The sequence below is a fragment of the Lissotriton vulgaris genome, chromosome 6 (genome assembly GCF_964263255.1).
Source record: "Lissotriton vulgaris chromosome 6, aLisVul1.2, whole genome shotgun sequence".
NCBI lineage: Eukaryota > Metazoa > Chordata > Amphibia > Caudata > Salamandridae > Lissotriton > Lissotriton vulgaris.
In genome coordinates this window covers 1,251,701,822-1,252,844,382 of record NC_141694.1, presented here as the reverse complement: position 1 = coordinate 1,252,844,382, position 1,142,561 = coordinate 1,251,701,822, and the positions used below count along the sequence as shown (strand labels likewise).

General features: G+C 45.7%; 5 protein-coding genes, 1 non-coding gene and 1 pseudogene across 13 annotated transcripts; 3 read left to right on the top strand and 4 right to left on the bottom strand.

Moving 5' to 3' along the window:
- The first annotated feature begins 51,584 nt into the window (after nt 1–51,584).
- Nucleotides 51,585–270,236, top strand: LOC147708711 (neuroblast differentiation-associated protein AHNAK-like). Its single transcript, XM_086927365.1, has 7 exons — nt 51,585–51,629; nt 122,540–122,587; nt 191,306–191,419; nt 221,970–222,025; nt 237,272–237,422; nt 261,090–261,268; nt 261,358–270,236. Exons 4-7 carry the CDS (start codon nt 222,011–222,013, stop codon nt 268,981–268,983), a joined length of 7,971 nt encoding a protein of 2,656 aa, XP_086783491.1. The 5' UTR covers nt 51,585–51,629; nt 122,540–122,587; nt 191,306–191,419; nt 221,970–222,010; the 3' UTR covers nt 268,984–270,236.
- A 60,248-nt stretch (nt 270,237–330,484) lies between these two features.
- On the bottom strand, nt 330,485–528,499 carry LOC147708709 (uncharacterized). 2 transcript variants are annotated; one of them, XM_086927363.1, is made up of 10 exons: nt 528,243–528,499; nt 490,194–490,320; nt 485,895–485,996; nt 465,813–465,926; nt 462,441–462,539; nt 442,700–442,789; nt 431,756–431,854; nt 420,118–420,207; nt 391,274–391,369; nt 330,485–331,714 (listed from the first exon to the last, which is right to left on the bottom strand). In XM_086927363.1, the coding sequence occupies exons 1-10, from the start codon at nt 528,264–528,266 to the stop codon at nt 330,924–330,926; spliced, it is 1,632 nt and encodes a 543-aa protein (XP_086783489.1). In that variant the 5' UTR covers nt 528,267–528,499; the 3' UTR covers nt 330,485–330,923. The 2 variants fall into 2 exon arrangements, with proteins under 2 accessions (XP_086783489.1, XP_086783490.1); XM_086927364.1 differs by lacking the exons at nt 420,118–420,207; nt 431,756–431,854 and having other exon boundaries at nt 528,243–528,400.
- On the bottom strand, nt 447,206–449,800 carry LOC147708710 (uncharacterized; annotated as a pseudogene).
- An 81,611-nt stretch (nt 528,500–610,110) lies between the features above and the next one.
- Nucleotides 610,111–736,690, bottom strand: LOC147708708 (zinc finger protein 425-like). Of its 7 annotated transcripts, none has more exons than XM_086927357.1 (7): nt 736,557–736,690; nt 702,900–703,026; nt 700,779–700,892; nt 696,880–696,996; nt 681,482–681,595; nt 634,172–634,270; nt 610,111–611,773 (listed from the first exon to the last, which is right to left on the bottom strand). In XM_086927357.1, exons 1-7 carry the CDS (start codon nt 736,563–736,565, stop codon nt 611,070–611,072), a joined length of 1,284 nt encoding a protein of 427 aa, XP_086783483.1. In that variant the 5' UTR covers nt 736,566–736,690; the 3' UTR covers nt 610,111–611,069. The 7 variants fall into 7 exon arrangements, with proteins under 7 accessions (XP_086783483.1, XP_086783485.1, XP_086783488.1 ...); XM_086927359.1 differs by having other exon boundaries at nt 634,172–634,252; XM_086927362.1 differs by lacking the exon at nt 736,557–736,690 and adding an exon at nt 735,968–736,055 and having other exon boundaries at nt 634,172–634,252.
- Nucleotides 736,691–736,998: 308 nt separating this feature from the next.
- On the top strand, nt 736,999–1,126,104 carry LOC147708705 (uncharacterized). The gene is made up of 12 exons (XM_086927355.1): nt 736,999–737,191; nt 836,282–836,408; nt 840,349–840,456; nt 843,270–843,383; nt 898,454–898,564; nt 904,637–904,726; nt 911,536–911,643; nt 917,409–917,519; nt 961,473–961,562; nt 1,014,337–1,014,438; nt 1,087,501–1,087,898; nt 1,124,322–1,126,104. Exons 1-12 carry the CDS (start codon nt 737,168–737,170, stop codon nt 1,125,738–1,125,740), a joined length of 2,802 nt encoding a protein of 933 aa, XP_086783481.1. The 5' UTR covers nt 736,999–737,167; the 3' UTR covers nt 1,125,741–1,126,104.
- On the bottom strand, nt 738,653–743,110 carry LOC147708707 (uncharacterized). The gene is made up of 2 exons (XM_086925387.1): nt 742,840–743,110; nt 738,653–739,401 (listed from the first exon to the last, which is right to left on the bottom strand). The coding sequence occupies exons 1-2, from the start codon at nt 743,108–743,110 to the stop codon at nt 738,752–738,754; spliced, it is 921 nt and encodes a 306-aa protein (XP_086781513.1). The 3' UTR covers nt 738,653–738,751.
- LOC147708706 (U4atac minor spliceosomal RNA) lies at nt 1,109,258–1,109,381 on the top strand. The gene has a single exon (XR_015296864.1). It is a non-coding gene; the product is annotated as a U4atac minor spliceosomal RNA (small nuclear RNA).
- Nucleotides 1,126,105–1,142,561: the final 16,457 nt, after the last annotated feature.

Genomic DNA, 1,142,561 nt, shown 5'->3' with positions numbered 1-1,142,561 from the left:
ACATTTCTATCTGCAATATAGAGCTAAATCTTTGGTAATTCACATCTCTGGTTCCCTACATTGGATTTTTGTGATTTTTGTGTCATTTTTAAGATAAAGCTATTTCCTATATTTATAAATTGGTGTCAGATTTGTATTGTGTGCTGTGTCTTAATTATTTACTGAATTGGTGTTTTAAAATGCTTTACTTACCTGTCTCTGAAGTTAAGCCTGCCTGTTCGCATCCAAGCTACCAAGGGTTGAGCATTGGAATAATTTTATGAGACCTATTCTGAGCCCTAGACTGTGTTAATGGCCTTATTGCCAGTGGTATATATATATTTACCACTACTAATAGTCCACTATTTAGTGTTCAGCGGTGTGGATGAGGACTTTTGTTGAAAAAGTACATCTTTATATAAAGTGAATTAAGATTGTAAAAATCCTCTACATTTTCATAGAACAAAACTTTTGAGTTTGAGCTTCAGAATTTGGACTAAACTGGTTTTAATTCATTGTTCTGATTTTCTCAAAATTGTTCTAAGCCTGTGTTGCTAGTTGTTCTGACCCAAAACTAGGGATACCATGGAGTTATAGGAAAGCAGGGTTGCTTAAGGCCCTGGAGGCCTGGACTGGGGCAGCTGAAGAGACTGAAGGGGAGAAGAGGTTGACCCCCCCAACGTCACCCAGGAGGAAGATGAGGATGATGCCTTTTCCATTGTTTCCAGGAGTAGCTATGTATTTCCAGATGGTGGGAGGAGGACAGGGTCCCCTACTGCAGATAGACAGCTTGAGGCCCAACTAGCTTTGATAGCTTTGGAGCAGAGGAAACTGGAATTAGCTGAGAAGAAGTGGGATAGGGAGGAGGAGACAAAAAGACACGATGGCAGTAAAAATTATGAAGAGTGTGAGATGTCCAAAGGCAGTGGGGTTGACCACAAGCTTCCCAAGGATATTGTACCCAGGTACACAGGGGTAGATGACATTGACAAATGGTTGACTGCATTTGAGAGGGCCCTAGAGATGCGGGGGGTCTGCCCCAAGCACTGGAGTTCACTCTTGCGGGAACTGATTCCAGTATCCGAAAGGGATAGGCTCCTAAACCTGCAGGAGGAGGAGGCAATGTCATACACTCACATGAGGCAATGTTTAGTTGAGAAATTTGGTTTAACCCACGAGCAGAACAGGGTGAAGTTCAGCGACACCCAGAAGGTGAGTACAAAGTCATGGGTAGAATTTTTAGACATCTCACAGAAGGCACTAGAAGGCTGGATCTGGATTGTTGGTAACAAAGTAGAAACATATGAGGGAACACATTTTGACTCATTTTGCTGATGAGAAGTTACTTCAGTACCTAGTCCACTCCAAGCTGACTACTCTTAGAGACCTAGTCAAGGCAGCTGACTGGGATGAGTGGTTGAGAACCCGGGTTTCTACTCAGCACCAGGGGTGTGACCAGAAGAAAGGAGGACAGGTCCCTCCCGTGGGGAAAGCCCAGGGAAAAGAAGGTCAAAAACAAAAGACCCACAAAAATCTGAACAAGGATGGAGGCTCAAGCCAACCCAAATTCAAAGGGTGGGGGCATCAGGGAAAGAATGGTAGGTTCTTTGATCCCTCAAAGGTGGGTAAGTGCTTTGCCTGTAATCAGACAGGGCACAAGAAGGGAGATGCTGTCTGCACCAAGAAGCCCCTCACTAGTGGGCCATCCCCAGGGATTGCTAGTGTAAGTGAGGGGGGAGTGCCCCAGAGAGGGGTAGGTCAGTGACAGAGACAACCTAAGTGTGTCCCTGGGTGGGGTGAATATTTCAACCCTGGCCGCCTTACCTCGAAACATGGATAAGTACAAGCAGAGGCCACTAGTAAATGGGACTGAGGTTGAGGCTATAAGAGACCCAGGGGCTAGTTTGACTATAGTCTTAGATACCCTGGTGTTTCAAGGAAGTTTGCTACCTAGTGAGCTTCATCACATGACCTATGCAGATAGTAGTGCCAAACTCCATCATATGGCTATAGTAGATTTGGAATGGGGAGGTGTGACAGGTCCTGTGAAAGTAGCTGTGTCTCCTTTCCTCCAGTCTAGTGTTTACTGGGCATTGACCTCGAAACATCTGAGTGGTCAGAGGCGGAGAGAGGGCGCACTATGAAAATATTGGAGCTCCCTGAATGGGTATGTGCCTTGACTAGGTCACAGGCAATCCAGCACGGAAAGGCTGGGTACCTGGGCCCTTGAACAAAGGCCCAAGTATCCCAGGACAAGGGCACTGGGTCTGGTGAGCCAAGAGGCAGAGAGGCAGCAGGATCTGTCCCCTGAGAAAGGGATTCCATCCCTGCCAGATCTGTCAGACTTGTCAGAACTGACGGGAGCAGGTAGACCCTCCAGGGAGGAGTTCTGTAAGGGACAGAGAGACTTTCCCACCCTTGAGCGTTTGAGGCAGATTGTATCTAAGCAAAAGGAGGGGGTGACAGTGGATTTCACAGAACCTACTGGTAAGGTTTATACAGAGGCCAGAAACCTCAAGGAAGGGGCCACCAGGAGTTTGGTGGTTACCCAAATGTACAGAGAGTTCATCCTGATCTTGGGCCGTGATATCCCTTTGGGAGGAGATTTGGGACAGACAAAGACTTGGAACCGGTTGGTTAACCATTACTATTTACCCCATATGTCTGGAAAGGTTAGGTAGTTTTGCAGCTCCTTTGTCACCTGTCAGGCCAGTGGCAAGGCAAGGTGAAAACCAATTCTAGTTGTTGGGACTTCCTTTGAGAGGGTGGGGATTGACATTGTTGGTTCCCTGGACCCACCTACTGCATCAGGGAATATTATATATATAATAATTGGTGGTAGTGAAACATGCCATAAGGTGCCCTGAGGTAATCCCTTTCAGGACAATAGCTGCTCCTGCAGTGGCTAGGGTACAGCGTGGTATGTTTGTCAGAGTGGATTTTCCAAAAGAGGTTGTTTCAGATAGGAGCACAAACTTCCTTTCCAGCTATTTGTGAGTGATGTGGGATGAATGTGGTATTAACTACAAGTTCACAACCCCATATCTCCCCCAGGTCAATGGTCTGGAATGCAGCACACATAGAAAAAGGAAAACAAGGAGAAATAAAGATATTTCTCTTCATTGCGCCTCCCTTACGCCTAACCTGGGAAGGTATATGTTTTTGGCGCTGCCTCAGAGTTCCGATTTCTCGTGAATCTGGGGCAGTGTCAAAAAGTCATGGATGTTGCTGTGAACGCCCCCAGCAACACCCATTGCACGCCCCTTTAACGCAGAAATCTGTGTTAAAGCGAACAATGTTTACAAGTCAGCATTAAGTCAAAAAAATGTGGCTTAGTGCTGCTTGGTAAATATGGAGCAGGCTCCTGTGCCACCGAAGCATCACACAAAGTGATGCAACAGCGGAGCAAGGGGGTTACGAATAAACCCCTGAATAAGTCTCTGAAAGGGGTATAGCCTTCCAGATCTGCTGCTTGAAACTAAAAGAAGAAGAAGGGTTCATGCTGGAAGTTTGATTTGCATCAACCAGGCCCTGCACTCTGATGGACTGCACCTGCTGCACAATCTGGAACTACAGACCTGTGAATCTAACTGACCTCAGGAGGATTAAAGAGTGGACTCCCTGCAAGCTATAGATTATCAGAGCCCACCTGGAACATCATGACCAAGAAACCCCAACATGAGTGTGTACAGTGGATTTGTAAGGGTTTTGTCCAAGTGGATTGTGGGAATTGAAGTTCCAAACTTTCAAGGGCCATCTTAGAGCTTCCAGACCCTTGGATTGTGTTTTGGACACTTTGGGACCCTCAAGGGAACTTCAGGAAGAAGTTCCATGGGGCCTCATTTATGAAAAGTGACGCTGCGTGAAAACAGAGATGCGTCACTTTTCACTGCGCACTCCTTACGAAATTCCTGATGCGTCATATTTAATGTATGACGCATTATGTCGCAAGGAGTTACAGATACGTCAGTATTTCTGAGTATCTGTAAGCGCAAAAGTGACGCATTGCTGGAGTGTGTCACAAAAGTGACGCAACTCCAGCAATGCGTCCTTTCACATGGGGAAAGCCCCATGTGAAAGGGCTTGCGTCAGTCTTACGCCTGCTGTTAGGCAGGCGCAAGATTTTGACGCAACAGCGTCCTAAAAGTGACACCGTGAAATCTCATAGATTTCACTGCGTCACTATTACGAGGCTTTTTGCGGGGGAATGCCCCCTCTGCATACATTATACCTGACGCAGGTATAATGTGGCGCAGGGGTTTAAAAAGTGACGCATCTACCTAGATGCGTCACTTTTTAAATATGGCGCAACGAGGCACATTTTTTACACCGCTGGTGCGTCACAAAAAGTGACGCACCGGCGGCGCAAAACTGACGCAAGGCCTTCATAAATAAGGCCCCATAAGTTTGGAGGAACTTAGGAAAAAAGCTCCATAAGTGGACTGACTCTACCTGGCGAGCCAAGCCAGCTACCCTCAACCGTGAGCCTGTCATGGTTCTACATCCCGGACCACCCACAAAAATAACCATTGCATGAATGCTGTATGACTTGGGACATGTCTCTACCTTCCTTTGCCTTTTTTCTCTATCTAAGCAGGAAGTGAGTAGACGTAACAAAGCACACAGCTCTTTGCAGATCAGCGGTACAGTCTATCATCTTCTGCACCGCTGCCTGTATTCAGCAGGTGGAAGCGTACATCCGGGTCATGAGATATTTATTCCTGAGTGACACATCGGATGCTGCTTTGTATCTTGTTTGTTTTCCCAAGCCGCTTTCTGTTTCATTGTGCTGATCCTCGTTTGCCTGGTCTTCCGATTTACAAGAAACCTACAGAGCCTTCGGAACTACTTCCTGATGTGAGCCAGTTCGGTGTCAAGCCTGCTCGTCCATTTCATGAGTACTTACGCAGGTCGCGTGTACACATTGGTTATTGTGGATTATTCTCAGTCACAGTAATAGCCCTCAGCGGTTGGGAGTATTACTCAAGGGATTGTCTACACAGACGATACAGTGCACGGAGCGTGTGTGATAGCATTCATTATTGTGAAACTGAGAGAATTCTTTTGTTGTTGTTTGTTTTTTAACTTGCACAAGAAGTGCTTTTCTGCCAGCCTACAGTTTGTTTTCATTTACCTTTCTGGTGCATGGAGTGCATCTACCTTGATTACAGTTCCACACGCGTTGGAAGCGTGTCTATGATACAGTTCAGATTACATTGGATTGGCATTATTTTGGGCAATCTTCTACAGTTCTTTGTCTAAAGACCCAATTGCTAAACAGGAATTACTTAAAATCATAGGCCGAGTTAAATCAGGTTCCTTGGTGGATCCATGCCCTCCTGATGTATTCAAGTTGGCAATGCCAGGAATTGAGGAAGAGGTCCTGCATCTATTGAATACTTCTCTTCGCACAGGACAGATCCCTCTAGCTTTTAAAGAGGCCCGTCTGATTCCCTTATTGAAGAAACCTGGCTCAGACACGAAATGTCTGAAAAACTTTCGGCCCATCTCTCAGTTGCCTTTTTTGGCTAAAGTGATTGAGCAGCATGTGTTAGCTCTACTCTCGGGCCATCTAGAGAGTAACAACCTGCTGGAGACCAATCAGGCAGGGTTCCGTGCTAGTCATAGCACGGAACTAGTTATGTTATCTTTCCTGGATGAGCTAAGAACTCGGGCTGATGTAAAAACACCGAGCGCCCTGATACTACTGGACCTCTCCGCGGCATTTGATACCGTGTGTCACAAACAGCTTCTGTCGCGGTTGAGATCCTTTGGCATCACGGGTACAGCACATGCATGGCTGACATCATTCCTGCAGGGTAGGACACAACGAGTACAGCTGGGAGATTTACTTTCCACCTCTGCTCCGATCACCTGCGGGGTCCCACAGGGCTCTGCCCTGTCACCTCTGCTTTTTAATATCTATCTGCAGCCATTAATTGCTCTCCTGAATAGGATGGACTGCCTAGTGTACAACTATGCCGATGATACCCAGATAATCATCCGGCTGGATGATGGCCCGGGAGCATCCACTAGGCTACAGGACATACTAAAAGCTACGGTCAACTGGATGTCCGAGAACTCCCTGAAAATTAACCCGGATAAGACGGAAGTGCTGCCCATTTCTATCTCGGGCAACCCTTGGAGTGAGAAATTTTGGCCCATGGAGCTGGGTACACCACCGAAACCAGCATCCGCAGTCAAAAGTTTAGGCCTATATGTGGATAACAAATTATCCATGGAAAAACAAGTTACCACGGTAGTGGGGACCTGCATAGGCCTTCTTAGACAACTAAGGAAGATCTCGGCCTTACTCTCATTCACTACTTTGAGACACGTGGTCTCAGCCACAATTCTGGCTAGGCTGGACTACGGGAACTCCTTATACATAGGTTTGCCCCAGCGGCTGTTGGACAAACTACAGGGGGTTATGAATGATGCAGCAAGGCTGATCTATAAAAAACCCAGGACCGCTCATTCCTCTCCCTTGATGCAGGAGCTGCACTGGCTCCCAATTCGTCAGAGGATTGTTTTTAAAGGACTGTGTATCGCTCACAAGGCTCTGTATGGCAAAGCGCCAAAATACTTGAAATCCCGACTATCCCCCTACACACCGGGTAGGACTTTGCGTTCGTCGGACGCTACTCTTGTGTCCCAATCCCGCTTCAAATTGACCACGGTGGGAGGTCGTGCGTTTTCCAACACGCTCCCAGCTTTATGGAACAAACTGGCTCCAGAACTCAGGAAGGAAAGTAACTTACTATCCTTCAGAAAAAAACTAAAAACTGTACTGTTTAAACAAGCATGGAGCAGAGTTTAGGTGCACAGGTGGTTTCTAGTGAATATAACATCTCACCATGTAAATCTGGACAAACAGCGCTTAGAGACCCCGGTGGTTATAACGCGACATATAAATTAAATAAATAAATAAATAAATAAATAAAGAATATTGTTAGACTTGGCATCTTTGGCTTGGTTTTCCCTGACTTTTTGCCTCTAGCTCCTGTATTTTTGATGCTTTGCTGGATTTTTTTTTTGCTGGCTTAGATGCTTTGGGTAAGTCCCTAGTAAAGTGCACTGAAGTGTGCCAGGGCCAGTACATCAAATGCTATTAGCGGGCATGCAGCATTGATTGTGCCACCCACATGAGTAGCCCTGAAAAGGTATCTCAGACCTGCCCCTGCAGTGTCAGTGCTCAGTTGTTAACTGCTATGTCTACTTGGCAAGTGCACCCACTTGCCAGGCCCTAACCTTCCCTTTTCTCACATGTAAGGCACTCCTATGGTAGGCCCAAGGTTCCCCCGGGCCAGGGTGCAGTGTATGTGAAAGGTAGGACATGTACGGCTATGTGTCACATGTCCTGATAGTGAAATACTGCCAATTTCGTTTTTCACTATTGAAAGGCTATCTTGCCCCATAGATAGAATGGGAAATGCTTTGTAACATCTTACAAGTATAACTTCTCATTGGTTCAAAAGGGGGTGGTGATGGACGGAGCATCTAAACCAATCAAACACTCACACCCAGTCAACAGATCTGGGTTTAACCCATCACCGTTCTTTAGCCCACTCTGCCACCCCAGTTCAGACATGGCCATATGCAAATCAGTCTGACCCTGTGCCTCATGGGAACAGTCCAGCCCAAACTGCCAAGCCATGCCTTCCCTGGACCGGAAACAAGATTCCTAGGACCGGTTTCTGGCATTACAGGCGTCTTCAGCCAGGCTTGCTTGAATTCAGTGGCAAAGTGAGCAAGGGACTCACGTCTGAGCATACCCTGCCAACTTATGGCAAACAAAGTGGTACAAAAGGGGGTGGTGATGGACAGAGCATCTGAACCAATCAAACACTCACACCCAGTCAACAGATCTGGGTTTAATCCATCACCGTTCTTTAGCCCACTCTGCCACCCCAGTTCAGACATGGCCATATGCAAATCAGTCTGACCCTGTGCCTCATGGGAACAGTCCAGCCCGAACTGCCAAGCCATGCCTTCCCTGGACCGGAAACAAGCTTCCTAGGACTGGTTTCTGGCATTACAGCTGTCTTCAGCCAGGCTTGCTTGAATCCAGTGGCAAAGTGAGCAAGGGACTCACGTCTGTGCATACTCTGCCAACTTATGGCGAACAAAGCGGTACAAAAGGGGGTGGTGATGGACGCCATAAGTTGGCAGGGTAAGCTCAGATGTGAGTCCCTTGCTCACTTTGCCACTGGATTCAAGCAAACAAGTGCGCACGTGACGTGCACAGCTGATCGCGATCACTTTCACTTTCGCTGCCACGCGGCCGTGTGCCTTTCACGGCCGTGCGGCAAATGCTTGTCTTAAATACCTGTCTTTCGGTCTCCTCTGCAGCTTCACTGATCGGGCTATGACTGGTCTCTTTATTTGTATGGGGCTGGCCATCCCTTGGCTGCACTCTAGTTGTTTTGATTGTATCCCCGCTGCATGTTCTTGATGGGATATTCATTCGTTCCAGACGTGTATCAATCGTGAGTGCATTAACATCTGAAGATATGCCCCCATGCCCTTGCCACCCATATAAAAACGCAGGACTGCAGCGCCTCTCGGTACACACCTGAGGTAGACGCTTGTTCTGCCGTACTCCGTGGCTTCTGTTGTGCATGCCTTTAACTCATCGCAGGAGGCAGCAGAGCACCCCCTCTCTTTGTAAGCCTGTTTAATTCAGCCGAGGCCTATCTCGTGTTTAGCCCGTTGAAGCGCCTCAAACTCGTTCATCACAATCTCCAGTGACACACAACAGAAGACCGTTGTCTTGCGGCCTGTGGAGCCTGGCTCTGTCAAGTTGTAATGTAAAGAGACCTGTATTGTTTAACTGTTGTGTGAGTGCCGGCCATGCATTAACTACACGTCTCTGGTGACAAATAGGACAGCAGCACCCTCGTTCATGGATTAGGGAAGCATAGTAACTCCTTCATGCTGTGCAGTGATGCTCTTAAATTGGGTTTGGGTGCGCAGGAGCAGCAGCGCCCTAGAGTATGGCTCTGTAAAGTATAACCATATGATGCTGAGACGTGCTGTAATGCTGACCTCATTATTTTCTCCACCCCGTCCTTGCATAAATGTGGTAGCTGTCCGCTTCTGTTTGTTTCGGCATACCAGAGCGCCCCCTCCCCCCCCCCCCCCCCCCCCCCCCCACCACCCGCACTACGTGACTGGGTTTACTCGCTGCTCAGTTATTACCGTGCTGGTTAGTGTCGGGTGCCTCTTGAAAGCACCTCTTGGCGCTATACAAGTGTAAACGCTTTATCTCGCAGCAGTCGGCGCCGCTCCGAGGGCTCTGACATGCTGCAATGCTGTGGCAATGCAATGCACTCCCTCACTTAAAATGACCCCCACCCCAGACCCGTTTGAGGGCCTCCCTCACGCCACTCCTATAATCTGTCCCCGCTCTTTCTGTGACTGTTGTGGTCCACCTCTGTCTGTCCTTTCCTCCCCTGCCTGCCAGGCTTTCTCTCATTCGCTGTATGCATGACTTCCTCCCTGCCTGCCTATCTGCCTGTGCATCTTCCTTCATGTCACCCCTTTCTGTATATTTAGTTAGTGACTCCCTCCATGTGCACCTTCCACCTTTGCTGCCTGTTTTACTTTTCTAAATGGCTTAATGTAATCTGTCTATCTTCTTATTTGCTTTGATCTTGCGCGAAACTGCCAATCTCGGTACCCACTATCTCTCCCTCACTGTGCCAGTCTTCTATATCATACCTTCCTATAACAAGCATTAGAACAGGCAGGAAGAGGTTGCCAGCATTACAAAGTCAAAAATAACAGAAGACATGTTTTATGTTAATTTTTTTTAATAGGGTTGTTCAGTGGTACATAATATATTCTTGTTATTGTTAACTGCGAAGTATTCCCGATCGTGCCTTGCACTTTTTTTGTACGCGAGTCTGTAATACTCTTAAATGTGCATTTTAATGAAGAGCAGCGTGGGTGCACAGCACAGAGCAGGGTGTGTTTCTAGTGAGTGAATCACTGTGCAGTCAGGTGGGGCCGTCTGTTCATCTTGTTCACTGTCTCAGAGACGTCTGGACTCACAAGAGCCTCTCTGCTGGTGACTCCGCCCAGGGAAACACAATGAAACATATTCCACTTCCACGTGTGCAGTGTACCTGCTTTATATTGACTGACTTGCCACAGGAGCCGATAGCTGCCTCCATAGCTCAGGGGGTAGAGCACTGGTTCTGTTAACCAGAGGTCGTGAGTTCAAATCTCGCTGCGGGCCTCACCTACGTTTTTTTTACACTATTTCTATTCCAAATCCAGCATTTGGTTCAACGGCATAAGATAAATATTTTTTTCTTTAAAAGCGCACAACAACTCCTGGTTGGCTCAGTGCTATACATGACTGATCTAACAATAAAATAAGCAAAGGTGAGGTCATTTACAGATCCTATGCCCGGAGCAAGTTATCCTTTGTTTTTTTCCTGAAGACTTCAGTAGAGGAATTATTGCTAATCTGGAGAATCAGAGCTTTTAATTATTTGGGAGCCAACAGAAACAAGCATTGGCATAGCCAATAGGTCTCGCCTTTAGGACTTTATAAGTGTTAAGCCATGCAGCAGTTGATGTTGTTGCACCAAGGATACTGCGCTGCATAACTAAATACTTATAAGGTCCCAAAGGCGAGACCTAATGGCTATTGTATTGTATTGTAATTGCATTTATATAGCGCTTACTACCCCATACGAGGCGTCGAAGCGCTTTTCCGGCAGGTAGCACGCTACTCCGGGACCCATAGAGGATTAGTGTTGAATTAGTATAGTGAAACATGCAAGTACATTTTGAGTGGTGGATAGGTTAGTCAGTTATTTGGATTTGGAATGATAGCAGAAGGATAGAGGAGGACAAAGGTTTCTATTTATTTATCGCTTGTTGACCCACGCCATTCAGGAAGCCTATAAAGGATTAGTGGCAAATTATTATGGTGAAATTTGAGGTAATTTCAGTGATGGATATTAGTCAGTTACTTGGAGTGAGAAGGATAGTGGAAGGATAAAAGGGGAAGAAAGATTTGCATTCATATAGCACTTGTTACCCCTGAAGGGTGTTGAAGCGCTTTTCTGGCGAGTAGCAGGCCACTCCCGAACCCATAAAGGATTAGTGTTGAAAATTAGTATAGTATAAATATGAAGTCATTTGAGTAGTAGATATGTTATTCAGTTATTTGGGCAGTATATTAGTATAGTTGAATATGGAATAAGGAATTTGAGAAGTGACCATGTTAGTCTGTTAATTTTGATTGAAAAGGATAGTGGAGGGATAAAAGAGTGAAGAAATTTTTGTTATTATTATTTTTTTTTAGGTCTTAGCAGTAAGAAGAGGCTTTTGGATGAGTTAAAGGGAGTTTTGGAGGGAAGGAGTCAGAGGGGAGAGTTTAGAAAGGTTTGTTTTAAGGGATCGGTGTAGTAAAAAGAGATGTCAGGTGATGCAAGGAGGGATAGAGCAGGAGAGAGTCTAGAAAGGGTTATTTTGGCGATCATAGTAGTGGTATGGGGTTTGGGGATAAATGAGAGAGTGGATGTAGAGGATATATTGATAGATGTATAGGATGAGAGATAGGGTAGTGCATTAAAAGGAGTAGTAGAAAGAAGTTTGAGATGAGTCGGAAGGTTGGGCTAGAACTTATATTGAGCAAAGTATAGGCTGAGAAATAGGCTAGTGCATTGGAAATGCTAAATTAGAAGAAAGCGATAAATATATATATAGATCCATAAGTACATTGAAAGTATATAGATACATAAAGGAAGCAAGTATATTTAGATTAAATATATTGATAGAAGCATAGGATGAGAAATTGGGTAGTGCATTGGATATGCTTTTTCAGGAGAAAAGTAACAGACACACAGATCCAAGTACATGGAAGGTACATAGATGCACAATGGAAGTATGTAGATGTAGACCAAAGATGATTTTTATTTATTGATGAATATTATTATTATTTTTCTAATTTTTTTATTTTCTCTTAACAACATAATTATTTTACATGTTTTATAAAGTAATACACAAAGATAGGTACATATCTATAGTGAAAACAAATGCTTATATACAGAGGAATATGCTGTAAATTTCTGTTTCCGTATGGTGCTTATGTGGGGAAGAGCCAGATCTTGAGTAGTTTTCTGAAGATAAGGTGGTTGTCGGTGGATCTTATGTTGGGGGGTAAAGAGTTCCATAGTTTGTCTGCTTGAACAGAGAAGGATGTGCCACCCATGGTTTTTTTCTTGTATGGTGGGATTTTGAGGCGAGATGCTCCTTTAGAGCTGAGGTTCCTTTGTTGAATGTGTTTGGTGATTTTATTCCTGATGAAGAGTGGTCCTATTCCATGTATTGCTTTGTGGGTAATACAAAGCAGCTTGAACGTGGATCTTCTGGCAACCGGTAACCAATGCAGGGTTTTCAGGGCAGGCGAGATGTGGTCTCGTGGTTTGATATGCAAGAGTAGTCTGGCAGCCGAGTTCTGAATCCGTTGTAGTCTTTTCATGGTCGTTAAAGGTGATCCGTGGTAGAGGCTATTGGCGTAATCGAGTTTGGATAGAACAAGGGAGTTGGTATCTTGGACCTTGTGTGGAAATCCCAAATGAGGGAAAATTTGTTGCAGCGTTTTCATAGTAGCAAAACTTGATCTTGCTTGTTTATCCACTTGGACATTCATCGGCAGCTTGGAGTCCATGTTCATTCCGAGGTTTCTTCCTTCCTTCGATACTTTAGGCAGTGATCCCAGTTCATCAGGCCATGTCTATTTGTACTCTTACGTCGATCTTTGCCTTGGCAAAGACCGGCCAAAAATTGCTTTACAATTGATTATCATGGTCACTCGAAGTGCAATGACTATCAACATGTAAAGGTGTATGTAAATAATGCAAATCTGCTTCGTTCCCTAAAACTTAAAAATATAAACCTTTTACGAAAAGTATGGTAACTCTCTAAACACAACTACAAGTAAGAATTCAATGCTATTTTAACAAAACACGTACACACATAAACTACTTCTGTTTCCCAAAGCTAAAAAGACTCCTTAACCCATGGCAATGAAACGGAAGAGTTTGTGACTTTGCAGTGGCTTCTGGGTATGCAAATTTTCCCTAACCAGTTGGTTGCTGTCAGGCAGGCTGTAACAGCGATTGGTACAGCACCTGCTGCTTGGTTGAAGCGTTCCATTTCCTCCCCATCCACTCCACTCCACACACACTCACCCTCTCTCTCTCTCTCTCTCTCTCTCTCTCTCTCTCTCTCTCTCTCTCTCTCTCTCTCTCTCTCTCTCTCTATCTCTCTCTCTCTTTTTCTCCCTCTCTCTCTCTCTTCTGTCCTTCACACTCACACACCCTCTCTCTCTCATACACACACCCTCTCTCCCCTCTCTTTCTCTCACACACGCCCTCTCGCTCTCTCTTTTTCTCTCTCTCTCTCTCTCTCTCTCTATCTATCTTTCTCTCACACACTGCGCTCTCTCGCTCTCTCCTTGTCCTCTCTCCTCTTTTCTCTTCTCACTCTTCTCACTCACACACACACATCCACACACTCTAAAAAAAAAAGTGTGAAGCAAATGGTTTGCAATTTTTTAGATGTCATAGTGCTTAGTAATCCTTTGGTTGTTTTTGAGTCCTAAATAAATCTGTTGCTTAACAAATAAATGATGGATGGAGTTCTGAGCGATGAAAACAGAAAAACAACAGTTGATGGACAGAAAACAGAACAATGTCATACAGTCACCCCAGTACAGAGATTTGGGCCTAAATCCTTTGGGGCAGATTTACAAGCCCCTTGCGCCACTTTTGCGTCACTTTCCCCATGTAAAAAATGATGCAAAAGTGGCGCAAAGGCCTTGTAAATAAGGCCCTTTGTTTTTTTGCTCCGCATACCATTCCAGTTTGAACCCCTCCATATGCAAATTAGTCTAAACCAGAGGTCTTAAAACATTTTGATGCCGAGACCCCCTATCAAAATTTTGTAGGCGTAAGGACCCCCTACTGACAAATATTTCTGGAACCTGGTTCTCCTCATCCTCGACAACCATAAACATCCCCAATTCCCACAGCAAATCATTTTTATGGTGGGGAAAAAATATTAAACAGCGTTTAGCAAACCAAAGGTTTGTGGGTGACTGTGGATTGGTATCAGAGGCTTATTACACAGTTCAAAAAGAATTACCCAAAAATTCACAATGGTATTTTTTCACAAATAAAACTTATTTTGTCAAAACGTATTTGGATGATAACACCTTTCTGAACTAAAGTGATGAGCGTGCTTGTTTTTCCCCAGAGAGATGGTCAATCTATGATTGCACCTTATAAATAAAAGTTTAACACCCAGATATAGCAATAAGCAACAGAACAGTGACCAGTCCCGCTTTGCCAAGGGCCCTTAGTGCGCAGCAACACGTGTCTCTGATTTTTAGTAAGTAGTGAACAGGTTGACCTATAAACACATTTTTTTTGTTAAAATCAGCAGCTTATGTGGCATATGATTGACTATGTGATTTTTGAAGGTTTGCTTGTTTTTTTAAAAAGTGTTCACTGATTCAGGGTTGTAGCAGTAACAAATGGTCCCTTAATCTTCCTAATATTTTAGGCAGCAGGCCTCGTATCTATGACTTATACAGACTATAAATGCTGCCTTACCGAGAGCAGTACAAACTGCTACGCTGTACAGATCTACGGATTCATACGCAAAATTAAATTTTCCAGTTTGAATGCTCATTTTCCCTAACAAGGGCTTTTGAGAGTACTATTGTTATATGGCCGCCTTTTGGGGTCATTTGTTTATGCAGGACGTAAGGCAGCTATTTTCATTGGCCTTAGTCAGGGTCACAGGAATTATTCAGCAGGGGAGGCCCACATTATGCAGCAGGGTTGGATAAATTATGTGGCAAGCAAAGGAAAATAATGTAGCACATTTTGGGAAAGTATAACTTAATTAGTTTACCATTTCTAAACTTGTTAACACTGTCTGGGCATTAGTTGCAACTCATTAGTACCACTTTAACAACCAAACACAGCCATAAGTTACAGAATTATGACCAGTCAAACTTTACAAAGGATCTGCCACTGCGCAGCAACACTTGTTGCTTTATTTTTAATAACTTTGGAATCTATTTTATGTTAAAATCTGCATATTATGCAGATGATGATGGAGTAGAATTATATGAAAATCGCTGCAGCCGTATAATCACATTATACCAGTGGCCCGGCCTTTGTGTTGCAGTAGCTCTAAGCAGAACTTCACTGCCAGGCATCCCTGCTACTTACACATATGGTAGTGCTCCGCCCCATGTGTGACGTCTGACACAACGCTATGCTCCACGTTGAGCAGAGCAGATGGGTGACGCACTGGAGGACGTGCAAGACATTCCTCGTCTCTTCCCTAAGCCTAGACAGAAGACTTCAAATTACCCGAAACTCTGACTGCCCACCCAGATTTCAGAAATACTGGGAGTACTTTTATTTATTTTAATTATGTGGTATTTCAAACTCGAATAGCGGCTACAGTTGGTAAGTAATATACTCGAGGAAAATTCCTTGACAGAAATGTGCTTGAGAATAAACGGGCCACAATGATTTACAATAGATTTGCAATGCAATAGTCTCACATTTAAGCGAGTTTAAGTGATTGAATTGTAAATGACAATGCCTTTTATTTAAGTTTTAAAAACCAAAACATAAATAAAAGGCATTGTTATTTACAATGCCAATAGCTCAAACTTGCGTAATTGCGAGACCTATTGCATTGCAAATGCTTGTATATTGTGTTTATGAAAATGCCACTTTTAGAAAGTAAACAAAACAGGTGATGGACCGAATGTGGATCAATGTCACACATTCATCCCAGTCCAAAGATCTGGGCCCAAATACATCGTTTTTTTGCACTCCACACCACCCTGGGTTAGACAATGGCAATATGCAAATCAGCTCTGACCCTGTGCCCCATGGGAACAGTCCAGTCCGAACTACAAAAGCCATGTCCTTCCCAGAACGGAATCAAGCATCCGAGGACCGGACCGGTTTCGAGGTAACACCTCTCATCAGCCCGGCTAGCTTGACTCCAGTGGTGTGGAGTGCCTGGGACCCACGTCTGAGCATCCCCAGCGCACTTATGGCGGAATTTGCAAACAAAACAGGTGATGGACCGAATGTGGATCAATGTCACACATTCATCCCAGTCCAAAGATCTGGGCCCAAATCCATCGTTTTTTTGCACTCCACACCACCCTGGGTTAGACAATGGCGATATGCAAATCAGCTCTGACCCTGTGCCCCATGGGAACAGTCCAGTCCGAACTACAAAAGCCATGTCCTTCCCAGAACGGAATCAACCTTCCGAGGACCGGACCGGTTTCGAGGTAACACCTCTCATCAGCCCGGCTAGCTTGACTCCAGTGGTGTGGAGTGCCTGGGACCCACGTCTGAGCATCCCCAGCGCACTTATGGCGGTATCGCGGTATTGCCCCATGGGAACAGTCCAGTCCGAACTACAAAAGCCATGTCCTTCCCAGAACGGAATCAAGCATCCGAGGACCGGACCGGTTTCAAGGTAACACCTCTCATCAGCCCGGCTAGCTTGACTCCAGTGGTGTGGAGCGCCTGGGACCCACGTCTGAGCATCCCCAGCGCACTTAGGGCAGTATTGCAAACAAAACAGGTGATGGACTGAATGTGGATCAATGTCACACATTCAACCCAGTCCAAAGATCTGGGCCCTAATCCATCCAGGGTGGTGTGGAGTGCAAAAAAACGATGGATATATATATATGCATATAGCCATGTCTGAACTGGGGTGGCAGAGTGGGCTAAAGAACGGTGATGGATTAAACCCAGATCTTTTGACTGGGTGTGAGTGTTTGATTGATTCGGATGCTCCGTCCATCACCACCCCCTTTTGTACCGCTTTTGGCCACCATAAGTGTGGCAGGGTATGCTCAGACGTGAGTCCCTTGCTCACTGTGTCACTGGATTCAAGCAAGCCGGGCTGAAGACGGCTGGAATGCCAGAAACCGGTCCTCGGAAGCTTGTTTCCGGTCAAGGGAAGACATGGCTTGGCAGTTCGGGCTGGACTGTTCCCATGAGGCACAGGGTCAGACTGATTTGCATATAGCCATGTCTGAACTGGGGTGACAGAGTGGGCTAAAGAACGGGGATGGATTAAACCCAGATCCTTTGACTGGGTGTGAGTGTTTGATTGATTCAGATGCTCCGGCCATCACCACCCCCTTTTGTACCACTTTTAGAAAGTAGGCATTTTCTTGTTTTACCATTCTGTATGCCGCTGCCTGTTTCCGTATTTACTGTCTGGTTTTGGAGTGACAGAGGCTGGGGATGTGCATTCACTGTAGACAGCTACTGGAGGGGGGTGGGGGGGTTGAGGTGTGCCTGTCCCTTCCTGGATGACTCAGAGCTGAGCTGAATGGTTCTTTGCTGCACATAGAGTAGTGAAAGGAGATTTCCGTGCACCTGAATAGGGCCTGTCTCCCTTGCGCAATGCTGTTTCCACCCCCTGTGGTCATACTGCACCAGTGAGGACAGAACTAGTTTGGACTGGGTTCAGAGACCCTTGCACAAAGAGAACAAAGACATTTTGGGGTATACGTATTATACAAAAAATCCCAGAAGTTTAGACTATTTCTGCAATCTAGAGGAACCTTTGCCAAGGAGAAGAACTGGAGAAACTGAAGAGGAGTACTGCACCTTTGCTGTGTGCTGTCTATGGTTGGTCTACAGTAGCTCTTTCTGCAAAGGAAAGGAGAAGGACTTTTCTGTGTGCTGTGTCCCCCTGCTTGAGGAAAATCTCCAAGGGCTTGAGTAGAGCTTTCCTCCTGTTCTGAAGTCTTAGGTACACAAAGACTTCACCCCCAGCTCCCCTAAACTTCTTGCTGGGAGTTCTGACCTTCCAAGAGGTGCCTGTGACTGTGTTGAGCCTCTGGAGTTTGTTCCTGCTGTTGGGAGCTGGAAAAGCAACGCAACTACAAGAGAACCGACGCATCGAGGGATCGCGGCTGAAGAAACCGATGCAGCGCGGCTTGGAGCCGCCACACCGATCGCCGACGCATCCCGGATTTCCACGCATCGAACCTGTGCAGCAAGTTATGCCTCACTCGCGGACAAGAACTGTCTCAGAATCGACACATCACTTCCCCCTACAGACCGGATTCGGCGCATCACTTCTCCTACGTGCAGCAGAACTGTTGCATCGCTCCCCCATGGTCTCAGGAACAGACGCATCTCTTTGTTTTTCAACGCTTCCCATCTCTGCGGCTGTTTGACCTTGTGAATATTGTGGCAACTACAGGTACTTTGAGAGAAATCATGTATCCATAGTTTTCTATGGGCCAAGTTGTTGGAAACCTTTTTAAAGTCATATTCGTATTACATGTATTTTGGAATTTTGTTGTTTTGGTCTTGTTGAGATTAGATAAAGATACCTTATTTCTCTAAAGTGTTGTGGTGTCCATTTGTGGTGGTATCACTGTATTACTGTGTGTTTTGAGTACCAATACTTTACACATTGCCTTTGGGATAAGTCTGCCTGCTCGTGCCAAGCTACCAAGGGGGAGAGCAGGGGTTATCTAAAGTGTGTATCCCACTTACTCTGACTAGAAGCAAGGGTCCCTATTTGGACAAAGGTACCTACCTACCTCTGCCAACTAGAGACCCCCATTTCTAACAAATATATATTATTTTTTCTTTTCATGGAATGTCTTTATAGCGTTGCTTATGGTGAAAATTATTGTTCTAAAAAGGAACACCACTTGAGAAAGATGCATGCAATTATTGTTATCGAAGACAGCATCGTTCTAATACTCAGTGATGACCAACTGAACATTTAAAAGAAAGAATCCTGGACTGAGGGTTTTTTTTCTTCTTTAAGGTCCTTACCAATAACGTTTACCTGTCTGATATACTTGGTTGGGTGGTGTTGAATGCAGCAGATACAAATATACTTTGTTCTTTCTATGCTTCAGGGGTTTTTTGTTTTCTGCCTCCACTAAGAACTCTTGCTCAGACCTTTCAATATTTGTTCATGGAACATAAATGGACTAAAAACTTTAATAGAAGATCCCGACACAATAAGCTTCCTTAAGGACTTTGATGTTTTAATGTTACAGGAAACATGGACGACGGAGAAGGAGCCTCTAATTGGCTACTATGAGTATTTGAATGTTGCCTTGCGTAAGTCAGTTTTTGGTCGCGCTAGTGGAGGCTTATCCACTTACATTTCTTTATGTCTGGACGTCAAACATTTTGAAATTAACTTCAAACTTGCTTGGCTCATAAGTATGAAATTAACATATATTCACCCCACAATACTTCTAAATGTTTACTTAAGTTAAAAAAATCTGAGAAATTATCCCAATTTACTATCTTATGGGAAATAGTTAAAGTGTTGTATTACGACCATCCTGATGCAACGATAATAATCTCAGGGCATTTTAATATTCATTTCCTTAAACAAAACTGCGTTAACAAACCAACAAAGGCATTAACACCGATCTGCGGAACTCAGTTAAACAAATTTAATCTCGTGTTATTAGAGGATGATGGCCAAGTACCCATGTATAGAAAATCAGGCAACTTCTCCGTCATTGATTACTCCATTATATCATCTGAGTTGGTAAACATCCGTCATAAATGACAAGTAATACCCAGGATAGAAAGTGATCACAACCCACAATCTATTTCCTTGGCATTTTCACTAGATTATCTACCAGAAGCGAGGTTATTGCAAGTTGCCCCAATAGCGTTCAGCCTTAAAAGACTAGTATGGCATCCGAAAAATCAAAAGGAAATATTGGGAAATATTGGACTTTCTTGAACTCCTATTTAATAAAGCTCTGGTGGAAAAAAAAGAAGGGACGTCGATGGTTGATATCTGGCCCAATTTGTGTGCTTTACTTCTAGATCGCTTTCCCTCGTCCACATCACCAAAAGGCTTCATATGAGGACAAAAAAAACAGGATGGTATAATAACAGGTTGCTTCGCTTAAAAAGAGCAAACACAACAGGTGATGGACCGAATGTGGATCAATGTCACACACTCACCCCAGTCCAAAGATCTGGGCCCAAATCCATCGTTATTTTGCACTCCACACCACCCTGGGTTAGACAATGGCGATATGCAAATCAGCTCTGACCCTGTGCCCCATGGGAACAGTCCAGTCCGAACTACAAAAGCCATGTCCTTCCCAGAACGGAATCAAGCATCCGAGGACCAGACCGGTTTCGAGGTAACACCTCTCATCAGCCCGGCTAGCTACATTCTGTCCATCAAATTGTTTTTTGTAATTTTCTCCCTGAGTGTACTGGGGTAGCTCAGACGTGGGTCCCAGAGCCTCCACACCACTGGAGTCAAGCTAGCCGGGCTGATGAGAGGTGTTACCTCGAAACCGGTCCGGTCCTCGGATGCTTGATTCCGGTCTGGGAAAGATATGGCTGTTGTAGTTCGGACTGGACTGTTCCCATGGGGCACAGGGTCAGAGCTGATTTGCATAAAGCCATTATCTGACCCAGGATGGTGTGGAGTGCAAAAAACGATGGATTTAGGCCCAGATCCTTGTACTGGGGTGAATGTAAGACATTGATCTACATTCTGTCCATCAAATTGTTTTTTGTAATTTTCTCCCTGAGTGTACTGGGGTAGCTCAGACGTGGGTCCCAGAGCCTCCACACCACTGGAGTCAAGCTAGCCGGGCTGATGAGAGGTGTTACCTCGAAACCGGTCCGGTCCTCGGATGCTTGATTCCGGTCTGGGAAAGATATGGCTGTTGTAGTTCGGACTGGACTGTTTCCATGGGGCACAGGGTCAGAGCTGATTTGCATAAAGCCATTATCTGACCCAGGATGGTGTGGAGTGCAAAAAACGATGGATTTAGGCCCAGATCCTTGTACTGGGGTGAATGTAAGACATTGATCTACATTCTGTCCATCAAATTGTTTTTTGTAATTTTCTCCCTGAGTGTACTGGGGTAGCTCAGACGTGGGTCCCAGAGCCTCCACACCACTGGAGTCAAGCTAGCCGGGCTGATGAGAGGTGTTACCTCGAAACCGGTCCGGTCCTCGGATGCTTGATTCCGGTCTGGGAAAGATATGGCTGTTGTAGTTCGGACTGGACTGTTCCCATGGGGCACAGGGTCAGAGCTGATTTGCATAAAGCCATTATCTGACCCAGGATGGTGTGGAGTGCAAAAAACGATGGATTTAGGCCCAGATCCTTGTACTGGGGTGAATGTAAGACATTGATCTACATTCTGTCCATCAAATTGTTTTTTGTAATTTTCTCCCTGAGTGTACTGGGGTAGCTCAGACGTGGGTCCCAGAGCCTCCACACCACTGGAGTCAAGCTAGCCGGGCTGATGAGAGGTGTTACCTCGAAACCGGTCCGGTCCTCGGATGCTTGATTCCGGTCTGGGAAAGATATGGCTGTTGTAGTTCGGACTGGACTGTTCCCATGGGGCACAGGGTCAGAGCTGATTTGCATAAAGCCATTATCTGACCCAGGATGGTGTGGAGTGCAAAAAACGATGGATTTAGGCCCAGATCCTTGTACTGGGGTGAATGTAAGACATTGATCTACATTCTGTCCATCAAATTGTTTTTTGTAATTTTCTCGCTTAAAAAGAGAGCTTAATAGAGCTACAAGGGCAGTTTTTAGAAAACCGAATGGAGCCCAAAAAACTTGGAATATCCTTAAATAAAAAAAAATCGGAAATTAATATAAATGTGAGCTATGGAAAGCCAAACAAACTTAATCCAAAATTATTTTGGAGCATAATTATTAATCTGGAAAATGGTAGTAATAGGGGGAACAGTGCGAATATAGATGACTCCTGTTGGGCATCTTTTATCTATAATCTTTATGTTGCACCCTACAATTCCACTCCAATATTCTCTGCCAGAAGTCATATACATCAAGTAGAGATGAAGCCATAAAATACAGTTTTGACCAGGCTAATGATCATTCAGAGTCATATATTGAGGGCTTGTGGCCTAAGGTGCGTGCCCCGATCATTGTCCAAACGGAACCTCAAGAAACAGAGTTTTGGCATGTGGAGCAAGTCAAAAAAGCAATGACCAGAATAAAATTGAACGGAGCGCCTGGCCCCAATGGGATTCCAAATTCCATTTTTAAAGCAAATCTTAAGTATTGGCCTGAGGTTCTAGCGATTTTATTTAATGACGTCATAAAATCTAGAACAGTTCCAGACTCATGGCAAGCAATCATAATCCATCCAATATATATATTAGGCGATAGGGCAAAATATAGAAAGCAAAAGTTATAAATTTGTTTTGTTGACCTTAAAGCCGCTTTTGATTCTGATCCTCGAAATTTGCTATGGGCTAAACTTTTGAAATGGGGTATCGTACCCCATAACAATTACTGGACATGATGAAATTGTTATATTCCAATACATGGCTTAAGATTAAAATCGGAGATGGCTTAAGTACTACCCGCTGTCTTAATACTAAGACTGGCCTGAAACAAGGCTGTGTACTTGTTCCATGTCATTTTAATTTATTTATGGCTGACCTTCCTAGACACTTCAAAGAAGTTAATGCTCACTCACCCTAAATTTTTGGCAATGAGATTAAGTATTTACAATATGAAGATGACACCATATTATTAAGTCATTCATTATAGGATTAAGAAGATTAATTGATTCTTTCAATCATTATATTACCCTTAATGGTTTACAAATGAACATCAAAAAAACAAAAATAATGATTATAGGTGGTAAAAAAGCAGATAAGAAAGAATGGAACATTAATGGGTGGCATATTGAAACTGTACAATTTTATAAATATCTAGGAATAACAGTTGATGATAAAATGTCATTTAAACAGCACTTTACTAATCTCAAAGCAAAGGCAACAGCATTGTCTTTTGCTTTTAGAAAGTTGAGGGATAAGTTGTCAAGTCCAAACCAAGAGCATTTACGGAAGTTCATGAAAGCAAATTTGATTCCATCTTTGACTTATGGTTCAATGATTTTTCGTGGTAAAGACGCGAAAATTCTTGATGACCTTCAAATAAAAGTTTTAAAATCAGTTTTTAGGATTCCGAAGCACATGGGACATGCTAAAATTAGATTAGAATTTGGTCTGAAAAGGCAATCTTTGGTACGGCAATCTGCCTTTCTAAAAAGGCTATACTCATTATATTGTTCAGAACAAGGTATCCTTGCCAACCAATGTTGGCAGGAGATAATAAAGTATGAGCATGCTTGTAGCTGGAGATCCTTTTTAAACGAGAGTTTAAATAATTTTAATTGTCCAACATTTGAAAAAGAGGGGAGAAGCAAATCTGTTTATAAACAAACATTAAATAGATCAGCCAACCTATTATCGATTATTTTAGGTAAAGATGAGCTTAGAATAAAGTACCACTCTTGGTCCATTGCTAATTCATTCATTAAATTAGAACCCCAATTATATTTGTTGACTCACCTAAAATCATACTTACGGGATACATTTATGCTACTGCGGTTTGGGAGATACCCCACTAAGGACGGAATACCCAAATGGGAAAAAGTGGTCCTCTAACCGTTGCAGATTATGTGGTTCCCATGATGAAACTTTAATACACATTGTGACTACATGTCTCCATTTGTTAGACGAGCGGAAGACTCTTTTAAGACCTATTTATAACGAATTGGGGGTGAGAACATGTCGACACGCCATTATTACTTGTCTTACTGGGTCTACGCTTCGCCTGATCACCCGATTTGTAAAGTTAATCTTTATTGCCGAAAAAATAACTATTAGCCAAAACCGGCTCTAATTGTTAGTTCTGTAATATGTTGTTCACGCAAGATGGCGATGACAATGAAAAGCTTGTTTTTTTAATTTACTTTTAATAAGTCATGCCCAAATTTTATATTATAACTGTTACAGGACTTACTAAATTTGAAGATTGAAGATTATGGGGTCCATTAGGATAGCGGGTGGAAAATCACCCCGACCGCCATGGAGGCGGAAAACAACCGCCCGCCGGGACCGCGGATAACCCGGTGGTCAAATTAGGATCAACTGCCAAAAAAGACCGACTGCGGCGGTAGCGGGCTAACTAAAACTGTCCGACGCGTGCGGTCACGTCTAAAAACCGACCGCTGCGGTCGGAAAAGCAGCGGAAAAGCTACACCCCGCCGCAAGCATAGCGGAGACACCGCACGGCAAATTATGATATCCCCGATGGTCCGGTACGAACCGCTGTTTCCGACCGCAGCGGTCGCACACTGCAGTGAATGGGAGAGACAGCGGAAGAGCTGCAGCATAGGCACTGGAGCGGACGGTACATGAAAAACATGGCGGACGAAGCCAAAACACCGCAACGATGCCTAACTGAGCACAAATCCAAGTAGCTATGCCCCGCAAATACACAAAACATATACCAATGTAAAAAAAGAATAACACTCCCAGGACAACACCCACAATACACCTCACAGCAAGGGCCCAATTGGACACACCCACACAGCAGAGTATAAATACAGGTCCTTCACTGACCACAATTCTTTGCAACACTCCAGAAGAGAAGGGCATACACCAGATCTGAGAGGAGAGGCAAAATAACACAGCACACACACATCACCACCACCACCATCACCATCACACCAGCACCAAAAACTCCCCAGCACACAACACATCTCACACCTCAACACCACAACCAACACACCCACCCCTGCACCCACAGACACTGCGAACACCAACCACCATGGCAGCACAGAAACTGCCAAAATTCACAGATGGTGAGTTGACAGTCATGGTCAATGAGATAGTGAGAGTGGAACAACAACTGTTTGGTAGCCTGGTCCAACAGACACCATTAGCCACAAGGACACAAATGTGGGAAAGGATAGTCCAAAGCGTCAATGCAGTTGGGACCACCCCAAGATCCAAGAAGGAGATCATGAAGCGGTGGCATGATCTCAAGAGGGTTGTCAAAGAGAAGAGGAGCAAGAACTGGGAGCTGGCGAACGTGACTGGCAGTGGCCCTCCCATCCCACAGAAAACATTCACACCATGGGAGGAGAAGGTACTTGTCATGGGTGCCGCTCACTGACCTGCTTCTCTGTGCCAAAAACGAGGAACTGCTTTACCGCCCAAATCTTGAACCGTACTCCCTGGAGCAGAGGTCGGCTGGTGGGAGCGTCACTGCAATCGGCAGTTCACCATCTCGCTCTCAGCGCGACCCGCCCAGGTAGCAGTGCATTGGTTGTGTCCAGGAACAGCCCACCGGGGGACTGCGAGGCCCAGAAACCACCGCTCTTTGCAGCCGGCGCCTCTTCCCCCGGCGGCCACGCCCACTGATTGGAACGCTGCCTCATAACCTTTCGCGACACCCGCTGCGCGGGTGCCGCTCACTGACCTGCTTCTCTGTGCCAAAAACGAGGAACTGCTTTACCGCCCAAATCTTGAACCGTACTCCCTGGAGCAGAGGTCGGCTGGTGGGAGCGTCACTGCAATCGGCAGTTCACCATCTCGCTCTCAGCGCGACCCGCCCAGGTAGCAGTGCATTGGTTGTGTCCAGGAACAGCCCACCGGGGGACTGCGAGGCCCAGAAACCACCGCTCTTTGCAGCCGGCGCCTCTTCCCCCGGCGGCCACGCCCACTGATTGGAACGCTGCCTCATAACCTTTCGCGACACCCGCTGCGCGGGTGCCGCTCACTGACCTGCTTCTCTGTGCCAAAAACGAGGAACTGCTTTACCGCCCAAATCTTGAACCGTACTCCCTGGAGCAGAGGTCGGCTGGTGGGAGCGTCACTGGAATCGGCAGTTCACCATCTCGCTCTCAGCGCGACCCGCCCAGGTAGCAGTGCATTGGTTGTGTCCAGGAACAGCCCACCGGGGGACTGCGAGGCCCAGAAACCACCGCTCTTTGCAGCCGGCGCCTCTTCCCCCGGCGGCCACGCCCCCCTTCTTCCTCCATATCTAGCCAGTCTCTAACGCGCCGCGGGTCGCGCCGCGGGTCGCAGCCCGGGGCGAAGACCCGGGCAAAGACCGGGCCATTTTAGGCCGTTAGAGGCTGGTAGAGACTGGACTGGGCCACCCCCCCTGACCCCAACATTATTATCCGATTTATCGCCTCTTATAGCAATATTCTCACGACTCACCTCACTCCCACAACCTAACAAGAATAGCAATGGTTCTTACGAGAGGGAATAAAACTAAAGCTAAAGCCCCCAGCGCTGCAGGTAAATTGCTTGGTCCCATGGACGACTTCCTATCGAAGGCGAACACACTCATAGACGAAAGCATAACACTCATTGAAGAAAGGGTCTCTCTAGATCTAGCATTTGCGAAAAGATCCTCATTAGGTATCCTGGCAGAAGCCAGATCTCCAGCGCTGGGAGTCCCAAACGCTGAGTTGGTCCCAACTAGAGAGAGACGCAGCCTACCAAACACAGTAGACCTGTCGGTATCTCAGCTAGCGGACTCTCAACTCAGCTTTGACTTAGAAAAAACCCCCGAATTGCTTCCAACAACTCCTCCAGAAATCTCTTCGTCAGAAAAAAGATTAGAAAGGGGTAGGAGGGAGGGAGCAATCAGTAAGAAAAGGGCACCAAGAAATCCAACTACCCCAGAAAACTTGGTAATAACATCTAGTATCCCACACATTCAGGATGATAGGGCGACACATGTTGAGATCCTAGCGTCAGTCCATCAGGCAGAGAAGGAGCCATCCTCCCTGATAGTTTTGGACCCCTACCCCACAAAACAAACCCCGGTGGATCTGAACGCTGTTGAGGCTCAGGAACTAACACTCTCTAGCATAGCCAATGTAGTCAAACATGCGCTACAACCCTTAGAACATCGGTTAGCAACCTTAGAATTGCAAATTTCCAAGCTTCTAAAAAACCAGCAGTCACTTCTACCACAATGTCCTCAAAAATCATCACAAAATAATAGCAAAAAACCAATAAGTTCCAATGCATCAATCGCCAACCCATCTTTACCCAATTCACAACAAAAGACCCTCAGGATAACTACTCCAAATCTGTCGACCAATAAAAACACCTCAAATTCAACCAAAACAACAAAAACTGTAGCAGCTCAAAGCTCTACTAGTAACCCACAACAGGCCACTGTTTTGACTTCCCCAGCTGTGCCTGCGACAACTGTGTCTGCTACTACTGCCGCAATTCTGACGGCACCGAGCAGTACAGCCAATAAAACCTCAGGGAAAACCATGCATAACGCAACAATAAAAACCTTACCCCCCCCATCCGTACCACCAAAAACACCTGCGGGCAGGCCCAAGAGAAACACTGCGGGGAATCCTGGTCCTCCAAGATTCTCAGCAGACTTTCCTCCAGAGGCCTCACCCTATGTGGCAGTCATGGCCGGAGTGCCAGAACTAACAGATCTTACCCCAGAACCGGTCTGGTCCCTAAAAAATAAAGTTCAGCATTGGCTCCAGACCAATCGCCCAATTCCATCCTCTTGGCGCGGTAGAATTAGATCTGTAGCCAGGGTACCATGGGTGGGCAATACCCGAAAAACCATTCCCGGGGATTGTATCACAATCACTTTCGAGGACCCTCGAATAGCGGATTATGTCTGTGCCTGGGAAGACATCACCTCAAATGGAGGAATCAAGATCAAGTCCCTCCCCTTTTTTTACCCCTTCAGGCAAATAGACAGTTATACACAGGAGCAGGAGCCCCCTTGGTCCGTCCCATTTCCCAGGCAGGATGACTTTCCAAACACCACTTATAACGGCCCTCATAATCAATATGAGCCAGACTACTCCTGGCACCCAGTGAGACAACGCCGCCAAGGAGGAAGGTGGGACGACAGAAGACCTTATACACATTGGCCCCCACATAGAGAGCAATCACGATGGGACCCATGGCAAAACATCCCACTAAGCAATAGGTTTAGCGGCCTAGAAATGGTCGACTGACCACTAATAGAAATTCTTCCCATTGACACCCAACTATCTCCCCCTTTGCAGCCCAATACTACCGCCTCACTTACCAGTAGCAAGAACACGATAACCCCAGAAGCAGAATCTACCGATGACCCTTCACTTTTCATAGCCTCTTATTGGAACATCGCGGGCCTCCGAAATAAAATCGAGGATGGCTCTGCACAGAAGTTTCTAGCCTCATGCCAAATAATTTGTCTCCAGGAGACATGGTCCGTAGAAGAACTTCATCTACAAGGCTACAAAACTTACAATGTCCCAGCCCTAACCAGTACAATGGGCAGACCAAAAGGTGGGTTAGCAATCTATATCTCAAATTCTCTACCCCTTAATAAAGTGACCACACTTTCTCAGGACGCCAATCATCAAATCTTATCACTTACCCTTCCCAACAAAGATATTATTATTCTGACCAACACATATAATAATCTGTCAGAAGAAAACTTTATAATTCTCCTCACTACTATAACCGATAAATTAAAACAAGCACTCCAGCAGAGCCCTGCAAATAAAGCAACCCATTTAATTTGGGGAGGCGATTTCAATCTTCATCCTTGCACAGCTCCCAATTTACTGTGTTGTGGGATCGTGGACGACTTTAATGTTCCACTAGCACACCTCGCACACTCTAAACTGGGAAACATAATTAACATCGCCCTATCAGATCTGGATCTCCAGATTGCCAAACATGTAAAAGCAGATCCAAACGAATTCATACCGACCTATGTGGGTAGAGGACACAAGACAACAGTAGACTTCATATTTCTTTCCCAAACCCTAATGTCGAAATTTAAAAACTTTGAAGTCATTGTCACTCCCTATAGCGATCATGCAGCCCTAATACTAACTATGCCCATGCCTGCCAACCTTTCACATAAATCAGAGATGGCGACCACTCTCAGGCAGAACAAGATAGAGGTCAGCAAACGTAATGGACTAACAATCAGATGGGCTAAAACTAACCCATCTGACATAATGAAAAAATTAGTAACGCAGTCCTACTCGAACATAATGAAATGCCTGGATCTTACAACTAGCCATAAAGAAGTCTTGAGAAATTTTAACTTAATATTAGACGTTATAAAAGACTTGCTCACCACAAAACCTAAAATAAACCGCCCCTCAAAACCAAAGTGGTTTAATCATAACTGCACAGCGGCCTTATCAAAATTGAAATCCGCCCTCAAAAATAATCCACGTGATGTGGCTCAGATCCAGTTGCTTAGGCGCCAATACACAGGGGAAAGAAAGCTGCGAACTGCACAACTAAAGCAAAAGCTTTGGGATGATCTCCACCATGGTGCAGTCTCACAAAACAGTGAGCTTTTCTGGCGCACGGTCAGAGCCCCATACCTCACAGAAAGAGATACCCCAAAAATAGAAGTCGCTATCGACGAAAACACCTGGGTCTCCCACTTTGAGGAAATTTTTAAGAATACCCTTCCAACAGAATCCCCTCTCCCCAAGGTAAATTACCCTATCCTGGTCCCTTTTGACATTTCAGATCTTATAGACGCTCTGCAGAGTAGTAAAACAGGCAAGGCACCAGGACCCGACGGGGTCCCGGTGGACCTTTTTAAAAGTAACCAAGACCTCTGGGCCCCCATCTTAACTAGAGTATGTACAGCAGCAGCAAGTGAGGGAATCTTAACATCTTGGACAAAATCAATAATGGTCCCCATTTTTAAAAAGGGGGACCGACAAGATGTAAAATGCTACCGGCCCATATCACTGCTGGATTCTCTCGGGAAAGTAGTGGGGAGAGTGATTCTAGAGCGCCTCCAGCAGTGGACCGAGGACCGGGGCATAATTTCGGATATCCAATTCGGATTCCGAGAAGGTTTTGGTACCCTAGAGCAGGTCCTCAACCTTACCCTAATCATGGGGAAATATACACAGGCCATCCCTACCAAGATATATATGGTCTTTGTTGACCTCTCCGCAGCTTTCGACTGCGTCTCGCACAGAAAGCTGTGGAGGGTCCTAGCTCAACTGGGAGTAGATCCACCCCTTCTAGATTTTCTCAAAGAGCTTTACACTGGGGCCACAGCCAGAGTACGCTTTGGCGTCAATGGTGAGCTGACGTCCCCGTTTAGAGTAGGGCGTGGGGTCAGGCAGGGATGTGTCCTGGCCCCCTTCCTCTTCTCACTCTACACCAACGGCTTGGAGGAGGAGATGTTGAGGGGGGCCCAGGACCTCCCACGCATAAACCGCCGCCTGATCCCAGCCCTGCTCTACGCGGATGACGCCGTCATCCTAGCGCGAACACCCAAAGAACTGCAGAAAGCAGTGAACAGATACACGTCCTTCATGGGCAATTTAGACCTTAAAGTGAACGTAAAAAAAACGTTCGTAATGACTGTTGGCAGACACCGAAAAAGTACCTATCCTATAGTCCTTAATAACCAAAAGCTCGAACCTACCCCACACTATCCATACTTGGGGGTTATGATAGATGACCAACTCTGTTGGAAGCAAGCAGTGAGCACAAGGGCACTTTTATTCAGGAGATCAATTGCAGCACTAACAGCTTTCTCTCAGAAATTAGGCAAGAGGCCTCCAGTAGAGCTCCTTAAGATTTACAACGCCAAATGCCAGGCAATAGCAACATATGGTGCAGGAGTCTGGGGGTATACTGATGTTAGCCCTATTCAGAGGGTGGAAAACACCTTCTTAAGATTCTTGCTAGCTACCCCCAAAGGCACCTCAATTTACGCAATGCACCTAGAATTGGCCATACCCTATTTAGAGGATTTAATTAAAATTGAACCTCTGATGCTGTGGCGCCGCATTTGGAAATCAAACAAAAATGCTCTGACTCAAGCCATCATCACAGATTCAATGAATATGGACAACTCTGCAAAAATAAAGTGGCTCCTATATGTTAGGAACTTCTTTACTGATTTAGGCCTTGAGAAGTACTATTCAGACCCGACATCCATAACGGACATTCCAAAAAAAGTTCTTAAACGCCAAGCACTATGCCATTTGGAGTCGTTAAGACTCGCATCCAACTCGACAAAAACGGCAGTGATCCATTCAAATATGATCCAAGTAGCCTTTGTCATTCACCCGTACTTAGAACTCCAAATACCAACTTACGAGAGAATGCTCATCACAAGATTTAGGCTAAATATTTTCTTCAGAATGGTCACCTTCCCGTCACAAAACTGTTGGGATGCTATACTCCCGCCCTGTCCTTGTGACGGTATATCAATGCAGTCGAATTTGCACGTGATCTTGCTTTGTAAATACCACCAAGCCCACAGAAAGATCTGGCTTTTACCGATATTAAAATCCTGGGGATTGCGACAATGCAGACCCGCCCTTTTAAGACTGCAAATGTTGGAAACACCAAACGTCTGTTATTTTATTAGTAGCTTCTTAAAGTGTATCATGAAACACAGAACGAATCTTTAAAAACCTTGTCAGTTTGAGAATAAGCGGTACTTTGCACAATTTTTGATTAACTTTTCTCTTTTTAACCATGAAAATGAATTTTATCAGAAATATATGTAACATGTGTATTTTTACTGTGTTTGCTATTTTGTGTACTTTCATGGTTTTTCCATTGTGAACAAGCCGAATAAAGATTTTATTAATTAATTAACTTGTCATACTGCATCCTGAGAGTCTCACAGGAGTATCCGGGGAACGGAGGCTGGTAAGTACAAACAAATGACAAACAACACACGGATAAGTACTTCCTTTCACAACCCAAACACCATTGCACTGTTCACCCTCCCCTAACAGGTAGCCAGCCATCTTCACTGTGTCGCCTGTTTGGGGGAGGGAGACCTGCACTACCACTCCCAGCATGCCCCTTATTCACATTCCGGCAGTATGGAGGCCTCACCCACCCTGGAGCACATGTCAGCCATTGCACTGTCCACCCTCACCTAACAGGTAGCTAGCCATCTTGTATTGGAGGACTGTGTGGGGTTGGGAGGCCTGTATCACTACTCCCAGCATGCCCCCTGTCCCACACCCCAGCAGCATTGAGGCCTCCCCCACCCAGGGGCATGTGTCAGCCATTGCACTGTTCACCCTCACCTAACAGGTAGGTAGCCATCTTGTATTGGAGGACTGTTTGGGGGTGGGAGGCCTGTATCACTACTCCCAGCATGCCCCCTGTCCCACACCCCAGCAGCATGGAGGCCTCACCCTCCCTGGAGCATGTGTCAGCTATTGCATTGTCCACCCTCACCTAACAGGTACGTAGCCATCTTGTATTGGAGGACTGTGTGGGGGTGGGAGGACAGTATCACTACCACTCCCAGCATGCCCCCTGTCCTGCACCCCAGCAGCATGGAGGCCTCCCACACCCAGGGGCATGTGTCAGCCATTGCACTGTTCACCCTCACCTAACAAGTATCAATCAGAATTTATTGTTGAATTAATTAAAATCCTTACAATTAGAAAAAGTACAATTTGCGAATATCCGCAATACAATTTGCATTAAAAATCAAAGCAACGATTGATATCAAAGTTAAAAACAATAAAACTTAAACTCTGCGTCGGACCCCCCCACTGACTATGTAGAGACTATGGAATGAGCATGGGGGATAATACTTAAAAGTAAGCCTCAGGCAATGTTTTAAAGGATCATGCACAGATCTGCAGCTGCTTCCCAGTCTCTATCATGAATTTGAGACCCCTGCAAGTCAGAATTGGAGATGAACCTCCCAGCCAGATTATAACCGCTTGGCGACATGTTCTTATGTTCAGTTTGATTAGGATATCCCGCAAAAATTTTCTTATAGCCACCATGAGGGCCGGGCACACACAAAACAAATGGATTAAAGATTCGTTTTGGTAACCACAGAGTCTGCATTTTGGGCAAGCATCATGGGGTTTCCAAGAGGGTCTTAGATCCTTGGACTCGTGAAGGCCCATACGGAAATCAATGAGGATCTTTTTTAGGTGTTGACTAAAATGTGTTGCCAAGTATGCCTGGGGTTGTTGACGTGAATAGGAAGAAATGATTGTCCAGGCATGACGTTGATGGGTCAATGTTTGTTTGTCTTCCAATAATGACTTTATTTTGGCATTTGAATTTGCAGTTTTGCAGAATGTAGCCTGATCAATTTTTTTACACCAAGCTTCGAGCAATCCAATAGTCTGAAAGGCTAGTCTGCAGATGGGTGGCCCAGGGCTGGGTGGAGTCAAAATTGATTTCCTGCCAGCAGAGGTGGCTTAATGAGCCTGGTACAGCAGCCCAGAGTTTGTGGCAGAATTTAACAAACCTTGACTTCGACCTAAAAATTTGATTTTGAAGGCCAAATTCTAATTGCACCTGGGCTGGTGAGGCGCATTTCGGTACTTTAAATACAACTTTATAGATTTTAGTTTGTAAGGTGTTTAATAAACTGGCCTCCCCTCCAAGCCATGTAACGAGACCATACGATAATGTAGGTAAAATCTAACCTAACAAGTAGGTAGCCATCTTGTATTGGAGGACTGTGTGGGGGTGGGAAGACAGTATCACTACTCCCAGCATGCCCCCTGTCCCACACCCCAGCAGCATGGAGGCATCCCCCACCCAGGGGCATGTGTCAGCCATCGCACTGTCCACCCTCACCTAACAGGTAGGTAGCCATCCTCACAGCTATAGCTGTTTCTGTCTGGGACACCTGCAACACTACAAAGGGCACCAATTGCATGCAATGCATTGACACAGGCAGGGCCGGACTGGGAACCACAACCGGCCCTGGCAAAGTGCTCGGCCAGCCCCCGCTCCCTACTGGGAGGGGGGGCGGCTGAGCACTTTGCGGGGGCCGGTTTTCGGCCGTTTTTGATACAGGGTCGACTTTGCAGATATGCTGCAAAAACGGCCCTGTAACAAAAACTGCCCCCAGGGGCCCAAAACCGGCCCCTACCTGTGCGGCGCACCGGGGGATTGTCCGGTGGCCGCTATGGCCAGTCCGGGCCTGGACACAGGACATGTATGAGTTCATGATGTTGGCATGCACCATGTAATAACAGCCAGTATTGCCTGTAACAAGAATACAAAAGTTGTCTCAATTGTGTAGTGTACAGACAGCAGATGACATGCAGCTAACAGAATCCCTGCACATCGCCCAACACTGACCATTTTCCATCTAATCTACAGGAGATGAAGATCTTGCTGCTGCGGACAACATCAACCAGCAGAGCCAGTCTCCACTCCCGGTACATGGACTCTTGGATGTAGACTCCCAGGACAGTTTGGACGATGAGCTCCAGCCCGGCACATCTGGTGTGCCAAGGCCCAACCGGGCCCAGGACCCCATCCTCCCCACCACCACGTCTGCTGCACCAACAACTGCACAGCAGACCCCTACAGTCACGGTCTGTGCCTCCACCGCTACCACCTCGGACACCACCACCACCACCACCAGCACCCTCCCTGTCCAAGGGGACGATCAGGACACACCGCCAACTGTGGAGGGCAGGGAGAGTGTGCGAGGACCCACCATGGCGAGGCAACAGGTCCGTGGCAGCAGGGCAGGTGGGAGGGCCAGGGTCCCCCCAGACATCAGGAGGTTGGCACACCATCCCTGGACCACTTCATCCGAGTCATCGGTTCATATGAACAGGTCCAGAGACAAAGTGGCCGGTCGGAAGAGCTTTTAAGTGAGCTCATCCTGCTGATGAGGTCCATCGACAGACGTAAAGGTCAAATGGTGGACCTCATGGCCCAGCAAGTGGCGTTGCAGAGGGGCAGGCCTGTGTCCCAACCAACACCTTTGCCCCCTCCTGTTGTGCCGCAGAATGACAGTGCACCATCCTCCCCTGCGCCAACAGAGAGGGGCGAGTCCTCTGACGCCGCTGGCCACTCAGCAGGCCCCCCACCGCCAAAAAGATCAAGGGGGCATCCAAAGAAGAGCCTGGGAGTCTCCGGAGGCAAAGCACCTGCCACATGCCAGTCATGGAGCCAGCCCTGATGGCAACCCTCTTCCCCACTGCATTGACGGTTTGGACTGTCTTTCCCCACATTTCCTTGACAATGGCACTTGTCTTTTGGACTGGGTCACTATAACCATGTGGTGTCTACTCTTGCATCTCATCTACCATGACTGTCAACTCACTGATCGTTCCCCACATCCATGTAAATATTCCCGCACAACTCACATGTCCACTTTCCAAATAAAATACCTGACGCACCAAATTTTGTACAGTATCATTTTTAGTGCGATGTTTACAGTGTTGACAATGTCCATGATGTTTCCAAAAGATGTACAGTATGTAGGGCAGGATCATTCTGAAGCACCTAGGGAGACACAACAGAACAACAGTCACTGGTGTCATTGTGGCATCACAGACAGCACACTACACAAAACATACCCAAGAGACTACTGGCATACAAGACAATGGGCTGCAGGTGTGAACAAATAGAGCAATAGAAACATATGAAATTAAGCAAGGGTCCAAGGGAATATTTAGAGACCCTAACACAGTTATAACCCGCTATACAGAACATATAACTACGAATGAATAACTGTGGGACTAAAGAAATCTCCTGTGTTAACCGTGTGAGCATTGACCTGTACTGTGTGCATCCTATGTGTAAATATGGAATACAACAGGATATTTCACAATGTGAAAGGTTTCCATCAGTTAAACGTTCTGTGCCGCCCTTTCCATTATCTGGGCCACTTCACAGAGTGGAGAGTCCATGCTGTAACCACTTCTCAAAGTTCTAACAGTGAAGTGTATAACCCTGTGAAGAGGCCCAGATGATGGAAAGGGCGGCACAGAACGTTTAACTGATGGAAACTTTTCACATTGTGAAATATCTAGCACTAGACGAGGTGCTGGCACAGTACCCGAGGCTGTATGGTGGCCCCAATGTAGTGGTAAGTTATCATTGAGTGTGCTGTTGGGCAGTGGGGGTCATACATGCATGGGACTGGTGATGTGCGCAACACACAGAGGGCTTTCATTGCAGACATCCTGCATGTGTGTGTGTTTGGCATTTAGCCTGTACGCCCTCATGTTTGCATGCTATGATGACTATTCGGCCCATGCAGAGTGCCCTTGTCCGGTGTCCCCCAGTTTGGGTATTTGAGGGATTCCAATAGGTCGAGACTCTGCATAATGCTACTGTAGTAATAGATGTGTGAACATGACACTGTGCAACAGGTAACTTACCCTACTTTTCTCCCATACCTGCAGTTCAAGGTACACCAGCGTAAGGCCGTGTGGAGGGCCATTGCTGCCAAGGTACGGACCCTGGGGGTATCCAACAGATGATGGACCCATTGCCACAAGAGGTGGGACGACATCAACCGACTGGCAAAAAACGTGGCGGAGATGACCTTGGGGCTGCTACCATGCACTGGGCGTCTGGCACAGCGAAATTTAACAACACTGATGTACCACATATTGGCAGTGACTAATCCGGAGTTGGATGCATGTCTGAAGGAGCATAGGTAGCAAGGCAGGGGTGAGTATTTGGTGAGGGTGACTTTGCCTGGGAGCCAATGCATGTGTACAAAGCCAGTTGCAGCGGTGTGCCATTTAATGTTTGTGGTGTGGTGCAGTGATGTGTCATGTGAGTGGCTGCAGGGATGTGTGCTAGTGTCAGGCATTGTGCCTAACAGCTCATGTAAAGGTTGATAATCTATGCTGTGCTTTATCATAGCAGGTGTGTTGGGATACACATGGTCATTCTGCATTGTGATGGTGTGGGAAATGTATTAGGGGGTGAACAGAAGGGTCCACTATCTGAGTGTGAGTGCATGTATTCCTACTTGTCATGCACCATGATTGTTGAGGCTCACACGTATGACTACAAGGTGCCCCTGAGTAGCACATGTTGCTTAGTATAGCCTACTTGGCATTGTGGACTGTCATGTCCTAATAGGTGTGTGTGTTCTCCCATCCGGTTTCCTGGAGGCATGTCAATGTCACTTAGTTTTGGTGCATAATAGTTGTGGGCATGTGAAGTTGTGTGTGCTACACTTCGTCCACCGGCAAGGTGTTGTGCTGTGTGGCCTGAACATGGCTCAGTCATGGCAGATAGTCAGTGTTGCAGGCACTGTTGTAGTGTATGTAGTGTGTTGCTGCAATGTTTTCTGCAGGGTGTGGTGGTCAGCATGTTGATTTGTGCATCCCCTGTATGCATAGTTTAATTACCTTGGTCCTGATGATGTAATTTATACAACCCTGCATCTGTCTCACATGCAGATTCGCCAGTGTGCACGGACGAACCGGAGCCGGAAACCAGTGGAGGGGAGAGTAGCACTACAGCTGCACCGGAGGCCAGTGACACAGAGCTCACCAGCGCATCTGAAGGGGACAGGAGTATGCAGGAGGAATCCGTGGCAGAGACATAGAGTACTTTTTGTGATCTTGGAGAGGAGGTTACGTCTTGAGAGCAGTTACGTATGTGATTATATCCCATCCAATACTCCTCTGTGAAGGATACAGTTGCAGGTCAGCTTAAGTTTTGTCTCGAGTGGACACCCACTTTTTGAAGGGGTATCAGATTTACATTGGAGTTTGATTAGAAGACATATTAGAACACTGCCTCTGAGGAAGGGCCAGCGTCGACATATGTTTCAAGCTCAAGAATTGATGAATTATAAAAAATGTATCATCTAGAATGGATTAACAATTTAATTTATTTTACATTGAATGTATTATACATTAATATGTGAAGACAAAACACATTAATGCAATATATGACATAGAAAAGTAAAAGTTCATATATAAAATATTCTTTGTTCAAAAAATCATACCGTTAGGTTTATTGTGGTTAAAAGTAATTTACATTTGGTTTTGTATAACAAGATTGTGAATATGCGATAAAATGTATTGAAGTTTAAGGTTCATTAGGTACAGTGCACACTACATTCAGGGTAACTCCTGTTCTGGTATTGTTAGAGACACAGAGTACTTCATCATCTGATGCGAGTGGTGATGCATCCATGTTGTCAGACACAGGGGATGGGGAGTCTGCTAAATCATCTGCCACTCAACGGCCAGTGCCCAGCCTCCCATCCACTTCCTCTGGTACTGCCTGTGACCATAAGAGGGGACGTGTTACATTCACACCTGGCATCGCTGAGCCTGCACCTGTCTCCCCTGCTGCCATCAATGCTGAGTGTGTAGAGCTCCTGCGCCCGCTTTGTGTGGGCCATACCACCCTGCTCAATGCCTTCAGCGACCATGAAATAAAATTGGGACAGGTGGTTGCCTACATGGAGAGCATACATTTTGACGTGGGTGGGCTCCACCGTACAGTCCAGGGTTTGTCAGCCGCAGTGACGCCTGCCCTTCAACAGGCACATCCTCACATTCCTGTTCATGTGCCTTTGTCCACCCCCCAGTCAGTGGCCACATCAGAGGACAGTGACCACGCTTCACATGCATCACAGAACCGATACAGCACAAGGAGCACAAAGCAGACACAAGCCAAGCAGTCCCGCCCACAGACACCATCCCCCCAGAAGAGCAGAGCCAGCCCAGAATGCATAGACAAGAGCCCGTCAGGGAAGAGCAAGGCCGAAAAAGCAATGAGGCAGACATCAGCCTCACAAACCTCTGAAGCATCTCCAGCAAAGGACTCTCCTAGCCCTAAAAATTCACATAGAGCTAGGCGTGGAGTGTCTGTGTCCACTGAGGAGGTGTTACATAGCAAGGGTACACCTAGGAAGGGCACAGGCCCAGTTACCCCCACCATATCAACTCCAATTCCAAGCCCAGTGAAGCAGGTGGAGGAAGGCGCTGTAGGTGCCACCCCAGGCAAAGAGGCAAAGGAGGGCACTGTAAGTGGGACACCTAGCAGACAAGCAAAGGAGGGCACTGTAAGTGGGACGCCTAGCAGACAAGCAAAGGAGGGCACTGTAAGTGGGACACCTAGAAGACAAGCAAAGGAGGGCACTGTAAGTGGGACACCTAACAGACACGCAAAGGAGTACACTGTAAGTGGGACACCTAGCAGACAAGCAAAGGAGGACACTGTAAGTGGGACACCTAGCAGACAAGCAAAGGAGGACACTGTAAGTGGAACACCTGGCAAGCAGGGTAAGGTGTTCCAGAGGCGTAGCCATACAAAGCGTCCTGCAGGATCCAGCACATCACCAGAGAGAGTGCCAGTGTCTGAACCAGATTCGGGCCAGTCGGTGTGTGTACCTGTTGTGTCACCACCTGGTCCCATTAACCCCAAGACGGGGAAGCCATTTTGTATTCCCAATAAGTGGAAGGGCACCCCTTCAACCTCTCCCACCCACACAGTGTCCCAGGTCTGCATGACTCCACCTCCACGTGCCACTATGCCACCTGGTCCAAACAGCCCTCCAGCTTGCCAGATGACTGATAGCCCTACATCACCTGTTTCTCTGTCTCCCCAGTCAGGTGTTCCTGCTGAGCCCGAAACACAGCCAGCTCCAAGTCAACATGACGGCCAAATGTGAGTGCTAGTCCCCCTCATACACCAGTCTCTCACAGAGGTGTGCTAGTCCTGACCATCGTTTGCCACCTGGTTGTGTTGCTGGCCATGACAGGGTACAGTCATACACACTCACTGTGCAGCTTCTCATGCCCTGACTCTGCACTTGTCCCTGCCCACTGGCCTTGTCGTTCACTGCTGGTCTGGCCTTGCCTGTGCAGCCTCTCATGTACTTGCTGGGCCACCTGCCATGGACACTGACCCTATTGCTCTGCTGTGTTGGAGCCTCCCCTGTGCCATGGACACTGACCCTGTTGCTCTCCTGTGTTGGAGTTTCCCCTGTGCCATGGACACTGACCCTGTTGCTCTGCTGTGTTGGAGTCTCCCCTGTGCCATGGACACTGACCCTGTTGCTCTGCTGTGCTGGAGTTTCCCCTGTGCCATGGACACTGACCTGTTGCTCTGCTGTGTTGTACTCTCCCCTGTGCCATGGACACTTACCCTGTTGCTCTGCTGTGTTGGAGTTTCCCCTGTGCCATCGACACTGACCCTGTTGCTCTGCTGTGTTGGAGTCTCCCCTGTGCCATGGACACTGACCCTGTTGCTCTGCTGTGCTGGAGTTTCCCCTGTGCCATGGACACTGACCTGTTGCTCTGCTGTGTTGTACTCTCCCCTGTGCCATGGACACTTACCCTGTTGCTCTGCTGTGTTGGAGTTTCCCCTGTGCCATCGACACTGACCCTGTTGCTCTGCTGTGTTGGAGTCTCCCCTGTGCCATGGACACTGGCCTTCCTGTTTGTACTTTGCCTGTGCAAGATATCTTGCTTTTGATCTGCTTTTTGTACCTTGATGTTGTGTACAGTTGTTATACTTTCACATCTGGGCAATATGTGAATAAATACAGCTACTCCTGTTGTGTCTTTTGTCGGTGTCCTTGCTGGTTAAAGTTCTTTTTGTGTGTGCATTTAGTTAACTGGGCCCCATGCTCTATGTATCACTTCGACATTGCAAGGCTCTTTGTCCGCATCACATTTATAGACAGGGGTGACAGGGGCTTCAGTCCATTCTGACACTGATACTTGTGTTACCTGTGTTGGCTCTTTTAGCTGTCATGCTGTTATGTTTTGAGTGGTTTTCTGTTGTTGGCTATGTGGTTGCCATGTCAGTTTGGGGTACACTGCCAGCACAGGGTGTGATGCTGGTATGGACATCCTGTGTTGGCCCGTAGTCCTGGTCCCCTGGCATACATGTGATGTGTGCTCTTGGGTGGTGAGGAGGTGTGCAGTGTGAAGGGTGTGATTTTGTAGTTGTTGTGTATGTGTGTGTGTGCCCCTGGATTGTGATAGACACACATGTGCCAGCCAGGAGTTGTGTGCGTAGGGGTTTGATTGTCCTGCCCTGTGTAAATGATTTGATGCTTTTGTGTGAGTTGTCTGTTGTGCACTGTGCAGTTTGTTGGTGTGTCCATGCAGTTCTGTGTGACTCCTCCTTGTTGTTTTTGTCACTTATGTGTGTGCAAAGTGTGTGACTTGCACATCAGTGTTGTGTTTGTTTGATTATCAATGTGTGTTGTGTGTGTTTCTGTGGGCTGTGTGACCCTGCTGGTCATCACTGGCATTGTGTGTGACTTTCTCTAGCACTGCAGGCACATGGTGCCTTTTCTCCTCCTGTAAGGCATGGTGTGTGGTGTGATGCCACCCCCTATGTGTGTCACTTGTGCATAGACATTGTGGTTCTGCATTCACTTTATTTGTGTATTGGACACACCTCACATGTCTGATACTGACATGCAAATCAGTTGATTTTGATGTCAGCTGTCCCCTTTGTTTCCATGTGTATGTGCCTCCCAATCTCTTCAATTGTGAGACTGTGCCTTGTGGTGGAGGTTTTGGGCCAAGTGTGCTGTTCCACTCTGGACATGGCTTCATTGTTTTATGTGTGATGTTATTGTGGTATTCATCAGTGTTGCTTACCCTTGTGCACGTGAGCTGTGTGTGCTGCCCAGTGCTCTGGTATTGCTGGGTGTGCTGTTGTATCCCAGAGTGGTGCATCCTGTTGTTGTTGGGTTGGGTGTCTGTGTGTTGGCTGTGGTGTAGCTTCACTTCCTGGGTGTGCTGTTGTTTTTGTGCTGTGCTGCTTTGTGGTGTGTGTTGTGGTTGTGTCAGTCATGTCTGTGTGTATCTGTTGTGCTTGTTGTGCACACACTGCCTGTTGTGCGTACAGTATTGTGTGGCTGTGTGCTTGGCATTGCCTGATGTGCATCACCTGATGTCCTGTGGTGTTTGTGTATGGTTTTGTACAGGCATCTGTTCAGGCTACCCTGTGTGTGTGTTCTGTTTGTGGTTACACCCAGGTTGTGTGTATGTGCTGGGTAGTATTGTCAGATTGGCTCCCACTGCCGCGGTGGCGGGCGCACTTTGAAGGCGGTGCGCGTCGGTCCATGGCAGACGGGAAATGAGCTATGTTTTACTATACTAATATGGCGGACGTGAGTTCCGCTGTTCGCGGGCGGAAAAAGGCGTTTTTCCGCTCCGCCAGCACCACGGTGGTGCCACCGCCCGCTATCCTAATAGACCCCTAAGTGTTTTATAAAAATGTTATGATAGGGTTTGGAAATTGCCTTTTAGCAACTTTGCACAATGCATCTTACTTATTGTTGTCCTCTATTAATGCTGCTAAAATATATATATATATTTTTTTTAATCTGTTCTCTGTTTACATATGGTGTTTTATCTCTGTTTGTAATGATTTTTATTAATCATCAAATAAAGCAATTACTTACTTACTTACTTACTCTTGCTCAGACTATTCTGATCATGTACACTTCTTCTACAGCTGCTCATTCTCTCCTTTTAGGTAGTTAAAAAAGAAAAAACACATAGTGGGGTATAGGAGAGGGAGGAAGATCTAAGAACACATATTTAGTTTTTCTTCCAATCACCTTGTGTCTTTCTTATCTTTTTAAGGAGTCAAACTGTGACCTTATGAAGAGTCACAGCATTTCCATACCCAGACCTCCTTTACCCGTATTCCTTCCTTCCTCCTTGTTTAATATTGTACAGTTACAAATAGAGGGAAAGAAACGGTGAAGAAAGGTTCATGTCGTCTCTACAAGGTTACACCATGGGTAGAAGGTAAAATGCCTGGTGATCTGACAGAGCCGGCCTGCCCTGCTGGTTCGTCCTGCTGAAAAGCTCCTGAGGTCCAACTTCCAGAGTTTGACGAGCCGCTCATTGAAAATCAAGCCGGCGAACCCTCACCAAACCCAGCTTGGTGAGGAGCATCGTGAGACCCGTCAAAAAAAGCTGCCGGAAAGTTTCTAAGTCCAAAGGTAGAAAACTTGACTAGCTCTACTATGATCATCAAGCTGCCCACATTCAACAGAGAGCTGGCCTGGATCACTGATTCATCTCTCTGAAAAGCTTCAGAGGTCCGACATCCAGAGTCTGAGCAGGAGCACATAGAAAGTCAAGCCGGCGACCCCTCACCGAATCCGGACTGATGAGGAGCCTTGAGGGACCATGGCAGAAAAAGCTCCAGAAATGTTTCTAAGTCAGAAGGTAAAAACTTTGACCGAGGCCTACCACCAGGGATAGCTGCCCAGGGCTCCATCGCAGTCGGTCTGAAACGTTGACTTTGTCCTGGTCTAGCACGACAAGATGTCTCAATAGCCACTATACGTTTCTGTGTGCTATATAGTGCTAAATCTTTGAAAAATTCATATATCTGGTTCCCTACATTTGATTGTTGTCCTTTTAAAGATAAAGCTAGTTCCTATTTTTATAAATTAGTGTTGGATTTTTATTCTGTGTTGTGTCTTAATTATTTACTGAATTGGTGTTTTTAAATGCATTACATCCCTGTCTCTGAAGTTAAGCCTGTCTGCTCGCAGCCAAGCTACCAAGGGTTGAGCATGGGAATAATTTTCTGAGACCTATTCTGAGCCCTAGACTGTGTTAGTGCCCTATTACCAGTGGTAGATATATATTTACAACTACTTATGATCCACTTACCAACACATGCCTATGGATACAAAACACAATGGAAAAGAAGGTTATTTGTTATGAGTATTTACAATAGAAAGTACTAAGGATAGAGCAGATTACATTTAAATTCTTGGAAGGCCCTTTATTTTTGTTTTTTCAGGTTTAGGATTGAGAAAGACAACATGATTGGAATGTATGTCTTTTATCCACTTATTATGTAATGATTTCTTTTTATTAAGTTTCTGGGGGTAACTTTACATAATGAAACAGTTTATGCTATGCTAGGTGGAAGGATACAAAAGACAATACATTAATTAATGCCATTTGTATTTATCACCTTTACGCATATTCTCTTTCTGTTTTCAGATCAATCAATCAGGATTTATAAAGCACGGCTAATCACCCAATAGGGTATCCAGGCGCTTGCACATACCTGGAGGCTTATTCGGAAAGCCAGGTCTTGAGGGCCGTTCGGAATTGCAGAAGGGAGATGATGGTCCTAAGGTGCGTGGGGACACCGTTCCAGGTCTTTGCTGCGATGTGGGAGAAGGAGTGTCCTCCACTTCTGCTTTGGTAGATGTGGGGAGTATTGGCAAGTGAAAGGGAGGCAGAGCATTATCTTCTTGATGGTTGTTGGAAGTTCAGACAGTGGTGAATGTAGGCAGGTCCTTCGATGTGTAAAGCCTTGTGTGCATGGGTCAGCAGGCTTATTTTAGCGGTGTGCGTCGCGTTATATGCAAAAAGGACTTGGTTCCCGACACCGAGGCGATCACACGCCGTGATAGTCCTTTTTGCATATAACGCGACGCACACCGCTAAAATAAGCCAGTTGCCCCCTGAGGAAGGGCTCAGTCATCAGCCCGAAATGCATTGGGGAAGTTATATGATTGGATTATGTTGACGTTGGATGAAATACTTGAACTTTGAATAATTTTGAACTTTTGATGAAACATTAAACATTTTGGAACCTCAACATGAGATGGAATTAATTTTGATGAACTGCCTATAGACAATAGTCTATGTTTCATGCTGTGCAACAGGGTGTCTCCTTCCGAGTGGGGGGAGCTTTGCATTAGTTTACAGTTGACCGCTGTGAGGCACAGACAGCGTTGGACCCTGCTGGTACGCTACAAATTCATACTGCGAGAAAATTTGAACTATCAAAAAAGCTGTGCAGGTCCTTCCCTCATTGTTTTGATTCGACCCAATGGAGTTGCCTGAGGTGGGGTGTGATGTTGGTTCATCGGGCAAGGCCGAGAATGAGTCTGACTGCAGCGTTCTATATGGTCTAAGGTCTCTGTAGAAGGTATGCGACGATTCCTGTGAAGAGCACGTTGCCATGGTCCAGCCGGCTGGTGATGAGGGCGTGTGTCACGGAGCATCTCGTGTGCAGGGGCTGCCACTTTAAGATCTTACGAAGCATGCGCAAAATAAGGAAGCAGACAGAGGAGATGGCATTGATCTGTGATTTCTTAGTGTGCTTGTTGTAAATGATGATTCCTAAGTTTCTGGCGTGGTGTGGGTCCTGGGTCTGATGGCCACCAGGAGTTGTTCTATGATTTGCTGCTTTTTCCAAAGATCAGTACTTCCGTCTTGTCTGTGTTCAGCTGCAGGCAGTTGTTTTCATCCAGTCGGTGGCATTTGTAATGCATCTGTAGAAATCAGTTCTGGTGGTGGTGGGTTCATCGGTGAGTGAGAGGAAAAGATGGGTGTCATCTGTATAGGAAATAATGCTGAGACTATGGGATCTGACAATGTTGGCCATTGGGTCATATATGCGTTGAAGAGCGTGGAGCTGAGGGATAATTCCTGGGTGAAAGCCTAGGTGATCTCTGTGGGTTCAGAGGTAAAAGGTGGGAGGTGAATCCTCTGGGTTCTTTCAGTGACGAAGGAGGTAAGCCACCTGAGTGCATGACCTTGGATGCCGATGTGGTTGAGTCTTTCGAACAGCGTGTGGTGGGATACGGTGTTGAAGGCTGCAGAGAGGTCAAGGAGGCTCAAAGTTACTGTTTCTCCTCGGTCGAGGAGGGTTTGGATGTCGTTGGTGCCTGCGATCAGGGTGGTTTTGGTGCTGTGATTGCTGCGAAAGCTGGATTGGGAGGTGTCGAGCAGCTAGTTCTGCTCCAGGTGTGTCATGAGTTGATTGTTGATGATCTTTTCCAGCGCCTTCATTGTTAAAGGGAGTATGGAGATTGGGCTGTAGTTTTTGAGTTTGCTGGGGTCAATAGAGGGTTTTTTGAGTAGTGATCCGACTGGAGCGTGTTTCCTGGCATCGGGAAATGTTGCTGTGGTAATGTAGGTGTTTAGCAGGGTGGTGAGTTCCTGCCCGATCCTGGTTACCAAAAATGAGGAAGTGGTGCGGGCACGGGTCTGTGGGAGCTCTCGAGTGGATGAATTTCATGGTGGAGGTGGTGTCCTGGGAGGAGAAGATGTTCCAGGTGGTCAGTGTGTCAGTTATGGTGGTGGCATATCTGACAAGGAATTCTGTAGGTGTGGGTTGGGGTTCAAAGCTTCTGTTTATAGTTGCAATCTTGTCATAGAAGAAGAAGGCGAGGTTGACGCGCAGCTCCTGTGAGGCTGTGATTTTTCTCTGGCAGCCAGATTAGAGAATTCCTTAACGATGCTGAAATGTTCCTTGGTGTTGTTGACACTGGTTTCAATACGTGCAGCAAGGGCTGTCTTCTCTATTGCCCTCAGCAGGTGGTCGTAGAGGTTGATGGAGGTCTGGAAGGTTGCTCTGTCAGAAGTGACCTTGCTGGTGTGTCATCTCCTCTCCAACTGTTTGCTGTCTCGTTTAGCTGATCTGAGTTCTTGGGTATACCAGCTGGCTTTTTTGGAGGATTTTCTCTGGATGTTGCTCTTGATGGGGACAATGATGTCTGCACAATTGGTGATCCAGGATTTTAATTAAGTAGGTCCTAGTGTGGGCGGGGCATCTGTTGGCGGGAAGAACTGTGAGTGGGAAAACCCAGTCAGGAAAACCCAGGCAGCTGCGGTGTCACTGGATCAGTCTGAAACGAGCAGAAACTGGAAGCCACAGGCAAGTGGTAGGCTAGGTGTCCATGTGCCTATACATTCCAACACATAAAACTACAGCTGAACCTTTTCATTCTGCTAATAAATGGGAAAGTGGATTAAATAAGGTATATGCTGATGAGAACAGTAAAATTATCTTACCACACACACACATGGGTTCTAGCAATATCTCACTCTGCCCTCTCTCTTAGGAAGAATCTTGCATGCCCTGGGTAGACAGTAACACCATAGAACAGTCATCGAGGGACACTTGAGTTTTCTCTACCCATCCCTTCTTCCCCATCGATCTCCGGTAAACTTTGACTTTGTTGGGTTGCCTGGTTCGAGGGACAAGTTGGGAGTTAGCTTCGTGGCTTCCTGTCACTCCTATGGAACAAAAACCAGTAAGGTGAGAACATGACAAAACGCCAAGCCCACGTCTACTTTTTGCCTGAGCGACATGGAAGCATGAGACATTTAGTTAGCAGATCTTGCACACATGATAGGAAATTTACAAAAAGAAATACAAGCATTAACAGAGAGAGTGGATACACTACAAAATATTGGTACTGCTAACCCAGCACCTGGGACAAGTATAGGACTTCAGGTGGCACTTTTCCCACATCTGTGGAGAAAAAACCATTAAGGAGAGAACCTGATAGTGTTGAGGTCCTTCTTGTATGCACAGTTGCATCTCTGAAGTGGAGAGAAACTTCTAGAGACATGCCTTTGAAGTGCACAGATACCCTGCCCTGCCAGCCCTGGCTTTATACTATCTACATGGGGGTATGCAGCCTTTTGTGTGAGGACAGTACAGTCTATTCAGGTGTAAGGGAGGCTGGGTCCAGCCCTTCCCTCCCATCCTTTCAGGTATAGCCCACTCAGTCACACCTAAGCTCCCATTGCATGTGGCTCTCTAGGTGGAATACAGAAAGTGAAACTGGCAACTGCACCCAGTCATGTGACCAGAGACAGTATGCAGGCACCAAATGGCTGAGGCAATAAAATCAATAACCTATGTGCTTTCCTCCTCTCTAGGTGGCAATGTGGTAAGGAGATTAAACTACACCTCTACACCACCAAACTCAGTGGTGGGAAAATGAAAAACCTTTTTTATACAACCCTCACCCACCATAGTAGTGGCTTTCTTCATCATCTTCAGGTTCGCCCTGACTCCTAAAGGTCAGGGTGGGCTCAACCATATTCCAGCGAGCTCTTTGAAGAAGTGTTTGTTTTTTGGGGGTTATATACTATTAGATAAAAATTCCTCATCTCCCCCACTAATGTATCCCTTTATTCATATGGGGGATGGGAAATATTAAAAGTAAACTGTAATTATACGGGTCAAGGAGGATATTTGTGGTCCTATGACCCTAATGTTAAAAACACCTGCTTGCCCCATATATGGATGAGGATTTTTATCTAATAGTATATAACCCCCCAAAAAACAAACAGAGACACCAAACATGAATCAGTTAAATTTTCTCATATTGAAATTATGCGTATAAAATGCTATAAGGTAATCCCAATGTTATCCTACTGGAGATATAGGCCTTGCAGTAGTGAAAAACGAACTTAAGAGTTTTTCACTACCAGGACATGTAAAACTTAAAAGTACATGCCCTGCTTTTTAAATACATTGCACTCTGCCCTTTTGTCCATCCAGTGCCTACCCTATGGGTGACTGGTATGTATTAAAAAGGAAGGTTTGAGCTTGGCAAGAGGTTTAACTTTGCAAAACACAACAAAGTAGGGTATCAGTAGGAACTGAAATGGCTCAAAACCCTGGTTCGGGTCAAGTACCTCTTACTATCTGTAACGTGGGACCGTTCAAAACGGAAAGGCCATCCTTAATGGAAAGAATGCCTCACAAACATAATGGTGTCATACTTCATCGGCATCCTCTCCCCACCCTGGTAAGATGGTGCTACCAGGGCGAATTCAACCTCCACGAAGACTTGGTGGTAGGAGGGAGTTCTTAGATAAAACTACTTCACAGAAGGGGGATCCATCTACATTAAAAATACTTTTGGGTTCCTCAGTTATCACCTTTATTCGTAAGGACCCTAAGTTTGCTAAAAACGAATCTGATGATGGGTATCACAGAGTACAATGACTCAAGCCTGTCCTATACTTACCTACATGTTTCTGCCCTCAGTGATTAGCCTAATAGGTCTGGAGCATTTTTCGGGGCTAGTGGATCCCTAACGTATTGGACTAGGTGTCAAAAGGAACCTAGGTATAGATGTGAGTGAAACTCCTACTGAATTTCCCAAGTAAATCGTACCTGGGCTACTAATTTCGGGATTCCATTGGTAACCCCTTTAGGGGATAACCGTAGGCTGGTCGAGGAGGGGGTGGTATCCTTCATAGTGATACTTTCGTCAGAAGGATCTCCACTCGTGTGAACCTAGAACCTTCTACTCCTTGCCCCTTGTATGAGTTTTTCTCTACCAGGACATGTAAAACTTAAAAGTACAGGTCCTGCTCTTTAAATGCATTGAACTCAGTCCTTTGGGCCATCTAGAGCCTACCCTAGGGCTGACTGGTATGTATTAAAAAGGTAGGCTTGGGCTTGGCAAGAGATGTAACTTGCCAGGTCGACATGGCAGTGTTAAACTGCACACACAGGCCCTGCAATAGCAGGCCTGAGACATGTTTACAGAGATACTTACGTGGATGGCACAATCAGTGCTGCAGGCCCACTAGTAGCATTTAATTTACAGGCCCTGGGCACAGGTAGTGCACATTACTAGGGACTTATAAGTAATTAAAGATGGCAATTGTAGATAAAAAAGGTAGTGCACATTACATAAGTAAATTAAAGATGGCAATTGTAGATAAACCAATGTTACTACGTTTTAGAAAAAGAACACAAACACACGTTAGCTCTGGTTAGCAGTGGTAAAGTGTGCTGATTCCTAAGGCCAGCAAAAATAAAGTCAGCAAAACCAGGAGGTCTGAAAGCAAAACGTTTAGGGAAACCATGCTGCGGATACCAGGTCTAACAGAGTGCTAGTGTCCTTGATCACTTGTGTAAGCACATTTAATTCCGTATGTTGGGGGTTTCTATTGCAGTGTCACCTAGAGTCTGAAGTAGAGAAAGATGTCTAATGGGTTGGGGTCAACCAGTGCCTTGAATTGCGAAAGTGCCATGAGTGTGCCTTAGGATTATGCCTTTATTACGCAGGTAAGCCCTAGCATAACAGGCTGACACTTTACCTTGGCGTCTGATGTGAGCAGGAGTGTTGAAAGAAAAAGAAAATATAATGAATATGAGCAGCAACATGATAGAAAAGGGAGGAAGAAATCCAGTGAAAAAGCAATCAAGCAAATGATACTGAAAAAAAAGCCAACCAACAGTATGTAATGGGTTGCCTAAAAGCTAACTGTTAACTAGAGCATGGTGGGCAAAAATATTGTGGACTGGATTGTGGCCCAGATCATCTGCAAAGGCAAAAGTTGTGAGCATTACAAATTATTTAGAATGGCACTGGTTCACCCTGTGTTCACAGATCAGTAAGGTATTTTAGTTGTTGAAACGGACATCCAAATTATATTTTACTCATCAATTTAAGAAGTTGTCATTTTTTGATCAATTTATAGAAACACATTCTGCTATTTCTGCAGATTCCTATTTCAATTTCTGGTTTTTGTGTGAAGATCTCAACAAAAATCTTTTATTTTTTCTGGTTATTTTCTTCAGTGACATCTTACGGGTTTTTGGGGTCACGGGCAAAACATATTCGTGCGGCCCCTGTAAGGAACAAATTTGAATTGTATTACCTATTTCATGCTAATTCAAGCCAGCATGATGCTAAACAGTATTAAATTATCATATGCCAAACTGTAACAGGATTCTTCCAAAACAGATGAAATATATTTTGATAGTGACCCCAAAAATCCTTTAGAGGATTCTGGGTAGAGAGTCGGGAGATGTTTAGGTAGAGAAATAGAATAGACAGAGAAATAAAATAGACAGAGAAATAGAATAGACAGAGATCAATTAGAGAGTGCCTCATTTATGGTTGTTTTGTCCTAGGGCTGCGCTGCGCAGGCTTATGGCAAAAGAAAAAGGCAGAAATCTATTAGATAGGGCGCATGACTGTCCTTTGCTCCTGCGCCGGCGCACAATGGGCTGCCGTGTGCCAACACCATGGTGCAAAGGTGCCTGCATTGCAGGGATGATTATTTTTGTGCAGGAAGGGAAACCTTCCTGCACAAAAACAGCCACAAGACGCGTTTTCCTCTATGTGTGCTGCAGTATGCCGTACACATAGAAAGAGGAAAAACGAGGCGAAATAAAGATATTTCTTCTTGTTGTCCCTGGGAGGTGTACGTTTTGGCGCTGCCTCAGACAGTGTCAAAATGCCAGGGATGCTGCTAGGAACGCCCCCAGCAACACCCATGAAACGCCCCTTTCACGCGGTTTTCAGTGTGAAAGGGGCACATATTTATAAGGCCATGAAAAGCCTTTACGTGGCCTTATAAATATGCCAGTTTCACATTGCTCCACCGGCACGTCAAAAAAGCCACGTTCCTACAGCGCAATGTAGGCATCATAAATGAGGCCCCAAGAGGTCACTTTACCAGGGGCTGGGGTGGGACCGGGGTATGGAAGTATGAAAGTGTGGGGGGCAACTGTGCCCACGCCAGAGGCGCAACTAGAGCCGAATTTGGCGGGGGGGGGGGGGGGGGGGGGCTGAACCTTTAATCAGTGGGCAGAGTGGAACTGCAGGGGCTCTTAGAAGGGGGTGAAACAACTGCAAGGCCTAATTAACATTCAAATGGTCTTTTAAAGACCTGTGAAACGTTCGGGTGCGGCTCTCTGTGTGCCCGGGATCTGTCTCATCCTGGGCTGCCACACACGAGGGGGGGGGGGCTGAAGCCCGGTGAGTTCAATGGGTGTTGCGCGCCTGGCCCACGCTATAAAACGTCTCTTATTTTCTGAGCTTATTTCATTTTCCGTGCCTCAAACTCAGTTTTTTTGGTTGACACCTGCCGGTCACACACTCCAGCCCTCTTTATTTCCAGATCCGTGGCCTGGGATCACTGGCGGTCTGTGGGAGCTGTGGTTGGCATGCTGGTGATTACTTTCAGTGATTCAGACCGCAAGGAAAATAGCCGCACACACCTGGGAACATGCGATGCAAATGAACCCGGGCTTGACTCCTGCTCACCGCGCTCGACCAGCCCTTCATTCTTACTGATTAAAAGTGGCCGCCCAGCATAGTTTCTAGTGGAAAAACGGGTTTGGTGGCCCCGAGATAAAATAGCATTGTGTCGCCAGCCAAGGCTCACTTGCAGAATGTCAAGCGTTGGAAAGCATCTGCCAGAGGTAAGTCACGAGCGTCTCCAGGCAGCCTTTATTATTATTACTGTTTTTTTTCGCAAACCATATCTGCGTGTTGTTGCTAAAATCGGGCCCAGGCATGCCCTCTTGCTGGTTTCCCAGATGGAGACGTTTCTTATTGTTCGTTTTTTGTCACATTTGTGTCTTTTTTTCCGCTGCAGCGCTCTATCCGTGTGTGTCTACATTTGCACTATGCGCCTGCTGCCTTAGTGCACTTTAGGATCGGGACAAACACACGCACTTGTTCCTGCGTTTGATTGCACTTGGCCTGTTACACTTTATTCCTATGTGAAGTTGTGTCTGGCGTGTGGGTTTTTTTGGCATACAATTAATTGCTATTGAGGAAATTCCTCTTGATTCCAGCTGGTTCTCACAACTAGTTTTCAGTTCCTGATGGCGATTTTCGGTTCCATTTAGTATTTCATTTTATTCCTTGTAACCCCTCTCGTCTTTTTCTTGCTCGACGTGAATTATCCAAAATCATCTGTCGCGTAGAACAGGTTGTTATTGGTCAGTTGCGAAGGCCACCTGGTCTATCTCAGTGAGGTTTATTTCTGAAGTTCTTTTCCATTAAAAAGCAGTAAAGAAACTCGATTCACGGGACACACGGTTCACACCCTGAATTATTCTAAAGACAAAAATGAGCATGTCAAATCTGTTTCCATGTATGGTATAGTAGTGAATCCACTAGATGGGAGACTGGGGGTGCCACACATGGTGGCGGAAGGCACAGAAGCAAAGAGTTTTTTGGTGTTTTTCTGTGTACTTTTTTTGGGGGGGTGACATTGAACACTTTTTAAAACGTAGTCCTTTTTTTCTCAAAATTATATATATTCAGTTTTATTTTATTTGAATGGTTAGCTACTAATGACCATAGTTGACTCACATTTTTGTTACTTATCATTACATTACATGTAATAGTGAATTAACTTGTACACTTTGATTGTTGCACTGTAAAGCACACTACTGCTTATTATGCAGGGACACTGTGCAGCATATGGTGATGCACTCGTATGCAGTCCTACATACTGTGCTAAAGAGATTTTAAAAAATGCAAATGAGATATTCCCATTCGCCACGTCAGGCACCAGCGAGAAGCAGCCACACCCCTCACGTGTAATTGTTACACGCCCGACTGCTAGCTCTCTTTCAGTATACGGAGGGCCACTGGAATTATGCGATTCTGCGCCGCTGCTTTCCCACATAATTATGCATTTGCTGCATTTTCCACATAATGCATCATCTGCTGCAAATTCTGCAGATTTTAACAAAAAAAATGTTTTTCGAGCTCAAACAGATAAAAAGTAACTAAAAACGTGGCCCCATTTGTTCGCACACAGTTTAAGACCCTTTGCAAACCTTAGCCTGTCATCTTCAGTTGCTTAGTTCTGTAGTTGGTTAGTAAACTGGTACTAATGAGGCGAAATATTTGACCTGACAGTATTACCATGTGTAAAAATGACAAAATATCGAAATGAATACTATCAAAAAATGTGCTGCATATTTTGGCTTTTTTTGCTGCATAATTTAGTCAAACTTGGAGAATAATTTGGTGCTCCCCTGTCACATAAATCCAGTGGCCCGAGTATATAGAAAGTGGACCCTTTTGTTCCAGGTTTTATGAGTTTGTCAATTCTCCTCCTTATGTTAAACACCAAGCACAGCTCTTGTGGGATGCACACTCTGCCCATCAGATTAGGGCGAGTCTCTCCCTGTTATGAGATATCTTGTGTGCAAAATGTACTTGAGGTTAATCAAGGGAACAGGGATCTCAGATTTCCTATGATGACAGACTGTGTAGCACATGCAGTCCAAGCTTTTCTTATGGATTATGGTATATGTAGTCTGCGTTTGTATTTTGAAATATAAACTACAATTACCTGGGTGCAAAGAAAAAGTCAGGACAGGGTCAAGAGCTCGCCCCTGACATGAGAGAAGTTGGAATCTCTGAAGATAGCACTGCCTAGTCTCCCTGGAATTAGGGTGACCACCTCAACTCCATGTCATTACGGACACTACTTCCAGTCCTGGACTTGTAACTCGCAAATCACTGCTATCAGGTGTGTTAGTCTAGATAAAACAATAAAAACAAACCAAGACGGCACCATCCTCAGTGCACTATAATGTCACATCAAAGCCGAGGAATGGAACCTGCGTCTAATGACATGGATTTAGGTCACCGCCCTATCTGCGTGTGAACCTCCACTGCTGCATTCATGAAATGCATGTGATTGTAGCTGCAATTGATGCCCAGCAGCCGCGTTCCCCTGGTCCATACCTGATGAGGTTCTCCAGTCCAGGCTTTTTCTTTGAATTCCATTGCCAGCCCTTGGCAGACAAGCATGGTCGCTCTCATTGTCATGTCCATAGCACACGGGTGCCGCTAACTACCACGACCTTGGAGGCATTCAGTGCATGTATGTAGAGAAGAGATGGGTGTGGCTCGGCTACAAAGAATGCAGAGGGTGCAGTGGCACCAGAGCCAGAGGTGTGAGGGGCTCTCTGCACCCCTGTTTTGGCTTTACTTTACTACTCAGTGGTCATTAGGACCCATGACACCCATGCCAGTGGCAACAGAGAGCGTTGTAGGGTGAACTGAAGAGGCGCACCATTCCCATTGCAGATGGTACTTAGGACCATAAGATGAATGTGCATGTAAAGGAAAGTGTGAAGAATGCCCCAAGTATGCCTTAATATCAATTGGAGAGTGCCATGGGGAGGTTGATAGCACTTTGTCGCCGGAGCGCGCATGTGCGCTATGGGTTTGGGTAGAGGGCGTGAAGAGCACATATCATTTTATTTTTTTGCCTGCTTTGCACCTATTTCCTGATAAATTTATCATGCATGAATGCCTCTCACCCTCCTTATGCTCCCTTGTCTGCTCCTCAGACCCCTAAATCAGTTGAGGAGCAACAGCCTGTTTTATTGACCTACTCTTTTGTCAAACATGTTTACTTCATGCCCTAGCAGTGGTGTTCTGTTGCTAATTTGTACAGCTCTTAATCAAGAGTATTCCCTTTTCACAGAATAGGGCAGGAAAGAACTTACTTTATGACTGGAATTGAAAAGCATTTCATAGGGCAGGCCAAAATACAGCCTTTGTGCAAGGCTCCCAAAATATTGCTGTGAGTAGGTGTAAGTAACACCTGTTGTACTCTTACCCACACGAGCATTGGTGTAAAACTATTGGGCCTGTTGATGAAGTCATCTTGGAGTATTTAAAGTAGGACTTTAGTACATACATTTGGCTACAAAACATCTACATTGGTCTATGCCCTCCTTGCACATTCACTAGCAGGGAGCTGAATGTTTCAGGGGACGATTCACAGAGGAATTTAACAGTATGTAAAATAAAAAAAATAAAAAATAAAAAAGTATGTAAAATAATGCTTTTGTAGTACTACTTCCCGTCCTCCTGAATGCTTTTGTGAATTGACCCCCAAAAAAGGAATCTTTAAGCTGAGAGAGTGATATGCAAAGGAGAGACATTAACACATTAGGTTTCAACACTTTCTAGAATGTGAGTAGGTCATTAGTAAACCTTGAGTAAGTATTATGTTTCCCAAAAGTGTGTCATAGGTTCTCAAGGCCAAGAAGAGAAGATCTCTCTTTGCCTTCTTGGCCTTTAGTAGTTCTAAAATGTGTCAGGATTCGCTTCTAGTGATTCCAAAGCTACCTCTGGTAGCACCTGCATCTGTATTTTTTGAACTGGGTAAGCTCCATTGAAGTCAATTTCAAGCCAATGGAGATTGATCCACGTGGGTGGGATATGGTCTGATTGTTTTGGCCCTTGTTACAAGACTTCCATAAGGTACTTTGTTTTTGACCAACTTTATTAATAAAAGAGCTCTGTTTGATGATAGATGTAATTAAATAGGCATCAGGTTTATAGCAGTTACTGCAGAGCCACAGATGCTTTTGCGAACTAGGTTCCATCTTTTGAATTGTATTTCTATCACATGGAACAGTAATTGCAGCTGTTTTTAAGTTGTAGTGACTTGCCATGCAACCTGATCGTTGAATTGTGTGTGAGCAGCGAATCGGGTTTTTTTGTGGACTCTTGTTTGGATTTGCAGTAATACTGGGGTCACTGGGACACTGTCCAAACATTCCTGGGCATTCATTTTGCAAATTAGTGCATTCCAGGAGTTGCATCCTTGATCTGGTTCAGTTCAACCAATTGAACTAATAGACTGGGGCACAATGTTTGATGAAGGAAATTGGCTAGAAAGTTGTGTTCCATAACACAATGTGATCCAAGGTCACTCTTGAAAGCACATGTGTTTTTGTCACAAGTTAATCCATTTGTAAAAGCCTGAATCTCCTGGACATCCTCAATTGTTGCCTGATGGTCTCAGTGATTTCTTGACATATGTCTTTCCACCGTTACATGGGGTCAACGATACACCCCAGGGATGTCACCATGTTTTAATTTTTCATGCTGGTGGATGCCACAGGATCTCTTTATAGTTGCATCTAAAATGTCAAAGCCGACTTTGACTATTCCAGCATGAACTCTGTCTAACAATGAATCACACTCAACCAATTGACTGCCAGATACTGTATAATCAGCTGAAGTAAGTTAATTATGCACGCGCCCTTCTTCCAGATGCCTGATAGTTGAATGTTTACTTGGGTGTTATCTGCATAGGTAGGAAATCTTCTGCTTGTGATCAATAAAATACTGAGCAATAGAGTCATACGTAAATTAAACAGCTGGCACAAGATTGAGAAACATGATTACTCTTTCTTCATATTTGAAGTGGAGATACTCTAACCACTGTGGCGGATTGATAGACGTTTGTTAAATACGCGTTCATCTCCATTTATCATATCACACAGAGTATTATGCATTTCTCGTGATCATCCTTTAAGGATGTCGGAAATTAAATTGCTGCTGCATAGAGATTCTGTTAGTAATGTTCTAATTTTCAAGTTGAACGACATGTCTCCTTCATTTTGCAATTAATATTTAATGCCTGGGTAGTCACAGAGTTTTAGTTGAGTAGTTACCCTCCTCAGGACAACTCTATGAACAGAGCCCACTGTCCAGAAACCTCTGCCAATAAAGAGGCAGATCTCTGAAGAAGTAAAGGCTTCTAATTTACTGTCTTCATTCTTGTGAAAGGTGTACCGCCATTTGTGGGCACGTAACTCAGGATCTCCACTATTGGTTCAAATCATCTTTCAATGATAGACTAAGGCCCTTCTTACAAGTTGCTTGGTAAAATATATCACACCTGATAAAATCCAACTCCAATGAGTCGGAATTTATAGGGTGCAATAAATACCACCCAAATTCTGATTTTTTTTGGGAATAATACACAGATTTTGGCTCTTCAAGCAACAATCCCTGAATTGTCTAGGCAATACATTTTAGGCTTTAAGAAATGCATTATCATGTAACTCAGGGCTCTGATTCATCTGTCCGTTGTCATTGTTTCTTTGTAGTCCAGGTTTCAAAGAAAGTAGCTCAATGGATCTAATCTAATGGTGTATTGCTCAAACTAAGTCCAACAGACTTATTGCCGAATAGTGGTCTGGGTGACAGAAGCCACCATTTGTAGACATCTAACTCAGGATCAACACTATCGGTTTAAATAGTCTTTCAAGGATAGGCTCATGTACCGATTGCGAGTGGCTTGGTCATTTTTGTGATATTTATCTCACCTGATAAAATTCAAATCCGCTGTATTGGAATTTATAGGGTGCAATGATCCCATCAAGCACCAAAATTCACATATTCCAGTAAATACAGGACATTTTTCATCTGATAAACTTTGGCAGGTTTGACCTGCTGTTATTTATCGCAAAACTCATAATTTCAATATGTGCAGTAACATCAGTTACTACACATATTTGAATTAACCAGGTGGCTCATATTGAGACCCTTGGCAAAAACTTTGCATACAGGTCTACCAAAGTGCTTCCTCAAGATATATAAAAGAGCTCAATGGAGTGGCCTATGGGCCAAAGCCTCCTACCTCCAATGGTTGTACGTGGGGGTTAGGAGATACATTTCATGGGACCAAGAGACTTCATCTGTTTTTAGGCCTGTTCGCTGGAAAAGGGGGTGCAGGGAAACAATATGGTACCTTGATGTTTGCATGCTAGTGTATCTCAGTAAGGAATGTTCAGAGTCTAGAGTTTCGGTGTTGAGTGAATTCTAAGGGATAAAAACAGACAATGGATAGGATAGCACCCAATTGCAGCAGAAGCACCATAGCTAGGTTTGAGGGTGAAGTCAAAACTTAAATTGTGTTCACTATGAAAACATAAGTAATTGAAAAATAGTTGCAGTGGTTCTAATTTAATTGCAAAACCAAAGGGGATGATAGCCGGAGTGTTGAACATAGCAAGCACTCAACTGATATGGGTTTAATCCATCATCATTCTTTAGCTTACTCCGCCAACCCCAGTTCAGACATGGCCATATGGAAATCAGTCTGACCCTGTGCCTCATTGGAACAGTCCAGCCGAACTGCCAAGCCATGTCTTCCCTGGACCGGAAACAAGCATCCTGGGACCGGTTTCTGGCTAATCAGCCGTCATCAGCCAGGCTAGCTTTAATCCAGTGGCAAAGTGAGCATGGGACCCACGTCTGGGCATACCCTGCCAACTTAGGGTGAACAAAGCAAAACCAAAGGGGGTGATGGACGGAGTGTTGAACATAGCAAGCACTCACCCTTAGTCAACTGATCTGGGTTTAATCCATCATCATTCTTTAGCTCACTTCGCCACCCCAGTTCAGACATGGCCATATGCAAATTAGTCTGACCCTGTGACTCATGGGAAATGTCCAGCCCGAACCTCTAAGCCATGTCTTCACTGGACTGGAAACAAGCATCCTGGGACTGGTTTCTGGCTAATCAGCCGTCATCAGCCAGGCTAGCTTGAATCCATCGGCAAAGTGAGCAAGGGAGACACGTCTGGGCATACCCTGCAAACTTAGGGCAAACAAAGCAAAACCAAAGGGGATGATGGATGGAGTTTTGAACATTGCAAGCACTCACCCCAGTCAACTGATCTGGGTTTAATCCATCATCCAATGTTCAGAGTCTAGAGTTTCCTTTTTGATGAAGTCAAAACTTAAATTGTGTTCACTATGAAAACATAAGTAATTGAAAAATAGTTGCAGTGGTTCTAATTTAATTGTTCCTAGACCCAAAATAATAAGAATCCTAATAGTTTCCAGTCCAAATGGAATATTACTGGAGTTCTTATTGTTGCTGAACAAAAGAGATATTGGTACCCAACAAAGTCAGCCAGGGTTATTGTGACCTTTGAAAGCCACACTCCCTGTCAAGCAGTAAATCCTGAGCCTAGGAGCAGACAAAACACCAGTGAAAAGAGGAACTGGCTGGCAGTGCAATACAAGCTTACCCACATGAACAATGCTTTGGTATCTCTGGCTCTTCCTCATCTCTATTATGAGACATGTGACACACAATGTTTCTGGTTCTATTGCAGATCCAGATGGATCCTCAGCAGCCTTTTTCCATGTTAGGATATTCTTCTATACAGTGTTAGTCACCTAACTGTGGCTCTGTAACTCACGGTCTGCTTTCTATCTGTCAGGGCTGGTCCTCTCCACATAGGCAATCCAACCCAAATGCAGCACCTTCAACCTTCTCCTCTAGCTTAGACCGAGTCTTGATGGAAGCAGGAATGCAGCGTGCTGCTTCTAATAATTTCATCTCCCTCAGTTTATGTGCTGGTGAGACGTTTTGGGCCTAATCAAAAGGTGTGCCAGCTTTGAATTTCAACTCGCCACATAAGTTGGAAAAGGAGCACTTTTTTGGCTACTCGCTTTGCTTCCTAGACTGGAGGTGATGGTAGTAAGTGTATGCAACAATGTGTCTTGTGAATACGTTAGCCAGACATCCCAGCTGGTATTAAGATGTTGCTGGGCAGGCCCAGTGTCTGATCTTTTGAGGTAGGTGTGCAACAAAACCGAAAGGGTCTTAACTTTAATAAACGGAACCTCCATCTTAGGTAAACAGTCATTAGTTCGTAGTCATTACTTCGTGTTGTAATGGTATGCCTTGTATTTGTACGCGTTGTAACGACTCATATTCTCCATATTACTGTATATGCACTGTGTCCCTGGGGGGCCACCATTTAAACAGCACAAGATCTCTGCAAAACACACATTAGCCAGCCAAAAAGTGGAAGTGGAAGAACCCTGGACACGTAGGGTAAATACTTGATTTAAACATAATGATCAATAGACAGCTTTGACAGTAAAAAATCTCCAGACCAGAAATCGGCTCCAACAATATTTTTATCCATATTCTGGCCAGGGAGAAAAATGTCATCCGCTACAAAGGGTAGCTACTATAGGTACCTTCCTAGTCCATCAGGGCACACTTTCCTGTTGATGCATCAAAACAACAATGTGAAAGACCTACAGGGAACATGCAAATGTTGAGACCACTGAGTTAACATGCAGGGTCAACTTGAAAAGTCAGAAAGAAACCTGATGGCCCAGCTTTCTGCACAGTTTGAGGACTCTCAACACAACAGTATCTGGACCATTTACCCATGGAACAGCTATGTGACTGAACCGTGGGTTCTGAAGCCCCAGGGAAGCATTTTACAATGCAGTATAGAAAACCTGGTAAAACAACATTGTATGCAGATGAAGAATGGCTACATTTCTGCATACCTTCCAGCATTAGATGTAATCCAGTCCCTGTTATACGCTGAATGCCAGAATATCCTGACACTCACAGTCAATTTTAGTTCAGGAGCCAACCAAATCTCTATCATTATATGGGACACGAACAAAAGGTCTACCCGAGCACAGTCACAATTAATGTTTTATGGTCCAAAATATTTAAGACAGTGTTTACATGTTGTTCCAAGTTTAGAATCTTTATTCAGGTCTCCAGTATTCACAAATCAATAAGATCATTATTCCAAGACACAGCTTGATGCAATGGTTTGATCACAGAAAACAGCCAATACGTGTTTCATCATGTACTGTAGCACACAAGAGACTTCATCAGGGCTGCGAACCCAAAGAAAAAACAAACATTTACATGATGGATCTATACTAAAGAAGAAAATTCCAACACCCGTGGGTGAACCTAGAAAAGTGTCTGTCACCAAGATTTTTGCTGAAAGCATGATCAAAGAAATGTATATGTAGAAGAAGAACAATCACCACACCGAATTCATAGTGAATCCAAAGAAAAAGAGTTTCAGAAGGAGGAGTCAAAAACTATAAAATAATCCGATTCTCCAAACCCATTAACAATCTATGAGACATCACCTGATAGATACACCAGTATAATACACTAGTCAATCTGGATAGATCTCCTTGAAAATGTTTAGGATGCCTGAATATATAAATATAACCCATTATTCATTTCCAAGAGGGGTTATGCCTAAAGTTATTTTTTTAAATTTATTTTTAAATAATGCCAAACATGACAAATCACCTTCTAACTTGCTGGGGACATCCTTGCAAGTGAGGGGAGTACCGACGTTTGTGAGACTAATATGGAACACACCTACTGGCATTTTAGTGAGCAGAATTTGCATTTTGAGACGTGTGCGTGCTTGCTGCTTTGTCATGTTTAACACAATCATTTATGCATATTATATTTAAATTACTACATATTTTCTATTAGTATTAAAAGGAAGGCTGTCTTTTTGAGTTCCGCATGACTGACATTTAGCATGGAAAAAACAATTCCCAAACATGGCTGACACATCCTTGAGTTCCACGATTAGTAGGTCAGATGTTTTTAAGGGTGACTAAGGGTAAAGACATGCAAATTATTTCCTATTTTAGGTTATTTTAAATCCCTGCATCTTATTTTAGTGGGGGTGAATTTTGACCTATTTTTCTTTGTGTAACATAATACCACGCCTACTATTTTAACCATTGTGAAGCTGCTCCTAACACAATTGGGCAGACACAGTGGAATATCACATATAAAGTCTTTTGATTGCAAAAGAGTAATGCAAATAAAGTCCCCATTTTATAAATGTATAGGTTACTGGTTAGGATATTGTCTACAAAGCTTTTTTTGATCAGCTTCCAGACTACACCATACAAGTGATCTTTTATATGATATGTGTACCGAGATTTCAATATTTCAATGCTCTTCGATAACAATGTGTCGATTGTCTCGAATTGATACTCGTGAACACTGATCAACAAACTGGTAGGTTGTAGTCTGGGTGGAGAGTTTCTCTCTTTTTGTATTGCACTAAAAACCAATAAAACATTTTGGGGAAAAGTGACTGTTTTGATTGTTATACTAACATGTGGACTTTCAGTCTGGACTAGAAGGCACACTTAAAAATACATGGAAGTAATACTACTTTCCCCTACTGCTTTGACTGGCTGTGTGCTGGGCCTTGACGACACATGTACACACGGAGAGGCCTACAGGTACCATTTTAGTAAATCATAGGAACATTGGTATAAGATCTCTTTAATATCTCTCTGATGTTAGTTCTGATTAACATGAAAATTAAAAGATATATGAAATTATAGATGAACCTCCTTGAATTTGTCTTGGTTAGATTAGTCTTCTATATCAGTGGTTCTTAACATGTAGTCCACCAACCCTTAGGGGTCTGCACTGCTTACTCAGGGGGTCTGCAACTGTTTACAAAATGAAATAATATTATCAGATTATCAAAATATATAAACATAGGGGGCGTGGCTTAGCGGGCGTTGATGGCGGACGTGGCTTTGTAGAGCTGCCGCCCGCCCAACGACTATCCGACAGATTATCCTGGCCCCCGGACCCGAAAAGTGCACTGCCTGTGGGACGATTGTGGCGGACAGTGCTGGGGGCCATCCGACGCTGAGAGCGACGCTCCGGGACCTTCCAGGGCAGCGGAATCGGCCGAAGCAGCGAGCGGCCTAGTCCCGATCGGAGAAGCCGGGACCTCGATTTTGGCGCACCCGGCCCGGAGGTCTCGCCCAGAGGCCGGCGGCGCCATCCCTCTGACCAGGACTGTCACTGCCTGGTGTCAGCGACACATCGAGGGGTCCCCTGCCAAACACGACAACATCAGCGGCAGGGACTGGTGCCCGGAGAAATCCGAGGAGGAGCTGCGGCCTACCTGACATTGGCGAAGCCGGGGCCTCGAGTTTGGTGGTCCCTGCCTGGCGCCACCAGCACCAGTCCTCGAGACGGGAGCGCAGGAGCAGCGAGGCCCGGGGGCAGAGGGGTCGGTCGGGCACCTTGGCCGGACTGCTGGAACCCCCATTGCTGTGCTCGTCGGGGCAGGGGACTGTAGACCTGTGGGACGAACCGGAGGGGCTTGTGTCTGCACCGGGAGAGGTGTGCCTGCGGACCCGGTGTGGACCTGGAACCGACCCTGCGGAGGGGATCGACAAACCGTGAGTGTCTCCCCCCCTGGTGAACCCCCCCTCCCATCGCACTGCAGGGATTGCTGAGGGGCGGAAGGGACCAGTGGGACTGTCCTGGACTTGAATTGGGGCCCTGGGCGGGCTGCCGTGCCGGGCGGCGGCCTAGGATACCCCCGGACTGTTGTGGGGGATTGCGGGGTGCACCAGTGCAGGCTGTGGCGGCGAACTCCTGGGGAGGGGTGCCTCTGGCGGCTCTCACATACATTGGGCTTAACCTGCAGGGGTCTGCGGTGACTCGCGGAGGGGCCTCGTCCCCCCACCTGGAATAGACGGCGGCGGTGTGCAGGAGGAGTGTGTCGCCTGTAGGGGTGCCTGGACAGTGAACCACCCTTGGCAGCTGTAGGAGGTGTGGATTGCCCCGCCGAAAGGATCCGCTACCGCTTCAAGGGCAGTGTTACCGGAGCAAGACTTGGCCATGACCAGAGCAGGGGCCCATCGACAGATTCACCGAACCACATGGCGGCCCGGAGCACAGGGCGGTCAGGGGTCGGGGCCGGATAACGCGGCGCTAATGGCGGCGATAACCCAATCCAGGGACATGCTGGACGCCAAAATTGGGGCTGTTGGGGCGGATGTGACCCTCCTGAGACAGGACCTACGCAACGCAGTGGCGCGAATTACAGAGGCCGAGTCCAGGATCTCAGGTGTGGGAGATGATGTCGGGACCCTGAAGAAGAAAATGGCGGCGATGGAGAATATTCAGAAGGGTCTGGCACTTCGGGTGGAGGATGCCGAAGGACGGGCGTGCAGGAACAACCTTCGCTTTGTCGGTTTTCCGGAGGGCTGTGAAAAGGGCAGCATGGAACGCTTCCTTTCCCAATGGCTGGAGAGCTGGCTCCCCCCGGATACCTTGTCCCGCTGCTTTGTGATTGAACGCGCGCACCGGGCCCTGACGCAGAAGCCGCCGGCGGGTGAACGGCCCAGGCCGGTGATCGCCAGACTCCTGAACTTCCATGACAGAGACACTATATTGCGGGAGGCGAGGGCCAAGGATTCTCTTTTATTTGAAAATCACAAGATCATGATCTTCCCCGACTACACTAAGATGGTGCAACAACAGAGGCACTCCTTCCTGGCCGCCAAGGCGAAGCTTCGTGGCCTGAAGATTCAGTATTCTTTGCTCTATCCAGCCTGCCTGCGAGTAGTCTTTCACTCCTAGACTCACTTTTTCGATACGCCAGAGGACGTATTCAAGTGGACGGATGAGACGGTGAGAGTCAGGCCCCATGCCCAACCGGGCCTTGATCCGGGACACACGAGTGATTCATCGCAAACCCAGAGTGACCAGAACGTCCGAAGCAAAAGGAATAGAAAATCCAGATCCCGGAGGCGCAATGTCTCTGGCACTGAACCTCGGACTACAGCACCCACTGATTCGGACCACTCGGGAGACGGTAGCTGAGGGGCGATGGGTGGTCCTGTCCGCCTACGGATACCAGCTGCCCCAGCTGCGGGGAGTGGTCCACCTGTGCTTTGCTCTACGGACAACTGCACGCTGAGTAAAACTGACACATTTGGTTGGGTCTCCCAACAATTGCTGGGACTATTAGAAGGGTTCGGGGTGCTCCGATATAGGGGCTACCTGCCTCCTGCATGGTTGGGTGGTGTTAGGGGGAAGGGGGGAAGGGGGGAGTTCTCAGATTAGTGTGTGTTTGGGATCCATTGGTATGGTAGGCTTTGGGCGCTCTGTTTTGGGCCCGAGGCCGCCCATGCCGCGACAGGTACTTCAGTGTTCTATGAGGTATTGGGGGGGGGAGGTAGGCAGTTGGGGGGTTTGGTTGGGGGTCAGGTTGGGACGGGGGTTGAGGATGGCGGGGGGGCTGGGGTGACTGAGTGGGAGGAGTGGTGGGGGTGGGGGAGGAGGGTAGTAGGGGGGTAGATGTGTTTGAAACAGTGTCTGCGCTATTTTGGCGATTGTATTTGATGTGTGTGTGGCTCCGAGAGCCCAGGCTTCTGCATTTTCTCCCCATTGACAATGGTTGATGCCCAGAGGTCAGGCCTCCCACAGGCGATGTTACGGGTAGTGAGTTGGAATGTCCGGGGGATGCTTGATAAAATAAAGCGAGGGGCGGTGCTACGGCTGGGGAAAAGAGAGGGGGCGGACGTTCTTCTCCTACAGGAGACGCACCTCCAGGGTACTAAGACCCTCAGCTTGCAGAGATATGGCTATCAGCAGGTGTTTCATGCGGGCTTTGTGAGGGGGTCCCGGGGGTGGCGGTCCTGATACACCGTAGGCTCTCTTATGTACATGAGACACAATGGATCGATGCCCATGGCAGGTATGTGTTTGTTAAAGGTATGGTTGGAGATGAGCCGATGGTCTTTGGTAGTGTGTATGCTCCGCCCCCGCTGCAAGATGCGCTTATTGAAAAGCTGTTCGAGGTGTGGGCCGATGTCCCGGATGTGCTGGCGATCATGGGTGGCGACTGGAATGATGTGATGGATGGACGGATGGATCGCTTTAGGCCCGGTAGGGAACTCCAGGCTGCTGCACCGACGAAGCTCCATGGCCTAGCGCAGGGCATGGGTTGGATTGACTCCTGGCGCTACCAACACGCTTTGAGCCGCGAATATTCCTATGTGTCGGCAGTACACAAGTCTTTCTCCAGATTGGATTACTTGTTCGTGCCGCTCTCCTGGCTGGCGAGGGTCGCCTCCACGGCCGTGCTCCCTCGTGGTATCTCGGACCACTCCCCTGTGTCCCTGGATCTTCTGTTGGACAAGAGGCGACAGCCCTTCCGATGGCGCCAGTCTGCGTGGCACCTGCAATAGGAAGGCTATCGCGCACATCTGTGTGAAGCCATTTCTAATTATTGGGCAGAGAACGACGGTCCAGAGGTGGACGCCGCCACCCAGTGGGAGGCGCTGAAGCCAGTGCTCTGGGGGGTGGACATCGCTTGGTGTGCAGGGGCCCGCAGGACCCGTCAGAGAGAGGTGGAGGAAGCAGCGGGGCGGGTTCAAGACCTGGAGAGAGACTGCACTATGGGGGACACAGATGAGGCTGTGGGGCAGCTCCTGATGGCGCAGCAATTATACTCATCCCTGTTACTCGATGAGGCGCGCCAGCTCTGGCTAGCCACGCAGAGTAGAATTTATCAATGGGGGGATAAATCCAGCACTATGCTCTACAGACTCTGCCAGCATACCTTCCGGGCTCAGACCCTTCCGGGAATTCGAGATGAGCGGGGGAACCAGATATCGGCCCCTGAGGACATAGCGGCCAGTTTCGCACAGTACTATGCGGATCTGTATGCCCCCCGAGAGGTCCTCCCAGCGGAGGACGTTGATAAAGTCTTGGCGGATCTCCCGCAGCGTGCGCTCTCGGATGAGGGCCGGGATACGCTGGAACTCCCCCTGTCCCTGGAGGAACTAGGCACGGCACTTGGGGAATTGAATTCTGGTAAGGCCCCGTGACCTAACGGGTTCCCGTGTGAATTCATGAAAACCTTTCACCTTCAACTGGAGGGGCGCTATAGGTTGGCGCTAGAGGCAGCCAGGGAGTGTGGTCGCCTCCCGGCGGATTGGCGACACGCCGAAATCGTTGTTTTCTGTAAACCCGGGAGACCCCCTGAACATCACTCCTCGTACCGGCCGATTTCCCTTTTAAACTTTGAGGCGAAGATATAGCCAAGGCCCTGGCCAACCGCCTCCTCCCGTATATTGCCGATCTGGTGCACCCTGATCAGGCGGGGTTTATGCCCCATAGGGCAACCAGACACAACATTTGCCGTGCACAGGTGGTGGTGGAGACGGCCCGTGCCGCTGGGATCCCGACGGCGCTCCTTCTGGCCGATATTGATAGGGCGTTCGATTCCCTCAGCTGGGTGTACCTTCGGGCGCTTCTGTCCCGCCTCAATCTTGGGCCTGTTTTTCTCTCCTATCTGAGCCTGCTCTATACGGACCTGACAGCGTCGGTGAGAGTGGCGGGGGCAGCGTCAAAACCCTTTCCCATCGGGCGGGGCACCAGGCAGGGTTGCCCTCCTTCACCCTATTTATTGGCCCTGGCCATGGAACCCCTGGCGGTGTGGGTGCGGATGGACGCGCAGCTATGGGGGCTAGAGTGGGAGATGGGCCCGTCCGATCGTATTGCATTGTATGCCGATGACGTCCTCTTCTTCCTCACGGCCCTCAATAGGTCCGGGCCCAGAGTTCTAGACATAATGCGAATTTTCAGGGAAGTTTCGGGCTTGCATCTGAACGTGCAAAAGTCTAAGCTGTGGGTGCTGGGCGATAGTGGTGGACTGGGCGCCTGGGCGTCGACGCTGCAGACGGCGGCAGGCGGACTCAAATACCTGGGCGTCTTTCTCACGGACGCTCCGACCGTGGCATGGGAGCGCAATGTGGTGCCTGTTTGGGATAGAGTACGATCAGACATGCGGATTTGGTCCAGAATGCCACTGAACATCTATGGCCGATCGGCGATCTTTAAAATGGTGGCCCTTCCGCGCCTCCTATACCAACTGCAAAACCACCCATGCCCTATAGCACCGCAGTGGTTTTGTCAGGTGAACGCAGCGCTGAGGCAGTTCCTCTGGGCCGGAGGAGTGGCGAGAGTGGCTCTCCGCACTTGCTTCCTGTCTACATACTGCGGGGGACTGGCCACCTCGGACATTTTATCATACTATCAGGCGGCACACCTGTTGGTGCTTAATGACTGGTGGTACGGGGATCGGAGCGACCCGGCCTACGCCCTAGAGCGATATTTGATGGACCCGGACACGGTACACACCATTCTTTACTCGGCGACTATCAGGAAAAGGCTCCCCATAGTCACTCAGGTGGTCTTCCGAGTGTGGCGAGCAGCTCTGCGCCGCATGGGGTGGTGGAACAGGTTGACGAGGGAGACCCCACTGTGGCAGAACGGACGGCTGCCGGCGCTGGCAGCCCTACGGGGATTCAGGGGCTGGGACGCTATTGGCATCTCTACGCTCGGCCACGTCATGAGGGGCACCACCCTTAAGTCTTTCCAGACCTTGAGTGAGGAATATGCCATGCCCAAGACCCAATTCTTTAGATACCTCCAACTGCGACATGCATTATCCCCCTATCTGGTGGGCTTAGAGTCCCTGCCCGAGTTCAGCCCCCTGGAGGCTAAGGTGTTTATGGGGGAATTGGAGGAAAAGAATATTTCCAATGTATATCAGACCCTGGTCACACATTGCTCCTCCTCCCTGGATAGACTACGCTCCGCGTGGGAGGGGGATGTGGGAGCTCTCGGAGAGGAAGACTGGAGGGAGGCCCTGGAGGCCCCGAGGGGGGCGGCCATAGCGATGCGTCTCCGCTTTATTCAATTTAAATACTTGCATAGGGCCTATTTTACCAGAGAACGGCTGTGGAAAGCAGGTTTGATTGCCTCCCCTGAGTGCTTGAGGTGCGGACGGGAGGTTGGGAGGTTGGGACGTTTGTCCACCATGTGTGGTCGTGTGCAAATCTGGCGAGATACTGGATGGGTGTCTGGGACTGTTTGGCTGAGGTCTTGGGCTGGGACCTTCCCCGATCACCACAGCTCGGCTTGCTGCATGTTATGGAACAGGTGGGGGGTAATATATACAAACGCCACCTACTGGTATTGGGTCTCACTGTGGCTAAGCGAGATATAGCCAGGGCCTGGAAGGACCCCAGGGGCCCCCTATTGGAAGTTTGGAGACGGGGGTTGGACTTTTGCATGGGACTGGAGCGTCCTGTCTTTGAGGCCAGGGGATGCCCTCTGAAACATTTTAAGATATGGAGAAGATGGGCGGATTACAGAGGGCTATGGCTGGAACCACCGATGCCACAGGACACTGGAGAGGATCTTTAATTATTGTACCCTGGGCGGCAGAGAGCGCACACTTTTTGTACCATCTTGCTTCATGCCTTGAGACTAGCAGACACTGTGTAGGGAACGGGGTGGGACCTGGGGGGGGGGTGGTAGGGAGTTGGGGGTTGGGGGGGCGGGTGTATAATTTATTATTGTTTGTACTGACTGCATATCCTCTTTCATGCCTGAGCTCATTAGTCCTGCGTTGACATGCGGGACGGTGTTCCCACTTTGTATTTTGTCGGTACTTCAATAAAATTTTGTTCTGAAAAAAATATATATAAACATAAAAGAGCACCACAAGTACAACAAACAGTAGTATGAGACAATAGGCCTCAATTGAAGCAGTTGTATGCACCAACAAAAAGAGAAGTTGCATTAGGCCCAAAAAGTTCAAAGTGAGATGCTAGAGTCTAGAGTATCGCTGGGTCTTTTCAAAATAGGAGCAAATGTTGAAACACCCCAGCCTTTCTATCAAAATAAAAAACAATGTTCTTTTTTAGTTTGTGCATTAAAGACAATATTTAAATATTTTGTACATCTGTTTGATTTATATTTTGTTCTGTTGTAATGTGTATTTTTTGGAGGTTAACATTTTTATTAATAGCTTATTCAGGGGTCCCCCGCTTCCAATACTAATTCAGGTGGGTCATCAGACATCTAAATGTCAACATAGCTATCCAATATTACGTTTCTTTTAGCCAAAGAATAATATATAAATGTATTTCATTATGCACCAATACACACTGCATATTTTGATTTTACTGAAAAGGGAAGAGTGCAATAGATCTTTTCACTTTATCTTGGGAATTACCCTTGAGGTGAAACTCTGGGCCAGATTTGGAATTTGAAAGTCCAGCCATCCTGACTGCCAGATTTTGAAAAGTCATTCAGACTGGTGGATATTTCAAGCATTGGAAGGAACTGCTGTCAAGGATGTTCCTGCCAATGCATTGTAATTTTGCCGTACAACTCTGTTAAACATGACAGAGCTATACGGCAAAGTAAAAAAAATTCAAAACAAAAATTGGAAAGCAGGACTTTCTTTTTTGAAAAAACAAAACAAAAACTATGCCCTGTCCACCTTGGAAGTTATCTCTCATGGCTAGGGGACATTAAACAGTTTCCATTGCCCCTTCCCACCAGGGTTTTCCAAGAGGTGGCGAGCAGTGAAAACTGACCTGTATGTCCATCCATCTAAATTAGGTAAGCGGACATGCAGATCAACCTCCTTACTCTGTCGGGCTGTCAGAGGGGTGTAACCACAGCAGAGACGGAGTAGTCTCCGCTGTCGTTACACCAAAGGTCCACCCACATTTAAATCTTACGGTGGACCATTATGCTGGCGAAAAAGGTACTCTGGTTACCTGAGTACCCTTTCCGCCAACATATAAATTAGTACTTCTGTTGTAACTGGGACCAAGGTAAGCCGACAGGCTCCAAGCTCATCATAAGGTATACTCCTACTGTTCCTGCACGCTATATGAAGAGTAGACTAAAGATCATCAGACCTATTTCTCCCAAGTGGAGATATCTACCATTTTACTATTCAGGGGAAATACCCTTGCAGGTTTTAGGTGCCGAAGCCCAATTTCTCTAGGTTCAGAGGGTTCACTGTCCTGTAAAGCTTATTGTTAATCTGTTCAGGAGTAAGGGATGTAGTTTAGTTCAGCAACTTCAACTGCAATTAAAGCTTAGAAGTTACCCAGTAGAAATGTGTCTCATTGGGAAATGCCAGATTCCTAAAGCACGGTTTTGTCAGAACCCAGGCTGGATTTAACTTGTTTACTAGGGTAGCAGAAATACCTTCCCAACACAGTGTGGAGCTCCTGATACTTCTTTTCCTGACTGTTGTGGATCCCAAAGTGTCTGGAGAAGCCTGCATAGCCTGGTAGCTGAGAGGCCCAATGAGAACAGAGAGGGAAGAAACTGAAGTCGACATTCTCTGAAGCCTGATTGTCACCGTGCCCTCATTTCCATTGCTCGCTGTGACAGGAATCTGCCTAGAAATCGCTTCCTTATTTGCATGAATCAACGTCTGTAATTACTGCTGATGTACTGCAGAAAGCAAATTCTGAAACCAATCTTTTTAGCAAATAGGCAAAAAAGTACAAATTAGAACCATGGTAAAGACTTAGGGATATAAACTTGTGCCAAGTTATTGCTTTTATGTACCTGGTCCCAGAACTGCCTTTGTTGACTAGTGTGCGGAAATAGAGAACCAATGTAATTATAAGTTAATTTCCACCGGCCAATATGGAGAGAGTCTCTTTAGGTCCCGACTCCAGACAGCTTTAGCTGCTTCTCTTGCCTCTTGTAATCAAAAGGATTCTTAATAGAACTACATGCATATATATATACACATACATAGAGGGGTTTTGTCCATTGGCCTGTTCAGCTGCCATTCACATGTTGCTTCTCCTCACCACAGCATCGTGCATGAGTGACTGGATCCGTCTACTACAACCATTAACTTTTGTGCACTGACACCATTTTCTTTGCACCATAAATAAACACTAAGATATCAAACTGTCTGTAACACAAAGTTGCATAGTCAAAAAGGAGGCAGTTTAGCCTCATATTTAAAGAAACAACAAATCTCACCAAAGCTGAGGATGAATCTTTACAAGGCTGGGAGAACTAATAATGGAACATTCCCATACACATTGCTAGATAAAATTTCTAACCTTTTTACAATATACTCAAACATATGCATTATTGGTGACCTCAACATTTGGTTTGACAAACCCAATATGACACACCCCAGAACCATCCTCACTGGCACACACAACATACAAGAGCTTGTTCCCAATGCCACACGCACTGGTGGACAAACATTAGATATATGTTTTTGCCAACCTAGACCACGTCACATTCAAAACAATGACTTTGGTCACGTGGTCAGATCACTACCTCATTGCCTTCCAACACAAAACACTGAAACTCACTCCAACTAAAATAATCTTGTCCGCAACTACATATCGACCTTGGAAGAAACAAGATTTGGAGGAACTCGAAAACCTCCTTGGTTTCATTCAATTCTGTACAAATTCTCTATGGAAGGCTCCAGAAAGTAATTATTCTCATAATTCTGCTGAAAGCCTGCACGCATAGGAAAAGAAAACTCAATCCTTGGATGAACACAGAATAAAAAAATATCCAAAAACAAATTGCTAAACTTCAACACAACTGGCTCAAAACAATCAACACTTAAGACAAGGTACGCCTACAGAGATACAGCAGAATATACAAGTCTACAATCAAAAGGGCAAAAAAACTACACTATTCTAAAAGAAATCACAACACAAAGTGTGCCAATTAAGAAAACTATAAAATACTCATAGAATTCATTAAGCCAAGATGCACAGAAGCTACTTACTGTATTTCTCATGAGTGGTGTAATAATTTGCCAGTTTATTATAAAACTAAAGCAAATATGTTGATTTTCTGTTTAAACAACAAAAAAACGAACAGCCCAAACCAATTTCCTATGAAACCATCCAGGGAAAGGAAAGCACCTTCAAACTGCGATTATCATCTGAATTTCTGGATCTTGAAGCAAGAAAGCCAGCAGGTTGTCCCTCTGACCCTTGTCCACCTCATATCTTCCACAATATTCTACTATCAACTTCTGTGATTGTCCCAGTCAGAACACTCATCAACAACTCCTTAACAACAGGAGTTTTCCCAGAAGACATAAAAAAGACCTACTTACACCTATTAATAAAAAAAACTACACTAAACTATCAAGCCACAACAACTATAGACCCATAGCCAACTGAACATTTCTGGGCAAACTTATAGAAAGAGCAGCTTTCAAAAAGATGTCACAACTCAAGGAAGAGAATGCCATACTTTCTGACTTCCAACCTAGATTCTGCCCAGGAAGAGGCACTTTGTCTGCCATTACCTCTATCTGGGATGACCTTAAAAATACAGTAGACCAAAACGGAGTTGCTGCCCTTCTATTGGACTTGTAGGCAACCTTTGACACAGTGGATCATGACACACTAATCTAAAGACTTGAGGAAGCCGGTATAGAGTGCACAGCTCTCCCTTGGATCACATCATACTTACACAATAGGACCAATATTATATATACTCTTCCTTTCTCTTCTAAACCATACAGCATTAAAGCAAGAGTCCTTCAAGGCTCTATCATCTCACCCATGCTTTTCAACATCTATATGAAATCATTACTTGATCTCATCAATGAGTTTGACTTCACTACGCAGATGACACACATATACTTCTCAAATTGAAAAACCCAAAGAACATTGAAACATAAAAAATCTTCAATTACCTCCGGACCGTTGACCAATGGATGACATGGAGCCACCTCAGATTGAATGCCTCCAAAACTAAAATACTCTCCTTTGGCAACTGATAAATCCATGACCCTCCCTGCTCCTAGCCTGAGGATTTAGGACCCAAAATATCTAAGAAGGTAAGAAACCTCGGAATTGCCATGGACTCCAAACCATGGATGTATGGACAAGGTAGCCAAATCAAGCTTTCTCACAATGAAAATACTGGGCAGAATCTTCCTGCACCTAGGATTCCCTCACAACGTTCAACCTACCAACTCGTTTGTACTATCTAAACTGGATCACGCGAATGGGCTGTATCACAGCTCATCTCTGTCAACTATGAGAAGATTACAGAAAATGCAGAACGCTGTCGCTAGACCACTCCTCCTGCAAAGTCACAAGCATGCATCTCCCGTACCTTGAGGGACCTACAGTGGCTACCAGTGGCTACAAGATCCATCTTCAAGCTGCTTTGTATGATACACAAAACAATTCATAGCACTGGACCATTTTTCATCAGGAAGAAAATTAACAAATACATACAACAAAGGAACCGATGCCCAATAATGGCTCCCTGACTCAACGTTTCTACATACAAAAAAAACAGCATGAGTGGAACTTCTTTCTCTGTTCACGCAACCAAACTATGGAATTTGCTACCCACACATATTAGATCCACTGACAACCATCTTACCTTCAGAAGATTGCTCAAGAGCTGGTTCTTCCCCATATTGAAACTATACTAGCAATACATCTATGGCTCACAATAGTATACTCCAACATGACCAACTATGCTTCTCACAGTATACAGATGAAGTTGTTATTATACATGTGTCACTGTACATTGAAGTATGCTTCCTGTTATAAGCTGATACATTCATATAATGAGAAAAATATATATTACACCATATGTATATCAGATAATGTAATAATTGCTGCTTCTATGTATGTTTAGGTACATATAAAGAGGAGTTTAAGCCTGCTACTAAAATTCTAAGAAATATCATGAAAAAAGCTAGACCTTTCATGAACAAAAAACAAAACTTCACCACAAGATAATTGTGCACATCGAACCATGTTAATATTACTGCTTCTGTGCACATGTGTGTGTTTATATAGATGTTTTTGTCCAACCAATAATTCTTACCAAGTATTATGTGCATATCTGTATATATAAGTTACTCTCAGTTTATTTTTTTATATAGTTATATAAAAATGCTAAAAAATGTTTCTCTACCTCCTTCCTCACCCACAGCAGAAAACAGTGATCCAGGCCTTGATTACATCAAGGCTGGGTTATGCTAATTCTCTATACTTGGGCCTACCTGGATACCTCCTGAAGATAATACACCTGGTGCAGAATGCTGCTGCCAGGCTTTTATTACACCTTGCCAGGAGAGCCCACATTCAACCAGGCCTAAAGGAACTACACTGGTTGACCATAAAAGACTGTGTGAGATTTAAAGGTTTGGTCCTGGCACACGGAGCCTTCTATCCCTAAGGCCCTCTGTTTCTGTCAATAGATTTACACCTTACCAACCAGCACGGTCTCTTCGATCATCTAATGCCTTGCTGATAGCAATTCCACACTTCAGGCGGAATAAGTGGGGAGGTAGCTACTTCTCTTATTTGGCCACCAGGGAGTGGAATGTCCTCACAGTTCAGCTTCACACTTCTAGGGACATTGTGACTTTTAACCCCTCCGCCGTGGCAGGAATTCTGCGCCTGTGCGGCCGTTTTGAAGAGTGGGCGGGATCATGACGGCCCCCAGCCGTCATCAGCACACGCCCACCGTGATGCATGACGGCCGGGGGCCGTCATCAGCATGTAAGGGGTTAAAAGACTTCTTAAGACCTGGCTATTTTGTTCCGACTTGCTGTAGCTCTGGGACACTCTTTTGAGTAGCCGTCACGCTTTACAAATCCTTAAATAATAATAATATATATCAAAAAACTATTTTTTCCTTTCAACCTATGGCCCATCCCTCCTCACTCTGACTCATCCAATACCTTTATAGCTACTGTGACCCCCTAAACACCCTCCTCAAACTTTCCCCTCCTTTTTTAGCCCAACTGACAGGCCCACAGAACCACTACTTACAGAAGCGAATTACTATTTCCCCTTTCAAACCCATGCCCATTATTTTATCCCTACACCAAGCTGTACTAAACACACGAAAAACCAAGGCACAAACCTAACACAACTAATGCACAAAAGAAAGATTTTTTTTTTACTAATTTAGTATTGACCTATATTCTTAGGTTCAGGAATAGCATGCTACTAGACGCAAAGCGCTTTAATGTCTCATCAGGAGTAGTAAGCGCTACAGAAATACAATTTACAACAGTTTCCTGCAATGTGCTTTAAACTAAAAAAAATGGGTTTATTATCTGCCGTGGAGCACCTGTACTGTTCTATTTTTGGTTTGGGCAATTATGTGGCGTCCATGTTTAGGTTGCAACATGATTTCTTTTTTATAGCTGTTTTAATTTTTGTTGCCCACACAATAAAAAAGTGTAACCATTGCACCTGCTTGCCAAGGCCAAACCTATTAGCCTTGTTATAAATGTGTTTTTAAGGACGCACGCTATAAATTCACCTATGCCATTGTAGAGTTGTATCTTAAATGCATACTACTAGAACGGGGACTCGGGCTGTAATGTATATGCTAGTATTCGTGTGTGCATGCGGATCCGTTTCCATGTTAACAATATTTATTCAAGCTTCTCGATTGAGAGACTTTAGGCTTATCAAAAGGATGGATGTTTTCATTTGCATCAGATATTTGCTTCGTTAGAAAGAACCTCTTGTTGTAACTGATTTGAAATGAGACCAACATGTGAGTATTTCTCTGTGCTGTAGTTTGAAACAGTTGAAGGATGCAAAGGATGGGTCTTTTCCGATACTTAAAACAATGGAAGCAGAACTGAAATTCGGAGAAAAAACTTAAATGGAGCAAGGTGGGGTGGATGTTAGTGGCCTCAAATTGTTTCAATTCCAAGGTCTATGCTCCGCTTTATCTCCTAATCTGGGACTATACAGCAATTCCATGTACTATGCCCAGTTGTTCAGGTATAATCTAATCTGGAACTATACAGCCATTCCATGTAATATGCCGAATTGTTCATGCATGATCTAATCTGGGACTATATAGCAATTCCATGTACTATGAATTTGAATTTGAATTTTAAAATATTTATAGAGCGCTCTTATACCGAAATCGGTTTCATGGCGCTAGAGGCAGAAGACCAGTGGGTGCAGAGGAAAAGGGTTATACGGCTACAGATCTGGAGAACAAGAGGGTTTTCAGATGTCTGCGAAATTCCAGGTAGGAAGATGACGACCTAAGAGAAAAAGGAAGTGAGTTCCAGAAGGAAGGAGCCAGCACTGCAAATCTGGCCCCACCGGACTTCTGTTTCCTAAAACGAGGGACTGACAAAAGGGCCAAGTAAGTGGAACGGAGTTCTCGGGAAGGAAGGTAAGGGGAAATGGCTTCACACAGGAAAACGGGAGCGGTCCCTGCTCTAGCCTGGTAGGTGATACATCCAAGCTTAAAAAGGGCCCTCTCCCTCACTGGGAGCCAATGGAGAGACTGCAACAGAGGGGTCGTATGGTTGAACCTGGGGAGTCCGTAGATCAGGCGAGCCGCCTGATTCTGAATTTGTTGGAGCCGGCGGAGCAGATAAGCCGGCGCCCCATTGTAGATGACGTTCCCATAGTCAAGGCGCGAAAGCACCATGGCCATGAGGATGAGCTTGAGTGCAGCAGTTGAGAAGAAGCGGGCGACCTTTCGGATGATCCGCAGGGAAAGGAAACAGGCAGATACAACTGCATTGATCTGCGTATGAAGGGTAAGCATGGGATTGATGAAAATACCCAAGGTTTTAACCTTGGGAACAGGAATAGGGGGAGGGCCAAGGGCAGAGGGCCAGAAGGAAGGGGACCAGGGACTGCAACCACCCCCCGTCAGGACCAATTCGGTCTTGTCCGGATTCAGTTTGAGGTGGTTGCAGTTCATCCACCCTTGGATAAAAAGCATAACCTTCTGGAAATTAGAAGCTGAGGAAGGAGAAGAGGAAAGGTTGAAAACAAGTTGGAGGTCGTCGGCGTAATTAAACACCGAGACCTCCATCTGCTGTAAAGAAAAAATAAGGGGTGAAATGTATAAATTAAAAAGCAAGGGGGACAGGGAAGAGCCTTGGGGAACTCCGCAAGTCACCCTCCTAGGAGGAGCAGAGAAGTTGGCAAGATGGACAGCCTGTTCCCTGTCCGTCAAAAAAGAACGGAGCCAAGCATAGGCCGAGCCCCCAATGCCTGCCGCTTCGACACGGGTCAACAAGATGTCATGGTCCACCGTGTCGAACGCGGCGGACAGGTCTAACAGGACTAGAGCCTGTGGCCGGCCAATGTCGATGCCCTCTCTTAACTGATCCATCACCGACACAACTACCTTCTCGGTAGAGTGCAGCGGGCGAAAGCCCGCTTGGCGAGCGGCCAAGCAGCCTGTGGATTCCACAAAGGAGCTCAGGGACCTGGTGATATGAGCCTCTGAGACCTTAGCGAGGTAAGGGAGGAGAGAGATCGGGCGGTAATAGGCGGGCGCAGAGGGATCGATGCCAGGCTTTTTCAAAATAGGGATGATGACTGCTGATTTATGGGCAAGGGGGACAGTGCCAGAGTTAAGGGAGTGATTGATGAAGGTAAGTGGTGGGGAGTAGCAGTTAGAAAAGAGCTCTTTTAGAGCAAAAGCAGGACCAATGTCCCGAGGGGAGCCTGATTTGATCCGAGCTAGAAGAGGGAGCAGAGAGTCACGGGTGAGGGGAGGGAACTGAGTAAAGGAGGGGGGAGGGGGGGTGGGGGAACAGCAGAAGGTACCATGGGTGGGGGAGGAATGTTGGCCCTAATGAGGGAAATCTTCTCAAAGAAAAAAGAATTAAGGGAGTTACAGAGTGTTTGGGACGGGGGGATTTTAGAGACCACCCTGTCAGAGGCCGCCAATTCATGAATAGTATTGAATATCTCCTTCGGTTGGTTTTCTGCTGCCAAGATTCTGCCAGAGAAGTACTCCGTTTTAGCTTTTAGAATGTCACGTTTGTACTCTTTTAGGGACAGGCAGTAACTAGCCTTAAGGAGAGGGCAGTAGGTGCGCCGCCAGGCGCGTTCCGCTCTACGGGTCGCAAGTTTTTTCCCCCTGAGGGCGGGAGTGAACCATCGGTTGGCCCCATGGGCACGTTTGACAGTCACTCTCTTAAGGGGGACGGTGGAATTACACGCCTTTAGCAGCCAGTTGTTAATGGCTGAGAGCTGGGAGGAAGGGGATAAATCGTTGAGCTCCGGGCTGGTAGCCTCCAGGGAGGAGCAAACCGCCGGGAGGGCCGCCTTATCCCACTTTCTGGCCCAGATGTTTTTGGGCAGAGTGGGTTTAGGTGGCCGTCCGAGGCTGGCTGTGAAAGAGATGAGGGAATGGTCTGACCAAGAACAAGGGGAAATGGTTGAAGGGCCCATAGGGATGTTAAGGGACCAAATTTGGTCAAGTTGATGACCTTTGATGTGGGTGGCCGAACTCAGCTGAGAGGAGAAGTTAAGGCTGGTGAGCAGAGCCGTAAACTCCTTAGATCTCATATCTTCAGCTGGGTCATTCGGCCAATAATTTAAGTCTCCCAATAGAAGAATGGCAGAGTTGTTTACCACAAGGGTGGCCAAAAGGTCCTCTAGGGCGGGTAGAAAACCGGGGGTAGACTGGGGCGGGCGATATATCAGAACACAGGTTATAGGGGTTCCAAAGGAAGTGGAACGGACTACTAAGCAGTCTACTGCAGGGATCACGGGGGACGGTAAGGTTTGGAAGAGGAAGTCTGCGCGGGTGATCAGTGCCACACCCCCCCAGTCTTCCCTCCTGGGCGGTCCTTCCTAATGGCCGCGTAAGTAGGGGGCAAAATGGACAGCAGGCTGGGAAGCGAGTCGTCCCTGAACCATGTTTCCGTGAGGAATAACAGGTCAGGCTGGCGTGAGTCGAGCAGATGGAAAAGCTCGAGCTGGTGCCCATCCGCAGACCTGGTGTTAAGGAGGATCGCAGAAGTAGGAAGCTTAGGGCCGGCAAGGGCGCAGGGGAGGGCGTCATCGTGCCTGGAGGGCGAATTGGTGAAGGGAGGAGGGTCAGAGGACGGCAATAGGGATGAGACACTAGGGAGCGGGGGTGCAGGGCAAGGGCGGCTGAGACCCAAAGAGGCAATACATTCTAATACTAAAGATGAAGGGGGACGGGGATGCCAGAGGGAGTGTATATGCGCCGACGGATATGTGGTTAAAAAACGGGCATGGCGACCGGGCCCGGGCCCCAGCCGGCCGCGGACGGGCGCAGACGGGCTTAACTCTGGCGCGACTCCGGCGCGCCTACGACGCGCCCGCTGCGCTCGTCCGCTGCGCTGCCTCATAGTGTCCGTATACATAGGGGCGGAGCTGCGGGGGAGTGGCAGGGCTATGGTGGAGTATGCTGCCCAAGCCAAAATGGCGCCCGTTACCGCTGGGAGCCCCCGAGAAACAGTCAGGCCCAGTCAGCAACTCACCCCTGCAAGCAGAATGAGGTAAGAACCTGCATAACTTTAAAATCAGTTAGTTACAGATAAAATAACAGCAATGCCCAATTGTTCAGGTATAATCTAATCTGGAACTATACAGCCATTCCATGTACTATGCCCAATTGTTCAGGCATGAACTAATCTGGGACTATACAGCAATTCCATGTACTATGCCCAATTGTTCAGGTATACTCTAATCTGGAACTATACAGCAATTCCATGTACTATGCCCAATTGTTCAGGTATAATCTAATCTGGAACTATACAGCCATTCCATGTAATATGCCCAATTGTTCAGGCATGAGCTAATCTGGGACTATACAGCAATTCCACGTACTATGCCCAATTGTTCAGGTATAATCTAATCTGGAACTATACAGCCATTCCATGTAATATGCCCAATTGTTCAGGCATAATCTAATCTGGGACTATATAGCAATTGCATGTACTGTGCCTAATTTTTCAGGTATGATCTAAACTCTCTACTTGGAGCATGACTACCCTGGCCTAGAAAGACTCTGACTTGATTTTTAGTTCCTACCTATGCAATTGGCTAACTTAATGGCAAGCTGTATTACCCATGGTGCAGCTTGATATCTTTATTTCAGGTAACAAAGCAATCTTGGACAGTTTGAGCATGGAAAAATTACACAACTCTGTGAAAAAGCTATGCCTACCACATGGGATAGGTCTGAGAAAAAATATATTGGAACCTTCACAGTGTCTTTTGATAAAAAGTGAAGAGTTACTCACTGAATTCTATGCTACTGTCTCTATTGTCTTGATGAGATGCACTCGTCTAAGGAAAAGATTGGTGATACCCTTGTTAAAGGATCCTTCCCTGAAACTTCAAGAACTGGTGGATTCCTGTTCAATTTCCCCTCTTTCAGTTTTAGTCAAAATAATGAAGCTAGTAATCATTACAAGTTTAATTTACTCATAGGGCAGAGTAGACCCCAACAGGCTACATTGCATTCCTCCTGGAGACACAATAAGTCTCAACGTTGTTCCTGAATGGTCTGTATCTAATAGCCATTTACATTAGTGTCATCATCCTCATTATTCTCGATTCATCAGCAGAATTCACAGAATTCCGCATCTTCAAATATTTCATCCTGACCAGTTGACTGACAGAATAGGCAGTTTATCATCCGGTGCTGGGCTGTTTGTTCTCTGTCCTGGAGCGGAAAAGCCAGAGAACTTCCTTTGTCTTTTTACTTCTCAACTCACCCCCATCAATTTGTGGAGTCGCTCGGGTTTTCTCACTGCTCTGATATTCCACTATGTCTACTGTCAGTGCTTGGTCAGCCTCACCAAGTCCATTGATGTTTATTCCTATGCTGATGACACCCAGCTGCTGGTGAAACTGGATGAACCCATTGGTCAGCCTTCAGTCTAGTCCATGTTTATGAACTTGTTATTAGAGTTTCAGTTGATGCAAACTGACTAAAGTTGAATTTAGACATAACAATGGAGTTAATTATCAGAGTGGTTGTGACCTTTGGCATCTTCTTTCCTATCTAGGGGCATTTGTCCTTCTCCTTCCAAAGTTGATAAGCACCTAGGTTTCAAATTCCGCTTCTGCTGTGGACTCCCCATGTTATGGAAAGGGCTAGTCACTGTTCAAATCACACCGCATTTCTATTGCGCAAACAATCCAGTAAGTGACTGAGGTCTTGAGGAATCTGATCAAGAAAATTATGTTCTTTAAATAGCCATCTCTTTAGCATTTTCTGAAAAAAATGCAGCTGTAGTTGGCCTCTAAGATCTACTTGCAAGGCGTTCAACATCCTGCTGGCAATTACTGGGAACAATATGCTTCCAGGCTTTTTCCTGACAACCCTAGTAGTAATAGATGTTTGCCTGTGGCTCTTAAACCACTGCTAGGGGAGTTATTTCTAGCAGGTAAGAGTATTGAGGAGAATCGTACTATTCCTTAATTCGAAGACAGGACATCATCAGTATTGGCAAAGGTCCTCTCCTCGCGACTTTAGCAATGCTCTTTATTTGACGATTCCTGAATAAGTTTAATACATTGACCAAAAGTAATGCTGGATGTGACTGCTCGTCTCTGCAGAGAATCCTACATTTCTGGCAGCTCCACTGGCTGCCACTGAGTAAATGAGTCATATTAAAAACCTGATGAATTTCAAATTAACCTTTTTATGAGCAAGGTCTAGATCAATTTGTTGAACTCTTACCCACATCTTTTTCGCCTGGATCTTCAAACTATTTACAAGTGCTACAGTAAGGGTAATGCCTTTCCTGCACAAAAAACAATCCTCTGAGGCTTTTCTTTCTTTCTAAGTGTGCTACAGAATACATTTATTTCTCCTCATTGCACATCTCATGGGAAGGCATAGGATTCTGATGCATTCACCAGTCAGGTAAATTTGTGGATTGCATCAAAATCCATGCATGGATGAATGACACCCACCCCTGGAACGCCTTCCCAGGGCAGAGTATCGCAATGCAGTGGGTTGAGCAGCCTTACGTTTACTCCAGATTTACCAAGCAATGCAGGGCCATGCAAGGTGACCTTGTGTTGCTTGATAAATGTGACTTTAGCATTGTGTTGCCCTTTCTACATCATGTGTCATGCAAAGACAACTCAAAACTATTATAAATCTAGCCCTTGGTATCTTGGAGGGGGATTACTGTTGGTTTGTGATTATTTCAAATCTGAAAGTCTGTCAAGAATTATGTGATGCTGTGCAGCATGGCTAAAGATTAATCAAAAATAAAATAGCCTTTGATGTGTGCACCAGCATCATTCTGTAGGTGTGTGCAGCATGCATGCGCGCACCTACAAAATGATGTGCACACTTTTCTTTTTTTGTTGTTAACGATCCACATTGGATCAGTAACTAAGAAGAAAAATCGAATGCGCAAAAATGTTTTTTTTTTAAGTGGGCGGGAGGAGCAGTAGCAATTGTAAATTGATACTTGTATAGCGCACTACTCACCGCAAGGGTCTCAAGGCGCTTGTACGAATACCGCTGTGGAACCCATCCTGGCTTTCTCTGTGAGGCGTCCACTCCTGGGCACCCCCAAGGTGGAGGCCAGGCATCCTTAGCGTTGTGGAGATTAAGCAAGCTATTGCCCAGAGTTGCAGAGTGGGACTCCATGATTGGAATAGGCACCAAGGCGAAGAATTATTAGGTCCGTGAAATTTTGAGCCGAAGACCCACCGAGGTGGGGAATTGAACCCTGGTCCCGGGCTAGACCTCTGCATCAGGGTCTGCCGCTCTAATCATTGAGCCACACTTCTCCACTCTAGCAATGGCGGCATGAGCAACACTAGCCACGGAAGCACTCTGGAGGGAGGGCAGGGGGCACACATAAGCAACACAGGGGGCGCAGCAGCAACACGGGGAGGGCATGAGGGGCAGAAGCAACACAGAGGTTAGGGAAAGCAACACAGAGGTCACAGGTTGGGGAAACAGCAACAGGCAGGAGAAAAGGAGGTAACAGGTGGGAAAAGTACACAGTGGGCACAGGTGCGGAAAGCACACGAGCAAGCGCAAACTGAAGGGTCGTAGCTGGGAGAAACAGATGTGCCAGAGCGCAAAACAGAGTGCCGGGAAAGAAAAATACACAAAGGAGACATCTCAAAAATAACACATTATCATGGAATGCTTACCTTAAAAGAAAAAAGATATTCTTGAAAATCAAGCAGTGGACGCAGCGAAGGCAACCAGTCAAAAGAGATGTAAAGTGGGAATGCTCCATGCCAGGGACAAACCCAAGATTGACAAGCTTGGGCTTGGATAGGTAGCAGGCAAATGAGAGAGACAAGGAAAGTCAACCAGTGGTAAGCAATAGGTGGGCTACAAGCCCCTTTATGTTGTTGATGAGCCACATTGTGTCTCGCAACAGACAGAGCATGCACTGTCTAGTAGGCTTTGCCCAAAAAAGTGATACAGGTTTGACAGTTAATTCAAATAAGTGTATTAATAAAACCATTAAAGTCAAAAGCCATAAAATACAAGAGATCCACATTTGAAGGGTTAGGCATACCTCAAATGCATATACAAATATATTTTTATTTTTACTTATATATTGCAGTTTATGAACCTATAGGAGTTAACATAGGGCACCGTCCTGAACCTTTAAAAATAGCATCGACCATGAGCTGTGGGCCTCACTGCCACTGGCTGTACACTCGTATGCAATGATGAGGCAGCGGAAGCGCCTGGACGCTGTGCTTGTTGTGGCAACACAATCAGTACCAAGACTCCCATTTGCTTAGATGTTGCTACACAGTGTAGCGACAGACTACAGCAGTGTCAGATTTGTAAAGAGGTTCATTAAAGTATTAAAATGAATGCATAAAGCAATGTTATTGTTGCCATATGCCTTTATGCACGTGTTTATCAATGGCAGCATATTCTGTTTACGTGTGAGACACACTACAACCTCATTGGCGCAGTAGGGCTACAGAATGAAAATATTGTGCTTTTAAAAAAAATAAAATAAAAAGCTTTATATAGCGCAAACTTGACCCGAAGGTATCAGAGCGCTTTACATAAGCACCAGTTGCATTACAGACGGACACATCCATTTTTTTAGGCACGGGGAGATTAAGAGATTTGCCCAGAATCACAGGATGTTTGAGCTTCCCGCCAGACTCGAACCTGGTTCCTCAGCTTCAAAGTCTACCTCATTCGAATGACCATTTGAACTTGCTTTTGGCAGGCAATTGACTCCAGCTTGACCTCTACCTGGCAAACAACCTTTCCTGTTGCCTTCTTTGTTTTCACTGACCACAGCTTCCTCTCTGGAAGCCTTTGCCTGAGGGGGTTTGAAGATGAAGGGAAAGAGGTACTGAGAGGAAGATCATGAAGCAACTCTGTGTACCACAGATCCGAGCAGTGCTTGAAGTGAGGGGCGGGGAATCCAGACGTTTGGAGATGAAAAGAGGTTATGGGGCAATCTGCATGGTGAGAAAATTCAGGTATTCACATCTTTATTGATGCATGTGCCAGCCAGTAGTAGCATAGCACAACATCTGCCAACAGCTCTTCCGTAGATGGCTGCTTGCCATGGTGGGTGTGTTTAATGTACTATGATTCATTGTTTTTTAAGTTGAAGAACTTCATTGTTTTTGCCTGGTGGTAGTGCGAGGAATTCAACAGCGATGCATTGCCAAGAGATTTAGTTGACAAGTGGTAATGACGGTTTCGGAAGTTCGCACTAAAGTATTGATTTCACCAGCTACTTTAAGAACGTGGACAATTAGGGTCATCTTTACGAGCCCTATCGCCACCACAACGTCACTTTTATCGACATTGTGGTGGCGAAAGGGGCTTCGCTTGATTTACAGGGCAGCGTTAAGCCTCTTAATGTGGCTTAAAGCTGCCTTGTAAATAAGGCACCCTTTTACGCTATGCGTAGCGAGAAAGGGGCGGGCAATGGGTGTTGTGGTGGACGTTCCACTGCATCACCCAATGATTTTGATGCTCCTCCATATTTACAAGGGTGGCATAAATATGGGGCAGCGCAAAAATTAAGACCGGAGAAAACCAGTTCTTACCATGGCGCAACGGCGAGAAATGTTTCATTTCTCCTTGTTTTTGCTGTTTCCATGTGTGCTGCATTGTGCAGCTCACATAGAAACAGCAAAACGGCAATGATTGTTTATGTGCAGAAACGTGTCCACTCTTGCATATCAACAATCGTTTAAAAAAAATGACGTTTTGCAACTTCTATGCGTGCCCCTTTAAGCAACACAAATAGAACTTTCAAAACGCAATTTCAGGTTGTTTATAAACAGGAAGCGACACCTTCCTGCACATAAACAATCATGCCCCTCAACGCAGGCACCCTTGCACTATGGTGCAAGGGTGTCTGCGTTGGCACTAGGCGGCTAAATTAGAGCCACGCAGCGGGATACATCGTATCCTTGTAAAGATAATGCAGCCCGCACGTTTCAGAAGTGGCGGAGCGCAGCATTAAGCCAAGCAGGCTAATGCTACGCTCCCCCACTTCATTGAATTATGCTCCTGAGTGTCAGGTCGAGTACGACCTAACACCCAGTCCCATCTTCCTTTTTGATAGAGAAGTGTGAGCTATGGTCTGCCCTCACTATCTCCAGACACACTCTACCTCTTCATCAATGTTGCAGAAGTGTCTCATTGCCTGAAAAGATGCTTGTATTACTAACTGGCGTGGTCCTGGTTCTACCATCCAAGTTCGAGCTTCACACATGTCATTACCGAACAATTGTGAAGAATGATAATAAAGTACTACACAAGACGTAGTTAATGACAGTGGTGTGCGCGTAGTTCACCAGCATGGGCAAGACTGAGAAGAAGAACCCAATGGATTCTGTATTTTCATTGTAAAAATATCACTTTTGATGTTTGAAATGCCAGGGTGATGCTAGTTGAAGTTCAGCTTTGGGCATCTTAAGATCAATCTAAAGTACTACACAAGACGTAGTTAATGACAGTGGTGTGCGCGTAGTTCACCAGCATGGGCAAGACTGAAAAGAAGAACCCAATGGATTCTGTGTTTTCATTGTAAAAATATCACTTTTGATGTTTGAAATGCCAGGGTGATGCTAGTTGAAGTTCAGCTTTGGGCATCTTAAGATCAATCTAGTTCAAATTCCAGCTTTGGCTGATTAAAGTTTAGCCCTACTTGTTTCAGGTTCAACAGGGCCTGCCTGAAGGAGCAACTCTAGCTGCCTTAAGCTAAACTCATTCCCACCTCAAAACCTCTGCCTCAAACCACCCTCTCAGACAACCCATTCCTCAGTTCCTAGTGGACAGTTACTCAACACTTGTATGTACTTCCACGAACTTCATCAACTTCCACAAATCGCCACTTATCTTAAATTGAATGCCAGCGAATTGACTGCACATTGAAAGCATCTGTTTTCCCTTCCTTTACAACAACGCAAACATATTATTAGCATAAATTATTGACATTTTACACAATAGCATCTTATGCATAAGGAACCAGTTTTTCAACATGTCTGTTCAATTTCGTCTATTTGCATTGTATCCCTGTGCTCACATGGGTAGAAAGACAGCCCCACCTTTGATCACTAAAGAAAACCTCCTTTATTATGGCTAAGTGGATGTGTGTTTCTGTTTTCCTACCACAACATTTATTAGATGACTTCAATATGAGAATACTGTAATGAACCTTTAACCTAAAATCAAGAAATAATGAGCATGCCGCACAGGCTTAATGTCATAGTAGCACACTGCCCTAGTATAAGCACACAAAGGAACCCTGGCACTAAAGAGGGTTGGGAGAAAGTTTCATAAAAGTTCAAGTTGCCTCATTCATTTACTCTTGTATCTAATATGAAAACTGTACAGAGAATTAGGTGTCATTTACAGTGTTTTTATCACAAACTTTAGCCAGTTCATTCATATTATTTCTAAATGATCATAACAGTAAAATAAGTTATATACTCATTTATTTTGCTTCTTACCCTTCACAACTTTGTGGATTGTTGTCAGACCTATGTTTGCATGATTTATTTAGTTCTATCGATGTTTAGTGTTTCTGTGCAATCGTCGTTTTTTTCACTTAAGTTACATTCCTGAAAATTCTTACAATGTATTCTTAAAAAGTACAGATTTTATTAATGCTCTGTTGATGCTGCGATTTGGCTATATCTGCAACTTCATTATAGCAATAATTTTTTTCTGAGGAAAACCTCTTAGTGTGATTGATAGACCTGACATCCTTGATGTGGTTTCTCCCTAACGTTTTACCTTCATACCTCCTTTGAACTTCTGTATGAGTACCCTATCTGAGGACCTCTCAGTCTTGTGCAGGAGGGCTGGAAGCAAGCTCCACAGAAAAGCTCCAAGATGACACTCCGCAATCAGACAATACTCTTCCTGAAGCTAACGCAGGAAAACCTGGAAGCTATCCCGGAGGACATGAAACGGCATTATGACTAGAATGCCACTCTGGTTGAGTTTTAGCCTGGTCAAAACAAGGGGGGGGAGGGAACCCTTGGAGCTCAAGAGTGATGTCACCTATTTATTGGACCTGAAGACACCCAAGAACCATTTAAGGGCCCTGCATGTCAATCGCCTCAAACCCCACTTCGAGAGAGAGATCTGAGTTAACCATTATCCTAGTCACTGATGACAGGATGGAAGAGGAGAGTGAACCTCTCCCCAACCTCCTTTTTTCTAAGCAGCAGCATCGAACAGTGGAAGCTGTCAGCCTCTCCCCAACACTGACCCTAGAATAACAGAGTAACTGCTGTCAGTTGCTGGGGCAGTTTTCCTCCTTTTTTTCCCTTTCCCTAGCACTCACTTCATGTTATACCCATGATATTGATACTGGGGACAGCATGTCTGTGAAGAATAAAATGTAATGGTTGAGTGATAATGTAAGAGCCAGCATGAAGGAAGAAGTCTTGAAGATGCTGGTGTTTGGGTTATTGACTCTTTGAAGAGCCCTTGGACCAGCCCGGTGGTGTTGGTCACCAAGGCTGCCCCTCCAGGTGTCACCCCAGAACTTAGGTTCTGTGTGGACTACCGTAGGCTCAATGTAGTCACCAAGACTGACACATACACCATCCCCAGAGCTGATGAGCTCATCGATCAGCGAGGAGCTGCCAAGTTCCTTAGCACGTCTGACTTAAGACACAGACAAAGGTGAAATCCTTCTTAGGCTTATTACAGGAGATTTGTTAAGGGGTATGGTACCATTTCTGCCAGCCTTGACAGAGGTGACTTCCAAAAAGCAGCCACATCATGTGATCTGGACATAGGTGTGCCAGAAAAATGTTGAGACCCTGAAGGAGGCCATTTGCACAGCACCTGTGCTCAAGACCCCTGACTTTTCCCAAGAATTCATTGTTCAGACAGACACCTCAGAGTATGGCATAGGGGCTGTGCTCTCACAGATTAATGAAGAGGACCTGGATCAACCTGTAGCCTTCATCAGTAGGATGTTACTTCCCCGGGAACAGAGATAGAATCCCATAGAGAGGGAAGCCTTTGCTGTGGTCTGGGTGCTGAAGCAGCTGAGACCATACTGGTTTGGTGCTTACTTACGGGTTCAGACTGACCAGAGACCTCTCAGATGGTTAATGCAGATGAGGGGTGAGAATACCAAACTTTTGAGGTGGTCCATTTTCCAACATGTTATGGACTTTATGGTGGAACACGGTCCTGGAACAGAGCACACCACTGCTGTAAATTAAAAGCTGCTAGTGGGGCTGCAGCACTGATTGTGCCATCCACTTAATTAACCCTTTAAACATATTTCAGGTCTGCCACTGCAGAGTCTGTGTGTGCAGTTTAACCTGCCATTTTGACCTGGCAAAATAACCCTTTTGCTAGGCACAAACCTTCCTTTTTAATACAAATAAGTCACCCCTGGGTTAGGCTCTGGAAATCCCAGAGGACATGGTGCAATGTTTTCAAAAAGCACGACATGTACGTCTAAGTTTTACATGTCCAGGGTAGTGAAAGACTCTTATATTCGTTTTTCACTTCTGTTAGGCCTATATCTCCCATGCAATAACATTGGGATTGCCTTATTACATTTTATAAGTGTCATTTCCAAACGGGAAGATCTAATTGGTTCAAGTTTGGTGTCTCTGGAAACCTACTTTAAAATCCTAACTGATGGTGAAGTTTGATTTTAAATTACAATTCTGAAGATGTCTTTTTTTAGAAAGCGGACATTTTCTTGCCTTAGCCAATTGGTGCCTGCCACACACAATGGGAGCTTAGATGTGTCTCAATGGACCATCACTAGCAGGATGTGAGGGAGGAGCTGGGCACAGCCTTTCTTATACCTGAATAGGCTTTGTCAAAGGGCTGGATACCCCCTGTAGTAATCTGGAGCCAGGGCAGCGGAGGGAGGATATCTCTACACTTCAAAGGCAAGTCTCCAGAAAGTTCTCCTTACTTCAATGGCACAACTGTGTATAAAAGACGGACCTAAGACACCACAACTTCAGTACACTTCTGGACCTGTGGATACTCTGCCAGGAAGAAAGACTGCTGTGCTGCTGAAAGGACTGCCATTCTGCTGTGCTGCTACTCTCTTGCTGTGCTGTACTGACCTCCTGCCTGCTGCCCCCTTGCCTGGGTGAGAAGGACTAGGCCTGCATCTCTTGAACCCAGAACCCAGAGTGACTCCAAGGGCCAGGGGCGTAACACAGGCCCCCGCAGCCCATGCGGTGCGGGGGCCCCTAGCTCCAAGTGGCCCCCTCGGCACTGAACTCTGGCCGGAAGAGCTCCTGATTGAGCCCGGAGGGGGCCCCACTAAGTACAGTGCAGGGAGGCCCCCTCACTTTTCGTTACGCCAATGCAAAGGCTAGTTGTCTGGCCTCTTGATCTGATGCCTTAAGGACATAACAGGCTACGAACCACGCTGCACCTGGACTCAGCCATTTGTGAGTCAACCCTACCAAGTGGTGTCACCACTGTCTTGGGGCCTTTAAGGTGGGTCTAATAAGGTCCTTATCATCAGAACCGACACATCTTCTGCTGAGTGGCGCATCCCCAAGCATAATGAATGCATCTCCTTGGCTGAGCAGCACATCTTTCAGCGGAACCGACTCACCATTGCTGCTGCGTGTATTGAACTCAACGCAGAAGGCCTGCATTTTCCTCGCAGTCCTCAGAACCAATGCATTCCCTAACGCGGGGCATGTTTGGCCTATGTCCTTGCATCTGTCGTTGATAGCAGCATCAATGAAACACTCCGTATTGTAGCCTCACAGCTCCTCAGAACCGACACATCACCAGGTGCGCACTCCATCCCCAACTCCAGACTTCATGTCACAAGCCCAGTCAACGGGTTCCTCGGCGACTATGCAACAGGACCTTCGCTCCGCAGCCTCACCACATCTCAGAAACGACGCATCGTTTCGACTGTGTGTCCCTTTTTTTGACTCGGATCCATGCAATGCTCCTCAACCAGGATTTAAGGTACTTTGTTCAGCGGGTCTAACTGGGTCCCTGTAGCTGACTCGCACTCTTTCGATGTTGGCCTGAACTAGTGATTCAAATATCTCTTGTTGGCGCCTTGTTCTTTTTGGCGCTATTTAAACCTAAAACTTTAAAATTGAATATCTCCTGCTTTACTGATTGGAGGTTTGTCGTTTTGGTCTTGTTGTATTGATTAATCTACTCACTGTGTGGGATCCTTTTGTGTGGTGATTACTGTTTGAAGTATTGCTCAAAGAATTTACGCATTGCCCCTGATTGCTCTGTGCCAAGTTACCAGAGGGTGAGCATAGGTTACTTTAGGGTCTGCCTGCCCCTTACTCCAGCTAGTATTGTGGTCGCTGCTTAACCAGGGCTCACACCCCAGTCAACCAGTAACCCAATTTCTAACAGCAATATTAACCCAGACCTGACAAAGAGAAACATAATATTTATGCTGATGTTTAACACTGATAAATAGATGTGCAAACAAGAAGAAGGTGCATTTTCGAGAGTTTGGTCACCACCACATGTTTTGCATTCCGTGATCATTTTCTGGTCAGTAAGTTTACTTTTACATTCAGATTTTTACATAATATTTTATGTGAGCACTTGTACAACACAGATATACCAGTGAGACATCTCATATCTCCAGTGCACAATTCCTTCTTGTCTTTCTAATTAGTTTCACTCTTGATCACACATTTATATATATAATATATATAAAATGTAAGTTACGTTTGTAACGTGGCAAACCCAAAGGCATTATAGAGTTGTGAAATAAAAATAAACTTAACAAGAGGATTTAGAACAAACATAAACAAGCACATTAGAAAGTCAATAGGTATGGCATTTAATGGCATCTGGCATAGCTATTGACTTTGCCAATGATGAGCGGGCAAAGGCAGACATTTTAAAATGGGGTTTCCCCTTCTTCAGTGATAAAGTATGGAAAAACAGCAAAGACGGTCGTCAGTGCTAGCACACATATGGCAGATATCTCTGAATAGTTTTTAAATACATAGGGCCAGATGTAGGTAATCCCAGATTACCGATTCTTAAATACAGAATCATATTGATTCGGTATTTAAGAATCAGCAAATGGGATGTAGGTAATTTTTCTTTAAAAAATACTGAATCGGTAAGTTTCAGTAATTACCGAATCGGTAAATACCGATTCGGTAATTGGGGGAAACATTGACGGGTGGCAGGGTGTCACTTTGACACCCTGTTGCACCCCTCAATTGGGTATGGGTGCACATGTTGCAGACATACATGCCCTAGGGGCATGTATGTCTGCAACACGGCACTGTTGGAAAAGCAAAAAAAATGTTTTTTGAAAGGTTTTCATTATTTACCACCAACTTCTAGTTGGTGGTAAATAACGAATCCTTAACTAAGGAATGCACTAACTTAAGTGCTTCCTACATCCTGGATTCGGTAATTTACCGAATCGGTATGTTATGAATTCGGTATTTTACCGAATCCTTAAATTATCGATTCGGTAAAATACCGAATCCTACAAAAAATGACACCTACATCTGGAAAAGCCAATACCGGTCGGTAACGGCCGAAATTCGGTAAATTCGGCCGTTACCGACCGGTATTGGATGACCTACATCTGGCCCTTAATCTTTAATTGCCGTTGCAAGTGGCTGGCGTGTTGGTTTCTGCAAAAGCACCAGCAAGGCCCATTAGTCTGGCTTTTTTCATAAGTGAAAAGTGCTTCTTCAATGTTCAAAGTTTATATGGGTAGTTGTGCTGATGAATGAGTGGCAATGTAAGAATGAGTCAGTGGTTGAAAGGCTGCAAGTGACGGCTATTTTTGGATCGATGAGTGAGTTGGAAAAGCAAGTTATAAAGGAAGTGCGAGGGTGGCAAAGGAAGTAAGTTGATAAAGTGCAGCGAAAGCTTAAGGAAGGTCAGTGTGGCCAGAGTCAGTGTGTGTTAGGGCACAGGCATTGTGTGATGGTATGGACAGGGTTGCCTTGCATGTTAAGCAGTATGTGGTGCAGGTATTAAGCACTGTGGGGCATATTTGTGAAACAATGGTGCAGCGCAGCAAGTAATCTTCCGGAGCTGCGCCTTAGGGAAAGGTCAGGGATGCACCCTATTTGAGGGTATATGTCACGTTTCTGCCTTTTCCCCTGCGCTGGCGCACTTTAGGCCGCCTAGCGCCAAGGGAGGCGCTGTGGTGCAAGGGCGCCTGTGTTGTAGGCAGGATTGTTTGTCCATTCCTGCACCAAAACAATCCCGGGAGGCATATTACTCTATCTATGTGTGCACACATTGAAAGAGGAAGTCACAAGGAAAAATAAAGGAATTTCTTCTCGTTACTCCTCCCCTGGAAAGGTGTAAGATTTTGGTGCATTCCCAGGTTTACAGGTTCTTGTAAATCTGGGAATACGTTAAAATCCATGGGAGTTGCATGGGAACACCCACCGCAACACCCACGGAACGCCTCAGGGCATTCCAGTAGCACAACACAGCAATTTGCGCTGCATTGCTGCGTGGAGTGGCGTGGCTCACTGGTTAGAGGCGGCAGACCCGGGAGCAGAGGACGGCCCGGGACCAGGTTTCAAATTTCCGACACGGCAGGGTCGTGGACCAGGGTCAGTGGACTCGATAATTCTCACCTCGGTGCCTACTCTACCCAGGGATCACACTCGGTAACTCTAGGCATTAGCTTGCCTCATCTTCACAACGCCCCCCCCGGGGAGGCCTGGTTTCACCTTGGAGATACCCAGCAGGGACCATCTCACAGGGAAAGCCAGGACGGGTTCCCCAGCGGTCTATTGTGCAGAGATACTCCTTCGGGAGTCGATTCTAGCGCGTTAGAAACCCACAATTAATTAATTAATTAATTGCGTTACTCCAGATACCTGAGGCTCTTAGAGCCACGCAAAGTGGCTTTGGTGGTTTCATAAATCTGTTTTCGAGATTTGTGTTGAGCGTGTACCACATTTCGTGATGCAAACGCGACGCTACACCCTTATAAATATGCCCCTGTATGGGATGCAGGAGAACTAGTCACAGATAGGTGTGGTAGCAGTAAATTTATATTGCATGGAGGACGTTTCTTCAAAAGATGAGGTATAATATATGATTTTTATACATCTGTTGTAAATGTAAGTTTTTGGCATTTCCTGCGCAGTGTAAAAGAAGATGGTGTAACTATTACCCTATTTTATAGTACGGCATTTGCCAGCGTCGGGAAGATAAAAGGCTTTGCTCTAATGAAGGCCTTGCCTCACAAGTCACTGCAGATGTCAGAAGCGAGCATAGTAAGACGACAGACACACTATGCAAACAAAGATTCACTATAAAAACATGTACACATATTTTCTCAGACACATCCCAAAAACTGACTCAAACAGAAAAGTACAAAAACAAACACACAAAAACAGCCAGGCCTTTAGTAGAATCGCAATTTGAACATATTAACAAAGACATGCCAACAGGCAAGGACAAAACCGAAATAAATGTATTGACAGCTAAACACACAAGTAAGATGAATAAATACAGTCATGCACACAAACTACCACATAATCACACATGATACCACACAAAGTCATGGACAGGTGCAGGAAGCACATACAGGCACATGCATCAAGCGATTTGGGAATCGCAAACGGTGCGAATCGCAAAATTCGGCCGTTAGCGATTCCCAAATCACTATTTGGGATGCATCAACTTAAAAGTGAATAAATCGCTATTTTAGCGATTTTTTCAAGTACGATTGCTTTTAAGGAATCGCAAATTTGCGATTCCTCAAAAGCAATGCATGAAACTAAAAAAAATTGCGAATTCGCAATTAGAGAGAAAAAATTACCATGAGGTTGGACCTCATGGTAATTTTGCGAAATGTTAGAAAAATGCAATTTTTTGCATTTTTTTAACTTTCATGTTGTGCACACACATGCCCTTAGGGCATGTGTGTACACAACATATGTGCATTGTTTGATTTCAGGGGTGCAACAGGGTGTCCTTTGGACACCCCTGCACCCTTGAAATCGCAATCTCAATTTGCGATTAGCTAATTGCGAATCGCAAATTGAGATTGTCTTCCCATTCATTCCTATGGGCCTCTAGGCCCATAGGAATGAATGGGAAGGGATTCCTTAATTGCGATTCGCAAAATGCTAATCGCAATTAAGGAATTCTAAGAAATCGCAATTTATTTAGCGATTTCTTGATGCATAGGCATTTGCAATTCCTTAATTGCGATTCCTTAAAAATCGCAATTAAGGAATCGCAAATGCCGAGTTTGATGCATGTACCTGATAGACACTTACAGGGAGACTACCTATCCATTCCGTGTAAGAGTTCAGAATACTTTTTAACGCCCAGCCTGGTGACAAATGCCCTTTCCCCCTTTGCTCTCATAACAGCAGGTAACTCGTCAGTGTGAGCTTCTGTACTGCACAAGATATTGTGCAAAGAGCAGTACCACGTGGTACAAACTGAATGACAGACAGCACCTGCAGCAAATTCTTCGCTCTACCGCCAAGTCTCTCTTCATACAGACACAGAAACAAAACACAGAGACAAAAGGAGAAAGGGGGAGAGACTTCATGGATTGAAAAAAGAGAGCAGGTCAGGAAGAGAAGGCATAGAAGGGAGGGTGGACAGAGAAGAACGACAGACGGAGAGGAATAGAAAATTTAAATAGTAACTCAGCTATAAAAATGAAAGCGTTCTAAGCACTGCAACACTTTGGGTATTATGTAACAAAAGGAAGAATTTGGAATAATAAATGGCTCAGCAGCAATTTTCAAGCAGAACAACAGATTCACGTATGCACACTCTTAAAAAGTGAAAACGAAATGTATCACTTTAGCTTGCCTTAAAAAATCCCAAATTCTATCGTGGCACAACAGGGGGTAGTGATCCCGCTTTAAGCCACAGCACTGTAAAACCTAAAAAGTAATATGTGAAGAACAGAACACTAACCAGCTTCATCCTTTAGGCCTGTAATGTGCACTGTAATTGGCTTATTTTACAATGCAGAACCTTTCAAAAGTTAGCAAAGCTTGACAGCAGAATCCTAAATTATTGAAACAGTGTTTCAGACACAACAGTAAGAGGGATGCAGGGAGGGGGAAGGGCTGTGGGAAAGAAGTGAGAAATGCATGTCACCTCCCAGAAGCAGTATTGTTTTCACCAGATGGTAAAACAGAAGCTGCTAGCAGAGAGGGGTGTAGAAAGCCTTACAGTTCAACTTTGCAATCACTACATTTAATCCAAATGAAAAAGTAAGTGTGCATAATTAAAGGAGATGTGAATCGTGTCCTTAAGAGGAAAAGCGGTACGAAAGGGGGTGGTGATGGACGGAGCATCTGAATCAATCAAACACTCACACCCAGTCAACAGATCTGGGTTTAACCCATCACCGTTCTTTAGCCCACTCTGCCACCCCAGTTCAGACATGGCTATATGCACATCAGTCTGACCCTGTGCCTCATGGGAACAGTCCAGCCCGAACTGCCAAGCCATGTCTTCCCTGGACCGGAAACAAGCTTCCGAGGACCGGTTTCTGGCATTCCAGCCTTAAGAGGAAAAGGGCCCTGCACTTAGTCTGATTTACCAGCATAGGTGACATGAATAGACATGAGTGGCACACAACAGTAGATCCACCCAGCATCTCATCCTCCCTCCCTCCTTATGCAGCACTAGACAGAAGTAGTGATCATCTGCAAGAACACCTCACCATGGGACTCCAATTGGTGGAGGGCAGAACTCAGACCACACCCACACCCACAGAACCCACGTCCAGAACCTCAGAATAATCATCAACAGCAACTTGGGCAAGATCGCACAAGTCAACGGCGTCAATGCATCTGTCTTCCACACCCTGAAGATACTGAGGAAGATCTTCAAATGGCTCCTAAGCAACACTAGAAAAACTGTCACTCACTCCCTAGCCACCAATAAGTTGGACCATGGGAACACCCTTTACTACTGGATCACTATGCAACTCACTGGAAGACTATAGCCCATCCATAAGTCGGCAACCAGACTCATCCTCAATCTCCCACACAGAACTCACATCACACCACACCTCAGGGAACTACACTGGCTCCTGATACAGGTGCTCAAATCAGACTCCTCAAACACACATTTAAGGCCCCACCTACCTGAACAGCTGCATCCCCTTCCACAAACTTTCCACCAACCACCCAGACACCTCTCCTCCACAGGGCACCTACTTGCGCACATTCCATGTCTACGCAGAACCAGATCAGAGGGTTGGGTGTTTTCCTTCATCACTCGAGGCATGGAACAAGCGCCCACTCAACATCAGTGCCTTCTGCTCTCTTCTTGAATTCCACAAGAAGCTGAAAACCTGGTTTTTCCAATAATCAATCCCCCATAGGTAGGGCTGAGCATACACACCTCTTCAGAACCAGGATACCCGTATGGGTTATAGTGCGCTTTACAAATACTCATAAAAGCACTGTGTACTCTATTTATTATTCTGAGTGCAGGGTTGTACATCGAGTTGTTGGTCTCACAGGAAGCGTATTTTCAGGGGGGATGTTTGGAATATGACAACCCTAAATAAATACATACTAAGCTTAGTAGTTTGGTCTGAGGGCCCTGAGTCATGTCCGCTATTTGTGTGTTGTTTTTTCTTGTTGTGAGCTAAGAATTAAAAGGCAACATAGTGACCTATGATGTAAGTGGAAGACTGAAAGAGACAGAGATACCCATCTGGTGGCTGAATTTAAAAATGTGAAGCCAAATAACCTAAAATCAATGCCAGCTTTCCTGCATGTCACAATTGTGTGATCCTAGGCACATATTTTTTTCAGAGAGCCTCTTTTTCTTTATTATTTCATTTGATCACAATTTTAAATAGGTGAGTTCAAGATGTGCACTGTGCAAGCACCTCTTATATTTGATCTAATAGACCATAATGTTGGTCCATCTATAATAAAAATCTAGACCACATTTAGATTTACATGACTACTGACTTTTCTCTTAGTTCACTGATTTCATTATTGTTGGGGGTGAGCCACGAATGTTTGTCTGTCTATGCAGTATTATAATATGATATACTAAGCACCTCCGCATGTTATAGAAATACACTTTTTTGAATTTGAAGAGATTGTATCATATTTTTATATCATGGTTGTTGCACAATATACATGCCAGACGTTTTCATGACTTGTTCACCGTGGCTCGGCTATGGCTTGTCTTGCGCTTATTTATTTGCATTTACACCCTTCTTTATTTGCGACTCGGGCTTAGTACTTGGAGCCTTTTATCGCTTGATATAATGATTTGTTAAAGGCGAGGACTAGAAACATGGAGCCCCACCCACATGCACCGTTTTGACAACTCTACCATTAAGGTTTCTTATTGCGGAGGCGAGGAAGAATGTGTACTGTGAAATACATTTAAAATAAGTGATCAGGGCTGGCTCTCCAGGTCGTTGTGTTGTACATGACCATAGTCATAAATTTCAAGTGAAAATTACTAGGCCCAGGTGGAATGGATGAGGGTGTAGCTTCAGCGGGGGTTTTTGGGGTGTGACAACCCATAAATGCATTCTTGGTTTAGTATTTGGGTGTGGGGGCCCTGAGTCAGGTCTGCTATGTCTGTGTCAGTTTTTCTCATTGTTGACATTTCACTAAGATGTTTTAGCTTGTTAATTTTTTGGATCGGGGTATTAAACATATAGAGAGGCCGGTTTACCAAAAAGGTTGTAAATCTGTATCTATAGAAGTATTCCTTGAATGGGTGCAAATGTACTACTTTTTGGAATTCACAAACACTAGTTGTAGTAAGTTAGGAAAGATGCAACAGTGTCAAGTTTCTACGTATACTGATGGCAATTAAACACCCAAAAAGGTGATGGGGTGAATGTTTGCAAATAATCAAACTAGTGTCAACCGCTCAGGATAGCATTCCAACCCATTGTTTGTGTGTCTGCTGTGGGTCTCTAGACAGAGGCCCCGCTAATGCAAATCAGTACTGACCCTGTTACTTATAGAACCAGTCCATCTTGAACCTTAGTCATCTCACCGCTCCACCCTGCATCCCACTGCTTTTTTTAGTAGTGAAATCTGAGATTCAGTCTCCCGAATCTCACTGACTAAGCTACACTCTTGCTCTCAGGCCACTTGAGTACCAGCATGAATTGATTATCACATAAAGCCCAAATAAAAGGAAAGATTGACCCATAAGGTGTCTTTCTGTATATGGTTTTTAAAGTTGAAGTGCAGGTATCTGAATTTGGCTGACCCATTGCCCAATCTTGCATGCTGCCATGAGCAGACACAAACTATGATTCACAGTTCAACAGACTAATGATGGAAGGATGACAATAGCTCCTCTATGTATGTTTATAGGGATACATTTATTTTACAAAGACATGAGTCTGGTAGGACAGATAAAGCTGTCCCAAAGGTCAGACCAAAAGAAACTTAAAGACTAACATGGGTACCTACTTTTGCATGGGAAGCAAAAAATAAAAGGTAGTGGAACTCTGCAGTGACTTGCAATAGCCTTAATAATGAGGTTCCTATTCGACAATTTATTCAGGTCTGTTTTAAAATTTGTCGAAGACGTTGTTGTGTTGCTGGTAAAATATAGCAATTTGTTTCCCATTTTTGCACATCAAGCTCTGGGACAGCATTTTCAAGAAAGACCCAACTTGGACACAGAGGCACAGTATGAGAACAATGAAAGTTAGGAAATAAATGGAGACCATTTAGCTGACGTCATTGTGTGGTTTTGTAATAGAGGTTTCTCATACATAAAACCATTACCTATCTTGCCAGCATCTCTTTATTTCGGAATGTAGTACAGGCCAAAATAATGTTGAGAGTCTCAGGAAAAGGTAAGTTAAACAGGGCTGCCTACAATCTCGCTTTCAGCTTATGAGAGAAGGTGGTAGAGGTAAGTGGTAGTGCAAGCATTGTGTGAATAGATCTCCGTGCTTCAGTGAGCATTGTGACTTGTGGAACCACAAGAATTGTGCCAGTTATCTTCAGGTAAAGAGGCTCTCTTTGAGCATGCAGCTGCCCTACTCTAACCTTTATATATAGTCTTATGCGTGCCATTCATTACATAGTGTTTATGGCCTTTCTATTTTGAAATAAAAAAAAATTATATTGGAGTCCATTCAATTCAAGACAAGATTAAGCAAAAGGGTACTCCTATTCTAATTTAATATTCAAGATCAGGATATTAACTTGTGTACAAGTTCTAAACTACAGAGATTTTATTCCAATGCCCACACCGTATTACACGGGGTGGGTGCAGACAGAGAGTCCCAGTGAGGACATAGGATTGATGAGATAGGTTGAAATCTAGTTTTCACTGTGTGTCACAGTGTGAAGTAGAGTGCCTCACTTTTAGTCGTGGTGATAGAGAGAGCTTTCCATATAATAAGAATGCATTAAAGAAATTAATTGTTTAAACTGACACATTTCATTACAGATATCAAACAGTTAGATGATAATCGTATCATCTTTTCATCTTTTCTTTTTCATTTTTCCTTACACTTAGTATTGATTGTTGAAGGCAAAGGGAGAGGGTGAAGAATAGAGACCTGATGAACGCTTAGCCGAGAGAGCTGTGAGAGGCTGAAACTTGCTTGTCATTTAGATGAGTGAAAGAAACTTCATAAATGGTGTCAATACTTATGTGTCTCAATGTACTATTCACCTTTTAACCTTATATAGGCCAGGCATATTTTGAATAAAGCTCACTGAAAGCTTTCTGTTATATAATTTTACATTCTGAAACACTCTCACGAAAATTTGAGAAACTTCTTCCAAAAACTAGGCATGGGCGGAAAATCCGTTCCGCTCGCGGATTTTGCGGATTTTCGGGAAATCCGCAATCCGCGAGATTTGCGAATCTCCCGCAAAATCCGCAAATCCGCGAGCAGCGGATTTTGCTCGCACTGCTCGCACTGTTCGCGTGAGTTCGCGTGAGTTCGCGCCCCGCGAATAAGTGCAAAATTGCAGAAATACGATCTTAGCAAAACTGAAAGTAACTACTTACCAGGTTCAAAAGTTCAGGCTCATCATTAGTAGCCATTTCCTGTAGTGCTTCCTGAGGGGCCCCTCCAGAGTTCAGTTGCCAGTTGAAACTATTATGTGACCCTGCTCTGAACCTCAGAATAGTTACACATATGCCACAAAGGTCCTGAATTACAGCTAAGGGAGACAAGCAGGAGCCAGGCTGGAAGTTAAAATCCATTAATCAGCCCCTAATTCATTATTGTCAGTTGGGGCAGGGCAGGTGTTGTAACTAATTTTGCAACAATGAAAGCACTTAGCAAGTGCAAAAGATCACTAATCAAGGCGCACTAAGGAAGCAGGTGCCAGCTAAAAAAATATTCTGTGACACATTAATCAGCCCCAAATTAATTCAGGTCACTTGAGGCAGGGAAGGTGTGCTTTGCTTTGCCGAAAATAATGTACACTGGACAACCAGAGGGTGTGGTGATGAAACAGAGGGTGGCATGGGTGGGCCAGAGGGTGGCATGAGTAGTCAGAGAGTGGCAGTGGTGACAGAGAGTGGCAGTGATGAAGAAGAGTGTCCCAAACAGGCTGGACACGTAGAAACAACAAGTTCGCGAAACTTGCGACCCGACAGGTAAGTTCGCAATTTGCGAAAGTGTACAAAACCCTCGCGACCTGGCAGAAACACGGGCGAACACAAAAAAAAAAAAATCCGCAAATTCGCGGGAATTCGCGGATTTTGCGGATTGCGAATCCGCAAATCCGCAAAATTCGCGAACGCGAGATCCGCAAAATTCGCTCATGCTTACCAAAAACAAGAGTTTAAAGTTCAAGATGAGCCAACCGAGCAAGCACCTATCCGGGGTCCCTATCAGGCTTGGCCCGTACAGGTTAGAGCAGTGTGGCGGAATCGACAGACGACGCGGGAAACTCAAATAAAAAAACTAAAACAACTTACCTTGCGCTAGCAGCATCAGCGGGTTGGTGATGGTAAGTGTTTTTTTCTAAATTTAAGTTTCCCTCATCATCATCTGTCGACCCCCCCCGCCCCCACCCACCTGACCCCCTGCCCCACTGCTCTTAGGTGCACGGGCCGAACTTGGTCCCTATGATTAAGCAAGTCAGGAGTGTGTTATGGGCACCCTCCTACACAGTCAAATGATAAAGAAGGGACACTATCCCCTTTGAAGGTGTTCTCTGGTCCAATGTTTGTGTTTAAAGATCTATGATAGGGAGGTAGTAATAGAGTGACTACTTAATACTTTCCTCAAACACATCCTTGTTTCTGTGGCCAGCAAATCAGGAGATGCTTCTGCACAAATGGACTTCAACAAGATTTGCTCAGGTGCATCTTAAAGATGCTGGAGGCTTCTCCTGGCCTGGACCACGTAAATTATTTGTGAATATGCTATTAGAGAGTTGGTGTGATTCTGAGATGATATAGGTTTCAATAAATTGAAGGTAGGGGTCTGTTGGATTAGTTCGACCTAAGGGAAGGCTAAAGGTTTTCTGTCTTCTTGGCATAACATACAAATATTATCAAAAATACATCAGAGAAAATAAATATTCATCTGACCCCTGATTCCTAATTTCTTTCCCAGTTGCTTAAAAAAACAAGATAAAAGTGGGCAGGAGCGAAGCAACCAGTGTCCTCCAGGCAAGGACCTTACCCCTATCTTCTAGAATAGAACCTCAGAAGCTTCATAGAAATACACAATCTCTGTAGATCTGTTACCTTGCACTCAAATTTGTCTTTTACACACTATGCTTGTTGACAGCACTTGCTACAGTCTGCTGCACAGCAAACCACTTGTGCTCACTACTACAACAATTAGAAGTTAACAACTCAACAGTGGAAAGTACCTTAACTTTAGAAATACTGTGCAAAGGGGTTTTTAGAAAAATTAGGACTAGAAGGGCGCGCTGCCTAGGTTAAAACGTTACAAAGTGTGTGAGAGGCAAGATAGTCGTTGTGTAGTGCGTGAAGAGCAGACGGCAAAACACCCTTAACCGTCCAAACAAGTCAAAAGACAAGGCAATTTAACAAAATTAAGCTCTCGCAACTACATGTGTGTTCATCAAACAAGGTACAATGACCAAAAGTTGAAAAAGAAGTGCAGAAGCAGGTTCTTTGACGTAAGTCTTCTTGTCACAGCAAGATGTTTAATTTTCTCCAGACTTGAGAATAATACAATCGCTGACACGTGTTTCGTCGTGTGCGGTTGAGTCACACGACTCTTCAGGGCTTCCACTCCAATTCCAATGTATGGATGGAGTAAGTCTGGGTCTTTGAAAGCTCAGTATCAAGCAATGGGTTTTCTGTGGGTATATGAAACAGTCGATGCTGTATAACACAATATTCAGTTGCAGTGTGAGGATAGAAAATTTTGTATCCCACTGGTAGTTTTCGTTTGAAAGTATAGCACTGTGTGTCGCTAGGTTGTGAGGCGGGGAGCCGGGAGGGGATTCTTTGTGGCGCCAAAAGAGGAAACGGGTACGTAACCTCCGCGGTGGTGTGCCGCTGCAGGCAATCCCTCCTCTGTTAGTTCCCGGCGGTCGTCTCTCGTGTACGAACCTTCGTTCAAACGAAAACTACCAGTGGGATACAAAATTTTCATATACCCACAGAAAACCCATTGCTTGATACTGAGCTTTCAAAGACCCAGACTTACTCCATCCATACATTGGAATTGGAGTGGAAGCCCTGAAGAGTCGTGTGACTCAACCGCACACGACGAAACACGTGTCGGCGATTGTATTATTCTCAAGTCTGGAGAAAATTAAACATCTTGCTGTGACAAGAAGACTTACTTCAAAGAACCTGCTTCTGCACTTCTTTTTCAACTTTTGGTCATTGTACCTTGTTTGATGAACACACATGTAGTTGCGAGAGCTTAATTTTGTTAAATTACCTTAACTTTAGAAACCAATTTAAGAGGGATTAATTTAATAAAGGAAATTAGGATGTCTACAAATATGGTCTGTTGTGTAACTTGGCTATTAAGCTTTACAGGGTACATGATTAACAAGTGACATATGGCAGTTTATTAATTTTCAGTGTCTTTAGGTTCAGGTAATTAAAAAACCTTTCGCCTGCCTACCTGGAACTCTGGAGAGAAAGCCAGATGTTGCCAAATGAAATTGTAACTTTGGATTTGGACTACTGCCCCAAGGAGAATTTGGATGATTGATGATAGGAGAAGGACACAATAGGGCATTATTTTTTTCTTTTAAGTCAAATGCTTGATTATTAGAAAGATGTATGGCAATTCTAGAAATTTTACGCCCTCACATCTCTACCTGAACGCCATGGTGCTGTTTTCTGTTCCCTTCATCTAAATATATGATAGTATGGACAGAAAACTAAATCACAAATTTCATTATTAATAGTGTCATCATCACAGCCTCTGTTTTCCAAATTTGTCTTAGTCAATTAACCAGTATTTCTTCCATGCTTTTAAGATGAAGCTATCATGAGTTCAAGGAAACACTGGTATGGTCGTAAGTCCTACTGACAACGTTGTAATATTGGAGAGCACATAATTATGCTGTATTTTGATCAGCAGTACAGGTGCCATAGCGTACCTCGTTACCTCACGCAAGTGGCGGCTCCTCCGCTAAGGGGGAAGAGCATTGCCCCACTGCGCAAAAAAATGAAAAATAAAATTACAATAACGTATTGTTATCATTTTATTTTTCCTTTTGCATGCAGTCAGTGGCCTGTGTGCAGTGTGGGGAGGGGTGGGGCTGGCCAGGGCATGGGAGGAGTGGTTTGCACTCCCAAAGTTTGTCCAGCCCTCTTGAGCCAGCCAAACAGTCCTGCACACTTTGCAAGTTCCCCACCAGGCTGCATTACACAGCCTGGTCAGGAAAATGCATAGGCTCCCTGTTCCCATCTCAGCACAGAACCACTGAGCTCAAACCAATCACAATGTTGCAGCGATCTGATTGGCTCAGGAGATCCTGTGTGAAGAGTGCGTCCTGATGCCGGCCGGACTGGAGAAAGGAAGAAGAATGAGGCGGTGGATGGCTGTTCCAAGCTTAGTGTTTTTTGTGATTTAACACTCCAAGCCCTACCACCCCATTCGGTAGCAGCCGCTACTGGCTCAGGCTGTACAGCACGTAGGATCTAACCTACAGTATTGTCTCAATGCATATTGGACAGCTTCATCACAGTCATTTCAATCTGTCCTGAGCTTCGGATGGGTAATATAGATGTAAATTAAGTGAACCTGTTATTCATATCATAGGCCGTTAAAAAACTAAACTCCTAATTGGGCTATTGATGTGTTATGATGATTTAAATTCATCACTGGAACACAGCCAAGAGTGAAGATCTCCTCCTTTCTGCTTTTCTTGGAGATCCAGTTGTCCTCCATCAACTATTGAATATCTGCATTAAATGCTTTGCTCAAACTACAGGGCCCCCCCATCCATGAGGATACCAAGCTCTAGTTGCTGCTATTACAAAACTTAGACCAGGTGCCATTTTACAATAAATGCCTCAACATGAGAATGGTCCTTAGATGCTTGTGCAGCTCCTTCTATAAAATAGATCATGCTGGTGTATATTTTGAGTCGCCACGATCAGGAGGGGGATTTCCCTCATTGACATGGGGGCGTTGTCACATGCAAATGAGGAAGCACTTTGCCTCTGCACCCTTACCTTATCACAAATGTGCGAGTAGGGGAAAAGAAGCTGTCAGGAAGCACACTGACCTTTTGCCACATAGAGGGGTCCATCCAAGGGTACCCCTCTGATGGGCAGAAAATATATATATATTTCACAAAATGCCCAAGAGCTCAGGAGGGCACGCAACTGTTCGCCATCCATCCGGATTTCACTTTCACTCGCTCCATCATCCGGTAAAAATAATGTTTGCCGTACGCGTTTCAAGTCTTCACAACTCTTCTTCTGGGGCAGGTTACAGATGCATGACAACGCTTGTTTCTCAATACAATTTCCGCTTTTATTCACCAATTGGCCCCCTAGTGGACCTCATGCTGCAACAGTTCACCGCTATACTTTGTGGGATAAGTAGTCCCAGAAACGAGTAATGATTTCCCCTGAGTGGGTTTGGTTGCATCTGTCATAATTAAACTTTTCATTTCCTTTGAGTAAGGTCCGGAATAGAAAGTGAGTGCATTTTAAACTTGGCTCGCAGTGCTCACTCAGAGGAAATGGATGCAAATATTTTAAACACACACATGAACTTACTAAAAGGAGGATAATCACCTGAATAACGGACTCCATGCTGCATCAAGCATCAAGGGACTTCATGCCCCACAATACACCAAAGGAGAGTGTAAAATCCAAACACCCATGGTGAGCGGAAATGGTGAATAAATACCGGAAATGACATGCAGGGCTCAAGTGTGTTGTTTATTGCCCAAGTAGAAGGGGCTTGTGGCCCTGAAACGCGTAGGCAGAAGAGAACAAGAAACGTGCACTTTGAAAGCAGGCTCCATAATTAGGTTGGATAGAAAAACATCGTGAGTGCTCCTCCAAAGCTTCAGGGCAATTTGGTGATATATATATATATATATATATATATATATATATATATATATATATATATATATATATATATATATATATATATATATACATATATATATATATATTCCAGCAAAAGTTTTTTGGCGCTAAGCTGTCCTCGTGACAAAGGGAAGGCAATTCCCGAAAACGCGTCGAGTAGGGCTGTGAAAATAAATCCAGTTTGAATACATCTGTGGCTTGGACGTCGTTCTTTTGGAGTGTGGACGAAACGTTGGAATATATATATATATATATATATATATATATATATATATATATATATATATATATATATATATATATATATGTGTTACCTACTGGTGGTTGCCAGTAGGTATATATAGTTAGGATTTTTTTGAATAGGGATTTCTGAAAATTCTATGTTGAATAACTTTGGCGTTGATGGACGGAATTGGCTGAAATTTTCAGGAAAATGGCACATTTTGTTTCTGAGCGTCCCCTGAAAGTTTGGGGGGGGTTTCGTCAAGCAGGGGCCGGGAAAAAAGGGGGGTCCCAAAACGTGTTTTTAACATTGAGTTTTCCATAGGGCGGTTGGACTCACTTTTAGCTCGAACGGCTGAATGGATTTCTATGAAACTTGGCAAAATTGTAGAGACTGTTTGCCCGATGTGCCTTTGCTAGGTCTCAAGATATGTGCTCCAGTGGATTTTGAGAAATTAACGTTCAAAAAAATATATATATCTGTGACAGCGTCCCGGTTAGCGCCCCGGTTCGCGTACCAGACGCGTAACAGAACTTCGCGAGGAGAAGCGGATTGGCTCTCCGGTGACTCTCAACATTCCATAATAGCGTCAGGCTATATCGACTTTGGAACTGTGTAATGGATTGTGATGCCTGCTTCTGTCTTTACCAATTAAAGGTACTGGTTGCCAGCTGTTGACGGAGTGCGTTCTTGCCGATGGGCACATTTGGAGCTTTAATATTTACACGGCGGCCCTGCCGTGAAGGACGCACCTCCCTGGTAATGCGGGGACTATGCGGTTCGAATCTGCAGAACCGCTATTATGGACCAACAGCTTTGAGGACTTTAGGCAGAACGGCATCACGAGGCCCATCTGAGGGCTTGGAAGTTTATCCACAGAAACACTGATGTGCATCCATTGGGAGTTCTATGCATGACACACGGACTACAAAACCCAGGAATCTAAGCGGCCCATCTAAGGGCGTGTAACTGAACAATATAAAAGGGGTGTGTCATAACGTGCACAAAAACATTGTTGAGCCTCTGAGGAAAGCGCGCTTAGCGCTGAAACGCGTCAGGCTATATCGACTTTGGAATTGTGTAATGGATTGGGATGCCTGCTTCTGTCTTTACCAATTAAAGGTACTGGTTGCCAGCTGTTGGCGGAGTGCGTTCTTGCCGAGGGGCAAATTTGGAGCTTATATATATATATATATATATATATATATATATATATATATATATATATATATATATATATATATATATATATATATATATATATATATACAAGGTTGGTAGATGCCTCATTAATCTGCTTTCTTCCTTTCTTCTACGTTGTACATATCATGGATTAACCATGTGACACTTACTTTAATGACATTGTGTTGGGAACTTGGTTCGGCCTATTTCTTTCTTATTCCTTCATAATTCTTCTTGAGTACAATGGTTGGCTGAAGGGTGTATCCCTTTTCTTAACATATGTCATGACTTTAAGGTACTACAGAATACTGTAGATACATTCTGTTTATTATTACATTTTCTTATATATTGTTATTTGGGTTGCAGCCCTGAAGAGGTCTAATGCCTTGTACTGGCTAGACAAAACACGTGTTGGCTGTGCATTTCTTTGTAAATTGGAATTTTGATTTCTGTCAAATGGAACTACGACTACTGGAGGATTCTTCTCCATTCAAATATTGACTTTTTATGAGTGCTTAGAAGAGCAACTTTTGTAGACAATTTACTCATTTCCCATTTTTTCCTGATATTTGCCTCTAACTCATTTGAGAGGTCCATCTTTGCACTTTTTATCCACCCCTCTACTTTTACCTGATCTTGAATACTATGCACTTGATCTATCTCACCCAACATACTCTGTATTGCATTTTCAAGATTCTTTAACTTTGTTTCTTTATATCAATAAGCAGCTAAAAGAATTATTCTCCCCCTAATAAACGCCTTGTATGTATCCCAAATGATGTGCAAAGTGTTAGAGCCTCTATTTAACTGAAATAATAATTTTTTCCCTTGTCTCAACTGGTCTAATATCTGGGAATCTAGTAGGAGCACTCGATTTACTGTCCACCTTAGAGAGGAGAGAATTCTATCTAACATCAACTGCAGATTAATTGCTGACTGATCAGATAGGTGCTCTGGAACATGTTCCACATTTTTAATATTACTACCTATTTTATTGTTTACTAAGAAAAACTATTTTTAGAATAATGCTTGTATTTTTATTGTGAAAAGTAAACCTTTGCCCTTTGCCGCCCTTCAACCTTCTAATATCAACAAGGCCTATATCTTCCATTATTTGCTTTACAATAGCTCTCATTTTAGGTGAATTGACAGTGTTTCTTATGGCAGATTTATCCAAAACAGAGTCTATTAACACATTAAAGTCTCCTCCTAAAATAACAGGAATTGTAATCTCTAAAAGTTGGTTATATAGATCTTGTAGAGGAGCAGGATGTTAGGGCCATAATAACCTGGAAAACGCATACCAAGAATCATAACTTTTGTTTTCATTATCAACCACCCCCCTTTCGAATCTGTTAATAAATCCCCCAACAGAACTTTGATGGATTTTTTTAAATAAAATTGCTAGCCCTTAACACAGCATATCTGATTTGTACAAACATATTGATCACTCCATTTTTGCTTTTTTGTGATATCCTCCCACTTGTCCACGAGCTTCAGATACTCAAAGATTCTTCTCCTTCTACTTTTAACTCTTAGACCATCAACATTCCAAATTAACACAGTTAACAGTACTGAGGTTAACAATCCTTTCATGTTAACTTAAAGCCCGAGACCTGGATTACTATAAAAGCTCCTTAACCATTCTACATGTTTTCATTCCAAGAATGAAGGTTGTATTTTTTATTCCCACATACTCACCTACCCTGCGTTTAAACAACATATAACAAACCTGATGCAACCGTGATCCTCCCTCCCCACACCGGAGAACCCTCCCTTCCCTCCGTGGAGAACCCTTCCTTTAATTATTTGGTAAATCTGAAGATTTTACCCCATTTGAACTTTCTTTCCCCTAGGCTACATTTTAAAAATTATTTCTGATGTTTTTTAATCTGTTCCACCAGTATCCCTACTTCCTTTGGCTCCTTATGTTGTGCATTTTATTATTCCACATGATTTTTAATATGCTAAGAAAACACATCTACACTGTGGCACCCAACGACTTGAGCTCTTGAATATATCTACCTAGCTCCCACTGTCTGTCCTCGGTGGTCCTTGAAAAATCTGATCTAATACAGAAGAACTATTCTCCTTTAGAATATCTACTAGCTTTTAGTGCTTTCATCAAAATTTTCTCTTTGATCGAGTGAGTCCTGAAATTCATCAGTCCTTTCCTCTGATTCTTTCTATCCACTGTTTTCTTGAAAGGGTCGTGATGAACTCTCTGAATATTTTCCTTTAGACACTGGAGTTTTCATCAGGAATAAATTCCTTTATTAGGCTGATCGCAAAACTTTTTATATTTCCACTCTCTAGCCCTTCTGGAATGTCCAGTACTCTAATATTATTTCTTCTTGCATTATTTTCGAGTGTCTCAATTTTATCATGCAAATCATTCTCTCCTATTTTTATGTTCTGTATTTCTTCCTGATTAACTTCCACCCCTCTATTAATTCTACTAAAGAGGCTTCGATAATTCAGACTCGACTCGATTCATCAGAGTATTCATTTTGGTTTCCATAGCTTCACATTTCCCTGATTTTTTTCTGAAGTTGCGAATTTCCCTCTCATTTCTTCTACAAATGTTACCAGAGACAGACTGTACCAGATAGCGTTTCTTTCTCCGGGGGTAGGGAACTGGAAGCCTGTGGGAGGTAATCCTGTGTACTCAATTCATCTTGAGTTAACACTTGAAATCAATTACACGTTTCTAGTACCTCAGTGTTCCCTCCTGTTTCCTCCATGCTGTCACTACAAGCAGTGTTACTGGTCTTAGCAGAACCTAAACTGCCTGTTTGAGGTGGTTTAGGGGTCTGGAGGGAGCAGCTGTCTTCCTTCTTTGCCTGAACTTTAAAAAAGTAAAGTAAAGAGGGAGTAACTTTAAGTCGGTCTGCATTTCTACTGCTTTCCCCACAGACTCCTTATGGTTATTCAATTCTCTAGAGCGATTCCTGAACCTACTTGAAGGAATAATTAGAGCACCCTTGACAGAAAATGTTTTTGCTTCCATAGTCACTTCCCCCCACCCTTACTGTAATTAAATTGAATAGACACTAAATTTAGGTTCACTCGTACAGAAATGGCAAATGAAGTGTTTTCAGCCAAGATATTTTTGTTTCTTAGAATGTACCTTACATTAAGGGGGTCACAGAAACTCTTCTCTAAGCCTCCCAAATCCACCCCAGAACCAGATGAAACTTGTTTTTTTACCTACGATCCCTCCTTCTTTAGCAGGTGAATTAGAAGCTGCTTGTGGATTTCTCCTTCTCCATCTCTTTCCGCAATCATATACAGCCCCTTTACGTTCTCCGCTCTGTTGGCGTCCCTGCTCACATCTCTCTGCCTGTCTCAATACCCCTTTGGACACCCCGGAAGCAAATGTGTGCCAAGACTCGCCGGTCCCTGCTGAGCCTCAACGCCGCCTCTGCCCACACTCTGTCACCACACCACCAGCCATCTTTCCTCTGTGCAGTTCCAACCTCGCCCCAAATCCTTTCCTCAACCATAGATCGCGATGCAAACCTGCTAGCCAGCGAAACCTGGTAAGTGTCAGGAGTAACGAGGGACCTTCCCGGAATATTATATCGCTAGCAAACGTTAATTTTGATGCACCAATCGCCTGGATGTCAGAGCGCTCCCGACTGGTGCACTCAATCAGCCGCCATGTTTTACAACAGCTAAATTCATTTGAGAGAATTATGGCAGTTACACCCACCTTTACAAATTATGTTGCATAATGTGGCACATTTCGTGAGAGTATTACTCCTTATTTTGACATTTTTGCATAGGTTGACAATGTCTGGGCCAAGGTTTTACCCCAGTAGTACCAGTTAACACCCAAATACAGCAATTAGCAACAGAAAAGGAACGCATGAACTTTTGCAAAGGGCCTCCACTATACAACAACGTGTGTTGTTGCATTTTTAGTAACTTTTTATCCATTTGAGCTTTTTAAAATCTGCAGATTATGCCGCAAATGATTGACTATGTGGCAAATGCAACAAATCCATACAAGGCAGGACTGTCCGTACTGGGTATCACACGTTTATCCAGGAGGATGGAGAGGTGGGGGGACGGTTTTGTTACTGGATGCCAGTTTTGTTGCAGTGCAGCAGTTTTGAAAGCACCCACTGCAGAGTTGCAGAGTTTCTTGTATACCCACTAGTTTTCAGGCAACAATAAAAGTGTCAAAATAATGCTGGTGATTAATATACCTGCTAGAGAGAGATCGGAGTTTTGTCTAGTGGCAGTTTTGACTCATCTAAGGTAGCACAGAGGTTTAACATGCCTGCTGCACAGGACGTGTACTATGCAGATCACAGAACTTTACTTCATGTGCATAGCTTTGTGGGTTACTGCTTGTGCAATAGAGATCCTTTTGTTACTGTTTACAGTTTATAAGTTACAATCATCTAGCACAGTGAGCCATGAAGTGTCATCAAAAAGCTGCATTCAAACTGCATGGTACAGGTTCGAAAGTTATTTTTTTCCCCAAGACTCTCTTAATCCTAATTTTGCTAAAAGGAGTTCGTTTTGGTAGAAATATGTTTTTTATTAATAAAGCCAACCCTGACCACTGTGTTATGTTCTGAATCCTGGGTTGGGTTTTCTCCACACCAAGCACTCCTACAAAATGCTTCCCAGTATGGATGGCATGAATCCTACACCTTGTAGTCCCCTTTGTCTTATGTAACATTTTCTATACACTAGTACGAAAGGCACTATAACACAATTAAAATGCGTGGACAGAGGGGCTATGGGGAGATGAGTGGCACTGGCGGAGGGCGACAGTGGGGGAATCAATGAAGGGCCACAACAAAGATTGTTGAATCCTGGTGCACTCTAAGGTCATCATTTAATGCTTTAAAAGTAATACAATTGAATACATAATGAAAAATGTGCTGTAGAATGCACCATTTTTGCCCAAAATGTTTTGGAGAGAGAATACCCCAAAACCCTCCTAGTAGTGGTCAGGCTCAATCATTGCACTCGCTATGCACCATAAGGGGGCTGGTCTGACAAAACTTGCCAGGGCTGCTTTGGGTTCCCAGTCGGGCCCTGAATCCATAATTATGCGGAAAATGCTGCAGACTCAAATGTACATACCAGTGGCCTTGCATATACTACTAATATATTCACATGAATGACTTCTGTCTTCAATAAACCATCTCATCTGTCTTATGCATTTTTTTCACATGAGCAAACTAATGAGTTAGGTAGTATAAATGTGAGGGAGTTGAAACTGTGAATCCAAATTTATGATAACTATGGTATTAAGTCGAAGGACAAGTCAGGATAGACCCCGGCTACCACATTTACCTGCCTTAATCTTTGAGGTTATTGAAATGTGAATATTCACTCTATTTCCTTGATGTTATGCCTCATGGAGTTTGGGGGCAGATGGCTACATATACCTGGAGATTGACGTGTAGAGCAGCCTTCTGATTACACCAGCAAATGGTGTGTGTGAAGGCAGGGCTGGCTTTAGCGCTGGTGGCGCCCAGTGCGACAATCTTTTTTAGCGCCCCCCAATGACCTCCTCCTCATATTCCCTCACTACCACCCAGCAAAAGTGCCCGTCATCTCTCCATAGCCCCGCTCTCGCACGCATTTAATTTGTTTTAAAGCGTTTGTGAAGGCTGGCTTTACTAATGTACTCAGCTATCCACTTTACTGATATGTTCTTTGCAGCAGGCATATTAACCCTCTGCTCTACTTTATGGCGAGTCAAAACTGCCCATAGACAAATTTCCATCTCTCTCTCTAGCAGGAACATTAATCACAAGCGTTATCTTGACATTTTTATTGCTGCCTGAAATCTGGACACACAAGGAACTCTGCATCAGCTGCTTTTCAATCGTAAGTTATTGCTTAACACAGCGCCCCAACCTGAGGTCAGCACCGGCCCTCCAGGTCAGTGCCCAGTGCTGTCGCACCTTTCACACTGCCCTAAAACCGGCCCTGTGTGAAGGTTTGCAGAAGCCTGAAGGGAACACTGACCGTGTGAGCATAGTTAAGGCTCTTAAAAGGGAGTCATGCTTTACTTTATTGCTTCTGAAACTTTGATTTTAGTTTTTGTAAGCATTGGACCGATTTACAAAAGCAGGCATACATTTTATTCTACAAAAATGATGCCCATGCAGGCGTGTAGGTTTTGCACGTTTTGGCTATTTCCAAAACATGATAAATTTAAGTTGCACCTAAGAAATAGGGATAGGCATGTAGTATTCACAAATGAAACACACATTCTTGTTATCCTAAACTACATGGGCGTGTTTTAAGAATGATATGAAATCCACATGCCTATGAAATTGGAAATAAAATGTACCTTACATTTAGAAATCCTGTTCACTTAAAAATATATTTCCTCGTGCAACGCTGCTTGCTACCACCAGCGAAATGTTGGGTAATGCCCACACCCGCGCCACAAGTATAAGGTAAGCTAAAAAGGATCAGTGCTTAAATTACGTTTGTGCGTATATTGTAGACACTCAACACATCACCCTGTATTAGTACCTTTAGAAGTCATGCATAACTTAGATACATGCGTTTGACTAATGCCTGGAAAAATCCTTTATTAATAGGGTGTATGATGTAGTGGCGTAACGCAAAATGATGTGCCCCTTCCCCCTGCAGAATGTGATGAAGGGGCTGGGGTCTCCCACATGGCATAGATATTCATTGGCCTTGGGCTGAATGGGGCCCCCTCAAAAGGTTGTGGGGCCCTTGGAGGGTTGGAGCGCCCCATGCGCTGCAGCGGCTTGAGCTACACCACTGGTATGATGTTTGTTGTTTATGGGCGTGCTGTCCCAAATGTCCTCTAATTGCTTAAAGATGGCCAATGGTGCAAACAAAAATAATGTACCCTCAGTGATGTAACGAAACTTGAGGGGAGCCCCTGCAAATTACAAGGAGGCCCCTCCCCCCTGAACCAGTCAGGAGGTCTCTGTCCAGGGGCCAGGGGCCAGCCGCCCGTGCATAGTGCCGGAGGGGACCCCGGAAACCTCGTGGGCACACAAGCATTATGGGGGCTAATGTAAGCCACTGTGTATCCTAAATATAGTGCTTAATGTGAAAGTCTGGTTAAGCATTGTGCTGAGCTCTCAAATTTCCCTGGTCAAGTGTGACTAGCTCATTCAACTGAGATTTTTGTTTTCAATTCAGTAGTCCTGGGTATCCGCTATACAATCTGGTCGACAAGTCCTAGAATGCACAGCAAAAGCCTGAACTGGATGTCCTACCCACACTCGGCCAGGGAAACTCCAGAGCTCTGCAGCTTGCAATCTCTTTCCTCTAAAGTAGCAATGCCCCATCGGTCTTCTAAAGCTATTTTCCAGCTCTTTTTCAGATGAAATCACTCACCAAAGACTTGACCCTTTAATATATTTAACACATTTCTGCCGGCATTTGAAAAAGCACAATTTCAGTGCTTGATCGAAGCATATAATAAAGAATGACGGCCATGTCTAATGCCCTCTTCTCAGACCTTGAATTAAAATAGCTGACCCATCCTGTGAGTTTGTTATTTCTGTGAGGCTTTCATTGGCAGCATTACCTGTTGGGAATCTATTTTTAACTGTTTGCAGAAAACCGCTTACGTTTTCAAACCACACCTGGACTCCACCCAGAAACCTAGGTAGAAGGCTTCTGAAAATAACAATAAAATTAACATGTGAATGAACCTGTCGCTGCTCTGACTCCTTGGCGCACGTGAGGAAGCAACAGTGTGTTTGATCCCTCCCAGGAGTGTAAGGTAGGCCCCAGGTGGTGGAGCACCCTTCAGGGCAATCTTCATTCAGCCTAAGGCCTGTGAATATGTGAGAAACATGGATGCCTCCAGACACTATCACCACATTCTGCATGGAGGGAGGGATGGGATTTGTCACTGATTCCTGCTGACCAATAATCAGGTTCATGCACTTTAAAGTGTCATTGGCTTCCATGGGTGGGCGAGCGGCAAGTGTCAGAGGGACAAAAACAAAATGGCAGGATCAAAAAAAGAGGAACTCCAAAACACTGAATAAAGGACATATATACAGCTTGATATTCAGTCTAAACTTTTAGGGTGAGTGTTGCAAAGTCATCCTGTGCCCTGGGGACCCCCCAACTTTTTGCTGACTGATGCTGGTAGTAACTGATTTTGACTGACCCTGGGCTCTGCCTAACCAGGCCCAGGGCCAGTGCTAAGCTGTTAGGAACACATTAGAATACAGTTAAAACACCTAACATACACTATGGTATGGTGGGGTACTCCTGCAATTGGCATGACCTACCACCTAAGCCTCTAGTATATAATAGGGCAGGGGGTTGAAACTGCCTAGAAGTCCCCAGTACCCTGGGGCATGGCAGTTTAGAGGCCAGCAGCTTTATCTGCACTTGCATGTGTGCACTGCTGAAGCCTGAGATCAGTTTAAAAACAGCCATGGGTGCCAGGACTGCTTCTAAAAAGTAAATAGTGCCCAAACTCGACTTTGGTGGTAGAGGCACTTACAAATGGAATACCTACTGGCATATTAGGGACCCCCAGGGTCTCCCCTAGGTATCCCAGGAGTGGGGCATCAGTTATCTATAAGGTACACCCTTATAAAATGAGTTTGTATATGCCAGGGGAAAGTGAGATTTCACATTTCACTCCCAACATTGTGGTAAAGTGCTGCTCAAATTCGACTTTGATGCTAGATGCACAGTAAAATGAGAATCTGCAATATTTCTACAGATTCAGAACCCCTAGAGTCTCCCCTAGTTGCACATGTAAGGTTCCTGTAGATATAAGGCAGGTACTTATAAAATATGTTTTTGTAAGTATTGGTGCTGAAAAAATGGCTCAAGTCATTTTTCCCATAGCAAATCCCTTGTTACATAGGTTAACATGGTAGGAAGTTATTGATAAATAACTATTGATAGGAGAGGACCAGCCTGACCGTTCAAAGACTTCCCAGAATGGTAGTAGTAAATCCAACAATATCATATTGTTGAATCTCTCCTTAAGTGTACATACAAGAAGTTATAAGACTTTCTTGTTTGTAAGTCCAAATTCAGCCTTCCATTGGTCTGCCCTGATTGGTCAGAGTTAGGTAGAGTAGCCAGGCTGCTTTGAAGAGGTGATAAAGAGCCCCCGGGGTTACCAACTCTGCTGGGAGGGCAGTGTGCTGGTCGATAGGAATGCCAGGCCAGGGGGTGGAGTCGTAAACCATGCTCTTCAAAGGCAGAGGGGAGGCCTGGGTGTCAGTTACACGTTTACACTCTTGACCCAGAGTCAGGGCTAGGCTTAAGGAAGGTATGCACAGATGATAGTGGGAGAGTCTAGGGAACTAAGCCATCCCTGGGGGTGTGTTTAGCCAGGTCTTGACTCTCTGCTGGAAAATCAGCCATTATGGATTTGGAAGATGTGATGCACTCTGGGACACAATAATGCCACACTCTACAGGATGTAGTCATCACCTTGAGGAGTTACCCTGCTCTAATTGGTAAGAAGTGACCTGCTGCCTGACCCAGAGAATTTTGAATAAGTATCTGAGAGGTGCAGAGCCCTCCAGATCTTCTGCTTGAAACTTACTGAAGCAAGAAGTGCCCTACTGAGAAGTTTTGCTGTGCAAAGATCTAAGGCCTGACCTCTGAAGATTGCACCAACTGAAACTGCAGCCCTGTGGATTACCTTGCTGCAAAAAGACTAAAGAGTGGACTCCCTGCAAGCTACAGGTTAACAGAGCTCACCTGGACATCCCCACAAAGAATTCCCAGCCAGGAGTACCAGTGGATTTGTAAGGATTTTGTTCAAGTGGATTGCGGAATTGAAGTTTCACACTTTCAAGGACCCTCTTGGAGATTCCAAAATCTTGGATTGTGTGTTGGATACTTTGGGACCCGCAAGTAAAACTTCAGGAAGGAGTTCTAACTGGACCTTGCCTGCTGGAGAAGGCGCACAACATTGTAGAGATTCTCCAGAACAATTTCTAAAGGTGTTCCTATCAGAGAAAAAGAAATGACTAAAAGCGGCACTGTTGGTTTCTAAGCACTGACTAATCTTTAAAAAATCATATCTCTGGTTCCCTACAGTGGATTTTTTCTTCTTGGTGTCATTTAAAAGATAAAACTATTACCTATTTTTGTAAATTGGTGTTGGATTTTGATTTTGTGTTGTATCTTAATTATTTACTGAAATGGTGTTTTTAAATGCTTTACATACCTGTCTTTGAAGTTAAGCCTGTCTGCTCGCAGCCACGTTACCAAGGGTTGAGCATAGGAATAATTTTCTAAGACCTATGCTGGGTCCTACCATGTGTTAGTGGCCTTATTTCTAGTGGCAGACCTACATTTGCCCCTACCAATAACCCACTTTCCAACAGTAAGGCTTTTGTGGGTTGCTTTGTAGGGCAGCAGTAGCAAAGTGGGGAGCGGGTCGAGAATGGGCCCCTACAGACTGTGCTTAATTTGAGATGGTGGTTGCCAGTGGGGCCCACCGGGATGTATTTTGGGGGACCATCACTTACTTTTCCCTCATCTGACATTTCCCAAGAGGAAAAGAAAGGAAAACACAGCAAGTGGAGAGAAAGAGAAAGACAGAAAAACGTCACAAAAGTGGAAAGTAGGAACCTGCAAGGGAAATAAACGGACAGTGGGTGTCTGGTAGTCAATTGAAGAGGCATGCGGTGGATTGAGGCCTACGCAGTCTTGGTATTCGGCGTGCTGACATGTATTAACGGTAGTACCAGGCTTCTGAGCAGAGCTTCAGATCCTGGCGCTTATTCTTTTATAAACGAAACACTCCTTTCAGCCAGTAAAAGTGGCCCCATTTCAAGTGGATGGGCGATAAAATATCTCTTACTAGGGTGACAACATTCCTAGTACTGGTCCTGACTAGGTATTACCCCAGACATGATGTATAATGGCTGCAATAGCCCCTTTATTGGTTAGCGTTGTAAAATTAGTAATGTTATGGAAGAAATACCCCTTCAACAATTAGACAGGGGCGGCTCCTCCACTATGACGGAGGAGCGTCACCCCACTGGGGAAATGCCAAAAGACAGAAGAAAAATTAAATGACAAAAAAATATTTTATTGTCATTTTATTTTTCACTTGCAGTCCGCAAGTATGGGGCGGAGCCATGTCTCAGTATCAGCAGTAGGAGGAGAGTGGTGGTAGGCACTGAGAGTGCGCATGTTCATTTGGCCGGCCATCTACGTCCGGTCAAACTGACATATGCACTTTGATATATCCAGGTTGTTCATCGGAGATGTTAGCAGTGCTCAGGGGCACAGGCTCCCAGTCCCTGCTGGAGCGTGAATTTGACTCCTCCCAATCCCAGCTCTTCTCTCATGCTGGTAGTAATTGCATGAGACAAGCACTGGGATTGCGTGGGGAGTCTGGGAACATGTGGTCCTGGGGATTGTAGTGCCAGGAGCAGCTAAGCACGGCGAGGGAGCAGAAGGTCGTGGGTTGGCAGTGAAAGGTAAGTGTGTAAACTAATTTGTGTATTTTTTTTTCCCCGCTCCCACTACCCCCAAGTCGAACTGTCAACAGCTGCTGCTGCATTTAGATGGTATGCAACATTTTACTGCTGAGTATACCATACTGATTTTTATAATGCCAAGGAATATTGTGTTTTTTTTTTTTATCTAGGTCAAGTTGTATTGCAAAGGATACCCTCTACAAAGAGGAAGGAGATGGATTTGGCATAATATTAATTTGTTTTCATATAGTGCTTCGTAAAAGGCATCTGCTGTTTCTAAACACTTTAAACATTTAGCATTACTGTAATCCTATTTAACAAAACTCCATTCACTGACCTCAGAAGGATGAAAGACTTAGCTTTGCTAATTTTGAATTCACAACCTGTTAATTGCCACATGTCAATGACGAATGTTTAAGCCACTGAATTCTGAATACTGGATTGCTAATTTCTGACACATGTACTATGGAATGACAATGCTGATTTCGTTCTGTTTAATTAAAGTGAATTGGCAATTGGTTAATTCAGTGGTGCGTACAAATGAAATAATTTGGAGATTTAGTGAGCTTGTGTTTGGAATTCACTGTCTCACCAGGGATGTTATGTAATGGGTGTGGCCTTTCATGCAACAGCAATAACAGGAATAAAGTCTTACAATTTGCCAAGTACGCCACACATCCCTCTTATATGTGCTCCCTGCCTACTGAATAACCAAGGGGTTAACTTAAACAAGAACATTCTGGGGCATATTTATGAGAGAAGTGGCAGAGCATAGGGTTAGCCTCCTTGGCTTAACGACACGCTCCGCCACATCTGAAATGCAGGGCTGCACCGTATTTACATGAATGTGGTGGAGCCCTGCATTTCCTCCTGCACTAAATTAGATGCCTAGCGCCAAGGCAGGCACACTACCACCATAGGGCTAGGGTGCCATCATTGCAGGGGAAGTATTGTTTATGTGCAGAAAGGGATCCCTTCCTGCACATAAACAATCAGGAATAAAACATTTCTCCTCGTTTGGCCTGTTTAAGATTCGGTTTTCTCTGGTCTTAATTTTGGTGCTGCCTCTCCTCAGATTAACCCCACCCTTGTAAATAGAGGGCAGCATCAAAATCCATGGGTGTAGCGGTGGAACGCCCATCGCAACACCCATTTTCCTCCCCTTTCAAGCTAAGTGTAGCGTAAAAGGGTGCCTTATTTACAAGGCAGCGCTGCCTTGTAAATAAGGCAAAGCCCCTATCGCCACCGCAACATCTGAAAAATTGACGTTTGTGGGGGAAACATCCTTTACAACGCAACTTTTACCACACAGTGCCTTTACATCACAACTTTTACAACGCAAACCATTACAACGCATTGCGCTGGGGGCGCTCTGGGATAGGGAATAGATTTAATTTACTATCCAACACCTTCCCTACTATCCACGGGGACTGGAGTTGGAAGAGTAAATTAAACTATTCACTATCCAGCACCCCTCAACACTAAGCATTGTAAAGGCATGCGTTGTAAAACTTGCGATGTAAAAGCATGCGTGGGAAAAGCATGTGTTGTAATGTCATACATCCGTTTGTGGTGGCGAAAGGGGCTTGTAAATATGCCCCTCTGTGGTATCTGGCACAATCGCCCGACCGTAAGAGGTTTGCAAGGAATGAAGCCACCTTATCATGATGGGCAATCACGACGTCCATCAGGCACTACCCCCACCAGCTCAACAGAGTCTTTGTTGTAGCCTAGCAAAGAGTAGGATAAGATCTAAGGCAGTGGTTATTAAAACGTGGTCCAAAAGTCCCTGGAGGTCCACAAGGCCTATGCAGGCCACCATCCCCGTGTTATTGCCCATTCCCAATGAGTAGCAAATTGTGACTTGCTTCATAAATATTGATGAGGAAGGTCATTTGCGATCCACTTTGGAATCTCAAAATGTGTCTGAGACATATTAGTACATTTCCTTTTGTGACTCGCAATGATCGTTCATGCGGCTCTTAGTGTACTACCAGAGTAAGAACAGCAAGGGAATACCGCATATCCTATAAGGAAAATACTTTTCTATAAAGAAATATAAGATAGGTAAATGTACATATGCACACGCATGTCAAATTAAGGCATGCATATCATTCGAATTGGTGAAAAATCTACATATGTACATTTTACTTATTGGAATAATAAAGGAAATCCGAAACTTTCATTGATTTACTTCCGTACTACTGAAATCCTTTGTATGTGCCTTTAAAGTCAAAATGTGGTTCGAATTTGGGAGTACTCCGGTGGCAGGACATTTCTAAATTCCAAGTGCATGCTTTGTTGATTTGTTTAGTCTGCAAAAAATGTGCAACTATAAAATTGGCAGTTTCTAGGGGCTCAACGATGGCACAAGAACATACATAGAAGCAATACAAAATAAACAAAATCATAATAAAAATCCAAGTGGCATGGAATGCATACAATAAAGTTCCTAACAGCCAGACGCTACAAACCAATAGAAGCACTTAGAATTTAGTACCTAAATACAGCTAATCTTAAATTGGGATTTACATGAGTAAAATGCTTGCTTCTGACAACTGGTATGAATTTCAGGTTACTGTTGTAAATATTAGGTTGGATGTCCATGACTGCTGTCCGTCTCCACTCTTAGGCTGGCTGTCTCCGCTCTGATTTTGGCGCGGCTGGATTACGGTAACTCCTTATATTTGGGTCTACCATACAACCTTTTAGCCAGACTCCAGGTAGTAATGAATGATGCGGCCAGGCTCATTTTGAATAAGCCTCGGCGTTCTAGGGCAACGCCTTTACTTCAGGGCCTACACTGGCTGCCAATTGCTCAGAGAGTTAAGTTCAAGAGCCTTTGTATTGCGCATAAAGCGGTCCATGGTTCAGCCCCTACTTATATTAAGGATCGATTGACCAAATATACACCTAACAGGACCCTTCGGTCTACTGAGGCAAGCAATCTGATGTGCCCTAGGTTCAACCTGGTGTCCAAGGGTGGCAGAGCTTTTTCAAGCACGGCCCCCCGAGCATGGAATTCTCTTCCAGTCACACTGAGGAAGGAAACTAATCTTCTTACCTTCAGAAAGAAACTGAAGACGGTGCTCTTTCTGGAAGCATTGGGACCACTGTAGTGGGTGGCGTGGCGTTCTTACTGGTGTTGTGTGTCCACTGTCAGCGCTTAGATACCTCTGGGTGATAAGGCGCTTTATAAAAACATAATAACAAAACATAACATAACATGTCAGGCAAAGGGTTTGTAATTGGCAATGTGCTGAAAACCTACAAAGTCTTCGCAAACAATATGTACACCTAACTTAAGTGGTAAAAAATGACAGCGTTTCGTACACTTGTATGTCCATAAGAGGGATGTTTGTAAATCTAAGCAACTGAATATGTCTCCCGCACTATTACGTTAATAAGAGTAAAAAGGATGCTACTAAATATTGTTTTGAAATTAAATGTTGACATGCATCCGCATGGATTATTTTTGTAACGTGTTTCCTTTTTTTAACACAGGGACTGGATATAGCACTGTGAAGGTTTCAAGGGAAGATGCTTCAAGAGGTAAATGCTTAACGTATAATGTTTTTTAACACTCACTTAACAGCAAAACTTGAAATTTCCTCTAAAGTTCTGTCTGTGATAGAAACACTGACAGCATTGAATATGGGTATGAAGTTGTTTGTGCATCAATGTGCATCATACGGTGGTATGCTGAGAGTCCGATGTGAAGCGTTATTGTTTTGTCTGGCTCATTCACAAAAAACGAGTAATTTTAGGTGAGTAGACTTAAGTCAAGACTTATCCTAGATTATCTCTTTTTTGCGAATTGATTGAATTGCTTGGTGTTAATTTTTGAATTCTACCGCAGTGGCAGCTGCTTTTGGGATGTATTAGTGGGCGGGGAGGGTAGGTTAAAAAAAAAAAGATCACTTACCTTCTGGCAGGTCGGCCACTGCTTCTCCTCTGTCCTCAGTCCTCTTCCTTCTGTGTGAACCGGAAGAAGGAAGCACCCATGCTCCCCTAAGCCAATCATGACAGCAGCGTCATGATTGATCTGAGCACCGTGGTTCAGCGCTCAGACAGGGACTGGGGGCCTGGGCATGTTCTCTATCCAGGCTGTGCAATACAGCCCAGTGGAGAACATGCTAAGTGCACATGACTGTTTGACTGGCCCAAGACAGCCGGCCAAACCGTCATGCGCACTAAGAAAGTGCCACAACCACTCATCCGCCTGCTCTGTGAGCAGCCCAGCTCCGCCCACACAACTGCCTCAGCACAAAAAAACTAAAATTATAATAACAGCGCGTTATTATCAGTTTATTTTTCCTTTTTTGCAGTGCTGAAAAGCAGTCAGGCGAAGCAGTGGAACAGCCCCTGTTCTACAGCATTTGTAGAGTTTGAGGTGTGAGTCCCGTGCTTTCTAGCACTCCTGTGGGCATATTAGCAACAAAGTGGCGAAGAGAGGTGTTAGCCGCCATGGCTTAACGCCTCTCTTCGCCACTTCGCAAACGCTAGGCTGCACCATATTACCAAGGATATGGTGCAGCCTAGCGTTTCCCCCTGCGATGGCGAAAAGTTTTACAACTTAATGCCAGCGCAGCCAGGGAAGGTTTGTTTATGTACAGGAAGGAGTTCCTTCCAGCACATAAACAAAGCTTAAATGCCATTTTGTAACTTACATGTGTGCTGCTTCATGCAGCACACATGTAAGTTACAGATTGGCATTTTTAAAAAGAGGTTTGTTTATGTACAGGAAGGGACACCTTCCTGTACATAAACAAACCTTGGCATTTTGCTTTTTCCATGTGTGCTGCACAAGGCAGCACACATGGAGAAAGAAAAAACGAGGAGAAATGAAGCATTTCTCCTTGTTTCGCCACCTTAAGAACAGATCTGACCTGTTCTTAAATTCGGCGCTGCCACCTATTATCGCCAAGCTTGATAATAGGTGGCAGCGTCGAAGTGAATGGGTGTTGCGGTGGAACGCCCACCGCAACACCCACTGCATGCCCCCTTTCACGATGAGTTGATAGTGAAAGGAGCCCTATTACCAAAGCAGCGTTCAGTAAATTAACGTGGCTTTAAGCCATGGTAATTGACTTACCGCTGACTTGATAATAGGGTGATGTAGATATCGCTGCGTTATCGGCAGAAAAGTGGCGATAACGCGGCAATAAGTGGCTTGTTAATATGCCCCCTGGTTTGGAGATCATGTTTACATGTATTTTGCGCTGCCCTGTATAACCTGTTTTTTATCTATGGTGAAATTCCTTGTCAGGAGTAGAAACTCTTTCCCAATCACTCTCATGAAACAGGAGGTGGTGGGTTGTTGCCTTCCATTTTCCATACTCCAAACACACAGATTCTCAATGTGCTCGAGGGGTGAGAATAGTTATCGAAAACCTTGGTGAATACCAACAAAGGGCCATATTCATCAAAACTAATGTAAAAGTATGGGTGGAGATTGGCATTCCTGCCCTAGTGCACTTTTACAAGTATTTTTGTATTCCCAAAAATTCACAGGAGCACTCTTGAAGAGCTTTACAAAGCGCAGGTTTCCAGGCGTACTTCTAGGGATGTTACGTGACTTTTCCTGGAGTAGTCCATTCCCTCTTTATGGAGTTCCTTATCTCAGAAAACTCTGCAAAGGGAACATGAAGCCTCCTGTGTAAGGCATTTTTTTCTTTCTGCGTGAAACAGGCCATTCTGTTCTGCTTCTCACCTCTGACACAGATTTACTCAGGCCCTTGACTGAAGTAAATTTAAACAATTTCTGGGTAGAAAAGGGTCAGAGCGGATTATGGGAATGCCCAACCTGTTTGTGGGTTTTCTCTCACTTCCAAGTCAAACCACCCTTAGATTGGCTAATTTCCATCCTTTGATTGGCATTTACTAATGAGGATTCTCCGAACACTTAGTAGAGAATTCCACATAAGTGAATGAATTTACGGCTGCCAGTAACCTTCTTGTGGATTCCTGGCATCTGTAAAAAATTATTTCTATTGTGAACTTACATTTCTGACTGAAGTAACCTGTGTGAATGGGGCTCAAAGTTCCAACTCTGTAGGACCACACAAGAATGTGCATGGTTGATCTCCCCGTAATACTACTTGCTTCACCTTTTCCTCTCTTGTGGAAGATTTATTTATGCAGAGAAGTCGACCACTTAGGTGAACTTTTCGTTAAGGGGTAACGGAATTTAGGTTTCCAAAAATCCACAGACCCTAATTCTTTGAGTCAGAATTCGAAATTTGCAAAAGTACATTCAACTTTTCATAGACTTTGGTTGCAGTTAGTGTTCAATTTTTATGCGAATGAAACGTAACTAGTACTGAAGTCTCATGGTAGAAGGTGTGCAAGCAAATATACAAAATTGAACGAGTCTGTACTGAGCCCTGAGTGAAATTTGTCTGTTGCTTTGTAATGTCTACAACTAGCAATCGTGCGCCAGTGAAAAATAGAGGAAATACTAATTGAAAAACTAGGCAGGTTATTTAGCATTTGACAGACATGGTGCTCCACCACAAACCTTGTGGAGGATCCTAACAGCGAAACTGTTGGTCTGTTCCTCTACGTAGAGTCACTCTAACAAACATATATTCAAAGCTGAGCCCTACTGGCTCCACCAATGGAAACCTTAGACCACCCGCCCCACAGACATCAGGCCAATAGTGTAAGCACTCCATTTCTGGAGTCTTGTACCTCTCTCAATCTCAGAGTTGGGTAACTTATCTTAAGTCTTGAGCAATGCCATAATTAGGGGGAGGATATCCCCCAAGGCACGACACGGTTATTGTCCTAATATACATGAAGGGGAGCAGGAATACACCAGCCAACTATAGACCTGTAAGACCTGTAAGTCTAATTAACAGACGTCCAAAAAATATTTCTTAATAAGGCTCCAAACTTGGCTGTCTGAAAATCATATACTTGAGGACACCCAATCGGGCTTTAGGAATAGGAGGAGTAGCTTCGATCAGGTCTTCTGTTTAAACATTTCATGCTGAAAATGCATTACCCTTAGGCAGGACCATCTCTATGTCGCCTTTAAAGACTTAAGGGCGGAATTCGACCTGGTCCTGAGGGAAAACCTATGGTGGGTTCTGGAATCCTATCCAACTCGCACTCCCTGACTTGTTATCCTCCAACGCAGGTGGAATGGACCGATCACTTTGTAATTAACTTCTCCCTCCCCACCCTCATCAAAGAACGCTCCCAACCTGCTCCCCTCCCGTTATGGCGTAGGCAGTGGTACAAGGTGTCCGCTGACACTTTCAAAACTACTTTCGTACCTCCCGACTTTCTCCCCTCTGACTCCACCAGTTCGGCTCTGTCTAAATACAATGAGGCCTTGATCACGGCGGTCAACCTAATTGCCCCTTTAAGACGCTGTAACCGGCGTTCTGACCGCAGGCAGGAACCATGGTACTCGGACCTACTGCGTGCGGAGAAAAAGGCCTGCAGGAAGTTGGAGAAATCCTGGAGAATCTCACGCAGTATGACCGATAAAGACCGCTATGGCTCAGCCATGAGACTCTATCATAAAAACATCAGAGCTGCCCGTAAATCCCACATTGTCTCCCAACTGTCTGAGGCTGGCAATGACTCTAAACTACTGTACCAGGTTCTCTGCACATTCACCAAGCCCGTCGCCTGTGACAGTCCAGAAATGTTGACCCAAAAACTGTGTGAGGATACTGCTGGGTTTTTTGCCGATAAAATTGATTCTATTTATCGAAACATTTCCCAAGCAAGCCCACCTATTGAGGAAATGGTCCCCTCTTCTAGCCTCCAGCCCGGAATAGTCGGCGCTGTTTCCGCTGCGCTGTCCTCTATCCCCGAGATTAGCTTGGACCAAGTCAACTCCCTGATCGGGACTATTAAATCAGGCAGCCCAGTGGACCCTGTACCTGCCCGTGTCATGCACCTCATTGGGAGTGTCCTCAGTCCCTCCATTCAGACGGTGATCAATCGCTCCCTCTCCGAGGGACTGGTCCCCCGGGAGTGGAAAGAGGCCATGGTCAAGCCTATCAGGAAAAACACCTCCATCCCCTGGTCAGATATGACTAATCTGAGGCCAATCTCCCTCTTGCCGTTCATCAGCAAATTGATGGAGAAGCATGCGAATCACCACCTTTCCAGCTTCATTGAGCAGACCGGCAGTCTGGACCACTCTCAGTCGGGGTTCAGGCCTAGGTATAGCACCGAGACGGCTCTTCTTTCCGTCACGGATGCTATACGCTTGTCCCTGGACAGAGGGATGTCAGTGGTGTTGGTGCTGCTGGACTTGTCCGCAGCATTCGACACCATATCCCACGCCATCCTCCTTACCAGATTAAAGGAGATTGGTATTGATAGAACTGCCTTGGCGTGGTTCACCAGCTTTCTCTCCGAGCGTACCCAGAAGGTGAATATGGGCTCCTTCAGCTCCCCCTCGGCCAGCATCACCAGAGGAGTCCCGCAGGGCTCCTGTCTCAGCCCTACGTTGTTTAACGTATATGTCTCCTCTTTGGCTAACATTATGAGGTCTTTCGGGTTTATGCCCATCTCTTACGCTGACGATACGCAGCTGCTGTTCACTTTTAAAAACTTTACCCCGGAGATAAGACAAGCTTTCTCCAACGGCATGACTGCGATCGCCAGCTGGATGGCCAAGAACTTTCTCCAGTGTAATGTGGGAAAGTCTGAGGTCATGCTATTCGGAGAGGCAAAAATACTGTGGACCCCTGACTGGTGGCCCTCCAGTCTGGGTCAGGCCCCTTCCCCTAAACAGGTGGTGAAAAACCTGGGGGTCCGTCTAGATCATGACCTCACCCTTGCCCATCATGCCAGCACCATGGCGGGATCCTGCTTCCACATCATTAGCCTCCTTCGGAAGGTGTTCCCCCTTCTACCAGACTATACAAGAAAGACCTTGGTCCAGGCCCTCGTTTTGAGCCGCCTGGACTATTGCAATGGCCTATTCTTAGCAGCCAATGAAGGAGTGCTTAATAAACTTCAGGTGGTTCAGAACACTGCGGCCCGCCTGGTGACCAATGCCCCCCCTAGAACTCCATCCTTGCCCCTCCTCAAGGCCCTCCACTGGCTTCCCATCCGGAAACGGGTGGAATTCAAGATTTGCTGTGTGGTGCACAAGAGTCTTCACAACCTCGGTCCACACTATCTGGCCGAGAAATTTGTATACCACCGCCCTTCCCGCAATCTTAGGTCCAGCAATCAGCTATTACTCCAGGTTCCTAGACATAACAAGACCAGACAGGGAGGTCGCGCCCTTTCCATTATGGGCCCGCGTCTGTGGAACAGTCTTCCCCTTTCCCTCAGAGATTGCCCGAGCCATCTAGCTTTCAGGAAACGCCTAAAGACAACCCTATTCTAGTTGGAGCGCTGCCCTACCTGTTTCTTCACAGCACCGCGCGGAGATACACCTTCGGGTGTGATGCCGGCGCGTTACAAGCCCATAAATAAATAAATAAATGGCGACTCTGCTAGCCTCCTCTGGATTTTAAAGGTATTTCACTCCGACACATATGCTAAGGTGAGACGGAACATGAGACCTTATACCTAGGATGCCTAAAAACAGGGGGGTCAAGCAGGGATGCGTACTTGCACTGACACTATTCAGTCTGTACGTAAACGGTATGTTAGAGTGGCTAACCCAGTTCAAGCATGATGCACCTAAGTCCGCTTGAGTTCCAGTTCCAAATCTAATGTGTGCGGATGATATGTTCCTCGGCTCCTGAATCCTGATGGGCTTACAAACCGAGCTGGACTTGTTTGCAGCTTTCTGTTCAAACAGGGGATTGGAACGAAGCCCCACAAAATCAAAAAAATCTGGCAATAAACTTGCATCAGTCTTTTATAGGCTGAATGACAATTGAGGGGGTCCCGCTAGAGCAGGTCAAAAACTTTGACTACTTAGGAATAAGGCTTGCTGACAATATGACTTGAGAAAGGCAAATTGATAAAAGCTAAATTATCCTTCATCAAAGGTAGGAAATACATGTCAACTCTGGGGGGCTCCGTATCACCAGTTCTTAAGAGTTTCCAGAGCTGGTGCTGTGGCAGCAGCAACCTATGGAGCTGAACTGTGGGGGTACACTGATGCAACTTCGCTAACGCAGTGTGAAAATAAGGTTGTTGAAGCCCTCCTCAATCTTCCATCAAGCACCCCGCTCACACCACTAAGATTCAATCTAGCAATCAATAGCATCCATCTAACAACTACGCTAAAGCCAATGTTATATTGGGCGTGCCTTTGGTCAATTATAGAGCTGTTGCCTTATAGGGACGCCCTATTGGAATTAATAACTTGTGATAAGCAAATACGCACCCCATGGCTCAGGAAAGTTAAGAATCTTTTAGAAATGGTGAAAATGGATGATGTATGGAAATCTTCTTCTGAACAACCTAAAGGTGTAAAGTGAAAAGAGCTTATTGGGATTGTGTCATGTTGCAGATCTGGAATGACCGAAGCGAAGGGAAGGGAGCATAACTTGGCCGTTTTGAACTACAAATGTACTCCCAGTTTTGAACCCTACCTGGACAGAATCTATCTATTCCAGGTGAAATGTTTGTACGCAAAATGTAGAATGGGTGTACTGCGGTTAAAAGCACTCACCTCAAAATGGGGCAAAACAAGTTCCCAATCACCTGATTGTAAACACTGTCCGCAGCATATAGAGACGTAAGAACACTTTCTCTTCTTTTGTTCAAAGTACAAACAGTCTTGCAAGAAATGGATTCTTACAGTATGTAACTTACTAGGCATGCAAAAGACACACAGTTGATGGACGGAATGCAGGACAAATCAAAACATTCACCCCCAGTCAACAGATCTGGGTTAAATCCATCATTCTTTTCATCACTATGCCACCCCAGTTTAGACCTGGCCATATGCAAATCACTCTTGCCCTGTGCCTCATGGGAACAGTCCAGCCCGACTGCGTGCCCCACTATCGGGATGCCCTAAGGATCGTGAAGAGTGATACAAGAGAGCAGATTGGCATTTGCCACTTCTCGATTCCTGCTGTGGGAATTGAAAAACAGGCTGCAGAGGTTACCGCCAAAAGCCCTTATTACACTTAAACAGATACTGTGACGCAATATGTAATGCTTTCAATGCCCACAAGGTTGAACTGAGCTAGAATTTGGCGCCTTAGGTAAACATGCTCCCCATAAGTTAGGTATGATTAGCATGCCTGTATTTACGCTAAAAGCAGGCAGTAGGGTTTATGCGATAATTATGTTGGGTTTTAAAAAAAATGTATTATGCCACTTTCCTGTTTACGGGATCAACTGAGATTAATGAACTCGAGCTTCATTTGTATAATTTTATATTGTATTTATTAATACCAATGATTTTTTATTCATGGCTGTATTTTTTATTTGCTTTTAACTGTACAATGTAACGCTTTTATGGTTTATTAAGATTATATCTATCCATCACCTCAAACTGTTCGAATTCTTTTTTCCTGGTTGGGGCACTAAGAAGGAGGTGGCGGTCCTAAATGGAAAAATATAAAAACAATGATTCCTGCATAGAGGACGAATACTCGTAAGGTTTCAAGGCCATCAGTTGTTTGCTTTTCAAAAACAAACTCCTGCATTAGGGGTTTGTTTTTGAAAACCTAAAAAGATGGCTGACCAGCTGCATGAAACATGGCGGCCATTAAGCAAACTTACAGTGCCTTAGCTTAGGAGCATCAACCAAGGTGGCTGCTCCTTTATAGGCACAGAGTTCTCCACCAAGCAGTTGGAGAGTTCTAAATCCATCCGGGAAGGCAGTCCAATCTTTAAATAGTCCCTAGGTCTTGTGGTACTAGTACTTTTGCATCTGGGTTTCTCAACGCTCTTTCCAATATCAATTCACAAACAATAAGCAGCTAATTAACCCAACATGCATTTTATAGGTTTATTCCAATTTTTCTAACAGAAAAGCTGGTGTGTCAGATGTACTTCACAAGATCTAAACATGCATATCGAAAACCCAAAACAGCCTGTGCCTCACCGCCAGCTGGTTTCAGGTTTTTCTGTAACAGCCCGAGGGAGAATTCCTTCGACAAATTCCTAGGAAACCTGCAGTGCTGCTGAGCTAAATAACCCCCATCGGTTGCAGTCTTAACATTCCAAGCAGCAGGGCCTCTCTCTCTAGTTCAAAGGTGTGCTGTAAACAGGTTTGGCACACTGTGCAGATACCCAGTCAGATGTTAAATGTGTAACTTGCCCCCCGAGAAAAGCTCGGCATGTGACGCACACGCCAAAGCACTACAAGCCCAACTCATCACCAGCTTCACCTGCCAACGAGGGCGAACAAGTCAACCTGGCCACAGGCTGATTAACAATGGTTCAAGGCCTCTTCCTCTGGAGACCTGACTCTGGAAATTCATTACTGCCGCTCTGTCAGGAACCGGAAGTTTCACCCACATTTCTCTTCCCCTTCTGTCCTTCGAAACCTCCTGAACATGTCTCGTCTCTATCACAAAAGCATTCATGCAGCCAACCAATGTGCAAGACAGGGTCGGATTGGGATCACAATTCGGCCCGGGCACTGACGAAAAAAGTGGCCCACATTCAAGAGGCGTGGCCCATATTTAAGGGGCGTGGCCCACATTTAAGGGGCGTGGCCCACATTCAAGGGACGTGCCCTTTCATGAAACACCGTTTGCACAGACAAGGAATGAAAGTGGGAGGATACTGTTCTTGCACACGACACAGGGCCAAGGTGACAATGGCCTACATGCTGAGCAACAAAAAAAAATAGCAAGGCCCCTTTTTGTCACAAAATTATTCCATCCCTCCAGCACAGGAGCACCTGAAAAGCAGCAAAGCCCCTGCTATTACTAACCTACTCAGCCCTCCCCAGACCTTCAGCTCAGGAGCACATGAACAGAGGTAAGGCCCCTGCAATTAGTAAATTAATCAACCCTCCACGCCTTGGGAAAATTTCCTGGCAGGGGAGCACAAAACACAGCTTTCTGGGTCATCCAAGGTAGCCAGGTAGACAGGGGGTAGGCTGAGGTGTAGCTGGTGCATGGGAAGTGTCTTCAGTGTGTTCTGGCAGTTTGAGTGTTTACCATTTACTGTAGTATTACCCTTGTACCTGTGTATGGTACCCTTTTGTAACTTGCACAAGTCACTTTTCTCTTGTAACACACTGTTTGCTACCTCTCACTTTTGTTTGCTTTAGATACTTGCACAACTGCCACCATTGCCTACGTAACGTTTGTTCTTGTGCTGGAGTGTCTGCCATTAATTGCAGTATTATACCTCTACTTGTATTTTGTACGCTTTTGTAACCTGCACACATATCTCTTTTTCCTCCTGTAATGTATCGTTTGCTCCTCTTGTATTTTGGTTGCTCACTATTGTCACTTTTGATTCATGTAACTTAACGTTTGCTTTTGTAATTTGTCCACTTATAATTTTCTCCTCATGTATTATTGCTGTTCCTAGTGTGAAGCGCTCTGACACCTTCGGGTAAAGTCCGCGCTATATAAAATTGCATAAATAAATAAATAAAACAAAACAATTCCAAACATCACCAGGCCCCCACAGCAAGACCCATTCTTCCTCGCCCACTATGCCCTGAATGTGAAGGGCTGTGGGCGAGGTGTTAAGACTAACACCGTTTCTGGGCTGCATGGGCGCCAGGGGGCCGAGGTGCAAATGGCTCAAAGGCCTGAGAAACACCTTGCCCCCAGGGAGGCCGATTATTGCAAACAATCAACCCTCCCCAGCCCAGCCTCAGCTTTATTGCTTGGCAGGGTAGGGGTGAAGGAGAGCCCACAGCTGACAATCGCTGTCTGGCCGCACAGCGAGGCTGCTTTCATTTTCTCAGTCTCTGTCTCCGTGCACTCTGTGGGACGTTTTTTTTTCTCCCCTTTCCTAGTCCACTCTCTGTGGACTGGGACAGGGAAGAAAAAAAACGGCCCACAGTGGGCACTGAGGCACCGGCCCTTCGGCCCATTCCCGAATGCCCGCCTTGCCAATCCGCCCCTGGTGCAAGACGACAAAAATGGACCAATCCAGTGTCACGTTGACTCACGTAACCACACCAGGCATTCTCTGCCCATCATCTGCGCATTACTAGCCACCTTCCCCCAGCGCAAACCTGAAGGCCTTACTTTTCAAAACGCATGTTTCGGCTGACAGTTCCCTGACTGAGATTGTATCATGCTTGTTTTATATGTCCTACGTGCGTTTTCCCTCCGTTAACATCACACGTGATTGCATGTGTAAATAATGTCGATTTCTGCGCCTGGTCCACACTAAAGAACACCGTTCTTAATATAGGGAGTTCTTGTTTCGCGACTTTTCCCACGCGCATGGAAAATGTAGCAAACTGACTCATACATTCCACACCCCGTGTCCCAAAAATCTGCATCTGCTGAATATTTACATGCACAGATGTCGAATTTTCCTTTTGAGTACTGTGCGTTCCCAGCCAGCATCCGGGGAGTGACCAATTAAAATGCTGCAAATCTCCACGGTTAACTGCTCTTCGAAACGTACAAATGATGGAACTATGAAGCGGTGTAGGGTACGTGGGAAAGGTCTTGCAACACCACCATGTGGGAAGGGTGTTGGGGAAGGGAAGAGTACGGACGGCAAAGTGTTTTACTACTCTTGGCAAATACTCTAGCTAGTGGTGGCCGTGCACTTGGGTCAGAGGTACATCCCTGTATCGACTTGTGGTATGCATCCTTGTGCTTTCAAAAAAGAGGTCGTGCTGCTGCTTCACTAACTCTGTCAAGCTGTTTTTCCTAATTCTTGAATTTAGGATAGATTTCAGTCAAAAGCCACAATACATTGCAAATTTCTAGTGAGAACCGAAGGCATTGTGTAGGTGTTGCGCCAACTGTCAGATTCATAAGCAAGTGCACAATTAGGTGTTGGTTCTTTCTGGTATACAGCAGTGGTGGCAGACATTTAACGGCAGTGGGGGGAGGGTTGTGGTGGTGGGGGGGGTAAATAAATAAACACTTACATGTCTGTCGCCGCTATCGCCGCCGTTTCCTCTCATTTCTCTTTGCCCGCTTCCAGGGCAGGAAGCACCCGGCTCCCAGCCTCCCAATAGCCAATCACAATTCTGCAATGCAGCGTTGGGATTGGTCTGAGCGCCATGGATTGGCGCTCAACCAGGGAATGAGGTCCTGGGCATGTTCTCCATGCAGGCTGTAATGCGCCGCACACAAGTCTGCCCCAAACTGGAAGCCGGAAGCGCCAGGATGCAGGAACACAGGAACCAGCATATAAAGTGGGAGACTGCTGGCTGGGTTAATCTTCAGACCGATGGACAACTGTAGCTTGGGCCCAGTGTGGACTGCAGTGCCATACCCTGTCTGACTCTGCCCCTAACATACCGGCCCTTACCCCATCTTCAGACCAGACCAACAAACTGCAAAAAAAGTTCCACTGTATCGTGGTGGACTTCTGTGGTAGCCTATCTGATTCTGTCCCAGCCCTACAAGCTTTTAACCCGTCTTCAGACCAGCAAACAGCAAAATAAATTCCACTGTAACCTGGGTCCATACACATACAAGCGTGAAGATATTGGGCTTCAGGCGCAATCTGTGAGGTGCTCACTGCATTGTTATGAAGTTCTCCGGTTATACTGAATAAGCAGCTACCTACGTCATTATCATATGAAATCTCTTTATTGATGTCAGAACTAAACTTTCACAATTGGTTTATTACCCTTCTTGATTTCTCATATTTACTTTAAAATGTACCATTTGCCCTGTCGTTTATCGAAATGTACCCGGGTAGAGAACCCCGCCCCCTCCCCTCGCCACACTGCACTCGTCCAAAACTTTTACCCCCCGCCACTTTCAAATGTCACCAGCCGCCACTGTGCTACAGTGAGACAGAATGTTAGTTAAGTTCAGCCTAAGTGTTGTATTAAAAAAACTGGAACATTTTGCATTACCCTGAGGTACATACAGGTGTGGCTGCTGGGTAGCAAGTGTGCCATATTTTCCTACTCTGAATTGCATCATATTGGCCTAAATCTACCTTGGATCACTGACAAAATATCAACCTAAAAAATATCGACCCACAGGAATATCGATGCAAAAATATCGAAGGCAAGAATATCGACATCCTATCTACAACACGGTAAGGACAAAAATATTGAAAATAAAATATAGATGTAAAAAATATCGATGTTAAAAATATCGTTTTTTTTCCTGTAAAAATATCAATGTAAAATAAAGTAAATAACACTAATAAATAAAATCAACATAGTTAAAAATATCTAATAATGTTTAAAATTAATAAATAATACATATATAATAATAATACATTAATTAAACATATACAGAAAATATATAATATATATGTACTTAACAGTAAATTGTAATAATTATGTTAATAATTTATAAATTAATAAAAATATTATACATTACAAATACATTTACAAACATAAAACAAAAACATAAATAAAAAGTATGGAATTATGTTTAATAAATTAAAACAATTAAATATACTTTTAATATTTTTAAAATTAATTTTATAAAACGTTGGATAGCGTAGGGGTAAAAATTACTATTCCAACTCCAAAAGATGCAACAGTAGGGAAAGCGTTGGATAGCGTAGGGGTAAACATTACTATTCCAACTCCAGAGAGTGCAACAGTAGGAAAAGAGTTGGATAGCGTAGGGGTAAAAATTACTATTCCAGCTCCAGAGAGTTCAACAGTAGGGAAAACGTTGGATAGCGTAGAGATAATAATTACTATTCCCACTCCAGAGAGTGCAACAGTAGGGAAAGCGCAATGGTAAAAATTACTATTCCAACTCCAGAGAGTGCAACAGTAGGGAAAACGTTGGATAGCTAGGGGTAAAAATTACTATTCCAACTCCAAACAGTGCAACAGTAGGGAAAGCGTTGGATAGCATAGGGGTAAAAATTACTATTCCAACTCCAGAGAGTGCAACAGTAGGGAAAGCGTTGGATAGCGTAGGGGTAAAAATTACTATTCCCACTCCAGAGAATGCAACAGTAGGGAAATCGTTGGATAGCATAGGGGTAAGAATTACTATTCCCACTCCAGAGAATGCAACAGTAGGGAAAGCGTTGAATAGTGTAGGGGTAAAAATTACTATTCCCACTCCAGAGAGTGCAACAGCAGAGAAAGGGTTGGATAGCGTAGGGGTAAAAATTACTATTCCCACTCCAGAGAATGCAACAGTAGGGAAAGCTTTGGATAGCGTAGGGGTAAAAATTACTATTCCCACTCCAGAGAGTGCAACAGTAGGGAAAGCGTTGGATAGCGTAGGGGTAAAAATTACTATTCCCACTCCAGAGAGTGCAACAGTAAGGAAAGCGTTGGATAGTGTAGGGGTAAAAATTACTATTCCCACTCCAGAGAGTCCAACAGGAGGGAAAGCGTTGGATAGCGTAGGGGTAAAAATTACTATTCCCACTCTAGAGAGTGCAACAGTAGGGAAAGCGTTGGATAGCGTAGGGGTAAAAATTACTATTCCCACTCCAGAGAGTGCAACAGTAAGGAAAGCGTTGGATAGTGTAGGGGTAAAAATTACTATTCCCATTCCAGAGAGTCCAACAGTAGGGAAAGCGTTGGATAGCGTAGGGGTAAAAATTACTATTCCCACTCCAGAGAGTGCAACAATAGGGAAAACATTGGATAGCGTAGGAGTAAAAATTACTATTCCCACTCCAGAGAGTGCAACAGTAGAGAAAGCGTTGGATAGCGTAGGAATAAAAAATACTATTCCCACTCCAGAGAATGCAACAGTAGGGAAAGCGTTGGATAGCGTAGAGGTAAAAATTACTATTCCTACTCCAGAGAGTGCAACAGTAGGGAAAGCGTTGGATAGCGTAGGGGTAAAAATTATTATTCCCGCTCCAGAGAGTGCAACAGTAGGGAAAGCATTGGATAGTGTAGAAATTAAATATAACATACTTATAAATAATTGTTCTAAATAAAATAATATTTTTTTTTTTAAAGAACTACATCATTTGCAAATCCCCATTGATAATTACTAAAAACATACTTACAATTAAATTATTAATTAACAATAAATTAACAATAAATACCAATAAATATTAATTGATAAATATATATAACCAAATAATATTGAACACTAAAATATTTTTCTAAACCAAAAACATATTAATAATTAAACATGTATTAACAATTATTAAATGGTAAACAGTAAGTTTATTTTTGAATAAAAAGTATTTTTATAACAAATTATTTACCAATTAATAAAATAAATGTCCAATAAATAAAAATTAAATAAAAATGATTATTTACCAATTTCAAAAAATTAATTACCAAATAAAAAAAATTAATTGCCAATTCAAAATTGTAATTACCAATTGCAAACCTTAATTACCAATTAAAAAAATTAATTGCCAATTAAAAAATGTAATTACCAATTACAAACCCTAATTACCAATTAATAAAATTAATTACCAATTAAAATAATTAATTACCAATAATAATTAATTAGAAATAAAATAATTATCAATACCAATCAAAAATAAATAATTACTTAATTACAATTAAATTACTTCCCACCCAATTCCCCTATAAACCCACAACCCACTACAGAACTTAAACGGAAAAATTAATTAAAATTAATTTACAATTACTGAAAATGTATGATTAATTTAATATAAATACATTACTTCCCTCCCTATTCCCCTATAAACCCACAACCAGCTCCAGTACTAAAACATAAAATTAAATTAAAAATAAACATTTTAATATATAATAAATAGTACACATATAATTTAAAACAAATAAAATACTTAACAAAAACATATAACACATACATATAAAATACATAATAAAATACATAACAACAAACAATTATCGATATTAGTAACATCGAAATTAGTGACATCGATATAATTGATATTGATATTACTAACTTCGATATTACTTACATCGATATAAAAAAATCGATATTACTTACCTTAGGGTCGATATTCTGTCCAACGATAATCTTGACCTCGATATTCTTCACCTTCGATATTTACAACTCGATATTACTGAAGGTCGATATTAGGGAATCGATATTTTGACTGTGCCTTATCTACCTCTCCTCCGTTAGAGAGTTGGGAGCTCTCCACAAACGTGGGAGCAAAATGGTGCATTTTATAATCACATTTTCAGATAAATTTGCTAAAATGCCCCAGTTTTTAAAGATAATTTGGAATGGGCACTTACGGTATAATACAATACTTTATAGTTCTGCTTTGCAAGAGTAACCCTTACACAAGGTATTTAAATGCTTTTTCTCCATGTTAAATATTGAGAACTCTCGGCCAAATAGTGAATCTTACTGTACAATTCCCATGTGAAATTGGCTAAAAACACATAGGTTTTGAAAACAGTTCAAATAATCCAGGTATGCAATTTAGTTAATTATCCCTTCCAATGAATATGGTAACTTCCTTCATTCTTTCTTTTTTCCCGCCACTCCTTGCAGGTAAATTCTCAATCATGTTCTATGGCTGAGAGGTTACTCTGAAGAAGCAGCGTGGGAAAAGGTAACAGACCTCACAATGTCAGGCCTTAAGCTGCAGAGTGATCCTCTAAATAGTAGGGTTGACTATATTACACAACAAGAAAAGTCATATTTATGCAGCATAGTGTGGCACATTTTGTGATAGTATTACTTCATTATTTTGTCATTTTTACTCATCCTAACAATGTATGGGTAAAGGTTGCGCCTCATCAGTACCTGTATGACACCCAAACACATCAATAAGGAAGTGAAACGTAACCATTCAACCTTTGTGAAGGATCTCGTACTGCTCTGCAACACGTTGCGGCATTTTAGTAACATTTGATCCCCGTTTGAGCAGGATATTGTTTTTTTGCGAAAATCTGCAGATAATGCAGCAGATAATGGGTTATGTGGCAAATATGGCAAATCCATCACTATGCGGCCAAAGATTCACATATTTTCAGCAGGACTGAAAATACATTGGAAGTGCATTTTTCCCATGCTTCAGCTTGCTATTTTTGGAAAATGCATCAATTTTACCCCCAAATACCAGACTGTCACCTTTAGTAAAAAACGCGTTTTCTTGAAACATACTACTTATTTTCTGAAAATACACGCTATAAGACCTTAAATACCAGTTATTAAGTTTTGGTAAAGAAAACATTTCTGTCCACTTAAATCAACTTGTCATGTTGAAATTATCCTCAAACATTATCTGGTTGTTTTCTGAAAATAGATGTTTTGCTCTCAAATGCCAGCTTTGCATTTTTAGTTTCAATATAGCATCTTGTCATTTTGATCAAGTATACTCGTTACAGATATCCCACACTGATAGTGTCTCGTAGTCCTCTGCACACATGGCCGTTTAATCTTACATCATACCCAAGAAACCTTCAAAATAACGTTTGTTATACAGCACTGTATACTGCATATCCAGCCGCTGCCACTTCAGGTAAGAGCGGTAGGGCGGTGGGTCAGCTGGGGGGGATTTCGAGAGAAGATCATAAGGGAAAATTAAATAAATTATTAATTTTCCCTCGTGAACATCTCTCAAAATCCCCCTCAGTTGGCCCTACCACTCTTACCTGCAGCGTCCGCGGCTGTGGTTATCTATTACTTATAAGCACAGTAAATACCATGCGTTACTATTACCAACTTTTATAGTATCCAATTAATCAATCTTGGAAGTAAGGAAGTCTAAGTTGGCTTTGTTAGGATTCGAAGTCACAACCTTTAGATCATTAGAACTCAGTGGCACTGGAAGTACGGGTGCAAGGGGCGGGTGCTGCAGCACCCCCATAAATCGTTGATGGGTTCAGGTGGCGAATTAATAATGTAGAGATCGGTGTTCAAGTACAGATTTTCTCTTGACAACAAAAATCGTTTGACAAAGTGCTGGCATTTATTTTAAACGGAGGGCTGTGCTTGGAATTCCTTTCTCTTACTGTATATTTAAGATGTTTTGTAATTTGCAATAGTGGCAGTTGTGCTGGGGTACAGGTGAAAGAATTGTAATCGTAATTGCATTTATATAGTACATACTACCCCTGATGAGACGTTGAAGCGCTTTTCTGCAAGTAGCACGCTACTCCGAAACCCAAAAAGGATTAGTGGTGAATTAGTTCGACTATTAAAATAAAGAAGAGTGCCATAGCATTCTAGATGTCTTCTAATACATACACAAATAAGGAGGTGGCTGCTTTACAAAAGTACAAATATATCAGGATGTAAATACATGTGTACCAGCATCATGGAAAGAACAATTGAATCACTTAAATCAAGTGATAGCCAGTACCCTAACTCTAAAATTCGTTCCACCACCACTGCTTAATTTCCGAGCCAAGCATTTGGCTTTTATGCGTGTTACTTGCTCGAAAAATACTGCCTTACATACCCATGTGTTAACACCATATGCCAGGAAAGACTACCAAATACCAGAATGATCACCCGATAGGAGGGATGCTCAGAATGCACTATGGATTCCCACCATAACGCAGGTATGACCACCATATTCTAGAAATAGCCACTGTCTACCAGAGATGTTCACTAGAATCCAGGGAGAGACACAATATTCCAGGGAAGGATGCCAGATGCCACTGAGGGATATCATGCCATGAACAGCTATCATATCTCATGGATGCACACCACATGACAGAGATGGCCTTCAAGTATGTACAGCCACTCTCCCACAGATACAGCTCCACTCTCATGCACGCACAGGCACACACACCAGCCTCTCTATGCCCCATCCTGAAAATACTGCTCCTGCTTTCTCCTCCATCGCAACAGCCCCTTAGGGTATTCCCAGGGCCTCTGGAGATTGGTCACCTTGCAGGGTAGACATCAGCTCTTACCTCGTGGATCAGCAAGTAGTGCATCAAGAGACCGTTACCAAGTCCCACGTGTGTCATGTGTTGAATAGGGATAGTGAATGTGGCCAAAGAAAATCTTCTTTCTGCCTTGCTGGAATCCCAGGTGGGTTGGCAGTCTAAACCTTTGGCCTACCTGTTCAGAACCATAAACTAACAATATGCAAAGCTCAGCGAGTAGGGCTCTTTGTGCTGAAATAGTTAGTGATCACTTGGTCACAAGTTTGATTTTCTATAACACTGACTTGGTGCTCTCTAGGTCACAAGTTTGATTTTCTATAACACTGACTTGGTGCTCTCTAGGTCACAAGTTTGATTTTCTATAACACTGACTTGGTGATCTCTAGGTCACAAGTTTGACTTTCTATAACACTGACTTGGTGATCGCTAGGTAACAAGTTTGATTTTCTATAACACTGACTTGGTGCTCTATAGGTCACAAGTTTGATTTTCTATAACACTGACTTGGTGATCGCTAGGTGACGAGTTTGATTTTCTATAACACTGACTTGGTGATCTCTAGGTCACAAGTTTGAATTTCTATAATATAGCACTGACAAGGTGATCTCTAGGTCACAAGTTTGATTTTCTTTAACACTGGCTTGGTGATCTCTAGGTCACAAGTTTGATTTTCTATAACACTGACTTGGTGATCGCTAGGTCACAAGTTTGATTTTCTATAACACTGACTTGGTGCTCTATAGGTCACAAGTTTGATTTTCTATAACACTGACTTGGTGATCGGTAGGTGATAAGTTTGATTTTCTATAACACTGACATGGTGATCTGTAGGTCACAAGTTTGATTTTCTATAACACTGGCTTGGTGATCTCTAGGTCACAAGTTTGATTTTCTATAACACTGACTTGGTGATCCCTAGGGCACAAGTTTGATTTTCTATAACACTGACTTGGTGATCCCCAGGTCACAAGTTTGATTTTCTATAACACTGACTTGGTGATCTCTAGGTCACAAGTTTGATTTACTTACTTGGTGATCCCTAGGTCACAAGTTTGATTTTCTACAACACTGACTTAGGGATCCTTAGGTCACAAGTTTGATTTTCTATAACACTGACTTGGTGATCCCCGGGTCACAAGTTTGATTTTCTATAACACTGACTTGGTGATCCCCAGGTCACAAGTTTGATTTTCTATACCTCCATCACTCCAGTGCTCAAATAAATTGGGCAATAGTAAAACCTGTTTTTTAAAGTAATTAGAAATGGAGAGCATGCTCCTACAAGACTAGTTAATATTTCACAAACATGCAGTTTAGCTCCTAAATTCTCCTTTACATTAACACGAATGATTGATAGAGGCACCCTGAGCTCTGAGGAGTTATAACTCAGCGATACCACCCACTGATTGGGCAATGCAAGTGAAAGAAGCTGTAACCCACCACTCCAACCAAGGGTAGCAGCCAGCCTAGGAGCCTTGATAATGTATGTGGAAAAGTACATTCATAGCATCAATGTAAATATAACACATTGCACTTATTCACAATTATACTTGTGTGCAAGAGCTTCTCCTTTTTTTTATTTATGTAAAAGAGGTTCCAATCTCTTCACCCTTTTTTACTCCTCATCCTTCCCCAATACACTCTTCAAGACCTCCCCATGTTATCAATGCACAGTTCTCATACATCCCCCTTGCTTCCTGGTTCCTTGCCTGTCGAGATATTTCTCGGTCCAACCTGGAGATATTATTTTTTATATTCCTCTAACTCGTTTGAAACAAAATGGTAAAAAAAATATTTTTACTTTTTCAAAATACTTGGCTTTTCAATGTACCTGGTGTAATACTGTACAATTCTCAATTCTTCACTCTTTGACATCTTGCACCAATGTTAAAGTAACTGCCTCACAAGTGCAGTAAGTTTCCATGACCTCAGTGGTTAATGGAGGTGCCAGTTACAACTCGAAAAGTGAAAACATCCGATATCTTCCCAAGTCTAAGGAAAAAACGAATGAAATTGGTTTTCACTATACCTTCAGTTAACTCACAAAATAAAAACATCTTTCCATCATATTTTTTTATCTGAAAGGTAATTTAGGGATATCTCCTTGGAATAGTATTGTATTCATTTTTTTTTGTATATGTGACTCTTGTAAGGCTTCACAGTACATTCCAAGTGCAGTTGACACGCCAATGTACACACAGAAGGCGAGGTCTTAAGTTGTGCATATTTACATCTGATTTTGTGAGACACCACAAAGGATAGAGGTATCTCAACCCTTGAAAATATTCAGGGAATCTCACCTCGCACTGATAGAATCACAGTAAAATGGAAGAATTTACTGCATGCTTGAGAATGCGACACTCCCATCTCATTGGATGTGAAAAACAGGTTTTTGCCAACTTCCATCCACAACATTCTTGTACAGTTTTTAGACGGATTGAAATACGATCTCAGTGTCTGAAAAATATGCTCACATAGGCACTACCGTTGCTTACATCCTGAGAGGAATTTAGGCATGTCACCAGTTGACAATGTGACAGGCGTAGCAAGGAAAAAATCTAGAGTTACCTCTCAACTTTTTCTCTTGACACAAGTGGACACACCTTTACGACTAGCAAAACAACTTGGGTATATTTTACTTTCAGACTATACAATTGATTTTTTAAAGTATCTGTGAAATATATACTATATCACTTCAAATAAAATACTGTTCAGTTATGGATACGCAATACAACTGGGAAATCCCATGAATTTTCCAGTTGTGGTTTGCTCTATGATTTCACAACTGTTCTAAAAGATGACTTTGCATATGACATAAAGCATCTTATTAGTGACATGACATATTACCTTAACATTAACAGATACTGTACATACTACACAGGGCAATCTTGACACCCGAGCGCGTAGGCAGATATTTCCAAATACCAGACATAGCATGTCCCCGGTGCGGAGAAGATAGAGCCCACCTCCTTCACATGTTCTGGACGTGTCCGGCACTACACACTTTCTGGGAGGGAGTGGTACAAACCATGGGGGAGTGGATTAGAAGGAGATCCCGCATACCCCAGGACATTGACCATGTTCCCCCACCCTGCGAAGTCAAAAATAATGGAGAGGTTTCGGTATTTAGCATATGGTATTGCCAAACGTGAGATAGCTTGGAATTGGAAGGCAGCAGGAGACCCACAACTGACAGTTTGGAGAAGGGAACTAATAAAGTGGGCAAGCTGTGAGGGAAGAGTTCTCCTGAGGGAAGAACAGAGGGACATGGGTAAAGTGGATGGTATCTGACAGGGCACATGTCCTATAAAAAGAAGTGGGAGGACTAACAATATGCACATGACCTCATGACGTCACGTGCTGAACGTGTCCCGGTGTCTGAAAATGACCCCGGGACACGTTCAGCATATTTGTTTGGGGCCCAGCTTTTTAACAGGAGGGACTGCGTCCACCCTGTGAAAAGAGTGGGGGACGCTGTGTACCTGCATGTACCCCCGGCTCGATCACTTGTGTCCGAGCCTGGGGGCACTGGTGGACTGCTTAGCTAATCCAGAGCCAGATACGCCAGCGGGTTCTCCTGTGAGATCTCCATAATGATCTACATGACTGAAAGCTGGAGTCCCACTCAGAATCAGATTCCCCTATAAAGTGCGACTTGAACGTGCCCGACTATTGAACGGGGCTTACCCCTGACCTGGAGCCTAATGGGATAGCTTATTTTCTACCTGTAAAGTTGGATATTACATAGGGCGTGATGTACTGACTACCGGGGGGAGGGGAGAGTGAGTGTTGTTGGAGGTCTTTGATTATTGATGACCGATTATACTGCTCATTATGTCAATGTTTACCGTACCTCAATAATGCACAGCAGATGTAATGTATACCATGCTTATTTCTGAAAAATCTCTAAAATTTGTTTAAAAAAAATACAGATACTCTTTGATGTTTTTGTGTGTCTGTTGATATTTACATTTGTGGTGTGAAGTCAATACTATAAACAATGGGAGATAGACATTGCATTTTGTGTGATAGGTATGGTTTGCATGGCAGATGGGTGAGCTAATGTTTGAGCAGCTAACCATAACTGTGTCATTTCAGGGCATTTTTGATTTTATTTCATGACCATAATCGTACTTTAAAGTTGGCTTTTTAAGAGAATTTCTGAGGTTTTTTTAAACATACATTAGGTGTTATGACCAAAGCTTACTGTATATTCATATTAAATGTGTTTTTTAGAAGGACAGGTAAAAGTGTTTCACTACTGGTTGTGTAGATATATGCAACCTGCGTGTGCTAGGTGTGGTAATGAATGATAACGTGTCTCTATAATATTTAATATCAACAACCTCAATTTAGAAAAGAGGGTCCAAGAGCAGGTTTATCGACCCAAACTAGATATGTGCCTCTACTTCAATAACCACAACAATCATTATATCTAGGAGTCAAAGAGAGAGAACCCACTGTGAAGACCTCAACATGGACAAACAAGACTTAAATAAATGTATTTAAAGGTGGAGACCCAAATGTACACCCAAGTGTGACATTATTTGTGTGTGTGAGCTACAGCTCGCGGGCATGGTAGCCGCTCTGTACCGCCCTTGTTGACATCATTTGCGTTCTCCTTGCCCAGGAGACAAAGAAAAGCAGCCTATTGATGTTAATAAGGCTGCTTGAAAAGACTAGTTAATGTAATGTGATGGCAATACTGCTCACAGATATTAGGTTAAATCTGTTTTTGCACTTTATATTTTAGATTTGGAAAACTAGATGTCAATACCAGTACTTATAGATGGTGTTTTTATACAATATAAGTGGCGACTGAAAAAGCAGTGCAAAGAAATAAAGTGTGAATAGAACAAGTGAAGAATTTAAAATTGGATAACACTGAGTGGATATAGAGTTTTAATTTTTCTCTCAGTTTTCCAAATCTAAAATATAAAATGCAAAAACAGATTTAACGTAATATCTGTGAGCAGTATTGCCATCACATTACATTAACTAGTCTTTTCAAGCAGCCTTATTAACATCAATAGGCTGCTTTTCTTTGTTTCCTGGGCAAGGAGAACCCAAATGATGTCAACAAGGGTGGTACAGAGCGGCTACTGATGGGAAAATGTAATGAATGATGATGAATTCAACCCAGATCTATGACTTGGGGTGAGTGTCGGAAAAGTTTCAGCGCTCCGTCCATCATCTTCTGTGTTTGCTCTGAACATTTAATAACATGCCTGCAAAATTGACTGGTTTGTATAAATCTTTTCCTCAATACAAGTCTATGGAGTGTAAATATATGATAAAAACTCTGCTCCTCGGACAGATCTGCATGAAACTTCCCTCCTGGACCTCAAATCAGAAATATAGATCCACCCATCTATTGATCTATCCATGTCACCAGAACTTCAAAATGGCTATATAGGACCATACTGTCATACTGCATGTTATTCCTTTTGTATTTTTGATATTACATATTTATTTTCTGGTAGTTAGCTTGAAAAAGGTATTTCGTTCCATACAAAGAAATGTTTATTGAAACAGGAAGTCAAATACTGGACTATGCGATTTAGTTATCTGCAGTAAAAAGAAGAGAATAATAATCATATGGCTAAGAATGTAGACGTTTATTGGAGAACACCATTTGCATTGCTACAAAGCACATGCTGTTTGCATAATAGAGAAATTGTTGTGGCTGTTCTTTTCATTGTGCAGCTAACAGTTGGCACTGATTGGAAATGGAATATTTAGGCTTTGTTTACCTTTCATGAAAAGATTGTTACTAAAATAATGGTCATTGGTTAGGGCCTGTAGAATTAAGGGATTCTGTGGCTGCAGAATGTACTGCATGATTATGGGTTTAGGGTATTTCCACACAATTTGCTGAATAATTTTCCGATTTCAACAAAAATGCTGTTTCTAGCTCAGATGGATCAAAATAACACTGCCAGAGAATTTGTCCAATAATTTGCATTGTCGTGCCAAAAAAACGTGGTTCTCCTTGACCGCATAATCCTAGCAGTTCTCACCATGGGAAAGCACTGCAGAGTAGTTTAATAAAACCCATATTTCACAGAGACATATATATATTATTTTTCATATTTCATTAAATATGAATTGTATACCACTGCATTTTGTGCAATAAAAGGACCCAAACATATAATTGGTATTTTTACTACATAAAAAACATTAGTTGAAAACACATTTCATAGTCAGAGAGTGTTATTTCATGGATACCTGTGGAATATGGGTATCTTCCAATAGGAGACATACATTCAGTCTGATATCCTTCCCTCCAACTAGATAGTTTCTATGCAAGAATGTGCATGTAGATAATGAGTGTCTAAAAACGCTCTACAGTGTTTTACAACAGTCCATTGTTAAATTATCAGCCTCTTCCTGAAAGCTAAGGAAAACTTCAATATTTTAATTGTAATCAGGGACCACTGTTAGCCATTACTATGCAAACATTGCAGAAGCAGCTTAAAAACTTTCTGAGCTTAACTTTTGCTTAATGTATAGCAAGCAATTTTTCATGAAGGCTAAATATTTCTAGCTGTAATAACGACCCTTTGTTAGCTCTGTCTAGCTTGCAGATCACTGACTTCTACAGATAGAGGGGCATATTATCAACAAATAGCGATAATTATCGCTAACTAGGCTTTGCAACAATTTTTCTATCGCCGCGCATCGCCGGATTTTATCGCAGAAATAACGTGATATTAGCAACGTTTTTCTCTGAAGCGATAACATTTCCGGCAATAGTGGCAAAATGCGTGAATATCGCTGAGAATACAGAGATATTCACGCATTAACGGCAATAGGGTCTTAGCCATAATATCCACCTCCCATTGGATATAATGGTTAAGAACTGGTCGGAGCAGGCGATAGGTTTTGGAGATAGTCGCGCTTAGCGCGAATATTTCCATCGCTACGCCTGCGTTGATAATAGGCGATAGCGATCTTAGCGACTGTTTTTAGTCGCTAACAGGCTGGGTACGCCCACTTTGCATGTCATTAGTGATAAATATCGCTGAAATGCAAAGCGGGCCCCAAACCGCTCGCTATCACCTAAAAGCTGTCGCTAACTGCTGTTAGCGACAGCTTGCTAATAGGGCGATGAAATTATCGCCACTTAGCGGCCGAAAACTGCCGCTAAAGCGGCGACAATTTCATTTTGCCTGCCTTGATAATATGCCCCAGAATATGCTAAACCTCCAACAAGCGAAGAGGGGCCGCCTGGGAACGAAAACAGTCATTGGAAAGTAGGTAGTTCAGGCCCATATTGCTCTGACCATACTAAGCCAACTATCACATGAGTGGTTTGTGATCTCTTCAGCAACACATCTTTTTATTTGGACCACACAGAACATCAAGAAAAATGTTAGGGACAGCAACTCTGATTTATCAAAGGAATGTTAAACAAATTTACCCATACAAATAAAGTTTTATTCTTCAGAACTCTGTCTTACCGAAATCTGCCTCTCTTATGAACAGACTTCCTTTTGCCTGACTAAACTCTCCTTAATAGCTGACTGAGAGCTGAGGGGGAGGTGTGGCGCAGTGTCCAGAGCGCCTGACTCCGGAGCTTGGGGCTCGCGGTACGATCGCCAGCGGCAGCTCAGCTCAGCATCATGTGACTTTGGGCAATAGCTCACTTAATCTCCCCGATGGCCCCCAGCGCCTTGAAACCCTTAAGGGGGTGATATGTTGGTGCTTTACAAATAGGAATTATTATTATTCCAAACGGTTGCCCTGCATATACATAAAAGAAGCATACCAGGTACAGCGCTTAAAAGCATACATTGGAGCTACACAGTCACCTTTAAGAGTCACAAAGAACTAGAGCCTACCAATACCGTCTTCACTCAGGTGCAAGCTCAAGTTATTCACTTTAGTGTATTGCACGATTAAAGGAGTTTTATTAAATGCACTGTAAGTCCACAACATTTTGCCTAAATGCACCCTGAAACTGAATTTCACTGAGGTCTGAGTTATATAGAGCTATCTCTGTCCTGAGGCGCTTGTTGTGCAATTTCTATTCACACAATTATGGGAAATTTACGTGAAATCACGAAAAATGCAAAACCGTCATTTTGTGCTATATTTTAGTGTGAATTGTGAAATGTGTCCTTGCATCAGTTTCTGGTGCAAGGACGCATTGAAACAAAAGCCCCACAAGCAACAGTCGTTTGTGTTGTTCTTGTGCATTTGCGGTACATTTTTACCAGGGATAGCACCATTCAGTGGAATTATTTACTGCGAATGGTTCGTAATTACATGACGTGGCGTAATGGCATCATGTCAGGAATTTTGCCTGACAAGAATAATGTAAAAATTCCCAAAAGCATGTAGTGTAATTTACATTTTTCTTCAGGCCTACGTTAAATGGGTAATCCTTCTAGTGTGCATGGCACATTGCTAGCAAGAGTGAGCCTTTACACAGGCCAGGGTCACTGATGTATTCGCAGGGACGTCATTTTTATTAAAATGACATCAATTTCATGTTGCCCGCGCATTTGAGCCGAAAGTTCCGAGCTGTGAGTTACTTCTAAAATGGGCTGGAGAGGCATGTTAATTTGCCCCAGTCGTCATGTCTGCTCGTCATGTCTGCCATTCCTTTAGATAACATTACGCGAGAATAATTTAGAATGATTACAGGCCAGTGAGCCACATAACTTTTTTTTATACAGGCATACATTCATATCTCCCTGATAGTAGTGCATAACTTTCTGAAATTTTAACAGCATACGTAACCTTTGGTGAAACTTATAAATGTGTAATTTTTCGACCTGCTAATCTTTCAAAATCTTATTTTCTGTGATATTTTTAAATTACATCTAAAATACAATCAACTTTCAGTCAATATACAAACATTTGTCAGGGGTTCCTGGTTTGTAGAACTAGGATGCCATGAGGTAACCAAGGGCCAGAACACCAGAACCTGGGCTGCTATGGGAATTCACAAGGGCATATTATCAAGCTCATTATCGCCGCTTTGGCGGCAGTTTCCTGCCGATAAAAGCGGCGATAATGTATCGCCCTTGCTTGATAATATGACCTCAAATATTCATGGTCCTTTTGAGACTTGGAAGAAGTGGGATTCCACTGAGTAGAGTAGTGCTAGACTCAGCGGTCTCTAGTTGGCAGAGGTATTCACTTCTGAAAATAGGGACTCACCTCCTCTAGTCAGGGCAAGGGGATCACAGACTTAGACAACCCCTGCTCACCCCCTTGGTAGCTTGGCAAAGCAGATAGGCTTATCTCAGAGGTAGTGCATTAAGCATTTATGACCACATACAGTAATAAAGTGAAGACGCTACAAACGGACACGACACAGTAGTATTATAAAAATACAGATGTTTATATAAGGCTTAGCACAAGACCCAATAAGGACAAAAATATACCACAATCTTAATAAATACTCTTGGAAGGAAAAATAATAGTTCAAGCGTAGTTTCTTCTTAGCACAAAGTCTTTAGTAACAAAAGCAACTCTTCTTCTTTAGATCACAGTTCTTGGCAACAATGTAACCCACACGGGAGTCACACGACTTTGAGGCAAAGTTAGTCCAAAGGTTCAGCGTCGACCGCGAGGAGCGCTACGTCGAGCCCGGAGTCACACGGACCCCCAACAACACAGTACCTTGGACAAGTGAAGCACACGATGATCAGCGGCGTCAAGATGTCCGGCGTCGCGTCTTCGGTGTCGATCATGCCTTGGAGTCTTCGTTGATGTCGATGATGATGTTGCAAGAGTGAGCAGCGCTCACGGTGTCGAGAGGGCTCGGGGTCGAGGCGTCGGCAGCGGCTTCGCTACTAACGTCGATCGGGCCCAGCGGCCGGCGTCGAAGGTGCGGGACACGGGAGCTGCACTCCTGATGTCGAGCTGGATTCGGCGGCGTCCGTCGGCATCGAGATTGCTGGATTCTTCAGAGGTGCTGGACTTTCAGGTTCCAGCAACAAGCACTTTTAGCAAACGGTGAAGTCCTTTAGCCCTGTGACTTCAACAGGAGGCTGGCACTCTTCCAGCCCTTGGAGATTTCCTTGGCAAAGTTCGAGAGTACACACTCAGTTCCTCTCTCCTGGTTCCTTGGCAAAAATAAAGAAGTGACTGCAGGATTCCCCCCAGCAAACAGCACTCTGGCAGAAGGGGTAGGCAAGTCCTTGGATCAGCAGGCTTCTTGTCCTTGGTTCAGGGTTCCTTGTCAGAATTGATCTAAAGTTTTGGTTCAGAGGTCCTTCTCTTATACCCCTTTTTGGCTTTGGTCCCTTTGTCCATGCAGGGGAACTCCCCTTCATTCCGGGTCTGTTGTGGGTGTCGCCAGGCAGAGGCACCTGGCCTATTCACGGTGCAGGGCTGAGTCCTCAGACGCCCAGCAGGAGGTGGAGCCAGTATTGTCACTGGCAGGAGCAGAGCTATCCGTTGCTCGGCAGGAGGTGGGGCCAGCATTGTATCGGGCAGGGCCGGCTATCAAGAGCTACTCTTCCCCTACTCTCAATGCAGATGTACCACACACCCCACACTGACTCATTCAGAACTCCTGAGCCACCCAGCCCCTGTCACACACACACCAAACCAGCAGAAACCAGAAATAGTTAGACAAGAAAATAGTCACTTTCTAAAAGTGCTATTTTCAAACCCAGAGTCCAAAAACCATCCACCCAAATGGATGCATTATGAAACCCCGAGTTCAGGGATACCAAACTCGACATTGCACCATGCTCCCCGAGCCAGCTAGGATCACACCAATAATAATCCCGGCAGCCCATTCTAACTAATGGAGAGCAGGCGACCTTACTATAGTGAAGTACGAATATGGCGGTAGTTCACTATTAGGACATGCCAACTTCGTCAGGCTTGTCCTACCTTATACTTACACTGCACCCTGCTCTCAGGCCTACCATAGTGGTGACTAATATGAAGTTATGGGAAGGTTTGGGGGACTGGCAAGTAGGCGTACTTGCGCAGTCCGCGTGACAGTACAAGACTGCCCGTAGGTCTAGCAATGGCAGACCTGTAGACATACTTTTACTAGGCTGCTCTTGTGGGTGGCACAACACGTGCTGCAAGCCCACTAGCAGCATTTGGATTTACAAGCCCCGGCAGTCCGCGTGCACTAGACTAGGGACTGACAGTAAACCAAATAAGCCAAACATGGAATCCAATCAATACAGTAATTTAACATAGGGAGCACTTGCACCGCGGCACTGATCAGCAGTGGCACAGTGCCCAGAGCGATATACCAGCAAAAACATTGTAAACATAAGAGGCAAACAGAAAAAATGGAGGAGAGACTCAAGCCAATGATGTCAGGTCTAACAAATAGTCATAGATGTTTGTACATCACCAGAACAGAGAAGACACTGGCTGTGATGGGATACATCAGTAATCTAGAGAGCTGTATTTCTGCTTGCCATTGTTAAGCTGTGCACAGGAGAAGCAAGATTTGAATACACTGAGATTCCTCTCTGATTTGCAGGACAGATGCTCTTGGATCAGTATGCAGTAATCATAGGCAAAATAATGTGACCACTGGAAATCAATCAGGATTTATAAAGCATGGCTAATAACCCGATAGAAGTAGAAGAATTTCCTACCTTTGGAAGACCAGGTTCAAGTACCTGCATCAATCTGATCGAGAAGCAGCTTCACTAGCCTAGAGCATCATCCAGCCCTTCCTCAGCTTTGTTTTTAACAATCACAAGCTTCTATATGTGGTAGCCAAAGCAGTGGAATCTGGCTCGCCTGGAATCCCTCAAGCCGGCCAGCTAGTGAGAGAAAAACTGCTTAAAATCCACAAAGTAGACAAATCCAAGTGAGAGGCCAACCGGTGCATCTGCTAGCTTTGTTCCAGCCACGGAGATGCACTTGCTTCTCCGTATAGCTTTTCGGAATTTGGGGCCATATTATCAAGAAAGAGCTGCTATGGGAATTTACAAGGGCATATTATCAAGCCCATTATCGCCACTTTAACGGCAGTTTCCTGCCGATAAAAGCGGCAATAATGTATCGCCCGGTTTTATTCTTCCCCGTGTTAACCCGATCAGCGTATCGAGACATGTTAAGCCCTCAACAGAGTGAAACGATCCACCTGATGAGAATTTGGACACAGAAAAGAGCCTTAGACACTAATTACTAGTGCGTGACATGGGTAAATATTATTAGCCTTGGGTGCGGTATTTACTGGGTGCTGTAAATAACTCGAGAATCAAGTTCTTTACACAGCAATGAGACATCACATGCAGAATCAATATTTAAACCCACAAATGATACATTATTCCTTTTTTCTGGGCCTTTTCCAATAGTACATTTCAGCAAGTTTGACCTGACAAAATCTATCAGGGGAAACACCACAGCATGATATTTATTATGCAGCTTGGAAGTTGGAATTGCAATCTCTGTGCAATCTCGTTTGTAGAGAGACTGGAGCTTAATAGCAAACTTTTAATCAGGGTTTAAGGACACACTTTGTGCTATGGCAGGTGACCTACCAGGTCAGCAGAGGCCAAGCCTTCCATTCCCTTGGCGGAAACTGCCTACCATAATTACAGACTTGCAAGGATATCTGTGATGAAAGTGCAACCTTTTGTCAGTGCCATTATCAAGTGGACTTCCATGAGTTTTTTTGCATCCTCTGCATTTGATTTACATTTTCAGGAACAAAACTCCAAAACAGGGTGTTGTTCCTGTTTAACAACAACTCAATGACCCTGATACACAGTAAGGTTTCTTCCTGTGCCTGAAGGCCACTGTGATTATTACCATCCCAGGTTCATCATGCCTTCCTTGGCAGACCCAAACAGAGCAAATTAGTGAAAGTAGGGTGTGGTGACTGTCCCTGTGACCTCATGGCCTAATGGAACGCATGGTCTCAAATCAAATGTTTCCACAGTCAAAGCCAACTGGGCTCAGCCAATCGCAACCCATATTGCATTATTTATTGCACAGAGCTTATCTAAAGAGGCAATGTATAAAGAATTTGTGCAACACACGCAGTAACACAATGAAAACACCACAAAAAGACTGCACACTGGTTTTGAAAAACAAACAATAATTTTATAAATAAATCAAGACCAAAACGACAAAAACCCAATGTATAGGAGTCGAGTTATGAATTTGTAGAGAATAAAAAGAGTTCTAGCGCTTAGAAGCAATAAGCGCCAATGAGGGTTATCTGGTCGCTCTGGTCCTAGGCAAAGTCAATAGATCGTGCCAACCGTGATGGGTGCAGGCTGGCTGCAGGACCCATGCAGGCCCCAATGAACAAAATACCTTATCCTGGTCGAACAGCAAGCTGCGGGATGCAGTCGAGCAATGCGTCAATGTCAACCACGCAGTGGTGGCGAGGCATTGGTTCCGAAGGCGAAGCACCGTACCTAAGAGGCATTGGTTCAGATGCGCCACTTTTCCCAATGCAGTCGAAGGATGCATTGATCTCTTCCACACTGCGACAGCGGCGATAAACAGTTCAGGGCGTTGGTTTCTGCAGATGATGCGCTGGTTCTGATGCGATGCTCCTGTTTCTGCTCCTGCCACGGGGATGATGCATCGATTTCTGCTTCACACAGTCAGCAGATGCATCGATTCTTTGAAGCAAATTTCTGGGTCTACTTCCAGTGAACTAGGCACGTAAGCAGGGGTAGAGACTTTGGGGCATATTATCAAGAAACAGCGTTAAAATGATCGCTGCTTTAGCGGCAGGAAACTGCCGCTAAAGCGGCGATAATGGGCTTGATAATATGCCTTGTGAATTCCCATAGAAGTCCATATTCTGGTGTGAACATGGACTTCTATTGGAATTCTCAAGGGCATATTATCAAGCCCATTATCGCCGCTTTAGCGGCAGTTTCCTGCAGCTAAAGCAGCAATAATTTTAACACTGTTCTTGATAATATGCCCCCCAGATAGCTCTGAGTCTCATGCAACAGGAAGCAAGTCAACAAGCCCTTGGAGATCATTTCAGTTGCAAGGCAGAGTCCAGCTCTACCTCAGCAGAATCAGAGAGCAGCAGGCAGGAGGGCAGCAGAAAACCAGGTCTTCCAGATCAGCAGTCCAGCAGAGTGAAAGTCTTTGGAGCAGCACAGCAGTGCTTCTGGCAGAGGCTCTTTACAGTCCAGAAGTGTCTAATTTGGTGGAGTCAGGCACCCAGTACGTTTACGCAGTGGTGCCTTTGAAGTGGGGGTGACTTCAACAAGGGGCCTTTGAAGTGCACAGAGGTCCATTCTTCCCAGACCTGGCTCCAGACGATCAGTAAGGGGTATTCAGCCCTTTGCGTGGGGACAGGGAACTGGCTATTCAGGTGTCTGTGTCAGCCCCTCCCTCCCTTCCTGCCCAGGAAGAGCCATCAGAATGCAGCTGAGTACTCAGACACACGCAACTTATTATTCCTGTGTTTGTGGCTGTCTAGAGGGAATGCACAGAGTGTAGCTGTCACCCACCCCAGACGTGTATCGGAGACAGGCTTCAGGTACACAGGGCTGCAATAGCAGACAACTGTCCACTTTTTCAAGCAAAACCAAAGGGAATGATGGACGAATTGTTGAACAATGCAAGCACTCACCCCCAATCAACCGATCTGGGTTTAATCCATCATCATTCTTTAGCTCACTCCACCACCTCAGTTCAGACATGGCCATATGCAAATCAGTCTGACCCTGTGCCTCATGGGAACAGTCCAGCCCGAACTGCCTAGCCGTGTCTTCCCTGGACCAGAAATAAGCATCCTGGGACCGGTTTCTGGCTAATCAGCCGTCATCAGCCAGGCTAGCTTGAATCCAGTGGCAAAGTGAGCAAGAGACCCACGTCTGAGCATTTCTAAAATAGTAATGATCAATCCAACTTTACCAGTAAAGAGGATTTATCATTACCATTCCAAAGATATAAACCATGACATAGCTACTCATGAATGCAGATGTGTGCTCAGACATACCGATCCTTCCTGTGTTTGTGGCTGTCTAGAGGGAATGCACAGAGTGTAGCTGTCACCCACCCCAGGTGTGTGTGGAGGCAGGCTTCAGTGCTGCAGGCCCACTAGTAGCATTTCATTTACAAGCCCAGGGTATATGGTGTACCACTTTACAAGGGACTTACAAGTAAATTAAATATGCCACTTGTGTATATGCTGATGTTGCCATGTTTAGGGGAGAAGCACATGTACTGGTCAGCAATGGTTAAATGCTCAGAGTACTAAGGCCAGCAAAAAGAATTCAGCAAAAAGAGGAGGAATGCAAAATGTTTGGAGTGACCCTTCAGAGAGAGCCATTTTCCAACAGGGATCCATTCCCCTTTTGATTCTGGAAAAGCCTTGACGGCAATAAAAATACTACCCTTTCCTAGCCGGAAATACTGATGTGAGCAATGTGTGAATGCCCACAAAGATATTTGTTTGTGGGTGCTCATATACATCCAAGGAAAACCATGCCTGGAAATGTTCAAGAATGCCCAATTTCCAACCCCCTGAGTGGGATTTACTTGTGCAGAGAGGGAGATCTCTGCACACATAAATGAGCTTACCCATGCCAGAAATCCATTTGTGAATTGTCGACAGGCATAACGGGTATAACTGAGGTAAATTTGGTGATAAACCTGTGTTTACGCTGCATTTCCATTTACAAATAGAAACCTATGTTTGTGCTAAATTTGTATTTATAAATAGACATTTGGGGGCAGGAAATTTAGGCCAAAAACCTGGCTTTCTCATTTGCTCCAATTGTGAAGATTTGGGCAAATTACTTCCTGCCTCAACTACACTCCAGTCTCCTGCAGAGCATTTAGGAGTGCCAAGAGGCAAACCAACCTGTACTGTGTGCCGTAAAAGAAAATGTATTCATTATTTGTTCATTCTTAACTTCGAGAATAATACATTTCCAATTGAGTTTGGTCCCAGACAATTGCAACTTGTACCAGCAGTGCTCCCTGAGTGCCAAAAGATATGCTGGCAAGCATCAGTAATTTGAATTGATTTTTCAATATTTAGCTTTAAACCTTTGTGATTTTTTGTCGTTCCACATTTTAATACGGATTTGCATAGTGCAGAATCAGTGTTTCCAATAATGTGCCTGTGTTAATGTTTAGAAGCTATCAGCATCCCCCATAGTTTTAATGTCTTCTACATCCACAGACAGAATCCTGGCTTCACTCAGTAGAAGTGTATACAATAAGAATACCAAAAGTCATCTTAGCATTGACAACATTCTGATGACCGGTCTAAACACTAAACATCATATACTGAGTTTTTAAGGGTGTCTTGTCCACATTAGGGCTCGGGATGGTAGAAGTGCGCCATATCTTTTTAGATGTGAAGCAAAATAGCTTTTTGTCAAAATGTTTTTATTGTATTTGTCAAGAGTAACAAGATGTACAGCTCAACTTGACATGACCGTAAGCCAAGATTGTCAGTTAGCTATAGAAAATAACATCTTATCCACAAGTACTTGGCATAGCATTGAATAGTAATGGATATCAATTCACGCAACTTGAGGTCCTTCTTTAATACATAGTTATGCCTTTAAAGAGGGAAGAAACTTCTAGAGACTTGTCATTGAAGTGCACGGATGCCCTGCAGCAGTATGGGGGTATGCATACAGTATGCATACAGGGGGTATGCAGCCCTTTGTCTGGGGACAGGACACAACCTATTCAGGTGTGAGTGAAGCTGGTTCCAGCTCCTCACTCCCATCCTGTCAGGGATAACCTCTCAGTCACACATAAGCTCCCATTTTGTGTTGCTGTCTAGGTGGAATACACAAAGCCCAACTTTCAACTACACCCAGGCATGTGAACATAGACAGGCTGCAGGCACCAAATGGCTAAGGTTCGAAAATGCCAACTTCCTAAAAGTGGCATTTTCAGAATTGTAATTTAAAATCTGACTTCACCATAAGTTAGGATTTTACATTAGGATTCTGGAGGCATCAAACATGAACCAAATGTATCTTCCTGTTTGGAAAGTACATGTATACAATGTAATAAGGTAACCCGCTTTGTAGTAGTGAAAAACAAACGTAAGAGATTTTCACTATCAGGACATGTAAAACTAAAATGTACAAGTCCTGCTTTTTAAATACATTGCACCCCGCCCTCTGGGCTGTCCAGAGCCTACCCTAGGGGTGACTTATATGTATTGGATAGGAAGGTTTGGGGCCTAGCAAGAGGTTTAACTTACCAGGTCGACATGGCAGTTTAAAACTACACACACAGGCTCTGCAATGATAGATCAAGACATGTTTAAAGGGCTACTTAAGAGGGTGGACAAGCAGTCCCGCAGGCCCACTGGTAGCATCTAATTTACAGGCCCTTCCACAGGTAGTGCACATTACTAAGGACTTATGAATACATTAAATATGCCAATTGTGTATAAGCCAATGTTACCACATTTTTAGGGAAAGACCAAAAGCACTTTAGCACTGGTTAGCAGTAGTACAATGTGCACATTCCTAAGGCCATGAAAAAAGAAGTCAGCAAAAACAGGAGATCTGAAGGCAAAAAGATAGGGGAACCACACCACAGATGCCAGGTCTAACATAACTTGTTTTGAAAATTGCAATTCAGTCCCCTCTTACATTGTGTCAAAGGGCCAGATGTAGGTAAATCCGATTTACCGACTCATACCGATTCGGTATTTAAGAGTCGGTAAATTGGAAGGAGGCAGATGTAGATAAAAAATTACCGAATCTGTAAGAGTCGGTATTTACCGATTCTGTAAATACCGAATCTGTATTTCCCATTGATTCCTATGGGCCTTGAAGCCCATAGGAATCAATGGGAAATACAGATTCAGTATTTACAGAATCGGTAAATACCGAATCCTGCAAGGGTGCAGGGGGTGTCACTTTGACACCCTCTAGCACCCCAAGTACAGGCTTGTGTGCCATGTGGCACACAGACATGCCCTAAGGGCATGTCTGTGTGTCACATTGCACAGGTGTGCATGCACAGAGGTGCATGCACACCTGAATTCGGTATTTTACCACCCAATAGGATTGGGTGGTAAAATACCGATTTTTAAGGGCATGTGGCCATCTTAGGACTGCCACCTACATGTGGTTTTTCCGAATCGGTAAATATACCGATTTGGTATTTTACCGATTCTGTACATTTACCGATTCGGTAACTTTACAGAATCGGTAAAATATGGGCCCCCTACATCTGGAAACCCTAATACCGGTCGGTAACGGCCGACTTCGGCAGTTACCGACCGGTATTAGGGCTCCTACATCCGGCCCTAAATGCTGTAAATAACATGTGTTACTATTACCCAATCCATTGGTTCTCTTTTTGCCAACCCTAAGACCACGCCTAACTAGGATTTGATCTTGTGACCTGGAAAGCAGCATGATTTTGTGATAATGAACCCTTCTGGCAAACGTTGTGTTCCCTCCTTATGTTTGTAACTTACTGAAGCTTCCTCTGGGCCTAAGTGTAGTGAAACAGAGCACACAAAGCTCATACCCAGAAACAGCAAAGGTCATACAAGGATACAGAAAATATTTAGGTCTCCATTAAAAATACTTGTGCTCCTGAATTTCCCTTTGCTGCACATTTCGCCTTTTGTGTCAGAGGTACTGGCAAATGACAGATCCTTACTTACAGAAACTAATCTACAAAGAAATGAACAAAAAGCAAAAATATTTTGGGGTTTCAAAACAGCACCTTGCGATAGTAGTTCGTGGCACTTAAGGGAACACCTTTGAGTATGGAATTTCTTCTTGTGTAAGGGCTAAATGTTGTCATTCACAGCAGCATCAACCAATGGCTGAGGTGGGTTGACCCACTGCCCAATCTGTGTGCTGCAGTGGCAGCAGAAAAATGCGAATGACACAATAACAGACCGATGGATGAAGTGGGCTGGCTAAAAACCCTTATATGTAGGCATATTATACATATAATTTTAGTGAAAGCAAAAGGTCTTGGCTAACACCAAACTTAGGGATCCCCTTAGCCAAACAGTAAATCAGCAGATTGTCCACGGGCTGAAACTCTTCCCTTTTAGAGTTATCGTATATACAAAAATTTACATAAACCTGTAGATTAAAGTAGTAATTCCTCATTACCAAATGATTCATAATGCTATTAATATTTGAGAGTAATACTATAGATTACAAATCTAAACCCCTGCACTGTGTCAGGCTAAAACAACAAGAACTGAAAGGAGATCTCATCTACAACCAATTTCCTTGCATTCAGTGCTAAAGACCCTTACCATCATCATCATCAACTAAGGCACCCCCGCCGAAGCCAGGAATGCATCGATGTATGTGACCAGAATCTACATACGTACTTCATACCAGGATGTGTATTCAGTCTTATTGAACCAGGCCCAACAATGCTGTTTAGTGGATTTATCATTGCTAATTCTGAAATCCGGTTTCAGGGATAAACTGTGTTTGTTTAATAATGTTTACTTGCTAACTTTAGAGTTCCTCAACAGAGAAGCCAATGACTCACAGCAGAAGCTCGGTCCAAATCCCAGGTCACACACTCATGCCTTTTTAAAGTACTTAATCTCAAAAGTTCTAACTCCCCATAATCCCCTTTCTCACAGATCACTTAAAGAGCAAGTCCAAACACATATGCACTGAAGTATTTACACAACCGACCATAATGAGTTTTGTAATTCTGTGTGGGATGGAGGAAGAAGAAGAAGAAGAAAAAAGAAAAGGGAAGAAGGAGAAGAAGAAAAAGAAAAAGGAGGAGAAAAAGAAAAAGAAAAAGAAAAAAGGAGAGGAAGAAAAAGAAAAAGAAAAAAGGAGCGGAAGAAAAATAAAAAGCGAAAAAGAGAAAAGGAGAAGAAGGAGAAGAAGAAGAAGAAGTAAAAGAAGACGAAAACAACATGTTCCTGGTAAATCTTCATTAGTGTTAAACTTTCTTTAGTCTTCTGTGCTTTAATTTTATGGTCACCCGGTCAAAAGGACACGCTGCTGCCGCCGCTGCCCGGATGTTCACGATTTTCTGCCCGGCCCAGCATCTGAGTCAGCAGACCCTTCCTGCAGACCCCTATAGGGACTTCTCCTGGGAGGTACAGGGCAAGGTAGGCCGGGTGAGCGCGGCCGCCATTAGCGGCCTGACTAGGTCGGGAGTAGCTTGCAGTTTTGATTTACTGGCTCATTGACTTACAGCTCGTAGCTTCTGCAATATTAAGTTAACGCATATTTTTTAACCTAAAAAAATCTAATAGTCTTCTTGTTGATGCTAGCTCAGACCAGCACAGCAATGGGAAACAGGAAACAAGTGACTCCCTAAAGAGGATTCTGAGGCCATTAAAGCTACTGAGAGAAGCAAGAAGCAGAAAGCAAGAAGTGGAAATTAAGAAGTCAACAAGCATAGGGCAGTCATATGCTCGTAACAGGAGGCCAACCTGTGCCAAATCGTGCAGGCAAGAAAATGGCGCAAAAGGTGGGGGTGAGCGTCTAGTAGTCGGCATTACCAATCAACATCATTATCAAATTTCTACTGAGAACTAACAAAAGACCTCCAGGCCATCAGTATAAATAAGTGACATTCACTATATACATTCAAAAGATCCAAAAAATAGAGAAGACACGCACGGATCACTGCTGGAGGTTCCTGCTTGAGTACAGTTTAAGTATTATCGACACTTAAATCCAAGACTGAAGGACCAGAGGAGCTAACGAGCAAAACAACAAAGGAGTAAAATCGAAACGAAAAGTCAGGGGTCATTTTAACATCCAGTAGGGGGAACGGTAACGGCAAGAAGTGCAACAAAGACACAGTAAGGGAATTAGAAATGTGCTCAGGAAAAAAAAGAGCCGCCCAGGCCCAGGATCAGGACCAGGACCAGGTCCATGACCAGGGGGAAGGCCATTCACAAGGGAATCAGACACCCAAAGAGTCTAAGGAAAGAATCCCCCAGACAAGAGCAACAACAGGATTTAAAAATACCCCGGAATGACATAAATGAAAAGAATGAAAATGAAAAGAAATCTCCCAGTAAGGCTTCTGCTATGAAGAAAGCAAGGATGGCCCATAGCAAAAGGTAAGAGGGATACAAGATAACAGAATTCCTAAATGCAAAAGGGTCAACAAAGAAGGGAATTTCGAACAGTGCTACACCATTGAGGGAAAACAAAACCAAAGGTGCATCATTAATAAAACAGCAGTCTGATCAAGAAAATGGAATGGATTTACATTTTATAAGCAATGAGGTAGCCACAAATGACGTACAAAGCCAAGAAATTGTCGCAGACGTCTCTAATTCAGAAGTGCTCAGTAAGCACGCACACAGCAGTAAACTCAGCCAGGAAAATAACAACAAATGCAGTAATTCACAACCATAACCCAAGTGAAACACTCTTTTCCTTCAATCTCGGTAATTGGGAAGAGCATGGGGAGGGACTCAGTTATATTCAGCAACAGCAGCCATTAAATTCACCCGCCCAAGATAAAGAGCTTGATTCCGAACCATTGGAACTGTTGGAAACAACTTCTCCTTTACGTATAAGGAGGACACAAAACTGCTACAATCAACGGACCTCATCAGTTATAGGAGAGGTTGTGTCACCTCCACCTCTTCAAGTAGAAGGGATAGACGTGTGCAAGTCAGAAACTCCTCTAGCTTTAGACATTGAGTCACAATTAAGCTCACTTCTGTTAATAACGGAAAAATTAAAGGTCTCAGACATCTTACAACAGCTAGGGGTCCAACATCTGGAACCAAGCAATCATTCCTCCTCAATTAAATTTATTCATCCAACAAATATGGAAGATCAAGCCCCTCCCAGTACCTGGGGCATCCTATTGTCAACATTGGAGACAATCTCCACAGCAATTTCCCACCAAGCAGACAAACACGATCTCCAAGTAAATCTACTAAACATAATGGCAATATACATAGTAGGTATTGACAAGAATCTACAGACACTCAACGATCTGATTACGAGAGCTCAACAGTATAACTACACGCAGCAAGTCAGTTGCACATCGACATGCGGAAATCCGCTAGCAGTAACAACTATTTTGACTGACATATTGACGGAAGTGAGAGCACAAGCTACCAGCTCTCCAAAAAAGACAGGGCAGTTGAGGTTTCACCAAAGAAAACAACAGGACTATCACAAAAAGATTCAAACAACACACAAACTACGCAAACGTCTATTTTGGAAATATCCGTCTTAACAGAAACAAGTGAAAGCAACACTAAGGTAAAAGACATCAACCCGACTCAAGTGGAACAAAGGATAACAAAAATATAGAAATAGTGGAGGTTAAGCCCGTGCTCTCAAAGAAAGAAAAAAAGAGGCAAAGAAAAGCACGGAACAAAGGGAAAGCAGCCTAACAAAACAAAATATGGCCGTTATTCTTGCAGCATAAGAATGTCAGGTCACATACTTTAAATAGCGACACAAAATCAGATTCGGAATCTATAACCCCACAAACAATCACCCAAGAACTCAACCCTACAGGAAACGAGAAAATAACCAGCTTACCTGCGACAAATGAAAATGGATCATAGTCAGCAGCAGCCGAACAAGAGACATCACCAAATAGGCAAATCCCTATGACCCATCATTGTTTGGAATCCTCTAACACCAGAAAGGAAGGGAAAACTAAGTTAGAGCGACAGGACCAAAGAAGAACAGGGCTCAGGGTAATTACCAAAAAACAGTTAGAATAAGAAGTCCTCGCAGGTTGGAAGGTGAGGACATATTACTGCTGCAGCAGCAAAGTTCAAACATACCAAGGGAAAATAAATTAAACAAAATAGTGTTACTTTCAAACTATATTTCAAGAGGTAACTTTGACGCCTTAAACAGAGGTACAATCATAAAACTGGTAAAGGAAGTACAGGAAATAGCCTATATTCCAACTTATTCCAACTTATTATCAATTGAATTTAAACCACATCCATCCATGATTAAGAGAGAGGTAAAAGTAACAACTTGGTCTTCACCGGAAATTGCAGAGCATATAATGACTCAACAGCAAAAGTTTAAGGCTTGGGGCATCCAACTACAAAGGATAGAGGCCCCATTCTATTCTATTCTATTCTATAGTTTTGGTAGAGCGCAAACAGCTGCCCCAGCAATGAGGCGTCCCGGCGCTAAGAACCAAGACCTCGGCCTGGGCGGAAGGGGAAGGGAATTACGGGAATAAGTACGTTTTTATTGCCTTCCGGAACGCCGGTAGGCTTTCTATGGAGCGAATATGTTGCGGCAGATCGTTCCAAAGTTTGGCTCCAAGAAACCTAAAGGAGCGGCCGCCCATGCGGCAAAGTTTTATGCGTGGGACGCATAGTAGGTTTTGGTTGGAAGAGCGCAGGTTACGTGACGGCGCATAGGGGGTAAGAAGAGGTCGAAGCAGTGGAGGGGTATCGAGTTTAATGATTTTGAAGGTCATAATGAGGGTCTTAAATTTGATTCTGGAGTCGACGGGTAGCCAGTGTAGTTTTTGGATGGTCGCTCTAGCTGAACATCTGCGGGGGAGGCCGACTAGAGTTCTAGCCGCGGAATTTTGCACGCGTTGGAGTCGTGATACCTCACTTTTGTTAGCGCCAAGAAGGAGAACATTGGCGTAGTCAAGACGCGAGAGAATGGTGGCTTGAATAATAAGTTGGCGAGTTTTGGCATTGAAGAAGCCTAGTATGTGGCTAAGACTCCTCATCAGGCTGATGCAAGTGCCAGCAACTTTTTTAGTGTGGGCCTGAAAGTTAAGTGAGGCATCCATCCAAACTCCTAGATTTTTCACTAGGGGTTTGGGAGATGGGATGGTGCCTAGGGAGGACGGCCACCAATGCTCATTCCATAGGCAGGTGTTTTTGCCAAGAAGTAGCACCTCTGTTTTACCAGCATTGAGCTGTAGACAGTTTGTTGTCATCCATTGGGCAACCGCAGATAGACCGTTTTTAAAACTGGAGGATGAAATGGAAGGACCTTCTGTAAGGGCGATGGCCAGCTGTGTATCGTCGGCGTACGATACTAATGTAAGGCCCCACTCTTTGGCCAACGCCGCCAGGGGCTGAACGTAAAGATTAAAAAGGGATGGGCTCAACGCAGAGCCCTGCGGAACTCCCTGTGCAATGGGGTGGGATTTGGATAGAAAGGGGGGGGCAGAGACCCGAAAGGATCTTTCTTTGAGAAAGGATCGGAACCAGTCCAAAGCATGGCCGGATACTCCAAATGTCTCTAAACGATTGAGAAGGATGTCGTGGGATACCGTGTCAAAGGCCGTGCTACCTCGATCCGCTTCTCCCTAAAAAGAAAATGGAGGTATCTCTACTGAGAGGTGCCGTAGGAGCAGTAACAAATCATAAAGCCTTCGAGAACTTAATAATTACAAGGCCTCGGGCAACAGCCCAACTTGAAAGGGGTATAGATGATTTTAACACAATCAAACAAGTGATTAAAGACAATAGGATGGGGCCTCAAAAATGTCTTAACTCGCAATCCTGACGAACCAAAGCACCACAAGAAATTCAAAAAGTCACCAACATTTGCTCTTGGAATGCCCACGGTCTAGAAAATCTCATAGGAAACCCCGGTGCAGTGGAATTCTTGCAAGCACACCATATCATCTTAGCCCAAGAAACGTAGAGCATAACTCCGAACAATATCATAGGCTTTGCCGGCCATCATGAACCAGCAATAAAATCTGCAAAATTTGGACACCCAAAGGGCGGTTTGTCCTCTTATTTCTCTACCAAATTGGATTGGACTCTAGAAAAACTAACTATAGGGACAAATTGGGTTCTTGTATCCAAACTGGAACAGCACAAAAGCGATGGATCTGTAACAATATTAATACTAGTGAATGTCTACATTCATCCAAGCGAGGAGACAAAAGACGAGCACATGAATATGTTGTTAGGAATAATAAAATCACTACAGAGACTGTATTGCCAGGCACAGTTCATCATCTCCGGTGACTTTAATATCAACTTATGTCTTTTCCCAGGGAATATGAATAAAAAGGGAAACAACTTCAGACGACAACTTGAATCATTAGGACTGATTCACCTCAATGGAAATACAATCGAAGATTCACCGGCGGCAATGACCTTTTTAAGTGGGTCTAAAAGCTCCACCATGGATAATACCTTAGTGAGTGAATCTGTAGCACAACAAACACAAAAATGTCTAATTGTACCACGCATAGAGAGCAATCATATGCCACAATTATTGCAATTGGAGCAATTTACAGCCACAAACCTACAATTTAAAAAGATTGAAATTGCGTGGAATAGGGATTGAAAGGGTGATGGCAGAAGTATACCGCCGAGCGGGCACAAGTGAAGAAAGTTCATAGGAATCCGCAAGTCCAGATCCACCACAAGCCAGTGAGGGTAAAAGAGTAAGAGCCTGGGACATCCTAACAAGAACCCTAATGGAATGCTTTTCGGATAACAAGAGTCAACATTCAGCGGAAGGAAGCATACGCGGACAAGCAGTCATCATCCCTGGTTCAACCATGAACTACGCAAGCAAAAAAGCCTAATAGTGCGCAGAATAAGAGCAGTCTCAAACCAGTTAAAAATAGGGGAAAACCTGACAGAAGCATGCTTAAAAATTTAAAAAAAACAGTATAAGAAAAACTGTTGAGTAGCTAAATCTAGTTATCAGGTCACAATATGGAACAAACTCCTTTTGGCACAACGGAACGGAAAACACTTCTGGTTTCAGATAAATTCACTGACACTCGGAAAAAACAGACACCAAAATGCAGGGATAAACGAGGAAGAATGGGTAGCTCACAAAATGAGTATGTACAAAGAACCAAAGCTTAAATCAACCCCAGGTAGTCCATCATCATACAAGGTCAGTAGAAGGCACATAGAACAAAATACGCAGAGTCTGCCTTGGTGCATAAATGTGAATAACAAACCAATCTCCCCGAAATGTAAAAGTTCCGACAAATTAACAGAAGTAAGCAAACTAATAAAAATCATTAAGAAACTAAACTCGGAGGGCGCACCAGGACCAAATGGCATCCCAAATGCCCTTTTCAAGGGAGAAGTTTCATATTGGGCCCATTATTTTTCCCCACTCTTTAATGAATTGTTTGAAACAAACGGAATCCCTGAATCCTGGAGGGGAAGTATTATCCAGCCAATTTTTAAAGGGGGAAATTCAGCAATGCTGACCAACTACAGATTAATTGCTTTAGTTGATGTTGAAGCAAAGTTATACTCAAGTTGCTTGCTAACCCAACAGAAAAAATGGTCTGATGAAAACAACCACATCCCGAGATCTCAAACAGGGTTTCAGGCGGGAGCAGGAACTTCAGCAAACCTAACAGCATTAACAGTGTTAGCCGAAAAAAAGCTACTTTGAAGAACACCAGCCTGTTCGCCTGTTTTGTGGACCTTAAGCAAACTTTCGACAGAGTGCTCTGTGAACATCTATGTGAAAAACTGGCCAGCTGGGGCATCCCCATAAATCTGCTAAAGGCTATTGCGCACATGGAGCCGGGTAAAGTTAGAAGATGGCCGGTGGATAACAAAGAAAATAAACACCCAAAATGGCCTGAAACAGGGGTGCGTGCTAGCTCCTACTCTTTTTAACCTGTACATATCTGATCTTGAAGATGCCCTTGTGGAAATCAATAGTCATCCTCCATCGATAGTTAATGAGGAAATTAGGTGCCTTCAGTACGCCGACGATTTAGTACTCCTCAGTCAAACGCAAATCAGCTTACAAAGAGGAATGAGTGCCTTAGCCAAATATTTGACAGCACAAGGGCTAGAATTTAATTTATCAAAAACAAAGGTTGTACGGCTAGTAGATGCCAAAAAAAAACCTAGAAATATATATGGCATATAGAGGGGAAGAAAGTCTAAACAGTTGCTTCCTACAAATATCTTGGATTCTTGGTAGAACGAAAATTAACCCACAAATTACAGCTCATTTCAATGAAGTCAAAATCTCAAAACCTGATATATGGCTTCAATGTATTAAAAACTGAATTAAGCTGTTCATCACATGGCAACTTATTAACAGTTATGCAGGCACAGTTAATGCCAACAGTAAACTATGGCACTGAAATAATGAAAGGATGTGAAATCCCGGCCTTGAACAAAATACAAACAAAAGTATATAAAAAAGTCTTCCATATCCAGCAAAGTGCATCACCTGCCCTGGTGCGGCTAGAGTTTGGCTTATTAAACTAGGAATTTCGCAGCAAAGGAACATTCATAAAACTGTGCTGGAGGTTACGTGCTTCTGCAAGAGGAACCATAGATCACCTATGCTGGAAAGAAATAGAAAGACAAAAAGAAAAGAAAATGCAAGGATCCTGGGGTAGTTACTTAAACCAGGAGATAAAGGACCTCTTTGCCCTAGATATTTGGAATCTTAGCATAGGAAAAAAGACATTCAACAAACTAATCAACATCACAATAAATGTTTGTCTCACTCAATGGATGAGAATACCCAATTGCAAAGACGGCATGCCTGGACGGTTATTAATTCATATGGGAAAAGGAAGCCTCAGAAATATTTATCAGCCTATTTCTCACTTACCCTAAAACATCAATTTATGAGGTTGCATCTGGGCATGTGGGAAACAAAAGACTTAATCCCAGCATGGAAGGATAAAAGGGAAAATCGAGACTGCAGACTATGCGGATATAAAGACGAATCTATTCAACACATTTTTTGCGTATGCCCTATGCTACTAAATGAACGGAAGGCACTATTAAAATCACGTTCAAAATCATTAAAGAGGGAGGAGGAAGATGGGGGTCCATTCAGCTTCCTTGCTCAAGATCAAAAAATCAAAATGGGTGGAGAATGGACCACTTGTAACTACGTTTCCAGGTTTTTTTTTCTCTTGATAAAAAACCCTCATACACGGACGTAGTCGAAAGGTGGTATATCTTGGTTCTCCGCCAATTACAAAGCGTTGGTGCATCATCATTGGGTCTTTTTTTGTTGTATGCTTACCTCTAGCCAGAGGTAACCACTGGATACGTATTAGTGTCCAGATATAGTGTCTACAAGTGCTCAAAAAAAGAAATGTGAATTAAAAATTCTTGCTCATCTCAAAGCAAATTGGTTTATTAAAAAGGGATGCTCGAGACATTTTCTCTTGGTCAGCTTTTGGCGATCCTCGATCTTGTGCTGACTCCAGAAGTACACAAGTTCTTTATGTGAGGCACGATTAGCCTTTTTTATTAGTGGAATACAAGAACCACTGGCAGTAACTGCACAAATCGTGTGAGTACTTACCTTTTGATTTGGTTCTGATGAAAGCCCCATAGACCCGGCTGGGCACAGTGGGGCTGAAACATGTCGGCCTGATATTAATTAGCAGTATAGAGGATCTAGTAACGAGATCCATATTTACACACCAGTGCTTTTATTAATCTTGAATCATCCCTTTTTAATAAACCAATTTGCTTTGAGATGAGCAAGAATTTTTAATTCACATTTCTTTTTTGAGCACTTGTAGACACTATATCTGGACACTAGTATGTATCCAGTGGTTACCTCTGGCTAGAGGTAAGCATACAACAAACACAGACCCAATGATGATGCACCAACACAAGTGGTCCATTCTCCACCCACTTTTATTTTTTACTATTAAAATCACAACTGAATAGTTTGAATATACGCTCATGTAGAGAAGCTGTAATCACCTGGTTTGGCGGAACCTCAATCCTATTAGTATGTAGAAGGGTGAAAATTTTAAATGTGTATTTAAAGGAAATCGGTTGAAACTCTGTAGAGAGCAAAAAAGATTCTCTATAAAAAACTAACGGTCAACCAGAAAATTAAGAAGAGTTAACGGCCATTTTAATAACAATGCTGTTAGAAAGACATGATCTTTTTAAACCTTCGTTTAAACATTACATTTTAAATATTTGACGCATACAAGTACCTTATAGATTAATTTTGTAAGATTCTGCAAACGATTTTATGTATTTATATGTCGTAGTACTATTTAAAAATTGTTATTTGGTGTAATGGTTTTTGTTTTTAAAACGACCGATCACCCAAAAATAAAATCTTGAAATCTTGAATCAGTGTGAAAACACAAGGGCATATTCATGAAATTGGTGGCGCAGGGCAGCGAAGCAAGTCATCTCGTTGCACTGCCCTGCGTCACATGGAAAGGGCAGGAATGCACCGTTTTTATCCAATACTTTGCATTCCTGTCCTTTCCCCTTGCTGTGGTGCTGTTATGGCAGCCTACCGCCAACGGAGGCACCCTTGCAAAATGTTGCGAGGGTACTTGTGTTATAGGCAGGATTGTTTTTGCGCAGGAAGGGACACTTTCCTGCACAACAAATTCTGGGAGGCTCTTTTCTCTCAGAGGAAAAACAGAGGAGAAATACATATATTTCTCCATGTTACAATTCTCCTGGGGAGATGTATCTTTATGATGCATTCCCAGGTTTACTTGGGAGCATATTTATAAGGGCTTTATCTCCGCTTTTTTGGCTTACAAAACCAAAAAAGCAGAGATAAAACCAGAGCCGTATTTACAAGAGTGTGCTAACATGCATAATCGCATGTTGGCACCCTTTTTCCCAACGCCTCCATTTGCATCTCCAATGAGATGCAAAGTGGACGTTACTGGGCGTACCCCAGATGGACTACTTTGCAAATATAGCTGATGTTCACATCGCAATATTTACAAGGCAGCCCACATGATTTTAGTACCCATTAGATTTTGGCGAAAACTGCAGTTTTCGCCAAAATCTAACTTCTGCTAAAATCCTGACTTAGCCATCCCTAACATAGGGGGTGGATTATGCTGATACGACCCTGTGGGTCGTATCAGCAAGGTTATCACCCTTTTGCAGGGAACATCGCTGGAAAACCAGAGATGTTCCCTACAAAAGGGTGATAACCTCGCTATCTCTGGAATTTTTATCGCCTTGGAGTAACGCGTTGTAAATTATGCGCTACCAGGGTGATAAATACCAGAGATAGCCTGCGATAATATAATTATCGCTAAGCACGGGCAGCGATCATTATCGCTGGCCGTTGGTAATATGCCCCTAAGTTTGGTAAATCTGGAAATGCATCAAAAAGTTTGGGAACACCCACACAACACCCATAGAGCACCTCCCTGGCGCAGAGTAATGCAACACAGTGATTTGTGCTGCATTGCGTTACTCCAGATGTATGAAGCCATTTGAAGCCACGCAAAGCGGTTTGTGTGACTTTATAAATCTGACTTAAAGGTTTACGCCACACATGTACCACGTTGCGTGGTGCAAGCATGACACACATCTCTCATAAATATGCCACACAGTTTCCTGCTAGTTATTCCTCATTCCAGAAACAAAATCGGCAATGGCTTCGTAAGGTGAGGTAATGCAGCGTGACGTCAGTAATACAGTACCCGGTACACCTGTGCCACTTGGGAAGAATGCCCTTTTTCTCTGGAAGGCACTGAGAGCAGACATTGAAGAGTAACCATGGCAGTGAGTGATACAAACATTCCTCATGGGGCCAGCTTTAGGGTGGATAAGCTGAGAAACTGACAGACAGATGCCGAAAGTGACATGCGGCACTGCAGCAAATTAGAGCTGTTTGTTCACCTGGAAATGAAACATTTTTAAAAACCATGATATACAATCTGTATTTTCTGGGGCAAGGTCTACATCAGGCTTCTCCAATTAGTATTCTGTGAGCTACAGGATCTCTCCTACTACCTGACTCACCCTAGTGGGAGAAACTGAGCCCCCATCACCCTTTGACTGGTTTCTGAGTCTTGAGATAGCACTTACACCACCTCAAAACCAAGAAAGATGGGGATACTGTTTCATTCAAAACCTTGATTTTTTCCACAATTTAATGTAGTGGTCAAAGGGATCCGTCTTCAGCTCTCCCTACTCCACAAAACATTTACTTTACTCCAAACCAACCATTGGCTGGAGCTGGCCCGATCCCTCATGTCCTACCTAGACTGCGAAGCCATGATCACATCCAAGGTTCTCTGCAGCTTTCACAAAACATAATGGAAAAGAGGTCCAAAATAATTGCAAAACCCACCATCATGCTACACCCAGCCTTCGTCATCTGAGTTTGAAACATGCCTTTAGCCCCCCATCTCCACCATTAGATGTAAATGTAAATGTACAGGAATTTATATAGCACAAATCACCAACCGGTCTCTAAGCGCTTGCTTAGGGAACCCGTCCTGGTATTCTCCTGTGAGATAACCCTGGCAGGGTATCCACAAGGTGAAAGCCAGGCATCCCGCCGCAAGGGGCCGTTGTGGAGATTAAGCAAGCTATTGCCCAGAGTCGCAGAGTGTGAACCCGTGAATCGAGGAGGCGCCGGAGCGAGAATTGTCGAGTCCATGGACATTTTAGGACTCAAGACCCCACCGAGCCAGGAATTGAACCCTGGTCCCAGGCTGACCTCTGCTTCCAGGTCTGCCTCCTCTAACCAGTGAGCCACACTTCTCCATTAGATGACACATACTAAACAGACTGCAAATGAAACTTGAAGGTTGGTCTTGAAGTGAGGCTCTAGGAAAGCAGAGGTGTGTTCCTGCTCACCTGTGAATTACAGATCAGATTGTCCAGCGCTTTAAGCAAGAGATATAAGTGCAATATAAGTTGCTTGCTGTATGATCCTCATAAAATGGCCATAATTTAAATAGCTAAACTATTTATTAAATCATTTATTTATGTACTAACTTATTTATTTTGCAGTTTTGTATAATGCAGTCTAGATCTTAATGGATTTTTAGAGAGCTATACTTTAGAACAGTTTTAATACATACATACATACTGGAGTTTATTACATCTAATTTCTTAGGACAAATTAAAGGTCACAAACACGCAACATAAGCAATTTGTGTTTGAGATTCTAGGCCAAGTATTACCTAAACACTGTAGGATGTCTTTGCCATGCATTCTATGCATAATCTCCTTAGTTATATGTCTCCTTGCTGCTCAGCCTATGCATTCCAACTGACACTTACTCAAACCATGCACACATCAGCATTCTATTACCTAACAGTACCACTGGTTGAGCTGAAGGAGACATATAACTAAGGAGAGAATGTATGGCAAAGACATGAAGATGCCACAGACATCTAGACCTATAGCCTGCTCCTTCACTAGGCTAGTGGTGGCCCGGTGCAATGGAGCCACCACCAGTCCTCATAGGCTCACGTATGACCCATGGGAACAAGGGATTCCTATCTTGAGAGCAAGTGGAGTGAAGATTCATCAGTCCAGCAGTTTGACCAATGCAGTAGTGTATATTTTGGGCATGAGGAAAGGTTATCGTATCTATCCTGATGAACTGATATTGCAGGTGGGCATTTTACCTTCAAGTCTCGCTGCCACTAATGGGCTACATTGCGTGAGCTAAGGTAGTGCTCCAGTTGAAATGGGCTGCCCAGGAAAAATTGAATAGACCCCAGGTTCATCAAGAGCTAGTGGCAGCCCTCTCCTTCATCCACCTGCACATTCCACAATGTGGAGAGAAGCAAATGCATTGCTGGGTAAGTCAAGAAATGTGGATTTCCCCCTCAGGGAGCCACAGCCAGCCGATAGAACCCAGCCACACAAGAGCACCAAGTACCACTCTTCTCACACTGTAGCACAGGTTCATCCAGTAGGATAACTAATCCGTACCTCAAGACAAAGGTCACCATGCAATTTCTGTGGCCTACCTTGGAAACTGGACCATGCTTTGTGTAGGCCATCAGCAGGAGTTGCGGACGTGGAACAAAGGCAAGTCCTAAACTTCGGGCAGAATTGACACCACACTGAGATGCTGTGCAGTCAGCTTGAATCCAGCAGAGCAGTATCAAGTACCTTGAGTCACATTATGAGGAATACCAAGGATCCTCTGGAAGTCCCTGCTGACTCCTTAAATAAGTACAAAAGGGGGTGGTGATGGACGTCCATCATCCCCTTTTTTTTCGCTTTGTTCGCCCTAAGTTGGCAGGGTATACTCAGACATGAGTCCCTTGCTCACTGGATGGATGGATGGATGGGTTTTTATATAGCGCAATATCACCGCCAGGTCTCAATGTGCTTTGCATTGGGAACCCGTCCTGGTTTTTCCCTGTGAGATAGCCCCTACTTGGTATCCCCAAGGTGAAAGCCAGGCGTCCCGCCGCGGGGGGCCGTTGTGGAGATTAAGCAAGCTATTGCCCAGAGTTGCAGAGTGTGAACCTGTGATTCGAGTAGGCACCGAAGCGAGAATTACCGAGTCCGTGGACCTTTTGGGCTCAAGACCCTGCCGCATCGGGAATTGAAACCTGGTCCCGGGCCTGATCTCAGCGTATGGGTCTGCCTCCTCTAACCAGTGAGCCACACTTCTCCACTGGATTCAAGATAGCCTGGCTGATGAGGATTATGAATCCGAAACCGGTCCCAGGATGCTTGTTTCCGGTCCAGGGAAGACATGGCTTGGCAGTTCGGGCTGGACTGTTCCCATGAGGCACAGGGTCAGACTGATTTGCATATGGCCATGTCTGAACTGGGGTGGCTGAGTGGGCTAAAGAATGGTGATGGATTAAACCCAGATCATTTGACTGGGTGTGAGTGTTTCATTTGCTCAAACGCTCCGTCCATCATCCCCTTTTGTTTCGCTTTGTTCGCCCTAAGTTGGCAGGGTATGCTCAGACGTGAGCCCCTTGCTCACTTGGCCACTGGATTCAAGATAGCCTGGCTGATGAGGATTATGAATCCGAAACCGGTCCCAGGATGCTTGTTTCTGGTCCAGGGAAGACATGGCTTGGCAGTTCGGGCTGGACTATTCCCATGAGGCGGAGGCAGAAGGCTTTGCATCAAGATTCCCCAAGCTACTGGAGCTCCATGAAGATGCACCTCCTCCGATGCTGTATTCTTATTGAATAACTAAAACAGTAGGATTGTGCAGTAGAATTATTGGGATGCTGCCAGGTAGAATCATGTGTCATGAACTTCAAAGGCACTTAAGGGAGTTTAGGGCTGGCATGATGCTCCCCCTGCGATATAAAATGTGCCTATTCTCAAACACTCTCTTTTCATGCCCTGAAAAGCCTCCCATCACCAGCATAAGAAATCACCAATCCTAGATATGCTATTGTCCAGGATAATCACAAACTTTAGGCTGCTGTGTCCAAGTAAAGAGACTTGCAAAGCAGATCAGCTGCACTCCATTAAATGATCGCCAAATCTTATAATTAATAAGATGTAAAGTCCTCCTTGAACTGAAAAATAACACCATGGACAGTTAAAGAGCAAAGTTTGTGAAGGTTAGGGCTCAAATTTGCAAACATAACATAGAATAGTTTGGAACACAGGCTCCTGGATAAAAAAAGACAGATACAAAACATACGTGTACGTAGAACATGGAGATTCTATGCCTATCTCTAAATAGACGTCAATTATTTTACATGCTTTGCGCTACATGTGTTCCTCTTGGTTACTTCAAAATACTAGAAAAACTCACAATATACAGTACACATAGGAGTAAGAGGCTAGGGAAGTTGGAATCCCAGCAGATGGGTGTGGCCTTTCTCTGTTGTTCTTTGGTTGTGACCCTTGAGCAGCAAGGAGGACCAATAGAAGACAAGTCTAAATAGTTCAGTAATTAAAAGTTTGCTAAATCGCAAGCGGTTGGGTTTAGACCTCATGATGGGGCTCAGGACTTTTACATTTTAGAGCCATACACTGCATATGTCTACCTTCATCCATTGATGAATTAAGTGGACAGACTCTGACCTAAATTTCCTGCCTAAAATGTAATTGGGGGCAATTTCTGAGGTTCTTTGCCCTGAAAGACTTGTGGAAAGTGCACAAGTCCTAGAATTTGAACCCTGCATCTACTGAAAACCTTTGCTGGGCCTTCAGGAAGGCTTCAATGATAACATACTTAAGAAGTTGAGGACATAACCGGCTGCCTGGTTCTGGAGCCTTTTAGACAGACAATGATTTCCTTGGCCATGCCAGTGTAGATGATTTTGTATTGCTTTCTAAAATAAAACAAATGACCCTGACATGCTGGGGAAATATTTAAAGAACTCAAGGGTGCAATAATTTATTTGCTTCGGAGCAGCGAAAAAATAAGAGATAATCAAAGTATGGCTTTATACTGTGAATTGTTTATTCTATTTCCTCTGCATTGTTATTGCCGTTGTGGGAAGTAGTAATCAACCTACTATATGCATAATACTAGCCTCCTGTCTTGAAATAAAATCGAAAGACATTAGGGTTAGGATTACTCTCACGTGCCACATTTAAAAAACAGTGAATAGGTGTGACCTTACAGCAATGGAAGACCTATTCCTGCGCGTTTGTTACATGCCTCCCAACTTATCTGAGGAGTGATGTGCTGATTTCGATCCACGCAACAGGAACGATGGAAATGCCGACGCGTTTCCAAACCCGGTCCTATAGTAGTAGTAAGTAAGCTTTATTCGATTTTCAAGTAAAATCATAAAAGCACAACAAATACATCAATTGAAAATTCATATACATAGTTAATACAATGGTTGCTTACTTAGACAATTAGACACATTCATTTAAAAACATTCATTTAGGAAACGAGATAAAACATCGGGTATTATAAATTTGAAATCCAGTATCATCAAACAACAATGGGCATCGGGGTGCCGGAAGGGGAAATGTTTTGCCACATGGATTTACGGTACTTTATAACCGTTTTTAAGAAACATGAAACGGCGAAAATCACATGGTCATCTTCTAGTTGTAACAGTTTTTGAAAGGCTGGTCTGCAATTTCTTAAGCCCCATCGGTTTAGTAAAGGTTTCAAGAATTGTTGTCTGGGGTTAGTATAAAATTTGCAAAAAAACATTATGTGCATGTTGGATTGCACTGCGATGTTATCGCATGGACAGACCAACTTAGTAGGTGACCAGTTGTTCATGTCAGGTAAGGTTACCATGCGGTAAAAAATCCCTAGGCGCAGACGAGACAAAAGCATTCGATGATACGGGCTGGGGACAACAGTCAGGTAAGTTTGCAAGCCTTCATTGGGGGTAATTTCCTGGAAATTTAAGACTGTATGTTTTTGTTTTTCAAGATTCCATCTCGCAGTTTCCCGGTGGATGGTTATCATTTTTTTAAGAGCTGATCTTGGGACACCCTCCATAGTTCTTGGATTTTCAAAGTATTCTGGGTGTCCCAGTTCAGTAAGTATTGATCTTACATATGTTAACCATCTAAAGTTAGCAACCCCATCTAAGGCTAAACAGTCTTCTATGAGGTCCCTGTTGAAGCTAGCTTCGTGTGTTGCCCACACCTTATGCCACAGGAGGATTGGGGACATCTTAATAGTGTCACTAAGGTGTTTAACTCCTGTCTCGATATGCGTCATGAATGTAGATGTACTTTTAGGTACTCCCAGTAGGTAGCAGATAAATTGATTTTCACAGCCCTGCAGGGAGTAATCCTTCTCAATGCCCCATAAGCCCGCACCATAGGTGGCTGTAGAAGCGCATTTAGCCCGATAGATCTGGATCAGCTCCTTAATTGGCTTACCACCAAGTCTGTCAGAAAAAGCGCGCAAGGCACCTATGGTGCGAGTGAAAGCCAGCTTTCTTGCTGCAATCGCTGGCTTCCAGCGGCACCGTCTGTCAAACAGAACTCCTAGGTAGCAAAACTTATCAGTGGTAGCTATTTTTTGTTTGTCCAGGAATATGTTACAAGGGGCCCTGTTGAGCTTCCTAGTGCATGGCATGGTAAATGTTTTTGAGATATTTACTTTAAGACCTCTTTCCTTCATGTAACCTGCAAAGTTGGTAACCGCCCTCTGTAAGCCGACTTGGGTCTGGGACATTATGGCCGCATTGTCGGCGTACAAAAAATTGGTACTGGTAAACCTTTCACAGTGGGGTAATCGTTTGGTAAAAGAGAGAGGTGTTGTCCGACTGAATTTATATAATACGTAAAGAGCCGTGGGGCCAGAATGCAGCCTTGTCTCACCCCTCTTGAGAGCGGAAATTTTTCAGTGCATTCCCCCTGTTTGCCATATCTCACTCTTGCCCCTGAATTATTATACAGCTCTTTAATGAAAATGATTATGCGGGCATCAATACCCAGATCGCCCAGCGTGGTCCATAATAACGAATGGTCCACGCAGTCAAAAGCGGAGCTTAAATCGACAAAGGTTATAAAAAGTGCTCCGCTTCTGGCCTGGGTGTACTTGGAAATAAGGAGGGACAAATTTAAACACTGTTCAGTTGTCCCTATACCTTTCCTAAACCCGTTCTGCAAGTGTGACACAACGTTATGGTCTTCCTCCCATGCTTGTAGTCTTTTTTAAATGATTCTGCCTGCTACTTTCATTAGACCATCCAATAAGGATATTGGCCTGTAGCAGGTCGGATCGTCCCTGCTGCCCTTTTTAAATATAGGGACCACTTTGGCATCCGACCAGGTTTCAATGAACCCGCATCGGTTTCCCTTGTTTAAAACGTTTGTAAGCAGGGGAGCCCAGAAATCCGGTTCAGCTTTATAAACGTCTACCGGGGTACAGTCAGGCCCAGCTGCTTTACCTGATGCGCTTTCCCTGATTGCGTCTCGGACTTCTTCTATGGTAAAGGTTAGGTCTATAGGGAATGGGTGGAAAGAGGGGTGTATACCTCCACTGTTGACTATGCTTTTATCTACAGTTGGACTCGCCCCTAATGGTGATGTAGTGTCATCTTTCCTCGTTTGATTGTATAATTTCCTAAAGTGGATTAGCCATCTTTCACCAGTTATGGCGAGGTTTATTGTGTTACCACTTTCCCTCGGTTGGTATAGGGTTTTAACCAGCCTCCAAAAATGGGAACTATTTTTCTGTCTAGAGGCCTCCCTCAGTGATTCCCATGCTCGCTTTTTTAATGCCAGTCTTCTTTCTTTGATAGCTAATTTATATAATTTCCTGGCCTCGCGTATTACAGGGGGGTTTCTTGGTTTCAGGGCCAGGGCTTCTTTTAGGGCTTTCAGTGCTTTCGTGCATTTCCCGTTGAACCACCCTTCAGTGCTTATTGGGTTACTTTTAGACACACGGATCAGCATATTTTTTATGTGGTGTTGAATATTAGCAAAAGCTGACACGACGTTACTGGGCTCCCCATGTTCCTCCAAACAGACATTGACATCAACAACACAGTGAGTAATCAGCTTTTGTAGGAACACACTGGGCACAATTATTTCCCATTTTACCACGTATCCATTGGTTTTAGATAAGCCGATCTTATATGGGTACCTGCGGGGAATTCCCTTATTGTCAGAACGCCCTTTTACATTTACACCGATTATCAAAGGATAGTGGTCACTAGATGTGTCTTTTCCAACTTCCCAGGAAGTTATAAACCCTGGGTTGGCATGAGTTATTAAAGCGAAATCAATAATCGAGTTACAACCTCTACCAAAGAAGGTTGGCTCGAAAGGAACAGGCGGTGAGCAATTCTGATTAGCGAAATTAAAAACAATACCATTTAAGAGTGACCCCATCTTTGTGTGAGAAAAATGAATTGGGTCCTCCACCCCATAATCTGCCAAACCACACAAGACTGTTTCAGTGTGCGAGCAAATAGTGCAATTAAAATCCCCAACCCAAATTATCTTTGCCCCCTTGAAAACATCAGCGAATCGGGCCATGTGGCACAACATATTTGACATAGTGGGCTCCATTTCACTGTTAGGCATGTTGTTATAAAAGTTCACCAATAAAATTTTCTCATTATGGCCCCATTTGAAAGATAAGATTTGAAAATAAGGGCTGGAGAAAAATGTATGAACCTTGACCTCTGCAGTTGTTGAAACATAAACACAAAGCCCACCCTTATTGTGTCCCTGTGCTGACGGCTTAGCCAGGGAATGAAAGGTCTGATACCCTAACAAATGTACTTCTTCAGAAAGCCATGTTTCTTGGAGGCACAGAATAACATGCTTGTGTATAACATCTAACCAAGCTTTATTGGCAACTTTACTGCCTAGCCCCGCCACATTCCATGATAGCAGAGAATTGGAATGAGGTACCCTGCTAGTGACCACATGTGAGCTACCTGTGTTCGCCAAGGAATTTCGCAGGAGCGGGGAAGATATATTTAAGGTGGCTTGTGAAGTCATAGGGGTAGCAGTGAGACAATCATGGGGAGTTGGTTGAGGGTAATGCGAGACAGAACTAGGCATCAAAACATCTCCTGATGAATTTTCCCCCACCAACGTGTTAACCTGATGCTCCTTTAACGGACTAGCTGGAAAATTTTGGGTAGTGATACACTGACGCGTCTGGTACCCCTCGGACATCTTCTCTTTATTATCAGGCTCATAAAGTCATTCATTCTCATCCAGTCCGGAGAGAGGATGGAATAAATTAGTCAGCGGTATATTCCAAGAGTCCTTAGGATTGTAAGATTGAAAATTGTCCCAATAGTTATAGGAGATAGGATTTTTGTAATTTGGCAGTGATTGATTTGACTGCCAAGATGGAAGACAAAAATCACTGGTGATGTCATAAAAATTATGGGCCCTTGTCATCACTGAAGGATCTGATCTATAGGGAACGTGTGGTCTATGAATCTTAGGTTGGAAAGGGATGGGCATTGGTTGAAAGAAGAGAGAATTATTTCCCATATGGCGTCTTTGAGCTGGGAACAAGGGTGTTGTGGGTCCATAAGGGCCTTCTGATTTCCATTTGTTCATAGGATGGTGGGTTCTGATCCTCATTGGTAATTTATTAGGTGGTGGTGGCTTCATCATAGCTTCCGGATAAAAATAACTCAAGTTATGCGTGGTGATCCCCCCCACGCCCTTCCCAGGAAACCAATCGCTGATGTATGTGACCAGTCTGTGATCTTTAAAGTTGAATATGATCACATCACCTTCGATGTCCTTAGGTCTGGTGCCCACCCAGTTACATCGCCTAGCCGAAACGATGTCACCGTTTAGGTGTGTAGGGAGTGATCTGTTTTTCCGCAGCCAGTATATAACCTTGTTTTTTAGATTAGAATGATGTTCTGGGTTACCATCTGGTGGAGGCGGAACACCTGTAAGTACGATAACATAGTTTAGGCACTCTGGCGGTAAGTCAACAATATTTCTTGGTCTTGTTCTTGTTTTAGAATTAAAGGGTGTGTTACCTGGAGGATTTATATTGTTGGGGCGACTATTTTGGGTCCCTGTGTTAAGGTGGGGCATATCATTGCTAGTAGTGTTATTGGCTGAAGCAGATTTGTTATTGGATTTGTTGTTGGGTTTACTATCCAGCACAGGTTTAGGGGTCCCATCTGTGGATGTTATATTTGCTTTAGGGGTACCAGTCAGTAGCTTAGGGTGTTTAGGTTGTTTAATAGACTGGGTTGTGTTACTAAGTCCATCAGGTTTGTGGCAAGGTATACCCTTCTGCCCTTGAAGGATTTGATCAACTTTCTCCCCTAGCCTTCTGATCCTTTCAGTGAGGGGAAGGATCAGAGCCTTTATGAGACAGTTGATATCATTCAATAACCCTGCATAGCTAGGAACAGATATCGATTTAGAAATCATGTGTCCTGTTGGGTCCGCTATCCCTTCCTTTTGGGGAGTAGTGTGCGGGGTATGCGTAGAATTTGTGGAATTCGTAGAAGGAGCGATTCTCCTTTTAAGTGCACCAGAGGAACCATTAGGGCACTTGTTAGTAACCCTAATGGGTGATCTTGAAGACTTTCCATCGGGAATACTAAAAGGATGTTGATCGGACCCGATTGGAGTGAATACGGGAGAAGGTATGTTTTTATCGTAAAGAGGGGCTGGATCATTAAGGGGGGTACATAAGTCTATGGTCTGATTGTCTGGTGTCTGGGAGGGAATAGAGTCAGAAATAGTTATAGTATCCTTCTGATCAGGGTACTTGGTCTGAAAAATGAGGGGGATGTCCTCTGTAGAAAAAGAGTTGTTATTGTGTTCTTTGGATTTAGTTAAGTCTATTGAGAGGCCTGTAGCTACATCCTTGGGCTGGAGGGGTCTTTGTTTTAACATCTCGATAGAGAGACGTCGCCCAGCTCGTTTCTCTGCGAGTGTGAGCTCCCTATCGACTTCATTCTTAATTTTGGCAAAGAATTTATCCAAAGGGCCTAAAATGGAGGACCCTACCGTTCCTGGGACAGAGTTTGCCTCGCAAGTAGACATCTCGTCACGAGAACAGGACAGGAAGCAGGGGTAACAGAGACCTTTATGAAGTATAAGCAATGGCAGGCACTATAGTGGCTAAGATGAATCTATAGCATAGTCAGATATAGCACGGTATGGCAATGCTATAACACGGCAGACAAGATAAAAGAAAGTGGGCCCGGCCCGGCCTCCTTCGGCCCCGGACGGCCACAGACGGTCCCGCCCTTGTCCCGGGCTTCTCCCGGCGCCTTCCGGCGCAGCGGGATCTACGCCACCTTTAAATAGCTCACTGATGGGAGGACTAGCGGGTGGGCGGGGCCGGCAGGGAGAGCAGCCCAGCTGATCCAAAGGGCGCGCAGGGACTCCTGGTCCTTGGAGTCCCTGCTGATGCTCGCAGCCCTGCCAGTTGCCGAGAAAGTGCCCCTGGTAGTCAGTAGAGCAGTAGAGCAGTCAAGCAGTCGCCGGTGTCAGGGGGCGATGCGGGACCCGCGTAGCGGGTCCGGCGAGGTCCTGGATTCCTGGGTTCAAGAAGCGCTGTGTCAGCAAGCAGCGCGGTGTGGGAGGGAATGCGCTCGCTCCCCGGTGCAGCCGACTTTTAGTCCCAGGAGCGGGTGGGCGGGGCCGGCAGGGAGAGCAGCCCAGCTGATCCAAAGGGCGCGCAGGGACTCCTGGTCCTTGGAGTCCCTGCTGATGCTCGCAGCCCTGCCGGTTGCCGAGAAAGTGCCCCTGGTAGTCAGTAAAGCAGTAGAGCAGTCGAGCAGTCGCCGGTGTCAGGGGGTGATGCGGGACCCGCGTAGCGGGTCCGGCGAGGTCCTGGATTCCTGGGTTCAAGAAGCGCTGTGTCAGCAAGCAGCGCAGTGTGGGAGGGAGTGCGCTCGCTCCCCGGTGCAGCCGACTTTTAGTTCCAGGAGCGGGCGGGCGGGGCCGGCAGGGAGAGCAGCCCAGCTGATCCAAAGGGCGCGCAGGGACTCCTGGTCCTTGGAGTCCCTGCTGATGCTCGCAGCCCTGCCGGTTGCCGAGAAAGTGCCCCTGGTAGTCAGTAGAGCAGTAGAGCAGTCGAGCAGTCGCCGGTGTCAGGGGGCGATGCGGGACCCGCATAGCGGGTCCGGCGAGGTGCTGGATTCCTGGGTTCAAGAAGCGCTGTGTCAGCAAGCAGCGCTGTGTGGGAGGGAATGCGCTCGCTCCCCGGTGCAGCCGACTTTTAGTTCCAGGAGCGGGCGGGCGGGGCCGGCAGGGAGAGCAGCCCAGCTGATCCAAAGGGCGCGCAGGGACTCCTGGTCCTTGGAGTCCCTGCTGATGCTCGCAGCCCTGCCGGTTGCCGAGAAAGTGCCCCTGGTAGTCAGTAGAGCAGTAGAGCAGTCGAGCAGTCGCCGGTGTCAGGGGGCGATGCGGGACCCGCGTAGCGGGTCCGGCGAAGTCCTGGATTCCTGGGTTCAAGAAGCGCTGTGTCAGCAAGCAGCGCGGTGTGGGAGGGTCCTATGATTCGGGTCGGGTTTTTCCTCAGGGCAACCTGGGTACCTGATGAGTTAAAGAATGAAAAAACTATTTTAGTGCCTTCTCCTATTTCTTTGCACCTAAAAAGCGCTTTATAGAACATAATGTGTACCTTAATCATAGGACCGGGTTTGGAAACGCGTCGGCATTTCCAAAAGTGATTTATTCAGTATCACCAACGGCGTAAAAAGAGCAATTGACTATTTCTTAAAACAAAATACCCTTGGTGATATTCAGTCCGAAATTCAATTAGTAATAAGGAGACAGGACTGAAATTGAACATTTTTTTTTTTTTTTTTTTATACCTTTATTTACAAATGCACAATACACAGCGTCTGCCTACAACCCCACAGGGCCGGCCGCTATGACAAAAACAGGCTGAGCGAAGAGTGAAATACGAGGCAGCACGTTGCTGGAGCAATCTATCACATCGACATTATCGGCAAGAGCGCAATATCATACAATTAGGATAAGAAAGGTTTAATTTTATGTTTTTGTCGAAAAAAACACAAACAACAAACACATGGTATCATAGTGGCAAGGGTTGCTGGAGGTGGGAGGGGGGGAATGGACGCTGGAGAAATAACGAGGGCATGGGGGGGGGTGGCGCGCACAAGAGAGCAAAGAATGTGGTGAGTAGAGGAAAGAAACGTAAATCACGGAGAGGAGGGGAGAGGGACTTCGTAGTCAAGTGGAGGGGAACAGATGTCTCCACGGTAAGTATTCCAGGGGGCCCAAACTCTGGACCACTTCCCCGGACGCCCCCGGGCCTCATATACCGTCTTCTCTCGGAACATGGACCAGTCCATGTTCTCTTTCCAGGCACTTAACACCGGCGGTCTAGGGGAGCCCCAGAGCTGCGCAATATCCCTCTTCGCAATCATATTGCCTAGTGTGACCCAAAGTGTCTGAGCAGCAGTGCAGTCAGTCGGTTCCCACACATTCAGCAGACAACGACGCGCCTCAGGAAGCAATGGAACCCCCATGACACGACTCATAACGTCATGCACCCTAGACCAGTACGCTACAATCATTGGACATTCCCACAGAACATGAAGAAAGGTACCATCCATCCCACACCCACGCTTGCAGCGTCCGTCAGTAACCAGACCCATTCGCACCAGACGCATTCCAGTGAGATACACGCGATGGAGAATTTTCAGTTGGACAAAGCGAAGTCGTGCTGGAATAGCCACCTCCTTAGGGGAGGACACAGCGGACTGCCAGTCCTCGTCGTCCAATTCGAGTCCGTCAGCAGTCCAGGCAGCCCGTAGCTTCTCAAGCTGGTCAGCTCTGTTGTTAATAAGCTTCTTATAAATCAGGGAGATGGTACTATCTGGGACGTGGCCATCTAGAACTCGATCCTCCAAGGGGGAGGACTGCGGAACGTCCGTACCGGAGGGGAAGACAGAAGACAAGGCATGTCTCACCTGCATATATCGGAAGTGCTCCCTATCATCGAGCCGGTATTCCAGCTTTAATGATTCAAAGGACTTAACCGCGCCACGCGTCCAAAGGTCCCCCACAGTACTTATCCCAATCATGTCCCATTTCTCAAACCCTTTCGTCTTCCACAGGTTGCCCAGTCGTTCCGAGTCATACAGTGGCGTCATCCGTGTCAATCTACCACCCCAGCCTGTGGCCACCGTAGCGTCTCGCCACGCCCGCACTGCACATTTCGTCGGGCCCGTAAGGAGTCGAAAGGGGGCCTTAGAATATAGCGCCCTATTAAAGTTACCACCGGGCAACAGCAGTTTATCTAAAGCAAAGGCAGGGGCGGGCTCCGGCGAGTATGTTGCATGGTTGATGGCGCTCAGGTGCGAGGCCCAGTAGTATTGTCTAATATCCGGCAGCGCAATACCTCCGTCGTACCAGGAGAGCGTGAGCTTAGATAAGGCAATGCGGGCACGGCCGTCCCAGATAAGTTGTCGCTGCAGACTCTCAACTTCATGGAAATAGCGGGCTGGAACGGGGTCGAAGAAATTCTGCAGGGCATAGAGGAAGCGGGGAAGCGACATCATTTTGAAGAGCGCCGCCCGGCCCAGTGGAGATAAGGGCAGATCGCGCCATCGCCGAACATCCTGCTTCAGTCGGCGGAGCGGGGCATACAAGTTCCGCTCATAGCGGACCGAAGAGATCATGGATACATGGACCCCCAGATATTTAAAACCGTCAGTCGCTACCAGGATGGGAAATCTGCGCGGGAGAGGCGGTAGAGTACCAGCTATGGCATAGACACAGGACTTGGTCCAATTAATGACCAATCCCGAATTTTTACCGAAGGACGTGAGGACGTCGAATAGAACATTGAGTGACTTCTGAGGGGAAGTAAGATAAAGGAGGATGTCATCCGCATACAAGGAGACACGGTCCTCGAGGTCAGGGGACCATCGGATCCCTTTGATCGAGGGTTCCCACCGGAGCCACGCGGCAAGAGGTTCGAGCGCCAAAGCGAACAAAAGCGGAGAAAGGGGACATCCTTGACGCGTGCCACGGCCCAAGGGGAAGGGGGCCGAGCACCTTCCATTCACCGCGACCTGAGCTAGCGGCTGTTCATAAAGAAGCTTGACCCATGCGATGAAGTTAGGGCCAAAGCCAAATTTGGCGAGGGCTGCCCATAGATAGGGCCATTCAATGGTGTCAAATGCCATCGTAGCGTCAAGGGAGGCGATAACTGCTGGCTCGGCGAGAATAGAAGCTCTCGCGAGAACACCGTGGAGCCTACGCAAATTAAGAGCAGTGTTCCTGTGAGGGATGAAACCGGATTGATCCGGGTGGATCAGGTCACAAATCACAGCAAGCATCCGATTGGCCAGCACCTTAGCGAGGATTTTGGGTTCCGCATTAAGGAGGGAGATGGGGCGGTACGAGGCACATTGGTCACGAGGTTTGCCATCCTTATGAATGACCACTATGGTAGCGAGGCGCTGCTCAAGGGGGAGGCATCCAGCCTCAACCGCCTCGAGAAACATGTGACGCAGGTGGGCGGCCATCTTGTCGGGACAAAGTTTGTAAAGTTCAATGGGGAGTCCGTTAGGGCCCATTGCCTTACCCGAGCGAAGGGAACGAATTGCGAGGGCAATCTCGTCGACAGTAAAGGGGGCCTCCAGAGCGAGGCAATCCGCTTCAGACACAGTAGACAAGGCTATGTCACGCAGGAGCAGCCTGGAGTCGGCCTCATCTCGATCACTAACAGGCGTATAAACCATACGGAAGTGGTCAACAAAACACTCAACAACCTCACCCGGATCAGAGACATTCACACCAGAATCACGGACAATGGAGGGAACAACACGACTCGCACGCTCAGTCTTATCCAGCCACGCAAGAAGCTTACTAGCCTTGTCACTCACATCATACAGTCGACCAAGTTGATTGGACCGCATCAATTTAGCAGCGTCCGTGACACAGGCCTTATAGTCCGCTTGTTTCAATTCCAATTCATGCAACAGTGCAGGCGTGTCATTCCCACCCAACTCACTTTCGAGCGCAGTGATTTCGGTTTCAAGAGCCACAACAGCCTCCCTCTTGACCCTACGCTCAGTGGCAATGAGTGACAAGGCGGAGCCCCGAATAACCGTCTTGAAGGCCTCCCAGAGAACAGTGGGGGAGGTGACTGAGCCCAGATTATCTGAAAAATAGCAATCTATTGCCTTAATCACATCGGAGCGGAGCCGGGGGTTTTTAAAATGCCAGGGCGGGATCGGGGGAACTCTATTGCCAGGCAGACTACCCACAGAAATCGTAATCAGTAGGGGGGAGTGGTCCGAGATACCCCGGGGAAGATGCCGAATCTCACGAACAGTGGACAAAGTGGAGGCTAACATAAGAAAATAATCGATACGGGAGAGGCTGCCGTGCGCTCCAGAGTGAAAGGTGTATTGTTGGAGAGCGGGATGCAGCGAGCGCCAGACATCCACTAAACCAAAAGTGTCAGCCATTTCACTGAGCCACATCTGGGACTGTGGCAATACTCTGGGGGGTAGTCGGTCGCAGTCGCCGGACATGACAGAATTAAAGTCCCCGCCGAGGACCAACAAGCCATCTGGCAGCCCAAGGAGAGTCCTGCCTAAATCAGCATAAGTGGTAGCCTGCAGTCCCGGGGGGATATAGACAACAACCAACACTACCTGTTTACCCTCCCACCTCCCAGAGACAGCAGCATACCGCCCACGCCCGTCCAGGACAACATCATCAATAGCAAGAACAAGGGAAGACTTCACCATAATACCCACACCCCGGGATCCCGAGGTGAAACCCGCATGTGCAACCAGTCGATAACCCCGGCGGTCTAAGGCCTTGCAGGCATTGCCAATCAAGTGGGTCTCCTGAAGGAAAACAACATCCGGGGCGTGGCGCCTCAAGAATTGCAGTACAATGCCCCGCTTAATCCTGTCGCCCAGACCATTTACGTTCCAAGAAAGAATCCGCATTTCACCCCCCCCCCATTACGACAAAGACATTCCACACCCACCCCCCAGCGGCACCCACTATGAACAGTAATTGCAAGATATGGAATACCATGAAACAGAGAACAGAACAAAGTAAACGAAACACAACCCAGTCCCCAAACACCGACCCCAGAGCCCAAACCCGTTACAACACCCCCCTCCCTGCACCCCTGCTGACTAGAAAGCCACCCCCAACTGCAGTGTGCCTGTCGCCCCATACGTCTACACAAAGAACCCCCTGAGGAGGAAGGGAGAAATCACCCGTTACCGCACCGCCACGGGCAGAGTCATTAGAGAATAAGTCAATATGTACAATACGTTGCATAGTCTCAATCGAAACCTCCAGGGCATCTGTTACTCCTGGGCCGCTGCACCACCTTCCGCACCACCAGGGCCTCCGCTCCCAAAGTCCTCTGCCGGCAACGAGTCCAACCAGTCGGCTGCACGTTCAGGTTGATCAAAGAAATAGGCACGTTCCCGATATTCGATCCGGAGCCGGGCTGGAAACAGCATGGCATATTTCAGACCCCGGTCCCTTAGGCGACGCTTCACTCCGAGGAAACCTGATCTTTGCCGCTGCACTTGAGGAGTGAAGTCAGGGTATATTGAGACAGAGGCATTGTCATACTTTAGGGGACCATGTTTACGGGCGGCCTGGAGGATAGCATCTCTGTCCCGGTAGTGAAAGAGCCTGGCAATGATAGGCCTCGGCGAGTTCCCCGGCTTCACTTGGCCTCCGGGAAAACGATAGGCACGCTCTACGGCAAAGAACTTACTAAGTCCTGCCGGAGCCAGTTGGGCGACTATCAGTTCCTCGACCAAAAGGTCAGTCGCTATCGCACCATCGCCTTCCGGCACTCCGACAAGGCGTATGTTGTTTCGCCTGGCCCTGTTGTCATAGTCCTCCATCCGCCTGAGCAGTATATCGTGCGATGCACGCAGATTGCCAATTTCGGATTGCGCCTCAGCCATGTCGTTCACCAGGCTCGACGTTTTAAGACCCAGTGCCTTCACCCGCTCATTAGTTTTGGCCAGGTCGGCCCGAATCAGAGTCACATCCACCGCCACCGTATCTATTTTGGTCACTACGGCTTCAAACTGTTGGCCCATGTCAGCCTTGAGTCCAGTAATGGCAGCCATAAGGTCTTGGAGCGACACTTCCGACGTAGACGATGTGTCCGTTTGAAGTCCTTCAGCACCCAAGCATACGGCCCCGGGGGAGCCTCTCGGCTGGGTGTAGCGTTCAATCATGTTAGTCTGGATCGTTCCCCCCCGGGACGCAGCCTTCCGACGTCTTTCGGCCTCCGCTTTCGTCGCCATCTCGCAATCAGAGACTGCCGATTAGCAAAGGAAGTGGCAGGCGGGTAGAAAAGTCTCTAAACTCCGATGCGCCACTGAGACAGAGGTGTAGCGGCCTCTTTACCAGTCCAATGGAGGAGCGTGCAGGCTGAGAGGGCAGCAGGCAAGGCAGAGTAGGAGGAGACAGGAACAAAGGGAAGGAAACCGAAAGTGAAAGCAATACACCTCCGGCGGGCCAGATGCCAGGCAGCCGTTGTTGTTCAATTACAGGTCGGCCACAGTGGGCAGCCGAGTCCCCGGTCGCGCCCGTGGGCAGGCCAGAAAGTTGCAAGTTGCAGAAAAGTGGTCCCCAAGGTCCGATTTCGACCGGAAAGGGATCAGTAGCATCAGCGAAGATAGCGCTGCAAAAGCCCGTCAAAATGACCAGGATAGGTGAAGGATAGATAAAGGAGGACGGCGCGGGTCTCGGGAGCTCTCTGCTCACGCGACCATCTTGGATGCCCGCGTAGCTCCTCCCCTGAAATTGAACATTTGATTGTTTCTGGTGTACCATTATGCAACATGAGTAAAATATTGCATATTTGAGATTGAATGTGTTCAGAATTTTGATCAAATTTGAGTTGTTTTTGTCCAAAACGTGTATAATTTTGTAAATATATGTTTGTAATTGTCAATAATGAAATGTGTATAATTCGGTCAGGTTATGTTTAAACCTCACTGTTTGAATCTAAGTTTAACGCAAATGTGAAAATATGTGAAAAGTCACAGGAGCTATCTGAACAATTGGAAGCTCTGAGTTGCTGGTTAAATAAAATAAAAACAGCATTAAACTCGAGACCAGGCACGTTTATATTTTACAAGAAGAATTGCCAGTGGCATTGAGACCTAAGAATATATTGGCACCATTTACATTGTATCTCAATGCAATACTCATCAGTAGACTAACCCGAGTTAATTGGCACTCCCTGCATTGGGGCTCTCTTGTATATCTAAGTCAATGATAATATAGCGGATGCGCTGTGACGTGGATGTTAAATACATTATGTGCAGGATGTGATGATGCTCTGTTCAAATGTTATGTATTTTGTGCTGAATATACATAGAAAATTAATAATTAAAATAAAGTACATGCCCTGCCTTTTAAATACATTGCACGCTGCCCTTTGGGTTATCCAGGGCCTACCTCAGAGGTGACTTATGTATAAAAGGGGAAGGTTTGGGACTGACAAGCAGTTTCTCTTGCCAGGTTGAAATGGCAAGTTAAACTGCACATACTGGCTTTGCAATGGCAGGCCTAAACCATGGTTGGAGGGCTACTTAAGAGGGCGGCACAGTAAGTGCTGCAGGCTCATTAGTAGCATTTACTTTACAGGCCCTGGGCACATGTAGTGCACTTTACTAGGGACTTATAAGTAAATGAAATATGCCAATTGGGGATGAGCCAACATTACCATGTTTAGGGGAGAGAGCACTTTAGCACGGGTTAGCAGTGGTAAAGTGCAGAGAGTCCTAAAGTCAGCAGAAAAGAGGTCAGAAAAGTGGGAGAGGTTGGCATAAAGTTGGAGGGGAGACCACCCCAAGGCTGTCAGGTCTAACATTTGCTTCTATTCGGCTGCCTGACCTAAGAGCGAGAGAGGCAGCTTTCTGATCACAAAATTCTTCCTTATCTCTCAACAAAAACTCCATGAAAACTAAACCTCCCCCTTTCAGCAACCAGTCTCTATCAATTGATCTGCTATTATGTCATTCACATTTTTCTTCCACCCACTGCAGTACATAGGATGGAACTGTTGGTCAGGCTAATTTCACTGTGTGTAACATCAAAGTACTCGCCGTAATGAGCTTTTTGAGACCCAACAATATATTTGCTATAAGTCTTTTTTTTATATTAGTGGCGGCCCAGCTGTCACACAGTTCTCCCACCAGACATGCATCGAGGCATTCAAGGAGTTTTGCATGCATGTTCCAAATCCCTTGTTTTACATTAGGTACAAATCTAAATCTCTGTAGGAGGGTTTAAGCACAAACAAACTTCAGGTAAGGGGTCCAACTTGACAATATCCCAGAAGCACATCACAAGCTAAGAAAGAAAAATGAAATGGTTGTTTCCATGGCAACTAAAAATAAAATCGTAAAATAAAATGTATTAATCCTGCAGGGACGTCCACCATCTCAAATTAACTTTTGTTATATTTTCTCTCTATCAGAATCAACATTGTGATATTTTCAAGAGCGACTCCCAAGACAAGTAGCTGATCTTTGGACACAGTTTCTGAATAGGATAATACTCTGCAAAGATCCACAAAGCGTTGTGCTGTAAGGTAATGAAAGCAAACTAAATAGCAGTCAACTTAGTTTATAAACACTGGTGGGGTTAATGTCTCTCTGTTGATCCTAATAAACGTGGGTGGATTTGAATCAAATGGTACTGACTAGAATGTTCGAAAATATAAAAATGCTTATTTACTGGCTATTTTTTCACGTCATTTGACCTGGATTTAAAGGTTTGCACCTTTAATTAAAAATTAATTGCTAAGATCTTCCTTCATTATCATTCCGTGGCTGTTCTTCTGTGTTCATACTTGAAATGGCTATGGATTCTGCGAGTGCCAGTTGGACTGGAAACATAGGAGCATACAGAGCAGGGATTATTTACAAGCCCATTGCGCCATTAGTGCTTCACTTTTATTGACGCACCGTCAGCGCTATGGGCTTTCCCATATTTACAAGGACATGTAACGTCACACTACGTGGCTTTTCATGGTCTTGTAAATATGTTTCCCTTTCACGCATAACTCTGCATGAAAGGGGCGTTCCATCGGTGTTGCTGTGGGTTTTCGGATGCAACATCCATGGAACTTGAACTATTCTCAGACGCACAATATTTTGTAAACCTGGGAATACATCGGAATCCTCCCCAGGGGAGGCATAAGGAGGCGCAACAAGAAATACTTTAGTTTCTGATAGTTTTTATCTCTTTCTTTGCCTGATGCATGATGCATGCATAGAAAAAAGAAAATGCCTTTAATGATTGTTTATGTGCAGGAAGGTGTCTCATGGTGCACATGGATTACCAACTGCTACGAACCTTTCTCCCTCCTGAGGCGGAAGCCGGGAGGTCTCCCTTCTTTTCTTTGCCACTTTTAGCTGTGTGTGCTTTATTTTTGTGTATCAGTGATTTTAATACTGTGTGCAAATTAGAAGCGCGTCTGATGAACTAGCGTGCTGCTGCTTTCAGCGAGACTTCCTAGTGCTTGTAAGCGCTTCGCCTGCTCCCTTCTTCTTGCCTGGGTTTCAGACCGCCCTCGGCCGAGCATTGACGCCGAGGGCTGGGATCTGTTCGGGGCCGCCATCTTGGGGGTAGGACTCTCCGCCCTCGCGCTCTAGTAGCGCTATAAAAAGCTCTCCCCTCCCTCCGCGCAGCGGACGCGTACTGCGGACGCGCCGGACCTGCGCCGGAGTCGTGCCAGAGTCCTGCCCATCTGCGCCCGTCAGCGTCCCGGAGGCGTACGGCGTGGCAGGTACTTCTGGCCATTATGCTTTCCTACTCCGCTCAGGAGCTCTACTCCCTGCGCGTCGCGGATGCTGCCTGTCACTCAGTTTTTCCTGGCCGTTATAGGGGTAAACATAAATGCCCTGTATGTAAGTGGCATCCCACCAGCAACCGCCTCTTTACCCGTCCTATGAAGGATTGTAGCATTAAACATCTGTGTCTACTCCTTAATACGAGGTCGCTGCATAGACACACTCATGAGATCTTCGATCTCCTTTCTACGACCAGTCCTACCTGTCTGATGCTCACTGAGACCTGGCTCAACGAGTCCTCCCATCCGGATATAATGGCAGCCATTCCCTCTGACTACATCATCCATCGACAAGATAGAGATAAGGGAAGAGGGGGAGGAGTCGCCCTAGTTGTGAAAAAATCTTTCCCGTGCACGGTCACGCACACTAACACCATCGTAGGGGTCGACTCTCTCGCTTTCACCTCTCCCTATCACCCCAGCAAGCGGTGAAGGGTCTTGTTGTCTACAGACCTCCGGGCCCTGTGGGATCGTTCTTTAATGATCTCCAGCAGGTTCTATCGGTTCTTGTTTTAAGATCTGAGCAGTGTATAGTGGCTGGAGATTTTAACTTCCACATGGATGATCACCAAGACCAAGATGCTATTAAGCTGTTGGATATTACATCTACCCTGGGCCTGTCCCCCTATCTCTTTGGCCCGACCCATGATAAAGGTCATACACTTGATCAGGTCTTTTCCACTTCACCTATTATGGCTATTACACTTCTACCGGTCTTATGGTCTGATCATTGTCTCGTTCATTTCGAAATATCTTCCACTGTGAAACCAACGGACAGTGCTACGAGACTACAGGGTAGCAGCCATAGGGCGTTCCATCGGGTGACACCAGATCTGTTAGCTCAGGCTCTGGTGGACCATCCCCTGTCTTACACTGGTGATCTGGAGATTGACCTTGAGAGTCTGCAATCCTGGTTCCTAGCTAGATTAAATGAGCTCGCCCCATTACAGCCACCTAGGTCGGCCACCCAACGGATCTCGGCCCCTTGGTTTACGGAGGAATTGGCCCATTACCGTAGGCAATGTAAAGTCGCAGAACGGGCTTGGAGAGCCCAGTACGACACTGAGGCTAAACAGATCTATAAATCCATGATGAAATCCTATCATGGTTTAATTCTTCAGGGCAAGAAGTGCTATTTTGCCAAAAGAATTGAGGATGCGGCAAACTCCTGCAAGGAGATCTTCTCAATTGTCCGAGAATTTACCACCCCGCGCTCAATCTCAGCTCAGGACGCCCCGGTAGAGACCTGGGCTAACACCATTGCTAATTTTTTCACCACCAAAATTAGGCTAATACAGGATTCTTTTCCTCCGAGACCAATGGATGACCCGCGGACTCCGCCGATCGAGACAACTCTTCTGTCGACCTCTGGCCCAGTCCTGCTAGACTTCCCGCCCCTTACGGTTTCTGCATCCTTAGCTTTGATGAGGAACCTTAAATCGGGCTCACCGCTCGATATTTGCCCAGCAAAATTTCTAGCGAGAATGGCAGATGTTGTCAACCCTATAGCCAATCCCATTCTTAACCTCTCCCTGAGTCAGGGAGTTCTGCCTCCATCCTGGAAACAGGCCATGGTTATTCCTCTCATCAAGAAGCCCAACCTGGATCCAGAAGTGCCATCTAATTACAGGCCAATCTCGCTCCTTCCAGCACTTACCAAAATCTTAGAGAAACACGTTCACAGCGTGTTATCTAACTTCCTGGAGTCAAACGAGCTGCTCCATGAGTCCCAATCGGGCTTTCGATCTAACCTAAGCACCGAGACGGCGCTCTTGGAAGTCTCTGAGATTGTGAAGGAGGTGCTGGACACTGGAGGCAGGGTGATGTTAGTTATGCTAGACCTGTCGGCGGCGTTTGACACCGTCCCCCATGAGGATCTCCTCACAAGGCTACATGACATCGGTCTAGGGGGGACGGTGCTCAACTGGTTTCGTTCCTTCTTAGCCAACCGCCGACAGACGGTCTGGGTCCCACCGGGATCTGCCGAAATGCCGCCATTGGGAGTCGGAGTCCCCCAGGGCTCCGTACTGAGCCCCACTTTATTTAACATCCTCATGACCCCTCTGGCGACATTGGCAGAGTCCTATGGGGCCCGGATCGTCTCTTATGCTGACGACACCCAGCTTCTGTTCACCTGCTGCAAGAGTGAATATTTCGATGGAGAAAGTATCCGTGAGTGCCTTGGGGCTGTTTTTAATTGGTTCCAACTTAACAGCCTCAAGTGCAACTCGGATAAATCCGAGATACTATTCTTCGGATGCCCATCGGAACCGGATTGGCATGGCTGGTGGCCCGTTGACATGTTCCCTCCAGCTCAGTCATCTAAATGTGCTAAGAACCTGGGAGTCAAAATTGACAATGAGCTCTCGCTCAAATCCCAGGTGTCCACTCTTACGGGAACGTGCTTCGGGATCCTCAGGATGCTTCGTAAGTTCTTTCCTCTTCTATCCGAGGAACATCGGAGGATAACTGTCCAGGCACTTATAGGATCCAGATTGGATTATGCAAATGTTCTATATCTGGGTCTGCCTGAATATCTCTTACAGCGCATGCAGGTGACCCAGAACGCTGCAGCTCGAGCGATTTTTGGCCTGCATCGCCGTACTAGTGCCACAAACCTACTTCTATCCCTCCATTGGCTTCCTGTACGGAAGAGGATAATGTTTAAGGCCATGACCTTAGCCCATACAGCCCTGCATGCCAATGGTGCAAAATACCTCCAGAAGAGGCTGGACTTTTACCGGCCTACACGATCCCTAAGATCGGAGTCATTGGCCTTGGCAGTGGTGCCACGCATAAAAAGGGTTCGACTGGGCGGCCGGTCCTTTAGATTCCTTGCCCCCCAGCTATGGAACTCCCTACCGCTGTCCTTGCGGGCCACATCGAATCTGCTTGCCTTTAGTAAAGGTTTAAAAACTTGGCTGTTTTCTGGTTAGTGCGTCTCTCCTTTTTTTTGGTTTCTGCCTTTCTTTTACTGTTATGTTTTCCAGTTCTTTCTCAAAGGTCTGGAGCACAAAGCGCCGGGCACTCCTTTGGAGTAGCCGTTGCGCTATAAAAGTCCCATATAACATAACATAACATAACATAACATAACACAATAACAATCATCCCCTCAGCACAGGCCTGCTGTGCGTCAAAATATTATGAATCAGGCCCTGAATATAAAGCAACAACATTAGCTTAGAGAGAGGCTTTTCGCACTTCTGGTATAATTCCATTTTCCCATGAGAGCAGTAAAGAATGCGGGGAAACTGTGCATGTTATTAGTTTGACCCTCTAAAATGAGATTATTGTTGTTGGTGTATGAAAGTCAATAAAAACATTTATGTTACTTGCCATTCGAAAGCCCTACTTGATTGGTTTAGAGGGCTTGCTTTGTTATAAGGTCCATGGTGTGGCAATACCACCTGGGAGCTCATTACCAAATGCCCTCACAGCTCTAGACACTTTCCCCAACAGCAGGGTTTTAACAAAAGTTGTATCACCATAAAAGAAAACCTTAAAGCATCTACAACCAGCAATAGCCTCAAATCTTACAAGAAACCAATAAGGACCCCATGCAAACACACCCTATTTAAAACGTTGAATGCTTAGCAGAAAGATTCTTCAAAACATTAAAAAAACATTCGTCGAGAAGCATGTCCATAAGGTCCTCTCTGCCTTTCTTGAGTCACATAGCCTGCTGCATGCCACCCAGTCTGGCTTCCGTACCAACTTTAGCACCGAAACGGCGCTTCTCGAAGTCAGTGAGGCTATCAAGGATGTGCTGGATTCAGGGGGTAGGGCCATGTTGGTCATGCTTGATCAGTCGGCGGCCTTCGACACCGTCCCTCATGAAGGTCTTCTCCGCAGACTGTATGAGATAGGTCTGCGTGGGACGGTGTTGAGGTGGTTTCAATCTTACCTGGCTGGTCGCCGGCAGGTGGTCTGGGCCCCCCCTTACTCAGCCGAAGTGCGCCGCTGGAGGTTGGAGTACCGCAGGGCTCCGTGCTGAGCCCGACACTCTTTAATATCTTTCTGACCCCTTTGGCGGTGCTGGCTGAGTCCTTTGGGGCCCAGATAATATCATACGCCGACGACACTCAGCTCCTTTTCACGTGCGCAAAGGGGGCTGAGTTCGATGGAGAGAGTATCCGTGGCTGCCTGGGAGCTGTATTTGAATCATTTCAGGGTAATAGTCTTGAGTGTAACCCTGGAAAATCTGAGGTGCTCTTTTTTGGGTGCCAATCTGACCCGAGTTGGCAGGAATGGTGGCCGCATGACATGTTTCCACCAGCATCTTCCTCCACCGTGGCGAAAAACCTGGGGGTCAAAATTGATAACGGCCTGACGATGAAAGCCCAAGTTCTTGGCCTTGTGGGCGTCTGCTTTGGCTTGCTTAGGATGCTTCGGAGGTTTCTCCCTCTGCTCTCATTTGACCATCGCAAGATTACCGTCCATGCCCTCATTGGCTCGAGGCTGGACTACTCCAATGTTCTCTACCTGGGTTTGCCCGACTACCTGCTGCAGCGTCTTCAGGTAGTCCAGAACTCGGCGGCCCGCGCCATTTATGGTCTTCCCCGCCGTGCCAGTGCCTCTGACCTTTTATCCACCTTGCACTGGCTCCCTGTCAGAAAGCGAATTGCCTTTAAGGCCCTTACTTTGGCCCACAAGGCGCTCTATTCTACTGGAGCGACCTATATCCAGAAAAGGCTAGCCTTTTATAAACCTACCAGGGCTCTGAGATCAGAAACTCTCTCTCTTGCGGTGGTGCCAGTGGTGAAGAAGGCCCGGACTGGTGGACGCTCCTTCAAACGTCTTGCGCCTCAGCTCTGGAACACTCTCCCCTTATCACTCCGCAGCACAGCCAATTTGCTTGCTTTTAGAAAGGGACTTTAAACCTGGTTGTTTTGTCTCTAGTCTTCTGTTTTCTTTTTCCACTGGTCCTATTTCCTGTTGTGTTATGTGTTAGTTGCTGACCTGTTGGTCTGAAAGCGCCGGGACACTCCTTCGGAGTAGCTGAGCGCTATACAAAACCCCCCCATAACATAACATAACATATATATATATAGTTTTCTTGTGTTTTATGGTGGTGGTTATACTGTTGACTTGTTTATTTTTCATGTCTGGAGCTGAAGGATTGTTGTGAATCAGCATTCGGTGCTGAAGTTTTTTTTTGTTACAGAATATTTTAATGGTTCTATTATTGGAAATAGATACACTTGCAGTTTAAACTATTGGTAATTCGTGAACCCAGAAATTGTTCTGTTTACAGCGACACTCAGGCCTGCTTCTTTGGTCCTCTCCCCAGTTGCATTGGCTGTAGTACTGGTCTTCTGCTTTTCTCTTTCCCTTTCTTCGGGCAGCAGTGACTGTCTTCTGTCAACTTTACTCCAGTGCCACTGTCAGCAAAGCCTGGGCTCTTGGCTCCTATGGCTGGTGCTCCTGTCTCTTCCAATGACAGCAGGGCCTCATCCTTCTACTCTTCTCTCCTCTTCCAATGGCAGCAGGGCCTCATCTTTGTACTCTACTCTCCTCTTGCAATGACAGCAGACTCCGCACTCCGTGCCCCTTGCGCCTCTTCCAATGGCAGCAGGGCTTCATCTTTGGACTCTTCTCTCCTCTTCCAATGACAGCAGACTCCGCACTCCGTGCCCCTTGCGCCTCTTCCAATGGCAGCAGGGCTTCATCCTTGGACTCTTCTCTCCTCTTCCAATGGCAGCAGACTCCGCACTCCGTGCCCCTTGCGCCTCTTCCAATGGCAGCAGGGCTTCATCTTTGGACTCTTCTCTCCTCTTCCAATGGCAGCAGACTCTGCACACCGTGCCCCTTCGCCTCTACCAATGAAAACAGACACTACACCTTATGTTCCTTTGATCTCGTCCAATGACTGCAGTGCCTGGCCTTTTTATGCTTCTCTTCTCTGTGAATAACAACAGAGCCCGGCTTCTCTCCTCCTCCTCTTTCCTCTAGCCCTCACTGCAGAGCCTCTCTTCCCCTCTTTTGCAACGCACTGATGGCTTCTCTGCTCTGATTTCTTCTTGCACCTGGTTCCTCAGCTGATTTATTAGTACTCTCATTTGCTTCTTATTCCATGGCTTGCCTTATCCACCTTGTTTGTCCCTCCCTTTTACCAAAGTTTCTTTACTTGTGTCATTCCACTGCTCACTTTTAGGGAACTCTTTTTTTTCTTCTTTCTGCTTTAGCACTCCATGAGAATGTATGTATTTTCCAGCTGTCTTATTTGTGTGTTTCTCTCACCTTGCCTGTGCTGTCTTTCAGCTGTGTGCTTCTCTCCACCAGTGCTCCATGTTGATCTCCCTCGCTCATGTCCTCCTGTCCCCCACACTCTGGGGCAGATCTGGGGCACATCTACAAGAAAGTGCTGCAGCGCGGCACCGCAAGCCCTTTGGCATGCGCCACGCTGAGGCACTTTCAGAGCACAGGAATGCGACATATCTACAATATGTTGCATTCCTGTGCTCTCCCCTCCGCTGGTGCAGAAACAGCAGCCATGCGCCGGCGCAGGCACCCTTGCACCATGGTGCAAGGATGCCCGCGCCATGGGGAGATTGGTTTTGTGAAGGAAGGGGCACCTTCCTGCACAAAAGCAATCACTGCAGGCATGTTCCTCTTTCAATGCGTGCTGTAGAATGCAGCACACATTGAAAGAAGAAGAAATGAGGAGAAATGAAAACATTTCTCCTTGTTTCGCTTGGCTATGCCACCCCTAGGGTGGCGTAGCAAACTGACACATTTTCAGGTTTACGATTTCTCTTGTCAATCTGGAAATGAATCAGTGGACATGGGTGTTGCGTGGAAACACCCACAGCAACACCCCTCTCCTGCCCCTAGCACGCAAAGTGTTGTGTGTACAGGGGCGATATTTACAAGCACAGGTTGAGTCACGCATTGGGACTTTACCTGTGCCTGTAAATATTCCTTAGCAGGCTGCGCCACCGGTACGTCAGGCAACATGATGCACCGGCGGCGCACAGGGCTTGCAAATATGCCCCTCTGTGTTTCTCTCACCTGTGTTCCCCCCCCCCATGTTGTTCTCTTCCTTGTGTGCAGCTCCTCAACTTCCATGTTGCTTCCTTCTTCTTGTACTTTTTTCTTACTACTCCCTCGCTTTCCCGACCTGCTCCTCCGTTTCTCTCTCCTCCCCATGCCCATCCTATTTTTTTTTATTATATATATTTTCTTTGATTGCCAGATGAAAATTGCTGTCAGACCTTCATCTTTATAAATAAGAGTGTTTTCACGCCTTTTCATTTTCATAACTTTGGTTGCTGCTCTGTGTTGCACTAAAAATTAGTTAATCTGCCCCTTGGTCTGAAAAAAACTCAGGGGCTTATTTACAAGCCCCTTGCGCCACTGGTGCGCCAATTTTCCCACCTAAAAAGTGACGTAATTGTACATCAGGCAGGCACATACATACCCAACATCTCGCATTCATATTCAGGATACATTGTTTTGGAGAAGATTTCTTTCATGTGGTTTAGTCAATAGGCACAGTTTGTACTTTTCCAACATAACTTTTAACATTCCATGTCTTAGATCAATCCTTATGTGCTATGGTGTCAAGAGATTCTGGTTCCACAAGATGGTTTTGCTTTTACTTGCACACTAATCATATTTTAAAGGTCATGTTGTCCAAAAGAACAACGTGAAAGTGCACTTTTGATTTGTTAGCTATAAGAATAAATAAGGCGCGGCTTACAATTGCCTGCATTTGAGCTGTGACCTGTGTGTGAAGGGAATGCCAGCGAGAGTTTGCTATTGTGCGTCGTACATTTTAGGTTCCTCCCTTGAAGACAGCAGGTGAGTCACCGAGGACCACGTGTGGCTCAGCTTGTCTTACAACATTCCACCGAGGAAGCATGTCACAGGGGCTAGAAGCATTTAAAGGGACATCTGAGGAGCTCCGCGTGCAACATTGATTGTCACTCATGTGTCTTTACTATGCTATGCTAAGGAAGCTTTATTACATGCTCTTTAAGGCATGTATACCCTTGGCGCTAGAAAGGAGGCTCGGGTTCTTTATTGTACTTTGAAGTTAAACTGGTTGCAGTTTTCTGCCTGAACGGAATTTGAGGAAATGTTGTGCAACTCAGATTGTAAAGAGTTCCACAGTGCAGGGGGCAGGGCCGGACTGGCCGTAGTGGGCACCGGGCAATCCCCTGGTGCGCCGCAAGGTTGGGGGGCCAGTTTGGGGCCCCTGGGGGCCGTTTTTGCAGCATAGCTGCAAAATCGGCCCTGTAACAATATCGGCCGAAAACCGGCCCTGCTAAAGAGCTCGGCGGCACCCCCCTCCCCAGGGGGGCAGGGTGCCGGCCGAGCACTTTGCCAGGGCCGGTTTTGGTTCCCAGTCCAGCCCTGGCAGGGGGTTAAACTAAAAGAGCGCACCCATGTATTTCTTTAAGGGGCCATCCAGTGCAGAGAAAAACAAGCATTTGCCATATAATAGGTGTCGCATTTGCGAGAGTCTGAGCTATTGTCATTGTAAAAGACAATGCCTTTTATTTATGCGTTTTAAAAACCTGCAAGCGGTGCGTAAACATGCACGTTACTTCTGTCCTTTTCCCTCTGCGACCGCGCATATGGGCTCCCGTGCACCCACGCAGGCACCTTTGCACCATGGTGCAAGAGTGCCTGCATTGCGGGGAGGATTATTTTTGCGCAGGAAGGCAAACCTTCCTGCACAAAAGCAATCACAAGGGGCTTTTTCCTATTTCTAAGTGTGCTATAGAATGCCGCACATATCGAAAGAGGAATAAAAACGAGGAGAAATAAAGATATTTCTTCCCATGTGTGCCTCCCGTACGCCTGGCCTGGGGAGGCGTAAGTTTTTGGCGCTGCCTCAGACTTACAGTTTCTCGTAAATCAGACGAGTGTCAAAAAGCCATGGATATTGCTGGGAATGCCCCCAGCAACACCCACGAAATGCGCCTTTCACGCAGGTTTCTGCGTGAAAGGGGTACATATTTATAAGGTCAGGAAAAGCCAGGTAACATGGCTTTACGTGGCCTTATAAATATGCCAGTTTCACATTGCTCCACCGGAACGTCAAAAAAGCCACGTTCCTACAGTGACGTTCCGGCTGCGCAAAAGAGCTGGTAGGCCTTTAAATACTATAAATGGGCAACATCTTTTGGCTTACTCAGTGCTAATGTGGGAGAATGGTAAATATGTGTAAAAGATTTATTAGCCGATATTTAACGTGCAACTTCAGAGTGCATAGTGTTACTTGTTTACTAATTCGTTGTCTCTGGACAATGCACAACCTGTGAGGGAGAGATTTTTTAAATTTCAATGGAAGGCATCAGCTAGAAAAATCCTGCGTCCCCTCTTTCCTCAGGTCAATGAGCCCAACAATCGACATGCAAACAAGGAGTGGGCTGAATTGTATTTATTACTGAGGCAAGAGTTTGTGAAGATGGGTGTGCACGGTCTGTCCTTAGGAAATTGTAGCCTTTCGGAGACAAAATGCCGCGCAGACCTGCATCTAGCAGGGAACAGACTTGCCTGCCTTCCCCCCAGCCATCTCTGACAAATGTCTATTACCAGGACAAAGCGCCCACAGGAGGCAGTGGGGTAACAAAATATGAAGGGCCCCCTGCAAGATATGCTGAAGAGGACCCTCACATTCACATCAGTAGGGGCTGAGGGTACCCCCTCCAGTATGGGTAAGCCTGCCCCCTGCACCATGGGATGTGCGGGCGCCTTTGTTATGCCCCTGATGGGAGGGCAATCAGGAGCCCCAGCGTATAACCCAAACAGGGCGGCTCCCTCCCGCTGAGGCCAGAGCAGGCTTATAAGGGGTTAATTAGAAGGGTAATAAACTAACAAGGCATGATTTCGGTTTTCATGTTCAATGAGGAATTAATTAGAGAGGCTTATATCCAACGGGACAATCCAATGCCTACAGAGTTAGATTATTGAATGCTAAAATCTCTGTTTATTTACCGAATTTCTCCCCCCTTGGGTTGTTTTATGCTGCCTTGCATAGTGGACCACCAAACCACTACCACGCCAGAATACCTCATAGGAGCGCACCACAGGAAAACCGAGAGATTCAGGGTATCAGTAACAAGGCAAGCAACTTGCAAAAATGGAAACTGTATTTGCTAGTGACTTGGTGGATTCAGGATAAACCGGGCAAAGTATTTCCAAGTGTCGGCTTAAATGGAGACCCGATGAGAGTCCAGGGTTTAGCACTGGAAGTCAACACTTAGAAGACAAGATCCAGCAGAGAACGAGAGGCACAACATGCACTCATCGGTTGCACTCTCAGGTCAGCACTGCACATAGGGACTGTGTGCACGTAGCTGCTCGTACCTGCGGCAATACGCCATGGCAGTGAACGTCTTCGAAAAAGTGGCACATGCATCCACCATTAGCCATTTCAGCTACAATTTTTAAATGACATACGCAAAAGCCAATCCAAAGCATAGGAGAAGTCAGACCCCACAAAGTACAGACAACAGATCCCCTAACAGTGAAAGCCCTGTTTATAGGCAAGAGCAAAAAACATTGAATTTGTCCTCCAACTAGTTGTGCCTTAGACCTGTCAGCCTACATTTTTTTCCATCATATAAAAGGAGGAGAAGGTTCCTTGAAAGGGCACGGTCTGTAAAGGGGGTGTGGCTTTGACCCCACCACAGCCCTTCCAGGCATCGAGCGTGCTGGACCAATAAAAGGGGCAGGGTCTGAGCCTTGCACGGTTTGAGCAGATCCTCCTGCCTGTCTGCAAAACCACTACCAAAAGCTTTTGGGTTGGGCAGCAGTGTGCCCTGGAGGTATCAACATCTTTGCAGGACATCAGCTGTGCAAAGTCTCAACCCACAAACTGAAACCCACTCTGTGAAGGTGTTTCCAGCTCACCTTGGGTTCACCATGTGATATCAGATCTTCAACAGGAGACTGTGTGAAGAAGCCCATATCATGTGCCACAGGGTGGCACCTCAGAGTTGGAATGTCGAATGCTTGTTGCTATTAATAGATTTACTACCTGACGTGTTATGGCTGTTATCAGACACTGCTTATTAACCCCTTCGCTGCTGCGGCAATTCCGCCGCAGCGCTGAGAGGGGGGGGGGCCGAGCGGCGCTCGCATGCTCGTGACGGAGCCGCTCCGTCATGAGCCGCGGTTGCGCTGTGCTCATGATGGAGCGGTTCCGTCATGGCCCCGCCCGCTCAATAGAACGCGCCGCGCAGGCACGGCGGCAGGGCCATGACGGAACCGCTCCGTCATGAGCACAGCGCAACCGCGGCTCATGACGGAGCGGCTCCGTCATGAGCATGCAAGGGGTTAACATGCCACAGCTTTACTTTTCTATATGTATTGTTTTTGTTTCAGTTGCTCATCACTGAGGTGAACGGTTGTGAGAGATTGCTTCCTGTGACGCCATGAGTGTGGAGGTAGGAGGCCAAAGGATGACTGGTATCACTTTCACCACCTCATGATTTTGTTGAAAAGACACCACAGCTCCTGTTGGATTACATTATACTTTGTGATATCTTTATCCGACTGTGTGCCTCACAAATGCCAATGTGGCATCATCGTGTATTGCTATCATTCTTGAGCTATTCGCGACTATGAACTCCATTAGTAAACATTTGAGCCGGAACTATAGAGCTCTATCAGATATTGAAGTCTATTAACAAGAATCATTCAGACCCTGAAATATCCCATTCACTATTGCAATGGGAATATATTTTCTCAGGACATGAAATGGGTGTGATTTGCACTTTAGTATATCTTCCACTTGAGTGGTTGATAGATAATCACAGCAATTTATACAAATGACCATTTGATAGTAAACTGCAGAAACAAGACATTAATAGAGCTGCCAGTCAGTCAGAATATCTTTATTCGATTTGCAAAAGCAATCATAAAAGTACATTAGTAGAGCTGTCATTACCTCCTCAAGCTGAACACAAATCAATTTCCGACAAATGAACCCACCCCCGCGCAAACTCACAATGTGAAAAATGAGAATAAAGGGCAGCAGACAAAATCTTTGTCTGTCAGGACCTGGAACAAAATCCACAGGCCAATTGTGGCATCTGCCCTGCCCTAAAGCACACACCCATGCATACCAGCAATAGACACGGCTGCACAGCCATGACCATATATGGACACCAGAGCAGACCTCTGACAGTTTCCACCCTCAGCATTATCAGTGCACTTGTTTACTTAGAACTGCTGGTTGGAGATGCCAAAGTAACTAGTATTGGCTTCAGGCACATTCTGTCTTGAGAGTGGATTTAGAGAACTGCCGTATTATCATATTACTTCAAGAAATGCTGTAACTCGTTCCCACCAGCAAAAGGCTTGAGGTAACAAGGTGCATACAAATGTATTACAACGTGCAATACCATTGCTACTTTTTTGTGCTATATATCCTAGCAGTAATCTTATTCATGCACCTGGGAGTTACTGATCGACAGATGGGCACGGCCAAACAAAAACGTGTAGAGCATTGCACACAAGAGGGAAAAATCCTGACGCGCAATCATGACCGTGAGGAAGATGGAACCCAATGGAATGTGGTGCAGAACAGTGGCAACTGCCTAGGACATGTTGAACATAGAAGTGCACAGTACGTAAAAAGCATTGCAGCATCACAGTATTGCTGATAGATGCAGGGGCGTAGCTAGAGCTTGTGGCGCCCGGGGCTATCCCTCAGATTGGCGCCCCTTGGGGGAGGGGGGTGCTGGGGAAAAAGGACGGTGAGCACTTGAAAGATGTCCAGGAGACACGTAGTATTGTTGCTAATAGTTACCTCGATCATGCAAGTTACATGCACATACATGACACGATCAAAGGCTACACAGTTGAATACACCGGTGACTGGCAGTACAAAAGAGAACACACAGACTGCATGATCTATCTGGGGATTCAGAAAAACCACATGTGACATCCATCAGAGAGCTGTGTGAACAATTACCCCTCAGCACAATGCAAACATGCACATACATGACACTGTTCAGGGATCCATCATCTACAGCTGACATTACATGGCCATACATCATGGTCCCCCCATTAAAACAGTGGGGACCTGCACAAACGTGATGTGCTCTGGGGACCCAAAACCAACTTAACAGTGTCAAAGCCTGTGATTCTTTACCTTTCAAAAACAGCAAATTAATTATTCACAGGGAATGACTCACTGTGTGCCCTTAGAACTAAACACAGCACAAAGGGGTCAGTCAGCTCCACCTTGCCAACACAGACTGGATACACAGCCCATTCTGGTGGCTCAAAGGCAACAACCAGGGGTCGTGCCCTCGTCGCTTAAAGATTTACACCAAGAAAGTGAAACGAATATGTCTGAATAACTTCTGGGAGGAATGTTCTTTCCTCCCCCCAATAATCTTAGAAATCGTTCCAAATTATTCAATTCCGAGCACAAACTTTATTTAATGGAACTTTAAAACCTTTGGGTTCTAAAAAGGCACTCATGAAATATTTCGATTTGTTCACTTTGTGCAAAGAAAGTCTGACTCACTCTGAGGATGTTGATGATTCACCTTCTCCAAAAACACTGTTAAAGTGTGGAGGTTAAATGGAACATCCTTAACACAATTTGACCGAAAATTTGGCAAAAAGCCAAAAGTCCTACCGGTAGTTTTGAAAATCAAAGTTTGCAATTTTACAGGGCCTATAAAATTCAAACTATATACAACACCTTCTTGACATCTACATTACACAACCTCGCATTCACTGGAGTTTGAGATATTGGCATTGTAAATGACAATGCCTTTTATTTATATTTTGGGTTTTATAACAAAAATAAAAGGCATTGTGCTTTACAATACTAATAGCTTAAACTTGCGTGAATGCGAGACCTATTGCATTGCAAATGCTTGTTTTATTTTGTGATAATGCTATGTGTGCCCTAAGTGGCTATGGGTATGCCCAGAAGTGGGTCTCTTGCTCACTGTGCCACTGGATTCAAGCTACCTTGGCTGATGAGGGGTGATACCCTGAAATCAGTCCCAGGATGCTTGTTTCCGGTCCAGGGAGGACCTGGCTTGTCAGTTCGGGCTGGATTGTTCCCATGAGGAACAGGGTCAAGACTGATTTGCATATGGCTGAGGCCAAACTGGGATGACATGGCGCACAAAATAACGATGGATTAAACCCAGATTTGTGATTGGGGTGAGTGTTTGAAAAGTTTCAACACTCCACCCATCAGTTTATTCTGTGATGCTGGGAGGTCAGTGGCAGCTTTATTTTCTGATCACAATGTGTGCGTTCTGCAAGCACCCCTTCTCATGAAGAAACAGTCCGACAGAAGAGCATCATTGCATACATATTACATGTGGGACTCACATATCACTGTAAAACCCACTAAAAAGGAGAGATGGAAACATGGACAACACATCTCCATTCTTAGTGTATTCTTGAAATATTTGTAACACTGAGATTGCTGCCATGTAAAAAAAAACATTCATTGGACAAATAATGAATCATTATTTCCGTGCGGTCTAAGCACTTACATATGCAGGCTTTAGCTGCTGCTGTCAATCAAAGCCTTTCTGCATCCCGCCTTTGTTTCCAGTGAAATATAAAGTAAGACATTTAGTGACATTCTGGGTTCTTCAGGGCCGGAATCCATCAATCAGGAGGCAAGTGCTGGCCAGACTACTTTTATAGCGTCAGGAGCTGCTTTGCACTCAATATGCAGCATTCTTGATCCCATTTGATTTAATCCGTTTGAGAAAGAAGGTTTTTAGAGCTGCTTTAGAGAGGAGACAGAAGGGGTCCTGGTTAACCTCTGCAGGCAGAAGGATTCGGGATCCTGCACCAATAACGAGAACAGTTTCATCTCTTAGACTTCCAAGGGCTTGTGGCGAACCTCGGGTCCTGGATGAAACTCCAGACACTGTTGACGCATCTATTCCAAGCCTAGTTGGAGAGAAATCAGAACTGTCCGAAGACAGAAGAGGGAGGCCTGGACCAACAACGGTCGGAGCGACTACGAGGAGGCTGGGCGGCGGCCGCGGAACTGGAGGCCCGTTGCGGCCGCCTTAATTTATTTGGGACATTGTATTCAAAAGACTTCGTGCCCCAAATAAATTATTAAGGCGGCCGCGGTCACAATGGGCCTCCAGTGCTGCGGCCGCCTCAAAAATGGCGCTGCCTGGGGCGGTACGGCCCCCCCCCCCCCACGGCCCCCCCATGGCTACGCCACTGGATAGATGGTGGCACATTATTCCCCAGAGGCAGCCGCTGCAGGAAAGAGCGGTATGGTGTGGGGTAGCTTTCGAGAGACGACCACGAGGGAAAATTAATTATTTATTTGATTTTCCCTTGTGGTCGTCTCTCGACCCCCCCCCCTCCTCCCCCCATAGCTGGCCCAACAGCCTCACCGCTCTTACCTGCAGCGGCCATGGCTGCCCAGGGGAAAGGGGATTCTCAGCAAGCCCCAAAAGAAATATAAGGGGAGGGGAATTTACGTCACAAAATGATGTGAACCCATTGCAGACTTGTATTGGGCGTTATATTCTAACGCAAATCCTGATTTGCTGTGGAAAGTCGCCTAAAGTAAGGCAAAATAGCACTAAGCACTACTTTTTTTTACTTTTGTGTCAAGAGGGCATTCCATGGGCACTCCTATGAAACCACCCAGGGGTTGTAATGCAAAGCCCAAACCACTAGAAAACTAAATGATGTAGACAGGATTTTGGGCCAAAATTGTACGGTGTCCCAAGGCATGTGTAAGTTTTGAGAACAATTTAGTTTTTTTTAAACGTTTCATCCTTCGCTTGTGGGCTATACTCTACAGCACACATGTAAAGAGGGAAAAGTAATGAACTGTCAAAGCATAGGTATTGTACTAGAATGCTATAGTTACAGTGCAAAAACCTCTGCCCGACATCACATACATACCCTTGCATTATGGTGCAAGAGTGTGTGCACTGGCGCAGGGCAGCAAAACGTGCACCAGCACAGGCGGATGAGAAAAACAGCACCATATCTTAGCTTTGGACGCTGTGTTGTGTCAATTTTAATTACATTTCCCCCTGAGAGTACATCAGAGTTCGCATTCATAACTCGAATAACCCAACAATGACAAAGCCAATAGGTCTGGCCTTGATATTTGGTACATAAAATAGTGGCACAAAGGACAATAAATACTGAATTCAAAAAATGAATAACAATACAGGCATACTTAGAGAACATACATGTAGAGACATTATACAGGCATGAATGTCCTGCAGTGGAGATGACTTCCTGGTGTTTCGTTTAGCTGTACATCCTACATTGTTTATTTCGATACACCTCCATTTCTGGGATGGATAAAACTGTTTTTCCACAGGGAGAGCATGACTCAGAGGGGAGTGGGGACATTGGGGGATATTTTATAAGTAAAAGATGAATACAGTCACACTCAATTATGTACTGCTTATATGATGCGGTCAATATCTGCACTGTTGCTTCCAGGGCCGGTTCTAGGATTTTTTTGGGCCCTGGGCCGAAGGGGAATGTGCGAGACTCCTCTAATTTGCATATACTTGACACATTCAGGGCGGTCTGCATCTCAATAGATGGCCCTGAAGCTGCAGCCCCTCCCTCTCAGTCACTTACAAGCACCTCTTAAAAGTTATTAAAGGGCTGAAGGTGGGAAGGTTGCTTATCTCCAGAGAGACTGCCTGTGAGCTAAACAGCCGGGCAATAGTCTTCCTGCCGTGCCTCTGCGTGGGTGGGGGGAGGAGGCCTAATTGCAGAACAAAACTGAGGAATGTGCCTTTATGCAACTGGAACTGCCTGCCACCCCGGGTTCGCCTCGCTACCTCATAGCAGTGAGGCCAGGAGAGGAGGCCCCCTAAGGTGGTGCACTTGCAGGGTGGCACTTTTCATGCTGTGCCCTGACTGTGTCGCATTGGTGTGAGGCCCCAAGTTGGACAGCTGACTTGTGGGGCCCTGGGCAGCGGTCCACACTGCCCATGCCCAGCTCCTGCCCTAGCTACTTCTGAAGAGTTTGTACATCAGTATATCACATGTGATACATTGAATGACAATAACTTTGCATTCCTGAGAAGCTGGTGACCGAAGAGGTTCAACAGTCCCCAGGTGCACATCCTGTGAAAGCGGGCCCGTAGGCCCATGTTGTTCCAATTACATTCAAAGTAAAGATTTTTTTATCCATTTTATCCTTTTTATTTCTTGTCTTGATCATCTTTATTGCGACAATATTGTCATAAAAGAAATTCCAATACATACAAATCAATACATTGCCATAAAAACTACCATCAGAGGAAATCATTTGAGCTATAAAAAACACAGTGCCATAAAATCATTAAAAAAACTATCAATTAAAACATGTTCATCATGGGACCCTGCACTTATAGTATTTTCAATCAGACTCCCCAGAACTATATACATGCGTCTACCCGCTCCCACTAGGCTGAGCATTCAGATAGTTCCGTCTCATGCACCACATTGCTGCTAGAAATTTAGATACAGCAAATACAATTGGGGGAAGAGATCAGTCTTTAGTATTCGAAAGGCTGTCTAATCCCCAAGTTTTTACAGATCGGGACTATCCACTTGTTTCTTGGGATCTGATAAGCAGGGCAGAAAAATACAACATGCAATTCATTTTCTAACTCCGCCGAGCATCCAGACAATTTTTTGGGGAAGGGGGAGACCATTTACTTGTGAGGGATCTGATTGGCAGAGAGCCATGTCTCCATTGGAGATAACATTTCCTAAGACCAGGGGGACTAATGTCATTCAGAACAGGCTCTAATTTATAATGGTCCTTGTTCATTAAAAAGGTGTTGATCAAGGTTCCTAATTTAGGATTAGACAGGCGGGCAGATAGATTGTGTTCGAAATACAGGTTAGCCAGCTGCTTTCATTTTAATCCACTATTGACCATTTGAATCCAATTTAAACAAAATGAGGAATTGATATTTAAATCTTCTGTGTCTATTATCAACATGGTGATTTCAGGATATAAAATCCACAGTTACTAGTTCCTTCATCCTATTAACTCAATGCATTTCAAAAAGACTCTCTTCTTCAGGGGTAACTACAATATGAAAGTATTTTGAAAATGTCCTATTAGAATTAACACCACGTAATGTATTAGCTACCAGTAATCAACAGATGTGTGTTTGCCATCCAGTTACCCACATAATATGATACGCAAAGGGAGCAACAATCTGTTCCATTTTGACAGGATTTTTCGACATTTTGTCTACCCCTTTTTTGGTGTGAAGGTATACCACGTTGCGGAAGACTTCTGGGTTTAAGCAGTGCAGCACCTGTCACCACGCCTTGTTGGTGACAGACCCGCATTTGGTTTGCCTCTGGTGCCTGGACTGCGGGGAAATGGCACCGAAGGCTTTGAGAGAGCGGTCCCTAAAGCTGCTTGCGGCCGGGCTGGTGACACTGCGTCGCTCGACTCCTCAGAGGTCTCAGTTCAGGTCAAGAGGAAGGTCCCAGCACTGCTCCAGGAGTCCCAAGTCCTCTTCGTCCCATTCAAAATCATCATGACATTCAGGTAAGAAGCGCAAGAAACACAAGAAGTCGAAGCGTGCTTCGACTTCTTCCCGTCCGTCCGTTGGCCGACACGACAAAGGTTCCCCGGCGTTCAAGGCCTCGTTCTACGGGGAAATGGGCCTGGGTCAGCTTCGCGCTTCCCTGATTTTTCAGGAGCTGGAGCTATTTCTGCCCAACTAAGAGAATTTTATGAGGCCATGCAACTCATGTTTGGGCGGCCTGACCTCTCCAGCGTGCCTTCAGGCCCCATGGGGTCAGAGGGGACTCCATCAGGTTCCGCACGCTCCACTGGGTAGCGCGCGGTGGCTCCGGGGACGATGCCCCCACATGGGTCCAGACTGGCGTTGGTTGTACCATTGCGACCTTCCATGACACTGGCCCGACGCGATGCTCCTCACGCCACCTACCGATGACATCAGCCCCATTCTGATACCCAATGAACCAGAGTCGGTTCTGCGTCGACTGACTCCGAGCCCGTCGTTGACAGGCTATACAGGTCCTAGGTTATTTCCTAAGCCTTATTCTGAAGAGTTAGGATTGAGAAGATTGGGAGGGGTCACTGGACCCTTTAGAAGATCAGCATAAAGAAGAAATGGACTGGTATGAGGAATTGGGTGAAACCACTGAACTGGATACTTCTCCAGATACGGCATGCTTTCTCCCCCTACCATGGCTACAGAGAAGGGAGTATCTTATGCTATGGTGGTGCGAAGGGCAGTTGAGTTCCTTGGCCTTCATCTTCCTTCAGTTGCAGTCAAGCCTAACATCTTGATGGAGGTACTCCAGCCAGGAGTTTTCTCCTCGGGACCCTTACTTCTGTTTAATGAAGCTCTCACGGACGTCCTTCTGGGAACCTAGTTTAAGCTCAGTACAGGGGCTCCTGTGAATAGGACTATTGACCACCATCACCGCCCTGCTCTGGTTGACCCAAACACCCTCACTACCTACCCTACCCCATAGAGCTTGGTAATCCAGGCATCTACATCCCAAGGCACAGTCCTTTATGCTCCCCCAGATAGGGAATCCAAGAAGCTAGATTGTTGGGGCCCAAAAACTGCATGCTTATATGACTGTTATTCCCACACTTTGTGGGAAATGGTTGCGCAATTGCTGCCACAGGTCCCGGAGTAAGCCCGGGCCACCCTTTCCCAAGCTGTATCAGATGGGAAAGATACAGCAAAGTAAGTCATCCGGTGTGATCTTGACACAACCGACTCGCTGGGCAAAGTGATTTAATCAATGGTGGCTGGCAGACGCCATGCCTGGCTCAGAACATCTGGATTTTTGAGGGATGTCCAGTCCTCTCTGATGGACATGCCCTTTGATGGCACCTCTCTATTTGGATACAAATTAGACACAGTGCTGGAGCGCTTTATGGACTCATGGTCTATGGACAAGTACTTGGGCCTCTCCGTGAATGCACGTCACCAGAATGACTTTTACCCCTTTCGTGGCTACGGAAGGAGCTTTCAGTCCCGCCAACCATACACCAGCCACTGAGCCACACAACTTCAGCAACCCCTGCATGGGCGCAGTTTGTTCTGACCATGTGGGTCGGGCAGCAAGAGGTTGGGTCAGACCACCACACCCCCCGGCAGCTTGAGGCTCCAAACCCTCCTACTCTTGCCCCCCAGACCATGAGTGTCCAGTTGGTGGCAGTATCAGCCATCACTTCATCACTGGTAGACCAACCCATTGGACAGCTGGGTCCACCAGATAGTCCAAAGAGGTTACTCGCTCTGCCTCAAGACCAACCCTCCCTCTATTCTTCCATCCTACGACCAGATGATGGAGGATCATTTAATTTTACTCTGGCAGGAAGTCATGACTCTCTTGGCCAAGGGAGCCATGGAGAGGGTTCCAGAGCCAGAAGTACACTGTGTTGCTATTCCTGCTAGTGTCTGGTCCCAAAAAAGGACAAGGGCCATTTTCCTATTCTAGACCTACGAGCCCTCAACTACTTCCTCAAAAAGAAAAAATCCAAGATGCTCACACTAGCTCAGGTCCTGGCTGCCCTGGAATTGTGAGAATGGATGGTAATGTTGGACTTCCAGGATGCCTATTTCCACATTCCCATCCTGCCTGCCCATCAGCACTACCTGCGGTTTATGGTAGGCCACAAGCATTTTCAGTTCACCATGCTCCCTTTTGGCCTTACCAGCGCCCCTCTCGTGTTTACCAAGGTGAAGGCAGTGGCCGCAGCTCATCTGTGCTGATCAGGGTGCCAGTCTTCCCCTATCTCGACGACTGGTTGCTGAAGGCAGACTCACCCCAGGTTGTCGTCTCTCACCTCCATAGTATGGTGAACCTTCTGCATTCACTGGGGTTCACTATCAACAAGCCAAAGTTACACCCTTTCATCTGAGCCTGTCTGGATACAGTACAGTTTCAGATTTATCCTCCCTAATGGTTAGTCCAGGATATTCAGGCTGTGATACTGATGTTTCAGCCTCTAGCCGGGATTTCGGTGAGAATGACTCTGAGGCTGCTGGGCCTCTTGGCCTCCCGAATCCTGCTAGTCACACACGCCAAATGGTATATGGGGGCTCTGCAGGGGGACCAGAAGTTCCAATGGGTTCAGCAGAATCTCTCCGACATGGTCCAGGTTTCGAGGGAACTGCACAAGACCTCCAGTGGTGGCCGATGAACTGCAATTGGGTCAGAGGCAGACCCTTCTCCCATCCCCTACCTGATCTCACAGCAGTGACAGATGCGTCATTCCTGGGTTGGGGCAGCCTTCCGGGAGAGGTAAAAATCGAAAGACTCTGGTCTCTGGCAGAATCTGGACTCCACATCAACATGCTGGAGCTCCATGCGATACAACTGGCATTGAAAAACTTTCTACCCTAAATCAAGGGAAGGCTAGTGCAGGTGTTCATGGACAACACCACTGCCATCTGGTACTGCAACAAATAGTGCAGAGTAGGCTTGTGGACCCTCTGTCTAGAGGCCCTGTATCTCTGAACATGGCTGTAACAGCAGGGCATATCCCCGGTGGTTCAATACGTGCCAGGTTCCCTGAACACCAGGGTGGACAAACTCAGTCATCAGTGACGTCTCCATTCGGAGGTGGCTCAAGGTCTCTTTCAGCAGTGAGAAGAGCCCTGGTGAGACTTTTTCGCCTCTGCAGAGAGCACGTAATGTCAGCAGTTTTGTGTGCTGGAGTTTCCAAGGTGGCTCTCACTCAGAGACACGTTTCATCTCGAGTGGATCTTAGGCTTCCTGTTCGCCTTTTTGCCCATACCACTCCTGCCCAGAGTTCTCAAGAAGATCAGGAATGACCGGGCCCAAGTCATCCTTGTGGCTCCGGACTGGGCACAGAGAGTCTGGTATCCAGAGCTTCTACAAATGAGCATCGTTCCTCCGATCAGGCTGCCCCTTCGGGAGGAATTTCTGTCATAGCAGCAGGGGAGGGTCCTTCACCTAAATCTGTCAATTCTGCTCCTTCTTGCACAGAGATTGAGTGGAGGCAGTTGATAGCTTTTGACCTTCCTCCTGAAGTCTGCAATGTTATTCTGGCAGTCAGGTATCCATTCCTCCAGCTGCTCACCACCAAAACAGCCTTCTTAGTGGCAAATACCTCTGCCAGGAAGGAGAATGAGCTGCAGTCTTTATTGTCCAAGCCCCCCTTTCTGACGATATTCCCTGACAAATTGGTGCTTTGCGCTAGGGCCTCTTTCCTTTCAAAGTGGTAACTCCATTTCATGTGGGATCATCTGTCACCTTCCCCACTTTCTAAAGTTCCTCCACATTAGCAGGATCGACTCCACTGCCTGCTTGTCATTCTACCTTGACTGCACAAAAAAGTTCTGGGTGGGTGACCAACTCTTCAAGGGGTATGCTGGAGCGAAGAAAGGTTGTGCAGTGCAGAAGAGGACCATCACCACTAAGGCTGCTACCACTGCTTTGCAATGTGAAGCCCCAGTCCTGGACAGCTGTCAGGCAACAATGTGGGCATCCCTGCACACATTCACCTAACATTACTGCTAGAATAGTCAAGTCCGCAGGGACGGCCATTTTGGCCAATCAGTCCTGGCAAACTAACACATTGGACAGCTGGGTCCTCCAGATAGTATAAATGGGCTACTCCTGCAGGACTTTCTAGTGTAAATTTGTCCGCAATCCCTCCTACGGGGATGGCATTGCTTAGGTATCTATTCAAAGGAAAGGATTCTGCGGCTAGATGTCTCTATCAGATGGGCAAGTTACTTACCTTCAGTAACACCTTATCTGGTAGAGACATGATTTAGCTACAGATTTCTTATCTACCTACCCATCCTCCCCGTGCTGCAGACATGTTTGTAGGGTCCTGGTTGTTCCATTTCAGGGCCATAGATTCTTAAAAATACACCAATTTGAGTACTCTTTATGGCTCCACGTTTCTGCAGTGGAAAGTCATGAAAAGTAACTGACATCAGCTCACCGAGGTGCTGCCTATATGGGTGACACGGATATCACTTTCAGTGCTGATGACGCCGACAGCGTCATATGAAGCAGACCGATGTCACCTTCAGGGGGCAGGGATTGCTCGAAGAAAACTCTTCTGGATCCAGTCAGATGCCTGGGAAATTCAAAGGTAAGGAATCTGTGGCTAGATTATGTCTCTACCAGATAAGATGTTATCCAAGGTAAGTAACTTGCCCATTGTGTAAATATATCTGATTATGCAATCCTCAATTAATTGCAATATTTTGAACGACGTTTCTCCAGCAGTGCATAATTATGATATTGAAAGTCAACAAGGAGTTTCAGGACTATATAAAAGCACGAGGCCACAGAGTGATTGTCTTTTTTAGGTCATAGAAGTCCAGTGTAAATTTAAATACCTGTATTTAATTTGTCATACTACAGAGCCATCCTTCATATGCAATACACATAAATAAAAAGAGATATCAAAATAAAATATATCTGTCTCTACACAAACACCCTAAGGAAGGTATATGATCTGCTTATAAAATCATATCAAAATATTAAAGGTAATATTTCTTAACAAAATGCTACTGTAAAAATGCAGTCATTGAGGCTTGCAGCCATGCTCTTTGATATTAAAAGGCAGGAAGTATTGTCTTCATAATATAGTGCAGCCATTGCTTTCCATGTTTACCCCCCAGGCATGAGGAGTGTATTTCCAGACGGACCCTGGTGTATTAGTTTGGAAACAAGGGGATGACAGGAAGAGTGGTAGTGCACTGCGTTCAGGGAGCATGAAGATTGGCCGGCCGGCTCCGGCCGGCCAAACCATCATGTGCATTGAAGCTATCTCCAACGCAGCTGAGTTGCTGGGTTGGAGATAGCAGGCACAAACTCCCAGTCTGCCTGTGAGTGCAAATCGAGGGTGCTCAGGCCAATCCTGAGGCTGCTCTAATAAATGAGAGCAACTTCAGGATTGGCCCCAGGACAGACTGAGAGCCTGTGCCTGCAAGAAGAGGAGCAGAAGAGCGCAACGTAGCAGGCTGCAGGTAAGTTGTTTTGTTTTGTCCACCCACGACCCCCGCCTCCCTGCCACTTGCCCACGACACTGGCTGCTACTGAACAAACGAGGCAAGGAGAAAAATGTAAGCCAGTTGGCTCATGCTATCACCAGTGGAACCCTTGATCTGGCAATCTGTCCACTATTGGGCCACCGGGTCATAGTGACAATCACCCCACCTTAGTTAATGCGGGGCAACCATCGCTAGATTGTCCTTCAAGGAAATCTCTAATTGGTCCCCTCGTGAAGGGAGAAAACTGATTTGCGTCAGGGCCATTCGTTTTTTGCTTTCATCATCAACCTCCTGCTTCGGGGGCTTGTTTCTGCAAAACAAAAAGCATTGCAGAGTGGGACCTGCAAACATGGCGCCCAATCGGCAACGTTCACCACCTTTAATACAACTATTAAAACTTCTATTGCAGTGAAGCTTTAGACTTTACCACGGGAAAGTCAAGAATATGCTCTAAATGAGCTCATAAGTCATTTGGAGACTCTCTCTGGGCACATCTGCAATAATTTGCATTTCATTGCATTCGACAGTGTAACTGTGTGCATTTTTCTCAACGATGAGCACAATTCCATGGTTTCAAAATCTATTAGAATAGACCCTTTTTAAATCTCTCACTTCAGAAATGAATGTTAATCTCTTATATGAATTGAAAAAAAATATTGCATTGTATTTTAAGTGTAAGCTGGAACAGAACATTTTACTTTACTTTACAAAACATATTTATGCAAGTTTAATAAAATAACAAAACTGCCTTTAAAGCGGCACTAAACCAAACAATAAAAAGAACACTTATACTGTCAATTTATGTCAAATGATTTAAAAAAAGATTAGGTTTCCAGTGTTCTGCTTTACAGTACAACATAAGTCACTTGAATTAGTGTTCACTAGGTAAAACTATGCTCCACCCTTACATGTTATTAAAATGGTGGTTACTACAGCAACATCTTAAGTTATCAAGGCAATGTTGAGTTAATTAACTAAGATGTACAAAAAGCATTTTCATTCCTAACATAACATAACCTACAAGCCCTTCGATCATTTCCTAAATCAAACTAGTCAAGATCACACTCAGTGTCTGAAATTCCAAATGATCAAGATAGAAAAGTTCTTCCACAAATCCTCATGGGTTCATCCAATATCTAATTCCCATTGTCATTTTACAGAGAGAGTGATTCTCACTTGACGGCTTTTATTATAGCCTTATAGCCCATAGCTGAGGGCTATACCAGTTGTTAAAGGAACCGAGTCTACTTATAGGCACGAGTGGCAGGCGAGGGTCTTGAATGAGGGAGAGGGCCTTTAACAACCGATATATCCAGAGGTAGAAGTCTATAAGGTTATTAGAACATATCACTTACTAGGTTAGAATGTTCTACATTTCAAAAGGGAGAATCATGAAGACAAACATTGGAATGTTGGAGCTCTGGGCTTATACCAGCAATTATAAGCCTTGATCTACTCCATTCTCTTCAATGGGACTCTCAGTATTCCAATGTTCTAAATTATGTTATGTTATGTTATGTTATGTTATGTTATGTTATATTATGTTATGCTATGGTGTAGGTGCTGATATTGACACTCTGTATCCATGGCAGAACCAACCCTATTCTGTCGGAGGTCAGGTACCTTCACATCTCGGTCTCTAGAGTTTCATCGTAGACAGGAGTCTGATTTGTGGTTGCTTGAGGGGATGATCAGGAGTGTGGGTGTGCCCTTGATCATGTAACGCTGGTAGATGCAGGATTAGGACTTGTGTCTGACCACACAACTAACAACCATTCCAAAGCCAATAGGTCTCGCCTTTGAGGCCTATCAGCTTTGCCATATGCGTGTAGCTACACTGCACAGCACCCTTGATGCTGTGCAGCATTGCTAAAGATTTGTTTTTAAAGTCTTTGATGCAGGGCGCATGCCTCATTTTGAAAGTGCACACAGCACCCATTCATGCACAACGGTCACTTTATTTGTATTTTTAGCTACTGATCTCAATCAGGTCAATAATTTAAAAAGAAAAGGAAACGAGAAAAAAGGGTTTTTTAAGCGGTGGAGGGAACAGAAGTAACGGGGAGAAGCAACACGGCCACCGAGGCAACCCTGGAGAGGACACTCGGGGATAAGTGCTGAAGCAACACTGGGGAGGGTAGGAGGCACAGAAGTAACACAGAGAGAGCATGAGGAGCTGGAAGCTACAAGAGGGTGTGGTTAATCAGCAACGGGTGAGCTAGAAGTAGGGGTGGGTGGGGGTCACAATGTGGTAAAGCACAACATGGAGGAGGCAGGGAGAAGGAGAAATGCAATAGTGCAATACGGAGTATAGGGGAAGAGAATTATTTGAGGGAGACAGGTTAAAAACACATGTACTCTCATAGAGTGCTTACCTAAAAGAAAAAAGAAGTTCTTGAAAAGCAAGCAATGGAAGCAGTGGAGGTTAGTAATCTAAAGAGATGTAAAGAGGCAGTGCTTGGTAGCAAGGACAAACACAAGATTGGTAGCAAGGGACATGAATAATAATTAAGCAAATGAGAGTTACAAGGAAAGCCAGCCATTAGTAAGGAACGGGTGGGTTCATAGCCCCTGTACGTTCTTGAAGAGCCACAATATGTCTCGCAACAGATAGTACAAGCGCTGTCTAGCAGGCTTTGACCTGAAAAATGCCACCTGTCAAGGTTGAGGTAGCAACGGTATCCTATATAGACTAGTCTTGCCGATCAGTTCATACATAAAACAAGATGCATTTCCCTGATTGGTTTAGGAATTAGTTCGCCAAAAGAGATCCACACCCACGACAAGAAACTTAGGGGAGATTTTCAATTTTTTCAGGTAGCACACTGCAGCAGCCTCAATTGCTGTGCAGCTATGTGAAAAGGAGAGAGGAGGAAAGCTCCCGATTTACTAAAATAAGGCAATCACTTCCACTCTCACTACGGCCCATGGCACAAAGTAATGCAATGCTTCGAATTAATTTTCTATTATTTCCAGCGCTTAAGCGCCGGAAAGTAAATTGGGCAAAAAAGATTTTGCGCCGATTTGTGTCACTTTAGTGATGCAAACATGGCGCAAAATCTTAGTAAATCTCCCCCTTAGTGTGCCAACTTTTCATTCCAGGTTCTACTTTATATTCATATTGTTACATTTTAATATTTTGCTTGTCTTTCTTTTGAAGCAGTTCATGTATCTTGACATACGGCTTCTGAGGACATTCTAAAGATTACATGTTGAGAGCAGGCTGTGTCGTTAAGCACTTCACAATTTCACAACTGTGTGTTATATCTATTTTCAAATATATTTATTATTCAAATGTTGTCTAGAGCGCAGTGTGTCACAGTATTCACAAGTCTAAGTGCAGAACGTGCATATTCACTATTGCTGCACAGTGTGTCGCATCACAGGGCTCTCTTCAGTTAGCATTGAAAGTCCATGATTTTGTTGTAGGAATAGTCTAAAAGATTATGATCCAGAAATTGCCATCTTTAGCAATTTCCCGAAGTGCATGTAGCAGGGTTCAGCCATCAAAGCCATGTTAAGAATAGTAATGAAGCATGAAGACACAGGGTAAAGTGAGTAGTGGCTGGTGTCAGGGAAAAGTGGTGAGACAGCGCGGAGGCGACGACAATGTAAATGTAAATTGATACTTGTATAGCGCACTACTCACCCGCAAGGGTCTCAAGGCGCTTGTACAAATACCGCTCTGGAACCCATCCGGGCTTTCCCTGTGAGGCGTCCACTCCTGGGCACCCCCAAGGTGGAGGCCAGGCGTTATGTTATGGTATCTTAGCGTTGTGGGGGCCGTTGTGGAGATTAAGCAAGCTATTGCCCAGAGTTGCAGAGTGGGACTCCATGATTGGAATAGGCACCGAAGCGAGAATTATCAGGTCCGTGGAATTTTGAGCCCAAGACCCGCCAAGGCGGGGAATTGAACCCTGGTCCCGGGCTAGACCTCTGCATCAGGGTCTGCCGCTCTAACCATTGAGCCACACTTCTCCACTTCTCCATTTTACAATAACAGCATAATAAAAAAAACATACCTCCTACCCACTGCATCGCCGCTCTTCTGCTCCTCTGGTTCCATTGCAGTACAGGCTGAGGCTTCCAGACTCCCCTACGCCCAATCCAGACGCTGTTCCCATTCTGCTGAAAGCATGAGAGTAGAGGCAGGATTGGCCTGAGCTGACTGTATTTGCGCTCCTATGGGGCCTGGGAGGCTGTGCCAGCTGTCTCCAACTTGGCAACGCAGCTCGTGTTGGAGCTATCTCAGTGTGCATGGCAGTTTGGCCATCCTAAGACGACCCGCCAAACCCACATACATACTTGCAGCAGGGTCAATCACTCCCCCGCATGCTTTTCATCACGATGGTCCCGCCCCCAAGACTCGGCCCTGTGAAGAAAAATAAAATGATAATAAACCTGTTTTATTATCATTTTATTTTTCAAGTTTTGCATCAGCTGGTGGGGGGACAACGCTGCTCCAGCATAATAGAGGACATCACTGGTTAGTGGAACAGGTGGTACTATATTAGGGAAAAAGACTTGGGGATACTTTAGTCCAATTCTTATTTTGTAAAAGAATGAGTGGCAACCCGCAAAGCTCTGCTCAGATGCCCGCGGTCTGCTCTATTACATATCAGCACTCTGAATGCCATGGCTGCAATCCTTGAAACCACCTCCTTCCTCTTTAATCCACTACTAGGCACTCCCTGCCCCTTTATCTCACTCTTGCAGGTTCCTGCTTTCTCCTTTTGTGACGGTGTTTAAGTCTCTCTCTGCCTTTTTCCTTTCCCCTTTGTTTATCCCTTTCTTGCTCTCTGTAAATGTTTTATGGGATCAAATAACTTCTGGTCTCCAAAAATCAGTGCTGTTACGTCCCACCAGCAACCATTGGCTCAAATTAAGCACTGCTTGGGTGAGAATATAGGGAAGTGTGTACTGCAAAGTATCTGTTCTATTTGCACGCTTTTGAGATGTGAAGAGTCCCAGCATTGGCTCAACTTCCTGTGATTCTGGGCAAATCACTGAATTTCCCCGTGCCTATAAACAATGTAATCCAGTTAGAGCTATATGAAACTGGAAAAAATTAAAAATAAATATAACCCCTAAATATGCTTCAAAAGTATAGCTTAAAATACTTTGTATCAAACACTGCTCTCTGATATAGATTGTTTTTGAACCTATTCAATTAAGTTCACCTAACATTGCGCACATTTTTATGAACACAGGAAAGTACTCGCCTGCCGCATGGAAATTAGCATGATTTGTGTTATTTTAAGTTAAACACTGTCTGATATTTTGATGCTTTCCACTTTCAGGTGTATGAAAAAGAACACAGACAGCCCAAAACCACTCAAACATGGCTGCTAACTTGGTAAGAGAAAGTACAAATGACTGATAATGTATTTGAAATTAAGCTGGTGTAACTTCCATGAAAATAATCGTGCCATCCTGAGATGGTGTGATTAGAAAATGATACTTAGTCATTGCTTTAAAGTTTTAAAGTAATATCTTTGAAAACAGTGAGTGAAGATCCCTTAAAATGCTTTTGAAATTCATTAAACCATTTTCTTTGTTTATACAACAACAAAAAACAGATAAAGTATAAAGAGAAATTAAACCAATCATAGAATTGGGTCCATACCCTGTGCTCAATTGGGTTCAGAGGCAACCACATCATGGAATCAATTAAACCCTGAACCCACACCTGCTGCCACAGGTACCACCCCACCCGGAAAAAGATATGCAATTAGAGTGACCAGATGGCTGAATGTCTCCAGGGCATCACTTCTCCAATCCTGGATTTTGCTTTTACGTATCATTGTTATGAGGTGTGTTGGTCCAATTGGCTCCATTAAAACGAAAAAGACTACAACTCCCAAAATGCACTGGTATGTAAAAGCAAATACACATACCTTGATAAAAAAGAAACCAACAGGAAAGGTGAGAATTAAGGTATAAAGGCCCCACGTTTGAGCACCTACTATCACCCCAAAATTGAAGTGCACAATCTCCCTGGACCATCGGGGTATAGGACATTTGCTGTGGCATCAGACAAAACTGGAACGATACCTGCATAAAGGTCTGTCTTTAATTTCCTTATTACAGGTAACTTGTAACGCAGCTAGTCGCCTGTAATAAAGAAACAAGATGGTTACTCACCGTAATAAGCTATTACAGTTGACGTTGCCAGAAGCAAGAAGGCCCCCTGGTTCACCGACGAACTCAAGAACTCCAAGAAGACCTGCCGCACCCTCGAGAAAGCCTGGCTCTTCGACCGGACCACTGACAACATGACCGCCCTCAAACACGCGACCCGCAAGCACCACCAGCTCATCCGCACCACCAAGAAGAAATCACTGAAAGATCGACTGGACATCAACGCCCACGACAGCAAGGAACTCTTCAGCATAGTCAAGGAGTTCTCCAACCCCAGCACCGGCAACAAAGACATCACCCCGTCACAAGATCTCTGCGACTCATTCGCCTCGTTCTTCCACCGCAAGATTGCCGACATCCACAACAGCTTCGGCGCACCATCCTCGCACCCAACCGTCGAACCAACGCACCCCACCGCCACCCTCCGCACCTGGACCGCAGTGACCACCGAAGACGCAGCCCGCACGATGAACACCATCCACTCCGGATCTCCGACTGACCCCTGCCCCCACCACGTCTTCAACAAGGCCGACTCCACCATCGCACCCCAACTCCGAGACGTCATCAACACCTCCTTCGACACCGCCACCTTCCCGGAGAGCTGGAAGCATGCCGAGCTCAGCGCCCTACTGAAGAAACCTACAGCGGACCCCACCGACCTCAAAAACTTCCGCCCCATCTCGCTCCTCCCTTTTCCTGCCAAAGTCATCGAGAAGATCGCCAACAGACAGCTTGCCGCCTTCCTCGAGACGAACGGATCCCTTGACCCCTCGCAGTCCGGCTTCAGAGCCAACCACAGCACCGAGACCGCCCTCATCGCAGCCACCGACGACATTCGAGCCCTTCTCGACAACGGGGAAACAGCGGCACTCATCCTCCTGGACCTCTCCGCTGCGTTCGACACTGTCTGCCACCGCACCCTAGTCCAACGCCTCAGCAACACTGGCATCCAAGAGAAGGCATTGAAGTGGATCATCTCGTTCCTCGCTGGAAGAACACAAAGAGTCCGCCTCCCAACGTTTCGTTCCGAGGCCACCAAAGTCATCTGCGGCGTCCCGCAAGGATCATCACTCAGCCCCACCCTCTTCAACGTCTACATGAGACCTCTCGCAGCCATCGCACGCCAACACAACCTCAACATCATCTCCTACGCCGACGACACCCAGCTGATCTTCTCCCTCACCAGAGACCCGACACTGCCAGAACCAGCCTCCACGAAGAGATGAAAGACGTCGCCGAGTGGATGAAGAACAGCCGCTTGAAACTGAACTCAGACAAAACGGAAGTCCTCATCCTCGGACCATCACCCTCCGCCTGGGACGACTCCTGGTGGCCCCCAGCACTGGGCACCACCCCCAGGCCGACAGACCAAGCACGCAACCTGGGCTTCATCCTGGACTCCTCCCTCTCGATGACCAGACAAGTCAACGCCATCTCCTCTTCATGCTTTCACACCCTCTGCATGCTCCGCAAGATCTTCCGATGGATCCCGATCGAAACCAGGAAGACGGTCACTCAGGCCCTCGTCACCAGCCGGCTGGACTACGTAAACACCCTCTACGCCGGAACCACAGCCAAGCTACAGAAAAGACTACAACGCATCCAGAACGCCTCCGCCCGACTCATCCTGGACATCCCTCGACGCAGCCACATCTCCGGCCACCTGAGGAACCTGCACTGGCTCCCCGTCAACAAGAGGATCACGTTCAGGCTCCTCACCCACGCACACAAGTCTCTCCACAACCTGGGACCCAAGTACCTCAACGACCGCCTGACCTTCCACACGCCCACCCGCCAGCTACGGTCCGCTAGCCTCGCCATCGCCGCCGTACCACGCATCCGAAGAGCCACCGCCAGAGGCAGATCCTTCTGCTACCTGGCGGCCAAGACATGGAACTCCCTCCCCATCCACCTTTGGCTGACCCAGGACCACCTCGCCTTCAGGAGACAACTCAAGACCTGGCTGTTTGAGCAGTAGCGGCCCCCCTCCCCCAAGAGCCTTGAGACCCTTCCGGGTGAGTAGCGCGCTATACAAATGCTATGATTGATTGATTGATTGACGTTTGATGTCACAATGCCTGCAGCCAGAGACCGCTGCCAGGGTGAAAGGCAGGACACGGAGCATAATTACAGCTGCTGTTTAAATAAGCAAAACGGAAACTACTTTTTCCTTCTTCTGAAATATTTTGTAAAATGAAAGAAAAGGCAGAAAGGAGATATTTACAGGAATATGTTGATGTTTTTTCACACTATAGTTCATTACAGTAACAGGAAAGATAGAATCTTTACATGTTTCAGCACAATCTGAGCCACAGCGTTTTTTGTGATTTACATTAAGGTGACTTAATATCTGTTTGCAAAAATGACAAAATGTTTTGTGGTCTGATTTTAATTTCACAGTACAAATTACATTTTATTCTTTGTGTCTCCAATGAACATGAAATAAATAGCAAGACACCAAGGGACATATTTAGCAAAACAATCATGCAGTGCTGCTAGCCAACTTGCTGCGCAATGGGAAAGGGAATGTACCTTATTTAGCATTATACAGCACATTCCTGTCTTTTTTCTGCACTGTCACAGAATGTGCTGACTAGCGTCAATGCAGGCAGCCTTGCAACATGGTGTACGGGTGCCTGCGTTATAAACAGGATTGTTTTTGTACAGGAAGGGACACCTTCCTACACAAAGACCATCCCCTGAGGCATTTTCCTCTTTCTATCTGTGCTGCAGAATGCAACCCACATAGAAAGGGAAAAGATGAGGAAAAATGAAGCTATTTCTCCTCGTTATGCCTCCCCAGGGGATGCGTAGCATTTTGACGCATTCCCAAATCGATTGGGAATGCGCCAAAATCTATGGGGAGATGTGGAGGGAACACCTATACTCCACCTATGGAATGCCTCTCTGGGGCACAGTAACGAAACACACCGATTTGCACTGCATCGTGTTACTCTAGATTTATCAAGCCACTCAGCATGGCTTGATAAATATAACTTATGAGTTGAGTTGCGCAAGGGCTGCGCAACTCTTTGATAAATTTGTCCCAAAGAATTTAACCAGCATGTGTGAAGTGTGATGATTCGACCAAATATTATATGGAATAAAATACCCTCTCCTTACATTAAAAGGATATTGCAAGTCACCTCAGAGTTCCATGGCCCTTTAATGAAATTTGGCTTTCAGCCTGGTTCCTCTATATGGTAATGAAACTCCTCTGTGATTTGAAATAGACTTATAATGTACGGCACAGGGCACTTTATCCCAAATAAAAAGACTGTTAACTCCCCAACATTACTTACTCTATAATTAAATGACAGAAGAAAGCAGTGCTAATAAGAAATATTTCAAAATTATGTTTACATCTTCTTGAAAGACTGCCTTAAAGAAGAACTGAGAGATCCTACCAACACATGCTCCCTTGAGACCTACCGAGCTGGCTTCAAGTCTATGCATCTTGCAATTTGTGATTGTATAGGTCTCCATTGCTATGCCTTGCGCAACACCTTGTCTGCTACTGCAATTCAAGAGTTTCTTTCAGCCTGGCCCACTCAAGCCAAAACGATCATCCAGACACATGTGTGTTGCCTGGAAAGCTTCTACTAGAGTGCTCATCACCCACAGCTGTCTTCAGAGAACACATAACAGGTGTATTTGTAGAGTGACTGCCCACCTTCGGCACCATTCATTGGTGAGACGTTTATTGATACCAAGCTCAATGGGACACATTTTATGAGTGAACTTGCTAGTTTGAACCTTGTGACCATTGTGGACTTGAAACTGAAAAAACCCCAGTATATTGCATTAAAGTGGACTAGGAGCAGAGCATACAGTGAAACTTTCTCTAAAAGGACAGGTGGCACGGTAGTCTCTAGAAAGTACTCTACAGATGTATGTCAAAATATCATATATATGTGTCTTAAATATCGTTTGCAAATATATCACCTCTTTGGGTGTAGATTTTCAATTAAGTTGAATGAGGCAATATTTTTGTTACGTATGACTCTCACTGAGAGCCATTAGTGTGAATGTCACATTTAAAATGCTATAAATCACTGCTGCGATGTAGATGTGATGTGGGTTACAGATCTCATACTTCGCTGTTACTACGTCATAAAAACAAATACCAGGATGCTCTGGTTAAGCTCTGTGAGAGCCTGTCAGATTCAGCACTAGAATGCAGGGAGCACAACTTCTGAAGGAGAGGGAAGCAAAGACACAGGGGGGCATATTTACAATGAAGTGGCGTCATAGCTTAACGCTGCTCTCCACCACTTCAGAAATGCATGGGTGCGCCATATTTACAACAATATGGTGCAGCCCTACGTTTCCCCCTGCGCTGGTGCTAAACTTAGCCGCCTAGCGCAAATAGGGGAGGTTCCAGAAAGATTTGGTTAAAGTCAGGTTCCAAGTTTGGTAGTGACCAGTGCTGGTATATGATCCGTTTGAATTTTGTGCTAGCTGTGGAGTATTTAGCACTGGTCACTACTAAACTTGGAACCTGACTTTAACCAAATCTTTCTGGAACCTCCCCTATTTGCGTTCACCAGAGCACAAAATTTAGGAGAATTGGTCCAATACAAACCAGCAATGATTGTGAAATACACAGGCACCAAACCATGTTTGAATTGCGGGAACTGCAATAGTATTATAAAGGGAAACGTAATCAATCACCCAATGAAGGGCAACACAATTAAACGTCAAGTCAACGCCACATGTGACTCCAGCAACGTTATCTATGCCCTCAAATGCCCCTGCGGGAAACTCTACGTTGGCAAGACGGAACGTAAAATTAAGATCAGACTGACAGAACACAAGTCAAACATCCGATTGAAAAATAGCAAATCTTCTATAGCCACACATTTCCAGGAAGAAAAACACAACATCTCTCAATTAAAGTTCATTATACTGGAAACCATCGCAAAAACGGAAGGTAGAGACAATACCAAATACCTACTCCAACGAGAAAACACCTGGATCCAAAGACTATCCACACAGAAGCCATTCGGCTTGAATGATAGAATTGAACTCTCTTGTTACCTATAAGTGTTGCAACTGGGGCACTAAAAGGCTTCCTGTGGGAATTTATTATTTCCACCTTACCCTGACTGGAATATTGTTTTATTTAGAATTTAATCATTGTATTTATATCTGTTGCTACTTTATTTAGTCATTGTGTTTACATTTGTTGCTCCCCACCCTACCCTTGCCACTACAGACCAACACCGAGGATTATTTCACCCATCGCCATAAATTCTACTTAACCATATTATACTATGACCACTTCTATCTTTTTCACATTCTCATTTTTATACTATTCTTCATTCATCTTCTCTTTATTTTATTTTATTCTACATTTTCACTTTACCGCCGAACACGATATAGTAACGTTAGACCGCGAGTCTTTCTCCACTGCCTATGAACACGTGATCGCAATATCTGAAGGTGATCAAACGAGGCAGGAAACGCCTCCGTCCTGACCGGCGTATGCGAGCGGAATACTTTTGAACTTCAGGCTACACTAAACAGGTCAGTCCTTTGACAAACACTCGAACGAGTAAAAGTCAAAACCTTTAAACGGAACCAACCCGACATTATCATGTTTCTTTACTTATTTATCCTTCTTGCTTTCAGAACTATGCCTCAATAGAATTTCGGCACACGTAAGCATTATAACGAGAATTTTCGTATCTTCCCACGGGTTTGGAATTTCTTAAGGTGACCTCGTAACTTGGCACCCACCCTTCCCCCACACATCCTGTAGCTTCTTTCCCAAATAGTTTAAAAACCCACCCCACACCGATCATACTACCCTACGTTCATTTTATTCCATCTGATTTTTGTTACAGTACCTTTTCCCTGATGAAGGGGCAGATAATAGCCCCGAAATGCATTGGATGTATACGAGGGACAGTGCCAAAATGTTAAGAAAGGATTAACCAACGAAAATTGTACATTTATGATGAAATAGACTCATGAACTGTTTTGCTGAATAAATACGAATAGCAATCAACTAAAATTGCGTGAAACCTCTGTGTGTATAGAGGAATACTAGTGTGCACATAAGGATGGGATCAGTGATCCATTGACCTCACAACCTACTTGTTCATACACTAACGTCGCGGGACACTTGACGTTACTTGTGTGGCACCTAAAAACTCATTCAAAATTCTCTAAAACTCGCTGTGCATCTGCCCAACAAACCTAATAGCTCTAACCATTGAGCCACACTTCTCCACAACTGGATCAGAATCTGTCTATTCACAGCGACGATGTCACAACAGTGCTAAGATATCATGGAAACCTTCAGCTTCGCTCTCATTGTCTTTTTGATGCCACGCTAAACTCCTTGGTGAAAACCTTCCCTGTTACTCACAGTTACTCAACCATAATTTTGTTTAAAAACAATATTGAGGACTCAATTCAGAGGATATGCTGACAATGATATTCTGATTTTACATCTCAGGGTTCCTTTCCAAATCTGTTTTTTTCCTAGTGTTGTTTTAAAGGTGTATTCCTGTCTTGTGTTAGCGGCAGGCTGGTGTTCCTTTTCATCTAGCTTATGCTTGGGCCAAGCTCTTCTCTTATGGGGCCTAGCTCTCCTTTTCTTCTGGGTTGCATCTGGGCCTTATTTAGTTGCTTTTCCCGTTTTTGTACCAAAAATACTGGTCATGCCAGTCACAAAATGCCCAGATGGGAGCCCTCAATCTTCACCTCCATCCGGACACTGTAACAAAAGAAAAGCCTATAAAGATAATTTTAATAGGACCAACAGTGCACAGACGTTGGCTTGCATCTATTAAAATCCTTAAAGGACAAGCTGCGGAACATGCCACCGGCGGAACGGTCATTAAGTGAGGCTACATAAGTCGCTTATGGGACCCACACTGAACAAACATTAGCAATGCGTTTAACCCTCAAAACTTGGGATAGGAATATACTGGTAAGCCAACCTAGCCACAAATACCCCAGACTCCAGTTCACTGCATCAACTGGCAAAAGCAGATACTCCCACACTTGGCATCACACCAAAAGGCCCAGAACTTATTAAGCCCTTTGAGAAATGACTGCCTATGTGCCTGATCTATCGTTTCCTAATAGGTAGAGTGTAAGAGCCTCACTGGAAATCATAACATGAGCCTCTAATTAGAAGCGTCCCCAGTCCCCAGAGGTTTGGCAGAGGCTAAAGTTAGATATAACCTTACTCTCTAAAGTGGCAGCTTAGTCGAGCAGTAAGGCAGTATCAGAGGACAGTGTAAAGCATTTGTTGTACACACTCAGTCAGCAAATGGTCTCACACACTCAAGAACTGAACTCTAGGCCAATTGTTTTGTATCAAAAGATATAGTTGTTTTATTTTAGAACCAACAAGGTATCAAAATATACTTTCTCAGGATGAGTTACTTTAGTTAAATACTTTCCAAATAGGCAATAGACGTTTTGAGTGCAATAGTTTGTTGCAGTAGGCAATTGCAATTTCAAACACAATGCAACATTGAGCTCAATGGGAATTTCTAGTTAAATGCAATTAGTTACTTTGTAGATTACTTTTCTAACCACAGGACTGGATACTAGATTCAGTCCCGATACATGTTAAGTAAAAGCACTTTGGTTACAGTAGTGATTTTTAAGGAATATTATTGTATTTTAAAAGTTGACAGAAACTTTTTCAGTTGAAATTACCAATGTTATCCTATGGAAGGAAATTCAATTTGCAAGAACAGTATGTTCACGTTACTTTTGTAATCCAGTACTGGACTCCTGGGTTCAGCACCGGGACCTCTATCTAAAACAGGCAAGTAATCAGTGGCGGTTTTACCATTAGGGCGTTTGGGCGTTGCCCCACCTATAATTATCAGGCAATTTATTCGAGCGGCGCGTTAATAAAAGTTTTATAAATTAACGCGCCGCTCGAATAAATTGCCCGATAATTATTGCCCTGCGGCCGTAGTGTGTGTGTGTGTCATGGACATGGACAGTAGTATGCACTGTCTGACACTGGGTGGGGCTGGACTGACTCTGTGCCGGCACAGTGCGCACTCACTGCGCATGTGGTGTTTGCCCGGCAGGGCTTTTCCAACTAGTAAACTATGTGGCTTTAAAAAAAACAACGGATTAGGGGTTTGCCTGCCTAATGCAACGTACCCCAGTGCTGAAAAAACGAACGACGTTTTTTTAATGCTCAGCCCAATCCTGATGCTACTCTCTTTAGAGAGCAGCTCTCCTCTAAAGAGAGCAGCATCAGGATTGGCTACTACTGTGTCTCGGCAAGTTGGCAGCCATTACTAATTAGTCTAGGCGCCAACGGGACCCCAGAGCAGAGATGGTGCGGACCCGGTCAAGTGAAGACAAGGTAAGTTTTTTATTTTATTTATCCCCACCCCCCTGGCCCCCACTGTGAGCGAGCCGTGACTGGTCACGTTAGACCATACAGCAGATGGATGTGTTTGAGGACATGCGGCGGTGATGTACGGGTTCGGACTCCAGGATAAGGTGGGTGGGTTGTTATGTTGGTTATGAATGGGAGAAACCTGACAACACAGTGTGAGTATCGCGCACGCATGTGAGCCGCCTCGAACACATGATTGTAGTGTGTGCTGTCTCGAAGTACAAAGCGCGCCGTGGCTGAGGCTCCCATATGAAGAAGGTACTTTGTACTTAGTGTTCTGCGTGTGCACAATGCGTCTCTACTTCTATATTGGCAGCCTGGCTGCAACGTGAATGTTGGATGAATGTCCGACCTGCCTAATTACTCTGAGTGAGTATGTATTATTTTGCTTGTGTGTGACATCATGGCAAGAGCAGAGCTGCCTACTTTAGTGCTTCCAAAGTAGTCAGGTCTGCTCTGCACCTAACGCCGCCATTACTACAGTGCACACGTTGCACACAGACACTCCCTCCAAAGTCGGCAGCTCAGCTGTGCTTGCTCTAGCCAGCATTATGGCCATACTTCGATGTTTGATCATGGACTTAGCAAAATCCAATCGCCAGGATGTAAAGCAGACAACGGCTGCAGCTCTTAATATGTTCGGTCACGTTTCCGCTATATAAACATTAACAGTCTTTGAAGTGCAGAGTGACTCTGCACTTCCAAGAGTGTTGATGTTTATATAGCGGAAACGCAGACAAGCACAGAGTTGCAGACATTCGTAAATGTATCTGATGCTAGGCCCAGCCATCTCGAGTGCTCAAGAAATTACCTTTCCGTCAGCAATACAAGCGCAGCTGCGCAACATTTACATGCATTTTAGTATTGTAGGGGTATATACATTTGCAGTCGGATGTGAATAAACTACTAACTTTGATGAACAACAGTACATTACCGCAGTACATAAGATGTATAGATTTGAATAAGCACCAGCTGGGGAAAAGCGGATGGGGTGAGGTGTGGTTAGTACATGGATGAGACATGCACATCATCTCAACCTCTGTGTGGTGATAAAACACATTGACAATGTGTCTAGTACTGGTGGAACTGGCAGAATTCATATATTACTTTGCTTTCTCCTCCCCCCCTGAGCCTCGTTCGGTCATTCTGGCTAGATCGCTATGCTTGTGCTCTGCGATTCGCGCCACCGCACATTTTACGCCCTACCACCTTCAAATGTCACCAGCCGCCACTGCAAGTAATTATGTTTTTATCGTTGGCACGATTTTTAGAGAATATTTGTAAGTTTCAAAAATCGACACTTAGAAACTTTTTCAGCAAAAAGAAGGCAATGATATCCTATGGTAGGAAATGCAAGTTACTGGTAAGTACGGTTATAATTACTGTTCAGGGACAGTACTGGGCTCAAAGATGCAGCACTGAGGTCTCTCCTGATAGCAGGTGAGTAAATTGGAATTCGTAGTTCAGCTGATTTTAGATGAATATTTTAAAGTTCAAAAACTCCACACTTAGTAGAATTTCCAAGTGCAACAGTCAATGATAGCCTATGGAAAAAAAGTGAGTTATCAGCTTTTAGCTAAGTACTCGACTGGCAGAGTTAAGATTCTGGGCATAGACTCAGGGGTCTCCCAGGGTCAGGTAGGTACAGTTGGTACACCCTCAGTGGCACAGGGGCAGCCGGGTGCAGAGGTAGTTAGGCCCAATGTTATCCAATGAGAGGCAGGGGGCCTTCGGTTGGTGGCTGCTGGCAAGCAGGCCACGCGGCTGTGGGAGCTGGACTCCTGGTTACTTGCTCAGGGCAAATGGGGAAGTAGGATAGGACAACGGTTGTAAAGCCAGGCGCTCGCGGGCGGCTGGGTGCAGGGGGCTTTTGAGCCGTCTGGCGCTCAATGTTATTCAATGGAGATCTTGAAAAGGGAACAAAGGCTGCAGGCTCGGGACGGTGGATCTTCTGGAGCGACCAACACTTCGAGGGGTAAGTTGGGATCTTGGAGGGTAGGTAGGCACCCCGGAGTTGGGCACAGGAGGCCGGGGGCGCCGGGTGCAGGGTGTCTATGGACGTCGGGAAATTTTACCCTCTGCTGGTCACGGTTGGAGGGGTCCCTGGTTATGACTCTGTTGTGGTTGTCTGGGTCATCGAGGAGAGTCCTTGGGCACTGGATTCCAGGTCAGAATCGCCGGGGGGACATCCTCAGGGTCTTTGTCCACTCAGGGACAGGCCGGGCTCGGCGGGTGCAGAGTGAGCTGGATTTGCAGTTCCTGGCTGGCACCAGGGTTATTGTTGTTTAAGCAGAACCACTGCTCATGGAAGTCCCAGTCTCTAAGAGGGTCAAGGCAGGCAGGTCCTCCGGGTTTCTTGAGGTTGCTGTAAGCAGGAGACACCAGGATTTAGCAGGAGCAGGTTCAAGAATCAACAGGCCTGTAGGGCTGGGGCCAAGCCAGTTGGTGTCGTCCTCTTGTTAGCAGCTGCACAGCAGGTTTTCTTCTTCTTGGTCTTCTTTCTTGTTTCGAAATCAGGATCTGAGGAAAGAAGGTTCAGGGTGCCCCTAAATACTATATTTAGGGGTGTAACAGGTTGGGGAAGGGCAGGGACCAATAGGTCCCTGTCCTGGGGTGAGTACACTCCCTATCCTGCTCCTCTCCTGTGGGAGGGGGGCAGTAGCCTATCTTGATTGGGCAGGGCTCCCCATCCTCAAGATGGCCGGAGCCCGGAGTTGGGCTCACCTCACCTCTCCCACCTGAGGGGTGGAGTAGGCATAGGCTAGTTTCAAAAAGAGAGAGTTTCCCAGAATTACAGAAAGGACTGGGTATAAAGCAAGCAAAAAAGGATTTCCTTTCTGTATGGTTAACTTCTAGTTTGTGACCGAAAGGACTACACACTAATGTAACTTTTTAGTGTTATGGAGTGACACGGGTAATTAGATCTGCACAGAAACCTAAGGTATCTTTTGTTTCACAAATTTTATTATAAAAGAACATATGAATTAATTTGCTACATTTGATTACTATAAAAACATTGCATTAGTTCAAAATATATCTAATGCATACAATTTAAATGCACTTGTTATAATTAAAAAACATTTAATGCAAAACAATACACATATAGAGCAAATTTTAACAAAACATTATAGCTAAAAAGATGCCGCAGTGAGTCCTTTGTCGACGTGTTTCGGTGCTTTAAAACATTTCTAACACCTTCCTCAGGACAGACTTATTTAAAAACCAAGTTTCTTCAATCTAAAAACAAATACATACAATTAAAATCATATATTTTTTTATGTGAATACAAGATACAGTACAATGGTGTGCATAGTTGCCCACGTGTCACAATGTTAGCAAAGGAGTATTGCCTTACTTGCTAACGTTTTCTTGTGGAGCCTTCTATTTTATGGGGTTCCACACCCTAGAGGACAGGGTGTCTATAAGCCCTCTGCTTAAAATGTATTTCTTATTAATTGGAAATTCTAAGAAATAGAAAGAAACCATGATCAATTTATTTGTGATCAAATTCAATTTAAGCGACAACACTAAGTTCTTGCCCATTGCACTTACTTTCAAAAGGGGAGGTGATCTCATAAGTGTCTTTTTCAATTGTACAACTTTGGATCAGCACTGGTACATTTGTAGGCATAGGCTGGCACACCCCATTTCCTCATTTAGAGTTTCCCACCAGTCTTCCCGTCAGAACTGGTGGGGGCCAGTTGCTGAGTACAGCAAGTGGTCTGGAGAAGCTCACAAAGGAGGTATGCCTTTGAAGCTTCCCCTTGCCCATCCTGGGGGAGGAGACCTAGCACTTCGCCCAGGATGTGCATTGTTGCAGGCCCAGGAGAGCGGGGGGCTCTCCACCCAGGGGTCCAGCAACATGTCTGCTGTGTGGCAGCCTAGGCAGCCTCTCAGACAAGACGTGGATTGTGGGTTAGGTTTCAGGGGGCATCTCTAAGATGCCCTCTGAGGTGCATTCTACATTAAATCCCACACTGGCATCAGTGTGGGTTTAATGTGCTGAGAAGTTTGATATCAAACTTGTCAGTCATCAGTGTAGCCATTATGGTGCTGTGGAGTTCGTAATGACAACCACCCAGCACCATATACTCTTAATGGCATCACTGCACTTACAGTGCGCAGGAATGACTCTGGGTACTGTAGGCGGACAGGGCTCATGCACCTGTGCCCACACCACTGGCATAAGGCCCCCAGCTAGAGGGGTGACTGATGTACGCCAGGGCAGTGGGTTTGTGGGCATGGCACACAGAGATGTGTGCCATGTCGACTTTTTGCTTAGGTCTGCACCAAAACACTCAGTCTGCCAAGGCAGGGTGTGGGTGTCAGGGTGCAGGGCCCCTAAGGTGGCACAATAAGTGCTGCACCCCTTAGGGGTCTTCTCTGGTCACAATACCCTGGGTACCTAAGGTACCATTTACCAAGGGCTGACATGTGGCCAGAGATGCCAATTGGGTTTTAGTTTCAATACAGTTTTAGGGAAGGAACACAAGCCCTGGGCACATAATTGGCAGGAGCCCAGGGCACACTCTGTCAAAGCACATCGGCAATTCAACAAAAAGTGGGGGCATACCATGCAAGAAAGATGGCACTTTCTCACACCTTTTAGCAGAAGAGAAACCAAGATGATGTACAAACAGTACCAAGTAGGCCATCTCATCACTTAGCTTCACTGCCTGAGCCACCAAAAGAAGCAACATCTGCCCCTGCAATTGCACCTCACTATGAGTATGCACCACCAATACTCCTACATGGCCATGGACTAAAGCCAGACACCAGCAATTTGCTGGCCAAATGATGCACTTCTCAAAATCAACTGGTGTCATAATACCTACCACATGTGGACATACGAGAAAATGCCAAAGGAACTATCCTGCACAATATTTGACCCTGAAAGTCTGCACCAACCAACCCCCTTGGCCTGCCACAGGTAGACCACCGAACACCAGGCCATGATCACAAAGTGTTCTACAGCTGCCCTAATGACCCCTGAGTGAAATTGAAAGAAAACAAAGTCAGAAAGGCCAAGTTAAAAATGAATACAATATTGTTATGTAAACTTTTACTTAAGAATCATATCCAGGCCTTTGCAGAATCTTAAACCGTGAACAGACGGACAGTATTCTTCTCGGGGAAGGGTAGTAACCCTATGTCTGTGGTAGGTGGCAGACAACGTATGCATGGAACAAGTTCCCTGTAGTGTCAGTGCCAGTGTCTTTGTTTTTACTTTATAACTACTTTAGTGCTGCCTTTATGTTTAGATCCAGATGTGATAGCAGAATGCTTATGATGTACGTTCCATCTTTATCAATTCCTATCTCCTACCAATACTGTTGTAATTTACTCTGGAGGGTTTTGCTTTCCTGACTGCTGATATTTCACAGCATTCCAGATTGTGTCCATTGGAAACTGTTCTGTATTAAGTTATCCTCATTTTCCTTTCTTTCTTTCTTCTTTTCTTTTTCTTGAGCTTTTCTTCTCTCTTTCTATTTCTTTCTCATTTTCTCTCCCTTTCTTTTTCTCTCTCTTTCTTACTCTCTCTCTCTCTTTCTCCCTCCCTCTCTCTCTCTTACTTTCTTTGTTCTTTCTTGTCTTCATTCCTTCCTTCTTTATTTCCTTTTTCTTTATTTCTCTTTTCTTCTCTAGCCAGGCCTATTGGCGTTGTCAGTGCTGTTTTTAAGCATTCAGGGGTGAACCATGGAGTCCAATCAGGAAGGACGTTCTCTACTTGGCCCTCCTCTCTCCATTCTCCATTCTCTCCACTCCACCATCCCACCACTTGCATATGTCCTATTCTGTTTTTTAATTAATTGATTCACTCCGCTTTTGTTGGCTATGTATTCACTGATACACAATGAAGAAAGGTGCATTTACTCTACATTACTCATTTAAGGCATAGACAATGGTATTTGATGAAGTGGTTTTCAGCTAACGCCTTTTCATATGAAATGTATTCCACTGCCATATTCGAAGAAACTTGACAAAATGAAATAAATAAAACTTGTTTACTAAACTTACCAAATCCACCAGCAGGGAAACACTAACATGCTATTTATGCTATAATTTCTGTAGGGGTTCCTGCAAGATGGTGGCAAAGTTGTTCTTCCTGGTCTTCGGGGGAGCATCTCAAGTGGCATCACCCTGGAAAATGAAAACGGGAATGTGGTTGTATCGGATGTCCGCCAAGATAACACTGTTTTGAAGGATCTTGGAATAAGTAAAGGTATGTAATATATTTAAATTAAGAGTATTTTTAAAACGGTTATGGGACCTGGGCACTAATTCATAGCAGTTAGCTAACATTACCTGAGGGCGGTCTCCTTCCTTCCCCCCATCACACATCCAAGCGCTGTGATCCAAGACACAATAAGAGCCCTACACAAAAACACTTCCCACATAAGCCCATGAGGTTAGAACAGACTCCCAACCAAGGATTTCCCACAATGCAGCATGTTACCGTTTAATAATGAGCTTTATCACAATGTGGTATGAAGGGCTGAATAAATGCAATTACAATACCATGTATTTGCTCATGTCATACTGGAGTTCCATTCGGGTGGAGTTGATGTGGCCATTTTTAGCAAGGCCCATGTTGATGAATATTGCCGTATGTTGGATGCCCTTACAATAGCCCAATGTGCAGTCAGGGATGCTACTATGCAGTGAATTATCGATATCCAGATGCACAGTACAAGGCTAAAACAGTAATTCTGAAGTTGCTTTCTGTGGAGAACAGTTTCACTTTCTTTCGTAGTGAAAGATAGTACCAAGCCATCTTGGTTTTCTTGGCAGTGTTTCCTTGAGGGTGAGGTCCGTGCCAATTTGGCATTGGTCAAACGTTAGACTTTGAATTACATCCAAGTTCATGTCATGGAGCTATTTGTGGGCTAGTAGTTGCTTGCTGTTGTTGGCATATAGGAAGCAATTGTTTTTGTGGGGCTATGTTTCAGTTAGGTGCTGCATGAGGGGCAGGCATTGCTTGGTGAATTGAATGATGTCTAGAGCATAGGGGACCTAATGAACTAGTGTCAATTGGAAATGTAGAAGAAGAACAGATGGAGGGTAAAAATAGGTGTGAATGAGAATGGAAAGATCAAGAAAGTAGAAAGTAACTGACAGGTCCCTCAGTATCAGAAGGTAGGATCATCTTTATCTGTGATCAGGTGAGCCTTGTCCACAATTTTTATGGTAGCTGTTTCCATGCTTCAATTGTATTGTGTTGTAATTGCATTTATATAGCGCTTACTACCCCTGACGAGGCGTTGAAGCGCTTTTTCGGCGATAAGCACGCTACTCTGGGAACCAAAGAGGATTAGTGTTGAATTATTATAGTGTAATACAAAAGTAATTTTAAGGGGTGGATAGGTTAGGCAGTTATTTGGATTCCGAAGGATAGAAGAGGAAAAAAGGTTTGTATATATACAGCACTTGTTACTCCTGATGGGGTGTTTAAAGCCCTTTTTTTTGTCGAGTAGCTTTGTCAAGTAGCTCGCTACTCCGGAAACCCATAAAGGATTAGTAGATGTGTCTGAAGCCGGACTGATAGTCATTCAGTGATAGCTGGCACTGATATGATCTTCATGTTGTGCTTAGCCAACTTTTTTGATGATTTTGCCAAAGTGTAAGTCAGTGATGGACGAGTAGTTTACAGAGGAAGAAGTCTTGAGTTGGGAAGGTGTTGACAATGTTGTGTAGAGTTGAGAGGGCTTGTCCTAAGAATGCTTTGATGAAGGATGAGTGTAATACATCATCTTCATAACTGACAGCTTTGAGGCAGTTGAGGATGTTGGTGAGGTGTATGAGAGGTGGGATTTCAATGATTATTATTGTGGGGAGCACTATAGAGGGTTTGGTGTAAAAGGAGAAGTGGGTATTGTCATGCATTAATCTTCTCTGTGAAGCGCAGGATTGGTGAGTCAGCTCGGGGTTGATGCAATGATTGCTAGTCTTGAAAAGTGTTATGCATCTGTTAGTTGTTTTATTGATAAAGTTGGTATGGTACTAGGCTTTGGTTAATTGATTAAGTGATGTGTGCATTGTGTGCAAAGACATTAGCAGTTGAAGGTCACTGTGGGAATCTATTATTCTTCAATTTTTAATAGATGGAACATTTGTTGTCGTGATGATCTAAGGTGTTGAGGAGTTTGCAGTTTCAGGGAGAATGTTAGTGTTGACAGTGGTGCACCAGAAAGTAGCTCAGGTCATTTAGATGTCAGTTGATGTTGAATGCTGAGTTGAAGGGGCAGGGTGAGAAAACAATTTGCACTTTTGTTGTTAATGGAGAAGTCCCTTAGTCATAGGAAGCTTTGTTAATCTCTTGGGTTGACATTGGTGTGTTGGTTGCACACTGAACAAGGTAATGGGATAGAGATATGATCAGTTTAATCTGCAGGTTTGGGTAGTTTGCATCAGGTGGTTGGTGATGTTGAAAAGACGAGGTCCAAATATGGCTTTTGGAGTGAGTTTGTTTATTTTATTTATTTATTTAGACAGTTTTGTATAGAGCAAACGTGACCCTTGGGTATCAGAGCGCTTCACAGATACATAGGTGGGATAGGGATACAGCTTGCATATCATAACCATTCAGAGAATGAGGTAGGTAGGTATAAAGTTATGTAGTAAACCATTTCATACTGATATGTGGTAGGTTAGGTATATGATTATAAAGCATTTTATCATAACAATGTACAATGGCGAAGTATATTAAACTACTACTTGACATCGGCATGTGCATATTCCAATATAATTTCAGCCGGTGTCTGTCTTCAAGGTTATCATACATGATATTCTATTTGCCTACAGTACTGTAAATTGTAGTACAATAACAATAGGTCCAATAGTCTTTATCTGTGCATTTTTCCTTCAGATTCTGGGTAAGTATAGCACCTCTAGATTATTCCCAGTACAATAGTGACTTTCTATTTACTTCCCTTTGTTGTTCTGCTTTGGCACAACTATGTCGCGGTGGCGTTAATGTCTCTTCTTTCCTAAGTGAGGAACTTACTCATTAGAAAAATCTTAGCTTCCCTCTTGAATGTTGCTGTGTTAGTAATTTTCCTAACATTTGGAGGGACTGAGTTCCAGATTCTAGGAGCTGCCCCTGAAAAAGCTCTGTCATATGTTTTCTTTTTCCCGAAGATGCGTGGTCTCAGCAGCAGCTCCTTGGCACTCCTGGCTGGTCTGTCTCCTCCAGATAGTTCTATTTTCTGAGCCAAGTATCTTGGTGTTTTGTAGTGAAGCGCTTGTGGGTGATACATGCCATTTTAAGTTGGACTCTCGCTTCGTATGGTAGCCACTTTAAAGATTTCAGGTGTGGCGTGATATGATCGAATTTCCTCGATCCGGTGATGAGCCTTGCAGCTGTATTGAGACATGCTTTTAGTGGTACCTTGGAAATTTTTGGTAGACCTGCTAAGGTAGTACATCCATATTCAATTCTTGAGATAACTAAGGATTGTACTGCCATTTTGAGATCTGCCGCAGAGATGAATGGTTTTACTTTCCTAATATAGTTCAAGTGAAAGCGTGCATTTTTTGCCATAGATTTGATATGGGTTCTCATGTCAAGGTTCTTGTCTAATGTGATTCCTAATGATTTCGCTGAGTCCACTAGAGTAGGAGTGCAGTTTAGAGATGTGATCAATTTAGCCCATTCTTTCACTTCTGTGTGGTTCTTAGGTGGAGAGATTAAAAGGAACTCCGTTTTTTGTGCATTTAGCTTCAGATGATTGCTGGTCAACCAATTTAATGACATTTTTAAGGCCTCGTTCATTAACATGATATCTTCCAGAGAAGCGATCTTGATGTATATCTGTGTGTCGTCTGCGTACATATGATAAGATATGTTTGCGTCTTTGAGGATTTCTGTCAGAGGTTCGACATAAAGGTTGAAGAGTGAAGGAGATAGTGTAGATCCTTGAGGGACTCCAATCAAATTAGGACATGATGGGGATAGTGTCTGGCTGACCAACAATCTTTGAGTTCTATTCTGAAGGAAGGATTCAAACCATTTCAGCACATTTCCCGATATTCCCATCCTGTTATGTAGCCTGCTTAGTAATTTTCCATGGTTTACCGTGTCGAATGTAGAGGACAGGTCCAGAAGTACTAGTAGACATGTTCTATTCTGATCTAGGGCCTGTAATGCATCGTCAACAATATGCAGGATTGCTGTTTCTGTGCTGTGGCCTGTTCTAAATCCAGATTGGCAGTCGTCTAGCAGTGTGAAATTCGATATGTGGTGGCTCAGTTGGTTTTGTACTCATTTCTCGATTAATTTGGCCAGTACTGGAATATTGGTAACTGGGCGAAAGTTATTAGGGTCTGCTGGGTCCACTGTTGGTTTTTTGATGATGGGAACCACTTGGCCTGTTTTTAAGCAAACAGGAAGTATCCCTTGTGATAGCGAGGCATTTATTATTTTGGTCCATATAGGTATGACGATGTGGTTGATTTTTTGTACATATTTGGCAAGTAGAGGGTCATTATAGTGGTTATTCGGTTTGATATCCGATTATGTTTTGGCGATAGTATTCTGATTGTAGAGTTACAAGCTGTACCACAAAGAGGGGCATATTTACTAGTGAAATGTTGGAGCGCTGCATTAACGTTAAGCCAAAAAGGCTAATGCTGCGCTCCGACAATTTCCAAACACAGGGATGCACCATAATCACAAGAATACGGTGCACCCCTGCCTTACCCTTAGTGCTGGTGCTAAATGTAGCTGCCTAGCCCCAACATAGGCACTCTTGCCCCATCGTGAAATGGTGCCTGTGATGCAGGGAAACATTGTTTATGTGCAGGATAAACAATAATTCATGGCATTCTTCCCTTTCTATATGTGCTGCACACATACAAACAGCAAAAATTAGGAGAAATAAAACATTTCTTGTTGTTTCGCAATGGTAAGACCAGGTCTTTACCCTTGTAAATATCAGACAGCATCAAAATCAATGGGTGTTGCGGCGGAATGGCCACCGTTACACCCATTGCCCACCCATTTCAGGCTAAGTGTAGAGTGAAGTGGGGGCCTTATTCACAAGGCGAAGATAAGCCACGTTAAGTGGTTTAACACTGCCTTGTGAATAAGGCGAAGCCCCTATCACCCCAGGAACGTTGGAAAAAGTGACGTTCCTGTGCCAATAGGGGCTTATAAATATGTCCCTGAGTGTGTCAATGAAATTGAGGAGGAAATCTCTTGTTTAATCGCTGTCTGAGTTATTTGAGACATTAGAGTCACAGAGGAGGGTGGGTTGGATATTTTGGGAGAATGACATGATGAGGAGGTCTGAATATTCATTTTTGAAGTCCTTGTTCTGACCAGGAGATCTATAGATGCAGTGCAGGTGGAGTACAGGGCTGCAGATAGTGGGACTTTGCATATGATTTGCAAAATAGACTTAGGTATTATTTGTTTGTCACCGGTGCATGACCAGGAGGACTGATGGTTACCTTATAATTTATGGCTAGGCTTCTTCTTTTCTCATGGGCGCATCCACACATTGGATACTGTAGCCTATGAGAACATATATAACTAGTCTGTACATGGATGTGGAAGTGAGCCATGTTTCTTTGACAAAGAGAGTGTCAATGGTTGTGATAGGTGATAAGGTTTGCAAAGTCTGGAGTGTTTAGTGCTTCCGAGCATGCATTGATGAGCATGAGTCAGAAAGCGTGGCTGGGAGTTTGATGATGTGTGGTGGTTGTGAGGATGTGGTTTCAATACTTGTCTGGTCATGGTCTGGGAAGGCTTGTATTGATTTGTACTGGCACATGAGTCAATTTACTTGGAGGTTTTTGCTTAGGTTGCAGTGGAGATGGGGTTCTGGCCCAAGGCCCTTCCTGGTCTTTACAAGCCCATGCAGGAAACATTGTAGTCTGTTGTCAGGAAGACTGTTGCCTTAGATGCACTGGAGCAGAATGACGTCGATTCCCAATGCCCCACTACAGTTTCCCAACCAACCACATTTACCAAGCACATGACTAACTGAGGAACCCACAGGGGGGAAAAGGGATGGGACAGAGAAGAGACAGACGCACTTCTTACTCTGGTTCCTTTTCTGGGTCTTCACTCCACTTGCTATTTTCTGTTCATGCAAGGTGGTGTAATTACATTGGAACTGAAATAAACGTTTTATTAGAACCAATACTCTTCTTCTATTAATTTCGTTAGTCTATTATCTTTCTTAACTGGGTTCTAATACACCTACCCGAGTTTCTGGTGACTTATGCCTCTCTTCTTTCTTCGTAATGGAATTGTATGCCTTGTCTGTAACTTAAACTTGTACAGATGGCACTTAATTGAAGTTCGATATTCCTAAGCAGGTAAGTACATTCTTCCTTTTCTTATCTAGTGTTCTCTTGTACATGTTGTAAATAATAGTAGATATTTATCTACCTAATTGCTGCACAAGCTAACGCCCAAAAGGTTTTTCTTTACTAACTAATGAGAAATGAGATAATGGCCTTTCGTTTGAGGGAGTCTAATTAGGTAAATGACCTGCTTCATAAACACTCAATTGAAAGTTTAAGTTTAAGGTTAGCTGCGCCCAGGGAGATTGCACAGTGTTTTGCGGACACCCAGGGCCCCGCATGAGCCTCGACTTGATGACTGCCCCGACGCCGATCGCGGCACCTTCCGGGATGCAGGGCCCTGTGCAATACCCTCTTGATTGCACAGGCGTTCTATCATCAGAGCGGGGAGAGTAAATGATGGACTGTATTGCCCCCGGCTTCCTGTTCCATAGTGCTGGGAATAGAGATTACCTGGGAACTGCCGGCAACACTCAGGACAGGCCGGTGCAATAAATACCACCTACAGCAGTGAGGGACATTCATACCAGTCTGACTGTCTCTAAGACGGCAGCAACGAGTGGGCCTTCCACAAAAGCACTCTTTTCCCCCCTTGTTGGTGAGGGATCCAGCATTTCTTCTCCGGAGCTACAGGGAACTCCGCCAAGAGGGACCACAGCGGCAAGGGAGACACACCCAGTAGAGGATTGGGAGTGGTCCTCCTACCACTGGGATCCTGGACAAATGCCCAACACTCACTACTACTGCTGAAAATGGGGAAGATCTGCAGACTTTGGAACTGTCCCTTCCACTTCGCCTCTCACCACTCTTGACCTGGGGGCGAGCTGGAGGATGAGACGGACGGCGCTCCCCATTAACACCGGGACCGGTGCTTTTGATGGAACTATAACTATGCCCCCTGGGCGGAAACCACAACTATCTGTACTTACTGCGGAGCCCGAGCAACCTTGGCCAATACCCGGTGGAGCTGTCCTATACAGTAATAGAGGAGTCTGGCTCTAGTTCACCCCCTTGGCCATCACCTGCACAGCCGGACATCGGACATTGTTTTCCTCATCGCCCTGTTGTGTTTCTTTTCTCTCTCCCACCTTCTCCCTCAGTGACTCTTTGACTGCCTCCCCTTTTCCAGCCCTTCGTGGACCCATGGAGTCAGCTACCTTTGTTTTTTGCTATTGGCTTCTGTAAGTCTTCCCTCTTGGCGGTTTCAACATATCCTCTTTTCTTCTGGGCTGCTCCGTGTTCACCTGATTGACCTTTTCTTCTAATCTACCCCCGTTGGTCCCCCCCACCCCTCCCCTCTTACACTTTCACCGATACTCAGGCTGGTTTTTTCTGTCTCTCACTTTGACCACTTTGTTTCCCCTGAAGTACTTTTCCCTTTTGCTGGTCTGCCTGACTCTATCTGCACTCCTTAACCCTGTTTACCCTTCCCCCTCTACATATCATTCCCCACAAGACGTATATCTTGGCTATGTGCTAATAACTCATATAAATGCATAATCTCATGTTTTTTCTCCTATGTCTATACCTGGCTCCTTGATGTAATTATGTAACTTCTAGCTGGACCTCTAAACCCAATTAACACCTTCGACGCTCATGACGAGCTCAGCTCGTCATGATGTACACCTCTCATACACTGAGCTCGTCATGGAGCATGGGTTTCTGAATATTTCAGCACCCAGCGGGAATTGCTCTAGCAGCCATGGAGTTAAGCCAATGGAAAGACTTTTAATACTAGGAGGCTGAGTGGTTCTGACACCTGTCTGCCCTTAGTTCCAGGATACCCAGGTGGTGGGATGCCCTGATGAGTTGACTTAAAGTAAGGGAGAAGACAAGAATGTTCAGACAGGAAATCAGTGATATCATTTTCTGTGTAAATACGCCCTGCTCAACAACCAGGTGGTTAGAGCTGCCAACTTTGGGATCTCAGGATTCAAGTTGGAATCCTAGCCTCAGCGCTTGTCTCAACATCCTGGGATACTTGGCAAAACCCTTAATCTCCCTGCACCTAAAATTGTGAAATGTAATGTTCAAAATGAATTTTTGTAATGCCCACTAGATTTACACTTTTTTTCAAACAAGGGGTACCAGGCTACCATTTTCAGTACTGCTAATTAATACTGCAGATTCGAAATACAACGCAAAAAATCATTGTACTTTACTTTCATATTTGTATTGATTCAACTTCATTTCAAACAACTGTTCATTACTCTTGATGCATAGGAGGAATACACATTTCATTCAGTATATTATGCGAATCAAAAATGTATGAAAAACATTTTACAAAAACATAATATAATCAAAAACAAAGACAAATCACTGTTGTATTTGCATCAATTAATTACACCAGTCCAACATTTGAACAATTGCCTGCCAAAATTCAAATTCTATGTGGCACTATGACAGGCAGGCTGCGGGGAAAATTATTTTTTATAAAAGTTCGCTCTCTGGGTGTTTCAATTATGACACCCTCACTAGAGTCCCATTCAATGTTGGTCCCTCGCAGACGAATACAGACATGCCGACGCGTTTCCAATCCCCTTCTGCATTGGGGGATTATCATCAGGGCTTTAGACCACGGTGTAATCCAAGAGTACCTTATAGCTTTTGATGGGGTTCTTTTAAAGGTCCATCTTCTGTCCTGGAGTCTTCGTACATCTATTTCGATGACTCCCCACTTGTGTTCGTGTTTCCAGACACGGTCAGCTTAGGACGGTTTGAATTCACCTTGTATGAAAGGTTCCTCTTCTACCAGATGAATTGTATCCTCATCTAATGATTTTTTGCGTTGTATTTCGAATCTGCAAAATTAATTTGCAGTACTGAAATTGGTGGCCTGGTATCCCTTGTTTGAAAAAATGTATTAGACGTCCTGCCAGGCTCCCAGAACAGACGAAACCCCTTTGGTTTAAACTCACTAGATTTACACTGCCTTGAAGTCATCTCCCAGCCCACTATGTAATGTACAGCACTCTGTTGCTTCCTAGATAGGTTTGTGAGATATAAATTCCAATAAATACATACTACTAAGCTACCTCCTACCCAATGCCAGGATGGCTTTGTGGTACTCTATACAGCCAGTTCTTGACCAGGTCTCGGGTGGTTGTATACCCCAGCGTTACCCTATGGCACTGGCCATGTTAGGGAGATTTCATTACATACACCTTGCTCAGAGACAAGGGGAAATATCTGGCCTCTTGGCCAGCATGTAGCAGCAAACAGCTCACCAATCCTCCTACAAAGGAAAGGGGTAGGTCACAGTCCTCCTTGGCCAAAAATGATCTGGGCAATATAGGAGTGTGACATTTTAGAGCTACAAAAGCAACCTCTTTATAATTATAAAATGGTGCAGAAGCGTTTTACTCAAACATAATGAGGTTTGTGTTGCAAGCTAATATCAATGGCGCGAATGTTCCTGCACTAAGTGATACAGGAGCTTACGGAACTTTGGTTGAGGGAAAGTATTTAAAAAACAGCAAACTCTCCCTGGTGCCAATGGCACTGAGTTGGTAGCCATTGAAAAGGACATGGAGTATCCGATTGCCTAACTTGAGGTAGAAATCAACGGTGAGTCAGCCATGGTTATATAGGCGTGAGAGAGAAGCAATGTGTGAGATGACTTCGGCAATAACTTGATTGCCCCTGGTTTAGTGCCAGGTTCAGAAGCCTACACGGATCGCACCACATGAAATGTGTTGACCAAAGCACAGGTTGCACATCAGTCTAAGGTGCAGACTGGGACGATTCCCTAATTGCCTGGACCACAAAAGGGTAGTAAGCAAATAAGCACAGACTCTGAAAAGGCACTGGCTATGGTATCCACAGCCTCCGTTCCAGAAGGAAAGAAGGATGAGATACCCGAAGCAGACCAAGTGGTGGACTCTGGGTCACTGCCAGAGCTACAGGGGTTGTAATCTGTGGGAGAACCTACCTAGGAGGAATTCTGCAAGGCACACATAGAGTTCCCTATGCCTGTGAGACTTCTAAAGGAAGCCCAGGGACACGTCAGTAAAGTAGTAGTTGGAAAGTTTCATGTTGGATTGGAGGATGGACTGCTTTATGGTGAAGCAATGAATCCTGAACAAGGAGCTAGCAAGGGGCTAATGCTTTCACTAGTGCACATGAACTTACTGCTGTCATTAGCCCACTAAAACCCCTTAACAGGATACTTGAGCATTAGAAACAGGATAGGTTGGACCCTCTCGGATAGATTTATCAAGGTTTTGTGTTGGCCTTTCACCATGCAGGGGGGAAAAAGGGCGACACCAAACCTAGGTGAGATTTGTCAAGCCATACAAGGCCACTTTGCATGGCTTGGTAAATCTGGAGTAACCCAAGGCAGCGCAAATTGCTGCTTTGCGTTACTATTCCCCAGGGAGGCATTCCATTGGTGGAACATGGGTGTTCCCACACATCCACCCATACATTTTGGTGCATTCCCGGGTTTACCATTAGTGGTAGATCTGGGAATGCATCAAAATGCTATGCCTCCTCAGGTAAGGTGTAACAATCACAATCCGGCCTACAACGCAGGCACTCTTGCACTATGACGCAAGGGTGCCTGCGTTGGCGCTAGACAGCCAAAAGTGCACCAGCTCTAGAAAAGGACAGGAATTTGCCAAATAAAGTTAAATACTGCGCATTCCTGTCCTTACCTTCACGCAGCGCAGCAAAGTGGGTTGCTGCGTGAAAAATTATGAATTTGGGCCTCTGTTAATAGGACAGGGAAATAGAATCAACCCCAAGAGGTTCTGTAGAACTTGTTCCACTTGCCAATTAAATGGTAAGTCTGGGTAAGACTAAAGCAAAGTGAATACCTCTGCAAGTTGCCACTGATTGTTTTCAGATGGTGAGACTAGACATTGTTGGTACTCCCCCAAGCATCAAGCTACAAGTACATCTTTATTGTGGAGGATCATGCCACCAGGTATCCAGAAGTGGTACTTCGTAGGAGAACAACTAAAAAGTGATAGCTAGGGATCTTTTCTAAGGTTATATTTCCAAGTATTTCAAACCAAGGAACCAATTGTATCTCCTCCTAAATGAGAGGGATGTAAGAGCAAGCTGGTATGATATACTTTTTCTCTACTGCATACCATACAGAAACTAATTGATTAGTTGAGAGGTTAAACAAGAACTTTGGGAGCATGATAGAAACTCTACCAGAGACCCTCAGTGGGAAGTGGGATCTTCTCCAACTGGAACAGTACACTGTAGTTTACCTTGGGCCTCAGGAGTGCAACAGGAACATTCACCAGTTGGATAGCAAGATTCATGCCACTCGGTGTTGGAGTGAAAAGTGTTCACTAGCCAAAAATGTGACATTCTTTCTAGTATGCATCGGTTGCTACAGAAACTTTGTATTACTATGTGACCATAGTGGCCTCTCTGACAGCTTTGACATCCGAAAAGCAGCCTAAGAAGGTTATTTGGACAGAGAAGTGTCCCATCGTTTTTGAGTATGAGAAGAAAAGATTATGCAATGAAACTATGCTCAAGGCCTCAGACAACTGTCAATCCTTCATAGCACAGTTGGATGCTTCCGACAATGGAGTTGAAGCAGTACAGGTTTAACTTGATGAAAAGGGTAAAGAGCACCTGGTGGCATTACTTCCCAGAGAGCATAACTAGACAGCTATTGAGAGAGAATGCGCTGCCATAATGTGGGCCTTGTGAATGTTCTGGTTGTATCTGGTTGGTACTAGGTATGTGGTCTAGTCAGATCACAAACCACTCCAGTGGTTGATTGCAATGAAGGGTTAAAATTCCCAAATTGCTTAGATTGTCTGTCGCACTGCAAGAGCTACATTTCACAATGGAGCTCAGGAATGCAAATGAACTTTCCTTTCAGTTTTTCTGATCTGATGACTGGGAAAAAAAGTAGATGCTCTGATCTTGCTCACTACAGTGCACAACAATTTCAAGATCCTTCGTTTAAGGAGTACTAAAATCATGCGCAATGGGCAATCCTGATTATTGGAATAATCTGACAATGTTGCTCCCCTCCTTATTTAATGTCAAAATCTCGTGCCATGTGGATCTTGGAATTGTTCTGCACTGTAAGGAGCAAGAGCAGAGCTTCTACTTTTTTTGACACTGAAGAAGGGAAGGTGTCCCAAAATGCATTGGGCATCGGCAAGTGGAACTCGCACAACAGGAGCAGTTGGATTAGCACCTTACCAAACATTGTATGGCTATAATGTGACCTATTTTCATCATTTTCATCTAAAAAACCACACAGTTGTCTCCGACTAAGATGACATAAGGAAATATTAAAATCCTCAAACCAAATTACCACAACCTAGCCTTTCACATGCTGGTAAAAACGCTTTTCAAAAAATGATCAAACTCATCCATTACATTGCACGCACGTTGATAAAAAATATTATAATTGAAGTTTAAAAATTAAATATCAGGCTCCGTAGGAAAAGATAACAGGGATACCAAAAAGAAAGGAGATGACCAGACTAGTGAAGTTTGGAGAATTGGCGATTAAACAGATACAAAAGTAGCATGACCACCCCAGGCTCTTCCAGCCGGTGACAGAAGATCTGGTAGTGCCAAGATATAATAGCCATCAATATGAAATGCTGCTAACATCCAAGTTTCTTGGCACCATATAATAATAAAAAGTGGTCACAATACCCTAAACAAACTGTTTTTTTTTTATCTTTGAGCGTGCACCTGCTTTATTCCAGGAAATCAAGTTTAGGCCCATTGGCTACACTGGGGATTCTAGCCATACATTTGGCTCCCTGGCAACCAGACACGGATACCTGTGTCTGCGAAACAGAGTCAAGCGAAACTTCCATATCCCCATTTTGTACAGTCATGTTGCCCAGTGATTGCAGTCAATCAATCGTGTCCTGGTCACTCATTAATTTAAAGCGTTTGTTCACATGGACATAAAACTGGTGCTGTGTATGCGAAAAGGGAGTTTTCTCTTTCTCGACATTTGGGTAATAAGCTTTATAAAGTAGCGTGGGTTTATAGCAAAAGCCAAGTGGATGGGCTCAGATTCCTTCATGATTTTTAGCCAGATAATTTCAACTTTGTGATAAATTATGAAGAAGCTCTGGATCTCTAAAATTAATTACTATGCCGTTCCCTTTTGATGTCTTAGTAGATTGTCCAATCCAGCTCGCCCTCCGGGTATAGAGGATCTCCTTATTTAGGTCATCGGTAAATCCTGTTTTAGATTGTAATCAGTGTGAAGTCTTTCGTTTTAACGCCTCTTTGCCTTCAATCACCCCAGAACATGGCAATGGTACGTTCCCTAATATAATCACATAGAGAGTGCGGTCAGGTGGCAATCACAAGGGCCTTATTCCGATAAGTTCTGTCTCATTGATAGGTTCTGAGCCATTATCCTTGGCCATGCCCTTTTGATTAGCCCCAGCTCTAACTTGATCAAAATCAGTGTCTATTTTCTGTATTTCAGCATGGATTGCCCTTTCACCAATCAAGATGAGGGGCCTTTTGGGGAAATTACCCACTGCTTCAGCTGCCCCGCTCTGGTACTGGTGCATTTTGTAACGTGGTTCAGAAGAAAGGATTGCAAAAGTACTTGCTCCAACTAATGTTTGATTAATATTGTTATCTTAAATCCTAAGGGGCATATTATCAAGCATGGCGTTAAAAATTATCGCAGTTTTAGCTGCAGAAAACTGCCGCTAAAGCGGCTGTAATGGGCTTCATAATATGGCCTTGTGAATTCCAATAGAAACCCATGTTCTGTTGTGAACATGGGCTTCTATTGGAATTCTCCGGGTGCCTCCGCTTTTGGGGGGCGGGGGCACACAAACAAAGAGGCCTCTGCTCCTATTAGGTTCCTCTGTGTTAGTTCTTACATATGAAGAGGCATGGGGGACTTTTCTAGAGAAGTCAGCCTCTAGACCCGCTTCCTGCGTATCACCGTGTCCACCCACTGTCGAAGTAGGAGAATTAGGCCCCCAATTTTTTTCGGGCTGCTTCTGTGATGCGTCAATGCACTCCTCCACCTGTTCGAACTCTGATGTGATTACCACCATTACCGTGGGCAAGTAATTAGTAATGGATGACTTTGGAGGAGGTGACCCCTTCCTTGTCTACTAAAGGGGGCATTCCTTCTTTTCCTCATATTGTTACAGCAGTGTCAGGTCTACCTTGCTTCCAAGTGACAGAGTCCAGATCAACTTGTCCCAGGGAAAGAGCCAAGAGGCTCTCCCGGCGGATGACAGGCTAAGACGGGCCCACTCATGCCCTGTGCACGCGCTGAAAAAGACCCGCTGTGACTCCATTGCATTCACGCACAATCCTTGGTCGAAACGTCGATGTACCTTGACAATCCACACCCTACGTTCTCCATCCCACTTACAAGAACAGAATGTTTATGAGATGATTTGGAGATTCATATGTTTAGGGACGGATCTCCATTGATTTCTACATTTTATAAACTGTTTTTATAGCACTGTACATAGAATCTTCAATCAAAAACACCTTGTCACTTTTAGATCACTTATCCACTTATAAGTCACCGCTTCGTTTTTTTCAATGTAAATATTTTCTTGTGACAGCTAAAACATTTTGGATAACTAAAAAAGTCAAAACAAAAAGCAAAATATTACATTATATTAACCTTGATTGACATCCCATCAATGTGTGTTTCCTTCTTTTTGTACATTCATTATTAGAACTGTAAAGAAATTGTTTACGCTGATAGTGAATAGTTTAATTTACTATTCCAACACCAGTCCTCGTGGATAGTAGGGAAGGTGTTGGATATCAAATTAAACTATCCCCTATCCTAGAGCGCCCTCCAGCGAAAGCCGTTGTAACGACTTTCGTTGTTAAAGCTGCGTCGTAACGGTACGGCGTTGTACCAGTTACGTTGTAAAGGATGTTTCCCCAATAAGAAGACCATAGATGATTTAGGATGGCTTTAATGGGTCCCAAAGTGGAGTTGAGGAGGCCATTGAGCACAGTTGTCTCCATCCAGGTGGGAGAGCACCAATGTTTGTGCTGTTGATCTGAAGTCAGTTTCATATAGGAAAGGTTTAACTTTTTTTAGGGGCGTATAGTGGTACCACACTATTCCATTCCATGTTTGGCCTCTTTTCCGTAGAACATATGGAACACTTCAATTTAGAACCTTCATTTATTTAATACCAAATGCCACACATGGGTTTACTAGATATTCTGCCTACACCAATACATAGCGAATTTAGTGAAGACTTAGAAAATTGTACTTTCTCTTCAATTTTGCATTGTACTTTCAAGTGAAATGCAAAAGGGTGGATTACTGTTTTGGAGGGTCATGCTAAATAGGTAATATTGATATGTAAAAACGTTGTCTAAAATAATAATGTCTCCTACATGATATCGCCACTGATGTTATTAAGGCTTTTGGAAAAGTGGAAGTATTGTCTGTGTGGAGTTTGCGTAGGAAACTGGTGTTTGCTAAGTGGGTAATAGCATATTTTTGGATGCAATAGGAAACTCACACTAATGTGTAACACTTATTAATTCAAGGTCTATGAAGTTGAAGGAAGACTTCTAAAGAATTGATATGAAACTCACACAGTTTTCCCAGGAGAACCCCAAAACATAACCTAAGATGTTATCGGTCCTATTCAACTTTTGCTAGTGCTTCTAGTTTTCTTAATCGTTATTTTAAAATATATGCCCATATACGCTATTTTTACAATATTTTCCTCAATAATTCTCAGAGGGGTATGGAATATAACACAATTGCAAAATATACACAAGAAACTACATTACAGGATTTGAAATCTCACTTATTTTGCAGCATATTTTGCAAATACTTTAAGGAGCTAGAACTCACTTCACTATGCAACCACCCCAAACCCTCCCTTCATGCCAGTACTGGGGGTCATGCGCCCGAAGACAAATATTCCATAGTATGGGCCTGGACTTCTTTGCACAAGGACACATCGAATATCCATCCTGAGAAGTCAGCCCTCTTCTTTCAGGTAGGATGCAGCCAGCCCTTCTGGCAAGTCCAAAAAGTATTTCCTAGGTTTACTATTGCAATGGAGCCCCTAGCTGGTTGGCTGAAACAGCATCATGCCACAGGGGTCTCAATTTCATAGCAGTGGGGCTATTGGTGTCTGTGTTTGCGCATGGCATCATGCTCTATATACGCGAACCACAAACAAGCCTGTCTCCTATTATACAAGAGGTAGTTCCGTTTGGCGGATAATCTGGCATTATCATGAAATCCACCCTATTCCCTCCCACCTCAGATGCACAACCATTTGAGTCTGAATACTCCCTATAGTGTGCAGCTGAACCGATCCGATACTTAGGAATATGGCTTAGCAGGGATACAGACGAACTGTGGAGGGTGAATTATGGTAAGGTTATGACCTGGTTGGAGTGAGTATCCCCACCTGGTCGCAGCTCAACATGGCAGGGAGGATCGCTATTGCCAAAATGGTTGTCCTACCTAAGCGGCTCTATCTATTTATCAATCTTCTGATTCCGCTCACCGCCCAATTTCTGAAATGACTCTGTTCAAATGTAAGCTCTCTCTGGTCTGGGCAGGTAAACAGCCAAGGATCGCGTGTGAGATGCTTACACTACCCTTCCAACAGGGTGGCCAAAAAGCGCCTGACATTCACCTATATGCATACTGTGCAAAAGCACAATACATACACTTTTGGCTATACCCCACACTGTGCCAGCATCACACAGTGGTGGAGGCGGACCAGGCGGTCCCCTGCCCCTTCCCCACTGCGCTGTACCAGCCGAACAAGTTCCAGTGCACAGAGATCGACAAAGTGCCTGTGTCCGATGGGCATGAGACGGCCTGCGGCGACACACCCAGCTGTCATGTCTCTGCACTCCTACTATACCACTCGCACCCAACCCCATGATCTCTCTGCCGATGGATGAGGGAATTAGATGACAAGCCCACCGACAAAACCTCCACACAGTTGGAGATCTTTAATCAGATGGTCAGTTCCCTCTCCGACTTGAAGCTGGTGTGCATTCTTGATACACTCCTCTATCACCAGCTCTCAGCTGCATGCCGAATGCTGCATAAAATGCTCCCCGTGCTTCCCCCCACATTGTATGCTCTGGGCCACCTATTAACAAATCCCTACCCCTCAAGTTGGTAACTCGTCTGTACACCACAATGCAAGAAAAGGCGCTGGTCTTTGCCCCTGCAGCCCATGCGGCATGGGAACTTGACACAAGCCCCTTCATCCCTGAGGTGCAGTGGACAAACTGCTGTGGTCAATCTGCTGCCCTGTCACCCAATTATAGACTTCGGCTTATCCACTTTAAGTTCCTACATCAACTATATTGTGCACATGTGCAACTGCACCGCATGGGCCTAGTCAAGGCGTGCTGCTTGAGGTGTGTTGCCCCACAGGCCACATTCTTCTACCTTGCATGGTCCTACCCGCATGTAGCTAGCTTCTGGACTGAAGTTTACAGAGAACTAGCCTAGATTAATGGTCCCTCACCACCACAGACTGAATTGGTCGGCCTCTTGAGCTACGTCAAAGATCCCTCGCCCCCCCTCCCGACAGCTCACTGCTATGCTCCTACTTCTGGTTAAAAAACGAGTTACCATCCACTGGGGAAGACAGCCTGCATCTAAAGAGGTGGACTGGTTGCATGATGCTGCATACTTCCAGGACTCATGCCAATAGGGTCTCCTCTGAAAGACATCTGGGGACCCTAGTGATCTATTTGGGACAGAGAGAGACAGCTAAAACTTTATCCACTGCTGTGCCCTCACCAGACTCAGAGACAACCCCCCCTCGACTGATGATGGGCCCCTGTCTGCATGATTGATTACCGCCTCTATATTACCAGCCGAATCAAAATGCCATGCCATCCTTCATATCTGTATTCCTGTTTAATTTGGCTATCCAACCCTTTATGGTGTATCCTCGTCCTTATCTCCAGTACGAGAAAACATGACTCGATGTGTAAAGCATGTAAACTGCCCTCGTCCCTTCCCTGTAGACTTTACTTTGTTGATATTGTTTTTTTCTGAAATGCCAATAATCAAATTAAAAAATATATATACATTTCCTAGGTTACTGGTCCAAAACCTGGCACAGGTCGATAGTGGTCAGTATCCCATACCAGGAGCTCAAAGAAATCTCCAGTTCTCCACTGTGGGATTCCAGGCTTCTGGTTAGAAACTTTTAGCACCAGCCATGGTCTTTGTGATGTATGAGCAGGAAGGTAGCGGGTGCTGGGAGTCTCCTCTCAGATGGAACCTACAACAAGAACATATTCGCAAAGAAGTCTTAGTCTGCCTGACCTAACTACCTGCTAACCTGTGAAGGGTAGCTTCTCACCGGGAACAATGGGCCTGGGAGGGGCAGGGAAATGCCTAGCTTCAAAGGCATTCTCTGTCTCCCTGTCACAGAAGGGGCTTATCTTTTCTAGGTCTGTCAGCATGGAACAAGCTCCCAGTGGAGTTGCAATCAAGGGATGCAATTTCATTACTCAGGAAAAACTTGAAAACACCTGAAAAAACCTGTGTAATTCTGATTAGATCAGCATTTCAATTGAAAACAGTTTTTTTTTAGTTTTAATAATTTTGGCACCATTCAATGAATCTGCACTGACATTTCCCAGAAAGGTTCATCCACTTCGGGTCTGGCATTGCAAGTATCATGTCGACCCATCAAGCGGAAGCCAAAAAATAGGAGTTACCAAAACGTGACTTTTCCCGTTTTAATTTCCCAAGGATTCTTTGCTCTCTGATACAGAAAAAATTATGAATTTAATTACACCAAACTCGGTATGAAAATAGAACTTTACCCAAAGAAGTACCCCTTTGGTTGGATTGGAGTAAATTAATTCAGCAAATTGGAAGAAGTTAACGCTTAAAACTTTTGGTTGGGTTTGCATTATGGGGTCAAATTATGCAGATTTTAGGATCATATAACCTAAAGTGCAGCGGTGGCACAACAGGTGTGTGAACCCCTTTCTGCACCCTATGTCACTCTGTTATAACAGAAGGGGCCACAGATGCTTGAGTGGTCCATTCTGATATACAGATTACACAAGCGCACATTTAGTGCCATTGCTATCTTAAGGGCCATGCCCTTATTTGCAGGAGAGCGTGGCACCAATCAAATGAGGGAAACAATTTCCGTCTAAGTCTGTGCCATACTGCAAAGAAGCAAAGAGGCTGCTATGAGGCACACAGAGTGCGCAGTTTTAAATGGGGTAAAATGGGGTCCCGAGGACCTACCAGACATCCCCCTGCAGGCGGGTGCAGTGACTATTTCACCCTGTGCAGTGGGATTTCTATCCACCTTTCAAAAGCAGACCAGGTGACGAGTGCACTGTGAAAGACGAATCGGCTGCTTAAAACAGTGGGTCTGTCTTTCACTAATGTGCTGTTGACAGGACTGGGACCCCAGCCTAGTTAAAAGAGTGCCATGGCACAAACTGAAACAATGCACCGTTTACATGATGCGGCACCATGACCGTTAATCCATGGAGGTCCGCGTATCAGGTTTCATGGACCTCCGCGGAGCAAAGATTTGAAAAATATTCTAATATCTGCAAAGGGAGCTTTCTCTCTTGTGCCCATTTTTGTTCCGCAAACATAATGTCATGTGTATGGAACTAAAGCGCTATGATTGGCTAGGCAGAAATGTTTTTATGCCCGCCATTACAAAATGCGGGGAATCGGTCCTTACATACTGGAAAAAAATTGAAAGGGCTTGAATGGCAGCTGGGCGAGTGCAATCTCATTCTCACGCCCATAAGGTGGTGACTCCTAGAGGGCACCCCCTGCGACTAAATAGTAAAAACATAGTAAAGAAATGTCGATTTTGCTGCAAAGTCTGTGTTCCCTGGGACTGGGTTGACCAGGGACTTGTACAAGCTTCATGGGCGTGTACTTCAAATTCTTGGCCTCTGCTGGTCTTTTCTCGGGTTCTGCAAAACCAAAACCAGGTCTCAGGGGCGCTCGAAAGCCAGCCCATGAAGCTTGCATTGGGATGGTGATCCATGACCAGGAACCCTGCAGTAGGGTCTGAAAACCCTAATCAAAAGGAAAGTAAAACAGGACCTGTCCCAATGAGGTTGACCACCTGTGGTGGGTAGGCCACTGGGTCTGTCAGTAGGGAACTTCCTGATGCCACTCCCCTCTGTGCAGGCCAAAGACTGTTCACAGTGGGGTCAGTCAAGCTACGACAGGTCTGGTGCAGGGCCTGGCTGCAGGCCAACTACTGTGACTAACTAACCTCTGTATCACCCAGCTGAAGCCTGTGTTTCCCATTATACAGCCAATAGCCCCTCCCACCCATGCATTTCATGCAGAGAGGTTTGACAGCTCATACTGAAAACTCTATATATGTAGTATATCATCAAAAACCTTAAAACATCACTGAGAAAAACAAAGGTTAAAATGAAGTTGCGGCTGGCTTTGGTTATAACACATAAATGTTGGTTTAAAACAATTTCAGAAATGCACTGAAAAAAACCACAGTAAAAGTGCAGTTATGGTTGTTACTTAAAAACAAAAAACATTGAAATGTGCTTCTTTTAGTTGGAACGGCAGGGCATTACTTGCACAAAAGCCATGAAAACCACACCTTGCACACCAAATGCAATGCTCATGACCTACGTTCCCTCTAAGGCGCGCGCGCAACGCTCCTGACCTCACCGCGCACTACCTAGCGTGGAGCGCGCACACAGTCAGGAAGTCGCGCCGCCGGCCGCTTTGAAAGAAGCGAGCGGTGCAAATGCGGCGGAGCGGTCGTGAGGCGTGCAGGTAAGGAGGTGGGGGGAGGGCTTGTGGGGCTTGAGGCTATGAGGGAGGGCGGGGTAGACTCTGGCCTTTTGTTTAAGTATTGCTGTTAATCAGAGCCCCTTCAGGGGCTCCGATTAACAGTATGCTGTGTTTGGAAACTGCCTACGCTTTTGTTAGGAAAGCGCGGGGAAGACTCTGGCCTTTTGTTTAAGTATTACTGTTAATCGGAGCCCGTGAAGGGGCTCTGATTACCAGCAATACTTAAACAAATGGCCAGAGTCTACCCCGCCCTCCCTCATAGCCTCAAGCGCCACAAATTGCTATGTGTGCCATTTTCATAATTTCATTGTAATTTCGAGTGACATTTCAACAACTATGAGTGACACTTTATCGGAAGCATTCAATCCCTCGATAATTGATTGACAGCCCATACTGTCTGTTTGGGAACGGTGTCATTTTTTATCATTCATATTTATTATTACTATTATTAATAATAATATAACGTATTTAAACATAGCTTTTTGTATAACATATCTGCATCTTAAGGCGCTATATCAAATGCATTCTTCCAAGCACTGATGTTGTTACAGATATATAAATCGCTCCAAGTTTGCCGACCTAGTAAAGATGGAAGGCTGAGCCTGCCTGCCTGGTTTGTCTGTTCCTGCGTGTGCATAGGCAGTGCCACTTTTTCTCGTTTTTATGTGTGTTGCTGCCACTGGCCTCTTAATCTTTATTTGGGAGTGTGTAGTTTCTTTCCACTGACGCACAGCAGGAGAAAAGCCTCTGTGGAGCAGTTATCAGAACCCACTCCCAGCGTGAGAAGCTGGGTGGGGTAGGTGGGTGGGTGGTAGGTGGCGGTGGTGGGTAAGGCGGATAGAGGGGCCAGTTCTTAATAGCCATTTGAAATGCTCTAGGGCACGGTGGGTTCGCTGATTCTCAGTGTTTTCTGGAAGTTTATCTCGCTGTTTGTCTTTTTCCAATTTCGCGGGAGGGAGCTCGGGAGGGGGTCGAATCGCGGGCTTCCAACTCTGCCCGACATCCTTCAGAGTTTGTTCAAGTCAACTAACTGAACACGAGTCCATTGAGTAATAATATTAAATGTTCTGCCGGTCTCTCGCCGGAGTTACCCGGTTGAAATGCGCTAACCAAAAGCGCGTGGGGCAGAGGGCAGGAGGGCACCAAAAGCGAGTGGGGCAGAGGGCAGGAGGGCACCAAAAGCGAGTGGGGCAGAGGGCAGGAGGGCACCAAAAGCGAGTGGGACAGAGGGCAGGAGGGCACCAAAAACGAGTGGGGCAGAGGGCAGAAGGGCACCAAAAGCGAGTGGGGCAGAGGGCAGGAGGGCACCATAAGCAAGTGGGACAGAGGGCAGAAGGGCACCAAAAGCGAGTGGGGCAGACGGCAGAAGGGCACCAAAAGCGAGTGAGGCAGAGGGCAGGAGGGCACCAAAAACGAGTGGCATTTGGCGCCGCAGACACGCGAGGTTCGGTTCCTGGCGCACATAGCCATGGTTGCAGCGCACAGAGACCCTCCACTGCCACACACAGAGGAAAAAAATTAGAGGGAACATTGCTCATGACCTGTCAATATTTTTACCAATACATAACCTAAAAGCACAATGTAATTAAATACCAACAGATACTCAAACAAATAAATAGTAGTACATTCATCGTAATCTGTTTCATACTGTTATGGTAATGTGTTATCTGTAATCTTTACTTTTGTAATTGCATCTGTCACGTCATGAATGAGTACATGAGCAATGAATTTGGTGTGCGGACTATAGTTTGCATAGCTCTTGTGCATGAGAATTTCTGAGTTGCTTTAAACTAAGTTTAAGTGCTGTAATCAAAGTTAACCATAACTTCAGGACAGGGAGTGATCAAGGCTCCAGAGTGGAGCGAGCCGAAACAATAAAAAATGGGTCTACTTATGTAGTTAGATTTACTGCAAATCCCTGGCCTCTGCTAGCTTCTTCTCCGGTTCTGAAAACTCCAAACTAGGTCCCAGGGGAGGTCCAACACCAGCCCAAGAAGCTTGCGCTGAGATGGTGGCCCAGGGCCACGAAGTTTGCAGTAGGGTGTGCAAACCCTAACAAGAAAAATACAGGAGGGCACTCCCTGAGCCCCACCCCCCTGTGCAGGATATATATATATATATATATATATATATATATATATATATATATATATATATATATATATATATATATATATATATATATAGAGAGAGAGATTTATGTTTTTGAGGGAATTTATAAGGTTTTCCATAATACAGATTAGTGTCTTTCTAATGGGAGCTATTATTTTCCTTAACCAACAGTTGTTTTCTATGTATGATTTAAGATTTATTTATATATTTTGTCCACTGCCTGCAGTGTTCACAGTGTATGGCCCATGGCAGGGCTCACTAAGTTGAACATAGGGAATGATTTTCTTGTGAAAATAGGACTGGTCCCACCAGACTCTATAGAGAGGCCCTGTGCCTTGTGCTTCAAGATGAAAGGATGAATCACCCAACTTCAGCACCCCAGGGAGGAAAGCTTCCTATTTGTTATCTATATTCTCTTTAAGTGAAGCACAACATTGACGTAGATCAATAAGTCTGAAAATAACTTTTTTTTTCTTTTTTTAACGTATTGTATTAGTTTTCTTACATGAAATAGGTCAGCATCTAGACATTCACTATACAACAGTTGGCTACAGTATCCTGCATGTAATTTAATACATATTAACAAGTGTATTGTATTGCATTTTAAACTCACAGTCTGACTAATCAGAAAATTAAGTATTTGTATGAATCATTTCACGTGTAACATGTGTGTATTCCACTTTCTAGGAGATGAACTGGTTGGTGCCACAATTTATTTTGAAAATCTCAACAAGAATGACGTCATGGACATACTGAAGGCAACTGAACCGTATAAAACAGGCCTTAAGCTTCACGTGAAAAATGAGGTCAAATCACCAGAAAGCGTATTTTCATCACCTACATTTAATGTTTACACGGATGACCTTGTAAGTGTGACTCAATGCAATTAGTCTTAACACCATCATGAAAATTCAACTCCATATATTTACATACTTTTTTATGAATTCTGTTTTAGGTTTCCCGTGATTCTGTCTATGAGAGCCTCTTCAACAATAAGATTAAACGGCATCTGAAAGCAGCAAAGTCATTGGAAAATTTGTCGGAACCCAGCAATAAACGTGCAAACAGAGAGATCGCAACAAAGTTTTCCGACAGGATAATTGCTCGCATTGAAAGTCCTAGATTGGACATACAAGGGAGTGGCATAAAAAAAGACCTTGGTGTCAACATTAAATCACCAGAGATTAATGCATTAGTACCAGACATAAAAGCTGGCCAATTCAAGAGCCCTAATTTGAATGTGGATCAGCGAGAGTCAAATTTCACAGCCCCAGGGGTCAAAATGCCATTAGGAGATATCCCTCAAGGAAGACTTTCTGTTAATGGTGAAGATTTGCAGTTCAAGGGTCCAGAGTTAAATGGCAAAATTGATATCAGAGATCCAAAATTGAAGGGAAACATTAAAGGTCCCACTATAGATATGGAGGCACCGGATATCAACTCCATTGGTTCAGAGAAAAACATAAAGCAAACTAAATTCAAAATGCCTACCTTTGGCCAGAGTAACATAGAAATACCATCCCTGGACTTGTCATTGCCAGATGTGAAAGGGGACTTAAAAGCTCCATCCGCAAAAGTGAGCCTTCCGAATGCAGATGTGAAAGGGCCAAAGTTTCAAACCCCTAATGTATCAGCTGGCATTCCTGATGTGGATTTAAATTTAAAAGCACCAAAAATGAAAGGGGAGCACAGTATCCCTTCTCCAAAATTAAATGCCAACATTGAAGGGCCAAATCTCGACATTAATGCACCAAATATAAGTCTGAAGCATTCGGAAAATAAAATTAATGTCAAGACGCCATCTGTTGGGATGTCTTTGCCCAGTGCAAAAGCCCCTGAGCTGGATGGCAACATAAAGGCCCCTTCACTGGATGTTTCATTGCCAAAGGTTGCAGGAGATTTTAAATCTCCAGCCACACAAGTTGACCTTCCCCACGTAGATATAAAAGGACCTGATCTTAAAATGCCTTCACTAGGAGGAAAGTTCAATACCAAAGTAGGCTCACCAGATGTAGATTTTAATGTAGAAACACCAGAATTTCAAGGGGAGTTTGATATCCCTTCTCCTAACATAAAAACTAACTTTGAAGGGCCAAATGTAGACATTAATGCACCAAATATTAAGCTGAAAAATCCAGAAAAAAACGTTACTATGCCACATTTTAAAATGCCATCCTTTGGAATGTCAGGGTCCAGTGCAAAAGCTCCCGAGCTGGATGGCAATATAAAGACTCCATCACTAGATGTCTCAATGCCAGAGGTTAAGGGAGATTTCAAATCTCCAGCCATAAAAATGGATCCTCCAAACGTAGATTTAAAAGGACCAACATTTAAAATGCCTTCAGTGGGGGGAAAGTTCACTGCTAAGGGAGATGTAGATTTAAATGCAAAAGCACCAGAAATTAAAGGGGACTTGGATATACCTACTCCAACATTAAAAGCCAATATGGAAGGGCCAGATCTAGATTTAAATACCCCAAATATTGGTGTGAAAGGTCCAAAAAATACATTTACTATGCCAAATTTAAAAATGCCATCCTTTGGAATGTCCAGTCCCAGTGTAAAAGCCCCTGAGATTGATGCAAATGTGAAGCCACCATCACTAGATGTTTCATTGCCCAAGGTTGAAGGAGATTTTAAGCCACCAACAGTAAGGGTGGATCTTCCTAATGCAGACGTGAAAGGTCCAAAATTTAAAATGCCTTCATTGGGAGGAATGTTTCATACCAAGGGAGGAGATACAGGTGCAGATTTAAATGTAAAAACACCAGAAATTAAAGGGGATTTAGATATCACTGCTCCAAAATTAAAAACAAACATTAAAACACCAGATGTAGACATTAATGCACCAAATATCAATCTGAAAGGCCCAGAGAAAACATTTAATGCACCACATTTTAAGATGCCATCTTTTCAAATGTCAGGGCCTAGTGCAAAAGGCCCTGAGATAGATGGCAACATAAAAACACCATCACTAGATGTGTCATTGCCTGGAGTTGAAGGGGATTTAAAACCACTATCTGCAAAGGTGGATCTTCCGAATGCAGATGTGAAAGCCCCGAAGTTTAAAATGCCTTCAGTCGGGGGAATATTTAATACCAAGACAGGAGGTCCAGATTTAGATTTAAATGTAAAAACACCAGAAATGAAAGGGGCCATTGACATACCTTCTCCAAAATTGAACACCAACATTGAATTGCCCGATGTAGACATTAAAGCACCAGATATTAGTCTAAAAGGGCCAGAAAATAAACTAAATGTACCGCATGTTAAGATGCCATCCTTTGGAATGTCTGGACCCAGTCTTAAAACACCAGAGGTGGAGTTAGATGGCAAAATGAAAAAACCTGAATTGGACATCTCTGTGCCTAAGGTGAAAGGTACATTACAAGGTCCGGAAGTCGGTGTGGATCTGCCAGATGTGGATATCTCAGCTCCAAAGATGAAAATGCCATCAATAGATGTTCCTTCCGGTAATCTTTCATTACCTGAGGCTGGTTTAAACTTGAAGGCTCCAGAACTAAAGGGTGACCTTAATATTAAAGATCCAAAATTAAAAAGTGATATTAAAGTTCCTAACCTGGATATTCAGGCACCAAGTGCTAATGTGAAAAAGCCCCTTTTCAAAATGCCTACTTTTAAAAAGTCTGCTAGCATAAAAACACCTGAGCTAGATCTGTCATCGCCAAAATTTGAAGGGGAGATCAAAAGCCCTTCAGCAAAGATTGATGTTCCAAAAGTAGAGGCCAAAGGTTCACGATTTAAAATGCCCTCACTAAAGATTTTTCATCCGAAAGCAGGAATTCCTGATGCTGATATAGGTTTTAAATCCTCTGAGCTTAAAGGCGACATTACTGTTCCAACTCCAAAGTTACAAGGTGATTTGAAAAGCACTAGCCTTGATTACAGAACACCAGGTGTAGACCTGAAAGCTTCATCAAAATCGATGACAGTCCCATCAAAAGTAACAGGTCCAGACATTAATCTGGATCTTCCTACAGTAGAAGCTAAAGGGCGAAAATTCAAGATGCCTACTTTTGGAGTGTCAGGGCCCAGTTCAAAATCCCCTGATCTGGAAGGCAACATAAAAGCACCATCTCTTGATGTTTCAATGCCAAAGATTGAGGGGAATTTCAAAGCTCCAACTGCAAAAGTGGACCTTCCAAATGTAGAGAGTAAAAGTTCAAATTTTAAAATGCCTTCCCTTGGGGGAATGTTTAATACAAATACAGGAGCCCAAGGGGTTGATTTAAATGTACAGGCTCCTAATGTAAAAGGGGACTTTGATATCCCTTCTCCAAAATTGAAAACCAATATTGAAGGACCTGATCTAGACATTAATGCACCAGATATCAGTCTGAAAGGTTCAGAAAAAAACATAACCCTGCCACATTTTAAGATGCCTTCTTTTGGTATATCAGGACCCAGCCTGAAATCTTCTGAAATCAAGGTAGATGGTAAACTGAACAAACCAGAAGTGGATGTCTCCGTACCAAAGGTGAAAGGCAAATTCAAAGCTCCTGAGGTAGGGGTGGATCTGCCAGATGTAGACATCCCAGCTCCAACAATGAAAATACCCTCCGTCGACATCCCTTCCGGGAATATTTCATTACCGAAGGGGGGCTTAAGTGTTAATGCTCCTGAACTAAAAGGTGATCTTAATATCAAAGATCCAAAATTGAAAGGGGATATTAAAGTGCCAAGTCTTGATGTCAAGGCGCCAAGTGTTAGCATGAAGGCTCCAGATATCAAGGGGAGCGCACCTCAATTTAAAATGCCTTCCTTCGGGATATCAGGGCCCAACAATAAAGCGCCCCAGTTCGATGGTACAATAGACTCGCCATCACTAGATGTGTCAATGCCGAAGATTAAAGGAGATTTAAAAGCTCCCGGAGCAGATGTGGATCTTCCTAATGTAGATGTGAAAGGTCCAAAGATAAAAATGCCTTCATTTGGTGGACTGTTCAGTTCAAAGGCAGAAGTCCCAGATGCAGATCTAAACATAAAATCTCCCGGCCTGAAAGGCAACTTTGACATTAACGTGCCAAAGGCACAGGCTAAGGTTGATGGCCCAGCCATTGATATTAATGCACCAAATGTTAACCTAAAAGGTTCAGATAAAAAGATAAGCTTACCAGAATTCAAGACGCCATCGCTTGGGATATCTGGACCTAATGTAAAAAGCCCTGAGCTTGATGGCAACTTAAAAATGCCATCACTAGATGTGTCTTTGCCAAAGTTTGAGGGTGACCTGAAAGCGCCATCAGCAAAATTGGACTCTCCCAGTTTAGATGTGAAAGGTCCTAAGTTTAAAATGCCTTCTCTTGGGGGAATGTTTAATACAAAGGCAGAAATACCAGATGCAAATTTAAATATTAAATCTCCGGAACTGAAAGGCGACTTTGACATTAACGTGCCAAAGGCACAGGCTAAGGTTGATGGCCCAGCCATTGATATTAATGCACCGAATGTTAACCTAAAAGGTTCAGATAAAAAGATAAGCTTACCAGAATTCAAGACGCCCTCGCTTGGGATATCTGGACCCAATGTAAAAAGCCCTGAGCTTGATGGCAACTTTAAAATGCCATCACTAGATGTGTCTTTGCCAAAGTTTGAGGGTGACCTGAAAGCACCATCAGCAAAAGTGGACTCTCCCAGTTTAGATGTGAAAGGTCCAAAGTTTAAAATGCCTTCTCTTGGGGGAATGTTTAACACAAAGGCAGAAATACCAGATGCAAATTTAAATATTAAATCTCCGGAACTGAAAGGCGACTTTGACATTAACGTGCCAAAGGCACAGGCTAAGGTTGATGGCCCAGCCATCGATATTAATGCACCAAATGTTAACCTAAAAGGTTCCGATAAAAAGATAAGCTTACCAGAATTCAAGATGCCTTCGCTTGGGATATCTGGGCCCACTGTAAAGTCACCTGAGCTTGATGGCAACTTAAAAATGCCATCACTAGATGTGTCTTTGCCAAAGTTTGAGGGTGACCTGAAAGCACCATCAGCAAAAGTGGACTCTCCCAGTTTAGATGTGAAAGGTCCAAAGTTTAAAATGCCTTCTCTTGGGGGAATGTTTAATACAAAGGCAGAAATACCAGATGCAAATTTAAATATTAAATCTCCGGAACTGAAAGGCGACTTTGACATTAGTGCACCAAAGGCGCAGGCTAAGGTTGATGGCCCTGCCATTGATATTAACGCACCAAATGTTAACCTAAAAGGTTCAGATAAAAAGATAAGCTTACCAGAATTCAAGACGCCCTCGCTTGGGATATCTGGACCCAGTGTAAAAACCCCTGAGCTTGATGGCAACTTTAAAATGCCATCACTAGATGTGTCTTTGCCAAAGTTTGGGGGTGACCTGAAAGCACCATCAGCAAAAGTGGACACTCCCAGTTTAGATGTGAAAGGTCCAAAGTTTAAAATGCCTTCATTTGGGGGAATGTTCAGTACCAAGGCTGGAACTCCAGAAGTTGATTTAAATGTAAAAGGTCCAAACATGAAAGGTGACTTTGACATCCCTTCTCCAAAACTAAAAAGTAATATTGAAGGGCCAGATCTAGACATTAATGGTAAAATGAAAAAACCTAAAGTGGATGTCTCTGTGCCGAAAATGAAAGGTACATTTCAGGGTCCTGAGGTCGCTGTGGATCTGCCAGATGCGGATATCACAGCTCCAAAAAGTAAAATACCCTCAGTCGACATGCCTTCTGGTAATCTTTCACTACCTGAGGGTGGGTTAAGTGTAAATGCTCCAGATCTAAAAGGCGGCCTTAATATTAAAGATCCTAAATTGACAGGAGATGTTAAAATGCCCAATGTAGATATCAAGGCACCAAATATTAATGTGAAAGGTTCTGACAAAAAGGTGAGCTCGCCACATTTTAAAATGCCGTCATTTGGCCTATCCGGTTCAAGCTTCAAAGGTCCTGAGCTTGATGGTTACGTAGAAGCACCATCGCTAGATGTTTCATTGCCCAAAGTAGATGGCAAAATTACAAAACCTGACATAAGCATGCAAGCACCAAAGGTGAAAGGTCCTGAAATTAATATAGATCTTCCTAAACCAGAAGCAAAACCGTCAAAATTTAAAATGCCAAAGTTTTTCCAGAAAAAAACAAGTTCTAGTGCAGATGTGAGTTTGAAATCTCCAGAACTAAGTAGTAATGTGAATGCACCCCATTTGCAAGGCAAGGTTGAAGGGCCAAAGCTAGATTTGAATGCACCTGATATTAGTCTTAAAAAATCTGACAAAAAGACCAATCCCACTCGCTTCAAGCTGCCTGAATTTTCATTTTCTGGGCCCAACCTCAACTCCCCAGACCTGGAAGCGGGTGGTACTGTGAATGAACGTGGCATAGATGTCAACATGCCAACAACAAAAGGCACATTCAAAGGTCCAGACATAAACGTAGATCTCCCTAATGCAAATATTACAGATGCAAAAATTAAAATGCCATCATTAAACATCTCGTCGGACAAACATGTCGCTCCTGAGGGTGATTTAAGGTTGAAGACTCCACAATTCAAAGGAAGCAGTGGCATTTCAGATCCCAAAGTGGAAGGGAGTCTGAAAGGGCCCAAGCTTGACATAAACGCACCAGATATTGAGTTTACAAAACCTGACACGAAATCAACGTTTTCAAAGTTCAAAATGCCGGCATTTAAAATGTCTGAGCCTTATGTGCAAGCACCCGATTTTGATATTTCATTGCCAAAGGTGGAAGGTAAACTGGAGAGCTCCATGGCAAAATCTCATCTTCCCACTATTGATACACAAGGTTCAAATGTTGAAATGGCATGGCCAGGCATTTCCCAGGGAAATTTAAATGTGAACGCTCCAGGTATTAAAGGTGATTCGAAAATTAGCGGCCCGAAACTGCAAGCTAATGTTGAAGGGCCCGGTGTAGAAATTGACGCACCAACTGTCAGCTTAAAAAGGTCTCAGAAAAATATGAATTTGCCACAGTTCAACATACCCTCAGTTCAAATGTCTGGTGCAAACATTGAAACCCCAAAAATAAAGGTAGATGGGAGAACGATGGACAGTGACATTGATATTTCCTTGCCGGGTGTGAAAAATAAAATAAATGTTGATCGCCCGGAGGTAGATATCAGTGTCCCAAAAATTAAATTGCCATCAGCCAGCATTTCTGCAGAGAACCCTAAAAATCCGGATGTGTCAGTTCCCTCAGATAAGATATCCAAAAAAAAGAAAATACTGGTGCCAGATATTGATTTCAATTTGGATGCTCCAGAGGTAAAAGGTGAAGTTGACCTATCAGCTCCAGAATTAGATACACAGCTGAACCTTAAAACTTCAGAGAAAAAAATAAGTGGACCTCAGTTTAAGCTCCCTTCATTTGGTTATTCTGGTCCCGCTGTGCAGACGCCTGAGGTAGAGCTAGATGTGGGCACACAAAATAAAAGCACACCTCAAGTTCATGTCAATTCTCCAAAAGAATCCACGAACCCCAGCTCTCCACACAAAAAGAGCAAAGGTTCCCCCATAAAGCTTCCATTTAACCTCAGTGATTCTAATTTCACTCTCCCAGAAGTAGATTTTGGATTCTGAGTACTCACTTTAAGTATCACCGTAAAGAGGACCTAGTGGTATCAGTTCATCCAAATCATCAGGGTACCAGAAGTGGCTTTGCATGACCTTTCACTCCGATGACATCACAGGAAGTGATAACATGGGAGAGGTTAAATCCTCTCATCAAAGTTAAAGTTTACTGCCTCCACTCTTTGGTAAAGTGAACCAAGAAACTTTCAATCCTTACTAATACCAAAAGGAACAAACACTCAGCCACCAATGATAGTAAATGGTTTAAGAAAAGTTAAAGGGGTATTTAACTTTTCAAAGATCAGTAATTAGAATGCTAACATCACAAAGGGTGCAAAGTAGTACTTAGGAGCTGCGAACAGCCACTCAGGGCCAGCAACTGCGTCCCCGGGCAAACTCCTAAAGGAGGCCTCCAATAACTTTGCACACCTTGAAAGTTTTTGCAAAAGTACTCCACGATCTAAAATGTGTTATCTATTCATAGTTTGAAAACTGATAAATAATCTAATTGAACTAGCCACTCCGGAAGCTGTGTTACACATGGATAAACACATAATTCGCTAATAAATAAAGGTGAACGCAGTTTTTCCCTCAAAATGCCATATGTAATGATTACGGCAGCTGTTTAAAAAACTGGAAGGTGGAGTTAAACTTTTATGGAAAAGAAGAGTGAAGGCAGTAAAAATAATATTTCACTTAGCCTTCATAGCAAGTGTGCTACTGCTTTTAAATAACATTCCTTATGGTGCTGGAAAGTTCACTAGCATGGATCAGTTCTAGAAACAACACAAAAGTTAACTGCCCCCTCTCTTTCTGCCAGCAGAGGGCCCTCTCCGCAGATACAGTGCCTCGGGAGGTCCCACAGGCATTTACCCTGGTGTAAAGTCCAGAAAGTAGAGAATGAATAATTAACAACATTTTATTCTACGGTTTAGTACAGTGCCTTTCTTTATTTTAATGCTAATTAAATATATATTCAAATCGTGATATTGTTCTTTATATGCTGTAAAATATTAAACTATTTATTCTGCATACGCAGGTGTATGGGGACAGTAGAAGTTTAAGAACAACAGCTTCAGTGCTAAAATGTTAGTATAATGTACTAATTCCTCAGTTTGCACTGCCTGATGCTTGGTTTCCACTGTGGTTATGAAATGTCCAAGTAAAGAGCCATCTCAAAAAGATAGGTCTAGCCCTTAAATTACTAGCTTTGCTTTCTCATAGACTCAATTTAGCCTCAGTTGTTTCTCCTAGACTGTATTCCACACAAAAAAAATCATGCAATTATTAAATGTGCTAAATTCTATTAGCATTCCATAATATAATGTTCTTTGTGGATTTATGCTTTTTCAATGTACTCACCAAAGTGTGTTTGAGGGATGTGGCCTTCAATAAACTATCTGTCTCATGCATTCTCTCTAAGAGAATTAATGGTCACCTCCCCAGCTTCTGACAGTGGAGCTGGCAGACTCTTCAGATCAGGTTCTTAATTAAAAATGTGAACCCTCAGAGTTACATTGAAGACAATGAAGTAACTCCAGGCTTATAATGGCTGGTATAAGATCATGAGCGCCAGCATGCCAATGTTTGTCTACATGCCTTTTTAATTTAGACCATTCTACCCTCAGTGGTTAGAATGTTGTAATATCCTTTGAGCCCTTCTGCCTTGGGCTATACCGATTGTTACAGTCTCTCTCCCTCGTTATAGGCCCTTGCCCCTTGGGTTCAGGGCCTTTAACAACCGGGATAGCCCTAGGCAGCGGGCAATAAAGCTGTAATAGAATGATATTTCAGAGAACCATGCCCTTTCTCCATCAAAACATGTAAGCAATGTGTCCACACAATCTAAACTGGTGTATCAAGGATTTCAACAAACAGCGGCAGGAAACTAAGCAATCCAGCAAAACAATACAAGAATGTGCCCCTGTGAAGAAGACAAGCATGGCTCACCATTGACTTTGCTGCGGTGCAATCTCATAAGTTGTTAAAGAGTCATAGAAAATTGTGAGGTAACCTTTAGTATGTGCTCTTTTTATGCAGTGCTTAATTTGAACTTGTGGTTGCCAGTGCTCAGCAACTGCACTTGATTCTCAACACCGGCGCTTGTAAAAGTTTGCCACAAGGGAGCGCTGTCTGGCAAAGTTAGAGATGACCACAACGGAAAGTAATTATTGATTCAATATACATTGACTTTTACCTGCCGCCTAAGCCATTCTTATAGCTTTGGAAGACTGAACTGTCACCGTTGTAGCCTTGTGATGGTTAGTAGTTGTGTTGTTACTATCATTGGCATCAGGGCAGGGCAATGTGTGGTGCAAACTGCAGTGGCCTCCTAACGAGAGACCAGGCCGCTTTTTGTTTTACAAATTAAATATTGCTTTTATGTTCATCGTGTATGCAATCTCAAACTAGCCTGTTTGCCTACCGCATGCACCGCAATGTGGGATATGACCAGGGATGTCAACTATTTGAAAATAGTACCCTCCGCTCTGCAGTTCTTCTAAAATATCTTTAGGAATAAGGCACCTGTGATCATTTTTCTATGTGAATTTTTAGCTTATTGTATAATATAATTATGTTATGATATAATATATGGCAAAATGTTATTTTTAGGGATATATTTTTATATTGTCTTATGGTTATATTTGATATTATATGAATACGTAAAAGGCAGGTTTACTGTTCTCGCTAGAAAAAGCACCCTGTCAGTATGCAGGGCCACAGGTTTTATTAAGAATGTGGGAATAAATCATATTGTATATATTGTTAAGGATATACATTCTCCATCGTACTAAAATTTGACACGGATTGAGAAAGAAGAAATTCTGTTCTTCACTTTGTAAATGAAATCCTGAGCTTTGCATGAAGGAATGAGGATGCAAAACGAAATGCAATCACTGTACATTGTTCAAGAAAAGTGTATATAATCAAATAAAGCTTTTAAAACAAGCATCTTCTTCATACTTACATCCCTTTTGCAACTTTGCTGTATCAAATTGTGATTTTGATGTGTTAGTTTGATTACAGTCTGAACAAATAGCAGAACAGCATCACTTGCACTTGTGTACAAGCACATATTTTACAATTACCAGTTTGCCTTAAATTCAATTTATAACCTGGCAAAAATTACGAACCGAGTAAACTCTTACACGGTCAAACATTCGGCCTGGAAACATTGGGGCAGATTTATCATTCTTTCATGCAGTTCAAATCTGCAAGCCGCTTCACTGCGCAGGGTGAAAGGGCCAGAATGCATTGTATTTAACATTGTACGGCTCATTACTGTCCTTTCCTAGCGCTGGCGCAGTTTGACTGCCGAGCGCCAATGCAGGCATCCTTGCATCCCGTTGCCAGGGTGCCTGCTTTGGAGGCAAGATTGTCTCTTTTCGCAGGAAGGTACACCTTCCTGCACAAAAGAAATCCTGAGAGGCATTTTCCTCTTTCTGAAGCACATGCACAAAGAGGGGAAAAAAAGAGGAGAAATAAAGATATTTTTCCTTGTTACGCCTCACCTGGGGAGGCGTAGTACTTTGACGCATTCCTAGGCCTACAACTTATAGTAAATCTGGGAATGCACCAAAATCCATTGGTGGATGCGATGGGAACACTTGCGCTCCGTCGCTCCACCCACTGAACACCTCCCTACCTCAGAGTAACAAAAGGCAGCGATTTGTGCTGCCTTGCTTTCCTCTAGACTTCTCAAGCCATGCAGTGCCAAGCAAGGTGGCCTGGCGTGGCTTGATTAATCTCACTTAGGCTTTGTGTTGCTCTTGTGCCCCCTCGGTGGTGCAAAGGCGTGCAAAACCTTGATTAACCCCTTGCATGCGCCGCGAATTTTCGCGCTTTGCGGGCGATTTAGAGAGTGGGCGGGTTTATGATGGCCCCCAACCGTCATCAGCACACGCCCACCGTGACGCATGATGGCCGGGGGCCATCATCAGCATGGAAGGGGTCAATATAGGCCCTTAGACACAACAAGACAGAGACACTGGATCCAAGAGCAGCAGAAGCGGCTGCAGATAGGGACAGACCTCTTTCAACTACGAGGAGACAGGGAGACAAGAACCTACTTCGGTGTGTTACTTTTAGAAAGTATATCACAATTCAAAAGAGAAACCAAAAATCCAAAAATAATTCACTAGGAAGACACTGGCATGCAAACGCATAGGTAATTTGTCATGGCTCAAGGTCCATGGCCTCTTACCGACAACAGGGCAATCTCTAACACCTGTTAGATGGCAGGCTCAAGACCCAAAATCCACTGCTGACCACGATGCTAAAACATCCCACTACACACATAACATTCAAACAAGTTATGCGGGAAAACCTGTTCCCCTTATGGAAGAATTATGTGAGGATAACCCACACCCTCCAAACCACCCACCCACACCAACACCAATGTGCTTCAGCACCAAATGCCTCAGTGGAGAACCTCTACACGATGAATAGCAATGGCAGGCCGATTTGTACAAAGACCTCCAGCGTCTGACGAAAGTAGCCATTTACAAATACCCAGTAGCACTACATAATATGGAAATTAAGGAAAATGCACCAAATACAGCACACACGCGCACAATACATATCAAGTGGCAATGCAGCAATGTCTTGTCATTTGCACTTAAGGTGAGTACACAACTACCCGCTAAATACATAAAGATGTTTGCTCTTGAGGTATGTAGGATGGAATCCTGGAAACACCAAAGCAGCAAATGTGACTGGAAACAGATCACAATGATAAGGCGAAAGGATATATAGAGTTATAAATGGGTGACTGTGAATACCCAAGGATGTTCATCACACAGTGGATGTGAGTGACATCCAATAGACATCACAAGTGGGGCTCAGGTTGTCTATGATGACACTTAGGACCTGAATGTGAAAAAGATACTCTTTATTGAAAGTTACTCTACAATTGTGTGTTATGGATGACTCTCCACAGCTTGTCCCCTGTTCAGATGAGCAGTGGAGGAGAAGAGGACTAATGGGAGCTATACATAACCCAACCACCAGTCCCCTTTCCTCCCTCTTCCTCTCTACACAAAAAAATCCTACCTGACGCCTTGGAACCATACCACACCATCTTCTATGCAATCTCACCCTCATCCCTAACCCCTCACCCATACAAAAAATAAAATTCTTCCTAGCGTCCTGCCACCCTCCGAGTCCATCCCCTGAAAAGCCCTTCACCACCTCAAGACAAATACAACCCCACATCGTAGGTACGTGATCACTCATCCAGACTACCCTCTGTACGTTCCTTCCCCATTTGCCTAAAACTACCTTCTTCATTCTAACTTTGAGAATGAGGGGGGCTCCGCTGAGCTGAGTAGTCAGGGGTTCTGTGAGGGCTGAAGGTCAAAGTGGTATACTTTAGTCTCTCAGTGCAGTTCTGGAGAGTCCCACGGTTGACAGGAAATGTGGTAGTTTGTGCCGGAAGTGCACCCGCCTGCGTTCTCTCCCCTTCCTTAAGCACTTGGACACCCAAGATAGGTGCAAGAAGGCAGATGAGACTGCCAGCTGCCATTTTGCTGTCTCATTCGGGTTTTTGGAGGCTCAGGTGAGGCGGCAGCAGACCGGTGAAGCAAGTGCCTCTCCTTATGACGAAGCGAAAGTGGGAAATAGTTGATAGATCTTAGCTATGCATAACCAAATTTGGGATATGATTATTCAAGCCAATTACTCGCTATGGGAACCATACATAACAGCAGGTTCACCATTGGGTGGGACCACTTATTTGGGCTCCAGGATGTACATCAGTTTAGCAAGACAATTTACAGGATATGACCTTACCATGTGAATTTCATGAACATAAAGATGGATTTGTTTAAAAAGTACGTTTTCATAAAATTATGTATCAATGGAGCTAAGGAGCAGAGGCTAATTCGACGGCAGAAGATGGCTACAGGGACTTATGCTATTTTTTCATGTTTATTTCCCGATGATTTTCTGATGTGCGATTAGAGCCATATATGGAAGGAGTTGTTCTCTAAGTAGTGTGATGTCTGTGCAATTTCCAATGGGTCATGTGTGGAACTAGTCAACACAGAATGTTACCGGGGGAAATAGAACTACAAAGGGTCAATTAGAGAAAAGCTTGGGGTCAGAAGGGTCGCAACCTGCATAGTGAGGTACAGTGTGTCATGGCGGATGGTCTTATGGAAAGTATAAGGGGTCCCAAGACATGATGGGGAACATTTACAAGCCACTATCCCCACAGAAAGTCACTTTTAATGACGTTGTGGTGTCGATACAGTGGCTTAATGCTGGCTAGTTAATAAGGCAAAAATACAACAGAGTATTGGGGGGTCCTAGGGGAGTTAGTTTATAGACAATGTAAGTACCTTGTCCCCCAACTACTACTACAAAAAACAAGAGAGGTACTAAGAGTCTATGAAGTGAAGAACTGACAGGACCAGATTGTGTCCAGTATGAGTGTTCAGATCAAACCGTTGATCTTGAGCACATGACACTATTATGTCATAGAGGTGAGGGAAGGAAGATACAGGGTTTAGAAAGTTAGAACATAGTACCCATCCGCCCACTCATCAGTGGAATTTCGTCATCTGGGTTGGTGAAAAGAAAGGTGTCCTATGGGCTTTTCCTCAGGGAGAGTCTGAGGTAGCCAAATGTTGGACCCTTAAGAACCACATCCAACCAACAGAGGATAGTGTGTGAGTGGAAGGGGCAAATAAATTTGCAGTGCTCAGAAAAGAAAAGAGAAGGAAACTAATCCTAGTGATTAAAAATACCTACTTTGATGACAAAAGAAAACTTTTATTCGGTGTGACCATCAAAGTGGTATCGTTAAAAACAGTATGCTGATAGCATGTAAGGAATTGCTATCTATCATGTGTGTTAATCGGTCGACATGTTTCAGCCTATACCGGCTTTCTTCAGGACCTATGATAAGCTACTGCAACATATACTTATCGTGAGTTGGAACTTGAACATGAACAATCTCCAACAAATGAAGGTGTCCATAGAACTGACTACCCATTTGATATTGGCACCATGTAAATTTAGCCTCGCCAAATATTACTGTTATACGCAGCCGCAACCTAGGGATCGCACATAGTAGTGGACAAGCCTCCGACATACTGCCTTCCCTTTGGTATACACAACTTGGTTGCAACTTACCGGTCGATCTGTCTATTCATTTGTTTACATTCGGATACGACCTGTTAGACATGACAATTCCTTTTTTTACACACCATCTGATGTATACATGGAGTGTAGATGAACATTAATTTGCTTTCTATCACTTCTCTGCAAACCGCGGACCTGTTCTTTAACATATTATATTGGCATTATGAAAGGTAAACAAAACAACCCCCTTTTTACCAAACAGTGCGTGATTGGTTGCAAGCTCACCAATCACGCACCTTGTGCCAAAGCCCATTTAGACGATTCCCTGACATACTCAGAGTCATTGGGCGGCGTACGTTTTCCATGCGAATGCTCTACATGCAGTCCTCAGATGAGGTCGTTCCCTTATACAGATGTATGATCACCATGAATGACTGATAGAAAACTAGCGGGACGTATTTTACACAGTTCCGCACAAAAAGCCTCCATCCGCTGGCATTGGTTTAAGTCTTAACCAATGAGAACGCGCAAAGAGGTTCGTGCTCTTGCAGGCTTAGCTTGCATCGCCACTATTGGTCGATTTCTGACAACCAATAACAACGCACATACTGAGAGTTCTCTCTCAGGTCCGCCACCGGCTGTTATTAACAGCCATTCTCAGTGAGCCAGTCACCTCCCCTCGGCTCAGGATTCTACCCGAGGTAACGATGGAGAGGTGAGTTCTTCAGCGCTCCATGTTGCGCTTCTTTCTGAGAGGGCTCTGAATAGGAAGACTCCAACTCCCTTTGATTTAACTTCGCGCTAACAACATAGCATGGCGGTTTTTGGCCCTCTTTGAATAACTCCACTGGTAGCACAACCTTGGAATATTAAGGGGTTTGATACAATTTTTAGAGATGAATTTCACATCAGCTTCTCAATCCAGCCGCCTCTTTATGCCTTTTGGTGTCACTGTTTGTAAAAGTCTAAAACAAAATGCAGGACTTATTTAGTTACTGCATTATTAATTCTTATTCTCGCACTTATCTTTTCAGTGCGTGGCCTCCTTCCAACCTGAGCTGTTGCCAGGCGAGGTGAGGTTTTTTCTCCCTACAATTGGGGTGAGTGAAGACTATGTTTTCTTTGCATTTCAAGAGGTTGAGGTAAACACCACATAGTTTGTATATATTTAACACTGTGTTTTTTTGTTTCCCACATTTTTATGCACAGGAGGAGATACACCTTCATTTGTTGGAGATTGTTCATGTTCAAGTTCCAACTCACGATAAGTATATGTTGCAGTAGCTTATCATAGGTCCTGAAGAAAGCCGGTATAGGCTGAAACATGTCGACCGATTAACACACATGATAGATAGCAATTCCTTACATGCTATCAGCATACTGTTTTTAACGATACCACTTTGATGGTCACACCGAATAAAAGTTTTCTTTTGTCATCAAAGTAGGTATTTTTAATCACTAGGATTAGTTTCCTTCTCTTTTCTTTTCTGAGCACTGCAAATTTATTTGCCCCTTCCACTCACACACTATCCTCTGTTGGTTGGATGTGGTTCTTAAGGGTCCAACATTTGGCTACCTCAGACTCTCCCTGAGGAAAAGCCCATAGGACACCTTTCTTTTCACCAACCCAGATGACGAAATTCCACTGATGAGTGGGCGGATGGGTACTATGTTCTAACTTTCTAAACCCTGTATCTTCCTTCCCTCACCTCTATGACATAATAGTGTCATGTGCTCAAGATCAACGGTTTGATCTGAACACTCATACTGGACACAATCTGGTCCTGTCAGTTCTTCACTTCATAGACTCTTAGTACCTCTCTTGTTTTTTGTAGTTAATAAGGCACCCTTTTACACTATAATTAGAGTGAAAGAGGAAGGCAATGGGTGTTACGGTGGGCGTTTCGACACAACGCCAATTGATTTTGACACTGCCCCCCATTTACAAGAGTGGCTTAAATATGGGGCGGCGCCAAAATTAAGACCAGGGCAAACCTGGTTTTAACGGAGCAGCGAGGGGAAATGATTAATTTCTCTTCGTTTATGCTGTTTTTTTGTGTCCTGCATGGTGCAGCACACATAAAAACAGCAAAGCACCATGCATGATTGTTTATGTGCAGGAAGGTGTCTTTTCCGGGACATAAACAATCATTTTAAAAATGACGAGTTGCAACTTCTATGTGTGCTGCACAAAGCAGCATACATAGAAGTTACAAATCGTCATGTAAGATTGTTTATGTGCAGGAAGGGATACCTTGCTGCACATACACAATCATTCCCCACAACGCAAGCACTATTTCACTATGGTGCAAGGGTGCCTGGGTTGTCGCTATGCAGCTGAAATTAGCGCCAGTGCAGGGGGAAATGCAGGGCTGCACTATGTTGTCGTAAATTCCGGTTAGTCCTGCGTTTCAGAAGTGACGGAGCGCGGTGTTAAGCCAAGAAGGCTAACATCGCACTCTGTCACTTCTTTGTACATGTGCCCCACTATCTTTTGCCTAACACACAATGTATGTAATTTCAATAAAGAATACTGCAAACAACTACGCAGACTGTGATGGGCCTAAAATTTGCGCCACTATATGCCTGTATTTTGAGGGGTAATGTGGAACGTTACTGGCTAAGGGAGACGGAAAATTCTCTGAATACACATCTCATATAATTTTCTGGGGATGATGACATTTTGTCTATCTGGCAAGGAGACGGGAATTTACCAATTTCCTTGGTAAATTGGATGATAATGTATGGAACTCTGATAACTTCTAAATTCTCATGTAAGGAGGTTGACTTCTTGGCCCTTACAATCGACATCCAAAATAACAGATTGGAAACCAAATTATTTTGAAAAGACACTGCTGCAAATCCCATCTTGAGAGCCGATAGTTGTCACCCCAGTGGTATCATTCAAAATATACCCAAGGGAGAATACTTGGGTACCGAACGCAACTGCAGTGAGGATGGAATATTCTACCAGCAAAGCACCGAACTACAACATCTCCAAGAAACCATGAAAACTATCCCAAGCACCAACTCTTCCAATATTCATAGTGATACCACCCAGGATAAGAAATTAACAGGGATCTTTGTGCTTTCTTGGGACAACCATAATGGCGACCACATGTTTAAGACGGTTGTCAAAAGACACTTTCACCTGTTGATAAACAATCCTTCTCTCAAAAATACCGTTACAGATTACCCCGTATTAGTTTTTCTCAGGGCACAAAATCTGAAACAAATGCTAGGAAGATCTGAATTCATAGATATAAAAACAATCACATTATTTCAGGACAGACGGCAGGATTCCACATTTGTCATGATTACAATATATGCAAAGTAGGACTCAATAAAATGAAAGAACTCAAATTGAAAACAGGTCCTCTGACAATAATCCTGACCTGGGTTGACAGCTACAGTAAAGTAACAATCACATAATTCTCTGCTCGTGTGGAAAAGCATATATAAGCAGAACCATTTGACCAATGAGAATGAGAATGCAGGAACATTTCCGCAATATCAACAAATTCGCTACAGGGCATCCTCTTAGGAAACATTTTCATGAACAATATCAACCTAACAAAAACCTTTTCATTTGCAGGAATTGAAACTATTCCCAGATCTACAAGTGGTAGTAACTGTGAATACAAACTACGTCAAAGAGAGAGTGAACTGATAATTAAATATTGCACATCAGCAACAAAGATACAGAGATGCATTATTGGTTATACGACTACTAACCCTTTCATTTCTCATATGACAGCCTATCTTTTTTCTTTGCTGCTAATTTAGGCACTAACTGAATTTGTGAAACTTGCTTAATTCGGCTGTCGCAGCTAAGAGTAGACATTTTCTACTAAACACAATTACCCTCTGTCCCATCTATTTTCTGCCAACCCCTGTTCCTTTTCACTATTTAATCTCTTACTTTAGTAGCGGAACTCTTATTTCGCAGAGATGTATGTCCTGATTTTCTTGAGCACCACTCGACCAAAACTGTAATGTATTGTTTACACCACTATTCCTCTATCATCAGTTACTCAGCCTTTCCTTTACTTCTTTTGCTCTTTCTTCTACATGCAACACAGTTGCAGCGGCTTTCCACAACTATTCCTTACTGTTCAATGTCGTACCTAATTACCACTTTACTAAATTCCCATTTATCTTCAGTTTATCGAGCATATTCTCATTCCCATATGGCCACTGTGAGCTACTGCCAGAGCTGAGTGCCACTCTACCAACTTTATGGGATCTGTGATAATTTAATTCGTTCTAAAAAAAAAGCATTACCAAGTGGTAAACTTTATAATTGTAATATCTTCTTTTCGATTCCATTTCTTTTCAACTATTTAATTATTTGCATTCCCTCTTTTTTCATATTTCCCTACACTCAACATGGCTGTCATGTTTTTTCGTGACTATCTCTCATGCATGAATGCAATAAGTTTTCTTTTCAGTTTTCAGACTTATTCCAATACCCAAATGGTCATAGTGGTCTACGGCCCCAGCCCCCTTGCCCCGTAATGCCTGAGACATAGTCTTCCTCAATATCATATACATAAACTACTTACAATATGGCCGCCCGTGTCCTTACACGAAGTTCTATGCCTCCGATGAGCCTGCCTTCCAAACTGGAAGTTAAATATGGATACATTTCCTGATGAACCCGACACGGCGCACGAATACCCTTTAAAAACAGGACTGTGACCCCACTTGACTTTTGCTGGGACCGCAAGCTAATACATCATTCGCCGGGGTACATAGACAAACCGAAACACAGGTACTTTAACTAGACCCGCTTTATCCTTTTGAGACACTTTATACTTTTCCTAAGACCATCCACCCTGACACACTGTATATTGTTATCCAGGTTATGACCCTTGTGACCCGAGCGTTTATCCAATTACATTGACCCTTTGTAGTTCTATTTCCTCCAGTAAGATTCTGTGTTGACTAGTTCCACACTGATGTCTTGTTCTATGTACTATGTTCTCCGGACTGCATGTTAGATTATCAGTAATTCGTTTCTATGGTTGTTCCTTGTTTTCCTTATCTACTGACCGCCTTCGGGATCAGTTTACCCTTTTCTCACTCACATAGCAAAATTATTTTATGTTCTTTGTAATTACATACCGATCAACTTTGATTTTAAAAGAAACACATTTGATGAACGGAATGCAGAGCAAATTAAACATTCTCCTCTACTCAATAGATCTGGGTTAAATCCATTGTTCTTTTGCTCACCATGCCACCCAGTTTAGACCCACTCATATGCAAATCAGTCTTGACACTGTGCCTCATGGGAACAGTCCAGACCGAACTGTCAGGTCCTTCTTGGACTGAAAGCAAGCATCCTAGGACTGGTTTCGGGGCATCACCCCATATCAGCCAGGCTAGCTTAAATCCAGTGGCACAGTGAGCCCGGGACCCAAGTCAGGGCATACCCGGCGCACTTAGGGCGAGAAAGCAAAAGACACACAGATGATGGGCGGAATACTGAGCAAATCAAACATCCTCCCCTAGTCAATAGATCTAGGTTAAATCCATTGTTCTTTTGCTCACCATGCCACCCCAGTTTAGACCCAGCCATATGCAAATCAGTCTTGACCCGGTGCCTCATGGGAACTGTCCAGACCGAACTACCAACCCAGGTACTCCCTGTACTGGAAACAAGCCAACTGGGACCAGTTTCGGGGCATCACCCCTTATCAGCCAGGCTAGCTTGAATCCAGTAGTTATCATATTATTAATATCTACATGTCATGTATATGTTTGTGTGTTATAATCACTTTGGATTGCTGACAATCTGGAATTTTTTATGCTAATGTCAATTAGTTATGTTACGTGACGCTTATGGATGCCCATTGGTTATATTAAATTACATAACAATTATATAAGTTATATAATTGTTATGTAATTTTTATCATACCCCCATGTTTTCCTACTTCCATACAGCGGTTTTCATGATTACCATGTGTACACCACATGACCTTCTGACTTTTGATCAACTCACTAGACTTGAGAAAGCTCCAGGCCTGCATACCGGGAAGGGACGAAACACATGTTTGATGATGTGCTTTCTTTGAATTCTGGTTCAATGTTAAAACCAGCAACCCTTATTTGCTAATTAATGCAGTGTGTTTGGACTATAAAGATGTCGTCCGGACACATAATTCTCTATGTGAAGTTGACCAAGGACATTACTAAGCACAATTGGACCTCTGACCCCCTAGTGATACTTCTTCTCCGGGGGAAAAGGGGATTCTCCCACTCAGTGAGGCCAGTCGGGAAAGCTAGAATTTGTTCCCACTCAAAAAGGGTTTGTGACACCCAGAAAAGAACCGCTTAATCTTTGACAGACTGATTGATTTCTTGATTAGGATTCTTCCACACTGTTTTCACTCAGATAGTGGTACCTTTTGTTTTGCTTTAACTTGCAAGACAACAAGTAACTAATTGAAGTTTAAGATCAAGCTTCTTGGTATTTTAAAGTACTGAACACAAACAACTAGCAATAATGAAACTTTGTCATATGTGATCAATGCCCGAAACATACATTTTGGTCGCCTTTCTCTTACTGATGATGAAGCTGTAAACATACTCCCTTCATTTAAGACTGTTGCCAAATCACTAGTTAAGATGGGTCTCTCATCCTCTCCGGATTGCCCCCGGGGCTGCGGACAGCCAGGAACTTTCCTACACCAATGGTGGGATTGCCCTGACCTGCAGAGATACTGGGGAGAGTGGTTTCCGCCTTGTCCCAAATATGCCATTAACCAATTGATGTATTCCCTCGTCTCTGTCTTTTGAATGTTTGGGAGGCCACGAACCTAACCATGTTTGAACGTCTATAGGTCACACTAGGATGTATACTCGCCAAACGCAATATTGCTTGAACCTGTAAGGGTGGGGTTGCACTCAGACACGCTGATTGGGTATTGGACATGGACTGGTGCATGCAAGCGGAGAGGGCAGTGTATAAAAGCAGAGGTTGCCCGGGTAAATGGACCAAGGTATGGAGCCCCTGGAACGAAAGTAGAGGTTTTATCTGCACACCATTTAATGATGCAATTGATGTTGTTGACAACGTAACACCATAGGCTGGCTGACACAGGGATTGATGATATAATCAAGTTTTCCTTGGACCCAATATATTCATTTGTTTCATTTATATTTTCTGTTGTCCTCAGTAATAGTATTTTGTTTTGAAACTGCATCAACATTGTTTCTATTTGATTCATGTTTATTTTCAATAAACAGTTATAAAAAAAGATTGTTGCAATATAGTATATGAATTTCAGAATTTTCCTTCAGTGTCATTTTTACTTATTTGTGGGTTACCTCTTTTATAATTATGGGGATGTTTCATTCATGATCAGACATGCAGTGTTTTCAAAATGTTTATGTTCAATCCATAACTTTCTTTACCTCTACTCACCCGTAATCCATAAAAGGCCCATAGCTCCCTTTACCTCCATCCACCCACAAACCCTAAAATGACCTTCAACTTCCTTTACACAAGGTCAGCCCAAACACCACTACCCACCCATGAACCCTGAAATCACCCTTATTTCTTCTTAATATGGAAATCGATGTGTTCATCGATAACAATGAAATTGTGTCCTTATCAATAGAATCACCAGTTTTGAACTCCACACCAACCTCGATTCGCAATTACATAGTCAAGCAGCCTGGAAGACCTAGGCCTCGGGATTACTAATTGATAGGTCACAGGTGGGAGGGTGCATAGCTGGCAGGTTACCACTTTGGAAGGAAACTCGTGATCAATCTCACAGATAGGTGCACTGAAATTACAATGGTCTGGTCAGACACATGGCTGGAGGGGGTACGCGTCTTCTAAAATCACCATAAAGAGTCACATGGGTTAGGAACTCATAGCCAATCAAGATGTAGCACGCATAGTGATTACATGCTCCCCATGCCTGACATCTGGACACGGTATCCACTGGCCACACTGTGTCCTGCGAGGTCGAGATCTACCTGTAGTAACCATTAGATCATTAATTTATGACTCCAAAAGCAGCATTCAGCCATCCTCACCATATATGGCATGCCGGAAATGTTATTACCTGTCATGTTTTATAGAAAAAAAGGACATACATTGATTGTAAATTGAGACAGTATTCAGACCTCGTGCCTGTAACTGTTCTCCCGGACCTAATGTTTAATTAAACAAACTGTTCCGGTTTTGCCAAACACCTCGCCTTCTGTTTTTCTAAGGATTTCAAACTCAAGCAACACTCTCATTACCTCTACCAACCTTGAATCCTAAATGTACCCATACCACCCTTTACTTCTACTCACCTTTGAGCACTAAAATCAATCTTACCTCACTATACTTCTACCCAGCCCTGAACTCAAAACTCAACCTTACCTACGTTTACCTCTACCCACCCCTGAAACCTAAAATCACATTTACCTCTATCCACCACTCAACCCTAAATTGACCCTTACCTCTACTCATCCCTGAATCGTAAAATCACATACCTCCCTTTACCCCACCCACCACAAACCATACATTCACCCTCTCCTTCCTTTACATCTACCCACCCATGAACCCTAAAATTAACCTTACCTCCCTTTACCTCTATCCACCCCAAACCCTAAAATCACTCTTAAATCCCTTTACATCTACCCACCCCCGCATTAAAATCATTCTTACCTCCCTTAACCTCTGTCTACCCCTAGAATCACCTTTAACTGCCTTTGTCTCTACCCACCCCTAAACACTAAAATCACTCTTACCTCCCTTCACCTCTAACAGCCCCTAAGCACTAAAATCAAACTTACCTCCCTTTACCTCCACTCCTCCCTAAACCATAAAATCATATTTTTAAAAATAGCCTAAAAAGTATGTTATTTAAAAAAAAATACTTACCTGAGTGGTAAAGTACTGCATGCTAAAGGTACAAATACCAGTGTAGTAAAGATCCTGGTTATTAAAGGCTGAGTGGTAAAGGTGTCTCCCCTCAGGCAGGACATATTCCGCCCCCTCTTTAAACACTCTCTTGCCTTCCCCCTAATGTCCATAAATGTTTAGGGGAGATTGTTGGTTGTTTTATGTTCATTGGTATGTTTGGTGGGCACCTTCAACTCTTTGCCAGTTTGCACCTTCCATCACCCCAAACCCTATACTTTAGGTTCTGCCTGAGACAGTGCATAAGCTGTCACTTGCGAGACATTTTGTCTACTTACAGGGGGTTTAGAGACTGACCATTGCTTGGCTTCATTATCACTATAATTTCTTTGCTTCTCTTTGTTCAGAGACTACTGACTTGACTGTTTCTTGTGTTTGTTCCTACACAGGAGCATGGCCCAAGTACTGCTTCCCTTGCACAGTGCCTTTCCACTACTCGCCGCTATTCAGGGGTACTTCGTTCCTTTAGCTTGCACCCTCTTCCTCCATTCCCTCACCCACATTGTTAGTTGCCCCGACCGCTGCTCAAATCCCACCACACCCTCAGGTCCTGAAAATAGCAGTTTTTTTGTGAGGGTAGAAAATAATCCTATACTAAGAAAACAGATCACTGTCCCTCGTTACTTCGTCTATATGTGCTGAATTTGCCTCTCTGAATTGTTTTTGTGCAGGTAGGTGCCGGTTCCTACACAAAAACAAGCATTGGCATAGCCAATGGGTCTCACCTTTGGGGCCTTATAAGTGTTTAGCCAGAGCTATTGACTTTGCCAATGTGTTTAAGCTGTGCTGTAGAGAAGTGTGGCTGCTGTGCAGCATGCTGAAAAGTTGTATTAAAAAAGTGCCAGAAGCCTTTTTATTACCTTATATATGACCAAGAAGGCATCATCTCCAACAGAACGGCCATAAAAAATGTACGTACAATAAAAATGTCCTCATTTTTCTTTTTTTTCTTGCAATGCTGGCCACTTCTTTTTGCCTATTCCAATGGTTGTTTGTTAAAGTTATTTTTGAGGGGGCATAAATAATTGGAGTTTGAAGGTTGTGAACTAGTACCTGTATTATAACACTAGCAGCGGCCAGACGCTAGGGGAGAATCAACAGATGGCAGATTCCGAGAGCAGGCTGAGGTGGTGTTGAATGAAATGGAGGTTTTCGGTCTATCACAATTGGTGAAGGGACCTACTCATAATGCAGGACACACCCTAGACGGAATATTTACCAATCTTGAGAATCTGCTAGTGACCGATATCCTGCCAATGACTTGGACCGATCACCACCTGGTACTGGCCACGATACAAATTAACAAAACATCTATCACGACAACACCATTCCCCAAACAAGAATCGTTTAAGGTATGGAAAGACATTAATATTCCCAGCTTTAAGGACGCGTTAGATAACTCAAAACCCACTTTGTCTAATGACCCAGAAATTGCTACTGAACAATATCAAGCATGGCTGGACCAGGCCGCCAATAAATTAGTACCAGTAAAAAGGATGTCTAGGAATAGAAGTTCCCCTTCAGCACCATGGTATACCGAGGAGCTTAAAAAACTCAAACAGCAATGTAGAAACAAAGAAAGACAGTGGAGAAAAAATTATGACAATGAAAATAAAAAGACGTATAAAGAATTTTTAACTCAATATAAGCTCTTGATTACAGAGACCAAAACAAGGGGGGTCCCAGACCTGAACCCCCCTTGTTCACAAAATGTTTGCGATTCATTGGCATCCTTCTTTTTCACCAAAGTGAATGATATTTTCTCAGCATTCAACCTTGGTGATAATCAAAGCACCGAAAAGATAAATATTCCACTCATAAGCAACAATTTATCTTGCTTTGCAGAAGTCACTGAAGACCAAATCCAGGACATTATTAAAACTATCAAATCTGGATCGGCTTTAGATCCCTGTCCCCTGAACACCCTCCGCCCACTTATGGACACGGTGACTCCAGTCATAACTCAAATATGCAATTTAATGTTTCGTACAGGCATTTTTCCTAACCATTTAAAGAAGACCTTACTAAAACCTCTCCTGAAAAAACCCGGCCTAGATAAAACCGAATTAAAAAATTACAGGCCTATAGCTAACCTACCGTTTCTTGCCAAAATAGTTGAGAAAGCCATGAATATCCAACTTACGGAATTCATCGAGCAATACCATCTGCTCGATGAAACACAATTTGGATTCCGCAAGTTTCATGGCACTGAAACAGCGCTCATTAAAGCGGCGGATGATATCCGACTAATCAGAGACCAAGGTGGCACGGCACTATTGGTGCTTCTAGATTTATCGGCCGCCTTCGACACGGTTGACCATAAGATCTTAGTCGACCGTGTCGAAAAAATGGGCGTGCAAGGCCTAGCAAAAAATCTATTGGCATCCTTTCTGACGGAAAGATCCCAGGCAGTTATCCTGGGTCAATTTGAATCTGCAGAATTATCACTGCCATGTGGGGTACCTCAAGGTTCATCCCTTAGTCCGACACTCTTTAATATCTATGTGTCGGACCTCGCAAATACCATCAAAGCGCACGGGATGAACCTTACCTCATATGCAGATGATACCCAGCTGATTCTGGGTGTCAGAAATGATGGGGAAACAGTAGCAGAGAGTTTCAAAACAGGTATGCTGGCCATTAGACAATGGATGTCAGCAAACTGTTTGAAATTAAACTCCGATAAAACTGAGGTGGTCACTTTTGGCCATCTCAGTCCCAACTGGTCCCCAGTATGGTGGCCATCATCCTTCGGAGCCGTGCCCAAACCTGCCACAAAAGTGAGAAATCTGGGCGTCATCTTTGATGACAATCTAAATTTCATGGCACATGCCAATCAGACTGCCGCCACAGCATTTTACAAATTACGCCTGGTCAGGAAGATCATCCCTTTCCTTCCCAAAAATGTAGGCAAGACACTGGTCAGCGCTCTTGTCCTATCAGCACTGGATTACTGCAATGGCTTGTTTGCCAACGCCCAAGCCAGGGTTATTAAGAAAATGCAGACAATCCAAAATGCAGCAGCCAGACTTCTTGCAAACACTCCTAAATTTAAGCCTATAGCTGAGACTTTGAGAAGTTTTCATTGGCTTCCTGTCAGGAACAGAATTAAATTTAAAACATTGTGTATTGTTTACAAGTCACTACATCATCAAGCGCCGCAATTTTTGAGAGACCATCTTGTCCCATACATTGCCTCTCGGACACTTCGTTCAGCAAAACAGTGAGGTAATTGAAATTTTTATGGTCAAGTGTGTCCCCTAACGTGTACCCCAACAGCTCCATGTACGTGCTTTAAGTACATGTAATTTCCCTCTATGACCAAATATGAAGATGCAAATACATTTGCGTCCAACGTTAACATGTCCTCTTTCAGATCCACCATGAATGGATCGATAATTCAGTTCCTAACCATACCATGCCAACGTCTTTACATGGTACCCTTTTTCGTTTTTTCTGGCTCTGCCGAGCTAGGCCCTGTTTTCTGTTTTCGAGCCCTTTCTGCCTTCTGCCTCTGAAAGCTGCAGCATGGACATGTATCCCTGACCTCTGCCTTACTTCCTGCCAAGCGAAGCGGTGCCTGGCTCAACCTGGCCTGCCTGCCAAAACAGTATTTTGCCTTCAAGTTATCTGTTCAGCCTCCTCGAAAATACATTCCTGTCTAGTGATTTAGGTAAACATCTCCCCGGCTACAGAGCAAAGAGCAAGCTTTCCTGTCTCCATGCAAGTAATTTACAGCTCCCGTTACCATAGTAGGCCCATGGCCTCTGCACGTAGACACACAGACACATATGCACGCACTAGTATTCAGTATAGATTAGCCTCTGCCCGAGAGACCTTTTACTCCAGATAATACGTCCTCCAAACATAAGATACCAGATATGCTATAGGTCCAGGTCGTTCTGACATCCCAGACTTCTGTCTCTTCTACTAGTGTTAAAGTTCTCCCCAGTTACACATCCATGTCACGTCATGCTAGTTGCGCGCGCATCCGCACTTTCTGCTGATTCTGCAACTTTCTCTGTGCACCCACCCACATGTGACGATTCTTGTGACGTTTCTCTGACATGTACAGTGCACGCCTCCGTGTACGCCTATTACACGCCTTCTTTCACGCCTCCTGTTACGCACATGTGTTCTTATCTTCTCCTTTTCACCTGTTACGCCTACTGTATAGGATTCAATGACGTTATTCTTCTATATATAATGTGTAATGTTAATAAAACGTTGACTATCCCTTCCCGAACCCTAGTGGTGACGGAACATGATCTCCAACCCCGAGGTTTTTCTAATAAACCCCGTAAAACTCAGATACCACGGACTCTGCCTCTTATTTTTATGAGCTGTCTTGTAATGATAATTATTCGGAAAAATAGATTCGGTAAAATATTTACCACATAATTTGGCGCCCGAATAGGGACCCCTCCCCCACCCCACGCGCCGGAGATGCGTCGCTGGCTTTGTCCCCTGCCACAGCCGTGACGGACATCCATGCGCATCTGCAGGTTTTCCTGTATCTCCCTCAGGCCTACGGAGGTGACTGAGACTGCGGTCGACATCCAGACGAGGCGGTGAGGAGTGCGGAGGATCCCGACCAGAGCCCAGCCGAGAGTAGCAGTGTCCGAGGTATCCAGAGGCCCACCTGTTCCGATGTGACGAGGCGCATGCGTAGTGGCAGTACCAGTAGAAGTCCAGTCCAGTCCGAGGCCTTCAAGTTCAAGTTCAAGTATTGCTCCCGGTGAGTACCGTTGCTAGGGACGCATCTAGACGGGTGCATTAGTTTGTGTCCGGTAAAGACAGGTCTGGGTACACAGTCCTGGTCCGTACGTGTTCGCTTAGGTGAGCGCGGTATGACGTGTCTCTTTATGGGACCGGTCTGTACTGTTTAGCAGTGCATCTAGTAATTCAGTGATTCAGTGATTCAAGCCTTCAAGTATTATTTTTCGTGATTCCCAGTATTGTGTTTTATGTACTAGATAGCATCTATTCGAAATGTATTAATGTGTTTCATGTCGTGGTATGAATGACTGTTTGTTTTTCATTACTGTGTTTATCGTGTTCGAGTTAAAGTCACAATGCCGTTATTTACTAAGTTACGCCAGATAGGAACTAGAAAAGGGATACTCGAGGAAGCAGTGCCTGTCCCGCCTAGGGACACTCCAGGGTATTTTATGTACCACAAGCACGGCCTAGACGCTGTGTTGTATTTAGATTTATGGGTGGACTACACCAAGCACTTAGAAGAGAAGTTCAGATGGCCTGCCTCAGGGACATGGGATGCTGAATGCATCATGAGAGTAGAAGAAGCATTATGGAAAAAGAAAGCCAGACAATCTCAGAAAGATGCCATAGAATTGTGGCGTAAAGAATCGCATAGAAGAACAGAGAAAGCACTCAGAAAGGCAGATAGAAGTAGAGAAGAATCCGAAAAAGCCAAAGAAAAAGAGTTACTAGAAGAAGGAGAACAGGTCAGATCAGAACAATTAGACCGTCAAAGAAATGCACTTATTACAGGCATGTATCCAGTTCTTGCCGAGGGCCTGCCCAGGGCGACCCCGGAAGTACCCTGTAACCTGCCACCACCATTGGTCCCGACTAAAGTACGTCACCATAAGACCGCAGCAGATATTTTCCTTTCTTCCTATTTAGATGATGTAGCTCCCGCATATACCAACGTACGTCCTGCTAATATTAATCCGCCACAGCATATTCCTGCTGATCAAGCCCAAGCCACGACCCCTCCACGTCAGCAAATTCCCGCACCTGTTATCACTTCCCCTACTGTTCCCCCTATTAATCCTTTTTCGATGGATGCAGCCCAAGGTTCAATCCCGCTACAGTCAGGTTATGCCCATGCTTCCGCCTCAGGAGGTGCCACAGGAGGTCCCTATCACACCCCGCCACAAATACAGCGACTGACACTGAGAGAATTAGCTACGCTGCGTACCCCGAAAGCGACCCCAGCCGAAAAGCTTAAAGAATATCTTACAGATTGTAGATATGATTCAGTACCTGGCAAGACAGGACCCATGATGCTAGCATCGTTACGTTTAAGACGTGCTGCAGACTTTTTGGTTACACTACCAGGAATGCCCGAACGCTTAGACAGGATATACCATTTTATTCAGACAGGAGAAGGCCCTGAATGTGTTCGTGAAGCCATGGCATATCAGAAAGTTGATACACAAGCTTTGATATTACGTTTCTTGATTAATTGTTTGATAAGAGAACGAGACCGACCAGGTTTTGATCAAGAAGAGATGAATGGATTGACTAAATGGAGTCAGAATATTGCAGACTGTAAGCATGACAAAGAGAAATGTATAGAGGTCATGTCTAGAAAAATCCGTAAGGAAATAATAGCCATACATACCCAACAGAATGCCGGTAGGGCAGTAGAGTCAGACGATAAAGACTCCTCAGAGGAGGAAGAACCAGAGAATCCAGCAGCGACTCAAGAGACGATAGCGTATGTAGGTAGAGCGAAACTCCCTAAACAGTACCCTTTAGGTAATCCTTTTGACAGACCCATTTGTCCAGAAAGCAAGAAACGTTACCTTTCCCCGATACCGGAGCAATGTTCTCTTGAACATATTTTCCAAGTTACTGACAAAATCCTGAAAGATAGAATAGGTTATCATGAACTCACTACCTTACGTGACCAGGAACTAGCCCGGTCAGCAGTCCAATGGGCCGAGGATGACAGTGTATATAAAGATGATCTAGTAGTGCAAACATTTTTAAGTCTTACTCCAGAAGAACAGCGATTGGCTGGTATATATATGACCCAACATCTCATTAGATCTAGGAGCTGTAATATGTTGTTCTCCGGAAGGAGTGAGATTGTTTTTGCGTGACTTTAAAGGTCACTATGTGTTGAGAGATTTTGATCCCCGATTACAGAAAGTACCACAGCATTTATGGGCACAAGGCCCTACTGATGTAGGTTGCATGCATATCACACCATATCGTGTCACACTCAAGCCAGGAGTTGTTCTACCCAGAATCCGACAATACAAATTGCCACCTGAGGCTGTAGTGGCCTTATTGGAAATCATTGACCAGCTTATTGCTCAAGGAGTAGTTGTAGAAACTGACTCCAATATTTGTAATTCTCCAATCATACCGATTCTCAAACGTACTGATCCAAATTCACCTCCAGTATATCGTCTAGTGATTGATCTCAGAGAGCTTAACAAATGTATCATACCTCAGTTTCCAGTAGTCCCAGATATTTCGGCCCTATTGACTGCTATTGATTCCGAAGCGGTGTTCTTCACTGTAATAGATCTGAAGAATGCCTTCTTTAGTGTCCCCATTGATCCGGAAAGCCAGTACCTTTTCGGATTCAGTTTAAATGTCCGAAGCTTTAAATTTGCACGTGCACCTCAAGGGTTCACGGAAAGTCCGAGTATCTATAGCCAAGCATTGAAAAGACAACTTGACAGTATCCACATGCCTGCTAACACTGCCCTACTTCAGTACGTCGATGATCTATTGATCACCGCTCGAAGTGAACAAGAATGTGAACAAGCATCTCTGACAGTCCTATTTTTCCTGGCTGACAAGGGACACAAAGTGTCTCCTTCGAAGCTGCAATTCTGTGTTCAGCAAGTTGTGTACCTTGGTCACTTGCTGTCCAAGAGGGGGAGACAGCCTACACCTGATCGCATCCAGTTAATTGTACATATGCCACAACCCAAGACACAAAAGGAGGTACGGGCCTTCATAGGCCTCACCTCTTACTGTAGACAATGGATCCCTCAGTATGCATATCTAGCCAAGCCCCTTATACAGTTGACAACCCAGGAGGCAGCGTTATCGACTGTCCTCCCTTGGACTCAGGAACATACATATGCTTTTGACGATCTGAAGAAAGCCCTATGTCAAGCACCTGTTTTAGCAACACCTTGTTACCGCAAGCCTTTTACACTTTTTGTCACAGAACGCGAAGGTACTGCATTGTCAGTACTCACCCAAGACCAAGCTGGTTCACACAAACCATGTGCTTATTTTTCTAGTACATTAGACCCAGTAGCCCAGGCTCTGCCTGCGTGCTTGAAATCAGTTGCAGCAACAGCTCTGGCAATCAGACAAAGTGATTCCATAGTATTAGGACACCAATTGACAGTACAAGTTCCACATTCCGTGGAAGTTCTCTAAACCGTACACAGACTCAGCACTTGACTATAGCACGACTGACAGGTTATGAATTGACATTATTCCAGCCACACATAGAAATCAGACGTTGCAATACACTGAATCCTGCTACACTTTTACCGGTAAGCACAACAGACCCTTTGGCACATGATTGTGTGGAAGTCATTAACACTATGACGAAACCCAGACAAGACTTGACAGATATCGCATTACCAGATCCAGACCTGACACTTTATGTGGATGGTTCATGTATGAGAACAAGTACAGGAGAGTTAGTGGCCGCATATGCTGTGACCACTGAAACCGAAGTCATAGAAACACATCGTATTGACACCCTGTCTGCCCAAGCAGCAGAGCTCATCGCTCTGACCCAAGCCTGTATTCGAGCCAAGAACAAGAAAGTTAACATATACACAGATTCCCGTTATGCATTCGGAGTTGTACACGACTTCAGAGTCCTGTGGCAAGAGAGAGGTTTCCTAACTTCACACGGTGCCAAAATACAGCACGGTCCCCTCATTCAAGCTCTGTTAGAGGCAATACATTTGCCTACAGCCATAGCCATCATGAAGTGTAAGGCACATACGAAAGTCACAGATACCATTTCCCAGGGTAATGACCTGGCAGATCGAACAGCCAAACATACAGCACAGACTCATACTCATACGACTGATATGACAAAGACAGTAGTTCCAACACATTGCATGACAGTTAGGGATCCCGCCCTAGATGTAATTGATATACAGACACATGCTACCCCAGACGAAATCAAGAAATGGACAGAACTAGGAGGGATCCAGACAGAACAGGGATGGATGACGAAGGGAAAATCCACTTGGTTTCTCCCCGACTCTATGGTTCAAGTTATCATTAACACAGCACATAGTCCTGCCCATTTAGGAGAAAAAGCTATGTTAGACAGTATTCAAAACCTTTGGTTCAATAAACATTTACGAGCAGCAGCAAAACAGAAAGTGCGTACTTGCATGATCTGTTGTCAGTTCAACCCAGGCAAAGGCATTCCCGTCGAGCAAGGTGGATTTCATCCTCCTGATCACCCTTTTGAAGTCCTCCAGATGGATTATATCCAGATGGAACGTTGTCGAGGATTCAAGTATGTCCTCGTAGTTGTATGTGCACTTTCCCGATGGACAGAAGCATATCCAGTCCCAGATTACACTGCCCCGACCACTGCCAAACAGTTGGTTCGTGAATTGTTCCCGAGGTATGGTTTGCCTCGTGTCGTGTATTCAGATAACGGACAGCCATTCTCGTCCGAGCTCATGAAGCAAGTCTCCCTTTTGTTAGGATATCAGTGGAAGTTTCACTGTGTCCGACATCCCGAAGCAGCCGGCCTAGTCGAGAGACACAATCAGACTCTGAAAACACGTCTTGCCAAGATCTGTGCAGAAAAAGGGGTAGACTGGATAGTAGCCCTTCCAGTTGCTCTTTTCTATATGCGAATGGTAGCCCATTCTAGATCAGGGCTATCCCCGTATGAGGTGGTTTTTGGCCGGCCACCGAATATGTGGGGGACGCCTCTGCCACGCAAAATAACTGATGTTGATAGTAACATGCTGACAGATTACCTTGCTTCCTTGATGTCTGCACTACAATCATGTCGTTCGCAGGTTGCAGCAGCCTTCCCAGACAACACCGAGGTGAAACCACATGAACTGGTTCCAGGAGATGTCGTCGTGGTCCGTAATTTCGATCGATCAAGCCCTCTGGAGCCCCATTGGAAGGAGCCGAAGATTGTTTTGTTAACAACCAGGACTGCAGTGAAAATAGAGGGGAGGAAAGGCTGGGTACATTCCAGTCATATCAAACGGTTCCATGGACTTCCGCCAAAAACTGATTCCCAAGACTTTCACATACCAGAGACTGATACTAAACTCCCCCTGGTAGAGAAAACTCCGTCACAGGAGTACAAACCAAAATTGAGGTCTAGTAAGTCAGACAGTTTAATTGTTTAAGTCCCCCCTGGGTGAAGCGGTTAGACGGGTTCCTGACATGTACAAACTAGACCCCCATAATGAGAGAGATAGACAGGAGATCAAGAAACAGAAATATTGCAAGAATCTGCGAAGCAGATGTATCGTTACTTTAATTGTCATGTTTATTCTGAGTTTTACGATTATATGCCTAAGCTATGTTTTACATGTATATTTTCCTATACACGCACACTCTTTTTCCAATAACTCTGCAGACCACACCTTTAGTGATCTGCCTCCGCACGAGCTTTCTTACCGTCTTGCACTGCGTAACAATTCCTTCATCCGTATGTTACATCATTCTCACCAGACCAGCAATGCTACTAACTGCTGGATATGTGGCCGACTCCCTCCCTACCAGAAAATGACGGGAGCCTTGCCTCTTTTCCCTTATCCGTTTACACATAATGGTTCATGTGGTGCATGGTTTACATTAATGTCCTCATTAGATAGTAAGTCCCAAGTTTCCCAAGGTAATTGGATATGGGGAGACCTGAATACAGTTATGCATAAGACATGTTTCCCTGACAAGGAGGGTCTTCCCCAAATGACAGGTACCGATCTAGAAAATGAAGTATATAGATTAGGTAATTTTACACTTAACCTCATGATTTTGAATGTCCAGTCAGAAACTAGTTCGAACTCACCTTCAATTACAGTTTTGCCAGTGAAAGGTGACCTATGCGTTAGAAAGAAAGGTTCAGTACCTCTAGGACACAGCGATTGTAATACAGTTATTGAATTCAGTGATAAAGGCAAGTCTACATTCAAAGCTTCCCGACATTCCTATTTCATTTGTGGCCATACAGCTTATATAAGTTTACCTCCAGACTGGGATGGTACTTGTTATATTGCATTCTTATTGCCACCTGTTTTTCTAGCCCCACCTGATTACCATAGAAATTCACATCTCATTCATGTTAGACCCAAGAGAGATCTCCCGATTGTCGATTATACTGAAACAACATGGGAACAATACACAGATTTCAATAAAGGATTCTTTCCTTATTTAGGCACTGTCTCGAATAGTAAACTGATACGTAGATTGACCAGAACCCTTGAAGCTGTAGTGAATGAAACTACTTTTGCCCTAGGTAACTTAACAGACGAACAGTCTGCTATGAGACTTGTCGTTCTTCAAAATCGTCTCGTCCTTGACGTCATCCTGGCAGATAGGGGCGGGGCTTGTAGAGTCATCGGATCCAGTTGTTGTGTTTTCATTCCAGACAACGCACCGTCAGTATATAGAGCCATAACTCGGCTCCACAAGATTGCAAGTCAGATACACCAGAATCCAGGCACCTGGACTTGGTCTGGTTGGCTCTGGAGCGTGATATCAGCCTGGGGATGGAAAGTCCTATCCTTCCTTGGAATAGCCCTCCTCATAGTATTCAGTTGTTGCCTATGTCTACAATGTGGGCCAGCGATTTGTGGCTTGTGTGCCACATCATGTATTCCCCATCCAAGTCCACGTTCCAAATCTCGAATGAAAAAAGATGAGCAAATGATGTCATATGAACAGATAGATGGACTCATGAAGATTGATATATCATGAAGGGTCCGTAGGGGACAAGGAGGGAATGAGGTAATTGAAATTTTTATGGTCAAGTGTGTCCCCTAACGTGTACCCCAACGGCTCCATGTACGTGCTTTAAGTACATGTAATTTCCCTCTATGACCAAATATGAAGACGCAAATACGTTTGCGTCCAACGTTAACATGTCCTCTTTCAGATCCACCATGAATGGATCGATAATTCAGTTCCTAACCATACCATGCCAACGTCTTTACATGGTACCCTTTTTCGTTTTTTCTGGCTCTGCCGAGCTAGGCCCTGATTTCTGTTTTCGAGCCCTTTCTGCCTTCTGCCTCTGAAAGCTGCAGCATGGACATGTATCCCTGACCTCTGCCTTACTTCCTGCCAAGCGAAGCGGTGCCTGGCTCAACCTGGCCTGCCTGCCAAAACAGTATTTTGCCTTCAAGTTATCTGTTCAGCCTCCTCGAAAATACATTCCTGTCTAGTGATTTAGGTAAACATCTCCCCGGCTACAGAGCAAAGAGCAAGCTTTCCTGTCTCCATGCAAGTAATTTACAGCTCCCGTTACCATAGTAGGCCCATGGCCTCTGCACGTAGACACACAGACACATATGCACGCACTAGTATTCAGTATAGATTAGCCTCTGCCCGAGAGACCTTTTACTCCAGATAATACGTCCTCCAAACATAAGATACCAGATATGCTATAGGTCCAGGTCGTTCTGACATCCCAGACTTCTGTCTCTTCTACTAGTGTTAAAGTTCTCCCCAGTTACACATCCATGTCACGTCATGCTAGTTGCGCGCGCATCCGCACTTTCTGCTGATTCTGCAACTTTCTCTGTGCACCCACCCACATGTGACGATTCTTGTGACGTTTCTCTGACATGTACAGTGCACGCCTCCGTGTACGCCTATTACACGCCTTCTTTCACGCCTCCTGTTACGCACATGTGTTCTTATCTTCTCCTTTTCACCTGTTACGCCTACTGTATAGGATTCAATGACGTTATTCTTCTATATATAATGTGTAATGTTAATAAAACGTTGACTATCCCTTCCCGAACCCTAGTGGTGACGGAACATGATCTCCAACCCCGAGGTTTTTCTAATAAACCCCGTAAAACTCAGATACCACGGACTCTGCCTCTTATTTTTATGAGCTGTCTTGTAATGATAATTATACGGAAAAATAGATTCGGTAAAATATTTACCACATAATTTGGCGCCCGAATAGGGACCCCTCCCCCACCCCACGCGCCGGAGATGCGTTGCGGGCTTTGTCCCCTGCCACAGCCGTGACGGACATCCATGCGCATCTGCAGGTTTTCCTGTATCTCCCTCAGGCCTACGGAGGTGACTGAGACTGCGGTCGACATCCAGACGAGGCGGTGAGGAGTGCGGAGGATCCCGACCAGAGCCCAGCCGAGAGTAGCAGTGTCCGAGGTATCCAGAGGCCCACCTGTTCCGATGTGACGAGGCGCATGCGTAGTGGCAGTACCAGTAGAAGTCCAGTCCAGTCCGAGGCCTTCAAGTTCAAGTTCAAGTATTGCTCCCGGTGAGTACCGTTGCTAGGGACGCATGTAGACGGGTGCATTAGTTTGTGTCCGGTAAAGACAGGTCTGGGTACACAGTCCTGGTCCGTACGTGTTCCCTTAGGTGAGCGCGGTATGACGTGTCTCTTTATGGGACCGGTCTGTACTGTTTAGCAGTGCATCTAGTAATTCAGTGATTCAGTGATTCAAGCCTTCAAGTATTATTTTTCGTGATTCCCAGTATTGTGTTTTATGTACTAGATAGCATCTATTCGAAATGTATTAATGTGTTTCATGTCGTGGTATGAATGACTGTTTGTTTTTCATTACTGTGTTTATCGTGTTCGAGTTAAAGTCACAATGCCGTTATTTACTAAGTTACGCCAGATAGGAACTAGAAAAGGGATACTCGAGGAAGCAGTGCCTGTCCCGCCTAGGGACACTCCAGGGTATTTTATGTACCACAAGCACGGCCTAGACGCAGTGTTGTATTTAGATTTATGGGTGGACTACACCAAGCACTTAGAAGAGAAGTTCAGATGGCCTGCCTCAGGGACATGGGATGCTGAATGCATCATGAGAGTAGAAGAAGCATTATGGAAAAAGAAAGCCAGACAATCTCAGAAAGATGCCATAGAATTGTGGCGTAAAGAATCGCATAGAAGAACAGAGAAAGCACTCAGAAAGGCAGATAGAAGTAGAGAAGAATCCGAAAAAGCCAAAGAAAAAGAGTTACTAGAAGAAGGAGAACAGGTCAGATCAGAACAATTAGACCGTCAAAGAAATGCACTTATTACAGGCATGTATCCAGTTCTTGCCGAGGGCCTGCCCAGGGCGACCCCGGAAGTACCCTGTAACCTGCCACCACCATTGGTCCCGACTAAAGTACGTCACCATAAGACCGCAGCAGATATTTTCCTTTCTTCCTATTTAGATGATGTAGCTCCCGCATATACCAACGTACGTCCTGCTAATATTAATCCGCCACAGCATATTCCTGCTGATCAAGCCCAAGCCACGACCCCTCCACGTCAGCAAATTCCCGCACCTGTTATCACTTCCCCTACTGTTCCCCCTATTAATCCTTTTTCGATGGATGCAGCCCAAGGTTCAATCCCGCTACAGTCAGGTTATGCCCATGCTTCCGCCTCAGGAGGTGCCACAGGAGGTCCCTATCACACCCCGCCACAAATACAGCGACTGACACTGAGAGAATTAGCTACGCTGCGTACCCCGAAAGCGACCCCAGCCGAAAAGCTTAAAGAATATCTTACAGATTGTAGATATGATTCAGTACCTGGCAAGACAGGACCCATGATGCTAGCATCGTTACGTTTAAGACGTGCTGCAGACTTTTTGGTTACACTACCAGGAATGCCCGAACGCTTAGACAGGATATACCATTTTATTCAGACAGGAGAAGGCCCTGAATGTGTTCGTGAAGCCATGGCATATCAGAAAGTTGATACACAAGCTTTGATATTACGTTTCTTGATTAATTGTTTGATAAGAGAACGAGACCGACCAGGTTTTGATCAAGAAGAGATGAATGGATTGACTAAATGGAGTCAGAATATTGCAGACTGTAAGCATGACAAAGAGAAATGTATAGAGGTCATGTCTAGAAAAATCCGTAAGGAAATAATAGCCATACATACCCGACAGAATGCCGGTAGGGCAGTAGAGTCAGACGATAAAGACTCCTCAGAGGAGGAAGAACCAGAGAATCCAGCAGCGACTCAAGAGACGATAGCGTATGTAGGTAGAGCGAAACTCCCTAAACAGTACCCTTTAGGTAATCCTTTTGACAGACCCATTTGTCCAGAAAGCAAGAAACGTTACCTTTCCCCGATACCGGAGCAATGTTCTCTTGAACATATTTTCCAAGTTACTGACAAAATCCTGAAAGATAGAATAGGTTATCATGAACTCACTACCTTACGTGACCAGGAACTAGCCTGGTCAGCAGTCCAATGGGCCGAGGATGACAGTGTATATAAAGATGATCTAGTAGTGCAAACATTTTTAAGTCTTACTCCAGAAGAACAGCGATTGGCTGGTATATATATGACCCAACATCTCATTATCCAGTATGAAAACAATCAGTCCGATCCAGGTCCGCTGTATAATTTACTGCAAGACTTGCTCCTGAGAAGATGGAGAGGCCTAGGTACCGATTTAATTGACATCATTCTAGAACAACGTCACAAATATAGTACGTTCCTGACTCCACGTCATGTTTCAGTTCCACCCCCAGCAAGACAACCATATCACCTAGACAGACAGAACCCCTTACGAGAAGTACATCCAATACGGAAGCCAGATGATACGCTTGAACGTGTGTTTGTATACACTCCCTTGACTAAAATGGAATTATTAGAAATGAAGAAAATTGTACCCTGTCACGATAAAGACCCTGCAGGATTCCACCGTGAATTGAAAGACATGTTACTAATGGGCGATTACACATATACCGACATTCTTAAAATGTTAAAAGTATTGTTGCCAGCAGGGATTTACGAGAAACTGAAAGAGAAGGATTGGGAGGTGGGAGATAAAAAGATTAATTGGACCGAATTAGAGGACGAAGACAAAGGACGTACCCCAGGTTTAGGTCTTGGGGATAAAACTAAAGCTTTACCAGGATTATTAGTACAAGTATTGCCTAGATTATTGACAGTTAAAAAGGAAGATTGGGATGCAATTTCAGCCTGTAAACAGAAACCAGACGAGGACACTAGTGATTTTTATTCCAGATTCGAGAAATGTTTTATTATTAATAGTGGCCTGAAAACAAGCAGCGAGTCATTTCCACATCTTTTTGTAACGGAATTAGTTGAGAATTCCTTACCCCAGGTTAAGAACAGAGTATTGAAAGTCGAAAGTACTTGGCAAGCAAATACGCCTTCCCAAATGTTACAAATGTTACAGTACCACCAGAATAGAATCAGAGAGGAACACGATCATGAACAAAGACGCATGAAAGACACTAAAATGAAAGTATTAGTTGCCCAGTCTGTTCCAGCAGATGGTCAGAAGAGGGGTAACATACAGAATACCCAGACTAGTCGTCCTACAGGTCCTGTTAAAGGTAATTGCAATTATTGCAAACAGCCAGGTCATTTTATTAGTGATTGTGCCGTTCTGAAACACAATATTGCTACAGGTAAAACAAAAGAAAGACCACGTCAGCCTAGGCCAGAACATGTTCAACAAAATATTCAACAGAATCCGCAACCTGCTCCACAACATGCACAGCAACAGACAGTAGCTGTTCCGCAATCCCAGCCCATTGCCGCAACACAACACGTCACACAGCAGATGTACCAGTATGCACAGTCAGAGTATCCAGATTATCAACAGTATTCATGAAATTGCCTAGAGAGGGAAGTGGGTTTGCCTCTCATCGAAATTCCTGTAGCTCAAGACGGTCCTTATGTACATAGTCAGGTATTGGGGAAAGACAGTAAATTTTTGATTGACACAGGGGCAAGCAGAACTACCATTAGTCATGACGAGGTCCCAGGGGCACCCCTCTCAGGCTCACAGAATGTTTCCCTTGGATTTTCAGGAAAACCTATTGTTAATGAAGTATCGAAACCAGTTCCCCTTGCAGTTGGTCCATTGTCCCGTACTACAGATTTATTGCTAACGAAGTCATGTCCAGAAAACTTGTTAGGTATTAAAACGCTGAAGGCTCTAGGAGCTGTAATATGTTGTTCTCCGGAAGGAGTGAGATTGTTTTTGCGTGACTTTAAAGGTCACTATGTGTTGAGAGATTTTGATCCCCGATTACAGAAAGTACCACAGCATTTATGGGCACAAGGCCCTACTGATGTAGGTTGAATGCATATCACACCATATCGTGTCACACTCAAGCCAGGAGTTGTTCTACCCAGAATCCGACAATACAAATTGCCACCTGAGGCTGTAGTGGCCTTATTGGAAATCATTGACCAGCTTATTGCTCAAGGAGTAGTTGTAGAAACTGACTCCAATATTTGTAATTCTCCAATCATACCGATTCTCAAACGTACTGATCCAAATTCACCTCCAGTATATCGTCTAGTGATTGATCTCAGAGAGCTTAACAAATGTATCATACCTCAGTTTCCAGTAGTCCCAGATATTTCGGCCCTATTGACTGCTATTGATTCCGAAGCGGTGTTCTTCACTATAATAGATCTGAAGAATGCCTTCTTTAGTGTCCCCATTGATCCGGAAAGCCAGTACCTTTTCGGATTCAGTTTAAATGTCCGAAGCTTTAAATTTGCACGTGCACCTCAAGGGTTCACGGAAAGTCCGAGTATCTATAGCCAAGCATTGAAAAGACAACTTGACAGTATCCACATGCCTGCTAACACTGCCCTACTTCAGTACGTCGATGATCTATTGATCACCGCTCGAAGTGAACAAGAATGTGAACAAGCATCTCTGACAGTCCTATTTTTCCTGGCTGACAAGGGACACAAAGTGTCTCCTTCGAAGCTGCAATTCTGTGTTCAGCAAGTTGTGTACCTTGGTCACTTGCTGTCCAAGAGGGGGAGACAGCCTACACCTGATCGCATCCAGTTAATTGTACATATGCCACAACCCAAGACACAAAAGGAGGTACGGGCCTTCATAGGCCTCACCTCTTACTGTAGACAATGGATCCCTCAGTATGCATATCTAGCCAAGCCCCTTATACAGTTGACAACCCAGGAGGCAGCGTTATCGACTGTCCTCCCTTGGACTCAGGAACATACATATGCTTTTGACGATCTGAAGAAAGCCCTATGTCAAGCACCTGTTTTAGCAACACCTTGTTACAGCAAGCCTTTTACACTTTTTGTCACAGAACGCGAAGGTACTGCATTGTCAGTACTCACCCAAGACCAAGCTGGTTCACACAAACCATGTGCTTATTTTTCTAGTACATTAGACCCAGTAGCCCAGGCTCTGCCTGCGTGCTTGAAATCAGTTGCAGCAACAGCTCTGGCAATCAGACAAAGTGATTCCATAGTATTAGGACACCAATTGACAGTACAAGTTCCACATTCCGTGGAAGTTCTCTAAACCGTACACAGACTCAGCACTTGACTATAGCACGACTGACAGGTTATGAATTGACATTATTCCAGCCACACATAGAAATCAGACGTTGCAATACACTGAATCCTGCTACACTTTTACCGGTAAGCACAACAGACCCTTTGGCACATGATTGTGTGGAAGTCATTAACACTATGACGAAACCCAGACAAGACTTGACAGATATCGCATTACCAGATCCAGACCTGACACTTTATGTGGATGGTTCATGTATGAGAACAAGTACAGGAGAGTTAGTGGCCGCATATGCTGTGACCACTGAAACCGAAGTCATAGAAACACATCGTATTGACACCCTGTCTGCCCAAGCAGCAGAGCTCATCGCTCTGACCCAAGCCTGTATTCGAGCCAAGAACAAGAAAGTTAACATATACACAGATTCCCGTTATGCATTCGGAGTTGTACACGACTTCGGAGTCCTGTGGCAAGAGAGAGGTTTCCTAACTTCACACGGTGCCAAAATACAGCACGGTCCCCTCATTCAAGCTCTGTTAGAGGCAATACATTTGCCTACAGCCATAGCCATCATGAAGTGTAAGGCACATACGAAAGTCACAGATACCATTTCCCAGGGTAATGACCTGGCAGATCGAACAGCCAAACATACAGCACAGACTCATACTCATACGACTGATATGACAAAGACAGTAGTTCCAACACATTGCATGACAGTTAGGGATCCCGCCCTAGATGTAATTGATATACAGACACATGCTACCCCAGACGAAATCAAGAAATGGACAGAACTAGGAGGGATCCAGACAGAACAGGGATGGATGACGAAGGGAAAATCCACTTGGTTTCTCCCCGACTCTATGGTTCAAGTTATCATTAACACAGCACATAGTCCTGCCCATTTAGGAGAAAAAGCTATGTTAGACAGTATTCAAAACCTTTGGTTCAATAAACATTTACGAGCAGCAGCAAAACAGAAAGTGCGTACTTGCATGATCTGTTGTCAGTTCAACCCAGGCAAAGGCATTCCCGTCGAGCAAGGTGGATTTCATCCTCCTGATCACCCTTTTGAAGTCCTCCAGATGGATTATATCCAGATGGAACGTTGTCGAGGATTCAAGTATGTCCTCGTAGTTGTATGTGCACTTTCCCGATGGACAGAAGCATATCCAGTCCCAGATTACACTGCCCCGACCACTGCCAAACAGTTGGTTCGTGAATTGTTCCCGAGGTATGGTTTGCCTCGTGTCGTGTATTCAGATAACGGACAGCCATTCTCGTCCGAGCTCATGAAGCAAGTCTCCCTTTTGTTAGGATATCAGTGGAAGTTTCACTGTGTCCGACATCCCGAAGCAGCCGGCCTAGTCGAGAGACACAATCAGACTCTGAAAACACGTCTTGCCAAGATCTGTGCAGAAAAAGGGGTAGACTGGATAGTAGCCCTTCCAGTTGCTCTTTTCTATATGCGAATGGTAGCCCATTCTAGATCAGGGCTATCCCCGTATGAGGTGGTTTTTGGCCGGCCACCGAATATGTGGGGGACGCCTCTGCCACGCAAAATAACTGATGTTGATAGTAACATGCTGACAGATTACCTTGCTTCCTTGATGTCTGCACTACAATCATGTCGTTCGCAGGTTGCAGCAGCCTTCCCAGACAACACCGAGGTGAAACCACATGAACTGGTTCCAGGAGATGTCGTCGTGGTCCGTAATTTCGATCGATCAAGCCCTCTGGAGCCCCATTGGAAGGAGCCGAAGATTGTTTTGTTAACAACCAGGACTGCAGTGAAAATAGAGGGGAGGAAAGGCTGGGTACATTCCAGTCATATCAAACGGTTCCATGGACTTCCGCCAAAAACTGATTCCCAAGACTTTCACATACCAGAGACTGATACTAAACTCCCCCTGGTAGAGAAAACTCCGTCACAGGAGTACAAACCAAAATTGAGGTCTAGTAAGTCAGACAGTTTAATTGTTTAAGTCCCCCCTGGGTGAAGCGGTTAGACGGGTTCCTGACATGTACAAACTAGACCCCCATAATGAGAGAGATAGACAGGAGATCAAGAAACAGAAATATTGCAAGAATCTGCGAAGCAGATGTATCGTTACTTTAATTGTCATGTTTATTCTGAGTTTTACGATTATATGCCTAAGCTATGTTTTACATGTATATTTTCCTATACACGCACACTCTTTTTCCAATAACTCTGCAGACCACACCTTTAGTGATCTGCCTCCGCACGAGCTTTCTTACCGTCTTGCACTGCGTAACAATTCCTTCATCCGTATGTTACATCATTCTCACCAGACCAGCAATGCTACTAACTGCTGGATATGTGGCCGACTCCCTCCCTACCAGAAAATGACGGGAGCCTTGCCTCTTTTCCCTTATCCGTTTACACATAATGGTTCATGTGGTGCATGGTTTACATTAATGTCCTCATTAGATAGTAAGTCCCAAGTTTCCCAAGGTAATTGGATATGGGGAGACCTGAATACAGTTATGCATAAGACATGTTTCCCTGACAAGGAGGGTCTTCCCCAAATGACAGGTACCGATCTAGAAAATGAAGTATATAGATTAGGTAATTTTACACTTAACCTCATGATTTTGAATGTCCAGTCAGAAACTAGTTCGAACTCACCTTCAATTACAGTTTTGCCAGTGAAAGGTGACCTATGCGTTAGAAAGAAAGGTTCAGTACCTCTAGGACACAGCGATTGTAATACAGTTATTGAATTCAGTGATAAAGGCAAGTCTACATTCAAAGCTTCCCGACATTCCTATTTCATTTGTGGCCATACAGCTTATATAAGTTTACCTCCAGACTGGGATGGTACTTGTTATATTGCATTCTTATTGCCACCTGTTTTTCTAGCCCCACCTGATTACCATAGAAATTCACATCTCATTCATGTTAGACCCAAGAGAGATCTCCCGATTGTCGATTATACTGAAACAACATGGGAACAATACACAGATTTCAATAAAGGATTCTTTCCTTATTTAGGCACTGTCTCGAATAGTAAACTGATACGTAGATTGACCAGAACCCTTGAAGCTGTAGTGAATGAAACTACTTTTGCCCTAGGTAACTTAACAGACGAACAGTCTGCTATGAGACTTGTCGTTCTTCAAAATCGTCTCGTCCTTGACGTCATCCTGGCAGATAGGGGCGGGGCTTGTAGAGTCATCGGATCCAGTTGTTGTGTTTTCATTCCAGACAACGCATCGTCAGTATATAGAGCCATAACTCGGCTCCACAAGATTGCAAGTCAGATACACCAGAATCCAGGCACCTGGACTTGGTCCGGTTGGCTCTGGAGCGTGATATCAGCCTGGGGATGGAAAGTCCTATCCTTCCTTGGAATAGCCCTCCTCATAGTATTCAGTTGTTGCCTATGTCTACAATGTGGGCCAGCGATTTGTGGCTTGTGTGCCACATCATGTATTCCCCATCCAAGTCCACGTTCCAAATCTCGAATGAAAAAAGATGAGCAAATGATGTCATATGAACAGATAGATGGACTCATGAAGATTGATATATCATGAAGGGTCCGTAGGGGACAAGGAGGGAATGAGGTAATTGAAATTTTTATGGTCAAGTGTGTCCCCTAACGTGTACCCCAACGGCTCCATGTACGTGCTTTAAGTACATGTAATTTCCCTCTATGACCAAATATGAAGACGCAAATACATTTGCGTCCAACGTTAACATGTCCTCTTTCAGATCCACCATGAATGGATCGATAATTCAGTTCCTAACCATACCATGCCAACGTCTTTACATGGTACCCTTTTTCGTTTTTTCTGGCTCTGCCGAGCTAGGCCCTGATTTCTGTTTTCGAGCCCTTTCTGCCTTCTGCCTCTGAAAGCTGCAGCATGGACATGTATCCCTGACCTCTGCCTTACTTCCTGCCAAGCGAAGCGGTGCCTGGCTCAACCTGGCCTGCCTGCCAAAACAGTATTTTGCCTTCAAGTTATCTGTTCAGCCTCCTCGAAAATACATTCCTGTCTAGTGATTTAGGTAAACATCTCCCCGGCTACAGAGCAAAGAGCAAGCTTTCCTGTCTCCATGCAAGTAATTTACAGCTCCCGTTACCATAGTAGGCCCATGGCCTCTGCACGTAGACACACAGACACATATGCACGCACTAGTATTCAGTATAGATTAGCCTCTGCCCGAGAGACCTTTTACTCCAGATAATACGTCCTCCAAACATAAGATACCAGATATGCTATAGGTCCAGGTCGTTCTGACATCCCAGACTTCTGTCTCTTCTACTAGTGTTAAAGTTCTCCCCAGTTACACATCCATGTCACGTCATGCTAGTTGCGCGCGCATCCGCACTTTCTGCTGATTCTGCAACTTTCTCTGTGCACCCACCCACATGTGACGATTCTTGTGACGTTTCTCTGACATGTACAGTGCACGCCTCCGTGTACGCCTATTACACGCCTTCTTTCACGCCTCCTGTTACGCACATGTGTTCTTATCTTCTCCTTTTCACCTGTTACGCCTACTGTATAGGATTCAATGACGTTATTCTTCTATATATAATGTGTAATGTTAATAAAACGTTGACTATCCCTTCCCGAACCCTAGTGGTGACGGAACATGATCTCCAACCCCAAGGTTTTTCTAATAAACCCCGTAAAACTCAGATACCACGGACTCTGCCTCTTATTTTTATGAGCTGTCTTGTAATGATAATTATACGGAAAAATAGATTCGGTAAAATATTTACCACATAATTTGGCGCCCGAATAGGGACCCCTCCCCCACCCCACGCGCCGGAGATGCGTCGCGGGCTTTGTCCCCTGCCACAGCCGTGACGGACATCCATGCGCATCTGCAGGTTTTCCTGTATCTCCCTCAGGCCTACGGAGGTGACTGAGACTGCGGTCGACATCCAGACGAGGCGGTGAGGAGTGCGGAGGATCCCGACCAGAGCCCAGCCGAGAGTAGCAGTGTCCGAGGTATCCAGAGGCCCACCTGTTCCGATGTGACGAGGCGCATGCGTAGTGGCAGTACCAGTAGAAGTCCAGTCCAGTCCGAGGCCTTCAAGTTCAAGTTCAAGTATTGCTCCCGGTGAGTACCGTTGCTAGGGACGCATCTAGACGGGTGCATTAGTTTGTGTCCGGTAAAGACAGGTCTGGGTACACAGTCCTGGTCCGTACGTGTTCGCTTAGGTGAGCGCGGTATGACGTGTCTCTTTATGGGACCGGTCTGTACTGTTTAGCAGTGCATCTAGTAATTCAGTGATTCAGTGATTCAAGCCTTCAAGTATTATTTTTCGTGATTCCCAGTATTGTGTTTTATGTACTAGATAGCATCTATTCGAAATGTATTAATGTGTTTCATGTCGTGGTATGAATGACTGTTTGTTTTTCATTACTGTGTTTATCGTGTTCGAGTTAAAGTCACAATGCCGTTATTTACTAAGTTACGCCAGATAGGAACTAGAAAAGGGATACTCGAGGAAGCAGTGCCTGTCCCGCCTAGGGACACTCCAGGGTATTTTATGTACCACAAGCACGGCCTAGACGCTGTGTTGTATTTAGATTTATGGGTGGACTACACCAAGCACTTAGAAGAGAAGTTCAGATGGCCTGCCTCAGGGACATGGGATGCTGAATGCATCATGAGAGTAGAAGAAGCATTATGGAAAAAGAAAGCCAGACAATCTCAGAAAGATGCCATAGAATTGTGGCGTAAAGAATCGCATAGAAGAACAGAGAAAGCACTCAGAAAGGCAGATAGAAGTAGAGAAGAATCCGAAAAAGCCAAAGAAAAAGAGTTACTAGAAGAAGGAGAACAGGTCAGATCAGAACAATTAGACCGTCAAAGAAATGCACTTATTACAGGCATGTATCCAGTTCTTGCCGAGGGCCTGCCCAGGGCGACCCCGGAAGTACCCTGTAACCTGCCACCACCATTGGTCCCGACTAAAGTACGTCACCATAAGACCGCAGCAGATATTTTCCTTTCTTCCTATTTAGATGATGTAGCTCCCGCATATACCAACGTACGTCCTGCTAATATTAATCCGCCACAGCATATTCCTGCTGATCAAGCCCAAGCCACGACCCCTCCACGTCAGCAAATTCCCGCACCTGTTATCACTTCCCCTACTGTTCCCCCTATTAATCCTTTTTCGATGGATGCAGCCCAAGGTTCAATCCCGCTACAGTCAGGTTATGCCCATGCTTCCGCCTCAGGAGGTGCCACAGGAGGTCCCTATCACACCCCGCCACAAATACAGCGACTGACACTGAGAGAATTAGCTACGCTGCGTACCCCGAAAGCGACCCCAGCCGAAAAGCTTAAAGAATATCTTACAGATTGTAGATATGATTCAGTACCTGGCAAGACAGGACCCATGATGCTAGCATCGTTACGTTTAAGACGGCTGCAGACTTTTTGGTTACACTACCAGGAATGCCCGAATGCTTAGACAGGATATACCATTTTATTCAGACAGGAGAAGGCCCTGAATGTGTTCGTGAAGCCATGGCATATCAGAAAGTTGATACACAAGCTTTGATATTACGTTTCTTGATTAATTGTTTGATAAGAGAACGAGACCGACCAGGTTTTGATCAAGAAGAGATGAATGGATTGACTAAATGGAGTCAGAATATTGCAGACTGTAAGCATGACAAAGAGAAATGTATAGAGGTCATGTCTAGAAAAATCCGTAAGGAAATAATAGCCATACATACCCGACAGAATGCCGGTAGGGCAGTAGAGTCAGACGATAAAGACTCCTCAGAGGAGGAAGAACCAGAGAATCCAGCAGCGACTCAAGAGACGATAGCGTATGTAGGTAGAGCGAAACTCCCTAAACAGTACCCTTTAGGTAATCCTTTTGACAGACCCATTCGTCCAGAAAGCAAGAAACGTTACCTTTCCCCGATACCGGAGCAATGTTCTCTTGAACATATTTTCCAAGTTACTGACAAAATCCTGAAAGATAGAATAGGTTATCATGAACTCACTACCTTACGTGACCAGGAACTAGCCCGGTCAGCAGTCCAATGGGCCGAGGATGACAGTGTATATAAAGATGATCTAGTAGTGCAAACATTTTTAAGTCTTACTCCAGAAGAACAGCGATTGGCTGGTATATATATGACCCAACATCTCATTATCCAGTATGAAAACAATCAGTCCGATCCAGGTCCGCTGTATAATTTACTGCAAGACTTGCTCCTGAGAAGATGGAGAGGCCTAGGTACCGATTTAATTGACATCATTCTAGAACAACGTCACAAATATAGTACGTTCCTGACTCCACGTCATGTTTCAGTTCCACCCCCAGCAAGACAACCATATCACCTAGACAGACAGAACCCCTTACGAGAAGTACATCCAATACGGAAGCCAGATGATACGCTTGAACGTGTGTTTGTATACACTCCCTTGACTAAAATGGAATTATTAGAAATGAAGAAAATTGTACCCTGTCACGATAAAGACCCTGCAGGATTCCACCGTGAATTGAAAGACATGTTACTAATGGGCGATTACACATATACCGACATTCTTAAAATGTTAAAAGTATTGTTGCCAGCAGGGATTTACGAGAAACTGAAAGAGAAGGATTGGGAGGTGGGAGATAAAAAGATTAATTGGACCGAATTAGAGGACGAAGACAAAGGACGTACCCCAGGTTTAGGTCTTGGGGATAAAACTAAAGCTTTACCAGGATTATTAGTACAAGTATTGCCTAGATTATTGACAGTTAAAAAGGAAGATTGGGATGCAATTTCAGCCTGTAAACAGAAACCAGACGAGGACACTAGTGATTTTTATTCCAGATTCGAGAAATGTTTTATTATTAATAGTGGCCTGAAAACAAGCAGCGAGTCATTTCCACATCTTTTTGTAACGGAATTAGTTGAGAATTCCTTACCCCAGGTTAAGAACAGAGTATTGAAAGTCGAAAGTACTTGGCAAGCAAATACGCCTTCCCAAATGTTACAAATGTTACAGTACCACCAGAATAGAATCAGAGAGGAACACGATCATGAACAAAGACGCATGAAAGACACTAAAATGAAAGTATTAGTTGCCCAGTCTGTTCCAGCAGATGGTCAGAAGAGGGGTAACATACAGAATACCCAGACTAGTCGTCCTACAGGTCCTGTTAAAGGTAATTGCAATTATTGCAAACAGCCAGGTCATTTTATTAGTGATTGTGCCGTTCTGAAACACAATATTGCTACAGGTAAAACAAAAGAAAGACCACGTCAGCCTAGGCCAGAACATGTTCAACAAAATATTCAACAGAATCCGCAACCTGCTCCACAACATGCACAGCAACAGACAGTAGCTGTTCCGCAATCCCAGCCCATTGCCGCAACACAACACGTCACACAGCAGATGTACCAGTATGCACAGTCAGAGTATCCAGATTATCAACAGTATTCATGAAATAGCCTAGAGAGGGAAGTGGGTTTGCCTCTCATCGAAATTCCTGTAGCTCAAGACGGTCCTTATGTACATAGTCAGGTATTGGGGAAAGACAGTAAATTTTTGATTGACACAGGGGCAAGCAGAACTACCATTAGTCATGACGAGGTCCCAGGGGCACCCCTCTCAGGCTCACAGAATGTTTCCCTTGGATTTTCAGGAAAACCTATTGTTAATGAAGTATCGAAACCAGTTCCCCTTGCAGTTGGTCCATTGTCCCGTACTACAGATTTATTGCTAACGAAGTCATGTCCAGAAAACTTGTTAGGTATTAAAACGCTGAAGGCTCTAGGAGCTGTAATATGTTGTTCTCCGGAAGGAGTGAGATTGTTTTTGCGTGACTTTAAAGGTCACTATGTGTTGAGAGATTTTGATCCCCGATTACAGAAAGTACCACAGCATTTATGGGCACAAGGCCCTACTGATGTAGGTTGCATGCATATCACACCATATCGTGTCACACTCAAGCCAGGAGTTGTTCTACCCAGAATCCGACAATACAAATTGCCACCTGAGGCTGTAGTGGCCTTATTGGAAATCATTGACCAGCTTATTGCTCAAGGAGTAGTTGTAGAAACTGACTCCAATATTTGTAATTCTCCAATCATACCGATTCTCAAACGTACTGATCCAAATTCACCTCCAGTATATCGTCTAGTGATTGATCTCAGAGAGCTTAACAAATGTATCATACCTCAGTTTCCAGTAGTCCCAGATATTTCGGCCCTATTGACTGCTATTGATTCCGAAGCGGTGTTCTTCACTGTAATAGATCTGAAGAATGCCTTCTTTAGTGTCCCCATTGATCCGGAAAGCCAGTACCTTTTCGGATTCAGTTTAAATGTCCGAAGCTTTAAATTTGCACGTGCACCTCAAGGGTTCACGGAAAGTCCGAGTATCTATAGCCAAGCATTGAAAAGACAACTTGACAGTATCCACATGCCTGCTAACACTGCCCTACTTCAGTACGTCGATGATCTATTGATCACCGCTCGAAGTGAACAAGAATGTGAACAAGCATCTCTGACAGTCCTATTTTTCCTGGCTGACAAGGGACACAAAGTGTCTCCTTCGAAGCTGCAATTCTGTGTTCAGCAAGTTGTGTACCTTGGTCACTTGCTGTCCAAGAGGGGGAGACAGCCTACACCTGATCGCATCCAGTTAATTGTACATATGCCACAACCCAAGACACAAAAGGAGGTACGGGCCTTCATAGGCCTCACCTCTTACTGTAGACAATGGATCCCTCAGTATGCATATCTAGCCAAGCCCCTTATACAGTTGACAACCCAGGAGGCAGCGTTATCGACTGTCCTCCCTTGGACTCAGGAACATACATATGCTTTTGACGATCTGAAGAAAGCCCTATGTCAAGCACCTGTTTTAGCAACACCTTGTTACAGCAAGCCTTTTACACTTTTTGTCACAGAACGCGAAGGTACTGCATTGTCAGTACTCACCCAAGACCAAGCTGGTTCACACAAACCATGTGCTTATTTTTCTAGTACATTAGACCCAGTAGCCCAGGCTCTGCCTGCGTGCTTGAAATCAGTTGCAGCAACAGCTCTGGCAATCAGACAAAGTGATTCCATAGTATTAGGACACCAATTGACAGTACAAGTTCCACATTCCGTGGAAGTTCTCTAAACCGTACACAGACTCAGCACTTGACTATAGCACGACTGACAGGTTATGAATTGACATTATTCCAGCCACACATAGAAATCAGACGTTGCAATACACTGAATCCTGCTACACTTTTACCGGTAAGCACAACAGACCCTTTGGCACATGATTGTGTGGAAGTCATTAACACTATGACGAAACCCAGACAAGACTTGACAGATATCGCATTACCAGATCCAGACCTGACACTTTATGTGGATGGTTCATGTATGAGAACAAGTACAGGAGAGTTAGTGGCCGCATATGCTGTGACCACTGAAACCGAAGTCATAGAAACACATCGTATTGACACCCTGTCTGCCCAAGCAGCAGAGCTCATCGCTCTGACCCAAGCCTGTATTCGAGCCAAGAACAAGAAAGTTAACATATACACAGATTCCCGTTATGCATTCGGAGTTGTACACGACTTCGGAGTCCTGTGGCAAGAGAGAGGTTTCCTAACTTCACACGGTGCCAAAATACAGCACGGTCCCCTCATTCAAGCTCTGTTAGAGGCAATACATTTGCCTACAGCCATAGCCATCATGAAGTGTAAGGCACATACGAAAGTCACAGATACCATTTCCCAGGGTAATGACCTGGCAGATCGAACAGCCAAACATACAGCACAGACTCATACTCATACGACTGATATGACAAAGACAGTAGTTCCAACACATTGCATGACAGTTAGGGATCCCGCCCTAGATGTAATTGATATACAGACACATGCTACCCCAGACGAAATCAAGAAATGGACAGAACTAGGAGGGATCCAGACAGAACAGGGATGGATGACGAAGGGAAAATCCACTTGGTTTCTCCCCGACTCTATGGTTCAAGTTATCATTAACACAGCACATAGTCCTGCCCATTTAGGAGAAAAAGCTATGTTAGACAGTATTCAAAACCTTTGGTTCAATAAACATTTACGAGCAGCAGCAAAACAGAAAGTGCGTACTTGCATGATCTGTTGTCAGTTCAACCCAGGCAAAGGCATTCCCGTCGAGCAAGGTGGATTTCATCCTCCTGATCACCCTTTTGAAGTCCTCCAGATGGATTATATCCAGATGGAACGTTGTCGAGGATTCAAGTATGTCCTCGTAGTTGTATGTGCACTTTCCCGATGGACAGAAGCATATCCAGTCCCAGATTACACTGCCCCGACCACTGCCAAACAGTTGGTTCGTGAATTGTTCCCGAGGTATGGTTTGCCTCGTGTCGTGTATTCAGATAACGGACAGCCATTCTCGTCCGAGCTCATGAAGCAAGTCTCCCTTTTGTTAGGATATCAGTGGAAGTTTCACTGTGTCCGACATCCCGAAGCAGCCGGCCTAGTCGAGAGACACAATCAGACTCTGAAAACACGTCTTGCCAAGATCTGTGCAGAAAAAGGGGTAGACTGGATAGTAGCCCTTCCAGTTGCTCTTTTCTATATGCGAATGGTAGCCCATTCTAGATCAGGGCTATCCCCGTATGAGGTGGTTTTTGGCCGGCCACCGAATATGTGGGGGACGCCTCTGCCACGCAAAATAACTGATGTTGATAGTAACATGCTGACAGATTACCTTGCTTCCTTGATGTCTGCACTACAATCATGTCATTCGCAGGTTGCAGCAGCCTTCCCAGACAACACCGAGGTGAAACCACATGAACTGGTTCCAGGAGATGTCGTCGTGGTCCGTAATTTCGATCGATCAAGCCCTCTGGAGCCCCATTGGAAGGAGCCGAAGATTGTTTTGTTAACAACCAGGACTGCAGTGAAAATAGAGGGGAGGAAAGGCTGGGTACATTCCAGTCATATCAAACGGTTCCATGGACTTCCGCCAAAAACTGATTCCCAAGACTTTCACATACCAGAGACTGATACTAAACTCCCCCTGGTAGAGAAAACTCCGTCACAGGAGTACAAACCAAAATTGAGGTCTAGTAAGTCAGACAGTTTAATTGTTTAAGTCCCCCCTGGGTGAAGCGGTTAGACGGGTTCCTGACATGTACAAACTAGACCCCCATAATGAGAGAGATAGACAGGAGATCAAGAAACAGAAATATTGCAAGAATCTGCGAAGCAGATGTATCGTTACTTTAATTGTCATGTTTATTCTGAGTTTTACGATTATATGCCTAAGCTATGTTTTACATGTATATTTTCCTATACACGCACACTCTTTTTCCAATAACTCTGCAGACCACACCTTTAGTGATCTGCCTCCGCACGAGCTTTCTTACCGTCTTGCACTGCGTAACAATTCCTTCATCCGTATGTTACATCATTCTCACCAGACCAGCAATGCTACTAACTGCTGGATATGTGGCCGACTCCCTCCCTACCAGAAAATGACGGGAGCCTTGCCTCTTTTCCCTTATCCGTTTACACATAATGGTTCATGTGGTGCATGGTTTACATTAATGTCCTCATTAGATAGTAAGTCCCAAGTTTCCCAAGGTAATTGGATATGGGGAGACCTGAATACAGTTATGCATAAGACATGTTTCCCTGACAAGGAGGGTCTTCCCCAAATGACAGGTACCGATCTAGAAAATGAAGTATATAGATTAGGTAATTTTACACTTAACCTCATGATTTTGAATGTCCAGTCAGAAACTAGTTCGAACTCACCTTCAATTACAGTTTTGCCAGTGAAAGGTGACCTATGCGTTAGAAAGAAAGGTTCAGTACCTCTAGGACACAGCGATTGTAATACAGTTATTGAATTCAGTGATAAAGGCAAGTCTACATTCAAAGCTTCCCGACATTCCTATTTCATTTGTGGCCATACAGCTTATATAAGTTTACCTCCAGACTGGGATGGTACTTGTTATATTGCATTCTTATTGCCACCTGTTTTTCTAGCCCCACCTGATTACCATAGAAATTCACATCTCATTCATGTTAGACCCAAGAGAGATCTCCCGATTGTCGATTATACTGAAACAACATGGGAACAATACACAGATTTCAATAAAGGATTCTTTCCTTATTTAGGCACTGTCTCGAATAGTAAACTGATACGTAGATTGACCAGAACCCTTGAAGCTGTAGTGAATGAAACTACTTTTGCCCTAGGTAACTTAACAGACGAACAGTCTGCTATGAGACTTGTCGTTCTTCAAAATCGTCTCGTCCTTGACGTCATCCTGGCAGATAGGGGCGGGGCTTGTAGAGTCATCGGATCCAGTTGTTGTGTTTTCATTCCAGACAACGCACCGTCAGTATATAGAGCCATAACTCGGCTCCACAAGATTGCAAGTCAGATACACCAGAATCCAGGCACCTGGACTTGGTCCGGTTGGCTCTGGAGCGTGATATCAGCCTGGGGATGGAAAGTCCTATCCTTCCTTGGAATAGCCCTCCTCATAGTATTCAGTTGTTGCCTATGTCTACAATGTGGGCCAGCGATTTGTGGCTTGTGTGCCACATCATGTATTCCCCATCCAAGTCCACGTTCCAAATCTCGAATGAAAAAAGATGAGCAAATGATGTCATATGAACAGATAGATGGACTCATGAAGATTGATATATCATGAAGGGTCCGTAGGGGACAAGGAGGGAATGAGGTAATTGAAATTTTTATGGTCAAGTGTGTCCCCTAACGTGTACCCCAACGGCTCCATGTACGTGCTTTAAGTACATGTAATTTCCCTCTATGACCAAATATGAAGACGCAAATACATTTGCGTCCAACGTTAACATGTCCTCTTTCAGATCCACCATGAATGGATCGATAATTCAGTTCCTAACCATACCATGCCAACGTCTTTACATGGTACCCTTTTTCGTTTTTTCTGGCTCTGCCGAGCTAGGCCCTGATTTCTGTTTTCGAGCCCTTTCTGCCTTCTGCCTCTGAAAGCTGCAGCATGGACATGTATCCCTGACCTCTGCCTTACTTCCTGCCAAGCGAAGCGGTGCCTGGCTCAACCTGGCCTGCCTGCCAAAACAGTATTTTGCCTTCAAGTTATCTGTTCAGCCTCCTCGAAAATACATTCCTGTCTAGTGATTTAGGTAAACATCTCCCCGGCTACAGAGCAAAGAGCAAGCTTTCCTGTCTCCATGCAAGTAATTTACAGCTCCCGTTACCATAGTAGGCCCATGGCCTCTGCACGTAGACACACAGACACATATGCACGCACTAGTATTCAGTATAGATTAGCCTCTGCCCGAGAGACCTTTTACTCCAGATAATACGTCCTCCAAACATAAGATACCAGATATGCTATAGGTCCAGGTCGTTCTGACATCCCAGACTTCTGTCTCTTCTACTAGTGTTAAAGTTCTCCCCAGTTACACATCCATGTCACGTCATGCTAGTTGCGCGCGCATCCGCACTTTCTGCTGATTCTGCAACTTTCTCTGTGCACCCACCCACATGTGACGATTCTTGTGACGTTTCTCTGACATGTACAGTGCACGCCTCCGTGTACGCCTATTACACGCCTTCTTTCACGCCTCCTGTTACGCACATGTATTCTTATCTTCTCCTTTTCACCTGTTACGCCTACTGTATAGGATTCAATGACGTTATTCTTTTATATATAATGTGTAATGTTAATAAAACGTTGACTATCCCTTCCCGAACCCTAGTGGTGACGGAACATGATCTCCAACCTCGAGGTTTTTCTAATAAACCCCGTAAAACTCAGATACCACGGACTCTGCCTCTTATTTTTATGAGCTGTCTTGTAATGATAATTATACGGAAAAATAGATTCGGTAAAATATTTACCACAACAGAACGACCTGGTAGTGCCACGGACCAAGTTGGTCAACTGGGGAGACAGACGTTTCCTAGTGGCCGGCCCAAAACTATGGAACACACTCCCGCAATCCATACGATCCAGCCCAAATCTTATGTCTTTCAGGAAGAAACTGAAAACATGGTTATTTAACCTCTAAAATTTCATGAGACCACACAGGAGAGCAAACAAATGTACAGCGCCGAGACGCCTGCGGGCAATTGTTCGCGCTTAACAAATGCTAAAAATAAATAAATAAATAAATAAATGATGTTGAGATGGCAGTGGTGGTGGTGACTGATGCTGAGTGATGCTGTGGTGGCGCTGAGTGATATTGTTGTGGCCCTGAGTGATGCTGTGGTGGTGCTGAGTGATGCTGTGTTGGTGTTGAGTGATGCTGTGTTGGCCGTGAGTGATGCTTTGGTGGTGCTGAGTGATGCTGTGGTGTTGCTGAGTGATACTGTGGTGGCGCTGAGCGTTGCTGTGGTGGTCTGAGTGATGCTGTGGTGGCGCTGAGTGATTTTGTGCTGGCCCTGAGTGATGCTGTGCTGGCCCTGAGTGATGCTGTGCTAGCCCTGAGTGATGCTGTGCTGGCCCTGAGTGATGCTGTGGTGACGCTGAGTGATGCTGTGGCGGTGCTGAGTGATACTGTGGTGGTGCTGAGTGATGCTGTGGTGGTGCTGAGTGATGCTGTGGTGGTGCTGTGTGATGCTGTGGTGGCCCTGAGTGATACTGTGGAGGTGCTGAGTGATGCTGTGGTGGTGCTAAATGATGCTGTTGTGGTGCTGACTGATGCTGTGGTGGTGCTGAGTGATGCTGTGGTGGTGCTGACTGATGCTGTTGTAACGCTGAGTGATATTGTTGTGGCCCTGAGCTATGCTGTGGTGTCGTTGAGTGATGTTGTGGTGTCGCTGAGTGATGTTGTGGTGTCGCTGAGTGATACTGTTGTGTCGCTGAGTGATGCTGTGGTGGTGCTGAGTGATGCTGTGGTGGCGCTGAGTGATGCTGTGGTGGCGCTGAGTGATGCTGTGGTGGCGCTGAGTAATGCTGTGGTGGTGCTGAGTGATGCTGTGGTGCTTCAGTGATGCTGTGGTGGTGTTGAGTGATGCTGCTGTGACACAGTGTCTTTGCTAGTTACAGTGGGTAGAAGAGGGGTAGAGGGGTAGGAGAGGGGTAGGGGTAGAAGAGGAGTAGAGGGGTAGAAGAGGGGTAGAAGAGGGATAGGAGAGTGGTTGTAGAGGGGTTGAGGGGTAGTAGAGGGGTAGAGAGGTAGAAGAGGGATAGAAGAGAGGTAGAGGGATAGAAGAGAGGTTGAGGGGTCGAAGAGGGGTAGAAGAGAAGTAGAGTAGAGGTAGAGGGGTAGAAGAGAGGTATTGTAGAGGTAGAGGGGTAGAAGAGAGGTAGAGGGGTAGAGGGGTAGTAGAAGGGTAGAAGAGGGGTAGAGCGGTAGAAGAGGGGTAGAGGGGTAGAAGAGGGGTAGAGAGGTAGAAGAGGGATAGAAGAGGGGTAGAGGGGTAGTGGAGGGGTACTTATAAGATCCCAAAGGTGAGACCTATTGGCTATGCCGATGCTTCATTTTTAAGGACTTGAGCCCTGGGCCTGAGGTCCGGCAACAGAGGTAAAGCAGTCAGTAGCAAGTTTAAGCCATGAATCTGCTAGATGATACAATCTCTCCCAACTAACATTCGGACACTTCAACAAGTACTGCCAAATGTGAATCTTTGATAACCGAGATAGGGATTAATATTAATTTGCCATTGAGATGGCATTTTAAAGTGACAATAAATAACCGTCAAAATGCTCCCCGCCTGTCTGCGGTGACTAAACTGTGTTTAAATAAAACTGTGGCCAGGCTACTCCAAAAACAGTGTGTTGGGGTTGTGGTAGGATGCTCGTGGTGGCCCGTCTGCACAGGTGGTTACTTTTGGTATATACTGACCATCTGCGCCATTATTTTGACTGAGTGTAAAGTGGCCCCCTCACCCCTGTTGGAAAGATGCCTGTTATATAAGACACCCAGCTACTGTGCGTCCCACTGCACTGAACTCCCGGTAGGAGAGGAGTGTAAACGTTGTTGCATCGCCACCAACGTGATAACCATTTTGTAATTTCAGACAGTGTGCAAGTCAGGTTATGGAATGTTGCATAAGAAACGATTCCACTGGCTCGCTAGCAAGCAGAGCGCCGAGTGAGTCGCCTCATACATATGACAAGATATTTTCTGTTCTGACGAAGGAAAGGGTTGTCTTCTGTAACACTGTTATTTCTTGACGAACAGATCAGTATCCACTCACACAAACAGGCGGTGGCACTCTAGGCAATGTCCATGTGCTCAACTTAAGGCAAGGGGGCACTCGGAGATTCCCCAGTGATCTCACATAGAGAAAGACGCGAGGCACGGACGTCAATGCCCTAAATTGCAAGTGTAGCGAAAATAACATCACACACATTGTTACCCACAATGACATCACAGGTTGGACCCTGGGCAAGGAGTGGAAGGTACAGACAATAAACCAGGCTGGGAGCTCTGTCTGCTTTCTAATCTAGGCGGTTAGAGAAGAAAAGAGGAGTTGCGACTGCAGTTAAAAGCTATGCTGTTCCTCTTTCTCGATATTTTTATTAGTTGGTATGATTTTATAGTAATAAAGAGATCTCAAGAATAGTTTATTCCTTAACGTCCTCGAGTCAACCCCAAATGCAAAGTAAGAAGGTTATCAAGGATATCACCACGTACGAAAAAAACATTCCTCCAATCAGTGCACAATGTGTGGAAGAGACGCTGTGAAGTAAATAAATGTAGGACGGCGGACTATACATTACATTCAGCATGCATGAAACATGACTACTGAATTCATCGGCTTGCATAGCTTAACTAATAAGGCTGATAAAAAAAGAATTACGACTTACTACGATCACAATAATCTATTGCAATGTTTTCTGTCTCACTGAAAGCTTCTTGAGCAAATAAAAAACAAGGAATCTATCGGCTTCAGGAATGTGAAAGAAAGCTCTAGTATCTTGGAAGCTGATGACCCATGACGAGAGAGGAAAACTGTATGGCGCCTCTGCTCGTAAGCGCATGCCCGCGCGCGTAACTGCAAGCTTTAAGCCACAGTGGTAAAATTTTCTGAAGCCCTTACTAAAAGTCTCGCCAGACAAGTGCATGCATGTGCTGGCTCAGGCGAGACCTAACAATCCAGCATGCAACACAGGCACCCTTGCACCACAGTGCAAGGGTGCCGCATTGGCGCTAGGCAGCCAAAATGGAGCCAGGACAGAGACAAGGACAGGGATGCGTCATATTCTTTTGAATATGGTGCATTCCTGACCTTTCCCTGTTACACAGAACAGCCACAAAGTCATAAATATGCCCCTAAGTCTCTAGACCCATGAACAGGCTGGGCTCAGTGTTTTTACTTGCTGGCCTCTGTAGCAGTTCAGGAAGCACAGCGGAAGTGAACCAGCTCTTGCCATCATGTCAGTGGCTCTTTCCAAGTGTAAATTACAGCACAAATGATGGAGGGAATGCTGAACAAATTAAACATTCACACCCAGTCACAGATTTGGGTTAAATCTATAGTTTTTTTGATCGCAACACCAGCTGGATCATCTCCAGTTAAGAGCACCCACAACAAAGGCACAACGAGGCATTAAACATCTGTACCTAGCTATCAACAACTACACTGAACAGTGATTAGGAAAGAGACAAAAGGCTGGGTGTGGAATTTAATAAAGTATCCACTTCTCCATGGGACAGGTTGCTTCATAAATCTACTTGTCCGGTAACAAAATCCACCTGCCCCTTTGGTGCCATGTATAGCAGAGACAAATTATGGCAGCAATCTCAATATATAAGAGCTCTGATATAGCCTATCTGATTATGCCAGGGCTCATACCATAGTAGTGTTTGAATACCTGCAATCCCCTTATTTTGCCACATTTCTGGAGATCTACATACTGGGGCTGAAGGTAGTGGTAAGTAATAGTTCCAGGGTTAGAATGCCCCTTTAAGTCTGTGCAAACCTACTAACTTGCATGTTTTAAAGGTTTTCAACAACTCTTCACTAATTTTTTCCCATACTGAGAAATGTTGGAAATTTACTCCTGATCATGGCAGACATAAACCTCCGTCCAGAGTTGGGAAAAAAGTGGTTGGAGGGAAAGTGAACTTGCAAACACTCAGATTTTTGCATGAGCAAAACTACACATGCATATTTGCTCATGCTAAAATGCAGTACACAAATATTTTCTAGGAGAACTATTTCTTGTCCTACTTCTGTAAATTCGTAGGAATTCATGAAAGCCATGTAGCTGCACTTAATGCAAGGACATATACCATGGGTGCACTTTTGAGAATTTCATAATTGGGCCCCTAATTTGGTCTGGCGTTGACTGTGACCTTTTGTGTTTATTACAATTCTGTCCCTCCCTCTGTATCGGCTGGCTTCACTGTGAGTGACAGCATTCTGCTCTTTCATAAAGAGCTTATCAGCACACAAAGTAGTTTTGTTCAGTGCCAGTAACTACTGTGGCAGTGTGTGCTCTTTGAGACCAAAAATGTTTTTTTGCATTAACCGATGTTTGTTATAATGGTGAGGGTCTGGACATCTCCCCACCAATAAGGTTTTACAAAAACCATGTCAAAACAAGTCACACATTGACAAAACTAAAAATCTGACCACCAATTTCAGACCTACTGGCTTTGCTAATCGTTCTTTATTTTTGTTTACCATAATCTTACTGAAACTTGTTACACTGATTTTCCATTTTGAATATTTTTGGGAAATACTAGCATGCTTCAACATGTTACTAAATTATGCTGCAAAAAACGGTCCCTTAAATTTTACAGTAATTAAGCAATTATTTTCTTAATGAACATTTTATTCTGAAAGCAAAGAATCATCAATCTTGCGTACAAGCTGCTGCCAATATTTGCATAAAATCAGAGAGCATTCTGGGAGTATTATACATAGCCTCATATTGCTAAACTTTGAAAATGTGTGTACACGTTTTCATAGTGGAACCAGTCAGTAGTGCAGTTGGAGCTTACAACATTAACTTAGAGCGCTCACCCTACACCATAAATACAAGTTATACATATAGACAAAAATATTACCTTATCTGCCATCTGCCGACAGTGCCCTTTCCTGATCCATAATGTGGTACGGCAAACTGGCTTCCAAAGAGTTTGTGCTGTAGGGGGTTGAGCCTACTTGTCCCAAGGTTAAAATACACATGAAAACGTGTTGCCCTTGACCCCAAACAATATGTCCTGGGCGTCGGACTAGAGGAATTCAACATCCATGCCCTCACCACTAAAAGGACCTAATCAAATGTGTAAACCAGCCATGTCTCCTCTTATCCCACTTTATTGAATACGTCTCTTTCCTTCAGCTTCAGCTCACCTGTGTCTTGTCCACATAAACAGGCTGAGGAATTTTAAAATGGAACTCACATGCCTCCATTACTTTTGTAAACTGTTACAAAAGACATTTGCAAACCATATAAAATGCACAGGCCGTTAGAGCATAGAAGCAGAACTTTACACAAAGAATGTCTGATCATAAGTAGTGAGTCACTACTTTGTCTCATCAGCCTGTACAATGAAGGGGTGACCATAGTCAGGCACCACCAACACAGGTTCATTATAAAGTACGGTCCTCAAATGCGCTCTGCAGTGAACATCTTTTCTTAGGCAGCTTCTTGGATGCCAGGGCTCTCAAAGGTTCAACTATTGGACCATAGTTTGCCACAATGTTCCTGCAGTACGCAGTCAGTACTATGAATGTTTTTACTTTAGCCTGGTGTTGAAAGCATCCCAATCCAACACACAGAAGATCTTGGCACCCAAGGTAGCCTACAGAGGATTGCTTCACCTGGCACTTGGCTGTCTTGATGGTCTGTTTTTCCCCTGTGACATGATGGACACCTTTTCAAAAAGTTTCAGGTGATCCCCCTATGAAATGTGAAAGTTGTCAAGGTTACCAAGGTAGGCCATACAGAACACTTACATCCCTAAGATAACATGATTAGCCAGGCACTGAAAAATGGCAGAAGCATTCATAAGGCCATAAACCTTAAATACTAAACTGGTACAATCCCAAGGGTGTAAAGAATGCAATCTTCTCGTTGGAACTAGATGCCTCTGCAATGTGCCAGGAGACAATTGTCAGATCAAAGGTATTCAAGACGCGAGCGGCACTCAGCCGGTCCACTAACTCATCAGCTCTGGGACTAGAGTATGCATCTGTCTTTATCACCTTATTGAGGCCCCAATAATGCACAGAAAATAGCAAGCCTGTGGATTCTCACTTGGGTTTAATACTGCTGGACTGGCTCAAGGACTACGGAACAAACAGAGAAAGATGTCACCCCTGGAGAGTGAAAAGAGATGGGAATATTGTCCCAGTATCTCTTTATACTCGCTTTCAAGCTCAGGAGTCAGTCAGGGGCAAGTGGTACCACAACCACAGAACCATCCTTCCCATTACTGTGCAAAAAGGCAGGAAGTGGTTCACTATTTTCCGCAACCTCCTTTATCATTGCTCTGATGCTTACTGTGAAATCGCTCTGGAGATATGACTTAATCTAGTTCCGTAAGAACACACACTTTTGCTCCCTTGTGGCACCCGTGTCCACTTGGTAGTTTACCTCAGAAATCTCTTTTACTACGATGCATGACCCACACCACTTGGACAAATGGGCTTCTTTGTCAATACCTCCTGACTCTCATACCCTGTCAATATCACTTTCCCGTCATACCATGTCTTCATCAGCTCTTGCTAGAAGATTGTCTTTTACCAGACTCATGTATTGAGCCATCAACTTCTGAGGCCAATCACAGTCTACAACATGCTGACTCTGAAGATTCTTCTCACCTTTCTGCGAATCAAATAAGTAGGCCAGACACTGGGTACCCAAAAAGAAGTTTGAAAAGTCTAAACCCAACTTACTTCTGTGGAATTTATCTGAAGGCAAATAATAGGCATTCCAGAAGAAGATTCCGCTTCCTCCTGAAGCTTCTCATGCTTTTAAGGGTCTTGTTAAAATTTCCTATCAACCCATTAGTTTGAGGATGATCTGACGTGGGGAAGGGATAGCTAACACCATCTTTCTCTCTAATCTCTATCATGTAAGAGGAGACACAGTTGGTTCCCTACTCTTTAATCACTGTCATAGGAACTGCGACACTTAAGATTCCTAGGAGTGCCCTAGCTACTACCTTCACAGTCATGCTCCTCAGAGGTACTCCTGGGTACTTGATAGGATGATCTACTACAACCAAGATATACTTGTTGCCTAATGCTGGGTGGGTCAGATAGAATAATAATTTCAATGAAACAATTCACATCTACCTTACCTTTCAGAAACCTGATCTAGACCCCAATCTCAGGCGTAATAGAGAAAGAAAGTTGGATCTGTCGATATTATTTCCCCAGAAACTCAAAAAGGAATGTCCTCTGGGAGAAATTTTGAACCTAACTTCACCACAATACACCATACATGAAGTCCTATTTCAAACAACAAAAATTCTTCTTTCAACCAGAGGGATCACTGTTCCAATCAATTGTAAATGTATTGCCACAGGAACCTACAAATTATACATTGATATAATCACTTTAGTAAAAAAATAATACAAGATTAAAAACGCGTTGACGCCTGTTTGCCATAAACCCACCGCTCTTAATTTACCCCAAATGTGGATGAATTTTTAGACATCAGGGTGATGTTGAACAGCTTATGGTATTGGTTATGCACCCGATTACAAAGATTAATGTCTTCATTAACTCTTGTGTTGTGTTTTTAAAATTTGTGGTATTGTGACTGATATTGTTGTTTTTTGAGGGAAAAGGATTCTTCTTTTCCTTTTTGTAAGAAATGTTTTTTAATCTTGTATTATATTTTTAATATAGTGATTATATCAATGTATAATTTGTAGATTTCTGTGGCAATACATTTACAATTGATTGGAACAGTGATTCCTCTGGTTGAATGAAGAATGTTTGTTGTTTGAAATAGGACTTAATGTATGGTGTATTGTGGTGAAGTTAGGTTCAAAATTACTCCCAGAGGACATTACTTTTTGAGTTTGTGCTTGAATCCTAGTCCTTTGGGTTCCAAAGGGTCCCTCTCTTTTCTAAGAAGTCATTATTTCCCCTCCATGACGTTAGAGTCTCTCAGCGACCCTTAGCAAAGTCAAGTCAGTATCACCTTCGGACCCAGCCTCGCCATACATCTTAGCCAAAGTAACCGGCCAGAACCTGCCCACCGTACATAAAATAATACCTTTCTCTAGAGCCGAAGGAATTGTACCGGAAACATGCCATGGTAAAAGCACTCCTTGACTATAGACCTATCTCGCTTCTCCAGCCCTTTGTTAACCTTGTTAACTCAACACTTGTCAGACAACACTGCAAGCTTTGCTGGATACTTCTTTGTCAAGGAAGTCAGGTATTGACTAAGTGGCGTAGAGCACATCCTACATAAAACTCTTTGCCATTCATTCCTCTCACCCATTCATTCCAATCTTGCAAGACCCCATGAATCCAAGTTTCACATGTTGCCAGCCTGAGATTATCTTTCTCTAAGTCTGTTCACGCTCCCAACATTTAGCTTTCCTTATCTTTTTTCCTTTCTCTTTTACTCTGGGGCTTATACCTCCTGTATGTCCCATCTCCTTTTTTCTTATTCCTCGTCAGCTAATGTCAATTACTCCCTCTTAAACTTCCTGGCCTTCTCCTCTTCCTCAGATTTAGGTTTCTGGAGAGCAAACTGCTCTGGGTCTGAGTCAGACTGAACCCACCAAAAACAATAACTCCCGGAGTAAGTGGCGAAAGGACCCTTGAAATTAGAGTTGATGTCTTGGAGAAACCACAGAAAACAAATGCAGAGTCACATCTGGGGAAAACCTGTGCTAAGTGGCTAAGAGAGCTTGACACTTTAGCACTCCCTCCTCGAATACCTAACATGGTACATTTACCAGAGCCCATCATAGTTTCTTTCCTATCACCCACTTTCTATAACTGGTGCTTAATAAAACCTACAGACTTCTCTATCCTTGCTTCTGGGAGCCCTCCTCCTTCTCTTGAAACACAAATCCCTTATGGGACCCAGGGACAGGTGTCAAGTCTGTTCCCGCCAACTTTGTAGTGGCCATTTTACTGCACAGGAATTGTTATGTTTAAGCTGAAACTATGCTCCTGTTTAAGAAGGTAGAACTGGAACTGGCAGATCTTACATTGCTTGTCATCAACTGTCAGACCACATTTATGGAGCCACAAGGCAAACAGGGGCAACATGGCCCCATCATGATGGATGAGTTTGTTTGCCACTGGTGTCCTGGGGTCCATCTACTATGCTCTGCAAACTGAGCATAGCACAACCCTTTCCACAATTGAATCTCCAGGCAGCCATGGCAAGCAATCACCAGCTTGTCAGGGAGGAAGTGTCGGAGTTGAGAGCTCAGAACAACAACCCACAACAGACACAGTAACGCAATGTACAGCCAAATGCGTTGACTTTTTCCACAGGGACGTAAGTACTTACTGTAAAGTTAATTGAATAGACATACAGAGTTGAAAACTATTTTTTGTTAGGCTATGAGGCACTTCAACCAGCTACCTCTTACTTCCCTGCACCTTTGTATTATCCCACTCCTCCTCTCACCATGGTTGAGACCCCGTAACTATGATCCTCAACACACTTCGTGTATTACGCAAAGACTAAGCACAGGTGTATATGGCTCAATTTTTCTGACATGTACATTGTGCAGCTTCAGTTTGATGTTTCTTTACCCCCATCATGGCAAAAAAGTCTAAGCAAGCATGGCACACTTCTCTGCATGCGTTTACTCTCTAGTCACGGTTGCAAGCTAGATCCTGTGTATTTGCCTGCTGAGATAAATAGCAGTATTGTGGGACCAGGTTGCCTCCTGCCCTAACAGCAGGAGCTCTTCCCAGGTGCTAGCCACACAGGCAGCCTTACTCAGGGCGATGGTCACAAAGGTAATCCGTGGGACAAGCCTGCGCAGCAATGCCTGGTCTCCGCACCTCCAGTCCTCTTGACCAGCTATAGCAGCATCCTGGGGTTGCATTTGGGTAAACACCGTTTACCACAATGCAAGTCGGAACAACGACTTGCATTAGGGGGCAGAAGGTGTTGGATTTAAAATCCAATACCTTCTCTACTGTTGCACAACTGGAGTTGGCATAGTAAATTATACTATTCCAACATCCAGCGCCCCCTATAGCGAGTCGTTGTTCTGACTTGCGTAGTAAAGGTATGCGATGTAACAACGCGGGGCTATAACGACTGCATTGTAAAGGCATGCGTACTAAGTGGCTTATCCTGCATTTGTGCCCTCCAGGCCGATTTCCTGGTGGTGTTATCCACTGGCAGTTGTATCCTCCGGGCTGATTAGGTTTTTTCCGCAGCAATGGAGTATTCTTTCCTTACTTCATCAGCAGCATCAGCTCCCATCTCCCAGCCTGCAGCAATCTGTCATAAGACATAGGATTTGTTCCAGTACAGCCTTAAATGTAGCTTACGAGGAAAGTACACAGAGTGACCGAGACGACCCAGTCACATCACAGGTCACTCTGGCTTCAAACTCTGGACACACTCAGCTTTCTCTGGGTGCTGGTTATGCTTGGAACACAGGAGGCTTCTCCTCCTGGGCACTCTCTTTCGTCTGTCATCAGGTTGGCGGTTTGTAGGAAAGTGAAGACGTTGTGATGTCCCCTTACCTCTGGAAGTCTGGCAGACACCAGGCCTGGATGCATAGCAGCTCTTTAAGGCTCTGTGGATTACTTCCTTCCTTGACCAAGAAGAACCTGGGTCTAGAACCAAGTGGTCTGGTTTGCACCTCATTTGTATATGCATTTTTTCTGACAGGGCACTTGGAACCACGGTCTAAGGCTCAGAACCGGTTTGGATTGATTATTTTAAGCTGCTCTCCAGATGCAGCCTTTGTGCAAAATAATGGTTCTCAAAGCAGGTAAGAATCTGGCTGGTTCCAAGCACGACTATCCATAACCAGGGACACAATGAAGTAGGAGATCTCTACACATGGCTGTCATCTCATTCATGAAGCAGTATTTAGGAACAGATAAATGAGAAGGTTCTGCCTACAAACTTTCTTATTTTCCAAAGCAGCAACTACAGTTCAATTCCACACCGCTACAATCTACCAAATGACAGTACTCTGGAAGAACTACAAACCAGGACCTCATAGAATTTCTAAAAGAAGACCTGTCTGCATTTTCCCCACTTCAATGTCTGGGACTCCACCTTTTGACAACAGGAACTACACTTCCCATCTGGGAAAACTATCTTCATCTTGTGCCATGCTAACCCAGGGCATTCAAAATGGATCTAACTAGAATCAGTACTCAAACTCACACAACACACACAGTCCTACTACCATACATGTCCTTCACCTGGACTGCATACGTGCACTCAACATGTACATAGATGTTAGCAAAGGTCTGGGGTTCACATAACAGCAGAGCTTTACAGGCTAGGGGTCAGTAGACCAACCACTCCCTGACACAGAGAACATACATTGGCAAAGCCAATAGAGCTCACCTACAAGAGATATTGGCTATGGCAATATTTTGCAGCCATGCTGTACAGCACAATGTCTGCCGTGCAGAATGGGTAAAATTTATAAAAAGCAAAAGGGCTATAATGCAGACAGTGCTAATCAGTTTTTTTTAAAGCACATCAAAGATGGGCCCATCTGTATGCTTTTGTTTTAGCTATCTGCTCCCTCAAGGCAACACGGAAGGAAGCAGAGAAGCACAGTCAATTGGCGAGCACACAGACAATGGAGGGCAGGAGGGACTGGGAGCAATCAGACAGACAACGGAAGGTGGCCGAGAGGGGCTGGAAGCAAGCAGAGAGAAATGGACTGTGGGTGGGAGGAGCTGGGGGCAAGTGGGTGGGAGGAGCTGGGGGCAAGCAGGTGGGCAACGGTGGTATGGGTGGGGGGCTGTGGCAAGCATATATACAACGGATGGAATTAGAGTAGGGGCACAGAGGGGGGTGAAGCACATGAAAGAACAGGTGAAAAACCCAGGCTCTCACAGAGTGCATAAACATAAAGAAAAAAAGTTCCTGAAAAAACATGCAGTGAAAGGACATAAGTAATGTGTTAATGCTCCAGGTGAAGGAAAAACACTCAAAGAGGACGCTTACAGAAGCTGACGAATAAGAAGCAAGCCAATGGTAATCAATGATCTACCACTTAGGCTGTTGTAAAATATTTGTGGCAACCTGATATCAATGTATCCGTTTTTGCTTGTGTACATATCATTCTAATTATCACCCCAGTACTTCAGTATTTCAATTTATTTTCAATATAGATCTCTAGTACCTCTTTCCCAGAGTGGAAACAGTTCTACTTATATTTATGAATGTAGTGTATGTACAGCACTCTCTGGCACATTTTCCCAGGGCTAAGTCTGCACCTTAGGAGACCTTTAAATAAATAAATAAATAAACCTATATGGGTATAAAATGCTATATTGCACCATAAAAATGGGATAATACCAGTGGTTTTCCTTCAGATTTCATTGAACCACAGACCTTTGGAAAACGCCTGCAGTTGTTTTCTACAGGCACATAATCATTATTTGAAAGAATGTTGCTGCCTCTCAGTCACAGATACACCCTTTTTACACTCACAGTTTATTAGACTGGAAGTAACATACGTTTATCAATTAGGGATCAATCTTGGTAAACTGTCAAAGTTCTTTTTATTTTTATTGACTCTTCACATGTTCTCTCTGGTATGTATTTGTTGATGTCGCTTCAGGGTTGATGAGTCAATGAACCTTCTCTCACAGACATGACAAATATAGGGTTTCTCGCCGGTGTGCATTCGCTGATGTTTTATACAGTGTGATACCTGCCTGAAAGTCTTCCCACATTTATCACAAGAATATGGTTTCTCTCCAGTGTGTAGTCGCTGATGAATCACCAGGGCATGTGACTCTCGGAAAGTCTTTCCACATTCATTGCATGTGTATGGCCTCTCCCCTGTATGTATTCGTTGATGTCTCATTAGAGCCTGTGACTTTCTGAAACTCTTCCCGCATTGATTACATGTGTGGGTTTTACCATCCATATCTTCCACTGCATCTTTGGGGAGGTAGGCTGACTGGCATAGAGCATGCTCACATTCACAGCATGTATTTTTTTGCTCCTCCAAGCTTGCTGACTGATTGAAAAATTTTCCGCACTGCCTACACATACAAATTTTCAATGCAGGGTCTATTTCGTCTTGAGGAATAGTGGCTGCAGAACTGTTGAAATTCTTCCCATCTTCAGGCCTTGCACATGTTCTTTGTGCTCTGAGGACTCCTTGGGGACTAACAATGTTTGATCCTTGATTGAACCTGCTGTCGGTAAAGGCGTATTCATTCCTGCCAGGATGGATAACAGGATGATTAAAATAATCTGACTTCTGGCTGAAACTTGTCCCAAGTTCACCAAAGTCGTATGTTCGCTCCCAGTTACTGGAATGATGCCGTTCGCCAGCGTTCATGGATGATTTGTTGACACCTTAAACAGTCACAAAATGTAACAATTGAGCAATCACCATATAAGAAATACTTTAAAACCACAAAACATTAAGTTGTTAGGCTCAAGTCTGCCATTAAATTCACTAATCTTCATTTATGAAACACCAATCATGTCAGACATTTTCGTCATTACATATATTTGTTAACCAAAATTGTGATGCGCAGAACTGAGAAATAAAATAATTTAAGAGACGTATTTCAAGAATATTTATTTCTGAACAAAGAACCAGGAATGTCCTAATTTATATGTGTTTTAAGCATCCCCGGAGAATGATATTCAGGCATATACCCTTCATCACTGTTACATTAGCTTTTGATCGGGTCAAATGGTCTTTTTTGTTTAAAATAATTCAACATCTTGACTTAGGTGAAAATCTTTTGTCAGCAATCAAAGCCATTTATAAAAATCCCACCGCTAAAATCCTGATCGATGGGAAATTAACTAGGTCAATACAAATAGGAAGGGGTACACGACAGGGGTGTCCCCTGCCCCCTTTACTTTTTAACATTTATATCGAACCTTTAGAGTGCATATTGAGAGCCTGCCAGAACATTATCCCCTTCTGGTGTAATGGATGGGAGAAAAAAAATGGGTTATATGCAGATGACCATATAATCTACAACAGCAATCTAGATTGAATGGGCCTTCACGTATTGACTACATTATTCTAGATGTAAACTCATGGGGATATGTCGTTGACATGAAGGTCAAGCAGATGCCAGCTAGTGATCACAATCCCCTTTGTGCAGACATTAGATGGGAAACCAGTGGAAACACTATAAATATTCACTTAACCTCAAAAGCAGTGATCCCTACTAATTGTAATCGAAATCTCAAATGGAATAAAGTAGCATGTCAAGAGGATACATTGGCCGGTATAGGACTTAAAGTGGCTTCAAAGGTGGTAGAATTTTCCCACCTTAACTCCGTGCTTGATCCAACAATCAGTGTAGACCTTAGAAAATCCTATAAGGAATTTATAGAAAACATAGGTTCCCACTTTAAAATTAGGGGCTCCAAGGAAGGGATAAAACGTGTACCTAAAAAAGGTAATCCATGGTTCACTAAAGAATGTAGAGACCGAAGGAATGCCATTTCCTCAGCCTTACAGAAAAAAGATCATGTAGCTGTAAGGCTGGCCACATATGAATATAAAAAATCTAAAGAATCTGCCAAACGGGCTTGGGAGGAGGATCATTGGCAGGAATTAAAAAAGGCGGCTTACCTAAAAGATTCTACTACTTTTTGGGCCTTAATAAACCAATTAACTAGAAGGGGCTCAGATCCCATCCCTAATACCATAACCGAACAACAATGGTTTATGCTTTTTTCAAATCTTTATTCCAGCGAGGTAAGGTTAGAGCAACCACCGATCATTCCCCCAGACCCCGAGACAGTGCACATGCCACCGGAACCCGCTGATTATTTCATACTCTCTGAAGTCCAGTTAGCCATCAAAAGCAGAACCCGTGGGAAGGCCGCAGGCCCAGATGGGCTGCCAGGCGATCTAATTCTTCATGACTCCACACTATGGGCCAACCTTATCCTCCATTTGATGAATTTATTGTTAAAGGGCTACCCAGTCCCAGATTCATGGAAGGGAGCTGAGGTGGTCGCAATTCATAAGAAGGGGGCGAAAGAGGACCCTGCCAACTACAGACCAATAAGTCTAATTGATGTCATCCAAAAGGTGGTTGGCAGGGTTCTTATCTCCAGAATGGGGGTCTGGCTTGAAGAGGGGGACATTTTAACACACTTACAAGCGGGTTTTAGACAAAAAATAGGTACAATGGACCAAGTATTTAGATTCACAGCGACCTATTGGAAGACCGTTTCTATTGGCAAAGGGTCGTTATACCTGGCCTTCATTGACCTCAAAACCGCATTTGACTTGGTCCCCCGGGTCAATTGTGGCAGGTACTGCATGAAATGGGCATTCCACGTTACCTCCTGGACTTAATCAAAAGATTGCATGATGGTACATATGCGAGAATCAGATGGGGGAATGAAGGACAGCTGACAGAGAGAATACCCGCCCAGAGGGGGGTCCGCCAGGGGTGTGTGATGGCTCCGACTTTGTTCTCCCTCTTTATAAATGGGGTGGCAGACCATTTGAGGGAGGACCCAGCGGATGCTCCCATCCTGGCTGGGGAAAAAAACACCTACCCTCCTCTTTGCTGATGACACTCTCCTCATGTCTAAAACCCCCTCTGGTCTCCAGAAACTTCTAGACAGGTTCAGTGGCTTTTGTAAAGATCGTGGCCTTACAATTACCACCACCAAAACCAAATTGATGGTTTTGTCTAGAAATAAAAAATTGAAGAAAATCCACATTGCATTGGATGGTACTTTATTGGAGGAGGTTGATGCATTTGATTACCTTGGGGTTAGAATAAATCGCAAGATGAACTGGGATGCTCATATTGCCAAGATGCTGCTTAACTTTAAAAGGGTGACAGGAGCAATTGCCAGAGACCACCGTTTGACATCCAGCAAACCCATTAGCCCTGTCCTAGCAGTGTACGAGGGCAAGGCGCTGTCTGCTGCAACCTATGTGTCCGAACTTTGGGGGTCTAAAAGAGTTACTGATCTAGCCACAGCTGAGCACAAATTTATGAGAGAGCTAGTGGGTCTCCCGGTCTCCACCCCTATTAAACCGTTACTCCATGACTTAGGACGCTGCTCAATCAAAGACATTGTCGGTCTCCGACCTTTATTATTTTGGGTCCGCCTAAGAAGGACGCTGGATCTCAGCCACTACGCTGCAGTCCTTGACGAACTTATTGAGTTGGATGGCTTTGGGGTGATTCAGTGGCTGAAAAATTTAAGGGACTTGGTGCTTAACATGGGACTTAAAGAAGAATGGCTATCACAGCAGCCCCCGCCGAAAGACACTGTTAAAAAGTTGTACTGGGAGAGGATCCAAGAAAGGGACTCGTTAAACCCAAAGTGGGGTGCTTTAACCGACCAATTTCTATTACACAAGCCTATGCCGAGGCTGAAGCCATTACTTGATTTTATTACCTCACCAAGAGACAGATCCTTGTTCCTTAAATTGAGGCATGGCACCTTACCCCAGAATATTTTTACCAGCAGGTGGAAAAACTTTAAACATCACCAAATGGGATGTCCGGGGTGCCCTAATCCCACTGAAACGCTTGGGCACTTCCTGTTTGCCTGTAGGGCATACAAGGGGGCAAGGAAAAGATGGCTAAGCCCAGTGTGTAGAGAACTGGGGACACGGCAGTGCTCAGTGGCCCTTCGCATCCTGATAACGGACACTTCCTCCATGATGATAATTGCTGGAGTTGCAAAATTTCTGGGGAGTGCATGGCAAACACGATCCAAGCTGGTGCGATTGAGTACTGGGTAGACGTTTAAATTCTGTTAAACTGTTTGAATTAGCACTTTACTTCTAGCACCTTTTTCTGCTGTGACATACTCATTTGGACTCTTGTCCTTTTTACTAACTTTGAATTTTTAGAAAAACCTCCTTTTTAAACAAAACGTATAACTGAACACTTCTTTAGCAACTTTTATCCTTTTTTATGATGTAATCGTATTTTAATTCAATTTATGATGTATTTACTTTTATGATACCTTGCTATCGAATAAAGTACTACAACAACAACAGCAATCTAGAAAGATCGCTTCCAGAGATATGGGCAAAATTAGACAGTTTTGGAAAAGTTTCCGGGTACATTATTAACCAACAAAAAACCGAACTAATGAAATGGAATATCAATTTTAGGAGCACATATATAAAGAAGGAGATTAGATATCTTGGCATCCAAATAGTCAAAAACATCGATAAAATAGCTATGGGTAATTTTGAAAAAGTTACAAAAAAACACAATTACAAACATGGGGGGCTCTCACTTTCATTATTAGGTAAATCAAGCTTATTGAAAATGTTAATTCTGCCAAAGTATACGTTCTTATTTAATTCTATTCCCTTAGATTTTCCAAAAATGTGGTTTAAAAAGGTGCAGGGGCTTTTTTCAAGTTTGATCTGGGGAAACAAAAATCCTAGAATTTCCCTAAAGAAACTTAGAAAGAAAACAGCTTATGGAGGCATAGCAACACCCGACTTATTTTTATATTTCTGCGTTTTCCACTTAAAAGATTTTCGACAATTATTATTGGAAAGCAAATTCTCTCCACTATATAAGGCTCTAACAACAGAGTTCTCTCAACAAGCGGAATGTTTTCTTTTAAAATTTGGACGCCCAAAATATTTTAAGAAGGTTAAATTAAAGATACTGGTCTCAGCTATGAAGCTTTGAGGTTCAGGTTAGAAGCCTTCTAAAGATACCTTATTACAACGAGGTAGCGCCCGTCTGGGATTCACCAGGAATGTGCTTGGAAGATGCCCTTGCAATTCCCCTTTGCACCAGTGACATCACTACTTGGGGGCAATTGATTGTCGAAGTGGAATTGATTTCCTGGCCCCATTTTTGGGCGGTTTGTGAGAACTCAGTCTCAAAGTTTAAATATTATCAGTTGAGCAGTTGGGAAAGATCTGAAGGTATAGAGTTAAAAGGGAATTCGGGACTGGCGTTGAAAATCTGTTCTTACAAAACAAAGCCAAAAGTGTATCAGAGTGGTACTGGTTATTAGCCCAAAATGGAGAAGATATGCAGGCCTCATTCAATGAGATCTGAAAGAAGGACCTGCCGGATGAAGACCTCGAAAAAATTGGGCAAGTATCAATGTCTTTTTAATGGTCTTATGTAAATGCTGCACCCTCACAGTACACAAAGCCTACTGGACACCCCAGAAATGATCGAAAATGGGAAGTCAAGAGTTTAAGAAGTATCCAAAATGTGGAGAAGATAAAGCGAACGAGGTGCACATGTTCTGGAGTAGCCCGGTAATACACTTTCAAATGTTATGGGGTTTGAAATAAAATTCATAACGGTGGCTATAATATTTGGGATACTTCCGAGGGATTTAATCAGTGGTTTTTTAACAAAAAAACATAGAGCATTTTTCTTTACTCTGATACTTCTTGCTCGAAGAGAACTGAGTATCAAATGGATTTTAGCATGCCCACTTACAGAAGATGAGTGGTTACACTCCATTCAGAGGGTATCAAATCTGGAACAATCTGGTACAAAGTTGAAAAAAAACAAATTTTGGGAAATCTGGGATACGTGGGTGGAGAGGAGCTCTTTGGTTTAGATTAAAACAAATTTGGGTCGGGTTGATTGAAACTTTGTTGATATTCAGACTAATTGTTTTCCCTACACATATATTTTGGTCACTATGCGGGACACGGATATAGTTTACTTTTCGTACTGTGTGGTCCAATGATTAAAAAATATCCAATAACAGACCCCATTGGTTGGGGAAGACACTGGAGCACTTCCTTTTAAGAATCAAGATTGGGGTTGGACCCACCATAATGAAGCCGATGGGGTGGTTTTACGGAGATCTATGGTATCCCTTCTCTCCATATGGAGTGACCGGAAACCCCCCAAATATTTGGCTATCTGTGTTGGGCGGAAAATTTCCATCCTTGAATTTAAAGCATATTTGAAGATAAATGAGGACTAAAAAAAAAGAAAAAAAAAGAAATCATTGTTACATTTCCGACTGAGCGTGGATTGTAACAGAGTAAGGCAGTGCTCTCATGTCTGTGTGCCTTTGTACCTGTGCTGGCTATACACTGCATGAGGCACCTTTCTTTTAGACAAACTTTGGCCTTTGTGTTTTTCTTATCTAATTCTTTTCAAGAGGTTAAGGAGATGACGAATGTGTCTGTGAAGCAGAGACACACACGTTATTGGGGAGTAGCTGAAGGTCGCGGAGAATAAAATGGTTCATATCAAAAAGGATGACAGTGAAGAGAAAGAATGTGGAGAATCAATCTGGAACAGACGTGACAGAGTAGGAGGATTTAAAGAATACTTTTGCCAATCTACATGTGTGGCAGGAAAATATAGCGAAGAGCTGCAAGTCGCACTGGTCCACTATTCAGACTCATGTCATGGAAGTGGGGCTGCTATGGTGTCCTGAGTGGGGACCTGCTCAAATGCTATGAAGGTGATGTGTAAACTCTTATCGAACAATTAAGGGTGGACACTAAGGGGGCTATTCATCATCATCAAATCTTTATTCGGTTATTAAAATAGAACAACCATAAAAGTACACTTAAAAAAAATCTCAGTTTACAGAAACTCATCATACAGCACAAAAATTTCATCACCAATCAGAATATAATAGACTTTCTTGATCTAAAAACATTCTTAAAAAAACGTTGAAATTGATACAACAGTTAAAATATTATCCAAACTTTGAACAGCCAAAAAAGCAGGACGACAACGATTCATTTCCATAGTCTTTAACAAAGGAATAATCCATCTTCGTCTGGGGATCGAATAAAATTTGCAAAATAATAGGATATGGATGTCTGATTGATCAGAAATTTCATCACATGGGCATTTAGGTAACATTTTTGTCCAGTCGTTCATATTGGGGAAGCTAAGTGACCTGAATATTAGGCTTAATTTAAAATGAGTTAGAAAAAATCTCTCTTGATCGCTCATTTGTAACTTTAGGTATGGCTGTATCTTTGTTGTAATTATCGTCAACTGATGGGCAACCACCGTTTGCTTCACCATCTCGTTAGTTATTCTGCACTTTTCTAGATGACTCATACATTTTTCCTTGAGGTCTGTTCTAGAAATGTCGCACATCGACATAGGTTCAGTGACATAATTTTCCAGTCCTAGGTCAGTGAGAAAATTCCTAACATAGGTCAACCAACCAAACCTACTGCCATTGTCTAATCTCATCACGTCATTCAGGATGGAGCGATTTAATTTACATTCTTCTGTTGTCCAAGCCCTATGCCATAGCAGAACTGGAATGACCTTTATTGTGTCTTCTAAATATGGTTCTCCAAGTTCAGTATGGCAAGCATATGTAGATACGCTTTTTGGGACAGATAAATGGTACTTCAAAAAATAATTTTCTATCACCTGTAATGTTCTCAGGTTAGCATGGCCCCACAGTCCAGCACCATATGTAACAGTTGCTACGCAGGTCGCTCTGTATACTGTAAGCATCTCCCCAATAGGTCTTCTACCCATTCGTTTACTACAATTTTTTAATGCCGTTATTGATTTACTAAATAATAACCTTCTTGTTTTGATTGCATTATTCCATCGACCGGTATGGTCAAATAACACGCCTAGGTACGGGAAAGTTAAGGTACTGTCAACTGGGCTTGAGGAGACAAAGATTGTCCTTCTTTTTCTAGCTGTCCCATGGCCACAATACATGCTAAAAGTCTTAGCACAATTTATCCTTAAGTCCAATTTGGTCATAAAATCAGTAAAGGAGGTGACTATGGTCTGCATGGCCATTGGCGTTCTTGCCATAAGGACAGCATCGTCTGCGTATAATAACGCTGGGATTGCTCTTTTGCCCACCATTGGCATGTCCTTGCACTTCTGTAGTAATTTTCTCAAAACGCCATTGATATATAGTGCGAAGAGGAAGGGGGCAAGGACACAACCTTGTCGTACCCCCCTAAACATTCCAAAAGTTTCACTACATTCCCCATTTTTCCCATACCTGACTCTTGCTCTTGCCCCCAAATAAAGTTCCCTAAGAAATTGTACTAATACCTTGTCAACTCCTAAATTATCAAAGACCCTTCATAATTTACAGTGAGTGACACAGTCAAATGCTGACGTCAGGTCGACGATGGTTAAAAACATACAACCATCCTTAACTTTAGTATATTTTTCAATAAGGGCATATAGGTTAAGACACTGATCAATCGTACTCAATCCCTTTCTAAAACCATACTGGAGGTCGGTGATGATTGCATTTCCTTCCGCCCATGTCTGTAGTCTGTTTAATATCACGCGGCCCAAAATCTTAATTGTGGAGTCCAAAAGCGATATTGGACGATAGCAGTGATAGGTAGATCTATCGCCTTTCTTGTATATCGGCACTATTATAGACTCACACAAAGACGATAGAAGGCCTAAGTGTGAAGTAATGTTAAAAAGCTGTGCCAGAAGCGGGGCCCACAGGTCAGTATTATATTTGTATAAATCTGCTGGAATCCCGTCGGGTAAGGGTGCTTTCCCTGCCCTACTAGCATTTATACTTGCGGTTACCTTTGTTACAGAAATGGGTGGGTTAAGGGTGACCAAAGAACGATAGGGGTCGTCCATGTTGTTATCGGTTACCGGGGAATCACCCTCAGAGTTCATCGCGGAATACAAATCTGCGTAATGGTTCACCCATTCCCTGTCAGTAATCGCTATTTCTATCCTGGCGGGAGCATTCTCATTAATTGGCAATGCATTTACCACTTGCCAAAAAGCTGCTGAATCTTTGTTTAAGGATACCTCGCACAATGATTCCCACGCTTCCTTTTTTAGTGCATTCTTTCTGTTTTTCAAAGCCTTCTTATAATCCATTCTAAGGGCTTTTATCAAAGTGCGGTCCTTATCATGTGCTTTTAGAGCATTTTTTAACTTAGTGTAAGCCTTAGTGCATTTTATTAAAATGTTTTAATAAAATCAGAATCATTAATATTCTCATTTGTACAGGCGTGGAATTGAGACTCACAAGTCCTTATCAATCTATAAAGGAAATCCGCAGGAATCACACTGGTCCATTTTAGAGCATACCCATTTTTCCTAACCATGGCAATATTATCCACACATGGGTTTAAGATATCGCTTTTGTGACGGTCCTTTATTTTCCCTTGGAATTCTAAGCTCAGTGGGAAATTATCACTTAACGGGATATCCAAAACATTAAAAGCTTGAATCTTTCTCCCGTGTCTGGTCGTCATCAATATGAAATCGATAGTTGAGTTTGCCCCTCTGCCATTAAAAGTGGGTTCAAAAGGGTTATCAGGTCTAACCAGCTTGTTCACAAAACCCATATCACATCCAAAAATGATGTCATTAAGAAGATCCCCACACTTAGTATGTTCAAAATGGCTTGAACTGTCATCATTATCCAGCATTATGCCGCAGGTTCCTCTCTCACCACTTTGACATATAAAACAGTTCAAATCCCTGCCCCAGATTACACAGACATCCTTATATCTCCCGCATAGCGTCGATTTTATATCTCTACATAAGTTTATAAGAATGTCTTCCATCAGCTCTGGAGGAATATTATTATAAAAATTTACCAGAATCAATGTGAACACTTTACTATAGTAATCTTGATTATGTGATAATACAAATTATTAAAAAGAAACTCATTTTTCAAGCAATGAAACAAATTGGACACATATGTGATTAAACCCCCCTTTGCCCGTCCATGTACAGAGTCAATGGCTGGGGAAAAAAAAGTTTTAAAACCACTCACATGAAGTGGTACAGTCGACCATGTTTCTTGCAGGCTAACAAAATCATACATATGTACTAGTTTAACCCAGTCATCGTTCCCCAATTTTGATTTTAGGCCTGCAATATTCCAGTACATAAAGGACCAGCTGGCCCTAGGAATTTCGCCACCAGACGAAATTGTAATAGATTTTAGCCCTAGGTCCGTCACAACATTTAACTCTTCCATTTGCTCCTGCTGCCTTCCCTCTTTTTCCCCGTTAATATCATCTGTATTAGGCACAATATTTATCTGGGTCTCAATTACACCTTCTATCATACACATTTGCTTCTGGGTGGCGCTTTCAACAATTTGGCCCGAGTCTACAGGGCATATCTTGTTTTTAAGTCAATCAACTTCATCCAAACCCTGCAATGTTTCGTAGCGGTTAAACATAGGGATATTAAATCTATCACCATCTCTATCGGGAAAGCCCCGTTGATGCCATTGATTTGTTTTTATTTGGGTTGTATATGTGGGCAGATAGAAATAATTTAGATCTAGGGTTTGTATTCCATGATTAACTCTGCCATCACTCCAGTTGCAGATAAACCTCACAGCCTGTCTGTCCCTAAAGTTGACCAATATACAATCGCCTGGTAGATCTTTAGGTTTATGGCCCACCCAGGCTACTCTCCTAACATGCAAAATTTCAGCATGTAGATGGGGTGGAAGAGGTCTATTAGTATTAAGCCAAAAAGTAACTTTGTTTTTTAGATCTGAGTAGGTTTCCCTTCGGTCGTTATTCAACTCAGGCACTCTGCTCAGAACCACAGTATATGGTACTGATTGCGGAGGCAGGTCAATACTAAGATGTATGATCTTATTTTTGTTACTAGGGACCCTACCATCATCTTGGTAACTATTTTTACCGTATTCCGCCCCCGTGATAGTATCTTTTAATGCCAAGCTTTCAATTTCCTTTGTTCCTGTTTTAATTAGGGGTTGGGCATAATGCCCCAAAAGTTCCTTATCTATAGCAGGCCCTTTATGTATCCCTGTTACGGTATTAGTCGAACTGCTCAGTTCTACAGGAAAATTGGTCATAGTGGGTTTCCCCACACCATTTGTTACGTCGGTACTGTTATGGAAGTTAGCGTCTAATTTACTCAGTAAGTCACAGTTAGCCAGTGCTGTTTTTTCCAGACACCCTATTTTTTCAGTCAGATTTTTAATTCTTTCTAATAGGGGTAAAATAAGGGACTTTACCAAATGTTCAATTTGGCCTATAAAAGCCACAGGGTCTGGGTGCAAAGACTCTAAAACCTGCTGTGGTGTGGATATTGAGGAAATTAATATAGGGGTAGTAGGATTTTGGAGTGTGGGGGAAAATAATGACTGGGGCCGTGTAACCGGCTTTCCTAATTTTTTCGTTGTTTTAATTTGTTTAGATGCTCTACCATTCTGGTGGATGCCTCCATTTTTCCTCTTACAGTTTTGGCCCTGGGGTGTCACCTGAGTTTTTACATGTGAACCTGATCTTAAATTTACTTTTCCAATTTGACCAGAGTTTAATTGTGTCAGCGGTATTAATCCCATTCCTGTGTCAGACTGAGTTGATTCATCAATCTCTAACGTAGGGCTATATTCACTAATAGTCCCGCACAATAATGATGGAGAGTTAGAATCATGATGAATTTGTGGGACTGAGTCCTCAGGTGTAACTGGCAATGTTATTGGGCCCAGTGATGAACGCCTATTATATAAGGGTTCTAATGACAAGCGGCGTTCTGTGATTGCAATTTCTTTCTCCAGAACTGATGTCGCCCACTTTATAAACATATCCTGTGTGCCAGTAACAGACCCGCTTGTGGGCCCCGGGATACCGTTCCTTCCTTTCCCTGATTTAGCAGCCACTTACACCCTTTAAAATCTCTGACCAACAATAAAAACCGCAAGTAAATTTATATCGAGTCAAATTGAGGGTAAATGTCTTACTTGATGGACGGCTTTAGAAGAGGGGCCCGGCCCTGCCCCCTCCTGCCTTGGACGGCCCGCCCTTGTCCCGGGCTTCTCCCGGGACGCTCCAGCGCAGCGGTTGTTGTAGTTAGTTAAGTAGCAGCCAACGGACTCCTGGGACATGTAGTCCCTCCAGTGTTCAGGTAAGTACTCCGAGCGCCCAGCGCCCTCCTCACTCGCGCAGATGTCACACGCCCAATAACGTCCAGGGCACAGTTCTATTCAAAGTGCACGACTCAGCTACGATGCGGCACACGCGGTAGCGGGTGCAGGGAGTCGTTAAGTAGCAGCAAGAGTTGGTGGGCGTTGCTCAGGGAGCAGGTGTGTGGTCAGCCAACGGACTCCTGGGACATGCAGTCCCTCCAGTGTTCAGGTCCGTACTACGAGCGCCCAGCGCCCTCCTAACTCGCGCAGATGTCACACGCCCAACAACGTCCAGGGCACAGTTCTATTCACAGTGCACGACTCAGCTACTTTGCGGCACACGCGGTAGCGTGTGCAGGGAGTCGTTAAGTAGCAGCAAGAGTTGGTGGGAGTTGCTCAGGGAAGCAGGTGTGTGGTCAGCCAACGGACTCCTGGGACATGCAGTCCCTCCAGTGTTCAGGTCCGTACTCCGAGCGCCCAGCGCCCTTCTCACTCTCGCAGATGTCACACGCCCAACAACGTCCGGGGCACAGTTCTATTCAAAGTGCATGACTCAGCTACGATGCGGCACCCCAAAGTACCCAACGGTAACTTTACCCATGAGTAGATTTACATGTGTAACAATAATCTTACACTGTGTAGTAACTGTAGTACTTTAAAATATTCAGCATTTCAGAGTGTAAACTTACTGCAAATTGTAAACTTACATGTCTCCACCCCCTGAAATAGGGGTCAGAGTCAGTAAAAACATCATATACAACCATAAAATTGCTATTATTAGTGACTTTATAGCAATCATTGTATGTTCTGCACGCTTGGCTGAGGCCCATTACAATGGGGGCAGAGTGCTTCCTATGGTAAAGTATAGGGAAACTTGTAAAGGTTTAAGTTATCCAAAAAATATTTTCATATGAAACGTTTATGTAAAATTATTTTATATATGTATTTTGAATGTAATATAATGCTTTAAAAAGCTACAGCACTATTAACTAAAGTTTAAATTAAATATTTATTTGAAGCATATTAAATTAGAATTATTTTTAAAAGATGTATTCAAAAACACGCCGAGTAATTTTGTTATATTTATTATGTATTCAAAGTTATTAAAATATATGAATAGATTACATTGAAATGAACGTTAATTTTTTTAAAATCAGTTATATTTAATTTTAATTAGACAAAATTTTCTTAAAATATTTTATAATAAAATATTTACCTATAATTAATATTGAATGTTTTTAACATCAAAATAAATGTATAAATATATCTCAGAAGTTTAAAAAAGTAAGGAATTTTAACATTTTCAATAGGGTTTCATTTTTAAGTGCCCAAGTGTTTATGGGTGGTGCTGGACTTGCTCATGGTCTCAGCTGGAGTAAATGTACTAATGAGGTCGGTCCTTTTTTACCTTAAAAGTGGAGTTTGTGATTAGTAAGGGGCTCTCTCTTTTGTGAGTGCAAGTGCTTCCATAAACCCCTCACTAGTCCCCACTTAACCCCTTCTTCGTCCTCCCATTTATTTGCAAATATCCTAAATTTTCCAGCCACTCACCCCTGTTCTACCCACATTTAATGCTAAAATGTAGGCGTACATGTGCGTAGATTTCTGCAGTCGGGCGAAGATCTCTGCACAGAAAACATAGGAGAGGAGAAGGCATAGGCCTTCACGCATAGGTTTGTGAACAGCACCTTTGAGTATGTGAGCAGTAGTATTGTAATACTACTAAACGTATTACAAAATGTAGTTTGTGAATACACCTTTAAGTATGTTTAGCTTACACACTTTTCCCTACCATCTGCAGATCAAGCATCCCGAAGTAACTCTCCTCACATGCCCCTGGCACTGCAGGAGTTAAAGGCCCCTACCACCTTAAATTTCAGGGTACTGAAGAAGGGGCCGCAAGGATGGAAAATCCAACGGCTTTTACTGCAACACCAACTGAACCTTGCCTTTCCTCTGTACTGAAGGTAATCAGTAGTAGTGAGACACTTTTGTGAATTGAGGCTTCCCAGGAGCATGGCGTCTTATGCCAAGACAAAACTGCGTTGTGCATTTTGAGAAAAAGTCCACACCCTTGAGAAGACACAGGTTGTAGTGCAAAACACACGATTGATGCACTGCTACAAGAAGTAAGTAAGTAAGTAAGTAAGTAAACTGAGCTTCTAAAGTGCCTGGTTACATCAACAGTGTGTCCCCGCGCTAGTGTGTCGACTCACATACATCCCAAGGCGACCCGCCCCACATACTCAAACTTTAAAGGCAGCCTCTAGGGAAAAGGTAGGTTTTTAATTCTTTACAGAATACCATTTCCGAGGCTCCCAGCCGCAGCTTAGGGGGCAGTCCATTCCACAATCGGGCAGCCAAAAACCGGAATAAGCGCCCCCCCATTCTGGCTCTTTTAACTTTGGGCACCTGAACAAGGCCCGACCCGCTGGATCTTAATTGCCGAGTCGGGATGTGGGGCGTTAAAAGATTAAGAAGAAAGGGAGGGCCTTTCCCCTGAATAATCCGGTGGCTGACGCATAAGGCTTTAAACTGTACCCGCTTCGTGACTGGAAGCCAGTGTAACGTCTCCAAATTATTGAGTGAGGGAGCTCTCATGGGTAGCCTCAAAACCAGCCGGGCGGCAGCATTTTGAATCCGCTGCATCCTTTGTAGGCATCTCACGTTGGCCCCCAAATAAAGGGCATTACCATAGTCCAGTCTGGAAGTTACCAGAGCATGGACCAATGATTTCCTAGCTGTTATAGGGAGTAAATCCAAGATCTTTCTTAGGCCCCGCAAGATGCAAAAACAGACACGGCTGGTATGATAATCAAATGAGATCCTGGAGTCTATCCATACCCCAAGGTTCCTCACTTGATCACTGGGTACAGGGAGAGGCCCAAGTGTATGAGGCCACCAAGCAGACGTCCAGAAAGAGGGAGCCTTTCCCACAATCAGTACCTCGGTTTTATCACCGTGACAAGCAAAATGTAAGAACATAAAATGGTATGGAAAATAAGAAATTAGCTTCCAGCAAAACAAGTGAGTACATATGGCCTGCCATCTTGATGCTTGCCTTTAACTATCAACATTGACCGGCAAGGCGAAGGATGCTGACTCAACAAAGTGGGAGAAATAGGGTATGTGCACTAGGAACCCTTCCCTGCCACCATCTCACAACTTCACCACCTTCAAATACTGTACAAAAAGAACACAACAAAACACATAAAAGCATGTTTGATTCTGATTCAAAACAATACATGCTTTTCTGTGGGGGAAAAGAGGAATCCCTTTTCATGCTAGACTAGCTACCATACATCTAAGTATACATTGGTGTGGTATTTGTACAGCACGAACCTTATCGGGAGTCAGCACAGCACTGTACAGGACCAAAGTCGAAGTGACCGTCAGTGTGCGACTGGAGGGGTGGTTGTTTAATGATAGCGAGCATACACTATTTCTCCATCGCAATGTAGTGTTCTTTAAAGAGGACTGTCTTCAGTTCTTTCCTAAATTAGAGCAGGGTTGGGGAAGTCTGATGGATATGGAGATTATCATTCCAGATAGGGGAACTTAGATGCATAGCCTTCGTTTCTTTCTTTTTTGTATTTCTTCAACTCCTGTCTGCAGAGGGCTGAGAAACACGGGGGTTGCACTAGACATTTTGATAGGCTGGGGTACCAGGGGGTGACAGTTGTGAGATACTACAAGATGTTATCTTAAGGTATTGTGAGACAAGAAAGATGTATACAATTTCCCCAAAGCTTTGATGTAAACAATTCTCTATTAGAAGACAGGAGAGAACGCCCATGGCAGTGAAACATGTCGCTCTCTCTCTCTCTCTCCCTGTCTCTTCTCTTCTCTCTCTCTCTTTTCTCTCTTTCTTTCTCTCATTCTATGCAACTGACCCAGTGCCTCTCGGTCCTGGTGTCCTCCTGATCAGGGGAGTTGAAGGAATGGAATTTAAGTTTAGTTTTGTTGGAGAAGCCCAAAACCACTGATATCTCAGTGGATGAATTATTCAGTCAGAAGAAGCACATTAATTTACCCATCTGACACGTCAAAGAGTGTGCCGGATTCATAATGAGCCCACGGTTGCACACCAACACCAAAGAAGGTGAAGCAGGGGCATGCTCAATCTGATTTGCCACCAGGAATCAGACCACAGGTTAACAATAAGGACTATGGTTCTGTTAGAATGGAGCTCGATAGTGTTGTGGCACATCCAGTCGGAAACTGTCAAATAATACTTTTGGAAGCAAGTTTGAATTTCAGAAGATTGAAACTTCAAGTGTATGATTCTGCCTTGTGTCGCCTGCATAGGTGAAAAAGAAAAATCCAAAGCATATCAATTGTAGAAAAGAGGTGATATAATGTTAAAAAGTGTTAAGCTCGAGGAAGGCAGTGAGCATTCCACAATTCAATTTCTTGAGCCTAGAGCAGTAGTAGGGCTTGGTTACTGTTCGCCTTTAGTCTTACAAGACTAATGGCAAAACACTGCAGAGTGTGGGCTTCTATATGGATCAAGTGAAAACACTCACTAAAAACTTTTTGGGAAACAACAGTGAAGGTGGCAAAGAAGTCCAACAATATAAGGGCAGCTCTTCGATCCACAAAGGGCCATACAAAGTTCACGAAATGCAGCAGTATAGAATCCATTTTAAGGATCCCTGAGCACATGATCACGAGAGAGCCAAGGGGCAGATCCAAGCCCAAACAGCATATTAGGCAATGAAACATGATGAGACAAATAGAAGAAAATGCAGCACCATGCAAGCTGCTATTAGGAAAAGGAAACAAACCAATAATACATATATATATATATATATATATATATATATATATATATATATATATATATTTATATATATATTCCACAATAGGATATCCGCTCTTTGAAAAGAAGGAAATCATCCGGCACTCATGAGAAGGTTTTGGCATTAAGGCTTCTTTATTTGCGTAAAGTTCACATCAACGTGTTTCGGGAGTCAAGCTCCCTTGATCACTATATATATATATGAACACCACAGTCCTGAAGTCGGGCTGGATGCGCAAAAATCCACATATAGTAGACAATCCAACACCATCAAGAAAATTATTAACACGAAATGGCCCATAGTCCTTACTGACTTAGTCTCCAGCAAATACTCCCCAGTAAACCAAATTTTATCTACCTCAAAGGACACTCTATGCGCAGCGTTTTAGTGAAAACTAGTCTGGAACTTTCCATCAAAAGCAGTTGGCTTTCCCCCAAAAAAAGGCTTCTTTAAGTGTAGCACGTGTCGGGCGTGTAAGTTTGGGGTCAATACCTCTTCATACACCACCACCACCAGTGCGGCATTTCACTTGTCGCACTGAATACGCAGTGTATGTCCTTCAGTGTGTATGCGGACTTCGATACGTAGGGAGTACTAAACTTCAGGTTCACGCACGTATTTTGCAATATTTGAGGGAAACTGTCAACTCTGACCCGACTTACCCAGTAGCGAGACACATCAAACTGGAGCACAATAATAATCTTAGTGTGCTCCAGTATTTTGTGATAGTATAGTGTCGCACTGAACAGCAAGGGGGGAACAGGGAAAGAATTTTGAGACAGTTAGAGACAAAATACATTATTGAGCTCCATACCAAATGTCCCAGGGGGCTCAGTATTTGCGATGATTTACACTACAACCTGAAATTTATCATTCATGGACAAACCAGTCTTTTTAACATATTAGCCTTGCTGTATTGCCTTTCCATTTACTATACTCCTTCGTTTTTAATATGGGCCCATAGTGTGGCATATTTTCATGTTTCTTGGATTTAGTCTCTGCTGTACGACCGATTTTTAGGCATTTTTCCATTTATTTATATTTTTATGGGTAGATGGTTTTATGCATTTTAATTGGTGTATTTTGCACAGACTTTTACAGTGTCCCGGTTTGACTGTTTTTTGATTCCCATTACCATTGCGTAATTACAAATTGGGTAACATCTTGGCTTTGTTTGCCTATCTCCATTTCTTACAAGAGGGGTTTCCTGGGATCATTAGCTTGGGGGGCTCTCCAGGTGGGAATTCATAGAATCCAGTAGTATTATAATGATTACCCAATTTTTTTCTGTTTGAATAACATATCAATTCACAATGCTATGAGTGAAATAACTTGCTGCTTTCTCTCTAGGAACATCTATTAGCACAGCCATTTTTTTAGCCCAGTTTGGGTTTTTGTAATTCTTCAGCACTTCGCACTTTATTCACTTTCTTTGGGCCATTAACCGTAGGTAGGGCAAAGTTTGTTTAGCAAATGTATGGAGTGTATACTTATGACCAAGATGTCAAATGTAAATATTTCATCCTGTGGCAGTGTTATATTGGGTATTGGTCATCTCTGTATGTATATTGTAATTCATTGTTATGATTTTGAGTATTTATACTGTAATTATATATTTTATATTAATAATATATTCTTTAGATTATAATGAATTGGGTTACATGAGGAGAGTATTTGCACTGTCATTTACCTTATTGCTGCTGCTACCAATACAACTTGCTATGCTATTTGTGTTGCCAGTGCCCTATAGTGAACTAAAAATAGGATTTCTTCTATGTTCACTATTAGTTGGGTGTCAGCCCATCACATGACCTTCTGGGTGGGTTTTAAATACTTGTTGTAGAGCACAATGGCGTTTATGTGAGCAATGCGACTGGGATCGCCGAAACGGTCTTTATGAATTGCCCTGATTAAAGAATAAAGAACTTTGCATTGCACCAGCAACCAGCATATGAAAGTGTCTGTTACTCTCCGGACGGTGCTCGTCACACCATTTGGAGCGTTACCTCTATATATATATATATATATAAGAACACCACAGTCCTGAAGTCGTGCTGGATGCGCAAAAATCAGATACGGACCACAAGACGATAAAGGTGCAATAAAGTGCTTTATTCCTTCGAGGACAGCAGCATAACGCGTTTCGACCGGGGAAACCCGGTCTTGATCACATGACATGCCCAAAAAAAACCACAAGTTTAAATTCTGTTTCGTTCTCATGCAATGCTCCACCTACTTAGTCATAGACATAAAAAACATACTGCAGGAGCGCTGCGGGGGGAAGCTGCCACCTGTGGGGAGGACCTGACTGCCAGACTGCCACACGATCCTGTGCCGTGAGGGGAACGGCGGCAAACTCTTTTGGCCCAGCAACCCGACCGCCGCGAGGGCAAGGGACTACATCCTACAGGTGCCCCGGCGGTCGGGTGACGTCAGCGGGGCGCGGGACAAAGGCGGGAGAGCCGAGCGCTGCTGGTGAGCGCTGCGGGGGGAAGCTGCCACCTGTGGGGAGGACCTGACTGCCAGACTGCCACACGATCCTGTGCCGTGAGGGGAACGGCGGCAACCTCTTTTGGCCCAGCAACCCGACCGCCGCGAGGGCAAGGGACTACATCCCCCCGGTCCCCCGGCGGTCGGGTGACGTCAGCGGAGCGCCCGGAGGCGCGGGACAAAGGCGGGACCATCTAAGGCCATCATAGGCCAGAGGGGGCCGGGACGGGCCACCTCCCCTGGCCGTGCATTTATTATAGGTAAGACATTTTGTGCAAAGTCTTTCAAGTCCCTGCAGGCGCCTGCTGCTACTCACAACATGTCTTGTAAGGGGGCCCCGAAAATTCCTACTGCGTCTAGGGACCTGGCCAAGGGGACGATGGTTCAATACCTAATAAAGACAACACCGTCTACTGTCCAACAACCCGTAAGAATAGCACGAGACCGATTGTTCACCGACTGTTCCTATAGTGACATCATTTCCTCTCAGTCTGCCGTCGCATCACCAAACTTATCATTCCTGGAGGAACTTAATAGCTTATGCCAATCCAAATATGCGGCCGTTAAGTCGACATCAGAGCACACTAATGCCTCCTTTTGTCCTACAGTCATCACAAGCCCCCATCCCAGTTCATTATCCCCACCCTATGGAAACCGCTTGGGTACTTCTCTCTGCCCACCTGAATCAGGTAACACGAACCCTATAATGTTTTTCCAGGACCTCTCTGGCGAAAGGAATCGATCAGTGGACAAACATACAGGCACCCATGCTAAGGAGAATAAATTGCTTGTACCCTCAATTACACCAACACTCTTGGCCCAGATACAAACTATGATTAATGCCGCATTACATCCGTTAATAGAAAGAATGAACGATCTTGGGGATAGGATCACGGCAATAGAGGAAAAGATCAAGATAAACTCGCTCCCCCTAAACAACTTGGCAGCCTCCAATCTATTACAGTCTTCACGTGATACTGTAAAGCCTTTAACAACTCCACAAAGTAGTGTCTTCCAACTCCAACGGGCAACCCCAGGTATGCCAACTCAATCCAGCGAGAAAGTTCCCATCAAAATAAAAACAATACCCAGCTGTTCCTTCACAACAGGGCTGAATAATGTAACAATACCACCTAAAGGGCCACTCCCCAAGATACGGAACATGCAAAGGAAAACAAATCACATTCATCTACCACCGGAGGCTGCTCCGTTCGTGGGTGTCCTGTCTGGGGTGCCGGAACTCTCAAAGGGAAAAACTGAAAGTGAACAGGAGCTGAGAAATAAGGCACTATTTTGGCTAACAAAGAATAGACCCCTACCCCCTTACATTGATGGTAGAATACAATGTGTTAGAAGGGTGGGATGGTTAGGTCTGCTTCGAAAAGAGAGATCCGGTGATCTGGTGCTGATAAAGTTCATCAATAGCAATGTTGTCCCTTACCTCCAATCTTGGAAACCACAGATAGGAGACGGACATATACACACCTGGGGTCTATCTGATTTTTATCCTAGAGAATCACTACACCCCCATACAAGACCATCGAAGAGACTAACTTTTGGTCGGGCCAATACAGCTCCGGGTTGAGGGGCTTTTAATACATAGACCCTGACTGGACATATTATTGATTCGCTACCTGACTTTTCTTAAAAGTTTTAATGTTATAATGTTATCTACCGTGATATGATTTGAAATGAATTGAAATGATTCGAAATGTAATTGTGTATATATTTTGCAATGTGCTTTTATGATTTTATACCTAAAAATCGAATAAAGCTAAAGTTACTTACTTACTTACTTACTGCAGGTAAGATCGGCATAAAAGTGCAATTCAACACATTTGGCATACACTTTGTTTGTACAAAGCAACTCAGACAGAATAAAACCACCAAAACATTATTCTTTACAAATGGTAAATCTACAAAGTGTAAAACAATATTATTACCATTTTGTGAATAGCTGTAAAATATATGTAGCTAAAATACAGAGAATGGTGGTAATAGACTAATAATGGGCAAGTGCCCATACAATATCAAATCCAAGGCCAAAATGTCACTGCACTAACAAGCAAATCTCTACCAATACTTGATGATAGTGGAAAAGAAAGAACAGAAAACAGTATTAATATGTGCAAAAGTGCAAAATGCCTTCCATATTAAATTCATAATAGATTGCATCAAACTAAAATACATATGAAACATATATGCAAATGAGCAGCAGACGTTGAATATATTTAAGTGCAAAATGCAAAAAAGTGCAAAAGGTGAAAAAACGGACATTTTTTCTTAATTCATTTTTCAGTTAGCAGCTAAGAGAGAATTGTGTAAAGTGCCAAATACATTTTATAGATATCAACCACAAACAAATCACATATTAAGGAATGTCAGATGGAACATGCAACATAACAGGATCAAAATATAATGAAGAAGCATGTTAAGTCCAGCAGGTACTCAACAATTAACAATAACAATTATTAAATAAGCTAACCTTATACTAAAACAAATGCCACCCGATTCCCATACCTCATCTCCATCAAGCCTAAAACCAGTAAAACCGGAGAAACCAGTAAAACCAGTTAAAAGCACGACTAAAAACAAGGCATAAAAGAATACAGATAAAATTCATTCAGTCAAAAGGTGGCTCAAAATTCATAGATATGTTAATATCAGCATAAGAAAAATGGATCAAAAGATAAATGTGTCTCAGATAATATTTAGTACAGTATAAAGTTAACGGGACAAGCCTGTCGCCTTAACGGATTTACAAAAACTAGTATAACCCTATAGATAAAAAGATTATAAATACATAAAAGAGGTTATAAAAAGTTATGTAAATCCTCCCCAGTATTAAGACCATTGGTAATCTTTGTGTCAAGGAGTAAGATGTAGTTGCTCTCCAATTGTCTTAATTTCCTTTCCCTATCACCACCCCTTTTGGAGAAAGGAACTGCATCAATAACAAAATAACTCAAATCATTGAGATTATTTTGATGAACCTGTTTGAAATGACACGCCACAGGATAGTTGGAGTCCGAATTAACAATCGCCTGCAGATGCTGCAGGATACGATTGAACACCTGGAGCTTAGTGCTCCCAATGTACTGCAAACTGCAAGTGCATTGCAATACATAAACGGCGTAATCTGTTTTACAGGTGAACAAGCTCCTAATCCTGCATGCATCTTGGGAAAAGGCCTCATGATATTCAGAGGTATTAACCCCAAACTTACAGGCTCTGCAAGAGCTGCATTTAAAAAAGCCTGATCGATTGGAGAGCTAATTCGATGATTTGGTGACTTACGGACTGGTCTTTACAAGAGCGTCCCTCATAGAGGGAGCCCTCCTAAAAGTGATAGCTGGAGTCTCACTGAATAGTGGAGCTAATGTGATATCAGTTTTCAAAATGGGCCAATTAGACTTTAAGATTTTCCTAACCTTTTTCTCCCGACAACTAAGTCGTGATAAGTCTAACTGTAGTTTCCTCTTTCTTAGAGAAACTGTCTCTAATAGATATCGCTATCTCGGTGTTAGCAATCTGGGGAGGATTGGCAGCATTTAAAAACATTCTATTCATGGCATTTTGTAAATCCTTTTTATTATAGCCCAAGCCAGAAATCTTTGAGTTGATTCATCAAGACAACTTTTGAGATCGATTTCATTACAGCAAATTCTGTGAATTCTTAAAAACTCCCCATAGGGGATGCTTTTTATAAGGTGGCGAGGATGTGCACTATAGGCATGAAGAGTTGAGTTACCTGCCGTCGCTTTCCTATGCAATCTGGTTTGAATTTCATTCTCAACAATATAGATCTTAACATCTAAAAATTCAACAATCTCATTACTGATAGTGGCTGTAAGTTCTAAATTGAGCATATTAATGTTAATGTCAGCGACACATTTTTCAGCAGACGCTCTAGATCCTTGCCATATTACAAACACCTCATCTATAAAACGCCACAAATGAACAATGCCAATATCCTGGTCTTCAACAACAGTGCAGGTGTGGCCGAGAACATGCTCCTCCCACCAGCCCACATGTAAACAGGCATAGCTGTGGGAGAAGCATGCTCCCATAGCCATGCCCCGCAACTGCTGGAAAACTTCATTATTAAAAAGGTAAAAGTTATTACAAAGGCAAAGTTCAATAATTTTGATTAACATTTTACTATGTTCATTAAATCTGATGTCCCTATCCGATAAAAAATATTTAATAGCCAGGGAGGCCTTGGAGCCCCCACAACCATTTATTTTATAGCCCCGGTTGGTGGCTCTCACTCTTGCATAGCAAAGAGCAATGTTGATAAAATCTTCCGTTTTGCAATGTCGACAATCCCGTCTCCCATTTAAATAGGCACGAAATATTTATTGAAGTGCATTGTGAATCGTGAAGCAACACTGTCTAATTGTGATCGATAAAGAATTGAAAGAGTTGTGTACTTCTTTTGCTCGTAATGTGCATAGGGTCAGATTTACAAGTTCATTGCGTTACTATTGCATCACTTTTAAGATGGGAAAAGTGACGCGAAAGTGGCACAAGGGGCTTGCAAATCTGCTACCCAGTGTTCTGTCTTACTTTGCTTTCTTTTCTGTCATGTAGAGGATCCTGGGTAAATATAACGGTTTCTGTACAGCCAGTACCTTTCAACCCTACCCCCAAACTGCTTACTGCCTGTTACCATAGTAACAGTTCATGGAACACTTACGTGAGCACAGAGGTTAGAAGTTCACCACAGAATGTTGCGAATCGAAACAGTTACTGTGCTGGAGTTGTAAACGTTTTCCATAGGAACCGATAGTCGTAGCTATAGATTCTGGTAAAGTGCTGGTAAAGAGCCTCAGTATTATACTTCTAGTTATAAATATCATTTCTATTTTTAAATGTTTTCTAACTATATGATTATCACACTAAATAGTGAAATGTTGTCAGAAAAAGAAGTATATACTTTTTTATTAACTCTTATTAAAACAACAATAAATAACTAGAAACTTAACTTTAAGATAACAATGTAATAAATAACTAGAAACATAACTTTAACATAACGATATAATAAACAAAATGTGATATGGACTCCAATAGAAGTAGGATAGGTAATCTGCAAAACAAAAATGAAAATAAGTGTTTAAAATTAGATCGTTGTGACTTAAGGAGGTCAAAGATTAGAAGTTAAGGTAATACTTGGCAATATTTGTAAATTTGCACGTCTGGAGTGTGCCTGATACATTCCACCTCTCTTATAGGTCCGCGTTCAAGATGTGTCTGTACGGAAGTGCCTACTGCGTCAGATTTACAGTATGGACGAACAGGTCTTTAAAATGATTCAGAGATGAGATAGAATTAGGTGAGAGATCAAGTCATTATGCAGGACAATATTCTTTGGGGCTTATTTACAAGCCCCATGCGCCACTTTTGCACTACTTTTCCCATGTTAAAAGTGACATAAAGCTTGTAAATAAGCCCCTTTATTTCTAACGCATTTAATCGGAGGCATTGTGTATCTAGGCTGCTCTGCTTACCTTCTGTAAACACTGTAGCCAACAGAGTTCACAACTTGAACCAATCTTGGTTGTACACTGCAGACTGTCTTACATTCAGCCTCGGCAGAGTGGACAACAGCGTCCATAACTTTAAAAGAGAAAGAGAAACAATGTGAGATAGAGTGAGAGAGAGAAAGAGAGAAAAAACAACATGTGAGAGAGAGAAAGTTATAGATGGAGTAGTTAATACTGGAGAAAATCTTCGTAGCTCACCTTTTTGCCTCCATTGTGTGGCCAAGCATGTGTCGGTTCATAGTGCACCCTCTAGTTTAGTGATCTGAAAGATAGTATATAGAGTTAGTAAAAGCATAGTACATACAACTGCCCAAGTATATTTTTGCTTTATTTCTTTGTACACTGAGGATACTGTATTTCATCAACTTCCACTGTAAGGAGGTGTCTGTGTGCTGTTTTTCTTCCAAAGTTCTATTTCCCATGCACTCCCACTACATAGCGGTGAGTTCTCAATACTGCGTACCCAGACTGTTCCACCCCATTGACTCCCAGAGTCCGGAGATGAGTGCTTTTTCTTGCGCACTCAGTGGCAGATTTACAAGCTCCTTGCACCACTTTTGCATTACTTTTCCCATGTTAAAAGTGACACAAAAGTGGCTTGTAAATCTGCCCCTCAGACTGCTGCAACCTATCTATTCTCACTGCCCGGAGGTAATTCTACATTCCTAAGCAGTCAAGCTGCTGCACACTACCCACTCTCTCCGCCCACAGGTGACTTGTTGTTGCTTCGGAAACAAGCTTCTTTGCTCACCTTGTGCCATTGGTGTGGTTCAAAGAGGGTGCACCACGTGTTGAAGCAGCCTTCTCAGACGTTACAATGGCCACGCATCATCGCAGAATGCCCGAACGTTGAGCTTTGGAGGTGTTTAGGGGGGACGACAATTTGTGAAACACAACCTGTAAGATAAAAGGAAGTTAACATTGTGTGTCATTTTTTTATCAAAGGAGAGAGGAAGTGAAAGAGTGACTGAAAAGAATATTCGCAGATCACCTTTCTGTCACCGGTGTGTTTTTCACCACGTGCCGGGACATAATGCACCCTGAAGCTCTACATCTAAAAGATAGTAAAAGAAAGATGTTATGATAGGTAATTGTTAGTATCTTAATGTGGATTAGAATTACATCGCCCGTTCACACACCTTCCCTCCCGCATTCAAAAACAACTATTTGTACAGTTCCAACTTGTTTAATAGGCTTTGATTTTTGAAAAATTACTATAGTAGTAATGTTTATATTCTGTTGTGAAAGCAAGTGATGCGATGTGATATACGTGGTTTCGATCATCACGAGCGTTGGACATTTGATTGATTATAAGAACGTTTCTTCTATTGGAAAACAATATATAAATGCAAAAAGATACGGTATAGGACGGCATACGCCTAAATCGCTGCGTCACATTTATGTATCCAGTCTGCTGCACCCCATCGTCTCCCCCCGATACGCACCCAGGCCTCATTGCTCACCTTTTCGTGGACATGACACCTTCTACATCATGCAGTCCCTCTCTGCCACCAAGAAGTCTGACATATGGTGCCGAGTCTTGATATCGGTATGGGAAAGGACATACTTGTGCACCTATCCTCATCGCAGGTTCCTCACCAGCTCAGTCCTTGCGGTACCACTAACTTAGTGACCAAAGAGGCCACGCACTAAGGTGGGGGGCCCTTGCACTCGGTGGTTCAGGCCTACATGATGTGTCCGAACCACTAGGACAGGTCATCACAGCGCTTGCGATGGGAGCAACTCTAAAATGGCGTGGAGCATGTGCGCCCCGTCTTTTTTATTGGTAGGGTCATGTGTGTAGTGACGCATGTGCTGGATGGGTGTGGTGTGGGTGTATATCAGCCATGAGGGAGTATGTGTGTGTGCCGTTTTGACAACTAGACCTGGAACTAAGAAATCAGTACAACGGAAATCTGGGCCATGTAGCGTTGTTGTGTTTTCCTGGCATTTAACAACAAGGGGTGGTGATGGACAGAGTTTCTGAATTAAGCAGAATACTCTCACCCAGTCAACAGATTAGGGCTAGATCCAACACTGTTTTTTAGCTCACTGCACCATCCCAGCTCAGAACCTGGCTATATGCAAATTAGTCTGTTCCTGTCCCAGTGCATGATGGGAACAGGGCAAACCAAACTACCAAGCCAATTCTTACACTGGGAAGGAAACAAGCTACCGGGGACCGGTTTCTGGCATTTCAGCCGTCGTCGGCCCGGCTTGCTTGAATCCTGATGGTGCAATGAGCAAGGGACTCACATCTGAGTATACCTTGTGTTTTTCTGGTAGCATAAGCGGAGTGGGCTGGCCTGACGTATGCCAGTGCTGTGCGAGGCTCTGAACCATGATTCTGGAGCTATGGGCGTGGTTCCGTCGTGAGCTACATGAGAAATCAAGTGATTTGGGTGTCCATCTTGTAGTGCTGACGTCACCAGGGTCTTAAATACAAATTTGTCATTATATCTGTAAAGTTCCAGAACATGGCCAACATGGAAGGTACAGGGTATCACTGACTCTATATTCATTCATAGTTTCATACATAAAAGATTGTGGACATGACGCATTTCTGCGATTATGAATGTTTGTTGTACATTTAGTGGAGTGTTGTAGCTGTAGTAATACAGGGCTGTTAAAGGTTTAAGTTGCAGTTTTTAGCACATGAAAGACAGATAATATATATACGTATGTGGTCATTCAGGTATACTGTTGAGCTTGGTGCTGGAAATCAGTGTTCAAGGCTCGGAGTTGTGTCCACATCCTGTTATTGTAGAGTAATGACGTAATCAACGCCTGCCTGAAAATGTATTGTAAATACGGTGCTCATCTAAATTGCTGATATAGTTTTGGGTGGATTTTGCGCTATATAAATATGCCAAAAAAAAGGAGGAATATTCCAAACTTACTGTCAGAGCTAAGATGGTTGTATACGCTATTTATATTACAATGTGGTAGGGCGAAGGAGCAGCATTTTACAAACATAATAAATACACAGACACAAATAGATAGTTGAAGTGTGTATTGGCACGTGTGCTCGATTCCATTTTATTACGTTACTGTTGGTAACAAGTAGAATAGTAATCATGGTATCATACATAGATATTCAATCGTAAATGGTTTATGACTTCTGCTGTACAAAGGTAGGAGCACTACATATAAAATAATACACAGAAGATTCTATCGTAAATGGTTCATGAGTTGTGGTACACTAAGGTAGGGTCGTTTGTGTGGAACCTGCGATGATGTGTGGTTCCCCTTCCGACCCATGCCCTCATCATATCTTCCACAAAGCCAACACCATCATCGCACCCCACCTACGGAACGTCATCAACAGCTCCTTCACATCAGCCACATTCCCTGAAAGCTGGAAACACGCAGAAATCAACGCCCTTCTGAAGAAACCAACAGCGGACCCTAAAGACCTCAAGAACTTCCGCCCCATCTCTCTTCTCCCCTTCCCGGCTTAAGTCATCTAGAGGACCGTCAATAAACAGCTGACTGCATTTCTCGAAGCAAACAACTCGCTCGACCCATCCCAGTCCGGATTTCGAGCCAATCACAGCACCGAGACCGCCCTCATCGCAGCCACCGATGACATCAGGACACTGATGGACTACGGAGAGAGAGCCGCTCTCATCCTCCTGGACCTCTCGGCAGCCTTTGATACCGTCTGCCACCGCACCCTAATAACTCGCCTCTACAACACTGGGATCCAAGGAAAGGCCCTGGACTGGATCACATCGTTCCTCTCCGACAGAACCCAGAGAGCCCGCCTCCCTCCCTTCCGCTCTGAGGCCACCAAGATCATCTGCGGTGTACCCCAAGGCTCCTCACTCAGCCCAACCCTCTTCAACATCTACATGAGCCCCCTCGCCACCATCGCACGCAAACACAACATCAACATCATCTCCTACGCCGATGACACCCAACTGATACTCTCCCTCACCAAAGACTCATTCACCGCCAAAACCAACTTCCAGGACGGAATGAAAGATGTCGCAGAATGGATGAAGCACAGCCGTCTGAAGCTCAACTCAGACAAGACGGAGGTCCTCATCCTCGGACAATCCTCATCTGCCTGGGACGACTCTTGGTGGCCCGCGACGCTGGGCACCGCACCAACACCCACGGACCACGCACACAACCTGGGATTCATCCTGGACTCCTCCCTCACGATGACCAAACAAGTCGACGCAGTCTCGTCCGCTTGTTTCAACACCCTGCGCAAGCTCCGAAAGATCTTCTGGTGTATCCCCACCGAAACCAGAAAGACGGTCACCCAGGCCCTCGTCACCAGCCGACTGGACTACGGGAACGCCCTTTACGCAGGAACCACAGCCAAACTGCAGAAACGCCTTCAGCGCATACAGAATGCCTCCGCACGACTCATCCTCAACATCCCTCGCCACAGCCAGATATCCGCCCACCTAAGAAACCTGCACTGGCTCCCCATCAGCAAGAGGATCACATTCAGGCTGCTCACCCACGCACACAAAGCGCTCCACAACATGGGGCCCAAATACCTCAACAACCGCCTCTCGTTCTACACCCCCACCCGCCAGCTCCGGTCCACCAGCCTTGCCCTCGCCACCGTCCCACAGATTCGCAGAACCACCACCAGAGGAAGATTCTACCTGGCAGCCAAGACATGGAACTCCCTCCCCGCACACCTACGACTGACCCAGGACCATCTCACCTTCAGGAAACACCTCAAGACCTGGCTATTTGAGCAATAGCGGCACCCCCCCCTCCCTACAGCGCCTTGAGACCCTCACGGGTGAGTAGCGCGCTCTACAAATGTATTGATTGATTGATTGAAGGTTCAGGCAGATCGCACTGCTAACAATGACTTTTGGCTACTGAAGTTTGCCTTAATAAGGCCATGTGGCGATTATTTATGGTGCACTGAGTTAGTGGTACGTCTGGTAGTCAGTGTGTTGCCTACTGGACTGCATACTCCATAATCACGATTGAAATAAAAGATGAAACATTCATGGAATACATTGTCGAAATGTGTATGTTTCAGGGACATTATAGTTCAAGTTGTGACCTGTGCTGTCTGAAGTGTAGACTGTCATTGAGTGTGCCTTTGCACTTGCAGCGTGAATTTTGTTTTTCAACTAAACCTGGAACTGATATAAAAGAAGTTTTTGAAGGAAGGCTACTAAAGGGATATTGTATAGGGTTTGATAGACGTTTTATTTAGTTTGGTACTGCACTCTGCAAATAATGAATGAAGAGTCAGTTGAATTCTGCCTGAATACGGCCACGTGGCAATGAATTATGGTGCACTGAGTTAGAAGTACCTTTGGGACTGAGCGTGTACGTAACCTGCGATGATGCGTGGTCCGGACAGGCCACACTGGAGTAATGTTTTTGACCACTGAAATTTGCGTTAACAAGGACACATGGCTATTATTTATGGTGCATTGAGTTAGTGGTACGTCTGGTGCTCAGCGTGTGCTCACCCTGCAATGATGCGTGGTTCCAGCAGTCTGTACTCAAAGCATTGACTGTTGCATACTGTACTGCATGAACTTTGACGGGGAAAAAACTACCATCAATGGTTATCAATTGCTCTGCAAACTAGGTCTACTGATTGCTCCCCATAACAAATTAAACGATTGCATTTCACGCAGTGCATTCTAACTTTCTCAAAATGGGGACGTATGTCTGGTGGTGATGTTGAAGGTGATGCCATAGAGGTACTTGGTATTGCCAGTGGTGGAGGTACATTTTGGCACTGTGTTCTTCATTCTTTGTGAACATAGTTCACAGGATGCTGGGATTAAAGGTATGTGCACATACAAGAAGTGCACGTATTTTTTTCTGTGCTTCACAAATAAATTAAGGTTAAAAACTGTCTGTAGTGTAGATTGAAAGGTGAATTCAAGTTGTGAATACTACTGTCCGTAGTGTACAGCGAAGCCACCAGTCAGCACAGTTATAGAAGAATGCTTTTTTTCACTTATTTAAACAAAATGGAAATACATACAGTATAATTGTCTCTGAATTAAGTAAATCAAGGCTGAATTCCCTACTGTTCATAGTGTACTTGTAAAGCTGTATTCAAGTTGTAAATCCTGCCATACGCAATGTAAATCTTAGGGTGGAGTGCATCATCTGTAATCATGATTGAAGTGGAAAATAGAACATGTATAGAATATATTATTGAAATAAGTACGTTTCAGGGACATTTAAAAGGGACAGTATGTCTCACCGTGACATAAAACTGTTCACTCCTCTTTGCGATGATTTATGGTGCACTGAGTTAGTACTATCTTTGGCGCTGAGCTTGTACATATCCTGCGATAATGCTTAGCGCAAGGAGGCTGCACTGGGAGCAATGTTTTTGCCTAGTGAATTCTGTCTTAATAAGGCTACGGGGAGATGACTTGTGGTGCAGTGAGTTAGTGGTACTGAAAGAACTCAGCGTGTGCGCACTCTGTGATGTTTCGTGGTTCGGGGGGGTCGCAGTGGTATAATGTGTCTTGTCTACTGGAATGCGTCATGTACAATCGCCATTCTACCTGAATCCTGAGGCCTAACAATGTAGATGAAGGCAGTAGTGATCACTGACATCAAGAAATTCTTTTTGTCGTATCTTTTAACAAAATCTGAGGACATAAAGTACAATTATCTCTGCCTTAAAAAAATCAAGGCTAAATTTCATGCTGTTCGTAGTATAGATTCAAAGCTGAATTGAAGTTGTGAACCCTGCTGTCAAAAACTGTAGATCGAAGGCAGTACTGAGCACTGATATGGACAAATGATTTTTGTTTCTCATTTTAACAAAAGCTGAACACATACAGTACATTTGTCTCTGCATTAAATAAATCAAGGGTGAATTCCCTACTGTCCGTAGTGTAGATGCAAAGTTGAATTCAAGTTGTGAACCCTGCTATCCGCTGTGTAGATCGAAGGCACTACTCGACACAAACATCGATGAATGCTTTTTTGTCACAGTTAACAAAATCTGAGGACACAGTACAATTGTCATTGCCTTAAATAAATCGAGAATGAATTTAGTATTGTCTGTAGAGCTACAGCGCCACTGGTACCAAGTTGTGAACCCTGCTGGTCGCAGTGTACATTTAAAAGCAGTACTCAGTACAGACATTGAGGAACGTTTTTTGTTGCATCATTTAACAAAATTGTCTCTTCCTTACATAAATCAAGGCTAAATTCAATGCTGTCCGTAGTGTAGATGCAAAGCTGAATTCAAGTTGTGAACCCCTCTGGTCGCAGTGTAGATCGAAGGCAGTTGTTGATACAGACATCAAGGAATGCTTTTTTTGTCACATACTTTAACAAAATCTGAGGACGCAGTACAATTGTCTCTGCCTTAAATAAATCGAGAATAAATTCAATGTTGTCTGCAGTGCTGATGCGCTCCTGGTATCAAATGGTGAACTCTGTTAATCGCAGTGTACATTTAAAAGCAGTACTCAGTACAAACATTGAAGAATGTTTTTTGTTGCATCATTTAACAAAATTGTCTCTGCCTTACATAAATCAAGGCTAACTTCAATGCTGTCCGTAGTGTAGATCCAAAGCTGAATTCAAGTTGTGAACCCTGCTGTCCGCAGTGGAGATCGAAGGCAGCAGTCAATACAGAAATAAGTCTGTGGTGCTGTGGCGCTGAGTTCGCAATAGGCCTGTATCGAGGAAGGACGTGGTCATGGCGGCAGCCATGTGGCAGGGTCGGGCCTTCGCTGTGGCAGAGTCTCTTCTCTTTGCAGAAGTGAACCACGCCCAAGGCGTAGCCTAAATATTTATAGTCTTATGCTGACGTTGCGTAAGTTGGACCAGCCCACTCCCCTTCAAAGGAGGGGGGGGACACAGCTACATGACCGAAATATTCCCCAGTGTTTGAGATAATATGGTTGCGTCCACTGTGCAGTACACTACACGGATCAATGGTATATCTACACATGGAAAAGTTTTTGGTTTGTACAGTGAATTGTGTATAGTATTTCATCTGTAGTCTTGGCGTTGTGTACATTATTGTTGATGTGCGAGTTCTTTCCCTTATACATACATAGTTGCCACATGCCTAAACATTGAGCAAGTGTGCTGTTGAGAGGATATATTATTTTGGGAAGGTTCGTTGTCCTGTTTTGCGCTGCCTGTGAAGTAATAGAAGGGGAGGGGTTAGGAGGGGTAGTTGTAGTGGTGGTGGCGCTGGCTATTGTGATTTTGTTTGGTGTCGGAAGTGTATAATTAGAACCTCTATCACATATTGCTCTTTAACTATGGGTGTGAGTTGGATGCAATTCAGCCAGTACATAGTCGACGTCCTTACATTAGTTACATGTTGATGTTAATTTGTTAGTGGTAAGTGGAACTATTGCCTGTTTTTTTAGGTAGCATTGCAGATTTGGTTTCTTGTTGAAAACATGGGGAAGTGGTCAACATTATAATTAGGAATTGTCATTTAAAAAACCTTTGAAATTCACTGAAACAAGCATTTACAATGCTATGGCCTCGACTTTGTTAAAGTTAGAGCTATTGGCATTGCAAATGGCATTTTTTTCATTTTTCGTTTTTTAAAAAAAACATAAATAAATGGTATTGTCATTTACAATGGCAATAGGTGAGCATTAGAGAGTAGTAGAGAGTATTAGCGGACACAGAGCCACACACACATAAAGCCACACACACACAGAGAGCCACACACACACACAGAGCCACACACACATACACACAGGGAGCCACACAAACACACACACAGAGCCACACACACACACACACACAGAGCCACACACAAACAGAGAGCCACACACACAGAGCCACACAGACAACCACACACACAGAGAGCCACACACAGAGAGCCACACACACAGAGAGCCACACACACACAGAGCCACACACAGAGAGCCATACACAGAGAGCCACACACACACACACACACACACACAGAGCCACACATACAAACACAGAGCCACACACACAGAGAGCCACACACACACACACACAGAGCCACACACACACACACACACACACAGCCACACACACACACACACACACACAGACACACACACAGTGAGCCACACACACACAGCCAAAAAAACACACCCACAGAGAGCCACACACACACACACACACACACACACAGAGAGCCACACACACACACACACACACACACACACACACACACACACAGAGACACACACACAGTGAGCCACACACACACAGCCAAAAAAACACACCCACAGAGAGCCACACACACACACACACACACACAAAGCCACACCCACACACACAGAGCCACACACACACACACAGAGCCACACACACACTTAACAGACAATCTGTCCCTGATATGGCCGTGCCCGTTTAAAGCAATACGATTACTGAAAGTACGGCAGTGACATTATCAGGGCACCGGAATGTGCGTTTTCCTTCGCCTTGCACTAAATCCGGATTGCGCCAACCCCTCCCGCCCGTGCCAAGGGCAAGCTTTAATCTCTATAAATTAAACACTCTTAAGTGTGGGAACATCACTGCCAACGCCGCCTGCTGCGTGCCCTGACCTCCAGGAGGGGCGGGGGCGGCGGCCAGTCAGGAGGTGTGATTCCCGCCCATTCCTCACCGAATCAAATCTTCCAGGAGCTGGGCCCCTCACACCGACGCTCCTGTTACACGGTGCTACGGCAGGCCGTGGTGGGAGGCGGGAGGGGTCTGCAGGCACTGCCGATCATGAGTAAATACCGGCGCTAGGGCAGGCTGTGGTGGGAGGCGGGAGGGGTCTGCAGGCACTGCCGATCATGAGTAAATACCGGCGCTAGGGCAGGCTGTGGTGGGAGGCGGAAGGGGTCTGCAGGCACTGCCGATCATAAGTAAATACCGGCGCTAGGGCAGGCTGTGGTGGGAGGCGGGAGGGGTCTGCAGGCACTGCCGATCATGAGTAAATACTGGCGCTAGGGCAGGCTGTGGTGGGAGGCGGGAGGGGTCTGCAGGCACTGCCGCTCATGAGTAAATACCGGCGCTAGGGCAGGCTGTGGTGGGAGGCGGGAGGGGTCTGCAGGCACTGTCGATCATGATAAATACCAGCGCTACGGCAGGCTGTGGTGGGAGGCGGGAGGGGTCTGCAGGCACTGCCGATCATGAGTAAATACTGGCGCTAGGGCAGGCTGTGGTGGGAGGCAGGTGGGGTCTGCAGCCACTGCCGATCATGAGTAAATACCGGCGCTAGGGCAGGCTGTGGTGGGAGGCTGGAGGGGTCTGCAGGCACTGCCGATCATGAGTAAATACCAGCGCTACGGCAGGCTGTGGTGGGAGGCTGGAGGGGTCTGCAGGCACTGCCGATCATGACTAAATACCGGCGCTAGGGCAGGCTGTGGTGGGAGGTGGGTGGGGTCTGCAGGCACTGCCGATCATGAGTAAATGCCTGCGTTACGGCAGGCTGTGGTGGGAGGCGGACATTGGAGTCAAAATATATTATAAAATTACAAACTAAGACTCCAAGGGGGTTGAATAATGAAGAGGAGATGTGGATTCATGTGGGCTAAATTTGCAAAAACAATAAGGGATTAAAAATGATGGAAATTATAAATGTAAATAGAATCAAGATTAGGAGCTAATCCCAAATTGCTGATATACTGACTGTTGAACAGATGAAGTAATTGTCTTAAGAATCTAACGGTATGAAAAACAGAATAGTTGTATATAATGTAAATAGTAACATAAGCTGCTGCTCTGAATGCCCATACAGGGCGCAATTAGCGTGGCGGTCCATGGTAGATAGAGCCGTAGAAAATAAGAGAGTGTTATTGACACGGCTCGTTCCTGGGTGATCGAAAATGTGTAAATAAGAGAATAAAAGAATGAATTGATAGAAATACAAAAGAAGCTAAAGAATAATTAAGAAATATCTTAATTTAATTAATGTGGAATTTAATTTCTTAATACTCACCCAAAGTATAGTACGATTGAGACATTCTATGATGGCCGCCATGGCAAATTTCTTTATTTGATGTTTGTGTTGCACCAAGACACTTTCTATTTCTGTGAATTTCGTTTGAGCACAACTTTATTTAAACACACGAAATGTAAATAATGAATTGACACTGACGAAGGCGGTAATGCCGAAACGCGTTTGTCGATTTGTTTTTTGCAATGAATGAAGATGGAATAAATCCAGAACTTAAAAATTTACAGTTTTTGGGACCTGATATTGCTTGAGGTGTGCGCTTTATACTTTGGATCGGTGAAGTACGGACTGAGCGTGAGTAATTTGTAGCGTACCCCACTGTGCGCAAAGCAGCACCCGCGATGGAGTGGTGCAACGGCTGGTGAAACTGAGTTGTTGAATATATATATATATATATATATATATATATATATATATATATATATATATATATATATATATATATATTACCTACTGGCGGCCGCCAGTGGGTAGTTATAGTTAGGACCTAGTTTCCATAGGAAATCCGCAACATTCTATTGGGAATAACTTTGGCGCCGGTTGATGAATCTTCAAGAATTTCTCCAAGAAGATAGTCCGCTCCGCTTCGCTCCTTCCCTGAAAGTTTTGGGGAGATTTGTCAAGTGGGGGCTGAGAAAAAAGGGGGGTCCCAAAACGTGTTTTCCCCATGTTATTTTCCATAGGACGATTAGACACGGCTACAGCCCGATCGGCTGAACGGAATTACACCAAATTTGGCAGAGGTAGAGTTCGGTTCGCAGATTACCCTTTTGCTTAAATGGTGTAAATCCCTCCAGTAGTTACTGAGAAAATCAAAAGAAAAAATATATATATACCTATAAGCACACACCGTACGCGCACGGGTCCACATACCGTGCGCGCACCGTACGCGTATGTACGCGTACGTGCGCAGACCTTCGCGTGCGTTAGCTGCATGCTGATTGGCTTCCACTGTCTGTCAACACTTCAAAACAGAAATTGTTAGCAGCCATCTTGTGCCTCGGTAGACTGAGGCACAAGAAAGCAGAAAAACAAACGTGTAGAACTCAAAAAGGGGGCAGGGTAGAAGCACCCTGACCCCCTAGGCCTGCTCAGGAGGTCCCACAAGGACCCCCTAGGCAAAAAAAAAAAAAAAGAAATCGAAAAATCGCGGGGTGCGTGTACTTTGCGAGTACCTTTCTGAGAAGGCTGCATGCTGATTGGCTGTCAACACTCCAAACCAGGAAGTGTTGGCAGCCATCTTGTGCTCAGTAGACCGAGGCACAAGAAAGCAGAATAACAAACGTGTAGAACACAAAAAGGGGGCAGGGTAGAAACACCCTGACCCCCTAGGCCTGCCAAGGGGGTCCCACAAGGACCCCCAAGGCCCAAAATATATATATTTTTAAACCCAGTATGTTTTTTTTTAATTACCCCCCAGGGGGACCAAATCGCGGGGGCATAGTGATAAAGAAGTGTGGGGGGTGCCCAATCCCCCCCACACTGCCCCGGGGACCGCCGCCCTTCGGGGCAAAGCAACGCAGCCCCCTGGCGCATACTGGAGGCTCCTAGTGGGCTAGTTGGCCCCCAGGGACCCCCAGTATGAAAGGAGAATTAGTTCCCCCTCTGCAAACGTGCCAGGGGGCTGCGTTGCAGAGAGGTGCAAAAAGGGGCATAGCCTCATTACACCTCTCTGCAATGCAGCCCCCTGGTGTATACTGCAGGTTCCAGGTGGGCTAGTTGGCCCCCAGGGACCCCCAGTATGCAAGGGGAATTAGCTCCCCTTCTGCAAACACGCCCGGGGGCAGCGTTGCAGAGAGGTGTAAAAAAGGGTGTGGCCTCAATACACCTCTCTGCAATGCAGCCCACTGGCTTATACTGGAGGTTCCAGGTGGGCTAGTTGGCCCACAGGGACCCCCAGTATGCAAGGGGAATTAGTTCCCCCTCTGCAAACACGCCAGGGGGCTGCGTTGCAGAGAGGTGTAAAAAAGGGTGTGGCCTCATTACACCTCTCTGCAATGCAGCCCCCTGGCGCATACTGGAGGTTCAAGGTGGGCTAGTTGGCCCCCAGGGACCCCCAGTATGCAAGGAGAATTAGTTCCCCCTCTGTAAACACGCCCGGGGGCTGCGTTGCAGAAAGGTGTAAAAAAGGGTGTGGCCTCATTACACCTCTATGCAATGCAGCCCCCTGGGGCATACTGGAGGTTCCAGGTGGGCTAGTTGGCCCACAGGAACCCCTAGTATGCAAGAGGAATTAGATCCCCCTCTGCAAACGCGCCCGGGGGCTGCGTTGCAGAGAGGTGTAAAAAGGGGTGTGGCCTCATTACAGCTCTCTGCAATGCAGCCCCCTGGAGCGTACTGGAGGTTCCAGGTGGGCTAGTTGGCCCCCAGGGATAGGTATGCAAGGGGAATTAGTTCCCTCTCTGCAAACGCGCCCGGGGGCTGCGTTGCGGAGAGGTGTAAAAAAGGGTGTGGCCTCATTACACCTCTCTGCAATGCAGCCCCCTGGAGCATACTGGAGGTTTCAGGTGGGCTAGTTGGGCCCCAGGGACTCCCAGTATGCAAGGGGAATTAGTTCCCCCTCTGCAAACACGCCAGGGGGCTAAGTTGCAGAGAGGTGTAAAACATTTTTTTTTCAATTTATATTAAAAATATGTGATGTAATTTAATAAATAATTTATAATAATGTAGTAAATCAGTATAAAAAATATAACAATTATTACATTTAAAAATTATCATTTACAAAACCATTGAAATTCACTGAAAAAAACATAGGTTTCAGCCATGGTATAGTTAGGAATTACCATTTAAAAAACCTTTGAAATTCACTGAAAAAAACATAGGTTTCAGCCACGTTATAGTTAGGAATTAGCATTGAAAAAACCTTGCAAATTCACTGAAAAAAACATCTGTTTCACACACGTTATAGTTAGGAATTAGCACATCACATCAGTGATGTCATGAGTGATGTCACTGACCATGTCATGAGTGATGTAATATGTGACGTCATTAGCAGTGCATTGCGGGCGCGCGAGTTATAGTTAGCTGAACTAACTATAACGGGGGACTTTCAAAGGTTTTGTATGAGTAAAATGACCAGCTAACTAGAACTGGTGCGAAACCTATGGTTTTTTCAGTGAATTTCAAAGGTTTTTAAAATGCTAATTCCTAACTATAACGTGTGTGAAACCTACGTTTTTTTCAGTGAATATATATATATATATTGTCCAAATAAAGGCCAGAATTAATCGAAGTTTTAGGTAACTTCAAGATGGCCACCGTGAAACTTACAAACAGTCCGTCCTTTGTGTCAATTAACTAGAGGATGTGACGTCAATATGTAACTTTATTTAAAAATGTAAGCTGACATTGTGTGAGTAACAGCAGACAAAGACGTTATGCCGAAACGCGTCCTGTTTTTGATTTAAATAAATCTAACATATTGGTGTAATCTGAATCACTGAGTGCCGTCCATTTTTTTACCGGAGTGAAAGAAGTTTTGAGCAGAATATATATATATACATATATATATATATTGCAAACACACTTCTCCATTTTACCGGGGGCCTCCGGTCCTGCAGGGCGGACTCCAGTCAGGAATGGAGATCCTGAAGGGAAGCGGTTCTGCCACACAAACAAAAGGAGTCCAACAGCGTCTTGGGAGGCAGCAGACTTTATTCGTCTATACCGAGTGCAACAAAGCTCAATATATATATATATATATATATATATATATATATATATATATATATATATATATATATATATATATATATATATATATATATATATATATATAACAGCTCCAAAACACCAACCAATTGCACACTCGAGTGGGTGCACACGAAAACGGGGGTGTGCCCGTGTTTAAAATGCGCTCCAAGTATCCCAGGAAAATCACTCCAAAAGGAAAGTAGCACACGCAGGGGAGGTTTCCACAGGTTTTTAATGGGAAAACCAACAGCAAACGACGCGTTTCGCCTTGGGGCTTCGTCAAGTTGTGCAGAGAGCCGAGGCGTGCGTTGACATTTAAAAGGACACCATGCATACTCATTGAAATCAAGGTAGGACTATGCAGTACTATCATGGTCGCCATATTGGAATGGTGTGAAATACAATACTATACAGGCAATTCCAATGCATTTTAACATAAATACAATTGGAAAATAGATGCCTTCCTGGAGACCAAATGAAATATGCAAATAGGGAATGTTTATGCAATAACCAATACATTTGTTAATCGAAGCGCATAGTCACAACCTGAGGAGACAAATCTAGCCCTTGGATGGGCACGCGGTTACACTCCACAGGACCTAGAAGCGCTAAATAGCAAATTCTACAAAAGGTGGCTGGCGCGGCAAGATGCCAACAAATCACATGCGCCTCACCTCTCAAATGGGTGTGGTTAGCTGAACTATTGGCATAGTATAAAATATCAATGTGGAGTATTACCTCACTACTATCATGCCCTGGATGGGCGACATAGAGATTTAACGAGTTAAAGCATGGATGAAAAAATGCGTCCAAATATATCATTATAAAACCATTAAAATATGTAAATTCATCAAAATACACATATCCTAATAAGGAAAGGCACAGACAAGAAAATGTGAGGAATAGTTATAAAATATGCTGAAAATTACAGAAAATCAATGCCCGTCCTTTTAAATGTCGACGCACGCCTCGGCTCTCTGCACAACTTGACGAAGCCCCAAGGCGAAACGCGTCGTTTGCTGTTGGTTTTCCCATTAAAAACCTGTGGAAACCTCCCCTGCGTGTGCTACTTTCCTTTTGGAGTGATTTTCCTGGGATACTTGGAGCGCATTTTAAACACGGGCACACCCCCGTTTTCGTGTGCACCCACTCGAGTGTGCAATTGGTTGGTGTTTTGGAGCTGTTGGATTTGTCACCAGCTGCACCGAGTTTGCCCTGAAAAGCCCAGAATTGCCTGATATCCGGAACTTTTGCCATCGGCTCATACGAACGTTCACCACAGGCAGCCTATCAGTTTCGGGTAAGGCGCAGTGTGCGCATTTAAAGACTTTCTTAACACACACTGAGGGCATCAAACTTAGAGTGAAGGGGATTATACAGCAGATTTACAGGTAGTTGCGGCTGCACTACCTCCATCATGTTTTGCGAAGCAGAGAGAAGAGAGGCGGAACAAGGAATGTTTAAAAATAAGAAAAAGACAGATGGTACACAAAGGGCAGGTGGAGGCCAAGCCAATGGAGTTAACGTGTCCTTGCAATCCAAACTGACCTCACTAGAGCGTTTATATGAACGTGAGATCAGAAAGTGGTGGGAGGCGACCTCGTTGCAAAACTATATTGAGGTCGATCGTGTTCCCAGAGGCTTGCGCATATACACCATTCCAGCGTACGAGAATCCGGACCCCAAACTACTAGACGCATGGGCAGAGCACACGGCCGCATCATGCAAGGGGAGCCTACAAATTCTTGTTCGCTTTGCCTGGAGTGACAGAGAAAAGGCACTGGCACAGATCAAAGAGACTGAGGATGAGTTACTCAAAGAAGAAGACCAGGGGACCCTGGGGGAAAAACGAGAATCAATGAAGAAACGTTTAAAAAAATATGAAAATAAAATCAAACAAAGAAAAGAGGAAAAATTTGAAAGGGATGAAAACGATTATCGGATGGGGAGAGTGCTGACCTTCGCGAAGAAGTATGACAATACCAGAAGGCAACTAAAAATGAAGAAAAAGATGGGCGGTCCAGCATCCGCCGAACCTGCAACGTCGGAGTCCGATGCCAATCCGGACGACATAACAAGTGAAGACAGCGCTGAAGATGCTTCTTCTTTTCAGGTGGAATATCATGTAATGCGCAACAACCAACTGGAGGGAGGGAGAGGAAAGCCCCCGGACAACCAAGGGCAAAGAGGAAGACGCGGCGGGGGGGCCGCTGGAAGAAATCCACTAAGCTCTCCTCCGGTAACACGCAGCATGAAAAAGTTCTTCAAGAAAAAGAACTGAACTATGATTCCACTGTTCCCCAAGATAATCTTACCATCATTAACCTTACAGACAAAGTGCTCACGAATGAAGAAAATTCGACACTTCGACTGGGTTTATCCTTTTGTCCACATAAAAACTTTGAATTTGCGCAAACGCACATTGACATTTTCAAATTTGTGAGGAAGTTAAAATTGCACAAATTTTTCAAGCTCAAACCACCCGGAGAACGCACAACAGCCAGCAAAGCTGTGGATTGCACTGAACTTATTTGTAGTGAGCTGGGAGGCCTTAGAGCAATAGAAGGTCTTCGTTTGGAAAATAACATTGATGGTGATGGTGAGGTAACCAATACCCAAATGCTTGATAATTGGCAGGTACAACAAAAAGGAGGAGCCAGTGACTTCAAACCGGCCTCCACATTTATGCCAATAATGGGCACTGATGCCATTGACACTTTTTCTGATGCCGTAATAAGGGATCTGACAAGATTGCGCATCACCAGCAAATATGGCCCTAAAAAAGACAATTTCACCAAAACCCAACAGCTTGCTCTGACTACTCTCTGTGAAGACGCAGGATTGGTATGCAAACCCTCTGATAAAGGGGGGAACATTGTTCTTCTCACAGCTACCCAATATGAAACGGAGGCCCTTCGTCTATTGGGAGATACTAACACTTATGCTGCTGTAAATGAAAAAACATACAATCAAAGTGTGGTTGATTATCACGAGATGTTATCTAAATGGCACAACGTTAACATGTTGAATACAGATGAATATTTGTTTTTACGTTGTCTGAGCCCCGTGATTCCCACCTTTTATTACCTTCCAAAGGTACACAAAGATTTGATAAATCCTCCGGGCAGGCCCATTGTGGCTTCTAATGGGAGTTTGACTGAAAACCTTTCCATTTATGTGGACTCATTCTTGTCTCCTCTGGTGATGTCCCTAAAATCCTATCTAAGAGACATTAAACATTTCCTAAATTGTATTGATGAAATTGTCTGGAAGAATACTTACTGTATGCTGGTACTTGACATCACCAGTCTATACACGTGTATAGCACATGGCGATGGTCTCAAAGCCATGGCCAGCTTTTTGGAAAAGCGCCCAGTTAAATTCTATGAGCATAATAAGATGTTAATGGAGTTCATGAGGTTCAGTCTCTACAATAACATATTTTTATTTGGCAAGCAATTGTATAGACAAATGTCCGGAGTCGCGATGGGTGCCTGCTCCGCCCCCAGCTTTGCGAATCTTTTCGTAGGGTGGTGGGAGGAGCAGGGAACCTGGAGCGAGCAACATTCTGAATGGGACAGCCAAATTATAAGGTGGTATCGTTATATAGACGATCTGTTTATCATTTTAGATTGTCCTGTAGATACTGCTAATAGCTTTGTAGAGGCTCTAAATGACAACGACATTAACCTGAAGTTTTCAGGCACTATCAGTCAAACTTCAGTGAACTATCTGGACCTCACGGTCTACATTGACAGCCATGGTTCCATACAGACTAAACTATTTAGGAAAGAGACGGCGGGGAATTCCACGTTATTTGCCACCAGCAGTCACCCCCGCCAACTAGTGGATAGCATCCCTTATGGGGAGCTATTAAGAATACGCAGAAATAATTCCAATGATGGTGATTTTGAAAAAGCGGCACACGCCAGCATGCTGAGGTTTCGAGTAAGGGGCTATGGTGACAATGTGCTTCTCAAGGCCTATGAGAGAGTTAAGATAATGAAACGTAAAGAACTTCTTCAGTCTAAAAAGAAAATGCGATCGAATAATGGTAGCTTTCGGCTCATTACAACTTTCTCTAATAATGCTGGCCAGATAAAGCAAATATTAAGAAAAAACTGGAATATCCTATTGTCTGACTATATCATCAAATCAGACTTACCAACGAATCCCCTTATAACATTTAGAAAAGCAAGATCGCCAAGGGATCACCTGGTTTCCAGTCACTACTCTGCGCCTGAAATAACCCCCAAATTGCCAGTACTCAATGGCTTCTATCCTTGTGGCCGCTGCAAGGCTTGTAAGTATAGTAAGCGGACGCTTACTTACAAGATACCGGGTGTCACAATTCCGAAAAGAATTAGCAAATTTTTAACTTGTTCCACGCCTTATGCAATTTACTGCTTGACATGCCCATGCGGCCTGAATTATATTGGCAGCACGACCAACGCAGTAAAATTGCGAGTATTAGAACACATGCGTGCGATTGTTAAGAAGGATGACGCCTACCCGGTGGCCAGGCATTTTGCCAAAATGCATAAAAGCAACAGGGACCTGTTAGCATATATATGTATTGATAGCGTGCCATTGAGTATCAGAGGTGGGGATCGTCTGCTCAAACTTAGACGACTTGAATCTAGGTACATCATAGATTTACAGAGTAAGCACCCGTATGGCCTCAACATGCATGAGGAATTATCAGTCCATTTAGGTTAACTGGATGGGCATTGATTTTCTGTAATTTTCAGCATATTTTGTAACTATTCCTCACATTTTCTTGTCTGTGCCTTTCCTTATTAGGATATGTGTATTTTGATGAATTTACATATTTTAATGGTTTTATAATGATATATTTGGACGCATTTTTTCATCCATGCTTTAACTCGTTAAATCTCTATGTCGCCCATCCAGGGCATGATAGTAGTGAGGTAATACTCCACATTGATATTTTATACTATGCCAATAGTTCAGCTAACCACACCCATTTGAGAGGTGAGGCGCATGTGATTTGTTGGCATCTTGCCGCGCCAGCCACCTTTTGTAGAATTTGCTATTTAGCGCTTCTAGGTTCTGTGGAGTGTAACCGCGTGCCCATCCAAGGGCTAGATTTGTCTCCTCAGGTTGTGACTATGCGCTTCGATTAACAAATTTATTGGTTATTGCATAAACATTCCCTATTTGCATATTTCATTTGGTCTCCAGGAAGGCATCTATTTTCCAATTGTATTTATGTTAAAATGCATTTGAATTGCCTGTATAGTATTGTATTTCACACCATTCCAATATGGCGACCATGATAGTACTGCATAGTCCTACCTTGATTTCAATGAGTATGCATGGTGTCCTTTTAAATGTCGACGCACGCCTCGGCTCTCTGCACAACTTGACGAAGCCCCAAGGCGAAACGCGTCGTTTGCTGTTGGTTTTCCCATTAAAAACCTGTGGAAACCTCCCCTGCGTGTGCTACTTTCCTTTTGGAGTGATTTTCCTGGGATACTTGGAGCGCATATATATATATATATATATATATATATATATATATATATATATATATATATATATTCACTGAAAAAACCATAGGTTATAGACCATATATAGTTAGGAATTCGCATTTACAAAACCTTATTTTACTCACACAAAACCATTGAAATTCCATATATAGTTAGTTGCACTAACTATATATCGCGCACCCGCAATCCACTGCTGATGATGTCACATATTACATCATTCATGACATGGTCAGTGACATCACTGATGACATCACTGATGACATCTCAAATGACATCACTGATGACATCTCAAATGACATCACTGATGACATCACTGATGACATCTCATTTGACATTACTGATCACATCACTGATGATATCATTCATGTGATAATACGATGAACCTCTTCAGACTCTAATATAACCTTAGATACAATCAGTGTAAACAGACACTCACAGACTGTCACTCATCCATGGAGTTACTCACACACCTAGTCAGTCATGCAAAGAATCAATCACACTTCCATTTCCTCAACTATACAGTTATACAAACTTTACTTATTCAAACATATACTAACACATATTTACTCTCTTATACAATCCCTGATACAAGTTCACAATGATCCATACAGCCACTCACACATTCACTGGCTCTTATGCACAGTTATTTATATATGTCAACTCTCACATGTACTGTGTTTTACATATGTACTTACTTTGACATGTAGCACTGAGATATCCATTCACTCACCAATACACTCATGCACACAGTCAACCGCCCATACAGCTGTTTCCACATGCACTTTTGAAACCATACATCTAGTGAATCAACTGCTCACACATCTATGCACAGAGTCATACACCTCCCAGCCACCCACACACACACTCAGTCTCCCATACAAATACTTGGGCAACCAATCAATAACCCATATAGTTACTCATATAGCTACTTATCAACACATGCAACAGTTTACAGAACAACAGACATAATGATGCACAAATTAAGACAGTTTAGTCACTAACCCATGCACTCAGTGAGACACATTTAATCACTCACTCATACAGTCAGTCATGCACCTACTAAATCCTTCATCCAGACACTTATACATCCACTCATTCTTCAATATGTAAGACATATTTTAACTTTACAGAAACATACAGTCACTGGATGTTGTCATCAGTGATGTCATTTGAGATGTCATCAGTGATGTCATCAGTGATGTCACTGACCATGTCATGAATGATGTAATATGTGACATCATCAGCAGTGGATTGCGGGTGCGCGATATATAGTTAGTGCAACTAACTATATATGGAATTTCAATGGTTTTGTGTGAGTAAAATAAGGTTTTGTAAATGCGAATTCCTAACTATATATGGTCTATAACCTATGGTTTTTTCAGTGAATTTTCAAGGTTTTGTAAATGCTAATTCCTAACTATATATGGTCTATAACCTATGTTTTTTGCAGTGAATTTTCAAGGTTTTGTAAATGCTAATTCCTAACTATATATGGTCTATAACCTATGGTTTTTTCAGTGAATATATATATATACATACATATATAAACATATATCATCTGTATATCTATATAAATACAAACATAAATGCATGCATACATATACTTATATGCATACAGATGCATGTTATTTACATGAAAGTTGAAAAAACACTAATAAAAGCAAAGCTAAAAAGCCACCTCATTACAAACAGAATGGCTTTAACTTAAACGAGGGCGAGATCTATTGCATTTTCAATGCTTGTTTACTTTGGTTCCATCAAGAAGGCATTCAGATGTGTCACACATTTGCCATAAATTCTGAATGTTAGCACTCTAGTTGCACATTAGATCACTGTAGTAAAGCTACTGCTCACCAGGGACGTCTGCTGCTGGTATTCAAAGTGCATGTTTCAGTCTGCATGTCAGAATTTTTTTTAATGAAATAGAAGAGGATTTGAGAAGTCACTCAAAATGATCCCTAATTTTTCTTTCTGAAGCACTAATCATACTTTCTATGGCAAAATTAACCCCCTCATGTTGTTCCTTTTTAGATTGAGTGTTTTCAGACTTACCACTTCATTCCAATCAAGATGGCTTCTGGTGTGCCATACTTTTGTCATAAGTAAGACTGTTAGCGCTCTAGTTGTTCTTTAGAACACTCTGGGACAATCTGTCATTGGGCTATACTTGGGGTACATCTGGGTGATATTTGGGCTACATTTAGGCTCTTTTGTCTCTGGTGGCCATCTTGGGAGACTGTATGTCAGAATTTTTTAATGAAATTGAAGAGGGTTTGAGAAGTCACTCAAAATGTGCCCTAATTTTTCTTTCTGCAGCACTAATCATAATTCATATGGCAAAATATACCCCCTCATTTTGTTCCTTTTTAAATTAAATGTTTTAAGAGTTACCACTTTATTCCAATCAAGATGGCTTCAGGTGTGCCATACCTTTGTAATAAGTAGGACTGTTAGCGCTCTAGTTGTTCTTTAGAACACTCTGGGACATTCTGTCATTGGGCTATACTTGGGCTACATCTGGGTGATATTTGGGCTACATTTGGGCTCTTTTGTCTCTGGTGGCCATTTTGGGAGACTGCATGTCAGAATTTTATAATGAAATAGAAGAGGATTTGAAAAGTCACTCAAAATGTGCCCTAATTTTTCTTTCTGCAGCACTAATAATACCTTCTATTGCATAATATACCCCCTCATTTTGTTCCTTTTTAAATTAAATGTTTTAAGAGTTACCACTTTATTCCCATCACGATGGCTCCAGGTGTGCTATACCTTTGTAATAAGTAGGACTGTTAGCGCTCTAGTTGTTCTTTAGAACACTCTGGGACATTCTGTCATTGGGCTATACTTGGGCTACATCTGGGTGATATTTGGGCTACATTTGGGCTCTTTTGTCTCTGGTGGCCATTTTGGGAGACTGCATGTCAGAATGTTTTAATGAAATAGAAAAGGATTTGAGAAGTCACTCAAAATGTGCCCTAATTTTTCATTCTGCAGCACTAATCATACTTTCTATGGCAAAATATACCCCCTCATGTTGTTTCTTTTTAAATTAAATGTTTTAAGAGTTACCACTTTATTCCAATCAAGATGGCTTCAGGTGTGCCATACCTTTGTAATAAGTAGGACTGTTAGCGCTCTAGTTGTTCTTTAGAACACTCTAGGAGGCTGCAGTAGAACACAAAGGAATCAACTGACAGTCTCTGTCCTTGTTGGATGTACATGTTTTACTGAGAATGTCAGACTTCATTTTCACATGACTGAGAAAGATAATGTGAATTTACAGAAAATATGCTTTCAGTTTAGCTTATAGGTCCCCTTCCAAACCACTGTGGGAAAATCATGAGATATTAGTTTTCTTTCAAACAATATTCATGATATCACAGCAGAAGGTTTTTTCACATGGTAAAATCACCTTAGAACCCACCACAATTCCTAAAACGAGTATGGTACCATCAACAAATGATTTATAATGTAACTAAAGTCCAAAAACCCTCTATTAACTTCAATGCTTTTTAATGAGGTGCTATCATGTATATTGGTCCCAAGATGGCTGCCAACACTTCTTGGATGAAGTGCTGACAGCCAATCAGATCAGATGTGTGGTTAGGCTCCGCCCAGATATATATCTTTTTTTGAACCTAAATTACTCAAAATCCACTGGAGCACATATATTGAGACCTAGCAAAGGCACATCGGGCTAACAGTCCCTACAATTTTGCCAAGTTTCGTGCAAATCCATTCAGCCGTTCGAGCTAAAAGTGAGGCCAACCGCCCTATGGAAATTAACATGGGAAAAACGCGTTTTGGGACCCCCCTTTTTTCTCGGCCCCCCCTTGATGAAACCCCCCCAAATTGTCAGGGGCTGCTCAGAAACAAAATGTTCCATTTTCCTGAAAATTTCAGCCAATTCCGTCCACAAACGCCAAAGTTATTAGACATAGAATTTTCAAAAATCCCATAGAGAAAAAATCCTAACTATATATACCTACTGGCGACCGCCAGTAGGTAATATATATATATCAAGCACAACAATACCCTTTCAGGCATTAGGGTGACGCATAAATTATGCAAAATTAGAAGCAGAGAACTCTGGGTAGTTCTCAAGTTAGGTGGAAAGCAGCTTAAAGACTTCGATAGAAAAGCAGACATTTGAGGAGAGCAGATTTAGAGTGTGGATGGTGTTGAGAGTGCTCTAGACTGGAGTTGCTTTCCACCTAAGCTTGAGAACTATTAGAGTTATCTGCTTCTTTTTTGCATATATATATCATTTACCAATTCAAAGCTGTAATACTGTGCCTGGAGTTGTAAATGGCTTTTGTCATTTTACAGCTCGGCAAGAACAGCACTGTGCTAGTCCTATGCTTAAAGACTTTGCTGTAGAAATGGCAAAAGACTTTGTCCTTTTCTATCTCGGCGTGGATAGCACTGTGCTAATCCTATGCTTAAAGGCTTTGATAGAAAAACAGACATTTGAGGTGAGCAGATCTAGAGTGTCGCTGGTGTTGAGAGTGCTCTATACAGGAGCCGCTTTCCACCTAACCTTGAGAACTACCCAGAGTTCTCTGCTTCTTTCTTTTTTGCGTAATTTGTTCGTCACTCTATGCCTGAAAGGGTATTTTTTTATATGTTTGAGATATATATATCTATACTAATATAATACAGAGAGAGCCCAAAACTTTGATGCGGGTAATCTCAGGAACCACAGCACCAATCACAACACCCAATACAGCGTTGGAAAGGGCAGTTGCAGCAGAAGGACATAGGCTATGCAGACGCCCACCATATACATTTAAAAGGTAAAAGAACCGTGCCAGCAAAGTAGTCCCTTGTGGGCGTGTCTGCGTTGTGCTGTGGGCGTGTGCTGGGGGCATGACAAACGCTGGGGGCGTGTGGTACGTTCCGCCCTTCATGCCATGTCTCATATCGTGTGCTGTGGGTGTGTGCTGGGGGCGTGGGCGTGTGCGGGGCGCGGGATTACGGAAAAAAAAACGAGCGTTGTACCCAATATTTCATTGTTTTTTCTTCCCAGGTTCTGTACATTCCAGCTTCGGGTGTCCACCCTGCTCCCTTTAAATACCCCTGCACCCCATAATCATAACCCACCCGTACTCCTTAAAATACCCCAACACCCTTAAACACTAACCCATCTTAACCCTTTAAATATACCCAGTTCCCCAAAACCCAAACCTATCCCTAAACCCTTAAAATACCCCTGTACCCCAAAACCCAAACCTAGCCCTGAACCCTATAAATACCCCTGTACCTCTAAACCCAAACCTACCCTGAACCCTAAAAATACCCCTGTACCCCAAAGCCCAAACCTAGCCCTGAACCCTAAAAATACCCCTGTACCTCAAAACCCAAACCTACCCCTGAACCCTAAAATACCCCTGTACCCCAAAACCCAAACCTACCCCATAACCCTAAAAATACCCCTGTACCCCAAAACCCAAATCTAGCCCTGAACCATACAAATAACCCTGTACCCCAAAACCCAAACCTAGCCCTGAACCCTAAAAATACCCCTGTACCCCAAAACCCAAACCTAGCCCTGAACCCTTAAAATACCCCATACCCCAAAACCCAAACCTACCCCTGAACCATAAAAATACCCCTATACCCCAAAACCCAAACCTAGCCCTGAACCCTAAAAATACCCCTGTACCCCAAAACCCATACCTATCCCTAAACCCTAAAACTACCCCTGTACCCCATAACCCAAAACTATATCTGAACCCTTAAAATACCCAAACACCACAAAACATATACCTCAGTACCCCAAAAAATATACCCCTATACCCATACTTACCTTATCCAAACATTAAAAAAACATGCTTTTACCATTCATGCATTTACAACTAATTTCGTTGTAAATGTATGTGTGGTAAAAGCATATAAAATGTAATGCCATGCGTTACAATGGCATTGCGGAGTCATGGTACTTTCGTAATGAAAGTATGCGGAGTGATGGTATGCGGAAAGAAAGTTGCGGAATAATGGGTGTTTACCCTCCCCCGGTAAGTACATTGGTGGCACGGTGACCCACATCTCCAGCAACATACTCATATTTTTTCACCACCGAATTGAAAAATGCACAGGTCTCTCATTGATGGCCAGCACCGACATACACTTTTAGACACACCTCCTGCCACAAGTTCTAGAATTGCGAACTTTAGAGCTGGGGAACTACGTTCGAATCTCGGCATCAGCTCAACATCCTGAGATTCCAGGCAAATCGCTTTGTCTTCCCGTGCCTACCACAAATGACTACCACAGCACACCTTCAGAGAAACGAAGATCATATCCACGTCATGAACATATATGGCCCCAATAGTGACGACCCAGAGTTCTGGGATTCATTAGCCCTGACCCTAGAATGCGTACCCCAGGGAGAATTACTAATTGTGGGAGGTGACTTCAACCTGCCACTAGACCCAATCACCGACCGTCACTCGAATTGCTCCTACCACCCTACACGGTCGCATATTAGTTTACACCGTCTATGCTCCAGATTCAATCTACACGACTCGTCGAGACTCCAACATCCTGACGGCCGAGACTACACCTTCTACTCGCCTACTCACAACTCCTACTCGAGGATAGATTATATCCTCATCAATAGCCCCTTCACACACCTCATCAAGGAAACTAGTATTGCCCCCAAATTGATTTCTGACCACTCAAGCATTCAGACCAAACTAGTGGGCTCCAGTTCCATTCTCCCCCCTAAGAGATGGAGATTCAATGACGAAATCTTTTCTGAACCGGAAAACAAGCAAAAGATCGAGGCTGCCATCCTAGACTACCTCAACCTAAATGACACCCCTGAATCGGAAATCGCGAATGTATGGGAGGCACTCAAGGCCACTTTGAGAGGGGTAATCATAGGCATTCGAGCACAAGCTAACAAAAAATTAAACAAGGAATTGACCACTCTGGAAGATAACATTAAAAACCTAGAAACCGCTCATATGGCAGATCTTCAAAACTCTCTGATTTTAAACGACCTCACTAGACTGAAATATGAATATAACTCGATACTCAGTAGAAGGGCGGGGGTCTGGGTCAATAAGTTCAATGCTCTAAGGACTTGTGAGGGCAACAGAGCTGGAAAGATTTTGGCATCATATCTAAAACATTAAAAAAAGCAATTCAACATCGCCTCAGTTAAAGATAGTAACAATGTCATCCAAACGAAGCAGGACCTAATTCTCCATACCTTTAAATCATTTTACCAAGACCTGTACAAGAATAATCTAGACTTTAACTCGGAAGAGTGTAACAGGTACCTAAACTCACTTGGCCTCCCTAAACTCAACGATGCTGACAAGGCCACACTAAACTCTCCACTTACTCTACAGGAAGTATCAGCGTCCATTAAAACCCTTAAATGTAAGAAAGCACCGGGCCCTGAGGGTTTCTCGGCCAGCTTTTACAAAGAACTCACGAACTCCCTGAGCCCGACTCTTCTAAAACTATTCCAATCCTTTAGCGTAACAAAAGGTATAACCAAATCGATGAGTGAAGCTGCCATCATAGTCATCCCTAAAGAAGGTAAAGGCCCGCTGCTAACCAAAAAGTACAGGCCAATCTCCCTAATTAACTTAGATTGCAAAATATACGCAAAGATTCTCGCCACACGGTTAAACTCACAACTCCCAAAGCTAATTAGTACATCACAAGTAGGTTTCATGAAACAGCGTATGTCTAACGATAATACAAGGATCCTCTGTCACGTCATTGAAAAAGCCAGACTACTCGCAGCCCCCGCCGTAGCTATTACTCTCGACGCAGAGAAGGCGTTCGACAGAGTCTCCTGGCTTTTCCTCAAGAGCTGTATGTCCGTCTTTAACCTTGGGGAAACCTTTACTGACTTGGTGATGGCCCTATACCTTTCACCATCCGCACGCATTGCTATAAATGGTTCATTGTCGGACCCCTTTTCTCTGGAACAAGGGACAAGGCAGGGTTGCCCCCTCTCCCCTTCACTCTTCCTCTTGGCAATGGAACCCCTAATTGCTAATATTAAAATAAATAAAGACATCAGAGGTGTGAACTTTGGGGATAAGTGCGTCACACTGGCCGCCTATGCGGACGATATCTTGATTGTAACAGAATCACCAGACACCTCCATCCCTGCACTAATGACTACCATTGACACTTACTCCACCCATTCAGGGTACAAACTCAATCGGGATAAGTCAGAGGTTAAGCCACTTAATATTTTAACGCCCAAAGAAGTGCTGGGAAACTCAGGTCTCTGCTGGCAACCAGAGTTTGTGAAATACCTAGGTATTGAATTCGGTGACTCCCTTATGGAGACCCTCCAACGGAATGAAAAGATAACTTTAAGCAAAATCAAGACCCAACTAGAGGGTTGGTCCCCTCGCTTCATTACTTGGTGGGGCAGAGTTGAGACCATCAAGATGATGATATCACCTCTAGTTAATTACCTCATTTCTATGCTCCCTCTAACCCTTACACCAGACTTCTACCACAAATTAGACATGGCTATCTCAAATTTCCTTTGGAAAGGGAAAAGGGCTAGAATCAGCATAAAAAAGCTCCGCTTAGATAAAACCGCAGGTGGGGTCAATTTGCCAGATTTTAAAAGGTATGAAGCCGCCATTTTAGCCAAGCAGGGAGCCCACTGGCTCGCACCTTCGCCTGACTATACTTCCAGTGTGGCTAGAAATAGAGAAAGAAATTCTAGATGGTATTGCCCCTAGCGCGGCTCTTTCGTCAAATCTAAACAAACTAACCCACTCTAAATCAATATTTCATAATACCAAATCTGCTCTTCTGAAGTTTGACAGAATCCTAGAAAACAGCATACGGGGCTCACAATGGGAATCCTTATGGAACAACCGTAACATTTTGTACAAGGGTAAACCTCTACACAATGCGTCATGGATCAAAAAAGGCATACTGTTCCCATATCAACTATTTGCGGGGTCATATTCTATTCCATTCAGTGACTTGCAAATCGAATACGATCTTGAACCAATAGAATTGTACAACTTTCTAAACGTAAAAACAGCACTGTCCAAAACCAAACTCTCCCTGACACCACCCTCCCTCCCATCATACCTTGCCAGATTAAACAGACTAGGCCATCAGGTTTCCTTCCTCTATAGACTCAGTCGTCCCCAACAATCTAGCTTCACTGGGCGTCATCCTGGACTCCTCACTCTCGATGACCAGACAAGTCAACGCTGTTTCATTATCTTGCTTCAACATCCTCCGCATGCTCAAAAAAACATTTCGCTGGATCCCCACCGAAACTAGAAAAACGGTCACCCACGCACTGGTTACAAGCCGCCTGGACTACGGAAACACCCTATACGCCGGTTCCACCGCAAAACTTCAGAAAAAACTCCAACGCATCCAGAACGCATCAGCCAGACTCATACTAGACATCCCACGTAAAGACCATATTTCTGGTCACCTGAAAAACCTCCACTGGCTCCCCGTCAATAAGAGGATAACATTCCGCCTCCTAACCCACGCACACAAAGCACTTTACGAACTTGGACCTGAATGCCTCAACACACGACTTTCCTTCTACACCCCCTCCCGCCAGCTGCGCTCTTCCAATCAAGCCCTTGCTGCTGTACCTCGCATCAACAAATATTAATTGTTTTTTACCATTCATGTGGTTATTATATGTTGTGATCATGATGTGTTAAGAATTAGCCAGTTCCTTGTAGTATAAGTCTGCCTGGGTATATACTTTTTCAAAAATCCTCGCATCAACAAAACCACCATGGGAGGAAGATCCTTCTCCCACCTAGCGGCTAAAACCTGGAATTCACTTCCCACTCACCTTCGCCTCACCCAGAACCACCTAGCATTCAGAAAGCATCTTAAAACATGGATATTCGACAAATAATTCCCCACCCTTCCTCAAGCGCCTTGAGACCCTCCGGGTATGTAGCGCGCTATATAAATTAATTGAATTGAATTGAATTGAAAGACAAAATACTGGCTCCTTCATAAGGCCTTCTGGACTCCGGCGCGATTATTTGCACACAACATCAACCCAGACGCCTTTTGCTGGAATTGCAAACGTGTGAAAGGTGACTTATCACACATTATCCTAGAATGCGACTGTGTAGCACATTTTTGGGAGAGGATATTCGAGTTTCTCTCAAAACTATTCCACATTACACCAGCTAAAGAGCTCCCTTACCCCCTGTATCCTAAGCAAACTCTCGTATGTCCTGCCACCCGCCCAACACCTCGCCTGCGCGAGATACATCAGCCCCCCCTGCCAATCCCCTCCTTCCCCCCCCCCCCCATTTTGGAGCGAAGAGTGCGTGGCTCCGTGGGTTCCCCCCCCCCGACACCCGCCGCCAATATCCCCCTACTTGGACCCTGCTAGCGCCTACATGCTTCCCTCCCACGGTCTGTTCCCCCTCTGTTCACTGGTAACACCGTTATATGCACAGTACAGACCCAGAGCCTGCACTATTATGGCAGGAACGTGCCCGCCTGTTACTCTTCATCGCCCCCATAGCGATACCGTTCCACCGCTTCCCAGCCTGCAGGCGTCTTTACACGATCATAATGCACTGATTAACCGAAGTCATGTATATGTGTACCAGTTCTATAAAATAAGAAAACGTTGCACACATAGCTGTTCGTGGCTGAATGTTGAGGCCACGTCGGCGGATTGTTTACACTGTACTGATATACTTTACTGCAACAATAAAAACAAATTTAAATAAAAAAAAAAAAAAGCTAAAGAGCTCCCTTACTTAGTTTTCGGATTCACCCAGGACCCTTCCCTTGACACAGACGATAAGGCGTTACTTGATCTCCTACTCACAGCGGCGGTTAAGACAGTCCTTATGAACTGGAAAGATACCAGCAAAGCCAACTTCACAGGGTGGCTGAATTGGATAATCAGCTTACGTGGTGCAGATAATGTAGCACTCCAACAGACACCGTGGCGCCCTCCCACGAGAAAACTGTGGTCAACTCTTGACAACTATTTCACGACACATAAGCCACCTTAAACTGGTCCCACACCGTTCACGATCCATTAACATGTGTTTGCAGACTCCCATCATTGTATTACTTATCATGGTATATTTTTTGGATGAGTAAAATGTTGTTGGAGTACATTGACTGTTACTAAAATGTTATTGAGTATAAGATACATGCTCTGTTACTTTCGACAAGATAACAGCTATGTACTTTTGTATTGTCATTTTACTATTGATGTAAAGTAGCGTACTGTATTGTATGTTGATGCTGAAACAACCAATAAAAACTTCTTGAAATTAAAAAAAAGAACCGTGCCAGCAAAGTAGTCCCTTGAGGGCGTGTCTGCGTTGTGCTGTAGGCGTGTGCTGGGGGCGTGACAAACGCTGGGGGAGTGTGGTACGTTCCACCCTTCATGCCATGTCTCATATTGTGTGCTGTGGGTGTGTGCTGGGGGTGTGGGCGTGTGCGGGGCGCGGGATTACGGAAAAAAAAGCAAGCGTTGTGCCCAATATTTCATTGTTTTTTCTTCCCAGGTTCTGTACATTCCAGCTCCGGGTGTCCACCCTGCTCCCTTTAAATACCCCTGCACCCAATAATCATAACCCACCCTTACTCCTTAAAATACCCCAACACCCTTAAACACTAACCCATCTTAACCCTATAAATATACCCAGTTCCCCAAAACCCAAACCTATCCCTAAACCCTAAAAATACCCCTGTACCCCAAAACCCAAACCTAGCCCTGAACCCTATAAATACCCCTGTACCTCTAAACCCAAACCTACCCCTGAACCCTAAAAATACCCCTGTACCCCAAAGCCCAAACCTAGCCCTGAACCCTAAAAATACCCCTGTACCTCAAAACCCAAACCTACCCCTGAACCCTAAAAATACCCCTGTACCCCAAAACCCAAACCTAGCCCTGAACCATAAAAATAACCCTGTACCCCAAAACCCAAACCTAGCCCTGAACCATAAAAATAACCCTGTACCCCAAAACCCAAACCTACTCCTGAACGCTAAAATACCCCTGTACCCCAAAACCAAACCTAGCCCTGAACCCTAAAAATACCCCTGTACCCCAAAACCCAAACCTAGCCATGAACCCTTAAATACTGCTGTACCCCAAAACCCAAACCTACCCCTGAACCCTAAAAATACCCCTGTACCCCAAAACCCAAACCTAGCCCTGAACCATAAAAATAACCCTGTACCCCAAAACCCAAACCTACCCCTGAACCCTAAAATACCCCTGTACCCCAAAACCCAAACCTAGCCCTGAACCATAACAATACCCCTGTACCCCAAAACCCAAACCTAGCCCTGAAACCCTTAAAATACTCCTGTACCCCAAAACCCAAACCTACCCCTGAACCATAAAAATACCCCTATACCCCAAAACCCAAACCTAGCCCTGAACCCTAAAAATACCCCTGTACCCCAAAACCCATACCTATCACTAAACCCTAAAACTACCCCTGTACCCCATAACCCAAAACTATATCTGAACCCTTAAAATACCCAAACACCACTAAACATATACCTCAGTACCCCAAAACATGTACCCCTATACTCATACTTACCTTATCTAAACATTAAAAAAAACATGCTTTTACCATTCATGCATTTACAACTAATTTTGTGGTAAATGTATGCGTGGTAAAAGCATATAAAATGTAACGCCATGCGTTACAATGGCATTGCGGAGTCATGGTACTTTCGTAATGAAAGTATGCGGAGTGATGGTATGCGGAAAGAAAGTTGCGGAATAATGGGTGTTTACCCTCCCCCGGTAAGTACATTGGTGGCACGGCGACCAACATCTCCCGCAACATACTCATATTTTTTCACCACCAATTTGAAAAATGCACAGGTCTCTCATTGATGGCCAGCACCGAACCCTGAACCCTTAAAATACTCCTGTACCCCAAAACCCAAACCTACCCCTGAACCATAAAAATACCCCTATACCCCAAAATCCAAACCTAGCCCTGAACCCTAAAAATACCCCTGTACCCCAAAACCCATACCTATCCCTAAACCCTAAAACTACCCCTGTACCCCATAACCCAAAACTATATCTGAACCCTTAAAATACCCAAACACCACAAAACATATACCTCAGTACCCCAAAACATGTACCCCTATACTCATACTTACCTTATCCAAACCTTAAAAAATACATGCTTTTACCATTTATGCATTTACAACTAATTTCGTGGTAAATGTATGCGTGGTAAAAGCATATAAAATGTAATGCCATGCGTTACAATGGCATTGCGGAGTCATGGTACTTTCGTAATGAAAGTATGCGGAGTGATGGTATGCGGAGTGATGGTATGCGGAAAGAAAGTTGCGGAATAATGGGTGTTTACCCTCCCCCGGTAAGTATATTGGTGGCACGGCGACCCACATCTCCAGCAACATACTCATATTTTTTCACCACCAATTTGAAAAATGCACAGGTCTCTCATTGATGGCCAGCACCGACATACACTTTTAGACACACCTCCCGCCACAAGTTCTAGAATTGCGAACTTTAAAGCTGGGGAGCTACGTTCGAATCTCGGCATCAGCTCAACATCCTGAGATTCCAGGCAAATCGCTTTGTCTCCCGTGCCTACCACAAATGACTGTGTTCTTCTGTAATGTGAATTGTGCTCATGCCATGTTGTCGAGTTTACGCTATATAATATTGCAAGGAAAAATAAAGCAGGGAAACTCAAGTTCACACACTACTGAACGCGCACTCTTAAGTGCATCAGCAGTGCACTGTGAATCAGAGCGTTTCACAGGCCTGTCACAGATAAGAAATGCTATCAAAACGAAATCCTACAAAGCAATATACTACTGGCCGGCAGCAATTCATACCCGGACAACGTCGGGACGGGCTGCAAGTATATATATATATATATATATATATATATATATATATATATATATATATATATATATATGGAGAGAGTTTCTTTTCATTCATTTTATTTATTAATGGGGGTAATCCCAACCCCCCTTATAATGACACTTATCACCCCGTATCCCTAAAAATTCCCTTACTACACTATGCCCAGTGTTTAATTTGAGGCAGCGGTTTCCGATGCTCGGCACCAGCACTTAATTGTCAGCACCTCCTCTAGTGATAGTCCACCACATAGTGGCGATGTCTGCGCAATTTTAAGATGTGCACAGCAACAGGGTTGAGTAACTCAATATACATTAAAGAAGAATATTACATGCCACTCACACCATTTTTTATAGCTTTGGATGGCCTAAAATAGGCAGAATGTCCACACTTGTAATGTTGTGATGGTTAGTGGTTCAATTTGAACCGCTATTAGCAGTGCTGGCAGGGGCAATGGGTGGTGCAGGAGGTAGTGTCCTCCCAAGAAGGGCCCTGGCACTTACTTTTTTTTGTTTATACAAATTATGCACTGCCTATACCCATACCCACCTAACTAAAACTAGATATATACATACATACACAAACTTACCTTAACTATACTTACCATGCCTGGGTAAAATTATGCGTAGTAAAGGCACCAAAATGTGCATGGGTGCTAAAGGCTGCGTTGTAAAAACACTGGGTTAATGGATGTTTCCGCTATGAGCTTAGTGGAAGGAGAACTAATGCAAGAGTCACCAAGGTAAGTAATGTGTACTCTTTGTTTGAAAATCTGAAGAGATAGGTTAAAAGTACAACTTGAAAAAATGTATAGAAGATCAAGATAGGATGTGATCTGAACTGTGTAATAACCCTAAAATTTGGAATTACATTGACAAAGTTTAGAGGGAGAACATTCTAAATTAAATTAATCAGCAACACTATTTTGATCTGCTCTGATGTCTGTGTCCGCAGTGTGCGGTGAGATCAAACCTTCTCTTTATGCAAGCTGTTCTTTAACCATGTAATCCAAATAGGGTAGGGTAAAATCATCCATTAATGGCAATATTACTCAATGGCTTTCTCTAATCCACTCATTTAACAATGATGCGTAGGTCGTTATTAGAGGGTTCAGTAACGTCAAGTGAATTTTCTAGTTGCATGACATACACACAAATGTCCTACATGCATTATCTAAGTACCCATGAATTTTATTGACCTGAATTTCTTCTCTCGGTCTCTGGCTCTTGCAGGAAATCCGTTTCTTGCTCATTTTCATGGCTCTGTGGAAGAACAGATGTGATGACCGCATCGCCTGAAAAGAGGTTGTAAAAACTGCAATTATTCTGTGATAGCATAACAGAGCAGCAGCTTTCAACAAGCGTGGGCAAAGTCAATAGATTTTGACCTTTGGTTTTCTCAATGCAGACCTACTGGCTTTGCCAATGCTTTTTACCTGATGTGCTTTAGCACCGACAACAAGCATTTGCAATGCAATAGGTCTCGCATTTGCGGGATTTTAAGCTATTAGTATTGTAATTGACAATGCCTTTTATTTATGTTTTAAAACCCAAAACATAAATAAAAGGCATAGTACTTTAAAATGCTAATAGCTTAAACTGGTGTGAATGCAAGACCTATTGCATTGCAAATGCTTGTAGTCATTGTACCGCCATCCGAGACAACAAAAGGCATTCTCTCATGACAATGCTATACCATTGTACTAACTGGAGCAGAGCCTACTGCTGCTGAGCTGAAGTCAATATAGGAAAGGGTTAACCCAAAAATAGTCAAAGGGACCTGGGTAAGTAAGCATTAAAGAAAGAGGGGTCCCAGACTGGGAAAAGTTAGAATCATGGAAAGTTCAAATTTAAATTAATAAACGTGCGAGAATTGAATTTCAACAGTACAGTTGTTTTTATTCACAACATACCACAACCTAAAGTAGGTTCATACAGTTTGAATCTAAAACAGTCATTAGATTATTGTAACACATTTGTGCCCACGCGCGCAAAGGGGAAGGGGGTGGGGGGTGCTGGTGATGTGAAGGATATTGGTGAATAATGCAGGAAAAATTCATTGGTCAAAAAGAGATAGAATTGCATTTCATTCTATTTACAATCACAAACTGTTTCAAGTGGCTCCCCCTTCAGGGGCCACAATAAGCTGCTTTAACAAGTCAGAAAAGATTAAAGAACAACAGTCTTCTATGATAGCTGAATTGATCCTGCTTTTGGATAGAAGCTGATATTGTAGTAGATGTAGTCTACGTTTCGACCCTTGGGATAGTAGGGACAGTTCCACTTACGGAGCGGGTCTTCATGAGGACGAGGGATGAGGTGGGCAGGGGTCCTTAAAATCAATGCAGGGACCGGACCTCAATTAGATGATACGGCAAGTTCTCGCGCTCGGTAGAACAGGCACAATCAGTAAAAAAGGGGAGCCTTTAAGGGATTGGATTCTTCAGGCTTTAGCTTCGAAAACGGGTTTCAATACATTCACTTTGGGGGCCGACGCAGCTTATTTTCACCTTCGAGGACCGCTGTGCGGTCCGCCACCCGCTATAGGGCGCTGTGGAGAGGCCGCGACTCAGTGATTACGGAGCGCGTTTCAGTCAGGACAAGTTGAGAAGCGCTCTGGTCACTGTTCCTGCCCGCGCTCCGTCTGCTACCTTAAGCGCCCAGCGAGACTGGGTCTGTAATGCTGCCCCCTTTTTGTCATACGCCCATTTTCATAAGCGGGTAGGAAGAAGTGCGGTTGCACCGGGAGTGTGAGCCCCTAACGCCCGGTTTCTGCAGGGTCAGTAAAAAAGTGTGTTAGGCCTCGGGCCTGAGTTTCTATTACACTGACACCCGTTCCAGGCAGCTACCCCGTTGTACCTTGAGGGTGTTGTGGTGTCCTGGGGTTGACAGCCCCATAAAATTGTGTGCCTTTGGTCTCTTAATATCCTGAGAGACCCTCAGCCAGTACATTCTCACGAGTTGCGTGAGTGTGCTCCCTAGTATTGGGCCCGGTGTTTTTACTTGGCCATGGAGCATGAGTATAATGAGGAGGAGGACTCCCTTTTATACCTACAGTGGGATGATGACTTTTATAACAAGGTGGATACCTCCATTTATAGGGAGGCCACCTAGCTGATGACCCCGATGGAACAGCGTTTGTCCGATAAGATAGAGCAGTTGTGCGCCAGAGTAGGGCAGCCTCCCCAGGATACCCCGGTGGTGGCACGGGGGGAGCCAGAGCCGGTTCAGCCACCGGGGAGGGTTCTCCTCCCCCCAAGAAAAAGTGCGATGGGGGTGTTGATAAGGATGCCTTTGAACGTCTCAAGCAGGCTTTCTTGGAGCACACGGCGCCCATAGTGCTTCACCAGGAGTCTGCTCCTCCAAATTCGGACCCCTAACCGGTTTCGCCTCAGACTCAGCAAGGGGACACTCCAGACGTGTATGATGATGAAGCGGGTTCCTCGAGGTCTTGGCGTCCATCGGGTTCTACTGGGCCACCTAAGGCGGGCATAGCAGACATGTTAGACCCGGATGATATCGTGCATCCTAGGTCGGATGAGTGGGTTCCCGCTGAGAAGGCCGTCTTATACGTAGCGTCCCGACTCAGGGAACCTTTAGAGAATGAGGCCAGAAGTAGACTGCGAACAGAATGTCCCCAACCTACTCTAGAAGGTAAGGTGGCACTTACCCCCGTGATTGGAGGAAAGATGGCCTCCTTCTTAGCTAAGTTCATCAAAGACCCCCAAAAAGGGATAGAATGTTCCTGGCGTGCGTGTCAGGCAAGCTATTGGATGCCTTTGGTCCAATGACAAAAGTCCTGGATATGGCGGTGAAGGCCCGTAGTTCGGGCTCCTTGACTGATCCTGAGGTCCTGTCAGCTGGGGTGCAGAGGGCAATCTGCTTTATGGGCAATGTGAATTGTGCCCTCTCAACGGAGAGACGTAGGTCCCTTTTGATAAAAGTTGACCCCAAACTTGGTGACTTAGCCTGTTCTGAGGCAGAGACAACAGCACAAGATGGTTTATTTGGTGAGCCCTTAGTTAAAGAACTGGGCAAGTTCGTCGCCACGTTTACTTCCTTAGATAAGGCCCAGGCGAATATTAAAAGAGTTTTTAGTCCTCAGGTTTTCTGCGGCATCGGTCGGGGTAGGAGCCGTCCGCCCGGCCGCGCTCAGAACCAAAACCCCCAGGGCAGGGGGCAAGGCTCAGAACGTGGGCAGTACCCAACGGATCAGCGTTTTAACAACTTCTACCCGACAAGAGGGCAACGCTTCTGAGGCCAAGGAGGTTACAAAGGCGGTGACGGAAACGTTAACGGTGAGTGTTTTGCCCGCTGCGCAGGTGCGAGTTGGGAGCAGGCTTGCGCAGTTCTTACCCGCTTGGGAAGCTCTTACCAGGGACGCTTGGGTGCTTCAAACAGTGAGGAGGTTCCAAATAGAGTTTTACGGTTCACCCCGTCAGGACGTACGCCACGGCCAATAGTTTTCTGTGTGGCAGGCGCGTCTATGGTAGACAAGGAAGTGGCCAACCTGCTCCGCAAAGGGGCGGTGTCTCTTACAGAAGTCCATCCCGGAGGTTTTCTCAGCAACCTATTTTTGGTGGACAAGACCGACGGGGGTCGGAGGCCGGTTATCAACCTTCGGGAATTCAACGAGTGGCTGGTGTAAAGGCATTTCAAAATGGAGGGCATTCATCTGCTCAGGTACATCCTCCTGCCACTCAATTGGATAGTGTGCCTGGACCTGAAGGATGCGTACCTAGTGGTCCCGATTTTTCCACCGCACAGACGGTTCCTTCAATTTCTTTGGCAGAGACAAGCTTACGAGTTCCGGTGTCTTCCATTCGGGCTTTCCTCGGCAGTGGGGTTTCACAAGGGTCCTCAAGCCGGCGGTGGAATACCTGAGAGCACACGGGGTCCGCTTGATCATCTACTTAGACAATATTCTTCTCCTAGCCCAATGACCTTTACAACTGCGGAGTCACCTGCAGATAGCAGTGTCTTTGCTTCAGGATTTGGGGTTCGTGATCAACGACCAGAAGTCCCTCCTAGTCCCGACTCAGAAGGCGGTCTTTCTGGGGTTCAAGATAGACTCTGTCTCGTCTTCGCTAACTCTACCCTCTAGGAATGTGGCGAAGATTCGGCACAACATCCGTCAAACCCTGGCCAAACAGGGGACTTCTCTACGTCAGATAGCCCGCCTGGTGGGTCTCTTTTTGGCCTCCATTCAGGCGATTTCCCCGGATCCTTTGCATTACCGGGCCCTTCAGCGCTTGAAGGCACACCATCTGCGGAGAGGCCTGACGTATTCTCAGACGGTCCCTTTGACAGACAAGGTGCGCGAGTTAGAGTGGTGGCTATCCCACATGGAGGCCTAGAACGGAAGTGCCATCTTCGATTCCGCGCCCTATTTGGTGATAGAGTTGGACGCCAGCAGGGCAGGCTGGGGAGCGCGGGGTTGGGGAGTTCTCCACTGGCGGAAATTTGTCTCCTCAAGAACAACAACTTCATATCAATTGTCTGGAGCTTCTGGCGGGCTCCTTTGCAGTCCGCTGCTGGACCAAGGATCGCGTTCAGGCTTCGGTACTCCTAAAAATAGACAATGTATCGACGGTCAGGTATACCAATCATCTGGGCGGCACTTGATCCAAAGCCTTGGCGAACATGGTGAAGTAAGTTCTGGTAGTTTTGCCTTTCCAATGAGATCTCAGTCATGGCGGAGTACCTCCCAAGGGCGGGAGAACTTAATGGCAGGTTGGTACTCCTGTTACCTCTGGGACGCCAGTGTTTGGAAGCTGGATCAGGAGATTTTTCATTACCTGCAAGAACGCTGGGGGTCTTTTTCTATCGACTTTTTTGCTTGTCGCCTCGACCGGCAACTTCCTCGGTTCTTCAGTTGGAGGCCGGATCCGCTGGTGGTGGAGACCGATGCGTTCACTTAGGATTGGAGTCAGGAGAGGGGGTATGCATTTCCACCATTATCCATGATCACCCGGGCGGTGGCCCAGGTTCGCAGGCAGGGAGCTTCCGTGGTTCTGATAACGCCGTTTTGGAGGTCACAAGTTTGGTTTCCGGTTCTTCTGGAACTTTCTTGGAATTTTCCAATCCAACTCCACTGAACTCCCCATCTTCTGTTGAGTCCGGAGGGAGTTCCTCATCGCCTGCTGGAGATCGGTTCACTTCAGCTCATGGGCCTGGCGGATTACAGGCAACGCTGGAGATTGCCGGGCCTTTCGGAGCACGCGGAACTCCTACTTTCCAGAGCGGACAGCATGTCCAAACGATACAGATCGGCTTGGACGCGCTGGGTATGTTGGTGTATGCGACGGGAAGTGGATCCCATGGTCGCAGATTTAAAGCATGTTCTTAATTATCTGGCGGATTTGGCAAAGAAAGGCTTGGCGTATAGTTCGGTGAACACGGTCCGTTCAGCTATTTCAGCGGGTCATGCACCGTTGGATGGAGCCCCTTTGGGGGAACATCCTTTTGTATGTAAACTTTTCAGGGGCATTAGGCTATCGTTACCTCCAGAACCCTGCTATTCAGTCCTCTGGGACGTTAACCAGGTTTTGTATCTATTTTTATCTTGGCAACTGAACTGTTTCCTTTCTAGGAAAGAATTGTCGGCTAAATTCGCAATGTTGCTATGTCTGGTGTCGTGCAGAAGAGTATCGGATGTCAGAGCTTTGGATATTATAGCGAGGGTTTTCTCCCCTGAGGGTGTTACCTTCACAGTGAGTAGACGTACTATGTCCAATACCCGTACAATCTCTTATCCTGCTTTTGAGGAGTCACGAAAGCTCTGTGTGGTTCAATGCCTGAAAGCCTATGAGGAGGCTACGGAGGAAGTCCGCCCTCCGGGCGAACGACAACTCCTGATAGCCCTTACGAAGCCGTTTAAAGCGGTTTCATCCAACACTATAGCCTGCTGGGTAAATTGGATAATGCAAGAGGCGGGCTTTAATTCGAGAGCTTTTGGTGGGCATTCGGAACGAGGAGCGATGGCTTCGAAAGCATTCAGCCTAGGGGTTCGGTTAGAAGACCTTATGAAGGCAGCGGATTGGTCGTCGGAATCTACCTTTAAAAGGTTCTATTTTAAACCGCTGCTGAATGTTGCTCAGGTGGTCATTGACAAGCTTTAAAAGAGCATAATTCTCGCTTCCGGTTCTGACTTAGAATAGAAATTTGAATTAAACTTTGGGTGCTGTTGGAGTTTACCAGCGCTCTAGAAGTATTCCACCTTCTATTTTTTTACTCGACGGCAAATGCAAACACTGGGTGCTTCAAAGTTCAGGGGAGGAAAACACCCAACTCCTCACTGTGTAATCTGACGATTAGGCACATTCAAATTTAACATACATTGAAGCACTCCACTTGTAATAGCCCAAATTTAGCTTAGTCCATACAAAAAGACATCCAAAAAGTTTCCATGAAGATTTTCTTCTTTTATTTCTTTTTTTGTTCAGATCCAATCCCAACCAACGCGTTTCGCCGAGGTTATTAAATACCTCTCGGCTTCGTCAGGGCTGGCAATAAAACAAAATAATATGCTTTTACCATTATGTACATTTCCATAGATTTGAAAAGGGATAGAGCCCCACATGGCCCATTAGAAAACCTGTGTCCATATTTACAAAACGAGTGAGTACATGCAACTTCAAACATTAACAACTAATTGATCAACACAAGAACAGATTCCAGTGTAAAAAAAACAACACCTGCCTTCACCCCTTTGGTGAACACTGTTCATGCACATTGCAAGTGACAAAGACATCGTGTGGAATTGCTCCCACAATTCCTTATAATCCATTAACTACCAGATTTATGTACCAATGTTTTACCTTATCTTCAAATTGAACCTGCCTAAAAGGGGAAACAGACCCTTACTCTCAAGTTTTGGCAAGAGGACGGACTTAAATCTATTACAATCCTATTCGATGCATGGTTGTTTAGATATATCATATTGCATACCTCCAGTCTTTCACGCGGGTGCTTGTATGTATTATCTGTTGCAATTTAGCTTGGCGGAGGGAATATTATCCTTATGCTTGCAAGTCCTAAAAGAAAATACGTATCCATGTGTAAAAGCAACTCTTAACATCCCTACTGGCTTATTTACCTCTAAGTCCTGACATCACTAAAATTATACACAATTTAAAGTCTCACCTGCTCTTCTATCTATAGTCTCCAAAATTGAATTTCACTTGTTAATGTCGCCTTTTATCACAATCTCCGCAACCCACTCTTCCTAAAAGTAAAGGGCCAACATCAGATAACCAACTCTTATAACCTGTTTACATTAGCTGTAAACCTATTTGTGTCAGTTCATTGAAACTCATACCTGTCGTTCTCTGCTTAATGCTGATTTGAACACCTTTCCACTCCGCTGCCCTTCATTAGTCTGCAGCCATTCTCTGTTAATCAAAAGCGCGTCATTATTATTACGAAATTATGTCCGCTGTCTATTATATTCCAAATCTTGCATCTTTTGCGCCCTTACCTCTCTTCTCGAACTGGCGTCCCGTGTACAGGCAGCGCCATCCCCTTGTCTCACGCCCGTTATGTGGCGTCCCTAGACATCAAAAAGGGACTACCCCCGTAAAAATTTGAGCGCCATCTTAGAGTGGGGATAAACTTAACTCGGCGTCTTTTTTCTGTTCTGTTACCAAATATTGCATCGTTAGCGCCCTTACATCACTTCTCGAACTGGCGTCCCGTGTACAGGTAACGCCACCAGCTTGTCACACGCCCATTGTGTGGTGTCCCTAGATATCAAACAAGGACTACCTCCGCAAAAACCTGAGCGCCATCTTAGAATGGGGATAAACTTAATTCAGCGTCTCTTCTCTATTCTGTTAACAAATCTAGAACTCCATTTGTGCACTTTAGTGTTTGTGAAAATACAATTCATGAGTCAGTTTACGATTTTATCTGCCCCATATTCTCATATTCAGCCCAAACATTCATAATGTTTGTCTGGTAATAGTTAGTCTACTGCATCTGTCCCTCTTCAATTACTATTACTATTTATACAGTCCCACTCTAATTTGGATATAAAATATCTTCCCCATTAAAGTATTAGTTTTCTGTGTCTTCAAATACATTCTATATCAAGGATCTAATATTAGCCACATAGTAATGGTATTATTATCAGCTCTCATCTTTTATAGTTACTATAATATGATGACATAATTCCGATTGATATCATATTAACCATGTAAGTTCCTGAAGTCTGCTAATCACCTAAAAAGAATTCCAGCTCCCGATCAAAATTCAAGCCGTCCTCCACGGCCCGCAATTTCATAATCCATCTTGCCTCTTGCCTCCTCAATTTCAGTTCTCTGTTACCTCCTCTAGGGTCCACATCCACATGATCAATTCCATAAAACTTAAAGTTTTTACTCTGATCCTGCTTTTTACATGTATGTACATGTTCTGCTATTGGGTACCTCATGTCATTATTTTTCACCGCTCTCAAGTGTTCACTCACTCTATCTTTTAGCATGCGAATTGTGCTGCCCACATACATTTTTGAACATTTACACTCTATGACATAAATCACAAATTTCGTGCTACAGGTTATGTTAGTTCTTATTTCATAGTCATTACTATTCGGCACTTGAAAAGCCCTTGTCTTATCCTTGGCATGCCTGCACATTCCACAATGTCCACATTTATAGAAACCCTTCGAATGCTCATCCAACCAAGTTACTTTTTGTTTTTCTATCGGGTAGCTGGGGCTTAATACTGTCCCTAGGGTCTTCCCTTTTCTGTAGGTGATCTGAGGTCAAAAGATATAGGACTACGGGCCAAGTTCATCAAATTAGAAAGATTGAAAAAATCAGAAATGTCTAAATGGTGGGACGGGGCGACCCTTAAGCAATATGCAAAGTTGAATAGAATACCAAGGGGTCTCCGTTCTCAGATTATGCCAACTTTTGATGATCTTGATGACGATCTGTTAGGAGCATGGGAGAAAGAGCTTGTTTCAAGTTCAATGAGACTAATGGATATATTAACTGAGAATTCTGTTAGGAAAGTGGCAAAGCTTCAGGCTGAAATTGCTCAATTAGAGGCAGAAATAATTGATCTCAATCTTCCTGACCCAACCGCCAAAAATTATGAGATTCTTAAAGATGTCTTAAATAACCATCAGAATGATATAAAGCAGAGGAAAGCGCGTAAGCTTAAACGAGATGAGGTAGATTACAGTAGTGGGAGGATTTTTACATTCTCCAAGAAATATGATCATTTAATGCAGAGCGATAGGAATATGCAACAACAACAAACTGCATCTCTAAGCTCAAGTAGTACCTCTTTGAGCAGTATCCCCACTAGTGGAAGTGAATATGAGGGAGCCTCTGGATCAGCGGCAGGGCAAGCTCACCCTTTAGGGAACTCGTCCTTCTCTTTAGAAGTAAACAGAATGAAGAGAGGAAATTGAGTGTTCAAAAATGTATGTGGGCAGCACAATTCGCATGCTAAAAGATAGAGTGAGTCAACACTTGAGAGCGGTGAAAAATAATGACATGAGGTACCCAATAGCAGAACATGTACATACATGTAAAAAGCAGGATCAGAGTAAAAACTTTAAGTTTTATGGAATTGATCATGTGGATGTGGACCCTAGAGGAGGTAACAGAGAACTGAAATTGAGGAGGCAAGAGGCAAGATGGATTATGAAATTGCGGGCCGTGGAGGACGGCTTGAATTTTGATCGGGAGCTGGAATTCTTTTTAGGTGATTAGCAGACTTCAGGAACTTACATGGTTAATATGATATCAATCGGAATTATGTCATCATATTATAGTAACTATAAAAGATGAGAGCTGATAATAATACCATTACTATGTGGCTAATATTAGATCCTTGATATAGAATGTATTTGAAGACACAGAAAACTAATACTTTAATGGGGAAGATATTTTATATCCAAATTAGAGTGGGACTGTATAAATAGTAATAGTAATTGAAGAGGGACAGATGCAGTAGACTAACTATTACCAGACAAACATTATAAATGTTTGGGCTGAATATGAGAATATGGGGCAGATAAAATCGTAAACTGACTCATGAATTGTATTTTCACAAACACTAAAGAGCACAAATGGAGTTCTAGATTTGTTAACAGAATAGAGAAGAGACGCTGAATTAAGTTTATCCCCATTCTAAAATGGCGCTCAGGTTTTTACGGAGGTAGTCCTTGTTTGATATCTAGGGACACCACACAATGGGCATGTGACAAGCTGGTGGCGTTACCTGTACACGGGACGCCAGTTCGAGAAGTGAGGTAAGGGCGCTAACGATGCAATATTTGGTAACAGAACAGAAAAAAGACGCAGAGTTAAGTTTATCCCCACTCTAAGATGGCGCTCAGATTTTTACGGGGGTAGTCCCTTTTTGATGTCTAGGGACGCCACATAACGGGCGTGAGACAAGGGGATGGCGCTGCCTGTACACGGGACGCCAGTTCGAGAAGAGAGGTAAGGGCGCAAAAGATGCAAGATTTGGAATATAATAGACAGCGGACATAATTTCGTAATAATAATGAAGCGCTTTTGATTAACAGAGAATGGGTGCAGACTAATGAAGGGCAGCGGAGTGGAAAGGTGTTCAAATCAGCATTAAGCAGAGAACGACAGGTATGAGTTTCAATGAACTGACACAAATAGGTTTACAGCTAATGTAAACAGGTTATAAGAGTTGGTTATCTGATGTTGGCCCTTTACTTTTAGGAAGAGTGGATTGCGGAGATTGTGATAAAAGGCGACATTAACAAGTGAAATTCAATTTTGGAGACTATAGATAGAAGTGCAGGTGAGACTTTAAATTGTGTATAATTTTAGTGATGTCAGGACTTAGAGGTAAATAAGCCAGTAGGGATGTTAAGAGTTGCTTTTACACATGGATACGTATTTTCTTTTAGGACTTGCAAGCATAAGGATAATATTCCCTCCGCCAAGCTAAATTGCAACAGATAATACATACAAGCACCCGCGTGAAAGACTGGAGGTATGCAATATGATATATCTAAACAACCATGCATCGAATAGGATTGTAATAGATTTAAGTCCGTCCTCTTGCCAAAACTTGAGAGTAAGGGTCTGTTTCCCCTTTTAGGCAGGTTCAATTTGAAGATAAGGTAAAACATTGGTACATAAATCTGGTAGTTAATGGATTATAAGGAATTGTGGGAGCAATTCCACACGATGTCTTTGTCACTTGCAATGTGCATGAACAGTGTTCACCAAAGGGGTGAAGGCAGGTGTTGTTTTTTTTACACTGGAATCTGTTCTTGTGTTGATCAATTAGTTGTTAATGTTTGAAGTTGCATGTACTCACTCGTTTTGTAAATATGGACACAGGTTTTCTAATGGGCCATGTGGGGCTCTATCCCTTTTCAAATCTATGGAAATGTACATAATGGTAAAAGCATATTATTTTGTTTTATTGCCAGCTCTGACGAAGCCGAGAGGTATTTAATAACCTCGGCGAAACGTGTTGGTTGGGATTGGATCTGAACAAAAAAAGAAATAAAAGAAGAAAATCTTCATGGAAACTTTTTGGATGTCTTTTTGTATGGACTAAGCTAAATTTGGGCTATTACAAGTGGAGTGCTTCAATCTATGTTAAATTAGAATAGAAATTTGCCTAGCCTACGAGAAGGTAAGTTTCAATTCTATTAAGGACGCGAAGGCGAAGATTATCCCTCCCTGCAAGCTCGTTGGTTGCTATCCCGCCCTGTATGGATGTAAGTAATCTTTTTATCTGTTATGGGTCATGGGATTGGACTGGGTGGCCTCTTTATGATTGGCTAACTGTTGCCTTATTCGTTCCACCATTTGTGTTTTCATGCCTGGATTTGGTTGCAATTTTGTTTGCTTATGCCTTTTATGGTGTTATTCCGTGTTTGATTGGTGTTGTTTCTTTCAGGCAACGATGGTGCGTAAACATGGGGAAGTTCCTCCAGCGAAGAAAGAGGAAGTGCAGGAAGTGACAGAATGATTTATTGGATAAGAGCCATGGACATTGTGGAAGGACTGGCCAGAGACTATCTTTTCTTTTTTCCCTAGTTCTGTGGGAAATGTGGTTTAATATACATGTTTGTGATAAGCTGCTGTTTGAAACTTTGCTAATAAAGCGAAGGAAGAATTAGCATAATCCTCGCCTCCGCGCCCTTAATAGATTTGAAACTTACCCTCTCGTAGGCTAGGCAAATTTCTATTCTTTTTAAGAATGTGTTCTCAACATAATCGGCTAGTTACAGCAATAAGTTTTAGGTAAGCTTTAAAAACCTATATTTTGTGTCGTAATTTTTTCAGACACTACTAAAGGCAATTGTTACATTTCTGCCTTTACTCAGAATGGGGGTGGAATGTTGCGGGGCATGTTAATACAAACTATTTGGAGATCTTTAAATAAAGACAAAAACGTACGTGCATAACTAAATCTCCTGATGCTTGCATTTTAATGCAATATATGCTGAAAATAAATAAAACAGCTGCTAATAATGTTAGCATTCTATTTAGCTCAGTGTCCAGCTTCTGCCAACCTGAGCAGCAAGCGCCTCTAAATGTTGTCATTTTCCTGCAATAGTGCATGAGTTATCAGAGATAGCAGGAGTGTCCTTTCTAAAATGGTGGCATGCTAGCCTCTCACAAAACAAGCATACTAAAGTGAAAACTATTGGTTTTGTCAGTGCTTGCATTCTTCAATCTATAGTGAGTCCGCTGTGATTTGCCATAGCTATCTTTCTAGACTTGAATGTTTTCCCAGTGTCACAGTAATTAACTGAAATGTTAAGGTGTGTGTGATCCAGCCCCTTGGGAGCCCTCGGAGTCTTGCTGTTGTGAAAATCGATATGTCATTGGCATGATGTTCCTGGTTGGTGTTAGAAAGTCCAGGTCACGCTGCCATTCTGAGGGAGTCCTCCTTAAGGGTTGCATGTTCAATTTACAGCATGAATGGCATGTTATATTTACCAGCTTGTGAAGACACACTTGGAAAAAAAACCTAGTAATTGCATTATCACAGCAGGTTTTGAGACAGTGGGGGTGTTGAGTATGTATGTATGTATGTATGTATAACACACTTATAAAGCGCATTCTGTCACCCGACGGGTATGATGAGCAGGAGGTAGCGGGGTAACCATTGCTTGAGGGTATGTACTAGGGATGGAACTAGATCATGGGGTGGGGGAGGGGGATGAGAGGAGACTGCAATGGTATGTTGTAACTGAATGCTCAGAAAATAATAAAAATTGTTTTAAAAAAAAATCACAGCAGGTTTTGAGACAGCAACATGTTACCAGAACAAGGTTAACATGTTCTGTGTCAAAGCATAAGAAAGTGGATATTTATAAAACAACCTTGATTAGAGGGACGTCATGATGTTTTGGTTGTGAAGACGTGAGTAGTAATTGCCACTATGAGCGAGTTTGCGCAGTCATCAACCAATTTACATTTGCGCTAATTCAAGCTAGGGGCAAACAAACTGTGGAGCACAAAAATGTTTTTGCAAAAGATGGTATTTTCGCCATGACTGAAGCAGTTTCCTCCCACCCCCAGCACACACACAGACCCTATTCTTCAAATAGGTTTCGAGTCTTGGCGGGACAACATCCTTTGATTCTGGGCAATCACTTATTTTCTCCGTACCTAAAAATGAATGTGCCCATCTGTAATGCAGCTGGCTTCTCATGTCAAGCACTCCAAAACCTTCATGTCGAGTTCCTGCTCTATTAAAGTGCAAAATAAAACATAAAAAAGGAAGAGACAGAGTTTAAATGCACACACTCGTATGGAGTGTGTGGACAAAGTTAAAGGATGTGGCGTAACAGCTGGAGTAGTCCTCTTTGAGGCTTGGGAACTCAGTTTGAGTTTCAGTGGGAGGCTCAACATACACAGCTAACAGTGGACGAACAAGCGCATTAATAAACTGAATTGCAGTCCCAGAATTACAGCATGTTTGACCCTCCCGCCAGACTCGAACCCGGTTTCTTAGTGTGAAAGTCAACCGCCCTATCTGTTATGCCACATAAGGCCAAAACAGCTGTCAACAAAGCTGAGTCCGCCATGCATGGACTGCAAGGGTGGCATGCAGGCATGGCTACTGCTCGCCCAGAGGTTCGCTGTACTGTGCGTAGCACTCCAGCTCCGGCTCGCAGGGCACGTATGCTTCTTGCCCAAGGTTCCGGCGCCGATGTTGGTGCTCGAGTAAGCATGCAGCTTGTGCAGCTTCTGCAAGAGCTCTGAGTGTCAGATGGTCAGTTAGTGGCACCCAGGATGCCAGAACCGGTGCTGTGAGTATGGCGGGTCGAGTTAGCATGGCACGCCATGGCCAGCAGCTGCGACGCTGGTGGGGCTATGAGGCAGCGGCAGCTGTCCGGGAGTAGCACTGGGAGTGGTAAAGCGTCGTCCCGGGTAGAGAGCGGTGGAGCAAGGCGTCGGGGGAGAGGGCAGGAAGCTGGCAGATGTGCCAGCGGAATGTGAGCAGCAAAGAAAACAAGTAGTCCCTAAATTAAAAGATAACAGCCAGCAGCGTAACTAAACTGTGGTCGGTCGGTGCTGCTTCCTACAAAAACGGAAGTGATGTATCGGATCGCCAGCCAACAATAAGCCGGATAATAAGAGCAATGCCAAAGTTAACCAATGGCAAGCAGGAAGAGAAATTACCCTCCATATTCTGTTTACTACAGGTCTTGCGACAGCGCATGTGCTGTCTAGGCTTGACCTAAAAAGGAAAACAAGTACTGGCAAAGTTAATAGATTTAGATCCTGATTACGATCTTGGCGGACTGGTTACTCTGTCACAATTGTGATGGATATCCCGACCACCGAAATATAAATCCCATTATATCCTATGGGATTTATATTTCGCGGTAGAGATATCTGTCACCATTGTGACGGATTAAACCGTCCACCAAGTTCGTAATCAGATCCTCAATGTCTATGATGTAAACATGTACATGTATGTACATGTATTTATATAGCGCAAACCACCCACATCGCAGGCATCTAAGCGCTTGCTTAGGGAACCCGTCCTGGTATACCCCTGTGAGATAACCCCGGCAGGGTATCCACAAGGTGAAAGCCAGGCATCCCGCCGCGAGGGGCCGTTGTGGAGATTAAGCAAGCTATTGCCCAGAGTCGCAGAGTGTGAACCCGTGAGTCGAGTAGGCACCGGAGCGAGAATTATCGAGTCCGTGGAATTATTGAGCCCAAGCCCCGTCGAGGCGGGGAATTGAACCCTGGTCCAGGGCCGATCTCAGCTTCCGGGTCTGCCGCCTCTAATCCCTGAGCCACACTTCCCCACATAAATGTCCTTCACATGCACATAGCAAAATAAGCATCTATATTCCTGCTACTGAAAATGTTGAAGTACTTACTATATCAGCATTAAATGTTAACCTAGCTGATCATTTTAAAGTATCGACATATGGCATGAAACAGATCTATTGAGTCTTGGAAAATACTGGACATTGTACCAGTAATTTAAAATTAAAATAATTTCCAATCCACCTTCTTTTGTAATATTGTTTCTTCCTGGGCAAGAGATAAAAGATTCTCTGCCCCCTACTAAGAAAGCATGGGACGAAGTCACTTTACCAGCAATGAACCCTTGAGATATTGTGATTGTAGGAGCCAAGTATATATTATTGGTTCAGAAAAGATATTTTTGAATATTATACAGTAAAGTACTTTATGCAGCACTTGAGATCTTTAAAACAAAATCTTAGACATTGTCATTGCAACTGCAGATTATTTAACATCGACCTTGAAGAGTTTGTCCGTATGCTAACTTATGAGTGTCTCAGGCAGATTTTGGTAACTACATGAATCTTTTGTATTGAATGTGGAGCCAGGTGCTCTGCAAAATAAAAATGTAGGTTCTACTTATGATGTGTGCTAAGTTTTATTACAATGGATTACTGCTTCATAATCGATGGTGTACACTGAATAATGTATATTGATTAAGAAATGGTGTAGTATTTTTAGATACTATTTTATTTATTTTATTTATAAAGTTTTATATAGCGCTGACATTACCCACGGGGGTATCAGAGCGCTTTACAGTACATGATTATCACAAGTTATACATACAATCGGGAATCGCATATAATACAATACAGATGAGGTAGACATTGATGTTTGATTAAAAAAAAAGGCAAAGGGCGGACATGGCCCATGGGGGTATCAGAGCGCTTTACAGTACATGATTATCACAAGTTATACATACAATCGGGAATCGCATATAATACAATACAGATGAGGTAGACATTGCTGTTTGATTAAAAGCAAAGGCAAGTAGGCTTCTAGGAGTTAAAGGTTTAAGATGACAATTTGTTCATGAGAAACATTTTTCTCTTCCTTTTTTAAGGTGGTAAAAGAAGGGATTCTGCGTAAGTCTGGGGGAAGGTTGTTCCAAACCTTCGGTGCGATACCGGAGAAAGCTCTGCATCCAGTTCTCTTTCTGTGGAAGGATTGAGGTTTTAGTAGTAGTGCGCTTGCGCTTCGTAAATGTCTGCCACTTCCTGACCGTTCTAGCTTTTGTGCTAAATAGCTGGGGGTGTTGCTATGTAAGGCTTTATGTGTCATGCAGGCGATCTTTAGTTGTATCCTCGACTCGTATGGTAGCCAGTTCAAAGCCTTAAGGGCTGGGGTGATGTGGTTATTTCTTTTTATTCCAGAGACCAGCCTGGCCGCAGCGTTAAGTGATGCCCTGAGCGTTGCTAGTTTGTATTTAGAAAGACCGCAAAGAGTGGTGCTTCCCTAGTCTAGTCTTGGTAGGACTAGGGCTTGGACCGCCATTTTTAGATCAGACTGTGGGAGGAAGGGTTTAAGTTTCCTTAGGATACTCAGCTGAAAGTTGGCTCCTTTGGTAGTATTGTAGATTTGTTCCTGCATATTTAAATGCTTGTCGATGGTGACTCCCAGGGATTTTGCGGAGTCAATGATGTGGGGGGCGCAATCAAAGGAAGTAAGATGCTTCAGCCATAAGTCTATCTTGGGTGCATGATTGGGAGGGGAGATGAGGAGAAACTCAGTTTTTTGGGTGTTAAGCATGAGGTGGTTGCCATTGAGCCAACTTTGGGTATTGTGAAGAATGGCGTTGAGGTAGATGAAGTCATCTGGTGAGGAGATTTTCAAATAAAGTTGAGTGTCGTCCGCGTATAGATGATATAAAATGATTGCAGAAATAAGTGCATTAGCAAGGGGTTCCATGAGTAGATTAAAGAGGATAGGTGATAATGCTGATCCCTGTGGGACTCCAAGTGTGACCATGGAAGGTTTAGAGAATGATTGCTTCAACTTGATTCTTTGGGTTCTGTTGCTTAGGAAGGAGGTAAACCATTGTAACACTGGACCGGTTAGGCCCATCCTTCGTTCCAGTAAAGACAGTAGATTGTCGTGTTTAACCGTGTCGAAGTGGGAGGATCGGTCAAGAAGTATCAATAGGCACGATTCATTGTGATCCAGCATTTTTAAGATGTCATCCATTATGTGGGTGGGGGCAGATTCAGTACTGTGACCTTGATGGAAACCGGATTGGTGTTTATCTAGGAGGTTGAAGTTCTCGATGTGATGGCAGAGTTGAATTTGTACACATTTTTCCATTAACTTTGCCAGCGTGGGGATGCTGGATATAGGATGATAGTTGTTGAGCTCTGTGGAGAGGGAGTTGGCTTTCTTTAGTATAGGTGTGACCTGCCCTATTTTCAGACAGTCGGGTATGGAATCTTGCCTAAGAGAGGCGTTGACAATTTTTGCCCATAAAGTAGAATGGAGGACTTTATCATTTTGAATACAGATGGGGTAGGGGATCGGAGAAATGATTGGCAGGGTTGATTGCTAGCAGGGTGCTATAGATTTCTTGTTCAGTGATGGGCGAGAAAGGCTGCCAGTTGGCATTGTTCTTTGGCACTCCGGTCGGCAGGCAGAAAAGGTCCTTGATCTGTGGGTAGAGAATTTTTTCTTGGTCAGTAGATAGTTGGGGTTCTTTCTTGGATTGAATGTCGTTTTCAATGGTTCTAGCCTTTTCTAGGAAGAATTTGGCCAGCTCGTCGCAGTTAGGGGTAGCCGGGTTTCTAAGCTCCACTACGTTTGCAGAGTTGCACGATTGTTGTTTTACGATTTCGAATAGCTTTTTAGGACGGTTTATGGCTTGGTTCAGCTGTGTTTTGAAGAAGTCTGCTTTAGCTTTTATGATTTTTCTGTTGTACGTGTTTTTCAGTGCCCTAAGTTGGTGTAGATGATCAGCGGAAGGTGTTGCTTTCCATGCTCGCTCAGCTAGTCTTAATTTCCGTCGGTCCAAGTTAAGATTCTCATTGAACCATGGTTAGGAGATTTTGGTGGAGACATTTTTTTCTTGAAGGGGCGCTGTGGAATCCAGGATTTCAAGCATAGTGACGTTGTAGGAGTCCGTGAGATCTTGGACGTCGGCCATATCTGCTGATGGTGTCAGGGCGGAATTGCATTGGGACACCAAGGCATTAGCATCGATATTCCTGATATTCCTTTTCCATTGTTTAGTTTTTGTAGGTTGGTTTTGTTTTGGAGTTACCTCACTGTTGATGGAGAAGAGGATACTGTAATGATCCATCCAGTCACATGGGGAGATAGATTCTAGCGATATGATGTTTCTTTTTGCTATGATGAGGTCTAAAGTCTCCCCCTTGTTCTGGGTTGGGCTGTCACAGAATTGCGACAGTTCCTGGTCTGCCAGAAAGGATTTGAGGCCGCTTACATTGTGATCGCCGGTATTGCTCCAATGGAGATTGAAGTCTCCCAGAAATATCTGCGGCACTTGTGAGTTGGCATTAGCTGTAATGACTTCCATTAGCTCATCAATGAACTTCGGATTGTCACCTGGGGGGTGGTATATCATGTGAAGTTGGCATTTGATGCCCTTGTCGTCCGAGATGTTGGTGCATAGATATTCACAGGAGGATAAGGAGATGGAGTCTGCTTGTTTAACTGTGATGGTGTTTCGATGGATGCAGGCAATCCCCCCTCCGGGTTTCTCAGTTCTATCCATGCGAAATATATCATGACTAGGGGGGACCAGTAGGTCAAGAATGGGAGCAGAGGAACTCTTTAGCCATGTCTCTGTGAGGATGATGATGTCCAGGTCATTCGCAAGACTTAGATCATAAATGACCGTAGCATGTTTGTTAGCCGATCTGCAGTTGATTAGAGCACACTTAATTTGCTAGTCGGTTGAGAGACGGTTGATTGCATTAAATTGACCTCTGTGAGGTTTTCCCTAGTTATGGATCTATGGTTGCGAGTGGGTTCTCTATGTGGGTTGGGTCGGATGGCTTGGAAGGTGCAGTCTAGGGACTTGCTGTTGTCAGTATGACTTGTGTATGAGGCGAGAAGGTCGTGTAAATCATTGTCAGATAGACCATCCATAGTTCTCATTGGTCGATCCGGGTCATAATGGGAAGGTATTTTACTCTGTGTTATAATGTCTGGATGTGGAGTCGTGGTTAGGTATCTGCTGGTGTGCTGCCTAATTTGGTTCACTGTGGCGCTAGTGGCTTTATTAAAGTTTAGGAGTTCATTGGTGATTGATGATAGATTTTTCATCTCATCCTTGATCTGGGATAGACTTAGGGTTAGCTCGTTGAATCGAGCGGTCCAGTCATGGTTAGGGCACTCAATTAAGTGTGTGGGCGTGTGCTCCCTCATATTGGTAGTTCCTCCATTGTGATCTGATAGCGTGGAGAACTGGGTATCGGATTGGATGGGGATATCTTTGTTAGATTTTGATGTGGTTGGATGAGCAAGGAGGGTAGAAGGTGGGTCAGAGTGGGGGATGGTCTTAAGAGGTGCTGACGTGAGAGGGGTGTTGCACGTGGAGGGGGTATAGACACTGTGTGTAGAGTTTGGGTGAGCGGCTAGGGCATCGGGGTGTTGGGAGTTGACCGTGGGTCAAAGTAAGTGTCGGATCGGGGGGGGTTTAGCAGATGGCTCATCTGCTAGTTGGGTAGTAGGAGTGTCAGGGAACTCAATATGGAGGTCGTTATCAGTACTTATGACTGTCCGAATTGGACCCGAGGGCCCTGGTGAGGTAGAGTAGGCTGTGAGGGACGTGTGGGGAACATTGGGGGTGTGGTGCATCTTGTCAATGCTTGAGACTGTCCTTACTGCGTCCGGGGGCCCTGGTGTGGTTGAGACAATGGTGAGGGACGTGTAGGTATCATAGGGTGTGTGGTGCTCGTTATCTATGCTTATGGCTGTCCGAGCTGGACCTGTGGCCCCTGGTGTGATAGGGTCAGTTGGAAGGGGCGTGTGGGAATCGTTGAGGAGGGTAAGGCGATGGGTAGGGTTCCTTGGAGTAGTATGTTATATTAATAAAATTACTAATACACTGGAGGTGTATTATGTATATTATATTGTTATATTTAAATGTTCTATTTCTGTAAGATGTATTCTTGGAAATAAATTATCACTATACTATACAGTCACTTCTAACAATGCAGTTGTTAGTCAATTGCCACACTCTACATTTGCTAATGTGGCCCACCCCTCCCTCAATTCCCTCAGCCCTCACATCTCGACTAAAAGCATCTGTGATTCACTGAAGACCAGCATCCATCGCTTGACACATTACAACATTCTAGCTATATTTGTCTTTTTTACTGATTATTCTCGAGTCTCACAAAATTTTCATTGGCAAATCTATGAATGAAAATAAGATGCACAGTAAGCAAATTAAGTTATAAAGAATGCCATAAACAACAAATACAAGAAATAATCTGTTACAAGTTTTGGGTTTTAACAGAAAATTGGAACACACCCTCCAAGTAGAGGACTAACAAGAAGAAATACCAATGTTTCATTTTCTTTCATGATGGTGGGTAGAATACATATCTAGCCCATTGTTCATGTTGTATGAATCAACAGGTGTCATAATTTCCACTGCTCCTATAAAAATGTAATTAGTAGCGTAAAAATACAGCATTGTTAGGCATTTTGGAGAAATGGACAATAATGTTACATTATTGCTAACCAGCAGTTATGTTATGCATATGTGTATAGTGCGCTATCATCTGTGGGGATATCCAGGAGCTTCACAGGTGAATAGGCATCGCCCAGTGGTGTATTCAGCTTCTTCAGAATTCAAGCAGAAAGGAGAGAGCTCTGAAGTGTAGTGCGAGGGCTTTCCATGCTTTAGGAGCGATGTATGAGCAGGCTTGAACTTCGCCTTTGCTCCTGTGAATGCATGGGGTGTGTGCAAGCAGGAGTCCGGCTGAGCGAAGGTATCTGGCTAGTTGTTGGAAAATGCAACTGTTTAGATAGGCCTGTTGTGCACTGGGTAGTGCTTTGAAAGTGTGGGGGAGATTAAACTGGGCATGCTTATGCATTGGGAGCCATTGGTGAGGTAAGATGTGAGCCCTCCAGGTACAGTTGAAGATGAGTCTGGCTGATGCGTTCTGTGTGGTCTATAGTCTTCTGGTGAGTTGCTTGGTGATTCAGGCATGCAGGGCAATCCCGGAGTCCTGTCCGCTGGTGATGAGTGAATATGTGACTGTTTTACTAGTGTCTCACAGGAGCTATTTGTAGGTCTTCTTTTGTAGATTCAGGTTGTGGAAGCATGCAGCTGTGACTGTATTGACCTGTGCGGACATGTGAATTTTGTTGTCAATGACTTTTATTTCCCGGACGAGGAAGCTGGTTGTGGGTATGGGTCCAAGGCTGGCCAGCAAAACACACAAGATGATGGACGGAATGTTGCACAATGGCAAAACATTCACCCCCAGTCACAGATCTGGGTTTAATCCATTGTTATTTTGCTCACCAAGCCACCCCAGTTCAGACATGGCCATATGCAAATCAGTCTTGACCCTGTGCCTCATGGGAACAGTCCAGCCCGAACTACCAAGCCATGTCTTTCTTAGACTGGAATCAAGTATCCTAGTACCGGTCTCTGGCTATCAGCCGTCTTCAGCCGGAATAGCTTGACTCCAGTGGCCTACTGAGCACGGGACCCACGTCTGGGCATACCCTTCCCACATAGGTGAACAGCAAAACACACAAGATGATGGACGGAATGTTGCACAATGGCAAAACATTCACCCCCAGTCACAGATCTGGGTTTAATCCATCGTTATTTTGCTCACCAAGCCACCCCAGTTCAGACATGGCGATATGCATATCAGTCTTGACCCTGTGCCTCATGGGAACAGTCCAGCCCGAACTGCCAAGCCATGTCTTTCCTAGACCGGAATCAAGCATCCTAGGACCGGTTTCTGGCTATCAATCGTCTTCAGCCAGGATAGCTTGACTCCAGTGGCCTAGTGAGCACGGGACCCACGTCTGGGCATACCCTTCCCACATAGGGTGAACAGCAAAACACACAAGATGATGGACGGAATGTTGCATAATGGCAAAACATTCACCCCCAGTCACAGATCTGGGTTTAATCCATCGTTATTTTGCTCACCAAGCCACCCCAGTTCAGACATGGCCATATGCAAATCAGTCTTGACCCTGTGACTCATGGGAACAGTCCAGCCCGAACTGCCAAGCCATGTCTTTCCTAGACTGGAATCAAGCATCCTAGGACCGGTTTCAGGCTAACAGACGTCTTCAGCCAGGATAGCTTGACTCCAGTGGCGTAGTGAGCACGGGACCCACGTCTGGGCATACCCTTCCCACATAGGGTGAACAGCAAAACCCACAAGATGATGGACGGAATGTTGCACAATGGCAAAACATTCACCCCCAGTCACAGATCTGGGTTTAATCCATCTTTATTTTGCTCACCAAGCCACCCCAGTTCAGACATGGCCATATGGAAATCAGTCTTGACCCTGTGCCTCATGGGAACAGTCCAGCCCGACCTGCCAAGCCATGTCTTTCCTAGACCGGAATCAAGCATCCTAGGACCGGTTTCTGGATATCAGCCGTCTTCAGCCAGGATAGCTTGACTCCAGTGGCCTAGTGAGCACGGGACCCACATCTGGGCATACCCTTCCCACATAGGGTGAACAGCAAAACACACAAGATGATGGACGGAATGTTGCACAATGGCAAAACATTCACCCCCAGTCACAGATGAGGCTCAGGGTCAAGACTGATTTGCATATGGCCATGTCTGAACTGGGGTGGCCTGGTGAGCAAAATAATGATGGATTAAACCCAGATCTGTGACTGGGTTTAATCACAGATAATATTCTCAAAGGATGTCGTAAAAGTTGATCAAAGGTATGTCGACTCAGCGACATATCTTGGGGTAATAATTAATGCATCAACAAGCTCAATTATTCAGGATAATTTTGACCCACTCTTCAAAAAAATGGAGATGGATTTGAAACGTATGGATGTATTACATTTGTCCCTCATAGGAAGGACAAATGTGCTAAAAATGACGATGCTGCCCAAGCTTCATTATCTGTTTAGATCCATCCCATATTTGATTGAGGAGAAGGTGTAGAAAAAAATTTAGTCTATTTTTAATAGCTTTTTATGGCGGTATGGTAAGACCAGACGGTCAACAAGACTCATGACTCTCCCTCAGGAACGTGGAGGTTTAGGAGCCCCAAACATAAGGTTCTATCACTGGGCCTGTCTGCTGGCGCAGATGCACATTCTATTTGAATCAGCACCTAACGAAAGAGCTACTCATAATCCATCCTCGGATCTATATGTTATCCCATCAATTTATGAATTACTGATGGGAAAGGAAGCCATGGGCGTACTATTGAGAAAAACTGGCCGCAGATTTTTTAAGAAAACCCGGTACAAGGCTCCTATAAGCGCCTGGGATCTGTGGTAAAAATTACAAAAATGGCTACACGTTCCCAGAGTCAAAATGCACACGCTGTTATGGAAATCAGGTCACTTTCCAAATCTAAGCATGGACGGTGCATCGAAATTCTGGGAACAGCAGGGTATCCAGACGGTGGGCGACGTACTGCAGAATGGTAGCATCATGAGCTTTGCCGCCATACAGCAGAAGTATGGTCTATCTAGCGGTCAAAGCTTTAAGTATCTCCAGGTTTCGCAAACGCTTATTGCTGCTAGTTCTGATGTAGCCATCGACGCCCAATGCCCTATAATTGAATATCTTGTAACAGGTGGGAATAGGATTCGGGTTCTATATCAGAACCTAATCGAAAGGGTGCCTGACGACCTCGAGAAGCATGAGGCCGCCTGGGCAGTTAAATTGCAAGACCCGGATGTGGATCTAGATAAAGCTCTATATCTGGATAAACAGATACTGCGGTCCTCAAATATGAAGGTGCAGTATTTTAAAACACTCTTCAATCTGTATTATACACCATCTAAATTACATGATTGGGGTAGGAGGACGGATAGTAACTGTCCCAGGTGTCAGAAAGGGCCTGGGGATCTCCTGCACATGTTTTTTTGCTGCGAGAAGCTTAGTATAATCAAAACTGAGATTGAGAAATTCCTGGAGGGGCTGCTAGGCTCCAAGATCAGTCTATCCCCGACAGTGATGATTCTCGGCAGCGATAGTAAGCTTGGCCTTAATAACAGTGAAAAAGAGGCATTAGTCTTCTTAGCTGTCGCTGTACTGCGTATTCTGCTAGCGGCGGCCTGGAAAGACTCAAATGCCCCAACTTTTCAAATGTGGCTGACCAGGCTTCTCGGAATCCATAATATTGAATCCGCACTGTATTTGTACAAGGGTAGGAAATTGCGGGATCTTGGATGTAAAATCTGGGCCTGGGTTTGTGGGGACTTGGATCCTATGTTTGTAAAAAAAAAAAATTCTGGATATATTTTATGGATACCTTGTAAATACTTGAAAAGCTCCCACCCCCTTCTCCCCCACCCCCCCTGTCTAGTCTGCTAGCTTTATACATATTTATATGGATATTTATATATTTATTTATATATGTCATTTTATGGATTGTCTGCAAAGCTTTTTCATGAACTGTTTTTTAATATGACGTAATTTTCTAACATCTTGAAGATTCGCTGTATCATTAATCTGATTCCTCTGTACATTGTATTTCTCTTTTGTACCACATGAATTCTCAATCAAAAAATAAATAAAGGAAGTGATAACAAAGCTGATTCACAGAGGGAACCGACATCAATATATTTAGCATCACGGAACCAGGAGGTAGCCCTCTTAGGTTGGCCAAGAGTTATAGAGTGTGATATGTGAAGAGAGAATGGGATGAGGAGGTGGTCAAACCAGTCTACATGAATAGGGGTAGTGATAGAAAGCATGTCTGCTTTAGAAATAACATGGTCCAGGATTGAGCCCTTAGAGTGTGTTGATTCTGTGCAGTGTTGGATAAGATCGTTTGCTGAGAGGAAGGTGGCCAGCGAGTTCCCAGAACAGTCTTGCGGTAAGCCCCAGTGGAGATTGAAGTCACCCACGAAGGTCTGATTGTCACTTTGAGAGTATTGGTCGTTGATGAAGTCAGTGAGTTCCTCCATAAACGAAGGGCCGCTACAAGGCGGGCGGTAAATGACATGGAATCTGAGGGGTGAGCGGTGGTGCAATTGAAGCTCAAGAGAAAGGCATTCAAAGGTGTGGAAGGAGCTGATAGGAAAAGCCTTCAGTTTAAGGGAGTTTCTAAAGATGACTGCAACACCTCCCCCAACGTTGTCAATTCTGTCATTCCTAACTATAGAATAGCCTGTGGGTAATAGGAGATCAAACATAGAGTGAGAGGTATCGTTGAACCAGGTCTCTGTGAGGAAGAGCATGTCAATATTGTGAAGGGTGATGGTATCGGAGATTTCAAGTTTGTGTTTTACTGCAAATCTGCAGTTGTGGAGCAGACAGCGCAGCTCTGTCAAAACTGTTTTGGTGACGGGGGCACTTGGGCTCTGAAGGGTGATCTGGATATTGTACTTATACAGGGGGTGATCGGGAGGGTTTAGGTGGATTCTTGGTTCTGACGGAGGAGATGGTCGGAATAGAGTGTATAGTAGGGTTACTAGGAGTTGCAGGTTGAAGAAGGGTGGCGTTCAAGGGCTTGTGTGAGTTAACGAAGTTTGCAGACGACAGGTTGAGCTTGGCTATAGTGAGGTAAGGTGCATCTCGTGTGAAGGTGAGGGGTTTCCAAAGGAGTAGAGGTGTATGGAAAGGTGGAAATCTTGGAGCTTAAAAGTGAAATGGCAGCTACAAGCTGGGAGATGGAGGTGATAAGAGAGTCAAGCTTATTTTCCAGAGAGAGTAAGGCAGAGCACGGAAGGTTGGGTGGCTCGATGGAAACAGGAGGGGGTGGAATTGGTGGTGGAAGGCAGGGAGAGGTGGGGGGACAGGAGGAGAGTTGGGGTATGAAGTTCAAAAATTGGGAAAGGTGAAGGTCGAAAGCGGGAGTTGGTGAATCAGAGGTGAAGGGAGAGTTGTCTTTGTTGGTGTTGCAAGAAGGAAAGGAATTAAGGACATATTTAGGGTGCATGGGTGCGGATCAAGGCGGTAGGGTAGAAGGAGAGGGGAGGACGGTGTGGAGACATGGGAATGTAGGAGGTTTGGGAGGAAAAGAGGGGAGGTGGTTGAAGAGGTCCTGTCAGCTAGACGAGGTGGCTGTGAGGGAACGGGCATCTGGCAGAGTGAGGGGGGTTGGGAGAAAGGGAGGTTGAAGAAAGGAAGTGGTTCTGATGGGCCCGAGTGAGGGAAATGGAAAGGGTTACCCAGGGGGGGAAGGATGTAGAACAGCATTGCAGGAGGAGTGGGGGGAATGGGAGAGATGCAATGGGTTTGTGGAGAAATCGAGGTGAGTAACGAGTGGAGGAGGGGGTAGATAAAAGGGGGGGAGGGAGGAATAAGAGGAGCGTAGGGAAAGTTAACTGGGGGAGAAGGTTGGAGGAGAGGTGGATTAAAAAGGGGGGTGGCAGGTAGGAATATGGAGGAGGAGAAGATATTTGAGTACCGGGATGGTGCAGACTGGACGAGGAGCATATTAGCTAGAGGTAAGGCTGAAGTGATGATGGGGGGGTATACTGTGAGTGGGGAGGAATAGGAGAGGGGGGCACAGGGGAGGGGGAGGGAAGAGGGCCGACCAGTGCTTCTCGAGGGTGCAGTCTATTGGAGTGTAGGGGGATCAGGGGAGGAGAAAGGGAGTAATGGGTGGAGCTAGATGAAGAGTCAGGGGATAACCCGGTCGCTGAGGAGGGGAGTAGGGAGGGGAAGAGGTGGTCAAAGAGCGAGAGACAGATGTCTTTGCCTTGGATCATGACAGTACCGTTGTTATAGAGTGAGATAGTGAGGTAGCCATTGAAATACGCAGAGGAGGACATTTTTAATTGTTTCCCATGAGGGATAGAGGAGGAGGAGGTGATGTTAAGGGAATTATATAAGCTGGTGGACCAAGAGGGGGTGTCGTGAGTGAAGAAAATGAAATCGTTTTTGAGCCTCCCAAAACGACCATTGTAAAATTGATCAACAAAAAGGTAATCCAGGAAAAGGTTAAATAGTGTTATGCTTCAATCGTTTTACTGCAGCTTTAGTCTGGTCTGGAGGATAAATGATTTTGTAGCAAATAATTCCAGCCTTAACTCGAGTGGTGGCCATGTTGGGAAAATGAGGCGGAGGAGGGTGGGGGGGATATGAGAAGGGTGTTACTAGGAAAGCGGTGGTGAGGAGAAGTAAAAGGACATAAAGGGGGCACATATTCCAGACGTTGGGTGAAGATATCAGAACTAATGTGCCGTCCGGGAAGTGAGGTGGGTATTTGTTGGGCCTTCCATCTAGGTATACATGATGTCACCTGGCACTAGATAATATTTACAAGGGAATTGTTTACATATGATGGGACCAACTGGACCATTTTCAGAACCATCACAAAGCAAATTTAGTCAAAGTAGAACAGATTATAAACGAACGCCCAGTGACCACTGGTGATCACTGTACTTAGCATCAGCCTGTAACAGAAGCACAGAAGTCCTAGGATGCTTGTTTCCAGTCCAGGGAGGACCTGGATTGGCAGTTCAAGCTGGACTGTTCCCACTGGGCGCAGGGTCAAAACTGATTTGCATATGGCTGGGTCCAAACTGGAATGGCATGGTGAGCAGAAAAATGATGGACTAAGGCCTAGATCTCTGTACTGGGGTGAATGTACGACATTGTTCTGCATTCTGTCCATCAATTGTTGTTTTTGCATTTGTCACCCCGAGTGGGACGGGTATGCCCAGACGTTTGTCCCGTGCTCTCCATGCCACTGGAGTCAAGCTATCCTGGCTGATGAGGGCTGAAAGACCGAAACCGGTCCTAGGATGCTTGCTTCCAGTCCAGGGAGGACCTGGCCTAACATATCGGCCTGGACTGTTCCCATTGGGCACAGGGTCAAGACTGATTTGCTTATGGCTAGGTCTAAACTGGTATGGCATGGTGAGCAAAAGAACAATGTATTTACCCAGATCTCATGACTGGGGGTGAATGTTTCATTTGTTCCGCATTCCGTCCATTATTTGTGTGTCACAGACAAGCAGGGTGGCAAGAATAGGCAAAGCAAGAGCTGCCGTTATTCAGCTAATGTAGATCTGGAGCTCCAAGGACCTAATACTACAAACCAAGCTCAGGCTTTTTAACACCAATGCAAAATCCATCCGGTATGGAGCATAAACTTGGACTATAACAGTGAACCCCACCAACAACCTTCATAAATACCTGTATGAGGGAATTCCTCCAAATCAGCCGGCCAACCATCAGCAACAACAACCTATGTCAGCAGACTTTCCAACTCCCTACTCATAAAGAAATCATGAAAAGACACTGGGGCTGGATAGGTCACACCATCCTCAAGCCCACATCAAACACCACCAGGCAAGCCTTCACCTGGAACCCTCAAGGGAAAAGGAAAAGATGAACACCAAGAAATACCTGGTGTCGAGGGTTCGAGGCTGACTACAAAGAGATGGGATACACCTGGAGTCAGACTGAAAGAAAATCCCAGGACAGAGATGGCTGCAGAGTCCTTGTTGGTGGCCTATTCCCCAGGAGGGGTGGTAGGCATAAATAAGTAAGTAAATTGTGATTAGGGATGAAGAGACCATGGCCATTCCAAATACACCCAAAGGGAGTAATCAACTGTCCAAACAGAACACAACTATGAATCTATACTTACTGGTGCAATGACTGACTCTGCTGTCTCCTCGTTTTGTGCCAGGACAATCTGCAAAGACGATCTCAGACTTGGAACTGGGTGACGGGAATCCTGCCGGACAAGATATCACATCATTCTTATGTAAATTATACCAGTATCTTTAGTAGGGTTAAAAAATCACCATTAACTCAACATTATCCTGCCAATTGAGATATGAATTAAGCGCTAATACCACTGTTAAGGAGATACAATATAATGTATGTAAAAGAATGCCTATTTAGCATGATCTCCCCCAATGGTTTGGATTGATGCTGCTGGTGTATCGACTCAAGAGTACACAGAGGCCTGCTAACCAGACCTCAGCGCCAGAGTTCTAACCCTTTACAAAACGAATACTGTTGGGACGGGAAGTCTCCTGCATGTCTCTGGAGAGAGGGCTTCCCCTGCCCTATGCTAATCTCCAGGCAAGTCACTCAAAAGCTACTGTATAGTTTCTCGATCCCTACCTCAGTGAGCATTACAATCATACATGTCCACTGAGGGTCTCCCTGTTTACATGGTTTGAGACCCTAGAGCTTGGCTCTGAGGTCGAGGGGGCATGCCTAGTGCACCCCTATTTTTCAGAGAGTGGCTACTGCCCTCTCTATTAAGGCTGTGGTAGACTGACAGTGGTGGCAGCAATAAATCTATAGTCAGGAGGGGTGAGTCCCTAGGCACCCTCTTGACCAAGTCTGTGCAGTTTGCCATGCCTGTGGGCCTGTTGCCTTTGTCTGACTGATGTGTGTTTGAGATCCCGTGGGTGTACAGGGGAAGAATGGGGATTTGAGCCAGTGTGAGGAATGCGTGCTGTTCTGCTGGCCATCCCAGCTCCCCCGTGCCCCTCCCTATTACCTTGGAAAGGCCTGGTGGGCTGGGGTAGACACTCCGCTCTTATCTGGGTTTAGCTGCACTAACTTTGTGGAGAGGACCCTCCCCCACTGGTCAGGGCCTCCTGGGCTGGAGTTAATTAAAATTCCTCTCTAAGGAGTTGCACAGCCTGACACCAGAAAGGGACCTGGTACATGCTTTACCCATGCATTGAACACACGGTGAATGGTTTGTGATTGGAGGTGTATTCAGGATGCAAAAGTAGCAGACCCTCTGATTGGATGAGCCTATCAATCAGAGGTGATAAAAGTCTGGCCTGAGTGGTCAGCTGTTGTTCAAGACTGGTCTATGACTGGCGCCCACACCAGAGCCCTCTGAAGGTAGCCAGCTGTGACCCCGCAGTGTGAAGGTAGGAGATAAGACTCTGTTCACTGCGGTCTGGAAGGAAGGCATCAGCAACATTAAGGACCAGCTGTTTTGTGAGGCTTGTGGGAGCCTGCCCTTTGGACCAAGGAAATTACAGACAGCTGCCAAGGTGTGGAAAGGAAGCTCGCGGCACATCACCCAAGGTGTGGAAAGAAGCTTGCGGCACATCAAGAAAAGCTGGCGGAAAGAAGCTTGCATCACATGACGAGAGCCAGAGAGGAGGAAGCTTGATTCTAGTCTTTGAAGGTGAGAGCAAATCCCCTCTAGGCTCCTCCCTTGCACTGTGGGAGCCTGTACAAGCAGTAACTGGGAATAGAGGCCAGTGAAGCAGGCCCCCACCTTTTTTTTTATGATCTCTGAGGGTGAACTGGCACTCTGCCCAGCCACTACCCTCCTACAGCTAGCCAGTGGCTACTGGACTAGTGAGACTCCAGTAAACTGTGCCAAGATATCAGGCACCTATGATCAGATCCCTGACACCACTAGAGCGGTGTCCTCACTCACAACGGGAGGGCACTTCTGTTGCTTTGGGTGGGGGGTTATGGGTCTGATCACGAACATTTGACTTCACATCATATGCTGAAACTATATCATTTCAATACAAAGTTTGGTATCAAGGCCCTAGTGAATGAGAGCAGCCCTGTGTAACAGGATCTGTAATATGCAATGCTTACTGTGTGTTTTCATGTTAACTGTGTTTTTATAGTGCTTGGCGTCTAGGCGCTATAATACTGTTTAGGGTCGGAACTCTGTCCCAGAGGGTTGTAGAGACTTCTGGTTTTCACTGTTTATCCTAGTTTTATGTGTAGTATAATAATCTTATGTGTATTAAAGTACTTTTCTTTTATAAAAAGTAAAGCACTGACTGGACGTTGAGTTTATCAGCTGGTGGTACGGTTTACACTGTATTCTGAATGTCTAACCCCACCTCACCTCCTTGAGTAAGCCTTGGACTGCTCTCTCTCGCTACCCTGAGAGAGTCAAGTGCTGGAGAGGAGTACTTGGTTATCCAGTTTTGGGTCCCTTAGTACCGAGGCCCCAGGACACCAGTGAGGGAACACTCCAGTTGATGCGATTGGAGCGCAGTTACCCCTGAGTGCCCTGGTGCCCAGGAAGCCGGGTCTAACATATGCTCAATCAATCAGGCATTTGTGAAGCGCACTACTCACCCGTGAGGGTCACAAGGCACTGGGGGGGAGGGTATGTTGAATTGGCTATCCCCAATTGGCATAAATTAACTTACTTGTAAGTCCCTAGTATATGGTTCCCAAGGTTACACAGGGCGTGTAAGTGAAAGGTCCACCCAGGGCTGTAGCACTGAGTGTGACAAATCACAACATGGCTCTCAGCCTGCCACTGCAGATTGGAAGGGGGGTTTAAACTGCCAATATGACTTTGCCACCTAAACCTATGGCACATCACGTAACAATATATGTAAGACTCCCCTAAGGAAGGTCTAGCGAGCTCTAAGGCAGGGAGCTGTAAATTATTACATAGGGGATATAGTCTTATATGTCCTAAGAGTTAAAACCCTATCAAGCCCCTCATGACCAAGGAAGGGTTCAGACATCTTGAGAGAGGGCAGAATAGTGCCCTCTGGGATTGCTAGATGCCACATATAGCCGGAGGTCGTCATAGAGTAGCAAGGTCCTGGTAGCCCATTGTCCCATTTGCTAGTAACCGCATCACCCCCTAAGGTAACTTTCTTGGCTTAAATATGTCAACATGACCCTCAGATCACTTTGGACTAGAGAAAGGACCAAAGAAAGACTGCCCTGCTGAACCCTGGACCTGGAAAGAGAACCTACACCAACCACTAGACTGCACCTGCTGATCCTGGGGCTAGCAAAGAGAGGACTGTGCTAGTGGATCCTGAATTCTGGAAAAGTCACTCCAGAGCTCCAGTCCGCAAAGATGAATTCCAAGAGTCAGTTGGCAGACTCTATGTTCCAGCTCCAGGGTCACAAAAGCAGAAGTTGCCACTTTGAGGAAACAGTTGCTGACCACCGCTATGCAGCCAAGAAGACCACCACTCGCCACTCAAATGTTTGCACCATAGTCTTCCAGACCTGGGCGAGTCGTCAGAGTGCAGGTTTGTCACCAACAAGGGACACCAGGCTTCATCAAAGGATACCGCTGGGCCTGCAGTAACTTCAGGCCTCCAGCCCCGCCGTTGCTGTGCTTCAGTGGTCTCAAAGAGGACTTCAAGAGACACCAATCCCTGTCGCCCAAGTCACTCCATTTCACCCATGAACAATCCCAGGAAGGCACCTATTGACCGCACAGCATCCAGAACATCCTTTTAGCATCAGGACTATCCCACTGAAGTCTATGGCGGTCCTTGCATAAACCGTGGAACTAAACATGAGACTGCTTTGATGACAATGTAACTGTCTAAATAATCCTTACTCATCTCCCTTGACCTTCTCCCTGTCGGAATTGGTCACCCAGTCCAGGCCGGAGTAATCAAACATAACTCTTTGAAACTTTTCAAAAGTATCTAAACTTTACAGTTACCAATGCTTGTATGCACTTTGGACTTAAAGGCTGACATTTATGTTTTACTTTAAAATCTATATCTCTGGAACCCTCTGGTGGATTTGGATCATTTTTGGTGTGTAAAAATGTATTAAAGTATAATTTATTTTTATAAATTTGTGTCCGATTTTCTTCGTGTTGTGGGACTTTCTTATTCTGTTGTTTGTCGTGTCTAAATACTCTATGCTTAATCCTTTGTTTAAGCCTGGGTTGAACAAGAGGTTTTACAAACGAGCCTGACTGGACCCAAGACAGTTTTGGTGAGTGTATTATACAGTGAGGTCACACAACCATACAATATAATACACCACAATCCTCAGAATGTTTTTCTCAGATGTCAGTAAGGTAAGTTCATTTGTGTTTCATCGATAAAGGCAGTGGAGGATTGCTGGATGAATGAGCACATATTTAAATTTGATGATCTTCTATTCTCATTCCCACTCTGCAGGCCCTCAGTCATACACAACATAAAGCCAGCCAAGCTTTGCAAATCACCAGCCAAGCTACTCTGCATAGTGCCAGTCACTCTGTATTCCCATCAGCTACACTCTGCACCCCCTATGCCACGCTCGGCACCCACAAGCCATCCTCTGCACCTCCAAATCTCATTCCACACCACTCAGGTATGATCATCTGCTTTTTAGAATACAGAGGGGGAAAAGCCTGTTGAGTTATCCCCAGCAGCACTGCAGTGAGCCAGACCTTGAACTTCATGCCCTAGGGGTTACTCGATTGCCACCACTGCATGCTCCTCACGTAACCCACCTTTGTTATACCTTAGATGTACCTTCCTTTGCCCTGCACTTAGGTCAATGGGCCTAATTCACTGTCCCCTTGACACTCTTGAGCGAGGTTAATTCACCTTACTCGCTGCCTCTCCTGTTCCAAGATGGCCACCGCATTAGTCCATCACGGAGTGACGTAACATTGTTTCCGCCGCACATAAGTTGGCTGCTCCACGGTTAACCCACCCTTGTTATACCATAGGTGTACCTTCCTTTTCCCCTGCACTTAGGTCAATGGGCCCACTTCACTGTCCCTTTACACTCTCAAGCGAGGTTAATTCACCCTACTCGCTGCCTCTCCTGTTCAAAGATGGCCGCCGTATTAGTCCATCACGTAGTCACGTAACCATTTTTTCGCCGCACACAAGATGGCCGCTCCACGGTTAACTCTCCCCTGTTTGAGCCCTCATTCACCACAACTGCTGACACGAGCCATCCTGCCCGGCAGCCTAATTGAACGTCCCGATTGAGAGGATCAAGGTAATTGGCACTCTTGTCTCTTAAATCCGCCAGACCACAAGGCCTTTTTGGTTGTTACTGACCGGCCTTCCCCCCTTTTTCCTTTATCGTTAGAGACCGGTTTCTTATTCACAGATTCCCACGCCGGTCCGCCCAACAACCCACGCCTTGTTGGATACGCCTGTTACGGATCTTGGTAAGCGCCAGCTACCCCTAACGCCCCATAGCTATCATTCACACCCGGGAAGTGCTCATGATTATCTTTCTCCACAGAGCCGTAACTATTTCCGGTGATCACCGTACTGGCCTATCGCCGGACCTCCAGGCCTTCCATCAAAAGGACCTATCCACCAGCCCCCAATCGGGCTGAATCAGGCCCAAAAACCGCCACCGGTTGTTCTGCTCGCAAGGTACGCTACGCTGTCTCATAGTCCTAATTGCTGGCATTCATTTCATCACCACTCACCCCCAATTACCCCCGAATCACCCCAGTCACGCTATCCACAAATGTCACTGAACTATCCTGACTGACTGACACCACGCACAAACTTCACTCACGAATGGATGGCTGCCACCTTAAGCATGGTCTGTCATCAGTATGGCTATATTGTGTTGGTCTTTTAAAAACCCCTTTTCCAAATTGTAATTATGATTTTACTTTTTTACTTTTTTGTTTCCTTGCCTTCCCAATTTTCCACAGGCTTGTTTTAACTTAAATTGCAATAACAAATCTTCAGGCAATGTAACGTTAGTCCTGATGATGATCCTTAATTTGTACAGGATCGAAACGCCGTCGACTGTTTTTGTAGTTGCACACCAGTTTTTCCATTGTGTCATTAAATTGTGCATACTACATGGGGACTGCTAGGCTATTTACTAACCCTCTAAATAAGCGTCTCCTCGCTTTAAAATTGCCTGACTTATCTTCCCTTTATCTTTTCTGAATTTCCTTCTTTTCTTTTGATGTGATATATGTATTGGATACAGGACTGTATCCCACTGTAAAAATTGTTCACTTTATTCCTTTTGATCTTCCTTCATTGATTAAATTAGTATCCGGCTGGGTACCTTTTTGGCTTATAGCACACATTGTATTATATTTCATTTTGTTTAAAGAATCTAATTAAGTTAAGGACCTTTGTTGCCTTGTAAGACCTTGAAATAAGGCACCTCGGATTCCAGAAGAGCTGCAGATGTGACCCCCTGTTATGTAGTTCCACTATAGAAACACAACAGGTGATGGACCGAATGTGGATCAATGTCACACACTCACCCCAGTCCAAAGATCTGGGCCCAAATCCATCGTTTTTTTGCACTCCACACCACCCTGGGTTAGACAATGGCGATATGCAAATCAGCTCTGACCCTGTGCCCCATGGGAACAGTCCAGTCCGAACTACAAAAGCCATGTCCTTCCCAGAACGGAATCAAGCATCCGAGGACCGGACCGGTTTCGAGGTAACACCTCTCATCAGCCCGGCTAGCTTGACTCCAGTGGTGTGGAGTGCCTGGGACCCACGTCTGGGCATCCCCAGCGCACTTAGTGCGGAATATGCAAACACAACAGGTGATGGACCGAATGTGGATCAATGTCACACACTCACCCCAGTCCAAAGATCTGGGCCCAAATCCATCGTTTTTTTGCACTCCACACCACCCTGGGTTAGACAATGGCGATATGCAAATCAGCTCTGACCCTGTGCCCCATGGGAACAGTCCAGTCCGAACTACAAAAGCCATGTCCTTCCCAGAACGGAATCAAGCATCCGAGGACCGGACCGGTTTCGAGGTAACACCTCTCATCAGCCCGGCTAACTTGACTCCAGTGGTGTGGAGTGCCTGAGGCCCACGTCTGGGCATCCCCAGCGCACTTAGTGCGGAATATGCAAACACAACAGGTGATGGACCGAATGTGGATCAATGTCACACACTCACCCCAGTCCAAAGATCTGGGCCCAAATCCATCGTTTTTTTGCACTCCACACCACCCTGGGTTAGACAATGGCGATATGCAAATCAGCTCTGACCCTGTGCCCCATGGGAACAGTCCAGTCCGAACTACAAAAGCCATGTCCTTCCCAGAACAGAATCAAGCATCCGAGGACCGGACCGGTTTCGAGGTAACACCTCTCATCAGCCCGGCTAGCTTGACTCCAGTGGTGTGGAGTGCCTGGGACCCACGTCTGGGCATCCCCAGCGCACTTAGTGCGGAATATGCAAACACAACAGGTGATGGACCGAATGTGGATCATTGTCACACACTCACCCCAGTCCAAAGATCTGGGCCCAAATCCATCGTTTTTTTGCACTCCACACCACCCTGGGTTAGACAATGGCGATATGCAAATCAGCTCTGACCCTGTGCCCCATGGGAACAGTCCAGTCCGAACTACAAAAGCCATGTCCTTCCCAGAACGGAATCAAGCATCCGAGGACCGGACCGGTTTCGAGGTAACACCTCTCATCAGCCCGGCTAGCTTGACTCCAGTGGTGTGGAGTGCCTGGGAACCACGTCTGGGCATCCCCAGCGCACGTAGTGCGGAATATGCAAACACAACAGGTGATGGACCGAATGTGGATCAATGTCACACACTCACCCCAGTCCAAAGATCTGGGCCCAAATCCATCGTTTTTTTGCACTCCACACCACCCTGGGTTAGACAATGGCGATATGCAAATCAGCTCTGACCCTGTGCCCCATGGGAACAGTCCAGTCCGAACTACAAAAGCCATGTCCTTCCCAGAACGGAATCAAGCATCCGAGGACCGGACCGGTTTCGAGGTAACACCTCTCATCGGCCCGGCTAGCTTGACTCCAGTGGTGTGGAGTGCCTGGGACCCACGTCTGGGCATCCCCAGCGCACTTAGTGCGGAATATGCAAACACAACAGGTGAAGGACATGGCTTTTGTAGTTCGGACTGGACTGTTCCCATGGGGCACAGGGTCAGAGCTGATTTGCATATCGCCATTGTCTAACCCAGGGTGGTGTGGAGTGCAAAAAAACGATGGATTTGGGCCCAGATCTTTGGACTGGGGTGAGTGTGTGACATTGATCCACATTCGGTCCATCACCTGTTGTTTTTGCATATTCCGCCCTAAGTGCGCTGGGGATGCCCAGACGTGGGTCCCAGGCACTCCACACCACTGGAGTCAAGCTAGCCGGGCTGATGAGAGGTGTTACCTCGAAACCGGTCCGGTCCTCGGATGCTTGATTCCGTTCTGGGAAGGACATGGCTTTTGTAGTTCGGACTGGACTGTTCCCATGGGGCACAGGGTCAGAGCTGATTTGCATATCGCCATTGTCTAACCCAGGGTGGTGTGGAGTGCAAAAAAACGATGGATTTGGGCCCAGATCTTTGGACTGGGGTGAGTGTGTGACATTGATCCACATTCGGTCCATCACCTGTTGTTTTTGCATATTCCGCCCTAAGTGCGCTGGGGATGCCCAGACGTGGGTCCCAGGCACTCCACACCACTGGAGTCAAGCTAGCCGGGCTGATGAGAGGTGTTACCTCGAAACCGGTCCGGTCCTCGGATGCCTGATTCCGTTCTGGGAAGGACATGGCTTTTGTAGTTCGGACTGGACTGTTCCCATGGGGCACAGGGTCAGAGCTGATTTGCATATCGCCATTGTCTAACCCAGGGTGGTGTGGAGTGCAAAAAAACGATGGATTTGGGCCCAGATCTTTGGACTGGGGTGAGTGTGTGACATTGATCCACATTCGGTCCATCACCTGTTGTTTTTGCATATTCCGCCCTAAGTGCGCTGGGGATGCCCAGACGTGGGTCCCAGGCACTCCACACCACTGGAGTCAAGCTAGCCGGGCTGATGAGAGGTGTTACCTCGAAACCGGTCCGGTCCTCGGATGCTTGATTCCGTTCTGGGAAGGACATGGCTTTTGTAGTTCGGACTGGACTGTTCCCATGGGGCACAGGGTCAGAGCTGATTTGCATATCGCCATTGTCTAACCCAGGGTGGTGTGGAGTGCAAAAAACGATGGATTTGGGCCCAGATCTTTGGACTGGGGTGAGTGTGTGACATTGATTCACATTCGGTCCATCACCTGTTGTTTTTGCATATTCCGCCCTAAGTGCGCTGGGGATGCCCAGACGTGGGTCCCAGGCACTCCACACCACTGGAGTCAAGCTAGCCGGGCTGATGAGAGGTGTTACCTCGAATCGGGTCCGGTCCTCGGATGCTTGAATCCGTTCTGGGAAGGACATGGCTTTTGTAGTTCGGACTGGACTGTTCCCATGGGGCACAGGGTCAGAGCTGATTTGCATATCGCCATTGTCTAACCCAGGGTGGTGTGGAGTGCAAAAAAACGATGGATTTGGGCCCAGATCTTTGGACTGGGGTGAGTGTGTGACATTGATCCACATTCGGTCCATCACCTGTTGTTTTTGCATATTCCGCCCTAAGTGCGCTGGGGATGCCCAGACGTGGGTCCCAGGCACTCCACACCACTGGAGTCAAGCTAGCCGGGCTGATGAGAGGTGTTACCTCGAAACCGGTCCGGTCCTCGGATGCTTGATTCCGTTCTGGGAAGGACATGGCTTTTGTAGTTCGGACTGGACTGTTCCCATGGGGCACAGGGTCAGAGCTGATTTGCATATCGCCATTGTCTAACCCAGGGTGGTGTGGAGTGCAAAAAACGATGGATTTGGGCCCAGATCTTTGGACTGGGGCGAGTGTGTGACATTGATTCACATTCGGTCCATCACCTGTTGTTTTTGCATATTCCGCCCTAAGTGCGCTGGGGATGCCCAGACGTGGGTCCCAGGCACTCCACACCACTGGAGTCAAGCTAGCCGGGCTGATGAGAGGTGTTACCTCGAATCGGGTCCGGTCCTCGGATGCTTGAATCCGTTCTGGGAAGGACATGGCTTTTGTAGTTCGGACTGGACTGTTCCCATGGGGCACAGGGTCAGAGCTGATTTGCATATCGCCATTGTCTAACCCAGGGTGGTGTGGAGTGCAAAAAAACGATGGATTTGGGCCCAGATCTTTGGACTGGGGTGAGTGTGTGACATTGATCCACATTCGGTCCATCACCTGTTGTTTTTGCATATTCCGCCCTAAGTGCGCTGGGGATGCCCAGACTTGGGTCCCAGGCACTCCACACCACTGGAGTCAAGCTAGCCGGGCTGATGAGAGGTGTTACCTCGAAACCGGTCCGGTCCTCGGATGCTTGATTCCGTTCTGGGAAGGACATGGCTTTTGTAGTTCGGACTGGACTGTTCCCATGGGGCACAGGGTCAGAGCTGATTTGCATATCGCCATTGTCTAACCCAGGGTGGTGTGGAGTGCAAAAAAACGATGGATTTGGGCCCAGATCTTTGGACTGGGGTGAGTGTGTGACATTGATCCACATTCGGTCCATCACCTGTTGTTTTTGCATATTCCGCCCTAAGTGCGCTGGGGATGCCCAGACGTGGGTCCCAGGCACTCCACACCACTGGAGTCAAGCTAGCCGGGCTGATGAGAGGTGTTACCTCGAAACCGGTCCGGTCCTCGGATGCTTGATTCCGTTCTGGGAAGGACATGGCTTTTGTAGTTCGGACTGGACTGTTCCCATGGGGCACAGGGTCAGAGCTGATTTGCATATCGCCATTGTCTAACCCAGGGTGGTGTGGAGTGCAAAAAAACGATGGATTTGGGCCCAGATCTTTGGACTGGGGTGAGTGTGTGACATTGATCCACATTCGGTCCATCACCTGTTGTTTTTGCATATTCCGCCCTAAGTGCGCTGGGGATGCCCAGACGTGGGTCCCAGGCACTCCACACCACTGGAGTCAAGCTAGCCGGGCTGATGAGAGGTGTTACCTCGAAACCGGTCCGGTCCTCGGATGCTTGATTCCGTTCTGGGAAGGACATGGCTTTTGTAGTTCGGACTGGACTGTTCCCATGGGGCACAGGGTCAGAGCTGATTTGCATATCGCCATTGTCTAACCCAGGGTGGTGTGGAGTGCAAACAAACGATGGATTTGGGCCCAGATCTTTGGACTGGGGCGAGTGTGTGACATTGATCCACATTCGGTCCATCACCTGTTGTTTTTGCATATTCCGCACTAAGTGCGCTGGGGATGCCCAGACGTGGGTCCCAGGCACTCCACACCACTGGAGTCAAGCTAGCCGGGCTGATGAGAGGTGTTACCTCGAAACCGGTCCGGTCCTCGGATGCTTGATTCCGTTCTGGGAAGGACATGGCTTTTGTAGTTCGGACTGGACTGTTCCCATGGGGCACAGGGTCAGAGCTGATTTGCATATCGCCATTGTCTAACCCAGGGTGGTGTGGAGTGCAAAAAAACGATGGATTTGGGCCCAGATCTTTGGACTGGGGTGAGTGTGTGACATTGATCCACATTCGGTCCATCACCTGTTGTTTTTGCATGTTCCACTATAGAAGGCACCAGAGCATGGATGCGAAAAATTACAGGAGACAAGAACGAGTAAATCATAAGAAATTACTTAATTTTGATGAACTACCAGAAATTAGAAACACTTTCCAAAATGTGTCTCTTTTAGGGGCATATGACGTTGAGTCTTCCTTATTCCTGCAATTTAGCAAGTTATACTCACTTGCGACACATATTTTCTCTGCATCCTGGTGGTCCACGGAGTAGGAATTAGCTTCTTCTTTGATACTGAATGAAACTAGTTTTAAGAAGGACTCTTCCTCTGTATTGAAAATGGATAAGTTAGTACTAAAGAAAATTAACATAACACCCCAAATTGTTCTGCACATCAAGCATGTTAAAAATGTGGAGACACTAGAACAGTAAACAATAAAGAAAGTAATCGGCTCAGTAAAACAACCATACAAAGGTGCCCCCAATTTGTAGTGTTTATGGTCCTACTTGACAGCGCAACTGTTGCCAGATGATCATGTAAGCATCACTAGAAAGGGGCTTTGGCTCCACCTACAAGAAGAAGAAGAAGGACCTAACAGCCGTGCACCAGCTAACAAGAGGAAGACGCACACTGACTGGGCCCCAGTCCTACGGCCTGTCTCCACCTCAAACCTGCTCCTGCGAAATACCGGTGTGTCCTGCAGCCAGCAACCCTGGAAGACCTGCCTGCCTTCATCCACAAAGACTTTGTCTCCTGTGAAGATCGGATTTGTTCATCTGCAACCTCTGGCCTTGGCCGGAATCCGCAAATCTGCACCACCCTGCACCTGCCCCGTCCACGGCCCGAGCGGGCTGATGAGGGGTGATGCCTCGAAACCAGTCCTATTTATTTATGCATTTTTTATATAGCGCAGACTTTACCCGAAGATGTCAGAGCGCTTCACAATAGGAACAGTAATCATACATGAGGAGAAAATTACAAGTGTACAAATTACAAAAGCAAACTTAAGCTACATGAGGCAAAAGTGACAATAGTGAGCAACCAAAATACAAGAGGCAGCAAACGGTACATTACAGAATGAAAAAGTGATATGTGTGCAGGTTACAAAAGCGTACAAAGTACAAGTAGAGGAATAATACTGCAATAAATGGCAGACACTCCAGCACAAGAACAAAAGTTTTGTAGGCAATGGTGGCATTTGTGCAAGTATCTAAAGCAAACAAAATGTGAGAGGTAGCAAACAGTGTGTTACAAGAGAAAGGTGACGTGTGCATGTTACAAACGGGTACCAAACACAGGTAGAAGGATAATACTGCAATAAATGGCAGAACACACTGAGAAGGCACTTCCATAGTCATGGAGAATAGAATTTTCAATAATGGGAGGTCTTCCTTCAAATAATAGAGAGGGCGTGAATTACATTTGGAGGTGTCTTTGGAAGAGGTGAACTTTGAGGTCCGTTTTGAAGGCCTGGGAGGAGGTGGTGGTCAAAAGCTGAGGCGGAAGTGAGTTCCAGATTCTCACCGCGTTGCCTGAAAAGGATTGGGCCATCGATCTTTCCTTCTTGAAAGTGGGAGGTTCAAGCAGTACATTTTCCTCATTACGAGATGGTCTAGAGCCTCCAGAAAGTTTCAGTTTATTCGCCAGATAGCGAGGAGAGGAGGAGTGCAAGGCTTTGTGGGTGATACAGGCAGTCTTGTTGATAGTTCTAGCCTCGATGGGAGCCAGCGGAGGGTGGATAACATCGGTGTGATGTGGTCGCTTCTTTTGGCCCCATAAATGTTATGTTATGTTATGTTAAATTAAATTTATTAAGCGCACGTACGCCCGTAGGCTTCATGGCGCTGTGGAAGACTGGCAAAACATAACATGTAACAGAAAGAACGGAGTTAACTAAGGGTAAGCTTGCTTAAAGAGCCAGGTTTTAAAAGCCTGTCTAAAGGCTAACAGGTCTTCATGAAGCCTTAACGTCAGTGGCAAGGAGTTCCACAGGGAGGAGGCCAAGAAGTGGAAAGATCCGCCTCCCTGGCGTTGTTTCCTAATCCGAGGCACCACTAACAAGTTCTTTTGACCTGAGCGGAGAGCACGAGAGGGGGTGTAACTGACAAGCAGGCTGCTAATGAATCCAGGGCCCTTACCTTGTAGAGCCCTGAAGATAATGCATCCCGCTTTAAATGCTGCTCTCTGCGCTACTGGCAGCCAGTGGAGACTGGCCAGTCCCGGCCTGATGGACTGCCACTTGGGAATCTTACAGATCAACCTGGCCGCTTGGTTCTGAACCAGTTGAAGTCTCTTGAGCTGCCCCGCTGGAAGACCCAAATACAAGCTATTGGAATAGTCCAGGCGGGACAGCACAAGAGCAATAATGACCTGAATCAGAGCAGGGTGGGTTAATAGGTGGGCGATCTTCTTGATCTTACGAAGTTGGAAAAAACTTGCAGATACCACAGTTCCTACCTGACTTTTAAGCGAAAGATCTTCGTTAAAAGTGATTCCTAGACTTTTTACTGTTTGGGACTTAGCTGGAGGGTTTCCCATTTCTGGAGGCCAAAAATGTGGCCCCCAGTACAGTTCGCTCTTCCCAGGCAAAATCAATTCAGTTTTGCCTGGGTTGAGTTTCAGGTGATTTAGGCCCATCCATCTTTGAATGTGGACCATGACCTCCCGAAATTCGGTGGCCGCGCCAGGGGAGTCCAAACAGAAAATCAGTTGCAGATCATCTGCGTAGTTGAAGATTAAGGCTCTAAACTTTTTTAGTGAAAATAACAGGGGTCGTAAGTACAAATTAAATAAAAGTGGGGACAAGGACGAGCCCTGAGGGACTCCGCATTCATTTTTGATTTTGGGGGCTGTAAAGGTTCCTAATCTCACTGCCTGGGTACGTTCCGAGATAAATGACTTCAGCCATCTCAGTGCCGAGCCTCTCAGGCCCGCCTGTTCGACACGGTCGACCAAGATGGTATGGTCGACCGTGTCGAATGCGGCCGACAGGTCAAGAAGTACCAGTGCTTGGTGAATGTCCTTGTCTGCATTGCATCTTAGTACATTCTGGACCGCCAGTGTCACCATCTCAGTAGAATGCCCCGGTCGAAACCCTGCTTGATTGGGCTCAAGGTATCCAGTGGTTTCAACAAAGCTAGAAAGACAGCTAGCAACGTGTGCCTCCAGAATTTTTGAAAGGAATGGCAGCAAGGATATCGGGCGATAGTTTGACGGATCGTGGGGATCAAGACCGGGTTTTTTAATCAAGGGAATCAGTAGAGCATGTTTAAACCCTGCAGGTACCTTTCCCTGATCGAGTGAGTCATTAAGCAGAGGAAGGATCCCATGAGGGATAGAGTGCCCTATCTCTGTGAAAATGTAGGGTGGGCAGATGTCGTCGGGTGAGCCAGACTTGACCCGTGCCAGGAGAGTGGAAAAAGTTTTAGGGTCTATAGCAGGAAGGGCATCTAATGTAGTAGGGTTATAAAAAATATCATCCAAAGGAGAAGATTTAGGAGAACTAGCAATGTTGCGTTTTATAGTTACAATTTTCTCTCTGAAGTATTCATTCAGAGAGTTACACAACTTCTGGGTGGGGGCTATTGAGGGAGCTGTCCTGTCATCGTCACAGAGCTCATTGACTATGTTAAAAACATCTTTAGTTTTGTTAGAAGAGGTTAAAAATTTTTGGGAAAAGTAGTTGGTTTTATGTTGGAGCAAGATTTTTTGGAACTCCTTTCTTGCGGCACAGTGCACTTTCCTGGCTTGAGGGGAGTAACTTTGTCTCCATTTCCGTTCCTTTTGTCGAACCCCCAGTTTAAGCTCTTTCAGTTCTTGGGAAAACCATTTGTGGGCTTCATTCCCTCTAATACTAGGGACCAGTACCAGGGGGGCTGAGAGGTCAGCTGCGTGGCGTAGCCAATTAGACAGCGCTCTCTCGCCAGTGTCCAGGTCATCGTGCGGCGATGGTACGGTTTTACTTAAAACATCAATGAATCCCGGAAGGTCCATAGATTTCCATTTGCGGAATTCTTTGCTCTTGCACGGTCTGGACTTGACATTTCCTCGTATTTCTAATGTGAAGTAAATAATAAAATGATCCGACCATATACATGGACTGATGACAGGGTTGGGTAGTGATAAGTTATGCGTCCAGATCTGGTCAAGGCTGTGGCCTTTCTGGTGGGTAGGTAAATGAATGTGCTGGTTTAAATTAAGATCTGTAAGCAGGTTTTTAAGTTCAGCAGCTTGAGTATCTGTGTCTGTGCTGTCGAACCAATAGTTTAGGTCCCCAATAAGGATGATTTTAGAGTAGCTGACTACGTATGAAGCCAGCTGCTCCGCCAGAAGAGATGGATACTTGGCCATGTATTGGGGAGGCCGGTATATCAGTACCAGGATGAGGGACCCACTCTCAGTGTCAAGATTAATCACCAGGTTCTCAGTGTCCGGAAGGATCAGAGAAGGTAGTTCCCTAACATGAAGGGATTTCAAGATTATAGCTGCTACACCGCCTCCCGCCTTCCCGGATGTACGGTTAGCTGTCAGAATGTAGTATTCTGCGGGAAGTGCTACAAGTACATCGGGGTGGGAGTGAGGGGTTAGCCAAGTTTCAGCCAGTAAGAGGATGTCAGGTTTTGCCTCCTTCAGGAAAAGAAAAATGTCTATCTGGTTTTTAACCAGGGACCGAGTGTTGAGGTAATAACAGCGCAAACTGTGCATTACAGAGGGTACAGTTTGAAGCTCAGGGATAGATGGTAGGAGAGGCTGAGCGTGAGGCGCAGGGTTGAGGAGGGGAGAAAGTCCTAGACGTTGAATGCAAGTCAATGTGAGTGGAGCTAATAAATGCTTGCAGGGACCATGAAGAGTGTGAGGACGTAGGTTTAAAAGTTCCTGAGACGAGTACTTTAAAAAATGGCCAGGGGGGGTGGGCCCGGGTCCCGGTCGGCCGCGGACGGGCGCAGACGGGCTTAACTCAGGCGCAACTCCGGCGCGCCTCCGTCGCGCCCGCTGCGCTGACACATATTGGCCCGTTTAAGTAGGGGCGGTACTCGGGGGGGTGTGGCGAAGATGACCGTGGCCTCGCCTCACCCGAGCAGCCCAGTCCAAGATGGCGCCCCCAGCTGCTGCGAGCCCGCTGCTGCGATCAGCGCTGAGCCGTGCCGGTGCACTCAGGAGGAGTGAGGAGGTAAGCGTCCAGGATTCCGGGGGAAATGAAATGAGCAAAGAGTTTAAAAGCGCGCCTCTGCGCTTTGTGCAGGAGCGCTATCTAAAATCAGCGTCTCTTCCTGGATGTCACGTGATGCAGCTTCCTTAGCTACAGGCGTGGACCCCCTGCCACAGGGTCACCAGCCTGCTAATGCCGTGGGATGCAAGGAACTGTGCTCCTAAGTAGGGGCGGTACTCGGGGGGGTGTGGCGAAGATGACCGTGGCCTCGCCTCACCCGAGCAGCCCAGTCCAAGATGGCGCCCCCAGCCGCTGCGAGCTGAAACGAGCTGCTGAATGGAGAACAGATTTAAGAGGGGACAGGTGGGATTTGGGGAGGCCAGTAAGAAGAGAATTGCAGTAGTCCAGTCTGGAGAGGACCAGCGATTGCACCAGGGTTTTATGGTCTTGCTCCGGGAAAAAGCGACAAATTCCCCAAAGAAGGCGCAGTTGGTATCGAGCAGACTTTGCAATGGCATTTATCTGTGAGATTACATTGAGTTTTTTGTTGAGTATGCCACCAAGGGATTTTGCGCTGTCGACAATGATGGGTTTATTGATAAGTAGATTCATCTGATCCATCCATGATTGAACCGGAGGAGGAGAAAGTGAGGAGCAGAGGAGGAGGAATTCAGTTTTGGAGGGATTCAGAATCAGTTGATGCGTTGACATCCAGTTTTGAATGGAGTCGAGAGTAGAGCTTAGGATGGCGAGATCGTGAGTGGAGGCAACCTTGAGGTAGATTTGAGTGTCATCTGCATAGAGATTATAGTGGATCCCGGATTTACTTAGGATATTTCCCAGTGGTTCTAAGTAGAGATTGAACAAAGTGGGTGCAAGTATAGAGCCTTGAGGAACACCTTGACCTACCGCCAAAGGGGATGAAAGACTGTTCGCTATTTTGATCATTTGGGATCTATCAGAGAGGAAGGAAGCAAACCATTTAAGCACAGTGCCCTCCATGCCCATTCTCTGGTGCAGAGTGTTGAGGAGAGTGTTGTGATTGACAGTGTCAAAGGCTGCAGAAAGGTCAAGGAGAATTAGAAGACAGGACCCCCCCCCGATTCGAGTATCCTCAGCGCGTCATCAACCACTTGCAGTAGGGCTGTTTCAGGTCTGCACTTTTGGATGAAGCCGGACTGACAATTGTCAAGAAGATCATTGTCCTTGATATGACGAGAGAGCTGTTTCGCTACACATCTTTTTGTGATCTTCGCAAGAAAGGGTAGGTTAGTGATGGGGCGGAAGTTGTTGAGGTCATTCGCATCAGCAGTGGGTTTTTTAAGCAGAGGGGTGACCTGCCCAGTTTTGAAGGAGACAGGAAGGGAGCCTTGACAGAGGGAGAGTTTGACAAGATTGGTCCAATAGGAAAGAGAATGGGAATAGAAGTCAATGGCAATGGCACTGGGGATGGGGTCAAGAGAATGGTTGGAGGGCTTTGTTTCGAGGATGCAATTGAGGAGGGGATCTTCAGAGATGGGGTCAAAGTTCTGCCAAATGGCTAAGGATTTGCCCTCCTCTGGAGGGGTAGGATGAGCGACCTGATCCACAAGGGATTTCACTTTTTCGTCAAAGAATATAGCAAAATCCGCTGCTTTCTTTGTAGAATCCTCCAACTTGGAGGTTGGGGGAGAGCAGTTAGGAATCTTGATGAGATCGAATAGGTTTTTGGGTCTATTTTTGGCTGAGTCAAGGAGGGTTCTGAAGTGCGACGCTTTCCCAAGGAAGATGTGCTTGCGGTACTTTTATCTTGCTGAACGAAGCGTGGCCAAATTTTAGGTGGAGGGCGCTTGCCTCCATTGTTTCTCCAGGAATCTTAGCTGTTTCCTTTCTTGATATAGGGATTTGTTGAACCAAGGTGCTGAGGGAGTGGGCCTTATCTTTTTGCTTTGGAGAGGAGCGACATTATTGATTTCGACTGCAAGGACTGTGAGGAATTGGGAGGTGAGTTTGTCAACATCTAGGTTCGGGTCTAGCCTTGGAAGTGATAACAAAGCTGATTTACAGAGGGAACCAACATCAATATTTTAAGCATCACGGAACCAGGAGGAAGCCCTCTTAGGTTGGCCAAGAGATATAGAGTGTGATAGGTGAAGAGAGAATGGGATGAGGAGGTGGTCAGACCAGTCAACATGAATAGGGGTAGTGATAGAAAGCATGTCTGCTTTAGAAATAACAAGGTCCAGGATTGAGCCCTTAGAGTGTGTTGATTCTGTACAGTGTTGGATAAGATCATTTGCAGAGAGGAAGGTGGCCAGGGAGTTCGCAGAAGAATCTTGCAGTAAGCCCCAGTGGAGATTGAAGTCACCCACGAAGGTCTGATTGTCACTTTGCGAGTATTGGTCGCTGATGAAGTCAGTGAGTTCCTTCATAAACGAAGGGCCCGTACAAGGCGGGCGGTAAATGACATGGAATCTGAGGGGTGAGCGGTGGTGCAATTGAAGCTCAAGAGAAAGGCATTCAAAGGTGTGGAAGGAGCTGATAGGAAAAGCCTTCAGTTGAAGGGAGTTTCTAAAGAAGACTGCAACACCTCCCCCAACGTTGTCAATTCTGTCATTCCTAACTATAGAATAGCCTGTGGGTAATAGGAGATCAAACATAGAGTGAGAGGTATCGTTGAACCAGGTCTCTGTGAGGAAGAGCATGTCAATATTGTGAAGGGTGATGGTATCGGAGATTTCAAGTTTGTGTTTTACTGCAGATCTGCAGTTGTGGAGCAGACAGCGCAGCTCTGTCAAGACTGTTTTGGTGACGGGGGCACTTGGGCTCTGAAGGGTGATCAGGATATTGTACTTATACGGGGTGCTCGGGAGGGTTTAAGTGGATGCTTGGTTCTGACAGAGGAGATGGTCGGAATAGAGTAGATAGTAGGGTTACTGGGAGAAGCAGGTTGAAGAAGGGGGGCGTTCAAGGGCTTATGTGAGTTAACGAAGTTTGCAGACGACAGGTTGAGCTTGGCTATAGTGGGGCGAGGTGCATCTCGTGTGAAGGTGAGGGGTTTCCAAAGGAGTAGAGGTGTATGGAAAGGTGAAAATCTTGAAGCTTAAAAGTGAGATGGCAGCTACAAGCTGGGAGATGGAGGTGATAAGAGATTCTAGCTTATTTTCCAGAGAGAGTAAGGCAGAGCACGGAAGGTTGGGTGGCTCGATGGAAACAGGAGGGGGTGGAATTGGTGGTGGAAGGCAGGGGGAGGTGGGGGGACAGGATGAGAGTTGGGGTATGGGGTTCAAAAGTGGGGAGAGGTGGAGATTGAGAGCGGGAGTTGGTGAATCAGAGGTGAAGGGAGAGTTGTCTTTGTTGGTGTTGCAAGAAGGAAAGGAATTAAGGACATATTTAGGGGGAGATGGGTGCGTATCAAGGCGTAGGGTAGAGGGAGAGGGGAGGACTGTGTGGAGTCATGTGACTGTAGGAGGTTTGGGAGGAAAAGAGGGGAGGTGGTTGAAGAGGTCCTGTCAGCTATAAGAGGAGGCTGTGAGGGAACGGGCATCTGGCAGAGTGAGGGCAGTTGGGAGAAAGGGAAGTTGAAGAAAGGAAGTAGTTCTTCTGGGCCCGAGGGAGGGAAATGGAAAGGGTTACCCAGGGGGTAAAGGGGGTAGCACAGCATTGCTGGAGGAGTGGGGGGAAGGAGAGAGATGCAATGGGTTTGTGGAGAAATCGGGGTGAGTAACGAGGGGAGAAGGGGTAGAGAAAAGGGGGAGGGAGGAATAAGGGGAGCATAGGGAAAGTTAACTGGGGGAGAAGGTTGGAGGAGAGGTGGGCTAAAAAGGGGGGTGGCAGGTAGGAATATGGAGGAGGAGAAGAGATTGGAGTACCGGGATGGTGCAGATTGGATGAGGAGCGTATTAGCTAGAGGTAAGGTTGAAGTGATGAAGGGGGGAATACTGTGAGGGGGAGGAATAGGAGAGGAGGGCAGAGGGGAGGGGGAGGGAAGAGGGCCGACCTGTGCTTCTCGAGGGTGCAGCCTATTGGAGAGTAGGGGGGTCAAGGGAGGAGATAGGGAGTAATGGGTGGAGCTAGATGAAGAGTCAGGGGATAACCCGGTCGCAGAGGAGGGGAGTAGGGAGGGGAAGAGGTGGTCAAAGAGCGAGAGACAGATGTCTTTGCCTTGGATCATGACAGTACCGTTGTTATAGAGTGAGATAGTGAGGTAGCCATTGAAATACGCAGATGGTGAACTTTTTAGCTGTTTCCCATGAGGGATAGAGGAGGAGGAGGTGACGTTAAGGGAATTATATAAGCTGGTGGACCAAGAGGGGGTGTAGTGAGTGAAGAAAATGAAATCGTTTTTGAGCCTCCCAAACTGACCATTATAAAATTGATCAACAAAAAGGGAATCCGGGAAACGTTCAATAGTGTTATGCTTCAATCGTTTTACTGCAGCTTTAGTCTGGTCGGGAGGATAAATGATTTTGTAGCAATTAATTCCAGCCTTAACTCCAGTGGTGGCCTTGTTGGGAAAATGAGGTGGAGGAGGGTGGGGGGGATATGAGAAGGGTGTTACTAGGAAAGCGGTGGTGAGGAGAAGTAAAAGGACATAAAGGGGGCACATATTCCAGACGTTGGGTGAAGATATCAGAACTAATGTGCTGTCGGGAAGTGAAGTGGGTATTTGTTGGGCCCTTCATCTAGGTATACATGATGTCACCTGGCACTAGATAATATTTACAAGGGAATTGTTTACACATGATAGGACCAACTGGACCACTTTTAGAACCATCACAAAGCAAATTTAGTCAAAGTAGAACAGATTATAAACGAACACCCAGTGACCACTGGTGATCACTGTACTTAGCATCAGACTGTAACAGAAGCACAGAAGTCCTAGGATGCTTGTTTCCAGTCCAGGGAGGACCTGGATTGGCAGTTCAGGCTGGACTGTTCCCACTGGGGGCAGGGTCAAAACTGATTTGCATATGATGAGCAGTAAAATGATGGATTAAGGCCTAGATCCCTGTACTGGGGTGAATTGAATGTACGACATTGTTCTGCATTCTGTCCATCAATTGTTGTTTTTGCATTTGTCACCCCGAGTGGGACGGGTATGCCCAGACGTGTGTCCCGTGCTCTCCATGCCACGGGAGTCAAGCTATCCTGGCTGATGAGGGCTGAAAGACCGAAACCGGTCCTAGGATACTTGTTTCCAGTCCAGGGAGGACCTGGCCTAGCATATCGGCCTGGACTGTTCCCATTGGGCACAGGGTCAAGACTGATTTGCTTATGGCTAGGTCTAAACTGGTATGGCATGGTGAGCAAAAGAACAATGGATTTACCCAGATCTGTTGACTGGGGGAGAATGTTTTATTTGTTCCGCATTCCGTCCATTATTTCTGTGTCACAGACAAGCAGGGTGGCAAGAATAGGCAAAGCAAGAGCTGCAGTTATTCAGCTAATGTAGATCTGGAGCTCCAAGGACCTAATACTGCAAACCAAGATCAGGCTTTTTAACACCAATGCAAAATCCATCCTGTATGGAGCAGAAACTTGGACTATAACAGTGACCACCACCAACAACCTTCATAAATACCTGTATGAGGGAAATCCTCCAAATCAGCCGGCCAAACACCATCAGCAACAACAACATATGTCAGCAGACTTTCCAACTCCCTACTCATGAAGAAGTCATGAAAAGACACTGGGGCTGGATAGTTCACACCATCCGCAAGCCCACATCAAACACCACCAGGCAACCCTTCACCTGGAACCCTCAAGGAAAAAGGAAAAGAGGAACACCAAGAAATACCTGGTGTCGAGGAATCGAGGCTGACTGCAAAGAGATGGGATACACCTGGAGTCAGACTGAAAGAAAAGCCCAGGACAGAGATGGCTGGAGAGTCCTTGTTGGTGGCATAATCCCCAGGAGGGGTGGTAGGCATAAATAAGTAAGTAAATTGTGATTAGCGATGAAGAGGCCATGGCCATTCCAAATGCACCCAAAGGGAGTAATCAACTGTCCAAACAGAACACAACTATGATAATATACTTACTGGTGCAATGACTGACTCTGCTGTCTCCTTGCTTTGTGCCAGGACAATCTGCAAAAACGATCTCAGACTTGGAACTGGGTGACGGGAATCCTGCCGGACAAGATATCACATCATTCTTATGTAAATTATACCAGTATCTTTAGTAGGGTTGAAAAATCACCATTAACTCAACATTATCCTGCCAATTGAGATATGAATTAAGCGCTAATACCACTGTTAAGGAGATACAATATAATGTATGTAAAAGAATGGCTATTTAGCATGATCTCCCCCAATGGTTTGGACTGATGCTGCTGGTGTATCGACTCAAGAGTACACAGAGGCCTGCTAACCAGACCTCAGCGCCAGAGTTCAAACCCTTTACAAAACGTATGCTCAATCAATCAGGCATTTGTGAAGCACACTACTCACCAGTGAGGGTCTCAAGGCATTGGGGGGGGGGGGGGGGGGGGAGGGTATGTTGAATTGGCTATCCCCAATTGGCATAAATTAACTTAAATATTAGTCCCTAGTATATGGTTCCCAAGGTTACCCAGGGCGTGTAAGTGAAAGGTCCACTCAGGGCTGTAGCACTGAGTGTGACAAATCACAACATGGCTCCCAGCCTGCCACTGCAGATTGGAAGGGGGGTTTAAACTTGATATAATCAAGCGAAACCGCTTGCCCTCTGCGCACTGTTGCGACTCCAAATTGGATATTACAAAATACTCAAATATGAATTAACTGATAATCAAATGTACTGGTACATAGAAACACATGAACTCTGAAAAATGCATTCAATGCTTATCTTTACTAGTATCATAGCATTATAGTACATAATGTTCATCTGTTGAACAAATACAATGAGTTCATCATGTCAAAAATTCTGATGTTTAAATCACATCACACATTTAATTTATCTCACAAGTTGCCCTGCCCAATGCATTTCGGGCCACACGGCCCTTCGTCAGGGGCGACACCTGAAACGACCTAAACATGAAATACTTTCACTCAGTTGAAAAATCTCCAACTGCATAGTTCAAAGTTCACTACCGTAATTAACTCAGTATTGCAAAAAAAAAAAATTGCTTGACATGCGTATATGATGATGAATAAAGTGGGTGAAAATGAATATGCTACTTACCAGTATGCATCTGTTCTTGGCATGTAGGGCTGCTAACATTCATATCTAGTGCATAGATCGCCGCCTAGTGTTGGGTCCGGATGATTGCACCTTGTTGTCCTGGAAGAGTCTTCGAAGTATCACGAGATAGGTGGCTCCTCCCCTGGACTACAGTGCGCATGGGCATCGACTCCATCCCCAGATTGTTTTTAGCCATTGTTTAGAGATGGAGTGAAATAGTGTAAATGATGTCCATGCTAATGATTGAATGCAAGAAATTACCTGCAGCCGCTACGGGCGCCGGGGAGGAGGGCGAGCGATATGAATGTTAGCAGCCCTACATGCCAAGAACAGATGCATACTGGTAAGTAGCATATTCAGTTCGAGGTATGTGGGCTGCTAAATTCATATCTAGTGCATAGAATACATAGCAGTCCCTCCATTAACGGCAGCCGCCCGTGCCAGCTGCAGAAGTCTGAAAAAGAGTTTTAAGAACAGCCTGACCTACAGCTGCCTGCTGTTTGGAATGCACATCTACACAATAATGTTTAGTAAAGGTATGTGGTGTAATCCACGTGGCTGCTCTACAAATATCCTCCAAAGGAATATTACCTAGGAAAGCCATGGAGGCCCCTAACTTGCGTGTGGAGTGGGCCCTTGGGGGGACCGTTAAAGTGCGCTTAGCCTTGTGGTAGCACATCTGAATACACTTAACGATCCACCTGGCTATTCCTGCCTTGGAAATGGGGTTGCCTTTGTGCTGGGCTGAGAAGGCAACAAATAGCTGTTGTGTTTTCCTAAAGCTTTTGGTCCTGTCAATGTAGTACAGTAATGCTTGTTTGACATCAAGCGTGTGGAGCATTCTTTCTGCTACTGTTTCAGGGTTCTGAAAGAATGTGGGTAGTGCAATGGTTTGATTGACATGAAACTGCGACACCACCTTAGGAAGAAACTTAGGGTTAGTGCGCAGCACTACCCTGTTAGGATGAATTTGAATAAATGGCTCTTGTATTGTGAGTGCTTGTAGCTCACTAACACGTCGTAGAGACGTGATGGCAATGAGAAAAGCCACTTTCCATGTCAAGAACTGAATTTCACAGGAGTGTAGAGGCTCAAACGGTGGTCCCATCAATCTGGTGAGGACCACATTGAGGTTCCACACAGGAGCCGGTGGGGTCCTGGGGGGGATGACTCGTTTCAGCCCTTCCAGGAATGCTTTGATGGCAGGGACCCTGAAAAACCGAGAGGTGCTGCCTGTTTTGGAGATAAGCCGCTATGGCGGATAAGTGTATCCGAATGGAAGCATACGCCAGATTACATTTGTAAAGATGTAACAAATAGCAGATGATATTAGGAATGGATGCATCTAGCGGGTTGATATGATGTTCTGTACAGTAAATGACAAACCGCTTCCATTTTGCTGCATAGCAAGCTCTGGTAGTGGGCCTTCTTGCCTCCCGGATGATGTCCATGCATTCCGGGGGCAAATCAAGGTAGCCAAACTCTAAGACCTCTGGAGCCAGATCGCCAGGTTCAGCTGTTGCGGATCTGGGTGCTGAATGTCGCCATGGTTCTGCGTCAAGAGCCTGGGTGTGAGGCGCAGCCTTTGATGCGATACCACGGAGAGTTCCAGAAACGTGGTGTACCATGGCTGGCGTGCCCACGTTGGAGCAACCAGGATGAGTGTCATTGAGTGTTGCAGCAGCTTTCGTGCCACCAGCGGTATGAGAGGTGCTGGGGGAAAAGCGTACGCAAATTTGCCTGACCAGTTCATCCATATCGCATTGCCCTGAGACTGTGGGTGTGGGAACCTGGCGGCGAAGCTTGGGCATTTTGCGTTCTCCCGTGTGGCAAATAGGTCTATCTCTGGATGACCCCACTGCTGGAAGTACGGGTGGAGTACTGATGGATGTAACTCCCACTCGTGCATTTGGTGGCTGTACCTGCTGAGCAGATCCGCCATCTGATTGTCCACGCCCGGGAGGTGTTCTGCCATGAGGAAGATGTTCCTCTGAATGGCCCACTTCCACATGCCCTGAGCCAGATGAGACAACTGTGGAGAGTGTGTGCCCCCCTGCTTTTGGATATAGTACATCGCCGTCATGTTGTCCGTCCGGATCAACACGACCTTGTTGCACAGATGTACTTTGAAGGACTTCAGTGCCATGAAGATTGCCATCAGTTCTAAGTAGTTGATGTGCATCTTCTTCTGCTGTGCCGACCATAGCCCCTGCACTGTGTAGTGGAGGACATGCGCTCCCCAACCCTGGAGAGATGCGTCCGTCGTCAGGATAATTTGTGGCACAGGCTCCTGGAACGGTCGGCCCTTGCAAAGGTTGTGTGGAGTCCACCAATGCAGAGAGTTGTATGCCCGACCGGTCACCAACACTAGGTCTTTTAACTGCCCTTGAGCCTGAGTCCACTGGCGTGCCAAGCATTCCTGGAGCGGACGCATATGCAACCTCGCGTGTGGGACTATGAAGATGCAGGAGGCCATCATGCCTATCAACTGCATAAACACTCTCGCAGGGAGTGAGTGCTGCGGTCTGAACCTCTGTATCAGCGACTGGATATTGTTGATCCTCGCTGTGTTCGGCTGAGCTGTAGCAGCCAGAGTATTTATTGTCGCGCCCAAATACTGCCGCACATGGGCTGGCTGAAGGTGCGACTTTGGATAGTTTAGCGAAAACCCCAGACTGTGAAGAAGGTGAATAGTGCGGGACATGTCTGCGGCGCACTGCTGTGCCGACTTGGCTTGAACGAGCCAGTCGTCCAGGTAAGGGTAGACATGTATGTTCTGTCTCCTGAGGTGCGCCGCTACCGTTGCCAGACACTTTGTGAACACTCTGGGAGCAGTGGTCACTCCGAAGGGTAGGACCCTGAACTGGTAATGCCTGTTTAGAATGGTGAACCGGAGGTATTTTTTGTGGGATGGATGGAGTGGTACGTGAAAATAAGCATCCTTGAGGTCCAAGGTTGCGAGGAAGTCTCCCTGGTTTAACAGTGGAAGAACTTGCTGCAGAGTTAACGTGTGGAAGTGTTCTGAAAGAATATACAGGTTGAGGGGGCGTAGGTCCAGAATGGGTCTGAGTGAGCCGTCCTTCTTTGGGATTAAGAAGTACAGGGAGTAAACCCCTGTGCCTTGTTCCTCCAGTGGCACGAGCTCTATTGCGCCTTTTTGCAGTATCACAAGAACCTCTTGCTGCAATAAGTGCAAGTGCTCTGCCGACATAGGACGTTGTCTTGGGGGTATGTTGGGTGGAGTGGACGTTAACTCCAAACAATAGCCAAACTGGATAAGTTTCCTTACCCACCTGTCTGTGGTGATGGACTTCCAGACTGGCAGGAACTGTTGGAGTCTCCCCCCGACAGGTGTTGGATGGTCGGGGGGCAGTGACAGGAAGTCACTGTTTGTTGGCAGCAGAGGAACGGGAACTGTTGTTGCCTCTGCCTCTGCCCTTTGCGTTGTTTCCTCTGTAACCTCCTCTACCCTGTTTGGGGTACGAGGACTGTGCCCCACTTTTACTGAATTGCGCCTGTTGTGCCAAGTGTCCTCTGGTAACACCCCGAGTGCCTGAGCGACGAAAAGTGCTCCCTCTGTATTGCTGAGACTGAAGTGCACCCATGGATTTAGCCGTCTCAGTATCTTTCTTAATTTTTTCGAGGGTGGAGTCCACCTCGGGGCCAAATAGTCTGTCTGGATTAACGGGCTGGTTGAGGATAGTAGTCTGTATCTCTGGCTTGAACCCTGAGATGCGTAGCCATGCCTGACGCCGTAACATCACACTAGTATTTATCGCTCTTGCTGCCGTATCCGCAACGTCGAGCGCACATCTAATTGCAGCGTTGGAGATGAGCTTGCCTTCCTGGATAAGCATCTCAGCCCCTTCTTTAAACTCGTCTGGAAGGTGTTGTAAAAGCTGCTCTAAGGTGTCATAGTGTGCCCTGTCGTATCTGGCCAACAGAGCTTGTGTGTTGGATATGCGCCAGATGTTGGCTGCCTGCGCTGCCACCCTTTTCCCCGATGCCTCCAGCACTTTAGACTCTTTGTCCGGGGGAGGAGCTTCACCCGTCGTCTGTGAGTTCGCCCTCTTGCGAGCATTAGAGACCACCAAAGAGTCCAGAGGCAACTGGCCCCTTATGTAAGTTGGGTCCCCAGGTGCCGGTCTGTATTTTTTCTCTATTCTAGGGTTTACAACCCGTGCCCTTGTAGTTTCCTTGAAAATGTCTGTGGCATGCTTAAGAACACCCTTAAGCATTGGAAGTGTTTTTACAGTCTTCTCGGCAGCAGAGAAAGTGTCAAATAAAAAGTCAACGTCCACAGGGTCAGCATGCATTTCCACCTTATGGTTTGCAGCCGCCCTTTCAATTAAGGCATTGAACGCCGCAGAATCTTCTGTAGGAGAAGGCTTTGCGCCAAAAGCTTGTGGGTCCTGGACAGCTTGTTGGTCCCCCTGATCACCTGAGGCTAACCACGAGTCCTGTTGCTCATCAGGGTCTGTGTTTTCGGGAAAAGTATACTCCTAGTCCTGTTCACCCAGATCTCCATCTGAGCAAGTGGGTGAAGGCGATGGGCTTCTCCCAGGACGCGGAGGAATGTGCTCAACAAGTTCTGGTGTCTCTGGCGCTGGTCTTTTCTTTTTTAGAGGGATTACAAACGACTCCAAAGGCTGTGAAGTAATCTTCCTCTTGTAGAGCGTTAATTTTCCCGTGTCGGCGTCGATATACTGTTCCGACTGCTCCTCTAATAAGGGTTGACTCAAACTTCCACTCAGTTGAGTTTGCCTTACCCCTTCTGAGTCCTTAGGCACCGACCGTGGTGCAAAGGCCTTTGGCACCACTTTGGGTGGTAGAGTAAAGAGGAGCGGCATGGAGGTCTTCTTCGGTGCCGCTACCGGAGTAGGTACCGAGGGTGTCTTCGGCGCCGACGTCAACTCTTTCTCCCGAATCCGTTTGAGGGAGTCTGCCACTTGCTTGGTAAAAGAAGCGGACGGTCTCGTCGACCCGACTGAGGACCTCGATCCACCCCCAGGGGAAGACTGGAGCGTTGATGAAACCATGTTCTTTGCTGGAGGCGCAGACGCACTCTCGACAACTGCGCGTCCGCCACCATCCACGGCCCCATGCGTCGACGCCGATGGCTTCGGATCGGCAGACTTTCCCTTTGGCGTTGTGGCTCCAGACTTTGGCTCGGTGCCCTTTGCCGATTTGGACTAGACGGCCTGTTTGCCTGTAGATGCGGTAGGCTTGACAGTAGACGGCTCGACGGCCGACTTCGACTTCGACTCGACCACCTTACTCGAGTGCTGGGCGACTGCTTTCGAGCTTGGCTCTTTGACCACCTTAGGCACTTTAGCCTGTTCGACAGCCTTCTTCGGCTTCGAGGTCTCCGACCACGACGCCGTCAATGGCGTCTTCGGTTTCGTTGCTGTGTCGGCCATCTTTGATTTGGGCGATCCCGAAGGTTTCACTTTCGGTTTCGATTTAGGCAATGGCGGCTCCGTAGAGGTGTCCGTAGCCGGGCCAGGAGGCGGGGCCGAGGAGCGAGGTGTAGGGTCGTGGGTAAGGCCTTGTGGCGATCCCGTGACCTGAGCCTTCGTAATAGTTTGTACGGGGCATAGCTCATCCTCCGAGCTATCTTCCACAGCCCCAAAAGGTTCTCCGTTGTCCCCTACCTCCTCGACGTCTTCCTCGAGGTCTTGGTCCTCTCCGTAGTCGGCCTCGACCTCCGCCGATGGAGGTGAAATCTGCAGGTGAAGTTCTTGCTCGCCTGCGTCGGGGCTGTCGAAGATGTCCACTGGTGCCGGGGCCGATCGCCGGGCCTCGAGGCGCGACACGCGCCGAAGCTTGATCGTCTTCTTTGATCGAAATCTTGAACAGGCCATACAGCTGGCCTCGTCGTGGTCCGGCGAAAGGCACTTGTTGCACACAGGGTGCACGTCGATGTGTGGGTACTTCGAACCACACACGGGGCAGTACTTGAACGGACTCCGTTCCATCGTCGAATCGTCAAGGTCTTGCTGCGTCGACAGGGCCTCGATGACCGAAGAGTCACCCGACTCCTCCCATATCCGACTCGACGAGCCGGAGTATACTCGAGACCGAACGCGAACAATACCGACGAAGTAAGGAAAGCCTTTTGGCCTTTAAGAAGTTGTTTTATCGATTCCGAACAGGAGACGTCGAAATCACATCCGAACCCAATGGCGGAAAAAAACAATCTGGGGATGGAGTCGATGCCCATGCGCACTGTAGTCCAGGGGAGGAGCCACCTATCTCGTGATACTTCGAAGACTCTTCCAGGACAACAAGGTGCAATCATCCGGACCCAACACTAGGCGGCGATCTATGCACTAGATATGAATTTAGCAGCCCACATGCCTCGAACACATATATCTTATGAGTTTTCATGACATAGACTCCAATAGATGTATAACCTTGACTCACTTGTATGAATGTGACGAATTGCAGGAAGATGTGTGGTAAAATATCCCGAAGCTGAGAGGCTTGGCGTTTCAATGTGCTGAAGAAAAAATAATAATGCACCAACAATGACCAAAGTGTTTGGTATGGATACAGAATAATTGCGTAAAAAGATTAAACACCACACTCACTTGTGTTCTAAAATACCAACTAAATGAAGCGGGAGCGCGAGTCATAATCCATACAATCCGGGTGTGATATAACGAGACCAGTGAAGCTGAAACATACAAGGTGCCTAGCATGAACAATGAGTCATCCAGTAACCGCACAAGACAGGACGTTCTATTCAGAAAGAAGCTTTTGCTGACAGTTGTTTCTATCTAAAAGCTGATTATTTTCTAAAGAAACCCACGGAGTGGACAGCAACACATACATCTAGAACCAACCTTTTAAGACTGAAATAATTCGATGATGGTTGTCAAACGCTCTTGGTGCTCATTACGAAATTAACCGGACAATCTACGAAAATAACGACAACATTGCTCGGTCAAAATGTTATCCTAAATGGACAAAAATAACCTTGTCTAATAACAGTGCGATGTACCTGTTGCCTCTAAGAACGGTTACGAAGTAATCCCTCGTTTTCAGCTCCCGGTTCCGAACGCCAGACAGTGAGTGCCGGTTCGAACGCCGAGCGGTGTGCGACGGCCATGTTTTATGACGCGATAATGTTATGAAAGTAAACAACGGACTCATGAAAGAGGAGAAATAGGATATGGAATGTGCAAAGACACCATGACATAGTGTGTAAACATACAAGTGATGTGCCAAAATGTTGAAGGGAACAGTCATGAATGAATGTAATTCACATCATCAGATAAAAAAATCTGCAAATATTAACAAAACATAATGTCGATATAGAATAATACAGTAATAATACAGTCCTTCTGCGTTTTCAAAACATGACAGACTGGTTCTCAAAGAATTAGCTGAAAATCCCAGGATACATATTCAACAAGCAGATAAAGGCGGCGCCATTGTCGTCATGGACCGGACATTTTATGAGTCCAAAGTAGTTGAACATATATCCGACATCAATACCTATCTTAAATTGGACCAGGACCCGATCAAAGAACTAAAAATGACCTTAGACAACATACTAGAACATGCTGAAAACATGAAATGGATCAACACGAAAACTCGACAATTCCTGACAGTCTCATTTCCTAAGCAGCCAGGAATATACATGCTGCCCAAAGTCCATAAGGATCTTTCTAATCCACCTTTCCGTCCAATTGTCACCGGGTGTGGCACCATCTTTGAGCCTCTGGGTCAATATATTGATCAATTCCTGCAACCTTTTGTCCAGTCTTGGTATTCTTACACCAAAGATGCAACACATTTCTTGCAAAAACTTATGAAGGTTGTAGCAAAACCAGGGATGTTGATGTGTACTTTAGATGTCAAGGCCTTATACACCTCTATCCCGCATGTTGCTAGAATAGAGGCTGTGGAATGGGCCTTGTTGAAACAAGATGAGCTACCTGTGAACAAAATTTTTTTGTTGGAACTTTTGCATTTCTGTTTACATCATAGTTATTTTAAGTGGAATGATGACTTTTATTTACAGAACAAGGGTACTTCAATGGGCTTTTCTGGAGCCCCGGCATATGCCAACACCTACATGGCCAGGTATGAAGACATGTTTTTGGTGACAGACAGAGACTGGGCAGACAATATAACTCTATACTGTCGTTATATTGATGACATCTTTCTGATATAGCAGAACTCTAGAGCAATGTTGGAACAGAAGATATCTCAATTGAACTTGTACGATGAGAACATTCAATTTACCCAAAACATTGATGATAAAGCTATCCCATTTCTAGATGTACTAGTGAAATTGGAGGATGATGTAATTCACACTAAAGTATACCACAAATCTACAGATAAAAATACTGCTCTCATGTACAACAGTTTCCATTCCAGGAACCTTATCAACAATCTGCCATATTCATTAATGCTGCGAGCCAAAAGAATATGTTCGCAAGAAGAAACTTTACAAACTAATCTCAACACCATCATCACCAAGTATGTATCCAAAAAGTATCCTACAACAGTGTTGGAAATAGCAAAAGACAAAAAACAAAAATTACCCAGGGAGTTCCTGCTTACAAAGAAAACAATTAACACCAAAAACAGGGTCTGGGCTCTCTGGCAATAAGGACAAGCCTCACCAAAATAATGATAAACCAAGAACAGGTACCAATATTGCCACGTTATTCTACACTGGATCTCGGGTGATCACTCGAATGACTGAATAAAGCAGTAATTCTCAATGAACCAGATTTCAGAATAAATCATTTCTGTTTTATTTTTTGATTTAAGTGCATGTATCTATTTAGTATGCAATTTTTTGTATTTTATAATCAAGGAACATTTAATTAGTTCCACACTATTAAGCTGAACACAGATTTGAAACAAATAACATTAGGCAAAAACGGTAATTGAACAGACAAATATCAACTCACACTCGTCAATCATACCACACAAGACAATCAAGATATATTTACAATTATTTACAAACAAAATAGTATCACAGTGGAAAAATAAAGCATTGGAAAACAGCAGATCAACAATGTTATTATTTTCTGAAATGATCAAGGGTTCCTAATGCTGAATAGAAGAGGTCTACGCGTTTCGATAACCCCTGGTTTCGGGGAAATCTCATCAGGACCATGTGCCTGTAAATGGAGAACGAGATTGAATCAACACGGGGGGGACAAAACCAAACTCCTCACAATGCTACAGTGTGGGGAACAAATGAACTAATCATACCTCTCAATGGCCGACTTGACTTTTGTGGATGTCACTGTAGGCAAAGAATGAAGTGGAGTTAAGCCTCTCTAGTGAAAGCGCCCAAGGGGCAGCAATTCAATCATGACCAGAACATTCATTCGTGTCTACTTACATCTTGTTGCGCCTAATGCGGCTGTTAGTGCGACTGAAGAGCAGTTTTCGGTGGTTGCGGGTTGCTGGGGGGGGCAAAGGAAATGGTTTGAGTAAGTTTGCGGGAAGCGATTCGAGTCCTTCTTTCTCATTTGAAACAATGGCAACTTACTGTTTTGTAGGTAGCGCAGGGAGTTCACGTATATCTATGTCGAAGTTGAGCGAATCTGTAACGTGCTCCAGAAGCCTATAAGTGAAATGGAGCTAGAATCAGATCCCAAACAAATTGAAGCGATCGCCTAGTTTGCGGGGATGTCCTGGCTTAGGTCAGCGTCTTACCTGGAAGCGTCGTGTCCGCTGTCTGCTACAGGGGGTCTGCGCTCCTCGATCTCTGTGCGATTAGTCCAGTGACCGGCACCTTCCAGTCGGTGAACTGGTTCTCGCGTTCAGTTGTGTTTAAACTCACTTCCTGGTTGCCCGAGGATTCTGGGGATTGTAGTTTGGCCCGTTGCCATGGGGACGGGCCGCGTTCAGACATCTAGAGTGAAATGGGCCGTCACTCACGGTCTAGTAGGGAAACAGCGGTCTAGGTCTCAGTCAAATCAACGAGTTAAAGGCGATAAAGTTCAGAGAGTTCATTGAGACCATTTATGGCGGAGTTAAATTTCACTATCAGCATTGCTTCAGTGTGTGACAATTTCTCCTCCATGTCACCACCTCTGGGGTCCTTTTCAATTTTTGCAATTACTGTCCATCTTAATTCCTCAACGGTGTGTTTGTGATTGATCCAATGGCTGACTAATGGGGCTGTTAGCACATTCTTTTTTATGCGTGATTTGTGCTGGGTAATGCGACAACGCACTTCTTGACTGGTTTTACCGATGTAAATTTTGTCACAGGGGCATTTGATACCATATATGACGAACTTAGATTTACAATTAGTAAATTTGTCATGTTTCCACTATATTTGTTTGTGCTGGAAAAGATTTCCTTCCTCAGTACTGGCACAGCAGATGCAAGAGCCACATCTATGGTGTCCTTGGACCGGTGGTAATCCAAGCATAGTGGTGATTGTAGTTATGTTTGGTTTAAGTGCTGCTCGGACCAGATGATTAGCTACACTTTGATCCTTTTTGAAGGCAAATAATGGTTTCTCCTTGAGTGACTCATCAATGTTTTCCACTAGATGCCAACTCTCTGAACTTTATCGCCTTTAACTCGTTGATTTGACTGAGACCTAGACCGCTGTTTCCCTACTAGACCGTGAGTGACGGCCCATTTCACTCTAGATGTCTGAACGCGGCCCGTCCCCATGGCAACGGGCCAAACTACAATCCCCAGAATCCTCGGGCAACCAGGAAGTGAGTTTAAACACAACTGAACGCGAGAACCAGTTCACCGACTGGAAGGTGCCGGTCACTGGACTAATCGCACAGAGATCGAGGAGCGCAGACCCCCTGTAGCAGACAGCGGACACGACGCTTCCAGGTAAGACGCTGACCTAAGCCAGGACATCCCCGCAAACTAGGCGATCGCTTCAATTTGTTTGGGATCTGATTCTAGCTCCATTTCACTTATAGGCTTCTGGAGCACGTTACAGATTCGCTCAACTTCGACATAGATATACGTGAACTCCCTGCGCTACCTACAAAACAGTAAGTTGCCATTGTTTCAAATGAGAAAGAAGGACTCGAATCGCTTCCCGCAAACTTACTCAAACCATTTCCTTTGCCCCCCCCCAGCAACCCGCAACCACCGAAAACTGCTCTTCAGTCGCACTAACAGCCGCATTAGGCGCAACAAGATGTAAGTAGACACGAATGAATGTTCTGGTCATGATTGAATTGCTGCCCCTTGGGCGCTTTCACTAGAGAGGCTTAACTCCACTTCATTCTTTGCCTACAGTGACATCCACAAAAGTCAAGTCGGCCATTGAGAGGTATGATTAGTTCATTTGTTCCCCACACTGTAGCATTGTGAGGAGTTTGGTTTTGTCCCCCCCGTGTTGATTCAATCTCGTTCTCCATTTACAGGCACATGGTCCTGATGAGATTTCCCCGAAACCAGGGGTTATCGAAACGCGTAGACCTCTTCTATTCAGCATTAGGAACCCTTGATCATTTCAGAAAATAATAACATTGTTGATCTGCTGTTTTCCAATGCTTTATTTTTCCACTGTGATACTATTTTGTTTGTAAATAATTGTAAATATATCTTGATTGTCTTGTGTGGTATGATTGACGAGTGTGAGTTGATATTTGTCTGTTCAATTACCGTTTTTGCCTAATGTTATTTGTTTCAAATCTGTGTTCAGCTTAATAGTGTGGAACTAATTAAATGTTCCTTGATTATAAAATACAAAAAATTGCATACTAAATAGATACATGCACTTAAATCAAAAAATAAAACAGAAATGATTTATTCTGAAATCTGGTTCATTGAGAATTACTGCTTTATTCAGTCATTCGAGTGATCACCCGAGATCCAGTGTAGAATAACGTGGCAATATTGGTACCTGTTCTTGGTTTATCATTACAAAGAAAACAAAACAGCAACACCAACGCCAGGTATTTGTTTCAAAATATTCCACCAGTTCCAATGAAATCAAAAAGAGTATCAACCGACATTGGGAGTTGTTGAGCCATGAGACTGATTTCAAAGAACTCTTTGTAAATAGACCAATTTTTGCCTACAAAAGATCTCGGAACATCAAAGAACTATTGAAACCAAATCCAGTTACAAGAACAACGATCCATAAAGGAATGAAGAAATGCCAAAATTGTGCTCATTGTAATAATGTGATAGTGACTGATACAGTGAAGCATCCCCACACAGGAGAAACTATTCAGATCAGGATCAATGCTGATTCCAACACTGCGAATGTTATATACGCAATCAAGTGTCCCTGCGGACTGTTGTACGTAGGCAAAACAGAAAGAAAGATTAAGACGCGTATATCTGAACACAAGAGTACTATCCGGAATAAAAACACCAACAGCAGTTTGGCAGTTCACTGGGACAACAATAGACATACAATAGCTCAAATCAAATTCCAGATCCTTGAAGTAGTTACCCCCACACCCGGAAAGAGCCTCACCAAGACTCTGTTACAGAGAGAGATATTTTGGATAAAAAGATTACAAACACAAGATACCAAAGGGATCAATGATCGAGTGGATTTAATTTGTTTCCTGAGATTCTTGCATGAAACATGCACACAGAAGGACTGTATTATTACTGTATTATTCTATATTGACATTATGTTTTGTTAATATTTGCAGATTTTTTTATCTGATGATGTGAATTACATTCATTCATGACTGTTCCCTTCAACATTTTGGCACATCACTTGTATGTTTACACACTATGTCATGGCGTCTTTGCACATTCCATATCCTATTTCTCCTCTTTCATGAGTCCGTTGTTTACTTTCATAACATTATCGCGTCATAAAACATGGTCGTCGCACACCGCTCGGCGTTCAAACCGGCACTCACTGTCTGGCGTTCGGAACCGGGAGCTGAAAACGAGGGATTACTTCGTAACCGTTCTTAGAGGCAACAGGTACATCGCACTGTTATTAGACAAGGTTATTTTTGTCCGTTTAGGATAACATTTTGACCGGGCAATGTTGTCGTTATTTTCGTAGATTGTCCTGTTAATTTCGTAACGAGCACCAAGAGAGTTTGACAACCGTCATCGAATTATTTCAGTCTTAAAAGGTTGGTTCTAGATGTATGTGTTGCTGTCCACTCCGTGGGTTTCTTTATAAAATAATCAGCTTTTAGATAGAAACAACTGTCAGCCAAAGCTTCTTTCTGAATAGAACGTCCTGTCTTGTGCGGTTACTGGATGACTCATTGTTCATGCTAGGCACCTTGTATGTTTCAGCTTCACTGGTCTCGTTATATCACACCCGGATTGTATGGATTATGACGCACGCTCCCGCTTCATTTAGTTGTCATTTTAGAACACAAGTGAGTGTGGTGTTTAATCTTTTTACGCAATTATTCTGTATCCATACCAAACACTTTGGTCATTGTTGGTGCATTATTATTTTTTCTTCAGCACATTGAAACGCCAAGCCTCTCAGCTTCGGGATATTTTACCACACATCTTCCTGCAATTCGTCACATTCATACAAGTGAGTCAAGGTTATACATCTATTGGAGTCCATGTCATGAAAACTCATAAGATATATGTTTTTCACCCACTTTATTTATCATCATATACGCATGTCAAGCAATTTTTTTTTTGCAATACTGAGTTAATTACTGAGGTGAACTTTGAACTATGCAGTTGGAGATTTTTCAACGGAGTGAAAGTATTTCATGTTTATGTGGTTTCAGGTGTCGCCCCTGACGAAGGGCCGTGTGGCCCGAAATGCATTGGGCAGGGCAACTTGTGAGATAAATTAAATGTGTGATGTGATTTAAACATCAGAATTTTTGACATGATGAACTCATTGTATTTGTTCAACAGATGAACATTATGTACTATAATGCTATGATACTAGTAAAGATAAGCATTGAATGAATTTTTCAGAGTTCATGTGTTTCTATGTACCAGTACATTTGATTATCAGTTAATTCATATTTGAGTATTTTGTAATATCCAATTTGGAGTCGCAACAGTGCACAGAGGGCAAGCGGTTTCGCTTGATTATATCATGTATTAAGTCATTTACGCAGTATGGGCATTGCGTCTACCTCTACAGCACGCGTGTAAAAACGAACATATTATTTTTATTGCAAATTGTTGATTCAGTTAGGAGTGCCTCTCCCATTACTAATTTCAGGGGGGTTTAAACTGCCAATAGGACTTTGCCATCTAAACCTATGACACATCGCGAAACAATATATGTAAGACTCCCCTAAGGAAGGTCTAACGAGCTCTAAGGCAGGGAGCTGTAAATTATTACATAGGAGATATAGTTGTATATGTCCTAAGAGTTAATACCCTATCAAGCCCCTCATGACCAAGGAAGGGTTCAGACATCTTGAGAGAGGGCAGAATAGTGCCCTCTGGGATTGCTAGATGCCACATATAGCCGGAAGTCGTCATAGAGTAGCAAGGTCCTGGTAGCCCATTGTCCCATTGGCTAGTAACCGCATCACCCCCTAAGGTAACTTTCTTGGCTTAAATATGTCACCATGAACCTCAGATCACTTTGGACTAGAGAAAGGACCAAAGAAGGACTGCCCTGCTGAATCCTGGACCTGGAAAGAGAAACTGCACCAACCACTAGACTGCACCTGCTGATCCTGGGGCTAGCAAAGAGAGGACTGTGCTAGTGGATCCGGAATTCTGGAAAAGTCACTCCAGAGCTCCAGTCCGCAAAGATGAATTCCAAGAGTCAGTTGGCGGACTCTATGTTCCAGCTCCAGGGTCACACAAGCATAAGTTGCCACTTTGAGGAAACAGCTGCTGACCACCGCTATGCAGCCAAGAAGACCACTACTCGCCACTCAAACGTTTGCACCATAGTCTTCCAGACCTGGGCGAGTCGTCAGAGTGCAGGTTTGTCACCAACAAGGGACACCAGGCTTCATCAAAGGATATCGCTAGGCCTGCAGTAACTTCAGGCCTCCAGCCCCGCCGTTGCTGTGCTTCAGTGGTCTTAAAGATTTTGAACTGCTATAACGCCACCCCCAAGCGCACCCACGGCCCCTTCACCTGCCAGAACTGCAACTTCTCCTGCAACAACGACGCCGAGACACCCACAGCTACGAGCCAACCATCTGCGATGCATCCTGCTCAACACCCGCTCCGCACGCAAGCACGCCCTCAGGCTCTGGGACCTGCTCACCACCAATTCACCAGACGTCACCTTCTTGACCGAGACCTGGATGAACGAAGCCTCCGCCCCAGACATCGCAGTAGCCATCCCCGACGGATACAAAATCTCGCGCAGAGACCGCACCAATGGAGTGGGAGGAGGCCTCGCCATCATCCACAAGAACACCATCAAGGTCTCCACAAACACCGACGACACCCTCACCACCGCCGAACACATGCACTTCAAAATCAACACGGACCCCAAGACCACCCTCAGAGGCCCCCTTGTCTACAGACCACCCAGCCCACATCCCCAATTCTGCAACTCCATCGCTGACTTCATCAGCAGGCACGCTCTGACCTCCACCAATTACATCTTGCTCGGCGACCTGAACTACCATCTAGAAAACATCAACGACAGCAATTCCTCCACCCTGGTCGACAACCTCGCCACCCTCGGACTGAAACAGATCGTCACAACCCCAACCCACATTGCCGGCCACACGCTCGATGCCATCTTCACCGCCAGCCCCCACGTCACCTTCAGCCACGCCTCTGAGCTCACCTGGACCGACCACCACTGCGTTCACTTCACCCTCCAGAAACCCGTCACCCACCACCGCACTCCACAGATCCCCCGCCGTCGCTGGGGCAAAGTCACCAAGGAGCAACTGGAAACGCACCTCTCACTCAACCCACAAACCAGCCCCACCGACCCCGAGGAGGGGGCCCGCACCCTCAGGCTCTGGATGGAGGACTGCGCCAACACCATAGCACCTATGAAACAACCCACCGACAAAGACACCAGCCAGAGAGCCAGATGGTTCACCCCGGAGCTCCTAGCCTCCAAGCGCACCTGCCGGAAACTCGAGATCATCTGGCTCAACGATAGAACTCCCGCCAACCGCACAGCCCACAAAGACGCCATCCGCAACCACCACCACCTCATCAGGACCACCGAAAGAGCCGCATTCAAAAACTGCCTCGACAACAACGTCCACAACAGCAAAGAGCTATTCAATATTGTGAAAGAACTCTCCACTCCTAGCTCCGGCACCAACGACATCCCGCCATCGCAAGCCCTGTGCGACACCCTCGCGGCCTTCTTCCACCGCAAGATTACAGACATCCACAACAGCTTCAACCCTCGGACGTACCCTACGGACCCCGCCACGATGAACCCCCTAAGCCCCACCGACCACGACCCTCTGACCACTTGGACCAACGTGAGCACCGAAGACATAACTAAGACCATGAGCACCACCCACTCAGGCTCCCCGTCGGACCCTCTCCCCCACCACATCGCCAACAAAGCCAACAGCCTCATCGCACCCCACCTGCGTAACATCATCAACCTCTCCTTCGAAACTGCGACCTTGCCGGAGAGCTGGAAGCACGCCGAGATCAACGCCCTCCTGAAGAAACCCAAGGCTGACCCGAGCGACCTCAAGAACTTCCGGCCCATCTCCCTGCTTCCGTTCCCAGCGAAAGTCATGGAAAAGATCGTAAACACCCACCTCACCCGCTACCTAGAAGACAACAGCATCCTGGACCCCTCCCAGTCAGGCTTCCGCAGCAATTCCAGCACCGAGACGGCCCTCATCGCCGCCACAGACGACATCAGAATCCTACTTGACAACGGCGAGACAGCGGCCCTCATCCTCCTGGACCTCTCTGCCGCCTTCGACACCGTCTGCCACTACACACTACGCACACGCCTCTACGACGCAGGAATCCGAGACAAGGCCCTGGACTGGACCACCTCCTTCCTCACCGACAGAACCCAGAGAGTCCTCCTCCCCCCGTTCCATTTCGGAACCACCAAAACCATCTGCGGCGCCCCCCAGGGATCCTCCCTCAGTCCAACGCTGTTCAACGTCTACATGGCCCCCCTCGATCGCATCGCCAGACTACACGACCTCAACATAATTTTCTACGCCGAGGACACCCAGCTGATCCTCTCCCTCGCCAAGGACCCCCTCACCGCCAAATCCAACCTACACCAGGGCATGAAGGCCGTCTCCGATTGGATGGAGGCAAGCAGGCTCAAGCTGAATACGGACAAGACTGAGATCCTCATACTCGGGCCTAACCCCTCAGCATGGGACGACTCCTGGTGGCCAGCATCACTGGGAACCCCCCCGGCACCTACCAACCATGCACGCAACCTAGGAGACATCCTCGACTCCAAGCTCAGCATGACCAACCAAGTCAACGCAGTCTCCTCCTCCTGCTTCCACACCCTCCGCATGCTCCGCAAGATCTACAGATGGATCCACACCTTGTACACACGGTATGCACACTGCTTATACACATGCACTATCAGTTCAGAAAGCAAGCAATAATAAAAGCAAAACATTATAATGTTTAATAATACTACTTTCATAGACAAGTTAATGGAAATCATCACCACCGATGCCAATACTGAAACTAATAACATTGTTCTGGGGGACTTTAATTTACACTGGAATGAGAACGACGACAAACAGGTTAACGCTCTGAAAGACCTTCTAACGGAGTTAAATCTTAACCAAGCATGCACACAGCCAACACACGAAAAAGGAGCCACGTTAGACTGGATAATATCAAAAACCAACTATACCTCAATTCTATCAATTGAGCCGTGTGACTGGTCAGATCACCATGCCATAACCTTCCTGATAAACAATATGAAACAGAACAAGTCCATACAACCTACCAGACACAAGAAATGGATGCGAGACCACTAGTATTCCTTTGTTTAAGCCTGGGTTGAACAAGAGGTTTTACAAAGGAGCCTGACTGGACCCAAGACAGTTTTGGTGAGTGTATTATACAGTGAGGTCACACAACCATACAATATAATACACCACAATCCTCAGAAAGTTTTTCTCAGATGTCAGTAAGGTAAGTCCATTTGTGTTTCATCGATAAAGGCAGTGGAGGATTGCTGGATAAATGAGCACATATTTAAATTTGATGATCCTCTATTCTCCTTCCCACTCTGCAGGCCCTCAGTCATACACAACATAAAGCCAGCCAAGCTTTGCAAATAACCAGCCAAGCTACTCTGCATATTGCCAGTCAATCTGTACTCCCATCAGCCACACTCTGCACCCCCTATGCCAAGCTCGGCACCCACAAGCCATCCTCTGCACCTCCAAATCTCATTCCACACCGCTCAGGTATGATCATCTGCTTTTTAGAATACAGAGGGGGAAAAGCCTGTTGAGTTATCCGCAGCAGCACTGCAGTGAGCCAGACCATGAAATAAGGCACCTCGGATTCCAGAAGAGCTGCAGATTTGACCCCCTGTTATGTAGTTCCACTATAGAAGGCACCAGAGCACGGATGCGAAAAATTACAGCAGACAAGAACGAGTGAATCATAAGAAATTACTTAATTTTGATGCACTACCAGAAATTAGAAACACTTTCCAAAATGTGTCTCTTTTAGGGGCATATGACATTGAGTCTTCCTTATTCCTGCAATTTAGCAAGTTATACTCACTTGCGACACATATTTTCTCTGCATCCTGGTGGTCCACGGAGTAGGAATTGGCTTCTTCTTTGATACTGAATGAAACTATTTTTAAGAAGGACTCTTCCTCTGTATTGAAAATGGATAAGTTAGTACTAAAGAAAATTAACATAACACCCCAAATTATTCTGCACATCAAGCATGTTAAAAATGTGGAGACACTAGAACAGTAAACAATATAGAAAGTAATCGGCTCAGTAAAACAACCATTCAAAGGTGTCCCCAATTTGTAGTGTTTATGGTCCTACTTGACAGCGCAACTTTTGCCAGATGATCATGTAAGCATCACTAGAAAGGGGCTTTGGCTCCACCTACAAGTTGGGGGCCAGTGTACATTTTTAGATTGGGCAAAAATGTAGTACTTCCACAAAAAAAGGGCATTCCCTCCATGCAGCTGTGATCATTTTGTTTATTTCTTCAGCTGCCTAAGCTTGAATTTTCAGGGACACACACATGACACCGGAATGCTATTAAAGTGTCTTAGATCACTAGATAATTTATTTTGTTTTCCTTTGGCAGCAGCACAGAAGGGAGGAGGGCATTAATTAACCAACATGGAAATGTAGGTCTGGCTTGACAAAACAACAATCACCTAATGTTTTAACCTACACCAATATTATTCTACAGTTCATTGCTTCCACACAAATACATATCTATTCCTATGCTAGTTACTTGTAATGCTTTACATTACCACTCAACATTTCTTTAAAGCCAGACTTATTGGCATTGCCAATGCTTGTTTAGTATGAGGAAGGCAGTTGTAAGGCAGTCTTTGGTGTAACCTTATATCATTTGTACAACTGGCCAGCTGCAAAAAAAATTCAAAAGAAGGATATTAAAAAAACGCAGCCCTAAAAGGCAGGGGGGGCACGTAATAGAAAAGAAACGTGGAAAGTTCCTAACAAATCCAGGGACCTTGAACCAACAAGGCTGGCAAACCAGTGTGAACTGCTTAAAAGGGAGAATGTTAGAAATCTGATCCATCAGACTCTAATCTCAGTGTTTTGAAGCCATCATCAGGAAGCATGGCACACACTAACAAATGCTCATTCCTGCACGTGCATAAACACATTGGGATCTCGAAAGGTCATGAGCTCTTCCTTCCTCGCATTTAGAAGGTTCCAAACCATAAAGGGCCTTAATTATAGTACGGTGAATTGGATACTTCATTACAAACGTGGTGGATGTCCCATCGGCCATATGTGAAGGATATAGTGGCATATAACGGACGCGGAATGGGTCGTGTTTGTGACAGAGTATCCTTCCAACAAGCTCTAAATCAGGACCTAATTTTCACAATCTAAAAATCACAAAAGCAATGCTCTACACCACTGCTCGGAACCAACTCAACAGTAGAGTGGGCCCATATATTTTCAGCAACTATTCCCAATTTAAATTAAGGCAGAAGACTGCTTGTGCCTTTTGGAAACATGGTTTGTCCCATATTATCTTTCACCACCCTTCTCCATCAAGCACATCGAATGGGTTACTGGAAGAGTGACTGGCATTGGATATCATTGGCCAATCAGCCATCATGGAACAAGAAATCTCCTGTAGGGTAGTCGGGTTTTCCCCTAGATGTGATGTTGTAGGGACCACATAGCAATCTTAAATCTGATGCTGCATGCGCTCCCTATTAGGGTGCTGGCTATCTGGTCTAAGATTGCAAGTTGCGACCTGCCTTTATTTAATATGCATAGGTAGGCTGGTCTGCGCTTTACTACTATTCAGAATTTTATGAATGGACCTATTAGTACATAGGTCGGTTCACAACAAAAAGATACCAGTCGCAAAAAGTAGATTTGCAATTTTCAACCACTTTTTATGGCCAGTATCTTAGTATCACTGGCCCTTAATGATTAAGACAGGTAAACTAAAAAAACAAAATGAAATTCTAACTTATGGTTAACAATACCACCTCCACTAATGTAACTAAAAGCCATGCTTTTATATTGGAGTGCGCCCTTGCCTGTGTTATGATACTAGTCGTGTCAATACCTATAATGTAATTTAAGAGGTTCATATGAGAATGTATGTATATCGATGCCCATAAGCAGTTAAAATAAAATGGAATCATACCTTGACAAGGAAAAGAAGCTTAACACAGCACAATACAGAACCTCAAATTATACAGTCATTTAAAACGTATTTAATCTCTGAGAAAAGCACTTTGTCAGCATATCAACAAACCTACACCTCGTGCCCACAATTTTACATATTTTAATAATAATTACACGAACAAACAAGAGAAAGCACAATTACCAGCGGACTTATTCTCTGACAATAAATTTAACCACACAGAATTAAGACAGTATTCCCTACAAATTCTCACAGACTCAACCACACGATCACTCACACTCGTATTCATGGCGTGGATGGGAGTTACGGCTCAGTGGTGAATTGTTAGTCAAGGTGTTTATATGAAATGTATCTGTAGTGTGCAAGCAATTGTCAGTTTCATACTTAATTTAGCATGCATAAATTATTCTCTTTAAAAGCCTGATGCTGAAACCTTACCAAGCCAGTTACAAGGATGTATCATCACTTCTAGTGCGTTTACTGTTCCCCAACTTCGGGGAACTTGGAGTTTGACGGAGAGGAGCTCATCCCCTTAACGGGCAGGGGGTCCACTTCGCCAAACTTGTAGTTCCTTCCAATTAGAGATGGGCAACCAGTAACTGAAAACCGGCATAACCTCTCGCAGCACTCAATCCTTGGTAGTAGCCCATACGCTAGAAGGCCACCATCTTTTATACTTTGGGCGTCCCACCCTAATTAAGGTGGGCCTTCCAATGCCCATTTCCCTTGCCAGCATCGACCATGCAAAGTACGGTGGATAAGATCAGGTCAAAATCAATAAAACACTCCATGCGCTCGGAGAAAATGCAATGCACAAAAAACATCTTGGATACAGAAAGTCGAGATCTGTACTACCAAAATAGAGATCACAATCCTATGATTAAAATACTCAACTTTGGGGCTAGCTTCTGGCAAATATAAAGAAAGATGAAGCAGGCAAAACATGGAGATGTGTTAGGCACTCTTTCTGCCCAAAAAATCTCCTGCTGTGTTGGACGAACCAATTCTGGTCAAACAAAATGATCCCCCAGGGGAGGGGTAAACTTTAAATAGCGCAGTTGGTTTCTCAAGTGTTCTGGTTACCAGGCACAAATGACTGGGTTGCTTTCTCCAATTTAGAAGATAATGTGAGTCTGACCTTTCAAATTCGGTTATAGGGTACAATATTTTATCTTCTCGATGTAACTGAAACCTTGGCAAGTCTATGGATCGAAGAAAAACATTCATTCTGGACTGGTCAAACCTTTAATCTGTTCTTCTGACCTGTGCTATGACTATCACTGCTTCCCCGCCGGGCTTTTCTTGAGGATTCTTTCAAACACTGATTTTCTTCTTCGTTTATGCGCAGCAATGCATCAGACTTGCAATTCTTTTCACCTGTAAGACAGAAATCCATTCAGTTTATTTTAAGACAATATTGTGTCACTCTTGTGAAGAAATAGTTTTCTCTTTCACAGAGTAGAGCAAACACTGTTTAGTTGTGAACCTAGCTAAAACTATCCAAACATATCATACACTTCCAGATCTTAGAATAAGAGTTAAAATGCAGTGCCTTTTTCTGTTCTTTAGAATAGTGCTCTTGACTGTAAGGAGCCTAGGAGTATATCTTACTCACTTAGTTCCTTGATGAGCGCGATATGGAATTTAAAACATACTTTAACAGAAGCATACATTCCTAAACATAAAAAAGTGACTATGAATATTCTCCAGCTAATTGACAAGTAAATAAAAAAAAGTGCACAAAAGGACACAAAACTAATGACCAGATGTACAAAGCCTTTTTGATGTCGCAAACAGACAGATTCACAGAATCCACACATTTGCAACCACTAAAATGCTTTTTTACATATATAAACATCAAATGGTGATTCAGTAACCTACTACAATAGCGCAAGTTGGGTTTGCGACCAAATACTGATTCAGGATCTGGAAGAGGTGTGTTTGGGGCGTCACCTCCAAATTCCGAATCGTAGTGGTAGGTTTTATTGTTTTGCAACCAAAATGCGGTCACAAAACAGTAATATTTTATTGGTACCTCCAAAGAGGTGCCAACCCATTCTCAAATGGGAAGGTGTCCCCAAGAAACCCCTGCCCCATTGTGAATGTTAAAAAAAAAAAACTTTGGAGTAGTCATTGGTTCAATGGACTACTGCCTACGCTTCAAAAATAAAAATGATCCAATTTGTTTTTTTTATTTAAATGCATCCCATTTGTCTTTGAGGTAAACGGGTTGCATTTACAGAAAAATATGCTTTATTTAAAAGCAATCACAGACATGGTGGTCTGCTGACCTCAGCAGGCCACTATCCCTGGCAGGGCCGCAATTTGTAGTGAGTCACAATTTGAGACCGACCTTATTGAATTTCATGAGGTAGGTCGAATTCCCACCCAATACAAATCGGTAATTTGCAAAACGACCTATTAGTACATAGGTCGCTTCAGAAATTACCACACTGGTCACATTTGCGACCAGCTGTACATACATATGGCCCTAAGTGTGCTGCCAGAGGTCACTCAATTTGCAAACACAAGAACAAGGATTTCAAATCATTGTTTATGTTCTACATCAGAAGTATTAATCACCACAACACATCTAGCCTTATCAGCATTAGAATCCCCTTTGCTGAAATTATATATATATATATATGTGTGTATAAATATGTATATATATATATATATATATATATATATATATATATATATATATATATATATATATATATCACGCTTCAAGCTGCGCAGACGAGCGTTTCTCCTTCTAACGCCGCCGCCCGCCGTAGACAAGACACGGACCCAAATCAAGTGCTTGGTTAATTTATTGTCCCAAAAACCGTCAGAGACGCGTTTCACCGCTTGCGCGGCTTGTTCACTCGATTATATATTACCTAGTAATAGTTATAGTAAGGACCTAGTTTCCATAGGAAAAGCATTTTTTCTTTTGCCAATATCTTGGGCGCTGTTTGAAGAATCATCTTGAAAGTTTCAAAACTAAAGGCATTTAAAACAAACTTTAACAGAAACATACATTCAGGTCGACTCCTGTCTAGAAAGTTTTGGGGTGATTCGTCATGCGGGGGCAGAGAAAAAAGGAGCACGGCTCCTGCCCTGCCATAGCAAACACTGCTTTGCTTAATTGAAGCGAGAGCAGGGAAACCTGCTCTCACTTCAATGAAGCAAAGCAGGATGGCTTTTGAGTAAGGGGAGCTGCATGTCAGTAGCTCCTCTTGCTCAAAAGCAATGCCGGCTCACGGAGGGAGCCGGCGTGACTGTGGGGGCCATTGAGGCTCCCCCCACGGTCCCCAGTGGAGAGACCGGGCCCGGGGGATGGGGTCCCCGGGACCTAAATTGCCCTCGGAAGGAAAAATAGGTCAGGCCCTGGGGGATGGGGTTCCCAGGGCACCAAAAATAGTAAAAGAAGGGGGGCCACACAGCCCCCCCCTTCTAAAAAATAAAATAAAGGAAAAAAATCTGGCATCTCGCCGGAGGTCCCGCCCCCTCCCTGCAACACTCTGCAAACGCACCATGGCGCGTTGTAAGTTGTGGAATTAATTTCCCTTGAATACTGAGGGTCCCTGGGGGTCAACTGGCCCACCAGTTACCTCCAGTGTGTGCCACAGAGCTGTGTTGCAGAGAGGTGGTCCCAGGCCACACCCCTTTTAACACAACTCTGCAAACACGGCTTCTAGCGCACTGCTGGTGGAGCAATGAGGTTCTCATGTGTCCTGAGGACCTCAGGCCACAGGTGAACTTCATCCTCCGAGCAGCAGTGCGCCAAGAATCGCGTTTGCAGAGTGGTGCCTTGTTTCTAGCTGAAACGGGTCAAATTATATAAAAAATGCAGCAACCAGTGTTGCAACGTGGTGGAAGGCCCTTTGCAAACCTAGAATGGTCACCTGTTATTTATTGCTAAATGTGGGTGTTAAATTGCTACTAATGGTGTGCAAGCCACTCTTGCTTCCCTCTGCACCTCTTGTGCCTTTCTGCATTTCTGTTGCTTCTTTCTGCATGTTTCTTTCTTTTTCTGCACTTCTCTTGACCTCATTCTGCAAATCTCTTGTAGTTTCTGCACCTCTCTTCCCTCTTTCTGCATGTCTGTTGCCTTTTTTCTGCACCTCATTTGCTTCTTTCTTCACCCCTGTTGTCTAACTCAATCAAAAGTCTTTATTTCGGTATTACAGTACCATAACAGAAGTAAGCACATGAATCTTGTATGGCAATGAACAGGGTAAAAGGTACTATAATATGCTCCCTATACAGACTCTTGGAAATGTAAGAAAGAAGAATAAATATTTGCAAAAAACCTGATACAGGTACATAAAGGGTACAAAGATAAACGAATTTCAACATTTAAATGATTTGTCCTATCAAAACAGAGTTAAGGTACTAGTGCCTATATAGATTTTGTTTTTATCTCAAATTAGCAGCCCGGTTACGCAACAACATCCATTTTAAAACCCAAGCCCCAAATGACCAGTAAAAGGATAAAAGTTTAAAATAGTAGCATAAAAACCAGTTATTTACAAACCAAAGTGCTAGTGCAGAGTACGCGCGCCCGATTGGTCTAAACATTTAGATTTCAGTTTGTTTTATTCATGCCAGTCGGGGAAGTAGATAGAGCCCTCCTTCTAATGGCCCAAAATTGGCCCAGAAATGTTGCTGTTGCACAAGCATAGAGGGGTCTCACATCTGACTTTAAAATACGTAGGGTGTCTTTATGGCTATGTGTCCCAAGTTGTCTGCATACCGGAGTTATCCAGTTTCTTCTAGGTCTGGCATAGGCAGCACACAGGCAAAGAATACATGGCCTATTGTTTCATTAGGGCATGGGCAAGAGGGACAGACCTTGGGCGTGTAGTGTATTTGTCAGCCAAGTGTTAGTAAAAGCATTGATGGGTAGGCAGCCATATCTGAACTGAGTATACAGTTTTCTGTCTGCCGGCACTTTTATAAAATCAAGATAACTTTCTAGCCGGCTGCTGGATTTGATATCAGTGAACACATCAGTTAAGCAGCCATGGCGTACTTTCGATAAATTCTTCTGTTCTACCCATGCCCAAAACTGTGATTTTAATAGGTCCCTAGAATATGTGGGCTGAAGACCTTCTAGCTCCTTAGGCACACCTATGTCTGCCGGATGGTATTTATGTATTTAATCCACCCAATTTTGTGGTTTGCTTCCAAGGCAGAAACCTCAGTAAAAGCAGCAGCATAGGACATTAGTTTGGGGGTTGTGAACAATTCATGCCAGAAGAGCAATGGGCGTAAGCTCACCTGGTCATTGATAGACCTGTCACCCATGTCAAGTTTCAAGGGAAGGAGGGGAGTGCTGTGTGGAAGTGATACCAGGCTCCTAAGAAACTTGTTTTCTATTGTTGAAAGGATGTTAGTGTTTAAGGAACCCCACAGTTCTGCCCCATAGAGCACACTACTCACTACCTTGCAACTATATAGCTTAAGTACAGGGGTTATAGGCCTGGTATAAGAGAGGCAGTGCTCCCGTCCCGTTTCAGGGACGCCCTCTCTAGATGTTTCTTCCATGCCATTCACTCGGACAGCTTACTTCCCAGGTAATCAAACGAACACACTCGTTCGAGCGGAAAATTATCAAGGACCAGGTTACCTTTAAAAGATTTGTGGGGATTTAGCATCATCAGCTTGGTTTTAGTGGTGTTGATGACCAAACCCCTCTCATCACAAAAGGTTGTAAAACAATTTAAAAGTTTTTGTAGGCCCATGGGAGTTTTGGACACCAAGAGGGTGTTGTCTGCAAACAACAAAGTAGCTATTTTGTGATTTGCCAACAAGGGAGTGTCGGCCGGAGTAGAGCACAAAAGATCGGCCACCTGGTTTACATAAAAGGGAGAAGAGGGTGGGGGCCAGGGCACACCCTTGGCCTACCCCCGTCTGATCTTGAATGGCTCAGTGTTTTGGCCCTGGTTTCCCCATCTTACACAGGCAAAATTATCCTCATGTAGCCTAATAAGTGGATCTAGAAGTTCCAAAGGCATATCAATGTCCAGAAGGACTTGCCAATGTAAATCCCTGGGGACTAGGTCGAAAGCTGTTTTAAGATCAATAAAGGCAAGATATAAACTTCCTTTGCCCAGCACAACTACCTTCCAATACAGCAGGATCAGGTGAAATGCCTGGTCAATGGTGCCAGTCTTCCGCCGAAAGCCCGCCTGGAGAGGAGAGAGGATGGCATTCTCCTTCATCCAGGTCTGGATTTTAACATGGAGAGAGCACCAGAAGACCTTCTGGGCACAATCTATCAAGCTAATTGGACGGTAGTTGGCGGGCTTCGACCTGTCCCCTTTCTTAAAAATGGCTATTACTTCTGCCCCCTTCCAGGTGTCTGGGATGCTCCCCCCGCCAGTGATATTGGTGGCAACTCTCATAAAATAAGTTGCCCAGTGTTCCCTGACAGCACGAAAAAGGTCTCCAGGGATGCCATCGGGACTGGGGGCTTTAGCTGGGATAATGGCATCAAGGGAGCACAGTATCTCCTCCCTAGTGAACATACCGGAAGACCTATGTTGTGGAGAGTCTGGGAACTATCAATAAAGTGACCGATAGAATATAGCTCACTAAAATATTTATGCCATTCAACGGCCGGAATATTATTTGCCGAGGGAGGTGTATGTTCGAAATTACTTTTAGACACCAGGGACCAAAACGTCCGACTATCACGATGCCCAATGGCCTCTCCTAGCTCTTCCCATCTCCTCTCATCCGATTCCTTTTTGGCTTCACCCTGCGCCTGTTTATATTCCTTCCTCGCTTTGCGAACACTGGCTGGCTCTCTGTTCTTAATAGCAACAGTCAGTCTCCCTCTCAAGGTCCTACACTCTTTATTGAACCATGAATGTCTTCCCAGAGGTCTACCCTGAGATTACCTGGTCTTATTAATCGGGGCGTGAAAAAAAACGGGCCAGGTAATCAAAGAATTCCCTATGGAGGGTACTACAACTACTCTGTTTAGGCAAGTCCGTGGTCGCTGATGTTAGGGTCGCTAAATGCTTAATTAGGGCATCCTTAATCAAATCTATCTTTGATTCGTCTGCCAATACCACAGGCCATTTGAGTCATCGCATATCGCTTGTGACTCTGTGAAAGTCAGCTTGGGAAGAAAGAGGCTGACAACAGCTTCTCTGAGGTCGTGCTTGTGGGAGGGAGATAATTAAATCGTGTGCACAAGAGACATAGAGCCAGCCACCCCCCCCCCCCCCCCCCCCCCAAATTGATAATCACATGTCTCTTTCAAGGTGCTCGGTATCTGCGAGAGGAAGCCATCGATGAGACTGAAAGAGGGATCAAAGAAGTACAATATCTGACGCCCGTTATCACAGCAGCCTCACCGGGATCAGAGGAGGCCAGGACTCGTCGCCCCAAGGTGCCACGTGCTTCTGCACAAGCGTGCACCAAGCGCCATCGTCTGCACCAGGAGGCACCAGCTCAAAAGGCAGAGCGTCATCGCACGGTGGAGGCTGGGCTGGGGCACCTCACTAACATCACAGGCACAGAGCCCCAGGCCACACCTCTTAAGGTACTGTTGTCAATCTACCCTTGAAACTACATGTTTTTTTGGACTCTAAAAATTGGACTAATAGTCTGCTCCCTATTGGCTATTATAGCTCTGCTGGGGCTTGTACTGTTTGCAGCACTCTTGTTGAGGTTAGATTGCTTAACTGGTGACATGGGGAAAAGAAAAGGGACCGAGACTGGGCTGGGAGGTACTATTAGGAAAAGATTTTAAAAACGGCTTCAGCCGCTGGTACAAGGAACTGGGTGTGATGGAGGGACAGGAGAGGATGTCCTCGGCTGCATAGAGAACATTATTGCAGATTGCAAAGAATTACTACTCACACCTTTACTAATTCCTTCCCCACCTAACAAGGATACCACTCACACCAAGCCCCCATGTTCCTTATGTTCTATCGGACGCACTACTGTAGGGTACGTGAACATCCCCAACCTATTTAAGAAAGCGGCAAGGAAAAGAAAAGCAATCCCAGCTGTGGAAGTGATAATAGTAATACTCTAGGTCCCTTGTGTGCCCAAAAGGAAGCGAGTCTCTCTGATAGCGTTATATCTGATGAGCTTCCACTCAGTAATCGATTTGCCCTTCTTGCTGATGACCCACTTTCAACTAAAGTGCACACTAACATGAACTGCACCCACACAACTAATAATGACTTGAGTGCAAATATCCCACAGGGAGAAAGGGAAGCTAACTATGGTCCTATACCCTCGAACCTTGATCTCCAAAGGGAAATTATAACTCTAAGAAAAAGCGTTGAGGCATTATCTACCTTGGTATCTAAACTCTAACAGCAACTAGATGGCCATATTAGACTACATCCACACCAACCTTCGCAATCATTACAATTGCCTACTTCATTCACCAATGCTAGCCAAAATATGGAACTTCAAACGCCCTCTGGGAAGCAATTTGATTGCAATGCCTTGCCCCTGTATTCCGACCATCAATCCATCCACAGCACAAGAGCGACTAAAGGTACATCTTTAAAGATATGTGGCTTAAATGTTGAGCATGGTAGGAAAAGTATGGGTTTGCCACAGGATCGAGGTGGGCATGGGCCAATGATAGGGCCACCTGTGCCGAGTATGGCCACAAGTTGTAAGAGGGTGTCCCTACCTTGCAGCCTTCCTCAACATCGTAAGCAGAGCAACCATTATAATTGTCAATCTAACTGACCAATGAAACTAAAGTAGACCCACAACATATTAAGTATGAGAATGCTGATGCCTTAAAAAAAAGCTATACATTGGTTGAGGCACATAAAGGGGTGTAGGTCAGTAATTAGAGACGATATTGTATACGGCAAAAGGTGCTCCTCACACCTGAGTATAGATGACGCAATTGAGCTAAGGCTAGCGTCCGAGCATCTGGTGCACAATTTAATTGCCCTAGAGACTAGATCCCATCCAAGCCCTTTCACGAAAATCTGGTTGAGACTAAGCATCCCTTTAATACCAGTTCAAGCTGGAAATACGTACCAGCCTGTTGGGGATCCTCCCATCTCATCTCTATCCCAGAATGATTGACTAACCCTAGCCGCCAACAAGGTTTTCCCCACCAACCTTACTATAGGTCCTACAAAAAACACCGACTGTGTATTTCCTTATCCTGACGTAACTTCTAGAGAGCAAGAGAGAACGTTACACCCTACACAGTTGGCTCTAGTCCTTGACCCACCGCCCGTGATGAGTGATTGTACCCGGGCCATTGATCCGGAAACGGCCATTGATTGCCAAGCATTGCCCAAATTGAATGTCCCCACACCTTTTTTGGCTCCTACTTCTAAAGTCAATGGGCAAATGTTGAGAATCACGTCATGGAATATGGAGGGTATAAGGGGGAAGCTTGATCACCTGCATTGGCTGGAGCTTGTCGCAGAGACTGAGATTTGTTTGCTCCAAGAAACCTGGAGTTTGACCCCTACATCCATTCCAGGCTGTAAGACCTTCCACAGACCTGCAATACCATCCAAACATGGTCGGCCCTCAGGAGGGCTGCTCATACTTGTAAGTTGTACATTAAATTGCAACGCCCAAGAGTTGATTACTAACAGTCCAGATGTTCTTGGGATTAGGATAACCAATGGTAAGGGTAAAACGGCCGATATATATAATGTATATGCTAGGAGTACCAGAGGTGGTAGTTCTCCAACTCTCCAGGTCTTGGACAACTCATTGGAAGCCGGGCTTGACAGTTATCCGCTAATAGTTGGTGGTGACTTCAATGTAACTTTTGGACCACTTAATTGGGCAGAGGCCAATGAGGTAATTGAGGAGGACAAATTATGGAGGGTACCCCGCTGGAACTCACCCCAATCAATAATGGTCGCAAGCTGCACTTCAGTTAAACGCGATATCCTTAGAATATAGGTTAAGGGCCACAAATGGTAGAACTATTTTAGACAGAGGAGGAGGAATGACTTTTGCTGGACCAAATGGGTCATGTAGGATTGACTACATACTAGTGGACCTGACACTTTGGCCGTTGGTACAGGATATGGCCATAATCCCATAGTGTGACAGTGATCATAACCCCCTTATTCTGTCCATTCATAATCCCTGGGGTGGTATTGGAAGCGAGCCCCCGACACCATCAAGCACAAAGATTCTAACCCCGTTGTCTCTTTCTGCCCTCGTGTTCCCTCTTTCTGTACCTTTCCTGCCTGTTTTTTGCATCTCACTTGCCTCTCCCTGCACTTTCCTTGCTTCTTTCTTCACCTCTGCTGCTTCTTTCAACAATTCTCTGGCCTCTTTGTGCAGTTCTCTTGCCTGTTTCTGCACTTCTCATGCCTCTTTCTGCACCCCTGTTACTTCATTCTGCACTTTCCACGCTTGTTTCTGCACCTGTCTTGCTTCTTTCTGCACCCCTGTTGTCTCTTTATGTAGCTCTTTTGCCTCTTTCTACACCTTTCTTGCTTATTTCTGCACCTGTGTTGTCTTTCTGCGCAGCTGTTGCCTCTTTCTGCACCTTCTTTGCTTCTTTCTGCGCCACCGTTGTCTCTTTCTGCACTCGTCTACCCGCTTTCTGTGCCTTTCCTGCATCTCACTAGCCTCTTTCTGGACTTTCTTTGCTTCTTTCTAAACCTCTGTTGCTTCTTTCAGCAATTTTTTTGGCCTCTTTGTGCAGTTCTCTTGCCTGTTTCTGCACTTCTCTTGCCTCTTTCTGCACTCATGTTGCTGCATTCTGCACTTTCCATGCTTTTGTCTACACCTGTCTTGCTTCTTTCTGCACCCCTGTGGTCTCTTTATGTACCTCTTTTGCCTCTTTCTGCACTTTTCTTGCCTTTTTCTGCACCTCTCTTCCCTCTTTCTGCACGTCTTTTGCCTCTTTCTGCACCTCATTTGCTTCTTTCTGCACCCCTGTTGTCTCTTTCTGCACTCGTCTTCCCTCTTTCTGTACCTTTCCTGCCTGTTTTTGCATCTCACATGCCTCTTTCTGCACTTTTCTAGCTTCTTTCTACACCTCTGTTGCTTTTTTCAGTAATTCTCTGGCCTCTTTGAGAACTTCTCTTGCTTGTTTCTGCACTTCTCTTGCCTCTTTCGGCACCCCTGTTGTCTCTTTATATACATCTTTTGCCATCTTTCTGCACTTTTCTTCCCTTTTATGGCACCTCTCTTCCCTCTGTCTGCATGTCTTTTGCCTCTTTCTGCACCTCATTTGCTTCTTTCTGCACCCCTGTTGTCTCTTTCTGCACTCGTCTTCCCTCTTTATGTACCTTTCATGTCTGTTTTTGCATCTCACTTGCCTCTTTCTGCACTTTTCTTGCTTCTTTCTACACCTCTGCTGCTTCTTTCTGCAATTCTCTGGCCTCTTTGTGCACTTCTCTTGCCTGTTTCTGTACCTCTCTTGCCTCCTTTTGCACCTGTTGGCTCTTTCTGCACCTCACTTGCTCCTTTCTACACTTCGCTTGCCTCTTTCTGCACCCCTGTTGCTTCATTCTGCACTGTCCATGCTTCTTTCTGCACCTGTCTTCCTTCTTTCTGCACCCCTGTTGTCTCTTTATGTGCCTCTTTTGCCTCTTTCTGCACTATTCTTGCCTTTTCTTGCACCTCTCTTCCCTCTTTCTGCATGTTGGTTGTCTCTTTCTAAACCTCATTTACTTCTTTCTGCACCCTTGTTGTCTCTTTCTGCACTCGTCTTCCCTCTTTCTGTACCTTTCCTGCCTGTTTTTGCATCTCACTTGCATCTTTCTGTACTTTTCTTGCTTCTTTCTACACCTCTGTTGCTTCTTTCAACAATTCTCTGGCCTCTTTGTGCAGTTCTGTTGCCTGTTTCTGCACCTCTCTTGCCTATTTTTGCACCTCTGTTGGCTCTTTCTGCACCTCACTTGCTCCTTTCTACACTACTCTTGCCTCTTTTGCACCTCACTTGCTTCTTTCTGCAACCCTGTTGTCTCTATCTGCACTCGTCTTCCCTCTTTATGTACCTTTCCTGTCTGTTTTTGCATCTCTCTTGCCTCCTAATGTGCCTCTTTGGCCTCTTTCGGCACCTCTGTTACTTCTTTCTGCACTTGTCTTGCCTCCTTCTGCACCTCTTAGTTAGAGGTAGTTTTAATCCCCCTGCCCTATTATGTACCAGGGACATACAGGGGAGGTCATGCCAATCACAGGGGTACCCCAACCCATTGTGTTCCCTAGTGTATGTAGGTGTTTTCACTGTATTCTAAGTGTCTTTCATTCGCTATATAAAACTTTATAAATAAATAGCACTGGCTCCGGGCCTGGTTAGTCACAGTCAGTTACCACCAGTACCAGTCAGCAAAAAGTTGGGGGCACAGGATGACATTACAACAAGGCCTCTTTCCGCTCCTCTGTTGGTTCTTTGTGCACATCTCTTGCTTCTTTCTTCATCCTTCTGGACTTCTATTGCCTCTTTCTGCATTTCTCTTGCTTCTTTCTGCACCTTTCTTCCTCTTTCTGCACATGTCCTACCTCTGTAGGCATAGTTAAAAATGAACATTTAAAAAACCTTTGAAATTCACTGAAAAAAAAACACAGGTTTTAGTGACGTTATAGTTAATTGGACATTTTAGTTGTACAAAACCTGTGAAATTTGGCTGTTATAGTTAGTTCAACTAACTGTAACTTGCGCCCCCCACAATTCACTGCTGATGACGTCACATATTACATCATTCATGACATGGTCAGTGAAATCACTGATGACATCTCAAATAAAATCACTGATGACATCACTGATTACATCATTCACGTGATAATCTGATGCACCTCCTCACACCCTACTATAACCTTTGATACACCCACTCTAATATACATTCTATCATTTTTGAAACCATAGACACACCAATACACCCAGTGAATCACCCACTCACACATCCATGAGGGGAGTCATACATCCCCACCCACACTGACATGCAAGCACACATACAGATAGTCAGACAACCAGTCAATAACTCATATAGACACTCATGTAGCTACTCACCAACCCATGCAACCGCTTACTCACCAACTGACAGACTAATACAGACATTCACACAATTTAGTCACTAACCCATGCATTCAGTAAGACATGTTTAATCACTCACTTATACAGTCAGTCAAGCACCAACTAAATCACGTATTCAGGTACTAAAACACCCACTCATTCTTCAATACACCTTGCATATATAAATATAAAACATAGTTAAACTTTACAGAAACACACATTCACTGGATGATGTCTTCAGAAATGTCATCAGTGATGTCATTTGAGATGTCATCAGTGATGCATTGACTTCACTGACGACATCTAAAATGACATCACTGATGACATCATCCATGTGATCATCTGATACACCTCCTCACACCCTAATAAAATCTTTCATACACCCACTCTAAAATACAGACTACCAATATCGAAACCATAGACAGACCAATAGCAGTTATTACATACCCGCTCAGGGAATTCATATGTCTACACACACATCCACCCACTCACCCATACAGTCACTCATACTTGCAGTCAATCATCAATACATCCACTGATATATCTACTATCACCCATAGAGACACTCACACACTGCCACTCACCCAGAGTTACTCAAAAACCTAGTCAATCATCAATACATCCTCTGATATATCTACTCATACATCCATAGACACTCACACACTGCCACTCACCCATAGAGTTACTCAAAAACCTAGTCAGTCACCCCAAGAATTACTCACCTATACAGTTATATACACTATGTCTCTTATTCATATAGATATGTACTACCTCCAACAATTACTGACATAAGCACACACTTATCCATGCAGCCACTGTCACAATCACTCACTGTCACATATACTCACTTATATACTTCAACACTTACAAATACTGCATTTCACATATGTAGTTACTTACACATATACCCCTAACACATCCACTCACTCACCAACACAGCTATACATACACTCACTTACCCATACACTCCCTAACATGCACTCATAAATGCATACACACACTGAATCACCCACTTGCACATCCATGCAGGGAGTCATACACCCCCCCCCCCGCCCAAACAGACACTCAGGCACCCATACAGGTTCTCAGACAACCAATCAATCTTCAATATACATTGACATGTATAGATTTAACATTTTTTAACTTTTTAGACACACTCAGTCCCTGGATGATGTCATGAGTGATGTCATTTGAGATATCATCAGTGATGTCAGTGAGCATGTCATGAGTGATGTAATATGTGAAGTCATCAGCAGTGCATTGCGGGGGCGCGAGTTATAGTTAGCTAACTATAACAGCTGCATTTCTCTGGTTTTATACGAGTGAAAAAGTCCAACTAGCTATACCGTCCCTGAAACCTGTTTCTTTCAGTGAATATATATATATATATATATATATATATATATATATATATATATATATATATATATATATATATATATATATATATATATATATATATATATATATATATATATATGATGTTCCTAGAATGCTTTTTTTAACTATAATACACATGCATCTTCTAGAAGGGCTGTCTCCGGATTTAACACTACCACCCGTCCTAACAACCATTTGAGCCCTGGTATACAGATTGTGACCCAAGGATTTCACTCTCACCCGTAGTGTTTATGACATTTTTGGCGCAGCCGACACGTTCCTTTGGCTACTCTCCACAGTCCAATATGGATAACACCCAGAGCACTGCTAGCCTTGATCAGAACACATGTAATTATCCCGTTGTGCTAGCTGAGATGCTTGGGGCAAACAACACTGGATGAGTGACTACTTCCTAGACCTAAACTGCAACAAGAGAGAACTACTGCTTTTAGGGAAGCTCAAGATAGCAAGACACACTTTAATCTGCCTCATCCCACCAACTCCAGCTACCAACGTCAAGTCAGTAGCCAGTTTACTAAATGTGGAACATTTATTGAAGTGTATTCTGTCTCCTCCACTTGTATTAAAACACTGCGCCCTCTAGGAAAAATACTGCCTTTTTAACCAAATATGTACAGGCCAAATTCACCTATGCATGTGTTTTTTCCCAAGACCAATTTCAGTATCCGACTATACCTAGGTCTTCCTGAAAACATCCTACAGTAAATTGAGATAAACCAGAAATTCGCAATTAGAAGGGTGATAACTCTAAAGGAAATTGTTAGTAACATGTAATAATCGGTTTGCACCATGTAGTACTATAGTCACACGCTGTGCACACTCCTGCATAGAGTGTTCGGTTTGGAATAGTACAACTGCTTTCAGTTTCGAGTTGACTCGCAATACCTCCCCTCCATGCAGTGTCAGTCACATTGTGGGCCTAAGCCTAAGCTCGTTTGGGAACTACCTAGGGCCATGTCCTTACCCACTGCCCCACAATCAGTACCCATAAGGCAAAAGAAGGAGCATTAGTTCTGCCCGCCATGCACTCGACAGATCACCAGTACTTCGCTCAATACCTACCTTCAGTGTGCACATGGCACAGAACATGGTCCGTTCGCAGTAACTGAGAGCTGTGGCAAAGAAATGGGGTCTGTTTAGATGCTTCATCAGATGAGCAAGTGCTTGACATAGTACTTACTCAGGGCCAATCACTGCTTACCGAGTCTTAGACCTGTCAGCCTTAGGGTGGTCTTATCCTGAATTTTTGCCTTACTCAACCACATTTCCTGACCTCCTTTTTTCTGGAATTAGGGCTCCGGCGCTTTACCACTGTTAACCAGTGCTAAAGTGCATGCGCTTTTTCATCTTAGTATAATATTGGCTTATTCCCAATTGACATATTTAAATTCCTTATACGCCCCCAGTAAAGTGAACAACATGTGCCCAGGGTCTGTAAATTAAATACTACTAGTGGACCTGCAGCACTGATTGTGCCACCTACCTAAGTTGCCCTTCAAACAAGCCTCAGGGCTGCCACTGCAGAGCCTGTGTGTGCAGTTTAAACCGCCATTTCAACCTGCAAAATAAACCTTTTGCCGGCGCAAACCTTCATTTTAAATACAGATAAGTCCCCCATAGGGTAGGCCCTCGACAGGTGCAATGCATTTAAAAAGCAAGACATGTACTTTAGTTTTACATGTCATGTTAGTGAAAAACTATTACATTTGTTTTTTATAACTGGAAGGCCTTTATCAACTATAGGATAACATTGGAAATGCCTTATTACCTTTTATAAGTGTAATTTATAAATGGGAAGATTAAACTGGTTCAAGTGTGGTGTTCCTGGAATCCTAATTTAACACCTTGACTGCAGAGCGAATTCTGCCACGGTGCTGGTATTCTAATGAGTGGGAGGGGTTCGGACGGCCCCTGGCGGTCCTTCGTACATGCCTATCATGTGGGGTGGCCGGGGGCCGTCTGCGGCATCAAAGGGGTTAAAATCCCAATTTATAGTGAATTCCGATTTTAAATTATAATCCTGAAAATGCCACGTTTATAAAATTGGCATGTTCTTGCCTTAACCATTTGATGCTTGCAGCCTGTCTCTTGTCATTTGACTGGGTGTAGTTGGCAGTTGGGCTGTGTGTATTCCTCCTAGACTGCCACTCACAATGGAAGCTTAGGTGTGACTGAATGGGCAATCATTGACAAGATGGGAGGGAGGAGCTGGACCTAGCCTCAATTACACCTGAATAGGCTGTGACCTGTCGCCACAAAAAAGGCTGCATATTCCCTTTAGTTAGTCTGGCGCCAGGGCAGGGATGGAAGAGCATCGGTGCACTTCAAAGGCATGCCTCTAGAAGCTTCTTCCCACTTCCAACTGTCCAGCTGGGTATAAAAGAAGTAGCTCGGACACCACCACTTCAGTAAACTTCTCGACCTGTGGATACTATGCCAAGAACAAGGACTGCTGTGCTGCTGAAGGACAGCCACTCTGCTGGACCCTTGTTCTGTTGTGCTGATCTGCTGCCCTCTTGCTTGCATAAAAAGGACAGGACCTGCATCTCTTGATCCTAGAACCCAGAATGATTCCAAGGGCTAGTTGGCTGGCCTCCTGATCTGAAGCCTCAGGGTGGTGAGAGTGTTGTGTGTCAGTGTCCTGAATAAATGCAGATTGATCCTGCACACACAAAGAACTACCAACCAGCACTTGACCTCAACCTTGGCCCAAACAAAACATGCCACAAAATCAATACACAAAATGCGCACAAATTGTCAATCTGCATGTGTCTTTATTGTTGGGAGGGGTGATATGTGTGTCCGTTTCATACTGGACTTGTTCTTGGTTCATCAAAAACTCAACGATTTTCAGAAGAAGGCAAAGGAAAATATAACCAGATGATATTTTCATGTCTATACTGTGCTGTATAGTTTATAGCGGGTCTATACATAACTGCATTTATATATATTTTATATATTTAGGGGAAGATGACTGGGTGTGAATGTGCAAAATCCACCATGTATCATGAATTGATCATTGTGACCCAAACTATGCAGAGCGGTGCCTGTGATGTCCCAGTAGGATGATGAATATTGAGGATGCTGAAACTGGTTCTCATTTGTGGCAAGAGAAGACGGAGTCAGTTTTGAGTTGGTGTCCGGTGGGTGGGGTAGGGTAGGGGTGTGTTACAAGACTTGCTGGACTGTATCAGTATCAAAATCTTTATTCGGTTATTCAAGCAGAAACAACCATAAAAGCACAAGATAATTAATTAATAACACAATAAAACGTATACAGATATTAAAAGATCAAACCACGTATAAAAACACATGTTAAAATCAACAATCACAGTTAGGCGAATGTAATAATAATGACAATACTAAGCAATTAACCCTCCATGCTATTTCTAAATTTTAGGGCAGATTTTAGGAAACCAATCACAAATAATGTACTTTCGGGGTTTAACAATTGCAGGTAACAAAGTGCTGGTCTAACCTGGGTGAGGTTCAGTTTTTTTTAGATGGGACTTAAGGTAAAACCTCTGAGGTAAATCGTAAAAGGGGCAGATGAATAAAAAGTGCACCAGGTCCTGCGGAGACTCATTATCGCAGCCGCAGGGGGGTAGCACTTGACCTCGATGGGAACCCTTTGGAACAGTTAACATAAGGTGGAAATAGTCCAGTCGGAACCTAGTTAGCAGGTGTCGATCGAAGCCCGACATCGGACAAGATAGATAAGGCTCCATGGAAGGTATAGTCTTCAGGATAGCATGTTTCCGGACACTAGGTTTGTTTAGTTCTACCTCTTCGCGATGCATGCGTTGTGAAAGGGAAAAAGTTTTCCTCACAAACTCTACATCAGCGAGCCTAATAGAATCAGGATTTAAAAAGAGTTCTGAACGCCCCATACCAAAGAAACAATCTTTCAAATTTTTTAGCCACAGGATTTTGAGCATATTATCCAGGGATAAAGCCTCTCTCAGGAGTAGGTGGTTTAAAATCAAGTCTTTTTTAGCCAACATTTTAACCAGCAAATTAGTGGCCGTAGTGCTAAGGTATCACTTATAAATGGAGTGCCAATTTCTTCATGCACTATCAAGTTGGAAGTCCCCCTCGGGACCCCAACAATTGTTTCAAGAAGTTATTCTCTGCCACCACAATATCGTTAGCTGCCACATACCCCCAGAGTTCACTACCATAGCTTCCTATTGCCACACTCTTTGCCTGATAGATCTTTAATAGTGCAGCAATAGGGCGTTTACCCATTTTCCTGGCAAAATTAAAGATAGAAGCGTTAGCCCGAGTTATCTCCCCCCTTTTCCTCTGAAGTGATGGGCCCCATTTTAACTGATCGCCGAACAGGACGCCCAGATATGAGTAGGTTCTTGTTGTGGGGACCTTCTCATCGTTAACCCGAAATAAAGACGGCTTCTTATTACGCTGCCCTACCTGCATTACAAAGGATTTGGTATTGTTAATAGATAAGTCGCTAGCTTTCATAAAACTGTGAAAAGAATTTAATAGGGTTTGAAGACCTCTTGCGGTCCTAGCCAACAAAACGGCATTGTCCGCATATAATAGGACAGGCAGACCCTTACGACCGGCATAGGGGTAATCAGCACCAGTATTTAATAAAAACTCCTCCAGGTTATTAATATATAAATGGAAGAGAAAGTGGGCCAAAATACAGCCCTGCCTAACACCCCTGTGGACTCTAAAGTCCCTGGACACCCTAAGGTCCTGTGAATACCTCACGTTAGCCCTGGTATCCTGATGCAAATCCACCAGGAGGTTAACCAGATTAGGCTTCACCCCCATGGTGCCGATGGCCTCCCAGAGCTTTCCCCGATTAACACAGTCGAAAGCTGAAGAGAGGTCCATGAACGCCATGTGGATGGTGCCCTGCCGCGCTAGGGTGTATTTACCTGGGACCACGTATAGGTTGAGACACTGCGCTATTGTGGAGTGACCGGGCCGGAAGCCATATTGAATTTTGGACTTGCTGGACTGTCAGGTTCTTATGTAGCTGTTAGAAAATAAAGCCAACTGTAGCTCTTCCTAGGTCCCTGGTATTGTGTCCAGAATGGTAGAGCCAATCTTTTACAACAGCAAGCCACTAAGGTTGGAGATAACCCCTAAAATAATAGGATTTTGGGAGAGTTACTATGTTATAGGGACACTGTTTTAAGGAGAACCACCTGCTGACCAGTGACTGACAGCAGGTAGGGTTGATACTTGAGGGAATGAAGTCTTAGTGCTTGAGGAGGGTAACATGGTACCGTAGTATAGATGTAGTGTAAGGAAGAGCCTACAAATCTCACAAATAGTAATGTAAATCCTGCACTGTGAAAAAGTGTCTCTCATAGAAAAGTTCAGGAGAATTTAAATAAAATAAATCACCTGTAAAAGAAAGTCTCCCATTGTGACTCCCGTAAAATTGTTTACTGATAGGGAATCTTGCAGAAATCTAGAGTTTGTTTAAGGCTAACCTGCAGTAATTAATACATAAGTATTGAACCCAGATAAAGGAAAAAATATTTTATGTTCGGAAGTTGTGAGGATCCCTGATGGATCAAATATGTACAGTGAACAGGAGAATCCCTCCAAGGTTCAGGAGAATGGGTATGAAAAGAAAATAATTTGGTGTGGTCTACAGTAGGAGGAGTATACTGAACCGCGTTTATTATTGAAACTCCACAAAGAGTCCTGGCCATGGTAGCCTCACTTCGGATAAAGGGAAGGATCAAATGTTAACGGTTTGAAGTTGGATTTAAAAATGCTCCAGAATCAAAGTCCTGTTTGAAAACAAGGGAGCTCAGCATGTATACAATCCCTGAGGTTCATTGAAGGGACGCAATTTGCTGTAGAGAAATTACTGCAAAATGACGGGAGTTTACGCTACTTTACGTGAGGACCGAAACCCTGCATTTAGCACTATTTTCTTAACGCAAAATGCTCCCATGTGTCCCAAATGAGCCAGAGGATGTATTTTGCACTAAGAAAATATAAAATGCTCCCATGTGTCCCAAATGAGCCAGAGGATGTATTTTGCACTAAGAAAATATAAAATGCTCCCATGTGTCCCAAATGAGCCAGAGGATGTATTTTGCACTAAGAAAATATAAAATGCTCCCATGTGTCCCAAATGAGCCAGAGGATGTATTTTGCACTAAGAAAATAGTGCTAAAAGCAACAGAGCAGGAACAACAGGAGCCGGCAGCCACTCACACTCTGTTCCCGTGTTCTTCGGTAGGCATTTTCCCCAAAATTACTTCAAAATTACGCAAACAGGCATAATTGCATCATTTTGGGGCATTTCATGTCACAACAGTAATGCAAAATTATTAATATTGCTCCAATTACTCCGGCGAAATTAAAGTTTTTTCCAGGCCTAATACAGGCCAGACCCACTACAGCACAGCACTGCTGGTGGCCAAGTCTGTAGCGAATGGGAGAAATGAACACCGTAAAACATTCATGTGACTATACTGTTTCATCCGGTATTTGGCTTATACTGTACCTTATGAACAAAAGTGAAATAAAAAAGCAAATCTTTTCAGGGTTTTTATCGACAGTAAAGTCTGTAAAGTCGTAACATGGCATAATGGGGTCTGTTTCTAATGAAATGCAAAGCTGTAACGACAACTCACATTCCACATTTTATGAGTACCGCGTTTCAAGAGGTCTAGGATCGGTGGCTGCTCCTTCAGAGTGCTTGCTGCCAAGCTATGGAACTCCCTTCCTGTTCATATCCGTGCGATCGACGGACTCTTGGCGTTCAGGAAGGCTGTTAAAACCTTCCTTTTCCCTTAGATCCTTAGTGTTGTTGTGTTCTGGTTCCTGCTATTACTTTTGTCCGGTTTTCTGTTCTGTCAGCGCCAGGACGCCCCTTTGCTGGGGCATCTGTGCGCTCTACAAATCGGGCTAACATAACATAACATGATGGAAATACCAATTTGCCTTTACTTCTCACTTACCTGAATAACAACTTCTGCTAAGCCTTCTTTCGGAGGCGGTGTGAAGCACATCTTCCTTTTCTTTAGCTCTCAAAGTCAGAAGAGAGTTTGAAATAAGAGGACCTGTTATTGAATAAAAGATTGCAATGAATCCAGAGCAGCAGTTCTTAACCTTGAGTCTGCGGACCCCTGTCAGTCCACGATGCCCGACTCTTTGGAAAGTGAAATACGATTAGCAGATAGATAAATTATATACACATAAGAAAGCAAAACTGAAACTTTTAAAACACTCTCTAAATCTGAAGGACTTTGAAATTGGATGCTAAACTTTCAGTTTGTATCCTTAGCTTGATTTTTAAGAGCACTGCAAATACAGCAAAAAGAATCAGGTGCGGATGATTGATAGACCTGATTGAAGATCTAGCATGTGAAACAAAAATAAAGGGCAGGCATTAGGAGCACAACATGTACACAGGATATGCTAGATTCTGGGATATTGCATTGTCTTTTAGAAATAATCCCACATTTTGAAAGTTCCAACCTTCCCATTAAAATGTCGATGTTGATATTTATTTTGTTTGTGAATTAAATAAAATATTTTATAGTCTGGTTAAAACGTTTATTTCTGTATTTTTGTGTATTGTTATGATGTGCAAATCACTGAAATTCCTTAGGCCGGGGTTCCTGGATTCCAGAAGTGATTCAGTGTAAGGTCCACTGAAGTCAAAAGGTTAAGAACCGCTGATCTAGAGCAGCACATCAAGAAAGGACTAAATGCAGCATGAAATGTAAGCATCATCAATAATTTTCCCCACCTTTACTTAAATTTACCCATCAGCCCCACTATTAAACATGATATATTTTCAAACCTGACACATTTACACAATAGGCTCTTCTACTGCGCAATCAGGTACCCATGACTGTGTTGACAAATAGCAAATAGTCGCTCCTTCACACTATGGATGAAATATGTTCACAGGGATCTCAGCATTTCAATATTCATGTAGGGAACAACTGTCCTGACTAACAATGTGTTCAAATGAACCTACCGTACCCAACCCCCCCATCCCCCAATCTTGCACCCACTGAAAAATAGCAATTTTGTGGCCACCCAAAGTATCCTTTTGGAAATATCATGCAAACTATACCTGAAGAAAAGGCAAAATTTTCTGAACTCGGTTCTAGGTTAGATTACAAGCAAGCATTCATTTAATTAGCGATAACCGTTCCTTTGAGTTTTATCAACCCAGTTTATCTATTTCCAGCATGCTATCACAGCCAAATTCTCAAGGCCAGTAGTCGAATTTAGAATTGCAAGTCTTTGAAATAAATGCCCAACACCCCTTCCGTCCCCCCCCCCCCCCCAAAAAAAAGCTAAAACTAGTCACTAAGTACCCAAATAGTTTATCGTTTTCATACATATGTTAAATCTGGAGATATTAATACCAGCAAGCCAAAGCAGAAATCTCACACAGCTGCTGTAAATATTTAAAGGACATAAAGATGATAAGACAAGTGCGAAGATTAACAACTTTGGCCTCTGTACACTGTTTACAAGAAGTCTCTGCAATGTGCGGTGATGGGAAACTAGGGTTTTTCCCAATGAAGAGTAGATTCATTACACCCCTGCTTCTTAGCAATATATTGCAATGTTCACACTACTGTGAATTTTATTTTCTAAAATAATTACTAGTAATTAAACGTAAACAAAAAGTCCAATTGTGGATACAACACCCCCACAGCTGTAATGCTAAAAGTAATACAAGTAAGAAATAGTCTACAATGTAGCTGATACATAATAATTGTTAAGAAAAGTAGGGTGTGCCACTCACCATGAACTAAACCGTGACACATAAAAGCTAGTACTGGATAGCTTGAGTTAAGAAAGGGCATTTCAGAAGCACATTCATTGTGATAAGATTTACTATGAATTTACATCTGTCTTTTTTATGCCTAAGTTTCCTGGTAACCATACAAAGAACAGTCGAAAACATAATGTGTACAACTTCTCAAATTTTTGGATGCTGAAATACATCCCATTTTAGCTCTTGTGGAAGGTTATCTGATTTATTCAGGATAATTTATTTTTTTTAACAACTTTGTTGAGTAGTTTTTGAGCACTGACTATACAGAACTAAACCGTGACACATAAAAGCTAGTACTGGATAGCTTGAGTTAAGAAAGGGCATTGCAGTAGCACATTCATTGTGATAAGATTTACTATGAATTTACCTCTGTCATTTTTATGCCTAAGTTTCCTGGTAACCATAACAAAGAACAGTCGAAAACATAAAGTGTACAACTTCTCACATTTTGGGATGCTGAAGTACATCCCATTTTAGCTCTTGTGGAAGGTTATCTGATTTATTCAGGATAATCTCTTTTTTTAAACAACTTTGTTAAGTAGTTTTTGAGCACTGACTATACAGGACACAGAAGTTATATCTTTACAAAGGTGTTGGGGCTCGGGGTCAAGTTAGCATCACTTACGTTGATCTCAATGTTCATAGAAATAGCCCCACCTTAAATTAGCATTTACATTGATAATTAGCATGTATATAATAAACTTATCAGTCATCAATAATTGTCATGACCACTTTCTTCTTGAGTGGAAGACAGCCCTCTTAAAATGTACTTTTTAATAATCAAAGTAGGCATCAAAGAGCTACCCCCTGTACTTGTTCTAATCCAATAGACCATGTATAAAAGTAAGCCACGTTTTTTCCGAATGTATTCATTTTAACGTTGACCAGGGCTGAAAGCTTCTCTTTTGGATATATATGCCATAACTTTGTCCACCATAGTGAGACGTGGGCAGGGATATGAGACTTCCAAAATAGGATACAGTTAGTCTTGCAGCCAATACCAGATGTCTTACTAACTTATTTGTCATTGTTGACAAATAAAAGCTGTAATCACCCGAATCCCCGAAGGAGGATTATTACCAGGTCTATTGGCAACTCAATTCTTGTTAGTTTTAATCTTGTGCAATACTTGCAATAATTTTGGAAGTGGGTGCATGTCCACCACATGTATAGGAGATACCTTTTCCCCATCTCCGCTCCAACACACTTCTGAGCTCTGAAAACATCGCTTTCAAACTTGTAGGGTAAAGTGCCACCCGGTAATATTTTATATTCCCTTGTGTTGAGACCGTATTGATGATTTTGCCACTGGTATATACATATCTTATTATTTTTTTGTCCCCAAGATATCTGCCCTCTAATCCTTCTCTCAAGCTGTTAAGTAAGAATTTTATTGTTATTCCCCTCCCGCCAGTATAAATAATTGCGTCTCAACACATGAGGGGCAAAGTTCTGAAGCCTTCTGACATGTGACACGCGAGGTGGTTGGCGAACCTGAATGGAGGGCAAGGCAAATGAGGATACAAAAAAAAAAAAAAAAAAAATTTATTGTTATGTTTTATGATATTAATCAGTTTATGTAGATTCCTTTCTTTGTTCTTCCCTGGCAGAATAATGTTTAAAGTAGTGTTTTATCTCTACCCGTTTTATCCCTTATATCGCGTTTACTGAGCCAATGTATCAGTTGAATGATTTGTCACTCATCTGACCAACTTAGGTTAAACTGTTTCCTGCATGTTTGTTTGCCTATCAAGCAGCTCTCCCTCCGAAAACGGTTCCCCTGCTCTAGGCGGGTGAACTGATCACTGTTTTTTTAACTTACTGATCTACATTTTGAGGAAGGAAATCTGGATTGTGGATAATTGGTGTTATGGGAGAAGAGTGGAACGTAACTCCCTCTTTCCTTGTCAACAGGTCCAAAGGTTCCAGCAGTGTGAACACGGAGAATAATGGTGTGTAGAGGAAGAACCTATATGTGTTCGGAGGCCATATTATCAAGATGGGTTGGAATGAGAACGTTTCTTGTTCCAGTAAAATCCAAGGTTTTGTTGGATTAGATTTAAACCGGTTTAGTGCCAGGCAGAGTTGCTCGGGCAGCATGTATGGTTCTATATTTCTAAAGCCTAGTTCTATTGTTAGGTGATGAAATTGTGATTGTTGTACAGCATAAATCTCTAATGTAAAAACATGGAAATTCTGTGAAACTTTCTGCAGATGGGGGTCCCAAAAAAAACAAAAAACAAATGCATGTTCAAGTTAATGTTTGCTGTAAAGAAAACAATCACTTTTGTTTTCATTTTACATTACAGCCGTCTTTTTGTAATATGTTTTATTCGGGAATCAAAATGCAAGCCATACCTATTGCATTTGCCAATGCTTGTTTTTCTTGAGAGGAGGTCCACGAAAGACATTTCACTCAATTTAGAATATCTACAGTCAGATATTGCAGACTTACCAAGCGACATCAAGGCCTGGTGGATTTCATTCATCACGTTCCTGTAAAGCTCCTTCTGCCATTCGTGCAGAAGCTTCCACTCCTCTTCAGAGAAAAAGGCAGCTGCATCGTGAAATGTAAGAGGTATCTGGAAAATCAGAATTTATATGAGAGAATGACTGGAGGAATTAAGTGAAACAAGATAGTCCAACATGTACCTTTCATGTTAGTGTTATTTCCTTTGTGCTTTCCCACTGTTAGTCGGGTTCTCCAGTCCAATCTAATTATCAGGACTAAAATTTCCATTGGGCTTCTCACACACTAAAAGGAGACACCTCTGGACAGAATATAATATCAGCTACTGAAGCAAATGCTTTATTGCATTATCAGACAAGAAGAAATCCTTAAATCCATAGCCAAGGGTGGCACCCCAAGGCTGGCGCTGAATAGATGGTGGGGTCATAGACGCTGGAAGCCTGGATTATCGTTGTAGAGGCTGGAAGGAGTTTTCTGCACCAGGAGGATGGCGGGGAGCTCCTTTGCATGTTGGGGGGCATGTTGTTTTTTCCCCATAGGTTTTGGAGGCATCAAGAGTGAGGGACTAAATGGTGCATTAGGGAGATATCCAGGGCTACCACCGATCTCACAGGGGAATACCAGGACGGGTTCCCTAAGCAAGCGCTGAGATGCCCCAGGGTAAGTCGTGCGCTATATAAGTTTCATTCATTTCATTCATTTCATGAGTGGGGAGGATGGGCTTAAAACTATGGCCAGGCCTTCATTTTATGCTTTCTGCCTCACCATCATCGTCAAAGCGCTTTCATAGTGCGCCAAACTGCAGGTTATTCTACAGCTAAAAAAATTAAATAATCGGATTGAGTGATCAAAACGGAAAGGTCTGAAACTGTATTTTAAATGGCTGCAGAGGACAAGGGGAATGACGTGCAAAATGCCAGCGCTGCTAAACATCATAAAAACAAATAAGCATTGGAAAACCCAATAGGTCTTGCCTATGAGAATTAGAGCCTCATTACGATGCAGGTCGGACCGGCCATCCGATGGCCATCCTCGCGAGCCTTTTTCGACCACCAGGTGAGCTCCCAGCACGTATTATGATGCGACTGCAGAAGAGCAAATATCTCTGAATATGTAACTGCAAATGCATACAAAAGTCACTGAAAACATGTGAATTGTACACACATGCATGACATATGAGGGGATATGCCTTGAAATCCACGTCCCCCATTTTTGGAGTGTGGCAGAATGTGCACAGTACAGTCAATGGGGATACATACAGCAGAAGGACTTACCTGGATTCTAGCGCCCAAAAGATCGAAGTCATCGGGGTTCAGCTGCCCAGGTGTAGGGGGACCTGGAGGAAAAGATCTACAGCTGAGACTGCTGGAGAGAAGCATATTAGGGTGAGTATGCACCCCAAATCCTTTGTTTCTGATGACTCGAGGCAGTCGGTCAGACCGCAATAGTCGGGTCATCGGAAAGCCTCATTGTAATATGGACGGCGGTCGGAGACCCCAATACTGACCTATGGATGCTGATTTTCTCCGACCGCCATCTCGGCGTTCAGAGAAAGGCTGTCGGACTCAGCAGTCTTTCAGCGGTCGGTCGAAGTACAGGATGCCTGCATTGTAATCCGGCAGTCGGACCAACTGCTTCCGAAAGACTGCAGTAGTGCGACTGCCTCCGACAGGACCGCAGAAGCTGGTTCGACCGGCATCATAATAAGGCCCTTAGTAACTTTAGCAATAATTTTAGCCAAGCTGTAAAGCAGTGCGACTGCGGTGCAGTTTGGCTGACAATAAAAAAAAAAGAGTGTGTGCCAACAAAATCAGGCAAGCATTTTTTTTCTTTTTTGGTTACCAATTCAAGATGGATTAATAACTAATAAGCTAAACATAATGCACTTTTCTGATATAGAGCCAATGTGCTTTTCGATATAGCGCTAACACGCGTTAAAAAAAAAACAGATAGGGGAGTGGCTTGGGCTGCACTGAGTGGGCAAACGACACGGAGGAAGGGACGGCAAGGCAGAAAGATGCAGGTGAGAAGTGAAGCACAACTGAAAGACAACAATGATGGGAACACATGGACAATGGAAAGTGTGGATGGGCGGGGAACACAGACAATTGTTGATGGTGAAGAGCACGGACAAGAGAAAGTGTGCTGGCAGGGTAAAGGAAAATTCAGGAATGGGGAAGCATAGGGCGCAAGAATAGGGGGGTGGGAAAGCAATAACAGCAAGGTAGTCAGACGGAAAAAACATGCACTTCCATAGTGTGTAATCAGAAAGAACAAGCATTGAAAATGCATTAGGTCTCACCTTTGATTAAGTTAAAGCAATTTGATCTGCTAATGGTATTGCATAGTAAAGCGAATGGATTTAACTTAATAAAAGGACACTCATTGAAGTGCTGAGATAGTGCAAACGAAGCACGGAGACACTATGTGTGATGAGTACAGCGTCTTTGGCAGAACAGGGGGAGGGGAGAGGGGGGGTAATCTATTGCCGGATTTAAGATAGTGCGAAGGAAACATGGGAGCTTCAAAATTATGCAGCAACAAAATGCAAATAATGCGGCACATTTGTAGACAATACTACTTCATTATTTTACCCGTACACACGTTAACTCTGTCTCAGCAACGGTTTCAACTAATTAGTTCTAGGTTTATACCCTAACACAGCAATATAAAAGTGACCAGTCAATATTTGCGAAGTTTTACTTTGTGCGGCAGCACACACTGATGCCTTTTTAAAAAAAAAAAAAACTTTCTAATTAATTTTTATCTAGAAACAATTTTAGGATTCACATATGCAGAGTATGCAATAGATAATGGATTATGTGACAAATGCGATTAAATCAATGATTTTGAGGAAACTCCTCGGTCGCAGTAGCATAATTCCAGTGGCCATGTTTTCATCCCAATGCATCTTCAGCAACGGTTCAGATCGTATTTCATCGTGCAGAGCTTCCCGCTGTTCGGAAAGCTGCATGCCTGCTGCGGCCAGCAGATACCGGGTCAATGTATCGACTCCACGCCCAGGCGGGAGCGGCTTGAGGGATGTGGGGCAGCAGCCTGCGTACAAAGGAAAAGAGTCGCCAGGACTGTTCCCGGATCATGCGGACTCACCCATTGAATACATTGGTAGCCCCCGTCACTCGCTGGACAGAAGATTCACACAATTGTAGTGTATGACATGATGTGCGGCCAAGAAATGTGCATTCAGTTGGGATTGTAAATTAAGAATTGCACTGGCTGCTAGACGAGTGTGGAAATGATACCTCATGTCACCATGGGCAGGCCGCGAGAAACGCGTCCGAGTCAAAAATACGCGCCTGACAAGAAATCAATTTGCGTAATAGTTCATCAAATGAGGTGCCTGTGAGGAGCTCACCCCTAAGCAAAACATTAACAGGTAAGGAAATTGGTATGAAACTATCAAGCCTATGCTACCGGATGATTCTGGAAATGATACGTACCGTTACCATGCGCGGGCCGTGAGATATGATTCCCCAGAAATTAACGTTAAATTAAATGCATAAAGCAATAAGTGCACCACCTGCTGAACTTAAATGTCCTCCATGTGCTATATATTCCACAACACGAATGCTACGATATGCGCACTCTAGAAAAGAGCAGCCCACCATGAGATGGACAGTTTATCCCCCGAGGCGCCATTCACCGACAGCCTTCATGTACTCATTGAAGTTGACAGTCTCCACCAGCTTCCAGGTGCCAATAAATGCGTCGACCATGTTGCTGTGAGGAGTGTAGCTGAAGCGGTGCGTTGAATGGTTCTGTTGGGGCACAAGTCCTAAACGAGGAGAGAAAGGGGAGGGGGTAGGAAGGAAGTGTTGTGCAACAATATGTTGAGAAGAGAGAGAAATGGAGCGTTGGGCTTGACGAGAAAAGTGGAGCGGGAAATAAATAAATAAAGTAAGCGTGGCGCCTAAAGCAAGAGCCGCGCTTATTAAAGTAAAGTAATAAAACATAAGGTGCGGGTGGTGGACAACACAGAGGGCGGGTAGCAGTGGGGAGGACGAAGGGGGATATAAGGGGAGAAATAAAAAGCAAGTCAGCCTTTGTTGAAGGCACACGCGTAATACGAAGAAAAAATGTGCCTAGCGGCTAATTGAGAGACACTGTCTCCTGCCGCAAGTAAAAGATCAAATCCCGGTGGGCGGGGCAAAAATAGGAAAGGGTGGCAACCTTCAGTGTAATGATTGCCTCCAGTGCAATAATTACACTGAGTTTTGCCTAATCTGTGACGCAAAACGACGCCTATGAATTAAAAATGGAGGCGGAGCCGCTAATTCTGGAATCGTATTGATTCCAAGAAGCCCTCGTATGACGAGAGCAGCGAATGCGCTGCTTTCGCCAGGCCGAGACCTAAAAAAGAAGCGCCTGAAAAAGGAAGAAGTAGAAGGACATAAGTAATGGGTACATGCTCCAGCGGAGGGACAAACAACAGAAGAGGAAGGAAAGCTCATGGAAGCTGACAAATATGAAGCACACAAATGAGAGTGATAATAAAGTCAACCAACTGTAAGCAATGGGCAGGCTCCAAGCACACTGTAAGCCAATATTATGTCTCGCAACAGACAACGCATGCAATGTCTTAGGCGAGACCTAATGCCTAGTTGAATTAAACTTGTTAATTCCACCTGTGGTCGGTGCTTATTTGAGGACAACAAATGAATGATTTTAAGTTATCACATTTCTTCATTAATAATGTGATTGATGTTATCCTTTACCCTGCGTGGTTCTATCAATTAATCTTGAAAAGTCTTAGAGTGCAAACAAACCAACAGAATACTCCTACCACAAACACATATACAATATAAAATGAGAACCAGAACTACATATACATTAATGGAGGATACTGATCACAGAACAATCAATTGCAGTTTAAAGGAATCAGACACTGGTAGACACATAATGAAATTAATAGTTAAATTATTAAAATGGAACACATCTTAAACAACAGCAATTTGGCAATAAGAGCTTTGCATCAATACTCAAAGAAAAGAACTGAAAGATACAGATCAATTTCTTGGTACGAGAAAAGGTTGACAGAGGTGTATCTAAAGCTCCGCTCTATGTATATTGTTAGTAATAGATCTGATTGACGATTATGCTGTACAAACCCAGACTTAAAAAGAAAGCATGCTGCTGCTTGAACATTGCAGTCATATGCTTGTATTAAAAAATGTACATTATGACTGGCAGATGTAACAAATCAAAATTGTAATTAATCGTATAGACTCCTGAAAAGTGAGGACGAATCCTCATACACAACCCAGAGAACTCTTCAGCCTTTGTCGACAGAATGTTAGCGTGTCAAGAATGAAATAACCTTCTTCCCACCAAACATCAATGCGCCCAGTAGGATGAATTAGAGGGACTGGCATATGTGATGGGTGAGGGGGAATGAGGAGGACTACTGCATTTGGTGTCTATATTTTGTGAAGGAACCGGCTCCCCTGTCATGGCCGCGGGAGGCACACACTGCTGTCAACCATGTTCAAAAGGAGTGTGTTGCCTTTAACCCCTTTGACGCTCATGACAGAACGGTTCCGTCATCAGCGTCGTTTGGGCTGTGCTGATGACGGGACCGTTCCGTCACAACCACGCCCGTTTTCGAATCTTCAGCACAGCGCAAAAATTTGCGCCGCGCTGAAGCGGTTAAGCGGTCATATAACCCTTGACTCTCTTGTGCCGCAGATAAGACATTCATATATACTAATTCAAGGCCCAAGATCAGCCAGTGTAATTCTGTCTAAGGCCAAGTAAGTTCCTTCATCAAAGAGGTGACAACCATCAAATGCTTAATCCGGTGGGCTTACCTGAACAGCTTCATGGAGACCAGTGAAGAGCATCAAAGTGTGACAACAGAATTGGCCACCAAACCCACAGTGTCAATATCAGATATAAAAATGTCTGGCAGGCCAAAACCCATCACTAATCACTTTGGCAGAGTGTCCACATAGTACAGTAGAAGGAAAACCACAGTTTGCATAATCTCCCAAAGAAAACAGGAGTAGCGCGTGACCAGGTATGTGGCAGTACATGAAGAAAATCAGATTATTTGGGAACGTATTATCGCTTCCATGCCGGAAGCACTGCTTTGCATCGCAAAAACGATGCCACAATTAATTCCATTAAATCATTTTATTAAAGTTATTCCAGTCTTTTAGTTTGCCATTTCAGTTCATTCTGTGACGTGAAATCCATTTTATGTATACAAATCTGATGCTGTGGAAAATACTTCTCGTTAAAGGTAGCGGATGAATCCAGAAAATGAAACTACAACTATCATTGGGGCAACTAAGCACTCGTGAAAGGTATGTCAGCCAGCTAATTAGATCAGAAATACACTGACAGAACATAGGGGTGCGACTGACTGCCTGCCTGTACATCATCATAGAGAGTCACAGTGCTGGTGACGCAGCCCGCCAGCTCACTATCATAGAGCTTACAATCACAGAAGACCAAGAGCGCTAGTTATTGGCTCTTGCCGCTTACAAAGCCAATGGTGGTTGGGACATAGAGTGTCTGCTCACGATTTCCCACAGCGGTACAAAAGGGGGTGGTGATGGACGGAGCATCTGAACCAATCAAACACTCACACCCAGTCAACAGATCTGGGTTTAATCCATCACCGTTCTTTAGCCCACTCTGCCACCAGAGTTCAGACATGGCCATATGCAAATCAGTCTGACCCTGTGCTTCATGGGAACAGTCCAGCCCGAACTGCCAAGCCATGCCTTCCCTGGACCGGAAACAAGCTTCCTAGGACTGGTTTCTGGCATTACAGCCGTCTTCAGCCAGGCTTACTTGAATCCAGTGGCAAAATGAACAAGGGACTCACGTCTGAGCATACCCTGCCAACTTATGGCGAACAAAGCAGTACAAAAGGGGGTGGTGATGGACGGAGCATCTAAACCAATCAAACACTCACACCTAGTCAACAGATCTGGGTTTAATCCATCACCGTTCTTTAGCCCACTCTGCCACCACAGTTTAGACATGGCCATATACAAATCAGTCTGACACTGTGCCTCATGGGAACAGTCCAGTCCGAACTGCCAAGCCATGCCTTCCCTGGACCGGAAACAAGCTTCCTCGGACCGGTTTCTGGCATTACAGCCGTCTTCAGCCAGGCTTGCTTGAATCCAGTGGCAAAGTGAGCAAGGTACTCACGTCTGAGCATACCCTGCCAACTTATGGCGAACAAAGCGGTACAAAAGGGGGTGGTGATGGACGGAGCTTCTGAACCAATCAAACACTCACACCCAGTCAACAGATCTGGGTTTAATCCATCACCGTTCTTTAGCCCACTCTGCCACCAGAGTTCAGACATGGCCATATGCAAATCAGTCTGACCCTGTGCCTCATGGGAACAGTCCAGTCCGACCTGCCAAGCCATGCCTTCCCTGGACCGGAAACAAGCTTCCTAGGACCGGTTTCTGGCATTACAGCCGTCTTCAGCCAGGCTTGCTTGAATCTAGTGGCAAAGTGAGCAAGGGACTCACGTCTGAGCATACCCTGCCAACGTATGGCGAACAAAGCGGTACAAAAGGGGGTGGTGATGGACGGAGCATCTGAACCAATCAAACACTCACACCCAGTCAACAGATCTGGATTTAATCCATCACCGTTCTTTAGCCCACTCTGCCACCAAAGTTTAGACATGGCCATATGCAACTCAGTCTGACCCTGTGCCTCATGGGAACAGTCCAGCCCGAACTGCCAAGCCATGCCTTCCCTGGACCGGAAACAAGCTTCCTAGGACCGGTTTCTGGCATTACAGCCGTCTTCAGCCAGGCTTGCTTGAATCCAGTGGCAAAGTGTGATTTCCCACAGGCAAGAGTGCTAGAGACACAGCCGACGTGCTCACAATCACACAGAACCAAGACTGCTGGTGACACAGACGATAACATTAGCATTAAGATTGCTGGTCTGGTCTGTGTCAACAGGAGCCAAGACTGCTGGTGAAACCAATTGCCTGCTCAGGATTAGGAGTACTGGTGAGACAGCTTGGATGCTCAGTAACACATACTGTCTGCTCAAGGTCAATCGCATCCAAAAGTGCGCATTACAAAGCCTCATTACTGTCTACTACAACTAGCCAACAGGGATGATGACAGACTGCCTTCTCATGATTACAAGAACCAGGGTTGCAGGAGATACACACTACCTTCTCAAGCTGACACTGTCAAGATTGCTGGACTGCGCCTGCCTGATCACGATCACATAAACAACAAGCATTGACAAAGTCAATAGGAGTTGGCTTACTGACCTATTAATATGCAAATGCCAATAACACATGCACGCCTCCAAAAGGGGATGCATCATCACACACATTTTTTTTATTACCTATCTGAAATAGATCAGTAGATTAAATAAAAAGTTTTGCAAAAGCGCATTTTTTTTAAACAAAATTGTCCATGTAAAACGGGTCAGGGAAAGGGCTGCGGGAAGGGGAGGGTGGGAAGAAAAACACAGCCAAAACAAGTCTAAGTTGTTAGCTCTTCCACTCAAGGGTGCGTATTCCAGCTCTAGAGGACTGGTGCATGGCAGAAATGGTATTAAGCCAATTCTGGCACAAGCACCCTTAAGTACATTTTTAGAACGTTACTTTTCTGTTTAAGTGTTCAAAAAGTATTTTTCACCATTAATTCAGATTTTAAAAGCTACTCTGGAAATGACCTGAGTAGAAAATGAAGATTTTAATCCCACGGAGGTGTATTAGAGAAAAATCTAAGTAGGCCTACAGTCTGAAAATAGGCTTGGGTTTTTATTTCACTGTGAGGGCATATTAACCCTAATACCGAGTGTGACCTATTTTTATATATTAGCACCATGACCTTTGGGCTTACAAAGCAAACTGTGTAAGGGTGGCTTATGAACATACAAAAGTGGGCTATTCCAACATAGCAAATGCGTTTCCCTGCCATGTGCACAGCATGCATTTAAACTACAGACTATGCAGAATATGGTGGTGACCATGAAGAAAAGGCAGATTTGCTACACTGTACAGGAAGAGCTATGCATCAAAACAAAATAAGATCACCTTCGGGTAGGTTCATGAAGTGACTCGTTGGGTAAGTCAAGGAGATCTAAATTGGGTTCTTCAGTTAAAAGAATGCCACTTAAGTAAGTGCTCCCTAGTTAGATAAACATAGTATATGAGCCCAAGCACAGCAATATGAAAATATCACTAGATTTTTCAAAAAGACTGCAGATTATAGTTCACCTGCATTCTAGGTTACATTAAATGTTTTTAAATGTATTTCTGCCAGATACTTAATATATCCTACATGTTATCTTTCAAATCCTAAGCTGATAAATCCTTAACAAGCTTCTTGGTATACTCTCTCGTCTACATTATTTCTTAGAAACTAAGGCGGAACTGCATAAGGTAACAGGAACAAGTATCCATGCCCGTGGCCTCTCTGACCACTCAATAGATGAGCTTTGCCTCGACTTGGGGAGCCATCAGCCGGGAATGAGATAGAGACTAAACACATGGTACCTTGAAGATAGGGAATGTAAAGTACAGGTGAGGATGTCAGTATTACTTATTTCAATATCAGTCAAGATAGGGTCAGCTCAACAGGCGCCCTTTGCGAGGCCTTCAAGGCAACTTTGAGGAGAGATGATATTGGCTTGTATTAAATGCAACAATGAATGTAGGTGGTGGTCGCACTCGATTGAACTAATTATCTATTTAGTGTGGTATGTGTGCTGTGCTGAATTACTGCCTGCTAAACAGTTGTATAAGCAATGTAAGTGGCCTAACCCTAAATGGTGGCGGTTAGGGCTACAGCACGCAACAACAGTGATATTTTATATCATTCAGTAATATTTAATTCATATTCATCATGACATTTTCAAATTTTTCACAAAGTACATGAATAATTTTTACGAATACATCAATATGTGTATATTACATTTCAAGAACTTTTTATGTAACTGTTACAAAGCAACCACAGATTTTGAGTACCCAATGCATTTCGGGACACAGGGTCCCTTCATCAGGGGTTCCTGTAAGAAAAAGGAAACTATTTATCCGATGCCTGTGCAAGTTCATTCAACAGAAAAAACTGAAACAATGCACAAAATTACTTAACTAATTCGACTGTTCAAAGAACTGCCCTATTCAATACACTATCTAACTAGGTGTCCTCTAATGATAACACAACTCCGGTTTACGTATTCAACAGCGATATTCTTAGACCAACATCACATCCATCAGGGACAATAAACTTGAATCGCTCACCTTAAAATGTAAAAAAACTACTGATAGTTTTGTGGCAACTCTATCCTTTGTGAACTGTGGCTTGTGATCTAAATGTCAACGGATACATGGTCAAAGTGTGCTATTCAAATATTGCAAGAAAACATGCTAAGTACTTTTAACAATCAAGTAAAGGGCTTACCAATTTTAGAAATACACGGTTTACAGGTACATAACCTGTTGAAAAATATAAATGAGTATTCAAAACATTGTAAAATTAACGGAATATCGTATGGATTCAGACTAACACGCGATTAGTTAGAGCCATTTGTTTGTAACACACAAAGTGCTCACCTCTTTTAAAGAGTCGCGTTTCAAAACGGCTACGACGGAGTTCACCGGGCGTACTCTGTAAAATACGAACAAAATTTATATCAAGAATGTCCTTATTGACAATTATCTGCAGTAAGCTGCCACATGCGATTAACAAACCGCTTACCGAGAACTCCGTCGGTTGCTTGTCGTACGCTAAACCATTCGATGTCGGGGGTGGATACACTTCTGTGTCCACCTCCTCTCAAATAGGTACTAACGTCATCAGTAGTAAACACAAAAGGCGGACCAACCGCATATTGCGTTTTTTCATAGTAGGAGCGAAAACTTTAATCGAAGAGCCGCAGACAATCTTTAGTTTTTCTAATGACTATAATTCCATTCACAACGTCAATTGAAACCCTTCACTCGTGTATCCTTTAAAAGCAAAAAACATGAAATGGAAGCCGACTATTCTCACCTATCAAACCTAACTACAAATCTATATGTGAAATGTTACGACCATGTAAAACGCTACATTTGTTTGTTACAGTGATGATACACGTTGCTTATTATCAAAAACATACACATTGTATCAACAGAAAAAATACATTGCTGAAAATACACAGTAAAGTATTATAAACATTATAAACATTACATATGCTAAACTTTTACTTATGTTGGCCATTCGTAAACGTATGAGATGTGTGGCGTGTATGTCAATTTGACCTGCTGTGTGTTAGGGACCGAAGGTGGGAAAACGACCAGCTATTTAGTAGAAAAACTGTGTGAATACAATGCTTATTATAAGAAGCAGCTCATTTCAATTTTATCATTGAGCCCAAAAATGGCATCAGGGTTCTGAGTTTTTTGATCCAGAAGACTTATCTCTGGAGGAGGATTTTGGAATTGTCCATACCTGTTTTTTTTGGTACTTTTTCGATGATTTGAAATTTTAGTTGGGCTATCGAGTGACGTTGTTCTGTCCAGTGTAATGCCAATGGTGATGTGGTATTTTTGTTTCGGATTCGACTTTTATGTTCTGAAAGGCGCGTTTTAATTTTGCGCGCTGTCTTCCCCACATACAACAATCCGCATGGATATTTAATCATGTACACCAAGTGTTCTGAGTCACAGTTACTGGTATAGTGTAGTTTTATGCTCTCACCCGTTCTGGGGTGTGATAAGATATTTCCTGGAATGACATTATTGCAATTTTTGCAATTCCAAAACTTTAATGTGCCGCGTCGTTGTTCATCTTCATTGGATTTCTTAGGTTTACGCCTAGTCAACAATTCTTTCAAGTTTTGCGCCCTTTTGTAGGCGAACAGGGGTTTTTCACGAAACAAATCTCCGAACTCGCTTTCAGCTTCTAGAAAATCCCACCTTTTAATGATTATGTTTTTGATGTCTCTAGATGCTGAAGAAAATTTGGAAACAAACACCATTCTTTGTGTACTTTTTTTTTTGTTTCTTTTCAAGTAGTGTCGTTCGAGATAAAGCCTTGACTTTTGAAATTTGGTTATCCAAATTCTTCACTGGATATCCTCGTTCAATGTACCGCAATTTTTGTTCTTCCAGAGTGATGTTACAAATCTCCTCATCTGACGAAATTCTTTTTATGCGCATGGTTTGAGACACAGGTAGATTCTGAATCAGGTTTTTTGGATGAAAACTGTGAAATTGTAGTGCATTATTCTTGTCTGTTGGTTTTTTAAACAGCCTCGTCTGAATTTGGTTATCATTGAGCTCCACTAGTACATCCAAGAAGGATATGACTTTATCATTGATGGTGTAATTGAATTGAATTCTTTGGTCCACAAGATTGAGGCTTTTGATGTTATTGATTAGTGCCGTTTCTGATTTATTCCAAATTAAAAAAATGTCATCAATATACCTTCTGAAGAAAACCAAACCAGCTCTCCAAGTCTGATCCGTCAGGATGTCGTCATGTTCAAATTTCGCCATGAACGTATTTGCGTACATGGGTGCTCCTGGGAAGCCCATGGAAGTACCATTGAGTTGACAGAAGAATTTCCCTTGCCATTCGAAATAGCTGTTTGTCAAGCAGAAATCAAGTATCTGAAGAATGAAAACTTTCAGGGTTTCTGGTATATTTTCTTGCAAGATAGCCCATTCTACTGCTTCCAACCCTGCAGCATGTGGAATTGAAGTATACAACGCGATTACATCTATTGTACATAGAATCAGAGTATCTGTTCCTTCAATGGATATTTCCGCTAAACTTCTTAGAAAGTCTGAGGTATCTTCAATATAAGTAGACCATCTTTGGATGAAAGATTGTAAATGGTGATCAATGAATACACCTGGGTGCTCGAAAATTGATTTACAACCTGAGACTATTGGTCTGAATGGGGGGTTCGTCAGATTTTTGTGAATTTTAGGTAAGAAATAAATCCTGGGTCTCCTAGGAAATGTTTCTAAAAGATAGCCTTTAGTTTTTGTGTCTATCCAGCCCATTTTCTCAGCCTGATCCAATATTTACCTGAGTGTATCAGAAATTTCCATAGTAGGGTCTTTGTTCAGTAATCCATATGTAATTTCATCCAGCACATGTTCTGTGCCTTTTTGTAGGTGAAAGTCAGCATCCATAATCACGAGTCCTCCTCCTTTGTCTGCCTTCTGGAAAATTATAGTATCGTCTTGAGCCATTTGTTGCAATGCACTATACTCAGCACGTGTCAGATTCTTAAGTTTACGTTTAAAATGTATCTTTTGCAAATCTGTTTTGACCAGGGTTTCAAATGTGTCAAGAGTCTTGTGCGACACTGGGACCTGAAACGTGCTTTTAGGTTTGAATTTTGTTTGCAAATCTTCTCCCGCTTGTGGTTGGCAAATGTTAGTGAAAAAATGCCTTAAACGTAGTAATCTCATGAATTTAAAGAAAGATATTTCAGTTTCTAGTTCAGTAGTGTGGTATGTACTGACGAATGACGTGCCTTTGTTAAGAAGTACTTCTTCAAATTTACTGAGTTTTTTATGCGAGATATTGACTATTGACATACACGCCACACATCTCATACGTTTACGAATGGCTAACATAAGTAAAAGTTTAGCATATGTAATGTTTATAATGTTTATAATACTGTACTGTGTATTTTCAGCAATGTATTTTTTCAGTTGATACAATGTGTATGTTTTTCATAATAAGCAACGTGTATCACCACTGTAACAAACAAATGTAGCGTTTTACATGGTCGTAACATTTCACATATAGATTTGTAGTTAGGTTTGATAGGTGAGCATAGTCGGCTTCCATTTCATGTTTTTTGCTTTTAAAGGATACACGAGTGAAGGGTTTCAATTGACGTTGTGAATGGAATTATAGGCATTAGAAAAACTAAAGATTGTCCGCGGCTCTTCGATTAAAGTTTTCGCTCCTACTATGAAAAAGCGCAATATGCGGTTGGTCCGCTTTTTGTGTTTACTACTGATGACGTTAGTACCTATTTGAGAGGAGGTGGACACGGAAGTGTATCCACCCCCCGACATCGAATAGTTTAGCGTAAGACGAGCAATCGACGGCGTTCTCGGTAAGCGGTTTGTTAATCGCATGTGGCAGCTTATTGCAGATAATTGTCAATAAGGACATTCTTGATATAAATTTTGTTCGTATTTTACAGAGTACGACCGGTGAACTCCGTCGTAGCCGTTTTGAAATGCGACTCTTTAAAAGAGGTGAGCACTTCGTGTGTTACAAACAAATGGCTCTAACTAATCGCGTTAGTCTGAATCCATACGATATTTCGTTAATTTTACAATGTTTTGAATACTCATTTATATTTTTCAACAGGTTATGTACCTGTAAACCGTGTATTTCTCAAATTGGTAAGCCCTTTACTTGATTGTTAAAAGTACTTAGCATGTTTTCTTGCAATATTTGAATAGCACACTTTGACCATGTATCCGTTGACATTTAGATTACAAGCCACAGTTCACAAAGGATGGAGTTGCCACAAAACTATCAGCAGTTTTTTTACATTTTAAGGTGAGCGATTCAAGTTTATTATCCCTGATGGATGTGATGTTGGTCTAAGAATATCGCTGTTGAATACGTAAACCGGAGTTGTGTTATCATTAGAGGACACCTAGTTAGATAGTGTATTGAATAGGGCAGTTCTTTGAACAGTCGAATTTGTTAAGTAATTTTGTGCATTGTTTCAGTTTTTTCTGTTGAATGAACCTGCACAGGCATCGGATAAATAGTTTCCTTTTTCTTACAGGAACCCCTGATGAAGGGACCCTGTGTCCCGAAATGCATTGGGTACTCAAAATCTGTGGTTGCTTTTGTAACAGTTACATAAAAAGTTCTTGAAATGTAATATACACATATTGATGTATTCGTAAAAATTGTTCATGTACTTTGTGAAAAATTTGAAAATGTCATGATGAATATGAATTAAATATTACTGAATTATATAAAATATCACTGTTGTTGCGTGCTGTAGCCCTAACCGCCACCATTTGGGGTTAGGCTACTTACATTGTATTAAATGCAAGCAGCACTAAACCGTGACAGATCTAAATGCTCCTAACCTAGCTCTGGAGTTGCAATTCCTTTCCATGCCGATGACAGGAGTATGTAGGGATATACTACTTTACACCCAGACAATGCTCAGCAATTAGGGACATAAGAGGCTCCAAAAGTGTGGATGAGTGGGGCGTGGCCAAAATGGCGGCGAGGTAGGACACGATCTCCGGAGCTCCTTCTCGCCGCCTGCCGAAAATAGCATCTTATAGGAGGAGGGACGAGAAAGCAGATTCCGGTCCCAGAGGACTTCCCCACAGCATCGGTGCCCTCGAGGCGGAGAGGAGAGCAGCCGGCCTGCGTGGCTCGCGCCGCGGCGGAGGCCGTGAAGTAGGGACAGCCCGCTTTGGATACCGTCGAGGCCAGCTTTCAGCGCAGAGGCCTCTGCCGGGTGACCTGGAAGACACGTGGGTCGCCCCCCACCGCGCCTGGGGTTCTGCGCCGCCTACCTTGAAACTCCTAGAGGCTGGAGTTCCGGACAGCGGTGGACTCCGTCAGTGGCGCTGGGCCGGGAGCCTGTTGGACGGCCCGGGGGCCGTGCAACTAATCCAGTGCGGCAAGCAGTGACTGAGGTGAGACCCTCCCTCCCCGCATAGGCGGCTGCGGCCCTATCCCGGCGACGTTGCAAGCACCTGTGGTGGCAGCCACAACCGGCACCCACAACAAACAGCGGGGGAGAAGACCTGCGGACCGGGCCAGGGATCAACTGTGAAGGAGCTCTTGCATGGCCCAATGACACACTGAAGCACTTCCCGGGACCGGAATAGCGCACACACCCTACCCAGTGAGGAGCGGAAGGTGTATGGCCCAGGCAAATGCAGTGAGTAGAGGAGGAGACGCAGCGGCGCCAATAGGCGAGGGCTCTTCCGCGTCATCGCCGCCATACTCCCACACAGCACGAGGCCCAGCAAGATCCCCGGCCTCAATTTTAGAGCAGGCAGTCGGCCATCGGCAGAGGTAAATCTGGCGGGGCGGAGACCGCGAACACGGCGCTGAGTGGCGGTGAACGATAGCCCGCTGCTTAGTGAGAACAGCTGGGGTTCATCCTGGGCTTCAGGGCGCCCCTACGCAGGTGGCCCCAGGGGGAGATAGCAGCGGATTCTGGCACCTACCCAACAGGCACCTACATCCCCGGCGAGGACAGTGACGTTTCCGCACCGCTAGCCCAGACAGCCGGGCCATTCCCTGGGAGACTCCGCAATCCTTACACCGGAGAGGCAGTGACTCAATTTTGCTCCCTGGGAACACGCGACCTCCTCCACCGTGGGGGCCCATTGCACGGAGCTGCAGCTTCAAGCATTCACGACGTACTCTGAGCAGCCCAAGGCCCCTGCAGTGCCCGCACTCCTCCCATCTGGTGCCTTCTGGATAGTTACACGACCGAGGTTGAGTGGGGGTGCAGGCCTGTTGAACCTGGACCGAGCCTGGAGTAGTGGCCAGAGGCTGCTCAAGGACCTGCGGAGGCAGAGGGGCGAGTGTTGGCACCCCAGCGGACTGTGTGGTAGAATGGAGATCCCTGGGGCACACTGGTTCCAGATCGTGACCCCCCCTGCAGCGGTACTGATCTTTGGGACTGGCTGGCTATAGGTGAACCCCTCAGCCCGTTGGGCCGCACTCCACATCACCTGCGGATCCCCACAGTCTGGGGCAAACCCCGATGGGAGTGGGTGCTTCAAGTCGGGCCTGGTCGGCGACGCCCTACCTGAGCTCCTACAGGGCGGCGGGGATGCCTAGGAGACACAGGAATGTGTGGCCTTCCCGAGAGGGCAACTAGTTCGACACCTGGAGATTCGTCTTGAACTGTGGGGTGTCCAACGGCGGTGCCCCTACATTGGCTCCATACAGAGGACCTCACGACTATGTCCTCGGCCAGAACGAGGAAACAGAAGTCCCTGAAGGATATCTTTGGAAGAGCGCAATCCAACCCTGATTTGCCAGCCACATCTTCTCAGATGGAGACTCCTCAGGCTCAACCTAACACCGGGGCGAACTCATTACTAAAGCGTTCCTGGAATCGCTTTTCAACACACTCAGGGCAGATATACAAACTGTGAAATCAGAACTAACTGCCGAGATGCGAGAAATCCGCAGGGATATGGATAGTGTGGGAGACTGAGTCGGAACCCTAGAGGACAAGAGCGACACAGTGACAACAGAGGTGGTCATGCTCCAGCAAGAGATCCTACGCGTGCAAGATCAGCACCTGCACATCCAAACACACATGGAAGACTTAAATTAAAAAACAGGTCACGTCGCCAGAACATCAGGATTCGGGGGGTGAAAGTCACGGACGACACCAAAGATCTATTTGCCTTCACAGAGGGTCTCTTCTGCCACACCTAGGCGGCTCCTGCCGGCACTGCCATTGTCCTGGACAGAAAGAATTACATAAAATATCCCACAGTCCAAATCATGGACTAGCCTATGTGATAAAGGTTACAATTCTAATTGGTGACACGATGTCATAGATTTAAGCCATATGAACCTAATATAACTAATCTAAGTTTGAGAGAGGCAAACAACGCTAATATTGGTACACAGGAAAAAAATTTGAACAATGCCAACAGACTTTTTACAATGAGACAATAAAAAAACTATTGTCGATAGCTTGGTTAAAAAAGCATATACAAATATTTTATTGTTTATTACAGCTGTATAGTCCCTTTATGTGTTTTTAACCCCTTGCGCGCTAGCGGTTTTCCCGCTGTGTGCTGGATTTTTCAAAAACTTGCGTTACATGACGAGCTCAGCTCGTCATCAGCATACGAGCGCCGTAGCTGATCACGAGCTGAGCTCGTGATCAGCATCGAAGGGGTTAATACATTAAAATCATGAATACACAGAAAAACACATTCATTGATAGTCAATACACAATATAAAAAGATATAAAACAATATAAAACAAGTGGTAAAACAAGAATCAAGGAAACAAAGGTTGACGCGGCATTTCGGTTTTTAGGAATACAAGCACTTTCTTCAGGACAGATTCTAAATTAAAGAACACAAGATTACCACACAATAATAGTCACAGTAATTCCTTATACAGCATAGTTAGGATTTTGTACCAATATATTCATCATTATTCATTTCACTATTCATTTCACCATTCATTTCACCAACACCTCTTTACCATGAAACATCTTCAATTCTATATTTTATATAATGAGTAATACGGTTAAACATTATTGGATCTGGACGCTTTGTTCTCTCTCCCTATCGTTCTTGGTGTCACTTTATTCTTTTAGTTTTTGACCATCTACTTACTTCTACTGGGAAATCTACCTGAGAAAACCCGATTTCACATCATTAAAATCTTTGAAATAATATAACATACCTCGAACTTTAAAACAAAATATCTTATACTCCGTATAATTGTGGAGTTGTTGATGCCTCTGGATCACTTTGTGGATATGCGGATCAGCAGGCGTCCTACTTATTACTTGTAGGTACGTATTCGGTTGACTGATCATTAAGTTATTATTCTGATCAAACTCTACACCAGATACTAGTGCAATTGATTGATATGCCCACTATACCTTATGTTGAGAATTTTTGGATAGTGTACCCACTGTCCAGGGGAGCTACCGATCTTGATGAAATACTTCTCAGTCGTTTTTCGGAGGGGGGGGGGGGGGGGGGGTGATTAAAGAGATTAATAGATGTCTATCCCCTCTGTTTTTGCTAAGAAAACAAAGTCATGGGGCTCAAAACTCACCATTAGCAAAGCAAGGGAATCGCTGTAGCCGTAGACCTTCATCCACTACGTCTATAGGCATATAAATCTTGGGGGTTGACCTCCCGTATTTATGCGATCCATGATTTGGACTGTGGGATATTTTGTGTAATTCTTTCTGTTTCCCCTGGTCCCAGATTGATCTAGAAAGGGGGCCTCCTTTATTTTTTTAGATTGTCCTGGACAGGGCACACAGAGTTGGTCCACCTCGGGCACCCAACGTCACACCACCCGATATTCTTGTCTGTTTGCAAGACTTTAAAACCAAGGAGGCTATCCTCTCAAAAGCAAGGTCCCTTCACCCTATCTCCTATCAAGGTCACCCACTGGTGCTTTACCAGGACCTGGACCTGATCACCCTACAGCGTTGACGGCAGTTCCGCCCAGTGACAGAGCACCTTAGGCGACAAAACATCACATACTCCTGGGGGCACCCGTTCCGCCTCATTTTTCGCTTTAATGGTAAACTTCATCAGATACGCTCCCTCATCGACACCTGACAACTGTTAGGCCTGGCTTTGCCCAACGAGGAGGATGATCGGCAGAGCCTTGAGTCGGAGCCGGAGACGTCTCCCTCAGGGTGGCAGCGACCCAAACGACGGCAGAGATTCCGAAAACTTGACAAGCAGGAAATAGTGAAAAGCCAGCAAGATGCACTCACCTCTGCTGCTGATGCACTGGCGGAAAGAAGCCCTACCACTGAATGATGAGGGCTTGACGCCTATTCTCCCTGACAACGGCTCTCTGACTAGGGGTGGGCAGCGGAGGGACCCGGATCTCCCCCCTTGGTCACACTACGAGACCCACTTCGAAGACTTCCCAGCTCCTCCGGGAGGGCGGACACTTTTTCCAGAACTTGTTTGTTTTTTTAAATGTTCCTCGTTGGGACTTATGATCTTTTACCAGTTTTTTGGGGATTTTTAAAGTTTGGGTTCCCTCATCCACCCTCCCTACCTGCCCTTTTGAGATGCTTCCCCTTACGATCTATTGGTCAGGTCTTTTACACCTTGATGCATACTATGCCCAGCTGCACTCACAGCAACACTCTACTATCAAACCCCTTTGATACCACTGCCGGGTTGAAATAACCCAATTAAGTGCAGAGCGGTCCTGAACTATTTAGTACACTCCACAGCAGACATCTGCCTCCTTCAAGAAACTCACCTTCTCTCTAAAGATCATCACAGGCTAAGGTCCAAGTTCTTCCCTACGCAACTGTTTTCCTCTTGCACCTCGAAGTCTGCAGGTCCCCCGTTCATTCCCCGGTAGGGTCATACAGAAGGAGGCGGAAATTAGGGGTCGCCTGCTCACATACCAGTTCCTGCTGGGGGGTATGACTTTTGTCGTTGGATCTGTCTACGCGCCCAATGAAGGGCAGGTCAAGTTTCTCCTCACCACCCTCCGCGAAGCGGCCGAAGCTTCGGACCGCCACCTGCTACTGGATGGAGACCTTAACTTGTCTTTGATAATGACCTAGATCGCTCCTGCCAGAGGACAACACAAGTAGGAATACTCTCACACACAGGGCAAACACACCTCCGGGACCTAGGGCTCTCGGACCTTTGGTGACACTTCCACCTCCTTAGACACTGGCAACTGCGGGACACACTGCTACACCACCCCACAGTGATCGAACAAATCCAGAAAGCTATCACTAACTTTATCACACTCAATGCTAACATGGACACCTCTCCGGCGACTCAATGGACGGCACTAAAGGCTGTCATCAGGGGAGAACTCATAGCCATATCTTCTGCTCAGAACAAGGAGAGGAGTCGAAAGAGAACGGAACTCACTCAGAGAGTCACGGAGCTTGAGCAGCTGCACCAAATAACCGGGGCTTCACGTGCTTGGCGGCCACTCTGTGTAAAACGGAAGCAGCTTGCGGCATTAGACCAGGGCAGGGCTGAGTCTGCGGCTCTCAGACTCCGACATTCCTATTATACAGCAGGGGACAGATCTGGTTGCCTCCTTGCCAATAAACTACGTGAAGCCTGATAGCGCCAGGGAGTGCAGACCATTCGTATGTCCGGGGGTGACTCTATTTCTGATGGCGCGGCGATAGCTGAAGCGTTCTGAGATTTTTACGAGGACCTCTATACCGGAGATTCTCTCGATGCTCAACACAGCGCTGAGTATATAGCACTGGTCCACATACCCGCCCTGCCCCAATCCCAGGCCGATTACCTAGACAGCCCTATACAGATGGAAGAGGTTATCTCAGCGATTTCTCGACTCAAATTAGGTCAATCACCGTTCTGACGGCTATACGGCCGTCTTCTACAAGTCATTCTGCAACCAATTGGCTCTCATCTTGACGAGCCTCTTCAAAACCTTTGTGCACACGGGCGCCATACCAGGGGAGATGTTAGAGGTGGCGTAGTGGTTATTCCAAAGCCAGGGAAAGATAGGATGAAGTGCTGCGCATATACACCTATTTCTCTGTTAAATGTAGATATTAAACTGTACACCAGTATCCTAGCAGCCCGCCTGGCTCCATATATGGCCCGATTTGTTGAGCCCGACCAAGCCGGCTTTATACCGCAGAGGCAGACTAGTGACAACACCAAACGCATTTTACACCTGATAGAAAAGGCATCCCTTACCCAGGGCGAATATATGCTCCTGGCCTTCAATGCAGAGAAGGCCTTTGATAGGGTGCACTGGCCCTATCTCGAGATGGTACTGATGGCTGCTGGTTTCGGCGAGAAGTTTCGAACTCGAGTTTTAAATTGCTACCGCTTCTCCATGGCCATGGCAACGGTCGGAGTTAATGGTCACACATCTTCTCGTTTTCCCATTGGCAGGGGCACAAGGCAGGGGTGCCGTCGGTCACCCCTCCTTTTTACGCTCTATATGGAACCTCTGTCGCTTGCAGTCCGAAGGCATCCCCTTATAACCGGGATTAAATTTGGGGGGGGGGACATCCACACCATTAGCCTATACGCAGACGACATTCTGCTCTCCTTATCAGAACCGGTCACAGCCCTGTGTGCCCTATCTATTGAACTAGACAGCTTGGCGCGCGGATTGGGGTTTAAAATCAACATGGACAAATCCATGGCCCTGGACATCTCCCTATCCCCGCACAGCCGTACCTTTCTCCAGGAGGAACACCCGGTGCAATGGGCGACTGCTGCGATCCCCTACTTAGGTATCCAATTGGCCCCCACTCTTCAAGCCATCGCTGACGTCAATTACTCCAAACTCTGCTCTCACATACGTGCAGAATTAAGCAGGTGGAAACATTGCACAATGTCTTGGTTGGGCAGGATTGCAGCTACCAAAATGACTATCCTTCCCCAGATCCTATATCTTTTTCAGACCCTTCCTCTCCGGCCGCCGTAGGGCTGGATTCAACAGACCCAGGCGGATCTATCGGGTTTCATCTGGCATGGCCGCAAACCTCGCTTCCGACACCAGGTCACAGTTCTGCCGCCAAGGTGGGGTGCGGGGGGGAGAGGAGGGGTACCAGACATCCAATTATACTATCATGCTGTCCAGCTTCACTATATGGTGGAATGGCAAAGGTTGGAGTCAGAGAAGCATTGGCTGTTCCAGGACCAGGCAGTGGCAGATAGACCGCGGCAGGGTGTCCTCTTTCTCCGCAAACTTCACCGCCCTCTTAACCTGTATACTTCATTGATCACAAGCACCATCATGGACTTGTGGAACCGTACCAATATGTCCTCACAACTGACCACCTTTCCATCGCCCCTCACATCATTGTTTGACAATCCGGACTTCCAGCCAGGCATGGATGCATGGGCCTTTCAAGCTTGGGGCTCTTCTCCCTGTAGTGACCTCTATAGAATGCTTTTAGCCATCACTACTTACACACATAATGCGGGCCGTGCCGATGGGAGAGAGAGACTTCGGAAGAACACTGAGCCACAAGGAATCGGAAGGTATATACCACAGGGCACGGCACTCGGCCTACCATATGGGCCGCACAGAAACCCTGAACAAGATTGTCACCTATTGGTATTACACGCCTGAACGCTTACATCGCTTTGAACCCCGCCAGAGTGACCTATGCTGGAGGGAGTGCGAGGAGGTGGTTACGTTGGAGCATGTTCTTTGGAGCTGCACCCACATACAATCGTATTGGTCCCATGTGCTTGACAAAATTGATATACACTTAAAGACGCAGCTCCCACGATTCCCTTCCTATATTCTCCTAGGTCTCCCTAACACATTGACATATCCACTCAAATCCGAGAGGGGTTGGCAGATCGCGATTGCCCTGGGGTCGGCCATACAATATATTCTGATACACTGGCGCTCCAACCAGCACCCTCCACATACTGGCTGGCTTCAGAGACTCTGGCTGGTATTGGGTATGGAGAAACTCACTCTTACGCTAGCTGGCAGGGGGTCAGCATTTCCGGAGCTGGGCGGCCCTTCCTGACGTTGCTGGTATCCGAGTTTCGGGAGTGAACTTGCTCCCGGTACCTGCGTCTGCTTCGCCTTGCTGACACACATATTTTATTTATTTATTTATTTATTGGTTTGTATAGCGCTGGAATCAACTCTCAGTGGAGTATCTCTGCGCTTTGACACCTGTAGAACACCAAGAAATAAATGTGGGAGGAAATTAAATTTCATTTTTAAACAGTATTGTTTTCAATTGTTTACGGAATTTTAGATGATCTGTACATTGTTTGAGTGATAGAGGAAGTTTGTTCCAGAGAGTAGGTCCTGCTATGGAAAGTGCCTTACTCCCGTGTCTGGCTTTCTTAGTCCGTGGTACCTGCAAAAGGAAATCATTGCTGGACCTAAGAGATCGAGTGGGGGTGTAAGGGACAAATTTATTTTTCAAATAGGCAGGTCCTTGGCCATTTAGGCACTTGTGAATCAAACAACATGTTTTAAATTTCGTTCTCTGCCGGACAGAAAGCCAGTGTAATTGGTCAAGAAGGGGTTTGGAGGCAGTTCTAGGAGGGGCATTAAGAACCAAGCGGGCCGCCATATTCTGGATGACTTGTAGTCTATCCAATACCCCTTCATTGGCGGCAAGCAGTAGACCATTACAATAGTCAATCCTGCTTAGAACAAGTGCCTGGACTAAAGTTCTCCTCACCGAATCAGGCAGAAGAGGAAAGACCTTGCACAGTAGGCTGATGGTATGAAAGCATATACCTGAGATATAATTCACATGTTGCTTGAGAGTCAGATCTTGATCCAGACGGACCCCTAGGTTCTTTACAATCGACTTGGGTTCGGGAACAACACCCAAGTCGCTGGGCCACCAGTCTGGAGACCAAAGCAGTTTAGCTTCCCCAAACAACATAACCTCAGTTTTACTGACGTTGCACTGAAGGCAGTTGGCCGACATCCATTGTGCCACTGTCTTCATACCAGCTGAAAAGGAGCTCTTCACTTCAGCGGAGATGGTTTTGAACGGGAAGAGGAGCTGCGTGTCATCAGCATATGACACGGGGATGAAACCGTACTTACGCATCACTCTTGCCAGGGGTGCCACATAGATGTTAAAAAGAGTAGGGCTCAAACAAGAGCCCTGTGGCACCCCTTTGGAAATCTCTACCTCCGCTGACCGATATGCACCCAAGGTGACACTCTGGGTGCGGTCGGATAGGAAGCTTTTTAGCCAAGCAAGGGCTTTGTTTTTGATCCCGGCGTTCGACAACCGTTCTGTCAAGATGGAATGTGACACGGTGTCGAACGCCGCTGATAGATCTAACAAAACTAGGATCACTGAAAAGCCCCTGTCTTGGTACATGTGCAGATCGTCAGTCACGGATACCAAGGTGGATTCCGTACTATGCCTTGGCCTAAACACAGACTGGGAATAGTCAAGAACGTCTGCCAGTTCGATATATCTGGATAGATGGAAATTAACATGCTTTTCAGATATTTTCCCAAGAAAAGGTAGCAGTGAGATTGGCCTTAAATTGGTCAATTCCGTCCAAGGAATGGCGGTGTTCTTCCTAATGGGTCTGACAAGGGCTCGTTTCCAATTTTTAGGGACATGGCCGGAGGTGAGAGAAAAATTCACAAGTTGCTCAAAAACAGGGCAAAGCTGCCCTGCTAAAGCAGGTATAATCCTGGCTGGGATAATATCCTCCGAGCTCCCACTTTTTATACTGGTCATCAATGTCAAAATTTCCTCCCCAGAAATGGGGGGGAAAGATTCCAGAGAATATATATCCTGCTTCCACTCTGTATCAGCCTGAGAGAGTGTTGTTATTGAGGAAACCTTATCATTACCAGCATTAATTATTTTTTCATAGATCTTATCAATTTTTGTGGTGAAGAAATTGGATATCTCATCACACAACTGCAGGGATGCTATTTCTACAGATTCGCAAGCTGTAGGTTTAACAAAAGATTACAGAATCTGATAGAGAACTCTGGGGGAGTTTCCAGCCTCGGCAATTTGCGCTGTTATGTGTGACTTTCGAGCTGTCCGAATTGCCTTATGGTAGATAGAAGATTAGGGTAGGTAGGTAGATATTCCAAGTAGCACCACCACGACAGCTCGCAAGAAGGGCCACTGAATACCAGGCTGCTTTCACTCTTTCACACCCCTTCCCCCTTCTTGTTTTCTTTAGATCAAGGTGGACGAGGGGTGGGTGGGGAGGATAGGGTGTGGGGGTGGGTTGGAAGGGGTGTTTCTATTTTCCACTTGCCCCTTTCCCTGTTCGTCCTGTAGATCCGATCCATGCTTATTACCTATGGGAACGACGCAACGCGACATTGTTGTCTCCTTGCACATCACTGAGGGGCCGAGGGTCTTGTTTTTTTTTTTATTTGTGTTGAAATCAATACAAAGATTGAAACCAAAAGTGTGGATGACCGTGCAAAGTTGCATTTACCAGTGAGAGAATAAGGCAAGTGCAACACTTTATCGATTATGTCAAAACATACAGCATCACATTCCGATTGAACGCATTTCTGCAGAGGAAGGATCAATGACCACATGCGGCAAATAAATTGCCTAGCCATTTGCACACTACTAAACTGGGTTGTATTCTCAAAGGAAAGATTTATCCATTAGGGCCCAGAGAGAATTTGTGTTTGACCTTCCCCTAAGGGGATTGTCGTAGGTGGAAAGGCTGTCCTTAGAGAGACCTTACGTCCGGCAAACTATTAGCCACCTTGGGGCGACTATAATCAGGGAAGACATCGGGCCCCAATGGATCCCAGGCAGTATTTTTTTTAAATGTATGCTAAAAAACTCTTGACCCACTTGAGGAGGTTCATTGGAAGGCAATAGACATGATACTGCTGCCCCCTAATCTGCCAACAGCTGAAATAGTGGAGATTTCGGAGATTGGGAGCGCACCAGAGCTTTGCTCCACATACTGCACAATTCCCTCCTGGATACAAAGGTGAAGATTGTGGCGAAGGATCTGGAAGATAGATTCATCAAGGTGGTTCCTTCTTAGGTCTGTCGGGATCAATCATGGTTTATGCCTCAACAGGCTAGTAGACAAAACATTAGAAGTTTGTACAATGCGCTGGCCTTGGCGGACAGATTAGAAGGGTCACTGTTGGTCTTGTTGGTGAACATCGAAAAGGTGTTTGCCTCGGTATGGTGGAAATTCAGGCCCAACCTTACTACATATTTAAAATTGCTTTCTATAGATTAGTGTGCCAGAGTCCAAATTGTCCGGAGGAGAACGAGCCAAGGTTACCCTTTGTTGCCCCTCTTCACCACCGCTACTGAGCTGTTGGTGGAGTAGCTCCGAATCAATACCAAGGTGCAAGGATTTGAATGGAATAATGGGATTTCGGATACGGTGGCCCTCTAAGGAGACGATGTTCTGCGCTTTCTGTCAGACTGTAAGTGGTCGACCCCCACACTCTCTAGATTTTTTGCATTTTTGGCAAGACTATTGTTGGGAGGTGAACCGCGTAGCACTGTCGGCTACGCGGCAGCAGTGTAAGGTAGCCGAAAGAGCCTGGCGGGCACAATATGATACTGTAGCCAAGCTGACCTATAAGACGGTGGTCAAGGCCTTTCACCGGGACATTCGCCTGGAAAAAAAAGCATATCTAGCTAGGAGAATAGAAGCTGCTTCTAACTCCTGCAAGGAGATTTTCTCCATTGTGAGAGAATTTATTTCCCCATGGTCTAACACCTCGGACGAAAAACCATCTGGTACCTGGGCTTCGGACCTTGCTGATTTCTTTACGAGCAAGATCCAACGCATACAGGATTCTTTCCCATCGCCTGGGCCCACGGGCCAGACTAATCCTGAGACCACCTTATCCCCGCGGGCTTGGCCAGGTGTGACGCTGAGTGTGTTTCCACCGATCTCTGCCCCTGACTCTTTAGCGCTAATGGGCAATCTCAAATCCGGTTCGCCCCTCGACTCATGCCCTGCTAAATTTTTAGCGAAAGTTGCGGAGGTGATCAATCCACTGGCAAACACGCTGTTGAATCTTTCGCTGAGTCAGGGAGTGGTCCCGCAAGCCTGGAAGCAGGCGATGGTGATTCCATTGCTCAAAAAACCAGGCCTAGATCCGAAGGCCCCGGTTAATTATAGGCCCATCTCTCTGCTGCCGGCTCTCACGAAGATTGTGGAAAAGCACGTTCAGGTTGTGCTTTCCAATTTTCTTGAGACCAACGAGATCTTGCATGCCACCCAGTCGGGTTTTCGTCCCCATCTAAGCACAGAGACTGCGCTCCTTGAGGTCTCAGAAACCATTAAAGGGGTTCTGGACTCTGGGGGCAAAGCCATGCTGGTGATGTTGGACTTGTCGGCGGCGTTCGACACCGTCCCCCATGATGGCCTTCTCGCAAGACTCTTTGAGATAGGTCTGCGGGGGACGGTGCTCGACTGGTTTTCCTCCTTTCTAGCCGGCCGCCGGCAAACGGTCTGGGCTTCGCCAGATTCCGCCGTGATGCCGCCTCTGGGAGTCGGGGTCCCACAGGGCTCTATCTTGAGCCCGACCCTATTTAACATCTTCATGACCCCGTTGGCGGCGTTGGCGGAGTCGTATGGCGCCCAGATCGTATCCTACGCTGACGACACCCAGCTCCTCTTCTCATGTAAGAGAGGAGGAGACTTTGATGAGGAGAGTATCCGGGATTGCCTTGGGGCTGTTTTCCAATGGTTCCAACTGAACAGCCTCAAGTGCAATTCCGATAAGTCCGAGGTACTCTTCTTTGGGTGCGACACAGAGCCAGACTGGCAGGCCTGGTGGCCGATTAATATGTTTCCTCCGTCTTGTTCTTCCCAAGTCGCCAAGAATCTGGGGGTCAAGATGGATAAGGGGCTAACATTGAAATCCCAGATCCTCGGGGTGTCGGGCACCTGCTTCGGCATCCTTAGGATGTTGCGGAGGTTCCTTCCCCTGCTGTCTGAGGAGCATAGGAAACTGACAGTGCAGGCTCTGATCGGGTCCAGGTTGGATTATTCCAACATTCTTTACCTGGGCCTACCAGAGTACTTGCTGCAGCGGCTCCAAGTGGTGCAGAACGCTGCCGCGAGAGCAATCTTTGGATTAAATAGACGGGCCAGTGCATCGGGCCTGTTGAAAACCTTGCATTGGCTTCCTATCCGGAAACGGATCGCCTTCAAGGCTCTGACTCTGGCCTATAAAGCTCTCCACGCGGTGGGAGCAAAGTACCTTCAAAAGAGACTGGTCTTCTATCAACCGACCAGGTCTTTGAGGTCGGAATCCCTGTTTTTGGCGGTTGTCCCGCGTGTGAAGAGAGCTCGCCTGGGAGGCCGCTCTTTTGGATTGCTGGCGCCACAGTTGTGGAACTCTCTGCCGCTTGCTCTGCGGGGAGCTACCAGCCTACTAGCTTTTAGAAAAGGCCTTAAAACCTGGCTGTTTACCCAGTAGCCTGTTTTTCCTGTATGTATTTGTTTGGCATTCTGTCCTTTCTTTTATCGGTGTTATGTTATTGTGTTGCAGCCTTCCTTTTCCAATAAAGCGCCGGGACACTCTTTTTGAGTAGCCGTGCGCTATACAAAAGAATAAATAACATAACATAACATAACATGATGAAACCATCTGTTTTTCCAGGCAACACATGCTCCCAAGAATTGGGACTGGCCCTCAATTCACAGATGGCCACAGAAGGGTATAAACACCTGGGAGTATATGTAACTCTAGAAGCTGCTGTTGCTTGGAATAGGTACATTCAACCACTGGTTCAAAAGTTGCTGGCTAATATTAAATTCTGGTTGATGTTTCCTCAATCATTTCTGGGCAGATCTGCCAATTTTAAAATGGTGGTATTGCCACAGTATCTGTACAATCCACAAACTTTCCCATATGAGGCTGCGTTCCTTTTTTTGCAAAAATAAAACCCATTTTGAGAAGCTTCCCCTGGAATTAGGGATTTTCGCCAATAGCCTTATCAAAATGTTTTAAATCCACTTACAAGGGATCGCAAAGGCTGACTTTCGGTCCTCTTATATAGCTTCCAGTCTGTTAGTTGTAAATGAATGGTGGTATGATACCCAGGGGGACCTCAGTTATGCATTCAAAAAAGGGGCGCTGTGTGATAAACCAATACAGCAAATGTTGTACGGTGGTAGAGTGGACCGATGTTTCCCCTGGGGATTAAATTGGTCATAAATATATGGAGAGACACCCTAAAGATGCTAGGCTTCGATTGGAGGTTAACTGAACAGATGCAACTATGGGTGGGATCAACCCTAAGGTAGATAATAGCTTAAGAGTGGTTCCGGAATTGGAACATCATTTCGATGTCCCCCCATAGAGACGTAATGGCTGGAACTATGTTTAATCCTACCACAGCCTCCAGACTGTGAATACGACTTGCATCGTAGTCAGTTTTTTCACTATTTACAATTGCGACATGCGATAACGCCATATATCAAGGATGGATGACCTTCTAGAATTCAGTCCCCTGGAGGCCAAGCTACTGTTAGGGACCACAAAGTAGCTCAGATGTATCACTCCCACGTAAACAACATCAAATACCTTTGATGTATGTTTGTGCTTGGCTTGGGAGTGAGATCTGGGTTCACTCACAAGTGAGGAATGGGGAGTGGCTAAAAAGTGGTAGCTCAACTGCAGATCTAGTCGGTGGAAAGACGAAAATCCTCCCTTCAAGGAGGAGTGCCGGAAGGGAATGGATTTTTGCATGAGTATGAAAAATCCAATATGCAAGGCTAGAGGCTGCGCTCCGAACCATATTAAAATATGGGAGGCTTGAGGACACTATCATGGGATTTAAATGGACCCGGTTGGCCTACGAGGTACAACACTAGATAAAATACAAATATGAAAAAATTGAGAGTTGCGCTCCTGACATTGGGGAACCTTGTCATAGATGTGTTCGGTATGGACTATCAATTTTATATGAGCTGTTGTGCTTTTATGGTCTATTTACAAAAGATTGAATAAAGCTGTGTGACTGACTATCAATGGAATGTAAATTGAAGGGTGGTGGAAAGGGGAGATACAGGGTGATCTATCCTCTACTTGTATCTTCTAATTTTGTTTTAATCATTTTATTTAGATTTTTCTGTTGTTTCTCAAAGTGAAAAACCTTGTCATGATCATGCTCCTATGACCCAGCAAACCGGGGCAATTTAAAACAGCAGGGCAAACTCTCTTTAGTAACCTGTCTCAGTGTTTCCCTGAAATAGCTGCAGGGTTTGGGAATATAGCCACACAAAATTAATATATGAGGACTCCTCTCTGTAGTTGGACAGCTCACTCAAGTTGACTACATTCTGCTTCCATCTCTGCATAATCTGCAGATCACCGGTTTGAACCTTGGTGGAGCAAGCTCAGCTTTTCTTCCTTCCACCATGGAGTAAAGTAATGCCATCAACATGAATAAAAGTAATGCCTTTTGTTTGTAGTGTTTCGAAACTGTAAAATGAAGAAGCAAGCTCTATATAAAATGGTATTGTTCTTGTATATCAAATACACACTGTAAAGAGGCATCAGTTATTCTATCAGTTAGTATGGTTTTGTCTGAACTATGTTTTTATTATTCTTGTGTTGTGTGTTTTTTTCTTCAATAAAAGAATTATGGTTAGAAGAGAGTGGCTACTCAAGAATAAGTATGGCTAAAACCTTTCAATTGGCTTTAGGCAAAATGTCTAAGAACATGAAAACCCTAGAGGTAATGCATATAAAGATGTCAACATCAAATATGCTACGGCGTTGACTCTTTAGGAGTAGGCTAAGTAAATAAAGTCTCCTTTGTGACCATGGATGGAAAAGTCCACCCTTTTTTGCTTAAGCACAAACTAACAGAACAAATCATTATCAGAATAATCTGATAGATATAATGGTTGGCTCATCAATCTCTTGCCTTATTTTTAAAGGTAGGTAAGCCACTGAAGATGGAGCAAGACCTGGCCCAGCTTGAAGTCCTTTTGGACGCTTGAGCCCAAAACAAACTGTGTTTTCCTGGTGGCATCAGCATGACACCCACACTGTACCCTCATGCACCTGAATTAAAGGCAAAGCAATGACCTTTGATGTAAAAAGTGCGAGACAAAGAGATAATCATCTAGTGACTGAAATTCACAAATTGAAACAAGAAAATCTGGGATCATTCTCAGCTTCCAGTATTGCCAAAAGTTGTGCCTTCTTTTTCTTCATGCAAACAAAACAGGTGATGGACAGAATGTGGATCAATGTCACACATTCACCCCAGTCCAAAGATCTGGGCCCAAATCCATCGTTTTTTTGCACTCCACACCACCCTGGGTTAGACAATGGCGATATGCAAATCAGCTCTGACCCTGTGCCCCATGGGAACAGTCCAGTCCGAACTACAAAAGCCATGTCCTTCCCAGAACGGAATCAAGCATCCGAGGACCGGACCGGTTTCGAGGTAACACCTCTCATCAGCCCGGCTAGCTTGACTCCAGTGGTGTGGAGTGCCTGGGACCCACGTCTGGGCATCCCCAGCGCACTTAGGACGGAATTTGCAAACAAAACAGGTGATGGACAGAATGTGGATCAATGTCACACATTCACCCCAGTCCAAAGATCTGGGCCCAAATCCATCGTTTTTTTGCACTCCACACCACCCTGGGTTAGACAATGGCGATATGCAAATCAGCTCTGACCCTGTGCCCCATGGGAACAGTCCAGTCCGAACTACAAAAGCCATGTCCTTCCCAGAACGGAATCAAGCATCCGAGGACCGGACCGGTTTCGAGGTAACACCTCTCATCAGCCCGGCTAGCTTGACTCCAGTGGTGTGGAGTGCCTGGGACCCACGTCTGGGCATCCCCAGCGCACTTAGGGCGGAATTTGCAAACAAAACAGGTGATGGACAGAATGTGGATCAATGTCACACATTCACCCCAGTCCAAAGATCTGGGCCCAAATCCATCGTTTTTTTGCACTCCACACCACCCTGGGTTAGACAATGGCGATATGCAAATCAGCTCTGACCCTGTGCCCCATGGGAACAGTCCAGTCCGAACTACAAAAGCCATGTCCTTCCCAGAACGGAATCAAGCATCCGAGGACCGGACCGGTTTCGAGGTAACACCTCTCATCAGCCCGGCTAGCTTGACTCCAGTGGTGTGGAGTGCCTGGGACCCACGTCTGGGCATCCCCAGCGCACTTAGGGCGGAATTTGCAAACAAAACAGGTGATGGACAGAATGTGGATCAATGTCACACATTCACCCCAGTCCAAAGATCTGGGCCCAAATCCATCGTTTTTTTGCACTCCACACCACCCTGGGTTAGACAATGGCGATATGGCAATCAGCTCTGACCCTGTGCCCCATGGGAACAGTCCAGTCCGAACTACAAAAGCCATGTCCTTCCCAGAACGGAATCAAGCATCCGAGGACCGGACCGGTTTCGAGGTAACACCTCTCATCAGCCCGGCTAGCTTGACTCCAGTGGTGTGGAGTGCCTGGGACCCATGTCTGGGCATCCCCAGCGCACTTAGGGCGGAATTTGCAAACAAAACAGGTGATGGACAGAATGTGGATCAATGTCACACATTCACCCCAGTCCAAAGATCTGGGCCCAAATCCATCGTTTTTTTGCACTCCACACCACCCTGGGTTAGACAATGGCGATATGCAAATCAGCTCTGACCCTGTGCCCCATGGGAACAGTCCAGTCCGAACTACAAAAGCCATGTCCTTCCCAGAACGGAATCAAGCATCCGAGGACCGGACCGGTTTGGAGGTAACACCTCTCATCAGCCCGGCTAGCTTGACTCCAGTGGTGTGGAGTGCCTGGGACCCACGTCTGGGCATCCCCAGCGCACTTAGGGCGGAATTTGCAAACAAAACAGGTGATGGACAGAATGTGGATCAATGTCACACATTCACCCCAGTCCAAAGATCTGGGCCCAAATCCATCGTTTTTTTGCACTCCACACCACCCTGGGTTAGACAATGGCGATATGCAAATCAGCTCTGACCCTGTGCCCCATGGGAACAGTCCAGTCCGAACTACAAAAGCCATGTCCTTCCCAGAACGGAATCAAGCATCCGAGGACCGGACCGGTTTCTAGGTAACACCTCTCATCAGCCCGGCTAGCTTGACTCCAGTGGTGTGGAGTGCCTGGGACCCACGTCTGGGCATCCCCAGCGCACTTAGGGCGGAATTTGCAAACAAAACAGGTGATGGACAGAATGTGGATCAATGTCACACATTCACCCCAGTCCAAAGATCTGGGCCCAAATCCATCGTTTTTTTGCACTCCACACCACCCTAGGTTAGACAATGGCGATATGCAAATCAGCTCTGACCCTGTGCCCCATGGGAACAGTCCAGTCCGAACTACAAAAGCCATGTCCTTCCCAGAACGGAATCAAGCATCCGAGGACCGGACCGGTTTCGAGGTAACACCTCTCATCAGCCCGGCTAGCTTGACTCCAGTGGTGTGGAGTGCCTGGGACCCACGTCTGGGCATCCCCAGCGCACTTAGGGCGGAATTTGCAAACAAAACAGGTGATGGACAGAATGTGGATCAATGTCACACATTCACCCCAGTCCAAAGATCTGGGCCCAAATCCATCGTTTTTTGCACTCCACACCACCCTGGGTTAGACAATGGCGATATGCAAATCAGCTCTGACCCTGTGCCCCATGGGAACAGTCCAGTCCGAACTACAAAAGCCATGTCCTTCCCAGAACGGAATCAAGCATCCGAGGACCGGACCGGTTTCGAGGTAACACCTCTCATCAGCCCGGCTAGCTTGACTCCAGTGGTGTGGAGTGCCTGGGACCCACGTCTGGGCATCCCCAGCGCACTTAGGGCGGAATTTGCAAACAAAACAGGTGATGGACAGAATGTGGATCAATGTCACACATTCACCCCAGTCCAAAGATCTGGGCCCAAATCCATCGTTTTTTTGCACTCCACACCACCCTGGGTTAGACAATGGCGATATGCAAATCAGCTCTGACCCTGTGCCCCATGGGAACAGTCCAGTCCGAACTACAAAAGCCATGTCCTTCCCAGAACGGAATCAAGCATCCGAGGACCGGACCGGTTTCGAGGTAACACCTCTCATCAGCCCGGCTAGCTTGACTCCAGTGGTGTGGAGTGCCTGGGACCCACGTCTGGGCATCCCCAGCGCACTTAGGGCGGAATTTGCAAACAAAACAGGTGATGGACAGAATGTGGATCAATGTCACACAATGGCGATATGCAAATCAGCTCTGACCCTGTGCCCCATGGGAACAGTCCAGTCCGAACTACAAAATTGAAACAAGAAAATCTGGGATCATTCTCAGCTTCCAGTATTGCCAAAAGTTGTGCCTTCTTTTTCTTCATGAGCACATATAAAAGCACTTTGAATTAAATGAGTTTAAGTTGTGTGTGGTACAAAAACCTCACGTTTGATTTCATAGACTTTAATGATGATTCATTTAGAATAACAACCTAGGCCACATAGACGATCCACATGACAACTGACTGGCCTCTTGATTCACTAATGGAGTCTTCAATGAGTGAGGGAGCATGATTGTTTCTAGGTTCCTTTTATCACTTGTAATAAATGCCCCTCCATGTTGCAATATGATCTGATTTACTAAGGTGAAATATCTCTGCATGTTAAAGATATAGAAATGTTTTAATTTTGAAGAGAAGTGTTGTGGCATTACTTTGATGTCATCTGCGTATGACTTAGTGGGAACATCGTCTACTTATGCCTAAGGCATTGTGATTTAAGTATGTTCTAATTAGAACCTTGGGGGTAGGTGACAGTGGGCAGTTGGTGGGAGAGCGCCTGACTAACGGACGCTGAAGTTCTCTGTGCGGTGTCAGGACACTGAAGAAATAAACCACCAGTGGAACTTCTGTTGGTGTATGAATAATCATTACAAATTTGGCGACGAGTGCCTTTGCCCTGAAACCCCAAAAAAACAGTGCTACTGCAGAACGGGGTGTCCGACATATTCAGAGCGTACGGCGGAATGGTGCATCACACCTAACCACATCATTTGGTCTATCCACCTGTCACAGTATTTGGATTGGAGGAAGGAGTTGTTGCACAATATGTGGACCTATCGCATTACTCCTAGTGAATCCACTGGCCTGAGCCCTTTTGTGTTGATAAGGGGTAGAACACCTATCACTAAAGATAACGTTGGATGGATGGTTACAGCTAAGAAAGCGAACTGGTCATCTGATTTGGTTAAACAAAGGCTGAAACATGCACAGGATATGAGCAAGAAATATTATCATGCCACACACAGAAGCAGACCTGTGCGCATTAGAATAGGTGACAGAGCGAGAGTTAAAAAGAGTGTATCTTGAAGAAAGGCCAAAGTCGTTTCTCACAATCTTTAATTGAAAAAACTTTTGTAATTCTGTGTAATTGACGATGTAAAAGTGTGGCATTTCTCTGATTTGTCTTTGCGTAAGGGGGAGGAGGAGCCACAACACACTTCTACGCACCACCTTATATCACCTGATAATCATAAGATTGCCTGTCTGACGGAGAATGGTGGTGGTTAAAGGGTGCAGGATATGGGTGAGGTTGTCACTGATGAACGGAATCCTACAAGACATGAAACAAGGAAAAAGGTGGAGCAGAGTGATGGTGGGTAGTGTGCTACATGTTGTAGCAATAATACAGTCAGGGCACGAACTGGGGGTAGTCGCAGGTGGACAGCGTCCACTCACTATTTCCACTGGGTAAACGCCGTCCACTCTGCCAAGAATTTGGGCCCCACTGAACAATGTGCTGAACTCATCCCGGTATAATTTCCAAACACAGGGACACTTTCAGCAGCGTCTGCACGTTGTCTGCTTTCCATCTGCAACAAGCAACAACGTGCAGGCGGGGATGGGGCTTTCTTATTTCTGACTCCTGCTGGGCCCATAACAAAGGCCGAATTTGAGGGGTCATCAGGCCTCCTTTTGTGAGTCTCTTGGCTGGGAGCAGACAGGAGCCTCACACCTGGATGCAAATGAAGTGAAGGGGAAACAAAGGCTCACACCTTGTTAGCACTTCACACATACTTAAGAAAGGCAGTTTTTCACTTTGTTCAGTCCCTGTTTAGGAGATATGCATGCACTGTAAGAATGTCAGATGTGTTGGTCTTCCAGGTATTTACACACAGCAAATTGCATTTATATAGAGCTTACTACACCTGAGGAGGCGTTTAAATAATTTAAGTACCATTATTTATTCTTGTATAGCCCTACTCATCCCAATGCAGGGTGTCAGAGCGCTTTACATCAGCATGCGCATATTACATGTACAATACATTATATACGTTTGTAAATTAATGTACAGGATGTGGTACATAAAACTCGGGGATTGCAAGGTGTTGAAGTCACATATCATCTTCCATAGCTCACTGTTCTATTATCTTTGCAACGCACTCAAACGTATACATGATAGACTTGCTAAACATATATGTGAGGGCATTAGATCTGATGTCACTTCTTGTGATGCCACTTCCTGTAAAGTCATGGCTTGTGATGCCACTTTCTATTATGTCAATTCCTGTGATGCCATGTGTGATATCATGCGCTGTGATGTCATGTGCAGTGATATTGCGCGCCGTGATGTCTAACTAGGTTAGTCCCCCAAGTTATTTTTTTAGGACTTGTGCCCTGAATACTTTGGAGTGGACTACTGAGATCAATTATTACCCACAAAGGGTGGTGCAGTCACAGGTTGAGAACAAAGTAAGTGTGGGCGGGTGATGAAGAGCCCCTGACAAGTTACGTGACTTTGTTTGCGAATAAGCATTGTGCTGTTTCCAAGGGTTACTTATGTGGACGCATTCTTATGTTCTAGTGAGAAGTGTATTATTTCCAGGTAATAGAATGTTTATTTTGGATACATTATATAAGCTCCATGTTTCAGTATACAATGTGAGCGTTATGTTTTTATTTAGAAAAAAGGGGGATGTGTTGTGGTTTTACTTTAAGGTTATCTGTGTATAACCTGGGGTGGAAACCGTCTACCTATTCCCAAGGTATTGTGATGTTCTAATTAGAACCTTGGGCGTAGATGACGGTGCTCAGTTGGAGGAAGAGAGGCTGACTAAACGGAGTCAATGTACTCTGTGCTGTGGCAGGGCACTGAAGAAATAAGGCACCTGCTGAACTTCTGCTGGTGCACGAGTTATCATTACAAGAGGTTATTTGTACAAGATGATTGTTGCCTGATTTACATGCTAACCATTTTCACGCCTAAGTTGAACCAGAGGCTCTAAAAGCCAAGCCAAAATATTGACTCGACTCTTAACTGTTAACTAGTGGCTTCACCCCTTTTGCAATAATGGCACAACAGTTCCGCAATATTTAGTCAATTTTAGCACATATACTAATGTGTAACTCTGTGCGAAATGTTAGACTTTAAATTTATGTATATCGTCAGCTGCTTCGTTGTCCAAGTACGTCAAAATAAAAACTAATAAACATTAAAAAAAAATATATATATAGTGGCTTCACCCACCACTTCTTCTTTAGCCTTTACATTGAGACCTGTCGTAATGTATATATAATATCACCCAGAGCACAAGTCGTAAGAAAAAGAAGTGGGGAAGACGCTGTCACTGGAAGTTACGTCACGACAGGAAGTGACGTCCCGAATGGTGCCGAGCTCCTCGTCCAGAGAGGCCAAAGAGTGAAGTCCAGCTGTTTGGCAGGGAGGACGACGTCCCCCCTTGTGGTACCCCGACTCGAGCCCTGATATCACTACTCCGCCTACACGGAATTAAGCCCGCGTAAATAGAGCCGCCGGACTACAAACATATCGTAACTCGGCTTTCACAGCGTCCCACGCGATGTCACTCACCTTATCGAACTCTTGTTGGGACATTTCTGTACAGATACCAATTTAAAGCTTGTTTACTCGTTTCCAGCGGGAATAAGTAAAATGTAACAGAGCAGAGAAACTCACATCTGGCCGCGGCAGAAAGATACAGACACCTCAAAACAACAACCAAGAATAGAGTTTAGACACTACCCTCGACATTCTATTGCGCATGCGCAGTGCTCTGAGCCTAATCTCCAGGAAATGCGGTGCAACTGTAATTTCTACAGTGTGTGCTCAAGGGTCTTCTGCCTTCATTTACCTCTTCAGAGCTGTCCAGGATCGGATTAGCTCAAGCTTTTTAATTTGGGTGTTTTATTATAGCGCGAACTCGACCCGAAGGTACTGAAGCGCTTTAAATGAGCACCAGTTACGTTACACAAGGGGGTTTTTAATTTTTGCTGGTACTGGGGCATACATGCCAACATTTCAGAAGAGCAAAGTGGGAGAATTAAAAAAAAAAATCGGGAGAATGGGGCATTGAATCGAGTTAACGGCATGTATGGGCTTTGGAAGTGGCTGCTGCAGGATCGGACATTTGAAACGTAAATAAATGCACGTGTTTTTTTTAAACTTTCAGATGCACGGAGCGCAATGGCAGGCAGAGAGAGGGTGATGCAAGTGTTGTGCACTGGCCTGGCAGGTTGCTGGCAGTGCATGCACCCGTCCCCCCCCATCCCCCTCCCCTCCTGTGTGGCAGCCCGGGCTGTAACAGCTTCCCCGCGTACCCAGTACTTCACACGTCTTTAAAAGACCATTGCCTTGTTAATGACGCTTTGTTGGTTTTTCACCCCTTCTAGAGGCCCTGCATCGCCACTCTGAATATTGCTGGAGAATTAGCACCTTACACAACACCAAACCCTGTCAGCTAAAACCCCCGAGGAATCGGGTTTTAGCTTGCAGGAATCGGGAGGCGGGAGACTAACCTTGAAATCGGTAGTCTCACGCCTGAATCGGGAGGGTTGGCATGTCTGCTGGGGCAGTACGTGATTTGTCCAGACTCACAGGACGTTGAGCAGACACCGATGCTCAAACGTTGTTCTTCAGTTCCAAAGTCGCTAGCTCTAGACATTCCCACGCAAGCTTCCTCTGCGTTCACTGGGCGCAGATCGGGAAAGATTTAGATTGAGGAGGCAGTTTGTGGCACTGCTCTGTGGGCACTGAACAGCTGATAGCCTGGCACCTTTTTTAATTTTCAAAAAGTGCTTCAGTTTATTTATGCTTTTTTTATATAGCGCGTACATCACCCAAAGGTGTTAATCCGCTTTATAATACAATAAATGACAATCTAATGCAACTGGTTATGTTCCACCTTACAGAGAAGTTATGGACAGCCTGTGAAAAATAAGTGAGTACATGGGAGGACTCAGGGAAGCAAACACAAGCAAAAGGAGGCAGGGAATGTGAAGGAAGAAAAGACAGATAAGAGTCCTTATATAGATGTAGTCTATCCTTATGTAGGAGTTGTGGGGTGCTGAGTAAAAGGTATAGTATAGTCCTTAGTGTCTGGATGTTGCAATCTCCAAGTGTCTTTACAGTTAAATTTAGAGACTTATTTTGTGGGACTTGGGAGGGTGATAATTACATGTAGAACAACGGTCCCCTGCACACGCTAACAGTATATCAATAACAGTGTGACAAAAGCTTGAGGCTTTGCTGGAACATGCACTTCAGTTTAAGCACAACAGCCTTAGCCAACACGTGTTTCATCACACTTACGGTTGTTCTCAGTGACTCCTTCGGGGCTAAGAAACAAACAATAGTACAGAATTGGGAATGAAAGGTATGTAACAATAGCATCCAATGTCAGTTTCCCATTGTGACTGTCTAATTTTGAAGGATCAGCTCATGTTGCCTACTCAAGCCTGTGGAAACCCAGGCTGTTTTAAATGTGTCACCTCAGTTGTTTAGTGACAAACTAGTGTAATTTAAGAAAACTTATAATAACACTCTTAGATAAAATAAACTGGTCCAGAGTTAAGGCATGCTTGTTCCTTGTGAGTCCAGTGTTGACATATGAACCTTAACACTCAACAGTGACTTTGCTACAGTGAATTTAACATAACAACACCCCCTTAATGCTGCCTGGTACCCGAAGGTATGTAATAAAAAACAAAATACATATACTCAATACGTGAAGATCCTAGGGGTCTCTAAAGTGGATAGCTCCATTGGGGCTACCACGGTGGCGTGTGGATCAACAAATGCCACGGTTCCTGCTGACCAATGCGGTGCTGCCCGGCTGTGGTATCGGAAAATCCTGAAACAGTACCTTTTGTTCAGGCCGACTGTGGCAGTGCGGGCCAGCTGCAGCGGGGGTCGAGGCTGCGGTGTGTAGCGGACTTACAAGTGGAGCCCCAAAACCACAGTGTTGATAGCTGCGGCGATGTCAGCTTTCAGCGTCATCGTCTGTGAGACCGGGGTGGCGGAGTGAAGTGAAGTGGTGCCTACAGGTCACGGTGCAAGCCGCAGTTTGGTGGCAGCAGTCAACGTCGTCGTTGGTGAGACCAGGGTTATGGTGCGAAGTGCGGCAGTGCCCTCTGTGGTGCCTTCTGGTCACAGTACCGCCAGCGGTCTTGGTAAAGGCGTCAGATTGCGGGTTCCCTCTGTAGCAACTGGGACACCTGGTCCCAGAGGCAGTAAACAAAGGGGGTTGGAGCACATCGCCTAGGACGTCACAGCTGAATTACCTCTTTGCATCATGGTTGATGTGGTTCAGTGTTATTCGCTCAATACACAGTTCTCGTAGTTCATTGGCCAGTGCCAGTGTTCTCTTCAAGCGTATCCCTAGACACGTGTTTCTAGATTCCTCTTTCATCAGTAGGGAAAGTATTCATAGGTCGCCATACATGCTGCCGCAATTTTCTCAGGAATAGTCCCACTCTCATCAAGCAAGTGCCCCTGAGCTCGTCAGCTCGCGGCTCACGAGAGCCATTTTAAACAGTCAACAAAGGGGGTTGGAGCACATCGCTTAACACGTCACAGCTGAATTACCTCTTTGCATCATGGTTGATGTGGTTCAGTGTTATTCGTTCAATACACAGTTCTCGTGGTTCATTGGCCAGTGCCAGTGTTCTCTTCAAGCGTATCCCTAGACACGTTTTTCTAGATTCCTCTTTCATCAGTAGGGAAAGTATTCATAGGTCGCCAGACGTGCTGCCGCAATTTTCTCGGGAATAGTGCCACTCTCAGCAAGCAAGTGCCCCTGAGCTTGTCAGCTCGCCGCTCACGAGAGCCATTTTAAACAGTCAACAAAGGGGGTTGGAGCACATCGCTTAACACGTCACAGCTGAATTACCTCTTTGCATCATGGTTGATGTGGTTCAGTGTTATTCGCTCAATACACAGTTCTTGTAGTTCATTGGCCAGTGCCAGTGTTCTCTTCAAGCGTATCCCTAGACACGTGTTTCTAGATTCCTCTTTCATCAGTAGGGAAAGTATTAATAGGTCGCCAGACGTGCTGCCGCAATTTTCTCAGGAATAGTGCCACTCTCAGCAAGCAAGTGCCCCTGAGATCGTCAGCTGGCGGCTCATGAGCCATTTTAAACAGTCAACAAAGGGGGTTGGAGCACATCGCTTAACACTTCACAGCGGAATTACCTCTTTGCATCATGGTTGATGTAGTTCAGTGTTATTCGCTCAATACACAGTTCTCGTAGTTCATTTGCCAGTGTTCTCTTCAAGCGTATCCCTATAATCAGTTTTGCCGAAGAACCCCCCAAACCCACCCCCCCACAGTAACTACCCTCCACCCGGGTCCCCCCTTAACCCCAAACACGATGTCGGTCCATACTTGATAATACAGTCTATATACATTTGGCAGTACCCTCCTACCCTCGCCCAGGTCCATCCAACAGCTGCTCACTGACAGCATCCTTTTTGTGCCGGCGGCTCCAGCCACAGTCCCCTATAGTCCGCCCACCTCTTCCAGATTTTAAAATGTTTCTTAGGGCAGCCTCGTGCCATGAACACCAGGCGTTCCAAACTCATATAGTAGTCCAATCCCTGTTTCCAAGCCTCTATCGGGGGGGCTCGAGTATTTTTCCAGGCACGGACCACATCCCTTTTAGCCACCACCAGGCCTAGGAGTAACAAGTGTCTTTTATAGATGTTGCCTCCCACCTACTCTAGAACATGTAAGAGACCTAGCTGTGACGTACGGGGGAGTGTCCAACCCAGCACCTCATCCAGACAATCCCAGACCCGCCTCCAAAACCCCTCCAATGCCCTGCAAGACCACACCGTATGCACAAATGTGCCAACCTCACGGCCACACCTCAAGCAGTCAGAGGAAGCAATCAGACCAGCCCTATGTAGTCGCTCTCTTGTGTAGTAGGCCCTATGCAAGTATTTAAACTGAATGAAGCGTAATCGCACTGCAATAGCCGTCTCCCTTGGGGCTGCCAGGGCCTCTCTCCAGCTTTCCTCATCTAATTCCCCCACATCCCTTTCCCATATAGATCTCCGTCTGTCCAGGGAGGAGGAGTCAAGTCAAGTCAAGTCAATTAATTTATATAGCGCGCTACATACCCAGAGGGTGTCAAGGCGCTTGAAGAAGGGTGGGGAATTACTTGTCGAATATCCAGGTTTTAAGTTGCTTTCTGAATGCTAGGTGGTTCTGAGTGAGGCGAAGGTGAGTGGGAAGTGAGTTCCAGGTTTTAGCCGCCAGGTAGGAGAAGGATCTTCCTCCCATGGTGGTTTTGTTGATGCGAGGTAAAGCAGCAAGGGCTTGGTTGGAAGAGCGTAGCTGGCGGGAGGGGGTGTAGAAGGAAAGTCGTGTGTTGAGGCATTCGGGTCCAAGTTCGTAAAGTGCTTTGTGTGCGTGGGTTAGGAGGCGGAATGTTATCCTCTTATTGACGGGGAGCCAGTGGAGGTTTTTCAGGTGACCAGAAATGTGGTCTTTACGCGGGATGTCTAGTATGAGTCTGGCTGATGCGTTCTGGATGCATTGGAGTTTTTTCTGAATTTTTGCGGTGGTACCGGCGTATAGGGTGTTTCCGTAGTCCAGGCGGCTTGTAACCAGTGCGTGGGTGACCGTTTTTCTAGTTTCGGTGGGGATCCAGCGAAATGTTTTTTTGAGCATGCAAAGAATGTTGAAGCAAGATGATGAAACGGCGTTGACTTGTCAGGTCATCGAGAGTGAGGAGTCCAGGATGACGCCCAGGTTCCGTGCGTGGTCCGTCGGGATGGGTGCTTTTCCAAGGGCCTCTGGCCACCAAGAGTCGTCCCAGGCGGAGGGGGAGGTACCTAAGATAAGGACTTCTGTTTTGTCTGAATTCAGTTTCAGACGGCTGTGCTTCATCCAATCGGCTACTTCTTTCATTCCTTCATGTAGGTTGGTTTTGGCGGTGTTAGGGTCTTTGGTGAGTGAGAGGATCAGTTGAGTGTCATCAGCGTAGGAGATGATGTTGAGGTTGTTTTTGGTGTGCGATGGCCGCGAGGGGGCTCATGTATACGTTGAAGAGGGTGGGGCTGAGTGAAGATCCTTGTGGCACGCCGCAAATGACTTCAGTGGCCTCTGACTTGAATGGTGGGAGGCGAACTCTCTGAGTTCTTCCGGCAAGGAACGAGGTGATCCATTCCAGTGCTTTTCCTTGGATTCCGATGTTTCTGAGGCGTTGTACCAGGGTGCTATGACAGACTGTGTCGAAGGCTGCGGAGAGGTCGAGGAGGATGAGGGCGACTGTGTCTCCATTGTCCAGTAGAGTTCGAATGTCGTCTGTTGCTGCGATGAGTGCGGTCTCAGTGCTGTGTTTGGCTCGGATGCCGGACTGTGAGGAGTCGAGGGATTTGTTGGTTTCGAGGAAGGCGGCGAGCTGGTTGTTGACAGCTTTCTCGATGACTTTGCCCGGGAATGGAAGGAGCGAGATGGGGCGGTAGTTTTTGAGTTCGGTGGGGTCAGCTGTGGGTTTTTTCAGAAGGGCGCTGAGTTCGGCGTGTTTCCAGCTTTCCGGGAAGGTGGCGGAGTTGAGGGAGCAGTTGATGACGTCTCGGAGGTGTGGTGCTATGATGGAGTCTGCTTTGTTGAAGATGTGGTGAGGGCATGGGTCTGTGGGGGATCCTGAGTGGATGGAGTTCATCAGGCGGATGGTGTCCTCAGTGGAGATTGGGTTCCAGTCATTAAGGATGTTCAAGGGGGGTGAAGGTACGGCAGAAGGTTGGGTGGGTTGGTCTCCGGGTTGGTTGTCAAAGCTGTTGTGGATGTCTGCGATTTTGTCGTGGAAGAACGAAGCTAGGGAGTCGCAAAGGGTTTGAGAGGGAGTGATGTCGTTGGAGTTGGCAGTGGGGTTGGTAAACTCTTTGACGATGTTGAATAATTCCTTGCTGTTGTGGGCGTTGTTGTCTAGTCGGTCTTTGAATGCGGCTTTCTTGGCAGTCCGGATCAGTTGGTGGTGTATGCGGGTGGCGTTTTTGAAGGCGTCCCTGGTGCTGGTGTTTGGGTCTTTTTTCCAGGCCTTCTCAAGGGAGCGACAGAGTTTCTTGGATTTCTTAAGATCATCGTTGAACCAGGGGGCGTTTTTGCTGCCTAGTTTGATTTGACGTTTTTTCAAAGGTGCTAGGTTGTCGGCGCTGTTGGTTAGCCATTGAGTTAGGTTAATGGCTGCTTGGTTGGGGTTCGAAGAGTGGGCAGGGGGGTTTTGAAGAAGCGATGAGGAGATCTGGTCGATGGTGATTTTGTTCCAGTTTCTTCGCAGAGTAGGTTGAGGATGGTTGTGGGTTGTGGTCTTTTTGTAGATAAAGTGAACGCAGCTGTGGTCCGTCCAATAGAGAACTGTGGTGTGACTGAAGGAGATATGTTTGCTGGAGGTGAAGATAGGGTCGAGTGTGTGACCTGCGTAGTGAGTGGGGGTATTAACAATTTCTTTGAGTCCGAGGTTGGCGAGATTGTCCAGAAGGGTGGTGGCGTTGCTGTTGTTGCTCTTTTCCAGGTGAAAATTGAGGTCTCCCAATAGAATGTAGTCCTCGGAGGGGAGGGCGTGTGGGGTGATAAAGTCAGTGATGTCTTCACTGAATTGTGCACGGGGTCCTGGTGGCCTGTAGAGGAGGGTGCCTCTGAGTGTGGTCTTGGGGTCGGTGTGGATCTGGAAGTGAAGGTGTTCGGCGCTAGCGAGGTTGACGTCTGAGCTGGTTGAGATGCGGATGGAATTCTTATGGACGATAGCGATGCCTCCTCCTGTTTGGTAGGTGCGGTCTTTTCGGATGATCTTGTAGCCTTCCGGGATGGCAATGGTGATGTCTGGGGCTGAGGAGGCGTTCATCCATGTTTCTGATAGGAAGGCGACGTCCGGAGAGATGGTGTCTAGTAGATTCCAAAGGTCGATGGCGTGTCTGTGGACCGAGCGGGTGTTGAGCAGGATGCATTTTAGGTGGTTGGTGTCAGATCTCTGTCTGGTGTTAGTGGATGAGGAGTTGGTCTTGGTGCCTTCATACTTGCTGGAGTTGCATGTGAAGGGTCCATGGGTGTGTCCAGGAGCGGCTTGGGCGCAGTTGGGGAGTCGACCGGGGTTTAGGGCTAAGAGGGTGGAGGCGTCGTATGTAATGCGGGTGGGGTGGGTGGTACGGGGGCCAGGGGGTCTGGCGCTGGGAGCGGGCTTGGCGCGGACGGGCGTAGACGGGCTTACCTTTGGCGCACCTTCGGCGCAACTGGGGCGCGACCGCTGCGCGTGAACGCTGCGTGTAGAGACATCAGTCATATGTGGATAGTGGAGGGGGAGGGGCGAGGGAGGGTCAGCTGGGAGGCGGGAGCGGGGCGGAGCTACGGGCCGGGAGGCACCGTCACAAGATGACGGCAAAAACAAACGAAAACACGGGGCGAATGCGTGTCAGCAAGCAGCCAGGGATCCACACAGCAACCAAAGCGGAGCTCTAATTAAATTAAGATTAAAGCGCTCCTACAATATGCCAGCACGAACACCCAACAGAGATTCGGCTCACAATCAGTGTGAAAGCACGATCAGAGCATCAAAGACCCAGGCACCAATTTCAACGCGCTGCGAGTATGCAGTAAGCGCTACGCTTATAGGTATGCACAGAAAGAATTCCAATGTCACTAAGCAGCCAAGCGCTACGATATCTCGGCAAAAGCGCTACGTTTAGGATTGTGCAAGCAGAGTATTCTAAGTCACAAAGCAGCCAAGCGCTACAATATTTATGTCAGAGCGCTACGTTTTACAATGTCTGAGCAAAGGAATTAAATGTTACCAAGCAGCCAAGCGCTACGGTATCCGATGGCCAGGGAAGCGTGGGGGAGCGACCGCTACTGCCAGAGACAGGACGGTCACAGCGATGGGGCTGGCGAGGTCTTCCTTATCTGCTAGTGGGAGGGAGGGTCAGCTGGGAGGCGGGAGCGGGGCGGAGCTACGGGCCGGGAGGCACCGTCACAAGATGGCGGCAAAAACAAACAAAAACACGGGCGAATGCGTGTCAGCAACCTTCCAGGGATCCACACAGCAACCAAAGCGGAGCTCTAATTAAATTAAGATTAAAGCGCTCATACAATATTCCAGCACGAACACCCAACAGAGATTCGGCTCACAATCAGTGTGAAAGCACGATCAGAGCATCAAAGACCCAGGCACCAATTTCAACGCGCTGCGAGTATGCAGTAAGCGCTACGCTTATAGGTATGCACAGAAAGAATTCCAATGTCACTAAGCAGCCAAGCGCTTGTATTGCTTTGCCCACTTGCGTAATCTGAACTTACGCACACCACTTACTCACAGAGAAACTCCAACACTCCACTGGAGGTAAAAATTAGCTTTATTAATATTGTAGGCAAAGGCAATAAGTCACTGCAACTAAGAAAGTCTTAGGCACCGAGTGAAAGGCAATAAACCATGAATACACCACACTATATACATAAATATGAAACTGTGCATACAGGTATATAAACAGTTAATGTACAAAGCACCTCACCAGATTCATTTGCAGCACCGGAGACTTCAACATTCCTGGGCCAAGCACTAAACGCCAAGTCGGGAACCCTACAGACCGGAGCTCAGGAAGTACTATCTTCGGGCACCAAAGTTGTCCCGCGAGTGCGTCCACTCCAAGACTGAGTTCCTGAGCTCCACCCCACAGACCCCGCTTTTTATAGCTTAAATCAACCTGTTCGAGAAGCCTCTAGCAGGCGCTCTCGCCCATCTATTCACAAGTGCTGGCCCCCATCTCTGCATCAGACCCACCCAGACAGACCTGGCCAGATTCTGTTTAGGCGGTGTCGAGGCAAAAAGACATTCCTTTCCCACTCTCCGGCCTTGGAGACTGGCACGGCCATCCTCCCTCTGTCCTAGCGATAAGTATGGAATGCATGAAAACACTCTGAAGGTACAACATAACCTCACGAGGCATCCTCACGAGATGCCTCGCACCTGCTTGTACTGGTTTACGTGAATAACATGTTTATGTTACTGCTGAAGTGTAACTCCAGGTCAAGGCAGCTCAAAATGGAAGTGCGATGCAACAAAATGGAAGATCAGAGCATTGCATGGAATCGAGGTCAACATATGATTTAGCACGTGTAAAATGGCAAATGCAACACAGCGCTACGATATCTCGGCAAAAGCGCTACGTTTAGAATTGTGCAAGCAGAGTATTCTAAGTCACAAAGCAGCCAAGCGCTACGATATTTATGTCAGAGCGCTACGTTTTACAATGTCTGAGCAAAGGAATTAAATGTTACCAAGCAGCCAAGTGAAGGACTGGGCTATTCTAAGGCCCAGCGGTGCCAGGGGACAACACCTGAAACCTTCGTGGGTTACCTGTTCCGGCGTACAGATCACAGAGACACGGGACACTTCCTTCGGCGTCAAAGATCAAAGTTTATTTACTGCAGGGAATACAGAAATCGCAAGAAGTACGCCACGTGTAGGTTCTGGGAGACTGCTTCAAATTGCAACAGTGGATCGCTCCTTTTATACATATTTCAGTCATAGCACAACATGGCGAACAAAAGGTTACAATTCAGTTCCCACAGTAAACTTCAAAAGGGTTGCTTTCATGTATTCAGGAGCCCGGAACATAATTACAGTAGCATCGCCAGTTCCCAACTGTAAAAGTACGTTATCCCATCATTAAGTACATTCCATTCTAGCTGTAAATGAGTTAAGTAAAGAGACAGAAACAGGTGCAAGGAAGACAAAGATAGACAACAGATTGGAAAAGAGTGTAGGGGGTAATATTGGAAACACGATTGCAGGATCAAAGGATTCGTGCCTAATGCATGCACGGCTGAAACAATAGACCGGCACGGCAAGATGAGCCTCGAGCTGGGCCATCTGCCTTTGCAGTGTCATCCCCCTCATCATAAAGACACCCTCGAAGGAACACGTGTCTTCCGCAAGAGCTTGGGAATCCCAGGGTCACGAAGTGGACAGTGTCCGTTCGCTGGCTACTTGAGGGCAAGAGACAAAATGGATGCCGTATCTGAAATGGAACCCGTGGGTTCAGACGAAGAAACCCACGAATAAGATGAACGGTTCAGGCCAGCGTAGCGAAAACGCGTACACCCACTAAACTCGTCATTTGCGGTTCATAGATACCAAACTCGTCCATATTCGACCGAGTCAAAAACACCATCACGATTGTCACGGAACCTGAGACGCTCCTTTTGCCCTCATGTAGGCAAGCACTAGTCGATATCAGAATCGATCTCGATATTCATCAAATCATTAAGATGTTGCTGCAACATTATTCTATCCATCAATGTTTCCTTGGTAACAGATGGCCGTCTTATACACGTTGTAGCACAGAGGCCATATAAGGCAGGACCACACTGTACACAAAGACAACACGTGAACAGAAACGTTACAACAACCCCGATGATCATCAGAATCTTCCAACCCCGCGTTGACATTAGGCCCCAAAACCATCCTAGTAGCGTCCAATCACCTACGTCCACGTGTATGGACTCGGAGATTTTATGCAACTTCGAAATGGCTTGATAGACAGTTGGAGCGTTATCAGGGATGAAAATACAACAACTCGAATGGATCACCTTACATACACCACCTCTATCTGCAAGAACAACGTCTAAAACCATACGGTTCTGCAACGTCATAAGCCTATCCGCCTGAAGCTCTGCTGTCAGATTACCAAGAGCACTTGCAGTTATATTAGCAGTTGATTCGACCACACGAGTCAACTGTCTCAGGTTCCTACTATTAACCATAGGTCCCCAAAACGGCAGGAAACCCTTAAAGAAGTCTCCTGCTTCTTGACCGGCAGTGTCCTCTTTGCTAATAACCCCTCTCACAACTCTAGTCTTGTGATAGTCCGAGGCAACTGTGAAGGTCGGTGGCAACAGATTCGCAATATAACAGGTGCCCGAAAAGTCACGGGGCAACCATGTATATGCGCGATCGAAACATACAAAGTATGTACCCTTGGCAGTCAGGAAAACAGGGGAAGAGAGCATTGGTAAAACATATGTGTCAGTGCAAGCACTCTTCCCAAGCTGGGCTCGCGGATTTCGACCAAGGCCTTGCAAGCAGAAGTTACCGAGATGGGGTACGATCCAGATCAGAGACGAGCTTTTAAGCTGTCTATCACCCACTGATATACTATACTCAGCCTCACTCAGATCCTTGTATGCTCGCACCTCTTCCTCTGGAATAAGCGATGCATCAAAAATATCTCTATCTAAGTCAACAATCGCTCTTGCCAAAGGCTTGTGGTACGGGCCAGGACCAGAATCTGCAGAGCGTGGCTCTCGATGGGGGTAGGAATCTAGTGCACTACGGAACATAGTTTGGAACGCTCGAGCTGACCCCTGGGAGCTGTAAGGAAGAACTAAATACGGAATACCCCTATCCATGGTATGTGGCATTAACCCACACACCCAACAGTTAGTAGTATTCATCACCAACTGATGCTGATGTAAAAGCTGGACAAAGGAGTTGTTCATGAATTCCGCACGTCTAACCTGTTCATGTTGGGGCAGAGGATGAAAGGAATGTGGAGAAACAGTGGGAATAGATTTTAGTTCAGAAGAAGAAGTAGGTGAAGCGGAAGGCAATAATAACTGTATTCCAAAATACACTCCACCCACCAATAGCATAGAAACAGTCAGAAACAGCAGGAATACCTGAAGCAGAAAGCATTTTGTTTGTACAACCCTGTGCAATTTCAATCTTCGAGCAGACATCCTCTCTACCTCCGACAACTTAGAGAAATCCATCCTCTAAAAACCGTCCGCAACGTTCTTGACGCACTTCGTTCTCAGTAGCGATGATCAATTCCCAGGAGTTCCCAGAAATCGACAAAAGTAACCGACCTTGTGTCAGGAACCTGCTAAACAGAAGGAAGTACCCGCACGGCCCTACGGTCAACCCGGATGTAAGGTTTTCTTTAATCAAACATTCAATTTCAATGCAAATCTCCTAGCTGTGGAAAAAAACATACGTGAAATAGAGCTCAGGAATTAATAGAGGATGCAATTGTTCATAATGTTCATGACAACAGTAAGGGGGTAATATGAATTCAAAATGGAAAACAAAAAAAGGATGTATTTATTAGTCTTTGCTATGAGAACGAAGAAAATATCGACTTTTCCCAGGACGAGTCTGTTCTTCAAATACTTGTTCAGATTGTGAGACAGCGTCCAATCGATTATATGACAGTTCAAGCCTCGAGTTCTCCAATGCTGATGGTTCAACAAATGTGTCTGACTGCAATGAAGTATCTCCTACAGGTTGAGCATCACTAAACGGCACAAATTTTGTTGGGGTCTCCGTTTCCGTTGCGGCAATCCCAGTCCTCACCCAAGAATCTGCTGGCAAAGGGATAGGAACCTTTTTGGTGTGGGTGGCATGCACCCAATTCTTTCTGCCTTCCAAACGAACCGCAGTCCTTGTAGCCAGCAGGACTTGGAAGGGACCCACAAATCTCGGCTCCAGGTTACGTTTTCTGCCAAAGTTGCGGGTGACAACCCAGTCACCCGGTTGGAGCCAATGTCCAGGACCCTCTGTCGGTGCCGGTAGAGCTTCAAAGACCTGTTGATGAATTAACCTCAGTTTAGCAGTCAGATCATGAAGATAATCAATTAACATTGGATACTCAAGACTATCGAAGGCCTTAGGCCTCGGGACTCCCCAAATGTTCGCAGGACGGCCGAACACAATCTCATATGGGCTAAGCCCTACTCGAGAGTGCACAGTCGCCCTGGTCGACAATAGAGCCAGAGGCAAGGCATCAGGCCATGACAGACCAGTCGTAGCTTGAATCTTAGCAAGTTTCGGTTTCAGAGTACCATTGTACCCTTCAACTAAACCCGCTGACTGGGGATGATTGGCGCTATGGAATTTTTGTCGAATTCCAAGGCCCTTACACACACTCTTCATCACACTCCCCACAAACTCACTTCCGTTGTCCGACCATACAATCCGTGGCATTCCATACCGAGGAAAGTATTCCTTCAGTAGGACTTTCGCTGTGGACAGGGCAGTATTATCTTTGAGAGGGTAGGCCTCAATCCATCTGGAGAACGCGCAAACCACAACTAAAACGTACTTCAGGTTATTGCATCTCTCCATACGGATGAAGTCCAGTTGGATAACCTCAAAGGGACATATAGGAGGAGCAAAATGGCCAGGTGGAGTGGGGGTGCCCTTGCCGGGATTGTACATCATACATACCATACAATTCTTAACCACTCTCTCAGCACACTTAGCGATACCATCATTCTTCCATACAGGGGACAACAATTTACATATACCTTTCGCGCTAATATGTGACAAGCCGTGAGCCATAGTCACAACGGCTAGCACATATGCGTCCGGCAACATCCACCTCTGACACTCCGACAAATCAATCCAACATCCATGCGCATCTAACTTTCCCGTGCTTTCTTTCCACTTAGTCTTTTCAGTTTCAGTGGCCTCATTCTGAATCGCTTTCACGCTCTCAACAGTGTCCTCACACATACCAGTCTTTGCCGGCCATCTTACTGAACTTGTGACGTACATTCGGGTTGCAAGATTCTTAGCTGTCTCTTTAGCAATCTCATCCGCGAATGCGTTACCACGACCAACATCATCCGTAACCTTTCGGTGCGCGCTGCATTTAATAATTGCCACCTGCTTAGGCAATGTAAGTGCGTCCAAAAGATCGTTCACGAGCTGTCCGTGTTGGATCTTCGTGCCATGCGATGTCATAAATCCTCTTTCTCTCCACAGGCGACCAAAGCTATGTGCAACGCCAAATTCATACTGACTATCTGTAAACACATTCACTCGCTTTCTCTTAGACAAAACACACGCTCTCGTCAACGCAATCAACTCTCCCGCCTGCGCGGAATTCTGGCTCAATCTCGCAGTTTCCACAACCGTACTCAACGTCACCACAGCATACGCAGTCGTCACATCACCATTCGGCAACTTGAAACATGAACCATCAACATACAAAGTACCATCGGGATCTGCCAATGGGGTGTTTTTTAGGTCAACACGACCCTTCGTTTCTTCTTCAGTTCGCAAATAACAATCATGTGGTGGTACATCATCTGATTCCATATTAGTCGGCAACAATGTCGCCGGGTTCAGTACATTACAGCGCTTTATTTGTATATGACTTGCCAAAAGCGTCAACTCATAACCGGACAACCTTGCGCTCGTCAAGTGTTGAGTTTTTGTACGATTCAAGAGAGTGTCAACTGCATGCGGAACCATCACCGTAAGTATATTATCCATGACCAGTCCTGCAGATTGCCGGATGGACACCGCAGCTGCCGCTGTCGCTCTTAGACAGCTCGGCAAAGCTCTAGCTACTGGGTCCAAGGTCGAGGAAAAATATGCACATGGACGCTGCTTGCCACCAAATTGTTGCGTCAAGACACTCAACGCACAACCCTCTCTCTCGTGAACGTATAGTGTAAACGGCTTACTGTAGTCAGGGGTACCTAACACAGGGGCCGAACACAACGCATCACGCAATTCAGAAAAACTTTTCTGACACTCTTCAGTCCATGGCAAAGGAGTCGGAACATCCTTGCACGTGAGGGCTACCAATGGCTTCGCTAGCAATGAAAAATTCGGAATCCATTGCCTACAGTATGACGTGATACCTAGAAAGGCACGCACATCTCTCTGAGTTGTTGGCACAGTCATTCAAGCAATCGCTGCAATTCTCTCTGGGGTCAACCTTCTTCCCTCCTTTGACAATAAGTGACCTAGATCGGTTACTTCTTGACAACAATATTGCAGTTTAGAAGGTGACACCTTGTGATGTAAGTTACAGAGATGCTGTAACAGCGATACTGTAGCAGTTTTGCAGATCTCTTTAGTGTCAGCGGCCACTAGCAAGTCATCAACGTACTGAATCAAGGCCGCACCAGCCGGTAACACAAACGCATCAAGTTGACTCTTTAGGGCTTGGCTGTAGATCGATGGACTCTCACAGTAGCCCTGAGGAGCGCGTTTAAACCTGAAGCTGCGACCACCTAATGAGAAGCCGAATAGATCTCTGCTTTCCTCAGCAATCGGAATGCTAAAGAAAGCATTCTTCAGATCGATCACTGAGAACCAAGAGGCAGATGCTGGAATCAGAGTCAGTAAAGCCGTAATGTCAGGCACCACAGGAAATTGTGGGACCACAGTTTTATTTACCTCCCTCAAATCAATGACAAAACGGTACACAGGAGGCTTGGATGGATCGGTTCTTTTCAAAATAGGTAACACAAGACTATTACACACATTTCCCCGTGTTTCCTCGATGACATCCTTCTCGATCAAGTCATAAATGATCGCTAATAGCGCTCGTTCACCATCAAGAGAGATACGATACTGGGGAATACGTGGTAATCGCACATTCAATTTCAATTGGACAACATAAGGTGATATGCCCAGCAGGCCCACATCATTGGGACCTGTTGCCCACAAAGACTTAGGAAGAGAACTCAATTCCGGCGGGAGCTTATCAGTTGACAAATACATAGGAGAGATCACTCTCTGACCCAATGTAAGCTCCACTCCCGCAGGAGAACAGTACAGTGTCGCATATAACCGTTTCAACAAATCCAGACCCAAAAGATTCTCACCACAACCAGTAGTTAAAATCAATGGAGCTTCTAGCTCACGAGGCCCAATTGTAAGGGGCAAAGGGCTAGAAACCGGATTGCTAACGGGGGCGCCAGAGAATCCAACGGAAACATTCGTTAAGCCAGACAAAGGTGCGCCAGGGAGTTTCGAACGCATGATGGAACTTTTCGCTGCACCAGTGTCCAACAGAAAAGGCTCAACTACGCCCGATGTGGCAACTGCGACGTAAGGCCCTCTCTGATCTACCGGAACTGATACTACTCCCTCTCTTTGTCTGTGGCTGTCCTAGTAATTACCGTCATCAATATCATGCTCGACGTAACAGTCATCCACATGATACTGTGCAGATCTACCTGACGATGAACCGCGCTGATCAAAGTAATTGTTCGAATCTGTTGAAGTGTTAGAACGCTCATTCTGATTCTGAGTGACACCACGTCCTCTACCACGTGAAGCCGGTTGAGGACCACTACGACCTCCTCGAGCCGAACCACCATTATTTCGGTCACGTAGAACCGGACAATTAAACTTCAAATGGTCCTCGCCCCTACAGTATGCGCATTGATTATAACCAAGCATAGATCTCGGTGTGGAGGAGTCAGTACGCGACCGCGACCTAGAAGACTGTGATTGCGATCTATTTTGCTGCTGTGCGTCATGTTGATTCGAGCGCGGAGGATACGCTTGCTGCAACAGAACTTTAGTTTTAAGATCCTTTGTTTTCTTATCCGCACAATCATTTTCCTCCTTCTCTCTATTTTCGTAATATTGAGCCGTGGCTAATATCTGAGCAGAGGTAGAAACAGCCCATGAGCTTTCGGAATTTTTCAACTTGTTGCTGAGGTCAGGCAACAAATTCGATACAAATTTATCTACAAATAATCGCTGACCTCCCTCAGTGCTCATATCTTGACCACTGTGATCGATGAATGCCTCCTCAAATCTCGTAAAGAAATCGGAGACACTCTTGTCCTTCTTTTGCTTGCACGCAGACAGTTTATCCCAATTAACTCTCATTGCTGGCATAAGTGTCTTCATAAATGTAATTATCCTCTGGGGCAAATTCTCAATAATCTGTTCAGGCTTAGCCCCACCAACTTGTCGTCCGTCGGCCGCCGCAAGGGCAGCCCAATCACCGCCTAACTCGGCTACGTGATCTTCTTGACGGATTTTTACCCAAATTGGTTGCGGTACTACGTTACCGAATAACAAACATATCGATATCGGCAAGGTTCATAACAGTAGCATCCACTAATTGGGATAATTCCTTATAATAACCTGCCAGATTTTTGCGGGGGTCAGGCAAAGTTTGCTTCACCTGCAAAACTTCCGACCGCTTCCATGGAAGGTGTATCCAAACTCTCTGGAAGTGCGGTAGAATAGCAGGATTAACAGTCGCATCACCTGGTATCCACACTGGGGGGACTTCTCGCATGGGATACTGACCAGGTGTTGCCATCCACTCCTCAGTTTCGTCCTTAAACAATGCTCGAGGTAATACTGTAGATCGAAAAGATAGAAGACGCTCTACAGCACGTCGAACATTACTACCCACAATCATACCGCTCGAAAACTGATTCTGGAGTTCAGTCATTTCAGACGGTACATTGTCTACCTCATCATTATCCCACTCTTCTCTTAGGGATTTACACATTTCCTCAAACACAAATCTCTGTGTGGGCTCATTAAATTGAGAGAACGTGTCGAAAACCATGCGCGGGGTGTATTTAGCGGGATACCTAATCCATTTACGCGTCATTTTCATTAACGTATCACTCTCCCTACCACCAGGAATTTGACTTCGTCTTTGAGGGACATCAGAAACATCGGACCCAAGGATCAGTTCGAATGGAGAGTAAAGATTAGCAACAGCATTAGGTATGCGACTACGGACAGACAGAGAAGAGGAGAGAAGCACAGGGGCAACAACATGGGGACTGAAAGTAGGAGCAGTAGGAGCAGTAGGAGTAGCCAAGAGAGCAGAAGTAGCGGGAACAGCAGGCTGAGAAGGTATAGGCAGTGGAGCAGTAGGAAGAAGGGCAGGTAAGGGAGCAGGGACAGCTTGAGGAACAAAAGGATTCGGAGGAACAGGACCAGCGACAGGCTGACCAGCAGCTGCCGGAACAACGGGTTGAGGAACAGGAGGAACCACAGGAGCCATAGTATCCTGTGCATATGGAGGTGGCGATTTCAGTAGATAGGACAACAAAGGGTCCTCTACCGCTTCTCCCTTCTTATCAGAACTCGACGGTAAAACAGGATAACACTTATCCACCGCCATATGTTGCAATCTAGCAAAAACTTCCTTTTCCTTCTCTTCTTTGTCTCGCTGAAACTGCTCTGCATTTCTCATCACCGTAATGATACCTTCTCTCTTATTTTTCTTTATCTGTTTGATTTCTTTCTGCTTGGCCTCCTTGCGCCATAACCGAAAGGAATCAAACATGGCCGGCCTAGATTTCTTCTTAAACAATTTTGCTTCGAGATTATCCAAAATTGCTGTTTCGAAACTACCATGAGGTGGCCAACTAAGGACACCATCGTCTTTAGTGTAGCGGATCCAATAATCATTATATACGATAGGACCCACTCCATGGCGACTATAGAGCTCATAGATCGGAGTTCCAACTGGAGGTATCGGACATGAGTCCTCCAATCGGGAATCCGCACCGCAACATTTAAAGAAACCAAACAAAGGACTACGGCCAGGCATCGTGCACACTAACCGAGTTTACAAACTTCAAGGGTTATCGAATTACGATGTCCTCGCAAAAATGCAAGACCCTCGGTTTTTGGCAATTGCAATCGTCAAATAAAACCCAACAACTAAGAACCAATAACTAAGAACCACAAATGCAATGGAACCATGCAAACAACCAAGTTTCAAACAACAACCAAGGACTCTGGGAGCGACCCACAAATACTTAACTGAAAGAGCAATGGCGTCACCAGGAAGGCCCGTCTATCGTCTCGCCGTACAAAGGACTACGCCAGGCACCAAAACAGGTCGACAGTCAGGGCATCAGTCCGTCGCAGCCGTCAGGAGGCGGGGAATCTTCGCGGGAAAAGTCTTCGGGCCACTTATTTCGACAACAGGATCGATGAAGCGGGGTGCACCTTCCCTCTGAGATTTCACACGAAGTTCCTCACGATCGTCGGGCTTTGGACCGGTACCGCTGATGTCGCCCCACGTGGGCGCCAACTGAAGGACTGGGCTATTCTAAGGCCCGGCGGTGCCAGGGGACAACACCTGAAACCTTCGTGGGTTACCTGTTCCGGCGTACAAATCACAGAGACACGGGACACTTCCTTCGGCGTCAAAGATCAAAGTTTATTTACTGCAGGGAATACAGAAATCGCAAGAAGTACACCACGTGTAGGTTCTGGGAGACTGCTTCAAATTGCAACAGTGGATCGCTCCTTTTATACATATTTCAGTCATAGCACAACATGGCGAACAAAAGGTTACAATTCAGTTCCCACAGTAAACTTCAAAAGGGTTGCTTTCATGTATTCAGGAGCCCGGAAGATAATTACAGTAGCATCGCCGGTTCCCAACTGTAAAAGTACGTTATCCCATCATTAAGTACATTCCATTCTAGCTGTAAATGAGTTAAGTAAAGAGACAGAAACAGGTGCAAGGAAGACAAAGATAGACAACAGATTGGAAAAGAGTGTAGGGGGCAATATTGGAAACACGATTGCAGGATCAAAGGATTCGTGCCTAATGCATGCACGGCTGAAACAATAGACCGGCACGGCAAGATGAGCCTCGAGCTGGGCCATCTGCCTTTGCAGTGTCATCCCCCTCATCATAAAGACACCCTCGAAGGAACACGTGTCTTCCGCAAGAGCTTGGGAATCCCAGGGTCACGAAGCGTACAGTGTCCGTTCGCTGGCTACTTGAGGGCAAGAGACAAAATGGATGCCGTATCTGAAATGGAACCCGTGGGTGCAGACGAAGAAACCCACGAATAAGATGAACGGTTCAGGCCAGCGTAGCGAAAACGCGTACACCCACTAAACTCGTCATTTGCGGTTCATAGATACCAAACTCGTCCATATTCGACCGAGTCAAAAACACCATCACGGTTGTTTCGGAACCTCACAAGCGCTACGGTATCCGATGGCCAGGGAAGCGTGGGGGAGCGACCGCTACTGCCAGAGACAGGACGGTCACAGCGATGGGGCTGGCGAGGTCTTCCTTATCTGCTAGTGGGAGGGAGGGTCAGCTGGGAGGCGGGAGCGGGGCGGAGCTACGGGCCGGGAGGCACAGTCACAAGATGGCGGCAAAAACAAACGAAAACACGGGGCGAATGCGTGTCAGCAAGCAGCCAGGGATCCACACAGCAACCAAAGCGGAGCTCTAATTAAATTAAGATTAAAGCGCTCCTACAATATGCCAGCACAAACACCCAACAGAGATTCGGCTCACAATCAGTGTGAAAGCACGATCAGAGCATCAAAGACCCAGGCACCAATTTCAACGCGCTGCGAGTATGCAGTAAGCGCTACGCTTATAGGTATGCACAGAAAGAATTCCAATGTCACTAAGCAGCCAAGCGCTACGATATCTCGGCAAAAGCGCTACGTTTAGGATTGTGCAAGTAGAGTATTCTAAGTCACAAAGCAGCCAAGCGCTACGATATTTATGTCAGAGCGCTACGTTTTACAATGTCTGAGCAAAGGAATTAAATGTTACCAAGCAGCCAAGCGCTACGGTATCCGATGGCCAGGGAAGCGTGGGGAAGCGACCGCTACTGCCAGAGACAGGACGGTCACAGCGATGGGGCTGGCGAGGTCTTCCTTATCTGCTAGTGGGAGGGAGGGTCAGCTGGGAGGCGGGAGCGGGGCGGAGCTACGGGCCGGGAGGCACCATCACAAGATGGCGGCAAAAACAAACGAAAACACGGGGCGAATGCGTGTCAGCAAGCAGCCAGGGATCCACACAGCAACCAAAGCGGAGCTCTAATTAAATTAAGATTAAAGCGCTCCTACAATATGCCAGCACGAACACCCAGCAGAGATTCGGCTCACAATCAGTGTGAAAGCACGATCAGAGCATCAAAGACCCAGGCACCAATTTCAACGCGCTGCGAGTATGCAGTAAGCACTACGCTTATAGGTATGCACAGAAAGAATTCCAATGTCACTAAGCAGCCAAGTGCTACGATATCTCGGCAAAAGCGCTACGTTTAGGATTGTGCAAGCAGAGTATTCTAAGTCACAAAGCAGCCAAGCGCTACGATATTTATGTCAGAGCGCTATGTTTTACAATGTCTGAGCAAAGGAATTAAATGTTACCAAGCAGCCAAGCGCTACGGTATCTGATGGCCAGGGAAGCGTGGGGGAGCGACCGCTACTGCCAGAGACAGGACGGTGACGAGGGATTGGTAGATACAGGATATTTTTTTATCTTCCAGTTCCCCCATGAACAACTTGGCTTCCAAGGGGCTGAATTCTGGCAAGGATTCTAGTCCCTCCAGGGCAGGGGAGATAGCGTGTCTAAACTGTAGATATTGAAAGAATTGGGAGCGCGGCATTTCATATTCGTCCCTCAAAGCCTGGAACGACTTAAGAGTCGTCCCCCTCATAACATGTCCCAGCGTCGAGATCCCTATAGCGTCCCAGCCTCTGAATCCCCGCAACGCCGCCAGAGCCGGCAAACGGCCATTGTGCCACAGGGGAGTCTCCTGCGTCAGTGTATTCCACCACTCCATACGGCCCAGCGCCCCCCGCCACACCTGAAACACCACCTGTGTGACCATCGGAAGGTTCTTTCTTTTTGCTGCCGAGTAGAGGAGCTCATGCAGGGTATCAGGATCCATCAGGTACCGCTCCAGGGCATACACCGGGCATTGCGGTCTCCGTACCACCATTCGTTTAACACCAACAGGTGGGACGCTTGGTAATAAGACAAAATATCTGATGATGCCAGGCCGCCACAATATGTGGACAAGAAGCAGGTGCGAAGTGCCACCCGGATTGTGCCCCCAGCCCAGAGAAAGCGACCTAGCGCCGAGTTGACCTGACGGAACCATTGTGGCGCAACAGGGTATGGATGATTTTGTAGTTGATAGAGGAGGCGCGGAAGGGCCACCATCTTAAATATGGCGGAACAGCCATAGATATGGAGGGGCATGCGGGACCACGTCTTCATGTCAGAACGAACGTTGTCCCACACCGGAACAATATTGCGTTCCCACGAGACTCCCGGTATATCCAACAGGAATACCCCAAGGTATTTAATGCCCCCGGCTGCCACCCAGAGGGCTGACGCCCAATCGCCAAGCGCCGCACCATCGCCTATAGTCCATAGTATAGATTTCTGAATATTAAGATAAAGCCCCGAAACCTCACCAAAGATCTTCATTATTTCAAGAACTCTCGGGCCCGACCTATTAAGGTCAGTGAGAAAGAATAACACATCGTCCGCATAAAGAGCAATCCTATCCGATGGCCCGGAGTCCCACTCGAACCCTCTCATTTGCGCATCCATGCGGACCCACGCCGCTAGGGGCTCCATGGCGAGGGCAAATAAATATGGCAAGAGAGGGCAGCCCTGGCGGGTACCCCGTCCTATAGGGAAGGCCTCCGAGATAGCCCCGGCCACCCGAACCGACGCCGTTAAATCGGTATATAGTAGCCGAACGTAGGAAAGAAAGTGAGGCCCAAGATTCAGCCGCGACAGGAGTGACTGCAGGTAGACCCAGCTCAGGGAATCGAATGCTCGATCTATATCCACCAGCAGCAACGCTGCCTGGGCTCCGGTAGCTTTCATCATTTCGAGAGCAACTTGGGCTCGTCTGATATTGTGTCTAGTAGCCCTGTGGGGCATAAACCCAGCCTGGTCTGGGTGGACCAGGGTGGTGATTAGTGGGAGGAGGCGATAGGCAAGGGCCTTGGCGAGTATCTTAGCTTCCGTATTTAGTAAGGAGATAGGGCGATAGGATTCATGGCGATCTGGGGACCTCCCCGGCTTGCAAAAGACCACTATCTCGGCGTGCCTCCAATCTCCCGGTAGGCGGCCCGCCTCCCTTGCAGCCTCCAACGCCCTCCTATAGGGCGCTCCTAGCTGAGTATGATATTTCCGAAAGAACTCACACGGGAACCCGTTAGGCCCGGGGGCCTTCCCTGCATTCAACTCTCCTAAGGCCGTCCCCAGTTCCTCCGCCGATAGAGGAAGCTCAAGGCCAGCACGCTCAGCATCGGAGACTCCACGCGGCGGGAGATCTGCTAGAAATTTGTCAACCTCCGCCTCCAGAAGGGATTCCCTGGGGGAGTACTGATCCGCAAAATAGCGAGCGAAGCTGTCTGCAATCGCCTTAGGGTCTAAAAGGAAACCACCGGCTCCATCCCGCAGGCCTGGCAAAACCGGCGCCTGAAGCGCGCCCTGGCACAGCTTGTACAGCATGGTGCCCGACTTGTCCCTCCACTGGTAAATTCTGCTCTGCGTCGCAAGCCACACCTGGCGTGATTCCTCCAGTTGCAGGGAAGCAACATCCCGCTGCGCCTGCAATAGCTGCCGAACATCCTCGCCCTCTCTGGTTTCTGCACAGGAGCTCTCCAGGGCACGCACCCGGTCCGCAGCCCTCTCCAGCTCCGCTCTTGCCAACTTACGCGCCCTCGTACACCAAGCTATGTCTACTCCCCGGAGTGTGGGTTTCAAAGCTTCCCAGAGGGTCAAGTCATCCACCCCCGATCCTGCATTATCTGACCAGTAGTGGGCTATCGCCTCACGCATATGGGATTGATACTCATCTTGCTGAAGGTGCCAGGTGGAGAGGCGCCATCGAAACGGCTGCCGTCTCCGATCTAGGCGGATATCCATGGTTATTGGGGAGTGGTCGGAGAGCCCACGCGGCAGTACGGCCGTCGATTCTATCCTTCCTATCATTAAGCAGGGAACAAACAGGTAATCCAATCGTGAGAAGGAGCCATGCACCGCCGAGACATAGGTGTATTCCCTACTATTTGGATGTTGATAGCGCCAGGCATCCGTCCAACCCAAGCTCCGCACCATTTCACACAACTTCGTAGACGCAGTCAGCGGCAACCGACCACCCGGTCGAACGCGGTCCAACACACCATCCATCACATCGTTCCAGTCCCCTCGAACCGCCGCCAGGGCATCCGGGATCTCAGACCACACAGCAAACAGTTTCTCTACCAGGGACCACTGCAGCGGGGGTGGGGGGGGCATACACACTTCCAAAAACAACAGGCTCCCCGTCAATCGTTCCCTGGACAAACACGTATCTACCCTGGGCGTCTACCCACTGTGTTGAGTGTATATATGACACCCTCCGATGTATCAATACCGCAACACCCCGAGACCCTCGGACAAACCCTGCGTGGTACACCTGTTGATAGCCAAATCGCTGTAGGCTAAGAGTCTTGGTGCCCTGGAGGTGGGTTTCTTGTAACAAGAGGACATCTGATTTCTCCCTCTTCCCCTGCTTTAGCACAGCGCCCCTCTTAATTTTATCGAGCATGCCCGAACATTCCAGCTCATGACCCATAGCGCCACCCTAGGGAGCTCCGGAACTGGGCCTCTATCCACCATCATTCGAGCTCATGTATATTCGCCTGAGCATATGGAGGTGAGTCTGCCTACAATCTAGTAATCGAACCTGCTGGACCATCGTGTAGCAATAAACATTCCCTGTGTACCCCAAACACCCGCTGTCTCGCAAAGCCCCACCCCAAACCTGGGCCAAACTCAACTCCTCGAACCCCCACCACCCCCCCCCCCTATACCTCAGCAACATTGAAGTATCTGTTGCGGTGTGGGCGAGCCACCGCCCCCAACGGGAGGTCAGTGGCCACCCGCTCCAATGGATCCCCATACCCCAACCCCACAACCTCTAACTAGACCCTTAAGTGGTTGATTACCACCGGTAGAAACCCGAGCGACAAGTACCCTGAGGCAAATGTCCGCCCTACATTCCCACCCCCCACCCCCGCTCACCCAACATCACATATCAAAATCCATATCCTTGTCCAATGATGTCGGTGTGTTCCGGGAACATCTGTAATCCCGGCTGGGCGACTCTGGGCCACCCACCCATCTCACCTCATTACACCAAGGAGCAGCGAGCCCCCATTCACGGATCCACAGTCTGATTGTCCGAAGAAGCGGTCCCTTCCGCTACAGTTTTCTTGGCGGGAGAGCGTTTAGTAGAGCGGGCCCTCCAATTACTTCTACTCCGAGATCGTCTATGTGTAGGCTTCGGCGCCGTCGAAGATGATGAGTCTGAATCCCGAGCCGGCGGAGTGTGCAGCCGGACCCGAACCGTCTCATCCGTCCAGTTGAATACTTCCTCCGGAGAATTGAAGAAGAGAGTGCGGGACTGATAGATCACCCGCAGTCGGGCTGGATAGAGCAGGGCGTACTGGATCTCGAGGCCTCTCAGGCGGGCCTTGGCATCCGCGAAGGATTGTCTTTGGCGCTGTACCAGCTTTGTGTAGTCCGGGAATATTAGGATCCGTTGGTTCTCACACATGAGCAGTTCTTTCAATCGGGCCTGTTTTCGGGATAGTCTCCCGGTCGTGATAGTTGAGTAGCTTGGCAATCACCGCTCGCGGTCGCTCCCCGACTGGCGGTTTAGGGGCCAACGCTCTATGGCTCTCTCGATAACGAAGCAGCGGGAGAGGGACTCCGATGGCAGCCAGCCCTCTAGCCAGCGTGTGAGAAAGGCCTCCATATCTCCCTTTACGAGAGCCATTTTAAACAGTCAACAAAGGGGGTTGGAGCACATCGCTTAACACGTCTCAGCTGAATTACCTCTTTGCATCATGGTTGATGTGGTTCAGTGTTATTCGCTCAATACACAGTTCTCGTAGTTCATTGGCCAGTGCCAGTGTTCTCTTCAAGCGTATCCCTAGACACGTGTTTCTAGATTCCTCTTTGATCAGTAGGGAAAGTATTCATAGGTCGCCAGACGTGCTGCCGCAATTTTCTCAGGAATAGTGCCACTCTCAGCAAGCAAGTGCCCCTGAGCTCGTCAGCTCGCGGCTCACGAGAGCCATTTTAAACAGTCAACAAAGGGGGTTGGAGCACATCGCTTAAAACGTCACAGCTGAATTACCTCTTTGCATCATGGTTGATGTGGTTCAGTGTTATTCACTCGAATACGCAGTTCTTGTAGTTCATTGGCCAGTGCCAGTGTTCTCTTCAAGCGTATCCCAAGACACGTGTTTCTAGATTCCTCTTTCATCAGTAGGGAAAGTATTCATAGGTCGCCAGACGTGCTGCCGCATTCTTTCTCAGGAATAGTGCCACTCTCAGCAAGCAAGTGCCCCTGAGCTCGTCAGCTCGCGGCTCACAAGAGCCATTTTAAACCGTCAACAAAGGGGGTTGGAGCACATCGCTCAACACGTCACAGCTGAATTACCTCTTTGCATCATGGTTGATGTGGTTCAGTGTTATTCACTCAGTACACAGTTCTCGTAGTTCATTGGCCAGTGCCAGTGTTCTCTTCAAGCGTATCCCTAGACACGTGTTTCTAGATTCCTCTTTGATCAGTAGGGAAAGTATTCATAGGTCGCCAGACGTGCTGCCGCAATTTTCTCAGGAATAGTGCCACTCTCAGCAAGCAAGTGCCCCTGAGCTCGTCAGCTCGCGGCTCATGAGAGCCATTTTAAACAGTCAACAAAGGGGGTTGGAGCACATCGCTTAACACGTCACAGCTGAATTACCTCTTTGCATCATGGTTGATGTGGTTCAGTGTTATTCGCTCAATACACAGTTCTCGTAGTTCATCGGCTAGTGCCAGTGTTCTCTTCAAGCGTATCCCTAGACACGTGTTTCTAGATTCCTCTTTCATCAGTAGGGAAAGTATTCATAGGTCGCCAGACGTGCTGCCGCAATTTTCTCAGGAATAGTGCCACTCACAGCAAGCAAGTGCCCCTGAGCTCGTCAGCTCGCGGCTCACGAGAGCCATTTTAAACAGTCAACAAAGGTGGTTGGAGCACATCGCTTAACACGTCACAGCTGAATTACCTCTTTGCATCATGGTTGATGTGGTTCAGTGTTATTCGCTCAATACACAGTTCTCGTAGTTCATTGGCCAGTGCCAGTGTTCTCTTCAAGCGTATCCCTAGACACGTTTTTCTAGATTCCTCTTTCATCAGTAGGGAAAGTATTCATAGGTCGCCAGACGTGCTGCCGCAATTTTCTCAGGAATAGTGCCACTCTCAGCAAGCAAGTGCCCCTGAGCTCGTCAGCTCGCGGCTCATGAGAGCCATTTTAAACAGTCAACAAAGGGGATTGGAGCACATCGCTTAACACGTCACAGCTGAATTACCTCTTTGCATCATGGTTGATGTGGTTCAGTGTTATTCGCTCAATACGCAGTTCTCGTAGTTCATTGGCCAGTGCCAGTTCTCTCTTCAAGTTTATCCCTAGACACGTGTTTCTAGATTCCTCTTTCATCAGTAGGGAAAGTATTCATAGGTCGCCAGAGGTGCTGCCGCATTCTTTCTCAGGAATAGTGCCACTCTCAGCAAGCAAGTGCCCCTGAGCTCGTCAGCTCACGGCTCACGAGAGCCATTTTAAACAGTCAACAAAGGGGGTTGGAGCACATCGCTTAACACGTCACAGCTGAATTACCTCTTTGCATCATGGTTGATGTGGTTCAGTGTTATTCACTCAGTACACAGTTCTCGTAGTTCATTGGCCAGTGCCAGTGTTCTCTTCAAGCGTATCCCTAAACACGTGTTTCTAGATTCCTCTTTGATCAGTAGGGAAAGTGTTCATAGGTCGCCAGACGTGCTGCCGCAATTTTCTCAGGAATAGTGCCACTCTCAGCAAGCAAGTGCCCCTGAGCTCGTCAGCTCGCGGCTCATGAGAGCCATTTTAAACAGTCAACAAAGGGGGTTGGAGCACATCGCTTAACACGTCACAGCTGAATTACCTCTTTGCATCATGGTTGATGTGGGTCAGTGTTATTCGCTCAATACACAGTTCTCGTAGTTCATTGGCCAGTGCCAGTGTTCTCTTCAAGCGTATCCCTAGACACGTGTTTCTAGATTCCTCTTTCATCAGTAGGGAAAGTATTCATAGGTCGCCAGACGTGCTGCCGCAATTTTCTCAGGAATAGTGCCACTCTCAGCAAGCAAGTGCCCCTGAGCTCGTCAGCTCGGGGCTCATGAGAGCCATTTTAAACAGTCAACAAAGGGGGTTGGAGCACATCGCTTAACACGTCACAGCTGAATTACCTCTTTGCATCATGGTTGATGTGGTTCAGTGTTATTCGCTCAATACACAGTTCTCGTAGTTCATTGGCCAGTGCCAGTGTTCTCTTCAAGCGTATCCCTAGACACGTGTTTCTAGATTCCTCTTTCATCAGTAGGGAAAGTATTCATAGGTCGCCAGACGTGCTGCCGCAATTTTCTCAGTAATAGTGCCACTCACAGCAAGCAAGTGCCCCTGAGCTCGTCAGCTCGCGGCTCACGAGAGCCATTTTAAACAGTCAACAAAGGGGGTTGGAGCACATCGCCAAGGACGTCACAGCTGAATTACCTCTTTGCATCATGGTTGATGTGGTTCAGTGTTATTCGCTCAATACACAGTTCTCGTAGTTCATTGGCCAGTGCCAGTGTTCTCTTCAAGCGTATCCCTAGACACGTGTTTCTAGATTCCTCTTTCATCAGTAGGGAAAGTATTCATAGGTCGCCAGACGTGCTGCCGCAATTTTCTCAGGAGTAGTGCCACTCTCAGCAAGCAAATGCCCCATAGCTCGTCAGCTCGCGGCTCACGAGAGCCATTTTAAAAAGTCAACAAAGGGGGTTGGAGCACATCGCTTAACACGTCACAGCTGAATTACCTCTTTGCATCATTGTTTATGTGGTTCAGTGTTATTCGTTTAATACACAGTTCTCGTAGTTCATTGGCCAGTGCCAGTGTTCTCTTCAAGCGTATCCCTAGACACGTGTTTCTAGATTCCTCTTTGATCAGTAGGGAAAGTATTCATAGGTCGCCAGACGTGCTGCCGCAATTTTCTCAGGAATAGTGCCACTCTCAGCAAGCAAGTGCCCCTGAGCTCGTCAGCTCGCGGCTCACAAGAGCCATTTTAAACCGTCAACAAAGGGGGTTGGAGCACATCGCTTAACACGTCACAGCTGAATTACCTCTTTGCATCATGGTTGATGTGGTTCAGTGTTATTCACTCAGTACACAGTTCTCGTAGTTCATTGGCCAGTGCCAGTGTTCTCTTCAAGCGTATCCCTAGACACGTGTTTCTAGATTCCTCTTTGATCAGTAGGGAAAGTATTCATAGGTCGCCAGACGTGCTGCCGCAATTTTCTCAGGAATAGTGCCACTCTCAGCAAGCAAGTGCCCCTGAGCTCGTCAGCTCGCGGCTCATGAGAGCCATTTTAAACAGTCAACAAAGGGGGTTGGAGCACATCGCTTAACACGTCACAGCTGAATTACCTCTTTGCATCATGGTTGATGTGGTTCAGTGTTATTCGCTCAATACACAGTTCTCGTAGTTCATCGGCTAGTGCCAGTGTTCTCTTCAAGCGTATCCCTAGACACGTGTTTCTAGATTCCTCTTTCATCAGTAGGGAAAGTATTCATAGGTCGCCAGACGTGCTGCCGCAATTTTCTCAGGAATAGTGCCACTCACAGCAAGCAAGTGCCCCTGAGCTCGTCAGCTCGCGGCTCACGAGAGCCATTTTAAACAGTCAACAAAGGGGGTTGGAGCACATCGCTTAACACGTCACAGCTGAATTACCTCTTTGCATCATGGTTGATGTGGTTCAGTGTTATTCACTCAGTACACAGTTCTCGTAGTTCATTGGCCAGTGCCAGTGTTCTCTTCAAGCGTATCCCTAGACACGTGTTTCTAGATTCCTCTTTGATCAGTAGGGAAAGTATTCATAGGTCGCCAGACGTGCTGCCGCAATTTTCTCAGGAATAGTGCCACTCTCAGCAAGCAAGTGCCCCTGAGCTCGTAAGCTCGCGGCTCACGAGAGCCATTTTAAACAGTCAACAAAGGGGGTTGGAGCACATCGCTTAACACGTCACAGCTGAATTACCTCTTTGCATCATGGTTGATATGGTTCAGTGTTATTCGTTCAATACACAGTTCTCGTGGTTCATTGGCCAGTGTCAGTGTTCTCTTCAAGCGTATCCCTAGACACGTTTTTCTAGATTCCTCTTTCATCAGTAGGGAAAGTATTCATAGGTCGCCAGACGTGCTGCCGCAATTTTCTCAGGAATAGTGCCACTCTCAGCAAGCAAGTGCCCCTGAGCTCGTCAGCTCGCGGCTCATGAGAGCCATTTTAAACAGTCAACAAAGGGGATTGGAGCACATCGCTTAACACGTCACAGCTGAATTACCTCTTTGCATCATGGTTGATGTGGTTCAGTGTTATTCGCTCAATACGCAGTTCTCGTAGTTCATTGGCCAGTGCCAGTTCTCTCTTCAAGTTTATCCCTAGACACGTGTTTCTAGATTCCTCTTTCATCAGTAGGGAAAGTATTCATAGGTCGCCAGAGGTGCTGCCGCATTCTTTCTCAGGAATAGTGCCACTCTCAGCAAGCAAGTGCCCCTGAGCTCGTCAGCTCACGGCTCACGAGAGCCATTTTAAACAGTCAACAAAGGGGGTTGGAGCACATCGCTTAACACGTCACAGCTGAATTACCTCTGTGCATCATGGTTGATGTGGTTCAGTGTTATTCACTCAGTACACAGTTCTCGTAGTTCATTGGCCAGTGCCAGTGTTCTCTTCAAGCGTATCCCTAAACACGTGTTTCTAGATTCCTCTTTGATCAGTAGGGAAAGTGTTCATAGGTCGCCAGACGTGCTGCCGCAATTTTCTCAGGAATAGTGCCACTCTCAGCAAGCAAGTGCCCCTGAGCTCGTCAGCTCGCGGCTCATGAGAGCCATTTTAAACAGTCAACAAAGGGGGTTGGAGCACATCGCTTAACACGTCACAGCTGAATTACCTCTTTGCATCATGGTTGATGTGGGTCAGTGTTATTCGCTCAATACACAGTTCTCGTAGTTCATTGGCCAGTGCCAGTGTTCTCTTCAAGCGTATCCCTAGACACGTGTTTCTAGATTCCTCTTTCATCAGAAGGGAAAGTATTCATAGGTCGCCAGACGTGCTGCCGCAATTTTCTCAGGAATAGTGCCACTCTCAGCAAGCAAGTGCCCCTGAGCTCGTCAGCTCGGGGCTCATGAGAGCCATTTTAAACAGTCAACAAAGGGGGTTGGAGCACATCGCTTAACACGTCACAGCTGAATTACCTCTTTGCATCATGGTTGATGTGGTTCAGTGTTATTCGCTCAATACACAGTTCTCGTAGTTCATTGGCCAGTGCCAGTGTTCTCTTCAAGCGTATCCCTAGACACGTGTTTCTAGATTCCTCTTTCATCAGTAGGGAAAGTATTCATAGGTCGCCAGACGTGCTGCCGCAATTTTCTCAGTAATAGTGCCACTCACAGCAAGCAAGTGCCCCTGAGCTCGTCAGCTCGCGGCTCACGAGAGCCATTTTAAACAGTCAACAAAGGGGGTTGGAGCACATCGCCAAGGACGTCACAGCTGAATTACCTCTTTGCATCATGGTTGATGTGGTTCAGTGTTATTCGCTCAATACACAGTTCTCGTAGTTCATTGGCCAGTGCCAGTGTTCTCTTCAAGCGTATCCCTAGACACGTGTTTCTAGATTCCTCTTTCATCAGTAGGGAAAGTATTCATAGGTCGCCAGACGTGCTGCCGCAATTTTCTCAGGAGTAGTGCCACTCTCAGCAAGCAAATGCCCCATAGCTCGTCAGCTCGCGGCTCACGAGAGCCATTTTAAAAAGTCAACAAAGGGGGTTGGAGCACATCGCTTAACACGTCACAGCTGAATTACCTCTTTGCATCATTGTTGATGTGGTTCAGTGTTATTCGTTTAATACACAGTTCTCGTAGTTCATTGGCCAGTGCCAGTGTTCTCTTCAAGCGTATCCCTAGACACGTGTTTCTAGATTCCTCTTTGATCAGTAGGGAAAGTATTCATAGGTCGCCAGACGTGCTGCCGCAATTTTCTCAGGAATAGTGCCACTCTCAGCAAGCAAGTGCCCCTGAGCTCGTAAGCTCGCGGCTCACGAGAGCCATTTAAACAGTCAACAAAGGGGGTTGGAGCACATAGCTTAACACGTCACAGCTGAATTACCTCTTTGCATCATGGTTGATATGGTTCAGTGTTATTCGTTCAATACACAGTTCTCGTGGTTCATTGGCCAGTGTCAGTGTTCTCTTCAAGCGTATCCCTAGACACGTTTTTCTAGATTCCTCTTTCATCAGTAGGGAAAGTATTCATAGGTCACCAGACGTGCTGCCGCAATTTTCTCAGGAATAGTGCCACTCTCAGCAAGCAAGTGCCCCTGAGCTCGTCAGCTCGCGGCTCATGAGAGCCATTTTAAACAGTCAACAAAGGGGATTGGAGCACATCGCTTAACACGTCACAGCTGAATTACCTCTTTGCATCATGGTTGATGTGGTTCAGTGTTATTCGCTCAATACGCAGTTCTCGTAGTTCATTGGCCAGTGCCAGTGTTCTCTTCAAGCGTATCCCTAGACACGTGTTTCTAGATTCCTCTTTCATCAGTAGGGAAAGTATTCATAGGTCGCCAGAGGTGCTGCCGCATTCTTTCTCAGGAATAGTGCCACTCTCAGCAAGCAAGTGCCCCTGAGCTCGTCAGCTCACGGCTCACGAGAGCCATTTTAAACAGTCAACAAAGGGGGTTGGAGCACATCGCTTAACACGTCACAGCTGAATTACCTCTTTGCATCATGGTTGATGTGGTTCAGTGTTATTCACTCAGTACACAGTTCTCGTAGTTCATTGGCCTGTGCCAGTGTTCTCTTCAAGCGTATCCCTAGACACGTGTTTCTAGATTCCTCTTTGATCAGTAGGGAAAGTGTTCATAGGTCGCCAGACGTGCTGCCGCAATTTTCTCAGGAATAGTGCCACTCTCAGCAAGCAAGTGCCCCTGAGCTCGTCAGCTCGCGGCTCATGAGAGCCATTTTAAACAGTCAACAAAGGGGGTTGGAGCACATCGCTTAACACGTCACAGCTGAATTACCTCTTTGCATCATGGTTGATGTGGGTCAGTGTTATTCGCTCAATACACAGTTCTCGTAGTTCATTGGCCAGTGCCAGTGTTCTCTTCAAGCGTATCCCTAGACACGTGTTTCTAGATTCCTCTTTCATCAGTAGGGAAAGTATTCATAGGTCGCCAGACGTGCTGCCGCAATTTTCTCAGGAGTAGTGCCACTCTCAGCAAGCAAATGCCCCATAGCTCGTCAGCTCGCGGCTCACGAGAGCCATTTTAAAAAGTCAACAAAGGGGGTTGGAGCACATCGCTTAACACGTCACAGCTGAATTACCTCTTTGCATCATTGTTGATGTGGTTCAGTGTTATTCGTTTAATACACAGTTCTCGTAGTTCATTGGCCAGTGCCAGTGTTCTCTTCAAGCGTATCCCTAGACACGTGTTTCTAGATTCCTCTTTGATCAGTAGGGAAAGTATTCATAGGTCGCCAGACGTGCTGCCGCAATTTTCTCAGGAATAGTGCCACTCTCAGCAAGCAAGTGCCCCTGAGCTCGTCAGCTCGCGGCTCACAAGAGCCATTTTAAACCGTCAACAAAGGGGGTTGGAGCACATCGCTTAACACGTCACAGCTGAATTACCTCTTTGCATCATGGTTGATGTGGTTCAGTGTTATTCACTCAGTACACAGTTCTCGTAGTTCATTGGCCAGTGCCAGTGTTCTCTTCAAGCGTATCCCTAGACACGTGTTTCTAGATTCCTCTTTGATCAGTAGGGAAAGTATTCATAGGTCGCCAGACGTGCTGCCGCAATTTTCTCAGGAATAGTGCCACTCTCAGCAAGCAAGTGCCCCTGAGCTCGTCAGCTCGCGGCTCATGAGAGCCATTTTAAACAGTCAACAAAGGGGGTTGGAGCACATCGCTTAACACGTCACAGCTGAATTACCTCTTTGCATCATGGTTGATGTGGTTCAGTGTTATTCGCTCAATACACAGTTCTCGTAGTTCATCGGCTAGTGCCAGTGTTCTCTTCAAGCGTATCCCTAGACACGTGTTTCTAGATTCCTCTTTCATCAGTAGGGAAAGTATTCATAGGTCGCCAGACGTGCTGCCGCAATTTTCTCAGGAATAGTGCCACTCACAGCAAGCAAGTGCCCCTGAGCTCGTCAGCTCGCGGCTCACGAGAGCCATTTTAAACAGTCAACAAAGGGGGTTGGAGCACATCGCTTAACACGTCACAGCTGAATTACCTCTTTGCATCATGGTTGATGTGGTTCAGTGTTATTCACTCAGTACACAGTTCTCGTAGTTCATTGGCCAGTGCCAGTGTTCTCTTCAAGCGTATCCCTAGACACGTGTTTCTAGATTCCTCTTTGATCAGTAGGGAAAGTATTCATAGGTCGCCAGACGTGCTGCCGCAATTTTCTCAGGAATAGTGCCACTCTCAGCAAGCAAGTGCCCCTGAGCTCGTAAGCTCGCGGCTCACGAGAGCCATTTTAAACAGTCAACAAAGGGGGTTGGAGCACATCGCTTAACACGTCACAGCTGAATTACCTCTTTGCATCATGGTTGATATGGTTCAGTGTTATTCGTTCAATACACAGTTCTCGTGGTTCATTGGCCAGTGTCAGTGTTCTCTTCAAGCGTATCCCTAGACACGTGTTTCTAGATTCCTCTTTCATCAGTAGGGAAAGTATTCATAGGTCGCCAGACGTGCTGCCGCAATTTTCTCAGGAATAGTGCCACTCTCAGCAAGCAAGTGCCCCTGAGCTCGTCAGCTCGCGGCTCATGAGAGCCATTTTAAACAGTCAACAAAGGGGATTGGAGCACATCGCTTAACACGTCACAGCTGAATTACCTCTTTGCATCATGGTTGATGTGGTTCAGTGTTATTCGCTCAATACGCAGTTCTCGTAGTTCATTGGCCAGTGCCAGTTCTCTCTTCAAGTTTATCCCTAGACACGTGTTTCTAGATTCCTCTTTCATCAGTAGGGAAAGTATTCATAGGTCGCCAGAGGTGCTGCCGCATTCTTTCTCAGGAATAGTGCCACTCTCAGCAAGCAAGTGCCCCTGAGCTCGTCAGCTCACGGCTCACGAGAGCCATTTTAAACAGTCAACAAAGGGGGTTGGAGCACATCGCTTAACACGTCACAGCTGAATTACCTCTGTGCATCATGGTTGATGTGGTTCAGTGTTATTCACTCAGTACACAGTTCTCGTAGTTCATTGGCCAGTGCCAGTGTTCTCTTCAAGCGTATCCCTAAACACGTGTTTCTAGATTCCTCTTTGATCAGTAGGGAAAGTGTTCATAGGTCGCCAGACGTGCTGCCGCAATTTTCTCAGGAATAGTGCCACTCTCAGCAAGCAAGTGCCCCTGAGCTCGTCAGCTCGCGGCTCATGAGAGCCATTTTAAACAGTCAACAAAGGGGGTTGGAGCACATCGCTTAACACGTCACAGCTGAATTACCTCTTTGCATCATGGTTGATGTGGGTCAGTGTTATTCGCTCAATACACAGTTCTCGTAGTTCATTGGCCAGTGCCAGTGTTCTCTTCAAGCGTATCCCTAGACACGTGTTTCTAGATTCCTCTTTCATCAGAAGGGAAAGTATTCATAGGTCGCCAGACGTGCTGCCGCAATTTTCTCAGGAATAGTGCCACTCTCAGCAAGCAAGTGCCCCTGAGCTCGTCAGCTCGGGGCTCATGAGAGCCATTTTAAACAGTCAACAAAGGGGGTTGGAGCACATCGCTTAACACGTCACAGCTGAATTACCTCTTTGCATCATGGTTGATGTGGTTCAGTGTTATTCGCTCAATACACAGTTCTCGTAGTTCATTGGCCAGTGCCAGTGTTCTCTTCAAGCGTATCCCTAGACACGTGTTTCTAGATTCCTCTTTCATCAGTAGGGAAAGTATTCATAGGTCGCCAGACGTGCTGCCGCAATTTTCTCAGTAATAGTGCCACTCACAGCAAGCAAGTGCCCCTGAGCTCGTCAGCTCGCGGCTCACGAGAGCCATTTTAAACAGTCAACAAAGGGGGTTGGAGCACATCGCCAAGGACGTCACAGCTGAATTACCTCTTTGCATCATGGTTGATGTGGTTCAGTGTTATTCGCTCAATACACAGTTCTCGTAGTTCATTGGCCAGTGCCAGTGTTCTCTTCAAGCGTATCCCTAGACACGTGTTTCTAGATTCCTCTTTCATCAGTAGGGAAAGTATTCATAGGTCGCCAGACGTGCTGCCGCAATTTTCTCAGGAGTAGTGCCACTCTCAGCAAGCAAATGCCCCATAGCTCGTCAGCTCGCGGCTCACGAGAGCCATTTTAAAAAGTCAACAAAGGGGGTTGGAGCACATCGCTTAACACGTCACAGCTGAATTACCTCTTTGCATCATTGTTGATGTGGTTCAGTGTTATTCGTTTAATACACAGTTCTCGTAGTTCATTGGCCAGTGCCAGTGTTCTCTTCAAGCGTATCCCTAGACACGTGTTTCTAGATTCCTCTTTGATCAGTAGGGAAAGTATTCATAGGTCGCCAGACGTGCTGCCGCAATTTTCTCAGGAATAGTGCCACTCTCAGCAAGCAAGTGCCCCTGAGCTCGTAAGCTCGCGGCTCACGAGAGCCATTTAAACAGTCAACAAAGGGGGTTGGAGCACATAGCTTAACACGTCACAGCTGAATTACCTCTTTGCATCATGGTTGATATGGTTCAGTGTTATTCGTTCAATACACAGTTCTCGTGGTTCATTGGCCAGTGTCAGTGTTCTCTTCAAGCGTATCCCTAGACACGTTTTTCTAGATTCCTCTTTCATCAGTAGGGAAAGTATTCATAGGTCACCAGACGTGCTGCCGCAATTTTCTCAGGAATAGTGCCACTCTCAGCAAGCAAGTGCCCCTGAGCTCGTCAGCTCGCGGCTCATGAGAGCCATTTTAAACAGTCAACAAAGGGGATTGGAGCACATCGCTTAACACGTCACAGCTGAATTACCTCTTTGCATCATGGTTGATGTGGTTCAGTGTTATTCGCTCAATACGCAGTTCTCGTAGTTCATTGGCCAGTGCCAGTGTTCTCTTCAAGCGTATCCCTAGACACGTGTTTCTAGATTCCTCTTTCATCAGTAGGGAAAGTATTCATAGGTCGCCAGAGGTGCTGCCGCATTCTTTCTCAGGAATAGTGCCACTCTCAGCAAGCAAGTGCCCCTGAGCTCGTCAGCTCACGGCTCACGAGAGCCATTTTAAACAGTCAACAAAGGGGGTTGGAGCACATCGCTTAACACGTCACAGCTGAATTACCTCTTTGCATCATGGTTGATGTGGTTCAGTGTTATTCACTCAGTACACAGTTCTCGTAGTTCATTGGCCTGTGCCAGTGTTCTCTTCAAGCGTATCCCTAGACACGTGTTTCTAGATTCCTCTTTGATCAGTAGGGAAAGTGTTCATAGGTCGCCAGACGTGCTGCCGCAATTTTCTCAGGAATAGTGCCACTCTCAGCAAGCAAGTGCCCCTGAGCTCGTCAGCTCGCGGCTCATGAGAGCCATTTTAAACAGTCAACAAAGGGGGTTGGAGCACATCGCTTAACACGTCACAGCTGAATTACCTCTTTGCATCATGGTTGATGTGGGTCAGTGTTATTCGCTCAATACACAGTTCTCGTAGTTCATTGGCCAGTGCCAGTGTTCTCTTCAAGCGTATCCCTAGACACGTGTTTCTAGATTCCTCTTTCATCAGTAGGGAAAGTATTCATAGGTCGCCAGACGTGCTGCCGCAATTTTCTCAGGAATAGTGCCACTCTCAGCAAGCAAGTGCCCCTGAGCTCGTCAGCTCGGGGCTCATGAGAGCTATTTTAAACAGTCAACAAAGGGGGTTGGAGCACATCACTTAACACGTCACAGCTGAATTACCTCTTTGCATCATGGTTGATGTGGTTCAGTGTTATTCGCTCAATACACAGTTCTCGTAGTTCATTGGCCAGTGCCAGTGTTCTCTTCAAGCGTATCCCTAGACACGTGTTTCTAGATTCCTCTTTCATCAGTAGGGAAAGTATTCATAGGTCGCCAGACGTGCTGCCGCAATTTTCTCAGGAATAGTGCCACTCACAGCAAGCAAGTGCCCCTGAGCTCGTCAGCTCGCGGCTCACGAGAGCCATTTTAAACAGTCAACAAAGGGGGTTGGAGCACATCGCCTAGGACGTCACAGCTGAATTACCTCTTTGCATCATGGTTGATGTGGTTCAGTGTTATTCGCTCAATACACAGTTCTCGTAGTTCATTGGCCAGTGCCAGTGTTCTCTTCAAGCGTATCCCTAGACACGTGTTTCTAGATTCCTCTTTCATCAGTAGGGAAAGTATTCATAGGTCGCCAGACGTGCTGCCGCAATTTTCTCAGGAATAGTGCCACTCTCAGCAAGCAAATGCCCCATAGCTCGTCAGCTCGCGGCTCACAAGAGCCATTTTAAAAAGTCAACAAAGGGGGTTGGAGCACATCGCTTAACACGTCACAGCTGAATTACCTCTTTGCATCATTGTTGATGTGGTTCAGTGTTATTCGCTCAATACACAGTTCTCGTGGTTCATTGGCCAGTGCCAGTGTTCTCTTCAAGCGTATCCCTAGACACGTGTTTCTAGATTCCTCTTTGATCAGTAGGGAAAGTATTCATAGGTCGCCAGACGTGCTGCCGCAATTTTCTCAGGAATAGTGCCACTCTCAGCAAGCAAGTGCCCCTGAGCTCGTCAGCTCGCGGCTCACGAGAGCCATTTTAAACAGTCAACAAAGGTGGTTGGAGCACATCGCTTAACACGTCACAGCTGAATTACCTCTTTGCATCATGGTTGATGTGGTTCAGTGTTATTCGCTTAATACACAGTTCTCGTAGTTCATTGGCCAGTGCCAGTGTTCTCTTCAAGCGTATCCCTAGACACGTGTTTCTAGATTCCTCTTTGATCAGTAGGGAAAGTATTCATAGGTCGCCAGACGTGCTGCCGCAATTTTCTCAGGAATAGTGCCACTCTCAGCAAGCAAGTGCCCCTGAGCTCGTAAGCTCGCAGCTCACGAGAGCCATTTTAAACAGTGAACAAAGGGGGTTGGAGCACATCGCCTAGGACGTCACAGCTGAATTACCTCTTTGCATCATGGTTGATGTGGTTCAGTGTTATTCGCTCAATACACAGTTCTCGTAGTTCATTGGCCAGTGCCAGTGTTCTCTTCAAGCGTATCCCTAGATACGTGTTTCTAGATTCCTCTTTCATCAGTAGGGAAAGTATTCATAGGTCGCCATACATGCTGCCGCAATTTTCTCAGGAATAGTGCCACTCTCATCAAGCAAGTGCCCCTGAGCTCGTCAGCTCGCGGCTCACGAGAGCCATTTTAAACAGTCAACAAAGGGGGTTGGAGCACATCGCTTAACACGTCACAGCTGAATTACCTCTTTGCATCATGGTTGATGTGGTTCAGTGTTATTCGCTCAATACACAGTTCTCGTAGTTCATTGGCCAGTGCCAGTGTTCTCTTCAAGCGTATCCCTAGACACGTGTTTCTAGATTCCTCTTTGATCAGTAGGGAAAGTAAATTCTAACAGGAGGGGGGAGAGAGAGAGTCAGTGGATTCGGTCTCCCAAGTCATATAAATAAACAAAGTGGAATCCACTCAAGTGATAGTGATCCCTAGAGTGATGGGGAACACACAGTGTTGTTTAAATGCCCCTCACACACCAACAGGCCCCTTGGTGTCATGCTTCATCATCGGGGCCTTCGCACCCCTCTACGGGATGCGGCGTGCTACGACTCGCGAATACGCAGGAGCACTTGAAGTGAACTATGTGTGGGGGTGTGTGTTAAATACCAAGATGTGAGTGAGGTGAGGTGAAAAAAGTGAGTGGTTTTAAAAAATACCTGGCACGTGGGAAGAAAAAAACTTTATTAAATCCCCGGCTGGTATTATTAAAATTAAAGTGCAAGGCGTGGTTTTTAGAAAGATACGTGTTAGGGTATCAAACCACTGTGTTAAAAGTCAACATGTTTCGGAGGTCAAAGCCCCCTTCTTCAGGACAAGGGTGAATGCACTTACCCTCCCCTTACTCACATGTAAGATGTAAAAGTGAAAAATAAAAATTACCACAATGTGTAATGTTCCTCACAATGTTTTATATGTAAGTGAGTGTAGTTGCGCCCAGTTGGCGTAAGAACCTGTGGAAACAAAATCATAGATAAACATACAGATCTAAGTATCACAGTTATAGAGGAGAAGAATAATGCTTCTCTGAAAAAACATCAGGTAGCATCCAAAAAATAATTGGAACCTGGAACAAAATAAAGAAAAAGGAAAAAGGACACTACAAACATACACACACGCAAACCAACACAACTCTCTGCTCAGATGGAATGAGAGCAGATCAGTGAGGACAGAAAAATCTTACTTAAAGTTCCCAAATACAGGACTTCATGAGCCTTTAACGTGTATTGGGGAATCCTTCCTTTCTAATCAGAAACCTAGGAGATCAATATCAGGGATTTAGTAGAGGAATTAATCACCAGAATGCCAAAAACTATAATATGGAACTGCTTCTCATGGTGGTCTTATAACTCACGGTTCCTCTTTCATCAGTAGGGAAAGTATTCATAGGTCGCCAGACGTGCTGCCGCAATTTTCTCAGGAATAGTGCCACTCTCAGCAAGCAAGTGCCCCTGAGCTCGTCAGCTCGCGGCTCATGGGAGCCATTTTAAACAGTCAACAAAGGGGGTTGGAGCACATCGTTTAACACGTCACAGCTGAATTACCTCTTTGCATCATGGTTGAAGTGGTTCAGTGTTATTCGCTCAATACACAGTTCTCGTAGTTCATTGGCCAGTGCCAGTGTTCTCTTCAAGCGTATCCCTAGACACGTGTTTCTAGATTCCTCTTTCATCAGTAGGGAAAGTATTCATAGGTCGCCAGAGGTGCCGCCGCATTCTTTCTCAGGAATAGTGCCACTCTCAGCAAGCAAGTGCCCCTGAGCTCGTCAGCTCACGGCTCACGAGAGCCATTTTAAACAGTAAACAAAGGGGGTTGGAGCACATCGCTTAACACGTCACAGTTGAATTACCTCTTTGCATCATGGTTGATGTGGTTCAGTGTTATTCGCTCAATACACAGTTCTCGTAGTTCATTGGCCAGTGCCAGTGTTCTCTTCAAGCGTATCCCTAGACACGTGTTTCTAGATTCCTCTTTGATCAGTAGGGAAAGTATTCATAGGTCGCCAGACGTGCTGCCGCAATTTTCTCAGGAATAGTGCCACTCTCAGCAAGCAAGTGCCCCTGAGCTCGTCAGCTCGCGGCTCACGAGAGCCATTTTAAACAGTCAACAAAGGTGGTTGGAGCACATCGCTTAACACGTCACAGCTGAATTACCTCTTTGCATCATGGTTGATGTGGTTCAGTGTTATTCGCTCAATACACAGTTCTCGTAGTTCATTGGCCAGTGCCAGTGTTCTCTTCAAGCGTATCCCTAGACACGTGTTTCTAGATTCCTCTTTCATCAGTAGGGAAAGTATTCATTGGTCGCCAGACGTGCTGCCGCAATTTTCTCAGGAATAGTGCCACTCACAGCAAGCAAGTGCCCCTGAGCTCGTCAGCTCGCGGCTCACGAGAGCCATTTTAAACAGTCAACAAAGGGGGTTGGAGCACATCGCCTAGGACGTCACAGCTGAATTACCTCTTTGCATCATGGTTGATGTGGTTCAGTGTTATTCGCTCAATACACAGTTCTCGTAGTTCATTGGCCAGTGCCAGTGTTCTCTTCAAGCGTATCCCTAGACACGTGTTTCTAGATTCCTCTTTCATCAGTAGGGAAAGTATTCATAGGTCGCCAGACGTGCTGCCGCAATTTTCTCAGGAATAGTGCCACTCTCAGCAAGCAAATGCCCCTAAGCTCGTCAGCTCACGGCTCACGAGAGCCATTTTAAAAAGTCAACAAAGGGGGTTGGAGCACATCGCTTAACACGTCACAGCTGAATTACCTCTTTGCATCATGGTTGATGTGGTTCAGTGTTACTCGCTCAATACACAGTACTCGTAGTTCATTGGCCAGTGCCAGTGTTCTCTTCAAGCGTATCCCTAGACACGTGTTTCTAGATTCCTCTTTGATCAGTAGGGAAAGTATTCATAGGTCGCCAGACGTGCTGCCGCAATTTTCTCAGGAATAGTGCCACTCTCAGCAAGCAAGTGCCCCTGAGCTTGTCAGCTCGCGGCTCATGAGAGCCATTTTAAACAGTCAACAAAGGGGGTTGGAGCACATCGCTTAACACGTCACAGCTGAATTACCTCTTTGCATCATGGTTGATGTGGTTCAGTGTTATTCGCTCAATACACAGTTCTCGTAGTTCATTGGCCAGTGCCAGTGTTCTCTTCAAGCGTATCCCTAGACATGTGTTTCTAGATTCCTCTTTCATCAGTAGGGAAAGTATTCATAGGTCGCCAGACGTGCTGCCGCATTTTTTCTCAGGAATAGTGCCACTCTCAGCAAGCAAGTGCCCCTGAGCTCGTCAGCTCGTGGCTCACGAGAGCCATTTTAAACAGTCAACAAAGGGGGTCGGAGCACATCTCTTAACACGTCACAGCTGAATTACCTCTTTGCATCATGGTTGATGTGGTTCAGTGTTATTCGCTCAATACACAGTTCTCGTCACAGTACCGCCAGCGGTCTTGGTAAAGGCGTCAGATTGCGGGTTCCCTATGTAGCAACTGGGACACCTGGTCCTAGAGGCAGTACCCAGAGGCAAGCAAAGTCTTTCCTGAGATTACTTGAACAGGGGCCAAGCTCTACTTCAGGCCCTTGGAGATAGTCTGAGAACCCTTTGAAAGGCTTCTGGGGTGGGTGGCACAATCAGTGTTGCAGGCCAACTAGCAGCATTTGGTTAACATGCCCTGGGCACACACAGTGCACTGTACTAGGGACTTAGGAGTAAATCAAATAAGCCAATCACAGAATATTTTTTTACAGTAGGAACACTTGCACTTTAGTACTGGTCAGCAGTAGTAAAGTGCGTAGAAACCCTAAACTACCAAAAACAAGACCCAGAGTACCATAAAAATCAGGAGGTTAGAAGTAAAAAGACAAGGGAAACACACCAAAATATGCCAGGTCTAACAATATGTCAGAGAACCTAGTGCATAAGAGTGTCCTAAATGTGCTGTTAGGACAGTGGTTAAGGAGACCATGACGGAATGCTCTTCAGATTTCGTACCACTGGCAGGGAAAAGCACCATTAATAAAGAGACCTTGCTGAGTGAGTTAAGTATGCAAGTACCAAATGTAAAGAGGAGAGAAAGAAGAAAAGAAAGAGAAAAAAAGAAATGAAAAAAAGAATTCCCCCTCCGTTATACCTTTGACCCTCTCTCCCATCCCCATTCCTAATACCATTGAAAGAGAGGATGCAACGATATACAGCCTCTATCCCAGCTTGGAGCAAGATTAGTGTGTAGATATGCAATCCATTATTGGGATTACTATGTTTTTAGGACGACTCAGATAAATTTTAGTAAATCATCAATTCAACATTTTAACAAGGGTGAAAGTTGAGACGTGGGACCCTGGAACAGTAGTTCCGAAATGCGCAACATCTGGTAATCCGTTACAGTACACAAAATAACACCTGTTCTCTCTCAATCTAAATATTGTTGCATTTATTTTTTTATTTATAAAATTTCCAGTTAAGAACAGCAAGAACGAAAATGCATTCTTTAGTACATAGGACAGAATACATAGCGGCATTGCATGACAACAATATTGCATTCAGGTATATCCCAGTATCGCACAGTGAGATGGTAATTCATACAGCAATGTCAGAAGAGGTAGTTAAAAACATTATTCAGCTGGTGAGTGTGCCAATACATATGCAGTGAAAGGGCACCAAATGTCCCGTGGTCTAGAAGCTTGTGGCAGTTCTTCACCATAACATAGCAATTGGTCATGACAATAGGCAACGTCTTTAAGCCATTGTGCCATCTGGGGTGCAGGTCTACCATCCCAGTGAATTGAGACCCTCCATCACGCCAATAGTAGCCCCATTGCAGCCAGCTTCCGATTAGAAGATTTAAGCTTTAACACGTTTCCCAGGAGGCATACAGTCATATCACAAGATACAGGCTCACCAACCATTTCCCCCAGAGCTTCCATAACTTTTTCCCAGAAGTCCGACACTTTCAGACAATTCCAGGCCAGGTGACAGAAAGCAGCACTATCCGCCCCACAGCGTCTACAGTAGGGCGAGGCTCTAAGCCCATATTTATGGAGCTGCAACGGCGTATAATACATTTGATGAAGATACTTATAGAGAATTAACCTTAAATTGCCATTAGATACATATTGACTTGTTAGTCTACAGCATGACTCCCATTCATCTTCTGTGAGCGGCTGTGGCAGTACCTCATTCCATCATCCCATATGCCCCAAAGCGACAGTCGCCTCATCACCATGCAAAGCATTGTACAGCCTGGTAATCAGTTTAGTTCTAAGGGGGTGAGGATTACATTATATGTAACGCTGTCAGAGTGGGGGGCTCATCAGGAAACCCAGGATACAATGCCCGAATCGCAGCTCTCAATCGACTGTAAACGAACGTCACCATATCAGGCCTAGCATCCACACCCACAAATGTTTGAAGGTCAATAAATTTGCCAGCAGCGTAAACATCACCCACAGTATGTATTCCTGCCCAATGTAATACTGTGAGTGAGCCCGGTTCACTAGACACCGATATCCCCTCATGGTGCAGAAGCGGCATGGACAGTGCGTACAATGGCAATCTTGCGGCCCGTTTCCCAAGTTCCCACCAAGCATGCGTTGTACATTGCACTGTATCTATTTCGCCTTTTTCAAAAACAGATGCGCCATTAACAATTATCGCCTGCAATGGTACCGGCCTCACTGCCCCAGCTTCAACCTCTACATGTGGCGTGTAGGGAGGCGCACTCTGCCAATTAAAAGCATACTACATAAGTAATATAAGTTCATGTCAGGCACCCTAAAGCCTCCCATCTCATAAAGGCATGTCAAGACATCCCATTTAACGCGCGGTTTATACCCCCCCCCCAAACCAGCATGATCAACAATCCGCGAAGTGTGGTAAAAAATGGGGCTTCAATACTATGGGTATAGTGGTGAATAAATATAAAAATTTGGGTAAGACTACCATTTTAAGCAAGGCTACCCGGTCCGCAAAGGTCAGTGGCAGACGTATCCAACGAGCGACCTGTTCCTCAAGCCGGTTAATCGCAGTGCCATAGTTTTCGTTAAGTACGCATTGCGGGTCCCTGTGTATCCACACACCTAAATATTTAACAGGATCATCACTCCACTGTAGAGGGAATCCTAACTCAAATCGCTGTGTGGACGTTGTCAAAGAAAACACCACTGATTTATTCCAATTGATCCCCAAACCGGAGTGCCATTCAAATCTTAGATATTCCCTGATAAGCTGCTCCGAGTACACCGCTGGTTCCCGCACATATAAAACCGTGTCATCTGCATACATGGAAACTGCTAACAGTCTCTAGTGAAAGCGCAACGCCGCCCTGGCATGACGTTGTTGCAATATACAAGCCAAGGGTTCCAGCACTATCGTGAAAAGCATAGGCAATAACTGACAGCCCTGTCTTGTCCCACGCCGAATTGGGAACAGTTCAAATGTCCTACCATTCACTCTCACCCGAGCCACGGAGTTTTCATACAGTAATTTAATCCAATTAATGTAAATATAGGGGACCCCCATACGATGTAATACTGCTATCATATACCACCAGGAGATGGAATCAAAAGCCTTTGGGGCGTCTAAAAGGACCGCCGCAGCAGTCGGGGTCAGTTCTAGAAGATGCAGGACCGCAAACAGCGTATGCAGGTTGCGAGCCGTGGATCGCGCCGGGACCAAACCTGACTGATCCAGCAGTACCATGATGGGTAATAATAACTGCAACCTTGTGGCCAGGACTTTTGCAAGTATTTTGACATCCGTATTCATTAAGGATAGTGGTCGATAGGACTCACACTTGTCAGAGTCCTTACCTGGTTTCAACAAGGCTACAATCAGTGCCTCCCGTAATGTGCCTGGCAATGTCTGCTGTTCATAGGCATCTTCAAATATGGCATGTAGCTGCGGCACCAGTAGATCCGCATACTCCTTATAAAACTCCGCAGGGAGCCCGTCTGTTCTCGTAGCTTTTCCATTGGGTAAAGCATGGATCGTGTCCCGGAGTTCATCAATCGTTATAGGGTGCATTAAAAAGTCATGTTGGCCTTTGGAAAGCCACACCAAGGCAATGTCTTCAAGATACTGAGCTATCTCGTCTTCAGCCCTGCTGTCTGCCTAGCTGTATACATATCTGTATAATATTGTACAAAGGTTTTAAGGATACCCGCACTATTGCAATGCCTATCGTCCCCATCCACAACAGATTGTGCCACCCTATTTTTTGTCCAAGGCCTCTTGTTTTTATTCGCTAGAACCCTGCCTGGCCTTCCGCCCTCACCATAGCATCTGGCCGTCCAGCGTTGTGATAAATGTTTAACTTCTGAGTCTGCTAGGTCGTTGTATTCAGTTACTTTTGACCTGATTGACGCCAATGTCTGAGTATCCGATGTTGCATCATACTGACACTCTAGAGCTATCAGGTCCTGCTTTAAACGCTTCATAGATCCCCGTATCGATTTCAGTACTCCTGCCTGTAATCCTATACACACCGCCCGGAGAGTAACTTTGAACGCTTCCCATAGCGTACCCAAACTATCGACTAAGCCAGTGTTTTCATTAAAATATTTAACGATGGCATCACGCAACCCCTCCCGGAACACCTGATCCTGCAAGGCGAGGCCTGAAGCCTCCACTGAAATTGGGGCGGCGAGTAACTAGGTATAATCATTTGAAACAGGGATGGGGAATGATCAGAAAGCGTTCTAGGTAAGTGGTGGGCATTAGTGATTAGTGAGTTCACCTCATCAGTAACTAACCAATAGTCCAGTCGTGACCAGGAGTGATGTGCATAAGAATGACACGTGCCCTCCCTCTGCCCTGGATGTCTCAGCCTCCAAACATCTATTAAGAGACAGTGTCTGCATACCATTTTTTACGGCCTGTGCGGCCTTCTTGACTACATGTTCCGCCGTGGATTGACGATCCAAGTGCAGATCTAAAACCACATTAAGATCCCCTCCACAGACAATGGGAGCTGGTGGCAATTGGTAGACCCTGTTCCAGACCTCCTCATAAAAACCAGGGTCATCAACAATAGGACCGTATAAGTTAAGCAGAGTCAACAGCATGCCACTTAGCTTCCCCTGCACCATGATATATCTGCCATTATCATCTATGTCCACATGCGTCGTCAGGAAGGGATAGCCTTTTCTTATTGAAATCATTACGCCTCTTGCATAGGATGAATAGGTGGAAGCCCACTTATCCTCAGCCCATTTTGTGGCCACCTTCTCAGCTGTCTGCTTGGTCAGAGGGGTCTCTTGAAGGAACGCCACTTGTACATATCCCTATTCAGGTCGGCGAGCACCTGCCTCGTTTTCCTCGGACTGTTAAGGCTCCTGATGTTCCATGTTATCCACGTAAGCTTGCCTACCTCAGCCATATTTTACACCATTCACAGTTGGGATAGCACATTGTGTCATTGCATGCAATCTGTATATCACATTCTGCCTAGTATGATGTATTCTGAGTCGCACAGTAATGCCTTTAAAGAAACACCCATTCTGCCCCCCACCCACTCAGGCATCTCAATTATGCCCAGCCATCCCATTATAGAAAACGCAATGAAACGAAACCCCCCTCACCCCCACCACCACCATAAGCAGCCAAACTGCTCATACCCTAGGAACAAACGTAAAACTGCTTCGGGAGTACCCTTACGGAGGTCACCAGTAGCCCAGTAGCCCGCGTTGGAATGTGGGGGGGGGGGGTCAAGGCCATATCTATAGTCCCCTTCGGTTCATCAGATTGTAATCTACTATAGCGAAACATTATTACACCCAAAAGATACAACGTTTTCCTCCTGACTAGCTCAGAAGAGGTCGCTCCCCCACACTCCCAAGGCTTTGGTGACTCCATGACCTGAGAGCGCTTGAAAGCTGTCCTGCAATATCGTAGCGCCTTACAGCTAAGTCATCAGCGCGATCATTCCCCCGCATCACTGCCGCTGCCTGCATTGCGCGTTTTCCATTTATAGTGCATTGTGCATTGTGCGTTTACCATTCTGAGTGTTGCATAATTTAATCTGCGCATTGTTGTGTCCGCATTGTATCAGCAAAGTACTGTATGCCCCATTGTGCCTCTGTCTGTCCCCCAGGCTCGCCCAGTTTCGATTTATCCCACTTGCAGCCATTTTTTTGTTTGTTGTGCTTCCTAGCCTGTAGCTCCACCCCGCGCCCGCCTGCCAGCTGACCCTGCCTCGCCCCCCCCTTCCACTATCCACATATGACAGAGGCATTTGCGCGCAGCGTTCACGCGCAGCGGTCGCGCCGAAGGTGCGCCAAAGGTAAGCCCGTCTACGCCCGTCCGCGCCTGGGCCGCACCCAGCACCAGACCCCATGTCCCCCGCAAACTGCATTCCTCTCGCATATCATATGACGTCGCCACCCTCCTAACCCTTAACCCCGGACGCACACCACAATGCTATGAAGCTGCCCCAGGACATACCCACGGTCCCTTCACCTGCCACTCCTGCAAGTTCGCCTGCATCAAGACCCACACCAAATCCACGAGCTCCAAACACAACTCCGACTCTAACCACCTGAAGTGCATCCTGCTGAAAACCCGCTCGGTCCACAGACACGCCACTGAACTCTGGGACCTACTCGACACTGCGTCACCAGACATCGCCTTCCTTACAGAAACATGGATGACCGCATCATCAGCACCCGACATTGCCATAGCCATCCCGGACACCTACAAGATCATCCGAAAAGACCGCACCAACCAAACAGGAGGAGGCATCGCCATCGTCCATAAGAACACCATCAGAATCACGACCAGCTTCGACGATAACCACGCTACCGCCGAACACCTTCACTTCCAGATCCACACCGACCCCAGGACCACACTTAGAGGCACCCTCATCTACAGACCACCAGGAACCCGTAAACAATTCAACGAAGACATCACTGACTTCATCAGCCCACATGCCCTCCCCTCCGAGAACTACATTCTACTGGGAGACTTCAACTTCCATCTAGAAAAGAAAAATGACAGCAACACCACCACCCTTCTGGACAACCTAGCTAATCTTGGACTCAAACAACTCGTTAACACCCCCACCCATGTAGCCGGACATACGCTCGACTCCATCTTCACCTCCTGCAAACACATCTCCTTCGATCACGCCACAGCTCTCCATTGGACGGACCACAGCTGTGTTCACTTCAGCTACAAAACTACCACGATCCACAACCCCCCACAACCCATTCCCCGAAGAAACTGGAACAAAATCACCACCGACCAACTCATCACATCGCTCAACCAAAACCCCCCCCACCCACTCATCGGACCCAAACGAAGCTGCCACCAAACTCAAACAATGGATTACTCACAGCGCTGACGAATTAGCACCTCTGAAAAACCACCAAACCAAACAGGGTAGTAAAAAGGCCCCTTGGTTCAACGACGACCTTAAAAAATCCAAGAAACTTTTCCGTACTCTCGAGAAAACATGGAGAAAAAACCCAACCACTGACAACCTGGCCTCCTTCAAAGCATCCACCCGCAAACACCACCAATTGATCCGATCCACCAAGAAAGCAGCATTAAAGGATTGACTCGACAACAACGCCCTTAATAGCAAGGAACTTTTCAACATCGTAAAAGAATTTACCAACCCCACCGCAACCTCAAACGACATTACTCCCTCCCAAGACCGCTGCGATTCGTTATCCTCTTTCTTCTACAACAAAATCGCCGACATACATAACAGCTTTGAGAACATTTCCAAAGAACAGTCCACTCCACCCGCCTCCGAACCTAAACCGCCCTCTAGCAACCTGAGCACCTGGAACCCAATCACCACTGATGACACCATCCACCTAATGAACTCCATCCATTCAGGCTCGCCAACAGACCCCTGTCCCCACCACATCTTCAACAAAGCAGATTCCATCATCGCACCCCATCTCCGTGATGTCATCAACTGCTCCTTCAACTCCGCTACCTTCCCAGATAGCTGGAAACACGCCGAACTCAGCGCTCTCCTGAAGAAACCCACAGCAGACCCCCTCGGAACTCAAGAACTACCGCCCCATTTCCCTCCTCCCATTCCCTGCCAAAGTCATTGAGAAAGCCGTCAATAGCCAGCTCGCCGCCTTCCTTGAATCCAACAACTCTCTCGACCCATCACAATCCGGCTTCCGAGCCAAACACAGCACCGAAACCGCCCTCATTGCAGCGACAGACAACATCCGATCGCTACTGGACAACGGAGAAACGGTTGCCCTCATCCTACTAGACCTATCCGCCGCCTTCGACACAGTCTGTCATAGCATCCTCATACAACGCCTCAACGACGTCGGAATACAAGGAAAAGCCTTGGACTGGATCATCTCGTTCCTCGCCGGGAGAACCCAGAGAGTCCGACTCCCCCCATTCAAATCAGAGGCCACCAAAGTCATCTGCGGAGTACCACAAGGATCGTCACTCAGTCCCACCCTCTTCAACGTTTACATGAGTCCTCTCGCATCTATCGCGTGACAACACAGCCTCAACATCATCTCCTACGCTGACGACACCCAGCTGATCCTCTCCCTCACCAAAGACCCCAACACGGCCAAAACCAATCTTCATGAAGGCATGAAAGAAGTAGCAGAATGGATGAAAAACAGCCGCCTAAAACTTAACTCAGACAAAACGGAAGTCCTCATCCTAGGGTCATCCCCCTCTGCCTGGGACGACTCATGGTGGCCATCGGCCCTGAGCACAGCACCCATACCCACAGACCACGCACGTAACCTAGGCTTCATCCTAGACTCCTCCCTCTCGATGACCAGACAAGTCAACGCCGTCTCATCCTCCTGCTTCAACGTACTTTGTATGCTCAAGAAAATCTTCCGTTGGATCCCCACCGAAACAAGAAAGACGGTCACCCACGCACTGGTCACTAGCCGACTGGACTATGGAAACACCATCTACGCCGGAACCACAGCCAAATTACAGAAAAAACTCCAACGCATACAAAATGCATCAGCCAGACTCATACTAGACATCCCTCGCCAAGCTCACATTACCGGCCACCTGAAAGACCTCCACTGGCTTCCCGTCAACAAGAGAATAACGTTCCGTCTCCTCACCCACGCACACAAAGCCCTCTACAAAATAGGACCCGAATGCCTCAACACGCGACTGTCCTTCTACACACCCACCCGCCAACTAAGATCCTCCAATCAAGCTCTCGCCGCAGTTCCGCGCATCCACAAATCCACCATGGGAGGAAGATCCTTCTCCTACCTGGCGGCTAAGACCTGGAATTCTCTCCCCACTCACCTCCGCCTCACACAGAACCACATTTCATTCAGAAAGGAACTTAAAACCTGGCTATTCGATAAATAATACACCCCCTCCCTCAAGCGCCTTGAGACCCTCTGGGTGAGTAGTGCGCTATACAAATTCCTGAACTTGAACTTGAACTTGAACTCTGCGTGCCACAGCCAGTGCAAAATGTCCAAGTGCACCCAATGACTCCAGACTATAGCATGCATAACATCATCAGGGCATATGTCAATTGCAGCATTGCGATCACAGCAAGAATCTGTGTACAAGGAGCGAAGTACACAATCAATATCGTAGCACAGCTTCAACAGAAAAAAGAAAAAGAATGAAGAAACAGTTTTTGTTTTGACTTACGATCCCGAGCCCTGAGTTCAGACCTTAGCCAAGTGGTCGTTGCATGATGCAGGCCCATACCCCTGTTATACAACTACAATAGATAACAACAGAGAAGGTTTGCATATTATATTTGCTGGCTCTTACTCCAGAGTAGAGTAAATGCAAGCTACCAATGTAGTCCACAAGTCACTTGCAGATTTATCAATCCTCATTGTCCGTTTCTCCACCTTTTGCCATTTTCGAGGCTTTGCGTTCGAGTTGTTTGACAAAGTGCATAGCGTCCTTTGGAGTCGTGAAGATTCTTGGTTTGCTGCCTTGCTGAATCTTGAGCTGGGTTGGGTAGAGCATCACATATTGAACCCTCATGCCTGCAGTTTCTTTTTCAACGGTTGAAACTCCCGCCTCGCCTGCTGTACCGCTGTCGTAAAATACGGAAAGAGCTGTACCTCCGTGCCCTGATATTTTGTGGTGCTCATTTCCCTCGCCATCCGGAGCGCCACATCCCGATCTCTATAATTGAGGAGTTTGGCTATTATCGGGCGGGGAGGGCCCCCCGGGATCGGGCGCGGCGCAAGTGACGGAGGCGCCCGTTGCACCACCAGCATGTTTGAGAAATTTTCCGCACCAAACAGCGCCTTGAGCATGTTCTCGACATACAGTTCCATTTTCACAAATTTTGTGGCCACCTTCTCAGCTGTCTGCTTAGTCAGAGGGGTCTCTTGAAGGAACGCCACTTGTACATATCCCTATTCAGGTCGGCGAGCACCTGCCTCGTTTTCCTCGGCCTGTTAAGGCTCCTGATGTTCCATGTTATCCACGTAAGCTTGCCTACCTCAGCCATATTTTACACCATTCACAGTTGGGATAGCACATTGTGTCATTGCATGCAATCTGTATATCACATTCTGCCTAGTATGATGTATTCTGAGTCGCATAGTAATGCCTTTAAACAAGCACCCATTCTGCCCCCCACCCACTCAGGCATCTCAATTATGCCCAGCCATCCCATTATAGAAAACGCAATGAAACGAAACCCCCCCCGCCCCCACCATAAGCAGCCAAACTGCTCATACCCTAGGAACAAACGTAAAACTGCTTCGGGAGTACCCTTACGGAGGTCACCAGTAGCCCGCGTTGGTATGTGGAGGGGGGGGTCAAGGCCATATCTATAGTCCCCTTCGGTTCATCAGATTGTAATCTACTATAGCGAAACATTATTACACCCAAAAGATACAACGTTTTCCTCCTGACTAGCTCAGAAGAGGTCGCTCCCCCACACTCCCAAGGCTTTGGTGACTCCGTGACCTGAGAGCGCTTGAAAGCTGTCCTGCAATATCGTAGCGCCTTACAGCTAAGTCATCAGCGCGATCATTCCCCCGCATCACTGCCGCTGCCTGCATTGCGCGTTTTCCATTTATAGTGCATTGTGCATTGTGCGTTTACCATTCTGAGTGTTGCATAATTTAATCTGCGCATTGTTGTGTCCGCATTGTATCAGCAAAGTACTGTATGCCCCATTGTGCTTCTGTCTGTCCCCCAGGCTCGCCCAGTTTCGATTTATCCCACTTGCAGCCATTTTGTTGTTTGTTGTGCTTCCTAGCCTGTAGCTCCACCCCGTGCCCGCCTCCCAGCTGACCCTGCCTCGCCCCCCCCTTCCACTATCCACATATGACAGATGCATTTGCGTGCAGCGTTCACGCGCAGCGGTCGCGCCGAAGGTGCGCCAAAAGTAAGCCCGTCTACGCCCGTCCGCGCCCAGCACCAGACCCCCTGTCCCCCGCAAACCGCATTCCTCTCGCATATCATATGACGTCGCGGAGGGGCGTGGCTAGCAGCCAATGCAGACGGTCGCAGCCTAACGAGGCTCCCGACCCTCTGCCCATAATCCGCCGAATCATCCTGTTTTGGACCCGGGATCCCCGCGGAAACCGGGTCGATCCCGCAGACGACACCAAGGTCTGTCCCGGCGGGAGTGGTGAACCGCGGGAACACCCGCAAAGGGCACTGCGGACCGGAGATCTCCCGACCCTCGGAGCGCAAGATGGCGGCTGCCTGACCTGAGCGTAAGGGGAGACGGCCGCGAGTCCGCCCGTGGGGTCATACCGCCCGAGACAGGAGAGCGGGGGCAACATCAGGCCACCCAGGGGAGACGGCGGCTGCCCGGTGAACCGGCGACCCTGAGGGCGGTGTGCGGCTTGTCCGCGAACGCAGCTTCGGCGAGGCTCCGCCCCCTTGGCGAGGCAGGACCCCTTGGCGAGGCAGGAAATCCAGTCCCCGGCTTCGCGGCCTATGACTCCGGTGAGTGCTGCCTGATCCCTGGCCCTGGCGGATTGCCCAGAGAAGACCGCTCCGTGACGGGACTGATCCTCCGGGGACGCTCCGGAGTCTCTGAACGGGGAGCCAGCCCCAGTGCAGCCAAACTCTGCCCGGGAGGCCTGTTATGCAACCGGGTCTCGGGGCCGAGGATTAGGATCCCTGCCCTCATCTGTGCTGTGGCGCTGGCTTTGGCGGAGGGCCCGGGAGGGGCTCAGATCCACAACCGCATCATCGCGTTGAACCCAGGAGTCACTGGGGCGGAGACCTTCTGTGCGCTGGGGACTGCATCCTCTCCCTTGGGGGAGCCCGGCTGGGACTGCTTGGGGCCACCTGAGCCCTGACCTCGAGCTCTGTGAGTTGCAAGCGCCCCTGCTTTGAGTGCTGAGTGAGACCGGCGGAGACCCCCTGAGACTGCTGCGACCCGGCCTCGTGCTCTGGGCGTGACGCACCTGGGGATACCGGCACGCCGGCCCTGAGGGCTGGGACAGACCACCTGAGACCACCTGCCCCACCCCGGGACTCTGGAGGGGCGCCCCCCGCCTGCGAGACACTGTAAGTTTGGGGAACTGGTCGAGGCTTGACTACTCCTTTTATCCGGGGGAAGGCAGCTCGGACCCGCCACTGCTGCATGGTGCGGACACCCCGAAGAGGAGCTGAGTGTGGTGGGGAGACCGGAGCTTGCTGCGTGGACTCTGAAGCGGACCCCTAGCTCTAGAGGCGGTAGAGGCGCACAGTGGGATCCTGAGGTGACATTCCCACGACCGGTGCCGACCTGATCCCCACGGATCTCCCCTGAGGAAGCATTACACCGTTGGACGTCGAGCCAGTAGCGGAGACACCGAGGGGCCGCCGGCCCGCCTGTTGCCGGGGTCATCGTCCCTGCCCGACGGCTTTGGAGGCCCGAGCCCGCTCTGAGAGTGAAAGATGGGGAAGCCTAAAGGACCCAAGGGAGAGGGAGGTCCATCCACGGAAACGCCGGACGACTCCTCACGTCCTCCCACGGAGCTCCAACAGATGCAAGACCGTATACTGGACGCCATTGCGGCCACGAAGGAGGCACTACACCAGGATATTGGTCAGGTGGCGACGGGGTTAGGGCTTCTGCGGGCGGACCATGCGAAGCTGGCGGACAGGGTCAAGGAAACAGAAGACGCCCTAAAAGATGTTGTACCGGCTCAAAAGTCGATGGAGGGACGGCTCACAGACGCGATGGAGCGGATACAAACCCTAGAGAGGAGAGCAGAGGATGCAGAAAACCGCAGTCGGCGGAATAGTGTGCGTCTGGTGGGCCTTCCGGAAAAAAAAGAGGGCACGGACATGGTGGGTTTCCTGACCGACTGGCTAAAAACTGTGGTTGCCCCGGAGGGCCTATCTCCCTTCTTCACCTTGGAGCGGGCGCACCGCGTGCCTTCCCGACCCCCGCGTGAGGGCCTGCCGCCCCGCCCAGTGGTCATCAAACTGCTCCACTACAAGGACAGGGATTGGCTCCTACAGCGGGCCAGGGACGCAGGCGCATTTCAAATAGATAACAGCAGGGTCACATTGTTCCCGGACTACACGTTCGAAACCCAGAGACAGCGTGCGTCCTTCCTCTCCATCAAAAAGGAATTGCGTACAGAGGGGCTGCAGTACTCCCTGCTGTTCCCGGCCAAACTCCGTGTGATCGTAGATGAGAGGGCGTTGTTTTTTGAAACATCTGCAGAGGCATGGACTTGGTGGGATACCTACAAAGCGGGAACGGACGGGGCCCGGTACCGGGCGGAGGAGGAGCGCCAGGGCCACTCAATCAGACGATCACGCAGGCTTCGTAACCGCAGCAGGGGCCCCAGAAGACCGACGACCTCGCAAACGGAGGAAGAACGGAAGGCGGCACTACTAGCGGTGAAAGAGGTGTCGGGACCGGCACTGGCCCTCTCGACAAGGGACTCGGCCTCGGAGGCCCTGGCTACGGGCTCGGACACTGACTTGTCGGGATTGGATGGCGCCAGAGGCCCGAAGGTCACGCCGCAAACTTCGGGAGAGATCATCGGACCCTGACAGCTGTCTACGATTGCGGAGAGGTATGACTCTGAAGGCGACGCCTCCACGAACACTGGGACAGACCACTGTGAGACTTTTCTTTTATGAGTCACATTGGGAACTATAGGGCGGAGGGGCGTGGGGACGGGATTGGGAAGGGTCAGTAGCCAGTTCACGTACCACAGGGCCCATAAGGCCTCCGTGGTGCTTACTACGGACTACAAAGTTTAGTGGGCGCGGTTGCTCACAGGTTTGGATGGGAGCGACTACTTTGCAGTTGGGTCCTATTCTGGGGGTGGGGGGGCCTGGAGAAGTTGGGGAGACTCGAGGTGGGGTTTGGGGTGGGGGGAAGAGGGGGGCGTTGGGGATGGGAAGGGGTGGGATGGTGTCTGGTGTCCGGATGCGAACTGATATTGGACTGCAGCGAGTAAGTTGGGACAATGGCTAGTATGGGTTTGCTGAAATGTGTGTCCTGGAATGTGCGGGGACTGAATTCAATGACGAGAAGGCACAAGATACATTCCCACCTTGTTCGTAGAGGAGTACACATAGCCTTTTTGCAAGAGACCCATTTAACTAAAAAGGAGGGGGTTGCTTTGCCGAGGAGGTGGAGGGGTCACCTGTTTCACACCACATACTCGGCGTTTGCTAGGGGGACACTAATTTGGATCAGGGCGGGGGTTCCCTTCCAGGTCACTAGGCACACTGTAGACCCTGACGGGAGATTTGTGGCGGTTGAGGGGTTACTCAGGGGTCGCCAGATTGTTCTTTGTAGCGCCTATGCGCCGAACGTGGAACAGGCTTCATACTTCACCAGGCTGTCCAGGCTGTTGGCCTCTTATTTAACTGGGCCGGTGCTGATGGGTGGGGACTTCAACTCTATAGAGGATACCACCTTGGACAGATCGCACCCACCTCTGCAGGCATCTCCAGTACACAGACTAGCGAGGCACAGATCTACTTGGCAGGGGCGGTGGGACTTGACGGATGCATGGCGCGCACAGCACCCGGCTGAGAGGGATTACTCCTTCTACTCGGGCATACACGACCTTCATGTCCGCATAGACGCTTTCCTGTGCTCTCACTCGGTAATTCCGTTGGTTGCTCGGACGGAGTACCTGGCACGAACGATATCGGACCACAACCCCTTGCTCCTCACGCTAGCCTGGATGAACGAAGTCTCACCGATCCCGACGTGGCGGCTTCGCCCAGACACGCTAGATGACCCACCGTTCAGCGGAGCGTTGGAAGAAAGGATCTCCCAGTACTTTGCGGAGAATGAGGAAACTGCCTCCTCCAGGGCCGTGGAATGGGACGCGCTAAAAGTAGTGGTGAGGGGGCACTGTATAGGGAAATTTGCGGGTGCGCGGCGGACGCTACTGGATGACCTGGACAGGGCTGAGCGAACCCTGCGAGTGGTAGAGAAACAAAGACCCAACCGCCCCGACTTGCAGGAAAGGGTATGTGCCGCGCGAGAGGCAGTGGCTGTAGAAGTGGAGCGCCTCCGTAGTTTCGATTATAAAACATACTTAACTAAGGCGCTTGCTGAAGGAGACAAGACTGGGACACTCTTGGCCTGGCTGGCTAACCCCAGTAGAGGCGCTGTCCCGATACTGTCAATGGCGAACGCGGATGGCACTTCATCCAACTCCCAGCCGGACATATTGCGTTGTTTCAGAGGGTATTACGAACGGTTGTATGGGAGAGACCCGGTGGATCGAGCCGAAATGGCAGACGCCTTGCTATCGGAGGTCCAATTGCCACACCTTGAGCAAGAACAGGCAGAAGCCCTCGGGGGCCCGATTGAATTAGGGGAAATTAGAGGGGCCATAAAGAGAATGGCGCGCAATAAAACGCCGGGTGTGGATGGACTACCAGTGGAATTCTATAGTAAATATATTGATATCCTAGCACCACGACTCCAACTCGTATACCACGAGGCGAAAGAGAAAGGGGAGTTGCCCCGCTCGATGCGCGAGGCGATCATGATTCCCCTATTAAAACCGCGTAGGGACGGCACTGATCAGGCGTCGTACCGACCTCTGTCGATGCTGACGACCGATTATAAAATACTGAGTACCATACTGGCCGCCAGATTAATAGCCCACATGCAGGACCTGATTCACAAGGACCAGTCGGGCTTCATACCCACCAGAAACACGTCACACAATATCCGCAGGTTACTGAGGCTCGTGGCGGATCCCCCACCACTCGCCAGTGCCCCTATGGTCATGGCGATTGACATAGAGAAGGCCTTTGACAGCCTGGATTGGTGCTACCTGTACAGGGTGATGCACAGTTTTGGCATAGGTGAGGGCTATATGCGATGGACGAAAGTACTCTATGCGTCGGTTGGAGCCAGGGTACGAATAGGTGCGCTGATATCGGATCCCTATACAGTGCATAAGGGTACTAGGCAGGGGTGTGCGCTCTCCCCCTTGTTATTTGCCCTCGCGATGGAACCGTTAGCGGCACTGGCCAGAAGAGGAGACTGTTACCAGGGACTGGAAGTTGGCGGGATCCACCACTACATATCATTGTACGCGGATGACCTCCTGCTGTTCTTGGACAATGCAGAGGAAGCGGTGGAGGGGGCGGAGCGCCTTTTGGCGCGATTCGGGGAGGTCTCGGGCCTGAGAGTGAACTGGGCAAAGACGTGCCTCTTCCCACTCCGGAGAGCGGAGCAATGTCCCAGGGCCCGCCCCAGGCTCCGCTGGGAACCAGACTGCCTCCCTTATTTGGGGGTACATGTCTACCATGAGCCCGCAGACCTGCTGGAGGGCAACATCGGCCGCTGTATCCATACATTACAAGGTAACATGACCTTTTGGGCCACTCTTCCGCTATCCATGACAGGCCGGGTATCTCTGCTTAAAATGATAGCCCTGCCACGATTGTTATACTTCTTTAGGACTCTCCCAGTGTGGATACCGGGAAGCGTCTTTCGACGCCTGAAGTCCCAGGTGGTGTCCTTTCTATGGGGTACTGGCAGGCGGAGGATAGCTCTAGCGACCCTGACCCGCCCAAAGAACGAGGGCGGACTCGCCGTCCCGGACTTTGAACTCTATTATTTAGCTGCCCAGCTGCAGTTTTTCACACAAGAGGTGGCAAGGGTATACCGGGGCCCAGAACATGAAAGGGACACTGGCACCCCCCGCCACGTATTGGCGTATATTACCTTGCAGCAGAAACTCGCGCTCAGTGGTTTGTCCCAGGAAGAACGGACGCTGAGGCTCTGCTGGAATCGCATGCAGAAGCGGGCGGGTCTCGGTCACCCATACGCACCTGAAATCCCACTGGGTATGCTGACAGCATTTCCACATGGCGGCGACTGGTCGAACCTCCAAGGTTGGGAGGAGGCTGGCCTGCAGATGGTGGGGGACCTATACATTGATGGGGTGCTCGTGCCGTACCAAACCTTGCAGGAGCAATATGACCTCCCGAGAGGTGGCTACCTTTTGCATGCGGCCGTGGTGCGCGTGATCCAGGCGAACTGGGGGGAAGGGCTGCTCGAACCCCCAACATCGCCAGCATGCCAATACACGATGATGGCTGCAGGGACGATCAAGGCAGTCACATGTCTGCACTCTAGACTACTTGAGGCTAACTTGCAGCCCCTGACGCGCCTAAAAAACCAATGGGAGACAGACCTGCAGAGAGAGATCCCGGACACGACGTGGGCTCAATTGGTTCAGAGAGCCAGGAAAAGCACCAGAAACGCCCGCTTCCAATTAATACACCTATACATACTCCATAGGGCCTACCTCACCCCGCATAAAATATCACAATACTTTGGCGCGGTGGACGCAGCGTGCCCCAGATGTGCGCTTTTAGGCGCGGACTTGCTGCACATGCTAAGTGGCTGTCCACACCTGCAAGACTTCTGGAGGGAAGTGGGCGACACCTTGAATGAAGTCACGGACAGAGACCTGCAAGATGACAGTGCGACTACACTCTTACATTGGTTCCCACACACACGTAAAAATAAACTGACGAGCAAATTCATAGACATGGGCCTACTTATTGCGAAGAGGGAACTCACCAGGGGATGGAAGTCAAAGACGGCGCCGACGCACCGGAAATGGCTGACTGAATTTCAGAAGTGGGCGGCGGCAGAGAGCACAATCAGATACCAACTAGCACGACGGGGGTCAGACGAGAGAGCTCAGGAAATGGCACTGGCATGGGAAATCCTAGCCCAAGCGCTCAGGGACAGTGCAGTGGAGAGCGAGGAGGAGGGGGACACAGTAGACCCTGGGGTCCAGGGGGAGGCGGCGCCGATCCTTGCGCCTACCATGGACACACACACTCAATGATTTACTCCATCTTCCGCAGCTTACCCACATACTTTAGTACACTACTACCGGACGCAGGCACTGGACACCACAGAACACCGGAGGGGAGGGGGGAGGGAAGAGCGAAGGGGGAGGGAGGTATAGCACCCCAATGATACCGAGATTAGAAATACACATTGACCGGATGCTGGAGGGGGGGGACCTGTTGGGGGGGGGGGGGGGGGAAGTTAAAAGCAGATGGCGGTTGACCACTGGACATGCCTACACTGAGTAATGAAGAGAATGCACTGATTACGATGAACGCCACCCGGCCTCAGGGATGCGGGTTATAAGGCTGTGTACATACTACTCAGAAGTAATGAGAGACACTGGGGTCCTGCGCAAACATAATTGCAAATGCGTTGTAATGATCATATTGGAATCTGCAATAAAAATTGTTTTACAAAAAAAAAAATCATATGACGTCGCGACCCTCCTAACCCTTTACCCCGGACGCACACCACAATGCTATGAAGCTGCCCCAGGACGTACCCACGGTCCCTTCACCTGCCACTCCTGCAAGTTCGCCTGCATCAAGACCCACACCAAATCCACGAGCTCCAAACACAACTCCGACTCTAACCACCTGAAGTGCATCCTGCTGAAAACCCGCTCGGTCCACAGACACGCCACTGAACTCTGGGACCTACTCGACACTGCGTCACCAGACATCGCCTTCCTTACAGAAACATGGATGACCACATCATCAGCACCCGACATTGCCATAGCCATCCCGGACACCTACAAGATCATCCGAAAAGACCGCACCAACCAAACAGGAGGAGGCATCGCCATCGTCCATAAGAACACCATCATAATTACGACCAGCTTCGACGATAACCTCGCTACCGCCGAACACCTTCACTTCCAGATCCACACCGACCCCAGGACCACACTTAGAGGCACCCTCATCTACAGACCACCAGGAACCCGTAAACAATTCAACGAAGACATCACTGACTTCATCAGCCCACATGCCCTCCCCTCCGAGAACTACATTCTACTGGGAGACTTCAACTTCCATCTAGAAAAGAAAAATGACAGCAACACCACCACCCTTCTGGACAACCTAGCTAATCTTGGACTCAAACAACTCGTTAACACCCCCACCCATGTAGCCGGACATACGCTCGACTCCATCTTCACCTCCTGCAAACACATCTCCTTCGATCACGCCACAGCTCTCCATTGGACGGACCACAGCTGTGTTCACTTCAGCTACAAAACTACCACGATCCACAACCCCCCACAACCCATTCCCCGAAGAAACTGGAACAAAATCACCACCGACCAACTCATCACATCGCTCAACCTAAACCCCCCCCACCCTCTCATCGGACCCAAACGAAGCTGCCACCAAACTCAAACAATGGATTACTCACAGCGCTGACGAATTAGCACCTCTGAAAAACCACCAAACCAAACAGGGTAGTAAAAAGGCCCCTTGGTTCAACGACGACCTTAAAAAATCCAAGAAACTTTTCCGTACTTTCGAGAAAACATGGAGAAAAAACCCAACCACTGACAACCTGGCCTCCTTCAAAGCATCCACCCGCAAACACCACCAATTGATCCGATCCACCAAGAAAGCAGCATTAAAGGATTGACTCGACAACAACGCCCTTAATAGCAAGGAACTTTTCAACATCGTAAAAGAATTTACCAACCCCACCGCAGCCTCAAACGACATTACTCCCTCCCAAGACCGCTGCGATTCGTTATCCTCTTTCTTCTACAACAAAATCGCCGACATACATAACAGCTTTGAGAACATTTCCAAAGAACAGTCCACTCCACCCGCCTCCGAACCTAAACCGCCCTCTAGCAACCTGAGCACCTGGAACCCAATCACCACTGATGACACCATCCACCTAATGAACTCCATCCATTCAGGCTCGCCAACAGACCCCTGTCCCCACCACATCTTCAACAAAGCAGATTCCATCATCGCACCCCATCTCCGTGATGTCATCAACTGCTCCTTCAACTCCGCTACCTTCCCAGATAGCTGGAAACACGCCGAACTCAGCGCTCTCCTGAAGAAACCCACAGCAGACCCCTCGGAACTCAAGAGCTACCGCCCCATTTCCCTCCTCCCATTCCCTGCCAAAGTCATTGAGAAAGTCGTCAATAGCCAGCTCGCCGCCTTCCTTGAATCCAACAACTCTCTCGACCCATCACAATCCGGCTTCCGAGCCAAACACAGCACCGAAACCGCCCTCATTGCAGCGACAGACGACATCCGATCGCTACTGGACAACGGAGAAACGGTTGCCCTCATCCTACTAGACCTATCCGCCGCCTTCGACACAGTCTGTCATAGCATCCTCATACAACGCCTAAACGACGTCGGAATACAAGGAAAAGCCTTGGACTGGATCATCTCGTTCCTCGCCGGGAGAACCCAGAGAGTCCGACTCCCCCCATTCAAATCAGAGGCCACCAAAGTCATCTGCGGAGTACCACAAGGATCGTCACTCAGTCCCACCCTCTTCAACGTTTACATGAGTCCTCTCGCATCCATCGCGCGACAACACAGCCTCAACATCATCTCCTACGCTGACGACACCCAGCTGATCCTCTCCCTCACCAAAGACCCCAACACGGCCAAAACCAATCTTCATGAAGGCATGAAAGAAGTAGCAGAATGGATGAAAAACAGCCGCCTAAAACTTAACTCAGACAAAACGGAAGTCCTCATCCTAGGGTCATCCCCCTCTGCCTGGGACGACTCATGGTGGCCATCGGCCCTGGGCACAGCACCCATACCCACAGACCACGCACGTAACTTAGGCTTCATCCTAGACTCCTCCCTCTCGATGACCAGACAAGTCAACGCCGTCTCATCCTCCTGCTTCAACGTACTTCGTATGCTCAAGAAAATCTTCCGTTGGATCCCCACCGAAACAAGAAAGACGGTCACCCACGCACTGGTCACTAGCCGACTGGACTATGGAAACACCATCTACGCCGGAACCACAGCCAAATTACAGAAAAAACTCCAACGCATACAAAATGCATCAGCCAGACTCCTACTAGACATCCCTCGCCAAGCTCACATTACCGGCCACCTGAAAGACCTCCACTGGCTTCCCGTCAACAAGAGAATAACGTTCCGTCTCCTCACCCACGCACACAAAGCCCTTTACAAAATAGGACCCGAATGCCTCAACACGCGACTGTCCTTCTACACACCCACCCGCCAACTAAGATCCTCCAATCAAGCTTTCGCCGCAGTTCCGCGCATCCACAAATCCACCATGGGAGGAAGATCCTTCCCCTACCGGGCGGCTAAGACCTGGAATTCTCTCCCCACTCACCTCCGCCTCACACAGAACCACATTTCATTCAGAAAGGAACTTAAAACCTGGCTATTCAACAAATAATACACCCCCTCCCTCAAGCACCTTGAGACCCTCTGGGTGAGTAGTGCGCTATACAAATTCCTGAACTTGAACTTGAACTTGAACTCTGCGTGCCACAGCCAGTGCAAAATGTCCAAGTGCACCCAATGACTCCAGACTATAGCATGCATAACATCATCAGGGCATATGTCAATTGCAGCATTGCGATCACAGCAAGAATCTGTGTACAAGGAGAGAAGTACACAATCAATATCGTAGCACAGCTTCAACAGAAAAAAGAAAAAGAATGAAGAAACAGTTTTTGTTTTGACTTACGATCCCGAGCCCTGAGTTCAGACCTTAGCCAAGTGGTCGTTGCATGATGCAGGCCCATACCCCTGTTATACAACTACAATAGATAACAACAGAGAAGGTTTGCATATTATATTTGCTGGCTCTTACTCCAGAGTAGAGTAAATGCAAGCTACCAAGGTAGTCCACAAGTCACTTGCAGATTTATCAATCCTCATTGTCCGTTTCTCCACCCTTTGCCATATTCGAGGCTTTGCGCTCGAGTTGTTTGACAAAGTGCATAGCGTCCTTTGGAGTCGTGAAGATTCTTGGTTTGCTGCCTTGCTGAATCTTGAGCTGGGTTGGGTAGAGCATCACATATTGAACCCTCATGCCTGCAGTTTCTTTTTAACCGGTTGAAACTCCCGCCTCGCCTGCTGTACCGCTGTCGTAAAATACGGAAAGAGCTGTACCTCCGTGCCCTGATATTTTGTGGTGCTCATTTCCCTCGCCATCCGGAGCGCCACATCCCGATCTCTATAATTGAGGAGTTTGGCTATTATCGGGCGGGGAGGGCCCCCCGGGATCGGGCGCGGCGCAAGTGACGGAGGCGCCCGTTGCACCACCAGCATGTTTGAGAAATTTTCCGCACCAAACAGCGCCTTGAGCATGTTCTCGACATACAGTTCCATTTTCACAATATTTGTGGACTCAGGTACCCCAATAATGCGCAGATAATTGCGTCTAGACCTGGCTTTCAGGTCCTCATTCTTTGCATTAATCACTGCAATCAGCTTCTCCATCTGGGCGCATCATTTTGTGACGTCCTCCACCTTGTCCTCGGCGTTAGAGATGCATTGTTCTGCTTCAGTTAGGCGCGCCGCATGTTTGTCTAGTTTGGCCGCCATACTTTCACACGCAGATTGAGCGTGTTGATTTTGCCATCAATGGTTTGTAAACTTTGCTGCATTGCCAGCATCATTCGTTTAAGTTTACTGGTGCCATTGGCCTCCACATCAGTCTCGGGGTCCGACATAACTTGTGGGGTTGTTTTTTTTAGGCGTTTTGATTCAAATGTCAGCTTGGGTTGTACCTGCTTATCAGGCTTACCCATTTGTGCAACGGGATATAGTGTAGGTAGCAGGTAAGAGTTAATGTCCACGTCAGCACACTAGGACAGAGACTTTGCCAAACTACCCACAGCGGTGGGATGTGAATGAGATGTGCAGAGGTGCTATTTGCAGTAGAAAAACAAGTAGGAAGGGGTGACCCACTAGTTGATGATATTCAAGGGGTTGTGATGCCTGCCAGTTAATGAAGGAGCGGGCCCCTTCTCAGTACAGCTCCTGAGTCCACCACCAGACTACGAGACAAGTGCGCACTGTATCCTGTTTCAATAGGCCTGCCCCTGGAGGCAAAATGGCGGCCACTTCATCAGTGCCCCAAACTTGGCAGCAAATAAAACATTCTCACTGGGCAGCACTTGGTCCCAGACTCGCAGAATAATGCCCCCGCACATCAGCAGTTCATTAAAGAAGAGGGAAGGTCGCCATCTGCATCAGGCGCCACTCACAAGCTCAGGGCACAAAATGGCGGGCTTACAGCAGCGTCGCCAACAGTCAGTGCTGTGAGCCCCGTCTGCCGCGCTGTGTGAATCTGCATCCCTCCACCAGCCAGGCATGGATCTTGAAATGGCAGGGAGCGTATTCCTATGAGCGGCGCCGATGACAAGGACCGCCGCTTGGTATTCAGGGCTGTGCGACAACACAGCACCCAGCGCCGACCGCAGCAGCGGGAGACGCCAGCACCAGAGCTGCACCGCCGCGCACTCACCCGGTGAGCCGAGGCCGCTACAGGAGCGCCGAAGACTCCAGCTTCTTCACAATTTGGAGCCGCACACTCTGCAGGTCCACAAGCTCTCCCCGGCGCCTCACACAGCAAGCCAAAGGTAAGCGCACCGCCGTCTCCCAGCAGCAGCGCGACTCGCTGTCTCACCGCTGTAGGCCCAGGGTTCACGCCGCCATTGTTCTTTTCCACTAGAGGCCCGATTCTCACAAGGCCGATAACAGCGCGTAAGGTGCTCGAATCTCCGATATCAACACAACTATTTACCGCTCACAGTCAGGGCAAACGATGCCACCGGAGCATACTGCGGGATTCATCCAAAAGAGGGAGGATACTGAAAGGGTTTCGGCCCTGACCAGCCGAACTGCACTACTGGAGGTCTTACTACCCCACTTGACCTAGGAGGTCCTAGCACCTCGCGCACTATGGGAGGCCCTAGCGCCTCAAGAGATATTGGTGCCCTCAGCGTCACAATTGTTGATAGTGCACGTGTTGAATCTGACTCAAATTCAGATGAAGACGAAGTCTTCAATGACCCTTACGACGAGTTCGTACTTGACCTTAATGACCTTGATCTAGACGACTTGGATCTTAATGTCCTTTCCGAGGTTGACTCTTCCCCTTCCTCTAAAGACGCAATTTTTGACCCCCTCGGTGGCGAGATGTTCTCCCCGAACAACATCTCCAGTCCTAACAGTTCTAGATGGTTCCCACACGACCATGTCGCCAAGTTCGTTACCAAATGGCTGAGGAACTCTCTTGAGAGAGACACACTATGCGGTCAGAATGCCCTAGGCCATGTATCGAAGACAAGGTCTGTCAGACCCCCAATCTTGATCCTGACCTGATCAAATTTTTATTCAAACTGGGAAAAGATCCCAGAAAAGGCCTTTAAAGGGCCCATAAGGCTTGTCAAGATCGCCTTCTCGATATTCTCGGACCCCTTACTAGAATCCTCGACTTGGCAGAGGAATCCCATATCTCAAATTCGCCCCTCAACATTAATTTAATTAGGGGCTGGAGCCAGAGGGCAATCGTACTTCTTGGTAACGCCAACTCTGGTCTCAATATCGAGAGAAGGAAGACTATCCTTAATAGGATTAACCCCACACTAGGTGACCTTGCCAAGAAAGAATCTTCGAGTAAACCCAAAGGTCTCCTCTTCGGAGAAGACATGATTAAGACCATCGGAAAGTATGTTGCAACTTTCACCGCTCTAGATAAAGCCCAGAATAATATGAGACGCGACTTCCCTACAAACCTTATTGGACAGGCCGGAAGAAGGGGCCGCTCTTCCGGCCGCGGAAACTTCCGGCCCTTCTCATCCGGTAGAGGAAGAGGTGCCACTGGTAGAGGCTTCTACCCCTCCAACCGACAATTTTATCCACAGAGAGGACGAGGTTCCATTGGTAGAGGCTTTCCCTCCCGTGGAGCTTCAAGCAACAACACTCAAAGTAGGTGCTTTTCCTTCTTCTTTCCCTCCCAGGGTCGGGGGGAGACTCAAACACTTCTATCACGTTTGGAAAACATTGACGCAAGACCCCTGGGTTCTCGAGACAGTCCGGGAATTCAGAATAGACTTTGTAGACATCCCATGTCAGACCGTTACACCCAGACCTCTTGCTCTTCCTTTAGAACACCTAGCAATTGTCAAAGAGGAAGTTTCCTCTATGCTTCAGAAAGGTGCCATTATCGAGGTGCCTTTGTCTCAAAGAAAATTTGTAAGCACACTCTTCTTAGTCGAGAAGAAAGACAAAGGTTGGTGACCGGTGATAAATCTTCGGGAGGTAAACAAATACCTTGTTTATCGACATTTCAAGATGGAGGGCATCCATCTTCTCAGGGATCTTCTCCTTCAGGGAGATGGTCAAATTGGACTTAAAAGACGCCTATTTTACCATCCCTATGGCAATAGAACATCAACCCTTTTTCCAATTTATTTGGGACGGACACCTCTTTCAGTTTCAGGCACTTCCTTTCGGCCTCTCATCCGCCCCTTGGTGCTTCACCAAGGTCATGAGGACGATCGTCTCCACCCTGAGAGCAAGAGGTATTCAACTTATTATCTACTTAGACGACATCCTCATCATGTCTCAAACTCATTCCCAACTATTGGAAGATCTCAAGATCTCCATGAACCTCATAGAGGACCTCAGCTTCATTATAAACCGGGAAAAATCCATTCTTTCCCTTTCCAAATCTCTAGAGTTCCTAGGTTTCACTGTGGACACCTCCAGATGTCTCCTCTTACTTCCCAAAAAGAAAATCGCCTAATTCGGAAGGAGATCAGGTTTGCTCTGAGACAGCAATCCCTCACTCTCCGAGAGTTGGCCAGACTCCTGGGTCTACTTTCTTCCTTGATCCAAGCTATCTTCCCAGGACCCCTCAACTACCGTGCTCTCCAGAGAGTGAAAGCCAATGCCCTCAGGTCCGGTCTATGGTACGGGGACCTTGTTTCCTTAGATCACCAAGCGAGATTGGAACTCTTTTGGTGGCTGGACAATTTGGACGCCTGGAATGGGAGGGCTATCTTCGGTTCGACTCTGGACTTTGTCTTGGAGTCAGACGCCAGCCTTCATGGTTGGGGGGCATGTCTCCTGGACGAAGACACTGGCGGGGTATGGTCTCAGTCAGAGTCATCCCACCATATAAACTTCTTAGAAATGACGGCCAGTCTCTATGCCCTAATGAGTTTCAGACACTCTCTTCAGGGCAGATCCGTTCTTTTGAAAATGGACAATGTGTCCGCAGTCTCTTAAATCAACCGACTCGGTGGAACAAGGTCTGCGGACCTATCCGATCTGGCAAGTAAACTTGGATGTTCTGTTTGGAACACAAGATTTCTCTGAGGGCAGAATATCTTCCCGGGAAATCGAATCTCTCAGCGGATTGGAACTCGAGATTCCTTCAGCGATTGGAAACTCGACGTGAACGTTTTCAATTCCCTGTCTCTTTTCTGGGGCCCTTTCGATGTGGACCTCTTTGCCGGCCGGTTGACTTTCCAACTCCCTCAGTATTTCAGCTGGATGCCAGGCCCGGGCGCTCTGGCTGTGAACGCCTTCCTCCAGTCTTGGACTCCTCACCGACCTTATGCCTTTCCCCTGTTCGCTATGATCCAACGGGTTCTGCAGAAAGTGAGGCAGGAACAGTGCTCACTAATCCTGGTGACCCCTTTCTGGCCCTCTCAAGCATGGTTCCCCACAGCTCTGGAACTTTCTTGCGACATCCCCTTCCGGATTCCTGCAACAAAAGGTCTGCTCTTAAACGCAAACGGAGAAGATCACCACCTGGTTCTTTCAGGGAGTTTGAACCTTCGTGCCTGGAAAGTGTCAGGCAATCTAACGAATTGTCTGTACTTTCGTCATCTGCTCTGACTCTCCTCTGAGAATCGTGGGCACCAGGAACTCACTACAGATATAATAACATCTGGAGAAAATGGTCTCGTTGGTGCTTGGAGAGGAACTTGGATCCCATGGAGGCTCCAATCGTTAATATAGTTAATTTTCTGGTGGAACTTTGACAATGGTCTCTCCTATAGATCAATTAATTGTTTTAGATCTGCAATTTCCGCAGGTCATTCTCTTGTCAACGGTAAAACGGTAGGTAAGAACGTCATCATTTGTAGAGTTCTTAAAAGTATGAGGCTAAAAAGGCCTCCTCGCTCTAAATACCAATCTGTGTGGGATGTTAAACTTCTACTTGACCTTTTTTTCTCTTGGCCTGACAATTCTCTTCTTAATAGGAAATGTCTCTCAATTAAACTTGCCTCTCTCTTGTGCCTAATTTCCTGTCGGAGAGTCTCCGACGTCAAAGCTCTGGATGTCTCTAACAGATGCTTTGACATGTTTGGTGTTAAATTTGAAATTTTTAGGAGAACTAAAACCATGTCTGACTCTATTTTTTATCCTCGTTTTGATTTTTGCAAAAAACTCTGTGTAGTTGATTGCATGAAGGAATACGATTCTAGGATGAAAGACCTTCGTCCTCCTGATGCAAATCAACTTCTTGTTTCTTATGTGAAACCCTTTAAACCCATCTCATCATGCTCTATTGCCAGGCGGGTTAAGTTGGCTATGAACTTTGCTGGTATTGACCTTTCAAAATTTCAAGCTCATTCTCTCAGAAGCGCAATGGCCAGCACATCATACTGGTCTGGTGGTAAGTTGGATGCTATCCTTAAGGCTGCTGATTGGTCTAATGCCTCTACTTTTGCTCATCATTATTGTAAGCCTATTGAACATGTTTCTGACGTTGTTATTCAAGGCTACCAACATGCATAATGTAGCCTTCTGTCTTGTAATGAAATTGCGATTCTCCTATTAACATGACCAGAGAATCTGGATTTCATTAAAGCCACAGAGCCTAACATTATCCCTCCCGTCCCTCCCTTGGACGGAGAATTTAATTGTTGATGTTTTCTTTGTATTATATTGTTTACATTTGATGATGCTTTTGTTATCTCATGTTTACATTTGATGATGCTTTTGTTATCTCATGTTATCCCCTCTTCATGTTCAATATTTATTGGCTACTCTGTTCCTTTCTTTGATGTTCTTCACTTTATTTTCAGATAATTCTAATTGATGGATCTCCATGGATTTTCCTTTACTTCCTTCCTTGTTTCCAACATTTGCAGAACCCTTCTTCCGGATTGCAGCTTGTTTCTTCGTTTGCAGCTTGATCCGGTGTTCGTTTGCATTTAAAAGAGGCAGCTCTTCTCCGGCTCATGCCTTATATTGTTACCAGGATGTCACTTCATTCTTGTTCTTATTCTTTGTGATGTAAGCGGCTGTTTGTTTGTTGCATTAAAGGATTAATGCATAATGTTAGCCTACGTGTCTTTAATGAAATCCAGATTCTCTGGTTATGTTAATAGGAGAATCGCAATTTCGGCCCTGACCAGCCGAACTGCACTAATGTGCAGCCATCTTACTACAGGCTCACTAGCGCTCCCTCAAGCTAAATATTGGTTCATTCATAAAATATTCTGGACCCCCTCCCGCTTACACACCCTATAAATCCTAGAGTCTCACCTGCTAGAACTGTAGAGAGGAAACCGGGGACCTAGCGCACCTAATCTTCCACCGTAAATCGATGAGACATTTCTAGGATAAGGTCTTCTCGTTCATCTCCAAACTTTTTAACTTCAAACCCAAAAGAGAATTCTCATTCCTTATCAAGAGCTTCCTGGACCTCAACATTAAATCCCATGCCAATAGCTACTTGATTGACCTTCTGATAACCTCTGCGGTCAAAATGATTACCTCAAACTGTTAAGATCTGGCCATCCTCCCTGTACATATGCCTTTACTACAGATAGTTCTTAATCCTTTTCATCCACTCTCAGAACATACGCCACCCACACATGCGACCACTTGCAGATCATCATCCTCATCAGACTTTGACATTTGGAAATCTAGAAAGACAATAAGCTGGTTGCTTTACAATACCAGGTACATGCATAATTTCAAAATTATACTCTTGGAGTATGGAACACAACCTTGCTATACGGGCAGTACTGTTCATGCCCCCTCCTGGTGAGATGATGTGCACTAATGGTTTGTGGTAATTTTGAAGGAAGAATCTAGTCCCAAACAAAATGTCCAAAATTGTTGACTGCCCAAATACAAGCAAGTAGTTCGTGCTTGATGACAGTATATTGTCTTTCGGTGACATTCAATGTTTTTGAGGCATAAGCAGCTGTCAACTGATTTTTTCCTTACTTCTGTGTCAAGACTGCTCCGAGGCATTAGGCACTCAAATCAACTGTGAAGACACATTAGATTCCATTTGTGAAAGGACGAATATACTGAGAAGTTTGTTAACCTTTGGTAGAGGATGGTTATCTATTGTGATGTTGAGGTCAGTACACAGAGTTTTATACGCACCTCAAACTTCCATTGCTGTTCTTGGTTAGAACAACAGTAGAAAACCAGTCTTATGGCTGTCTCTTCAACAATGCCCTTTCTGTTTTGAAGTTTTTGGAGTACACTCCAGATGCTGAAACGGACATTTCTTAATTTCGGTTTAATTGGTTTCCGTCTCCCTTTAACTTGATGCAGTGAGCAAATCCTTCCATTTACCTATTCTGTTGTTGAATACTTCAGGGAACATTGACTTAATCTTCCCTTCCAAGTTCTCTTCAGTGACCACCATCACTGGTGCTGAAGCACATGGATTATTTGTAGTGAACTTTGGTCGTTTCATCCCAGAATGCAAACTCTTTTCTTAGCTATATAGATTTAGATTTTTGAAGACCTGTCTTTGAAAGTCACAGTTGCTGTGAAATAACCATAAAAGTGAATTAAGTTTTCATCATTTGTCACAGCTCTCCCAATTAACCTCCTCCAGATTTCTAATCTTTTTGGATAACAAAGCCACGAAAACATTGCATGACATGATAGTAAATGGTGATATAGAATCTGCGAGTAATGTAATTGGTGCATCATTAACTGTAACTGTGCCATGTGTGGTTTATTCAGTTTCTCATTTAAGGCTGTAGATTCCTCACATACCATAAGCACCATGGGTCTAACATCTAACACAATTCCTTAAATGCTTTCTTCATCACAGCCGTCATCTCTTGTTATTTGAGCAACTTGAATTTGTCCCACTTTGTTTCTTTCCCTTCACATTTTTGCAAAATACCCATGATGCTTGGATATGCTGCATTCTTTTTTAATAGCTGGACAATCTCTGTAATTTGCAATAGGGAAGCACTTCCACACCTGTAGTGCACATATTGGTTTACTCTTTTTCTTTGGTGTTCCGCACTTCCCTTTTTTGACTTGTTCTTTGTGAAGCAGACTTTGCCTAGTTTCCTGCTTTGTTTTTCTTCATTAACTTCCTTAACCCATGACATGGATTGTTCTATAGCCTTGGCTGATTTCATTACATCGTCTATGGTAGATCACCAATCACTGACCATGCTACCATGTAATATGATGTAATATGTGAATCATATTTCTAAAATGTGAATTTCTAAAATGTTGAAAAATCTATTATCTAACTAGAACATCCCTGTAACCTTTGTTTTTTTCCCAATGAATTTCAATGTTTACAAAAAAAATATTTCCTAACTTTAACCTTTGAGAGGGGGTGTGTTAGTGGGTGTATAGGTAGGTGTTAGACATAGCATCTTTAGGCATGTTTCCCCTGGCTTTTTGCTTTCTGACCTCCTGGTTTTGACTGTTTTTTGCTGATTTAGTGTCTCTGCAAACTTTCTCACTGCAGTTCTGTGTTAAAGTGTAAGTGCTCCTATTGAACATTGTATTATGGATTGGTGTTTCAGTGATTGGCATATTTGATTCACTAGTAAGTCCCTAGTAAAGTGAATGGAGGGTGCCAGGGCCTGTAAATCAAATGCTGCTACTGGGCCTGCAGCACTGGTTGTGCCACCCACACAAGCAGCCCTGTAAAGGGTCCTTAGACCTGCCACTGCAGTGTCTGAGCGCAGTTTGTAACTACCATGTCAACCTGGCAAGTGCAACCACTTGCCAGGTCCTAATCTTCCCTTTTCTTACATGTAAGTCCCTCCTAAGGTAGGCCCATGGTACCCCTGTGGGAGGGTGCCATGTATAGTAAAGGTAGGACATGAACTGGTGTGTGTATCATGTCCCGGTAGTGAATTACAGTGTATTTCATTTTTCACTATGGAATGGCTATCTGTCCCATAGGATAAATGGGAGTTTACTTATAACATCTTACATATAACACTGGGATAAGATATAGAAACAGAGTTTAGTATGCCTGAACTCAGACTATAAAAATGCATCTTTTAGTAAGTAGGCATTTTCTTGCGTAGCCATCCTGTGTAGCTCTGCTGGGGTTGTGGAGTGACTGGCTGGCTTTGGATTGACAGGAGCTGGGGATGTGCATTCTCATCAGAAAGCCACAGGGAGGGGAGGGGGAGTTGAGGGGTGTTCTGTCTTTCCTGGGTGAGTCAGGGCTGGGCTGAGTAGACCTGAGCCATATTTAGAGTAGTGGGAGGGTATTTCCTTGCACCTGAATGGGCCTGGCCTGCCTTGGTCAATGCTGTTTCCACCTCCTGCCAGGAAGCCGGGCCACAGAGGACAGAACTGGTTTCGGCTGGGCACAAACACTCTCTGCCCAAGAGAACACAGAGAAATAGAGTATGAATATTTAGGCCCATACCCCAGAACTTTAGAACTCGCTTGAAATAAAGGAACCTGCCAAGAAGCAGAGCTGGAAGAACTGCTAGGAGGAGTACTGCCCCTTTGCTGTGTTGTTGCTTTGTTGGGTTGACCCGCAGTTGCTGCTTCTGCCTTAGGCAGTGAAAGGACTGGACTGAACTTTATTTGCTTGTGCTGAGTATCTACAAGGGCTTGAATCGGAGCTTGCCTCCTGGCCTGAGGTCTCAGGGACCACAAAGACTTCACCGACCTCTGGGTGCCACCTCTGGAACCATGGTTTCAGTTGCCACAGAGGATGGTAAAGCAACCAACTCCGTTGCTGCCTCAGTGTCCTGAAGGCACCGCAGAGGGCACCGCCTCATCTCGCGCCGCAACCCTGGTCTCACCGACAAAGACGACCGCCGCGTCACTGCATGCAATGTGACCTGTGGGCACCACAGTGAGCACCGCCTCACTTCACCGCCCTGGTCTCATTGACGCTGTCGCTGCCTGCGGACTCTGAAACCTGTGACCGCCCGTGGCTTGGGGGCACCACTTGTAAGTCTCATGATGCACCACCTCGTCCCACACCGCAGTCCGGCCTGCCTGACGCCAGCTCCCCGCACCCGGCTCTGTCATCTGCACCGTGATCTGTTAGCACCGCAACAAGAACCGCCTTCACTCCGCACCGCAGTGCTGGTCTCACAGATGCCGCTGGACGACTGTGACCGAGCCGCTGCCTGCACCGCAACTTGAGGGCACCGCATGCCTCACCGCTATGCTTCGCATCGCAACCGTTGCCACGACTGGCCCACACCAACGTGATTGGCCGCAATGAAAAGGTACTGTTTACGAGTCTGCCAATGCTCTGACTGACGCAGTCAGACTGACCTGTTGGATTCTGTTGTTCTCAGCACCACTGTAGTGCAGGAGAGAGCTACTTACTTCAAGAAACTGCCTTTTAAGGTCATTCTTGCAAAGTGCATATACTGTATGGTGTTTTTTTAATCATTTTGGTCTTGTTTTAAATATATAAAAATATTGGCTATTTTTTTGAACTGGTGTGATGTCCTTTTGTAGTGTTTTCACTGTATCGCTGTTGGTGATGTGCGAATGCTTTACACACTGCCTCTGAGATAAGCCTGACTGCTTGTGCCAAGTTATCAAGGGGGCGAGCAGGGGTTATTTCAGTAGTGTATCCCCCTTTTCTAACAGTAGGTGAGTGGGGGCATTCGTGGCTGTATGGGTCTCAGAGTAATGGGAGTGGGTCTGTGGGTGTGTAAATGGCTGTATGGGTCTGTGAGTGGGTATGTGGGAGTGCACATGGCTGTGTAAGTGGGTGTAAGAGTGCCTTTGTGTATCTCTGAGTGGGTGCATGATTGTCTGAGTGGGTGTGTGAGAGGGTGCATCAGTGTCTGAGTGGGTCTGTGACTGGATGCATGAGTGTCTTAGTGGGTCAGTGAGTGGGTGAGTCTGAGAAGGCCTGTGAGTGGGTGACCAGGTGTCCACCCTGGGCTCATTGATTTGTGGAGTTCCCCAGGGCTCCGCATTGTCACCACTCCTCTTCAATATCTATTTGCAGCCCTTGATGGAGGCCTTAACACGCAGAGACTGACAGGTTTTTAATTACGCCGATGACACCCAACTCCTGGTTCGGCTTGACAACACTGGCCAGGGGCAAGAATCAGTAAAAAACCTACCCAAGTTTACTGTTAACTGGATGGCAGCCAATACCTTGAAAGTCAACCCGGATAAAACCAAGGTGCTCATTATTCCAACCCTAAATAGCCCTTGGTGTGATATTTTTTGGCCCCCAGAAATGGGTGTGGTCCCAACTCCGGGGCCAGTTGTAAAAGGCCCGCCAGTTGTAAAAAGCCTGGGATTCAAAATTGACTCGGATCTGTCTATGGCTGGCCAGGTCTCTTCGGTTGTGGGCATCTGCACGGGCCTACTTAGGCAGCTGCAGAAACTTGTGCCTCTCCTCTCTTCTTCTGCATTACAAGCCATTGTATCCGCCATTGTCATCTCTCGGCTAGATTACGGTAATGCCCTCTATTTGGGCATTTCCCAGAAGCTCCTTAGGAGACTGCAAGTTGTGCAAAATGATGCAGTTAGGCTCATCTTTAGACTCCCCAGGAGAACGAGAGCCACTCCATTACTACACAAATTGCACTGGCTGCCTGTGGAACAGCGTGTGCAATTTAAAAGTCTTTGTATAGCCCATAAGGCTATTTATGGGACTGCACCTAAATATATAAAAGATCGAGTGCAAAAGTACGCGCCCGGTAGAGCTTTACGCTCTTCCGAGGCAGTTAGACTGGCCTCTCCTAGGTATAATCTTAAAACCAAAGGGGGCAGAGCTTTCTCAGTCCTCCTTCCACAGATCTGGAACGATCTGCCAGAATTTCTGCGAAAGGAATTTGGCTCTGCTCTCCTTCAATAAGTTTTTAAAGACACACCTGTTCAGAGAAACATTAGTATTGGCGTAGTGCCGTCCCGCTGTCTTTAGACCTGTTGATCTGTGCCTTTTCTGGAAAGCGCTTAGAGACCAGTGGCGATTTGCGCTATATAAAAATAAAATATAACATAACATTAGTGTCTTTGAAGGTCTGTGAGTGGATGGATGAGTCTTTGAGTGGGTCAGTGAGTGGGTGTGTGAGTGTCTGAGTGGGTCTGAAGTGGGTGTGTGAGTGGTTGTGTGAGACTCTGAGTGGGTCTGTGAATAGAAACAGGAGTATGAGTGGGTCTGTGAGTGGGTGGATGAGAGCCTGGGTCTGTGAGAACATTTGAGTCTCTGAGTGGGTCTTTTAATGGTTGCATGAGTGTCTGAGTGGATCTGTGAGTGGGTGCATGAGTGTCTGAGTGGATCTGTGAGTGGGTGCTTGAGTGTCTGATTGGGCCTGTGAGTCTCGGAGTGGGTCTGTGAGAGGGTGTGTGGGTCTGTGAGTGGGTGCATGAGTGTGTGAATGGGTTTGTGAATCTCTGAGCGTGTCTGAGAGTCTCTCAGTGGGTGTGTGAGTGGGCGAATGAGTGCTTGAATGGATCTGTGAGTACGTACATGAGTCTGAGTGTGTCTGTGAGTGGGTGCATGAGCCTCACAGTGGGTGTGTGAATGGGTCTGTCAGTGGGTGCGTGGTAAATAAAGTAGGAGGGCACACTGGGAGCAGGTCCTCATTCTAGCTTCCCCTTTGAAGATCCTCCTGTCCAGGTTGCCTGCAGTCCACTATCCTCTGCTTCCTTTGGTTTTGTGCCGCCTCCCCTCGTTTACTGCTTATTTTTCTGCCTCTTCTCTCCTAGCTCATGCCCTCTATTTTGCTTCTTTCTGTCTGTTATTTTGCCTCATTCTGCTTGTTCCTGACCTTTATTCTGCCTATTGTTACTTATTTCTGACTTCTATTTTGCTATATTTCTGCTTTATTCTGCCTCTGTCTCTCCCTTCTGACCTTTATTCTGCCGCTTTCTGCTATTTTCTAACCTTTATCTTGCCTCTTTCTGCTTGTTTCTGTCCTTTATTCTGCCTCTTTCTGCTCTTTTCTGACCTTATTTCTGCCTCTTGATGCTGCATGTTTGACCTCTATTTTGCCTCTTTCTGCTCGTTTCTGACCTTTAGTCTACCTCTTTCTGCTTCCTTCTGATCTTTATACTGCCTCTTTCTGCTAATTTCTCACCTTTATCTTTCCTCTTTCTGCTGGTTGCTGACCTTCATTCTGCCTCCCTCTGCTTGTTTCTCACCTGTAATTTGCCTATTTCTGCTTGTTGCTGACCTTTATTTTGCCTCTTTTTGCCTGTTTCTAACCTTTTTTCTGCCTCTTTCAACCATTTTCTCACCTTTATCTTGCCTCTCTCTGCTCGTTGCTGACCTTTATTGTCTCTTTCTACTCGTTTATCAGCTTTACCATGCCTCATTCTGCTGGTTTCCGACTATAATTCTGCCTTTTTCTGCTCCCTTCTGTCCTTCCCCAGGGACTGTAGGGGGACCCTCAATGCCCCTGCGGTCCCACACATTTCCTCGCCTCCTGTGGGAGCTGGCATTGCTGCTTCACACAGGGAGCTGCTGGAAATGCATCTCCCTCTGTACAGGAGCAATATTTTCTCTGTCCCTGCTCGCATGTCTGAGGGCAGGGAAAGAGATGAAACGTCTGCTTCCAGCAGGTAGGAGTACTTTGACAGCTTCCGCCTGCTGGAACTGAATTGTTTGCTTGTCGAGAGCTGTCACAGCAAGAAATAAGCAATGCTTTTGATGCAAAATACAGATTTTGATTATTTGTTATGTGTTAATCTAAATTTACAATTGGAAATTATTCTTGACATGTACCACATACAAGATATTTAATTGTGTTATTATTTCTAATTTTAGTACACTTTTCCTCCCAACGAAAAGTCTTCCAGACTCAGATACTAGCACAAAGAGATTAGGCTAGCTAAAAAACCTACTTTGAGGCCAAAATTCTAAAGGCAGGTAATAATTCTAAAGACAATTTTTAAATTGTAAAATAATTTTCCGCGCCCGAAGCAGGCTGCATCGAGATACTGCCTTCTGAGGAATGGTGCGAGACGCTTCCCTCATTCTTCCAAGAAAAAAATAGTTTCCATCCAGACCAGCCTCCCTCCACCTATGTGGAGATATTACTTCAGGTCCTGTCTTAGAAGGGGGCAATGATCAGGGCACACCTCACCATTGCATACCCCCCTCTCAGTGACCTGTTCCTTGAAACTGCTGGACTCTATCTCCCTGGAAGATTCTATTAGGGCCTTACAAGGCCTTAAGTTGGGTTCTCCGTTAGACCCTGCCCCTGCTTCTATTGTAGTCCTGGGAGCGGAAGCTATAAATCCATCTATGAACCAGCTATTTAATTCCTCCCTTACATCTGCCACGGTTCCTTTTAAATGGAAACAAGCAAAGGTCCTTCCATTGTTAAAAAAAGGTGCAGGCTAATCCTTCGGATCCTCCCAACTATGGACCCATATCCCTTCTCCCGGCCTTTTTTAAAATCTTGGAGAAACATGTTAATCAGCAGCTATCCTCCTTTCTTGAAATGAACTGCCTACTTGATCCAAGTCAGTCTGGTTTCTGACCTAATCATAGTATGGAAACTGCCCTTTTGGAGGTAGCCGACTCCATTCGGCTGAGCCTGGAGGCAGATGAGAGACCGCTGTTGGTCTTGTTAGACCTACCGGCTGCTTTCAATATGCTCTCACACCATATGCTTCTGTCTCGGCTCCACTTAATTGGCATCAGGGATCAGGCCTGGAAATGGATGGCATCCTTCCTTGAGGGGAGGGGGCAAGAAGTCTGGAACCATCCTTACTTTGCCGCCTCACGCCAGTTGAAGATAGGAGTCCCACAGGGTTCGGCTTTGAGTCCAACCATGTTAAACATCTATCTTACACCCCTTGCCACGCTGGGGGCTACACAGAAGAACAAAAAGCCATGTCCTGGGTTGTCTATCAGGCCCTGCCTTTCGGCAGTTTTTGGGTGGCTGGCTGCGAATCAGCTAAAATGTAACGCAGGGAAGACAGAGTTACTCTTCTTTGCAAGGGTGCTGAGATACAGCTGCAAGTCTTTTGGCCAGCTGACGCACCAGTCCCCATGGCGAACAACAAATCGGCGCAGAAAAATTTGGGGTTCTTAATGGACAACCAGCTGCTTTTCCGCACCCAAGTCAATGCGGTGGTGAGCACCTGTTTTTTTCCTGCTACGGCTCTTGTGGAAATTTTTATTTTTTCTATCGAGAGCGGCCAGACAACAGGTGACTCAAGCCCTGATTATATCCTGGTTGTACTACGGGAATGGTCTCTATCTTGGCATGCCTAGCTATCTGCTGGACAGACTTCAGCTTTTCCAGAACGCAGCTGCCCGAACCATCTTTGAGCTTCCCCGGAATGTGCATGTGTCTCACCTTCTGAGGAGCCTTAATTGGCTCCCAGTAAGGAAAAGAGTAATCTTTAAGACCTTACTCGTTGCCCAGAAGGCCCTGTATGGGACCGGACCAGAGTACCTCAAACGGAAAATCGCATTCTATACCCCACGTGGAACTCTACGTTCATCTGAACTGCTGCTAGCAAACACCCCCAAGTTAGAAAGTTGAGCACAGAGGGCGCGGTTCTCTCTTAACTTGGTCCTGTCCTCTGGAACAAAATGCCCTTTCACTTAAGAAACATTGAATCGACTCCTCTGTTTCGAAAGAAACTGAAGACCTGGCTCTATTCTTGCCAACAATCTTATTATCCCCGCTGCTTTCCTTTCAGCCTTTAGCATGCTCTACAAATACCCCTACATAGACATAGACAAATTCATTTGGGATCAGAGGAGCACGGGATTGGAAAGCCACCTGTTAATCATGGGAATTAAGGAATGAAGTGGTTACACACCTGGAAGTTGGTCACACTTTGGAAATGCAAAACTAATTGAATGAAAGATTCATGAAAACTGGAACTTTTTAGTTATTAAGAAAAATTGAATGAAATTTTGGTAATACTGATTAATATTGAGTGAGTGGAGACTCCTCGCAGTACCTGAAGCAGTGCTTAAGAGGAAGCGTGTAGTTTTCTATACATGCATGTGATGCTTTCTTTCAACTAGCCATAGCTGTTGCAAGTTGATTTGCATGCCTACAATGATAATCTTGCAATTAATCCATGCTTTCATAGTTGACCCTTCCAAAGAATGGATTGTCTAGCTTGTTGAAAAATTCTCAAATTTAACCAAAGAATAGTAAATCACTGAAGACTTCACAAAGGCTTCGTGAAATAAAGAATCTTGAACCAGTCATTTTCGATTATTTCCACAAACAGTTTGAAAACATCAGCCATTCTTAGTTTTCCCACCTCAAGCCTAGTTGTTTTAATTGTATACCTAGAAATGTTTATTTTGACTTTGGTACCCTGTACAGTACAAGTAAGTTTCTTTAATACCTCTAGGTTGCAAAGTTTTTATATTAAGGGTTTCATTTATTTTTCATCGTAAAACTCTCTGATACCAATTGTGTTTGCTTCTCATCTATGAAAATACAACACTATATCAATTCCAGTACTACAGACAAATTGGTCAGCAACATTGATTGGAGAATTTCTGCTTATGTGATTTGAAAATCGGCATAAAAGTTTACAGGGCTACACTGGAAATGAATGGGGCCCCATTAACAATTACTTGATACGGACACTTATTAACAATGTTGAAGATTTGATAATGTTGTAAACACCAGCTTCAATATTACTGTGAAGGTTGAAGAGGGAAGACAACTATTATATGATGCTCTGTCTCTTACAAAACACTACGTACCTGTCAGTGCACTGTCCAACAGTTCACCACTAAATTAACCATCTTCCTGTCTGCATTGTTTATAGGTCTAGATTAGGATGGACTAGGATAACTGTGCTACTTGAGAGCAGTATATCCTTCTATACTTTCGAATTTGTCTATTATAATTTCTCTGCCTAGTAACGGAAACTACATTTTGTCCTCTTTTACCAGTCTCCTGTGTCTAAAATTGGTGGCAACCAGTTTTTGCGGATTAATGGCATGTCTGATTCTTGGTTTTATTTTTCTTAGGAAAGGCAATTGTTCCGCAGCCTTCTAAGAAATGCTTTAAAAGTGGAGCATATTGTCTAAGAAAAAAGAGATATGCAAAAGAGATGATGACAACTACTGTAGCTGATGTACACTTTAATAAAATGTATTAATACATCCATGTAATGGGAAGCAAACAACAAATAATACCATGATGTTTTCCAAAACTTTAGTTTGACGTCCTAGGCACCTTAGTGGCTGTGAGAAGTAATGCATTGTACTGGCACAAAGGGACACAACAGGTAGTGGCCCAGAGTGCATATACCAACTGGTCAAAGTATTGCTTTTCTCTTGTTCACCTTCCATATGCATAAAGGATACCAATATGGTATCTTGCTTGGTGTTTGTCTCTTGAATTTTCACTTCTTCTTTTGCACACATGCTACAAGAGTAATGTACTACAATTTTTAATCATAAGAAATTAGGAATGGGGAGTCACAATACTGAGTTATTACTATCGACCTGCACTATCAATTCCACAATATCAACTGCCACTAGGTTACCAAGGTATGTAGATGTTGGGTTAGAGTGGTTTATCTCTTCTTCTGTATATATACTTACTGTGACGATATAGTGATAGTCGTATTGTGGAATCGATTTTTATCAAAGTGAATGTTTCTGCCCTTGAAATTACAGTATACAACCAGCATTATAATAGTTACCATTACCATATTCAGATACTTAAAGCAAGCACTGTTTTAGTTGATGCATTTTGCCCAAGGCAGCTCCTTTTTGCATGTCTATCCTTTGTAGACAACATACTTATTTACTACATTCTCTCATGTTTAACACAATACTCATTCCTAATGAAGTGTTGCATTTAGTGCATTAACTGAATGTGTATGATCTCAAGGGTTTCACCTCCTAGGTGAATTTACTATATCCATATGTGTTATGAAGGGCATGAAGCCATTCCGGGAGGCAATACATGTCACAATAATGTCCATTATTGAGAGCAGAAATATATTATTCCCATTCTACCATCAGTCCGCCATTTAATTTACAATTATTTCAGAAGAGTAGTATCACCAAGTTAGGTCACATATTTATGTAAACCGGTTCGAAAGCATGAGTTCTCTGGTGTCTAATCAGGGTGATTCTTTGACAGAAGGTTTTGTTGCACTCCGCACATTGATAAGGCCTCTCCCCTGTGTGTTTTCTTTGGTGTATAATAAGAGTTCCTCTGCGACTGAAGCTTTTCTCACATTCAGGACATTGATGAGGCCTGAAACCTGTGTGAATTCTATAGTGTCGAGTAAGGTTGTTTTTTTGACAAAACCTTTTTCCACATTCAGTACATTGATAAGGTCTCTCACCAGTATGTGTCCTCTTATGTGCAGTATAATGTCCCTTCTGATAGAAGACTTTCTGACATTCGGTGCAAGTGTATACTTTCCCACTCCGCTGTGGGTTTTGTTGACTTATAGGAAGCAGTGTGTTTTTTGGACTATTCTCCGACTCGTATATTGCCAACTTCCTTAGTTTGGAGGTTCCAGGGTGTAAATTAACATTTGATAGGTTATTGTAAACACTTTCACAAGGCGTTGTTTTCTCTAGCATTTGCTCTTGCTTAGTTTCTGACCACAGCTGGCACTTAGAATACTTTCCTGTTTCAGAAATCTGAAGGACTTTAATCTTGGTGTTTCCTGGTGAATGTTGGTAAGATGTTTTTTCAGTACATTTTAGAGAATATCCATCTTTCTTTTTTCTTTTTCTTTTTCCATAACCAACTGTTCCATCAACTGTTAAAATTAAAACACAAAATATATTGTTATTTAACTCAGATTAAAATTTAATTATTTTGAAATGATACTCATAAAGTTATATTCAAAATAATAACACAACAGAAAACTGGCACCAATTAAATACTCTGTTGGCACCATCAGAAGAAATTAACACATTAAATAATCCAACATGCTCTATGTTATATACTGGGTCTCAAATGCTACCTGTAACCATTCGATTAATACAAGTGGGCTAGTCACCAAACTCAAAGAAAATGCTCCAGCTTGAAATATTAAAGCTAGAACCATGAATTTCAAACTAAGCACATAGATTTTACCTTTTTAGACATCATTATATTAGAATACTCTCAATCTATATTTAAACATATTATGTTATGGATGTGTACTGATCACTTTAATACAAAAACATGCAACAATGTATGATTTGTCTATAGAGCAATGAAGCTTGATGAAAACGCTTTAAGTCCTAGGAACCAAGATACACATATAACAACATGTATATGCTGTCCAATTCATTTTTGCCCCGGACTCACTACCTGCAAGACACACAGAAACGCAGACAGGGTGGCACGTCAGATGACTTGGCATGCAATTGCCATGGTGGCTGCAAGGAAATAAGCTTTACTTGGCATTACATACTAAACTCAGGCACCTGCTCTGTGTACAGCTAGTGACATGGCAAGACATCATGTTGTCTTCTCTTCTGGTACTCAAGATGATTTTCTGTGTCCTGTTATAGCAGATTTATTGTATATTGCATTTCCACACCCTTATGTACGAGATGAATAGGTTAGTCTCAGGATAAATATGCTCGTTTTTAAAATTAATTACAAAGAAGTTCACTAGACTGAAAGCGAAACCACACTCCCATTGAGGTGCCTGTTGTCTCTGAATAATACTCTCCAAGCAATTTAAAATATTTCTGTGTTAGAAAGACAATAACATCTGTATGAACTTACTTAGTTAGGGCAGATGTGCCAGTCAAGAATATCCTAGATAACCTAAAATGCTTCTGTTTGGAGTATATTTATGTTTTTAAGTATTGAATGTCCAGAAATTATAAGTAATTCATTTTTGGATTCAAAAGCAATGTCCTCCATCATACTTATGAGGTTAGAACTATCCCTCACACAAAATTAATGATAATACTATTTATGTGCCTCGCAAGGGCTAACATATACAGCCATGCCCGGACATGATTGGGTATCCAGCATAATTGGTGCTATCCTCACATATTTCGGTCAATGTGTATACTGCAGGGCTTCTGGAACTGTTATTGTTTGGATATTTGTGGGCATTCTCGTTTATGAGCCAAAATAATAGCTGTATCTTACATGAAACCTGTGCTGTAAGTTTCTTATAATGTTTTAGGTTTGCAAGTTGATGAGGTACTTTTCTAAAAGGTGTATCAGTATTCTGTATCCCAGTTCCATCTCCTTTGTCTTCACTCTTGATGGTGACAATGTTGTTATGTTGGGATCATTTGGGGGTTGCCTAATCATATTATATGGTATTTATTGGTCTTGCATTTTCAGCTTACTGATCTCATTAAGTATGAGGAAAATCCCAGTAATTGTAGGAAGAGTAGGAATAAAATATAATAGTGGTTTTAAGCCAATGGCATTTATGGGGCATTTACAGGGATTCTCTTGAAAAAAAACACTGAAGTATAATCTTTCTTTAAATAGGCCAATATGCCTGTTTTATAGAAGTTTGAAGATGTCAGACTTTACTTTTAGAACAAAGGATAGGTCTATGCTGAGAAGACAAATCTTCTTTGTTGAAAGGGTATGTCTAGAAATATTTATTAACCTCTTCGTGGGGCGCGAATTCCGCCGCAGTGCTGGGGTATTCCAATCTTGGGCGCGGCTCGGACGGCTCCCGGCCGTCGTGCGCACACGCCCACCGTGACTCATGACGGCCGGGAGCAGTCATGAGCACGGAAGACGTTAATGGTGCCATTTTTGCTGTGAATACTGTTTCTGCTAAACGTAGTGCAGTGTCAGCTGCTCGCCTAACACATATTGTCCTTTTCCTCTCTCTGCCTCCTTTCTGTCCAATCCATATAAAAGGCTAATTGTAAGCAACTGTGGTCAGCAGTGGTGCTGTCCCCCTGCTAGTTTCTGGTTGGGATATTATTTCTATTTTTGAAACAGAAAAAGATTCTGAAAATGTGATGTTTGCTCAGAGCAGTAATAGAGAAAGAATTCTTCTGGTTGCAATGTCTATTTTTTTTTTTTTTTTTAAGTTTTATATAGCGCAAACTAGACCCGCAGTTATCAGGTATCAGATCGCTTTACATGAGCACCAGTTACGTTGTCTACTCATAGTGCGTTCTGGGAAAGTAAAGTACATTTTCTTCAGGGGAAGCATCTTGGATGATATATTGTATACGCTTCTGATGTGAGAAAATGTTCTAGTGTTAAAAATATGGTTGATAATAACTGTAAAACGTATTCTATCTTTCTGGAAAAGGGTAATCTTTTAATTTGATGCATGATCTTTTTTCGGTTTCTACCTGTATATTTCGATCTGATGAGTTCCGTCTTGATCCTTTGTAATGGGGAGAAATGATAAGTGGGTCTATGGGTCCCGAAGTAGCGTGCTACTTGACGAAAAAGCGCTTTGACGCCTCGTCAGGGATAGTAAGGGCTACACAAATGCAATTACAATACCATACAATAAGGGACTCCTGTCCTTACTTTTGAACTATTTTCAGATATACCACTGCATTGTTGAGCAATTGATTTGCCTTTGGCAGCTATTTTTATCTCTAGTTTGCCCAGAGGCTGTGTCAAGAAATTAATTCCATTTGCTCCTCTTAATGACAACGTTTTTGAGAATTATATTTTCAGATACTTGTTAAGTAACAATGGTTCTACTGAAATCCAATGGACATAATGCTTAGCGCCAACAGGGGACAAACATTGACTAGTTTCAAGCTCACATTTAAGCAGTGAAACCATTCATAGTTTAAGGAATATAAACAAGAAACTATTGATTCACTTTTGTTGAAACAATGTCACCTCACCACTTATGCAATTGTATACATTACAATATGCTTTAAGTTTAAGTTTGTGCACTGCAAAGCAAGAGAACTTGATCATTATGACAAACCATTATATTGGCTTTGTTAGTAAGGATACAATACACAATATAATGCCCCAATCTTATGTATGTGTTTTTTCTTGACTAATTAAGGAATGCAGATAAAGTATAGAATGCACCATTACATATATACCAATTAGATGTTTTTAATTTTAAAATGTATTTCCAGGATGAACCATTGTTTTTAACCCTAATACATATCCAGTTTAAACTCTGATTTAGATTTATGATGATCCGCACACCATGGCAAGGCACTCCAGGAAAGATCTTAAGAACGATTGTTTGCGCTATCTGAGTGAACAAAGAATGAATGCTGAATTGAGTAAGGTTATGGTACAAGCACACAACCTTACATTAACAACTTTTAAAATCCAGCAATACTTATGCCTTGTAACTAATGATTATGATACATTTTTATTGATGCGTTTCCGCATTGGGACTCTGTACAGATCCTTAAGTTCCTGACTATTAATGACTGGTCAAAACAGCTATGTAAATGCCTGTGTGACGATATTTCTGATCAGTCCACCATACATGTTTTATTTTTCTGAAAATTCTACTCTGTACAGAGGAAAAGGTGGATTGTTCCAGTCTTAAAAACACTTGGTATGAGGTCGTGTCACCCAGCTTTAGTGGCTCTCCAACAATTAGACACAATATTTGTTGTAGTCTCTGTTTCCGCCTTTAAAAAAAATGTTTTTAGATATAGGAGATCGATTGTGATGTGACAATTATCACAATGACATTTTTGCTGTGTATTAAGAATGGTCTTAATTGGTGTAAATATTGATATCTGCCCTGTATATTTTTAATACGTTTTTATTGTGTGCTTTTATGGTTATTTATAAGTAACCGAATTAAGCTTTTTATTGATATTGATTGAGTATCCCTAGTTATGGCTATCATTTAAATATTATGGTGCTTGGTAGGGACAATGGTTGAATACAGTTATGTTTACTTATATTTGTGCTCGTTTTGCTGTAAAATATCCACCACCAAACTTAACTGTTTCTTGGTTCTCTATCGACACATCTTGGTAAACATATCTGAACAATTTGAAGAGCTTTTCAGAGACATTGCCCTGCTAAGGAGCAATTGGCTGCGCACAGAGATAGCTTCAATAGGGTTTGCTGTTACAGATCCCTTCTCGCTAGCATCCAGAGGATGTGGAGGTTCAACAGTTGCTGTGACAACCACTGCAAATACTGGACATTGGGTACGTGCCAACTGGATATAGATGCAGGCTGGACCCATCTACACGAGGCAGCCTTCCATGATGGGGCATCCACAGCTCAATCAGTGTTGCATCTCTGAAGATAAGTATCTGGGTGTGGTGCCCCTGGGAGGAGACCTGACCTGACTAGACACTATTGTTGATGTGTGTGTACAAATCAGTAAATAGAGCCCATGTAGCCACAGTGCTATTTTAAAGCTGAATACTGGGTTGTTTCTGGGGGAAGGGTGGTTGGGAGGGGGGCGCTGTTCATGTGTTTTACACTGTAAAAATTTTAAGTAATCGCGCAGTTAATAAAAGACTCTACGATTGCTGTGAGAACGGCCCCCTTGTATGGGAGCCACACCTGATTGCTGGGGGGCACAGAGCACTGAACCGATGGACTAGGTCTTCTTGGCAAGAGGAGGTTGAGCCATAAAATACAGAGGCACCCAGTGAATTGGGGATCAATTTTGGTGGAGAGATTTGCACATAGGTGTGCACATGGAATCCAGGGAGGGAACGGCATGCTCCTGGAACTCCTTTTCGTTCTCTTTGAATTTCGGCCTCTGATCCTGGATTTCGGACTATGGCCTGTGTTAGCCAGAATGGAGTTCAGCAACCCTAAAACATTGCCGAGTGAGTACACACATTGGCATTGAAGATAGACCACTTTGAGTAGCAATTTAAAAATGCCACAAGAATACTTTACATGCTATTCTCTGTGGAAGAACTGACAAAAGCTGGACAATTGTTTTCCTTGTTCCATTCAGGCATTAATTGTACAGTGCCACTGGCTTCAAAGATACTTCATAGTCTTACCACATCTGACATACCACACGCTGACATGCATTCTGACTTATCCCTGGTTTCCAACCACTTCTGAACCAATCTCAAAGGCGTTTTCCACAGGCTACCTGGAAGGTTTATTACCTGGTAATGCAGCCTCTTTGAATTGTCTCCCCAAGGCTCTTAAAGGGAGAGGTGGGTCCTGCTGGAAACTGTATCTAAAAAGGCACAGCAGGGGATCTCTGGATAATTTAACCTCTGCTATTTCCTTGCTGAATTGAAACCCACTCAAGATTCAAATTGAGGTTGGTGTGGGCTGCCCACTTAAGATGGCAGTAGTGCTCCATCAGTCATTCGGACCCATGCTCCCTAATCATGAAACCTCCTCACCCTCTACAGACACAACAGCTGCCCACTCATGCTACAGTACCATTACCGAAATAGGCTGACAAGTTGGCAACCTTCTGGGATGCTAATGACTGCCTGGATGGTCTGTAAAGCCCGACCTTTTGTGAGTGGCCTAAGCCTGTGACAGGCTGGACAGAAGAATGACCCCTATGCTCCAAATCTGATGGCTTGGAGAGAGGCATGGTGCAACCACTCTACCAACCTGTGGTGCCTCTCCCACTCATCAAAGACTGGACGGGTCGTACTGGTGAGATCTAAAGTGATCTTGGCTTCTAATGCCTGACTTGCAGCCCAGTCGTGAGTATGCAGCTTAGGCTGAGGCAGGGATGGTGAGATACTAAGGATGAGGCCTAGATACTGTAGCTCTGGCAAGTTCAGCCCGATTGCCTTGTCCGATTTGCAAAGGTCCCTGCCCTGGAAGGCCGGTGGAGAGAGTATGGTCCAACTCACGACGTGCCTGTCTTACGGGTTTCCTCAATTGCCCTGCCTAGCGAGATTACATGGACTGGAGGTGAGCTGGTGGAGAGCAGATGCAACCTCCTAGCCACTTGCTTCTTGTTGCACTCACCCGCCGGGGCTGGTGGTGAGAAGTTAGAGGGAATCAAGAACCTCCCAGCTGCTTGTGCACTAGGCCATAATTCTACTTCATCCTGGATTAGGTTGGAAAGATATCAGCATATACAACTGTTCTGGGTTGCCCTGGGGAACCAGGGTCAGGGGCTCCATGTGCTCAGCGCAGTGCATCATTGTGTGCATGACAATGTCTAGCTGATATTATCCCTTACAGGAAATCTGCATTCTGTGCCTGCAAGCCCTGCTGAAGGAGTTGGAGAGTGCTTCTGGGTTTAAAGTTAATTTGGTGAAATCTGAACTTTGATATTTGACCCCCACCGAAGAACACAGTAGTCAAAAGGGCTCATTCTATTACAAACATAAGTGCTAACATTGCTCCAAATGTTTCAGATCTCTATGGAGCCAAGTGCTCTGGTTATCTTAATGCACTCCATAACGACCTTCAGTGATGGATGCCCCTTTTACACTCATTGTTGGGAAGGATACATGCTATTAAAATGAAAGTACGCCTCAGGGTACTGTATCTTTTTCAGGACCTCAGTAATCTAGTGACAACAAGTGTTTTGATGACTTTTAAAATAGGGTCGAGGGCTTTGTTTGGAGAAGAGGCAGACCCCAACTAACTGATAAAATCTCATGTTGTCTGAAATCTGGAGAGGGATCGGGCATTCCAGATTTATAGATATACAAAAGTGCCACCCATTTAGGAGTTCTGGGTAATTGGTCCCTCAGGGCAAAAGCCAAGATTTGCCCTTATATGGAACTGGCTATAGCCAATTCAATCCTCTGCCGCCTAGGGGATGTAGTATGGAAACTAAAGCTTGATAGGTCTACTAATGCACTACCACTAACACTAATCTTAGGGTTGGGGATACAAGATGTGGGCAAATAGGCATAACAACATTTCCATCCCAACACACCTATTCATTGCAATCCCACCTTCATCCCAGCAACAAAACCAGATCCTTTTTTATAAGTGAAACAAAGGAGGATGTACTATAACAGCTGACATGTTAGATAACGGTTCTATTCAGACTTTTTAAACTTGTAAGCAAAGCTATAGGTTGAATGTATGTGAACACATCCACTTCACTCAGTGGTGATACTGGGTGATGAACCATGAAGTTAAACATGCTGCTACTAGAGAGTATACTAATTTTGAAAAGTATATATCCACCACCTCTAGATCAAAGATCATTATATCAAACATGTACAAACTCCAGATAGAAGCTATCCCAAACTCCTGTTGATCTTACATGGAGAAATGTAATTGAGTATTGGGTGGGGCAATGGGGAGGATTAAAGGAGACTTCTATGGAGTGACCTTGGGAAGGAAGCACACTATAAAGTGACTTTTGATTAGTATATATAATCCACTAAATTACACAGGTTCTACCCAACTGCTAGCAGACTCTGCTGGAAGGGGGTTGTGAGCTTTTGGGGGTCTTAGATGATACATGGTAGGATTTTCCCCATATCATTATCAGCCTATTTTGTATGGAAACCTTAGCAGCTATGCAAACGTTGGTGCGTCTTACCATATCTACGGACATTGCTTATATTCTGATTGACCATTGTTATCTGTTGATTGTGGAGATGCTTAGTGCTGCGGAAATTGCACTCGCATCCCAGTGTAGAAAGGGGGAGCCCTTTTTTATTTCTTTTGCATTTGAAGCTCTGGAACATGATGACCATGGAGAGGCGTTCCAAGGTTATGAATGATTACTATTGATTACTATTTGGGTTTTGTGTGGATGTGGAGTATGTTGCTGTCTTACTTAGCGGAGAACTTAAAACTCTCTCTGGTTTACCTAGGCTTAGGGCTCTGAACATGTTTGTCTATTTGGGAATTATTATCAAAGAGTCTACAAGAATCTAAAAACGTCCTTTTTCTATAAAATATAGGGAAATGTAGCTGATAACATCACTCTTATTGTGGTGCAACAGGATTAGAGGGAAGAAGCCTCGCAATGTGCTACACAGAGTGGCACTACTGTTTTGTTCAAGGGAAGTTTGGTTGCTGGAGGAGAGGACAGGGGGCGTGATGATAGTTTGCAGATAGTGACTGACTCAGTTCCGGCAACGGTGTTTTCCTATGATGCTTCTCTGCAGAATGTCAGCCACCTTTTATTGTCTCTCTTGTAAATTTCAATAAAAACGTGTTTATAAAAAACCTTCTTTGTCGCAAGATTTTCTGCCAAGAAACCAGTATCATTTGATGCAGACAGCGCTCTGATGCAGCCTCCTTCAGACGAGTAAACACTGCCAGAGACTACATTGGACCCCTGACCCCCAAATAGCTCTAGAAAAGAATATGATTACGGAGGGGCACAACTTTGACTCAGGCACAGTGGAGGCTTCGGCTCTGACGACAAAGGTGAATAAGGTGCTGAAGACGCCTAAGGATGGGGGTCGCCAGGGTCAGAGCTGGAATGGACAAGTCGACAGCTTGAGAGGAGGGAACGAGGTACATTCTGGAGATAAATTCTTCACTCTATCTGACCCATCAAACTCGTCCAGTAAAGAGGAGTCTTATGTGCTCCAACAGAGTTCGGGAGGAGACTCATTGGGGAGTGGATGGAGCAAGTTAAGCAGCTTATGCATGGAGGATGAAAAGATCTCAGTTGATGGCATTGCCCGTGGCACGGTTTAGAAGAAGGGTCCTTCTGGCATGCAGGAGAATGAAGGCACATGCGGTCTCTCATGGGGTTATTTGTTTTCTCCGGCACTTGGCGTTCTGTGGGAGAATCCTCCAGAGAAAATTCAGGCAGGCCCGGCAGTTCAAGACAGGTCGGAAGAGGTATCACTCAGTGTTATTTATCAAAGTATAATGGAACATTGGGAAGAGACCAGGGCAGAGTCAAAGAACACTAACTGCCTGTCGCAAAATGCAGAATGCTATTTGTCATGTGGCCAGATGATGCTCAGAATTCGCTCAACAGATTGGGGATACAGAGAACCAAATTTCAACACTGTAAGATGAACTAACAGCCCAAAAAGCAGCAACAGATATACTTAGAGCTCAGAAAGATAATACTCAATGGAAATTGGCTGACTTGGAGAATCGTCTGCGACAAAATAATCTTAGGAAGCGCGGGATTCCAGAGGGTGTCGCAGGCCTAGATGTTCATAAATTTGTCATGGAACTCTTTACAGAAGCCTTCTCTGAGCTAACACAATGGTGCTGGGATCGCAAAGTGCAGAGAGCTCACAGTTTTCCATTTAAACTGTACGTTCTACCAGGCCAAGAGGTTGTAGGACCAAGGGCAGTGATAATCTGTTTGAAGAATTTTCCGTCTAATCAAACCTTGTATGATTTGGCACATCTAGACAGGAAAAGGTCTGGGAAGGAATATGAATTCTTTGTCAGGCCAGATTACTGCCAAAATAACAGTAAAGAAAAGATGGCAACTCAGACTGCTAATCCCATTGTTTCAGAATAAGGGGACTCAGGTTTTATTACTCAATCCCGCGAAACTCATAGTCATATATAAGGATAAAGCTCATTTTTTTTACTTTGAAATAAAAGCAAAATAATTTTTGATGACTCTAGATGTCTAGATGTTTAGCTATTTAAAGTAAAGGTATAGATATGTCTGGAAAACAGGGTCAGTAGTGTACTTATTTTTCATCTTACTTTCTCTCCTGGTCTTTCTTTTTGGACAAACACTGTGGTTAATAGGTAATTGGGGCCTGAAGGGAGAGGGGTCCAATCCGTCACAATGGATATTGTGGGTCCTAAAGCCTTGAAGGATGGGTGTGGGGGGTGGCCTCACGGGAGGGAAGGTTAAGGGATGAAGTCAGGGGGTGGGTCAGGGTGGGCGGAGGGGGCACAAAGTGTTGGGGGATGCGGGGAAAAATAAGCCATTTTGTCAAAAGGAGTAAGCAAGACAACATTACACTGATGTTTGCTAAAAACTGCAGACACGCTGATGTATTTAAGTTGGATCAACTGTCTTTGAGTTTTTCATTTTAATTCTAGAAGGGAGGAGTTGTCTTTGCAGTAAAAATGCGGATATGGGTTGACCCCGCAATGACTTGGTATATGCTCTATTAATATATGTGGTCTTAATGATGGGGATAAAAGGCATAGAGTAGCTCTAGAGTTCAGGACAATGCAGCCTGATATTGCTTGTACACAAGAAACTCATATCCCATGGGGGAAGAGTATTAACTGAATTAGGGTATACTTTGCTAGCTTGTGCACAACAAACCACGTCAAATCGAGGAGTTGCTATCTGTACTGCTGGTAGGATACTGGTAGATAAGTATGGCCGTTAGGTAGTTGTTGAATATTGCATAGGCTCAACTAAGTTCACATTATGTTCGGTATTTGGCTCAAATATTGATGAGGCACAGATTTTGGATTTTTTTAATGTTGAACTTTTATCTTGGCCAATGCCCCTGGTCCTTTGTGGGGACTTTAATATACACTTAGAGGTCTTACATATACAGATGAAGGGGGGCAATTATACAGGATGAAAACCCTAAGGTTTAAGAGCTCTTCGCTGATTTATTCTCGATCACAGGTTGATGGATGAATTGGAGAAATGTATGTTTCCAGACCCTGACTTTACCTTCTATAATTTCCCTTATTATAAGATGGTTAGATGATGGTTAGACTATTGTTTGTATATCTTTGATCCATGTGGCTGAGGTTAGGATAGAGAAAGCTCTTATTAGATCTAACATTTATTAGCCATATCAGATGCTGGTTGGAACAATTCTTGCAGATTAATCGGAACTCAGCCGCTAGTGAGATGGTATGGGACACTTTAAAAACAGGAATCAGGGGGCAGGTTCTTAGTTTTGGATTATTCTTACAGAAACAGAAATAGAATGAGATCCAGGGATTATATGAGGACCTTAGGATGGCCGAGGGGAAACTCACACAGAGATTACAAAGTAATCAGGGTACAAGTGAGCTACAGAAAGTGGTCACTGTTTGTAAAACCAAAATAAATCAGTACTTGAGCAAGGAGGTCACCAGGAAATATTTTTTGTATAAAAGGGAATGCTAGGAGTATGGCGATGCTACAGGCAAACATCTAGCAAGAAAAATTAGGTAATAGAGGTTGAAAGGGGCATACCTGCTATCAAGGATCCTTCAGACAGATTAGTGGAGACACCATCTGAGATTTGAACAGTGTTCAAGGAGTTTTGGCAAGAATTATATACAGAGGAGCTGGTAAGTTCTAATATGCAGTATGAGGGATTGCTACAAGATCTGGATAGATATAAGCTTAGTAGAGAAGGTCAAGCTCTCCTCAATGCCCCCGTTATCTCGGAGAAGCTATTAGAGGCTCTAAGTTCAATAGCGATTGACAAGGCCGCTGGCCCTGATAATCTTCCCCTGGAGTTTGAAAAAACTTTTTTTCGGAAGTGTGTAAGGATATGTTGATAGTTTTCCAAAGAGCACAGCAGGGCCAGATTCCTCCATCTTGGGAATTGGGTTACTTTGTCATCTTTAAAAAAGGAATAAACCACCCACACGACCAGGATCATATAGACCCATATCTTTACTGACTTGCGATGGTAAAATCTAGCAAAGATGTTGGCAAGCCATCTGGCCAGGGTTATTACTCCCTTAGTATCTCATAGGTAACATGGTTTGATTCGTGGAAGAGGTACGTTCAATCATATAAGGAGGGTTGTTACACTATTCGATCTTGCTAACGTACAACAAGCCACGCTTGGCTTGATTTCACTTGATACCAAAAAAGCGCTTGACTGCGTCTCTTGGGATTTCTTTAGGCCGTTATGTGTTGGCAAGGATTTGGAATTGGCTTTATAGCGGCAATAAGGGCCATGTATAGATCACCTTTTGCAAAAATCTGTGCAATGGGATAGAATCCGATTTGGTATCTATTTTTAGAGGCAAAAGACAGGGGTGTCCCTGCTCGCCCTTACAATTTGCTTTACATATAGATCAATTTTTAACTATGCTTGTATGTAATACAGTTATCAAATTTATTTTCCAGAGACAGGAGGAATACAGGGTATTTGCATATGCAGACAATGTAGCCTGCATATGCACTGTAGTCACTGCAGAACTGGCAATGGCAGTGATGGAAATTGAGAAGGTGGTTAAACAGTTTAGATTATTCTCGGGTTATAAATTAAATGCAGCTAAACCCAGATTATCTGCACTAAGCAGGCCTTCTTTAATGGCCCAAGGATTGTTGAGGAAGTCGTATACTTAGGGATTAAAATCAGACCTTGTTTGAATCAATTGATGGTGGCACACGGGCTCCCTCTCCTTGGGAAAATTAAAAGTGAGCGCAATAGAGCTGAATGATTGCATCTTTTACTAGTTGGAAGGTGCAATGTTTTAAAAATGAGTAGCTTGCCTAAAGTATATTTCTTTTGGGCTGTACCTTTGAGCTCACTAAAATCTATCTACAAAAACTACAAGCGCTCCGTGCTAGCTTAATTTGGAGTCAGAGGAAACCCCAAAGGGCAATGGAATGTAAGACCCTCCCTAGAACTCGAGGGGGGTGGGCAATACGTAATTTTGCATTTTATTACTGGGCCTGTCTTCTACAAAATATGAGACTCTTATTAACAGGGGAGGACAATATGGATGCTGCAGAAGCTCCGTCTTTATATCAAATGTTAATGGATACAGAAGCAAAGTGGTGTTTGCTGAAGAATTTGGAACCTAGTTATTATAAAAAATAAGCATTGGCATAGCCAATAGGTCTTGCCTTTGGGGCATTATAAGTGTTTAGGCAGAGCTATTGACTTTGCCAATGTGTTTAAGCTGTGCTGTAGAGAAGTGTGGCTGCTGTGCAGCATGCTGAAACGTTTAAATAAAAAAGTGCCATTAGCATTTTTGTTATCTTATATATGACCAAGAAGGCATTATGGCCAACAGAACAACTATATTAAACAAGCATTGGAAATGCAATAGGTCTCGCATTAGGAAAGTTTGAGCTATTGGTATTCTAAATGACACTTTTTATTTATGTGTTGGTTTTGAAACTAGCAAAATTAATAGCTTTGTCAGTTACAATGTCAATAGTTTTAACTTTTGCAAATGTGACACCTATAGCATTTGTAATGCAATGTGTGTTGTATTTACGTGACTTAGATGTATTGATATTACAAATAACAATGGCTTTTAATTTTGTAAATAATGAATACTTAAATAAAAGTTATTGTAATTTATAATGGCAATAGCTTAAACGTTTGTAAATAACTTTTGTGAAGATTATGTTCAGTGTATTTTATTGTGACGAAAATCCAAGAACATTGCATTTGCACCTAAACACACACAGAGCCACACACATATAGATGTGGTGGTGGTGGATCTGGGGGATATGGTGGTGGTGGATGTGGTAGTGGATGTGGTGGTGGTGGTGATGGTGGATGTGGTGGTGGATGTGGTGGTGGATGTGGTGGTGGATGTGGTGGTGGATGTGGTGGATGTGATGGTGGTGGATGTGGCGGTGGATGTCATGGTGGATGTGGAGGTGATGGTGGATGTGGAGGTGATGGTGGATGTGGTGGTGGATGTGGAGGTGATGGTGGATGTGGTGGTGGATGTGGTGGTGATGGTGGATGTGGTGGTGATGTGGATGTGGTGGTGATGGTGGATGTGGTGGTGGATGTGGTGGTGGATGCGGTGGTGGATGCGATGGTGGTGGTAGTGGTGGATGTGGTGGTGGTTGTAGTGGATGCGGTGGTGGATGTAGTGGTGGTGGGTGTGGTGGTGGTGGATGCGGTGGTGGTGGATGTGGAGGTGATGGTGGATGTGGTGGTGGTGGATGTGATGGTGGATGTGGTGGTGGTGGATGTGATGGTGGATGTGGTGGTGATGGTGGATGTGGTGGATGCGGTGGTGGTGGATGCGGTGGATGTGGTGATGGTGGATGCGGTGGTGGATGCGGTGGTGGTGGTGGATGGGGTGGTGGTTGAGGTGGATGTGGTGGTGGATGTAGTGGTGGTGGGTGTGGTGGTGGTGGTGAATGCGGTGGTGGTGGATGCGGATGTGGTGGATGTGGTGGTGGTGGATGCCATGGTGGATGTGGAGGTGATGGTGGATGTGGTGGTGGTTGTGGAGGTGATGGTGGATTTGGTGGTGGTGGTGGATGTGATGGTGGATGTGGTGGTGATGGTGGATGTGGTGGTGGATGCGGTGGTGGTGGTGGATGGGTTGTTGTTTGTGGTGGATGTGGTGGTGGATGTAGTGGTGGATGGGGTGGTGGTTGTGGTGGATGTGGTGGTGGTGGTGGTGGATGTGATGGTGGATGCGGTGGATGTGGTGATGGTGGATGCCGTGGTGGTGGTGGATGCGGTGGTGGTGGATGTGGTGGATGTCATGGTGGATGTGGAGGTGATGGTGGATGTGGTGGTGGTGGATGTGATGGTGGATGTGATGGTGGATGTGGTGGTGGTGGATGCGGTGGTGGTGGATGCGGTGGATGTGGTGATGGTGGATGCGGTGGTGGTGGATGCGGTGGTGGTGGTGGATGGGGTGGTGGATGTAGTGGTGGTGGGTGTGGTGGTGGTGGATGCGGTGGTGGTGGATGCGGATGTGGTGGATGTGGTGGTGGTGGATGCCATGGTGGATGTGGAGGTGATGGTGGATGTGGTGGTGGTTGTGGAGGTGATGGTGGATTTGGTGGTGGTGGTGGATGTGGTGGTGATGGTGGATGTGGTGGTGGATGTGGTGGATGTGGTGGTGGATGCGGTGGTGGTGGATGCGGTGGTGGTGGTGGATGGGTTGTTTGTGGTGGATGTGGTGGTGGATGTAGTGGTGGATGGGGTGGTGGTTGTGGTGGTGGTGGATGCGGTGGATGTGGTGATGGATGCGGTGGTGGTGGTGGATGGGGTGGTGGATGTAGTGGTGGTGGGTGTGGTGGTGGTGGTGGATGCGGTGGTGGTGGATGCGGATGTGGTGGTGGTGGTGGATGTCATGGTGGATGTGGAGGTGATGGTGGATGTGGAGGTGATGGTGGATGTGGTGGTGGTGGTTGTGGAGGTGATGGTGGATGTGGTGGTGGATGTGATGGTGGATGTGGTGGTGGATGTGGTGGTGGATGTGGTGGTGGATGTGGTGGTGGATGTGGTGGTGGATGCGGTGGTGGATGCGGTGGTGGATGCGGTGGTGGTGGATGTGGTGGTGGATGCGGTGGTGGTGGTGGATGCGGTGGTGGTGGTGGATGGAGTGGTGGTTGTGGTGGATGTGGTGGTGGATGTAGTGGTGGATGGGGTGGTGGATGTAGTGGAAGTAGTGGTGGTGGGGGTAGTGGGGGTGGTGGATGCGGTGGTGGTGGATGCGGTGGTGGTGGATGCGGTGGTGGTGGGGGTGGTGGTGGATGTGGCGGTGGTGGTGGATGTGGCGGTGGTGGATGTGATTGTGGTGGATGTGGTGGTGGATGTGGCGGTGGATGTGGAGGTGATGGTGGTGGATGTGGTGGTGGTGGTGGATGGGGTGGTGGTTGTGGTGGATGTGGTGGTGGGTGTGGTGGTGGTGGTGGGTGTGGTGGTGGTGGTGGGTGTGGTGGTGGTGGTGGTGGATGCGGTGGTGGTGGATGTGGCGGTGGATGTCATGGGGATGTGGAGGTGATGGTGGTGGTGGTGGATGTGGTGGTGATGGTGGATGTGGTGGTGGATGCGGTGGTGGTGGATGCGGTGGTGGTGGTGGATGGGGTGGTGGTGGTGGTGGATGTAGTGGTGGTGGTGGTGGTGGTGGATGTAGTGGTGGTGGATGTGGTGGTGGTGGATGCAGTGGTGGTGGTGGTGGTGGAAGTGGTGGTGGTGGATGTGATGGTGGTGGATGTGGCGGTGGATGTCATGGTGGATGTGGAGGTGATGGTGGATGTGGTGGTGGATGTGGTGGTGGATGCGGTGGTGGTGGATGCGGTGGTGGATGCGGTGGTGGTGGTAGTGGTGGATGGGGTGGTGGTGGTAGTGGATGTGGTGGTGGATGTACTGGTGGTGGGTGTGGTGGTGGTGGTGGATGCGGTGGTGGTGGATGCGGTGGTGGATGTGGTGGTGGTGGATGTCATGGTGGATGTGGAGGTGATGGTGGATGTGATGGTGGAGGATGCGGTGGATGTGGTGATGGTGGATGCGGTGGTGGATGGGGTGGTTGTGTATATTGTCTAGAAGCCTTGTATCAGCAGAGCTGGGCATTAGAATCACTCACTCGTGGGTACAGAAGAGAAGGAGGGCACAGTCAATCTTAACGCAGGCAGACACAATGCAGTAGCGGTCAGTGGTCACACAGGGGGCTGCGTGGCGGTGAGGGGAGCGACCGGCCTGGTAAACAGGATAAGGGTAAAGGATAAGTGTAGGCTAAGGTCTAGGGCTAGACTTGGAGTTCCCCATTTGTAAATCAATGGAAAGACATGTAACAATACATATTAGAGGTTAGATTTTACAATTTAACGGAAAAACGATAGGGATGCTTACAGGATTAACAAATTGCCAACAAATGTTTTATCACTCATCATAATTCTCATTTAAAGTAGAGAATGAAAGCGGAAAAATTAAAATAGAATGGAGAGATGAAAAAAAGAAGTAGGAGGCAAATTATTTTCGAGACATTCCCGCGAGTTACTTATTCCATCAAGTAACAGAGACTGAAAAAGAGTTCAGCAGAAAGAATAGTTTTTGGGAATTTATTGAGAGTTCGGTTCACAGGCACTGTGTTTTCGGGAAGCAAATTAACCCATTTTCTTGGCCCCCTCTAGTTCACGACGAGCTGAAGAGAGAGAGAGAGAAACAAGACGGAGGGCATTGCTGTGGGGAGGGGGGAGGAGAAATGCGACACAGCAGCACTTCACACGGCCGGGCGGCCGTGAAACTGAAAGCACGGCTGGCCGGCCGTGAAAGCCTTTGATGCTGCAGGGGGTGGAGCGGCACCAAGCTGGGCAACAGATGGCTGACAATTTGATGCTGTGCACGCGCATTTTAGGTCAATGCGCTTGCGCATTGACCTAAAAGCGCACGGGCACAGGACCAAATCGCCAGTCAGTTAAAGTCTGTTTAAAGCCCTATAGTCTCGTGACCTCAATGCTTGCGCATTGATAGGTCACGAGACCTAAAAATGTATGTACAATTATAAATTTCCACATTTTTATATTGTTCTTGCAATGCTGGCAACTTGTTTTTGCCTATTCCAATGGTTGTTTGTAAAAGTTTTTTTTTGAAGGGGCATAAACAATTGGAAGTTGAAGGTTATGAACTAGTACATGTAATATAACACTAGCAGCACCCAGACGCTAGGGGAGAATCAACAGATGGCAGATTCCGAGAGCAGGCTGGGGTGATGTTGAGTGATGTTGATGTGGTGGTGGTGACTGGTGCTGAGACGATGCTGAGGTGATGCAGAATGATACTTAGGTCTTGCTGAGTGATGATGATGTGCTGGTGTACTATTGCAAAGGCAATGCTGAGTGATGATGTTGTGGTGGTGCTGAGTGATGCTGTGGTGGTGCTGAGTGATGCTGTGGTGGTGCTGAGTGATGCTGTGGTTGTGCTGAGTGATGCTGTGTTGGTGTTGAGTAATGCAGTGTTGGCCGTGAGTGATGCTGTGGTGGCGTTGAGTAATGCTGTGGTGGCCCTGAGTGATGCTGTGGTGGCCCTGAGTGATGCTGTGGTGGCCCTGAGTGATGCTGTGGTGGCCCTGAGTGATGCTGTGGTGGCCCTGAGTGATGCTGTGGTGGCCCTGAGTGATGCTGTGGTGGCCCTGAGTGATGCTGTAGTGGCCCTGAGTGATGCTGTGGTGGCCCTGAGTGATGCTGTGGTGGCCTGAGGGATGCTGTGGTGGCCCTGAGTGATGCTGTGGTGGCCCTGAGTGATGCTGTGGTGGCCCTGAGTGATGCTGTGGTGGCCCTGAGTGATGCTGTGGTGGCCCTGAGTGATGCTGTGGTGGCTCTGAGTGATGCTTTGGTGGCCCTGAGTGTGATGCTGTGGAGGTGCTGAGTGATGCTGTGGTGACCGGTGACCATGACTGATGCTGTGGTGGTGCTGACTGATGCTGTGGTGGCCCTGAGTGATGCTGTGGTGGCCCTGAGTGACGCTGTGGTGGCCCTGAGTGACGCTGTGGTGGCCCTGAGTGATGGTGTGGCGGCCCTGAGCAATGCTGTGGTGGCCCTGAGCGATGCTGTGGTGGCCCTGAGCGATGCTGTGGTGGCCCTGAGCGATGCTGTGGTGGCCCTGAGCGATGCTGTGATGGCCCTGAGTGATGCTGTGGTGGTGCTAAGTGATGCTATGGTGATGCTGAGTGATGCTATGGTGATGCTGAGTGATGCTGTGGTGGCCCTGAGTGATGCTGTGGTGGCCCTGAGATATGCTGTGGTGGCCCTGAGTAATGCTGTGGTGGTGCTGGGTGATGCTGCGGTGGTGTTGGGTGATGCTGTGGTGGTGCTGAGTGATGCTGTGGTGGTGCTGAGTGATGCTGTGTTGGCCCTGAGTGATGCTGTGGTGGCGCTAAGTGATGCTGAGTGATGCTATGGTGATGCTGAGTGATGCTGTGGTGGCCCTGAGATATGCTGTGGTGGCCCTGAGTGATGCTGTGGTGGTGCTGGGTGATGCTGTGGTGGTGTTGGGTGATGCTATGGTGGTGCTGAGTGATGCTGTGGTGGTGCTGAGTGATGCTGTGGTGGCCCAGAGTGATGCTGTGGTGGTGCTGACTGATGCTGTGGTGGTGCTGACTGATGCTGTGGTGGCGCTGAGTATAAGAGGGGTAGAGGGGTAGAAGAGGGGTAGAAGGGTAGAATAGGGGTAGAGAGGTAGAAGAGGGGTAGAGGAGCGGAAAAGGGTAGAAGGGGTAGAAGGGTAGAACAGGGTTAGAGGGGTAGAAGAGTGGTAGAGGGCTAGAAGGGGGGTAGAGGGGTAGTAGAGGCCAGAAGCGGAGTAGCGGACAGAGGGGTAAAAGGAGTAGAAAATGGGTAGAGGGGTAGTAGAGGGGTAGTAGAGGGGTAGAAGAGGGGTCGAAGAGTAGAAGAGGGGTAGTGGGGAACAAGGGTAGTAGAGGCGTAGTAGAGGGGTAAAGGGGTAGTAGAGGGGTAGAGGGGTAGAAGAGGGTTAGAGGGGTAAAAGAGAGGTAGAAGAGGGGTAGTATAGGGGTAGAAGAGGGGTAGAGGTGTAGAGGGATAGAAGAGGGGTAGAATAGGGGTAGAAGGGTAGTAATGGGGTAGAAGAGGGGTAGCGGACAGAGGGGTAAAAGAGGGGTAGGAAATGGGTAGAGGGGTGGTAGAGGGGTAGAAGAGGGGTCGAAGAGTAGAAGAGGGGTAGAGGGGAACAAGGGCAGTAGAGGGGTAGTAGAGAGGTAAAGGGGTAGTAGAGGGGTAGAGGAGGGTTAGAGGGGTAGAAGAGGGGTAGTATAGGAGTAGAAGAGGGGTAGAGGTGTAGAGGGGTAGAAGGGTAGTAGAGGGGTAGAAGAGGGGTAGAGGGGTAGAAGACGAGTAGAGGGGTAGAAGAGGGGTAGAGGTGTAGAGGGGTAGAAGAGGGGTAGAGGAGGGGTAGAGGAGGGGAAGAGCGGTAGAAGAGGGGTAGAGGGGTAGATGGGTAGGAGAGGGGTAGAAGAGGGGTAGAGGGGGGTAGAGGAGTAGTAGAGGGGTAGTAGAGGGTTAGAGGGGTAGAAGAGGGAAACAGGGGTAGAAGAGTTGTAGAGTGCTAGAAGAGGGGAAGGTTGGACTGAGATGTGTCTGGATCAGGCAGCAGAGCATTTGTCATAGTCCATGATGTGCGAGGTGAGAGGCGCCTCTAACTAATAGTAGGTAATCAGCCCTGCTGTGTGGTACTGTTGGATGAAGGCGCTATGCAAAATTTGGTAACATTACATTAAAAGCCATGCTTTCCCTTCTGGTCCTTGGCCACTCAGTGAGACATCCCTGTTCCGGGCCATCGATTGAAATGGTCAAGTACTGGTTATCTGCAGTTCCTTAATTTGAAAGGGACGGTACAGCCGCTTCTCACCCGGAATGCATTATCTTTAATGGTCGAGAACCGACACTTCGCAGTGAGGGACAGGCACTCTGAGAGATTTCTGTTAATGTGTTGGGCAAATACGCAGTGTGCTCGCTTGTGAGAAGAAGCCTCTCGTTAAACGCGGATTCGTAATGAATCGCACTGAAGACTGTGTTAACCGCTTCAGTTGCCCTAGACTATAGCTTGTGCAAGGCATACCCTTCGCTATGTGACTGGCCAGCATAGTGACATTGGAGGCATGCCAATGCAAACCATGGATCTGGGAAACGCCAATTTTTTTCAGAATACACGGCAGAGATGTTGGCCACAGCCTGTGCAAAATAGGTGTCCTGAGAGGTTATTATTGAAGTCAAATAAAAGCGGTGAAATCGCGTACAGGATGAAAATACCTCCTGCCTCCCACGCTTGGCACTGTGGCAAAATATGTTTGCACTTGCAACTGTATAACAGGTGTGTCATGCTCTTGAAAGCAGAGGCTGGGCAAGTATAGATTTTTTGCTTCTGTTTCTGAGCACGTTTAGACATCTGCCATGAGCCATGACGGCTCGTAACTGTAAACAAGCATTGGCCGGGCGGCCGTAAAAGTAACGCGCCCATGAAAGCAGAGTGACTTGATCTGTGGTGGGGGAGGGAAATGAAGCGCGGAGAGAGGCACACAAGGCTTAATGAGCCTTGACAGAAACCCACCTGGCGGCTGCGCGCTTGCACACTCACGTGTACGTGCTCGTGCACACAAGCTTGAGGTCAGGAAAAGCCTGTGGTAGCACTTTCAAAAGCCACTCACTAATTTCTCGTAGAGCAGCACATGCGCTGGCTCAGCGAGACCTAAAAACTTGATTAAAGGTTTTTGCAACCATCTATAAAGTCTGAAAGCAGGTTAGACGACGCCTTCAGCTTGGTAGGATATGTTTTTAAACCCGTACGTCTGCTTTAATATTATTACCCTCAATTTTTTGGGATAGTTATGGAAAGATGAAAACAATAGGGTAAGTAAAATAGATTTTTACACAGACTCTCAGATTACCTGATTTTCAGAATTACAAGAAAATGATTCAAAGTTAAGGACAGATTTTTTAAAGTTTTTAAGATTCAAGACTTTTTGAGTAGAAAGTAAAATGCCTTTAGTATGATGACTAAGAACTCCCTAATTGAGGCAATTAGATGGAGAAACAGAATTGCCATTTTATATGACTGGCTCTTAGAATCCCAAATGGATGATTTGGAGGTCCAGAAACATAAGTGTAATTTAAGATTTAATCAGGAATGAACTATTACATGAATCTATCGAAATAGGAGAGTAGATTTTACTGTCATCCAATCTGAGGGCACAACACCATAAAACTAATTTTAACCTATATTATACCCCATCAAAAATATATACATGGGGAGAGGCAGCTGATGGTAAATGTACTCAGTGAGGAGCTGAACAGGCGGAAATACTTCATATGTTCTTCATGTGTCCCAAATTAAGTCAGCTAATAAGGGGGATGGAGCAATTTCTGACCGATATAAGAACTGTTGATTATAAAACCAGATTGGGTGGCATAGGTTCCTGTTAAGTGTCTTAATTTTGTATGTTGTACTTTAGGTCTATCTGATGGGTTTGGCTTATTGAGTAATAATTGGGCGCAGCAATAGCGGTTTTTGTTATGATGTATGAGCCGTAATATTATTATGTATATTATTCTTACGCTATTTATGTATGTATGTATTAATAAATTATTGTAATCTTGAAAGCTTTATGAATTCAATTGTAATGCAATGGTGTATCTCCTTTTATTTCTCTGGATTTTTATGGAATTGTAAGTGTGTTATGTCCATTTTACTCTAAATCATTTACTGGTATGATCAGTCCTGCTCCACCTATAATGTTTTGTGCTTGTGTTTTTTGTATCGGCATGTAAAACTAATTTTTTTTAAAAAGAGGATTTTCTTTTTGAAAATAAAAAAAGCAATGCGACCCTCAAGTCTCCTCCGATGGTGAGGGTAGCATTGAGCACTTTTCTGTGCCCTTTACTGCCATGTTTTTCCTGGCGGTGAGAGGCATGGAAAAATGCTTCTATGTCCGCTCATCTAAATTAGGTGGGCGGACATATAGCCAATTCTTCAACGGCCCTTCCTCCATCAAAGAAGTTTGACCACGGTAGAGACAGAGCAGTCTCTGCTGCTGTCAAGTTATGGTCTGCCCAAATTTAAATCCAGCGGGCGGACAGCTGTATTTTTCGTGAATGGAACTTTGTCGCCGTTGAGATGGAGTCCCTTCTTTGCAAAGAATTAAAATGGATCCATAGACAGTTAGTGTTAGGATGACACAACAAAACCATATTTTGCTCAATGAAGATCTATGGTGTATTTACCTGTAGGCATTTGTACCAATTTGTTCCCCACACAGCCTTGGCGACCCACAGAACAGTTGTCCTCTTCTTCTTTAATGATCACTGAAGTAACAACATTTTCTGTTATTAAATGAAAAAAAAAATTATGTCATGCAGAAATATAAATTATTAGTATGCCTTTTAGGTATTTCCATTGTCAATGTCATTCTCAGACTAATTATTGATATATAATGTGCGACTGTAGCCAGAAATATATTATTTGGATGATGTTGAAATACATTATTCTAAATAGGACACTCTTTATGGAATTACATGAGATCAGGTATGTGGATGGAAGTCAATACAATGATTTAAATGTATGCCTTGACCTTAGTGGGAACAAGCAGAGTTCCGGGTCTAGCATGAATTATAATGGCTCACATTCAAAGTATATATGCATTTCTGACAAATGACAGTTTTCCATGTCATTAAATCTATTCTAAATCTTGGTAAATTTTTATTTCAACCTTTCCTCAATCAACGGGAGATCGTGAAATCTTTGCAACGTCCCCACCATGGTCAAGAATGAGTTCCAAATATGTCACATTTGAAAAGGGGTACACTTTGTTCAAAACTTTCATGATGTTTTTCTCTTTATTCATACCGCTTTGTGAACTGATGACTGAAAAGATCATGCAAAAAAGCAGTTCAAAGGGAAATGACAGCACCTGGGCTGGGAGGTGCCATGTCACTAAAGACCTTCAGCATTACCCCGGCATTACCTCAGGAACGGCCTTCAGAGGAGAAATGGGGCCTGTGGGTTATAATGGTGAGGAGCTTTATCCAGAACTCCACAAGGAGCTCCATGAAGTTCCTGTAAAATTGTTCTCTTCCCTGCAAAGCACCCCCTCCCCCCAAAAAAACATGCTATACATCCTGTGGAGGACTATTACCTAGATGAAACTTGGACGGGATGGATCATTGTTAGACCCGTCAACCTTTGGGTGGTCAAATCAAATCAAATAAGCTTTATTCGATAAATATATCATCAAAGCATATTACAAGAGATAGTTCTTAAAACTCATGTCCAATACACATTTTAGAAATAAAATGAATTCTAATTTAAAAACCTTTCCTCAAGATGAAAAAAATACAATAAAACACTTTAAAACTTCCAAAGAAGTTAATACTTTAAAATCATAGCTACTATACAATTCATAATTTTTCCTAATACACAGTCACAAATCGTTACATCACTAACGTGCCCGATCATACCAGAACTATACCACTGCGTCTAGCATGCGAGATGTCAAAGCCATAAATTCATATTCAAAAAGAATAGTACAGATACAAGCATTTAACCTACAGGAAGTGCCTGTGATCCAATAGCCCATGACCAGCTCAAAAATGTTGCTAATGCAATGACGATAGGAGTTAAATTTTCCGAGCGCAACATAATTCCTTCTGCCTAATGTTCTGCAAATTGGTGACAGCCACACTCAACGGGGGGCAGCATAAGCTGGACAAACAAACAATAGGTGGGCCAGTGACTCTGATTGGGCATGACATATGGGACAAGATTCATCACCTAGAATACCCCATCTTGCTGTAAACGATCTTACTGGTAGTGAGCCTACCTTGAATTGGAAGTATAACTTCCGATCATTCGGCTTGGTTATGATATCCCAGTACTGTTCCAACCTAGGGGATGATTTAACTTCTAGAAAGCTTCCCATAAGTAAAGTGCTGTTCCAATACCTATAGGTGTTTTGGATCACCCAATCCCAGTACTTTTCTTTTAGCATCGCCTTAGAGGGGGAACGGTGTGCTTGTTGGATTCTCCCAAAGTGCTGCCATACCAATACTTGTTAGGGAGACTCTAACCTCCTGCAGCCATTTTATTTTGTTAAAGCGGTCTACCGTATTTGTTAAAGCGGTCTACCCTAATTTAGGGGCCTATTATGATTGTGGAATTTCCGCATCCTCCCACCAAAGACCCACCAAAGACCCACCGCCACATTAGGATGGCTGGTGGGACTTGGTTTCAGTCCGCAGCTTTTCCGCCACGGTCGGCTTACAACCGCGGCGGAAAAGCCCTAATATGGTGGCGGTGTCTTCCAGACACCGCCAGCCATATTAGGATTGCTGCCAAGACATGCTTTTCTGCTGCGGGTTTTCCGCCGTGGTAAAGCATACGGATCTTCACTGCAGGGGCCTGTTGCGGGCCCCCTAGGTGAAGGGGGGTGGGGGGTGCACATGGGGGTACCTATGGTACCCCCCTGCATTTGTATGCAGAAAGCAGCAGGCACCACGCGGTACCTGCCATTTTCTACATACAAATGCAATGCGTGCATTTTTAACATTGCTGCGGGTGCAGCTTGAAGTCGCAGCCGCCGCAATGTAAAAATAGAGGATGTGACCGCCAGGGTGGCAGTCACATCCTAATTGCACAGGAGGGAACGCCGCAGCCCATGCGGACGTTCCCTCATCCTCGGTGATCGCGGACGGACTCAAGTCCGTCCGCGATCATAATCGGCCCCTAAGTCCTGAAGGCCTGCCACGTAGGATGCCAGTTCTGGTGTAGATCAGATTCTCTGCCAATACAGTAGGGGATGCAGTCTTGCTACATCGGCCGGTGCCTTCCTGCCTAGATCATAAAGCAGTGGGCGTACTGGGTTGCTTTGTGGCAGGCTAGTGATCTTACACAAGAATCTATTTTCTGCTGCAGTTAAGTTAGAGAGGTTCTCGTACCCCCAAAGCTCAGCCCCCTATAAGGCGGAATTGACAACTTTCATGTTATACATTTGGAGCACTGGACTGACTGGTTTAGTGAGAGAGGTGTTAAATTCAGTTTGAAGGGTTCCAGCAATTTGTTGTGGCTTCAATGAAGCCACAACAAATTGCTGTCGGTTCCACCTCATATCCCTCTGCATAATGACCCCTAGATATGTAAAATCGGTGACTTGTTCTAAGGGCCGCTTGTTTAGCACTATGCCTCCTCTAAATGCTCTGTGGGGGTTAAAGGACATGAATTTCATGTTTGACATGTTAATTTCCAAGCCCCGTAAGTGGCAGAACTCGTCAAAAAGTAGGAGAGCTAGTTGGAGACCGCTCTGCTTTTTTGAGATAATTAACGTGTCATCCGCAAACATTAAAATGGGGATTTTAACACCGGCTAGGGTTGGGGCATCAGTTGGAGTAGACTCCAGGAATTTTGCAATCCTGGTAATAAACAAGGAAAATAGTGTAGGTGCCATAATGCACCCTTGGCGCACGCCTTTCTCCGTACGGAAAGGCGTCGTAACTTTACCCTGTATGCTCCATCAAATTTGGGCATAATTGCCCTCATGGAGTCTAGCAAAAAAAGATAACAATTCAGTGGACATTCCCATCTCTTGCAGTACTACCCATAACTTGCTTCGGGAGAAGAGGTCGAAAGCTGAATTAAGGTCCACAAAGGCAGCATACAAGCTGTCCTTGTCCAGGACCACCATCTTCCAATGTAGCAAAATGAATTGAAATACCTGATCGATAGTACTGGTACGAGCCCGAAAACCAGCCTGCAGTGGGGATAAAATGCCCTGCTCATCAATCCAATCCTGCACCTTGCTTAAAACTAATCGGCCCATTATCTTTTGCAGGGAATCTATTAGGCTAATAGGCCTATAGTTTCCAGGGTGAAATTTATCACTTTTTTTAAAAACGGGGATAATCTTAGCCCCTTTCCAGGAATCTGAGGCCGGTGCACCCTTGGCACTTGCATTAGCCAGTAACACTATGTACCAACATGAATTGGCCTTGTCATAAAGGAATATGCCGGCTGGGATACTATCGGGGGCCGGTGCGTTTCCCCCCATTACTGGCTCCCAGGGCGAGGCTGACATCAGCCTCGGCAAAAACTGAGCCGTGATAGTACGAATGTGAGGGCTCCTCCACCTCAGTTTCATCTAAACTACAGGCATATTGAGGTTTAAATGGGTAACCCATTGGTCCTGACTTACATGACTTTGCAGCAGTGATGGCTGACCACCCCTATCTCACTTTACTATGTTCCAAAACAATTTGGAACTCTTGCTTGCACATGCCTGTCTGAGATCCTGCCATCTATTCTCATCCCAAGCTTTCTTGGCCTTTTCCTGGGATCTCCTATAGGTTTGCCTCAAGGACCGAACTTTGCCAGGGTCCCCTTCTCTAATTGCATCCCCTAGGGAGCTGCGCACCATTTTACAGTCATTATTAAATCACTGACAAGCTTTCTTTGGTTGAGCGACCCTAGCTTTGGTTTGCTTAATAAAGTGATTGCGTACGTGGGCCAAAAATGTATCATTGATACCAATTACGGACTCCGAGATCACTGGATTAGCTGTGCACACCTCTAGCTTTGCTATCGCCCCATCAATGTCTAAAAAGATGTAAGCTAGAATATCGGGTTTCGCAAGTATGCGACCCATTAAGTAATCTCAGGTTGTTTGAGGGAACCACATCTTGGGTAAGCAATTTGCTACCTGGCTGAGAGAATTCTCTCTGTAGCAGTAGATCAAGGGTCGCACACAGCGGGTTGTGGTCACTCTATAACCGCTATCTTACAACCATGACCCTAAGAGCATGCCATAGCTGCAAGTTAATCAGTACATAGTCTATGCTGCTAGCACTGTGGCCATTATTAAATCTGTGCTAGCCCCATGTCAATCAGATGAACATCAATTAATTCAACTCAGGCCCCACACACAAAGCAGGCCACCCATTTTCTCAAGCCTATCCTGCATTCACTGCTCCCCTGCATTACCCATATGCTGGTCAGACCACTTCCTGTCCAAATTCAGCCTCACTCCCCTTGACAATACCTGGTCCTCGTTCCCCTCTCTTAAGGTTCCTAAAAGAGACTGGAAAAAACTTGACTTAAAAGGCTTTAACAGTCTCCTATGCTCCAATACACCCACACTTGACCTAAGGACTAAGGTGCTCTCTGACAGCATACACACCCGGCTTTCGAATGCTGTTGATTCCTGCCTTTCCCTCACACACCAAAAATTCAAAAATCATTGTCCTCCTGTGCCAAGGTACACTGAAACCTTAAAACAGTAGAAATCTAAATGTAAATCGTTAGAACAGAAATGGGAAAGAGACTACGCCCCTGAATCCAAGAATGATTATAAAAAGGCACTAAAATGATACCATAACCTCTGTAATGCCGCACGTGCCAAATTTGTCTCTACCACCATCTCCGAAGCTGTGAATTGTTCAAAAACACTTTTTGGCCTTGTCAAGGAGCTTGCTGGCTCAGAGACCCTAGCGTGTCCTCCGCCCCTTAAACGCCATTGCAATGACCTTGCTCTCTTCTTTACTCACAAAATTGAGAAAATCTATCTGGATATCGCAAACTAGCAAGCGAGTAGTCTCCCTTAGTCACAGTCCATAATCACCTCCCAGTCTGCACCCCCTCCCCACATGTTAGACTCAACCTGCACCGAACCTTACATTGAACCTGTGATCCGCACCCACCATCTGGATTCCTGGCCTCTTCTTAACCCTTTCGATGCTCATGACGAGCTCAGCTCGTCATGATGCACAGTTGAGCTGTGCTGATGACGAGCTGAGCTCGTCATGAAACCAGCAAAAGGGTAATTTTCAGCACAGGAGGGGGAAAACGCCTAGCAGCCAAGGTGTTAATGAAGATTCCCTAAAGCTCTGTTTAGATAATGTGAAATCCGGCTCCCCAAAAGGATCCTATACCAATCTCCATACTTAGGCAGCTTGATCCTCCCCATTTGCACGTGATACTGAACGTCCTTAATACCTCACTATTAGAATCCACGGTCCCTCCTCACTGGAAACATGCCATGGTGACCACTCTTCTAAAGAACCCTGCCGCGGACCCTGACATACTTTCCAACTACCAACCTATTTCCCTTCTACTGGCCTTCTCTAAAATTCTGGAGAAACACATTCATTCACATCTTTCCCAGTTCGTTCAAACCAACAAAATCCTCCACCCATCGTAATCTGGCTTTCGAGCTGTTTATCCACAGAAACAACACTGCTGGGTGTCACGGAAAGGCTGCGTCACCATCTGGATGTTGGAGATACTGTTGCCCTCATACTGTTAGACCTCAGCGCAGCTTTCGACACGGTCTCTCACCCCATATTAATCAACACGCTGAGGTCACTTGGCATCTGTGACTCAGACTTAGACTGGCTTATCTCTTTTTTAGCTAACCACACCTTTCAATTTTTTTCCACCATTGCTAGTTCTGACATTCACCCCTCACCCTATGGTGTGCCCCTGGGCTCTATCCTTAGCCCTCTGCTTTTCGACCTATACATCAGATCGCTAGCCGATATAGCCGAAGATGCAGGACTAACTCTGTTTACATACGCCAATGATTCCCAGATTATCTTCTGTCTTTCTAACACCAATTGCAGCACAACCTCTCCCCTTCAGTTAGGTCTCAGTAAAATTGCCTTTTGGATGAATCAGAACCATCTGAAACTAAATGGCAATAAAACCGAGGTCCTGATTCTTGGCAAGAACAAAGATCTATGGGGCCCACTACACTGGCCCGACGACATGGGTGCTCTCCCTCAGCCATCCAGCCACGTTCGCAATTTAGGCTTAACCACTGACGATTCACTGACCATGCAACACCAGGCAGTCAAGGTTACTGCCACTTGCTTTACCATCCTGAAATGGCTTAAGATGATATTTTGGATGCTGCCAGATGCTACCCAGAGAACAGTAGTTCAGGCCCTCGTCACCTCAAGGTTTGACTACAGAAATATTCTCTACCTCGGCTCAAACAAAGCGGTGACTCGTAGATTGCAGTTGCTACAGAACTCTGCAGCAAGACTAATCTGCCGGGTTCCCAGAACCACCTCAATGTCCAGCCACCTCAGTGACCTATACTGGCTCAGGGTGGAGAACCGTATTAAGTTCAAAGCCCTGAGCTATATGTTCAAAATCAAATCAGGCCTGTCACCACAATATCTGCAATCTCTTGTCAGCCCCTATGTCTCTACTCATTACCTTCGCTCTGCTACTCAAGAAAACTTCAATTTACCCAGATTCAAACTCTCCAGGCTGGGAGGTAGATCCTTTACCTTCCTTGGTTCCTCCCTCTGGAATTCTCTTCCCTTAGCTATCCGTAAAGAAACAATCTACACCCGCAGAGCCTTGAAGACTTGGTTATTTAACCAATATTCTCTACTAACTGCCACTTCCTATTCTAACCCAGTCCGATCTGGCGCTGAGAAACCCTTTTTGAGTGGCTATCGCGTCATATAAATTCAATAAATAAAATGAATAAATGGAGATCTACCATTGGCCGCTCACATGTATTTCTCCAAGCAGATGGAATTCATTGGAATACCCACATCCAGCCATTTTTTATGGGTATTAGTTCTAGTTTAAGGATACCCCACAGAGCATCTTCCTCAGCAAGAAGATCACATTTCTCGGTTGTGAGATGCTCAAAATACACATTAAAGTTGCCACCTATTAGGACATTGGAGCCCCAAGAGAACGAGTCCAATAAGTCGTCGAGAGCTGCTAAAACTTCACACTTTTTCCCATTGGAACCTCTTGCGTAGATGTTATAGATGTCAACTACATCTTGCTGCCCCCACTTCAACCTAATTAAAAGAATATCCTTGCTCTGGGTCTGGATTATCTGGATATCAAAACTAATTGCCTGGCGGAACGAGGGCTGATAGGCCCCCAGAGGGTCGAACTTTTCCCCCACTTATTGCAGGAACATGATAATTTAGGTAGCCTATACGGTAAAGGGGCTCCACCTGCCAAGTTTCCTGGAAAAGACAAATGTCAAAGAACTCGATAAAGGTATGCCAGTCGGGTGATGAGACCTTATTCCTCAGCCCAGCTATATTCCAAGACATCACGAATATCCCAGATGAAATGTGGGAACCCAGCCCTTGCTCATACGAAGTCTCAAATGATTCACCACTGGGAACCCGCGTCCCTACATGTGAAAAAGGTGGTGTCACCTTCCTAGGCTCCAGATCGGGGATGATACATGGGGACTCTGTGATAGAAAAGGTGTAAAAAGAGGATTCCCTGCTAGTTGGCGAAACAACATAAGATCCCAGCTGGTTTTGGGCCTTGTTCAGCAGTCAATCATTAATCTCCAGGGAAGAACGTGCTGCTGGACAGAGAGATGCTTGCCCGGGCGATTGCCAATAGGAACTGCTAAGCGGAAACCGCCTGAACGGGATAGAAGAACTTTCAGGAGGGCAAGTGCAGAATTCCAGGGCCAGAAGATTTTCTACGAGGTCAGGCCCCTTAAACGTAAGCTCAATACAATTCAATGGTAAGGCTCGGGAGGCAAGTCTGTGTGCCCTAGTAATGTCTTCCCATATGACTGAGCGTCAACCCCTAATATGACGAATCAAGTGGTTAACTTTATTTGTCAGGGTATCTGCGCTTTTATTGCTCCTTTTGGTATCATATTTCGGTACATTAATCATGTAGATTGTAAGAGCTTGGGATGAGTTGGGACTAGGCAAGTTGGCCGGACGCTGTCGATTTTGAGAAGAACTATCTACCAAAGGTAAAGGAGAAGGTCTGCTACAGGAACGAAAAGCCTGAACTAGTGCTAAGTTTATACTAACATCATCAGGACCCTTTGTGCATGTGGGAACTGACGCTAGCTTATGAGGCGTGACAGCAGGGAGCAGCTGGGCAGAAACCCTGTGACAGGATCCCTTGTCTTAGTGCCTGTCTCATAATCACTATAGTTTGCCTGACTAGATTGGGGTGGCTGTCTTGTCATGGAATTAATATTCCCAGGATGGGAAGAGTCCCTTTTCAGTAAGAGATTGACCATGGAGGTAAGACCCTCAATCACTGTTCACATAGTCTACTTCTGATCTAAGAGTGTTAATAAGGCGGTGTGTTTACTCAGATTCAATGTTGGAACTTCCTCCTGGCTGCATACTAGAAGTCTGAGGGAGGCAAGGGGCCAAAGTGGGAGGAGGGTGGTGCAATCTGCCCTCCCTATTACCCTCAAGCTGTTCTGCCAGAAGTGAAAATCTATTAGAGCAAAGGATTTCAAGACCCAACTGTTGTAGATTACTGCCTAGGGACTTGTTAGGGACCAGACAGTCCCTCCCTGTATCTAATACTGCCTCCCTTTGGGGTAGTGAGCTCCCTTTTCTAGTTGGCTAATGGAACATGGCTGGAATAGCTTTATGGATGCCAACAACAGTGGGCAATGCAGAGACCTGGACCTTGCAATGTTATATCATATAATAGGTATCAATTGCTGGACTGATGCCCCAAAATACAACTGCTTAGTATCACTATGCTGACTATCAATATGAATATGTAAATGCAGAACTGAGATTATGGGGTGGGAGGGAAATATAGTTAGATTAGGTTAAGATTGGGAGAGACGAAATGTGTGGTGTAACACGTGTTAGTAGATGAGAAAAACAAGGACCCCCTGGGGAAATACAGCTTTGAATGTAAGTCTAAATCAATGTACCGATATATGCCTATTCTGGATGTACCATTTAGTGTTTTGTGTTAACTATTCCTTGCTAGCGCAGACAATAATTCGCATTGAATAGCCACAGGTTATACTGTATATTATCATTCAAGTACTGAACAATCGTTTGAAAAGACCTGTCCATTATATGACACCTAGGGAACAAATTAGTAGATCTGACCGGTCAAGTGTTGAGGATTTTCTAGTTAGAGATATGTAATGTTAACCTTCGTTCTATCAATGTTATATTGGGAGAATACTGAAATAAATTTCTCTGTATACCTGCTTGTTCATAATGTATAAATTTGTATCTGATACCTGTTCCTTTCTTGTAAATATATTTCCAGATCACCATCTGTGACTCCTGAGGAAGGCGTTTTCTGCCGAAACGCGCGTCGAGTTTTTATGTTTTCCAGCACTCTAGGCATTAATTACGATTCAGAATGTATTTTTGATTGAACTATGTATAATTCATATGTAATGTATATATATTTATAACAATTGTAGATGTTTTTGTATGCTTTATGACATTTGTCTAACCTTATCATATAGTCTGACTTTTGTTCAGTTTCTATATGACTTTTACTATACTAATTAAAAACATGTTTTTATATAATTTTATTTTTGAATGTTCCTTTCACTACTGGGTCAGATCAATTGTTCACTTATTTAGTAGACGGCCTAGGATATTTTGCTCACGTAACACGTGTTAGTGCCAATAATATGTTATATGCATGGAAGTAATGACATTTCGATGGACACTTCAATCTACTGGAAGTATACATGTTAAGTCTGTACAATAGTACCACTGGCTATTTACTGACAATATTACCACTGTTTATTTTATGTTGTGATCTACTATATGGTATATTGATGGCGATTTAAATAATGTATCTTATTGCTGGACGAAGTTGTGATAATAAGAAAATAAACAAATTATGTTATAAAGAAAATGGCTGGAATAGCTGTCTGGCAACTCGGGCTAGGGTCAGAGGGTTGTGTGGGGGCAATGGGGTGGTTTGACAATACCAGGCTGCATGGGAGATTCAACCTCTAAGATACCCTCACATTCACTAATGAGGGTGTCTATCCCATCTAAAACACAATTACTGCCTGGATGTTTCTGCATCTTCCTGGCCTTCTTCCCCTTATTGTCCCTCCAAGTTCCTCCCTCTCCACCCCCGCATCCAATTCCCTCTTTTTCCCATTTTTTGAACTACAAGATATTAACAGCTGGCAACAATCCAGCCTTAGCAATATATGCAGGTACTCAGCACTAGGACTAAACAGAAACAATCTAAATATCCTCATGCAAAAATGTTAGGCAGAATCAGGCTATACATTCGATAATTTTAAAGACACGGCTTGACAGAAAAAACTGCTGGTATAGACAGATTTAAACAGTACCTGGTCAATATTGCAATAGGCAGTGTGTGTTCAAACTAAGTCGTACTGAACTCCAATTTTCAGGCACGAGGAGTAAGGGGGTGGCCCTGCTCTGCCTCTTCCTGACGATGACGGGTGAAGGATGGGCCTGCCCTTGGCCCAGGCTTTGCCCGGGCACGTCTGCGCGTGTCCTTAGCTGCTGGAGCCCAGAGCGATTTTAAACGCCTTCTGGCACGCCCCGCCTGCAGGTGCAGTGCTCCTGCCGCTGAGCATGCTGGGAGGTGTAGTCTCCTACCTCCCAGCAGCGATGATGAAGCAATGCAGTGGCAGTAGCGAGGGGGATGAACGCACAGGTTCTGCGGACTCCCCTGTGGTGGCGGCTGTACCTGAGACGAGCGCCCGTGCTGCAGGAGTCCTGAGAGATTTTTAAGCGCCTCCTGGCGCGTCCCACTTGCAGGTGCGTGCTCCTGCCACTGAGCGTGCTGGGAGGTATGGTCTCCCATCTCTCAGCAGCGATGATGTAGCAATGCAGTGGCAGTACCAAGGAGGATGAGCGTCAGGGCTCTGCGGGCTCCCCTGTGGTGGTGGCTGAGGCTGAGACGGGCTCCTGCGCTGCAGAAGCCAAGAGCAATTTTTAAGCACTTCCTGGCATTCCCCACCTGCAGGTAAGGTGCTCTTGCCGCTGAGCATGCTGGGAGGTGTAGTCTCCTACCTCTCAGCAGTGATGATAAAGCAATGCGGTGGCAGTAGCGAGGGGGATAAGCGCACGGGCTCTGCGGGCTCCCCTGTGGTGGTGGCTGTGGCTGAGACGGGCTCCCCATAGGGCGGTCTTTTGCCAAGCCTTTTGCCTGCTTACCTCCTCTTTCTGCTGATTCGTTTTGTTGGCCTTAGAACTCTGAGCAATGTACCATAGCTGACCAGTGCTAAAGTGCTTGTACTTCTCTCCTACACATGGTAAAGTTAATGTATACACAACTGGCATATTTAATTTACTTGTAAGTCCCTTATAAAGTGGTATATCATATACCCATATATTAAATGCTAATAGTGGGCCTGCAGCACTGATTGTGTAACCCACATAAGTAGCCTTTCAAACCTGTCTCAGGCCTGCCACTGCAGGGACCCTGTGTGCAGATTTTTCACATATGTCATCCCTAAGGTAGGCCATAGGTAGCCCATAGTGCAAGGTGCTGTGTAAGTAAAAGGTAGGACATGTAGTTTTAAGTTTTGCATGTCCTGGTCGTGACAAACGCCCAAATTAATTTTTCACTGCTGTGAGGCCTACTCCTCTCATAGGTTAACATTGAGAATTCCCTAATACCCTTTTAGGTTGTCATTCCTGATTAGAAATGAGTAGCTTTGTTGTGTTTCATATTATTGGAATGATAATGATAAATCCTCTTTCCTAGTAAGTTGGATTTAACATTCCTATTTTAGGATTGAGTCAGTAAAATGTATTTGAAGGTACTATAACCATAACCTTCACATCACTGCAAAGCACATACTTCCATAGAAGAGCTACTGGTGCAAGACAGTGAGGTCAATATGGTGAAAGATAAATTATCTGCAGCTCAAACCAGTCCCCGTGGACAAATACACCCAGATCAGCCCAACTAATCAGTCCCACCACACTAAAACCAGCGAAGTGGCTACATCAAGAGGACAGGCCTTCGAAGTTACACAAAAAACTGCAACAATCCTACAGGACATACAGTCCTCCAGATACACACTGGAGACAAAAATTGGCAAGGTAGGGTTCAGTGTTTCTCTACCGAAATAAGATTTACACAATGCAGTACACAGAATGAATAAGATGGAAGCATGCATGTTGAATTGGAGGAGACTGAAATCCCTGAAATCAATGGTGGCAAGCCTGACCAAATTAGCCAAGTCAATGGAGGACTGAGCAGATGATGCTGAACATCAAGCATGCAGAAATAACTAATTCATTATGGGATTCCCTGATGGAGTGCAAGAGCTCACCTAGAAAGCTTCATGTAAAAACAGCTTAGTTCTTTGATTCCAAAGGACAAGTTATCTGCTTGTTTCATTATTGACCCAGCCAATCACTCATTACAGCAAAAACTGCTTAAGGAGCAAATCCCCAATCCAGTTGCCCATCTCCTCAACAACGGAGACTAAAATTAAATTCTTAAATATGCTTGAGAATACAGATCCCTCCACTGCGAGTCATCTCAATTGTGATTTTCCTAGACTATACTAAAAATGTCCAACAGCAAAGGATATGCTTTACCAGAGGTGAAGAAAAAGCTGAAGGCAATGAAGGTTTGTGCACCCCGATCTCCGCCTGTTCCGAAAGACATTAAGATGGATCCCCAAAGAATCAAGAAGGACGATCACCCACGCACTCATCACCCAGAAACAGCTCGAGAAAATACAGAACGTTCAGAACTCTGCTGCCAGACTGATCCTCGACATCCCCCACCGGAGTCACATTGCAAAACACCTCTGACAACTCCACTGGGTCCCAATCAACAAGAGAGTCACCTTCAAGCTCCTACCTCACACCTACAAGGCCCTACATGACGAAGTACCAACATACCTGAACCACTGCCTCAGTTTCCACATACCCAACAGACAACTCCGATCCTCCCAACTCGCCCTCGCCTCCATCCGCAGGATCCAAAAGACCAGAACTTGAGGAAGATCGTTCTCCTACCTCGCCACCAAGACTTGGAACACCCTGCCTCTGCACCTCAGACAATCAGCTTCACTGACCCAATTCAGGAAGGACCTCAAGATCTGGCTCTTCGAATGATCCTCCACCGAGCGCCTTGAGACCCTTAACGGGACGTAGTCGTGCTTTACAAGCCACTTGATTGATTGCAAGCACTTATGGAGCCTGACCTAGACAAATGGCCCTGTGGAAGTCCACTGGAGGAAACATTTTAGGATAAGATCCATTGAATGGATAAGGAAGGCTCCTCGTGAAGTGTATAAAGAGGGGGGATCTGGGTTGGGGGGGTTAGACAGAGAAAATAGTGGGAAGGAAGCAAGAGAGACAGAAAGACGGGCCTCTGATTCTCACAATGTTTTTTAGGGGGCCACTGCAATGCAACATTCACAACCCCCAGATATTTGATGTTGATGGAAGCGTTCGTTTTAACACAAAAACAGTGAAATCATCTGAGGGAATTGGGCATGTTGAAAATGTTTTTGGCTTAGCTAAATTGCAGTTCATGAAGCTGAAAAATGTTATCAGAATAAAGTGCACTAGAAACATCACACCATTCCCCACTTTCACATATGGCTAACACTATAGCAGAAACTCGATCAGGTAGACTTCAGATCATTACCTGTTATTTTATCAAGATTTGTCATGTTATCAACATTTGATATAACTCAAGCAACTTACTCCAACAAGAGTAGCTCAGTGCTATAACCTAATTCAGAGAAAGGCGAGTAGCAGGTAAATCAGAAAAGGGGACATATGTCTAAAATACCCAAGTATTTAACAATTTTTGAAAGAGAGTAAAACTGTGACCGGATCAACTATGAAATAAACATATTCCAGTAGTAAGGTGCAAAGTAGGAAAGAGTGTCCTCCATTTTGAGTAGTTTGTATGCGACGGTGAGTGGCTAGTGCAATATCTGTTTGATCAAGACTGCATGGTAAAACCTGATTCTTGTCTGAAGGTAGACTGCACTCCCACCGTACAAGGCTTTATGGGCATTGCATAGGAGCTTAAAAATACAATACTTGCTGACAGGAAGCCATCAAAACGATCTCAGGACCAGATCTGTTGAGGTGTCAGAAGGAAGATGGCAGACCAAATGGGCAGCTGTGTCCTGGATCACTTGCAGGTACAGCATAAGGGACTTATTTGCCACAACCAGAAAAGCATTAACATAGTCAAGATGGCAGTTTATGAGAGAGTGAATCATGGTTTTTCTACGTGTTCAGAGGGTGCCAGACGAAAACCTTTCTAAGCAAGCAAAAGATTCTGAAACAAGTATCGCAAATAGCATTTACTTGACTTGCCCTGTTAAGCTTGTCATCCAGCACGAAACAAAGATTCTTTACAACTTTCTTGGGAAGGACAGAGTGCCCAATTCTGTGGGCAGCCAGTCATCCGGTCAGATCTGAGTAGCTCTGCCAAATAATAAGATTTCATTTTTCCCCCATTAAGTTGAAGACAGTTCTGTCTTATCCGAAATGCCATAGCACACAGGCAGTCCCAGAGCATGGCTCTTGTTACTTCCAATTGATATAATTAATTGGATGTCATCAGCATTTGACAATATGTTGAGGCCGAAAAACCTCACAACCTTTATTAGAGGGGCCACATAGACAGAGGATGGGACTCAGAGAGGATCGGTGTGGCACTCCACATGTGTTGCTGATACACCTAGAGAATAAAAACCACTTGAGATCTATCCTCTAGGAAGTCCCCCAGTCAGGCCATGTGCATGAACCTGATGTAGAAAAGCCTGTCAATCAGAAATGTCTGCAAGACCATATTAGAAGCTGCAGAAAGATTTAATAATATAAGTGCAGCAGAATTTTCTTCAATCTGGCTGGTCTTGATAGCATCAGAGACTGCCAAAAGAGTGGTTTCTCTGCTGTGGACTACCCTAAAACCGGAATGCGAAAAGACCAATACGTGGTTGGTCTCCAGGTATTGATACAATTGCTCTTTGATCATTTTTGTCATAGTTTTGATGAGGAACATCAGCAGCAAGATAAGGCAATAGTTAGAGAGGTTGACATTGTCCGCTGTGGATTTTTTAAAAATAGGGCAAACATATGCATGTTTCCAGGCTCTTGACACCGTAGCAGTTTTTAGTGAGAGACTTAAAAGGTCTGTAAAATATGGCACAAAGACGAGAACAGATGGGCAGGGCATGGGTCGTAGGGAAACCCAGACTTTCTGAGAAAATCAGATCCCAAACCTCTTCAGGAGAAATAAGGTCAAACATTCCCAGCTAACAGTGCATCAGGAGGTGGGAGGAGGTACAATGTTATAGAGAGCCCCTCAAATATTTCATTAATTACATCATGAAAATTATATTCCAATGAATCACACAGGTCCGGAGAGATAGGGATTGATAGCCTGCAAGAGGCGGGGTGTGTAAACTCTTTATGGTATTAAAAAGCTCTGTAGCAGAAGAGCCAGACTTCTGAATCCTATAAGCCAGAAAGCTCCTATGTGCCTCCTTCACGTGTTTATGATAAATACTTAAGGAGTCTTTGTAAAAGAGTAAGTCCTTCTAAGCTCATCATTATATCAGTTAGCCTTTTACGTTGCTTCGTTTTAAAAGATTTAAAAGGGGCCATAATGTCCCGGGCTTCAGTCAAAGACCTATAACTTATCTGGAATGTAAATAGCTTTCTACAAAAATGAAGAAGCATTGGCATAGCCAATAGGTCTCGCCTTTGGGACCTTATAATAGTTTAGCCATGCAACAGTTGATGTTGTTGCACCAAGGATATTGTGCTGCACAGCTAAATACTTATAAGGCCCCAAAAGCGAAACCTATTGGCTATGCCAATGCTTGTTTACGAAACCTGCATCGCCCACAAAGTGCTTCACACAATCTCCCCCCTCCCCTGTCCCATCACCCCCAATACCTAGAAACCAGAATCTGAAGAGCCCAAACACTGAGAAGCCGGCTACTCTTCTTTTCCTTCCTCTAACCTTCAAGAAAAGATCCCAATCTCGTTCCTGCTCAGGTAATGCTCCAAAGAACTGGAACTCGCTTCCTTAAGATCTCTGCTGTAACACCCCCATGAAAGATAAACTCAAATATCTACTACTCTACAGCTACCTCAACAGGCACACAAACTGTTCTTAATTACCCTTGATTATTAACACCTTCTAGACAGTCTCATTACCTGCTCAATCGCCTCAACGTGACTTGCTCATTCACCTTTTTTCCCTGATGCCTTTCTCCTCCATATATCCTGTGTTTTTCTTTTGACTCTATAACCATTCAGTGCTATACTGTTTGTGACTTTAAATAAAGAATTCCTTTTGTACCTCTAATAAACGTATTCGCCTAACCTGTAAAGCACTCCGATTTTCTCGGATCTAGCAAGTGCTTTTCAAGAGTCAAATAAGATCCAATGGTCTTCTATAGAATGAACTTCTCAGAAATCAAAGGGGTTAACACAAACTTTTGGACTAAATGGAAGGTGGTCGGTTTTGTTGAAACTAGATAGATCCTATTCAAAAGGAAATGAATTGATGACACCACTGTATTTGTTTCACTGTGACTCCCTACTCTCTGTAGTTTGAGAGCTACCTCCTTTGTAGGAATAAGCTTTGCGTTGAGCCACGCTGCCTCTCTAATGCTCGGTCAAGTACAGACTGGTCCTTATCACAGCATCTAGGCTAGTCAATGTTTCTTTTTTAAAAAGAGGGGGGAGCAAAACAACCTATGAAATACTGGTCTTTTGCAGCCTGGCTCTTCTTTGTTCAAATCTGTTTTTATTGTGAACACAGCGATAAGCCTACAACCCCGTGTCAGGGCCGGCCGAGTATAGAAGAACTTGAAGGCGTGAGCAACCAGGGGGGGGTTGGAGCATTAACACAGCGCCCTGCCTACAACCCCCAGAAGGGGCCGGCCGCGTGGCTTAGGGGTAGTGATAGCAAGAGGTGGCCATGTGCGGGCGTTGCATCGTTGTGCGGGGGAGGCGCGTATGGAAGTAAGAGCTGTAGTGTCACGTTTTCCAAAAGGCCCAACGGGGCCCAAACTGCCCCGTAGGGGGGCGGAAGCCAGAGTGGGAAGTAGGAAGGAAGAAAAAGTCGGAAGGAGAGTGAGCAGTAGCGAGAGGAAGAGGGGCCGGGGGGGAAGGTATCAGTCGCCGGTTGGGGGGCAAGAACGCAAGCGGGTGTGCGGTGTGTTAGAGCGCAACAGCGCCTGCACTGGGGGGAGCAGTTAAGGACCTAGTCTGCTCGGGTCAGCAGGGATGAGGGCGTCCTCGAAGAGCTGCAGAGCACGAAGCCTGGGGGGCATGTGGCGTGAATAGCTGATGGAGCACAGATAGCGCACGAGGGGTTCCCACACTGCCTTGAAGCGCACGCCCCTCATTTGTATCCGTGCCGTGAGCAGCTCCATAGTCAGGACCTGCCAGAGGCGTACAAACCAGGAGGCTATCGGTGGCGCCTCAGCCCGCTTCCAGTACAGAGCAATGAGTTGCTTGGCAGCGCCTAACATGTGAAGTGTGAGGATCCAGTCGCTGCGCGTGAGGGCCTTGAGTGCAGGGGGTCGAATGCCCAGCAGGAGCGTGCAAACCTCTTCAGGTAGGGGGAAACCCAACACCCTCTTAATGTGACTGAGGACCTCCTTCCAGAAGACAGCTAGAGTAGGGCATGACCACCAGATGTGTACGAAGTCGCCAGTCGCAGTACTACACCTCCAGCATAGCGGCGAGGAAGTAGGGAACATTTTGCGGAGTCTCAGGGGGGTATAGTACCATTGCGTAAGCATCTTGTATGCGTTTTCCCTCTGCGGGATGCTGCGAAAGGTTTTAGGGATGTCAGTCCACAGCCTGGCCCACTGAGAAGGCGTTATATCGGCGCCGGCCACCGACTGCCATTGTCTCTGGTAGGGGTGCGCGGGCGGAGCGGTGGGGTGCTGCAGGATGTTATAGATCTGGGAGATAAGTCTTTTCAGCCCCCCGAGGGAGCGTGCCAGTTTCTCAAATGGCGTGTAGGCCCTGGTGGCAGCCCGATACATGTCATCTCCCATTGTCCAATGGCGCAGTTGGGCATACTGTAGGCCGGCGGTCGAGGGGAGACCGAATTCTTCCCTGCAGTCGGGCCATGATTTAGGTGCCCCTCCAAGAAAGAGGTCTCCTATAACTCTGCAGTCCCCTTGTGTCCAGTTCTCAAAAGCGCGGGTCCGGGCTGCGGGGGGAAAGTGCGGGTTACCAGCGATGGGGGTGTGTGGAGAGGGGAACGTGGTTAGGCCCTTGGACACCGCCACCCTGTCCCAGACGTCAAGGACTGTTTTCGTCGGGACTGCCATATACGCACTCCTGGATCGCGCCGCGCGCGGTAGCCAAGGCAGGTCCCATATAGTGCGCCCCGTGACCACCCGGTCCATGTGGAACCAGTGCTTGTCGCTCTCGCGTGCACCCCATTCTATGACGAACCGAAGGTGCGCCGCCCAGTAGTAGTGGAGAAGGTTCGGGCAGGCGAGGCCGCCCCTGTCTCTCGGTTCCATGAGGACTTTCTGTGAAAACCGGGGTCGCTTACCACCCCAGATGAAGGACGTGAGGTCGCGTTGGAGACTCTTAATGCAGTGAAGCGGGATTGGGGTGGGTAAGCACTGGAAAACATATAGAATACGGGGGAGGACCGACATCTTGACCGCGTTGAGCCGCCCTAGCCAGGAGATCATCAAGGGCTTCCATTTCCGTAGGTCCGCCAGGGCTTCTTTGCGGCAAGATGCCCAGTTCCGCGCGGACCATGAGTCCAGGTGGGGCGTTAGGTCCAGACCCAAGTATTTGATGTGGTCCTCCGCCCAACGGTAGGGTGTAACCCCCTTCAGGAAGTTGACCTCCTCCTCAGGGATGGTGAGGTTAAGCGCCCAGGATTTGGTGTGGTTAATCTTAAGGCCAGATGCTCGCTCAAATAGGGAGAGGGCGTCGTGCACCGCCGGGAGGGAGTCCCGAGGGCGCGTAAGAGTAAGGATCAGATCGTCCGCGAACAGCGCCACTTTGTTGGCTCGTCCCCCGTGGGGGATTCCGTGAATGTCAGGGGTGCGCCTAATCAGCTCCGCCAGCGGCTCCACCGCCAGGGCGAACAGGAGCAGCGAGAGCGGGCATCCCTGCCTCGTGCCCCTGTGAATCGAGAGCGGCGGTGTCAGTCGGCCGTTGACCCGAATTCTGGCCTGTGGTCCGAGATAGGGGGCCATGCACCTAGAGATCATTTTAGGGCCAAGACCAAGTTTCTGGAGGACCGCTCGCAAGAAGGTCCAGTCGACCCGGTCGAAGGCCTTTTCTGCGTCTAGCGAGAGGAGGCAGGCCGGTATATCCCAATGCCGTACCTTCCCCACTAGGTGTGCCAGCCTGTGCACGTTATCGGCCCCCTGTCGATCCCGAATAAATCCCACCTGGTCCGGGTTTACTAATCCCGGCATGTACGGGTCTAGCCGTTTGGCCAGGATCTTGGTGTAGATCTTAAGATCGGTATTCAGGAGGGCGATGGGGCGATAGGAGGCGCACAGGTCGGGGTCTTTCCCAGGCTTGGGAATCAGGGCGATCTCCGCCAGGCCCATATCGGGGGACGGGCCAGTGGTGTCAGAGAAGGAACTGTACAGCCGCAGCAGGTGCGGGCGGAGCTGGGTCAGAAATAAGCGGTAGAAGGCCAACGGCAGACCGTCTGGTCCCGGGGTTCTCCCAATGGGGAGGTCCTTGACAGCCTCCGTTATTTCCTCCTCCTGCAGGGGACCTTCCAGTGTAGCTGCACACGCCGGGGACAGCGGAGACCCCTCGAAATCCGCAAGCACGGCCTCGCGCGCCTCCGCAGAGGTAGGCTCCTCAGCATATAGGGAGGAGTAGTAGGTGACGAAGGCATCCTGCTTGGCTTTTTCAGAGGTGGCGCAGGTGCCATCCTGTCGCTTGACGTTGGCGATGTGGGCCCTGGCTGCACGCGCTCGCAGTCTGCCTGCCAGCAGGCGGCCAACTTTGTCCCCACCCTCGTAGTAACGTTGTTTGAGCGCCAGTAGGGAGCGCTCTGCCTTGTTGGTGCGCAGCGTGCGGAGTTGCCCCCTGAGGTTGGCGAGCGTTCTCTTAGACGCCCGTGAGGGAGAGTCCCTGTCCCGAAACCTCCGCTTGTTTGATCTCACTAGCCAGGTCGGTTTCTAGCTTAAACGCCTCCCGCCTCCGCGCCACCGCCAGGGAGGTAATGTGGCCCCTAATGGTGGCCTTGAAGGCATCCCAGATCGTATGGAAGGGCAAATCAGGGGTATCGTTAATAGCGAAGTACGAGTCTATGGCGTCACGGATGCTGGCGGCATCCTCCGGGTCCCGAAGGACACTCGGCGGGAGTACCCACCTCCGCTCGCGAGTGGCATGGGCCAGGGGATCTTGTAGCAAAAGTTCCACATGTGCGTGGTCCGATAGGGAAATGTCGGATATAGCGGCAGTCAAGGAGTCTCGGGCCAATTCAAGGGAGGTGAAAAGATAGTCAATACGGGAGTACGTCCTATGGGAGTGTGAATAAAAGGAGTAGTCCCGGGTTCCCGGGTTGTGGTAGCGCCACACATCCACAAGTCCCAGGTCTGTAAGCTGTGTTCTGAGGGTAGAGGACATTGCCCCCGTGCCATTAAAGGAGGCCCCCGCACGGTCTAACTCAGGGTCCCACACTAGATTAAAGTCGCCGCCCAAGATCACGCTAGGGTCGCCTGGTGGGAACTGGTCTCGCAGTAGTGCCTGGAGGTATTTGTCCTGCGACTGGTTGGGCGCATATACACATCCCAGGGTGAACTTTGCACAACCCATCTGCACCGTGGCTCGGAGGAAACGCCCGTCAGCACTCTTGAAGGGTTTCGTGGGTCCCCGTCTGAAGCCAGCCCTGCAGAGGATTGCCACCCCCGCCGTCTTAGTGTCAGAGGAGGCCCAGAACTGTGTGGGGTATCTAGGGTGCACCATGCGCCTGGTGTCCCCCTTTAGAAGGTGCGTCTCCTGGAGGAGGATAATGTCAGGGGAGTGATGCAGGAGGTAGCGCCATATCTGATTCCGTTTGTTGGGGGAGTTGAGCCCTTTGACATTGAGTGACAGGACCTTCAAGGGCGCGGGGATGTTCACTGTCATCGCACTAAGGGGGGGCGGAGCTGCGCTAGCACCAATGAAGCATCCGCCCCCCCGCAGACAGGGCAGTGTCAGCCTCACCTCGCCCCCAGCGTGCCAACCCCCGTAGGTCCCACCATGCCACCCCTCCGCAAGCGCGGGGAAGGAACAGGAGGAAAGGGCAGCGCGAGAGAAAAGTAGGAAGAAAAGAGAGAGCATAGAGAAGAAACACAACCAAAACAGGCCAACAGGGCCATTGTACATTGTCCCAGGTACCGGACATCCTCTACCCGAGGGTTCGGATGAACACAGGAATGTCACTTCCTACGGGACAAAGGGAGGGAGCAGAGATCTGGGTGAGTGAAATGAAATCCGGTCGTCTCACAGCCCGTCCACCCCGCTGTCACAAGGAAGTCCGGGGGTGGTTCGAGCCGGGAGGCTCTCAAGTTCAGACCAGGCGCCAAGAGGGCACCGAAGCTCGGTGATGCGATGCAGGGCCTGAAAGGGGCGAAGCTCATCATCCGCTCCCCCTGACCCGCACAGGGGGGGGAAGCCGCGGAGGCGGCCCTCTAGAGAGGAGGGGAACCCCATCCCCAAGAACAGCAGGGTCAGGTCACCGAGGCGTGGTAGGACAGGTCCAGGTGCCCAGGGGACGAGTGCAGGCTCAGGGCAGCATGAGTCTCGTTAATCATGTTCAGTGGTCTCCTGGAGTTGAAGGACGGTCCCCTCCCTCAGCGCCGGAGGCGGGGAGCTGGGAGGCCTGCTCCTCGCGGTCGCCCTCGAGGGAGCGAATGTGAGCGATAATGTCTTGCTTGGTCTGTGAGGCGGAGAGGCTATCCACTGGGGGGGACCGGCGACGTTTGCGCACAGTGGACCAGTCTGGGCGCGGAGGGGCCCTCTCCGGGTGATGAGAGCGGGATGGGCTGTGGTCCGGGGACTCCGGCATCTCAAGCAGTTGCGCCGCTTCCCGGTAGGACCAGAGGGCCCTTCGTTTGCCCTCCCACCTAAAGATGAGGGCAAAAGGGTGTCCCCACTGATGGGAAACGTTGAGGGCCCGGAGTCTCTCCGTGATCGGGCGGAAGACCTTCCTCCTGTGGAGCGTGGTGGGAGCCAGGTCTTGGAAGATCTGGATCTTGTGGCCTCCATATCGCAGGTCCGGGTTGTCTCTAGCCGCTTTTAGTATGGCCTCCTTCTCCGTGAAGTAGTGGAGCCTGGTGACGATGTCGGGCAGGAGGCCCGCTTTCCCCCCGCCCCAAAGACTCGATGTGCGCGGTCGAGGCGCGGTGGGGGGGCGTCTTCCTCGCCCCACACCGCGTGCAGGAGCAGGGCCACGTAGGCCATGGTATCAGTCCCCTCTTCTCCGAGTGGTACACCCCGTATGCGGAGGTTGTTGCGGCGCCCCCTGTTTTCCAAGTCCTCCTGCTTGATCTGGAGCTGGATATGTTGCTCTTCCAGGGTCGCCACCCTCTGCCAGATCTGCTCCAGGTCTTCGGTGCGGGAGTCAACCGTTTTCTCCAGACCGTCAACCCGGTCGCCGAGGTCGGTGACTTCCTTGCGCAGCTCTTTGACGCACGAGTGGACCTCCGTCCTGAGGGATCCAATTTCGGATTTTAAGTCAGCCATGAAGGAGGACATGAAGGCCTGAGTCACTGGGGGGGAGTCGGCAGGCGGCAGAGTTTTCCCCCCTGATGTTGAGGGGCCCCCGGAAGATGGCGGCGAGCCCGCCTTGCCCCACATGGAAGCCACTGACGCACCTCTGGTCGTCGCCGTTGGAGGGTCCGGCTTGTTCCCCTTGCCACGGGTCATGGTCCACTCAGGGCGTCCAGGGATAGCGGGGGGGAGGGCAAGCTGTTACGTGTAGCCCCCGGTCCGCGGTGGAGGAGAGTTCAAGGGAGGTCTCACAGGTGCCCCGGCGATCCAGCAACCCAGGGCCCACAATCAGGGGCTCTAGACCGCAAGGCAGGAGATGGCGGGGTGAGATAGGGCTTCCACAAGCCCGAGGCAGGGCTGGCCCGTTGTCAGTTTGCCAGGCGCGCCAGGGCAGCAGGGGTCCAGTGTGTATGGGGGCTGCGTGAGCAAGTGAGATGGCTCTGCCGGGGAGGCAAGGCGGCGTGCAGGCAGGGGGAGTGGTGGAAGACCGTTATCTGTAGTCGTCCCGCGGTGGCCAGGGTCCGGGTCCCGCAGGCTGAGAACCGCTGATGGCTGTGGCAGGACTCAGCCTCCCGTTCCCGCCAAAGTCAGGGCCTTCCCCAAGTGCAGTGCCCAGGCAGTCCCACAGCCCACCGTCGAGACTCGCTAGGGCAGCAGGGTGTTCGAGGGCAGGGGGCCGCGTGGGCGAGCAAGCTGGCCACCCGCCTCCAGACGCAGCCCCACAAGCAGCCGATCAGGGGGACAAGATGGCGGTCAGGGCTGAAGCAGGGCCCTCCTATTGCCGGACCCCGCCAGGGACAGACAGGGGGAGGGGGCGGCGCGGAGGCTGCAGCTCACCAGGAGTGTCCCGCGGCGGGCGTAGTATCTGGAGCTGGGGCTCGTGAGGGGAGAGCCTCCGGCGTCTTCTCTGGGTCCGGCCTCTCGTTCCCGCCCAAGCCGGGGCCTCTCTGGATCTGAGCGCCCGGGCGGTCACAGCGTCCTCAGCCGAGAACAGCCCGGCGCCAGCAGCCTCGATGGTGCGCCCAAGCTGCAATCAGCACCACGGAGGGAGATTCGCCACGTGGAGGTCTCAGGGAGTCACCAGCTCCTCGCCAGCGTCGGTGATCGGCTCCGCTCCGGGGGAGCCGGGCCAGGGGACACAGCGATAGACCCTGCGGCAAGATGGCGGCCAGGGGCCGATCTCGGAGATCCCGGGGCTCCGGGCGGCTGCAGCGGGGCTCCCAACGATCAGGACTCGCCTCCGGGAGATGTTGCTGGCAGGGCTCGCAGCAGTCGGGGGGCCCCCAGGTGAGAGAACCCCCCCAGACGTCGCTAAAACAAGCTGATTACACAGCGGGGCGACGGAGCTCGCACGAGACGCGTCCGCTCACATCGCTGTCTCGGCCACGCCCCCTGGCTCTTCTTTGGTTGCAAGTAATGCATTGTAGCCCTTCAGCATCTTGCATCAATACCACCATTCATCTAGTCCTACTTCCAAGACTACGAAAGTCACTGGTTCTGGTTTTGAAAATCTGGTACCCCAAGAGGCAGCACATGCACAACCTGCTATAAAGAGAGGGCAATTTTGCCTTTTAGAACAGTGGGTGAAAAAAAAAATAACACTGCAGTTCTCCAGACTGTCATGGATTTTAATAGAATGCCATTGCACAATGAAACTTGGTGATTAGGTTTTAAAATTGAAAGCCTAACAAGAAACATTCTTTTTATAAAAGCAGTGCTTGTTGAAATTGTCCACAAATAAAGATTTGTGCCATTTAACAGGTATGCATTTTTTCGCTTATCACCCAACCCCCACCTTGACGGTACAAGGGTTCTCAGTCTCCACTCACTCATTCTGGTCTCTGCCAAAACGCTCTAAGAAATACAGTGCACAGACACTGTGGTTTAAGTATCCAGACATATGATCGCACACCTGGTCCATAAGGTAGGGGTGAGAGTCAATACCGCACAGGTCGAAGAGTCCCAGAGCCAGCACCTCCACCCCTGCGTGTAAGGGATGAGAAGATGCGAAAAGGAGAAAGCGTGACACGCTGCATTTCAACAAGTCATTCACCATAGCCGAACCTCTACTAATAGATGCAGCATGATGGCGTCACCATAGTGGGAGAATTAAGCCATTGACAGGAAATAATAGGAGTAATAAAAAAAAGCGTATATCCTTATCGTGTATGTATTCTTGAAATGGCGCGCATACATGACTAACAGATTTCATTTGATTTCATTTGAAACAGCCGCTTAGATTTTTGCTTTGCTACTGCATGTGAAAACTAAAGGCAGGAAATCAAGAACTATCTAAGCAGCCATGTTAATGCCAGGCAAAGCAATAAATAAGTAAATCCAAATGGAGATGGAAATGGAGGCTTGGGCGTAGACTGTAAAATGTGTTGTCTATGCTGCAGGACCGTAAATGACTGTTTCCCAAGACGATACAGGAAAATCCAGTTTTGCACGCGACTCTCGTTTTTTGCCTTCACTTGTTCCATTGTGGAAGCACCTTTCTTATTGGTACGACTACGCATACAGGTAGCTTTCATTGGCTATTGCAGCTATTGCAGGCTCGAGCAAGAGCAGACAGCTCCACTGGCCAAAAGATTGACATCGCTATATAAAACTGCAACAAGCGCGCGCCTCGCGTGGCAGGAGGGGGCCTGCGCGATTCCCTTACGGGAGCGTGCAGCAAGGTGCGATGATTGCGACCATATGGCGCCGCGCACTCCAGCAAGGGAATCGCCAGACGTGCATGCGTTGCCATTGCAAGCAATGCAACACGTGCACGTTTTTGCCCCCAAAGCTGTGCCAATCGCTAAAGGTCTCTCTCCTATGTAGCGCATGCGCACTGCGTAGACGAGACCTAAAAAGGGGTGGTCCTCAAGACAGCTAACAAATACATTCCTGACATATTCCTGTTATTTCACTGGTGGTGTAATTGGCATATGATTCCTGGCAGCTAAGGGATCCCCGTTACCCTCCCGATCAAACGCCGACCTAGTAGCAGATTTGATTACTACCTGGGGACCGCGTTTTAGGCTCCGCCATCTTGGGTGAGGGAAGCAGTAAGCCAGCGGACTAGTGCTCGGACCCTCCCGCCCTCGCAGCTACAAAAGGAAATTAGGGAGACACGAGCCCAGACTGATTGAGTGCTTCGTGGTGTCCTGAGGCGAAAAGCCGGTACTGTGAGAAATTGTATGTATTTGTGGAACTGTTTGCTTGCACATTCACCCACTTTGCATGTTTTTTTAAAAAAATCGTAATTGCGCCGAATTTTAAAATATTTCACTGGTGGTGTAATTGGCATATGATTCCTGGCAGCTAAGGGATCCCCGTTACCCTCCCGATCAAACGCCGACCTAGTAACAGATTTGATTACTACCTGGGGACCGCGTTTTAGGCTCCGCCATCTTGGGTGAGGGAAGCAGTAAGCGAGCGGACTAGTGCTCGGACCCTCCCGCCCTCGCAGCTACAAAAGCAAATTAGGGAGACACGAGCCCAGACTGATTGAGTGCTTCGTGGTGTCCTGAGGCGAAAAGCCGGGACTGTGAGAAATTGTATGTATTTGTGGAACTGTTTGCTTGCACATTCACCCACTTTGCATCTTTTTTTTAAAAAATCGTAATTGCGCCGAATTTTAAAATATTTCACTGGTGGTGTAATTGGCATATGATTCCTGGCAGCTAAGGGATCCCCGTTACCCTCCCGATCAAACGCCGACCTAGTAGCAGATTTGATTACTACCTGGGGACCGCGTTTTAGGCTCCGCCATCTTGGGTGAGGGAAGCAGTAAGCGAGCGGACTAGTGCTCGGACCCTCCCGCCCTCGCAGCTACAAAAGGAAATTAGGGAGACACGAGCCCAGACTGATTGAGTGCTTCGTGGTGTCCTGAGGCGAAAAGCCGGGACTGTGAGAAATTGTATGTATTTGTGGAACTGTTTGCTTGCACATTCACCCACTTTGCATCTTTTTTTTAAAAAATCGTAATTGCGCCGAATTTTAAAATATTTCACTGGTGGTGTAATTGGCATATGATTCCTGGCAGCTAAGGGATCCCCGTTACCCTCCCGATCAAACGCCGACCTAGAAGCAGATTTGATTACTACCTGGGGACCGCGTTTTAGGCTCCGCCATCTTGGGTGAGGGAAGCAGTAAGCGAGCGGACTAGTGCTCGGACCCTCCCGCCCTCGCAGCTACAAAAGGAAATTAGGGAGACACGAGCCCAGACTGATTGAGTGCTTCGTGGTGTCCTGAGGCGAAAAGCCGGGACTGTGAGAAATTGTATGTATTTGTGGAACTGTTTGCTTGCACATTCACCCACTTTGCATCTTTTTTTTAAAAAATCGTAATTGCGCCGAATTTTAAAATATTTCACTGGTGGTGTAATTGGCATATGATTCCTGGCAGCTAAGGGATCCCCGTTACCCTCCCGATCAAACGCCGACCTAGTAGCAGATTTGATTACTACCTGGGGACCGCGTTTTAGGCTCCGCCATCTTGGGTGAGGGAAGCAGTAAGCGAGCGGACTAGTGCTCGGACCCTCCCGCCCTCGCAGCTACAAAATGGGACCACCCTCCAAGGAGCGCAGCGGATGGGCGCAGCGGGCGCGCCTAAGGCGCGCCGAAGGTAAGCCAAAGGTACGCCCGTCTGTGCCCGTCCGTGCACAGACCGGGCATAGGGCAGGAATCGCTGCCACTACTAGGCCTTTCATTACTTACAGCAGCCAGGAGCTATTGGCTATTGGTACCTCTGCTACGACCTGGTGCTGCAAACTAGATATAGCAACACTAAATGGCCCGCTAAGTTGCTGTAAATGCCATAGAGTGTTCTACCTGAAGCAGATTGCTGCTTATACGAACAACAATGCTGAGTTAAAAGGGGCACTGATCAACGCCAGATCCCTATCAAAACACGCACTTGACATATATGATGTCATTGTAGAAGAAAATCTTGATTGCCTGTTCGTCACAGAGACGTGGCTAAAATCATGGTCTACGCCAGATATAGTGCATGCTCTCCCCCTGGGATATCAGATCCTAAGAATAGACAGGGAGGAGACTCGGGGGTGGAATAGCAATTATATATAGAGACTCCTTTAACTGCACCACAATGAAACTCCAAGAGCTTAAGGATGCGGAAGGGATGTGCTTTTTACTTAAACTCACAGACTCCTTTACCTTTGCTGGTGCTTTAATCTATCGCCCCCCAGGCCCATGCAAAAGCTTTCTGGAAAGCATCGGAGAGGCACTGAGCCCCCTGGCTATGCGCTTTTCTAATTTCACTTTATTAGGGGATATCAATATTCATCTAGATTCCCCTACGGATACTTCAGCAATCGCCTTTAGGGACACCATGGATGTATTAGGCCTTACTATATGCGTCACACAGCCCACACATGAGGCGGGTCATACGATTGACTGCATATCAACTAACCTACAAGAAATTCAAATCAAATCCCATAAAATCCAAACCTGGACAGATCACACCTTAATACCGTTTGTATTACCATTCAAATTGTTTAGAAATAATAAACTGGCAGGGAAAACTGTACACAGCAGTCAAATAGAATGGAAAGACGCCATGAAACACCCAGAACTGATGAATATAGCGAAAGAACATGAACCTTCATGGTCAGGACAACCAGAAGCTGATAATGACAACTTCAGAAAATGGATGTCTGACCTGAAAGCAATAGCAGCCCCGGCAAACCGTAAACCTAGGCCAGCGGCTAAGAAACAATCAGCACCATGGTTTAACCCCATGTTAAAAATAAAACAAGGAGAGGTGCGAAGAGCCGAACGCAGATGGAGAACAAACTACTGCATCGAATACCGGAATAATTACAAATCAACCAGAAGCGCATATCATGCACTGATTAAACAAGCTAAAACCAACTTTTACACCTCGGAAGTAGAAAATGCCAGATATAAACAAAAAACTATTTTTAAAATTGTCAATAGTTTCAATAAACCCAAAATACTAGAAAAAGAAATCCCGCCTTCGGAGCATCTATGCAACACCATCGCAGACTACTTTGAAAACAAGGTACTAGCACTTACCAAGGATTTCATCACTTCTGAAGTTAGGGTAGATGAGGAAAACATGGGAAGGGACAGGTTGGAAACTTTCCATCCCATCAGCTTGGACGAGACCCATAAGGCCATTTTAGCTGCTAAGTCAGGTTCTCCGTTCGACCCATGTCCTCCTGCACTGCTACACATGATGGTCGAGGTAGCTAACCCTGTGATTAACAGTATTGTGAACTCCTCTTTGACCACAGCTACAGTCCCAGCTGAATGGAAGCTAGCGGCAGTTAAACCACTACAAAAAAAGCCTCTCCCTGACCCTACCACTTTATCCAATTTAAGACCAATATCTCTCCTCCCAATGCTTTGTAAAATCACTGAAGCCTGTGTAAACAAACAGATCACCAAGTTCCTGGAAGGAAACGAAGCCTGGCATCCCAATCAATCTGGCTTCAGGGCACAACACTCCACGGAAACTGCCCTCCTGCTCACCTCAGATACCATCCGCATGGCACTGGACCAGGGTAAGAAGGCCGTCCTGATTTTATTAGACCTGTCGGCGGCCTTCGACACTGTGTCGCATGCCATCCTGATTAATAGACTTGAAACATCTGGCATCTCTGGTACAGTGTTGGAATGGATTAAAAACTTCCTGAGTGACAGGAGACAAGTAGTTACCCTCGGCGAATTTCGCTCCAAGGAAAAACTAATAAAGATGGGCGTCCCACAGGGCTCGATCCTTAGCCCAACACTGTTTAATGTTTACACTGCCCCTTTAATTAAACTAATATCGTCATTTGGAATTGATGTTGTGGCTTATGCCGACGACACTCAATTGATATTGGTCCTGGACAAAGACACACAGGAATGGGAAGCAAAACTTAAAGGTTGCCTCACGGCAACATTCGACTGGATGAAAGTCAATCATCTAAAATGCAACACAGGCAAGACAGAAATCGTGCCTATGGGCCCAAATAACAACTTCACGCCCAAAACCTGGTGGCCGGAAAAGGCAGAAATCCCACCAAATACAACTCAATCGGCACGAAACCTAGGGATCATATTTGACAGCAACCTATCTTTCAAGCAGCAAATCTGAAAGTCGCAGGTAACTGCTTTGCCATCATTAAAGGACTCAGGAAGTTTTTTGACCTTCTCCCACTAGAGGCTAGGAAGACGGTAACAGTTGCTTTAGTGACGTCGAGGATAGATTATTGTAATAGTCTATATGCAGGTACAACTAAAACCACCACACATAAACTTCAAATGGTACAAAATGCTGCAGCCAGGTTAGTCCTCAAATGGCCGAGGAAATCCTCTGCATCATCTGCACTAAATACACTGCATTGGCTCCCAATAAATAAAAGAGTCCTTTTTAAAATATTGATTATTACCTTTAGAGCTACCCACGCTCTTGGACCAAAATACCTACAGCAGAGATTTGCCAGATACCACCCTTCACGCAATCTCCGATCATCCAGCTCAAATTTCCTGTCAGTACCTAGGTTCAGGCTCAGCACGAGAGGTGGTAAATCCCTCCCAGTACTCGGAGCAAAAGCCTGGAACACTCTTCCACCCTCCCTACGTGCCCTAGACAAGGAAAAAGATTTCAGAAAGGGACTGAAAACCTGGATTTTCAAGCTACAGGACACCTGTGTTAGAGCCCTAGTGTAACAGTTGGGTGAGCTTCCATCTACGCCCTACCTGTTTCCTACATCTCTGGATCAGTATCTTGCGCCTTGATGCTCCTTGGAGTGGCTGTTGCGCGGTACAAATGCTCTTTTACATTACATTACATTAAAGAAAACCCACCTTAAGGGCACTAAGCACATGTTGATGGCATGCTATAGCTTTGAAAAAGGTTTCTTTCAGGTTTTACAAAAGGATCGAGGGCACAGCTATCTTAATTAGAGGGCACCTACCCTTCCATTCAACTCGGGTCCAGTTTAACAGCATAGGTGGCTACAATATTATTACATGTACATTGCACAGGAACCCCATGTCTCTAATGTGTGTAGGATCCTCTTCTGGGGACATTAGGGTTCCTGGAACTTTAGGTAATATACTGGCACAAATCTACTCAACTGACTGAGTCTGGGAAAGGAATTTCAGTGGAGTGGTTGAACTGACACTAGATCGGGCAACAGAAGGCCAGCATATTTGCCAAGTTTCTGGATACCTTGAGCATTATAGATGTATAGCATAGACTTCATCCTGGGGAGCTTTGTTCTACTCCAAAGCCCACAAGTAATTTTTAAGATTAAACTTCCTTCTGATGATGGGGTTGATGCTATCCAAGGTGGTGTGTGTCCCGGTGCTTGCCAGAGCCCTTTGTGACCACTCATCAATGGAATAGGTGGTTTAGATGGTAAATAGGTCTGGAAAAACCTCATGGCACCTCACTCCGAGGTGACTGTTAGATGTAGCCTGCAAAGTATTGCAATGCTGAATGTTAATAAGTACTTTGTGAATTAAATAATTGATAGGCGGACTAGCCCAGTCCACTCTGGGAAGTCTTTAAGGTCATAAATAGAGGCAACCTTATCAGTTATGCATCAGGCAATGTCCGAACCCCACAATAAAAGGGCTACTAAGGTCAAAACAAACCTCCTAAAGCTAAAATCCCAATACCTAACATCACCTGCCCCGGTCATACTCCACAACATTCAACATCATAACATAGTGTTAAGACTAACCGTGATGAATGAAGCCAGGCCACGTGGTTGGCTACTCAGAGCAGAATTTATCAGTGGGGAGACAAGACAAGCAGGAAGCTCATTGGTTATCAGCCAGGTACTAAATTATAGGGCTTGATATGCAAAGATGACTGTGCTATAGTGAGAGCCCAAATGATCATCTGCACTTTATAGAGTATTTTTCTGTGAGATGACTGTCAACTGAAGAATGAGATCTTCTGAAGGCAGACATCACTAATGAAGAACTCAGGACAGTGCTGGACCAACACTAACACATCAAATCTCTGGGTGCCAATGATTTCCTGGAGGAATCTTTTTAAACAGATCTCCTATAAGCTGCTCTATCCAGTTTGACATATGTCTGAGGAAGCCTTTACTGTAGGCCAACTACCCTTTGATTTATGTCAAGCTGAAATTATTGTTATACATAAAGTGGGCAGGCCCCCAGAAAAAAGTTCCTTCTATCATCCGATTTCCCTATTAAATTTAGATTGTACTATTTTAGCCAAGGTCCGGTTGAACTGACTGACAAATCTGATACCTTTCCTAATTAATTCAGATAAATCAGGCTGCATGCCAGAAGGAGCCATCAAACACAATATCAGGCACTTAAAGAATGCTTTGGCAGTAGCTGACAGACTAGAAGACCGACTTATGATACTTATAGCCACTTTAAGGAGGCCCTCTGTTCAATGGGGTGGGACTATTTATTCACCTCACTAGGGAAAGTAAATCTAGGCTCCAAATTCATGGGATACATGAGGCTACCTTTCAGCATGGTCGGAGTTGCCTAATACATGTGGCAGAGATGCTTGTTCTAGTCTTTATTTGATATTGCTAGTGACTGCTACCAAGTGTATAAGGATACACCACATGCTTTGGGGATTTTAATGGGTCCCCAGTATCACTAATAGGGTGTCTCTATACGCTGATAACATGTTGATATTTTTACAAAACCTTTCAGATCCTCGGTATATTCAGAGAACATATTTGGATCAAGAGTAATACTGCAAAACTGATACGCTACCCAACCGACAAACAAACCCAGGATCTTAGGTGGGCACATGGCATTTCTTGGCTACCAAGGGTTTTTAATACTTGGGTGTGTATGTGACCACAGATGAGGGCATGGCATACCATGCCAATAAAAAAACTAGCCCAGGCTGGCATTTTCAATAATGTTGTCCGTTCTCGGGTACTTTACCTACTGCAAAATTTCCCATTCACGACCCCACGTTCCTTTTTTGCCCAAATTAACTCAGTGCTCAAAGGGTTTCTAAGGAATCAAGGATCTCCGAGAATTTCTCTTACTAAATGCTTTAATTCCCTCTATGAAGGTAATACTGGAGCAGCAGACATCACCTCGTATTATCTCATGGCTCACCTGATTATTATCATTTAGTAAATATATGATACCTGGGAAGACCCACTTAGTAACGGAGTTGTGGTCACCCTAAACTCTCTTTGCTTCATATCTCTATTGACTTAGATAGAACCCCAGCCCTTGTAAAGTAACACTGTTACGGATAGGCCTCCTTACCGTCAAAAGAGATACTGTGAGACTCTGGCATTCTGTAGACGCCCTTTCTTTGGATGCGTGATGAAATGGAATGGATCAGTGCATGACTTTAGAGATACTGATTTACAGTGCAAGATGTTGTCCAGAGAAACACTATAAGATCTAAGATGACTGGTGTAAATTTAGAAGCATAACTCTTGATTTACTCCCAAGCCTGAATCAGTTATAAGGCTTTGAAGTTTATGCGAACTGAATAGTTGAGGGAAGGGTAGGACTTCATGTATAATACAGGTGATTATGTATGTTCTGTGTGCTAAAATGACTGTCCTTTACTATACTTTGTCTTGTTGGAAAAAAAAAAATGCCTCCTAAAAAACAGAAAGGCCTTTTTAGGTCTCGCCTGGAATTAGCATCCGAAGGATGCGTCCAGGTGGAGACTTATAGCTAGCTGACTCGGGGGAATGAAGGACAAGAAAGTGCCACGCGCTTCTCTTCGGCTGGATTTCACTGCGTGCACGCGCACCCACACTCACGCATGCGCACATACACAGCCACACGCATACACAGCCACACGCATACACAGGCACCCCCCCCCGTCGCCGCCGCACCTACACACACACTAGCGCACCTACACGCACACAAAGAGACCCCCCCACACACACACACCAGCGCACCTACACACACGCCCGACACCCCTCCACCCCCGACGACACCCCTCCACCCATTCACCCCCACCGTGCCCCTCACACAGACAAATGTACACAGACACACACACACGCGCACACACACATCCCCCCCCACTCACCGGTCTCTTTCTGCGTGTTCCGTGTCTCTCTCTCCCTCGGGAGCCAGTGGGTCAGTCTCAGCATGGGAGGTCCGCACTGGTATCCGCTGGTCTTCACCCGGGCCCCCTCCTGGGACCCGGGACTTCAGCTGCCACTTCGTTTTCGCTCCGGGGCTCGCTCCTAAAATCAAAACTTTGGAATGACGCGCATGCGCAGGCAGCCCCCGCCCTCAGTTACAGCCCAGTACTGAGCTGCTTTCGGTTTGGTTTCGTAGTCTTCCGTGATCGCTGCGGTGGCTGCTGTTTTTTGTACTTGTTGGGGTAGCGTTGGACTTTTAATTTGCATTATATCTGAGTACTCTGCGAAGGGCTGTTAAGTTGAGTTCTGCGGCTTTTGAAACGTTTGGCAGCGTGGTTGGTAACTTTATTTTGTGTAACTTTGGGCTTTTTAAAATGAAATGGTATATTGTGGGGTTGATATGAAATTTTAGAGGTAAGGATTTACACATAGATTAGATGGTATGTTTAAAGCATCATGTTTAATTATTGAAAATGAAATCCAACGTATATTTTTTAGCGATTTCGAAAGTTTAAATGCGTGTAAAACCATTTTTCGAAGACTCTTAGGAACACGCTTTCAGCCGCTGCCGATTGTGTGCCTGCTGACGCTTCCCTCTTAAGATGGCAAAGATAGTGCCCCATGGGCTCGATGAGAGAGGCAGGCTCGTTCCGTTGTGCCCAGAGACAAGCTCGCCCCGTTGACCCCAGAGACAGTCTTGCTTCACAGCACTCTGCTCAAGGGCAGACAATGAAAGAACCGAGGCTCATCCGTGCCGCTGGGAAGGAGTTCAAATGTTCAACAGACAGTGACCTCAGCGACCACCCACCACCGATGGGCTTCATCCTGCTCACATACCACAGATGAAGGGTCCAGGGCCCCGGGAGGGCCGGGGTCTGTCTACAGGCAGCAGGCGCCTACAGGCCACTCAAAACCAAACCTGTGGACGCTAGCAGGTTAACCCCAGAATGCACAAAGTGTCACATCTGCAAAAAGACACACAGCTCAGATGCTGTGTGTGTGTCCTCTGCGCCATGCATCAGAGTCAAGGAAATAAACATCTCAAACCTGGCGGGCGGCTTCAAGGCACTGTGGCGGCTCCAGAGGGCACTTTCTAGGTCGTGCACCAGCCTGTGATCTTGCGGCTATGTATGGAAAAGCAGGGTTATGGAGAGGAGTACTTGCGCGTTCCTGGCATTTAAACAGGGCCCCCTCCGCCCCCCACTTCACCTGGTAAAGCAGCGTGCAGGAGGGTGTGGCTCGCCAACAACAAACATTACATGTCTACAGAGGCTGCCAGAGCCGGAAGCTGAGATTCACAGCCTGCGCCCGGCATCCTCAGAAGGACGTGCAGATACCCGTCCCCCTCCGCCTCTAGCGCCTCGAGGCTGGTCACTCGGCCATGCAATACACTAACTCTCTCATCTGATGCCAACCTGCGCCCCTTAACCCAGGAAATAATGGAACCTTTCACCCCAATGTAGGTGTTTGACGTTCACTTCTCTGCACATCCACCGTGTTGCCTCCTAGGTTTGACTTGGATGATGCTTTGTAAAGCGCCTGGAAGTCCCTCCTGTCGATCTAGCTCGCGCTACATCAAGAAACAAGAGGACTAGCAGCGCTGTCACGGGTGAAAGCCTCTCACCAGGACCCCAAAGGATATAGGACCAGTAATCAGCACAACGCCCAACCCCGGTCAAAGGCCAAGAAACCAGTAGCGATACTCATGAGAGGGCCTAAGGGAAGATGAGGTCCACTTTTTACCCGGTGGTAATGATGGAATCCGAGGAGGAGGTGGGGGAAGGGGGAGGCGGGGGTGTCAAAAAGGTTTGTCGCACTAGGCAGCACCACTGCTAAAGCTGGTCCTGTTTCTAGTTCAAGCGGCACCCACACCTGTAGTCTAAAGATAATACCTCTGCCTCAAGTGAAGTACTCTGGTACCCAAGGATGACTAGCAAACAATATTATTCACAACGTTGCTTACTATTCAGCAACATTTCACAGTTTGCAAATCATCTTTAGATCCTTTATTCTCTTCTGTCATAGCTCCTCACACACACTGCACCCTCACACACACTGCACCCTTGCACACACTGCACCCTTGCACACACTGCACCCTTGCACACACTGCACCCTTGCACACACTGCACCCACACACACTGCACCCTCACACACACTTCACCCTCACACACACTGCCTACATTGCACCCTCACACACTGCACCCTCACACACACTGCACCCTCACACACACTGCACCCTCACACACACTGCACACACTGCACCCTCACACACTGCACACACGGCAGCATCACACACACTGCACCCTCACACACTGCACTGCACCATCACACACACTGCACACCACACACGGCAGCATCACACACACTGCACCATCACACACACTGCACACACTGCACCGTCACACACACTGCGCACCCTCACACACACTGCACCCTCACACACACTGCACCCTCACACACACTGCACCCTCACACACACTGCACCCTCACACACTGCACAAACGGCAGCATCACACACACTGCACCCTCACACACTGCACTGCACCATCACACACACTGCACACACTGCACCCTCACACACACTGCGCACCCTCACACACACTGCGCACCCTCACACACACTGCGCACCCTCACACACACTGCACCCTCACACACACTGCACCCTCACACACTGCACACACGGCAGCATCACACACACTGCACCCTCACACACTGCACTGCACCATCACACACACTGTACACCCTCACACACACTGCGCACCCTCACACACACTGCGCACCCTCACACACACTGCGCACCCTCACACACACTGCGCACCCTCACACACACTGCGCACCCTCACACCCTGCGCACCCTCACACCTTGCGCACCCGCGCACCCTCACACCCTGCGCACCCTCACACCCTGCGCACCCTCACACCCTGCGCACCCTCACACCCTGCGCACCCTCACACCCTGCGCACCCTCACACACTCTGCACCCTCACACACTCTGCACCCTCACACACTCTGCAATGGAACATACACTCCAAATACCACTCAATGCCACAGAACACTCTATATATCTATCGCCCTCACTCTATCTATCCATCGCATCACCATAGCATCACTCAGCTCCACGACAGCATCACTCAGGGGCACCACAACATCACTATGCGCCGCCACAGCATCACTCGTCGCCACCACAATATAAGTCAGCGCCACCACAGCATCAATCTGTGCAACCATTCAACAACAACTGGTTCTTTTGTGTAGTGTTGTCCACTTTTGGGTCAAAAGCTTTGGAACCTCTCACATTCACACTTGATTATAAGTTTTTCACTTGTATAATATAACACATGCAAGACACATACTTAGGTGCACTGAACAAGGTATTAGCTGCCGGATTCACAAGCTACATTTTGAGGGAGTTTACATTTTTTAATTAAGTTTACTACTTTTCAGTATTCACAAACTACACTTTTGCAGTAACTTACCCTTTTAGGTTGAGCCTAGCAGCAGCACGCATGCACTGCTTGTTATAGATCGCCTTTGTGTCTGATTTGGAAAGGGTCAAAAATGATGCAGTACACATCTGTGTATCCTCTTACATTAGTTGTACTTTCAGGTACCCTTTCTGGTGCACATGTTGCTGAAGATCTTTTAGCAGCACTACACCTAGAGAGTCAGAAACCTTTGGCCTACCCAGCAGTGGAGACATTTAAGGCATGGGCAAAGAGCCGTTCAGGAGGCCTCCTTATAAAGCTAGCTCTGTTCTGCAGCTGAGTATTGCCCTGATTAACTTGACTAATTCGTTTTTTAAATAGATTGTTTTAAATACTGTTTTTCCTTTTTAATGTGGGTGATATCTGAGAGTCTATAATGGACATTTTGGAGAGACATGCTGTTTTTATATTTCATGTAACTTCTATAAAAAAGTTTCTTTTAGACCAAAATGGTACCTCTCAAACATCACAGAGATTATTTGCATCAATATTACTATGCTGCTGCTGTGTTAAATGTTGGAAACATGAGCCATAATCCTTCAATATTAGCTGTAAACACATTTAAAATTTGGACGAATGTTCCCTGATCACATCACTTGCCTATCCCTGAGGCCTGCACTACTGGGCATTCATTGTCCACAAAAAATGCATTTGCCAAAGGTTTGAAGCACTGGGCTAATATCAGCTGGCTATTTAATATGAATTAGCCAAAGGCATGTGGTAGTCTGCAAATATCAGCTGCCCATATGATGTGCATAGGCTTTCACAACTTGCCGCATATAATATACCAACCAAACAGAAGCCTGCACAAGTGGACATTTCTGGCTCGGGCATGTGACATTTGCAGACCTCTAGTATATGCACTGTAATGCTTAAGGCAAAAACATAAATAAAAGGCATTGCCATTTACAATGCCAATAGCTCTAACTTTAATAATGCGAGACCTATTGCATTGCAAATGCTTGTTTCATATTGGGCCTACATTAAGTGCAATTAAGAAGCAAGCTGGAATTGTCAAGCACAATAACAGGTCCTTTGGAAAAAGATAGTGAAGGATTAAGTTGCACAGTTGAGATCACTTCAGAAGGAAATACATGGCCTTGCTGGTTTGCATTTCTTTCTTTTCCTGTTATTGAAGTGACACAAAACACAATGCATGGTGCTTGTGAAAGGAGTCCTTGACAACAACGCAATGCTCTGCCAACCTCAATTTAGGGGTGATGATAATCAGATTCCTCAGCAGAAAACTTTAGTTTCACAAGCAGCTCTGCAAACAGCTTGCAAAGTATTCTAAAAGTGTTGACGAATGCAAGTAAAGACTACCAATCTTAGTTATGCCAAGCCAATTCATTATCCATCTTCTGTCCTCTGGGGGGGAACTTAGAGCATTAAAATGATTTAGGCTGCTTTGCAGCATAAATTCCCAGTGGAGCTTTCTATGAATTACTCTGTGGACATGACCCTTCCTACATGTCGGATTGAAGGTACATACCTTAGGTATCTTTGAATCCAAAACAGTTTCATATTTAATGGCACCTTTAGATATACCTTCATCTCAGGGTACACAGTGCACTCTCACATATCCCCTAGATGGTATTAACAACACATGGAAATTAGGAAGGATTTCAACCAGGAAGGGAGTTTCAGTGACACAGCTACAAGAATTACCACATAAGGATCAGAAATGACCCCCTCAAACACGGCTGAAACCAGAAATATGGATATGCATTGTGCAATGCTATACAATATTCCCTCCCTGATAATCAGAAGCAAGCTTCTTTTTTATCTCAGCATATAGCTTATGTATTTTTTATTTAATTTATAATATCTGAGTAAGCAACATGACATCATTTGATTCACTTCCAGACCACAGACTTAAAGACAATTTTAACAGAACACTCTGAGGTGATGAGCTCCCGTTCATAGGGGTCGAAATACCACTAATGAAAACAAAATGCAGCACCATTTTAAATAACTGACTAAAAGCTTTATAAATTGTACATGAACACTAGGTTCCTCAAGGCATGACACTATCAATGTGAATTTAATGCAATAAATAAATCTCCTTCAAGAAGACTTATGCTAGTGTGAAGGAAAATATCCAAGAAATACAATTAAATGTGAGATTTCTGAGAATAAGTCTACTAACACCAAGACTGCTGAATTAATTTGTGGCTGTCGAATCAAATCATATTCATATAGTGCAACAAACCTACTTGGGAGACTATCCTCTCAACATTCTGATGAGTAAGACCATATTCTTCCAAGATCCACACCATTAGCCTCTTTCTCAAGGAAAGATGCTGTAGGGAGCGACTTGGATCTACTGGCAATTCGTTCTTAATTTTGCAGGCAGACAACATGCCCGCTTCCCTTTTCCTGGTAAATTTTGGGTGTAGTAATAGATGTTTGTCTGCAGCTCCCCAAACCCTTGCAGGGCAGTATGGTACCAAGCACTGTTTCAAATAATCTGGCGACGAGGCATAGAGTGCTTTATGGGTAGCCGGGGCTCCTGTGGCATTGTCTTTTAAGTCAACAATCCACAAGGCTTTTTAGTATAAATGCTAGCCTGTGGACAAATACAATGGATATGAATTTCAATGCTACCTTGTCATAATACGCCCACAAGTCTAAACTATTTTCCATCCTGGATGACCTGCAATTGAATGGTCAGGTCATTTCAATACTTGAAGTTACATTTGTTATGTCCAGCAGTACAAAGTTATTTTCCTGAATAGCAAATTATTTACTATTTGGAACTCAACATCTAAAAGCTTACTTTAAGAGATGCTTTCTCTGGTTCGGCCCAATCAATGATGCTGTGTTGACAACACCATTTTAAGACTATGATATCCCATCTTTGGCATACTTTTATCAACTGATAATGTCAAAGACCCTCTTTTGCATTCTTCTGAGCCTGGCAGCTACTTATGTTTTAGCCAAAAAAAGACTTAATCATTGTGTGGAAACTGAGTTTAGAGATAGGGTGTTGGGCAGCACTTCAAATGCCCCCATGCACTCCTTAGATTAGGCACCACCATTATGCTAACCCTTTGTCAAATGTTTCTCCGGGGCACATGATGCTCATGTCATGAGATGCAGTCCAAGATCAGGTATAGCATAGACCAAACAAAAGAACATGTTAGATTAACCTCACATGACAGTAATTGAAATTAAGCTGTTCCCTTGGTCATTCATTTGCCATTGCATCCAGCAAGGCATGGAAGCTCAGCATACCAGACAAAGAAAACATCTAATTAGTGACCTGAATTTCAGCTACCTATTATTGCTTTGGAGAGACTTAAAGGACTGAGAAAAGGATTTGGTGTCTCTGTGACCTGTAAGAGAAGGAAATTAATCCAAGATCACCATTGTCAAGACAGAAGTCCTTTTTGCTCCCTCTCTATCTACCCTAGGGAGAAAGAAAAAAGGAAGAGTAGTATTCTTTGGGGGAAACTGCTGCTGCCCTGCGGTTTTCTTTCTCCCCCTGTATCTGGGTTCCTTTTTACTGTGTGCACTGTGAGTTTGTCCACCTTGGTATGATTCTGCATGGTTCCCCAAGACTCCCCAACACTCTTCCACCTTATCGTGAAGACCCATTCCACCTCCAGAATCAGACCCTAACTAGCCTCATTGACCACCACCAGCAGGACTGTGTCCAGCCAGCAGCAACACAGAACTCCAACACTAAGGCAAGCATCACACAGCACATAAGGAAGACTTAGCTGCAATTCCTAAACCATACCTTCCTGACAATTCCAGAGAGTATTGAGAATGCGTCTCTGTAATATTTATATTATACATATGTTTATTCTCTGTAGAGACTATTAGCTCATTAGAGTCCCTTACATAGTTAATCAGCAGTACTCCCTGCTTTACTTGTATTGAAAAGAACATACTGTATGACTATAAATATTTTATTGTACTAAGCAACTGGACTTTGCAAAGTCAGTAAAACTCTGATACAATGTATTAGGCTACAACAGTGCATGGCATTATACACGAGATAAAGGACCCCCTCCTGTACAGTATAAAGATGTTGCAAGTCACCAAGGAGTTGCATGATCAAACAGAGACGCAAGGTAACAGGTATTTCATCCCATATCATCAGTGCACCTCTTGCCACGTCCTTCTCGAATTACATTAGCTAGATGACAAGAAGCACCATGTAATGAGTAAATGCACACAGGGGGTCTAATTGGAGTGAGAAACTCAACCAGACATGTACTACTCCCTACACAATCAAGCACACACAAATTAGGTCTTGTAAAAAGGGAGAGGGATGTTATCAGGGCTGGACTGGGAACTACAACCGGCCCTGGCAAAGTGCTCGCCCGGCCCCACTTGAGGGGGGGGCGGGGGTTTAGAGGTGCCGCAAAGCTCTTTGCCGCGGCCCGCTTTCGGACGATTTTGGTACTGGGACGATTTTGCAGCTCCCATCCGTGCAGAGCACTGGGGGGATTGCCCGGTGCCCCTATGGCCAGTCCGGCCCTGGATGTTATTATCATATGTGGGAAGATACTTTCTTTAGAACATGAACCCTCACCCACCCGAGGGTGGCAAGCTTCATTATTTGGTTCACTCCTCACACCTGCACCAAATGGTGCCTGTTGTGGGCTCCAACTCTCCAACAGAGAGGAGCTGAGGTGTTTTCCGTTTCAGATGAGTGCTACGTGTGGGTGAGTGGCAGAGTGCTATATATAGAGGGAGTTTAGTGGGCTGAATGTTAGTTTCATCCATGACATTGGGTGAATATTTGGAGAAATAGGTTTTTTGTTGCGAATTTGAATATTCAATCATTTGTATAGATTTGTACTCACGTTGTCAATTGTAAATATTATATGGTTTATATATTCATGTGCAAAACATTAAGACACGGAATGTAAACAGATTCATGTGTATGGATTGTAAACATATCTAACCAAAACTGTATATAAACAAATAAAAAATAAGAGACAAGTAGAGTCAATAACTGGGACTTCTGCTACAAAAACATAAGTGTATAATTTATGGTGACATGGGCATACTCTTTGTTAGACTATTTTGAATATGATTCTAGTCCCTGTTTACCTAAACTGAATCGCTCCCCTTAATTTGATATCCGTCCTTTACAAGGTGAACATGTTTCTGCGCTAGAGTGATCCAGCTCAGGGCATGTGTCAGAACCAGTTAGTATAGTCATTCTGAAATAACAAACATAACTATAAAACAAGGTGCTGGTCTATAAGGAGTAGGCCAGGTGATATAGAAGGCCCACAATTTCTTTGTTATGGAGTCCACCATCATACTTAATTGTAAAAAGACAAAACGTAAGTTTAGGAACATAACAATAAACAAAAGTCCACTGCCAAAGTATTGTGCGAAAACCTGAATGCGACAGTGGCCACCACCAATGTAAAAACTAGAGATACAGGTGGAGTTATGCGCAATCTTACCCATAACGTGGGAATTCTGCTCACTCTCAAGCCTAAACAGGAAGCCTGGAACCCCAAGCTGTACAACACAATTATGAAAGATATAGTATCAATACTGATTATGGGGTGCACATAGCGGGCATGTTTGGGCAATAATGAAACACACACGTTGTTCAATCTGTGTGTACTGTTAGAGAAGTGCAGTAACATTTCTAAACCTCCAAATTGTTTAAAAAGTAGCAAGGGGAAGACTCAAAATAACTCCTTTCGCACAGTAATAGTCGACATGTGACACTATGAGTGGTCTCACCCGCAGCTACTCCTTCAAATGCACGCCCCTCAGTGAACACGGTGAAAGAATAAATGTCTGCCCCAATGCATTCCACAAGCAAGCAGTGGTTGTTTATATACTAGACGCTAAGTGTCTGGTGCTACAAGTGATCACATGGATGATGGCCTGCTGGAGTCAACAGACCACCATGTCAATGAGTGCTGTTAAATAAAGCAATCTTTTTTTTTTAAATGCAGCCCGTTTTCCTTGAAGAAAATTTGTAAGTTTACTTTTCATTATTTAAGAAAAGACAAAAGGAGTCTTCAATCCCTCTATAAAAACCTGTTTCTAATTTCTTTGATTTTGTAATATGTGGTGACTTGTGAGACACATAGTCCCCTATTATAAAGAAATTGTGTCAGAATTCAACTGTAATAACTTATTACAGTTGTGTTCTTACGTCAGAATGCCTGCTGCTAGAGCCCGCAGTGAGGGGAAAGGTAGGTTAGGTCATCAATCATAATTAAAGCAGCTGTTTAAAGAACAAAAACAAAATGTTGCTTTTCTTTTTTTCCGCTCTGTTCTACTAGTTGTAATGTGGTAAGCAGAAAGGAGATATGTTTGCATTCCTGTCTGTTTCTGCACATTCCGAGCTACTACGCCTTTTTTAAAAAAAAAACTTTTATTAAACTGATTCTAATATCTTTAGCAACAAATATCGAACAGTTTTTTTTGTGTTTAATTTTGCACTAGAGTTTCTATTTTTATTCTTCATGGTTGCAAGCAAGCTGTCTCTTTCATATGAAAGAGCTACACACTAAGGATTTAAGTGGTTTGTGGTAAAAGTGATTATGTGACCATTTATTATAGGGAATAAAGTACCCCTTACTGTACATAATAAGGATATTGCAAGTCACCTTTGAGTCCTATAACCTTATAAAGGAACTCGGCGTTCCCCCTGTTCCTCTAAAGGGACCTGGAACTCCTCAGTGACTAGAAATATCCTTTTAATGTACAACAGAGGGAACTATATCACATATATTCTGTCTTCTGAGATCTACATAGTATGGCTGAAAAAGTAACAAGGCCATTGCTGCTTCCGTACACACTTCTTAAAGGTGTTTGGTCTACTCAGGACTGTTAACTTAAAGTAAATAATGTGAATTACTCTTATCAAAGAGTGGGAATTGCTAATAATTATGTTTTTTGCTGAACACTGAATTTCTCGAAAAGCCTCTTATCTGAAACACATGCTAAGAGATCTGCGCGAAGCAATTGGGGTGAGGTGAGCATTGATGGGGGAGGTGGAGGGGTTAATGAGCTGGCAACAGGGCCCCATGAGGCCTACGTGAATATCAGGCAGGGCTGTTTTTGACATCTTGTGGTAAATCAGGCTAGGGATGGGACAAATAGAAACACAACAGACAGTGCAGTTGGTTCCTCTCCATTCTGTGCTTGGTGGTCACTGCGTGGGTTGTCACAGGCCTAAAATAGTCTTGGCCCTTTTCATGATCTCAGATACTACTTTAGTTCAATGAAAGTTTGTGGATTTCTGTGTATCAACTTGTTACTGGAAACTCTTGTAGAGAAGCAACCATTCAACCTGCTATAAAGCTAATTTGGAGAAACCACCTTTGCAATAATGCCTTTAGGCTAATACTGTCAACTGAGTTTGTGTTGATCCAATTTGGAGAACTTTGACCAGATTATAAAACAATGACGTAAGTTCCATCTAGTTGATGTCAAAATAGGAACTGAAATGGATGAATACAAGAAGTGCCTGCTCTTCCAGCGCTAGCAGCAAACGCAGATAAGTGACAGCAGAACAATAATTTGATGAACAACACATAGAAAAAATCTACAACTGAGAAGCGAAGAGACTCCTTATATGGCAAAATGCAAATTATACCCTGGAAGGTTATGTGACTTTGTAGAGTGTGGCTAATCTTCCATGAGGGTATCCAGGCGCTTAGTAGGGCAGGCCTGAGGGGTGAGGAAAAGATCTTGCCTGTTTCGTCTGGAAGTCCCATGTCTTGAGGTTCCTTTGGCAGTCCATTGTGGAGGGATTTGTTCTGAGGTGTTTTGGGAGGTCATTCAAGGTCTTGGATGCGAGGTATGAGAAGGAGCGTCCTCTGCTTCTGGTCTTCTTCTTGATGCGAAGGAGGTTTGCTCTTGACTGAGGCGCAGATCGAAGGTGTCTGGTGAATTGGTAGAAGGTGAGGCGGTGGTTGAGGAAAGGTGTATCGGAGAGCTTTATAGGCATGTATGGGTAGCTTTAACTGACATCTTTCCTGGACTGGGAGCCAGTAGAGATCGTTGAGGAGTGGAGAGATATTATTTTGCACGACCTTCAGGATGAGTCTGTGACGGCGTTCTGGGTGGTTTGATGCCGGCATAGGACATGGATTGGGATTCTGATGTAGACGGCGTTTTCGTAATCAAGTCTACTTGTGATAACAGCCTGGGTGACCATTCGTCTGGTGTTCAGTGGGATCCACTTGAAAATCTTGCATAGCAATAGCAGAATGAGGAAGCATGACAAGGAGATGGTGTTGATCTGTCTGCTCATGGAGAGGTAGGTGTCCAGGATGATTCCAAGGTACTTGGGTTGGTCTGCAGGGTGGGGGGGCATGTTTGGAGGGTCACCAAGAGGCGTCCCACAAGGAGTGGTTGTTGCCAAATATCAGGACTTTGGTTTTGTCTGTGTTGAGCTGGAGGCAGTTGTTTATCATCCCAGCAGTGACGTTGCTCGTGCAGTTGTTGAAGTTTTCTTTGGGGGTGTTGGTTGAGCCGGTAAGAAAGAGGATAAGCTGTGTGTCATTGGCATAGGATACTATGTTGATGCAGTGGGTTCTGATGATCTCCACAAGGTGTGTCATATAGACATTGAAGGGTGTTGGGCTGAGCAACGATCCTTGAGGGACTCCACAGATGTGTTTCTTGGGTTCTGAAACGTAGGGGGCAAATCTAACTTGTGAAGTTCTGTCCGTGAGGTGGAGGATATTACCTTGAGGGCTGGTCCATGCTGAAGAATTTTGATGAGTGACTTGTGGGAGACTATATCGAAAGCTGTGCCGAGTTCGAGGATGAGTGTGTCCATTTCTCGTTGTTCGAGGATGCTTCTGCTGTGAATCACTTTCCTCATTAACAACGTCTCAAGACTTCAATGACTATGCTGACGATTACCACATAGATGAAATCCGGGCAGCTCTTTACGAATCAAAAATACCAACCCCTGTATGACAAAATCTATGCCCCAAAGGTGTGGCAAATCATTTCTGTCAAACCTGAGAAATTCCCAGGAGAGACATCTGGCAATGCCAACCTGCATGAAGTTTTCACAACTAAGGAAAGGAAAAGACACCAGAAGCTCCCCACAAGCTGAACTACCAAGTGATAGTTTACAACATAGTATATCAAATTCTAGTGTTTTGTATTAGGCATAAGAAGGAAGGGAAAATGGTAAAAGTTTAAGGGATTACAAAAGATGGTCACATATCTTCCAGATGGGTAGTTTTTAATGTCCTGCTTGCTGTGGCATGATACTTAAGGCTCGCTTGGAAAGCTTCAGGTAGGAGAAATGAGAGAGCAAGTAAGCAGAATACTTGACACCCCAGCATCCACGCAGAGTTTAGTAGGGGCTCACAGAACAGAAAAGGAAACCCCAAGAGGAAAACACCAGCCAGACACACTAGCTAAGGCTTTAATCAAAACAAATTTAGATGGATTTAACTGTGGTAGGAAAGATCAAAAGGGCAAGTAACAATAAAACAATACTATATTTCTGACCTGCCCCGTGATGGTCTTTGCTTTCATTTTCGCTCAGGTCCTGAGTATCCGACAGATAAACACTTTCTTCTCGTTTTAGCTTAAATAATAAATCTGAATTTGCCTTCATCTCACCTGGGAAAACAGAAAATCTTTTATTTGTAGTCACATGCAACAATCTTAGTTTCTATTTTAGAATAAACCATATGTTAAAAAAATTGAGTGGGGGAATCAAAAGAACTCTAAGCGCAAAGGGGTCGTTTATACAAGCCGGGGCCGTAGTGGGCTTCTGTAAGTAGGCTTAACAGTTTCCAAGGCCAAAAAATGGAGAAATGAGCACACATTTATTAGAAGGACCAAGGAATGCTGTTAAGTGGGCGCTAAATATTTTACTGAAAAGCATCACCAACTATTAAATATTTTTTTTTAATTGTTTAAATGGTGAAGCCATTGCCAAGAGATGGTGCATATAAGAAAGGGCTTTTATAATCTATTTGATATTATTGTCCCATGGACTTAGATGAATGGCATGCTTTGCCATGCTTCCTCTATATGAATGAGACTGGAGACTGTCCTTTTTTCTTAGGTAAAGTTCAGGCATAAGTTATTGTTTACCAAGTGGTGGAAAGTCATAAAAGCAGAACAAAAACAATGTTCAAACTGGACTGTGAAGAATGTTTGAATATTGATAGATAAAATGGATCATAGGTATGCAACACTTTTCCACCTTAAAGTTTAGTATGTGCTGCTGGCAAAGAGGAGAGGAAGATCTATGTTGGCTGATCACTAAAAGTTAGATTTGAAAGTTGAAATTTTACTGATAGGTGGTGAAACGAAGGTCCCCTATCTTGTTCAACTTAAAGGAGTGTAAGATTTGGGGTGACAGTGGTTTTATAAAGACTGTAGCTAACAGGGGTATCTGAAGTTCAGATTCCCCCAAAAACATGTATAATGCTTAAAATACTAAATCAATATGAATGTAAGACTAATTATAACATACTATTTTCTGAGTTTTTGTGTGTTATAGATTTGTGCATCATTAAGAATGTGGAGGGTTAGATTTAGGGGTCTCTAGTTGTCACAGGTAGGTACTTGTGACAAATAGGGACCCTTGCCTCTAGTCAGGGTATGGGGTGCACTCCTAAAATAACCCCTGCTCACCCCCTTGGTAGCTTGGCACGAGCAGACAGGCTTATCTCAGAGGCAGTGTGTAAAGCATTTGCGACCACATACAGTAACCCAGTGTCAACACTACAGATGGACACCACACAAGGTTTTTTTTTTTTTGCAAGACAACCTTTATTGACCTCATACATCAGAACACAGCTGGGTGCCTACATCCCATCGGGCCGGCACAGCATTATTCAATCTGCAATACAAAGGATGTTGGGAATATGTAAACACAGCGATCCGCCTACAACCCAGTGGGCCGGCAGCGTCAAGGAAGCAATCATACCAGGCAGTGGTTAATTCAGGTCGCCAGAAAAAAAAGAACCAAACCCCACCAACCCCCCTCCCCTTACAAATCTGTGAGTCACAATAAAGCCACGACTATCGCCTAATCATTTATATCTGTTACCAGTTAGACCCCAATCATTCACTCTCAGCAAAGATCACCATCCAAGGTGTAGTGTCTCTCCTCCCCCTACTCCTCAAAGATTACTTGTGGGTCCACATCTAAGGACTCCCCCCCCCCCCCCCATCCCAGCAAGATCCCCCCTCCCTCCTCTCAGTTTTCCCCCATTCTAGGGGCGCCTCCATCTCCCCGGTATCAGTGTGTGCAAGAAGGAATACCCGAAGAGGGCCCCAGATATCTTTAGGCCGTGAAGAAAGTGGCATAAGCTCAGCATATGTATGTAGCTGTTCCTGGCAGTATTTAAGGTCATTAAGCAAATCTTTAAATTTAGGGGTGTGGCCGCGCCCCCAGCGACAAGCTATACGCCGCTTCGCCATCAGGAGGACCAGGGAGGCGAACCTTCGTATCTTGGCGGGAAGTTGTTCCGTATAGCCTAAAAGCGCGATTATGGGATCATCTGGCACCTGTAGGTCAATCATGTCAGACAGCGCCAGCCTCACCTCCCTCCAATATTCCCTAACAGTCGTGCAGCTCCAGGCTAAATGCCCAAAATCAGCATCCCCAACCCCACACCTATCACAGCGGGCAGTATCTCGTAAATGAAGCCGGTGTAACCGGGCAGGCGTATAGCATAGTTGATAAGGGTATCTGTAATATATCAGACATAATCGGCTGCTAGCGGACATGAACCCTGTTTGACGACAGCAATAGGACCACTGTTCCTCCGTGATGGGGGTGCCCAACTCCTCCACCCACCTCCCCTTAGCCGGAGCAGGGCCCCTCTCCCATTCCTTATGAGTTGAGCGGTACAATCGCGATACCACGTGCTCTGGGGGAGTTTGTTGTAGAAGATTATGTAGAGGAATCATGATAGCAGGTTCTAACGGATATGTCAGAGAGCACACGTCTTGCCTGAGCCTAACATAGTAAAAACGCTCCAAAGGGGTGGCGGTATGTATGGGGACCAAAAAACTCCTCACTAGTTTTAAACTTCCCGTTGTGATATAACTGACCCCATGTGAGACAGGACAGGTTCCGCAGCATGCGTCTGCAACCTCCATCCGCAGTGACTGGAATATCTTGCCTCCCCTGCAAAGGCACCAGCGGCGAATAGAGAAGAGGGCATTTAACTTTACGCGCAAGGTCACGCCAGGCACTAGTCGTGCATTGAAAAGTGGTAACCGCCAAGTGCCTAGGCACTGTAGGCGTGCTAATATATTCTGCACAAGATGTGGGTGTCATGTATCCATCTTCGGTGGCTAGATGGGGCATGTACGGGGGAGGATGGAGCCAATAAGCCGCAAAGTGGGCCTGAGCGCAAACGAAATACAAGTCCACATCCGGGACCTCAAATCCTCTATCCTCAAAGGGCCTAGTCAGGATTTCCCACGCCAGTCTGGGCTGTTTCCTTCCCCATGCTAGTTTAATTAGTTGCATCTTGACGCAGTTAAAAAAGTATCGACTGGGAACATAGGGAACATTAGTAAATACATAAAGGTGTTTGGGTAGGAGTATCATCTTGATCAATGACACCCTAGCCGCCATGGAAAGAGGCATCGAAATCCACCCAGCTACCTTATCTCTGATGATGTCCAGCGTGCGGCCGTAGTTGGAGCGCATCAATTCCTCCCGACACCTAGAGATCTTAATACCGAGATAAGTAACGGTGTCCCCACACCATTTCAACGGAAAGTCCGGAGTCCGGGAGAAATTTCCCCTTGGAGTCTGTAAGAGGAAACATTTGAGATTTCTCCCAATTTACATTTACTCTTGCTAACTGGCCAAATAGGATGAGCAACCGAAGAATGGGGTTAAGGCTGACCTCAGGTTCTCGCAGGTAGAGTGTTAAATCGTCCGCATACAAGGAGAATAAAATTTGCCTCTCAGGGTAAATCAATGCATAATCTCGATAGTGATTTTCGCTGCCAAGGGCTCGATAGCTTTGGCAAAGAGCAGCGCGACAAGGGGCATCCCTGTTGGGTGCCCTGTGTGATAGAGAATGCCGCTGACTGAATATAATTCACCACCAGTCTGGCTCGCACCCCGAGTAGAGCAAGGTGATCCACTCCAGAAAGGGAGTCGGGAACACCATGCATTGAAGGACGAACGTGAGATAATCCCACTCCAGGGAGTCGAATGCCTTAGTAGCGTCGAGATATATCGCAGCAGCGTTGACGTCCGGGTCTATGTCATGAAGAAGTGCAAATAGCGTCTGCAAATTGTGGGATGTGCCACAAGTGAGAACGAATCCAGACTGGTCCGGAAGCAACAGTGCCGTCATAAGGGGACTAATACGATTGGCAATGAGCTTGGCCAATATTTTTGCATCGACATTTATTAAAGAGAGGTCTATACGAGTTGCAGGATGTAGGCGATTTAACTGGCTTAGGTATGGAAATAATCCGGGCCTCCCGCATGGAGGGGGGGAAGTATGCCACTCTCCAGAGCCTCTTCAAACATGTGGCGCAGGACCGGGATGAGGAGGTAATGGAAGGTTTTATAAAAATTCATCCGGGAGGCCATCCGGGCCGGGGGCCTTACCAGACTGGAGCTGCATTATGGCTGTAATGATTTCCTCGTCCTCATGATGTCTCAAGAGAAATTCCCTCTGCCCATCCCCTAGACAGGCTATCGCCCTCGAAGAAGGGGGTAAAGTCCACTGGCTGTGCTCTATGAGTTTTATACAACCGTTTGTAAAAAACCCTAAAAGTCTCCACAGTCTCAGTCACATTAGTATGCATTTGTCCATCCTCCCCCTCAATTTCCAGTACCGTATTCGAGAAGCGTGAGGGCCGAACCAAGGCCGCCAGGATCTTCCCGGGTCGATCTTCCTCTCCGTATTGTCGTGCCCTAAAGTATTTTCCCCTGTGATGACATTCTCTCTCCGCCGTCTCTTGATATTCATGAAGGGCGCTGCGTAGCTTAGCCTGCAGTGTAGGAGTGGGAGTCTGCCGCATTTCTGCCTCTATATGCCCGAGCTCCCCTGCCAGCCGACGTAAGGTAGAACATATATCCCGCAAGACCCCACCACTCTTTGCAATGCATAGGCCCCTACAGTAGCCTTGAAGGCGTCCAACAGCACGGAATAGGACTCCACTGAGCCCTAGTTTCTGGTAAAGAAATCAGTGATCTCAAGCCCTAGTTCTTGCTTGACTACTGGGTCCAACAAGGAGAGTGGATTAAAGCGCCAAAACTGAACTGTGGAAGTGTCACTGTGACCAAAACCGGAGAGTGGTCCGAATAGGTCCTAGGGAGATGGGAACAGTGTGTCACCCATAGGGCAAGGCCTTTACTATTAATCTATGCATCTATTCTCAACCAGGATGCTCGAGCCATAGTATAGCAGGCACCCTCCCACCTTGTCTGGTGCACTTGTCACCAAACATCAACTAGGTCGTAGTCTTCAAGTAGTTCTTTGAGAGTGTCTTGGGATCGAGAGTAGTGGTGTGGTTGCGGGTGGGAGCGGTCCAGACCAGGAGCAACAGTCATTTTGAAGTCAACCCACATAATAGATGCATGGACTCAATCTCTAGTATCTTTCCCCAAAGCACACGGAAAAAGTCCGGATCATCCGTTGTGGGCCCACAGCAGGAAACAAGGGTGAAGGTCTGATTAGCTATCCTGCCCCAAAGAATGGAGTACCGGCCCTGCCTATCCGTAATATTCTCCAGCAGGGTGTATGGAATGGACTTTCTCACCAGTATACACGTGCCGCGAGCATACGAGGAGTAAGAGGAGAAACACGTATGACTTGCCCATCGAGCAGTAAATGTGGGGGAATAGTGGGACTAAAATGCGTCTCTTGCACACAGCACAGTGGATATTGTGCCTATCTAAATAGGATAGAATATGCCTACGTTTATGGGCTTCTCCCATCCCACGTACATTCCAGGTGAGAAAACGGTGAACAGGGGGAGCTGATCGCTCAACCATTGCGACACCTAGGATAACTCATTCTCCCTAATTGAGTGAAGGCAATTCGATAAAGGCATTGCGATAGAAACCTGTCAAGAAAGTCATGGCCTGTGACATGCTACAATCTCTTACAATATATGCAATCCCATACCCCCAACCCCACCCTCCTCCCACATCAGCAGTCCAAACCTGCCGTGGTCCACATCCCTCCCTCCCCTCCCCCCTTCTCACCATTGCCAGTTCCCAACAGGGGAAAACATCTGAACCAATACTGCAACTCACGGAAAGAAACCCACAGTCATATCAAAAAGGGGTAACCTGTGAGGTGGAGTCCAGAGGGTGTCCAGGTGTCTTCCTCGCTAAAGCGAGGGTGCTCAGGTAGTCGTGTATATGGTCATCAAGAAATTCCAATGTATAGTAAGAACAGTGCCATACATATCTGTTCTGTAGGCAGCAACAGGGACGAAATGTACCTGTCTATAGCATCTCAGGGGGGCAGCGGGGTGGAGGGACCTCCCAGTTATTACTAAGGGCGGTCACTGCAGAGGCCACCATGACATAATTCAGCAAACTAGTGCATACACAACAGGCCCCATCCCCTCTGTGAGGAGGGAGGGGTCTCCTCCCTCCCCAACCCCACCCCCAATATAGAAAAGCCCCTCTCACCTACATTGTCCAGGTCAGAACCACATGGCGTGTGTGCACAGCAGTGAGCTTAGGACAGCTAACTTGCAACTATTCCACATCTGAAGTGCCGCCGCCATCTGCAGGGCAATGGGTCGGCGAGGCCCGCCCCGTCACCGGCTCTGGCAAGGTTTTCAGGAAGTCCTGTGCCAGCTGCGGAGTGTTAAAGAAATGTTGCTTGTGTTGATAAGGCACTTTCAATTTTATTTTGCAGGGAAGAGCATTGCGCATGGTATGGTATGTTCAGTTGCTGTAGTTTCTTTTTTACCGGTAGAAATTTCCTTCTCTGTTCCTGGAAAGCCATGGTGAAATCCGGATATATCGATATGTCCATCCCCTCGTGGCGGAGCTGTCCTTTTTTCCTGGACAGGCGAAGAGCCACATCTCAGTCCCGGTAATTGAGCAGGTGGGCGATTATTGTGCGATGCGTAGCCCCAAACACCGGGCGAGCCATCAGCGATTGGCGAGCCCTCTCTACCACCAACACTGGTGAGAAGGCCTCCCTTCCAAAGAGAGCAATGAGAAGACGCTCCACATAGTCCTCCATTCTCCCAGTCGAGGTTGATTCCGACACTCCTAAAATACGGAGGTTGTTCCTCCAAGAACGGGACTCAAGGTCCTCGTTTTTGGCCGCAATTACCCGCAGGACCCTCTCCATTTCAAGCGTGCAGGACGTAGTTGTTGTGGATGTGTCTTCTAGATCAGAGATGCGCCGCTCAATCTCCGCCAGTCGCTTTTCATGTTTGTCCACTCTATGCGATACTCCATCTAAGCGCGCAGACATAGAGTCCATCTTGGATTCAATAGAAGTCAGACTAGATTGCATGGTCAACAGCAGGTCCCTTAGGTCAGCAGTCGAGGGCGCCTGAGCCTCCGCTTGTTCCTCCTCTGGGTCCACGTGCGATTGAGTTCCCTTCCTCGCCTCAAAGTTAAGCTTCGGTTGGCGGCCATCTAAGTTCCCCATGGTGGCAATCAGTACAGGCCTGCTCCCAATAGCGGTCCACCACTGTCAACGTAGTGCCCAGGCCTAATCACAAGAAGGAGCACCTCCGCACCTCAACTCCTTTCCTCACAAGGGGGACACCACAGGACGTCCACTGGAAAGAAAAAAGCCGAAGCCGCCAGGCTCTGTACTTCAATATGGGCAACGGAGTGTCCATGATTAGCCCTCAAAATTAGCTGTAGGGCCCTTATCTCCTGGCCAGTTCTTACAGGTATCCACACACACCAACAGCCCACAGGCGTCCCAGCCGTACCTCCACGAGGCTCCCCAGGCCAGGGGGTCCCTCCTCTCAGGGCGCTCCCGCAAGAAACCACAAAGCCTGGCAGTATCAATGCATCCCCTGCTCCTTCAACTGTCCTCGAATTACAGATTTACTGGCAGCCGTCCCAAAGGTGTGGTCTACTATGCCCCCAACTGCGCATTTAACTCAGCAGCCTGTAATTGTACACCTTGTAGGAGCTGCTGAGCAACCTCCACGAAATGTTCTTGTAATGGCAGTTGTTACAGGACTTCAGCTCAGCATGGGCCTCAGCCGTTATTCAAGGAGGCCAGGGATATAGGGCCAGGCTTGCATCCAGCCACGTTCCGCTAATACAGCCAAAGCTCAATCCTCAACTCACTAGCTCCACTTGAAACGCCGCCGGGGGGCCCTTCAGCGCAGCCCAGCTCGCACCACCTCCACCGCTCTCTCGTAGGCCCAGTAAACACGAAGGAGGCTCTGCCTGCCTGTGGGTCTTCGTCAGCGCCTCCTCACCTCTCCACGGGACGAGGCCTGCACAGCCCCTCGCGGCGCCCGCAGCCTCGCCGCATTCCTCACCAGTCTTTCACCAGCTCCAACTGTCCCGCCTACGATCCGGCCCGCAGAGCCACAGCGCGTCACCGGACTCAGCAGGCACCAAATCCTGCAGGCGGAAGCCGCTCACTCCCGCTCCGTGGCAGCAGGAACACGCTGTCAACCCCGCACCTCAGGCCTGTTCGAATGCCGGGGAGGGCAACCGAGCACCCCACAGTGCTCCGGCAATAGATCCAGGCCACCCCCGCAGCTCTGCCGCAGTCCCTTCGGCACTGTATCAGGCCGCAGGAGTGCAGCCGCCTCACCTCCCGAGCAGTCTATCGGCATGGGCGATCCTAGTCAGCCATCCCGCCACCACCGGGGGATCCGCCACACCTCCAGTCACAGCCGGTGAAACTCAGCAAGCTCCGTTGATATGCTCCTATGCCGCCAGAAAATATTTCAGCGCCGCCATTTTAGTTGCAGACCGCCCTGCAGGCCAGAAGCACCAATCGTCACCACACAGGCAAGTCCCAGCAATTTTTCCACTGTTAAATAGTCTTGTAAATTACAGCTGCATAAAGGATGTCTTTCAGTGGCTCATAAACTCCGGATGACCAGGATAAAAGGAGGATTTTTCCCCCAAGCGGCAAGAGCATCACAGCGATGCAGCCATCTTGATTGGCTCCCTCTAGCGCCGCCCCCACCACACAAGGTTTTATATAAAAAACTAGCAGCCCGTCCCGACCTTGTCCGGGAGCAATCAGGCTTCAGGGCCCCCGCCCGCCCCGACATTGTCCGTGGGTCCCCCGGAGTAGCAGCCCGTCCCGACCTTGGCTTCAGGGCCCCCGCCCGCCCCGACATTGTCCGTGGGTCCCCCAGAGCCTTACCTCATCCGCCGCACCTCCCCGTGCTCCTGAGCTCACCGGTCCGCTGCTCCTCGCCGCTCCTCCCTGCTCCTCCCCGCCTGTCCGCCGCTCCTCCCAGCCTGTCCGCCGCTCCTCCCCGCTCCTCCCTGCCTGTCCGCCGCTCCTCCCCGCGCTCATGTCTGCCGCTCCTCCTCGCACTCCTGGACGCTGCTCCTCCCCGCGCTCCTGATGTCAGCACGCACGTCGCGGCCGGCGCTACCTCCATGGGACTACTTTTTTTTTCTCGTACATTTTTTAAATAACTTATATTTTTAAAATTTTTATAGCCTATGTCCATCTGCACACCCTGACAATTTCAACGATGTATCGGGTGTGTGGCTTGGCGCTGTGGTTCCCGAGTTTACCCGCCTCAAAGATTCAAAGTTCTTCCTTTAAAATAGTAGTATAGATAAGTATACTTTATATAGCTTTACCACAAGACCATAAATGACAAAAATACACAATACTGTTACTTCAAGATGGTAGATTTAGCTTAGTTCAGTTCAGTTCTTAAGATGCGACACTTTGCGTCAATGTACCTTATGTTGCGTTGTGCTTCTACGACAAGCAATGTCGTAGCGAGAGAAATGCAGCAAAGTTCAGGTGCAAAGAAATAAGGACACGAAGATCTTCCAGATGCGGCACGGTTCTCCCACGATTGCGTGAAGCTTCCGCACGATGCGAAAACTACAGTGGCGACATCCTTGTTCAGAAATGCGACAGAAGCAGCTCCGACGGCGGCACGCTTCTCGGGGATGTGAGGTGCTTTCCTCAATGCGGTGCAATGCGACAGTTCTAGCGGCCACACCCTTGTTCAGAAGTGCGACGGCAGGCAACAGGCACGGCGACACGCTTCTTCCTCTTTGCGAGATTCTTCTGTCGATACGGTGCAGTGCGACAACACCAGCGGCAACACCCTTGTTCAGAAGTGCGACGGCAGGCAGCAGCGACGGCGACACGCTTCCTCTTCGTTGCGGTACGCTTCTCTCGATGCAGTGCAGTGTGACAACTCCAGCGGCGACACCCTTGTTCAGAAGTGCAACAGCAGCAGCAGCTCCTTGCGACACGCAGTCCCTCAGAAGGCCCAAAACAACAGCAGGCACTTCCAAAAGGACTCTGGGGAACTGGGGGTTGAAGTCTGTTGTCCCTGAGACTTCAGCAGGAGGCAAGCTCTTTTCCAAGCCCTTGGAGATCCATCACAAGTTGAAAGCAAAGTACACAAAGTTCCTTTCTCCTTCCTTTGGCAGTAGGGCAACCACTGCAGGCCAATTCCCCAAGCAGCACTTCAGCTTGGGATTAGTCTCTCCTCAGTTTATTCATGTTCCTCTCCTCAGTAAAGGTTTCTTCTTGTAGTCCAGAACTGATATAATTTCATGGGATCAGGGTCCCAATATTTATACCCCAAAATCCCTTGTTCTCTAAGGGGAGAGAGGCCTTTGCCCAGTCCAAACCAGTTCTTAAGCACTCTGTTTACCAGGCTTCTCCTCTCTTTTCACAGTGCAGGGCAGAAACCTCAGGCACCCCACAGGAGGTAGAGCCAGCATTGTGGAAGGCAAGTACAGCCCTGGAGCACTTTGTTGACAGGACTCCTTCTCTTCTTTCAGTGTGCAGGGCAGAGACATCAGCCACTCCCCAGGAGGTGGAGCCAGCATTGTGGAAGGCAGGCACAGCCCTATTCAAGGTTCGGGTGCAACTCCTCCCTCCCATCTAGATGCAGATCTCTCTATTCACCACTGGGCTGACTCATCCTGTCTCTTGGAATCCTTCAGCCCGTCACTCACAAAACCAGACAAAGGAATACACAACCTAGCAGAGGCAGGCTTGAAAGGTTAGGCAAGCAAATACCTACTTTCTAAAAGTGGTATTTGAAAACACAGAATGTTAAAACCAATTCACTAAAAGATGTATTTTATCATTCTGAGTTCAGACATACTAAACTCGAATTTCTACCATGTTCTCTGAGTCAGTTAGAATTATAAAGTGTAATAATTCTAACAGCCCATTCAGGCCTATTGGGAACAGGTAGCCTTGCAATACTGAAAAACAAAAATGGCTGTAATTCACTATTAGGACACGCCACACACATCAGGGCTTGTCCTACCTTATACTTACAATGCACCCTGCCCTTGGGCCTACCATAGGGGTGACTGATATGAAGAAAAGGGAAGTTTTAGGGACTGGCAAGTTGGTGCACTTGCCCAGTCAGCATGACAGTACCAGACTGCACGCAGGTTTTGCAATGGCAGACCTTAGACACATTTTACAAGGCTGCTTCTGTTGGTGGCACACCCAGTGCTGCAGGCCCACCAGCAGCATTTGGATTTACGCGCCCTGGGCACACTCAGTGCACTAGACTAGGGTCTGAAAAGTAAACCAAGTAGCCAAACATGGAACCACTGATTAATACATCAATTTACAATAGGGAACACTTGCACTGTGGCACTGGACAGCAGTGGCACGGTGTCCAAAGCTTCTAACACCAGAAAAAACGCATGAGGCAACAGCAAAAAAGGAAAGGAGACCCACGCCAATGGTGCCAGGTCTACAATGGAGACTGTGGATTTACTCTTGATTATACATGTATACTATTGCCAGAATCCCTCTACCAGCAAAGATAATAGAGAAAATTATTAATAATGAACTCTCTACTTTCATCTCCAATACCGAAGTCCTAGATCATAGTCAATTTGGCTTTAGGTCTAATCATAGTACAAAAACGGCGTTGATTAAAACTTCGGAAGAAATTTGTTCGTCTCTTGACAGCGGTGGGTCAGCAGTTCTCATACTGCTAGACCTATCCGCTGCATTTGGCACGGTAGACCACAATCTTCTGGTGCAACGATTAAAATCGATAGGAGTCGGAGGAGCTGCTCTCTCTCTTCTCACCTCCTTTTTGACCGACAGAACCCAATTGGTTCAGCTGGGCATTTTTAAATCAGTCCTTTTTACCCTGCCTTGTGGAGTCCCACAGGGCTCTTCGTTGAGCCCCACCCTTTTTAACATTTATGTTGCGGAATTGATCCCTCTAATCAGGAGTTTTAATCGTATTCCTACCTCCTATGCCGATGATACCCAATTGGTTATCTCGACAGTGGACAAGGGTATCAACTTCTCCACTAAGCTTCATGACTGTATGACTAAACTTAGTTTGTGGATGAGTGATCACTGTCTTAAATTAAGTACCACTAAAACAGAGGTGATCATGCTCGGGAATCTTTTTCCTCCCTGGTCCCCAGACTGGTGGCCGAACAACCTCGCCCCCCCCCCACACCTGTGACTAAAGCTAAAAATCTGGGAGTTATTATTGACGATAAATTCACTCTCAAATCACAAGTATCTAAAGTGTTTATTAATATTTATTTATTATTTATTTATGAAGCTTGTAAAGCGCACGGCTACCCCCGACGGGGGTGTCCCGGCGCTGAAGACTGTAGACTAGAAAGAAGAGGCATACTTATGCAGAGGAGAATAACCAGGTCTTCAGTCGGCTACGAAAAAGTGATTCAGACGGAATGAACCTAAGGTCTAAAGGGAGGCTGTTCCAGAGTTTGGCCGTCATAACTGTAAAAGCTCTGCCGCCCATTCTGGAGCGACGGAACCGAGGGACTAGAATGAGACGTAAATTGTTAGACCGCAGGGATCTGACCGATTGGGAGAGTAACAGTCTCTTACGTAGATAACCTGGTCCTGACCCATTAAGGGCCCGAAAGGCAAGAGTCAGCATCTTGAACTGGATGCGACTGGAGATAGGGAGCCAGTGTAGCTCTTTGCGGTAGGATGCAGTGGTGTCCTCAGCTTACTTTATGATGAAGATGCTAAGAAAAATCTGTCCTTTTATCCTGCCAAAATCTAGAGAAATGGTGGTGACTTCGATGGTTCTTCCCAAAATAGATTACTGCAATGGGCTGTACATCAACATTCAAGCAACCCTACTCAGAAAACTTCAAACAGTACAAAACGCTGCTGCAAGACTGGTACTGGATTTGCCAAAATATCAATCAGTCAGAACTGGTATTCAGGACCTTCATTGGTTGCCAGTTGCCCAAAGGGTAACATTTAAAGCCTTATGCATTGCTCACAAAGCTCTTCATAAGGAAGGCCCTACATTTCTACGGGATCTCTTTAAATGGTATACCCCGAATAGATCCTTGAGGTCCTCAAACTCTCACCTGATACCTATGACCAGAATAAGAAAGGTGAATTGGGGAAGACGTAGCTTTAGTTATAACACCTCAATAGAATGGAACTCTCCCCCTCGTTATTTGAGGGAAATACCTATGCACCTAGAGTTTAGGAAGCAACTGAAGACATGGCTTTTCTAAGCTCTTGTAGTAGTCTGAAACCTAGTAAGGAGTACTGGAAGCGCCAAGACACCTACGGGTATTCGTGCGCTATACAAATTGCATATAAAATACCATAACATAACATCAATATAGTGTTGATGTCTTTGAAACAAATTTTCTATGACATCTAGAAGTGTGTTTTTAAGCTTTTATTAACTAGGCCACAATTTAGGCCCAGGCGTCATTTTTTTCAAAATGGATGTCTCTGTTTTTTTCCCCTGCACATTTCACGGTTCACTATTTCTGCAGCACACAGTCAAGTAGAGCAGTTTTTATTTCCATTGACACTGTTCTTGCTGTTCTCAATTAACTTTCCTAGCTTGATCGCAATACTATATCTTTCTCAAGGACCTTCTGCTAGCTTACTGTGTCCTGTTCATTCATAATAGTTTGCTGCTCTTCATGTAATTACTTTGTCCTGCCATTTCTGGATGACATTAGCACGGAGTGGGCAGAATCAATATTCATGTAGTGGGACAGAAAAGTGTTTATTTTGAGTCGGAGTTTCCAGTGCTCTGCACCGGGACTTAATTGCCAACACCGGCTCTTATGGCAGTCTGCCACATGCTGGTGCTCTTTGTCTTATTTAGAGAAGAGCACAAGTACAATTTTTTAATAATTCAATATGCATTAAAAATGACAAATATCTGCCACCCAAGCACTTTGAGGGCCTGGAATAATCCTGAAGTGTCACACCTGCAAAAATGTGATGGTTAGTGTGTGTTTCTACTGTCATTGGCTGTGATAGCAGGAACAATGGGTGATGAAAGCTGCAGTTTCCTCCTGACGGTGCTAAGGCAATATGACATTTAATAAAACTGTGCTCTGATTTTTTAATAATGTAATACATTTGTTCACACGATGATGAATCTGCACTTTCTATTCTGTTCTTTGAGAAGATTTCCTACATAAACCCCTGATTTTGAGGGTAAACCAAAAGACTTTCCGATGCTACTGGGAATGCTTTCCATTTCTATATTGATTTTGCTGCTCATTTGGGAATGTTGATTTTACTCTCCTCTATGCTGACTCTATACTGTATCTTTTTACATTTTTTAAATAAATCCTTTGCATCTATTATGCTTGTCCAGAACTCAATTATTGAATGGGCCCTTTCTTGATTTACAGTATTTCTAATGTATTGGGAGGTGCCTTACCTCGGGGATACATTGCCCCAAGAAATTCAGGTTTAGCACTTTCTCTGATTCATCAATCCGTCATCGAGTTGTTAGATAGCAAGGAAAATCGGATTTCACCAGACGGATCTCTCACCAAGGATAATAGAAGAGTAGTAATATATCATAAGAAAGTTAGTTGTGCTTGTTTTTTAAAATCAAATATCTTTCTTTTTCTAGAGTCCTTTACATGGTTTTCTCAAGCAATAAACCACACAAAGAACTCTTGAGGACCCATTTTTTAATCTACAAAAATTGTGGACATCATGGTTATTAGGGAAGGACTGTGAGTCACAGACGCATAATGACAGGTAAACAATATTGTGAAGTGGAGGAAAAGTATGACGAGCCCATGCTCTGGCAATGCAGATAGATATGAACTGTCATATTGTATGGTAAACCCATGAGGAAGAAATTAATTTGGGAATCTGGTGTTCTATTTGGTTTAAAGAATTTTCAGTTTCACTTATTAATTATACGCTTGAATTTCTGGGTAATAAATGGCTTTCTGTGAAAGAAAAAAAACAAGCCTGGTAGCAGAAATTTAAACATGACGTATCGAATTGATCAGTAACTGAATTATGTTTGAGAACTGGCTACTTAACCTGAAAATTAAAACATTTTGTTCAAGAACATTGAACTTTGATAATTATTTATGCCAATCATACAGTAAGACATTTCTATGCTTATAAACATTCATTGTATGCATATAATGTTTCCTAGCTAAAGGCGAGTAACCAACAATTATCTGCCTACATGTCTCGTGCAGTGTACTTCCCATACACATTTAAACACAGCTCTCTTCTTTGTAAGCATACACAGTTTTAGAAATTTGGTGTGGTCTGAGTCTCTCACAAAAGCAAAAACACTCAGCCACTACAAATACCTCACACTGAAATACATAGAGCCTGGGAACCAGGTCTCTCTCTATAACATAATTTTGAGGTTCACCTGAATTTGTTTTGAGTGGGGCTTCAATCAAAGATGTTGTATCATTCTTACCAACTCAAGAATTTTATATATTATTAGAACATTGAACTCACAATTACTGGACCTGTTGTCGAGTCCTTTTTCATCCAAGATCTGTGGCTCGCTGCAATAAAGCTCTTCTTCTTGTTTGATCCTTAGAATGATGTCAGGACTGTTGGATAAATGGCAGGCTATACAGAAATGAAAGATAGACATCCAACAAGATTATTAATCTCGGTAGAAAGAGAGCATAGTGGAAGACTTATAATTTGAAAAGAATATCTCAAAACAATCGTGCTCAAATTCCAATACATTAGCTTCAACCTTCTATGTTGGGAAAAGGGTATATTTGAGCTTGGTTTCCATATCAACAATTGTAAAACAGCTCATAAAGAAACTTAGCCTTAGGCTTTGTCCCTCTATATGGTCACAGAACTCATATGTGACTTGCAATATCCTTATAATGTATGTCAAGAGCTGCTTAATCCCATATTTATAGAGCCAGGCTATTCGCTCTTTAAGAATTCAAGGTGTTTGTCAATCAACCTTATTCTTCAAGTGGTCTAGTTCCACAACTTGATTGTCTGGACTGAGAAAGATCATGAATCAGACTTTTTGAAGTAAGAAATAATCAAGATTGGGGCCAACCTAGATCAATGTAATCCACTTTGACAGCCATTGCAATGTTTATATGGAAGGAAAAGGGATTCCTCTGCGATGGATAGCTCGAAGAGTGAAGCACGCTGCTTTAAAAGTGATGCGTTTTGCCACAGGAATTTAATGTAAAGACTGCTGGAGTATGGATATATCTGTTAAGGGTTTGCCTGACAGCTTTGTGAGTAATTCTCTGTACCCTGTGGACGAAGTAGAGAAAGGCTACAATGTATAGACTGTCCTGTTACTATGTATAGTATATATTATAGTGTTTTATCAAAAACATGTATGATTCACATAAATGCAGTACAAGAGATTACTGAAGTCAACAACAGAAACTAAAAACAACTTTCAAAGACATGGTCAACATTGGTAAGCTACGTCAAGGAGATGAGCTTTTAAACATTTGTTTTATGTGGTTGGAGTTGGAGAACACCTGATCTGAAATGTGAACACATTCCACAGTTTTTGTGCAACAAGGACAAATAACAAAAGAGACAAAACGAAATGAAACACATGGAGGCTGCGGCACTGATAACAATGACAGCCGGATGAAGAGTTTGAGAGGGAGTTTATAAGGGAACTAAGGAACATAGACACAGTAGACCAGGCAGTGTACATATTTGAGGACTTGAATCAGGCCTGGAAGGGCGAGGACACCTCACATTCCATTTTGATAAGAGAAAACTTAGGATTGTCCATATTGTCAGTAAAATAGACCTTCAAATAAAGGAGAGTCTCATCAGCTGACATCTGTAAAGCAACATTCAGATCCAACAGTGTGACTCCCAATCACCTCATATAGATATCTGTTTGTTATTTTATATAGAAGCATTTTTTGAAAGCACAAAAGATTTGGGGCCACATGTACGACCATTGGAAATTGTGATTCGCCAATTGCAACAGATTGCGAGTCGCAATTTGCAAGTCGCAATTTCCAATGTACAACAGTGTTTGAGACAATGACCATGAATATTAATGAGGCTGACACAAGTTGTGACCCCATTGGGAATGGCGGGCAATCCCAGGGATGGTGGCCTGCTAGGGTCATAGACCTCCATATCTGGGACTGCTTTTAAATAATGTCGTTTTTTATTTTAATGCATTCTGTTTTCCTTAAAGGAAAACTTGTTGCATAAAAAAAAAAATATCTTTCCATTTTCATTCCTCAAGGGTAGGCAGTGGCCCCTTGGACCACTGCCTGCCCTTAAAAAATGTTTGTGCATGCATTCCCAAAGGGGAAGGGGAGTGCTTTACCACCCTCTTGAAGATGGTGGTAAACTGCAAGTGTTTTGCAACCGCAGTTGCGGTCGCAAAACATTTTTACATGGCTTGTTGGGTCGCTATTAGGAAGGGAATGCCCCTTCCTAATAGCGAGTTGATAAACACTATTTTGTGAGTCATTAATTGTTGGCGACCCGTAAAATAGTGTTAATACATGGCCTACAGGATTTTTGCATGGCCCATAATGCTTCTTGGGGCTACACAAACCAATTACCTTGCTTGACTAACAAGGATCATGTGTATATAGGAGGATCTTGAAGTTCTTATTTAGACAATCTGTGAAAGCGGAGACCCACTCCAGTACTGATCTGAACTGGTGCCTGATTTACAGTAGCAAGGAAGTTGTAATTTTGGAGTTAGACTATGACTTATGTTTCAATTAGTTTTGTAGCTTGTCTTAGTTGGGAGACGTTGGCGAGGTAAGGCTGAGCCATTATCAAAAATTAGTCCGTTTTTATAGGAAGGAAAGGCCTCTGCAGAAGTAGACAACCATGACCTTAAGAATAGCAAAGGAAGGAGAAGGTGGGGTTCCTTTTTGGTTGATAACCAATTTTTTTTCAGTGGCTAGTTAATCACCCACATATCAGGCTCTACCATATGAACAGCCTGGTCAGTGATACACCACAGTGCTCTCTCTATTGTTGCAACTGCTCTCCTGCGACAGATAGTGCATTTCATGTAATTCAAGTATTTTACAAAAAATGGTAGGCATAAGGATGGTAACCTATTTACTTTCGTCTATGCCTCATGTTGATATGTTTTGACTGGTGCATTTACAGTGGCAGCTTTATGGCCCTTCAGTAATACTATGAAAGCCCACTGCACAAGTCCTGCCATGAAAAACAAATATGTGCCAGGATTTGAGCCAGGCTATTATTCTGCTGTGAGGTGCTAGGCTCTAACATTCAGCTATTTTATCTAAAGTCTCACCAAAAAGAAAACTTCGCTTTTCGAGAAGGTGGCATGCATTTTCAGATTCCTTTCTCTTCACCAAGTGGATAAAGATAGGTTTTGCAAGAAACAAAATATCCTTCTCAAAAGACCAAATGTCTGTCCATCAGTAGCTTTCTTCTGCACATCTACTGCTCATAATGGATGGTGAGAAAAGTTCCCAGTGAGAAACTTGCGAGAAACCTGTTCGTAACAAATATTATGTGCAACGTAGTCATTATTTACAACTTGAAAATTATTATTGTTAATATTAATAACTATATTATTATTGATAACAACAGTAATAATGATGATTGATATGTGGAGAGCTATCACGGTTGTTAAAACAGAGGTGCAGGTCAGAGCAGCAGCCGACTGACTATAACAAGGGAGAGAAGCCTTTAATAACCAGTATAACTCGAGGCAGGAAACTATAATGCTATTAGAACATTCCACCCACTGAGGGTAGAATTTTGTTATAATAAACAGGAAGAAAAAGGAAAGTATTTTAATGATGGAGCAAAACATCTATGCCAACCATTAATGGCCCAGAGCGACTTCATTGTCTTCAGTGGCGCTCCCAACATTTCAATGTTCTAATAATAATGATAAATTGATTAATTATTTTGTGTTTTGAAACGTCTCAGAGAGGCTATAAATATCCCTAGTTCTCTGGATCGAGAGCACTCATAAAGTGAATCCGATTGTTCTTTCAGTAACATTCAAATCTTTTTTCACCTTAAGCCAGGATATCACAGAGAAATGCGTAGATCTGGACTGCATGCAAACCAGGGTGAAGAGTTAAGAAGACTATAAGTCAATCAACAACTGTGATTGACGGACACAAAATATGAGTCTTTCAAGCAAGCAGAGGACATAAAATTACTTATTTAAAAAAGAAACAAAAGCATATCTTCTATCCTTGAAATTCAAAGATTGAGTATGCTATAGTAGAACATCTTATCATTATAATTTATGTTGGACGGTCGTACTACAAGGCAAATGCAATTTAGCATGACATCAAACTGAAATTATTACATCTTAAAAATGTACTATTAGGTGAACAAAGATACTTTTCAAGCTATTATAAAATAAAGCTACTTACATGAGCTGGGGATATTAGCAACTGCTTTTCCAACTGGATCAACGGCATCTCGAACATATACATCTTCTCCTTTATAAATCCGGAGCAAAGTAGTAGGGTTGATGATGACATAGCCTGGTTTTACAATTAGAGGATAGAACAATGAGCCAACACAATGCGACTTTAACTGCAGAAAGAAAAGTACATGGGTGGTTGATATAAATTCTCTGCTGTCATCTAAAGAGAGGAAGGGCCATAAGACCTGAGTTAAAGCTTCCCCCCAAAGCCCTGGCTGCTAATATCAACTGTGATGGTAAAGTGAAAGTGGTCTCTAGGGCGGAGTACCTGCCGGAATACGGGCAGATCACAAGCTTAAGCCCAAGCAAGGGAGAAGAGATTTCTATCATTCTTCAGATGTTGATATAATGAGTATCACTGAGGTAGGCAATGACATCATTTGTTTATTAAGGCCCCCTTGGATTTGAGGTGGGTGCTGTACATATATAGCTATCATTATTATTTAGAGAGCGACAATTACATCATTACATGACTTAAAGGTTATACGTTCACAACTTAACATGCGCTGGCCCTACCCCCTTACTGGAATGTATTAACTTGCCTTGGAAATTTGACCTACTAATCTATAGTAAAGTTCACAATTTGTCCTCAAAGATCACCACGAGGGAAGTATTCTCTCAGTCTGCTACCACCGGCACACGGTATCATCAATGTTCCTACAAAACCAATCTTGCTCCTCACTTACAGTAATGACTGCTACCCTGTCAACCAAGTGTTTGGTCACTACATCTATTTAGGTCCAGATTTGCTATTTTATATGTAAGTAGATTTAAAATAAATGCAGGAACACCATCCACATAAGTAAAATGCAGATTCTGATCTACAGAATCAGTATATGTGGACATTTGCACCCACACATGGAAGGAACTACCACTTACTGCCACTTATGGCATTTTTTTTGCAATTTAAATTAGGAATGCAAAAAATGGGTATTACTAGAGGAGGGGCAGTGGATTACCATCGGAATGTAATCAACAACCCCAAAGTCTTCGTTTTGTGGGAGATCACATAACTGTCCAGTGTTTTTCTAAGCCCATTCAAGTAAATAAGTATAAACCAAAGAAGAGACTGGAGTAAGTTTGTAAATGAGGCGGAAGAGTTCCCACTCCATCAAGATTTTGTGCAAAATATCGGTGCTAAAGGTGAGGTGTCAAATGTCTAAGATAAACACGTCTCTTCTGTATATCTGAAGAGTAATGTAAGACACTGAGGAATTAATTTAACACATAATGGAATGCGATAGGAAACCTTGCAAGTAAATGGGCCTGCAAAGCAACTTCAAAAAGCCATTTATCATAGTTTATTCTTTATTGTACGAGCTGATAGTCCTCCCATCTTTCAATACTTGGTGTCATATTCCCTCTGATGCAAGAGATTCGCCTAGTGCAACTAATCGTTCAATCTGTACTATGGAAATAAAACAAATTGATAGATTTTTGGTCACCTGATATAAACTCAAGTAGCCCAATAAACAACCAGAGCCCCATACGTTTTGCTTTAGTAGCTAATGACTAGGACTTGCAAGAGTACCAAAGATCACATAAAAGGGTTCCATAGGAGTCATTGGTATCTCTGTGTGTTTAAGCCGCTGTTAATGTGCTCAGAGAGTTGCTTTCAGCATTCAGCTCACATTAACAAGAGGATGTGTGTGATAAGTACTCAAGAGTAGTACTTTTATTACAGGAGAGCATTGATGCTGTTTTTCTCTTACTGGCAAGTTCTGATTTCATAACTATAATCTAACAGACCTTTTATATAATGTTTTATACAGGTGTTGGTTGCATTGGATGCATTACAAATGTATCTCAGGTATCGCCTTGAGACCCTTTCGGGTGATTAGCTGGGCTCTATAAGAACATTGATTGAATGATTGATTAATCTATCTTAAAGTAGAAACAATGCCCCTTTTCTCACTCCAGTTTTCTTTGAATTTGTGGGTCTAATGATAAAGTAACATGCAGATATAATCAATGTATTATGTCGAGAAAATCCTAATTTCAGTACCAAGCCCAGCAAATTACTGATTCAATGTTTTTTAGATAAAGACAAATAATGTATATTTACCGAGAGAGTTTAAAACTTGATGAACCTCCATCATGACGTGCCGGTAAAGTTCCTTTTGCCATTCGTGTAAAACCTCCCACTCTTCTTCAGAAAAACAGGCAGCAACATCGCGGAATGTGACCGGGATCTAAAATAATAATTTTGATATCAACAAATCAGTAACCTTTTCAGAGACAAAACAGTGTAAGTGTAGATGCACAGATTGTAAAGAAGGCATTTGTCCCAATCCATACTCCTCAACATCCTCAAAGCAGGGCAGAAAAGGAGGCGAAATTTGTGTCATAGCAACAGGAACTTGAGCCATTGTCAATCAACATACAGCCAAGTAAAATGTGGCCCTTGGGCGGAGGAGCTTTCCTACAATTTATTTTGTTTTAGTACACCTATTTCACAAAGTGCTACAAACCACAAGAACGAGTATGGTCACAGGTGGTTATGCAAGTGGTGCAAAGGGGTAACAGGGTATCCTGGGTTGGATGGATAAAGGCTACGGATGCTTATTAAAAGGGACATTCATCAGCAGCATGGCTCTAGGAGGAAGCAAAGCATAGTGTGTGGCGACTAAATGCTCATGTGGAGAGTTTGTTTGACCAGCCTTAAGTTGATTCTTCATAGGTTGTGCTGGTATTTGCTGTGCATTCATTTGTACTTTCTTACTGAATATTTTCAGAATTCATTCAGGGTCACTTGACCAGCTGGGGTTACTAGTCCTCAACCATGGGGAATAGGGCCTTTTCCCACAGTTGTCCTAATACATAATCTGCTGTGAAGAGGCACTGATAGTGTGTCATGTGCCCTAGTGCAAGGAAGGAAATGAGGCTCCAGGCATCTGTTTGAACTGTTAAATACAGCCGTAATCAAGGCTCAGTTGCCCCCTTGTGCATAATAAGGGGCCACTTCTAGAGAAGTATACTTTCAGGCCTGGGAGAAGAGGGGGAAAAGACAAAAGGTACTAGAAGCACTCCCTCATGGCCTATCTATTAATTCCACTAAGGATTTAATCACCAATGGGCTCAATAACACATTAAATCATATCATTGACACTCAACAATAGAAATTCAGTTCTCATTTATTTTATTATTTATTATTTCTCCCAGGCCTGAAAGTATCATTCTCTAGAGGGAGTCCCTTCTAGTATCAGTTGCCCCCTAGGCCTCTGGGCCCCAGTGCCACTGCACGTGCTGCACCAATGGAAGCTATTTAACTGCAGTTATAGGACGGTAAACTGGCAACAAGTGCACCCTTTCCAAAGTTGACTCTCTGGCTAGTGAGGAAAAGCATTTAAAAGCTTCTCAGGTATATGCAGGAAGAGATTCCCAACTCGAGTACCCAAAACATAGGCACAATGAAGTGTGTGGCTGCACTTATTCTATCATCCTTCTAGATTTGCACTCAGGGAAGAGACAATGGAGCACACCTGCCTAGGAAATTCCCCCTGCACAATAAAAGGAAGCCCTTTTCTCATCTACTCAGTTTTACCATCAGCCAAACGGCAGTGCTCAGGAAGGGATGATCAAAAGGCCCTTGCTAACAAAATATCACAGCTGCATTAAAGGGAGAAGCGAACTTGAAGTGATAGATGCACTCTTCCTCCCTACTGGGGTCACTAATTGCTAGCGCATGCTGAGCGCACATATGCATTTCAGCATTTTCAATTTAGGCCAACATTCTTTCAAATCTGTAGAAATTAAAAGTGCATTTTGACGAAACCTGTTTTCGGATTGAAAAGGATGTGTAAGAATGAGGTCTCTGTGACGTTCACACTATCCAAGTGAACCAACAATTTATTTGAGGTTGGGAAGCATTCTCATAATGCAGAGTTGCATGGATATTCAACTGGTCATGCATTCTTTTGTTCAACAGTTATTGCAAAGCAAATAGATCCATGTGGGAACAGAGGATTTTGAGCCCACAAGATTAAAGCAGATGTAAGTTTTGGAGGGGAGGGAAGGTATTGAGTCTTTACAGAGCCCAAGATTAAGCCAACTTTAGACTTCACGTTTTTAATGATTAGAGTTTTTTCATTTACTGTTTGTTTTTTTTGTTTAGTGTCCAGCAGTTCTTGGTCCTCAGGAGAACCCCGTGACATGGTTTGGGTTTGAAACGCGTCGACTGCTCATATATACCAAGGAAAGTTCATGAAAAAGAAGCATTGGAATAAGGAATTTGTTTTTTGGAACTCTATATTTTCCAGTCCCTTTTTTTTATTGTAAGTGAAACACAACGTAAGCTTCCACACCCTTGTCTTAGATGATTGGCTATGAGCCTTGAGTGTCATTTTAATCCATCACAGGCTCTTGCCACTTGTGAAAATTAGATCTAGAACATCAATGTTTTATGTGTATTAACAATTTTAGATTTTCTGAATCTGTTTGTTTCAATGTCTATAAAACAGTTCATTGTATGTTGTACTGTGATGTGGGCATCTTAAAACTTGATTTGATTTTCCACAGCATGTTTGGTGTTCTGGCAGATACTGTACAAATAACACACAGAAGAAAGTGTTCTTGTCACAAAAATGATTACAAGTAAAAGAGAACACGATAATTGAGTGCTGTCTTCCTAGATGTAAATAGTAGTTTGGAAAGTAATGTCAGTCCTGGCTTTTCTTTGTTGGTAAAAAGTTGATAGTGGCCTAGCCTTGCTGACACTAAACTGGCCCAACCCCCACAGTGTTTTGCATTTCTAAAGCAGCCCTGACTCCATCCTCTCACACTTAAGTGTCTTAGGTTACATCCTTCAACTGAAATATAAGCCATACAATATGGCTGCCTGTGGGAGGCTGTACCGTAACCTCCATGTGTGCTATATTTTACAAGTGCATCTAAAGTGAATCCTACTGATCCCTTGAAACACAAACAATAAACATGAAGCCCTGCAACCAGCCCCTGTATATTCCGTCTGCATGACATGCACACAAATATGTCAGTACAGGGTCTGGGCATTATATTCAAGTGGAGCTTTCCTTGAGTGGCGGCTGTAAGCACCACACTCATACCTAAATAGGAAAAAAAGGTCTGTTTAGCAATATCAATCATAAAAACAGTAGACTGCCAGCACTGCTCAATGCAAATGTGTCAGGAAATGGATGCTAGCCCTATTTGGATATAGTGTTTTTGCAATGGTGCACCACTCCAGACCTCAAAGCCAAGCCTAGGTCTCATGGTCAGTTGCAAGGTCTAGGTATCAGGGCACATGTAGAGTTATAGTGTGAACTGCCCAAAAATGTCAGGCTATCAAATAACCTACAGCATAGTTGTGGACAGGCTCTCACCTGAGATGTATAAATATCTGTTTTTGTTTTAAATTATCAGAAAATTCGACAGCAAAGAAAGAAGGTCAGGGCCTATTGCATGCAAAACTCTGTGATGCACAATTCAATTATTTATAGTTTGGGCTATGTATTTAAACTCAAAACTACAAAGGCAAGAATGCAAAGAAAAAAACTGTACTTCCTGACTCACGAGTGAAATTGGGAAAATTAAGAGCGCTGCAACTGTCTGACGATTTGCGAAATGTACAACTATTAGAGAGACCAGAAAGAGACATTAAAATCAAGGTAGACACCTATTGGACACTAATGCTGGTGTGATGAAATGTGGTCACAATACACGTTTTTAGTCTGGCTTGATAGCACAGCTGTATGCACGACCTATTGTTGCAGGTTCTTTAAAATATCAATAGTAGACTTTGGCACTGTCCAGAGTGTTACTCCCTAACTTCTTGCTGTTGGCTACTTTAGTTAGCATTATGCCTCCTAAGGAAATTGCATGAAGACTACTGTATATCTGAAAAATACACTCAATCATCACACATTCAATTATTTATCTACTATGTGCATTGCAATTTTTAGGGCTAGGGTTTTATTTATTTATTTAGAAAAACTTTACTGTGCAAAAAATATCATTACAAGTATGGACCTACAACCCACGGGCCGGCTGCTAAAACATATGATACGATTGTATAAATTAACAAAGCAGCGACCGCTCTCTAGTAGTCCAGCGTCCAGCATAGTACAGGATACCTTTTCGGCAACACAGGATGTAGGCAGGATATAAATGTTTTTAATTTTTTTTAAAACAAAACAAAAAGGAAAACAAAGGAACGAAACTCAAGGCGAAAGGCATTATAGACAATGTCGAGCTCCGATGGGGGGGGACCTACAATACCGGATGTCGAATCAGGAGGGCAAGAAAGATGATCGGGGGGGGGGGGGGCAGTGGGGAAGTCAGACAATAGGAAAAAAAGGAGTAAATCTTTTCAGGAATCTCAGGATCAGGGGGAAAGTGGAATGTCCGGAGTGTCTTCAAAGGGGGGTGTGCAGATGTTCCCTCGGTAGGCGTTCCATTGACCTCAAATTTTACTCCACGCCCTAGGCTTGCCCCTAGCCAAATATACCGTCTTCTCTCTAAACATGCACCAGTCCATATTCTCCTTCCATACCGACACAGTGGGAGGCCGTGGGGAACACCACAACTGGGTAATATCTCTTTTTGCGATCATGTTCCCCAGTGCCGCCCACCAGGCCTGAGCAACGTTGTAATCATTCGGCTCCCACACATTCAACAAACATCTACGAGCCTCAGGCAGCAGAGCAACCCCGGTGACACATTCCATGACCGCATGCACCCGCTGCCAATACGCCCCCACCTCCCGACACTCCCAGAGGATGTGGAGAAAGGTGGCATTCATTCCACAACCCATCCAAGGAAAATCCCATTGCGACCAAACGAGGACCCGTAACATACACACGATGAAGAATTTTGAGCTGGACGACACGGAGACGGGCAGGAATGGCGACCTCTTTCGGGGAGGACAAGGCGGACTGCCAGTCCTCGTCATCCAGCTCCAACCCGTCTCCGGTCCAGACCTCCCTAAGACGCACAAGGAGATCTGCCCGATTGTTGATTAGTTTCTTATAGATCAAGGAGATCGTACTATCGGGCAGATGACCGTTGAGTATACGGTCCTCGAGTGGGGAAGATTCAGGAACCGTAACACCAGCTGTGAAGACAGACAGCAAAGCGTGGCCTACCTGCACATATCTGAAGAACTCCCGATCCCCCAACTCGTACTCATTTTGAAGCATCGCAAATCATATCCCAGTTCTCAAAACCTTTCGTTGTCCAGAGGCATCCCAATTGTTCAGAAGCATACAAAGGGGTCGCTCGCATCAATCGATCATTCCATCCCATGGCCGCATTGGCATCCTTTCACACACGCACCGCAATCTTAGTGGGTCCCGTTAGGTTCCTCCCCGCCGTCCGAGAGTAGAGTACTCTATTGAAGTTACCACCGGGCAACTGATATTTGTCCATCTCAAAGGCAGGAGTCGGACCGGGTGCATACGTAGAATGGTTAATGGCGGACAACTGGGAGGCCCAATAATACCTCCTGATGTCCGGGAGCGCAATGCCCCCGTCATACCAGGGGAGAGTTAGTTTCGCAAGAGCGATGCATGCACGACCGTCCCAAACGAGCCTCCTCTGCAAACCTTCCACCTCCCGAAAGTAGGCCGCCGGAATAACGTCAAAAGAATTTTGAAGTGCGTAGAGAAATCGAGGCAGAGACATCATTTTAGGTTTAAAGTATTTTATTCAGCACGACACATAAAGACAGACAAATGATACAAGAGACATAGCAGGGCGCAGTGCCAGAGTTCAAAAGCGGCAGCAACAAGTAACACCCTGTGAAGTCTGATCACTCAATTGCAGAAGACAAATGTTGCCTCAATGTGCCATGACATTTTCAACAAACCCCCCCCCAAACTGCCCCCCCAACTCCCAACCACCCCTCGCCCACCCCCCTCCCCACCCCTCGTCCAGTGCACAGTTCCTGAATCGCGACACACATCAGAGCCTCAGTATCAAAGATGACCAGTCCATAGGGAGATCATGAAACGGAGCCCTCCGGAATCGGGAGCCTGAGAAGGCGGAGATACTTGGGACAGGTGAGCTCCCGAAATTCAGTAAGCAACAGGGAGTGAAAGGGCTGCCAGAGTTCTCTAAACTGATCCACATCCCCCGCTACTGTAAGAGACATTTTCTCCATACCCAACACGTGCCACAATCTGTGAAGCCGTGTGCCAGTGTATTAAAATGTTCTGGACAGCGGAACCCAGGGCTATCGCTATCTGTCTGCCCCTGCGAGATCGAAGGGGGTACATTAGATCGTTCGGAAGCCCCAAAAGAGTGTAGGCAGGGAAGCGGGGCAGTTCAATTTCGAAGCTAGAATCAATTTCATCCAGCACTTCCCTCCAGTAAGGCTCCAGAAGCGGGCAGTCCCAAAGTATGTGAGTGAGAGTACCTCGGAGCCCACATCCTCTCCAACATGTATCATCCTTACTGCGATCAAACTCTCGCACTCGTTCAGGCGTGTAATACCAGTAGGTAGAAACTTTCGTTAGTGTATCTGTGAGCCCCATGTGATAAGCTGAATGCCTCGCTCTGTATGATATGTGTTCCCATTCTTTATGGCTTAGTGTCCTCCCCAACTCCCGTTCCCATCGCTCCCTCCCGGGGTGATAAAGGTGTGTCGCTGGTGGCTGCAGTAGTTTATACAAATCAGAGATCAGTTTGGAGTCCGAAGTCCGCGTCATGAGCCAATGTTCATAGGGGAGAAAAGGCCGGTCGGCCGCTCCTCTCACCTGCGGCTGAAGAGCCCAGTGGCGAGCCTGCATATAATGAAGTCGCTCCGTCTCCGGAAGCGAAAACTCTTGACGGAGTTGGAGAAAGGGGTGAACCCCCTCCGGGCCATATAGGTGACATAAGGCCCTACATCCCGCCTGACGCCATTCCGTAAAAGCCCCCTTTTCCATCCCCGGGGTGAAGTCCGGGTTGTCCACCAGCGGGGTGAGTGGAGACGGAAACGTGGTAAGACCGCGCAGAACGCCAGTAGCGTCCCACACTCGCAGAGGCACTCTCGTGACAAAGGAGGCGTAGAGGTTTTTAGGCCGGTGTGGGCGACGCAGGAAAGGGATCTCCTGCAAGGGCCTCCCCGCTACCGACTGATCCTGAAAAAGCCAATGCTTATCAGATTCCCATTTACTCCACTCTATAAGGTAGCGCAATTGAGCAGCTTGGAAGTACTTGCGGAAGTCAGGGATACCCAACCCACCAGCCTCTGGGGCCAGCAACGAGAGGGCTCGACGCATCCTAGGCTTCTTACCCTGCCAGACAAACCGAGATACGTCCGATTGGAGCTGTGAGATCCATCCCACTGGTGGTTGGAGCGGCAGGGCCCGAAAAAGGTATAGTACCTGTCAGGATCCGTCCACCCCCTCGCCAGAAGGGTGGATCGAGCAGAAGGTGCAAGCTAAAAAACCCTTGTTGGAAAATTTCATTGAGATTCCTAGTGACAGCGCTGCGGAGGTCCGCCATCTTGGGAGTGCGGAAGTCATTCCGTTTCCTGCGTGGCGGTTTACTTTGCAGTTGATTCGAGAGTGTCTGCATATCGCGCACGCGCGCAATTCGCGCTGCGCACTTCAACTGAGGAAAATACCGGAGACGCGTGCTTACCTCACGCTCTCTTCAGAGAAAGTTCTTTTGACCAGAGTTTTTGTGTACAAGGCGGCTGAACTGAAACCTTAAGGAAAGTAACAAGTTACGCTTTGTATTATAGAAAAAGACTTTTCCTAATTCGCCTTTTTCCCTTCAGTATTGTCAAAGCTGGAAGAATCCCGTCGTCGGCGTTCAGGAGAGAAGTTGTGTGGAGGAGTCAGAGCTGGGGAAAAACTTCAGTCAAGAGAAGTTCCCTCAAAGACCTTCAAGTAAGAGTATTATTCTTGAGTTATCTGAGAGAAGTCTCAAGGCAATGAACTAAAGACGCTTTTGGACTCACTTTGGCAAAGAAGCTGATGAGCGTTGCGTCAAGAGCCTTACTGAGACATCTTGAGGAGAAAGACTTTGATTAAGAACGTGAATCTTCAAAACGTGTCCAGAGAGCAAAAACATGTGATGAAAGACTACTCCCTGTGGAGTTTCCGAAATAGTCTCAGAGTTGAAAGACTGTACATTCAGAGTTATAGACTTGAGTTTCACAGATCACAGAGTGTATTCGAAGCATTGTTCTAGTCACGAAAATTCCAAAGACCAGAGTTTATTCTTCCAGTGAACCAGTAGTAATTCTCCAGACATCACTTATAGAGAGTGGCTATCTTCCTAGTTTGCTTAGGTAAGACATAGAGGGCATAATAATAATAATAAGACAGAGTAACTAAAATATGTTAAGTAGAGAGGGCTAAAGAATTGTCTTTTCCTTTGCAGCGAGTCCAACCTGAGGGCTATCGAAGCAAACCTGACGAGGAAGAAGTCTCTCTTGTTTTGTCTGTCCACTTCCCCTTTCCCTTGCTGGTGAGGACTGAAGACTGTATATCTAAGCGGTCTTGGGTCTTGGCTAGAAGGGGACTGAGGAATTAGCGTCTGTTCCTGAGGGGGCCGAACCAGTGTATCCTTTACGGTTCTGACAGTACCTGAGGCAACACCGTCATCTTGACAGCAGCTATCCTGCCAAGCCAGGAAAGAATGCCTCGGTTCCACCGGCTCAACTCCTCCCTAATCTTGGCACCTAGAATCCGGTAGTTCGCTGACACCATGGCCGGCAAGGTAGGGGCAATCTGGATCCCCAGATACGGCACCGCTCCCGAGGACCAGAGCATAGGGAACCGCTGCTGCAGATACGACCTAGTGTCCGGTTCGAGGGAGACATCCAGCGCCACCGATTTCCCCATGTTCATCTTGAACCCGGACACGATGCCAAAAGAGGCCAATTCCTCCATACACGCAGGCAGGGCCACGCGAGGCCGGTCAATGGTCAAAATAACATCGTCAGCGTAGAGGCTAATAGCGTGTTCAAAGCCCCCCATTCGGATGCCAATCACCATTGGGTTATCCCGCATCCGCTGGGCCAATGGCTCCATGTACAGCGCGAAAAGCAGAGGCGAGAGCGGGCAGCCCTGCCTGGTGCCCCGTTCAATACTAAAAGAGGCTGAGGCACACCCATTGACCCGGACCACCGCTGACGGGCGATTGTAGCAATTGAGAATCATGGAGCGGAATTTCTCTCCGATACCCGCTTTAAGCAGCACTCGTTCCAGGTAAGGCCAGTGGACGCGGTCAAATGCCTTCTCCGCATCCACTGCTAACAGCATCCGCTCCCCAGGAATCCGAGATGCTTTCTCCAGCAAATGGACTACACGTTTCGTATTGTCCACCGTCTGTCGTCCGGGGACAAAACCCGCTTGATCGGGATCGACCAGTCCGGGTAAGTGGAGAGCCAGTCTAGCTGCTAGAATCCCTGTATATAACTTCAGGTCAATATCCAAAAGGGAGATCGGCCTATACGATCCGCATTTTGTCGGGTCCTTACCGGGCTTAGGGATTACCGAGATGGTGGCTCGAAGCAGATCAGGTGGAATGGCCCCATGCTCCGCAAAGGAGTTGAACAGACGCGTCAGGATGGGAGCCAGCGTAGTGCAGAACGTTTTGTAAAATAGTGCAATGTAGCCATCCGGCCCTGGTGCCTTACCATGCTTGAGTCTGGCAATAGCGGAGATCACCTCCTCAACCCGGATATCTCTGTCTAAGTGGTCCGCCTGTACCGGCTCTAGGGAGGGCAAGTCAACCGAGCCCAAATATGCATCCAGGGCCTCCTCACTCGGGGGAGTTCCTGAATAGAGATCTTCATAAAACCCGCGGAAGACAGCCGCAATCTGCGCGTCATCAGTCTCCAGTCGCCCCGATGGGTCAGTGATTCCTTTGACAAGCTGAGATTGCCTCGCCGCTCGGAGCCTATTTGCCAATAACCGGCCACACCGGTCCCCACCGGTGTAAAAGGTGTGCCGCAGCCGTAACGCCGCATACTCGGCCCGGTCAAAATCCAGGGCTGTCAGAAGCTTCCGGGCCTCCTTGAGCTGCCGCCAAATTCGAGGAGCCCCCGTCCTGCGGTGGATCTGTTCCAGCTCTCTCACCCGATCTGTAAGTTCCTCTCTTTTGGCCTGCCGCGCCTTATTCTCTGACGATGAGATCGCAATGAATTCCCCTCTGACAACCGCCTTCAAGGCCGCCCACTGCATAGCCCGACTAGTGTCAGTGTTGTCATTATGAGACTGAAATTCTTTAATCACCGTCTCAATGCGAGCCACTACCTCCTTCCTGTGCAACAGCGTGTCACGAAGGCGCCATGTCCGAGGGCGAGGGGCCGTCGGAGGCATATCAAGCAGAACCTCAACAGGAGCATGGTCCGAAAGGGAGATCACCCCCATCTCCGCTTCCGAGGCTAGCGCCTTTACTGGGGAGGTAACCAAAAGGTAGTCTAACCGCGCATACGTCTTGTGCGCGTGGGAGAAATATGAATAATCCCTATCATTCGGGTGTAGCTGTCTCCATAAGTCAAGGAGGTCCACCTCCGCGAGCTGAGCTCTGCGGTCCGCAGAGAGTTCCCCGACCTGGGGGGAGCGCTGCGCCGACCTATCCAGTGCGGAGTCAAAGACAATATTAAAGTCCCCCCCGAGTATGATATGCCTATCTTGCGTAGCAGAGACCTCTTCGATCGCCGCCTGCAGAAAGCGGTCCTGCCGCTCATTGGGACTGTATAAGGACCCGATTGTAAACGGAAGACCCCCTATCCTAAACCGATAAGCCAGCAGTCGACCCTTTTGTTCAGTGAATTTGTGAAGAATTTCCCCTTTGAAGTGGCGCGCCACCAGAATCGCCACCCCGGCCGTTTTAGTGGTGCAAGAGGAAAAAAATTGTGTAGGGAACTTGTGGGACTTGAGTCTTTGTGTGTCCTGTGAAAGCAAGTGCGTCTCCTGTAAGAGACAAATGTCTGCCTGTGTGTTCTCTAAGAGCGAGAGGACTGCCCGCCTCTTGACAGGATTATTTAAACCCCGAACATTCAGGGTCACCACCTTACATATGGTGGGAGGCATGGACAACAGTGGAGCAAAAAGCAGCAGGGTCCCCCGTCAGCCAGATTGGGAGGACAAAGGCCAAACACGGCACAGGGCGCAGTAGAGCATAAAGCAACACACAGAGGCATGAGAAGCAGTCCGTGCCATGCAAACCAGTGAGCACACCATCCAGCCACCGACCCACCGCCCTCGAAATGCATCGCACCAAATGCCCCCTGCCCCCCCAAGTCACACGGAAGCCACGAAGACAAGCCAAGCCATAGGCGCTGTAGCTCAGAGGAAGCAACCCAAAAAGTACGGACACTGCCAAGGTAACCAGAAACCTCATTGTGCACTGGACGACCCCCCCTCCCCACTGCCAACTCCCGGATCCCCCCCTCCTACCCCAACCCCCCAACTCCCCTGAACCCCCCCAACTGATCCCCGGTCTCCCCACCCACCATCCTTCATCCAGTCCCCTCCCACAACTGAGACCAGATCAACAACTTCAAACACCCCTCCCTCCTCCCCCCCCAAAAACTGTAGACCCATTGTCCCAGTCCGGTCCTTATCGGACAAGCCTGCGGAAAGTCGGAAAAAGTGGACGTCCAGCCACCTCGCACCCCTCCGCTCCCCCCCCCAGAACCCTCAAACCTGCAGCTCCATCATATCGATGTCGATCTCCCCCCGGAGTTCACTTAAGCTGTGAGCGCCACCTCCGTTGCACTGGCAGTTCCATTTTCGTCCTGCACTGCTGGGTCCGACTCTGCCTGGGCCGCAGGAGAACCCGGCTCCATCATGGGAGCAGACGATCGTCGGCCGGGGATTGTCTGCCATCCGTCTCTGGTGATACGGCTCCTGTGTGGCGTGTGAGCTCCGTCCTCAGTGGCAGTAATCCCCAACACACCACACGTATCCTGAAGAGAACGCAACTGGTGCAAGGTCCCATTCCACCTAAAGATGAGCCGGAAGGGATGTCCCCAGGAATACTGAGTGCCATGCTCCCTGAGAAAGTCGGTCGCAATTTTAAAAGCTTTGCGCTTTTGCAGAGTGGACGCCGCTAGGTCTTGATAAAGCGCTACCCGATGGCCTCTGAACTCCAGGGAGGGTCTCCTCCGAGCCTCCCTCAGGATTCGTTCCTTCAAGGGATAGTCCGGCAGGAAAGCCAAGATGTCGGGCGGAGGCGCAGAAGTCCGGCGTTGCAGGCCCACCCTGTGTGCTCTGTCAATTCGGATAGTGAAATCAGCCGGTTCCCCCAGCACCTCTCTGAACAGCTCGCCAAGGTAGGCCGCCACATCCTCCCCCTCTTCTCGGGACGGAATGCCCCGGACGCAGATGTTGTTTCTCTTGGAGCGGTTTTCAAGGTCCTCCGTGTGCGTTTGCAGGTCAAGGTGCTGTTCCCGGAGTCGGATGACCTCCTGCTGCAATTGCGTGATTTCCTCGTCCCTGGCATGGCCCGCGTCTTCCACCGTGGACACTCTGTCACCTAAACCGTCCACTTCCCTCCGTATCTCTCGGACCTCACCTGCGACCTCCTGTTTGAGCGTCTGAAAGTCGTCCCTCAATGAGCTGAAGAGGGACTCCAGGAAGGACCTCGTGACCGGGGGTTCTCCTCCAGTCGCTCCTTGGGCGGTACTCGGGTGGGGTGGGGATGGCTGACCCCGGTCCTGTCTCGCAGCGCTCCGGTGCAACATCTCCGGCAACGTGCGATCTCCCTTCCGATTCCCTTTGTTATTCGACATGCTAGCCACCGAAATTTCCCTCTCGGAAGCTCTGTAGTTCACCCTGGGAGCAACATAGGAGCTGGGCTGATGATCTGCCACTCCGTCCCCCAATGGCCTATGGGGCCGGGATGCCCCACTGATCAGCGGTCTGCTCCCTCACTGACTGGCCACTGTCAAGTCCCCTAGCTCCACTCCGTCTGGCAGCGCACCTTCCTCTCGCGCCACAAGCCCTGCGGCCTCGGGCTCGGCGTCACCAGTGCCAATGTGGGATCTCCCTCCAAGCTAGGTCTCAGCAGGCCCTCGGGGACCCCGTGGGGGCTGCGACAATGCCCGGTCTATCTCCACCTTGTCCCACAGTCAGACCCAAGATGCCACAAAGGGGTCCGTTCCAGTGCCAGACCGGTGGTTAGGTGCAGTGGAGGCCCGAGACTCGATAGCCCTGCCCCCAGGCCCCCGCGGTTCCAGGGGATGTCGGCCGTAACTCTCCTCCCCAGGGGCCCTCCGTTGTCGGACTCACCGCAGGGTCTCCGTCGGTCAGGGGATCTGCTCCCAGCTCTACAGTGTCGACCGGCAGGCCGGTGGCTCACCGCTACGCAGCGTCCTCGAGGCCCGGGGCACAGGCCAAAGCCCCGGCCTCGCGTAGCAGGGGGCCCCCAAGACCGGCGCCTCCTTTTCGGCACCTCCGATCCAGCCGATCCACGCTCCGGGAGGGCGCCGCAGGGCTAGGCAGGACCATCCAGGCCCGGCAGGTAAAACCCACAGTTCGTTACTGCCCGCCCAGAGGCCGCTAGAGTAGGCGAGGCCCAGGACTCAGGCCCGAGCCCCGGCCTTGCGTGAAGACTGATGTCGGCCCGATGTCGGACTCTCTGCGGCCCCGGATCAGGCAACTCCGGTGCCGACCCCCACAGCAACAAGAAGCGCAGAGGTCCGGGATAGGCGGGCAATGTCAGGAAAGCAGCTGCTATCACCCGGGCCGACGTCCAGGGCCGGGCAGGGTCCGCCTCTCCGCCAGGCCGTGTGCTAGGCCCCGCTCGTTCTCCGCGGCGGTGCCGCCTCCGGAGTCAGTCCCACGCTCCGGGGCCCGCCAGCGAACTTTTGGTTGCTCCTCCGTGGCACCACTCCCCTGCACCTTGAATCGCGGTGTCCCGGGGGGAGAATCAGCGCATTCAGAGCAGGATCAGGGTTCAGGGACGGCGGAGCTCACGTTGACTGCGACCACTCAGCCCGCCATCCTGGCCACGCCTCAGAGACATCATTTTAAAAAGTGCCGCTCGACCGAGTGGCGAGAGCGGCAATCTACGCCACCGAGCCACGTCCAACTTCAATCGTCGGAGAGGAGGAAGGAGATTATGCTCGAAGCGGGCAACTGGGTATAACGATATATAGACTCCCAAGTACTTGAAACCTGCTTGCGAGATTTGAATGGGAAACCTACTCGGCAAAGGGGGAAGGCCGCCGAGATGACATACACACACGATTTGGACCAATTAATAATCAAGCCGGAGTTCTTACCAAAAGAAGTGAGAACGTCGAACAGGACGTTAAGGGATTTACGAGGGGAGGTGAGGTACAGAAGTATATAGTCGGCGTACAACGAGACACGATCTTCAAAATCGGGGGTCCACTGAATGCCCTTTATCGACGGCTCCCATCGGAGCCAGGCTGCGAGCGGTTCTAAAGCAAGAGCAAAGAGCAGGGGGGACAGCGGGCATCCCTGCCTAGTACCCCTCCCGAGAGCAAAGGACTGGGACACTCTGCTGTTAACGACGACCTGAGCCAACGGATCCGTATATAAAAGTCTAACCCAACTGATAAAGTCCGCACCGAAACCAAACTTCGCTAGAGTGGCCCAAAGATATGGCCATTCAATCGTGTCAAAGGCCATCGTGGCGTCCAAGGAAGCCAAGATGGCCGGCTTCGGAAGAGAATCCGCCCTAGCGAGAACGCCGTGTAGGCGCCGCAAATTAAGAGCAGTGTTTCGGTGAGGAATGAAACCGGATTGATCCGGGTGGATCAGGTCACAAATTACAGTGAGTAAACGATTAGCGAGAACCTTGGCAAGAATCTTCGGCTCCGCATTCAATAGGGAAATAGGCCTATACGACGCACAGCCAGTGGCGTAACGAAACTTGAGGGGGCCCCCCTGCAAACTACATGGAGGGGGCCCCCCTCCCATTCTCCGTGCCAGTCTAGAGCATTCAGGCCAGCGACCCGCCATACTGCAGGGGATGCGGGCTATTGTTACCCCACTGTCACCAAACATACGGTGGAGTTCAAGTTTGGGCATAGTCTGCCAGCCGGCTATCTTATTGGTGGTTCATTCATTACAGGGTCCCTGCCATCAGTACGCTGGGGAAGTTTGCCCATTTTTAGGTGGGTTTCCTGATGCAGACTCCTGTCATGATATACAACATCGGGCCCACTCATCGTTCAGTTTTGACAAAAGCGCATCCACTGCTCCTTCTCGTTTCCGTTTTAAAACATTAGACAAAGCGACAATGCAGTATTTCAAAAGCAGATGTAACTACAAAGAGCACATATTGATAATACATTATTATTAGTAGAGAATAGCAATCTTAAGAGGCATTGCATAGCTTCATACACACTTTGACCCCATTTCCATCACAGTCTCTCTCTCTCTCTCTCTCTCTCTCTCTCTCTCAGTCTGTCAGTCTCTCTCTTTCAGTCAATCAGTCTCTCTCTCAGTCAGTCAGTCTCTCTCTCTCTCTGTCATTCAGTCTCTCTCAGTCAGTCAGTCTGTCTGTCAGTCAGTCAGTCAGTCTCTCAGTCTCTCTCTCTGTCTGTCAGTCTGTCAGTCAGTCGGTCAGTCTCTCTCTCTCTCCCTGTCAGTCTCTCTATCTCTCTCAGTCAGTCTCTCTCAGTCAGTCAGTCTCTCTCTCTCTGTCAGTTTCTCAGTTAGTCAGTCTCTCCGTCAGTCAGTATTCAGTCTCTGAGTCAATCAGTATCTACTCTCTCTCCACTCAATCTCTCTCTCAACTCTGTCCACTCTATCTCCACTGTCTCTCTCTCCACTCTCTTTCCACTGTCTCTCCCTCCACTGTCTCTCCCTCCACTGTCTCTTCACTCTCTGCCTCTCTCTACTCTCTTCACTCTCTCTCCACTGTCTCCCTCCACTCTCTCTCTCCACTCTCTCTCCCTCTACTCTCTCTCCACTCTCTCTACTCTATCTCTCTCTCTCTACTCTCTCTCTCCACTCTCTCTCTATACACTCTCTCTATACACTCTCCCTCCACACTCTCTCTCTGCTCTCTCTCTCCGCGCTCTCCACTCTCTCTCTCTCCACTCTCACTCTCTCTCCACGCTCTCTCTCTCCACTCTCTCTCTCCACTCTCTCTCCACTCTCTCTTTCTCCACTCTCTCTCTCCACTCTCTCTCTCTACACAGTCTCTCTCTCCACTGTCTCTCTCTCTCCCCTGTCTCTCACTGTCTCTACACACTTTCTCTCTCTACTCTCTCTCTCTCTCCACTCTCTCTCCCCACTCCCTCTCCACTGTCTCTCTCTCCACTGTCTCCACTCTCTCCACACTCTCTACTCTCTCCACTCTCTCTACTCTCTCCACTCTCTCTACTCTCTTTCTCTCTACTCTCTCTCTCTCGCCACTCTCTCTCTGTCTCCGCTCTCTCTCCAGTGTCTCTCTCTCCACTGTCTCTCTCTCCACTTTCTCTCCCTCTCTCTACTCTCTCCACTCTCTCTCGCTCCACTCTCCCTCTCTCCACTCCCTCTCTCCACTCTCTGTACTCTCTCTCTCCACTCCCTCTCTCTCCACTCCCTCTCTCTCTCCACCCTCTCTCTCCACCCTCTCTCTCCACCCTCTCTCTCCACTCTCTCTCTCCACTCTCTCTCTCCACTCTCTCTCTCCACTGTCTCTCCACTGTCTCTCCCTCTATCTACTCTCTCCACTCCCTCTCTCTACATTCTCTCTCCACTATCTCTCTCTACTCTCTCTCTGTCTCGCTCCACTCTCTCTCTCGCTCTCTCTCTCTCCAATCTCTCTCCACTCTCTCTCCACTCTCTCTCTCTCCACTCTCTCTCCACTCTCTCTCTCTCCACTCTCTCTCTCTCTCTCCACTCTCTCTCCACTGTCTTGTGGTAAATAAAGATTTACCGTATGCGGAATTTCTATGCGGTATAAGTTCAATAAAATAGCTCAATCAAATGAGAGGCAGAGTCCGTGGCATCTGAGTTTATAAGGGTTTTATTCCATGTAATGGAATGGTTCGAACCATGGTATCATGTTCCATCACCACGAAGGTTCAGGAAGGGATAGACAATGCTTTATTAACAGTGTACAATATATATAGTAAATGCATATAATGGTGATGGATACAGAAGGCGTAACAGCTGAAAGAAACGAGATAAGAACACATGTGCGTAACAGAAGGCGTGCACGAGGGCGTACACGGAGGTGTGTGCTAGAAACGTCACATGAAAGTGTCACAGGTGGGTGGATTCATAGAGGAATCCTGCAGTGTCAGCAGAAATGTTGGGCTAGATGCGCGCGCAAGCAACATGACGTGTGATTGACGTGGAACTGGAGGGTGAAGGGGACTTGACATTTAGCACTATACGGGGAGACAGAAGTCTGGCGTGTCAGAACAACCTAAACCCAAATCATATCTGATATCTTGTGTTTGAGGAACTGTATTATCTAGAAGGAAAGGTCTCTCGGGCAGAGGCTATTCTATACTGACTGTTGGTGCGTGCATATGTGACTACGTGTCTACGTGTAATGCGAGGGGCCATGGGCCTACCATGGTAACGGGAGCAATGAATTACTTGCACAGAGACAGAAAGGCCGGGCCCTTTGCTCTGCAGCTGGGGAGGTGTTTACCTAAATCTCTAGACAGGAATGTATTTTCGAGGAGCGGAGCAGATAACTTGAAGGCTGAATACAGTCTTGGCAGGCAAGCAGGCCGAGCCGGGCACCGCTCGCCGCGCAGGGAGTAAGGCAAGGGTCATGGATGCAGATCCAGGCTGCAGCTTTCAGAGGCAGAAGGCAGGAAGGGCTCGATGGCAGAAATCAGGGCCTAGCTCGCCAGAGCCAGGAAAACGTGAAAGTGCACCATGTAAAGACGGTGGCACGGCATACTTAGGAACTGAATAATCGATCCATTCATGGTGGATCTGAAAGAGGACATGTTAACGTTGGACGCAAATGTATTTGCGTCTTCATAGCTGGTTGTGGAGGGAACATACATGTACTTGAAGCACGTACATGGAGCCGTTGGGGTTCATAGTAGGGGACACAATTGACCATAAAAATTCATATTACCTCAGTCTCTCTCCACTGTCTCTCTCCACTGTCTCTCTCCACTGTCTCTCTTTCCACTCTCTTTCCTCTCTCTCTCCACTCTCTCTATCCACTCTCTCTCTACTCTCATTCTTTACTCTCTCTCTACTCTCTTTACTCTCTCTCCTCTCTCCCTCCACTCTCTCTCCACTCTCGCTCTCTCTCCACTCTCTCTCTCTCGCTCTCCACTCTCGCTCTCCACTCTCGCTCTCCACTCTCGCTCTCCACTCTCGTTCTCCACTGTCTCCTTCTCCACTCTCTCTCTCTACGCTCTCTCTCTACTCTCTCTCTCTCCCTCAACTGTCTCTCCACTCTCTCTCTTTCCACTCTCTCTCACTCCACTCTCTCTCACTCCACTCTCGCTCTCACTCCACTATCTCTCTCACTCCACTCTGTCTCACAAAGTAGTGTGCGCTGCCATGGGCGTCCGCAGAAATGTTTCGGGGGGGGGGGCACATTCTTAACTTCATCACCATCCCCCTTGCACTCTTCTCCCCTCTGCCTTGCACCCTTCTCACCCTTGCACCCTTCTCTCCCTCCCCCTTGCACCCTTCTCCCCCTCCGCCTTGCACCCTTTTCTACCTTGCACCATTCCCCCCTCTGCCTTGCACCCTTCTCCACTCTGCCTTGCACCCTTCTCCCCTCTGCCTTGCCCCCTTCTCCCCTCTGCCTTGAACCCTTCTCCCCCTCCGCCTTGCACCCTTCTCCCCCTCCGCCTTGCACCCTTCTCCTCTTCCGCCTTGCACTACCTTGCACCCTTCTACCCTCTGCCTTGCACCCTTCTATCCTCTGCCTTCCACTCTTCTCCCCTCTGCCTTGCACCCTTCTACCCTCTGCCTTGCACCCTTCTACCCTCTGCCTTGCACCCTTCTACCCTCTGCCTTCCACTCTTCTCCCCTCTGCCTTGCACACTTCTCCCCTCTGCCTTCCACCCTACTCCACCTGCGCCTTGCACCCTTTTCTACCTTGCACCATTCTCCCCTCTGCATTGCCCCATTCTCCGATCCCCCTTGCACCCTTCTCCTCTCCGCCTTGCACCCTTCTCCCCTCTGCCTTGCACCCTTCTCCCCTTCTCCCCTCTGCCTTGCTCCCTTCTCCCCTCTGCCTTGCACCCTTCTCCCCTCCGCCTTGCACCCTTCTCCCCTTCACCCCTCTGCCTTGCTCCCTTCTCCCCTCTGCCTTGCACCCTTCTCCCCTCTGCCTTGCACCCTTCTCCCCTCTGCCTTGCCCCCTTCTCCCCTCTGCCTTGAACCCTTCTCCCCCTCCGCCTTGCACCCTTCTCCCCCTCCGCCTTGCACCCTTCTCCTCTTCCGCCTTGCACTACCTTGCACCCTTCTACCCTCTGCCTTGCACCCTTCTATCCTCTGCCTTCCACTCTTCTCCCCTCTGCCTTGCACCCTTCTACCCTCTGCCTTGCACCCTTCTACCCTCTGCCTTCCACTCTTCTCCCCTCTGCCTTGCACACTTCTCCCCTCTGCCTTCCACCCTACTCCACCTGCGCCTTGCACCCTTTTCTACCTTGCACCATTCTCCCCTCTGCATTGCCCCATTCTCCGATCCCCCTTGCACCCTTCTCCTCTCCGCCTTGCACCCTTCTCCCCTCTGCCTTGCACCCTTCTCCCCTTCTCCCCTCTGCCTTGCTCCCTTCTCCCCTCTGCCTTGCACCCTTCTCCCCTCCGCCTTGCACCCTTCTCCCCTTCACCCCTCTGCCTTGCTCCCTTCTCCCCTCTGCCTTGCACCCTTCTCCCCTCTGCCTTGCACCCTTCTCCCCTCCGCCTTGCACCCTTTTCCCCCTCCGCCTTGCACCCTTCTCCCCCTCCGCCTTGCACCCTTCTCCTCTTCCGCCTTTCACTACCTTGCACCCTTCTACCCTCTGCCTTGCACCCTTCTACCCTCTGCCTTGCACTCTTCTCCCCTCTGCCTTGCACCCTTCTACCCTCTGCCTTGCACCCTTCAACCCTCTGCCTTGCACCCTTCTACCCTCTGCCTTGCACCCTTCTCCCCTCTGCCTTGCACCCTTCTCCCCTCTGCCTTCCACCCTACTCCACCTCCGCCTTGCACCCTTTTCTACCTTGCACCATTCTCCCCTCTGCATTGCCCCATTCTCCGATCCCCCTTGCACCCTTCTCCTCTCCGCCTTGCACCCTTCTCCCCTCTGCCTTGCACTCTTCTCCCCTTCTCCCCTCTGCCTTGCTCCCTTCTCCCCTCTGCCTTGCACCCTTCTCCCCTCCGCCTTGCACCCTTCTCCCCTCTGCCTTGCTCCCTTCTCCCCTCTGCCTTGCACCCTTCTCCCCTCTGCCTTGCACCCTTTTCCCCCTCCGCCTTGCACCCTTCTCCCCCTCCGCCTTGCACCCTTCTCCCCCTCCGCCTTGCACCCTTCTCCTCTTCCGCCTTGCACTACCTTGCACCCTTCTACCCTCTGCCTTGCACCCTTCTACCCTCTGCCTTCCACTCTTCTCCCCTCTGCCTTGCACCCTTCTACCCTCTGCCTTGCACCCTTCTCCCCTCTGCCTTCCACTCTTCTCCCCTCTGCCTTGCACCCTTCTCCCCTCTGCCTTGCACCCTTCTCCCCTCTGCCTTCCACCCTACTCCCCTCTGCCTTCCACCCTACTCCACCTCCGCCTTGCACCCTTTTCTACCTTGCACCATTCTCCCCTCTGCATTGCCCCATTCTCCGATCCCCCTTGCACCCTTCTCCTCTCCGCCTTGCGCCCTTCTCCCCTCTGCCTTGCACCCTTCTCCCCTTCTCCCCTCTGCCTTGCTCCCTTCTCCCCTCTGCCTTGCACCCTTCTCCCCTCTGCCTTGCACCCTTCTCCCCTCCGCCTTGCACCCTTCATTTACCAAAGAGAGTGGGCCCCCCACCGCGGGGGCGTTTACTACGCCCCTGTTTGTGGCTCGTTAATGACCAGACTTATTTTTCAAGAAGGAAGAGTTGGAAAGCTCTTACCGTTTGGAAGGGTAGAGAAGTTCAGAATTTTTGTAAATATGGAGGAATTGTTTTATCATTAGAACGGTTGTGGCTATAAACATTTTCAGAGTTGAGGTTTTTTTTAAAAAACATTAATGGAGAAATAGTAAGCTATGGCCAAGCCTGAACACAAGAGACTTCATTTAAGGCACTGTGTGACACAAAGTATAAAGTGGAAAATAGTTTACATTTAACATGAGTACATTCATTTATAGCAGGCGATGTGTGAGATTTGTTTAATGTGTATCCTGTTTATTGAAGGGATGACACTTTAACCCTTTCATTCATTCTATCTGTGCAGAAGGGTTTTAATTTTGGCACATTCTGTACATTCCACATATGTTGAATATCTATCTATAAAAGTATTTGTATTTGAGTAGCATATGTTTGGCTGATGAGAGATGTAGTTAATGTATGGTCTTCTGACTCACTAAAAACACTGGTAATAACTCATGTGGAATTCTATTCCGTCGTTTTTAGCTCCATCTGTGCCATAACACGCAAGGATTAGTCGTACAAAAATCAGCCTTGGTCCTGCCTGAACAGGGCATTTCAACCCAATCTGCCCGGCCATGTCCCCTCAAACTGGAAGAATAAGAAATCCCAGGTTTTTTTTGGCCTGCTTGTCCGAATTGGCTGAAAGAGTTTTTGTAAAATACCTGCAGAGATTTACAATTAATTTTTGGGACTTAAAACCCACAGACATCCTGGGAGTATTTCACCCCAAATTCTTGGAAATGGCTTTTATCCACGCTGGCTATGCCTTGCCCCACAGTCGCTCAGTGTCCCTGAAATCTTGATCTGTGTGGAATGCACTCTCTGGGCCCCCACTCCCACCCTTGTCAGGGCCCTGAGCAGTGCTCGGTGCTGCCTCCTGCTCTCTGGGGCCCCCACCCCATCCTCTTTCAGGGCCTTGCCGCTCTGACTAAAGAGAAACAATGTATGTTGATACTTTGTTTCTCTTCAGTCAGAGGGAGGGGGCGAGGGGATCGAGCAGGCTGCAGGCTGCACCTAATTCAGACGAGAGACGGAGAGAGGCTTGCTTCAGCGCAAGCCTCTCTCACAGCCCTCAGAAGAGCTGAGGGGGGCCGGGCCCCCTTTATTTAATGAAGGGAGTGAGGCCCCCCCGCAATGCGGGGTCTGCGGGGGTGTTTGTTACGCCCCTGCGCACAGCGATCACGAGGCTTGCCCTCCTTAGGAATTACAACTATAGTAGTCAGACGCTGGTCACAAGGGAGGGTGCCAAGCTCACGTGACTCCCTGAACATAGCACGAAGATAAGGCGCGACTTTGTCCGGGCGCAGTTTATACAATTCGATAGGCAGGCCATTAGGGCCCATAGCCTTGCCAGAACGGAGGGAACGGATTGCGGTAGCAATCTCGTCGACCGACAAAGGGGCGTCCATGCGCTCTCGATCTTCCTCAGACAAACAGGGCAGTGAGATGTCCCTCAGCAGCAAACAAGAGTCATCTTCGTCTCTGTCGGACACCGGGGAGTAGACCACACGAAAATAATCGGCAAAACACTCCACAATCTCGCCAGGGTCAGTCACGCACACACCATCCGAAGTCTGAATCACAGGGACCACACGATTCGCTATTTCCTTTTTATCAAGCCAGGCGATCAATTTACCCGCCTTATCCCCAACATCATACAATCTACCCTGCTGTTCCCTGTACATTGTCTTGGCAGCATCTGTAACAAGGGACTTATACTCAAACTGCTTCAAACTAAGCGCGTGGAGTCTCTCCCGGGGGACGCCTAAGTCCAGATCAGCCTCCAACTCCAGTATTTCGGCCTCCAGGCTCACAACCTCTTTATTTCTAGCCATTTTGTTCTCAGCTATTAAAGATAGGGCCTGTCCACGAATAACAGTTTTGAAGGCTTCCCACAGGGACACAGAGGACAAAACGGACCCCTCATTTTCCAGGAAGTAGTGATCTAGGGACTTTATCAAGCTGCTACGGGCCTTGGGGTTGCGCAAGTACCATGGATTGATAGGGGCGATCCGCAGCGCCCCGCAGCGTGTATCCCCGTATCAAAAGTAAGCCACAAAGGAGAATGATCTGAAATGCCTCGGGCCAAGTGTCTGATCTCCCTAACGTAGGAAGACTGGACAGCAGGCATAAGGATATAATCAAGCCTAGAGAGACTCCCATGAGCTACGGAGTGAAAGGTGTATTGACATTCCGTCTGATACATTAACCTCCAGCAGTCCACCAGACCAAAGGTGTTTATGAACCCACCGAGCCAGGATTGGGAAGTGGGAAGATCCCTGGGAGGGTGGCGGTCCAAAGCGCCAGAAAGCACAGAATTAAAATCCCCACCCATGAGGAGAAGACTGTCAGGGAGCTCCAGCATCATCCGGCCAACATCCGAGAAAGTAGAGGTCTGGAGACCCGGGGGAACGTATATAGTAACCAATGAAAGTCTTACCCTCCCACCTACCAGTGAGGGCGGCGTAGCGCCCTCTGCCATCAAGGATGACATTATCAATCTCTATAGGGAGAGAAGACCGGATCAAAATACCAACCCCTCTGGAGCCGGTGGTGAACCCCGAGTGAGCAACCAATCGGTAACCCCACCTATTCATAGCATGACACATATTTCCCACCAGATGCGTCTCCTGCAAGAATACCACATCAGGAGACAAACGACGCAAATATTGCAGTACAACACCCCTTTTTATACGATCCCCCAGTCCATTGACGTTCCAAGATACCAACCTCAACCCACTACCCCCCATCCCCACAAGTGATGCATAAGTCACCCCACGAAGAGCAGGACACCTGAAGCAAAGAAAAAACCAATTTGCCGCCTTGAGAAAGAAAAACACACACATAAACACCCCATCCCACCCCCCCAACCAACACCCGTTACAACTCCCCCCTCCCTGCACCCCTGCAATAGACTAAGAAGCCACCCCAACATGCAGTGTGCCTGTCGCCCTAACAGCCCCATTCTACAAAAAGACCCCGGAGGAGGAAAGAGGCCTGTCACCACCCGCCACCCGGATGTGGACCACAATGAAACATACTATAAAAAGAAAAAGAACCCAGCTGAGAAATGTCCAATGTTCGGAGGTCAGGGACCGAAAAGTCACTTCTGTGTAGGCTCACCACCCTCGGCACCCCCAGGGTGCTCCGTCCGATCGCCTCGGCAAGGCAGGGAATCCAACCAGTCACTCACATTGTCCGGTCGATCGAAGAAGAAGGTCCACTCCTCATACTCCAATCGAAGCCTAGTAGGGAAAAGCATTGCGTACTTTAGACCCAGGTCCCGAAGATGTCGTTTTACCCCCTGAAAACCCATCCTTTGTCTCTGGACAAGTTGAGTGAAGTCCGGGAAAAAATTGACAGAGGAGTAATCAAATTTTACCGGGCCGTGCACTCTCGATGCCTTCAGGATCGCATCACGGTCTCTGAAGTGGAAAAGTTTTACGATGATAGGCCGCGGAGGAGCGCCCGGCTTGGGCTTACCACCCGGAACACGATGTGCACGCTCCACTGCGAAAAAGTTGCTGAGTCCAGAGGGGGAAAGGTGGTTCAGGACGAGATCCTCGACCAGGAGATCCACCGAGTGAGTCTCGGGATTTTCTGGAACACCTATGACGCGAATGTTGTTGCGTCGCGCCCTGTTCTCAAAATCCTCCAGCCGGTGGGACATCAAGTCATTGGCCGATTTCAGATTGCCAAGTTCTGTTTGGAGTTCCGACACATCGGCCGTGAGGCTGGAAGTCTTCAGGTCCAATGACTTCACTTTCTCATTGGTCTTGGACAGGTCGGCCCTGATCAAGGTGACATCAATGGCGACCGTGCCGATTTTACGAGCCAGAGCCTCATATTGCTGGCCGATGGTCTCCTTCATGTTGGAGATGTCGCCCATAATGTCCTGCAAGGACAGATCAACAGGAGCGGACGGGTCCTCCTTGGCGTCCTCTGGGGTACGACTGGAGAGTCCGGGGGATCCTTTGGACTGAGTGTATCGGTCCATAACGTTTGTCTGGACCGGTCCCCCACGAAGAGGTGTCTTTGTCTTCCTCTTCTCAGCATCACCCCTGCCAGCCATGTTGGAAGATGCGCCCCGGAGGGGCCCATGAGACCTGGTGAAAATGGCCGCCGGCAGGCCGGGCACCAACAGACCACAAAAGCTGGCTCGTACGGCCAAGGCAAAGTCAGAAAGTGATCAAAAAGGCTGCAATGTTAAAGCAGTGCTTGCATTAAATGAAGGCTGGATTGGCCCCCAGCCGAGCGAAACGGTCTATCAATCAGACCGTGCCGGGATCCAGAAACGAAACCGAAAGTTGTGATAGGGCTACCAAGGAGACCCCACTGCCGTTGTTGTTCAACTTCGTCCCGGACCCACAAGTCGCCAAGTCCCCGGCTCGCCTTCAGGTGGGCCCAAAAAGTTCAGATCAATGTAATTTCGGTTGCCCAAGTCCGATTTGAATTCTGAAAAGAGTTATGGACTCAGTCGAGGTTCATCTCAAAGATTCCGTCCAAGAATTCAGGATATCATCAGGATATATTGCAGAGTGGCAAGGGTCCGGGGAGCCCTGTGCTCATGCGACCATCTTGGATGCGCACTAAGCTCAGGGATATATATATATATATATATATATATATATATATATATATATATATATACACACATACATATATGTTGTGGTGCCGGAATAAAAACTACCAGCATAACTTTTTCCGTGAGTGCTGTACTCTTTTTTTTAGAGTGATTGAAAGAGTCTGAGTTGCATTATTATGTGGGGGCACAGCCACAGTTATAGCACCCGTCCACTAGTGATTCGAACAAACGGTACATGAGGCGTGTGATACACACACACACACACACATACACGCTTACAGGGGCTTTCATTTAGCCTTCCTCCTTCATTGGTCTATTGTTGTGTCATTCACATTTTTACTGCGCCCAACAGCATGCTTTGTGGGGTACAGGGACTTCAATGCGAGTGATGCCATGCCCCTTGTCAATCATTGGATCAGTCACGACCATACACTAGACGATCTGAAATGGACAGTCATTGCCAAAATCGAAAAAGACCCCAGAGGAGGAGATATTGAGGCAAAACTATCTCGCCACGAAGCCATGCTTATAGTCAAGTTTAATACAGCTACAGATGGCCTTAACGAACTCTCTGAGATCTACCGTCTATAAACTCCTACCTGAAATACATGGAAAGATTCGGGTTACCGTCTCCTGCGCAGACTATGAGCCCGACTACACAAGGTCACATGACAGACACAACGTCTCCATGACGACGAATCTCCAAAAAACTACAATCCCCACAAATCCTACGACCAGGAAGTGAGTTAAAAACCAGGACACACGAGACAAGAGACATCGAACTGGATGGTGCCGGCATCTGCATTCATTTGACAGAGACCGAAGAGCGTGGACCCCCAGACATACTCAACATACTACAAACTAACAGGTACATCGGAACACCCTGACAGAACCGTGATAGAACAGTAATCCTGCTCACGCAGTTTCTACGAAGAATACTGACATTAGCCTTCAATGTTCCTTTCAGGAATCAACCAATCTAACAAGGCGTTTCACCGTGCGGATCCGGGAAACAGCCCCGTCTCCACGCTTCAACTTTATGTAAGTAGTCCCCGGTTCACCGATAGCAACTGCCACCACCAGCTAAACCACAAGATCTCTGACTAGTCCTTCCATTTTTGTAGATCTCCACTTCCTCCACTAATGGATGAGAACAAAACCCTTTGAGAGCGCGCCACGCGCAACACTATGTAAGTACTCACGAGTGAATGTGATAGTTAGGAAAATGCGATTGCGGTTTTTTCTGCGTTGCTTTTTAACTATTGGTTAAAACAGGTTTTGTTTATATTACAGTCTGAATTTCTAAAGAGAACCCAGCAACTCAAAGGTAGGATTAGTTCCACTTACCCTTACTGATACGTTGAGAGGTAGAGTCCGGTCCCCTTAGTTGACCCAATCTTGTTTCTCCATTCACAGGCTCTTGGTCCTGACGAGATTTCCCCACAACAAGGGGTCATCGAAACGCGTAGACCTCCTCTATCCAGCATTAGGAATTGTTGATTTACTCTCAAGCACATGAAAACTGTTTAGTTGCTTTTTTCCAATGCTTTGCTTTTCAAAAAACATGCTGTAAATAGAATCTTTCGAATGTGTATATATGTATATTTATCCGTGTGTTGTCCCGTATGAATGTTGAATGCAAGTTGTCAATTTGTCTACAAAGTGTCTTTTTTACTCGTTTTCATTATTTGTTATTTTGACATACTTTTGTGGAGTTATCTAAATGTTTATCTAAAAAAACAAAAAATTGCCCATCGATATGGCATATGTGATATAAAAAATTAAAAGCATTTTGATTTATTTCGGACAAAACTGGTCTCCGAGAGTCACTGTTTCAGTCAGCGATTCGAGTGATCATCCGTGGTCCAAGTTTAATTAAGTTGGCAATACTGGTATTGTGTTTGGTTTATAGTTAATTGATAGTGAGGCTTGTCCTTTTTGCCAGTGAGCCCAGACCCTGTTTTGGTTTTGGTACTTTAGCAGAAGACGTTCTGCGAGGTTGTCTTTGCCCCCAGTGGGAGCGGCTGAACTGTTGTTTTTGAAGTTTATTTTTTGTCCGTTTTATGTTTCTTATTGAGTTCTTTGAATACGAGTGAGTCACACACAGTATGTCTGAAGAACAAACTTTCGCTTACAGCGAAGATCACATTAAGGGCCTATTAGCAAAACCCCCTCTCTTCGCATCAGCTACTTTGAGTACTACGGCTAGGAATCAAAACGAAACCGAGAAACTCTTAAGGCTAAAAAAGAAGCAAATTCGCACAGACCTGCACGGTCACTTCCTCCTCCAGCATTTGAGAGCTGGTACCATCCCAGGAGGACTTCAGATCAAAAATATCCCCGTGATATTTACAGACGACCCAATTTACAAAAAAGGATACAGTTTTATTGAGACCAAGTGTAGCCGAGACCTCATGGTCCTAACGGTTGAGACAGCACAAAGAATCTCATTACAACAACTCGACGAGATCAAAACTTTGGAATCTGAGATAGAAAAGAACCAACAGATTCCGGACGCAAAATCACTACTAGAAAAAGTAGAAAAGGAGATCCTAGAATTCAAGGACTACACAATTAACCAAAAGGAAAATCAGTTTCAAAAAGATAAGAAGAACTTCAATCTAGAAAAAACATATCCATACCTTCAGACAGATTTCTACTCTCGAGCAGACTCAAGGAGATATTTAGGAGAATATCAAGGACGATCAACCAATAAATTCATTTCTTTCTCGGATACCTCATCAGCATCAAGTGGAAGTGAGAGCGAGAATAACAATCAAAGAAGAGGAGGCAATAAAAGAGGATCATTCCAACAGCAACCAGGACCCTCTTCGGCTCCTTTTTTAGGAAGAGGCCAACCACAAAATCGAGCACGCCCACGGTACAACCAGCCATGGGAGATGTCGACACGGAGGCACAATTACAAGAACTGGTAGTCTCTCCAATTTTCAATCTATCTAACAAAGTTCTCACTCAAGCAGAAACTAGTGTTTTGGAAAAAGGACTTTCCTTTGTCCCCATGAGACACACCAATTTCGTCAAACTTAAAATGGAGGCAATTGAATTCTGCCGGAAAATAAAACTAAAATCCTTTTTCGCACAAACTCCGATCCAATTGCCAATAGAAGTCACAGGACTGAGGAGAAAATCCACATTTTGCCCACCAGGAAATAAAATAGCGAAAGAAATTCTTACCTTTGAAAAAACCATCTTGTCAGCTATAAGCAAAATGGAGGAAAGACGGAGTTGGACCAAATTTAATATCTCACAAGCTGAAAGAAGTGCACTAGACAATCTCAAAAAGGACATGTCAGTTACAATCAAACAGGCGGACAAGGGAGGATCGATAGTGGTATGGGACACGGAAAAATACATCGGAGAGGTGATGAGTCAACTTAACAACCCGAGATGCTACAGAAAAATAGCCAAAAATCCAACGGCAGAACTACAACAACTACTCAACCCAATTTTGGAGAAAGGGTTGGCAGACGGAATAATTGGGAAGAAAGAATTTGAATACCTTAAATGCAATAACCCAAGAATACCCTTATTTTATGTCTTACCCAAAGTCCACAAAGACACTAATGCCCCTCCCGGAAGACCAATTGTCTCCGGGTGCGAGTCTCTGTTTGAACCGGTATCAAAGTTTGTTGATTTCTTCTTGAAACCCTTCATGTCCGAGGTGAAGTCATTCCTCCGAGACACGACGGATTTTATAAATAAATTACCAACTATTCCTTTTGAACAGAATGAAGACTTCCTTGTAACAATGGACGTGAGTTCATTATACACCCAGATTCCTCAGAGTGACGGCCTGGATGCCATTCAGTACTATCTTGATCAACGACCCAAACCGACTAGAGTACCAACGGAGTTTATCATGCAACTAGCGACATTGGCTCTGAAGAAAAACTATTTCAATTTCAACGGAGATTTTTTCTACCAGATAAGCGGTGTAGCCATGGGGTGTCCGTTCGCCCCAGAATTGGCTGTATTATTTATGTCACTCTATGAAGAGAAATTCGTCTACCAATCAAATCCATACTCGGAAAATATCACAAGTTGGAGTCGTTACATAGACGACGTCTTCTTAACTTGGAGAGGATCAGAAGAAGAATTAAAAGAATTTCACGAGTGGCTTAATACACGCACAGAAGAGATCAAATTCAGCATGAACTTTTCCAAAGTAAAAATGTCATTCCTCGATGTCGAGGTATACCCTACAGATGAAGGCTTGGTGACGACACTATATAAGAAAGTGACAGACAGAAACAAGGCTTTACACTTTAAAAGCAATCATCCGCGAAACTTAAAAGAAAATCTTCCCTTCGGACAGTACTTGCGGATAAAAAGGAACTGCCATTTTAAAGACGAATACATGTTCCACGCTTCCAACCTCACTGACAATCTAGCATCAAGAGGCTATCCCGTCAAACTATTAAAAAGAACTATGAAGAGAGTATGGTGGATCCCTCGAGAAACACTTCTAGTAAAAAAGACAAAACCATCTCTCAACAGGATAGTATGTGTCTCAACATTCTGCCCCAATTCCAACCAACTCAAGAAAACCATCCTACAAAATTGGCATTTAGTAGAAAATGTAGCTGAGACACTAAAAGAGAAGCCATTATTTGCCTTTAAAAAGGATCAGAGTGTGGCCAACCACCTTGTACGAGCAGCAGTGAAGCAGAACCCACCCACAATTAACACCATGCTAGGACTACCACCTATACAGGGTCACCACAAATGCGGATCTTGCATTTGTTGCGCAAGCACAGAAGAAGGATGCTTGTTTCAACATAAGCAACTGTTCTGGAAACACGAAAAGTTCACGAACTGCAAATCAAAATACGTCATCTACGGCATAAAATGTCCTTGCGACATGCTATATATTGGCAAAACAAGCCAAGAGATTAGATGCCGCATCACTCAACACAAATCACGAATAAAAAAAGAAAGTCACAACTGTCCCCCTTGTCAATCATTGGATCAGTCACGACCATACACTAGACGATCTGAAATGGACAGTCATTGCCAAAATCGAAAAAGACCCCAGAGGAGGAGATATTGAGGCAAAACTATCTCGCCACGAAGCCATGCTTATAGTCAAGTTTAATACAGCTACAGATGGCCTTAACAAACTCTCTGAGATCTACCGTCTATAAACTCCTACCTGAAATACATGGAAAGATTCGGGTTACCGTCTCCTGCGCAGACTATGAGCCCGACTACACAAGGTCACATGACAGACACAACGTCTCCATGACGACGAATCTCCAAAAAACTACAATCCCCACAAATCCTACGACCAGGAAGTGAGTTAAAAACCAGGACACACGAGACAAGAGACATCGAACTGGATGGTGCCGGCATCTGCATTCATTTGACAGAGACCGAAGAGCGTGGACCCCCAGACATACTCAACATACTACAAACTAACAGGTACATCGGAACACCCTGACAGAACCGTGATAGAACAGTAATCCTGCTCACGCAGTTTCTACGAAGAATACTGACATTAGCCTTCAATGTTCCTTTCAGGAATCAACCAATCTAACAAGGCGTTTCACTGTGCGGATCCGGGAAACAGCACCGTCTCCACGCTTCAACTTTATGTAAGTAGTCCCCGGTTCACCGATAGCAACTGCCACCACCAGCTAAACCACAAGATCTCTGACTAGTCCTTCCATTTTTGTAGATCTCCACTTCCTCCACTAATGGATGAGAACAAAACCTTTTGAGAGCGCGCCACGCGCAACACTATGTAAGTACTCACGAGTGAATGTGATAGTTAGGAAAATGCGATTGCGGTTTTTTCTGCGTTGCTTTTTAACTATTGGTTAAAACAGGTTTTGTTTATATTACAGTCTGAATTTCTAAAGAGAACCCAGCAACTCAAAGGTAGGATTAGTTCCACTTACCCTTACTGATACGTTGAGAGGTAGAGTCCGGTCCCCTTAGTTGACCCAATCTTGTTTCTCCATTCACAGGCTCTTGGTCCTGACGAGATTTCCCCACAACAAGGGGTCATCGAAACGCGTAGACCTCCTCTATCCAGCATTAGGAATTGTTGATTTACTCTCAAGCACATGAAAACTGTTTAGTTGCTTTTTTCCAATGCTTTGCTTTTCAAAAAACATGCTGTAAATAGAATCTTTCGAATGTGTATATATGTATATTTATCCGTGTGTTGTCCCGTATGAATGTTGAATGCAAGTTGTCAATTTGTCTACAAAGTGTCTTTTTTACTCGTTTTCATTATTTGTTATTTTGACATACTTTTGTGGAGTTATCTAAATGTTTATCTAAAAAAACAAAAAATTGCCCATCGATATGGCATATGTGATATAAAAAATTAAAAGCATTTTGATTTATTTCGGACAAAACTGGTCTCCGAGAGTCACTGTTTCAGTCAGCGATTCGAGTGATCATCCGTGGTCCAAGTTTAATTAAGTTGGCAATACTGGTATTGTGTTTGGTTTATAGTCGTTTCACAAGGAGCACATCAACACACAAAGGAGTTTCCTTCAGTTCCAAGGACTACTTTGTCAATGTATGCTTTTTAAGACCAAAAGATACTTTTGCCTTCAATTAATGATTTTTTTTATATCGTTGAGAGTCGCACAGATCCCCCAACAATGACATTTTACAATAACCAACTATAGACCCAATTACCATGCCAATGCTTGATTATTTTTTACTGCAGTGGGCTTTTTCATGTTTTTTGTCAGGACTTGAGGGCGTTCTACCACCACCACCACCCTTCCTGTCCGTATCACTGCCCCACCCCCACCCCTACTCCCCCCGCCCAAGACGTGTGCCTGCATGATGCATCGGAGTTTGCTGGCTTTGCCATATGACAGCTAGATTTCTTGGCTTTGCCTGTGCTTGTTTAGAAGTTCTTGTTTTTTTTCCTGCACTTGTCCTATCGAGTAGAAGGTCCAGAAACCTATATACTCTACCCGAGTCAAACAGAAATAATTTGTAAACTGTTCAACTGAACTTTTTAGCAGAAAAAAGTTTCCAGTCTTTTTTTGTTTAAAAGAGGCCGGCACATTCTCGAAATTGACGATTTGTTAATTTGAAATTAAACAAAGGAAGCAAAATACACAATCACTATTAATTCTAAAAACGAAACAAGAGACGAGGCATCAAATACCCAAGTAACATGGGGCACTACGACAAATGTATGGAGGGCAGGGATCACTGGGGAGACTAGTGCGTTAAAGTCATTGAAGCGGCTCCGTCAAGATTCATTTTTTTTCAAAACTGAGGGAATATAAGAGAGGACAACATACTTTCAAAGTTACACTACATTCAGTTATTTAAGTAAAATAAATTACACTTTATTCCAGTTGGCAAACCGCGCCTTCTGGAAAGCATCAAAGGCTTTAAACATCTCACTCAGATTATATCCTGAATCTGCTGCGATTGCAACAGCAAATCTCGTAGTACAGAAGTTTAAATCCTATCTCTGGCCATATTCCAAACTAGATCCAGGTCCGAAAAAGAAATGACTAACCTTTTCTGATTCCTGCCGGGGCATTTCTCTCAGCCGGGTGCTTTCCACTTCAGAGTTTATTAGTTTCCGTACCTATGCATTTGACAGAAGGTTCAATGAACAGAAGCAAACGTAATCCGGTTTAGGGCGAACCATGTCTGCTCCACTGCACATGACGGGAGCCTGAGATACTGTTCACCAGTGCATCCTCAAAAAGAACATAGGCACAGAGGCAGCCCAGGGACAAGACACTACCCTGCAGGCGGGCTGCACAAAACCGCACTATTGCAGAACTAATGAACACGAAGGGGGATAAAGAAAAATACACTTATTACTAATCTGATATTGAACAATAATATTTAGTTCAGGAGTAACGTGCTACTCCCCTCAAAGCGCTTCAACACCTCCTCAGGGGTAGTAACTGGGTTAGTTACATTCCGAAATGTACAATAAACTTTACCAGGTTAAGAATTCAATTGCTAATACTGTGGCAAAAAGTAAACTCGAATGTTAAAAACCCTAGGCATGTAGGCATTGGTTTATCAACAGCTGTAACAAACCGTAATGATCTGAATTTCAAGATAGATTCTATTTATGTGATCAACAAGAGGCGGTGAACAATGACATGACAGAAAACATTGATACAATGTATAAACACTTTAAATTTATAAGGCGAGCTTACTGTTTTCATCCTCTTTTTGGAAGTCCTGCGTCTTTCTTCTTCATTCTGGAAACGTCATAGAAACAGACGAAAGACAAAATAGTATCTGTTGCTAAATAAACCAGCGGCATATTTTGGAGTAATGTATTCTGAAAACAAGGAGCACTTGCATGTGTTGTTGATTATGCCTATGTTTTTATTTATATTCACTTGAATCATTAAGAATCAAAAAAATTCTATTATTTTTTTTAAAAATTATTCAATGCCATTTTACCAAAAAGGCATTTTTTTAAAACAACTTCCAAGACGCTTAAAAGTTAAACGTCAGACGAAATTCATAATGCGATGTGCTCTGTTGGTAGGGATTCTGCCTTCTTGGGTTAAGGTGCCTCGGCGATCAGTGTCTCTGCTTCTTTGCTTCTGCGCATGGTTCCTTGTTAGGTACCTCGTTTACAGGGCATGCGCAGTTGAAGCCGTCTGCTGGACCATTTAGACTGTCAATGTACCATTTCTGTTTACTACGGAGGCTGTGTGTTTGTGGTTGGATCTGATGAACAACAGTCATCTATTCTTTAGTAGCTCAGCCTCGGACACCAAACCTTTTTCCTGGATCATACAACCGAGGAAGAGGGATGTCGTGGCAGAATTCAGATAAGGTGAGTATTGTGCAGGACCTGGGTGGATTTAACTTTTGCCTGATTCCATTGCTTTACAGAAGGGAAGGTGGTCCTAGGAGAACAAATTTAAGAAGCACACAAATTTGAAGACCTCTTATACAAAAACAAAATACTAAAAGAATGTTTGCTGTCCAATGTTATTTAATCACATTGAACATATGCCCTTATATCACCAAGAAATACAAATTTGTACCTAGCAAGTCGCCTACCATAGACGGACGTACCTCTGATGGCAGCAGACTGACGGCAACCATGGGCCCTAATATACGACTGGCACAACTGTGTTTCTACTTTACAGTTTAATTCAGAACCTTGGAATCTTTTGGGCCATACCTTATTTGAATGTTTGAAATTTTACTTCCCATTTTCCTGATATTAAGAGGTGTTGTGGAACCCTCGTAATTCATTGAAGTGCCATCCTCTCGCTCTCTCGTCCTGGAGCCATTTGACCCTCCCACACTATCCAACCATCCAGTTGATGATGGTCTATGGTGCCCCTATTCAGTCCTGAGAAAGACCCCGTCGTAAGGACTTAAGCAGCCTACTCCATAGTGGGGCCGAAACGTATACATTGTTTCCCTGTTTTGCCAGTTTGACAACAGTGATTTTCAACTGTGATAGTATGAACAATGGCCTGATAGTAAATTTCTGTTAACGGCGAGGCTGGGGAAATATTGATGTGATGGATGTATTGTCACTACCTTCCCTCGCGCAAGAAATCATTGTCCACACCTTCTTTTAAGAGCAAGAAAGGCCACTTTTATTTTAGGACAGGTGCATCATCAATTTCATAAACACATTCATTATTTATTTATTTATTTACATAATTCAACTCTACAGTGAGCCTACGAAACCTAAATCCCAAAACCCCGAACAAACTCCTGCCTACTACCCCTAGCCTACCCAACGCTACCCTTCAGGATGGCCAACCCGCTCCAGGCTGCCCACCCCCACTAACAAAAACCCGCCTCCAAAAGAACAAAGGCACCCATCCTAACAGTGGCAAACCTACCTAAACTAAACAGCGCCTAGAGCACCGCAAAATAAAAACCCATAAATAAATAAAAAGAAAAAGAAAAAGAAAAAAAGAGGGAGGGTGGGTGGGGCAAAACAACCTCCCTTCACGCCTCCCGCCACGCAGTTCCTAACCGCCCGCCTGACTTCCCCTTTTAACCCCTCTGCTAATCAGCCCCCACCTGGCAATGCTCCTCGTGCGAACCTGCCCAGGAAGAGACCGGCTCGCGCCTGGCTCTCCCTGGGCCCCCCCTCGCGCAAGAAATCATTGTCCACACCTTCTTTTAAGAGCAAGAAAGGCCACTTTTATTTTAGGACAGGTGCATCATCAATTTCATAAACACATTCATTATTTATTTATTTACATAATTCAACTCTACAGTGAGCCTACGAAACCTAAATCCCAAAACCCCGAACAAACTCCTGCCTACTACCCCTAGCCTACCCAACGCTACCCTTCAGGATGGCCAACCCGCTCCAGGCTGCCCACCCCCACTAACAAAAACCCGCCACCCAGGAAAACCTTTAGCGTTTTCCTGCCCCACCTAAAGGAAAGGAAGGAGCACACCACAACTGTACCTGAAGAACCTTGCTAATCAAGTCCCTGAGTTCAAGGAGGTAAAAAGAGAGGCCCAAAGCTGAGAGATGCACACCGTCCTCACAAAATAAATGATGTTCAGAGACTTTTAAATGATAATGGTCCAAACTGTAGATACCCCAATGTTGACAAAAAAGGCGCATTGTCCTGTTCACTTTCCTTCTAGCCTTTTCCAGGGCAGAATGGTTCCTCGCCCCACGCCATTGCAAACGAGGCACAAACTCAGTCCATATAAGCATGGTGCTCACCCATGTAGTTCTGATGATTTCCAGGTCCTGCTTCATTAATTTTAACAAGGTCAACCCAGAGAGAGAAACCAAGTCATTCTCTCCCAAGTGTAGCACCAGGAGATCCGGAGGGCCCCCCAAACACTGTGAAACCAAAGCAGCCAAGGCGGGAAAAAGCCCACCCCAGCGCATTCCCCCTGTTCCATGCCAGGAGACTTCGTGTGTCATACTGTTCAGACCAAGTGATCTCCCACAGAGCTGACTGGCAGCGGCTAAAGCTGCTCTTTTAATAAAAGAGTGCCCCAGTATCCACACCCTTCGTTTGCATCCGGCGACTGATGGCCAGGGACCTAGGAGAGAAAGAAATGTTAGACAAGCCAAAATGCACTATTTCCTCACATACTTTTCACAGCACTTGGAACGCCAACGACCAATGCGTCGGATCTGGGACCAGTCCCACCCCAACCGAGCGGCCTCCGTCGCCGCACCAATTCGGAAAGAATGAGTACCAAATTGAACAGGATCCTTCCCCAAGCGCAACAAAACCTTGCGCAATACAGCCAACAATTGAGATGCAACTATGGGACTACCATCCGCATGACAGAATATGGACCCCTGGAGAAAATGCGGAGAGGACACAAACACTTCCCATTCCCCAACCGGGCAACATGCAGAGACACCACTCCTACCAAGGAACACCCACTTACCCCTCCCCATCTGGTCGGTTTTAGATGCCCGCAGCCACAGCCGCACTCTGTCACTTTCCAACACCACCTCATTGCTGGTCATACCTACCCTGCCCCGCAACCCCAGCAACTCTGATGCCCGAAATGCCCCAAAGAACAACCAAACAAAACACAAACGAAATTTGGCACACTCCAAAGCATCATAACAACACACCTCCAATTCCGGCAACAGCAACTGGAGCAACTCAAAAGTCACTGGCTGCCGGAGCTGCTGACCACCAGCCCGGAGCCTGGCCAAACCTTTCAACACTTTACGAACCAACACCCCCCCAACCGGATCCCTCCCCCACCAAAGCTGCCCATAAAAAGAAACCCCAGCCAATTTGCCAGAAATGGTAGTGGGCGATAAGCCTTTGTCCGCCAGATGTAAAACAAACTGCAAGACGCATTGTTCATCAGACCAACCCGCCCCAATCGGCCCCATCGAATCCTTACCAAACTGCAGAAACTCATTCCAGGCTTTCACATAACCCCGCCTGGTGGATTCAGCCACTGAATTTTCTACCAAGTGGTGAACCCTCAATCCCCCAGGTCCCATACGTACTGTGGGATCGCTGTTGGTTCCAGGTCCGCCCCAGGAGCTAACTTGCGGAACTCGGACCACTGAAAGCGAGACAAAGAATCAGCGATGCAATTAGAAGTACCAGGAACATGCCGTGCTTTAAAGACAATATTTAATTGCAGACACCGCAACATGAATGCGCGCAGGAGCCGCAAAACCCGCAAATCACGAGCCTTTTGGTGATTGACAAGGTGCACGACTGCCAGATTGTCCACGTGAAACAAGACTGAGCGATTCTGAAACTCATCCCCCCATAGGTGCAGAGCAACCAGCAGCGGGAAGAGCTCCAGAAACGCTATGCTGCGACCCTGATCCTTCCATTGCGCCGGCCAGCCGGCCGCGCACCATCGACCTTCCCAAAATATTCCGAAGCCGTGAGCCCCTGACGCATCAGTGAACAACTGTACTTGCCATACCATGTCCTCATCCGCTAAAAACAAGGACACGCCATTAAACTCTTGTAGGAAACGAAGCCAGACGGTCAAATCGGCACGCACAGCGGTGGTAATGCGCACCCTATGATGGTGAAGGCGTGCTCCGGCCATGGACAAACCCAGACGTCTGCAGAATGTCCTGCCCGCCCGAACAACCCGGCAAGCAAAATTGAGGTAACCCAACAACTTCTGAACAGTTTTCAAAACAACTTTCCGCTCCCCCAGCACCAGATGTATGAAAGCAGACATTTCCTTCACTTTAGCCACAGGCAATCTCGCCACCATAGACAGAGTATCAATTTCAATCCCCAAGAAAGTCAGGGACGTACAGGGACCCTCTGTCTTGTCCGGCGCCAATGGAACCCCCAATTCCTCCGCTAGATCCTGAAAGATGTTCAAGGCCGACTGACACTGCCCAGATCGACCTTCCCCAATGAAAAGAAAATCATCAAGGTAATGACAGACCAATACGTGGCCACTAACAAAAGTGAATCGCCACTGCAGGAAGGTACTGAAAGTTTCAAAAAGGGAGCATGACACTGAACAGCCCATGGGCAACACCCTATCCACGTAGAAACTACCATCAAAATGCATTCCCAACAGACTGAAATCCCAAGGGTGAATGGGCAATAGCCGGAAAGCCGACTGAATGTCGCTCTTCGCCAGCAAAGCCCCAACACCAGTCGTGCGCACGAGCCGTAAGGCATCATCCACAGAAGCATAATTGACAGTTGAGTCAGCTGGATCAATAAAGTCATTAATTGATGAACCCTCAGGCCAGGACAGGTGATGGATAAGACGAAACTCCCCTTCCGCCTTCTTAGGCACTACACCCAGGGGTGATACAATCAAGTCAGGCAGAGGACAATTCACAAAGGGACCAGCAATCCTACCAGCCGCAAGTTCAGCATCCAGCTTCTTCCGCACAACATGGGGACTCTCCTTCGCAGACTTCAAATTGTCCGACCACCTGCCCACCCTGGGTCCCTGATACCCAATCCTGAACCCAATTTTGAAACCCCAAGACAAAATCTTAGCGGCCTCAAAATCTGGATAATCCACCAGCCAGAGATCGAGAACCTCCTGCCTAATAGGAGTAGGGGCCCTTGTAAACAGACTGTTGTTGCTGCCCCCTACCCCCTGAACCTCGTCCCTGCTCACCCAATCGCTGGCCGGGAAAACACTGGGTGAGGGCATGCTTCCCTCCACACTGCGAACACTCGTGTTTGTACCTGCAAGCAGGTCTGTTACAGGAACCCCTGTTAAAATGCCAGCATGTGCCAGAGGCGGCTGATTGACCTCTGCCCCAAACCCCCGCCCCAGACTGAGCGGGGCGAGCTGAAAAGGGCCGATAATACACTGGCTGCCCGCTAGCTGTGTGGGTCGTAGCAGGTGGGTTTGCCGATGCCATCCATTGCAACCATAACTCTGAATCAACCTCACCCCACGAACGCTCAGGGAAAGCGCTCATGCGCGCCCTGAATTCGTCATCATAGGACAACCAAGCAAAGCCGCCAAAATAACTGTGAGCCTTGCGGATAACATCAGCATATTTAAACATGTCTATTGCTTTCTCAGGATGACGTTGACAATAGACGCTGGCATAAATAAGAAAGGCCGAAGTCCAGTTCTCTATGGACTTCGGAACACGAGGCCTCCGAGCCAATTCTAATTCCTCCTCCTTTGACCCTTCTTTGGCCTGAACATCCCTATGGAGAAGCCGAAAAACATCCACAAATGCCCCAGACCAATTCTTCGTTTTTTCAGATAAATGAGACCCCAAAGGCATTCCCACCCCAGAATAAGGCAACTTTTTCGGTAGGATACTATCCTCCGTGACACGTGTGGCATCCACCCCGCCCACCCCCGCTGTAGAAACTTCATTTGCAACTTGCACATTAGAAACATTCGAAAGTACAGGCCGCTCAAGCCTCGGTGCCAGAGCGACTCGCTCAACCACAACCCCATCACCCGTACCAATAGATCTTGTACTCTTAACAGGGAGACTCTCCCTAGGTTGCCACACAGACCACCACCCATCCTTACCTCTCGGTAACTGCTCCGACTGCTGTGCGACAGCCCCACGATCCCTCTGAGAAGGTCCAGACCACACTGCCCTTCTTACACCTGCATGGTCCGCTCGAGACTCCTGCAAAACACGAGGAACAGTGGGTTGCCCCAACCCACCCCCCTGGGCCCGTGCTGCCAAAAGCCCAACATCTTTGTCTCTCAATTCCCCTTCTTCCAACTCATCATCATGAAAACTCCCACCGAAAGCTTCATCAGAAAATTCAACTTGAGCACTACCACTGGGCATAGCCCCATCACCAATACCCCCATCATAAAATTGCCAGTCGATGTTTTGAAAGCTATGTGCACTGAAAGCTGTAGAAGAGCCGTCCGCTCCAGACAGCCCCCCTGTAAGCCCACCACTGGAAACAGCCGTGTGGACAGTTCCCGGGCCCGTAGAAACAGCCAACAGCCGCCCAGCCGATGGCGCAGATTGAAAACTGCGGCCGCTCGAGCCAGACAAAGAAACAGCCCCAAAAACATTGCCCCCCACCGCGGAACCGCAATCACCCCCCGACGCCAGACCAGTGACACCCACCGACCCAGCATCAGGGCCACCCAGAAGCCCACCTGGACGACCCCTGGGGACCGGGAACAGTGTCTGACCAGTAGCCGGGGGCGCCTCCTTGCGCCGCAAACCCTTACCACACGGGGCCAAGGACGTGTGGGGGGGGGGGCCGGGAGCCAGGAGCACCAGTTGAAGCAGCCTTGGCCGGGGGGGGTGGCAGGGTATGTGCAGCACCCACCGAAACCACAGCAGGAGCCGGGGCAGGGCCTCAGGGTGGAGGGGCGACGTCAGCGCGGCACGGGGGTGCCTGGCATCGGCGTCAACCGTGGGAGGAGTGCCAACATTAGGGAGGGGGGCAGGAACAGGCCCCGGCAATGCAGGGGAGAGCAGGTAACACTGCCCGTTGAGCCATAAATATGGGGAGACCCCATCTGCCAATAGCGGTACCGAGGGGGAAGAGGCAAGGGGCACCGCAGCAGGTAGGGGGGCGTGCAAGCGCCCATGCAGCTCCAAGCTTCGCCCACGCTTGGGTTTGGGGCCCGCCTGCAACTTCCCCGACTTCCCAGGTGCCAATCCGCCTGTGGGCGGAGCCAGCCGGCCCATGGAACGCCCCCGCCTCCCCCCGGGCGCCCCACGTGCACCAGCATCGAAAAACGGTAACGCACATACCTGCTGGAGGGCGCCCGGGTCACACGGCGGGGGTTCTGCTTCCACGGCGGGCAAAACAAGCCCAGGCCCGTCTGCCGGCATGGCCGCCTCGCCGTCTTCCTCGTCCTCTGGGCCCGGCGATAGACACGCCTCCACAGCCCTGGCGACGCCCTCCGAAGCCTTGCGAGGGGGGCGGGCCATGCCGACCCAAGCTTCCGCCGGGACACCCGGCATCAACAAGTCCTCACGCCCAGCCGCACAAAGGATTTGGACAGCCCTCCTGACCTCCGCAGCTTCCTCCATTACCCAGGACAAAGGTGGGAACACAAGCGCAAAACAACCTCCCTTCACGCCTCCCGCCACGCAGTTCCTAACCGCCCGCCTGACTTCCCCTTTTAACCCCTCTGCTAATCAGCCCCCACCTGGCAATGCTCCTCGCGCGAACCTGCCCAGGAAGAGACCGGCTCGCGCCTGGCTCTCCCTGGGCCCCCCCTTCTCACTTCTCCTACCCTCATTTGATGCACACAAACGTTTCCAATCGCCTCCCCTCTTTTTGCGTGGGGCACTTGCTAGGTACAAATCTGTATTTCTTGGTGATATAAGAGCATATGTTCAACGTGATTAAATAACATTGTACGACAAACATTGTTTTACTAGCGTGTGTTTTTGCATAAGACATCTTGAAATTTGTGTGCTTCTTAAATTTGTTCTACTGGGACACCTTCCCTACTGTATTGCTTGATACCCAGGTCCCAGTGACTTATTTGGGTTTACCCCTTTTTCATAACTGATTCTATTGCTTATCAAAAGTACCAAATATAGCACTAACATGCAAATAGTATTGTTTACTTTTACTATTTTTTGCATTCTTAGATTGCATGCAATCTGAAAAAAGCCTCCTCTGTATTGACAGGAACATTGACCTTTTGCCTTAAAATTTTAAATTACTGCCCCTCTTTTTCTTTCAATTGGCTCTCTACTTAAGTTCCACTCTCTGCATGAGAACAGCTTACTCTATATCACATGTATTTTTGTCTGAATTTCTATTATTGTATTTCTGCAAATTGTCCATACCTCATTTCAAAGATCACAACCTAGCCTTTAAAAAGTCAAACCCCTTTAACCTAACAATAAATAATCTCTGTTGCTCATTTACTAATGCCGCCAACCATGTAATTGAATGGACATACCCGCTTTCCCACTTAAGATCACGTCTAAATCCAATTAATTTAATTTACCACACAGAAAAAAAAGTAAATGATTGAAATGGTTTCCTTGCAAGCACAAGACTAGTCCCAATAACCACTGGAGAAAAAAATAAAACAGGGGTTCTGGAGCAGCGTGCGGTCTCGCATTAAGCTCTTTTATGCCTGAAGTAGGATGTAATTCCTGAATTTGAATATTGTGATTACAGGTGATTTTATTACTCTTCTCATTCACACGCCAGAGTATGATGACCAGCTAGCAGTAGAAAATTAAATTTGGTCAGTAAACCAACAAACAGCCTATCCCTGGAGGAAACCCACCAAAGTAGGCAAGGACTTGGTTACCCCGCTAGAATATTTCGGTTTGAGAGTAATTAATGGGAGAACACCGGACGATAATCCTCCAAATATTACTTGTTATGGACCACTGACTAGGTCCGTATTTGACTATACTATTCTTTCCTTGCCATTAACACAGCAACTAAGTACGTTCAAAATTAAGTGCACAACGGATAGTGATCACTCAATCCAACATATAGCCATAAATATTCATACAGACAGATATCAGTCTGCTCCAACAATCGATGAAGGAAGTGCACTTACCACCTATAAACAATTAAATTGGTCAACCCATCGACTCCCAGAACTCACTGGCAAAGCTGAAAAAGGCATGGAGAATAGCATAATGTCATCCCCCACAATATTAAATGCCTGGATCAAATTTGTGACCGAAATGACGAACCATAAGCCAAATCTAAAACAGGGGTGTGGAATTTAATAAAATATCTACTTGTCCATGGGACAGGTAGCTTCATAAATCTACTTGTCCTGTACAAAATTCACTTGTGCCATCATGTAGTGCACCGTCAAAAATTGGCAGCACTCATTATATAAAAGAGCTCGGATAATAGCCTCTCTGATTATGTCAGGCTCATAGTATAGAAGGAATTGAATACTAGTGATTTCCTTATTTTGCCACTTTTCTGCAGATCTACTGATTCAGCCCTTCATTCACCCACTGATATCTCGCATTTCACCTTTACTTTGGCTTCCATCCATTCTTTCATCATCCTTTCACCATTCTGTTTGTCAATTCATCTATCTGCCCATCCATATCCAAATCTACCCATCCATCCCCAAACATATCCATCCATCTCAGCCATCTGTTCGTCCTTTCGCTCACCCATTCTTCCGCTCATCCATCAATTTACCCTTTCACTCTTCCATCCTTCCGCTCATCCATCAATTTACCCTTTCAATCATCCATCCTTTTACTTACTGATCCACCCACCCTGCAACCCATCTATCTTTTCACCCTTTCCTTCATCAACACATCCATCGTCCATCCACCATTCCCATCATCCATCCTTTCACTAATTCATCCATCTAGGAAGCCACACTTACACTCATGCTCACTCATCTATCTACCCTTTCACCCACACATCCATCCTTTCAATCACTCACCCTTACACGTTAATTATGGGCCTTTGCCTGCCGAGCTGCAGACAGAAGAGGCTCATTAAGAGCTCCACCCCTACTGTATCTGCTAAAGCGAGTGGTTCACAACGCCCTTGTGGCCCAACCTATCCTTCTAGCTCCAAATCTATCATTCAAACTCATCCATCCCTCCTTCCTTCCATTCATACATCCATCCTTCCTTTCGCGTATCCATACATCCACTTTCACCCCCTCCATCCACCCTTTCACTCATATCCATCCACTCTTTCGCTCATCCCTCCCTCCATCTAGCCATCCTTTTGCTCTTCCATATTTCACCCCTCCTTTCCACTCCTATCCTCCCTTCCAACCCTTTCACTCATCCCTCCATCCATCCTTTTGCTCATCTGTCTTTCACCCCATCATCCTCCTTTTTACTCATATCCATCCACCCTTTCACTAATCCCTCCATCTATCGTTTCACTCAACTATCCACCCATCAATCTATCCACCCATCCATCCAGCCACTCCAGCCACTCCGGCCACTTTTTCTCTCAACCATCAATCCACTCTCTCTCATCCATCAATGTACCCTTTTATTCAAGCATCCATCCTTTCACTCATCCATCCTATTTCACCCCATCTATTCACTCACCATTTCACTCATCCATCCACTTTGACCCCATCCTTCAATTCATTCACCCTTGCACTCCTACATTTATCCATTCTTTCACTCCTTCATTCTTAATTAGGGGGGGAGCGGGGCACAGTAAAGCTCATGCTTTCCCTTCTCATGCAGCACCTGCACAACCCTCCTTTACACTTTGCTTTGCCAGTACACCTTATGTTTCACCCAGTGCCTGTACTTGTAACCCCACCCACCCCCATCTGCTGCCCCCTCCGACTGTCCTGACCCACTCCCCTTGGCCTCTCATATTGTATCGCATCCAGGGCTTACATTAAAGTTAATACATTTGCCCATGGGGAATTGATGCAATCCTCAGGCGAACCCTCATTTCTCTCCTTGCACTGGGCCTTTCATCTCACTTTGTGCGTGCACCAGGGGCATCTTAACACGCCGCTTAGCAGCTACATCAGCTGTGGAGTTCTTAATGGACCTCTTCTTTCTGCAGGTCCAGACAAAGGTTCATAATTAACATGAAATGGTGGATGGATATATACATGGATGAATGAGTGAAAGGATGTATTTAAGAATGGATGAGTGAAAGAATTGATGAATGTATGAGTGAAATGGTGAGTGAATAGATGGGGTGAAAGTGGATGGATGAGTGAAAGGATGGATGCTTGAATAAAAAAGTAGATTGATGGTTGAGAGAAAGAGTGGATTGATGTTTGAGAGAAAGAGTGGATGAATGGCTGATGGAGTGGGTGGATGGATGGGTGGGTGGGTGGATGGATGGATGGCTGGCTGGCTGGGTGGGTGGATGGATAGCTGGGCGGTGGGTGGATGGATGGATGGATGGCTGGGTGGACGGATGGCTAGATTGATGGGTGGAAGGATGGATAGATTGATGGGTGGATAGTTGAGTGAAACGGTAGATGGAGGGATGAGAAAGGGGGATGATATGAGTAAAAAGGAGGATGGATGGGGTGTAAGACGGAAGAGCAAAAGGATGGATGGAGGAATGAGTGAAAGGGTTGATGGATAGGAGTGGAAAGGAGGATGGAGGGGTGAAAGACGGAAGAGCAAAAGGATGGCTAGATGGAGGGAGGGAGGGATGAGTGTAAGAGTGGATGGATATGAGTGAAAGGGTGGATGGAGGGGGTGAAAGTGGATGGATGGATAAGCGAAAGGAAGGATGGATGTATGAATGGAAGGAAGGAAGGAGAGATGGATGAGTTTGAATGATAGATTTGGAGCTGTAAGGATACTCGCTTTAGCGGATACATTGGGGATGGAGCTCTTGATGAGCCTCTTCTGTCTGCAGCTCGGCAAACAAAGGCCCATGATTAGTGTGTGAGGATGAGTGATTGAAAGGATGGATGTGTGGGTGAAACGGTAGATAGATGAGTGAGCATGAGTGTAAGTGGGGCTTCCTAGATGGATGAATGAGTGAAAGGATGGATGATAGGAATGGTGGATGGACAATGGATGTGTTGATGAAGGAAGGGGTGAAAAGATAGATGGGTTGCAGGGTGGGTGGATCAGTAAGTAAAAGGATGGATGAGTGAAAGGGTAAATTGATGGATGAGCGGAAGGATGAAAGAGTGAAAGGGTAAATTGATGGATGGAGGAGAAGAATGGGTGAGCGAAAGGATGAACAGATGGCTGAGATGGATGGATATGTTTGGGGATGGATGGGTAGATTTGGATATGGATGGGCAGATGGATGAATTGACAAACAGAATGGTGAAAGGCTGATAAAAGAATGCATGGAAGCCAAAGTAAAGGTGAAATGCTAGATATCAGTGGGTGAATGAAAGGCTGAATGGGTAGATCTGCAGAAAAGTGGCAAAATAAGGTAATTACTAGTATTCAAATCCTTCTATACTATGAGCCTGACATAACCAGAGAGGCTATTATCCGAGTTCTTATATAATGAGTGCTGCCAATTTTTGATGGTGCACTGCATGATGGCACCAAAGGGACAAGTGGAATTTGTACAAGACAAGTAGATTTATGAAGCCACTTGTACTATGGACAAGTAGATATTTTATTAAATTCCACACCCCTGTGGGATGTGCTGTAGGAATGCAGTTAGAACTCTAAAGCTCCCATCTCTATGCTTGTCAGTCTGTTGCCTCAAATATGCGACTGAAGTCACGCGATTAAGACGGTAAGCCCGTTAGGGGTGAGGATCGGACACCTTTTTGGTGGGTGTTACAAGTTTAAAAAGCAGGCGACTTCATTAAAGTCTAGGCAGGCGTTTTGTTTGTCAGGTGTGTGAATAGAAGTAAATAGCAGGTGACCCCTGTAAAAATGTGAGCGAGTTGACAGTTATGCATAGCTGCCAAGTAATCGGATTGCTTCTGTTACATTTCTATGGTTTTACTGGCTATGTGTAACATTCTATTGTGTTTATTTTATTTATAGTATTGTATAAAGCACAAACATGACCACCAGGGTATCAGAGCGCTGTACAGAGAGATCGCTTATGTGTGACATTTCTGTGGTTTGACTGGCTACGTGTGACATTCTTTTGTATTTATTTTATTTATGGTGTTTTATAAAGCGCGAACATGACCACGAGGGTACCACAGCGCCGCTTCAAAGAGATCACTGAGGAGGGTTACAGTATAATAGGAACACACAAAAAACCAATACAGGGCCCAACATCTGTCTCCAATGAATCCTCTTATGATACGCTGTACATTGAAGTCAAAGAGGAAGGTACAACATATTAAGATACAATATAACACAGGGTAACTGTTAATTTGCATAGGAGTTATCCTATGACAAATGCTTTACTCATGAGAATTGTTTTACTTTTAACTGTGAAATGGGTGAAACTGAGTGACACTTTCTCGGAAGTAAATCAAAGCAATGACCAGTGTTTGAATGTCTCTCTGTGAGGTTTCAGTCACTGTATCTAGACATATCACACAGCAATGGACATATGCACAAAAGAAGCTAGACCTATTGATGTCACCAATACTATTTAGCAGGATCAGATCAAAAATTATTTTGTTAATAATCAGAATTGAAAATGTTTTAACTCTGAAAACATTAAACTGTGAAGTGAGCAATTCTGGGTAGTGGTTTTGGGTTGTTTTAATCAATACTGTTCTCCTTGTCACCATTTCCTCTGGTTTCTAGGCATGATAGCCACTTATGGTGGTGCAGTCTGTGGTGCACTGTACGGTGCTGATTGCAGGGCGCCTGATTAGTAGTCATTCATATCAACAAATTCATCCGGCCTGAGCAGCTGAAATTAAGTCTGGCAGGCTACCTATGGGGCTCTCAACACAGGACTCTAATTTGAACTCACTTGAGCCAGGCAAAAACAACATCCTGCCAGGAGGGGCGCAGCTTCAGGAGGGGTGTTTGGGGTGTTGCACTCCCCTAATAAATGTATTTTCTGATAAATAGTTGGGTGTAGCTGCTTTTAGTTGGGGATTTCGAGATGTCAGTTGAATTTCACCAGGGATGTTTACATAGACCTGACAAAAACGCACATGCACTCTCTCCCTCTCTGTTTTGAAAGTCCTCAAATAGTGTTTATTTTATAAAATGTTGTATTTTCTCTCTTAGTAATCCTACCAGTCTACTATCCTCTCCCTTTCCATTGCCCCTTAGGCCCCTCTCATGCACCCTGCTTGTTGTATAATGTATTGAAACATTATATGCCAGCCTGATTGACAGGAAATCTGATGCTCACACCCTCCCCTCCAGTCGTACTGACCAAGCTACGCCCCTGCCTGCCATCACAACCTCCTCCTTAATAAGGACCACTGTGAGGGTCGCGTACAATGGTGCCACTTGCCTGGCCGGTCGGTGCGCAGTTGGCTGCACAGAAAGAAATAAAGTAGCTATCGCCTTTGGGCCAGTGACCTCCTGTAGTTACAGAGTGCCGTGCCGGAGAACAACACAAGGCATGGTGCAGCCGGATTCACCTATGTGGGGCTGCTGTGCTGTCCTCCTGATCTGAGAGGTTGTAGTTATTTATTGTTTCAGCACCACAATTCACCACTCTTCTCTGATCATGTGGTCTGCCCAGAGAGACCGAGGTGGAAATGGGCATTGTCAGGAGTCAACCTACTTATTGAATATTAATAAGGGAGATCACAGTTTGTGACCTAGTAGGAATCCTACCCAACACAAAGACAGTGACCCTTCTGGGGTCAGCATGCCACCATGTCTGTGATTGCTTTTAAATAAACAAATCTTTTTTCTTTGAAATGCACCCTATTTTCCTTAAAGGAAAACAGGAAGTGTTTCAAAAGAAAAACATTTAAAATTTGAGTTTCATTTTTTAAGAGTAGGCAGTGGTCCGTGGGATCTTTGCCTGCTCTTAAAAATATTTCTAAAGATTCTCAGAAGGGAAGGGGTCCCTATACCCTTTCCCATTTGCAAATGGGTTACCACCTTCGAGGTATCAGTAAAATATTAATGTTTTGCGACCGGAATTCGGTCGTAAAACATTAACACATACCTCTACGAAACTGTATTTGGAAGGGACGGCCCTTTCAAATAAAAAATCTCTAACACAAATTGTGAATCGGTAAAGTGTTACTGAATCGCGATTTGTGTTTTTGTACATATAAAATAGAATGTTTGCAGTTGGGAATGGGCCGATGTGTACATATGCCCCCAAGTATCTTCTTATTAAACATGAGCCAAATCACAATGGATTTTCTCCAGACCTACCATAATGAAAATTGAGACATGCTTATAAACTTTCCATAACTACAGGTTGGGAGACATCACAATCCTTCTAATTAAATCATTGCAACCTACTCTGGATCATTGATAACTTCCCAGGACTGGATTTAATGCTGCTTTTGCCTCTGTCTATGCCACAATGCTCAAACAAGTTCAGAGCTTACTCTTTATTCCTCATACAAAAGTCATTAGTAGGGAATGGCAGTCCTAGGGGGGACAAGATAATAATTGTACATTTTTATAAACTCTGAATCATTTAGATTAAAAACAATGTTACTACTCACATGCTAGCACATAACATTAAGGGCCAGATGTAGGTCGCCAATTACCGGTCGGTAGCGGCCGATTTCGGCCGTTACCGACCGGTAATTGGTTTTTGAGATGTAGGGGGCCCGAATTTTACAGAATCTGTAAATTTACCTATTCAGTAAATTTACAGATTCTGTAAAATACCGACTCGGTATATTTACCGAATCGGTAATTCCAGATGTAGCTGGACCTTCAAAGAGTGCCACAGGCCCTTTAGGAGTCGGTATTTACCATCCAATCCTATTTAGTGGTAAAATACCGAATTCAGGTGTACATGCACATCTGTGCATGTACCCCTGTGCCATGTGACACACAGACATGCCCTTAGGGCATGTATGTGGGCCACATAGCACACAAGCCTGGAATTGGGGTGCTACAGGGTGTCAAAGTGACACCCCGTTCCCCCTTGCAGGAATCGGTATTTCCCATTGATTCCTATTGGCTTCAAGGCTCATTGGAATCAATGGGAAATACCGATTCGGTATTTACCGAATTGGTAAATACCGAATCTTACAGCATCTGTAACTGTGAAATAAAAATTACCTACATCTGCTTCCTTCCAATTTACCTACTCTTAAATACCGAATCGGTATGATTCGGTATTTAAGAGTAGGTAAATCGGAATTACCTACATCGGGCCCTAAGTGTTTTAATGTCAGTGTCATCGATATTTTGTGGTTGGTGAAATAAGCCCAGTTATTTCAAAAGGTAACTAGATTTCAAAATGTGTTGAATCGTTTCACATTCACTTTGATACAAGAACCCTCAGTTATGACTTTCACTCGATATTAGGCTGGAAAGGGGATATATAGCAGACACTGTGGGGCATTGTTAGAAATGGGATCTCTGGTTGGCCAAGGCTTGCGCCAAAGCCAGGCAGAGACCACCACTTTAGTCAGGACTGAGGAGTTACACGCCAAAGATAACACCTGCTCACCCCCTTGGTAGCTTGGCACGAGCAGTCAGGCTTATCCCGGAGGCCATGTGTAAAGCATTTGCGCATGCACACAGCAACAACATCCCAGGCACACTACAAAAGGAACTCCACACAAGGTTATATAAAACATAGCCTTTGTATTCTCATAACACATTAGAATAGTAATCACACAATATACACTGCCAACTGGCACGGGCAATATTCAAAAGGGAATTATTTACACCTGACAGGGCCACATGGACCACTGTCGGAACCATCACAAAGCGAACTTGGTAAAAGCAATTGCAAATCTGAAACACAACCAGTAACTACTGGTACCATAATGACCTAAGCATTATCACATTAGCATTAGACATAAACCCACATTTGGCCCAAACCTCATCAGCATAAACACATTACGCAATAGGCCTCACCAGCATAAACACATTATGCACCAACCTCATAAGCATAAACGCATTACGGGAATAGGCCCTCCCCAAAACATCATAACATGACATTAGGCATAAACACATTAGGCCCACACCTCATTAGCATAAACACAGTACGCATTAGGTATCCCCAGCATAAACACATTAGCGTAGATACCATGGGCCTAAATCATTCTTTTGACAGCACTCCTAGTAATAGCCACATTACAATGTCACTAAACTGCCCCCAGGCCGACTGGCCTTCTCAAAGGGGCTTGAATGCCCTATGTCCCAAGGTCAGGGCCGGCTGCCAATGCAGCAGAAGAAAGTGCGCACAGTCACTGGCCTAAACGTGGCAGCTGCCCACTAATTGCTGGGCAGCTGTGCAAAACTGTATGCATGGACAAATTAGGCATAAAACGCTGCAAGGTAAGACGCATGTCACCAGCAGGCCCTGAAATATGAGGAGCACCAGCATGTCATCTATGAGCCCATTAGGCCACTGCCACATTACTATATGCCCAAATACTACAGACACCCTTATCACCTAGGGCACGTATCTCCTGGGCCACTATTAGATACTAGGCGTAATTTGGTTTACCATAAGTAAGCCTCTGGGCCACCGGCCCACCTACTACTGGCACTGCAGCATTCTCCTGCTTTCTCTAAGTAGGGGGGGCATCCGTCGAGGTATCACCCTGATCGGGCCAAACAAGAATACCCTTGGGGTCCAGTACATCAAATACGGGGCGGGCCACCCGACACACCCAGTCTCGTCCCAACAATAGCAGGCCTGGGGTGGCCAGTATCCCGCTACTTGGGCACCAGTTCCCTCAGCGCTACAGCCCGTCCGGAGCTCTTCCTGGGCCTCACGGACGGCTGTGAGGATGGGACATGTGGGCGGCCTCACCTTGGTTATCGGACCGGGAACAGTGCCCTCCTTCGGGGCAGGCTGGTCGGCAACTGGGAAGGAGGCAGAGTAGCCCCTTCCAATCTGGAGCATGTCGGAGGTCTTGTCCCCAGCAGACCTGCCCTGATAGTGCGATTTGTTACTGGGGATGAGCTGAGGCTGCCAGCACTCACCTCGCCGCTGGCTCCTGAAGGAGGCAGTCCTTCTCGGCCATGCGTAGCCACTTCGGTCCTTGGTGGCTGGGGCGGCAGATGGCGCAGAAACGTCCCCTCTGCCTTCCGTGTCACGTGGTTGCTTGGCAATGTTTCCCAGGCCGTGCCCTCCTTCTGAGCTTGAAATCGGCTGCCTCAGGTGCGGAAATGCAGAGCACCCACCACGCTGGTTCTGCAGGTGCGACGACACGCACACCGGCTGCATTTTTAAAGCTCTCCCCTCCTGGAGTTTCCTTCACAAGGGGCCCTTCGTCAGCGTCCTGTATTCGTTTTCTGGCCTCACAAGGAGCGAAGCCTCTGTCTGGGCTATTACCTTCGTCCCTACGGTCCCAGGCTTAAAAAAGGTGCGAGCACTCACCATGCGCTCGGAATTACACAAATGTGGGTTGGGCTCCCGCTCCTCAGCATACCGTGATGCGAGGTGAGCTCCCGCTTTGCCACCAGTGATGCAGGAGAATCCCCAAGCCGGGATTCCACCTGAAGATGGCGCAGCCAGGCAGCTGCACTCTCCCCGTCCTGAGAGAGAAGGTTACAGCGTTCCTCCCAGTAGAATAAAAGTAAAGCGCTCACCGGGTGCTAGGCGCAACTATAAGAAAGTCTTTAGGAATCAGGGGGTAATACTGACCCCAGAGAGGCAGTTCTCCTGGCAGATCCTCCTGGGTCCCAGCAGCAGCACGCCCCCCTCAGCGTCAGGAACAGCTACCAAGATCCGAACATTTTCATGGGGACACAGCCCCTATATTTATATTACATTTTCCCTTTGTGACACAGCACAGAGAGTGCACGCACTTTACACTGGACCACAGTGCTAAAGTGTGCAGGGGCCTAAAATCACCAACACTAGGTTTCAGAAAAAGGCTAGGAGAACGCAAAAAGTTTCGCGGTGAACCTGTCAAAAGGGCCAAGTCCAACACAATCCCCTTCCATCCAAAACACAGGGCAGACCAATCACTCCCTTGATGGGCTTCCCTGCTTTGGGGCGATAGAACTAGGACGCTGGCCCGCAATGGCAGGGACACCCTCCGATTCTACGCCACTCCGAACCCAAGTGGTTCCCTCTGAGCAAGAACTCCCCAGCCCAACTAGGATACCCCACTGGTACTCCCTAGTTGTCCACGGCCAGGACCAGGCCCTAGGTCATCCAGATGTCACAAGTCCTGGCCAATCCACAGAGTGGGGGCCAGTAACCCCTGGCACACAATAGCCAGTCTCCACTCTCCCTCTCAGTGTAGTTCCAAACTACCATTGATCCTTCAACCTGGGGTCCGCACCCTCAGGTTGACCAGAGTTCACGGGCAAAAGTGCCCCACCCTACCTCTACTTCTGGGGTTCCGCACCCTCCTGGGGAAGAACCCTACAGAATACAACTCTCCCACCAGTTCAGTTCCTTTCTCCATCAACTGGTCTAACGCCTGGGATCTACATTCACTGGATGCACCGGGGTCAGAGGCGAGGACTCTCTCCCTCTGCACCCCCTTCCAGAGTTCTGCACCCTCCCACTGTAGAGCAGGGTTCCTCTCCTTTAAGATGGGCCTACCCGCTCTCAGGGTAGAACTACAATACTCAGCCATGGACCCTAAAGATCCCGGCGAGGCCTGCACCACCCCTTCTGGGAAACACAGGGTCTCTTCACTTAAGATGAGCCCCACCTGTGTTCACAGGGGTACCCCTAGAAGGCAACCCGGCCAGGACACTGCTTACAGATGCCCTGCCTTCCAGGACAGGCAACAACCCGAACCTGGCTTTCCCCTCCTCGGGGAACGACCTCCAGATGCCCCTCGGTCGGACTCAGCACTCTGGGCGGTCAATTGCCTGGCGAACCAGGACTTCACGGGGAGCACGCATGCCCCCCCCTTGAGGGTGACACATAACTAATGTGTCGTGTGACAGTCTGCCTGGCTCTAATCTCCCGACCTCCTGTCAACCTGACCGGGCGCAGAGATCCCCCAGGACAGAAGTGACATCACCATGGTCACTCACTGGTGGCTCAGCCCTTCTGGCTGTCCCCTGACCCACTGGTACTTCCACTGGGGGCTCTTACCCCCTCTCACCCCTCAAACAGGACTTCTGCACCCTCCACTTTGGAGTGGTACTGCCCAACACCAGTACTGCTGGAGCTCTGGTTACAGAAACTCCACGTCCTCTAAACACAGGAAGATCCTCCTCAAATGGCCTGTAAGTATAGCCTAGGCCCCCGACCTGGCGCTCCCTTAGGGAACCCTCCAGGACCTGAGACGGGGTTTCGGGCCACCGTGGGACATACCGTCCCACATTCACTCCGTCTCCACTGAGACAGGACGTGAGCACCTACACACCTCCCATTCTACTGGGACCTAGCTGGACTACACTGAACCTCTTCCCCCACACAGGACCAGAAGATACACAAGCCACTACTTTTGGAATCACTCCCAAATGCCTCTGCTAGACATCTAGCACACCACCAGAGGTCCACCTCCCGTGCAATCTCCTTATCACCAAAAGAACTCACCCCTACTTATCCAGTGCAACACACCACTCATCCACCCCCCCCCCCCCCCCCCCCAGACTGGTGAGACAGTTCCTCACTGCCCCTGACTCTCAACCTGCATCCCTCTTACTGAGCACCAGGTACCATTCACTGGGAACAGGGAATGGGACTTCACACACTGGACACACTTTCGCTGCCACCACTGGATCCCACCCTACTGGTGAATCCAGACACTCACACTACACTGAGGGAATAACCACCCTCCAAAGCTAGCCATTTCTCCTCCACACTCCCTCTCTCCTATCTACCCACACCTCTGGGGACAGGAACCGGGATTGGGCACTGGACCTGGCAAGGGACTCCCTATCTATGGGAACCTCCCCACCTACTGGCGTCCCGCCCTATCATTTTATCAAAAACAATAATCTCCAACATGTGACTATCTAAAATGTAGAGTTTTGTAGTGAAGCCAATTGTCACTGGTACTGCACTAACACAAGTCCTAATCCCACCGCTGAGCACCAATGTTAGAAATGGGCTCTCTGGTTGGCTAAGGCTTGCGCCAAAGCCAGGCAGAGACCACCACTCTAGTCAGGACTGGGGAGTTACATGCCAAAGATAACCCCTGCTCACCCCCTTGGTTGCTTGCCACGAGCAGTCAGGCTTATCCCGGAGGGCATCTGTAAATCAATTGCACACGCACACTGCAACAACATCCCAGACACATTACAAAAGGAACTCCACACAAGGTTATGTAAAAAATAGCCTTTGTATTCTCATAAGACATTAGAAAAGTAATCACACAATATACACTGTGCCAACTGGCATAGGCAATATTCATAAGGGAATTATTTACACCTGACAGGGCCACATGGACCACTGTCTGAAACACAACCAGTAACTACTGGTACCATAATGACCTAAGCATTATCACATTAGCATTAGACATAAACCTACATTAGGCCCAAACCTCATCAGCATGAACACATTACGCAATAGGCCTCACCAGCATAAACACATTGTGCATCAACCCCATAAGCATAAACACATTACGCGAATAGGCCCTCCCCAAGACATCATAACATGACATTAGGCATAAACACATTAGGCCCACACCTCATTAGCATAAACATAGTATGCATTAGGTATCTCTAGCATAAACACATTAGCGAAGATACCATGAGCCTAAATCATTCTTTTGGCAACACTCCTAGTAGTAGCCACATTACGCAATTCGGTAGAGCTTGGCGCTCTACCAATGTCACCAAACTGCCCCAGGCTAACTGGCCTTCTCAAAGCAGCTTGAATGCCCTATGTCCCAAGGTCAGGGCCGGCTGCCAATGCAGCAGAAGAAAGTGCGCACAGGCACTGGCCTAAACGTAGCAGCTGCCCACTAATTGCTGGGCAGCTGTGCAAAACTGTATGCATGGAAACATTAGGCATGAATCTCTGCAAGGTAAGACACATGTCACCAGCAGGCCCTGAAATATGAGGAGCACCAGCATGCCATCTATGAGCCCATTAGGACACTGTTGCATTACTATATGCCCAAATACTACAGACACCCTTATCATTACCTAGAGCACGTATCTCCTGGGCCCCTATTAGATACTAGGCTTAATTTGGTTTACCATACGTAAGCCTCTGGGCCACCGGCCAACCTACTACTGGCACTGCAGCATTCTCCTGCTTTCTCTAAGTAGGGGGGCGTCCTTCAAGGTCTCACCCCGATTGGGCCAAACAAGAAAACCCTTGGGGTCCAGTACATCATATACGGGGGCGGGCCACCCCACACACCCAGTCTCGTCCCAACAATAGCAGGCCTGGGGTGGCCAGTATCTCGCTACTTGAGCACCAGTTCCCTCAGCGCTACAGCCAGTCCGGAGCCCTTCCTGGGCCTCACGGACGGCTGTAAGGATGGAACATGTTGGCGGCCTCACCTTGGTTATCGGACCGAGAATAGTGCCCTCCTCCGGAGTGGGCTGGTCGGCAACTGGGAAGGAAGCAGAGTAGCCCCTTTCAATCTGGAGCGCGTCGGAGGTCTTGTCCCCAGCAGACTTGCCCTGATAGTGCGAGTTGGGATTGGGGATGAGCTAAAGCTGCCAGCACTCACCTCGCCGCCGGCTCCTGCAGGAGGCAAGACTTCTCTCGGCCATGCGCAGACACTTTGGTCCTCGGTGGCTGGGGCGGCGGATGGCGCCAAAACGTCCCCTCCACCTTCCGTGTCACACTAGTTGCTTTGTAACGTTTCCCAGGCCGCGCCCTCCTTCTGAGCTTGAAATCATCCACCTCTGGTGCAGAAATGCAGAGCACCCACTACGCTGGTTCTGCAGGTGTGCCGACACGCACACTGGCTGCATTTTTAAAGATCTCCCCTCCTGGAGCTTCCTTCACAAGGGGTCTTTCGTCAGCGGCCTGAATTCGTTTTCCAGCCTCACAAGGAGCGAAGCATCCGTCTGGGCTATTACCTTCATCCCTACGGTCCCAGGCTTAAAAAAGATGCGAGCGCTTACCATGCGCTCTGAATCACGCAAATGCGGTGTGGGCTCTCGCTCCTCAGCATACCATGATGCGGGGTGAGCTCCCGCTTTGCCACCAGTGATGCGGGGGAATCCCCATACCAGGATTCCCCCAGAAGATGGCGTAGCCCAGCACTGCAAGGCACCTGCACTCTCCCAGTCCTGGGACAGCAGGTTACTGCGTTCCTCCCAGTAGAATAAAAGTAAAGCGCTCCCCAGGCGCTAGGCGCAACCAAAAGAAAGTCTTTAGGAATCGGGGGTAATGCTGGGCCCAGAGAGGCAACTCTCCTAGCATGTCCTCCTGGGCCCCAGGAGCAGCATGCCCCCCTCAGCGTCAGGAACAGCAACCAAGAACTGAACAATTTCAAGGGGACACAGCCCCTATCAGGGCTCGACAAATCTGAAAAATTGTACTAGTCCTGCAGGTCTAGTAACTTGGAAAATCCCCTCGACCCAACTGCAACCTACTTGACCTCTGTCTTTGAAAACAGAGCAAAAGTGACAAGTTAACAAGATTTAAAGGCATCTTTATTGCTTAGTTCCTTTGTGAGCAATAAAAATGCCTTTAAATCTTGTTATCTTGTCACTTTTGCTCCGTTTTCAAAGGCAGAGGAAAAAAGTTAGTTTGTTTCCTACTCGCCAGAAAGGGCGAGTAGGAGCTAAAAATAGCTCGTCCTCATCCATTCTCCCTCGCAAATGCGAGCGGGCGAGTGGATTTGTCGAGCCCTGCCTATATTTATATGAAATTTTGCCTTTGTGACACAGCACAGGACTGGGAAAAAACTAGGCGCAACTGGTTTGGGGGAGCTTGGGAGCACTTTGTTGTGCTCAGGTCCTCCCTCCATTGACAGGTGGGGGCTAGGTGCTCAGACGCACCACAGGGGGCAGAGCCAGCATTGTGGAGGGAAGGCACAGCCCTATTTAGGTCCCAAGTGCAACTCCTCCCTCCCATCTACATGCAGATCTCCTTATTCACCACTGGGCAGACCCATCCTGACTCCTGGAGCCAACCACACTATCCAGCCGCTGTCACTCACAAGCCAGACATGCAATTAACATCAGGCAGGCAGACACACAGTACACAGAAATGCCATCTTCTAAAAGTGGCACTTCTCTACCAGTCACAATAAACCTGCGCTCACCATTGCGAAGCATTTATTCTCACAAGTTTGCACATACTAAACTCACCCCTGCACTCCTCTCATATCAGGAAACACCAGGGACACACATCTCCCCCATGCATTCCTATGGGAGGGCAGGCCAGTCTCACCAGACATACACAGAGAGCGCACGCACTTTACACTGGACCACAGTGCTAAAGTGCGCAGAGACCTAAAATCACCAACACTCGGTTACAGAAAAAGGCTAGGAGAACACAAAAATGTTCGCGGTGAACCTGCCAAAAGGGCCAAGTCCAACAGGCATGTTTCTCTTCTAACGTTCCTAAAACGGCCTCCGCTCCCACAGTTCTATGAGATGGTGTTGGCCTGGGGATGGTGATTGAGGCCCACAGCACTTACCTATACTTCATGCCTTGGCAAACAGAATCCTGAACATGTGAAGAGAGGTGAGGATGGTGCAAGACAAGGCTTGCCTGTAGTCTCCAGTGGTGATAAGTAGAAGAGCTGGAAAGGAAATACAGCCTGATTCATCATAGGGAAGTTTTGCGAGTTTGAAATAGCGAATCATAAGGAACCGCTATTCCAGACTCGCAAAACGGGATTCATGTAGGAATAGCAATATTTTTTGCGATTCCTACAGATTCCTTATTTGCGATTAGCTAATTGCTAATCGCAAATAAGGAATGACTCCCCATGCATTCCTATGGGCCTAAGGCCCATAGGAATGCATGGGGAGTCATTCCTTATTTCCGATTAGCAATTAGCTAATCGCAAATGAGATTGCGATTTCAAGGGTGCAGGGGTGTCCAAAGGACACCCTGTAACACCCCTGAAATGTCAAATTACACAGATGTTGCACACACACGTCCAAAAGACATGTGTGTGTGTAACATGCAACTTAGAAAAATGCTTTTAAAAGCATTTTTCTAAGTTTTTGCTATTTACCACGAGGTTTGACCTCGCGGTAAATAGCGGCCCGAAATTGCGATTTCGCAATTTGAAAATGGATGATGAATTGCATTTAAGGAATCTCAAATAGAGATTCCTTAAATGTAATTCCTCACAAATTTGCGAATTCGCTATTACCGATTCTTGCATTTGGGATGATGAATCCCAAATGCAAAAAACGCGCTCGCAAAGGGCCAGATTCTGAGAATCTGGCCCTTTGCGAGCTCAATTCTCCTTCATGAATCAGGCTGTAAGTGTCCTAAAGTGGCTTTGAGAAATCAGTGGTGGACTGGGGTAAATCTTTACCTTCATCCCAGAACTTAAAGATTTTTTTTACATTCTCAAGGGGAAAGAGGTTTAATGGGGACCCTTTCCCATTTGCAAATAATTACCGAATTCTTTCAGTAGTCGGTAAAACATTCATGTTTTGCGGCAATAATTTGTTGCAAAACATTAATACATACTAGTGCGAATCAGTATTTGAAGTGATGCCCTAAACACACCTCTACCAAATACGATTCTTAAACTCATACTGCGATTCTGTTGCATCGCAGTTTGTTGTTTGTACACCAAGAATAGCATTTTTGAGGTCTCAAACGGCCCAATTCTGCAAATCAGGCCGCTAGTGACCTCAAAAAGCTTCATACATGTGGCCCTTAATGAATAATGTGCAAAACAAGTAAAATTGTGTACGAAATTAGACATACTTGTAACTTCCATTAAGCTTCCTTTTATTACAGAAAAGTTCAACACATATTCGCAGAGAATTGGTCAGTCTCTAAAGTTATGATTTATTTAAACAGAATACAGCTAGTATCATTTTTTGCAGGTTAAAGTTCTCTTCCCAGTGTGTGATTTCTGTCCAGAAAAGCACTTTCTTGAGTAGACAAAGCAACCACTTTGATGGTATGATTTCTTGAAAACTTTACTTAAATGCCATTTTTGAAGCCCCGATAAGATGGTTTCGGTTGTATGTATAGAACTCCTTTCTGAGATTATCTGCTTCCTTTGAGCAGTCCTTCAGATCCAAATTGCTGGTCTTCGCTTCCCAAAGACCGATTGTAAATGTAAATGTGGGTGTACTTGTAAAGCGCACTGCGACTTCATGGAGTATCCTGGCGTTGAAGACCGCTGGGGAACCCGTCCTGGTTTTCCCTGTGAGATGGTCCCTTTCTGGGTATCTCCAAGGTGAAACCAGGCATCCCCGGCGTCTGTGGGGGGCCGTTGTAGAGATGAGGCAAGCTTAATGCCCAGAGTTGCCGAGTGTGTTCCCTGCTTAGAGTAGGCACCGAGGCGAGAATGATCGAGTCCGGTTTGACCCTGGTCCACGACCCTGCCGCATCGGGAATTGAACCCTGGTCCCGGGCCGTTCTCTGTTTACGTGTCTGCCGCCTCTAACCAGTGAGCCACACCACTCCACTTTGATTCAAATCAAAGTACCTGAAGCAATTTTGGTTTTGGTGAATTTCGTCTCACTATGTAGGGCACATGCTGTGTTTTATGTACTTCTATAATGGTAGTAACTTTTATTTTTTTAAATGTATTTTCTTATTGATTTTCATCAGACCATCATCTATGAAAATTGTAGTTGCTTCCACAGTGTATCTAACGCATGTCCCTTACCTAATATAATCCCATATAATCTGAGACTTGCAATAATGTCCAGCAGTATGACCTTGAATAAATAAACTATTACTACACTATACATAGTAGGAATCAAACCAAAGCACATCTTTCCTGATTCGTCATTGTATAAGCTCTAGTACCGAAATCTAGCATCAGTCTAGCGTTCTATCGAGAAGAAATCATACAAACAAAAGTAATCAAGCCATATAAACAAAAGTAATCAAGGTTGTTGGAGTTTCAAAGTATTTTCAGTTGACCTTCTAAATTTAGAAGTGTGGATTTTCTTTTCATAGCACTGTCAACCAAGACATATTATTTGTGGTTAATGCGAAGTCCAGTGAAAAAGATCGAGGTTATCTGACATGTCTTTCAGAAACTCTCCTTCCTCCTCCTTTCCCACTTGTCTGTACTTTGAGCCTCTCTCCTTTTAGGTCTGGTCTACCAGAGAGCTTTTAGCTGTTTGAGGTCGAAAGCTGAAAGCCTCTTGTGGAACATACCAACCACTTACAATGGGCTTGCATTCTGCCATTGCTTACCACTGGTTGGCTTTATTATCATTTATTTGATTGTTTTGTAATTGGTTGCATGCCTTTTTCCTGTTTTTGTCCATTGCCTGGAGTATAGCATCTTCAGCATCCTTTTGATTGGATTAATAGTATTTTTCCACTACTAACGTTTAGGGAAATACTTTTTTCTTTAAGCAGCCCATGTTTTCCATTTTTCACCTTTGTATGCTGCATAACATCCAAATACCGCTATCTGTTTCGCTCCCTCACCCTTGCCCTCTCCTCATGTGCGGCTTTTCCTGTTGAATACCCGGGCTCACCCTATGCACTCAGTTGTTTCCTTCTCCCTTCAACCCAACGTTTTGTATTTGCTCCTCCCACCAACTCCCAGTTTATTCTTCCCCCTCCCCCACTCGCCCCTTCATTACTCCCACACACCACCTGATCCTTAAAATACATCTTTAAAAATATTTTTGAGAGACCAAGAGCTCCTAGTTGCTGCTGGGCACTCCACTTTTACAAATGTGATTTTATGCAAGTTAAAATGTATTTTTTTAAATTTAGCATTCCAAGTGTCGTCCATTATTTTGAACCAGTAAATAAAAAATAAAAAATTAAATGGCACCTGCGTGATTCAGTGAATGTGTGCTTGCCTGCTGAATGATGTGACTGCATGATGCATAGGTGCTCATAAGAGTTTCACGTCGTCATGTCTATTTTTTTTTTGCCAATGCTGAAAAATCATTTTGCTTTTAGCCGGCTCTGCACACCGTCGGCAATAAGCATTGGCAAAGCCAATAGCTCGCATTGACGAGACCTATTGGCTTTGCCAAAGCTGTGTTTCTCCCGTTCTGTGCCCAGGTACTGTTCAATGCGTTTTTCTCTGCCGCATTTAATTGCTTATTGGTTGTTGTTGACTCCCTAAACCAAGATGAAAAGTCTGCAGGCTAATGCACATTCTTGGTGCAAAAATCTGTGTGCTCATCCTGAGCATTCTATTTGACTGTCGGACCAATTCAGCGATTCATCTTTGTGTAGCTGTTAATGAGCATGGTTGGGTAGTAGTTAACCTGCTAAGCTGCTGAGATGGCTCTGTGGTCTGTTTGCCTGAGAAAATAACCTATTTTCTCATGTTTCAGCGGTGGTGCAATTGATACAGTCTTTCGTAATTGTTTGGTGATAATGTGAGTACTGTTTGTGGATAGCAATACCGCGTATTATTCAGATGCCCAGACACAATGTGATTTGCGGTGTCTCCGCTTTACAAATGGTCATTATTGGTCCCTGTTCTTCATAGCTGTACAAGTCTCATTTTTGTGGAAACGTGTACCATGGGTACAATATGTTGAGCAGGCTCCTGCATTCCCCAGAGAAACAGTTGGGGAATGGATCTAATGGGGGATCCTGAATGGCTATCCTAGACCTTCTTTGGACTGGCCATTGACCCCGGTGACCCACCAGTGCCCTTCAAGAAGGTTAGAGGCTCGTGGACTTTGGGAGAGAGGCAGGGATGGTGTTTTGCTGGCTGGTTGCAGAGGGGCTGTGCAAGATGCCCGCACCAGCAGGAGAAGGGCACCAGGAGACAGACAGAGGGCTGGTCCTGCCCAGGGAGGCAGAAAAGCCAGCTCCCCATTAATGGTGCACCTTTAGAGGGCAGGCGGTCTAAAAGAGGATTCTACTGGTAACTACAGAAGCAAAACACCTCCCTTGTGGAAATAGGCCCTACAGGACCCAAGATACAACACTGTCTCCCAGGCTGACCAAGCAGCAAATGAAGCATATGGTGCTTTGCTGCTGTGCAAGAAATACCATTGGGCTGGGGAGCCTGCTTAGCAGCACAGGAGCAGGCCCTCTTCTTGGCCGTCAAAGAAAAATAAAGAAGAAAGGTATATGGGTTTCCTGGGTAGGTCCAAGACAATTAGAAAGGAAAAAACCTAAAAAGAAATAATGCAGCCCAAGGCCGCATCCATAAGAAACAGACCGGGGCGAACCGATTATCGATTATTTATGCCCTGGGCAGGAAGTGCACCGTAATGCCCCATGACGGCATAAAATTTGTATATATATCTGTGGTGGTTACAAAAATAGGCGGAGAATCAACAGCGGATTCCTAATGTGGTGTGGGGGATGGGAGGGGCTGCAGGAGGTACAGAAGCCCCCCAGGAATGTTTAGGGCTCGACCTCTGCAATGCGCAAGCATTGCAGATGTCGAGACATATTGGGACTTATCCAGAGCTTACCCAAAGGGGCGATTTGTTGCTGTGCCCGCGAAAAAGCGCGGCAACAGCATCAACGCCACCAGCCTCCCTCCCACAAGCTGTCCCCAGCGTGCGCTCTGGCATTTCTCCTCCCCTAATTATTCACTGCCCACGGCCGGCCGGCACATCAAAGGCTGCTGCTCCCCTGCGTATCGTCACCCTTACTCTCACCTAATGCTCCCATTCGCCCCTCCTTTTGCTAGTGTTCTAAAACTACCAGTAGTATTCATTACAGAGGTAGTTCCATATGTAGTAGAATCACATAAGTCGACTGCCAGTTTAGAAAGTGCAATATGTAGCTCAGATCGAGTTAATCAGTTATTCCTTTTGGCACACATCATTTTGGGGAATGAGGATTGTGTTGCCTGAGTTGGGACGCCAAGCTGAGTGTTAAAGAAAATGTGTCGCAAATTTGAAAACAAAGTAATTCATGCTTTTTCTTGTGCCATGCACTCAGTTGTTAGTGTATAATAGAAGCTATTTCTTCTTTGTGTCTGCCTTTGGTTATTTTCACCCACCACCCAGCTCCACCGATGCACCCACCACCCAGCTCCACCGATGCACCCACCACACAGCTCCGCCGAGGCACCCAGCACACAGCTCCGCCGAGGCACCCACCACACAGCTCCACCGATGCACCCACCACACGGCTCCACAGATGCACCCACCACACAGCTCCACAGATGCACCCACCACCCAGCTCCACCGATGCACCCACCACACAGCTCCACTGATGCACCCACCACACAGCTCCACTGATGCACCCACCACCCAGCTCCACCGATGCACCCACCACACAGCTCCACCGATGCACCCACCACACAGCTCCACCGATGCACCCACAACACAGCTCCACCGACACAGCTCCACCGATGCACCCACCAACCAACTCCACTGATGCAACCACCACAGAGCTCCACCGACACAGCTCCACTGATGCACCCACCACACAGCTCCACTGATGCACTCACCACAGAGCTCCATCGATGCACCCACCACAGAGCTCCACCGATGCACCCACAGAGCTCCACCGATGCACCCACAGAGCTCCACCGATGCACCCACCACAGAGCTCCACCGATGCACCCACCACAGAGCTCCACCTATGTCCCCACCACGGAGCTCCACAGATGCCCCACCACACAGCTCCACCGATGCCCCCACCACACAGCTCCACCGATGCCCCCACCACCCAGTTCCACCGATGCACCCACCACCCAGCTCCACCGACACAGCTCCACCGATGCACCCACCACACATCTCCACTGATGCACCCACCACACAGCTCCACCGATGCACCCACCACACAGCTCCACCGATGCTCCATCTAAGCTCCACCAATGCACCCACCACACAGCTCCACCAATGCACCCCCTAAGCTCCACCGATGCACACACCACTCAGCGCAACCACAGCTTCACTTAGCGCAACCACAGCGTCACTCAGCACCACCACAGCATCACTCAGCACCACCACAGCATCACTCAGCGCCACCACAGCATCACTCAGCGCAACCACATCATCACTGGTTCAAATATGTTCTTTCAATGTTTCAAGCTGTTTTCTAGTTTTCACGCTTTATTACAAATCACAATTTTTTTTAATATTTCACTTCTGTTCTTGGATTTTCGTCCCAAAAAAAAACACTGAACATAATCTTCACAAAAGTTATTTACAAAAGTTTAAGCTATTGCCATTACAAATTAAATAAATTATTTAAGTATTAATTATTAAAAAAAATTAAAAGCCATTGTTATTTGTAATATCAATACATCTAAGTCACGTAAATACAAAACATGTTGCATTACAAATGCTATAGTTGTCACATTTGCGAAAGTTATAACTATTGGCATTGTAAATGACAAAGCTATTCATTTAGCTATTTAAAAAAAGAACTCATAAATAAAAAAAATTCATTTATAAGACCAATAGCTCTAACTTTCCTAATGCGAGCCCCATTGCATTTCCAATGCTTGTTTTAAACAGTAGCCCTACCTAGGTGGTTTGAATCTTTGGCCATGGGAGAGGTGTTTATAGGCTCTCACAGAGTAGGAGCTTTTGCTTTTGGGCTCTGGATTGCGATGACCCATTGGGGTTCGTCCTATGACTGCCTTAACTTTCCAAAAATAATAAAAGGGAACAATACAATGTTTACTGTTATAATGAATGCATTTGAATTTGGTTTCTGTCCTCTTTGTTTTTAATAGTGGTACAATGTTGAGTTGTGACACGTGGTTGCTTTTATTGATTTGGTGACCCTTTGACAAAGCCTGTAGGCCTGCCGCATTGATAATGACTGTTTTATTGTGATGTTTATCTGGTATAGGTGGATGGTGTTGTGGTTATAGTGTTTAGGACCCACTGGGGGTGTAATGGGTGTGATATGAGGGTGTCAACAAAAGTATTTCTAATCACCTGATGTACATATTTGTAATTTAATATGTAGTGTTTAGTTAGTAGTATGTGTAATAAAAGTACTCTTCTTTTTTTTTTTTTAAATAAAAAGCAATGTCAACAATAATTTGAGTGTTGTTGTTGCATACCAGCTAACTTGGGTTATTAGCCCACACCACCTCCCTGTGTAGGCCTAGTACTCTTCTGCTTCTCTATTCTGAGGTAGTCGAGTGCTACAATGGGGTACATGTTCCCAATAAAAGACCCTTGCAAATGTATTACATGAGAAGGACTTGCATCCTTTGCAACTAATAATCCAATTTCTTACTTTTTCACTCAGTCCACCAACTGTGCAGACAAATGTAAAACCTTAGTTGAGGTGAGTTTTGATACTCAGTTCTTGTTGGTTGATAGTAAGCACTTGTTTGTAAATGATTTTCTACCCTTGTAGAGATGTATTATTTGCAACAAGAAAACCATAGCCTTTCCAGATGTTTGAGCATGATATTGTTAATTTTCTTTGTAAATAACTTTGTGGATGTTTCCGAGTACTTGTAAAGTTACTATGTTGGTCCAGCTGGGCTAGTGCTCACTGTTAGTTCACTGATAACTGTTTATAGTGTTCATCCACACGGCCTTATGTTCATCTTTGTGTTTTCTTGTTTTGTTATCTCTTATGTTTGTCTTTTTAATATATCTGCCTTCACCAAAAATAGTAATGTTCTGAAATGGCTAACATGCAATATCAGACGCTGAACACTGACCCTTGTTTTGTCAGAGATTGTCTCTTTGTAATGGCCAGCCATTTTTGCTCAATGTGATATTAGCTTTCAATACACAATATAATAGAGTTTCTGGTATATTCTATGCCCCATGAAGTCTTGATCACATTTTGCTGCAGTTACAGACCCTTCATTTTACCGTATTTACATAAAGCATGTTTACAATTTGAGGTGCAGGGAGCAAAATAATTTGCCAAAAATCTGATGATCAGTGATCCACAGAAGGAATCATGACTTTGCTTGCCTAATATTGTGGCATGTTGTAGACTTTAAAGACCATACCGACTGTGTAGTTAATGTAGTTCCTCAAACACGGAGATGTTTACATCAGGCCTTGATAATCAGTGGAGCTACAAGCAGATCTAGGATGCATGTGAGCATGGAGTTGCCTCTGCCTAGGTTAGGAATAGAACGTTAAGGCTGTTCTGAAGTTGAGTTGTTTCTGTAAAGCATGGAGAGTTGGCGCCATGCTGTCTGATCCTTCTTAGCGATGTACCTGTGATGAAGCGCGGCTCTCCAACAACCCTTAATACTCATTTCACTTAACTCAGTTGCAATTATTTCTTACTCATTAATGGGGCCCATAACTCCGCGAGTCACACACACATTTACACCTGAATCAGTGACAAAAAAGGCGAGCTGCTGGTTAGCGTGGTACTTAAAGCTCACATTTTGTACATTATATACATTTAGAGAATTTCTTTACATATGCTAATCTATTATTTGGAAAACCCTACACCAAGGTACTCCACTATTTGGTCAATAGATCATCTAGTAGAAGGTAGTTGATGGAGATTAAGGCCAGCTTAATCATAGTAATCCTATAACTTAGAATTTTATTCTGTCATAACAATTTAATAAAATAAAACCACAACTCGAGTTTAAATTTAAATTTTGAATTTATCTACTTCTTTTAAGAAAACTGAACTTTAGTTTATTTTAGACAAGCAAGAATTAAGCATTTATTTAGTACATGTAAAAAGAAAATGAAATTTAGAAATCATATTACCAAGTTCTGTTATAGGAAAATAGGAGCCACACGAGTCTCAATCTGCCTCTCTATTCTCCTCAACGCCTCCTTTCCAAAACAAAATTTCTGCATTCAATCCTCGTCATTGCTCCAAAAGTTAAAGTCCAAAAATATTTCAAAGTCTCTAGCACCATAAAAATAAGTTCAAACCGACATGTCGTGGTGCAAAATAAATCCAAGGAGCAAGCTTTTTTATCCTTTTGAACAAGCTCTTTTTATACCCTTTTTCACTAAATAACTTAAAATTGAAACTTTTAGGGTCCACAGTTTATTCTGATTTGTCCATTAGAGGGGTGGCTATGATCACCTCATCCCATCCTTGCCCAAACCAGTTTTCCAAAATACGTAGTCATCCTTAACATGTTCTCATGGCAGTCATCTCCGTTTATGCTTGTCATTCACTTTTCGATACATGATTTGTTATTCTCTTCCATTCATCGATTCCGTTCCCACAGTCTTCGATGCAAACATCTTTTGGCACACTTCTGTGCCCTAAGCCAAGCTGACCTTGACATCACTTTGCTTTGCGTACTAGCCATTCTGCTTACTCGCCTTTTTATTTATGCGCATGCGTAGAGGCTCTCTCTCTCAAGCCGATGTCAACGCCGCAGTCAGCAGCCATTTTCAATAACCAGGCCGCATAGGCCTTAATGAACTCTAGTGCAAAAACAAACACAACAGACCATTCTAATATCCCTAATTAATGATTACCTAGCAAAAGCGTGACATATAGCTTTATTTTACTTACCAAGTGCATTTCTTTTTCTCTTGCCACGAAGAATACCTATGCACTATATTAATATGACTCGTTCACAATTGTTAGTATATTATTTTTGCAAATGTTAATTAGTTTCCCACATGTAATTTAAATGTCTAAGTGCGTTTTGTTGATTAATTTTCATGCATCACACCATTAATTCAGTTATTGTTATACAAAATTTACTACAAGGGGTACACAACATTTTTTGTCTCTCCCCTGCTCCATCAATTCCCCCCTTTGGTGATTTTATCACCACACAATCATCCCGCTAAATTTCTTCAAAAACATGTTTCAGGCTCTTCAGTTTTTAGAGTTTAGTATCTTTCATAATTTGATCTCTTGAATCCTTAATTATTTTATCTTTTAACTCCTCAAGCTCAATTTCACCCATTTCGCGTTCCATTTGTTTTCTTTTTCTATATTCATTTTCAATTTTCTTTCAGCTCTTTTTCTTCTAATACAGGTACACCCTAATCTGATCACTAATACTATTATTACTATTATTGTTGCTGGTATTAGTATTTTTCCAATTAATGAAATACCTATTTCAGCAAACCAATTCTTTACATTAGAAAAACTCTTACCAAGTTTCTCTAAAACACCATCAACCTCCAGTGGGATAATTTCTTTATGCAATATTTTTAATATACCTTTGTATATTCTGACTTTTATCAGGAATATAAGTTCAACAATGTTGCACTTTCAATATTCCACAGACTCGTCCTTCTTTTGCCAATAAAATATCAAAAGCAAGTCTATTGTGCATTACCATAGCTCTCATTGCAACCATTTCTGTATTTACCATTAAAAGTCCTTCAGCTTTACTTGTAGATAAACGATCTACTATCGTTGACAATTTCCGAATTTTGTTTGCATTGAATGATATGCCCACTGCTGGTATCAGTGCTCCAAAAATATCACCTACAATTTCTAGAAAAGTTTCCCTTCTCCTACGTGTTAATGGTTTACCTATTTCATGAATTCCATTAGTACCTCTATCTACATGAAAAGTTTTAGGAAAGACCAACCTACGTAGCACGTCCCATACCAATGGTCTGGCAATCTATATTAAGCTTTGTTACCACAGATAAAATACATTCCAAGAAATACAGGATCTTTTCCCCCTTTAAATCCCCATCCCCCAATAATTCTGTAAGTGTCTTTGCAATTACTTGCTCCCACAAAATAGTTATCATACAGTGTATTGTCTCTTCGAATACAAATTTCTCCCTGTTGGGGAAGATCTATTCCCAATGCAACTTTAGTATCACCATTTACAAAATTTTCTTCATCAAAATTCAATGAGGATGGTTTCAATTTACTTTCGGTAGCCTTTCTCTGATAGGCTAATCTTCTATCTTCTGCCATTTCTAAAAATACCTTTTCTGCCTTTTTCAAATTACATGTTAGATTATTTTTGTATGCATATTCTATTGTCAGTTCATCAATTTCTAAAAAAAATTCCCCCAAAACTTTAGCAGGTTTCACTTTGTTCGTTCTATTTACTACAGGAACTTTATCAAAAATGTCTTCAACATCAGAATAGTTAAAACTCTAATTTCCCAGTTTGATAAAATAAACTAGCTATAATACTAAAAGTCATTCCATACGTCAAAGGAAGGTGATTATAAGTAACACCCTCTAATACAGATGCAGACAACTGCATACAAACGTAGCAGTCTTGTACATCCATAGTTTCTACATATTCTTTCAATAATGTAGAAAAACATTCTTTGAAAAATCATTAATAGATCTATCTTTGTGTAATTCTGTTTTATCTACTAGTTCTACATCATTCTTTGTATCATGTATTCTCTCACTCTTATTATCACCTCTATTTCTATATGAACGCTCAAAACTTGAATGAAAGGGAATCAATATTGCTAAAATAATCCATACAAGCATTAATTAAGCAGTACATATTGAACTCATTCTACTCCATCTGCGTATTATCCCACATTTGGATGTATTTCTTGCAGGCATTTTTTTGTTTTTAAAATAAAAACCTTCCATAATGTCTCTTTATCACTTACAATGTCTCATTGCCACTTTCCACACAAAATATGTGTCCTTTTAAAATCTGTAAATTCAATGACGTCTTTTCCTTTTATTCCATTTGACCTTTCCTTTTCATTTGCCACTTTTTACTTTCTTAATTTTTTTAAAATCAAAATTCTTTTTCTTTTTTCACTCCCCAGAGTCACTTTGATTTTCTTGATTATTTTCAAGTTCTAGTATGTCAGGTAAAGAAATATATACCCACTCAGGTGACGTATACTTTTGATTTGGTCTCCTTTCTCTTTTGGGTCTTTGTAAAATTTCTTTATTCTTTTCCTTTGATCTTCTGGGCTAGATATCTTGTTTACTTGTTCTTGTGGTACTCCATTTTTATTATCAATTTGAATTTTAATCCATTATTTTCTGCAGGCCAATTATCTCCCTTTTTGGGCTTTTTAATCACCGTTCAATTGCTTCACGTTCAACTTTTGAAGCCCTTTTTCTGGAACTCTTTCTTAACGTAGCTTCTCCATCACTTTCATCAGACTCAGTTTCAGATTTGTCTTTAGTTTCTGAGTCTTGTTCTTCTCCAGTCAATTCAGTTCTTATGCAAGGAATCTCTTTATAACTGGCGGCTGATTCTATCCATATGTTTTTTTCATGCCCAAAACTGATCGGGTTTTTTCTGTATTTGGAAGGATTTTTAAATATTTTGCTCCAAAAAGCAGATAACTCTAACAGGTGAACTGGTGATTTTGGGGGTGGGTCTGGAGGAATGTCCAATATAATTATAATGAGTAATGCTGAAGTTGCACTTTTGTTTATGATGCTGACACTGGTCAGAGCATGCATTAGTAGCGAGTGGCTTAGCTCTGAGGCTCCAAACTTCTAGAATTGGAAAGCAAGATTGTTGGCAATGTTCAGTTTTGTGACAGCAATTCATAGAAGTAAAGGTAGGAGAAAGAGAACACTTGGGGCAAAAATCTGGGCGCCTATACGAGAATGGATGTCTGGTGGGGCAGACGGGCTAAACAGTGATTAGGTGAGGTCAGGGAATTAATTTTAATAAAGGGTCTGAAAGCAATAAGTACAGGCTAAAAAGGGAAGAAAAAAAACCACGAGTTCGTCTTCATTTGTCTATGCTTATTTGCTGATTTCTTTATCGTAATTTAATTGTGACTTATCCTTTTTTCTTATGTTCCATGTCCCTTTTTTTTTGCGATGTTCCTCCCTGTTTCAGTTTTTTTTGGCTAGTTATTGTTTCATGGTCATTTTGATTTGATTGATATGTACAGTTCGTAATGTGCTTGGGGAAAAAAATCAATAAACAAATAAAAAAAAATAACTGGTACTTGGAATCTCATCCTCATCGTGAGTTGCTTCCTTTTCTCCAGTTTCAAGATCAATATTCCTTCTTAAAGAACCTTTTGTTTGACTTTTAGAATCTCTTCTTTTACTAGTCTTATTCTGTTCTTTTTCAGTGTCCAAACTGGTTTTCTCTTTTTCCAGATGTCGACTTACAGGTTGATCTTCAAGATCTAGAATTTCAATTGTTTCAGTCTCTGCTTCTGATGCTGAACTTGTATCTGATATTTCCAGATGTCGCCTCACAGGTCGATCTTTCTTATCTGGAACTTTGTCAGCTGTTTCCTCCGCAAAAGAGTCTGAACTAGTCTCTACCTCTTGTAATTGGTGATTCTCAGGCTCTGGTACTCGGATGGTGTGGCTGGCATGCACCCACCTTTTAACGCCTGCACATTTCACTACAGTTGTGCTGACCAGAATCACCTGTCTCGGCTTGTCCCAGTGAGGAACCAAGCAATTTCTTCTTCTGTGTACTTTTATTCGGACCCAGTCTCTGGGACTTAAATCATGTGTTGGATGCTTTTCTGTACTACATATATCAGTTCCAACCTGGTGAAACACAGAATTTATTGTTACACAACAAAAGGGAGAGACGGCAGTAAGGGATGCTAAAGAGCCGCACCAACAGGTTATACAAACTGTCATGTATATGTACAGTGTCGAAATTGCCCACCTCGTTAGTCAACTGCCATAGGAACCACATATTATTACAAATACTAACAAGCATTTACAATGCAACGGTCTCGCCTTTGCCAAAGTTAGAGCTATTGGCATTGTAAATGACACATTTTTTATTTATGTGTTGGTTTTGAAAACAGATAAATAAATGGCATTGTCATTTACAATGTCAATAGCTTAATCTCTCGCAAATGCGAGACCTATTGCATTTGCACCCACCCACACACCCAAAGAGAGCAACCCACACACACACAGAGCCCCACACACACAGCAGGGGTGGGGGAATCATTTCACCCGATGCCCGAACCATGTAGATTTTTATAATGGGCAAGAAAATGTTTTGTCTATTTTGTCCGATGGACAAGAAGCCATTAAATCACTGAAACACGGGTCTCTGCACTCCAGCTCTCTGGCTCTGTGATCTGGAAGCGCGATGCCGCTGCCCCAGAAGTGGAGCTGCGGGGCTGACACAGAGATAGGCAGAGAACTGCACGGTCTCTGCGGCTGCTGGCAGGTAGAGGCCAGTGTGCGCAGGAGCAGATGGACGGGCACAGGGCCCCAAGAGTGGAGGGGGCTGGAGACCTAGACCAGGCCAGTGAGAGGGGCCCGGGAGGCAGCAGACACAAGCCCGCAGTGCACTGGAAGACAGTGGCCGGATAGGGGGCTCAGAGACAAACCCCCGAGAGAGGTAGACCAGGCCTGAGGCTGCCTAGAGGACAGACGCTGTCTGGTGTACTTAGGATGGTGGGTGGAAGAAGAGGCTGTCTGCCTGGGGCTGCGGGAGAAAGAGGCTGGCCACGGGGGCTGAGACAGAGACAGGCTCACAGTAGCTATGATCGGAGCAGTGGGCAGGCTGCTCAGAGGAAAGGCCTGGAAGAAATTATCCGAGGGTCAGAACCGGGTGCAGAGAGAGAGGCAGCCCCAGGAATTACAGACCAGACTGGCTCGGCAGAGAGCAGACTGTGAACAGGGATAGGTGTGGCTCCCTGTCAGGGCGGCCTCAGGGAGGGGCTGACGCTGGGGAGGGAGAAAGGGGCAGCCACCGGAGGAGGAGAACCGGCAGCGTGGGACAGGTGAGAGACACTGAGGCAGCCGCTCTGCAGTGCTTAATTTGTAAAATTTGACGTGCAGGTTCTCAAATCTTTGTCGAGGCACACCTACTTGTCTTTGGCTCCAGTGTATGTAAGTGGGCCTGGTTCTATCTACATGTCTTTGAGTGCGTGTCTGCCTGTTGTGTCTTTGTCTGCGAGTATTTAAGTTTGGGTGGGACTTTTTAGGACTGTGTATGGAAGTATTTGTGTCTGGGGTGTGGGCATCTATGTATCTGTGTGTCTGCCTGTATGAGTCTGGTATGCGTGTCCAGGTTAATGTTTGCATACTGTAAAAAAAAAACTGCGTGCTTCTTGGTCCGGATGTTCCAGTGTTCTTCCATTCCTTCCATTCCCGAGACCCTGCACCTTCCTTACTTGCCTCTATTTCTCTCTGAACAGGTGTCTGCCGCTGCCTGTTCTTTAAACCACCAGCACCTGGTGCTCAGCCGCCTAGAGAGGGTTGGCAAGCCCCTTAGGGAGCATGAAGGGTATTTCGTGCAGCAGGGGACTAAAACCTCAGCCCTTGAGAATGAGTGGGGTGTCTCTAAGAAGTGAAGGAAGTCATATTGGCAGACAGTGTCTCCGGACGAGTAGTTGTTGAACACTTGAGTTCAAAAGTAACACTGTGCCACTGCCAAGTCCCGTAGCAATAGCCAAGCATGGAAATTACTGTACATCAATTACGTGCACCAGCGTGTGTAGACCCGGCCCTGCTATTAGCACCGGCACAAATTAGGCACTGCTGCTCTGGCCCTGCCACTGAGCAGAGAGAAGAGGCTGCAGTTAAGGGACTTTCAGGGATGCAGCTGTGGAGCAGATACATTACCAGTGCTAGGATCACCCTTAACCTGCAGTATGTCATGTGGCTGTAGCAGTGGGGGCATAGGCCACACCTCCTTTCACAGACCATCTTCACTTGGCACCGCCCCGCCCTCCATGACCCTCCACTCGCACCCCAATCTTGCAATCTCCCCTTATCCTCGGGGGATTGGCCTGTCCCCCGTTTAACAACTCTTCCCTTTTACCAGCCCTAACCAAAGAACCAACTACAGCCCCTACCTGAAACCCGTCTCTGGTACCAGCTGCCTCCCTCAGTTTTAAAGACTGTGCTATTAATCAAGCCATAACAGGGGCCTTTCCTAGCACTAACTTCTTCAAACGTCTCACAGCAGAATTCCTCACTTTTCGAAAGATGCTTCCCAGTCTGCCTCTCCTCTCCTGCAATTTGTGCAAGGGCTTGTTGGATCTGTTCTTCCCAGTACAGAATTTAATCATGCTTAAAATGATTATACCCTCAGTGATGTACAGTCTTTTTGCGTCTTTGTCTAACCTGTGTATCCCATTCAGGCAGGATGGGCTCCTTAATGCGCCTGTCTTTTGGGTGGAGAGAGTAGGTCTTCCCTTACTCTCTGTACACACCTCATATACTAACCCCTCTCTAGGAGTCAGGGAAATGGTCCCCTCCCCCTTGCCTCTCTGTACACATCACATTCACCTCACTGCAGGTACGCAAGCTTTGTGTCTGTCCCATTGACCCCTCTGATCCGGATGGTTGCATGGAGAAGGGTTCGACCTGCTGTAATGGCTGGATTTTCTGTTTAGATGGGATCAGCCCCCAGGGGCCCCTGTGACCCAGCCAAAACGTACTCACCTTCCCTCCTCAGATCGTATCCACAATGAATAGATATACAGATATATATACAGGTCGCACCTAAGGATGGGGAATGACAATATATGTATGTACGGATTTTCTACAATATCTTATTCACATCAGTTGGTCTCGCGGCCACCCCGACCCAGACCATTCTACCCTAGGGCAGATCTGACACACAATCCGGTGTGTCTACACATGGGCCTGCAGAACCCAATGCTCCCTTTTCCAAACTGTTCGCAATCCTGCGAAACTACACACTAGTTCGACCTCCTAGTGTTCTCACTTATTCAAGCCACAATCCAGTGGGTATACACACTGGTAATCCTCCCCAGTGCTCTCATTAACGCCGCATATCAACGACGACCACATTCCTATGAACAGTTATCAGGATAATATCTCAGTTACCTACTCGGAATAAAACTACAATAATAACTTTGAATATAGTTCCAGATTGAATAGTGTACTCCCTGCTCTTGGCATCAAAGGTCCACTCACTCCCTCTTTATTCGATCACCATTTACCTGATCGGGATTTCTCATCCGTTCACCTAAACAGCTTTCAACTAGGAATGCAGTTTACCGAGATTGAACATGAACACCAGATACACAGTAATTCTACATGAATTAGGGTATTTATTAACAATAGACACAAATCACATTACTATGCAACATAACTTCTGCAAGAAAAAGGTAAAGATTAGAGTGCACATTCTAGTTAAGTTAGACAGAGATCACCTTATTAGTGGGAAGTCTGGACTCGGCAGTCATCTAGGTTCCCTTCTCGTCTCTGTATCCTGGCTCGCCTTGCAGTCACCCTCAGCCGTCACAAGTACACGTCTGCACCGCTAGGCTCAACCTCGTCTGCTTCCCCTCAGGACACCGGAACCTTGCTGATTATTAGCTACCGTCTCTCTCTCTCTCTGTATCAGTGCGCTCCGCGCTACTTCTCGTTCAGTCTTTCTCAGAGAGTTTCGGTCTTAAATCTTTCTCCGACTTCAAAGATGGCGACTTGTCCACCATGAAAATGAGTAATGGCAGAGATGCTAACGGCTAGATGCCGCCTACGGACTAACTGACAAACTGACTAACACCTTCGCTAATATCAAAGCCCGTTCCTTCATGGAAATTCACGGCCAGTAACCTGCCGCCCACCAAATTCTTGTACCTCCCCGTACCAAGGACACTTTCCCAGCCGGCCGGCCTGAAGTTGTGTCTTCGGAGTGGAGAAAAATACATTCCTTCGATAAGGGTCAGCCTGAACCGGTTCTCTCCAAGCGAACAACAGCTTGAAACTAAAACATTACACTTCACCTAGAAAGCCTTCTCGAGCTACCAGGCAGAAAGCAAAATGGAGTCTGTCTCGTTTAAGGCCTACGGAGCCCACAATATGCATAGCTCCATGGAAAATAGCCTAGCATGTTAGCAAATGAGCAAATCATGACTAATACTTATATATCTATCCCCTAACTTAAATTCATAAGCCTTACTCTAAGGAAAATGGTACGAAAATGCCCTAATATATGTAAGACAGGGTCCCTGTCTGTCGGCCTAACCCCTATGCTATGGGGGTGATAGGCTGGAGTCACTCTCCATCATTCTCCTTCTCCTAAGAGCTAGCAAAAAGGCAGCCATTACATTACACCCCTTGACTCCAGTCTATTAACCACAAACTAAATGGAACTAACATCGGTAGAAGAATAATATGAAACAAAACTAACTGATCTACGACCCTTGCTAAGTCTAAAAAATTGCAGCAGGGAAGGGATGCACTGAATAAAGCAACAAATAGCTATTAGGACACAAATAGCGACAATAATCCCCCCTAAAATCTGTCGTAGGGAATGCATGCCAGGGAGCCAATTAAAAAGCCAGTCAAAGAAACCCTGATCAATATGTTCTCTAATTTCTGCAGTCAAGTCGTGGAGTTTGTCAATGTGGGATTGGATAGCTTTAGAATGGTCAGACAAATTAAAACAGCACAGACCTTCAAAATCAGAACATTCATGTCCATGTTTCAACAAAAGATAATCAATAGCGGCCCTGTTCTGCAAAATAGCTCTACGTTCACCTTGGGCGTCTAATAAGAGATCAGATAAAACAGTAGATGTTTGGTTAATGGACTTAACCATCCAGCAGGCCATTTTGCCAATAGTTTTGGCATTATAAACGGCCAATGCAGGCACTCCAATAATAGAAAAAGCTAAACCAAGGTACTCTGATCTAGAATAGAGATGAACAGAGGAATCACAATCTTCATGCAATGACATCGAATCACGTACAATACGGGAATGTGAAGTAGGATGTGAGGAAAACATTAGCAAACTTAATCTAGTGATGGCACATGGGCCACCAGAAATATTCGCAGGAATATAGGGCCAAGATGAATTCCCACAGGAAAAGAGCCATCCAGCTGGCAATAGCATTGAACGATAATGGCTAGTGGCTACTAATAAACGTTTACATGTCATATTATTTTTAACTGAAAGACATGAATTAGGAAGTCTCTTGGAACATAACAAACGTTGATGAGTTGAAAAAGTAGTAGCGGCTTGGAGCTTCAGCCGCAAGCACTCAGTAATAGCTTTAGGGTCACAAGTCATAATGAAGCAAAGGTCTCCAGGGGTAATATTAAAAGTAGTGATTCGGGAATGAATAGGGACATCGAGGTCTGGAAGAGTAGTACATGAGGGACAAAATTCATGTGCCGCGAAATCACCCAGAATAACATTAGGTCGGGCATTAGATATATTAAAAATATGGCGAAGAGTTTCGGTGGATGCAGGGACAGCAACCAAACAGGTCGCTAAAATGTCAGTGACAGACTTCATGGGGGTAAGGCAAAAATGCGGAGAGTTCGTCACCCGCCTTGCGAGTGTAATCCAGAAATTCGAAGATTTCTCCCACGCGGACCGCGGGGCTCTTATTATTCCATCAACCGGCGTCGGTGGATCCTCCCCTCTCCCGGCGTAGCAAGCCAAAAGGAGTCCAACGCCGACACATCCTGCAGCAGCAATCCAAAGAATGATCTGAAAGAATACAAATACAGGCCTTAATCATTCTCGTAAGTAACATTTATCAGCTGGGACAGCTTCCCAGCCATCTTTCCCTGGCTTCATCACCAAAACGGTGTTGTCATGACCGGTCGCAATAATATCAGCCTGTTCAGGAGGATTTTTAGGCGATTGCACCCATATTTTAGCTCCAGGAAGATCAGACGATCCGAAGCCTTTTTGTCCTCGCACAGTTAGCAACGTTGAGGCAGGGCCTTTTTTGATCTCACCACTGAAGACAGGCATAATCAGTAATTGAGCAACACGGTCAGACTTTTTGATGAACAAATCCGTCTCACTGCTATTAAGCAGGAGAACCTTAATCTCTCCCTGGTAATCACTGTCAATTACTCCTCCGAGTACTTGTACACCTTTCAGGGCCAGGCCAGATCTAGGGGCAATTAATCCAAAACTACCGGCAGGTATACAGACACCAATGCCAGTTTCAACAATGATTCGATCTTTTCCTGGAAATTTTGCATCATTTGAAGCATGCAGGTCGAGGCCTGCGGAACCTGGGGTTGCTCTACATGGAGCCAAAGCACCGGGGGTAATTTCCCAGTACATTACAGTATTTGATATAGAATTCGGTTTCGCGTCAACATGTGGAGGAAACAAACGCATCAAAGGAGATTCAGCATGTAACAAAGGACGATTATTTAAGATTAACAAAGCTTGAAGTAGGACATCTCTCCACTGGCTGTACCGGTCATCAGTCAACTTACGCAACTGTTCTTTCAACAAGCCATTCATTCTCTCAATCAGTCCTGAAGCTTGTGGGTAATATGGAATATGAAACACCCAATCAATATTATTTTCCGTACAGAATTCCTGCACCAATCTTCCACGAAAGTGGGATGCATTATCTGATTGAATCTGGAATGGGACACCATAGTACAGAATGATTAGTTCCAGGGTTTTAATTGTATTCACTTGGGTAGCATTCTTGCAAGGGAAAGCGACCAAAAGGCCACTATAAGTATCAACCACTGTGCAAATATATTGACAATTTCTGCTCATAGGGAGCGGACCAATGTAATCAATCTGCCAAATTTGGGCGGGCAATTTACCTCGATGTAAGTGGCCTCGAACAATCTGAGGCACCTCTTTTTTCCTAGCATGCTGGCAAATGGGACAATGTAGAATGACATCTTTTATTAAAGAAAAGGGAATATGAATTCCTCTATCGGCAGCCCACCTGCTAGTGGCTTTCTCTCCAAAATGTCCTGCTTTCTGATGGGCCCACTTCGCCAATCCCGCCAAATCAGAATCCTGCATGTCAACCACTGCCTCAGAAATTTTAGACATTGTTCATCTGCAATATTATGAAAACATTTGTCAAGGGAGTCAATTGGAGTATGAGCATCCACGTGAAAGATTGTTACAGTACTCTGCGGGAGCAATTCCCAAATTTCTTGCCACAGCTCTTTGCCCCACAATTCCTTTGAATGCAATTCCCAATTATGAGAATGCCATGTTGGCAACCACACCGCTAGTCCATTTGCAGTGGACCAGGAATCAGTGAAAATATGACATGTACCAGGTAGTTCCTGTTTCAAAACTTGGTAAACTGCATAGAGTTCAGCATATTGACTACTCTTACCATCTCCAGTTGTGCTTAACAATTTCTGTGTAATCGGATTATAAGAGACAGCTTTCCAATGTCTTTTGTCACCAATGAACTTCGCAGAACCATCCGTAAACCACACATGTTTTCTATCCTCCGCGGACAGATCATCAAATGATTTACCCCACTTCACGGGAGACTCCTGCACTACGGGAACCGAACACTCACTTTCAGCCTCATTGGAGGGCGCCTGCGCCACTCGCTCATGTAAAACCGCCACACCTTTCGGACCCACACGTGCCCTGTCCTGAATGTACCATTTCCATTTAATCACACTAGCCTCCTGAGCATGTCCAATTCGATGGGACTTTGGTGAACTCAAAACCCACTGCATAATGGGAATTTCAGGCCTTAAAATCACAGCATGGCCTAGGGTCAATTGCTCGGTATCCACCAGAGCCCAATAGCAAGCAAGCAGCTGTTTTTCAAAAGGTGAGTAACGCTCACCAGCCTCAGGTAACTTTTTGGTCCAAAAACCTAATGGCACTTTTTGTCTGCCCTGCTTTTGCCACAAACTCCAATTGGCATACAGGCCTTCCACGGACACATTCAAATCCACATCACCTTCACTCACGGGCCACAAATCCAAAGCATACTGAATAGCTTCTTTAGCCAGATTGAAAGCAGTCTGTTGAGGTTCACCCCATTCAAACGCATTCTTTTTACGAGTGACTCGATACAGTGGAGCCAAGATTTGACTCAAATGGGGAATATGCTGACGCCAAAATCCAAACAAACCAATAAAGCATTGAGCTTCTTTCCTGTTTCTGGGAATAGCAAAATCAAGTATTTTTCGTTTAACCTGAGGAATCACCTCTCTGTGACCCTCATGCCAATTAATCCCTAAAAATTTCACAGCTTGGGATGGAGTTTGTAATTTGTCAGGATTGATTTCCCAGCCTTTCGCTCGCAAACAGTCAATGATTTGATCTAAATGGGACTGCACCTGGTCTTGCGTTTCACCTTGAATCAAAATGTCGTCAATATAATGACAAATCTGAACTTGTGGATTCGTGGGTACTTCAGACAAATGCTCCGCCACCAGCCGGTGACAGATCGTAGGACTATGTACATAGCCTTGAGGAAGACTTCGGAACGTCATTTGACGTCCATTCCATGTAAAACTGAATTGTTCCTGACATTCGGGGGCAATCGGAATTGAAAAGAACGCATTAGCAATATCAATAGAAGCATACCACGTACCAGGATGCTTTTGAATTCTCTGAATCAGTGTGACAATGTCAGGCACAGCAACAGTCAATTTAGGTGTATTTTTATTTAATTCTCGATAATCAACAGTCATGCGCCAAGAGTTGTCACTTTTGCGCACGGGCCAAACGGGATTATTCCAAGCAGATGTGACCGGAGTAATGACTCCTGCGTCAACCAAATCCTGAATCGTAGCGGTAATTTCTTCATGACCACCTGGGATGCGATATTGCTTTTGAGAAATCACTTTCGTTGCTAAAGGTATTTTAATAGGTGGCATGCGTAAACGGCCAATCAGTACGGGTCTGGTCGAAATGTACTGTCGTGTACCAAATTGATAGTACCCATCATCCAAATGCAAAGTCATACCTTTCAAAATGTCAATTCCAATAATGTATTCCAAAAGTGGCACAACCAACACAGAGTATTCTCTACGAGGAATTCTACCAATTTTAATTTCAAGTGCAGTTTGAACTGCGGGTGTCTCCTTACCACCCAGACCAGTAATCGTAAAAGATTGTCCATGAAATTTTCTCGACTTACCATGAATTAAAGTGGCCTCCGCCCCAGTATCAACCAACGCTCGGGCCCTTTGGATATTACGATGTTTCCAAAAAATCTCAATATCTACATAGGGTCTGTAATCTCTGTGGGCCCACTTGCGTACCGGAGCTTGACCTATTTCCTAGTCATTTTTCCTGCGTTCTGTCAACCAAGACAAATCAGGGTAAATGTTCTCAGTTTTCTTTGGTATTAGAATGTCTTGTTCATATCCGTCTCCAGTACGAAACGGATTAGTGTCAGGTTCAAAAAGTTGTGAGTTACGGTCAGAGAGTCTGTTACGATCCTCCCTCTTTCTTACGTCAGGGGAATAACTCCTTGCATCTCGTCGTCTGCTAGAAACACGATCATCTCTTCCCCTCTCGCGATCATCCTCTCTCCCCCTCCCGTCATTACGACGAGGGGATCCATCACGTTCATAGCGCCGATCATCACGGCGATCAGAATTCACACGTCGTCTCTCATCACCACTGTCATCCGAACCACGATCATACTCATTCTTTCGCACACGACGGGCACCCTCCTTTCGATCCAAACCACGCTTACGAAACATGTCCCATAAGCGATTATTAGGCTCGCCATCAATGTCTTCCCTTTTGACACCATCAGCAATGAGAGCAAGAAACATGTCACGTCTAGAGAACTTATAGTCCCCACCAGTACGACCCTCAGGTCGAGATTGTCTTTCAGGTTTAAACCATTCACCCAGCTCACCAAGCTGACGAACAGACTCAAGCACAACAGACAAAGGATTGCCAGTTTGGTTAATCAATAATGTCATCATGACCTGCTTGTAAGCAACAGGAGAAGAACGAATAATGCGATTACGCACAGAAGATGTTAAAAGACCATCCAATAACTTGTCAGCAGCACTAAGGAAGATAGACGTTTTCATAACTTCCTCTTTTAAACGTTGCGATGCATCGCGCAGAGTGTACCACGGTTTCTCATCAGTAGGCCAATCAGATTCAGTTGGATATTTATGATTACAGCCGTCAGACGCAAGCTGGAGCAAAGAAATTTGACCAGCACCATTATAATTCCGAAAATGATCCTGAATCGTAGAATCAGAACTCAAAGAGCAGAATCGTAAGCAATCAACAGCATCGAGCATAATACCGGCAGCGCCAAGCTCATAAAGGCGCACCATCCAGGTAAGCAAGGCCTCACCAGGCCGTTGTCGAAATCGTTGCAAAATGTCACTAACCTCCTGCTGAGTAAAGTCTTCAATACAATCAAGAGGTATACCACCCGGGTTACCAGGGGCCTGTTGTAATTTTCGTCGAAAAATCGGGTGAGCAGAAACTGCGGGAAGAGCTTCCGAGGAAGCCCGCATCTTAGATTTAACAGCACAATCAGGGCAAGCTACGTCATCCACACGGGAAGAACGAGCACGGTCACAATCGGGAGTTGAATCAATACATGAAGCAGATTTACAATCATGTCCGGAGCGAGAAGACTCGCGCTTGTCACCCTCCTCTGCCGAGGAGTCAGAAGTATGAGAATCCCAGATATTACCGTCCCACTCATCGGGGTTCCAATCCATTCCAGCTTTAGCTACAACCATACGCACTTTGCGTGAAGACACACGTCCACGACGATGTTTATACTTATATCGTGCAATACGGACCGCAGCCCTTTCGGCAATGGTCTGATATGTTTCAAGTTTGTCAGCAAGCAGTTTATTTTGACAACGCAATAAAGTATGCGCATTTTGCAACTCAACACACTGTCCTTCCGTATCTTTAAACTGTTTCTGTAGTTGAACAAACCTCTCATGCAATATTCTGTATGCATTAAGAACAATCCACCCTCTGCGTCCTAAAATAGGAAGCTCATCACCTTTCACTACTGGCGCTTTCTGCAAGCACGACACAACATCGGCAGGCTCCGCCTGCTCCAAGCATGAAGACCAATTTTCACTCAAACCAGTAGAATCGGCCCACTCACGGGCCAAAGCCTCGTAGGGAGTACATTCCCAGCCGGGAATCTGAATCGGTAATTTGAAAACCGACGATGATTTTTTCGCAAACATAATGACACAACAAAAAAAATTATATACACAATTATAAACAAAATTTTATACGTACAAGCCGAGCGCAAACCAACAAGATTAAAACAACACAATGCACACAGGCTTCGTAAACAGTTCGTGACGCCAGATGTAATGGCTGGATTTTCTGTTTAGATGGGATCAGCCCCCAGGGGCCCCTGTGACCCAGCCAAAACGTACTCACCTTCCCTCCTCAGATCGTATCCACAATGAATAGATATACAGATATATATACAGGTCGCACCTAAGGATGGGGAATGACAATATATGTATGTACGGATTTTCTACAATATCTTATTCACATCAGTTGGTCTCGCGGCCACCCCGACCCAGACCGTTCTACCCTAGGGCAGATCTGACACACAATCCGGTGTGTCTACACATGGGCCTGCAGAACCCAATGCTCCCTTTTCCAAACTGTTCGCAATCCTGCGAAACTACACACTAGTTCGACCTCCTAGTGTTCTCACTTATTCAAGCCACAATCCAGTGGGTATACACACTGGTAATCCTCCCCAGTGCTCTCATTAACGCCGCATATCAACGACGACCACATTCCTATGAACAGTTATCAGGATAATATCTCAGTTACCTACTCGGAATAAAACTACAATAATAACTTTGAATCTAGTTCCAGATTGAATAGTGTACTCCCTGCTCTTGGCATCAAAGGTCCACTCACTCCCTCTTTATTCGATCACCATTTACCTGATCGGGATTTCTCATCCGTTCACCTAAACAGCTTTCAACTAGGAATGCAGTTTACCGAGATTGAACATGAACACCAGATACACAGTAATTCTACATGAATTAGGGTATTTATTAACAATAGACACAAATCACATTACTATGCAACATAACTTCTGCAAGAAAAAGCTAAAGATTAGAGTGCACATTCTAGTTAAGTTAGACAGAGATCACCTTATTAGTGGGAAGTCTGGACTCGGCAGTCATCTAGGTTCCCTTCTCGTCTCTGTATCCTGGCTCGCCTTGCAGTCACCCTCAGCCGTCACAAGTACACGTCTGCACCGCTAGGCTCAACCTCGTCTGCTTCCCCTCAGGACACCGGAACCTTGCTGATTATTAGCTACCGTCTCTCTCTCTCTCTGTATCAGTGCGCTCCGCGCTACTTCTCGTTCAGTCTTTCTCAGAGAGTTTCGGTCTTAAATCTTTCTCCGACTTCAAAGATGGCGACTTGTCCACCATGAAAATGAGTAATGGCAGAGATGCTAACGGCTAGATGCCGCCTACGGACTAACTGACAAACTGACTAACACCTTCGCTAATATCAAAGCCCGTTCCTTCATGGAAATTCACGGCCAGTAACCTGCCGCCCACCAAATTCTTGTACCTCCCCGTACCAAGGACACTTTCCCAGCCGGCCGGCCTGAAGTTGTGTCTTCGGAGTGGAGAAAAATACATTCCTTCGATAAGGGTCAGCCTGAACCGGTTCTCTCCAAGCGAACAACAGCTTGAAACTAAAACATTACACTTCACCTAGAAAGCCTTCTCGAGCTACCAGGCAGAAAGCAAAATGGAGTCTGTCTCGTTTAAGGCCTACGGAGCCCACAATATGCATAGCTCCATGGAAAATAGCCTAGCATGTTAGCAAATGAGCAAATCATGACTAATACTTATATATCTATCCCCTAACTTAAATTCATAAGCCTTACTCTAAGGAAAATGGTACGAAAATGCCCTAATATATGTAAGACAGGGTCCCTGTCTGTCGGCCTAATCCCTATGCTATGGGGGTGATAGGCTGGAGTCACTCTCCATCATTCTCCTTCTCCTAAGAGCTAGCAAAAAGGCAGCCATTACACCTGCTCAGTGTGCGCTGCATATTCCCACTTCTGGGTGCAGGGTGGGGGACTGTCCCTTACCTCATATCTCTCAAACTTTTCTCCTTTGCGCAGGTTGTTGGTTGTCCGCTTTTACCTGTCTCTAATTGGATAGGCTCTGTTCTCCAGTTCTCTATACTCATTCACTTTATTTACACCCCTTGCTTGTGGTATCACATATAGTTTCAGTTGTTAAATTTAAGCAAGTTGTTGACCCCCGCTCCCTCCTAATAAAGGGTGACTTCTGCGTTTGGGGAATGCTGTAGGAGTCTTGTAAGTTTTCAGCTTTTTTTAATGTGGAATTACAGTGATGTCAAGAGGGACAACACACACAAATAAGGGGGAGTTGATGTGTGGTTTATGCTTTTAATCCTTCCAAAGTTGCTAGATTGAAAATTAATTCCCATCATGGTTGTAATGTTTATAGTCTTCCGATTGTGTGCAAGTAGGCAGTTTATGCTCTTGGCTGCTTTTCCCTCCTGCAGAAGTTACATTTTTAGCTCCAGTCCCCTGTGCGCTGGAGTAGCAGATTTCAGCTCTCTTTTCTGTAATCATCGGTGAGTTCTCTGTCCAGTATGCTTGCCTGCTTCCTCATCTGTGGACATGTGCACAGTGCAGACTGTCCATCTGTAAATTATGTATGCACATCGCTCCCTCTGTGACTAGTTGAGAGGAAATTCTTGCTCCTGGGCCGTGTTTCGGAGGGGGGGGGGGGGGGGGGACGCTTGCTTCTTGACCTTGTGTTTTAGAGGAGTAATACAGTGGCAGATCAGCCTGTTTTAGAGGGCTGGCGATACTGTCTTATTGGCCTTGTTTGACTGTAGGTATGGTGGCTTGTAGGCCTGAGTTATTTGGGTGTGAATGTGGGGTGCTGACTTGTGGCCTATTTTGGGAGGGAGGTTGGGTGCTGATGCTGGCTTCTGCATCTGGTTTAGGGAGTAAAGGCTCAACTTTGTTGCAGGGTTGGAGACTCCTGGGCCTTGTCAATAGACTGGAGACACCTGTGCATGCTCTAGCGGCGCCTAAAGACCCCTTGGTGTGCTCTAGAGGGCTCTGGCTCGAGGGACAAAATTAGGGAGGCAGTGGTGCATATGCTCAGCTTAGGAGTTGAATGGCCTAGGGGTACTGGTTTCTGAGCCCAGTTTAAGTCGAGAGCGTGTTGGTTCTTGAGCCCAGTTTAAAGGTGGCGGGCCGATTCCTGTTCTAAATATTATAGGAGAGGCTGTTGGTTCCTGGAGAAAATGTATCCATCATTAATTCTGCCCTCACATAGCGGACTGTGATATCATCCTGCGTATATGGCGAGCAGTGAGAAAAGTACGTATTTTCCCATTAACTAGACAGTTGTTTCTCGGTCAGCCCTTATAATTGATTTATGGAGTAGGTGGGACAAGTGGATTTTACAGGACATGTATATCTCAGTACCATTTTGTCCCTTGCCAAGTAGATTATTCAAAAAATTCCACACCCCTACACAGAGAGAGCCCCCCACACACACACACACACACAGAGCCCCCCACACACACAGCCCCACACACACACAGCCCCCCCACACACAGCTCCTCCCCACACACAGCCACAGCCACACACAGCCACAGCCACACACAGCCCCACCACCACACCCAGCCACACACCGCCCCACACACGCCCCACACACACAGCCCCACACACACACACAGCCCCAGACACACACACAGCCCCACACACACACAGCCCCATACACACACACAGCCTCACACACACACACAGCCCCACACACACACACAGCCCCCCCACACACACAGAGCCCCCCACACACACAGAGCCCCCCAGACACACACAGCCCCCCCACACACACACAGAGCCCCCCCCCCCCCACACACACACACACAGAGCCCCCCACACACACACAGAGCCCCCCCCACACACACAGAGCCCCCCCAAACACACACAGAGCCCCCACACATACAGAGCCCCCCCCCCACACACACACACAGAGCCCCCCCCCCCACACACAGAGCCCAACACACACACACAGCCCCACACATACACAGAGCGTCCCAGACACACACACACAGAGCCACACACACACAACATGGAACAGGGGGGGCAGAAAAGCGAGCAGAACGAGGATCAGGGGGATGGGGGGCAGAAAAGCGAGCACAACAAGGGAACAGGGGGGTGGGGGGCAGAAAAGCGAGCACAACGAGGCAACAGGGGGTGGGGGCAGAAAAGCGAGCACAACGAGGCAACAGGGGGTGGGGGGCAGAAAAGCGAGCACAACGAAGCAACAGGGGCGTGGGGGGCAGAAAAGCGAGCAGAATGAGCACACGGTCTATTATACTGTGTAGATATGTATAACAATGTACACATGTGGATATACACAGCTCCTCCCCACACACAGCCACAGCCACACACAGCCCCACCACCACACCCAGACACACACCGCCCCACACACGCCCCACACACGCCCCACACACACAGCCCCACACACACACACAGCCCCAGACACACACACAGCCCCAGACACACACACAGCCCCAGACACACACACAGCCCCAGACACACACACAGCCCCACACACACACAGCCCCACACACACACAGCCCCCCCACACACACACAGCCCCCTCACACACACAGAGCCCCCCACACACACACAGAGCCCCCCACACACACAGAGCCCCCCAGACACACAGAGCCCCCCCACACACACACAGAGCCCCCCCACACACACACACACAGAGCCCCCCACACACACACAGAGCCCCCCCCACACACACAGAGCCCCCCCCAAACACACACAGAGCCCCCCACACATACAGAGCCCCCCCCCACACACACACACACACAGAGCCCCCCCCACACACACACACAGAGCCCCCCCACACACACAGAGCCCAACACACACACACAGCCCCACACATACACAGAGCGTCCCAGACACACACACAGAGCCCCCCCACACACAGACAACGGCCCCCACGCACACAGAGCCACACACACACTGAGCCACACACACACAACATGGAACAGGGGGGGCAGAAAAGCGAGCAGAACGAGGATCAGGGGGGTGGGGGGCAGAAAAGCGAGCACAACAAGGGAACAGGGGGGTGGTGGTCAGAAAAGCGAGCACAACGAGGCAACAGGGGGGTGGGGGGCAGAAAAGCGAGCACAACGAGGCAACAGGGGGTGGGGGCAGAAAAGTGAGCACAACGAGGCAACAGGGGCGTGGGGGGCAGAAAAGCGAGCAGAATGAGCACACGGTCTATTATACTGTGTAGATATGTATAACAATGTACACATGTGGATATACAATTCAGAATTACAGAAATACTTTATAACTCACTAATTTACCAATGCATTTCACATTCTTAGGGACATCGAAAGCTTTTGTTTGTCAGAGGCAGCTGTGATCATTTTAGACTGGACCCAGACTCTAAATCAGGCTATTTAGTGACTGGGCCTGGGTTACGCGGGTCTCCAGATTCCAAAGTCAGCCGTTATACGAGATCTCCTCCTTTGCGTCAGCCTGTTGTCTAGAACCCCTTATTTTTGCAATGTGCCTCATGTAAATGAAACAAAGGAACCATTACAACGTGAGGTAGGGAAGGATGAATCCGGTATCAGCACAGGGTTAACTTAAACGTCAGCCTGGCTGCAAGCCATGGCATCCGGCAGGGCACCTCGTGCGTCGCCTGCACAGATGCTCTCGGTTCTGCTTGGCCTCCGGTTCCATGCATGAGTCATGGCGCGCCTCGCTGTGAGCTCGCGAGCCTCCAGGGGCTGGAAGGAAGCATCACACCTTCGAAAGTTGTGCATCATCGATCTCGTCTCGCCCCGGTTCGGCAGCGCGAGGCTATTGTGGAAATTCTTTATTCCGTGCGGGAACGTGTAGCTTCAGCAGATGCGTTAACACTGCGGATATCATGTCAGGGGCATTAGAGGTAACGAACAGAGGCACTAGGGTAGCAAAGGGTGACTTCCCATGTCTTCTTCACAAAACATACACCGTCTTCGACTCGTGTTACCCTTGCTGTTGCTTATAGGTCTTCATCGCCGCCTACTTATGTGAAAAATACTCATTTTACAGAGAAAATAGGATTAAACAATCATTACGGGCGTTTCTCCGAGACATTTGTGAATGACCTCTGAGAAACATGGTGGTGTGGAGCGCTCCTCTCTTGCCTTCCGGAGATCGGAAGGCAAGAGAGGAGCGCTCCACACCACCATGTTCCTCCGAGGTCATTCAGAAATGGCTCGGAGAAAGCATCGTCTTTTTCAGATTCGGGGGCGTGGTTTTCGTTCTCTCCTCTTCCCATTGGCTGGAAGGTAAAATTCCAGCCAATGGGAAGAGTAGAGAACGAAAACAAGAAAGAAGCGAAAAAACACGCCCCGAATCTGAAAAAGACGGGGCTTCAACAGAGTAAAGCCCCTCTCCTCCAATGGCTGGCCTCCGTTTAGGAAGCCAGCCAATGGAGAAGAGGGGCGGGTTCAAGCCCCACTCTAGAAAACATTAAATCTCTGACCGAGACTGCGCAAGCGCAGCCTTCGGTCCCCGACCTAAAAAGCACATTTCAGATTGATGAATCTTTAATCTTTTCTTTTCGTCACACAGAATGCCAGATAATGCTTTGGAAATACAGCCGACGCGTTTTGCCCCACAGGGGGCTTCTTCAGGGCAAAATTCACCACGTTCAAGTTTTTGTTTTTAAAAACTTTTTTTTAAGAACAAATGCAGGGCATAATTCAGACTTGCATTGCATATAGTTATAATTGTACCTCATAATCAACAGCATTAAAGCAGACATTACAGTGATAAAAAAACTTCAGAAATACATGTGTCTTATCACCCAGCTCGGTGTTCCCAGCCCCTCCCCCTCTAACTCGAATCATCTTCACCTTCAGACGACGGTGGATCACATAAAAAACCCTATATTCATTCCAGGACCCCCAGATTTTGCCCCACGTACGAGGACACCCTCGGTTCGAGTACAACACTTTTTCGGCCAGCATCGCTGCATCAAGATCCTTGCACCAGTCATTAACCACCAATACCTCCACGGATCCCCAGTATTTGGCTATGTTCCTTTTTGCGTACATTATCCCCAGCGCCGCCCAGTCCTGAGCAGGGTGGGAAAGGTTGTTTGGGTCCCATATGTTCAGCAGGCAACACCTCGGTTCAGGATTCACTACCTGTGACACAGTTCTCATGGCCCTGGCCCAGTACGCCGCTATCTCAGGGCATTGCCATATAGTGAGAAAAAAGGTTCCTTCCTCTCCACAACCCCGCAGGCAGAGACCATGTTCAGCCCTCCCCATGACGTGCAGAGTGACCCTATTGTAGTATACCCTGTGGAGTATTTTTAGCTGCATCAGGCGCAATCTGGCAGGTATGCTACTTCCCGCGGAGAGGACAGTGCCGTCTGCCAGTCCGCCTCATCGAAGTCTCCCACGTCAGTGGGCCAACTGTGTCGCAGTTTAAGTGTCGGGTCTGGCAAGTTATTAATTATTTTACGATATGTGAAGGATGTGGCTTTTTTGAGTATATGTTCTGTAAGTAGCCAGTCCTCTAAAGGTGTGGATTCAGGCACTTCAGTGCCAGGTGGGAAGACAGACAGCAATGCATGACTAATCTGGAGGTGTCTGAACTTTTCGGTGGGCGCTAGGTCATACTGTTCTTGGAGTTGATCTAATGATATTACTGCACCTTGTTTCCATAAGTCACCTACTGTGGAAATGCCAATCGTGTCCTAGACCTTGAATCCTTTACTATACTATTACAAAGTTTACCCAGCTGCCGTGCGCACCAGAGCGGCGTCATTTGAGTTATAACATCTTTACACTTAAGGCGACCCTGGGCTTTGTACCAAATACCTACCGTGTGTGCCGTGGGGCCCAAAAGGGAAGAGGTGCCTCTCCTGTCATATAGTGCAGGGATAACTCCAGCCTCTCCCAATTCGTATCTGTCTGCCTGAAATGCCGGCTCCGTTTGGGGTGCGTGAAGCCATTGGTTAATTATTTTTAAGTGGGCCACCCAGTAATATAGCTGTATATCCGGCAGAGCTATACCTCCATCGTACCAACCCCTGACTAACTTGCCATGTGATATACGCGCCGGTTTATTACCCCAGAGCAGGCCTGAGACCAATGCGTTTACAGTTGTGAAATATTTCAAGGGGACCAAGAAAGGGGTGTTTTCAAGGATGTATAGTAGCCGAGGAAGTGTAATCATTTTATAGAGGGTCGCCTTGCCCAACAGGGTCAGGGGTAGGGCATCCCAGTGCTGTACATCCTTCCGGAATCGCTCCAGGGAGGGTTCTACATTTTTACTAATGAAGGCTTCCTGATTTGGCGTCACCTACACACCCAGGTACTTAAAGGAATCTTTTGTTACCCATAAGGGGCAGTCCTCCGAAAGCAGCGGGGCAAGTCCCTTGAGAACAAACAAGACAGATTTAGACCAGTTGATGGTATAGCCAGATGCCCACCCAAAGATTTTAAAGATATCCAGCAGCACTATGAGAGACCGCCTGGGGAAGTCAAATATAGAAGTACGTCATCTGCATATAATAAGATGCGGTCCTCCCAATACGCCGTCCAGTTCAATCCCATAATCATGGGATCCCATCGGATCCAGGCTGCCAGCGGTTCCAATGCCAAAGCAAAAAGCAGAGGGGACAGCGTTGACACGTTCCTCGGCTCAGTGCGAAATCCCTGGAAATGTGGCCGTTAGCCACCACGTGTGCCAGGGGGTGTGAATAAAGCAACTTCACCCAGGTGCAAAATTTGGGACTGAACCCCAAATGCCTAAGAACCGCGAACAAATATGGCCATTCCACCATATCGAACGCCATGCGAGCATCCAGAGCTAGTAGTACTGCAGGCACTTGTATACACTGCTTGCGGGCTATCACTGCATGCACCCTCCGCAAGTTAAGCGCAGTGCTTCTGTTGGGCATAAACCCAGATTGGTCCGGGTGGATTAAAGTACTAAGATGAGGTGTCAGCCGGGAAGCAATCAATTTGGCCAGGATTTTAGCTTCAGCATTGAGTAGGGATATCGGACGGTACGAGGAACATTCGTCTAGGGGCTTATCTGGTTTAGGTATCAGGACTATGGTGGCCATACGTTGGTCTCGCGGTAGTTCCCCCGACTCCAGGCTATTAAGATACATCGCCAGGAGGTGAGGGGATAACTGGTCAGAAGCACGTTTGTATAACTCAATGGGTATCCCATTGGGTCGCCCTGCCTTTCCCGATTGTAATGAGTGGATGGCTGAACCTCGTCAATCGTGAAGTCCGCCTCCAAAGACTGTGTCGCTTCCTCGGACAGAGTCAGCATTTGGATATCCTTAATATATGTTTGTGCCTCTTCTGTTGTCATGTCGGAGTCGGAAGTGCAGACTTGCGTGAAGTAGTCAGCTAAAACGTCTACTATCCCTTCAGGAGTATTAACAATTGCGCCAGCTGGGGTGCGAATCTGAGCTATAGTCCTTTGCGTTTTTTCCCTCCTGTCCAGCCATGCTAAGAGTTTGCCCGCCTTATCTCCCACCTCGTAGACCCTGTGTCGTGTAGCCTGAATGTGGAGTTTAACCTGTTGACTCTGGCTTTCCCTAAGTGTGGTCTGTTTCAGATGCAGGGAATGTGCCGTCCCCGGAGATGGGCTTTGCTCATGCTGTTTTTGGAGCACAGTCAGCTCAACCTCGAGCCTCTCTAGGTCGCCTCGTACCGTCCGCCTATGGCCAGTTATGGAGGTGATTGCCTGCCCCTTTATCACAGTCTTATACGCCTCCCACAGAATACCAGGGGATTGAAAAGAGTGCTCATTTTCCCGAAAATAGTGTGTGGTGGCTTTAATGATTTATTTACGGATCTTGGGGACCTGTAGGTAACCTGGCGTGATGGGAAAAATCCTTTTTCTAGCCTTCGCATGCACAGTGTAGGTCAAAATAACAGGTGAATGGTCTGATATGCCACGGGGACGTATGTCTACCTTTGTCAAATGCGAGAGCCCGTCAACAGAGAGGAAGAAGAATTCTATGCGTGAGAGGCTAATGTGTACCCCTGACTGGAACGTGAAGTGTTGCTCCGTGGGGTGCTTGTGTCTCCAGGCGTCAGTGAGACCCAGTGCGTCTATGAATCCTGACAGACGGGAGTTGACTGCCGCCACCAGTCTACTTGGATAACGATCCCTTGCGCCATCTACAACAGCATTAAAGTCACCTCCCATAATCAATTCTCCCTCTGGGAGGCCCAATACGAATGTGCTGAGTGCTGGAAGGGCCATAGAGTGCAGAGATAGCCGAAAACCTCCCCTGTGTATCTGTCCAGGTATTGTGCACGATCAAGGGGAATTGTTTACGGTTCAGGATGCCCACCCCTCTAGAGCCCGATGAAAATTCAGAGTGCGCAACCATTTTATACCCCCAACGATCCATGGCCTTGCATGCCGAGCCCATGAGGTGTGTTTTCTGCAACAACGCTATCGCGGGTGCAGTGCGCCTTAGGTATTGCACATTACAAGCCCCCTTTTGATTTTATCCCCCAAACCATGGACGTTCCAAGTGCGTAGAGTTAAGGGGGACACCGGGGCCACCAATGGGACATCTGTACCGGCGCTAGGGCCTGCCAACACTGTATTCTGTGCCATAAGCAGAGTCTCTAAGTACACCGTTCTTAGTGCAACGCACCCTCACAACACCACTGCATGCAATGTCCAGCCGTCTCCGCGCCACATAAAAACATTCAAACTTTGGAAAACCCCTGGAAACTTACCCATCCCAACCACCCCCCACCCTGCTCCCCTGCTTGACGGTAGAAAAACAACCTGCCACCCCAACAAAGCAGACTGCTTAGTACCCGTCCCCATTCTGTAACGAGAAGGGGGGAGAGAATGACATTCCTGCCCCCATCCAGCCCGGTACCTTAACATTGACCAGTACCCAGGGTCTCAATCTGAGTTCAGTAAATTTGAGTGGAAATGACCATCCCCGAAGTGTTCATCATCAGCATACCGGCAAGATTATACCACAACTTCAGATTGCAGAGGAAAATGACTTGCGTGTGTTCCAATAGTGCCACCTTATCACCTCTTTTAGTCGCGCACTATCCCACAATACCAGAGTTCATTGAAAAAGACTGTACAGTGTTCAGTATGGGCCCGTCAGAACAAAGTCGGACAGACATCCACAACGTATCTGAGCCCCTCAGCGTGTCCTTAGTCCTGCTCCACGTCGTCTTGTTGTTCCCTCCCACGCGGCTAACGGTGACCATTGCGACTGTGTCTCGACACTCTCTGCCATCCTTCCAGCCAGTCCTGTACCTCCTCAGGCGTGAGGAAAAACCATACCTTGCCGCCATCTTCTACTCTGAACTTGGCCGGAAACAGCATAGAATATTTTATCTCCCGCTCTCTTAGGGCTTTCTTCACTTCTGGGAACCCTCTGCGCTGCTTAGACACTGCCGCTGTGTAATCCGGGAATATGTTGATGTTAGCATTGTCAATGCGCATCGGTGGAGCATTGCGAGCCCCCTGTAAGCTAGCGTCCCGGTCCCGAAAATTAAATATTCGCGCCAAAACAGGGCGCGGTGGGCCCCGGGCTTCAGCGACCTTCCTGATCCTCCAGGCGTGCTTTTAAGAATTTGTTGTCGTCTTCCAGTTGGGTTACCTGCTTCTTAAGGACTGAAGTGTCTGAGGAAAGGGCAATCGTGGTAGTCTCCATGTCCGATATTTTAGCAGACATTTTGTGGAAGTCTGCGCGTATTAGGGCCATGTCGACCGCGAGGGTTCCAATTCTGGAGTCCACCTTGTTTAGTGTAGCCATAATGTCCTGCAGCGTGACCTTTTGCGCGGCTCCCCCTGACTTCCCAGCCGCCGCAGGGCCCTCCTTATCTTGTGCCTCACCTTGTGATTTGGTGAAGGCAAATTTGTCCATTTTGATCTGATTTGCAGCTTTAGCGTTCCTACCCGACATGGTGGCAGTGTACGGCCCGCTCCCCGCTGCGTGGTATTCAAACACGGGGTGTGCACCAGGCAAGTCACTATAGTTTGGGATCCCCGCTACCAGGGGGGGGGGGGGGGGGGGTCAGAGCAGCCCCGAGTTCCTCAATGGATGACAGAGGGTGCGCTTCCAAGGGCAAAGTGTTCCTGTGTGCTCCCCACACTCAGCACAGCCTGTATCTTCCAGTCACACCAGTGCGCGATGAGAGGGCTCGAGGTGGTTTATTAGTCCGAACGGGGAAAACTAGCCACCCAGCATGGTCTCTCTGCAGAAAAACCAAGTCCCGTCTGCCAGTGAGAGAAGGGGGAGGGGGACACACACGTTGCTGCAGCACAGACCCCGTTATCAAGGCATGAGCAGCATTGCGCCAAGATGGAACCATGCGCCATGCTTCCTCACCGTCTCGCCGTCCTGAAGTGGCAACCAGGGGTCTCCTGTTATCCCCCCTTTCCGTGGATCGTTTCGAGGGCCCCACACCGCCGATTTGTTCCACTGGAGTTGCCGGTCGCAGCCTGCGTTAGTTGAGGGAGGGGCTCGTGTGGTACCGGCACTTCCGCCCGCCTTCGGCCGGACCTCCCGGCTCCCTGTGGCGGCCGCCCTCTTCACTGTGGGTCCCGGCTTGCGCACCTCCTTAGGCCGCAAAACTCCGCTGTCTGCCACCGCTTCCAGAATGAAATGCAGGCCTCAAAATCAGCCGCCGATGGTGCCGCTCAGCCTCCGCTAGCGTTTGAGGGGCCCTGGGCCTGGAAAATTGTTGGATTAATCACAGGATAGTCTGGGCTTTGGTTTGGGAGCACGGAGCCTCTCTAGGCTGCGGCCATGTTCGTCGGCTGCAAGCTACGCCCCTCCCCACCACGTTCAAGTTTTGAAAATTTAATTCATTCGTAGTCCCAGTTAGGCACATCGGTCAAAGACTCATTGAAATGCGAGGCATCAGTCCATACTGAGATGAAGATGGCCACGTGACGCTGTTAATGTTTATGACAATATGGTTCAAAAATTGTAGTTTTCTGAAATATAACTTGAACGATTCAATCCAAAACAATATAAATATTCCAAGGCTCCAGTGTATTGGAGAGGTGTCAATAAGATAATTGACTGCCTACGAGTGTATTTAGTCCACCTCGCTGCATTAAACTTCCATCGTAACGATTGAGTCCCTTTCCAGTCTTATGACCTTGGTATTGTGCTTCTTGTTGACAAAACTGCAACTTTGATGGGGACACCTTATGGCCTCCTTCTGCTAAATGTTTTAACAACTCAATAGTATCTGAAATGCAATTTTCTTTTGTCTTTGATGCCACTAATAGGTCATCAATATATTGAACCAATACTTATTTTCCTGGCATGTTTAAGCTTTCTAATGACTTTTTTAGCATCTGATTAAAAACTGAAGGACTTTCAGTATACCCTTGAGGAATTCAGCACCATGCCAAAATATGCTCTTCAAACCGAAATGCGAAAATCTGTCTGGATGTAATGAACTGTAAAGAATGCATTGCATAAATCAAATACTGGTAATGTTTCACTCTTTTCTGAGTCAATTATTGACATGGTTGTTTTATACAAACTGTCATCATCTGCGGTTTGAAAAGAAAGCTATACCATCTGGTGAACAGTAAATGGCACAGTTCATTTTGCATAGTATGTCACGTCCAAGTAGATTTACAGGACTTCATACCACAAAGCGATGCATTTCTTTGTAATTGCTAATTTCTACTTCTACCGGTTGTGTCAGGGGTTTTAATTTGTCTGTTACATCACCAGAGAGAGAAAGGTTTTGAATTTCTACTGATCTAACTGTAGAACGGGTAGCACCTGTGTCCACTAGGAAAGTAACATTTACACCATTCACCTTTCTATTCACAAAAGGACCAGAATTATCTACCTCCAGAGTTGCGCCGAGCACGCACTCCACTTCCTCCCCTAGGCACGTCAGAAACTTTCATCAGATTCATTTCCATCCGATCTTAACCAGAACTACGGAACAGCAGTCACACGTGATCTTTTTACCTGTTGTCCTTCATAGAATCCTGTCTCTGCCCTGTATTTCTGAAGATTAACACTCTGTGGAAGAGGTGGCAATAGCACCTGATTCTGTTGAGTGACTACCTGCAGCTGTGGTGGAGATTGTTGATTTACCTCATTCTGCACCTGCGGATTCAATTATTTATTTTCCAGATTAACCCTTTGTGGTAATTTACACTTGTTTCTCCAATGCCCCATTTTTCCGCAATTATGACATGGCCATTTCTTTTTAGCTTCATCAATATTCATTTGTCCTTTTCCTTTATTCAAATTATTTTTACATTTCGTTTGGCTTTCATTATTAGTAATTTGTGCCTCTTGTTGTTCTGCAACTTTCACTTGTGCCCACATTGCTTTCTCTTTCAACTTTCGCTGTCTCACTTCAATATCATCACTACAATATTTTGCATATTTCAAAACATCGTTCACCGAACTGGACTGCCAGCACATCACATGGTGTCTTATCATGTCACCTATTTCAGGTCTCAAACCAAACACAAATCTATATACAAAATGACTCATAACCTTTTCACTTAGGTTTTCATACCCACTATACTGTTTGAAAACTAGAAGCAATCTTTCATAATCTACATGTACAGATTCTTTTGATTCTTGAATAGTTCTATCAATCTTTAACCAATCAGTTTCTTTTGGTGGAATTTTATTCTTCAAAAAGGTAATAACATGATCATATTTTCTTATTACTTCTGGACATGGAGCACCTGTTTTTGCATCTCTCGGATATTCTTCCTTTGGCCAATCAATTGTAATTTTACATTCTGTCCATAAATCTGCTGGTACAACTATGTCGAATTACCCACCTAAATCTTCCCACAACATTTTTGATACCTTCACAAACCTGTGTACTTGTCTATAAAATTCTACTGTTTTTTATGTTAGTCTTGGAAAATCATTCGTAAATGACAATACATCCTGTCTACTCCGAGTTACATGTACATATCCTCATCCTGGTATTTCTCTCATAGGGAATTCTTTTGCTACAACTGGTTCTTTCTCTTTAACATCGAACGTTAACAAAGTTTTATTATTATTGTCTTCCTTTTTCTTTGTCCATCTAATTTTCCATTGATCTACATCTCCCCATTTCCTCAGCAATACAATTAATTTGGTTATTTGGGTCAACCTCCCTGCTGTGTTCATGTTGTCTATATCTTTTTCAGTCAAATCTACTCTGCACGGTTTCTGCAACATTTTTACCTTTGCCAATTCTATACCTAATTCATTTGCAAGTCCCTCCAATCTTTTATGAAGAGTCTTAGCTCTCCATGTTCTACTTTTACTCATAAAAATCAGCTCTTCATCTTGATATGTTTTTAATTTTTCTGTTCCAGTTGTTCCTATTATCAATTCTTACATATCTCTTTTTAGCTTAGCTACATCTAAAACTTTAGGTTCTGTATCTTTTTGTTGTAATGTCTTAAACCAATCATTTAATTCTTCAACTGACGGTCCTACTGGAGTTTTGGTTATATCTAAATCAATCCAGCTTTTCTCCGAGTTTCAGTTGCTGATTCTGCTCCCATGAGAATTTTATATATAGGACTCTGATTCATTGTCAAATTAGGTGGTGATGTCCTAACAGTATTCTTGGTTTCATTTAGATCTGGGTAAATCTTTTCCCTGACTTGTTGCATACTTGAATTTAAAGGAATAATTAACGAATTCTCATCTTTTTTTCTGATTTTCGAAAACCTGTATTACAGGACCTATCGTTACTGGTACTGTCTCAGCTACTACATGTTTGGTTAATTCCTTAATTTTCTCTCCTAATTCTTTTGTTGACCTCTCTAATTCTGATGTACTTGTTTTTTCAGCTTGCATATATTCTGACCTTTCAGAAATATGTTTTTCTTCTAAATAACTTTTTGGGGTTTCTAATATATCATTCTCCACTGGCGGTGCATTTGGAGTTACCGCTGTAGAAGTTGACTGATACGGTGGAGGTCTTCTATTCAAAATATTTTCCAACACCTCGTCCTCTGTGCCACTCATTCCATACATACTCTTTTCTGAAATCTGATTATTTCTTTTCTCCGTACATTTTATTCCTACAGTCTCATCCAATGTCAGTACCGGATACATTCCAGCCCACTTATCAGCACACCTCCATCTTTTCATTCTGCTTTCATGCGTAGTTCCCCAATATCCTTTAAAATTTCCATGTCTGCCATCCATATTTCTGAACCTTTCTTCCTCTTTAGCTTGCATTTCATCCTCCCGTTCCAATAAAGCCTCAAACTGAGTCGGTCTAGGTCTCGGTTTAAGTCTCATCATTTTTTCCTCTGAAATTTCTCACTACAGTTGCATTAAATGAACCTGTTTCTGGGAATGCCACTACTCCATTATTTTTTGTGTATTTTGCCCAATTCTCCAACCATAGGCAAGTATGATAGCCTTATTTCATCATCATGTATGATGCAGGCATTTTTGGTGGAGGAAGCAATTTTCCCTCTCGTCACTATTTTCTTGTCCTTTTTAAAGAAATTCTTTATTTTCTTAAACCATGAAGGTTCTTCTCTATCCTCTTCATAATAGTAATCCATTTTTATGAACTCTCTGTCTCAAAATACGATCGTTTATTTTTTCTGATCTGTACTGCTATTCTCTGTCCAATCCCATCGAGTCTCACACTAACGCACCAATTAGTATTGTTTGCGTCACACAGTTTCTGACCTATTCCCGCACGTCTTCACACTAACGCACCAATTAGAACTTAAAATGTCACAGTCATGTGGATCAATCCCTGCACGACTTTTGGTGATGTCAGCTTCACTCCTGCTTCTGCTGACCCCTCCTTTACAAAATTTATCGGCACAATATGTTTATATTTTATACAACTGAAATCAGTTATGACACAAAACATTTCCATACTCTGTTTCGCTAAAACCAAAGTGATAGTTGGTCCAAACTTCACAAGTATTCTGTATTTCCAGTAGACAGCGCTTACCTCTTCTCTACCACAGAATTTTAGTTTTGTCGATAAAGTAGCACTTCCCTCTACTTTACCCTTCTTTCAAGCTTAGGTGAAAACCTATTACTCTCCCAGGAATAAGTTCTTAAGGCCAAAATTTCACAGGTTGCCTTCGCTATACATTCACCACTTTCACACGGAAAAGTACTCAAATGTAACACACACGAAAATGTTACTACTTTGAAATCAGACCATGTAGAGTGCGACTTCTCTTGCCACTCATTCCTGTGCCTGCAGACCGAGTGACCAACTTCCTACTTCCTGGAAGTTTCAAAATTACGACTACATATAACGTAATACAGACTCAACATACAGTGTTAAAACATAAAACATCAATAAATCTCCAAACTAACCTAAAGAAACCCTAACTCTGCTACCAAGAAACCTCATTTAGCGCGGCTCTTCAACAACTCTTAATACTCATTTCACTTAACTCTGGTGCAATTATTTCTTACTCATCGGTGGGGCCCATAACACCGCGAGTCACACACACACACACACACACACACACACACACACACACACACACACACACACACACACATTTACACCTGAATCGGTGACAAAGAAGGTGAGCTGCTGGTTAGCGGGGTACCTAAAACTCATATTTTGTACATTATATACATTTAAAGAATTTCTTTACATATGCTAATCTATTACTTGGAAAACTAGTCTACACCAAGGTACTCCACCATTTGGTCAATGGATCATCTAGTAGAAGTTAGTTGATGGAGATTAAGACCAGCTTAATCATAGTAATCCTGTAACTTTAGCATTTTATTCTGTCATAACATTTAATAAAATAAAACCACAACTCGAATTAAAATTTTGAATTTATCTACTTCATTTAAGAAAACTGAACTTTAGTTTATTTTAGACAAGCAAGAATTAAGCATTTATTTAGTACATGTTAAAAGAAAATAAAATTTAGAAATCATATTACCAAGTTCTGTTATATATAATTACAGAATCGCACGAGTCTCAATCTGCCTCTCTATTCTCCTCAATACCTCCTTTCCAAAACAGATTTCTGCATTCAATCATCTACATTGCTCCAAAAGTTAAAGTCCAAAAATATTTCAAAGTCTCTAGAACCATAAAAATTAGTACAAGCCGACGGCATGTCATGGTGCAAAATAAATCCATGGAGGAATCTTTATCATTTCGAACAAGCTCTTTTTATACCCTTTTTCACTAACTATCTAGTTCAAAATTGAAACTTTTAGGGTCCACAGTTTATCTTGATTGGTCCATTGGAGGGGTGGCTATGATCAACTCATACCATCCTTGCCCAAACCAGTTTTCCAAAATGCATAGTCATCCTTAACAGGTTCTCATGGCTGTAATCTCCGTTTATGCTTGTCAATCACTTTTCGATACATGATTTGTTATTCTTTTCCATTCATTGATTCCGTTCCCACAGTCTTAGATGCAAACATCTTTTGGTACACTTCCGCGCCCTAGGCCGGCTGACCTTGACATCACTTTGCTTTGCGTACCAGCCATTCTGCTTACTCAGCTTTTCATTTATGCGCATGCATAGAGACTCTCTCTCTCAAGCCGATGTCAACGCTGCAGTCAGCAGCCATTTTCAACAACCATTTTCAACAACCAGGACGCATAGGCCTCAATGAGAACTAGAGCGAAAACAAACACAACAGACGTTCGATTTAGAATTATAGTGTTTCTGTTTACCTCCCACCATTCTAATATCCCTAATTAATGATTACCTAGCAAAAGGGTGACATATAGCTTTATTTTACTTACCAAGTGCATTTCTTTTTCTCTTGCCACGATGAATACATACACTCTAATGAAGCGTAAACATGCATGCTTATTTTCGTATTATTGCACTATATTAATATGACTCGTTCACAGTTGTTAGTATATTATTTTTGCAAATGGCAATTAGTTTCCCAAATGTAATTTAAATGTCTAAGTGCGTTTTGTTGATTAATTTTCATGCATCACACCATTAATTCAGGTATTGTCTATGAAATTAACTTCACAAGGGGTACACAACATATTTTGTCTCTCCCCTGCTCCATCTCCTGTCTGTTTTTGTTGGTAATCAGTGAAAATTCTGTTTTCATGCAGTTGTGACACAACTAAATGCTTGACAACAGCCTTGAATGGCAGATGGGTAAATATCCAGAGGGTTAATGTAATTGCATGAAGAGCTGAGTGTTTTCCAGGCATTTATGATTTTTAATGTTCTTGACAGCCAGATATGAATAAAGGCATAAAGGCAGATGTTCAATAAGAAAGCAGCTGTCAAGATGGAGCAGTGGAGGACCATAGATCGTGGATATTTGCTTTGATCTTTAAGTGTTTAGCTTGGCAAGTTTGGCTCTCTTGCTCAGGTAGGAGACAAACTGTTGTACAAGAGTGTCCTAGGCGCCCCTTTGTGCAGAAAAGGTATAGAGAAAGGCTTGATGGTACATGATGGCAAGTGCTGCTGCCAGCTGTAGGTGGATGAGGAGACTTGGTTCACTGTTGTCAGTGATCTGGAGGGCATCTGTGGTCACCTAGATGATTGCAGCTTTGTGCCTCATTTTGGCCTAAATCCCAACTGGCAGTCCTCCACTGAGCATCTGTCTTACTATCAATGGTTTTCTTGCTGATCTTGTCTTCGGCTCCTCAAAGTTTTCCCAGAGAATTGATCAACAGCACTTTTACTCTTGCCTTCATGAAAATGAACTTGTTTTCTGTGATCTCTTGATAATACTAGGAAGGTGAAGGCTTGGATTGTTGTATGAGGGCCTCCATTGGTGTATTAGAGAGCAGCTTAAAGAATTTTCGGTTGAGGTTTTAAGATACGTTGGGATGGGATGGTGAGGTGGCTGGTGAGGTGGCTGAAATGATGTTCAGGTCAGGCTAGGAACATTGATAAGGAAGATAAGGAAGATCTTGAAGCATTAGAATTAGTGTTCGTTTAGAGTTTGACTGTTCTCTATGGGATAAACTGGTAGGTAGGAGGTAAAATGGGATGGTGATGTGGTCAGTTCAGTCCCAATGCATTGGTGGGTGACACATGAGGAATGGGATGGGCAAGATCATTAGGCCGAGGACGTTGTCTTAGATGATAACAGACAGCATGACATTATTTGATATCAGTAGTGTAGCGGGAGTTTGGTGGTAGTGTATTTTGCAAGTCTTAAGCTGTCTGGAAGGATGTTGTTTGAATAGCTAGCTAGTGGAGGCTGCCTGAGCGGACAAATATTTTGTAGATGAAGATTATGCTGTGTCCTGGAGGCATGTTGGTGACACTAAATGTGACGGTCCAATCTGCAAGTATCAGAAAGTGGAAAGTGAGGGGCTTGAAAGAGTTGATGGCTTACTATTGAAGTGCACTACACCATCAATCTGTGGATGACTCTGATACCTCCTTCTGTCTTACTAAGTGCTTAATTGGTTAAAAAAATAAGTACCAGGGTTCTCGTCAGGAGGCCACGACAGTGTGCACCACACATTGTCCCTGCCAGCGCTACCAATGATAGTAACAACACAACTACTAAGCATCCCACTCCTACAAGTGTGACAATTCTGGACTTTTTCAGGCCCCCTAAGCTATAAGAATGGCTTGGACGGCAGGTAATAGTACTTTTAAATGTATATTGAATTAATAATTAACTGTTGTTGTGGTCATCTCTAAATTTACCAGACAGCATCACAAGTGATAGACTGTCACAAACGCCGGTGTTGACAATGAAGTGCAGGTGCAGGGCACCTGAAACCACTGGCTCAAATTTAGCACTGGCCTTCCGGATATGATCAGTGTGCTGAAGATTGTATTTTTGTGGAATTTGCAAGTCAACAATGTGCTATGATGAAGAGTGCATTTAAACCGTGTTTTGTGATGTGTCTGCAATGGATCGGCATGAGATGCAGTGCATATTCTATACACAAGTGGTGAGAGAGATGAGTCACGTCCCAGGGACTGGCTATGCAGGGTTTTTTTGTGCTAGAAGTAAGCAGAATATGGTGGGTGCTGAGGTCTTATGTGAGTGAAGCAGAGGTTCCCTTTCATGCTTTAACAGGTTTAAATAGAAGTTACCCTTTTCTAGATCAAGCCGTTGCTATTGATTCCTGCTCTGAGAGCCCTGGACAAAAAGTCTACAGTTTTCTGGCATTGAGAATACTTGATGTCTAGGGAGCTTTGATTGCAAAGACGACTTCTTGCCATTTGAATCTGTTTGCCCCTTAAGGTGCTTCTGTGAGTGCTGTATTTGTGTTAATATATGAAGTTAATTTTGCAGTGATACAGTAGCATCAAGAAGCACGACCACTGTTTGGAGACATTACTCCATAGTTTTTGGAATCTAAGTAAAATCTTCTCAGTGGCCTCAAAAAAACAAGCATTTACAATAGGTCTTGCATTTACAAAAGTTTTAGCTATTTACACCTTTTATTTATGTGTTGGTTTTTAAAACCTAATAAAGGCATTGTCATTTACAATGCCAATAGCTTAAACTCTCGCAAATGTGAGAACTATTGCATTGCAAATTGTTGTTTGTAAAAGCATCCCATGCCGCGCTTTCACTTTAATGGCTGCCACGTCCCTTTCTTTAGAAGCGGCTCGTCTAAAAGGTGCACGACACCTTTGAAGTGAAAGCGCTGTATGAGGCGCTTTTACAAAAAAAGCATTTGTTTGTCAAGTTGTCAAACAAATGTTATTTTTTTTTTTGTACAGGCGCCCAATGTCGTGCTTTCACTAATAATATTTAAGGTTAAAGCGCGATGTTGACGTGCTTAAAAAAATCATTAATATGGCAAGGGACGCATTATGAAAGGCACTTGGGTAAGCAAAAGCATTTGAGAGCATGTCCTGCCTGTAACGGGAGGCAGGAGAAAGTCAGTAAAGAAAATAATGCTCTGCGGCTGTAATTAAAGCCTACTGAGTAACAACGCACATAAGAGGACCAGTCCTTATTGGAGATTATAAGATGAGACAAGGCAGTACTAAGGAGTGACTACAAAGCCTATTTACCAATGAAAAGCTACAGTTTGCAAAGGACAGTGACAGGAGCCAACTAAAAAGATGGGCGAAAAATGTGCCGAGCTTCAAGTCCATACCGAATACAGCATGCCTTGCAGAGTAGCGCTTGCACTGCTCAGGCTAGACCTAAAAAGAGAATAATGAACGCAATATCTCACAATAGCTTTAGGACCGGTTGCAATATCTCTCAATAGCTCCAGCACCGGTCCCTCTCAAAATGGGTGTAATTTGGCATATATTTCTTGATGAAAATTACAAATACTGTTGTTACTTCATACTTAAGGTAGAACCAAACCGAAAACAGTTCATTTCTACCTTTCAGAATACCGGAATACGTGCTTTCCCCACAGAGATGTTATGATCAGATGCTTTTAGTTTAGAGACCATAGCTCGTGAGCAGAAGTTCTGTTTTTAGGTTTCGACCTGGCGAGGGCACGCAGTGCCCCGCCCAGATCGAAAACTTTTGTCAACAGTAGGGATGTACGGACCGCCTCTGTTTCCCATTGGCTAGCTCCATAAATGGACGCTAGCCATTGGGAGACAGAGGCTGTCAATCACGCTTTCCCCTGAAAACGCGATTCGGGGGCGTTTCTCGGACTTTTTTAAGCCCCGCCCCTTTGTCCTGGGCCGCGCTGTGATTGGCTGCCGGCCCGGGACACCTCAGTGACGTCATTTCCCGGGCCGCGCTGTGATTGGCTGCCGGCCCGGGACCTGACTTGTTTTTTTTGTGGTGCTTGCGGTTTTCCTCATTGTTGCCTCGTTCTTCTTGAGCACGATGAGCAGTCCGAGCCCTCCCCGGGAGAGACAGAGCAGGGGGCGAGCTGCAGGGGAGAACTTTCTATACTTTGTTTAGCCTCCATCGTCTCCCTGGTGAACTTGCCCTTGTGCCCTAGCATTGCCTCAAAGCAGACACTATGTTGCCTCGGTGCCCCCGCGCACCAGCGTCTCCCTGGTGCCCTCGTGCACCAGGCCTTCCTCAGTGCCCTCACACTCCGGGGCTGCCCGGCTTCCAGGCTCCAGCAGAGCAGATTAGCGCAGCCCAGCGCCCCGGCCGCAGCTCGCATTACTGACCCTAAGCCTATTAATGCATAGACGTGTAAGACGCGCATTTGCGGGCAGATGGAAACAAATGTGCTCTAACTGGATTTCATGCGATCCCTTCCACCGTCTGCGACTCGCGGGCAGCAGCGAACAACAATTAGGTGTGATCGAAAGAAAACTGTTAGTGATATGAAAAATGCCTTGTGTTTATGCCCGTGGCACTTTGGAGCTCCCGGGTGTGGGGTACACAAAGGAGAGAGAAAAGCATTTTCACTTTTTAAGTTAAACAATTCATTCTCCTCCAAAATGCACCCGTTTAATTTCCTGGATAACCCCGCCCAACACTTCAATATTAAGCCACACCACCCTCAAGCAAGCCCCGAGCCCCCATTTGCTGCGCTGTATTTGAGAGACACTTTGTCATCGCTGATCTCTGCGACCGAGAGAGAGGGCAAGAGGCACGTTTGGTTGTAATCACGGCGCTGTCAGCCCCTTAACGGGCTATTCATTATCAGTGGCCCAGCCCCGCTCTCTATCGCAGCGGCCGACCAGACACAAAGTCCAATTATTCTCCGCATCCATTGCCCGGGGGCAAGCGCCACAAATGAACATCTCTGTCCTCCCGGGACAGGCTCGACAATTATTAGTTTAGTGCGAGAATGAAAAATGGCTCAATGTGAAATGAACAGGTACAGGAGAATTAATTTGTCACATCCCGTTAAAGCAGATGTCGTTTAATGACGAGACTGTCTACACCGGAAGGCCTGGTTTAGAATCCTGGCGCCCCGCTTGACCGGTGTGTGGTCTTTGGTAGACTGCATATAGTGCACCCTCCTTAACTTGTGACGTCTTTTGACACAGTATTAAAGGAGCGTAGTTTTTTATAAAGTTTTAAGAAATTTGCTAGAATGTCCCAATTAAGTTCATGTTTTGTTAGAAATAAATATGTACCGATACGGTAAACAAAAAGTATCATTTTTCCACCCAAAGAAATGTGTGGCTACGTCACATGTCAATGAAGAGGAAATGAAAGAAAAGTTGTCTATGGTGAAAGTGCCTCATGCATTGAAAGTGCTCATAAATATTAATTAGGCGACGTAGCCATTACTCTACTAAACGCGTGGGTCTGCAACATGCATTTAATGTTTGTCGATTTGTCAGGCCAGACCATTGTGTGTATCCGTGGCTTGGTCGGTGGAGACGGCCTAATGAATGGCACGGTTAATGAAATCAGCTCGACAGCCGAGGTCAGACACAATCAGTCAAGAAGTGAACTTATGTTTTTCTCCCGTGACCTACACAGATCTCCACGGAAGGCTCTGTTGTAATTAAAAGAGTGAAGGCCGAGCAGCACACATCTGACTGCTGGCTCCAGAAGGCGCGCTGCTTGCAGAGAGCATTACCCCCCGGCGGGCAGAGGGACTGCAGTAAAAAAGTCACAGCTGCCATATGAAAGGATCCATTTTTAAACCCCTAACAGGGGTCCCTGTTCAGCAGCTCGTCCGAGAATCGCAAGTAACAAGTTATAAAATGTAAAAACTGCAGTCTTTCCATCAAATGAAGGTGCTTCTAAAGCTAATTATGTCTGGTGCTTTCTAAAGAAACATCTCAGACTGGAAAGACCAGGTCAACTTGACACCGTATAAGATTTTTTGTGTGCATTGTGCCAAGATTAACATTAGGGACTTATTTGTAAATAGGTATTGCTACAGCAGTGTTGTTTAAAAGAGCTTTAGATTGTGCAAGGTAGTGTTATGCTAATATCATGATACTAAGAGTAAGAATACTAAAGGGTTACCGGCTCAATGAAAGCAATAATTCCAAACTTTAGCACTTTTCTAGAAAAATAGTGCAAATAGTGGATGCTGTTCTGTGCCGCTTAGAAGGGCGTGAGGGGGTATAGTGTGTTTGTGTGTGCATTTGTATGTGTGTGTGTCCCTGTGTGTTTTTATATGTGTGTGTTACACTGTGTCCCATTGGGTTCACCTTCTGCCACTCTGATGGGTGTGTGCTCAGTTTGAAGAGCCCTATACAGTGGGGTGTTGTGTGCTCGTATATTGTTCTCCTCTCCCCTCCCGCTGTCCATGTTCCCGTTCCTGCCCCCCCTCCCGCTGTCCGTGTTCCCGTTCCTGCCCCTCCCGTCGTTTGCAGGGGTGGGTTGCGTGATGTCCCGCGCTGCACGAAAATAATTGCTCTGTCCGATTCATGCTTCCCATCGACACTAACTCAATCACAGTTTGTCCAGTACTTTAAGTGCCATGATTATACACTCTGGCCATACCATCTCCACCCCCCCTCCGTACAGTTTTCTGTAGCCAACAATTAACTGCGCAAGCAAACCTATCAGATTGCTACATCTGCTCCCTATCTAGAAGTAACCAGTTCCTATAGCTACAGGCTATCAACTCGCACTATCCAGCACAAAGCAGTGTGAGTCTTCTGAAGAGAGCATGGTGTGTGGGAGAGCATGGTGTGTGAGAGGCAGCAATGTGAGTCTTCTAGGGAGAGCATGGTGTGTGGGAGAGCATGGAGTGTGAGAGGCAGCAGTGTGTGAGAGACAGCAGTGTGAGAGACCTTTTATTTATGTTTTGGTTTTTGAAACATAAATAAAACGCATTGTTATCTGCAATATCATTAGCTCAAACTCGCGTAAATACGCGACCTATTGCATTGCAAATGCTATAGGTCTCGCATTTGCGAGAGATTACGCTATTGGCATTGTAAATGACAATGCCATTTATTTATGTTGTCAAAGCCAACACATAAATAAAAATGTTGTCATTTACAATGCCATTAGCTCTAACTTTTCCAAAGGCGAAACCGTTGCATTGTAAATGCTTGTTTCTTTAGCCAGTGACATCCAGTTATACGCCTTCCCATTTTTTGTATTGCTATTTACTTCATTTAGTTCAGGAGTGCCTGGTTCTTTATTAATAACTTTATTTGATTTTCAGAACGTGCAACACAAAGACATCTATAAAATGTTGGTGATAATACTCCATGCCCTCCACCCCTTTCACAAAGGAAGAACCACAACATCTGCTGTGCTGCGGAGGAATATTCAACATGAAAATGGATGGTTGGAGCACCAGGGTTGAGAAATAATTAAGAAGGGAGGGGAATATGGTGGGTCTAAGAAACTAGATAGGATACGTGGGATGGCCTATATTAAAGGACCTGGGATAGCCTCCTAGAAAAGAGGCATCTTCATGTATACTTCTTCTGGATCCTTCCATATTTTCAAAGCTTATTGACTATTAGGCTAGGCATTCATAATGCCTCCAGTTCCTAAAGCCAGATTATCTGTATCCTAATAATTTATGTTCTATTATTTAGCTGGTGATCTGAGATGTGACCATTTTCTCCAGAAATGGGGTACCTGAAACGGGCCATTAACCAGTAGGATCGAGACGCAAGAAAGATGTTAGAACTCATAATGAGACTTAGGCATGGCAGAGGTGGTGCCACCTGCGGAGTGGAGAAGAGTGTTAATTGTATTGTCTCTGTATTGCTCGGTATCGCTGCTGGGGGTTTATTTCCATCAAGCGCCTCATCCACCTACAAGTTCCCACTATTAGAGGTACCGGCTCAATTTTCCAAGAAGCTTGCAACATCTTGTAGCTTATGGACCTTTGAAACGACAGCGAAAGCACTACAGAAGACACCCCATCCCCCGATGTTGTCCTTAGGGCTTGAATTTTTTTAAATTCAGAAACTAGTGATTTGTCCTGACATTATGTTCATGTTGTGCATATGCCCTTCATTGTATCCCTTCCTAAACTGGAGAAAAAGAATTAACAATTTAACGTTGATTAAACTGTAAAAGAAAAATAATAAAAAGTTATATAAATGTGAATGAACTATGTTCTATTTTTAGTATATACATGCTGTTAAAGATGTTTTGAGGGAAGAAATATTCGCCAGAAGACCGACAAATATGCAGCTGTTTTCTACTGAATATTGAGTGGTGGTGGGATGTAGAGAAGTTTTTTTTCCAGAGATGCAGTGGTATCACGCAGGGGAGTTGACATATGGTCCTGAACCTATTGCTGATGTGGGCTCTATGTCTCAGATCATCTGCATAATGAAGACAAAGCACCCATGCGGGTTTGAGAACAGCATTTTCCTCAAGAATACATGAGGCAAGAGAACCCTGAAGAAAAGATCCAAGACACCATTTTAAAATAGTCAGTAAATAAAAACTGACTCAAAAAGGGAGTTTGAGATCAGTAATTCATAAAACAATGAGGTTTACAAAAATATTAATGTGCATTGTAAAAGGCTTAAATATAGTTGTTTCAATAAATCAGTCACACAACTCAGAAACCAATGCCACAAAGGCTCTTCACATTTAAAATAGATGTGGCATTGATCAAAATCTGAAAAATAGACTAAGCCCAGAGTGTGCACACAATCAATAGAAATCCAGGCCACAACCCTAGATACTCAGAAAAGAGTCTGGCTCACCCCTAAATTGAGGACTTTTAGAATGAACTTTACAATGGATGGCAATGGAACTCCAACAGTCAAAATGAGGTGAGTGATAACAATACATTGTCGTATCATAAAACAGCATTATAGAACGTCATATAATACCACCATCCATGCACTATCCCAGAAATCCATATTAATATAACCCTCACTGATTTAATGCCATCTTAAGTGTCAGAACAAATCTGGTTACATTAACAATTAAATTACTCCTAAATGAATAGCATACAGCTAGCTAAGCTAGCAGGAATAGTCTTGAAAGGTAACCAAAGGCTTCCTCCATAGTTCTCTGAGAACATGTCGATCCAAAGCACATTTTGCTGCGTGCGGTGTCAGTGAGAAATCTAAGCACACAATGATATCATGAATGCAGTCATACAAATACAAAAATGGAGTCGAGGTCTAGTTGAGCCCTAGTATGGCTTATACAAGGAAAGCATAGTTCTGTACAACACCGCATTACCATTTCAATTGCAAAAGGTTCCTAGGCAAACATAATTATAATCAGAAATTAACTATAACACATATGGTTTGAAGAAACGTATTCTTCAAAAGGCACTGTTAATATTAAAACTGCAAAGCATGTAAGGTTAAGTCAAATTAAGTTTGTAACGTTTCTAGATACCTAGAGCAAAACATGTTTACATTGTAATTAAGGCTCAAATGTTGATGATGTAGAATTTCGGACTACCACCTGCCATTCTTTTTCAAAAAATGCAAACTCTCAAAGAGCTTTCCATTGGCAATCTTTCAAAAAAGTAAAAAAACAACTATTTATGCAATACCTGGTTTTATTTTGTCATGTCTCCTTGCTATTCACTTGAAATTTTTCTGTAACAACAGGATCTATGTTGTCTCGAGACCTTGTGCATGAGCCCATTTTTAGGTTGCACATAGGCAGATCATGCGCCTTTTGGCTGTCTTGTTCCCGCCCTGGAGACTGCCCCTGTTACATAGATCCTTTCAATGTCACCCATATGTTTAGTTTCAGACGCACTACTTAAAAAAATTATTTAGGCTTTGATGCAACTTTGGATGTTGTCTGTCTGAAGTCGACGCTCTGAATCCCATCTTGTCGTGCCAGAGTTGTCCCATGTGAGCCGCTCATCGGAGTCTTGTTAATTTGACACAGCTGGTTACAGGATGTGCACCGCTTTTAGGCATAATTTAAAGACACTCACTGCGACTGCACTCACTGCGACTATCGCACAGATGCACACCACAAGAAATAAGAAATACTAACTCTGTTTCTAATTTCTGCGTGGTCGCTCACTGCTTGTAATGAAATTCACTAACAGCAGTTGCAAGTATTTGCGCGGACGCTCACTTCATATTAGACCCGCTGTAACTCATTGTATTAGCCCTTCCACTACTAATGCACGGCGCGGATGTTATGTTATGTTAATAACTTTTATTCGGCGCACAGCTGCCCCAGCAAAGGGGCGTCCTGGCGCCTGATCAAGTGCCACAACACAACAGATCAGTGCTGGAAAGAAAGGGAATCAATCAGCGGAGGCAAACAGGTGGGTTTTTATAGCGCGTCTGAAGAGAGTCAGGCTGTCTAGGGCACGAATATGGACAGGGAAGGAGTTCCATAAACCAGCCGCCAGGTTTTGAGATCCTTCCAGAATTTTGGCAACAACTGGGATTGTCTGAGGTGGAGGGGCATGGTGTTCCAGGTGTTTGCGCCGAGGTAGGAGAAGGATCTTCCTCTGGGTCTGGTCTTGTGGATCCGTGGGACAGTGACCAGGGCAAGTTGGACGGAGCAAAGGTGTCTGGTAGGTATGTGGAATGAGAGGCAGTGATTCAGATATGCTGGTCCTACGTCTTGGAGAGCTTTGTAGGCATGTGCGAGGAGCTTGAAAGTGATTCTGTTCTTGACTGGGAGCCAGTGGAGTTGTCGAAGGTGTTCGGTTGTTGCGTGCTTATCTAGGTTCCTGATCGATACTGTGACCTTATGCCCCTATTCGGCTATAAAGCCCTTTATTCCCTATATTGGCATAACCGTTCAAGTACGATTTTCTGAAAAGTCATCTCTGGCCTCACACGAACAGAGCCACATTCCAGCATGACTCTCTGCTACTTCCTTTGCGACCAATTAGTGCAATGACAGAGCAGCAGTCACTATCTGATATTCCTAGATAACACTCCGAGTTCTTCAACAAGATAAAAACTTAGCAAACCTGGAAATCCCCGCTTGCTATGTTTTGATTAGTAATGGAACTCTAATGAGCAACTGATAACTGTCACTTCCTAGTGACATCTTTTATTGACGTCTTATGTCCAGCAAACTTGCGTCAAACCCGGCACCTGTCAGGTATAAATATTACCAACGTTGCCTTAAGCAATGAGCGAACCTGTTGCTGATGCCAGCTGCCTGCATGACCCCGTGTTGGTAAAAACTAGCACTCTGTCGCTGCAGCCTGCTATCCTGTGGTGGTGAAGCTACTGATTACCATTATCGCCGCTACAGCGCGAACTATGGTTCAGTACGCTTGAGGAGCCGTGCAGCCGTCCTCTGCGAAGACATCCAGCCCAGCTGCCCGCGGACGCTGTCACCCCTCCTTCCTCGACGCGCTGAGAGAAGCCGCTGCCTTTCTCGTGCAGAGAAATCCAGTCCCGGCGCTTCCAGTTTACCCTCGCGGGTGACTGGGATATCGAGAGAGACCCCTGAAGGAGATACCAATCCTCCATCATTCTATTCAGAGGTATGGTGTTGACTAAACCCTTAGACGAGAATTCTTGAAACAAACCTTGGCAAAACCAACTTAACTTAAGCTACTTACTTACTCCCCTTCTCACGTGTTAGGCTTAGGTCAGGCACACTGGGGTAGGCTTAGTTAGAAGCACCAGTTGAGTATGTTAGCCTAAATGTATATATGACTGTATATATGTTTTATTACTTTTAACCATTGTATGGCTAAGAAACCATATCAATGCTTTTACAGTTCTATTTCGCAATACTTATCTTACTGTACGTACTTTTTATAATAACAGTTATTGCAATTGTGGCAATACATTTCTCTTGTACGAGAAGAAAGACTGTTCAATAAATGTTAACCTTTATTGATACACGCCCGTCTCTCTATTCTCTACATACTGTGAAAGTAAACTGCACTAGACTGACTGAGTGAAATCTATGTCTATTGTTTCACACGACCCTAGAGATCGACTCTTGATCTGAGGAGCAAAGTTGTCATGTTGCACGGTTGTTGGAAAGCTGAATCCCTTCTTGTCTGTGCCAAGGAAGCTGATCACTTCCTATGCAGAGAAGAAAGTTTCCAGTGACCTCTGAGCTAGTTGGTAACACAACCCAATTAAGTTTAGCATAGTCAGTGGAGGCCTGGAATATCTGCAGTTCCACGTCGATACTACTGTTTATGTTATTCCAATGCGCAGGGCCTAGTGGGAAACTAGGAACTACACTACATGGCGCCCAAACGTTTGGTAAGGCGATAAACTAACGCAAGACTTGTAGAGTAACTCAGTCGTGCATATTTCACACCCCTTTCGCCCGTAAAAACTCCAATAGACGTCTGGAGTGGGTGAAAGGTTAAAATCCGCCCGACCTTAGTAGGAAGAGATTCCTATGTAAAGCTCTGGTTTATTCAACGTTGAAGGATACAGTGTTCCAAAATATTGTGCATCTAATCTTTGTCTCCTTGGAGACCTACTCTGCAAACCTCGCATTTTAACAATGCCAGAAAACGGAACCCCTGGGGCCGCAGTAGATGCGACTCAGCAAGGTCCCGAATACACAGACCCGGGTGCTATTATCATCCCGGTCCAGTTAAGAAGATCTATAACTTTAAAACTTATAGAAAACGGACTGACACCTCAAGGTGGTACAGTAATTTTCGTGATAGAGGCTCACGAGTATCGGCAGACAGAGGTATTCTATTCATGGATAAACTTTCCAGCGGTAAACGCTATAACACAAGAGTTTCACTATTACAAAATAGAGGAACCTCCGGATGAGTACGCCCCTTTCGAGGAGGTTGAAATTCCACTTAAATTTCAAGAGCACCTGCTCTGGTTTAATGGCGCCCTAAAACACAATGATCACATTACCAGGCTCGGTCCACTAGGTAGACCAGGAGCCACGTGGCCGGTTCTAGCCAGCTACACACCACATCCTGACATTGCAAGAATGTCTAGAGAAGAGCTGTTAGAACAGCTAAACACATTAATAAAAATACATAGGCAATTAGTCCAATATGTAATACGGACTGCAACAGTCCAGCCAGCTGTTAATACACCACAGCTGACCCCTCATCAGGGGAACACAAATAAAATTACACCACAGAACATACAGTCATGTCTTGGTAAAACACCCGTAAAACGGGAACAAATTCCTTTCTGGTTAGCCCAGAAAACCACTCAAATAGAGGCAGTATTTCCTGATACTACCCCTATTGAGAAACACAGAATCTTGACCATCTGCCTTCCTATGGGAATCGCACCACACGTGGAGGACTGTGACACTTGGGGTACAGTCTTTGCTTCCATTTACACAAAAACACACGGTGTTCCGTCTATGGCGGTAATACCAGACGTGCTAAAACAGATTCAAAATGAATTCGGTCCAGAGCCCGCTTTAAATCTAGGTATGAAATTACTGAAAGACTTCAAGCAGGTCACGGCTATATTATTAGCCAATGTAAAGGGAGAAGCAGCATCTGTGGCGATTCGCCAGAAGTTGAGGGAAACAGATATAAAAGATCCTGTTGAGCTAGCAAAAATCATAGAGAAATGCTATGAAGAATTAGGTAGAGACAGCTTGGGTGGAAAACCAGTTAAGCCCCAACTGCTCGAAAATCCAGAAAAATTATTTATTAAAAATAATTTAAATACTCCTAAAAAGAGCTGGGATGGAAATAAACAATCCACTCCCAAGGAAAAAGTTTTCCAGTCCAGAGGAAGGTCTCCTCGACGGAGGGAAAGAACTCCGACTCGAGAACGCCAGTCTCCCCAACGGGAGCCCTCTGAGAAAAGATATAACCTTAGAAATAGGGATAATCTGAAAAAACCTGATAGATATCAAAGTTTTGATACACGTCCCTCTCGATCTTTTCCACAGAATTCGGAAAGAAGAGGACGGTCAGACCCAGGAGAGCACACCAAGTCCAAAGACAAGGAACCTGCTCAAAATAAGAAATCTCAATTTCAGAAAAAGAAGGTAGCCAGTATTAGAGTAATCAACCATGCCGAGAATACTGAGGACACAGTTGAAAAACGGGGAGTGGGCATTGACAATGTTGGACAGTGCAGCAGAAATCAGTATAGCGCGCAAGAACTTGATGAGTCATCTGGAGACAGTGTACATGAATGAATACATTCAGGTTGAAACTGCCGACGCCAGACTTAGCGAGCCCCATAAAATATACGAAATAACATTGCGTATAGAGGGTGATAAGACTAGGAAAATTAAGGGTCTATTTTGGGATAAGCTCTCAAAAGGCTATGATATTCTGTTAGCTGAAAAAGATTGGCCCCCAGAGTTTGTCAGGGAGTGCCCTCGTGGCGAAGAAGTGATTATGCCAGCCTTCTCGAATCACATTGCGATTCGTAAAAAATACACATATGCAAGGAAATGGGCAGTAGCCCAGGCACCTGCATTGTATAAAAATCATGTAGGATGGGATGAGGATTCACCGCCTCACAAAATCCAATTAAAAAGTGAACCAACTGCCCAACGGCAGTATCCCATAAAGCAAGAAGCTAAAAAACAGGTCAGGGAGATCTTAGATCAACTTGAGTACCAGGGGGTGATTGAAACATGCACCTCTCAAATGAACAATCCTTTGTTTCCTGTCTCCAAGCCAGACAATTCATATCGTCTAGTTTTGGACTACAGACACCTTAATACATGTTGCAAAACCTTTGCAGTACAAAACTCGCATAGTGCAGCCCTAATGAATAACATAGTTAGGAAAAAGTACAAAATGACATTAGACATTTCTAATGGTTTCTTTTGTCAAAACATTGCACCAGAAAGCAGATACTTGACCGCTTTCTCCGCATTTGGGTCACAGAAAAAATTCTGTCGACTCCCACAGGGGTTCAAGAACAGCCCAGGACTATTCTCAGCTAGGGTAACAGAGTTACTACAAATCTATGATGATGAAGCATTATCTTACGTAGATGATATTTATCTCACAGACGACGACTTGGATACTCACTTGAAAAGAGTGAACACCATTATACTTGGGTTCGCAGCAGAGGGTTACAAATTCAACTTTAAAAAGTCCCGAATTGCCCATCTGACAGTACTGTTTTTAGGGTACGAATTATCAAGTGAAGGGAAAAGCCTAGCGGACAACTTCTTAGAGAAGTGCGCTGTACTCCAAGCTCCAAAAACGCTGAAGAATTTACAATCAGTACTAGGTTTTCTGAATTTCGGAAGAACTTACATACTAAATTACGCAGAGAGGGTTAAACCTCTCTACGAACTAATAAAACCTGATTTAAAACAAATCAATTGGACTCAAAAACACACAGAAATTTTGAGATCACTGCAAACAGACATGTTAGCGAAAACAAAATTAGATACACGTGACAACACACGTGATCTTGTAATCCGAGTCATCCCAGGAAGATGCGGATTCACGTACCTGACCTCTAATGAGGGAGAAAAGGTACCAATTTCAATTAAATCTCACTTGTACACACAAGCAGAAAAAACATTCAGTCACACAGAAAGAACTGTGAACGCAGTGCAAATCGCATTAGCAAATGAACGAGAACTAGCACACGGCAAACGGATTAATATCCTTACAGCGGAATCCGCCTTCGAGGCGCTATTCAGCCCAGTAAACCTGCCTACAGTGTCACTGGACCCAAAATGGATACAGTGCATAGATTCTCTTGGAGCGGAAGACGTGAAATACTATTTCGCCCCGCAATACAAAGAACTGAATGATTTAGAATATGAAGAAGAATATCCTCTGCCAATCGAAATCCTGCCTCTCCCACAATACGCCTGTATAATCTATACAGATAGCTTTGTACAGCATTTTAATGTAGAGAGTAAATCCTACAATGCAGCATGTGCGATCATTAAAGGTCGTTGGCTGTGCGGTAAATTCAGACCGAAAGTAACAAAAACTGAATCAGTAAAGTACTGTTCGGTTCAAAGAACTGAAATCAGATCTTTAAAGATGGCGCTCGAAAATGCAGAACGCGAATTCCCGACACTTATCGTGTGCGATTCTCATTTTTGCGTCAACTCTTACAACAATAAGCTACAGAGTTGGATTGAAAACGACTACAAAGATGACACAGGTGCCACAATAAAGCATAAATTGCTCTGGAACGAGGTAGCTCTTTTAAGTAAAGAACTACAAAAGACTCACGTGATTCACGCACAGAGTCTTCAACGTGATGGCGTTCACGTTGCAGGGAATTCATTGGCTAATACAGCCACCGCGGAAGCAACTAACCCGGCTTCCGTAGCCACAAAAAAGCGTACAGATAAGTATATAGACGGGGAAACCATGCTGGCAGTAAAAACGACCGTAAAAGGCGACTGTGCAGCACTACCCGTAAACTATCCACTCAATTATGCATACATAATCGATGCGAACTCCGTTCCTTTTGCTCGAATCCCTGGAGTGGGGGATAGAGTAATTCCAAACAGGAGCAGGAGGGGCTTCCTCCTACTGGAAGCACACATGGGGTTGGGTCTGAGACACCAAACAATCAAAGCCTCTCTGAAAGAATTGCAATCAGAGTACTGGTGGCCAGGAATGAATATAGATATTCAATGTTTTGCTCAAAATTGTGAAGACTGCAATAGAGATCGCAGTAATGAACAGGCCAGTGTAGTTTCAGGATCCCTTCTAGACAGCATAAGGCGGTCTATCTGCGCAATCAAAGAAGAGAAGCGCGTCCCAGTGTACAACGTTTAAGACGAAAAGCACTTAAAAATGAGGTCACCAGCGCTCGGCTGACGCTAGAAAGGTTATAAAAGATTTGCGAGTCCATATCGGCATATACGCAATTACCACGTTCCATTCTGACCAGGGTCCTGCTTTCAGCTCTCGAGCTTATGAGGAGGCCAGGGCCAGCATGGGAATTGGGTTGCGGTATTCTTGTCCGTCGCACAAGTGTGGTAGAAAGAAAAAGCCGGGACATAAAGCAATCTATAACAGCGAAGGTATTAGGTTCAGGCGCTGGGTGGGTCAAACATTTAATAAGTGTCCAGACTAGTCTTAACAACATGCCAAGAAATTCTCTAAAAGGTTTCAGCCCATACGAACTATTGTTCGGAATTAGAATGAACGTTCAGGACCTCGATAGTCAGATGTCAGTGGTACAAGAAGAAAGAAAGCAGTTTGAAGTAAAAGACCGTTTGGCTGTTTTACAGGAACTGAATGAAACAAGAAAATCATTAAGCAACATAAAGTTAAAGCCACAGCCAAGTACCACTGACGAGGCACCACCAGCAACAGCCCCAGCAAGGCCTGTCTGGATTCCAAAGATTGGGGATCTAGTCAGAGAAAAGATCGCGGTTAAGAAGGAATTTGGGCCTTCTTACAGAAAAGCAGTACCTGTCTTAGCAGTCACCGGAACAAGATCAGTTGTGCTACCGCCCCTTGCTGGTAAAAAGGAGAACAGAGTCGTGTCCATCGATCTCGTAAAACCACAAGCATGTGGCCTATAATCAACAGTAGGCCCAGTGGACTCCCAAGAAACAACAGAATACCCAAACTTGCAACAATCCAAGAGGTTCAAACTGAAAGACTAATCACATTCGATCAGCCTGCAGTGCACAATGAAGGACTATGCAATAATGCCATGGAACTCGTGCCTCTTGAAACACAGATTGAAACAGTTCGTCAAGAAACAACACCAGTCTACAATGATGTGGCATCAGAAAGTGCTACCGAGAGACAGATTGAAAGAACAATCCCATCAATTGACAGAACTGCCTCTGGTTATTTCATCAACTTCGACAACTTCTCTGAAGATTTAAACGACCCCGAAGTGATGCCAGAAACAAAAAAGTATTCTAAAGAAAATACAACAGGACTCCTTCAACAAATCAAAGAACTATATCTGGATTCACCGTTGATTGAGCATTGGATTATTTCAGGGGTATTCATACTCCTACTCTGCCTAATTTTAGTTTTAATTTTAGGGAAGTTCATTACAATTGAATGGACACAGCAAGTCAGAACATCAACCTAGTCCTGAAACCACACAGATCATCCCACGTGAAGAAAAGAGAACTGTCAACAGTAAATGTCACAGCAATTCCAATACCTGGTGGGGTAGTATGGGAGAAAACAGACTATGAGATCTATGGTCCGGTCGAAATCCTGAAGTATCCTCATCAACTAAAGGTTTCCTTAAGTGACTTTGTGACACCAAATACATTCTCTGATGATTGGGACTTTAACAGTATTAATGACATGATGTCTGATTTAGTAATGTCAGCTAGATTCACAGATCATGATTATTTACAAGGTTCATCTAGTTATGAGCAGTTATTCTGTTATACCCACTATGGGGATCATTACTTGCATAAATCTGCACAGCCTAGAAATGTTTTTATGTATAATCAATGGGAACATTGTGCTACACCACCTAAAAGCAGTTCTAAAGCATTTTTTGAGAAATTCAAATACTTCTCAGGGTTTAACACCAGTGATGCAGAAACGTTTTATTACAAACTGTTAGATAAAACAGGAATGAAAACAATGCTGACAAATTCTAAATTGATATATTCAGAAGCATTTTATGACAAAATGATGACATTTGGTTTTGATTATTGGAAAAATAATATTGAAACGAAAACAATTTGGGGTACAAAAGATTGGCAGGTGCAAGGCATAGAAGCACTGTTTAGAACCTGCATGATACCAGAACAAATGTTATTTTTAAATGACACTGTACACCAAACATCTTGTCTTGGCCTAGCCAAGAACAAAGAAATGAAAACACCGTCTATACCAAAGCCAATAGCTGAGAATGCAACTGCAGATAATGAGTTAGACGTGTCACACATTTTAAGTTTCAACAGAACAAATCCTGATTGGAAAAAGTGGTTAATCTGGCCTACAGACACAAATAGCTGTCAAGATAGATTCCTGAATAAAACACAGGGTTTAAAAATGACCAGATTAGACTCAAGATACTCCCAGAGACAACATCCAGGGATTATAACAACATACAGTGTAGGGAAACTCTGCCTAGAATGGCTAACTACATCCACACTGGCTGAAATTAAGCAACACTTGTCTTTATTAAAAGATGGTGCTGATTTGCGCGACTTCATTCTTGGACCACGCAAACAGCGTCAAAAGCGTTTCATAGCGACCAGTATCTATGCTGCTTACAACGAGGCTTGGAAAGTAAAGCAAATTGAAACTGCTGAAAAAATACGAGAAATTGATCGTATTAATTTGGAGAAATCACTTTCTGTAGTAGACAATGGGTTAATGACTCTGTCTTCCAGAATATATTCTTTGGACAATATTGTATCCTCTGCCTTTGATGTGATAGACAGAGATTTGCTAATGTTACAACATGGCCAGTCTCAATTACGCTCTATTATAGAATTAGGCTGGACGCTGCAAAATCTTCGTTCAGGCTATGTGCCTTGGCGTTTAATCAACACAACGTCATTATTTTCCATTTTTAACCTTACTGATAAACAGATCAGTTTGGCACAGAAAGGAGCAGACTATACAATCTTGAGCATCGAGAAACTCGAGAGATTACCATTGACAATGTCAGAGAGCCCTGTCATTGAATGGATAATACACGGAATTATCACAATTCCGATAACAACTTTCCGATTTCATAAATGCCTTGAGTACATACCTGCTGGCCAATATGAACAATTGGGTAAGGGATATGTAAAATCCGAATGGAAATTACCATACACTCATTCTTGCTATAGTGACAGCGACAAAAATGTATTTCTTAGTGGTGACAACTGTAAACACTCACTAAGCGGTATACTTTTGTGTCAGGGTATTAATTTACACGGAGCATGTGATGGAAATTCAAACAACCTTTCATGCCACCAGCTAGTCACACCTGCAACTCAGATAGAGCCCTTCTTTATGCAACTCGCAAACGGGAGTTACATTCTTAGAACGGATCACAGGTGCTGTGGCCTCGCGCCAGGGAAAAGTTATCTAGTACAAGTAACGTCCATGGTCAAATGTTCTATGCAAGCATTGTTTCCGAGTGGGCCTCCAGACATAGTGACTCCCATCTGGCCTCGTCTGAATCTCTATTCTATACGAATTGATACATTAAGCAAAATGAAATCTGTGCTTTTACAGACAACAGTGCCTATAACGTCATCTAAAGAGACGTATGATCTTCTAGTCGCAAGGACGGCTACTGAGGTTCATGACCTTTTATCAACAAATTGCCCCGTGCATTTCGTAGAAATGTTTAGCCAACTCCTTAACATGTCTAGTGCAACAAGCATCCCAGGCATATTTAAGACAGTCTTTACGGGACTGCTAACACCCTTCCAGGCAATTTTGGGAATCTTTCCTAATTTCGTGCACTCCATTTTTGGTGGTATTCCACTATTTTTGGGACTCATCGCAGGGATTCTATTTTTGACCATCCTGCTACGTTATGGCAAGCCTCGGCTCAGACATAGCTCCCATGGGAATGGAAGAGACAATCCTAGCAATGCGCTACAGGGACAGGATAACTAACGTCCTCGGATTGGCCAGGCTAAGAGATCTAAACATGACCTGGTTCCTTTCATTCAGACCGATATGGCAAAATTGCATTTTACCTGTGCTACGGTGTATGCTTTGCGGCGAGGAATGCGTGTTGGACATCTGTCTTTCACTTCCATCAGCAGTACCAATGGACGTCGATACTTTGCTAAGTCCAATAACGGCTCACGCATTGTGTTGTCCCCAGCGGCTACCAATCCTGATGACGGCATTCGTGGAGACTCCTGTACTACAGCCAAGTGGTAACAGTGGAGCGAGTGACAAAAGCAACATCATCCAGGTACAACGTTCTGTGAGCATTGCTGGTCCTGCCTTCGATGACAGCAATCATTCTCACACCTGCCAAGTTTCAGCGCTATCTAACTTGGTTGAACTATCACCTGATTTTGTAGACCAATTCTTTGCGAGCCTGTCTGATACGATGTTCTCACCCATAGAGAAACAATAACTTTTGAGAAGCTTTCCGACACACAGCGTTCCCATGAACTCTGAATTCGGCCTTCAGTTTTGATCAACAAAAAACTGCCAAGTGCTTTGGAAATATATTTTTCTTTGAATTGGACAAATTTTTTTTTAAATATTGACCCTCTCTTTTTGGCACGAACAATTCTTTGCTTAACGTAAAAACTATTCTTAGAGAACAGAAGCTTCACACTTCTATTTCTATACACATCTAGAGACATAACAACATAACACCAGCCTCTAGCACACATGTTATTACAATGCATTTTTATGTGATGATTTATCTCGCATTTCTTCTGTCAGAGATACTTCATGTGTAATACTTTTTGCATAATCGTTCATTGATTTCATATGCAATACCTTTTGAATGGTTACTATGCTTTAAAAAACGTACAGTACCTAAAATCCATGTATTACAAGTACGCCTATTTCGAATGCATTTATGTATTTTGGGGTGGGCAATGTTACACATACATCTAATTGCTTTAGTTTTAGTAATTTTGATGGACATGTAGACGTGGAGTGGGTGTTGCGTGCTTATCTAGGTTCCTGATCGATACTGTGACCTTATGCCCCTATTCGGCTATAAAGCCCTTTATTCCCTATATTGGCATAACCGTTCAAGTACGATTTTCTGAAAAGTCATCTCTGGCCTCACACGAACAGAGCCACATTCCAGCATGACTCTCTGCTACTTCCTTTGCGACCAATTAGTGCAATGACAGAGCAGCAGTCACTATCTGATATTCCTAGATAACACTCCGAGTTCTTCAACAAGATAAAAACTTAGCAAACCTGGAAATCCCCGCTTGCTATGTTTTGATTAGTAATGGAACTCTAATGAGCAACTGATAACTGTCACTTCCTAGTGACATCTTTTATTGACGTCTTATGTCCAGCAAACTTGCGTCAAACCCGGCACCTGTCAGGTATAAATATTACCAACGTTGCCTTAAGCAATGAGCGAACCTGTTGCTGATGCCAGCTGCCTGCATGACCCCGTGTTGGTAAAAACTAGCACTCTGTCGCTGCAGCCTGCTATCCTGTGGTGGTGAAGCTACTGATTACCATTATCGCCGCTACAGCGCGAACTATGGTTCAGTACGCTTGAGGAGCCGTGCAGCCGTCCTCTGCGAAGACATCCAGCCCAGCTGCCCGCGGACGCTGTCACCCCTCCTTCCTCGACGCGCTGAGAGAAGCCGCTGCCTTTCTCGTGCAGAGAAATCCAGTCCCGGCGCTTCCAGTTTACCCTCGCGGGTGACTGGGATATCGAGAGAGACCCCTGAAGGAGATACCAATCCTCCATCATTCTATTCAGAGGTATGGTGTTGACTAAACCCTTAGACGAGAATTCTTGAAACAAACCTTGGCAAAACCAACTTAACTTAAGCTACTTACTTACTCCCCTTCTCACGTGTTAGGCTTAGGTCAGGCACACTGGGGTAGGCTTAGTTAGAAGCACCAGTTGAGTATGTTAGCCTAAATGTATATATGACTGTATATATGTTTTATTACTTTTAACCATTGTATGGCTAAGAAACCATATCAATGCTTTTACAGTTCTATTTCGCAATACTTATCTTACTGTACGTACTTTTTATAATAACAGTTATTGCAATTGTGGCAATACATTTCTCTTGTACGAGAAGAAAGACTGTTCAATAAATGTTAACCTTTATTGATACACGCCCGTCTCTCTATTCTCTACATACTGTGAAAGTAAACTGCACTAGACTGACTGAGTGAAATCTATGTCTATTGTTTCACACGACCCTAGAGATCGACTCTTGATCTGAGGAGCAAAGTTGTCATGTTGCACGGTTGTTGGAAAGCTGAATCCCTTCTTGTCTGTGCCAAGGAAGCTGATCACTTCCTATGCAGAGAAGAAAGTTTCCAGTGACCTCTGAGCTAGTTGGTAACACAACCCAATTAAGTTTAGCATAGTCAGTGGAGGCCTGGAATATCTGCAGTTCCACGTCGATACTACTGTTTATGTTATTCCAATGCGCAGGGCCTAGTGGGAAACTAGGAACTACACTACACGGTAATGTGGCTCCGGTGGGGGATGTTGAGTACCAGTCTGGCTGCAGCGTTTTGAATATTCTGTAGTTTCCTGAGCAGTTTCTGGGTGACGTTTGCCATAGGGGAGTCCGCTGGCAAAGAGTGCGTTGGTGATCGTCCTTCTAGATTCTGTAGGGATCAATCTGAATGTTTTTCAAAGCAGGCGGAGCATGTGGAAGCAGGATAAGGATACTGTGTTGATCTGGCGGTTCATTGTGAGCGATGAGTTCAGTATGATGCCGAGGTTACCTGCGTGTTCTGTGGGAGTGGGGTGGGTTCCCAGTGCTGTGGGTCATCAGGAGTCATCCCAGACTGAGGGGCGGGTCACAGAATGAGTACTTTAGTCTTGTCCGATTTGAGCTTGAGCAGCTATTTTTCATCCAGGTGGCATTGACCTTCATCTCACTTTGAAAGTTGATTCTGGCAACTGTGAGTTTGTTGGTGAGGGGGAGGATCAGCTGGGTGTCGTTGGCGTGAGAGACAATGTCGAGTTCATCTTAGCTGATGATGGCCGTGAGGGGGGGGGGCCATGTAGACGTTGAAGAGGGGGGGGCTCAGGGAGGAGGCCTGGGGCACTCACAGCTGATCGCTGTAGGTTCTGAGAGGAACGGAGGTAGTCTGACTCCTTGTGTTCGGCCGGTTAGGAAGGAGTGAATCCAGTCCTGGGCCTATTTGCGGATGTCGGCATCGTGGAGTCTCGTGTTTAGGGTACGGTGGGAGACGGTATCGAAGGCGGATGCCGCAGTCCAGTAGGATGAGGGCTGTGGTTTCGCCTTGGTTGAGTAAGGATCGGATGTCGTCCGTGGTGGCGAGGAGTGTGGTCTTGCTGCTGTGATTGCTTCGGAAGCCGGATTGGAACATGTCCATGGTGTAAGGGGTTAATGAATTCGCCCGTGTACTTGTGCCACATGGGTAGACACTTGGTGATTGTTTTGGCGATCTGTGAGATTTAGCCTGCATATGAAATAGATTACGCATGAAGGAAGTCTTTGACTTACGTTTTTTCCTATATTTTGGCATTGCCTTTAATATAGCCTCAATTGCACCGTTTTACGACCTTAAGGACGGCCGGTGTTTTTTTCGGTTTAATAGATTTATTCTAAACGTCCTCTTCGATCAATTAAAACACTTCAACAGAGTATTAACGATACTCTTGAAGCCACTACATCAGGTATTTCTTATTTACTCTTGTTTTTTATTCAAATGACTGCCTTAACAAGTTTCATGTGTCGTACCAACGGCGCTCTCTTCCTGTTGGGTTTATACTGTAGGAGAGTAGGATCTACTTCTTATAGTTACCCCCACTTTTTGCTGATGTTTCACTGTGTTCGACTTAGACTTGCTGGGATCCTGCTATCCAGGACCCCAGCCTAGCTGCTTTCTCCTCTTAAATTGATTTCATGTACTTTAGGTACACTCCAGAATGGATTCTGGGGTACCCTTATAAGTCCCTAGTATATGGTATACTATGTACCCAGGGCATAGGACCCCAGAGGCCTCCCAGGAGCTGCGGCATGTATTGTGCCACCCCCGAGAGATCACTCAAACTGACACCACAGGTCTGCTACTGCAGCCTGTGTAAGGTGGTGTATGCACCCCTTACTTAGATATAGGTTCACTATATCTACCTTGTATCACTGCACATATAAACCTATCAGTCACCCCTATGGCAGGCCTTTTCAATCCTGAAGGCAGGGTGCTGGGTTTTGCAGCCTTCGGAACCTATTTTCTGGGGATGTTTGTGATGCGCCAACCATATACTTTTAAGTGCATTATAACCTTGTGGTAAACGCTAACTTTAAAACGGCTGCTTAGAAACATGTTGTGTTTGGTGTCAAACACCTTGGAATCATTCCACCCTCCTAAAAGGACATCTGCGATACACCGGTACACCCGGTACCAGCTTTCTCAACCTGAGCATCACAAAATGGATGCTGCCAGCCACAGACACACGTCTGCCCTCCTGCTGCTGAGATAAGCTCGAGCAGGGGAGGCTGGACAATAGGCTTCCTGACACAGGGAGGTGTAACCACCTCCCACAGAGGCTTTAGTGTACTGGGGCTGGGTGGGTGCACTCTGAGAGTGCTTTTTTGTCTGCAGTGGGGGCACATTTGGTGTCCCTGTGCATAGTCCAATTCAAACCGGCTGCAAGAGCCATTGGCTCCTACACTGGCACGAAACTGGATAAAGGACATGGGTGTAATCACCCCCTCTGTCCTGACCCTCCCATAGGTGGGTCCCCAGAGTTTGTCCCACACCTTCCTTGGGTATAAAGTAGGAACCCCTGACTACAGGACTTTAGATTTTACCTGGACTGAACTCAGCTAAAGAAACCAAGTACTTCGAGGATCTGCATGACACTGGATGACTGAAAAACCTCCCTTGGAGTAAAGGAGTTACTCTCCTGCTAAGCAGGCACCAAAACGCATCTGACCGCTTTCCATCTCTGAAGCTCCTGCGGACTCCGAAGATTTCTGCAACATAGGAGGTGGGTTCCTGAAGTCTCTGAGGTTGAACTGTGCTCTCAGCAATTCTAAGGCCAGTATCCCTCGTGGGGACTGTGCAACCCGAACCCCTGTGCACTGTGCTCTTTTGTAGCAGCATATGCTTTCGGCGACCCCTGAAGCTATGCTTTGGGCTACTTGTAGTCCTGACCCCAAGCAGTGTTTCCACTGAAGATATCCGGCCTACACCTAACAAATGTTCCGTGGACTGGTATTTTGTGATTCATCTCGAGGTCCCTTCGCGATATCTGGTCTGTTGGCCTGTGGGTCCCTGTAAAGGTAACTTTAACTTTTCATGGGCTTTCCTGGTTGTTCCAGACGTTCCCTGACTCTCCATTCCTTGGAGAGTCCCCAGGACCTTGCTAGTCCTCACCGAAGCTGATTTCCTCTGACCACATGGATTACAGTTGCCAAGGCTTGTTGGTGGTCCATCCGGACACTGACTCCCCAGCACTCGACATTCTTTGTGGGACAGCTCACCTCTGGACTTTGGTCATCGTCAATGTGTTCTGGTCCTTGTGGCTGTAGAGTCAAGAATCGCGCCAACTCACCTGAAGCACCCAACATCGGTGGGCATTCGTCTACCAAGCCCCTGGTCACCCTGAAGTACCCAGACTCTGTTCCCTCTGCTTTCAGGTTCTTCTCACCTCGAAACCAGGCTTGGATTCCATCTGACACTTTTCACCTTCCCGGCAGCAGCACTTTTCAGCATCGCCCCATTGAAAACTACAAAGATTCTCGACATCGCTTGACCCTATGCATCCAGCTCTTCTGGGTTAGGTAACACGAGTACTCCGGTGCTCACAAGGGTGCTGGCATTAGAACCTTCTATGTTTAAAAGGGTTTGCTCAAAGTCCTCTCAGAAGTGTCCTTAATCTTTAAAATATCCAACAGCGACTTTCCCATAGAGTTGTATGGAGCTCGCGCCTGTGTTCTCACACCGCAGCCGTCCTCCTTAGGTCCCCTGTGTCACCACCTTGGGGGGTTCCTTGGGGTCCCAGCGATTCTACTCGCTCTAGGCACTGTGTCTAGTCAAGTTGTGGTTGTTATACCACGTTCTTAGTATATGGTTTGGTCTCCCCCCTGGAGCCCACTGTGTATTGTGCTATTTACTGTTGTTCTAGTGGTTTAATATTGTGTGCTTTGTTCTCTAATCTCATGAAGATGTTAGTAGAGAGTGTTTAGTAATAAATACATATATTTTATATATTCCTTGTGTTGTTCTCCTTTCATTTGGTTATTCAGGAGGTCCTGATCTGGTAAAACAAGCTGCTTTACATTCCTTCGAGACTTAGCCTGAAGGCTGCTCTCCATAGCTACCACTAGGATATCTTTCAATAAAGGTTGCCTTTAACCTAATTATCAATAAGGGTTGTTTGGACTGGTACAAGGTGCCCACTTGAATTAGTGGTCAGCTTATACCAGCCCAACTTCTCACATATACTGAATGTGTTCTTTAATTAATTGGACCATGCTAACAGAGCATAACCATTTTTCTCGAAGACACCACAACGGCTGCTTGTAATTTACCTGTGTTCTTAATTTAAATAACAGTTTTGTTAAGTTACATTTGCCGTACTTGCGGCTTTCACCCTGTTTTTTATGCCTCGCAAGAGCCAGCGGATGCGATAGTATGGCGAGACATTTAGTAGCTGGCTTTTAAAAGTGCTACTTTTGCCGGCCAGCAGCTTGCTGTCACGCGCACAAGCACACGCGGCGTGCACAGCTGCCATCTGACTTTTGCGCCGTGCTGCCATATCAGTTTCATGGCCGATCGGCCATTGCTTGTTTTAAATGATCACACTGAGACTCAGTGTGAAACTAGCCAGACCCTTTGCCACACCCCCTGATTTATGGCTGGCTATTTAGACAGACGCATAGCTCATCATTGCAGCTGATTGCTGAAAAGGAATTTCTACTGAACTCTGCGTTATTCTAGGTGGTTTGCCGCCATTGTTTGGGTGATGCCTAGCTCCCAAACTATTGTGGGAGACATCTTGAAAGGGTCTATTCCCTTTTTCAATTATTTGTGGTTTGCTTCTTCACTGCTTTGTTAGTTATATTTCTTTTACCAGTAGATTCTTGCTGTCAGGGGAGCCTGAGAAAGTTTATTTACCATTTTAATTTGTTCAACTGTTTATAAAATATCGCACTGAGTCTCGCTCAGTGCGAACGACCATGCCCTTTGCCATTTCCCCCCGATTCATAACTATTTAGACAGACAAACAGCGCATCCACGCAGCTGGTTGTTGGTTGTTGCAAAATTTCTCCTGACTTTGCTTTCCGTCTAGGTGGCTTGCCAACATTTTTAGGGAGGTGCCAGGCTTCCGCACTAGAGTAGGAGACATCTTGAAAGGGTCTATTCCGTTTTAAAATTATTTTATGTGTTTCTTTCCACACTCTATTAAAATAACCGAGAAGAAATCTTTTAATGGAATGCTTATTTATCGCCCTCCAGGCCCCAATGCCAGTTTCACTTATATATTTAACAGCCTCTTAGAGGCAAACATTTTACTTAATAACTTTACATACTAGATGATTTTAATTTAAACACTCTTACAGGCTCCAGAACATGGAGGCTCTGGAACTAACCCACAAGGTGGTACGGCCCACGAATCAAGGGTGTCACACTCTAGATGGTATTTTTCAAACTGTCCTTCTCTGGGAACAGTCACAATTTTGCCACTTCTGTGGCCCGATCACAGGGCTATTCTTTTTGATATTAGCTTCACTCTTTCTGGCCAAGCATTAGAAAGCCGCCCTAAATTGATCACTTCCCTCCAGTGGCGAAATATAGGAGCAGAAGAGATGGTCAGTTTGCTACAAAGCTCTATTCCTAATTAATCTGAAGATCTTGATATTGAAGTGATGCAATAAACTCTTTGGCTGGATGCAGCTGCTCACTCCTTAGCTCCGATAATAAGGTCACAAATGAAGAGACATAAACGATCTGCACCCTGGTTCTCTGATAAACTTAGAACAGCGAAACAGCATTGTCGTAGACAGTAAAAATATGAAGAGCAAATTATTTAGAGGAGAAACTAATTTATAACAAGCATTTGCAATGCAATAGGTCTCGCATTTACGAGAGTTTTTGCTATTGGCATTGTAAATGACAATGCCTTTTTATTTATGTTATGAAACCCAAAACAAAAATAAAAGGCCTTGTCATTTGCAATGTCGATAGCTCAAACTCTATTGCATTGCAAATGCTTGTTACTGTTCTCCTACACAAACACAAGTTAGCTGTTTTCTACCCACATCTAATTTCTAACACTTTTCATCAGCTGGGCTCTGCTGCTTTGTCGCACTGTGCCCAGATTTTATTTTCAAGCACATTGCTACTTCTGTCACCCTCTGACCAACACATCAGTGCTCGGCAGCACTGAGTGTTTCCTGATCCTAAGGTGCAGGAGTTGCCCATCACTGTCTCCTTCCATCTAAGCAAGTTAACCTGTCATGAGCCCCAAAATACATGACGCCACATTGCCTTCATCCTCTACTCCCTAGGCCATAAGTATCCAACTTGGCAGACAGAATGCTATTGGGTACATTACATATTGGCCTCAACTTCAAAAGGTTATGTAGGAACATGGCCTTACCTGTCTGTCTCCAGTAGGCCATTTACTTTGCTCCTCTGAACTCTCTCAGGGTTCACTGGTATTTGCTGTACAGCTTTAAGACATAAGCAAAGTCAATATCTCTGGCTAAACACTTATAAGGTCCTAAAGGCGAGACCTATTGGCTGTGCCAATGCTTGTTTCATTTGTTTGACAGTTAACACCATACCTTGCTACCATTGGTAGTACAACAGTGTAACGCTTTACATTTGGGGTTCGGTCTGCTACTAATCTCGGCACCAACTCCTTTTCAAGTTGAATCCTTTGTTATGTTTTTGCCCAAATGGTGTACTTTAGACACTGCATGGGTCTTCTACTACATTTCGTTTGCGTACATTTTAGATTATTGAGTAGTCGACTGGCTTCCACATTGCACATATCTTATCATTTGATTATTAATAGCATTTTGACTCCTTTTGTTATTTCTTCTGAGCACATTTATTTATCATTTAATTTTTAATTTGTAATCAGAGCACCAGCTGTTGTAGGGCTACATAAGAAACCATTACAAATTTAAGTCCATTCTTGCGGCTGCCTCATCAATTTGAGGTGGTGGGTGAGGTGTAAGGGGTTAATGCACTCGTCCCTGTACAGCACCCAGGATAATGTGCTGAGAGGTAAACACTTATAAGGTCCCAAAGGCGAGACTGAATGTCTTTTCCAATGCTTGTTGTACTTCTTTTGTTGAGTTCATTAAGGTATCCCAAATTAACAATTATTCCTTTTGATAGCGTGATCACAAACAACCCTCTTGACAAGGTTTGTCTGCAATCACAACAGGAACCTTATTGAAAAAATTCTAGGATGGCTTAGGTGTGTGCCTACAGATTGCCTGTTCCTGTGCTTCACAAAACCTTTCTGTGTACACCATGGCAATGTATGATTTATGTGAGCTTGTATTGTAGAGATTGTGGATTGGTTGGGTTGTGGACATACCAAAATTAAAATATATGTATATTTTATTTTTATTTGTAGAAAGTATTTTCTCATTTATTGGCTTCGTATCTTCACAAAATGAAGTGTAGGGAGACACTTTCCTACACTTTCTTGATTACCCACAAGTTTCACCTGACTGGGTTTTTAAATCATGTTTATAGCATTTTCTAATGTTTCTCTCGGAACGGCAATTTCATTATATCTAGGAGTCACTTAGAATTATCCAAATACCTTGTTAATAACATAACAGTTTGTAAATTGTTACAAAGACTTGCGTCTGTGATTTGTGATTTGACTCAACACTGACATGTTACTTATCTATAATGATTTGTGAATTGCTACAGTCTTGCATTTGTGGTGTGTCAGTTGACTTCATAATTTAAATTGTTTTGCCGCAAAAGTATGTCAAAATCTAGTTCTGTCTGAGTTTTTGGAGAGTCCTAGTATTACTTCTTTATTGACTGTATTAATCTCTGTTAATGTAACATTTAGAAAAGTCTTAAAATCCATCATCATTCTTTGGCTTTCCTATTGTAAGCAGCAACATTTCTAATCTTCTACATCTTATTGCTGCTGTGAGGCATGATGTGTTATTTTTACTACCACATTTTGAATGTTTACTTTAGCACTGGGTCCTTGGATACATGTGCCTTATAAAAAGGAAGTGAATAAGCACCTGGTAGTCCCCTCTCACTTCTATGTGTGACAACTCATTCCAACATGTAAATAACTTGTTAGACATCATCAACTCGATGCAGATTCAACTGCACATAAATCTGAGCTTCTCGTCCTCCTCTTCTCTCCTCTTTTTATGATTGAATGAATAAAATGGATAACTAAAATAAACTTTATTGAAATTATTATTATTATTTGTTTATGTGGCCACGAGGATAACATGTGATGCCTATGAGATAAAATGAGACAATGAGTAAATATTGAATAGAACAGAAGCTCCTGCATAGATGGACTATCCTCCTGCCAACCAATGCTTAGACGCACCCTGAACAAAACCCAAATCTCGACCTGCAGTGGTTCCCTTGTAGATCGAGGGCTTTAAAATTGTGAAGTTTGTACAAATATATTTCACCAGGAGGAGTTACTGAGCATGTTGTGTACAAATTGCTGTTTCAGGGCCCAGTTACATTCTATGATGTTGCAGCTTGTTTCTCTGAAGAGGAGTGGAAGCTTTTACATGAATGGCAAAAGGAACTTTATCAGAACGTGATGAAGGAAATTCACCAAGCCCTGAGTGCCCTCGGTAAACCTGTCTTGTCTTTTTTTTATTATTATTTAAATAATTGTGTGACTTCAGGAGCAAAACTTCCTGACTACTGTTTCAGGAGTAAGAAAATGTGTTTTGATTTAATTCATTAAATTTGTATTCGCACAATCTTTCCTCAGACACAAACTATTTGAAACTTTTAAAACTGTTTGAATTTCGTTTGAAAATATGAAAATAAAAGTCTTATTTAAGACCAGAAATACATTAAACTTACACATCATAGGCTGCAGTAATACACTGTTAACTAATGGGCACAAGAAATGTGTATAATTCTCCTGGCTTGGTTGACTTTGCACAGTTGGTTGTGTTGTAATACTACATTAAATATGGTGGAATGAGAATTTTGGTTTTTATGCCAAAGACAGAATAGGAGAGTAGAGAGTTTACAGAACTCAAATGCCCAGGTTCCTGAGGACTGCAAAAGGTGAGAACAAACTTTCTTTCCTTATACCACACTTTCATTCGGTAATGATGTTGCCAAAAAAAAGCAATGGTCACAAAATGTGTCAAGATAAACACAGTAAGGATTGGTAAAACTGTAAAAAGTGGTGCACAGAAGTGAAGAGGTATGGTAAAATGATCACTCCACATCATTTCTACAAATAAAATCTACCTGTGCCAATTTGCACCCATTTCACAAAAAAGACATGTAAATTGAGCCTGTAATCATTTTAGAAATTGTATGATGCCAGATTCATAGGATTACATTCATATGTTAAGAAAGAAGTAATGAGGGAATCGATACAAACAACACTTACTCTTCCTTGCTCTTACAATCGCCAAACACGATATTGCTCAGCTATGGAAAGGAACCTCCCCACTGACAATAGGGAAGTGGCGAAAGGAACTAGACAAATGCATGGGTGCAGAAATAGCAGTATTTCTGGTGCGGGTTGCCCTCAAAAACACAGAAAAACATGGTCTCGATGGGCTACATACTGGGGCATAGACCTTCCTCCTCTTCATTTGCAAACCCCATGAAAAACAGTTTCCATTGGATGTCATGGGCCATAATGTATGATATATAGTTTTCTTTCTTTGAATATGCATTTGTATCTAAATTTGCTTGCCAATGTGGGCGGGGTGGGAAAGTCTGCGTAAAGCTTAGGGTCTCATTTTCGTTATTTATACAAATAGTACCAGATGATATCAACATGTTTGGTAACTTGTCAGTATCCTGTCTCGAATTGGATTATGTTGGGCAATCGGCCCAGTGGTACTATAAAAAGCTCAAAAAAATATGTTTATAAAAAAAAAGGAAAAAGCAATGGCCATATATTTTTGTATTAAATAAAAACATTTCTTAGAAGAAATCGTAAAGATTAGGTTACCTTATTGTTTCAGAACCGCATTACATTTTGGGGTGAGCAAACACATTCTAGCAAGTTGTGCCTCTTAATATAGCATTTCAAAGCCCTACATTACAGTTGCATTACAGTTATATACTGCTGCCTTCCAATGTGGATGTCATGTCAAATCGTGAATTTACGTTCTTGTTAAAAAATAATATTTGATTAAAACATTTTAAAAGTCATATTTTGGCTTTATTCATGTTACCACATTCTCTTCTGTTCCTACATGAATTGTAGAGTTTTGGAAATGTTTTGTTTCTCTTAATACAAGGTTAGAGCAGTATCTGTTAGGTTCTCTTGCAATGGGGTTAATATAGAGAAACACAATAAATAAATTCAAATAAGCATGACGGAAGAAGCACTTGGAGGCTAGCCTGTGTCTTGACTTGGCACCAGTTTTGCTAGCACCTTATATTGAAGGAGCCCTCCTCAATGTAATCTTAAGCTGCTTGATTGGTCAGTCGCCATCTGATAGATCACATATCCTGCCATGCTGGGACATCCTCTCCAATTAAGGAAACTATTCGAAGAAATCAAAGCCTCAGAGGTTGTGTGCCCATCCTGCAGTTAAAATAAAATATTTTCTAATGGATACATTGTTCTGTACATTCCTAGTCTTGGAAGCTTCCATTGGTGTTGGAAGGACCTGGACGATTTTTAGCAGTGTTTCATACTTGCAGTAAGATCATAATTCTCTCTATACCTTAAGTTGTAAGATGCTGTAGGAAGCCTCAAATGTGTGTGTCCCATGTTAGATGCTGCATAGATTCTTTATCCTGTGGAACATCCCTAAGGCCAGAGCATATATATATGTGACCCAGGATATTGCCTCCTTTACAGTTAATTTATATGTAACCTCAGGGATAGCTTTGCTGTCTGAACCCTTAGCATGTGAGGCCTGTTTAACTTGATGGAAGTGTATTTACTCTATATTAGCTCTGCTCACTAAGGGGTGGATGGTTTTAGGAATTGTGAACTTGTGATGCCTGTATAACCTAAAGATTACTTAAGCTGTCTGAGACCTGAACCTGGGAGATATCAGGAATAGTTATACCTACCTAGCCCTGAAACTGTAAAGTTGGTATGCCTATAAGAAGCCTGAATGTGCAGAATCAATGTACTGTGTAGGATAGCTTTGTTGTCAGATGCATGAGCCTATAAGATCCCTTTAGAATGAATTAGCTGTCTGCTCTGCCTTGTACATGTAGGAGCTGCATAACCTGAGTGTTATCTGTGCTAGCAATTGTCTGTAACTTGAAGAATAACTTTGACACCAGAGGCCTGAGTCTGTAAGGTAGCTTGCTGTCAGATGGCCGGAGCCTTCAAAATCTCTGTAACCCTAGTGAGAGGCCTGATCATCAAGTGATCTGTGTAAGCCTAGGGATAACTTTGCAGTCCACCACCTGTATGTCATATTCAACTTGTGGGATACCTTTGCTGTTTGAGGTCTGTGCCAATGCAATAAATATAACATGAGTGACAGTTTTGAGGCCTCAGCCTATAAGGTCTCTACAATCTGAGGGACAAATACCTGCGGTTGTAACATATGTGTAAGCCGAAGGATATCTTTGCTGTTTGGAGCATGGGCCTGTGAGATCTCTATAGCCAGTTTCATTATTCTTCCATCTCAGACCTTAGCATACTTTGACCCATACAAACTGAAGGGTAGACTTAATGTCCTAAGCCTAAAGATCCATTTAGTTATTGTTTCATGTAGTTGATTGTTTATTGGGTTTCTTTTGAAACCCTGCTCTTTCAAGATACCCTCCCTTAGGCTGGCTCCTTGCTAAGTAACACCCCATGTACTGGCGCTTTTATTGTTGCCAGTTTTTCATTCCCTGGTTAATCTTGTAACTTCTTTGTAGTAAGACTATCAATCACCTCATTCTCTGGCTTTATGAACTGTGGTGAGAAGTTTTCCATTGCATGCATTAGATCTTTCTCTACTGGCAGCTGGGGACTCAAATAACCCAAATATTTGCAGCTCTACCCAAATTATTTAAACGTCCCACCCTGCTTTCAAAGTGTTTAATGGTGGATTGCGTCTTCCGTTACTGTTGTGCTTCATCTAGGGCTATTTGGTGGTTGTAGGAGGATTTAGAGCAATTCTAGAAAGATAAACGTGTCAAAACTGAACTCGTGACCGGTCGTATTTTTCTGCGGTCTTTTGGTGCAAATGGCAGTGCAGTTTTGTCTGACGCAGGGGAAGATTTAACCTGCACCTCTCCTGTCTAATTTACGCAAAGTGCATCACTTTAACAGTTATGGCCTTACAATTCTATTCATCAATATAGGTTTATCTCTACCTTTGGGTCCAGCATACATTGTTCTATGTGGTTTCACTAGCCATGCACCTACAGCACTTCATAGGTGCTATTAACACTCTCCTCTACAATCCAAATTTTGGCAAAAATTAATAATGTTAGTGATTTAATCCATCCGAGTTGTGAGTGAGTTCAGTACTGTCATGCCACATTTTGTCTCAAGGCTGTACATTTGACAGTTATTGTCATTCTGTCGGTAGCTGCAGGCAGAATAATTTGTCTGTTTCCGTTTCATAACAGGTCCACTTATTGCTGACTCGGTCTTTTCCCTGAAAGCTAAAGAAAAGGACACTCTTCCTCCAATGGGCCATGAGGCACCCAAGAGAAGACGTATTGCTCATTCCAAATGTAAGTGTGGTTTGCAGGAGGGTTTCAGAGGGCTCGCACAGACCAGAGCATGTACGGACAGTCATTTGCGGACTCACAGACTTTTAAACACATTAATACTGAAACTGACCAGAAAAGTAATGTTAAGTGTTGTCCCCTCACATCATACAGACTATAATTTCCAATTTGTCTTAGATTACGTATGTGTGAGGTGGGTGAGTTACAGCTAGGAGTTAGAATAGGTACCCCAGATATTCCTTTAGTTTTCTGTCAAAACTAGGGGGAAATATTGGGGTAACAGGGGAGAAATGCTGTAGTTGAAATCTGCTTTAGCATCCGTGTGGTTAATATAAGGGGTATCACATCATAAGTTGCCCCCAGGCCCCACATAGTTGCAATTCCTAATTTATCGTATAGTTTATATGATAAATATGTAGAATATCTTGTTTAGTTTGCATTTCTTCAATCATGAAATTGTTAGTGTAAAGGACGGAGGAAAAACACTGATCTGCACTTTTCTTTCATTCTATCAGAGGCAGGTCATATTTGGGACAGGAGTTTTTTTTTTATTTTAAATAGTTTTTAGAGTCCTTGGCTTATTTATACAGTGTCTGGTGTGTGATGTAACTTCCAAATCCTTCAATGTCTTGAAATGTTTGGCACGTAAACCACACAAAAACATAAATATGGTAAGAACTCATAAAAATTCCTATTAATGCAGTGAGAGGTCTCCTGCCTTTCCTCTAGATTTTCATGTGAAAAGCATACAAAATAATTCGGAATGCAGGGCAGTGTTCTAGTTTGCTGCTTGGACAGAGGGTTAATTGATGTCAGTGAATATGACAAATAATATTAATTCTTATTCAAAGAATAACTAGTTGACAGTCTGAGGATTAGCCTATTTGATTTTCTACATAACTAATACTTTAGATAACCTACTCATCTCTAAGAGGTCTTGTCAATAAACACTACAGCCACTTGCATCAGTTATGAGACTCCTTCACGCACCACACAGGAAGCAAGTGTCGCTAGGTAGAGGTGCCGGTCGCTAGCTGAAGTTTGCAGTTTAGTCAATTATATATAATGTTTACATATAATGACAACTGCAGCCTCTTTTGTCGTGGGCCACTTGCCTTACATTAAAATCTTAAATTTGGAATGTGAGCTGGAAGCAACTTCTTTAACAGGGGCGGTTCCTCCGTTTTAGCGGAGGTGCGTCACCCCATTGAAATGCCCGTAGAGTTGGAAAAATAAAATGGTAATGAAGTTAATTCATTACCATTTTATTTTTTACTACCCCGTCCTGAACGGAGTGTCAGGATGGGGGCGGCCGCTGCTGAATGGCACCAGCAGCTGGGAGGAGGGTGGGCTCCCTTTGCAGTTGTTTATAGTGTGCATGTCTCTTTGGCCGCCGTCTTGCAACAGTCAGCCACACAAGCTCACTTTACACCTCTCTAACCCAGCTGTCTTAAGATTGCAAAAGCCTCTAGTGCTCTTGTGAGCGCCGATAGAGGCCGCTCCCACCAATACTGGCGCTGCTCCACGCTGTGAGAGCTGCACCAGGATTGGTTAAGAGGGTTAGCTGGGGCCTGGGAGTTACAAGGGAAGAAGACGGAGTGAGAACAATGCAGCAGCAACCATGGTATTTACATTTTAATTTTATTTACTTAATTGTTTTAATTTAAAAAAAAACAACCACCCACCACCCATTTGTCCGCTCCTTCACTCGCAGAAGTCGGAAGCCACCACTGCTCTTTAGGTAATGCTGTGCAGGGCACTGCTGGAATGCAATGTTATTCTTCATTGCGCTCAAAGAGAGCTGGGGTGTCCCTGCTTACTCACTTGGGTAATAATTGTAGAGCACTACCCATTGAGCTAGATGGTGATGTTTGGCACATTACCAGGCTATTAGCAACTGCTTGAAGGCACAATATCTAGGTGGTGCCGGTTGATTACTCTCATAATAATGATCAATTTTGGGGAGAGCATAAAAGGTACCCTGGTATGTTGTTTAGGGCAGATGGAAAGCAGAAAAAAGAAAGAATTATGCCAAAGTCATGAACATGGCATATGTGTGCATAAAAAACAGACCGATAAAGAGAAATAGAAAACCATTATACAAATGAGCCAAGAAAAATACCTGGTTGTAAATAAAGAGAACATGATGGTACAATGGAAAGAATGAGATAAGACGTAAAAGAAACACAATCATAAGATATAACAATAATATTGAGCAATAAGAAAGAAGCCAATGGAAACGGAAGTGCAAAACATAGCAGTAGAAATAAATGTTTGAACATAAAATACACTTGTAACATACTTGCACGAACATTCAATGGTTCTTGTTATAAACACTAGTATGGACGCTGGCCTCCATGCTTGAAACAGAAACATTTCCAGGTAGAACTTTCTATTCCCATATTCACAAAGTGTTTCAACTGCAATGTAGAAATGTCAGTTTTGAATTATTACACTTATTAGAAATCTTGAAGTAAATGCAGCTCACTGCAGGATTCTAGGCACACAAGGGATACTTTGGGCTTCTGCCCATTGGCCATATATTAATGTTTGGCTTGTTGACATTAGGAGCGAAGTCGCAGAGCTGAACATATACTTTGTCAGATGAAAGGTGGTTCTTCGTGTCTCATAGTGGTTTATTTTTCCCAAGTTTTATAACGTGCTAACAGTGTTTAAATAATTGAAAACCCAAAATCTATTTTGGGTATCATACAGAAACTAGTACAGCGATACAGCCTAAATGAATATGATGTTACACAGTTTGCTTGATATCAATGTGAGTGTGTTACCCTTGTTTTTTTGTCTTTACATTACAGGTGAGCCGATTGGCAATCCCAGTGTACTATATGAGATGAACATAAAAGAAACCCTTGATCTGAAATGCCCCGAAGACACAGAAGTTCAACAAAAGAATGATCGTCTCAACAAAGGTAAAGAAGAAAAAAAAACTAGGATTTTTTTTTCCGACATTTATATAATGATTTTGTCCTAAGCATTTTGCAATGAAATATATGGTGCACAAAAAGAATAACAACAATGATCACAGCACACACAAATTAGAGTCAGGTTAAAAATACCATAAATAATAGCTCATCTTCTGTCTCTTTTTAATCAAAGCTAGAGATGTTAAAAATACACAACAAAAAGCGAACTCAATTGTTTGAGTGCAGTCCGATAAAAAATTAGTAAAATATAATGCAACAACATAAGTAACCAAAAGGATCAACGAATCAGAACAGTGCCTTTATGAGTGACTGAAAAACATAGCATAGTTTTCTTCAACATTTATAGCCAGTAGCAAAAGTGGATTGACAAGAAAATGTAATGAAATAGGGCAAAGTTAATTATGGATGCTGAACTGTTCATTGAGACAAGATGTAAGATAGAAAGAAGCATTTGCAATGCAATAGGTCTTGCATTACTGAACTTTTGAGCTATTGGCATTGCTAATGATAATACAACGGCATAGCTCAAACTTTCAGTAATGCATGAGCTACTGCATTGCAAATGTTTTTATTTATTTATTAAGCAATCGGGGCACCCACGCTTTAGCTAAAGCACAAGTACAATGATCGTTAAAAAATAGAAAACAAAGGCGTTCAGATGGATTGTTTTTTATTTATTTACTTTTGGTACAATGGCGACACCCACGCTTTAGCTTTAAATATCTTAAGCTAAAGCACGTGTGCTGTGATTGCTTCAAAAGTAAAGAAAGAGAAAAAAAGGCATGGGGACACATTTTTTTTCTTTACTTTTGAAGCAATTGCGGCATCTGGGCTTTAGCTTAAGATGTTTAAAGCTAAAGCACAGGTGCTGCGATTGTAACACAAGTAAAGAAATAGAAGAAAAAAGTTGTGCGGATTTGCATATGGCTTGGTCTGAACTGGGGTGGCGAAGTGAGCTAAAGAACGATGATGGATTTAACCCAGATCTGTGACTGGGAGTGAGTGTCTGCTTGTGTGAATACAACATGTCTCGAAGAGACCGCGCAAGTGCAGCCTAGACAAGACCTAAAAAGAGTAAAAATCTTTTCAGAACACTGAAAAACAAAAAAATATGAAGAATACCACTCACAAGCAGTTATGGAAGTGCCAAAAGAAAACAATATAGAAAAAAAGTGAGATAATCCTCGAATAAAAAGCTGTTTATTAATCGAGTAGTATTAACTTAGAAAGAGGAAAGTGTTTGGTACCATGCTTGTATTACAAAATTAAAAGAGACCGTAGATCAGATTTCATAGAACGACCAGGACAAAACCGGACAGAGCTGGAGACAGGAGATGGCATGTAGAAATAAGGAGCTGCACAATACTTTTCAGGTTCTTGGTAAGGAGATGAAGCTAGACTATTGGACAAGACTTAGGAGAGTTATATGCATGATCTAAGGAAGGTTTTCTTAGATCAAGTTGCTGATTTAAAAGTGGAATGAAATAGTCTGTCGAGATCAGTTCTTTGTTCCATTGCTCAACCTAGTTCCACAAATCAGTGTAATTCATTTCATTGTATAATCATGTTAAATACTTTGAAGTTCTCCATACGTTTCACCCAGACATAGTCTTGATTACAAATAAAATGTTTAGTAATCCTTTCTGGCTTTCATTATAGTAAATGACAACAGTTCCTTGTAGTCTGCCCATTGAATTCTGGTCAGTGCAGCTTGGTTTCATTCTGTTTTTAGATTCATTTAATTCAGCACAGTTCACTTTAAGTATTTCGGCCAAATCTTCTTATGTTTGTGATACTTGAAGGGTTGCTGGTTGTTGGGACTGCAAGTCTTCTGAATAGCTCTGGAGAGTGTGCTTCCCTGCCCTATTGTGATCTCCAGGCACGTTTCTTGAATGTATTGTAGGTCTTTTTGATCTCTACTTCACTGAACATGAAAATTACGCATGTCCACTGAGGGCCTTCTTCTTTATATGGATTGAGACCCTGGAACCCCTGGCTGCCTTGGTGCCCCAGGAACCCAGGCCTCACATTGGTAGCAGCGGTTGGATCACTAGACTTCAAACTCGGTGTACACTGATACCAGCTAAAAAGTAAAGTAGATATCCGTTAGATATATGCAAAATTGCAGATAACATTGGAAAGGAAACTTAAATGCAGGGCCTGTCTGTAGATTAAATAAAGCAAATGTGTTCTGGCAAGGGTTGGAGGGTCCTGAGGTTTAAGGACAGGGAACACTTAGTTTTCCGCATAGGAAAATACTTGGAGGGAGAGGCCATTGCAGCGAGGAGTGAGGAGGAGGTGGAAAACGTACAGGAGAGCACTAAAGTCACCTACCTTCAAAGTCCTTTAGTTCAGGCTTCCCGTATACCTGCACCTAGGATTTCCCCTAGGTCTTCCCCTAGAATTTTTACACCCCCCTATCTCTAGTGTTAATTTTTCCCCTGCCCTAGAATTCACCTCCATTGGAGGGACTGACCCAGAAGAGGCCCTGAAACTCCAGGTGAAACCACAGGATTTAGAAGAGGAGAGGGTAAGGGAATTTGAGAGAGAGAAGTTGAGGATAGCCCACTAGGCAGATGAGGAACGGCAAAGAGACAGACATGAAAAGTGGGTTCGGAAGAAGAAAGGGAGCGGCAGGAGAAGGATGAGAGATAGGGAATTGGAGAAAGGGCGATAGCCCTGGAGAAAGTGAAGCTCAGGTTGACAAAAGAGAATGGGGTCAGCTCTGGTGATAGGGAGCCCCCCTCCAAGTCCAAGGAAAACACCCCAACATACCAAAAGAATTGATACAATTGTATGTTCCAGTCGCTTGTACGGCTCGATGTCTAAACGATTAATCCAGGGTGAAAATTCTACTGATTCACCTCCCTCAGGAAGGAACTGAGGTCATTGAAAGGATGCCTGAGGAGGACACTCTGACCTATCAGTGCATGAAGGATGCTCTGATTAGATGTTTTGGGTTGAAGCCAGCCCAGTACTTACAGAGGTTCCATGAGAACAAGAAGGCGGATCGCATTTTGTTTGAGAATTGGATCCATAACATAGTGCATGACTGGAATGAGTGGGTGAGAGGGATGTAAGCGAGTGATTGCCAGTATCGGACTCAGGTAATGATAGCAGAGCATCTCGGGGAAGAGTGCTCTGACACTCTCAGACAGTATTTGTCTGACCTTATTAAGAGGGATCCAGAAAAATTTGCAGTGTTGGCTGGCAAGTTGTTTGCCAACCGAGTGAACAAGGGGCAGGAGCACTACAGTTCCAAGCCCAAGAGAGAGAAGAACTCCTAGCAGCCTGGCTTTATACCGGAGGAGAAGGGCCAGAATAGTTCCCAAGGTACTCAGCAAGTCAAACGTCCAAGAGGAACAGGTCCCTAGTCCTCACCAGAAGGGGAGTGGACAGAGGTTTTATTTCACTCTCAAGGCAAAGAAATGCTTTAGGTTTAACTTAGAGGGGTACATAAAGACGGACTGCCAAGTGAAGAATGTAGTGCTAGTGGCGCCCATGCTTGCAAGTGTACTTTCACTGGGGCCAGACATAAAGGTAGGCTCAACTGAATTTAACGTAGTCATCGGAGATATCTGGAACCTAGACCCAGAGGCTCTTAGGCATATTCACCGAAATTCGAGGAGGGTATATGAGTGTGGCAGATATCAATGGGAGGTATGTTCCTGCCACCAGGGATACTGGGGCCCACAGAACTATGATTGAGCAAAAATATCAAAAACCTGAGGACATCATCTCTGGTTCCAAGGGTAATGGTCTGGTTGCTTGTGGGGATGACATGGAGTACTCTCTTGCCAGAGTGAAGGTAGAGGTGCATCGTAAAAAGCATTTTCCGATGTGGAGGTGAAATAGAAGCAGAGTGCTGGATGCTTTCTGGGGAGTGACTTCATCAGCTATACTCACCAATGCACGTCCTGTAAACCAGATTCCTAGTGAAGAGTAGACGTCTCCTGAGACATAGAGACCAGAGGGGAGTAGACCAGAACCATGGACAGGCTCTGAGAAGGCACCTGTCCTTGTGTTGATACCTACTGCTCCAGTTGGAGAGGAGGGCGAGCATCCAGAGGCATACTTATAAGGTGTTGGAGTCTGAGGGCCTGCCAAACTGCAAGATCTGTTTGTGGCAGAAGAACAGTCCTGTGAGGAGTTTTGTAAGGCACAGGCTGAGTGTCCTACACTTCTAGCGAAGTGAGCTACAGAACGATGATGTATTCAACCCAGATCTGTGACTGGGGGTGAGTGTCTGGAAAGTTTCAGCGTTCCGTCCATCATCTCCTTGTGTTTGCTTTGTTCGCCCTAAGTTGGCAGGGTATGCCTAGACTTGGGTCCCTTGCGAAAAGGTTTGTACTGGAGCAGTTGGAAAGCACAAGGTGGCTTGGAAAATGGACTCCTGTACAGTGAGCCCGCTGACTGTGAACCAGGAGCCTGCAAACAGCTGGTGGTTCCTTAAAGTGCATAGGAATTTCCTGTTACAGTTAGCAGATGAAGTATTCCTTGGGGGGGTCATCTTGGCATCAAAAAGACAGGTTAGCACCTCTGTTCTACTGACAAGGAATTGGTCAGGATGTGGAGAGATTTTGCCAAACCTGCCTGGCCTGTCAGACCAGTGGCAAGTCTGTTGGGCAGCCCAAGGCACATTTGATGCCCCTACCTGTGGTGGGTAGTGCCCTTTGAGAGTGTGGGGGTTGGATAGTTGATTCCTTTGATCCTCCATTATCCTCAGGTAACAAGTACATACTTCTCATGGTTGATCATGCCACTAGGTATCCTAAGGCAGTGTCTCACAAAAGATACTCCAATGGACTCACCAATGGTCAGAAACAGGTGATATATCACCATATCACAGTGCAGGGACACCACAGAAGAGGGACCTACAACTGAAGGGAACCTCTAAAGTGAAAGGTTATGCTAGTCACTACAGTGAAAGGTTATGCTAACCATAACCGTGTGTTAAGGGAAAAGCACCTTTTGTTTTTAATTACCCGCACACACCCTAGTGGTGTCATGCTTCATCATTGGGTCACCCTGACACCTAAAAGTCGGGGTGGGCTCAACCACAGTGTTGGAAGCTCTTCAGATAGATGTCTACAGGGATCATATACTGCAGTTAGTCAGTCAGTCAAAAACTCTTTATTCGATTAATTAAAATCATAAAAGAAGCAACATTACATACATACAAAGTAAAAATATATATACATTTAAAAACAGACATCTATGTACATACATACATTCAATGCAGATTATATATTGCAACGTTCATGGGGTGTTAATTAATACAAATTATCTCCTATTGTAATTAAAAACCACTATTAAAACAGTACAAATATTTAAAAATTCTGTTCCACGATTATGGGGAAGTGGTTTAGATCAATTTATCTGTAGGGTTCTTTTGTTTTTAACTCTGGCTGCAGCCACCAGAAAACTAGCTACGCTGAAGATAACTCGCACATTGTTCAGTAATTGCAGATACAGTAGTGCAGGCCTCACCTGCAGGAAACCCGCTTCTCGTAATATGGGCAACAAGAATTTATTTCGTGCCACCGCAAATTTGTCACAAAACATAATAAGGTGAAGGGTGTCTTGTGTCGAGAAGTTGTCGCAGGAACATGGTGGAGAATCAGCTGGCTTACCCCAATGTTGTTGATCTCCCAACACAAGATGAATAAGGTTAAATCTAAACCTTGTAAGCAAGAAGCGATGGTATGGCTTTGTTACAATCCTGAGGTAGGGTTCAGTGTGGGGCGAGGACTGCAGAGCATAAATGCTTCTTACTCCTGATTTTTTGAGTTCTATATCCTCCCTGTCTGCCTCAGCCATGATTTGAAAGTTCTGCTTAATCCATCCCAAATCCTCTTTCTTGATACCCTCTGGGGTGGAGAACACGTCCAGACGTCCCAGCCTGACACACGCCGCTCTAACGTATGCCAGCCATGGGATGCTAAGTGCCTTGTCCAGAGCCAAACAGTCTTTAAGGATGAGATGATTAAGGGTAATGTCCTCATTTAGCCATGTCTTAGCCCAACAAATCAAAGGTGCTGCCTTAAGATGATCTGTGATATATCCCATTCCTAGTTCACAGTGTACTGCCATGGTTGACGATGAATGTGGTACTGCCAGCAGTGATCTAAAAAACTTATTTTCTACCAATTGAATTTTATCCACATTGGCATATCCCCAAATCGGTGCCCCATAAGACGCAATGGCCCGACACTTAGCCTTATAGATTTTGAGCATGTACTGCAGTTATTATTCCTCTTCAACCCTCTAGATACTGGGAACTTTATCAGTAACTTATTGTGTAAACAGTTTTGAGCAGTGCACAGCTGTGGGTTCACATACACCTGAGATCTAATTAGATCCACATACACTTCAGAAGCAGTATAGCTCTAGTATTTTTAGTTTCTTACAGTAACTGGCACCGTACCCTAGCCATACAAACCTCAAGCACACCCCTTACCTGCCATGGCTGAACAACTAGGGATTGGCTATACGGATGATGATGCATCCGTTATTTAAGCAGGACCATCCCTACTTTCTGATACCAACATCAGCCATAGTCTATCACAAGCACAAAACTGGGATAAATTAAAAGAACTGAAATGCTGTCAGATGCGAGTCCTTCTACATGGAGCCATCATGACAGAATACCTCAGGGAAAATGCAGCTCCAACAGGCTTGTTGGTCACTAATGCGCCTAGGATATTCCTGGATGATCCCCTTTTCAAAAAAGAATGGTCACTGATCGCATGGCGCTGCTATCGGGATTAGCTAATCCTAATCATTAATACGGCCAAGCGCCTCTCAGATACCATACTAATAAAAATCTAAACCTGTGAAGACCATTTACTTACGGAGATCAAGTTGACACTCTACAAAAAGAAACTTGAGAAAGTTAACAAAGAAATAACGGAACACAAAGACTACCTCATACAAAATAAAATCGCCAAATTACAGAAAGATCTCAAAAAGTTTAGTCATGAAAGAGTTTACCCATACATAAAAGATGACTACAGAGGACAAGAACTCTCTGACACAGGGTCATCACGGAGTGGTCAGTCGGGATTGTCTGACTCAGAACAAGAGGGCTGGTCAAGCGAAAGATCCAATAAGAGCTGGAACCACAAACCAAGAAGACCACGACAGGTGGATTTAACCAGAAATATGGACACCCCCAGATGTACCCATGGCCCGGCCCTTTTGGACCAGGACCCTACCATGGACCACCACAATACCCGGTGGGACCCTACTTCCAACCTGACGTCAACCAAAATTTTTTAGGACAGGGCGGAAGGAGAAGCAAACATGGGAGACATGGCAACAGGAGAATACAATAGTAAGAAGACAGACCTTGACCGCACACAAGAAGCAACACCAGGGGCCAACAACAACTGGGGACCAGCGGCACAAGGGATTGATAGTGAATCTATCAGACACTATCCTTACCAATGATGAGATGAGTATTCTGGAAAAAGGTTTGGGGTTCGTCCCCACGACTCACCTAGACAAGTTCCGCCTACGTTGTGAACTGGGTGAGTTTTTCAGGAAGATCAGACTAAAAACCTTCTTACTGAACAAAGAGGAAACTACCAAAGATGGAAATTACACTGACCTTAAATTCAAATCTACCTTCTACCCTCCATCAAACCTTATGCCCCCTGAGGTTCTTGCGTTTGAGGAGGCGGTAATAAAAGAGGTGGAAGAACTTCAACCACAGAGGGACGCTTACAACAATTTGAGCAACAACGAACCACCGCCTTGAAAAAATGAAAAAGAGATCTGAACTGATCCTCAAGCCAGCAGACAAGGGGGGAGCCACAGTGATTCAAGACACCGGTGCATAACAAACAGCTTGCCTCACCCTCTTCAGTGACACCAAGTTTTATAAGAAAATCAACAATGATCCCACAAAAAGACTAAGAAAAACCATCTGTACCACAACGACCGACGCCCTGGAAAAAGGCTGGATCTCCAAGAAAGAACATGAGTTCCCCAACCAGGATGAACCACGGGTTCCTCTGTTGCCTGTTTGCTACAGTTTGGGACTCATACTTGCTTTGAAGGCTTTACCAGGACTCTTGCCCTGCCTTGCCTCCCTGTCGTGCTGTTGGTTTCCTCCGCTGCCGGTACTGCTGACCATCTTGCGCGTCCGCCGAGTGGAGGAAACACATTGCCCAGAAGCCCTTGCCGACCACGCCCACACCATCACGTGCCTGGTGGCGCTTAAAAGAGAGCGAGCACTCCTGTGGAGTGGGTGCAGGACTCTTGCCCTGCCTTGCCTCCCTCTCGGGCTGTTGGTTTCCCCCCGCTGCCGCTGCTGCTGGCCATCTTGCGCGGCCGCCGAGTGGGGAAAACTACATTGCCCAGAAGCCCTTGCCGGCCATGCCCACACCATCATGCGCCCGGTGGCACTTAAAAGAGCGTGAGCACTCCGGTGGAGTGGGTGCCTGTTTGCTACAGTTTGAGGCTCATACTTGCTTTGAAGGACTTACCAGGACTCTTGCCCTGCCTTGCCACCCTGTCGTGCTGTTGGTTTCCCCCGCTGCCGCTGCCGCTGGCCATCTTACGCGGCCGCCGAGTGGGGGAAACTACATTGCCCAGAAGCACTTGCCGACCACGCCCACACCATCCTGCGCCCGGTGGCGCTTAAAAGAGCGCGAGCACTCCAGTGGAGTGGGTGCCTGTTTGCTACAGTTTGGGACTCATACTTGCTTTGAAGGACTTACGAGGACTCTTGCCCTGCCTTGCCTCCCTGTCGTGCTGTTGGTTTCCCCCCGCTGCAGCTGCTGCTGGCCATGTTGCGCGGCCGCCGAGTGGGGGAAACTACATTGCCCAGAAGCCCTTGCCGACCACGCCCAAACCATCACGCGCCCGGTGGCGCTTAAAAGAGCGCGAACACTCCTGCGTCGCAGGACGCGCGCGGGCTTCGCCGGGAGAAGCCCGGGACAAGGGCGAGGCCAGAGGAGGCCGGGCTGGGCCACCCCACTGACATCTTCACTCCTGAACTGTAAGCTCTGCTCACTTTGGACTGTTTCTATTGCTTGCAGGGGGTTTGATAGTGGATAATAGTATTTGTCTGAATTCTCTTGACAAGAGCAAATGGAAAGTGGGGGACAAGGTGGTGGGCACTCTTGATGCCTTCCTCATAAGAGCGGAATCGGTGTTAATTCACGAGATTGAGGCTACCGAACGTCGACTCTCGCTTGATCCTAGGCTTTTGGGAGGGGGGGTTCATTGCCATGTGCTCAGCTACCTACCCAATCTTGTTCCCCACTAGTCCAGACCCGCCCACTTCTCAGCCTCAGAGTAATGTGAGTAGTCCGGCTATGGTTAGGACAAGAGGGATGAAGACTATGGGTGGCACAAACAAAGAACCACCAAACAAAAAAAGGAAGGGGCGAGGTGCTAAAAAACAAAATCCACCACCAGCTCCTAGTGGCTCGAGCGGGGTATTTGTCTTTGGCAATTCAAGCTTTCCTACCACTGATAACCCCCCCTTGGTTCCTACTAACCCTCCGTTGAATAAAAGTGATATTTGTACTATATTAAAGGAGCAACTAGCAGTCCTTCTTGATCCGCTCCTAAAAAGATTAGATTCTGTTGATCTTAGGCTATCCAAGATTGAAGTTGCATTGGCACGCCCTTCCCAAGCGACCCTGGCTCAGTCTAGTAAGCAGGCTTCAGCAGGTGTCACTCTAGCCAGTGCGGGGGACATTCACAGGGACCAGGGTGGTGCGAAGGCGAGTGCCCAGATACTGGTGGGAGGGGCTCAAATAGTTGGGAACGCCAGGAGTACACCACCTACTGGTGCTAGTAACGATAAGATTATGTCCAACCAAGGGCCTTTAGTGTCGGAGAGATCACGGAGGCAGGACGACAACTGCAGTGATGGTCGGCCAAAGAAGCACCCTTACCTGCACTTGCCACCCGAAGCAACCCCTTCTACTGTCATCTTAGCGAATGTTCCCCCCTTGCCTCAGGTCTCACATGAGCACTGGTTGACCTTTAAAAATAAGGCCCTTCAATATCGGAATAAAAAGACCGGTATTGGGGATGGCCTATTTCAGGAATTTAAAATGGTAAGACGTATAGAATGGGTCGGACACTCCACTAAAACCATACTGGGAGATTGTGTGGTTTTGAGCTTCAGGTCACCGGATCTGGTTCGTTATATTCTCGAGACTTAGGGATACGCTCCAATTGATAAAGCTGCCATTGGCATCCTCACCCTTGGTTTTTCCTACAAACATCATATGCTCCCCAGACCGAGGGATGTTCGAGATTTACAGGGAGACTGCCTTAGGCCTGATTTCACCATCCAGCTAAATAATCGCTTTGAGGCCTTTTCCACACTTGAAGAAACCGACTGACTGGGGGTGGACGTACAGGGGGGATCAGCAAAATGAGGAATCAAGGCGGGTGTAGGGGCCCTAATGACAACCAATTGCCCTACCCAAGCTGCACCTAGTGTACTAATTCCGGTCCACACTCCCGCGCCGTTGGCGCCCGTTACTTGCTCATTGGTAACAGCAGCCGCCCCCAGCTATTATGACCCCGCACCTAAGAGGAAACCCCTGGCCATATCCTCACGGAATATAGCGGGCTTGGAATCATAGGCTACATCAGCCGATTGGTCCTCATATATTGAGGGCGTAGACATCTGGGCCTTTCAAGAAACATGGTCAACTGATGCTGTGTTCCATGCTGGTTACTTAAACTTCTCCAAACCAGCATTAAGGGGTCAGAGGGGGAAATCTGTGGGAGGGTTGACCTGCTGGGTAAGACAAGCTGAGGGGATAGCCGTGGATGAGGTCTTTTTAGATAGTCCAGATATTCTTGTCATTAGAGTTAGATCTACAAAAGGTCTTGACCTACTTTTGTTCAATATTTATGCCAGGGGCCAACCGGGTGGCAGGATCTCACAGGTCATCACAGCTCTCGAGACTTATCTGTCCTAAGGCACACTTAATGCAAATTTGATGATTGCAGGAGATTTTAATACCTGCTTTGAGCCTTTGGACACTGACGATGGTAGGCTTAGCAATGAGGTGGATGCTATATGGCGTGTGCCACAGCTGAACCTCAAGCCCATAAAAAAATGGACCGAGGCAGCTCTTCATGTCAAAGGGTTGTGCTTGGAATGGGGTCTCAGGGCAGCTAATGGAAGGACTAAGTCCGACGCCCTGGGTGCGGTGACTTTTGATAATGGGCGTTTCAAAAGCCGCATAGACTACATCTTAGTGAATGTGGCAATATGGTCCCTCGTCCTAGATATGGAAGTTCATCCTTGCCCCGAGAGTGACCATAACCCCATGGTCCTTACGCTGAATGACAGGAGTTTCTGGGGCACACCCACTATGTTGGTTGATGATACCAGCCCCAATCAAGTAATTCTGGCAAATGACTTGAGAAGGGTCCGATGGGCCAAGGTGGCTCTTGATGAAAGGAAGGTGTTAGAGATTAGGGCACTAGTATCAGGGTCATTAAGAAAACTTAATGAATGTGGCTCTCAAGAGGTCCTTAACGTCAAACTACCAGGGATCCACAATGAGCTCTTTAGTGGGCTGAAAAGGTTCTTCATTAATATCAAGCCAGCAAGGAAGAACTTAAAGCTTAAACTCAACTCATGGTATAACGACTCATGTAGGCTGGCACATAAAGCCCTTGTGGTAGCCATCAAAACAAGGAATCATCCCAATACCCATCAGGCTTGAGTATCCTATAAGTCTACCCTAAAGAAAGCAAAGAGAGACTGGGATGAGGAGCGATGGCAGGACCTGCTACTAGCATGTAAAGGCAGGAACATGACCCAGTTCTGGGACCTAATAAAAATGGGGGAATGGGCAGAGGTCGATTGTTCCAAATAACAATGTGGACCCACAGCATTGGGTCGCACTTTTTGAAGCCCAATTTCAGCAGAACACGGAAAGTGAAGCCCCCGCCCTGCACATTATTATAGACACCCCCTTGCTATTTAGCACCAAAGAGGTCGAGACAGTTCTAAAGATCATCCCATGTGGTAAGGCGCCCGGGCCTGATTGTATTCCAACCGATCTATTTAAGCAGGATCCTGACCTTTGGATCCCATACATTACGAATTTAATTAACTCACTAGCGGGGGGAGCCCCAATCCCTACATCTTGGTCCGGAGCGGAAATCAATCCGATCTATAAGAAGAGGGATTGCTCCGCTCCGGCCAATTATGGACCCATTAGCCTCATCGATGCACTGCAAAAAATCATAGGTCGAGTGCTACTGGGTAGGATCCAGAGTTGGATGGTTGAAGAGAACATCTTAACCCCACTACAGGCAGGGTTTCGGGCTCACATGGGGACTGGAGGTCCTTTTGGGTAGGGGAATGATCTTTGCTGCTTTCGTGGATTTAAAATCTGCGTTTGACCTACTTCCAAGATCGAAATTGTGGGATGTTCTCCTAGGATTAGGGATGCCCAAGGAACTATTGGCCTTTGTGGTTAGACTCCACAACTCCAACTATGCCCAGGTTCGATGGGGGAAACCGGGTGAGGTCACCGAGAAATTTAAAGTGGGGAAGGGCGTTCGCCAAGGATGTGTGCTGGCCCCCACCCTATTTTCACTATTCATAAATGAGGTGGTGCGGTACTTCGATAATTACCCTACGGATGCGCCCATGCTAGCCGGCCAAAGGGTGCCACTGCTCATGTTCGCAGATGACACCTTGATTCTATCTAAAACGAGACAGGGGCTTCAGTTGGCACTGTCCCGCTTTGAGGAGTTCTGCTGCAATCATGAACTTGTGATCAATGTGGAGAAAACTAAATTTATGGTACTCCACGGGGCCAGGCCTGTTATATGAAGAGTTTTCATGAGTGCGAAGCTCTTGGAGCAGACCAATGTCTTCACTTATCTAGGTGTCAACTTTGGAGAAAAATTGAGCTGGATTCCCCAAGTGAAGTTACTTGTGCTGAAACATTCACAGCTAGCGGGAGCATTGATAAAGGAACATAGGCTGTTACAAACTAAGCCTATAGCCCGTGCTGTTAAAATATATTCCACGAAAATTATTCCCGCAATTTTATATGGTGCTGAGATCTGGGGATCTAGTAATCTAACCCACTTAGCATTAGCCCAGAACAAATTTTTAAGATCAATTGTGGGTCTCCCCAAATCGACCCCCCGCATCCCCCTTCTTTTAGTCCTTGGACGCCATGCAATTGAGGACACTGCAGGGTATAGGATGTTGGTTTTCTGGAGAAGGCTTTGGACCACCCCAGAATTACACCTATTTGCAAGGGCATTGACTGAAGTAAGGGGACTGGACCGCTCGAACAAGATTCTATGGTTATCCAGCGTTAAAGATATGCTCATTGATATGGGGATGAGGACCTTGTGGGATAGTCCAGCGTCTGCCAAATTTCCATCAAAAGTAATTTATAGAGCAGCCTATTGGAATCTTATTAAAATCAGGAGATTTTCCACTTTGATAAGTCCATCCCTGTCTTGTGTCTTCTGGGAATTCAAAGATGAACCAAGCTTGGAAAGTTATTGGGATCTAATAGCGAAACCTAGAGATCGCAAGCTTTACCACCAGTTCAGAGTTGAGACACTTCTGCTTAGGAAGTTCACATGTAAATGGAAACCAGATACTGGTGATAAATGCCTCTTCTGCCCGGATTGCATAGAAGATATTGACCACTTACTATATGTTTGCCCTGCCTACCAACAACCTCGAAGCACATGGCTCAAACCCCTATGTAGATCTATGGGAACAAGTTATGCGTTGATTGCTAAAAGGCTATTGAAAATTGGTTCCAATGATACCGCAGTAATAGGGGTAGCCAAGTTTCTGAGCTGGTCTTGGGCCATTCGGGAAACAATGGAGGGCCTAATAGCTAGTCATGATACTCCTGGGTATGGCATGTTAAAAATTGGAATTTTGTAGATTTTTATCCCGTTGTTTGTAGATATATGTAAAGTCTTATGCGTATGATACATTTAATTATGTTTTAATGAATGAATTAATTTTATTTTAGTACAGATATTTATATTTTTAATGGTAAATTGTAGTGACAGTTTTATGGTGTATTTATGGCTGTCAGCTGTATTTTGTATTTTATTAACTTTCTGTCTTTTTATGATGAATAATCGTAATAAGACTTTTTTTAATTGAATTGAATTGATATCCAACAGCTCTTCAGCTCGGATTAGGATGGGTAAATTGGGTGCAGTAAAGTACATTAGTGCTTTTGATATGACATGGGGCTACTGGCAAATTGTCTTAAGCCCTGCATTCATAACCCCAAGGGGCCTTGACCCTTTAAGGGTATGCCTTTTGGACTGAAGACTGCTCCTGGTACTTTCTAGCGCCAGGTCAACCATCTGTTGTCAGGCTTGAAAGAGGTCCAAGTGGTTTACCTGGATGACATTGCTGTATTCAGCAACTCAAGGAAGGACCACAAGGAGCACCTGGAGCAGGTGCTGATGAGGATGCAGGGGACCAAACATACCATCAAGGCAATCAAGTGCCAAGTCAGTCAGTCCGCTGTTGTTTGTCTTGGACATCTGCTGGGTGATGATGGGAAGATTTAACCCCTGGCGGCTAATCTCCAGGATGTACTCGGCTGGGAGGTTCGTTCTACCCAGACCCAGGTAAGGGCCATTTTGGGCCTTACTGGCTTCTGTGAGAACTTTGCGGCAAACTATGGGACCATTGTTTCCTTTTTGACAGCCCTGACCTATAAGAAACAGCCCAGGAAGGTTATCTGGACTGAAGAGTGCCAGAAGGCATTTGATGACTTGAAGGCTGCACTATGCAATGCACCTGTGTTGAAGACCCCTGATTACAGTCAGAACTTCCTCGTGCAGACAGATGCTTCAGATTAGAGATTTGGGGCAGTTTCTGCACAGCTCAATGAGAAGGAAAGGGGGCACTGAGTTGTTTTTATCAGCTGCAGACTGCTCCCCTGGGAGCAGAACTGGTCTCCTATTGAAAAACAGCATTTTTTCATAGTGTGGGCCCCTTCAGAGACTCAGGCCTTACTTTCTTGGGGCTACATTTGTGGTACAGACTTGGCACAAAACCTTTTTTTTTTTTTTTTAAACTTTCTTTTTCCAGTTTATACATTAAAACAATAACGCATAACTGGCATCCTTTCAGTGTATGTACGCAGATCGACAACCTCATTAGCGGCACTACAGGCGGCATCAGGGAGGGAACGGATTCATGAGTAAGTTACACAAAAAACATACAATAATAGCACAGTGAGAAGGAGCCAGCCTGGCGCTGATTCAGGCGGTGAACAATTCTGGGGTCCACGCCCCTGCTCCCCGTCAGACCCAGACCCAGACCCAACAGGCTCATCCAACCCACCACTCTCACTGTCAGCCGTGTCGCATGAGGAGAGCTCCTCTTCCGCCAGTCCTGATGCACACATCACACGCCAGGCCATTAGGAAATCCTGTAGCTTTTCATCCCGCCGAGTGAGTTGCATGTGAGTTTCCTCTGCCAATGACCACTCTCTTACATCTCTGAGCCAAGTGGATACCTCAGGCCACCCTGTGCCTGGCTAGTACCAACATTAATTGGAGGAATTTGTACGAGAGTTTCTTTTTTTGGGGCTTCCGGACAGGGGCAAGTAGACATTGCAGGGGCTCGGGCGCCAGCCGAAGGCCCTTGGCTGCGACTATTCGGTCCACCACCCCCACCCAGAATTACCTAACCAAAGGGCATTCCCAGGCTAAGTGCAGGAAGCCTGCTTTCTCAGCGTGACATCTAGGGCAACTGTCTTCCCTATCCTTGGAGATGCGTTTCAATGATACTGGGGTTAGGTATGTGCGGTGCAGGAAATTGAGTGTGTCAGTTTAAACCGGGCATTGCAGGAGACTTTCCGGGTGAGGGTACCTATGCGCGTCCACTGTCCCTGGTTCAGTGGAGCGCCGAGATCTATCTCCCAAGCTGCCTGGGAGGGCGGCTCCGGAGGGGCAGAGTCCCTTTTCATGGCCTTATAGAGGAGTGAAATCAGCCTACGCCCCTTGCCACAGGAAAGGAGGATGTCTAGGGTGTGGGTCAGTGGTGGTGCATCTGGGTACTGGGGCCAGGTGACCTTCGCCACCTCCTGAAGGCCCCCGAAATGTAGGTATTGTCCCCTTACAAGGCCAAAGGTCTCTCCTGGCTGCTTATAAGTAAGAAAAGACTCATTAGGTTAAAGGTCCGCCAATACTTCGCAGCCTCCCTCCCTCCAGGAACAAAAGGACATATATTGCCCCATATCAATGAAGGGGGGCAGTATCCAGCTCGGGAGCTCCCTGTGAAAGGGTGCCCTCCGCAGGGGAACATCCTTTACCATGAAACTATTACCACGCAGTACCATTACCACGCAGTTTTTACAACGAAAGTCGTAACAACGACTTGCGCTGGAATCTCGCTGTGCACATAGCGCTTCTCGTTAGGAGCTTGCTGTTACTGGCTTAATTTTAATCGTCCCGTTTTATCATTTTGTTTTCCTGTTTTCCTGATTTACCCTCATTTCCTTGATTTTAAAAAGTAATCTAGAACTGTTTAAAAATATCATAGTCTTTCCTACCTGTGTCCTTATTCACGGACCGCATCCTTGCACTGTGGCATTACGCCGCATTCACCGCCATTCGGGCGGGCCGGTCCCCGCGCTTTGTTTACCTGGGGCGCCATCTTGGGTGGGTCGAGCTAGTTGCTCCTCAGCCATTCGCTGAAGACAATCACGTGCACTCGTCAGAGGCTGCACTTTGGAGCAGTACTTTATGCGGGTAGGAGAAAGCCTCACTCCTTGCTGGAATCTCGCTGTGCACATAGCGCTTCTCGTTAGAAGCTTGCTGTTACTGGCTTAATTTTAATCGTCCCGTTTTATCATTTTGTTTTCCTGTTTTCCTGATTTACCCTCATTTCCTTGATTTAAAAAAGTAATCTAGAACTGTTTAAAAATATCATAGTCTTTCCTACCTGTGTCCTTATTCACGGACCGCATCCTTGCACTGTGGCATTACGCCGCATTCACCGCCATTCGGGCGGGCCGGTCCCCGCGCTTTGTTTACCTGGGGCGCCATCTTGGGTGGGTCGAGCTAGTCGCTCCTCAGCCATTCGCTGAAGACAATCACGTGCACTCGTCAGAGGCTGCACTTTGGAGCAGTACTTTATGCGGGTAGGAGAAAGCCTCACTCCTTGCTGGAATCTCGCTGTGCACATAGCGCTTCTCGTTAGAAGCTTGCTGTTACTGGCTTAATTTTAATCGTCCCGTTTTATCATTTTGTTTTCCTGTTTTCCTGATTTACCCTCATTTCCTTGATTTAAAAAAGTAATCTAGAACTGTTTAAAAATATCATAGTCTTTCCTACCTGTGTCCTTATTCACGGACCGCATCCTTGCACTGTGGCATTACGCCGCATTCACCGCCATTCGGGCGGGCCGGTCCCCGCGCTTTGTTTACCTGGGGCGCCATCTTGGGTGGGTCGAGCTAGTCGCTCCTCAGCCATTCGCTGAAGACAATCACGTGCACTCGTCAGAGCCCTTTATTATTGTATGGATATGACGCGCAGCGTGTACGCGCATCGTGGGCGCCGCAGTGACGCCGGAGTCACGCCAGAGTCCAGCCCGTCTGCGCCCGTCCGCGCTGAGGACGTGCTGGGCGGCTGGACTCTGGACTCCGTCCAAACTAGTTCATCCCCTCATAGCTACTCTCTCCAGGAAATGCTGCGCTTGAAACCTCGCAGATCAGGTTGTACGCATTCTCTTGAACCCGACGATTTCCTTTCTCCCCTACGATGTGGCTGTCATCTCAAGCCTAGTCTAATCAATTCCCCCCACCATCTTCCCTCTAGCCACTCCGATGAGATCAGATCTAAGACTTCGGGAGTAGAAGGCCTTTTGGTCAATGCCCGCTCCCTCGTTAAAAACAAAATAATGTTTAGGGAGATGGTCTCAGATAGAGTGCCTGCCCTTGTATTTGTCACCGAAACAGGGGCCAAAGATTTGTCGGGCCCTGATCTAATTGAAGCAGTCCCGGAAGGGTACTGCTTGGCTAGACTTGACAGGCAGGGACGAGTGGGAGGGGGTATAGCGATCCTTCACAAAGACCATTTGCAATGTCATATTGTACCTATCCTTGACTTCCCGGATTGCTTCCAAGCCCTTTACTTTACAATTAAGGAAGCACACTACCCCTTCCTCAATGGAATTTTATTATATCGACCACCAGGCCCGCGAACTGGTTTTACTTCCTGTTTTCTTCAGGCCCTGGAACCATATTTTGGCAGAGAGAATTTCTCCATCTTTGGTGACTTTAACTACCACTTAGAACGGCATGATGCTTCTGATACCTCAAGTCTCATTGAGGCCTTGGCGTCCTGCGGACTCACGCAGTTAGTCCACGGGGCTACTCATCGGGCAGGTCATACGTTAGATAGCATTTTTTCTAATGACCATCGCCTAACTACCAAGGACCCGGTGCACCTATCCTGGTCCGATCACCTTGCAGTCCCATTCTATCTGGAGTATCACAGGGGGGATGGAAACAAAAAAGGGAATCGCGTACAGGAAACGACCAGAAACTTTAGGAACATTAGCAGCCATTCCTTTGCCCTGGGCTGCCAGCCTCTCTACTTCGGGTATGGACAGTGGACAGACCGCAGTTGGCCACTTTGAACAGGTTGTCACTGAGGCCTTGAATGAACTGGCCCCAACACAGACCCGCCGCCGAGCCAGACAGAGACCATCTGCCCCATGGTTCTCAGATTCTCTCAGGCTTGTCGGTCAAGAAGTGAGGAGAAAGGAGAGACTCTGGCACTCTAGTTGGGACCTTAAGAACAAAGAAGCTCATAAACTCCTCATTAGGAAATATAAGGCTGAGATCGTGCAGGCCAAACAAGATTACTTTGTAACCCTGACAACCTCACTCTCTTCACCGAAGGAGCTTTTCAAAATTGTTGACTCTTTAGTCAATTTACAAGTCCCTGACCCTGTCGTACCTTCACAGGATTTATGTGATAGGATTGCCTCCTTCTTCCACACAAAAATACAGGATATCCACCTAGCTCTTGAAAAACAAAGAGCCTGTATTAGTGTGCCTACTGTCCTGGCTGAGGCGAATCTGCCTACCATCGACCTCTCCCCATTGGACACCTTGGACTCCTTTCCACCCCTTACCCTGCAAGATCTTGAAATCTTGACTAATAAGATCAAATCGGGCTCCCCCCTGGATACTTGCCCTCTGAAAATCATCAAGCAGTGTAGGGAGACCCTCTTACCACCGCTGCTAGAAATAATGAATCTAGCTATAAGAAACGGCGTCTTCCCTTCGGAGTGGAAGAAGGCAGTAGTTAAGCCTCTGCTAAAGAAGGCCTCCCTCGACCCGGAGGTCCTAAAAAACTTTCGTCCAATCTCGCTGCTTCCCGCCCCGGCGAAGATGCGTGAGGCACATCTGAACAAGCATCTTGCGGACTTTGTGGAGTGCTCGGGCTGCTTGGATTCCTCCCAGCACGGATTCAGGAGGGAACATAGCACCGAGTCGGCCCTCACCGTCGTGCTTGACAACATCCGCACGACGGTGGATGGGGGCCAGACCACCCTCCTGGTCCTATTAGATCTAACTGCAGCCTTCGATACCCTCTCCCCCTCAGTACTTACATCTCGTCTGAGGGACGTGGGGGTAAGGGGTGCAGCTCTAGATCTCTTGACCTCTTTTCTTGCTGGGAGGGAACAAAGAGTCAAATTGGGTGAGTTTCTATCTCCATCCCGACCTGTGCTATGTGGGGTCCCCCAAGGGTCGGCTCTTAGCCCGACCCTATTCAACATCTACGTGACCCCACTGGCCAGACTAGTAAGAACTTTCGGGATGGATGTAGTTTCCTATGCTGACGACACCCAAATACTCGTCTCTCTCCCTCATTCAGATGTGCAGACCGCCTCCAAGTTTAGATCTTGCATGGAGGCGGTTGGTCACTGGATGATTCAGAACTCCCTTAAACTGAATGGGGAGAAGACTGAGGTGATGGTGTTTGGAGGGACCGAAAACATCTGGTCAGCCAGCTGGTGGCCTGACTCGCTTGGAGTGTGCCCCTCCCCCACAACTTCCGCTAAAAATCTTGGGGTGATGATAGACCCTGCCCTGGATATGGGCAAACAGGTGAGTAGAACCATCTCCACCTGCTGGGGATTAATACATACTCTGCGAAGGATCAGAAAGTACCTTTCGCTACAGTCCAGAAAACAGATAGCTGTTACACTCATTGGCTCACGCCTAGATTACTGTAATGCGCTGTACGCGGGGCTAAACAGGAGCCTCCTGCAGCGCTTACAAGTGGTTCAGAATGCCACAGCAAGATTTGTTCTGGATATCCCCAGACGCACCTCCGCTACATTGGCCCGGAAAACATTGCATTGGCTTCCGGTAGAATACCGAGTAAGGTTTAAGGTCCTGTGCATGACATACAGAGCCATCTCAAAAAACAGTAACTCGGGAGTGGGCTCTATCATCTCTCTCTACACTCCCGGAAGGAACTTGCGTTCCTCCGGGAAATTGCTTCTATCAGCCCCTCGCATACGAAGAGCTAAATGGGGTGGCAGGGCTTTCTCCACCCTGGCTCCCAAATGGTGGAATGATCTCCCTCTGGATCTCAGGTCCTTACCCTCGCTACAGACATTTCGTAGTGCTCTTAAAACCTGCCTCTTCTGGCAAGCCTATGTGTATTGGATGAATGGTTCTACTTTCTGATTTTATTGTTAGGCGCCTTGATACCTGCGGGTTATTGTTTTGCGCATTATAAATTGTCATCAAATCGAGGGCGCTGTAGGATAGGGAATAGTTTAATTTTCTATCCAACACCTTCCCTACTATCCATGGGGACTGGAGTTGGAATAGAAAGTTAAACTATTCCACTATCCAGCGCCCCCAGCGCAAGTCGTTGTAACGACTTGCGTTGTAAAAACTGCGTGGTAACGGTACGCGTGGTAATAACACACGGTGTAATGACATACAACCCCCTCCGCAAGACCCTCTCCTCAAACCGCTGCCACACACTAGCTGTGTGTCGCACCACATATGAAAGGGACGTGTCCGCCCCCATGCCTCGTATCAGGGCAACCTGTAGCGCTTGGGTATCTTCCCTACCAGAGAGGAGACGCGTCTCCCAATTGTCAGTGTCTGTGAACCAGTGGGCCGCATGTTGCAGCTAGGCCACGTAATAGTATAGATCAAAGCGCGGGGCTTCAAGGCTCCCTTCCTCGTAGCTACGGACAATGGCGTGTAGAGCCACCCTACTTCGCAGGCCCGCCCAGAGCAGGGACGTGAGAAGCGTGTTAAGAGTGCGGAAGACGGGGAGGAGCTTAGCGCGCATCCAAGATGGTCGCGTGAGCACAGGGCTCCAGAGACCCTCGCTGCCTCCCGCATATATCCTGTCACTAATCCTGATGAAGACGACGGGTTATTAAGGACATGACCCTGCTGACATAAAAGCTCTTTTCAGGAATATGATTTGGGTGCCGGGAACCGGACTTATTCCACTCCGAAAGTTGACGGCCTACACCGAGGAGCAGCCTGGGACTCGAGATTCTGAGATATCCAGGTGGTAGTTGAATAACAACGGCCAGTGGAAGTTGACTAGTGCCCTTGAGGTACTTTCGGTTTTGTTTTTGGATTTTATCTACCGAAACCAGCCACCATCCGACTTCGGTGGCCCATGGTCTGAACTTCGGATTGAACGGTCGCCCGCTGCGTCTCATATATAGACTCTTCAAAGACTGACTTGTGAGGAGCCATTCATACCAGGTCTCAGAGGCCCTCCGGGGCACATCGCTCAACATGGCGAGCAAGCCGGAAAGCGAGAAACTGACGATCAAAGTCACGCACAGAGGGGGCGCCATTCAATCCAATGTCATGGATCGGTACACTCGGCCTAAAGGATCCCCCAGTGGTGTCAGTAAAACCTTGGAAGAGACCGGAGATGGCTCCTCAGCGACGGATGAGTTGACTTTGCGAGGCGTCATGGGCGCCATTGCGAGCATGAAGACATCCATGGGCCAGCAATATGAGACATTGGCTCTAAAGCTTGATACGGTTAACCTGATCAGGACTGATCTGGCGAAGACCAACGAACGGGTCAAGTCTCTAGATATCAAGATTGCCAGCCTCACGACCGACATGTCCGATCTCCAAACAGAGGTTTGCAATCTACGATCCTCCAACGATCTATTTGCCCGCCGGCTGGAAGACTTCGAAAGTCGAGCAAGGCGCAATAACGTTCGTATCATCGGGGTTCCGGAGAAGTCCACCGAGTTGACTACGGATCTCCTCGTGGAGGACCTAATATTGAATCATCTGGCCCCCAAGGGCCTTAGTAACTTTTTTGCTGTTGAACGTGCCCACAGAGATCCGGGCGGAAAACATAAACCAGGCGCTCCACCACGGCCCATAATAGCTAGAATCTTCAATTTTAGGTATAGAGACGCTATCCTGCAGGCGTCGCGGGCCAATGGCCCCACGAAATTTGAGAATGCGACGGTTGGCTTCTACCCAGACTTCACTCAATCTGTGCAGAAGCAGAGGATGGGATTTTTGGGGGTGAAACGGAGATTGAGGGACATGGGATTGAAATATGCAATGCTCTTTCCTGCTCGACTACGTGTCGAATACAACGAACGGACGTTCTTCTTTGATCGGGCTGAGGTCGTTAGTGACTGGCTTGACACTCTGCCGACACATTGAGACCGCCCGGAGAACTCTGGGGCGCAGAAGGTGGCCCGTTGGAACAGGAGTAAGGAGTGGTGACCGGCACGAGCAGTATACGGACTTCGCAGCAGTGGTTTGATGACTTTCTGTGTTTGTACATACAATTGTATATACCCAGAGGCGGTAGGGGAGACAGGACTCTCCCTCCTTCCGGGGTTCTTCTTCTTCTTGTAGATTAGTTTTATGTCAGGGCGACCGGCACACTGCAAGTTGGGGTGGCTATTTAGTCTAACGCAGGGGTGCAGGGTGGGGGTGTGTTCAAGGGATTTCCTTGGGGGTGGAGGGGAGGACTTTGTTTTATTTCTTTTTGTTTAGAGGCAATGTATCACTGCATATTTTGATCTTGGTGTCCGGTTCGCTGTGGGAGTGAGTCTGCCTTCATTTCTGGGATGGGGGGTAGGTCCGGTTCGCTGTGGGAGGGAGTCTGCCTTCATTTCTGGGATGGGGGGTAGGGGGTTGAGGGTACTAAGTTGGAATGTTAACGGTTTGGGGGACAGGATAAAAAGAGGGGTAGTACTGCAGTTTTTGAAACGTCTTTCCCCTGATGTAGTGTTGCTCCAGGAAACACACTTGATAGGGAACACATGCCATGCAATGAACCGGCTAGGTTGTTGTTTAGTCGCACATTCGGGATTCACTACTGGATCTAGGTGGGCGGATATTCTAATCAGGAGTTCCCTCCCCTTGGAGTTAGATAATATTATCCTAGACGACAGGGGACGATATGCTGCTATCACGGGCAGATGGGAGGGGAAGACGATTTCCATACTCTCTGTGTATGTTCCGCCAGTCCTGCAAAAGATGACATTTGCTGATTTGGGGAGAGTAGTATTGGGACTCCCCCAAGAGTATTTTAGTTGTGGGTGGAGACTTCAACTCTGTTGTCTGTGGTAGGGAGGATCGCAGCCCCCCTAGAGATATAGCGAGATCGCAGTCTTGGCTGGGTAACTTCCTGGAGACACTGGGTCTGGTGGATTGTTGGAGACTGATGCACCCTGGACAGGCACAATACACTGTTCACTCTGGTGCACACAGGAGCCTTGCTAGGATTGATTATGTCCTTATGCCGGCAGTGCAGGCTGTCTCGGTGAGGGAGGTTAGGCACCTAGCCAGGGGTATTTCGGACCACTCCCCACTGTGGCTCTCTATTGATATACAGCTGGGAGCGGAGGGTCGAGTGGCTCCGATTAATCCCTGGCATCTTCGTAATCCTAATACCCGGGTGGGCGTGGTTAAGTCTATTGAGCATTATTTCACAGAAATGTGGGGTCGGTATCCTCCTCCATTTCACTATGGGAAGCCTTCAAGGCGGTAATCCGTGGTCAAGCTTTGTCGTTGATTGCTTGTACAAAGAAAAGAAAGAATGAGGAGGTAGTACGGCTAGAGGCTGAAATCACTGAATTGGAGGGAGAGTTGGAGTCTGGTGCCACACAGGATAAGCTGCACGCTCTAAACCTCAAACAGTTTGATTATAGAGCCTCAGTGACTGATGCGGCTAAATCTATGAGTTGTGAGCAGCAGGGGCGGCTGTATGATGTTTGAGATAAAGCGGGGAAGCTGATTGCCTGGTTGGATAAAAAGGAAAGATTGAATCGTGTTGTGCCTGTGATTGAGAGAGCTGATGGAGTGCGAGTTGCGGACCCTTTGGAGATAGTGGACAGTTTCGCGCACCATTTTCAAAAGGTGTATGCACCAGTCTCAGACAGACCGGAGGAGGACTCGCATTTGTTGCTTAGAGATATCGCGCTGCCTTGTTTGTCTGATTCTGACAGAGAGCTTATGGAGGCGGAATTCTCCGACGATGAAATAGCGGTCGCTATCCGCTTCATCCGCTCTGGAAAAGCTACGGGCCCAAATGGTATCCCCATTGAGCTGTACAATTGCGCCCAGATAAAATGGCACTGTATCTCCGTGAGATGTTTCTGGAGTCGCGAGATGTCGGGTCCCTTCCCCGAGATCAGAGACTTGCATCCATTGTTGTGATTCATAAAGAAGGGAAACCCCGGGACCTATGTGCGTCTTACAGACCGATATCACTTTTAAATGCTGAACCTAAAATTTTGGCAAAACTGCTGGCAAATCGGCTAATAAAGGTGATCGGCGACTTGATACACCCGGATCAGTCTGGGTTTATTCCTCACCGCAATACCGCGCTGAACCTGCGTTGTCTTCATGGCGTCCTGGCGAGAGCGGAGTCGCTGCGTGAGCCGGCCATCTTGGTCTCCTTGGATGCAACGATGGCCTTTGACACTGTGGAATGGCCATATTTGTGGGCTGCTCTTGTGAAGTTCGGTTTCGGCCCAGGGTTTATTGGTTTTAGTTAAACTCCTTTATGAGGAACCGCTGGCCCAGGTTGTGGTTAACGGCAGGGTCTCGGAGTCCTTTGTTCTCGGGAGGGGCACGCAACAGGGGTGCCCATTATCTTCTTTGCTCTTCGCGCTCGCTTTGGAACCCCTAGCTGCTTGGTTGCGGTGGGAACCATTGCTTAAGGGTATTAGGTGGACCCCCGACTTTGAAGACCGCATATCGCTATACGCAGATGATATTCTGTTATACCTCACTTCCCCCCGGAAGTCACTAGTAGTACTGTTTGATGTGCTTAGTTCATTCGGAAAGAACTCCGGTCTAGTGATCAATTGGGCTAAATCCAGTGTTTATGTTCTCAATGGAGACACACCCCCCTTGCCGCGTATCTGCCCGATACAGATATCACAGATTGGTTTTAAATATTTAGGGATTTTCATATCACTAGACCCTGCTGTTCAATATGAACGTAACCTGCTTCCTCCGCTTCTTCGGCTTAAATCGGACATAGCGGCCTGGTGTGGCCCGCCGTTGTCCCCTGTCGGTAGGGCAGCTCTTTTTAAGATGATGTCCCTACCTTGATTTCTATATGCCCTTCAAAACACACTTGATCTTGTACCTGCGAGTTATTTCTGTGAGATAGAGAGCCTACAGAGGCAGTTGGTATGGGGCGGGCGTCCTCGTATTGCCCTAACGAAATTGACACTGCCCTGGTACGATGGGGGCATCGCGTTACCGGACATCAAACGCTATTACTGGGCATCTCAATTGAGTGCAATTAATCATGCCATGTACGGCCCTATGCCAAATCCTGCCTTTGAAATGGATAAGTGGCAGTTGCCGGGAGGAAACTACAACAGGGTGTTATATTCTAAATCGACTGGCAGGAAGCTACTGGGACCCACTGGGGTTGCGGTGCGGGTGTGGCATAGCGCGAAGCAGCAATGGGGTGGTCGGATATATTGACCCGAGCGACCCCGCTTTATGTAGCTGAAAGATTGGGTAGCTTGTGGACAACGAAGGGCTTTGAGAAGTGGGATCTCATCGGTATCAGTAGGGTCGGCTATCTTTGGGTCAAGGACAGGATTAAGACTTTCGAGGAGCTGCAGTCGGAGTATGCGCTTAGTGATAGGGAGCATTTCTGCTATATGCAGATCCGTCACGCGCTTGGTTCGGTTTTCCCAAACAGGACCGTGATCCCGGAATCTTCTCCCCTCAAAGATAGAGTGCTTGACGGACATGTTTCCGGATAGCACTATTTCTTTAATATAAAAAAAATTAATTAAGGACCCAACGGATCTACTTCTGCAGCTTCGGGAAGCTTGGACCAGTGATGGGCTGAAATTGGATGATGAGGATTGGCAGGCTGCGATATCTTCTCCTAAGGAGGTTGCGATCCCGGCCCGTCTCCGGCTGGTGCAATTAAAGATCCTACATCGTATCTACATAACGGGTCCCCGTCTGCTGCGTATGGGTTATTCCGTGGATGGGTTGTGTAAGCGTGGGTGTGGTTTGATGGGTACTTTCCTCCATATCATATGGGAATGCCCGGAGGTGGTTGTGTTCTGGAACCGTGTGCATGCTGTCATGGAAGAGGTTACGGGAGTATCGTTGTTGCCTGAAGCCCGACGCTGCCTGCTGAATGTATGGGAACCAAATGATTATAATACGGCACAGACTCAATGGGCTACCCTTGGGAACATGGTAGCTAAGAGAGACATAGCACAACTGTGGGGGGTCCCAAAGAGCACCTACGATTTCAGTGTGGAAAGAAAACATGGACTGGTGCATGTTCAGGGAAAAAACTGTGTACGTTGCACGTGGCAGACCTAAGAAGTGGGGGAGAATATGGGATCAATGGAACTCATACCGAGGGGAGATGTGTACTCCTCCTTTTGTAGACACTCCGGAACTGTCACAGTCCCCATAGCCGAGCATTCCTTGTACTGTATAGATCCTTGTTGACACTGTGATTACTTGCTCCCCCCCCCACTTTTTCATCTATTATTGTTGCGTACATTGTTTCTTGGCACGACTCCCCCCTGGAACAGACTCCTACCGCATAGTTTCCTTTGCCTCGTCAGTTTTGGTTTATTTATTGTTTATTCATGTATATTTAAAATGTAAAACCTTAACCTCATCCTGTGCAATATCCTATGATTCACACAAACTGTATGCTGAATCGCTGCCGTGCCCCCGGGCTGTCGGCAGAAGAGCTGTGTATTTGTGCAATACCAAGTTTCTGTTTCGTTTAGTGACGGCCGGCCCCTGTGGTTGTAGGCCCACAAATGTATTCCTGTAAAAATGAAAATAAAGGTTTTTAAAAAAAAGTGCGGAAGACTTGTGTTGGGAGCGGACACAGCGAGTTCTGGAGGACATATAACGTCCTAGGCAGCATCACCTTCTTGGCGATGGCCAGTTGTCCCATCAACGAGAGAGGTAGCGAGCTCCAGAAAGACCCTGACTGTTGTTGGGACGCAAGTATACTATCCACATTCTGGGCTAACACATGTGCGTCCGCCGAAGCCACCCGTATGCCGAGTTACCGGAACCCCTCCTGTCCCCAGTGCAGCCCGAGGTCAGGCAGGTATCCCAAAGGCACCGAATCGAACCCCGCCTGTGGGAAAATTATTGACTTATGGTGGTTGAGTCGTAACCCCGACACCTCCCCAAACCGGTCTAAATGATGCAACAGCAACGGCACTGCGTTCCGGGGGCGGTCAAATAGAACAAAGCGTCATCCGCGTATAGGGAGATGACATTGTACGTGTCCCTCGCTCTGACACCCCTCCGCTCCATGTCAGTGCGGACCTGAACAGCGAGGGGCTCTATGGCCAGGGCAAACAGAAGCGGTGAGAGGGGGCACCCCTGGCGTGTGCCCCGTCCCAGCCGCCACTCCTCGGACCTTGCGCCCACAAGTTTCACCCTGGCCTGCGGGCTGTATGCAAGATGCAAATCCAGCGATAAAAATTGGGGCCTAGCCCCATGACACGGAGGACCTCGAGAAGATAAAGATAACCCCAGTCAAATGTATCGACCGCCTTGGCTAGGTCAATAGATACCAACACCATCTGCTCTTCCTGCCCACGTACCTCGAGTAACATGTGGTTCAACCGCCGCAGGTTCATGGCCGTATTACGTCCCCCTATGAAGCCGCACTGATCATCGTGGACCAAGTGAGTCATGTACGGTGCTAAGCGCATGGCTAGGAGCTTGCACAAGATCTTAACGTCCGTATTGATCATCGTGATTGGACGATACGAGGAAGGCTCTAGGGCGTCCCCCGCGGTTTCAGGATCATGCATATTTCCCCAAGCGTCATGTTTGGTGGGAGAGTCCCGCACCCAAACGCCTCAAGATAAACCTGCAGCAGGAGTTGGGGGAGCATATCCCCGAAGGCCTGATAAAACTCAGGAGGGAATCCGTCACTCCCCGGTGCCTTGGCCCTCGGCAGTCGCTGCAGGGCAGTACTTACCTCACCCAGAGACAGAAGCACATCCAGGTCATCCTGCGCCGATTAAGGGAGAGCCTGCAGGGACAATTCCCGAAGGTAAGGGAGATAGGCGGACTCAGCAACAGTGGGGTTCACAGCGTACACCTGCTGAAGATGGACCCGAAGGACCTGCAGCAAACCCATTTCAGAGTGTACCAAGCCCCCCGTGCCCCCCCACCCCCATGGCTACATTCCTCTCCGGGGCCCTCTCCCGCCGAAGAATCTAAGCTAACAGTTGGTCCGATTTGTCGCCCTCCCTATGAAGATGCTGCAGATATTGTGTGAGAGTATATTCATCAAGCCGACCTAGAATGTCGTGGATGCAAGTCTGAGTGGCATACTCCCTCTCTCTCTAGTGACCGTGTTGTGTGCCTCAGAGGTCTGTAATTCCGCAAGGCTGCTTTCCGCCTCCTGCAGCTCTCGATGGAGCTGCTTCCGTACCCCATATGATAGGCTCATACACGCCCCCCTTACCACCGCCTTTAGGTCGTCCCATTTCGTGGTCAGAGAGATATCTCCCTCCCCCCAGTTAAGTTCTACGTAGTCAGCAATGGCAGTTTCTATGTGGTGCTTCCCCACCTGGTCCTCCAGGATCTCTGCTTGTAACCTCCAGGTCCGGGGGCGACACACCGTGGCCCCCCACTGCACCACACACGCCACAGTGGAGTGATCAGAAAGGAATCGCGCCTGATGGGTAACCTCAAGGGATATATTGGCTGCGGGGTTTGCAACTAAGACCCTGTCCAGATGGCTATATGTATTGTGAGTGGAGGAAAAACAAGTGTATACCTTCTGAGTCGGGTGTCTCTGGCGCCAGATATCCTGGGCTCCTACATTGCCCATGACCTCCCAGAGTTTCACTGTCATACGCGGCTTCTTGCCCGCGCGGGGAGGAAATCTGTCGAGGCCGGGGTCTAGGACGCAGTTAAAGTCCCCAAACCAGAGCAGCGGAACCTCCAGTTCCGGGACCAGCACCTCCTGTATGGTCTGAAAAAAGTCTGGGTCATCAGTATTCGGGCATAGGTGTTCAGTATGACGATATCCCTGCCATCTAGTTCAGCTCTAAGGAGCTGGAACCTCCCATGGATGTCAGCCTCCACATACTGGACAGCAAACGGGACTCCGGGGGCCACCCAGACTAAGACCCCCCTGGCATATGTGGAAAATGAGGAGTGGAAAACCTGAGCCTGCCACTTTTTCCCCAATTTCTGAGCCCGGTCATACGTGAGGTGAGTTTCCTGGAGACAAGCTATCGAGACCTTGTGCCTGCGAAGGGAGGACCGGATCCTATATCTCCTGGTGCACGTACCCAGCCCACTCACATTCCAACTCAGGAATTTATGCCCCCTGTAAGGTGAAGTAACCAATCATACCGTAGCCCACTTCCCATGTGACCACCCTAGTCCTGTGCCCGAAATGCAGTACACCCGATGCCTGAATGAAACAAACAATCCCCCCCACAAACATCCTCCCCCCTCCCACGAGCAATATCCTGACAACACCAAAACATGCAGAAATGCCCTTCCCATGCTGGTGCCAGGACGTGCCCAGCCAACCCATAGACCCAACCGAGCCAACTACCCAACAAGTGGAGAAGAGAACCCCTCTTCCCCAAATCCAGAGCCCGACATATGCCAGCCGCCCCAAGTCATTATGCAGAGTCTCAGGCGAACAAAGAAGCGTCCGGGGGGGGAGTAACTCCACCCCTCCAGACCTAGTGCTCAACTCAGTGCGGTCTCCGTATCTCGCTGTCCTGAACAGCCCAGGGGTATGCATCCCAATCCTCTAGAGAAATACAGTAGTGAGCCACCAACCCTTACTTCGGTTCCCAACATCCCAGCACCTCATCCGATCACCCCTCTCCCCACTATCTATGGGTGAAGATTCGACTAGCCAACCCCCCCCAAGGAGACAATCCCCAGCCTTTAATAGGTAGGCCTCACCCCACCATGACAGTTGAGCAGAAAAAAAATGAAAGAATATCATTCTCAATGCAGGACCGGGAGGATGTAAGTGAGCCCCGGACAGTCTCAGGAACAATGTCCGTAGTCAGTTGCAGGGTTTCTGGCACCAATTCCCCGTCCTGGGGCGCCGCCACCCAAAGCACGGGGGTTAATCCGTCTCCAAAGACTCCATGCGAAGGGCGCCATCGTCTCCCACCATGATTCACTGTCTCTCTCCCTGGGTGGGATCCACCAAACGGTTCCTGCGTCTGTTGCCTCTCCTTCTCAGCGGTCTGGAGCCCCAATCCCTCCGGGCTCCCCCACGTGCACCTGGTGGGAGGGCATCTCCCTGGATCTCAAGCCACTCCCATACCTCCTCCGGGGTGTCAAAGAAGTGCGCCTTGTCCTGGAATATGATCTTGAGCTTGGCAGGGTAGAGTAACATGTACTGCATGTGGAGATCCCGGAGTTTCTGTTCAACAGCAAGGAAGGATTTTGTCTGCTCCTGCACCTGGCGGGAGTAGTCCGGGTAGATAGAGATCCCAGCGTTGTCAAGGGTGAGGTTCGCTGTTTCTCTGGCCGCTTTCAGGATACAGTCTCGATCGCGATAGTTCAGGATTTTAGCAATTAGGGCTCTCGGAGGAGCGCCCGGCCGCAGCGGCGGAACCAGCGACCTATGGGCTCGCTCTATCACAAAGATCTCTGACAGACCCGTGGGCAGAGTTTCATGAGTATCCAAGTCTCCAAGAAGCGCTCCACACTGCCCCCTTCCGAGCATTCTGGAACACCCAGGACCCTAATGTTACTGCGGCGTGCTCTCCCCTCTGCCTCCTCTGCTCTGAGCTCCAGTTCCCCCGTTGCGCAGGTGAGCTGTGAGAGTTTTCTTCAGGGAGGCGACCTCTCCCTGCAGCTGGACAATATCCCCCTCCGCAGTGGAAACTTTATCTGCTACTTTCCTCCGGTCCGCCCGCAACAAGTTGATATGAATGGAGACTGTCTCTATCTGCTTCTCCAGGGCGGTGCGGGATCCCTGTATCGCCTGCAGGAGCTCCGCCCAAGAGGGTTCGTTGGCCGCATCTCCCTCCCCGTCCAGTCCCGTCTGATGCGTAATCCGCTGCGAGGGAAGGCACTGGGTGGTATATTTTGTTATGGTATTGGGTTGAGAGGCGCGGGGCAGCCTGTCCTTACCCATGGTGGTAGCTTGCGAGGGTCGCTCCGGGGTCCGCAAGGATTAGCGTCCCCGGTCCCCTTCTTACAAAGTACCTGCCCCACCGGTGAGTCAGGGGTGGCACCGCAGGAGAACCCCAGGGAGAAAAGCCCGGGCACAGTCCGCCGCACACACTCCGCTTCGTCACGATGAGCATAGGGTGGGGGAGAACACAGTCTCTGCAGGGCCTCCGCCAGCCACCGCCTCCCCGACCAGTATCTCAAACCCCAGTCCTCCGGCGTGCCTCCACAGTGCCATTGGGCTCGTGCCACAGCCCCCGGTGCCTCGGGGTACAGAGAATTCAGCAGCGGGCACCACCTCCGCTCCCACCAAGTCCACAGGTGCCGCCACCGGGCCCCAGACCACGCCGCTCACCTCCTGTAATGTAGGCCACTTCCCCGGCCCCACGTAGTGACGCCCCGGGTGTCTAGCCATATTTCGGGTTGTCTCTGGACGGGGCGCCGCTCCCTCACACACCTCTCCGCACCTCAGCTGGCCCGTGGAGACAGCCGACGGAAGACCACCTACACTGGCACCCGGGGACCCCACAGGAGCCGAAGTCCGCACGCAGGGGCCAAAGGCAACACAGGGACAAAGCCCCACGCGGCAGGGCCCAGACGTCCGCTGGTGCTCCTCCGGCCACAGCGAGGCACCTAATCTGGATCGCCGAGTGTAGAAAAGTTTCAGGCAGCGGCCTCACCCGTGTCGCAGCAGGCCGCATCCCCGGCCTTGCGTAGGTGTCGTCCTGGGCTACTGGCCGTCATTCAGCTCCCAGCCCAGCAGGGCGCCACCACCACCTTGCCGCACCTCCGGATTGAGTAACGGGACAGTCGAGGAGCAGACGACATGCTCCAGGCCGTAGGGGCTCTGTTGCTGTCCCCAGGCTCCTCGCAGCACCGCCTTCGATTCAACTTCCACACGTGGGCCGGATGTGAAACGGATGCTTAGCCCCCCCTCGGGAGGCCCCCGGTGGCAGTGGGTGCCTCCCCCGCAGCAGCGAGGCTCCAGTTTCAGTCCCGCGGGCCCGCGGTGATCACCAGCACCAAGTCGTCTTGACGCCGAGATAGGCCTCATCCCCAGCCTCGCGTGATTTCGGCAGGCAGTCCTGTAGGCCCAGCGTCGTTATGGCCGGCCCCAGCTCGCGGATCCGTCTGAATTCTAGATCGGGCGATCGCCACTGTCTGTGGGGTCCCGGACAGACTCACGGGTCCGGTCCGATCTCCACAATTACGATTATTACAGGATTAATGCGGCTGGCTGGTTGGGAGCCGAAGGAACTCACGTCCTGTCGGCGATGCTGCTTGGCCACCAGATCGGCACAAAACCTTTAAGTGGTTGATGGCAATGAAAGGGAAGAATCCAGAGTTGCTCGTGTGGCCCATATATCTGTAAGGACGTGATTTCACTGTGGAACATAAGGCAGGATTGGGAATGTAGATGGTCTTTCCCGCCAATTTACCTAATCAGATGATCGGTCCTCTCCCACTGGGGAGTAAGAATCAGCCATTCTGATCCGGAATGGGGGGGCATATGTTGGGACGGAAAGGCTTCCACATGGCTCTGGAGAGTGCTCTTGCCTGCAATATGTTGATCTCCTGGCAAGTAACTTGAAATTGCTGTAGGTTTTCTTTTACTTCCACCTCAGTGAACAGGACAATCACGCATTTCAATGACGGTTTTCCTGTCTACATGGATTGAGACTCTAGAGCTTGCATGTATAGTGCACCCCTATTTTACAGAGAGTGTTTACTGCTCTCTATATCCCGACTGTGGTAGACTGACAGTGGTGGCCACATCAATCTAGTCTCAGGGATACCTGTACCCTTTAGGAGGGGCTGCCTCCCATCTCCCTCCTGGTAAAGTACGTGCAGTCTCCCTTACCTAGGTTCCTTTTGCCTCTGTGGTATGAGGGATGTATGTATTGAGATCCAATGGGTTCACTGGGTGAGCATGGTAAGCCATTGTGTTTGATGTGAGCCTAGCTAGTATCTGTTCTTCTGGACATTCCAACTCACTTGTGACCCTCCCTATTCTCAGTAGAAGCTTGGTGGGTCGGTTAAGCAAAGCTCTTATCCATATTTAACTAAGACTCCCTCTGCTGGGGTGACCCCCTCCCTTTCTGCTGGTTGATGGTCAGGTCCTTCTGGTGTGGAGTTAATATAAATTCCTCCCTACTGTATAGGACATATAGGTACGAAGAGACTGGGAGAGCCCTCCTAACATGGACTGATCACATAGGGAATATGCAGGAAATATGCTCCAGGATTGGAGGGGCACCCAGGATACAAAAGTAGCAAATCCTCGGATTGGATTAGCCTGTCACTCAGGGAATGATAAAAGTTTGGCCTCATTGGCCAAGTGGTTGTTCAGGGCTATACTCTTTTCTGACAAGGCACCCATAAGGGGTCGGCGAGGAAGCCAACATCCAGTGTGGAGTTCAAAGATTGGATTGTCTTTATCCTTTCATACCTGAGGATAAGGTTTGAACTTGAGAATGTGTCTCTTTGACGAATTACTGGTAAAAGGAATTTGCCATTCTGATGGAAGAAGCTGGGCTGCAGCTTTTTAAACTGGCATCAGAACAGAGAATAAAGTGCTTGGGCCTGCGGAGGCGTCTCAGTTCTTTGGAACACAAGGAGACTTCAGACAGCGGCTCAAGATAAGGAAACGTGCTGTGCATCAACATCGAGGGAGATGCAGGAAGCTCTATGTTGCCATTGAAGGTCAGACAGCTTTACCCCTGACTTCTCCCCCTTGGGGTCGGTGCTTCAAGTTACTATCTGTAGCTGAGGGAAGAGTGTCCTGTTGAAGAACTTACCATCTGAACCATTGGTCCCTTCACCAAGTCTTGCATAGTTTCCAGATTTGTCTTTGCTTGTCCGAAACTGGTAGCAAGTAGCACTATCCCAGAAGGTGCCCTGCTATTAGGAAAGCTAGACAGTGACCAGTGGGCTCTGTGGTAAAGGCCCATCTCGTTTTTCTAATCTGAGGCCATCAGGGCAGACTGGCATCCTGGCTAGCCACTACACTAATACTGCTAGCCCAGTGGCTACTGGATTAGTAAGACTATAGTAACTGCACCAAGACACCAGGCATCCCTACCCAGACCCCTAACCCCACCAGAGTAGTGTCCTCGCCAAGGAAGGGTGGACACTTCTGTTGTCTTGCGTGGTGGGACAGCAACTACTGAAACTCTGTGTACAAGTATTGGTACCATTGCTATAGGTTTGAAGAGTAACCCTGTGGAATGGGATCTGTTTCATGCAATGTTGTCTGTTTTTATAGTGCGTAGTGTTTGGGCACGATTACTGTTTGGGGTCAGAACAATGGGCCTCAGGAATGTAGAGACTTTTAGTTTTCACTGTGTATCTTAGTTTTATGTATCGAATATTTTTCTTGTGTGTATTAAAGTAATTTTATTGTATAAAGTAGAGCATTGACTGGTCATTAATCATATTAGCTGGTATTACGATGTAAACTGTATTCTGAATTTCTAACCCACCTCACCTCCTTGAGTAATCCTTAGACATCTCTGCCTTGCTACCCTGAGAGAGTGAAGTGCTGGAGAGGGGTATCTGATTATTCAGTCTGGGGTCCAGTAGTACTATGGCCCCAGGACACCAGCGGTGAACAGCTCCAATCGATACAACTGGAGCCCAGTAACCCCTGACTACTTTGGTGCCCGAGGAACCTGATCATCACACTAGCTGTATAGATTAGTTACTACTTATAGTCCAAGTGACAATGTAGATTCTTTGCATGAGATATCTGGATTAAAACCCTACTGCTCAGATTGTATTGTTATTGCTTAGCACGCTATAAGCAAGAGATGAAATTAGAGAATTGAATCCATAAACAGTAGATGGTGTTCACATTTTTTAATGGTATCATTTCAAAATGTCAGCTTCTTATATTTACATAGTTCAGCTTACCCTTGTTTCACTCAGGCAGTTTTGCATCTGAGCTTTCACAAGGGTCCAAGATAGTGAGCTTGGTTGTTAGTATAAGCATTGAACAAACATGAGTAGCAACCAGCACAATGGCACCCAAAGATCAGAAAGAGGTAGAACACTAGAGTTTCTGTCACCTTACCATCACCAGATACATGGCCTAAGCGAAACACTTGTTGTTTTAAACTCTGTGTCACTGAACACCATTTGTGGTTTTCCTGCTCCACGCTTTGTGTGTATTTTTAGGTCTGAAAGAGCTGTGGAGAAAGACTCCTTGCTGTAGTTCCCCTGGGAACCTGTGGAGAGATTGTCAGAGTAGAAACGGTCACCTAATCTTTGGCACCTAATAGCTTTGCATCAATAACCATGACTTAATTCTCCACCAATTAGAATTTTGGAATCTTACTGATATTGAGACTAAACAGTAAGGGAGCCAGGAGACATCACTGTGCAGTTGAAAACTTTAGTGGAACTACCTCCAAATTCTTAGCACACTTGCCATGTTGTATTTCATTACAGCTCTTTGAATAACCCTAGGAGATGAAGAATAATGTTGGTCATCACTTTTTTACAGAGTTTTTCCCCATCTGCTAGGTAAAAGGCAGAAGTGTTATTGAACAAAGTTGCAAGGAGCTGTCTTTTTAGGTCTCGCGCCTAGCGGTGCACTGCACAGCCCGAGACATTTTGTAGGTAAAAATCGGGGAATCTAAGCTGACCTAAGAATCGCACACGCTCGTGCATGTGCGTTTCCTTTTCAGCTTCCCCACTGGCCATTGCGTGCGTCTTATTCTAAAAGACTGCACGCAATTGGCCCGAGGCGGGCGCTTTGCTCCTCCCATGACCTATTGGTGTCTATTACATGCTTGGTGCGCGTAATAGACACTAATAGGCCATGGCTCGCAGTGGTGCGTGCGCGCGCACACCACTCGCTGGCTTCTTCTGTGTTTGGATTCATTTCACGGGGAAGCAACGAAATGTTCAATTGGAGAGTTTTGTCCTGCTTGCTCCCATACTTCTCTGCAGCTCTTCGGATCACTGGTTTGATGTTCGCCTGAACTTACTCTTTCGCTCTATAGACCACACTGCTGTCCTCATTACTTTACTGAGTTCCCTTCAACCCTTCCCCTGATGCAGCTGCGGTCCCATTTCTGCTTACATTCGTTTCATCTCTCTTATGTCCTTCTCACTCCATTACTCCTGCACATAAACACAGCAACAACTGTGTTGACCCTTTTTATATTTCACACCTTTGCCTGAACAAAGGTATTAGAACTAGTCATCTCAATTTAATTCGCTTTATTGAACTTTGAAGGATGAAAAGACTATACAGCTTGGCGGATTCCAACCTGTGTTCTGTATGTTATACAAACAAGTCCACCAACCACTGAGTTGTAGAGGCGAATTAGCTGTCGTCACAGCTGCTGCTTCAGGCTTATGTGACATGGCGGGTATGGTGGCCACTGTCACCTGCTGTGACTCGGCGGGCATTGCAACCACTGCCACCTGCCGCTGTGACACGACTCAATGGTTCCAGTGGCACAACAAATGTATGACTAATATTCAATACAGCATAAGTTAATCAATAACACATAAAGGATTTAAAGAGGGTGTCCGAAAGAGAAACAACTCTACACAATAAGATTCCAAACCATCATTGAAATTATATTTATTTTTCTCAATAATCAATAAATATTTATATACACGTAATGTTACAAATAATAAGTGCAGAAGTGACCCAAAGTGTAGTGTGAGAACCAAGGAGGTGCAAACAATTATACAAAGCCAGTAACAACAAGTGTGATATACAAGGTTTCTAAAAGGAATGTTATACAGAAAAAGAGAAAACGACCATCAAGTAAATAATAATGGCAGCAATGTATGTTGCAGTGGCTATCTGAAATCATAAGCACTGTTTGTAGGGTTCGTTTTCTGGGGGCGTCGACGGCGTTTCGACCCGAGCAGTATAATGGGTCTCGTCAGGACTGGAAAGTGTGGGACTTCTGTGAATTAGGAGTGATAGACACGTTGAGGTAACTAGCAAACCTGTCCTTCAGCCTTTCAATTTCATAACTCTATACATATAAATTATATTGCTATAAGTAGTGTGCTTATACCCTATTTTTTCACTCCTAACTCCTAGTGTGTGCAGCTAGGCAGTGAGGACAGGTTGCTCCCGTTAGTGTGTGCAGCTGTGCAGTGAGGACAGTGCACTCCTGTTAGTGTGTGCACTAGGGCAGTCCGTGAGCGCGCACGCTGGCGAGCTCAAGCTAGGGTCACACATGCGGATCTGTGAGTCTTTCCATCCATGGAGCAGTGCACTCACAAGAGGTGTGTGTTTGTGTCATTGTTGGTGCCAGTGTGTGAACTATGCGAGTGGATTCGGCTACGGCGTGCCTTGGTGACTGACTTCATGTAGTGATTGTAAGGGTGACGTCTTGATGGGTGTGTGGGTCAGTGTGTCTGGGTGAGTATGTGGTAGGTCGGTGAGTCTGTGCACGGCTGTGTGTCTACATGGGTCTGTATTCGGTCTGTGTGTCTTGAGGTGTCTGTGGTAGGTCAGTGTGTCTGGAGGGGTCTGTGGTAGGTCAGTGTCTTTGGGTGAGTCTGGCAGGGCAGTGTGTCTAGATGGGTCTGTGATAGGTCGGTGTGTCTGGAGGAGTCTGCAGTAGGTGGGTGAGTCTGTGGCATACCGTGCAAGACTCTGGTAGGTCAGTGTGTCTGGATGTGGCTTGCTGTGCCTGTTTGTGAATGAGTGCACTCCGGGGCATCTGTGTGTTTGAATGTGTCAGTTTGTGAGACCTATTGTTGGGATGCGTTTGCCTGCATGAGTGTGCAATGCCTGGTTGTGCGTGTGCTCGCTGCCTGTGAGTCTGTGTGTGCGGTGCAGCATGTGAGAGCTCTGGCTGTGCCAAGCTGTAGGTGTGTCTGTGTGTATGTGTGTGTACAACCATGAATTCATGTGTGTTCACAATGTGGGTGTGTCAGCATATGTGCAAGCATGAGTCAGTGTGTGTGAAGTTGTAGGTGGGTGCATGAGCGCATCGGTGTGTGTGTATGTGCGAGCATAAGTCAGCTTGTGTGCAAGTTTGGGTGTGTGCGTGAGTGTCAGTGTGTGATTAAGTGGTGGGTGTGAGTGTTGCTTGTGTGCAAGTTGGGTGTCTTTAGATTGTTTGTGTCAGCGTACGTGTAAGCACGAGTCAGTGTGTGCACAAGTTATGGATGGTGTGTGTGTGTGTGTCAGTGTGTGTGCAAGTTGTGTGTGTGGAAGTATGAGTGTGTGCATGAGTGTGTCAGTGTGCGCACAAGTTATGGTGTGCATGTGTCAGCATGTTGTGTGTGGGAGAGTGTAAGTGTGTGTGTAAGCACGAGTCAGCATGTGTGCAAGGTGTGGTGTGTGTGTGCCAGCCTGCTGCATTGTGTGTCTCTCGTTGTCAAAGCCATGAACTTAAAAACAAAGTCCTTGTGATTGCTAAGAGGCAAAGTGTGTTTAAACCAAGGTACCCACTTTGGAACCAGGAGAAAAATATTTTAATCTCGACTTAACCACCAAAGCTTCTGATGGAATGGTGTGAAAATGTTTTACTGTGTCCAGGTTTACTCACCTACCAATGTAAGGAGCGCTGCGATACAGACAATCTTCCAGTATGGAGAACATGTTTTTACACCGAACAAGATGCCACAGCAGGCCGCGGGCATAAATGATGCAAAAGGTGCCTAATGAAACAGATTACTATATTTTATAACCCAAACAATCGGGGTCCATTTTCCAGCTTGCATTAGGACCCTTGGAACATGCGATGCCTCTGATGCCACAAAGACTAACCATAATGTAAAAATCCTAAAGCTTCCACTCCCTGCCAAACTTCTGCAGATAGACATTCAGTTCCCCATAACTCTTAATGGTTGAAACTCGGACGCAGGTATAACAGGGTACCCTACAGCATGGGAAGGAAGCCTTATCAGAGAGGAGCCCTTCAGCCTGCCTCTCCAGCTTTTTTTTTTTTACAGCAGCTCTCCATGCAGCTCAGTTCTGCCAGGAGTCCTAACAAACAGATACTCGCCCACAGAGCTTCGAGCCCCTTTGCTACTCCCCAGCTACTGTCCAGCCAGCTCAACCAGTGGTCTAAATGCCACAAAAATTATGCCAGACTCCACCGCAGGATAGGGCAGGAGAGCAGAGCATACATTAGTAAAGCCCGACTCCGAGGGGCCCAAACATCACCACAAATACCAGTGGGTCCACTGGTATTCAGAGTAGCTGTGTTCACTCCCACAAAAAAGGACCCACTCTACTAGAGTTCCTGGTTTGGGAAAAGCCTGCATGCAAGGTTTGCCTCAAAAGCCGGAGGAAAAAAAAGAAAAAAAAACAATCTCGGAGTGTCCTTTCTCTCAATTCAGGCCTACCTTCAGAACACAAGTTCTGTAGTTTACATTAAGCAAGTATTTGCAATGCAATAGGTCTCGCATTATTGAAGTTTGAGCTATTGGTGTTGCATTATTTATCAATGCCAATAGCTCAAACTTTACAAATTCAAGACTTATTGCATTGCAATTGCTTGTTTCTTTAGTACGTGTACATAGCATGATTTTGAATTAAATCTTTGCCTGCTGTGGATGGGCCTCAGTGAAAACAGTCTTAGTACAGTGTCTATATTTAATCTTACTTCAGCCAGTCTTACATTATGGCTGCTGTTGATGGTGTGCAAAATTGTGAAATGTTGCTTCTTCACACATCAGGAATTTGTGGGAAGAATGTTGCAATTTTTACAAAATGTCATAAAATGTGTGAAACCGTTTTTCAAACAATGGCAAGAGTAAACACCTTCAAAAACATTTGCTGGTGAAAGTAGAATCTTCAAATTTACCTTTTGCATTAGTCAAATAGATAAAATATACATAACTGCTTTTGGAATTATTTTGCTAAAAACACATTCCAAATAGTTGGTTTTTAGAAAGTAAAAACATGTTCAATTCACCAGGTTTTTATTTGGACAAACGAAATCTTGTTTTGATTTTTTATCCTCATTTAACCACAATATGCTCCAAATTTAGGAAGGGGGTCCTTTGACCATTTTAAATATCCGAAAGAAGTTTTTTTTTTTTTTTTTTTTTTTTTTACAGGCCTTGTCACTCCACGAGGGAGAGACAGATACCACGTATCTCCAGGACCACACCTTCGGATTCTTAAATGGCGACCAACCCCTGATCTTGTTTCGTCTGTTAGACCATTATGTTCCTTTTCTTCCAAGATAGTGACAACCCCATCAAGGGGGTTCTATCTAGAGCATATTCTTAATCATTGGACTAAGAAATCATAATGCCAAAAAGTGGGACACAATGGAGGGAAATTACCATAAACCTGCCAAAGATAAAGACAAAAAAACAAAATGACCTATCAAAGCCTGTGTCTAAAACGTTATATGTGTAGGGGGCGCCTACCTCCACCCACTTATCCCATAGTTCCCAGTGTTTTTTTGTATGTTTACCAGATTGATCCAGAGAAGATACCCTCTGGATGGAATGAATCAATTCTTCTTCCGTAGGGGAGCAGGGCTGAATCCATTTAATACAGAGCTCCCTACGGGCTAACAATATCAGAATAAAGAAGAGAGCACTGTGTCTTTTTGTTAGTAGACTGCCATCTAACTCCCTTGGTAATACCCCCAAAATTATAGACAGAGTTGTTAATTTTATATCCAGCCCCATAATATCTGAAGTGGTCTTAGCCACTTTCTTTCAATAAGAATGTATTACCGGGCAGTTCCAGAACATGTGGACCTTGTTAGCCCTATCTTCTCCGCATTTAGGGCACTTCTTAATCTCCTGGTTCCCCATTTTCGATATTCTCTGGGTTGTCTAGTAGGCCTTGAGTACTGTAAAAAGGTTGTTCTTTTTTAAAGGCACAGCATTTACATATGACCATAAAGATGACATATATACTTGCCCTATATTTCCAAGGTCTTCGTCCGGCAGGTCCTTCTTCCATATCTCAATAAAGGAGGCCTGCTCCTCTTCCCCGTTCTGGACAAGTAGCCAATACCACTCTGCCACTTCTTTTGTTTTTGTTTGAAGGGAGCCAAGTTAGTTAGCCAAGTTTATTTTTTTTTTTTAATTTGTTTTTATTGTTGCCATCACATGTTAAACATCAACGGATATTCATTGTTCGTTGCAGCGTCAACATTCAGCTGCTTCCAATCAGTAGAGCAACTTTTTAATTTTTTGTTTTCTCTCCCAAACTCATAACTTATTAATAAAAGGGTCAAGATATACGATCCGCGTCATAAATCAAATACTGCATTTGCGTGAACAGAAGCATCTCAAGGCATTGTACATAATCACTGCAAAAACAAGCCTGCCTGCATTTTCAGTTCATAGGGCCCTGTGCATTCCGTTGCTTCTAATGCCCTTTCCCTTGTTCTCCCCTACTACTCCATATCCTCCTCTTCCCCTGAGCTATCCCCATCTTCATCTTCAAGCAGAGGCTTACAGATATCCCCCCTGTATGTGTTCCAAGGTGCCCATATTTTGTTCCATTTACGTGGATTAAGCCTTTGTTGGTATATTGCCCTCTCAGTCACCATAAGCATGTCCATGTTCCTGCACCACTGAGCCAGGGTCGGGGTCTCCAGTGCCCCCCAATTCTTTGCGATATCCCTTTTTGCCAGCATCATACCAATGATCACCCATCGTTTCCCATGCAATGGCAGGTCGGTTGGGCCCCACACATTCAGCAGGCAGACCCTAGGGTCAGGTGTGAACGAGGTCTGTAGGGTCTCACTGACCGTGCGTGTTACACGTCTCCAGTACTCTTGTATCGCAGGGCAGGCCCACAAAGTATGGAACAGCGTACCCTCCTCCCCACAATTTCTTAGGCAGTATGGGTGTTCTGCCCTGTGGATTTTGTGTAGTGTCGTGCAGGTGTAGTAAACCCTATGTAGTATTTTAAATTGGACCAGTCTAAATCTGGTGGATATACCCGCCTGTGTATAACAACAAGGAGAGTAAGGGAAGTTTGCACAGTCTTATGTGTGGTGAGAACTCCTGGTCCCCTAAACTAGAATTAGACAAACAGTGGAGGAGTACCCCCTATGGGCCAAAAAGAATTTATACCAAGAAGAGATTCCTTCAGTATCAGGAGCTTAAGGCCTTGGTTTTAGCAAGAGATTGCCCCAACCTTTTTATATTGGACAGTCATAGTCCTTATAGAAGACCCCTCACTCACCAACCTAGTTGGTGACATGCTTCATCATCGGGGTCCCACCCCATAGGCCGAGTGCCTACAGGGTGTGCTGCGACACCTGGTTACAGTGGAGCAGGTTTTTTTGATTTTTATATGTGCGAATGGTAATTATGAAAAGTGTGTTAAGAAGGGTTCGAGTCTACTCACACCAAGAATTTATTCTGGAGTGCTCGGACCCTATTAAAAATATGTGTTGCACCAGTGCCTATTTAGGAAGGGTTAGGTGCTACGAGACGTGTGAAAAGGAATAAATAGCGTAGTGTGCTATGTGAATTATTTACAAGTTAAAATAGGTCTACATGTTTCAACCATAGGTCGTATTAGGTGGTTTTCGTCAGGACCGTGTTGTTTGGAAGGGGTGGTACACCCACGCTAAGGAGTGTCCAGTCCTCATCCAAATACAGACCATAAATAGTGGTCTGGTGTTAAAAAAGTGCTTTTTCCTGGATTCAGGAGAAAAACCTGTGGGAATAAAAACATATAAAAAACATATAAAAGGTTGGGTAAACGTACTGGGGATCACAATACAAGGGTACTACTTTATGTAATTATAGTGCTAGGTGAGTACTCAAGTGATAGTCAAACTCCTAGCTTTTCAAGTCGTACCCGTGGGCTGTCTGTGGTGGTTGACAGAAGTGCTCAGGCGGAGTTTACCGGAGCATATATGTGTTGAGAGTAGATCCAACAGCTATGTGAGTGAATACACTCGTTTTATAGTACACGTGACTGGGGAAAAAGGGGGGGTGTGGGAGAGCAATCGCTATCTATAGTGCGGCGTTTCAACACGCCCAAGCATTTCTGACCGGTATCTAAGTTTTTGCATCAATTCACAACATCATTCATTTAAGGGGTTGCTTTGGCTTACACTTGAAGCTGCGATTTGCGCTTCATGGGCATCGAGTTGGCCAAGACTGCAGGTATCCGTTACCTAAAGAATTGCGGCAAATCGAAAAGTTTGTATCTCATGATACTGTAGTAGCAGATGGGCGTGTACTGCTACGGGACGCGATAATCGCGTCTCGGTTCTGTGAGGCAGGGCACTTACTTGCGGCTTCTGCTCGTCAGGCTTCACAACCTACTTGGTTCTGCACTCGGAAATGCCCCGTGGAGTAACCCGTAGCGGTACCGGCGTCTAGAAGTAGACTGACCGTTACTTCCTGGGTAGGCGGTACTCCGTTCGGGGGGTTGTTGTGAGCCAATCAGTGCGCGGCTCAGGGGTGGTGCCCGATGACGCTGTGTGTGACGTTTTCGGTCACGTTGCTTCGGTTACCTTGGTGATGCAGAACGCGGACGGCGCTCAGGGGCGGGTCGCGCATTTGGAAAGGGACTTCATAAGCTCAAGGTTGAGCGAGAAATATGTACCAAGAGGAACAAAGGTTGTACAAGACTTGTACCCATAGTAGGTCCACATGCTTCAGTTATTAATTTGGATATTAAAATCGTAGTGTGAACTTGGGATTTTCATAATTTACAAGACAAATTGGGAACATAGTCAGGTTTACTTACACATCGTGTTACTATTTTTAAATATGACATCAGCATTATGGTTAAACTGTAACAGCGAAAACGTAGTCTATCTACTAACATGTCCTTGTGACCTCAGATACGTGGATGACTGGCAGAAAAATTAAGACACGCATTGGTGAACATAGAAGCACCATTAGGTGCAAAAAAACAAATACAAGGCTTACTGAACATTTCCAGTCGGCTAACCATAATGCTGATGACATTCGCTGGACAGTGATAGAACAAATAAGACCAGGAAACAATATAAACCAACGCCTTTTTGAGAAAGAACAAAGGTGGGTTTATAGGCTTGCCACCCACATAACTGGGCTCAACGATAACATCCCATGGAACTCAGTAATGGGGTAATACATAACCCCCTGTAATATGGCGTGTAAACAATCCTTATTATGTTTCCAAACTGGTCTTATAAATTATGACAATCCCAAGATCACACTATGATGTCATATTTAAAAATAGTAACACGATGTGTAAGTAAACCTGACTATGTTCCCAATTTGTCTTGTAAATTATGAAAATCCCAAGTTCACACTACGATTTTAATATCCAAATCAATAACTGAAGCATGTGGACCTACTATGGGTACATGTCTTGTACAATCTGATACCTTTGTTCCTCTTGGTACATATTTCTCGCTCAACCTTGAGCTTATGAAGTCCCTTTCCAAATGCGCGACCCGCCCCTGAGCGCCGTCCGCGTTCTGCATCACCAAGGTAACCGAAGCAACGTGACCGAAAACGTCACACACAGCGTCATCGGGCACCACCCCTGAGCCGCGCACTGATTGGCTCACAACAACCCCCAGAACGGAGTACCGCCTACCCAGGAAGTAACGGTCAGTCTACTTCTAGACGCCGGTACCGCTACGGGTTACTTCACGGGGCATTTCCGAGTGCAGAACCAAGTAGGTTGTGAAGCCTGACGAGCAGAAGCCGCAAGTAAGTGCCCTGCCTCACAGAACCGAGACGCGATTATCGCGTCCCGTAGCAGTACACGCCCATCTGCTACTACAGTATCATGAGATACAAACTTTTCGATTTGCCGCAATTCTTTAGGTAACGGATACCTGCAGTCTTGGCCAACTCGATGCCCATGAAGCGCAAATCGCAGCTTCAAGTGTAAGCCAAAACAACCCCTTAAATGAATGATGTTGTGAATTGATGCAAAAACTTAGATACCGGTCAGAAATGCTTGGGCGTGTTGAAACGCCGCACTATAGATAGCGATTGCTCTCCCACACCCCCCCTTTTTCCCCAGTCACGTGTACTATAAAACGAGTGTATTCAACTAGCTGTTGGATCTACTCTCAACACATATATGCTCCGGTAAACTCCGCCTGAGCACTTCTGTCAACCACCACAGACAGCCCACGGGTACGACTTGAAAAGCTAGGTGTTTGACTATCACTTGAGTACTCACCTAGCACTATAATTACATAAAGTAGTACCCTTGTATTGTGATCCCCAGTACGTTTACCCAACCTTTTATATGTTTTTTATATGTTTTTATTCCCACAGGTTTTTCTCCTGAATCCAGGAAAAAGCACTTTTTTAACACCAGACCACTATTTATGGTCTGTATTTGGATGAGGACTGGACACTCCTTAGCGTGGGTGTACCACCCCTTCCAAACAACACGGTCCTGACGAAAACCACCTAATACGACCTATGGTTGAAACATGTAGACCTATTTTAACTTGTAAATAATTCACATAGCACACTACGCTATTTATTCCTTTTCACACGTCTCGTAGCCCCTAACCCTTCCTAAATAGGCACTGGTGCAACACATATTTTTAATAGGGTCCGAGCACTCCAGAATAAATTCTTGGTGTGAGTAGACTCGAACCCTTCTTAACACACTTTTCATAATTACCATTCGCACATATAAAAATCAAAAAAACCCGCTCCACTGTAACCAGGTGTCGCAGCACACCCTGTAGGCACTCGGCCTATGGGGTGGGACCCCGATGATGAAGCATGTCACCAACTAGGTTGGTGAGTGAGGGGTCTTCTATAAGGACTATGACTGTCCAATATAAAAAGGTTGGGGCAATCTCTTGCTAAAACCAAGGCCTTAAGCTCCTGATACTGAAGGAATCTCTTCTTGGTATAAATTCTTTTTGGCCCATAGGGGGTACTCCTCCACTGGATATACCCGCCTCCCTCGGTGACGCCAATGCTGCATTCCAATCGGCCTCATCCAGGTCCCCGATCTCATCCTCCCAATTTTCCTTCAGCTTCACCAGTGGATCCGGTAGGTTGTTCAGCAGCTTACGGTAGGTAAGGGAGGTAGCACTTGCCTCCATATAGTCTGTCAGCAGTCGATCCTCTAACGGGGCAGACTCCGGGACCGACACCCCCGGCTCTAAAACTGACAAGAGTGCATGCCTTACTTGTACATATCTGTATGTTTCAGTCACCCCCAGCTCGTACTGCTCCCTCAGGGTCGCAAAGGAGAGCACGCCATCTCTCGTCCAGAGGTCACCCACCGTGGAGATCCCGATGTCGTCCCATTTGCCAAACCCTTTACAGCTGCGCAGATTACCGAGGGCCTTGGCATCCCATAGTGGTGTAAGTTGGGTAATCACTCCCTCCCAAGCTAGCCGCCTCTGAGCTTTATGCCATATTGACACTGTGTGTTTAGTGGGTCCCTCCAGCTTCCTCACCATGCCCTTGTTATAGAGTGGGGCCAGTAGGGTGTTCGTGCCCAATTGGCGTCTATCCGCCAGGTAGGCCGGGTCATCTTGTGCTCCATGAATCCATTGGTTGATCACCTTAAGGTGAGCTGCCCAATAGTACAATTCAAGGTTCGGGAGTGCTATCCCCCCGCTGTACCAGTCTCTATTCAATTTCAATTGTGCTACCCTAGCCGGCTTGTCTCCCCACAGTAGGCCTGACAGTTGCGCCGACACTTGACGGAAGAACGACATCGGGACTATCGCCGGCGTGTTTTCCAGGACATATAAGAAACGAGGCAGCGCCATCATTTTGAAGTGCGCCGCTCTACCTAGCAGAGTCAAGGGGAGGGTCTTCCAGTGGCGCACATCGGCCTTGAGCCTGCCCAGCAGGGGCCCAAGGTTCAACTCCAGAAAGGTCGCATGTTCCTTTGTGATTTGAATCCCCAGGTATTTGAAGGAAAGGGGTTCCGTGAGTAGTTGGCAATCAGTAGGTAGTACCGGGGGATCGCCCTGTACCATAAAGAGTATGGACTTGGACCAGTTAAGTTTGTACCCTGATGCTGCACCATGTCTCTCACACAGTGCCAGTAGTACTGGAATACCATTCGTGAGGTCCATGAGGTAAATAAGCATGTCATCAGCATACAGGGAAACCCTATCCTCCCAGTCGCCTCCCCATCGTATGCCCTTCAGCAGCTGGGTGGTTCTGATGACCGTCGCCAGTGGTTCCAGTACTAAGGCGAACAACAGCGGCGATAGCGGGCACCCCTGTCTTGTGCCCCTCGCCAGCGGGAGTTCTCTCGAGATACAACCATTGGCCGTCACCCTTGCCACGGGGTCGGTATATAATAGCCTGACCCATGATATGAATTTCGCGCCAATCCCCATGTGTTCCAGGACCGCAAAGAGATATCTCCATTCTACCAGGTCGAACGCCATTTTGGCATCCAATGAGAGCACCGCTGCCGGCTCCGCCAACTGTGGGGCGCGTGCTAGTACCCCGTGCAGCCGTCGCAAATTCAGCGCCGTACTCCGGTGTGGCATAAAGCCCGACTGGTCCGGATGAATCAGGTGCGTCAGATGGGGCAGCAGTCTAGTGGCCAATAGTTTTGCCAAAATTTTATTTTCGGCGTTAAGGAGGGAGATTGGGCGGTATGATCCGCACTCCTCAGGGGGTTTGCCGGGCTTCGGTATTGCTATTATAGTGGCCGTGCGCTGGTCAGGAGGCAAATGCCCCCGCTCTCGGCATTCCCTGTACATATTGAGCAAGGGTGCGGACAGCGTTTCGGACATGCTCTTGTACCATTTAATCGGCACTCCGTTGGGGCCTAGCGCTTTCCCTGGGTGTAACGCTGCTATGGCTAATTGTATTTCTTCAGCCGTCAGGTGCGAGTCAAGCTCGTCCCGTTTGTCCTGGGAGAGAGTACGTGTAGGCACCCCTAAGAGAGATCCTTCTGCCATCTCCCCGTGACCTCGAATTCAGGGGAATATACTGAGTGAAAATGGTCCGCCAGGAGTTCCACTATTCGTGCCGGACTGGTCTGTATCACCCCTTCAGAGTCTTTCAGTTGCAGTATGGCCCTCTGTCCTCCCCGTTTTCGTTCCAGCCAGGCTAGGAGTTTACCTGCCTTATCGCCCACGTCAAATATATCCTACTCGTTGTCGCCGCCATACTGTCTACTACCTTGCGGCGCACATGGTCAGCATGACGCTGCTGACACAGTTTGAGCGCGTGTTGTGAATCCCCTGTCGGGTTACTCTCGTGGTCCTGCGTTGCCCTGGCAAGTTGGTCCTCTAGATCTAACAGTTCCTGAAGTCGCGTGCGTTTATGCTGTGTGATAGCAGAGATTGCCTGCCCGCGAAGAACCGTCTTGTATGCTTCCCAAAAGGTTACATGGGATGCCACCGACCCTTCATTTTCAGCGAGGTAGGATCTCGTGCTTCTTTTTAATGTCTTGGCTATAATAGGCTCCTTGAGGTATCCCGGGTAGATAGGGTAGATGCGTCTATGGGTTCGTTCCTGGCTGGAGAGAGTCAGTGTCAGTGGGGAATGATCCGAGACCCCTCGCGGTCTGATTTGAGTGTCCGTGAAATTGAGGAGGCCCCCCCCTAGAGTAAGGAAGTAGTCAATCCGCGATAGGCCGTCATGAACTGCCGAGTAGTAGGTATACTGCCGGTCCTCTGGGTGGAACTGCCGCCATATGTCCACTAAACCTTGTGCCTCCATGAAGTCTTGTAATCTGGAAGGCCCTGGTGTTTGTGTACGCACAGGGTAGCGATCTAGGGAGTTGTGTGCCACCGCATTAAAGTCACCCCCCATGATAAGATCACCTTCTGGAAGGTCCAACAGGAATTTTCCCAGTTCTGGGAGAGCTAAGTTGTGCTGTGCCGGCGGAATATACACCGAGACCACATTGAGCGGCTTCCCCTCCCACTGTCCATGTATCGCCGCGAAGCGCCCCTGTGTGTCGATGCTAACGGATTGGGATTTGAACCTGGACGAGTGGTGCATTAATATTCCTGTACCCCGTGACCCCTTAGTAAACTCAGAGTGTACAACCATGCTGTAGCCTTTCCTATCTAGGGCCCGTGTCGCTGTGCCAGTTAGATGCGTTTCCTGTAGTAGGACCAAGGCGGGATTCAATCTCTTTATGTTCTATAAGACCAACCCACGCTTAATTTTGTCTCCCAGCCCCCTCACATTCCAGGACATGAGGCTCAACGGAGATGCCCGCCCCATACTAGTATCCCTCCCCACCATGTGTAGATGAGCAGGAAGTTTGTCTATATTTGCGGTGAATCGAGCAGCTTGTGGAGTGAGTCTGTGTGCTGCGCCTCGCAACCACTATTCTACGCGCGTGTGCCCCATGGTGTCGTTCCTGACCCTGTGTACTAACTGAAAACCAAAAACGCATCCTACCCCCAACTCCCCCCCTCCCTGCCCCCCTGCTCAACGGACTCAGAACTGCCCACCCCCCCAACTTAGCAGAGTGCCTGACCCCATCCCAAAACATAGTACTTGCTCGCTGGGGTGAAGGACTCTCCGCAGTCAGCGGCCCCCTTCCACGGCTGCGGAGGCCCTCAGCCCAGTGTCCAAGGCGGCACTGCCGGTCGTCAATGCAGTCAGTTCAGCTGGACCACAGCAGTGAGTCACTGTTCCTCTTCGTCACCCTCCTCCCGAAGTTCATTCAGAGGGGAGAGTACCTCGGCATCCTCCCCGGTGGATTGTGAGCCCGGACGGGACCCAGCATTACGGTGTTTGTTCTGCCTGTTGGAGCGACGCGGGAGGCCCGCCGACCTCCATCCCTCGAGCCATTCCTGCGCCATCTCCGGGGAATCAAAAAACCATGTCTTATTGTCTGCCACAATCCGAAGCTTGGCTGGGAAAAGCATTGAATACGGGATCTCTCTAGCTCTCAGTTCTTTCTTTACTTCGAAAAAAGTTCTCCTTCTCCTTGCGACCTCGGCTGTGTAGTCCGGAAAAAAGGCCAGCGTAGAGTTCTGGATCTTAATAGGGGGTGATGTCCTCGCCGCCTGCAGGATGGCGTCCCGATCCCTGAAATTAAAGAGTCTCGCTATGATCGGCCTGGGGTTGGCGCCCGTTTTCTGGCGTCCTCCAGGGATCCTGTGTGCCCTTTCCACTGTGAAAAACGCGGAGAGTCCTTTAGGCTGTAGATTCTGCTTGATTAAGTTCTCTACATATAGGTCCATCGCCCTCGTGTCTTCCGATTCCGGCACACCTATTATACGGATGTTGTTGCGCCTCGAGCGCCCTTCCCGGTCATCGAGCTTGTCACGCAGTTCCCTATTTTCCTTCGAGATGCGTTCCATACTAATCTGCAGCTCCGACACATCTTCCACCAAGGACTTGGTCACCACTTCCATATTGTTCACTTTCTCCGTCATCTTTTGGAAGCCCGCCCTTATTAGTGTGATTTCAGCCGAGATCGACCCCACCGTAGTTTGCACTTGCGTGAGGGCCCGCATGACATCGTCCAGGGTCGCCTCCTTGCCCCCGCCGCTTCCGCAGTCTTGCCCTGCTGTGTTTTGGCGTCTGGGGGGGAGGAATTGGGTTTCTCATACGCAAACCGGTCAAGGCGGGATTGCGCTGCTCCGTTTTTCGGCCCCTTGCCAGCCATCTTGGCAGCAGGGCTCTTCGAAGGTGAAGGTAGCCGGTGTCTCAGTCCTTTGAACCGATGTAGCTGGTCGTTTGCACTCACACTTGGGTCAGACCCACTCGAATCCCCTCCGGATGGCCACGGGCCCCTTCCAATAGCCCACGTGGCTCTCAGTGGTTCAGCGTGAACCCCGGGAACTGCGTCTGGTCCATGCGATAACTGGCGACACCACAGGGCCCCTTTCCTTTCTCGCCGCTCCCGCAATGACCAGCGGGAACGGTGGGGTGAGGCTGGCCGCTGATGATTAGATCCAGTCGTGGGGCGGTCTTTGTAATGTTCTCCCCTGGAAGAGCGGTCTCTGCTGCACCCCAATATCGTATATGCCTCCCCCACTCTGCGGCCGTCGATCCTTCTGCCTGGTGCTTCCTTTCCACTGTATGGCCTGTATTATTGGCAGCTATTTCGGCCCGGGTCCGAGGAGAAAGTCCTGGGTGGATGATCCCCAGCACCCGGTGTCAGCTCTGGGAGGAGTGTCAGGAAGGTCCGGAGCCCGCCCGGGCTTTCCACAATGTAATGCGCCCCCAGTCTGTGGGGGGGCCCGGGTGCTATATTTTGTCCTGCCTTGCGGTGAAGAGCCACTGCTAGTCTGTCCCTGCGCTCCGTTTGCGACGCCGGGCTGCAGCCGCTGATGCAGGGCTATCTGCGAGTCCCCAAGATGGCGGTCCCTACCTCGGACGTTTCAGCTCCGAGCGCTTCTTCCCGCTCCCGTGGGGTGTCAGGGCAGTTCTCCTCCTTACCTCGGAGGGGTGCCTGGGTCTGCACTCTGGGCTCTTTAATTCCGGTGGCTTTATCCGGGCGCCGATGGTTCTCCTTCGTCGTCTTCGGCCGCGGGCGGGCGCTTCCGGTGTCCCTCTGCCCGGATCAGTCAACTTCCTGCCGGCTCAGCTGGTCATTCCACTCCCCGGCCCGGACACTCCGCTCAGGCCCACACGGGGTCCGCTGAAAACTGGACTTCCTGACCACGCACTGAAGTCCCGCTGTTCCGTGTCTCTGCCGCCCGGTCCTGGGCTTCGTTGCCTTCCCGCCTGGGAAATGTCATGCACGGGTAGGTGTTCGGATTTCTTTAGGAGGCCGCCTCTATCACGGAGCTCTCCTCCTAAGCTGCCGCCATCGTTGGCTGCTAGCCACGCCCCCCTAGTTAGCCAAGTTTAGTGCCAAGTTTGAGTTCCCTTTTAGCTCTTTATCTATAGATTTCGTCCAGCTTAACAATTGATTATATTTGAACTTCGAGACCGAGTTTTCACAAGTTGCTGAAAGGTGACGCCAGGAGATAAGTTTCTCGGCAAAAAGTAGTTGCCCCCATGTGGTGATACCAGCGCTTAAAAGGGGTAGCGCGAGGGCATCAGCCAAACACAGCGGCGTCCCTGGGGAGTCCCAAACTATGGCAATTTCATTATAATAGGGGATTTTTAAAAGGCTTCTCACCTGAGACCAAAGCTTTATAGCTGATAACAAAATCTTCAATTTTACCTTTTTGAAAAATTTTGGGTGACCAAATTTTAAAAGGAAGCACCCTGCTTGTTGAGTGAAGTCAGTTGTAAGAGCTTTATAGAGGGGTGAAAAAGTTGAACTCCCCATCATTAGTTGCTGACATTGTGTTAAATGGAAAGCACAGAAATACATATATAATTCAGGAGTTGCTATACCTTCATATTCTTTTTTCTTTCTAAGTTTCTTTAAAGCTATTCTTGGGTTTTTGTTTCCCCACATGAAACTTGAAAAAATCCCTTGCACCTTCTTAAACCAAATCTTTGGGAAATCTAAGGGGATGCTATTACACAAAAAAAATGATTTTGGCAAAATTGACTTTTTTCATAAATTAGATTTACCCAAAAAGGAAAGTGAGAGTGCCCCCCATGATTGTAACTGAGAGCTAACTTTCTTTGTTGCTTTATCAAAGTTAACTTAGGCTATTCTGTCAATGTTTTAGACTATCTGGATTCCAAGATATCTTATTTCCTTTTTTGTGTAAATACTCCTAAAATTAGTATTCCATTTCATTATTACTGTTTTTTGTTGATTAAGGAGGTATCCAGAAACCTTTCCAAAGCTCTCTATCTCTGACCATATCTCTTTGTACAATCTTTCCAGATTACCGGTGAAAAATTATAAGGTCATCCACATACAGACCAATTTTTTTCTCCCAGCCATTGCATCTGATGGGGATGATGTTCTGGCAGGCTCTTAATTTACAAGCAAGGGGCTTAATGTAGATATTGAAAAGTAAAGAGGAAAGGGGACAGCCTTGTTTGGTTCCTCCTCCAATTTGTATTGATCTAATTAGTTTCCTGTTAACGAGAATTTTTGCTGAAGGATTTTTGTAAATGGTTTTAATTGCTGTCAAACATGTTTCACCTAAATTAAAACGCTGAATTACTTTGAACAGGAATGACCAATTGACCCGATCGAAAGCTTTGGCAGCATCGAATGTCATTACTGCCAAATGGGTCTTATAAGTCTGAGCCATATCTATTGCCCCAATTAGGTTGTGTGTCAATTGTTCTGATTTTTTGAAGAACTCCATAATTTCCTAAAGTACAGCAATGTGAGGTTTACTAAATTGCTGTCAAGGAATTACAATTTTAGACAAAATGTGTGTTTATGTGTCTATTGAGATGAACAGCCTTAATATCTATAGTCACTCTTGGAGAGCTCTATATTATTGTAAATAACAATTAACTCTATGATGTCGGATATGCTGTTTTTATAATGCAGACTATGAATTTATTTTGTAAGAGTGCCTCGAAGAATATTTCAGCAATTCAGACAGAAGGCGATTTATTTGTCTTCAATAGATAAAGTATTGTTGTTCTTGAACTGTTTGGTCTTTGTCTCCTATTGGTTGGCCATCACTGAGTGTTTTTTTCCATATAGAACCAGGGTTCTTTTTGTGGCTCTCCAGGGCATCTCCTGCTAGGATTAGGAATCTCACTTGTCTCATAGGGTTCATATCAACTATTCAATGCTACCAGTATCCTGGTTGTAAATTGACCGGTCTAAATGAAGCAGGGACTTAACAAACGGTTCAATGAGTTTCTTGTCTAACATCAGGAAATTTGGTAAAGCACTGTTCAGCCAAAAGGAAGATACTGCTAGTGTTGCATGCAATTTATTTTTGCCTTGTATGGCTCTCTTGTGGCGCTCCCTTCCTTATTGAGCTGTCATGATATCTTCTCCCATCTCAAAGTCAGAGCACCATATCTATTGTTGGTCATACTTTATATTGAAAGTATTATTCTTGATCCAGATATGTTTCAGTTTTTCATAAACCTTGCATTACATTGTATTGTATCTGAACTGAAGAAGATATCGAACCAGAGTAGGGATGCAGTAGCCAAGAATGACAATGTGGAAAAAGTTAACCTTTTTCACTTTTTTGGTGCACCCCCACTTCCTATATTGATTAGTTAATATGGAACGTCAAACTGTCTGTCTTCCAAAGAGATTACATTCTGAAATATAAAGTGTCAATTAATGTTAATGCACATTGTTGGACTGAGGTATTTCAAAACACTGAAAATATTGCATCACCACTATTTTATCCAGATAAGTAACATGCACATAAATCTGCCGTACAATGTTTTAAACTATTTGCTTCCTCCGTCAATTGTAGCACCACCATGTCTGAGAAGGTAAAAATGCATGTGCTGCAGAATAGTAGTGTATTTTCATCACTGAGAGTATAAATATCAACAGCTATTGTCAAATTTTCAAAACATTATGACTTTAAATGGTATTTTCCAAAGCTTGAAAGTCTGCAATTCTTCCTCTTAAAGACACACTTGTAAATTATTTCACAGAATTTCGGTGTTCTAGTTCTGACACGCGTTTGAGGAAAGAAGAGTCAGATTTCCTCAAACATCATGGTACTGAAGGTGAAGAATGCAGTCTCAGTCCAAGCCCCAGTTCAGGTAATTTGCAAATTCACGTTCCCCCTTATATTTTTTAGATTGCTGCGAGACTGGTTCCTTCTAAATGTAAACCATGTGATTGCGGTGTAACTTCACCGTTATATATATCTTCTATTGAAGACGTATTTGAATATGTGTCGGGTTCATTTTTAGGTCTCGCCTGAGCCAGCGCATGTGTTGCTCTGGCGAGACATTTAGTGTGTGGGCTTTAAAAAGCCGACCACAGCTTTTTGGGTGGCATAGAGCGTGTGGTTACATACACAGTTACAAGCAGAGGCGCCATCTAGCTTTCCTCTCACTCTCCCAAGCGCGAACACCTCGCTCTGCCTCTCTGTCTTGCTCGTGCTTCAATGCCTCTCCCCCACCACAGAGCGCGTCTCACGGCCGCAGGTCTTGTTTTTTTTTAGCTTGGCCCCCTTACTTAACCTCTTAATCTCCCTGTGCCATTCCCCACACCACCTCACCCCTCCCACAACAATGCATGCCCACCCCGTCAACCCTCCAATGACGCTGCTTGTTTGTGTTGTGCTTATTGCTTCCTTGTGCTCACCTTCCGTTCTTTTCTTGCTTCCCCACCCCTAGCTATTGTCAGTTTGCAGCACCATCCCTCCTGCCCTCCATAGTCCGTTTGCCCCCCCTTTCCACCACCAAGGTAACCCTGCTGGTGTTCTGAAGGCATAAAGAGGACTGTGCATTTTGATATTATTCTGTTGCATTTGTTGTGAGTTTGAAGACCGAGGTAAAGTGTCATTCAATATATTCTGACATACTGCTGTTTATTTAACAAGGAGATGGGTGTTTACTTTTCTTTCCTTGATGACAAATGGGGTGAATTTTATAATGTGAAATAGGTGACAGTCTTGCAGGAGTACAGCGAGTATTGATAGAAAAGCTGCAGAATGTCACATGTTTTCTAACACAATAAAATGTTATTACGTGTAATGGCCTTTTCAACCATTCCAAAATATATTGTCAGCAAGAAAAGTTCCATTGAGACACATTGTTGTATTTGTAATTCTGAGGTAAGAGGGAATTTTAATAGAATCAAAACGAACCAAGACACTTCACTTGTGTGATGCAAAAATGATAAATATGCACACAGAAATAAGATTTCTGCCCATTATCGTTTGCACCTAGGTTTATCAGTAAAGGTGCATGCCTGATGCTAATCTAATGGCCATTTCAGTTGAAAATATGCTATGTAAAAAGCAGCACCCTAGCACACCATGTTTACTTTGGGACAATGAGCTGCACAGTGCACCACTGGACACACACTACTTGTACACCATTCTTGTGCCGCAGAGCGTGGCTCATTTGCTACACTTTGCATAACACTTGGATTTTTACAGCCCCTACACTTAAATGCAGGGCTCTGAGAGTGCTTATTGGACTGGAGCTGTCAGTTCTCATTCACAAAATTACGTAGAATTGAGGTCTTCAACCCTCAAATGGGTTATTTGAAAAGGACAGAGATGTCTCCGCAGAAAGTAATTCTAATTCAAAAGACATTTCATTCAGTTAGTTGAAGTTTGAACACGATCAGGCTACTTTATTGGCAAATAAATGAATGAATAATTAAGTAAAAACAATAAATACATCTCCATCAGCTTTACAGGTCTTGGGCAATAATTTTAGTTCAATCTAATAATTTAAGTTACATGTCCTGCATGTATGATGACATTGGCATAGCCAATAGGTCTCGCCTATGGGACCTTATAAGTGTTTAACCATGCAACAGTTGATGTTGTTGCACAAAGGATATTGTGCTGCATAACTAAATACTTATAAGGTCCCAAAAGCTATACCTATTGGCTATGCCAATGCTTGTTTAGTCTTTTATTTTTTGCAGTTTTATATTGTGCGAACCCAATCAGCATCAGTTACATTATTTTTTAGGCACATTCAGCTGAACAACTGTGAGGTGTTTTAAAGCTTATTGTAATGAAGCACTTTATCTCAAGTGTTAAATTGTTCTGGGAATTAAGAGGATAAATTATAGCGATTTCTCAACCATCCCGCAATTAAAACATTTTTCAATCTGACTGGTCGAGCAAACTTTATCTCCTGTCAGACTTTCAGTAATGCAAACCCCAAAATAGGTTCGCAGACTGAAAGGTCTTTGATTGGCTGGCTGCAACTTCAGAAAAATGTTGCACTCCCATTAGAAGACTAGTTCCCTCGTTGCTGAAAATAATAATGAAATTTGAGGGAGGGGGATAATTCCTCCATCACCTGGTTCAGGTGTGGTGGTTGTAGGCTGAAAGAACCCCTCCCCCCATGTGGGACGTTAAAATTAAAATAAATGCATATTTAGCTGCAAGGCTCTCAAACTCTCAGGCTGGGTTAGCACTTCCCTCCCTATGACATTTGCAAACCGTAGTCAAGGGTCCAGCATAGGTCTACAAGCCAAAGATTGTATACAATGTGGGTAGGTTGCCAGTGATGAGTAAGCTGCCAAAGGTTGTGCACAGCGGTTGTTAGCCTCCCGTAGTTGGTTGCCACACTGGAGACTTGGTGGGGGTGCTGCGAGCTAGTCCTGAAGCATTGGGGACCGAGAGGGACCCCGTAGAGGCAGCACTGGTGGACCACCCTGGCCTTGAGCTGCACGGGTGAGGGTTGGGATGCCTGAGTGGCACTCTAGAGCAGGCCAGCCGAGCCACAGATTGAAACCCTGTGGAGAGGAGTGACATCGGAGGGCAAGAAACTGCAGCAGACCACTGGAGGTGGTTAGGGGTGAGGGAGAGGCAAAAGGGAGCTGGTGCTGGCGAGAGACCCTGATCCCCAGACTTGAGAAGAGTGGCAGAGGCCGGGGTAAGCACAAACGACACAGCAGCCCTACAGCAAATAGGCTGCCATGCTTGGGCACCTGCTCACAACTTCTCCCATTAGATGTCACCACTGGTGCAGGCGCAGGAAAGACAGCCCCTCAGCCTCACCATGTACTGGGGAAACATCCCAGCAGGCCCTCCCTCCCACAAAAGTGATCTCAACTCTGAAAAATGAGTCCGAGTGGCCAAGTTTTGAAGAGTTGTACGCGGTGCAGAAGTCCACAACGTCAGGCTCTAAGCCGACAATGTTATTGTGGTGCTTAAAACCCATTGTGGGTCCTGCCGGCCTTATTGGAGCTGGGGCATTTTTGAAGGACCTCAGGCTTCTGCTTCAACTTCCCAAAGCGCAGGCACTCAACCTTTTAGTCATGCCTCCTATACAAGATCAGCTGGTTGCTTGATATTCACTAGTGTGGGCGGACTCCTCGGTGACATATCTCGGAATACATAGGAGAGACAGTGGCCACCAATGATTGAGCCTTATTTTGTCAGGTCCTTACAAACCTCGTTCAGTCAAAACACTACTGTGTCTCATGGCTTGGGAGGATGGCAGCTTTGAAAATGACAGTCCTACTGAAGGCTCTATCCCTGGTCCTGGCCCCTCACTGACACCCCCGGCGAGTATACTTATATCTCTCGAGGCTGAAATCTACTGCTTTGCCTGAGAGGGACAGAGGCCATTCATAAACCGCATCTAGCTTCACCCAGCCTCAGAGAGCGGTTTGGGGGGCTCTAATCTTTACCACTACTACCAGGCAGCGCTACTTCAGTTCCTAGTTGAGTGGAGTTATAAGGAGTCTGAAAAGCCCTGGTGCTTTATGGATAGGGCTTTAGCAGGAGAGCATCTCTGAAAAATCACTTGGCTACGAAAGAACCAGCGAGCCTGGGGCTGTACTCATCCCCTGTAACGAGTGCCACCTTTGGGGTGTGGGAACAAGTTGCCATTCGGAGGGCTTTGACCTCGTTCCCCTCACCGTTGATGCCAATCCTGGCAGGCGGCTGGCTGTAGATCGACTGGTCACATGTTTGACTCTGAAAGGCTTATTCCCTTCAAATGACTTCAAGCCGACTATGGCAGAATAGATGCATTACCTTCAGATCCACCACTGGGTCACCCACCCAGACATCAGAGGGGGCCGCAACTTGCCCTTACACCCTTTGAAAAATGGCTCTTGTCCAAAGAGAGCGAGCAACTCATTATCACCGAATTATATGCCCTCTTGCTGCAACAATATATATTGAAGAAAGCATCGGATCAGAGACGATAGGCGCTTGAGTTAGGGTGTACCATAACACAAAAGGAATAGGGGAACATCTACTGCATGGCACGCCATACATCACGCAACACTGTGAGTTTCGAAACCACCGCTAAAATTGCTATGTATTGGTAATTAACACCAGTTAGAAATCATGGGGAAACCCAATCATGGTGCGGACTGCTGGAGGGGCTCTGGGGACCCTACTCCATCTACTTTGGTCTTGTCCTAAACTCACACGGTACTGGGATGCAGTTCTGACTGACATAGACACATATTTCGACAAATAGATATCCTGCTTCCCTGCATAGATTATCCTGGGGCTCCCCAATCCCAATCTCTTGACCTTTACCCTTTATTCCAGGAGGGGACGGCACGTTGGTTTGGCCCTGGGCGTGGTGCTGCAGGCAATCCTCTTGCTTTGGGGCACAGAGAAATCCCAGACACATACTGCTTGGCTCCCTAGAATATGGCACATACTGGGAATGTAACGTCTGACCCGTCCATCAGCTAGCTGTTTACCGAGAGTTGTTGTTGCCGTACATCTCACTGCTTTCTGCAGAATTCTATGAATTAACGTGCCCTAAGTATCAATGCTTGTTCCAATTGATGGAGCCAGGGGATTGGACGTGTCCGGGGTGGGCAGAAGGTGGGGTGCGGGATGTGGAAGGGTCGACTGATATTTGAATGCATAATGCAAGATTGAGTACAGGGAGGATGAAAGGCGGTAGGGGAAGTGGTAGTTGGGACAATGTATTGATTATTTCTGTTTCTCTTATTGCTATGCAGGGCAAAAAGTAAGGGACATCTCCCAGTCTGTATGTTCGTATCAGATACACTAAAATTATAATAAAAACAGATATGAACTGTAAAAAACACCGTTAAATAGTGGTGGTTACAAATTAAAACCGAAAAAACACCGAAATTCTCAAGTGATTGTTAGAACTCCAATTTATAACTTGCACAACAGCCATGCAAACCATATCTCACACTACTATATTTATATACCCTTCAGTGGCGTGAAGGCAACAGGGCAATGACCAGAGTACCTTCAAGTGGTGCTTGCTTTTTCCATAGTATGCATCGTTCTACTGTATAGCCGCTTTGTGCCCAACCTTGTACCACATTCCAAGCAGCATAATAACTTTAAGGAATCCTGTGTTCTGCCATGTGACGAGGGTGTGGTGTAGATCATAGCTTCCTGAACTCTGAAATGACTCACTAGGGTTTGAGTTTTGACTTCATCACCTGTCAAAAAATTGTACCATTCTGAAAAAATCGCTTTGGCTGTGACAGTTATTGTATATATGTGTTATGCAAATATGTTGAATGCCAACTGTACAATGTGCTTTATGGTACTGTGCCAGATACTTTTTCATGTCCCTATCCCAATCACACTAGCTTCTAGAATCCACAAGACCCCGTACGCCTTGTGTTTTGATGCACACACTCCTGTCTGAAAAACTCCTACAATAGAAAGTAAAATTCTCTGCTCTTATGTAGAAGAAAATTTATGTGGAGGTCAAGACTGCTTCAGAGGTCAATTGTTGGGGACACGGATACAGCCTAACCTTTTCATTGTCCGGGTAATACAGATTACGGAGTAATGTTTCAATGATAATTCGGTTGTAAAACATCAACATTTAAAATGCAAAGTCAAGTGACTGTCAAACAGTAAAAACAGAGAAATGATGTACTAAACTTACCTGGAATGCGTTGCACCAGCCTTGTGGCTTTTGCTTAGATCTCCGACCCTTTTGAAGGGGCAGGAAAATAACAGGGCTTCATGTAAACACAAACATTTTGAAAAGCAGAATTTAGGAAACTAAAATAATTCATGCTTAAATGTCTTGGAAGCAAACAATACCCTTCTCAGCGGTCTCCCACTTCCCGTAAAGAATACCTTATGTCAAGTATTATATGTTTCTCTATGCTAAGATATTGTGCATGCATGTTTAGTTTTCTAATCTGACTGGGTTTCCTATTAGTTGTTTCAGTGTGTATAAAAGCAGAGGAAGAAATCGATCCCATGCACCATGAGGATGGTGATCAAAGAGACCGCATCAGTAGGTCAACAAGTAAGACATGAATGCGTAACTACTTATAGCTGCATGCATGATGCTTTGAATAACTTCTCCTTTTCCAACATCTGGTGACACAAAGGTCTCTTCTTAGTAGCTCTAGTTCTTTAGGCCTAAACTTTTACTGCTTTGTAATGTCATTAGTTTTATTACATTTTTGATAGGCTACAGTTCAATGGCCCTTCATCACGCAAAAATACTATTCGTCCAGCAAACTTTTATTTCACTATGTCAGCAAGTTAAATCTGGTATAGAGTAAAATGTCTGATGGTATTCCAATCTCTTCTGACTCCATTTGCTCTAAAAGGATAAAGGTAGAATTAAAGGTATGAGTTTCAATAATAGGCTTAACCTCAGTACTAGCACTCAGTGCCAATTCATAAATATTTGATGTATTAGTTTCTTTTTAAATTACGTTGTCTGACTTTTTTTACTTGAATAATTTCCTCACTATTGAGTTCATTTATTTATGATTTAAAACTTTTTATTGAAATTCATCAACATTCAATATGTTTGATATTACAAAAGCTGTATCGTTGCTATAGATACATGTTTGACATATGGCACAGCTAAGCGATCAGGGCCTATAGAGAACATATCAGAATAAAGTCAAAACATAACATACAGTGAAAAGGAACCTTATTATAACCCCTCCCTCTACCCCCCACCCCATTCCTTGTCCCCAAATAAATGATCATAGGTGTTGCCCGAGTCCCGCTATTCGAACGTGGGCATTACTTCCCTGCCAGTTGTGGGTCAGAGAGCCATAACAGGGAGAGATACCTGGGACAGGTGATTTCCCCCAATTTGGAGGAAAGAAGGGACAAAAATGGTTGCCAGAGCTCATTAAACATGGATCCCTTCCCTGCTATTGTCAAGGTCAATTTCTCCATCCCCAGGACGTGCCACAGATGGTATAGGCAACCTGTGAGGGTAGGGATTTGGGAGGTGTGCCAATGTGTTCGTATGTTTTGCACTGCGGAGCCCAGCGCTATTGCCATCAACCGACCTCTTCGGGATCGAGTTAATTTATTTAGAGGTTTGTCACCTCTTTTTCCCCACTTGTTTTCCTTGCCTTTTCCATTTGTGCAGGCTGCGAATCAGTGACGGACCTCTTGCCACCCACCTCAGACTTCTCCTGCAGGACCACAGTTTAAAAGACCCAGAAAGAAATATGCAGTATTTTTGGAATACATTTAGTTGAAAGACTAGGAGAGTATGGCACCATTTTTCTGGTTGGGCATTTCTGGGACATTCCTAGAAAGGTTTTCTTTTGTGGTTTCTGGCCACAGACATTTCAACAAGTCCCTAAATTCTTCTCCAAAGAACAAGATCTCACAAACGAAATGTGTGAAGAATGACTCATGTAAAAAATGGCTAGCAGGAAGCAATATCAGGTAATAGTTTTTCCCCAAATGGTTAGCTCGGCAGAGTAGCCAATTTTACTAGAAATTGAACCTAAATAGCATCAGATAGAAATAGTAAATAGCTATTGAATAGTGGTTCATGCTACACCTTTTCTAAGGTCTACCTTTCAGTTTTTCATTTTCTTCAGCAGCTCAATGTTTCATTGGCCAAGCAGTTCAGGACTTGGAAAGTGACATCCATAGACAAAAATTAGTCTAGGAAATCCGCTACTTTTACAATATAGAATGGATCAGTTCACTAAAATCAGTTGAGGATTCTCAATAGTGTAGCATACGTAAGACCAAAGTAAAAGTCCACAACCAGAGAGAGGGGGTTTTTGGATGCTAAGATCAATCAATCGGTACTTGTGCAGTGCGGCTTATCACCCGAGTGGGTATCCAGGCACTGTGCTGCAGGTGTCGGTCAAAAAGCCAGGTCTTGAGTCCTGCCTGAAGTGGGTCGTCAGCGTGGGTGAAGTAGGGAGGTGGAGGGGAAGGATGTTCCAGGACTGGGCAGCAAGGTGGGAGAAGGAGCATTCTCTGGAGCAGCAACAGCGGATGCATGTTATCTGTCCAAGTGCGAGGCGAGCGGAGCAAAGGTTCCTGGGAGGTCGGCAGAGATTCAGCCAGTGGTTCCTGTTGGCGGATCCTTGGTCATGGAGGCCTTTATAGTGAGAAGTTTGAATTGGAATCTTTTCTGGATGGAGAGTCATTGGAGGTCTTTCAGGTGCTTAGTGATGTAGGTTCTGTTAGGCAGGTTGAGTATCAGTCTAGCTGCTGCGTTCTGGATCGTATGGAGTCTTTTCATGAGTTCAGTGGAGGTGCCTGCATAAAGTGCATTGCTGTAGTCCATCTGGCTGGTGATTAGGGCCTGCGCCACCATTTTCCTAGTGCTTATGAGGCGCCATTATAAGATACATTTGTCATTTGACCATTTTATGACAATTTTTACTTTAGACACAAATGCTTCAACTACTTTAGTATTTTTGTTCTGGAGACAGCATATACACTAAAGTATACAAAAAAGTGGTGGATGGAATGCTTCAGTGTGCACTGGACCCTTATCTGGGCATACCCGTCCCACTTAGGATCACACACTAAAGTATACAAAAAAGTGATGGATGAAGTTTACTACCACAATCTGTTTCTTTCTGCCTCAAGTCAGTATAGTTCATGAATGTAAGCAGTGACTAGGGCCACATTCAACCCCACTTATGTGCTTACAGAAAGCCAACCCAATCTATTATCTCAACTCTTATTCCAGGTCCTGGTTCTTCTTTGTTCCCATCAACAGGGTAGGGGGCTGCTCCAGGGAAGTTCATTTCAAAGAGGGCAGCTGCCACCCAGCACCCGTCCATCATTTCACATCCTCACTGTCTTCCGCTTGGGAAAGAGAAGACGTCGCCTCTCAGCTCCTTTTACCAGGCCACATGTGTTAGGTAGGCCGTCAGCTATCAGGTGGCTGATTTAGGCACAAAGCCTTTAAGTCATGTCCGATTCATTTAATCTTTTCAGCTACATAATAGCCTCTTGTTCCTAACCTCTTTTTATGGGGTCATTTTGTCAAAGTCTTTGACAAATAAAGGATTATCTGATAGAGACTTGTAACTGCAAATTTCACACCTTAGAATATTCCCCAGGCTTCAGATTGGATCAGGAAAATATTGAGCAGTTCCCATGCGCACCGGTAGGTGGCGTCGATCGGCTCTGCGTCGATGCCTCCCTCAACGGAAGTGACGTTGTGGTGCCTTCATAAGCCCAGATCTGGAGAGGTACTTCAGACAATTTTTGGCCAACTGTTTTTGACTTTTTATTAAAAATAAATTTTCGAGCTTGTACCCAGTGTGCTAGAAATATTCCCCCTGTGAATCCTTCTTGCCTCAAGCCTTGTGGGGATTGTCACCATCAGATGGCGATGTCCGATTGTCACTTGGTTTGTCTCTGGTGTCGGGACACGCCCAAGGCCTACGCCGAGTATACACTTATAAACCTGAAGGCAATGCAAGGGTGGGTGATGAAGTTCCTTGCAGCGCGGCAGAAGAAAGCTCCACCTTATTCCCGATCTTGTTCCTGTGGACTCTTTCGAGGTGGCTCCTGGAGTCATTTCAGCTGAAGGTCATCTTTGAAGACCTCCTCATCGAAGTCAGGTAAGCAAAAGCACAATAAGTCAAATCGGTCATTGGCTTTCCCCTTCCAACCTCGTGCTTCTAGGCCCGCTCCTGCCCTCCAGCAACAGAGCGTGCTGCAGGCCCTGCCTTGCACTACCTGGAGTTTTCAGGCACCAGGGCGACTCCTGCCCAGTTACTGGATATTTTATGACGACATGCACAGTGATCCAGCGGTAATTTCATCCATAATTTCTCAATGCAAAACCTCATTTACCTCCATTTTACAGCTGAAAAGGTGTTGGACTCTTGACACCGTGTATTACCTTCAGGAGACTTTACATAAACATGAAAAATCATAAATGCAATTACTATTTAAGCAAATAAAGAGAGTTGTGAGTATTTTAAAGGGTTTTATTTTCTAGTTAAAAGTTTAGGTTCTCTGAACCTTTATACATTAGTCCAATATCAATCAGGTTACAGAATTTGGAAACCAGGAAAATTAGAATTAATACAGAACATAATATAGGTTGCATACAAAGCATTCCATAAAGGAAGGGAATGAGGCATCAAATGTCAGTCAGAATTCTTTAAAGAGTTCAGGAAAATATAATTCAATAGTCAATTATGAAAGGCTAATCAATAATTAATAATTGGCAAAAATCTTCCATAAAGAGAAATAAATGCAAAAGAGAAATACATCTTTTCAAACATAGTTAGACAAAGCATAAACTTAGAGTTTTATCATCTAAATCTAAACATGTTCCCATCAGCTGCATTCTCTGCCCTGGTCTGTTACATCTGCCTCTCTATGCTTCACAAGGAGAGAGACAGCCCGCCCTTCACAAGACCACAGAGGAATGTGATCTGCCTTGCCAAAAATATGACGTGCAAGGCTAGCCTATGCACCCCACCTTCCTCTATCTCTCATCAGAAGCATTCTCCTCCCAGACTGCACCTGCGACGTTCGTGCACCTAACCCATATGATATCTGATCTCATCTGCTTCTTCTCCTCTCCTCCCTCTCAGACTAAGGCTCTAAGGCTTAAGGCTCTAAAAAGCAAAAAGCAAACACACCCCCTAAGAGGTCATTATTTATACTCTGATTCTTGGCTGGCTATACTAACAATGTTGCAGTTTTCAGTAGAACTCATACTGTGATTGGTTAGCATAGATGACATGAGGGTCTCGCCATCCTGTTCTCATTGGCAAATCCAACCCATACCAGTTTTAACAAAGGAAGTGTTAATACTTAATACAATCTTATGTTTCACATCAATAATGATACAATATGCAACATTAAGGCAGAAAAATGTATCAGACTATTTCCTCCTTCCTTTTACATCGCATGCAGAAATGATACTTTCCACATTGGCACGATAACAAGAATGTACAGTTCACTATGGCCTTGACTTATTGTCTCTTTACTTGAGGCAGCTGGGAGAATCTGCGCATGCGTCTCATTTCAGCACAATTCTCAGCCATGCTGGATTCTTAGGCAGCCATTTTATGGTGGGCTCATAAACAAAAACAAACACAAAGAGTATTAATTTATTAAATAAAACCCATTAAGTTTTACCTCCCCATACTAGTACCCTGTGTTAGTGATTACCTAGCAAACGCTATTAGTTGAAAGCAGCTTTTCTATTACTTGTGCACAACATGCAGAAAAGTGCAATGTACAACATAGCATAAATATGCACTAGTGTAAATTTTTAAAGTGCACACAGTTAATACATACTCATAGCAATATGCTCTAATGTTTTAGAAAGCTTTTCATGCAAAATGCGTTTGCCCCTGTGTAGTGTTGGTGCATGGTTAATTAATACACATTATAAGAAGATGTGTTATGAACTGAATATGCATTGTCTAAATATGCAACAAAGTTAAAGTCTCTTAAGACCGGAACAGGGAGTGTAGATTACAAGGAAAATGAGCTGGGAAGAGAGAACACATTCCATTATTACTTTCAAAGCTAAAGAGGCCACTGAAATCACAAGTTTTCTCTACACTGCAAAAACACATGTTAATTCAGCACAAGCATTTCAGACTGACTAGGCCTCATTTCATGTTTCATAAGCCATGTGTTTTTCACTTGCACCAAAATCTGCGTCATTTTAAATGCAGTCTGTCTGAAGCACAAAAATAAAGCAATGCCTGACTCCAGATGAAATCTGTGCAACATCAACAGCATCTAATAGATCCTCTCCCACTTACATAGATAGGAAGCCAAAGATTCTAGCATTCATTTATAGAGCTGCCTTATCTATCCTTGATAGGGTCCACAGCACGTTTTTGAAAACCATTGTCGAAAATCCGAGAAAGTTCCGTTTGCCTCTTCCATGTCCCTTTCTCTTACTTCTATGGATTTCTCTTTGCTGATAGTACCACAGCTGTAATTCTAGATGACTTTGGAAGCAGCATGTCCTCTTTGAATGTGACTTTAGCCTCTGTGATCAGTGATGCCTTTTAATAATCTGTAGGGGCCATTGTTAAGAAAGATTATCCTCAGGCTAGTGCACTGTAGTCCACTGTAGTCCTTCTGTCCTACTCCATTTATTCTCTGTTTGTGGTTTATGTTTCCAGGCACAAAAGGGACGAGAAATAGCAGGTCATGTTTGTGTTGAATGCACAAGACTCTTAAAACCCTTTGCTTTGTTATTTTCAAGCTCCAAAACCCCGATTTAGGATCAAGTGAATTTCTCTAGATTGACCCCTCTTTCTTGTCCTTTTTTCTGTCCTCTTAAATTTGGGATGAAGGTACAGATTTACCCCAGTCCACCACTGTTTTCTCAAAGCCTCTCTTGGTCACCATTTCTATCCAGAACTTCTACTCATCACCACTGGAGACCACAGGCAAGCCTGATCTTACACCATCCTCGCCTCTCTTCACACGTTTAGAATGCTATCTCTTTACCAAGGTTTGAAGTAAAGGTAAGTGCCACAGGCCAAATCTCCAGTTGGAGGCCAACGCCATCTAATAGAACAGTCGGAGAGGAGGCCATTTTAGGAACAGTGAAATAGGAACATGCCCCGCTTTGTCTGCTACATTTCCCCCTTCCTGCCTCATATCAAGTGAAAGTCACAGCTGAGACCTCTTGCATAAACGCAAATCTGAAATGATTCAACATATTTTGAATTCTAGTTACCTTGTAAAATAGTTGAGCCCTCTGTTTTCACCAACAACAAAATATCTCTGACACTGACATTAAAACACTAAGAATTGTATGTGCTGTCATGTGAACAGTAAATTTCAGAGTTTGAATAGGTTTTTAATTATTTTCTTGCCCCCTAGGACTGCCCTTCCCTACTACTGACTTTTGTGTGAGGAATAAAGAGCCAACTGTGAATTTGTCTGATCATGGTATAGACAGAGGAAAAAGTAGCATTAACCCCAGCCCTGGTAAGTTACTAATGATCTGAAGTACGTTGTAATGTTTTAATTAGGATTGTAATGTCCCTCCAGCATGTAGTTAAGGAACGTTTATAAGCATGGCTCAATTTTCACTATGGTACGTTTGGAGAAAATACATTGTGTTTTGGCTCATTTGCGAAAAGAAGATACTGGGAATATATGTATAAATTGTTCCGTTTCCGACTGCAAAAATGCTATTTTACATGTACAAAGCTCAAATTGCATTTCAGTAACACTTAGTAGTGGTAACTATTTGCAAATAGGAAGGGGCTCCCATTGGACCCCTTTCACCTTTGAGAATGTTAAAAAAATGTATTTTTAAATGCAGGCAATCGTCCCAGGGACCACTGTCTATTCTTAAAAAATTCAATTAAAATGTTTAATTTTTTTCTTTTGAAACTCTTCCCATTTTCCTTTAAAGAAAACGGGCTGCGTTTCAAAGAAAAAAAGATTTCTTTAGATTGACTCCTCTTTCTGTGTCCTTTTTTCTGTCATCTTAAGTTCGGAATGAAGTGACAGACTTAGCACAGTCTGCCACTGTTCTCATAAAGCCACTCTAGGTCACCTTTTCCTTCCAGGTCTTCTACTGATCATCACTGGAGACCAAAGACAAGCTTTGTCTTGCACCATCCTCACCTCTCTTCACACGTTTAGGATGCTAGCTCTTTGCCAAGGCTTGAAGTATAGGTAAGTGCCACGGACCAGACCCCCAGTTGCAGGCCAACACCATCTCAGAGAAGGTGGGAGAGGAGGTCATTTTAGGCATGATGAAAGAGGAACATGTCCCACGCTGGGTGCTATTTTTAGGTCTCGCCTGTCGATGCGCATGCGCATCGAGCAAGGCGAGAGTATTGGGACTTATCTACTCTTTATCCGCACTGCAAGGAATCGTGGCGATTCCTTGCAGTGCCCGTGACTTTTAAGCTCAATGCGCATGCGCATTGAGCTTAAAAGCGCGTGCACGTCCGTCTTTGTTTACCCGCTCCGCCCCCTCCCCTTCCCGCCGTGTCGCATTTCTCCTCCCCTCTCTTCCCTCCGTCTTGTTTATTTTACCCGCTCCGCCCCCTCCCCTTCCCGCCGTGTCGCATTTCTCCTCCCCCCTCCCCCCTCCGTCTTGTATGCCACTCGCAACGCTCCCTGTTGCTGTCTCACACAGGTATGCGTCTCTCTCTCATGTCCTTCTCCCCCGCCCCTCTGCGCTGCTCTCTCCCCCTTGTTAGGTCTCGCCTGTCGATGCGCATGCGCATCGAGCAAGGCGAGAGTATTGGGACTTATCTACTCTTTATCCGCACTGCAAGGAATCGTGGCGATTCCTTGCAGTGCCCGTGACTTTTAAGCTCAATGCGCATGCGCATTGAGCTTAAAAGCGCGTGCACGTCCGTCTTTGTTTACCCGCTCCGCCCCCTCCCCTTCCCGCCGTGTCGCATTTCTCCTCCCCTCTCTTCCCTCCATCTTGTTTATTTTACCCGCTCCGCCCCCTCCCCTTCCCGCCGTGTCGCATTTCTCCTCCCCCCACCCCCCTCCGTCTTGTATGCCACTCGCAACGCTCCCTGTTGCTGTCTCACACAGGTATGCGTCTCTCTCTCATGTCCTTCTCCCCCGCCCCTCTGCGCTGCTCTCTCCCCCTTGTTATTTTATTTGTTTTCTTCAATATTTTCTCTTATTTTTATTCTACTCATTTCGGTTTCTCTCTTGGTCTATCATCTGTCCATTATTACTTTGTTTTCTTTCTCTGGGTCGTTGCTATGTATTTTTTGTTCATTTTTCCTGTGCTTGTCTGTCCCTTTCTATCTCGCTCAATCTGTCTCAGTACACTTCTTTTGCTTCCCCCTTTCCTTCCTCTGCCCCTTGGGGTTTACTGTTTTCTCTTCCATCATCACGCCTTGCTCCATCCCTTCATTCGTGGGAGGCGTGGATGGTGTTTCTCTTCTGTACCTTGAACACACGCCTTGTTTACTTTTAGGCCGTGGCTGTTGTCTTCGCCCGGTTGGTGCTTTATCACGAGCATGAATCTCACGAGCGCCTGACTCACAGTTCAGCTATGTGCAACAGCAGCTGTCAGAGTGGATTGCCTGACCCGCCCATGGCGCCGCCCCACTGCTAATCACACATCACAGCGGCAGCTGCGTGACACGAGGAAGGGCACTGTAGGCGGAAACGGTGTGCTTAGGTTTACAGGTCAAACTCCTAGTAGCGCATAACGATCAAACTCTTAGAACTGCAGGGTGCTCAGGCACCCGAAACTGATAAGAACTTATAATATTGGAATTGCCATTGTTTCGTAATCCGGGCAATTGGAAACGCTTCACTGCCATACGTTTTTATTTGTAAATGTGAATTTGCTGCATTAGCCGCACAATCCACTATCTGCTGCATACTTTGGAGATTTCAGCGAAAATATAGATGCAACTGCAGATTATTAACCATGCTTCAATCTGAGGCAGCCACGGCTATAACCTTTGTAAAACTGGGTGTTTTTCATCTGTTGACACCTTGAATCAGGCCTTAAAAAAATCAAGCCAATAGGTCTTACCTTTTGCACCGTGTAAACCCTTTTGCTGATTCTGATGGAAAACTAGGAATACCCGAACCTTTTCTTACTGCCCTTCTTCTGTAGTGCCTCCTTCCCTTCAGTTTCTTTCAACGACCATATGATTCTCCCCTCGACTGTCTCTTCCCCAACATTGTTTTTTAGGTCTCGCCTGTCGATGCGCATCGAGCAAGCGAGACTATGGGGGCTTATCCACTCTTTGTCCAACTTGCAAGGAATCGTGGCGATTCCTTGCAGTGCCCGTGACTTTTAAGCTCAATGCGCATGCGCATTGAGCTTAAAAGCGCGTGCACATGCCCCCAGCCGCCTGCCTTGCCTACTCTCCCGCCCCCTCACTTCTTGATTGCACGGCCGCTAGGCCGTGCCTCCCCTACTCTCCTCCTCCTACTCTCCTCCCCTCGCCGTCTGTTCCCGCACTCCTCCCACACCCCCGCTCCGCCCCCTCCCCTGCCTGCCATGTCGCGTCACATTTCTCCTCCCCCCTCCCCCCAGCCGCCTGCCTTGCCTACTCTCCCGCCCCCTCACTTCTTGATTGCACGGCCGCTAGGCCGTGCCTCCCCTACTCTCCTCCTCCTACTCTCCTCCCCCCTCCCCTTATCTGGCCTTCCCTCCGTCTGTTCCCTCTCCCCGCTCCGCCCCCTCCCCTGCCCGCCGTCTGTTCGAGACAAGACGAGAATTGAATTCCCTCTCAATAGGTAGGATATTTTACATTATACACCACTACCTGTAAACAAATGTGACAGAAAGGTAAAATAAAGTCACGTTCCAATTAGGAAAAACATTAGCTGTGTGCAGCCAAAAATCAGTGTTGGCAGGACTTAGGTCACATACTTAAATCTTAGGCTGAACATGTCATCAAGACTCTGTTTTCCCAGTTATGGGCTTTTTTTTACCAGTACTAACGTTCAGATGTATTAGTGCAACCGGCTTACTAGTATCAAATCCCAAGAGTGGAAAAAGTGTTCAGGTGACAAGGAGTCACAAAGGAGCTACTCTGCTATAAAACGCTGCGAGTCGTGTCACGAAGCTTGAACGGGGATATTTTTGGAGGGACATCTATTGAGATCAGCTTTTACATCGGCATGTTTATATTAGCATAAGCTCGGATACCTTCCAATTTAACTTCCCCTACAAAAAATGCTCCTCCTACCTGATGCGGTGTATGAGGGGGGTCAACGAAACAATGGATTACTTCCGGTACACATTCTAAAACTTCCGCCCGAAGCGAAACAAAGGAGGAATCACCAAGGTAGACATAAAGAACGGACTACAATCTTCTCGGTGTCCAGTTCGGAATTAGCTAATTTGGATATCTAACCAGTAGCCGTCCTTTTAGAATGTTGTTAGTTTTTCGTCGTATTTTTACAGCAGGTCATGCTTGTTTATTGCTGGTAAAACTGTCGAATACGCACGTGCAAGTCTGACTGTCCGCCCTCCAACATTTATCGGGATTTCACTTGCGCGAGTAACTGTAAGTTCCTTATCTTCATAGTGTTAGTCGGCATGTGATTGAAGTACCGAATTATTGTGAGGATGGTCAACAATAGGAGATGTACGTAGGACTTTTCAAACCCACCCTCACTCACCCTCACCCTCACTCACCCTCAACCCCTCACCCTCACTCACCCTCACCCTCCCTCACCCTCACTCACCCTCACCCTCCCTCAACCCCTCACCCTCACCCACCCTCACCCTCACCCACCCTCACCCACCCTCACTCACCCTCAACCCCTCACTCACCCTCACTCACCCTCAACACCTCACAATGACTCACACTCACCCTCACACACCCTCACCCTCACACACCGTCACACACCCTCTGCATAACAACACCTCTCACACCCTCACTCACCCTCACACACACTCACACTCACGCAACGTCACACACCCGAAGCCTCACACCCCCTCACTCACACTCACCCTCACACCCCCTAACGCTCACACCCCCTAACGCTCACACCCCCTAACCCTCACCCCCTCACTCTCACCCCCTCACCCTCACCCCTCACCCTCACCCCTCACCCTCACCCCCTCACCCTCACCCCCTCACCCTCACCCCCTCACCCCCCACCCTCACCCCCTCACCCTCCACCCTCACTCACCCTCAACCCCTCACCCTCACACCCTCAACCCTTCACCCTCAACCCCTCACTCACCCTCACTCACCCTCACTCACCCTCACTCACCCTCACTACCTCAGCCTCACCCTCACTCACTCACCCTCAACCCCTCACTCACCCTCACCCTCACTCACCCTCACTCACCCTCACCCTCACTCACCCTCACCCTCACTCACCCTCACCCTCACTCACCCTCACCCACCCTCACCCTCACTCACCCTCACCCTCACTCACCCTCACCCACACTCACCCTCCCTCAACCCCTCACCCTCACTCACCCTCAACCCCTCACCCTCACCCTCAAACCTTCACCCTCAACCCCTCACTCACCCTCACTCTCACTCACCCTCACTCAGCCTCAACTACTCTCACTCACCCTCAACCCCTCACCCTAACTCACCCTCACCCTCACCCTCACTCACCCTCAACACCTCACTCACCCTCACCCTCACTCACCCTCAACACCTCACCCTCAACCTCAACCCCTCACCCTCACTCACCCTCACCCTCACTCACCCTCACTCACCCTCAACCCCTCACTCACCCTCACCCTCACCCTCACTCACCCTCACCCTCACTCACCCTCACCCACCCTCACCCTCACCCTCACCCACCCTCAACCCCTCACCCTCACACAGTGCAATAGGTCTCAGACCATTTCAGTTAGAGCTTTAAGAAATGTTTATGGCTTTTTTTATTTGTAATTCTTTAGCATTGGCTACAGGAAACAAAAATGCTAAACATTTACAAAAAAAACCCATAAACAATTCTAAAAGCATTAACTCTAATGGTGCGAGACCTATTGCATTTCCAATGCTTGTTCTTCCTTCCTGCCTTAAATCAACTGAAAGTCATAACTGAGAGTTCTTCCTTAAAAGCGAATGTGAAACGATTCAACACATTTTGAATTCAAGTTACCTTCTGAAATAGGTGAGCCATATGTTTTTGTCAACAACAAAATATCTATGACACTGACATTAAACATTGTTCATTTTATGTGCTATCTTGTGAACAGTAAAATAGGTTTTAATCTGAATGTTTCAGAGTTTTAAATATTTGCAATTATTATCTTGCCCACATAGGAATGCCATTCCCGACTACTGACTTTTGTATGAGGAATAAAGAGCCAGCTATGAATTTGTCTGATCATCATACTATAGACCGAGGCAAAAGACGCATTAACCCCAGCCCTGGTAAGTTACTAATGATCCGAAGTAGGTTGCGATGTTCTAATTAGAAGGATTGTGCCGTCTACCACCTTGTAGTTAAGGAATGTTTATAAGCATGTCTCAATTTTCACTATGGTAGTTCTGGATAAAATGCATTGTGTTTCTGCTCATGTGCAAAAAGAAGATACTTCGGGGCATAGGTAGAAATCGCTCCTTTTCCAACCGCAAAAATGCTATTTCGCATGTACAAAGGCACAATTTGTTCTTCTGGCCCTTAGTTTTTACAATAATTAAATAGCCTGTGAATTCATCTCAGGCCAGTAATAAATGACCCGTATTGTTGTCTTGCTAAAAATTTACAGTGAATGACTGCATTTGTGTTCAAGTAAAATGAAGGGAAAAAAAAGAAATTTGGAGCTACATTTTGGACAAGTGGCCTTTCTAGATTCAGCACCTATTTTTTTTTTTTGATCAAATATATTTTTATTGAGTCCCACAAAGCAATGTCATACATACAATATTTGAAGAAACAAAAGGCTATGTCGTGGCGCCCGTCCCCGACCCTGCAGCGCACCCCATTGTGCGTCCATGAAGTGAGGCAAGTCCGGGTGCCCGAGTATGCTTGCTTGGCGGGGGGACACGCCCCCCTGCGGCCATCCGAACTCTTTTCCACCAACCCCCCAACAGGCCCTCCCTCCCACCCAACCCCAACAGTATCCCACCCCTCCAACAACCCCCAAACCCCCCCAACCTCCCTCCTCCCGCCCGGTGTGTTCCTTGTAGCACCTAAAGGTGGTTGTACGGTGTATAGGCTAGACTTTGTGTTCCGCTCTGGTCTTTTCATCTCTAAACCCCTCCGCCAATTTCAGGACCCGGAGATACCTCGGGCATGTGAGCTCCGTAAATTCCTGGGAGAGTAGAGAGATGAATGGTCGCCAGGTTTCTCTGAAGGTTTCGGAGGACTGAGTAAGCGAGGCCTGTATCCTTTCCATCCCCATGATGTACCATAACCGATGTAACCACCCCGTGTGTGTGGGCTGCCTAGTGGACCCCCATAGTGACAAGATGTGCTGCGTCGCTGCCCCCATTGCCAGTCCCATCTGTTTTCCCCTCATGGACTTGAGGGGGAACGTCAGGTCGTTCGGCAGTCCAAGAACAGCATAAGCTGGGAACCGTGGAATGTCGGTGTCAAAGTGAGTGTCTATGTCCTTGAGTACCGCCGTCCAATATTCCTGTACCTCGGTACAGTCCCACAGGATGTGTAGCATGGTCCCCGTGTGCCCGCACCCTCTCCAACATTTAGGGTCTTTGCTCGGATTCCCCTGGTGTAGACGCTCAGGGGTCAAGTGCCAGTAGTAGGCGATCTTGACCGCCGCCTCCCTGCTAGCGGTATTCCTGGCCGTGTGGTGAGCACGGTGGTATACGTCTCGCCATTCTTTAGCCGAAAGAGTGCGCCCCAGTTCCCTCTCCCAGCGCCTCTGCCCAGCAGATTTCTCCGTAGGGGGGGGTGGGGACAGCATCTGATATAATTCCGTGATGGACCTTGTGTCTGACGTCTTGGTCACAATCCAACGCTCATAGGGGGTGAGGGGGCGGCCAGCCAAAGGCGCCACATCGGCGTGTGTCAGCCAGTGCCTAAGCTGGAAGTACTGATAGCGGAGTGGCTTATCCAGTGAGTAGTTTGCTATCACGGCGTCCCATGTCATGAAGCCCTCCGTGTCGAATAGGTGGCCCGCGGAGCGACATTCGGATTGTCGCCATTGCGGGAATGAGCTCGGGGAACTGCCAGGGGGGAACGCCGGATTGTCCAGCAGAGGCGTCATGGGGGAGGGAAAGGTCGTCAGGCCCCTCGGGACCGCGGTTGCATCCCACACTTGCAAGAGGGTCCTGGTGATAGGGGATCTTTTGAGGTACGGTGGTCTGTCTGGGCGCGCCAGGTAGGGAACCTTCCAGAGGGGCAGGCCCGCCATGGCCCTGTCCTGGAACAACCAGTGCTTCTCCGACGTCGGCCGGGACCACTCCAGTAGGAATCTAAGCTGAGCCGCTTGGAAGCAGCGCCTGAGGTCCGGAACCCCCAAACCCCCCTCTGCCGTCGTCCTTGTGGCCAGGTCGCGCCGCAGCCTGGACCTTTTATTCGCCCAAACATAGTGATGCAGGGCATCCTGTAGTTTCTTCAGCATCCCCAATGGGGGAGTGACAGGGATGGTCTGGAATACGTAAAGGATCTTGGGCAACAGGGACATTTTTATGGCCGCCACCCGGCCCAGCCACGAAAGCGGCTGTTGCTCCCACCTCGCAATGTCTCCCTGAACTCGCGACAGCAGCTTGATGTAATTAAGGTCGACCGTTTGAACGGTCGACGGCGTCAGGTCTATCCCCAGGTACTGCACGGTGGTGCTGACCTCAAGCCCCCCTATGTGCAGCGAAGCCCTGTTAGCTGGTCGGGTATTGCTACCTAGCGGCAGGACGACGGACTTCTGGACATTCATTTTGAAGCCCGACACAGCCCCGAACGCGGTCATTTCCGATAGGAAGGCCGCCAGAGAGACCCGCGGGTTATCCACCGCCACCAGAATGTCGTCCGCGTAGAGGCTGATGGTTTGCTCCACTCCTCCAAACTTGATCCCGGCTATGGCACGATTGTCCCGAACCCGCTGGGCAAATGGCTCGATATAAAGGGCGAACAGGAGCGGCGAGAGGGGGCAGCCCTGCCGCGTGCCTCTCTGGATGTCGAACGGCTTAGAGCTGACCCCGTTGACTTTGATGGTCGCCTTCGGGGACGTGTAGCATCCCGCCACCCAGGAGCGGAAGCGCGGACCCACGCCGAATTTGACCAGCGTCTGTTCCAGGAACCTCCAGTCCACCCTGTCGAACGCCTTCTCGGCGTCCACCGAGAGCAGTGCTGCGTCCGAGGCGTTGGCGTAAGCTTTGTCTATGACATGCATAATGCGCTTCGTGTTATCCGCGCATTGCCTGGAGGGGACGAAGCCCGCTTGGTCAGGGTCGATGACGCCCGGAAGGCACGGGCCTAACCGGGAGGCCAGGATGCCCGTGAAGAGCTTAAGGTCCACGTTGAGGAGCGAAATCGGCCTATACGCAGCGCAGCGTGAGGGGTCTTTGCCCGGTTTCGGAAGGACTACGACTTCTGCCTCCAACATCTCCCTCGGGATGGAGCCCTGGCCCTCGAATGAGTTGAACAGCTTTGTAAGGACTGGCGCCAGGAGGGGGCAAAAGGTTTTATAAAAGCCCGCGGAGAAGCCGTCCGGGCCCGGAGCCTTCAGAGGTTTAAGACGGGCAATGGCCGCTATGACCTCCTCCAGGCGGAAGGGAGCATCTAACGCTGCGGAGTTCACGTCGTTAAGGGCAGTGACCTCCATAGACTCCAGGTAGGTCTTCCCCGCCTCCTCCCCCACGGTTCGATCAGCGGCGTACAGCTGCTCATAGAAAGTCCGGAATGCCTCCGCTATGTGGTCATCCTCTCGGACCTCGCCGCCATCGTCTCCGCGTATCACAGGGATTTGCGAGGGGACGGTTTTGGCCTTGAGTTTGCTGGCCAGCAGGCGGCCCGTCTTGTCTCCCCCCACGTAGTACGTGTGGCGGAGGCGGAGCGCCGCGTATTCCGCCCTGTCCAGGTCTAGACTCGCCAGTTGCGCCCTGACCGCTTTCAGCTTGCGCCAAATCCGGGGGGCTCCCGTCCGGCTGTGGACCCGCTCCAGTTCTAGCACCTGCGTCTCCAGGTCCCGCCTCCGATCCTTTCGCTCCTTATTTTCTGCTGCTGCGATCGCCATGATTTCGCCCCTGATGACCGCCTTAAGCGCCCCCCACAGTGTCGCCTGGGTTACCTCTCCCGTGTCGTTCTGGTCCAAATAAGTGGTGATGCTTTGGGACAGTTGCTGCACAACTCCCTTGCGTGCCAGTATACTTTCCCTGAGTCGCCACTTGCCCCTATGAGGAGGAGTACGCGGGACGGTCAGTTGGAGGGTCACCGCGTCGTGGTCTGAAAGTGCCGCCGGCGTAATGTCAATGTCCCGAACCATGGGAATTATGTCAGCCGAACCCAGGAAGTGGTCTAATCTAGCGTATGTGTGGTGCACATGAGAGTAGAAGGTGTATCCCGGGGCAGTGTGATGTTTGTCCCGCCAGATGTCAGTCAGCCCCCTGTCCCCTAACCACTGCTTCCCTGTCACCGACAGCGCTCTGGAGTCCCCAAACCTCCTCCCAGACCTATCCTTCTCATTGTCCATGACCAGGTTCAAGTCCCCTCCCACCAGTACCAGTCTCAGATCGCCTGAAAGCGCTTCAGACAGCGCCCCCTTCAAGAAAACCTCCTGTTTGGTGTTGGGTGCATAAATGGAGCCCAGCGTGAAGGAAGAGGTACCTACGTGTATCGTGTGTGCTAGGAGCCTGCCCCTGATTTCGGCCACCTTATTCCCTACCCGCCCTTTGAAGTGCCTGGCCACAAGTATAGCTACACCTGCTTTCTTTTCGCCGGTCGCGGAGTAGAATTGGTGAGGGAAGGCCCTAGCTTTCATGCGGTGCCAATCTTTCGCCAACAGGTGCGTTTCCTGTAACAGACATATTTCAGCCCCAGAGCGCTCGAGGAAGGAGATGACTGCCCTTCTCTTGATGGGATTATTGAGTCCCTTGACATTAAGTGAGAGGATACTTATGCTGTCAGCAGCCATGAGTATGCGTGCGTCCCTTCTGCCTTGCCCCAGACCTCCAGCCAGCCCAACCCCTGGTACCAAACGCCAATCGATAGTGAACACACCGAGCTCCCCCCCTCCCCTCCTCCCAAGCCCCAACTCCCCCCCCAACATTCCCCATCACCCCTCCCCCCCCAACTGGTGAACATAGTCCCAGGCCAATCATGAGACAGTCTAGGCCTGTGGTAAATGAGTCAATGAGTGGGTGTGTGGCAGTGGCGGCTCATGGCCCCCCGACCCCCCCCCATCCAGGAGCCAAAACTTATCTGATGTCGACCTTCACCAGAATCCATTTAGGGGGCTGCGCCTGTGTCTTTGGATACTTCCTGGATTGCTGCAGCCTGTTCCAGGGCCACCGTGTCCGGATCGGGCTTGAGAGGCTTCTTCCGCTGTCTGTCCCGCCTCACTGTCTGCCATCCGTCCCTCGACGTCCCGGGGGAGCCCGTCCCGGCCCCGGAAGACTGCCGGTCCGCCCTGTCGTCCTGTTGTGGGTCCTCATGGGGGATGCCTAGCACCGCACATGTGTCTCGTAGGGAACGCAGCTGGTGGAGGGCGCCATTCCACTTAAAGACCAGGCGGAACGGGTGTCCCCAGGAATACGGGACCCCCTCTTTACGCAGGAAAGTTGTGGCAACCCTAAACGCCCTCCGCTTTTGTAGGGTGGACGCAGCCAAGTCCTGAAAAAGTTCCACATTGTGGTCTTGGAAGCGGAGGGGCTGCTTGTGACGAGCCTCCCTCAGGATGCGCTCCTTCAAGGGATAGTCCGGTAGAAAGGCCAGAATGTCCGGCGGGGGGCCCTGGGTCCGGCGGGCCGGGCCCACTCGGTGGGCTCTGTCAATACGAACCGCGAAGTCCTCTCCTTCCCCCAGCACCATCCGGAAGAGCGCCTGCAGGTATCCCGCCATGTCTTCCCCCTCCGCCTTGAGCGGCACATTCCGGACTCGAATGTTATTGCGCCTGGAGCGGTTCTCCAGGTCCTCCGCGTGGGTCTGGAGATCCATTTGCTGGTCATGAAGGCGGACGATCTCCTGCCGAAGGAGTTCTATTTCCTCGCTTCGGGCCTGGCCTGAGAGCTCGTTGGCCGCTACTCTCTCCCCCAGTTTGTCGACGTCCCGCCGGAGTTCCTTGTGCTCCCCGGTCATTTCCTGCCGGAAAGTTTGAATATCGTCTTTCAGGCAGGCGAAGAGGGATTCCATGAACGCCTTGGTCGCCGGTGTCTCGCCCTCCGGTAGATCCTTCCCCCCGGGGTGGGGCCTCGGCGCCGGTTTGTCTGGGCTTTTATCGGGCTTGGGGGGTCCCTTGACCAGCATCTCCGAGATGTTGCGGTTCCCTTTCCGGTTTGACATGGCTATCCCAGCCGTGGGCCTCAGCCTGGTCAGGGCTCCGGGTGCTTCCGCAAGGTGCTCTGGTGTGCTCTGGCCGTAGTTTGGAAAGGCCAGTATCGTGTCCCAGGGGCCTCTTCCCTAGGCCATAGGCCTCGACCCCGCTGCTCTTCCTCGCCTGAGGTATAGGGCTGGCGCCCGCCTGGTATCCCTGGGCTGCAGTCCACCCGCTCGGTACTCCTCTTCCCAGGGCCCACCGCCACCTCAGGCCTCCCCAGAGTTATAGTCGCGCTTCAGCCCCGTGCCATGTGTGTCTTCGGGTGGGTGGGGGGGGGGGGATCTCCAGTCGTGTCCACTATTGCTTCCCGGCCGCCCCCGGGGCGCCGCTCACCTTCTCCTTAAGGGCGCCGGGCCCCTCTGCTGCCCGAGGTCGATATGCCCCACCGGCCCGCTGCACAGCCGGGCCGCGCTTCCTCCGCTGGGCCCACGCCGGGGGCCCGCGTAGCCCCGTAGGCCGGCGGACCCGGCCCCTCTCAGTCTGCTGGGCCGCAGTCGGTTGCTGCAGGACTGCTCCCCTCGGCCCCCGCAGACACCGCAGGGGTCTTTACCAGTTCTCGGCCTGCGCCTGTAGCTCCGTGCTAGGTCCAACTCGCCTCTCGGCAGCAGCGCTGATGCCCCTCAGACGCGCCTTCCGGCTGCTGCCCGGCGTCTCCGGCCCTCGGCGCGCACCTCCACTAGCCCCACGCCGGGGCCTCGCGTAGTTTCCGGGGCCGGCGGACCCGGCGCCTCGTACTCTCTCCCCTGTCCGCCACCTGGTGCTGCCGGGTGATACCTCCGGGGCTCCGGAGTCGCTGTCGGGATCCCCGACTCCCCCACTCGCAGGCCTCAGATGCCGCCTGGGGTCTCCCCGGGCCGCTCGGCCCCAGCGCTCGGGTCACTGCCGCCCGCACATGCCCATCGCCGTCAGGCAGCTCCGTGTTTCGGCGTTCTGTGGCAGCCTCGAGCCTCGCCCCGACTCCCCTGCTGCCGCACTGCTCCCGGACCTTGTCCGCTGCTACTGGCCGGCTCGGTGAGGGCGAAGGTCCGCAAGGTTCCCTGGCGGGGGATCAGGCCTGGGGAGCCTCTGCGAGACACGTCTTACCGAGCCACCATCCTAGCCACGCCCCCTCAGCACCTATTTTTAAAATTTTTATGTTCTTAAGTAAAAGATGTATCATGATATTGCTTTGTGTTCATAATACCTGTTGTATAGCACTTCACAACCTGCTTTACACGATTTGTTTTTAATAAATATGCTTTTTTTAGTTTTGATATGTTTATTTGAGAATACAAGAAAATATGCGATAATCATGCCAATCCTCAGAAGAAAAATTATCTTATGAAAAAATCAATAAAAAAAACTCTAGTAGGAATACAAATATGATTGAATTTAGGATTAAATCAGTTTTTATTGTCTGAATGTATAGTAAAACAATACACTGCTTCCTTGCCTACAACCTCAATGGGCCGGCAGCATTAATGATCAGCAAATGAAAATCAATAAGGTAAAGGATCAGGCATCACTCATATTTCCATTAATAACTCCAATCCTTTCTCCCGTCACCCATACCACCCATTATCTTGCTAACTGCCCCCACCACCCTCCTCACGCCCCCCTCTCCTCTCATTTCTCTCAACTGACTCCTGGGATTACCATCTCACACCCTCCTACACCACTGCCTCCTTGCAATCTTAACACCCCTCTCTCCCCTCCACCTGGTGTCCCACCGATCACACACCCCAATCCACCACTTCGGACCATTCTCTCCCCCCACATGATCTCCTTTCCTCCCTCCCCATCACTCTTCTTACTTAGTCACTCCAAAATATAGAACTCCACCTCTCAACCCTCGTGTTAGAACTCTCCTCCCTCAAAAGTGTTTTAAACTCCCTCGCCACAAAGAATCCTTCCAGTCACACCTATCCCCAGGACATCATACCTACGAACCCCGCACCCCACATCCAAGGGGCTACTACACCTATCAAAAACTCCTCACCGAGTCGCCCTACAGTAAATGCTCTAGCATACTACCCCACTTCTCGAACCATCTCCCCCGCTCTTCCTGACCTCAATTTAAACCACCTCGCCTCCACGCCGACCACAAATTCTCTCCCACCTCATTCATCAATACCGGTGATCCTTGCAACTAGGAGGACCCTGTCCTCCCCTGCATCGCCCAGACCTCCGCAACAACTCACCACTATCCACTCCTGTTCCCCCACAAAAATGACTGACCACAAACCCCTTAACTGCATGCTGGTCAACTGCCGTTCAGCTTCCTGCCATGCAACTGAAATCGCCACAAAGAATCCTTCCAGTCACACCTATCCCCAGGGCATCACACCTACGAACCCTGCTCCCCACATCCAAGGGGCTACTCCCCCTATCGTAAACTCCTCACCAGAGTCGACTTGCAGTAAATGCCCTAGCATACCACCACACTTCTCGAACCATCTCCCCTCCCTGTTCTTTCAGGCCTCAATTTAGACCACCTGGCCTCCACGCCAACCACAAATTCTCTCCCACCTCATTCATCTGGAGCCACATCTCCGGACATCTGAGAGACCTGCATTGGCTCCCCGTCAACAAAAGAATCACCTTCCGCCTCCTCACCCACGCACACAAAGCCCTACACGATCAAGGCCCTAGCTACCTCAACAACCGCATCAACTTCTACGCTCCCAAACGACATCTCCAATCAGCCAGCCACGCCCTCGCCGCCGTCCCCCACATCCGAAGAACGACAACAGGAGGAAGGTCCTTCTCCTACCTGGCCGCCAAGACCTGGAACTCCCTACCGACCGACCTGCGCCTGACCCAAGACCACCTCTCCTTCAGGAAGAAGCTCAAGACCTGGCTATTCGAGCAGTAGCAGCACTCCCCCCCCTCCCTGATTGATCTGTCCCTGTGATCCTAGGAACTAGTAGGACCCCGTCCATACAGACCTCCGCAGCAACTCTCGGCTATCCACTTGTGTTCCCCCACTAAAATGACTGACCCCATACCTCTCAACTGCATGCTGGTCTACTGCCGTTCAGCTTCCTGCCATGCTACTGAAATCGCTGAGACCATCCTCAGTGAAAGCATTGATATCGCCTTTCTGACGGAAACATGGCTCAATGACCACTCCGCATCAGTCCTGGACCTGCTCGCACCCCCAGGTTACTCCATCCTCAGAAAAGACAGGCTTATTAAAATTGGTGGGGGCCTCGCCATAATTTATAAAGATGAACTTCTACTCACACCTGTCTGGGATCCTGATCTGACTAATTTGCATGTAGCCAGGTTCTGAGCTGGGATGGTGCAGTGAGCTAAAAAACGGTGATGGATCAAGCCCTGATCTGTTGACTGGGTACGAGTGTTCTGCTTAATTCAGATACTCTGTCCATCACCACCCCCTTTTCTGAATCATTACTTTTAATATATCTGAGTGCTGAACTCACTGTTCAGGGCTCTCCCCCGATTCGTCTACATAATATTTACCAACCTCCTGGTGACCCTCTCTCCTTTGTCGAACAATTGTCTGATCTTCTTATTCAATCAGCGGTCACCAACTCTAGTAACCTCTTCCTTGGGGACTTAAACCTCCTCTGGAATAAAACTGATGACCCCTCGATCAACCTTAATAATGACCTACTTAATATCAGCAACTTGAAGCAACTTTGCAAATCTCCAACACATGACAACGGTGCCACCTTTGATGCTGTCATCACCAGCAAGGACCTGGCTGTTCTCTCCAACATTATCCCCATTGATTGGTCCGATCACCACCTCATCCTCTTCACGATCAACAGCTCCCTGCCCCCCCTCCTCTAACACAACTAAACAAATTAAACTAACCAGAAATCTTCACCTTATCCCCCCGGGCAAGCTGGAGACTAAAATAAAAGCCAGCCTACAACTCACTCCTCTCCCCCACAGCACTAATGACCTTACTAAACATTACAACAGATCCATTGCTTTGGTCATTGACCAAATCGCACCAGCCAAACTTAAACTACAAAAAAAAAAACATCCAAATCCTGGTTCAATGCCTGCCATCACAATGAGAGGCAAGCCCTCAGACAGATCGAACGCACTTGGAGGCAACAGCCCTCCTCCTCTAATCTTGCCCTCTTCCGAGCCGCTAGGGCCAACTATAAAAAACGTATCTTTAATGAAAAATCATCCTTCTTCCGTTCACAACTTGACCAGGCAAAAAATCGACAGAGAGAACTATTTAACATAGTTAAAAACCAAACTACTTCAGCCCCCCCTAATCTTCTGGCTATGGTTGAAAGATGTATGGAAATCGTTAGCTTCTTCTTAGACTAAATCTCCAAGATTGACCTATCCTTCACTGTACCACCCCTCCACATAACCTACCTCCCCTCCGTAACTTTCTCCCCTTATCTCCTGCAATTCCTTTACCCCCCTCGGACTCTGCTCAACTCGCCATTGCTGTCACCCCCGCGGCACCCCACCACACTGTCCCCCAGCGATAGAACAATGCTTCCTGGAATAACTTTAGTCCTGTCTCAGAAAGTGATATCCTTAGCAACATCTCCAAGTTGAAACCATCCTCACATACCAGAGATCCTATCCCGGCCCATCTAGTTCAAGATCTAAAACACATCATCGCCCCTTATTGGACCTCCATCAGCAACTCCTCCCTTGCCACCAGTATGGTTCCTGCAAATGACTTCAATAACCTAACCCCTATCTCTAACCTTCCTTCCTTATCTAAGGCCCTGGAAAAATACACCCTGCACCAGCTGGACAATCACATCAACTCATTCAACCTCTTAGATGCCTCCCAATCAGGTTTTTCGAAAGGGCTGTAGCACTGAAACAGCCATGCTCAACATCACTGGCGACATCCATCGCTCCTTAGACAAAGGTGAAGCCTTCCTTCTCATTCTTTTTGATCTCTCCGCTGTCTTTGATACTGTTAACCATGCTGCCCTACTCAACATACTCAAAGACCGTTTTGGCTTTGGCGGAGCTGTTCTTAAGTAGTTCACTTCCTTTTTCCAACATAGAACACAACAAATTGAAATCAGCAATTACCTTTCTAAACCTCTGACTGTCACCATGGGCGTCCCCCAGGGCTCCATTCTCTCTCCCACCCTATTCAACCTCTTCATGGAACCCCTCACCCTCATACTCAAACAAGCGAAAATCGGTTACCACCTCTATGCCGACGACACCCAAATTTACTATAGGATCAAATCCCATGCGGACGTCCTACATCTCAACGATGCCTTGACTAAGGTCCAACTATGGTTCCATCAAAACCACCTCAAACTTAACCCTATAAAAACCAGAAATCGTTCTATTCTCTCCCAAATACAACCCGCTCCCCATTCATCACTGGATCTCTGACATCAAAGCCCTCAACTGCTCTCTCTCCATCTCTAACTCTGTCAAATCCCTCAGCATCAGCATTGATCAGAACCTCAGTCTCACCCCCCACATAAAAAGCTCGGCCAAAGGTGCTCTCTGAATACTTCAGCATCTCAAAAAAATCAACCCTTCATTCCAACCGATGACTTTAAATCGGTTGTGCAATCGTTGGTCCTATCAAGAATTGACTACAGTAATGCCACTCTCGCAGGAACTCCTAAAGTCCACCTTGCCCCTATCAAATCCGTTCTCAACCTTGCTGCCAGGCTTATCACTTGCTGCAAACGATTTGACCGCATCTCCCTTGTTCTCAAAGACCTCAAATGGCTCCCGATTGAAGGCAGAACCACCTATAAAACAGCTTGCATCACCCACAAAGCCCTCCATCAAAATACCCCATCTTAAATCACCGAAAAACTCCAAAAAGCGGGCTATACCAGATCACAGAGGAGCAATTAACGCACTTATCCTTGTCCCTCCTCTACTAAAAAATAAATCTACACAATCTCGCTCTTTCTCTGGAAATGCGCCCTCTGTCTGGAATGCTCTCCCTAAAGAACTACGCTGTAACCCCTCCTACCCCCGCTTCAAAAAGAGCTCAAGCTGCTCCTTCTCAACAAATACTGGGGCTCTTAATTACTTAGACACTGGCCCTCAACCCCCACTCTGCCTTACACTGCTTTATCCCATATTATTTCTCCTACTCTATGATCTTCGATCTGTTGTTTGACTTTGATCTTCCATGTTCTGCACCATTTAAATTCTATGCCACATGTGCTAATTGTTTATCTTATTATTTCAAATGTACCAATGCTATATTTCATCTGAGTCTGATCTATAACTTGTAAAGCGCTCTGATACTCCTGGGTCCAGCCAGCGCTATATAAAACCTTTTAAATAAATAAATAAAATAAATCACTGTGGCAGGTTAAATACACAGCAAGTCGCCTACAACCCATCCAGGGCCGGCGACGTCAAAAAAGATAAAACAGAAGGAAACCAAATCAAATTTGACTTCATTACTCAAGCGTACCTCTTAAGGAGATCTAAAGCGATAGACTCAGGGGATGAATCAAAGAGTCTGGGTTTTCATAAACTACAAACAAAAATACAACTGAAGAAACATTTAAGGGGCCTCAATAGAGGGATCCTCCTACCCCCCCCCTCCAACCTCCCCACATGAACCAGGACAGAATCAAAAGATTAGAGAACCCCAGCTGGGGGTCCGTAAGGTATCCCTCCTTCCATATGGCTTAATTTGAAGCATCGTTTCAATGCCCTTCGTGCTTGTATGGTATTAATTTTAAACACGCAAAAAAATTAGGACAAGTTAGTTCCCAAAACTCTGAGGAGAGAATGGTTATAAAGGGGGACCAGATCTTAGCATCCTCAGATTTCTCCCCAAAGTTGCCCATGGACAGTCTTTCCATCCCCAGGAGAGACCACAATTGATGAAGCTACTGTGTATGCTCTAGGATTCTACCAGTCTTCCAGCAAAGCAAGAGTGTTCGGAGCGCGGCATTAAGTGCGAGGGCCATCTGTCTACCTCTGAGGGAGCGCAAAGGGATGGTCAGTGCATTGGGTAGTCCTAATGTTGTATAGGCAGGGAACCTGAGGATAGCGGTGTCGTAAGCCCTGTCCACGTCATCCAGGATTCCCTCCCAATACCTAGAAAGCTTTGGACAGTTCCACAGGAGGTGAAGAAGAGTCCCTGGGCTCCCGCAACCCCTCCAACAAAGGCTGTCACACCCAGAATTCCACTTCGTCATCCGAGAAGGGGTGTAGTACCAATAGGTAATAATCTTATATGCTGTTTCAGTATGTCCCATAGAGTGAGCGGTGTGGTGAGCCCTATAATAGATGTCTTCCCAATCTTTGTCTGAAAGTGTCTGCCCGATTTCTGCTTCCCACCGCCTCTGACCAGCGGATCTACTCTTGCCCAGGCCCAGAGAGAGAGTACAGTTCAGATATAAGTTTGTGGTCGTCATTTTTAAGGAATAACCATTTTTCAAATGGAAGCATTGATCTGCCAACCAATGGGCGGGTGGACGCATCCAGAACCCAATGCATCATTAGTGTATGAAGAAAGTGGTCAGACTGGGAAAGGTCATAGTCTGCGCGAATGGGATATGGCCTTTGTGGTCAAAAAGACAGCCTAAGTGCTTACAGCCCCCTTTCACCCAGCTCGAGCCCACCCCCTTGGCCTTACCAGGGGGGAAATCGGTGTTGGAGAATATTGGAGCCATAGGCAATGGTAAAGTGGTTAGTTTCGCTGATCGGGATACTTTGTCCCAAGCCTGCAATGTTGGCCTCATGATAGGAGATGAGTATAGCCCCCAGGAATGAGTGTCCCTGGGCAGCCATACCTTCCTCCAAATATGCCGACCTGCAACTGTCTGGTCCATAAACCCCCAATGTTTCTCTGTCGTCGGACGGTTCCATTCCACCAGGTATCGCATCATAGAGGCCAAAAAATATCTGTTAACATTCAGCAGAGCGAGGCCACCTTCCTTTTTAGGTCGCTGCAACAAAGTCTTCTACTACCTTAGGGCAACCGAACCCCAGATGAAGCGCTCTATTTCTTTTTGAATGGTGGGCAGCACCTCCGAGGGTGGGAGAAGAGGCAGAGTCTGAAATACGTACAGCCCCCTTAGCAGAACATTCATTTTGACTGCTGCTAGCCTACCTAACCACGACAACGGCAGCCTACACCACTATGCCAGGTCATTCGGTATAGGCATAAGCCAACTAGAATAGTTAACTTCTGACGTTTTTTTGCTACATTTTTATAATGGACTAAGCTAAGTCCCTTACTCCGACACCCAGTCGAAATCAAACTGGCCCTAAGAGCATCAACCGTAAGCTGTGTAGAGGTTAGATCCAAAATGTGTGACTTATGCAGATTAATTTTAAAACCAGAAGCCCGGCCAAAGGCATGCAAGTCTGCAACTATAGCTGGAAGGGAAGTCAGGGGATGTGTGATAGAGAAAATGACGTAATCGGTGTAAAGGCTGATCAAGTGCCAATCAGTACCAAATGGAATACCCTGTGCATTGGGGTTGTCCTGGAGCTTCTGTGCAAAGGGCTCCATATAAAGGGCAAAAAGCAGAGGTGAGAGTGGGCAGCCTTGTCTTGTGCCACTCCTTATTGCAAACCCACCCAATCGAACACTGTTCACCTTAACTGAAGCGCTTGGGGAGCTATAAATACTGTCAATCCAATTGCGGAAACGGTTGCCTCTCCCAAAACATTCCAGAGTAGCGAACAGGTATGGCCAATGTACCCTGTTGAAAGCCTTTTCGGCACCGACAGCCAATAGCAAAGCCTCTTCCCACGACTGATGGATCTTGTCAGTCAAATGGCAGACCCGCTTAGTGTGGTCTCCGCATTGTTAACTGGGGATAAAGCCAGCCTCGTCTAGATCTACCAGGCCAGGCATCAGGGGATTCAAACGCTGGGCAGAATACTAGAAAATAACTTTGCATCAACATTTAATAGGTAGATCGGGCTGAAGGAGCTACAATACGTGGAACCCTTGCCAGGCTTGAGTATAACTGTGATCGAGGCCTGCAGCATTGATGCAGTAAGAGAGCCGGCATCTGTGAACTAATTGAACAAACTGGTGAGCAGGGGAGCTAGCTCGGTGCAAAAGGTCTTATAAACATTTGCGCTTAATCCGTCGGGAAGGGGTTTTCAGGGGCTTCAAGCGGACAATGGTGGCTATCACTTCCTCTGTACGTATAGGGGCGTCAAGGGTTTTAGCGTCGGTGGACAGCAGGGGGGATATCATTGCCCCCTCCACATAGGCCTGTGGGTCTGAAGGAAGCAGGGTCCCCGCAGAGTATAGTTCTGAATAATACATCTAGAAGACATCAGCAATACCCAAGTCCTCAGAGACCTTCGTCCCTTGGGCATTGCAAACCGTTTTCAATGCCTACGCATGTTGTTTGCTACACAAGCAATGCGCAAGCATACGCCCCCACAAAATACTTATGTTTCATTCTCAACACCGCATGTTCAGCCCTGTCAAGATCTAAAAGCTGGAGATATAATCGCTCCGTTTCAAGCCGCCGCCAGATCCGGAGCGTTTGTGAATTGCCTTTAGTTCCCTCACTTTTGATTCTAGCTCTTCCTTTTTTCTTTTCGGATTTTCTTTCCATAGGCAGCTTTAGCTATTAAAGCCCCACGGGCAACCAGTTTGAGCGCTTCCCAAACTGAGGACAGTGCAGTGGAACCATCCTCATTAAGTGCTAAATAGTCCGTCTGTATGGTTCGAATAGTAGCGACCACTGTGGGAGATGACCATAGGCAATCTTTCAAACACCATTGAGGCAAGGAAGTGGCCGGGGAGGATATCTGGATGGTTAATGTGATGTGCGCGTGGTCCGAGAGTGATCGCGCCTCAACAGTAGAGGCTCGAATACGATCCCAAACCGGGTAGGTGACAAGAAAATGGTCCAACTGAGCATAAGATTTGTGAGCTGCAGAGTAATGAGTGTAATCCTGGTCATTAGAATGTAAAGCTCTCCAAGCATCCCTAAGCCCACAATCCTCCAGCCACTCCCTACCTGTCGTGGACAAATCTCCCGCTCCCCCCGTCCTAGAGGCAGGCCGGTCCTATCTTAGGTCCATCACCAAATTTAAATCTCCACCCACTACAATGGCGGGATCGGGTGTTTGGAGAACTTTGGCAATGGCATCAATCAGAAACTCTTCCTGGTGTTCATTAGGGGAATAAATAGAAGCTACCGTATAAGGAAAAGAGCCCTCTTGCACCCTCAAGGCCAACAGTCGCCCCTTAATCTCTACCACAGTGCCCACAAATTTACCTCTGAAGTGTTTAGAAAGCATAATGCACACTTAAATTTAGAAGAATGTAGTGCTGGAAAGGCATTCTACGATGAGCACATAAGAAGAAGAAGAAGAAGAAAGAAAAAAGACAGAAAGATAGAGAGGGAGGAACATCAGAGAATACCCTTCATATATCAATAGCTATGAAAACTAAAAAGATTATTATAACAATATCCTAGACAAGCAAAAACTGTGGTTACACTATAATATCACTATAATAAGAGAGGCTAGACAATCATTAATAGAGGTCAAGAGGCATGAGAGATTGCAGCATTAGAAAGATGAGTAGTGAGAATTGCCCATAGAATATCTCGTTTAACAGACAATGGAAAAAAATGTCAATGATATCTATCGATTCGATGAGCATGACATACTAAATTCGACCATTGTTGAATGTTGAAGTTGTCTGTAGATTTCCAGTTGGACGTAATCACCTGTAAACCCCATTGCTGATAAAAAAAGATCTACTAATTTACCATATGAAATGTAATCCACCAAGAAATATTTTATCTAAAGAAAAGGGTGCAGAAATTCCTGTAATAGCTAAAATTTTGTCCCATTCCTGAGTCCAGAAACTAGATACATTATGGCAATGAAAAAACATAGGTGCCAGATTGGGAGTTGCAGTACCAACAGTTATCTTGCTTGAGAAACTTGAGTTTAAACATACGAGCTGTAGTGTAAAATAATATATTGTAGAAGTAGTATAATGTTTGTGTTAAGCTTGCTTAACGACCAGTGGAGTGAGGTTTTGTCCATAGCTTGTCCCAAATAGCGAGAGGCCAACTGTATTGCAAATCAGCTTCCCCAAGGTTTTCCGCTTGGACTTGGGTCTATCATGAATGGGTGTAATGAGTTTTTTATTGATAAGTGAAGCTGTAGCTGCTCAATTTGGTGACTAAGGAGGAGACTCCATAGCCTCAGTTCGACCCAAACAAAGGAAGAAGAGCTCAAATATTTTTCAATAACTTGTACTGTCTAAGGAATGTAGATGGCATATTATATGAATGAGAAAGAAATTCAAAAGGAAAAACTGAATTATTTAAAATAAGTGGTGAGACAGTAAAAAGACCTTTATCAATCCTACTTCTCCTCATGAGAGGCTTTCTTTTTAATGTGAGCTGTTTATTATACCTGATAGGGTGTTGGAGAAATTGATGACATGTAGATTTATTGGACATAAATGGTTTAAAAAGGAAAAGGAATACATTACTGATGATACCCAAAACACGGGGGGGCATAAAAACAATGCGTATAAGAGAGAGGGAATATCATGCAGGATTCCAATAAGAATATGGTCGATAAAGGAATGTTGAACTTGCTTAGTACCAAAAGCTTTATATTGTATAAATACGTCCGGAAAATTAACACGGCTGGCAGATTTGGGGAGTTTTAGTCTGTTTAATGAAATCTGAGATGCTTTCCCATTCCATAGGAACCGAGGATAACATTTTGCCCAAAGTTAACGTATTTCTTTGGGAGCTTTATGGGTAACATCGGAAGGAAAAAATTCACAATTGGAAGTAGCATCATCTTTAGCCAAACGACCCCACCAAGACAGAAATAGAGGTGACCATTCCTGGGTGAGTGATCCTTAGAGGATCCTTTCTATATTGCTCTTTAATGTGTCTCTAGTATTATTGGTATAAAAAAATCCCCAAACACTTAATCTTAATAGGATTCCAAGATAGGCCTGCCCGAAACAGGGGTCCTTTATACCGTATTTATTGAAGGGCAAAACTTCAGATTTATCCAAATTGAGTTTATATTCTGAAACTTCAGAATACAATTGTAACGCATCAAAAAAATATGGAAGGGAGGAATCAAGTTGTGACAGGAAGAGAAGAATGTTGTTGGCATATGCAGTATATTATATCTGTGTCTTTAATAAGCTAAACAATCTGAAAGAGAGTCTGAGGTTTTCAGTTGCTGTAAAAAGGGTTCTAATGCAATTCGGGGGCTGAAACCATGCCATTCCAGAGCCTTCATGAGAAACTGGCCGTTGACTGTATCAAAAGCTTTCTCAACATCAAGGGTTAGCATGACAAGAGTGCAAGTGAGTTTATTTACTTTACTGATAATATTATAAATGGTACACAAGTTATCTGTAGTGTTCCTGTGTCTAACAGTCTCGGTCTTCTGTTCAAGGGCAATTAGATCAGGAATAAGATCAAATAGTCGGAGAGCAATGACCTTAGCAAAAATCTTGCAATCGGTGTTAAATAAGGAGAAAGGACAGTCATTTTTACATATGTTCACTTGCAGTCTTTTTCGGAATAAAGCATATCGCCACTGAGAGAGAACCAAGGCAGGAGTTTAGAATGAAAATAATTGATAAGCTTAAATAGCTTAGGAATGAGTAAATGAGAGAATTGGAGTTAAAATTTGATAGTGAAACCATCGGAATCATGCACCTTACCTTTTGACAAACATTTGACTGCCGCTTGTGGTACATCTATTGTTAAGGCAGACTCAAGCAAAGAAGCATCCGTAGTAATGGGATTCCGAGTTTAATACTCAAGAAGTGGGATTCTATAGAGTCATCAGAGGTCTGGTTTCAGGAGTGTATTATTGTTGATAATATTCTGCAAATCAAGCTGCTATATCAGAGTCATGGAGCAGTTGGATTCCTGAGGTATTGGTAATTGTGAGAAGTTAGCCTATCATATGATGTCCACTAGTTCTAGTGGGCACCTTGCACCAGTCTAATTGACCCGTATTGATGGTGGTTGTAAAGTCAACCTTATTGAAAGCTATCCTAGTGGTAGCATGAACCAGCAGTCTTCAGGCTAAGACTTCAGTAGGCGAATTAAGAAAGTCGTTTTACCATATATAATCCCTTGGATACCAAATGAAAGGACACCACACAAGGTATATATCAAATATATATGTATTTAATCTAAACACAAACCCTCTGCACTCTTTATGAGGTCAGAGGTAAAAATACAATACAAGTCACACAATTAATATACGATAAGGTGCACAGTATACGTTCGGCCCTAGGGGCCTCACAAAATATATACTAACAAAGTGGTATAAGTACCACGTGAGAGTTAGAAAGTAGGCCTGGGGCCTGTGGAATCGCTGGGGCTACACTAAACAACCAAAGTTTAGGAAGTAGGAGGCTCAAGGGAGACGCGTGCGGTTACCATTGACTTTCTATGGGAAACGAAGAAGTTACAAATATACAATTTAAGGACATTTCCGGATGGACTAGGATGGAACCCTTTTAAACTAGGACACTTCGAGAGTCAAGACCCACAGGAGCACCGGAGTACTCGTGTTACCTCACCCAGGGAAGCCGGGTGCATAGGTGTCTTTTCGTGTCGGGTTTCATCGTCGTTTTCTATGGAGAGCTGCAAAGAAGTGCTGCAGGCCACCAGAGGAATAGTGTCCGGGTGGATCGGAGATGTGAAGAACCTGAAAGCAGAGGGGACAGAGTCTGGGTCACTAGCCAGTGACCAGGAAGGTACCAGGAAGGAACCAGGCGATGTCGGGTGCTTGAAGGTGAAGAAGGTAAGTTTGTCTCTTCAGCCACGAGGTCCAGGAGGCATCGACGATGACCAGGCGCTGGATTCGAGCTGTCCCACGATGGATCCAGATGACTGCGGTGTCGGTTTCTGGATTGGACCCAACAAGCCTTGGCAACCGCAACCTATGCAGGATGTCGAGATTGGCTCTGTTGCAGACCAGCAAGGTCTGTGGCGCTTCTCCTTTTCAGGGGAGCTGGAGCAAGCCTGGAGCAACCAGGAAAGCAAAAGTAAATTCAATATGGTGTCTTCAGGGGACTCTCTAGCCAACGGGCAAGGAACAGGGAAGACGCATCGAGCTCAAATGCAAAGGCGGGGCCCACGGGACTCCCGCGGAGTGTGGGGGCCTGGGCTTCGGTGCAAATGGTGCTCATGGCTGGGGCTTCTCGTACCCCAATGCACAACTTACTGAGGCTTCAGGAAAGGAGTACAGATAGCACAATTCAGGGTGTCCAAGATGTCCGGTCCCACGTCTCTTGTGTCCGCCACGGGTCTCAGCTTTGCTGTGGATGTGGGTCGGGGTCAGAGAAGTCTGGAAGTCCAGTTTTGGAGTCGCAGAGTCATTGGGCTCCGACGGGAGCCTTGAAACTGCAGACCGGCGAAGTTCCTGTTGGTGCCTGTTTGCACAGGGTGGTCACTCCTTGACCACAATGGAGCTGTCTTCCGTCTTCCAGTCAGAATGGAATGTCGAAGGTCCAAGATATGTCTTTCAAAGATTCGTCCAGGATAATCTAAAGTCCCTGGGACACAGCTCCTATACGTATACTAAGGATGGGGGCTGGATTACCTGACTAGGTCCCTCCTATGGGTGGACCTGAGAAGGGGGTGGTTACACCCCTTTCCCTTTGTCCAGTTTCGCGCCAGAGCTGGGGCTGGAGTGCCCCAGCAACTGGTTTGAACCAGGCTATGCATGGAGCACCTTGTGTGCCCCAGGCAGTGTCTAGATGCATTCACTGAATGCAGCCCTCCCTGCCCCAATACACAAAACCCCTGTCTGGGGAGGTGCTGGCACCTCCCTGGACAGGAAAACTACTGTCCAGGCCTCCCTAACGGATTTTCGTCCAGCAACAGGAGTTCAGACTTGTGTCTGTGGCAGCAGCGTCCATTTTGTGATGCTGAGGCCCTGTTTAACTGTAACCGGGTAAAGCAGTAACTTGCATGTCTTTTTCCTCTAGAAGGGTGGATTGCTCCCCCCGCTGCCAGAATTGGTGGTGGGGGGGGTGGGTGGGTTAGTATTCCAAAGTGTTTGACACCTTACAGGACATGTTTTGATAAAGCCAAACCAAAGTTAGCATTAACGCGAGGATTATAATGCACTTAAGTGTATATGGTATGGCTAGGCTTTCCTGTTTTCAGTTTCTATTTTTGGTAAATTCTGTTTGGGTTTTTTCAGTGTTTTCAATATCTTAAAAAACAGTTGTTATCAGTGGTTACACATTATAGCGCCACTAGAAACAACAAAAAAAGTGTTTTTCCGGTGTTTATGGAACATTTTGCTTTTATTATTGCTTGCTTTCTGCTTGGAGAACCGAGCCTTATGGGCCGAGCGGCACAGGGCATGCCTAAAATCTCCGGGTTCACCTGCCTTGTCAGACAGAGACACGAGACACTCTGTTAGGCATAGAAAATCAGGTTTATTAGCTGCAGCTAAGCACAGTTGTCCAAGAAGTACACCAATGGTATGTTCTCCGGAGACTGCCACTTAATTCCGTGGAGCACAATCTTTTATAGTACACATTTTTACAATGCCTACTCCCAAAACATACATAACTGACAAATAGGAAGAGTTTGAAAACAAGCTATCCATTATCTTGAATACGCCCTTCTTTCAGACCCCGTGTTCTCCCCTCCCCTCAAGTTAATCAATGCTAGTGCATGTGATTCAATTTGCAGGTGGCAGGACGTATTTGCGTGCTTCAAAGGATAGTTGTGTAATAAGAGAATACACGAAGAGAATAGCGAAGGTCAGTCAAATAAGATAAAGTAAGAAAGAATGGTGGGACCCAAACAGTCGACTAAGACAAGGATCAATCAGTCTAGACATGGATTAACAAACTCGGCCAGACCCTGACATAGGTTTCGTAAACAAGGACAAGGGGTTATTTTTTAACAGAAGAGACGCATAGCAGCTGAAAAAGCAAAAACATTACGTTCGCCGTGCTGCCTGAGTAAAGGCAACACAAAATGGCGGTTGTCACAAAATGGCGGCAGAATACGAAGTGAAGTCGGAAACCACAGAACCTCATGCTGTGAAAGAACATGGTATATAGACAGTGTACTTATAGTGTATATGAGGTCCAAAGAGATATTTGCAAATTAATCTTATTGTAGTACACCATACAATACTTCTTCAGTAAGTCTTTGGGTCATGTGCGCTTGCTCTTGCCTTCAAATGTAAACTTCAGTGAAAAGGCCCTCTCAGCATTCTTAGCCCACTGGTCTGAGAACCATCAGCTAAGGGACACAGTTGGGATGACTCTTTCTTTGATGCCACATAAAGCACGGAATGATAAGTATTTGCGTTTTAGTCCCTGTGCATTAGAAACCAGTGCACCAGAATGGACTAAAAAGTCAATAGCATTCCTCATTAACTCTTAAGATTGTAAAGATGCTTTCGGCATACCATCTAACAAGTGGCAAGGATCTACTACAGGGAATCACTTCAGATCGGGTATCAATTTTGACAGGTCATCACACAACTTTTTTATATACGTAGCTGAATCACTGCAAATACAAACAATATCACTCCAATCTTTGTTGAACTTGGAAAGAGCCTTTTTTGCAGAGCTTTCCAAAAGTCTGGTGTCATGTTTTCACCACTATCCCAGATGCTTGGTGATATATATACTTGTCACTATACCTTGCATTGAATGTTTAAAGCCTGAGGTGTTCGCAATTCACCTACTATCAATACTGACCCACTCAAACTATGGTCTGATGTATTAAGGGTTTTAACCCATTCTCTGTGGATAAATGTGATGACACATAGTAGGAAAGATTTTTATGAAACCAACCATTTTACCTATCGGTGAAAGAATCAAATGCAGCGAAAATATTAAATATGAGTTTGATATTTCCAGATTCTCTAAAGTTTATAAAATAATTAAACTAGACCTAAAACATGAAACTAAACCCTGCATCTTTAAACCAAAGGCCACAAAACTGAAAAAGTAAAAGGAAGAAAAACAATATTTTAGTGGCATCCCTAAAGAACAAAACTCAAGCAGAAAAATGTTAGCTAGTCTTTCTTACTGCTACTCGTATAACAAAGTTACATTGTATTGACCCATTCAGGAAGAAAAAAATGACTTTCACTCTCTTTTTCCTTTCTTTGAATGGCATTTAGTTTGTGGTTGTCCAGGTGTTTTTTCAGTGTTTATATGTTTTCACCGGTGAGGGCTATTTTTCTTTCAGTGGGGTTTTATCAGTTATTATAGGTTTAAACCTAAAACCCCACAGCCTACTTATAGGTGTATATGTGTCTATATATAAAGGCAGATATAGGTATACTATATCTAAGTAAGGGGTGATTACACCACCTTACCCAAGCTGTGTGAACAGACCTGTGTTGTCAGTTTGAAAGGCAAACCAGGGGTGGCACAATACATGCTGCAGCCCCTGGTAGGCCTAGGGTGCACCTATGCCCTGGGTACCTATGGTACACTGTACAGGGGCTCACAAGGGTGACTCAGTAACCAATTTGGTATGTACCTAAAGTACATGGTATCAATTTAGAGAGAGAACAGCTGGGCTGTGGGTCTGATTAGCAGGCCCACAGCAACATTAAAGTCGAAAAAACAGAGAATCACAGCAAAAAGTGGGGGTGACCATAGGAAGCAGACCCTACTCTCCTACACCCCCACCACCCCACCCCCAAACGCAGGGACATTAAACTAACCTTGACTAGTTGAGTCTTCATGTTCTAAGTGGAAATATCTGGAGAGTCCATCTGCATTGGCATGGTCACTCCCACGTCTATGTTCCACTGTAAAGTCCATCCCCTGTAGGCAAATGGACCACCTAAGCCGTTTGGGATTTTCACCCTTTATCTGATTTAGCTACAAGAGGGGCTTATGGTCTGTCTGAATCTTGAAGTGAGTACCAAACAAGTATGGCCTCCGCTTCTTCAGGGCCCAAACCACAGCAAATGCCTCCCTCTCAATAGCTGACCAACGTTTCTCTCTAGGGGTCAGCCTTCTGCTAATAAAAGCTACTGGCTGGTATTTGACCATCTTTATTCAGTTGTGAAAGCACAGCTCCTACCCCCAACTCAGAAGCATCTGTTTGAACAATGAACTCTTTGGAGTAGTCTGGACTTTGCAGAATAGGAGCAGTGCACATGGCCTGCTTGAGGTCATCAAATGCCTTTTGACAGCGGACTGTCCACTGAACTTTCTTTGGCATTTTCTTGGAAGTCAAGTCATTCAGGGGTGTCACTATGGAACCATACCCCATGACAAATTTTCTGTAATACCCAGTCAGGCCCAAGAAAGCTCTGACCTGAGTCTGGGTGGTTGGAGCAGTTTAGTCCATTATGGTCTGGATTTTGCTCTGCAATGGTTGAACCTGGCCTCCACCTACAAGGTGGCCCAGGTATACAACCTGACTCTGCCCTATCTGGCACTTGGTAGCCTTGATAGTTAGGCCTGCCTTTTCCAGGGCCTCCAAAACATTCTTCAGGTGGATCAGGGGATCTTTCCAAGTGGAGCTAAAGACAGCAATATCATCTAGATACACTGCACAGTAGTCATCCAGACCTGAGAGGACTTGGTTCACCAACCTTTGGAATGTGGCAGGTGCATTTTTCAGACCAAAGGGCATCACCACAAATCGATAATGCCCACCAGGGGTTGAAAATGCTGTCTTTGGCTTTGCATCATCAGCTAGTCTGATCTGCCAGTAGCCAGCTGTCAGGTCAAATGTGCTCAAAAACTTGACAGATGCCAATCTGTCAATGAGTTCATCTGCCCTAGGTATTGGATGGGCATCTTTCCTAGTGACAGCATTGAGGCCTCTGTAATCCACGCAAAACCTCATCTCTATCATACCATCTTGGGTGTGAGGTTTAGGCACCAGGAGTACTGGACTGGCCCAAGGGCTCTCTGAGGGCTCAATGACTCCCAAATCCAACATCTTTTGGACCTCTGTCCTGATACAGTCCCTGACATGATCAGGTTGCCTGTAAATCTTATTTTTAACAGGCAGACTGTCCCCAGTGTCCACTTCATGAGTGCACCAGGTCGTCTGACTTGGAGTCAGAGAAAACATATGTCTGTAGGACTGTAGAACTTGTCTGCAGTCCTGTTGCTGTTGGTCAGCGAGGCTGCCTGCCAAGGCTACACCATCAACTGAACCATCATCAGGGTTCTGAGAAAGCAGGTCTGGGAGAGGGTCACTCTCTTCCTTCTGTCCCTCATCTGTAGCCATGAGCAAGCCCATGTCTGCCCTGTCAACATATGGTTTCAATCTGTTGACATGAATCACCCTGTGGGGGCTCCTGGGAGTTCCAAGGTCAACCAAATAGGTGACTTCTCCCTTCTGCTCAACAATAGAGTGGGGTCCACTCCACTTGTCTTGGAGAGCTGCAGTGGGCCACAGACTCCAACACCCACACTTTCTGTCCTGGCTGGTAAACAGTCAGCACAGCCTTTTGGCCATGCCAGGCCTTTTGCAATTCCTGACACGCCTCAATGTTTTTAGATGCCTTTTTCATGTACTCGGCCATCCTAGAGCGGAGACCAAGTACATAGTCCACAATGTCTTGTTTGGGAAGTTAGAGAGGTAACTCCCATCCCTCCTTCACCAGACAAAGGGGTCCTCTTACAAGAGGCCCAAACAGAAGTTCAAAAGGGTTGTAGCCAACCCCCGTCTGTGGGGCCTCTCTGTGAGCAAACAAAAGGCAGGGCAGCAGGATGTCCCATCTCCGCCTAAGCTTTTCAGACCCTTAATCATGCCCTTTAAGGTCTTGTTGAATATCTCAACTAGACCATTGCACTGTGGATGATAGGGTGTGGTGAACTTGTAGTTCACTCCACACTCTTTCCACATAGCAGTCAAATATCCAGACATAAAGTTTGCACCTCGGTCTGAGACAACCTCCTTCGGAAAACCCACTCTTGAGAAAACTCCCAGGAGGGCTCTTGCCACAACAGGTGCTGTTGTGCTTCTTAGGGGAATTGCTTCTGGGTATCTGATGGCATGATCCACTACCACCAGAATAAACCTGTGCCCAGAGGCTGTTTGGGGATCCATTGGTCCAACAATGTCAATCCCTAAACGTTCAAACGGAACCCCCGCCACAGGTAGTGGTATTAGGGGGGCCTTTGTGGTGCCATCTGATTTGCCACTGGCTTGGCAGGTGACACAGGAGCGACAAAACTCCTTGGTATCCTCTGACATATGAGGCCAGTGAAAGTGAGGGACAAGCCTGTCCCAAGTCTTGTTCTGGCCAAGATGTCCTGCAAGGGGAATATCATGGGCTAGTGTGAGAAGGAAGCCCCTGAATGCCAAAGGTATGACCAACCTCCTGAAAGCTCCAGGCTTGGGGTCTCTAGCCTCTGAATACAGGAGCCCATCATCCTAATTAACTTTGTGGGTCCCACTAGCATTCCCAGCAGCTTCAGCAGCAGCTTGCTGTCTGAGGGGTTCAAGAGAAGGGCAGTCTAACTGCACCTGCCTCAGATCTGCCCTGGAGGGTCCCCCTGTCCCAAGAAACTTAACCTGATCAGGCTAAAGCTCTTATAGGACAGTTTCCTCCTGGGTCTCACAATCAGCTTCCTGTGAATGCTGATCCTCTTCCTGAAGCAAGGGGGAAGGCACTGCCTTAACCCTACTGCTTCTCCTCCTGGTAGGCAACTGGTCCATTGTTCCAGAATCCAATGCCAGTTCAGTGTTGCTATTTCTGACTTGTGACCTAGTCACAGCAAGGACATGTGCTGATATCCCTAACATTTCTGCATGGGTCCTATACTCTACTTCAGCCCAAGCTGAAGTCTCCAGGTCATTTCCAAGCAAACATTCTACAGGGAGGTCTGAGCTAAATACAACCTTTTTGAGGCCAGTTACCCCTCCCCAGGAGAAATTAACAATTGCCATACTGTGATTGGTAGTGACAGTGCTAGCATTGACCACTAGGTAATTTTCACCTAGTATGATCTGTCCAGGGTCCACAAAGCCAGGCGTCACCATTCTTACACTACCACATGTGTCCCTGAAGGCCTGAGCCACTTTATCATTAATTAAAGGAGTTTGTCTGTACTTGCCCAAATTATTGGGACTCGCAGTAGAGGACATAATTATGTCCCCATCACAGATCATAACAGCTTGAGTTGGTATTCTGACTAGGCCAGAATCCATCTCAGTTCCCAGGGTTAACCCTACACACCCTTCTGTTGAGAACCACAACTTGGAGCCGAAGTAGGTGGAACAGTTGCCTTAGGGGCAATGGTGGCTGGAGCTGCCTCCTTCTTGGTGCATTCACTGGTCCAGTGAGTAGTAACCTTACAAATCTTGCAACATGGTTTCTTTGGGCCTTCTTTCTTTTTAGATTGTTGGGAACCCCCACCATTAGAAGCTTTTTGGGGAACTTGAGAAGACTTCTGGTCTTTTGCTTTCTCTCCACCCTTTTGGTCTGGCTTCTTCTGATCACCACCTTGGTTCTGTACCTTCTGCTTCACCCTGGTTCTGACCCATTTGTCTGCCTTCTTTCCCAATTCTTGGGTAGAGGTCAGATCAGAGTCAACCAGGTGCTGATACAATAACTGGTTCTGACAGTTGTTAAGGATTTGTTCTCTCATAATCAAATTATACAATCCTGTATAGTCAGTGACTTGACTGCCCTGTAACCAGCCCTCCAGAGCCTTAGTTGCACAATCTACAAAATCAGTCCAGTCCTGAGTCTGTGTCTTTTGGGTATCCCTGAACAGCAACCCGTACTGCTCAGTGGTTAGGCCAAACCCATCTATTAGAGCACTCTTCAGGACATAGTAGTTGTCCGCATCCTGTTCATTAACTGTCAGGAGCTTGTCTCTGCCTTTTATCTGAAAAGGAGAGCCACAAGATTGCTGCCCACTGACTTTGGGGTACCTGCTGTACTTTGAAAGCCCTCTCCAAAGCAGTTATCCATTTGTGGATGTCATCCCCAATCTGATAGGGAGGGACAATCTTGTTCAGGTTTCTATGGTCATGAGACCTTTTCCTATCTCTAGGAATTATGCTGCCACCAGTGGGCTTTAGCCCACTTAACTTTTTATCCCTTTCAAGAGCCAGGGTCTCTTTTGCAAGGGCAACTTTTTGCCTCTTTTTTTTGGTCAAATCTGTTTATTGGCATTTTAGGGTTTTCATAGTACGATATGAACTTCAACCAATTCAGCACAGCTGTCTTGGCATGTCAATTAAGCATTCATATACTTAATAACATTACAAGTTGGAATCACGACGTCACAGTTGTGGTATCTCAGAAGCAAAGGATAATTGCCCAAAGCCAGCTAGATCATGGAGTGCCTAAGCAGGCAACTCCAGAATGGTCCATGACTGTCCTCGCGTTAAGCCCTGTACAATAGCAGGGTTTTGGGTGGACCCCCCCAACTTGGACTTGCATACAAAAATTATATTTATACAACAACCGGAAATAAACTGAAACAGCGGCAAAACCACAGACACATACTCATACTACCCCCCTCCGGCCCCCCCCTCTCCCTCGGCCCCCCCACCCCACACGCGCGCACGCACCCCCAGCCACAGCTGCGCATGCACTTTAAACCTGTATGCCCCAGTGGGGCAATGGTTGTACCGAACAGATTAACCGGACAGGAGAACAGACCACGGTACACTCCAACCCCCAAGAGCACCCACCTAAACCTCTACAGCACCCGCACCACCAACCCCACCTGGCAACTGTAAGGTATTAATCATTTGCTCCCAGCGCTCCGCTATGGGTTCTTTACGGAGCCCCAATGTTTCCTCTCTACGTATGGCAGTCCACTCCGCCCGGGCCCATGCCAGAAGAGAAGAAGTCCATGCCTGTAGGCCAGGCGGGTCACGCGCCTTCCAACGCCTCGTAAGGAGGCACTTGGCCACCACCATCCCCAGGTCTAAGAAACGGGACGACACCTTCTTCTTGGGTGGTCTCCTGAAATGATGCAAAATGTATTCAGGCCAATCGAAGGGTATAATACGACCAGTGCATTTCCTAAGCAGCTCACTGATTGCACTCTAGTAAGTGCCCAGCCCAGGGCAGCTCTACAAAAGATGTAGGAGTCCCGCACTCATCTCACCGCACCTAGGGCAGGATGCATCTGAGCGATGGAAGTACTAGTTGATTAGCTCCGGTGTGAGATAGGCTCTATGAACAACGTAAAGTTGTATCTGGCGAAAGCGCATGTGTCTGGGAATGCGTACCGGGCTTTTAAGAATTCTCTCCCACTCCTTATCAGAGAGCGACCTTCCAAAATGAATTCTCTCCCACTCCTTATCAGAGAGCGACCTTCCAAAATCACGCTCTCATTTGCCTCTAAGAGGGGCCAAACTGGTCTCCCTGTGCATCCGTAACGATGCAGCAAACCATAGGACAAGGTGTTTGCCCCTTCCCATGACGTGGAGGTACTGCATGGTTAAGTGCTGTTCAGGCTCCGTCGCCACATCTCCCCACCTGGCCATCAGCTTCGCTACGAGGGAAGGATGTAGTAAGAACCCCCCAGGGGGAAGCCGGCCCTTAGAGACCAGGGTCTCATAAGCCACTAGCGCTCCATCTCTGTAAATATCGCCCAGCATCTGTACATCTGCCTCCCTCCACTGCTCTAGCATGGGGCGTGTGATGTAAATGTATTGGCATTTATATAGCGCACTACTTACCCGTAGGGTCCCAAGGCGCTTCGACCGCTGCGAAACCCTTCCTGGCTTCCCTGAGAGATGGTCCCTTAATGGGTATCTCCAGGGTGAGACCAGGCATCCCCGGCGGTCTGGTGGGGCCGTTAGTGAAGATGAGGCAAGCTAATGCCCAGAGTTGCCGAGTGTGATAGCTGATCAGAGTGGGCACCGAGGCGAGAGAATTATCGAGTCCGCTGACCCTGGTCCAGAAACCTGCCGCGCCGGGAATCGGACCCTGGTCCCGGGCCGTCCTCTGCTCTCGGGTCTGCCGCCTCTAACCAGTGAGCCCCCTCGCCACCTGGGGAACCCTCCAAATGTATAGCAGGTGCGTATGGAAGCACCTTTCGTGTGAGGAACAGGGCTCTGCGGAAACATTTATACGCCACTGCCAGCAGCAGCAGGGTGGGTCGCTCAGGTGCCGCCAGTGGTTGAAAGAGTTTGGTGACACGCTACAGAGAGTACGACGGCTCATCTGTAGCTGTATCGTCTCTTCCCTTATCCGCCAACCAGCGGGCGATCCATTGGAGCTGTGCGGCCAGGTAGTAATGTTCGAAGCAAGGAGCGGCCAGTCCTCCCCAGTCCGTTGGCAGGAATAATTTCACCAGCGCCAGTCGGTGTCGGGACGTACCCCAGATAAAGTCCCGCAGGACCTCATTAAGCATAGAAAAGAAAGAAGCCGGGATAAATAGAGGCAGATTAACAAAATAGTACCAGAGTCGTGGGAGCATGACCATTTTGGCAAGGGCCACTCTGCCAGTAGTTGTCAGCGGGAGTGTGGACCAAAAGCATATCTGGGATCTGAGCGCTGCCACCGCCCACCCCAGACTTCTGTCAAATAGGTCAGCCGGCTGATGACAGATCTGGATCCCCAGGTACTTAAAGGTGTCAGCCTTCCATTGGACTCTCGTGCCTTCTAGGTAATACCCCGGATTTTCTACTCCATTGCCAAACGCATAAAGACAGGATTTATCCGCATTCACCCGGAGCCCCGAGACATCTGCGAACTTACGCAGCAACTGGGCTAGTTGTTCCGGTATGCATCTCACGTCCCTCACAAACACCAACAGGTCATCGGCATAGAGCGATACCTGTTGAGTTGCATCGCCCAGAGGAATTCCGTCTCCTAAAGTCTGCCTCATGGCGCCATCAGGGGTTCGATAGCCAGTGCGAACAGTAGCAGGGACAGGGAACATCCCTGCCGGGTGCCCTGGCCCACCGCCTCTGAGATGTAGGGGCCCAGCCACACACGGACTACTGGGTTTTTGTAAAGAAGATCCACCATCTGCAGGAAACCTATGTCAAGCTCATAACGCGATAGTACCGCGGACATATAATCCCACTCCAGGCAGTCAAAAGCCTTCTCCAGGTCTAATACCAGGCACCCCACCCTGGGCCATTCCCTCGTTGCCTCAGCCGCCACCCTAAAGTACCTCCTGAGGTTCAAGGACGTGGATCTCGCTGGCACAAACCCATTTTGGTCAGAATGTATTAAGTGGGGGACCTCCGGCGCTAGCCGTTCTGCGAGTATTTTTGTGAAGACCTTATAGTCCACGTTGAGCATTGCCAGTGGCCTGTATGAACCCAGGGCTGTGGGGTCCCTGTCCGGCTTGGGCAATGAGACCAGGAATGCTTCCCGCATGGATGGAGGGAACGAGCCCTCGTCTATTGCTGTATTATATAGCTGAAGAAGTAAGGGCGTAAAGGTTTCCTTGTTTGCCTTATAGTATTCGGCGGGCAGGCCATCTGGCCCTGGAGTTTTTCCAGTCGCTATAGCCTGAATCGCGTCTCCCACTTCCTCCAGTGTAAGGGGGGGCATTAAGCGTGTCCTTGTGTTCCTCAGAGGCCACAGACAAGGTAACAAAATCTAGGAACCTTTCTAGCACGTGTCTGGGGCCGGTGCCTCGGGCTTTGTTTAGCTGCGTGTAATGACCGGTCAGGGCACAATGTATTTCGCGTCGCGTGTACACCATCTCCCCTTCCACTGTGCAAAGAGCTCCTATCGGGGCACCTAGTCTTCTCTCTGTACCAACCAGGCTAACAGCCGGCCGGGTCTGTCCGCCCTAGCCTGCGTTCTAGCCGTGTGCGCCGCATAATTATGGCACTTCAGTTGCTCCATGAGAACTGCGTGTTTAGCGTGGAGGTCGCTCAGTGTGCGCGAGTGCTCACCTGTCCCCTTCCCCTCCCTCTCGTACCGTAGGAGTTCAGCCTCCAGGCGCGGCAGGGAAGCAGACCGTGTTTTGCGTATGTTCCACGTAGCCCCCATACAGTGCCCCCGGATGGCTACTTTGTGTGCATCCCACTCCACCATGGCGTTGCTTGCAGTTCCTTCATTGACCTCAAAGTAGGCAAGGATGGCTGTGCCCAGCGAAGAGCGAAACTCAGCATCCTCAAGCGCGGCAGGCTGTAGCCTCCACGTAGGCACAGGTGGACGGTCCGCCTCCCAACTAATCTGGAACCATAGGGGGTTATGATCAGAATGTGCTCTCCCCAGATACTGGCCAGGAGTGGGAGCAGTGACTGGGTGCTGACTATCCGATCTAACCGGACATGCAAGTCGTGAACTGGTGAGTAATAGGAGTATACCCTTTCAGTGGAAGGCTGCGCGCGGCGTAGGTCATGAACCTCCCAGTGTGAAAGCCATTCCTGGAACGCTTGCGCATTGGACGTCACCGCTGAAGCTCGGAGGGGAGGGAAAGAGCGGTCCAGGCGCACGTCCAGCACCATATTGAAGTCCCCGCCTAGCGACCAGGGAAGGCCAGCATACGGGTGAGGGACCTGATTCAAGCTCGCTAGGAAGGAGGTTTGGTCCGTGTTCAGGGCATAAAGGGATTCTAACAGGACTTCCTGACCATTCAGCCGCCCCCGCACTAGGGAGTACCTCTCCTCCAGGTCCACCTTTACGCCTTTACAAATGAAGGGGACACCCGCCCTCACCCATATTAGTGTGCCGCGCGCATGCGCTGAAAAGGTTGTGCCATAAATTTGCGCCTTCTGAGCCTGTCGAGCTCTATCTGGGTCATGTGCGTCTCCTGAAGGAGGACAATCCCCACCCCATGACGCTGCAGATAGGAGAAGACTGAATAACGGCGTGATGGGGTGTGCATACCACGGATATTCCAGGTCATTATGTTAGTGTGTGTCATGTGTCTGGATGCGTTGCACCCGCGCAGGGCCGGAGGAGCACCACCAAGGGGGGCCTACGGGCACCATCAGGGAAGAGGGTATCAGTGTGCCGCAACTGAAACATGAGAACAATTACAAACAGTGTAACTAAAAGGTCGAGTCCCCAATGGGGCATACGTCCAAACCGCAAGAAGATCCACCACTTAAAAAAGTGTTCGTCCAGCGCAGTGGCTGTCTGGGTGGGTGTGCCGTCAACAACCAAACTGTGTTACGCCCCTATCTCAGACCTCCCGGGCGTTCAAGAGGTGCATGGGGAAGTTCAGGTTATTTAAACATGCAGGGCCGGTGCGGACCACCAGTAGAGGAGCCCACGAATGTAGTGATTGCACAGCGCCTTCCAACTGCGGGCCGGCAGGTACACCCGCATGTGCTTAACTGTACATCATCACATGGCAGCGCAAACGCACTTGGCAGAGAACACATTGCAACAGCGCGCACATCAATATTTCTAGAAGGATACAAAAATTAGAACATTCAGAGACAAAGGCCCCTGTATGGCTGCCATAGTCCACTGCTCGGTCACATAAGCTGGTCAGCCGTTTGGGGTGTCACCACAGGCATGTTCATGTCTTCAGAAAGCACCGTGGATGGGGACGACGACCCACTTATTTCACTGTGCGGCTGGGAGTCCAAGCGGGCAACACTGTTTACTGCTCCCAGGGTCGCAACCGCTTCAAGTGCTTCCTGTCGTTCCAGTCGCCTCTTCTTTGGGCTGGGTGCAACTGGGCCAAGGCTCGTGCCCCGGCGAGCCCCTCTCCTTCTGCGCCTCCTTGATCGCTGCTCCTGCCATCCACCCTCCTCCGGGCCTGCAGGTCTTGCTCCTTTCCACTGTCCCATTTCCTCCAGCCAGTCCCAGACATCCGATGGGGCATCAAAGAAGCGGGCACCCTCTTTCGAGACCACGTGGAGGCGAGAGGGGAACAACAAAGAGTAGGGCAGCTCTAGTTCCCTCAGTTGTCTCTTCACAGCCATGTACGTGCTCCCCCTTCTTTGTTCTGCTGCCGTGTAGTCTGGAAAGAACATCACACAGCTGTTCCCCACTGTAAGATCACCCAGCTTCCTGGTTTCACGGAACACCACGTCCCGATCTCGATAATTGGGGAGTTTGAAGAGGAACGGACGAGGCCGAGCTCCAGGTCGGAGCTTTTGCACTGCCACTCTGTGCGCTCTTTCCACCACAAAGTGCGGGGACAACATCCCCCGGGGTAAAAGTTCCCGCAACCAGTTCTCGGCGTACTGCTTGGTTCCTTCCCTTCTTCTCCCTCCGGAAGCCAGACTACCCGAACATTATTGCGCCAAGAGCGCCCTTCCGCGTCCTTGTGTTTACAGAGGAGCTGGGTTTACTTAAGAACTATCAGCATTCCATCAAACTTAAAAGCAAGGCTAAGCCCGTGGCTCATAGGGTGAGACCCATACCAGATTTCATGCAGGCACCCCTACAAGCTGAATTGGACAGACGGTTAGCTCAGGGGGTCATTGAACCCATACACAGCTCACAATGGTTGGCCCCAATTGTTCTTACAACCAAATCCTCTGGCAAGGATATTAGATTGTGTGTGGACCTTAGAGACCTAAACAACAATATATGGATGGACAGGCACCCATTGCCACGCATACATTAGGTCCTCACATTAATCAAGGGTGCCAGCTGTTTCAGCGTCTTACACCTCTCGTCTGCATACCACCAGGTGGAGTTGCACCCAGATTCACGTCACTTAACCTCCTTCATTACCCCTTTAGGGGCCTTCCAGTACATTCGCATGGCTATTGGGTTGGCATCGGCAGCTGCTGCCTTCCAGAGGATCATGCAACATGTAGTGGAGGATCTCCCGAACACCATGTGCTTCCAGGACGACATACTCATTTATGGGAAAGACTTGGAGGAACACAATTCCATTTTGAGGAAGGCGTTGACTAAATTAGAAGCAGCAGGGTTGACACTAAAGAAGGAGAATTGTCGCATAGGGGTTGGGTCGGTTGAATACCTGGGCCACACAATTTCGGAGGATGGTATAAAGCCCAAAGTAGACTTGGTGGATGCCATTCAAGGAACCAAACCACCAACGAATGTAGATGATCCTAAATCATTCTTAGGATTATCGGAGTTTTACGCCAAGTTTGTAAAAAATAATGCTAGCATTGTTGAACCTCTGAGATCGTTACTTAAGACCAGAACTCCCTTTACATGGAATGAAAACTGTCAAGTGGCATTCACCACAGTGAAGGATAGCATTGCCTCAGCCCCATCGCTGGGTAGGTTTGACCCTACCAAACCCACTATTCTGTACACAGATGCTAGTAATAAGGGGTTAGGGGCTAGCCTCACCAGATGGATAATAACAAGGAACAAGTGGTGGCATTTGCTTCTCGCGCCCTTAAAGGAGCAGAAGTAAACTACTCTGTGGTGGAGAAGGAGGTGTTGGCATGCACATGGGCCATCAAACATTTCCGATTCTTCCTCTGGGGCATTCCCTTCACTGTGAGGACCGACCACAAACCCCTCATGTATGCCTTTACAACCAAAGGGTCTGAAAAAACCACACCACGCATATCAAGATGGATTTTGGGTTTGGAGGGGACCAATTTCTCTGTGAAATACATGTCAGGCTCACAAAATGTGGTGGCAGACTTCTTGTCCCACTCACCTAATGATACTAACAGTGGTGATGTAGTCGCTGAAGACGCGGAGAGAATCTTGAAGTTGACATGCCTTAGCAAAGAGGAATGGGAGCAGGGCTTGAGCAGTGATAAGGATATGCAAGCACTAAAAAAACTGCATAATAAAAGGTTGGCCCAATGAGAAGAGTAAGGTGGCACCTGCGTTGAGTGGGTTCTGGGAGGTGAAGCTGGAACTTAACATTCAAGATGGTATGGTGTATAGAAGGGAACTTGTTCCACCTATCTCTCTCAGGCAAAAAATTGTAGACTTAGCACATGTTGGTCACTTGGGGCGTAGCCTAACGAAAAACAAGATAAGACTGGACTACTGGTGGCCAGGGATGGATGCCATAGCAGAACACACAGTGCTGGACTGTCTGGAATGCAGCAAATCTGATAAGACCCAACAGACAAGGAAACCACCTCTTTCCCCAGTTTTGATACCAGATAGTCCTTGGTCCAAACTAGCTCTTGACATAATTGGCCCCCTTAACCTCAAGAGCTTGAAGGAAAGATTTATACTGGTCCTAGTAGACTACCATACTAAGTGGGTGGTTTACAAGTGTGTCCACAAAATTGATACAAAGGTATTCATAGGCTTCCTTAAAGATACCTTCTTTGAGGAAGGCATCCCAGATATCTTAGTCACCGACAATGGGGTACAGTTCACTTCAGAAAACATGAGGGAATTCCTTTCTGACATGGGCATCATCCACCAGAAAACCGCCCTTTATTTTCCCCTTTATTGTTCTCGTGCCAACAGGTTGGTGGAGCGCATGAACCGCATGATAAAAGAATGTACACAACGTGCTGAGATATTAGGCATTTCAGCTGCACAGACCCTGCAGGAAACACTCTGGGCCTATCGTACTACCCCTAAACTAGTCATAGGGTGTTTCCTTTCAGCTCATTAAAAGGGAGAATTCCTAAAACCAGGCTCTCACCTTCAGTAAAAAGGCAGACTAGTACCACGTTAACCGTGACGAAATTGGTAAGCATATTAGGGATCACCAAGACCAGTACAGAGCAAGGTATAATGCTGACAAACACGTGAAAAATTGCACAGTAAGGGAAGGGGATTGGGTCCTTATAGACCTTCCCAAGCCAAGAAGGAGGGAGGCCACTAGGTTCTCTGAACCCATGCGTGTAACCAAAGTAGGTAGAAATGTGGTCCAGCTGGACAACTGACAAACATGGAGTATGGACAGGATTATCCCTCACAGAGGAAAATGTCCCCCAGGCTGAGACACAAATGCTGAGTATGACTGATGTGGCCCCTAGAAGGTCATCAAGGCCCACAGCTGCACCCCGGTGGACTAAAGACTACTGTGTCACATGAGAACTATTCCTGTGTTGTTACAGCATGCTTTATTTGTCAAAATTGTCACTGTATGGTTTAACTTTCTTACAAGTGGTCCTCAGACCTTGTTCTGTGTTGGAATGCTCCTTCCCACGCAAGGTTACTGCCATGTACCCTTGCTCTCACCCCATTCCTTTCCTTTCCCTTGGTAAGGAGATGTGTTGTAATCTCACTTGGTTTGCTTCGGCCCCCCCACCCCCCCTGCCCTTCCTATGAGGTAAGAAAACAATTATCTGAGAGGAATGAATTATTAAACCTCCACCGTGATTTACCATTGTGATCACTGAGAATTTCAAGATCTGTCAAAACTGGAGCATGGTCTGATGTCAAATTTGTCCCAATCTCTGAATTGGTCAAGTGTTGAAGCAAATTCTTACTTAAGAAAACATAATCAACCCTGGTTTTAGAATTATAAAGACTATCCAGTCAAGTAAAAAGCTCCCTTTGGGTATATTTCATTAAGTTTCACATCCAATTCAATCAATCAATCAGTGACACTTATAAAGCGCGCTACATACCCGTAGGGTCTCAAGGCGCTGGGGGGGGGGGGGGTGCCGCTACTGCTCGAACAGCCAGGTCTTCAGCTTCTTCCTGAAGGAGAGGTGGTCTTGGGTCAGGCGCAGGTCGGACGGGAGGGAGTTCCAGGTCTTGGCGGCCAGGTAGGAGAAGGACCTTCCTCCTGTAGTCGCTCTTCGGATGCGGGGGACGGCGGCGAGGGCGTGGTTGGCTGATCGGAGGTGGCGTTTGGGAGCGTAGAAGTTGACTCGGCTGTTGAGGTAGCTCGGGCCTTGGTCGTGTAGGGCTTTGTGTGCGTGGGTGAGGAGGCGGAAGGTGATTCTCTTGTTGACGGGGAGCCAGTGAAGGTCTCTCAGATGTCCGGAGATGTGGCTGGATCGTGGGATGTCGAGGATGAGTCTGGCTGAGGCGTTTTGGATCCGCTGGAGTCTCTTCTGGAGCTTGGCGGTGGTCCCGGCGTCTCAGTCTAATTCATACTTTGCTCACAGTCTCACTCATCATTTCATTTATTTCCTTGGGAACATCAAGGTAGGACCCTGCAATTATATAAAAACGAAATACCTTATTTATAGATGACAAAGTGTCTGTACTTGGGCAAAAGAATGAGATTACAATCGTATTAAAATATATTTTAAAAAAAACAGGTTGTAATAATATAAAAATACTATTTGCATACAGTTAACAAAACAATTCATTCTATAAATTCATAAACAAAGACAGAAACAGTAGGACATCACATTCCTATTCAAGTGCACAACTGGAAAAGGAAACAAGTAGTTCTATGGGTACACAGACACAAAAAGTAACAAGCATTTGCAATGCAATAGGTCTCGCATTAGGAAAGTTTGAGCTATTGGTATTGTAAATGACAATTTTTTTATTTATGTGTTGGTTTTGAAAATAGCGACATTAATAGCTTTGTCATTTATAATGCCAATACTTTTAACTTTCGCAAACGTGACACCTTTAGCATTTGTAATGCAATATGTGTTGTATTTACGTGACTTAGATGTATTGATATTACAAATAACAATGGCTTTTAATTTTTTTAATAATTAATACCTAAATAAAAGTTATTGTAATTTATGGCAATAGCTTAAACTTTTGTAAATAACTTTTGTGAATATTATGTTCAGTTCAGTGTATTTTATTGTGACGAAAATCCAAGAACAGAACTGAAATATTAACATCTTTTTGTGACATTTGTAATAAGGCCTGAAACATTGAGAGAACATATTTGAACCAGTTGTTATTAAATTGTTGCACAGAGTGATGCTGTGGCGTTCAGTGGTGCTGAGTGATGCTGTGGCTGGTGGAAGTGTGCACTGACAACTGGTGGTGTGTGTGCCTGGTGGAAGCGTGCAGTTATAGCTGGTGGTGTGTTTGCCTAGTGAAAGCGTGCACTGACTGCTGGAGTGTGCCTGTTAAAACGTGCACTGACAGTTCGTGGTGTGCGTGTGCCTAGTGAAAGCGTGCACGAACGGCTGGTGGTGTGTGCCTGGTGAAAGTGTGCACTGACGACTGGTGGTGTGTATGCCTGGTGGAAGCGTGCACTGATGGCTGGTGGTGTGTGTGCTTGGTGGAAGCATGCAATTATAGCTGGTGGTGTGTATGTTTGGTGAATATGTGCACTGACGGTTGGAGGAGTGTGCCTGTTAAAACGTGCAGTGACAGCTGGTGTTGTGTGTCTGTCTGGTGAAAGCGTGCCCTAACGGATGGTGATGTGTGCCTGATGGAAGCGTGCACTAACGGCTTGTGGTGTGTGTGCATGATGGAAGTATGCACTGACTGGTGATGATAGCTGGTGGTGTGTGTGTCTATAGGATGCGTGCACTAATGGCTAGTGGTGTGTGTGCCTGGTGGAAGCGTGCACTGATGGCTGGTGATGTGTGTGTGCCTGTTGGAATCGTGCACTGATGGCTGGTGGCGTGTATGCTTGGTGAAAGCGTGTACTGGCGGCTGGTGGTGTATGCCTGGTGAAAGTGTGCACTGACTGTTGGAGGAGTGTGTTGGTTAAAACGTGAACCGACAGCTGCCGTTGTGTTTTTTGCCTGGTGAAAGCGTGCACTGACGGCTGGTGGTGTTGTGCCTGGTGAAAGTGTGCACTAACGGCTGGTAATGAGTGTGCCAAAGAAAAAGTGTGAAACAAAAATAACGAGTGTAAAATAAAAGTGTAGAGTGTGAGACAAAGAGACCAAAGATGTGAGAGCAATTTTAATCTCCATTCAAGATACATAATGGAAAGTTATATACCTTTTACGCTAATGTGACAGAAAAAACAAGCATTAAAGAAGAGGGGAACATATATAAGTATCAGAAATTACACCAATCTGAACAACAAGAAACTCTAAGAAGAGTCACATCATAGGTCACAGGCTGTATTTGAGAAGAAAAGCGAAGAAATGAAAATTAAAAAACATGTGAAACAAAATAAACACGAAGGACTTAGTAAAGAAAACAAGAAGAAGCACCAAGACTAGTTGAAAACATAGATGAAGCCGATTGATGGCGACTTTTTATTATTAAATTGTTTTCCTGTGGTTCCGTACACTGCAATGTAACATCACACAGTGAGCCAGTGTAAGATCTGCTGTCGAAAAACACGCTGCATGCAATGCAGATGGGCATTTCTTAGGGACCTCAAGCAGCATGCTTGAGACTCGGAAGGAGCCCACTTAACCATGAACCCCTGCCATCTCAGAGTATCAATGGAAAACCAATATCAGTTAATAAGCTTATTTCCGCCCTAAGCCAGCCATAACATTTACGTTATTACTTCCAAGTTCTTGTACGATGCTGGTAGACTGTCTGGGACAAAGACCAACAGTGGTTTCTGTAACTAAATCCTTCTAGATTGATGGAAACAGGAAAACACAGAAGGATACTGGGAATGCCAGCATTTCTTTATACTGAAGTTTCATGTATAAGAGTTGTGACCCTCCTTGTACCCAAGGACTGAAAAAGAAGGATGGCATGCAAAGCCCTTTCGGCCCTAATCCTTAAATAACAAATCTATACTCTTAGAATTCAATGAATGCGACATAGTTACCCCACCAAATGTTATACGAACACAAAACTGTTTCCACATCACCATAAGCTGAATCAGACTGTGGTCTGCTACAAAAAAAAGAAATATTTACAATGTCGGTGATCTGCCGAATACAATACTAGGCCATACCAGTGTCAAAATGTTGGCAAAAATCAATAAACCATGCTTTGGCATTTTCCCATCGGAGAAATAGTCAAAGGATGTTGACACAGACTCTTTTTAATGAGGCTTATTTTTGGCTAATGCGTGATATACTATATAAATATCAAAAGGTGATACAGCGGTAATTCTCCATCAATTTCTGAAAGTAAACACATTTTTCAAGCGTTGTTTAGCCTGCTGGCTGTGGATGTCACTTGACCTGCAGATTTCACTACGAATGAGCGTCAGAGAAACAAACAGTGACATTGCGCGACTGGCCAACTCTCTTCCTCCTCCTTTGCTCGAACCAAATACGATAAGGATTTAGACATGAGAAGGAAAAATACTGAGCTGGATGGCCAATGCAAACTTTGCATGCACATGACGAAAGGCTTGCAGCAATGTTATGCATTCCGGACATTTACTGTCATTTCTGGAGCGAAATGCTCAGTCAGGCAGACCCAGACAGATGAAAAACCTCGAGATATGTAACAAACCACCATACATGAAGGAAGTGCAATATTTAAGACAGATCATGCTGTCTAGGACTATAAGCGACACAAACGCTTAATTGTTGATGTCTTTCCGTTCGCATCTCATTTATGTGGATAATGCACGCGAAGAGATGCAATAACGCCCTCACTTCCCCAAATAAGATTCTGTGTGTATCGGTGCAGAAACCATCGGCGTTACCACATGACCTGGACTTTTTTTTGTTTACACCACATCCCTGCATGGCACGTTTGAAAAGTCCCTTTTCTTTCTTTTTTATTCCCGGGCAAATACAGAGCTGACATTTCGCTCCGTGAGGATGGTACCTTGCAAGGCATCGCACTGAAGCCAAAGGTGCCACCTCTTCAAATGAAGAGAACATTTAACTGTCAAAGCCCCGCCGTGAACAAGCCATTTAGAGCCCTCCCCAATCCCACCTGCACATACACAACAAGGCGCAAGCTTTTTAAAGCTCCCGTGCTACGCTATTGTCTGAAAATAGACCCCAAGTGCCTGCCTTCTGAGCGAAAATTACAACGCGGTAATCAACAGTGCCTCAGCCATTAATTACGGCAAGCGGATCTAGGCGCCATAAAGTGCCTTTGGCAGTCTTATGTTGTATCACTCATCATTTTGGCTGCACGCGCGCGTTTTCTTCCGGCCATATTTCTAAGCAAATAGTACACAAAACACTGTGCAAAGGGTTTGAAAAACAGCCGGTCCACGGCCATTACCATCACTGCCTCATACACGTGGTCCGTAACAAGAAGTATTTAAGAGCTAAACTGTTACTAATGAGGGGGAACCTTTGGCCAGCCGCTCTCCACATGTTAAAACAAGTCTTCATTATTACTCTGTTCACCGCCGCAGCCCAGGAGTTTGTAGAGTCCCCGCCGGGCCGCTGCGCTGCCTGCGACGACCCGGAAGCGGTTGGGCAGCCGGCCAATCGCAGCTCGGCCCCAACCGGAAGTCCCGCCCCCATCGCGGCGCGAGAGGGAAGCCACTGTCCGAGGAGCCCCGAGGGCTCCTGATCGAGTCCCGGTCCCGAGATGGGGGACCGGGTGAAGAGCGGCCGGGCGCATGGGGAACGCGGGGCTCTCATGTGGTGAGAGAGCCCCGCAGAGCGCTACCGCCGCCCGAGAGGCAGAACCGCCGCCGAGCACCGCCAGAACAGGTGAGTGTGGTGAGGGAGAGGAGGGATGAGTGGGGGTGGGGTGTACGCGCGTGTCTCTGTTGGAGTGTGTCTGTGCGTGCGTGTGTCTGTTTAAGGGGGGTTGCGTGTGTGTGTGTGTATGCAGTGTGTGTATGTGCGCATGCGTGCGTGAGCCTTTCTTTAAGGGGGGGTGAGTGTGTGTGTGTGTGTATGCAGTGTGTGTATGTGCGCATGCGTGCGTGAGCCTTTCTTTGCATGGGAATATGAGGCACGGCGACGTGCGCGCTACAATCTCCAGCAGGAGAAGCTCGTGACAGTCTACTGTCCACATTCCCCCAAAAGTGATTGCATAAGTTGTCTCGCCCTAGACGCAAAAGCTTCACTTTTGCTTCGTCTAGGCGAGACCTAAAAAAATGAGAATACAATAGACAATAAATTTTGCCTTAAAGCCACTGATCTACTTGGTCATTGTCTATAGTGAAGAGTATCCTTAATTCATTGATAGCAACTGTATCAGTCAATACCTTTTAGATTCAGTGTTCAAGTGTGCATCGCGGCGTTTTGGTGGAATCCCAATATTTAGAGCCACCTTCTTTAGGATTAAATAGTTTTCTCCTACAGTTTCAATAAACTAAGCAGTATGTGATGGTATTGTTCGAACATCAGTGTTCCTCTAAATGTTTTAATATGAGTGTAATCTCATTCTTTTGCGCAGTACCGCCACTTTGGGCCATAGATGCATTATAGACACCTTATAAATCTCTTTCAATATACTTCTCTGGAGTCATTAGATTTTTTTTAATGCTTTGATAAGGCCAGACAAAGCCTAAATCACAAGGGGCAGATGGAAAAAGTTGTAGATGTGTTCATGTAGACTTGCTTTGCGCTTGGAGCAAATTTCTAGCAATTCATGGGATTACCAAGAAAGTACTTCTGGTATTCTATGCAAGTTGAACATTTCAAGATGATGTATATGTAACATTTAAATATGCAGAATTTCCACAAATGTGTACATGTTAGCATGAAGAACTATAACACCAGCCTGCATTAGCACATTTAAATTTCTATTCACTTTGAAGGTAATATTTTTCCTTATGGAGAAACTCATTCCACAACATTTTCATTAAATATAGGAGTGTTCCCTCCTGTATCTGGAATTTACTTTACTCCTTCCTAGGGTACATTTGTGTGCATTTCTAGGGTGGTAAACTACAAGCAAAAGGAATGTGAATAGATATGAAATATGACTTTGTGTGTGATGTACATTCTGTTAAAGTACTCAGGAACACTCACAGACCTTTTCCCTAACTTTAAATGTGTGACTGTAGAATTTTCACCTAGCTGTCAAATTTGAAAAGTAGAGTTACGAGGATCCCACTAGTTTCGATCCTGTGGGTCAGGATTGGAATTTACAATGACTTTTTACCTCTGCACACAAAAGTATAAGTTAGATGTACGAAAACCTCTGAATCAAGCGTTTATTGAGGTCTAATGTTTAATTGAATACCTTTCAGGTATTCTGTTTTTCACAAATTATTGTTAGACAAGTAAAGTATTATGTATTCGCTGATTTTCTGTCATCTTCTTGTACAGGGAATAACATCTTTCTTTCACAGTCTTTCCTTAAACCTTGCATGAGCTAAATATAGAAACATTGTATAAGGCTGATTGTTGTATACTATAAATGATTCATATAATGACAGCTTGTGCTTTTATCCACAAAGGTGTATCAGTCCACGTTAGTGATGAGGAAGAGGTATATTGTGTGGACTCTCCTGAACCTCAGAGGAAAGAAAGCGTCAGTAAGCCCACTGGTAAGTGGATAAGGAGTTGTCCTTTAGAACCACAAGCATCATGTTTTTACATTTCATCCTTACTGTTCTTTTTATCTTTAGCTGTACTCTTGTTTTTGATTTAGATCGAGTGCAGAAAATGGTATAGATACCAACAGTACACACGATATTGAGCATGCTTTTGAACCTGAATACAACTTTTGTGATAAACAATGGATACCAATAACTTTCAAAATATATATTTTTAAAATATTTGTATTGGTATTTTCATGTTACAAAAATATAAAACGTTGTGACACATAACGAATAGGCAGTTATACTGGCGTGCCAGTAGGGATACATGATTTACATTTGTGTCTGCCCCACGTTTCTGCAATCGGCCTTAAACAGTTAACATTGAACATATAGGTAATTGCGTGTGTACGCGTGCTGAGTCGTAATGACAAAACATAGATGTGTTTGGCGGCTGTTTAGTGTTAGATTACACTCCCTGCGCTGGATTACTAGCCGTTGATCAGGCGTGTACGGTTGATTTATGGAGGCTTGTAAGAGCTGAGGTATTTGTCTAGTGTTGACCACATTACACGGTCGGGGTTTTTCCAGGGTGTTTGTCTTAGTGCCGTGATGTCTGCCCCTCTTAGGAATATGACCCAATTCAGTCACCCCTTGAATGTGGCTTTGGTGGTATCTTTCCACTTGGCTAGTACTGTTTTGACTGCTGTTGTCAGGAGGAAGTCTAGTAGGTACCTGTCTTGCTGTGTAGCTAGATCTGTTGTGATATAAGCAGTGGTAGTTGTGGCAAATGTGTTGTAGAGTGCATCCTAGGGCTTCGCTGATGAAGCACAGCACCTTCTCCCAGAATTTGCCAGCCTTACCACATTGGAAGATGAGGTGTACGAGGTCTCCTCCTACAGCACCGTAGTTCCAGCAGCTGTTGTTGTCCTTCAGACCTAATGATGCTAGGCGAGCTGGTGTCCAGAATGCTTGGTGTAAAAGCCAGAATTTAGTTTGTGCTCGCACTGGGGATATCATGTTTCTTGATGGGGCCTCCCAGAACGTTTGTAGTTCTTGTTCTGTGAGATTGGAGCCAAGTTTGGTTACCCAGTAGGTGTTGTTTTTTGTGTTTAGTTTGGAGGTTCCTGGGCGGAGGAGCTTGTATAAGTGCGAGACCTGGTGGCCTGTCTTATTTATGTTCGCCATGTATCTGAAGATTGAGGGATTGTGTTTGGTTAGTTTAGATTTTGTTAGGGCTGTCTTGATGGCTAAGAAGTTGTAAAGTTCTACTTCGGGGAGGTCGTGTCTATTTCTCTGACTGTTAAAAGTTTGGGGCGATCCTTCCTCCTCCAGCTGAGCTGGGTATGAGAGACCTACTTTTTTCCATGTGTGCATGTCGAGGGTCTTTCCTCTGTATTTTATCCCAGAGTGATTCCCGGGGTGAGTTTCTGATGCTGACTTCGAGCTTTCTGTCTACTTTGAGCAGCGCCTGCCTAGTGATCTTGAAGATCGGGTTGCTCTTGTACGCTTGCTTGTTAGCTATGAGGAGAGTTAGGGGGTCTGCATTGTTTAAATAGCTTTATCTATAGAGAGCCAGGTTGGTATGTAGGGCTGTTTAGGCAGTACCCAATGCATTCCTTGTCTGGCTATGAAGGCTGTCTGGAAGGTTCTCAGGTCTGCCACGATGAGGCCCCCTAGCTTTTTACCTAGTCGGATTTTCTGGAGGCTGATTCTGGGTTTTTTGTTGCGCCATATGAATTTGTTTAGCATCCGGTCAATTTTTTTGTGGAAATAATCTGTGAAAGCCAGGGGGACCATTCCAGCTAGATAGTTAACTATGGGAGTGATCATCATCTTCATAGTGTCTACTCTGCCCCACCAGGTGATGAACTTGGGCGACCAGGTATCTAGGAGACCTTTTATCTTTTCTAGAGTGGTTTTCTCGTTCTGTTCCAGGGTCGATCTTAGCTTCCTGCAGAAGTGGATGCCTAGGTATTTGACAGAACTAGGTTCCAAGCTAGTCCGGAGGAGCCCAATACTTCTCTAGTTGTGTGTATATTGAGGGGCATGCATTCTGATTTGTCTCTGTTGAATCTGTAGCCTGAGGGTTTTGCTTAAAGATCTATAGTGTGCATGAGTGCAGGCATAGAGTGAGCGGGCTTCTCCGTTATTATGCGCAGTCGTCTGCGTAGGCAGCCAGTTTGGCTGTAGTGTTGTTTATGTTTACTCCTGCTATACTGCTGTTGTCTGTGATATCCCTGATCAGGGTTCGAGGGCGAGAAGGAACAGCAGAGGAGTTAGAGGACATCCCTGCCTCGTCCCCCTTTCGAGATTAAAGGGGGATGAGGTCGCTCCGTTGATTGGTATCTGGGCTTTGGCGGATTTGTATAGAGCCATGACTTTCCGCATGAAGCTCTCACCCAGGTTGTGCGCTTGCATGCTTTTCTCTAAGAAATGCCAGGATACCCTGTCGAAGGCTTTTTCTGCATCTAACGTGATGGCTACCGTAGGGTTAACTGTTTTGGAGAAGTGTTCTATGACTTGGCAGAGGAGTCTCTTGTTATCGTGGGACATGCGAGTTTTTAGATAGCCTACCTGTGAATTACCGATTAGCTGTGGGAGCACTTTATTTAGTCTTGTGGCCAGGATTTTGGCGTATAGCTTGCAGTCTAGGTTTATGAGAGATATAGGGCGGTAATTTTAGGGCCATTGTGGATCTTTGTTTTTCTTAGGTATGACTATTATATTGGCTTGTGACATAGATCCTGTGACTGCTCCCTCTTTCCCACAGTGTTTAAAGACTTTACCCAGCACTGGGCTTAGTTGGTCTTGGAAGGTTTTGTAAAAGGGTGCGGTGTATCCATCCGGTCCAGGGGCTTTGCCGTCTTTTAGAGCCCTGATGGCTGAAATGATCTTGCTGGTTTTTATGTCCTGACCTAATGCCTTGGCCTCCTCTTCTGTAACCTTGGGTAGATTGAGTCTGTCTAGATAGGCTAAGCATCCCTCCTGTTCTAGGTTGTCATTTTTTTTGTAGAGTTCTTTGTAGAATTCCATGAATGTGTGTATGATTTCATTATTCCTGGTGAGTGACCTATTGTTTGTATCTGTGATTGTTGAAATACTTTGTTTTCTTTGCTTGTATTTGAGTTATGATGCAAGCGATTTGCCCGCTTTGTTAACCTCGCATAGGCTGATTTGTTTGTATTTCTTGATCCACAGACCTGCCCGTTCGCTCAGAATTGTGTTGAATTTGTATTTTTTCCCTGAGAGTTCTACGAGTGCGGCTGCGTTCGAGGTATCGTTAATGTGTTTCCTCTCCAGTTCTTTGATGTCCTGTTCTAGTTGGTTTATTTGCGCTTTTGCTTCTCTATCTCTCCTGGCCTTGATTTCTATCAGCGTCCCCCTGATGGTTGCTTTAAGGGCATCCCATAGGCACTTTGGATCTGTATCAGGAATATTGTTTTCTGCAATGTAGTCCTCTATGGCTTTCTGTATTCTGTCTTTGTCCTCTTTTTTTGCCATGGTTATGTTGTTAAATCTCCATCTGCGTGTGATGTGCTCGTTGTATCAGCCCGTGAGTTGTAGGCTGATACATGAGTGACCTGAGATCGTTCTAGCCGCGATGTCTGTGTGTTCAATCAGGTGTGTGTGAGACTGAGATCAGGATTTAGTCTATTCTGCTGTATGAGTTGTGTGCGTTAGAGTAAAAGGTGTAGTCTCTGGTATTGGGGTGTTGGAGTCACCATGGGTCTTCTAGGTTGAACGTTATGCATACGTTTTTTAGTGTGTTGAGGGACATCGGGGGTCGGGTTTGTGATCCTGATTGTCTGTCTAGGGTGTGGTCCAGGGCAAGGTTGAAGTCGCCTGCCAGCACATTCATGTCGCACGGCTGGTAAGCTTCTATTTGCCTCGCTACCTCTTCCCAGTAGCTAGTGTTGTCTGTGTTAGGAGCGTAGGTGTTGGTTATCAGTATAGTTTTATCTCCTCTTTTCAGTTGGGGGATCATTAATCTCTCCTGGTCGTCACATTGTTCTTTTTCAATAGTTATCTTGGATTTACTGTTTATAAGGGTGATGACCCCTTTTTTCCCCTATCGCTGGGGAGCAAGCTACCTGACCTATCCATCTCGCTCTGAGCTTGCTTGCGTCTTCTCTGGCTAGTTTTGTCTCTTGTAAGAGGATTATGTCACCTTTGGTCTTAGCTAGGTAGTCTAGAACTTTCTTCCTCTTAACCGGGTGATTTAGACCATTGACGTTGAGGGAAACTATCTTCAGGTCTGTTTGCAGAGCGTTGTTATTTGTCGTCCTGTTTTGCGGGGCCCTGGCGCATGTTGGTGTGTGTAGTAGTGGTTTGGTGAGGTGTTTTTTTAGTGCGTGTGGTCTAACTGAGCAATTGTAGGTGACCAGGACAATGACATGGACAAACCTGAACAAAAAGACGATAGACGGGACAGACTCTATGTACATAGAAACCCCCCTCCTCCCCCTTCTCCCCTCCCTTCTCCCCTCCCTTCTCCCCTCCCTACTCCCCCCTCCCGCCCCCTGCAGCTTTGTCGTACAGTAGATGTGCAACAGCAAGGTCCCTCCCGCCCCGCTACTTTCCCCAGGTTAGTCAGAGATCGCTGTATGACATTCGGGGGTGGGTCTGACTGTTGTAGCTGACCATCCAATACTAGTTGCCGCTTCATTAACTCCCCGTATGAAAGTGAAAGGATATAGTCATTATTATGCTCAGTCACGCTTGTCCAATCACTTCTTGTGCTTCAGTGTGTAGGTTCGCGCTCTTCTGTGCCATATCTGGCATGCAATGAGGTAGATTTGCTTGTGCAAAGGATTTTTTGGTGTCTTCATGAGGTAGATATCTGTTAAGGTCAAGGAGTCTTATCTTGCGTCTGTGAGGTAGATTCTGTTGTGCACGCGAGTCTTTGGGCCTTCTAGGTAGCGGGCTAGTTCCGTGGGATCTTCGACGGTCAGTGTTAATCCTTTGTTGGTTATTTTGAATCTTGTGGGGCCTGCGAATGAAAAGGTGATTTTCTTTCTTTAGCCTGTCTCTTTGGGTTAAGAAACCTTTTCTGATGTCGACTGAGGTTTTTGAGTAGTCCTGTGTGAGGATGATTCTGTTTCCGTTCCACAGCAGGTTGTGATTCTTTCTTGCAACTCCGAAGATCGCTTCAGTTTGATGTGAATGTAGTGGTTTACATATAATTGGTCTTGGTCCTGTTCTGTTAGATTGTCTTTTGGCTGGTACTCTGTATGCTTTATCTAGTTCGAATGGGTTCTCGAACCTAAGGTTAGTTAGCTTGGGAATGAGGTTTTGAGGGAGTGCTACGCACGAGCCCGCCTTGTCTTCCTCGCCCTCTGGTATTCCCAGAATTCTTATATTGCCTTTTCTACTTCTGTCCTCGAACTCTGACGCTTGCTTTCGGAGGTCTGTGGTAGCTTTGGCTATGTTGCCGATTGCCTTTCCAGTGAGCTGTGCCCTGTCTTCAATGTCACTGACTCTCTGTTCTACTTCAGAGAGCCTGCTGTTAGCTGTGTGAATGTCTGCTCCTACAGCTGCAAGTTCAAGCTGGATGGCATCAGTGGTTTTTTTTTGTAGTCTTTGCTAGGTCGTGTACCTCCGCAAGTTTTTTGAGGATGCTGTCCAGAGTACTGCTTATGTCTGATTTTTGTTTTATTGGTAATTCGTAGACTCCTTCTGGTTTCGTCTTCTTTGGCAGGTGATTTCCATCGTTACCAGCCATTTTGGCTATGCCTCTTTTTGTTAATAGGCAGTCGAATCTCATGCCTCTTTGTGAGTCGCTGCTCTCTTGTTTGTTTGTTCTTATTTGTGTGTTTGGTTGTTGTTGTGGGGGCCGCTTTGATTTTCTTGGCACCTGATTTCCTGCCTCGTCGGCCTTGTCGTGCGCACCGCCTGCTGCGTTCGTAGGAGGTTCTGTCGTTTTGCTTGCCTTGCTTTGTCCTGCTCAAGGTAGGCAGTTTGTTTTGTGGATCATGCCCCTTTCCTTGCGTTTTCTGGTTGTGCTTGAAATAGCTCTGTTCCTGGGCACTCCTTTGAATCTGCTTGTCTCCTTGTTACTCTGTGTTGACTTGTGATGGTTTTTCTCTTCCGCTTTTGTGCCTGCTTGGTCTTTTCGCTCACTACTGGTGTTGGTAGAGCTGGTTTAGGGTGCACTATATTGCTGTGGGTGGTCCAACTATAACTGGGTTAGATTCGCTACCATGCAGTTGTTGACAGATGGGCGGTGTTGGTATGGTTTGTTATTCTGCTAGTACCTCCGTGATGGTTGTTACAGCCGTGCTAGTTCTGTTTCACCTGGGGCGTGTCTGATCACGACTGTGGCCTCTTTTTGTTGTTCTGGATTTCCCCCTTCTCCGACTAGGTCCGTGGCCGCTTTTGTTGTTTGCTTTGGATATAAGCCTTCGCGATGCGATTCTGGTGGCTGTTTGTTCCAGACCTCTCTCGTGTTGCCCTACGCTGGCTCGGGCTGCTCAAGATGGTGGTGTCCCTCGTTGGTTTCGGTTTCGCCCTCCGTTGTCCTGGGCTGTGTGATGTCTCATTGGGCGTTTATTGTAGGCGTTTGTTTTGTTTTGTCTGCTTGCGCGCTGATATTGTTTGCACAAGATGGTGGCGCCCATAGATTGTTTCGGTTTCGTCCTCTGTTAGCTGGGGCTGACCGCTTTTGCTTTTCGCTGCTTGTTGCTCTTGTCTGCCTCTCCCCGGTATTAAGTTGATGTTGTCGCTGTGGAAGTCTTTTTTTTTTGCGGCCGAAAGCAACTGCTGTCTCCTTGGGCTTTATTTGTAGGCGCTTGTTTTGTCCGCTCATGCGCTGTTCATGTTTAGGTGGGTCAGCTCAAGATGGCGGCGTCCATCAATAGTTTCGGTTTCACCTCCGCTAGTACGTGTTGGGCATCGCCGCTGTGCACAATTGTTTTGATTTTCTCCCTTTAGAGGATCAGTCTAATAGTGCGATCTGGGCATTTATTGTGGGTTGGCTGGGCCGCTGGTTAGCGTTTGTTCCCCCCTCTGGTGCGACCCGGCTGTTTCTCTTCCCAATGTGGCTGCGCCCTGCGGTTTCGTTTCGCTTTCTGTGCGTCGATGGCGATCGCAGTTCGGTTTTTGCCGGGGTCTGGGCAGCAAGGTATTCTGCTTGGGGCGGGGGGGGGGCTATGAGCACTGACCTCTTGGTGGCTGTTCTTGGGTGTAGGCCCTTTGTACCAGCGCTTTCGTTGTGCCGCCAATTGGTTCCTCTGTTACTCAGACGCCGCCATTTTGTCTTTTTTTTCCACTGTCGGAGATCTTATTTTTGCAACTGATTTAGTCAGTTGTTTCGTAGTTATCGCCCTGTGTGGTTGATGTCTTCCTGCTCTCCAGGGTTTCGATTTCCTTTGGATTGCTTGAAGTTTCGTTTGGTTAGCTGGAATCGCGTTTAGGGCTCGTTATTTGTCCTGGGTGTAGTGGAGCTCTGGATTTAGGCAACTCTCCTCATTGCCGTCCCAGCCACGCCCCGGCAAAATGGTTTTAGTTCCAGATTTTGCAATGTATTTACTCTCACCACATAGCTTTCCATAAATAAATTGTTCCAGATGGCAGCTAGTTGAAATTGCCTGCGCAGAAACCAGGAGTGGCCACAATTTACACTCATTTTTAAAAGGGCACAATTTTGAAAACCAGATACCAAAAAAATGACTTTGCACCCAACTTTAAATGAGGTGGTAACATTCAACCAAACTAATATATACTTGACTCTAACTTAAATGACTATAAATATTTAGGAGTTTCAATCCCATTCACAGTATTGTGTCCATCCCCAATAGTATTTTTTGGGGAGATACAATTGAATCCTTTAACAAATTAAAGAAGTTTTTTCATTGGATATAAATAACAAAAGTAATGTTTCAATCTAAAATGCCAAACAAGTTATTTTAGTCACAGGTTGACAAGTGCAATGGAACAATATAAAGCACAGTCCGAAAAGATTAAATCATATAAATAATCATATAGGAATGGGACACACTGATAGTTACAGTTCCATTGCACCTCTATGAAGTATGGCTAAACTTTGTGTTAAACTGTAGCCTTTTAGGTGTGGTGTCTTCGAAATCCCTTGGCTTCCTCCAAGACAAAAATGTTAACCTACACGCATGTATTGTTGCAATGGCAAATAAGAGCTCAATTTCCAACTTTAACTCCTTTGTGGAATTAAACCTTTTATATTCAGACTTATAAGCCAGTTATGCAGTCTCTTGTTCTCTTGAGGGTAGACTATGGCAACTCCCTTCTCGCAGATATTTCCAGACTTCATCCAGTTCAACTCAAGGCAGCGCTACATGCAATGAGAGGCAGAGCTCGGGGCAAGTGAAGGGTCAGCTGCTTCTCAGCTATTCTAACCTCTTTGCATTAGCTCTCAGTAGGCATGAGGACTATTTTTAAAGTACCTTGCATAAAGCTGTGTTTTTAGGAACCACTCCGATACCACGTACAAAGTCAACCATTCCTGGCAGACAACACCTCCTTCAGAGTAAGTACAGCATTCTTTTTGAAACTTTAGGCCTAGGCCTGTCCCTGAATGTGTGAGGTCCTGAACCTGGAGAAGTACACCAAATGTGTCCTTAGTATGAACCAAGGGATAATTTCCCAGTCCTGTTTACAGCGTATAAATCATGGTACTAGCTTTACTGTGTTTGAAGAAGAGATCAATTGGATGAATCCTATTGGCCCACTTGTGTAAAGTTCCACTATCATATGTATGCCCAGTGTATGCCCAGACCCTTCTGCTGGCATCCCTTATGTGTCTCAAGTGCCTGCACGAGTGTAGTGTGTTTCTGAATTCTGTGTGTGAGTGAACCGAGTATCAGAGGTCAGCGGAATCCATTTTGGATATCCCATGCCTAGTATAGCACGTGATGGAGGGGTAAGGACTGTGCTCCCAGACAGTGAAAGTGTATTGGCTGTATTCCCGTACTTAAAGAGAGGAGATGTAGATACTGAATTGTGAGGGTTGGAAACTTGCCTACCTATAGCATTTTATGAGGCCTCTGGTTCGCAGGAGCTGCTGATTCTTCCTAGGAACTACAATTTGGTGAATGGTGGGGGTGAAGGGTGGGACAGCAGGTTCTGTTGTGAGAAGTGAAAACATTTCTAGGCCAGGCCTGTCCTTTTGTCTGTCCCTGATTCTCCTTCAGCCGGGCTACTGATAGCCAGGAGCAGAAGCTACTCACCTAATTGTGCCTCTCCTGGGAGTGCTCTAGGTTGCAATCAGCCCCAATGCTACCTGTTGTGAGAAGCATCATTCTGCACATAGGGAGGGCCTGGGGAGCAGCCTTAGGAGGATACTTGAAAAAGAACCACCCCAGGCTGGTTCTACAGTTTGAGACAGTTGACCCAAAATATTTGATCCAATTGCCCGGTCTAGAATTTGTGTATTGACATGGGACCCAAACTTCCGCATTTTGTTCCAGTTTCAAGACCATTATGAACAGGAAAGGGACTGCTCAGCAGAGTACTGAAAGGACGGCTGCGAAACCAGGGCTGGTGTCTGTCCGATTGGCAGCCTCCTAAGTTTTTTTAAAAATTTTGTTTTATCCCATTGTTAGTGGTTTTACTGTAAACATGCAAAAATACAGTGAGTAATTAATGTCAGCAAGTAGTCTATTACAATGTATGGTACCGATATACTGGATAATTTACATCCGTTTTGCCACATTATTCCAACATGTGAAAAAACTTAATATCAATGTAAATTCACAACTCCCCCCTCCCCGCCCCCAGTGTAGCACCATGCAATAGTCTGTGCTGCTATGTCCAAAATAAACAAATTGAAGGAAAATAAGGGAGAGGGGTATGCCCTTGGCAGTGGATATAATACATATGTAGGGTCTTCCACTGAGTATTAGTGATAGTGGGATCTAACTAGGCCTCCAGTCTCACCCACCAAGCTTCCGTTAGCGTGTTAGTCATTATCCATCCCCCGTTCCCTGTAGCCAAAACTGTTCCAGCAGTGTATCCCACACCATAGAGATGGGTTGTTTACATAACCCCCTACACTCTCTGCACCTCCCCATCTGCACACTTCAGCCCGCCATGTGGACACCAATGAAGGAACGGACTTCTTCCAGTGGTGTGTTATTTGCCGCTAAACAGTAAGTAATACCAGGTCTGCAAAAAGTGCTACGGCGCGCAAACCCTTTGACCTCAGGTAAAGCCCAAGTATGCAATGCTCCAACATATCCCAATATGTAAGCTCTGTCACTAACCTCAGTAAATCACATATGCTTCCCCAGTAGGATGACAGAGGATGACATTCCCATATCATATGGAGTAGGTTTGCGTATTCTGTGTGTCACTAGGAGCACAAATACGATGCAGATGGAAACAGTGTGTGAACCTTCAAGGGGGTTAAATATGCCCTATGGAAAATCAAAAATGTAACTGTGAAGGTATCAACCCAGGCGGCAATAAACAATTCTTCCCCGCATAAATAGTGATAGGACACAGTAAACCAACCCACTTCTGTAAAGTAGTGCAGTTTCTTTTATTTAGACAAAGTTCATTAAAAAGCAATGACAAAGTTTGACTCAGGAATTAATTTTATGTTTTTATGAAACTGTGACTGTTATAGTTCTAATTTTATTTTGTAATTGACTTTATTGTTTGTATGTATTGCATGTCCTTACATGCTTTCCTTTTTAATAAAATATTTGTCATTGCTTTTTAATGAACTTTGTCTAAATAAAAAAAACTGCACTACTTTACGGAAGTGGGTTGGTTTACTGTGTCCTATCACTATTTATGTGGGCAAGAATTGTTTATTGCCGCCTGGGTTGATACCTTCACAGTGCTTTTTCCCTGACCTAGGGGTAACTACCGTATGCAATACAGGGAACCCTTGTTTTTTACAAGTAAATCAAAAATGTAATACATTTGAACTGTTTGTTGCAGGGGATATGGGTTGCGAATTCCAGAAGGAATCCCCATTCCTTATCATGGAGTCGGCGATCCAAGTCTGCTTGCCATTTATCGCTTAGAGGGGTCAATGATATCTGCTGGTGGGAATGTAGGGCTTTATAAATCCACCTCACTAGATGCCTAATCCAGTCAATTTCATAAAGTGCTTTCACTAGGGTGGGTGTCTGTGGTTCTTCTCTGGTTGGTGTCTAGTGTTGGTCCATGTACCGCAGTATAAAAGCGTGCATAAGGAAAATGGTCCTGGGCAGGACATGTGACTGTATGAATTCCCAGTGTGGAATCAGCGTTCTCTCCTCAAAAAGATCTTCCCCTGTAGACATTCCCTGCTCCTCCCAGTGTATCAGTTTTGCTAGGGAGAGTATATCAGAGGGTATGGGAAGGCCACACAAGGGGATGTTAGGGGCATATGGAGTTGTAGTGGGGGTCAGACGAAGCACAGTGCACCAGTATATCAGCGCATTGTTTAGTAATAACTTCAGTCAGTGTGGCAGGCAGATCTTCCCCAGCAACAGCAGTGTGTGTAGTTCCCCACTACGTAAGTGAGCTGATGTGTAGCCAATTTCTAGAAGATGTAAACCTGCTAGCCAGTGGGAAAGCCACTCAAATTGTCAAGTCAAGTCAAATTATTTATATAGCGCGCTACATACCCAGAGGGTTTCAAGGCGCTTGAGGAAGGGTGGGGAGTTACTTGTCGAATATCCAGGTTTTAAGTTGCTTTCTGAATGCTAGGTGGTTCTGAGTGAGGCGAAGGTGAATAGGAAGTGAGTTCCAGGTTTTAGCTGCCAGGTAGGAGAAGGATCTTCCACCCATGATGGTTTTGTTGATGCGAGGTACGGCAGCAAGGGCTTGGTTGGAGGAGCGTAACTGGCGGGAGGGGGTGTAGAAGGAAAGTCGTGTGTTGAGGCAGTCGGGTCCAAGATCGTACAGTGCTTTGTGTGCGTGGGTTAGGAGGCGGAATGTAATCCTTTTATTGACGGGGAGCCAGTGGAGGTTTTTCAGGTGATCAGAAATGTGGTCTTTACGCGGGATGTCTAGTATGAGCCTGGCTGATGCGTTCTGGATACGTTGGAGTTTTTTCTGAACTTTAGCGGTGGTACCGGCGTATAGGGTGTTTCCGTAGTCCAGGCGGCTTGTAACCAATGCGTGGTTAACCGTTTTTCTAGTTTCGGTGGGGATCCAGCGAAATGTTTTTTTGAGCATGCGAAGAATGTTGAAGCAGGATGATGAGACGGCGTTGACTTGTCTGTTCATCGAGAGTGAGGAGTCCAGGATGATGCCCAGGTTCCGTGCGTGGTCCGTCGGGATGGGTGCTTTTCCAAGTGCCTCTGGCCACCAAGAGTCATCCCAGGCGGAGGGGGAGGTACCTAAGATTAGGACTTCTGTTTTGTCTGAATTCAGTTTCAGACGGCTGTGCTTCATCCACTCGGCTACTTCTTTCATTCCTTCATGTAGGTTGGTTTTGGCGGTGTTGGGGTCTTTGGTGAGTGAGAGGATCAGTTGAGTACCATCAGCGTAGGAGATGATGTTGAGGTTGTGTTGGCGTGCGATGGCCGCGAGGGGGCTCATGTATACGTTGAAGAGGGTGGGGCTGAGTGAAGATCCTTGTGGCACGCCGCAAATGACTTCGGTGGCCTCTGATTTGAATGGCGGGAGACGGACTCTCTGAGTTCTTCCGGCGAGGAACGAGGTGATCCATTCTAGAGCTTTTCCTTGGATTCCGATGTTTCTGAGGCGGTGTATCAGGGTGCTATGGCAAACTGTGTCGAAGGCTGCGGAGAGGTCGAGGAGGATGAGGGCGACTGTGTCTCCATTGTCCAGTAACGTTCGAATGTCGTCTGTTGCTGCGATGAGTGCGGTCTCAGTGCTGTGTTTTGCTCGGAAGCCGGACTGTGAGGAGTCGAGGGATTTGTTGGTTTCGAGGAAGGCGGCGAGCTGGTTGTTGACAGATTTCTCGATGACTTTGGCCGGGAATGGAAGGAGCGAGATGGGGCGGTAGTTTTTGAGTTCGGTGGGGTCAGCTGTGGGTTTCTTCAGAAGGGCGCTGAGTTCGGCGTGTTTCCAGCTTTCCGGGAAGGTGGCGGAGTTGAGGGAGCAGTTAATGACGTCTCGGAGGTGTGGTACTATGATGGAGTCTGCTTTGTTGAAGATGTGGTGAGGGCATGGGTCCGTGGGGGATCCTGAGTGGATGGAGTTTATCAGGCGGATAGTGTCTTCAGTAGAGATTGGGTTCCAGTCAGTAAGGATGTGCAAGGGGGATGAAGGTACGGCAGAAGGTTGGGTGGGTTGGTCTCCGGGTTGGTTGTCGAAGCTGTTGTGGATGTCAGCGATTTTGTTGTGGAAGAACGAAGCTAGGGAGTCACAAAGGGTTTGAGAGGGAGTGATGTCGTTGGAGTTGGCAGTAGGGTTGGTAAACTCTTTGACGATGTTGAATAATTCCTTGCTGTTGTGGGCGTTGTTGTCTAGCCGGTCTTTGAATGCGGCTTTCTTGGCAGTCCGGATCAGTTGGTGGTGAATGCGGGTGGCGTTTTTGAAGGCGTCTCTGGTGCTGGTGTTTGGGTCTTTTTTCCAGGCTTTCTCAAGGGAACAACAGAGTTTCTTGGATTTCTTAAGGTCATCGTTGAACCAGGAGGCTTTTTTGCTGGCTAGTTTGATTTGACGTTTTTTCAAAGGTGCTAGGTTGTCGGCGCTGTTGGTTAGCCATTGAGTGAGGTTAATGGCTGCTTGGTTGGGGTTCGAAGAGTGGGCCGGGGGGTTTTGAAGAAGCGATGAGGAGATCTGGTCGAAGGTGATTTTGTTCCAGTTTCTTCGCAGAGTAGGTTGAGGATGGTTGTGGGTTGTGGTCTTTTTGTAGACAAAGTGGACGCAGCTGTGGTCCGTCCAGTGGAGAACTGTGGTGTGGCTGAAGGAGATATGTTTGCTGGAGGTGAAGATTGGGTCGAGTGTGTGACCTGCGTAGTGAGTGGGGGTATTAACAATTTGTTTGAGTCCGAGGTTGGCGAGATTGTCCAGGAGGGTGGTTGTGTTGTTGTCGTTGCTTTTTTCCAGGTGAACATTGAGGTCTCCCAGTAGAATGTAGTCCTCGGAGGGGAGGGCGTGTGGGGTGATAAAGTGAGTGATGTCTTCACTGAATTGTGTACGGGGTCCTGGTGGCCTGTAGAGGAGGGTGCCTCTGAGAGTGGTTTTGGGGTCGGTGTGGATCTGGAAGTGAAGGTGTTCGGCGCTAGCGAGGTTGACGTCTGCTCTGGTTGAGATGCAGCTGGAATTCTTATGGACGATAGCGATGCCTCCTCCTGTTTGGTAGGTGCGGTCTTTTCGGATGATCTTGTAGCCTTCCGGAATGGCAATGGTGATGTCTGGGGCTGAGGAGGCGTTCATCCATGTTTCCGTTAGGAAGGCAACGTCCGGAGAGATGGTGTCTAGTAGATTCCAGAGGTCGATGGCGTGTCTGTGGACTGAGCGGGTGTTGAGCAGGATGCATTTTAGGTGGTTGGTATCAGATCTCTGCTTGGTGTTCGTGGAAGGGGAGTTGGTTTTGGTGCCGTCAAACTCGCAGGAGTTGCATGTGAAGGGTCCATGGGTTTGACCAGGTGCGGCTTGGGCGCAGTTGGGGAGTCGGCCGGGGTTTAGGGCTAAGAGGGTGGAGGCGTCGTATGTAATGCGGGTGGGGTGGATGGTACGGGGGGCAGGGGGTCTGGCGCTGGGCGCGGGCTTGGCGCGGACGGGCGTAGACGGGCTTACCTTTGGCGCACCTTCGGCACAACTGGGGCGCGACCGCTGCGCGTAGAGACATCAGTCATATGTGGTTAGTGGAGGGGGCGTAGCGTGGGCGGGTCAGCTGGGAGGTGGGAGTGTGGTGGAGGGGCGGTCTGTGAGGCAACAAAACAACAACAAAAATGGCTGCAGACCGAAGTTGGAGCAGGACGAGATTGGGGGCACAGATAAGCAATTTTGTACAGAAGCGGACAATCGGGCACAAAGTAAATAATAATTAAATAATATCACAAGCAGTGCGAGCAGAAAATAAAAGCGCTGCGGGGAAACACAAGCGCGATGTGGGCTTAAGCAATGGAAGTGCTATGCGTGTCACGCAGGCAGATATCAGGCGGTGGCAAATAATGCGAGCAGGGCACAGAGAAAGGTAGAGATCACCAAAGCGCTACGATACCACCAAGTGAGGAGGGAGCGTAGGGGAGCGACCGCATCCGATCGAGTCAGCACGGTCACAGCGTGGGTGCTGAGAGGTCAGCCCCTAGCTTCTCGTGGGTGGGCGGGTCAGCTGGGAGGCGGGAGTGTGGTGGAGGGGCGGTCTGTGAGGCAACAAAACAACAACAAAAATGGCTGCAGACCGAAGTTGGAGCAGGACGAGATTGGGGGCACAGATAAGCAATTTTGTACAGAAGCGGACAATCAGGCACAAAGTAAATAATAATTAAATAATATCACAAGCAGTGCGAGCAGAAAATAAAAGCGCTGCTGGGAAACACAAGCGCGATGTGGGCTTAAGCAATGGAAGCGCTATGCGTGTCATGCAGGCAGATATCAGGCGGTGGCAAATAATGCGAGCAGGGCACAGAGAAAGGTAGAGATCACCAAAGCGCTACGATACCACCAAGTGAGGAGGGAGCGTAGGGGAGCGACCGCATCCGATCGAGTCAGCACGGTCACAGCGTGGGTGCTGATAGGTCAGCCCCTAGCTTCTCGTGGGTGGGCGGGTCAGCTGGGAGGCGGGAGTGTGGCATGGACATCAGGTTCTCCCATGCCCCCATCGTCAGGAGGTAGTTTTTGGAGAATAATACGGCGTCGACCCGAGGTCCAGATAAGGTATATCAACAACGAATGTAGTGTTTTAAATATCATCTGTGGGATAATCATGGGGAGAATCACAACAGCATCACCATCTTAGCTAGGGCTAAGCAGCCAGACACTGACAGTGGAAGGATGACCCAGAATTTCACCTGGGCTCTCAGTGCTGCTATTGCTCTCAGTAGGTGTCCATCTAGCAAATCAGTGTAGTATCTAATACATTTGGATGCACAGATACTTGAAGGTGTGCTGGGCCATTGGGACTGCCTGTGTCCCCAGGGAGACTGTATCAGCATTAAGTAAGGCATTGTGGAAGGAGAATGCCTGTGACTTTGCATGGTTAATCCATAGGCCAGATAGATCTCCAGAGCGTTGTAGGGTTCCATCTATATGTGCGAGGACTTTGTCACGTTGCATATATATGTCATTCTGGTAGAGTGGGAGTGCATGTAATTGACATCCACATGTTATGCCTCGTTCTGTCCCATCTTGGTGCAATCGCTGCACAAGCTGTTCCATAGCCAGGACAAATAATAGTGGTGACAGTGGGCAACCCTGGTGCATGCCCGGGACACTGGATAAGGTAGAGAGAAGTGTGCTCCTGTCTTAGCTCTGGCTGTAGGATGGGCACAAAGGTCCCTGACCCACTTAATAAAGGCAGCTGGGAGATTAAATGTCCATAATACTGAAAATAGGTATTCCCATACTAGTGAGTCAAAGGCTAGCTGCAAGTTAATGAAAAACAGCTTGCATCAGGGAAAGGGGCACACACCATCTCCATTATATGATGGAGGTGCTTCTACTGGGTACAGATCCACATTGGTCAGTATTGATCAAATCCAGGAGGAGAGGAAACAACCTCTGTGCTAGAATTTACTGAGGATTTTGTAATACGTGGTCAGAAGAGACAGTGGTCTATAAGAGAATAAAGATTCAGGAGCCCGGCCAGGCTTCAATAGGGAGGTGTCCAGGGCGTGGCTCGATGTGGCCAGCAACTCACCGATGTCAAGGGCAGCTCAATATAATTTCTCAAGTCTTGGTTTCAAATGTGCTGCAAACATGGAATAGAACTCTGCATGTAAGTGGTGCAATCAAACAGCTGCAATTGTTCTAATGCCGTATTCTAGCTTCCTGTAAGTTTATCAGACATGCAAGATCATAAACGGCTTCCTGCTCCATGATGCCCATGCAGGCCTCGATTCGGAGAAGGCTTGCTAGGATAGTGTGTCTAGTTGCTGCTGCTATGGACCCTCCTCTGGTGACCATCTTGAATGCCTCCCAATCCATCAGCGGCATCAAGGCTGTACCTTCGTTGGTAGTAAAGTAACCATAAATGGCAGTGCCTAGTGTGTCCCTAAAGGCTTCATCTTCCAAAAGGGATGGCTACATTCACAATGTTGGTACCGGCGCAGTGATTCGGTCCCCCGTTAGGGCTATTTTCTTAAGTAGGTTATTGTCGGAAAAAGTCTTCTAGGTTGTTGGAACTGGGGTCACCAGTCCCCTAGGGTAGCATGGCACGAGCGGGTAGGCATCCGAAAGCTTATGTGTAAAGCGACCATACAGCACACGCAACCACTGAGTCAGAAACATGAGCACGCAATTAGGGACGCCACTCCAGTGAGCTTGTGTAAAAACTCAAGTTAACTTTATTAAGATAGAGCAGGATCAGGGTATTAGGAATTCATCATAAGATTAGCTTCATAGCTCTCTTTTCAGATACCTGTGTGTCAACACTTGGCATTAGACTTCCGTTGAATAAATATTAGATATTCCATAAATATTAAATATTGGATAAATACATTTTTAGCAAAACACAGGCCTGGCCTATGCCTTGCCCCTGGTCAGCACCTGCATCAATTACATTAAGAAGACAATCAAAATGATAGGTCATCTTATTAGCCCTGTGGGCTTTTTACCCACCTCTCACCAAGCAAGGGTGAGTGTTTTACCACAGAAACATGTAACTAAATCACTGTAGGCTTCTAATAAATATATCACTAGGTGGAAGTAAACATTTCATTAGGAATAAACAACCTCGTGGGTAGGTATAACCATTTTAACAGGCAAGCCTGCGCTTAAAAGACTTGGATTAGGCATATACAATCTTTCAGTAAATGTAACACATTCCCTTAGCCGTAGCCTAGATTGACATACCACCTTCTGTGAAGCAGGAGTAAAACATTTCATGAGGCTGGAGTAAACAGCTCAGTATCTGAAGTAAACCCTTCAGCCATCCCCTTGTGCCGGATCAACCTCTCCTCAATCAAGAAGAATATTTCATCATACCCCTGTAGGCACTTAGCCAACATCTTCCTATGAAAGTCTAAACATTTCCTTACGTAGAACAGTTAGTTAACCAAGGTAAACCTCTCCTTAATCAGGAGTAAACACTTCAAGGAAATAGGAGCAACCCTTCCCTAATCAGGAATCAACATTACCCTAGAAATCAAGCATAGGCATTTTATATAGCAAGAACAGGCATCCTTTTAGGTAAACACCTCACTGGGTAAATATCCCATTAGAACTTGGACCCCAATTCACTGGGTAGGGCCCCCCATTTGCTTTAGGTAGCAATAACCAGTTCCTCAATTAGGAATCAATTTCTCATTAGAGGATTACTCCCATTCCAGTACTTAGCAGGCCAGGAAACCCATACATTTGTAGAAAATCTTATATTGAGCAGGCGCAAGCCGATCCCTGTTGTAGTAGAGGGAGCAAACCCTTCCCTGGGCAGGAGTAAACCTTTTCCTTACTCAGGAATAAACCCTTACATTACTCAGGGACAAACAGCCATTAACAATCCATCTTGGTTAGACAGCACTGCACTCAGCAGAACCTAACCCCTAGCCAGGGGATAATTTCACTGTAATGCGGGAATAAGCAGTGCCTTAAATGTGGGCAAAACATTTCATTCCAAATCAACCATTTCAATAGCTGCAGCAATAACACTTCCTAGTTACAGGAATCACAGTACCTCGAATGAGGGTAAACCATTACTCTAGGCTTCAAGCGTGTCTGTTCGGGCTCGGGCCCAGTATTAGGCCTTGTATTGGGCAACAGGGCCCAACGATGATCTTTCCCCCAGAAGAGGGGCGTCTCGGGGCTTCCTTGTGCCTTCCGCCCTTCCTCCCCAGGGTTACCTTGGCCTTCAGCCCCTATGGGGCTCCTGCGGCGGATTCAAAAGAAGAGGAAGGGGTCTGACTCTCCACAGAGCCCTCCGAGATGTCAGCAGATGGTTCCTGGGCCTTCCACAGCCACCACGGCCCGGGAACCAATCAGGATGCGGCTCCTGGGTGCGCGACACTGGCAGCCAATGGCCGCGCGGCTCACAGCAGCACGGCGGCGGCCCCCTCCTGACACCGGGGACGCCAGGGCAATGGATGGTGATGTCGGAGTCTCAGGACAACTCCGGTGAGTTCCTCCAGGGCACTGCGAAGTCGCAGCAGCTCTCCGGGGACACATCACTTTAGTTGGCGCCACACGGGATGCAGAAGCAGTCCAGGCAGTAGCGCTCTGGACAGACAGCGCCTCAGGGATCACAGCGCTCGATCAACGCCGGCACTCTAGGGGTAATAACAGAAGTGCTGGCCCAGATTGCAGCGCTTAACCAGGGGTAATGACAGCAGGCTCACAGCGCTTCTCATGCAGGTCAGTGGCTAGCGCTTCACAGGACCCCACAGTTGAGCATAACAGGTCCTCAATATAGCGCTTATGCAGTCCCCGCAATAGCGCTCCTGACAGCCACAGATCCTCAACTGACAGGGATGGATAATCAGGATTAATTTCAGCAATAGCGCCTCTCAAGCACAGCGCTCCTCAGGGGCAGCAGAGGTGCTTGGCAGTTTACTACGAAGCGCTTTCCCAGCACGGTTCACAGCAGGCATTCACCACAGCGCTGATCAGACACAAAAGTCTTCAGAACCACAGCGCTTCGCAAGGAGGCTGATCACAGCATTCCAGGCACAGGTCACAGTGCTTTATAGGCACAGGCAGTCTTTAGCGCTTCGTAAGGGTTCTGGCTAGGAATGCAGCAGGACAGCAGTCCCAATAATAATTCAGTTCAGCGCCTGGCAGTGCAGGTAGTTTAGTCAGGGAGAGCTAAACACAGCTCAGGCAGAACATGTAGTTCAGTAGAACCCACAGGACAGACCACATGTCCGTGGCAAACCAGACAGAGGAATCCCAGATGGCGTCAGGGGGCACAGGGAGCAACACCGCGCCAATACCTGGGTGGTTCTTCAAATCTCCTGTGGTGATTCAGTCTTCTCTTGGCGCTTTATGTTCCTTGCGCCCTTGTAAGTTTCAGTTGGTTTCTTGTTTCTCCAGTATTACATCTTTCATAGATTCACATGCTTGTATCTTCCCCGTCGTCATGGTGGGAGTCTCACGGTAACAGAATGACCAAGCAGTATCATAGAGAAGAAAAACTGCATAGAAAATCCCCATAGGGGCTGTACTATTTGGTAGCCAGACCATTTCTTTGTTTTGGTCCAAAAGCCAGCCAATCAGAATTGCTGCCCTGCCCTCACACTCCCCAGCAGCAGCTTCCTGCCTCAGATTTCCAACCGCCTTCGTGTGAGAAAGGAGTCTCCCTGAGCTCTGCTCAGTTTTCTTCTGTTCCTGTGTGAACTTTTGACCCTTGGGAATCTTGTTTCCTGCCTTCTACTTTGAGGTATTGTGTGTACTCATATTGCTTATGATGGCTGAAAGCTCTAAAAAGAGGCTGTTCAGGCCATGCAGATCCTGTGGGAAGGCCAGACTTTTCTCTGAGGACCCACATGAGGACTGCCTTTACTGCCTCTACCCTAAACACCTGGTGAAGGACTGTAAGCTTTGTAGAAAATTTTCTGACAAAACTAAACGTGACAGAGAGGCTAGATTACTGTTATGGCTTCAGAAGAAGAAGGCCACATCAGGCTCAGATTCTGAGGAAGAATCTTCTCACTCCACTCCCAAGAAAAGAAAAGCTTCTGTTTCTGTGGAGAAAGTGGAGTCTAAAAGGAGTAAATCTAAGGAAAAATCGACATCATCTCTTCCTATTACTCCTCTGGAGAAGCAGTCAAGTCTTAAAGGACCTGGATCTGCCCCTTCTACCAATTCGATGGCTTCTGCTACTAAGTCTGTGGTGAAAACTTCAGTTCCGTCGACTACAGCTTCGTCGACGACAGGATCTAAGGCTGCGTTGACGACCACGACGTCTACGGCAACGACATCGATGAGTAAGATGTCTCTGTCAGGACCGACGACGACGACGACGACGACTCCGTCGACGACAGGTTCGATGTCACGGATGTCGACGGGGGCCCCGTCGACGCAGGTTCCGTCGGCGAAGGTCCCGTCGACGAAGGTCCCGTCGACGAAGGTCCCGTCGACGACAGTCCCGTCGACGAAGGTCCCGTCGACGAAGGTCCCGTCGACGAAGGTCTCGTCGACGATGGTCCCGTCGACGATGGTCCCGTCGACGATGGTCCCGTCGACGGTGGTTCCGTCGACGAAAATCTTGCTTTCATCGGCTAAAGCGTACAGTTCTCCTCAGTCGAAGACCATGATCTCCATCCGCTCTTTTCAGTCGACAAGAGGTTCGGCTACCATCAGTAAGTCCGCAGAGTTCACCTCCTGGACAAAGATTTCTCCCTTGCCGCCATCATCGCTGCTGGAGCAGGATTCGGAGGGAGAGGAGTCCTCAGGTGCCGCCTACAGTCCTTCTCAGCTTCAGATAAAAAGCCAAGATACGGATGAGGAGGAAAGTTTTTCCTTCAGGGACAGGCCACAATCTTCCAGATATGAATCATTCCAGGAATCTGGTGATTATGAAGATGAAGAAGAGCAGCACGAGGACTCACGGGAGGAAGAACGTCAAGAGACAGTTTCTATACCCCTCACCCTTGTGTCTGATCTTAGATTGATGCTAAACGACTACTATCGTCGCTTCCCAGAGGCTAATTCCTCGCAACCAGTTACGCACACGCCTCCCACGCAGACACCTAAAAAAGCACCTGCCCCTCAAGATCAAGGGGTTAAATCTCCGCAGGTGGTTACTATTAGGGACGACCTAACGGACTCTGATGACGATGAAGAGCCCGAGGAAGGAGAGCTAGTTCATGATGCCTCGGGGAAGGAATGGGACGAATACGTCTTGCCATCGGCTGCATCACCTGAACCACTCAAATCTACCTCCCCTCCTCAGGACATCGGAGGCTTCCATGATATCATGGAAAGGGCGGCCAAGAGATTCAGTCTGGATATGGAAGTGCAAGAGACGGATTGTTTCTTGTACGACTTCAAGAATGATAACAAAAGGTCACTTCGCTCAATTCCTATTATCCCGCATATATGGGAGGAGGGCCTCAAGATTCTAAAAACACCAGCGTCTATAGCGGTTTCAGTTCCACGAATTGAAAAGAAATACCGAGCTCCAGAATCTACGGCAGCCTGCCTCATTGGACATCCCAGGCCGGAATCGTTTGTGACACAGGCGGCACAAAGAAATTCAAAAAACCCGGTGGCTACTTCACTAGTGCCACCAGACAAGGAAGGGAGGAGAATGGATGGAGCAGGTAAGAGGTTTGCGGTCATGGCAGCCTCTACCATTAAAGCGGCAAATGCTATGGCTCTGCTTGGCCGTTACAACAGGCAGATATGGTCAGATCTGGCTCCCATCCTGTCAGCGCTTCCAGAGGATCGAAAGGAAGAAGCGGCAGCCCTTCTCAAAGAAGGAGCAAAATCGGCTGCTGAGTCTATCGACATCGCCATGGATGTTTCGTCTTTGGCCTTCAGACAAATGTCCGGGGCGGTCTCGCTTCGCAGACAGGGCTGGCTCAAGGCGACTTCTTTTCGACCAGAAGTGCAGGCGAAGATTGTCGATATGCCCTTTGATGGTGAAAACCTATTTGGGAAACATATTGATGAGGCATTGCAAGGCATAACGTCGGACACGGATACGGCTAGAGCGCTGGGATCTCTTCAGCAGGGAAAGTTTCAGTCCTTTCGAAAGAGGGGTGCAAGAGGCCAATTTAATCAAAGATCCTCTTTTCAATCCAACCGATATCAACCATACAATCAGCAGGGATATCGTCAGTTTAACACCAACAACCAGTTCAGATCCTCTAACTCCTCTTACCAACAACAGTCCAGAGGTAAATCCAACGCCAGGGGGAAAAATCAGCAGTCTAATAGACGTCAATGATTTCAGGCAGGCGCTCCCCACACAAAAGATCCCGGACAACGACCACTATCTGTCTCAATACTACACCAACTGGATGTCCATAACATCGGACAAATGGGTCCTGGATGTCATAAGCAGGGGCCACACACTGGAATTCGTGGAGATACCACCGGACCACCCTCCAGTACGCAGGCTCAACCATCATCGCAAAGAAATGCAGAAGGAAGTTCTCTCGCTTCTACAAAAGGGAGCCATAGAGGAAGTACCACAGCATCTCAGAGGGAGAGGCTTCTATTCACATTTCTTCCTCATCAAAAAGAAACAGACCCAGAAATGGAGACAGGTATTGGACCTGAGGGATCTCAATCAATACATAAAAAAGATCCCCTTCAGAATGTTGTCGTTGCAAGAGATCTTACTCATGTTAAAGGACAAAGACTACTTGGCGTCCTTGGATCTCAGGGATGCGTACTTCCATATTCCCATCCATCGGAAGCACAGGAAGTATTTAAGGTTTGTTGTGGAGAGTCGCCACTTCCAGTTCAAAGTCCTGCCATTCGGACTCAAATCAGCCCCGAGGGTATTCACCAAATGCATGGCCCCGGTGGCGGCCCACTTAAGACTGCAAGGGCATTACATTTACCCATACCTGGACGACTGGTTGGTGACAGGTCCATCTTTCAGGGACGCAGCAGAAGCTCTACAGAGCTGCATCCGATTGTTTCAGCGATTAGGTCTGAGAACCAACTTAGAGAAGTCCTCGCTGACTCCGGCCCAAGGCATTCAGTTCCTGGGGGCATGGATATGCACCAGAGCAGGGAAAGCCTACCCTTCCGAAGATCGGATGAGAAAGATCAGGGGGCTAACGGCTTCCCTTCAAGCAAAAAAGTCCACTTCCGTGAGGATTTACAAGTCCATGTTGGGGATGATGTCATCCTGCATCCCATTGGTACCAAACTGTCGTCTGCGAATGAGACCTTTGCAGGAACAGCTCGACGAACAGTGGGTACAGGCCAGTGGAACCTTCGAGGATCGCATTACCATCACAACCCGTATGAAGGTGGCCATGTCATGGTGGAAGATCCTAAAGAACCTGAACCAGGGACTGAGCTTCATTCATCGAGATCACGATTTCGTGATGACGACGGACGCTTCGCTGAAAGGATGGGGCGCGCATCTTCAAGAGCTGGAAATTCAGGGCCTTTGGTCAGATTGGGAAGCTCAGCTTCACATAAACATGTTGGAGCTCAAGGCGGTGTTCCTAGGGCTTCAAGCATTCCTTCCCAGAATACGACAATCGTCAGTACTTATCCAAACGGACAGCACCACGACCATGTTTTACCTGCTGAAACAGGGCGGGACGAGATCCAAACAGCTGTCGACACTGGCGCAAAGGATCTGGAAATGGCTCATAACCAACGAAATTTCGATCCAAGTTCAGCATATACAGGGAGTCCTCAACACTCGGGCGGACGCCCTGAGCCGCACTCCCAATGCGACACACGAGTGGGAACTACACGACACTCAGATTCGCATTCTGTTTCAAAGGTGGGGCACTCCCACATTAGATTTGTTCGCGACTCAAAGCAATTCAAAGTGCGCTCACTTTGCGTCAAGGTACCGTCAACAGGGATCCATAGGAAATGCATTCCTCATGGACTGGACAGGAAGGTTTGCATACGCGTTCCCTCCGTTCCCGTTGATACCGCGCATCCTGCGCAAGATGAGATTGGAACCGTGCCGGATCATAATGATTGCACCAGCCTGGCCAAGACAGGCGTGGTTTTCAGACCTCCTTCAATTGTCGAGGGGCGACAAGATCCAGCTCCCGACATTTCAAGACCTCATCTCCATGAAGAAAGGGCAGATTCTGCATCCGGACCTACACTCTCTAAAGTTGTCCGCATGGAACCTCACGAGCGTGAATTTCAGAATCTAGATATTTCGCAAGAGTGCAGGCATATTCTCTCACAAGCGAGAGCTGTATCGACGAACAAAACATATACAGCAAAATGGACCCGTTTCTGCCACTGGTGCAACAGACAAAACTTGCATCCGTTTGAGGTTCAGCCTGAAGGTATCCTGCCTTACCTGCTTTCACTATCAAAGTCAGGCCTGTCGCATGCTTCAGTCAAAGTGCACTTGGCAGCAATATCACGATTCAGGCGAAAGCCAAATGAACCATCTCTCTGGTCATCCAGAGTATTAAAGGAATTTATCAAGGGACTCTTTAGAGTCTTCCCACCCATCCAACGCCCACCTGTGCCGTGGCACCTCAATACAGTTCTATCGCAGCTTATGATGCCACCCTTTGAGCCCATACATAAGACAGACTTGCAGTTCCTGTCATGGAAAACAGCCCTCCTTCTCGCCTTAACATCTGCAAGGAGGGTTAGCGAAATCCAGGCCTTTTCAGTGGAGGAACCCTTCTTACAATTTCGTCAGGACAGGGTTATATGGAGAACAAATCCTACCTTTATTCCCAAGGTGGCGACATCTTTTCACCTCAACGAACCCATTATTTTACCTACTTTCTTCAGCAAGCCTTCCTCGGAAGCAGAAAGAGCCTTACACTCTCTAGACATTTCTAGATGCCTAAAGTTCTACATTGAAAGGACAAAAACGTTCCGCAAGTCCAAGCAATTATTCATTGCATTTGAAGGGCAGAGAAAAGGTCTTCCATTGTCGAGACTGAGTATTGCTAGATGGATATCCTCAGCTATCCTGAAATGTCACGACAAAGCGGGGAAGCCGCTATGTTCTAAAGTGCATGCACATTCAACGAGGAAGATGGCAACCTCGATGGCCTTGTTCGCAGGAGTGGCACTGCCAGACATCTGCAGAGCAGCAACGTGGAAGAGTGTGCATTCATTTACAAGACACTACTGTCTAGACACTGCGTGGAAGGAGGACACGGCAGTGGGACAGGCTGTTCTGAAGCGTCTATTCCAGTAAGGTATGGCCTAATGGCATATTGTTTTTTGCTATTCAGTACTTTGACTTGTACTTACATGCATTTATCGTATTGCTGATGCTTTCCTAGCTACTATTATGTCATTGCTTTGCGGCAGAGCTTCCTTCTAGGTTCTGTCCTGGAAACGCTACAAGTATGGTGAGCACTGCTTACTACTCTGATACAAGCATGTGAATCTATGAAAGATGTAATACTGGAGAAGGAATTAGTTACTTACCTGTACACTATAGTTCTCCAGTATTATCTTTCATAGATTCACATGCGCCCGCCCGCCTCCCCGTTTCTCAGGCAGATCTTGTTCTCGGTATTTATCCATGTCTCTCACTCGGGGACGGAAATCTGAGGCAGGAAGCTGCTGCTGGGGAGTGTGAGGGCAGGGCAGCAATTCTGATTGGCTGGCTTTTGGACCAAAACAAAGAAATGGTCTGGCTACCAAATAGTACAGCCCCTATGGGGATTTTCTATGCAGTTTTTCTTCTCTATGATACTGCTTGGTCATTCTGTTACCGTGAGACTCCCACCATGACGACGGGGAAGATACAAGCATGTGAATCTATGAAAGATAATACTGGAGAACTATAGTGTACAGGTAAGTAACTAATTCCTTCCTTGAAGGGGGTTAAGTTGGTGGCTGGTGTTAGATCTCCTCAGCCAGTTCCCTTCAAGCAGACTGGGGGTTCCCCTTCCGCCGGGCCAGGTCAGAGGGGCAAATCCAGGATACCTCAACACTTGATAGGCAGCACCTAGGCCCTGTCTCTACCAGTGTCATAGGCCCCTGTCTAGGCCCCACTGCCTAAACTCCTGCGTAGGTTCTCCCCCAGGTCTGCGCTCCCTCAGTCTCCCCAGAAAGGTTCCCTCCCTTTCCTTTTATAGTGCCAGTTGACAGTTGGTAATGGCAGTTGGTGTCACCTCACCTGTTCCAGAAGGTTCCAGGAGGTGCTAGGTGGTTCCACCATTCTACCTATGGGCAGGCTGGCAGGCTAAGATGGATACATTGCCTGAGGGTTCCAGCCAGCCCCTGGCTACTAGAATGCGCCAACGTAGACCACGCTGCAGCAGCAGAGGTCAGTGGCGGCCATGTTAGGGGTAGGAAGTACCTGTACTTTAACACTAGTTTTACACTACACAGGCCCTTCTCCACTTCACAAGGCCTACACACTGTTGTTTCAATAGGGGCATTCTAAATTAACAGGGGATAAAAAGCGAAAAATTTCTGGGGAAAGGGCCAAGTCTCACATAGGTCATATCGATAAAAAGCCCTATGGGCAGGACAAAGTATACGGTCCAGTCGGGCATGGAGGACATCTGGTGGTAGTCCTGCAAAGCTGCATTGTGAGCTCTCCACACATCTTCCAGGGCCCAATGGGATAGCCAGTTCGTAAGAGCCTGCGCTTGCTTAGCTAAGTTAGTGTTTGGTAATTGGCGGTTAGATCGGTCCAAGGCAATATCCAACATGGCATTAAAGTCCCCACCTATGAACCAGGTGATATGTGCTCAATCTTCCAATACAATGGCTAGCCGCTGTAGGAATACATCTTGTTCAGCATTGGGAGAGTATACACTTTCCAAAACCACACTACCCGGTTCCTATAGATCCTGTGCAAAGGCATAATGGTCTAGTGTCTTGATTTTGGTGGCCTATACTTGGGACGGGACCCAAACTCGGAACCAAATGGCCTCCCCTCAAGCAAACCCTGGATATGTTGTGGCGAACAGCTGGCCCCTCCACTTTATTTGCTGTCTAACTGCTTCAGGTGCAGCCAGGCCATGTCTCCTAAGTATGAGGGGACTTCACCTGAAGCCTGTGCTTTCTGCCAGAGGAACTCTGGATCTGGCCTAGAAGCCGGTCTTCCTACTGAGAGAGGGAAGAAGTCTAACTGACCTGGTAGGAGGAGGGACTGTCCTAGAGCAAATAAGCCCACAGCATCCACAGTGACTGTGGGACATCGGTAGAGAGCTGACTTCACGATAGTGTGTTTGGGAGGCGCTATGTGTCAAGTGTACCTCCCTTGGTCTCTCATCCTAAATCCAGGTGGGAATCACGACTGCCCTGATCATCATAAGCCCAGTTGGGGATATACCTGCATGATCGTTGAAGTCCCGGCATAGGCTGTAACTGCGTGATCCTATTAGGCCCGGAGAGGTGTCGCAACTGACTGAATCAACAGAGACCCACTTGGAGCTGGAATTATTGTCAGGGGCTCGAATGGGGACTACAACTTTCATGATCGTAGGCCTGGTTGGGGCCTCACCTACCTCTGGTCCAATAGGGACTTGCAATTGCCATGACAACTGGTGGCCTAAACTGGCCTGCAAGTGTCCTCAACCCAGTCAGGGCTGCATCACTGCATTCATCAGAGAGATCCATGGCTGGGTCTGCACCTCTGCCAGCTCTGCGGACTCAGAGGAGTGAGGCTGGGCAGGAACATAGATGGATGCAGCCTGTACCTAGCTTCCCACTGCAACCCATCCAACTTGGTGCTCACTTAGGGCATGGCAGTACATGCATGGGAGGGCTGCCCAATCCTGCAAGGGATAATCGAGGACATTAATGAGCCATCCCTTTAACACTGAGGCCATCATTAGGAGTAGCCTCTAACTTCTTATGGGCCCAGTCACAGCAGTTACCAGCATCATCAGCACGTAAGAGCTCTATGGGAACACCATGGAATTCTTTACCTTTACCTAATGATTTCAGCTGCTGAAAAGAGTGAAATCTCTTTATGAAAGTACAGGGGGAAATCAGAAATTACCAGGGGTATCGGACCAAGAATTGGTGATTTCCTCGTAGTTTCTCACTTTAAGGAGAACTTCAAAGTCAAACTTGTTATGGCTCGGATTTTCCATACCCCGGTGTTACCATTACCCCTGCTGATAACTCAGTGCTTTGTGTTTATATTTAGTATAGCTGGGTGATTAAAAATACTTTTTCTTTGAAAGATAAATGCTGCGCTTGAGATTATGGAGTCTGTTGGTTGGTTGTTGAGTGCTGAGCGTAACCATTCCCACACTACTTCCCTGAGAAGCCTGTGGCTGCTCTCCCTCACTTCCCAACAAATTAAGGGCAGAAGGGGTGTTCTTTCCTCAGTTTGCACAATCATAGTAGCCCAGGACACCAGTGGTAAACTACCCCAATACCCACCGTTGGGTCCAGTAGCCCCTGTATGCCCTGCAGCTCCCCACACCTGCTCTGACCTACAGTATATCACTTTTTATTCAAACTCTTCCTGTATGAAGTACTGTCTCACAGATTAGTCCTTGTCCACAATTATACAAAACGGCTAATAAATGAGGAAATTATATTTCTATATGCTAGGAATGCATGTAATTATGGGTGCCTGAAATATATCAGTATGGCTGTAATTATATTTTGCCTCGTTGGACTTCCCTGGCACATTGACTATGTGATCTATAATTTGGTTTTGCACTGCCAAAAATCTCTCCTTGGTAAAATTATAATCCTTCCTTGCAACTGTACAATTCTGGTTACTTTCAAAAGAAAGTTTCCTTTCAGTAAATATCCTTTCTCTTTACGTTTAAAAATGTAGGACAACTCAGCAAGTACTGGCCTTCCAGCATATTGTTTTCCTGATTGCTCCCAGCGATAGCAGCATTCAACAAGAATAAGAAAATATTCTCTCAAATAGCACAGTCACACTCTCACTTGACAGTAAACTTTCTTTATTCAAGTAGCAAGAATAAGAAAATATTCTCTCAAATAGCACAGTCACGCTCTCACTTGACAGTAAACTTTCTTTATTCAAGTAAGACCTAAAGCAAATGCAAGACTAAATCAGTAAATGGGCCTTTCCGCAAAAGACAAATACCAACCATTGATCTTAGTCAGACGGCTAGATGCCCTATATTAACCTCAACACCATCCAGTCAAGTCTTCCTTAATGTGGCCCACTAATGCCTGCACACAGAGAGGTGTTTTAGAAGAAAGAAAGTAGAAACAAGGAGGCAAAGAAACTATGTAGAAGAGTAACCACAAAAAAATAATTTCCTTAGGCCTATATTCTCGCATCTGGATGGTGGTAATGCCCTACTTCATGGCCTCCCAGACTTCACGTTGGCTCTTCATAAGGGCATCCTAAATGGAACAGCACGCATCATCAAGGGCATGAAGAAATACAGGGACAACACTCCGAGGCTGAACTCTGTCAGCTCCCACATCTCCCAAAACCATCTGCTTCATCTCCATCATAGTCAGCTGCCCCACCTATTTGATTGACAATCTCACTACTCCTGTGGCTGTCAGCCAGAACACCTTCAGACTGCAGACACAAGCATGCCAAAAGACAACTGGCCTTCTCCATCTACACACCCAGGACCAGGATCAATATTGCTGTGTACATCAGAACCACTGCAACCCTGCTCCAATTTAGGCTAGAGCTAAAGATGCACCTTTTTAAATAACTCATTGTCGTGATGCAGTAACAGTCCACCTTTGTGCTTAGAAACAGGCTGCTAACTCCAATCACACATTAACTGTATCTTTGCAGAGTGCCAGAGGTAGGACCAGACTCAGAACCTCTTTGGCTTCCTAGTGCACAAACCCAACCAAGCAGATACTCCTAAGACCCACGTCTGTAAGATAGTAAGTTTCCACAGCAGCAATTTAAAATCAAATCAGTCTATCCCTGTCCTTCATTGGCTCATGGGCTGGGGTGTCAGAGAGCAGCTGGAGTGAGTTGAGTTGCCAAGCAGCTGCATCAGAGAATCAGAGAGTAGGGCTTGGCTTTGGGTAACATTTTCACTTTTGGTGGTGGGGGACGGTGTTATGGCGGCAGATGAAGTCCTTGTCGGGGACTGTCCGGGACTATGTGGGGAACACAGTCGGGGGCTTGGGCAAGGACTGGGAACTGGGTAGAAGACGTACACAGAAAGGAGGAGTACAGCGCTGCCCAGGATCATACAGGGAGTCCGAGGAGAAAAAGGGATCCAAAAGGGAAGCCTGTACAAGTGAACAAGATGGGTAAGACTCAGAAAGGAAGGGCACTCACAAGGCAATTCAGCATTCAGACTAACTACACCCAGGACGGACGTGCAAGATCTATATATAATACAACATTAACAATAAAGGGGGTGTGGGGTAAAGTACTCAGGAGCTCCACATGGTAAGACTGAAGCTCAGTAAGTTTCTTACCCACAATTGCTGTTACAGATACTGACTTCAAATACCCACATGTAGGATATGCATGCAAAGGCAGGGTCTGTGGAGCTTATACCTATGGTGATGTTGTTATAAATGTAACTCAAAGACAATACTCACAGTGAACAAGAAACACCATCTAGGTAGTCAGCTGTGCCCACGGATCCTGGCGATCAAACAGGAACACGCAAGGCAGTAACAGCAAGAGGGTAGAACTAAACACAAGCACAATAGACAAGGAGCTAGCAAGGACGAGTGCTTAAAAGCAAAGGAAGGAAATCACAGGGCACATGTGGCAGGAAGCAGGTAACAAACATACAAGGTAACAGAAGTAAGACAGCAGAATAGAAAGACAGCAAACTAGAACTGGAACTAAGGAAATGGGAAGAAAGGCAGGGACTTGAAAGGGATATACAGAAGGGGAGGCTACAAGGGTATTCTAGAATAGTGCAGGTTAAGTAATCAAGAAAACAAAGTAGCATAGAATGCAGTGCTGGGGCAGGAACAAGAAGTGAGCCAAGGCTCAGGAGTCAAGGCAGCACTGCAGACAGTGCCGGTTCAGGAACAGGGAACTACCAAAGCTTCAGGAGTCAAGGTAGCACTGCAGGCAGTGCTAGTTCAGGAACAGAGAAATTACTAAAGCTTGATGAGTCAAAGTAGCACTGCAGGCAGTGCTAGTTCAGGAACAGGGAATTAGCTACAGCTCAGGAAACAAGGAGTCAAGAGAGCACTGCAAGCAATGCAAATCCGGAACAAGAAATAGCTGAAGCCCAGGAACAGGAACAAAGAATAACTATAGCTCAGGAAATCAGGAAACAAGAGCACTGCAGGCAGTGCTAATTCAGGTTCAAGGAATAGCTATAGCTATAGCTAAGGAACTCAGGAAACATGGTAGCACAGCAAGCAGTGCTAATTCGAGAGAAAGGCAACTGCTGCAGTTAAGGAAAAAGGAATACTAAGGCTAAGGGGTCAAGGTAGCACTGCAGGCAGTGCTAATTCAGGAAAAAGGACAACAGCAGCAGGTCAGGAACAAGGCATAACTAAAGCTTAGGAAACACTGGAAACAAGAATAGCAAAAGCTCAGGAAACACTGGAACGAGGATTGGTCTCACCGGTAAACAGCTACAATGACCAACCTTGGCCTGAAGGTAGCTGGGGCTTAAAAGAGCTCACAGTAATCATATGCATCAGGTGTGAGCAGGCTAGCAGCAGCCAGCCACAGGTGAGCTGAATTAATGTTAGACGGGACCTGGAGGGTCGGCCGAGGATGAGGGGAGAGGTCTCCGGGGAGAGCCGTCTCCAGCGGTCGTACAGACTAGTAACTTCCCCCCCACAGATGTACACCACACAATGATAAGGTTTAACGTTCTTTATAAGCAATCTTTAAGTACGGTAGAATGGTACAAGGAGGTCAGGACTCAGGGGTCCCCTCGATTCTAGTCTCTTGGATGGGAAAGGGGGTAGCGGGACAGTCTTGTTACCAATCTGGTAGAGGCAATGAAAAGATGGGTAGCTCACAATCCTCGAGCTCGGTGTTTCAGGAGGACGGGCCGCGGCGGCGCCAGCAGGTCCCGGGATGATCGTAAGTAGCAACGGTCCGCGGCAGCGCCAGCAGGTTCCGACGAAGGTGGTAGTTACAACGGTCCGCGGCAGCGCCAGCAGGTCCCGACTAGGATGAAGGTTGCAGAAGGCTGCGGCAGCGCCAGCAGGCAGGACGACAGTTCACAAGGCAGGGCTGCGGCAGCGCCAGCAGTCCGTCAAGGATGAGTTCTTCACGGTGTCTCTCGACTCCAGGATACAACTGCCTTCCTGCTCTGGAGCTGCCCCAGTTATAGGTCTGGCACCCTTTGATGTCCGGACCCTCGCGCTTGGAGGTCGGGAGGTCCGGGATGAGGGAGTCCAGACACCCAGCAGGGGGGTGGAGCCAGCGCCCGGGGAAGCTGGGGGCGATCGGCACCTGGCGGGGGAGAGCCATCGACACTTCTTTCTCCCATTGACCTGCCAAGTGGTCCGTTCACCTCCTGGGTGGATGGTGGTGCCGGGATGTCGGGGCCTGGCCAGGCCCAGGGTTAGGGTCGAGTTCAGGCCACGCGGCCTCGTGGTGCAGTGTCCAAGATGGCGGCCGGGCCGGACAATGGGGCTGACAGTGGCCCGGCCCAATGATACAGAGATGTTCGGGGGCAGGAGTCCCGGAGGGGACGAGGTGCGGGTTGTTTCTGTGGTTAGCACCTGGAGGGCCGGTGTCCGGGCCCTGTTGTGCGGGGAGGGAGCGAGCCCTTCATGTGGCCTGTCCAACATGCGTCCCCCCCAGCTGAAGGCGGGGAGAGTCACCCATCCTCTTGGGGACTCTCCTCGTCGAGGCGGAAAAAGCGTGACAGGCCATCAGCGTTGGCGTGGTCCTGGCCGGGTCGGTGCTCCACAGTGAAGTCCATCCCCTGCAGGGAGATGGACCAACGCAATAGTTTGGGATTTTCCCCCCGCATCTGCATTAGCCATTGCAGGGGGCGATGATCTGTTTGCACCCGAAAGTGGGTACCGAAGAGGTAGGGCCGGAGCTTCTTGAGGGCCCACACTACTGCGAAGACCTCCCTCTCGATGGTGCTCCAGCGCTGTTCTCGGGCCAGTAGGCGTCTGCTGATGAAGGCCACTGGTTGGTCAAGTCCATCGGGGTTCAGCTGGGAGAGGACAGCCCCGATCCCATGGTCGGAGGCATCAGTCTGTACGATGAATTCCCGGCTGTAGTCGGGGGCCTGGAGCACAGGGGCGGTGCACATGGCGGCCTTCAGCTTCTCGAAGGCCGCTTGACAGTCTGGAGTCCAGTTGACCATTTTTGGGTGTTTCTTTGATGTGAGCTCTGTGAGGGGCCCTACAATGCTGCCATAGTCCTTCAGAAACCGCCGGTAGTATCCGGTGAGCCCCAAGAAGGCTCGGACCTCGGTTTGCGTGATGGGAGGCTGCCAGGACTGGATAGCAGCGATCTTGAGCTGAAGGGGGGCCACCAGACCGCTTCCCACTTGGTGTCCGAGGTAGGTCACGGACCCCTGACCAATTTGGCACTTGCTGGCCTTGATTGTGAGGCCGGCCTGTTGGAGGGTCTGCAGGACCTCTTGGAGGTGGCGGAGGTGGTCTGACCAGTGGCGGCTGTACACAGCGATATCGTCCAGGTAGGCGGCGCTGAACCCTTCGAGACCCGCCAATACCTGGTTCACCAGTCGCTGAAAAGTGGCTGGAGCGTTCTTCATGCCGAATGGCATGACTTTGAAATGGTAGTGGCCATCGGGGGTGGAGAAAGCGGATCGTTCTTGGGACCGGGGGGTGAGGCCGATCTGCCAGTAGCCCGCTGCCAGGTCGAAGATGCTGAGGTAGCGGGCAGCCCCCATGCGGTCGATCAGTTCATCTGCTCAGGGGATAGGATGAGCGTCGGTTCTGGTGACAGCGTTCAGCCCCCGATAGTCGACGCAGAATCGGAGCTCAGGAGTGGTGCCCGGGGCAGCAGCTTTGGGAACCAGCACGACCGGGTTGGCCCAGGGGCTGTCCGAGGGCTCGATGACCCCGAGTGTGAGCATCTTAGACACTTCTTCTTGGATGCAGGCACGTACCCGATCTGGTACGCGGTATGCCCGATGTCTGATAGGGGGACTGTCCCCAGTGTCCACGTCGTGCAAGCACCAGGGGGTGACCCCTGGGGTGAGGGAAAACAGGATCGCAAATTGCAGCAGGAGACCCCGACAGTCTTGGCGCTGTTCCGTGGTTAGGGCATCTGAGAGTCGGACCCCGTCCACTGAACCATCTTTTTCACGGGTCCTCAGTAGGTCGGGGAGGGGCTCGGAGTAGTCTTCCGCTCCACTGTCTGTAGCCATCAGTAGGCTGAGCTCGGAGCGCACAAAGTGGGGCTTGAGTCTGTTGGCGTGGAGGACCCGGAGGGGGTTCCGGGGAGATTCCATATCGATGAGATAGGTGACGGGGCTCTTGCGCTCGATTACCTTGAAGGGCCCTGTCCACTTGTCCTGCAAGGCACAAGGTTCGGTGGGGGACATCACCCATACTTGTTGACCAGGTTCGAACTCTATGGAGGAGGCATTCTGATCGTACCATTTCTTCATGTCCTCCTGACTGGCCTCAAGGTTCGCTTTTGCTACTTCTCTGAATCGTCTGGACTGATTGCGTAGGGTCAGGAGGTACTTGTAGACGTCTGGAGGGGTTTTCAGGGGGGCCATCTCCCAACCTTCTTTGACTAGGCTGAGGGGCCCTCGAACGGGGTGTCTGTACAAGAGTTCGAAGGGGCTGAAGCCGAGGGACTTCTGGGGGACTTCTCGGTAGGCGAAGAGGAGGCACGGGAGTAGCACATCCCACTGGCGACGGAGGGGCTCTTCCAACCCCATAATCATTCCCTTGAGGGTGCGGTTGAACCGCTCGACCAGTCCGTTTCCTTGAGGGTGATAGGGGGTCGTGAATCTGTAGGTGACCCCGCACTGCTGCCAGAGGGATTTCATATATTTGGAAATAAAGTTCGTGCCTCTGTCACTGACGACTTCCCGGGGGAAGCCCACCCGGGAGAAGATCCCCATTAAGGCCCGGCCGACCACCGGGGCTGTTACAGTTCGCAGGGGGACGGCCTCGGGATAGCGGGTGGCGTGGTCCACCAGTACTAGGATGAATCAATGTCCTTGTGCTGTTCGGGGGTCCAGGGGCCCCACGATGTCTATCCCCACCTTTTCGAACGGGGTGGTAACAACCGGGAATGGTTGCAGAGGGGCCTTGAGTTTGCGGCCGCTCTTCCCGCTGGCCTGGCAAGTGGGGCAGGATCGGCAGTGGTGGAGGACGTCATTCCTCATTTTTGGCCAGTAAAAGTGGGTCACCAGGCGGTTGTATGTTTTGTCCTGTCCCAAGTGTCCAGCCAGGGGGACATCGTGGGCCAAATTCAACAGGAAGTCTCTAAAGCGGAGGGGCACCACCAACACTCGACTGGCCCCCAACTCCGCGATTCTCTGCTCGCTATACAACAGGTCATTGTCCCAATAGATCTAGTGGGCCCCGGCGGTATCTCCTGCGCTCTGGGCGAGGGCTTGCTGTCGTAGTCCCTCGAGGGAGGGACAGGTCTTTTGCTCTTGACGGAACTGTTCCTGGGTGGGTCCCCCCTCTTGACGCCACTGAGCCAGGTCTGGGAGGTCCTGGGGCTGAGCGAGCCGTTCTGGGGTTTGTTCTGGGGGGTCGGTAGGGTCGGTGTCCTCCACTGGAGCGATCGGGGGAGGAGGTGCTGGCCATTCGGGTTCTTCAGGTCGGGGGATGGCACGGGCGGCCATGGACCGGGTGGTTACGCACGCCCAGTCCGGGAGGCCCAACATCCCCAGATGCTCTCTTCTTTCCACGGCGGCCCACGGGGAACTCTCGAGATCGTTCCCCAGGAGACAGTCCACGGGGGCATCATCTCGGACCGTCACCTTCAACATGCCGGATACTCCTCCCCATTCGAAGGGGACGCAGGCCATCCGACACAGGCTCTCGGAATTGTCGGCTGAACGGACGGGGCAGAGAATGTTCGGCAGGATTTGTTCTGGGGTCACCAGGTGACAGCGGACGGCCGTCACACTGGCCCCCGTGTCACGTAGGGCTTCGGCCCTGCGCCCATTAATGTTCACCCACTGACTGTATTTTCTGGTGTTGGCGGGTAGGGGAGCCCGCGGGATCATGTCTTTTCCCCCTAGGCACGCCAGAACCATGGCGGCCGGTTCCCACTCTTGTTGGTCTTGTTCGTATTCTTCAGGTTCTTCGGAGATTTGCTCCTCTCCCAGGGCGGCGGCAGCTACCTGGCGGGGCCCCGGAGTCTGGTTTTTTGGGCAGTTCGGATCATTGGCATAGTGGCCGACTCGCTGGCATCGGTGACAAGTGACATTGGCTCGGAACCCCGGGCGCATCGGGGGGTTGCCCCGGCTGGCCGGGGGCGGGGTGCTGGTAGCGGGAGTGGCCGGGACGGTGTCTCTCCCCCGGCCCTGGCCTCCTCCTCCTCCTCGGGGACGGTGATGACCTTGGTTGTTCCTGTTCTGTTCGTTCGGCCCACTCGGGTGCTCTCCCATCGGTCAGCCTCGGCGGCGAGCTGCCGTGGATCAGTCAATTTGCTGTCGAGGAGGTGCTGCCTGAGCTCGACGAAGCAGTTGTTGGAGAGGTGCTCCCACACGATGAGGTTAAAAAGCTGCTCGTAGGTTGTTACGCGGCTCCCCTTGATCCATCCCTCGAAGGCTCGGCTGAAATAGTTCACATATTCCACCCATGTTGTACCCGGGATTCGGGTGCAGTCTCGGAACCTCTGGCGGTACATTTCGGGTGTAAGCCCATATTGGGTGAGAAGGGCGGCCTTCATGTGGTCATAGGACGTCATTTGATGGTCGGGGAGCTGTAACAGGGCATCGCGGCCTTCATTGACGAACCTCCCCCATAGACCGGCTCCCCAGTCACTTCGATCGATCCGGTGGGAGGTCATGGCGATCTCGTAGGCCTTGAACCACTGTTATATGTCGTCGTTTTGGAAATACTCTCGGACGACATCCTTGGGGATGTGGACCTTTGATTCTGTAGCTCCTGGGGTGCGCGGTTGCTCGGGCACCCCCAGGTCTTTGTTTTGCTTCCGTAGGTCTATCTCTGCCAGTTTGCGCTTGTGCTCGTACGCTAGTCTCTTTTCTTCGAGTTCTCTTTGTCTTTGTTTTTCTTCCCGCTCTTCTCGGAGCCGTAGATGTTCTAGGTTCAGTTTTTGTTCAGCTAGTTTGAGTTCACCGTCCATCTTGAGCCGTGCCATTTCTAATTCGTGTAATCTGCTTCTTTCTCTCTCTTGGATCTCTTCCTGGGAGAGACCCGTTCTCCGCTCTTCGGGAGCAGTGGTGTTCATCTCTGATGCTGCAATGTTTTGGTCCGGGGGTCTGACGGCCCCGGTTTCCGCCCAAGACTCAATGGCGTGCTTGAAATCGTCTTTCGTGCTCAGACCGGTGGTAGTAACGCCTAGTTCGATGCAAAATTGTTTTAACTCACGATGGCTGTACTCTTCCAATTTCTCCATCTGGAATTTCTCTGTGCTCTCTTTGGTTGTCATTGTGGTTTAGTCGTGGGGTGAGTTACTCTCTGTACGTACGTGTTGATTCGGATCGCGCCGCTGGCCACCAATGTTAGACGGGACCTGGAGGGTCGGCCGAGGACGAGGGGAGAGGTCTCCGGGGAGAGCCGTCTCCAGCGGTCGTACAGACTAGTAACTTCCCCCCCACAGATGTACACCACACAATGATAAGGTTTAACGTTCTTTATAAGCAATCTTTAAGTACGGTAGAATGGTACAAGGAGGTCAGGACTCAGGGGTCCCCTCGATTCTAGTCTCTTGGATGGGAAAGGGGGTAGCGGGACAGTCTTGTTACCAATCTGGTAGAGGCAATGAAAAGATGGGTAGCTCACAATCCTCGAGCTCGGTGTTTCAGGAGGACAGGCCGCGGCGGCGCCAGCAGGTCCCGGGATGATCGTAGGTAGCAACGGTCCGCGGCAGCGCCAGCAGGTTCCGACGAAGGTGGTAGTTACAACGGTCCGCGGCAGCGCCAGCAGGTCCCGACGAGGATGAAGGTTGCAGAAGGCTGCGGCAGCGCCAGCAGGCAGGACGATAGTTCACAAGGCAGGGCTGCGGCAGCGCCAGCAGTCCGTCAAGGATGAGTTCTTCACGGTGTCTCTCGACTCCAGGATACAACTGCCTTACTGCTCTGGAGCTGCCCCAGTTATAGGTCTGGCGCCCTTTGATGTCCGGACCCTCGCGCTTGGGAGGTCGGGAGGTCCGGGATGAGGGAGTCCAGACACCCAGCAGGGGGGTGGAGCCAGCGCCCGGGGAAGCTGGGGGCGATCGGCACCTGGCGGGGGAGAGCCATCGACACTTCTTTCTCCCATTGACCTGCCAAGTGGTCCGTTCACCTCCTGGGTGGATGGTGGTGCCGGGATGTCGGGGCCTGGCCAGGCCCAGGGTTAGGGTCGAGTTCAGGCCACGCGGCCTCGTGGTGCAGTGTCCAAGATGGCGGCCGGGCCGGACAATGGGGCTGACAGTGGCCCGGCCCAATGATACAGAGATGTTCGGGGGCAGGAGTCCCGGAGGGGACGAGGTGCGGGTTGTTTCTGTGGTTAGCACCTGGAGGGCCGGTGTCCGGGCCCTGTTGTGCGGGGAGGGAGCGAGCCCTTCATGTGGCCTGTCCAACACTCCACCCATCCTTGGCCTGCAGGGGTGGAGACAAAGCAGTGAGCAGGGAATTCTGGGTAATGGAGTTTCAGGCATGAGTAGGCTGGCTTTAAGTATAAGCAGGCTGGCTTTCACAAAACCCGGCATGGATTGGGAATGGATGTCAGTTCCCAATAGGTGTCCAAATGGCTGGAAGTCAGGATATGCATGCAGGGGATGATCTGGAAGCTTAGTAGAAGACTGGAAAGTCCCACTATGTGGCCCCCTGGTGGTGGGCACGAGAGCACAGGGAGCGAATTGTGACAGCCCTCATACTTGTCAGACGCCTCTTTTTGGAATTCCAGGCTTTGGAGCGGTGAGTCAGCCATGAACAAACATGCATATAAGCAGTAAAGAGCTGCTTGGGGAGTGGCTAACAGCTAACTGAGATGGTCTCACATCAGTAGGGAGTTAACCCGTTGAACGCTCATGACGAGCTCAGCTCGTCATGAGGCACAGTGCTTGTGTGCTCATGACGAGCTGAGTTCGTCATGAGCCGTGGAACGCTCACACGCGGGGATAATTCCCCTGCTGTGCTGAACATTCAACGAAAACGGGTGTGGCCGTGAAGAGCTCAGTTCGTCATGATCACACGAGCACTGTGCCTCATGACGAGCTGAGCTTGTCATGGGCATAGGGGCGCTGTGCGCGCCTCACCTCCCCCCAGCACAGCGGGGGAATCATCCCCGCATGCAAGGGGTTAATGTGTCACTTATGCAATCTCTGTTTCTCCCACAGTGTATCCTTTGACCTTTCTGCTGGCAGTTCAGTGTACTTCGGCCCCTGCCTTTCACTGCATTCATTCTGAAAGACACTATTTGAACTCAAACACTTTTTGCTCTGACTCTGGGCAGTAAAAATAAATTATACTGTACGAACTAATTATGAGATACAACAAAGCTACAGACAAGTGCTTCGTGTTTAAGGGTCTTAGAAGGCTAATGAAGGTGCTAAATAGAATAAATCTAAGTGCCAAAATTGGGTTTAGAGTGTTTCAGAAGGCTGTATGAGCAGTTGGCCGTTCGTTACAGATGTATTTATGGAATGAAACATAATGTAAATTTAGTATGCTTTAGTTCTTTTAAATTGCTGTCTTACCATGCATGCCGGACCATATGGAGTGTGAGCATTTGTGCTTGGCATTTGAGAATGCTTCCCTGTCTATATATTGCCTGTGTGTGCATAGGCGTCATAAATGTTGGCCTGTTATACTCGTCAACCCGTCCAAGTGTCACTTATAGCAGGTTAGACTAAACCATTTTAGTGTAGCTTTCTGGATCATAGCACACTACCAAATTGTCATGGTATATGCAGCCTGCTTTTTCCATGCTTAGATGATTGCCTACACCAACAGCAACAAACCATCCACCCTTTTGCAGACCTGCAGTCCCTTATAAGTTCAATGCAGTGGTCTTTTTTTTTTAGCATGTATCCGCTGTCGTGGGCTCAAGGAGAGGTGTGTATCCTGGTTTATGGGTAGCCGGGTGCTGAATATCCCATCTGTGGGATCCGAGCAGACTTGTGCTGAGACGCTCTGTCCCAGATATGCGTATATTGTCAACAAGACCATTGTCTTGGTCCAGGCTGTCCTGTTACAGTCCATTGACCGAAGCAAGTCTTTTAACTAATTTCCAGCATCCTGGTGCATGCAGTGGGTACTTAGGAGGTGGCATGGTGATTGTATTGATCCACAATTCAATCAGGGGCAGCACCAGAGATTGGTAACACACATGTATGTAACCTAACTTGACATCAGAAGCACTATTCAGAGAGACTCCAGGAAATGGACAAGGGCCTTTCCATTTGAGAACAATAGCTTTTGACTATGATTAAAAGGCAGGAATCAGTAGAATGCACTGACAGAACTGGCCATCTAATACTAAGCATTTATCATTGCCAAGGCACCTTATGTCATTTGTAACATTTTAGACTAGGGTTTTAACCGACTACGGAAGCTAGTAATAATTTTTAGCACATGCTTGCAATGTTAAAGCAAAGCCACAAGCCACATACTGTAATATGCTGTTATGTTATGTGAACAGATTATCTAAAGCACACGGTTAGGTCTCTTCGGGGTGATTACGGAAAATACAGCAGGAAGGGGTGCCATTTTACAGAAAATAGGTCTTAAGGTTTTTCTTGAAAAGATGTGAGAGGTAGTATGTGTAAGATCCAAAGTCAGTGTGCAAGAACCGAGAATGCTTGTCCCATGTAAGAGGTTTTAGGATAGTAAGGTACTCTAGGAAAGTAAAAATGTAATCAATTTAGAGATTGATGGTGAGAGTATCTAATAGTATTTTTGGCAAGAAGGGGGGCAGACCATTGGTTTACTATTAGACTTTGAAGTGGACTCTGGGGTGATAAGGCACTCAATGAAGATGCTGCCGTACCGTTTTTGCTTTTGTGCTGAAGTAATAAGCCTGGCTGCTTCGTTTTGTCCAGAATGGAGGTGTGAAGAAAAAGCTGCAATATTTAAAAAAAATTCAGGCCAACGCAATGCAAACAAGAGTATGTGTGAGTGAATGTTTGCATGTGAATTCAAGGGAGTGAAGACAACTGATTCCCTCCAGTGGATCACTCTCACGTGGGATGGTTAATGATCTTCTGCATTGCTCCACACAAGGATCACTGCATATTTGGTAGGGAACAAAGGAGCAGTTGGTATAATGTTGAGGTTGCGTTATATGAATTGACCAGTTATTACTATATAGTGCAAGGTACATTTAGGCTTCTTTGATAAATATTGGGGCTTTGTGAGAATTTGGTGTGTTAAGATGGGATGCATGATGTCAATGCAAGGATGTGCTAAGGCGGAGGAGTCTGGCCCCCTTTCCTATCCCCCTGCAATTGACCTTTTTAGGATGCTTGAGGAATAAAAGAGTTAGGTTCAGTTTCAATTCAACATTACAGTGCAATCCATTTGGTTACAGAGTGAAGCCCAAAGTCAATAAGTGTGGATGTATTACAAATTCAAAGCTAAAGAAATTTAAATCAGTCTCAAAAACATTGAATAGCGGTGCAAAATTATGAAAGGAAAGCCGAATTTGTGAGCAAAGTTTATCCTCAATTGTAAGTAACAGATGAGGATCTCTGTAGCAATAGTACAAAGTGTAAGAAAGACAATCTGATGCTGAGATTGGAAGTTTCTGTGCCGGGGGCCCGAACTCCAGGGGTGCTTATCGGGCACTGTGCACCGGCAGGCCTGAGAGCTCCTGACTGGGCCTGGAGCATGGATGGCCCCCTCCATTCACTTTGCAGGGGGCCCCTGCAAGTTTAGTTATGCCACTGCGGAGGAGGCAGTTCCCCCTTTGATCTTGTAGGGGTTTTTTTTCCAACCAATCGACTTCACTTACATCCACCATCTCCGAAATCGAATCCTTTAAATTAGTTCCCGAATTTGCATTTTTAACCCTGGTATCCTCATGTTTTCCGGACCTTGGTCTGAAAAACAAAGCCGAAGATTTTTCTGTAAAGATTTACTCCATTCTGAATCCTCAACATGTTTGAGAGCTAGGTCAGATAATATCTCATGAGCTTATCTCTCGCTCTCCTGGTAACATCCTTGCTCATAAACAAAAGCTCATCTAGTTGATAAGTTTCTGTTCAAACGAGGTCAAGACTTCCACTTATCATCTCATCCAATTTGAGTTTTAATCTAACTACATCTACCAAATCTACCTTTAAGGTTGACTGAATCGTCCCTCAACTTATTTCTGTACTCTTGGTCTCGATCAAAAACACATTGCAAGCTTTTAACCACTTATCTAAATTCTGAGCATCCTATATGTGTGTCGCCTCAGAAGCTTAAGGTATCGGATCAGGCCTAGGTGTGCTACTACATATATTCAAAGGTTGTCTGCATACAAGTGAGTCTAATTCTGGTAATCCCACAAATGACCTCAAAGTCCAAATCTTCCCTGACTCGATGGATCTTCACTCATACCAAAAGGAGAACTCTCATTCATGGAGACCAATGGAACAAACTTCACATTAGATTTGGTCAGTGCTTACTCCAAAGCACTTCTCTCATTTGAAGGGGTCAAATCACATGTAACACTTCCTGTGGAACAAGGATCTTATATCGGTACCACAGGACCAATAGTAACCGGGATTGAAAGAGCATCTTGAACGCTCAAGGCTGTAGAAACATTCAGGTTAATAGAATGATTAGGAACAGAAATCCATGAACTTCTTCGTATTGTATTCTGATTGTTATTCATAGGAGTAACCCACATTTCATTGGAACTCATACACAGTGATGCAGTAGCAATATCTGAACCTCCTCTAATTATTAAGCTTCACCTTCAATTGTTTGAGTTTCATTATACGGAGGCAGACGCTTTGACAATAACACATCCAAAAAACTGTCACTAGTATCACTTTCATCAGTTTCACCTCCCTCGGCCAATTCCTTCAGCCCATTTCCTCTTACTTTCTTTTTCTACTCTTGTCCTTTCCAAAACTCCTCACCTGGCAATGTCGAATATAATTTAGTTCCCTCTATCATATCCGTCCACCAGCTCTTCTGTTCTGCATCACATCTTGCATCTGCATATGTGCATACTGTCCTTCTAGCTCCTCCCTGATACTTCTCTTTCTCTCTAGTGTGGGCAGCAGGTTACCAAGCATTGAGAGCTGTAGGTCTAGGTTGTGGTTTCATTTCATACAAAATGCCCACATTTTCTATAATTCATATATTAAATGTACCATAGCGAGGAAATGCCAGTGCACTCTCCTTTTCAGTGATCTTGTGCTATTGTTTAAGCCAAATATATGTGTGAAGCCCTATATTCATCACCATATAATGGCCGGCAGTATCTTGAGGTGGCATCTCTTCTCCCTCTCTAATAAGTATGGACTTATCTCCCCTAACCTAGTTCCGTATCACTTTAAAACATTTCATTTTTGGTTCAATATATCGACAATCAACTTACCAAATTTAAAAAGAAAGCAACAAATTTCCATACAGCTTGTTTTCAGGTTCAACTGCCAATACCAATGGAGCACCCTATGACATAACCCAGCAGTAGCAGCACGACTTTACACCAACTCGCCACTCAGAAAGCAGTATACTGTGATGTTGATCTCACTCCTTGCAGTTGTTCACCCTCAATCACAAATGCACTTTTCAACAACAAGCACACATCCAAATACAATACAGTAACAACAAATAACAATTGTTTACTTTCCTAAAGAAATCAACAGTATACAATTACACAAGAAACACTATTCTAACACACATTCAAGTGAAACCTTGACTTGCGGGTAATCACCCTGGTCGGTACAGTATTCCTCTACACAAATGGTCCACCATACTAACCTTGCTTCTCTATCACACATAAAGATAAAGTCCCTATCTCAATTGGACTGCAGAGGACCGACCGTGAAAAACCAACCAAATTCAGTAGACAATTACAACACAGTATTTCTACACCTTTTAATACTGTCCCGGGATATTAGACCACTTTGAACCCATGACCAACTTCTTCACATTAAACACCACACTCACACATTCACAACACCTTCGCAAGACGCCACACAATTATTCCAAAACTGCAAATATAAGCCATACATGCACGGAACCCTATTGATACTCACTCCTCCTCTATTACTTTGCCACCAGACTCTGGAATTCCGCTGATCCTCCAAGTTGAACCATAGACTTCGGAACCAGAACTTAGACAATAACTATTCTCTCAGAAAGATCCCTAACTCAAGATCAAAACCATCCTCTGCTACCATTTTGCTAATGCAGAGGAGTCTGGCCCCCTTTTCTACCCTTTTTTAGGATGCTTGAGGTATAAAATAGATTCAGTTTCAATTCCCAATTACAGTGCAACCCATTTGGTTACACAGTGAAGCTCAAACTCGATAGGTAGGAATAAGTATGGGTTTATTACAAATTCAAAGCCAAAGTAATATAAATCAGTCTCAGAAACATTGCATAGCAGTACAAATTTTTCTAAGGAAAGCCGAATCTGCGAACAAAGTTTATCCTCAATAGTAAGTAACAGGTAGGATGCGTGTAGGGCCGGCAGTCATGGATGCTACCCACATGCGTTGTGACTAGTGCGCTTCCCCTGATGAAGCCAATTCTCCGGAAGTGCTGGTGCAGTGAGCCGTGAGCGAAAGACAGCGGCGGTGAGTTGTCCTGCGGCTTTTGGCGCTTGGCAGCTTTAAGCAGGAGAAATGCCCAGTGCGTTCAGCAAGCAGTATAGTATGGGCTCTGAACACTGTGGGCAATAGAGGCGCTAGACGTGACATCGGGCCGAGGCAGGCCTTAAACAACAACACGGAGCAGAGCCGAGGCAGGCCTTAACAACCACTCAGAGCGAAGCCGAAGCAAGCCTTAACATCAGCACAGAGCAGAGTGACTGAGAAGGGAGAAGTTGAGCCACGAGAAAGGGGTCCAGGGCTCAGTTTTACAGGGGCCTTTCCTCGTGGGGGAAAAAAGAAAAAGAGAAGCAGGCGTAAATTACAGCCCCTTGCATACAGAGACATTAGAATTAAAGGAAAATACAGATGAATTGAAGGAAGGGGAAGGAGCTGAGAAAACAGAAGGCTGCGCGCCACTAACTTCAAAATACAGTCAGCAGCAACCAATTGGCACATTTTAAAGTGGGCAGAAGCTAACTGGGCTGAAGTCAGGAACACTGGCACAGGAGAAAGTGGTTAAAGGAAGCTGTGAAGGTGGGGGGGGGGGCATAGAAGTATGCACCCAGTAAAACAAAGGAATGCAACCACAAACCCTATAGCAGGTACTAAGACCAGGAATCAGCTGCCAGAAACCCAGAGAAAGCTGCGTGCCACACTGAGCACGGAAAAGACAGTAGGCAGATTGCTCATCAGGCAGCACCAGTAACTTCCTAATTTCAGGGGCAGGGCTCCCCTGAGCTGAGGACAGAAGTATTTACTACATTGCCCCGTCCCAGAAAACACCAGTGACAGAGTCCTTCTCTACCCCTGCTTGCCGTAAGCAGTTTCTGCTTTTTTTAAGTCCCACTTTTCGACAACAGCTTTAACTCCCGTCAGCCAGCCTTCAGCCACACCGCTATTGCAGAATTAGACAAAACAGGCTTCTGCCCCTACACTTCCCTGCACTCTACAATTGGAAGATGCAGAGGGACCTACAGCTCAACACCAATTCGCAAATTCGAACTCTCAGAGCGATAACAAAGCCTCTCGGAACTCGAAAGAAACAAACTCTGCTATTCAGAGTATGTTTGAAGTAATCCTTTCAGAGATCAAGGAGCTCCAGATCTCACAGGCGGTTGAAATTGCTTCATTGCATGCCAGGCTCTCCCAGATAGAAGAATCAATAGGCAAAATCCCGGATCGTCTGGATGAGGTAGAAGAGCGGGTTTCGAATCTAGAAGGTAAAGTTTCAACCTGCGATCAGGAATTAGCCTAAATCAAGCACAATGCAGAAATTCTTGAATCCAAACTACAGGACATGGAAAACTTCAATAAAAGATCTAATTTGCATCTGGTAGGTGCTCCAGAAGCCATTGAAGGTGCCCAGGTACGTCAGTGGGTCAATACCCTTCTGCAGAAGGCAATTCCTGAACTCGAGGGAGACTTGACTATTACTAGAGCCCAAAGAGTTCCCTTACAGAGATCCCCCTAATACGAGATTTCCTCATACTATCCTATTGAACTTTGTGGATTTTCGAATAAAGGAGAAGATTCTTACTAAAGCTATTGAGAAAAGGACATTGTCTACGCATGAAGTACCAAATTTTTTAATATTCTCAGACATGTCAGCCATGTCGGTAAAGAAACGTTGGGAATTCGTAAGACTGATTGACATATTCAAATCAAAGGGTGCGCAGGCATCCAATTTCCAGCAATAGAAAATAAAGGTTCTTGCAAAAGGAAATTTCCACATATTTGATAAAGTTGTGAATGTGCAAGAATTACTTCAGCAGATTTCTAATTAAGACAGGGCTGTTATAAAAGAGCAAGATATAAGTAAGGAAAGTTAGAAATACCAGCTAGAGTAGGAACTTTAGTAATAATAATGCTTTCAAAATAAGGTATAAAGAGGGTCTGGAGTCACCAGGGTGGCCGAGGCTATCCAGCCTCAAGTAGCAGAAGTGCACAAGGGAAGGGGTGCAGCTACATGGCACCCAGCAATCACAAGGAGGGAAGGGGGCGGGAGGAGAAGTGAGCTACTCTTCCATACGCACAGGGAGGGGAACGTAAGAAGGGTGTGGGAGGTGCACAGGGTGTGAAGGGGAAGCAAATGGGAAAAAAGGAGATGGCTCTTTTAAATTTAGTGGTATGCCTAAGATGAAAAATCTAGAGATCTTTATAAGATGGAATGGAAAGAAATCTATAATATCTATAACAATTGAGTGAGAGTTTTAGGTAGTACTTTAATTTTTGATGCACTTTTGGCACTAATTTGCACTTTATGGTCAATTTATTTTGACCACTCATTACCTATAAATTCAAATGGGAGATTTTTAGGAAGTACTGCTAATTCTGCTTATCTTAAGAAAGTGTACGAAGAGAATGAGTTCACAGGTAGATTTGTAGCCTGGCAAATAAAAGACAAATGAGCTCAGAACAGGGTGCATGCACTGACCAACAAGCTCACTAAGGGCCAGATGTAGGTAATCCTAGATTACCGATTCTTGAATACCGAATCTTACCAATTCGGTATTTAAGAACAGGCAAATGGGATGTAGGTAATTGTTCCTAAAAAATTACAGAATCAGTAAGTTTCGGTAATAACAGAATCGGTATTTACCGATTCAGTAATTGCCATTCATTCCTATGGGCCTGGAGTTCCATAGGAATGAATGTCCATTACTGAATCGGTAAATACCGATTCAGTAATTGGGGAAATATTGAAGGGTGGCAGGGTGTCATTTTGACACCCTGTTGCACCCCTCAATTGTGTATTGGTGCACATGTTGCAGACATACATGCCCTAAGGACATGTATGTCTGCAACATGGCACTGTTGGAAAAGCAAAAAAAAATGTTTTTTCAAAGGTTTTCATTATTTACCAACAACTTCTAGTTGGTGGCAAATAACGAATCCTTAACTGAGGAATGCACTAACTTGAGTGCTTCCTACATCCTGGATTCGGTAATTTACCGAATCGGTATGTTAAGAATTCGGTATTTTACCGAACCCTTAAATTACCGATTCGGTAAAATACAGAATCCTTACAAAATGCCACCTACATCTCAAAAACCCAATACCGGTCGGTAACGGCCGAAATTAGGTAATTTCGGCCGTTACCGACCGGTATTGGGCGACCTACATCTGGCCCTAGCCGTACCATAAATGAAATTGCAATAAAAAATGAGTTTGTTTGGATCTACAAATCCATTTACTCCATTAGAGAAGAGGTGGATAGTAGGAAATTAAATTCTTTTTCTAATGGATTACAAATCCCAGAACTAACTTTAGACCAACGTATACATTTAATGGCAGATGCTTCAACAAAAGAAATGGAAGAAGTGGTCAAATCAATGGCTAATGGCAAAGCCTGCGGGGAAAATGGTATCCTGATTGAGTTCTCTAAAAAATTTAGTGCAAGTCTGACCAACAACCTTTTGATATTTGCCAATCATATTTCACAAGGTGGGGAAATACCATCCTCTTTGTGAACTGCTGTGGTCGTCAGTTTTAAAAACAAAGGATAAAGATGAAGAGGATATAAACTCATTAGACCCATCAGTTTGCTGAACTCAGATTATAGCCAAAATAATGGCCAATAGAATTAGCAACTGTATAGGGTCAATAATTCATAAAGACCAATGTGACTGTCGCAGGACGACAACTATTTTAACACCACTATCTTAATTGAAGCACTGGATTATTTTATACAAAATAAAATCCCATCTCAGATCATGTTTTTAGAAGCCGAAAAGGCCTTTGACCTTGTGTGTTGTGAAAGTCTTTACTATTCACTTGCAAAATTTGCACCTGCTTATTCCTAAATCTTTTCAATAGATTATGAACAATGCTGTAATTTAAGACATATTAGATATAAAGTGGAAATGCAGTTAAAGTGCAGCAATATTGAACAATTCTATAATTTTCCTAAAAGAATTTTCACAAGACTGAGATAAAAAACAGATCTATCGACAATTAATTAACAATTAAAGTGAAAACAGATATTTATTCTGGTCCTGCCTGCTCTGTCCCTGATCCTACAAAGGTGGAGATCGAATGACATTCCTACTTCCACACAGCTACTTAGTAAATTAAGCAGGATTAAGGAGCATGAAAGAAAGTACGCTTTAAGAGCAGGCTCCTATAAGAAGTTTAAGGCCTTATGGGAAAATTCGGGTTAAAATTTAACGTGGGGTTGTTATGCTCTCGGATTGGATATGCTTTTATAATATTGTTAAATTAGATTGTATAATCAACGTTGTGAATTATTGCACTTTATAAACCTCCTAGGTTTTTTACTGTGTATGGTTTTTAGATATTGGTTGCAGTTATGTAGGTATGCTGTTTTTGTTACTAATGAATTTCTTCCTTTTCATGATTTATGTACTAAGGAATTATGAGCTTTCTCCAAATAAAATGCATTAAAAAAAATAGTAGGTAACAGATGAGGATCTCTGGATCAATAGTACAAAGTGTAAGAAAGACAATCTGATGCTGAGATTGGATGTTTTGGCCTGGTGCCTATAATGCATGAGGAATTCTACTTCCTGCAACTAACTTACATCACAGAATGCTAAATGAACCCCTGAGTAGATCCATGAAATATAATGGTGTCAACATAAGAGAACTGCTGTAGAAGTCCTCTAAAGCAAGAGTGTGTCACAGCATGAAGCCACGTAATGAGAATAATGCACAAAGGTCTGTACCGCTCCTACTCTGAAAGAGAATATGCCCAACGCTAAATAGCATAACCTAGTTAAACCCACTGAAAAAAGCTTCTAGAAACGTTATGAGAGGGTCCAATTAGTGATCACCTTCAAAGGATGTTTCTTGGGAGAAACACTTGTAATTCTTCTTCCTTGATTCACATATTCGATTCATTAGATCATACACCAGGCACCTGCAGAGGAAAAAAAAACACTGCACCGAAAGAAAACATTCACGTTGAAGGTTAACCCTTTCATTGCGGCCGAGGGCCAACGGCTGTCGCGAATACTACCTCCGTAGTGCTGCTCGAGACCGTTGGCCGACGTGGCCCCACCCACTCATCAGAACGCCCGCACTGCGGCGGAATTACCACTGCGGTAAAGGTGTTAAACATTGCCAGCCCCAAATTCTTAAGGCCTTTTGTCAAGTTAGCAAAGCTAAAATTCAATACACATTTTGACCGCGTGAGCAAAGATACATAGACAATCACATTATAAGTGTAAAATGCAATTCTAATAGATACGTGTTCCATTATACGGTGAATGCAAGATTCCTTTAAAATTAATACCTTTGTAAATATGCATGAGAACTACAATTTGTTGTTTTTGCAAAAGATACATCACTGTACACGCGTATATTAAATGTTGCGATTACATGGTAACAGCACTTTCTATCTTGCTTTAAGAGCACTTCACTTCATTAGTTACACCATACCACATGAGTACATAAGGTCTCTAGTAAAAAATATATTTGGTCTAATCAATAATAACGAGGATGAAGCCAAAATTACGGTACTCAAGATGTTATTTGTTAAATTTCCTTGCACTCTGGGCTCTCCTGTAGAGTTGTCTGTCGCACGTTTTTTGTACAGAATTGTGCCACCTGCAACAGTTAGAAAGCCAGCTGACTCTGCACATTTATTTTGGACAGGTGTTGTAATTGCCACGCACCATCTGTCTAAGTCGGAAGTTTCTAACAACCGAGGCTGAGAGTGCACAATAAAACAACTTTTAGGTACCATAGTTGCTAGGTGACCTAGAATAATACACCTCTGTACTACTCTCCTCAGTTTTAGAGGTTGTCTTAAAACCTGGCTATTTCGTCAGGCCTTCTAATTGCGCATCTGGACTTGGGTTCTAAGCATAGTAGCGCCAAGAAACCTCCCCGGTGTACGTGCGCTTTACACAATTATTTTAACATAACATAACAATAGTTTTGGAATGTCCCATTTGGCCAGTCCTTTAAAGTCAAGAGCACCTTGCATCCTGAGACCTTTAAAGAGTTGTCCTATTACGGAAATTAAAATTGGCAAAATCCTCTAGGCTGGTTTATAATGTCTTCCATGTTAACTTGGCAGCAATGAAGTACACTTTATATTTGCACGTTGGCCTTGTGGTGGTCAGAGAGAACCTGCTGCCTTCATTGACTGTTTGAGTGTCTTATTGTCTCTGGTGGGTGATGGCACCTCACTCCTTTCTCTGACGTCTGGCGTATATTATTTTGAGATATTGATTCTCTGTGTCTTTCAAGATGAGTAGACATATCAGTTCCTACGGTAAGAAGGCAGCCCTCCTGTCTATGCAGAGCTTTCAAAGGTCATTGGGTAGCAACCTAAGGCCATAGTCAAGTAGGCCTTTACCTGATAAAGACAAGGGCCCGGTCCTACCAGCACTGAAGCACAACTGCCTATGATAGTTGTAGCAGCAGGAGCACAGCAGAGATGTGAGCAGGGATACTTCATCTTGCAGTAAAAGGGTGGTGCGTATGCCTAGGCCAAGCTGTCAGTGTTTCATGGGCGCCCAGAACCTCATCTACCCATGTAGGAATGTTTCCATGTTATAAGAGGGATGTATGTTTGGGACACTGCATACACATCAGGAGCAGTGCAGTCGTTAAAAGCCTATGCAAGATCATTAAATTGCACAAAAGGGAGTGATTTGTAAAGGTATCGCATAACATGGATATCACGCATTATTTTTCTTGCCATAAAGTGCCACTTTAAGTGGCACACATAAGCACACTGAAAACTGGACGGTTCTGTCTGTATGTCATATATACATGCATACGCGCATATGTATGTATAGTTGTTTTGTGTCTCAGTGATGCTATTGAACTATGTCCTATTGCAGAATGTATGTAGGTATGTTACTGGTATTTCTGTAGTGTGAACCTAGCCAAATTCCTCTTTGGGACTGTTTCGAAATCTGGTCCAGTTCACAATACAGGAAAGGGGTGAACGTGGAGGCACCCACCTGTATAAAACTGGATGCACCCAAAGATGTAGCTTTTAAACTGCAGCAGAATCTTGCCATTAAAAGCCATGCGAGTGAAAAAAAATGGAAAGTGTGCCAATGTCATCCTCATCAAAGGTTGCAGAAAGATTGAGAGTATGATTTTCTTTTGAGAATTTACATTTTTATTAATTCTGGGCACCCCAGATATTGACCAGAGACTGAAAGTTGAAATATCAATAACCTCTAACTAAGCCATTGATCCACCCTCTTTCTGTAATTCATGTTTGCATGAATAGTTGTATAATCTAGATTTATTTGATCCATCACTTGTGCTAGCATTCTACAAAATTGCAAATAGTTTTGCAAATGATTGGTGAGAAGTTCTTGGTTATTATCACATTGTGCCATATGTGGATTTCATTTTTAGAAACAGGTGGGCCAGTTGTGACAGCTGTGTTTTCCTTAAATCTTGATCCTGAAGAAGAAGCATATTTCCAAGGAGAAATCATACCTGGGATGAGAACCACTGGTGAGTGAAAATTAAATGCATTTGGGACAAAATATGGAGTGTGTCTAGAATAGATCCCCGATTACAGTGGAGTACATTGTTTATTTATTTTACTTTATATGGGTTTTTGTAAATTGCTGCATACCACCAAGCAATACCTTCAGAGCTCTAGAAATATTACCCAAATCCTGCAGAACTGCCATTATATGAAACGTGCTAGCTAAATGAATTGTATTTTGTTATCTTCAGTAGTCTGCTTCTGGGTATGTCCAAGTATTTGCAGCAGGTCCTAAAGTGAAACAGAATGTTATTCAAGCCTGTCAGTTCTCAAAAAGTTCACCCCTTTATTTTTAGCATTGTTTTTCTTGCCTGCAGCTCAAAAAATTGTTTTAAGTCACTCTGTGTGGTCACACGTTGTACTAGAGCAAGGAATTATACCCTAAAGATGTAACCAAATAACTCCAATCTTGGGATGTGGTAGTATCGGTGACACTTTCCATTGAGAAAAGGAAGATCCACAGGACCCGGGGGAAAACAAAGTGACTCTAAAAACTGTGCAAAAAATAATTTACCAAAAAGGCTCCGCTTGTCTTATTATCATTATATATTCAGTGAATTTAATTAAAGTTAAATCAGAAATGTCGCCTGCCAAAAAATAATGCATTGCAGAAAATCAACAGTATGCTCTCAGCACATAAATCCTCAAAAGAAAACAAATCACGATCCAATTAAATAAGTAACATGTACTGCATGAAAAAATTAATCGATGTGCTCATAGAAACAACCAGACACTTGTCGAAGAAGTTTGCTTCAATGTTGAATAAACCAGCAGTGCAAAATGTACCAGTGTGCAAATATATAATAAATGCACAAATTAAATACTTCTAGCAAAAATAGCAGTGCTGACCAGCGGAGATCCGTGCAAAATGAAATTGATAAAAAGAGAACTCCTGCCAAAAATCAAGCTTTTTTTTATAAGCAATGCATGTTATACAGAAAAATATTGTGACAATTCAAAATACTTACATTCATTATGAATAGATTTACGAAACTAGAATTGTTACTTCAAATTAAACATTTTTTTTGCTTTTTGACAAGTTACATGTTCTTGTTAATCCACAAACATTCATTATTAATGTATTCTTTTCTCTAGAATCACAATGTTGACACTGCATAAATTCATGTCTTTGCACATCATTTCGTCCTGCACATAACATGGAGACGGGGTCCTCATAATAGAGAATGGAAAACCTTCACTCTTGGCTACCCGGCCACAGAGTTTTAGCGTTGAAAAACTGCATCTTGTTAGCTGAGAAAAAGATTCAAAGACGAGCAGACCATCATTAGAAAATTAATTCACATCATTTTTTTTTGGTATACAGAGAGAGAAACCCATGCACATTGATTTGTCAGGAACGTTTTAAAGGTTGACTGTTAGTAATTGAAAATTATGTCAAGTACATTTCTTAATCAGTTAATTAGCTTTCTCAGTATTACCCTGGGATATAGAGTTTGTTGTCCATAAACATGGAATAACTGGAAGCTATAAAGTTACTGCACTTATTTTGCATGGTGTTAATATCAGGCTTTTGCAAAGTTTATTACAGTATGTTTTTGTTAGAAATCTGTTTTATTTATATAAAGTGAGAACACCGGGCCAGGTATACACAGTGTTGTGCCAACAACCCTATGCAGGGCCGGCCGCATCGTATAGGCGAGTCTCTACAAGCATGGAAAGGCAGTAGCAGGGCATCTAAAACACAGCATTTCGCATACAACCCTTATTGGGCCGGCCGTGTGGTATAACATGTAAAACAGTGTTGGTTTGTTGCGATAATTCACAAAACCCGTTAAGAACATAAACATCAGAACGTGGGCAATGGGCCCAGAGGAGAAGAAACATGAAGGAGCCAGTACGAGAGCGAAAGGTGAAGAGAGAAAATAGGAGGTCATAGGAAAAAGGAGTGTGTGGGCGGGTGGATCGGGGACAGAGCCAATAGTACGTGCCCATGGGAGCCCCCTTAGTTAGTAGAAGAAGCTGCGCACTGTGTTAACCAGGGTGTGAGAGCAATCTATCAGGGTCCGAGGGGAGGATAGCATCTTCAAAGAGTCGCATCGCTCTAAGTTTGGCGGGTAGAAAGCGTGTATGCTCTAGTTTGCAAAGATACTTAATTTGGGGTTGCCAGACAGCGGAGAAGCGAGTATCTCAGGCTTGTAAACACGCTGAAAATAGTTCCATGGTTAAGACATGCCAGAGGCGCACATACCCAGCAGCAATTGGAGGGGCTTCTGCTTTCTTCCAGTGCAGCGCAATAAGTTGCTTGGCTGCTCCAAGCATATGCAGTGCCAGAATCCAATCGCTACGGGTGAGTGCCTTTAGATTAACTGGTTTGATACCTAGCACAAAGAAGAGGGGGCAGGGAACATATTATGCAGCCGGTCAGGCGTATAATACCATTAAGTCATGATTTTATATGCATTCTCCCTTTGCGAGATACTGCGGTAGACCTTGGGTATGTCGCCCCATAAACGATTCCATTGCGAGGGTGTAATTTCCGTGGCAGACATCCGTTGCCGTTTTTGCTGATATGGATGGGTAGGTATCACCGGGGGGGTGTTGTAGGATCTGATATGTGCGAGAGATGAGATCCTTCGACTCGTCAAAGGAGCGGACCATCCGTTCGAAAGGGGTGAATGGGCGGGTGGCCGCCTGCTGCATCTCCAAGGAAGTGACCCAGTGATGCAATTGCGCATACTGTAGTCCAGCTCCCAATGGGAGGTGAAATTCATCTTTGCACTGCGCAAACGTTTTTAATGTGCCCCCCTCGTAGAGATCGCTGACCACCCTGCATCCCCCCTTTACCCATTGAGCGAAGGCTTGGGAGCGGTAGGCCGGGGGAAATAGTGGATTCCCCACAATGGAAGTGTGAGGAGAAGGGAAGGTTGTGAGACCCCTGCGCACAGCCACCCTATCCCAGATGTCCAAGACCGTTTTCGTGGGTACAGCCATATAGGCGCTTCTGGAGCGTTATACGCCCGCCCCATATAAGTGTAGTCAGGTCACGCTGGATGCCTTGAATCTGGTGTTGCGGGATTGGTGTGGGGAGGCATTGAAATAAATACAATATTTTGGGTAAGATGGAGATTTTGATGGCGTTGAGTCTGCCCAGCCATGACATCATAAAGGGCTTCAACTTTATCAGGTCCTCCAGTATAGCCCTTCTACACTCGCGCCAGTTGATTTGAGTCCAGGTGTCCATGGAGGGAGTTAACTTAAGGCCAAGATACTGAATGTGGTCGCCCACTGGTACGGCGCGAGCCTCTCCAGAGTAGGTATCTCCTCCTTAGGAATTGTGAGTCTCAGGGCCCAAGATTTGCCGTGGTTAATTTTGAGGCCCGATGCCCGTTCGAAGGATTGTAACAGCGAGTGTAGTGCCGAAAGAGATATATGCAGGCGCGTAAGCATGAGGATAAGGTCATCCGCGAAAAGCGCCACCTTGTTCTGTCTACCCCTCATAGAGATGCCATGTATGTCCTCCCTCTGTCTAATCACCTCCGCTAGAGGTTCTACCACAAGGGCAAACAGCAGAGGCAACAGAGGGCAGCCCTGTTGGGTGCCTCTGCGAATGGGTAATGGCTCTGTGAGCTGCCCGTTGACCCGAACCCTAGCCTGCGGGGCAAGGTATGGCGCCATAATTCTGGATACCGTGTTCCAGCCTAGTCCGGCTCTCTGCAGCACCGCCCGAAGGAAAGTCCAGTCCACCCTGTCGAACACCTTCTCTGCGTCGAGCGACAGAAGGCAGATTGGTATGTTCCAATGATGCACCTTCCCTACCACGTGCACGATTCTACATACATTGTCCTCCCCTTGGCGGTTGCGAATAAAGCCAACTTGGTCCGGCTCCACCAAACCCGGCATGTGGGGATCGAGACGCTTGGCAAGAATTTTGGTTTAAATTTTAAGGTCTGTATTCAATAGTGATATGGGGCAGTAGGAGGCGCATAGCGTTGGGTCTTGGGGATGAGCGTGATTTCCATCATACCCATAAAGGGTGTTGGCCCATTCGTGTCCGAAAAGGAATTATACAGTAGCAGGAGGTAGGGCGTAAGCTGTGCCTGAAATATGCGGTAGAAGGTCAGCGGGAGACCATCCGGGCCCCTGGGTCTTTCCAGGGGGGAAGTCTTTTAGTGCCGCCGTCATTTCCTCAGCAGTAAGAGGCCCCTCTAGCGCTTGGGCATGATGGGGATGAATCGGAGTCCAAGCACACTGGTTCAGAGCATCCTCGATAAGTTCCGGGGGGGGGGGGGGGGTGCTTCTGCCGTGTAGAGGGCAGCATAGTAAGCCCTAAAGGCCTCGCCTAGGTGACCCGGGCGCCATCTGGCAGCCAAATATTGGCTATGTGGGCCTTTGCTGCTCGCGCCCTCAATCGCCTTGCCAGCAACCTGCACACCTTGTCCCCCCCTTCATAGTACCGCTATTTCAGGGCTAGCAGGGATCTTTCTGCCTTGTTAGTGCGCAAAGTGCGAAGTTGACCCCGGAGATTCGCCAGCTGCCGTCGAGATGCTAGAGAAGAGCGGGACTGGTCTTGTTTTTCTGCAGTTTTAATGTCAGCGGAGAGAATATCCTCTAAAAGTTGGGACTCGCGCGATCGAGAGCGGTGTGATGTGACCTCGGATCGTGGCCTAAAAAGCGTCCCACACCACGGGAATGGCGTCTCAGGGATATCGTCAATGGCGGTTCAAATGCTCTCCACATCATCTGGGTCCCGCAAAATGCTTTGCGGCAGGCGCCACTGCATGGGTACGAGAGGGACAAGCGTCCGGATCCTGCAGGAGAAGTTCGACATGGGCATGGTCGGAGAGCGATATGGCAGACATTAAGGCCTCTAACATGTCCCGTATCAGGGCATGATAGATAAACAGATATTCAATGCGTGAATACAAGCGTTGTACGTGGGAGTAATATGTAAAATCTGGCATCTCAGGCGAGTGGCATCGCCACAAGTCGATCAAGCCAAGGTCAGAGATCTGCGCACGAAGTGTAGAGGACATAGCCCGGCCCCATTCAAAGTTGCTTCTCTGCGATCCATCCCAGGGTCCCACACCAGGTTAAAATCCCCCCAAGGATCAGCGAGGGGTCGTCCTGCAGGACATGGTCCCTCAAAAGTGTTCGGAGGTAGGAGTCCTGCATCTGGTTAGGCGCATAGATATTGCACATTGTAAAAGAGCGCCTCCCAATTCCAACGCCCCCCTTAATGAAGTGCCCGTCTGGGCTTCGGAAACTTTTAAGTTCCCCCTGTCTGATGCCACTCCGACACAAGATTGCCACCACAGCTGTTTTAGTGCCCACTGCAGCCCAGAATTGTAAGGGGTATTTTAGATACGCTGGACATCTACTTGCAAAAGGTGAGTTTCTTGGAGGAAGATAATGTCGGGGTTGTGTTGCAGGAGGTATCGCCATGTCTGTCGCCTCTTGTTGGGGAATTAAGCCCCTTAACATTAAGGGATAGGACCTTCAATGGGCAGGGGAGTGCCTTAGGTGTTTCATACCAAAAATTAGCCCCTTAAGCCACCCCGGGAAGTAGCGCAGAATGAGGGAATGAGCGCGCGAAGTCTGTGCTGACCCACCAGTAAGAGTGTGCCGCAGCCACAATGTTCCCCGCCCGCCACACCTAGGAAGAGTAGAGAGGAAGAGTAGAAAGGACAGAGAAAAAAAGGACAATAGCACAGAGCGGTAAACCAACAATGGCCAACCGGGCCATATTATTCTGCTCCAGTCGTGGGGCATCCTACACCTGCCGGTTTGGATGATCCCCGGGACGTCACTCCCTCAAGAGCAGGTGGGGGTAGGTTGTGCGGCCTCTCACAGGTTCATCCAGGGGGGAAGCCCCAGCGACCCCTGCACTGCCATCAGGGAACTGGAGAGTCCTACCAGTCAGTGGTGCATCCATCAATCTCAGAGAGGAGAATGTATGTTTGCAGGGTCAGAACATGCAGGTCATTGTGGGCGTGCACTTTCTTGATCATGGTGTCGATGGGTGTGAGGCTGTATCCGATTTATCCCCCTCGAGGGACTTTATGTGCGCTATGATGTCCTGCTTGGCCTGCTAGGCCGATTGCTCGTCCAGGGGCGGAGAGCGGCGACGGCGATGAACAGTGGACCAGGACGGCTTTGCCGGCTCCCGCGTCGGAGGCTGCAGGGGAGTGGGGCTGGCCAGCAGCGAGGACGTCAATCGGAGCAATTGCGCTGCCTCCGTGTAAGAGCGCACCACCCTGCTCTTGGACTCCCACTGGAAGATGAGAGCGAATGGGTGCCCCCACTGATATATGTCCATACTGCACAGTTTGTCCTTTATAGGCTTGAAAGCACGACAACGACGCAAGGTGTTAGGAGCTAGGTCTTGAAAAATCTGTATCTTGTGCCTATCGTAGCTGAAGTCCAGTTTAGCTCGCGCCGCCCTGAGAATGGCCTCCTTCTCAGTGAAAAAGTAGACCCTGGTTCTAATGTCTGGAAAGAGACCCAGCCTCCCCGCGAGCCCACCCACCCGAAATGCTTGGTCGTTGTCCCCCCCAGACCTCATGAAGGAGCTGCGCCACATATGTCAGGGTTTCCTTCCCCTCCGCACCAAGAGGGAGCCCCCTGATGCGGAGGTTGTTCCGGCGGCTTCGATTCCCCAGGTCTTCCTGCTTCACCTGCAGCCCCCGACCTCTAGGATGCCCCGCTTTAGGGCTCAAGATGGCGGGGCTTCTCCGCCGGGTCGAGTACCCCTCCCTCGCTTCCCAGCCTCCATTCCGCCAAGTCCGGGTCAGGCAACAGCTAGCGTCCCAGGCCCCACCGGGTCACAGCCCCTTCTGGGCTCTCACCTTCAGCATCCCTGCCCGCATCCCTTAGAGCAGGCTCCGCCGGGGCTGATGGACACCTCTTGCCTACAAAAGAGGCTCCACTAGCGCGGCCCGGAGCACACCGCCGCCGTGCCAATGACAGCTGTCACCTCGCCACCGATCGGAAGGATCCGCGGCCGTCGCTGCCTCGCCAATGACAGCCGGCACCTCGCCACCGATCAGCAGGATCCGCAGCCGCCACCGCCGTATCTTCCGATCCTCTGCCCAGCAGGTCTGTGGGAAGCCGTCAGGATGTGTCAAGAACCCCGCCGCAGGCCCTCTGAAAATGGCAGGAGGCTCCGCTCGGCCCCCGGCGCCCAGACCGCTTCAGCTCCGCGATCCACCTCCAGGCTTCGCTGAAACGGGTCAAACAGCACCCCAGAGCAACAGCAGGTAACATCCACTCCTGGGGTGTCAACTAAGGGCCCCCAGCTCTGCTAAAACTGCTTAAAACAGCAGCGGTCAGCCGTTGCTCCCCGAGCACACGTCTTATCTCATCGCTGGCCAGACCATGCCCCTCTACAGTATGTTTTTGGAGAAGTGTGGCTCAGGGGTTACAGGCGGCAGACCCGGAAGCTGAGATCGGCCCTGGACCAGGGTTCAATTCCCCGCCTCGACGGGGCTTGGGCTCAATATTTCCACGGACTCGATAATTCTCGCTCCGGTGCCTACTCGACTCACGGGTTCACACTCTGCGACTCTGGGCAATAGCTTGCTTAATCTCCACAACGGCCCCTCGCGGCGGGATGCCTGGCTTTCACCTTGTGGATACCCTGCCGGGGTCATCTCACAGGGGAATACCAGGACGGGTTCCCTAAGCAAGCGCTTAGATGACTGCGATGTGGGTAATTTGCGCTATATAAATACATGTACATTTACATTTACATTTACATTTTTAACATTTCTGTAACACTCCATCCTTCCTAATTAGGAAATTCTCCTCCTCCTTCCTATATGGCTTCCAAATAGACTTCCACTTTGTCAAGCAAAGAGAAAGGGTGTCTTCACTTGAATCAAAGAACTTTCTTAGTTTCCCATTGAAAGGTATTCATAGCACGTGTGACCATTAGAGTTCAGATTTTTAACTAAACAACACAAAATACCATTTCACATAATTACACTCCATAACACCTAATCCCACTCCACATAATTCCAGTATACGCAATACCACATAATTACTAGCCACATAATTCCACAGCACACCATGCCACACAATTTCACTACACAAATCCACCACACCACACAATTACACAACTAACTAATCCAATACAACCCTCTTAATTCCACTACACACCACACACATACACCCCATGACACATAGGTAAAAGACATTGCCATATACAATGCCAATAGCTCTAACTCAAAGAAATGCGAGCCCAATTGTATTTCTAATGCTTGGTATTTGATATGTTATTTTGTGAAGACAGCATCACCCAAATACAATAGTCCCAAGTATTTTAACAAGGACCTGGAAAAGACCCCAGCTTCACACAGTAAGTCAAATCTCAATTGGTCAGACCACAGACTCTTCAAACCTCATTCAGGCTCAGTGGCTCGGTGGCTCACTCCATGCACACCCCAGCTTTTCCTAAGCTGGCAAAAAAAATACATATGCTCAGTATCCTGTGTTCAAGGTTCCAAAATCCTTTTGTTCGTCCGCAATCTTATTTCACTTTGACCCCAGAGTGCTGTAGATTTTGTTATAGCTATCCAAAAATGAGCAAATTAATATCTGAAACTAAGCTTGCTCTTTGTTCAATTTGTCTTTATTCAATTATAGACAATCATAAAAGACACATATAAACAAACCAAATTAAAAGCAAAAAATAACTTTTTAAGACAATGACATGGTAAAATTCATGATAAAATCCCTTAAAAACATGTCAGACTAAAAGTTAAACATATCATGGATCCTTTTTCTCTTGAGACCAAATAAGAATTCCTAGAAAGAAGGGAAAATATCAGTACAAAGGTTTTGGATAGACACCTCAATTTTAAAAGCGAGTTGGATTAAAAAAGGCAAAAATGCGCCTTATCTCAAAAGCATCGGTTACATAGTAACATGCAGCATATTCCTTCTAAGGACCCACGCCCAGCTCCAGAATTTAGCCATATCATGAACTATGACAGTACTAGTATACTCATAGCCTTTTGGCAAGATCTTGGTCCTATTTTGGCACAAACTGGCTTGAGCCATTTGTGGCGAGGGCCCTTATATGCAGGGCACACAAACAAAACATGCTGTAAAGTCTCTTCCTCCCCTGGGCAAAAGTGACATTTTGAATTCTGTACCGTCCCCCACTTATTTGTAAAAGATTTTAAGGGGAGGGTACCCACTCTAAATTGGTGGTAGAGCTTCCTATCACCAGGGCTCATAATGGTATCCCAAAAGGCTTCCAGCCTATAGTCAATTTTGTGATCCAAACAGAGACCTGTTAGGGAAGCACCATTCACTTGAGAGAGGGACTTCAAGTAGACCATGTCCCTATACATGGCTTTAAAATCTATTTTTTTTTTAAAGTTTTTTTAAATTTTATAATAACAAAGCAAATGGGACAGATCTGCACAGGATTGTTACAACAGATACATGAATAGTTTAGCGGGCCTTTCGCAATTACATTCAAGTTTGAATCACAAATATTGGACATGACATTGTAAACCTATCACTACATCAACTGTACATCCGAACCAAGCACTACTAGTCTGGTTCCTCATCTTCCCCAGTGGTGCTCGGTGGTTCGCAGATGTTACCCCTAAACGTGTTCCACGCACCCCATATCCTACCCCATTTTCTTGGTCAGCCACAGTGGATGTAGACAGCCCTCTCCGCCACCATCGCCCCATCCAGTTCCCTACACCAATTACGAAGTGTCAGTGGTACTGCCGAACCCCACAGCCTGGCGATGTTGCACTTTGCCATCAACATGCCCAACATTACCCAGTCCTGCTGCCGGTGGTTTAGGTCATTGGGTTCCCACACATTCAGCAAGCAGCGACGAGGCTCCAGCAGCAGGGAGATGCCCATTCTTTGAGAAATTGTGCGCATCACTGCCGTCCAATATGTCGCTATGAACCTGCATTCCCAGATGGTGTGGGAAAATGCCCCCTCCTCCCCGCAGCCACGTAGGCAGAATTTATGCATGGCTCTTCCTATCTTGTGCAGGAGTATGCTGGATCTAGTACGTACGGTGCAGTATTTTGAGTTGGACCAATTTTAATCTTGAGGGGATCGCGGCTTCACGTGGCGAGGCAAGGGCCTCCTGCCATTCAGAGTCTTCAAAGGGGCCCACCTCCTCAGACCAGTTTTGTTTCCGTGTGGCTGTCACGTCCGGGAGGATATTAATGAGCTTCCTATATGTGAGGGAAGTGGCCTTGTCCTGCATGTGTTTGGTCAGAAGCCTATCTTCGAGAGGAGAGGACTCCTCCAGGACGGTACCCGTCGGTATAACCGACTGTAGCGCATGCTTAATTTGCAAGTATCTAAACTTCTCCGTCTGCGACATCTCATATTGTGTTTTTAGGTGGGCGAAATTTACCACCTTATCCTTCTTCCATAAATCACCTACCACCGAAATACCAATGTTATCCCAGGCCTGGAATCCCTTACTATTTCGAAGGAAGCCCAACTTGCTTGAGTCCCACAGCGATATCATTTGGGTGATAGTTCCCAAGCATTTGAGACGCCTGTTGGCCCGGTACCACAACTGTACAGAGTGCTGTGTCGGGCCTATCAAATCTGGAGGCGGACGAGGGTTGTAAAAATTACCTAACAGTCCCCTACCTTCCAAAGAGTGTCTATCAGCAAGGTATGCAGGCTCAGTTTGTGAGGCGTGTAACCAGAAATTAATCTGCTTTAGATGTGCCGCCCAATAGTATAGTTCTATATTTGGAAGTGCTATCGCCCCACCGTACCAGCTTCTAGTTAATTTATCTTGCGCGATTCGGGGCGGCTTCCCTCCCCACAGTAAATGGGATACTGTTGCAGCAACAGTTTTGAAGTATCGTGCAGGGACCATTGACAGGGTATTTTCAAGCACGTAAGGGAAGCGGGGGAGCGCCATCATTTTATACAGTGCTGCCTTGCCTAAAAGTGTGACTTGAACCGCTCCACAAGGGGGCTGAGATTTAGGCCATAATATTAGTCATAATATTCGCCAGGGTCTGGCATTATAAAGATATCCAGGTATTTGAATGTTTCTGTGGTAGCCCTCAGGGGGCAGCTCAGTGGCAGAACAGGCGGCGGACCAGCAAGGACAAATAGGATTGACTTAGTCCAGTTAATCAAATAACCTGACACTCTACCGAACTTCTCGCACACATTTAGCATTTCGAGAATAAAATTTTGGGGGAGGTGAGATACAGGAGGATATCGTCTGCGTATAGGGATATATGATCCTCCCATACATCAGTCCATCGGAGCCCCTTGATGGAGGGTTCCCATCTGATCCAGATCGCAAGTGGTTCCAGGATCAGTGTGAAGAGCAACGGAGACAGTGGGCATCCCTGTCTCGTGCCTCGGCCAAGCGGGAAGTCTCGTGAGATGTGTCCATTTGCAACAACATGCGCTAGTGGTTTAGTGTATAGCAAACGAACCCAGGCGCAAAATTTAGGAACAAATCCCATATGTTGGAGCACCGCGAATAAATAAGGCCATTCGACTGTATCGAACGCCATAGTGGCGTCAAGCGAAAGGATGACAGCAGGGTCTTAAGACAGGGGGCACGTGCCAGGACTGCATGAAGCCGACAGAGGTTGAGGGCCGTGCTCCGATGTGGCATGAAGCCAGATTGGTCTGGATGAACTAGCGTCGCGAGGTGAGGAGTACGTCGCAACGCCAGCAATTTGGCGAGTATCTTAGGCTCTTCGTTGATGAGTGAGATTGGACGGTAGGAGGCACAGTCTGTCTTTGGCCTACCAGGCTTGTGTATCGTGACAATCGTGGCTAGTCTCTGATCCTGTGGCAGCTCCCCTATTTCAAGACTGTCAGATAACATGCTTAGGAAGAAGGGGGCTGTCGTTTGTACCAGTCTCTTGTGCATTTCAACTGGGAGCCCATTTGGCCCCAGCACCTTGCCAGACGCTAACGCATAGGTAGCTGTCTGCACCTCGTCTGTGGCAATGTCTGCCTCCAATAGAAGCGCTGCCTCCGGGGAGAACTTAGGTATTGATAGATCCTTAATATATTCATATGCCTCTGTGATCGTATAAGCTGCCCGGGGAGCATAGATTTGTTCATAGTGTTCGGCTAGGAGATTGACTATACCATCAGGATCGGAGACCGGGGAGCCTGCAGGTGATGCTAGTTGTGCAATGACTTTATGCGCTCTTTCTTTCCTATCCAGCATGCACCGGGAACATGCGTCTTCGGCAAACCTGGTGATGGGTGTATTTAAACAGTATTGGGGAATGGTCCGAGATGCCCCTGGGGCAGATAGTGACCTCCTCTATACCCTGCAAGGGCGTCTACGGATACCAGGAAATAATCAATACGTGTGAGACAATTATGCACTGCTGAGTAGAAGGTGTAGCGTGTTTCATTTGGGTGCTTGAATCTCCAGCTGTTTGAAAGTCCCAGGGCATCTACTAGGCCAAGAAGGCGTCGCCCACCCTGCGTTTCCAGCCTAATAGGGAATCTGTCCTGTGAGCCATCAATTATGTCGTTGAAGTCTCCCCCCATTAGGAGTGTCGCCTCCGGCAGTGTCAATAGAAACGCCGTAAGGGCGGAATGGGATTGTGTATGGAGTGCAGGTGGTATATAGACAGAGACCAAATTGAATAATCGTCCTTCCCACTGACAGGTCAGCGCCGCGAAGCGGCCACGTTCGTCAACTCGTGTTTGCTGCACCACCAATGGGAAGTTTTTCCTAATAAGAATCCCCGTACCTCTGGAGCCCGAGGAAAAGTCTGTATGGGCCAACATCTGGTAGCCCCAACCAGTTGCGTCTCTTGCAAAAAGACCACCGCAGGGCCACAACATTTCAGGTATTGCAATACCAGGCCTCTCTTCACTTTATCTCCTAAGCCTCTAACATTCCAGGTAAGTAGAGTGAGGGTTGTCTGTTGACTGAGGCAGTTTCAGCCATCATCTATAGTGAGGTGTATCAAGTATCTAAAATTGCACTTGGCCCGCCAGCCATCATGTACAGTGAGGTGTATCAAGAATCTAGAATTGCATGTGGCCCGTAGAGCTAAAGTATCGTCCCATAGTGCTGTCAAAACCAGAGTGCGTTTAACAAAACAGTAAGAAACAGTCATATACGTAACAAAAGCAGCTGACTTTTAGCGCATAAGTTACCTTCCCATCCCGTGTCCCACCCACCCTCCCTGCCTCCCTGCCAGGCGAACCTACAACTGCCCGCCACCCCAACTCTGCAGTGTGCTTTATTTTCCCTCCCAAACCTGCAATACTTGCGTGTCGGGGAGAGTCCTATGAAGCAGCAGCCTTTTGGAGTCCCTCAGGCTCCCCCCAGTCCAGAACCTCAAGTCAGCTTGAATGTTACTGTCCTTAGTGCCGCATCTTCAATTATGGAGGATTGTCCGCAATACGGCCAACCCTATTCTTCTTCAGGATGTACGTCACGGTGGGGCTCCTGACCCCCGGAGCCCATATCTTCTGGGGAATCCTCCCCCCTCTCAGCGGCGGTGCGATCTCGGTCTCCGGTCCTGTTTGTTCACTGGACGCCAGCCCTCCAGCCATTCTAATGTCGTCTCCGGCGAGTCGAAGAACCATGTCTTCCCTTCAGCCACCACCCTTAGCTTTGCAGGAAACAGCATGGAATATGGCAACTCTTGTGCCCGTAGCAGTTTTTTAACTTCGAAGAAGCTACGACGTCTCCTTGAGACGGCTGCAGTGTAATCCGGAAAGAAGGAGAGGGTTGAGTTTAATATCCGGATGGGGGGGAGATCCTTGCCGCTTGCAGAATTGCGTTGCGATCTCTAAAGTTAAAGAGGCGTGCCATTACTGGTCTCGGGGTGCCACCGGCTTCGGCCTTCCACCAGGTACTCTATGAGCGCTCGACTGAAAAGAAGTGTGAAAGTCCCTTAGGTTGTAACCTAGTTTTTATCAACTCTTCCACGTACAGGTCCATTGCCTGGGTCCCTTCCATCTCCGGAATGCCTATAATTCTAACGTTGTTCAGTCTTGGGCGCCCTTCTTGGTCGTCCAGTTTGTCAGCGAGCATTTTGTTGTCCTTTTCCAGGCAGACTACGACACTTGGAGGTCTAATGTGTCCTGAACCAGGGATCTTGCCACTATCTCCCTGTCCTTCACCCTATCCGCCATTTTGTGGAGGTCCGCCCACGCAGCAGGGAAACGTCCGCAGAGATCCTTCCAACCGTCGTCTGGACATTTGCAAGTGCCTTCATGATGTCCTCCAGTGTTACCTTCTTCCCTCCATCGCCCTCCTGCGCTTTGCCATGAGGTGGCGTTGTATGAGATCCTTTCTCATAAGCATATTTGTCCAACCTGGCCTGGACAGTCTGATTTCTGGGCCCTCTGCCTGCCATTTTACCTTGGGTTGTAGGGCGTACAGCAGATGTAAACGCGGCGGAGCCACCAGGTAGTCTGTTATTACGCTCCCAAACTGCTCCGCTCCCAGCGTCCTGGTCCCCAGGGTTTGTAGTTGAGTGGAGGCGAAAAGGTTCGCAGCAGCGTGAATTGGTGGTCTGGACGGGCGACGGAGTAGACACCTCCTGTATGACTGAGCAATCAATGGGTCCCGCTGGCCGTCACCCCCAGGGTCCGCTTTCAGTCTCAAGGCTCTGGGTAGCAGAGCAGCTTCGGACAAAACTGCGTTAATTGACAGGTGCACCCCGAACCCTTATTTTCCCTTCAAACCAACCCCAGGTTCACTTGTGTTTGATAGCCAGGTTGGAGGGCTCGCTACACAAGGAGTACCCCAAGTCCGTCAGGCCACTCATGGATCCAGCATACCCCTGGGACCGGGCAACAGTCCAGCCCAGAGCACAGAAGGGGGTGTATCAGCGAGGAGCCAGCTCGCCACTACAGGTCGTATGGTGGGGAGCAGGGAAGACTAGTAGTTAAAAAATACCACAGCTCCACGTCCAGGCCCGCCTCCTCTGCCGTCCCGGAGCAGACGTCGGAGTTGGAGGCCGCACTAGTCACATCCATAGTGCCAGGGGGGGTGGGTCCGCTACATGCAGCAAGGTCCCGCGGGCAGAGGAGGACACCACAGGGAGAAACAAAGGCGGCTGGATCGCCGTTCAGAGCGTACTGGTGTCCGTGTGCCCGCCGCCGGCCGCTTTAATAACTTTAGTCCCCGGTCTTCCAGGCCCCACCAGGCCTCACGCAGTCAGGCGGGGATATCTTCAGATGTCGGCTTCGGTTTGGAAGCGAGGAGGCACCGGGGGTATAGCTCAGTGGTAGAGCATTTGACTGGAAGCGAGGAGGCACCGATGTGCGCCACTTGAGTTCCGACGGCAGGGGAACCTCTCTGTAAACTCCAATTCACCGGATTAGTATGCAGATTATAGTTTTAGGGCTACTACGACTCCGGAGCTCTCAGACTAGGCGGCCCTTTTCTACGGCCGGTAGCCACGCCCCTTAAAATCTATTTTTGAAGGGAACAAATTCCCTTCTGGGTCCAACCACGAATGGATAAGGCCCATGTCCCATAAGTTAGCCTTAATCAATTGTAACCATGAAATTATGTTAGTTTTGTCAGCTTCTCTTATGTGCTTAACTGCTTGCGCATAAGGAGCTAACTCCGGGGAGTCCATAGCCTTCGCTAATAGGCAAGAGGTCTAAAACCCGCAGCTTCCTCAAACGGAATACACCCCAGGTCTAGATATAAAGGTCTGAGTGGGGTAGACTGGGGAAGGCCGGTCAATGCCCTCAAAAACTTATTCTGCGCTTGGACTAAAGAAGCAAAATTTTCGTAGCCCCAAACTTCAGCTCCATAAATTATTGAGGCTCTAACCGTCCCTTGGTATATGGTTAAAACTGGAGCAACTGGTTTGGTTTTGGATAGACAATGTTCTTTTAGGAGGGCCCCTGCCAGGTGATTGTGCCTTAAGACTAGCAGATCCATCTGTGGCTTCCAGTTCATCCTACTGCCCATTGTTACACCTAAATATGTAAATTAGTCAGTTTGCTCAAGTGACGCTGTGTTCATTTCTACTCTGGTTTTAACAGATTTATGCTTATGCAATACCATAAACTTTGTTTTGTTAACATTGACTACAAGATCATGGTCATTACAAAAAAGACTAAATCTATCAAGGGCTCTTTGCAGACCAACTTGAGTTTTAGACAAAATTAAAGTATCGACTGCAAACATTAAAAGCGGGACCCTCGAACCAGTGAGAGTAGGAGAGTCCGTAGGGTATTCAGCATAATATGAGATAACATTATTGATGAACAGAGAGAAAAGGGTAGGGCTAGGACACACCCCTGCTGAACTCCCTTGTTCACAGGAAAACGTTCTGGTACCTCACCCTGTTGACACCACCGGACTTGGGCATAGGTAGATTCATGTAGTTTTATGATGAATGATAAGATCTCAGCAGGCAACCCTGCATCCTTAAGGGTGTCCCATAATCTAATACGGGGCACTAAATCAAAAGCAGATTTAAGATCTATGAATGCTGGATAAAGGGTGCCCCCAGCTAAGACCACTGTATTCCAGTATATCATCATAAATCTAAACACTTGGTCAATAGTGCTAACATGGGAACGAAATCCTGCTTGATAGGTGGATAGAATTTCGTTATCATCAATCCACCTATTTACCTTGTTCAGCACTAATCTAGCCACCAGCATTTGCATAGAGTTTATAAGGCTTATAGGCCGGTAATTAGTTGGACTAGCACAATCCCCTTTTTTATATATGGGGATAATTTCAGCCACGTGTCAGGATTCCGGAATTGGGGCTCCTCTTGCCAAGCCATTGGCAAAAGTAAGAATGTATGTAAGCCAATTCTCCCGGTCAGATTTAAATATATCCGCCGGGAGACCATCCGGACCCGGGGCTCTACCTGCAGCTACCCCATCCAAAGCGTGTTCTATTTCCACTAAAGTGAATGTTAACAATAAGTCCGGGACTACACACTGGTACTGCCCAAGATTATTTGCAGGCGAGGAAAATTGGGTCTGATAATGTGCAAACCAAGCTTCAGGGGGGACATTATTAACTGGTGCCGGACCAGCATTATCACCACCCCACTTAATTAGTTGCCAGAATCGACACCAGTTTTTCCCAATACTTACGTCAACAAGTCCCTCCATCTACTTTCATCGTAGGCCTTCTTTGCCCGTTGTTGGGTGGCCTTATATTCAAGTCTCAGTTTCCTTGCCTCCTGCGTTGAACCTGCCCTTATTGCTTTAGATAAGGCCCTGTAGGCATTCCTACATACCCTATCGTACTATTGTGCTGATTTATGCACAAGAGGCCTATTTGTTCTTGTTTTGGGTTTTATAAAGAAGGATCTCCGCTTGGCAAACAGGGCTTCATGAACTGCCATAAAGGCTAAAAAAGTGTCCTTGCAAGGCTCAAGTAGCAGGAGGTCAGTGAGGGAGTCTGCAAGCGTTACCTTGATTTGACTCACGGTGCCCTCATCCTCGGACACCTGTGCCCACTTTAACCTACGACAATCATGAGACATAATCACATCTGCTGTTACTATATCCATGTTGCCACTCATGATCGTGCAACATTTCACATCTGATGTCAATGACAATGGATCATGGTCACTCTCTGGCCTTTTCACGACCTCCATGTCCCTCACTCTTTGCCAAAACTCTAAATTAATAAGAAAGTAATCAATCCTACTACCTCTTATCCTGCTAGTATAAGCGGGGTTGCCTTTATTACCCGATTTAGTTCTTCCATTAGCTGCATGAAGGCCCCTCTCCATTGTTAGACTTTTTAACTGAAGCGCAGCTTCAGTTAATTTCTTAATTGGTGCCAGCATTAAAAACGGGACACCCCAAATAGCATCCTCATTGCTAGTTAAGTTCCTGTCTTCTATGCCAAGTGGCTCAAACGTGCAGTTAAAGCCCCCCGCAATAATCCGGTTACAAGACCCTTCAAGGGATTTAATAAATACGTCCAGGCTAGAGATGGTCGCTGATGCCTTTCCACCCACCAGCCCCCTGGCATAGACATTTATCAATATAAACTCAGGTTCGCACACAGGGATTTTTTTAATGGCCTGAATATCCGGATTGTCAATCACTAGATTTTCTACCAGAAAACCCGCCTGTTGTTTGACCCAAATAATTAAACCGCCCGATGGGTGCCCTTTGGGGCTAGCAATTGCAGGTTTACCAAATGCCAAATAACCTGGCTGGAAGATCATATACAAGGACTAAGTCTCCTGAAAGGCAGCAATGTCATATGACTCTATAAAATTGGACCAGTAGGAGGATCTAGTCTTCGATAGCAACCCAGCGATGTTCCAAGATAGAATACTTAATGACCTGGGAGATGGACCTTTACCTTGTTCGGACGGTGCCAGGTCCTCAGGAACCTGTAACCCACTACCTATTGCTAACAGGTGATCCGGGTCCATTGCATCGGAAGTATCGGGATGAGTTGGGATATTCTCTGTCCTAGTTGGATCTGCAGGTGACAGTCAATCACAGCCATCTAGACCAGACAATGGGGTAAAAAGGTTGGCTAGGTTTAGATGAAAGGAATGGCCTATGACCCTAAGATGGGCACTAAGATGGTCATTGCGAACCCTCCCTCCTGGCAGGGAATTGTAGTGGGGTCTGTAGAAAACCCCTAAGGGAAGGAGTGATATTTTCCCGGGACAATGCCCTACATTCCTGCTCCCTAAACACTCCAATAGGAGTCTGACTACATGCTCGTTATTGAAGTTGGCAACTACACAGTCACCCCCCCCTGTCCTTAGTGGAATATCCAATCCATGATGAAAGTCCAACCCCATACCCCCCTTCCTTCAGTTGAGCACTAAGCCAGTGCATAGTTTTTGCCATTAACTGCTCTGTAGATTCGTCTGGCCAGCATGTAAGGTAGGTACATTCCTCAAAACCACCACCAATGGGGCGGCATCTGGAGGGAGATGTAATACAGTAGAATCATTTCTGGTCAGATTGTTGACCAATCCGGAGTTCATTGCTGAAAAGTCACAACCAGTACCCCCCGGGGCAGTAAATGGGTGGTTATCTAAGCCAGTCACAAAATTATTTTGTAAGGTATTACTAGTTGACCTTGCACAAGCTCTATCTCCCTCCTCCCTGGGGGTACTCAAAATACCCTGGGCAAACTCACTCAATGTGTTCCCCACCTCCCTGGGCCATTACACCAACACCCGAAGTAACAACTCTGCTTATTTATTGTGGAAATATCCAACGGAGTAGATGGAAAATGGCTAGAGGCTCCTGCCGAATTGGGGGAAGCTGGGCCTGTTCGGGCGTGCATGCGGACATCAATCCGCCCAATGACGAGCGTTAACTTCACAGGGGATCGAGAGATAGATGACGCTCAGTCAGGGCAATTTCATGGGCTAAGACAGAACTGGCTCTGATTAAAAATTGATCCAGAGTCCCGGCCACACTTCCGCCCGTAGGAGCGTTCCTCCCTCTTCCATCCTGAGAGTTCAAAATTAGTTAGGCACGATAGCTTGAAGGGTCCCAATGGTTCAAACCCAACAATAGGCACAACAGACAAAGAGAACTGACCTTCGAGAGTTGCAGAATTAAGAGGGGGAGCCCAGCCCGGCCTCAAACGACTTCGAACGGGCTCCAACGAGCCCGCCCTTGGCCTGGGCTTTGCCCGGGCGAGCCAGCGCGCGTCCCGCTTGCTCATATTGAGCTTGGGTTTGCAACCTTCAGCTAAATAAAAATCGAGTTGACTAAAGAAAGTTGAGATATCCAAGTGTGCAGTTAGCAGAACACATCTTGAAAATTGGAAAATATAATAATGACAAACTCACAAAACATACAAATCCCTCTCTTTTAAGGGCAGAATCAAATTAAAAACTGCCTGTGGGAGCGCAGGTCGGATAAACAGGCGTGGAGGCTGAAGATAGGTGCGAAGAGGTTGTTTATTAATAATTGGTTTATGTTCAGGGGATACAAAGGTCCGTAAGTCACTGTATGTTTCTTCCGGCGTTTCTTCCTCTTGAAGTAAGGCTGTTAGGGCTGTCGTTCCAAGCTCCTCTTCATCGGAGACCACAGGATTACCCCGGAGGCTCATAAAAGAGGTAAAAAGAAAGCGGCCGTCAGAATGCTAATTCTACGTGAATTAAGGATTATAAACCGTCAACACACCAGACAGTGTTCGTTTCTGGGTCGTTCTTGGGTCGTTTTTCGGGTCAAGTGCTTTTAATAAAAAGGGAATGGTTATACCGAACTCCTGATGTAGAAAACAAAAGGACATCGATCAACACATCCTATTTGGAAGCGTAACCGAGTATTCAAACCCAACCAGAAACCATATGAAACAGGAATCGCTAAACGATGGCAGGTGTTAGGTACAAAGTAAGTCAAGATATTAACTGCGGCCAAGAACTTTAAAGCAGGCTTTCCGTTTTATGCTTTTCGCCTTCCCGTGCCCTCCAGTTATCACCTTCCCGTGCCCTCCAGTTACCACCTCTCCCGTGCCCTCCGACTCCCGTAACACCCCGCTCACCGGCCCTGCCGTAACTCTCCAGAGTCACGTCCGCTTTCCAGCATCCTCCGGGGGACTCCACCAGTCCTCACACCACGACTCGTCCGGTTCCTCTTCTAGGCCGTCCTCTTTCCGGGGCTCCGTCACGCTGGTCTGGTCACGATAGTTCTCCGCTTCTCCTCCTGGCGTCCTCTCATCCGACTCCACTCTCCAGATCTGCCCGCCTTCCTCGTCACGATCTCGGCCTTTCATTGGAGGAGTAAATGTACTTCCTAGGTTGATTCCAACCCCTTCCGGGTCTTGACTGCCGGCTCTCTGCATAGATACGGAAAGACGGCATGGAGTTTCAAAAGTAGGATCGGGACTCCTGATGCCGGTCCGACACACTCGATCTTTCAGTGGACAACGGGAATAGTCTGCCCAGGGGGCTAACTCGGTGAGTCCCTCCTCACACTGCCACTGTCCATATTTTTTAAAGCTCTTTAGTTCTTAATACACAATTTACATACAATTATTTTTAAGATAGTACAGGGCTACCTATCAACATTTTCATGTATATAATAAAATTAGCAAGAATGACATGCTCAACAATATGGATTTTTTCCCAACATAGCAAGTTGTTTTGGGAAAATAATCCTAAACATTATGTGTGAAAGCGTTATTTTTTTAATAAAATATTTGAATAACCCAATTGATGCACTGAGGTTATGTACAAAATTGGTAACTGGTAATATAAAATAAGATAACATGTAATGCAGTACTGCTCTAGGAACAGTAAAGCTAAAAATGTGCAGATGTGCTTCAGAGCAAACCCAAACTACCCAAGTTTTCAAATATTTGGAACTTTGCTGAGAGGAGTACTTCATTAATCCCAATTTATAATGTAAAGTGGTGGGGAATCTTTTGGATCAAATTATGTTAATAGATCACTATTTATGTATATATGATCAAGACACACTCAGTGTCGAAACGCGTAATGCTGTTGTGAGGAATAAAATTATTTGAGCATACATATTGCTGAGTGCGTGTTATGCTTACAAGCAACCTTTGGATTTATATATATTTAGCAAAGGGGCTCCTGCTGGCAGTCTGAACGCTTTAAGAGGTGGCTCGTATCCGGCGGAACAGCCGGAATCAATATCCCAAAGAGAAACGGCGTACCGACGAGCACTCGGTGAAATCAGTCACAGGAGTCAGGAAAGTGTACCAGAGCCAAAAGGGTTTATTTATCCATAAACCTTGTGACGCGTTTCGCGCTTAGGAAGCCAAGCGAAACGCGTCACAAGGTTTATGGATTAATAAACCCTTTTGGCTCTGGTACACTTTCCTGACTCCTGTGACTGATTTCACCGAGTGCTCGTCTGTACGCCGTTCCTCTTTGGGATATATATATATATATATATATATATATATATATATATATATATATATATATATTCACTGAAAATACCATAGGTTTGTCACCAGTTATAGTTAGCTGGAAATTTTACTGACATAAAACCATTGAAATTCCCACGTTATAGTTAGTTGGACTCACTATAACCTGCAATGCACTGCTGATGACGTCACATATTACATCACTCATGACATGGTCAGTGACATCCCTCATGACACCATCCAGTGAATGTGTGTCTTTCTGAAAAATAAATATGTTGTATATATGTATATGTAAAGGTCGATGGAAGAATAAATGTTTAAATAAGTGTCTTAATGAATGTTTTTTTAAAAAAAAAAATTGATTGGTTAACTGGCTTATTAAGTGTATCTCAGTGAATACATATATTAGCGAGTATTGTTTAAATGTTTGTATCAGTGTTTCACTTTGTGTATTAGTGGCTGCAAGGGTTGGTGAGTAGCTACATGTGTGTGTATATGGGTTATTAGATGTTTTTTTTTAGTATGAGTTTCTGTATGGTTTGGTAGGGGTGTTACTTAGCACATAGATGCATCAATGACTGACTCACTGTTTGTATGTGTTTTGAAGACAGCATATGTGCAGGACTGTATGGGTGGATGAGTGTGTATATGTGTGTGTTAGTGGGTGAATGACTGTCTCACTAATGTCTTTATCAGTAACTACATATGTTTTAATCTAGTATATGTGAGTATTGATGTATATAAGTGAGTATATGTGAGAGTGAGAGATTGAAAGAGTTCTTGTTTAAATAAGTATGTGTTTCTATAAGTGATTGTTTAAGAGAGTAAGTATGTGTAAGTGTCCTTAGAAGTAAGGTGGTAGTGTGTGTATAGCTGTATATGCAAATAAATGGATGTTCAATAGTTTATTTGCATGTGTGATTATGTGTGTGAGTAACTTTTGGATGACTATGGGAGTGTAACAGGATCTATAGGTGTTTCACTACATATGATGAGTGAATATATGTATGAGTGACTATATAGAACTGTTGGTGAATGAGTGGATGTGTATATAGATGGTGGTATTACTGAATTGGTTGTTGTAACTGATATGGGTATCTCTATTTTTTTGAAAATTTTAGTTTCTATTTTTGAATATGTGTTTCAAGGGTTACATTACACTGAAAGGAGGTTGGTCACTCTGTCACAAGGATGGTGTCATCAGTGATGTAATATGTGACGTCATCAGCAGTGCATTGCAGCCGCGCAAGTTATAGTAAGTCCAACCAACTATAACGTTGGAATTTCAATGGTTTTATGTCAGTAAAATTTTCAGCTAACTATAAATGGTGTCAAACCTATGGTTTTTTCAGTGAATTTAATAGGTTTTTTAAATGCTAATTCCTAACTATAACTGGTGTGAAACCTATGTTTTTTTCTGTGAATTTCATAGGTTTTGTAAATGCTAATTCCTAACTATATATAGAGCCTCAAACCTATGCTTTTTTCAGTGAATTTCAAAGGTTTTTTAATAGCAAATTTCTATTGCTATCAAATATAATATTTTTTATAATGAATCCTATATTGTATATTTATGTAATACTATTTTTTTATGTATATTCTTCATTTTTTTATTTTTTATTTTTTTGCCCAGGAGCGCTCCCGGTGCGCGTATCAGTGTGCGCACCGGAAAGCGCAGTCTTGCGGCGCGCCCCGGTGCGTGTACCGGTGAGCGTACCGGGCGCTCTCCCCGCACAAATCGAAAAAAAATACTTTTTTTTTTTTGCCCCGCGGGCCCTTTTATGGCCCCCACATCAAACCCTGGGGGTCAGGGGGGGTCTACCCTGCCCCCTTTTGGTCATTTCCCCCTTTGATTTTGCCTATTTTGTGTCTCGATCCTACCGAGACACAAGATGGTGGCCGCTCCGGACTGTTTGGAATGTTGACAGACACCCGAGAGCCAATCAGCTTTCCACTCGCGAACTCGTGTAGCGCGCTAGAGCGCGCCCCGGTGCGCGTACCGGGGCGCGCTTATAGATATATATATTTTTTTTAACCTAAATTACTCAAAATCCACTGGAGCACATATCTTGAGACATAGCAAAGGCACATCGGGCTACCAGTCCCTACAATTTTGCAAAGTTTTGTGGAAATCCATTCAGCCGTTCGGGCTAAAAGTGAGTCCAACCGCCCTATGGAAATTAACATGGGGAAAACACGTTTTGGGACCCCCTTTTATCTCGGCCCCCGCTTGACGAATCCCCCCCAAACTTTCAGGGAAGGAGCGGAGCGCAGCGAGGCAAATTTAAGGAAAATGACAGGCAGATTCCTCAACCGGCGCCAATGTTATTCCCAAAAGAATGTTGCGGAATTCCTATGGAAAACAATCCTAACTATAACTACCTACTGGCGACCGCCAGTAGGATATAGATATATATATATATATATATATATATATATATATATATATATATATATATATATATATATATATCCGTTCCAGCTCCTACTTCTCGGCAAAGGTACCGAGTCCTCGATGTAGGTACAGACCACAAACACTGCGATATAGATTCAATTCAAGGGTGGTTTATTGTTCTTCTGTCCCCAGCATGACGCGTTTCGGCTGCAACAAGGCAGCCTTGATCACATGACTTGAAAGAACCAATAAGTGCACTTATATACCGTGAATGTCCCCAATGAGACTCAAGTACAACATAAACAAGGAAGAAATACTACGTAAACGGAGCTAATATTTACAATCCCATTAATAATGTAAAATGGACCATGAGCAAAAGGCAAATTCATTTCATAATGATATGTTTCAATATATACACTTGAAAAGGCAAATTAATATATTTACACACTATATACAAATAAATATATCATTTTATACTAATGCCTGTGGAATAAAGTGCAATGCCCATCATATTCACGATTCTCTCCAAGTTACGTATATACATATTCCTAAGTTGCAGGAAGTCATAATTAGGGAACGTGCAAAATATGCTGTTTGAAAGTGCAAAATAGTGATAAAGTGCAAAATTGTGCTAGTTAAAACCGAGTATTATACTCAAATGTCTATAGGGAGTGCATTGGAGGTGGCACGTTAATTAGATCTCTATTAATGAAGAGTTACATGCCACCCACTAACAGTAGTAAATGTAATTCACAATCACAGTAACGCCAAAAGGCCATAATCAGACAACACATTTGATGTGGCACAACGGGAACATCATGGCATAGTGCCCAATGTCTGATGAAAAAGCTCGCCACGGAAGGTGCGGGGCCAAACGGGTATAAATATTTAGGTTACAGTGACTATTCTGGCATAGTGCCCTTTTCACTGTTCAGTGGACAGCTTGAAATAGTTGGGATGAAGATAGGGGTGCCCAAAGTTAGTTAAACAGAATAGCAGTCCAGTTCCCTTGGTGTTGTGTATGGCAAAGTTCTTCTACCCCTGGCTCTATCCAAACGGATACATGTTCGTGGGTGCTATGACAGAGATACTAACATAGCTCCCTATGCTGCTACCACTAGAGGAAGCAATAAAGGTCCTCCCCCGTGTTTAATCCGTTTGGGATTCTGGTATCGAGTAATACGATGTATTTACTCTCAAGCTGCCTTAATACTTTCTCCCTGTTTCCCCCTCTGATGTTTCTCGGCACCGCATCAATGATAAAATATCTTAGTTCATTTAGGTTCTTATTATGGACCAGTTCAAAGTGCCGGGCTACCGGATAATTACCATCCGAATTGACCACAGCCCGTAGGTGCTGCAGAATGCGGTTAAAAGCCTGCAGTTTTGTGCTGCCGACGTACCTGAGGCCACAGGTACATTGGAGCACGTATACCGCAAAGTCCGTGCGGCAGGTGAAATGATCCCTGATCTTGATTGGAGTAGGGTCAAAAGCAGAGCAATACTCACTGGTGTTTACACCAAATTTGCAGGCCCTGCAAGATATACATTTAAAAAAACCGCATTTGTTGGAAATTCGATGAGGTTTCATTATTACCTCCGGACTGGATTTAACCAACATATCCCTCATAGAAGGAGCTCTTCTAAACACCACCCCTGGTTCAGATGGTATAAGGGGGGCTAGAGTGATATCTGTCTTCAAGAGGGGCCAATGCTTTTTCAAAATTCCTCTCACTTTCTTATGATCTTCATTGAATGTGGTTATCAGACTGATGTTGTTAGCCTGGGTCTCAACCTCACTATCAACCGGACTAGGAGTAACATCCACATTAATGGATGCTAGATAATTGTCCCTGTCCAGTTATATATATATATATATATATTCTGACCAAACCTACCCGGTTGCATGACACTTTAAGGAGATACATGAAAACAACCCAGAACAAACACCTCAAATACTTTTTGATTGACTGTAGCCCAGTATTAAGTCAAGGGGGCAACCATGAGGCAAAACTCTGACGTCTAGAAACAAAATATATTCTGGAACTAGACAGCAAGACACCCAATGGACACAATTCCAGTGAGGATTTTTTCACGTCTATAAATTGATCCATCCAGATAGAAACATGATATAAGTCCCAATCTGGAGATATGAATTCTTGTATAAACTCTCCCTCTAAATATCTGATATATACATTAAAAAAACATCAGTGCACATCCTTTTTAGTCACTATTATCCAATGGGTATTCAGCCTCGTTAGTCCAATATCTCTTGTTGCTGTACAACCAATGTTCTCTCAATCCACAATGGAAACGCACAGTATCCGATAGTACACAATATTCCTTTATTAGTTCTTTTTCTTGTCACAGCCGACGCGCGTTTCGCCCTCTGCTGGCTTTTTCAAGGCGAAAACCTTTCCGTTGAGCAGCATGTGTCCTAAAAGTAGTATTTTATAAAAACAGGTTGGCATTGTTCCTTCAAGCCTTTCGCTTTCACATGTGCGAATAGAGTTAATGTAGTTCCTTATTCTGGGGTCCATCCACATGTAATGTATCACTGTATAATCACGATGGTTGGAGCCTTGATAAGTTCCATCGCCATTGCGTGTGTGTCACTGCCGGAAAAGGTAGCCTCCTTCCGCGTTTCGGGAAACGCGGAAGGAGGCTACCTTCTGCGTAGAAAATCGCAATTTGAGAATGTATCCCCATTCATTCCTATGGGCCTCTTAGCCCATAGGAATGAATTGGACACTCATTCCTTAATTGTGATTAGCAAATTTCTAATCGCAATTAAGGAATGTTAGAGATTCGCAAAAAAATTGCGAATTTTTACCTACATTCAATTTTGCTATTCTCAAATAGAAATTCCTTAAAAATCGCTATTTGGGAATCACAAAATCGAAATTGCCTACATTTGCCCCAGAGTACCATATTTGAAACCATTGACACATCAATACCAGTTACTACATGCCCACTCACTGATTCCTTAGTCTACACACAGAACTACCCATTCACCCACAGAATCACTTATACATGCAACATTGGCAAAGCCCCGGGGAGGTGGTGGTCCCCGGTGCTCGGGGGTCAATAACGGACCCCGAAATTTGCATTTTAGTTCCCTGTGGAGGTGGCGGTCCCCAGGGCGTGTGGGAGGACTCGAGCCACCCACACAAGTTTTTTTTAAAGCCCCGGGCAGTGGCGTCTCCTGGGCTGCGGGGGGCCGTGTGCCCCCGCAAATAATTAATGAGAGCCCCGGGGGTTGCGGTCCCTTGGGTTTGGGGGGGCCTTTGAGACCCCCCCACACATTTTAAAATTAGCCCCTGGGGGGTGGTGGTTGCTGGCGGGGGGGCTGCGTGCCCCCTCAACTATTTATTCAAGCCCCGGGGAAGTGGCGGTCCCCGGCGCAGTGTGGGGGGATCGGGCCCCCCACACATTTTGTTTACTGCCCCCGGGACCTGGCCCACCCGGGAGCCTCAATTAAATTAAAAGAGCGGGCTGCAGGGGGCCGTGTGCCCCCCTCAAATAATTAATGATTGCCCCGGGGGTGTCACTCCCCAGACCCCCTACACATTTTAAAATTATCCCCGGGATGGCGGTCACCGGGGCTGGGGGGGCTGGGTGCCCCTTCAACTATTATTCAAGCCACAGGGAGATGGCGGTCCACGGGATGGTGTGTGGGGGATTGGGGCCCCCCACACATTTTGTTCACTGCCCCCGGGACCTGGCCCACCCTGTGCCTCAATTAAATGAAGCGCGGGCTGCGGGGTGCTGTGTGCCCCCCTCAAATAGTAATAATAGCCCCGGGGGTGGCAGTCCCTGGGGTTTGGGGGGCCTTTGAGCCCCCCCCCCCCACATTTTAAAATTAGCCCCGGGGTGGTGGTCCCTGGGGCTGGGGGGAGCTGCGAGCCCCGCAACTATTTATTCAAGCCCCGGGGAGGTGGCGGTCCCTGGGGCAGTGGGGGGGGGGGGATTGGGGCCCCCCACACATTTTGTTCACTGCCCCCGGGACCTGGCCCACCCGGGATCCTCAATTAAATGAAGCATGTGCTTCATTTTTTTTTTAACATTTCAGCGGAATTCGTAGACCCTGCGCAAATTTCACCAAAATGTTTAAAAAAATGCTTTTGGGCCCTTGGGGTCCTTGTGGGATCCCCTAAGCAGGCGTAGGGGGTCAGGGTAAACATACAGGGTAATTTTGTTCATGTATTTTTACAATTTTTTGTTTTTTTTGTTTTTTTCACTTTTATGCACTTTTCATACATTGGAGGTACTACAAATGTATGTGATAGAACCCCTTATCGTAGTTTCATTTCTTCTGCTGTCATATGGTTACTGCGTTTCTATATATTGTGTTAAGTTAGCATGAGTTTATTAAAAAGTTTAAACGCCATATTTTCTTTCGGCTTCAGTTTGCACACGACACCTAATTGTTATGGTAGCTTTCACCCTAGACGAAAGATGTGATTTATTTGAGAATAATATGTTATTGCTCTGATATCAGTCGTGCTTGGTACACTTGGTACAACTGTCTGCACACTGAGAACTGCACCCTCTAAGAATAACCTAACACAAGGTTGCTGAAGGCCTGATCCTCGCACCACATTAGACATAACACAAATAATGTTGCTGCCAACATTGGGCTCTACCCGGGTTTAAGATAGAGTTACAGGGAATGAATCAACACACTTGAAGCTTCGCATGCAGAGAGCTGTTAGCTGTTGATGTGATCTACTCCTACTGAGAATTAGAGGTATGGGCCCGCCCTGCTAGAACCCAAATGAGACCTTCTTAGATATAATATAATATGCTAAATAGGGTGCGCGAAATATAGGTGATACAGAATCCTATAGATTTTTGCATCATAACATGCTATCACCTTTTGCTTACTATGGATTAGTGACTATGCTGCTAACTCTGATTTTTATAATATGTATGTTGATATTATATAAGATACTGCTTTTGAGAACTTTGCATTGAAAAACATTTCAAACTTGCACGTGTGTTCTTTGCCTCCCAGTTTTGGTTTGTAATGATTATATAACGAAAGAGTGTTCATGTGTTCCACGATACCTGAGGTACCCTAAGTTCATGTTCTGGATTGTCTAAGTCATTGGGAAGTTGTTACTACCGATGAGACACTGTAGCTAGCTTGGTAAGGGGATTTCTGAAACTAAGGTGAGTTTTGGGTCACCCTAACTCACCCGGGTTCTAGATCTCTGTGCACAGTTCTGTGGGAGAACGGAAACCCTGCTACATGGCGCCCATACGTTGTTGGCCTTATATCATGACACTCGAGTAGTATATCATTCAAACCTTAACCCCTTCATTCCCGTTTCCGGAAAACGGCAGTGTCGGAAAAACCTACCTATTTTTGAAATAGGTCTTTTTCAAGCTTGAATCTACCTAAAAACGGTTTTCTTGAATTACTACCCAGTTGTGCTACGAAGTAATCTTTGTTTTTTCACTTTCCTGTGCTGACATGGCACAAGCCGTGGACATCCCGCAGCATAGTCGCATTGCGGTGCGTGACCATTTGCGGGCTTATAATGTCCCTGTGGAAGGCTTGGCTGTTGTTCTAGTGGTGAGTGCGGAACATGCTTACCCATACAAACTATTTTATTCGTGAGTGACATTTCCGGCGGTGAACGCTAATTCTGGTGTTTTCCATTCTTACACTGCTACGGCTGTACCGGCTGCGTATGCTCCGTACAGAGCACTGGAGGTTCTTATTGATGCTTGGCAGCATGGAGTTTGGTTTGGTGGCACCCTACTACACACTTTAACCGCTCCGAGGTTGGGTCCTTTGTCCATTCCGGGCACTCCTTGGCCCGCTTTGGCTGGATTCACTCCTCACCCTAATCGAGCCACTTGTGGCATAGCTGATCTGCGGCAACTTCATGAAGTCGCAGTGGCAGTGATTAGAGCACTTGTTCATTACACTAGCCGTAATGTTCAAGACGAAGCCCCTAGGGGTGCACAGCTTCGTGCGGAACAGGCTGGTTTGAAGATCAATCCTGTCATGGTGAATTCCATGATGGGCAAAAAGCCACAGGACAAGGATGATTTTCCGTTCTGGCTTGCAGTGAAATTCGGCCAGCTAGAAGCTGTGTTTCCTAATACGAATCCAGGTGATAAACACCGGATTCTTACACTAAGTTTACCGAAAGATTTGGCACCTGAACTTGTTGACTGTGAGACCTGGGGTAAGACTTTTGCAGCGGTCTATTCGAGGTGCTATGGCACCCCGTCTGTGACCAATCTGGGTGCGGTCCTTAAACGTGTTCAAGACTAACACGGACCGGAGTCGGCGGTTGAATTGGGTATGCGCCCGTGTGGCACCTTTGATGTAGTTTGCGATCTAATCCTTGCAAATGTCAAGGGAGATGCAGTGAACTTTCAGGTTGCTAACGCTTTAACGTTGATTCCTGAGGCTGAGAGACCCCGTCAGTTAGCAAGGATTATTGTGGCTGCTTATAGAACGGTTGGCCGCAATGCAAAGGGGCTTAAGGCTTTTTCTGATAAAGAGAAAAAGCAGCCCCAGGGTCAGTCTTCGGAAACTAGTGGTCAACCTAAGTCCAAGAAACAGAATTGGCCTAAAAAGCAGAATCAGGGTAAGCAACAACAACAACAAACACAGGTTTCTGCTCCTGCGTCTCCGTTGCCTGCGCAGTCGGATCGTGTTTATGATTTGCGCGACCGCGCGATGATTAAATCGCCTGAGAGATTTCAGGCTTCTGACCAACGCTCTCCTCGTTCCTTTCAGGACTCATCGGCTCCGTCAACCGGTGGTGGAGGGGGCGGCAGGGGCCGGTGTGGCCAGCAAGGACGTGGTCAGCCCCGCCCGCGTAACGGTGGAGAGCAGCATGAAGGCGCTACGCCCAAGAGACCACAGTTTGCCACAAAGAAAGTCGCCGCCCTGACAGCGCATCGTTATGCCCCAGATAGTGAGAACGCGGCTTCGGAATCTGACGTGGGCTCTGACCTTGCTGGACAGCGCGGCAGAGATTACCATAGTGAGAGAGGCCCTCCGTCCACTGTTGAAGGTGACAGCGACTGACTCTTATGTTGTGATTGAAACTGCTGATACGCATGTTGCTCCCCCTGAACGTCTTTTTGAAATTGTCCTGTTAATTGAAGGTGACATACAGCGAACTGTAAAAGGGGTATTTTGGGAAAATCTTTCGTCTACGCATGACATTTTGCTTTCGGAGGCTGACTGCCCCCCACCTTTTGTTCTCGCAGCTCCGCGAGGGGAGGAGGTGATCCTCCCCAGTTTCGCGCTTACTGTATCGAGAGTGGAAGCGCTGCATTTTGCAGAACAGTGGGCTCTGGCGCTTGCGCCGGCTGTGCACCGCAATCAATGTGGCTGGGATAAATTGTCTCCAAGCCATGAGATTCCGTTACGGTCTCAGCGCAGCCTCAACCTCAATATCCCATACGGCGTGAAGCCAAAGCTTCAGTCGCGGCTATCCTTGAACAATTGGAATATCAAGGTGTAATTGAAACGTGTGTGTCACCGATGAATAACCCCCTTTTTACTGTTAACAAGCCGGACGGCTCATATCGTTTGGTTTTGTATTATAGGCATTTAAACTCGCATTGCCGTAACTGCGCAGTACAAAATACTCATGGCTCTGCTTTAGTGAATAGTCTTGAGCGTAAACGGTTCAAAACCACGCTTGACATTTCCAATGGTTTTTATGCCCATAGATTAGACGGTCTGAGTTCCCAATGGACCAGTTTTACATGCGGTGGTGTGCAAAAAATGTTTCGGCGTCTCCCAATGGGCTATAAAAATAGTCCTGGAGTATTCTCCGCCCGCATTGTCTCTCTTCTGGAGGGCATCGACCCAGTTGCTTGTTCGTATGTGGATGACATTTATCTCACAGACGACGATCTTTGGGAGCATCTGTGTCGAGTAAATAGCATAATTTGTAACTTTGCAGACATAGGTTACAAATTTAACTTTGCAAAGTCGCACATTGCAGAGTAAAAAAACAGAGTACACAGTGTTGTTTCTCGGCTACGAGCTTAACAACGAGGGAAAGGGGTTAGCACCTCACTTCCTGGAGAAATGCGCACAGTTGCGTTCTCCGACAACGCTGAAAAAATTACAATCTTTGCTGGGCTTTTTGAATTTCGGGAGAACTTACATTCCGGAGTATGCCCAGCGTATCAGGCCATTGTATGCTTTGATACAACCATCTTTTTCCAAATCATGCTGGCTGCCTGAGCATTCAGCCATTCTGCAGTCTTTGCAGGCTGATTTGCTCGCTTCTGAATACTTACAGACTCGTGATAACCACACCAACCTGGTGATAAGAATAATCCCTGGGGCGGTGGGTTTCACGTACCTGACTTTTAATGAAGGAGATACAGTACCTATTGCTTACAAGTCACACTTGTACACATCGGCTGAACTGCGTTTTTCCACTGTGGAGAAAGTTTTAACGGCTGTGCAGATGGCAATTCTTAAGGAACGTGCCCTGTCACAAGGAAAACGCATGTTGGATGTTACCCCGTGTCCTGCCTTGGAGGCAGTTACGAAAGCCAGTGTACCTAATTCCAAGGCTTTGCACCCTCGGTGGATTCAGTGGGCTGCATCCTTGACATCCCAGGATGTCACGTTTATTTTTGATGCCACTTTACGGTCGCAGGAGTATTTACAGTACGAATTTGTTCATCCTGCTCCTTTAGCAATGCGGCCGTTGGAGGATTTCCATTGCATCATTTACACTGATGGTTCGGCGCAGGTTGCGCATGGCTCTAAACATGCCTACGTTTCCGCATGCGCCATTGTGGTCGGTGCCATGGGGAACGATGAGTTCAAGTCCAGTGTCGTGCACACGCAGACGCTTCGGGACTGCACAGCACAATTAGCAGAGCTTCGTGCTCTGATGCTTGCATTGGAGTACGCAGATCCTAGTGTGACGACTTTGATCGTAAGTGACTCTTACTACTGTGTCCAGTCTTACAATGAAAACTTGTTCTTTTGGATTCAGAATGAGTTTCGTGATTCCAAAGGTAGCACAATAAAACATAAAATGATCTGGGTCCGAGTGGCGGAACTTAAAGAGAAGTTGCCACTCGTGTTTGTGATTCATGCTCTCGGTCATCAGCGCGTGGGGGTCCACGCTGTTGGCAATTCGCTTGCTGATGAAGCAGCGAAGTCAGCGGTATCGAAATACTTAGTTGCAGCAGTCACGAGGTCCAAAAGCAAAATAGATGATGACATCTTGGCAGCTGTTGCTGCAACCGGGAAGGGAGGTAAATATCCTGCGGGGTTCCCTTCTAAGTACACATACCACTTAAGTCCCGATAAGGTTCCTTATGTGAAAATTCCTGATGTTGGCAAACGTTTGGTTCCCAACTCGGATCGCAGGGCTGCTTTGATTACAGCGGCTCATGAAGGTGTGGCGCCTGCGCATGCGGGCGTCTCAGCCAATGTAACTCAGCTACAACAGAGGTTCTGGTGGCGGGGACTGTACAAACAGACGCGCGATTATGTCCTTCAATGTGACATTTGCCAGCAGATTAGACCTTCGACTGCTGCGCGTCCGCCTCAGACACAGTTGTACATCTCTAATAAACCGCTTGGATGCGTTTATTTGGATCACTGCGGTCCATTTTCTTCTGATACTGCATACAAGTACATCTTGGTAGCAGTTGATTCATGCACACGCTTTGTGTGGGTATGGCCACATCGGAGCGCTGATTCACGGACTGTCATCAAGGATTTGCGTGTCTTCATAGGGATTTTTGCCTGTGGTACCTTCCATTCGGATCAGTGTCCGGCTTTCGCCTCTAAGGTGTATAAGGATGCTATGGTTTCGTTGGGGGTCCAAGTCAAGTTTTCAAGTCCGTACAGACCCGAGGGTAATAGTGTAGTGGAACGAATGAACCGTGACTTAAAGCAATCTTTGACAGCCCGAGTTATAGGCACTGTCTGAAACTGGTTAGCCCACCTCAATGGCGTGCAGCGTGCGCTTAATAATCTCTCTAGAAGGTCTCTGGGTGGGCGGACCCCATACGAAATGCTCTTTGGTATCAAGATGTACGTCCCTGACCTCGATGGTTTAGACTGCAAGGCCCAGGCCTCGGCCTTTGACGTAGATGAACATTGCAATGTTTTACAGGATCTACAAAAGACCAGAGACAGTCTAGCAAAGGAACATTTGCCCTCCACATCGGATGATGCGTTGCAGATCCCGGTAGTTGGCTGGCTACTCCAAGTTGGAGAACTGGTTCGAGAGAAGATCGATAACAAGAAAGAGTTTGGTCCCTCATATCGTGCACCGGTTCAAGTTCTTGGAGTGAAGGGCACAAGAACAGTCATTTTACCACCACTTCCAGGTCTTAAGGAAAAAAGATTTATTTCTATTGACAATGTCAAGACACACAGGGTGGCCGATTCTTCATAGCATGACACCGGCTGTATCCTGTCCTTCCATGGTGAGGCACTCTGTGCTGGCTATTACATCTGGTGCAGAACAGGAGGTGTCCCTCGAGATGCCTGCCATATCCAGTCCTTTATTAAATACTATTCCTGTTACTAACATTGATGAGCTGAACTACACCTATCCTGCTGATTTATCAATGCCTGATTTGCAGACTCGTTTGGCCGACCAGTCCAGATTCTCTTTTGACTCTGTTTCGGAACTTTCAAAGAAACCCTCAACTATTGCAAAATATGCCACGTTGTTTAGAAAACATTTTTTAATTCCCCCTGGGACATACATTTGGTTGATCCTATTTTCATTTTACCTTTTTATGTCAATTGGTTTTGTGTTTTATTTTTTCCGCCTGATCGATGGTCACTACGTTAAAGAAAGAACAGGAATTTGGTACCTTAATGGAACATTGGCCCCTCTTTCCTCTTCACATTCAGCGCACAGACTGAAACGAAACTTAAATACAGTCAACATTACAGCTTGGCCTGTCCTTGATGGGATTGTGTGGGATGCGGTTAGATTTCAAATACATGGGCCCACTTAAGTGATTAATGTTCCAAATGTGCTTAGAGTAAACATGGGGGATGTGATTAAACAAAATATACGTTCTGATGATTGGGATATTCAGGCCATAGAATCATTATTTTCTGATTTAAAATACTATGCGGCTTTTGATGCTGAAGACTTATATTTAGATTCTATTAATTATGGTGATTTGTTTTGCTTCCAACATTATGGTAATCATTTTCTCCATAAGACGAATTCCAGGAAGGTTGCTGTGAATTATACGCAGTGGGAACAGTGCCCAGCTTCTTTAATAGGAAGCTCCAGTACATTTCTGAAAAAATACAGTTATTTTACAGATTTTAATCAATCAATTCCCGAGTCATTTTACTTCAGAATGACAGAAAAGTCCATGTCCAAAGTTAGACTTACCGATACAAAGTTGCTGTATTCGAAGTCCTTTCTAGACAAGTTGGCTGTAGATGGCTACGAGCTCTGGAAGGGAATAATTGACCTTAAATCGGTTTGGGGTACCAAAGATTGGCAGGTACAAGGCACTGAGGCTTTGCACCGTGCATGTCTCATCCCGAATCACATGTTGTTTCTAAATTCTACTATTTCCCAAACAACATGCTTTGGATTGGCTACTTCTAAAAAATGAAATGCACCAATAATCCCCGAATTAGAAGAATATTCAGGATGGGGTAATTTTTCTGATTTGTCTATTCATGAGATACAGTCTCTAATACACAATTCGTCCTTTAATGTATCCAGCTTGGATCCAAAAGGTTGGCTGTTTTGGCAAAAGAGTTCTGATTCTTGCCAACGTCGATTTCTGGGGTTGGCTGAAGGGTTTACACAAGTGCGACCAGATCCCCGTTTTGAAACTGATTATACTGTCACCACTTACTCTGTAGGGAAACTGTGTCAGAATTGGTTACAGCATTCCACGTTAGCTGCAGTTAAACTACATCTGTCTCAGTTAACTGAAAATGTGGATTTAAATGATTTTATAAAAGGCCCAGCTAAAGGTAGCTCTAAACGATGGCTTTATGCGATTTACAATGAAATTTGGAAAGTTTCTCAAATTGAGGCTGCTAAGCGCCTAAGAGCAATTGATCAAGCAAATTTGGAAAAAGTGCTTGCAGTTGTCGATAACAGTATTAACATGCTTTCTTCCCAAATTTACACATTGAACAATATTGTTTCTTCTGTGGTTGACATTGTACATGATGAAGTGTCCGTATTGTATCATGGTCAAAATCAATTGCGTTCTGTAATGCAGTTTGCTTGGACACTGCAGACTCTGAAGGCTGTTCGAGTGCCTTGGAGTTGTATGAACGTCTCATCACTGTTTGCCCCATTTAATTTGACTGGAAAACAGCGCATGCTTTCCATGCGAGATGCATCATTTTCTATGTTACACATTGAAAAATTAGAATCCTTGCCCTTTTCTGTGGCTGAGGTTACTGCTGCTACATGGCTTATCCATGGTATTATTACCTTGCCTTTTGCTATGTATAAATTTACAAATTGTATGCGATATATTGCTATAGGGCGATATGAACCATTAGGCAGTGCTTTCCTCCATGAGACATGGTCCTTACCGTACACATATAGATGTCTTAAGGGGGGAAATGAAGTGAATCTGAATGGTGAGGAATGTACACAGTCGCCTGACCGCTCACTAATATGCAGACACATCCAGTTGCATGGTTCTTGTAATCAGGACAAGCCTAATTTAGCCTGTGTTTTGGAAGGCACACTGGTTCCTGCAATAGTTCCCACATTCACTTTATTGTCTAACGGTAGTTATTTACTTTTGAATAACGAATTGTGTTGTGGGTTAATGGTCGGTATCGCCTATGTGGTTACTGTATCAGAACGTGTGGTGTGTTGCAAGAACGTGTTATATCCACCCACGCATGGGACTGCAGATGTTTCTATTTGGCCCCGAATACCAACCTTGGGAGCGAAGTTCAATGGTTTGAGCCGATTAAGAGCACTATTGTCTCAGAAAGAAGTGGCCCTGAGCTCGGCCCGCGAAACTTATGTCCTTCACATAGCTAACACACGCACAGAGGTGCAGGCACTTTTAAATACTGATTTGGCGTTTCATTTCTGCGAGCTGGTTCATCAAATCTTCAATGCCTCCTCCACAACTGGCATAGCACATTTTTTTAAATTGGTTAGCAGTGGTCTCGTGACTACGTTTGAAAAAGTATTTGGTATTATCCCTGCGTTTTTTCATTCTATATTCGCAAGCTTGTTTGGCGGATTCCCTGTTTTGCTGGCTTTGGCTGCAGGAGTTCTGGTGATATTTTGCTTTATAAAACATGGATGCCCATCCTGCGCAAGGAAACGCTCAGCCCCTACTGATGCAGTTTCGCAACCGGATGCTTGAATACTATGGCTCCTTACCGCTTGCGACTTTAAGCACGGCTTTTGGATTATCGTTCCGATTTTCCTTTTTCACATGTGTCCAGCCTGTGTTTCATTGCCTGAGCTGTGATTTCGACTGGGCCCTTGATTTGTGTCTCTGCTTACCGACTTCTCCTGACGTCGATTTTGATCAGCTAATGAGCCCCGTAGTTGCTCACGAGTTGATTTGTTCTGGAGAAAGGGTTATGGCCGTGGCAGCGATGCATGGACTAATGGGTCAGTGGGACATATCCGCAGCGGCTCATGACTTTCTGGCACATAGCGTTCTCGAGAACCCACTGAGTTGTCCTCTGATGTTGCTAGAGGATTCAGTGCTGGAGGAGCACGTATGTTCTTTCCCATTGCTTAATTGGATGGCTGAACTGTTTTCGGATGATGACAGTGATTTCATGTTGGAAGCTGTAGCTACCTATTTTGCATATTCATTCAACCCATGAGTGACTTTGAAGACTTTCATTATTATGGCACGTGACTTTTTAGTAATTCTGAATGGTGCCTTTTTTATTACGAACATTCGACTTACATTTGTTCTAGACCTGTGGACTGGTAGTTGGCCTTAAGTTCGAATTTTTATATCTTTTGTGTGGCCACTATAGGCATTCATTGTCAGATCCTCGTTTGCTTCCTGGTTATGATGCGATGCACAAAGGGGTCCACCTCCCGACGTCCCCCCTACTCTGGAATATATACAGAGTATGGAGGCAATCAGGTGAGGGAAAATATGAGAGAAAAAGAAGGAGCCGGAACCGCTGGGAAGAGGGATACCTAAAAAGAAAAACACAGGGTAAATACACAGTGAAAACAGTCTACACTCCAATAGTCTCGCTAGAACTATACTAATACCTGGGGCTGTAATGTAACCGACCAAAACTCAAAGCTAATCTTTCCAGAGATACTTCTCTCCAAGATCAGAACCTATAACACAAGAGAATAACCACGTTACTTCCATGCGCATACCAATCTGCCAACCAACCCACTACACATAGATATATATATAACATACATACCATAACCAAACATTCATAGCACCCAAGGATAACAATCCAAGTAAACCAGATATGCTTCCTGAAGATGTTTGCACGAACCCCCAGAAGTATATGATATAGGAGTGGTTGGTATCCAAGTTGCACCCAGCGTAGAATCCCAAAGAAAATAACAAACTCAGTGTCCATAGAAAATAGCAACCAAAAGAATGAACTCCCAGCGCCCGGCAATAGCGCGAGTTAATGAAGTCAGAATCCCTCAAAACAATTCCACCAGAAGAACCAGCTGGTACTTCCTAAGCGGTGGTCCACGATTGAAGCAAGTACGAATTTAGCGCTTACCTGCGCTAGCAGTGCAGACGAAATAATCCATAGCCAAGGATACTGAAAAGGAACAGTTCTGCTCACCCACGCTTTCCTCAGCGTACGCGGAACCAGAAGGGGTCATAAACAAAAGTAAGCAGCGCGGCTCTGAAACGAGAGTCCTAGCGCTATTACTGTGCAGGATGCATGCACGAGGCGCCGTCTCCAGCCAAGAACAAACCTCCGGAACTCGGCAAAACAGCAACACGGGAAGGTCCCAAGAAGAATCTAAACAACGGCAACAGGAAATCCTCACAGGAACCGTGGAAGGCAGAACAGCTCACCAGAGAACATCCAAACACAACAGAATTACGCGCACTGAAAGGGCGCCCAAGATGACCTATATAGATTTTGCTCCTCCCACCAGTTGAGCATGCTGGGAGATGTAGTCCACTACTAGGCAGGCGCGGGAATCACCTCCTGACATTATGTCCCCCTCCCAAGCGCCTCCTAGAACCAGGCTTATCCGGATGGCCAGCATGGAATGCCCGCACCGCCCTAGGAGCATGGACGTTAGTAGAAGGCTCCCAGGAATCATCCTCAGCCGAATAGCCTTTCCAGGCGATGAGGTACCACAGCTTGCCTCTCCGGTATTTGGAGTCCAAAATTCTCCTCACCTCGAACTCCACTTGACCATCTCGAACCACTGGAGGCACCGCCGCCCTCTTGGCCTGCCCAGCCGGCTTCAACAAGCTACAATGGAAAACCGGATGAAGCCGCAGGGACGCAGGTAACCTCAGCTTATATGCGACGGAGCCCACTGGACGAATCACCTCATAGGGACCTATGAACCTGGGATGAAACATGCTGCGAAAACGAAATCGTATGTTCTTGGTAGACAACCACACTCGATCACCCACCGCATAAACGGGTCCCTCCTGACGTCGACGATCAGCCCAGGTCTTATACAGGATCTTAGCCCTGACAAGATTCCCTCGAATCTTACGATGCACTTCCAACAGACTCTTCAATCGAGAAGCCACAGCAGGTTGATCCACGACATCACCAGGTATAGACAGGGGCAGTATCTGAGCGTGGTATCCATGGTTAGCTTTGAAAGGTGTCTCCTTGATCGAACTGTGCCAGGCGTTGTTGTATGACAGTTCAGCCAACCATAACAAGGAGACCCAAGATTCACTGGCCTCCTTTGCATAGCACCTCAGATAGGTCTTTAGTGTTTGATTTAGTCTCTCCGTCTGCCCATCCGTCTGCGGATGGAAGCTAGTTGAGGTTGCCGCTTCTATCTTGAGCGCCTTGCACCAAGTCTTCCAGAAACGAGCGATGAACTGTGGTCCCCTGTCCGAGATGATAACCATGGGGAGGCCATGCAATCGGACCACATGTTTCAACAACAGTTGTGCAGTCTGACCAGCGGTGGGAAGGTTCTTGCAGGGGACAAAATGTCCCATTTTGGTGAGACTATCCACCACAACCATGATGGCATCGCAACCCTGATCCTGAGGTAGACCCACAACAAAATCCATACTTATGGTGTGCCACGGTTGTGCTGGCGTTGGCATGGTTACCAATTTGCCTTTAGCTTTGGTGTGTTCATTCTTTGCTCTTGCACATACCTCACATTGGTTGATCCAACGCCCAATGTCCTTATCCATGTGTTCCCACCAGAATTGTCTTTGTAGCAGATTGAGCGTTTTGGTACAGCCCAAATGACCAGCCATAACGGAGTCATGACACCAATTGAATGCCTGAAGACGGAGTGCCACAGATGGTAGAAACAACCTGTTTTGATAGAAAGGGATTCCATGCTTCAGTGTTCGATGAGGATTCTGACTTGCCCAGGTCTTCCAGCAGTCCTCATCCTGATGCTTTTGAACTTTGTCCAGAAAGTTCTCAATAGTAATGCCACACAACACTTTCTCAGGGGATATGATGGGTTCCGGTGTGCTTTGTTTGACCTCATGAAGGTCTTCTTGTCTGGACAATGAATCGGCTTTCCGATTATCAGACCCTGGTCTGAACGTGACTACAAAATCAAACTCAGCAAAAAACATCATCCATCGCATTTGCCGTTGGGAGAGGTGCCTGGCTGTTTTCATATATAACAAGTTCCGATGATCTGTGTATACAGTGATAGGGTGTCTTGCTCCCCAGAGATAATGTCTCCACTCCTGAAACGCCTTTTTTATGGCCAACAGTTCTTTCTCCGCCACTGTGTAGTTGAGCTCGGCCGAACTCAATTTCCTTGATAAAAAGGCGATGGGATGCAGTTGTCCTGTGTGTCGATCACGTTGAGAGAGTACTGCCCCCAAGGCTATGTCAGAGGCATCCGCCTCTACGATGTAGGGCACATCACTTTGGGGATGATGCAGTATGGGCGCTGTGGTGAAGGCTCTTTTGAGATACAGGAAGGCGCTCATGGCCTCCCCAGTCCAACAAAAAGGGTTCCCTTTCCTTAACAACCTGGTTAATGGTGATACCAACTGGGAGAAATGAGCAATGAATCTTCTATAGTAATTAGAAAACCCCAGGAAGCACTGCACATCCCTCACATTCTTGGGGGTCGGCCATTCCTGTACTGCCAACACCTTCCTGTCAGACATGCTCAACCCTGATGGACTCAAAATCACACCCAGAAATTCAACCTCCTGCACATGGAACTCACACTTGGTCAGTTTGCAAAACAACCCATTTTCCAGCAATCTTTGTAATATGAGGGACACATGATGAACATGCACTTCCGGACTGTTTGAATAAATCAGAATGTCATCTATATAGACAACAACAAACTTGTCTACAAACTCCTTCAGGACATCATTCACGAAATATTGAAATGCCGCAGGGGCATTACATAGCCCAAACGGCATTACAAGATATTCGAACAATCCGTAACGTGTTTTAAACGCCGTCTTCCACTCATCCCCCTTTCTCATCCTGACCAGGTGGTAAGCTCCTCTCAAATCAAGTCGGGTGTAAATAACCGCCTCTCGCACCTGATTGAGTAAAACAGGGATGAGTGGAAGAGGGTATCTGTTTCTGACAGTGTTCTTATTCAACACCCTAAAGTCGATACAGGTCCTCAATTCTCCATTGGCTTTCTTTATAAAAAATAAAGGAGAAGCCGCCGGAGAACGGGATGGACGAATGAACCCTATCTTCACATAGTGCTCTAAGTATTCTTGTAAATGTTGTGTTTCTGGTTCGGAGAGGGCATATACCCGACAGGAAGGCAATACCGCCCCGGGTATGAGGTCAATTTGACAATCATACTGGCGGTGGGGCGGCAATGTCTCCGCCTTGCTCTCACTGAACACCTCGCCGAACTGAGCATACTCTGAGGGAATCTTTATATCTTTTTCAGCAGCAGTCGCTATCATATAACTATGAGACAACGCCAAAACATGTGTGACAGACGACTGATTGCATGTGTTCTTACATGTCTCTGAATCAAAACATACACTCTTCTCCTTCCAATCCACTGTGGGATTATGATACCACAACCACGGCATACCCAAGATGATTTCATACTGTGGTGCCTCTATGATGTTCAATGTGAGTCTTTCAACATGGTTCGCCTGTTCTCCCTGTCTGACCAACTCCAACTCCTCTGTCACCTCCGTTATGGGGCCTGATTTCAGGGGTTTCCCATCCACAGCCAATACCATTTCAGGTGTTTCTCTGGGGATACGCTTTAATTCCAATCTCTGAACTAACCCACTGTCTATGAAATTCCCCGTGGCTCCAGAATCTACCATAACCCCCACTTGATGAGTATGGAACCTGTCCTGAAGAAGCATGGGAAGAACTATATGGGTTACCGCAGTGTCTTCCCTATTTCCCGACAACGACGGCAATTGCAACCCAGAAGAAGAGAGACCAACAGAGGGAGGTCCTTTTTGATGCTCCGAAGACTCATTAGGGTCTCGAAACTGAACAGGCACAGTAGCCACCGCAACTTTCTTACCCAACCCAAACTTGCCAGTACGTTTAGGTTTCGTGGGGCAGTCCTTCACATAGTGTCCTTTCTTCCCACAATACATGCATAAACCCTGGGTTCTACGATATTCTCTCTCCGTTCTAGACAAAGGAGCCCTGATGGCACCCACCTCCATGGGTTCTGAATGGGATTCTGATGAGGACACGCTACCCTTATTACCCTTCTCTGTTCTTTCCGTCGGGGCATACGACCGTTCCCCCCGCCTTTCTGCTAACCTGTGATCCAAACGGAGCGTAAGGTTCATTAAATCCGTACAATTCGTAGGTTGGGGATCTATCTGAGCAAGGACATCTTTTAGATCATCGCTCAAACCCTCGTAATATAAAGACATCCTTTTATCTTTGGGCCAAGCAGTCTCGGCTACCAAGCGATTAAATTTGGTTAGATAAGCCACCAAATCCTGTTTCCCCTGTTTCAGTTGTAACAACTCCCTGTCGGCCGATAAAGTTGTGGCTCTCCTATCGAAAACCCTTTCAAATTCACGTCGAAAGGAGTCCCAATCCGTGAGAAGAGAGTCATCGTATTTGACTAGCGGAACCGCCCAATTGGCAGCATCGCCAATCATATATGATATCGCAAAAGCGACCCTGGAATGATTAGTGGGGAAAGAGGCTGGCTTACACGAGAAGTGAAGCATGATCTGCGTTAAAAAAGTCTGAACCTTTAAAGGATCCCCTGAAAACCTCTCCGGAGTAGCCAAAGGAATTGGAGGTGGTACATTCACCTGAATTTGAGACGTTGCAGGTGAGGCATCGAAAGGATTACGTGACTGCCTATCTACTCTTTCTCTAAGAGCTGCGGTCTCTGCCTTAGATGCAGCCAACTCCTGTTGCACTAACACCAAGGCCTGTAGAACATCATCTAAAGACGCCATTTGTGCATCACATACACAACCCACGAAGCGGTGTATCGTGGGCGCGTAATTCTGTCAGATCCTCGTTTGCTTCCTGGTTATGATGCGATGCACAAAGGGGTCCACCTCCCGACGTCCCCCCTACTCTGGAATATATACAGAGTATGGAGGCAATCAGGTGAGGGAAAATATGAGAGAAAAAGAAGGAGCCGGAACCGCTGGGAAGAGGGATACCTAAAAAGAAAAACACAGGGTAAATACACAGTGAAAACAGTCTACACTCCAATAGTCTCGCTAGAACTATACTAATACCTGGGGCTGTAATGTAACCGACCAAAACTCAAAGCTAATCTTTCCAGAGATACTTCTCTCCAAGATCAGAACCTATAACACAAGAGAATAACCACGTTACTTCCATGCGCATACCAATCTGCCAACCAACCCACTACACATAGATATATATATAACATACATACCATAACCAAACATTCATAGCACCCAAGGATAACAATCCAAGTAAACCAGATATGCTTCCTGAAGATGTTTGCACGAACCCCCAGAAGTATATGATATAGGAGTGGTTGGTATCCAAGTTGCACCCAGCGTAGAATCCCAAAGAAAATAACAAACTCAGTGTCCATAGAAAATAGCAACCAAAAGAATGAACTCCCAGCGCCCGGCAATAGCGCGAGTTAATGAAGTCAGAATCCCTCAAAACAATTCCACCAGAAGAACCAGCTGGTACTTCCTAAGCGGTGGTCCACGATTGAAGCAAGTACGAATTTAGCGCTTACCTGCGCTAGCAGTGCAGACGAAATAATCCATAGCCAAGGATACTGAAAAGGAACAGTTCTGCTCACCCACGCTTTCCTCAGCGTACGCGGAACCAGAAGGGGTCATAAACAAAAGTAAGCAGCGCGGCTCTGAAACGAGAGTCCTAGCGCTATTACTGTGCAGGATGCATGCACGAGGCGCCGTCTCCAGCCAAGAACAAACCTCCGGAACTCGGCAAAACAGCAACACGGGAAGGTCCCAAGAAGAATCTAAACAACGGCAACAGGAAATCCTCACAGGAACCGTGGAAGGCAGAACAGCTCACCAGAGAACATCCAAACACAACAGAATTACGCGCACTGAAAGGGCGCCCAAGATGACCTATATAGATTTTGCTCCTCCCACCAGTTGAGCATGCTGGGAGATGTAGTCCACTACTAGGCAGGCGCGGGAATCACCTCCTGACATTCATACATATTTTTTTATTATTGAAAACATATATACATTTACATACATTTAGCTTGGCTCAATATTGTTGAACTTTGCTTTCATGTTTTGCCTCTCATATAGTATTGGCTTATATTTTCTTCCTTTTTTAACCGTCCTCGGATCATTGGGGGGGTGTCATATGGTTACTGCATTTCTATATATTGTGTTAAGTTAGCATGAGTTTATTAAAAAGTTTAAACGCCATATTTTCTTTCGGCTTCAGTTTGCACACAACACCTAATTGTTATGGTAGCTTTCAACCGAGACGAAAGATGTGATTTATTTGAGAATAATATGTTATTGCTCTGATATCAGTCGTGCTTGGTACACTTGGTACAAATGTCTGCACACTGAGAACTGCACCCTCTAAGAATAACCTAACACAAGGTTACTGAAGGCCTGATCCTCGCACCACATTAGACATAACACAAATAATGTTGCTGCCAACATTGGGCTCTACCCGGGTTTAAGATAGAGTTACAGGGAATGAATCAACACACTTGATGCTTCGCATGCTTAGAGCTGGTAGCTGTTGATGTGATCTACTCCTACTGAGAATTAGAGGTATGGGCCCGCCCTGCTAGAACCCAAATGAGACCTTCTTAGATATAATATAATGGGCTAAATAGGGTGCGCGAAATATAGGTGATACAGAATCCTATAGATTTTTGCATCATAACATGCTATCACCTTTTGCTTACTATGGATTAGTGACTGTGCTGCTAACTCTGATTTTTATAATATGTATGTTGATATTATATAAGATACTGCGTTTGAGAACTTTGCATTGAAAAATAAACATTTCAAACTTGCACGTGTGTTCTTTGCCTCCCAGTTTCGGTTTATAATGATTATATAACGAAAGAGTGTTCATGTGTTCCACGATACCTGAGGTACCCTAAGTTCATGTTCTGGATTGTCTAAGTCATTGGGAAGTTGTTACTACCGATGAGACACTGTAGCTAGCTTGGTAAGGGGATTTCTGAAACTAAGGTGAGTTTTGGGTCACCCTAAATCACCCGGGTTCTAGATCTCTGTGCACAGTTCTGTGGGAGAACGGAAACCCTGCTACACTGTCTTCTAGTGTTAGGTAGTGATATGTCATTGATTTTTTATGTTACGATCGTTTCCCAATTACGGTTAAGTCCCCTTTATCATCATATGTCATTTCCTTAGTTTAAGTTGAGATTGTTGTTTAGTCACGGTAAAGTACCGATTTGTCCACAACTTAACTAATCACCAATATGTGGGTCGCAAACAGTTTGACAATTACCTCCAAGATAAGTTTGGTAAAATGTTTCCAAAAAGCGAGGAAAATCCTGGTTTAATTTTAATATTTAATTAAATTGGAACATGTTCTTTTTACTTCATTTAGATTAGGGCAGGGGAGGAGGAGGTGTGCAAAAATTCAAGTACACATTTAGACCATATAGTATGGGCGAATGTAAAAAGACATGAGGGAGTATTCAGAATAATAATAGTTGGGAATACCTTAGAATTTAAAAAATGTAAAAACAAATTAACAATTTAAAAATCTAATGATTTAAAAATCTGGAAATCAGAAACTTTCCCAACAATTGCCAAATGTTATCTTTTCAATTAAGTTAGTACATGTCTAAGGGCACTGACCTTCAATCTAAGGGCACTGTCCTTCCATCTATTTGTTGAGTATACCTCCCAATATATAATCAGAGTGATAAAATAAATAAGATTTAATCAATTGTATTAAGCAGTAGCCTAGTAGTATGTAAAAGGTGCTGTCATGATCATAAACAGTACTCTGATACTTAAAGTGCTTCTTGTTCTAATAAATAGTACCTTATTTTTTTATTTTTAAAGTGTTATTGTGCTGTAAACAGGATCATATTTTCATATTTAAAACTGATCTCAACTATACTTAAAGAATGAGATGAGTTATATTTAGTCCTGGATGATGTTTTAATCCTAGAAACATAACAGCTTATTTTTCTTTTAAAGTGCATAGTGCTGTAAACTTTCACAAGTTATAGATTGCAACTTTCTGAAGTGCAGAGTGCTATAGATATTGCAACTGACAGTATAGCAGCCTATTTACTTAAAGTGCATAGTGCCGTAAACGTTACAAGTTGTGCACTGCAACTTCATAAAGTGCAAAATGCTAGAAATATTGTAATAAACAACAGAAATGTATAAGGACATGCCTAGTTAATGAGATACTATACACAAGTTAGCAATCTCTACAGAAGAGTCCATGTTTCCCCAATGTTTTATAATATAATTCCATGTCATCCGTCTAATCGCAAAACTATCACCACTACCCCAAGTCCATTAACACCTTAGCTGCTATGGAACGTCCAGCTCCAGTGCTGAACGTTCCATTGCGCAGGTGCAGTTGGAACGTCCAATGGCCGACGGCAGCACTCCCCAGGTAGTGGTGCCGTCGGCCATTGAACCGGCGCAGCACTTATGAGGTTAATGTCATTCTAAAAACCAATTCATCAAAGATTTGTGAGATATAAACAATGTTAAAAATTCATCATATTAGCACAATTTGAAGTATATCAAGCTCATGGATTTTAGGATCCAAAAGCCATCCACTTTAGATGTTGAAAGCCATGTTAGTAACATCAGTATTTCTACCTTTAGATTACATCAAAGAAGAGTTGTCCATGGAGTAAATCCTTCTTCACAGTTTGTTAGCATTCCAACAGTACTCAGTCATCAGTTAAATATAAAGATATAATTCTGCATCAGCATTTGTCCCATTTGGGCTCTCCGTGACCAGTAGGAGAATCTTTTTTGACTACTAGCTCTAATTCCGTGTTTCCTCCTCTGGGTTTTTTATGTACAAGTTTGATGCCTTTGTATGTCATGTTTTCAGGTTTGCCATCATGTTTCTCCCATATGTGTTTTGCTATGGCATATAGTTATTCTTTATTTGTAATTGCTCTTAGATGTTGCAATATATGTAACTTGAGCATATTGATAGTACTGCCTACATATTGGATCCCACATTGGCATTCCAAGACATACACTACAGACTGTGTTTCACAGGTGATTATCTCATGTATTTTGCTTGTTCTTGCCATTTCTACAGGGTTTGTGTGTCGTACATTTGAAAAATCCTTGTGTAGTAGCCGGTATCCATGTTGCTATATTAATCTGGATCTCTATTGGTTTCATGTAGAAGCTTTGCAGAAGAGGGTGATTTATTGTACGTAATATTTGGTTTTAAGGATACCACCTCCTTTAGATCTTCATCCAAGAGTAAGATTTTCCAGTTGTTCTTGAGTATGTCTCTGACTTTTGTGCTTGATGTGTTACATTTGGTTATAAATCTTACTTCTTGTTCACTTTTTCTTTTGGTCTGATTCAACTCTGTGTTAGGTGTTAATAACATTTCTCTTTCCTTTGCACTAGCTCTCCTCAGAGCATCTTTCAGAATTTCATCCGGGTATCCTCTATTTGAGACTCCTTTGTTCATTTCCTTTGCTTGATGTTTAAAATACTTCTCCTCCTTCGAACAGCACCGTCTGACTCTTAAAAACTATGGGTCACTCTATTTCAACGGTAAGGGGTGCCCACTGTTTGCATGCTAGATACTGTTTGTACTGGTAGGCTTTATATACATTTTACAGCAGATTTTGTTGTTCCCATTGATGTCTTCTGTGGTGTCCAGATAATTAATTTCCCGACCTTGTATATCAAAGATGAATTGAAGATTAAATGTATTCTGGTTCAATGATTTTAGGAAATTTTCCAGATCTTCTCTTTCCCCTTCCCATATTAGGAAGAGGTCATCATTGAATTGGATCCACAGTATTATCTGTTCCATCTTCTCCTTATTTGATTCCTTCCATACTTCCTCCGCTTCCCAAAGCCCCATGAATAGGTTGGCATAGGTTTGGGCAAATGATGTCCCCATGTTTGTCCCTTGGATTTGGAGAGAGTACTTGTTGTTAAAAATGAAAACGTTATGATTCAGACAAAATTCTATCCTTTGCATCAACATGCGTGAGTGTTCTTGTAAGGAGACTGAATGTGTTCTCAAAAAGTATCTGCAGGCCTCCATGCCTTCATGAAATTGGATTGAAGTGTACATAGACACTTAATCTTATTGAGGAATTCTTGCGACTCGCGTAGATAAGATGGTGAGTTTTTCACATAAGGGAAAATAAATATTTCTATAAATCTGGACATGTTCTCCAATAGTGTTCCAATTGACCTGACTATCGATCATCCTGGCGGGTTAATTAGATCCTTGTGCACCTTTGGTAAAAAATACATGGTGGGAGTTATTGGATGAGATGTGTTCAAATAGTTGTATTCTACTTCGTCCAAAAGCCCTCTTTCTTGCCAATCTTTTAATTTAGAGGAGAATTGGGCCATGTACATTTGGATGGGGTTATCGGAGAGAATTCTGTAATGTTTTTTGTTCTTAATTTGTCTGTATGCTTCAGTTGGATATTGTTGTAGACTCATAATTACAATATTTCCCCCTTTTGTCACTTGGTTTTATAATGATATCTTTATCATTCTGTAGATCTTTTAAAGCTTCCCATTCCTTTTTCGTTACATTCTGTTTGGCCCATTGTATCCTCTTTTTTTGAATTTATGGCCTCTGTGAATACCATATTTTTTAATTCATCTGAGACGATTTCATAGAACAGATATATTTTATAGCCAACTGGTAGTTGGGGGCAAAATTTGAATTTATGTTGCACCCACTCTTGGATGCCATATCAGTAGGAATTTCAAGGTATTCACAAAGAACAGTCTCTGGTAACCCTTCAATGGAGGTGCTTTGTAGTCCCAACGCTTCACTCTCCAAACATGTTAGAAATTGTAGTGCGCTGAGATCATTAACTGTGATGGTTGGCGGTTTCAAACTAGATTGAGCTTTCTTGATTTTCCATTCGTTATTTTTCTGTAGGAAATGTCTTTGGAATTTCACCTTCCTCATGAATTTATAATAGTCTATCCTTGTACCTACAAAGTCAAAATCCCGCATTGGGGCAAAAACTCAATCCCCTATTTAAGAGGGTCCTATGGTTTTCATTGATTATCTTCTTGGAGAGATTGGTGACCAGATTGTTGTCTTATGCTTTAGATTTCATTAGGACCTCTTGTTTGGCATTCCTCTTTCTCTTTTTGTACCTTCCTTTGGACCTTCTAGTTTTGCGGGGTTTTCGGTCACGTTTGTTTTTTTCCTTCCTCTTTGTCTTGTTGTGATATGGTAGAGCCTCATTTGCCCTGAAAAATCCAGCCTGGGAAAGAGGTTGTGGCTCCTCGCCCCAGAAATTGCTTGGAGCTCTCCACACTTGAGGTAGCTGGTATGATGCCGGTTGTGTTTATTGCTGCAGTTTGTTAAGCATATAAATAATCAAATTTTCTTGCAAACGTATATATTCGTCCTGCAGCATAGTCTCTTTTATCTCTATTGAACTGTTTTGCTTTTTTTTGTTCTACCTGTTCTTCATGTTTCTCCAGGTTTTTTTCCATTTTTACTAATGCGCTCCTTACAACTTCCCTATCCTGAATAGTTTCCAGGACATCCTCAAGTTCCTTTATTTTCGCTACTGCTGTTGTTAATTTCCTATCTGCAGGTGTAATTAATGTCCGCATTAATTTGTTGGAGCACTCTGTAGTATCTTCCTGCTATTGCTTTGATAAATCACGGTCTAGGTCACTTAAGGTAGATAGTACGAAGATTCATAGGCCTCTTGGGATCCTTTCACACTATAAATAATTCTTTAATGTGGTAATTTCCCACCATTTATCCCACCATGTAATCCTAGTTAGTTCCAATTCTGCAACCAGTTTTAAGGGAGATGTATCCATTTTCAGTCGATCCTCACCACTTGCTGTTTGGTCTTCGTGAAAAAGTTATTTAGCTTTTAATTCCCTCTTACCTCGTCGATCTGTCATGGTCTAGATTCACAATCAACAGTTTCTTAAACAATTTTTCCGATAGTTTGTTCACTCTTACTTTACTTAATTCCGATAGTTATTTCCCCTTTGATACTTAGTTACCGGTTATAAAGGTTATAATTGCTGTTCCGACTCGTTCTTCAAATGATTCTTTTTATTTGTTCTTTCTGGTACCATTGTTATTATTTACGATGTATACATATGCTTCTGGTTGCCTACATACATTTATAAAGAGTTGTATGTAGAGGTGAGGCTGCTGTTGTCTAAAGGTTAAAATACAAGTAAAAAAATTGAGACCATTCCCAGGAACAGAAATATAATTTAAAACATGTAAACTGGGTATTGGCAATCCGAAGCCCAGTGCTGGCATTCCGCACAATATCAAGTTTGGGTAATGCGAGCGTGCTGCCACTTTGGAAAATGGGGTCCTTATCATTGAATCTCTAAAATTCCAATGCAAATATAAAACCCAGACAGAAAGATTCTTATAACTTTAAACAAAATGAAGAAACTCTCTGAAGTCATTATACATTTAGGCACCTGTTTGCCTTGAAGAAACAGGATCACAGCGAAACAAGTATTGGCTGTACTTTTGTATACAGTTTAATCGAGATGAGCATTTTGAAACATTATCTGCCATTTTGAAACGTTATCTGAGCCTAAAAAGAAAGAGCAAACACAGGTGAAGAATGACACAGAATAAACATTTAACTGAATATATATAGGCATCGGAGCTATGAAAGATTTTGGACATTGTTACGCTCTGTGACTATTTGATTGATTTTCCTTCATGTGTTAGTATTTAAAAGTATACCTTTGTTTACTTGTCCTGCTAATCGTAATAACTAAATTAATGTATTTTTGTACAGATGTTTTTTAAGTGTTCTTTTATATATGTAACTGTCCTTTGAAAATGCCTCTGTAATGATAAGACAAAAAAAATCAGTAAGCTGAAAAGCATTTGTGACTTTACCTCCATCCTAACTTCCTGAGTAGGAAATACCTACAGCAATAACAGCACTGACTGAAATAGGAAAATCTCTAATAAAGAACCTGGTCAATGCCGGTATAATCTTGCAATATAATGGTTTATTCATTAACTTGCTCAAACTCATGGGTGCTATCATTTTAAGTGGACTTAATCCAAGAGGTGAAAAAGAACATGTGGGGGTAAGATCAATTTGTATGCACTCAGATCATGACAGCTGTCCAATGGGTATCACCTTTGTTTCGCACCTCAAACACAAAGAAGCCTTTGTAAAACTATTTTTAAGTGTAGGATGAGGGCTTGGGGCCAAATTCACAAAACGTACTTAGTAGGTGTGACTTACTACTGGAAATTCAGGAGTAAGCCTGGAATAGGTCATATCTAACTAGAGAAAACTCTTTTTGGAACTATCCTTGGTTATCTGTTCTACAATGACCTTATTGTTATTTTCTGGATGAACGTTTTCTGAACGAGTTACTATGTACCACTGTATCTGTAGGCTGATTATTTGTAGGCTGATTAAAAATTGCTGGTGTCTAGGCCATCACAAACACAATGCATAATCTAAAACCGGGAGCAGAATTGGTGAATTGAGTAGTATGTGAAAAGAAGATATGCAACCATTTTACAACTGTTCTTGGGGAGAGAATGCTGGTGAACTAATTTACTGGCAAGTGAACTGACTATTGAAGTAAGCAGTGAGGGGCAGCAACACCTCCAGGACTTCATTACAGGAAGATATCTTGCAAAAGAACAGTTAAGTATTTTGTTGGTGGATAGTAGCTCTAGGCTAGGTTCCAAGCAGTAAGCTGACAGTGTCAACTTTCTTTTAAATAACACTATTTACTATTGATTGAAAAATGAATTGCATTCTGCTACTCTATGCTATTTCCCCCCTTAAGGTGTACCGAAGGGGGCTGTTTTCAGAGCAGGATGAGCTGCTATGACCCAACCAAGCACCTGCTGCCCCATTCTAATCTTGGCCTACTACAGTGTGGGGCTGGTTTTAACATTTTTGCCAGGACTGGTTTTGATTTTCAACCTGGGCGTAGCATTTACAAAAGCACACTTCTGTTCCATATATAGTTTTAATGTGTTTTACAGTGTCCCGCATAAGTAAAAATTTACAGCAAATCTTAAATGTAGTATGCAGGCATTTCAGCATGATAGCCTGGTATGAAAGTAAAGCAGAACATTTGTAATGAAAATGACTGAAGTTATTGTTTTCTGCACATCTGAATGGGTGCAAAAATTACATGGCTGTTCCAAAAGGGGCATGGACAATAGAAGTCTGAAAAGGAATTTGATGACTCTGCATGCCTACTTAACTTGTTCGAGTGAGAACATGTGATAGGACCCATCAATAGGAAAATATGTTTTTATGTATATATAAGCAATTAAGCATTCATTTGGTTTCTGGTGTTGGTGAACACTGAGTTTCAAAGAAAATCAGTGGGTATCACTCAATATTTGTTCTGAAATTGATATGTTGGCCAGAGCAAAAGTCCTCACTTTCTTTGAAAGATTAGCTGAGGATACCCTGAATTGCTTGAGGTTATGAAGTTGCTATACCTTATGGTCTTATGTTTTGTTGAACATTTTATCAGCATTTTCTAAAAGATACTTACCACACAGAGGAGACAGTGACAGTGCAAACTCAACACTTCTTTACATACTTTCTTCTAAGGAAATGTGTCAAGTTCAAGTGACAATGTTTACTCATTTGGTCTATTGAGTATCCAGATACTGGGATGTAGGTCTGGCAACAGAACTCAGTCTGAGCCAGTATGCTTTCTAAGTAGAGATGCCTGAATAAGTCTATCCCAGGCCCCCAAATCTTTGCGTGGGAGAGGACACCGGCTAGCAAGATATAATGATGCCTCAAGCAGTAGTAGCCCAGAAGCCAACCGTCCTTTGCTTCTTTATTTCACCAATACTTTATAATATCTGCCTTTGAGTCAGTGTTTTCCAGGTGTATTAGTATTTTCATACCTCCAGCTTGCTTCAAATCCTTCACAAGGAGTGCCACCTTTGAGAGAAGTTTAATTCACCTGCCCACCACCTTGGATAGAATACTGACCACTTACTTTGAAAAGATCTGAATCACTTCTCAGCCCCAAATGGTGTGAAGAAAATCACTTCTTAATGTGAGTCAACTGAGAGGATCTAGTGAGTAACTCCACTGTGATACCCACAGCAACATTGAAGTACGGCATTCAGAGCTGTAAGATGACAAACAAAGTTTGATGTCAGACTTGGGATTCTTCTTCTCATTGCCAAACACTGCCATTCTCCTGAAAATGTAGGCCTGGCCAGCCTTAAATATGGTCTTTCCAAAGTGATGTCTTTTCCACAGATTGTTGACCTATGTTCACAGACCAAGGTGGAGTTCATCTTTTTGTTGTGATTTTATTTCCTGTTTAGGTGATATTAAAGGAGGCAATAATATGAGATGGGTTCTTCAAAACATATTTGTTCACGTATTCTTCATCGGGTTCATTGCCCACGTAATACCATTTTTATCCCGGAGCTTTGCTCCACTTTTTCTGCTGCTAGATTCCATTCAGATTTCTTGATATTAGAAGCTCTTTGCTGGTGTCTTTACGCTACCACGATTCAGGGAGGGTTAGGTGCCTTGCTTTTCTTCACTTGCATTATTCATCATCTTCAATCAAGAAATAGCAAGATTGCCAAGAAGGTTTTTTTCTGCCTTTGTGTCTTCTTTCTTCTATTGAGACTTCTGTTGGAACTCACTAATGTAAGATGCTTGTCACTTTCAACATGTATCATGGCGGTGGTGTCATTTTGCTGGCATGTTGGCATCAGCTCTCCAAGTGTTTTATGGTATATGCAGTTCATTGTAGTACTTGTACTCACAGTTTGAGGTATTTGCCATCCAATATGGGCACAGCCACTCACCAACATTTTTGGACACAGCACCCATTTAACATAGGGAATACCTTAAACTGTGAGTACAATAACTGCAATGAATTGCATATACCATAATGCACGTGGGAGAAGACCAGTCCCACTAAGACACCAGTAGTGTGCCCCCATACCCTCTTTGAAACTGTGACTCCCCCCGAAGGTCGCTGGTGTGACAGATGAGCAATTTGGAATGCACCCCAGCTTGACGAGGTACTTTGCCTGAGGAATTATAAGCCACATGTTAAGCTCCCCCAAAGGTCAGGAGCACTCTTTCTGCTGATAAAATACATATATCTTGAATTATGTGTCCAGAAATGTTCTGCACTGGCTCCACCTTTTTTTGGTTGCGAAAACCTTCAACTGTGGGTACAAATACTACAATGACCTCGATATACTATAACACAGTGGAGAAGGCTGGTGATAACATGCCAGCTGTGTGCTCCCTCCCCCTTGAAATGGTGGTTCCTCCTGGCGTAGCAATTGTTGCTGATATACCATTTAGAATGCACCTCAGCTTGGAGCGGTACTTGACCCGGAGAGTTGTAAGCAACATGATAAACACCCCTGAAACTGAGGACTGCCTACTGCTGAAGACACCCAAATGTCTTCAAACACATGTCCAGAGAGGGCCATCTCTGGTTGTTCCCATTTCTTTTTAAGAGGAATACCTTAAACTGTGAATACAAGACATCAAGGGCAATCCTTGAATAGGATAATAAAGTTGTTAGGAATGCACAATTTAAATAACTCAATTTCATTATTTACAAGGGGCCTACAACTCTGAGGAAGATCAGTTAAATTTATAATGACATCTCTGACAAGATCCCTAGATGTGGGAGAGAAGATGCAGGGTTTTCTCACAAAGAGTGGGAGTGCCACATGGTGGCTGGATTGTGGAAGGTGGTGACAGAACAGCTTTTGAGCCCGCTGGATAGGACTGGATTAGACACTCTTGAATGTTGCTTGCTCGATCTATTCACATGACCACAGAAACAAAAGATGGTGAAGAGATTTCTGCACCTGGCACAGTTGCTGGCTAGGAGAGGAAAGTAGAAGCCTGAAAAGGTGCCTAATCTCACATTTGTTCCATTCACATCGTGGTGCGACTCAGAAGATACAAAAAGGAACAGGCAGGAGAAGTACCAAGTGGTGAGCACTGGCAGTAATGTGGACATCAGTTGGGGCAGTAGGAAAGGTTAGCGGAGGGAATATACAAGTTGGCAACCCCCCTTCACCCCGAAGTAGAGTATAATAATAGGATCACTTGCAGTATGAACTCTCTTACCTACACAGTGAGTAAAGATATCATGAATGACAGATGTGTGATGTCTCGACCCACCAGGAGTTATTTGTTTGGTTAAATGTCTTGAAAGATTAGTATTGCTGTATCTTAATGACTATATGACTGTTATAGTTTGTCACTCTGGATATGTTACAGAAATTAAATGAAGAATAGGATGCTGACACTGGTTACGTAGGTAAGAGATGAAGTATATGTTCTTGAAAGCTTGATGGACAATATGAAAGTGCTAATAAAAATATTTTTAAAATACCTGTACGTACAAATACTTTAATGAACTTTATATACCCTAATGCACTGGGAAGAACTGACACTAACATGCCAGCAGTGTGCTCTACTGACTTTAGATTGTAGCTCCTCCCAGTGGGAGCTGTTGTGGCTCTCAAACTCTGAGATGCACCAGTTTAGAGAGGTACATGGCTTGAAGACTGAAAGTAGCATGTTAAGCCTCCCCATAATTAAGAACTGCTTTCTGCTGATGAAAGCCAAATCGTTTGAAAAATGTCCAGAGATGTACGGCACTGGTTCTGCCTAAATGGATATTGAATACCTTTAACTGTAAGTATAAATAGTACAATGAACATCATATATCATAATGCACTGAGAGGACTGGTGGTAACATGCCAGCAGTGTGTTTTGCTCTCTTGGGCCTAAACATGTATTTTAAATGCCTGAATCATCCTTTCTTCCAGTAATTATGAAGGAAACCTTTAGGACACCTATAAGCCGTCTACTCCTTAACACTTGTGGAGGTCAAACTCTGCAGTAACCTCTGAAAATGGTTTAATGTTGTCACTTGCCAACACTCCCTTCACTTTCAAAATACAAATCAGGTCCCACCTCCTAAAATCTGTCAGTGTTGCTACCTGATACAACCATATCCCACTCCAAAGCAGCGTTTCTCATGAAAGTTTACTATCTTGTTCAAAAAGACAATCTTTCACAATTAGAAAGCGGGCAGACCATTAGCAGAACTGAATATTAGCCATCATATGGATCCAGGGTGACCCGCAGCTCCATCCCCACCCAGAGGAACATACGCACAGTTCCTTCACCTTTCCACTAAAAGTACTCCAGTATCTCATAAACATTAATTTCGTAACGTTTGAAGCATCTTTAAATGCGGACCATCTTAAGTAAGACACTACAGCCCAAGAACAGTATCAGGAAAGGACCCCAGCTCTACTGATCCCTCCATAACATCCAAATAAGGACATCATATTGCGAGGCCAAGCTCAAAATCTCCCTGGGCTTATTACGTGCCAAAGATTAGTCAAGGTTAGCTCTACTAATTGTAGCAGGAACACTTCCCCGCAATTTAAAGATTACTGACTATTAACACTGACCCCAGGGTATGAGTCTGGTAGGTCCAAAATATCCACAATGTCTTCCCAATCAACTAGCATTAACTGAGGAAGAGGAGTATTTTGTCTCTGATCTTCTGTGGCCATATACCTCATATTTTTCTGTTTCAGAACATCAGGTGGATACCAATCTGTCAGAAGCTCAATAGTTAAAGAAAGAAAGGAGAGACAAGAAGGGGCAGATCACCTTTCCAATGTTCCAGTGGGAGAGGGGATGGACAGAGAACCGTTTACCTTTTTTCACATCCTAGGTTTCTTATAGTAAAGCCTGCTGTATTTAACAAACCATGGTCCAGAATTCATTTTGCACAGAGCCTCAAAACTGCACCTTCAATCAATTTGATCAAAAATCTTTCCAAAGACTGCCAGGATCAAGCTACTTGTATCCAGGGGTCTAGGCCTCATGGATAGCTAATTGGGGCAGCACTTGATATTATGCCTAATCAGGCTACCCAGCATCAACCCATTCTGACTGGAATGGACTTGGATAGCTAATTATACCTGTAAGTCTATTAGCAATAACCTTTGTGAGAACCTTAGTCAGTCTCTGCGTTGTTACAAGGGAGTGTTCTATATGATGCACATTGATCAGCTGGGTACTGTCTTTGGGTATCACCATGATTGTCGGTTCCCTCGGGTCCGCCAGAAAACTCTTTTGTGGATCACCTCCCCAAACAAATCGCATAGATACAGATAGGCAATATTTCCTATTTCTCTGAAGGACTTGAGAAACCATTTTGTCTCAGTATTGTCCCAATCACATATCCTTCAGTGCTATTGTCAGTTCTTCTTGAATAAGAAGACAGGCTAATTTTTCCCACTCAAAGATGCTGAGATTTTTCATTGTAAAGTTCTCTATGAGGCTCTCCAGTTCTGATCCCCCTCTACTGTCAACTCCACATGTATCCCTCTATAATAATCCACAAACACCATGAGTACATCAGATGTCCCAGTGTCTAGTGTCTCTTGTGAATTCCTGATTACTGACTACATATCTTACAGTTTTCCATTGTGCAAAGCCAATAGAACAACTCTGCCGGCGTATCATCAGATTGATAAACCCTGTGCTTGGAAGCAGTTCCACGCCACCTTAGCCTCATCAGTGCTAAGGTGTTTGCATCTGTCTGCCTCAGTATTGTTTCTTCCCCGGTTGGAGGTACCTCATTTTCCAGATAGAGAAGCACACTCAAGTGTGGTAAATGTCTCCTGCCTATCACTTTCACCACAGCAAGCATAAGACATTGCTTCAGTCCTAATCATAGCTTTAAAGACTTTCCAGAGGATTCACATCAACTGGACTCAACCTTCATTGATAGAAACAGTGCCCCAGTATCTTCTTTGATAAAATCAATGAACCCCTCTAGACTCACTACTGTTACATGCCACTCTGACTACCTCTGGTGAATGGTCTCCAGTGTGTCTGACACCCCTTGCATTTTTGGGATTGACATAAAAAATTACTCTAGATGAGACAAAGTTAAGCGTGTGGTTCCTTGGAGGCCTGTCTCACCAAACATCATACATCCCCTACAATGTAATCACACCCTCTTTGATGGGCCTACAGATAAGGGTCTCAGTCTTTCTAGTTCTCATCGATTATTACACTGAACTCACCTGCCACTGTTATCACTCTTGGAAGAGAATCAGTTATCACTATGCAAACTGCAGGACTGCCCCATTCTTACATTTTAGTTTGTTCTTTAATGCCGGTATAATATAGAACTGATTAAATTCAGCACTACTGCTAGAAACTGGTATTGCATGATCTATGAACATACAATGAAGTGCTGACTATCGTGCTGAAATTAATCATCAACTTCAATCTAACTTAACATAACATTAGCTCCCCTACCATCAAACACCCACTTCGCGCTTCCATCTAAGAAGTATCCATCACTCTGTTTAGAACTCAACTTGTACTTACTAAAAACAGAAGAAACAGCTAAATAGCTAGTGTTCTTTAATACATATCCAGTAACACCTATGACTAAATGTGGGGGTAAGACTACCACTCCTTTGAACCCTACCTGCCCATTCCTCCGTAATATACATTCTGTAACCTCTCATCAATCAAGAGACTGCGGAACTACGCAAAGAAATCAGCATGGCCAGTTAATTATTTAGATTGTCCTTGACTACCATTCTCCAGGCACATGCTGACAGCCCTTAGAGTCAAATGACAAAACCATGATTATGCCAGGTTGTTCCACCCATCTCAAGGGAAGAGTTCCTTTTCAGTTCAGATTAACTTTGCGCTGCCACCTCTTCCTGGTTTTCTGTTGAGTCCCCCAGCTCCAGATCCCATGTTGCATTTCACCTAATACTCTGGTGTCATATCTCCTTGCTTCTCACCAGTATTTACTCCTGGGGCCACCCCCATGCAGGTCTCTTGTCTAGTATCTCTTCACGTTTCGTTTGTCTGCTCCAGTCACATGCTGCTTAAGGAAAAAGAAAAATGCTTCACCATTAAGGATCACCTTGAATTTCAAGGGATAGAGTAGGAAATATTTCAAGTTCTTGCCTCAAAACCTTTTCTTGCTCTTCTCAAATGATTTTCAATGCTTCTGGACTCAACTGGGGAAATTAGATAAAATCAAGACCAGAGCAAACTCAAACCTGACACTTTTCCTTAGCTGCCTGCAAGATATTATCATGATTGTTGTATTTGGGTCAACTTTGTGATGATTGGTTTCAGGGGGGTTCATGACAAGTGTGCCTAAGCATTGTATGACACTATATTGAGAAAACAATATTGACATACACAAATATTAGCAAAGAAATATAAAAAACTAGAACATTATGACCCTATACTTTGACGGTAAAGACATAAATATAGATGACATAATTACTGTAGAAAATAATAATGAAATAACAAATCTTGCTTACACATTAAAAGTAAGGAAACATAATAACAATGAAGAAAGCCCCAAAAGTAGAACGCAATGAAATCAGCATAATTCTTAGCACAACAAACAATACTACATTAAATATATATAGACTTAAACAAATAGGCCAAAAGAAAATGAATATACATTAAATACATAACACAATTATGTTTTACCATAATTGGTGCAAGGACAAAATTCAAACTAGTGTCCAACCAACCAAATTAAACTTAAAAACAATTAAAAAATAAAATTACTTTTCTAGTTAAGAAACAGTATGAAAAGGCTGCAAACCACACTACGAAAGGCTTCCCAGAGAACAGTCGCAGCAGGATAGTGATTCTCTACAAGCTTGCAAACCTTCAACAAAAGACTTCAGCATTTTAACAAACATCTAATATACTACAAAAAGTAAGTTTGACTATAATTAGAAGTTAACAAAAGTAATAAAAATAACTATGATAAGATAAATAATGAATACTACACTACATATTTTTTTCCCAATATACGGTGCATCCTGTAGAAGAAGGGAAAAAATTCTAAAAGGAAAATAAAATAAAGCCACAGACACCAAATTACTCAAAATAAAAAGACTGCCTGTAAGTATTGTAAGTGAAGCACAAAACAAAAATTTAAGTAAATATAACACGTTAACATATTTAAAAAAATAGAGTAAAATAAAGGAACTCCTAACTAAATTCTACATTAACGTTCCAGCAGGGAGGACGCGCTCTAGACAAGCTCCGAAGGCCCGCCAACGTATCCTCCTAATATCCTGCCCCATCAGCTTTTCTTCTGCTCCAGCCCCTACCGCCCTGTACCTGCCTGTGTCCGGCGTGCCATGGTGGTGCCAGGCGTATCAATTGCCTCTGGGCCAGGCCCTGAGGCTGGAGCCTTTGCCTTGGTATGCCCTGTCTCAGGCGGCTCCTGGTGGCCGGACTGTATCCACGACCTGCTGTCATCCGGGTGAAGAGTCCGGGGGCCGGCCTGCATAGCGCTGGCGGTGCGCCTCCATATCCTCACTGCGGGGTGGACGCCTTGAGGTAGCTGCGTCATCCAGTGGGCCATGCGGAATGGCACATGAGCGGCGGCCGGGGGCTGATGGACCTGTACGTCCTGCCGCAGACCCGATACGTCTTCTCTTCCTGGGGTCAGAGAGGTGGTGGCGGTCTTTGCCTGCTACCCCATGGGCGGCTACTTGTCTCCTGCTGTGCTGGTGGTGACTCGCGCTGGGTCGGCATTGCGGCTTTACTGCATTGCCTTTGTGGGCCGCCATCACCGACGGGTGTGACACCTGCCCGGGCTCATCCTGGCTGTTGGGGATCGCCGAGATCGGGACCCCTGCAGCGCAGCTCTCTATAGTGGATGTGGGACTATCTTAAGGTCAGTGCGCGGCCCCTCCGCTTGCCCTGGTCTTGCCTTGGAGGCCCCTGGCTGCCCCATAGAAGCACTGTGATCCTGCCGGGCCTTACTATTCTGCTCTCTGTGGGATTTCCCTGAGTCTTTGGTGGTTCCCATATGTATTCCTGGTGGCTGTGGAGGTAGTGGTGTGGCCCTGGCGCACGAGATCTGGCGTGAGGCCCGTTGTATAGCCTGGTCTGCCCTTGGGGCCCAGTGCATGCCAAAGACTCCATCTTGGATTTAGAGCCCCTCACACAATGATGCGGAGTGGTGAGGGCGAGGGGCCTAACTGTTGGCCCGCACTTGGCCCCCCTAACTGCTGCCAGTCAGCATGGATCCTGCGAGGGACCGGCCCCTCCCCCTTCTACATCGGGTTACACCTTTTGTGTACATCGCCTTTGGAGCGCGCTGGTGGCCGTGGTGCCGTCACCTCTACATCTGCGTAATAATCCCCGCCACCATACTACGCTATTCAAAGTGACCATCACCTGCCAGTGGCTCCCAATAGGGGGATGGGGAGTCACCTCTGTGTGGAAGCGGCCGGGCTAAGTCTTGGTGCGGTGTGTGTGCGGGTTGCCTCTCCACCTGCCTTCCTGCCTGCTTCAGACTTGCCGCTTGTAGCGGAGGGGCCCACCCAATCTCTCACCCCCCGGGTACTTCCACTGGCGCAACTGGGGTGCGGGTGTCACACACATCAATCATACAGAACTTCACTGGCTTGAGGGCACCTATCTGCTGTCACTCAATTTCCGCTTTGTAGGTTTTCCAGAGGGGTGTGAGGATAATAATGTCGGACGTCTTTGTCTCAATGTTTCATTATCGAACGTGCCCGCCATGAACTGATGCAAAAGCCCCCACCAGAGGCCAGGCCTCTGCTCATTATATCCACATTCCTTAACTAACTTCCACGACGAGACGCGGTTCTCGCACTGGCAGGATTGGCGGGCCGGCTTCAGCATGATTCTCACACTATTCTCATCTTTCTGGACTATACAAGACTGGTGCAACAGCGTCGGCAGTCGTTTACGGCTGCCAAAGCTCGACTGCGAGAGCTCAAGCTGCAATACGCTTTGCTTTTCCCAGCTCGGCTGAAAGTCATATATGAGTCCCTTACACTCTTCTTTGACACTACAGAGGACGTCTTTGTCTGGACAGATGAACCACGGAAGCTCAAGCCACATACTCCGCCACTCTTAGATTCAGAGTCGTCATCCAGGTAGGCCACGTTGTTGCTCCCTCAGACTAAAGAGAAAATAAATAGACTATCACACTCGAGGCGTTGTTCGAAGTCTCAAGGTGCCTCCAGATCCTGAAATGATGGGGTATATGAGACTCATCGCCAGTGCACAGGGGAGACTTAGGTCGGCGTAACAGGTCCTGGTGCGACCCGGACTGGCTGGTGATTTCTAACTAATTTCCCTTGTTTATATTTTTCATCTGGTCCTACTATCCTAGAGCTGGAACTTTAGTAATCAGATGGGTTTGTCTAAAATGCTGATGGTACTGAACATGGGCCTGCGAGTGGCCTTCTCCCCTTACTTTTCCTCTCAGCATTTGAGAACTTCACATTTCTTTGGGGACTGTATTATGGGGAACCGTAGGTATGAGACAGTACCTTGCCCCTGCTGGGGTAGCGGGTATGATGCCCACCATGACAGGTACTTCTGCTGTTCATGAGGTATTGTGTGGGGTGGGTGGGCGAGGTGAGGGGTTATTTGTTTTTGTTCTGGTTGATGTTCATTATTTTTGCCACCATGTCTTTCATTCTTTATAGTTTGAGATTGCTACTGTCGTCCATATTACCAGAAGCTGCAATATCTGTCACCACCGACTACTTCACAGGATTTAGCCAGGGTCGGGAGTAGAGAGCTCCGAATCCTCAGTTGGAATGTTAATGGCCTGTTGGCTAAAATTAAACAGCGGGCACCAAGGCACCGTGTTTGGGACAGTTCGGCTTCGTACACACCTACCATGCTGGCTTCACCAAAGGTTCCCGGGGAGTTGCAAAACTCATATATCGCAGTGTCCCATTTGTTCACAATTGCACATGGCTGGACACGCAGGGTACGGTTTATGTTATGTTATGTTATGTTATGTTAATAACATTTATCAGGCGCAACAGCTGCCCCAGCGAAGGGGCGTCCTGGCGCCCGATCATATGCAACAACACAACAGATCAGAGCTGACAGAGGGGGATATTAGCCTACAGAGATGAACAAGTGGGTTTTGATGGCCCTTCTAAAAAGGGTCAAGCTGTTGAGCTGTTGAAGCTGTTTTATAGTGATGTATGGGACGATCTATGGTGAGCCCATTGTTTTTGGCAGTGTCTACGCCCCTCCCCCTCTCTCGTGGTCCTTGGTAGAAAGGCTAACGACATTTTGGACCGACCTTCCATCGGTATTAAATATAGTTGGGGGAGACTGGAATAATGTTATATCCCCCGTCCCAGGATAGATGGCGTGCCATTGCCCGAGTTGCAGGGACCCATGACCAAATCCTGGTTCAGGGTTTGGGGTGGGTTGACACATGGAGGACTCTACATCCTGACACACATGCATATACCTATTTCTCTAGGGCACATGATTCCTTTTCCCGTTTACATGCTATTTTCCTCACGGCACTGCACACCCATAGACTGGCCGATGCCGCAATCTTTCCCAGGTCGCTGTCTGACCACTCCCGGGTGTCAATCCTCTTCTCCCTAGACCCCAGAAATTCTCAATTTTGGTGGCGTTTGTCAGCATGGTTGTTAAAAGACGAGAAATATCGGGTGCATATGCATACCTCCTTAGCGGACTATCTACTGCCTAATAAGTAATCAGTAGAGTCACCGGTCACCTTGTGGGAGGCTATGAAACCCATTCTTAGGGGAGCGGATATAGCCTCTCGTACTGCCTTGCGCAAACCGCGGCGCGACAACCTACTCAGAATTGGGGCTCAACTCCTTGATTCAGAGTGCGCAGGTAGGGACACAGTGGGACAGGCTGGGCGTAGACGACTAGTGATGACACCGCAGATGTACGCTAGTGAGCTTCTCAATGAAGCCCGTCTTTATTGGCTTGCTACTCGAAGCCGGATCTACCAATGGTGGGACAAATCCAGTGCTCTGTTGCATTGTCTCTGTCAGCAGATGCTGCGGCCTCAAGCAATTCCATGTAGCCGTGGCCCCGTCAGAACCACACTTGCAGACCCTTTCGCTGTTGCGGATAGCTTTGCTTCATTTTTTCTGGACCTCTACGCCCCCCAGGAAGTATTGCTTGCTGCCCTTATACGGAAATGTATTGATGACTTTCCTCCCCACGCATTGTCGGACAGGGCCTGCGAGGAGCTAGATGCTCCTCTGTCTGTAGATGAGCTTTTGAATGCATTAGATGTGCGTGTGGATAAAGCACCAGGCCCGAATGGTTACCCTTGCGAGTTCTTTCAAACATATCACCCACAACTGTTAAAACCCTACTTAGCAGCCCTGGGGGCTTCCTGGGAGCATGGTTGCCTTCCGCCAGATTGGAGTCACGCCGAGCTCGTCGTGTTCTTGAAGCCAGAGCACTTCTCGTCTTTTCGCCTGATCTTCCTACTCAATGTAGTGACTAAGCTTTTGGCCAAGGTAATTGCCAACCGTCTGGTCCCATATATCACGCAGCTGATACACCCGGATCAGGCAGCGTTTATGCCGAACCGTGCCATGCAACACAATATTAGATGTGCCCATAATGCTATCCCTGTGGTTGATAAGCTGGGCACCCCTGCTGCTCTTCTTCTGGCGGATATGAACAAGGCATTTGATTCCCTCAGCTGGACCTGTCGCTTCGCCTTGCTAGGTCGCCTCAGTATCAGCCCCCGGTTGCTTCGCCTCATTCGCATGCTATATACTGACATCACCGCCTCAGTTCGTGTGGATGACTCGGTCTCTAAACGCTCTGCTGTTGGGCGGGGGACGCGCCAGGGCTGCCCACGCTCCCCTTATCTGTTTGCATTAGCTATGGAGTCGCTTGCGGCTTGGGTACGGATAGAAAAACACACATGATGATGAACAGAATGTTGCACAATGGCAAAACATTCACCCCAGTCACAGATCTGGGTTTAATCCATCGTTATTTTGCTCACCAAGCCACCCCAGTTCGGACATGGCCATATGCAAATCAGTCTTGACCCTGTGCCTTATGGGAACAGTCCAGACCAAACTGCCAAGCCATGTCTTCCCTGGACCGAAATCAAGCATCCTAGGACTGGTTTCTGGCTATCAGCCGTCTTCAGCCAGGATAGCTTGACTCCAGTGGCATAGTGAGCAAGGGACCCACGTCTGGGCATACCCTTCCCACATAGGGTAAACAGCAAAACACACAAGATGATGGACGGAATGTTGCACAATGGCAAAACATTCACCCCAGTCACAGATCTGGGTTTAATCCATCATTATTTTGCTCACCAAGCCACCCCAGTTCAGACATGGCCATATGCAAATCATCCTTGACCCTGTGCTTAATGGGAACAGTCCAGACCAAACTGTCAAGCCATGTCTTCCCTGGACCGAAATCAAGCATCCTAGGACCGGTTTCTGGCTATCAGCCGTCTTCCGCCAGGATAGCTTGACTCCAGTGGCGTAGTGAGCAAGGGACTCACGTCTGGGCATACCCTTCCCACATAGGGTGAACAGCAAAACACACAAGATGATGGACGGAATGTTGCACAATGGCAAAACATTCACCCCAGTCACAGATCTGGGTTTAATCCATCGTTATTTTGCTCCCCTTATCTGTTTGCATTAGCTATGGAGTCGCTTTCGGCTTCAGTACGGATAGATGCACAAATGCGTAGGTTTGAGTGGACACCAGGTATCTCCGATCGCATAGCGCTTCATGCGGACGATGTATTGTTCTTTCTTACTGATCTTGACCGGACTGGCCCGCACCTTTTACGCATCATGCAGATCTTTAGCGAGACCACCGGCCTCTACATGAATCGGGGAAAATCCTTCTTGCTCTCATTGCGGGGTGGCGTTCGGCTGGGTGCTTGGTCACAGGCGGTCGTTGTGACTCCAGAAGGCTTCAAGTATCTAGGTGTACATCTTTCTTTGTCTCAAGCCATGTCATGGGATAGGAATCTGGAGGGTGGCACTCCATTAGATGGGCTGGTGGGGGAAGCTCACTAGGGAGACTCCATTGTGGAATGATGGACAATTGCCGCAGCTGACATGTCTCTCAGGCTTCCGAGACTGGGATGCCATTGGAATAGATACGGTGGGGGCAGTTGTACGTGGATGTACCCTTAAGTCGTTTATGGATCTCCAAGATTATTACAGTATGCCCCACACACAATTTTACTGCTACCTCCAGTTCCGTCATGCCTTCACCCCATACATATCTCATTTAACCGTGATTCCTGAATGTAATCCCATATAGGCAAAGGTCTTCATGGGAGACTTGAGGGATCATAAAATCACCAAAATCTATTGAACACTTATTAACAACACTCCCACTACACTCCATAAAACAAGCGAGGCGTGGCAACAAGATCTGGGTCCCTTGGAGGAGGATGACTGGGTGGAGGCCCCGGAGTCCCCTCGCTGCGCAGCATTGCGGCTCGCCTACGCTTTATCCAGTTAAAATATTTACACAGAGCCTACTATACCAGGCACTGGCTATGGCCTGCTGAACTCATCGCATCCCTGCACTGCTTGCGCTGCAAATTTATGAAGGGTACCTTTTTACATACGGTGTGGGCCTGCCCAGCACTATTGATATTCTGGAAGGGGGTGTTCACGTACCTATCGGAGGTTCTGGGATGGGTTGTTGCTCCCTCATCGAGAAAGGCTATGTTACACATTATGGAGGACATAGGTGGGAATAGGAACAAGCAACATCTTCTCTTTCTGGGTCTGACACTGGCCAAGAGAGATATCGATCGGGCCAGGAAGGATGAATCCTTGCTGTCACTTGGATTGTGGAAGAGGGGCCTAGTTTTTTGTATGGGCCTGGAGCTCCAGGTCTTCGAGGCAAGGGGATGCCCGTGTAAACATTACAAAATCTCGAAGCGGTGGGCTAACTATAGGGGAATACATCTGGAGCCTCCTCCCCCCGATGATGGTGAACATATCCAATGACCTTGGCTATGTGGCATGTATGTCGTACTAGTAATCTATTTGATTGCTGATGGCAGCCCTTTTCTCGCTATTCAGGACTTATATATTTGTTAAAGATAAGAAATGTGGCACAGTTGATTTTTTCCTCTTTATTTTGGCCTTTTGTATTTTCAATTTATATTGCAATGTATCTTTTGTGGAACCAATCGTTTATTTTTGCTGAAAATGTTGACCTATACTTTTGTTTCCATGTATATTTCTATTGGGCGCTCGCTGTGGCACTTATATTGTCCTGGCTGTCAACAATAAAGTTATGTTTTGAAAAAAAAAAAGCTAACATCAAGTAGCATATTTCTCCCTTTCAACACACTTGAGCAATAGAAAACTATGACCAAACAGCTGCAAACATTCCTGGAAAGCTAAAAGTTCATCTCAAACGAAGTAATGACAACACCCAGAATGAAAATTATAGTGTAAAGCTGTAATGTAAACATGTTAAAAAAAATTATATATATTTTTACACTTGAACCCCCACAGATAAAATGTCAGAAACAGCAAAATATATCAGACCTCCAAAAGGAAGCTGTTGTTAAATTATAAAGGGTATACATACTGTGCACTGTTGCTTCGCGATTGTCATTATCACAAATCATTTCCATGCACTGTTGAGATGAAGGCACTGTTTGCAAAATACTTAACAAAAACAAGTTTAAAAATAATTCAATCATAGAGGATATACTTATAGTAAGGAGAGCAAGAACAAACTGGAAATGCTCCAGATATTATTCAAATACGTACTATACCTCTGAATATGAAATATTGCAAGCATTAGGGTACATAACCATCCTTCTACTATTGCTGAAATAGACGTCAGAAAGATTTTACATGACCTGAAAGAGGCCTGAATGAGCTCATTTGGGCCAACGATTCTTGAAAATATTATGTTCCTGAACAAGCAACAGACGAGCTCCTGACATACCAACCCTAAAAAGAGTAATTTCCAGAACACTTAAAACTGCCACCAAAGCACCAGTAGCACACGAAAAATTCATATTGTTAGTTAAATGTTACTATAATAAATATTTAAAATAAATACATGTACAATGCAAAATAACTAACGTTATTTTAAATATTTATTTAACCACCAGACAACTTTCTATCACCAATAAAATATATATACATACAATATGCTAACACCATATAAAATCATTTATATACCCAATAAAGACATACCACAAAAAAATGAACACTGCCCACTCAATAACATAAATAAAAAGGGCTAAAAATTCAAAAATCAACCATAGAAAAATAGAACATCCTGCACAAATCCAAGAAACAAGGGAATCCAGGCAAAACAAAAAACATTGAAAATAATAATAATAAATGTTTCAGAAAAACTACAAAATCAAGGAAAAATAAAAAATAAATTTATTTAAGAAATAATCAACTCATTTTCCTTGGGGAAAAAAAGTATTCAGTATAAAAATAAAGCCCAAGGTCGATAAAAAACCTTTAAAGAAAAAACATATAGGTCCACCCAAAAATACACTCACAACGCTCCTATAAAACAAAGCACAGTAAAGAACCATTAACATCAAATATTAAATATATTTGTGTGGGGTAAGGAGCTTGTGATTCGTACCGATCACCGACCCTTGGTTGATGTTTTACCAACAAAGGGACGAGTCTACCTTCATCTAGAATTGGGTGGTGGGTCCAGAGAATGTTGGAATTCTCGTATACCATGAAATATGTGCCCGGGAGGAGAAACTTTATGGCGACAGTTTATCAACCTTGCAGGTGGAGTGTACGAGTACTGAAGAGACTGATGATAGTGGAGAATTGGTGGCTAGTGTTTTTGCAGTTACATAGGGTCTCATTGAGCATGAGGAGTGGTTGCAGGCTGTAAAGGATAATGAGATTTTGCAGGAAGCCGTGAATTGCATGTCTGTTGGGTGGGCAGCTAAAGGGAAGGTTTCCGAAGAGGTGGAATCATTCCGGAATGTGAGCATGGAGTTGTCGATGGAGGGTGCTATTATGTTAAGAGGGTGGTGCCAGTAGTATTGAGATCACTTATTATGAGTCTGGCCCATGAAGGTCATGGTGCGTCTTAGCATAGCAACAGAGCAGAATATTGATGCCTAGGATTTGTCAAAGATGTGAAAAGGGTGGGTAGAGAACATTTATCGTGTGCATGAAGCAATACGTTTATGGAGTACTGTGATTTATCCTCTAGTGGAAGTGGAGAAGATGGATGCCCCATGGAAAAAAATTGGTTTGGACATCTCTGGGCCGTACAATGTCCTGTGTTCTTGTCCAGTGTATGCTTTGGTCATTGTCGATTAGTAATCAAGGTTGTCTGAAGTGGAATTTGTGAATCATGAACAACTCAGGATGTGATTCCATTTTTGGAAAAGGTGTCGAAAAGAGAAGTTCTTCCAGAAATTATTGTAAACGACAACAGTAGGCAAATTGTATCTCATGTCACAAGAGGATGGTTGCGGTTAGATGGTGTGGATCTCATCAGGTCATCAGTATATTATCCACAGAGCAATGGCCTGGTGGAAAGGTGGAATAGGATGTTAAAGGAGGGTATTCAATTGGCCATAGGTAAGGGTGAACCGTGGAGAGTTGCTGTGCGTAAGCTGGAGTAGGCTTATTGGACTACTCCCAACAGCGCCACAGCCAAGCTACCGTTTGAGGTCATGATGGGAAGGAAATTCAGAGCATTGCTGGCATAGGGTGTGCTGAGAGAAAGGAGGTGTGAAGAGTTACCTGTGGATTCCAAGAGTGAGGTCAAGGGACGGCTGGTTGTTGGTGATTGGGTGTGGGTAAGGAAAGGGGGGGAAGAATGAAAGGGTTTGTCTAAGTTTTCTAAACCCCTTCAGATAAAGAAAGTGAACCGTTACACTGTCATTTGAGTGATGGGAATGTGTGGAACAAGAAGAAGGTGATCAGCTCCTGATTGTTAGATGTATGGAGAGGCATCCAAGAGGAGTTTGGGGTTCGAGAGTGATATTGCAAGTATGGGAACCCGTGGTGTGCCTGAACAGGTAAAGGTGAGGCAGAGAAGAATGTATTTCTTGCCAAAGCAGTAGGAAGATTTCATCATGGAGCATTAAAAAGTAATGACTATGAGTTTTGTGCTAATTTTATTGCCAGTGCTAATGTTTTTCCCATGTGCACTAAGATTATTGTGTTATGTGTAACTCTGTGATATGCTGTCATTACTCTGTAAGAGTGTACTCCATGCAGAGTGCAAACCGTTGCTTCATTTTGTGTGTATTTTCGTCAACTTTTTTTTTTCTAAATAAGGAGGGAGATGTGTTACATCAGTGCCTCCTGGTATCGTAGTGGCATTCCAATAGAATGTGCAGGGCGAGGTCGGGATGGAGTTGGGGGGACAGTTGCGAAGCTGGAAGGCAGCCTCCTCCTGATGTTCTGTACTTTTATAATAAACGTATGTAACTGACCTCGTGTTGGTCTTCGTTTCAAAGAGGTTGGGTGCCCACCCGCTCCGGATCCCAATGTCACAGAAGAGAATTAGCTCACTGACCTAGTACCACTGCCTGTCACAATCCTCCTCCAAGTACTGGTCTCCATAGGGCATCCCTGCTGATCATCAAACATGTTAACTCTTTTCTCAGTCTAACAAGCAGACCACCATGCCAAGGGCTACCTCCTTTGAGTCAGCACATCCATTTTAGGGTCGCTGTAACCATCAGCTTAGGCCATCAGCACACACATGTCTCAGCAACCAGGCCTGTGATTTAGCAGCTCATATTCAAGTTCAGGTGTTACAGACTACCTGTGGAGGCATACTCAGCCAGTGGCCAGCAACCCCGAATGAACCCCACGGGATCAAGAGGACAATTCACCAGAAATTCTGTCGCTCCTTAGTCTAACCTGTAATGCTTTCCGACCTTATTATTCATGGCTGGAAAAGGGTTTTTCTTGTTCATGTCTATCTACATTTGAAGGAAGTAGGGACATCCACATTTCCTTGACGCCAGACCACTGATAGTTACAGTACCATGGGACACTTATCTCAGTGTAGCCTCTGTACTACGCTTCCTCTGTCCCCAAGAGGCCGGTCAACTATGTCAGCAGTTTTTCTCAGGCTGCCAACAGCACTGCAACACCATCTCCCCTGTTGTGGGTCACACCACCCCTTTTGTCTCCATGTCTTTGGCAGACCCCACTCTGCTACTCTCCATTTCATCAATGCATCACAAGTTCATGTGCCTGAAGAGATCAAAGCAGTGACAAAGGCAGCATCTCCCTCCCAACTCAAATCATTAGAAGGTGTGACTCCCACATTCTTTCACCACCTCCACAGGTTCCTCATAGCGTTGCAACAATGATCTGAGATGTAGGGAGGCAGCCAGATGTTAAGTGTGATCTCTCGAAAGCATTGAAGACCATATTATTTTGTCCACCTGCAAAGGATCATGGTACCACCTCACACAGATTTATAGCCAGTTTTTTTGCATGAAAGGATTATATGGAGGATCTTAGTGGACTAGTGCTGGAGCAGGAAGAAACAACTGGCTAAATTCAGAGTTTGGTTGGTGGGTTTTTCCATCACAATATGACGGATATCCTGTCCACCCCATTAAAATTTCATTATGTCTTATGGCACTTGTAAAAAGGCAAACAGGATATTTGTTACGTTTGTGACAGCGTAACCTGCCTGCCAACTCTTAAAACAGGCCCTGTGTCTGCTGCAGTGCTTGCCAGAACACGCAACCTTGTGTCTTTTTTTGAAACTATACAAACTGCACAAAATATAAATAGAGTACAACTGAAACCGTAAACAATTTGGTTACACAGTTCCATGGCTTTTTATTTGGCTATTAAAAGGAGGGTTGTAAAATGTTCTTGTATTAAAAATTAGAAATACGTAAAACCATGTCTTCATAGTGATTTAATGTAATTTTTCTCTAGATTCTTGTATTTCCAAATGATGAATGACAACAAGTGTATGGCAATTAACAAAAAGTAGCATATGCCTTTTTTTAGTAAAAGTGCAAAGCTCATGTATGTCTTGTATGTCTTGTATTCAATAATCCTATAAAACATGCATGCAAATAACCAGTTTATCTTTTTAGAGTCTAATAGTTCAGAATGCTAATTGGTTGTCCCTCATATGTTGATTTCAGCAGATGACCAGACCATCAACAGAAAAAAGAATAACCACGAAATTATAGAACAAAAAGCAAGTGGCACAGAGAAAATCAAATCAAATTTGCTCCAAAACACTGAAAAGGGTAAACACTGTAGAAGCCAGCCATGGACAGAAAATTATATGGAATTCCAAGAAGAAAAAGATGCGCAACATAAAAGCAGTTTCAGTAGTCTACCACTTCCAAATGTTTATCAGGGGCAGCTGAGAGTAGAGAGATCAGAGGAACATAATGAGCAAGAGAGTAATCTTAGCTTTGAAAATCGTGTTGTATGTGAACTAGACTCATTACAAAACTGGAAGGAGCATCCATGTAATGAATGTGAGCAACAATTCAATGTAAAAGAAGATCTGAGAAGACACCAGCAAACACACGTAAGTGCTAACCTAAAACAATTACTAACTACAACACAGAGAAGATATTCAGGGGACCAAGAGAAACACTGTACAGACAGACCATATGTCTGTACTGAATGCGAAAAGACTTTCAGCTTTAAGGGGAGTCTTCTAAGGCACCAGAAGGCACATGCAGGTGTCCGATATGCATGCACTGAATGTGAAAAAAGTTTTACTCAGAAAGGCGATCTTACTGTGCACCAAAGAACACATGCAGGTGAAAACTATACATGTGCTCAGTGCCATAAAAGCTTCAGTAGAAAAGGTAATCTTATTCAACACCAAAGAAAACATGCTGAGTGTTTACAGAAAATATAGTACGACCAAAAGACATTGTGCCTAAGACAAAAGAACCAGCAAGGCAAGAGTTCCAAGTCTCCTTTCTTTTTCCCTTAAAATTCCTTTGCGTAGTAAATAACTGTGTATAGTTATGTTGCTCTGCCTATCGATTTGAAACCTCAACAATTATTGTAGTATTTTTAGATCAAATGTGAGCTCCATGCCCAGTGACCTTCTTAGACTTAGATGTAAAGAGAATGGTGTAGCAACCAACCTAGCTTACAGCTTCTTCCAAGCCTCCCCAAATCTCATCTGGTGCTCCTGAAGATGGCTAAGCGTCTAGGTATATCTTATAGTGCCATAGACAACCATCATTGAAAATGTCAGGCTAAAACTCTGGGCTCTCAAACCCAATATGTGGCACTTGCAGGTCACGTTTGAACTAGTAGGTGGTGTACTGTGTTTGAGCGTCATGATATGATAGGTCAAGTTATGAAACGATGATCCTTGATGCGGATTTACCAGCTTATTTTGGGAAAATGAAGACTATGAGGAAATGTGACCCAGAATTTCTGATCCCCTGGTAATTCCTCATTTCCTAGTAGACCCTCTAGGTCCAACTTGTAATAGGCTTGATTTTCTCTTGTGAGTGCCCCCCAAACATAGTGAGATATCTATCGCGACACCGATTCCAGGCGCATTTCAGGCGCCATCTTGGACTGGGGAAGGCTGGCGGTCTAGCTGCTCGCTGGTACCGCCCTCTCTCCTCCCACTCTAATGGCGGATATAAACAACAGGCTCTCCCGGCGGCGCGCCGAAGGCGGGCCCGTCTGCGCCCGTCCGCGCCTGGCCCGGGCCGAGGGCCAGTCCCCCTGGTCTTCCTGACCCGTGTGTCCCAGATTGCCCTGGCCCATATACGCCGAATACGCTCAGGGATCTACGGCCTCCAATACAACAGTCTTGTATTTTATTAGATCCGATATACCTTGAAGGTTTGGTCTCTCCCCAAACCTGCCCTTGCTGCCAATTGCAGATACCTATCCCTTACAAATCCTATCCAAACAAACCTAAGACTTGTCCCTCCAAACCTTTTCAATTGGCACTTATAAATGTCCGTTCGCTAGGAAAACATCGCCAGGATATATCCGACCTAATGGAAGACAACAACCTAGACATGCTGTTCATGACAGAAACATGGATGGACAACTCATCCGACCCAGATATTGTCATTGCGGTCCCTAAGGGATTCTCTATCCACAGATTGGATAGACCACGTGGGAGAGGTGGGGGGATTGCTTTTGTTGTACGTGACTCATACACGGTTAGAACCGATGCCATCCCCTTGCCATCATGTGAAGCTTTGCAATTCTCTGTCAAACTGACCCCTTCTGATAATTTCAAAGGGATCCTTTTGTACCGTCCCCCGGGATTAAGAACAGGATTTATCACCGATTTAAGATCCATCTTGGAATCATGCGCTCTTGACAGCTCCTTTACTGTCCTTGGAGATTTTAATTTCCACTTTGATAAACCTGAAGATAAGGACACTGCTATGCTCCTTGGGGATATGACCACTTTTGGTCTATCTCTTATGGTCAAATCTCCTACGCATGATAGGGGCCACACTCTGGATGGCATCTTTTCCAATTCCAATGACCTCCATGTAACACAAACCTTTCCGGTCACTTGGTCTGACCATTATGTTATCATGGCATCACTTAACCCTCACCAATTAGCTGTTCCCTCAAAACCCAGCAATACCAATCAAACTTTCAAGGCATGGAACGATTTAGACAGCTCCAATTTTAAAACTTCTCTAGCAGCCTCCATGCCTTCCTTCTCACAAGACCCAAATACAGCCACCTTTCAATTTTATGACTGGGTTGATGCAGCTGCATCCTCGCTGGTTCCTATTAAGCAAATAACCCGCAATAGATCTACTCCCTCAGCCCCTTGGTACTCAGCTGCCTTAAGACAGCAGAAACAACAATGCAGGCAGAAAGAAAGGCTTTGGCGGAAAGATTATGCTGAAGAGGCCAAAACCAAATATAAGGAAATGGTAGCCAAATATAAACAAATGATTGATGAAGCCAAGAAATCATTTTTTAGTCACAAAATAGAAACTGCAAAAAACTCATATAAACTTTTGTATGACACCGCAAAACAGCTAGCTGGTCACTCCCCCAACTTGACCCCTCCTCCATCTCAACGTCTCTGTGACACATTGGCTAACTTTTTCTTTAGTAAAGTCAATGATATATACTCTGCATTTGCCACCAAAATTAAAAATTCTTCCGAAAGTACACTTAACACACTTATTGGCCCCACACTCACTCAATTTGCTGAAATTTCAGAAGCTCAGGTTATGGACATAACTGCTACCATCAGATCAGGTTCAGTACTTGATCCTTGCCCTCTCAAAGTTCTACTGCCAGTCTTAGAAGAGATTACCCCGGCCATATCCTCCATATGCAACGCCATGTTTAAAACAGGTATCTACCCTGAAAGATTTAAAAAAAAACATCATAAAACCTCTGTTAAAGAAATCACATTTGGACAAGGACGAACCTAAAAGCTATCGACCAATAGCCAATTTACCGGTCCTGGCCAAGATAGCCGAAAAGGCTATAAATAAACAACTTTCCGCGTTTTTTGAACAACACCAGCTCCTTGACGAAACTCAGTTTGGGTTCCGCCAGTGTCATGGGACGGAGACAGCTCTGATTAAAGCAGCTGACGACATCAGACTCATCCGTGACACTGGGGGTACAGCAATTTTGATACTACTAGATCTATCAGCAGCCTTCGACACGGTTGATCATACCACCCTGATTGACCGTGTCGAGGGCCTGGGGGTACAAGGGACTGCCAGCAAACTTCTGGCCTCCTTTCTGGCTGATAGAACTCAGGTAGTGACAACGGGACCATTTCATTCTTCCACCATGTCACTGCCATGTGGAGTACCTCAGGGCTCATCCCTAAGCCCGACACTTTTCAACATCTACGTGTCGGGCTTAGCCAATGTCATTTGGGCTTATGGGATGAGCCTCACATCCTACGCAGATGACACCCAGCTGGTTCTAGCCATCAAGAACAATGGCTATAAAGTGGCAGATGACCTCAGGGCTGGTATGATGGCAATAGGGAGTTGGATGGCCTCCAATTGCTTAAAGTTAAACTCGGATAAAACTGAGGTAGTCATCTTTGGACAATTAACACCTGAGTGGTCATCCAATCGGTGGCCCTCCTCCCCCCGAGCCTGTTAGCAAAGTGAGGAATCTGGGAGTCATCTTTGATGACCGCCTCACATTCCATCCACATGCCAATCAGATTACTTCTTCAGCTTTTTATAAACTGAAACTTATCAAAAAAATCCTCCCTTTTCTACCTGACAAAGCTGGTAAAACCCTTGTCACCTCTCTTGTGCGGTCCACCTTGGACTACTGCAATGCCCTGTTCCTCAATGCACAGGAAGGAGTCTTGAATAAATTACAAACAATACAAAACTCTGCTGCGAGGCTTTTGGGAAATATCCCCAAACATCACTCTGCCTCCAAAACCATCAAAGAGCTGCATTGGTTATCCATTAAAAACAGGATAAAGTTCAAGACCCTATGCATTGTGTTTAAAGCGTTGCACAACCAAGGACCAGCACATCTCATCCGCAATCTGACTCCTTATCGTCCGCTCAGAACACTACGTTCATCTTGTTCAGGAGATCTTGTGATACCCCGAACAAAAACAGTCTCATGGGGCGATAGAAGATTCCTGGTATCAGCCCCCAAGTTGTAGAACACTCTGCCACCAACGATTAAAGCCAGTCCATCTTTATGGTCTTTTCGTAAACAACTCAAGACCTGGCTTTTTAATCAATAGACCATCTATAGTTTCCTCAGGGTAAATACTCAGATACTTAGCGCCGAGACGCCCACGGGCCTTTGCATGCGCTCTACAAATATCAAAAAATAAATAAATAAATAAATATGGTATGAAAAATGGAATTAGGAGATAACTCAACCCGAGCCTCATTATTTTGTGACACCCTCTAGCATTGCTCACAGTTGGTGACCCAGTAGGGACAAGGGTGAACCTAATTTGTGGCTCCCAGGTTTCTTTTAACAATGCCTTTCATGTTACGCCACCACGAGTGGTTGAACTTTGGCCCTGTATTTCTCAAGTATTAAAATACTATACACTAAACCGTTGATGTGCGTTAGAGTCAATGGGGCAATGTCTCCACCCTTCAGTATAAGTGAGAACTAGGAAGGGGTGCCTTCTCTTGCCTTTCCTTTTTGCGTTGAACATGGAACCACTTTCAGGGTGAATCTGGCAATACGCACAGTTGACCTGGTTCCATTAGGTTACATTATGAGAGTACAGAATATCATTATATTCACATGATATCTTCATTTATATAAGCAATCCCAGGAGATGTATGCCCAGACTATTGCAGATACTGCTGGTATATGGATGAGCCTCGTGACGGACTGTCAATTGAATAAAAGGAGACTTGGAGCTCATTACCCCTTAACGTGGCAGGTAAGGGGGGGGCACTATTCCAAATTATCTCCGCTCCCAAGTTTGACTAATACTTTTCAAATTTTCCCATATGAAATACCACTCTCCTTTTTTTAGACGCTGCAGTCTGTGATTCTGAGATATCTTTGAGGGCAGAAACAGGTTCAGATTGCATTTCGGAAAGGGGGTACCCCTGTAGGACAGGCATGGGGCTGAACATAACAAACACACTAGATTAAAGCTAGCCTGGCTGGTAAGGGGTAATACCCCAAAATCGGTAGCAGGATGCTAGTTTTCCAGTCCAGAGAGGACCTGGCCTGGTAGTTCGGGCTGAACTGTTCCCATGAGGAACAGGGTCAAGACTGATTTTCATATGGTCCAACTGGGGTGGCATAGTGAGCTGGATTTAACCCAGATCAGTTACTGGGGGTGAATGTTTGACCATGTTCAGCATTCCGTCCACCATATTTTTGTGTTGCTAGAGGCATGGGGCTGGCCAATGTCAAGTTATATTATTGGGCAAGTCACAGTGCCCCAATTAATGAGTGGCTGTTTGCAGACCAAGACAACACCACAGCCTCTTATGAACTTGAATGTATAGAGGGTTACGGCATATTCTACTTATTGCTACACATTTTCAATTAGACCTACCACTAACACAATACTGACCTGTTGGCGCCATGCACTCAAATAAATTAAATGGGATCAAGTTTGAAGTGCTGAACTACCCAGGCACCCAGTCCTCCCCCTATGTTATCGGAACTAGATCAAACATATGGTGACATTAAATGGGTTCTGTCAGTGGGGTCTCTTAGGAATTTACTAACTCAGAGACATCTGGGAGGGAGATCATATCTGACCATTCTATCCCCTGGTAGAAACTTGGAGTATGCCTAACTCACAATTTTATCGATACTGTCACCTCCACCATGCACCGAAGGCGCACCATGAGGAAATAACCAACCTCTCAAACTGTTATCACCTGGAGGCTCAGATCACCCTATCAGCTCTGGAGGTTGGTGGACATATCTAGGCTCTTGGTAACTAGCACTCCTGACCTCTTTTGACACTCTGTGACAGATGCCCTTAAGATGTGAGCCCTCTGGAAGAGGCAGACTGTGTTGCAGCAAAAATGGCCCCTCAGGTCTTGGCGATATTAATGAGACTCAGACTTATCCAATTGAAATACCTGCACAGGGTACACTATAGCCCTACCATACTTAGTAGCATGAAAAAGGGCTTTAATTCCAGATGTCTCAGATGCAGAAGAGAGCCTGGTACCTTCTACCACATGTTGTGAACTTGCCCAGTCATACAGCCCTCCTGAGAGTAAATACATACACTTGTCACCAAGGTGGTGGATAGACAGGTGATTCCCGATCCTAAAATGGCATTTTTAGGTTTGATGGGTGAGTGGGGAGGCCCGTGGACTACCAGACTTCTGGTGGAAAAGAGACTATTTATTATGACATGGGGCATTGCCTGCCACTGGTAATCTGACAAGGTCCCCTCGAAAAACGAATGTAAACATGGTATGGAATGGTATTCTATGTCAGAAGAGTACCTTTATAAATACAGAGGCTGTACACAAAAGTATATGAAAGTGTGGGGCAGGTGGTTGAATTATTCTTGAATACTGGGGAATATGTGACTAAATTGTGTGTACGAACTACCAATATTGTATTTATCAATCTGACTGATGTGCAAATGTATGTTGGTGCCTTATGGTTTTCTCATTTGCAAAATAATAAAAAGTGTTATCAAAAACAATATACCAATCCCTTGTGACGTTTGGCACTGGGATCTTGTTAATCTGACAAGCTCCTTAATTGGACCCACAGCCTTTACATGCCAGACAATCAGAAAAGAGGACAGCAAAGTGTGAAGTGATTCTTAATGTCTCAAAACAAACAGAGAGTAGGGATACAACAGGCCAACAATGTTGGGCAAAAGGGTAAAAGATTAAATTAGACCAGAAATAAGGTCATCTAAGCTGCTGATTATATAGTGGATCTGATCTGGCAGAGTTTGATGATAGAGTTTACACCTATGAACAATCGATTTATGGTCTCTCAGAAGCCTTGAAGTTACGTCGAGTTCTAAAGGAGCAGAACTGCTTCCAAAGAATACCCCTTGAACAGGATGTAAGGGAACACGCTGCCCCGCCATAAGATAAATAATGTGCTCAATCAGACTGGGTTTTGTAGTGGAAGCTCATTATTTAAGGGAACCTGTTGCCCCGCCATAAGACAAATACTTTCGGTCATTCAGACTGGGTTTAGTGCAAGCTCATTATTGATGATTACAATGTACAAATTTTATGATATTTTAAAGTCTTTTTCTACTGTTTTGTGTAATGTTTTTGCACTGGTTTTAATTAACTATGCATAATAATAATAAACAAACTGAAACCTTGAAGAGGAGGGTTTTCAAAAACCTGAGAGAAAGGAACAACCTCAGAGATACTTAGGGCAATTGAGGGTCAGAAACAGCTAATAGATCTTTTTTGCCATTGTCAAGAAGATAAATATGAATAGCTTATCATACTAGACAGAGGGAAGAGTGAGCATAAATCTATAAAAAATGGAGATTCCATACCAAGGGAGATCCACTTAAAATCACACTGTTCATAATAGAAGACTATAATTCAGGCATTCCAAGACTCTTTGCAAGTGCTGTTCAAGATCAGTTCAATGCTAAGTTTTTATTCGCCCTAGTCAAGCATGCCTCTTAATACACAGGTTCAGGGAAATGGCAACACTTGTGAGTGGGTCCATATTTAACCTATTCCTCAATACTACAGGACAATCTATAAAGAACAAGCGTATATGGCTGTCAAAATATTTTCACTGTTGTTTGGGGACTAATTTGTCCACAATCATGACTGATATCTCCTGATCAGAGGGTGATACAGGTAAGCCACTTACAAATATTATGTTGCACATCCCAACTACAGACCATATGAATTTGGTAATTTATTTTGTAGCTAATTTCAGAGCTTACTAAGATTACATACGACCCAAATAGAACTGTACTTTGGGCATCAATTGGAGCGAATATGTGGAGGAGCTCCTTGATGATTTATCCTGATAAGAGTTCAGTGTAGTTGTGGTCCAACCACTGTTCATCTGAAAGCAGTGTTTTGTTCTCTTTTGCCTCTTATTAACACTCCAGTTTTGTGGAGTTACTGTGGATATAACACCCATCGAGGAGCACTGCCTGCATGTAGGACTCTTGACTCATCTAAAGTTTCCTGTGGCTAACCATACCCTACCTAGGCATATTTGTCCCCCTAGTGTTCCGGGTTCATCTGCGTGCTACAGCTGTATGTACCCTACTTCTCTTGACAGAGCTTCTATCTCCTTTTGCTGCCTGCACAAGGGACCTTCAAGCAGTTGCATGGTTTGCCCTGCGGCCAAGAACCCCATTAAACGTTTTTGATTTCTCTTTAGCCGCACCCTGTTGGAGCTGTGTCCTTCTTTACTTGGGAAAAGATCCTCCTCCTGCAAAGTTGTCCCGACTTACTGGACCAATGGGAATCTGGTGAAGCTTGTTCCATTTTTCCATAATTGAGCAGTAAGTGCCAGTGCCCCAACCAGAGTACCTTTGAAAGCTGTGCTTGGTTGGAATGTGCCTTCTGTTTTGCCTTGGATTGCGTTTTTTACTATTGTAGGGCTGAACGCCCACCCTGCAACATTCCCTTTACAGAGACTCCTTGATCCTGATTCTGTGATTTACAGCAGAGGACCTTTCACCTTTACTCCTTATCCCCTGCCTTCTAGAGCTTTATATCCCATGCCTACCTAGGCCAGTTCCTCTCACTCGACTACTAGACTTCTATCATTGCCCCAACCCCGTAACCCACCTACAGTTATGCTACCCCTTGGTCCCAAATCTGCCCTCAAACTGAGATTAACTCTCAGTGGTCGTACGTCACAGGCATCCAGTTAAATGACAAAGAGGTAAAAGGCATGTTTCCTAGACATCTTCCCTTTTTGGACAAGCAGGACCTTGGGCTAGTCCCACTTTACTTTCCCACTCAACCTCTCTCTTGCTACTGGACTCCAGCAGGTCACTGAAGAGTTCACTAAAAGGCTTCTGCAACTACAAACACTTGGTAGCCCAGACCGCCTCTTACTAACAGTACTGTTTGGTACCTGCCTGTCACCCAAGACTGAAAAGTCCTGCCTCCACATGATAAACCCATATATTCCTTAACAGATAGTCTTTTTAGGAAGCTGCATCTTCCAGTGTGTTTGCATTGCCACTACTTTTAGACGGTTAGCATTGCAACTTAAATAAATGGTAGTTTTGGAAAGTTTCGGAAAGCTACATCTCCTCCTCCTCAACATCCCACCTCGTCTCATCCCTATTTTCAGTCTTACTCCGTTTCTCTTTCTCTCCTTCTTTTAGGCTGGGCTTTTAACTCCCTCCTTGATTGCCTCCCCAGCTTCTTGAACTATAAAAACAAACTTGCTCCCTCTCTCTTCCTCCTTTTACTCAACCAACATCTGGCTTTGCTAACTGCTTCTCTTTCACACCGACCCTCAGAGATCTCTTCTTGCCTCCCCCACCTAAGCTGCATCCTTATCAGTGCAAGATCAATGAATTAGAATCATCCAAACATCTAAGAGCTGATCTCGAGAAATCCTTACCAACTAAAACATTTCAAAACCATATTCACTGAGACTACAAATCACTCCGACTTCCATCTTCTTGTGCTCAACTGTGTGGATATAAAGCCCTCAGCCAATAACTCCGCATTCGCAGACCCCTTCCTCAATGCCACCACTGATTTCAAAACACCAAGAAAAATGTCAAACATAAATTATTGATACGTCACCCTGAGACACTAATAGTTGATACCTACCACAGCCTGTCCTCTCCTATGAAAACAAACTTTATTTTCTTCTCCAAACGCCCCTCAAAATGGAAAAACACTTTCCTTCTCCACCTTCCAATCACTAAATCAAGCAAAATTCCGTATGGTTTCAAACTGTCAGCAACGCCACCCCCAGCCTTTTGCGGTGAAGTTGATATTTCCATATTTAACACTGGTAACATTCTTATTCAAGCATCTGAATCCCACCTCAACTTTTTGATAACCATTTCAGCTCCCTATCCCATCAACCCTCCTAACTAGTCCTAACCCTTCATCAACCCAACTTCCTGACTCCCATAAGCCGTACTCCGTCACCCTGGATCCGGCCCTCCCGCCCCTACCCATCGCAACCTCTCTCACCATCTCTGACGAGGCCCCAATCCTTCGCGTAGGACCTCCCCCGCACCCTTCCAAGAACTCTTGATCTCTCCCCCACTCATACCATCGATTGCTACCCTCCTGCCCCTTCCTTCTTTCCTGACTCTCCCCCTAACCCTTCCCCGACTCACCTGCCCCTTCCTGGGACCCTTTTGGTACTCTCCTCTTTATCTAACCCTTCATCTCCCCCTCCTACTCCTATCATCAAACCTTCCCGTCCTACCCCTACCAACTACCGTGACTCTCCCAGCAACACTCTTCCTACTGCCTTGCCTCCTCTATGGACATCCTCTGCACTCCCCAATAAGTCTTATACTCCGACCTCTCCTCACACCTTCGTCCAAATCCCCCGTCTTTTCCATATTCCCAGAATCTCCCACAAATCTCACCCGTACTCACACACCTCCTCCTGGAAATCCGCTGGTTGGATTGCCTACCCCTTTCAACACCAACCCTACCTCATCCCCCTTTTCAGCTAGTCTCCCCCCCAATCTTTTAACTCAGACACTTATCAACATAGAATCCAAACTATCTGCTATGTCTATTGAACTAACACAACTTAGAAGGAATATTAACTCCCTCAACTCCAAAACCTTCCCCAATCACAATATTACCATTTGCTCTTGACCCCCATAACTCCTCCCTACACACCCTATGGCAGACTACTACTCTTCCAATAGAGCACATAGACCAATCCGTATTGTTAGCTACCTCTCCACTTCTGACTTACTAAACCTATGTAACTCCTACCTACCTAAGCCTCTGATATTGATCCCCCCCTCCCTTACTCCAACATCCCAGTTATCATGGGCATTACCAGAATCCCTTCCTCACCTAGACCTCCAACTCATCTTGCCACCATTCAGGCTGTTAAGCCTGTCACAGATAACCCTAACCCCCGTTCTTGCATGCTTGTTAACTGCAGATCGGCAGTACGACATGTAACCAAAATATCTGAAACCATCCTGAGTGATGCTATTGACATCGCCTTCCTTACTGAAACCTGGCTAAATGACCACTCAATGGCTATTTTTGACTTACTCACTCCCCCCGGCTACGCCATCTTTAGGCAGGACAGACACGACAGAAAAGGGGGTGGACTAGCTATAATCCATAAAAAGGAACTTCAACTCTCCCTTTTAAAGAACACGGATCACTTAACTTATGAATACCTTGGCGTTGAACTCACTGTTAAGGGCTCCTCTCCGATTAGATTACATAACATCTACCACCTGCCTGGCAAACCTCTGCTCTTTGCCGAGGAACTATCCGATCTTCTCACACACTCCTCCCTTTCTGACTCGAATAATCTCTTTTTAGGAGACTTTAACATTCACTGGAACAATGTAGTGGATCCCATGGTCATGCGCCTCATCAACCTTCTAGAGATGAACAACCTTGAGCAACTATGCAACAATTCAACCCATATTAAAGGGCCACACTTGAAGCTATCATCTCCAACACTGACTTGGCCTCCCTTTCCAACATCACCCCCGTTGATTGGTCTGACCATCACCTCATTCTGTTTAAGATCGCAACCAGCGCCCTACTCCCTCCTACAACAAATAATAAACCCCTGAAGTGGACCAGAAACCTCAAAGTAATCTCCCCTGGTGAACTTGAGTCCAAACTCCATGCTCAACTTCATCCCCGCCTTGCTCCCAAAATGCTAATGAGCTCATTGAACATTTCAATCAGACCATTATTGACATCCTGGACCAAGTTGCCCCTCTTAAACTAAAACAACAAAGAAAAATTCTATCCAAATCTTGGTTCAATCCTGAACTCAATACCGAAAGACGACAACTTAAACGGGCAGAAAGAACTTGGAGACAACACCCTTCACCCTGCACCCTCACATCTTGCCTTCCTCATATCTGCTAGATCAACTTATAAAAAGCACATTTTCAACGGAAAGGCATCCTCCTTCCGAGCTCAACTTTATCATGCCAAAAAATGGCCCAGAGGACTGTTTAACATTATTAGTAAACAAACATTAATTGCCCCACCTAGAGCTGACGGTTTCAATTGTGAGATGTGAGGAAATCTCCAACTTCTTCGCGGATAAAATTGCCAAAATTGACCAATCCTTCCCTCTAACCAATGACCCTCCTAACCCCCATTATACCATTGAAGTTACCTTAGACATACCTCCCTGGTCAGCAACACACATATCACCTAACCGTACAACCTGCCTACCCACCCCAACTTCGCCCTTTGACATCCTTCCAAACTGATAACTGAAAAATAACGCCTCCTGGCAAAATTTCCGTCTTATGACTGAGCTCGAAGTATTTAATATTATTGCTAAACTTAAGCCGACTTTGCATACCAAAGACCCGCTCCCTTCTACCCTAGTTCACAATCTTAACCAGATCGTTTCACCCTACTGAACTAAAATCATCAATACCTCCCTTACCACTGGATTTGTCCCCGACTCCCTCCAACTCTGACAAATCACTCCCATTCTTAAAAACCTCACTGCTGACCCCATCAATCCTAACAATCTCTGCCCTATCTCTAACCTCCCACTTCTTGCTAAAGCCCTTGAAAAATGTGTATTACGTCAACTGGACAAACACATAGGGCAATTTCAACTTACTCAACTCCTTTCAACCCAGTTTCAGGAAAGAATGCAGTACAGACACCGCCATGCTGAATATTGTGGATGACATCCACAGTGCCCTGGATAATGGTGAGGCTTGCCTTCTTATACTCCTCGACCTCTCTGCAGCGTTTGATACAGTTAGCCATTCTTCCGTACTTCATTTGCTTAAAGCTCGCTTTGGCCTTAATGGTGTGGTCCTCAAATGGTTCTCTTCTTTCCTCCAACACAGAACACAACAAATCAAAATCAACGCCTGCCTCTCTAATCCTACACCTGTCTCTCTGCGCGTCCCCCAGGGCTCTATTCTCTCCCCCTCTCTCTTTAACCTCTTCATGGAACCCCTCAACCTCCTTCTGAAACAAGCTGGAATCAACTATCACCTCTATGCTGATGACACCCAACTCTACTATAAGATTAAATCCCACTCTGATATACTTCATTTAAACAATACCCTGAGTAAGATCCAATCCTGGTTCGACTCCAATCACCTTAAACTGAACCCTAAAAACACTAAGATTATTCTCTTCTCTCCAAAAAATAATTGGCTCCCCATCCAAGGCTGGATCACAGAACTCAATGCCCTCAATTGTTTGCTCTTCTTATCTGACTCTGCGAAATCCCTAGGTTTCACTCTTGACAAAAACCTGACTCTTAAGGACTGCATAAATAATTCGGCCAAAGGAGACCTTTTCACTCTCCGACGCCTTAAAAAATCAAACCCTTCATTCCCTCAGATGACTTCAAATGGGTTGTCCAATCATTAGTCCTATCTAAACTTGACTATGGCAATGCGATTCTCACTGGAACCCCCAAAGTACACCTCACCCCCCCTTAAAGCTGTGCTCAACTTGGAGGCCAGGCTCATCACTGACTGAAAACGATTTGACCACATCTCCCCATCCCCTACAGCCCTCAAATGGCTACCCGTTGAAGGTAGATGCTTTTATAAGACTGCATGCATCACGCACAAAGCTCTTTACTAAAAAATCCCGTTGTACCTAACTAGCAAATGCAATATAGTGAGCAGCACCAGAATAATGAGAAATACCAATGTGCTCCTTCTCGTCCCCCCGCTTTTAAAAAAGAAATCCACCCAATCACTCTCCTTCTCCAGTAATGACCTGAACATCTGGAATGCCCTCCTGAAGGGCCTGCATTGTAACCCCTCCTACCTCAGCTTTAAAAAAGACCTTAAATATCACCGTCTCAAAATATACTGGGGTCCTTAATCTTCTCCTTCGACTTTGCTTTCGGTTTCCCCTGCATTGGTTTTCCTTCCCAACCCTCACTTCATTCGCCCCCTACATATCTTCCTCTCTTCTCTGCCCTAAATTCTTAACTCTGCATATTATTTATATGTTTATTTTCCTGCTAAACACCCTGAATTGTTGCCCCCCCCTTTTTTTATCATTATAGATGTTCCTGCGTGTTTTGTTATCCGGAAAAATGTACTTATTTTTTGTACCCCCCTTTTAACCTATTGTGAGATGTAATCACCTGTTTTTGTTTACCCTGAACAACTACTTTTCTTGATTGCTTCTGTATATGTAAAGCACTCTGATACCTCCAGGTCTAGCCAGCGCTATATAAAACCTTTCAAATAAATAAAAATAAAATATGTCAACATAATTCATAATAACCCCTAATCCTGTGAGACTTGAATGTCTAGTTTTCCCACCCAAAACTTACCTTAACGAGCTCCTGTTGGTCAAACCTAGAGGCTCTCAACTTTTTCAAGTTGCCTCTGGTCTGACACAGTCAACTGGACACAGTTTTCTCCCTACAGAAATATATGATGATCATAGGAAATCTCATTTTGTGAAATGATCACTACCTCATGCGATTACCAGTACCACTATGAGGATAAACAAAGATTAACAAGACCATTTGGAGACTTTTGAGCAAGCTCAGTTTCATTACTATTTGCTTCTTCCCTCCGCAACAGATAGCCAGCACTATATAAAACCTTTCAAATAATTAAATAAATACCAGCAATGAACCAATATTACCTCTGGCTCTAAACAAACGCATGGACATATTGATACCCCTCAAGACCTCCTCATGTCAAAAACAGTATTCAAAGAGCCTCCTGGGATGTCTGTGTTCAATTGGATCACCTCCAATGACAAACTCTGATTTCAGTGACACAGAAGGATGTAAAAATCTGCCCTTTAAAATAAAAGTCTGTAAATGTGACATAAGAACATTCACATGTCATTTCTTTATCAAAGGGGATTAGATGTGTCACAACTTGATTGCAATAAGGAAAGTAGAGTCATGCCTTTATACATAGATTGCAGTCTCCCTTGAATTTAACTATACATGGATCCTATCTATCTAATATCCTATAAAATACAATAAGTCAGATTAGACACATAGAGAAATAAGAATCTTATATAAATAAGAATCTTGGGGTCAGAGACTGCCCTACCTCTTGGCATTGCACCCATTTCGTAATTGGTAGATATGCGTGAATCTGTGTGCCATGTAATTTTTATATAATGGTAGCAGGCGGCCTAATCATCTCTAAATATGCACCATTGGAAGCAATAATAGCACAGCAATTTAAGAAACTTTGTAGGTGCGTACCTCCTGAAAGACACAGTTGTTATTTTGGAAAGGAAAGGTCTTGAAAAATAATTCTTCCAGATTATTAATGATGAACGCACGAGTATTCCAGTCTTGGGATGCATATAAAAAGAGTAATTTTGCACAATGCTATTTGCCACAGAGGCATAAAGCCAAAACTATACGGAATTAAATGCAGGAGACAAAGGGGCACATGCACCAAGATAATCATTTGCGATTACCAAATAGCAAATTTTAAGGATTCGCAATTTGGTAATCGCAACTGCCTATGCATGAAGAATTTGTCATTAATCTTGTGAATCCTTAACATTACCTAATAGTGATTCGCAAATTGTGAATTGCTATTAGGGAATGCATTCCCATGCATTCCGATGGGCCTACAAGCATGAATGGGAATGCATTTGCAATTTGCAAAACCAAATTGGTAATCGTAATTTGCAAATGCAAATCCAAGGGTGCCTGGGGGCGTAAGGCCCCCCTAAGGTACCCCCCAAAAAAGGTAAGTATGCACATGTGTAGCACACACATGCCCTAAAGACACTAAAAAGCATTTTTCTTTATGCATTTTTCATGCATGCACAAATACCATCAACTTGTAGTTTAGGAAATGCTACATGTATCTCAAATAGGGAATCGCAATTTGAGATTCTCTAAATACATTCGCAATTTAGGTGATCACAAAAAATTGTGATTACCTATTTTTCTAATACAAAAAGGTCTATGCATCGGAAAAGTAATTTTTCCAGTCGCAAACATTAAAATGATTGATGCATGTGCCACAAACTCTCCACAGAATAATAAACTAGTAGGAGATGAGCAAAAACAGACTGCATTGTATAGGTTGCATCTGTCCCTTTTCCTTATGTAATGGAAGAATGACTTGTTTACTATTTACTTCGCTTCGCAGACATTGCTTACATCCTCAGAGTTTGAGGCCTATCCCTTGGGCCACACTAATGGTAAACATTACATACCTGGCCCAGATGCATCCTAACCATAAACAGCTTTGGAGAATTCTGTCATAAGCAACTTCCTGAACCTATAGTGACCATATGTCAGTTGAATGAGTTCTGAGAACAAGTTTCACATCTTGGCTCTCAGGCATGCTAATATAGTCTGACCAACAGAGATAACTTTCTTGCATTTAGGTTCCTTCCCTCTTGTCCCCGAGAGTCCAGTGAGTCTGGCCAGGAACTCTTATCTATCCTGTATAATACCGACAGCCATTGCAGCGTAATCAAACCTGGAGTGAGTGTAAAGTGGCTCTCGTTGCATGCAAATGGCTTCTTTACAGTTTTTGAACAGAGCAAGCTTGGTGCTCTGATGTCAAGCCAGTCTATTTGACTTCTTCTAATCTTGACCTGATCACTCCTGTTGTGGTTTTAATCAGATGCGAAGGATGTTCTTCACCAGTTTTGGTAAGATTTTGAAACTTTTGGCCATTACTGTAAGTAGATTTCCCCATAGCAGGGATGTAGTTTCAATAAATATCTAGATTCTATACTGGTGGGAATATGTGTATCGCGAGACTCAACATCTCTGGCAAGGTAAATGGGATAGAAAATAGGGCTGCAGCACCAAATAGTACATTTTTATCCCTATTGAAAACTCATGTTTATATAACATATCCTTTGAATTTAGGGCAGATTATGGAATATTTGGAAAAAATGTCTTATCAGAGATTTTGAGGTGCTCGAGAAAGCCCTTGTCAAAAAGAAGCGGTTAAAAATGACATAGCCCTTTCAAATTAATGAAATCATTGGACCTGAATGGCTTTAAACATAACATTTTCCCTGCTGCTGGCCACTGGAAATCCATTGATTGTGCATTGTGCATGGCTGAAACCAGTTTTCCTCACAGTGAGCAAGGCAACAGACTTTATGCTGTAGCCCAGAGCCCAGAAAGGATTTGTACTCTTGGATACTGACCAATGGAAAGGAGAAGTAGCTAGCTGCATTTAGTAATGCAACCCTAGCTGGGGTTGTTCAGATCAGGTAAGCTTCAATCAGTATCAAGAAGGTAGTGTGTGATGTTAATGTTTCTGACTGGAAGATACCATATGTGGTCACTACGCTAAGAAGGAAGAAGGTCTTTCACTAGGTGGAATGGAACTACCTCCGATCTAGGTCCAGGATTACCTTTACCCTTGCTTTCTGACATTTAGGGTTTGCTAGCTGCCATGACATGGGTACCAGAGTAGCTGTTCATACATTATCCAACAGGACCAATGTGGTTAAATAGATGAAACCCACATACATTCCCAGTGTCTCCCTTTCTATTTGCCTGTTAGTGAATTTTTCTCTCAGACTGTACAATCCACATAGCAGGAGTATCAAGGAATCAGGATAAAATTAGATTACATTTTGGGAAAGCTATTTACTTCCTCTGTCCCTTTGTTAGTACAGAAGCTAGTTTATTATCAAAAATTGTCAGCATTTAAGATAAAAGTATATGTTGCTACCTGCATTCTGAAGAGGTAACATATTTAAGAGGGTTAAAGATGGGATGCATTTGGGCAAAATATTTAATTATTAATAATAATTTATAGTGTAGCAGTTTGCTAGGCTTGTAAGGGTAGAGGGTGGCAAGATAATTAATCAATATTTTACAATTCACAGTTTATTCTGACTAATTTGATTGATTATGAATTATGTAAATTGAGTAATAATAAAACCTTTTGTTATATTTTATGTGTGGGGTGCTCGGTTTATAGGGGCATAGGGTTGGAAGTTAATGAAGTAATAATTAATAATTTATTTATTTTCATTATTTGATTATCAATTATGTAAATTGTGTAATAATTACATTTATAGTTATATTGTCACTGCGGGCTGCTGGGTTTGTAGGGGTATAGGGTGGGAAGTTGATTAAGTGCTAATTATTTATTATTTATTTAATTGATTATTATTTATTTTAATTGAGTAATAACTTTATATTTTAGTTATAGTTTAGGTGTGGGCTGTTGGGTTTATAGGGATATAGGATGGGAATTTAAGTAATAGTTAACAATTATGTATTTATTGGTTATTTAATTGAGAATGATGTACATTATGTAATATTCATTTGTTTTAGTTATATAATAGTTGCAGGTTGATAGGTGTGTACGTATAGGGTGGGATGTTAATTAAGTAATAATTATCAGTTATGTAAGTTGTGTTATACTTATTTAATTTAGATATATTTTAAGGGTGGGTTGCTACGTTTGTAGGGGTTTAGTGGGGGACATTAATTTAACACTAAATACATAAAACAGTTTTAAGATTAACAATTATTACATTGTTAAATTTTTTTATTTTTGATATACAAAAAATGGGTTAATATTGTTCATATTAAGAGTTTTATATTTATCTAAATTAATAGGGTTATTCAAGTATGAAATGTGTTAGAAGCAAAGTACTTTCCCTACTGTTGCACAGGCAGGAGTGGGAATTGTAAAATTCCCCCCCCCCCCAAGTCCAGTGTTTTCCCTACTGTTCCACAGACTTGAGTGGGAATAGTAAATGTAACCGAGGCACAAGAAAACAGAAAAACAAAGACGTAAAACAAGAAAAGGGGGCAGGGTAGAAACACCCTGACCCCCTAGGCCTGCTCAGAAAAAGCTTTTTTAAATAAAAAAAAATCCCCAAAATCTGCAGGGGATCTGCGGATCCGGCCGAGAAAATAAAAAATATGAAGCGCGGGCTCCCATGCTTCGTTAATATTTAGCCCCCGGGTGGGCTAGGTCCCGGGTGCAGTGAATAAAAAAAGTGGGGGGGTTCCCAAAACCCCCCACAGTGCCCCGGGGACTGCCACCTCCCCGGGGCAAAATAATTGAGTTGCGGGGGGACCTCCACCCCCCGGAGCTTCTTTTTCAATCTAGGGGGCCTACAAGGCTCCCCCAAGCCCCGCGGAACGCTACCCCCGGGGCTTTTTAAAAAATATTTGCGGGAGGCACATGGCTCCTCTGCAGCCCCGGGGACTGCCACGCCCCAGGAGCTTCTATTTTTAAACAAGTATTGGCATAGCCAATAGGTCTCGCTTTTAGAACCTTATTTTTAGGTCGAGCCTGGGAACACGCATCGGAAGGATGCGGTCCAGGTGGAGAACTATAGCAAGCTGACTCGGGGGGAATGAAGGACAAGAAACTGCCACGCGCTTCTCTCCGGCTGGATTCAGCTGCATGCACGCGCACCCACACTCACGCAGGTGCACATCACAGCCACACGCATACACAGCCACACGCATACACAGGCACACCCCACACCCCCACGCACCTACACACACACTAGCGCACCTACACGCACACACAGAGACCCCCCACACACACACCAGCACACCTACACACACGCACGCACACATACAAAGACCCCCCCGCCGCCGCCGCAATCGCACACATGCACATACACACACACACACACCAGCACCGGACCCCACTCACCGGCTATGCAGGATTTCTCTTCTCTGGGCTCTCCGTAGCTCACAGGAGCCCCGGGCCGCGGGAGGACTCGGCTTCTTTGCTCCATCCCGGCGGGCAGCCAATTATAGCCCAGCAGCAGGCGGGACTTCCTTCTTTCTTCTGGACCGGCCTACGTCTTCTCTCCCGTTGCCTGGCTTCCTGCCTCAGGGGTCCGCCAATGGCAGCGCGGCAACGAGTATGCATCTGTAAGAAGATGAATCCTCGCAGCAGGTACATTTGAGACTGTGTAAAAACATTCCTAATGCAAATAAATGGAGTCAGTGAAACCAAGATGGATTTTAAGGCAGATGTAGTGAGACTTAGCGTAGGAAGATGAATCCTTTATATACCCAAAATAAGTTTATGTAACATGGTGATTCTTCAATAGGCATAAAATAAGTCTGCACCAGAAAATGGTGCTTAATGAACATACAGGCCTGTGCCAGGGGATGGATCATCAACGTAGGTGCAGTGAGTGTCTGCAAGATGATGAACCTCGAGTGGGGCACGGGCGAGAGTTGCGCTATGCGAGGGGCGCGTCAATGGCCCACTGTCACTTCTCCACGCACTCGGGGCGTGGGACGAGACCATGAGGAGGAGAGAGGGGTCCATCCATGGGGTGACCGTGCCCCTGGGGGCTTCTGTAAAGAAACATTGCACCAAAGTAATGCGCTTACTCTGAATAACTGGACTTCGCGTCGGCGACCACCCGTTCCTGCGGCCGGTGCCCAGCGAGCATGGGTGCCCAGACACGGGGCATTCACCACCCGGGGCAGCATGTGCTATAGAGCTTGAACCCCGCCCCCTCCAGGCAGACAAATGCTATTTACACACATCCCATGGGGCGGGTGCAGGGCACTGGGGCATTGTCAACAGACCGAAGGCAGCCTCTGGGCAGTCAGGCTGGGCTGGGGCAGTCACCCACATGCCGTGAAAAAGAGCTCAGAGGGTCGGTGCATTTACTGCAGAGAATGCGGGGAACCTGCAAGTCCCGGATTGGTCAGTTCACTCATACACTTGCCGTAAAAATCCACATGAAAATGGCGATTTGGACCTTCCAGTATCGGAAAGGACGGCTCAGTTTTTTTTTTATCCTAGAGAGGTCTATAAAACTAGTGTGGCGCCCATTAGTCACTGTAACTCTCTTTCACCCTCGATGGAGAACCACGCCTTCCCTGCTGTTTACATGCCCTATACTTTCTCCTCATAATGCGACTATCGACTGCCACTGACTCCTCCCCAGACCCATGGGTCTTTCAGTTTCAACCACCTAGTGTGTCACTGCCCCAGACCCATGCGGGTTTCACATAGCGAGTCACTGACTTTGCCCCATCTCTGCTGGGCTGCCTGTTCCACAAAGACACTGCAACATTTCAACCTCAGGAGTCATCGTTTTACTTTCTTCCCAATATGCAAATGACATGCATATAATAAAACCAACGTGAAGCATTGCATGATGGGTACGTGCACCCTTTTTTAACACAACCCAAGACAATGTGTGTTTTTTTAAAACAGAAATAAAGGGAGGTCGGTGGGAGGGAGGGGTGCTAGAGTGGCGGCCGGGGTGATGCGCGTCGTCAGACTAAGGTCACCATGACTGAGGAGGGACATGAGTTACACTGGGCAGGAGCACTGTCCCACTCTCTCCATCCGTCCATGTCTTGGGGTTGGGTGACTGTCCAGTGAGCGGCTAGCGAGGGCAATACTGCTGACACCAGACCACACTTTCGCATCACCAGGGCTGTGCCCTGTCATGGTGTAATTTTTGGAACCACCTCTGTCACAAAGTTAAAACGGAAAACAAGTTTGTTTGATTACAGTGGTAGGTGTAGTCAGTCTGCAATAAGATCAGTTTTTAGGTCTCTGCCTGCCCTGGGCTCCCTTTCTTCCACGGTACCATGCTGCAGTGTGTGGCCCTGTGTCCGCATGGCTGCTCTGCAGACGTGCTGTGCGGGTTAGGGGGGCTGTACTGCCCACGGCACCCTCGTTACTCTTCGCTCTTGTGGGTGTCACACGCAGTCCGCTTTTTGGAGGAAGACATGAATGCCGTGTATATGTAGATTATTGCAATTGCCCTCCCTCACTCAATCAATCGCCCTCCCTCACTCAATCAATCGCCCTCCCTCACTCAATCCATCGCCCTCCTTCACTCAATCAATCGCACTCACTCACTCAATCAATCGCCCTCACTCGCTCAATCAATCGCCCTCCCTCACTCAATCAATCGCTCTCCCTCACTCAATCAATTGCCCTCCCTCACTCACTCTATCGCCCTCCCTCACTCACTCTATCGCCCTTCCTCACTCAATCGCCCTCCCTCACTCTATCACCCTCACTCACTCTATCACCCTCACTCGCTCTATCGCCCTCACTCGCTCTATCGCCCTCACTCACTCTATCGCCCTCCCTCACTCTATCGCCCTCACTCACTTTATCACCCTCGCTCACTCTATCGCCCTCGCTCACTCTATCGCCCTCACTCGCTTTATCGCCCTCACTCGCTTTATCGCCCTCACTCGCTCTATCGCCCTCACTCGCTCTATCGCCCTCACTCGCTCTATCGCCCTCACTCGCTCTATCGCCCTCACTCACTCTATCGCCCTCGCTCACTCTATCGCCCTCACTCACTCTATCGCCCTCACTCACTCTATCGCCCTCACTCACTCTATCGCCCTCACTCACTTTATCACCCTCACTCTAGCTATCGCCCTCACTCTATCTATCGCCCTCACTCTATCTATCGCCCTCACTCTATCTATATTAAAAAAAATTAAAAGCCATTGTTATTTGTAATATCAATACATCTAAGTCACGTAAATACAACACATATTGCATTACAAATGCTATAGGTGACACATTTGCGAAAGTTATAACTATTGGCATTGTAAATGACAAAGCTATTAATTTCGCTACTTTCAAAACCAACACAGAAATAAAAAAATTGTCATTTACAATACCAATAGCTCAAACTTTCCTAATGCGAGACCTATTGCATTGCAAATGCTTGTTTAGTTATGCAGCACAATTTGGTGCAATAACATTAACTGTTGCATGGTTAAACACTTATAAGGTCCCAAAGGCGAGACCTATTGGCTATGCCAATGCTTGTTTGACTTTTGTCTGATAAAATGTGTATACTCCCTGATGGGGCTAGGCAGGTTGTTCTTTACTGTACCTTTTCCAGGGGCCCACTGAGCCTCTGTCCTCTCACTGTTACACCAATAACTTCACAGAGGGAGTTTGCACTAACAGATGTTTGTCTGAAATCCCAATGTGTATGGGGTCACTTTGATGGCCCAGATGTGAGCATGGTCGTTTTGAGCATCCAGCATAATTTTGGGGAGGGCATATCATTGTGAAAGATCTGGAATTGTAGGAGGTGATGAAAAGTTTGCTTTCATCATTTCATCATTTGCAGCGTCCATTGACTCCAGACGTCAAGGGGTGTTCAAAGGATAGGCATTGATCATAAATTATTCTACAAAGCAGACTTGTGTTCTAAGGTGCAATGACTAAAGTGTTGGCACTGGTACAAGATGACAAATTACTTGTATTTGTTCATCTAACCTCCAACAATTGGGAATGCTTCAAAATATACTGAATGGCGTCTTGCACTCAGCATACAAGAACTAGACATCTACACAGAATGAATTACAAAAAGACCCCAAAACTGGTCCCAGGTTGCTAGTTTCCAGTCCAGAGAGGACCTAGCCTGCAGTTCAGGCTGGACTGTTCCCATGAGGAGCAGGGTCAAGACTGATTTGCATATGACGTTGGAGTTTAATGTCTTGTTAAGTAAGAAACATGCAATTGTGATGTGACAGTGGCTGAGAACTACAGCCGTCATGTGTCCTTATGTTCCTTTTTTCCTTTTCAATAAAAAGAGATTTAAAAAAAAGACTGATTTGCATATGGCTAGGTCCAAACTGGGTGCCCTAGTGAGCAAAAGAAAAATGGATTAAACCCACATCTTTTGACTTGGCCAATGTGCTGTAACTTTTCAATCACTTACCCCATCATTTTGTTGCATTAGCTATGTTTGCCCTAAGTGGCCATGGGTAATCCCAGACGTGGGTCCCTTGCTTGCTGTGCCACTGGATTCAAGCTAGCCTGGCTAATATGGAGTGATATCCCGCAACCGTTCCCAGGAGGCTTGTTTCTGGTCCACAGAGGACTTGGCCTGGCAGTTCTGGCTGGAATGTTTACATGAGGAGCAGGGTCTAGACTGATTTGCATATGGCTGGTTCCAAACTGTGGTGTCACAATGAGCAAAAGAACAGATGGATTAAACATAGATCTCTTGACTGGGGGTGAGTGGTTGAAAGGTGTCACTACTCTGTCCATCATGTTGCTGTGTTTGCTATCTACACAGAATTCTTCATTTTTACCCTCAAGTCTGTGGTGCTTGTAGTTAGACCAGTATGCTCAGGTGGGAAAACAACACGTTGACACTTTCTGTCCTTGGCCTTTGGCCCACCCTGCCCCAGCTCTCCTGGCCTTTCAGAGACACTGCCTTATTCAGAAAGCACCCGGAGCTACAGGTCAGATTTTATTGGCACTAATCCCCATTCGCACACAATTTCTTTTCCGAGGCACGTTCTTTTGCCTTGAAGCCAAAGACACATACACACAAAACAAGTTGGGCCAAAACACTGTCACAAAATAAACAATTCATCACTCAACTCAATCCCGTGGTCTGATGTGGCAAGTAAACCAAAAGATTGTTTTAAAGTAAATGAACGACCTTTCCCAACATTATTCTGAACTAGCAAATGGCAAACCTACAATACGATGGAAAATAAAGTTTGCATGCTAATTTAAACAAGCACGGCAGGTCTGCCGGCAGCAGGAGGAGGCGCGCGCGCCTCGCACTGCAGACATTGGCCGCTCCGCGCGGCAGTGAAAGTGGCAGGCTGGCAGCAGGGGGAGGGGGCATGGGCGATTTCCTATCAGGAGCGTGCGACCATATGGCACCACCATATGGCATCGCGTGCTCCCAAAAAGAAATCGCCAAGATGTGCGCGCGTTGCATTGCAAGCAGTGCAACGCGTGCACTTCTTTGCTGCAAAAGCTCCGCCGATGGCATTAGGTCCCCTCCTATGCAGCGCATATGCATTGCTTAGGACGAGACCTAAAAATATCAAACCTGTGTGGGGGGTGCTCGAGCCCCCCCCACACGCCCCGGGGGCCGCCACCTCCCCGGGGCTCTACTTATTCAAATTCACGCGGCCCCCCCTCCTGGAGCCTGTGATGGTCCTGGGGACCGCCACCCCCCAGGGCTGGCTCCTGCAGTGTCCTGTGGTGCCCGCCCCTGGGACACTGCTGTTTGCAATAGCAGGGCGGGAGCTGTCAAATAAATAAATAAAAAGAAAACTTGGTTTGGATTTTGGAAGAGAGAGCATGTCAGCTGCTCCCCAGCTGCTCCCCATGTGGAAAAGCAATCCCGGCTCCCGCAGGACCCAGGAAGCCGGCGGGACAGTGGGGGCATTGGGGCTGCCCCCACGGTCCCCAATGAGGTGGCCAGGCCCCGAGGGATGGGGTCCCTAGGGCTAGACGGGGCCAGGGATGGGGGCCACGCGGCCCTTCTCCCCAATAATATATATTTTTTAAATCACGCAAAGGCCAGCCCCGGGCGGTGGGGTCCCCGGGTGTCATAAATGGCCTGAGGAGGGGGGCCATGCAGTTCCCCTCCATAATAATAAAAAAAAGAATTTGGCCATTCTCCTGGGGATGGGGTCCCTGGGGCACGGAATTGGCCACGGGAGGGAGGCCCACGCGGCCCCCTTCCTGTTAATATATATCTTTTTTTCTAAATGGAGTTCAGGCCATGGGGGATGGAGTCCTCAGCGCCCAAAAAAAGTAAAAATAAGGGGGGGCCACACAGCCCCGTCCCAATTTTTTTTTTTAAATCTCCGATCGTGCCGGAGGCTCTGCCCCCCTCCCGGCAGCACTCTGCAAACGCGCCCCCTGGTGTGTTGTAAGATGGGGAAGTAATTCCCCTTGAATACTGGGGGTCCCTGGGGGCCAACTAGCCCACCAGGTACCTCCAGTATGCACCAGGGAGCTGCATTGCAGAGAGGTGTTCAGAGGCCATGCCCCTTTTTACACCTCTCTGCAACGCAGCTCTGTGGCGCTTACTGGAGGTACTTGGCGGGTTGGTTGGACCCCAGGGACCCTCAGGATTCAAGGGGACTTAATCCCCCAACTTAAAACGCACCACGGGTCGCGTTTGCACAGTGGTAAAGGGAGGGGGCGGAGCTCTAAGGTGACATGTGCGCAAACATGCCCTGTGGCGCGTTTTAAGTTGGGGAATAAATTCCCCTTCAATCCTGAGGGCCCCTGGGGACCAATTAGCCCACCAGGTGCCTCCAAAAAGTGCCAGAGGCCTGCGTTGCAGAGAGGTGGTCCAGACCACGCCCCTTTTTACACCTCTCTGCAATGCAGCTCTGTGGCGCTTACTGGAGGTACCTGGTGGGCTAGTTGGACTCTAGGGACCCTCAGGATTCAAGGGGAATGAATGCATACTCCTGAGGCGGAAGCCGGGAGCTGTACTTGTTGTTTTTAAAATTTGAATGTCACTACTTGGAAACTGTATGTTTTAAATCCACCTTACCTGAAGCAAATCCAGGTAACTTCGCAGCGGTTACTAAACGCGGAAACGACCTCTGGCTGACGCCATTGCCGGCGTGCACCTAGGCCACGCCCCCTTTTAGGCCACGCCCCTCCGCCCAACTTTAAAAGGCGCTGAATACGAGCGCTTCCCAGAATTCGTAATCCTGAGGCCGAAGCCGGGAGCTGTACTTGTTGTTTTTAAAATTTGAATGTCACTACTTGGAAACTGTGTTTTTTAAATCCACCTTACCTGAAGCAAACCCAGGTAACTGCGCAGCGGTTACTAAACGCGGAAACGACCTCTGGCTGACGCCATGGCCGGCGTGCACCTAGGCCACGCCCCCTTTTAGGCCACGCCCCTCCGCCCAACTTTAAAAGGCGCTGAATACGAGCGCTTCCTAGAATTCGTACTCCTGAGGTGGAAGCCGGGAGCTGTACTTGTTGTTTTTAAAATTTGAATGTCACTACTTGGAAACTGTGTGTTTTAAATCCACCTTACCTGAAGCAAACCCAGGTAACTGCGCAGCGGTTACTAAACGCGGAAAACGACCTCTGGCTGACGCCATGGCCGGCGTGCACCTAGGCCACACCCCCTTTTAGGCCACGCCCCTTCGCCTCCTCCTCCAATACAAAATGTGCCATTGGCGGAAGCGCAGCGGGCGCGCCGGCAGCGCGCCTAAGGCAAGCCCGTCTGCGCCCGTCCGCGCAAGGACGGGCCTAGGGCCATATACCCTGGATCTTTCCACCCAACCTACGATATCATACTCTAGTGACTTCCTGCACCTACTCAATCAGCCCCTCCTGCCTTCCTGCACTAACGTCCTCAATGGTGAGAGTACCCATGCACACTGCCCACACTGCCCTTTCAAATTCACTCCAGCAATGAAAATTCATACTCCCCGGACCACTATCAAGATGGCCTTGCTAAATTGTAGATCCCTGTCTAAACATAGCCACGAAATACATATGCTCCTAGAAGAAGAGCAATTCGAGATCCTGTTCCTTACGGAGACATGGCTCACTCCTGACTCGGACTTTGACATAGTTCAGGCGCTACCTCAGGGCTACTTGGTGCAACACCTAGACCGAGCGAAGGGAAAGGGAGGAGGGATAGCTATCATCTATAGGGACCAACTCTCATGCAGATTTCATGATAGCCCCCTCATGGACTGCGAAAACGTTTTCTTTAGTATCCAACTCACCCCCTGTCACTCACTTTCAGGAGTCCTTATCTATCGCCCTCCAGGCCCCCTGGGTCAATTCTGTAGTTCCCTCGTGGAATTCTCAACTGCCATGACTAGCACTCTGCCCAATCTGCATATTCTAGGGGACCTCAATCTCCATTTTGACAAAAGGAATGACAAAATTCCCTCAGAGCTGCTCTTAGACCTAGCCACTCACAATCTCCATCTTCAAAGTGACCAACCTACACATTGTCTTGGACACCTACTCGACCCCATCTTTTGTAACATCAATGCTCTGAAAATAAACTCCCCGATCCCTCTGCCCTGGTCGGACCACATGCTCATCCCCTTTAGATGGGAGATCCCGACCACGTTTATCCCCAGCCGTCCTCCCGGCAGACCGGCTCGCCCCTGGGCTAAACTAGACACCGAAAAATGGGAGCAAGCCTTGGTTCACTACAAGCCCAGCTTTGCGACTGACCCCGTAATAGCTGATGCGGAGTTTAGATCCTGGATTGAAAGCTCTCTCAATACCATCCTTCCCTTAAAAACCATATCATGCAGCTCGTAAAAAAACTTCCGCCCCATGGTTCTCCCAGGAGATTCGTCTTATGAAGAAGACATGCAAAAGGGCCGAGAGAACGTGGCGGAAAGACTTCAACCCAAAAAGCAAACAGGACTATAGGCTAGCCATACTCAACTACAAAAAAGCCTTGAAAAATGCACAATCTGTCTTCTTCCAGGAGAAAATCAGTGCTGCATCCTGCTCATCAAGTGAGACTTTCCGAATTGTAAGACAACTCTTGAACACTCCTGAGCCCACATGCCCGATCGACCCCTCGGACAATTACTGTGACAAGCTTGCCACTTACTTTGACCAGAAAATTCAAAATATCCTTCAGCAACTCCCGTCCATCACCCCTTTGGACCAACTATCTAAACCCCCAAGTCAGGCCCGCAATCCCAAAATCAGACTGGATGCATTTACCCCGATAAGTAAGTATACCTTGTCCCCCATTTTGCATTCTCTCAAAAGTGGCTCTCCTTCTGATTCTGCCCCAGTCCAAATCTTAAAGCAAGTAGCATCTACCATCCTTGCACCTCTGAAAAAACTAATTAATACCTCCTTAGCAGTCGGAGTAGTACCCCCTAGCTGGAAAAAGGCGAACGTTAGAGCTTTACTTAAAAAGCCTAACCTAGACCCCCTCAACTTAGCCAACCTTAGGCCCATCTCCCTACTCCCCTGCATCAGTAAGATGACAGAAAAATTCATAAATGCCCAACTGTCAAACTACCTCGAATCCAATGAACTACTCAAATCATCCCAGACAGGTTTCCGCCCGGGTCAGGGCACGGAAACATCTATGGTGACGGTGGTCGAGGAGGCTAGGAAGATCATAGACGCGGGAGGATCAGTGGCAGTGATCCTCCTTGACCTGAGTGAGGCCTTCGACACGGTCAACCATCACATCATGGCCCAGCGACTCAGATCTTGGGATCACTGGTGTTGCCCTGTCCTGGCTAATCTCATTTCTGCAGGACCGTTCCTTTCAGGTATAGAGGGTAGTTATACATCTAAAGAGACCCAGATACGATGTGGAGTACCACAGGGCTCCTCCTTGAGCCCTACGCTCTTCAACGTATATATGTCCCCTCTGGAAAATATAGTCACCCCCCATGGTATTAAACTCTTAACCTACGCGGACGTCACACAGCTCGTCGTCTCGCTATCCCAGCAGGAGAATCATACCACCGACCTTCACTCCTGTCTGAGAGACATAGTTATCTGGATGGACAGATCTCACTTGAAGCTAAATAGTGACAAGACAGAAATACTGGTGAAGGGGAATCAATCCCACTTCCGTCCAGACTCTCTATGGCCCCCATGCATGGGTAAACCTCCCACCCCCAAATCCGAGATCAAAAGCCTCGGAGTATGGCTGGACCAAGACCTCACGATGCATAACCAGGCAAGGAAAACGGCCGGAGTCTGCTATGGGCTTATGCGGTCCACCCGGAAAATTTTACCTCTCCTCCCTATCCTTTCAAGGAAACTCCTGATCCAGGGCCTTATTTTGTCACGACTGGACTACGGTAATGCACTGTATTTGGGCGCCCCGAAGAAAGTAACTACCAAACTACAGGTAGTACAGAATGCAGCAGCACGGATCCTCACTAACACCAGAAGCCGTTGTTCGGCCAAGCCAGCCATTAAAGCGCTTCACTGGCTGCCCATCCTGGAAAGAGTGCAGTTCAAGACGCTCTGTTTAACACACAAAATCCTCAACGGGAAAGCCCCTCCTATCTTCAGAGACCTGGTGACTCCCTATACCACCTCCAGATAACTTCGATCCTCTAACGCCCACCTAACGCTAACACCCAAGATCAAGAGATCACGATCAGGAGGTCGGCGTTTCTCATACAATGCCTCCAGATTTTGGAACTCCCTCCCTCCTGACATCCGTGCACAGCCCAACCTGTTGACCTTTCGAAAATCTTTGAAAACCTGGCTGTTCCCATAAACTCTTCCGCTCAGATTCCATCTGTACTTATTCAGCGCGGGACGCTCACGGGCAGCCAGGCGCTCAAGAAATCTGTTAATAATAATAATAATAATAATAATCTCCCAACCTAAAACGTGCCACGAGGCGTGTGTGCACACTGGTAAAGAGAGGGGGCGGGGCCTGAGAAGACATGTGTGCAAACACTCTCTGTGGCACATTTTAAGTTCGGGAATAAATTTGCCTTCAATCCTGAGGGCCCCTGGGGGCCAACTAGCCCACCAGGCACCTCCAGTAACTGCCAGAGACCTGCGTTGCAGAGAGGTGGTCCAGGCCACTCACCTTTCTACACCCCTCTGCAATGCAGCTCTGTGGCGCTTACTGGAGGTACCTGGTGGGCTAGTTGGACCCCAGGGACACTCTGGATTCAAGGGGACTTAATCCCCCAACTTAAAACGCGCCACAGGGTGCGTTTACACAGTGGTGAACGGAGGGGGCGGGCTTTTTTTGCACCTCTGACTTAGAGGTGGTTTTAATGCCACTGCCCTGTTGTGTACTAGGGCCTTACAGCGGAGGTCATGCTAATCACAAGGGTAACCCAACACAATATTGTTCCCTTTTGTATGTAGGTGTTTTCACTGTATTCTAAGTGTCTTTTAGCATAGCACTGGCTCTAGGCCTGGTTAGTCAGAGTCAGCTCCCACCAGTACCCATCCGAAAAAGTTGAGGGCACAGGATGATTTTGCAACACGGCCTATTTCGGCTCCTCCGTTTGTTCTTTCTGCACGTTTTGCTTCTTCTTGCACTTTTCTTCGTCTTTGAGGACTTCTGTTGCTTCTTTCTGCATTTCTTTTGCTTCTTTCTGTGCATTATTTCTTCTTTCTTCACATGTCCTACCTCTGTAGGCATAGTTGGAAACTAGCATTTAAAAAACCTTAGAAGTTACTTAAAAAGTCATAGGTTTCAGGCACGTTATAGTTCGAAATTAGCATTTAAAAAACCTTTGAAATTCACTGAAAAAAACATAGGTTTCAGGCATGTTATAGTTAGAAATTAGCATTTAAAAATCCTTTGAAATTCACTAAAACAACATAGGTTTCAGGCACGTTATAGTTAGAAATTAGCATTTAAAAAATCTTAGAAATTCACTGGAAAAAATATAGGTTTCACGGGCGTTATAGTTAGTTGGACATTTCACTCGTACAAAACCATAGAAATTCCCCCGTTATAGTTAGTTCAGCTAACTATAGCTCGCGTGCCCGCAATGCACTGCTAATGACGTCACATATTACATCACTCATGACATGGTCAGTGACATCACTCATGACATCACTGATGACATCTCAAATGACATCACTGATTACATCATCCTTGTGATAGAGTGGCAGACCTCCTCTCACCTTAATATAACCTTTGATACACACACTCAAACATAGAAACTAACATTTTCAAAACAAAGGACATACCAATACCAGTTACAACACGCCTATTCAGTAATTCCAAGATCTACACACACATCCACTCATTCACCAACAGTCCTATCAGTCACTCATACATGTACTCACTCATCATATGTACTCATACACCTATACATCCTGTTACACACCGCCACTAATCCATAGAGTTACTCACACACAGTCACACATGCAAACAAAGTATCAAACATCCATTTACTTGTATACACAGTTATACACACACCAGCACACTAACTTCTACAGAAACTTACACATACTTACTCTCTTAAACTATCACTTATAGAAACACATACTTGTTTAAAACATATGTAGTTACTTATAAATACACTATGGAGACAGTCATTCACTCACTAACACACCCATACACACATTCATCCACCTATACAGTCCTGCACACATGCTGTCTTCAACTCATACAAACAGTGAGTCACTCATTCATGCATCTATGCACTAAGTTATAACCCCCACTTATCCATACAGACACTCAGACACTCATACTGATACTCAAAAATCCAACTAATAACCCATATAGACACTCATGTAGCTACTCACCAACCCATGCAGCCACTTCTACACAAAGTGAAAGACTGATACAGATATTTACATATTTAAACATTGCTCACTAACCCATGTATTCACTAAGATACACTTAATCAGTCAGTTATACAATCAATTTTACAAACAAAATCATCCATTTAGACACTTATATACCCATTTATTCTTCCATTGACCTTGAGATATACATATATAAAACATATTTAATTTTCATAAAACACACTTTCACTGGATGATGTCATGAGTGATGTCATTTGAGATGTCATCAGTGTTGTCATGAGTGATGTATTATGTGATGTCATCAGCAGTGCATTGCGGTCACGCGAGTTATAGTTAGCTGAACTAACTATAACCGGGGTATTTCTATGGTTTTGTACGAGTGAAAGGTCCAACTAACAATAACACCCCTGAAACCTATGTTTTTTTCAGTGAATTTCTAATGTTTTTTAAATGCTAATTTCTAACTATAACATGCCTGAAACCTATGGTTTTTTTTAGTGAATATATATATATATATATAGCCATACTAATATAATAAAGAGAGAGCCCAAACCTTTGAGGCAGGTAATCTCAGGAACCACAGCACCAATCACAACACCCAATACAGCGTTGGAAAGGGCAGTTGCAGCAGAAGGACATAGGCTATGCAGACGCCCACCATATACATTTAAAAGGTAAAATAACCGTGCCAGCAAAGTAGTCCCTTGTGGGCGTGTCTGCTTTGTGCTGTGGGCGTGTGCTGGGGGCGTGACAAACGCTGGGGGCATGTGGTACGTTCCGCCCTTCATGCCATGTCTCATATCATGTGCTAATCCCACCCTGCTTCCTTTAAATACCCCTGCACCCCATAATCATAACCCACCCTTACTCTTTAAAATACCCCAACACCCTTCAACACTAACCCATCTTAACCCTATAAATATACCCTGTAAACCTATCCCTAAACCATAAAAATACCCCTGTACCCCAAAACCCAAACCTAGCCATGAACTATATAAATACCCCTGTACCTCACAACCCAAACCTACCCCTGAACCCTAAAAATACCGCTGTACCCCAAAACCCAAACCTACCCCTGAACCCTAAAATACCCCTGTACCCCAAAACCCAAACCTAGCCCTGAACCCTAAAAATACCACTGTACCCCAAAACCCAAACCTACCCCTGAACCCTAAAATACCCCTGTACCCCAAAACCCAAACCTAGCCCTGAACCCTAAAATACCCCTGTACCCCAAAACTCAAACCTAGCCCTGAACCCTTAAAATACCCTGTACCCCAAAACCCAAACCTACCCCTGAACCCTAAAAATACCCCTGTACCTCAAAACCCAAACCTACCTCTGAACCCTAAAAATACCCCTGTACCCCAAAACCCAAACCTAGCCCTGAACCCTAAAAATACCACGTACCCCAAAACCCAAACCTAGCCCTGAACCCTTAAAATACCCCTGTACCCCAAACCTACCCCTGAACCCTAAAAATATCCCTGTACCCCAAATCCCAAACCTAGCCCTGAACCCTAAAAATAACCCTGTACCCCAAAACCCAAACCTACCCCTGAACCCTAAAATACCTCTGAACCACAAAACCCAAACCTAGCCATGAACCCTAAAAATACCCCTGTACCCCAAACCCCAAACCTAGCCCTGAACCCTAAAAATACCCCTGTACCCCAAAACCCATACCTATCCCTAATCCCTAAAACTACCCCTGTACCCCATACCCAAAACTATATCTGAACCCTTAAAATACCCAAATACCCCAAAACATATACCTCAGTACCCCAAAACATATACCCCTACAACCATACTTACCATATCCAAATATTTTTTTTAAAAACATACTTTTACCATTCATGCATCTACAACGAATTTCGTTGTAAATGTATGCGTGGTAAAAGCATATAAAATGTAATGCCATGCGTTATAATGGCATTGCGGAGTCATGGTACTTTCGTAATGAAAGTATGCAGAGTGATGGTATGCGGAAAGAAAGTTGCGTAATAATGGGTGTTTACCCTCCCCCGGTAAGTACATTGGTGGCATGGCCCATATCTCCAGCAACATACTCATATTTTTTCACCACCCATTTGAAAAATGCACAGATCTCTCTCATTGATGGCCAGCTCCGACATACACTTTTAGACACACCACCCGCCACAAGTTCTAGAATTGCGAACTTTAGAGCTGGGGAGCTTCGTTCAAATCTCAGCATCAGCTCAACATCCTGTGATTCCAGGCAAATCGCGTTGTCTCCCCATGCCTACCACAAATGACTGTTTTCTTTTGTAATGTAAATTGTGCTCATGCCATGTTTTTGAGTTTGCGCTATATAATATTGCAAGGAAAAATAAAGAAGGGAAACTCGAGTTCACACACTACTGAACGCGCATTATTAAGTGCATCAGCAGTGCACTGTGAATCAGAGCGTTTCACAGGCCTGTCACAGATAAGAAATGCTATCAAAACGAAATCCTACAAAACAATATACTACTGGCCGGCAGCAATTCATACCCGGACAATGTAGCAATTCATACCCGGACAAAGTCGAGACGGGCTGCTAATATATATACATATATATATATATATATATATATATATATATATATATATATATATATATATATATATAATGCTTTTTGTAGTAGTAAATAAAACATTTTAATATAATGTACAATATAGTGTAACATCGTGTATATATATATAAACATACTCACATATATATATGCATGTATTTATAGAAGTATGTCTTTATATATAGAATTACATTTTTTTACATTTATTTAATTTACATTATATTATATTTACTATCTTAAATAATGTACATAGAAAAACAAATATTTTGTTTGTTTTTTAACGATGTTAGTGTGGAACGAGATTTTTGGGGGGTATATTTGTATTTACCATTAGAAGTATATGAACACAATATTTTTGTAAATTATATTTTTGCACAATATTTTCGTTTCATGATACTGCTGTTTTCAGTTATGTGTCAGTAATCCGATGGGAAATGTCAGAACTACTAACAGGAAAAGTGAGATTGACTTTTGAGCTACTCTTGCATGTTTGAGAGCTCCAGTAATGACTTGTCAGTAAAGCGTAATACATTTCTGAATTGACTCAGAAATACTTCCACACTTACGATGACCGCAATAGGCCTGCTGAAGAATTTATATCTTCTCTAGATACTTGCAGCACTCACCCAGAAGCAGGCATTTGACTAGACTTTCATGCATGTTAATGCAATTTGGCTAGACAGGCAAACAGCCAATGGCATTAGTACGCTTCTTAACTGAACCTTTTGGGGGGGAGGTGGACAGAGTTATGTAGCACTGCTCTGCATTTTTGGTTTGTGGTTGAAAAAGGCTTGCATTATGAGTTGACTTAAATGGAATGCACCACCCACATTAACTTATAATAGTCCTGTGTAATGAAGGTTTGGAATCTGTGTGTACTAGAAAAGGTTTGACATTGCTCTCTTTGCGATTAACATCTATGCCTAACAATTCAGAATGTATGTGTGGTATTTAGTGCTCTTGAAAGTGAAAAGATGATCACAAAAATGACCTGGGAATTCTATGAGCAGATGTGTAGATTCAGCTACATAGTTGCACATATTAATGAGCTGGCCAAAGCTGGGCAACTATATAGACATAGCCCCTCTAGCTAGGAAGCCTGAGGTAGAATCATTGAGGACATCCTAATGAGATTTATTTCACAATATATCCAAAATGTGGGAAAGTTGACTATTGTTTTCTATCACTAGAGCTGACACCTTTGCTTGTTCTTTGGTGTGTATGAATTTTTAATCTGGTTGCTGTGGACAAGTTGGTCTGTTCGCTAAACAATCTATCCAAGGACTGTCCAGTTATTTGTGGCTTGCATGCCTTCTTAGCATGGTGGAGATATTGACAATCTTTAGGCCATTCATCCGGAGGCATCAAAGTTGCTATATAGACAGTGTAAATGAGATCAGAGAGTAGGGAGTTGAAAATAAAGGGTATGACAAGTCCTTTTTTATCAGCTGAGCATGGGTAACAAAGTGTAATGGCTGTCTCCATCTTTTACTGTTTTTCATTGGCCCACTGATTTTATTCACCCAACTTTCTTATTTGAATAAGATGCTGCAAGGATTGATGGTGGTAGCATAGGAGGGAGTTTTGTTAAACTCTGCTTATGCTGATGTACAAATTGTTTACATTATAGTGCGGGATAACTGTGAAGAAGCCAAACACAAATGTGGATTTCATAGTTTGTTTAACCTTTTTAATTTGTCATGGAAATTAATACCCTGTTTATATATGTTTACTAACTTCTTTATTCAAACAATTTTAAATAATAAAAAAGCAATACTAAAACAGAGATTTGTGATTTTTGTTTTTTCAGGAAAAAACTAAAAATATGGCTCTAAAATATATTACATCGCAAAGGGGAAACAAACAGTTAATCTATGGAGGTTATATATACAATAGAGAGAAGGAATATGGCAGCAAAATACTGTGGAAGTGCAGTGAATACCATACAACAAAATGCAGAGCACGGGTTAACACAAGAGATGATGCAGTTGTGCACAAAACCGAACATAATCATGTTCCCTCTCCAGGCAAAATTATAGTGAAACAGAAAATAAATGAAATAAAACAAAAAGCCCAAGAAAAGGAAGAAGCTACAAGTTCAATTATAACAGACGCCTGTTCAAATGTCCCTTTTCACATTGCTGGAGAATTACCTCGGCCTTCCTTGCTAAAACGTAGAATTAAGAAAAGGAAAGTAATCGAAGGCTATTTGCCAAAAATACCACACAACCTGTCTGATTTTCTAATTCCTGAAAAATTCAGGGTTACTATTAATGGTGACAGATTCCTTCAGTTGGAATGCAGCAGTGAGAATGAACATATTTTATTATTTGCAACCGAAAGGAACCTTGCTTACTTACGAGCAAGTGAAATTTGGCAAGTTGACGGGACATTCAAAACATGCCCTGAGCCATTCAAACAACTCTATACTGTACATGGTTATATTAAAACAGAAACATTTCCACTGGTCTATGCCTTACTACCTGATACAATACTAAGCACATACAAAGTTATGTTTCAAAGAATCAAAGAACTGACCGTAAATCCACCAAAAACGTGTATTATGGATTTTGATGTAAATGCAATGAATGCAGTAAAAAGTGTTTTCCCAGAGATCCAGATTCAAGGTTGCTACTACCATTTCATGCAAGCTATTTGGAGGAGCATTCAAAGACATGACCTACAACTGAAGTACAGTACAGACAGCCTTTTGGCCCACAATTTAAAGCTACTATGCAGCCTTGCATTTGTTCCACCACGGGATGTTATCTCAACCTATGAGGAATTACAAACCACACATTTTTATAGTGAAAATCAAGAAATGCTTGCACAAATGTTAAACTATTTTGAGGACAACTGGGTCGGACGGTTTTCCAGAACTGGTAGAAAAACCCCAGAGTTTGCGATAGAACTGTGGAATTACATGCAGTCAGTACAAGAAGACACACCACAAATGAATAGTAAAATAGAGGAATGGCACAATGCCTTCTCCCAGACAATTAGCATAAAACATTGCTCTTTGTGGAAATGTTTATCTACAATCCAAAAAGAACAGTCTTTTCAAGAATCCAAAATTGCACAGTGCCTGTCAGGTGAAATGCAAGCAACAAGTTGCAAAAGAATCAAAGATCTAAGAAGTAGACTAAAACAAGCAGTGGCAGACTATGGAAAACTTAGTCAGATAGAATATTTACACAACATTGCACTTGTAATTGCTTTCCAAATGTAATAAAGAAATTTACAAAAAATCTTGCCTTTTTTGTGGGAATATATGGACTTCTCTGATAATCTAATAATGACAAATTTGTCCATTATAAACCTTTCAGGAGAACAATGAAAATTATTCTCCTATGACCAAATACCCCTTTCCTCTTGCCTACCTCTCTAAAAAACAGTTCCCCCCCAATGCCTTCCACTTTTTCTTATGACAACTCCGCTCTGAAATCTGAAGAAGTCCAATACACTTCCAGCGAAAGAAGAAAAATATATTTCAATCCTCCTTCATCAATATTTAAACTACTGGAGATTTTGGAATAACCTTGGAAAGGATATCCACCAGGAAAGCAATCCAACGGAAAATTATATCCTGAGGACCATTGAAAAAGAATGAAAAATACATGTTTTTTTCCACGACTGTAAGTCCCACCATCCACTCCATTGCTGTTAAGCCATTACATGGTTAAAGAAAATTGTATTAGTGTTACATTTTTATGTTATGAAGAAATTCTACAGCGGTTTATAATTATGCTAACAATTCATTTTTCTTGCTAATTTTAGTAATTCAGGCAGTGTTTCACATAGTTTTCAAAAACACATTTTGTTTAATGTTTGTGCTCAAATGAGTTATTATAATTATTTTAAATCTGAGTAAACATATCCTCAATATATATCTTTTCAAATGTGAATGGAAAAATAGTGATATTGCGCAGTAGCATGGTACTGGATTCTCATATTGTGCGGTTTATACGTTCACCGATCTGTTGGTAAATTAAGTAGGATCAGACATGATGCACCCATCTTTTTCTTCCAGCTCAACAAAGCTTGTGTCCTCCTTCTTTACTAACCAGCTTGATTCAAGACTTTTTTTGCCTTGCTGAATATCAAGTGCAAAAAAAAATTCCTTCCTCTATAGTGTCTTCGAAATTTGTATTCCCATTTGTTCCAACAACACAGATTTGTTGCCCTCCCATAATGTAGGGCACTTATACTGGACAACCACAAAGACACGAGCTACTGCAGATCAGAAGGACAGATCTTAGATTTCCAGCGGGGTTCGTGGGGTCTGAGCATCTTCCTATTTTGAACAGAGCACAGTCTTGTCATCACTGATGTCATTAGTGATGTTGCAGTGATGTTATCTATGATGTGATTGAACATGTCATGAGTGATGCAATATGTAAGGTAATTAATCATGCATGGCGAAGGCACGAGTTATAGTTACTTGAGAACCATAATGGTGGATTTCATTCAGTTTTATTTATTGAAAACGGAATGTTTTAACTGACATTTTTTACCAAACTAGAACGTCCCCTTAAGCTCTGTTATTTTTTCAGTGAATGTCTTAAGGTCTTTTTTTAAATGTGAAGTAACATTTTATTACAATTCCTAAGTATAACTACACTTTAACCTTTGTTTTTTTCAGTGAATTTCAGGATTTTTTTTTTAACAAACAGTAAGATGCTGATTGACAGGCGCAAGGTGAGTTGGGCACAGGGCCAACAGTGATAATGTGCAATTTATCCCAGTAAATTTTACAAACATACACTGAACTTGCACCCATGATGCAGACTCCAAGTGAAAAGCAGTTACAAATAAATTAAAACATCCGCAGTGGGCTATAGGAGAAATACAGACTCAGATCTCTACAGCGGTCTCATGCGATAGTAATATAGGAGACCGTCAGTCATAACACATTACAGCCTCCCTGTATCAAACCAAGCAGTATGGTCAAGGTATTTGTGATATAGTGTGTCAGCATTGCCGGAAGTGTCACATTTGTGATGGAGGATTCACCTCACCTCTAATATGCAACTAACTTAATGAATTTTCTAAGGGTGAGCAGAGCTGAGAATTACAAAATGCTATTTCAAAGAAGGTGGCAAACGCTTTGCAAGTTACTGTAGTTTCTCAGTTCAAGATGTTGAACAGTTTCTTCCTGTGATATCAGTACCTGTTTCAAGCATATATTAGGGAGTGCTTGGAAGGGAATGATCAATGATAGCACATTAACTACCCTGATTTTTCTTCATGCTTAATGCCCCCTTGCTATTTATCCTTGTCCCTGATTTTTTCTTCTTGGGTTGGATCATTCCTTGATTCAGCTTCCCTCTTTTTTCTTTCGTGATGTTGAGGAGGAATTTACTGTTATCACCAGTGTTCTCTTCATCTTTAATCAAGATTTACTTAGGTTGGCAAAGGAGATTTTTTCCTTTTGTGTTTTTTTCCTCCTAGCTGTGACCCTCTAAAAATAGCTGCTTGTTACCCCTCACGTGCATTATTCGATAAAGGGTGGCGCCATGGCTACTGGGAGGAGTTGCCATTTCCTCGGGCAGTCTTGAAGGGCACTCAACACACCTTTTTAGCATCCAGTCCTTGATATTAGGCATTTGGATCAGCGGAACTTGTAAAAGGAGCATAACTGCACTAAATATAATTGACACAAAGGAAACTGAAAAACACACAAGATGTAGACGGAATGTTGCGTAATGGCTGTGCAAATCAGTCTTGACCCTGTGCCTGATGGGAACAGTCCAGCCTGAACTGCCAAGCCATGTCTTCCCTGGACCGGAATCGAGCATCCTAGGACCGGTTTCTGGCTATCGGCCGTCTTCAGCCAGGATAGCTTGACTCCAGTGACGTGGTGAGTATGGGACCCACGTCTGGGCATACCCTTCCCACATAGGGTGAACAGCAAAACACACAAGATGATGGATGGAATGTTGCTCAATGGCAAAATATTCACCCCCCTCTCACAGATCTGGGTTTAATCCATCGTTATTTTGCTCACCAAGCCACCCCAGTTCAGACATGACCATATGCAAATCAGTCTTGACCCTGTGCCTCATGGGAACAGTTCAGCCCGAACTGCCAAGCCATGTCCTCCCTGTACCGGAATCAAGCATCTTAGGACTGGTTTCTGGCTATCAGCTGTCATCAGCCAGGATATCTTGACTCCAGTGACGTGGTGAGCACGGGACCAACGTCTGGGCATACCCTCCTCACATAGGGTAACAGGCAAAACACACAAGATGATGGACAGAATGTTGCACAATGGAAAAACATTCACCCCCAGTCACAGATCTGGGTTTAATCCATCATTATTTTGCTCACCAAGCCACCCCAGTTCAGACATGGCCATATGCAAATCGGTCTTGACCCTGTGCCTCATGGGAACAGTCCAGACTGAACTGCCAAGCCATGTCTTCCCTGGACCGGAATCAAGCATCCTAGGACCGGTTTCTGGCTATCAGCCATCTTCAGCCAGGATAGCTTGACTCCAGTGACGTGGTGAGCACAGGACCCACGTCTGGCCATACCCTTTCCACATAGGGTGAACAGCAAAACACACAAGATGATGGACGGAATGTTGCACAATGGCAAAACATTCACCCCCAGTCACAGATCTGGGTTTAATCCATTGTTATTTTGCTCACCAAGCCACCCCATTTCTGACATGGGCATATGCAAATCAGTCTTGACCCTGTGCCTCATGGGAACAGTCCAGCCCGAACTGCCAAGCCATGTCTTCCCTGGACCGGAATCAAGCATCCTAGGATCGGTTTCTGGCTATCAGCCATCTTCAGCCAGGATATCTTGACTCCAGTGACGTGGTGAGCACGAGACCCACGTCTGGGCATACCCTTCCCACATAGGGTGAACAGCAAAACACACAACATGATGGGCCGGATGTACCACAATGGCAAAACATTCACTCCCAGTCACAGATCTGGGTTTAATCCATCGTTATTTTTCTCACCAAGCCACCCCAGTTCAGACATGGGCATATGCAAATCAGTCTTGACCCTGTGCCTCATGGGAACAGTCCAGCCCGAACTGCCAAGCCATGTCTTCCCTGGACCGGAATCAAGCACGCTAGGACCGGTTTCTGGCTATCAACCGTCTTCAGCCAAGATAGCTTGACTCCAGTGACGTGGTGAGCACGGGACCCACGTCTGGGCATACCCTTCCCACATAGGGTGAACAGCAAAACACATAAGATGGTGGGCGGTATGTTGCACAATGGCAAAACATTCATCTCCCAGTCACAGATCTGGGTTTAATCCATCGTTATTTTGCTCACCAAGCCACCCCAGTTCAGACATGGCCATATGCAAATCACTCTTGACCATGTAGACGGGTTGTTTAAATCTTTTATCCTGGCTAGGCCAAGACAGGTCGTTTGTTGAATGGTGTCATTCAGGAACATTATTTGTTCTGGGATCATGCAGGCTCTGAATAATGATTCTAAACCTTGTACCTGCCATTCTTTTGTACCCCAAACTGTTTTTGTCTCAATGTTGTTTTTCCAAAATTCAAAACCAAACGTAGACATTTTTTTCATAAAACTTTTCAGAATAAATCAGTTTAGTATTTGTCAACATGTTTTTCATTCCTGTCTTATTAATAATTTTAAAATAAAACGTTTCTGGATCAGTGATATTAAATCCTGAAATGTATGGGAATTTTTCCTAAAATGTTTTTGAGCTGCCTTTCGGCGGAGTTGGACAATGTTCCCATTGATTATACATTAAAACATTTCTAGGATTTGCTGATTTATGTAAGTAGTGATGCCCATAATGATTATAGCAATACATTTCTTCATAATTTGATGAACCTTGTAAATAATCATGTTCTGTATATTTAGCTGACATTTCTAAATCTGACATCATATTGTTAATATTTTCAAAGTCCCAATCATCAGAGAAAGTACTAGGTGATACAAAGTCACTTAAAGAAATCTTGAATTGATGTGGATATTTCAAGAGTTCAACCGGGCCATAGATGTCGTAATCAGTAGTGTCCCACGCTACACCACCAGGTATAGGAATGGCTGTGATGTTCACTGATGATAGTTCTCTTTTTTCAAAGTGAGATGATCTGAGAGGTTTTAGAACAAAGTTGATGTTCTGACTTGCTGTGTCCATTGTACTGTATTTTCCATCAATCATTCTTCCCAAGCTTAGAACCAAAATGAGCCAGAGCAGGAGGAAAAGTACACCTAACACAATCCACAATTCAATCCACGGTGAAATCAGATATGTTTCCCCAAGTTGATGAAAGAGTTCTGTAATTTTGTCTTTGAAAGATTTGTTTGCTGGCTTTTCTTCATGTTCACTTGGATCATCAGAAAAGTCATCGAAATTGATGAAGTAGCCAGATGCAGTTCTGTCAATAGTTTGGGTGGCATCAGGATTGTTATTAATCTTTGTAGTTGCTTCTTCCTTTTTCATATTTGTATAGTCCGAGGCTACATCATTGTAGACAGGTGTTTCTTGACGAACTGTTGCAATTTGGGTTTCAAGAGGCACAAGTTCCATGACTTTGTTGCATAGTCCTTTTTTATTCTCTGCAGGCTTATCAAATGTGATTAGTTTCAGTTTGAACCTCTTGGATTGGCCGCCATAAGTGTGGCAGGGTATGCTCAGACGTGAGTCCCTTGCTCACTTTGCCACTGGATTCAAGCAAGCCGGGCTAAAGACGGCTGGAATGCCAGAAACCGGTCTTCGGAAGCTTGTTTCCAGTCCAGGAAAGACATGGCTTGGCAGTTCGGGCTGGACTGTTCCCATGAGGCACAGGGTCAGACTGATTTGCATATAGCCATGTCTGAACTGGGGTGGCAGAGTGGGCTAAAGAACGGTGATGGATTAAACCCAGATCTTTTGACTGGGTGTGAGTGTTTGATTGATTCAGATGCTCCGTCCATCACCACCCCCTTTTGTACCGCTTTTGGCCGCCATACGTGTGGCAGGGTATGCTCAGACGTGAGTCCCTTGCTCACTTTGCCACTGTATTCAAGCAAGCCGGGCTGAAGACGGCTGGAATGCCAGAAACCGGTCTTCGGAAGCTTGTTTCCGGTCCAGGAAAGACATGGCTTGGCAGTTCGGGCTGGACTGTTCCCATGAGGCACAGGGTCAGACTGATTTGCATATAGCCATGTCTGAACTGGGGTGGCAGAGTGGGCTAAAGAACGGTGATGGATTAAACCCAGATCTTTTGACTGGGTGTGAGTGTTTGATTGATTCAGATGCTCCGTCCATCACCACCCCCTTTTGTACCGCTTTTGGCCGCCATAAGTGTGGCAGGGTATGCTCAGACGTGAGTCCCTTGCTCACTTTGCCACTGGATTCAAGCAAGCCGGGCCGAAGACGGCTGGAATGCCAGAAACCGGTCTTCGGAAGCTTGTTTCCGGTCCAGGAAAGACATGGCTTGGCAGTTCGGGCTGGACTGTTCCCATGAGGCACAGGGTCAGACTGATTTGCAGATAGCCATGTCTGAACTGGGGTGGCAGAGTGGGCTAAACAACGGTGATGGATTAAACCCAGATCTTTTGACTGGGTGTGAGTGTTTGATTGATTCAGATGCTCCGTCCATCACCACCCCCTTTTGTACCGCTTAGTTTCTGACAACCGCATAAACATGACAACTTTGCTCCCCCAGAATAATGAGTATATCTCCAGAGTCGCTGAAACAATAGATAGCTATTTCACTCAGTCAGTCATGCATGCTTCGTTTCACCAGAAGTGCAGAGAAATAGAGAGACGGGCGTTTTCAATAAAAGGATTATTTATTGAGCAGTCTACTTTCTCATGCAAGAGAAGTGAATTGCTACAATTGCAATATTTGTCATAAAGTAAAGTGCGTACAGTAAAATGAGTATTATGAAATAATACTGTAAAAGCATTTATATGGTTTCTAAGCCATAAGAAACTTAAAATGGATGAAATACAGACAACGATAAAATAATGACTAAGCATACTCAACTGGTGTTTCTAAGGTACGCCTACCCCAGTGTACCTAACCTAAGCCTAGTTCGGGGAAGGAGTAGATGAGTTACAGTTTTTGCCAAGAATCTGAATCAAGAATTCTCTGTGGGTCTTATCAGCTCCGTACCTTGGTTATAGAATGAAGGAGGTCTTGTATCTCTCTCTCAGGACTCGATTTCCCAGCAACCAGCAAGGGTGACCGGAAAACACTGGAGCTGGATTTCTCGGCAGGAGAAAAGACAGCGTCTCTCTCAGTGCGTCAATGGGAGGGTCAGCTTTCTTCGGCACTCGCATCAGCAGGGCGTTGGGCAAGTAGATAGCCGATCTGCTCCAAACCACCGTGTGTTGCTTAAGGCAGATGCTGGTATATTTATACCTGGAAGGTGCCGAGTTTGACGTAAGGTTGAACATAAGACGTCACTAAGAACTCGCAGTTCTTTCAGTTCTTTCAGGACTCCAGGAGTTCTAGGACAAATCAATACATAAGCAGGGGGAATTCCCAGGCTGCTGGAGGCTTGGTTTGTTTAAGAACACATTGTGCTTTCTAGGAGTCTATGGGAGTAGCCTTGCCGTATTTGGACTGCATTGGCTATGTCTTAATATGGGTATGATTCTTATGCCTGTATAAGGTATGATTTGATATAACCACATAAGGGCATAAAATCAGGAATATTTACTAGAGTCCTAGAATCATCTACAACAAAAGCAGCATAATGCAAAGTGGACATACTTCCAATTTTGTTGAAGTGTGAAGCCTATCTATCACAAAATTACGATTTCTCACACTTCTCTTAAATTAAGCCCCCCAATTGTGTGCAAGTATTACAATTTCTATAAGTACACACTAACCACCAAACCTCTTACCTGAAAATTAGCTGAGCATCCCCAATCCTATGAAGCTCATTTAGCTTGTGTCAAGCTGCAGGACCATTGCCAAAGCTAAAAGATGCCTCCAAAAAAACGACCATCATTTGTAGCATAAAAAATAAGAGCAAATTCTGCAATAGTAACAAAACATTTGACCCAATCTGCCAACCTTTTTTTACAGTAAAGCACTAGTCAAGTCAAGTCAAAAGCAGCGTTTATTTAGACCGTTGGTCTTCAAAAGGCATAAAAACCAGCATGAAAACATCTTTTACAAATACCCTAAAAACATCATAATTCAATCGATACTTTCATTAAGTAAGTACCCTATAAGAAATAGAGACAGGGCATCACAAGGTCCATTCAGTGGGTGGCATAATAGCATTCCTAATGTAAACATTATCAGCCCTTCCCTGCTAAAAATAAGAAGTTAAAAATAGTTTAAAACTTGATATTGATAAATAAGTACTAAATGGTAAATTCCAACCTCTAAAATCACTATGAGCCTGATTGAATCTGAACCTATGTTCTCAAATTCGTCCATAGAAAAGTTTTTTACAGCCTTCAAATATCTTCCAGTTACAATAGCAATATCAAGATTAGGCATATCAGTGAGAGGGTCTACAGCGTGGGGCCGCGATTCGATACCATAGTTTAAAAAGATAGGACACAAAAGTAATTTCCTCTGCGCTAAAACTGTCCTACAATCAACTAGAATGTGCGGGATTACATTTGGTTCCTAGCATACATTTACAATTTCCATCGGGCTGCATAATTTCTGCTCTTATTTTTCCATTTATTATCCAAGGGTTAAATGCCAATTCTTAATCTTAAAATTTCGCACCTGAGCCAATGATTAGGTAGCGTATCAAGATATGGGTACCAGGCTTCATTCTGCCAGGTCGTCTTCATAAATTGTACCGATTTGTTTCTTGCTCAGGTACTCCACATCTAACCTCCTAGACAATTCCTGTGCTTGGGATCTAAGTATATTCTTAGTAAAGCACTAAGATCCCATGGGTTAATGTTTGTGCTACAACAGAAAAAAAAACTGACGTAGCATTTAAAAAATAAGGAACAGAAACCTTCATTTATAAAGTCAAGAAAGAGCGCCTGCAGTAGTGGGATACAAGATGTGTGCGATTGTCCTCATAGGATGGCCTGATAGAGGGCACTGCTGATATTTAATAATAATATCATAAAACACCACACAACTCTGTATTCTTACACCTCTTCCCTATCCTGGCTTAACTACAATGTCACTTCCCCCAGCAGACGGTGGGTGAAGTATAAAAAGCAGAGGCCACGTTTACTCTATACAATAAATCAGAGGTGTGCTAGACAATAAAAAGTTAACCAAAAAAAACAGAGTTTAACTCTGAAACGTTTGAGGCCAGCAGTTAAAACTATCTCCCACGTGGATGGCTGGAAGCCAAGAGAAGCTGCCTGACGGAAATTGCTACCACTTCCTTATACATAGAATGATAGGAAAAAGTACAGACCGCGTTTCTGGAGTTGGGCATTCAAGAAAATAGATTTGGTATCTTCAAAGAGATTGACATTGACATATAGCTCAACTGGAGCACCTAGAAGTGGTTCTGTTCATGTATGAGTGCTTTGCATACAGTGATATTTGTGCAGAAATAAGGCAGACAACAGGCGAGAGTCACCAGCCCACCTACACTTTGTACTTTTGAGGCCCTGCTGGTAGGCACTTCAGCCAGCAGCAGACTTACTGCAGGCAACAAGAGGAACAAGAAAGCAGCTTTCGTCCTGGAAAAGTGCTGCCAAGCACTGCTTCATGAACAACGAGGACCCCGACCCCTCTCAGCCACAACACGGACAGGGTAACAAAAAACAATGGTCCTGTCGGGAAAACAACTGATTAGCTTACAGTACTTAATAAATCCAAGAAATTATGCTTTAGTCATGTGGTAAGGCAACACACCCGGAGACAAACAAACCTTATGCCAAAAAATAAATTTCTTTTCTTATGCTTTCATATATACAAATTGGTAGATGGCTGTTCTAAAGAATAAAGCATAAATGATGATTCAACTTGTGCTGTGGTACAGTTGGTGACTGGTAGTCATCAGTGACAAGGTGCTGTACAAAGGTGACATAAATAACACATATATACAAAGAGAACAATATTTAGCACGTGTGACCACAGTAAAATGCATAGACTCCAACAGGATTTCTTATTTTCTTGTTCTGATAGAGGAATTGCGTGGACTGATTACGGCAATAACGTCGACGTTTCGACCCTAACAGTAGTGCAAGATTTTTAAGCATCTGGGGCGGGTCTTCATCAGGACAGGGGAAAGGAGAAAGCCTGTTGAATATTAATTGAGTCAGTGAGGGGTGTGTATACTTGTTATGAAATAGCAAGAGGTGCGGTAGCAGCTTCATGCTTAGCTAATCGCTTGAGGTATTTAGAGCATTCAATTTATGCATTCATATTCCTTGGGTTGTCGCCAACACCTTGAACTCACATCAATGGATTGTGGTCTAAAGATATAAATTAAAAAGGAGCTTTAATACTCGGTGATGTGCAGCATTAGTTTCAACGAAAAATGGCGACAAACTCTAAGGTCTACATACCTGTTTAAACATAGAGATCTATCTTCATCAGCCGGTGGAATAAATTACAGTAGGGCCGCCATGGCAATCAATGTAGTGCGGTCGTAGGAATGAAGACCAGGAAGGCAGGAGCAGAGTTATTGAGAGTTTTATTGTAATCTCAATGCAAGAGACCTCATCCTCCAAAGTCCAGCATACAACTGACTTTAGCTTGAGGCAAAACATTCTAAACAAGCTACATTCTACAGTGGAACACTATATACATGCATGAGCCACAGGAAACAGCAGATAAGGTTAGCTCAGCTTAACCAAGAATACTACAACACCTCCCTCTTATCATCAACAAAAGAAATCGGACCAAAAGAGGTGAGAAGTATGATTAAACAAAATCTTTTAAATGAGAAGGGGTAGATCTTTCCCTAACAGATCTTCTCGCAGCACCAGCAGGAGAAGTGGAGTAGAAAGGAATGTCTTCTTCAACATCATTAGGACAACACTTAGCAATTCCATTGAGGTTCCAAACCTTATGGTCCTGTGTCCTAACAGCATTCCCTAACAGTTTTATAACTTTTATGGGTTGACTAAACTTGGAAACACCAAATTTCGGGTAGTTTTATCCTGACCAATTCTCCAACATGAACCACAGTTTTTTTTACAGCTTTTCTCACATCATACGCACACTTCCTCCTATCCATTTTTTCCAACTCTTTTTCTTTCCAACCAGCAGTGTTATCAATTGGACCCGCAGTATCAGAAAGTTTTGTAGAGATCCAAAAAGGTTTGAGGGGAGTGCAAGCCGATCTACCCTTAAATAAGGCAAAAGGTGTCACACCAGTAGAAGAATGCACAGTAAATCTATACTCGCAGACCTTTTCTTAATAGCCTTTTCCCAGTCACAGCTGGATACAAGAGCCAATTGCATGGCTTCCATGAGAACTCTGATGAATCTCTCGACAACTCCTTTGCTTTCTGGATGATAAAGCGAAGCACGTTTATGCACAACACTTCTTTCACTCAGAAAACACTCAACAACACCTGAAGTGAATTGCACACCTGTAACGCCCTGAACGTCTCAGGATCGTTTAACAGACACAATAATGAGGACGCAACCACTTGTGAAGGGTTAGTTATTTTAATGAAGGCAAAAATAATACAAAGAGTAAACAAAAGTTATAGTCACTGGAATCCTCCAGGCTAAGTACGTTACCAGCCCACAGCATGGATGGTCCTAACCGTCCTCTGCATATACGCCGATCCCGGCGTATGCCAACAGAGGGCAGAAATGAAATGGCCGACAATGCCAATCGGTAGGCTGTGAGGGGCACGAAGAGTGTTGGGGAGAATCGAGGAGTCAGGGAAACACCCAGCCGGGGTCTCTACCTGAAGGGAGCAGCCGCTCAACCTCTTCCTCAGACTGCACCGGGACGCGGAGTCACCTCCTGGTGATGCGTCACCGATACCCCAATCAAAAGCAAGAAGACTGAACCGAGAGCAGCCGCTCGATCGATCCTGTGGACTTCCGAGTCTGTAACGCGGCAAACACCTCCTGGTGTGCGTTACAGCTGGCAGTCCCTGTATCTCTGGTCGGGCTGGAGTTACGACTCCAACCAGCAAAAGCGCCACTGCGCTTTGACTCAGCCGAGTCAAAAAGCGAAGCTCAATGGTTGACCGGTAGAGCTTCCGGGTCCTTCACAGGTGACGATGGGGCAAGACACGGCCCAGGGAGTAACGACTCGACCTACCTCCGTTCTTGCCTTACTGGAGCACCACTCCGGAACACTGCTCTTCACGAAGCAGGTACGTCGGTGTAAACACAATATCCGACAGCGTAGTACCTCCCGGTTCCTCCCTTTATAGGGCGTGTTTTCCTTGAGTTATGTAACAGCTCTCCTGTTTACATAAGGGCGTGTTTTCCTTGAGTTATGTAACAGCTCTCCTGTTTACATAAGGGCGTGTTTTCCTTGAGTTATGTAACAGCTCTCCTGTTTACATAACCTCTCAACCGCTAAGCATCCTGGGAGATGTAGTCCGTTTTCGCTGGTTACCGTTTTCCTCCCCTCGCATGACAGGAATTCTTGACAGTACATCCTCCCTCTCAGCGGCTCCCCACAGGGCCAGCGCTGGCAGGAAAACGCCGATGGAACAAGGAGACCAAGCGCGGAGCATGAACCCCTTCAGCTGGTTCCCATGATTGCTCCTCCGGGCCATAGCCTTTCCACGCAACCAGGTACCACAGCTTCCCCCTGCGCCATTTGGACGCCCGTATGCCCGACACTTCATACTCCGCCTCCGACTCCACGCATACCGGCCTAGGTGTCCCAGACGGCTTGGAGGGTGCTGGTTTGAGCAATGATACATGAAAGACAGGGTGTATCCGCAATGACTGGGGCAAGCACACCTTCACGTTCACGGGACCCATACACTTGGTAATTCGATAGGGGCCCATGTACTTGGGATGGAACACACTGTTCTTTCGAAACCTCATGTTTCTTGTGTATATCCAGACGTAGTCTCCAGTGCGGTACAGTGGCCCGGGCCTTCTCTTTCTGTCTGCCGCAGAATTGTATTTTCTCTTGGCCTCTATTAGGACAGCCCTTGAGCGCATCAACGTGTCTTTTATGTGTGCCACCCTGTTCGCTGTGGCGGGAATCCTGTCCTCTCTGAACGGATGTAGAAATGGCAAGAACATGGGATGTTGGCCATAGTTGCTATAGAACGGAGATGACTGTGTGGAGCTGTGAGTGGCGTTGTTGTAGGCTATCTCTGCAACCCATAGCAAGTCGACCAATTCTTCCCTGCCCTGGCCCACAAAACATCGCAGATACTGTTTGAGCGTTTGGTTCAGGCGCTCGGTTTGGCCGTCCGTTTGAGGGTGGTAGCTGGTGGACAGGGCGGTCTTAACATGCAGCGCAGTGCACCAAGTCTTCCAGAATTGCGCAGTAAACTGCGACCCCCGGTCCGACACGATCACCCCAGGTAATCCATGCAGTCGTACCACATTCTTTAGGAGTAGTGACGCCAATTCCCCGGCCGTAGGGACTCTCTTGCAGGGGATGAAGTGCCCCATTGTCGTCAAGTAATCCACCACCACCAGTATTGCCGTCATCCCCTGGTCTACCGGTAGGCCCACCACGAAGTCCAGTGATATGCTTTCCCATGGTCTATCCGGGGTTGGAAGTGGATGTAAGAGCCCTTGGGTTCGGCCATGGTCGGCCTTCATGGTAGCACACGTAGGACACTCCTGTCCCCACCTCCTGACATCCACTCTCATGGTTGGCCACCAGAAATGCCGTCCCATGCTAGCCACCGTTTTTTCAAAGCCCAAATGACCTGCGCATGGAGAGTCATGGCACCAGATGAATGCTTGTTTCCTTAGCCTAGGCGTGGGTATCAATAGGCACCTGCCCTTCAGGGGTATCCCGTCCTTCAGCTGCCATTCTCTGTGACTGAGGAGCCACCTCCGCCATGCGAATGACCTGATCCCTCTCTTTATTCCCCTCAGGAAAGTATCCGGTTGGATAACCCCCAATACCATCCTCGGGGAAATGATGGAATGCTCGGTCGCAGGCAATGGTTCCTTAACTGCAGATTGACGGGTCAGGGCGTCCGCCTTCCGGTTTTCCGTCCCCGGCCGATATGTGATGCGGAAGTTGAACCCCGCAAAGAAGATCATCCACCGTAGCTGCCTGGGAGAAAGGTGTCTTGTGGCCGTCATGAACTGTAGGTTCCGATGGTCCGTGTACACCGATACCACATGTCTTGCCCCCATCAACCAATGCCTCCATTCGGTGAAGGCGTCCTTGATTGCGAGAAGCTCCTTCTCCGCAATATGGTAGTTGCGTTCGGCGTCGTTGAGTTTGCGGGACATGTACGCAACGGGATGAAGCACCCCTGTGTCGTGGTTGCGTTGGGACAAGATAGCCCCCAGTGCCACATCCGATGCGTCCGCTTCCACCGCGTAGGGGAGATCCGGATCGGGGTGAGCCAACACCGGCGCCTTACCAAAGGCGCTTTTCAGGGCCTCAAAGGCTGTGTTCGCTTCAGGGGACCAGACAAACTCCTTGGACTTCCTCAGTAGCTGTGTGATTGGGGCCACCAATCCTGAAAATCCATCTATAAACCGCCTGTATAAGTTGGCGAAGCCAATGAAACTTTGGACGTCCTTCACGCTTTGGGGCACCGGCCATTCTTTCACCGCCTTGATCTTTCGTTCTGCCATCTCCTGTCCCTCTGGACTCAGCATCACTCCGAGGAATTCCACGGATGTGACGTGGAAGTCACACTTGCTGAGTTTACAAAACAGCATGTTTTCCCTCAGCTTTCGGAGCACAGCTTTGACGTGGTGTACGTGCTCCTCCACACTGGACGAATAGATGAGGATGTCGTCGATATATACGACCACGTAGATATCCAACTCCTCTCTGAATACCTCATTCAGAAAGTACTGAAAGGCTGCCGGGGCGTTGCACAGACCGAACGGCATGACGAGGTACTCAAAAAGGCCAAACCTGGTCTTAAAGGCGGTCTTCCACTCGTCTCCGTCCCTCATGCGTACCAGATGGTATGCCCCTTTCAAATCCAACTTGGTGTAGATACGAGCTTTCTTGACCTGTTCCAGAAGTACACTGATGAGAGGCAAGGGGTACCGATTTTTTATGGTTATCGCATTCAATGCCCTAAAGTCCACACAGGCTCTCAGCTCCCCATTAGCCTTCGGGATGAAGAAGAGTGGCGAGGCGGCCGGAGACTTGGACGGGCGGATGAATCCTAGCTTGAGGAGTTTATCCAGGTACCCCCGGAGATGCACGTTTTCAGGCTCCGTCAGGGCATACAGCCTGCCGCTGGGAACGCTGGCCCCTGGCACCAGGTCGATCTGGCAGTCAAACTGTCTATGTGGTGGTAGCACTTCCGCCTTCACCCCATCAAATACATCCTCAAAACTGTGATAAGCCTGGGGGAGAGCCACATCTTTTTCTGCCGCTGTAGCCTCCGTCTGACTCCCGCTCTCATCTGCTTCAAGGGATTCCGTTCGTATTCCACAATGCAGGGTGCAATACGGTGACGTCATTTCGATGCGATGTGTTGGCCAATCCACAGAGGGGTTGTGTTTCTGTAGCCACGGCAATCCCAATATGACGCCATATTGGGGCGCTCGGATGATGTTAAAATCGATTTGTTCCAAATGGTTCCTCCCATATCTCATCGAAAGGACCCCCATGTGCTGCCCGATGGGCCCCGTCACCAATCGCCTTCCGTCTACAGCATAGACGTCTTCGGGTACAGCTTTGGGAAGAAGCACTAGCCCTAGCCTGCATGCCTCGTTGTGGTCCATAAACATGCCAGTGGCCCCTGAATCCACCATGGCCACAACGGGTATCCACTGGTCATGCACTCCCCACGTGCACCGTGAGAAACAGGTGTCGTTGTCCCTTAGTGACCGAGTTGGAAAGTGAAGGGATGGATGAGTGACTCCGAGATGCCCCTTCTTTGGTCTGGGAGTCCTCTAGTTTTCCGCCGGTATGTCCACCACGGCTGTTACCGACCGGTTGGCCCGATAACGTGACGTCTTCGGTTTGGCAGGGCATTCACGTACGTAGTGGCCTTTTTTGACACAATATAGGCACAATCCTTGTTTACGGCGTGACTCTTTCTCCGTGGCTGTGAGGCTCGCTCGTATTGCGCCGATGTCCATGGGTTCTCCCTTGGATGCGGTGGAAGTTTCAGGACTTCCCACCGTCACATAGGATGGAAGGGATTTTCCTTTTCTCCCATGATCCCCCTTTCTTTCACTTAGCCTATGTTCCAGCCGTAATACCAGGTTGATAAGGCCCTCACATGTCTTGGGTTGAGGGTCAATATGAGCCACGGCGTCCTTGAGCTCATCGCACAGCCCTTGATGGAAGAGCGCCGTCTGTTTAGCAACAGGCCACTTGGTTTCCGCAACCAACCTTCGGAACGCGTTGAGATACTGCACCAGGTCGTTGGATCCCTGTCTCAACTCAAGCATTTCACGGTCCGCCGTGTACGAGTCAGCCCTTCTGTCGAATACCTTCAGGAATTCCTCGCGAAAAGCACCCCAATCACATAAGATGGGGTCGTCCCTGCTCACCAGAGGTACGGCCCATTGTGCCGCGTTTCCAGCCAAATAGGAAATAAGGAAAGCCACACGAGCCTGACTCGTGGGGAACGCCTTTGGTTTGCACGATAAATGTAGCGCCACTTGTGTGAGGAATACCTGCACTGTGTTAGGATCCCCACAGTACCTCTCTGGTGTTGCCAAGGGGATGGCTACCGGCATTTCCACTACTACCGCAGGGGTCTGGTTCGTGAGGGAGGTGCTGGGCGTGAGCGGGTCCAATTGGATAGCATCCAGTCTGGCTTTTACATCGGCTGTTTCTTGCCTAGAGGCAGCCAATTCAACTTGCACGGTCGCTAAAGCAGCCAGCACATCATCAAGTGTTGCCATGTCTGTTATCGACCGGGAGACAGTTAGTGTTATTAAGGTCGGATATTTTGTAACGCCCTGAACGTCTCAGGATCGTTTAACAGACACGATAATGAGGACGCAACCACTTGTGAAGGGTTAGTTATTTTAATGAAGGCAAAAATAATACAAAGAG

Excerpts from the sequence above, each read along its gene's own strand:
- LOC147708711 (XM_086927365.1), top strand. Across the intron at positions 237,423-261,089 it reads GGATCTTGGAATAAGTAAAG|GAGATGAACTGGTTGGTGCC; the intron begins GTATGTAATATA and ends TCCACTTTCTAG. Across the intron at positions 261,269-261,357 it reads ATGTTTACACGGATGACCTT|GTTTCCCGTGATTCTGTCTA; the intron begins GTAAGTGTGACT and ends ATTCTGTTTTAG.
- LOC147708709 (XM_086927363.1), bottom strand. The coding sequence starts at position 528,266 with ATGTCCCAACAAGAGTTCGATAAG. Across the intron at positions 485,997-490,193 it reads CCAGGCCTTGATGTCGCTTG|GTCCTCTTATTTCAAACTCT; the intron begins GTAAGTCTGCAA and ends ATTCAATAACAG. Across the intron at positions 431,855-442,699 it reads CAGAGTCAGTCATTGCACCA|AGGAAGAGTCCTTCTTAAAA; the intron begins GTAAGTATATTA and ends TTTTCAATACAG.
- LOC147708708 (XM_086927356.1), bottom strand. The coding sequence starts at position 735,919 with ATGCCCCGGCAGGAATCAGAAAAG. Across the intron at positions 681,596-696,879 it reads CGACAACAGGTCCAGTAATT|GTGAGATGAAGGCAAATTCA; the intron begins GTGAGTTCAATG and ends CTGTTTTCCCAG. Across the intron at positions 634,271-681,481 it reads CAAAGACCATCACGGGGCAG|AAAATGTTGTTACTTCAGTG; the intron begins GTCAGAAATATA and ends ATTTAATAACAG.
- LOC147708705 (XM_086927355.1), top strand. The coding sequence starts at position 737,168 with ATGTCGTGGCAGAATTCAGATAAG. Across the intron at positions 917,520-961,472 it reads ACGCATTAACCCCAGCCCTG|GTGTATCAGTCCACGTTAGT; the intron begins GTAAGTTACTAA and ends TTATCCACAAAG. Across the intron at positions 1,087,899-1,124,321 it reads GAAGACACCAGCAAACACAC|GAAAAAACTAAAAATATGGC; the intron begins GTAAGTGCTAAC and ends TTGTTTTTTCAG.
- LOC147708707 (XM_086925387.1), bottom strand. The coding sequence starts at position 743,110 with ATGCCCAGTGGTAGTGCTCAAGTTGAATTTTCTGATGAAGCTTTCGGT. Across the intron at positions 739,402-742,839 it reads GTCGGAGCAGTTACCGAGAG|GTCCCTGGCCATCAGTCGCC; the intron begins GTAAGGATGGGT and ends TTTCTCTCCTAG.